The sequence below is a fragment of the Neovison vison genome, chromosome 4, assembly GCF_020171115.1.
Source record: "Neovison vison isolate M4711 chromosome 4, ASM_NN_V1, whole genome shotgun sequence".
Lineage (NCBI taxonomy): Eukaryota > Metazoa > Chordata > Mammalia > Carnivora > Mustelidae > Neogale > Neogale vison.
In genome coordinates this window covers 192,944,518-193,973,540 of record NC_058094.1, presented here as the reverse complement: position 1 = coordinate 193,973,540, position 1,029,023 = coordinate 192,944,518, and the positions used below count along the sequence as shown (strand labels likewise).

Below are 1,029,023 nucleotides of genomic sequence, written 5' to 3'. Positions count from 1 at the left end.
CTGAAGACGGGTCACAAAGAGAAAATTCTAGTAGTGTATGAAATGAGAAAAAGTTTTAAAACATATGCACACTATGATTACAGGAACATTTTTTAATTTAAAGTAAAATATAAATAAATAAATTGAAATATAGTTGACGATGTTACATTAGTTTCAGGTATACAACATAGTGATTCACGGTCTCTGTATGTATGCTACGTTCTCCACAAGTATAGCCATCATCTGTTACGATACAACCTATTACAATACTGTGGACTCTATTCCCTATGCTGTATCTTTTATTCCCATAACTTATTCATTCCATAACTGGATGCCTGTATCCCCCTCTCCTCTTCACTCCTTTTTGCCTATGCGCCCCACACCCCTCTCCTCTGGCAACCATCAGTTTGTTCTATGTATTCATGGGTCTGTTTCTTTTTTTGCTTTGTTTTTTAGATTCCACATATAAGTGAAATCAGATGGTATTTGTCTCTGACTTATTTCACTTAGCAATATACCCTCTGGGTCCAACCATATTGTTGCAAATGGGAAGATCTCACTGTTTTTTTATGGCTGAGTAATACTACATTGTGCATAGATCACACAACTTTTTTAACCATTCATCTTTGGAGGGACACTTAGGTGGCTTCCTCATCTTGGCTATTAAAAATAATGCTGCCACGAACATAGGGGTGCATCTATCTTTTCAAATGATTGTTGTTGTTTTCTTCGGGTAAATACCCAGTACTGGAGTTGCCAGATTGTATGGCATTCCTATTTTTCAGTTTTTCGAGGAACCTCCGTACTGTTTTCCACAGTGGCTGCACCAATTTCCATTCCCGCCCACAGAACATGTTTTTAAGTGCATAATTTTAAGCAATATACCAAACTGATAAAAGTTGTTTTAAGTAGTGAAGTTATGGATGACAATCTGGCTTTAATTTTAGTTTTTCAATTTTTAAAATTATTATTCATAATTTGCCAAAAAAGAGAGATAAGAAGGCCAAAGAATAGCCAACTCAGAGTATTTTCTGAAAGTGGGAAAATCCTGGGCAAGAAGCCAGGAGCAGCCTCAGGCATGGATCTGGTAAATTTTGCTGATTTTCTCAGAAGAGGATGGGGTGGACTGATCCTCCCTCCCCAAGGAGCAGATGATTCCTCCCCTTCGTAGCTTGGGAATGGACTGTAATCACGACCAGTGGGGATGTAACGCAATAGAATGGGGAGAAACAGAGCTAAGAGGTGAGAAAACCGGATTGGCTCACAATGGAGTCACACAGCTCCATGGGGGTCAAAGAAAAAGGAGAGCAGGAGGAAGAATGGAGAAAGAAAAGGATGAGTATAAGCAAAGGAGGCCAAGTGCTTGGGGAGGGGAATCGGAGACCCAGAACAGCAGAGCAGAATCAAAGTGCATTGAGGCATGTGCTTGGAAAAAGTGGAAAACGTGCAGGCAAAGACTGAGGGAATTTCCTGGATGCCAACCTTGCTCCATGAGAAAGGTTTTTCACACATTTTTCAGGAAGAGAGAAACAAGAACAAGAGGATATATTGTCTGTGTTGGCTTTGATTTCCAGCTGTCCGAACCTGGGGAGAACTTCATTCTCTCTTCTTTGAGGGTGTAGCTGTGGTCTGTGTCTTTGTATTATTGGTGAGAGTGGATGCCAGAGTCATCCCAAGAATCTTTTTAAATTTTTTTTTTTCAAATGAGAGAGAGAGGGAGAGAGAGTGAGAGAGTGAACATGAGTGGGGAGAGGGACAGAGGGAGAAGCTGACTCCCCACTGAGCAGAGAGCCTGACACAGGTCTCAATCTCAGGATCCTGAGGCAGATGCTAAACTAAAGGCAGATGCTCAACCAACTGAGCCAGCCACGTGCCCCATCCCAGTATCTTTCCTGGCACAAGTAAAAGGTAACAGCCTCACAACTCTCTCCCACCACCCCTTCCAAGCCCTGGTCCTGTTTCATGAAAACTGCAGGTCTGGGAAGCAGAGGAAAAGTAGAGGTAGCAGCCCCGTTTGGGTGGTGCATGGTGTCGCGGGGGGACTAGGGCGCAGGGCCATCCAGTACTCCTGGCGCAAGGAGACAGGACGACTACAGGAACTAGCGGTACTGCTCTCCTTCAGTGCGGGAGTCAAACCATTTACAGGAATGAGTGGAGCACTATCTCCGGGCCTCCAGGATACAGTAGGATACAGTTACTTAGTCATCATTTTTTGTAATTTTGTGCATTTCGATCTGCTTTCCTCCTCCTCTTCTACCTCCACCACGCTTAACCGTAATTTCACAAACTTAGGTGAAAGGCCTGGGGTTCATTTTGAACCTTAAGCACTGGCCGTTTCACTGCTGTAGAAGCCCGTCGAACGTACTGAGCAGAGGCTGATGAGTAGGTAACGGCTCCTAGAGACTCATTTTCTTTTCTCCCATATTCCTGCTACTGGTTTTTTAAAAAATTTTCCTCCATTCTTTAAGCTGGTGGAAGGCTATAGGTTATTCAGACAATTTGTTCAGCCTAGAGACATAAAATATCAGAAACACAGCGCCGAAAGGAATGGGGGGGAGCGCTGGGTGGCAAAAGCAGAAGCACATTTACTCAAGGGGCTGAAACGGTCTTTGGCCTCCAACTTGACCATGAGCAATGCCCAGCAGCTGCCTCAGCCAAGACTGAGTACTCACTGAGACTGAGTGGGTACTCCCTGCCTGCCACCCATCAGTGACATGTGACATGGAGCAGAGACAGTCACCTTCAACTGTATCTAAGCAGTGAGCACAGGTGGTGAATTCTCTTATTTGGCCCCTTATCAGGGGTTGACAGCCTTAGCAGAACAAGTCCCTGTCCTTCCCCCTAGCAGTTTTATCAAAATTTGATTTGGGTGATCAAGAAACATGTATTTAGGGCCTACTTAGAACACAAATTTATAGGCAAAGAATTATAATTATCCCTATGTTCCAGGAGTTTGTTCTTAATTAAGAAAAAGGAAGATATATATATTAGCTGGGAAATAACATCACAAAAAATGCCATTATGGACGTGAAGAAGTGATCATCACGAAATTAGTGGCACAGCCCATAAATGCTGACCTCATAATGCTATACATCCCATTCAACACATAGGTTCAAACCCTGTGCTTGACCTGCTATTAGGATGATTTTCTTGAAAACATTGGAACTAAGTTTGTCTGGGACTAATGATCCTGAAGCCCTGTTTTGGGTTTCCTTATTTTGAGAAAAGAGCAATCAGCTAAATGGCCTGAATCTATGACATGCTTGACTATGATATGAGCAGGCAATATTCCAAGTGTAGTCTGGGGACACAGAAACTAACGAGACAGTATTTCCACCTTGAAAGAGGCTCCAGACTGATGGGAAGAAAGAGAAACAGACAAACATTTAAACACTGTGATTCTGGCTCTTTGGCAAAGTATGTATCAACACTCCTCTTGAACCAGAGATAATACTTCTAAAAAAAAAACTTATTCTGGAGCACCTGGGTGGCTCAGTCAGTTAAGCAGCCAGCTTGGTTTCTGCTCAGCTCATGATCTCATGGGTTGTGGGACGGAGCCCTGTGTTGGGCAACTTGCTCAGTAGAGTCTTAAGAGATTCTCTCCCTCTGCCACTTCCCCCACTCTCTCTCTCTCTCTCTCAGATAAATAAATCTTTAAAAAAAATAAAATTAAACGGGCTCCTGGGTGGTTCAGTTGGTTAAGTGTCTGACTTTGGCTTATGTCATGATCTCAGGGTCCTGGGATCAAGCCCTTTGTTGGGTTCCCTGCCTAGCAGAGAGTCTGCTTCTCTCTCTCGGTCCCTCTCCCCACTCATTTGCTCTCAAATAATAAAATCTTCAGAAAAATGAATAAAATCTTATTCCAAAAACTCTAACAGAAATGTACACATTTATGTGTAATTGTTTCAACATTGATTATAATGATGCAAAATACTATTCTGAATGGCCAACAGCAGGGAATGGAATAAAATATCCATACATTGTAACTCTCAACAGCTTTTGAAAGGTTTGATATGTATGTCTATTCATTGACATGGAAAGATATTCACAACACTGCTAACTAAAAATTTTTATGACTGGGGCACCTGGTGGCTCAGTTGGGTAAACCACTGCCTTCAGCTCAGGTCATGATCCTGGAGTCCCTGGGTCGAGTCCCACATCAGGCTCCAGCTCCACAGGGAGTCTGCTTCTCCCTCTGACCTTCTCCCCTCTCATGCTCTCTCTCTCTCTCAAATAAATAAATACAATCTTAAAAAAAAAATAAAAATTTTTATGACAAAAATAGAATATACATTATAAACTCATTATCAAATAATTATATACACCTATATATGCTTAGGTATTCTAGAAAATATGCCAAAAGGTTAGTATCGATTAAATCTAAGGAATTATAGGTTGGTTTGGGTTTTCTTTTCTTTTCTTTCTTTTTTTTTTTTTTTTTTTGCTTATGAGTATTTATTTTCTATGATTAATTTATTTTTGTAAATAAACAGATAAATAGCCAAATAAATATATAAGGCATGATAAGGATTATAAAAGAACCAGGAGGAGACTACTATTGTGGTGCTAAGGCTTCTAACCTGTGATGGGGATCAGGGGTGAAGTGGTTAGGGAAGGCACCACAGAGGGGGTAGCCCTTGATCAAAGACTTGAGGGAGAACCAAGAATGACGGGGACAAGACATTCTAGGCAGGACCCAGTAGCCAGTAGTGTTTAGGGGATGGTATGAGGGCTCTGATTGCAGGAGTAGAGACATGTTGCTAAGGAGGTGGCAGGTTATGAAGGCACAGTCTGCCATTCCAGGGAATTGGGACTTTTTTCCCTAGTGGTGGTTAGCAGCCTCTAAGGGATTTAAAGTGGAGGGAAGGCATGTTCAGACTTAGATTTTAGAAAAATTGCTGTAAGATTACTTGCAGTGGTGATGAGCATGGACTAGAAGAATCAGCTGGAGATCCTATGGGTTTGCAGTAAAGGCAACCTGACTAAAGGCAGAGATGCAGAGGAACAGGAAGGACAAATAGATCTATCTGCAATAGAAATACTAGAATGCATCTGCGAGAGAAAGAGTTGGCCTACAGGGTGGGGAAGATGTTCCTGAATATGGGAATGGGATCCAGGGGACAGAAAAGGGATTTTTCTTGAACAGGAAGAAGGATGCCTCTTCCTCCAGGACTCCTGGTGTTGAATACAGACTAGCATTTTTAGCGGTATAGTGGGATTTAAAGTTCACTCCCAGGGACCCTGTTTTATCCACGTAGTGGGAGAAGAATTATTTTCTGAGAGTAAGGGCGGTGATTTGGTAAAGTAGGCCTGGAGATCGTGGTAAATTTGGGCCAAATTTGTTCAAGTTGGTGAGGTCTGAACACATTTAAGTATTGGGGGCAGTGTGGAGGGCTAGCTATGACTGGAGATCACAAATTTGTGATGATATCAATTAGAGCTTTATGAATTTCTCTAAGAGCATTCAGTGGCCAAAAGCAAGCTCCCAGGATGGAAGGGGAAAGTTGGCTTCCTGCTGGTTCACGCAAGCGGAGGACTAGCAGGGCATGATTGACCACCAGGTTAGGTCAGGCAGGAAAGGAAGTCAAAACTGATGGGTTTCTGATAGACTTGGAAGGTGAATGGAGGTTTGGACAGAAAGAAAGAAAGAAAGAGGGTATGTTGGAACCATGAGAACTGGAAGGAGAGGAAGATGGGCCAAGAGTACTGGTGATGATCATTTCTGAGTAGTTCTAAGACATGAGCACTTTAGAGGGTGCAGTGCAAGTGGGTGGTTCGTGTCGAGGGGGAATAAAAGAAATCAAAACACAGGGCTATATATAACCATATGTTCACTGTAATGTAGCCAGCTACACTGACCCTTGATGCAATCTTCACTGGAATGTGTGTGTGTGTGTGTGTGTGTGTGTGTGCGCGCGCGCGCGCGCACTTCAGAGAGAGAGAGAGAAAGACACACACATGTACATACACACACACATACACACACATTTTATTGTTTAAACTGCTAATTATTTGTAGACTAACATATCTCACTATTATGACTCACTCACTGACCTGCATTATCAAGATGGCCCTTTGTCATTTTTTTTTAACTTTTTCTCATGCTTTTCTTTAGGCTTTAGCATTTTTTCATTAACTAGTCATCACTTCAAATACGTCCCCTCAAGATGCTGGCATTCCATTAAAAACAGCAATGAGAAGATGAAAATGTTTGTTGTCTCTCCCTACTTTAAAAAAAAAAAAATCCAGAGAAGCTTAGTTGCATAGCCTTGGGAACCCCATCAAATGTAATGATTCAAGGAACAGCTGGTGAACCAGACCCATGGATTAAAAGTAGCTTGTGGGGCTGGTCAGGTGTGAGTAGATCCTGAGCAGCAGAGGTGGTCACCGAAGGCCTGAAAGGTTGGATTTTACATTAAGTCCTTTTCGTATTTTCTACCATGAGCAATGTCCGGGTCATTGGTGTCACATTTGGAATTACTAGCATAAATGCCAAGATAACATTTTTTTTTCATGTAACCACTGGCAATAAATTGTAGTGTTAATTAGACAAGAAAGCCCTGGAAAGAATTAGACTCCTATTTTCCTTATCAATTACAACCAGGCCAAACTCCCGGAAGCTGTTCAGAAGACAGAATATGAAAAGAAAGCATTATTGTTATTCTGACCTATGGGTTTCCCTGGCCTCAGTGACTCATTATCCATTCATTCGACCACTATTATGCACCTATTATATGTTCATAAATACCCTTTCAGAGTTCTTTTTTCTTTTAATTTTAAAAGGAGAACTCACTAACCCTCAGGGCTTCAATGGTATCCTGAAAAGGACAAATCCCACACCCAAAGCTACTAGAACTGTTATCAATTCTCCAAATGGTTTATGGCTCAGATGACAGCTTTCTGGCAAGGAGACCAGGCAAGTGGGACTGGCATGACGCGGGACCCACCTACCAGGTCAGACCTGCTGCTGGGGTTGCTGGTCATCAGTAAGGCCGAACAGCTAAGCACCATCTGGACCAAGAAGAACGCCAGGCCCAAATCTTCTAGGTATCTCCTATCATGGCTTCGGCATGATGTATCAGTGCAGCAAGCTCAGGGTGGGAAGAGAAGGGCCATCACAGGAGGGCAAGGGAACTCGAAGGGGCAACCGGAGGGCAAGGGAGGCTCAGGAGCCTAGCAGGCAGTTCTACTAGAGTCTCTGAAGTCTTCTCAAGGAGAACAGAATGCCAGCCTCTAGACTAAGGTGAGAGGCAGCAAATGTCCAGCAGAATCCCATGCTTGTGTCAAGGTAGGGAGAGGAGAGAAGCTTAGTTCTGTCAACTGACATTTACATGGAGGACTTGGGCTTAACCAAAGACTCAGAAGCCTTTAATAGATAGAACAGGTAGGAGGAAAGGGATCTGTACCAGAGAGCAATTTTTTTTTAAGATTTTTTTTTTAATTTCTTTATTTGACAGAGAGAGAGAGAGAGAGAGATTACAAGTAGGCAGAGAGGCAGTCAGAGAGAGAGGGGGAAGCGGGCTCCCTGCTGAGCAGAGAGCCCAACATGGGGCTGGATCCCATGACCCTGAGATCATGACCTAAGTTGAAGGCAGAGGTTTTAACCCACTGAGCCACCCAGGCGTTCCTCAGAGAGCAATTCTGAAGTCCATAGCCATCCGTGGGGATACCAGATCTCAGATGAGAGAGAAGCTGGTATGTTGAGGATAAAATTCCAGAGCCCCACACAGGACTGGGCTGCCCCAGACCAGGCCAGGTTAACTGGTAAAGTTTAATGTCTGGAGGGGTGAGGTGGAGCAGAAGGAAATTTAATAGCTGTTTTCTGCTTCCAGTATTACTGACTGTGGAACTGAAGAGGACCCTGTTTTACTGGAGATAGGAAGGGAGTGTGGGAAAGATATATAGTGTTGGTGGATTTATCAACCTGTAGGGGGAGAAGGTAAAACTGAGAAATGTAGAGTAAGGTGGCTGGGGACAAGGGTTCAGCTGCCTGATGATACTAACAGGGACTCGGGCTCTTTCTCTATTTCTATTACACCACCCTTAGCAGAGTTGGTTTCTTCTTCCTGAGTATTGCCTCATGGGCACAAGGTGACTGCTATAGCTTCAGACACCACATACACAGATGGGAAAAAAGAAAAAAGAAAAAAGGAGGAAAAGGGGGCACTAACATTTCCTCCTCTTTCGTGAGTACAAGAAAAGCTTTCCTGAAGTCCTTCAGAGACAACAGTACCTCTCACTGGCTAGAGCCGTGTGGCATAGCTCTGCCTAGCTGCAATGTAGGCAGGAAAAGTAAACCTATTTGCCTGGGGCTGAGCATGTTGTTGCCTTGAATACAATTGGATTTCCAACGGCAAACAAAAAAGGGCAATGGTTGGTCATGGGGCAATTAAGCCTCTGCCGGAAAGACTAGTGTCCCCTCAACTGACTGACAGAATGAGCATCTAGAAACACAGGAGGCTCAAAGCACAGAGCAGTAGAAGTGGACAAGAGTTGCCTGTGGGGGGCCACGGTGGAGGGTGGGATTTGGGATAAATGTGTAAGGAAATCCTCAACATGAATTGTGGGGAAGGGTTTTTTGGAAGGAGGAAGCAGAGTGAGCCAAAACAGGAAACAACAAAAGTACTGGGAATGGAAGGGAACTTTGGGGAGGAGTAAAGGATGATATGATGTTGGAAAGTTTACAGAAGATGAAGCCTATCAAACTGGGCCACAGTTGCTTTTAGAAGAAAAGTACAATCCACATTGGAACAATACAAACAATTCCAGGATATTTTCATTTTAAAAAATAATAGATACCCCCCCCAAAAAAATAGCCAAAAATCAGTTAATGACTCTCGGTGGCTGCTAGAATACAGACTAATCTAAGTGAGTGCTCACTGTAATAGACACTTTTCATCCCTCATCTTTTGAAGAAGCAAGAGCACAGAAAAGTCATTCACTCAAAGTCACAGAGCCAGTGCAGAGCAAGGCTTGAGTTAGCAGCTCAGAGAGTTCCCACATTCGTTCTTCCCATGTGCTGTTTAACAGGAGAGTCCTTGTTCAATAGGACAACCCTCTTCCAAATGCATTGCAGCAAGAACTGAGGTCATCACAGAAAACTGTTAAGACCTCCACAAATTAGCTCTCCCCTGATTTGGTAGACAGTGCTTCATCCCTAGGACCCATTTTCCCCTTCTGTTGATACTAGAACTCATTTACTTTAGCTGGGTTCATAGCAAAGACATTCCTCAGCTTCCCTTGTAGCCATGTGACTACAGTTAGGCTAATGGGGTGTGATCCTAAGTGGTGTATGCAAATCCTGGGGCAGCTCTAATATAAAGACAAGCTTCATACCTTGGACCACAGCCCTTCCCCTTCAATGCCAGCTGGAAATGGGAAGCACCATAGTGGTGGTCTTGGGTCTAGGAATGGAATCTGCACACACACAGCCAAGATTACTGGTCATGGATCCAACCCATTGACCCATCCTGCAACACGGGGAGAGAAAATAATAAAACTTCTATCAAATTTCATCCATGGGGGGCACCTGGGTGGCTCAGTGGGTTAAACCTCTGCCTTCGGCTCAGATCATGGTCTCAGGGTCCCCACATCGAGCTCTCCACTCAGCAGGTAGCCTGCTTCCCCCCCTCCCTCTACCTGCCCCTCTGCCTACTTGTGATCTCTCGCTCTCTCTCTGCCAAATAAATACATAAAACCTTTTTTAAAAAAAATTTCATCCATGGTACTTAAGCAACTTAAACTGAACCCCAACCAACACATGTAGAATTTAAATTAAAGACTGATGCAGATAAAATTAAACCACGTTTGCCAGGAACTTCTCATTGGATATTTGTACAGCTGTAAGCAGCTGCAAGTGGAATGGGATAAATCAAAGTAGACACTTAGCATATTTTTACATATACATGAAAGGGTTGAGTTGTTGTTTTATTTTTTAAGATTTTATTTATCTATATTTGACAGAGAGAGACACAGTGAGAGAGGGAACACAGCAAGGGGAGAGGGGGAGAGAGAGAGAGAGCAGGCTTCCTGCGGAACAGGGAGCCTGTTGTGGGGCTCCACGCCAGGACCCTGGGATATGACCTGAACCAAAGGCAGATACTTAACGACTGAGCCACCCAGGCACCCTAGGAAAGGTTATTTTTAATAAGTCTTCTTCATGTGTGTGTATGTGCATGTGTTGAGAATACTTTAACTCTAGGGATATATGATGCCTTAAAAATAGTTCCGAAGATTACACTTTCCAAAAGAAAAAAAAAAAATCTAGGCTGATAGAATTCATACCTCAAACCATCTAGACCAAACATACAGTTAAAAGTGACAGCAAGTCAGATATTTATATGTGAATTTGACTTGATATTGAATCTCTGTCACCTAGCCCAGAGGATTTTATCTAAAACATTCTTTTAAAGAAGACACAAAGATTTAACAAATAGTCTATGTAGCCGACTTTTGTCTTTTGAGGGGAATAAAAACCCAGAATCTAATCCCCATTTTCAGTCAGGGGAAGCCTCCACTGTGGGTACTGGTGGGAGGCAATACTCAGTCAACTGAACTCATGTCTTCTCGGCTCCCTGGAAGCCACAGGTCTTTAGCTGGATACATCACCTCAGGATTTTGAGGCTTGTTCTACTGGCGTGAAGACAAAGGAACAATTAAAATTCACTCCGAGATTCCTTCTCAACGTGGCCCGATGTACCAATCCTACACCCGCCTCCTCACCTTCCTCTGTGCCTTCTCTAACTTCCAAACACTGATCAACAACAATTCTCTGATTTTAACCGCTTTCTTAGACATCCCTACGACTTCCACAACTAACATCTGACCCCTCTGAGGACCCCTCCCCTGCAAGCTGCTGGCTTCTCAACTAGAGGATGTTTTCTTTATTCTATACCCCATGTGCCTCGGGCCCAGAAGGTGGCTTAGGTGGTCTTCTTAGTCCCTCACAATTTACTCTGGCAGCAGGAGTCCAACCCCAACATTTTTTAAACCTTCTTCCAAGGTCACAAATGACTCTCTTGTTGCCAAGCCTATGGGTACTTCTCTGTCTCCACTTTACCCCCATCACTTCCAGCACTCAAAGCACAGTTCAGCATGACAGCAAAAGGACAAGCAACAAAACTAAGAATAGGTAACATGGCCTTCATCTAAATTTAACACTTTTGTGCTTCCAAGGGCACTATGAAGAAAGTAGAAAGATACAGAATGAGAGAAAATATTTGCAAATCATCTATCTGGCAAGAGACTTATAACCAGAACATATAAAGAACTCCTACAAGTCACTTGTAAAAGACAAATAACCCAGTTGAACTGGCAAAGGATTTCAGAGAGTTTGCCAAAGAAAACATAAAAATGGCCAATAAGCACATGAAAAGATACCCAATATCATTAGATTTCAGAGAAATGCAAATCAAAACCACAATGGGATACCACTGGACACCAACTAGGATAACAATAATCAAAAAAGATGGATAATATAAAATGTTGGTGAGGATGGGGGAAAATGGAACCCTCACTCATTGCTGCTAGTGGGAATGTAAAATAATGAAACCATCCTGAAAATAGTCTGAGAGCTCCTCAAACTGTTAAATACATGATGACCCATCAGTTCCACTCTCAGGTATATACCCAAGAGAACTGAAAACATACATTCACACAAGAACGAATGTATCAAATGTTCATAGCAGCATTATTTATAATATCCAAAAAAAAAAGCAACCCAAGTGTTCATCAACTGATGAACAACAGAAACAATGTGGCATTTCTAGGTGATAGAATATTACTTAGCAATAAACAGGATAAAGTAATGATAAGGCTACAACATGATGAATTCTGAAAGCATAAATGAAAGAAGTCAGTCCCAGGATTCTATTTACATGAAATATACAGCATACACAAATTCAGACTGATAAAATGAGATCAGTAGTTGTCAGAGGCTGGGGGAAAGAAAAATGAGGAGAGGCTGATAGTGGACATAGGGTTTCTGTTTTAGGAAGATAAAAATATTCTGGAATGAGACAGTAGTAATGGATGCTCAAGTCTCTGAATTGTTTATTTTAAAATGGTAAAGTTTGGGGCCCCTGGGTGACTCAGTGGTTAAAGCCTCTGCCTTCGGCTCAGGTCACGATCCCAGGGTCCTGGGATGGAGCCCCGCATCGGGCTCTCTGCTCTGTGGGGAGCCTGCTTCCCTTCCTCTCTCTCTGCCTGCCTCTCTGCCTACTTGTGATCTCTGTCTGTCAAATAAATAAATAAATAAAATCTTAAAATGGCAAAGTTTAAGATATGTGAGTTCTCTCGCACAAAAAAGCTATCATTCTTTAAAAAGCCATAATTGACCACCCTGTCTCTCTTAAAACACGGGCATCCAGAATGTAACATTCTCTTTGTTTGTTCTCACTCTGGCTACTCTTTTTCAGTCTCCTTTGAAGACCCTACATCCTCTGCCAGGCCTCTAGAATGAATTTCCAACTCATTCTAAGCCCTCTTCTCTCTCTTCCCACTCTCCCTAGATAACTCACTCCATTCCCATGGCTTTATACAGGACTTTTATGCCAACCCCAACATTTTTTTTTTCTGAGTTCAAGATTGCTCTATTGTATTTAAGACAGCGAGAGAAGTGAGAGCATGGGAAGTGGCGGGTGTGGGCACAAGGGGCAGAGAGAGAGGGTGAGAGAAAATCGTAAGCCAGCTCCACACCCAGTGTGGAGTCCAATGCAGGGCTCAACCTCACAACCCTGAGGTCATGATTGGAGCTGAAATCAAGAGTCAGACGCTTAACCAACTGAACCACCCAGGAGTCCCAAGATTGCTCTGCCAAAAACAGATTACTTGTTATCTCTGGTTGAGTATTTATTAAATGTCTCAGGTTTAGCTTGTCTAAATCCAAACTCTTAAAGCACACTATCAGCACAAACTCTATGCACACAAACTATAGTGGGGCAAAACCATAGTGTAGGGGAATTTCTAGGAGTTAGAGTAAATCATAGGAGAGGGAAAACAGAAAGATCTTCCATAGGAATGGAGAAGATGTGGACAGAAGGCAGTCTAAGGTCCTTGACTAAAATCCTTGACTGACTGCATGAGTGTTTTAATTGTACCCTATATGACTATATGCATTGAGAGAATATACGTGATTAACCTGAATAAGGTGTAGCCATCAGTATACCATCTTCCATAATAAAGTGCATGATAAAGCCACCATCTCTCTAATCCCTGGGGAAGATGCATAAAGATGTGAAGTTTTAAGGCAAAAATTCAGCCTGGACCAAATCCAATATTTGTCTGCAGGCAAGCTCTTGTGACCTAACTACATGGTGTAGCTTGTGTGTCCAGGAGCAGACTGTGGGAGAGATTCGGGTGCAGGGCATTATTGGGGAGCACAGGAACAACACCTTGAGGAGGGAGGGAAGCAAGAGGAGGCAAGAGGGAGAAGGGAACTTCCAGGTCTTGCCAAAGAGCCTCAGCTGAACCCACAGGGAGCTCTGTGCAAGCTCCTGTAAGGGAGAGCAGGCAATTCCCAGGTAGAGGGGAGAAGAGCTCACCTGTGAGCCATTCCCTCCCACAGTCCTGCTGCCGGGGAAAGGAACACCTCAGGCCAGAAGAGGACCAGAGTCAGGTACGGTGGCTCCAGTGTGTGCCCTTGTACCTCTGCCACTATCAGACCATGTCACCACAGCTGCCTGCCACCAGCCGTCCCAGCAAGGCCAGCCTTTGAGGCTGAGAATGCTTGGATGTGAAGCTCCTTATTAACTACCCTAAAGGAAAAGGGCCCTAATTTACCCACTTGGGCTTAGAGCAAGAATAGAATTGTTTACATCCTCACCAACCAGCTTTGGAAAATTGTTTCCTGGTCATGAGGCTACAAAGAGGTTGAGAGGCACTCAACCACTGGCTATACGGACGGATGGACTGTAAGTCCCGCGTAGGGCGGGCTGAGGGAGGCTGCCCAAGACAGGGTGAATATTCCATGAGCAATCACTGCAATGTTCTACCCAGGAAGAGAAATGACAGCAGATGGTGGGGTCAGCTTGTTAGCTATATTTATCTAATTAAAGCCTTTACACATATTGTCAGGTAAAAATCAGCTGTCAGAAAGTCCACCTGGTCATAATTGATCATCATTAATAAGTCTGTTCTAGGCACTGCTGCCAAAATCTTAGTTATGATCCCATCATCTCAATTAATTAAGAAAACAACTCAAATAACTGAGCTTGGCATTACTTTCCCAAACTGGAATAAAATGATGATTGACAGCAAGGATCAAGGTCTGTTTCCACAGACCATGTTTGTCATATGAGTCTATCTCGACTCTAGAGGGGGGACCAAGGATAAGGGAGCTGTTGTCAGGCTTCTCTGCTAGGACTGAATCTGATTAGGACGTGTGCACTGTGGGGGCAGCAAAATATTGATAAAAACAAATGAGTCTGGAGTTCCTCTTTGCCCTTTGAAACCAAATTTAGTTTGGGGCATTCTCTTGACCTTTAGCTGAGACATCTTCATCTAAAATATCAATTTGCATGCATCTATTGAATGAAATTAGCCTTGACAAAGGCAGTTATCCCTCTTTTTTTTTTTAACTTCACAGAGGTAAAGAAGACTAATGACACATTTCCATTTGAAAGAATTTCGAGAGCCAATGGCCTGTATTTTATTAATTTTTTAAAGATCAAATAATTGGTGAGATTCAACCCTTTGCTATAGTTTCTCTACCCTCTTACCTGACCCCATACAGGCATTTCAAAGCACTTTACTGGTACACTAGAGCGAAAACAGAACACGTGTCTCTCTTCATCCTGCCAATGCTGTGGACTACTTATTTTCTTATACAGCACATCCTTTAGTGTTTTAAATATATACAGATACATTTTTCAACTTATGTCTGTTAAAATGTGCCATTTCTCAGGAGTATGCCAACAGACCTTTTCTTAAATGCTACTTAGGCCATTGAGGTAAACGGGAGCGGCATGAATGCAGACGCGCATGGGAGCTGTACCCATCCATGAATATAGAGTCCATCACAATTTCCAGGCATCAGGGAACTAAAAAGAAGTCAAGAGAAAAGGGAGATCATAGAAGGGTAATATGTCGAGAAACATGATCCAGTTTCTAAAGGAGGCAAAATTCCCTTTGAAGTCAGAAAGAGCTTTATGTATCTAAGAAGCCAAGGATTTCTTTCGTTCCCAAGGAATATTATATGAAATAATGTTAGCTTAAATTAGCTCTCAGTAAGGAGCAAGTGGATATGCCTATAATTGGCTTTGTCATCTAAAATCACACCAACTCAGAGCTTACAGCTCCATAGATTATATTTTCTCATAAAGCAATTTTCTCAGTCTTTGAGCCTAGTTTAACCCCATCAGGATAGTTTTGATATTCCCAATGAAAGTTTGACTAGAAGTGATGGATGATTTTAAGTAAAATATCAAAGTTTACCTAATACTTTCCAAAAAGGAAAAAAAAAAAAAAGCACTTCAAAAATGTAACATAGTCAACCGTTCTTCCTGCCACGTTTAAATTATTATTTTGGTCATTATGTGGAAACAAATTCGAAATGTCCAGGTGGCCTAGGCCTGTCTTATTTGGCCATGGTCAATATTGTATCTTAGGAACTAAATATTGAACTCCTGGCCTTTTTGTATTTCTTTGCATTTTTAAGTAATAAGATGTTTCAAAGAGACATGTAATAATTATAATAGATCTCTGACATTACTGAGTTTAGAAATTGCTATCTTGACTTATAAATAGTGATCTTGGATGTCCGTGATATTATGGATTGCAACTCTGTTAAGACACAAATTTGAATTCTGTGAGCCAGTATACGAATTTATAATTCACGCCCATGCAAAACTCCTCTCTCAGGTCAACTTTTTTGCTCCCTGTATTTGTAACTCTGCTAAATCTAATATTTATTTATCAATCCCTCTGTACCAAGTACTGTGGTAAAACTTCCTGTCACTTGGTCATCTCAGTAACCCCTTGAGGTAACTTCTGTGTTCAATGCCTGCTCCCTTTCTCTGAGATTTACCTTCTATACAGAGAGACAAATCTCCCATTTCTACCACCTGTCACTAGCCAACAACACCCAGAGCAGGCGTGGACTCCTGATCCAAAGCAGCCAATCAAGACCAAGAGGTCTCTAAGCCTGCAGGTAGACCTGTGATAAAGCCTTGCTTGGGGAAAAGCTGAGAACGCTCATCTGTAGAGAGCAGAATGAAGCTAATGGACTAAGAGCGTAAAAAGATGACGTGGCTATGGAGATTGAGACAAAGACATAGGGAAAAACAGAGAGGCTGCCTAATGGCTTTCCCGGGATGAGCTCTTCCACCCTGGACTCTACTTCTTGCCTTTGGATGTGGTGTAACAGCTCTGTTGAAACTGAAGATAAATGGCACATTTTTCTTATGCTGTTGTGAAGATGTCTATGATTCACAGGCATGAGAGCCTGGTTCTCCAAGCAGGAGGTGACATGGCCCCTGCCGCCGAGGCCAGAAAGCCAGAGTGTCAGGACACCATGTCAGTGCTCAGACAGAGGTCTCTGAAGAAGGTTTAAATATTTTTCCCAAGTTCTGAGTCGCAGCTAATATTTATCACATAGCAAAGAATGAGTAGAGGGAGTCTTTGCTGAAACTTCAGTGCCTTAAAGAATCATTTGTTAATTTAACTGATAAGTATTGTCATTGAGTCACTGAGTTTCAGAGCTGGAAGGGGCGTTCTTCCAGCTTCCACAGCAGATGGCCACCCAGCAGCTACCTGACTTATCTCACCCCTCAGGAGACACTGTACAGTTTTTGCTGAGGATCTCTGGCGTCCCTTGGCAAAGCCAAATGCTTTCTTATGGCAACGTTAGCCCTCAGAGCCTAACTCTTTGGAAAAGGCTTAACTCTGCTCAAGGACAGTGTTCTTTGTGTTTGAGTACAGCTTAACCGGTTCTATACCAGACTACACATTCCTCCCAACCTTCTGTGAGTTATGCTTTCAGACTCTGTTACTACTCCAAGGCTAGCTGGAGCCTTCTCCCCTGCAGGGTGCTCAGAACCTAAGCGAGGTTCCAGCACAGACTGTTTCCCTGGTGAACTCCACCGTTAACTCCAGTACTTCTACTCTTCCCAAAAAATCAAAGAAAGGGAACACTCATATGAAGCCCGCATTATCCTGATACCAAAACTAGATAAGGACACTACGAGAAGAAAATATTACAGATATACCTGACAAATAAAGCTGTAAAAATTCCCAACTGAAGACTAGCAAACGGAATTTAACAGTACATTAAAAAAATCATACACTGGGGCGCCTGGGTGGCTCAGTGGGTTAAAGCCTCTGCTTTAAATCCCAGAGTCCAGGGATCGAGCCCCATATTGGGCTCTCTGCTCGGCAGGGGGCCTTCTTCCCTTCCTCTCTCTCTGCCTGCCTTGGGATCTCTGTCAAATAAATAAATAAAATCTTTTTTTAAAAAAAAGATTTTTGTAAAATCTTTTTTTTAAAAAAAGATTTTATTTATCTATTTGACAGAAATCAGAAGTAGGCAGAGAAGCAGGCAGAGAGAGAGGAGATTTACCTTCTATACAGAGAGAAGAGGCCCCCTTATCCAATTCTTGATTTTGGCTCAATTTGTGATCTCAGGGTTGTGAGATCAAGCCCCACTTTGGGATCTGCTTACGATTCTCTATCTCCCTCTCCCCGCTGTGCATATGTTTATGTTTGCATGCACATGCTCTCTCTCACAATAAATATGGATAAAAGAAGATGTGAGATATATATAGATATACATATACACACATATATTATACATACAGTATGTGTACAAACACTCATGCATGCGTGCACGCAAACACGTATACACACACACACACTAGAATATTACACAGTTATCAAAAAGCAGAATCTTGCCATTTGCAATGACATGGATGGGACTAGAGGGTCTTATGCTAAATGAAAGGAGTCGATCAGAGAAAGACAATCATCATAAGTCCTCACTGATATGTGGAATTCAAGAAACAAGGCAGAGGATCATAAGGGAAGTGAGGAAAAAAATGAAACAAGATGAAACTAGAGAGGGAGCCAAAACACAAGAGACTCCTAATTATAGGAACCAGACTGAGGGTTGCTAGAGGTTGGGGGGGGGGGAGAATAGGATGGCCAGGTGATAGATATTGTGGAGGATGTGTGTTGTAATGAGCACCGGGGGTATATAAGACTAATGTATGACAGACCTGTACCATTGAAACAAATAATATATGTTAATTAACTGAATTTAAATTAAAAGACATTTTTAAAAAGTTATAGGATACAAAATCAGTGTACAAGAATCAGCTGTTTTTATACACTAACAAAAAAAATAAAGAAAACCATCTTATTTACAGTTGCAGCAAAAACAATAAAATACCTAGAATAAATTTTTTAACCAATAAGGTAAAAGATCTTGCACTGGAAACTAGGGGACATAGATCAAAGAAACGGAGAAGACACAAATGATCAGTGTCCATGTTCATGCAATGGAAATCTACAGAACCTCACCTCTAGATTTTCCTTAAAATCAAAGATTTTAAGGCCAAGTTTTAAAACTGCTATAATTGGTTCAATGGCCGCAAGTATTTACATTTCTCCCACAGGCAAAATATAATCATCTTGTCCAAAAAAAAAAAAAAAAAATCACGAAAGTCCCATCCTTCCACAATATGAAGTTCAGCTTTGAGGACTGGGATCTTGTTAACTAAATCTGGTCCAGATGTGGATGAGACTCCTGGGGTACAGTTGCTCAGATAGGATTTCAAAGGATTGAAAGACCAGTGAACTAAACAGACCAGTAATCTAGCCTTCTAGATCGACCCTCAGGGCCGAGACAGGCATAGAATTACTGCAACGAGACTCAAGTTCAAAAAGAGAGGGCACTCTCTCTATCATGGACCTCCTCTAGGGGTGCAAAGGAACCATGACCTTAAAATTCTTCGATTTGTCAGTTACATTAAGTTATGTTCATCTGTCTCTCTCACAAAGTCTCCATTGAATGGGAAACACTTAAGACACACTGAAGAACCCTAGAAGATTTTTGTTTGTTTGAAAAGGGTCTGTGAAGCCTAAACACAGGCTTAAAAGTCATACCCCAAGCTTCATCTTCTCCATGAGACCAAGTATCCTGACACCAACTAGCATTTCATCCTTTCTCTTGAGGTTTTTTCTTAGTCTGAGAACCCCTGACTAGCTGGGAAAACTCACTTGTGACTTTTTCCACTTTTTCCAAACTTTAATCTGTTTTTCTTCTCTCACATTTCATTATAGGCAAAAATGAAGCCAAGAGAGACCTTTGATATTCTGCCCAGTAACCCCTTCAGCTAGATCACAGAGTTCATTAGGTGTATCTTGTGTTTCCGCTGTTCTCACAGGTGACAATGTTACCAAACTTCCCACTAACAAGGACCCTCTTTTCCTCCAACTCCCCTATAGCAACTCAATGTCCCTCTGTACTGCACTTCTCATTCCTCCAAGTCCATGGGTCTCCCATCTCCTACGTGGCCCCCACGTGCCACATTTTTGGTTTTATTACGATCGCAATCCTTTTTCAGGTACCAAGTTATGCTTCAGTTACCTACTGCTGAATAATCACTCCAAAACTTAAGGGCATAAAAGAGCCACAGTATATTGTGCTCATGGATTCTGTTAGTGAAGAAGTCAGACAGGATATGGGAAGGATGGACTGTCTCTGTTTCATGAGGTCAGGGGCCTCCGGTGAGGGCTTGAGCAGCTGGAGGTCGCTCAGAGAACCAGGAGCCAGAATCATCTGGGGGCTTCTTTTTTCTTTCTTTTTTTTTTTTTTTAAGATTTATTTATTTATTTGACAGACAGAGATCACAAGTAGGCAGAGAGGCAGACAGAGAGAGAGGAGGAAGCAGGCTCCCCGCTGAGCAGAGAGCCTGATGCGGGGCTCAATCCCAGGACCCTGAGACCATGACCTGAACCGAAGGCAGAGGCTTAACCCACTGAGCCACCCAGGGGATCTGGAGGCTTCTTTACTCATGTCTGACACCTCTGGGAGGTGGACAGCAAGGCCGGACTCAACTGCAGCCATCAGCTAGATAACTTACATGGGGCCTCTCCAGCACGGTGCCCTCCGGGTAGCTGAACTCCTTACATGTGGTTTAGGGCTCCCAGGTCAAGTTTTCCTGCAAGCAAGCTTCATGGTCATTTGTGTTCCAGCATCACAGATCATGTTGGGTCACTTCTGCTGAGCTCTATGGTTGCAGCTTTCAAAACCTGCCCAAATCCAAGGGGAGGGGTCCTGACTTCACCTCTCAATGGGTTAAAGAATGTGAGGCCATGTTTCAAAACTTACAGAACTACAAGTCTTGGTGTTGTTTTGTTGTAATGCTATCAATTTTGCCATGTTTCAGAAATGGAAGTCTTTTGATGTTTCTTTACGTAAGTAGCACATACTCCTATTAATTTATTAAAAGCACATTGAACTATTTATGAGTAGAATAAGACATTATGAATTGAAATTTCAAATGAACAAGAAGTATCATCACGTAGCTGGTAGAAACAGTTAAAATAACTTTAAGAAGCTGCCAAAATTAGATCTTGACTCAACATTAACCTCAATAAAAATGATATATAACTTGGGGAACAATTGTATTTAACCTTATGAAGGAAGATCAATGCAATTAAAATGAATTTTCTCTTGAGGCTGCCATAGGACTTGTGCTCTCATTTCATTTGCCTTTGCTTGGGGTACTTAAGAAAAGACAAAACTTTCGCAGAAAATATTGTAATTTGGAGCAGATAATTTTAGTTTTTAGAGCCAACTTGTTTTTTTTTTATACCAACACTCAACATGCAAATACTAGGCACAGCATATTAAAATTATGAATGACCACTGAAAATGAAATTGTTCATCCTCTTAAGTCTAAGAATTTTTTGTAGGAGGGGCGCCTGGGTTGGCTCAGTGGGTTGAGCCTCTGCCTTCAGCTCAGGACATGATCCCAGGGTCCTGGGATTGAGCCCCACATCGGGCTTTATGCTTAGCGGGGAGCCTGCTTCCCCCTGCCTCTCTGCCTACTTGTGATTTCTCTGTCAAATAAATAAATAAAATCTTAAAAAAAATTTTTTTTTGTAGGAAAGACATTACTGTGCTTTCCTTACTCTAGAAACACAAGAACTTTAATTGTAACCTCATACATATGTTTTCACTTCCTTCCTGCCAAACATAGTCTATACTTACATTTAAAAAAATCATTTCAAGGCAAAGGATTTCATTTTCTTTTTATGGGTATTAGAAAATATGACCTTCTCAGATATTGCTTAGACAATAGGATTGTGTCTGGTGTCTGGGGCCTAAGTAAGTTTGAGAAGGAAGAAAAAGGATTATTTGCTGCTATAAAAAACATAGGTAAATTTTTAAAATCATTTTTATTGAGATCTAGACCCCAAGTTAAATAGTGAAATTCTTAAGACAAAGCTGTTTTTGAACCCTTAAGCTGGTCTTCAAGCTCAGAAAAATTTTATCTCTGAAATTCCAAATGGATTATGGGATCTATTTAACATCAGACTTGTAGAGATAGAGGCAAACATTTTTAGATTTAGGAATGACATGTATAATAATTGGCAAAACCTTTCTGTATATTCTGTGAATATTATTTTTTTCTAACAGATTATAGAACGTAGGTAGACTCCAGTCCTAGGATTTGTTTCTGCGAAATACCTGTATTGGTTTAGCTGTTATCACCTTCAGTAGGTAGATAACAGTGGGTTATGTAAAGAAGAGAAAATAACAAAGCTTCCCCAGCACCTTCACAACACTGGACTTAAATTTTAAAACTTGGGTCTCCAAAGACGTAATATGAAACCCAAGGCTGCTATGTTATGAATAAAAGGAGAAAACACAGAGCATGTAAATGTTCCCTGGGAAATGACAAGCACCTAAGTACTTCCAGAAAAGATTACATTAAGCACCGCAAACTCACATTACTCATCATGCTACTGCTCCAGAGCCCATGGGAGACATTTCTAATTACTCATCCTTTCCTGCCAAGCCCTCCAAAAATCTCCCAATGCAGATCTTCAGGCACCTTCTGCCTTGTGTCTGGCACAGACATTCAGATGAACCCTATTTGCCATCTCTAGAGGAGATGGTCATAGTGATTCCAAACTGAAAAGAAGTCACGGGCATAGCTGTGCTGATTTTATCCCTAGGAAGATAGCACTAGGAATCTCGGCAAAGCTGCCATGATACTGACCACGATGTGACTGCTAATAACAACTCCAACACATTCACAGCAAGGGGCAAGGGTGGACCGACAGGCCATTGAAATCTCTAGCTCTGTAACGTTCAGCAAACTTTTCACGTCTGTGAAATAGAGATCATGATACCGATCTCTCGAGGTTGATCCGAAGATGAATGGAGACAGGCTGTATAAATTCCCTTAAAATAGATGCTTGCTAAATGTCAGCTCCAAATTCTAGCTCATTACTTGTCGAGAGACATAAGGAGGCCCTGAGAACAATGCATCCAAAGTGGGTAACATGGTTGGAAAGTAAAATAGGGAAGATGTTAAAGTAATCACAGTTGTTGAGTGCAAGAGGAAAGAAAACGCAACACAGAAATGGTCAGGATAGTCACAAGCTTTTCATCTCTTGGGACTGGAAACCCTGCAGTGTCACCAAAGCCCTGTACGGTGGGGCATGCTGTTCAGTGCTGGCTACTAACTCACTGCCTGGCTTTAGGGAGGACCAGAATGGTCATTTCAAATACAGCTTTTCAGCTCCGACAGAGCCCATCACGCAAAGCCGATTATCAAGGGGGAAGGACATCTTTAGCATCCAAGAGAAGAGCCCTCTCTGAGTTCTTCAGCTCCTTCGGTGTGGACCTGATTTCCAAGCAGGCTGACAATTTTTTTTAAAGTTTTTATTTATTCAAGTAAATTCTATACACAGTGTGGGGCTCAGACTCATGACCCCAAGATCAAGAATCTCACACCCCTCCCACTCAGCCTGCCAGGAGCCTCTAGAATTTGTTATATATTTTCAAGGTGACCCTTGCTCATTATAATTTATACCAGTTACTGGTTAAGATAGTTCTACCTGCTTTGGGATCAGTGTGCATTAAGAAAACACGAACCAAAGAAAGATATTACGGGACACCAATGTGGCAGGAATTATTTTAAAATAGCAAAACAAAACAAAAAAAACCCTTGTATAGCAATGACTCAAAGTTGGAAAGAAGAAACTGAAGTGTGAAAGAGAGTAGTAGTAAGGGCCAAGAATGCTGGGATCCGCTCACTGAGGCAGTGCCAAGGTTTCCTTCTCCAGGCTCTACTACTGACGGTGTAATGCCCGCCCCTCTATGCTCATTTGTAACCTAGACAAGAAAGAAACTGAGGATAATTCTAAGGATTCAGCATGGTCATTTTAAAAAAAATTACCAGATCATTTAATTCAATTGCTCTCTCTCTTTAATTAAGAAACAATTCATGCTTTGCAATTTAGTCCCTTTTGACATTTAATTAGGGCTTCCAATCTGCAAGGATGAGTGCTATCCATCAAATCAGAAGACAGTAATGCTTGTTTGCACATTAACAGCACAGAGGTGGTTATTATCATCGACGGTCCACTCTGAACCGATGAGCATTCATCAAACAAATTTTTTCCCCCAGCATTTAAGTAACTTCTCCCCAGGCACTGTGTAGCTCAGAGTCTAATATGGTTTTACCTGTTTTAGGGTAAGTAAATGGGACAGTTAGGATACCATACGCCCACATACTGTGGTGAACACAGTATGGTGAACGCTCTGATGCAGGACAGCAAAATACCACGCATTGTGGAAGGGGTTGAGAAAGGTTTCCAGAGAGAGGGGAAAGCTGTTTCATCTTGAAGGAGGAGTTGGAACTAGTTGGGAAGAGAACATGGGCAAGAAGTCCTGTCCCAGTTGGGGTAGCTCATGCAAAGGCAGAGAGACCCAGGAAAGTGTGATGCTAATGGCAAAATTCAAGTAGCCTGTAAGGCTGGAGTGCGAAATTGGTTTGAGTGGCAAGAGGGGAGGGAGTGTGAAGTCGGACCATGAAGGAGTCAGACCATGAAGGGCCTTCTGTGAAATGCTAATGAGTCTGCATTTGTGAAAGACAAAAATGCATCAGACAATTACAGAGATGATTTTATTCAGGCTCTTGTAATAGGGAGAGCATCCGTCAGGGAGGACAGTGGCAGAGAGGGAGGAAAGTGAAGATTTTCTAAAACTAGCAAGTCCCTGAGAAAAGGTATCTGTGGGTTTTAACTGGAACATGCAAGGGCAGGCTGACCCTTCACAGCACACAATTTCTCAGAACACAGAAGGATCCCAGGGTGGGAGTTGGGGGGGGGCGGTCTCCACCATGGCTGCCTCCTACAGTACAAGACCCAGATTCAGTTCGAAGTTATCAGACTTTGTCCTGGTTGTCCCAAAGAGGAAAGTCCAGGCACTCAAAGTATGGGAGCAGGAGTGAAACCTGTTGAGATGGTACAGCCATCCAGCAACATCCACTTGCCCCCCTTCCCTCTTGGGAGAGCTTGCCTGCCAACTTAGAATTGTCAGGAGGCCGTAATCAAGCAAGAATGTTTACTTGGGATTAAGGAACTGCAATTCAGGGTACAGATTTAGTAGCAACCCAAAGAGTACCCCACAAGGGAGCAAAAGTCAGGGTTTTTTGTTTTTGTTTTTGTTTTTGTTTTTTTAAGCAAAAAAGGAATACTTGTATACATTATTTACAAAGAATATTTTTTACCGGTGTTGGCAGTAGGAAATCTAATCTAGACTGAAAATAATTGGTTGCTAAGGCTGTGTCTAGAAAAGTCTGTTACTGTATATATCAGGTTGTAGGGTTTTGGGCTGAGTCCTTGGTTTCTTTGTGGTTTGGTCCAGTTCAAAATTTCATGGTTCTATGAGGGAGGACATGCATAAGACCTATCTCCTTGATGGCCTCCCAGCTCCATTTTAAAGCTCCTTGACATAAGTAACCCCATTTTCATTACCCCTTTCACATGCCTCTGGCCTGCCTCTCATATGCCCTTGTCCTGTTCCTTACTTTTGTCTTTGACACCAACTCCAGGTCCTCCAGGATCTCAGTTCAAGCATCATGTCTTAGTTTGATGACCAGGGGTCTCTAGTTCCTACCTCTTGCCCTGAGGCTTGCACATATCAAAGACCACAATCCCTTACAAGGCTTACACCATATTTTAACCCATTTTCTTAGAGAACATTATCTCTTTCCTCCCCTCAAACTGACTCCTTTGATCACAGCAGCCCACAGTTCCTAAATCATCCTGGGACTATCTTGATTAAATAGTACTTCCTGGGTAAAGAAAATTATTGGCAAATCCTGGATTGGTGCACCAACCTAGCCATTCTTCCTACAGTCGGGCTGCTGTCCCACAATCTGGACAAGGGCTGACCCAGCTGATATAGACTCCATTTCCTACAGCTTGAGGGTGTAGGCAGCTGCTGCTGTCCTGAATAGGGCTGCTCAACTCCCAGCCATTCAAGCCTGGAGCCACACAGTAATTGGCTTTGCAAACCTGGACTCCTATGAATTAGCTAGAATAATGACTCTACTTAATCTGTTAGCCCATAAATGAGCAACATGGATAAGATTAACATTCTACCATAAAATGGGCTGGGGAAAAGGGCAGGGGGGTTGGGGAAGGAACACTACAAGTTATAACATTGTATCATCAGATAACTAAGTCCAGCTTTGATGTTTTGCTTCAGGAAAAACAAAAAATGGAAACTAATAAACTACAAGACATTACCTATGTTTACTCAAATTTCACAAAATGTAATCCAACAAATATAATCCACAGCTTCGAAAGGCATCCAAAAGCTTTCTAGAAATGGAAAGACCTTTAAGTAAACCCAATTACCATCTTGTTGACTGGAGTATGTTTCCTGGTTAGAACTTCACAGAAAACGAAGAATGCTTTGCACTGAGGCTTTTTTTTTTTTTTTAAAGATAACAGGTATCATATATATAGATTTTTATTTCTGTAACAAATGGTTTTAATGTAAGTGGTTAAGGTTGTGCTATTATGAATCTAAGCAAAATTAAATTGAGCCACTGAACTTAATGGTATCTTTGATATATAGACCACTATACTTTTTTAATTTTTTGTAAGATTTTATTTATTTGACAGAGAGAGCATATAAACAGGGGAAGGAGGAGAAGCAGACTCCTCATTGAGCAGGGAGCCCAGTGTAGGGCTCAAACCCAGGACCCTGGGATTATGACCTGAGCCAAATGCAGTCCCTTAACCAGCTGACTCTCCAGGTGCCCCTATAGATCACTATTCTTAAGACAGCTTCCTTTATTCTTGTGTACTTATCAAGTCCATTTGCTTCTGTCTGATACAATTTTCCAAGTCAAACACAAGGTTTACCAATTAAATCCTTCTCTCCCAGTAAATTCTACTAGCATTCTCCCTCCCTTTTGCAATTGCAGAGCAATTTCTATCTAAAGTCCTCCAAGGGTTTTACAAACATTAATTAGGCTTTGTGATACCCCAGCAAGGGAGAAGACCAGCATTCTTCCTGGGAATTCTCCTCTTGCTGAGAAGGGTTGGAATGACATTTGTTCCTTCACTCACAATCAGCATATGGACCTCTAACCTTGGGAACAGATGTGCTGATTCCTCCAGAATTACAAGGGACACCACGATTCTCTGCTTGCTCTAACAACGGAAGATGGGGGGACTTGCTCTAACAAAGGAAGATGGGGGACTCATCCAGTATGGGAAGACACTTATTTGTATCCATCCTTCTGAATAACTGATCCGATTTATGTTTTGAAATCAGCATAAAGTCCATGTTCTATCTATCCTGTTCTATCCATAACCCCTCAATTTACTGGCATAGTTTTAAACTTGATGTAGCTAACCATTGGAAAATGGGAAGTGAGCATACAGAACATAGCTGGAGAGGTGTCCACTTCTAGACACACAAGGATCTCATCCCACCTTCTAAACGTGCATATGGAATCTTAGTTCCTTGACTGCCCTCAACGCTGCAGTGGTAGGCATGGTCTGCCCAGTATGATGTCTCTTGGCTCTCAACCCTGACTGCATCTCATAACCATGAGGGGAGCTATTTAAAAATACTTCTGTAGCTACCTCACATGAATTCAAACAGGGTGGGGAAGAGGCTGGCTGTGGGCATTTTCTATGCCCCTGGGTTTTATTGCTACCAGCAGCCCTGGTTCATAGTCTTGAGGAGCAGCTGCAAAGCTTTTGAGAGTCAGGTGAAGCACCTAAGCCTTTCCTGCAGGCGGTGACCTCCAATTCTAAGAAATCTCCTTTACAAAAACCTTCTACATTTTTTGAACTTGTCACATGGACTTCTAGGTTCCAGTATTTGGTTACTGGCTTGAAACATCGTCCAGCCACAGAGAGGGACTGCCTGTGGTGAACCTGTTCTCACTGGTGAGGTTTTGAGAATTAATAAAGGGAAACCCTACTAATGTAGTCCAGTGGCCACAAGGGAAAGCTCTCATGCACGATCACTTTCATCAATTGTAAAACCAACAGGAGAAGGGGTACTTTGCAAACTGGTACCACTTTTACCCCAACAGGAGGAAGAAAGGTTTTCTCCTTGGCTGGAAAAAGCCCAGCCAATAACAGACTATCACAATTCAGCCAATAAAAAGACACTGTCCTTTGAACTCCCAGTTTATTCTAGTGAATTTTTTGTTGGTAAGAGCCCCTCCCAACTACCCTTCCCCTGCCCTTTCCTCTGTGAAAGAGGATTCCTCTCCTTTGTTCTCTGCACTTGCCTGTGGTTTTGCAATAGCTTGTGTGTACCCCATTGCAATTTTCTGCTATTCCCAAACAGGCCCATTTTTGTTGGTAAAATAACCAACAGTTTTATATTTAAGGTTAACAAGGTCAGTGAGTGTCTGCTGGGGTGTTATCTTTGGTGTATTGCCTACTGTCCATCTTGGCCTTTACTGGCTACTCCCTTGATGGTAATTCTAGGCTTGGGTGCCAAAGTATTACAGAGGGGAAGAGCTTTAAAGAATGACAGCAGGTACTGGGGCAACATAGGGGCCAATGCATTAAGGAGTACATGCTATATAGTTTGCAGAAGTATTGCAAAATAGATCTGCTGGGAGGAGACCAAAGATGTTACCTAGGTTAGCATTTGGTTAAGTCAGATACTATCCTCTAGTTAAATCTGTGGTAAGACATATTTTCTATATGGATCTTAATGAAGGAAAATCTGCAGTATTAATTATTTGGGAGAGAGGGGACAGTTGTGTTTCAGAGCAGTGTTTGATACTCCTCGTGGTTTTCGGTGGCGTCTCGGAAATTTCAGTAGGGATGTACATGCTGAATCACCGTGAGAAGATGATTTTGTTCTATTCAAGGTTTAAGAAAGATTTAAAATTATTTTTAAATTCTACCTTCTGGTCATACCAAGGTAATACTCTCAGCTTGGTGTTAATAAGTTTTAAACATCTTTCTGGTACTGATAATAGCTCTTTTTCGGAAGGATTTAGGGAAAAATGGTAACCAGCTGGAATTTAAGAACTGTCTTCATTTGTATTTATGTGTTATCTTTTATTCATGACAAGCAATAATGTTTTCCAGTTTGGGATAGTGATTTAGAGCTTCTTTATAAATCACAGTTAAGGAAATGTGAGTTGATTTAAAGAGATAATAACCAGGTGGTGCACATACATAGCAAAAACTGTGAAGGGGATCTATTAGTTTACTTGAAAATTATTCTACCACCACCTTTTTTAGAGGTGTACGTGTTTTTAAAACCAATCTCCTTGCCAACTTGATCGTAAAACAAAGCATCATGGCTCATTTTTTAAAAATAAAGTAATTAATACTTTAAACTTAAATGTACCTCAGATCATGCCCAACTATCCCTAACTTAGTTTTCGAGGGGAAGCCCTTAATAATGTTGTATTTAACCATTTGGGTTATTATCCATAATTTCAATTTGTTTTCAGTACCCATACTGGAACTATTTCTGAAAGCATCAAAATATATTTTCTAAAGGTAAATAGCTATTCAGTTCATGAAAAACACAGATGCAAAAATCCTCAACAGAATGTTGGCAAACCAAATTCAACAATACATTAAAAGGTTCATACACCATGATTAAGAGTTATTTATTCCAGCCATGCAAGAATGATTCAACATCTACAAATAAATGAGATGTACCTCATTAAGAAAATTAAGGTTAAAAGTCTTGATCCTCTCAGTAGATGCAGAAAACATTCGACAAAATTCATTCATTCATGCTCATGATAAAAGCTCCCAACACAATGGGTACAGAGGGAATGTACCACAACACAGTAAAGGCCTATATGACCGACCCCCAGCTATCATACTCAACTGTGAAACACTGAAAGGTTTTCCTCTAAGATCAGTAACAAGACAAAAGCGACCACTCTCACTATTTTTATTCAACATAGTATGCTTACTGGATGTCCTAGCCAGAGCAATTAGGCAAGGAAATAAAAGCTACCCAAATCAGAAAGAAAGAGGTATTGTCTCTATATGCAGATGACATGATATTTAATACAGAAAACCCCGGAGACAATAGCAAAAAACTGCTAGAATTAATTAATTCAGCAAAGTTGTAGGTTACAAAATTAATGTAAAAAAAATCATTGGCATTTCTATCTGCCAACAACAGAAAGAGAAATTAAGAAAATAAACCCATTTAAAATGCAACAAAAACAAGAAAACACACAGGAATAAATTTAACCAAGGAGGTGAAATATATGTGCACTAAAAACTATAAGACTGATGAAAAAAACTGAAGACACAAATAAATGAAAATATATTCTGTGTTGATGGATTGGAAGAACATTGCTAAAATGTCCATATTGAGTAAAGCCATCTACAGAGTTGATACAACCCCTATCAAAATTCTAATGACATTTGTCCAGAAATAAAACAATCCTAAAATTTCTATGGAACCACAAAAGAACCCCAATTGCCAAAGCAATCCTGAGAAGGAAAAAAACAAAGCAGAGGAATCACACTTCCTGATTTCAAACAACATCACAAAGCTTTAGTAATCAAAACAGTATGATACTGCCATAAAATCAGACAAATAAACCAATGGAACAGAATAGAAAGCCCAGAGATAAACCCACACATATATGGTCAATTAATGTACAACAAAGGAGGCAAGAATATATACACAATATACATAATTTGTAAATTGAGTTGGGAAAACTGGATGGCCACATGCCAAAGAATAAAAAAGACCATAGAGGGGAAAAATCAATTCAAATGGATTAAAGACTTGAACATAAAGCTTGAAACCCTAAAACTCCTAGAAAAAAAACAAAAAACAAAAAGTAAACTCCTTGACCTTAACCTTGGCAATAATTTTTGGGGGGCTGACACCAAAGCAAAGGAAACAAAAGTAAAATAATGACATAAAACTAAAAAGTTTCTGTACAGAAAAGGAAACCATCAACAAAATAAAAAGGCAAGCAAGGAATGGGAAAAAATATTCGCAAACCATTTACCTGATAAGGGATTAATATTTAAAATAAAGAGTTTCTATAACTCAGTAGCAAAATAAAAACCAAGTTTAAAGTGGGCAGAGAATCTGAAGAGACAATTTGTCCAAAAAAGACATACAAATGGCCAACAGGAACATGAGAAGATGCTTAACATAACTCATCATCAGAGAAATGAGGATTAAAACCATGAGATATCGCCTCACATTGTTAGGTCGTCAATTATCAAGAATGATAAGAAGTAACTAGGCAAGGATGCAGAAAAAAGTGAAGCTGTTCCCTGTGGGTGGGCATGTAAACTGGTTTAGCCTCTGTGGAAACCAGTATGCAGTTTCCTCAAGAATTTATATATAGAACTACCATATGATCCAGCAATTCCACTTCTGGTTATATATCCAAAAGAAATGTAGTCATTATCTCGGAATGCTGTCTTCCCCCTTTCACGGCAGCATTTTCATATAACCAAGGTATCAAAAGGTATGAAAACAACCTAGGTGCCCATCAACGCACTGTTAAAGAGACATGGCATATATATTCCATTGTGTGTGTGTGTGTGTGTATATATATATATACATATATATGTATATGTGTATATATATATATATATGAAATCACTCAGCTGTATAAAGAAGAAAATTCTGTCATTTGCAACTACATGTATGGGGATTTCCCCCACCCCAACCAATTCCAACTCACCTACCAGATAGGTGTCCTACAATTCAATTCTGACACTACCTGGAGTTAGCACAGAACCCACAGGTTAAAGGCTCAGTTCCCCTAGACTTCCTCCCACTTCAGATGCCAAGAGTAAGTAGTGAGACCCTGGATGGCCTATATAACTGCCCAACTTGGCTACAAATTGGTGGTTCCCATGACCCCCTCCTCAGGTTCAGTAATTTGCTGTAATGATTCACAGAACTCCAGGAAACACTTGTTTGCTGGTTTATCCCATAAGATATGACAAAAGACACAGTTGAGCCAGATGAAGAGGTGCATAGAGTCTGACAAGGAAGGTCTGGACTTCCAGAAGCTTCTGTGCCACCTTCCCAGGCCAGGGATATGTTCACCAACCCAGAAACTCTCCTACTCCCAAGTTTATGGAGGCTTTGCAATGTAGTGTTGTTTATCATCTCAATCTCTGGCTCCCCTTCTCTCCCCAGAGGATGGGGAGTAGGGGTTGAAAGTTCCAAGCTTCAAATCATGGCTTGGGCTTTCTTCTGGCCAGCATTCATCCATAAGACCAGTGGGAGTCACCTCATTAAGACAAAACATGCTCCCATTACCCAGAATATACCAAGGATTTAGGAGCTCTGTGCCAGGAAATAGGATCAAACACCAAATATTGAAACAAAGGATGCTCCAAGCACTTCTTTTATTTTACTCTTATCAGGAAATGACAAGGGTTTTGGGAGATCTGGGTTAGGAACTAAGGATAGAGATGGACACATTGTTTCCCTTAGTTTACAGAATGAAACTAGCATCTATAGTTTAGTTAAGACTAATCCATCAATGTCTATTTCCTGCGTTGGGTATTATAGCACAGCTATACGAGAAGTCATCACTGGGGAAAGAAAATACAAGACTCTACCATTTCTATAATTTCCAATGAGTCTTCTGAAACTATTTCAAAGTATGTAGTTGTTTTTTATTTTTATTTTTTAAGTACACTTGATCTTTCCAGAAATGCAATGATTATTTTTAAGACCAGGGACATGACATATGTGATTTCTACTCTATCTACTCGAATGTGCAGAAGCACAAGCACATTTCTGTTTTCTACCCAAAAAGTGTGAGAAAATCATCAACAGGTGTGAACCTGTGTAAATTTTCTCAGAGATGCTAACAAAAATCCATTCTCTGGAGCTAGAACAGAAATATTTGCCATAAGAATTAGTTCGTCTCCTGTTTACCTGCTAAAGTTGCAAAAAGGATACTTACGGCCAAAACTTTTCGAAAGGATGAAGAGAGGAAATATCAACATAGCCTCTTTCGCAGAGAAAAGTCAGCGGCAGGGGCTGCCAGGTTTCCCTGTCTGGCTCCTGCAGGCTATTCCCACACTTCGACCTGCTGGGTGTGCTATAGGGTTGGGGTCGGGAGAGAGACGCATGTCTTGTCTCCAGGGAAACTCATCACAAATGAAAAATAAATAGGTGTCAATCGCGGTGAAACTCAAATCCCCCATCCCGAGGCAGCTCATTTTCTTGTTTTCCTTCCATGGCCTTTGTCTAATCAGCCACTCCGCATGTGGGCGCTCGGTGAGATTGCAAACACGCATTCTCACATAGTGACCCCCCTTAACTAACTTGAAAATTCTTTTCATCTAAAAATCCTGGGACTTCAAACTCAGAAATCATGTCTGAAGCAAAAATAACAAAGGAAGCCTCGTATAAAGGCAGGTTTTAATGCTCCTTAGGTGAAGCCACTTTCTTTTCTCTTTTTTTTTTTTTTAAAGATTTTATTTATTTGACAGACAGAGATCACAAGCAGGCAGAGAGGCAGGCAGAGAGAGAGGAGGAAGCAGGCTCGCTGCGGAGCAGAGAGCCCGATGCGGGGCTCGATCCCAGGACCCTGGGATCATGACCTGAGCCAAAGGCAGCGGCTTAACCCACTGAGCCACCCAGGCGCCCCAGGTGAAGCCACTTTCAAAACCGCGGAAGGATCTGGAAAATCAGCTTTGTTCTGTGGAGTGAATCAGGCTTTGAAGGTTCTGCAGTTGTCAGAGCCCCAGAAGGTCTTTCTTGCGGCTGTTACCTCTCAGCACACTTGAGGGCCCAAGGGCTACATTCCCAGAGGAGAATTCAGGTGCTTACCTGGACAGCTCAGGTCTTCCCTAAACCTCTCTCATCTTTGTGAATGTGACCTGTAGGGAACAAGTGGCTTGGGTTCACATGACTCCGTCTACACTCAGGTGAGGCTCCATAAAGCCATTAGAGTCACCTGGTACTCGAGGAGCACGAGCGGATTATTACTTCCCTGGTGAATACAAATCATGAACTTCACAAACACTTCTGCTTGCAAGAGAAGCAAGGACTTTGGTGCAGAAATGGTGTACAGTGTACTGACGGCCCCGGGGTTGACTTGGTGAGTTTTTAAAAAGTTTTCATTCTTCCACGTATGCGCGGCCCAGAGTTAAGCTACTAGCTCTAGGACCAATTTCTTTTTTTTTTTAAGAGATTTTATTTATTTGACAGACACACAGCTAAAGAGGGAACACAGGTAGGAGGAGGGGGAGTGAGAGCAGCCTGCCTCCCGCTGAGCAGGCAGCCCTATGTGGGGCTTGATCCCAGGATCCTGGGATCGTGACCCGAGCTCAAGGCAGATGCCCAACGATTGAGCCACCCAGGCACCCCTTGAGGACTATTTTTCAAAGGCTACATTCCCCTGCTTCCCAACTATCTATACGAAAGCTTTTTCTCATAATGAAGCAGAAAGACATTTTAAAGCAACAGTGTGAGGGGGCTCCTGTGTAGTTCAGCCGGTTAAAGGTCCGACTCTTGATTTTGGCTCAGGTAATGATCTCAGGTTTGGTATCGACCCCATGCACAGAGCCTGCTTCAGATTCTCTCTCCCCATCTCCCTAGGGCCCCCCCCCAAAAAACCCCACAACAACTGTGAAAAAACAACAAATGGGGGGAGCACCAGCCTCTTGTCAAGGAACAGTAGCACGCAACTGAACGCAGCTTTGAGCCCAGAACTTGAAGAGAAGCCGGCCTTACAGATGGATGTTTGCAGCCTTTGAGCACTTGATGTCGGTCACCAAACATCTAAAGACATAGAGACCGAGAGGTGCACTTTCTATCCTGAACTTAAAGCTCATGGCCTTGTTTCAGTTTCCTCTTTCTGATCTAACAGACAACGTCAGCAACTTAAAACAACCCAAACTTACTCCCTTCCAGTTCTGCAGGTCTGATATCCGGAAGACTTACTGAGCTGGAGTCAAGTGGTTGGCCGGGCTGCATTTCTCTTTGGAAGCTCCGGGCTAGAACCGGTTTCCTTACCTTTCCCGGCTCTTAGAGGTGGTTCGTGTCCCTTGGCTTGTGGCCCCCTTCCTCCATCTTCAAAGCCAGCGAGAGGAGTTCGAGTCCCTTTAATGCTGCCATGTCTCTGGTTTTCTGCTGCTGAGGATGCTTTTCTGCTTTTAAGCACCCTGTGAAGAGATTGGATCCACCTAGATAATCCAGGCTAATCTCCCCATCGGCAAAGTCCCTGTTGGCCCCACGGGAGACATTCACAAGGTGCAGGGATTCGAATATGGGCTGTTATTTTTGCCATCACAGGCCTCTACACAGACGTGTGCCAGGCTAGATGTCTACACGGTGTGTCTCAGTCAGTTTGGGCTGCTGTAACAAAGCAGCAGAGACTGAGTGGCTTATAAATAGCAGAAATCGATTTCTCACAATTCTGGAAGCTGGAAATCTAAGAGAATGTTGGCAGCCTGATCAGGTTCTAGTGAAGGCCTTCTTCCAAGTGGCAGACCGTCAATTTCTTTCTTTTTTTTGTTCAGACTGTCAATTCCTTGTTGAATCCTCACATGATGGAGAGCAGAATGAGAGGAAGTCAGTGCTCTCATGTTTTCCTCTAAGGGCACCCAGCCCACACCTGAAGCCTCTACCCTCATGACCTAATTACCCCCCAAAAGGCCCACCTCTTAATACCATCACACTGGCGGGTAGGATTTCAGTGTATGAATTTAGAGGGACACAAACCTCCAGCCCTTATCACCATAGTACCCTCTCCTGGTGTTCCTGTTTTACCAAAACACAGATAATGGGGAACTTCGGAGGTGACTGCAGTCAACTCTCATCAGCCGTTGCTACTCAGAAATTTACATTTCAAATCATGCACAGCTCCGTTGCTTTGATGACGAGGCTGTGGTTGTTCTCTCATCACAGCCCGGGAATTTTTAGATCATGTGGTGGGAAGCTCATGACATACCATCTGAGGAGAACAAGAGTTCACCCAAATTAAGTTTCTACTCTACAAGGAGACTCATCTTTATGAACGGTATCACACATGTGCATTTGCCCTCTGCCTAAAGGGTTAGTCAAAGGTCTGCACTAGCAGATGGCAGGGGTATGATGGGAACTTGAGGAATTTGTTGTCAGTCCCCATCCCCTTTGAGCCCAGTTTGGCAGTACCTATCTTCCTCAACCTGAGGTTAGAGCTTCTATTGGCATTCACCTCTCCCTTGGCTACAGGTCTTTCTTTCTGGGTTTCGGGAGCACTCCTTCCTTTCGGTCCTGAAGGTCCGGAGGTTGTAACGGCCCCCACTGTTGCTAGCCCGTGTATGCTTCACCATTCCTTGCTGATCCTGCTTATTCCTACCCACACCATGACAAAGACTTCCTTTATTAAACTCTTTTCCATTATCTTGTTTATATGTGCCAACCATCCCTTGCCGGTGCCCCGCCTGATACGACTGGATGTGTCAGGATCTTGTGATCTTGGCCTAGTTACTCAACCTTCTCTAACCTCAGTATTCTCATATGTAAGATGGAGATAAAAATAGCTACCCCTGTGATGGTGGCAACAACTAAATTATTTAATTCATGTACAGCTTAACTTAACACAGTGTTTGGCACACAGTGAACATTTAAGTGTATTTTTGTCAAAATAAAGGAAATGAATTCTCTGAGGAACTGAAAGCTCCATCTGGATCCAAATGTTCCACCACATCATTTCTTAAAATGTACTTTTGGTTCCGTGAAAAAGTACGATTTTTGAGCAACTATTAAACTCAGGTCTTCGGATTTACCAATAACTAACTGTTAATGATGCTGCTCAAGGTATCACCCAAATAGTCCTCCTGCACCAAGGGATGCACAAATTCAAGTATGTTTACTTTTTAATTTGATTTTCTGGAATTATCTAGACACTGAGTCTCTGCTTTCTAGTTTTCTGGATGTGGAACAATTTAAATAATGTAAGCAGAGAACTGTTATAGTAAAATAGATAATATTTAGGAAATAAAAGTCTGTCTATAAATCAGTTCAGACTCACTAACTGTTTCTCAGCTTACAAAAGTTTATACCATGATCTACTTACAGCAATAAGAATATAAATATAGAATTTTTAAGAGGACATTCAACTTTTAAAAGGTGATGCTCATCATGGAGTCAGGAAAAGGATGAAATTGCAAAAGAACACAAGAAATCCTTCAGTATTTTGGTACATGCAGATCCAAGTTGAAAGAGACAGAGACAGAGAGGTATCTGGAATTGGAACATCCCACGTCACCTTTCCAGATATGGATGAAAAAAACTTTTAACAGCTGGTATCAGGCTCTTTTTTTTTTTTTTTTAAAGATTTTATTTATTTATTTGAGAGAGAGTGAGAGAAAGAGAACATGAGAAGGAGGCGCAGACTCCAGGAGCATGACCTGAGCTGAAGGCAGACGCTAACCCACTGAGCCACCCAGGTGCCCCTGGCATCGGACTCTTTAGGCAGTGTTGCTGTGGTTAGTTTCAGAGGGAAAATGAGGCTCTAAGGATATGATCTATATGAACTGCTCTGAATAAAAAGTAACAAATTTGGTGGTGAGAGAAAGCAAGAGAAGGAAAGGGAACAAAGGTGTAGGTGGCAGATACAAGAGGAAAATCCACAATAGTTGGCTAGAGCTATAGAAAATTTAAGGTGTTTGCCTTGCTGTGATTTAACTACTCTCTTTCCCAAGGTCTTTGGTTAAGTCTGCTACACGCACAAATACCTCATCTGTGTGATTTTCTCAAGAAGGAAATGGGGTGCTAGTCCACATCTAGGTCAGTACAAGTCAGAGAAAAGAGGCGTGGGGGTGGGGAGGTCAGACAAAGGACACTAAGAGGGCAGCAGAAGTGGGAACAGAGGGCAGATATATCTATAGAAACATGAGTTCTAAGACCTTTGTGAAAGTATCAGGGAGAGTACTAGACTTACCATAGGATAGAGAATGAAGAATTGAAATTCACTTTATTTAAATCTGAAAGGACAGGATGACCTCAGCTGATATCGGAATTACAATTTGTCAGGGATCCAAGTGAAAAAAAAGAAATAGGAAATTCGACCTGCTGGTGTCAATCTGTTAGGATAGCTGTATTTTTACTGCTAGTATTTTCTGGACCCCGTATTTCAATAGTTCTGACTGAATCTGTACCAAAAACAGAGTAAGAGTTTCAAGTCCATTAAAAGATTAGTCAGTTTTTCTTTCTTTGATAAAAGACAGCCATTGCTAAAACACTGTATCAACTGCAGAGAAAACGTGGTTCACGGCCTTGGACTTAATCACACCAAGACTTTAAAATGTCTTATTTTGTTAGTCAGTCACTTACAGTCAAGTATTTATTGAGTTCCAAATCTATGCTGGCACATTAAATGACCACAAACCATTGCCTTATCCTGTGTTGGCTCACAATTTAGGGGTTTACCCCAAAATACTAGATGATATCTATGCTCATGACTCAAGAGCACTGTTTTTCAAAAAAACAGAAAGACCTGTGCCCCACCATCCACATGCACACCCTCTTAGTCTGGGAATCTACGGGTTTTTTCTGTTTTGTTTTGTTTTTTAAAGATTTTATTTATTTATTCAACAGAGAGGTAAGGAGGCAGAGAGGCAGGCAGAGAGAGAGAGAGAGGAGGAAGCAGTCTCCCTGCTGAGCAGAGAGCCTGATGCGGGACTCGATCCCAGGACCCTGAGATCGTGACCTGAGCCGAAGGCAGTGGCTTAACCCACTGAGCCACCCAGGTGCCCTGGGAATCTACAGGTTTTACAATGATCTCTAAACCCATGTAGTTTGCACTGGTCACAACGGTTATGAAAATCTTACAATTTGTAATGATCATAGCCTCTTTGCAGACTTCTTGTGGGGCTTAAGATTTTTGCCTAGGGCTTATGGCTTCACGTGTTTCTCCAAGCTGAGAAGAGCATTATGTAACAGTGACATTCTAGGTCATTGTCCATCAAAGAACCCAGGTTCCGTTGAGCCACCTACAGTGGAAGTGATTGTTTGGAGGATTTTTCCTACTTACCTCTTAGCTTGTGTAAAAAATCGAACATGACCTTTTTTAGAAAAGTAACTGAGGAGCGCCTGGGTGGCTCAGGCAGTTAAGTGGCTGTCTTCGGCTCAGGTCATGATCCCGGGGTCCTGGGGTCAAGCCCCGCATTGGGCTCCCTGCTCAGTGGGGAGCCTGCCTCGCCCTCTCCCTCTGCCTCTGCCTGCCACTCTGCCTGCTTGTGCTCTCTGTCAAATAAATAACATCTTTAAAAAAAAAAAAAGAATAAAGAAAAGAAAAGTAACTAAGCTATATAACAGAATAGTTCTCCAACATAACAGAGAACTATAGTGGTGAAAGTAAATTTTTGATTTTTATTCATTACGTTCCCTTGGCTTCATTATACGAAAGTCACCTCATATTGATCAATCACATGGCACCTGGGTGACTCAGTGGGTTAAGCATTTAACTCTCCATCTCAGCTCAGGTCTTGATCTCAAGGTGGTGAGCTCTGGCCCCACATTTGACTCCACACTGGGCATGGAACCTACTTAAAAACAAACAAACTAACTAACTAACCAAAAACAACACAACAACAAAATATTTATCCATCACCTACTTTTCTGGAAATCTGTGTGCCCAGGGAGTTTATAGATAAGTATAGAGGCAAAGCAAGCAAATTCAAAAAAATGTATATTTGGAATACCCTACTAATGATGTCTAACGTTGTGTGTCAGCTTTGCTAGGCCACAGTGCCTACGTTTTGGTTAAACACCATTCTAGGTGTTTCTGTGAAGGTGTCTTTCAGATGAGATTAACATTTAAACTGGTAGACTTCGAGTAAAGCACGTTTCACTCCATAGTGTGGGTAAGCCTCATGCAATTGGATGAAAACCTTAATAGAACAAAGACTGACCTCTCACCCTCTCAAGAAGGAATTCTGCCTTTTCAAACTACAACTTTTCCCTGAGTCTTCAGCCTACTAACTTTACCCAGCAGATTTTGGTCTTGCCAATCCTTTACAATCAGATGTGCCAATTCCTTAAAATAAATTATCTCTCTTTTTCTCTCTCTCTCTATATATATCTCCTGTTGGTTCTGTTTCTTTGGAGAACCCTAGCTAATATACTACCAAAGCCATTTTTATAATTTACTAGAAGTAACATCCATAACAAAAAGTCTTGGCCAAGTACTCACACTTGTAGGATTATTCTAGAGGAAAATTTAGATGTTGTCGATTGAGTTTTAAAGTATTTCAGGTAATCCTAGTTTCAGTTTGATCTCCTGAGGCAGACGTTGCCACTCCAAGAAATTGTGCCTGGTAGTACTCCTGCAACAAATAGGGTGGGGGTGGGGTGGGGAGCTATTTTATGCAAAACACTGTTGTAAGCACTGAGGATAAAGCAGTAACTTTTGAGACAAAAATCCCCGTTTTCATTGAGTTTTTATCCAAGTAGAAGGAAATAGACAATAAATAAATTTATATTAGTCAGACGGTGATGAGTGCAAAGAAATTAAAATAGTCACCCTGCTTTAGGATGGAGAGTGATGAGATCATTGTGTTTGTGTGATTTCGCAGAGGGTGTTTGGAGTAAGTGACATTTCAGCCAAGACGTAAGTGTAATGAAAGAGAGAGTCGTGCCGATTTATGAGTAGGAAGGGTTCCAGGCGCTGAGAACAGGAAGGGCAAAGGCTGTGCGGCAGAAATGAGGCCAGGGTACCAGAGAAACACAAGGAGGGCAGTATGTTGAGAGAGGAGTGAGCAAAGGAGAGTAGAGGAGACAAAGCCAGAGAAGTTTCCATGACTTGTCTGTGTAGACACCAACAAAAATGAAAAGTCTGAGGACATAGTCTTGGGACACACCAGAGTTTAGAGGTCAGGAAAGGAGTTGCATGGAGTCAAGGGGACAGAGGAGGAGGAGCCAGGGAGGTAGAAGAAAAACCCACAGAATGCAGGGTCTTGAAGGAAGTGTTTCAGTTCAGGAGGAGTGGTCAAAACAGGTCAAGTAAAACGAGGACTGGGCATTATCTTTGGGTCTATCCAGTGGAGGTTTATTATCATCTTGCTAATAGGAAGTTGAGTACAACAGAAGAAAAAAAAAGCATAATTAGAGTCTGTTCAAGAATGACTTAGAGGAGACGTAGAGACAAAAATATTGGCTATTTTTTTCACAGTTTGAGGCAAAAGAGAACAAAGAATGAAGTTCTGGTAGTGTTAGCTAGAAAGGGACATAGGCAGGGGTTTTAAAAATGTTTTCGGGGGGCACCTGGGTGGCTCAGTTGTTGGGCATTTGCCTTCCACTCGGGTTGTGATCCCAGGGTCCTAGGATGGAGCCCCGCATTGGGCTCCCTGCTTGGCAGGAAGTCTGCTTCTCCCTCTCCCACTCCCCCTGCTCTGTTCCCTCTCTCGCTGTGTCTCTGTCAAATAAACAAACAAAATCTTTTAAAAATTAAAAAAAAAAAGTTTTGGGTTTTTTTAAAAAATTTCTATTAGGCTAGAGATTTCCTGACATGCATGTACCTAATGGGAATGACCCAAGGAAGGAGGGGGAGAGGTGTCAACTGGTAAGGCAGGATGGGAGGGAACAGAATCAGGCAGAGCTCGATGCTAGAGGAAGAAGGGCAAAGTTTGGGATATAGATACAAATACGCTTGTAAGTTTAGGGATAGAAATGCGGGGAAGCTCTCTTTTAACTGGCCTGTTTATTACAATGAAATATAACACATGAGTGAAGATAGGGGAAGAGATGTTAAATGCCAGAAACTTTCTTTCCTGACAGTGAGTCTCTGTTTTCCTCAGTTGAGTTTACGGAATTGTAAGTGGGAGGCTTTCTATCCTATCCTCTGCAAGCAGAAGATATTTACAACTGAGGACATCTTTGAGTTTTTGAAAAACGATTGACCAAGAACACCTGCCAGCTGTCTCATTGCTTAACCTGCCACTCCACTACTCCAGGTACCAGGGGCTGTTTAGTGACATTACTAATGGGAATACGACTGATCTTGAATGACATTACTAATGGGAATCAGACTGATCTTGACTTCTTCTCTGTAGTCTTAGATTAGAACTTATGAATAAAACTGTGTTTTAGATATTGGCACTGGCTCTTGTTACTCCTGCCTTGTTCTCAGAGGAGGATCTAATCCCAAAGGAGTTAAGAAACCTTTTTTAGAATTATTACTAAAAACTCATTCCTGGGAATGGGGGTGAGGGGAATGGGGGAAGGGGATCAAGAGATACAAACTTCCAGTTATAAAATAAGTAAGTCATGGGGACTGTAATGTATAGAAGGGGAAATACAGTCAGTCACATTGTATTCATTTTCGTATGGTGGCAGATGGTAACTGGACTTACTGTGGTGATCAGTTCGCAATGGATACAAATGTCGAGTCACTATGCTGTATGCATGAAAATAATAAAACACTGGATATCAATTATACTTCAATAAAAAATTCATTCCTTCTGACAACTTACAAGGCAAATACAGCAAGCATCTACTAAGTACCCACCATGTGCTTGGGACTAATCCATTTTTTTTTTTTAAAGATTTTTATTTATTTATTTGAGAGAGAGACAGTGAGAGAGAGCACAAGCGAGGAGGTCAGAGAGCGAAGCAGACTCCCCATGGAGCTGGGAGCCCGATGTGGGACTCGATCCCAGGATTCCGGGATCATGACCAGAGCTGAGCCGAAGGCAGTCGTCCAACCAACTGAGCCACCCAGGCGTCCCAAGGGACTAATCCATTTTTTTAAAATCATAGTTGACATACAATGTTATATTAGTTTCGGATGTGCAACATAGTGATTCAGCCATCTATAGGCTATGCAGTACTCACCACAGTAAGTGTAGTCACCATCTGTCACCATACAACATTATTACAATATTATTGACTATATTCCCTGTGCTATACTCTTCATCTCGTTGGTTTATTTTATAATTGCAACTTTGTATATCTTAACCCCTTTCACCTATTTTATGCATCTCCCTCCCACTCCCTGCCCTCCGGCAACCACCAGTGTGTTCTTTGTATTGGAGTCTGCTTCTGTTTCTTTGTTCTTTTGTTTTGTTTTTTAGACTCCACACATAAATGAAATCATATGGTATTTCTCAGTCAGACTTATTTTGCTTGGCATAATACCTTCTAAGTCCATTCATGTTGTGGAAAATGGCAAGATCTCATTCTCTTTTAAGGTGGAGTGGTATTCCATTATGTATATATATCATATCTTTATCCACTCATCTCTGGATGGACACTTGGGTAGTTTCCATATTTTGGCTAATGTACTCAACACTGTGATAAACATGGGGGTACATCAAGTATCTTCTCAAATTACTGCTTTTGTTTTTTTTGAATGAATTCCCAGTAGTGAAGCTACTTGATCATATGGTATTTCTATTTTTAATATTTTGAGGTACCTTCCATACTGTTTTCTAACATGCAGTAGTTGTGCCAATTTATATTCCACCAACAGTGCATAAAGGGTTCAGCATGGGATTAATCTTTTCTAAGATTCATGAAGTAAAAGCAGCAGTAATTCTCTGACTCGCACTGACCTTCAGCCGGTCAATTTCTTAAAATTTTTAAAACCTTCCATTAGCTAATTAACTTTGAAACATCCTTGCAAAAATATTCCACTTGATGACTAAAATATTATTAAGGGATAATGTTTTGATCTAACAGAGGCTTTAAGGCCCAATGCTAATATTTTTGTTTCTTGGAAGATTCCGTTTTCCTTGTGAATCTCTGTATTGAATTCAGGGCTCTTCCCTCCCAATTCTAGCCCCACTACAAGAGTGAGAAAAGAGGGAGGAAGAAGAAAACTAACATTTACCATCCACTATCTGCCAGGTACTTTCCAGGGGTTATTTAAATTTTAAAACAATATCACAAAACATATCTCCGAGTCTCCATTTTTGCAAAGTAGGAAATGGTATAATAAAAGTAGCTCTAAACCACTTGGCATCGTAGAGAGCTGTTACTTAATTATAGTGCCTCAGAAAATTATGGAAATACAACACTGCTAAATTTTGCTGCAATATGCCACAAACTCTCCTGCATAGAAAATCTGCCCACTGTGTCTTGGCCTGGCATCTGGGCGTTGAGATTGTCCCACTCTACCAGCCTGACTTAATCAAGGTCATTGAAAGCTGTTCCTGTCGTGCCACTGTAAGAAGCTGCTCCAGACTGATGTTATCAGCAAATTTATTAAGCTTACGCTCCCTTCCATCACTCTGTGGATAACTCTGGCCCACAACTAGCCCTTATGGATGGACACCACTTGACAAATGTTCTCGGGATGAGAAGAAGGCATTGATAGCTGTTCGTTGATTGCGACTCTTCAGCCACTTGACAGCACTGTGATCCAAGCTATGTATTACCAGCTTGTTGAAAAAAAAAATGTCATGTGAAATGGTATCAAAAGCCTGACTGAAGTCTGGATATATATCATCTAGCCCTTCTCCTTTGTCAGTGTGTCAAAGAAAGAAATTACACTTACTGGCTGGTTTCTCCCTAAAGATAGGTTGGTGACTATCTGACCACTCTCATTTTGCAAATTTGCCTATCAATGGATTCTTCATGTCTTGCCCAGGTTGAGGATTTTGCATTGCAATGAATGAGCATCCTAACTCCATATTCTAAAAACCTTCAGATACTTTTAGATGGTATTTCTTTAGATTCTACTCTGACTCTTTTTTTTTTTTTTTAAAGATTTTATTTATTTATTTGAGAGAGAGAGACAGTGAGAGAGAGCATGAGCGAGGAGAAGGTCAGTACTCTGACTCTTTAAGGAAGAAGACTAAGCTTTTAAGATCCAGGGAGTGGTGAAAATATTCCCTTCGTCCATTAACATGTGCTCTAGTTAAGCTCACTTCAGACTAACAACTACTGGCTGCTGGATAAGAATGTCTTTACATTCCAGTTCTGACTGCATTAAAGAGGTGTTTTTTGTCAGCAATCACCCAACCTCTGTGAGATAGGGAGGATCGGGGTGCAAGTGTACGTGTTCGTGTGCGAAAGATGACAGAGGGGAGAAGTAGCCAGGCTCTTCCAAGGAAGGGTGAATTCTTTCCTACCACTCTGCCTTCATTCCTTCCCTTAAATAAGGTCATAGTGAATTTTCCTCCCAATTTTCTACATTGCTAATGAGTGCAATTCAATCTACAGACTAGGAACTAAACTTAATGCACTTGTGGGTTGTTTTTTTTTTTAAAGATTTTATTTATTTGATAGAAAGAGACACAGCAAGAGAGGGAACACAAGCAGAGGGAGTGGGAAAGGGAGAAACAAGCTTCCTGCTGAGCAGGGAGCCCAATGCAGGGCTCGATCCCAGAACCCTGGGATCATGACCTGAGCCGAAGGCAGACGCTTAACGACTGAGACACCCAGGCGCCCCTGCACTTGTGTTTTGAATGGTAGATTTGGTTTGCTGTTTCCTGTCATTCCCAGTGACAAGTCACCTCTTTTCCCTGACATCACTTCCCACTTCTTGGCCCTGATGTCACATCCCATGTCACTTCCCTCATTGTGGCCACCAACTCTTTTGATATACTAATCAACATCCTCCCATTCCTGGTGGAGATGATTAGGCTTTGGGATTCATGCTGAACCCTTTCATAGTTCATATTTTTCATTATGCTGTTCGTTCTTCTGGGAAGGGGATAGAGCATGGCTGATAAAATATATGGCACTCCTCCTCCATGAATACAGCAGACCAAAAAAAAAAAAAAAAAAAAAAGGCAATCCAGCATTCTTTATTCCTGAGACTAGGACAGGAGTCTTCCCGACATAATACCCTAGACCAGGGATCTGCAAACATTTCTGCAAAAGACCAGACAATAACTAGTTTATGTTTTGTGGACATACTGTCTTTGTTTCCCTTACTCAACTCTGCCATTTCAGGGTGAAAACAGCCACAGATAATATGGAATTGAGAAAGGGGCATTTGGGGCTAGGTAGGGAGAGATAGATAGGGAGCTCTGTGATTAAGTTCACAGAAATCCCCCAAATTGTGGATGCATAAGAAAACTAGAGATAAGGGAACACTCCAGACCACCCTGCCCTAACTGTCTGAGGGGAGAGTCTTATTTATGACAGACTCCTGTAGTCAAAAGAAAATAACCAGACCCTAAAAAGAAGTAACCCATTAAAGACGTTATTACTAGTCCTTAATCAATGGTGCTGCCAGTAGAAAAGTCAAAAAGATTTAAGTTCCCTGGCTAGCTTTCTATAAAAGACCAACCCTAAAAGCCCTTAGTGACAATCCTGTCAGGACCTCTCACTCCTGAGAGTTTTTTTCTTTATCCTTTATCCTTGCCTAATAAACTTCTTCGACTTTACTCTCTCTCCTTTGTCCATGAGATTCATTCTTTGACTCCGTGAGACAAGAACCTAACTCTCCTGCTTCAGAATGAATGATCATGGCTATGTTCCAAAAAAATGTTATTTACTAAAAGAGGGGACTGGTTGATTTTAGCGCATGGACTTCTGTCTATAGTTTGCCAGCTATAGTTTGCAGGTCCTTACTCTAAATACCTACCACCAACCAAAGTTGCCATCTGAAGATGGAAACTATCCAGTGTTCTTGGGCTCAAGTACAAGATGCTACAAGGCATCAGTGTTGACTCTATTAACCTGGAGACTTCCACCCAAGGAATTGCTGTAACCCAGTTTTGGACCCTCTACTCTGAGTGTCTTGAAGGGAAAAGTCACTTTGGGACCAAGGAGAGCAAGTTCCAAGCTCTACCCATTTTCATTCTCTTCGACTTTGTCAGTGGTGCGGCTAGCATGGGAATTCTATACATTCATTATCCAAACATGCAAAAAAAAAAAATTGACATGAAATACCTCCATCATTGTCTTAGAATAGGTGCTATTATGTATAACACTCCGATGAACCAAAAGTTCATCCCCCTCTTCCCTATCAGATTAAAAAGGGGAAAAACAACAACCAAACAAATCTAAATCACATTTTAATAGGATAGGATGAAATGAAATTCAACTGCAGCCTGGTAACCACCAATTGTATCTCAATTATTTATGAGATTTTAAATGCTCAGAAGTAGATTAAACCATTCTATTCCTGATTCTTGTGGGCTCTTTAGCCAAACAGACCACTGAGGTGAAGATAGATAGGGCTTTGAAAACCTAAAGGGGCATTTCAGGCAAAAAAAATAAAATAAAATAAGGGTGCCTGGGTGGCTTTGTTGGTTAAGCACCTGCCTTTGGCTCAGGTCATGATCCTGGGGTCCTGGGATGGAGTCCAGTGTTGGGCTCTCTGCTCAGCTCAGAGTCTGCTTCCCCCTTTCCCTCTGCTACTCTCTCCAGCAAATAAATAAGATCTTAAAAATAAAAAAAGATAAAAATAAAATAAAATGAGAGAGATTAATTTTTCCCAGAAGAGTATTGCTTGAATTAAATGTCTCTTACTGTCTTTTAACAAGGATAGTTAATAAACCCATTAGACCTGTTAAATATTATTATATAATATACTTTTATATTTAAAAAGAAAACTTCTCTGATTTCAATGATAGGATGTTAACATGGCTCCTCTCTTAGGAAGTTGTTTAATGGAATTCATTCTCCTCTCTTAGGCTGGTACTAATCATCTACATGCATTTTATTCTTCTCCTGCCATCGCTTCCAGCAGAGATCATAAATGTCCTCTTCTCAGATTATTATCCAGAAGAAAAAGCACAAAATTCTTCATCTGATCCTTTCAAGCCCGACATTATGTGAAAAGACAAGAAATCTATTTTTATATCCACTCATTACCCTCAAACTCTCTTTAATGCAGCTTTATCAATTTGGACAATAAAATCTCATTAATTTGTACTCCATCACTTTGGAATTTGAGATAATTTGGGCAGGGCTAGCCTGAAGATGATCTGTTCAATATTTATGGGAAAATAAAATTATTCATGCTGATGATTAATGCAAATAACCTACCAAAGCAAGCTAAAAGTTCAACTGATATTATTAAAGTTTATACTCATCAGTAGGCTTTCAAGGTCCTCTCTGAACTAACCAGAACACACTTCCCCAGCATCATGCCCCAACTCTATGTAGCTACTGCCATAGCCAAAGCCAAAGATCACCTTGTGTTTTCCTTTTTTCTGCCCTACATGCACTGTCCTCTCTTGGAAATGCCCTTGTCTTCTTCATCTGGTTCTAGCTCTCAAAATCTGATTCTTCCGTTAAAAACCAAACTGAAACATCACCAGCACTGTGAAGACCTCTCCAATACTGCAACCAAGATGAACTCTCTTCTGACATTCTGGGACATGACAGTATATGTGGACACTGGCATACTGAACTACATGTGTGGCTGAGTCACTGACAGTGATTTTACATATAGGTCCACAAGTCTGACTACTTCATTATGTTTTTATGTAAACATGTCTGAACAATTACAAATTGATATAGATATTTTCTCCTCAATTACTTTTCTTTATTCTTTGTCTTACTGTTGGGCCATTGCGTTAAAGTTGAAAAAATACGTATATATGTAGGTTAAATGATCCATGAGTTTTCAGTATAGTCAGAGGATGTTACATATTTTTTATGTAAAAAGAACATGTTATATTTGATAGGGCTGAGAATATCTGAAAGGGATTATGGAAAGATCCGTTCCCCTTTCATTGATTTCTATTTCAGAGAATGATACTACCAAAGACCCATTTGATCAAGTCAGGAATTTTAACATCATAAATTCTTCCTTCCACCTCTTCCCCCATCTAATCAGTTACTAAGACTTGTTGGTTCTACCTATGAAGAGTCCTGTCATTTCCAGGCCTCTGGCCACAACTGTTAAAAGACTCATCAGAGTCTTATAATCTGTGATACAGATTATTTCAACTCTACCACTTTTCTGAAGATTTTTAAAAAACATGTAAATCTGATTATATTTGCACTCAAAATTATTGTCTACTCCCTATAGCATACGGAATAAATAGCCTCTTAACATGAAAATAAGACCTTTTATGATCTAGCCCAACATCTCTACCCAGTGTTGTCTCCTATCTAATGTCCTCTCACTCCTGCAGTTCTCCCCTTGCACTTTCCACTCCAGCAACATAAACTACACTTTAATTTCCAACCTACCTTGCTCTTAAAACCCTCAATGACTTTGCACATGCTACTTCCTCTATTTTAGATGTCACCTGGAAAACTCTCCTCTAAAAATATCCTGACTTCCTAAGGAACACTCTTCTTTTTCACTAAGGTTGTCCTATTTTCTTCCACTTTGCCATCCTCCTTTTATGTTATTTTTTCCTTTTGCATGTGTGGTCTTATTAAGCTAATAAATAACCAGGTTTTCTGTTTCAACAGTTAAGTTTAATTCATATAAAACACCCATGCTAAAAACATTTCCTTCCATTTTAGCAGAAATAATTTTAAAAGAAGGTCTCCTTTTAGAAAACATAGAAATCTCTCCCTGGGCAATTTTATTCCCAGATTTACAATTTGAAAAAGACAGCACACTTAATATATAATATACATATTACATATATAACATTCATGGCACTATTGTTTATCATAGTAAACTGGATAGATAAGAAATGAATTAAATATATTTAATGAAGTGCTCTGCAGCAGTTTAAAAGAATGAGGTAGAGCTCTGTATGCTCTATAGAGATGTTGGGTTATATTAAGCTAAAAAGATGAAGAACAGTAAACATAGTATAATTCAATTTCTGTGCATAATACAAAGAATATGTATGTACACGCTAACGTTTTTCTGGGGGATAATGAGAACCTTATAGTAATTATTTAAGGGAGAGGGAGTTTGTGTGTGTGTTTGTGATGAGGTAAGGGAAGTTTTACCTCTAACTTTCTGTTTTACGTGAGTACACATTTTTATCTTTATGACAGGAGTAGAATTATGGGCCATTTTACTTTCTTATACTTTCCTGTATTAAAAAAAGACATATAAAATTTATATTAAAAAGGAACATACACAAGTGACTCTCAAATTTTATTGTGTATTAGAATTACCTCAAGTACTTTTTATTTTTTTTTATTTTTTAATATTTTATTTATTTATTTGACAGACAGAGATCACAAGTAGGCAGAAAGGCAGACAGAGAGAGAGGAGGAAGCAGGTTCCCTGCTGAGCAGAGAGCCTGATGCGGGGCTCGATCCCAGGACCCTGGGATCATGACCTGAGCCGAAGGCAGAGGCTTTAACCCACTGAGCCACCCAGGCGCCCCAGAATTACCTCAAGTACTTTTTAAAAAGCAGATTCCAGATTCCTACCTCAAACTTCTGTATTAGAATCTCTATATGTTAGGGACCTAAGAAGATGAATTTAACAAGGATCTCAGGCCATTCTGGCACAGGTCTATGAGCAATATTCTCTGAGAAATTCTGCAGAGCAACTATATGATATTTCAGATTCATACCTCTGTACGTTTAGGACACCTCTACCAGTCGTTATAATAATAATAAGTTCTGAGGATAAAATTAGATAACCCATATAGATCACTTAGTGCAGTGCTATGTGCTGAGCAAATGCTACTGGGGGAGTGGAGGTATCCATTGTTTGGTTTAGTCTGGTGTTGTCCTTATTGTTGTCCATTTCTACTTTTAGTTTTTTTTTTTTTTAAAGATTTATTTATTTATTTATTTGACAGACAGAGATCACAAGTAGGCAGAGAGGCAGGCAGAGAGAGAGAGAGGAAAGCAGGCTCTCCGCTCAGCAGAGAGCCCGATGCGGGACTCGATCCCAGGACTCTGGGATCATGACCTGAGCCGAAGGCAGCGGCTTAACCCACTGAGCCACCCAGGCGCCCCATTTCTACTTTTAGTTTAAAGATTCCCAAAAGGAGAGCACCTGGGTGGCTCAGTGGGTTAAAGCTTCTGCCTTCGGTTCAGGTCATGATCCCAGGGTCCTGGGATTGAGTCCCCTCATTGGGCTCTCTGCTCAGCAGGGAGCCTGCTCCCCCCGCCCCCAACTGCTGCTCTGCCTACTTGTGATCTCTGTCTGTCAAATAAATAAATAAAATCTTTAAAAAAATCCCAAAAGGAAACCAATTATTTAAATAAGCTGAGACAAGAAATTGTACATCGAGAAAAATTGTTCTTTGAGAACTTTTAAAAAAATGTTTAGTGTTCTTTCCTATTTTTCATTGAAAATAGATACTTTTTCATTTGGAATAACAGTTACATATAAAATCATATATAACCATTGGATGCTATTATTTTATTATAAGGTTTTATTTTTCCATTACATATATGAATTTTCAAGATGCTTTAGAATCAAGATTTTATCTCGTGTGACGATACATATCTTAAAAAACAAAAAGTCAAAAAAAGGTCAGTGGCAGATTATTATTTGATTTACAAGAGTGCAGTCTTCTTCACATTTTTTCAAAACGTATTACTATTATAAGGTAAAAAACACAAAACGATGGGGGAGACCTCCTGCTGATTCTATGCATTATGATTCATACTCCATTTGCCATTTCTCTGGTGAAGAGGTTCAGAATGAGCCCCCCCGCCCCCAACTTTGTCACATGGATTATTTTGAGCTGAAGACAATCAAACCCCAAAAGACTCAGGAAGAGCTCTTTATGTCCTCCTTAACTAAAGAATTGAGATAGAGAGCCTGGTCTAGGAAGAGAGCTATCACCAGGGATACTAGAAAGAGTACAGACTAGGAGTGATGAGGTGGGGGTGGAGTTTGGCAGGGCAGGTTTGTTCAGATTCCTCTCAGCATCCAGTTGTCTCTGCAGGCATGGCAAACATCTAATTATCAAACATCTGCTCTTCTTGTCATCTTGTGAATCACCTTCCGCCCCTTTGAAGTCCGAAGTCTAACCTATTCCTTAGCTCAGGATGGCATTTAAGCCTCAACTGTCTGACTCATCCTTGGGTCTCATATTTTTTACGGGGCTCTTGAACATATATAATTAAATTTGTTTTCCTCCTGTTAATCTATCTTAAGTCCATTTAGTTAATAGACCAACCAAAAGAATCTAGAAAGGCAGAGGAAAATTTTTTCCTCCTCTATACTAGCATAGAAGGTGTGTGTTTGTAAGTCCTGTGGTCAAAAGATAGATAGTAAATATCCTGGCAAACACTGTAATCAGCTTCTCATGCTACATGTTCACCAGAAAACTGACAGTGAAACACAGCCAAGAGCACAAAAAATAGCGAGTGGATTTGTAGCCAGTTGTAAATCTCGATCCACCAGCTCCACTTACTCCATCTCTGATGACATCTTTTGAAGTTCCAGGGACAAGCAGAGCAGTCTGTCACATATAACTCATTTAATCTTTCAAGGCATTGCACAAATGTTATTGCTATAAAGGAAAAAGGGGTATAGCTATGCATTTTTCAGGGTTCCCCTTTTCAAGGGTATTCCGATGGCCACCTGGGATCTGGTTTAGTGGCAGTTTTATCTGAACCTGCCCTCAACAAGCAGCCTTACTTAGCACATATCTTGGCTTCCTCATAAAATGTTAACTCTACTAATGATTTGATCCAATCTGACAAACTATATCTATAAAAAGTAGCCATAGACAGATTACATGGTAACAGGATCCCTGTACTACCTAAATCTAAAGATTGAACTAATGTGGAAATTTGGGGCTCTAAAGTCAGTGAGTAGGGAAATGCTTGTCTTTTGTTTTATGTGGTGTTGGGACTTTGAAAAAACATATTTTATACTCAACATTATCATTTTATATTTTAAAAAATAAAAAACTCCATCATTTTTTAAAAATGTAAGCTGTAGAAAATAAAGTCCTCAACTCGGAAGGGATTCAAAGAAAAAACTTTGAGGTTCTCCTTTTAAAAGATTCCCATTGAGGGAGGTGGAAGCTTCCCCAGTGACCAGTTGTTTTCATTGGGGTGTGTGGGAGTGTTAATGATTTTCAAAGAGCACATGAATTGAAGAGGTTAGCAACATTTCACTAGTCTAATTAGTCTGTGTCCTGAGTGATGTGGCTGCGCGTGCCCACTGATATTTCTCTGTCTTTCCTCTTCTAATTTCTGGGCCCTGAAAATATATAAAAGGGAGTTCTTCCTCTGACTCACCAAGCCCAGCCTTGTTACTCCAACTCCAATAACCTTAAAACTTTGGGATATGATATTTATATACTCTTTTTACTAGGAATACTATCTGATACAAAGCATTCTTTTACTTTTAAAATGTTACTCAAAGGAACTTTTGCTGAGGAGTTCTACTCTTTTTAATAAGGTAATTTAATACACCTTATTAAATTGTCCTGGGAAAAAATCATACCCTCTCAAAAGAGAGCAATCTACTGGCTTCTTACCAGCAAACTTGAGCTGAACTCAAATGTCTTTTGAACCTGACAACTCGTAAGTGAGTGATTTCTTGATTGATTTTTAGACTTCTAACAATGCTCTTCAGAGCTCTCATTCACTCCCTGAAATGTCACTAACCTTGGTTCTGGGGTGCTGGGAAGTCTATTAGAAAAAATAATCTAGAAAATAGGATTCTCTTCGTCTGAAAGAGTTAATACAATACAAGATAGGGGAAGTGTAATTGCCTCTCATCCATAGGTTTCTTAAATTCTTATACATTCTAATTTTAGTAACCTGTCAGTACATAAGACAAGGCTAGCAGTGAACGAAAGAACCTATGTAATAGTTTTGTTACATTCTCAGGTAAGATTTACGCTTTAAGATATATACTGTTAACTGAATATGAAAATGTTTAGGGAAATATGAAAAATGGTATATAGACCTAAAAGCATTGGCATTCTTTAGCTTAGTATATATATTTTATATTAAACTACAAAATAAATGAATGGTCATTATTTGATCATTTAGAAACAAATGGAAAGAAACTGTACTCTTTCTTCTTGCACATTCTTGACAGAGTGTGAAACAGTATTGCAGAGAATAAATGATATTTTTTTCTAACGTTTCTAAAATGCAAAGGTAAACAGAATTTAAAGTTGCTCTCTAATCACTAATATATTTCGAATGTTTTGAGCTGTGTTGTTTCCATTAAAATCTGAAGCTACGTGGTTAGAATAATATGGAGTAGAATGCTAAAAACATCAGAAAGTTAACCAAAAACATAGTTAAGAGCCACCAATGATAGGTAGGCACCTCTTTCTTCTAATCAAGCACTTCAAAGTAATCATCTCCCTCTTAAAATCCTTCACACAAGAAGAGATCATGTACCACTGTGAGCACAAATATCTGGGCATTTTCTCCCCTGGCTGACATATTATATAATAAGAAACCAACATGACATTACAAATGAGAGCTTCTCTAACTGCTTCCAGGAGTCCAGGCCAACCAGCCCACCTGAGAGTCCAGAATCATTCTGATACAATTTACAAACACTCCTTTCTGGGAGAAGAAGAACCCACATCGGTGGTGAGCGGCCTCAGACAAATGTAACAGGGCCACATACCATCGTGTTTACCATGCTATCGTCTGTTCTTTCCCTTCCTTCCTTGGCATTTGAGCAAAAAGCCGGTGGGTGTGTTGATAAAACATTGCAGATTTTACATGCACCATAAATACTCTCCACAAGTCCACCACCGTGTTCCAAACAGAAGTCAAACTCCTGCCTTAGACCTACCTTAGCCTGTGGATATTTTTCTCCAGGTAGTTCATGATTTCTCATTGTTTCAAAGTCCTCACAAACCAGGGCAGATTTTTCTAAGAAGTGCATCTAAGGACAGGATAAGAGATCCATAGGAATATAAAGTTTTCTCAAAAGAGTAAATTGAAAAAGTTTTTAAGGAGGAAGTTAAAAAAAAATTTTTAAATGGCATTGGAAGAACATAGTGATGAGAAAATGGCTGAGACTCAGGTACTTAAAACTATTTTTGGAGCCACTGGTCTGATACAGCTTTCTCTTCCATCTAAGTTCACAAAACTGCTCTCCCCAGGCTGCGAATCCCTTGAGACTGGCTCTGGTTGGAAGAGCGCATTTGGCCAAGCTTGTCTGGGGTACCTCTGCTTCCGCCGGCTCCTTCTTCTCTAACTGCCTCCCTGTCCCATGTTCAAGCACTTATGGAGCCCCTTGGTGTTGGGGTCTTGTCTCTGAGTAAAGAGCCATCCATATTTAAACCTTTCTCTGTTCTCACCAACCCCACCCCACCCCCAATTCAATGTGCCCCTCCCTCACATTTTATTCTCATAGATGAGAAATTCTTTTTTTCTTTTTAAAGATTTTATTTATTTATTTGACAGACAGCGATCACAGTAGGCAGAGAGGCAGGCAGAGAGAGAGAGAGGGAGAAGCAGACTCCCTGACGAGCAGAGAGCCTGACATGGGGCTCGATCCCAGAACCCTGAGACCACGACCTGAGCTGAAGGCAGAGGCTTTAACCCACTGAGCCACCCAGGCGCCCCATAGATGAGAAATTCTTAAGAGGCCCCTGGGTGGCTCAGTCAGTTAAGATTCTGACTTTTGATTTCAGCTCAGGTGATGATCTCAGGGTCATGGGATCAAGTCCTGCCATGAGCCCTATAGCAGGCTCTGTGCTCAGCAGGAAGTCTGCTTGAGAGCTTCTCTCCCTCTGCCCCTCTCTCCACTTGCACTCCCAGGTTCTCTCTCTCTCTCTCTCCCAAATAAATAAATAAATATTAAAAAAAATTTTAACAGCACGATTCATTTTCTAGCAAAGCTTATCAGATTGGGGCCAGTAGGTTTTTGAGTCACTTATCCCTCTCTCTCTCTCTCTCTCTCTCTCTCACATACACACACACACACACATCACCGTGGGAATGGTGGGGGAAAGGTATCCTTGGCTTCCACTCCTGGTACCCACTGAAAATTTATAAGTGGAGTAGTAGTTAAGAAAATTGCCTTGTGAGTGGGAATGGTGTGGAGGCAAGAAATGTAGCCTTGTGGCATTAACAAAGTAACTGGGACTTGTTGATGAATCAATGAATTTATACTAAACTATGTCTAAACTAAAATCCATTTTATTTTAAAACCATGTAATCCTTTAAAAATAGAACTGATTTCAATGTTGAGAATTAGAATAGGTTGGATGGGGCAACATTTTGAGGCACTCTTTCTATTTCCTAAGAGGAAAGACCTCCTCCCTCACATAAACCTGGGTGTGTGGAGTTAGCCATTGAATATGGACACACACAATGGGGTGAGTCTTCCCTAGAGACACAAAAACAAAACAAGAAAACCAAATCCTGCCACAACCCACACAATAAATTCCAGATTATATGGCTGAGGCTCTCCCTTCTCAGAAGGGACTAGAAAGTGAATTTGGAGAATGCTAGCCAATACATGGATACTTAATCTGTTTTAGATGGGATGGGACAATGAAGCGGTACATTTGGGTACTGATGTGTCTCTGCCCTACTCACCCACCCCCGCTTCCACTGTTCAAATCCTCAACAAGGATCATGGCTGTAGGATGAAACCAGAAAAATAGGCTGGCTCTATTAAAATTGTTTTATAATTTTTCTAAAATACAATGGGAAGCTATTTGAAGGATTTTGAACAATGGAGATGGTATTAAATTCAAATTTTAGAGAAAAATCACATTAAAGTAAGATAATTTAACATTCTAGTACTAACTACCCGAGTTAAAATCCTGTTATAGTTGGGCACCACTGATTCAAACTTTAAATTCGTATTCATTCTTATTATTTTTCTATTTTATTCATTTTTTTCTTAAAGATTTTATTAATTTGACAGAGAGAGAGAGAGAGAAAGAGAGAGCGAGCACAAGCAGGAGGTGCAGGAGAGGGAGAAGCAGGCTCCCCACTGAGCAGCGAGACTGATACAGGACTCGATCCCTGGACCTTGGGATCATGACGTGAGCCAAAGGCAGACACTCAGCTGACTGAGCCACCCGGGAGCCCCCTTTTCTATTTCATTCTTGACAACTGAATATCCTTTCTTATTTACACAAGTAGTTCCTAATGCTATGCTCTTTCTTGCTTTTTGTCTACACTCTTCAAAAACTTCACTGTGATTCCAAATGTTCAAAATATTTATATGTCTGTATTTATATCTAAATACAAATGTTATTCAGTAAACACGCACTATTCACTGAGCAGTACAAACCAACAAAATGAGGTGGCTTTCCTCCAGTGAGCAGTGAATTCAAACCAGAAGTGCTGGGGCTGGAGCATCAGGGCTCTGTTTTGTTTTGTTTAAATGATGACGGGAGCCAAACTTGGGAATTCAACGTCAGCAGAGAAAAGCAAAGGGTCAGGGTAAGAGTGGAAGAATTAGCTAAGAGGAACTGGAGAGGCCAGGTATGCACTGATTTGTGTTACAGTTTTAGATTTTTTTTAAAAAAATTTATTTGACAGGCAGAGATCACAAGCAGGCAGAGAGGCAGGCAGAGAGCAAGAGGAGGAAGCAGGCTTCCTGCTGAGCAAAGAGCCTGATGCGGGGCTTGATCCCAGGACCCGGGGATCATGACCTGAGCCAAAGGCAGAAGCTTTTTTTTTTTTTTTTTTTTAAAGATTTTGTTTATTTATTTGACAGACAGACATTACATGTAGGCAGAGAGGCAGGCAGAGAGAGAGGAGGAAGCAGGCTCCCTACTGAGCAGAGAGCCTGATGTGGGACTCGATCCCAGGACTCTGAGATCATGGCCTGAGCTGAAGGAAGAGGCTTAACCCACTGAGCCACCCAGGCGCCCCTGTGTTACAGTTTTAAAAGAGAGGTTGCCTGGAGAGTAAGAAGAAATAAGGGATGCAAGCCAAATAGTAATTTTTCTCAAAGCTGACTAAAATTTGACTGGGATTTATTAGCCTTGAGAGCTCTCTATGACTGCTCCATATTTCTTGTACGTTTTTTTTTTTCTTTTTGTGTATGCTTTTCACCCCTTGCAGTATGTTAACTTTAGAGTTTCTTAAGAATTAAATTAAAGAATTAAAATAAGCCTAATAAAAGTTCTGGGAGTAGAATTTTTGAAGAGTTTACAGGATGGAGGAACATTTCATGTGACATTTACAAGTCTCTACATGGAAATACAGCTACACATTTGTTTTATTATTACTATTTTTATAAAGATTTTATTTATTTATTTGACAGACAGAGATCACAAGTAGGCAAAGAGGCAGGCGAAGACAGAGGGAAGCAGGCTCTCTGCTGAGCAGAGGAGCCCGATGTGGGGCTTGATCCCAGGACCCTGGGATCATAACCTGAACTTAAGGCAGAGGCTTTAACCCACTGAGCCACCCAGGCACCCCAGGTTTGTTTTTATTATTGAACCAGGAAAAATCCTTGCCTGAATATATGATGTCAGATCTTACACCACACTTGTTAACTTATAATTTTCAAAAATGTATAATGATAATTCTTGCATAAATATACAAAGAACACATGTCAATTTTTTAAAACTCATTTATGAATAAGGGAACTGCTAAGATGTTAAAACTAGTGCCCCAAAATGTGAAGAACAAACATCTACACGGGCTACCAGAATGATTTCATGAACTTGTTAATACATGCAAATTGGCTATTATTCTATAGACCATAAAATGTAATATTTGGGGATCATCTTTTCTGAAAGGTGGAAATCAACTGTAACTCTGGCAGACAAAAGCTGCTTGGGTTTTTATAAAAAAGGAACATTTGCATTATTATGGATAAGAAACATTTGCATTGTTACCCACTGCCTACAAGTAACTGCTTTCTCTGTAGGCTGTAAGATGAACTAACCAATAAAGGACAAAGAGGGGCATCTGGGTGTCTTAGTGGTTAAAGCCTCTGCCTTTGGCTCAGGTCATGATCCCAGGGTCCTGGGATCCAGCACCACATCAGGCTCTCTGCTCAGGAGGGAGCCTGTTTCCCCCCTCCACCTGTCTCACTCTGCGTGCCTCTCTGCCTACTTTTGATCTCTCTCTGTCAAATAAATAAAATCTTTTAAAAAAAAAGGACAGAGATACAATATTTTATATCAAAAAATTACTATTTCCCTCTGGCAGAATAGGCAATCAAAGGTTGTGGCACATTTACTTTTTTCCATGTTATTTTTCCCAAACTTAATATCCCAAACTTCAAATAATCTATTATCTTCTTTTCTCTCTGACAAGCTCCATTTTCAACTTAAACAACATTTCAGATCAAGTACACTCACTCAAATTCTTTCTGCATTGTGCTCTCAAAATTCCCTGTACTTTTTATTCTTCTCTATTTCCATAATTTTGTTTGATTTGAAAAGCTACTTGTGTAGTTAGGTCTCTCCACCTGACCCTAGGTTTTACAAAAACAAAATGCTTGTCTGTTTTATTCATAAGTGTATCCTTCATCCCTAACAAAATGCCTAGTACATAGTAGATGCTCAGTTAAGTATCTAATGAGTGAATGCATGTATTGCCTCAGTGCATCTCCTCCCTCTGTTGACTTCCAAGTAGGAAACTGACAGAGGTAGAATAACATTGATTTTTAAGAGGATTTTAACAACAGGTTGTCTGGGCTAGAATTTTAACTCCACCATTTGTTAGCTACAGTAAGGACAAACACACATAAAAAATAAAAGACTTAATTCTTGCGGCACCTGGGTGGCTCAGATGGTTATACTTCTGCCTTCAGTTTAGGTCCTGATCCCCAGGTTCTAGAATGGAGTGCCCAGTCAGGCTCTCCCTCCCAAGTCAGGATCCCCAAGTGGGAAGCCTGCTTCCACCTCTGCCTCTCTCCCCTCCTTCTGCTCACTCTCTCAAATGAATATGTAAAGTATTTTAAAAGGGGGGGGCTTAATTCTTCCAGTTAAAAATAAGACTAGAGATTTGCCTTCCATCCTTTTCCTTAAAGCCTTTACTTTAGAAAACTTTTAATCATAAGTACTTTCTCCTCTTTTTGAAATGCATATATATCCTTTCGAAATCCAGATAAACCTTTTGTCAGCTTTACAATGCAAGAATGTTTTTCTGAAAGACCTGAGAGCCATCTCTTTGAAGTGCAAACATTAAGGGAATGAGGGCCCGTCTCCCAGTTTCCAGGGAAGTTGAGGAGTCTCGCTTAGGTGGGCACCTTGCTCCCAGCTGCAAAACTCTCTCGCCATAAATAAATAAGAAGTTTGTTCCCTCTGAATAAAACCAATTAGCTAACACAGGTGGCTACCCCAAGTGCCACGTAAAGTTAGGATGAATTTTGTATGATTAAAGGTACTATCCAGTCCTTACCGGAGGACTAAGTTATTGTTTATGTAAAGAACATGTACGTAATGGGTTGTATCTGCTTGGCTACACAGAAAAGTGAGGTTTCTTCTGTTTCTGCAGTCTCTTCGTGGATTGCCTATCATGCATATCGCATTCTGCTTTGATGCTTATTCCATAGTAACACCGTTTACTTTCTCTTCTACCTTTGTGAAGAGACTTTTCTGGGTTGGCAGGTTTTGTTTTTCATTATCTTGCCCCAACACTGTAAGCATATGTAAGTTATTTTTAACTCTAAAACAGTGCCTCAGGGGGTGCCTGGGTGGCTCAGTGGGTTAAGCCTCTGCCGCCAGCTTGGGTCATGATCCCAGAGTCCTGGGATCAAGCCCCGCATTGGACTTTCTGCTAGGTGGGGAGCCTGCTTCCCTTTCTCTCTCTGCCTGCCTCTCTGCCTACTTGTGATCTCTCTCTGTGTAAATACATATGTAAATACATATGTAATTTTATGTAAATACATAAAATCTTAAAAAAAAGAAAAAGAACAGTGCCTCAGTTGCCTTGTCTATTAAATAAGAATCATAATGGGGGGGGTGGGAGGTCGGGGTACCAGGTGGTGGGTATTAGAGCGGGCACAGATTGCATGGAGCACTGGGTGTGGTGCAAAAATAATGAATACTGTTATGCTGAAAATAAAAAATAAATTAAAAAAAAAAGAATCAAATTGGTACTATTCGTGGGGCTACTGTGGAGATTCGGTGAATGAATACTATTGGGGAGGAAAAATTTCTTCTGCCCTTCAAGGTCCTTCTAGCTGGACTAAGAATCAAATTGACCCGAGACAGATTAATAGGAGAATATCAAATTTAATAGTGTGGGTATGGGAAATCCACACATATGTGGAAAGTCCAAAAAATGAGGCAATTTGAGCTTATATGAGCTAAAAAGAGGAATGGGGGGGGGTCAAGGATACAAAGGAGAGAAAGATCATTAACAGGAAGGTGAAAGGAGATGTTTGGAAAACAAAGATTGCCCTTTTATATAGATCCCTTTCTTAGGTAAAGAGGAATCTCTGTTAATATCTCTCTTCTTGGTAAAGTGGGCAGTTGAGAGGGAGATAAAGATCTTTCCTGAATCTGCTGGGTTTTTATTTCTTTTGACTCTAAATAATAAAGTGGCCCATTTTGGGGCAGCCTGCCCTTGGCTCCTACAATACTAAAAAGAACTTGAAACCAATCCTGCGGCCAAGTGCTAGGCCTGCCTTCTACAGCAAGTCCCTGCTCAGCCACAGGGATCTCCTGTTTCATGGCAGGTCTTGGAGCAGCACCTTGGTGAGAAAGGAGTGCAGCATAGGGTCTCCCGAGGAAATTGGAGGCAAAGCAGAATCCTCTCTCTCATATCCACCATTTCCAACTAACCTCCCAGATGGGTCCTGGGAAAGGAAGCCAAGGGGTGGCAGGGAAATGGCTCCAGGCATGGATGAAATGAGGCCCCCTCTCATCCACCCCAGGACAGATTCAAGCAGGGACAGTATATACTGAGTGCCCACTCGGTGCCAACCATTGTTCAAATAGAGTCCTTGCCTTATGAACCAAAAAGCATGCAAACAAGTAGGATAATTTGAGGTCCTGGTAAGGGCTGCAAAGAAGAAAAAATAGTAATGTGATAAAAAGTGAGTGTCGGTGGGAATGCAAGCTGGTGCAACCACTCTGGAAAACAGTGTGGAGGTTCCTCAAAAAACTGAAAATAGAGCTACCCTATGACCTAGCGATTGCACTACTGGGTATATATCCTAAAGATACAAACGTGATGCTCCGAAGGGGCATGTGCACCTGAATGTTTATAGCAGCAATGTTCACAATAGCCAAACTATGGAAAGAACCTAGATGTCCATCAACAGATGAATGGATAAAGAAGATGTGGTATATATACACAATGGAATACTATGCAGCCATCAAAAGAAATGAAATCTTGCCATTTGCAACAACATGGATGGAACTAGAGGGTATCATGCTGAGCAAAATAAGTCAATTGGAGAAAGACAACTATCATATGATCTCCCTGATAAGAGGAAGGGGAGATGCAACGTGGGGGGTTTGGGGGTTAGGAAAAGAAAAAATGAAAGAATATGGGATCGGGAGGGAGACAAACCATAAAAGACTCAATCTCAAAAAACAGACTGAGGGTTGCTGGGGCGAGGGGGGTTGGGAGAGGGTGGTGGGGAAATGGACATTGGAGAGGGTATGTGCTATGGTGAGTGCTGTGAAGTGTGTAGACTTGGCGATTCACAGACCTGTACCCCTGGGGATAAAAATACATTATATGTTTATTAAAATTAATTAATTAAGAAAAAAAGTGAGTGTCTGGGCCGCTTTAGGTAGCTGGGTAGGAGACAGTCCCTGATGGGGGGGAGCCGCTGGCTGTTGTACACTTGCAACGTGGCCACTCTAAATTGAGATGTGATACAATACTCACATTGGATTTTTATTTTAAAAGATTTTTATTTATTTATTTGACAAAGAGAGAGACATAGCAAGAGAGAGAACATAAGCAGGGGGAGTGGGAGAGGGAGAAGCAGGCTTCCCACTGAGCAGAGAGCCTATTGTAGGGCTTGATCCCAGGACCCGAGGATCATGACCTGAGCGGAAGGTAGACACTTAATGACTGAGCCACCCAGGCGTCCCTTCACACTGGATTTTGAAATGAAATGTACACACTGGATTTTAAAGATTTAGTATGGGGGGAAAAAAGAACTTAAAATATCTCAACAGCTTTTATATTAATCATAGGCTAAACTGGTAATATTTTTGACATACTTAGTTAAATAAAACATTGTTACAATTTCAAAACAAATAAACAATGCCTCCTTGAAGTTCCTAGCTGGCTCAGTCAGTGGAACATGCGACTCTTGATCTCAGGGTTATGAGTTTGAGCCCCACTTTGGGAGGTAGAGATTACTTAAAAATAAAATAATTAAAAAGAAAAAAAACACCTCCTCTAAATCAAGGAGTCGATAAACACTGGTTAGTAATATCATACAAAGTTGATTACCATAGCAGCTTTGGAGATGATGCTCTGAGACATATCTGCATTTAAAAATAGTAACCCAGGAGCACCTGGGTGGCTCAGTCCTTAAGCATCTGCCTTCAGTTCTGGTCATGATTCCAGGGTCGTGGGATCGAGCCCCACATTGGGCTCCCTGCCTGGGAGGAAGCCTGCTTCTCTCTCTCTTGCTCCCCCATCTTGTGTTCCCTCTCTCGCTGTGTCTCCATCAAATAAACTTAAAAAAAAAAAATTAAAAATAGTATCCCAGAGGCCACTGTGTTCTAGATGGAAGTACTGTTGGAGGCTTGACAGGTAGAAAGGAAAATGTTGCTGCTTGGCTCATGTTTGTACTTTGTTGCATGTTAGTTTCCCATCTGTTCAAGGTTTATGGGGAGTTCTGGACATACTTTTTCACATCTTGTAGTTTAACTTTTGGCTATTTTTTTTTTTAAGGCAAGGACAGAATTTTTATTCTTATTTGTCTTTTCAAACTCATCTGATCACTCAATATTTTCCCAGGTTCCAAGTGACCCTTTTTGGTTATACACCAATTCTACCCTTAGCCATTTCTGTTTCAGCTGTGTTTTCAGTATTCCGGTCTTGTGTTTTTAGCAATTCTCATTTCATTATGTTTCTATTTTAATTTCTTCTCAAACAGTTTTTTTTAATGCATTATTAAATAGGAGGCAAAGCAATTTGAAGGGGAAAGGAAGCTATTTTGGTGATAATACAATAATAATAATTTTGTAACAAATTGTCCCTGGGGGTTATATGATAAATTCCAAAGCTGTAAAGTATGTTAGCCGCAAACATTTTCAATAAAGCCAATGCCAACTGCATGGAGGTTATTTCAGAAGTTGTAGGTCAGTGTTAGGGCTGAGTTCAGTTAACTAGAGACAATTCTTTGACATTAACAGCTGAAATAGGGCCACATTAGAAGTGCTGTTGTGTGATCACATTTTAGTGCCTATTATGTCTTGATTAAGACTCCCCTGGATATTCCTTTTTAATGGAATTTGAGGAATTAAAAATGGCTTCACAAATCACTTTTTAATCTGGTGAAGTAAGCAGGGAATGAAAAACACCACGCTGTCATCTTCAAGTGCAAGGAAAGTTGTAAATAAAGAAAACAAATTAGTGGCTGGTTCACACCTCATCAGCTACCTAACAACCTGTTACCAGTTAATTACACACCTTTAAAACGCATGTACAAGGGAAATTATTCAGAAAGGGGAGGGTGGCAGACAAATACCATTGCAGAAGAGGCTCTATTTAACTATTTCAATAACCAAGCATAAAGGGGAAAATTTTTTTTTCTCAAGAAATATAGTCCCGAAAGTGTCATTTCTTAGTAGTCTAGCCCCAAGGGCCTCCACACCAATTATTCACTCTGGGAAAGTGGACCTCCTGGGAAATACAATCTCTGATATCCCCTTGTGACCTATTCTAATCTCCTCCGTCCATCAGCAACCTCCACTGGTTGTTTACTATGTTCAGAGCCCAATCCCAAGTAATGAGAGAAGAATTAGACCACAGATGACCAAGCTAAACACCACTGCCGAGAAGTCTGAACAGTCTCACTGTGTTGCTTCCCGTTCTACAATATACCAATTTCCTCTTGCTTTGCTGTAGTTGGAGTAGAAGGCAATTGGAAACTGTGTATACTGGACAAGGAATGAATTTGGGGTGGGAGCTAAGACTATTATGTGACCTTGTCTATACAAAGCCTTATTGAGGGACTCATGTGTGCATGAGTGTGATTTATTTTTTCAAAATTATTTTCAATAAATGAAAGACACCAAACTGTGGCTTGGTAAATGCTAATGATATTAGGGAGCTGTCCTCCAGGATTTTGGTCTTGATACTGGCTTTGATTTCATGGCTTATCTGGAGTCAATCCTTTTCTTACTCCATGCTCCAAGTTAGCCCTGTTAAACCAGGATAATCATAACCTCACTGGACTGCTTAGAGGTACAACTGATGGAAATAATCCCAATGCACTAAGCCTGTGGTAAAGGTCAATTACTATTATTTTCCATGGTATTTATGAAGAGTGAATGATGAGATTGGTTTTGTTGCCTGATCAAATCTATTTCCCATAGCTCTTACTGTAGCTTATGATCTAAATTTTTTTTTTTTAAAGATTTTATTTATTTATTTGACAGAGAGAAATTACAAGTAGATGGAGAGGCAGGCAGAGAGAGAGAGAGGGAAGCAGGCTCCCCGCTGAGCAGAGAGCCCGATGCGGGACTCGATCCCAGGACCCTGAGATCATGACCTGAGCCGAAGGCAGCGGCTTAACCCACTGAGCCACCCAGGCGCCCCTGATCTAAATTTTTAAAATGGTAATATGCTACGTACCTACTAAAGGTTCTACCTCAAATTAGTCCATTTTGAAATTGATAGTCTAAGCAGTTTGAAATCAGTTAACTCCACAAATTAATATACTGTATGTTCATTTCATTTGAATTATTTTTATTCCTAAGTGAATATTTACATGATGTGTATCCAGGGTCAGTTAGCATTAATTTATCATCTAGCAACTTAATTCTTCAGGGGGCACTATAGCCAAAAGACATCTAGACATTTCCATTTAAAAACATATGTATGTCGGGGCTCCTGGGTGGCTCAGTGGGTTGAAGCCTCTGCCTTCGCTCAGGTCCTGATCCCACGGTCCTGGGATCGAGCCCCACATTGGGCTCTCTGCTCAGTGGGGAGCCTGCTTCCCCTTCCCTCTCTGCCTACTTGTGATCTCTGTCTGACAAAATAAATAAATAAAATCTTAAAAAAAAATATGTATGTGTCTATACAAACTTATGTACATGCATACATTTTTCCACAGTCTATAAGCTGTTCAAAATCATTTGGGTAAAATTCTCCTGGTTATTTGCCCAAAGGCATTTGTTAGTTGGTTAGGTAAATAGTTGAACGCATGATTTGAGCAGGATGTATGGATTTTTATTAAATCTTTGCCGAGATATTGAGCATATCCATAGCAAATCTTCTCAGAGAGTAATGACCACTCTCCCGCCATGTAGGTCAAATCCAGAATGCTTTCAAAATTATTTTGAAATAACACTCCCCAATCTCATTGATAAGCTTCCCAAAAAACTAGTTAGTTAGTATGATATGGTTCATCATGGAGTAGTGGAAAAGATACTGCATCAAGTTTTGATTCTCTGATAATTGTATCTTCCATATATTATTATAGCATGTTCTAAAAGTAATGCAAACATATAAAAAACATAGATCAAAGGACTCCCAGAGTTCCATCCCTCCAAGATTACCACTTTATATATATGGCTTTTAAACAAAAAAATGCATTATTCTATATACTCTGTTCTGAAGCAACTGCTTACTGATGAAAATTTAGATTGTTCTCAAGCTTTTCTGTTACAACAATACTGGAAATAAACATCCTTGGACTTGTCACTTACTTGTGCAAGTGTCATCACTTACTTGTGCAAGCCTTTCACTGGTTAAATACCCAAAAGTAGAATTGCTCATTAAAGAGTATCCACATATAAACCTTAATAAATATTACTGATTAGTCTCCTAAAGATACTAATGAATGCTCACTCAGAAAGCAGGAATTTGCTTTTTCCTGCCACTCACTTGCTTGTACCGGTTAGTATCACTCTTTCATGGGTTTGCCACTCTCAGATGAGAAAAGATAGATCTTATTTTTTATTTGGGGTAAGACTATTATGGGATTGACCACTCATTCACATGTTTTTGGTCATTTTCATTTATTTTTCCATTAATTATTATTTACCTTTCACCTTCATCTCACCCCTATTTTCTAGTTCTATCACTTTGGACAATTCAACCTCTCTGAGGTTTTATTCATAATCTATACATTGTCCAAATGAGATACATCCAACACCTGTGCTCTTACCTTTGTCTCTTTCTCATCAACCTGATTTTCATCTCCATCTCACTTTGAAATGTTTTGTGAAAAGATAATTCTACCCCCCCATAAAAGGTAAAATGATGGCTCTCATCCCAATGTAAAAATGAACATATTCTGTAAATATTTTACTTACTTATTTGACCGGGGAAGCAGGCAGGTGTTATACCAGTTCAATGAAAAGTCAAAGGCACATATCTCTGTGGAGTCAAGCAATGGAATTGCAAATGGAGGACATAGTGGTCTTTTCCTAAGGGAGGAAGGAAGTCAGTTGAAACTCTATCAGACAAGACAGAATGTACTGTCTATCAATTTTTAAAGAGTTGTAAAATAGTTCAAAGACTAGAAAAAGCTAGAGTTTGAGAACACTGAAGTTTATGCCATATGTAGATACTGCACAATTTTCCACTGAAACATAGTATTTTCTACCATCTCTTCCCTTTTGATCAAAAATAATCTCAAAAGATTATTCTTGACTACAAAATAAGATTGGTATTAGTGAATTTGGCCTGGTTATTTAAATAGGAAACACTGCTTGACCATAGAGGTATTCTTAAGTTTGCTTTGCAGGAAGATTTTATAAGGAATCTCAGAACGGACTTTTAAAAGCCCCTTGTTATTTGCTATTCTGACATTAGAAGACTGGGGTAAGAAATCACCACTAGATTTCACCTGCACTATCTATAAATCTGGGCAAATTCTTCTCTTTTCCAGTTCCGCAAAATACCCTGACATTCCTGCACCTACCAGGAAGTGACTCTCCATACTCACTTGGAAGACTGGGAACCCTCTTAGCCAGGTACCAGGACAGTTTGCTTAATAGGGCTTTGTAAGCACTTGTGCATGAAGTCTATATGTACTTCTTTATTTTTTAAGGAAGAGTAGTTTTGTCCAAAGGGAGTAGGTCATCTTTGGTGTCCAAACTCCTTTGTGTTCTTCAAGTCAACAGAAGACCCTCAAAGAACTAAAATATTCTATGAAATCTCTCAGAGGGCTCCTTTGAAATCACAAAGATTTGTTCTTTCATGTCATAGAAAGGGAGGTGCTAGAAAAAAAAAAAAGCAGGTTTATTTGATAAACTATTATTGTTCAGTTGTCTAGGAAGAGTTGTCAAGTCCAGAAGAGATGCTTAGCCTATCCTAGGTAAAACTTACATGAGTAAAGTCTTGTTAATACAAACATTTCAGAAATTGAAGTCAGACTATGAAGTCCCTAGAGATTTATTTAATGCCCTCACTGCCCAGAATGTGTTTCCATTTATCAGAGTCCTGGCACTGCTTGGCCTGATATCAGGCAACAACAGTCTGAATGAATCAGATTATCAGAGGAATGAATGGTCAGTCATTCCTTCAATTATTCTTCTTTATGTAATAGCTTCATTGAGATACCATTCATGTACTGTAAAGTTCAACCATTTAAAGTGTACAATGCAGTGATTCTTGGTGTATTCTGCAAACATCAGCAAAATCCATTTTAGAACATTTTTATCACCTCGGAAAGAAATCTGGCACCCATGAGCAGTCACTCCCTGTTGTTCCCAAAACTCACCAATTTGGATTTGCCTATTTGGGATGTTTCATACAAATGGAATCATACAATATGTGGGGTTATTTTTTCTTGTGATTGGCTCCCTTCCTTTTTGTGATTGGATTCCCTTTCTTCCTTGTGATTGTGCTTTATTTCTTGCTATTGTCAAATACTATTCCATTGTATGAATAGAACACTATTTATCTTCTTCTCAGTTGAACAGACTTAGGGTTGTTTTCCACTTTTTGGAATGCTGCTATAATCACTCATGTACAAGTGTTTGTGTGGACAGATATTTTCATTTCTGTTTGGTATATACCTAGAAGTAGATTGACTGGGTCGAATGGTAATTCCATGTTAACTGTTTTTAAGGTAACTCTGTGTTTAACTGCCACGCTGTTTTCCAAATGGCTGCACCATTTTATATTCCACTAGCAGTGTATCAGGGCTCCAATTTCCCCACCTCTTTGCCAACAGTTTTATTATCTGCCTTTTGATTATTGCCATTTTAATAGGTATAAAGTGGTATAACCTTATGACGTTGATTGATATTTCCCTGATAGGTAGTGATGTTGAGCATCTTTTCAGGGGTTTACTGGCTATTCGTATGTCTTTTTTGGAGAAATATTTATTCACATCTTTTGCCCATTTTTAAATTGCATTATTAATTTTTATCATTGAATTACTTTATATATTCTAGCTCCAAGTCCTTCACAAAATACATGATTTGCAAATATTTTCTCCCCTTCTGTGTGTTGTCTTTCCATTTTCTTGATAGTGCCCTTTGAAGTAAATTGTGATAAAGTCCTATCAAATTCTTCTTTTACCATTTATGTTTTTGGGGTCATACCTAAGATGGGTTTGCTTAACCCAAGGTCACAGAGATTTGCCTCCTAAGAGTTTTATTGTTTCAACTCTTATTTTTAGGTCCGTAATCTATTTTTAGTCAACTTTGTGTATAATGCAAGAAAATAGTCCAACTTTATTCTTTTGTATATGGACACCCAGGCATTATATTTGAGAATGAAGCTAATTTAATCAAATATGACCACATACTTAAAAAAAAAAAAAAAAAAGATTTATTCACTTACTTGGGGTAGGGGGAGGAGCAGAGGGAGAGAGAATCCTAAAGCAGACTCCCTACTGAGCGTGGAGCCCAACCCAGGGCTTGATCCCAGGACCATGAGATCTTGACCTCAGCTGAAATCATGAATTGACTGCTTAACCGACTGAGCCAGGTGCCCCATGTCCATGTACTTTAAACAAGGTAACGTTAATAGACTTCATGCACAAGTGCACAAATGCACAGCTGGAATTCTCTAAAACTATGGCTCCTAAGTATGATCTAAACCACATTAATTCTAACTTTTAATAAAAATAACAAACTTCTGGGACATGTGGGTGGCTCAGTTGGTTGGGCCGAAGCCTCCGTTTAGGGTCATGATCCCAGCATCCTGGGATCTAGTCCCACATCCGGCTCCTTGCTCAGCGGGGAGCCTGCTCCTCCCTCTGCCTCTGCCTGACATTCTGTCTGCCAGTGCTCACGCTCTTTGACTAATAAATAAATAAATGAATAATCTTAAAAAAAAAAAGTAACAAACTTCTAATTCAAAGAAAACTGGGGAGGGGCTAATTGTCTGTCAGTCACACATCAGCCTTCTTTGTAGCACAGTCGAAGAGCTCATGAATACACATAACGCGGCCCTCTCTACCGCCACTTGCCATCATTTATATACATTTCCCAAAGTGGCAGAAATGAGCCTACTCATTATGGACCCAAGAGATAGCCTCATAAAAATGAGAAGCAAATGGATATAAGCTTAAAATTATGATCACTAATCAGTATTTCAGTATTCTATCATACTATCTTGAGATACTTGCTATCATACTAATTATCAAATGAACGTCCTTTAATTAACTCAAGTTAGTATTAGCCTAAGGTTTTAAGTTAACTATAGATCTTGTAAATTGTCTTCAAACTGACAAATGACAAAATGTAATTACTGTTGAAATGCAGTCGATTAGAATAATGATTTAATTTGGGTAAATATGAATTTACATATTTCATAATCTTAAACATTAAATAGAAGTAACATAAGAAACTTCAATCAGTAAATCTGTTTAAGATTAGAAAGCATATATCCAAGTAAAAATTTACTCTTTTATATACATATATATTTATATATATGTATATGTATATATCACTAACAAAGCAGAGAAGACATAGCTATTTTTTAAAAAATAAAACAAATAATCCTAATTTGTCTCATTTAGTAAATTCTGTGAAAGTGCATTCTTAAACATTTCTGGGCTGAATACTTTTTAAATCCATCATATTGAAAATATGAGGAATTCAATTTCCTTATTGTCTGAGAGCTTTGGGATTATTTTAGTGATATGTGTTTAACTTTATAAGTCAATCAAAATAAAATTTCTTTAATTTAAGAGACTTTATAATCTAATTTATTAACACTATTGAAAGTAAGAAAATATTACATACTAACAGAGTGAGAAAGAAGGGTTTTTCTGAATTATAGTAACATATACACACACTGAGAGAGAGGAAGAAAGCTTTCAACTTGCAATCTGAAATTTTAGCCATGGGCCGAGTGTAAACAGAGAAATATAAAACTCATCAATTTAAATATCACCTTCCCAGTGGGCACAAAATTCTTAGTTAATTTGATCTCAAAATAGACAAACAGAAAAGACTGAAACACCAGATTTTCTGCCATCTCTCTTCCAGCAGAGATTTCTATAAACTATTAATCCACTTACAGAGATCTTCAAATAATCAGATCATAAAACCAAATTCCCAATAATTACTGGAAAATAATGTATTGGCTACTGTTAAATAACAAAAGTTCAACCGAGGAAATTTGAAAAATCTAATTGGCTTTATTAATCAATTCATGAATCAGGCAGCATCCTGCATAGCAACGAGAGGGGAGCTCCAAAGGGCTACAGGAAAGGTTCTTAAAGGTACGTAGGGTGTGGAAAAAGGAAATTATTAGCGAAGGCCAGGTCACCCTACCACGGTGAACAGAAAGGGCTTATCAGTAAATTTCCCAGTGCTGATCAGGAAATAACCCGGTTAAAGGTTACATTCCTAAAGGGGTTGAAACTGTAGTCAAGTTAGGTATTAAGTTTAGGCTAACTTACTTCTTAACCTAAGTAACAGCTTTTTGGGCCTTTTTTTTTTTTTTTAAAGATTTTATTTATTTCTTTGAGAGAGAGATAGTGAGAGAGAGCATGAGAGGGGAGAAGTTCAGAGAGAGAAGCAGACTTCCCCTGGAGCTGGGTGCCTAATGTGGGACTCGATCCCCGAACTCCAGGATCATGACCTGAGCCTAAGGCTGTCGCTTAACCAACTGAGCCACCCAGGAACCCCTTTTGTTTTGTTTTTAAGTACCGCAAACAACTGGAAGCCGAAACCCAAAATATAAAACAGGCGGATAGGAAACTTAAAATTAGAAAAGCAGTGAGCAAAATTCTATTGCTGGATTTGGATTCATTTTTCGGAACCAAGGAGAAGTCAACTTGGGCATACACTGCCTACAGAGTGTGCTTCTCAGCTTATGAAGTTTTCCTGTCTCTGGTAGGTAAATCCACTGGGCACTTCAGTGGAACCTCAAACACTGTTAAAAGATAATTTTCTGAGAAAGGTAAAATCACGACTCTCATATGGATATAAAAATGAGCATGTGTTAAAGATTTTATGTTACTCATTCAAGGAAGGAACCAGGTAGATGTTATAATAGGCTTATAGAAGTCAAAAGGCACAAATTTCTACGGAGTCAGGAAACGGAATTGCCAATGGAACCAAAACCACTGTTCACACGAGAGGATGGAAGTCTATTGAATCTCCAGAGCAGACAGAATGTGCTTGTCTCTCAACTTTTACAAAGAGTTGTAAAGTAGTTCAAAGATTTTGAAAGGCTAGACTCTAATAACCCAGAAGGATATATGCTATACGTAGATCACACACGGCTTTCTGCTGAAACACAAATTTATTTTTTCTACAGTCTGTTCTTCTGGACGTCTTTATATAGCAGCTGTTCATGTCTCCTGTAGACCCCATAAATGTTTAATTGCTCTTCAGAAAAAACCTGGCTCTCACAGAACTAGCAGTTGAGAAAAGATTTCTACTTATGTGGTAAATGCAAAGTGGTTTTATTAATACTTTTCCCCTTTATGTGATATTGAGCTACCCATTTAACTGATTTTTTTTTCCATTTCTCTATTAGTTGTTTAGGCATCGTTATAGATAATATGCAAAAGAAAGTAAATTGCTTGTAGCTGGGAACAATTGAAGTTATAGGCTGAAGTGAAGAGGCCCAAAGATCACTTAATTAATGGATTGGTTGATTTCATAATCACTCATGGATTGTTCTCCGTGTGCTAGGCACCATGCTTAAAGAAAATACAGTTTCAGCATTCAATAATTTTGAGTTTATCTGGGGCAGTAGATGAGAAAATAAGCACCTATAGAGAGTGGTGAGAATATTTATTATAATACAGGTATGCAAAGGATGTCTTAGGAGCACAGTCGGGGAGTCAAAGTCACCTAGACACCTAAGCTCAATCCTCAAGGAGCGAGCAAGGTCAAAGATGTCAACAGGGAGATTCAGGGAGAGCAAGTAACAAGGCCATGGGTCGGAAAGCAAGACAGCGGACTTCATTCTGGAAATGACAATTCCTTCAGGAGCTGAAGCAGGAAGAGGGGTGGGGGAGGTAAGGAAGGGCGGCGAGATGAGGTAGGGGAGGAAAACAGGATCACACTGTGGAGGAACTGAAGAACCAGGGCCCTCTCCAGCAGGTGAAGCATTTTAAGTTAGGGATTTCCACGATCAAATTTGCATTAAAAAAAAATCAGTCAAACAGCAGGGGAGGAAATGGATTGGTAGCACTTATGTTTCCCAGTGTACATTTCATTAATGATTCAGCACAGACTTTTAACTGATGCTCTGGTTCCCCCCTGCAATCTTTGTTTACAATGTTTTTGGCCCATAGCCACAGCTCTGCTGCATTTTGAGTGTAAGACTGTGACTTTGACATGGAGGGTGAATGAAAAGAGATGAAGGGAAAAATGATGAAATGAAGCAGGGGACCGCAAAGTATGGCTTACAGGTCAAAGTCCACTGCCCATCATTGTAAAGAACTCTTTACGGGCACAAGGCCACCCTCCTGTCTCAGCCTTGTCCCTGGGTGCTTTTTCATCACACAGTGGACCTGAGTAGTTTTGAGAGGCTGTACAGAACGCCAAGTTTGCCCACCCCTGATAGGAAGGGTTGAAACATCTGTTAACTTACTTAGTTTATCTGATCACTTATTATTTATTCCTGATATTCCAGAGGATTTATGCAAATATTTGTGGCCAGCCCAGTGCAAATTTTCTAACCTTGAAAGCTGGGCTGGTCATAAAGCTTTTCAAAATGACAATATTAATGCCATGTAGAAGATCATCCTATAGGACATTAATTCTTCCAAAATCTTCTAAGAAGGAACAGAAAGATCTGGTTTATATGCTATTGAGCTTGATTTATTTTCGTTCAAGGAGAGATACTTGGAAACAGATACATTTTTAAAATATTCTGTAAAACTTTTAGGACCTTGAATTTGACACTCTCAAAGACAGAAAGTACAGTTGGGGCACTGAGTATTAATAGTTATGATTTTTCCTGGATTCCTGGTTTAATATCTCTGGGCTTAGCATCTAACACCCTATTGGTGGGAGAAATACACTGTAGTGTTTTGTCACTGACCAATTTTAGCATCTTCTCCAGTCCCTATTCTAAATAAGACTGCCTTGGATTGCATCAAACAGGCACTTTGCAGAGGCTACAGACTGGGAGAGCTCACGCAGTTCCCAGCGAGGGCCTGCAGTGCCCTTCACCAAGCCCCACAAGCTGCCTGCTCAGCCACCCTTAGCTCAGACACTTTGAATATTTGGAAATTTAAAGAAAAGGAGCAAAAACCTGTTAGGTTTAAATCTTCTGTAGTTTCCTCCGGAGACTGACTGGGGACACATGCATGAGTAGCATTTACTTAATAAGAAACTCCTTTGAGTAGAGTGGAAGCCCAGAAAACAGTGATGTTTAAAAAAAAAGAAGAAGAAGAAGAAGAAGAAGTATATGTCGGTCCTTGATTGAAATTATCCAACATTTTGGGAAAAGTCAATTTGCATAACAGTTGGTGTTTCACCTCCTGGTGTTAAACCCATCTTCCCTACGCTGTCTTTTTGGATCTGTTAATCAAGTTTTCTGCCTTCTCTAGACAGCAGTCTAATTGCTTATGTCCTGCAGAAGCCCCTTACTGAGAAAGAGATTTAATTTGTACCTTAATCCAATATTTTTATGCAGTATGGTAAAACACTATTACTTGCTACAGTATTTTGTCATCTTCATCATTAGTTCCTAATAGAATTCCTTCCTTGACCTTAATCTGACTTTTATTTTTCTGCCACCTCTGTCAGAACTTCTGGGTTTTTTGTTTTTGGTTTTTTGTTTTTTTTTTTCACCCAGCATATCCTTTTCTGGCAGAGACAAATCATCATCACCACCACAAGAAGTATTGATTGCTTGCCCGCAGGGGGCACTTCACTGTACCTTGTAGGGTGGGATTTTTACCAGATTTCATTAGCTTTCTTCTGTGATGCAACAGAAAAAACAAACCCAAACCCAAACCCAAACCATACCAAACCAAAACAAAGCAAAAAACAAAAAAACACCCCCAAACAAACCAAACAAAAAAGCATTAAAAAAAAAAAACCCAAAACCAAACAAACCAAATCCCAACAATCACCCACTTTGTGTCATTCCTTATATCTAGAGAAAATGAAAAAACACTTGGCTGCAGTGTGAACCACACACTAATGTGGCTCTCAAGAGACGTGATTTAATGAGAAATGTATTTAAACCTCTAAGTACATTAGCCCTGCCCTTCCACCCTCTTTGGTTTTTTGTTTCTTGCAGGCATGACTTTCTCTTCCATCTACCCTTTTCCTTTTGCCCCCATCTGGCCTTCTGACAGCAGCAGAATGAGTGTTAGCTATGTACTATTATTTGACATCCTTCTTTTTATAAAATTGAATTTCTTTTGATAAATGTCAGAAGGGGACACACATTCTTCAGTAAAATGAGCTCAGCCTGGAACAGATTTGTCACTGCCACCTCTCCAGTCCTCTCTTTTGCTTCTGACAAATACAGTATGTCCTGAGCTTGTCTGTCCTTGGTGACCTTAGAGAAATGGAAAAGTGATCCCATCCTTTCTGATTTCAGCACTATGAATTGTCAGAGATGGCAAGTGAGAGGTGATTTAAATGTTTACATATTCTTCCTTTGTTGCTGTCCTCTCTGAGCCAATGTATATCTGGAAAGATGGCAGAAGAGAGCAAAGTGAAAGGCATTACGTTAAATAAGGCTCTTTTGTATTTTGGTTAGGAAACTGTTAATACCACAAAGATTCTCTTAGGTTTTCATTTCCTTTCACATCCTTTTAAGTATCCTGATAGAGGGATCAATTTGAAACACAGCTGATTTCTCAACATGGACGTCCTCTTTATGGAATATATTAGAAAATGAAAATTTACCTGAAATAAACTTCAACTTTACTGCAGTGTAGGGAGGAAAACTGTCTTTTTCTTCTATCTTTCTAAAGTCTCTATTGGGAACCCTTCAACAAAAGACATACTAAGGAAAGAAAAGCATACACATTTATTTAATGAAAGTTCTGTGGGGTCCGTAATCAAAGGAACAAGACTGATACAAAGCGAAAGTCAAGCAAAGCTTTATTTCTCGCCAAGCATCGAGAATCAAACTGACCTTTCGGGGCCACCTCTTACAGAGAGGGTGACCACCCCCAGACTCACAGACAAACTTTTAAAGGGCAAAGGCCATGTGGTTGAGCCTGGCCACACACAGGTGGCCAATGAGATTGTAACACACAGAGAAAGCTGCACAGTCATGCTAGGTCACACATGGGTGGCCAATTGAATTACAATTTATCCTATAGTAGATATTTGAACTAGCCTATCACCTTGGTTAGAATTGGCACCCAAAAGGCGCCCAAAAGGCGGGGCCCGCACTGCTTGGTAGCTAGGGAAACAGTATGCGTGCTTCACTGATTGGATGTCTCCACCTGGCCTGACCCGCCCTTGTATCTGGGCTTTGTTACCTGGGACTGCTTTTATGCTTTTAAGTAAGTTTCTGGGGACTCGGGGGCAGGGTTAGTTTAAGTATTACTGCATAAGCAACAAAATCACTGTTTAACTGGATGGAGCTGCTCTGGCTAAATAGGCCCTTACAGTCTCTGTAACATGGAGTCTACACAAAGAAACACTGACTCAAAGAAACGGTTTCATCGGAGTGTTTCCATGCTATGTGTGATGAAGAGCAGGAAGTCAGGGAAAGCTAAAACAAGGTAAAGAGTCTGAGCTAAGTGTAGTGCACTGGGGAAGAAGTGCTACCTTGTAAAGCCTATTCATTCAGATTTCTTTCTGGGTCCCTTCATCTTAGGAGATAAGGAAGCTCCTTTCCTCCAGGTGTAGGTAAGATGAAGAAGCTGAAGGACTCCTTAGAAATCTGCTTTTTCCTCCTTCTCCTGCTTATGTTCTTGCTGGGACCTGCACTCCCACTTTACACTTGACTCATAATATATATCCCCTTGTAAAGGGCTAGGGCTTAATGATTTATTTAGAGACTTTCAGTGGAATAGACAACATCTAAGGAGGAACCAGGCAAGAATAACCGGAAGCAGCTGTCCTGTGCTTATTCCAGACCACTGGTGCTAGACATCTAGGTACCAAGATCCCACGACTCCAAGAAATAAGTGACTTACGGAGGACACCTGGGCCCTTGTCCTTGTTCTAACCAGTTCCTGGATGCACAAAAGGACACATACACCAAACCACAGTCCTCAATAAAAACCTCAACCCTGAGCAAAGATGAGACTCTCTCTCCTTTCCTTTCTGAGTCTCCCACTCATCTGTACTTGTGCTCTCTCTGTATCTTCAGTGAACTCTGCTCTCACCTGCCACTGCCTCCCATTTGATTCCTATCCTAGGTGTAGCCAAAGCCCCTCTAGGCTTGTCCTCCCAGACCTCCTCTGGGTCCACAGACCTGGCCTGAGAGGGAGGGCACCTCTCACAGAGCATTGCATGGCCTGCTGCAGGGGAAGTTCAGGAAGTCTCTCCCAAATTTCTTCAGCTCAAAATATTTAAGACATCAAGTTGTCATATTTTGGGGTAACCTTTCCTGAACCCAGTGAGTAGATCAGTCTTTTTCTGTATGCATGATAACATTGTTATGTTATTCCTGTGTCAAAGCAGCCCTGAACAGCAGAAATGGGATAAAAATGAGTATGCTAATGTAGTGATACAAGGTATTATCTTCTTTTCAGGTAGTTATGCTGTTTGGTGAGTTAGAGACTAAGGTGGGGGGGAGTGTCACACAAAGGAAACTTGATTTGCAGCAAATATGGGAATAATTTCCAAAGCCTTTACTTCCTGAGCAGAGATGAGTGGGTTCCTTTTATTTAGGGTGAGGATGAATATTCAGAAAGGGGAGCTTTGTCATCTCCCCTAAAGATAGCCAAGCCTATAGGAGTATCCTATATTATGTTAATGAGGCTTAGGCTCCTCCTAGGGAGACTTTAACATTATAATGAAGTAACCCTGGGGCCAGAGGAAGGGGCTCCAGATAAGATCCCAGAGCTGGTATAAGGGGACGGGGTCTTTGGATCCACAGTTCCGTAAGGAAAGAGGCCTTAATTACTTTTGAAACAGCACTGAGAGTCTTTTTTTTTTTAAAGGTCTTATTTATTCGAGAGAGAGGGAGGAGGCTCCCCGCTGAGCCAGGCGCCAGATGTTCAGTCCCAGGACCTGGGGATCATGACCAGAGCCACTTAGGTGCCCCAGCACTTGGGAGTTTTTACCACTGATTGTGTCTGATGTGGTTAGGTTAGAGACTGTTCGTTTTTTTGGATTCCCTTTGTTCCCTTAAAACACTTAACTACTCAAAGTTTTACATTTCTTTGTGATTTTGACACCTCCTAGGAAGTTCCATATTAAGTGTGTTAGGACGAGTAGTGTCTGTACAGCATAGATCACAAAACTTGCTGGGGTACTAAAATGACTTCTTGTTCTTTTTCGGGGACCCCTAACTTTTTCTGCTTCCAGCCTGTCCTGGAAATAATGCCAAGTCCTTCTTTTCCAGATCTGCCTGAAAGACGATTATTACCACACCCAGTCAGGCCCACCCGTGAAGGTGGAAGGGGTAATTGATCACTTCCCAGACACCTCTTAGAGGCCTCACAGGTAGGGACTCTGGTGGAGGTAGGAGGAGGTCCTTAAGGTCAGGAACCCCCAAAAGGTCACGATCCCAGGTGTCCCTCAGGATGGGGACTTTAAGGAATGTTCCCAAGCATCTGCCGAAACTCCCTTTGTTTGGGGAAATTCCCTGTCTTAATCTGGCTGGACATGGACTGCTATCCACCACTTGTTGGTGGGAAAACATGGCGTCTGCTCCTTGGAGCTGATGAGCTCCTGAACTCAGGAACGCTTTCTCTGCCCTTTGGAAGCACTTTGTCTCTTCTGTCTCCCCAAACCCCTTCTCCTGTTTCTGCACCACCTTGGGTGCCTGCAATAACTGGCTTCTAGACCGTCCTCGGTGCCTCAGGCACCATGGCTCCTCCCTTCACTGTCAAGGAGCAAGAAGAGCACGCCCAGGACATAACACGAACCTCTCCAGATTTCCCCATGAAAGTTGACCATGGAGAGGATCCAGGTGGAACATAATTCAGCATTTAAACTAAGTTCGTTGGTTTAGTTAAGACAGATGTGTCTTTTAAGTTATCTGTGGTAAATGTGAAACTTTTATTCTATCAAGGTTTACTGAAGGTCAGATAACCTCGTGTTATCTCTATTGAGTTGTCGGTAAAAAGATGACTAATAGTAAATTGTCTCATCACAGTTTTCATCGGCAATTGTTAAAATAGTTTTCAAAGTCTTTGGTAACCTGAAACTTTATAGTTTTGCTTGGATGACAAATGGAATCAAATTTGTTGGACATCTGGGTTTTTCCAAACAGGATAAAGTGCTAAAGCGTTGATTGCTGGACATAGGTTTGTGCTTTTGACTTACTGCAAAGAACAGAGGATATATAAATCTGTTGGTAAACATGTTTTGTACTTAACCGATTCACAGATTTGCCATTTAAGAATTCTGGTATAGGGGCATCTGAATGGCTCAGTGGGTTAAAGCCTCTGCTTTTGGCTCAGGTCATAATCCCAGAGTCCTGGGATGGAGCCCCTCATCATTGGGCTCTCTGCTCAGCAGGGAGCCTACTTCCCCCTCACTCTCTGCTTGCCTCTCTGCCTACTTGTGATCTCTATCAAATAATAAAATCTTTAAGAAAAAAAAAAGAATTCTGGTGTAACAGTTCACACTTGTTTATTCCTTAGTCTTCACTAGAGATAAAGGTTTCCAAAGAATGCAAAAGTCTGCTAACTGTAACTAAGACTGATGGAAATAAGGGAATCAACTCTGTATGTCGAAAAGTAGGAGATATATAAGAAAGATAAAGAATGGGAATGCATTTTGTTGAAGGTAAAAGAAGGTAATTTTGTCCTAAATGAGATGGTTGTTTGGAAAGAAATGGCTTGGGACAAAACCTGAATGCGAAGGAAAGTTGTAGAAGGTTTGTGAAGGAGATCTTTGGAAATGAATTCTAGGTGTGATCAGGATGGAATAAGATTGAAATGAATTTTAAAAAGACATGGGTATAGAAAGTTGGTTTTCTCTCTGGTCAAAAAGACAAAGTATTCTCAATTGTTGGTCTGCTCTTGGTAAGAAAATGCAAATAGTTGTTTTCTCTCCACCTGCTTAGAAAATTCAGTTTCTATGCCTTGTGTTTATCAGGTCTTTAACATCCCTAATCCTATGGAGGCATGTGCTTTAAAACTTTCTAAGGTTTTAACAAACATCCCCAAGATTTAAATCATGAACAATGTCTTGTTGACTAATTAGGCTTGCTTGTTTGGTATGTAACGTTCCGCTTCTGGCTATTGAAGTGTTATGTATCCCAGAATAACTGAGTTTCCTTGTCAATTGTATCATAGTGAACTCTCCCATCAGATCATTAACCATGTCATTTCTGAGTATGTCATTTATAATTGTTCTAATTCTCTTGTAAAATGAGTTATATCTTCAAAGAGAGTCATAAAAGGACTTTTAGGATTGATACACATATTCAGTATATTAAAAATCCTAAAACTGAAATGAGTAAGAACTTCCAGAACTAAGAAGCTGCATTCAGACTGAACAAGAATCAGTAACATGGGACTAAATGAACCAAAAAGATGATTAAAATTTTATGATCCTTGTTTGAAAAACACTGATGGTTCATTAATGTTCACTTCTCCTGATTAAGGAAATGTAAGATTTCTACAACATACAGAAACATGATAAAATAATAATTTGTAAGCAAATTAAGTCATTCAACTTTTCTCTCTATCTGAACCCTCTGAAACTCAAAAGGTCTCAGTAAGTATTTCTTCTTCCATGGCCATCTGTCGTTTGCATAAGTTTAGTGAGAATCTGTTCTCCTTGTAACAGGACACCATTGGAAACACAGGTTATTTTACCAAGGCTTTGACTGGAATGTCATATTTGAGAAAGACATGCATAGATTCAGATATGATCAGATAGCTTTAAGGAGCCAAGGTTGACTTTATGAAACATGGAGCCATAAAGGCTCTTGGAACTGTTGGCCTGATATCTTTCTTAGAGAGGTCCCAGGAACCTCATCAGGTGCATAAACAATGTCACTTCTTGGCAGGTACAGGACCCTCAGGATACTTTGGGGACTTCATGAAGAGGAATCTGCCCAAATCTTAGAGGTATTGTAGGCATGTCTGATGGCAAGTGCATGGCTTGGCTTCTGGCCTGGAGAGGCTACTAAAAGTTCAACCTAGTGATTCATTATAAAGTTCTACCAAAGCAGATTTAAAAGATCTATATGGTCACTCACTGTTCTTGCTGAGCTTATGTAAATAATTAGGCCAGGTTTGTTAGAACTGAACTTATTTCTCAAGTAATTAGTCCTGATTCGACTATCTCTGGAAATGAGGGTTATTTTAGAGAGAAAAATTACATTTAAATAACACAGTTTTGTGGAGGTAATTTCTAGATTTGATTGTCTTTAAATTATTGTTGTTTACCTAAGCTAGACAACTTGAGGTAAACTTCAGAGAAGTTGCACCAATACCTCATTTAGACAATCTTCTTGTTTTTATTCTGTGGGGATAATAATAACTGGACCCCATGGCACATGAGTAGACAACTGGAAAATGGGATTGATTCCCCCCAAATTGTATAGCTTATCACCTTGACCAATTCTGTGTGGCAGGGATAATGAAATCATTATCATCATGGTATCAGAGCATACCCCACTCCACAGGGTTGACTATGGACTTGTGGGGATAATGGATGACCCCACTTCCTTTATAATTGGAGTAGGTAATGCACTTGGGGATAGCCTTATCTCTTGAGACAAGTTTTCTCCCACTTGCCAGTGATTCTTTGTAATTAGAATGTAAACTCTTTACCTCAAAGAGGTCTTAATGGTATTTTTCAGTCATATTTATCCTAGAAGCCACCTCTATTGAGGTACAATTGCAAACAAAAGCTTTAGCTAAGCATACAACAGTGCTCCTGGTTAAAGGCACCTCAAAGCTCACTATGTGACAGCACCTGACTGTAATGACTTCATTACATCAGGTCCAGAGTGTCTTAGAAACCAAAGGCCACCAATGGGTGATGGAGGCCTACTTATTAAATACCAAGCTATGCTGATAGATATGCCTGAAATAATACCTAAAACCTGTCAGACTTTAAATCCAGCTACCCTTTTGCCTGGACCTAAATGTCGTACTTCTATAGAGCATAACTGTTGGAGTTCATTGATCTTGTTTATTCTAGTCAACTAGATTTAAAAGATTTCTGCAGCTATAATTCACCTCAAAGGCTCTATGGCAGGCCACCCCTGTAATAAGTAGGCTTAGAGGAGACCTTGAACAGATTGGAAACTTAGAAGTGTCCCAACACCTCCAAGCCCTGGGAAAAACTCAAAGGCGCATCTCCCGAGAAGCTTTAGAAAGGACCCTCTCAAACCATGGTGGACAGGACCCCACACTGTTGTTCTAACCACCCCTGCTGCCCTCAAGGTCTTAGGTGTCACCCAATGGGCCCACTACTTTAGAGTAAAGAAGGATCTTACCATTTGGATGAATCACACCACTGGAAAGCCCATCTAGATCCTATGGACCTGCTCTGTCTCCACCTTTGATGAGACCCCACCGACTGTTGGGCATCTGTTCACCATGGTCCCTGGCTATTGTCAGCACAGTATCCCTCACCTCAGGAGTTGGACTTTACGTCGATGCCTCTTCTCCCAGAAACTTTTTATTGTTGTTGCGTACCAGGCAGCCTTAGGAACCTAAAGATGGATTGCTAAGTTCATAGAAAACACTGTTACCAGGCGAGCCACTCCCCAGATACTAGCCTTGCAGGACCATTGTAATAGATGGTAATGATGCCCTCTAAACTAGGTGTTTAAAAGGGCATCAAAGGGGGGGAATGGTAAGGGAAAAAACTGTGCTCTGTGAGGGCCAACCAAACCAGAAAGGGAACTCCAGTCCCTGTCTCAAAGCCCTTCCGGATACTTTTTTCCTACCTCATTTCCCACGCGCACATCAGAAGTACCAAGTATGCAGAAGTAGAAGGGTATAAATCCCCCTCCCTGCTTGTGCTTGGGGCTCAGACCTAGAAAACAGCCTCCTCGGAGCCCTCACGGGGTTAAATAAACCTCGGATCCTCCAGAGTCTCCGAGTGCCACTTGATTCTTCTCGTCAGGATCCAGTCCAGGTTTCATAACATTATGAGAAAGATTTCAATTAGATTTTACAAATTCTCCAATAGTTATTCAATAGTCATTGAATGAAATGGATCATTGAACAATTTATTGCTTGGACAAACTGTTAGTAACCTTTACTAGATGAAGATGAGGCGCTGAGCATAGCATGGACGGAAAACTAGACAGACAAGGTTCTTGCCTGAAAGGGAGTTAATTGTTAGTAGCCAAGTAAATTAATCTACAGATTAGGACACTGTCACCAGTTGAGGTTGAAATCAGATCACGATGGGTCCTCTTCCCCATCGTGATTGTTTATTGTTGATGAACACCTATCCTTACCATTTTAACTAATGTCTGGCTTCATCTTTGACACTTACAAGGACATGCTCATTGGGTATAGGGCCCATCCTAATCTGGTGTGATTTCATCATGATCTTTACCTTATTTACATCTGCAAAGATCTTTCTTTCTTTCTTTCTTTCTTTTAATTTATTTGACAGACAGAGGTCACAAGCAGGCAGAGAGGCAGGCAGGCGGGGGGGTGGGGGAGAAGCAGGCTCCCTGATGAGCAGAGAGCCCTATGTGGGACTTGATCCCAGGACCCTAAGATCATGACCTGAGCAGAAGGCAGAGGCTTAACCCACTGAGCCACCCAGGCACCCAAAGATCTTATTTCTAAATGAAGTCTTATTTTGAGGTTCTGGGTGGACAGACATTTTAGAGGGACACTGTTAACTCAGTCTACCCCATATATCTGACTAGTCATTGTGGCAAGCTATTGTCCACCTAATACCCAATGCCTCTTTATTCCAGGATAATTACCCGCCTGCCCCCCCCCCCCGGCAAAAAAAAAAAAAAAAAAAAAAGACAATGTGATCAGCCCTTAGTTCTAGATCATGGTCAATCTCGGGCAATCAAGACATTCCTGTTTCCTACCTCCCCAGTGTCTGCTGTGGCTAGAGGCTGCCATGTGACTCTGCTCTGGCTAATGACACCTCAAGTCGGCTGTGAAGGAGAAGGTTGTTCAACAACATGATGCAAAAACAAGAGAACTTAGAAATGTTGCTAATATTGTCAAAATTCTGCACCAACACCAGCACCTGCCTACCTGCAACTGCTTAAGTAAAGTAAGCCTCTACATGGGAAGCCCCGTTTAGCGGAAATTCTCTACCTTGCATGCAAATGCATCTTTAATTGATTTACTCACCAAGTTCAGTTAATTTTCTTTTTGAAATTTTCTTTTTATTCCTTCTGATGGGGCTCAGGGCAGTCCACCCCAAAATATGCCAAAGTGGCATATTGATTATTTTGAATTAAGATTACTTGAGAAACAGCTGGTGCAAGAAAGATACCCTGACCCTGCTTTCTGTCCCCCTGAAAGCAGGGAATGAATCTCCCATGCTTGCCAGGAGATAGAGTGACATCCTTATCAAGGAGATAGAAAAGTCAGAAGAGAGAAGAGAGATAGAGAAGACTCAGTGAACAAACTCTGCTTAGCCCAAGTTTCTTTGTCTTGTCAGTTGTTCACACATTTATTGTTTTGTTTTTGTTTTTGTTTTGTCTAAAAGGTATAAAGAAGCCTACTTTGGTTGCTTTTTGGGTCCTGTATCTATGAGACCTCCATATATATGAAATTAATTTCTTTCTCTCCTATTAATCTGTCTTGTGTCAATTCAATTATTAGACCAGCCAGAAGGACTAAGAGGGGTAAGAGGAAAATTTCCCCTCCCTGACACTTCCTTTCCATTCAATCAAGTCTTCCTCATTTCTCACTAGACAATTATAACACCCTAATTAGCCTCCTAGCCTCCCTGCCTCATTCTAGACTCATCTATTCCCTATGGACTCAGGAGTAATTGCTCTGAAACACAGATTATGCTCTCCGCTCAAAAACTTTCCTCAGCCCCCAGTTTCTAAGAGAAGAATGTCTAAACTTGCTGGCACTAATGATCTGGCCTCAGTCTATTGTTTTCTGGTCTCATTTATATCCACGTCATTCACGCCCTCTATAGGTTGCATATCAAATTGTTTTCCTAGACATACTGTATATTCATGTCTCAGCCTCTCTCCTCAGTTGGGAATAACTGTGGGAATCTTATTTATCCCTCAGAATCTAGCCGTACGTGTCCTCTTCCTTGAAGGACTCCATAGTCATCCAAAGGAATTCATCCGTGAACTCACGTACCATGTCGTTTGTTCTTTTTGTCAGGGAGCAAGAATTCCTGTCTCCTCCTAGGGTCCTTCTAGCAGGACTAAGAACAAAATTGACATGAGACCATTAACAGGAGAAAATCAAATTTAATAGCCTATGTATGGGGAATCCACACAGACAGAAAATTCCAAAGACATCAGGCACAATGAAGTATATACAACATCCTGAACTAATAAGAAAGGGGGGGGGGCGCCTGGATGGTTCAGTGGGTTAAAGCCTCTGCCTTCAGCTCAGGTCATGATCCCAGAGTCCTGGGATTGAGCCCCACATCGTGCTCTCTGCTCAGCAGGGAGCCTGCTTCCCTTCCTCTCTGCCTGCTGCTCTGCCTACTAATGATCTCTCTCTCTCTCTCTCTCTCTGTTAAATAAATAAATAAAATCTTAAAAAAAAAATCTTAAAAAAAAAAAAAGAAAGGGGTTGGGGTCTAGGGCTTCAGAAGAAAGGAATGCAATTTACAAGGCAATAGGAGTAAGAGCAAATGTTTGGTAATTAGATGTTTGCTCTGTCATACAGGTGGGTCACTAAGATAAAATTTATCTCTGCTAATAACCCTTATTCTCGGGTTTAGAGTCTTCTATGTAGTTAAGGAAGGAAAAATCATTTCTCTTGAGCCTGTAGTCTCTCTCTCTTTTTTCTTTCTCTCTCTCTTTTTTTCTTTTTCTTTTTTTAAGATTTATCCTTTTAGTTTAGACAGGCAGAGAGAGAGGGAGTGTGCATGTGTACACAAGTGTGAGCAGGGGGAGGGGCAGAGGAAGAGGGAGAAAATCTCTAAGCAGGCTCCCACCTGAGTGTGGAGCCTACGGGGACCCCAAGATCATGACCTGAGCTGAAATTAAGAGTCAATCACCCAACTGAGCCACCCTGGCACCCCAAATCTTATGGTCTTGATTGCCCTTAGCTTGGAATAATCTTCAGGGTAAATTGGCCCGTCTTGGGGCAGCCTGCCTTTTGCCCTTACATTCTATTTCAGGTGGTCCTAGGCTTTAGAATGTTTGACTTTTAGATAACTTGCACCTCAGTCCATTGTACACATCTACACATCTCCTTTTTCCTATGCTGAATGTAGACTTTCATCTCTCGCTGATAAACATTTTCCATTTTCATAAGGTGCTTCTGACTGTCAGATGTTTGATCTTGGCAACGTCATTATCTCCTTTATAATGCTGGTACAATTATTTAAGTATCCTACTGCATTTTACTCAATATTTATAAACATGAAAGTGATACTCTTAATGAAACTATAATTGAGACCAACATTAAAGTCATGAGTAGTCTCAAATTTGCTCTATCTTTAGATCTAATAAAATGCTATTAAGTACAACTTAATTGTTCTTCAATTGGTACACCATGTTTAATTGGGAAGAAATGGTACAAAATTGGAGAATATGTAGAAAATACAGGAGTACATTGTTGAAGGTTGTGACTTGAAATCCAGGTCTAGTAATGGGAGAAAAGGAGACATATTTTAAATGGTGGAAAATACATTGCAATTATTGCAATCATCTGCAAAATACATTGTAATTATCCAAAGGCAGAGAGAAAAATCACAGGTCCTGAAAGCTGTTAATTTCTTCTCTCAAGAAAAAATGAGGATTGATGCTCTTTTTTTTAATGAAAAGTGTTTAGAGATTACATTCCACCATTTTATCATCACAATTTTTTTTTTTTGCCAAATCCCCATTAGTAAGTCCTTCCCAAAATAGAAATAACTTTTTAAAAAAGAATATTAAATGCCATCTAAGAGAGATAGAGAAGTGTACACTGAGGGAAGAAATTACTTTAGAAAATTACTTTTATTGTCTTTATTTAATGTTGTATCTACAAATAATCACATACACATTCTAGAACACTTAGGGATAAGATAAACCACACATTCGTGCCATAATTACAGATTGCATAATACATTTAGCTCTGTATAAAGAGAATCCTCCACTTCTGCAGTCACAGGAAAGGGGGCATATATCAATTAACTGGGCTCCAAGAGAATAAAGAATTCCTGATCCAATAAATTTAGGAATACTGGTTCCTAACTCCTGTTTTGGAGATTCAAAATACATATTAGCATTTTGAAGAAGTCCCAGTTTAAAAAAAAAAAATCCATTTAACTTTGTTTAATGATTTATCTGTTAAGAGGAATAATTTTTTTCCTCAGCATACCTATTAGCAACTCTTTCAGGGTGCCTGGGTGGCTGGCTCAGTGGCTTAAGCCTCTGCCTTCGACTCAGTTCATGGTCTCAGGGTCCTGGGATCGAGCCCCTCATCAGGCTCTCTGCTCAGTGGGAAGCCTGCTTCCCCCTTCTCTCTGCCTGCTTTTCTGCCTACTTGTGATCACTGTCTGTCAAATAAAAATAAAATCTTAAAAAAAAATAAAACAACAAAAAAAACCCCTCTAAAAACCACAACTCTTTCTCAGCAAAAGAAAGAAAACCGTATAAAAATCTAAGCAGCTTTCTCTTAATCTCAGTTTGAGAAGAACTAAACCATGGATCTCAGGGAAAGAAATAGAAATAAGTCTTATACTGAATTTTCTACTGTGCCTAGCACAGTGTTTAGTATAAAAGCTCTCAAATGCTCATTAATTGATTAACTTCATGAAAGGAAAAAAAAAAAAAAAGGGAAGACAATTTGGAGTGTTTGGTGCTCCAAAAGAGTTTTGAAATCTACTTGAGTTCCAGGTAATAATCTTTGTATGTGTGGTAACTACACATAATATAATTTTTACCCTTTAAGAGTATAATTTTAGAGCATTAAGAACATTCATTGTATTGCAACCACCACTGCTATCTATCTCCAGAACTGTTTTTATCAAACAGAAACTCTGTAACTATTATAGGGGAGGAATAAGTTTTCCTTGACTTTCTTAGGGTCCCTGGGGGAATCTGGAAATTAAAATGACAAAGACAAATGAACAGAAAAGCATACAAGTTTATTTAATGTAAGTTTTACATGACATGGGGACCTTCATAAGGAAGTGAAGATTCATAGAAATGGTTAAACCCGAGTTGTTTTTTTCTTTAATTTTTTAAAATGTTTTTTAAAAATTTATTTATTTATTTAATAAAGAGAGACACAGAGAGAGGGAACACAAGCAGGGAGAGTGGGAGTGAGAGAAGCAGGGGGGCAGGTGTGGGGCTCCATCCCAGGACCCTGGGATCATGACCTGAGCCAAAGACAGACATTTAATGACTGAGCCACCCAGGTGCCCCGTTTTATTTATTTATATATTTTTAAAGATTTTATTCATTTGTTTGAGAGAGAGAGAGAGAGAGCACAAGCTGGGTGAGGGGCAGAGGGAGGGGCAGTCTCCCTGTCAAGCAAGGACCCCAATGCAGGACTCGATTCTGGGACTCCGGGCTCATGATCTGAGCTGAAGGCAGATGCTTAACTAACTGAACCACCTAGGCACCCAACGTGAGTGTCTTTATGCTAGGTTTGGAAGAGAAGACAGTCATGGGAAGGTGTGATAGGACGAAGATGACCTAAGTGTAGTAAGCTGGGGAAAACCTAGCAAGACTTGTTCATCAGATTCTCCATGATGTTCCTCCTTTTTAGAGATAAGGATGCTCTTTTTCTCTAGGCATAGGAGGATTCCTTCCATAGGGAGGGTTTTATGACTGGCTTCAGGGAAGGTCATAAAGTCCTTTCTGCACATGCCATTTCTCACATTCCTTTAGTTTGAAACATTCAAGATGGGGGAGGGGGGAAGTGGATTGTTTGTATCACTTGGTCCAGATTCAGTGTTCCAGGGAAGAGAATCAGATTGACTGAGTTTAAGTCATCTGTCTTTGTTCTAAAAACCAAAGAGCTTAGAGCTGGAATTTTTGCCCACCCCACTTGAGATTCTCTATAATTAGAAAGTGTTTGGATGCTGGATAGATACCACTGATCAGGGACAAATTAGGCCAATCGGTTTTCTCCTTGAACATTGCTGAATGGAAACTGCTGATTTTAGCCTACCATCCTTCATCTGTCAAGTGAAAGAGGTATAAACTTGGGAGATGTTGACTGGCCATGATCTACCTGGTGTATGAGAAAGCAGAGGAAGCCCGTCTCCTGAGGGAGACAAATAAAGCAAACATGCTACAGAGAAAAATCTGAAGAAGAGATGAGAGATGAAGAAAGAACTGGTAGATTTTCAGCTCCTTCCTTGGGCTTAACTGCTCTTCTATAATATTAAATTATTTTCCTGCTGAGGTAGGCTCAAGATAGTTCCTGTGGCATATGGTTAGGGGCAACAGTGGCTTCTCTTTATTTTTTTTTTTAATTTTTATTTTTTAAAGACTTTATTTATTTATATGACAGACAGAGATCACAAGTAGACAGAGAAGCAGGCAGAGAGAGAGGGGGAAGCAGGCTCCCCGCTGAGCAGAGAACATGATGGGCTCGATCCAAGGACCCTGGGATCATGACCTGAGCTGAAGACAGAGGCTTTAACCCACTGAGCCACCCAGGTGCCCTGAGATTTCTCTTTAATACAAAATTTGTACCAGGGGCAGAGTTTGGAATAAGACATTCTTAATCAGAAAAAAATAGTGAAGTCAAGGCAGGCTATGTAGCCGAAGGAGCAGGGATGCAGGGAAGAGGCCCCCCCTACAACCCCGGGGTTGGTATAGAAATTTTTTGATCTTATGCAGCATTAAAGTAACTAGTTAAATTTATTTATTGTGTCGCAGAACTGAGACCATTGTCCATCAAACTATCAGGGGCCTTATTAGAAAACATTACATGAATTTTTTTAGCTGTCAGTAAAAGAAGAATTTTTTTAGCTGTCAGTAAAAGAAGCTAAAAGCAGAAGAAACGCCATCAAGTTGAATTTGCATGACTGGAAGTATAAAGAGAAAAATCTGAGCTTCCAAACAGATTGCTGAGATTCAGATGAAGAAATAAATCAAGGGGTTGTGACTCTCCTTTTTGTGGATAATAAAAATGTCCTAACTGGGATTCTGGAAAGAAGAATGAGGATATTCTGGAGGAATCAGAAAAGTTGGGAAACACTTATCTTCTCCTTACCTCTTCACCCTCATCCTTCCAATGTACCTTTTGCTAGATAAAATGGAACAGGGGCAATGTACTGCAGCTGATCAGAAAGAAATTCTGGCAGTCTGACTGCCACACCTCTGACCAGGTTTTAACTCACATCCTGGAGCACAGTGTGATGACAGAACCTTCAGAATTGCTTCAAAAACAAACAAGCAGGGGCGCCTGGGTGACTCAGTGGGTTAAAGCCTCTGCATTGGGCTCTCTGCTCAGCAGGGAGCTGCTTCCTCCTCTCTCTCTCTGACTGCCTCTCTGCCTACTTGTGATCTCTGTCTGTCAAATAAATAAATAAAATCTTTAAACAAACAAACAAACTAGCAAACAAGCAAACAAAACATAGAGGCCTGAGTGGAGTGGTCAAGTCCTGTTTATTCAATTCAGAAGGTGGAAAATTCTCAGTGCATAAACTAGCCAGACATGTAATGTTGGATTTCAGCAAGTGGAGTCTAAATGAATGTGACAGCCAGCCAAGAAAACTTTATAGGGGTTGCAGTGCCAGTAAAAAGAAAAAAAACCCTAAATGGGGTAAGAGGGACCCTTAGTTGACTCAAACCAGAGGGAAATGGAGACTCAACTCTCAGGAAATCTTCCAAGCCAATCCAAAGGGATAGTAACACCAACTGGAAGTTCACCATTGCATCACTAAGAACATTGCCAAAGGATTTAAGTCAAAATTATGCCCTTTTAAGTCACTGGTTCGTTTGTTTTTCATATCACTGGCTAACAGAATAAATTACGTGTTCTGAACCAGTAACCACTATGTGTTTTCTGTTTCTCTACATGGGCATTTCCCTCTAGTATAATATATTAGCTGTATTTGGGGGCAGTTCTATTTGTAAATCAATCCATTCATTGTAAGAAGATGAGAACAGAAATAAAACTGGTTTAGAGGAGTAAATGAACATCACATGGAAATCATGTAGAAGAGAAATGGCCCTCAGACATCATTTTGGGGTGTAATGGATTATCCGTTACTTTGAGTAGTCTTCCGCTGGGAAGCATATATGAGTAATGCTGTGTGTGCTTGTACTTGAACATGGAGTAGTTGGACATTAATGTCAGGAGTAGCTTTGTAATGTAGAGTTAAAAATGTGTGCACTTCTTCTATGTGTGCAAAGAGAGAGTGCTTAAATCCTGATGCCTTCCCCCATGCAATGACCTGAATATACTTATTGGAATATCTGCCTAGCCATTTTTCTAGGAATTGCCTGTCCTATCCATAATGGCTATCCACTGCCAGCCATGAGTTTTCCTTGAGGGACTGTGCTAGAGCTATAACTGGACCTAGATGACCTATAACTATTTTGGAGTGAGCCAATTGGTTTTCCTACTTCCAGAGATAGAAATTGGCAATTGTGGGAAGGGTATCTTCTTTCCATCTCCATGCCTTAGTCCATCATATAAAATTCTCAATCTCTTGAAAATACTGTGGAGAAAGTTTCTTCCCTTCTCTCCATCTTTCAGTTTCTCATCCCTGTGGAAGTTGATGGAGTGTTTCATTTAATTGGTGAGTTTAGGAAAAGTGTCATTGAACGTGTTCTGACCAAGTTCTTTTCCCTCTTCCTGTATGTATGTAAGTGGAGTGTGCTCACTTCCTGCATGCCTTCCCTGTGAGATAAATGTGAGATAAGCTCACCAGGTCAGGCCTGCTTCTGAGATGGAAGAAATGCAGTTGCTTGTTAATCTGTCTGTGACTGAACGCATTCAATTCAAGGAGAAGTTGCAGAAAACTCTGTTTCTGCCCCAAGTACAAATCACATTCTCCAGTCTAGTCTTTGGAATCAGAAAGGAGAATGTTGTGATGAATCAGCACGGCAAAGTCCAAAATAATTGAGATGGCCAGTCCTTCTGGGTTTGTTTCTTAAATAATAGAGATGTAAACTAGGGAGGTTGGAGTAAATATCTTCTACCTATCATGTGGCTTGGAAGCACAAAAATTACATCTGTAGAGAAAGAGAATGAGCAATTTATAGAAAGAAGCAGAGTCAAGACACAGAGCTCTGATGCCTTCTGTCCCCATTTGGAGCCCTTCTGCAGTAAACTAGCCTTAGGTTCTCTGAAATAGCACTCAGTCTTATCCTGTCTTTTATTTTTGCTTAGGCTAGCTGAAGTTGCTTTTACAATTTACCAAGAATCTTAACCAATACACTCTCTGAATTTCATTATTAGTATCCATAAATGGCAATTTTAATACTTGCCCTATGTATCTCACTAGGAGAATAAAATGAGATAATAGAGACAGATAGAATCATAAAGTCTTAAGAGGCCCTTTGATAATATCCCCAATAAGTGGTTGTCCAGCCTTTTTCCTTGACAGGAAATCACTATTTCTTGAGGCAATCTGTTCTCTTTTCAGAGTTCTCTAGTTGCTAGAAAATGGATATATATATGAAATAAAAATTTTCTTCCCATCTCATTTATCCTAATTCCATCCTCTTGGGTCACAGAGAATAAATGCAATCTCTCTTGTTCAGGACAGCCCTTGAAGTGTATGAAGATAGCTATGAAATTCTCACCTACGCCTTTTCTGCTATAGGCTGTGTGTTTTCAGGTTGTTTAAGCATATATCATCATTTCCCCACATCAGAGTGCCTAGAATGACCAAGTAGGTTTGGACACGTGAGTTGGAGAACGAAAATATTTTGATTAAGTCTTTATCATTGAACAAAAGAAAAAAGTCTTTTTGTTAATAAGGCAATCAGTCAAGAGCAGCACCTTTTTATAGTGCTTCCAAATTCCTAATAGATATCTTCATGATTCAGGAAAAAAGTAAGAATTCCCAGAAATTCTCAAATCACAAGTTATTATGTGTTTTTTATTGTACTTATGTGTTTTTAATAATGATAGGTGACTATAATAACAAGCAGCATATCATTTTTCAATGGTAGGGTTGTACTAAAAGTTTTAGAGATTTTCTGTAAACATAAGGACAGAACAGTAAATGCACATTACAGGAGTATATATTTCAACATGTCAAAAATGATCTTTATTTGATAATAGAAAAAATTTTAAAATTAACATTAAATATAAAATAGAATTGATTTAAAAATTGACAAAATATTAACAAAACTATGTAAAAGTAACAGGTATTTGGGTGCTTGGGTGGTTTGGTTGGTTAGGTGTCTGACTCTTGATTCAGCCCAGGTCTTAGTCTCAGGGTCATGAGTTTGAGACCCTGTGATGGGTGCCAGGCTGGGTGTGGAGCATACTTACAAAAAAAAAAAAAGTAAAAAATATTTTAAAAATTTCTAAAATAAATATAAATTTCATGTTTATATATATATAAATTAAATTATAAAATAATTTCTAAAATAAAAAAAATTTAGAATGCATAAGCATAAATTGCCCAATCTGGTAGACTCAATCTCTTTTTTGTAACAAATGACCTATAGATAGAGAATTTTCTTTCATGTTAACATTTGTGGAATTGTTAAAAATGGGTCCAAAAGCATCTTGAAGTTGGTATTATAGCACACATAACTTCATATAGGGTCATTTATTTTGTTTGCTTGCCTTCATTTTGGAAATTGGTATTGATAATTTGCTTTTGATACTTTGGATTTTAGATTCGTTTCTGATTTCATGTTGTAATAGTCCACAACAATTCATATCTTCTTTGCATTTCCTCTCCTAAAGTAAATACAAAAAGGACTTCTGGTTCTGGCCAAATTGAAATATCCTCATTCCTTCTAGGTCCTAATTCCTACAACTAAAATCCCTAAGCATAGTTCAAAAATAAGCATAGGAAGATTCTGTAGGTTCAAAAGGAAATGGACTATTTGCACATCTTGGGACTTGAGGGTTGACATGGCAATGGGTCTCCTGGGTTTCGTTGTTGCCTCTCGCGTGTCCCGGACAAGGCCCTGCAGGAACTTCTAATCCGGAAGCACCAACATACACCTAACAAAAAAAAAATTAAAAAATAAAAATAAAACGGACTCCAAGAAAAGCCTGTTTAGGTACAACTTTTTGGCAATACCTGCCCTACTCCAGTCAAACACCAGTGGAACAACAGTGCCCTTCCCTTTCTTGAGGTTTTATGAAGGCCGAGGAGAACACTGACTCTCCACCCCATTCACTGAAGGCAGGCAGCGAGCCTCTGACTCCCACACAGGGTGGTGTTGATTGGTTGCATGGGAGCTGACCTCTGACCCCTTCTGGCAGAGGCAGGTCTTCTCCAGTTCTTCATCAGTGTGGTATCAACAGGGCCCAGCACTGAGCTGAGCTTACCTCTACACCTGGCAGCAGCCAGACTTAATGAGGTGAGGCAGTGGGGTGTAGGTTTGTCACAACAATCCCTGGGTTCCCACCTCACCACCTACACACTGCCAGGTCAGTGGGGCCTAGGAGGGAAAGCCTCCATTCCCATGCAGTACCAACAAGACTGAACAAGTTGGCGGGATTCAAGTCTAGTCAGTGCTCCATTTTCTACCTGAGCCCCCATACCCACTGTTAAAGGGCCCAATAGGTTGCTGAGCCTCTACTCCCAGAGAAAGGGCTAGTTGTATCTCTGCTTTCTCCCTCTGCTGTCAGTGAGGCCTGGCACAGAACTCAGAACTAAGGTGCCACCCCAGCCCTGCAGTAACAAAATGGTGTACATCGCCTGTCCACTTTCTCTCTCCCTGGTGGCCCTTCCTCTCGGGCATCTAGGCAGTGCGAGTGAGTGTTTCACTTCCTTTGGGAAGGCACCTCACCTGCCGGCATTGGGGCAGTGTGAGTGAGTGCTCCATTTCTGCCTGTGGTATTGGTGGGACCCAGTGGGAGGCTGAACAGAACAAAAATCCCCTGGCCCTCCTGCTACACCTTAGCAGGGCACTCACTGCTTGTTTAAAAGAGAGCAAATGAAATCCAGAGTTGTAGAATAGCCACAGCATACAGGATTTAAGTGAACATTACCCATCACACAAGAACAACAAGGAACATCACAACTTGAATGAGAAAAGAAAATCAGAGGCCAAAACCAAAATGAATGAGATGTTTGAATGAACAGGCATAGATTTTAAAGCAGCCATCATAAAATTGGTTCAATTAACAACTGTGAGTTCTCTTGATACAAATGAAAATAGAGAAGATCTCGGCAAAGAAAGAAAAATTCTATGTATTAGAAAAAGAGCCACAAAGGAATTGCAGAACTAAAAAACACAATAACAAAATAAAAACCCTACTAGATGGGTTCATTTGTAGAGTGGAAATGAATTGGTGAACTTGAGGACAGATCAATAGAATTTACCCAACCTGAACAACAGAAAGAAAATAGACTGGGGAAAAAAAAAAATGAACAGAGTCTCAGGAGCCTGTGGACAATAACAAAAGAGCAAATATTTGTATCCTTGAAGTTCCAGAAGTAGAGGAGAAAGAATGTGAGACTTACAGTATTTAAAGACATAATAGCTGATAACTTCCTAAACTTGGTGAAAGACATAACCTTGCAAATTTAAGAGGTTGAGCAAACGCTAAATAGGAAAAAAAAAAAAAAGAAAAGAAAAGAAAGAAAGAAAGAAACAAAACAGAGAAATCCATTCGCAAGACATCCCAATACTTCTGCAAACTAAAGACAAATAAAAAAAAATCTTGAAAGCAGTCAGGGAGAAATATTACAGTGTTTACAGAGGTATAGCAATTTGAATGAGAGAAGGCTTCTCGTCTGGCAACAGTGGAAGCCAGAAAGAAGTTGTCTTTTCCTTTTCAACATTTTTCAAATATTGAAAGACAAGGATTGGCAATTCTCCATCTGGTGAAAATATCCTTCAGGAATGAGGGAGATATAAAGACATCCTCAGATGAAAGAAAAGAGAGAATTTGTTAATTATATACTTTATTCATGAGCAGTTTAAGCTGTTGATAAATTATTTTATATTGATTATTTCTACTAAATCTACTAACACAGTGTTTTCAGTTTTCAGAGTTATCAACAAGAATGAATTTGGGTTTTTTTTTCCCCACTTTAATAAATTTTTGCTATGTGCAGTTTTCTTTTGAATTGTTTCTTCCACAAATAGTTATTATGGATTGTTGGTTTGTAATTATCCTCTGACTAATTCATGAGAGAATGTAAGCCATCCTTTCAGATATGTTAGGATTGTCAATCAAAAGCCAATTAAAAGGACTGCAAATGTTACCACTGTATAGTGCCAGGAAACCCGTGGACAAAATACATGGCAGGTCAGGGTCCTCGGTGTCATGATTTCCTTCCTTTGTGGATCTAAGGATTTGTTCAGCTGTTGATAGGAGAGAATCATTTAGCCAGGCTTAGACCTTTCCATTCCTAAGAGATAATTTACACAAGTCATGCATGATAAGGGAAAGAAATGAAAAAAGAATGAAAGGAATGAGCTATTCTTTAGCCTTTAAGGTTGATGCTGTTTATCTTGTTTGCTGCTTTGTTATGTCTCTATAAAAGAATGGAAGAACCCTGCCTCTCAGTGTACCAAATACAAATGGCCACGTGTTAGCTGGATGGACGGCATCATTATTATATTGTATATGAAAAAGGGAGGTAGGTCCCCTATCTGTGGAAGAGCAAGGAGGGCCTGTCCACGGAACTTGATTTTTGATGCTTCTCTCTTACTCTAGTGGTTACCAGACCTTTAAAATCCAACATGGATAACGTCAAGCCATGAGCAGAAAATGTAGAGACTTCGCTGAAGATGCTTCTGATCGATTTTTATGTTTTAGGAGGTCTGACTCTTTACCTGACTTGTAAAAATATCCCATTAATTAATTTGGAGGAAAGGCAAAGAGAAGGAAATCCTCTTTGACCATTGATCAAAAATCATCCTATACCACTTCGAGAAAAAAGTACTGTCTCTGAATATGTGAATCTGAGTCATTCATGTGTTCTAATCGGTGTGTGGACTGGGTCCTGACTGTCCTCACCGCAGGCTGCCCAAAGAGCAAACAGCAAAGAGTAAAGACTCTCGGGGTTAAACAAGGTAAAATTTTTCTGCTTCGAATTGAGCAAGGCAAGGCGGACAGATTCAGACCATAAGGAAGCAGTAAACCATTTTTTAGATTCAAACAGGTTATGACTTACTTAATAGCAAAAGCAAGTGGAGCCGAAGGTGCCAGCCCCCATGTTATTTACGTGGGGTGACAACGAAGAGAGGGCCCAGCTAACTGTAACACGGAGGACAGGACGCTCTTCATTTGAGAGCCAATGCCATGCTTCACATAAGCAGTTTCATAGCCTGCAGGCCTCCTTTCAGAGGGTGAGGGAGAAAGTTTCCTACCTCCTCAGGGCCCAGGAGGCTTGGAGAAAGTGTCTCATGACAGCCTTCCTCACAGGGAGGCAGAAGAGAATGGTGTGGCCCATGGCAGCTGTTTATAAGCCTCTCTGATCCTGTGTTCCGGGAGGATCAAAGGTCATTCCACTAAGACTGGGATCTGCTGTGGTTAGGCCTTAATAGGAGGAGATGTGTAAGCTTTCCGGGGCACCATGGTATACCCATTCCTCTACATTTAGTTTCTGCAGCCATTTGTGTGATTGTGATTTTGTTAATCAAAAATAATGACTTTGGCCTGCACAAAATTTTTGAGATTAAAAAAAAAAAAAGATCAAGCAGAATGATTATTCCAGTAAAAAGAAGTTATATTAATAAGAAAGTATTCACTGAACCTGAAAGTCATTGATTGGTTTAAATTCTAAATTGTTTTAAGAAATCAATCTCAGGGGAGCCTGGGTGGCTCAGTGGGTTAAAGCCTCTGCCTTCGGCTTGATCCCACCCCCACATCTGGCTCTCTGCTCAGCAGAGAGCCTGCTTCTTCCTCTCTCTCTCTCTCTTCCTGCCTCTCTACCTACTTGTGATCTCTGTCAAATAAATAAATAAAATCTTAAAAAAAAAAAGGTATCAATCTCAGTCACTTTATGAGATTCCGTTATTTCCCTCTTGGTTTCTACTCTCCTGCCCACTTCTACTCCCAGCCTTTTTCTCCATGTTTGCCCTGCTTTGTGATGAATGTGATGAACATTGATGAATGAGAAACAGAAGGCAGGAAGAATCTAGTAGAAAAAATTGCTTGTTTTTTCTCCTTCTGAAGGACAGTTCTACTACAGTCCTGGGTGGTTTCATATGTCTTCCTGAGATGTCCCTTGTGACCAAACAATCAACTGTATACGGAGTTGATCCTTGAGCAACATGGGCATGAATGTCACAAGTCCGTTTACAAAAGATTTCTTTCAAGAAATACAGTGTTTTAAATATATTGTCTCTTTCTTACTATTTTCTTAATAACATTTTTTCCCTCTAATTTACTTTATTATAAGAATGCAGTATATAATACATATACAAAATTCATGTTAATCCGCTGTTTATTTTATTGGTAAGGTTTTTGGTCAACAATTGGCTATTAGTAAAGTTTTCAGAGAGTCAAAAGTTATATGTGGAGTTTTGACTGAGAGGGGCTTGGTGACCCCAACCCCCCTAGTTGTCAGTAGTACACTGTACTGTGAACCTAAAACCAGCTGGTAACATACCACCTACATTTTCCTTCTTCCTGTCCCTCCCTCCCTCCCCCTATCCCCTCACTCTTGCTTTTCTAGGACTGGCCCCTCCACACCCAATAAAGGTTTATCATGTAACTTTCTCTCAGGCACTGTTTTCCAGGAAATCTGGGCTAAAGCAGTCACATCTAGTTTTAAAACTGGATTATGAAAAATTTCAGACACATAGGAAAGCTGAGGAAAAGTCCAATGAACTCCTATACATATACATCATATACATCATCACCAGACTCAATAATTACCCATTTTTTAAAAAGGATGTATTAATTTATTTATTTATTTGAGAGAGAGACAGTGAGAGAGAGCATGAGAAGGGAGAAGGTCAGAGGGAGAAGCAGACTCCCCGTGGAGCTGGGAGCCAGATTGAAGACTCAATTCTAGGACTTTGGGATCATGATCTGAGCCGAAGGCAGTTGCTTAACCAGCTGAACCACCAAGGTATCCAATTATTACCCATTTTGTCACATACATGTCATTTATCTCTTCTCCTTCCTTTTTTTTCTTTTCTCTCTCTCCTTCCTTTCCCCATCCCCATTTTCCACCCTCTCTTCCTTCCTTCCTTCTTTCACTTCTTTTTTTTTTCTTCTTTCCTTGTTCAAAGTATTTTATTTTATTTTTGAAAAGATTTTATTTATTTATTTGACAGAAAGAGAGACAGTGAGACAGGAAACACAAGCAAGGGAGTGGGAAAGGGAGAAACAGGCTTCCCGCTGAGCAGGGAGCCAGAGCTGGATCACCACCAGAACCAAAGGCAGAAGCCTAAGGACTGAGCCTGAGCCTTGTTAGAAGTATTTTAAAGCAAGTCCCAGGGAGTATGTCACTTCACTTCAACATACTTCAGAATGTCTCTGCAAAGATGATGGGCATTTTCTTACATAAACACAATGCCATTATTACACCTAGTAAGATAACAGTATTTCTTCAACATTGTCTAACAACAGTCCATGGTCAAATGTCCATGATTGTCTTACAAGTCTTTTTACTGCTGTGTGTTTGAATCAGGACCCAGACAAGGTTATTGTATATTGGGTTGCTACCTGTCTTTAACCTAGAGCTTCTCTTCATTGTTTCCCTCTTCTTTTTGTCCTGTTATTAATTTGCTGTGAAGATAATGTCTGTTGTTTTACAGACTGTCTTGCACTCTAGATTTATCTGTTACTTTCTTCATGGTGCCATTTAACTTGTTCCTCTAACCCTCATGTTTCCTGTAAGCCTGTGAATAGGAAGTCAGTTTTAAGGCCTGCTTAGATTCTGTTTTTTATTTTGTTTTGTTTGCAAGAAGACTTCAAGGGGGTGCTGAGTGCTTCAGATGGCATCAGATCAGAAGGCCCCCAGTGTCTGGAGTCTCCTTCTGTAGCACTACTTAGACAATCAGACAGATGTAGTGACACCCGGATTTCCATTGTAAAGTACATCATTGAACTTTTCATGTAATGGTTTCATCCACTGAAGATTGCTGCCTGAACCTTTTACTTCACAAAGGATTGCTAAATTGCAATATCTCAATTCTCTTACTTATTTCACATTTATAATAAGAACCATGTTCACCTCAACATGATGTGATTTTCTGAAATACAGTTCAAACAGGAAAGACAATATGCGTTCTCATTCTTTTCCTTTCTTTTCTTTCCCGTTGAATATGGAGTTAGTGCCTTTGTTGCTTGCAAAAGTGTCCAATCACTTGTTTGTTTGTTTTTGTTTTTGTTTTCTCACCTTTGGAGTTTCATTAAGTGCTCTTGGATTTTTATATATTCAATATGTTTCAGACAATTGCATTCACTATTTTTGTTGGTGCTCAAATTGTCCCATCTCTGGCCAAAGTGACTCTGTAGTTTTGGTGTTTGTGACCTTTTGACACCTTTATTTGTTATAAATGAATTTCTTGGCTTTGTAGCACAAGATATCTCATACTCTATATATCCTGCCCCAGACCTGGATGGATGTTATTTCATTTGTAGTAAAAATGAGAGCTTATATATCTAAAATTTTATTTCATGGCAGTAACTTTAGAATCTAGTATTTATTTAGATAATAAATACAACTATAATTACTTGTTTTATATATATTATATATATATTTCAAATTATTTATATAAAATAAAATGTACACATTTCATTATAAGTATATGGAAGATTGGATTAATAACTGTATAGCAATGTTTCATTTTTCCAGGTGGCACAATTTATATTCAAAATTTCCCAGGAAGTTTGAAATGAGGAATATAAATGAAATCTCAAATGTTTTCATATGTATTCAAATAAGAGTATCAGTTTCATCAGAGTTGCTATAGTAAAAGCTTTGAAAAAACTTTCAGAAAGGTGATGGTTTGATAGAGCTGTCAAATTTGAGTTTTAACTTGGAATAAGTGAAGGGCTATAATTTCAACTGTTAGCAGACTTTGGTGTGGGAATGCATAATATTGAATTTAATGAATGCAAAATTTGGCTGCAGTTCTCAGAGTAAGTTTGGAGGACCCTTGAGGTTACTGAGACCCTTTTTAGGGGGTTTGCAAGGTCTTCCCTTTTTCAACTACAAATTTGACTAAGGGCTGCTTTTCTTCATTATATTCTAGCTGTAACAACATATTGCAACAGATTGAATGCAGAAGTGGAGTATGGGAATTCACCTGTTTCTCTTAAACCTGAGAGTAAAGAGATTTGAAGAAATGTAGAAAGTCTATTTTTTCTCACTGAGTTTTTAAAAAAAGGTAGTCAGTATTCAAAAAAGTTCATTATAATAACATGTAATAGGCTTACTATTTAAAAAATAAATTAAACACATATCTAAAATTTTTGTTTTAGTTTTTAATACAGTAAATATAGACATACATAACCCATACAAACAAAAGCTCTTTAAAGTTCTCTTTTTAAGACTATAAAGAAATCTTGAGACCAAGAAGTTTGAAAACCTCTGTGTTATCTTGGGCTATTTGCCTACCAATTGTAAGTATGTGTGAGCAGAAATAGATTTGAAATATATATATTCATAGTTTATAAATTTAATTATTTCAGGTTAACTTTGCTTAAATATCTTCTTGAATACTAGACATGTCTAACCATACTTTAATTTTATACCTTAGCAAGGAATACATACAGGATTCATTTTCTCTCTGATGACATTAATGCTGCATGGAGGGCTATTTGAATATAAAATGACAAATCATTATATCTCAACTCCACACATAAAGCCAAATACTCAGTTTAGAATTTAATTGATGGGTTGAAGAAAATGGGATGTTCTGAGGATTTAGCCCAGCTTCATTTTTAACAGACTATTTTTTAGAGCACTTTTACAGAAAAATTGAGCAGAAAGTATAGAGTGCCAATATATTCCCTGACCCATTTGCACAGCTTCCTCAACTCTCAATATCCCAGAACCAAAGTGGTATATCTGTTACAATTGATGAAGCTACATTGACACATCATTGTTACTCAGAGTCTGTAGTGCATGGTTACTGTTCACCCTTGGTGGTACATTCTTCAGGGTCTGAAAAATGTATAATGCTATGTATCATCCTGATAGTATCAGAATATTTTCACTGCAGTAAAAATCTGTGCTCCACCTACTCTTTCCTCCCCCCAGTCCCTCAACCCTTGGCGGCCACAGTTTCTTTTACTGTCTCCATAGTTTTACCTTTTCCAGAATGGCACATAGTTGGCGTCATATGCTATACCATAACCTTTCTAGGTGCCTTCAGCTTCTTAAGCCCATTTGATGAATCTCAGTGACGATGTTCAGTCAGATTTAGCAACACATCTTGTATGTTAATTAACTTTCATTATACTAAAAATCACACATACCTGTCTTTGTTATTTATCCATGTACATTCCATTCCAAAGAGTCAACTATAATGGCCAGGAACTCCATCTGTTTAATTTGGGGTCATCCACATTGATTATTATTAGTACTGTTAACCTAAAAAATAAAACAGCCACTTTATCAACAAAATGGGTTTATTTAGGAATAGTAGAGAATTGTGGTTTTGGACATGCAAGCTATGGCAAATCCACAGGCAAATACAAAAAACAAAGGAGAGGACTGTTATTTTATGGAGAAGGAGGAAGTCTGGAGGTGTTGTTTTCAACATAAGCCCATTGGAGAAAAGCAAGAGCATAGAATGATGATGGTTTCTCATTGGCTGGGTTCCTCATTTCTTGTAGGAGATGCAGTGTACATCTTTCCCTGTTAAGGACGGTCATCGATGATGCTTTCCTGTTGAGGATTGCTCTGTTGGGGTTCTGTAATTAATGTGGAGTGGGTGGTACAGTTGTAGCTTCCCAAATCCACTTTAGTAAGGTTTCCCTTTATTAATTTCACAAGAGAGTGCAATCGAGTTTATAGACAGGTTGCCAATGCTATTTGATGATGGTGGTCCTCACAGCTAAGTGCACATGGAATTAAATCCTTAAGCTCTGGCAGAGAAGAACTTGCCCTACAGTAATTCTTTCAGTGATGAATGAGACAAACTACAAAACTGGCACATACTCTCTTTGCAGGAAAGCAACTTTATTCTCAGGAGATGCCAGGGGTTCTAGCTATCAGGTTGAGTCTCTGAGTAGGTTCTTAAACCTTTAGAATTGATTTTGAACAAAAGTTCAAACAAAAGCATCTGGTACTAACATTTGTATTAAATGATTTGAAAATGTTCAGAGTAGTTTGTCATCATTCGCAAGATAAAGACAGAAATAAAGAGGGATATAAAGGGGAGATAAAAGAGAGAATAAGTATTTTATATCTGTTTGGTAGGTTTAGGTTCCATTTTGTTTGTAGGTTGTTATAAACCCGTAAATTTGTACCACTTGAAGACAAAAGCTTAGGTATGAAATTCCAGCTTTTCCAAAGTAAACCCCCCTGTTCTGGATTATTCGTTTTGGTTTGCCTAGAGAAAGCAAAATTGAAATAGTTTTCCTGTTTACACTTTAGTAGAAAAAATGCAGTAAAGGTGTCCAGAGGGAGAATCTGGAGAAGCTCTTTGCCCCTATAACCGTACACTCCAAGCAACTGCTGGGGTCTCCATTTCCTGACTTCTATAATAAGGGAGATGGACGCCTGGGTAGCTTAGTGGGTTAAGCCTCTGCTTTTGGCTCAGGCCGTGATCTCAGAGTCCTGGTATCGAGCCCTCATCAGGCTCTCTGCTCAGCAGGGAGCCTGCTTCCCTCCCTCTCTCTGCCTGCTTTTGATCTCTGTCAAATAAATAAATAAAATATTTTTTTAAAACTTAAAAAAAAAATAAGGGAGGAACTGAAGACCAAGTTTCACAGAGTTTCGGCTCCCTCTTGTCCTCTCTGTCATTAGTACAGTGCAGAGCTTAGAGTAAAGGCTCAGCTATTGCTTGCTGAATGAGTGTTACCTTTGATCCGTTGGAAATCCACGACGGGTTTTGGGTCTAACCCAGGCGGGCTCCCGCGTTAGCGGGGGGAGGAGAGGGTGGTGCCGGTTTTCCGCCGGGGGCGGAGCTTCGCGCGGCTCCCGCGCGCCAGGGAATGGAGGCGGAGCTTTCCGCCGGCGGTGGGCGGGGCTAGCGCGGGGACTTCCCCTGGGCTGAGCTGCGCAGCGGGTGCGGAGGGTGGGAGCCCGGTGGCGGTTCGGGGGGGGTTCTGAGAGGATGGAGGGGGTGGGTGGGTGCTCAGCCGCCGGCCTCTGGCGGTCCCCGGGGCGTGGGACCCTAACGGGGGAGTCGTTTCCAGGCGGGGCGGGAATTGCTGGGAGGTTGAGGGCTGCTCGGCCGCGAGTCCTGCGGTGTCGCGAGCATGTGTGCGTGCGCGTGTTTATCTGAGGCCCCGCGCGGCCGCCGGCCCTGCCGCCCTACTCCTCTGGCTAACCATGGTTGCAAACCGGCGCCTAGCCGCGGCGACACCTAGCCGGGAGGCGGCTCGCTCTTCCCCGCCAAGTGGGCACTCCCAGATCGCGCCCTCTCCTCGTCCCCCTCGTAGGGGACAGCTCGGGCTCCAAGCCCTGGCCGTGAGAGGGAGCGCTGTGGGGACGCGCTGTCCTCTGCTTTGAACTGTTGGGCTTGTGGTGGGAGTCCCTGAGGCTTGAACACCAGGGTTTTAAAGCACCTGTCTGTCTCTTGTCATTTTTACTTTTAGGGTTTTGGCCAAATTGGGCGAGGGCACAAAATAACCACTTACCCCTTCTCACCGAGGAAGAACGGGAGAAAGGGTAAGTAAGGAATGATCAGGGGTGGAAGGAGCTAGGGCTGTAGGAAGAAAGACCAAGGGAGAGAAAAATCCAGATCCAGAACTGCCCCTGGGGGATTTCCATTTCATCAGGAACCGGAGGCCCACTTTCAAGGGTCACAGGCTCCAAACCCAAGAGTTTTTTCAGGCCTAGAATCTGTACCTTTGGCTGGGAGTTTGGCGGCTTGGCAAAGATCCCTTTTAGCCATTTGACCTGATAGAACTGTCCTTACCCTTCCCGTCTTTGGAACGTGGGTCTTGCAGTTGTCTCTCTCCAGTCCATGTCTCACTCAAAGCTAACTTTGATTAATCCCAGAGACTGAGTATTGAAGATTCAGGGCCCTGCTTGATTATGGACAGGACCTCCACCCACGGATCTTTACATTTTAAAGAGAGACTCCTGTAAAAAGTCATTAGAACGCCAAAGGGTAAAATTAATTAGCGAGGTGATACCTGTTGAAATCCTTTTAGGATCTTCTCACAAGCTCATAGAGGAAGATTTTTTTGTTTGTTTGTTTTTGTTTTTGTTTTTTTCAGTGTCGAGGTTGACAGTACCAGACTGGGCCTTTTACTCTTGACTTTCACTTTGATACCCCTCACATATTCTATTCACTTCATTCACTTCAGAAAAGTAGCCAAACAGCACACTGAAGCCCTTGGAGGTTTGCTGTGATTTTCAGTGTGATCTCTTTCAACAGTTCTTTTGTGCAAATTTCCCGTCAGTTCTCCAATATACCACTCCTTCTACTTTCTTACTGGTGAAATGAAACAGCCCCTCTCCGAAGTTTGGGAATACCTTCTGTATCCTATGTGTCCTGTATCAACAAACATTTTAAATTAGCTAGAATTCAGGTTAGCCAGAAGCAAGAATGTTGCAAACCATTCTTGGATACTTACAGAGGAAACCTAGAATTAACCTCTGTGTCAAATTGACATTGGCTGCCTATGCTCTGAATCTGCCTTATTTGTCTGGACTCAAGTGATAGATAGCCATATAATTTATGTAAAACCAGAAAATAGTTGTTTATTGATGATGGTTCATTCATTGATTTAGTAGTTATTTATTCTTTTCCCGCCAAGGTGAAAACACTGATACATTAGTAGGATGGTAAAATGAGACTGGGTTTGGAGATGGCCATTTGGAGCAGGCCTTTCTCCAGTTTTCTGTAGGTTTTTGGAGTACTTAAGTATTTAATGTACAAGACCTTCCTTGTACTATTGATCTTAGTTATGTGCAGGTCTGTACGTGTTGTGGGGGACAGTACTATTTTTCTGCCTTCTAGTACTTTCAGTGATAAACTTTCAAGGATTACTGACCATGGTGATTTGTGTCCTGTTTTAGAGTAGTGTTACTGGACAGAGAATCAGTTGTGAACTCAGGTTTGGCTGCTGGCAGCTTGAAAATCAATACTTGAGAGCTAGGTGAGAGACAAGTGGGAAAGAAAAGATTGTTTTATTCGGGAAGCTGGCAACCTGGGAGGATGGTGGACTAATGTCCCAAAGACCACCTTCCCAGTCCAGGTGAAGCTGAAGAGTTTTAAAAGGGAAGATGTGACAGATGGGGCAGGGGGCCCTACGTGCAGGAGAAGCTGGGGCCCAGGTGGTCATTGGTATGTCGACAGGATCCGGAACAGACTTGCCGGCATCAGCAGCAGCTGTTTTCAAATGTGATTAGGCATTATCTTCTGGGAAAGTTTAGTCCTTCACTCCTCAAGGCCAGCGGTTTGCAAATCTCAAGAAAGTAGGTTAGTTTGGCTGCAGACCAAGGGACTGAGGTTAGCAAGTAAGGAGTGCATAAGCTTGAGACAGGTTAACCCTTAAGAGCAATTGGAGCACCATTATAGCTTTGTAGTCATTTTGCAGTGTATTAAATATAAGAGTATAAAGATCAGATGAGGATAGTATTTTGGATTGTTCCATAAAGATGACATAAGATGAGAAAACATGGAGTGTTAAGGATAATGCACTTAATAAATACTAGATTGTTCACTTGTATGAGTTTCTGTACATTTAACCTTATTTTTTATTTAAGATAACTTTTTCTGGTTACAAAGGTTATATAAGATTAAAAAAAGTTATTTAAAAATGAGTCTTGCAGGGATATAAAAGGTAGAAAGTGAGTCTCTTATGAACTCTCAGAGGAACCCTTTCAACTATTTGTGTTTCTTTCTTCAACTTTGTTTCATGTTATATGTTACTATTTGGCAAAACTGTAAATTTCTGTCTTTTACCTCCATATTCTTGGCTATGTACCACCACTCTGTTCCATCCCCAGTCCCCATGTAGAAGTGACATGTCTTTTAGAGTCTTCTAGAAATGGGTTCTAGTCCTGGCTCTTATCTCATTAGCTTTGTGACTTTGTGCCAGTTAAAACTTGACTCCTTAACTTCTCACCTGTCAAAACAGAACAATGAGTATATTAAAAAGTATGCAAAAAGACAGCATCTGGCTTACAGATACTAACTTAATTTCCCTCCCTTTTTATTTGGTCACCTATTACATTCTTAATTATCCTCTTTGCAACTGAAGCAAGGGATCTCATACTCAGCATTCCTGCAGATGTGTGTTTGCATTTTCACAGTGATCACCTGTTAAATCTGATCCTCAAATTTCTGGGATAACACTGGCACCTGAAGTGGTTTGAATCCCCTCTCCCCATTCCCCCCTTGTAATCATTCCACAGCCATGTCTAACGAGTGTCAGCTTGAAAAATGAAGGGAAGGAGTTTCTATAAATGTGTTTAAAAAGCTCTGACACTGTTCCCAACGTGGGAAAGACATAGTACCGCATTTAGCTGAGTGCTTAAATTTAGGATTTCTATTTCAGAAATGTCTTTGGTTTATAAGAATTACAATAAAAATGCTGATGCTTCATGTCCAAACTGTCATGATTTTGCCAACTTGTGGGTTTAATATACAGCTAAGCTGTGTGTTTAGTGTGTCTAATACAGCTCTGGAAGCCAAGAAAGACAAGTCCACAGACATCAGATTTTTACACCAGACATCTGGTTTCATTTTGCTAAGGAGTACATTTTGTCAGTAGATTATAGGCATATCAGCTGTACTGGTGTAGTTTGTGGCATTCTATCATAAGGTCTGGGTCTGTAGGGTTTAGTGTGATGTTTTATTCAAACAACAGCACACTATGAACGAGCACCTGGTCAGATAAGCATGCTTCCCACAGGTGTCTTCTAGTGTCATTGTTCTTACAAGTTAACAAGGTAAAATTGTTTCTATCCTTGGGGTTTTTTTTGTGGAAGAAAAATATTCTTAAAAGCCTTGCTAAAGATTAGCCCCGTTGTATTCTAGAAATTAACTTTCAAGTCCATTTTTGTTTGTAATGTGGAACAGTGTACTTACAGGAATAAAATAACAAATGGCATTTAGGTTCCCAGATCAGACCCCAAAGCTATTTTATGTTATATTATGTTATTTGTTTTTTTAAAAAAAAGTACTCCGAGATTAAGACCTGAGCTGAGATCAAGAGTTGGACACTTAAACCACTGAGCCACCTGGGTCCTCCACCAAAGCTATTTTAACTCATTGTATGCCCATTATTAGTGGTATACTATAGACTTTAGCCAAAAGTTATAATAGTGTTTTGGAGAGTGATATATTCTGAGGTGCCACCTAGAATAGCTAGACCACATCTCTCTTCATTTTGAGGTAGTCAGGAGTATAGAAATACTGTTATCTCTCGTCTTCAGGTAGGCTCTGTGATTACTTACCTGTGATCTTGGATACATATTCTTCATCTGTGAAATGGGATAATTACTCATGGTTACTCTGAGGTTTAGTGAGTGTTTGTTAAGTAGCATAATATGTAGTACAGAATTGGCCCTCAGTAAATAGTAGTTTCATTTCTTTTCTCTAGGTCCTGGCCACAAGAACAAAGATGGCCAACCTCCTAACCCCTGCCTTATATCTCAGACTAATCCACTAGTAGGACCTGTGGCTCCAGCAGAGGGATCTGGAATTTGGGAATCTGGGATTTAGTAGTGGGGGCTGGGAAAAGGCTATGGAGAAGAATGACAAAGGGGAGGAGTGGTGAACTGACAGAGGAAGTTGCCAATCTTTTTTTTTTTTTTTTAAAGATTTTATTTATTTATTTGACAGAGATTACAAGTAGGTAGAGAGTCAGGCGGGGGTGGTGGGAGGGAAAGCAGGCTCCCTGCTGAGCAGAGAGCCTGACATACTCAATCCCAGAACCCGAAGATCATGACCTGAGCCAAACGCAGAGGCTTAACCCACCGGGGCTTAACCCAGGGGCCCCAGAAGTTGCCAGTCTTTTGATCAGTCCATGGATTTAGGTGGATGAATTTATTATTTGACGAGTAGAAAGAACCACCTTCATCTCTGGCTTTTCAGTTGATCTTCTGTTAGCAGCTCTATTGGTCTAGCTCTACTGTCTACCTCCTTATTGCCTGCTTAGCCTATTGATAAGTTCTTTTTTTGTTTTGTTGGGTTTTTTTTTGTTGTTGTTGTTGTTTGTTTCCTTGATAATACCTGAATAATCATTTATTTCTATTTTTTTAATAGGTGTGACTTATTAATAGATGTCCGTACCTCCCTAGGATCTGGACTTCTTCTATACTTAAAGTCCAGTTGATCTTCTTATCCTTTCATTGGTCTATAGTTCATTAATTCCTTGTTTTTCTTTTAAACTATTTGCCATGTACATTGAACTTGTGCTGAGGATATAAAGATGAAGTCACTGTCCTTGATCATGGATCTTATAGTCTAGTAGGACAATAGACATCTTGACCAACAGTCCAAATATTATGTGCTATTTCCCCTAATGGAGATATAAGTGCAAAGCAAGGCTAGCAGGAGCTCTTGACCCCTGATGGGAAGGCCAGAGGAGGATTTTAGCAGTGGTTGTGTTTGAGCTGAATCTTGAAAGCTGAGTAGAAGTGAGCAGGGTGACAAGCAGCAAAGAGCATTTCCACACAGGCCTAATGGCATGAATAGTTGTATGGTATTATGAGGGCCTGGTGTGTTCAGGGAGCTATATGTAGGTCAGTTATATTGGAGTATGAAGGGCAAAATCAGCAGTGAAAGGAGATGAAACCAGATAGCTAAGTCAGGGCATACTTCCTATGCCACGTGCAACATTGTGAGTGACGTGAAAGGTCACCATGAAAGCGGTGTGCTGTAGATTCAGGGGCAGTGAGGTGCCGGGTGGGGAGGAAGACTGCAGGCCTGAGCTGACGGTGCATTAGTGTGGATAATGGAAACCTGAGGGCTGAGACATGGCTGGACATAGTGAGGATACTTGGAAATTAGAACTTTTTGGAAAAATATTTAGGACGAGGGAAAATTTGTTGGTCTTGGTGACTGAATGTAACAGGAATGGGAGCCTGAGGATGCTGCAGTATGGATAGTGAGAGGGAAAAGTGAAGAGGAAGCCGGTGTGGGGGTCAGCTCATGAGTTCAGGTTGGGACATGTGATTAAATTGCTTGCAGGACAATTTAAACTTGGCGAGTTGGGGCTGTCTAGGAGGTGGCTGGATATGAGGTCTTGGAGCATCAGGAAGAATGTGGAGGCTGGAGATGCAGATTTCTGAGTGCTTACTCTATGGAGAGTCATTAAAGGTGTGGGTAAGGACAAAAGGCTTAGAGGAACTGCATAAAAAGAGAAGAGAAAAGGACTCAAAGTAAACCCTGGAGAATATTGAAATTTTAAGGACAAACCAAGACAAAGACAGAGATATGGTTGCTGAAGGGAAGTGGCCAGAGGGGCCGGCAGAAAAGAGAAAGCATAGCTTTTCATGCTGACTTGTAGAGTTTCAAGAAGTAGAACCCAGTTAAGCTTGAATCATCCAGTACGTGAAGATTATAAAGTGCCTGTTGGAAGTCAGTGGTTCCCTTGGACTGGTGGGGGCAGAGACTACACTGCATGGGTAGAGGAATGAGAGGGAAGGAAGAGAGGAGAGCGTAGGTGTGCCTGGGCCCCTCCTCAGAGATTCTGTCCTCATCGGTCTTCCGTCCAGAATTTTCAAAGCTCACCAAGGGATTCTAACATGTGTCTGAAGATGAGAACCCCTGTGGCAGACTGCTTTTTTTGAGGGGAGAGAGAGCATGTATTTATGCTGAGAGGAAGGAGCCCCATAGACAGGGAGGTGTTGAAAAGGTGGTTGCCTGTAATCACTGTTCTTTGTCATGTTTTTTTGTGGGTAAAAATCAAATTGTCACTGTCTTTGCCTAATCTTCCCTTTGAAACAAACAAAAGGCATATATGACCCCACCCTTCAATATCCTATTGACCCTTTTTCTCCTGGCTCAGAGTTCCACTGCTAACTTGCTCTCCCCAAATCTGGCCTTTTTCTATAAATTATTCTCTGACCTAATCCACTTGTGGGGGGAAAAAAGTCCCCATTTATTAAAAATGGAAAAATTTCAAAGGACTGTGTACTAGGAGGGTAAGGGGAAATTTATCAGCCAAACATAAAAAATGATCTGATTTAGCAATACTCATTAATAATATCTGCTGTCTTCAGGGCTATCTATGTAAGATGGAACCTTACATAAGATGGGAAGGATGAATGTGATAGGGATTCTGCCCTGAAGGACTCCTCAGGTCAGTGAGAGCAATGGATGTATGAGTAAGTGACTTACGCAATATATGCTGTTACAGAGGTTCAAAGTAAGATGGATGCAAAAAAAAAAAGCCTTTCTTCTATATGATCCTGAAGACTTCACAGAGGAGGCAACACAAGTTAGAACTTGCAGTGGAATTAAGGCATGGGATGCTGAGGTTCAAGGAGTGGGATTGAGGGAATAAAATATTTTGGTGGCCCCATGAGAGTGGCAGAATGAGTTTGAGTTTTTCATCTCTTCCTCCTCCTGTTCTACTTGGTTATCTGTGTCTTTTAGGGACCTTTGGGGGATAAAGATGTTTTAGCTTACATGGGGAGACAATCTGCAGTTTCTCCTTTTGTAGTCTAAGCTTTCTGTGAATTTACCACTACTGGTTTATTATATGCTTGATGGTTAAAATAGACCAGAGTAATTAAATCAGTCTCTGGGGATGACGTTCAGGTACTGATATTTTTCAAAGTGTCCCCAGGTGTTCTAATGGCAGCATGGGTAGAGAGCCACTGGGCTAAAATACAATTCAGAAGAAAAGATTGGGACTTGGAGCTAAAAAGTTATAGGCTGGGTTTCTTTAAAAAAATATAGTTGGATTTTTATGATTCTTTTTAACAGCATGTGTCCTCAGTTAAGTTACTTAGACTTCTCTAAGCCCCATCATCCTTTAGAAAATGGGAATGGTAGTAAACCTGTCCCATCTTGTAGAAATGTGTGGGTCAAAAGAGGTGATTATATCAAAGGACATTGCATGCAGATGTGGTTGTGACAATGAAATATTCTGTTGACTTTTTCCAGGAGTAGACAGGCTAAGAGCTGGCGACCTTGCCCTGTAAGGTAGTAACAGTTTCATGAATTAGAACTTAAGATTTCACCATCATGAATATTTGGCTGCTCTATTTTACTACATTTGTGTAATGCTAAAATGTTGAAGACCTAAAGGAAAAATGCAGATCCTTAAAAAATCAGCTAATGAGCATTTCTTGTCTGACATATTGTTTAAAATGATACAGATGTTTATTGTGATTAAGATTGTAAAGTATATAGATATTTTCAATGTTAGTAATATGATTGTTGAGTATTAAATGCTCTACATAGGTTTTTGTTCTTAAAGTCTGTACATTAGAAAAAACACAAAAAACAGAAATCAGGGCGCCTGGGTGGCTCAGTGGGTTGGGCCTCTGCTTTCAGCTCAGGTCATGATCCCAGGGTTTTGGTATTGAGCCCGCAGTGGGCTCTCTGCTTCCTCCTCCCCTTCTGCCTGCCTCTTTGCCTACTTGTGGTCTCTCTCACTGTATCAAATAAATAAAATCTTAAAAAAACAAAAACAAAAAACAGAAATCTTCCAGAAAACAGTAAAAAGCCCACAAAGGACCATGGAATACCATGAATTCAATGATATTGCAGGTCTCATCATGTCTGTCAAGTATATAGGAACATATGCTGTGCCTCTCTTTTTTTTTTTTTAAACTGTGGGATACCTGGTATTGGTGCTGGTGGTATAATCACACTGAAATGATCATTGTTATGGTATTATAACTTATTTTACTTGAGAGGTAAGTTTAATGGCAAGAAAACTGAACCCAAAGCTTAGAGATTAGATTCCAGACCTGGTTTCCCTGCCCAGTCCTAAACGGTAGTAGATAAGTTAGTTTCTCGGAGACTCACATGCATCAGCATCATTTCTCTGTTGCTTTGTAACATAATCAAAATCTCAGTGGCTGAAAGCAACAATAGTCATTTTTAAAAGATTTATTTATTTATTTATTGACAGAGAGAGAGAGAGAGAGAGAGAGAGACAGTGAGAGAGGGAACACAAGTAGGTGGAGTGGGAGAGGGAGAAGCAGGTAATCGAAGGTGGTACTAGATCCCAGGACCCCAGGATCATGACCTGAGCCAAAGGCAGATGCTTAATGACTGAGCCACCCAGGCACCCCAACAATAATCATTTCTTATATCATGTTTGTGGTGGGTCAGTAGTTTGGGTGGTTCTGGCTCAGGATCTCATGTGGTTGCTGTCAGATGCCAGCAGGAGGTGCAATTATTGGAGGACACGCCTGGGGCTACAAGGTTCCTTTCCAAAGTGCCTATCACATGGCCGGCAAGTTGGTGTTGGCAATTTGGTTCCTCTCCATAAGGGGCTTTCCATGGGGCTGCCCCTCCCTGGTAGGTTATGGGAGCTGGCTTCCCCAGAGTGACATATATGAGACCAAGGTGGAAACTGTAGTGCCTTTTATGACCCATCCTTAGAAGTCCCCTAGCACCATTTTTGATGTCTTAGTGGTCTCATGGGCCAGCCCTGATTGAGAGTGAGACACAGGATATGAAGCATGTATCATCGGGGACCATCTTGAGAGGTTGGCTGCCTGACAGGTTGACAGCCTCTACCCAGCATAGCATAACTTTGGGTTTCAGTGAGGAATTTATGGAAAATCATTTGCAAAACATTAAAGTAGCAGATAAATTTTTCAAGTTTTTCACGTCTTCTAGTATAGAAGTGGTACATCTATCTCGTGGGAGAAAATTATGAGCATGAACAGTAACCATAGCAAGACCCTGTTGGTCAACTGGTGACCATAGGTTTTATCCAAGGTACTCTGTCTCTTTGATGAAATCTTGGAATGTCTGTTTTTATGTCTCTTTCTTGGCATTTGCTCTACTTTGCCTTGGTAAGAGTCATGTATGGACGTGTCTCACCCTGTGTTGGACTGGAAACTTTTAGAGTGGGAACTACATCTTACTCTTCATTGTCTTATGGCATTTTTAACTTAATGCTCGGTACTTCATTGGTGTTTAATTGCTATTAGCTGAACTGGATTGGATCACTAGCACAATTCCTGTCTTTATGCCTCCCCTGAAATTTCAGATGCAGAGGGTCATTATTTGCTCAGATGGTATTGATGGGAGTGGTAGCTCCTTCTGGAACCATCTCTAAGCTTGTCCAGTGGGTCCCTGATTTGCCCTGATAGCCTTTAGCCTCTCCTAAATGGCTCACATATTTGGGTGTGTCAGGGGCTTAGCCTGTTCTCATTGATGACCAAAGCAAGCAAGCACAATCATTCCTATATGACTGTTTCAGAATCTCATTGTACCCACACCCCGTTTGGTAACTCATACCAAGTTTTCAACTTCTTAGCTGAAGAATGCCCAGAAGATAAAAGTTTATATCTTTCTTCCATGTAATAAATCATAAAAATTTAATCTTCACCATTTTATCCAAAAGTTTATTTTGAGAGCTAGGTCTTTGTATGGCACTTTGACACACACCCTTTCATACATCTTTTTTTTTTTTTGAAAAATGTTTGTAGCATTTATGGTCAACTTTTGAAAAATCATCCTGCTTGTAGTTGGAGAACACATTGTAAACACATTTTCAAGTTCTAGTTCTTTTTTTTTTATACTTTTAGAATTGTGTTCAGCAAAGCCTTTTTTTTTAAAAAGAAGGGAAATGTTTGTAACGTATTTGTTACAAGCAATGTTACATTTGTAACATTGCATTTTAGAATAATCAATTTCATACGGTTTTCACATTATGTAGACCAATAAATTCAGAGTATCTCAGGATTGTTTTCTCCTCTCTGTTCTCTCATGTGGACTTTCCTGCTGATTACCCTCTTTAGGAACTCTTTGCTTCCTTCTCCATTACCTGCCTTCTCTGTCAGTTGTCTGTACCAAATTTTCTCCCTGTCTTTGGACTTAGTCTACAATGTCACGTTCGAGTATGAGCGGGCTGCAAGGGGCAGAGCAGGCATTGTGATTAGCACTGAGTATAAAAAGAAGAGTTCAGCTGAATGTTAGGGTTGATGGTCAAAGGTTCTTTGCTAAGTAGGTAATAGTGGACCTATAGAGCAACATGTGTTAGGAAAAGATTAGAGATGCCACAGTTAATTTGTCTTAATTTTTGAAAATAGATTTTTTTAGCCCAGTTATTTTTTTTAAAGATTTTATTTATGTATTTGACAGAGAGATCACAAGTAGGCAGAGAGGCAGGCAGAGAGAGAGGGGGAAGCAGGCTCCCTGCTGAGCAGAGAGCCTGATATGGGGCTTGATCCCAGGACCCTGAGATCATGACCTCAGCTGAAGGCAGAGGCTTAACCCACTAAGCCACCCAGGTGCCCCTAGCCCAGTTATTTTTATAGTAATTTTTTTTTTAGCCTAGTTTTAGGTTTACCGCAAAAAAATACAGATTTTTCCTATGTACCCCACATGCGTACATGCATAGCTTCTCCCATTATCAACAGTACCTACCAGAATGATACATTTATTATGACCAAGGAGCCTACATTGACACAGCATTTACATGAGGGTTCACTCTATGTACATTTGAATAAACATGTAATAACATGTGTGCATCATTATAGTATCATACAGTAGTTTGACTACCCCAAAGTCTACCATATTCTGCCTATTCATCCATCTCTCCTCACTACCCCCTGACAACCATAGATCTTTTTACTATCTCCATAATTTTGCCTTTCCCAGAATGTCATGTAGTTAAAATCATACAGTATGGAGGCTTATTTCCTTAAATTTTAGTTTTCCTGGGTTAGCAGATTATTTAAAGCATTTTGGTGTTTTTCCAAGAGTTTACTTTTTAATGAGTTTTATTAGTGTCAGATTCAAATACTGAGTTAATTTTTTTTAAAGATTTTATTTATTAATTTGACAGAGATCACAAGTAGGTCCTGCGATCGAGTCCCATATCAGGCTCTCTGCCTGCTGAGCAGAGAGCCCGATGCGGGGCTCGATCCCAGGACCCTGGGATCATGACCCGAGCCGAAGGCAGAGGCTTTAACCCACTGAGCCACCCAGGCGCCCCAAGTACTGAGTAATTATTATTTAGTTTTGTTTAATAATATCTATTTTGTATCATTATATAAGGATAGATTGAGGCATTTCATAAACTAGCTTTCTTATGAGTCTATTTCTCATGTGTAAGAGAAGTTCTATAGTCTGCGCACACAAGTTATGACAGTAATAGTTTGAGATTGATAGTTTGAGACGTGTATATGACTGCATGATGTTAATATTCTAAACATTTCATTAAAACCTTTGTTTTAAAACTTAAAAAATAGATATTAAATATAAATTTATAGACTTTAAAGAGGTGCTGTATGGTGAAAAGAATGTGGTTTTATTCGAGTGCTAGCTCTATCAGCAATATGAACGTGAATTTTTTTAGTCTCTGAATTTCATTTTTTAAAAAGATTTTATTTATTAATTTGACAGAGAGAGAGAAAGCACAAGTAGGGGGAGTGGCAGAGGGAGAGGGAGAAGCAGACTCCCTGCTGAGCAGGGATCCCTTTGCTGGGCTTAGTCCCAGGGCTCTGGGATCATGACCTGAGCCGAAGGTGAACACTTAATTGAATGAGCCGTCCAGGTACCCCTGAATGTCTTTTTTTTTTTTTTTTTTTTTTGAGAAGTGGAGATAACTTGTACTTTATAGGTTATTTTTGAGCACCATATGAGCTATTGGTTAAAATCCTATGTAAATTTTTTTTTTAGAGAGCGTGAAAGAAGGAAAGAGTGAGGTAAGGGGCAAAGGAAGGAGAGAGAGGGAGAGAGGGAGAGAATCATAAACAGACTCCGTGCTGGATATCGGGCTCAATCTCATAACCCTAAGATCATGACCTGAGCTGAAATCAAGAGTCAGATGCTTAACCGATTGAGCCACCCAAGCAACCCAAAATCCTATGTAAATTTTAACTTGTTATAAAGAAATGTAAGGAATTAATCATTTAATGAGTTGTACTTAGTTATTATATCTTAATTCTTCTTCCTTTTTTTTTTTTTTTTCATTTTGCGGACAAGTACTAAAGGGGAAGAATGATTTGGGTTTAAGAAGGTGATACTGCTGAAAAGATGGTTATTTGAGTGTGTCTGAGAAAAAAATGCATTTTTTTCTCTGAATATATCTTGTTGATTAAACCTTCTTTTTTCTTATTAAAAAACATCTATACTTTGGGATATTCAGCATGTGTGCTTGACTTCTCATCATACTTATTACGTAGTTGTCAGTTTGAGATGTTAGTCCTCTCCAAAAGAACGAATCAGATTGCCACCTTCTGTATGGAGTCAGAGACACATTATTTACTCTTTGTGATGAGAAAAGGCTAGATTCTAAAGTTCTTGTGACCAGTCTCTATGTGACTGAAGCAAAGAGGGCAAGGCAGAGTTAGGTAGAAAGATTTTGGGGGAAGAGAATACAGATGGTCTTCTGAGGTTGAAATCTTGAGGCAAGTGATATATTAAATACAATTCTAGTTTCAAGGTGTCCTTCTAGTTTAGAATACTTAGAGGAGTGGTCGGTGACATACTAATGCATTATGGCTAGAGAAAACTCCACACTTCTGAGTTTGAGAATGTCAATGTTGTTTAGTTCAAGATAAAACTCTTATTCTTATTTATTTTTTCAAAAAAGATTTATTTATTTATTTAATTATTTGTCGCCCTCGACCCGCAAGGACAACAAGAAGCCCCGGTTCAGATGTATCTTCTCTCTCTTTATTTCCACAAGTCTACATACTTATATACGTTTACATGACCAATCAGTGAGCAGGGTGACCAATAAGGGGCCAAGCAATGGGGAGAGCCAATGAGAGTCCTGTTACTATGCTGATTAAATTTGAAACAGCCAATGACTATGTCCTCCTTTAGGCGGGCTTCACCAGAACGTTCGTTGTTTACTTGCAGCGTATTTTGCTGGCAGTGAGCCAAGCACCATCTTGTAATGGTGGGGACTTTCCCAGCTGGAGGCGGTCCCCGACAATTATTTGAGAGAGGGAGACTGGGAGAGAGAATGCCCATGAGGAGGGAGAGGTCAGAGGAGAAGCAGACTCCCCACTGAGCAGGGAAGCCCGATGTGGGACTTGATCCTGGAACTGCAGGATCATGACCTGAGCTGAAGGCAGTTGCTTAACCAACTGAGCCACCTAGACGCCCCTCAAGATAAAACTCTTTATAGTCATGTTTTTTATTATTAACATCTTTATTATATAGCAACCTTATTTTTTTTATATCTCTACTGATTTAGAGTTTTTTTTTATCTTCAAAATATATTATACGGCCAAACACATGACAAAGTGCTATTTCCACCACATCTGCTGTCAGAACACACACGTTTATTGGTTAAATTCACTGTCTTTTCTGGGCATGATTTGTCGTGCTTGCTCCAAATTGCTTGTAATTGCTTCAAAGCAATTACAATAGTAACATCAAGGATCACTGATCACAGATCACCATAATAAATATAATAATAGTGAAAAAGTTTGAAATATTGTGAGAATTATCAAAATGGGATACAGAGATGTAAAGTGAGCAAATGCTGTTGAAGAAATGACACTGATATGCCTGATGCAAGGCTGCTACAAACCTTCAATCTGTTAAAAAAAAAGGCAGTATCTTTGAAGAATGATAAAGAGTAGCACAGTAAATCCAGGTATGCCAGAATAGCTTAAAGTTATTGAGGCCACTGTCTGTTCTAGGTTGACTTTTCCTTGCTCTGATCTCCCATAGCACAAAATTCATTTGCTTTTATATAATAGAAGAGACTCACACTAAATAGTCCTTGCATCAGTCTGTGGTTTTGTGTTTGTGGAAAGAGCAGAGAGATCATCTGGAACTAACCTTTGAAGGAAGAAAGAACATTCAACATAAAAGATATGGTTTGAACAAAGACATAGAGGAAGGACCTTCTTCCTAAATTTAGAGCCAAAGAGAAACTATTTGACTACAGTAAAAGTCCATGGGACATGTAGATTGAGGTTGGATTGTGAATGACACAAATATTCAACTTAGTAGTCTGTCAGACTGGCAAAGAAACAAAAAAATTGAGAACATGATGTGCTATTGAGGGTATAGAGAAATAGGCAGGGTCATCATTGCTAATGGGATTTTTGCAGGTTTCATGGAGACCAATTTGGAAATAGTTATCAAAACTTAAAATATACATATCATTTGATTTCTTATTAGAATTTATTCTACAGGTCTTGTACTTGGATGAAATAATATATATTTAGAGATAGTCTTTGCAGGAATAAAAAACAACTGAAGTTCCCATTCTTGGGGGATTGGACAAACAAATTATGGGACATTTAGTAGATATGTAGTAGTTGTTAATAAGGCAGTTTATGCTGAAATGGAATAATTGGTAAGTCAAAAAAAGGTGCAGAACAGTGAATAATGGTGGTTAATATTTTGGAGGAAAATGAATTAAGATACATATTTTCTTGTAGAAGCACAGAATTTCTCTGGAGGGAATTATTAGAAAGAAGAAAATGCCTCCAATGGGTGGCAGAAAAACAGGGATGGGAGAGTGTCTTATTTTCTATTGTATACCCCTTTTTGGATATTTTGAATTTTACATTATACAAAAATTTTTTTTAAAAAGAAGACACACATTCAGCTCAAAATGTATTTCTGTATTACATATAATCTAATCTGGAAAATTAGGGAATAGAAAGGTAAATTAAAAAAAAAAACACCTTAGTGGTTCATTTGATAGGAGGTTATTTAATAAGGGATTAATATTCAGAGTACATAAAAACTCCTAGAACTCAACAACAACAGAATAACCTAATTAAAAAATGAACAAAAGATTTAAGTAGACATTTCTCCAAAGAAGATATATAAATGGTTGATAAAAACATGATAATGTGCCCAGTGTCACTAATCATTAGGAAGATGCAAATGAAAACCACAATGAGACACTATGAATGCCCACTTATTAGGCTAGCTGCTATTAAAAAGTATTGGTGAGGATGTGGAGAAATTGTAACTCTTGTGCACTCTTCATAAGAATGTAAAATGGTATAGACACTATGAAAAACAGTATGGCAATTCCTTAAAAAATTGAAAATAGACCTCTCATATGATCTAGCAGTTCCACTTTTGCAAATATATCAAAAGGATTGAAAGTGGGGGTCCCTGGGTAGCATAGTTGGTTAAGTGACCACCACTTGGTTTTGGTCAGGTCATGATCCCAGGGTCCTGGGATTGAGCCCTGGATCAGGCTCCGTGCACAGAGTCTGCTTGAGATTCTCTCCCTCTCCTTCTGTCTCTCCAGCTCATGCTTTCTGTCTCTCAAACAAATAAATCTTAAAAAAAAAAAAAAAAATTGAAAGCAGAGTCTCAAAGACCATGTTCGTAGCAGCATTAATTACAATAGCCAAAAGTTGGAAGCAACCCAAGTGTCCACGGTTAGTTGAATGGAGAAAGAAACTGTGGTATATACATATAATGGAATATTATTCAGCCTTAAAAAGGAAGGAGATTCTGAAATGCTACAACATGGTTGATCCTTGACGAAATTAACTAAGTGAAATAAGCCATTCACAAGAAAACAAATACTATATGATTCCATTTATATGGGGTACATAGAATAGTCAGATTCGTAGAAAGTAGAATGATGGTTTCCAGGAGTGGGGGGTAGGGAGGAATAAGGAGTTTAATGGGTACAGAGTTTCGGTTTTGTAAGGTGAAAAGTTCTGGAGATTGGTTGCACAATAATGTGACTGTATTTATCACTACTGAACCGTACACTTAAGAACAGTTAATACGGTAAATTTTACCACAATTTAAAAAAGATAACCTATCCCCCCCTCCATGAGAACCCCTAGGTATAGTGGTGGGGAAGATGAATATGTAATATAAATGGGTGTGATTCAGAATATAATCTAAGTGTCCACAGTGAGATATAAACAAAGCTTTGGGTGCGATAGGGTTGAGTGTAAAAGGTTGGGAATTGCCTGTGACTTCACAAAATAGATTTTAAGCTTGTATTAGGGGACTGTGGCATTAAGTGAGTGGAGAGGTTGGAAGGAAAATTTAGGCTGAAGGAGTAGCACAAGTGAAGGTGTAGAGAGGGAAGGTGCTGGGAAAGAATCCCATCACATGCTTTTCTTTGAATGTTGACTCACATTTTTCCTACTTAAGTTTGTCTCACCCTTGTTTTGTTTGGGGTGTAAACCACTTTCAGGGCTTTTTTAGTCCTTCTGCTAATTTTTTTCTACCAAAGCTGATTGTTTCCTTACATTCCTTTCCCTGTAAAAAACCTTTATTTTTACGTATGTCGAATGGAAAATCCCTCCTTTCCAGCTCCTTCTCTTTCATCTTGTTCTGCTTCTCTCTTACAGAGGGCAGAGTTGCCCTCTGCCACTGAGGCCATCTTTTTTTATATTGCTTCCAGCCAATGGAGCAGAATACGTTCAGTATACAAAAAGCTAAAGACGGGGACGCCTGGGTGGCTCAGTTGGTTGGACGACTGCCTTCGGCTCAGGGCGTGATCCTGGAGTCCCGGGATCGAGTCCCACATCAGGCTCCCAGCTCCATGGGGAGTCTGCTTTGCTCTCTGACCTTCTCCTCGCTCATGCTCTCTCTCACTGTCTCTCTCTCTCAAATAAATAAATAAAAAATCTTAAAAAAAAAAAGCTAAAGACGTTGTATTTCAGAGTCTTTCCCTAAATAAATCAGTGTGCAGTATAAATTCATTGGGCCTTATTGATTTTCTCTGTGACAGGTGAGGTATCTAATTTAGTTGCTTGGCTGATATGGCACTGTTTTTTCTCTGCATGCTATAACCTTTTCATTAAAGACCTGAATTCATAGAGTTGATAGAAACATACTCAATTTTAAAGATAGAATTTGTCCTGTAGCCAGGCATTAGATTGCTCTGTTTGTTTCCTTGATCTCTTTTTCTTCCTAATTTTCAGGTGTTGAAGGCAGTAAATGGGGATGATGTGGATTCTGACTTCATCCGTCTTGCTAATTTTAATCTCCTGGTAGTAGTGGTGCAGGGAAAAAAAAAATCTGAGAAAAAGTGTTTTCTGATCAGCTTCTGCTGAAACTACTTAATCAAAGTAGTCAAAGGGGAAAGATATATTCTCAACGATTGCTACTTATGGAATTAAAATTGTGAGAGTGGTGATTTATCTCAAGTGTGATTCTCTCTTGGGGAAAGTTTGCCATCCCATTAGCATCTATTTGCATATCTTTTACTTTTAACAAATATATGATTGGATCTGAAGATAGAAGACTAGATTTGCTCTTATATAAAATTTAATTTTATGGTAATACTGACTACCAAATTATTATCTTTGCTTTCAGTATCTTTGACTGAGGAGTCTGGTTGGTTAGAAACATTATGTTGAGATCAGTTCCTTCGAATTAATCAAGGTGGTCCTGTTGCCTTACAGAGAGGGCTCATCTTGGCCCTTGTTCTGAGGCTTATTTTAGTTCTCAAGCAAACTGATATGGCTAAACTAGGGGAAAATCAGTCATATTGGTAGGCCTTACAAATTATAGAAGGTGACTGGGCTTGGGTGATGGTTCTGTCAGCTCTATATTTTAAAAGTAAAGCATACCAATATGGTTATGAATGTTTGAGAATGTAACTCCTGCAGAAAAAGTGGTGGTTTAAAATTAATTGCAGTTTTTGTTTAAAAAATGTGGTTGATTTTTTTTTTTTTTAATGTGGTTGATTTTTAAGTACTTTGTTCTGTATTTGCTTTTATGTTTGCTGAAAATATTACACATGAAGACTATGCTTTAAACACTATAAAATGTTTTTCTACTATTAAGTAAATGATTGTGGAAAATGTTACACTTTAAAGGTCATGTTGATTTTGTGGCATTTCCAATTTTATATTTTATATATGCTGTTGAATTGGTTTAGCTCCTAGTGGAATGTTTAAAGATCTGGGTAATAAATATAGAAGGGAAATTGCAAAAGAGTACATTGTTTTGGAATGCACATATCTTCCAGCTTTCTTTTCTTTAAACAGTGAAATTTTAGATTCTGAGAGCCAATTCAGAGGGCTGAATGGATAGCAGGATAATAAGAGTTTTCAGTACTTGTTGGTCCACAGAAAACTCTAGTGATGTCTTTCTATTAATTGATGTTAGAGATAAAGATTTGTACTTTTCTCCCTTTAGTACCCCTCTTCCATTTGAAAATTTATTAGAAATTAATAATAAATTGTTAATTTGTGGATTGAACTAATTGTGTATTCAGTGGTTGTGAAATAAATAACTCTCGTTATGTTTATTGGGAGTGGTGAACACTTACTGGAGGTGGCAGCTAAGTGGGAGGCAGGGAGCATAATGCTTAAATGCCAGGCCTTGGGGTTAAATAATGTGGATTTAGCTCTGCTGTTTACTGTGTGTGTGACTTTAGCAAGACTTGTACACTGTGAGCATTAGTTTATGTCTTTGAAAATGGGATAAAATAGGTTTATGTATGAGATTAATTGAGGTAACAAAATAGAATAACAAAAATTTTTATTTTAGTATTACTATAGTGCTATAGTATTTTAGATACCACAAGTGAATATTCTTTACTGGAATGAAATTTTTTTCCATTGGTTTCAAAGTCAAATTGTTTCTTACAGTTTTTCTTTCTGTTTCCAATTAATGCTTCTTTTAGAGTTTACAGATCTGATAATAATTTGTGGAAGAGTATTTCTGACTGATTTTGAGAGTGGCTTCCAATCACTCCATCCTTATTAAAACTGAAACAAAACCTCATTGTACTGTTAGTTAAAAATTTTTTTGTGACTGTTTAATGTTTGTACTGAAGTTAGCACCCAAAGTATAGCAAAATGTTGGTATAATTTTGGCCAAGGAAAAATAGTATTTTAAATATTGTCTGGGGGATTCTGTTATGTCTATCTCACTTTTAAACTGACCTTTCATCTGTGATTTTTTTTTTTATGGCTGTTTTTGATAGACACATCTGAAGAGGTGAAATTGCCACTTTTCTTTGTAATTTATTGGATAACCAATTACTTGGCTTGGGAAAGGGGAAGGGCCCTGAGTGATATGCTTATTAGTTTTTTGCCAAACAGAGGTGTACTAGATTCTGAAAAACTTCATTATTCAAAACTGATAGATATTAATTTAAATTGCTTTGAATTTCTGTATGGCTCATGTATTTTTATCTAGCTCATATACTTCCTAAAATATATCAAAATCATTACTAAATTTTCTTTCTGAGCCATTTACCATAACAATCATTGTGATGTTCCCTAATATCATTTGATGTTGATGAAACAATAAAATTAACTTTGATACAAAATTGGAAAGATGAGGGAATTATTCTCAGGGCCACTGAACTATTATGCTGACAATAACCTATTTGGTGACCCGTATGAAAATAATTTTATTTATTATTATTTGTGCTTATTACAAATGGGGTTATACTTCTCTTTGCTGCTGAAAGCAGAAATGTATTAGAAGTTTCCCCAAGTGTGTAGATTATCTTGTATTATCCAACCAACCATGTGACACGTGTTTGTTAAATGAGCACAGGTATGAAAATCAGTCAAGAAATTTAACCATGTCATCATTAGAAATGAACGTGATTTCATGACAAATACTAACCTTGCAGCAGAAGTCAGAAATGATCTTGGAGCAGGGCGTGATGATGATGATAATGATGATGATGATGATGGGGTGTAGAATGGAAGAGGGGTAATTTTAGTAGTGGGGAAAAGAGGCCATTCCATGGATTTCTGATATGAAAGGTAAAGGCCTGATGTTAGACTCAGAATCACAGATGGTTGAAGCAAAGAACCATACAGGTGGTCTTACTGAAATAGATGAAATGAATTGCTGTGCTATTGTGCTGTGCTATGGCTAGGACCTGAATCCAAATTCTCTGATTTCTCATTTGGTACTGGGCATGGAAAGAAAATTAACAACTTGGCTCTAGAATAAGATGGGCACTTGGTTCTTTGAGAGTAACACATACAGGGAGGTACTGTATCAGATGGTTGGGTGGCTCCCAAAAGGCCGCTCTGGCCACCCAGTTCCTCTCTTAGGCTCCTCACTGGTATTTAAAGAAATGGAGTATCTGACACAGTCATACCACACTGTCTCTCCAGGAAGATTACAAGTGGGTGGTAATATAAACCATATCTAAAATTAAGCAAATATTCAAGAAAAGTTTACTTCGCACCTGAAAATGCTAAGACCTTTAGGGTTTATAGAGAGGACTGAGACATGGTACTTACCCTTTAGGGGCTTCCAGTGTAGTTGGGGAAAATGGGCATAACTATAAAAAGATAACTAATAATACTAGGTACCAAATGAGGGTTTGGCTAGCATATGCCAGAGGAGTTTGGGGGTGGATGACAGTGCTGGGGTTTAGAGTACTTATCTCAGACTTCTTGGAAGAGATGAAAATTAGGTTGGTTGCTTCTCAGCTCATTAGATCTTAGGCATAATTATATGTGTTTAGCTCTAAAGATTTGGATTCACCTCGGGTGCCTGGGTGGCTCAGCGGGTTAAGCCTCTGCCTTCGGCTTGGGTCATGATCTCAGGGTCCTGGGATCGAGCCCTGCATTGGGCTCTCTGCTCAGCAGGGAGCCTGCTTCTCTTGCTCTGCCTGTCTCTCTGCCTACTTGTGATCTCTCTCTGTCAAATAAATAAAATCTTAAAAAACAAGAAAAGATTTGGATTCACATAGCTTAGGAAGTTACAGAGCTGAGAGTTTTCCAGTATTTACCTGACTTGTAGTTGAATACCATTCCACAATTCCAATGCCATGGTGCAGAGGATGGCTGAAGGTATTTGTTTAGAGCTCCCATTACTGCTTATCACTCCCGAGTGCGTTTACCAGCAGATAGAGTTCTACCTCCTGGTGTTCTGAGTGGTCTTCTAAATGTTGCAATATCGAGCAATCCCTGGTTTCAGTTATTCCCCCCCCTTTTTTTTCTTTGTTGGCAATATAGTTAAAATTGCTACTTAAGGGTGAGTTTGGTGAAATTTCCTATTTAAGTTGATATTTCTACTAAGAAATTATTAAAGTGGGGTGGGATATTCATCTATTGAACATAAAACAGAGCTGTAGCTAGCATTTACAGTGGGCTTTTCTGTTGTTCATTATATTATTTGGGTATTCTGTGTTATGAATCATTAACTTGAAACTTAGTACATAAATAATGCCATTAAACATTACAAGATAAATAATCTTATAGCTGCATTAGAGAATAAATACACTTCTCAAAACCCATGTTTTCACTCTACCTGGATATCTCTGCATTCAAATGCTGTTTCTCCTTTTAGTGCTATAAATAAGGGCTTATAAACCTGATGGAGATGAATTTAAATAAGAAATATGAAAAACATTAGGGCTTGGCTTATATAGTTTGAGCCTCAATCCACATCTGATTTTTTAAGGTAGTGGTTTTTAACCTTCTTTTCTTCTTATTTTTTTATGTAGTGAATCCTTCAGAGAAAATCTTTTTTTGGAATTCTGTTATTTAAAAAAACCAAAAGATAGAAATGTGTGATTTTGACTGAAGAAGGAAATCAGGACTCGGAGTTTTGGTTACTTTGTGCCTGCTCCCTTTGTCCCTTGTGCCTCTAGGGAATCCTTAGGACCACCATAGAATTTGGACTGTAAAACATTGCTTTTAAGGAATAACATGCTAAACACTTCCTAAAAGTGACCTTTCAATTGAAAGAAGAATTCTTGGGGTGCCTGGGTGGCTTAGTGGGTTAAAGCCTCTGCCTTCAGCTCAGGTCATGATCCCAGGGTCCTGGGATTGAGCCCTATATTGGGCTCTCTGCTCAGTGGGGAGCCTGCTTCCCTTCCTCTCTCTGCCTGCCTCTCTGCCTACTTGTGATCTCTGTCTGTCAAATAAATAAATAAAAAATCTTAAAAAAAGAAAAAAGAATTCTTGATGTCTTACAGTTGAATAGGTTATGAAAAATTACTTGACCTTTGTTATCCCTCTTTATTGCCTTTGGACATGAGTGCTGTGCTATGATTTATTGAAGAAAAAATACCCTCAAATCAACCTCTTGAAGTTCAGTATACATAAACACACACATACATAAATATACATAATTTAAAAAGAAACAGTTTCCCAATAAGTATTTTCAACTGTCAAGTAAAGCTTATCAGATGAGAGACAGAGTCGTCAGACACATGAACACGCTCATCCGTGTGCACCGACCCAGCACACACACACACACACATACAGTTTGTTGCATGTGGTTAGGCAATGCCTTTCTCTCAGTCTGTGCCTCCACCGCATCCATCATGTTCTGAATATAGTGCAGATAGTCTGTATGGACAGGAAAGCATGTTAAAAATTATTTTCAGTAACGATTGGAACTCATTTATTGATTTTTTTCAATAAAACTGTATTGAACACCAAACATTTCAGTGCAAGGTGCTGAGATCTGATAGTGAACAAGAAGCCATTACAGGACTCAGAGCTGATTAGAAGTAAGGATGAGATGCTGTGATAGAGGAAGCATAGGATTTTATGGGAGCACATAGGAGGGGCATCTAATTCAGATTTGGAGACTCAGGGCAGCCTTCCTGATGGGTGACATCTAAGCAGACCTGAAGGGTCAGTAAGAGTTGGCCAAGGCAGGAGTGTCTGGCTGGCTCAGTCAGTAGAGCCTGCGACTCTTGATCTCAGGGTTATGAGTTTTCAAGCCCCACATTGGGCATAGGGCTTACTTAAAAAAAAAAAAAAAATAAAAGAAGAAGAAAACAACGACGAAGAAGAAAACAAAAGAGTTGGCCAAGACAAAAGAAGGTGGGACGATTGATGAAGACAGAGGAGAACATATATAAGGGCCCAGAAACAAGTAAAACACGGTACTTTGTAGGAATTGCATGTCATTGGGTTTGGTTGGAGCATGATGTGCTAATGAAAGATAAGTGGATGCTAAATGTAAGGAGCTTGATATTGTGCTGTAGGATCTGGAGAGTTACCGAAGGATTTCAAGCAGGAGGAAGTTGTGATTTGTGGTTTTTTTTTTTTTCAGTAGAGGGCAGTTTGGCTAACTACTGTGTTGACCTTGGGGCAGCCATTTGGATGATAGAGTCATTTTCTGACAGTAGAAGGACCAGAGATTATAGAATACTGTGTAGTTTGTCTTTCTATAACATCCCCAACTGCCTATCTCTTTTATAAAACCTATCTTTCTTCATTTTAGTTTTATGGCCCTGGTAACCTTATCACAAGGCTAGATTAATTCAAAAGAACAATGTTTAATGTTCAATATCTATATAGATACACAGTTATATCTTCATTCTTTCTGTATAGAAACTGGTATAATGCCTTGTACATAGCAGGTACCCAAATGTTTATTGACGTAAAAGAAATACCAAAGGAAGAAATGCCAACTTAATTCTCTCTCCCTCTTTTTGATGATCACTTCTCTGCTCTTTCTGGTGCTCTGTACGCTTAGATAATTTCAACACCAGCTGCTTCTTAACAAACCACAGGGGTCTGACCATTGTATACTAGGACTAATGCTAATAAAATGTGCATTTAAAATAGTTCGAATTCACACCTTTGTATTTTACCACCGGATCTCATAGTCATGTAACAGCTGGACGTGCAGATATAAAATCAAAGAATAGTGGAAAGCCTTCTTTACACATCTCAATAATTATACTTTTGGAAATTATATAGATGGATGATTTATGAAATGAAAATTGTTTTTGTACCTGCAAGGGAACTAGCTTCATTTCTAACATATATGTGAGGTGATCACAAAGGAAACTTATTTTAAGATAATATTTTGCATTTTATTAAACTTAGCAGTTTTTTAAACACTTTCACGGTATTACTTATACTAAATAAAATTCGCATTACATAATTTACCTTTTGAGGCTAAATATCCAGTTCTATAATACTACCAATTTCAGAAAATAAGCAAATCCAAAGGTACTTTCTTGTAGTTTATAATTATTACTGATGTTAGTTATTTAGTGATCAAATTTTCCCATCCTTCAGGCCGGCTCCTGGGTCCTGCTGTTCTTCCATCATTTTTCTGAGCACCTCTTTACTTAGTGGTGTAACAAAATGTTCCAGGCTCATCTTGTACCTTCCCAGGCCCAGCCCTGGAGTGAACTCTTTCTGTGAAGAGCTTGAGTTCCTTCTAGTGAGGAATCGTATTAGAAGCTAAGATCCAGATACTAGAAATACTTGTCTCCTCTGGGGTATCTTTGCTTTTAGGTCTCTAGAGGATTTTTTCTTGACTTCCCTGTGTGTATTTATATCTCTTCTTTCCCACCACACCTTGTTTTCCAGCTAACTCCTTAATTCCTCTGGTCAATGCTACAGTGTATCTAAGATAGTTTGAGAGCTGCTTCCCTCCCTGTTCATGTTTCTCCTTCCTTCCCTCTCAGCTGAGGGTATATAATTGAATACTGTATTTAAACTTAATGGGATTAAAAGAGGGTGGGAGGAAACTTTTGCAGTTGTCCGGTATGTTTGTGGAATATATTGTGCTGATGGTGTCACAGGTGTATGCTTATCTCCAAACTTCTTAAGGAATATCCATTAAATATGTGCAGTTTTTGTATGTCACTTACACTGCAATAAGGTGTTTTTTCTTTTTTAAAAAAGGAATGATGATGGGTGAACTTCCCTCATGGACAGTACAGGGTCAGAATGAACTGCCTGCCTTTGGAATTCTTTTATATGAGAAAGAAAGAAATATCCCTCCTATTTGTGCCACTAGGGTGGAGGGGGGGAGTTAATTGGATTACTGACTCTTCCATAGTTGATGCCTGTTTAATTCTCTGTCTGTCTTGTTTAGATTTTAAGTAGATAGTAGAACAAAGGCCATTTCTTTTTCTTTATATGTATAACATGCAATAAAAGTGTATGGTATAAATCACGAATATTGAAATTGTTTTGCCCTGTGTTTCAAATCTTTCATTAGAACCTATGGCTGAAGCAAAATAAAGTTTAACATTTCATTTCCCCCCCCTTTTTTTTAACTTATGGAATGTTTTATCTACCTCTTTGCATTTTACTCAGAATAATATGGACATTTCTCTATTAATGCCACGTTTGCATTCCTGGAAGATATTTAATTCTGCAATTAAATGTGCATTTCTTCATCTGCACTCTCAGCTTCCTCAGGTGGCTTAACACACACAGTGGAAGTCCTGAACCCACTAAATGGAATTTTTCCCATTAAGTGTGAGAAAACTTGCTCCTGATGTGCTGGGGATAATTACATATGAGCCAATACAACTGATGCCATTTTCCTGCATATGAGCTAATTTACACTGAAGAATTATCTGTTGTAGCAGAAAAGACTAATGTTAATTTGCTTTAGTTTGTAAAGATAATATGTACCCATTATTGAAAATTTAAATAATACAGAAAAATACAACAAAGAAAGGGAAAATCCCTTGACTACCAGTAAACACTCCTGTCATGATTTTGGTTCATATTCTTGGTCACGTGACTTCTTTCCAAATTATGATGATGTTGATGCTTTATGTGTGTATAAAATTTCAAATAAACAAGTTCTTATTATACTTAGAGTTTTCCAGTTTTTTTTTCAAAAGTGAATGTCAAGCAATATAGGTATACAATATACTTTTTAATGATTATAAATGATTCTACTTCATGCATGTCATAGTCTACTTATGTATTCACAGTCACTTAAATTGTTTTCAGGTTCACTGTTAGTAGTAATGGAGCACTGAAAATCCATGGTCATATCTTTATACCCAAAACTTGCACAGAGGGGTGCGTTCATGTAACATGTTGGTGCACATTGTCATGTTACATTCAGGAAAGATTCTACCTGTTTGCACTACCAAGAGAACATGAGAAGTTGTATTTTCACACCCTGGATGCTTTTAGTTCTCTATATCTGTGTCAGCTTGATAGGTTAAAAATGTGATTTTTACTTTTATTTGTTTTATTATTAGTGTGTTTAAACATCTTTTTATATCTGTATAAACTTTTTATATCTCTATAAACTATCCATATTTTGCTTTCAGTGAAATGCCTTTCATGTAGTTTGCTTACTTTTCACTCAGAACATTTGTCTTTTTTCTTATAATTTGTAAGAACTGTATAATTTTAGCCACTTTGAGGATTAATAAATATTGCAGCTTTTTATATCATGCTGATTATCTTTTAAACTTGTTTGTGGTATGTTTTGATTTTTATGTAGTCAGACCTGTCAGTGTTTTTCTTTTATGTTTTTTGGGGTTTTGTAAAATGTTCAGAAATGCTTCTTTCCACCCCTAAAAGACTGTTTGCCTTTATTTTCCTTTATTAGTTTTATGTGTCTATTTTTATTTTTTATATTAATCTTTAGGTTATGTGGGTTTTTTTTTTCTGTAATGAGTTAATTAAATATCCACCTTTGATTTTTTTTCTCCCCTCTTCAAGTTGTGCCTGGTTATTTCAACATGATTTGTTAACTCAAACCCGTCAATATTAATATCCTCATCATATAGCATGTTTCTTTGTGTCTTTGGATCTATTTCTGGGTTTACTATTTTAATAGGTGTGTCTGCAAAACAAGTTACCCCCAAGTGCCGTGGCTTAAAGCACGTATCATCTCTCAACATTTCCACGGGTCGGTGGTTTAGGAGTAGTTCACTCTGCAGTTCCGATTCAGTTCCCTTATGGTTGAAGTTAAGATTTCAACCCAAGCCACAGTCATGTGAAGGCCTGAGGCAGGAGGACCGGGCCAGCAGTTGGCTCACCCGCATAGCTGGCCAGGGTAGTGCTGGATATCTGGGGAGAGGGAGGCCTCAGTTCCTTTCCAGCTGGGCCTCTCCTGTGGCTCGCTGTTCTCTGGACGTGGTGTTGGCTTTCCTAGAGGTAGTGATGAGGAGAGAGAGCTGGAAGGTAGCATTCCTTTTTATAACTGACCTCACAATCATACAGCATCATTTATGTCACCTCTTTGCTAGAACCCAGTCACTAAGTCCCACCCACCCTAAAGAAGATGGGGATTTTGAAAGAGGCCTGTCAAGGAATTTGACGAAATATTTTGAAGCCACCATAGCTCCCTTTTGTTCCACTCATATTTGACCATCTCTGCCCTAATATCTCACCCCTTTTTATTTTTTTTAAGATTTTATTTATTTGTTTGACAGACAGAGATCACAAGTAGGCAGAGAGGCAGGCAGAGAAAGAGGAGGAAGCAGGCTCCCTACTGAGCAGAGAACCCAGTGTGGGGCTCAACCCCAGGACCTCAGGATCATGACCTAAGCCAAAGGCAGCGGCTTTAACCCACTGAGCCACCGAGGCACCCCAATATCTTACCTTTTAAGAGTCTTGTACCAAACCGGTGGAATGTCACATAAAGCTATGTCTACTGTGTTTGACAGCTATTGGCACTTACTGGTCATATATCTAAAAACAGGTGTACAAAATAGTGTTAATAATAATCTGGTGACATTTTAGGTTGCTTTATCTTCCCAACTTCTCATGGTTTTTTTAGAATTATGTAGTAGGGATCATTATATTTCACTGAAGGTGCCTTGCTTACAGCCTTTTAGAAAAATTGTTTTCCATTATTTCATACTGCTGTGAGTAATTTTGAATGTTTTGATTGGCAGATAGCCCTACCTTCAGGGCATTGCATTTTGATAGTTTCACATGTAGCTTAAATAGTTACTCATAATCAGGGCACCTGGGTGGGTCTGTGGGTTAGAGCCTCTGCCTTTGGCTCAGGTCATGATCCCAGGGTCCTGGGATTGAGCCCCACATCCAGCTCTCTGCTCAGCAGGGAGCCTGCTTCCCCCCACCCTCTGCCTGCCTCTCTGCCTACTTGTGATCTCTGTCTGTTAAATGAATAAAATCTTTAAAAAAAAAGTTACTCATAATATACAGGCAAGTAGGTAAAATCAAAATAAGGCATTTATGTGTGGGGAGCAATCTAAGTAACGTCTCAGCTCCATATGCTGTATACTCACCAGGGACTCATTATGATCCCTGGACTTTCTGTGCAGCAGACACTTGAGTCCAGAAAGTGCTGTGCTCCATCTGCCTTCATCTCCAGGCTGCACGGGATGAGCCTCTTGGTACCCTGACCTCTTGGCTGCTATTTTTTTTTAAACTTATGTTGCCCGCCGGCCTTTGTTGCCATGTCAACAAGTGTGTGCATCCCGCCCCCTATGCTTGCGCTTGCAGATTTAAAGGATCCTAGTTACTTCTTCCAAAGGCATCAGTTATTGTTGCTTTTACCTTAAATTGCATAAATTTTCTCATCTGGCTTGCATCTTTATCCAACACCGAACCTGCACTGCTCTTGTTTGAGCTCCCTGTGGGCATGCAGCTGCCATAGATGGGCTGTGGGCAACCTTCCAAAGCTTCCCACCATTTGGGCAGGTTTTATTTTTGACAGACTAATCAGAGCTTTAATATGCTTCCCTGCTGGGGGAGCCAGTGTTTCTAATTTTTATCTTTATCATTCTGTAAACAGTAATAATAATCCGTGGGCTGGTGTTGTTTGCTGGTTACATTGTATTTAACAGTCCCACTTTTTTTTTTTTTTTTTTTTTTTAAATGACCTTGCTTTCTCATCTTTGCCCCTTTAGGGTCTGGTTGGCCTGGGTTATTTGGAGAAACTTTCATACTTCCCATCCCCAAACCCAATCAAAGGAAAAGCTGTGTTTTTCTCCTTATCTCTTAATGTGAATTTGAGCTGATGTTTTATATTCATGTACAGGCGTTTGTAGCTCAGTAAAGAAGGCAGTTTTTTTGAGGCATGAAGGGTAGAGGTCAGAATAGGATTTTCATGAGACCCTGAAATCATGCTCTTTTTAAAAAATTGCTTATTGCACTTACTCTCGAACCCATTAGAGACCCTGTACCATTTAGAAATAGGGCAGAAATAGGGTTAGTGTGAATAGTAGCTAAGATAAATGAATATGAAGCAGTTATGAGAGAGTGGGCCAGAATCTGAGATCCCGAGATAGGTAAGGAACAGCAAAGCTGATTCTTCAGGTAATTGTGCTCCAGGAACTGTGTGTCACCTGGTGTTTTCAGGGACATTTTCCCATTACTCATGTTATTGCCTGATGCTTACTTTCCAATATTCTTCTTATTTACTTGGTGCCCTTCTTTTTTTTAGGTTCTCAATGTTATATTCTTCTCATTATTTCCCTTCACTCGATTTCTTAGTTTAGATTTTTAAAGTGTTTTGAGATTTTCTTTTCTGAAAAGGATGCTTTTTTCTTTTTGTAGGCTATTAATTTTTTAAAAGCCAATTTCACACATAGTGAAATACTAAATAATGTAGTTTTTTAAAAAAGATTTTATTTATTTATTTGATAGGGAGAGAGATCACAAATACGCAGAGAGGCAGGCAGAGAGAGAAGCAGGTTCCCTGCTGAGCAAAGAGCCCAATTTGGGGCTCCATCCCAGGACCCTGAGACCATGACCTGAGCTGAAGGCAGAGGCTTACCCACTGTGCCACCCAGGTGCCCCAATAATGTTTTTTGTTTTTGTTTTTGTTTTAAAGCTACTCAGTAAGTATTCTGATGCTGAAAGTGTGTTATTTTGCTAATTCAGAATGTTATTGTTTCAGGAATAAATAGGTTCATGGTGAATAGTCCAAAATTTTCTAATTATTTTGTTTGGATTGTAGATGAGTACCTTGTCTGTTTCATTTACACATATATTTAAGTTGCCATATTGTTAGCTTAAAATCCACATTGTCTTTAGCTTCTACTTAATGACAGAAGTTATGCTTTTCTATTAAACTAATAAGCAAAAAGAGTGCAGTGTTGATATCTAAATTTTGTGATTATTAGCGTTGAAGCTTACCAAGCTTCTCCTTGCTAATGGCTATCATTTAGTAGGATTTTCCTCATGCTATAGAAAGCTATTCACTTGCCTGCTAATTTTTATGGTAAACTAGTTTTGCAGAATTTATGGCATTTTAATAATTGAAATTTGAGATTGGGCCTTAGTTGTAAATGTGGCCAAATGGTATCTATATGGAGTTAAAGGATAAAGATAATTTATAGGATTAGAGTGGACTGCACCAACTTTTGGAGAGGCTCATAATACCATGGTATTATGGATTTAGTTTTATATGGTTTTCAAAAATATTGGAGTCGTGGGGTTTCCATATTGCTAAGGGACAAAACATAGTAAAATAAAAAATAAGTATTAAAACCGGTCTTATTCCTCAATTCTCTTAACATGCGCTGTTTCTTGGCCTGGCCCACATCTCAGTATCTGAGGCCATAGATGAACCTTTCTTTCAGAATCATATTTTCCTCTTGTCTAGAAATTTACCAAATATAATTTATCCTTCTTTTATTTCCCACATTTTAATGGCAATTTTCAAACATAATGGCAATTTTAGCAGACAGTCTTAAATCCACATTCTATATTTATTTTTTAATTTTTTAATTATTAATTATTTTTATTAACGTATAATGTATTATTTGCGCCAGGGGTACATGTCTGTGAATCGTCAGGCTTACACATTTCCCAGCACTCACCATATCACATACCCTTCCTGATGTCTATAACCCAACTACACTCTCCATACCCCCATACCTCCAGCAACCCTCAGTTTGTTTTGTGAGATTAAGAGTCTCTTATGGTTTTTCTCCCTCCTGATCCCATCTTGTTTCATTTTTTCCTTCCCTACCCCCCAAACTCCACACATTGCCTCTCAAATTCCTCACATCAGGGAGATCATATGGTAATTGTCTTTGTCTGATTTACTTATTTCACTCAGCATAATACCCTCTAGTTCCATCTATGTCATTGCAAATGGGAAGATTTCATTTCTTCTGATGGCTGCATAGTATTCCATTGTGTATATATACCACATCTTCTTTATCCATTCATCTGTTGATGGTCATCTAGGTTCTTTCCATAGTTTGGCTATTGTGGACATTGCTGCTATAAACATTCAGGTGTATGTACCCATTTAGATCACTACATTTGTATATTTAGGATCAATACCCAGTAGTGCAATGGCTGGGTTATAGGGTTGCTCTATTTTCAACTTTTTGAGGAACTTCCATGCTGTTTTCCAGAGTGACTGCACCAGCTTTCATTCTCACCAACAGTGTAGGAGGGTTCTTCTTTCTCCGCATCCTTGCAGGAATCTATCGTTTCCTGACTTGTGAATTTTAGCCATTCTTACTAGTGTGAGGTGGTATCTCATTGTGCTTTTGATTTGTATTTTCCTAATGCACGGGTGATGTGGAGCACTTTTTCATGTGTCTGTTTGCCATTTGGATGTCTTCCTTGCAGAAATGTCTGTTCATGTCCTCTGCCCATTTCTTGATCAGATTATTTGTTCTTTGGGTGTTGAGTTTGATAAGTTCTTTATAGATTTTGCATACTAGCGCTTTATCTGATATGTCATTTGCGAATATCTTCTCACATTCCGTCAGTTCTTTTTGGTTTTGTTGACTGTTTTCTTTTCTGTGCAAGAGCTTTTGATCTTGATGAAGTCCCAATAGCTCATTTTTGCCCTTGCTTCCCTTGCCTTTGGTGATGTTTCTAGGAAGAAGTTGCTGAGGCTGAGGTCAAAGAGGTTGTTGCCTGTGTTCTCAAGGATTTTAATGGATTCCTTTCTCACACTGAGGTCTTTTATCCATTTTGCATCCAATTTTGTGTGTGGTATAAGAAAATGGTCCAGTTTCATTCTTCTACATGGCTGTCCAAGTTTCCTAACACCATTTGTTGAAGAGACTGTCTTTTTTCCATTGGACATTCTTTCCTGCTTTGTGGAGAGATTAGTTGACCATAGAGTTGAAGGTCTATTTCTGGGCTCTCTATTCCATTCCACTGATCTGCGTGTCTGTTTTGTGACAGTACCATACTGTCTTGATGATTATAGCTTTGTATTAGAGCTGGAAGTCTAGAATTGTGATGCCTTTGGCTTTCACAGGTTTGGCTTTCTTCTTCATCATTCCTTTGGCTTTCTTCTTCAACATTCCTTCTGGTTCCATATAAATTTTAGGATTATTTGTTCCATTTCTTTGAAAAAAGTTGATGGTATTTTGATAGGGGTTGCATTAAATGTGTAGATTGCTTCAGGTAGCATAGACATTTTCACAATATTTGTTCTTCTAATCCATGAGCATGGAACATTTTTCCATTTCTTTGTGTCTTCCTCAGTTTCTTTCACAAGTACTTCATGGTTTTCTGAGCACAGATTCTTTGTCTCTGGTTAGGTTTATTCCTAGGTATCTTATGGTTTTGGGTACAATTGTAAATGGGACTGACTTCTTAATTTCTCTTTCTTCTGTCTTGCTGTTGGTGTATAGAAATGCAACTGATTTCTGTGCATTGATTTTATATCCTGACACTTTACTGAAGTCCTGTATGAGTTCTAGCAGTTTTGGAGTGGAGTCTTTTGGGTTTTCTACATAAAGTATCATATCATCTGCAAAGAGTGAGAGTTTGACTTCTTCTTTGCCAATTCAGATGCCTTTTATTTATTTTTGTTGTCTGATTTTAAGGCTAGGACTTCTAGTACTATGTTGAATAGCAGTGGTGATAGTGGACATTCCTGCCGAGGCAAGGACTTCTAGTACCATGTTGAATACTAGAATACTTCTAGTACCATGTTGAATACATGTTTTTCCCTATTGAGAATGATATTCGCTGTGGGTTTTTTCATAGATGGCTTTGATGGTATTGAGGTGTGTACCCTCTATCCCTACACTTTGAAGAGTTTTGATCAAGAAAGGATGTTGTACTTTGTCAAATGCTTTTTCAGCATCTGTTGAGAGTATCATATGGCTCTTGTTCTTTTTTTTATTAATGTATTGTATCACATCAATTGATTTGCGGATGTTGGACCAACTTTGCAGCCCAGGACTAAATACCACTTGGTCGTGGTGAATAATCCTTTCAATGTACTGTTGGATCCTATTGGCTAGTATTTTGGTGAGAATTTTTGCACCTGTGTTTATCAAGGATATTGATCTGTGATTCTCCTTTTTTTTTTTTTTTTTTTTAAGATTTTATTTATTTATTTGACAGAGATCACAAGTAGCAGAGAGGCAAGCAGAGAGAGAGAGAGAGAGAGAGAAGCAGGCTCCCTGCTGAACAGAGAGCCCCACATGGGGCTTGATCCCAGGACCCCGAGATCATAACCTGAGCTGAAGGCAGAGGCTTTAACCCACTGAGCCACCCAGGCGCCCCTGTGATTCTCCTTTTTGATGGGGTCTTTGTCTGGTTTTGGGATCAAGGTAATACTGGCCTCATAAAAGGAGTTTGGAAGTTTTCCTTCTGTTTCTATTTTCTGAAACAGTTTCAGAAGAATAGGTATTAATTCTTCTTTAAATGTTTGGTAGAATTCCCCTAGGAAGCTATCTGGCCCTGGGCTTTTGTTTGTTGGGAGATTTTTTGATGAATGCTTCAGTCTCCTTACTGGTTATGGGTCTGTTCAGGTTTTCTATTTCTTCCTGGTTCAGTTTTGGTAGTTTATGTGTCTCTAGGAATGCATTCATTTCTTTTAGATTGTCAAATTTGCTGGTGTATAGTTGCTCATAGTATTTTCTTATAATTGTATTTCTTTGGTGTTTGTTGTGATCTCTCTTCTTTCATTCATGATTTTATTAATTTGGATTCTTTCTGTTTTCTTTTAATAAGTCTGGCCAGGGGTTTGTCAATCTTACTGATTCTTTCAAAGAACCAGCTCCTAGTTTCATTGATTTGTTATACTGTTCTTTTGGTTTCTAGTTCATTGATTTCTGCCCTGATCTTTATTATTTCTCTTCTCCTGCTGGATTTAGGCTTTCTTTGCTGTTCTTTATCCAGCTCCTTTAGGTGTAGGGTTAGGTCATATACTTGAGACATTTCTTGTTTCTTGAGAAAGGGTTGTATTGCTATTTACTTTCCTCTCAGGACCACCTTAGCTGTGTCCCACAGATTTTGAACAGTTATATTTTCATTTTCATTTGTTTACATGAATTTTTTCAATTCTTCTTTAGTTTCCTGGTTGATCCATTTATTCTTCAGCTTCCATGTATTTGAGTTCTTTCCAACTTTCCTTTTGTGATGGAGTTCTAGCTTCAGAGCATTGTCCACCTTCTACATTTATTTTTTATTTCTTTTAAATATTTTATTTATTTATTTGACACACACAGAGAGAGATCACAAGTAGGCAGAACAGCAAGCAGAGAGAGAGGGGGAAGAGGCTGCCTGCTGAGCAGAGAGCCCGATGCTGGGCCTGATCCCAGGACCTTGAGATCATGACCTGAGCCAAAGGCAGAGGCTTAACCCACTGAGCCACCCAGGTGTTTCCACCTTCTACATTTAAATTCATTTTTTTCTTTATGCTTTTTCTCCTGAAAAAAAAAATTTTTTTTTTCCAATTACAGCACCTTTCTTTCTTCTTCGTCGTTGTCTTCTTTTTCCCCCAGTGGCTATTTTAGAACTTATTCCTGTGGTCCAATTTGGCATTAAGTCATAATTTTTCCTTTATTCTGCTTTTAAAAAACCCTCAGATCACCTAAGACAGTGCCATGATGTTGGCAGTCCATAATTCTTGTTAATTAGCCAATATCAATAAATATGATAGTCCCTAACCAGTTAAATCCTAGAAGAAAATTGAGTTCAAAGCAGAACAAAAGTATCACTCTGTTTAGTAGGTGTTCCATTACTGTAAGATGAGCTTTACTGGTTTTATTGCATGTATCAAACTTCCTTAAGTCTATTCTTTTTTTTCTCCCTCACTGAGGCATTATTTATTACAGCAAAATACTTGAAAATAAACTGAATGCTTACCTTAGAATTCTGAATTATCAGTATGTATGCAAGTCTAATGTTCTTTTTCGATTTGTTACTGCTAGCCCCTTTCTTTATACATGGCTAATGCTTTTACCTGGAGAAATACCTTTTATTTGATGATCCAGCCATTGTTCTCTAATATATAAATACTGTATTCCGATACTAGCTTTATGGGACTTTATTATTTTTCTTCATACTTGCTTACTTTTTTTATTTTTAGTTTTTAATTTTTTATTATTTTTAAAAAATATTTTATTTTTAAATTTTATTTATTATTTTTATTTATTTTATTTTATTTATTTATTTGACAGAGAGAGATCCTGTCAATCCTAGGATCTAACCCTGAGATTGTGACTTGGGCCAAAGGCAGAGGCTTAACCCACTGAGCCACCCAGGGTCCCCTACAAATGCTTACTTAAACAGAACAACGTGTGTGAACATTTTACACCTCCAAAACACCCTGCACGTTTTCTCAGATGAAAAAATTATGTGTCCAAAGTCACATGATTGAATCATGATTTGAACTGAGGCCAGTTAGATATAGAGGCCACCAATTTTATCCTGACTTTCCCTCCTTGCTGATACTCTCCCTGCAGAGCACAGCTGGCCTCTCCTCAGACAGAGGGAGGACTCCTCTTCTGAGGCAGAGATAAAGGTGAGCATAAACACTGTACATTTGTAAATTGGAGTCCTTACCAAAAATTCATGAAGTTTCATATCCTGGTTGTTTTCTGATGGTGTTTCCTCTCAACACCAGCTGTAGTAGGGCATAACCCTGGAATTCACTTGTGTTTAAACATTCCTGACGTAAAATTAAATATGTCAGTTTTAATCTCTACTCTCTTAGTATCCAGATGCTCAACAGTTTAGGGAAATTACAATTATCTCTATCAAAGCAGCAGTTTTAGGTCAAGACGGAGGACATTATTATCTTCACTAGGCTACTAGTGTTGACTTTTATTGGGTATCTTTGCCAGAATATGGTTCACTCATGTCTAACTCCATTTCATTTATCCTCTTTATTATTTTTGGCTAGTTTTTCTTTATTCTTTTTTTTTTTTCTTAATGTTTTGTCCTTTCTGAGAAGTTTTGAGTGAGACTGCTAAGTCACATGAGTTAAAAGATAAAGGAATTGATGCTGGAGTTCACATTCTGAAGATTATCCATTGTCTATTTTATAAGATTGTTTACTTGTCAAGTGAAAGGAGCATGGTGGCCCTGAATTTTTTAAAAAATTGATTTCCATAGATTACTTTCCTAGATCTGCTTCCAGCAGAATCAAAATCGTTCTCCTTCAGGGGCACCTGGTTGGCTCAGTTGGTTAAGCAACTGCCTTTGGCTCAGGTCATGATCTCAGGGTCCTGGGATCAAGTCCCGCATTGGGCTTCCTGCTCAGTGGAGAGTCTGCTTCTCCTTCTCTCTCCACCCCTTCCCTGCCCCCTGCCGACCTCCCCCGCCCTGCTTGTGGGTGCTCTCTCTCCTCTTTCTCAAATAAATAAAATCTTTTAAAAAGTTATTCTGGTTCATTAGTTATTATTTTTTCTCTTGCATTGGTTTGTCCAGATATATCCAGATTCCTCCTGGGTTCGCATGTTTAGGTTGTTTGTAGACTGAGGTTATTGGTAGCAGGAACTCCTGGAGAGATCCATGGAGGAGGGCAGTCTGATCATGCATGGTCTTCTACTTATTTCTTATGATCTTGTAATAAGCCCCCCTTGGATGGAACTTGGCTTTGGCTTGTCTTTTTGCCTTTGGTGTCTTAGCATAGTGTCTAGCAAAGTAGATAATGTAGCAAGAATGAAAATGTAAGCTCTGTGTAGCCCAGGACCACACCTACCTTGTAAATTGTGTACTCATCCCTTAGCCCAGTTCCCAGATGCTTAGTAGGTGAACAATAAACACATATTGAGGAAGCAGAGAATTGGGTGTCTGATTTGCTTGGATCCCTGTTCTTACATTCTCTGATGTTCATAGTTTGATATATGGCTTGAGTTTAGAAGTAAAATCTTGATTTGGTTATCCAAATGTGCAAGCTTATTATTATGATTGAAAGATTACATTTTATATAAGATACTGCCTTGTAATTTATTATTTTCCTCTTACCTTCAAACCTCCCACACAATTTTTAAATAGTCCTTGTAATGAGGATTACTTGAGGTGTATTTATCCACCTGGTTGCTATGGATGAGTGACTGGTGACTTTGTAGAGGCTAAAATGTAGGCAAGTTTAAGAATCATTTTAGATGAATTCATGCATGATCAAGCCATTACAAGTCATGAGAGGAAAGAGACATTTATGGCATAGGTCATTATGTGGTTGAGGTCAGCATCACCAAAAAACTTTCCCTTGCAGGTGCTATGTGGCAGGTGGCAAATACGGTTTCAACTGAATCTGAAAGCTTATTTAAAAATATTCTCAGTTCAGCAATGAAGCAGGTGTGCCTACCACTTAAGCATCAATTTTCTCAGGAGCAATGTTTTGAACCTAAGTGACTTGCGTGGTTACTAGAAGAATGAGGTTACTGATAAAAATTGTTTCCTTTTTGCTGGGGATAGATTTAGTAGCATATTATCATTGCTTAAAAGAAATTTTCTCAGAGGAAACAGGTGTTAGGTGCTTATTAGTATGGAGGTTTTAAACATTGAGGGTGTGAACAAAAGACCACATCATTCCAATGATTCTTTGGCAATTTCTATAGAAATAAAAAATACCTGAACTTTAACAAAATATGAATGCCATAGAACTTTAGACAATTTATTTGTATGATTTGACATGGAAATGTAATGTTTGTTTTCACTTATGTATGGTTTATCTTAGTGATAGTTAGAAGCTTTTAAAAGTGTTTGACTTTTATGTGGTAGAGGTGTGGTTTGCATTTCAGGTGGGAGAGGAGTATACTGAGGCTTTTGAGCTTCTGAAAATAGTGACAATTTGTTTGTAAGGTAGCTTAATTTTTTCCCTTGGCTTGGGCGGCATCTGTGCACCTTCACATTGGCACTTCTCCCACATGCTCTTTGAGAGTCTCTCAGTAGAAAAATACTTGTCTTGACTCTGTTGTGCAGGAGATGGTCAGCAGTGGAACTATGAAGACAGGAAGTGAAAGAAGAGTGGCTTTCACTATAACTACATGTTCTTTGACATGATTTGCACTTGGTCCAGATTCTTCTCTGTTTCTTTTTTTTAACTAGCTGTTTAATAAAAGCAAAGTCTTGGGACGCCTGGGTGGCTCAGTTGGTTAAGCAGCTGCCTTCGGCCCAGGTCATGATCCCAGCGTCCTGGGATCGAGTCCCACATCGGGCTCCTTGCTCGGCGGGGAGCCTGCTTCTGCCTCTGCCTGCCATTCTGTCTGCCTGTGCTCGCTCGCTCTCCCTCTCTCTCTCTGACAAATAAATAAAAAATCTTTAAAAAAAAAAAAAAATAAAAGCAAAGTCTTTTTTTTTTTTTCTTTTTAACACTTGGAGTCTCAAACCTAAAAGGCAACCGCCTGTCTTTTCTTAGTAATAATCTGAGTGACTTTTTAAGACTAAAGCTGGGCACAGAAAGAACCTTAGACATTGAATCTAACTTCTCTTTTTACAGACAGGGAAACTGAGGCCTGAAAGTGAGTTGGTGAGACATGCAGCTAGTTCTAGGCCACCTCATGCCCTGGACTCTCATTACTATGATCCTTCCTGGGGGCCACAGTGACCAAATGGAGTAGCAGTGTATGAGAGAGTGGATATTGGGAAGGAAGGGGAGGCTCAAAATTCTGGGACTCCAATTCTAATACAACTTACATTCTCTTTCCCCTTAATTTACATTGTAAGCACGCATGTTGCCTTATAACTGGGATAGCTGCGGCATCATCATATTTGAAAACATTCCCAGTTTCTATTGTGCCCATATCCCTACTCATTTAGTGAAGGTCCATGCATACAGGAAACAAGGAACAGCAAAGATAGCACTTATATTTTCATTCTGTCTTATGTTTGCTTTTTTAATTCTAAGAGCCACAGATGTATAAGAGCATGTTTTTCTATTCGCATTTGCTTAATATTTATTAATACTTATTTTTGCTTAATATTTAGATAAGCCTAGGTTTATATGTTTCAAAGCCAGTTTATTAATTACTTAAAATAGTCAAGTTGTCAGGTTGGTTATAATATGGGTTGTCAGCAGGTTTTTCCTGTTTGAACCCAAATGCTACTATGGGTGAGAAGAAAGGTTGGACTTTCTAAGGCTTTTCAAACTCTCAAGAAATTTTCCAAAGCATGTAATACTCCAACATAGACTATTTTGGTTACATAAAAGAATTGCAGTCAGTTACATTGATTGCTGCGTAATTAGGGAAGAATCTTACTCGGTGTTTTTTGTTACCCATAGAACAGCATAGAGACTGGACTGAGAAAGGGTGGTTTATCATGATAGAAAATAGATCAAGACTGGCATCATCCTGTAGTATCTATATACTAAAGTGACTTCATAGCACCATATTTCTTTTTTAAATGCTAGAAACCAGTGGAATTTCAAAGAAGAAATAGTCATCATCTACATTTCCAGCATCTAGGATGAACCACTCAGCATTTTGATAAGTCTGCTTTTTCTATCTCTTTTTGTTCTTCACTAATTATACAAGTGACGTGAGTGGTTAGTAAGTAGTGAGCACAATAATACAAGTAATACTCTATTTTAAATACTTTTATATGCTTATACAAATTTACATAGAAAATATAAAATATTGTTTTTGAGAGTTTTTAAATGATGTTATATTGTATGCCCAGCCATCTTTATATTCTCTTCCCTTAGCATTGGTGTTTAGCAGTCAATAACTAAATGTTTACTAGAGTAGGGTGTCTGGGTGGCTCAGTTGGTTAAGCGTCTGCCTTTGGCTCAGGTCATGACCCTAGGGTCCTGTAATCAAGTTCCGCTTGGCAAGGAGCCTGCTTCTCCCTCTGCCTGCCGCTCCCTCTGCTTGTGTTCCATCTCTCTTTCTCTGCCTCAAATAAAAAATAAAATCTTAAAAAAAAGGTTTACTAAAGTAAAAATTGAAGATCAGCAAATAAATTGTGTATATATTTTATCCAAATTGAACTTCTTTTTGTTTCTTAAATAGCTACATTTTACTTCGCTCCTAGGCCTTTACATATGCTGCTCCTTGTGCCTGAAATGCTCAGGTCCCACCTCAGTTGCTGTTTCCTTGGCAGCCCTTTGCTGATCGATTTCTGACGGAGGGACTTCCTTGCTCCATATTCCCGTGCTGCAGGGCATGGCCCTTTTCAATACTCATTTCCATTTAAGAATGTTCATTCAGGGGCATCCTCCTGGAATACTGTTAATCCTTGAGAGCAAGGACCGTATCTGCTTTTCCACTCCTATATTCCTAGCGTCCAACTTACGGCCTTGTCCTTAGTAAGACTGAGTAAAGGTTTGAGAAATTGAATTACGAGCATGTTTTTACTACTTTGGAATGCAGTTCAAATGCAATAACAGTCCTTTCATAGGTCACTATTGCCTCTTGACACTCCCTTCTCTTAGTTCCTATACCCTCTCCCTCCATTGCCCATCCACATCCAATCCTGTCATTTTAACCTCCAAAATATGTATCATAAGTCTGCTCATTTTTTTTTTTTTTTAAAGTAAGCTCTGTGTCTCATATGGGACTGGAACTCACAACCCTGAGATCAAAAGTTGCCTGCTCTGCTGACTGAGCCAACCAGGTGCCCCAAGTCTGCTCATTTTATTCCATCTCTGTCAACACCAGTGTGGTCCAGACTACCATCATCTCTTGCCCTGGACCACTAGAATGATCTGGTCTCCTGACGTTCATCTTGTCTCATCCAAGGAAACAGAACAGACTAAAATGATAGCCTATTATGTAATAAGTACTGTTTTGTGAAACTGTTTTCAATTCTTATTTGCTGCACTGTGAGGGTGTATGTGTAAGTTGTGTGTGTATGTGAATATTTGAGTACTTGGTTGCTCTATAGAATGTATTTCTTATTATAGGATATGGTCAAAACCGTTGGAAAGCCACTGTCCTATACTGGTAACTCTGGAGAATTCTTGTGCTCTGTCAGGATCAGAAGACTATATATTTTTCATTACCACATGACCCTCTTTTGTATGTGTCTTTAAAGGAAACATTCCTTTAAAATAAAATAAGTGAAGTCATTTGAATAAAGCTGTTTGGAAGTGGTCCCATCCTTTCTTTATATGTTCCTCTCTCATTTCAAGTTTAAATTATATAGGTCAGCAGGTAAAATCTTCAGATATAAGTACTCAGACTGAATTTAACTGTAATTTTTCTGCTTTTATTCACTTATGCAAATAAGTAAATAATTATACTTATTTATTTATTTATATTATTTTCCTGCTCTGTCTCCCTATATTGTTCACGAATATATTTCTTAGTCTTTTTCTTTTCCTTCTTATATTCTTACCTATTTTTGGCTTCTTTTCATGTCTATAATATTAATATTATTATAACACTGCTCTCATTGGAAGTGTGACTTTTGGGAACTTAAAAATGAAAAGCCTAAATATTGTCCCAGTATATGCTTTTCTGGTATATGCCTGGTGCGAATTGCATTTCTGGACCCTTTTGAATCTGCTCTCAAAAGGACAAATAATCTTCAGTTATCACTTGGAAGCAAACTGATGTGTGGGTTTAGGTCTAAACAAGCCTTGTGGTTGTATTAGAGAACTTTTCAGTTGCTCTGATCTAGTTGCATACTGCAAAGGAGAGGTCAAGAGACCTCTAACGTCAGTATCCCCTTCACCTCCTCCTTCAGTCTTGGGTAGCACATGGAGCTTGTCTAGTAAGACTGAAAATAAAGCAGTCATTTATCTTTCTCAACCATGAAGCTTCTTCATCTTTGGACTGTGTTTGGCTCCTTTTGGTCTGGTAGGGTAGCATATCTTAATGTCTTGCTATTTTGTTTTTCATTGCACGAGACAATTAAGGGATTGCTTATCCCTAGAAAATCTGAAAATTAGTCCAGTGGTTATAGGGTGAGTGTTGGTGATTATTTGTATTGAATCCACATGCAGTGGTTTTTTTCTTTTATTATTTTTTTTTCTTGATCTATCATAGATTTCACTGTTGTATTAGGATCAGTTTGGCTGCTGTAACACAGACTCATATAGCAGTGATTTGGGCATGATGGAAAGTGGTGGTTCTCTCATTTAATATAATAGTTCAAGGGTAAGCAGTGCAGCACAATTGTAGTCCCTCCGCGGTGCTGGGAATCCAGGACCCTTCTATTTGGCTGCTTTGCCATCTTTATCTTGAGATGGCTACTCCTGCTCCTACTACTCCATTGTTACCATGGTATCAAAAAAAGGGAAACAGGAAGGGCCTCCCCGTTTTCTTTTTCAGAGCACAGTGTGGAAATTTATCATTTTTACTCATACGGCATTCATCAGATGTAGTCACATGGTCACGGTTAGCTGCAAGGGAGGCCAGGCAGCCATGTGTCCCACTAAAACTTGTGGGACTGTGGAAGAGAACAGATGTCAGAAGTGTGAGAAGCATCTCCACCGTAATAGCCAACAACCTGAAGGGATTTACTTTTGGACTGCTTCTTTGTTTTCTCACTTACAGCTTTGTGAAGACAGAGTTTCCACTAAAGTTATCAAGTGGACTTCAGTTACTGAAAAGAGTTCATCTGAGTTAGTGTATTTGCCTTTGGGATTTAAATCAGATTTATTCCACTGCTTGTAGGGATGCATGTGAAATATATTAAGAGAAGAGGTGGTTTTTCCTTAACTCTTGCTTTTCCTGTGCTGCTTTTGTTTTTTCTTTTTTTACCTTTTTTTTTGAGGCTAATTTTGTACTTGTTTTCAGGTATGGCACAGTCACAAGGCTGGGTGAGAAGATATGCCAAAGCCTTCTGTAAGGGCTTTTTTGTGGCGGTGCCCGTGGCAGTGACTTTCCTGGACCGGGTGGCCTGTGTGGCCAGAGTGGAGGGAGCATCAATGCAGGTAAAAACGGATGTGGCTTCATTCTTTATAGCACATTCTTTATGGTTTCTCGTGTACTAGCAGTGGGAGTTCTGTATATTATTTCTGTGCTGGGAACTGAAAAGTTTTAAAAAGGCCTTGACCTGAAATTTAACTTTACTAAATTGTTTTAAAAGGTCTTTTAATGTAATCATATTATAAACAGGGTGGAGGTGAATAAACATAATTATCAATAATTATCAAATCGTTCTCTATATCTGTAGGTTTTTTTTTTTTTAGTTTTTATTTTAGTTACTTTAGGATTATAAGTAGAGATTCTAAGGAAATTTTACTAAATGACACCATTTTCTGTAGCTATGACCTGGGATTTTAAGATATTTTAATTATATTTGAATCCACACTTAAATATCCTTTGCTATTGTATTGATAGTGTAGTCGTAGGATGGGTTTGGGTCAAATTCAGTTACTGTGTGTGTATGCATATATATATGTATATATATACATGCATATATATACATACAGTTACTATATCTATCTATCTCAGTATCCATATACATATTAATATGCATATATATGTACTTACACCCAAAATATCTATATATGTATAAAAAATATATATACTATATTTATACACAAGGGTGTATATATACATAAGTACACATATGTGTTCATGTATAAATATGTATGTATGCATATATGTATAAACATACACACTTTCAGTAGGTAGAATAGTGTAGAACACTGGTCCCAGATATTCTGGGTGTGTTCTTTAAGTATGTTGCTGCTTGAAAAGATTAAATGCACTTTACGTTGGAAGAATTTTGCAGTGGAGATTTCCAAAACTTATGTGCAAATAGTCTTCTGGAATAACAGAGAAGACTTTGTTCTAAGTTGATGCTAATAACGTAGCTGTATGAGTAAGTTTATGTAATTAAGATGATTTTGCATTTTGTGATATGGTTCGTTTTCTTCCATTGTGAACATGTAGTAAGTTCACATTGTTCTAGATAGCTGTATAAAACAAATAAGTAAAATGAATATATAAACTTGTAAGAGCTTAAAGTTATATAAAGAATAAACGTTTATTTATTTATTTTTTTGTTTTCAGTCAGAACTAGTTCCTTAACTAGGCATAGGTATCAGCTTTGAGGAGTTAGAATGAGTATGCATTTTAAAATGTAATTATTGTATTGAAAATCAGATCTCTTCCTAAGTTCTGGTAGTGAGTGCTATTTTGCTATACAACCATTACTATACTGAGATAGATTTTTCCAGAACACAAAGCCTTCTTACCTTGGATCTAATGATATTCTAGAGTATCGTGCAACAATCATAATATCCTAAACGATGATTTAGGCCAGTATAGACCCAATGAATATCTTTGTTCATGGCTTGAGCTAAGAGGGAATTCAGTAAAAAATAAAAGAAATTGATTGTCTTATGAAAAGACAAGGCTTACCCCCAGTTAAGAAGACAGTGAAGAAAGTGTTAAATATTAATGTCATTCTGAAATGCCAGTCTGTTAAATCGGATTTTTTGCTGCAGGTACATTTCCTGCAGATACATTTCTTACAGTGTTTCTGGGCCCTACTCCCAAGAAGTCAAATTTGTTACCTTGTATTTTGTCTGGTATATTATGTAGAATTTCCTTGGCTACTGATTACAGGATAAGAGCTTGAATTGAGTTAGATATACAGGAGAGTTTATTGGAAGGTTTATTATGTACCCAGGAGGAAGGCAGAAGTGTGACAATCAGCAGGGACAACTGAAACCAGGGATTTGGACACTGCGGGGTGCTCTGTCTTCTGTGTTTCTGCCGTCTGTTTCTGTCTGCATCTTTGGCTTCGTTCTCTCAGATCGGCTTTCTTCACCATGCTGGGCACAGGGCTGCTGGCAGCTCTCATGCTTTAAGATGCCCCATTTCGTCTCCACTTGAGAGAGATCTCTCCTCTTGCCTTAATTTTACTTTGAAAGATCTTGGGAAAGGACTGTGATTGATTGTTTCAGTCATGTAGCCTCATCTATACAAATATAGATCAACTTTGACCCATGGGTTAACGTGCCCTGATTGGCCCGGCTTCAGACAGGTACACAGCCCTAGCCATGGCTAGGCTCAATAAGAAAATGACAGAATATATTTGAATCAGCTTTTGGGGTAAGGAAGGGGTGACATTTCCCAGAAGAGAGGGCATGCTATTTTCAGAATAAAAGAGGAAAGGATATTCTGGGAAGAAAACAAACATATATGTTTATTACAGTTGGGTCTGTATTTTAGGATTTTTTGACTCCTTCTAAGTGTAATAGAGAATTTATTTATAATTTCATTAGATATTACTAAACCATACTTAAAATTATTTAGGAGCAGAAATTGCAATAATGGGATATAGTGATTAATTAATTAAGCATTTTTGAAGACATCTTTGCTACTGCACAACTGTGATGAACCGAACATGTTTAGACTGTGGAATTCAGCAGAATTTTTGACCAAAAATTCTTGTCTTCAAATATCTGTAATGACACAAGTACTAAATAGCTGGCAGGGTGTGTGGTCATGACTGGAAGTCCCCGAGCATCCTGCAAGGAACACACCTGCTCTTATTGACTCTGAGGCCCGAGAATTATATCTGGTATTTGGCAGTTGGTTGATTTGTTGTGAAGGAAGGGAGTTCTCTGAATGTGCAATGATGCCTTCTTGTACCAGGTTTAGAAGTGAGAGAAAGGGAGAAAAAACAAGTGGCAAGAAATGAAAAGAAGTGTGGAGAAGAAGAGGAAAGAAAGTTACCTAGATCGGTTGGGTGATAGAGGACGATGCAGAAAATGAGACTGGTACAATCAATGATCAGGAGGCAGCGTGGCAGAGAGGACTCAAGATGGAAATGTGCTCCCCTGAAGGCTTTTCTGGGCCCCTTTGTGAGACCTGCCTTGAACGCTGACATAGCTCTGTAGCATGTTTGTGTGCAGCGCCATGAGACATGTCATTCTACATCTCGGTATTCATTGAAGGACTCTGTGCCTTTTTTTTTTTTTTAAGATTTTATTTATTTATTTGACAGACAGAGATCACAAGTAGGCAGAGAGGGAGGCAGAGAGAGAGGAAGGGAAGCAGGCTCCCTGCTGGGCAGAGAGCCTGATGCGGGGCTCGATCCCAGGACCCTGAGATCATGACCTGAGCTGAAGGCAGAGGCTTTAACACACTGAGCCACCCAGGCGCCCCTACTCTGTGCCATTTTGAAGGAATTTATGTTGGTGTAGGTTACCAGTCTTGAGCATCATTCATTGTGCACTTTAGAATACATGTGTGTTCAGGTGGAAAGATCATATCTAGTCATTTCTGTCATTTCAAGTATCTGAATCATTTTGTGACTCAGGAGATCATTTTGAGATTTGGACAATAATGAAAAGCAGAGGTAACTTTGAGTTGGAATAGGGAGTCATTTATCAATGGCTAAGAAGTGTGAAACACTATTTTAGGTGTGGTGGGGGATGGCGAATCAGGTATGGATTCTGTCGTCGATGTACTTTTACTTTAGTAGAAGAGTTTCAAGGTTATTAACCCTGAATAATGGATACATTTTCAGATGAGAAGGTATCAGGCTATCAGATGTATTTGGCCAGTGCCTGGTACTGAAATGAAAACTCGTTTGCTTTAGCATACTATTTTGGAGCATAGATCTGGAAGTTTTAATTTGGAATAGAGTGGTGCCGAAGAATAATACCTTGAGCCCTTTTATTGTTGGTCATGGTATTAACTTTTACTATAGCAATAAATTACCCTAGGATTTCAGTTGCTTGCATTCAGATCATTATTTCTTACTCATGGGTTGGTAGATTAACTGTAGTCACTCTGGACTCTGGGTTTGGTTCCGTCTACTTCATGTATCTGTCTTTGTGGGACCTACACTGAAGGAGCCATGGCTACTTGGGGGTATGTTTTCATGGGTGATAGCAAGATATCAGAGGGTGAGTAGAAACACTCAGAACCTCTTAAAGACTCTGTTCAGAACTTTGACTCCTCTGTTCAAATAAGTAAGTCATGTATCAAAACCCAAAGTCAGTGAGATTGGGAGTTATGGCAAAGTGAGGAGGGAAGGAAAAAACTGAGTAGGTGAGTATACCTACTATAGCCACTATGACTTCAATGGTATTTGGTTGACTTCAGGGGTAATCTAAAAAGTTATTTTTCACCTTTGAGTCTACCTGCAATGACCCTAGTCTTTGAAGTCAAAGACAGACAAGATTGGAGTAGATTGAAATTTTCAGTCATTGCATTCTGGAATAGGTTGATCCATTTTAGATGTCTTTAAGCTGGAAGTCATCCAGGGCCACTTGGATCATCACTTTAGAGTGGCTTTTCATAAAGGTCACTCTGCAACTTGTAGACATGTTATTTAAGAAAATCAAAGGACTGAAAGATCAAATCTCATTAAAGAGATATATTGTACCAGTCTTTTGGAGTGTATTGAATAAATGCTGTTATAGCAACATTGGAAATTCACTTTGGTAGCAAATTTTTCATGAGAACTGTTTCTTATGTCTTTTTAGAATTCTGCTGGCTTGGGATTTAATAGGAGAAGCTTGTTTTCAGGATTCTCTCTTACAAGAAATCGTTATTTTTTTTTAAGATTTTATTTATTTATTTATTTGACAGAGAGAGATGACAAGTAGGCAGAGAGGCAGGCAGAGAGAGAGAGAGAGAGAGAGAGGAGGAAGCAGGCTCCCTGCTGAGCAGGGAGTCCGATGCGGGACTCGATCCCAGGACCCTGAGATCATGACCTGAGCCGAAGGCAGCGGCTTAACCCATTGAGCCACCCAGGCGCCCAGAAATCGTTATTTTTTGAACACTATGGAATAAGTTAGGTTTCCCAGCATTAATTTATAATTTATTAGGTATCTGAATAGAAGGACAGAGGTGGTCAAACATGAGGACTCACAGCTAGTTGAAGATAAGTCATAAATGAAAGTAAAGTTTTTAATGATAGAATGACAATTTGATGGGAAATATGGTACAGTTTATCAAACATTTGATTTTTAAAATAAAGTTGTATAGATATATCCACTTTATTGGATGAGATGTACCTTTTGCAATGCTCTACACACAGGGAATGCTGGCAGAAATTATTGGTTAATGATTACTCATACTGAACTATTCCCCTCTAGTGCACATGAATCACTTCTACTAGTTGCTGAAAGGTTACTATGAAAGTGGATGCACTTTTTTTTTTTTTTAAAGAAGCACCGCATTACTCAATATTAATTTAACTCAGGAAATGAAGACTGATACTGCATACAGTTGAAACTATAGAGGGAATTTATGTTGGTGGAATGCAATTATTCAAATTAGAAGTTCAATTGCTTACTGAGGCTTTTAGAGTAAAAGAGGTGCCCTAGGAATAGTTTAATGACCTCATACCAAAGTTTTAGATTTTATTTGAGTGAGAATGCCTATAGCAGGGTCACTGGTTCTTATAAAAGATGTATGCCTTCTTCATTTAAAATTAAGACTTTAAGAAAGCAGGTATCACTGTCCTGTTTTGTTGGAATTGCTATCTGTAGCATATAGTATACCATCTTCTTTTTTCCAGTTGGCATAGCCGGAGGGGAAAATACTTGAAAATATTATTCCACAATTATATCTCTCTAGCTCAGACTTCAGAGAAAGATTTATGCAGAATAAATTAGAAAGTTAGAGAATGGGAGGGAAAATAGTTTATTCAGCATTGAGGTATTTACTAATCAATAACACACTTCCATTGGTTCAAAATTGTCTTGACTTTCAGCTATCTGCAGATGATCCTGAAGAGATTGGTTTGTAATAAACATCTTAGACTCCTGCTTGGCTCTTTGCAGTCATTATCTGAATTTCCTGCTGAGCTTAAAATTAAAAGTTCTGTCAAAAAAGCGAGCAAAGAGGCTTTCGCCCTCTCCTTGTCACATTTATTTATTTTATTTTATTAAAAAATTTTTAAACCTGTAGAGGGCTTAATATTCAACAGTTATCATTGGTTATAACGATTATTTTGACACTCTGAGAAGCTAGATACAAATATAGACTCTTAAGGAAAGAGATACATATATTGTGATTTATGCGCCAGAATTTATTGTAGAGTTAGGGAGTTTTATGCTACCTGCTGAATTTGCACTTCCAAGATGCTGGGAACCACAGGGCACACATTTCCTGCGATGCTGAATGCTCTGTGTTCTTACTCCCCTTGGTCGTCTGCGGCTGACTTTGGAGGAAGCCAGGAGTTAATGTTGGAATGCTTTCTCAGCTGATGTGTGAGCTTTCTTCCCAAATTACCTTCGGCTCAAAAATCTCACCTAAGGTGTTTACCCATCAGGATGTTATACATTTTTATGTAGTTCTGCAACCTGTCATTAATAGAGAATTCAAATAGATCAGTTTGTATTTATAGCAACAAACATATGTGAGATTGAAACAGTTGGTGAGTGATAACTTCATAATGTCCCTTCATGGATTTCCTTTACTTCCCATGATAGAACAGTATGCTTCTGTTTTATGTAGCCAGGGTTATATCTGTTATTTAAATGCTGACTTCATAACACTTTTAAAAAAGATGTTGAAGTAATTTTAGACTCACAGAAAAGTTGTAAGAGTAGTACAGAGAACTCCCATGGGTTTCTGCTCAGATTCATCAGTTTTCAATATTTTGCCGCCTTTATTTTGTCCCCTTTTCTTTTCCCCTCCTTCTCCTTCTTTCTCTCCCTCCCCTTCTTTTCCTCTCTCTCAGACATGGGTATTTGTGTCTCTCTGTGTACACACACACACACACATACGTACCTACATGTATACACACTCACAAAAACATTGTTGCTGAACCATTTAAGTTGCGTACACCGCGTTCCTTTAATAAGACTTTTGTGTACTCTTCTGAGTCATGATCATTGCTGATTGGCATACTAATAGTTTTCTTTTACATTATTTTAAATTTAATACTTTATTCAGATTCCCATGGCTAGAATTTTTTTTTTAAAGATTTTATTTATTTATTTGAGAGAGAGACAGTGAGAGAGAACATGAGCGAGGAGAAGGTCAGAGAGAGAAGCAGATTCCCCGTGGAGCTGGGAGCCCGATGCGGGACTCGATCCCAGGACTCCGGGATCATGAGCTGAGCCGAAGGCAGTCGTCCAACCAACTGAGCCACCCAGGCGTCCCCCAGCTGAGCCACCCAGAACTTTTAATACATGAAGGTATATTGACTCTAGCTAAACTATACATTTAAAAAAAAACTGAGGCCAAACATTGGAGATAATTTACCCAAGCTCACACAGCCATCAAGTTTCAGAACTGATTCCAACTAACTCTGGTAAGGCTTTCCATTTTACTAAATGATAACTAATAAAAGTCCTGCTTTATCACTGTTGTGTAATGCCTCCCTATAATAATGCTCACAGAGATATTTTTTTCCATTTTATTTTTGTTTTTGCAGTGGTCTGATTGATAAGTTAATTTAATTTTGGGTGGTTCTGTGGTACTTTTGGATCTTAAACAAAGATAGAAATTAATGTTATGGTGGGAGGTAAAAGATTTCAAACTTTGAAACCTAGGTTGATGGAAAATGCCCTATTCTAGACTGAAGATTATAAACTTTATTAGGCTTCTTAAAAGAAGGAATTAGATTTCATTTTCTGGAAATATAGCAGAGTAGATATCTAGAAAATATTCTCAATACAAAACTCATAAAAAAGTATAAATAAAACATGAAAAATCTTTAAAAATGCATAGTGACCTTGCAGGGAGGTAAGGGAAATGATCTGAAACCACAAATAAAGGGGAATACATTTCCAGAGTAGTCAGTATGCTTTGAAGTCTGAAGCTATCCTACAGACATTTGTCAATTCCTGGTAACTCAGAGTTTTGTTTTATTGGTTTTTTTTTTTTTTTTTTTTGGTTTTGAAGATTTTATTTATTTACCTGAGAGAGAGAGAGAGAGAGAGAAAAAAAGAGTGTGTGTGTGGAGTGTGAGAGAGAGCTAGAGAACATAAGAGGGGACAAGGTCAGAGGGAGAAGCAGACTCCCTGCTGAGCAGGGAGCCTGATGTGGGACTTGATTCCAGGACTCCAGGATCATGACCTGAGCAGAAGGTAGTCACTTAACCAACTGAGCCACCCAGGCGCCCAGAGTTTTGGGTTTTAATAGCCACATGGGGATCAGAAGACAAGGCCCTGGGCTCATTTCAGGGTTGGGAGGTGGAACAGAAATTCTGAATAAATTCAGGACCATGGAGGAGACACATATTTAGGGAAGGCATACACTAAAACCAAAATCTATTCTGCAAGAAGAATTTTCTAGACTCTGAGTAGAGGGGAAAAGCCCCTAGTGGAGGACTGAGGTTTGAATTCACCTTCACCGCAATTGAAACACCCTAATTTGAGATCGTCAGTCACTTTGGACTTTCCTCATGCACCTGGTGGGAGCGACCACTGATCTTCCTGGGCACAGACAACGTTTGAGGAACAGGATCTCACAGTAAAAATATCACACAAGGAAATGAGCACTATTCTAAGTGAGAGTCCATAACATCCTTTGGCAGAATCAGACTTTAAAGACAAGCTCTTAGAACTATCAGCTGCTAAATGTGATATGTTTTAAGAAATAAAATACAAAACTGAAAATATGAGAAAACAACAAAAGATTATTTAAAATGGCCAAGGTACCATTTTTATCAATTGTGCTTTAGTGTATTTTTTAAGGTATAAAAATTGTATTGTTGTTAGTTTGAAAAATCTTCTATAGTATTTGTCACATAAAATTTGCAGTAAAATGTATAATAGCTGAGATTTACTTTATTGTAATACGGGAGGAGGAAGAGTGGGGTGATGTTCAGATGAAACGAGATTGGCCGTGAGTTCATAATTTTGGACCTTAGATGATGGGTAACATGGTAGTTTATTATACTGTTCTGTCTGGTTTTTATTATTTAAAAAAAATATTTTGTTTATTTATTTATTTGGCAGGCAGAGAGGCAGGCAGAGAGAGGGGGGAAGCACGCTCCCTGCTGAGCAGAGAGGCCGATGCGAGGCTCAATCCCAGGACCCTGAGATCATGATCTGAGCCGAAGGCAGAGGTTTAACCCACTGAGCCACCCAGACACCCCATCTGTCTAGTTTTTAAAAAAAAACAGTTTTATTGTGGGCTAACTCTATACTGTTGAATTTATCCATGGTGAATGATTTAGTAATTTTTAATAAATTTATGGAGTTGTAGAATCATTATCTCTTAGAACATTTCCAACCCCCCAAAATGATCTCTCTTGTCTATTTGAAGTTAATTCTTACTTTAACTTATGCTTTTTCTCGGCATTCTCTGCAACTAGAACCATTCAATAGGTGGTCTTTTGTGTCTTGCTTCTTTGACTTACCGTAATGTGTTTTGAGGTCTATCCACGTTGTACCATATATCAATAGTTTTTTTTTTTTTAATTACCAAAAAGAATTCCATTGTATGGACTTTTTTCTTCCATTTTGTTTCTACTTGCCAGATGATGAACCTTTAAGTTGTTTCCACATTTTCGTTATTGTGAATAACGCTGCTAGGAGTGGAATTGCTAAGTCGGATGGTGCATATATGTTTCATTTTTAAGAAATTGCCAAACTAATCCTGGGATAGCTGGTAGTGTGTGTGCTGACTAACATGGCCTGCATTTTCATTCTACCTCTTGTTCCAGGACTGGGGGAAGTGAAGGGAAAGTACCCAGTCTCACTGATGCTGCCTGTGGCTGGAGCCCCAGTTCCCTGTTCCACCCACTAACATTCTGGTGTTGGGGCAGAGTTTCCTTCGGTGTTTGGCTGGATTAGGATGGGTCTTAAAAGAAGTGTTTTCTGTTCTGCTTGGGTGTCCTTTTCCTGGCCCTATGGCTGGAAAGTAGGATTTTCTTTCTTTCTTTCTTTCTTTTTTTAAAGATTTTTTTGTTTATTTATTTGTCAGATAGAGAGAGACAGTGAGAGAGGGAACACAAGCAGGGGTAGTGGGAAAGAGAGAAGCAGACACCCTGCTGAGCAGGGAGCCCGATGCAGGGCTCGATCCCAGGATCCTGGGATTACGACCTGAGCCGAAGGCACACACCTAACTGACTGAGCCACCCAGGTGCCATGAAAGTAGGCTTTTCTTCAAGCTTTTTTGTTCTGCCTGTTGGTGACGCCTGGTTGCAGGCTTCTCCAGTGTGTTATCTAGAATATATGAGAAGCAAAAAGAAAACCCAGGAACTTGCCACCATGTCATTCCTCAAGTCTTAATGTCCCTAGCCTCCAGTCTTCTTGCTACCTTTTAGAGTCTTCCTCCATTTGTTCTTTGTCTTATGTTTGGGGTATTTTAGTTGTAAGAGAAGTTATACACCAAGTGTTTGAGATTCCTTTTATAGGCCGTTCACCTTGTTTGGCTATGTAACAACACTTATTACTATACCTTTTCCTTTTTGCTTTTTCTATCATGTGCTCCCTTTAAGGCTAAACTCAAGCCCTACCTTCTTCATGAAACCTTCCCTAATTCCATCATTCACTTACTTGAAATCTGACAGCACTACATGTTTAACTCATGATTGTAAATGTTTTGTATTGTTCTCTCGTCTTCTATTTATTTCATGGGTTAATGCTAACTCTACTTTGTAAGCTTCTAAAAGAAAAGGACCATGTTCCTCTCACCTACCCTTTCAGAGTAATGTTGAATAAATGCATATTAAATTTGTTCTTTGAAGCATTGAAGTGCCTGAATAATTAAACCCCACAGAAATATGATGAAATGAAATTATCATCATTAAAATTTTTTTCTTTGACTTTGAGGGTGTTTCTGAACTCTTCACCTGAAAACTTTTTTGTTTCTTGATGAATCCATCATATTCTTTATGGCAGAGGTTTTCAAACCTTTTTACTTATGACTCATTAAGTAATATAGTTTTTCACTGTACATATATACACACAACTGAAACAGAAGTTTCATGTAACAATACTAAAATTGTAATTACCGTCATTATGTGCATTGCCCTCTGATATTTTCTATTCTGGTTGCATCCCATTAAATTGGTTCTATGACTCACTCATTGGTCATGACCTGTAATTTGAAAAATGCTGCTTTATTGCTGGAGGGAGGCTTGAAAGGGTGAAGCAGCTCAAATTGAGCTATAGCTAAGGGAATGGAGGATTTTAGCTCTTGAGTCTGAAATTTTAAATGTAGGCTTGTCCTAAGGGCTTCAAGCAATAAGTGCAATGCAAAGGATAAGGAGGCCCATGGTCTGAGAAAGCCCTTTGAGAGTTAGTGTCATTCTTAGGTTTTTATTAGTACCACCTGGGGTGCCTTATTCATGAAGGTTCCTGTGCCCTGTCCCAGTGCTATGAAAATGGAATTATTGCTAAGACCTCGGAATCTGTGTTGTGACAAGCTCTGTAAATACTCAAGTTTGAAAAAAAATTCTTAACTCTGTATGGTGGTGGATGGTAATAAGACTTACTGGGGTGAGTCATTTTGCAATGTATACAAGTGTTGAATCACTGTATTGTACATTTGAAACTAATATAATGTTATGTCTCAATTATGTTTTAATAAAAAAAATATGTTTGAGAAACCTTTTGTTGTAGAGAGCCCCCAACTCTTGGGTAGGGCAAGTTGTTGGGGCATTTGCCAGACGTGGGAACTGTTTTTGCTTCCAAACTCCTGGTTGTCTTGGTTTGCTAAGCTTTTGAATTCTAAATTTTAGTACTTTAAAAAGTGTATTCTTGTGTTGCCTAGGTGGGTCATTCAGTTAGGCATCTGCCTTCCGCTCGAGTCGTGATCCCAGAGTCCTGGGATAGAGCCCTACGTTGGGCTCCCTGCTCAGCAGGGAGTCTGCTTCTCCCCCTCCCTCGTTCCTTCCTCTAGCTCATGCTGTCTTGCACATGTTCTCTTTCTCTCTCACATAAATAAATAAAATAATAAGAAAATAGACATAGAATGAAAGAAAATAGAAAAAATTTTCCATTCTCCATACATTTGTCTGTTAAATCATTCATCAAACATTTATGCTAATTTTAGCTTATTTCATTTCTTCTAATCCCTTGTATCAATGGTTATATCAATATATAATTTTCATTTTTTATTTTTCTTATTAGTTGTAATCTTTGTTTTTATTTCTTCTTTCTAGTTTTAATTTTGTATTATCTTGTTACTTTGTTTTTTAGCTTTTAAATGTGTGTTCTATACTTTATAGCTTAGCATGTTTGTCTTTTAATTTTTTGTTTAGTTTTTTATTTTGCCAGCTAATCTTCTTTCTTTCTTTCTTTTACAATATAAACAATCTTTCACTTTTGTAGTTTTTAATTTATTTTTATTTTAAAAAATATTTTATTTATTTGAAAAAGAGAGAGAGAGCATGAGTGCAGGTGGGGGGGCAGTCAAAAGAAGAGGGAAAAGGGGATGCACCACTGAGCAGGGAGCCTGATGGGAGGCTCAATTCCGGGACCCTCTGTGATCATGACCTGAGCTGAAGACAGGCACTTAATTGACTGAGCCACCTGGGCATCCCATCTGTAGTTTTTAAAATGATCAAAAAGAAGCATAGAGTGTCATCTGAGAGAATGGCCCATTGACTTAGCATGGGAAATGTGTAGATTTTTACAGTAATGGCTCCTCAGTGAATCACATTTCCTCCCACGTTGAATCTGGCCATATGACTTGCTTTAGCCAATTGCTCATCAACAAATATTACTCGAGTAGGAACTTCATCAGTGCTTGTGAGTGGAGAACATGCAAGAAACTCAGGCAGTCCTGCTAGAGGGGACACTGGAGAATAAGTGAAGCATCCTGGTCAAGGAGTTCCTTAACTGTTAAGTGCTTGATGTGTGAGTAGGGCCATCTTGCCCTTTCCAGCCCTTTTTGAGTCACAGATGATTGCAGCCACATGAATGGCCTCAGGAAAGAGAGGTCGGCAGAGGATCTGCCCCTCTGAGTGAAACTTATGTTGCAGGATTATGAAAAAATAAATGGTTTTTCTTTTTAGGCTCATAGTTTTGGAGTGGTTTGTTAGGAAACAAAAGGTAGCCCAAATTAGTGAGGTGCTGCCTAAACAAAATTCTAGAATAGATGGCATTGGTTTGGGGACTGGATGGCAGCAGAGGGCTAGAAAAACAGTAGGGGATTGTTGGCCAAAGTTGGACAAATGGTATACAACTCTTACTAGAAGCTGGAAAGGTGGTGATGAAACTGATCTTGGAGACTGGAATAGTGGTGACCATGTTTCATGGTACTGTTGTGGGTTTGCTTGCACAGTGGAACTTGTCCTCCGGGACCACTAGTACCTCTACGGTTGTAGCTGCCCGAGTGGTATCAGGTCAGTCTAGTTGACTTCCACCTAGCTAAGCAGAGCTTAAATTGCAGAATCAAGAGCAAATACACAGTTTTGTATTAGGTTTTGTAATGTTTATTTTGTAGCAATAAAGAAGCAATATAAAGACTTCAGTCTCTTTTATCTGTCTCAGTGCTTTTTAATTCCTTTTAACATGCTGTTTGTTTCCTACATAGTTGAACCTGCTAATTCTGATTGCTTTGATTCATGTAATTCAGGGGTCTTGAATTTCTACTGATATACTTTTCTACTGCTAGAATTTTTTTTTTCCTATAGGATGCCACATTGAGTAGTAATGAGGAACTAAAGATCTAAAACCATGGTCTCATCTTTTTGTTCACAGATTTGTTCACAGATACTGTACAAGTAAATAGATAGGTATGCCCTGGTACCTGGAACCCAATTAGAGAGATTGTAGAGCTATCAGGGACTAAGAAAGCTTCATTCAGTTTTATGAGGCAGTTACGGATTTGTCAGTCTGTAGGTGTATCTTGGCGCCAATGTATGGATGTATCCATGTAGCTGGTTTATACTGCATATAATAACCTGTCTTGTTGATAATATGTAGAGATGTTTATATAAATTTTATATCTCATTAATTATACACGACTTATTTCTTGTCATGATTAATTAGAACTATTAATTTGGAAAGCTATGTCAATATCTGTTTTATTAGCAAGGAAACACTATACATATATTTAATGGTAGTGTTTAATAGTTATTGGACTATTGCATTGAGCCAGAAAGTTTGCTGTCTAGTTACAGAGATCTGAACTAAGGGGATGCTTAAACACTGAAGAAAGTTGTTAAGGAAGAAAACATACTTCATAAATACTTGTAATAAAAAGATGTAAAAATCAGATGGTTTTTCTCTTTAAAAAATTAGTTCTTACTCTAAGGCATTGCATGTTGATTGAAGAAAACTTGGAAAATATAGAAAAATATGCAAAATGAAAATAATCTATACCACCTTACAGAATAAATTAATTTTAAGATGTTATTCTATAATACTAGTAGTTGGAAAATATTGAATGATTTCTGTATTTTGGGTGTTAGAATGTAGTATTCACTGTAAATATACTAGTAAATTTAGTATCTCCCACAACCCTGTGATGAAGGTACTATTATCCATTTTACAGATGAAGAAACAGGAACAAAAAGATTAATTTGTTAAAAATTAAACAGATATAAGCCCAGGCTTTTGACTTCAAAATTTGCATTTCTCAACCATTATAAATTCTTCTTATCTTTTTCTGTGCTGTTTTCCTTCCCCCTCCCCACCCTCTCTCCCTTCTTTCTCTATATTTCTTTTTAAATTTACTATATTTTCACCTAATTTATTTTTCCAAACATATCCAAGTATTCTAATATATATATATATATATATATATATTTAAAGATTTTATTTATTTCACAGAGAGAGAGAGATCACAAGTAGGCAGAGAGGCAGGCAGAGAGAGAGAGAGAGGAGGAAGCAGTCTCCCTGCTGAGCAGAGAGTCCGATGCGGGGCACGATCCCAGGACCATGGGATCATGACCTGAGCCGAAGGCAGAGGCTTTAACCCACTGAGCCACCCGAGTGCCCCGCTAAAATATATTTTTAAAGATTTTATTTATTTTTACTTGCGGGAGAGAGAGAACAAGAGAGAGCACAAGAGCAGGGGAGAGAGGGAGAAGCAGGTTCCCCACTGAGCAAGGAGCCCGAGGGCTTGATCCCAGCACCCTGGGATCAGGACCAGATCTGAAGGCAGTGGCTTAACTGACTAAGCCACCCAGGCACCCCACCCCGCTCCCTTAAATATTTTTCTGTAGTGTGATTTTTAATGGCTTTTAATATCCTTGTACCATATTGTTTAACCAAATGTAACATTTCCAGGTCTAAGGATAAGACCACTTTAAAGACTTTAGATATGTTTTGGCAAATTACCTTGTAGATAGTTTGTAAAGGTTTTTATTTGTACAAGTAATATATGAGAATACCCATAAAATTGTGTTGTGTCACTCTATGTGCATAGAAAAAATCAAAAGTTTAGGAGACTAAAAAATTAGCAACCCATTACACTTCCAAATTAAACTAATATAGTGTATGTCCACTTTAACATTGTTTTAATATAGCTTTAAAGACCTGCTTTTTAAAGGAAAAATAAAGTATCTACAGAAGTACACGTTATTTTATATGAGTGTGATTCATGCAGAAATGTCAAAAGGGGGAAGAAAATGCCCTAAGTGGGGAATGCTTGCTTGAAGACCTGGACATGTATAAAAAAGAGGATGAGAGGGGCGCCTGGGTGGCTCAGTTGGTTGGGCGACTGCCTTTGGCTCAGGTCATGATCCTGGAGTTCTGGGATCAAGTCCCACATCGGGCTCCCTGCTCAGCGGGGAGTCTGCTTCTCCTGCTGACCTCTCTCCTCTCATGCTCTCTCTCTCTCTCTCTCAAATAAATAAATAAAATCATTAAAAAAAAAAAGAGGATAAGATTAAAACAAAGTTATTTTTAAAAAAGGCTCTCAGATCTCTGAATAAAATGTGATTAGGCCCATATCTGGATTTGCAAGGGTGAAAAATCCCATTGCCTAGCACAGTGCCGGTCAGAGTTGGAATTCAGTAGTTTTACAGTGACAAAGGAATGAACACATGAAAGAAAACATGAATGAATTTTTTTTAGTATCTTCACATCCTTACCAAACGCATCCTTTTCCTTTCCTGTTGTTGTTTAAGTTGGACATGTGAAGAATGTATCTCTTGTCCTGCTTCTGTGGGGCCTGTCTTGAGTCTACACATGTGCAGAAAGAGGCTGCCAGGATGGTCTGGACAAGGTGTTGTGCCTGGTCTAGAGCAGAGCTCTCAAGGGACCCTGTAAGGGGGCGCTTTCTAGTGGGGACTTCATGATATTCCCAGACACCCCTGTGGGGGAACGTCTGGAAGCTGGAGCAGGCACGAAGAACCCATTATTCTGTACTTATTAATAAAGTGTCAGATGTAACTACAGCTTAATAAGTCTAAACTTCCTGAGATGCCTTGGGATTTGCATTTCTTCTTTTCGCCTTCAAGCATAATGAGTGTGTGACTCTAGGTTTTAATATGCTTCCCACAATAAGGGACCTATGGGTAAAAGTTTGAGTCATTTTTGAATTAGATGGTTGGTCACTGAAAGGGGTCAAGTATTAAGGGGTAGGGATAATAAGTATCCTTTACCTGAAAGGAATGCTCCATTTCTAACTTAAATCTTCATGCAGACTTGGGCACAGTTATTATTCATTTTATTTTGTATACTTAGTGAGGCAAATCCCAAAACTCTAGAAGCCTCAATAACAAGGGAAGGGGGCACCTGGGTGGTTCATTCGGTTAAGCATCTGCCTTCTGCTCAGGTCATGATCCCAGAGTCCTGGGTCAGTCTCCCTGCTCAGTGGGGAGTCCGTTTCTTCCTCTCCCTCTGCCCCTCCCCACCATACTCTGTTTCTCTCTCTCTCTTTCAAATAAATAAATAAGTAAAATCTTTTAAAAAAATAGGAAGGAAGATGACATTTTAGACCATTTTACCTACATTCTTTCAAAAGTGTGGCTTCTTACAGTAAGAATAATCTATTATCAGAATATACATTTATTTTCATGGTATTTCATGCTTCTTGGCCAGTGCTGCAGTTAAAAAAAAAAAAAAAAAGACAACCCTGATTTCTCTAATAATGGTTCTTCAAAAGAAATCTGAGAGCTACTGCTGGTTCCTCCTGGTTGTAACTGGGGACCATCTCTTTGAAAAGCACCATATGTAATATTCAAACATTTTTAGATTGTATATTGCCAGTGTGGGTGGTGCTCTTTATAGGCCTGAAGGGGTTGAAAGCACTGTGCCCAGAGAAGTGAGGTTAAAACCAGGCTTTGTTGGTAGGTGATAGGCAGTGAATTACAGGTTGGGAACTTTTTTTAAAATTAAAAAATGAATATGCAGAAACATCAATAAAAATTTATAGAAAAAATCAAAATCAGAATAATATCATTTACTGATTGATGGCTGTGGCTAAATTTTACAAGGTAAGAAATCCATCATGTCTCTCTTCAGTTCTCTAGGGGAGTTTTATTTTTCTAAACCAAGACATAAATTCCCCAAACTGTCATTTGGCTTGAACTTAGACACAAGTTGAGAATTTAGGATACCTTGACAATAATATTTGTTTGTAGGAGAAATAAAAATCCTTCAGCATAGTCTTTGATCAGAGATAGCATTAAACCCAACTGCTGTGTTGTACTTGTTCCAAAAGTAGGTTTGAAATCTGCTATTTCTAGGCTTAGCATAATTTATTAACATCTGCTGAAATCTGCTGACTTATGTTGTCTTTCTTAGCATGAATGATATAATACTTAGGGCAGAGGAAATCATACCATAACCTTTTTAATGTTACAAGAATTCCCCCAACCACCCTCCCCCCACCCCGAAAAAGGGGAAAAAAAGGAAACCATAATCTCGTCAGTCAGAGCTAATGACTTGGATTTTTGATGAATATCTTTTTATATATGCATGTGTATGTGTGTATGTTAAAAATGGTAATTTAAGACATAATGGATATAAGGTTTTTATAGAAAATATTTTTAACAAGTTGTGCACATTAAATTTTGGGAAGATTAATTCCTAAAAGCAGAATAATTGAGATCCAAAATAAAAGTATTATGACTTGGGGTGCCTGGGTGACTCAGTTGGTTAGGCTTCAATTTGGCTGTTCAGTTTCACCTCAGGTTGTGATCTCAGTGTTGTGAGATCGAGCTCCTGGTCAGTTTGCACACTGGGCATGGAGCCTGCTTACGATTCTCTTTCTCCCGCTCCCTCTGCCCTTCCCCCCATCTCTCTCTCCTTCTCGTAAAAAAAAAGTATGTTGACTTTACCTTCTTAAAAGAAATGGAGAAAAAGTCCACCAAGCATTTAGAAATAAGTGGTAGAATCTTCAGCCAGAAGACTTCCAGTGTAGTATTTAAAAGAAAAAACATACAGAGCCATATGCAGAAGCTTATTCTTATCTTGAATCTGACAGGAAGAATACTGTGCTTGTTTGCTTCCTTTTGTCCTGTTGTTGCTAGCTTCCTCTTTATCACATTAATCTGTTGACTGTTTACTCTCTATCATGCACTGGGTTAACCCTTTGTGGACCCTGTCTTTATTTCTCACGACGGCCCTGTGACGTGGAAATGAGGCTTAGAGGGGTTACATGATCTGTTTAAGGTAATCTGGCGAGTAAGGAAACGGTGCCAAGATATAAACGCAGTTCTCTGTCTTTGGAGCAAGTGCTATCTAAAAGACTTCTCCAAGTTGATTTTTTAAAAATTTAAATTTGATTAGTTAGCATGTAGTATATTATTAGTTTCAGAGGTAGAGGTCAGTGATTCATCAGTCTTGTATAACACTCAGTGCTAATGACATCATGTGCCCTCCTTAATGCCCATCACCCAGTTACCCCATCCCCTAACTCCTCTCCCCTCCAGCAACCCTCAGTTTAGTTCCATGATTAAGGGTCTCTTATGGCTTGTCTCTCTCTCTGATTTTTGTCTTGTTTTATTTTTCCCTCCCTTCCCCTATGATCCTCTGTTTTGTTTCCTAAATTTCACGTGCTAATGGGATCATATGATAATTGTCTTTCTCTGATTGACTTATTTAGCTTAGCATAATACCCTCTAGTTCTATCTACATCATTGCAAATGGCAAGATTTCATTTTTTTTGATGGCTGAGTATTCACACATACACACACACACACATACACACTTATCCCACATCTTCTTTATCATCTGTAGATGGATATCTGAGCTCTTTCCATAATTTGGCTATTGTGGACATTGCTGTTATAAATATTGGGGTGCAGGTCCTCTTTTGGATTACTATATTTATATTTTTGGAGTAAATATCCAGTAGTGTGATTGCTGGGTGATAAAGTACCTCTATTTTCAACTTCTTGAGGGACATCCATACTGTTTTCCAGAGTGGGTTCACCAGCTTGCATTCCCACCAAAAATGCAAGAGGGTTCCCCTTTCTTCACATCCTTGCCAACATCTATCATTTCCTGACTTGTTAATTTTAGTTATTCTGACCAGTATGAGGTGATATCTCATTGTGGTTTTGATTTGTATTTCCCTGATGTTGAGTGATGATGAGCATTTTTTCATGTGTCTGTTGGTCATTTGTCTTTTTTGGAGAAATGTCTGTCTTTGTCTTCTGCCTGTTTCTTGATTGGATTATTTGTTCTTTGGATATTGAATTTGGTAATTCTTTATAGATTTTGGATACCAGCCCTTTATCTGATATGTCATTTACAAATATATTCTGACATTCTGTCAGTTGTCTTTCAGTTTTGTCGACTGTTTCCTTTACTGTGCAAAAGCTTTTGATCTTGACGAAGTCCCGATAGTTCATTTTTGCATGTGTTTCCCTTGCCTTTGGGATGTGTCTAGTCAGAAATTGCTGTAACCAAGGTCACAAAGGTTGCTGCCTGTGTTCTCCTCAAGGATTTTGATGGATTCTCCTCTCACATCTAGGTCTTTCATCCATTTTGAGCCTATTTTAGTGTATGGTATAGGAAAGTGGTCCAGTTTCATTCTGCATGTGGCTGTCCAATTTTCCCAACATCATTTGTTGAAGAGTTTGTCTTTTATCCATTGTACATTCTTTCCTGCTTTGTTGAAGATCAGTTGACCAAAGAGTTGAGGGTCCATTTTTGGGTTCTCTATTCTGTTCCATTGATCTACGTGGCTGTTTTTGTGCTAGTACCATACTGTCTTGATGATTATAGCTTTGTAATAGAACTGAAGTCTGGAATTGTGATGCCACCAGGTTTGGTTTTCTTCTTCAACAATCATTTAGCTATTTGGGGTCTTTTCTGGTTCCATACAAATTTTAGGATTATTTGTTCCAATTTGGTGAAAAAAGTAGATGGTATTTTGATAGGGATTGCATTGAATGTGTAGATTGCTTTAGGTAGCATAGACATGTTCACAATATTTGTTCTTCCAATCCATGAACATGGAAAGTTTTTCCATTTCTTTGTGTCTTCCTCAATTTCTTCCATGAGTATTCTGTGGTTTTCTGAGTACAGGTCCTTTGCCTCTTTGGTTAGGTTTATTCCTAGGTATCTTGTGGTTTTTGGTGCAATTGTAAATGGGATTGACTCCTTAATTTCTCTTTCTTCTGTCTCATTGCTACTGTATTGAAATGCAACTGATTTCTGTGTATTGATTTTATATCCTGCCACTTTGCTGAATTCCTGTATGAGTTCTAGCAGTTTTGGGGTGGAGAACTTTTGGGTTTTGTGTAGAGAGTGTCAGGACATTTGCAAAGAGTGAGAGTATGACTTCTTTGCTTTTTTGGATGCTCTTTCTTTCTTTCTTTCTTTCTTCCTTTCTCCCTCTCTTTCTGATTGCTGAAACTAGGACTTCTAGTATTATGTTGAACAACAGTGGTAGTAGTGGACATCGCTGCTGTGTTACTGATCTTGAGAATGATATTTGCTGTGGGCTTTTTGTAGATGGTTCTATGAGTAATGTTCCCTCTACCCCTGCCCTGTGAAGAGTTTTAATCAAGAAAGGATGCTATACTTTGTCAAATGATTTTTTTTTTGCATCTTTTGAGAGTATCACATAGTTCTTGTCCTCTCTTTTATTAATGTAGTGTACCGCACTGATTTATTTGCAGATATTGAACCACTCTTGCAGCCCAGGAATAAATCCCACTAGGTCATGGTGAATAATCCTTTTTAATGTACTGTTGGATTCTATTGGCTAGTATCTTGGTGAAAATTTTTGCATCTGTGTTCATCAGGAATATTGGTCTGCAATTCTCCTTTTTGGTGGGGTCTTTGTCTGGTTTTGGGTAAGTTGTTGATTTTTAACCTTACTGCTGCATGGTGGGAGCCCATGAATAGATTGCACTTGAAGATGCCAGTCACTGAAGGAAAGGTGGGCAGAACAGCTGTGGGGTTTGTAATCCCAATGATTATCAGTGTTTTTTTTCTTACAACTCAAAATCTCCTTGACTCCCAGGAGGAACCGTATCATAGCCACACATTTTTGAAATGGAGGTGGAAACTCCTAGATTAAATATTCTCTGAGGTTTCTTTCTTTCTTTCTTTCTTAAGATTTTATCTATTTATTTGAGAGAGTGAGAGAGAACATGAGAGAGATGAGGGTCAGAGGGAGAAACACACTTTCTGATGAGCAGGGAACCCAATGAGGGATTCGATCCCGGGGCTCCAGGATCATGTCCTGCGCCGAAGGCAATGGCTTAACCAACTGAGCCATGCAGGTGCCCCATTCTCTGAGGTTTCTTACTTCCAAAGTTGATTATCTTAAGTTGGTTATAATTTTGATGTTGTCTTGGCAAATCTGGGATTTAAGGTATTAACAATATGGCAAGAAAATACAGACTCTGGTTACATTAGTCTCCGAAAGTTTATGACTTTTAATTTAGATTTCATGTGTGTTACTTCTTTGATTTGAAAAGATTACTTGCTCTGTTTGAAGCATAAACTGCCATTCCCACAAGGAAAAGTGAGATGTAAAATTTCTAAGTAATAACATGACTTACTAATTTTTCTGAAATAGCATTATTTGAATGAGCGTTTCATATACATTTTTCATTTTGAAGTTAGTGCATTATTTTTCTTCACAAAAGTTGTTTTAGGAAACTCAGGAACTTAAGTGCTTCTTCTTTTTAATAAGTTTTTAAATTGAAGTACAAAGAATTATGGTTGTTATAGTCCCATAGAACAGTTTCCCAATTGAAGAAAATTTTTCTATAAGATAAGTATTATTCATATTCATAAATGAACAGTGAAGAAAAAATTTTATTCTGTTGTGAAAATTTTATTCTGTTTTATTCTATTTCACATAATGAATTCTACGCCAGCATTATTTCATTATGCATAATAATAAAGCACTCCTCAACTTTATTGCTAGTGTTTAAATTGCCTAACTTGATGCAGCACAAAAGATTTCTTACTAGACTTACCTAGAATATGTTTTTTTTTTTTAGAATATGTTTTTATGAAAAGAAATGTATACATTGTTTAGATAGTGTACATTGCCTAGGAACCATCTTATTTAAAAATGCTTTTAAAACCTTTAATATTTTAAACTTTTAAATACAGAAATACTATTTTCAGCTCTTCTTCAGGGCACACAATCATGGGTAAGCCATGATTTCTGCAAGTGAAAAGCTTACAGTTGAATGAGGGAGTCATCTATGTAGGCAGGTACCTATAACGAGGTTTTAAGAAGTATCGTTGAAGTCAACCTCAATAGCAAAGGGAGCACAGATGGGGGAATGATTAAATGTAACCTTGTAGAGGAGAGGAAAGGTAAAAGAAAACTGTATTGTGTCCTTTATAAAATCAAACAAGGTCTTCCACGTGTTGACTGGTGATTCTAATATTTTACTGTTTGAAATTAGACATGCTTCCTTCTGGGATTTTTTCCCTACATAGATGTTTTGTTTGCAACTCATTACCTTTTGATTCTAACAATTGGAGTTAGAAAAGCTGGTTGACAAGTGATCTATAAGGAAAAGATGAATCCAAGTGTCAGGTTTTGAGTCTATGGGGATTCTTTGTCCTCTGGCTTGGAGCACCAGTACGTAATTCCCTAATTTCTATAAGGGAACTGCAGGTATTTTTTTGTTTGTTTATTCAAGGCTTCATACAGAAGTCATCATCCAAGCTGTGCTTTGAGAGATAAGTAGAATTTTCCAAGTAGGAGAAAGGTATTCTGGGCAGAGGAGCAGTCAGATGATGAGAGACCAAAGTGAAGCTAACTCAGGAGTATTTTAGTCTGTGGGGGCAGAGTGAATGGTATACTGTTAACTAAGGAGGGGAATACAGAAATATAATTGGGAGCTGGAGTGGAATATGACCTTTCTTCTAGGCATGTTAATTTAGGAAGTTTGGGGGGAGTTTCAATAATTGATATTTCTCAGCCTTTCCACTGAAAATTATTAATCACCCTATGTGCCTAGATGTCAAGTACACAGACATAAGAAACAACGTATTCTCAAAAGGCTTACAGGATCTTGGAAAGAGAGATAAAACAATAATTAGAATGCATATTTAAATATGGTGTGATAGAAATGATCACAGGTTGGTGATGGGGAATTTGAGAGTTTTGATTACGTAATGGACACTGAAGCTGGCAATAGGGAGCAGGAGAAATGAGGGTTAGGAGAGAATTCCTGTGAAATTGCCTCATGAGATGCAAATGCTGTTTCGCTGTGTGAGTTAACAAGATGGCAGAAAGTGGGAAAAGGGAACGTTTCAGGCAGAAATATTTGCTTCTATGATAGCTCAGAAGAATAAGCTACTTATGGTTTAATTTAACAGGTAGGAACTATGTAAATGGGGAATGATAGGGTCCTGCAGATCATGTATGTCTTGATTTTGATCTTGAAGCCCATCATATTGGTAGTATTAGGAAGTTAGTGAAGGATTTAAGGTAGGGTAATGACTTAACCAGATGAGATGTCTAGCAACCACTTAGAGCTATGAGTTCTAAGAGAAGTAGTTGGTGTTGGGAGTATAAAATAACTATGGGTTACCATGATGGATAAAAATGCTTCTTGCTTAGTTGTAGAGATAGGTAAGCAAAAATTACATTAGAGTCTGCACGTGCTATCGTGTGAAGTGCTGTAGATTGAGGATAGAGAAGAAAGTGATTTGGGGACTACACATTTAGATGTCATTGGTATGTGGATGGTATTTGCAACTGAGAATGTTGATGAGACTTTCAGGGGAAGAATTTAAAAACCCTAATGAATGAACTAAAGGTGGAATTCTGGAAAATTGCAACAGTCATAGGATAATGGTTGAAGAAGAATTGTCTAAAGTTATGATTTTAGCACTGTGGAATGCAACTTACTAGTCAGTTGCAAAATCAAGACAGTGGATGTGAACTTAATATGGTTGGTTATAGACAGAATTTTCAAAACAGATTAGGAGAGAATAGAAAATACCAGGGTACATGTCATAAAGGTAATTATTGTCTTGTGGAATTTTGTTCAGAATTGTGTTTGTCCATGTGTGTTAAATGCATTTCTCATTATGAGCGGTAGCCACAAACTTTTGAAAAACAGCAATAAAAGAGACTGGGGAAGAGTAGTCAGATTACTAAATCACTTTGTTCTTCGTTAATCTGGTGGCAAGGAGAAGAAACAGACCCAGTGAAAGTGCAATGAGAAGCAGATTTTTCTCTTTATGGTTCAGATGGCCTCTCCCTACGCCACCTTTATTACATCAATTGTATAGGGGGAGAAATAGAAAGAAATAAGGGAAAAAAGACTTGGAAGATAGTAAACTCAAAGACAGAGAGGGAGATAGAGAATAGGAATGAGAGAGAATGAACCCCCATGGAAGCTGAATTTTTAATCTAACCCTACTGTGTGATGGCAAAAGTTCCATTCCCTAGCACACGGCCCGAAAAAAGCCCCTTGGATTCATCCTACTGTATCAGCTCTGTTCTTTATTATGGAGCCAGAAGAACCTGAGAAAGGACACAAAACTACTTATCATTAAAATTGTTTAATAAATATTACCAGTTATAGAGATTACTGAGAGCTTATCTGTGGTTCAAGAACTGTTCTATGCCCTTGAAGTGAATGATCTCACCACGTAAGTTAATATTTGTAAAACTCTTAGAACAGTGCCTTGCACATGGTAAGCACTCACTATGTCTGGTTATCACTAAAAGAACAGTTGAACACTTGGTCAGTACTGGCTATTATTGTGTATTATTACTAATTAGCTAAGTTACTAATTATCACCACTTTACTAGTAAGGAAATGGAAGCATAATAAAATCAACTAGCTCAAAATCATATAGCTAGAAAGAAATGGAATCATTCCTTTCTGATTTGCAGGTGAAAATGATTAGTTATATGACAGTTGGTGCTTCAGTTATGTTAATGGGAGAGGGGAGAGGAAAGATGGACCATAAGTGAAAGACTTCATGAAGAAAACAATAAAATTCCTTAGTTTGGTGATTGGTTCCATATGAAGTAAAAAGATAACCAAGATTTTAAGCTGGTTGACTGGGAAAATGGTAACTAAGATGTAAGAAAATAAGAAAGAAAAGCTTTTTTGGTAAGAAAGAATGACAATTTCCATTTAATTGTGTTGAATTTTACATGAGATAGTCAAGTTAAATGAGTAGCCCAGAATTTAAAAATAAAGATAGTGATACTTAGGCATATCACGTAAAGGAGTTGGTAGAGGCTGTGGGAGTATTTGAGATCTTCAGAAATGTCCAGTATATTTTGGCCATGAGAAAATGTGGGGAGTCACAAAAAGATCACGATAATTGCGCCCACACAATATTTTTACAGCTTTGCTCACATTGGCTTTATGGAAATCTTCAAATAATTTCAGGAGTCTTTGAGAAAGAGCGTTATCACTCCTGCTCCGGAGGCTGGCTGTTGTGTGGCATCCACTGTTTCCCGGGCTTCTGCCCTGGGCTGTGCTGCCCCTGTCAGTGAGGGTGGAGGGGCTCCACTGTGGTTTGGCCCTTTCCCCACTACCACAGAGACTGCGCTTTCCCCTCGTGGCATGCCCAGAGACCTTGGAGAGTCAATGGCAAGAAAGCTATCCTAGTTTTCCCTATTCTCTTTTTATTTTCTCTGTTCCCACCTCAGGTTTCAGACTTGTTATTTACTGGCTTTTTTGGCACCCCTGTCCAAGTGACAGGTGTGTTGTCTTCATGGTTCCTCAGATTTTTATGCCTTAATGGTTCCCGACCTTCAGATGAATTCTTACATAAAACACATTTCAGTTTTTGCCCCATCCGTCCTCAGGCACATCTAGACTCATATGAATCCTAAGGTGAAGGTCACTTACTAGGTTGAAACTGGGACCTGGATACTCGCTCCCTGCTCTCTCTAGAAGAGAGAGGTCAACGTGGGAAATGCCCACATCTCCTATGATTGTCCCATCCCTTGTTTCTTCTGTTCCCTTCTCTTTTTTATATGGCTGTTTCCCTGGTTGATTGGAGATTATTTCTTCTTTTTCCCAAATGGAACAGTGATGTGCACTACTGTGGCATTAGATCCCATCTGAATATTCCTTTGGGAGGTATGATTCACTTCTTCCTCCTTTTTTTTTTTTTTTTTTAATAATCTTTCTTAAAGCTTTTCATACCTCTTTACTGGAGCTTGTAAAGATTTGAATATCTAGCACATTTTCCTTTCAAATAAGTATTGGTGATGTATTCCCCCCACCCCATTCACCTGTGAAGAATACCGATGAGTCTTTTTGAAAACTCATCATTGGCAGTTACTTTAGAACAGCAATTCATTGAAAACTACTATATTAGAAATGTTTTATTGCACTGCACTAAAACTGTGAAGTGCAAGGAACCATGAAGATTGAAAAATACAAATGATAGATGTGTCTCTTTCTTCTTATTTTCTAGCCTTCTTTGAATCCTGGGGGGAGCCAATCATCTGATGTGGTGCTTTTGAACCACTGGAAAGTGAGGAATTTTGAAGTACAACGTGGTGATATTGTGTCATTGGTGTAAGTAATCAGAAGCATATTATATTTGTATATAAAGATACTTATAATTGGTTTAACTGATAGTTTGCTGTTAATATCATTGCTAATTACTAAATTAATACATGTTAATATATTTTTAAAAATCAATTTTGAAATGTAACAATGCTATAAAAAAGGATTTTTCTTTTATATTTAAAATATATCAGTTGGTCGACATACTTGAATTTGGTAAAATGTCTTTGATGATATGTTGATTAGAAATTATATTGGTGATCTAAAGTACATGTATTTGGTATTAGTTTGGATTATTTTGAAATTTTGCTCTTGGAAGCAACCTTAATGTTAATTTCATTTTTATTAGTTTGTGTAGGTACACAATATTTCTAGAAGATGATAATTGCGACAAGAAGTTCAGTGACATTTTTATGGATGTCTGAGTGATTGAACTGAAATAAGGCAGTTTGGAAGATTAGTAGGCTGGAGGCTTTTGTTTGGGACCAAAAGGTGGCACTGTTTCTCTGTTAAAGTATAACTTGTCAGGAACAAGAGTTTCCTGCCAGTCTTAATGTAGAAAAAGAACGCCCAAGTGTGCATGACTGATGCAATGATATAATACATAGACCCAGCACGTGCTTAAATGGTTTAGGTTTGAGATTTGTTTGTTTTAAAAGTAAATTCACACTTCAAAGACTAACAGAACTTGCCTGATTTCTGGTTTCAACCACTTATAAAAATGTTTTCCTATGTTTCCCTGTGATGGCAGTTAGTACATCTGGGTAGCAATTAATACGGCAGTTACTGTCGTTTGTTTTAACGATAGTCAAATCCTGGTGTTTGGTGAAGACTTCCAGTTTATATTTCTGGTTCTTTAATTGGAATATTTGTTTTGTTTTGTTTTTGTTTTTGTTTTTTGTTGAATGAGAATGTAATTGTTTGGTAAACATAAAACATTATCTACTTGTTCATACTTACTTTTGGCTAGCTCTTTGTGGAAATAGATGTTTCACAAAGGTGTCTCCTTCAAGTCTGTTTTACCAGGATTCATTCAAAAACATATTAATCAAATCTGGTTACTAACTGATAAAATAATTACATTTGAATGGAGTTTTGTATGGCAGAAATCCAAGGGTAGGGATTTAATGCTTTTCATGTTATTGAGGGCTTTCTTTAATATAAACCTACTCTTTGGACTCTACTTCTGTTTTGTCATTCAGAGTACTTTGTTTTGCAACCTCCTTAACAACCTTTTCCATGCTGGGTTAGCCTGTTGTGTGCTCATTATTCTTTTGCCTTCGGTTTGACAAGGTTACATTCTCACTTAGTCAGTGATGGAGAAGGATACCCACCCAAGTGAAAGAGGTCACACTATAAGCAGACAATTGTGCAGGTTTTTTTTTTTTTTCCTAGAGAAACATGCTGACTATCTCTAAGCACGTAAATTTGAATAGGTAATTGGGAAAAAAAAAAAAAGGCCCCTTGAAATTCAGGGTTGCTTGGGTCCATAAAAGTATGCTAGCATGTTATGGACTATGTGAGAAAGAGAATAGTATTCTCTTATGTAATTATTAAACTAATTGATATTTATTATATAAATTAATTTAAAAATAGTATATCTGAATTGAGGTTGATATAATAAATTATAACTCCTTGGGTTGAACTGTATTTTTAATGAGTTAATTATGTGTTGTATTTCTGTCATGTGCAAATAACACAAATTTTCTTTCATAATGCTGGTTGCTAGAAGGAACCGTTTACGTAAAAGAATGCTTAGTGATTGGTATTATATTATTTAACAACAAATAATCATTAGGCAATGATTTTTTTTTGAGAAAGAAACAAAAAGTCTTTTGCTAAATTCTTTTTTATCATATAAACACATTTAAAATATCTTTTTAGTTTTGTGAGCAAAAATGTTTCCTAAATGTCCTTATTATATTAGACATTTTATAGACTGCTTCATTTGAAAAGACTGATATTGGTTTGATTAATGTTCATGAATATATATTTAATTCATGTCAACACTGAATATTTGCTTTTCTTACAAAATGTAGCAGTCTGGTTTTAACTTAGATGATAATTATCATTATTATATCAGAACATTCTGTCTACTTAAGAGATGTGTGATTTAAAAAATGAGTGACTCAATTTGTATTTAAGGCTAAATAGAAAATATTGTTTCTCATTTTGTTTATAAATTGATATGACACATTTCATTGACACATAAAATCTTTGGAAACAAGGTAGTAAGACAATTTATATCTAAAAAAATCCTGGGAGAGTGCTTTATATATTCAGTGTATATGGAAATACAGCATTTTTATTATTATATATACATTTCTGGAAAAATTACAGTTTGCAAATTCATAAAGTAGTAGGGCTAATGCAACTTTGTAACTAGAGCACTAATGAAAACAATAACAATTCAATAAAACTGCTAGCACAATTGAAACGACATGAAATTTTTTATAAATAAGCAGTGCAGTAAATGTAGGATATATTTAAAACGATAAAGCTGAAGGTAAGTTGGTGGAAGGCAATGTAGGGAAGGGTTGAGCTTGTCTATGTATACAAGGGCAGAGGGACATTTTCATCAGAAGTTACAAATAGTGAGAAGATTACAAGCTTTGTACAAAATGTACTGATACCAGAGGTTTATCCTCTGCTTATTTTTCAGTGTTACCTTCATATATAGATATATATGTATAACATAAAATATATAATATAAATAATATATATTATTATATATGTGTTTTACCTTCATATGTATATATAATTATATATAATCTGTTATATATAATATAATATATATATAGATTTTAAACAAAGATCAGGGTTGAACTTGCAATAAGCACTTGTAAGAGAAGGATCAAATAGATAATACTGATTCCTTCCTGGCTTATTGCTGTTACTGTACTTAGCCTTCAATTGCTATTATTAATGAGGCAACACATTAATGATCTGGGAAAAAATTCCGTGTGAACTAATGCAGCTTCTGCTTTACATTGAAACCCTTTCTCCCTAGTCCCTATGAGCCAATTCATGTTACAGAAACACATGCTGTAGCAGAACAGACTTTCTTTTCTATTGCAGTGGGTTTTGTTCAGAGTGTATTGACCAAGGCTGTTCCCTAAAGAGTGGAGGGTCTGAGGAGGTACATATTAGAATATGCTTCTTTGCATCTCTTCCTTATCTTTTCCTGTCACTTTCTTTCTGTGAAAAGTTGGTCTCAGTGGAGCTGATATTTAAGCATGTTATTCAATAATGTTAAATCAAAAGATACATTTGTTTAAAAACATTACTTGTCACATAAAACGTGACTTGCTGTCATCAAGTCCTTGGTATTACTTAATGTATGTAGGTGACATCATACTCTCTTAGTGGATTTGTGAACTAATAGTGGTGATTAAGGTGGATTTTCTATACTTTGGAATTGACTTTTCATTAACTTGTGTGATGGCCTTACTGCAGTAGGCTTAACATAAGTAGCATATTTACAGTGATATGTCAATTAACAAATCCATTGGGACAGAGTTTCCTTCATAATAAAGTCTCAAATAATCACACTTTAAAATGTTCTAGCTTTTTAGTTTGAAATGATACTAGACCTGAAGAAAGGTCATAAAAATAGTATAGAAAGTTCCCATATAACCTCTAGTGTTGTTTTTTTCAGCTTTACTGACGTGTAATTGACAAATGAATTGTGATATTTAAAGCACACAGTGGGATGATTTTATATATATATATCTCTGTATATATATATAATGATAGGATTCACCCCATTGAGTTAACACATCTGTCACCTTACATAATTACCTTTTGTGTGTGAGAACATTTAAGTTCTACTTTCTTAGCAAATTTCAATGAAACAATACAGTGTTATCAGCTGTAGTCACCATGTTATCCCTTAGACCAGCAGACTTTTCATCTTATACCCCCCTAAATTAACATTGTACATTACCATGGTACACTTACTGAGATGAGGAACTTGACCTTGATACAATAAATACTATTAACTAACTCACAGACCTTCTGTGAGTTTCAGCAGTTTTCCCACAAATGTTCATTTAGGATCTCATATTTCATTTTGATTTTTTTAAAATGTCTCTAGTGTCCTCCAATTTGTGATAGTTCCTCATTTGTCCTTTGTCCATTTTGATCTTGACACTTTTGAAGGGTTCTGCCAGTTATTTTGTAGAAAAATCTTTACCTTTAGAAATTTTGAGGTCAGTGTGTGTTCCAGTGGGGAAGCATTGCTGTTGATGGCACTTGCTGGGGAAGCTGTAGCAGTGGTAAAGGTACAGGCAGATGAGATAGGGACAGAGAAGGAAATGCTCTCGCCTAAGTCATTTTGGATTCTAAGGACCCCATACTTGGGTCATGACTAAGAGACTCATGGCTTCCCGAAGTCCACACAGTCACGTTTACTGCTGCTAGGAAGCCAGGAGGGAGAGCTGTGCAGGTAGAGGAAAGGCTAAAGCTTATAGTACAGATGGAAGAGAAGGAACTAAGGCTGGCTCATAGATCATACTACATTGAACCCATGTTCAGTTCTAGAATAGAAGATGAGGGTAGGGAAATTCTCATTTTATGAGTACCCCTGTATATCAGACATTGTGCTATGCACTTTGTGTATGCCATTTTTACTTAATTCTCATAACAGCATCTAGAAATGGTTATTTTTAACACAGTGAAAATGATATTTAGCAAGTAAATAGCAAGTGAATAGCAGAGCCAGAATGCAAACCTAGGTCCACTTGACTCTGAACCTGTCCTGTTTCACATAACAGGCAATGTGACTGTGAGCAGCTGAAGTGGTTATTGCCCCTTGTTAAAATGGTATTTTGGGTATATGCAGTCAGATAAAGTACCTTATTAAAATGAACTTAAATGTTGTTTTTTTTTTCTTTTTAATGTGGCTACTAGAAAATTCAAAATTAAACATGTGACACGCACTGTTTCTATTGGACAGACATCACTGTGTCTTAACCTTTTTCCATCAGCCACTGCTGCTTTCCTGGAGTGTGTCTAAGGTCAGCTAATGTGAGATCCTAAAGTCTGTGGTGGAACAATACTAGGGTAGTTGCTGTGAAGCAAGGCAGACATCCCAAGATAGGGAAACACTTTGTATTGGTAAGAGTATTGGGGTGATCAGGTCCAAAGACAAAGAAAAAAGACATGCAGTCTATGAGAGAGAGAAAAAAAGGTATCCGAGCAGTTGTTTGTTTGTTTTTTAAGTAGACTCCATGTCTAGTATGGGGCTTGAATTCATGACCATGAGATCAAGAGGCAGATATTCAACCGACTGAGCCAGCCAGGTACCCCCACAACAGTTTTTAATATGTATTGACTGTTGTTTTCCAGTCACTTGGTTAAGAGTTCTGTTTTCATTTTTATTTAATCCTTATTCTAACCACCCCTGACTATAGGTACTGTTGTTATTCCTATGTTGTAGATGAGAACAGTGGGGTATAGAGAGAATAAGCAAGTTGCTTAAGGACATGCAGCTAGTAAATGGAAAAGCAAAGTTTTGAAGTGCCTCTCGTCAACTCCTGTATTCTTGACCTTCAAACCATAATGCCTCTATGTGTCGTGGTGGTGGTTTGGTTGAAGACCCTTACTCATTCTCAGCAAAGAAGTCAAGTGGGCCCTAATATCTCGGCATCTATCATATCATTTCTGTAATGAATTTCTGATACAGTGGTTCATGAAATGTAGTCTCTTTGTTAATAGCGATATGGCATTATTATGAACATATAGTTTGCATACAATTTCTACAGCTGGTTTGTGACATGCTAAACTGATTGCCATTTTCTGACGGATGGCCGCTATAATGGCTACCTCTCTAGCAGTGAATGTGAACAAAGACTTCAGCCGGGAAATAGATGAAACAATTGAGCCTTTGGAAAAAATGAAAGGTGCTAGTTTCTTTGTGTCTTGAGTGCTTGTAAATCTTTAAAGATCCCTTAATCCACCAAGGTAAATTAATCTGCTAAAAAACCAAATTCAGGTTTTGAACAAAATGATCGGAGCAATGACAATACTGAATCATGACCTCTAATTGAATTAAAAGCCAGTTATCTGTTGAGCTGTAGGAAGGTAATTGTGGATGCTTATCTGTTGAATCTGTACTCATTCCCAATTTTTCATTTTGTTTATAGCCAAATATTTTTCTTAGTTTGTAGGTAATATTGTACGTTTGAGGAACACAAAGTTACAAAGACTGTGACTTTCAAAGAAAGCTTCATAAGCAAAATTTCTTATCTTTTTTTCTTTTTCTTTTTCTTCTTCTCCCCCTCTTCCTTCTCCTCCTTCTTCTAAAATTAATTGACTGTGAAAATGGTGGACAGTGAAATCCATTTTGCAGTTAATTTTGATGAGACATTTAGTTTTCAGCACTTTCAATTACCCATTGTAGTTTGCAGTCATTACTAGGTATATTTACAAATGATACTTTAAAAAATAAGACAGTTTATTTATGTAATAATAAATATAAATAAATAATAATATTTATTTAATAATAAATAGTAAATATTTATTATTATTTATTGCTAGTATTTGATATAGAGTAAACTGATTTTGTAACTGCTCTGTATAGGCATACAACAAGTTAGTACCTTTAAGGTAGTCTTTAATATTAATTTGTTTTCTGAATAGGATAAACTGCTTCCACAGTTGTTATACATTTAATTATGCAACAAAATATTTCCTCAGTTCTGAGCTAGGAAATGTTTCAGTGATCATAAATTTCAATTTTGAATTATCGAGATTTTATGGTAATACAACTATAGGAGATATTCATAGCTTTTGCTCAACTCATTTCCTAAATCTTATATCCTTTGAGCTCAACTCATTTCCTAAATCTTATATCCTTTGACAACTGGGAAATTGTCAAAGAACAAAGTTATACAGGCAACATTCTATGAAATAGTAGCTACTTATGTTTGTAACTGTTTTATGGTAAACAGTCACTTATGTTGTACTCTTTTATTTTTACTGTGAAAAAATCTGGTATCTGAGAACACTGTAACTTTAATTAAAAAAAAAAAAAAAAGAAACCTCAGGACAGCACTACGTATTACATGTACTCAGTCAGATTGAACTCTTAGGGAGAAGCATTTTGAGTGTAAGCTTAAATAATAATGGTAGCAAAGAAATAAGTATTTTGGAGAAGCAGACAATTTAAGTTTCAAACAATAAATATAACTCAGAAAAATAAACTGTTACATAGTTTATTTAAATACATATTTATTAATTTTTATTTAAATACATATTTATTTAAATACATATTTATTAAAACAGGCCAACCTATTTTAAAATTCTTCTGAAACCATTAAGATATAGATACATATATAAAGATAGGCTACAAAGATCAATCAATATCTGATTTCCATTTTCATCTGGGTTGGACTAGATTATTTCAAACTAAGGCCTATACTGAGAAACATGAGAAAGCTGCATTAAAACAAAACAAAACAACCTACATGCATTGTGGCTCTGTCAAAGAGCAAAGATGCCAGAGTGAAGAGAACCACATTGAGGTGCACCCTGTATTCAGTGCCACCTTTTATCTTGGGTTATTTGTCACTTTGTGGCACCTTGTGAGTGGCAGCTAAGATAGTGAGATGCTGAGTAGAATCTTTGACAGTTTTATACCCCTAGTGAATCAAACTAGAATTCAAGGAGGATGAGGCAGGACCTTGTTCAAATGCTCCATATTTTTAATTGGGAGCCTTGAACGTATATCCCAGGAGTTGTGGAGAACTAGAAATAGACCACGACTTACAAAAATTGAGACACAGCCTCTGATAAATTCAATCCTGATTTTAATGTGATCTGCTTTTACTTAAACTGTCTTTGCCAGAAGCGAGAGACATCATGCAGAGTTTCTATATATTTTGTGCCCAATAGTTGGCATTCAGTAAAAAGTCACCATGCATGTCAGAAACCAGGACCAAGACAAAAACAAAATAAAACAATAAATAATAGAAACAGATCTCATGGTGATCTAGCTGTTGGAATGATCAGATATGGGCTATAAAATAATTATAATTAGCATATTAAAAATTGGTGAAAAGATGGATAATATCATCAGAGAATCAGAATGTATTAAAAAATATCAAAATGAATTCTAGAAATGAAAATTAGGATAACTGAAGATAAGAATTCAGTTGATGTGGGCATGCCTGGGAGGCTATCATTAGGCATCTGCCTTCAGCCCAGGTCATGCATGATCCCAGGGTCCTGGGATTGAGCCCCTCATTGGGCTCCCTGCTCAGCAGGAAACCTGCTTGTGTTCCCTCTCTCACTATGTCTCTCTCTGTCAAATAAATAAATAAAATCTAACCCCCCCCCAAAACAAAAAAACAAAAAAACCTCAGTTGATGTGGTTGACAGCCAATATGATAGAGCCATGGAGAGGATTCATGAACAGGGTGAAAGGTCAGTTAGAAAATCTCTACACTGGAGTATGGAGGGATACAAGATTGTGATATACAATGAATGGTGCAAGAGGTATGTGTAGCACATAGTGAAAAATGTTGATGTCCATCTAATTGGAGTAGCAGAAGAGGAGGAGGAAAAGAGAGAGTGGGACAGAGGAAGCAATATAAATAAAGGCCAAGCATTTTCCATAACTTTTTAAAGAAGATTTTATTTATTTATTTGTCAGAGAGAGAGAGAAGAGAAGCAGTCTCCCTGCTGAGCAAGGAGCCGGATATAAGACTCCATCCCAGGACCCGGGGATCTTGACCTCAGCCAAAGGCAGACAGATGCTTAACTGACTGAGCCACTCAGGTGCCCTGCATTTTCCAAAACTTATGAAAGACATTGACATATAGAATCAAGAAGCACTAAAAACCCAGTCAGGAAAAATACAGTGAAAAAATACATTTAGGGCACATGCTAGTCAAACCCCTGAAAGCCAAAGAAAAATAGAAAAATCTTGAGAAGAAAAAAAAAAGGCATATCATCTTCAAAGAAGCAAAAAGATAGCTGACTTCTTAACCGGTGGGAGACAGGAGATAACTGAATGATATCTATAAAGTGCTAAAGGGGGGAAAAAATTTCCAGCCTAGAATTTTGTACCTACAGGAACTATTCTTCAAAAATGAAAGAGAAATAGCCTTCTTTTCAGACAACAATCCCTTAGCATATGCTCTATGTCCTAATGGACTTCACTTACAAAACACATTCAAAGTGGTAGGAATTTTAAGACGGCAGCTGAAGAGCATTAAACCCCAAAACTGTGGTTTGTCTCAGCCTCAGACCCATGTTGACTGCACTGGTCAGTTCCTTCTGAAGCTTGCCCTGTGATTGGCACAGGCGGTCAGCATTGGACATAAACAGGGCTGATCTGAGCCATTACTGGAGATAGATATATAAATATTAGGTGAAAAGTAATATTTTTGTTAGAGTTAAGTGTGAACAATATGGATCTGTTAAAAAAAAAAAAAAGCCACATTTCCTTGGGTGTCTGGGTGGCTCAGAGTTGCTTGTATCCGATCTTGATGTTAGCTCAGGTCATGGTCTCAGGGTTGTGAGATCAAGCCCCAAGCTGGGCTCCGTTCTTGTGGGGAGTCTGCTTGAGATTCTTTCCCTCTTCCTCTCCCTCTGCCCCTTCTGTGCTCTGTCTCACTCTCTCTCAAAATAAATAAATCTTAAAAATTCCCAAACCAGTCACATTTCCTTAAGTTTGTGTAATAAAATAGATGCTAAGTATAGTAGGCAGAATTTTGGTCTCCAAGAAGATTCTATACCCTAATCCCCAGGACAGTGAATATGATGAGATATCATGCCCATGAATCTATGACCTGCGTTGCCAAAAGGACTTTGCAGATGTCATTAAGGTTGACCTTTAGTTGACCATAAAATAATGAGGTTATCCTTGATTATCCATGCCCAATTTAATCACATGAGTCTTTAAAAGCAGAGGCTGAAGTGAGGGAGATGTAGAAGGAAACGTCAAAGAGATCCAAATGCAGGAAGGATTTAAAGCGTTATTGTTGCTGGCTTTGAGGATTCTAGGGCCCCGAGCAGAGGGAAGTGTGCTGCTTCCAGAAGCTGAGCATAGCCTCTGGCCAAAGGCCCCCACAGGAATCAGGACCTTAGTCCTGTAACTGCATGGAATTGAATTTGGCCAACAACCTTATAAGCCCAGGAATAGATTCTTCCCTGTTCTCCAGATAAGGGTTCAGAGCAGCTGACACCTTGATTTTGACTTTCTGAGACCCTAAGCAGAGTACCTACCCAGACTGGCCAGACTTTCCTAGAGAATGGTGAGTTAATGAATGGATGCTGTTTCAGACCCCTACGTTTGCTTTAATTTGCTATAGTGGCAGTAGAAAGTTGTATTAAGCAATTAAAAATAATAGTTCTAATACTACCCGTAAACTGTATGGAAAAGGAAAATGAACTTTTACAAAAGATTCTTTTCTTTTTTTTTAATCTTTTATTTTTTATTTATTTATCCGACAGACAGAGATCACAAGTAGGCAGAGAGACAGGCAGAGACAGAGGGGGAAGCAGGCTCCCTGCTGAGCAGAGAGCCCAATGTGGGGCTCAATCCCACGACCCTGGGATCATGACCCGAGCCGAAGGCAGAGGCTTCAACCCACTGAGCCACCCAGGTGCCCCGTTACGAAAGATTCTTATAAGCATTTGCAAATACTGATTTTATTTAGGTACTCGATTAACTAATTAAAAATTATTTTCTTTTGCATAAAACAACTCTGTCATTCTCTACCTGCTAATTTCCTGGCACAAAACACAGGACAGAGCTTTAGGAGATCTTGTTTTTCCTTCAGCTGCATTACTTGTTAACTGGCTTCGTAACCTCAGACCGGTTATCTTTATTTATTCTTTGTGTCAGTTTAAGCATCTGCAAACTATGAAGTATAGACTAGTCGATCTCTAAGGTCTCTTTCATTTTAAGATTGCATGATAATAGTTTTGAGGAGCTGGACATAAGAACCAATCACTCAGAATATCAGAAAAATGCAGACATTTGCGTCCTTTTGAAGCTGGAGTCAAAACCAACTGGAAAATTTTGGAAGAAAAGAAGCCATGTTGGTACCTTACACAGAAGTTTTAGAATGGATGAGGAGACTTTGAATACCAGCTCTTTTGGTCAACAGCATCAAATGAATCTGTGTTTATTAAGATTATGTCTTTGGAGGAAATGATTGAAAATGGAGAAATTAAAAGTTGGCAGGCAGGTGTTTTACAGGAGGATGAGAGCAAAATCCTTTCTTTCTTGCTTAAAATTATTTAAAGTAAGAAACCTGTAGAAATCTTACATTTATTTAGTCCTTATAATTTACTCTGGGAGTTGAGTTTTTAAGACTCCAATAGTTAATCTTGTCCTGGTTATCTCTGTTTTGTCAACTTACAATGCACTTCCCACCAGTAAACACTCTGTTCACTTGCTCTTACCAGAAATGCTAGAGTCCACAGTCTGTTTCATAATTCAGGTCCGGGAAATGTGGAAGGAATCTCAAAACTTGAGCATAATCTTATTCGATCCAAGGTCAGTAGTTACCTCCTATTTTTCTTTACCTTTTATAAAGAAAGGCACTGTTTTTGGTGACTGGAGGTGGCAGTTGCTGGGAAATGTGGCTGTGGCTGATAAGAGAGGGAAAGGGCTTAAAGCAACAGCCACCAAACTTTATCTGTGCTTTGGAGCTCAGGGAAACATTTCTGTCCAGGAAGGAGGAGGAATCCTTTTTTTTTTTTGCTGTTGTTGTTTTTTGCTGTTTATTTCCATTAATAAGAAGCCTCGGTGCCCTGTATTATGAGAGATTATTCCTTGCATAATCTAGTGACAGGTTTATTCACATTCCGAGGTCATGTTAATATTTACTGAAGGCACCACAAATATAAGTTTCACTTTATTAAAAATTGTATGGATGTTGAAATTGCTGACAGAGAAGCTGGCTCAGTTGGATTTGGCTACGGATATGATAATTATAATATGGCTTTTTGTGCTTTTAGAGGTCATAAGTTACATTGCAAAGATTTACGTATTTGGATTGCTGTAAAGTTACCGTAGAGTGTTACGGCAAAACAGTAGGAAACATTTCATTGTGAGTAGTATGTCTCATGTAAATCTCATTATAGAATTAAGGAAGAATCATTAAAATATTCCAGGTTTATTAAAAATTCATTACTCTACTAGAGGATCTTTAAAGTACAATAAGAACTTGAAGAAATAATAGAAAAGTTTTGGTAACCGTGACAGTGTGTTAATTGAGTGGAAGGAAGGTAAAAAATGTATTAACAGAATGGATCCAAATTTGGCAAAACAGATTTATAATAAATCAAGCAGGGAAATCAGTTAATAACGAGGCCAATTATCAGTGAAGGAGGGGTGTATATTTAATGATTCTAAATGAAAGGTTAAACTGCTCTAGTGAATTTCAGTTGAACAAAAAGGAAGAAAAGCAATATGGATAATTAGGCAGTAATAAGATCATGCTAAAAAAAAAAATCAGAAAACTGCCTTAGGTGTTAGGGGAATATTGGCTAACGAACTTAAACTCCTGCAATTATCTTTGAATACTCACTTTTACTCTAGAAACAGAGGCTAGTTATGTTTTTAGTTATCTTCAGAGTCATATGATTTTTTAAACACATTTATTGTGTGTAGATTTTTAAATGGTAACAAATAATGAAATGGAGAAAAGTAATTTCTCATGAGAACGATATCATAATCCATTAAATACTGTAATTTTTGCTATAATGTATTTTTTGTTCTTGATCAATTCTTTAAATTTGGATTCTCTTCTGTGTTTGACAATTGAAACATGTTTAGAGGCTGCAAGCCTAATTGAACCATTCAGAGAAATGCAGTATAGGAAATTAGGATCTCTGTAAGGGTTTCTCAGTTCAGGTCTTACTAAAAAAATAAATGGTTAGAAATCCCAAATATTGTCTAAAGAAAGATTTTTTTCTTTCAAATTAACCCAATAATTTATATATACATGGAAATTATTAAAATTTTATAAAGATGTTGATAAATTCTTATTTTTATAGTTTTTATTTTAGGCCTCTGAATTTTGGGAAGACCTGGGTAATCATTTCTGGAATCATTATAAGGTCTAATTTTACATGACCTTTGTACTGATGATCAGATAGAATGGTAATCAGGAAAATTAAGTTCATAGATGATTCTAAATTTAAAGATGATATGAATATAGAATTTGGGCTAATCTCTGCTTCTGTGATGCTATGTTGAGAAAAAGGTCCTCAGATTCATACAGAAATATCTTTTATAATTACAGACTTTTTTTCTGGTCACTGATAGTCTTATAATTACCTTGATTTTTCTTTTATTAGATATCATATTAAATGTAGTTCTGCATTATATATTAATGTGGAAAACCAATGAAAAAGTCTGCTTTTCAAAATAATGGCAGTTCCTCAACAGGTTATTAGTTCAAGTAGATAATAACCCAAGGGGCAATCATGATTATCTACTCAGAAAAGATTTGGACAAGACACCAAGAGACCTGGGTTTTAGGCTAACTCTGGCACTAAGGGACTGTGTGTTAATTAACTTTGTGGATTTCTTTTTTTCTTTTTCTTTTTCTTTTTTTTTTTTTTTTTCATAAAATGAAGAGATTGTACTCAATAATTTCTAACATGCCCTTTAACTTGACAATTTTTTCTGTGATTATTTTATTTTCCACATGTGTAGGTTAATTATTTTATAATATGAGGCATATCAGTTTTTAATGGATACCTATATACCATTTTATTATGTTTAAAAATGTTGACAACTTATTAATCTGACAAATACTTTCTACGGGATTACTCTGGGCATAGAACTAGCCACTCTGATAGAACAATAAGGAAAACAGGCAAAAGCACCTCCTTTTGTGGGACTTAATGATTCTGCTGAATGAATGTGTCTTGAATAAAAAAGTATTTTTGAGACTTGTCAAAATTGTGGCAGGTGGGCATATTAGGAAGGAAACTACATATTCATTAATTAAGCAGTTGTGCCCAACATCGTACATTGTCTTGAACTGGCTCCCAAGTCAGTGTGTGCATTTCCTCACAACACTGCATTCGGTGATTTCATGTTGGTAACCTGAAATCAGTGAGTATTTGTATGAGTGTGAGTATTTATATGGTGTGAGTATTTGTATCATGAAAATTGGTGGGGACACCTGGGTGGCTCAGTTGGTTGGACGACTGCCTTCGGCTCAGGTCATGATCCTGGAGTCCGGGATCGAGTCCCACATCGGGCTCCCGGCTCCACGGGGAGTCTGCTTCTCTCTCTGACCTTCTCCTCGCTCATGCTCTCTCTCACTGTCTCTCTCTCAAATAAATAAATAAAATCTTTATTAAAAAAATTGGTGAACACTATACATCAGGGCTTTAAAAAAAGGTTTTGTTTTTGTTTTTGTTTTGTTTTAAATTAAGTGATATGGTTGAACCGTGTACCATTGGTGGTGAGTGTTGTTAGATGGCACAGCAGAAATGGAGGCGTAGTTTTTACTCTTGTGTGTCCTTGATCAAGGTAGAGGTGAGACAAAAACATGTGGTGTGTGATGAGTTTATAGAACCCTACAAACAGTCATTAATAAGATACTGAGACTAGGGAATCCCTGAAAGAAGAGGAATTGAAAGAAAAATAGATGAGAATTTGAAACTAGGTTTTGAAGATGGGGTGGTATGTACTTGACCAGAGAAGCAGCAAGAGAGTTTTAGAGATGGCACGTGTGAAGATTTTGAGGAAAGCGTGAAAAGTTGTATGGAGGAAGTGGTGAATAGGTTTGTTGATCTAGAACAAGGTATTAGAGCTTAGCCTCATATGAGCGTGACCATGTCTAGATCCCATATTAACCTGTACTATTCACTAGTAAGGAATAGTGAATAGACAAATAAACAAAGCTGGGTTTTTCACTACTAGCAGTGAAAAATGGGACTGTCCCCGAATTTAGTGACCTGATCTCCATGATGCCTTCAGAGTTAAGGAAATAAAAAATTCCTTCTACCAGATTTAGGCTTAATATCAAATTGATGGACATTATGTGTAGAAGACTGAAATCTAGTCTACTACCAATCCTTATGCAACTTCCCCACCCTCCCTGTTAAGTCACTTACTCTTAATATAAAGTCGGCTGCCATAAAAATGCCCAGCCCTGTGATGCAGCCTTCCAGCACTGAAGGAGAGTGGTGCTCTGTAGTACCATGCTGGATTAGGCTTTGTGAAGAATGGATGACTGTGGGACCCTTAGTACCTACTATGCAGTAAGCTACATGGCACATACAATGAGGGAAAACTGGAAAACTCTTCTAAGGATGTCCTGCCTCTCAGCTTTAAATGACGCCTGGATCTGTACTTTTAGGAGATTACTGCAACCCGTGGGCAGGCTGCCTTCTGGGGGTCCACACTGGAACAGCTTTGAAATGGATGAGAGCACAAACTCCAGTTATTCGACGAGGGGCCCCAACTAACAAGGCAAAGAATTGAAAACATGTAGATCAAAATTGAAAACTTGCTTTGAAGTGCTCAGTCACCCCATGTGTGCCTAACTCCATGCTAGGTTCACATCAGCCTTTTATCTGTGTGATACATTGTGATACATTGAGATATTCAAGAAATGGGGGCGAGGATTCTTCATTTCTGTCAGTCTCCATAATGTCATTCTGGAATACCAACAGTAGATTTATTTTTTAAAACAAATACAGGGTGGGTATACAGAATGAAATAAACATGCTGTCTTATCAGACAATCTATTTTTCATTTTCCAGCTCTGTATTTTGGAGCAATAACTGTATGCAGAAAATAACTATCATGATTTTGGCAGGTATTAGCTTATTAAGCTATCTCACAAAATTAAGTACTGTATAGAGCTTAAAGTGATGTTTGTTTTTCAATTTTCGCCTGGAAAATTAGCATGAAAAGGAAATGTCATAAATGTCATTCCTTTCCTCCCCGCCCGCTTCTTAATGTGCCCTTTCTTACATAAGACATGTAAGTAGATTTATAATAGCTTGGAGTATTCAAGAAAATATAGCCAGAGATTTTGGTTGGTTATAATTTTTTATTTTAAGATTTTATTTATTTGACAGAGATCACAAGTAGGCAGAGAGTCAGGCAGAGAGACAGGGGGGAGCAGGCTCCCTGCTGAGCAGAGAGCCCGATGTGTGGGGCTTGATCCCAGGACCCTGGGATCATGACCCGAGCTGAAGGCAGAGGCTCCAACCCACTGAGCCACCCAGGCGCCCCAGTTGGTTATAATTTTGTTGGTGATCCTGAAACTGAGGTTGACCTTTGACCTTTGACTATTTCGTCCTTGAATGAGCTTTGAAGGTTTCACTCACTGGGAGAACAAGTGTTGAAATGATACCAGATATTGAAATGTGGTTTATGATCATATACTACAGCAATACTATGAACTTTCTCATTCTTTTTTTTTTTAAATTTTTTAATTAATTAATTTTTTTATTTGACAGAGAGAGATCACAAGTAGGCAGAGAGGCAGGCAGAGAGAGAGGAAGGGAAGCAGGCTCCCTGCTGAGCAGAGAGCCCAATGTGGGGCTTGATCCCAGGACCCCGGGATCACGACCTGAGCCGAAGGCAGAGGCTTAACCCACCGAGCCACCCAGGCGCCCCTGAACTTTCTCATTCTTAACTTGCTAGAGTATTGTACTTAGGCACACAATAGTATCTTAGTGAGTTACTGCTTGCAAGTGGCAGGTAATGGCACAATAGTTAAGAAGTAAATTCTTTGAGGCACCTGGGTGACTCAGTTGGTTAAGAAGTAAAGTCTTCGAAATTGTTCACATATGTTTTCTTACAACTGCTTTTCAAGAGGTATATACTTGAAAGCGTGATGCTGGCTTTAAAATTAGCGAGGAATTAGGTTGAAATAAATTCAGAGTGTATATATATCCAAAGTAAAACAAAAGCAAAACAAATCCTGGGTTGATATACCTTAAATTCTTATATCATAGGTTGGCTGGTGCACATAAGAAACTGAATGTTTATTGAGGTCATGATTTTAATATGTTTAGAGGTTATGTTTTTTATTATAAGTAGGCATTTTATTGGATGTGGTATAGAATGAGATGTACATAATAGTGAAGCTACTATAATTTTTAAAATTCAAATTGTTAAATTTTCACTGCCATCTCAAGAAGTGAAATAATAGAGGTAAACTCCTAGATGAGTTCTCTGGGTTTTCCTTCTAATGAGACAGGTGACCTGAGTAAGCCATCAAAATCAGTTAGGCCCTTAGCTTCCTCAGCTACACAATCATGAAGTTTTCCTGGGTGTCCTCTTTAGAAACTTCAGCCTTAATGTGATACATACGCAAGGGCCGATTTTTTTTTTTTTTAAGGTTTTATTCATTTGACAGACAGAGATCACAGGCAGAGAGGCAGGCAGAGAGAGAGAGAGGAGAGGAAGCAGGCTCCCTGCTGAGCAGAGAGCCCGATGTGGGGCTCGATCCCAAGACCCTGGGATCATGACCTGAGCTGAAGGCAGAGGCTTTAACAAGGGCCGATTTTTACAGAGCCTTTCTGATCCTGCTCTTTTTCCAATCTCATATTCATTCTCTAGATCAGGGCTGTCCAATAGAAATATAATGTGAGCAATATAGGTAGGTACTCTTAAAGTCTAGCTGGCACGTTAACAAAGTGAAGAGAAGCTGGAGAAGTTAATTTTAGGTGTAACAGAGTAACACTCTTGCACCCAATAGTAACAGATTCCAGTCCCTGGAATCAGTCATGATTTTGAATCAAATATGTACATTTTCTTTATTTTCAAACTTCTAGAAAGGGTAGTCTGTGAATTCTCTTCAATTCTAATTCACTTACTCCTTCAGTCCATTGAAATCAATCTCGATCTTAAGTACTCCATAGAAACTCCTTGGGAACAATTCCCGTACCTTCTCAATGTTTAAATACAATAGTCACGATACTAATGCTTCCTGATATCATAGCAGAATCAGACACTGTGTATATACCTCCTCCTTGAATCTTTCTTGTCCCTTGTCATACACTACACTCATGGTTTCTTGGTCTTCTTTGAGCTCTCTATTTTGCTACTTTCTCAGTTTTCTTTGCTCTTTGCCCACTGTCCTTGACTTCTTGCCTATTTGACTTCTTTCCTAAACATCATTCCTTAATTTTCAGCTGTCTACTGGGTATATCTGTATGCTGATATTCTGTGCATTTTTTCAACACAACGTGGCCTTTTCTCCCATACCAAATGTATTCTCTCCCTCTGTGTATAATTTTGGTTTTTGACATTACTGTATTTAGTCACAAGTCGCAGTGGGAGACATCTACATAGAGTTAGATACAGAGTCTTTTGGGGTCCACCTGTGAAATATGTATTCAGTATTTCTCGCTTCTCTTTCTTGCAATGTTTCAGTTCAGGTCCCCTCACTAAGATCCCACATGATCTTTCTTTGACTTTGTTTTTTCTGATATATTTTCCATATTGCTTCCAGAGTTCTTTTCAACAGAACCAAGATAACGAGTCTGTTTAAAACTTGTGCTGATTCCATTTGTTCTCTTCCTATGTGGCATATAAATCCTAAATGACTCTTCCATTTCTAACTCTGGATGTTCTCTTCTGTATTCCCTCTCTTCTGAAATCCTTTAAGACTGAAATTCATTTTAGTGATGAAACTTGAGGCTTCTTGATGGTTTGTGAAGATACTAGTCATGAAGTGTGGTCAGCATGTCCTGACAGCACACCTCTACCCGTAGCAAATGGTCAAGTACGTGGTTTACTTATGTGATATTTATAGGAGCTAGGTTAATAAGTAGATTTATTTGGTTTCTCTGTAAAAGAATCCCTCTAGAGATAATTTTAGTTCCTGAGCAACAAGATTAATGACATCCTGATAACAATGAACGACGTATGCTTTATTTACAGATAAGCTTTCTATACTTGAAAACTAATACCGAGAAATACCTTGGTTAAGCTGTGCAGCTTGGCTGGCTTTTATAGGAAAACAATAGATTCCCTGAGGTAATACTAATATAAGTAGAAAGTAATGCTGGCAGTTAGTAGATCTAGTTGGGCTGAGAAAGAATGATTTTAATTGTCACCTGTTTCTTAATATTTTTACAATTTGTTGTCTCCTGGCTTCTTAATTCTTCTAGCATATTTCAGTTGGATGAGATATTCATTTTTTATAATGTAACATATTTTTTCACCTGGCTAAGTCCCATTGTTGTTATCCTCCTATGCCTTAGCTGGCAACTGGCTTCCCTTTGGCAGCCTAGTCGTCGATGCTGTGAGGAAGAGAATAAATATTAATTGGAGGGTGTTACTTGTGGGAGACCTTTAGGAAGTACTAAATATGCTGAGGGAAGTGGTTTTTGCTTCTATTTCATGAGTGTTTGTTTAAAGTCTAATTGCTTGATTTGAAAGAAAACTAGAGGTCATAAACAGCAATGAATAAATTGTCAACGGGAATATTTTTATATTTAGTAAGAATGGTTTGCCCTTTTCTCAAAAGGAAAACAAGGCAATGGCCAATCATCATGCTTAAAATGGTAATTAACCTTCTCATCTTTGTAATTCTAAAGAAATCCAGCCATGAACTTGGGATCTGGCATATTATCTCCAAGGTAAACATCAGTGATCACTGAAAAATTTATTCTCTAAAATCACCTGTACTGTGTGTGTTTAAGCGAGTGTAAGGAGTGTGACTCATGGAAGTAGTAGGAAACGAGCCAAAAACTGTTGCTGCAACAAAATTACTCTTGTTACAACCAATTTCGTCTTTGGTTGAACTGTGTATAGTTCTCAATGATAGATAGAATAGGAAATTTTAGGACTACAAGTTTCTGAGGACCTACTATGTGATTGTTCTAAATGATTTATATACATTACCTCAATTAATTGTCCCAGTAACCGCGTGAGGTAAGAAATGTCACCATAGAGTGAGGAAACTATGCATGCACAGATGAGTTAACCTGCCCAGGGTCATCCACGAAATGCTGGAGTGAGGATTCAGACTGGGGCCTTTTCCCCTCAGAGCTGTGCTCTTGGTCATTCAGCCTTTCTGCCAGTTAGTCATTTAACCAGGAAGTCAGTCTGCTCTTATAACAATGAACTCTACAGCTACTGCTTTCAATTAGACACAAACAGTACATTTCAATGTATCTCATGTGTTTTATACAGTAACAATATTCACTTTTTGTTCATTATAGTTGTTGCAGCTGAGTTATGTTCTGCTAAGCCAAGTAAAGGCATTTTTTTTTTTTTAAAGGCTTGTGTTTATTTTTAAGTTAAAAAGAGGGGTTACAGTTTCCAAATACCTGTAAGATTTTCTTTTCACAGGTTTTCTCCACAGCTCCTTACCCATTCCTAAAAAGCTACTAAATTTGGTGTTTTCTCCTGTCCTTTTTGCGTGATGCCTGAGCTCAAACAGCATCTGTTTCCCCCACAATTAAACAAAATCAAGCATAGGGGTGCCTGGGTAGGTTAGTCGGTAAGCGTCCAACTCTTGATCTTAGTAATTTGTTCTTGATCTTAGCTCAGGTCTCGATCTCAGCGTCATGAGTTCAAGCCCTGTATTTGTCTCAATGCTGGGTATGGGGCCTGCCTAAAAAAACCCCAAAAACACAACACCCCCCCCCCCACCGCTTGTGGGGTTACTGGGTGATGGGCATTAAGGAGGGCAGGTGATGTGATTAGCACTGGGTGTTGTATGCAGTTGATGAATTATTGAACATTACATCTGAAACTGATGATATACTGTATGTTGGCTAATTAAATTTAAATCCCCCCCCAAACAAAACAAAGCAAAGCAAAATCAAGTATACACATTTGGGGGTGAAAATCACTATAAAGTGGCATTTCCCTGGCTAAAGGAAGGATTTGGTTAACTTTCAAATGCCTAAAGAAAATTTGGGGTAGTGAGTTGAGAGTGGTGTCTTACATCCACCCAGGAGTAGCCTGGCTGGGGGGAGTGATGAATATCAAAATCTTGACTGACAGTGAAGTAATCAGAAATGAATTGTAAGGACATAAAACTCCTGAGGATCTAAGATGTACTACCAGATAGGGGTCAGAGATCCAGTTATAGCAAGAGTGACAGGTCTTATTGACCTTTTGAATGATAGGTGGTTTGGGTAGTAAAAGTTAAACCCTTTGGCTCTATGTTTGTATATTCCTAGCATACTTTCGATAGGGGAGGTAGGGTTCACAGAAAATAATTGAGGCTAGATTGACTTGGTTAATGATTAGTTATATGTTGAGAGTTACTTTAGTTGTGAATTTTAAAAAAATATACATTTAGAATGTTTTTTGTTAAAATTAAGGCATATAAATAAAGATGTTTATAAAAATCACTGGTAATTTCAACCCCCTAAGAAGATGCCATTTTTATTAGTATATGCACTTCTAGGGTTTTTTCCTTTTCCACGTGTGTGTACATACGGGTATGTATATAATATATGCAAGGCAGAATTACGTCACATAAACATTTTTGTAGCCTACATTTTGAAATACTGTGCAGCCCCTGGAAGTGATACAGTAATGATTGCTTCTAACTTTTGCTAAACAATACTATGGTACAGTTTTGCCTTATAAACAACAATATATAAATACCCCTTAGATAAATCATTGTGTTATCCAGTTGTTGTTCTGACTGGAGTCATCTTTCCGTGATGAACAGAGCATATAAAAGAAATTGCTAGTGTCAAGAATCAATGTGTATCTCGATAGAAAAAATGTGTAGGAGGTTAGAGACACATGCCAAAGTCAATGTATAAACAAAGACTCGAAAGAAAAGAGGATGTAAAGAAGCCTTCACAATAAACCTTCAGGTTATGTTGGGATTAAAAATGATTACAGCCCTTAGGGAAGCAGTCTGGCAATGTGCTTCAAGAGCTTAAACTTCCATCTTTGCTAGAATGAAAAAAAATTTCATATTCTTGGAATGTGGTCTGCTTTTTATTTTTGTTTGAACATCTTATTCTAAAAATTTTTAACATGCACTGTCTTGTTTCATCTGTACTTCCCATCCACTTCCCTGCCCTGTATTAGTTTGTTACAAACCCAGAAATCATATTGCCCTTTAATTTTGATTATCATTTTTGATATGTAGTAGTTCAATTTTGAGGAACATATTCTAAGAAAAGATTTTGAAATACAGGAAAAACTTTTTGCCCAATATGTCCTTTACAGAATTATTTATGATGGTAAAAGAAATTGAAGGCAAGTACCCAGCACTAAGGCAAAATATAAATTGCGAAATGCTCACTTGATGGAATGTTGTATTAAAGTGAAGCCTGTGAATAGATTGAGGTAACATGAGTAAAAGCTTATGTTGTTATGTTTCATAATAAAAAAGAAGAATTAAAGTATATAGAAACAAATGAACAAGCAAAAGCTTCTCTGGGAAAAATACAACGGGGGAAATATGCCATATACCAAGATATGAAGTAATGATTCACATAGATCACAGTTTTGGAAGTGGTATTTCCCCCCTTTTGTCTGCGGTTTATTATACTCCATAGCTCCTACCTTGACCATGAATTAGTTTTATGATGGGAAAAATATTAAAATAAAAATTATTAATATAAATATACTTATATATTTCTATATAATATAATTTAAAATAAAAAATTAAAATAAAAAATTAAAAAAGCATTTATTTAAAAGTCTCTCCCAAACACCTTTACTTATGTAATACAGATGAAACAATAAGAAAATATCCTACTCTTCTACCTTTGTGAAATGCCAATTGATTGGCATTAAACTTGCTTCTCATTTCCATTTGGACTTCCTCTAAATTCTTTTAGGTTTTGCAAGTCACACTAAAACTCTTAAACACCAATGTGTTTAGCTGTAGAAAAAATATATTCTTTATCTAATGGGATTTAGATCATAATGGTTCAAATTTCTTCAGAAACTCAAATTACATGCCCAGATCTTCATACATTTGTTTTGTTTGGTTTATTTATTGCAGTTAAAATATATCAAGTTGAATTATATTTTATATCTGAGGCTCTGGTTACCTTCTCTTCTTTATCTCCTCTACCCTTATGCTCAGGAGCATTTCAGCCCATATATAGGAATTTTAAAATGAGGCATGTTGCCTGGTTTCTTGATGCTTTTTTGGGGCTTCTAGAGCTGCAATAAAACTATCTTTGAGCTGCACTATGAAGCGTTTATATTTCACTGAAATCTAGCAAAACTTTATTGGAATTCTCTGAATTAAAGTATTCTCTGATTTTCAAAGTCAGCTTGATCTCAAAGCAGAGTCAAGGATGCCTTCTGACTTTAGCAGCTTCCTTTATTGCTCCATATTTTTTCTTAGGACTGGGACTCCACACCTGTAATGCTCCTATCAAAGGGCCTTCCCGCATGGAGTTCTTTTTAAGGGCATTATCTGCAACTTTGTGCTTAATAAAAGGGTACATTTCAAGGAAAAAAAAAACCTTTACACTTTACTATGTGAAAATACTAATGATAAATAATAATTACATGAAGAGAAACATTTATCTGTTGTCTTGATTGCTCTCACAGGGAAAAAGAACATGGCAAATGGCTCTTAAAGCTTTTGCCTGAAAATATCTCATGTCCTTTTTGTTCATATTTTGTTGGTTGAAGGTTGATATGGCCATTCTTAAAGGGGAGTGGAAAATAGAGCAGAGATTGAAAAGATTGTTTACTTAGTATGGGTGAACACTTTCATAGGGCTTATTGGCTGATTGATTCATATATTTAACTAAAATTTATTGAGCATGTACTGTTTGCTGTTTATTGTTGTATTACCAGTGCTTGTAGTACACAGAAAACAGTCAGGATCCCTGTTCTCCTGGAGCTAACATTTTATGATAGCGCCATTTTGGAAATCATCTTGTCACTGTTAATCAAGAATCTTAATCCTTATACCTTATCAATCTAGTAATTCCGCTTCTGTATTGCTAGACTAAGGAGTTACTTTTGAACATGAAAAGAATTGTAATAATGAACATTGTAATTTTATTTTTAATACTGAAAAATTAGAAACAAATGTTCAGTAGGGAAAGAGTGAACCACAGTACATTTACTTATAGACTACTGTGAACCCCAGGAGTGCCTGGGTGGCTCAGTCGGTTAAGCTGCCCACTCTTGATTTCGATTCAGGTCATGATCTCAGGGTCCTGAGGTGGAGCCTGGCATCTGGCTCCGCATTCTGCAGGGAGTCTGCTTAAGGATTCTCTCTCCCTCTTCCTCTGCCCCTTCCCAACTATCTCAAATAAATAAATCTTAAAAAAAAAAAAAAGAATGCTATGAACTTTTCAGTTTGTATTCAAAACAGTCACCATAATTTTTGTATGTGGCTATTTACTGTGACATTTTAACATCCTGCAATGAAATAAAGCAGGCAACCTAATTGATTCTGGATTTGTGGTTGGCAGTATGGTGAGGATTTGAAATTGTTAGGATTACTTAGGAGAATTAGATGTCCCTAAGTATGGGATTAGGAATAGTGAGATTGGGAGGATATAGAGAAACTAGAAGTTTTGAATTCTAATAGAGTATTATGTCATTCAAATAGACCTATCCTGAAGGCAGCTAGAAACACAGGATCAGAGATTGGTCAGAGATGAGGACTGAAATGTTCTTGGGGATTCACCAGTGTAGAAATGTTCGTTGAACTTGTGGAAGCAAATGAGCTATGAAGAAGTGAAGTAAGAGAAAAGCAAATATGGACAGAGAATCAAAGGGGAGAAAGGATGAAAAGGATCCCAAAGAAAGGGATGAAAAGATTGGAGAGATAGCATTAAAAAAATTGGTTCTTTGGGAAATTTTTATTTTTTTTATTACTATTTTTAAAGGTTCTATTTATTTATTTATTTAGAGATCACAAGTAGGTAGAGAGGCAGGCAGAGAGAGAGGGGGAAGCAGGCTCCCTGCTGAGCAGAGAGCCCGATGCAGGGCTCGATCTCAGGACCCTGGGATCATGACCTGAGCTGAAGGCAGAGGCTTTAACCCACTGAGCCACCCAGGCACCTTCTTTGGGAAATTTGTAAAGAGAGAACTAAAAAAAAAATTTTTTAAAGATTTTATTTTTTCAAGTAATTTCTGCACCCAACATGGGGCTTAGACTCAACCCTAAGATCAAGAGTCTCTTGCACTCTTCTGTTCCTCAGAGAGAATTTTTTGAAGGACATAGGTCAGAGACGCAAAGGAGAAAGGGATTGGAGGAATCTTTTTACTGGTAAATTAGGGCAATTTTTTTGGTACATTAGGGTAGTACAGTGGTAGTGCGTTTCTTATAGCATTATCATAGAAATTTGATGGTAGTAACAGTAACATTCTCTAAAAGTTGATCAAGGTTTTTAAAAATGTATCTTTTTCTTTTTTTTTCTTATTTTATTTTATTTTTTCAGTGTTCCAGGATTCATTGTTTATGCACCACACCTGTGCTCCATGCAATATGTGCCCTCCTTAATACTCACCACGATTCACCCATCTCCCTATCCCACTCCCCTCCAAAACCCTCAGTTTGTTTCTCAGAGTCCACAGGAGTCTCTTACGCTTCATCTCCTCCAATTTACCCCAATTCACTTTTTCCTTTCCTTCTCCTAATAACCTCTCCACAAGTAAGTGAAACCATGTGATAATTGACTTTCTCTGTTTGACGTATTTCACTCAGCATAATTTCCTCTAGTCCTGTCCATGTTGATACAAAAGTTGGATATTCATCCTTTCTGATGGAGGCATAATATTCTATTGTATATATGGACGATATCTTCTTTATCCATTTGTCTGCTGAAGGGCATCTTGGCTCTTTCCACAGTTTGGTGATTGTGGCCATTGCTGCTATGAACATTGGGGAACAAGTATCCCTTCTTTTCACTACATCTGTATCTTTTGGTTAAATACCCAGTAGTGCAATTGCAGGCTCATAGGGTAGCTCTATTTTTAATTTTTTGAGGAGTCTCCACACTGTTTTCCCAAGTGACTGCACTAACTTGCATTCCCACCAACAGTGTAAGAGGGTTCCCCTTTCTCTACATATTCTCTAACATTTGTTTTCTGTCTTGTTAATCTTTGCCATTCTAACTGGTGTAAGGTGTTATCTCAGTGTGGTTTTGGTTTGAATCTCCATGATAGCTAATGATGATGAACATTTTTTTCATGTGTCTATTAGCCATTTGTATGTCTTCTTTGGAGAAGTGTCTGTTCAAGTCTTCTGCCCATTTTTTGACATGAATATCTGTTTTTTGGGTATTGAGTTTGAGGCGATCTTTATAGATCTTGTATATTGGCCCTTTGTAGTATCATTTGTGAATATCTTTTCCCATTCTGTGAGCTGCCTCTTTGTTTTGTTGACTGTTTCCTTTGTTCTGCAGAAGCTTTTATCTTGATGAAGTCTCAAAAGTTCATTTTCACTTTTGTTTCCTTTGCCTGATCAAAGTTTTTTAACCATTTAAAAACTACTTTTAGTGACAGGCTCAATTGACAGAAATGGTTTCCATTTTAATAGAAATTTACTTTTACAAAGATGTACTCATACAAGGAAAATTAGCTCATATAACCCTTTTCATGCTAACCAGGTAGTCCAAAATACCAATTGTTTTAATTAACCAATTGAAAATATAATTTATATTTTGGAGATTGAAGCAGGTTAAGTGGCCTAAAAGCTGCAAATGAGGGGGGAAGAGGTGAGAAATTTGTTTTAAATCTTTTAGGCAAAAACATCTAGGTATTTGCTTCTATTTAGAAACTCAGTGATTTTACATGCTGTATCTTGAAGCAACTGAAGGACGTGGTGAACATTTTTCATATGTCAGGGTATTTTATATGTTTGCTTTAAGGGACAAATTAGTGACATTTGGAGACTTGACAATAACTTTATGGGAAGAACTAGGGCATTTGTAATGAGAAAAGTGTAGTTTTGCCATGTACAGAAAAAGGATGTTATAAGCTAGTAAAATATAACAGCATCCTGTATACCTAGAAGGGCTTCTGTGACAATTGTGTCTGTATAGATCTCTTTTATCCAAAAACCTGCTAGTTTGAAATGAGTATAGTCAGTGTCCTTAGCCAGGCAATGGTTGGAATTTATTAAAATTTCTGTTTATGTATTCTCTGTTTTTCTCCCACTATAGAATTTAACTGTTAAGCTTCTATAGTTTCCTCTTGTTCTTTCAACACATTATGTAAGACTAAATATCAAGAGGTAGAAAATTTAGCAGGAAATCTGATTGTTATTGATAAGGATTTAGAATATCAGGCTTTTAATTAGGAAAAGACCTTAGAGATCATCGTCATTTCATTGTGCTTTTTGCAAAGGAAGAGTCTGAGGCAAGGGAAGTTAAGTGTTGAAGTCCCACCGGAATCTGATCACCTGACCATCAATATTATATATTTCTACTAATCTCTGCTGTACCTCATATTACCATATCAGTGCTAAATGCAAGTGTAATCAGGTAGAGAATTATCACATTAATAGTAACTAACTCCCCGCTGAAGGGTTTTTCTAACTGAGCAAGCCAGATCTCAGGAGAAATATCATTTGTTATGTGAGGGAAGAGAGAAGAAAGGAAAGCTTCTAGCCATGGGCATTAAGTCTGTGATTATATTCTGGACCCAGAGTCAGAGGGCCTGGGATTCGGTTGTGACAACTCTACTTATTAACTGTGTGACTTTGGGCAAAGTCCTAAACTTAAGTTTCTTCATGTATTGAAGGGGAATAATGATTGTTGCCATACTTACTTCACAAATTAATGGTGAGAATCCAGGTTATTGTGAGCAGTCATGGTCAAATTTACTAATGGTTATGACTACTAGGTATTGTAGTCAGTGTTGCAAACCTCAGCAATAAGCACTTAAAATTTTATAAGTTTTATGAAATTATAGAAGGCCAAAAATTAAGAAATAAAATTTAGCAGGAAATCTGATTGATGTCATTGATAAGTACTTAGAATTTAGGACTTCTGGAAGAATTTTGTCTCCTATATCCTCAAGGAGATTACAACTAGTTGTAGTTACAGTCCTTTAAGAAAAAAGTCTTTTATTATATTAATTGAGGTGGTTGTTAAAATAACAACTTTGGAAGCTGTTACTGTTCTAGGTGGTTTGGATGACTGAAAATGGAAAAGGTATGTCACTAGTACCTCAAAAAGGGGAAAGGTGATTATTTGCTTAAGGATGGTAGTGATTGGGGTGCCTGGGTGGCTCAGTGGGTTAAGGTTCTGCCTTCAGCTCAGGCGGGGGGCCTGCTTCCCCCCGCCCCGCCTGCCTCTCTGCCTACTTGTGATCTCTCTCTGTCATATAAATAAATAAAATCTTTTTTTTTTTTTTAAAGGATGGTAGTGATTTTTTTCATTATTCTATTTTAAGCCCACCCTTTCATGCTTTATCTTTCTTGGCCTGTGACTGGAGTCAAACATCTATTACTATTCTTTCAGTCAGTAAGAAGTAGATTAACCTGGGTTCATTCAAGGACCCCACATTTTCTTTTTACTTCTGAAGGGCTGTTTGCCTTCACTGAAATTTTGGGTCTTACTTTTTTTTTTAAGATTTTATTTATTTATTTGACAGAGAGAGAGAGAGATCACAAGTAGGCAGAGAGGCAGGCGGGGTGGAGGGAAGCAGACTCCCTGCTGAGCAGAGAGCCCTATGCGGGACTCGATCCTAGGACCCTGAGATCATGACCTGAGCCAAAAGCAGAGGCTTAACCCGCTGAGCCACCCAGGTGCCCCCTTACTTTTAAGATGTATACATTTCTAGCAGTCTATGTGGAATTTATTAGTTCCAAGATCGAAGCAAATGATGACCATCTAGTGATAGGGTTTCTGATTGTAACTCATTTACCTTTTATAATCATGTTATATAGATTTATACATTTATCACAATGGTGTTTTGTGGTTTCTAAGATGGACATTTTCATTCATATGTCAGTGTACCTGAAATTAGGATGCATCTTTATTATTTTATTTATTTATTTGTCAGAGAGAGGGCAGCAGAGGGAGCAGCAGGTGGAGGGAGAAGTAGTTTCCCTGCTTATCAAGGAACCAAATGCGGGACTCGATTCCAGGACCCTGGGATCATAACCTGAACCAAAGGCAGATGCTTAACTGACCGAGTCACCCAGGCATCCCAGGATGCATCTTTAAATTGGGATGCATCTTTAAATTGATAGCTTCTTAAATTCTCTGTTGACCCAGTGGTGATTTTTATGTCATTATTTGCATATGTGTGAATATGGTCCTTGTGTCATTGCTTTAATTGAGATAAGTGTATTTTAGGTACTACCATAATTTCCAAATCCTATGATTTGGTCTTGGAAAGATAAATTATATAGGTACAGAGGTATGGAAATTGAGCAATAGAAAAAATGATAAACAGAAAAAAATACAAGAAATCTTAAATGATAGGAAAGCATTGTATCATGGTTCAGTTGTCAGCTTTTTTCCTTTCTTACTGGTATATGAACAATTAAGGAACATAATATAATGATGGTGTTTTGGATTCATTAAAGCATACTATATTATTTTAGCTTGAGTGATTTACATGGGATGTATTTGGAGGGCAGAACTAAAATTATTATAATAAAATACATATTTCAAAATGGAGCATAAATTAAAATTAACTTCCTTACTGTTTTTGACTCATTAATTTTGGAAAAAAGTATTTATTCTCATTTTCTGGTAGCTATGTGACTGACATAAATTATTACTGGAGAATTATTTGATTCAAATCAAAAGTGTTTCATTTTATTGTAAAATTGGCTCACAGTGGTTTGATGATGTGTTGGATGTGTACGAATGCATGAAGTTCCTATTGAGCATAAAGATATATTTATTTAACCGTTATTATATTTATCAGTTGTTAATATACATTTTGAGTCCTAAGCCTTTACATATAAAATTCTGGCATTTAATTTGGGCTGAATTTAATTAACAAGTATTTAATGAGTGCTTACTGTATACTTACTATATTATGAATGCATGTTATTTTAGGGAGCTTTTCCTTTTCACAACTAAAAGAACAAGAATGATTGGGTTTTGCTATATGAAATAGTCCTTTTTGGGTTAGCTTGAGACGTTGATTGGTAGGAGGTAGCCAGTCACTTAATACCCGCCCTGCTCAAAATCACCCTGGAGACAGCCCACTCCCCCCCTGCCCCAGTCTTTTTTCCTTTTCCCTCATGGATTCAAGGGCAAATAGTGGAGCCCTGGGTATTGTTCCATAATAACAGTAAAGTGAGCTGTTCCTTTCATCTTGTTCTGAGGTAGCATTTACCTTCACATGTATCATTTAAAGTAAAGCTACAATTTGCTAGGAATACTTTTATATTCCTTTCATATTCCTTTGCATGTTATAGCATCTACTTATATATGCTAAATAGATTCACAAATGTGTATATGAATCTGCCACTAATGGACTTTTTCGTTTTTAAACACCATCTGAGATCAAAGTGTTGACAACACTGTTTTCTTCAAGAGGTTTTCTTCCTTGCCTTGTAGATGACTGACTTCTTATGTCTTCACAAGATCTCTCCTCTGTCTTTGCACATGGCTTCTCCCAACGTTCTTCTTAAAAGGACACCAGCCATTTGGTATTAGGGCCCACCCTAATGAGCTCATCTCATCTTACTTACCTTTTCTTCTGCTAAAATGGGATTTGTTGGAGGTTTTTGAGAGACACTGTTATTGGTGAAGGGAAAGTCAGAGGAGTAGGTCTACTGTAAGGGTAGGGAGAAGGCACAATGGATAAGGTACATAGAAATGGATGGAGGTAGTAAATTTAAAAGAGAGAAGTATTCAGGGGAAGAGACTCTGAAGACATTGTGCAAGGAGGGAAAAGAAACAAACTAAACTATTAGATGTTTGGGTTTCTTGTGGCCATAAAATGAAGTTAGCCAAGAACACAAGTATTTGCTAGGGTTTTAATGAAAGTTAAACTGTGGAGATACCACTTCCAGTTCTTGTGGCAACAAACTCTTACCCATGGCAATGACATTAGGGTGAGAAAAATCACATGCAAATTAAGTAATTAGAATTGGAGCAGCATGTGGTTTAGTTTGTGGCACCTCAGATGGGGAGTTAGGTACAGATAGAGCCCTAGGCAAAGTTAAGAATTAATTGATTCAGTGTGTTTTGAGTAGCTACTCTGTGTCAGGCCCTGTTCTAGGTAGTTTGGATAGGTCAGGGAACAAAATCGTGTAGATCCCCGCCCGTGTGTTTACTTTCTTTCTAGTAAGAAGAGACCATTTAAATATATATATATATGTATATATATATGTTTTATATATATATATAAAACAAATGTTTATATTATATATAATATAAACAAATGTTTATATTATATATATATATATAAAACAAATGTGTAAATTATGTATTATGTTAGGAGAGAAGTCGTAGAATAGTTTGGTGTCATGGGGATCCCGGAGTGTTGGAGGAGATGACAGCGATACATAAAGGGAGTAATAAGTTGGCTTTGAGTTGGAAGGTGGGAGGAAACTGTTAATCAGATTTCCTCCCCTTCCCTTCCAACTCCAGAGAATGGGAGTTGGGCCTGCCCAAGAGAGGTTAGTGGCAGGGGAACAGGAAGTAACTGTTGGATATTTTTCAAGATGGTAATAAAATTCACTAATGACGTTAATAAAAAATAAACATGTAATGCTCCTTTGTCCTTTCTTTTGAGCAAGAGAAAGGGGGCAGGAGATTGTCAGAGTTTAAAAACTGTGGTATTCTCTTGGAAATCGGTCTCATTTAGGGAAGATTTTGATAGCAATTGAGTCATAAGCTTTATAGGAATTTTTTTTTTTAAAGATTTTATTTATTTATTTGAGAGAGAGACAGTGAGAGAGAGAGCATGAGCAAGGAGAAGGTCAGAGGGAGAAGCAGACTCCCCATGGAGCTGGGAGTCCGATGTGGGACTCGATCCCGGGACTCCAGGATCATGACCTGAGCCGAAAGCAGTCGTCCAACCAACTGAGCCACCCAGGCGCCCCAACTTTATAGGAATTTTATGACAATTTTGTGTAACAAGTTTGTTGAGGGAATTCCAAGTTTTATCTACTTTTCAAAAGACCTGTATAAACAGTGTTTTCGTGGGCAAAACTTTGCATATTTTGACAACTTGTTGAAATAATTGTTTGCTTCTGGCTTTTAATTTCAGATGTAGACAATAAATCATAAATTGCCATATAACTGAGTCCAAACTCATTCTGCTTGCCACACAATAGGCCTATAAGTCAAGCATGAGATTTGAGCTCCTTTTATGTTAGAAAGAGTGGGGAACGGGAAGGGGTTGGAGTCAAAAGTTGACGGACATCTGTAGACATCTGAGCAGATCTTGTGACTTCTTTGTCCTTGGTCAGTGGATCTTTGTGTACGGGAATCTGGTAATGTCATTCCTGTAAATCTCAAAGATAGCATAGTCATTTATGTACACACTTCCTTATCTTCTCAGATGAAGTGGAATTTGGATAAAAAGCAATTTTTGCAGATCTTAATTGGAACGTGTCTATATGAGGGACTAAACAGAAGTTTCTAAGCTACAGGTCACAGCAGCAAGGAAAATAGAGGCAATATGGAGTCAGACATGCTAAGTATCTCTCTGCCTTACTCAATGTGATGTATATGTGTAGTCATGGTGGATTATACAGAATTATTGCTGATAAGAACCTTATAGTAAGGCTCAAAATTAAAGTATAAACCTGCATCTTGATTAATATAGAAATGTTACTAGGAGAAGACAAGTCTAAACCATTCCATGTAACACTGAGTAATGTAGTATCTCCTAATGGTATCGCTCTCTCAGCTCTACTGCCCATTAGTGGCCAGAATTGTCTTAAGTTTGTACATACAGATACCATTAGTTTTATATTCTCTGTGACCTATGTATTTTCTCTTAATTTCTGCTTAAGTCTGCCTTTTTAAGAAAGTATTAATTTCTTTCTTATTGCTACTAGTGATATATCCAGAGAAGTTGTAGGATTTCTTTATTGACAAAGTAGAATTTAGGCACCTTGTTTTGATAATACGGCATTCCAGTCATTGAATATGCCCTATTAATTTGGTTTCATAGGATTTCTTCCTTTAATACGAAATCCGTTTGCCTTGCCTCCTTTCTCCTTTCTTTCTTTTTTTTTGTTTTAAGATTTTATTTATTTATTGACAGAGATCACAAGTAGGCAGAGAGGCAGGCAGAAAAGGGGTGAGGGGGAAGCAGACTCCTCGGTGAGCAGAGAACCTGATATGGGTCTCGATCCCAGGACCCCGAGATCATGACCCGAACTTAAGGCAGAGGCTTAACCCACTGAGCCAGCCAGATGCCCCTCCTTTCTCCTTTCTTTCCTACTTTACTTGTTCTTGTTGCTCCCTTTTCTCCTGTTAATCCTATTTTCCAACCTCTATCCTTTCAGCACTCCGCAAAAAGGATCCCCTAATTTGAACTCTGAAACATATCTGAAAATGCTCAGAATGTCTTGGAGAATGAGCTTGAATTCCCATTCTCTATTTGTACTTTCAAGTTTCATTATTCTCAGTTTTCAAATTTCTGGTTCTTTGTTATTCACCAGAACCCTATCCGGTTTTGCTCTTTGAAGGCTAAAGCAGCTTAAACTAATGTATGTATGCATGTGTCTATGCTTTTTTCTTCCCCCCCCCCCCCATCCTTCTTCTAGGAAGGAGGTGGGCAAATTGTTTGGAAGGAGAGGATGTTTCCTCACTTGGGGAGAGACTCCGCTCTTCAGCAGAGAGTACAAATGGTGAAAAAATACACAGGGGTTGTACTTCTGTTTTTGATGCTCCCAGGCGTTTGCGTCTCGGAACAATATACTGTAGTATGCTTAGGGATCTATGAGACCACAACTGTTTTCCTATAAAGCAGGAGAGAAGGGAGAGAAGGGTAGTAGGGAGAAGGTAAATGGGAAAGGAGATCCCACTTGGAAGGAGCTTTCTCATCTCGATCAGTTTTAGGAAACTACAACTTTTTAGGTTTAGGAAACCCAAACTAGTTTAGGAAACTACAACTACATTGTACTATGCAGTTTCTGTCCCTGATTATTATTTGTACTCTCTTACTTATTTGTGTTAGGAGTGTACATTATCATCAGGGTTAAGTGTGACCTGTTGTTTTCTGAGTGTCAGAAGTGCATAAACATTATCTGTAACATTGGGTTTGATATTAAGCATTGGGAAAGACATTGCCATAGAAATGATGATGAAGAAAAGAAGAGGGAGAGATGGAAGAAAAAGGAAGGTAAAAATAACTTTCAAAAATTCAACACTGTTCCCAGATACTTAAAAGTGCCATACACTCTTCTAATCACTTTACAAATAATCTATCTTTATTTAGTTATATTAGACCCTAAGAAGCAGTGTATTATTACTATTCTCATTTTACAGGTAAGGAAACTATGGTGCAGAGAGGTTAAGTAACTTGTCTAAGCCTGTGAATGCCGGATCCGTAATCTGAACCCAGTAGTCTTGCTCTAGAGCCTTAACCACTGCACCTTCTTCCTGATGTATATATGCATCATATGTGTACATATGTATGTATGCAAACATGTAAATATTTACCAATGTATTAACAGAATATAAATATGGGGTGTATCAACAGATAAATAAATAAATGGAGATTATTTTAAAATATGAGAAAGTGCATCTTAATTAAGGGAGAAAAATAAACAAATTCAAGGGTTGATAATAAGGGAATATAGAAAATAGTAACAAACTTATTTCTCACAAGTGATAAAGAAACTGAGTTTTTATAAAAATGCTACATTTAACAATGACTCTTAGAGAAATTAAGGCTGCACATTTAAGGTTGTGTGATATTTTTAGAGAAATAATTTATAAGTCCAAATAGTTTTTACCCATTGAAATTTGATGCTGTCGAGATGCACACTCTCTATTGTTTTACAGCTCAATTTTGCATATATAATGCCATTTACAATTTTCCTCCCTTTATAATGGATAGAAAATCAAATTATCCCACTTTTAATTCACCACTTCTTTCTGTCATGGCTGTATAGAAAGAAGTGACAATGCCAAAAGTATTAGAATATTTGTAATAATCCCTACATTTAAAAATAAGGAAGTGGTAGCAGCTGCACATACTTCAGTTAAAAGTTTTTGACATTTTGATTTATTTTTGAGATTTTAATAATTTCAGCCTTTTCAGTGTTAAGTCAGAACATTTGAAAAAAGGGATTCTGAAGTCCCTCTTAGGTATTTTTGAGTCCAGTTTTGATCTGCAGCAGCCCAGACTGAGAAAGAATATGTCCTCACGTTCAAAAGTGTACAGAGGAGGATTGATAAATGTAGGAGCTCTGTATGCTCAGCTGTACCAAGTCACTTCAAATTTACCATGTTTCTTGGGAATTCATTTTAAATCAGAGACCACGACTATGTCTGCTGCGTCCTTGACCAGCCTGCTGAAGTTTCCTCCTCTGCTGACAGGAGTCCTAATACTCTGATTGTCTTGAAGGTAGCTTGGTACTTTGGTAGATTTGTAAAATAATTTATTCTATTGTATTTGAAAAATGGGCTTTTTCTGGTGCCTAGATCTAAATAATAGAGGCGTTCTTGTCTAATTTATTGTGTGGTCTTGGGTGAATCACCTTTTCTTGCTTTTATTTTCTCATCTTTAAAATGAAGGGGATTGAATGAGATAATCTTAAGCCTCCTTTTTAAAAAAATATCAATGCTATTTTGTGTATATATTTTTACTAACAGATTTAAATGTTTTGTTGGATGTTCTGGAAGAAGAAAGTGAAGTGAAAAATCCTCTGTATTTCCAAAGCAAATGTGAAATTGAGACATTGTAGATGATAGTGTGAGGCCTCTGTTCTGCTTTGATATTGTTTCTGTCAACATAGAGACTTTTGTTCTTTTGTACTTAAATGGTAATTATAACTAGGTCCAAGCCAGCTCCGTTTGACTTTTCAATTCACAGGACTTGCCTGGGCACAGCAGTTTTTAACTTGAATGTTAAAAACACTTACCGTCCTATGATTTCCAAAAGACCTCCTGGCATACAATTTTAGAAAATTCTGTTAGTATTTATATTCAGCTTTGTAGTGTTGTATGCTTTATTAGCTGTATTGAGTCCATTTTTTTGTGCCAGACTTTTTTTGTTGGTACTTGGCAATCATTTGAGGTAACTACACATACATACTACAGTAAACACCTGGGTCTCCTCATTAGCACAGGCCATTACTGAAGGTTAGGGATGTACTTTGTTGCCATCCTTAATCTGAAGGCTGGTTTCAGGGTTATTTTGTCCAATATCCTGGCACTGATGAAAGTTTGTATTGGGAGCAGAAGGTCATTAAAAGGGTAAAATTCAGTATTGGGAAGGTCTAGAAAATCAGTCAACTGCAAATGATACAGTTCTCGAATATATGTCCCTAAAGCTGCTTCCAGTGATTGAAGCTTCTTTGAGAAGCCAAAAGCCTGAAATAGTTTGGACTGTAAGTTCTCATAGATAAATGCACTAAGGCTACCTTTGGATCGATTTGTGGTACATGGCTGGTGGCTTCCCAGAAGGAATCCCTACTCTACAGCAAACATCTGTATATCTTTGGACCTTTTTATAACATTACCTGAAGAGCTGTCATATGTTTTCCTCCTGCTTTATTTTCTAACTAGATGTGTATCTGTCTTTCTCTTATATCATGTGCCGACACAGATTTTCCCTCCTAGGTCATCAGGTCTGGGAGTGCAGTTTTGAGGTGTGAGGACACTTGAGGCAGAGAGAGTGCCTGAGATGGGGACCTGGGAGTTCTAGAGCAGGGACTGGAAGGGGCCACTGGAAAGCAGAGATGAGAATATTAGCTGTGGGATAGGGGGCTAGAAGAGCTAGGTAAGGAGACTTATCTCCAAAGGAAGCTGTCCCAGAAGAGGATTGGATACTGGGATGCAGAACAGCATGGTCTGAGGTTAGTCTGCCCTGAGTCTAGGAGTAGAAGGGCCAGTTCTGACTTCTGGGCCCCATCTTGGTTTGACCTTGTGCTGGTGATTCTTCATTGTCAAATAATGTCCTCCTATGAGTGTGAAGATCCTTTGGGGGCAAGTAGTATTTTCCTAGTCCTATTTTATTGTCTTGTACATAGCACATAGTAGAGAAATAAAAATTTGTTTAATTCATATTTTCCAAGTTCTATTTTATGTGGGTGTGTGGGGTCTGGATGAGGGAATGAGAAGGTTATTGTTGAGTAGCTGCTAGTCATACTGGTCAGCATTTGTCCTGTAGGAAGAAGAATGGCCAATCCTATGCATTCTTTTCACATTGACCTTTGTATGCTTTCTTTTGGTTATCAGCTTTGTCCAGATTGTAAACAATAACCTAGAAGAGAAAGGTTTTATATTCCATTATCATTTCTTGTAGCCACACAGTTTTGTGTGAATAGGCAATCTCAAGTAAAGGAGCGATTGCTTATTTTGTATTGGGTTTCCCAGGAAACAGTTCTTAGCCTCAACTTTGATTAAAAGTGGAGCTTTTGTTTCTTATAGGATTTTCAGACATTATTATAAGAAGAACTATGTTTGGAAACAGTATGGGACACCTGAATATAATAATTTAAATTCCAAACTCCATAGTATGAAACAGAAATGGCACTCTTTAAAAAAAAAAGGGAGTAGTTCTATAGTTTTTAATGTTTAGAATCTCTTCCGATGCTTAAAATTCTAATGGATTAGATTATGGTATACATGTAATAGTGTTCTTTGAAACCGTTAGGAAGTTATTTTAAAAATAAGTAATATGTACCTAGTGCTAAACAATTGAGTAATTTTGGGGTGAAAATATTTTAAAAAATTTACTGTGATCATGACTCATACAGATTGGCCTTTAATAAGCAACTCTGTTGGATTGGCTTCTGCATCAGAAATAGTTTGCTTTTATAAATTTCATGGAATAGCAAGGGACAAATTTCTACATGCTTATGTGAAATAACGTTAAAGAAAATTTAGGAATTGAAAACTTAGAGGAGCAACTTTTTCTGACATGCATGTTGAGAGTGAAATTGCCCTCACCATGGAAGACATGGTACTGTTAAGATCACTGGCCTTTTATGACACATATGATAATTATCCATAGACAGGCTTGTCATATTCAGTTGCACAGGTTGTACATTGTGTAACTGTAGTGAGGTGCTACTATTCACATACGTGAAACCTACATGTCTATGTGTGGCGACTCCTGGGGTTATTAATGAGGCAGAAAACACCCTTTTACCCCATGAGTCTACTTGTTAGAGGACCAGATAGATGATACGTAAATGAAAGAGATATGTATCAGTGAAATCAAGACTATATGAATAATTAAAAACAGTGTGATATGATAGTGGCTTGATGGCTAGATTAGATTAGGAGACCAGGAAGAAATACTAAAATGAAAAGAAATGGTAATTTAAAAGTAAAATCTTTGCAAAGTGGCACCATTAAATTTATTCCATATATATATCTTTGAGGCTGTCATTTTTATAATTTTATTACTGAGGATACTGAGTCTGACACAGTTCTCTATCTGCTCTCTGGATTTTTTCAAGCTGTTGTAGCTGTGAGATTTTTTTTTTTACGAAATGATTTTCGTAAGAAAACAAGTAAGTGTAGTTCTGTATAATGATTTAGTGTTAAATTCTTTGAGTTTAACTCAGTGGAATGATTCCACATAATAAAATGGTTTTAAAAAAAATCTGAGTGACTTTATTTGGGTTTTTACATAATGAGAAAAATTCTTTAAGTATTCAGTGATTATGTATATCTAAGCATAAGGAGAAAAGATTTGGAATATAATTTAGACCTATCTTAGTTAAAAATGCATGTTTATTTAGTCTTAACTTTTCTAGCTTCTTTAAGAAATACCATGAGGAACAATTTTGTTTTTGTGTTATTACAACATTTGGCTAAAACTATTCCTTCTTTAGGGGATAGTGTAGTTTCGTTCAATCTATTGTCTATTTTTTTTTTTTTTAACAAAACATTTTCACATCACTACATGGGTTTTATGTCCATCATTTTGAATGGTTTCAAAATGGAAGGTCAAGTGGGTATGCCACAATTTCCACAGTTATTTTGTTTTAGTAATTTTTAGTTAATTCTGGAGTTTTGCTGTTACCGATAATTTTGCATTAGATATTTTGTGGCTTACAGCTTTTTTCTGTATGTTGGAATATTATATTAAGTTAGGTTGTCCACAGGTGAATTTCTAAATACTAATTCTGTTGTTGCCCAAAGAGCATAAACATTTTAAAAAAGAAATTACAGAAGAGGCACCTAGGTGTCTCAGTCGGTTGAATGTCCGGCTCTTGGTTTCAGCTGGGGTCATGATTTCAGAGATTGAGATCTTTGACAGGCTCGCTGCTGGGCGTGGAGTCCGCTTAAGATTCTCTCCTTCCTTCTTCCTCTGTCTCTCCCCCTTCTCTAAAAAAACGAAATTAGGGAAGTTTTGGTTTTATGGTAACTTCAAATTATGATTAGGCATTCTATGAAGGTTTCAACTGGAAAAAACAAGCAAAGAGATATCTGAAGAGAAACTATAATTCTGTGATTTTCTATAAAGTTTTAAACTAGAGATTTTGGTAGAGTTTTGGTGAAGTCTGATGCAGGCAACTCTAGTAAATTGGATAATCAAAACCTGGAATTATATTTATCAAAAAACAATTTTAGGATTCAACTGATCTAATTTATCTTCTCATATCTTAATTTCTGTCTCTGGAGTCCTCTGAAAATTTAGTTCTAGTAATGTAAAAGATAACAGCAGATGGTTCTTTAACTAATCTTCAACTGTGGCAAATTGTTTCTTTCGCTTCCAGTCTTCAATTTTTACCACATTTTTATGAACCTCTCACCCTTTTATATTCTGCCACATTTTATGGACTTATACAATGATCATACTTTTTTTAAAAAAAAGATTTTTATTTACTTGAGAGAGAGAGAGAGCGAGCGAGCTCATGAGAAGGGAGGAGGTCAGAGGGAGAAGCAAGTTCCCCACAGACTTGGGAGTCCAGGAGCATGACCTGAGCTGAAGGCAGTTGCTTATTAACCAACTGAGCCACCCAGGTGCCCTGCAATGATCATACTTAAGAAATTATAGAAATGAAGAGTAAATAGACTGGAAGGAACATTTGTAATGTTGTGTTCTGCACATTATTTTTTGGCTAACTACTATAGGTAGATGTCAGGATACCATGATCTCTTCCGTAAAGGTTTGTAGATGCATAAAATTCATAATAAATACTTTATTACATATGAGAAGACTGAGACCCACTGAGCAAGATGACTTGCTCATGAGTCCATAATTTTCTTTTCCACTGACCAGTAAAATCTTAAGAAAGTCCAAAGTGCACTAGTGATGAATGTTATCCTACTGAGGGCTGCACTTCCTTTCTGGTTTATCTGGGTTTTGTTATCTAACAAAAGTTCTATAAATCCTGGCTATATCCCATGGAAGTGATGCATGGAAAGTAACTACTGCTGAAATGGAGCCCATTTGTCCTCAAGATAAAAAAGGACACGGCAAATTTAAATTTAATAGTGTCCATCGTCTGTTTATTTCCTGTAGTAAGAGAAAACGGTAAAAATAATCATACACTGGTACAGGTTCTAAATTTGTACACATAGCATCTAGGAAAATACTTGGTTACCCTACTTAGATCTCTTAAAGCTTATTTTTATAAATAGAGAGCTTAAAATAATTATCCTATTGCTTTCCCTAAGTGATTAATTTTACTTGTCTTACTCAAGTAAGGATTTTGGCTTGAGACTGGACTCTCTGGCAAATTAAGGAAGAATTAATAAGAATTTTATCTGTCTTTATCTCTCCCATAGACTAGCATCAACAGATACTCCGAGACCCTGTTAAAAACTCAGATGAAAAAAGAAATAAATTGGACTAGGCTAAAAGGCATACTTAGCTTTCCCTAAAAATTTACTTTTACTTTCTTTTTAAAATATTTTTTTTACACCAGGAAAGGTAGGAAGAATAGTATTTTGGTGTGTTATTTTTAGATAAAATAGCAATCATTTTCAGGGATACGTTATTTAGCAAACCTAGGTGCACACTGCAGAAATTGTGAAAACATCAAATACATTTTCCCTACCTTGTTAATAATTTTCAATATCTTGGGGTGCCTGGATGGCTCAGTTGGTTAAGCTACTGCCTTCATCTTAGGTCATGATCCCGGGGTCCTGGGACTGAGCCTCACATTGGGCTCCCTGCTTAGAGGGAAGCCTGCTTCTCCCTCTCCCTCTGCTGTTCCCCCTGCTTGTGCCCTCTCATTCTCTCTCTCTGTCAAATAAATAAATAAAATCTTAAGAAATAATTTCCAATATCCTTAGGTATGCTCCAGTTTTGATTTTAATTATAGTGTTCTAATCAGGATTTCAAACAGGACTTTGTTATTTATGAGATAAAGCCAGAGAGATAGATAGTAGAGTGACTCAAGGCTATAATGTGTTCCCCTATGTTTGTTTTGTATACATGTGGCAGCAGTGACTGAAAGGCAAATTACATTATGATCACGCTTGCCCAGGAGTTCACATTCATCCATGTGTTGTTAGAGCTAAGACCCTATGTCTTCTGATTTGATTCTGGTCCAACATACTTTCTATAATATTGTGTTGCCCTTTAGCTGGTGTGAATTTGCTTCTTGGGTCTGCAGTTCTCCCAAGTGTGAGTTGATATGTCCAATAAAGAAACTTGGGATATTATTTGCTATCACGATAAATGTTTGTGAAAAGCTCAGAGGGGATCTCTGGGAAGACCTTATTTCTCCAAAGTTCTGCTGCCTTTGAAAAACAAAATTTAGCTATCGGAATCTCAAGTTAAGAAACACAGAGTGTTTCATCTGGTTTGGAGTTCAATTAGACGTGAATCTTTAAATCCTTTATTTAATTCTCCCAGGCTATTATGAAAGGCTGATGTTTAATAAATATGAAATCAGGGAGGCTATGTTGAATTAATTTTTTTTCTGACTTTCAGTGCTTTTGTTACATACTGAGTGGATATTATCCCGCTGCTCTGAATTCAGGAACCATACCTAGCACCATCTGTGAGTGCCAGAGCTTCCCTATATGTATGGAAAGTGGCTTGTTCAAGCTGCTTTGCCAGCTTCTTTTTACTCAGGCCTTGCTTCTTTGGATGGTAGGTGAAAATCTTTCTGGCAAAGTACACTTTTAAAAAAGAGTAGGTTAATTGTTTCTGGAGATCAAAAGAAGGGGCCCCTTTTGTTAATATCGTCTAATAAAGAGAGATATGATTCTGTGCATCCACATGTTATCTTAAGGCACATTGTGGGAACTCAGGTGGTGCTAAGAATTTTCCTTGCGCAGAGTACTGAATGCTGATAACTGAGAACTTTTGTGTCGTAACTTTAGTCTTATTAAAAGCAAATTTTGAGAACAGTCAGTGCCCACTTAGGCTTTTAATTTCATTGAAAAATAGTCTTAAACAGTATAGTTTCCAACCTCTTTAAGGCAGCTAAGCATTCTGTTGTTAAATGAGTACCCTGAGTTTGAGTGTGTCCTTAGTTTTTCTTGATATTATTAGCATGGCTTCCCAGCTTTGAGAAGACTACCTAGCATTGCTCTATCATTTAATGAATCATGCAAAACACTTTACAATAGTGGGTCTAAATCATCTTTTAGGTCCTGATACCTTTAAGAAGTCTTAATTCCAGTAAATGCATCAGTGAATGTCTACACACACACAAACTCACACTCACCCTCTCCCTCTTTCACACACACGTTCATGTGTCTACCCACATCAACATGCATCTCTCTATCTCTTCCTCCTTTATAGTTCATGGTGATTCATAAACCCACTCGTGACCTTGACAACCTGTGGACTAAGGACTGCTACAGGTATTAGTGAAAGGAGGAAAGAAAGGTTGCATTTATTTTTTTATGTTTTGCTTTGATAGATACCTGTCCTTCTGAGCATCTTTTGATTCACCCACTTGTCTATCCAGCCATCCACCATGTGTCCACTCATAATCTACCTGTGCATCTACCCATCTTTTATCACATTCTTTCTATTTGTGAAAACGTGATACATTTTATTTTTCTACTTATTTTTTTCTTTCCTTTAAGTCAGGAACTACATTGCTTTTTAAATACTTGTGGAAAATGAAAGAATAAGTCATGGCAACTGTGATGGTGTTCAAGTAGGAAATAGATAAATAGTTGCATTGTATAATAATATACTTTTAAGCTTTGACATATTTGGGAAGGTAGTAGAGCTCATCATTTCAGCTGTGGCTTGATGTATCCTAGACTCTTTACTTCCTTTCTTTTCTTTCTCTCTCTTTCTTTCTTTCTTTCTTTCTTTCTTTCTTTCTTTCTTTTGTACTTGGAAAGTCTTCCTTTGAACTTTTTGTACCACTCTAGTTTTAAAATGAAGCATATTGTCGACCAGTAAAGCAGAGTAGGGTTTTCTTGAGTAAAAAAATTATCAGGCACCTGGCCATTTCTTTAAAAAGGTACTCTATCAAAGTCCTCTTTAAAAAGTTTTAACTGAAATCAGATTTTATTCCTTTTACCAAAAAAGTTTCTCTTTTCTTTTTGAAATAACAGATTTATGTATTTCACATAGGAATCATTTTGTAAAGGCTTTTTTAGAATTGTATGGATTCAGAAAGTATTTTTAGACATTCAAATTTTTTGTATCAAAATGTTTTTTTTTTTTTCCTGGTCATTACTCTTTCAACAATTATTTTTGAAATCTCTGTATCTTCTGACCGTTTTAGTATTTATTTTTCTGCTACCTTATGTCTTCCTCATTTAGTTAAGGAGCCAAGCATCTGTTTCTTTATATCCATCCATCCATCCATCCATCCATCCATTCAACAAGGGAGGCCGAATGACTTATTTGCTAAATAAGGTCCTAATTGTCCTATCATTTTCTTTAAGATCAAAATATAAGATCAGGGAACAATAAAGAAAACGACTGTTAGAATATTGCAAATAAGAGCAACAGGAGGCTTCCCATGCACGCAGTCTGCTGGCAGGACTCAGCTGAGGTGGGTAGAATGGGCACAGCTGCTCACAGCCCACTCCGATCCGGAGCATATCATAAAGATGAAAAAGTGAAAATCAGGACTAATGGCTTTTAGGTTTTTAAACGAGAATAATTAGCATTCCCTCAACATAAGATTCATACCTGTATCTTCAATTCAGCATGTTTTAAGAAAAGAAAATGTCAGTGTTATGGATACTATTTGCTCTTATGGCATTTTTAAGCTTTAACTATTTTATAAGTCTTTATGATATGTTGGACTAGATTTATAATTTAACAATAAATATCTAGAATATTTAATTTTTCACTTTGTGGGAACATAACATGGAGATTAATAAACTGATCAATTTAAAGATCATTTTGCAAGATTGTTCCCAAATTTACAGACTACTGTGACACTGCACACAATTGTCACCTTCTGTTGAAGATTTATTGACTTAGGTCACTTAACTGCATCTCAAAGTATAACCTCAAATCCTCACTTCTTTCTAGCTCAAAGTGATAATGTACTTTACTATTAAATAGTAACAGCCATTATATGTACTAACAAATGAAATCAGACTTTCTATTTAAAAATTTTTCATCCTAGAAATATCCTTTCCCTAGGGTCTCTGAATATTCTTTTTATAATGCAGCATTCAGTCCTAAGAACTCCCCTAATATTATCTTTCCTAACTGACTTTTTCAAAGCCTCTCAGAACAAAACATCTCATTCAGCCTAGGGATCATTTGAAGGTACCTATAGAAAATGGTTTGAAACAAATTACAAAGCATCTTGAGTCTGAACCTCTAGCCCAACTCAGTCACTGGGAATTTTTTTAGAGGATTATTTGAGGTCAAGGTCCAGTGATATTTCTATTCTCAGCCACTAACGGATAAATGATAAAAGAATTCTAAGGTTTTTGCTAGTGAACTCTGTAAAGAGTGCCAGTCTTGGGTGAGCAGTGAAGTAAGGAGTTTGGATCTGAAAGGGAGCAAATGAAAAGCTATCATGACATTGAAGTGGTCAGTAATGCAATGATACTAAGAGTTAGGACTTTGTAACTAAACTGAAAAGATAAGAAGAATTCTGGCTCACTTTAGCTTGTGGCCCAGAACAAAAAGCATGTCTGTGTAATTGCATGAATATGTATATGGATAACTTTTTTTTTTAATATTAGTTACTACTTTTTATTGAACAGTAAGTACTAATTCCTTTTCATTTTTAAAAATCTCCTTTAATTTTCACATTAAGCATCTGAGATCTGTGGTGATATATACATTTTGCAGGTAACATTTATTGAAGTAAACCCACAGGTATTAGAATTTTGTTTTTTAGAGAGACAAAGTAGTCATTAAAGGAAATGGGACCATCTACATGCCTTAAAAGGGAAGATATAAAATATTAAAAATACCTAAATAGATTGTCTACAATTTAGACTGTTCTTTGATATTTGTCCTTTGTGCATTTTATATTGAGCTGAGTTGCTATGTTAGCAATTTGCATTTTTAGTTGTTGCCTGGTCTGGAAAACTTTTTAATCCCTGAGTATTCACTCTTGGAATTTCAAGACATTACAACGGTACTTCCCGTTGTTAGTTCCAGCCAAAAAGCTTCTTATAGAAAACCCTTAATTAGTAATAAAATTAAATGTAGACAAACCTTTAAATATTTAAATGCAATACATGTAGTGTGAGGTCAATGGTAAAAAAGGAACACCTAGATTTATATTGGTGACTGAAAAGACTTCAGAACCTTCCAAAAGCAGTATATCAGGTAGTGGAAGGAGGGATCCAATGTATGTAAATTTATTTTAGATACTTTGATAAATTTAAGAAGCAACTACCATAAACTTAATTTTAGCCATGACATAAAGTTTCCGTATTATTTGCTTACTTATTCAATTTTTCACAGTCTAGAATTAACTTTCCCCTCCCAGTACTCCATCTGGAAAAGTCATACTCATTCTTTATGGTCCAGAAAATGCCCTGCCAGCCATATTCCTCTAACACTTGATAAATATCACATTGTATTACAATTAAGTTTGCTTTCTTCCTTTAGCACTATGGACATCTAGTACATAGAAAGTGATTGACAGGTATGTGTGGAATGAATGAAAGAATGGATGAATGAACTATATGTTTAACAATGTTTTTATCTAGTGCTATCTATTTGGATCAATTTTCATAAATATCTAAAATTATCAAGCAAGGTGATAACTAAGGTCATGGGCAAAGTCTTTGGGAAAGCTTGCTGATGCCATTTTCTTTACTGGGTGAATATTAAGGTAGAAAGGATTATGAAGAAATTACAAAACTTTAAGATGTTTTATTATGGAAGTTTTCAAACAAAGATTTTTACAGTGAACAACAGAATACCACCATTCATATTTTAGCAAACATTTTCCCATGATATATCTCTCCATCTTTTCATCCAACTCTTCATCTGTCAATCCATCTTATTTATGATGCATTTCAAAGTAAATTGCAGATACTTATCCCTAAATACTTCAGCATGTGTATCATTAACTAGAGTTCATTAATAGGTTTTTTTTTTTCCTCTTGAGGTAAAATTTAAATACAACAGACATGTATAAATCTCAAGGAAACATTTGCTGTGTTCTGACATATGTGTAGACCTGTGTAACCCAAACCTTTATCAAGGTACAGAATCTTATTATCAGCCCAGAAAGTTCCCTCATGTTCTTTACCAGTCAAACTTTGCTCTCAAGCCCCACTGGCGACCATTTTTCTGATCATGCCCCACCCCCCTTCCCAGTTAGTTTTGCCAAAAAATGACATCTTTAAAGAATCAAAATATGTAAATGTTTGAGTAATAAAACATGGAGAGGTGAATTACTTTGTGACTTGATCATAAGAGTGATGGCTGAAAAACCCGAGAGGGCAGTTGATGAAGAAACTGAAATGATTTATGAAATGACTAATGACATAGATTGAGGGAAATGCCAGAAGTACCCACAGCTAGCATTCTGTTCAGCCTGTAATTGCTTGTAACGGCACAGACTGTATCAACCTGAAAGTCACTTGACCGAGGTTTTTGCCTGATGGTCAGCAAAAAGTGACACAATTTTACGGCCAAAACAATCTTATACTTTATAAAGGCTATAAGTTGAAATACAGTGATTATTTCAAATGTTTTGCTTTGTGATAGAATTGCTCACTATTTGCTTTCAAAATGATCTATTATAAAATGTTGATGAAAATACAGAATTTTAATTATTACACAAGGAAGAAACTAGCTTTGAGATATGTAAAACTGCTCTGTATTAAGACTGTATTTAAAATAAAGTTTTAATGGTGTAGTTGTACATATGTATGGTTGTTGTGAATACCAGGTGTTAATCAGACACTTTGTCTATATCGCTAACATATTTAAATTCAATAAAGAAAGAAGTCAGCAATAAAACTTACAAAATATCACAGCTTGGTCTGGGCACTGGCCCTGCCTGCCCATTATTGACTTTCAACCTCTCTTCTGTACAGCACAGTCAGATGCTGAGTACCAGTTGATGGGTTGTTGGAGCGTATAGAACCCATTTCCCCAGCTTCCCTTTCCTCTTTTCCCTCAATTTCCTCCTTCCCTTTCTCCTTCATTTCCTGCTGGTTAAATGGATATTTATTGTCCACCGCCTAGGTAATACTGTGCTAGTTGGTAGAGTTACGGGAACATTTATCTCACTGTAAAACAGGTTCTGCAGATGCTACTCAGATTATAAACATAAACTTCTGATAAATTAGGACTCATTTAAAAAAAAAAAATCATGCATCCTAGAATTTGTGAACAGGTTTTCTAGAATACAGGTCATGTTGGTATCTGTGATAGGGTAGATTCTTGGAAGTTGATTACATGTTCATACTGTTGACTTAATTCCTTTCTCTCCATGACTGAAACAACTGGGCTTGCTTTCCTGTTGATCCCTGCCCACCCCATCAATTGTTCATGCTCAAGGTGGTGATATAGTTTGCTATCTTTTTTTTTTAAGTTTCACTCGAACCTCTGTTCTATTCATATCTTTTTATTTGTTGCGAAATAAGTATATTTTTAGAGAAGTTTGGAATTTCTTAGGTGATCTCTCACTTCGTATAGTGGTAGAGAAAAATGTTCAGACCCTGAAGTCAAGAAACTGAGTTAGTTTTTTTCATTTAATAGCTATAACTTTTAATGATTCACTTAAGTACTTAGTTTCCATTATTTAAAATAAAGTACCTTTCAACTCAGGCTAAATCCTAGAAAATTAAAAAAAATACATATAAAAATGTAAGTATATTTACTTTAGAACAATTAAAAAAATTTTCAGTGATAAAATGTATATAACATAAAACTTATCACTTCCAACTGTTTCTATGGCATTGAGTATATTCTCATTGGACAACCCTCACCATTCATCTCCCCAAACTGAAAGTATGTAGCTATTAAAGAGTAACTCAGTAACTCCTTATTCCTCCCTCCCCCAGCCTCTGACAACTACCAGTCCACCTTCTGTCTCTATGAATAAAGATTTTTTTTTTCTTGGGACGCCTGGGTGGCGCAGTTGGTTGGACGACTGCCTCCGGCTCAGGGCGTGATCCTGGAGTCCCGGGATCGAGTCCCACATCAGGCTCCCAGCTCCATGGGGAGTCTGCTTCTCCCTCTGACCTTCTCCTCGCTCGTGCTCTCTCTCACTGTCTCTCTCCCTCAAATAAATAAAATAAAATCTTAAAAAAAAAAAAAAAAGATTTTTTTTTTCTTTTAAGTAACAGTGACAAGTTATCTCTTTACTTCCAATCCTCTTATTTCAGTTCATTCTTTTTATCAAGCATGGTTAATCAGGGAAAAGGAACATACGTGAGGATGTGTATTCCAAGTCTAATTTCAGTTTATTTTTTAACATAGCCCTCTGATTTTTGTTATTTGATTGAGATCTTTTTGCCTTAACTGCCAATGTATCATTTATATATTAGACTAACATTATCCTACAGCTATAGGAGGCAGCAACAAAAACACTTCTCAATAACTGTGCCTAGGCAATTAAATAAATGCAATCCATTTAAAGCTGCAGCCATTTATGTGAAATTAGGCATTTCATTTGATTTCCACCTATGACTATGGCTTTCAGAAATTTGATTTACAATTTATTTGATGTAATTTCAGGCCGAGAATATCTTTGCAATACAATAATGAGAAATTAGGTTATCTGAAGTATGGTTTAATGAAGTGTAAAGGGTATGAAATGAAAAATAAAATGTAACTTAGGGAATATTTGCATGAATGGCATTTAGCTATTGGACATTTTTATTCTCCTATGGTAAGTAAATTTTCATAATACATAAAGGTGGTTTTATAATTTGGTATCATTTAAAATAGACTTCTAAATATAATTAGAAGACCAACATTTTTGTTTGTCTTTTATTTACTTAAATGAATTGGCAAAAAACAAAACCTTGATCGTTTGAATAACTATAACTGTAATTGTATTAAGAACTTAACTGCCATTAGCAGTACAAAGCTCAGAGGCACCCAATGTAACTCAATAACCAGGACTGACATTTGTATCCATGCTAGTGAGGTGTGAACTTTTTTTGTTCTGAAGGTTGAAGAGATATCAGATAAGCTTCAGAGAGAGTGAAAGGCATATATTTCAGATTAACCCCTTCAAATTCTGGGATTCAATGATGGTGATGTGACTGGGTTATTAAATGTTGTAACACGTGTGGAGTAAAGAAACAAAAATGAGAAGATTGCTAACTGGAAAGTATGTATTTTAATCAAGACATAATTTCCTAGTACCAGGAGTAGATCAGGTTTTTTGGTGAACCTAAAAAGTAGACCTTTTGGGTGGGGTAGGGGGGAGACTCCTCTTTAAGAAAGAAATATAAAACTACAAATACAGGTTTATGTATGAAAGTCAGCATTTATTTAGAATGAAAAAATGATTAGAGATTGCAAAAAAGGTGGCTACTGACATAATTATGACAAATGACATTTTAAAACTGTTGATTATACTTTTAAATTATTTTTTTCTACAACTATCGGATGTTTAGCATTTCATGGCTTCTCTCTATCATAATGCTTTTATAATATGATTTCCTACAAAGAAACTAGAAAGTCTTTGCTGTAGCCCAGCTAATAAAGTTTTGTTTTTATTGATGGTGAAGTGTAAAAAACATGCAGTTTTACCGACAGACACATCTAGTTATTTGTAAAGTGTTCATTTGTGCTGTATAGAGTTTCAGAAAAGTTCCATTTCATGAATCCCATCAAAAAAAAAAATAGGGTACATTTGTAATTATATTATCAACTATATTCCTAATAAGAGAAAATTTCTGATTTGACCAGGCATTGATTAAAAATCAGATTATCTGCTTATACTGTTTCATATCTCATGATTGGAAAAATTTCCCAACAACTTGTTTCTAGCTGCCTATGTTTTGGATGGTTTCTCTTCTTATATACCTGTGGTTCTAGTTGCCATGAGACACATTTATGTCGCCTCTGATGTTCGATTTTGCATCTTCATCTCATGCCTCCTGGTAAGTTTGAAGCAGTAGGACAAAGGTATATTCCCAGAAACCATTCTTGCAGTGGGACATATGACAGTAATTGATTATACATGGAAATGACTGAGAACCACATGCTTACGTCCCATAACCCCAAACTGAACAGATCTCTGATCCATCTTTCTCTTTGCTGGAACCTCACGTTACCCACTCACACCATTTAACACAGATGAAAAGGTGGTGAAGTGTAATTTGGAGTGGCAAGAGAAATAATTTTTTTATGGTTAAAACATCTTAATTTTGTATTATGTGTGAAAACGCATCATTATGAGAACCCATTGCTAAAGCTCCTTCCAGGTCCCTGAAAGGGCCTTTTTAGAGGCTTCAGCTTCGTGAGGCCATTTTATGGTAAACAAGTCAAACAAGTGCTCTTTCTGCATTGATGGAAATCTGCTGTTCAGTAGAGTAGCTGCTAGACCTTCTGTGGCTATTGAAGACTTGAAATTTGATTCATGCAACTGAAGAAATGAATCTTTAATATGCAGTTCTAATTATTTTAAATGTAAATAGATATATGTGGTTGATGGCTACTGTATTAGACAGTGTAGGTCTGGCACCCACTTTAATACTATTTTTTGTATAATTATTAGTACTCATTTAATTCTATTAAAGATAGTACGTAGTACATTTTGCTTAACTTATGATGTCATTTAGGTGTAAATTCCCAGTTGTGACCTACATTCTGTATCACATATGATACACTTATTGCCTACTGAGTCAAGTAAGCAATTCTCATAATTAGGGACAAGATTTATGCTTGTAAATAAAGTCAAACTGAAAAAATACTTTTGAAGCATTTATTCTGATTGGAAGGTTTTGATTGTCTTGCTAGAAAATCATCTTGAACCAATCATATTGAAAAATCTTAAATTATGGGTTACAATGTATGTTTTCGAAGTAGTGGTTAAGATCTTTTGTATGAATTACGATGTTTTTCTCTTTGGAAATTTAATAAAATGTTTCCAAAGACAAAAGGAAAGTGGATTATTTGGTTGACATTTTTAATATTTTATTTAACTGCTTAGTTTGCTAATCCTAGTAGTTCAAACCACATTCCAAAATTTGGGTTAAGTCTTGTCTTGCTACAACATGGCATAGGGCAATAATTTATGAATATTGAGTTGGTAGAAAAAGGAGAAAGCATGCATATTATTTAGTATAGTTATGTGAACTGCCTCTGTGGTATAACATTTTATACAATTTTTGAAAAATGTTACAAATATTACAATGTCTAGCACAGGATAGAACATTTTCATTATTGTTCATGCAGTGAACAGATGACCTTTCAAGCATCATGTATAAAGTTTCAGTGTGTACTTAAATAGGATAGTTAATGATTTTCTGTTCATGTGCTAGTGATTTTTATTTGCACAGTTGAGTGTTGTATAGAGAACATCTATTCCCAATTTCTGTCACCTTTATGTAATGATTCAATATTTAGACTGACTAGATCAATTTTTTATAATTGAAGTAAAATAATATAAAATTATTTTAAAGTATACAATTCGTTGGTATTCACAATGCTGAGTCATTTCTTATTTCCAAAGAGCCATCATCACCAAAGGAATCTCCCATACCCAGAATGGATTTACCTATATGAATATTTTATATAAATAGGAAGACATGTGGTCTTTTGTTTCTGTCTTCTTCACTTAGTATAATGTTTTCAGGGCTCATCTACCCTATAGCATCTATTAGTACTTCATTCCTTTTTTAAAAAAATTAATTAATTAAGTTTTAAAATAAACATAGAATGTATTATTTGCTTCACGGGTACAGGTCTGTGAATCATCAGTCTTACACAATTCAAAGCACTCACCATAGCACATACCTTCCCAGTGTCCATCACCCAGCCACCCTGTCCTTCACCTCAACCCCTCAGCAACCCTCAGTTTGTTTCTTGAGGTTAAGAGTCTCTTATGGTTTGTCTCCCTCCTGATCCTGCCTTGTTTGATTTTTTCCCTCCCTACCCCCCACAACCTCCCACCCTGCCTCTCAAATTCCTCATGTCAGAGAGATCATGCAAAGGAAAATAGTCAACAAAACCAAAAGACAACTGACAGAATGGGAGAAGAAATTTGCAAATGACATATCAGATAAAGGGCTAGTATCCAAAATCTATACTTCATTCCTTTTTAAGGCTGAGGAGTAATTCATTGTATGGCTATACCACATTTTGTTTATCATTTCATCTGTGAGAATAAATAGAATTGAGACTATGTTTTTCAGTAATTTGACTTAATTGGTTCTAAGCCTTGGTTGACGATTTTAATAGCTTTCTTAAAGTCTTTTTATGTTAACTTTACCTTTTTTATTTCTACATCCATTTTGATCAACTGATTCCCTCCCTCCCCCACGTATGGGTATTACTCTCTGCCTATTTTGCCTGTTTCTAATTTTTTAAATTAGATAATGAATATTGGGGGGGGCGCCTGGGTGGCTCAGTGGGTTAAGCTGCTGCCTTTGGCTCAGGTCGTGACCTCAGGGTCCTGGGATCGAGTCCCGCATCAGGCTCCCTGCTCAGCAGGGAGCCTGCTTCTTTCTCTCTCTCTCTCTCTCTCTCTCTCTGCCTGCCTCTCTGTCTACTTGTGATCTCTATCTGTCAAATAAATAAAATCTTTTAAAAAAAAGATAATGGATATTAGAATTCACATTATTAAGCTGAAAGTTATGGCTTTGTTTCAGTAGTGATTGACTTTTATTTTTTCTTTTTTCATTCAGTTATTTGCAAATCAATCTGATGATCTCAAGGCTCATCTTTATGCTTTTATAGAATGATCTAGGGTGTTATTTATTCTGGAGCTAGTTTACTCTCACTACTAAGGCATGAACTTTCTGGAGTCTACAGAATGCCCTGATTATTCAACAAGGTCTCTACATTTAGGAAATTGTTCACTTGACAGCTTCTCTGAAATTGATTTTTCCTTTCTAGTTGTTCTTCAGTTGACCTCATGAAGTTTCACCCTAAGAAGCACAGCTTGGTATTTGAAGCTGTAAGGGGATTCCTATGCCAGTCACTACAACTTTTTTCCCTGCACAGCTCCCTTTTCACCAGCACTGTGTCCCACAAATTCTGGCCATCTCAGCCTCCTCGAACAGTAGTTTCACTATCTCTCCTTATTCGGTCTGTGAGGCTCTTTTGGGGGCTCCCTTTCCTCTATCACAATCTGGACTTTGCTTCCAGTATAAAATATGGGCAGTTTTGGAGAGCACCTGCTTTCTTTTCCTTCTTCTAATGATCACAGACCTGTCTTGCCCTTTTCCCAATATCTGAAATAGCGTCATATAATTTGCTTACTTTTCTAGTTGCACACATGATTGGGAGGGCAGTACTGCAGCAATCTAGCATAGTTGTTTTTTTTTCTTCTTACATTTATTGTAGTGAATGTAGTTTGTTTAAACCTTAATATCAAATCTGGTTATTGTTAGAAGCAAGCTTTTTGTTACTGTGTATTTTTATTTTCAGGAATTTCAAAGAGTTCTTTTATATGGAGACCAGAACATTATTTAACTGAAGTATCAAAGTTACACCAACATCTTTAAAAAAAAAATTGGGCAGAATTTTTTCAAAGAGGTTAAGATAACTTTTAGGTCATTTCTTTTTTTGTTGTTATTGTTGTTTGTTTTCATCTTGTGGTTTTGTTTTTTTTTTTTTCTGGTGGGGGGTGCAAGTTGGTGATTTCATTCATTACATTCACAACACCCATAAGTTCTTTTAAAAGGACTGGGACTCAAAATGAGCACATGCTGTTGTAATGGTTCTTACCATAGTATGTATTGAATTATGAGAAGTACTTGTGGCTGTATGTTACCCAGGAGGACTATTTAATATACTTGGTTGTAGAGATTGCAAGTTTTTAGCTATGTTCTGTTATCCATATTGAATCATAAATTTATTATTGAGGTATTGCTTTCTAGGCAGTCATGTTATGCTGTAGGAGAATTAAGGATAAGAATTAATTTTCTGTTATGGAATGTTTTCTCCAACTATAAATGAATGCATTAAACATACACATTACTAACTCCTAGAACTAACACTAAGAAAGTTGTTTAATTATTAGTTTGGAGCATAAATTAATCATAAAGTTTCCTAATAAAGGTACTAGAGAAAAATTTAGGGAAAAATATTTCTACATTAATACAATTTAACTGACAGAAGCTTGTCAGCACTTAGAAACATTTATTCTCAGTTATAAATGGTGCATTTTTCAGCACCATTTTTATTCTAGCTATCGATATATCATTTAGACAGAAAGTGCTGATGTGGGTTTTTCAGTCGTAGCCTGCAAATGTATTGAAGGTGAATGTGGTTTTAGTTAAATAGCCTGTTTCCTACATAGTCTGGGTATTGGATTTTATTAGACTGTTCAAAAGACTTTGTTGTCAAATATATAGGCTTGCTGATCATTTATATGAAGTGCCTTAGTTTTAAAAAAATTAACTACATACGGGTGGTTCATTTATCAGCTCTCTTATCTAGAGCCATTTCCAAAGTTGGAAGTGTATTATTGAAAGACATGAGAAGTTATTGTCATCAGGTCTTCCATTTATATTGGTTTACTGCCATGTGAAATTTATAACTAAACTTTCATATGAAGAAGATAAAATACACTGTCATCTCATTTTGTCCCATTGTACTTTTCAGTTATAGGAACAATGATATGTCTTCAGTTTGATGACATGGTGAACTAGAAAAATCTATATTACTTGGTATATGTCACTTGGTGTATATGTTTGTGAGTATGTTTATACATGACCCTTGCAGAATAAAGTTGTATTTATACATACCATGATGATATTTTTGTAGCTTTATGAACACACAGATTCAGTAGGTTAGATCATGAATATTCTTTGTATTTGTTTATAGTAGTTAAGTCCCTCAACAAAAGTGTTCCAGTTACTGACCAAACTGTCTTATAATGAGCATATATTAATGACTGGTTTTATTGGCTAGTAGAAAGAAGTATTGAAAACTGGTCACTTATTAGACCATCTTAAATATGCTACTTATGGTAAATTTACCGTGTTTATACACATAAGATGTTGTCTTGGTTTTGTTGTATATAAGTAAATGCTGTTACTTACATTTCAAGGTAGAATTAGTTATTTTTATGAGTATAAATTAATACATTCTTGGTATATTACTTCTCTGATTTTGGGTTGCTTACTTCCTTGTGCCTCACGTATCTCATCTCTGAGATGGGGATGAAATAGTTTCTATTTCATGGGATTATAGTGAAAATTAAATGAGTTAATATATGTAAAGCTTTTAGAACAATTCTTGATTCCTAACAAATTCAGTGAGTATTTGTTATTATCATTATTATCACTTCAGATAATTCAAGAATCTACCAACAATCTTTTTTTGCTCTTTCCTTTGTATATATTTATTAAAGTATAATTTATATCTCCTAAAGTCAGCCATGCTAAGTGCAGATATCAGTGATACGTAGTGAATTTACAGAGTTGTCTAGCAATCACCACAATCTAATTTTAGAGAGTTCTCCACTATTTTTAAGAAATATTTTATTTATGAGAGAGAAAGAAAGAGAGAGGAAGTATGCCAGTGGGGGTAGGGGTAGAGACAGAGGGAGAGAGAGTGGGAGAGAAGCAGACACAAGCCTGATGTGGGGCTTGATCTCATGATCCTGAGATCATGACCTGAGCTGAAACCCAGAGTCAGATGGTTAACTGACTGAGCCACCCAGGTACCCCAATATTTCCATCATTCTAAAAGTATTCTTATGCCTATTTGTAGTCAGTCCTCTTACCTACCCCCAGCCCCAGGCCACCGGTAATTTATTTTCTGTTGTTAAAGGTTTGTCCTTTCTGGGCATTTTATTTGCATAGAATCATAAAACAAATGCACTTTTGTGTCTGGTCCCTTTCATGTTGTAGAAGTGTCAGTGTTTTATTCCTTTTTATAGCTGAATAGTATTCCGTTTATGTACTCCACTTTTAAAAATCTATTTGCCATTTGATGGACCTTAGGGTTTTTGCAGTTTTTAGGTATTATGAATAATGCTGCTACAAATACTCATATTTATAAGACTTTCTATAGAGTGTATTTTTGTTTCCCTTGAGTAGATTCCTAGATGTAGAATTGCTGGATTGTGTGGTAAATTTATGTTAATTTTTCAAGAAACTACCAAACTGTTTTCTAAAGCAGCTGTGTGTAACAGTTCACATTCTCATCAGCAATGTGTGATGGCTCTAGTTTCTCTATATCCTCGCCAATGTTTGATATTTTCTGTGTTTTGATTATAGCTATTCTAGTGTGCATAAAATAGTATGTTGTTGTGATTTGAATTTGCATTTCTCTAACTTCTCTAAAGCACATTTTCATGTTTCTTACCCCTGGTTTATGCCCCCTTTCGGAAGTACTGTGCATCTCATAATGCATCAATATATGGGCTTAAAGACCCAGTCCTTTGCCTCAACTGGAACAATTCTGAAAGACTATTTCCAACTTGAGGTTTTTGTGTCATTGGCGAAATCCTCTGTTACAACTGCTTTGCAGTCCAGTTTCCTTCTGCCTGTCCTGCTTCCTTCATTTCTTTCCAGATGTTGTTCCTGAAAGCACACCCCCAAATGCATGCAAATCTCAGTCTTCGAGTCTGTTTCCCAGGGAATCCAACAACAGCAGAAATAAAGTTGACAGGAGTTGCTAAATTAGAGATGGCCTCTAGTCTGAAATTAATATTTGGGCAGAGCCCCATATAAAAGTAGGAAGTGAGCCAACCAGATATCCAGGGTAAGAATTTTCCTGACAGGGGAGTGAGTGTAAAGATCCTGGGCAGGACCATGCTTGACAGCAAGGAGCCCCATGTGGACAAACCAAAGAGAGAGAAGAGGTGGTTGTAACCAGGGGCCAGATCAAGCAGAGCTTTGACAGCCATACCCTCCGTGGACCTTGAAGTATTTTTGGCAGCAGGATTCCATGGTCATTCTACATGCTCTGTGAAAATAGAATATAAGGGACTGAGAGCAGAATTAGAGATGCAATCTGGAGGCTGCGGCCATAGTCCATATGAGAAATGGTTGTTGTTGAGTCAGATTGGTAGCAATGGAGTAGGTTAGAAATGGCAAGATTCTGGATATATGTTGAGGATGTAAGTTTTTGATGGTTGGGATATGGAATGTGATAGAAACAGAGAAATGAACAATGATTCTAAAGCTTTTGTCCTGGGCAATTGAGTGGAAATGTCTGTACTGAGAAAGGAAAGGTGTAGGAGCAGGTGGGGGTAGGTGGAAATCAAATTTCCAGTTTTAGACGTGTGAAATTTGCATGCCCATTAGAAGCTCAAGAGTAGATATGGCCTGAAAAGTTGAAATGCAAATCTAGGTCAGGACTGAAGTTAGAATTTTTGAGTTGTCAAGACATAGATTAAAGCTGTGGATCTGAGTGAGATCCCTTAGGCAAGGGTTGGCATACCTTTTCTGTAAAAGGTCAGGCAGTACACCACACAGTACACAACTATTCAACTCTGTCCCTGTATTGTGAAATATGATAACAATAATTAAATGGGTATGGTTATATCCTACTAAATCTTTATGTATAAAAAAATAGGTTGTAGGCTGGACTTGGCCGGCAGGAAGTAGTTTGCTGACCTCTGAGCTTGACAGTGAATAGAGAAAGAAGAGATTTTAGGCCTGAACCCTTAGCCCTGGTAGTCTAACTTAGAACAGGAAAATGAGAAGGAAAAACCAGTGATATCAGAGGGAAACTCAGAAAATGTGTTCATGTTATAATTTATGTTTATCCTCGTCTCACTTACATTTGTAAACTGGACAAAAATTTATATATAAATTTTTATAGAGATTTATATATAAATCTAAATATGTAATATCCTGCCTGCTTTTGATCTTAGACATACTATTTCTCTGATAATTGTTCTTCATTAACCAATTTCTAGAATTTATGGATAGTATCATGTAAAATGCTCAGAACTCCTCAGATATTTTGTGCATGGAGTTCTATTCAAAATTTTTAGTACACTGTTCTAAATACTTTTTTGTTTGTTTGTTTGTATAATCCAATGTGTGGGGTTATTTGTTAAGTTGATGTAGTTGAAGGTTTTTTTTCCCCTGAATTTTCAGGTGGTCACTGTGTTGGGAGCACCTACATTCTCAGGAATCATCATAAGTCAAAGAAGAGTTCAAGGGCAACAGATAAATGTTAAGTTGAGTATTTCCATTTCTCAAGACCTTTGAAATCTTAGTTGAAGAATGTAGTTGCACACCATCTATGAAGTAACTAAAAAATGAGCTGTGTAAGCATACGTGAACTCAGTAACCCAGATGGGTAGAAGGGATTTCCTGGACTTTTGGGATCTTGACTCAGAAAGACTACTGATTAGACATTAGCAGAAATCCTGGTTAAACTTGTATTTAATTTGTAGAATTGTATTTATAGCAAGCAATTCCTGGTGTGATTTTAATTTTTCTGATATTGTTATAAGAAACGGATTCCAGGTGAAGTAGGAATTAAGGAACTACTTAAGATACACCTCTTTTTCAGTAGCTTTTTGGAGTTCAGACACCAGAAGTGATTCTATATTGCCAACTGACAGACATTATGTATAAAGAACTCACATTATTGTAGGTCACTGAATTAATTTAAGAAAGACTGATTGACATCACTCCTTTAGGGAATTGTGGGCTGCTATTTGATATTATTGTCTTTGTCGGATATGAAAGTTTAAAATGAATTTTAGTTTTAGTGTGTAGGGACTTTAAGAATGAAGTGATGTCCTTTCCAAATTAAAAAAAAATTTTTTTCAAATAGACAAGAAGTGGAGTATATAGACTTTGTTTCTGCCTCTTTTCTCTAGGATAGTTAAGTGCTTGAGCGTAACAGACTGTAGTCAATCATTCTTAAATGGAAAGAGAGAGTTCTAGGAAACATTGAAAACACTTTATAGTTTTGCTCAAAAATTAATTTTTTTATTTGTGGGAGAGGGTGATCATAATTGGTGTCCCTTATGTGCCTATTATAGTTTGAATTCTTTTGTATTCTGTCAAATATAATGTGTTCTGGATGAGATCATCAAGAAAGAACATTTTTCATTGTCGTTACTATAGCAGTTGGGCAAATGTTTTTTGCTAAAAGGCTCTCAGTAATTCCTAACACTCCTGTTGTTTAAGCTCTTTGTGGTAACCTTTTTTTTTTTTTTTTAAGATTTTATTTATTTATTTGACAGACAGAGATCACAAGTATGCAGAGAGGCAGAAAGAGAGAGAGAAGGGGAAGCAGGCTCCCCGTTGAGCAGAGAGCCCAACTCGGGGCTCGATCCCAGGACCCTGGGATCATGACCTGAGCTGAGGCAGAGGCTTAACCCACTGAGCCACCCAGGCGCCCCGTGGTAACCAGTTTTAATTGTGTTACACTGGTATATCATTCCATGGTATGCTAATTACCTTCTCAGATGAATATATGTTCTTTGTACTCAAAATATTTTAGAAAATAGATCGACTAGTATGAATTTATGTGGCCATCTATTTTCTAACCAAGTAGATAAAGTTCTATGAGCTAGGGCAGGGTTAAATATGATGGAAAGGTCATGCCTTCGCAGTGAAACTCCTTGTATGTTATACTGTCATTTGCTCTTAGTTCATTACTAAAGGTATGTGGGGTTGTTCTAGGTATGGCCCTTATAATAATATGTCAGTTAAAAAAAATAAGCATAAGCCATCCAAAGATTTCAAAATAGCATGGCCAATTTAGCCCCAATATTACATTTAGGTATGATAGCAATTCCACATTCGGAATTCAAGCTGCTTTTTATTTTTTTATTTTTCTTAAGAAAAATAAAGCAGAGCAGAGAGCCTGATGCGGGGCTTGATCCCAGGACCCTGGGATCATGACATGAGCCGAAGGCAGAGGCTTTAACCCACTGAGCCACCCAGGCACCCCTCAAGCTGCTTTTTAAATCAAAGGATCCTAACTTTTACAGTATTACATGGGAAAGGATCCTTGTGTCTACCCTTCTAGGATTCTCTGCAGGATTCCTAACCATCTTAGAAGTATAGAGCTTTGGGTTTTGGGTTTGGCTTTCAAGCTGTGTGTGATTTTGGAATATTACTTTTTGTTCTCTGTTTCTTCATGTGTAAAAACAAAGATTTTAAACTTGATTATTTTATTGACCATTTTAAAATAGCACATGTATTTTGAATAATTACTGTTTGCCATGTGATATACTAAATATCCTAGGAAAGACAAAATAAAAGATAAACCCTCTGACTTCGAGAATTTTAATATAGAATTGCTATGAAAACAGCTGATTGTAATTTAAAACAACATTTAGGATAAACTGACAGAATGAACATTATATATAATAAGGAAGGGGGCGCCTGGGTGGCTCAGTGGGTTAAGCCGCTGCCTTCGGCTCAGGTCATGATCTCAGGGTTCTGGGATCGAGTCCCGCATCGAGCTCTCTGCTCGGCAGGGAGCCTGCTTCCCTGTCTCTCTCTGCCTGCCTCTCCATCTACTTGTGATTTCTCTCTGTCAAAAAAAAAAAAAAAAAAATCTTAAAAAAAAAAATAAGGAAGAAAGTAGTATGGATTTGAAGGACCTAAGAGAACTTTTTGGAGGAAATTGTTTTGGAGTTGAGCTGGGTTTGGATAGGAGGTAGATAATTTGCTATGTGAGGTTGGCCATAGAGAAAACAAGTGTAAATAGACACAATTTAACTTTATGTGTGTGTGTGGAGCTGGTGAGGTATTGTGGATGGAACAGAAAATTCCTATGGGGAAGGTAATAGGAAACAGGTTGGATATATAGATACGGAGGATCCTGAGTTCTACCTTGAGGAGTTTCAGTCTGATTTTGTGGTAAATGGAAGCTTTTCTGTTTCTTCAGCAGAGAGCCATAAAAGCAGTATCTTAAGGAAGAGAGAGATTCCATTTCATTATGTAGATAAAGTCTAGATAAGAATAAGAGAACTTGATGCCAGACACCAGGAATACCAGAAGAGGTATTTCATAAAAAGGTAGTTTCAGAACAGAAGGCTTTTGCTTTGCTTTGTTTTGAATATACAGGATATTTATAGGGTACATGTATGAAGGATTGTTCTCTGATTTTATTAGTATTATTTTTTAAACCATGAATCTATAATATGGGAGACAGTCTCCTAGAGAACATTTCCCCTTGATTTTATTTACTAACCTGGCATTTCAGACGATGTTTAGAAGATTGGAAATTCTAAATGTTTAATTATGAACTTGTCTTCCCAATTCTGCTGCTTAATAGCTCTCAAGTTATTCCTGCCACCTTATGTAGTCCTATAGTTGGTTTACCAGTTGAATTGCTATGTATGACCATAATTTGCCTGACATTTTTCTTATTCACTCATCATGGATGGTAGAGGGATCTCCTGAACAGTAAGCAGTCGTCCTTTCCCAGTCAGAACCCATTTTACAGAAGTGCTACCGGATGCGTAATCAGCAGTGTATCTTTGGAAAGGACATGGTTGGCTGATTTCCCCCTTCCTTATTGCTCAAAGAAGTTCTTGAAAGTCAGAAGGGTATTAGAGCTACAGTTTTAATTCTCTCTACTTACCTATATGTACTTTTAATGGTAAAACTCTTTCATGCCACTGGAGAATGTAGTTTTTGTTTTTGTTTTTGTTTTTTTTTTAAGACCATTTTAGTCTACCTTGTATTATTGTTAGTTGAGTCTGTCTCCTCTACACTTTGCACAGGTTGGTAATAGAAAAATTTGTTTAATTAAAATGCTGTTCTTAATATTTGCATATAAACATTCACTAGCAAATCAGAATTATATTTTTATGAATTTCTTTCTTTCAGACTTCATTTTAACTCATGTTATAACTTGGATTACATTTAGAACAAGCTGAAATTTTAAGACTTCTCAAAAAGATACACGATTTCACCACATGCCGTCAAATTCTTAAAAAATAAAAGCAAGTCTGTTCAGTCCAAAGTGCCATTACTCTGAAAATTTATGGAAGTATTTTGAAAAACAGAGATGGCAGAAAAAGTGGAAAACACAAACATAAAAGAAAACCGTTCTTTATCAGAATAAATTTGAGAAGGGCTCATCAGTCTAGTCTTTTTTTTCCTTCCTTTTTGGTTTTTTCTTTTTCTTTTTTTTTTTTTTTTGGTGTGATTCTAAAATATCCTGTGTCCTTTCTGTTGGTGATCATTATGGAAATGTGAGTAGTAAAATTATAAAATAGCCTTTACTACAGAGAGAATTTATTTCAGAGCAGAAATGCAATCATGCCTCACGCTGTATGCTTTTCCGAAGATGCAGGCAGGATAAGCTGAGAGCTACTCCACAGACTTAGTGCTTGAAATCTCACATCACTAATACCTTCCCATTAAGCCACGCAGTGCACCAGTATGTAAACTTAGCACAAGAAAGGTACCTTCTACTGAAGGTATTGTCATTCAGATGACATATAAAGGTGGTTGATCACTTAAAAAAACCCCGAGGAGAGCAGGGTAGGAACATTTGAGATGGACTGTGGAGTAGGGAGGAGAAGGTCAGGACAGTTTAGAAGGACCAAACTGACCAGAACTAGGGAATACCATCAGGGCGGAGATAAAGCAGCAGGGAGTCCAAGACTGGGTTCTGGCAATAGAGGTTATGTCCTTACAGAATTTTGATCTTGGAGAGATTCAGTAGATAATCTTATTAAGAAATAACCCATTTCTGAATTTGTCGCCAGTGACTTATAAAGGTTAAATGACTTGTTTGTTATTTTAATCATTAATCACTGACAGACCTGAAAGAGCCTAGAAATCTTGAAATCTTGCACCCATGCTTAACTGGTATTATACGGACTGCTTTCTGTTAGCTCAGTGATAGGGATAAAGTGATGCCTGAGATGAAGTTTTTACTTCCGAGGCTCTAATGGTTTAGTGGGGAGACTTGTGTGTAAGTCAGAAAGTGAAGTACAAGGTTATAAATGTTAGGATCAGACATGTTCAGGTGGCTTGGAAAGCCCTGGGAGAAGTCCTTCAAGGAGCTGGACTGTGGGACTGGGGCCAGGAAATGCTTCTGGGGCAAGTTGACATTTCATCAGTTTACTCCATGCCATGTTGATATACTGGAGGTAGTGCAGGTATTTTCATGGCAGTTTAAGATAGAACTTAGGTAACCTTATCCTCTGCTTTCACTTCTGAATCTTGTTTAATAGCTAGAGGATTGAGTATGCTTTTAAGAGTAGTATGTTACACTGGGGTGCCTGGGTGGCTCAGTGGGTTAAAGCCTCTGCCTTCAGCTCAGGTCGCGATCCCAGATCCCAGAGTCCTGGGATCGAGCCCCACATTGGGCTCTCTGCTCAGCAGGGAGCCTGCTTCCTCCTCTCTCTCTGCCTGCCTCTCTGCCTACTTGTGATCTGTCTGTCAAATAAATAAAATCTTAAAAAAAAAAAAGAGTAGTATGTTACAGACACACTTGGCATGTCTGTATATTGAGCCAAAACATAAAATTTTTCTTTATAATATAGAATATTCTGTTGATTCTTTTCCTTCATAGTGCTGATAGGGTAAGAGTAGGAATGGAGGAGAATCTTCATTCTGTGCTCTGGAAAGAAGCTAAAAACATGGGATATGCTACTACATATTTATACCCTAGATTTAAAAAAACACAAAAAAGAGGTGTCATAAGGTGTGAAAAGATCATTAATAATACATTTAATTTAAAAAGTGTTGATCGTTTAAACTTGGTGTTAGAACAATTTTGTCTGAAAAGAACATGACTAGGTCTCCACTGATCCTATATGCAAAATACATTTTAGATGAGTTAAGAAATAAATGTCCAAAATGGAAACTGTAAAATACTTAGAAGAAAGTATGGGTGAATCATTTGATAGTGGCACAAGGAAAGCTTTCTTTGGTTTAAAAAAAAAAAAAAAAAGAAGAAATGATAATGAAGGAAAGTTTGATAGATTTGATTATGCAAAATAAAGATGTCTTATTTGTCAAAAAAAAAAAAGCAAATAAGAACCTTGAAAAGTATTTGCAATATTGAACCTATCACTCATGTATGAAGAACAGCCACAAAAAAGGGAGGGGCGAGAGGTGTGGAGAAAAAGCATTGACTTTGAAGGAAAGTGGGCAAAGGTCATTGATAGACAGTTTGGTGGGGGCATAAAAATCCTGGAAAATGTTTACATGACTTTATTTAACATTTTCGACTTCTAGAAATTTTTCCTGAGAACCAGAGACCAGAGAAAAGGGAAGGGTTTGTTTACTCTTACGCTATTATGGCAGTAAATGTTCTAAATGTCCAAAGTGGTCACCTAGTAAATAAACAATGACCTATCCAAATGCTGGACTGCACAGTTGCAGCCATTCAAAAATCATGTTTTTGAAGACAATGTAAGGATACTGAAAATGCTATTATATGGTCAAATTTTAAAAATAATTTACACGTGCTGTGTGCTATAATTCATTCTTTTGTTCATTCATTCATTCATAGGTTTTATTTATTTGACAGAGAGAGTTAGTGAGAGGGAGAGCATAAGCCAGAGGGGAGACAGAGAAGGAGAAGCAGACTCCCCGCTGACCAGGGAGCCCAGTGCAATGCGAGGCTTGATCCCACCTGGGGTATATGTATGTATGTGTAGACAAAAGACTAGTTGAACATGGACCATGTAATGTGAATATGTGTCTTAAATGTGATTTTTCTAAGAACTTAAAATGCTTTTCATGTTTCCTTTGGAGAAAAATTAAAATTGCAGACTAGCAATCTATATTGAATTATAATCATACTGTATTTTTACAGATGATTTTTCAACTCTTTTTCTCTGTTCTTAGGGCAATATGATACATCAAAATTCAATAACTAGAATTATAGTTAAAGTTTGTTGAATAATACTTGTTTAGGTGAGTGTCCAAGTTGAATCAATATCTAATAGTTTTTGCTTGAGAATGTTGCAGAATAATGTTACTACAGTTGGCTATATATTTTTTATACCTGACTAGAGAGGAAATGATACTGTTTTCAGTTAAATTATTTTAAATATGAGAAAGGCAAAAACCATGAAGAGCTGAGGAAAGAAACAGTTTCATATATAAAAATACCAAAAAGCTATATTGTTTGCCTTATTTACTCACCTTTAGAAATCGTGTAACTGTATTATAATTTTCATTAAAATCTGAATATTTCTTATATTCCCACATTCATTGACAGGTAAAATAATTCCAAAATTACTGTATGAATCAATATAATATACTGATATACAGTATATTATACTGATATATCAGTATATACTGATATACAGTATATATACTACTTATACTTATCAGTATAAGTAGTAATATGAAGGCAAATAAAATTGGTCTATAATTTTAAAAATCAATTGATTGCTTTCTAATTGAAGGAGAGATCCATTTCAAGTTACTGTTTATGGAAATAGGAAAAAATAGCTGAGGGTAGAATTGCGATGTGAAAGAAAATAGCTCACAACATTTAAAAATAGGTCTTGGTACATTTATTAGGGGAAAACAATGATAGATAGAGACATTTTCAGAGATTCCTCACTATAGAATTGTCTTATAGTCTATTTTCCAATGAGATTCCTTCTTTTTTGATTTGGTAGCTAGTGAAAGGATCTGATGTATAAATTCCTTTGATTTGAAAATATCTCATCCCATTGAGCTTGAATACTATGAGCTGTCATTTAGCACAAACTTTAACAATTCCATCAGACTTTTTTTTTACTGTTCTTTCATGGAGACAGATGAAAACTTTAGACAATTAGGACAGAAACAAATAAACAAAGGCACTCAAAGAAAAAAAGTAGAATAAGGGGAGTACATCTGAACTCTAATTTAATTTACCTTTATTTCTGAAACTTCAGTTATTGGTTTAGAAACATGATAATGATATCAAGTTAAGATTTATTGAGCACTTACAGTATGCCATTTCCAGTGCTCCCTCCTTCACGTGGATTATCTCTAGTGGTCAACCAGAGCCTGTTGGGAGAGGAAGTTATTTTGTCAAATCTCAGGTGTATCCTTGTTTTATGTGCCATGAAGAAAGAAAAAAGCACTGTCACTTAGACTATACTGTCATTGACTACAATATATATCGTAATGCGAGAAATATTTGAAGAATTGTGATATATTAAATGCATTGGCTGGTAGATGTGAGACTTGATTAGCAGACTGATCATTAGCTGGTTCCTATCTTGAAGATTTTTTTTTTTTAAGATTTTACTTATTTATTTGACAGAGAGAGGCACAGCGAGAGAGGGGACACAAGCAGGGGGAGTGGGAGAGGGAGAAGTAGGCTTCCTGCCAAGCAGGGAGCACAAAGTAGGGCTCGATCCCAGGACCCTGGGGTCATAACCTGAGCCAAAGGCAGAGGCTTAATGACTGAGCCACTCAGGCGCCCCTTGAAGGCTAGTTTTTAAAAAGGTTGTTATCACTGAAAGGAGAAAATTTTACAAATGTGTAAACATGGAAATAAAAAACAATGCTTCAATTCAGAATGAAAGTGAGTGTCTTCCACACATCTCTTGGCTAACTTTAGGCCTGTCCTTCCCGGGAAAAGTATACAACACCCATTTATGTGAACAGAGAATAAAAAACACAAGATTCCAAGGGGTCTGTCAGTCTTCAGGGAGGGATGGCTTGTTCTGTAAGCAGATGCTAAGCTTTAATTTCTGCTGGTTTTAGCCATTAGATTGCAAAGTTGTACGCCTGGCAGTGAGGATTGGTGATGGGGAGGATTTTTAAAGTAAAACAGTAAATGGATATTGAGAAATAGATAGGTTGTTACCAGGGAAATGTTCTTCCAGAGATACTGAACCATAAGCCATTCTTATATATGAGACTTTGGGAGCAGAATAAAATAACCCTTACTAGCATACAGAGTTTACAGATTGCATGTATTCTCTGAGCACAGTTGACAACAAAGTGTAAGTCTAATTGAAAATACATTGTGATTTAAATCCTGCCTATTACCTGGTACAGACCTGAGGAGGGAAGAGGGAAGGAAGGAGAAATGGAAGGTGTTTTTGTTTTGTTTGATTGTTTGTTTGTTTGTTTTGAAAAAAAGTAGGGGCACCTGGGTGGCTCAGTGGGTTAAAGCCTCTGCCTTTGGCTCAGGTCATGATCCCAGAGTTCTGGGATTGAGCCCCGCATCAGGCTCTCTGCTTAGCAGGGAGCCTCCTTCCCCCCCCCCCCTTCCCGCTGCCTGTCTCTGCCTACTTGTGATCTGTCAAATAAATAAGTAAATAAAATCTTAAAAAAAAATTTAAAAAGGTAATACAAGGGGAGCAGTTGTAGGCACTAGATACTGCAATATCTAGTACAGTTTGTTCCCAGTTCCTGGCATAGAGCTCCTAAAACCCTAGGAATTTTCTAAGTGATAAAGATAATATGAGCATCTTTTGTTTTAAGGAGGCAACTCTAGATAGCTTCAGATGGGGGCTTGTTTTAAGGAGGCAACTCTAGATAGCTTCAGATGGGGGCTTGTCTCCAGGATAGCAAACCTTGATAGAAGCTTATAAGTTTCAGCCATCACACAATCCTTGGGGAAGGGAGAGGGAGTAGAGATTGAGTAGATCATCAATAGCCAATGATGTAATCAGCCATGCCTAGGTAATGAAGCCTTCATAAAAATCCCTAAATGACAGGGCTCAGAGAGCTTGAGAGTTACGCCCACGTGCTAGGAGGGTGGCACACCCCAACTCTGAGGGGACAGAAACCCATGTGCTTGACCTTGCCCCTTGTACCTCCTTCACCTGAATGTTCATCTGTATTCCTTGTAATTAACCAGTAGTAATTACGAAAATGTTTTGCAGAGGTTTCTGAGCCATTTCAGATATTGAATCTGAAAGGGTGGGGATTGGGGGACCCACCCCCGGCTTTGTAGGCAAGTTGGATGGAGTGTCTTGTGACTAATGTCTAAAGTGGTCATTCTTGGGGGACTGAGCCCTTGAACATGTGGAGTCTGATGCTAACTCTGGAGCGCTATCAGAACTGAATTGAATTGCAGGACATCCATTTGAACATCTTGAACATGTGGAGTCTGATGCTAACTCTGGAGAGCTACCAGAATTGAATTGAATTGTAGGACATCCAGTTGTAGTCAGACTTCGTTGGTGTCAGGAGTGATGTGAGTAAAAGTAACTCAACCATAATTTGGAGAAGTGGGTAATGAGGAACCCATATATACAAAGCAGGCAGAGGACAGTGAAGCAAGTAGGGGAAGAACCATCTTTAACCCTTCACTGCCGTCCAGGAGGAGTTAGCCTGTGATTGAAGCAGTGCGTATTGCAGATCAAGGGACAAGGGGGTTATGCTCGGTGCCATCTCTAAGAAGGCTGGAATCCCACCTGGAGAGTGGAGGCAAGTCAGAGAGAGGTGTGTTTGTGTTGCTAATATTAAAGATTTCGGTCTAGGCTTCCTTGAACTCATAGGTTTGTCTCACTTATTCTTTGTCATTTTTTTGCTGTAAGGCTGGAGCTTTTTCCTTTTGACAACCTCGAGTTTTGCATAGTCATTATTGAGTAAAGCACAGACAATACATTATCTACAATTTGCAGTTTGGGTTATTAAGAGCAAAAATTTAAGACACAAAGCAATCTGCACGTAGAATACTTTCTCGATATGAGTAATTGTTTCCTTAATTGTCCAAAGTCTAGCTTTGTTCATACTCAATTTGTTCATATTTTTTTGTGATTCATCTTTATCGGATCTTTGCAAAACATTGTAGTTATTTTGCTAAGATACAAAAATTCCTTTTTTGCACTTATATTTCATCAGATAGTGAACAGTTTAATTATTGCCATTATAGCAAGAACAACTGATAATAAGTGTGGGAACAAAACATTGACTCTCAGTGAGTGTACAGTTTGGGGTGTAGGGAAAATAGAGCACGTGTATGGTAGACTGAACAACAGAGTATCCTGCCCCAGGGCCTTGGTGTGCATGTTTCACAGGGGGAATGGAGAGCTTTGACTCCCTGGGTATTAGGTAAGATCTGGGGCTGTATTTGTGATGCTCACAAACTGTCCAGCTCCTTTGTTCCTAGGCTTTGTAGAGATTCAGAGGTCTTTTGAAAATCTCTCATTTATGTATTAATCATCATCCATGTTTATAATTATTACTAAAAATGAACATAATGGAATAATATGTTAGTAGTTGGAGCTGGTATTAAAGTAGATAATAGACTTTCAAATAAAACTTGTAGGAATTCTCAAATTTACAAGTAAATTTTTTTTATCATAGTTGAATGTATTTTGGCAGTAATGGTAGGGAGTAATATTGCAAATGGATCATTGAAATCTGTCTTTTAAACTTATCCTATAATTAGAGTTTGACTCTTCATATTTCTGTGTGTATGAATTTGTCTGTGTTTGCTTTGTTTTAAAATGTGAAACTAAAAATACTCAGAAGTTGAAATTTAGTCCCACTGCAGTCCCATAATCTCCTCCTATTTTGTTCTGTTGCTAAGCCAGAAATTCACATTTACTAGATTATTATCTATTGCCATGGAAATCGTTTTGTTATATTTCAATTTCACTACAGGAACAAGCAGCAGGAGCTAATGGACCATAAGAGGGAAATTTGTTGTTTAAATAACGATTATCTTTTATATTTGGCTAACATGAAAAGGGGAAAGTACAATTCTTTTGTCACACAGCATGAGAAGGTAAATGGATGAGAGTTAGAGGCAGAATTCACCTTAAGAAAATTCATGGCTGTCTCGTGAGTCAGAAATGACATGACCCACTCACAAGCTGAACTGTGAAAGGTGTCCTTACAGAGCTATGTTTCATCAAATAACAAAGGAAGTCCTCGTTGTGGGTTTGGCTCCCCAGAGGTGAACAGTGAGGTGGAGTTTCGGGTGTAAGATGTGCGTCAGGGGCTGGGGGCTGTGCTCGAAGGGGAAGCTGCAGCATTGGGCAGTTCCCATGAAACTCAGGTGGTATTGCCCTTAGGGTTGCCTCCTGTGGCCCCTGCCTTGTCGTGGGATGTGGGCAGCCCCCATGTGGACTACAGGAGATTGAATTCTCCGGACATGGGCACTGTCTTCTGACCATACTCCCCGCACGCGGCAGTCAGCTGGTCCATCCTTGAAGGCTTATCTTGGAGACGAGTCTGTCTACATGATCTTTTTCTTATATGAGTATCAGGAATTTCTTGCAGTTTTATCCTTATGGTATATATAATTCCCGGTATACATCACCTTGAATCAGGCAAGTGTTCACATTTTTTAGACATATTGGTGATAAAAGCCCTTTTAACGTTGTGATTTGGTTTAAGTGCTTTTTGAATTATGTAGATTGTGTTCTGCCTCTAGCTATAGCATACGCTTTTTTTTTTTTTTTTAAATTCATAGCGGACTGTGGCCCTCTATAGAAAGTTAAGGCTTTTCTGAATAGTCTGTGACCATTTATAAGTGCACATTTTTTAAAAACTTTTTATTTTATAATGATTTCAAATTCAGAGAAACGTTTCAAGAAAAGGACAAAGAGCTAACATAAGTTCTTCACTCCCATTCCCTGTTATTAGTATTTTACTATAGTTGCCTTATCGTATTCTCCTCCTCCTCTCTCTTTCTCCCTCACCCTTTACTCTGATACATTCTTGTTTTGGAGTTTGTTCATTTGTTTGTTTGTTTTCTTAGGTTGAGATGAAAAATTGCAGACATGATGCCTTAGTATTCCTTTGGTACTTCAGTATTTCCTAAAAATAAGGATGTTGTTTCCTTTGCCTTTGGAGACATATCTTGAAAGAAGTTGCTGTGGCTGATATCGAAGAGGTTACTGCCTATGTTCTCCTCTAGGATTCTGATGGATTCCTGTCTCACGTTGAGGTCTTTTATCCATTTTGAGTTTATCTTTGTGTACGGTGTAAGAGAATGGTCAAGTTTCATTCTTCTACATATAGCTGTCCAGTTTTCCCAGCACCACTTATTGAAGAGACTGTCTTTTTTCCACTGTATATTTTTTCCTGTTTTGTCGAAGATTATTTGACCATAGAGTTGAGGGTCCATATCTGGGCTCTCTACTCTGTTCCACTGGTCTATGTGTCTGTTTTTATGCCAGTACCATGCTGTCTTGGTGATCACAGCTTTGTAGTAAAGCTTGAAATCAGGTAACGTGATGCCGCCAGTTTTATTTTTGTTTTTCAACATTTCCTTAGCAATTTGGGGTTTCTTCTGATTCCATACAAATTTTAGGATTATTTGCTCCAGCTCTTTGAAAAATACAGGTGGAATTTTGATCAGAATAGCATTAAAAGTATAGATTGCTCTAGGCAGTATAGACATTTTAACAATGTTTATTCTTCCAATCCAAGAGCATGGAATGGTCTTTCATCTTTTTGTGTCTTCTTCAGTTTCTTTCATGAGTGTTCTGTAGTTCCTCAAATACAGATTCTTTACCTCTTTGGTTACGTTTATTCCCAGGTATCTTATGGTTCTTGGTGCTATAGTAACCAACTTCATCAAGATCAAAAGCTTCTGCACAGCAAAGGAAACAGTGAACAAAACAAAGAGGCAACCCACAGAATGGGAGAAGATATTTGCAAATGGCAGTACAGACAAAAGGTTGATATCCAGGATCTATAAAGAACTCCTCAAACTCAACACACACAAAAGAGATTATCATATCAAAAAATGGGCAGAAGATGTGAACACTTCTCCAATGAAGACATACAAATGGCTATCAGACACATGAAAAAAATGTTCATCATCACTAGCCATCAGGGAGATTCAAATTAAAACCACATTGAGATACCACCTTACATCAGTTAGAATGGCCAAAATTAGCAAGACAGGAAACAACATGTGTTGGAGAGGAACCCTCTTACACTCTTGGTGGGAATTCAAGTTGGTGCAGCCACGTTGGAGAACAGTGTGGAGATTCCTCAAGAAATTAAAAATAGAGCTTCCCTATGACCTTGCAATTGCACTACTGGGTGTTTACCCCAAAGATACAGATGTAGTGAAAAGAAGGGCCATCTCTACCCCAATGTTTATAGCAGCAACGGCCACGGTCACCAAAGTGTGGAAAAAACCAAAATGCCCTTCAACGGACGAATGGATAAGGAAGATGTGGTCCATATACACTATGGAGTATTATGCCTCCATCAGAAAGGATGAATACCCAACTTTTGTAGCAACATGGATGGGACTGGAAGAGATTATGCTGAGTGAAATAAGTCAAGCAGAGAGAGTCAAGTATCATATGGTTTCATTTATTTGTGGAGCATAACAAATAACATGGAGGACATGGGGAGATGGAGAGGAGAAGGGAGTTGAGGGAAATTGGAAGGGGAGGTGAACCATGAGAGATTATGGACTCTGAAAAACAACCTGAGGGTTTTGAAGGGGCAGGGGGTGGGATGTTGGGGGAACCAGGGGTGGGTATTGGGGAGGGTACGTATTGCATGGAGCACTGGGTGTGGTGCAAAAACAATGAATACTGTTACGCTAAAAAGAAATAAAAAAAAATAAGGATGTTGTTCCACAGAACCCAATAATAATCAAAGCAGGAAATAAATATTAATATAATATTACCATCTGTTTCTCAGATCTCATTCACAACTCACCAGTTGTCCCAGTGATGTTCTTCATGAGTCCAGAATCCGGGATGACACCTTGTGTTTAGTTGCCTGGCACAACTGGTCTTCTTCAGTCTGGAACTGTTCCTTAGTCTTCTCTCATTTTCATGAACTTGATATTTTGGAAGAGTTCAGCCAAATCATGCTACTTCTTTATTTGGTTTTATCTGATGTTTCCTCATGAATGAGTTCAGATTATTCTGGGCAGGATTACCGTAGAAGTGATGCTTTGTTCTTAGTTCATCATGTTAAAAGGTGGTCAGTCATGTCTTGTACTTTTCTTGTTTGTTCCAGCCTTGGAATTACTAAGAAATGGAAAATGACATTTAGACATTTAGAAACCAAAGTCTGGGTTCTAAAGATGCTCATTGCTACTGGAGTATCTTTCCTGCTAGGTCTTCTCAGGGAATGGAATTAGAAAATACAGGTTTTTACAAACTCTCTCTCTATGTCTGTCTGTCTGTTATCTATCTATCGATGCCTGGATCCTGTTAACCTCAAATGTTTACCTGTTTGCCCGTTTCCCCCTGTATATAACCAATCTCTCATCTATGTGGGTCACCAATGTGGCTTGGCCCTGCTATCCCCAACCAGCTGGTTGAATATTGGGTTTTGGCTTTGCTGGTGATGCCAAGTACTTGCTCAGTCACAACCAAGAGGAAGGGACCCCAATGCATCTTATGTTTCCTATTCTTATTATTACTTTTCTGTAGGTATAAAGTACTGCAGTGATTCCAAAAACAAAATTCAGCAGAGGAGGTAGTATTTGTTATGGGCTATATTATAAAAGACATTCCTAAATTAAAAATGGGATTCTCTAGTGGTTTAGTGGTTTCTTTTTTAGTTTTGTTTTTTCAAAATGAGTACTATTCTAAGATGTGAATGACAGGATTTTCGTGCTTAGCTTAAGATTCTGTTAAGGACAATAATAATAGCACTGGGATATGTGCTAAGCATTTTGATATTAAATATAGTTTCTGAATAAGAAACCATTTATATTGTTAAGGCAGATCTTTCTTTGGTTTCTTTTGGATTTATTTCTTGGTCACTCAAGTGATAGCTATTAGCAAAAACAATTTTTGTTGTGCCTTGTTTGTGGGTTTGCAATAATGAGAACAGTTATTGAGTCCGATAATTTTGTGCTTTTATTTTCAAGTAACAAAGTGTTCTTATTTTGTGATGATACTAAGGAAAGGCAGTTTAAAAGCTAGTTTTAAAGGATCTGTAGCTTTGAGAGGTTATAATTTAGAATGGAGGCATGGTGGTCAGAGGAAATGAGCCAAAGTTAAAAGCCTTTTCTGTGCCATTGAATCTGTAACCATCCTCAAAGTACTCTGCACTTTATGTCACAAAAAAGCCTCAAATCCCGTGGGTAAATGTTATCTGCAGGAACCTCATCATTTCTGAAAACAGTTCTTTTATTCTTAGAGTGTTTGAACAAGAAATACAAATAATAGTATTTTCTTCTCTTTTTGCAGGACAACATATGGATATAGGGGTTCTGCTATTTTTGAATAAGTGCTTTGTGATATAAGAAGCAAAATCAAATTTAAAATTAATGGTTGGTTAGACAGAAACTTAAGGTGTTGGTTAAATCTCTTTTGCCTCCTTTGTGAAGCAGGGTGTCAGTTTTCTTTTCTTGTGGGGCTGTTTTATGCTTGATTTTCTTTTGGAAGATAAAATATAATTACTTGTCAGCCAAACAGTTGTGGCATAGACATTTTTGCAAATAGTTTTAAAGGTAGATCTTGATTATATAAGCTGTGAGGAGCACACAAGATGTGGACAAAGCACTTGATGAGCAGTGAATGTGGTTGTACAGAGGAGAGGAGTGAGTGAAGGCTCACATCATTCTTGTGCTCTAAATATGTTCACATTTTCTCATGAGTTTTTTTATGATTTCTGCTCTCCTTGTCCAGCATAACTTTAGTTGCTTCTTATCCCATTCCTCGTCTCCTTTACTCTGTCTCTCTCCCTGATATAAACTCACTCACACACAAAATATACATACAATCACACTTGAACTTAAATAATTGGTGTGCTTAGAAGTGTTCCCAGCTGGAGGCCACACAGGGCCAATGTCTATAATTGTGTGTTTGTGTACACACACACACATGCACACACATTCCATTTTCAAATAGTTGGCACTGAAAGTACTTGGCTTACCGTAGTACAATATGCAGCTCACGTTTGTTGAGCGAAGGAATCTGAGTCCAAAAAGACAAATAATATTAAGGACCGAAGTGAACAGAGTGAAGGAATGGGCAGAGTCTCGTGAAGACATGATTTCTTCTATGAAGATTCATTTGTTGTACGGATGGCTTCTCCAGAATGATTTAATATTCATATGGAACAGTTGTTAGCTTGAATCCACTGCTTTTCCCCACCTCTCTGAACCAAAATTTATTTCTGATTGACAGAGGGTAGTTAATTGAACTGTCCCGATACATCACTGGAAAGGGTGGATCACGCCTTAGATGAAGGCAGTGATCTGGGTATGGGGCCAGATACGTGTCCTCTTCCCTCCTCTCGAGAGAGGTCTTCTTACTGCAGCTCATTTTATGTCTTTTGACAGCCAAGTAACACAGAGTAGAGTGAAATGACTTTTGTGTGACAGAACCCATAGCAAACCACACAGGACATTTGCCTTTAAAAACAACAATAAAAAGATCAAACATTCTCTAGTTACCACTTGAACAGTTTACAGTTTGCAGTGGTACTGCTAGTCCTGTCAATGAAAATTACCGCTTGGCATCTTTTTGGAGTATCTAAATGTGTGGTCAGGGACCCACTTGGGCACAGGGTAGTGCAATAAGCCCAGTTCATGATTTTCTGTACTACTTCCTAATGTGTCCGAAATGCTGCGAGCAGGGCACTGCTTCCCCTGCTACTTTTTTCGAATGTCAATATCTTCCCCTTTCTTTCCATGTAGAGTTACATTTATTCCATGGGATAGCAGCAAGTCCACTTCTAACTTACTGAAACCATTTTCCTCCATTTGGTACTAAGTCCAAAGTTTCAGGGACAAAAAAATTCTTCAAGTTGGTTATTAGTTATAATAGAGAGCCCAACGAAAATGCGTACATGTGTACAACAAAAGATGTACACAAGAGTGTTCATAGCAGCATTCCTCCTGATAGCCCCACGCGGAAACACCTCTAAGGTCTGTCAACAGTACAATGAATACATTGTGGTATATTCATCAGATGTGGTGTAGTCATTCATTGTACAGCAATGGAAACAAATGAACAGCTGGTCCAGGTGGCAACATAGATGAATCTCAATCATGTTAAAGGAAGCCAGATGAAAAAGAATACCTCACATATTCAATTTGTATAAAGGTTAACCATTGACAAACCTCATTTTTGGTTTTGGAAACCGGGGTAATGATTACCTTTGGGAAGGAGGAAGAGTAGTGACTCAGAACGGGCAGACCCGTGGTGTAGTTACTAGCATGGGTGGCGGTTACATGGTTATCTTCACGTTGTGGTAAGTCATGCCGAATCATCACGTTTGTGCCCCTTTCTGTGTGTGTTACGTTTCCATTAAAAAACTTATTTTTAGGGACGTCTGGGTGGCTCAGTTGGTTGGACGACTGCTTTCGGCTCAGGTCATGATCCTGGAGTCCCGGGATCAAGTCCCGCGTCGGGCTCCCAGCTCCACGGGGAGTCTGCTTCTCCCTCTGACCTTCTCCTTGCTCATGCTCTCTCTCATTGCCTCTCTCTCAAATAAATAAATAAATAAATAATCTTTTAAAAAAAACCAGCAACTTATTTTTAAAAAATTGATGTAATTATTCTCTTGTGTGTAATGTCTACTTTTTTTCTGGATGCTTTCAAAGGTGTTTTTCTTTGTCTTAGTTTTATGTTTATCTATAACTTGTATAGGTGTGATTTTCATTGTAATTTTCCTCCTGTGTTTCACTGAACTTTGCGAATCTATAATTTCATGCTTTTCACCAAATCCAGAAAGCATGCTGCCAATATATTTTTAAATTAGACTTAAAGAAAGTAGAGGGACTAAGCTCACCTACACTTTGCATACCCTCAGGAAAAGACGACACTGTATATACATTATTCGTTTTAAGCATATACTTTGCTTTATAGGTCAGCATCTCAACTTCACAAGTTCCTGCCTCCCAGCTGGCCCCGTAAAACTGAACTGGGCACCTGGGTGGCTCAGTGGGTTGAGCCGCTGCCTTCGGCTCAGGTCTAGATCTCAGGGTCCTGGGATCGAATCCCGCATCGGGCTCTCTGCTCGGCGGGGAGCCTGCTTCCCTCTCTCTCTCTGCCTGCCTCTCCATCTACTTGTGATTTCTCTCTGCCAAATAAATATGTATAAAAAATCTTAAAAAAAAAAAACTGAACTGAACCAGTTTTCCCATTTGTTCTAAGTTCTTGTCTAGCCTGTCAACTCTTAAGCCACTAACGACTAACTAGTGTATACCCTTACCTTAGACTATACCTCCTAAAGCTCTTCACAGTGGAAGGCTTTCACTTTACCACTGTGTTTCAGGGGCCACTGGAGACTGGTGGTGTTGTATATATACAGGTGTATGTATAGGTGTTGACCACTCACACCTAGCTTTTGCCAGCTCAGTGCAGATCCTTTTGTGCATGAAAAACACCCATCCTTTTTTCTCTTCCATTAACTGGCCAGAGGGAACTTCTTGTGATGCCAGTTTATGTGGACTGAGGGAGAAGTGCTGAAGCATTAGGGGTAGGCACTGCAATAGTCTGAGTCATCTACTCATTCAGCTTAGCTGTGGCCATGTTCCCAGTCTTCAAGGGAGTGGAGTGCTGTTGAGCCCATCTAGTTGTATGGTTTGGCAAATCAGATAATGGCAGCTTATGATGGTGGTTTGATTATTCACCTAGTCCCTTGATGTCCTGTGGTCAGGTGTTCCAGCTGTCCCAGGGACCCCTGGCAAATTGGGAGAGCAATCTTAACAAGGTCCCCACGAACCACATGTGATTAGCACTGACGCATTGCACCATGACACTGACCATGCAGTTGTGCAGTGGCCATTTCTAAAGGCACTTTCTGGTTATAAAGCATTCACACATGTTCTATCTCATAGGGCACGGTATCCTTTCTGCCCTCTTCTGCTGGCCTCCAGGTCTACAGATGTAAAAGGCCCAACGTGAAATCGAGATTACACAGAGGACCTGGCTATTCTGGTGGCTCTGCAGTCCATGGTGCAATTACTACTACTACTACTACTACTACTACTACTACTATTACTACTGTTAACTACTACTCTTACTACTATTACTACTATTGCTGCTGCTGCTGCTAGTACTACTACTACTACTGTTACTACTACTTCTACTATTACTACTACTTCTCCTTCTTTTTCTCCTCTCTCTCCTTCTTCTTGAATGAGAATTTAATGTTGGGGAAGGAACTTAGGGTGTCGCCTTTGGCAAGGGGACATACTGGCCCTGATTTTGGGCCACAGATGCAGAAGCAGGGAGGGCAGGGTCCGACAGACAGGTGTGCAGCCCAGGTGGCACAGATCAGGTATTCGTACAAGCCATAGTGACTTATGGTGCCATCCGAGTGCGCAAACCTGGGGTTGACATCCAGGAAGTGGGCCCACGGGTGGCCAGTCAATGCTACCCAGACCAACCCATTCACCCATCAGTTTTTCTCTTGAAGTGGGTTAGGGTGCTGGCCTCTGGGAGCAGTCTTGACACCATTGGTTCACCAGTTGGACGATGGTCTCGATGCCACCAGTCACTTGCTCTGCTATGTGCCTGTGGTGGTTGGTACTCACTCCAGACCACTACAGTCTTGGGCCAGATTTGTTCCAGCTCCCCATTCTCCAGCTGCCAAAGCACCTGTTACGTGCTGTCACTACCAATACCGAAGTTAAGTGTGTGCAGAGAATAAAAGAGCTCCCTCCAGATCTTGCACTGGTGCATTACATGGACCCAGGAGTCCCTGAGTAAGAAGACTTCGTGTTCCTTATCTTTGCTGTGGGCTATGAACCCAGGTGCAGGGACATTCAGTGTCCATTGCCCTGCATGTCCTACACCTGCAGGGACTTGCCAGTGCCTTCTCCTCTTCACTCATCGTGGTGCTACAGCTTGTGCTGGATCCAGTGTCTTTTTTAAATGCCAATTGCCGTATTTGAAAGAACATAAGCAGTAGAAATCCAAGATTTGGATAACAGTTGAGATTAGAACCCCAACTACTTGATTCTCTTCTTCTCCATTTGGGTCTCTGCTCAAATGTCATTTTGGCTCCCAGACCAGAACCATTAAGAGTAGAGATAGAGGGAATTTTAGGTTTCCATCTTTAAGGCACAGTAACTCCACCAAAATGGCTTAAACTGTGGCTAAGTATGATAGCTTTGTAAGTATGTATGTAAGTATGTAAGTATGGCATTGTGCCATACCCTCCACTCCAGATGCACATAGGTGGAAATCCTAGAGGGACATAAGTGCTTTCTGACCCAAGACACATTAGACCACATTTTCTCCCTACTTTCCTCTTTGAGACCAATGATAATCACTTCTTACAGGTGTTTTGTTTGTTTGTTTGTTTGTTTTTTGTATTAGAACATAGTAAATCATGGGCCATGGAGTAGACAGAAGTTAGCTTGCTCTTAATGTGATGAATCTGTGCCTTTGGCTTTAAGAACGTTTGCTGTATGTAAGAATGAATCAGATCCTTGGTACTATAGAGAACAACATTTGTAGCTACCATTAACCAAAGGATCCCAGTGATGACTTTATAACCTGAGTAAAGTCTTAATACAGAAAGGGTTTTAACATGCATCTGAATTGTCATCTCTTTACCACTTTCACTTCCATCTTTGTAAAAAACATGCTCTTTCTCCTGTTCAGAGCTGTCTATACACCTGTGTTCTCGGTCTTCTCTTTCCCCAGCTCCTTAGGCCGTTGTTTCATTAATTACTTATGGCCTTTTGAACTAGCCCCTCTTCCCTGATTGCTTTTCTGAGCTTTTGAACATGATCAAGTTTTTCTCAAGTCAAAACACAAAGACAGAAGTACTCAGACCCTCCCTTAATTCTGTGCTCACTGCTTGATGATTCTTTTATTCACAAGTAGGATTCTAGAAAAAAGCCACTCTACCTGGCCTCTCTACTTCCTCGCATCCCCTGTGTTGTACAGCCTTCTGCGATCTTGCTTGTTCACACATCTCTGCTGGGAAGGTCATCAATCTCTGACTTCCAAATGTTACCAGTCTCTCACTTCCTAAATGTTAAAGGTCATCAGTCTGTGACTTACCAAATGTTAAACGTTTTTCAGTACTTCTTTGAAACTACTCTTATTACTTGATTCTGTTGAGTGTTAGTTCATTAAAATATTCTTCTCTTTTGGTTTCTGGGACTCTACCCTTCATGAGTTTTTCTCCTTCGTATCTAGCTACCCGCTGTTAGTGGACTTGCTTTCTACCCTTTCTCTCCTTTGTGGTATCCTTAGTGTTCTTCCTCGGACTCCTGGCCCTTTCCATTCTAGAGTTTTCCCCTGAGTAGTCAGAACCCCTTGTAAGGATCAGCAGCCAATTATTATGCCAATTATATACTAAGAACTCCAAACTCTCAAGCTTCGGCTTAGGCCATTTTCCTGATACCCAGTTGCTTCCCAGATATTGCAATAAATATCCTGGAAGACAGAAGAAAATAAATTGAAGAATATCCAAGAATGAGATGATAGACACATGTGATGATAACAGAGCTGTTCTTCCTCCTTTATTTGCTATTTTGGTGTGTGTAAGAACCTTGACTCCATTTCTCAGCCTAGAATGTTGATAAGCATTTCATCCTTCCATTTAGCTCATAATAGCACAACCGGCATGGTACCTGTCATATCATAGGCATGCAGTGTTATGTTTGGATGAATGAATGAATACATGACTTCTTTTCCTCCATCCCTTACATTCATTCAATCACCAAGTTCTGTCCCTTCCACCTGGCGTTCTTCTGCTTACTGCTAGTGGAATTTCCTCCCTCCACTTCTTCATCTCCACTGTTACTTGTCTAATTGAAGCTGTCTATGTAGCTTACATATATTCTGTTAACCACATTAAAAAATAAAACTAAAAGAGGTGATAGTGATTTTAATAATGCATTTTATTTGATCCAGTATATCCAAAATATTATTTCAACATGTGGTCTAATCATATTTCAATGTCCTCAACCTATACATAGCTATTCTCTTTGTCTGGAAGACTCTGATCCTTCTACTCAACAAACCTGTTCATATGGTATCAACCTGAATGCTGTTTCCTTCATGAATCCTACCTTGAGTTATTTTGGCAAATTTCTTATACTTGTGGCTTCTGAGCGTTTTTTTTTTTTTTTTTGCCATATCAAGTAGAAAGCATATTTTACATTGGGACCAAGATGTAAGCCTATGTGTGTGTGTCTTCCCATATTTTTGCCTATAGCTGTACTGAAATCTCTGTGTCTGTTTCTAAATTTATACCTACGAGGAACAGAAGTTCAAACTTGTTTTATTTCATTTTGTACACATAAATCTATTATTGCATTTACCAGGTTACACTTATTTATTATTATTTTTTTTGCATATATCTCCTTTCTATTCTCTATACCTTTTCATAAATAAATAAATAAATAAATAAATTTATTTTTTGTGACAAGTCCAGTGTCTGGTCAATGTGTGTACTCAGTATATATGTATTGACTGACTCAAGTCTAGAAAAGCTGTTCATATGGGTTCAAAGACATCATTTTAACCATCAATATTAATAAGCTACAATAGTTCGTGCAGGGCTGTCTCAACCCTGGCTGACTGAAATACAAACACCTGGGTGATAGAAAGGTTTTCTTTATTCCCCGATCTTCTTATACCCGAATAAGGATCTCAGATATGTTCTCTTATTCTGGCCACATGGAAGATGGATAGCAGTGAGAACTTGATGTTTTTCACTTAGAATCAACTCCAGTACTGTAGAGAAACACATTTTGGTCCTTCTAATGAAGGGAGCTGAAGTTTGTACTCTGAGGTTAGCAGTTTATGGCTGGTATTTAAAAAAAAATTTCTGATGATATGATACAATCTCAGAGCATATCAGAGAGAAGCCAGATGGCTCATTTCTAGACCAGTTTTACTGCTAATTAAAGGGCTAATTTTTCTCTCACAAACTCAAGAGTGTGAATGTATTTATTGTCAAAATACTCGATAGCTGGACAAGCTAAATTGGTTCACGAAGACCTAATTGGGTATTTTCCATCTTGCAAAACTCTGGTGCTGATATTTAAGAGACCCTGGGGAATAGCTGTTAGTAAAGGTATTGATTACAAGTCTGCTGCTTTTTAATAGCTGTGTATTAACTCAAGAAGCTGGATTTCAAGAGACTAAAATTTTGAAGAAAAATAACATTCTCAACAACTAGAACTAGTCCTTTCACTTCCACTTATGTGAATAGTTTTGCTTTTATTACATTTTAAGTGTTGCTGTCAGCCTGCGTGAAGAGACACACATGACGAGATTGCTCTTACTCTGACAAAAGATCATTATCTGGCTGGAGCATATTCTAGGAATCAATAAATATATAATATGCTATTTCAGATTCTTTGAAGATATTAAGTAAAATCTCATTTTGGATGTAGGAGGTGTTTCTTAATAAATATTTAAAACCTCTATTGGCAGGGCCTTAATGTGACAGCTAATAAATACACCATTGAATAAGTGTTAACAAAAAGACATATTATGGTGAAGTAGCTTCAAATTATGTAGGTGAAATAATAAAGTATCACCTTTTCCTCACAAACAAATTAGCGATGATTTAGTTCTTTCATGTTAATTGATGTTGAGGAATACACACAGCAAAGTTTTTGATAGAACTATTTTTACCCTCTCTTAGTAATTTACTTGGGATTTTTATTCAGGTAATTCATAAACTAAATTATCTTCAGAGAAGATATATTGCTACTTGCAATATATATATGGATTTTGTTTTTTACCTAAACTTCATGTACATGTATGAATGCTGTTACAAATGTTAGGGAATATTTAACCAAGGTCCTGACTTAGAAAGTTGCCTTTCATCTAAAAATTTCAAACTTGAACTGACTTGCTTCTTTTTCTTACTTTAAAAAAAACTTTTTTTTAGAAGATTTATTTATTTAACAGAGATCATAAGCAGGCAGAAAGGCAGGCAGAGAGAGAGAGAGAGAGAGGAGGAAGCAGGCTCCCTGCTGAGCAGAGATCCTGATGCAGGGCTCCATCCCAGGACTCTGGGATCATGTCTCGAGCTGAAGGCAGAGGCTTTAACCCACTGAGCCACCCAGGTGCCCCTAAAAATTTTTTTATTAACATATAATGTATTATTAGCTCCAGAGGTACAGGTACTTTTTCTTACTTTTTAAAATGAGTTCCTGTTTATTTGATGAGCAAATAGTTTGCATTTACATGTTAAACAATTTTGTTATTTAGAGTTCATTTTGGTATCTCTGGAATTTTCTGTCTTGAAGCTGAAAGCCTTCAGATAGATTAACTATTATTATTTGAGAAAATGACTGGCGTTTCCACTTGCCTTTCAACCTGGTTACCTTCCACTATATTCACATCATAAGGGAACTTTGTTTTTTGTCTCAGTGAAATATCGACGGTGTTTTTCTGAGGTGCAGTCAGCTAATATGAGACTGTTGTAGGTACAATGTTATGAAATTTTAATTCACCTTGTAAGCATCATGGCCTATCCTGCCATTGTAAAATGACTTGTATTTAAAAACCTGTAACAAGTATAATCCTGGAAAATGAAATAATAATTCATATACTCTCATTAGTAAGTCTTTGACTAGACTATAAATTTTCATTTACCTATCAATTTAAGTGGGAAGCTGACATTGTACATGGTCTCTCTTATCTCTAATATGACTTTTTTTTTTTTACTGTAAGGTTTATGAGAAGCTTTAGGTGATACTTTATTTTTTAATTCTGGTCTTCTCTTGCTCTGGATAGATGCCACGTATCTCATTCTTCAGCTAAACAGCTCATATTCTACTGTCTCATTAGCCTTTCAGTAAATGGGATGCAAAATGGTCTCATTAGTCTTTTGATAAATATCATTTTAATTAAATATGCATAAATATGGAAAGACCTGTGTAACAATGTCTTTAAGTAATTACGATATATTTTATATTATTTTGCATTATTATGGAATTGTGTACCTATTTCTGATGCAGAATAATTACACCATTAGGAGTCTATACTAACCTGTTTTTTATGTTTATAAAGATCACAAGTTTATCAAGTAGGTGGCTTGAGTTAATTTGATTTCACCTTTATCACAATGCTAATGGAATTGATAGTGTAAGTTCGCCTGTGCCAAGAAGTAAAGAACTCAGAGTTAAGAACAGTGTTGATTCAGAAAATGGATCTGTTGCCTGTAGTTTTTTCTTAAATATAGATTCTTTAATACAATCGAATATTGTAAAAACTCTTCCACTTTACTTCTTTAGCTACTCACTAAACTCTAATTTATGATATTCCAGAGGTATTGGTTAAGAAAGGAGTTGAGAGAGAAAAAGGTCTAACTTGAATCTTAGATTTGCCATTTAGTATCACAGAGCTTTTGGGTGATTATAATAACAATACCTGCCTCAAATGATCCTTTTTTTGAGAAATAATTGAGATAATAAGATTTACTAAGTGTTAATATACAAAGTACTAGTAGTTTTATTATCATGATAATAAAGTCATGAGCTTTTCCTCCTAAATATATTTCATTTTGCTGGAAATTTTATTGATCAATATTTGCATTGTGGCAATTACAAAAAGTGGATAAGTATACCACTGTAAACTTTTTTTTTTTTTTGGACCTCTTGAAGGCCCGTGTAATCAGCACATTGAAAAACATTGCATAGTTCACATTTAATGAAGTTGAATTTAATTTGGGTATAAAATGACTGTCATGCAAATATGCTTGTTTCCTGTTGTATCATTATTTTATAATAGTTCTGTATTATCTGCCAAAGTAATTGTAAACAAAAATTGTTTAGAAATTATTTTTTAGTTTCCTCTTACATATCTAAAAGTTTGTAACAAATTTTTTTTTCAACCACCAAGTCTATTTAGTAAATGTTTGCTGGATTTTAACCTGATACACTTTTTTTTTTTTTTAACCTGACACACTTTTAAATATTTATTTTTATTTAATTTTATTTTTAATTTAGATTTTGTTAATTAACAAACAGAGCTTTCCTTCCTCTCTCTCTGCCTGCCTCTCTGCCTACTTGTGATCTCTGTCAAGTAAATTAAAAAAAAAAAAAGAAGAAGAAAAAATTAATGGGGCGCCTGGGTAGCTCAGTGGGTTAAGCCTCTGCTTTCGGCTCAGGTCGTGATCCCAGGATTCTGGGATCGAGCCCCGCATCCGGCTCTCTGCTCAGCAGGGAGCCTGCTTCCCTTCCTCTCTCTCTCTGCCTGCCTCTCTGTCTACTTGTGATCTCTGTCTGTGAAGTAAAATTAAAAGAAAAGAAAAGAAAAGAAACAGAGCATATTGGTTTCTGGAGTAGAATTCAGTCATTCATCACTTACATGTAACACCCAGTGCTCATCACAAGTGTCCTCTCTACTGCCCATCACGTATCTAGCCCATCCCCCACCTACCTACCTCCATCAACCCTCAGATTGTTCTCTATCATCAGCAGACATTTATGACTTGTTTCCCTCTCTCCTTTTTTTCTTTTCCCCCTTCCCATATGTTCTTCTATTTTCTTTCTTAATTCCACATCTGAGTGAGATCATATGGTATTTGTCTCTCTCTGACTGACTTATTTCACTTTTAATACACGCTAGCTTCATCCATGTCATTACAAATGGCAAGATTTCATTCATTTTGGTGGCTGAGTAATATTCTGTTCTATATATACAGCACATCTTTATTCGTTTATCAGTCAATGGACATTTGATGGGTTCTTTCTGTGCCCCTTGATTTTAAAATAAAAATGGATAAATAAAACCATTATTCATGGAGCAGTAATGAAATCAATTATGGTATAGTCATACTACATATAGTATTAAGATGTTAAGACATTTATATATATTTTGTGCATATGAAATGATACATGCATAGAAAGAATTGTATTAGGATTCATCGCAAATTATTGCTAGAATTACTTCTACAGTAGGGATTGGAGCAGTGTAATTCTTGAGTGTATATCAAGTAGAGTTTCACGATTGCAAGCAACCTAAATTGAGAGATGATCTAAGCAAAAAAGGGGAATTTATTAAGGTTTGGCTGTATCACAAAATTGAAAATTGAATTGAATAAGTAGGCCTCAGGAAGCATAGATGTAGAAACAGCTCAGAGAGTCAAATGGCAGTAATTTGTGAGTAGTTTCTATGGCAGGAGTGGGATTTGAAGACTTCTGGAACTGATAGCCCTTCTAGAGTGGCACAAAATGGGGGCGGGGTGGTGGGGTGGGGGATGGCAGTTCACCAAGGGAAAGGTACTGTTCATGAAGAGCATCAGAGATTTCTACTACAGAAGGATGGTTTCCTTTGTAATTTCCTTTGTATTAACATGTCTTCTTTTTTTTTAATAGTTTGGTTGTGATTTAATCCATATGCCGTATGATTCAACCATTTTGAGGTATATAATTAAATGACCTAGTATTAGTCACAAAATTTTACATTCATCAGTACAGTCACTTTTAGAATACTGTCATTACCCCAAGAAGGAACCCCATAGGCCTTAGCCATCACCTCCAAACCATCTCTCTACTCCCAGCCTGTAGTAGCCACTAACCCGCTATCTGTCTCTATATATTTCCCCATTTTGAACATTACTCATTAATGAAATTATACAATATGTGGTTCTCTGTGACTGACTTCCTTCCCTTAGTGCAGAATTTTCAAGGTTCATGAGGCTATAGCATATATCAGTAATTTATTCCTTTTTATGGCTGGAAAATTTATTCCGTTATAGGGATATACCACATCTTATTTATCCCCTCATCGGTTAATGGACATTTGGATTGTTTCCACCTTTTGGCTATTATGAATAATGCTGATATGAACTTTCAGCTACAAATTTTTGTCTGATTACCTGTTTTCAGTTCCCTTGGCTATATGGTTAGGCATCGTATTACTGGATTGTATGGTAACTCTATGCTTCAGCAGTTGAGGAGCCACCAAACTGTTTTTCAGAAGTCCTGCACTATTTATAGTCTCACCAGCAGTGTCGGGAGGTTTCTGTTTCTCTACATCTTTATTAACAGTTTCAATGTCTTTTTGGTTATAGCCATGCTAGTAGTGGGTATGAAGTAGTATCTCGTTGTGATTTTGATTTGCATTCATCTGGTGACTATTGATGCTGAGTAATTTCTGTGTCCTTTTTGGCTATCTATATAGGTTTTATATACATATATTTATATACATAGTGTGGCTATATATCTATATAATTTTTTAAAAGTAAAAATGTCAGATTTTTTTTTCTCACCATTACTTTTCATTCTTTATAATTTTGGATACGTGTTTAACACAGAGTTAGTTGTGCATAATTTTTCTGTGAGCGGAGTATTATGACATTAAAAATAAAAAGAGCTTAGAGAAGGTAAGTAATTTGCTCAAGAACACAGGACTAGTAAGTCACATAGGATCTGAATCCAGGCCATTTTAATTCCAGTGCCTGGTGTCCTAAACACGAGACTGTAATGTGTATTAAATCATATGTGCTCTCAAGTTTGCTGTATTGTTGTTAGTTTGTTTTGCCTGCCTTTATAATCATATAGAAACAAAGACTCTGAAATTGCAAAGAGATCTCATAGTTCATCAAGTCTCACCTCTACCCAGTGTAGGTAATCTGCCCACAGGTTTGCCAAGGCCCGATTGTTTAGCCAGGATTGTATGTTGTTTTCCACCTACATCAGAATCAGCTCAGTTTGTTAAAATTGCATATTTCCACGCTTCACCCCCAACTTCATAAATATGCCAGTTGAGTACTGGGTCTAGGAAACAAAATTTTAAGTGAGTGGATTGAGAACTACTCCTTTGGTGGCAGGCATCTCACCGTCTCACAAGTGCATTATTTTGTTGGACGCTTTTCATGTTTCCTGGTAGCTTTTTATCATTTGATCTGCCTCTCCTCTATAGCAACACTCAGTAGGCCTGTTCTCTCTGATGCTTGGCAAATATGGCTTCAGCTTGCTGATAGAGAGGACTTTTCGTCTTTCGTTTCCATCCTGGGAGTTCTGCTGAGTTAATCATTCAGTTAAGAATCTCTTGCTCAGCACCTCCTGAATACGTGGGAGACGGCACTGCTGTGCATGACCTCCGCTTTGAAAGAGGCAAGACTCTGGTAGGAATTTTAAGCATTAACCAAGAATATTCAAGTCCATTTAAGCATGATAGCATCTTTGAATGTACCTGATATGAAAATTTCATATTTTCTTTTCTCTGAAGACAGAAGTGTAGGCTTAGTGGTGACAGTTTTACCTGATTTCACATAAGAAGTTCCCTGAACAATGTGATGACTGCAGCTTGTATCAGATGCGGTGTCCAGCGTCTCTGCACAGACGATAACCCCTACGCTTTGTTGTCTCACTTGGGTTACCAAGCTAGGAGAGAGTACTATTAAAGGGTCAGAATCATGTGTTCAGGCTCTATTAGCTTTTGATTTATGACCCAAGCCATTTCACTTATGTCTTTACTTGTCTGACTCTCAGGATTTGACTGTCCTTTGGTTTTAACTTGATGAGAACTGTATGGCTTGCTTTCTTGCCTTAATACTGTGAACAGTACAAGGAGCCTTATGATAACTTGTACATCAGACGAGCTGTGATTGTTAGGTAAGAGGATGGTAATAATGTGAAGATAGCATGGATTTGGAAAAGCTAATTTTGTAGATTTGTTTAGTTTTGTCCTTTTTTCCCCCCCAATGTTGGATTTTTTTCTCCTTGAGAAATAGCTTATTACCACATTCTATAGCTTTTTCTCAGGCATTCTTCTAGAATGCCATTCTTTCCTTTCTCTTTCTTTACTGTCATCAGCCTAGTCCAGGACTTCAGCAGCTGCAGCATGATCAATAATACGAAAGGTTAAAAAGGTCAGAAGTGAATTTATTACGCAAGTATTCTCTTGATTTATGCAAATGCATTGTCAACAGGTTACCAATTTGCATTATTCAATATTCATTTACAGGCACTTATGACACTGTCAAACTCAAGCATGTGAGCAATTTTTAAAGACTGGCTTGTGCTTGGATAGTTCAAAGCAGTTTCCATTAAATAATTTGAAGTGACTACGATTCGGACTTGTTCTTTTTTTTTTTTTTTTTTCCTCGGAACTGAATGAGGTCTTTACTGAAGAGGAAAGTGGAAAAGGTCAGAGCAAACCTAGAATCAGAAAGAGGTGCTTGGCATTTTTTTCCCTCCGTGATTAACAAAGCAGGAACAGGAAAGCACTTTGACGCTTCGATTTGATTCAAAACAGTGTTTTCTAAAACATAAGCCATTCTTGTCCTTAACTTAAACATAGGTTCATTTAAATCACTGATGTATTTCCCCGTGTTCTTCATTCATTCTTAGGAGGCAGATGATTTATGAACTACTGTACTCAGCAGAGGAGAAATTAATTTGGCACAAAATATGTAGAATTATATATTTTTTTCTCTTCTTTTTTTTTTGGTATAAGAATTCATTCTATCCTCATCTTCCCATCCTTGAAGGCATTTTCTTTTAGTTCATAATCTTCACTAACCTATTTATATCTTGTAGGAACTTAAAAGCGTTAGCAAAGGTTATAACTGAAGTTGTCAAGAAAAACAGATGAATTAAATCTACCCCAGAGCAGTTTTGCACGTGCCAGAATCTGGAGCAACTAAGGACCAGGAAAGGGGATCCTGAGTGTAGTGCCTCTTTTCCACTTTGTCTTACCTTGTAGCATTGAGTCACCATTCTTTTCTCCTTTATTCAGTGTTTTTCTCAGTTTTACATTTTTACTACCTGGAATTTGCCAGGTACATTTACAAACATTATCTCATCCAGATTTCAAAAGAGTACTCCTGGGTTGTTGGTAGCAGCCTTTATGCCAGTGAGCCGTACCCCTGGACCTCTATTATACTAGCTTTTCTGACCATCTCTAGTATTTTTTCTTTTTTTCCTTTCCCTGGCATGTAATTTCAGAGAAATTTAAGAAATACCCATTTAACAACCACTCTGTGGAAGGCATGCCATCACTCTTTTCCTATGTATGATTTTTTATTTTTTTCCCCATTATTTATGCCACTTTTCAGTATTTGGCATAAATCACTTAATCCTCTATAATGAGAAACCTAGATAATTCTGTAGGTCCCTTCCCCTAACAAGTAACAAAACAGAGGAAATCAACACTTGATTTTCACTATTGCCCTGACTAGTCATTTACTTTATGTGTGTAGATCTATGGGTATTTGTGAGAATATGATCCATGATCTCACAGCACTTGAAAGAGGTAAATGAAACTGATCAGAAATTCTGACTGCTCAGGTTTTTCTTTCTCTGTTTTGTTTGCCTAGTGTAGAACTAATGTCTCTGAATGTCCTTGCTCATGCATAGTGTTCCTGACCTCTTGGGTGGACTGGGAGGAAAGGGGATGGCTGTTAGAGCTTTAGTTTTTTTAGATAATTCCCATATTCCATGCCACCCCCCCTTCCCCAACCACACAGAGAACTTCTCCCTTCTCCTATTAACAGCTTGTGTTAGTTTGGGGCATTTGTTATACTTGGTGAGCAGATAGTGATACATTATTATTATCAACTCAAGTCCATAGTTTACATTAGGGTTCACTCTTCGTGTTGTACAGTTTTATGGATTTTGGCAAATGCATGATGTCATATACCCACCATTATAGTATCATATCTTGCTGCCCTAAAAACGACCTGTACTCTGCTTGTTCTTCCCTCACTCCTTCCCAGCCCTCTTCCCCACCTTGTGAGCCCCTGTAACCACCATTCTTTTTGCTGCCTCCATAGTTTTGCCTTCCCTAGAATGTCACTTAATTCGGATCATATAGTATGTGACATTTTCACATTGGCTTCTTCCACTTAAATGTCTATTACATTTAAGATTCCTTTATTTTTTTTTTAATATCCTGAGAGCTCATTTCTATTTATCACTGAATAATATTTCATTATATTGATATACCAGAATTTGTTTATAAAAACTGGTATAAACATTTTTTGTGCAGGATTTTGTATAGACATATGTTTTGAACACACTTAGGCAAATACAATGATGGTTTATACCTTTTAAAAATATATATTTTTAAATTTATTTGACAGACAGAGATCACAAGTAGGCAGAGAGGCAGGCAGGCAGAGAGAGAGGGGGAAGCAGGCTCCCTGTTGAGCAGGGAGCCTAATGCGGGCTCTATCCCAGGACCCTGGGATCATGACCTGAGCCGAAGGCAGAGGCTTTAACCCACTGAGCCATCCATGTGCCCCTGTTTATACCTTTTTAACACTTTAGAAAATTAGAATGCTTATGAATATCTTAGAGCCTTAAAATATTCCATATCAAAGATGGAAGACATGCTCATTAAAATGATTCTATGTCTTTGGTTCTGAAATATACATCGTGAACAATGGAAACCTTTTAGAGATAATTAGGAAAAAAGTTAATTTTTGAATTTTTGAAATTGAGAATATTTATATTTTATATGAAGAGTTATGATAGAAGTAAAAAGAGGCCAAAGTAGTTCTTTTCAGATCAATGTTCCAGACCGACATTCATAAATTTTGGTAGTGTTTATGTGTGTTGAATATGTTAATTCTGTATATTATGAGTCCAATCCCTCCCTTACTCCCAAAAGACTAAAATCTGGGAAGTCTAGAAAGAACAAATAAACAAAAAGACTTGTTCTCATCCCAGCATTTTTGTTTTTAAATCTTCTGGCTAGTCCTTCACCGAACAATGTGAATGTACTCTCAGTGTACAGGGGATACAGCACTTGATAAAAAGACAGTTTCTGCCCTCACGGGGCTTACATTTTAAAGGAAGAAACCTATCAATAGAATCCACTGTGCATCACATATTTATAAGCAGTCAGGGAAAGCATAAAGCAGGTGTGGGGGAGGAAGGGTCGCTGGTGGCTTTGGGGTACTCTCCCTGCCCACAGAGCTGTGTGGGAATTAGACACGACCTGGGTCTGGGTCTTTTCTGACAGCTGATGAGAAAGGGAAATGAGGCGAAATAAGATGAGTTCTGCTAATCTCTGGGACTATAAACGTGTTAAGGTTGTGAGCACTGCTGAGGGAGAGGCAGGGACGGCTGTTGGTGTGCCCTCCTGCCCGTGGCTCTGTGCATGCTGAGGAGGGGCGGTCCTGTCTGGAGCTCCTTGGCCTCTCCCTTTTATTCAAGCTGATGGAGACCAGGAGTCTGAAGAGGCAATGTCTTTTTTTTTTTTTTTTTTAAAGATTTTATTTATTTGTTTGAGAGAGAATGAGGATGAGTGAGCATGAGTTGGGGAGGGGGAGCAGAGGGAGATGGAGAAGCAACTCCGTGCTGACTAGGGAGCCTGTCGTGGGGCCAGATTCCAGGACCTGAGATCATGACCTGAGCTGAAGACAGATGCCAGACGAGCTGAGCCACCCAGCCACCCTGAGGAGGTGACGTTTTCTACAAAATATGAAAACCTCAGGGGTCTTTTGTGCAGGTATAAGTTAGGTCATGTGTAGGTGAGGCTTCATCAGTGCCTTGACTGTGTCACCAAGGTCCCACCCTAGTATCCCTTCTCTGCCTTCCTTGTCATCTCCTTTTCCAAGGTGACCCCTGTCACCTCACAGATATGCCTTCTGCCCACTCATCTGCAGAAAGAACAAGAAGAGATGGGTGTTCTTTCTTTCATGCGTCTCCAGTTTCTTACATACGTAGTCACCGCAAAACAAGTTTATTCCAAAGTCTTCTTGGCTGTGTTTTGTTGTGTAGTTTGCTTGCCACTTTTACATTTGAGGCCAGAACCGAACTGTCAGGGTAGTGGTTGTGCAGTGCCCCTGCCCCTCCCTGGTAAAATCGGGATGCGGAATCTCTGAATGATATTTGCCAGGGTGATGGTTCTCTCCTCCAGAACTGTGGCCGTTTGTTAATGTAGTCTGAGTTTCACAGCATGAAGATCATCCCTTATGGTTGACTAGCGGAAAGCTAAGACATCCTGTGGTGCACATCTGATGCCGACTGGTTCGACTTTCAGAGTAGACCTTTCACAGAGTGTTGTGTTTGTATAGATGTTTATTTTGTTTTGCTTTAAAGAGTAGTTTCCCAAGCTGAGCTTGTTTATTCTAAAACATACACACATACACCCATCTCTTCACAATATTTGGAATATTAAATTTCCAGTATATGCCATATATACTTGTCTCCTGAGTCTTTAAAGAAATGTCCAAACTTCGTGGTGTGACTTGTCAGTTACGTTTCTGTATATACAGTCTCTATGGTGAGACAGTATCTTTAGTTCTGAGCAGCCTGTGGAAGGTGCCCAACAGTTAAACGGTGTGTCTTAGAAACCATGTGGTACGTACTATGTCATAGTCCTCTTTTTTTTTTTTTTTTTGAGATTTTATTATTTATGAGAGAGAGAGAGAAAGAGAGAGCATGAGCAGGGGAAGGGGCAAAGAGAGAGGGAGAAACAAGCTCCTTACTGAGCAAGGAGCCTGATGTGGGGATTGATACCAGGATCCTGTGATCATGACCTGAGCCAAAAGCAGATGCTTCACTGGCTGAACCACCCAAGTGCCCTGCCGGAGTCCTCTTTTAAAGAGTGACTTACGCATATAGTATCAGGTTGTTGTTGTTGCTGTTGTTTTAAGATTTTTTTCGTTTATTTGACAGAGTGGAAGACAGTGAGAGTGGGAACACAAGCATGGGGAGTGGGAGAGGGAGAAGCAGCTTCTGTTCTGCCAAGCAGGGAGCCCGATGTGGGGCTCGATCCCAGTACCTTGGGATCATGACCTGAGCCAAAGGCAGACACCTAACCACTGAACCACCCAGGTGCCCTGGTTGTTGTTGTTGTTGTTTTAATAAATCCTGTGACCCCATTATCTTTATCACTGATTATAGAAAGGCAAGCAAAGGCACACAGTCACTGAGGGGGCTGGGCATGAGAACTCTGTTCAATGGGGTTGCTTTATAAAGGAGCATGGCCACAACCCCAGGAAGACCTTATCTTATAGGGAGAGGAATGCAGTGCACAGAATGATGCAGAAGTGTGCAGAATTTCTGAGAGAAGGCAGGCAGCAGAATCCAGGAGGCTGCCGCAGCTGTGAGAAGACATTGCCGTGAGAGGGTGGGAAAGGGCATTTGCCAAGAAATGAGTAGCTTAGCAAAGGAGAGAGCACATGGAGAAGAGGAGTCCAAGCATGGAAGACTGAGTTGCCATGTGCCTCCTCCCGTCACGGTGTATTCTGAGAACAGGAAGATTCTGTTCTACCTCACCTCATCTTGTATCCTTTCAACACTCTGGGTTTCCTGACATACTCAGAGTGAGTTTCTTTCCTGGAGCTGCCTGAAACTGCTGATGTCTCACAATTGCTTATTGGATAATAAATCAGTTTTTGAGAAGTGATAATATATAACTCTCAAATAAAGACCTTGTATAATAAAATAGATTGTCTAGAACAAGGCTGAAAAATAACAGGGAAGTGGAATCTCTGAAAAAAGAAATGAGATTGTAGGCTTTTGTGTTTTTTTTTCTTACCATGTACAAATTGTATGTATCTTGAAATAAAACTTACCTGGTTATAGCTCTAAAGAAACTGTCAAATGGCTTAAATGAAGGAGAAAAGGTATGTGTATACTAAATTGGTTTAAATTTTGTTAAGTCACTAAGATGCACTGATTCAGTGTGGATTTAGAAAAACCTATTTTGATGGTGAGGTTGCCAAATACACTTCATCTATAAATTTCTTTTTGTGTGTTAATTTTCGTAGTTATTTCAGATTTCCCAGTGTTACATATCTTAACACATGTAAAACTCAGAAGGAAATCATGTATGAAGAAGGAGACAGCAAAGTGTTTCAAATGTAATTTTCTATATAATTTCCTTGGGATTTTGGCTTATTTTGTTCACTGATATATAGCAGGTGCCTGGAACAGTGCCTGTCACATAGTAGGTACTCTATAAATATTTGCTAAGTGGGGAACTCCAACAGAGGTAGAAGTTTCCATAATTTGTTGTAAAATACAGATTCATGTTGGAAAATGAGAGGAAATTAAAGCAAGACTCCATGACTTCCATCACAGATTAGGAAATTGAGGTCTAGGGAGGTGAAGTGTATTGCCTAAGATCACAACTAGTGAGTGCCAGAATGGGGGCTACATTCTGGATTTCCATTTCCAGACAACCTGGTCAGTGTTACGTGGCCAACAAGGGAAGGAAATGGGGTTTAAATTCAGATATGACAGGATATCTGAATATAAGATAAGATGGATAAGAGTTTTAGTATTCATATTTTTAATATTTTAAATAAAGGTTTAATATATCAACATTTTCTTTGTAGTCTTTTCTCTGCTCCCAAACAGAATTAATTGCTTCCTTGACAGATAATGCTAGATACCATCTCTTTTCTAGCATTTATTATATTATATTGAGTCTGTTTTCATGGCTGTATGTGCCTTAAGGCCAGGGACCAATTCTTATTCCTCTTTGCTACCCTGGAATTTGACATAGTGACTTACAAGATAGATGGAGTTCTCTGTGTTTTTAATTGTGTTGAGAGTTAGTAACAAATAGTATACTCAAGTTTAGATTTAGGGGCATAAAACTTTCATGACAGAAACAAAATCTCATTGGCTTTCAAATACAGTTAATGCTTGATAAATGTTAATATTAAATAACCATTATTTTGTAGACTTAATGATTATCAGTCCTCTTGGTTTGAATGGCTTTTTGAGGATGGCTCTACTTTTGAACTTTTAAAGAATTCATACTAGTACTCTTCTGTGGATTAAAAAAAAAAATTATTTATTTATTTGACAGAGAGAGAGAGAGAGATCACAAGTAGGCAGAGAGTGGGGCGGGGGAGCAGGCTCTTTGAGCCAAGCCTGGAGCCTGCTCTCGCCACCATAAGATCATGATCTGAGCTGAAACCAAAAGTCAGATGCTTAACCATCTGAGCCATCCAGGCATCCCTTGTCTTGGTTTCATACTGAAACTGTTGACTTCATGATATGCCCTCCCTTTGGCTGACTTTGATACAAGTAATTTTAGGTCTCTTTAGAAAAACTGAATCCCTGGTACTGTTAAGGATATATTACCTGGTCAGTGAACCAAACAATTTTATACAGAGTTAGCAAACATGTCTACCATACCACTAATGAATTTTTATTTATTTTTTAAATTTTATTTAAAATTAAAAAAAAAATTGACAGAGAGAGAATGAGCACAAGCAGGCAGAGTAGCAGGAAGAGGGAGAAGCAGGCTCCCTGGGCAAGGAGCCTGGCTTGGGGCTCAATCCCAGGACCTTGGGATCATGACCTGAGCCAAAGGCAGTCAGTCGCTTAACCAACTGAGGCACCCAGGCTCCCCCGACTAATGAATTTTAAGGAATTATTTATTCCCTTAAACTTGAGACTTTTATCTAAGGATGGCAATTATGCCTTGGAAAACAAGAAAGAAAGCACGTTTCAGGAAAATATTGTGATATTAGAAAATGTAAAAATTTATAGAAGATGCATTACTTTGCCTGTGATCTTGTATATATAATAGTATTTACTGAGCAGTCCTATTTCAAATCTGTGTATTTCTTACAGCTAAATCTTCTGAGGCATGGGATGTTATTCCCTTGGGGAAGTAGTGTGAAACTCTGATTTCTGTTCAGAAACAACTATAACATTTTATTTGTGTGAAAAACAGTGTTATTTAAGAAGAATGGGAAATACTAAATTCAGTAACATCCATGTACTAATTTCTTGAAAGAAGATGTATACTATTGGTATTATTATTAAGAATCTGATCTTTTCTACAAAACATAGTATTTTATGAATGCAAGAAAACTTGCAGTTCAAACTACCTTAATGTATGGATGAGAAAAAAGATATTAAGAAACAAGAGTGAATTCAACTTTAGATGTTACAGCCAGTTGGTGGAAAGCCTGGACTAGACTCCAAATCTTCAGATTTTTTGGCCAACATATTTTCCACTCTACCAAATCGATGGATAAGAATAAAAGTCATTGAAAAGACACCTAGGTGGCTCAGTCTGTTGAGTGTCTGACTCTTGATCTCAGCTTAGGTCTTGTTCTCAGGTCGTGAGTTCAAGCCCCACGTTGGGTTCTATGTTGGGCATGGAGCCTGCTGAAAAAAGAAAAAAAAGAATAAAAGTCATTCCAAAAAATGCTAAATAAAATTGCATAATTTTATCCCCTTATGTTTTTATATTTCATTTTATGTATTTATCACCTTTGTTATTGTCATTGCCCACACAGGAAATGGACTCTGACTTAAAAGCAAAAAAGGAATTTATTAGAAGTATCTGAGATGGGAGAAGCTCCCCCAATTGAAGGAAGGCTACATAGTCAGTCTTGGAACAGAGGGGAGACGGAGTTCTGAAGGTCTTGGTAGCAGAAATACTCCACAAAAATACTCAGGCTTGGTTGCTGACCCGAATCAACTCTAACTACATCTTTAGTATGTGTATGGACCCTGCTTAATATACTGAAATCCCAAGAGATTGTGTCTGACTGGCTAAGCTTGGGTTATGTGCCCAGCCTACACCAGGCAGGGAGCAGAAGTTCTCTGGAAGCAGTCTTCAAGGGATGACTTTGGTTTCCATAGTTAGAGAGCATGTACTTAGATGTATGCTCCCATCAGGAGTACATGGTATGGTAGAAAAGTCCCCCAAAGGGACTTGAGGTGCTGTCAGGAAGGGGCTGGGTGCTGGGTAGCCACAAAATGACTTATGGCCACTGTTTATCAATGTTCACACCGTATTAGAAGCTTCTTTTTCTGTATCCAGCAAAATCAGCCTTTTCTGAATAGCATATGAAGTATTTTTTAAACGTCTATATAGATTGAGAATATTTTAATACTGTTTCTTTTCATTGCTTTGTCTCTGGTAGCATTTCAGTTATTCAGCAACACCCCCCCACCACCACCCCATGAGTGGTCAGAGGAAGAAACAGGGGAATTCAAATCTAAGTCAGTGTTAATTTCTAAATTTTTAAATATAGCATTTTCTGCCCACACTGAATAGAAATACTAGCCATAGTTTATTTTTTACATACCAGCTTAGAGTACTGGATTTAAAGTCCTTTGTGGGCATTTTACCTATGTTTTCAGTGCAAGAATAATTTGAGGTTAGAATCTTAAGTAGGGGAAGGTAATAAAGACACAGCGAAGCATGCTGTTTCCAAGTATGGAGTCTGGAGTGACATTCTCTGCATTCACATTCTAAGTCTGACCCTTGCTAGCTGTGTGACCTTGGGCAACTTACTTAACCTTTCTGTTCCTGGTTTTTCTCCAACTGAAAAGAGGGGAAATAACACAATTTGTCATAACAGTGATTGTTAAATTTAAAGATAGAGAGCAAATGCTTATTAGCATGGCTCCTGGTACATAGCAATATGTTAACTTTAATAACTATTTGTATTAAACTTGCTAACTGTACTACGTGTTACATTTAAAGAATACAAACACCGATTGAGGGGGAAAAGGTACTATGCAATTGAGGGGGAAGAAAGAAAACTAAAGAACTGGTCCTAAAACCAGTATTAAATTTTTAGCCCTGTGTAATAAGAACAGACTGATGATTATTGCATTAGAAATACTAATTAATCCATGTTCTTTTATGCTTGCCTTGTGAGGGCTTTTCATATCTTACAGTAGTTTTGAAGGAATTAATAAAATGATTTACAAGAGCATTATTTTGTCCTTCATTCTCCTTTCTAATGTGTTATTTTGCACACATAAGAATATGTCACAACTGTATAGTTATAAAGTGTACTAAGAAACGGAAGTCATGCCCGTCACCAAGACCATGGATAGCTCATGCCCATCCCTTTCTTCCCCATCTGATTCCTCTGCCTTCCTCACATTTGCTGAATTTTGTGTTTACCAAAACGTTTTATTTGGAAAGAATTTTAAAGTTGTAAGGATAGTACAAAGAACACCCATATACTTGTATGTATGTATGTATATGTGTGCATACACACATATGTATACACATGTATAATACATACATGTATACATATATACACATGTGTGTATGTGTACACATACATATGTACATACACGTATACATACATACATGTATATGTGTGTATACATACATATGTATATATACACACATACATACATGCATACAAGTATATGGGTGTTCTCTGTACTATCCTTACAACTTTAAAATTGTTTCCAAATAAAATGTATATATATATATACACATATGTACATATATACATATGTACATATGCATATGTACATATACATATATATGTATATATACACACACATACATATATATGTGTGTATATATATATATATATGCACTTATACCTTTGTGTACACTTACACACAAATGTGCTTTTGAGAGTGATTTGCTGTCATTGCCCTCCTTTACCATTAAATATTTAAGTGTCACTTCCTAAGAATATGGCATTTTCTTATATCACCATAGTATACTTTTTTTTTTTTTTTAACTTCAGTAAATCAAGCATCGTTGCAATCAGTTATCTCACTAATGTCCATGTTTAAAGTTTGCCAGTGCAGCCAGTAATGTACTTTGGAAGCATTTATTTTTTCTCTCCTACACAGGATCTAGTGTAGGACCAAGTATTACTGCATTTTGTTGTTGTGTTTCCTTAGTCTCTTTATTATTTATTTACAATCCTTCAGCGTGTTAGTCTTTTATAACATTGGTATATTTGAAGAATACAACATTCTACCTCTTTTTGTTTAATAGTGTGCCTGTCATTTGAGATAAATCTATTTCTACATGATTTGCATTCAGATGATACCTTCCCAGGCAGAATACTCTGTGATATTTCCTTTCCAGATATCACATCTGGAAGCACTCACAGTGCACCTGGTCAAGGTGTTGTCCAGTTTCTCCATTATATCATTACTAATTTTTCCCTTGTTGCTGGTGAGCCATCTGAGGCATTTTGAAGCTGTGCCTATCTTCTGCTACTAAAGGAAATTTCTCCTCCTGATTTAGCATCTGTTGATAATTCTTGCCTGAACCAGGCTTTATTGCAGTGGTTGCAAAATGAGGATATTTTAATGCCAGCGGCTTCTCCATTTTTACCAGTCAGCTCTCAACATTCTACTCTAGGAACCTTCCCTCCACTCACCATTTCCTTCTATATTTATTATTTTCCTATTCCCCTCTCCCCCCAGTGGTTTATAATTCTAAGTCCTTGCGATATTTTCTTATCATTTCTGTACTTCCAGGCATAATCAGGTGCTCCAGGGTCATTGTGTGCCTTCTCTGCCCAGCCCTGGGGTCAGCCTTTTTTTTTTTTTTTTTTTCCTTCCCCAAAGGAGTCTTTGTTCATTTTTCTTGAGGAATGGCATTAAAACCCAAAAATCTGGGTACTGAATTTACTGGCTCTGCAAGTTGATTAAATTGTGCTTTGGAACCAGTCGGTGATTGTTTCTTCTTCTCATTCTCAAGCAACCTGGTTATTTATTGCATTTCTCTGACTTAAGATGCATCCTTCATCACCTATGATGTTTTAATACTCTTTGCTTTATTTATGGTCGTTTATGTAGTTGTGCTAGTACTTCTCATGAGTGTGAGGATTGGGTGCCATGTTGTCGGACATCCAATCAGTGTTCTGGTGTGGTAGGAAAGGAGCAGCTGTATGAGATTAGTAATGATACCTGTCATATACAGGGGGAATAAAGCATCATGATGTGGGATTGTTGAAAAGGGTAAGCTCGAAAATATTTTCAATAAATGAAATATTCATGACAGCAGCTTGTGGTTTCAGAAGCTGGCCAATTTCAAATAATCACTTATTTTCTACATCTTTTTTGAAGTACAGGAAATGAAGGAAATACAGGATTGTGCAAAGATCCCTCTAGGATATTAATATTATACTGAATTAAAATTTCAAAGTTCAGCAGGAGAAAGGTTATGACCTAATCATTTAAAGTCTGTCTATTTCTTGAGGCATTCTCTGTTGGTTTAAAGTTCTAATCAGTAGAATTTTTGCATATTGCATATGATTTTAATAAAAATAATTACTATGTATATAATATTTATATGCAATTTTTCACATGTATCCCTAATTTGATACTGCCTACCTAACATGATCTTATAATTACTATTAATTAATATAAAGAAACTGTGACTGAGACAGATAATGTAATTTCATCAAAATCACAGGGCCATGCTCTATGTTTATATTTGTACCCTGCATAATTGCAAAAATAATTGAGGTAGAATATTAAACACACACACACACACACAACTACAACAACAAAATAAAACCAACATAAAGACCATCCGATAACATGAAAACACCAAAAGCACAAGATCAGAGAAGAAGCAAGGGCTATTAGAGTTGGTGCGATTAAGAATTTAATTGTATTTTGTTCAGTTGGACTCAATATTCATTACCTGCTTTACGCCGCTTATTTTTGTCAGTCCATGGAGTTTATTTATTTAGGGAGAAAGACATTTAAAGAAACAATTTGGATATAAAATAACTGTTGTGGGAATACAAAGAAAATAAACTTTCCCGTGTGTGTGTGTGTGTGTGTGTGTGTGTGTGTGTCTGTGTGTCTGTGTGTAGGGGTGGTGGCATCCAGAAAATCTTCCTGGAAGGGAAGATGCTTGACTTGGGCTTTGAAGGACAGTTAAGAATTAGCCAGTCAGTAAGTGGGGCAGGAGTATTCTAGGGAGGTGGACAGTGTAATGGACAGTAGGGAGAGCAAACCCACATGAGGGCGAAATTCTCTGGGAAAGTGAGAAAAAAATGAGCTCGAGCATAGACGTGAACAATGTAAAATTTCTTACTCTTAAAGAATGTATTTTAAAAATGGATGGTGGTATATACCAAACTGGTGTGGAATTTAGATTCCTTTGGTACCTCTTAAAGAGTGATGTAACTGTTGTTTAAATACGGCAGTATTTGCAACATCCTGAATATTACAGCCTTTGTAACCATTGAACTTGTGATGAAAAATTTTTGATCTCAACTAAAAAAGTTTATTGTGGAGTTTTAGAAAATTCTTTCTAGAGTATGGGAGAAAAATCAAATGGAGATGATTGCTTGAGTTCGCCTTTCTCACTTTTCTCACCTCTTTTACTTTCCACAAGAAGACTTTTTGTAAATTTAGATGATAAAAGGAGACTCTCCTCTTTGAGAGCTCATTATATTGTTGGTAATGGAGAGGATATTCCTAGGGTTTGAATAACTGACAAGTGACGATAAAGGGAGTCTTCTGCTCTCTAACGTGAGTATTGTAGGTAGCTCTCTTGAGGGACTCTTCCTCGCTGAAACGTAGGAGTAGCCCGAGACTTTACCCCCAAATACCCCCACATAGTCCTGAGAAAGAAATCTTTGGATCCATGTGGGCATTTGAACAAAGGAGTATTTTGGGTGCCTGGGTTAAGCCTCTGCCTTCGGCTCAGGTCATGATCTCAGGGTCCTGGGATCTAGCCCCACTTCGGGCTCTCTGCTCAGCGGGGAGCCTGCTTCCTCCATCTCTCTGCCTGCCTCTATGCCTATTTGTGATCTCTCTCTCTCTCTCTCTCTCTGTGAAATAAATAAATTTTAATAAAAGAAAGTAAAAAGGGGTATTTTACTCAGACTCTGTGGAGCAAGGCAGATGGGATTTGGTTCAGGAAAAAATTGTGTGATGGCCTCAGCCATACCCAGCTAAGCCACAACTGCTACTATAGGATCTGTAACTCCAAACAGCGAGTAGCTGGGAAATCGACTCCCAGATAATCAAATTAGCTAATGTCTATAATTATATAAAAATTACTCTATATAATCCTGGATAATTAAATGTTCAAGAATGCTTGAGAAATGCAGTGATTTTAGTTTTGATATGCTTAATGTTGAATTTGTCATATTGGTGTAAGTGAGAATAATAGGGACCAGATGCCAACCTAGCTAACAAGTTGTGAAACTGGTATTTAAATCCATGTATTCAGTACCATGTTCTTTCTCCTCCAGCAGTTAGAAAGGCTGCCTAGTATTTTATACATTCAGAAAGCTGGTTATATTTAAATAGACTTTATTGTTTACTAAAAGGAATTCTGGCAGTCTTACAGGGTTTTGCTAATTTGTTTATACTTCCTAAAAACTCTTAAAAAGGACCCCAAAGAACTTTATGGGGGTTTGTTTCATTGATATTTAGCATATTATAGATTAAAACTGAGAAAATTAAAAATATGTATTGGAGTCACTAAAAAAACAATAAGCCTATCACTATGTTAATGTAAATAAGGTGTTCTTGTGAGAAATAACTACATTTTCTGAAACAAAAATATTTAGTGAGAAGAGTAGCACTGTTTTACATTTTTATAAATCCCTTTAATGTCTGACTTAATAGAAACAGCTGGATTCCCATATCTGCTTTTGCGTTCAATCTGCTGTGATATGTTTTTTTGGTTGAAATATGTGCAAGAAAATCTGTCCTCACACTGATAATATATTTGGAAAAGGGAGACCTTGTGGAACCCCTCAAAGGTTCTTGGGGACCCTGAGAGACATTTGGACCCACACTGTGAGAATTGCTGCTTTAAAATACTGTCACAAGTGCTATATCATAATTTGCATGCTCATAGTAAAATGGCGGTACAGTGTTTAGAGTATGTGTTATTTTGATGTTGTCTGTCTTTGATTTTAGCTTCATGTATTATGGAAGAATTTTTCCTCAACTCTTGGATGTATAATGAAGTTTATGACAAAATTATAATCTTAACCTGAAAACATTTAAGTAAAATTACAGGGTATGTAAGAATATAAATTTCAATAGGATTGAAATTGTGAACAGACATTTATCTTTAGCAAAATCAATAGAAAAGATGTTCCAATATATTATAATTAAGTTAAAGTAGTTGTAATGATAAAAGGAATTCCAAACTTCAGGAAAATCTTTTTTCCATAAGTCCTTTAAAATATTCTAGATCTGACCATCCTTTTCAGTGTTTTCAAGCCTCCCTCCCTCTTTTCCCTTTTACTAACGAGGAAGCCATAACTTCTAGAACAAAGAGATGAAAGCATCCACTGGTTCAAATACAATAAAACTTTATTTCTTGCTACGTCCAATGAGCATCTTTCTGCTGGTGGAGGGACTGTTCTTTGCAAAGGTGATCAGACAAGGAAACTGTGGTTTCTGCCATATTTAGGAATCTGGAGAGTTGGGAGGCCAGCTCCTAATTGCTGGAACAAGGGCCACATCCATCAGTGCCATGATTCACCTTAAAACAGTAAAACAGGTGACTGGCCCTGGCTCTTGACTCTCATGAAAAGAGGGTTTGGACATTAGGATCTATGCTGCAGAGAAACCAAATTTCTCTCTGACTGATTTTTTTAAGTGCGGCAGCAGCCAGCCTGGCCTCTGCCTCACTGTGTTAACTTCATTCCAAGTCATGCCATTGCATCTGCTTGGCCAGAGCTGGATCATGTGCCCCAGTCTAGCTGTCAGGGAATTCAGGAAGTGAACTTCAGCTTTCTAGCTTAGCCCTCTAGCTGTCTGGCTGGCAGGCATTAAAGAACACAACAGAAAAGGAGTTGAGACAACCAATCTACACATAGAACAAATGACTGAAATGAAATGTATTAAAATGTTATTGGCAGGGACGCCTGGGTGGCTTAGTTGGTTAAGCAGCTGCCTTTGGCTCAGGTCATGATCCCAGCGTCCTGGGATCGAGTCCCACATCGGGCTCCTTGCTCGGCAGGGAGCCTGCTTCTCCCTCTGCCTCTGCCTGCCACTCTGTCTGCCTGTGCTCGCTCGCTCTTCCTCTCTCTCTCTCTGATAAATAAATAAAATCTTAAAAAAATATATTGTTGGCAATTAACCCTGGGTAGTTCAATCTACAGGACTTTCTCTTTTCCTTTACTTTCTTGGTTTTTGTCCTCATCTGTGCTAATCTTTATTATTTTGAAAGAGACTTCACCTTCCCCCAGTTCCAAGTATCTGATTATTAGAAGAGCACAGGGCCAACAGTTAGAACTGGTCATTTTCTAGACTTTACTTCTACCGTGAGAACTATAGAAATTTTACCCTTCCATTGTTCTTATGGGAATGGGGGTCATCTAATGAATTGGCTAAATGAGTCTTTCAGTGAAACTGTGTGTATGTTGAAATATGTCAGTCTACATCTTTACCATTTCACTTCCAGGTGTGGATTCTTTTGGGTTGCTAACTCCTGAGCTAGGACATTATGGTAACCACTGGAGGAAACCAAGATAATTTTATGTTTTGTGATTTTCCCCTGGGCATGTCAGAATCAATCACTTTTCTCTCTCCTGCACTACTGCCTGGTGAAGATTCTATATAGTACATAATGATACTTTGATTAATACTTTGGAGTTTCCTAAATAATTGGTTGAATCAGTAATTTATCCTCAACTTTGGGTGGTATCTTAGTCTTTGAGAGACAAGGAGTAGAGTATATTAAGGTAATACACCTGTAACTATGGTGCAGGTGAAGAAACATGAATGGGTAGTTTAGAAAGAAAGGTGAATCTACACGTACTAGGGTTTGCAATTCGAATAGTTTGTTTTAGAGAGTCAGACACCCAGAGGATGAGGCAAAAACAAGCCAAATGGTTTTTTATTCCGAATCGAAAAGATGAGTTGTTGAGAGCCCAGTAGGGAGTGGGTTTCCGGAGCTGAACTAGGGTGTCTAAAAGGTCCAGATAGACCTAGGGTGGAAAACTGGGTCTTCATGGCTCATTAGAGATTGGTGAGTATAAGGGGAGGTGAGTAGGGTGGTCATGGTGTAGGGATGGTACAGAAATAATTTCAGTCTGACTACTTTGCTTTGACTTCACTTTCCTTCTTTATGGGGAGGTAAGAATGTCCCAGATGATTAAAGGTACCAGATAGAAATGGACAGTAGCATATATTTATTTTTCTGTACATTCTTTATGATGGTTCATGTTGCCAAAGGCTAAGAGGGCCTTTTTTTTTTTTTAACACATTGTGCACCTCATAACAATCAGGTTGATGGATGTCATTCCATTAATCATTTGATAAAAATATTTAGACCTAATAGCTAGAGCTGGTGGATGTTACCAGTAATATAGATTAAAAAACCAAGTGCAACATTCAGGCAAAACAAGTTAATATAGTTGACACTATTCTGCTTTATAAAAGCACAGACCAGCTTTTGAAGGGAATGCATTTAGGATTTTTAATGTGGCAATTAAACATGGTTAGGGGGCTATGTAAATTAGCATGTTTTTAACTGCATTTATGGTCATCTTAATCTGATATGGCTGACTTAATTTCATAGTCATTTGAGGATAGTTAATTCTGCTTTATAGTTGCTTACCAGGAAATTATGCCTCATGCTGTGTGGAGAGGCTTTGTAAATGAATTTAAAGAAAATTGTTATTGTTGGAAAAAAAATTCATTGTTTAAGCACCATCTAAAGTTGCTGCCTCTAAGGGATCATTGCTGCATGGTATTTAAAAAAAAGATTTTAAATGTGTTTTAGATCTTGTCAGTTTTTTGAGTAGAAAGACACAGATATGTGTATTTAACAATAACAACAAAAATCTTTGAATACCATGTTGGCCTAGACTGTGTTCACATCTTCTTCTTGAAATGGATAGTAATTAATCCCATGGCAAAGATAAGTTTGCAGTTTATGCAGTACTGTACCAGTTCATGATAATCTCCTGGTTTGTACATACATATATTTAAAATCCTGCAAAATATCTATAAAAATGTCAGATTTTTCCATCTTATTTTTTTTAAACAAGGATTTTTTTTATCCTAGCTGTTATAGAAAATTAACTAATTTTCTCAAAAACAATATTGCATACATGGAATTCTCCTACAAGCTTTCAAATCGGGGTTAAAAAGTGAACTTTCTGGATTTGGTATTAAATAAGGCATTATGTCAATGAGTTGAGTGAGTTGAATTTATTTGTTTAAAAAGGAATTTGGGTCTATTTAATTTATAGCTGTTTGTATCTTACTTAATATTCTGCTTTAAGTGTGTGCGCATGTGTATAGTGTGTGTATCTAAATTGGTAAATTCGGGGCGCCTGGGTGGCTCAGTGGATTAAGCCGCTGCCTTCGGCTCAGGTCATGATCTCAGTGTCCTGGGATCGAGCCCCGCATCGGGCTCTTTGCTTGGCGGGAGCCTGCTTCTCTCTCTCTCTCTCTGCCTGACTCTCCGCCTGCTTGTGATCTTTCTCTCTGTCAAATAAATAAATAAAATATTTAAAAAAAAAAAAAAGAATTAAATTGGTAAATTCTGCCTATGTGATACCCCATGTGGCTTAATTGTTGTCCTTTGGAGTTTGTTTTTCAGATAATCATTATATACTCATGAAAGCAGATATTATAAGAAATGCAAGATTTCCTAACAGAAATAGATAGTTTCAGATAAATATAATTGAAGACCTATTGATATAAAAAAGACTTAAAGAGTACTATTACTAAAGTTTAAATGTGAATTTGAGAAATATGAAGCAAAATTAAAATGGATCATACTGTATGTATGTTCTCTTTAATTAAAAAATTGCTCTTGGTTTGCTTGAATCATTCCTCCAAAGGAGAATGATTTGTTGTATTACTGAGTGCAGACTACATTTGTTGTAGAGGTGAAAAACGGAAACTTGACTATCAGTAACATTTCTGTACATCTTATGAGTGATTAGAAGATTTTAAAGGTTTTTTTTTGGTATGTTCGTTTCTTTGTTGTTCTTTGTTTTTAAACTACTTTTCTCTTTTGAGTTGAAGTTTTTTTAAAAAATGGTTTTAAGTACACCTGGGGAAGTTTATGAAGGGAAGTGAAGAAAAGAGAGAAAATTTGGAAAAATATTGAATTACTAATTGAGAGGATGTGCATGCATTCTATAAACTAAGTAATGCTGCTCAATGATATAGTTTACATAGAGTTTGGAAAAGAAACAATGCTTTGCCCATGTATAGTACCTCCGGCAAAAGACTCAAAGTGAATAAATTACTTATTTTCATAATTAATTTATGAAAAGAAACCATTTTACCCAACTTATTTTATGCATTAGTATTATCACCTACATTATGTGTGTTTAAATTTTTAATATTTGTTTCACTTTTTAAAAAATTCCATGTTTATTGTAGAAAACATGACGATTGTTAAAATGGCAATATTTAATTTCATCTTTCAGAGGCAACCACTGTTACTTATATTTAGTACAACATATCATGTTTAGTGTAATAGAATATATTCATGAAACATTCATAAAATGTTTTCTATTGATGATGGTGCTAAAGATTAATGCGGGGAAAATGGAATTCAGTAGCATTTTCCCCAAGGGGTCTCCTTCCCGGCTTCTCACTTTCTCTTTATTCTCTCATAGTTTATTCTAGTACATATACAATTTTGTTGATTCTGTTGAGATCTTTAAGACATCTGGAATTTGGGGGTTTGATACACAGTAGAGATTTAATTTTTGATCAAATGAATGATATGTCTTCTTTTTTCAGAACTTTTATGTCCTTTAGTAAAATTTTGTAGTATTCTTTATTTACACTTGCATATTTCTTGCACATTAGATTTATTCCTACTTATTCCATAGATTTTTATGGCTATGTTTCAAAAGATCTTTTTTCCCCAATAAAATTTACAATTGATTATTTCCGTGGATGGGAAAATCATTTATGTCGATCTTGATTCTTGCCATATTTCTGAATGTTCTGATTCATTCTAATACCTTTTCAGTTCATCGTGTCTATATTTCTAGGTAGACACAAGTAAAACTTTATACTTCTCATTTTTTCTTTCCTTTTTTGACTCAAACCTTCATTCCCTTCCCTCTTGACCTTCATGGGAACCCTTTTAGTATTTACCGTTAAATGTAGTATCTCCCTTGGCTCCTCATATAGAACTAAAGAAGGGTTCTTTATTCTCTGTTGGTTAAGAGGCTTTTCTGGTATTTGGTTGTTAAATGCTTATCTTAAAGTGGAGGTTAGATTTTAGGTACTTAAGCCTTTGTACTAGATGTCAATCAAGATAACAATAGGTATGTTTTGTGTTTATCTGTTAATAAGTGAATATATTATACAAATAGATATCTTTAAATTTATGTGTCTCACATTCCTGTGAATAATCCCATTTGGTCATGAGGGCATATTTGAAACTATGCAACTGGATTATGAAGATTTTACTTGGGTATTTATAAATGAGAATCTATAGAGCTTTGGGGTATGTTTATTCATTTTTGGTATTAGAGATCTTCTAGATTCATATCTCCATTGCTTGTAAATATAAAGCTCTATGCCTCTATGCTCTATTCTTCATTTTACATTCTTTCTAAATAGTAGTTGTTATCACCACTCCAATTTATGTCTACGTTTACTATCTCACCAGCTAGGTTCCTACCAGAGGATGCTCTGTAGGCAGGATTATTTGATATTTCAAATGTTTTTAGAGGAGTGAGGGGGACAGAGAAGGAGGAGAAGGAATATTAAAATTTCTCAATAAAACCAGTGTTCCCTTTTCATAAATAATATGGCATATATAACTGACTACGTTTGTGTATATGGAATCTGTTATTATCCAAATGTGAACAGATTGTCTTTTGATATATTAAGCTGTATGATTTTTATAAGAAATCCTTTTTTGTTAACAATATGTACTTGTGTATATGCATATGATTTTAATACTCAAATCCCTTTTCCCTGTTAGATCAAAGCTTATGACATTTACAGTCTTATATCTGAGAATAGAGTTAAGCTTTTAAAAGAGAGTCAAATTCTTATTTTTTGAGTTCTAAGTAGGCTGCTGAAATTTACAGTGGATGTAAAAGTCTTGAAATCCAAGATGTTTGGGTTCTTTCTATGAGATAGAAAGGGTCTTGAGTTTTTAAAGTAAAGCTCTGAAAATACGAGTACATAAATTTATTTATTTATTAAAACTTAAACAATAGATTGGAATGAAAATTAGCTGAAAAGTGATGTGATCTCATCGAAATGTTAACTAAGTGTTGCTTGGCTGGAAGGGGATTTGCATTGGAAGGAAGAATCAGTAGACATGGTAGTCCTATACCCTACCTTCCTTTCCTCTTCAGACTGAGATGATAGAAATTCCCTTTAGGTGAAGATTTGAGCTTCACTGTCTTGGTAAAAGCCAGGAAGATGGCAAGACTTACATAAAAGCGTACATGGTCCTTTTGACTATGGTGTGATAGTAGCATTGGAATAGTTGCACCTCCCACTTCTCTGGAACTCTAAGAAGGAACAATCTCATGGATGTGTCCTACACTAAAGTGACATGGGGTGAGTAGGGTGGAGATGTTTATGAGAAGCGTCTAGAGACAATGAAGATGTAATAATAACCCCCAGTTTACTGGTGATCCAGCGAGGCATTTGGAACTTCCTGCATTCCAGGGCAGGGAAGTTGGTTGAGAGACCAGTGCTTGAAAATAACTCTCTGCTATGATGAGGGGACACAGCCCAAAATGGCAGCATGGAGTACATGACTGGAGGCCAACAAGACTATGGATAATTACTTCTCTGTAAACCAGATTACACAAATGCTGTTTACCAGAGCAGGGCACCACAAATCTGATGCCTCTCAGTGATGTCCTGTGGCTGCTGTGTGAACTGCCCCTCAACATGTAACCCTCACCTCAGAGAGAAGAAAGATGAAGAGTCATGAAATTATGAATGTAAGTTAAACAAATTACTCAGGAAACCCAGAAGTGACTAAGTTTATGTAGAAATGACTAGATTATGTTTTCTGATGTTAGGTGGAAGAGGAGGAGCTTGAGAGATGTGTGATAAACTCTATAGTAGAAAACAAATTTTATGTTATATATCTGAATTTTTATTTTATGAAGTAATACATACACAATATCAATAATACACTTTGGAATTTAAAATGTGGTTGAAGAAATGCTGATGGCTCCCTGAAGCCCTTCTAGGGTGCCTATGTGGACAACACTATTTGTGCAATAATACCAAGAATTTCCTTGCCTTTTTTACTCTCTTATGGATGTATAGTGTACTTTTAAAGAGACTACAAGACATGTGACATAATGACAGATTAAACCAAAAGCAGAATTGAGAATTGTTTCCATGCCAGATGTGAAAGGGATTTTCAAAAAAGTAAAACAATGCCACTCTTAACTGTTTTGGGGAAAAATATACTTGTTTTAAATAAAATTTTGCTTTTGTTAAAAAATGTAATGCTTGTATTATTGTTCTTTTTAAGTGAATTCACAAATATTTTATGTTCTCAATTTTAATTTTTAATGTGGCATAAATTAATAGATATAATCCATGTTGTACAAAGAAAAGGTTTTTGGGATCTTCAGTGAATTTTTGAAATGTGAGGGAGTCCTATATCCAAAAAGTTTGAGAACCATTGGCTCACACTCATTAGGGCCAGCCCCTGGAGTGGAGATTGGAAAGTAATGAGTACAGAGATTGAAATCTGACTGTATCTGAATCACATTGGGTATGTTTCTCAAATTTTCTAAATCCCACTTTGCTCATTTATGAAATTGGGACAATAATGTTTAATTCTCAAGAACTTGTGGAGATTAGAGGTGTATGTACATTGACCACTCTAACATGCTGTTCCTACTGAGTGCTTCACTATTGGATAGATGAATGTTAAATATTTATGTTTCAGATACCATCAAGGACATCTATATGGAAATAGCCCACAGTTTTCTTTCCTACTTACTCCAGCTTTTGAAGCCCATTCAAAATTAGAAAGAAGTTGACAAGATTATTAATTTTCTTTCCTTTGAAAAAATGAATACATTTATTGATACAGATTTATAGACACAGATATAATATTATCTGTTTGCCTGGCATTTTTCGAGCCAGTGATCGATCATTAAATATTATGTTTCCTTATGTGATATATTCTTAATTCTTCACTGTGCATTTCCACTAACTGTCATGTCTAGATTTTTGTCACCTCTGTACTATATAAATATATATTTTTTCTCACTTCTGACATAGCCTGCCAGACATCACCCTTACATCTGATGCCCCAGGTGTATGTGCGCTTGATTCCAAACATGCAGCTGAGTGACTGCATTTATACATTTCATTCACAAGTCTTGGTATTATGAATACATTTGTTGTCTTAATGAGAAGCAGACTGATACAAAATTCTACTTTAAAACAAAGACACCAGAAAAAGGAAGTATTTCCAGGTAGGTGACATGTTTAAATAAGTGAACATCATTTCTCTGAGGAATTGCAGCCTAATCCAATTCATTCTTATATTAATAAATCAAATAAAATATATTGAGATACTTGTAGCAGCTCTCTTGAAATACATGGGTCAAAAAAAATCGAAAGTGATATTTATTGGATATGTGGTACAACAGGGATGAAACTGAGATGCATTTACTCATCTCAAAAGCATGGTTTGAAATTTAACATAACAATGAAATAATTAGATAATGAGAAAGAACAGTGAGTGCGTGACTTCCTTTTTGCAGTCTCACGTTACTATAGCCACTCATTTAGCAATTTTTATCTGTAGCAACCATTTGGAATTTGCATATGTCAGAAGGCATACTTTTATTTTATTTTATTTTATTTTTTGGCCAGGAATGGAAGCAGAACTTGATGACAAAACGATCTTGGTGATGAATTGCTCCTGTTGCTGGTTATCTTGAATTGGGAGTTATCTACAATGCAGTATAAGAAAAAAGATGCCATCCCCATTCATTCTGATTTAATGGGTTGGTGTAGAATACAACACACCATCTTTTCCCCCAGTGTACATTCAGTAGTGAATTGAGCAAAAAAATGTATTAAGCAAGCTTTTTAGTTTTACATCAAAATCAATACCAGGCTGTTATTGCAAATTTTAACATTATGGTTTCCTCATCAATTTGTGTGGTACTTTCATCTCTTACTACGTAACAGCTGCCCATCTAACCTAGTAATATTAAATATAATGATTGATCCCCAACAGTTATAGTGTTCATCGTTCTGCTCTAAGTAAACAGAAACTCTGAGGAAATTAATTTAATAAAATTAAAAGTAGAATCAAAAGTATAAGAGGGGAAGATCCTCATGATGACTGTGAAAAAACTATTACATGTTTCAGATTATTTTTGGAAACCTGTGAGATTCTCTTTTCATTTACTATTAAATATTCTGTAGAAAGGGAGTCAAAAAGTTGTCCTATGATGAGCTAAAGCTAAAAATCTCCTCATCATTTAGCCACTTCAGATAAAATCTGTCATTGTGGGTCTGATTACTTACAGAGAATAAAATTCTTACAGAGAATTACTTACAGAGAATAAAATACTTACAGAGAATAAAAAAAGATACTTAATAAGCACCTAGGTCCTCCTATTGGTGGGAGGAATATTGTCCCATTGTAATGTATGGAGCACCTCCCACTTACTGCTTTAGACTCTGGGGGGTACTAAGAAGATCCCGCCCTCAAGGTGTTCATTGCTTAATAGTTTATAATACTGTATTGCAAATATAGGGATAGGTCCAGCAACATAACTATATATGCAAATTTAATTAAATGAAATATATTTTATTATTTTAATAATTGACATCAGGATTCCTCTTATGGAGGGAGCATCTTTGAATAAAACCACAGTGAGTACCCATGAAGTAGAAGAGAGGGGGGAGAGTGCGGAGACTTCTGCGTCAGAGAACAAGGGGCATTCATTTTGATTTGGACAGGAAGAGGGCTTCTGGGGGATGTGACCAGAGTGCTGGACTGGGAGAGTGGAGTGTCAGATCCTGCCCAGAAAAGACCATATCTTTCTCAGGCCTGTGACTTTGTCTCCTGCCCTCAGTGTCTAATCCTGCTCTTCTTCCCCTAAGCCAGGGATCCCACCCTACTTTTCTCACTGGTCCCACTCTGCCACTCTTCTGTGGACATTCTTAGTTAAAGCCCGCTGTAGAGGTTCATCTGTTGGTGTTTTAACACCTGCACAGTTAAGGCTCTGAGGACTCTCTGAAAGCCAAATTATTTGCCAAGACAAATTGTTTGCTTGACTAAAGTTTTGAGAGAGAAGCTGATTTTTAATGTTTGAAATTTAAAAATACCAATAAATAAATAAATAAATACACCTGTTTTAAATTAAGTAGCTGCATTTGTTGAATTCTTGCTCAGAACTCCTGAAGCTATTTTTTTTTTTTTTCAGGTATGTTCTATCTCACTTGCCTGTGTAATTCCTGGAGAGAAGGAATAATGTTTCCTGTAGTTTCATAATCATTCCTATACCTAATATTGCAGCTATCCAACATAGGTGCTCACTCACATTTTTCAAATAATTTATTGCTGTTAATATTAACAATTAATCTTTAATTCCCCTCTCCCTCAAATTTTAGAGAAAAACAGAATTGAGATAATAGTTCTATGTTCTGCTCCTGGTAATTAGGACTCTGGGAGGCTCCTCTGTTTTGATAATGTGATTGTAGCTCAAAAATCATCCTTTTCCTTATGGCACACTACTCAAATTGCAGGAAAACTATATCTGGAAATAAAAGAGCCTCTGTGTTCTGCACGCAAGCCCAAGCTTATAAAGTATTAACTAGTACACACAGAACTCAGTCTCCTCGGGAAGAAAATGAATACTTGAAAGGATTTTTGATGAAGAAAAGATTTCTTTGCTAGTTTAAAATTATTCTAGGGAGATCATTAGGAGTCTATGATATGTACACATAAAGACAGAAGAAGAAATATTCCTTGCTTTCAGATATCCTAGCTTTTGCGTGGCAGAGTCAGCTTGTAAGGAATGGCAAAGGTTCATTTTCTCCAAGAACATCTAGGGCCTATGTGGCATAGTTTAAGGCTATCTTAACAGTTTCTAAAGAAACTCACAATTCTGGTTCTATTAATGAGACTAGTAATGCCATTTGGATATAATATTAATTTAAAAAACTATAGAGAAAATGACCTTACTCATAGGGCAGATCCCTAAACACTGTTTTGATATTAGGAAAATTTTTACAAATTTTCTCTCTTTTACGTAGATTTAAAATGACATCGTTTGGTTTCTAACACACTAAAATGAGGAAGTGGATGGGAGTAAGTCCAGCCAGATGACTTGGTAACTGGTTTGCTGCTTCTGAGAAAGAACGGACCATCTTCTGTGTTTTAGAGAAATTTGGCATTGAACTGAAACTGATGTCATGGGGAAGATAAACATACAGATATTTTATCAAAATAAATGCTTTAATTGAATTTTTAACCAAATGTTGTAGGAGAGATAAAAGTTGAATTTATGAGAGAAGAGTTAGGAAAAATTCCACAGGGGACTACTGGGCTCTGAAAGGCAGGGGTGACTTTCCTTTGTCATGCTCACCCTCCGGTTGGTACCCCAAACTTCGACTCCATACTCCAGTGCGTCTCCTTACTCCCCAGCCTCCCTCATCTCCCTTGGATCTCAGGTTATTAGGAAATATGAACATTGTAGAGAAACTTCCTCACTTTCCTGCCATAAACCTATCCATGCTTTTGCTTTTGCTGCTTTCCTGCTTTTCTAGGAGGATCTTCCGGGCTTATCCCAGGTGCCCATTTCCCTTCAACTGCTTTGAAACCGCCCCACCCCCTTAACCCCTTAATCACTGATACTTTCAATCTCTCCCGGTCTCCAGGCGCTTCTCTTCCAAACTGTAAAATACTTGTGTCATCCATCAAAATAAGCCACTTTCCTTTCCTGGCTCTTCCATGCTTTTTACTTCCCTTCACAGCCATGTTTCTTTAGGAAAAACTTACTTCAGGGGGGCATTTACTTCCTACTCTTCAACTCATGGCTGCCTGGATAACCTCAGTCAGACATCTCAGGCTCCTTCTCGTCCTTCTGAGTTCACGGTCTACCTCCTCGAGCCTGCCCTTCTGGCCTGTTCCCGCTCTGAATTCACCCAGCCACTGAGTGGAGACCTTGGAGCCACCCATGACTCCCTTCTTTCCTTTCCTTCCCCCTCTCCCTTCTTCTCCATCGTCACCACTAATACTCAGTGAGCATTTCTGACGCGGTGGGGACTTCTCTGAAGGCTCTGCGTCTGCCGTCACAGTTCGAGTCACCAGCATTTCCTCAAATTAGGTACTCTTGGTCCAATTCTACCGTGGCCAGCCCTGAAGCATGGCTTCAGTCACACCAGTTGAAGGGGTGCAGCTGTAATTCAAACCCCGGCGTCAGACCGGAGCCCACAGTTTACAGTCTAAACCGTCCCCGAGTACGGTCACTGCTGCTTTTAAAGCTCTTGAATCCGCGTACTCTGTTCCATCACCACACCACTGATGGAGTCAGACGCTTGTCCGGAGTTCGCTTGAACGATTGTGCGAGCTTTCTTACTGCTCTCTCAGGCCCTCCTGTGGCTTTCATTTTATCTCTCACTATCTACTTTCAGAACAATCTCTTAAACTAATTTTAGTAAACGTATAATTCTAATGCTTAAAATACTCAATGGCCTCAAAACTCTGTGGTACATTCAGACTTCTTTTTGGAGCACTTGGAATGCTCCATCTTCCTCCTTGCCTAATTTAGAGCTTTTTTCCCAATTACTTGGAGAAAAATGTAGTTGGTTCGTTGATCATGTAGGGGCTCGAATGTGTGGGTCAGTTTATATATTAAATCACAGAATCAGGGCTTAACAGATGTTCAAACGGTTCTCTTACCCGTTTCCAACTCTGCCCCGAGGTAGTCCAGGACAGGGGCTAGGCTTTGGAGTCAGGCATGGGTTCAGCTCCTGAACTTCCTCTATTTCTGTAATCCTCAGCATGTTCATTATGTGATGGCGATTATAATTCCATCCTTATTAGGATTTAGTGACCGGAGACATGCAAAACACTTAGTACAATTATTGGTTCTTATTGGTAGGTTCGTACATTTGGCTTTGATTCTTGAACTAGAGCAATTTCAACAAATTTAGAAGAAATTAGTTTGGTAATTGAAGGGACTCAGCACTATGTTTTACAATAAACATCACGTGAATATCCTACAGTGGTATATTCCAAAGACAATGAAAATGAGGCACGAGGGCATATAATAGTTGTCTCCAAATATTTGTGGGGCTATGGAAGATTAATTTGATTTATTCTGTTGGTTCTAGGGGTTATAACCTAATGGGCATAAATTCAAGAGTTGAGGTAGATTTTTTACATGGTGTAGAGAACTCTGTAACAGAACTGCTTCAAGATGACCCGCCCGGTGTAGCAGGCAGTCCAGCAGAGGCCGCAGATGTCAGATGGTACGTCAGTGCTTTGACTCGAGGTTCGGAACTGCTGCGTGTTCATCGCCTGGTGCCACCCCTCCCTGATGTTCGATGAGTCACTCTGTTTGTGTACAGCATATTTCCAGCCTATTCCACCCAGGCCATTTACAGATCATAGTTTCTGTGGTAACCAATCCTGGTAATAAGTTGCAGCCCTCAAATAATCAAACACCGTGCCTTGTTTCTCCTTCTGTAGTTGTTTGACATCTTTTATAGTTCCCCAAAGTGTTAAATCTGGCCTTTAGGAATCAACATCCTGTAAACCCCCGGAGACAGTCTAATGTTGTCTGCAATGTGGGGATTATTGCAAACAGCTGCTCGTGGCAGAGTGGTGGGTAGCAAATCGTGCCTCAAGTGACCAACATAAACGGAATCTGAGTGCGGCGAGCTGTGCTGAAGCACAACTAAAACAGTTTGCTCTAAGCTACGTCTACTTGACATTTTCACCTGACCTCAAATTAGTAATATTATACATTCAGTGACACTAGACTTGTCCAGGAGTTATAAAGGAATTGATTGACTCATAAAATCTGGATTACATTCTGTGAGATCCTGTATGAAATTTCTAGTTTTCCTACTAAGTATTTCTGTGCAAGGAAGATTCTAGGAGGAAACATGAACTGTGGAATAATCAGGGTTTATATTTACTGCTAGTTCTGTCTCCCTCACATTTACTCATATTCATAGTCCTGGGTTTCTGGGACTCATATGTTGTTTTACTTCATGTTCTCTTCCAAAACCTCATCAGGTGACTTTTCCTATACTGTCACTCTTATGTGGCACTTCATTTTAGAACTTTCCTGACTTACTCTCCGAAGCATTTTATTTTCTGTTTCTCCATGGTCCTACTCATTTTCCAAGGTAACAGCTATCTGCTTTTATTAACTCAATTATATTATCCTATGCCTTATTTTAGGTAATGTATGTAGTAACAGTAGACTTTGAAACAGGAGACATCGATCCAGTTCTAGGGGTAGATGTTAGACTGTTGAAGGTGAAATTTAGAGAAAATAGGAGACCTGTGTTCACATCGAAATAGATTGCACATGTTCTGCCCATGTACAGGTTCCCTTCTTTTCTTCTGCCTTCCAGAAAGAAGTTCAGTTTGTCTGCTGTGTACCCAGGCATGACTCTACACATTAGGAATATTCCTAAAGGTAGACAAGGAAGGAAAGATCTGTGTGTGGTGGTAGAGAATAATAGGAATGTGAACCGAGACAACAGTTTAGATATGGTGGACAGGAGGGAAAGTCCTTCATAAGAAATATAACACCGAGGGGCACTTGGGTACTTCAGTTGATTAAGCATCTGCCTTCTGCTCAGGTCATGATCCCAGCATCCTGCGAATGTGCCCTGTGTGGGGCTCCCTGCTCAGTGGGGAGCCTGCTTCTCTCTCTCCCTCTGCCTGCCACTCTCCTTGCTTGTGTGCTTTCTCAGTCTCTCTCTATCAAGTAAATATGAAATCTTTGTTTTTTTTTTTCTTTTTAAGAAATATAACACTGAAACTGAAGGCAGGAACCAGTCCTACAAAAAAAAAAAAAAAAAAAAAGAGGCAAAACGTGTGCTAGGCAGAGTGAAAAGCATGTGCCAAGACTCTGAGGCACTAAAAAGCTTGGCATGTGGCAAGATCTGGAAGGAGGCCAATATGGCTGGAGCTTTTTTCCGGCAAAGTTGGATGAGATGAATTTGGAGAGGCTGTTAAGGGCCATATCATTTAATAGAGCAGAGGAAGTCTTTGTTGGAGATCTTAAGTAGAGTGGTGTTCCGTTTCTAGTTTGATAAAGATTCTCTGACTATGATAAATAAATTGGATGAGGTAAGAATGGAAATAATACACTTACAAATCTAGGAGAGAAACTGGATTACTGTAGGGATAGGAAAAAATGGAGAGAAATGGATGGATTGAAATACCTCTTCAGAGGTAGATACACAGACATGTTAGTTGGATTGGATATGGTAGGAGAGGGAGAGAGAGGAAACAGGTGTGGTGACTGGTTTTCTGGTTTGATCAATGAGTGAATGTTCACCCTATGTAGGGAGATGGTGAAGTGCCCCAATTAATAGAAGAGGAAGATAAAACTTGAAGAGGTCAAGTAATTTCCCCAAGGTCACCTCTTTCTCTATTCTCATTTTTCATTTTTGGCAAACACCTATACTATGAAATTATTTGTGTGGGGAATATATTCTTATTTTGTGTTGTGTCCCAAGGACCCAGCATTTACATTACTTACATTGAGGGCTGACATTCATATCAGTCCCTCAGTTATCCAAGTGATAGTGAATTCTGTAAGTATTACTGGGTAAAAGTAGTGACAAAGGGAAATAAATGGTCCCTTGTCTTGCTGACGGTGAGGAAGGTAGGCCATTAAGCAATATAGCCCAGTATGAGACTGTGGTAGGAAAGAAGCACTGGGTATGAAGGAGGCCAGGAGAATCTTTTCGGTGAAGGTCATATCTCATCTTAGCTGAACATTGAAAGCTGAGGAGAAGTTAGGAAGGGAGATCAGGAAATCATATTCTGGATGGAAGCGACAGCTCATATTTCAATCGAGGAATCCACAAAGCTCGGAGAATTTGAAATTAGAGCCTGTGGTTGAAAATTTAAATTCAGATGGAGTGGGGAGAGATAAGTCTGCATAGGTAAGCAGGGCATGCTACCTCAGAAGTTACTTGAAGGAATTTGCATGTGATCCTGTGATAGAAGGGAAGCCATCTTAAGAAGGGGCATGGCTTCGCACGATCATCCTTTTAGAAAGACCACTGTAACTGTAATATGGAAAATGGGTTGGGTGGGGGTACAAATAAATATTTGATAATATCCTACAAATGTCTTGTATATACAACAGGCAGTTATAAGGATTTTGTTTGGTTGTGTTCAAACTATGAAAGATGATTTAAAACCATTATGGTATAGTATAAGCAGGGCCTCACTTATGATTAATTCTGTTATTTGAATGTTTAAGCAATCTGATTTTAGTATATACATAAGTTTTTTTGAAAGTTGACTCTTTTTTGCACATCTTTTATGCTAGAAGGATTTTAAAATAAATTAAAAATAGACCCTGTAACTTTTTAGAGATTTGTATACTTTTTCTATTAAAAAGGGTGTATTTACTGACACAAGCATTCTTTTTAACCTATCCAAAATTCCAGTAAAAATTAATATATTTAAAATTCTTTTAGACATAGTATTCAAGAAGAAAAAGTAGAAGAGGGATGTAAAATTTTGTTGCTGTTACAATTACACTTATGTGTGATTGTGATTGCATTTTTAAGGTCTACAAGGTAATACTGCATAGTTTAAATAACTTATGAATGTAAGATTGTATAGGGAATTTGTCATTTAATTAGTGTATATGTGCAGTAAATATTTTAAAAGCAAACAATATTTTAATTTATTTTCAAAACTCCTAGTTGCTAACTCCTGTTCTTAAAATTAAATCCCAGAAGGGTCTTGTAGGTCAAATCTAACCTCCCTCCCAGACACAGATTATTTCTCTACAATCCAGTATCAAGTTTCTCTGTCACCCCATCTTTTGAAATGTTTTGATTATTTGAAGTTCTTTGAAAAATCTGCCTTTTTGGTTCCAGCTCTATCCTCTGTGGTTTCAAGGATATGTTTAAATATTTCGTATGTTATCAAGACTTATTCATGAAGATTTATGCTGGAGTGTTAACCCCAGGAAAGGATTTACTTCAGAGTATAATGAAATGGTTATTTAAAGCTATTTTCCCTTCTGTGTTTATATGTGCTCAGAAGTGTTCAGACTGGATTGAAAGTCTCATTTGGTGTATACTTACATATTTTTTCCCCAAACTCTGATTGCAGTTTATATTATGATTCATTCATTTATTGTGTTTGCTGCATATTTTCCATTTCTCTCCACCAGAATATAAGTGACAGGTGCCTAGAACAGTGTTTTATACATAGTAGGCTCACAATGAGTATTTGTTAAATGAATAAAAATGATTTAAAGTCTTCTTGAAAAAATCTTCATGATCTCAGTGAGGTTTATTGACTATTAGACTTGCCACTGAAAGGTTAAATTATACTGAAGATCACATGGCTGGTTAGGAGAAAAGTCCTTCCTAGAGTCAGTAATTCTGGTCACTATTGCTGGGATGAAGTCCTTACCCCAGGATGTACTCTGAGAACAAATGTAATACACACTTAGGGACTCTATCGCCCTCAATGCTCCTTCTGTGTCACTGCCTCACCCAGATGATTTTTATTTCCATAAATTAGCTCTGCTTGTTTCCAAAAGTGTGTGTAAGTTGAATTATGTAGTATATACTCCTGCTGTCTGACTCCTTTCACTCAACATTCTGTGGATAAGTTTCATTCCGTGTGTGTACAGCAGAAGTTCAGTTTTATTGCTCTGAAGTAAGATGATTCCAAAATTTATATTTCATTCTGCGTCAGCAGACATTTGGGTTGTTAAGTTTTTTGTTTGTTTGTTTGTTGTTTTTGGTTTTGGGTTTTTTTTTTTTTTTGCTGCTATAGATGCAGTTTAAATTTTTCTGTACATGTATGAATTTCTCTTGGATATTGACCTAGGAGTGGAATTGTGGGGAGAGAGGGTGTGTATATGTTCAGCTCAAGGAGACGAAACTAAGGATTTTTCTAAAGTGTTTGTATTATATTTATATTTTAGAATATGGTGAACACCAAGGATGTGTTTTGATGAAAAAAGGGGTCATATGGCTAAAACCATGAACCATTTTAAATTTTGAGACATCTAAATGTATATAATTAATTAATTAATTTTTAAAACAATTTTATTTATTTGAGAGAGAGAGTATGAGGGAGTGGGATAAAGGGCAGAGGGAGAAGCAGACTCTCTGCTGAGCAGGGAGCCCAATATGGGACTTGATCCTGGTACTTCAGGATCATGACCTGAGCCAAAGTCAGACACTTAACTGACTGAGCCACCCAGGCGCCCTATAATTAATTTATTTTTAAAAACAACTGGAGTGGGATACCTGGGTGGCTCAGTTGGTTAAGCGGCTGCCTTTGGCTCAGGTCATGATTCCACGGTCCTGGGATCAAGTCCCACATTGGGCTCCTTGGTTGGCAGGGAGTCTTCTTCTCCCTCTGCCCCTTCCCCTGCTTGTGTTCTACCTCGTGCTCTCTCTCTCTGACAAATGGATAAATAAAATCTTTAAAACAAAAACAAAAACAAAAACCAACTGGAGTGATGCCTTTTGTACTTCTCTCTTTTTGTCCCAACTTTTCCATTTCATCATGGGAAAAAGTAGAGCAGGTAAGTATATTGTCCTGCAGCAGTCATCTTGAAGTACAAAGATATCTCTGTAACAGCACTTTAAAAAAATGAATGCTCAGGGAACATTTTAAATTATTAAGGATGTCCTTGATGTCCAATAGTGATGATTTTTCTTATTCTTTGTACACTATAAAAAGTGAGTGACTCATAGACTTGAAGTCATGAAGAAATTTAAAGAGTTTCGTTCATTTGACATTCAAATTTTTTTTTTCTTTTCCTTTCCTATACTAAGGCTTCTTGGTTATGTGTAACATGTTACAAACAATGGACAGTGTCTACAGAATTTTATATACTGAAGAGAAGTGTTAGTCAACATAGGATTGTTACCTCTTTGTCAATGATCATTGCCTAATAATTCCAAATTAGCACCTAGGGGGAATATGCATTTCACCATGTGTTTTAAAACACAAGCATTGTATTTAATATGGTTTCAGAAGGCTATTTAAGCATCAGGTACTACAATGAGCACAGTGTTTGGAAGGTATTTTGATGTACTGAAGAGGTTAATTGCTCAGTGTTCACCAAATTCCTTTACTAATACAAGAGCAGGTCCAGAAGAAAAACTTGAGCTGAAGGTTGTAAGTGAGATTGGGGGATGAAAACATCACTTCCTTTCTTTGTTTATTTCATGGTCAATTTTACTTTAATTTAGCTGAGAGCAGTGGTGTAATTTGATTACCACTCTTGACTTTTGGTTTTTTCAAACAGTATTTCTGTACCTTTGGGTAAACCTTTTATTTCAGTGAGTCTTATTTTCCTTACTTGTTAATGGAGTGTGGAACTAAGCTGATCCCTTCTAGAGCTAATTTTTGGGTGATATTAATGTATGGCATTAGATGTATTTTTAACAAAGCATTTCTTGGAATGGCCTCTCTGGTTTCCTTTCTTCCTTGCAAGTGGAAGGAAATATTTCAGGAGAAAATAACTATCCTCCCCTTTCCAGAGCTTCATAACTGGTGCTAAATGAACCAAGAAAGAGAGAGATTTGCTAAATCATGGCATTGAACTTGGTGTTATAGGTATTATAATTTCTGATGAATGGTGTCTCCTGAGACTTCTGTAAAATGATACATTGTGACATCCAGTGACCTTTTAAACTAATATTTCTATAATATAATTCAGTTGCTTCTGTTTCCTGGAGATAATAACATTAGTTTGTACAGAGGTAGATAATGATTTTGTTAGCAATTTCCTTTGTGGTAAGTGTTTTTAAAGTAATTTAGTTTGAAGGAAGAATCGTTTATACAAATAAAATCCAAAGGAACTCACCTGTAGTGTACTATGATTAAAAAAAAAGAAGTAGTCAGTGACTCCTGGAACAACATTTTTGAGACTCAAGGTAAATAGTCATATTGACTGATTTATTTTTAGGAAAGCTCTTTGCCAACTATAAATATTTTTAAAACACACACATACAATATTATGGTGAAGGGATAAGACTGTGGAATCAGACATATTGCTAATTCTCTCATGAATGAGTATTAGACACCTGGATTTTTTAATCCACAAAACAACAGTAATAATACTTCACAAGTTTATGTAGTAAAATACATGAATACATGAAGTGATAACCGGGAGCATACACTACGATACTTGGCATACAGTGGTGGTCAATAAATATCAGCAATTTTTTTTTTTTCCTTCATGGGTACTATAAGGTCTTAAATGGCTTCTAAGTTATCGAAGACAGTTGAAGTTATGTTAGTCAAGTTTAACATTAAGTTTAGCTATTATATCCCGATTGTTTGATTCCTGTTCTCTTAACTGCTTTACCAAAGTTGATTGCTCAGAATACCTCGTCCTTTTTTATGACTGAAAACCCTTCGCTGTAGCTAGAATGACAAGGATAGGCATTTGACCTATAGTCTTAGATTTTTATCTTAAATATTTACAGTCATAGCAAAACAAGGACGTGTTAAGAAGAAAGAAGTAGACTTTGTTTTCCTCCACAGTTTGTGTCTGTCCTTTTCTCACCCACAGTTTCTGCGCATCTTTCCCCCATGCTCTCTCTTCTACATAGACCTCGTCATTGCCCACGGGCCATCATCTCTGCCAATGTGCCCCGGACAGCATAACCTTCCCTTCTCCACCAGAAGGCCTCCTTCCTCCATGAAATGCTTGCACTGTGCTTCTTGTCTTCTTCCTCTGTCTCTCCTTCTTGCCTCAAATTATAATGTGTCCTATGATGTGTGTTTTAAGACTACACCTGGATTATGTGTAGAGGTGGTCTTTTTAATTCTTTGGTGTGTCTGATGAAACTCAAAGAGTCCTTCCCAGAGAAGGTTTGTAGTGAAAGTTTGCTGGTGGTGTTGCGGCTTCTACTCTTGGCTGATGTTAAAAAAGAATGAAAATCTACCCCTAGGGGTGCTTGGGTGCCTCAGTGGGTTAAAGCCTCTGCCTTTGGCTCAGGTCTTGATCCCGGGGTCCTGGGGGTCCTGTGATCGAGCCCCACATTAGGCTCTCTGCTCAGCAGGGTGCCTGCTTCCCTCCCTCTCTCTCTGCCTGACTCTCTGCCTACTGGTGATCTGTGTCTGTCAAATAAATAAATAAATAAAATCTTAAAAAAAAGAAAAAAAAGAATATCTACCCCTAGATGTATGGCACTTTGGGTAACTAAGATACTCTAGGTTTGATTAATTTGATGTGGACTTCGTTCTTCGAGCTAAATGGTTGATTCATTCCCATTTATCTGTTTGTTCATCTGCCCATCCAGCCAAATAATTTATTTAATACTTTGATTACAAAGTATGTGCAAGGAGCCATGGGAAATAGAAAAAACCAATTGGTAAGGGATGATTACACTAATTACTAGTATTGGCTCTTCCTAAATAATTGTTTTGTATCTTCAAATAACTTCAAAAGACTGGCAACTCAGGATTTATTTATGTTTCTAAGTTGAAGTAAACTTTTTAATACACTGTATTACTTTTTATGATTCCTTGCTTTAAAAAAAAAACTATGATACTTCCACTTAACTCATAACTGCTGATCCTCATTGCATTAGTTAGAATTTTAATCCTAATATAAAAATGTTACTGAGCCAAGAAAGTACTGCAGCATTTCTGAAGGCTAAAAATTCAAATTTAAAGAATAATAAGGTAGGCTTGCTTTTAAACAACTTGATTAGAATTTAAAGATGGAGTTGAAACAAGATTTGAACAACTGAGATTAAATATATATGATGTGTGCTCATCTGTTTTTGATACCACTCTCAATTATTTGGTCTACCTTATAGGGGCTATTTTCTGTTGGGCCATTTTACCTTACCCACTGTAAATAACATAAAAAAACATAAAGTCTGCTTTTGAGAAAGACAATCTGATTAATTAATAATGGGAACATAAATTTGCTTTTTACATAAAATTAGCTTAATGGAAGGATCTGACAAAGAGTTTAAAATAAGTGTGTTTGATTTTTTTTTTTATGGAGATAAGTGAAGAAATTACAGTGAATTAGAGCAAGAAATTTTATAACAACAAAATAGGCAGAGCCAAATACGAATGTATAAATGTAAAAAGGAACTAATTAAAAACTGTAGAATTGAGGGCCGCCTGGGGGGCTCAGTCAGTTAAGTGTCTGCCTTTGGTTCATCTCGCTTTCCCTCTCTCTTTCTCCCTTTTTCAAATAAATAAATAAAATCTTAAAAAAAAAAAGAAATTGTAGCATTGAAAAACATTGTGCCTGACAGTAAAACATTTCTATAGACAGGATAAACTCTAGAAAATAAACTGTTAGAATTTTTGAACAGGAAGACATGATTGAGGAATCTATACCAAAATCAAAAATAGATAAAAATAGAAAAGCATAAAAATATTGTTGAGAATTAAGGATAGATTGAGAAGTGCCATCATGACTAAAAGTATCTAAAATGTCTTAAACCCATATGATCTTCATTTTTTTTAAGTCTCCCATTCACTTTAAAAAGAACTTATTAAGTTAAGATTATATAAGGATATATGAAAACATTCTTGGCAGAAAAACTCAAAATTAGGTAAGACCATATTGAGTTTTAAAAGTGTAGATACCTGGGATGCCTGGGTGGCTCAGTGGGTTAAGCCTCTGCCTTTGGCTCAGGTCATGATCTCAGGGTCCTGGGATCGAGCCCCGTATCGGGCTCTCTGCTCAGCAGGGAGTCTGCTTCCTCCTCTCTCTCTGCCTACTTGTGATCTCTGTCTGTCAAATACATGAATAAAATCTTTTAATAAAAATGTGTAAACCTGGCGATTCACAGACCTGTACCCCTGGGGCTAATAATACATTATATGTTTATAAAAAAATTAAAAAATTATTAAAAAAAGCAAAAAAAAAAGTGTAAGTAACTCTTTACTTTTTGTAGCCATCCACAGCATCCTTCCAGACCTTTATTTTTGTATAAAATTTTCATATCATTACGCACCTTTTTATTTTAAAAAATTCACAGTTAAAATTGTATCTCTTTGTAATTATGTGCATCCCCAGAACAGATGATGAGAAATGGAAATAATATGGTATGCAAATTTTAAATTTTGTTAGGTCCTGGCAATGTTGCTCTCCAATAAAGTTGTACCATTTTACATTCCCACCAATATTGTAAGCAAATTAATGACAGTTTCCCCACACTCTCCGCAACACAGGGATGTTATAAAGTTATTAAATTTGTAATTTCATGGAAAGAGTATTTTCACTTCCTAATTTATTAGTGATGTTGGACATCTCTTAAACATCTTGTTTGTTTTTATTTCTTCTGTTAAGTGAATCTTGGTAACTTTACTTATCCTTATTTTGAGTTTTTCTTTTTTTTTAATTTTGAGTTTTTCTATATAATGAATACTAATCTTTCATCTGTTACATGTGCTATAAATGTTTTCTTCTTATTCATTTGCCCTTTGGCTTTGTTATATTTCCACTTTGTAGACAATTTACATTTCATGTGTATAGTTGAGTTTTTAGAGCTCTTCAGGCTTATAGCCTATGCTATAAGCTTATATGCTACAGGCTTATAGCCAATTATCCTCATTGATCTTACTAAAGATGGGCATCATTTCATCAAATATAGTTTTAAATATCTTAGTTATCCATTAAGAGGAAAGGTTGAAGGAGTCTAAGATAAAGCTCTAGTTTGTATGTCATCTGTCGGAGTCCCATTCCTATCTCCCTGGCTGCCTGTGCCCGTGTTAAGCTTAAATTCCAGGAGAGCATCAGGAAGTGTGAATCTCTGCTGAGCTCATGGGACTTGGCCCGTTACTTGTTCTTGCCTTAGGGCCAAAGGCTAAGGAAAGCTGCTTGTCAGAGCTCTCAACAGGATGATTAATAACACAAGAATGATGTGACTGGAGAAGGAATAGGGGTGTCTCAAAATTTTGGTTTCTGTTGTTACCTGACCAGTCTTACCTAAAATCGACCTGCCTTTTCTTTCTGACCTTCTGTGTCATGAGATATGATAGAAAAAGGGAGGGAGATGGAATAAATAAAAATGATGTGATATGGCATAAAGACAGTAAAAGTGAGAGATGAAAAAGGAAGGTACATTTTGTATAGTCTTGGGATCCTGGATGCTGGGATAGTGGGTACCGCGTACGTGCAGGGAGTTCCATTCCCAGCAGCTGCTGTGCACTGTCAGGGCCAAGCAAAAGGAAGCAGAGAGAACTTGCGGCGTACCTGGATACTGTTATTTCTGGAGTCATGCAGGTCTGAAACACCATGTTATACAACTTGGTTTTTATTTTGAACACCCTTGTGAGCTGGGACTTTAATTTTTATCTACATACATACATGCATACTTTTATATGTATGTATATATCTGTAAATTTGTTTTCTCTCTCATCTCGGGTTTGAAGGCGTATAAGTTGTGTTTATGTGTGTAATTGCTGGATAACCCAGAATGTATATTTTACTGAAGTTGGCAGAACAATGCTCCTCACACCCCTCAAAAGGTTGTGCACACCCTAAACTTCTGCATCTTTGAATATGTTATTTTGCACAGAAAAGGCACTTGGAAGACATGATTTTTTAAAAAAAGATTTTATTTATTTATTTGACAGAGAAAGAGAGAGAGATAAAGTAGGCAGAGAGGCAGGCAGAGAGAGAGAGAGGGAAGTAGAGTCCCCGCTGAGCATAAAGCCCCATCCGGGGCTTGATTCCCAGCACCCTGAGATCATGACCTGAGCCGAAGGCAGAGGCTTAACCCACTGAGCCACCCAGGCACCCCAGAAGACATGATTTTCATTACCAGTCTCTGGCTGGGGATATTAGCCTGGACTGTCAGGGTGTACATGAGTCCTGAAAAGCGAAGCACCTTTTCTGACTGGTTCAGAGCTGGGACAGGAGAAGAAAGACATGGGAAATGTGTGAGGGCCTAGAGCTGTCACTACTTGGCTTAGATGATGATTCATATATTTTTATTCTTGCAATTTCATTGATAGAAATGTTGAAGGCTATGAGTTTTGCTCTGATTTGTGTTTTCAAAACATTTCCATGTGCTGTAATTTCATTTATATTTTTAAAAGACATTATTATTTCAGCTTATATTCACCTTCTCACCTAAGAGTTGCTTTAAAAAAAAAAAAATGGTGGCTCAGTGGGTTAAGCCGCTGCCTTCGGCTCGGGTCATGATCTCAGGGTCCTGGGATCGAGTCCCGCATCGGGCTCTCTGCTCAGCGGGGAGCCTGCTTCCCCCTCTCTCTCTCTCTGCCTGCCTCTCTGCCTGCTTGTGATCTGTCTCTGTCAAATCAATAAATAAAATCTTTAAAAAAAAAAGTTTTTTGTTTAATCCAGGTAAAAGGGCCTTTTATAAAATTTCTTAAACAATTTCTAGTTTTATTTCATTGAGATCAGAAAGTGTTGTTTTCTAATACTCCTCTTTTGTGGAACTTACTGATCTCTTCCTTGTGACCTAAAATAGGATTAATTTTTGTGGGGTTCCAAATGTATTTGAGAGCAAGGTTAATTTTCTGTTCTCAGTATGTGAAGTTTAATATATACCCCTGAAATCAACATTATTAATTACATGTTTAGGGTTGAAAGAATCATTGCAGTTTTAGTCCACGTTGTCTATCTTGTACTGAATGGTACGTGAAAGACTCCTATTACTAGTTTTGCTTTATCTTTGTCTCCTCTGAGGCTTTTGTTTTGTTTTGTTTTGTTTTTAGTAGGCTATATGCCCAGTGTGGTTCTCAATGCAGCAGGGCTTGAAATCACAACCCTGAGATGAAGACTCAAGCTGAGATCAAGAGTCAGACGCTTAACCAACTGAGTCACACAGGTGTCCCTGGGTGGGAATACAAAGAGGGATGCTGTGTTATTTGCTACATAGATATTTATATTTATTATATATTTATTGTATTTTTGGCTTTTAACATTAAAAAGTGCCCCTCTTTTTTTACATTTAATGGTTTCTGTTTTGCATTTTATTTGTTTGCTGTCAATGTGACTTTTCATTCACCTATTGCTTTAATTTTACTGATGTATTTTTGCTTATCCCTTTATATTTGGGCTTACTGACTCATTTTCTTTTAAGGCTCTACCTTATATACAGTGTATAGTTAGGTTCTGCTTTATGAGCCAGACTAAAACATCTTTTCCTTAAAATGCGTTAAGTACATTCAGAATTATTGAAAAGACTGCTGTGTTTGGTCTTAATTCTGTCATGTTATTTCATTATATATGTTATACTTGTTATTGTATATTTTCGTGAGGTTTTTTCCCCTTTCTTTTTTTTCTTTCTTTCTTTTTCTTTATTTTTTTGTTTTGTTTTTAAAGATTTTTTTGTTTATTTGTTTGACAGATAGAGATCACAGGTAGGCAGAGAGAGAGAGAGAGAGAGAGAGAGAGAGAGGAGGAAGCAGGCTCCCTGCTGAGCAGAGAGCCCAATGTGGGGCTTGATCCCAGGACCCTGGGACCATGACCTGAGCCGAAGTCAGGGGCTTTAACTCACTGAGCCACCCAAGAGCCCCTTGTTTTGTTTTCTAGCAAAGTTTTATTTTTGTTTTAGTGGTCACATTGAACTTGTGCCTTTGTTAGTGCCTTTATTCCCAGTTGGAAGGTTTATGCATTGAATGTATGGTTTGATAATATTCACTAGTGTACTTACTGTTGCCTGTATAACAAGTGTATTCTACTTTGTTTTCCTCTCATTTCTTATTTCAGTGGGGTTTTTTTCAGCATTATTTATACTTTGTGAGAACATTCAGATCATAATATATCAAATATAGCATAATATTATTTTCCCATGCTTAGTTGTCTTTGTGTTTTATAGCTATAAGTGAAGATATAAATGTATACTTATTAGTTTTTTGCTTAACTTTCACAATCACTGCTTAGTTGGATTAAGTTCATCTTCTAGTATATTCTTCAAGGACTCATGGACACAGAATTTTTTGAGCTATTATATGTTTAAAAGTGTTTTTCAGTAGCTTTGATACTCAAAGGCAGCTTGACTGGATATTAGTCCTGAGATTGCACTTGTTTCCTGGAGTTTTATGAAAATGCTGCTCCAGTGGTGTGTTACTTTGTATCTTGTTTTTGTTAAGTCTGTTGCCAGTTTAATTCTTTTTCTTTAGTACATTCCTTGAAATTTTTTCCTGGAGACCCTGAGAATTTTTCCTTTATCTTTAACATCTGCTATTTTACTGGGATTATCTCTGAGTAGATCATTGCAGGTCCTTTCCTTCTGGTACCTCTTCAGTTTGTAGATTCAGGTCTTTCATTTTTGAAAATCTTATTGAATTGGAGTTTTCAGGTATTAATGCAATTCCATTTTACCAAAGTCATATTTAGGAACTTCATTTATACACATACTTTGGATTTTCTTTTGCCTCTCTTTCATTTTAGTCACTTTCTCTCTGATCCTTCTTACTTTATTCTCTATTTCATTTTATTCACTTGGTTGTTTTTGCTGTTTTTCCAATATCCTTTTTTGTATTTTCACTCACACCTATTTTTCCATTAGCATCTTGCAATTTAGTTTCCCTTTGTGGTATGATTTTGTATTTTTTGCCTTCTTTTTCTGACTTCAGCTAACTCTTGTTTTATTTCTTCCTTTATTCTGTCATGCATTTTTTTCCCTGAGTTTTTAATTGCTATCTCATCTACCTAAAACTGGGTCTGTGGGTATTTAATTAAGCTGTGAATATTATGTTAAAGTTTCCATCTGTTTTGGAAATCAGTGGATAGGGGGTGGAATCTTCAGCAACTGAATTGTTTGGGTTCTCACTTTCAGTTTTCCTTTGACAGTAGCTTTTTGTTGACTTCTTTTCAGTGGTTTGGGACAGTTATGATGTTCCTAGTTCAAGAGCCACCCTCTTCTATCATTGCAGACAAATATTTTTTCTTTCCTGGATGGCATGGCTCTTGATTCTTAAAATTTCATATGTCTTCTGGGATTCGAAGTGTCCCCCTGCTTCTCTATCTCTCTATGTAAATTTGACAAGGAAACGTCTCCTTCTGTTTTAACTCTCTTCTTGTTTCAACATGAAATTTTTCTAGGGTTGCCTTGTCATGGCCCCAATACCTTCGCAAGTCCTTGTTCTTACCAGTGCTCTTATCTAAGTGTTGACTTTTCAGGATTTTCATGTGGGGGGTCAGTTTCTAGCAGTGATTTTAAGGTATACGTAGGCCTGTTATTAGCTCCCCTTTTCTAACTTGCCGTGTAATTCCTCCTGAACTGCTCATAGTACCCATGAAGCTTGGTGGCAGGAGACTGCTGAGATCTTATGGTGATTTAATGTTCAGTGTTGTATTTAAGAGTAAGTTGAACTTTAGAGGTTTCTGTCTGCTGGTTATGTTGAAGTCATGTTTGTGTAGTTTTATTTATTCTTCCTATTGTTTTTGTTTGTTTGTTTGTTTTTGCCCCAGAATATGTTGGGACTTTGAGATTTAAACCATTGCCACTGCTTTGACGATCCAGAATCTTCTCCAGCCACTGATAACACCCCAATCCTATAGCAATTTGAATGTTTCTTAGCTTTGCTTATTATGAAATTCAAATCTTGAATATACATGAATGCCTTCCAAATGATGATGAGAAGATATTTTAACTAATTAAATTCATACATCACAGACTTTATCAGACACATAGGCTGAGAAGGTTAGGAAAAAAATAGATTCTGAGGTCTTAGCAAGGTCTTAACTAATGTAAAAACCAATGGGTTTTTGTCTTTCTGTTATTAATATTTAGAGTCCTGAGTGTGTTTTGTGAGGCTAAATAATAAAACAATGATCTTTTTCAGCGTGATGCATCATTGACTTCTGTCTTTTTGCTAAGATTATTTGAGACAACTACGTATGTTTAGTAGTCCAAGGGCATGTTGAAGTTTCATGTGGAATAGTTACATGGGAATTTGCTGAAGCAATTACTCTGCTGTTTAATGACAAGTAATTATCCACATCACTTCCCACTTCTCTCTTGCCCTTCAGCATTGCGAACATCCCACCCATTGGCATGCACATTTATTTTGCAGAATATCCAGCTGTTACCTACTCTAAGATGTAACACACCTCTAATTTATATAACTAAATCTAACCCTTGCTTTTGGGGCTTGTAAAATCTCCCTTATAACTGATGTTATGTATTCTTCAAACTTTGTACTACTTTTAGAATCTGTGGTCCCTGAATTGGTTTTTGTACCACTAAGGACCAAGAAGGGATAGTAACTTTCTTACTGGAGAAAACGGAGTCATCTGAAAATGCATTCCTATTTCCTAGTCCAGCTGCCACAGATTTCACTGTAACATGTCATAATTGCACACATATTGTTTAAATTGTTTTTCCTGAATTATATCAACTCTTGGAGCTTCTTTAGTATTTCTCTGTAACCTGCAGCAGAGTTGAAAAGAACCCCAGCCGTACTGACAATTTTCAAAATAACTTTGAAAAGCTTGTAGGAGAGTACTCGGAGAGAGCTGTTCCGATGGTGCTGTTTTTAAAAATCATACAAGTTTCTCTGAGTAAGATTGAATCATTGTATTTTCATTAGTTCTGTTAGGACTGAGAGGTCAGGAAGTGGCTACTGCAGTTAGCTTTTATCTTCTCTAGCTTAGCACTGAAAAGATGGAAAAAAAATAGGAGCAGATCTTGTGCTTCATAAGGCTCCTATTCCTGTACTTCTTTCTATTATTATATATTACTATATTTACCTCCTCCCTCCAAACAGGTGATCATGTATGTTGTTTAACCCCCACTTCCGTGTTGAAATTAGATGCTTTTTCATAGATAGATATCTGGGGAGTTCAAAATTTCTCATCTCATATGCTCCATGTTTTTCTGCTTTCACTTCTGACTTTAAGCAGTCTATGGCTCTCTTACTCTACCTTTGCATTGATCTTGGATAAACCAGAGGTTTTGATGGTAGCATTTAAGTCATCAAGATGCCATAAGATTACTTTCTGGCTTCTAATTTACCTCTGAAAATAGTTAAAAATACTTTTCAATTCAGAATCAATTAAAGAGCTAAGTTCTCCCACATTTTTTTTTTAATTTTTAAATTTTTAAATAAACATATAATGTATTCTTAGCTCCAGGGGTACAGGTTTGTGAATCACCAGGTTTACACACTTCACAGCACTCACCATAGCACATACCCTCCCCGATGTCCATAACCCCCCCTCCCTCTTCGCAACCTCCCTTCCCCTGGCAACCCGCAGTTTGTTTTGTGACATTAAGAGTCTGTTATGGTTTGTCTAATTCTCCCACTTCTATTTAACTGTTGTTTGTTCATATATTCATGTATTTGTCTATTCACACCAGATGCCATGAAAGATTTAGTTCAGGCTTCAGGGGTGTGATGAGGTAGATGGATAAATTCACGATTACTATACCTCATAGGAACAGTTGTGATCACTATCTATAGCAAGGCGAGAGCATGCTTACACAGTCCTAGAAAATTTCTTTACAGTGACACATTTATGTAAGCTACATTATGATTTACTATAAGTTGAGTGAAAAGTCAGATAAAGCAGGCTAAATGAGTCATTCTATTCAGATCATATTTTCTCATACATAAATTTTAAGAATTAGTATCTTGAATTAAACCTTCCCATATATTAGTTATGTTTTGTGATTTGAGTTTAGGAGATGTCTATTGTTACCATGCCTAACTAATTTTAGTTTTCAAGAGAGCAATTTGGAATCACACATTTGAAGACAAATACTTAACATGTTCATACTTATAAAAAAGAAGAAAAACATTCTCTTCTGTAGAACTGTGACTACATCTTTGTGCCAAAGAAAGTTAATCTTGTAATATCATCTAATATCTGGTTCACAATTATCCCCAAAATATCTTTTTTATATAGTGTTTTTCTGATACCAAAACCAAAGTTTGAAGAGTTGTTGTATCTTGTACTTTTTATTTTTTTCTTGTACATCTTCTTGAATGAAATCTAGTGCCTTCTGTTTGATACCTGTGACTGTGATGAAAAGCAATGGCTCTCACCTAGGAAATAGCACCTCTCTCTCTCTTTTTTTTAAAGGTAGGTTGGGAGCATTTCCCACAAAATCAAAGTGGCACAAATTATAGTGGCTACATACAAGTGGCCACTTCTTTGCTTCCATTGTTGGTCCAAATGGGATTAACAGTGGAGGTAACAATATTGTACGGATCCTTTCTTTTTCTCCCCCTTTCCCTTTTGTTCTCCTCTGCCTTTGTGCTTTACCCTTGGACTTCTGCTCTTCAAGATTCGTGAAGCAAGAATCTTAACACCTGATTCAGAATTTCTGAATCAGGTGTTGTAGGAAACAACTGTAAATCGAACTGTCTTGAAACTTGACTTCAAGGGGGAGAGTACATGTTGACAATTTGGGAACATAACTTTGATGAGTAAGATGGAGATTTGAGATTTTAATTCTAATCTCTTGTCTTTATTAAATTTTTTTCTGTGGTTTCAAGAAAATTGAAACATTAATTTTATCATTTTAAAATTAATTTTATTTATTTTTATCAACTATTAATATTTTATTAATTTTATCAACTATTTGCTAACCTCCTAACATTTTGTAGGCCCCTATGGGTATCACAATATGTATTCGCTCATTTCAAATTTCATTTTGGAATTTTTTACTGATATAATAAAATGTCTTCAATACTAATAGTAAATAAAAAAGAGTGGAATACAAAATTATATTTCTTGTGCCTGCTTTTCCGTTGGTAATTTTTCAAAAAATGTATCTCCAGGCAAGAATATAGAAATGTACCAATTGTTACTTATAATTTAAATATAACAAATTTTTAAATGGTTTCTTTTTATGTATATTTTAATTTATTTGGAATTTTTTAAAATCCAAACCTTAACCATAAAGAAACGTTAGTTTAAAAGTAAAGAGATACTTGTTTTAAAAAGCTGTCACAATTAGCTCAAAGAATATACCTCTTTAGCAATGCATATACATTATTTTGTGATGAAAATCTCAGATTACCTCTTTTTTGTGGACTAAGCTATTGTTGGGTTTTATGCTGGTAAAAAATATTCACTAAATATTGCATTTTCTATGAGGTGCATTTGCAAGACTCATAAATTCAGAGAACACAATTATGTCAGTGAATTGAAATTAATGAAATGGCATCTCACACAGGCACCATAATTTGCATATTAATTTCAGTTAATGTTTTTATGGATGTGACAGACTTACCCCAGTCATATTTGAAAAAAAAAAAAATAATAACAGATTGTGAAGCAACCAAATGCTGAGCAGTTGTTCCAGTAGATTCATGGGATCCCAAAATAATTTTTGATGTGCTATTGTTTGGCACTTTGACTTTTGGTTTGTTTACATTTTATTGCTTTTTTAAAAAAAGTAAAAATGTATTTTGTCAATAAGTAGGTATTTGTTGTACTGAATATTTATTTTTTAACTGTTGAAGAGTATTTCTTCTCTTTTGAATTGGAATTTATCATTTAAAGAAATTACATTTAAATTAAAAATTACGGGGCGCCTGAGTGGCTCAGTGGATTAGGCCGCTGCCTTCGGCTCAGGTCATGATCTCAGGGTCCTGGGATCGAGTCCCGCATCGGGCTCTCTGCTCAGCAGGGAGCCTGCTTCCCCTCTCTCTCTCTGCCTGCCTCTCCATCTACTTGTGATTTCTCTCTGTCAAATAAATAAATAAAATCTTTAAAAAAAAAATTAAAAATTACATTATACATGACTTTAAATAGATTTTGCTATTTGAATCCTACTACTGTTGTTAAAAATATTCAGTGGCTTTCTTTTGAGGTGACATCCCTCAACTTAACTTAAGCAATGTCTTAGGAAGTATGGTTTGTAGATGATGAATTGGTTTTACCTCTTTTCTATGCATTTTCTCAGTGGCATTCTCTCTCTGTTAAGCTCAGTTTTGCCAAATTGAATTTTACATCACTGTTTTCAAATTTGGATACACAGTAGACTTTTCTTTCATCTTATTCTTCCGTTCATCTTTCCCTTTATCTCTTTGCTTCATCTCTTTTGATGATTACTTCTTCCTTGTCATTTCTTATCATTTTGTTCTTGGGTGTTCTACTCCCTGCCCCCCCCTTTCACCTTTTTTGATAGGTTGACTAGTAGTTTGTCTGTTTTGTTGGGTATTTCAAAGAACCAGTTTAAATTTTTTTTCTTTTATTGAGGTGCAGTTGACATATAACATTATATTAGTTTCAGGTGTACAACTTAATGATTTGATATTTGTATACACTGTGAAATCGTCATCACAATAAGCTTAATTAATATCTGTCACTATACATAATTACAGAAATGTTTTTCTTTTTCTGATGAGGGCTTTTAAGATCTACTGAGCAACTCTCATATATGCAATATGTTAACTATAGTAACCATGCTGTACATTATAGCCCCATTACTTATTTATTTTATAGCTGCAGATTTGTCTCTTTAGACCCTCTTCAACCATTTTTCCTCCCCTCTCCTCTGGAAACCATTGATCTGTTCTCTATAAGCTTGGTTTTGTTTGTTTGTTTTATTTCTTGGATTCTTTCTTCTTTTTTTCTAGATTCAATATAAATATAAGATCATAGGATATTTATTTTTCTCTGACTGACTTCATGTAGTGTAATGCTTTCAAGGTCCATCAGTGTTTGTCAGAAAGCCTTCTTTTTTATGTCTAAACAATGCTCTGGTGTGTGTGTTTATGTGTGTGTGTATGCATATATATATGCATACATCTATCAAAGGACACTTAAGTTATTTCCATATCTTTGCTATTATAAATTATGCTCCAGTGAACATAGGGGTGTATATATCTTTGCAAATTAGTGTTTTCATTTTCTTTGAATAAATATCCAGAAGTGGAATTGCTGGATCTTATGGTAATTCTATTTTTAATTTTTTGAGGAACCTCCATACTGTTTTCTACAGTGAGTGGATCTGTGCTCGCTTCGGCAGCACATATACAGTGAGTGGACCAGTTTACATTCCCACCAACAGTGTACAAGTGTTCCCCTTTCTCTACATCCTCACCAACACTTGTTAATTCTTGTCTCTTTGATAACAGCTATTCTAACAGGTGTGAGATCATACCTTATTGTGATTTGCATTTGTATTTCCCTGATGATTAGTGATGTTGAACATCTTTTCATGTCCCTGTTGCCCATCTATGTATACCTGTTCTTTGGAAAAATGCCTGTTCAGATCCTCTACCTATTTTTTAATTGGGTTATTTGTTTCCTTGCTATTGAGGAGTATGAGTTCTTTATATATTTTGAATTTTAACCCTTATTGGATACATGGTTTGCAAATATTTTCTCCTGTTCAGTAGTTTGCCTTTCCATTTTGTTTATTATTTCCGTTGCTGTGCAGAAACTTTTTAATTTAATATAGTCTCCCTTGGTTTTGTTGTTGTTGTTGTTGTTTTATTTTTTTATTTTATTTTTTTTATAAATTAATTTATTTATTTTCAGAAAAACAGTATTCATTGTTTTTTCACCACACCCAGTGCTCCATGCAATCCATGCCCTCTATAATATCCACCACCTGGTACCCCAACCTCCCACCCCCTGCCACTTCAAACCTCTCAGATTGTTTTTCAGAGTCCATAGTCTCTCATGATTCACCTCCCCTTCCAATTTACCCCAACTCCCTCCTCCTCTCTAATACCCCTTGTCCTCCATGATATTTGTTATGCTCCACAAATAAGTGAAACCATATGATAATTGACTCTCTCTGCTTGACTTATTTCACTCAGCATAATGTTTGTTTTTTGCTTCTGTTGCTTTTGCTTTTGTAGTCAGATTCAAAAAAATCATTGCCAAGACCAATGTCAAGAAGTTTACTGACAATGTTTTCTTTTAGGAGTTTTGTGGTTTCAAATGTATTATTTAGGTCTTAAATTCATTTTGAGTTAATTTTTATATATGGTGTAATATAGTAGTCTAGTTTCATTCTTCTGAATGTGGCTGTCCATTTTTCCAGCACAATTTATTGAAGAGACTGTCCTTTCCCTGTTGTGTATCCTTGCCTGCCTTGTCATAAATGAATTGACCGTGTATGCATGGATTTATTTCTGGGCTCTCTGTTCCTTTGATCCGTGCATCTGTTAAAAAGAACCAGATCTTGGGATGCCTGGGTGGCTCAGTTGGTTAAGCGTCTGCCTTCATCTCAGGTCATGATCCCAGTGTCCTGGGGTCGAGTCCTGCATTGGGCTCCTCGCTTAGTGGGGAGCCTCCTTCTCCCTCTGCCTGCAGCTCTCCCTTTTTGTTTTTGCTCTCTCTCTGACAAATAAATAAAATAAAATCTTTAAAAATATTAAAAAGAACCAGATTTTTACAATTCAAAATGGATGAAAGACCTAAATATGAGATAGGAAACCATCAAAATCCTAGAGGAGAACTCAGGCTGTAACAGCTACTTACTAGACGTGTCACCAGAGGCAAGGGAAAGAAAAGCAAGAAATGAAGTATTGGTACTTCATCAAGGTAGAAATCTTCTGCACAGTGAGGAAACAATCAACAAAACTAAAAGGCAACCTAGAGAATGGGAGAATATATTTGCAAAAGACATATCAGATAAAGGGTTAGTATCCAAAATCTATAAAGAGCTCACAAAACTCAACACCCCAAAAACAAATACTCCAATTAATAAATGGGCAGAAGACATGAATAAACACTTTTCCAAAGAAGACATCCAGATAGCTAACAGACACATGAAAAGATGCTCAACATCTCATCATTAGGGAAATACAAATCAAAACCATGATGAGATACCACCTCACACCTGTTAGAATGGCTGAAATTAACAACACAGGAAGCAACAGGTATTGTGAGGAAGCGGGAAAAAGGGGGAACCCTCTGGTTGGTGGGAATGTAAACTGGTGCAGCCACATTGGAGAACAGTATGGAGTTCCTTAAAAAGTTAAAAATAAAACTACACAATCTAGCAGTTACATTCCTAGGTATTTACCCAAAGGATGCAAAAATACAGATTTGAAGGGGTCAAGCACCCTCTTGTTTATAGCAGCAATATCAACAATAGCCAGACTATGGAGACAGCCCAAATGTCCATCCACTGATGAATGGATAAAGAGGATGTGGGGGACACCGGGGTCTCTCAGTCATTTAAGTATCTGACTCCTGATTTCAAACTGAGGTCATGATTTTAGGATTATGAGATTGAGGCGTCTGTCAGGCTTATGCTGGATGTGGAACCTACTTAAGATTCTCTCTCTCTTTCTCTCTCTCCCTTTGCTCCTCTTTCTTCTCTCTCTAAAAAAAAAATAAGTAAAAAAGATATGGCATATATATTGTATATAAATAAAAAAGATATGGCATAGATATATGCATACACACACACACACACACACACACACAAATATTTATTTTAGAGAGAGAGGGAAGAGGAATATTACCCAGCCATCAAAACTAATGAGATCTTGTCATTTCCAATGACATGGATGAAGCTAGAGTGTATTATAAGTGAAATAAGTCAGTCAGAAAAAGACAAAGACCATATGATCTCACTCAAATGTGGAACTTAGGAAAGATACAGATGAACATATGGGAGTGAGAAAAAGTTTAAAAAGGGGAGAGGGAAACAAACCACAGGAGACTCCTAACAATAGAGAACAAACTGAGGGTTGATGGAGGGCGGCGGGTGAGGGATGGGGGATGGGCTGGGTGGGTGCTCGCGTTAAAGAGAGCACTTGTGATGAGCACTGGGTATTGTATATAAGTAATGAATCATTGAATTTTACTCCAGTATTGCTCTGTATGTTAACTAAAATTAAAAAAAAAAAGAACCAGATTTTTAAGAAGATTTTATTTATTTGAGATGAGCAGTAGGTAGGAGGAGAGGGAGAATCAGACTCCCCACTAAGCAGGGAGCCTAATGGAGTTTTGCTGGATCCCAGGGCCCTGAGATCATGACCTGAGCTGGAGGTAGATGTTTACCCGTTTACCCAGTTGGGCCACCCAGCCACCCCAGGAACCAGATCTTTTATTATTCTCTTGCTTTTCTGTTTTTTTTTTTTTTTTTTTAATTGCTTTAAACTTACTTCATTTTTCCCTCCCTTCCCCCCATGAGCCCCCACCCTACCTCTCCAATTCCTCATATCAGAGAGATCATGTGATAATTGTCTTTCTCTGATTGACTTATTTTGCCTAGCACAACACCCTCTAGTTCCATCCACATCGTTGCACTGGAGAGGGGAGAAACAATCTCAGGAAAACTACTGAGGCTGCTGGTGAGGAGACAGTGGGGGAAGGATGGGGTGGCTGAGTGACAGACATTGGAGAGGGTGTGCTATAGTGAGTGCTGTGAATCGTGTAAGATGCGACTCACAGACCTGGACCCCAGAAACAAATAATACATTATATGTTAATAAAAAAATGCATAAAAACATAACGTGGGTTAATGGACGGTATAGGGGTTCAGGGCAGACTGCCTCAAGATGGGCCCCTTTCGCGTAAAGATTATTTTGAATTAAAAGTAATCAAAACCGAGGAGATGCAGGAAAAGCTCTCTGGGTCCCCCAAAACACCCTAAGTGTACATTGGAAAGCAGAGAGTATACCAGGAAGAGAGTTTTGGGGGGGGGTTGTTGTTGTTGTTTTGTTTCTTTTTAAAGATTTCATTTATGGGCACCTGAGTGGCCCAGTCTTTGGGCCTCTGCCTTCAACTCAGATTGTGGTACCAGGGTCCCGGGATCAAGCCCTGCATAGGGCTCCTTGCTCAGTGGGGAGCTTGCTTCTCCCTCTCCCACTCTCCCTGCTTCTGTTTCCTCTCTCACTGTATCTCTGTCAAATAAATAAAATCTTTAAAAAAATTATTATTAATTTCCTCCTTCTACTTTTGTTTTACTTTGTTGATCTCTTTCTAGCTCTTTGAGGTGAAGGTCTAAATCACTTCCTTTCTTTTTAAAAAATATATACTTGTGTAAATAATAACACTATGGATTCTCTTTAAAAGAAGTGCTTTTGTCATGACCTATAAATATTAATTGTTTAATGTAGCTTGCTTTTTAATTTCCAGGTGAAAAGTTCTTTTTCACTTTTACATTATTAGGTAAGAGGTTGTTTTGTTTTGTTTTTGGTTGTTGCATTGTGATAATAGAGCACTAGTTAGTATTTGTATATAATATTATAGCATTAGTATTAATATACTAATCTTAGTATATTTCTAATTTTTTTGGATCTTCTTCCTGCTACCAATCAGACTTTGAGTTCCTTCTTCATTTTTGGCACCTGGATATTTTTCTCCCTTCATATTTGGCTATATCACCCAAAGTTCTTTTGTTATTCCCTTCTCCCTCAATGTTTCACTGATTTGGAACATAAGTGACAGGTGATTCTGTCTGCACGATCCATTTAATATTATGCTAAAGTTATGCTTGTGTATCCTTCAGTTTCAGGATATCTTTATGATGGAAACTAAAATTCTACATACCCAGTCATGGGGTTATTTTGACCTCAGTAAATATTTACTGGGAATCTCTTATCTGTTATGTACTAATCCAGTGGGTCAGACATAAAGAAATTACTGAGACAAGCTCTTATTTATTAGCGATTGTTCAGTGGATGTCAAGTCCTTAAGTCACAGTGTTCATGTTTAGGACTAATTAGTACCTCAAACTGGAAGCCATTATCTTACATTCCTACAGGGATATCTCTTGGCATTGTTTTCTTTGGCAGAAATCCTAGAAGTTCAAACATGAAGGAAAGTACATTAGTGTGAATGAGGTATACTGCTTATAATGCTTTAAGTTTTAAAATGCATTAGGTTGGCACACCTGGGTTGCTCAATGGGTTAAAGCCTCTGCCTTTGGCTCAGGTCATGATCTCAGGGTCCTGAGATCGAGCCCCGCATCGGGCTCTCTGCTCAGCAGGGACCCTGCTTCCCCGTCTCTCCCTGCTTGCTTCTCTGCCTACTTGTGATCTCTGTCTGTCAAATAAATAAATAAAATCTTTAAAGAAAATTTAAATAATGCATTAGGTTTTAATATAAGGCATTTTAGGCCTAAGGATTTATATCATTATAACTCAAGTTATTTTAAGGTAAGTTACTTAGTCACCAAGGCAAAGATGAAAGTAGTCTTAAAATATTTTACAGAATCTTTAAAAAGGCATGCTGAAGTTTTCTGTGGTAATCACTGTATACTATACTTTTTAATTAAGTAAACTGCTGTTCATATTGTTTCCCTCATTCTTGGACTTGAAAGAGTGAGTCTGTTAAGAGGATGCTTATATTGAACTCACGTTCTAGTGGTTTTAATCCAAGGACTTATGAATTCAGACATTTGGGACATAGTTACCTACTAATTCCAAACTTTAGATTCAGGACTATGATTTTCATTTGCAGCTTTTAAAAAGAACTTCTTTTTTATCACTCCCAGGATGTACTGCTAACACCTGAATAGCTAAACCTTAAAGATGAAAATTTAGGGGGAAAAAAGGTAGTTGCAGGTTTTTTCCCCCCACTTGAGAATATTTGCATTTGATTTAGGACATTGCATATGTTATCTCAAATCAGAGATCTGAGCAGTTGTGCACTTCTAAGGAGTACTCAGAATGGATGGAAACATTCTTTATAATTACTGTCATTTATTTAATCAGTGTGCAATGATTAAATCATGTAAGGAAGCAGGATTTTGATTAAAATCCTTTTCTTTCAATAGAGGTTCTAATCTGCTGATACTGAGCCAATTGGGTGTTGACTTAAATTCCTAGTATGGACAGGTGCTTATTTGTTATGGTGGGGAGACAATCAGGGGCAAGTTGGATCTAAAGGTCAGCATGAATCTATAACTTCTTGATCAGTAAACTTTCCTGGATTCACTAAGAGTGTCCTAGAATTTCTGACAAACTCTTAGCTGCTATTTTTTATTTTTTTGTTTTTTTCATTTGGTAGCCCTGGAGAGTAGCTTAGCGTAGTTCATAGATATTTTGGTGGACATCTTTTTTCTTTGAGGAAACACACATTTGCCTATCATTCCATCTCCATATTTATGCATTCTTTCACTCAGTAAATATTTATTGAGAGTTTCACATGTTCCAAATACTGTGCTAGGCACCATGATATGAATATGAATAAAGTTTCTTCTACTTTTAAGGATACTATAGTCAGGGATGGAGGGAGGGAGGAAAAAAAGGGAAACAGGACAATATAGCATGATAATTATAAGCACAGAGTAATTTTGTAGCACATGGATGGATTACAGGAGAGGTCTAAAAATGTTTTCTGGAGGATTAAAGCTGAATTACACAATGAGGAATGAGAAACTGTGGAACTGGGTGTTAAGAGAGTATGGCCAATTGAATTACCCCTAGTGCTTTGGCACTGTTGGTATGAACTGGTAAGAGACCAAGCTTGAGGAGCCAACAGAATCCAGTCACCAAGAGTCTTAGGTTATGTTATAGAGTTAAAACTTGGCCCAAGAGCAGTGAGGAACCACTTCAAGGTGTTAGGAAGATTACTCTGTGTTTTAGAGCATGATTTTGTGTGTCACAGAACCAGAGGCAGAGAAACCAGTTAGGAAATTTGATAAAATAACCTGGATTAGAAATGCTTAAGCGGGGTGCCTGGGTGGCTCAGTCAGTTAAGTGTCTGACTCTTGATTTCAATTTTGACTTAGGTCATGATCATAAGGTTGTGAGAGTGAGCCCTGCATTGGGCTCTTCAGGACATGGATCCTGCTCAAGATTCTCTATCTCCCTCTCCTTCTGACCCTCCCCACCCTCTCTTAAAGAAAGAAAGAAAGAAAGAAAGAAAGAAAGAAAGAAAGAAAATGTTAGGCAAATGCCAAGGCATTTGGGCAAAAGTGAATAGATTCAAGAACTAATAGGAATTTGGACTGAGTGTGAAATAAAAAGGAAGAAGCAGGCATGACTCTTAAGTTTTTGATTTGGGTGAGAAGGTGGGTGGATAGTGATGCCTTGAATGAGTGAATGGAGCAACATGAGAATGCAAATTGGGGTACTGGTCTTTATCAAATGGGAACCATAGAATTAGCTCCGTCCTGGAATGACGTTCCAACCAGATGTTCTCTCTCCATTTTCCAGCCATGTGCAGTATCCAGGTGTGATCTGCTGGTTGTTGAAGGCTCACATGACTTAAAGTTGGGGATGAGTGATTTGTCCTCTCTTTCTGAGTGGATGTCTTCCCTTCAGGATAGGGTATAATGTGATGAGGGTATTTTTTTTTAAAGAGGCCATTATGCCTAGGATACAGTAAAAACTAGTCAAGAAGGGAGGAAAGGATTCCATTTAATAGTACTAAAGTCAAAAATAAAGGTAAGAGAACAATAGCCAAATTGTGGAAAAAGCCTGTATGTTCATTCATCTGCTGATATACATATACGTATATGTATATGTATATGTATGTATATGTGTATATGTGTGTATATATATGTATTTGTATACGTATATGTATATGTATATATGTGTGTGTATGTCTATCATATATATATGATAGAATATTCTACAGTCATCAAAAAATGAAATCTTGCCATTTGCAATGATGTGGTTTGAACTAGAGGGTATTATGCTAAGTAAAGTAAGTCAATCAGAGAAAGACAATTGTCATATGATCTTGCTGATATGATTACTTGGGAAATAAGTAAGAGGCTCATGAGGGAAGAGAGGAAGAAATGAAATGGGATGAAACCAGAGAGGGAGACAAGAGACTCTTATTCTCAGGAAACAAACTGAAGGTTGCTGAAGTGGAGGGGGTGGGAGGGATGCGGTGTCTGGATGATGGCCATTGGGGAGGTCTGTGCTATGATGAGTGCTATGAATTGTGTAAGACTGATGAATCACAGACCTGTACCCTGAAACATATAATACATTATATATTAGTAAAACAGAACAAAAAACCCCGCATAGGCTCTATTTCTAGGGTTGTGTACAGATACAAAGAAAAAAATATAGGTAAGAGAGAAATATTAAAGCAATTTTCATGTAAAGTCATTATTACTACATCCAACAGAATGTTGCACCTGAAATATTAACCATTAGATATTCTCTAAAAGACCTTGGCTTACCTTGAAGTACACCCTGAAGGTATATTTTCAACTAATATTCTTGCCTTCCTTTAATTTTCTTGCTTACTTTTTTATAATAACTGCTTTCTTGGCATTTCAGGAAACTTAGTTTCAGTTACAATTAAAACCTATCTCTTTCCTAAAATGTTACCTATCCCTATAAAAATGTATTCTTCCATATTGAAACACATTATGAAATTGTTCTTCAGGGCCGGTCCTTGGAACAGTCAAGTGTATAAAATTGATATGAGAATTTTGTTAGTTCACAGTTAACATTCTCTTTGGACTCTGCTTCCCCTATATCCTATCCTAAGTTATTCCTACTACCTCACCAGGCAGAATGAGTCCTACTTTGATATGCTATACTGTGAATCTGTTACTGTTCTAGAAATAATATTATATCACATTTGGAAGATATTGAAGAAGTCTATAATATGTATATAGTATGTAGCATATTAGTGTAGGAGAGTCTTCTACTTCTTATGCAGAAATGGTTTTTAGTGCTTATGAGGACTGTAATTATGATCTTTAAGCCATGAGACATCAGGGTTATGACTTGATATTGCTGAACAGTTTTCTGGATGCTGTGAGGGGGAAAAAAGGATGCTCTCAGCACTTTGTGGAGTGTGACATGATTACAAATGATACTTCACAAAGTCCTGTAAGTGTAAGCATGCCCTGTGCCTTGCCCTCCCACAGACTACCTGGTAGCTTCTACTCGGACTATCAAAGTCTTAACGTTAAGTCACGTGGTGATTTTCTGATTACCATGATGGTATGAGAGGGATGTTTTCTTCCTTTTGTTATTACAGTGTGTGGACAAAATTTAAGGTAATGTTAACAAAGATAGAGTTGGTGTAGATGGCTAGTTTCTGGCTAATTTGCATGCTAATCTAAGAGTTATTCAGTGAAGTCTGACTAACACTGAATCTTGGGAAGAAGAGACAATGTATTTGCTCATTAATTGGTTTGAAAGAACAGTTCTTTCCACACTTGAAATGTAAATAACACGAGCTATTTAATGGTCCTAATTTAGTAACTAAAATATTTTTTTTAAAGATTTTATTTATTTATTTGACAGAGAGAGATCACAAGTAGGCAGAGAGAGAGGAGGAAGCAGGCTCCCTGCTGAGCAGAGAGCCCAATGCGGGACTCGATCTCAGGACCCTGAGATCATGACCTGAGCCGAAGGCAGCGGCTTAACCCACTGAGCCACCCAGGTGCCCCAGTAACTAAAATATTTTTAAGAGAATCTATTAACTAAGAGAAATCTTTCTTAATTATGTTATGGTTAGTTGGTTAGCCTTGAAGTAGCTAGATAAGGTATTGTCTTTCAAAAAAAGAATCCATGAAACAAGATGGGATAGGGAGGGAGACAAACCATAAGTGACTCTTTATCTCACGAAATAAACTGTGGGTTGCTGGGGGGAGGGGGGTTGGGAGAAGGGGGGTAGGGTTATGGACATTGGGGAGGGTATGTGCTTTTGGGTAAATTGGAAGTGGAGGTGAACCATGAGAGACTATGGACTCTGAAAAACAATCTGAGGGGTTTGAAGTGGTGGGGGGGTGGGAGGTTGGGGTACCAGGTGGTGGGTATTATAGAGGGCACGGCTTGCATGGAGCACTGGGTGTGGTGAAAAAATAATGAATACTGTTTTTCTGAAAATAAATAAATTGGAAAAAAAAATGCTGCCTTCCAAGTTTGTCATGTATCAGAGCTAGAAAACCCATTTCTCATTTGAGGGGAGCCATGTCAGTGTCTCACAGTGAATGGCTTTGGTCTACATTGCGTCACCTTGAGGCTCACTGATCTGAGGGTTATGAGTGATTGTGTCACTTCTGTGGTAAAATCTTTTCGTGGGGAGTGGGTTTCCAGAGCTCCCCTTTCCTGGTTTCTTCAGACACCTCATGAACCTGCTATTTGTTACTATCAGACTTTACCCGCAACCCTCGTACTCAACCCTGAATCGTTTGTGTACTCAAACCCCATGCTTCGCACCCTGTTAGCTTTCTCATCTGTACTAATGGCATCCTGGGGGAAGGCTGCCATCTGCTCAGTGGACAGACTCTATCTGCATTTTAATTACACTGATGTTAGGGCCTCTTAAATGTCCTCGCCTGGCACCTGTGACCCTCCTTCACACTTACACTTTTCAGATTTTGACCTATCTTGGAAAACGTCGCTGCAAATTTGTAAGCCCACAAACTCTCTACTTCTCTAATCCTCCATAACCCAGGTAAGTATTGCATTAGAAGGATTACATCATAAGTAAATGTTTATATTCTGTTGATATTTCTTTAACATACTTGGTGCTCATCAAAGGGGACATTGGAAGAATGTATATTTTAGAAATAGAACTGCCTATTTAATGTTTTTCTTAAAAGTAAAAAAGAGTGAGAACATGTAGAACCTCTAATGAATTTTATTCAACCTTTCTTGACACTTTGAAAGTTTGATTTAACTCTGACAAATTTTTTAAAAAATATTTTGTTTATTTATTTGAGAGAGAGAGAGAGAAAGAGAGAGCACAAGCAGGAAGCAGGGTGAGGGGTAGAGGGAGAAGCAGACTCCCCACTGAGCAGGGAGCCTGATGTGGGGCTCGATCCCAGGACTCCAGGATCATGACCCAAGCCAAAGGCTGTTGCTTAAGCAACTGAGCCACTCAGGCGCCCCTAACTCTGACAGATTTAAGGAAGTAATGAAATATTAAAGTCACAAACTTACAGAATCTGATCATTGGTGGGTTTAAGGAACCTGCTTTAAGAGTCTATTTCCCTTAAGCAATTCAACAACAAAATAAACATCCTTTACTAACCTAATGAAATCAGTGACTGACAGGTTGTCCCCAATAGTCTTATAATGGTCTCTTTTGGGCCATGATAATTGGCCTTGAGAGAATGAAGATGAATTGTTGATTTTTATAATGTTTTTTAAAATCTCATATTCCCTTTGCTAAGAAACGTTGCCTTTGCTTTTTAGCCCATTAAATATTTTGTTACCAGTTTGTTCCTGTCTCTGCTTTATTACTATTATATCTTCAAAATATTAAGTATATAGGGGCTCTAGGAGTGATAAACCTTGATTTCTAGGGAGTCAAATAATTTTTTTTTTTGCTTTTATAATACTGAGTGTTAATATATAGTTCTTGCATTTGACCAAATCACATTCAGCTTGGCTAAATCTTTATTTCTGCATTTATGTCTGTATAATGGTATTTTGACAAAGTCCTCATTTATCTGTAGATCAGAATGGCTGTAGAAGTTGTTGAACCTTGTGCCGTAGCTATCTCCTAGATGCCATGAGGTAGGCTGGATGGGGAATAAGATGTAGGGGCAGAGGTCTGGATGGCAAGCTGGCTCTTCCCTGTCCACTTAACCTCTTTGAGCCATTTTCATGCCTGTTTAAAAGAGTAAGCAAAACCTCTTTCACAGAGGTTTTGTGAGAATTGAAAGCTAGTATATATGAGGTCCTTTACCATTTCTCTTTTATCATATTACTTATAAATATGACAATATTTTTCTTACTTGAGTATATAAATATTTGAGAAAATACATATTGACTATCAGATACACTCATTCATTTTTTAATTTCCCCCTTCTTCTGTCTACTTTTTAAAAATGTGCTTATTCTCTTTATTCCTTTAGAAAAGAATTTATGTGTGAAACTGAAGTCCCTGGTAGCTTGAGTCTTCTAAGCAGTAGCCCTTCAGAATGGAGTGCTAAGCAAGTATAAGAACTACTATAGTGTTATAATTTCATGTGTAGCTAAAGAGTTGGAAAAGATTTTCTTTTTTCCCTATCTATATGTTCATCCCTAAATGATACATTTTAAAATCACATCAAAGAATTTTACTCTCTTGATTCTTTTTTTTTTTTTTAAGATTTTTATTTATTTATTTGATAGAGAGAGATCACAAGTAGGCAGAGAGGCAGGCAGAGAGAGAGAGAGGAGGAAGCAGGCTCCCTGCTGAGCAGCGAGCCTGATGCGGGACTCGATCCCAGGACCCTGAGATCATGACCTGAGCCGAAGGCAGCAGCTTAACCCACTGAGCCACCCAGGCACCCCTCTCTTGATTCTTAATACAATGAGATATATACTGGTTCTCAAATTCTTACTCCTGTTTACTTTTTGCTATATATTCTCTTTGTCTATGAATCTTTACTTAGAGTGGGTAGCGTGTGCTTTGAATATATCCACTACCTTATTCTCTTTGTCTCCTGTGCCATCTCCCCCTTTGCAGTTCCCTCCCACTCTTGGGGTTCTTTCTGAGCTTATAGGCACGGTGTAAGTCTTATATCTTCCATGAAGTCTATCCAGACCACTGTAGCCAGAATGATTATTTTGTCTCTTTTCTATGTAAGGGTGAACTCTATAATTCATCTATTAGTTGACTAGTGAAGAACCCTTGATTTTTTGTTTTTGACTTTTGTTTTTTTGTTTTTTCTTCAAGTCTCTAAGAAACCTTTTCTGGGGTGTCAATGGCCTAAATTGACCTAAGTCATTCATTATTGAAGTTTTAGTAGGTGGTGAAGGAAGGTATCGCCATGATTGCTTTAAACAGTGCTTAACTCTGAAGCTGGGTTGGAATGAATTTGGGGGACTAAAATGCATTGTATATAGTGATACTCTGATAACATTCCCCCCACCACCCTCACCTCAAAGTAACCATGCAAATGTTTAAGAAACCCAAAAACCTTAGGAATAGTTATAAAAATGTAGGTCCTTTTCTAAAGAAAAGCAGTATTTCCAGAAGCCCACTGAAAATTTTTCAAAATTAATTTTTGGTATTGAAATGAAAAGCTATGTTTATTTATGAGTGAGAGGGCTGTGAAAGAATTAGTTTATTAAAAAAAGGAATTATTCAAGATTAGATTTCCTGGAAAAAGTGGAGGATCATATTTTGTCTTTGTACTTTTTCCTACTTCATCTTTTAGTATTTGTCCCTTCTTTTCACCAACTATTTCTCTTTTCTCTTCCCTTTCTTTTCTTTCCTTTTTTTTTTTTTTTAAGATTTTATTTATTTACTTAGAATGAGCAAGAGGGAGAGAGAGAAGCAGACTTCCACTGAGAAGGGAGCCTGATGAGGGACTCCATCCCAGGACCCTGGGATCATGACCTGAGCTGAAGGTAGATGCTTAATGGCCTGAGCCACCCAGGCGCCCCCTCTCTTCCCTTTCATTAAGCATTTATTCTGCATTTATGTTGTGGGCATCCTGGGCTATGGGCAATGAAGACAAGGAATAATAATTGTTACTGCTGTCAAGAGTCTCTCATGCTACTGTAGGAGTCAGATAAATTTCGGCAAAGTGTGTTAAGTACTGTAATACAAGTATAAGCAAGATGCTGAGGAAACACCACTGTTCTTCCTCGTCCTTCTACCTGTCAAGGCTAGTTCCCTGTTTTTTGCCCTCTTTGAATCTCACTGTGCTCAACTGCCCAAATTTTCCATATCAGGAATTTAATAAATTTTTTTAAAATTTTATTTATTTATTTGTCAGAGAGGAGCGAGAGTGAGCACAGGCAGACAGAGTGGCAGGTAGAGGCAGAGGGAGAAGCAGGCTCCCTGCCAAGCAAGGAGCCCGATGTGGGACTCGATTCCAGGACGCTGGGATCATGACCTGAGCCGAAGGCAGCTGCTTAACCAACTGAGCCACCCAGGCGTCCCTAGGAATTTAATAAAATATTTTTTGTGTAAAACTATTGATTGTAATTGAATAGGGCTAGCTCTTTCCTGACCAGCTGTACAAAGTGGAAGTGATAGCATCACAAATAATTTGCCTTTTTTAGGAGATAAAAGAAGTCCGCGTTATTCTAGGGGAGGAAGACCTTAAAAGCAGTAAGAACCGATTCTTAATTTTTCAGTGGGTGGTATTTTTCACTGTGTTTTAAAAATACACTCCTCTTGGTTTCCTTTGGGCAACTTTAGTTCTTCGAGTTAATATGTATGAGGGAATGTGACAGAATTTAAATGATAACCCAAACAGAATATTATTAAGAGGTAGATTTGCTGTAAAACAATCATAATGAAATAGGCAAATAAAAAACGGAATATATTCCACAGCTTAATTTACATTACTTTTCCTACTTACTCTTTTTAGTTACAGTCCATAAGTCTCCATATTTTTTTTAAAGGAAAAATCTGTAGGATAATTTTATTTACTTAATCTCAGTAGAGAAATACAGTTATTAAAATGGCACTGAAAAGATATTCATAGTTTTGGGGGTGCCTGGGTGGCTCAGTCAGTTAAGTGTCAGTCAGTTAAGTGACCTTCTCGGCTCAGGTAATGATCTCAGGGTCCTGGGATCAAGCCTCATGTCAGGTTTCCTGCTCAGTGGAGAGTCTGCTTCTCCCTCTCCCTCTGCTGTTCCCCCTGCTTGTGCTTGCTCTCTCTCTCTTAAATAAATAACTAAAAATCTTAAAAAAAAAAATTAGTAATTTCAAATGAGGCTTAACTGACATTGATCAGAAACTAGGAAACTTACCTATGGAAGGATGATGAGAGCCACCCTTTTCTTAGACTGTGGATATAGGATGCATGAGGATATGTTCACTTTACTGCACCTTTGATGCCATTTTCTTTTGTTAGAATAGCTTTCTCACTGATCTTCTGTTCCCTCAGTCTTATCCAGCCTAATCAATCCTCCACTCCTCTGGCAGTCACCTTACTGGAATGCAAATCTATTCTTCTTACTGCACTACTGGATCAAACCCTGAAACATCATCTGACCAGCTGCAAGAGAGAGAGAGAGGATCGTACTTTCCTGATCTTAACATGTCCAGCCCCAACTTCTCTTCTCACTTGCCATACCAGCCACATAAAGTTCTGCCACTTTCCAGGACAGCCCATGCTTCGTCATGGCTATATGCTGCTGCTCGTATTGCTTTCTGACCTGGAATACCCTTTTCTTTCTGTGTTCTGGCCAAGCTCTAATTTTCTTCTGAGAGTCACTTTGCTGCAGCCTTCTGGACTCTTAGTGTCAGTCTGGTTCTCTCCCCATCTATACCTGCCATGTTCTTAATTATTACATTGTATTTTGTTTCTTTCCTTTGAATCTATTTTCCAACTAGAGTACAAAGTCCTGTAGTTGATTTTGCATACATATACTGCCAGCATCTGAAACAGTATCAGATATAATAGCTACAGTAAATACTTGTTAAAGGTTAAGAATGCTGAGATTAGATTCAAAATGTTATTTTAAGCGCTTTTATGATATTTGGTTTTCTTTACAGTTATCATTAACGCCATTGAAATTACTTTATAGATGGCTAAAAAAGGATAAAAATGGTCATAGTTCATTTTACCTGTAGTGGTTAGGTTTTTTGTGCTGGTTAGTGCTATCATCTCTCAGCTCCATACCTGCCCATTTGCACTCTGTGGTAGTGATGAAACACCTGGGAATGTGCATGCCTGACGCTATTGCTAGTAAGTTTTCTCTCTATTTCTCTTTTTTAAATGATTTTATTTATTTATCTGACAGAGATATTGTAAGTAGGCAGAGAAGAAGGCAAAGAGAGAGGGGGAATCAGGCTCGCTGCTAAGCAGAGAGCCCAATGTGGGGCTTGATCCCAGGACCCTGGGATCATGACCTGAGCCAAAGGCAGAGGCTTAACCCACTGAGCCACCCAGGTGCCCCACTAGGAAGTTTTCTCTTATGTGTGGCCAAAAGAAGGCAATGGTGAAGGATTGGGAAATCTGTTCTTGTAACATATGTGTAGTAATAATAAATAAAAATTAGCATTATTTCTCATAAGGATGATAATTTTAGAGTTAGCGATAAATCTAACATTGCTTCAAAATACCTGTACTTTCTGTTGGGCACAGGTACTGATAAATACTACTGTCATTTATTGTCTGCATTCCTAATGAAGGGAAATTTAAATATTTACTAAGATATTAGAGAAAATAAACATAGGTTCTTTTTTGCCATCCCAATACAGAATCACTCCCCACTTTCCTGAATTCTCTCTGTTGAACTGTTTGGTGTTTGAGGGGTAAATGAATCTCATTTAGAGAACCTCTACTCTAAATACATTTGTTTAACAAGACGGCCACTATCTTTGGAACTTATCTGCTTAATCATATATTTTACCATAATACTGCATATACTTTATGAGGAAACAAAATTCTTTTAAATAATGGAAAGAGGAGACCAAGTGAGTCTATGTGACTAAGTATTAATTCTTTTGGTCACTAAGATGTTACTGTAAATTAACTCCTCTAGTATACTAAACAGTGCCTCACGGACCTTTTGCAGTGAAATTGTGAAACTAATGTTGTTGTTTTCCATTTTATCAACTGGTTCAAGCTCATTTACTTGTAATGTTCAACTAAACTGGCTACATAACATTTAAAATTTTTGTTTTTTTCCAAACGATTGGGTTTCCACAGTAGTCTTCACTAATTGCCTGTTGTAAGATTCTTACTCAAGTATTTACAAATGTATTATTTGTTGTGTATTTGTCAGCTCACTCAAATAAAACTGGAAATAATGAAAACAATTGCATTTTACCCATTATAGCTACAAAATAATTTCTGTATTTTTTCTTCCTTCTTTACAATGTCAACCCTGAATTATGACAATTTTACCAGCATTTGAAAAATTATTATGTTTATTGGATTATTTGCAGGTGGGGCTCTGTGCTTTAGTCTACAAATCCGTGGTTAATTTAATGATGCACTAGTTTATATTTAGCAAAATGAAGCATAACAAGCTCAGCTGAAAAAATGATTCTTGCTTTAACCAGTATCTTCACACAGCTGTTTAAATACCATATTGTACTTGTTTTTTTTCCTCTTTCCTTATTTAGGATGGCACATGGTACTTGTGTAATCTTTGCTTATTTTAAGCTGGCATAAAAGAATGGCTCTCAGCAAATTGGAGGCAATTTGCAAAACTAAAGGATATTCTTATGAATTCAGGCCAACTTTAATTATTATTGAAGAATATATCTTTTTCTCCCCCAATTTTTTAAGGAATTTTTTTTCATTATAATGCTATGTTTCAAAGTTTATGACGGTGGTGCCTTTTCCCACTTGTTCTGTGTAATTTTCTTTCTTTTGTCTGAACATGCCATTAAAGTCAGATTGGCCCCGAAAAGTCAGATCTTTTAAAATTGTAGTAGTTCACACTTTGTGTTATCAATTTTATAATAGTTTTCTTCCTGGAAAAGATTGGCTCTTTATAGACAGATGTAAATGATGTCCACAGAGATGGAAAGTTTTGAATAATTTTCCGTAACCATTTTTTGTCCCTCCTGACTCATCCCTACTGCTTGTCTCTTTGACTCCCCACTCCAACAGCACCAGATAAGATGTGGTTTTCTTTCCTTTTGCATTTGTGCCTACTGTCCCACAAGAAACTTCCTCTGAAGATGCCATTATTTCATTTGCCCTTCTACACTTCCTGAACTTCCACATTTTCATGAAATATACCATCATAGTTTCATATCATATCATTTTGTCCCCCTGTGACATGGGACACTGTGCTGTGTCTGGATCTGATGTCTGCTTCACATGTGGAACTCTTTCCTGTATATTCGCTGACCAAAACATACCCTCTGCTAAAAAAACAGACACAACTGAGCTGGGAAGGATAAGGAAACAGACAAGTAAAACAGTTCTGTTGGCATCTCCATTTCCTGAATTGTGGAATGTCACTTGAAATGTTCATTTGTGTTCTATGTAATTATTAGGGATTCTGGATATCATGAATATCAGGCCTGATTTTATTTAATTTTAAAAAATTATTTATTTGAGAGAAAGAGAGGACAGGGAGGAGCAGAGAGAGAGGGACAAGCAGACTCCATGCTGAGTGGGGAGCCTAACATGGGGCTCGATCTCATGGTTGAGAGATCATGAACTGAGCCGAAATCAAGAGTCAAATGCTTAACTGACTTAGCCACCCAGGTGCCCCTGATTTTGTTTTGTTTTGTTTTATTTTATTTTATTTTATTTTATTTAAAAAAATTCATTTGAGAGAGTGCAAGCCAGCACAGGTGGGAGGTGGAGAGGCAGAAGGAGAAGCAGCAGCAGATTCCCCACTGAGCAAGGATCCTAATGCCGGACTCCCTCCCAGGACCCAGAGATCAGTATCTGAGCTGAAGTCAGACATCAACCCATCTGAGTCACCCGGGTGCCCCCCGGGCCTGGTTTTAGTTGGTCATTTTTTTATTAGGTAGAACAATTGTATTGTTGTCTTAATACTACGCTTAAATCTAACAGCTAAAAGTCCTGTCCTAGGAACTGTTACACCGGTGAAAGTTGTACCGCTATGGGCCTTCTAAAGAAATTAGAAATGCAGTGAGGACGTGTAGGAAACAGTTGTAAGTAAGAGAAAAACAGCCTGTCAAAGAATAAAGATAAGCGGTGTAAATTATGAGTATGGTTAAAACTTAAGGGAAACTTAGGGACCTGAAAATTATTCTGTTAAATTGAACAGTATTGTACATATAATTATATTTTATTGCAATACATTAAATTTTTGAGCGAAGTTTGTGTGTTATACATAGCATGTATAATTTGGGGAGGTATTACTTTGGAGCCTTTTATATTTTGACCTGCTGTGAGGTAGATAATCATAGCTTTTCTTAGTTGAATTTTATAATAGAATAGAGCATATATGAACATGCTTTGCACAAAGTACATGATTAGCTTTTTTTTTTTTTAAGATATCACTTATTTATTTGACAGACAGAGATCACAAATAGTCAGAGAGGCAGGCAGAGAGGGAGGGAGGAATCAGGCTCTCTGCTGAGCAGAGAGCCCGATGTGGGGCTCTATCCCAGGACCTGGGATCATAACCCGAGCCAAAGGTGGAGGCTTTAACCCACTGAGCCACTCAGATGCCCCCATGATTAGCATTCTTGAGTGAAATTCGAAAGAACAGAACCAAAAATCAAAACTCAGTTGCTTAAAAGTAATGATAGAGACTATTAAAATAAAAATAATAATTAAATTATAACATTTGATACAGCTCTCAGCCAAATAAGCCAATGTTTAAATAAATTAAAATTTTCTGTTGTGAGATACCTCAATAAAAAACATTTGAGGGTTAAAAAATTACAGTGAGGTATTAAAGTTTTGTAGCATAGTTGAAGATCTTGAATATATGCTTTTCCTTTTGACATTTTTAGTTTTGACTTTGAATTTTCCATTTTATTTCTATGTGAAAAATGGACTGAAATGTTAAAATGCATGGAACACTGGTGTGGTGCATAAATAATGAATCTTGGAACACTGGAAAAATAAAATTTAAAAAAGAAATGACAAATAATAGAATTAAAATTACTTTAAAAATGCTTCTTAGAACTAATCATTTCTTTAGACATCAGAGAGGCTTTTTAAATAATGAATGATCAATTCCATAAGTATAAAATTTAAAACTGCAGTGCTGATATATAGTGACATCCACTATAGTTTTCTCCTTCATTTTGCTGAGGGTAGCAGGCTCCTAATCCTATTAACTTATTCATTTTCACTGATTCACCCCAAGGGATAAAAGTTAGGAGACATCACCAGATTAATAGAATAATTTGGTCAAGAACTTGATTCCTGTGCCCTGAAATAAAACAAAAACAAAAACAAAAACAGGTTGCAGTCAACATCCATGTGTGCCTCTTGTTTAGAGCATAGTTCACAGAAATAGCCGCTATTTCTAGATTCCGTGTGATGGTTAAAGACACGTAGAAACAGGGTGACAGGCTCTATCTGGTTTTGCTTTTTCTTTCTAGACACTGTCATGAGATTATAGATCCTGATCTTTCTGAGCCACCTTGAAACTAGTAATAAAGTTTGGCCGTTGATTGTGCTTAGTTTGGTTCCTGAAAGTTCACATCAAAATCCCTCTGCAGAACTGAGAATAATTGGCTCTTTTTATCAAGCTCCACAAAAAGCAGAACTGCTGAGTTTCAGCTGTCATTTCATTCAATGAACTCAATTTCTTGGTAGCTCTTATGTGCTAGACATTCTGGTAGCAATGCAAAGACGAATAGCCCTTGGATGTTGCCCACAAGAAGTAAACACATAGTGGGGAGCACACACACATGCTTGCATGCACACACATGCATATGCACACAAGTACTGTGTACAGGGCACAGCCCTGGGTTTTGAAGGTCGTGTAGGTGTTTTATATGAAGGAAAGGGGCCCTATATGTCATCATATGAACAGTGGGAAGAAGCATTAAAATTTTTAAGTTGAAGTGTAATACCAATTTATGAATTGATATATTCTGTGAAGGGGGAATCAGATACTTGAAACTGAAATTGCCTCTAAAAATTATAGATAAATTGTTATAACTGTGTTCCAGTCCCTGTGCTAGTATGGTACATAGAAAATGAGGTGCATTTCTTGCTGTCTCCCAACTCACTCCTGAATTGGGGGGATATAGATAATACAAAATCAACTATAATTCAAAGTGCTAAGTGCTGTAATAGTGTCACAACGTGCTATGGGAAAATTCTAGGTAATTAACTACTTGATTTTGTAGGTTTGCTTCTCTCATGGGTTTTTTTTTTTTTTTAAGATTTTATTTATTTATTTGACAGAGAGAAATCACAAGTAGATGGAAAGGCAGGCAGAGAGAGAAAGAGGGAAGCAGGCTCCCTGCTGAGCAGAGAGCCCGATGCGGGACTCGATCCCAGGACCCCGAGATCATGACCTGAGCCGAAGGCAGTGGCTTAACCCACTGAGCCACCCAGGCGCCCCTTCTCATGGGTTGTTTTTAATGTCTTTTTTCTTTTTTGGAATATCAACTCCATTGAGGTAAATTATATAAAATATTTTTTTTTTCTTTAAAGATTTTATGTATTGAGGGAGGGAGTGAGCAGGAAAAAGAAGACATGAGCAGGGAAAGGGAGAGGGAGAGGGAGAAGCAGACTCACCACTCAATAGGCAGCCCAAAACGAGACCAGTCCCAGGACCTTGGGATCATGACTTGAGCTGAACGCTGATGCTTAATCAGCTGAGCCATCCAGGTTCCCTACAGCACACCATTTTTAGAAAAGGGTGGAAAATATGTAGGTGAAGAATGAGACTTAGTCCTATTCTTTATAAGAAAACAATGTGAATTTGTCAATGCCCAAATTTGACTTCCTGTATTTAGATTTTTATAACATTGAAAGTATAGCTATATTTCAGAAACAGGTCTGAGAAGGTATTATGGGAGCATCAAATTGAGGTGTACTTCATGGGAAGAATAGTAATTGCTGAAGTTTTGACTGAGAGGGACGAAAAAGACAAATCAAATCAAAACAAAACAAAACAAAACAAAAACTTTATCTTCCATGCTATTTTTAAAGTACAGAGTAAAAAAAAAAAGTATTTTAAAAAGATATATAAATTCTGAAAAGACATTAGTTCTAAGAGTATCAAAGAAATCAACAGTAATAAACACTTCAAGGTTTTTCCAGTTAATCAGGCTAAAGATTGAATGTACTATGTATCCTTTATGTGCCTCTGAATGTATGAAATCTCAGTCATTGAGTAATACCCTAAAGATTTGTTCAACCACATTATTTTATCAGGAGAGGCTGTCATGATAGCATCTCAATCCACAACCTCTTCTGAATTACAAAAAAATGTACAAATCTATCCCCTTGATCATCAGTGTGATCCCTTTTACAAAAATGAAAAGCCTTTACATGATTTCTGAAAATTTCTTCATGTTGATACCAGATAAAGCCAGATCTATGCTAGAATTTTTTTCATAATTTTTTTTCTTATTAATGAAATTATATATGTATTTTTTGGAAAACTTAGAAATACAAAGTAGAATGAAGAAGAAAATAATGAGTCATTACACACACTTTGATCTCAGTTAGATGTATTTATTTATTTTAGCTTTTTAAAGTTTAAAGATCTATTTCTTTATTTTTAGAGAGAGAGAGAGAAGGGGGAGGGGCAGAGGGAGAGGGAAAGAGAGAAACTTAAGCAGGTGCCCTGCTGAGCACGGAGCTGCTGCTGGCTTGATCCCAGGATCTGAGATCATGACCTGAACCGAAATGAAGAGTCAGCCGCTTAACTGGCTGAGCCACCCAGGCGCCCCTAAGTCAGTTTTATTTAAATAAAGATACCAAAATAATCCCGGAATGTTTGGGTATTTTATTTCACATTTCATGATATTTAGAGATCTCTACTATATGCCTGAAATTTGTGGTACTTTCCAGAGGCTATCTATGTTTTCTTCCACCACTTTTTCTCAGAAGCATCCTTACCTAATTCTCAACTACTTTTCATGTTAAAACAATGCAGAGAGACACCAAAGGAACGGAGCCCGCATCCAGGGTGGTGGCAGCCTCACAGGGAGGCTGCTGTTTCAAGGACCAGGTTCTAGGATTCGGTTCTCAGCTTTGCAGGTCCTGAAAGTTGATTGTTCTTGTATGGAAAAGTTTATCAGTCTTCCTAGAATAGACCCCAAACAAATTCATGAACATTTATGATATTACTGATACATACATCAGTGTGCAAATTTATTCATTGCCATTCTAGTTTAGCCCTAAGGAAATGGATTTCTTCTGGAAGCCCTGAAGCCAGCTGGTCCCGTTGAGCTTCACGCTGCTGCCCCTCTGAGTTCCTGCCAGAATGCCAGTCCTTCTCCAACAGTCTGGCCCCCTCTCTCTTGCTCAGTTCATACTCTGATCCCTTTTTCCTCCCTCATTTCCCACTCTTCCCAACCCTTGCAGCTCTCTGGAGACCTCACTTCATTGAAAAACAAAAGAAAACAATATCCCAAAACAAAACAGTTTCCCCCGCTATTTTCTTAAATTTGTCAAGAAGTTCTCTTACTCCACTTCCTGTCACAGTGAAAATCTGAACTCTGGAGCCACTGAAATCTGGAGAGAAGACCCTGTCTTTCTTAGATAGTCAAACTTAGAAATTCTTATTTCTGGGGCTTTTGTTTTACAGATGTCCTATCGATCATTCTTCTTTGGGCACTTTTTTTTTTTTTTTTTAAGGACAATTGCAAGGACCATAATTAAGCTTTCTTATTTATATTTATCTTCTATCATGCTTCCTAAAGTAGCTTATAGGTCATCTTGGTTTGGATATTGATGCCCAGGTCGTTTAATCCCCTGTTTCCAGGCTTTTTCTCAGGAAAAATATTCAACATGTAATATTTAATATATATATGCACACACATACATGTATATGTATGTGCGTAAATGTGTGTGTGTGTATAAATGTATATGTATTTGAGATCATGATGTTTCTACAAATGGCTAAACATTACTTTTTGACCCATCTCAATTCATTCTCAAGGTACTACCTTGACTTCCATTTGGAATGCAATGTCTACTGTGCTCCTTCTTCTCCACCCTACCACCACTAGTATATTTTTGCTTTGGGAAAAGCTATCTCTGTAAATACCGTGGCATTTATTTTCTGTAAAAGCTTTAGTGCACATTTTACTTGGACATTGATTTCTCATCATATGACAGAAATGGCTAGGTTAGCATTTCAGAAGAGCTTCTCCTCTGTTAACAATCTCTTCATCCTCTCATTAGTTTAATTCATGATAATAATCCAGACAAGCTTTAACCATTAAATCCTTTTAGGCAGCAAAGTTTCCCAAAGCCCATTCTTCGTTTTTGAATAATTAGTTTTTTCAATACATTTTAGTGTACGAAGCTAATAGTATATGGGAATTCATTTTCTTCTGATGCTATAAACTTTCCATTAATGTATGAGGTTAACTTTTATGTTTCTTTTTTCTTTTCCTATAGAGCTGACTGTTAGAGGATCCAATCGAGTATTTTGTAGTATTCAGACTAAAGCTCTTTTGGGGGGTTTGTGGTTTTAATAGGTGTTCCCTCAACTCTTCCTTCCATCACACCTTTTCCTTTTATTGCACTGGAAATGATGAGGTCGCTTCAAAAACCATTTATGAAATCCCTGGAGATCCCTGAGATTGATTTTTGTGTTTCCTTTTAAAAAAAACATACTCAAAGAGATTTGAGAAGCTTGTATCTTTGGGAAGGTTAATATTAAAAAAAAAAAAAACACCTGTCTACCCAGTTATGAAAAATTGCCTTGTTATGCCATTATTATTTCTGACAAATGGATTGGGTATGGTTCCATAGAACAAGAGAATTAACCTTAAGTTATTTCTTCTCAAGATTAGAAGAGAGTCTCACAGAATGACATACAGGATATTCCAGCTTTGCATGGTCATGATTACAGAACAGAAATCTCAAAGTACTTTCTAGATGCAAGGAAAAGCATAAATAATCAGGATTGGCTGCTTCCAAACAGCAAGTGTAAGTCATTAAACAAATTTCTTTATGAGGCTGAGTTTTTTTATTTATTCAGCCAAAGATTCATTAATCTTATTTTTTAAATGTGATTTTTGTCTTGAAGGAAAGGCAGAACAAATTCATACTTCAAGAGTTGCTAATTCTTACTTGGTGATATAATGGTGAAATAATTTTTGAGTAATTAATGTCTTATCTTTTTAGAACTCTACATTAGAAAGAGAGAGAGAGAGAAAAGACCCTGAAAACTCTTAGTAGAACAGAACAAGGCAATCAAAGGTGGAAATTTTATACTTAATGCATTTGGGTTTTTAAAAGTTTGCATTTTGGATATTTATGCAATTTCAGAACTCCAAATGATATTTATATAAATCCATCTTTTACTTTATAAAGCTTCAAGGATGGGGGCAAAGGAAGCAGTATAATGAGCTATTTTAAGGCTAGTAGGATGTAATTAAGTTTGAGAAGAAATTTAGCGAATACTGTGTTTGGAATTTAAGTTGCTCGGGTAGAGTGGAAAGCTACGGGTGTTGTAGCCCCAGTAATTATCTCACAAGTGAGTCATGTTGAGCAAACTCTCCTTAAAATCTATTCAATGTCATACCCTTTCCTGATATAGCAATATTTTTATAAGGGACTGCAACTAGAAGTAATCAAATAAAAGGTGCTAAGTAGTAGATGGTGGTAACTGTCAAAATCTCCATCAGAGAAGCCAAAGAGAAGAAAAGAGAATATTCTTTATTTCCATGCTTTTTTAGTGTTGATGACTAACCACATAAACAACCTGGGCCTGACTTCTTGCTCTGCTGGTTGGTAAGATGGATAACCTTGCTTAGGTATTTAATCCATCTGTGCCTCAGTTTCCCCATTTATAAAATGAGGACAGCAATTAACACCTCTTATGGTTATTGTTAGGACTTAATGAACACATATATCTTGAGTGTGTGTGTGTGTGTGTGTGTGTGCGTGCGTGCATGCACATTGGTATGTGTACAGAGAGATCTTAAAAGGGTCCTACAGCTAGGTATTAGTTGTTACCATTATTACTATAGTTATTACATCTATGCTGGACTTCCTAAATACTTTCAACTTATTCAGCAGGCTCCTGTATGTGCCAAGCACTATTCTAAGTACTGGGCATACCATAATGAATAAGGCAGTTAACGGACCCTGTGTTCATGGAACTTATATTTTAGTTTGGGAAATCAAGGGAGACAATTCAACAAGTACACAAGTGATCAAAATAGCATAGGGTGCTAACAGCCGTATAGAGGATTAAAGAGGAGTGATGGGGTAGATGGGTGGTCAAGGAATACTTTTTAAGGGAGGTGACATTTAAATTGAGAGCTGATAACAAAGAACACATCTTGTAAAGATGTGGGGCAAGAGCATTCCAGTGAAGAGTTTCTAAGATGTGCTGGGATTACAAAGACAGATGACGGGTAGTAGTCTGGGCCTGAGCACTGTGAGATAGGATCGGAGAAGATGGATAGGGGGAAGGAGGAGGTATTTGTGTCTAGGAAAGGACGGCAGGAGGGATCCTTGTGGTGATGGATGATGGAATCATGGAATCACTGTGTTTCTTGACCGCTTCAATGTCAACATTCTGGTTGTGGTTTTGTGCTATAGTTTTGCAGAGATAATTACCTCTTGGAAAAACTGGATAGAAGGCACATGGCTTATGTCTGTAGTATTTCTGAAAACTGTATATGAATCTACAATTACCTCAAAACAACAAGTTTAATTAAAGAAAAGAACACATTGTTTTGATTGATCAGTAGAGAATAGAGAGCCTCCAGCCTTTGGTTCTGATTTAACTGGTCAGGAGTGGGGTCTGAGTCTTGTACTTTATTATAAAGAGCTTCAGGTGATTCTACTGTGCAGACAGGATTGAGGAGCTCTGCAAAGCTGCAAGCAAATCCCTTTGGGCTTTAAGTGCATAGTGTTACCCGTGGTTTCTTTAGGTTGTGATACTTGTTACAGACTCTTGACGTTGCAAGTCTGTGATGTGATCCCAGCAGACCAGTGTCACTTCCTCAGCTGAGACCACAGAACTGAGAATGTTTGAAGTATCTATGTATCTGTGAATATCCTAATATTTTCCTCTTGAAAATAAGTTTTACTCTAATGTTTTTTTTTTTTCCCAAAGTCCATTCAGCTTTTATTTCAGATACTTGTTGAAATACTTACGTTCATCAATTGCAGTTACTGTAATTTTTTTGGTAAGGGTGCAGGTGCTGCTTATTCATGTTTGCAGATTGCTGTTCATCCTTTTGTTTTTCTTTCTCTTTAATATGGCCCCTGGATGGGCAAGAAAATCCTATGTGTAAAACAGAACACATGCAAGTCTTCTTGCATGGTAACTGCAGGCGTCTTTTTGGAAAAAAAAAAAAAAAAGAAAAAAACTAATTCACATATGAAATTCCTCTTTTGAGTGCATGCTGTTTATGATTAGAAACCACAGAAATTATTACCGTATGAATAAGTTTAATACTTGATTTTCCATGAGACTGGCTTGCTTTTCATCTTTTTAAAATAGAGAAACACATCTTTGTTTTTCCTCTGACTCAGCTACACATTTAAAGAACATTCTAGCAAAAACCCCTGATAATAGATTGTATTTGCTCCTGAAATTGTCAAATTCTTGTTTAATTTTTAGTGACCACTTAATTAGCATTGCATTTGGAACTTGACTTATTTGATGTAGAGCTCCGGAACATGTAGCACGTAGTGGGCATTCAGTGATTGTTAACGAATTCAGTGATTGTTAGTGAACAAGACTAACAGTTATTTAGGGATCACTGCTATGCGCCAGCATTGTGGACAGTTCCATCTTCAGTTAGCTTTCAGTTTTGTGCTTAGATACATAAATAATGAGAATCATTCGAGATTTACCATAATTTCCCACCTATTGGACATTATGGAAACTCTAAAACTTACTGAGTCCTCTTGTTTGTATGTATGTGTGCTTTTGTTTGTGTATGAAACAGTATGCTAGCCTGTTACCCTCTGTCTTTGCCTTTTGTCGTCTTCTTTCCTATACTTGTCTTATCATTTATACGTGTTACTTGTGGGTCTTATAGTTCAGGAAAAAGAGTGAAGTCTGGAGGTTGTTCCATGAATCAAGAATGGTCCTGTTTTGTCTTTTGACTGTGCTTTTACCCCCTCGTGACTTCTAGTGCACAGAATTAGTTTGCTCATGGCAGACTCTCATCACTGATCAGTTTGTAGCCCCTCTTTTAGTTTAGTTTATTACTTCTTTTTCTCCTGTCTGCTTTATTCTACCTTCATTAAGTGTCAATTTCAGGTATTTAATAGATATCCTACAATATGCTCTCTATCAGCTTCTTTAGATTTATGTGTATCCTCAAAAAAGGAATATCGTGTTTTAGTTTTTGGTATTTATTTTCCAAACAAATACTTATATAGCATTTTTCACATCCCAGATACTATTTTAAGCTTTTGCCAACATTAATTAATCTAATCCTCACAGCAAGGCTGTGAGGTAGATACTGTTATCTCTATTGGCACAAAATGAATACCAGGGTATTGTGTTGTAAATCCTACTTGTTTCTTTCCCTTTTGTCCATTTTGCCGTGGGTACATGAGATTCATGACTTCTGATTGCTACCTGTTAACTCTGTTGTAATACCACACTTTACAAACAACAACTTTATTGAGGTAGTATACATACAGTAAAATAAACTTATTTTAAGTATGTAATTTGCTGGGCTTTGAGAAAGGTATGCATCCTTGTAACTAGCATCACAATCAACATACAGAACTTCTCGTTCCCCTTGAGATACACCCTGGGGCCCCTTGCCCCCTGGGTTCCACCCCTGGCTCAAGACACCATTGATCTTTCTGTCACAATAGATTGGTTTTTCCTATAATAGTTTTTGCATAAGTGGAACCAAACAGTATGTGTTCTTTAATCTGGCTTCTTTTGTGCAGTATGATTTTGAGATTCATTGATGTTGTTACATTGTTACCACACAATTTTACATGGAATGGATGTACCACAATTTTTCATACATTCATCTGTTGATGGACATTTGGGTTGTTTCCATTTTTTGACTCAGATTGATGAAGTTCTAGAGCCTAGGTGAGGTTCGGTGGGCTGAGGTCCGGAGCCGATGACCAAGAAAGAATTCTTGAGACATTTTTGTGCAAAATGGTGGTTTATTAAAGGACCCATGGGCAGGAAGAGCTGCTGCCCCAGGTTGTGAGGGGTGGCAGGTTATGTACCCTGTGGTTGGGGGAAGGTGAGGGGAAGGGAGGTTTCAACGGAGTTTTCATATGCTAAAGAGGTCATTCAAGGTGCCAGGATGTCCAAGGCCTACCCCTTGCGGCTTAATCAATGTTGTCTTTAGACCAGCCATTAACATTAAGGTAGTTGGGAGACTTTTTGGTGGGATGTCACAATCCTGCTATCGTCTTTGTTAGTGAGATTTAGGACATTTGTAAACCAAGGGAGACTCCTGTCTAGCAGGATTGTGAGCTCTGCAAGTTAACTGTTTGCTTATTGTTCATGGCAGTCAGGGCTGCCTGAGGGATGCTACACATAGGACTGAGGGGGAGCGGATGGAGAGGGGGGTGCAAGGCACCAGCTTTTGCTTTGTCTTCAGCCAGCCTTGTGCTCCCTCATTAAGATGAATAAAGCTGGAAAGAATATTTGTGCACAGCCTTTGTATTGACATATGTTTTCATTTTACTTGGGTAAATACCTAGGAATGGACTTCCTGTGTCTTACGAGAAATATATGTTTAATATTATGAAAAACTTACAAAATGTTTTACAATATGCTTGTGTCATTTTACACTTCCACTAGTAATGAGTAAGAGTTTGAATTCCTCCACATTCTTGGCAACACTTGGGGTTGTTCATCTGTCTCTTTTTTTTAATAGCTTTTTCTTTTGGAATAATTACAGAGTCATAGTTGCAAAAATAATACAGGGAGGTCCTATGTACTCTTGACCTAGTTTTCCCGCTATGGTAATATCCGGTGTAACTTTAGTACAGTGTCAAAACCAGGAAATTAACACGGGCACAATTCAAAGAGCTTATTCAGATTTCATTAGATTCACGCACACTAATTTCTTTGTACATGTATGTGTAGTTCTGTGAAATTTTATCATGTTTGGATTCATATAAATGCCACCACAATCAAGATACAGAACCGTCCCATCACCACAAAGATTGCTCCTGTTAGCCATGTTACGTCAGGTTAGTCACACCCGTCCCCATTGGCTCCCTTTCCTTACCTCTTGCTGCTCCCTTTGTGAAGCCCTGGAAACAGTCTCTTCCCCATCTCTATAATTTTTCATTTCAAGAATGTTATATAAATGGAATCATACAGAATATAATCTCTTGAGATTGGCTTTTCTTTTCCTTTTTTCTTTCTTTCTTTAACCCAGCATAATGCCCTTAATATTCATTGTCTTACATGTCAGTAGTTCTTTCCTTTTAATTACTGAGTAATATGGATGTGGCACAGTTTGTTTAACCACTTACCCGCTGAAAGACATTAGGATTGTTTCTATTTTTCACTGTTACAAACATGGCTGCTATGAGCTAGAGTGTACATGCTTTTTTTGCAGACATAAATTTTACTTTCTCTGGGATAAACGCCCAGTAGGGTATGTTAAGTTTTCTTTTTTCTTTTCTTTCTTTCTTTCAAGAAACTGCCAAACTATTTTCCAGAATGGTTGTGTCTTTTTTGCATTTCCACCAGCAATGTATGATTTCTCCTGTTTTTCTGCATCCTTGCCAGCATTTGGTGTTGCTGTTATTTTTTATTTTAGCCAGTGTAATGGTTGTGTAATAATATCCCATTTTGGTTTTAATTTGCATTTTCTTAATGGCTAATGGTGCTGAACATCTTTGCATGTGTTTATGAGCCATCTGTATATCGTCTCTGATGAGATGTCTCTTCCTGCATTCTATCTACTGCCAGTGTTGAATCTTAGCCATTCTATCGGAGTGCATTGGTATCTCACTGTGGTTTTAATCTTTGTTTTCCTGATAAATTTAGATGTGAGCATCTTTTCAAGTCCCTATTGGCCATCTTTACATATTTGCGAAGTGTACGTTCAGATTTTTTTTTTTTTTGCACATTTGAAAAAAAGATTTTATTTATTTATTTGACAGAAAGAGGCACACAGAGAGAGGGAACCCAACCACAGGGAGTGGAAGAGGGAGAAGCAGGCTTCCTGCCGAGCAGGGAGCCCAACACAGGGCTCAATCCCAGGACCCTGGATCATCATTACCTGAGCTCAAGGCAGACACTTAACTGACTGAGCCACCCAGGGGCCCCTTTTTTGCACATTTTAGGTTGGTTTATTTGTCTTAGAGAGTTATGGGTTCTTTCTGGGTACCAGTCCTTTGTCAGATACATGTTTGTAAATATTTTCTTCTGTAGTATGGCTGGCCTTTCTCATTTTTTACGTAATTTTATTAGAGGAATAGTTTTTAAAGATTTTATTTATTTATTTGTCAGAGAGAGAGGGGGCACAGGCAGACAGAGAGGCAGGCAGAGGCAGAGGGAGAAGCAGGCTCCCTGCTGAGCAAGGAGCCCGATGTGGGACTCGATCCCAGGACGCTGGGATCATGACCTGAGCCGAAGGCAGCTGCTTAACCAACTGAGCCACCCAGGCGTCCCTAGAGGAATAGTTTTTAATTTGATGAATTTAAATTTGTCCATTTTTTCTTTTATCCTTAGTGCTTTCTTACGTCCTTCTAACAAATCCTTGTCTGCTTAGAAGTCATGAATATTTGTCCTAGAAATTTTATAGTTGTAGATTTCATATTTAGGTCTAAGATCCATTTGGAGTTAATTTTTGCCACATTTCAGTGTAATTTCCTAGTGAACTGAATAGTCACTGGGTTTGCCAACATAAATAGCAATGATGACACACTATCACACGTGGTTCCATGGGGCTATGCAGGGAAATTATCTCACTCAGGGCACACCAACTGTATCCATGATGGTTGTACACATTCATATTCCTGCTAGCATGGCAGGAGAGTTCCTGTTTCCTTTTTTTTTTTGACTTCTTATCAATAATTGTTTACTGAGATTTTCCTTCACCTGCTTCTGATTTTATATTGTATTGGTCTCAGCATGCTTCCCTGTGACAGTCTAATGAGTCATTTCCAGTTTCGTTATAATATTTTGTGGAAGGGAAAATCAGAACTGTTACTTTGAACTGTGTCTAAATTGTGAGTTCAGAGGCTGAGTGTGTGAAGGCCTTAGGGCTGGTTCGGTGTGAGGGCATTCGAATACGTGTTTTGCCACCTTGACCGCTCCTTTATCTCCTTTTTCGTTCTCATCGTTGGTCCTTACCTTTTCATGATGTTGAGTTGGTGACCTCAGGTAAGTCAGATATTAATACATATAATTAAGCACCAAATTGTGTGAGGATAATATTCTAAGATAGTTATGAATGCCATATAACTTTAGGTGAAAATATATATGAGCAGATGGTGATGTGAGCAATAACTTAAGTACTTCAATACAGGTCACACCTTAAAAGTCTCTTATCTAGTAAAGGACAAAACCACGTTATAAATATGCTGCAAACTGCTGTAATACGCATTTTGAAACTTCATGTATTGTAAGAAAAACTTGTACTGAACAGATGTTTCAAGTCGTTAGGGTTGCAATATAAACTAGTTAAATTTACATAATGATTTTATAGGCTAAAATATTAGTTATCTTCTCACTGAAAAGTCCATTCATTGCTACATAACACTTAGCTGGGGTAAGGAATACTCATAGTAATCTTCACTGTAAAGTTCTGACTGAGAAAATGACATGTGAAAGTAAAATACTCCTTTTTTTTAGGTGTCTTTGCTAAGTTCTTTGAATATTAATATTAATTATGAATTATATTTATAGAAGCTGTTACTTGCATTAAATGTGGCTTGCATCTGGTGAGCATTATTTTGCAGGGTCAGCAATTTAGTTTAAATCTGCCCTTGCTAGTTTTGGTATCAAAAATGAAAGATACTGAGAAATCTTTGTTCATCTTTGATTGTTTCTTTGCTATGCTTGCATAAAGTGTTATCCCCCCCCCATTTCTCTGATAGCTTAGTGTTTAAATTATACAAATACCAAAACAAAAAGAAAAAAAATAGAAATAGGGCTATTACTTGCTTACAGATTTATATGTAAGTTCAAACTGCTCTATTTTAAGAGAGAGAGAGACTTCTGTTAATACACAAATGTTTTCCAGCCATGTTTGCTTAATAGACAAGTTTTGTTTGTTTCTAAAGCCATAATCTGTACCTTCTGGTTTGCCTAGGACAGTTCAGGTTTACATCTACCTTCCTGGTGTAGTTATTGATAGTATCCCCTTTCATTCCAAAGTGAAATATGCCTTATATTTCTCAGATCAATTTACTTTCAACATCCCTGGACTCTTGTTCTGACTCTGCCACCAACTGGCCATATGACTATGGGTATAGAAAGTCATCCAAACTTCCTTTGAGTTTCTTCATCTATAAAGTGAAATAGAACAGTAGGACTAAATGATCTCTGAATATTCTGAAAAGCTTTAAAGTTTTATTTCCAGATGCTTAGATACTTCCAGTATAACAGAGGTATACAGAAATAGCTTTCAAAAAAAAAAAAGTTTATTATTTTCTCTTTTACTACTTATGCTCCTATTCTGTTCTATTCTATTATATCCTATTAAAAGAAATGCTGGTCATGACCCACTAACTCGATTTCATGACCAGAACAACCTAGTTGTTCTGGGTCAAGATTCCTACCTTGATTAGATAGTCTTAAGTATCTGTCCTAACTGCATCCTAAACAGTGACTAACCTTCTGCAAATTTCTGTTTCCTCATCCACCCGTGTTAAGGAAGTTGTGAGGGTTAAATGACATAAGCGGCAGGACCTGGTGTGTGAAAGAGCTTGTGGCTTGTTGGTTATTCTCTATTCGTGTCGTAAACATGATTTTCCTCTGGAGAGAGTATGTTACATAGCATATGACTGCTTAAGTTTTTACCATGTTATTGAGAAATCATTTAAAATCACAGTAAAATTATATTCTTGTAAACTGGCAATTTTGCTGCTATCCGTAGGTGCTTGGTCAAACAATAGCTGTGTTTTTGTAGAACTCCTGTGAAGGAGGGAACTCTTCAGCTGTCCGTGTGAGTTCCTCATCAAGAGGTGACATGTCAGGGAAGACACAGTAATTCAGAAAATACAGAATTTCCTGACCTTTTCTAGTTGGGATTAATTTAAATCTTCTAAAAAACAGAAAAAATTTTAATCTTGCTTTTCATTTAAAATAATAGCCCCTTGACATTGAAACATTGAAATATTAGAATCAAAACTTGTTTTCACAGAAAGTGAAAAGCATCAATATTTTCACTGTTGTTGAACCAATAAGCCACTATCTTTTGTAAAATGAAATGTTAAATTTTTATCTGAATAGTCTTGTATTCTAATACTCCTTAATAGCTGGGGTAAGTAGTCAAAGTCAGATATGTGATGTCTGGGCTAATTTTGCCTCTGTCAGCTTGCTGTCTTCTGAGTTTCCCCGTACTTCTTACCTGTGCACCAGAGCTTATGGCCCCTTCTCCGTGTTGTTTCTGCTGTCCTTCCTGAAAAACAGGGTCTTGTGAGGTTTATGTTGAGAGTTAAGTCCTTTGACTTTCTGCTATTACTTTGTCCAGCATTGCATCCTGCACGTTGAGTTTCATTTCTGAAGAGGAATGAGCCTTCTTGACTTTTGCCATGGTTCTGTGAAAGTAGTTCCTAATGGCAAGGATGGTGGTTCTGTGGAAGGTAAAATAGGAAGTCCAGGTCAGTATTATGGGAGAGTACGTATCACTCTGCCATATTCTTTCCATTACTAACTCCGTTCCTTTCTCATGATGGCCCTGTGACGTAGGTTTATTATCCTCAGGAAAGTCCAATATTTGTCAGACAACCCTGAAACTAGTAGAAGGCAGAGTTGAAATTTAAACCCAAGAGTGTCCGATATACATGATTTTAGGCTCATCCCAGGCAGTTTGTGGAAGTGGATTCTGAGTAATACTCCGCAGATCACAGTTCTGACCCTGGGATTATTAATGGCCAAACCAGGCTAGGGTCCTAGTACTCTGAAAAAGAAACGTAGGTTCCCAATTCCAAGATTATCCTGGTGAATTGTGAGAACAAGTAAATGTAAACAGCATCGCTTGGTAGAAATCTACGCAGGGTAATTCACACAAGGAGAAAAAAAAAACAAGGGGTACAAATGCAAGAATAGAACATAAGAAGCTACCAGGCAATTCTCTTTTCCTCCTGCAGCCCTGGTCATGACTTAATTATGTAGAATTTGGAGAGAATCCAGAGGAATCCAGCAGAAAATATTAAAAAGGTTGACAAATTTGCTCTGTGATGGAAGCCTGAAGGACTGGGTTTATTTAGCCTGGAGACGCGAAGTCTGAATAGGGACTTAATTACAGTCTTCAGGTTCAGTGAAATCATAGACACAGAGGCCATGAGTGGTTCCCAGGAGAATTGTCTTTTGACAGGCATTCTCAAATATGGTTGTTTTCTTGGTTTTCACTGTGTGTGAAAGGATATTATATGAGTGATGATGAGCAGCTGTTCTTTCTTCGCTGCAGGGGGACAAGCAAGAAAGAGCTTAAATCACCACAGGAGTGATTTAAGGAGAACTTTTCAGCTGGTGGAGATTCTTCTCTCTAAGCTCTGTAAAAGTATGAGAGCACCTGTCAAAAATAGGGCCGGATGATAGGCATTTTCATGTTATAATTTCAAGCCTAGTTCAGTTTGGTGGAACAACTTGGGAACTTTCTGAGGTACCTGTGGGCCACGGCCTAGGAAGGTCCTGATTTTCAAGAAAGGAAATACTGATGATGTGAGTGGTCTTCTGTGAAGGCTTCTCTATTTTCTTTCTCAACCTCCTTTTTTGTTGTTTTTGTTCCTTGAAAGCTCTCTTATGACTAAATCTCCCCAGATTGCAAAATCTTATTTGTCGCCCTTCACTGCCTCTTTATATCTGGAAAAACATTCATTTCCTTACTAGTTAGTCTCATCTAAGTTTTAAGGGAGGGTTGGTTTCTAATTAAAGTGACATAGGAAGGTAGGGAATGCAGACAAATACCTCCTATAGGATCTGAATTTGGCTTTACTTCCTTTCTTCCTTCCTCCCTCCTTTCCTTCCTTTCTCCCACGAATAACTTCTGAAATCCTGCTAAATTCTGACACTGGGGATATAAAACAGACAAAAATCTCTGCCCTGGAGAGGTGGATAGAAAATAGCATATATAGTGTGCTAAATAGTGATAAATGTCATTGGGAAAAATGAAGCATAAAAAAGGGATTATACAAGATCAAAAGATCAATTTGAAATATATTTGTCAGGAAGACCTCACATATCAAGGCATCAAAGACAGGTTTGAGTTGCCCATTCTGGGCTTCTGCTGCTTTTCCCACCATACTTGCCAGAAACAGGAATCAGCAGCTTGGCACATCTCTCGTGTAGGGGTGCTGACCTCTGATACAAGTAGAGTCTGCAAGGCTTACATCACTGACTTCATTTTTTTAAAAGTCCATCTATCAAGTTTTAATAAACACTAATTGTCTTTTAAAATTGCCTCTGAAGGCATTTAAAACATCCCAGTAATGATACAAATAGGGTCAGAATTTAACAAGTACATAAAGCAGTCTATTTACGTCCTTCAGTATATTGAGAAATATTTCTCTTGACTTTGTATTTTATCTCATATTGCATGTTGCACATGTGAGTGATTTTTTGCAAAGGGCACCTGGCTGTGGAGTGTGAAAGGATCCAAGAGCCCCACTCCAGAAAGCCCACTGAATACACATGATCCAGGGATGGTGGGTCAATAGCATAACCTTTATACTTGAAGAAAGCTCTTTTAAAACAAAATTAAGACCGATGGGGAATTATTGCAGTAAGCATGGGAAGCAATTGAATTACATTCTTATTTTCTTTGTGTAGTAGCAAGTTAGGGTGGGGAAGACATTAAGAGATAAGGGTATAGGTTAGAGATTTGCAGTAATGTCTAACCTAGCAGAGGTTAGTAATTTGCAGTAGGTGTGTTTGAATTGGGTATGACCCAGTTCAAGACTTTCCCTTTGAAGGGTGCCTGGGTGGCTCAGTGGGTTAAGCCGCTGCCTTCGGCTCAGGTCATGATCTCAGGGTCCTGGGATCGAGTCCCACATCGAGCTATCTGCTCAGCAGGGGGCCTGCTTCCCTTCCTTTCTCTCTGCCTGCTTCTCTGCCTACTTGTGATCTCTGTCTGTCAAATAAATAAATAAAATTAAAAAAAAAAAAAGACTTTCCCTTTGAGGTGATGGATATTAAGAGAGATTTAACTGTGATAATAGTTATTATATTCATTAATAAAATTCCAATTCAGGGACGCCTGGGTGGCTCAGTTGGTTAAGCAGCTGCCTTCGGCTCAGGTCATGATCCCAGCGTCCTGGGATCGAGTCCCGCATCAGGCTCCTTGCTCGGCAGGGAGCCTGCTTCTCCCTCTGCCTCTGCCTGCCACTCTGTCTGCCTGTGCTCGCTCTCTCTCCCTCTCTCTCTCTGATGAATAAATTAAAAAAAAAAAATTCCAATTCAAATGACCTTTAAACTGGGGGTGCCTGAAGGCTTAGTTGGTTAAGCATTGGACTCCTGATTTTGGCTCAGGTTGTGATCTCAGGGTGGTGAGATCCAGCCCTGCATTAGCATGGAGCCAGCTTAAGATTCTCTCTCTTTCTACGTAACCCCCTTCCAAAATGAAAAAAAAAAAAAAAAAAAAAAGTAAAAACTGGGGCTGTGTCAACATCAAAATTTTTCTGTGGGTGCTGAACACTTGAATGTATAGACTAAACAGTCAAGGATAAGGGAGGTAATTATATTTGCAATTTTTGAAGAAAACCATTGGAGGATGCTTTAGGTTTCTCTCTGGAACTCCAAAATAGTTTGGATCACTTCCCTAAAATTCCCAGAATTGCTTTTTTGATTTGTATATCCCTTTGGAATCACTGAAAGAAAAGCTGGGAAACTTGCCCACTATTGTAATTTCATGTCCAAGTTCAGGTCCACACCATCACCATTACTCAAACCTTGCCTCTGTACTTGAGGCCAGTCAGACTTTGCCATCAACTTGTCTTTCCAGGCTTTTCCCTATTTCTTCTTCTTTGTCATGGTTTTTTGGTTTTTGTTTTTTTAAGATTGTATTTATTTGTCAAACAGAGAGCACAAGCAGTGGGAGCAGCAGGCAGAGGGAGAAACAGACACCCTACCTTGCTGAGGAAGGAGCCTGATGTGGGACTCAAGTCCCAGGACCCTGGGGATCATGACCTAAGCAAAAGGCAGGTGCTTAACTTACTGAGCCACCCAGGCATCCTTTCCTTAGTTCTTTTTTATTTTTTCTTCCCTAGTTCTTAAAAAATTCCCTAAGTCCCAATTAAAAAAAAAAATGTCCTACATACAGGAATTGCTTCTTTTAGAATATATAATTCTTTTTGACAAAAGTTTGGTGTACCCTACAATGACCATGGTTATTCCTGTTTAAGGTTGCTTATCTATAATTGGATGCAGCCTCCTTTCTTTGGAACTCATGTAAGCACTTTGTTTAATATATATATCTCAGTGCTTCAGAAGGAACTGTAACAACAAAAACAACAAGCAAAAAAAAAAAAAAAATTCCAAATCACATTGCAAGACAATCTTCTTGTGACTCTTCAGTAGTATAAGGTGGGCAATTTTTGATGTTTACTTATGGAGTGAATTTGATTATTGTGTTTTTTTTTTTTTAAAGATTTTATTTATTTATTTGACAGAGAGAGATCACAAGTAGACGGAGAGGCAGGCAGAGAGAGAGAGGAGGAAGCAGGCTCCCTGCTGAGCAGAGAGCCCGATGCGGGACTCGATCCCAGGACCCTGAGATCATGACCTGAGCCGAAGGCAGCGGCTTAACCCACTGAGCTGAAAGATCCCCCGGGGCTCCAAGCACCCCGGAATGGACCCCTTCTCAGGAGGAGACCCCCGGACCCAAAAACCAAGCCGAGTCCACTGATCAGATGCAAACAGCACGAGGTTTATTGAGTTGACACAGGTACCTGCGGGCGATCAAGTCTTAGGAAGACTCGCGCGCCAGCCCTTTGTTCAGGGCCTTTTTATGGGGTTTGGGGAAGCGAAAGCATACGTACAGAAGCAGAAACATAGTTACAAGGTTCTTATTGGCTGGTTTGAATGTAAGGCATACTCGGTGTTTGTAGATTGGCTTTGAAGGACCCCAGCGAGCGAAGAGAAAGGTGGGGAGGGGGAGTGAGGAGGGGGAGTTGGACCTTATTACTCAGCAGAGAAACATCCTGCCTACGTGACTAGGCCCACGTACCTAGGCGACCCCCTTGCCTATGTGACTATGCGCATAAAGTATCCTGTTGAAACAGGAGACCAGTATCACCCCCTAAAAGCCAAGTGGTTACAGAAAGGCAAGGGAGTGGTTAAACAATTAACTGGGGGAGGGGTCTAACAGGGGAAGGGCGAGCGATTACAGAAAAGCCAAGAAGCAGTTAGTTAATCAAAGGCTGGGGGGGGGGTGTCTATATGCGGAGTCTTTCATTCCCCCCTTTTTCTTTATCATGGATAGAATCTTATATCCATTCGCTCTGGTCCTGTACCAGGTCAGTTTGGGATCCGGTCTGTCGAATTAGCTGATATTGCTGTGTCACCAGTGGTTTTGCAGCCCCAATAGCGACAATAAAAGTGGGATGTCCCACTACAGTAGGTCCACTCTCTGGGTCTGTGAAACACGGGGCATAAGTGTTCTTAACATACTTTGTTGACTTCAGTCCCCATAGCTTCCCCAAGGATTTAACCCGAGTTGCCCCCGGGGGGGGGATGGTTGTGAAGGCGGTCAAAGTAATTTTCTACGTCCTAATTGGCTGGAGTTCCCATTGCTAGCTTGCAGATGTTAGGGTGTACTAGCTGCAGGACTTGCAGATGGGCTTGAGGAACTGAGTTATGTGTCTTTGGAAATTGGGCTATTGATAAGGTAACTTCTTTGTTGTAAATCTTAAGGACATTTGCAAACAAAGGGAGACTCCTGCCTTACAAGACTGTGATCTCTGCAATATAAACATTTGTTCTTTTTTCAGGGCAGTCAGGGGTGCCTGTGAAATGTCATACATATTACCAAGGGGAGGGGTGGAGAGGGGGTGCAAGGCGCCAGCCCCTGCTCCCTCTTCAGCCAGCCTCCTGAACAATTTTGACCCTTAAATCTTTAAGGTGGTTGAAGGTGGAAGGTCTTATCTTCTGTAACTTCTTCCTGCTGAATAGGGGCGTAGAGCTGTCCCTACCTACTCAGGTCAACATTGATCAGTGGAGGAATGTATAGGGGAGTTACGAAAGGCGGAGGCAGCTGAATCCAGTGCTGACAGTGAAAAAGTATCTTTGCGCATGGTAAGGATCATCTGTCGTGGTGAAGTCATTGCAGCGATGGAGTCTCGGCACCAAGTAGAGAAACAGCGAACAAAGCAACATATTAAGGCTAATAAGGCAATAAGAATGAGAAGCCCAAAAAGGAGATTTGGCTACAGTCCTCCTCCAAACCAGTAAGCTAACCATTTGCTGAGAGAGAGAGAAGGATCTTGTAGAGCTTTAATCTGGGCATTCATATCCTTTATTAATCCTGTGACACTTTTGTGATAGTCTGGGATGTACACACAACATTCTGTCTTGATAATTACATATATGCCACATGACATCCTCTAGTCACAAAGATGGAACAAAAATGGATGCTAAGTGATTATATCATTTAAAAAATAGATCGCATCCATCTTTGTTTTAAGTTGGGGAGACTAGCTGGAGTTGTAATGGTTTTAGTAATGCGCCCATGTATCCAGGCAAATCCTAGGGTACAGCGACCTATCCACCCTGGAGGAAGCCAGGGCCACAGGTTTGTTTCACATATCCACTGGGTTCCATTTGGAGCTGGCCATCTAATGCCAGGTCGCCTTGCCCAGTCAGTAGCAAACCAGTCAGTAGCCTGGAATACTGTTACTTGGGAACACATTTCTAGTGATAGCCATCCTAGATATCGTGCGTTCTTTGCCCAAGTATCACTCGTATGATTTCTTTGTTCCCAGCATAAAACTGCCTTCTGACTGAGCCGTCCAATCGTGGGTGTAAGCCACAGATATGCATCACAGATCTGATATATGCCATCTTCAGTATAGCGATAAGGAGGGTTTGTAACTTAGGCCTATATTTGATTGGGGAGTTATGGCTTGATAGCAATCTCCTTTCCTTCCAAATAGCTCCATGGGCATGTAGTACCAGGAAAGCATATTTGGAGTCAGTATAAATATTAATTCTTAGGCTTTGGCAATTGGAAAGTGCTAGTGAGCACTACGGTATACCTAGCTTTTCTTATTTTTTTCTATGAAAACTATTGTCATCAGTAAACTGTCATTCATCTGGCATATCTGTAAGTATAGCCCAATATTTAATTAGTCGGCCTTCATCATTCTTTGGTGGCCTTTGAATTCTAAGAAAAATCTGGACCTGATGTGAACTCATTAGTTAGGGGCTGTTTTAGGTTTCGCTAAAGCATCTGTTTGCAATTGCACCTCAACAGAGGTGGCCTCTAGGATAAATATGACTAAGGGATGAAACCAATAAGAAGACCTTTGAGTGGTCCAGCCTTAACAATATCCTGATTACAGAGGATCACTGTCAAGTGAGAAAACTTGTCAAGAGATAAGGGGAGTTCCCCATGCATCATCCGATCTAATCATAAAGAAAGTGGGGTCATCCATTATCTCTATAAGTCCATAGTTAATCCTATGGAGTGCAATAGGCTGGCCTTTAGGCAATTTCATTATCCCAGCCACAAACAAGGTGTTAGTTAAGTTATACAATTATAGGGGAATCAATCCCATTTTCCAGTTGTTTAATCATGTGCCGTGGGGTCTTGTTAATATACCCACAAGATAATAAGATTGATTAAAGAAGCTATTGTGTAACTTCTCTGAAGTTTACCTCAAATTGTTTAGCTTAGGTAAACAAACATTTAAAGACAATCGAATCTAGAATTTAATATCCATAAAGGTGTGTTATTAAAATATAATTTTTCTCTCTAAGATAACCCTCATTTACAGAGATAGCCAAATCAGGACTAAGTCACTTGTGAAACAAGTCCAGTTTTAACAAACTTGGCCCATTATTTACATAAGCTCAGCAAGAACAGTTGAGTGTGATCATATAGATCTTTTAGAATCTGCTTTGCTGGAACTTCTTATAAGGAATCTCTAGGTTGAACTTCTAGTAGCCTCTCCAGGCCAGAAGCCAAGCCACATACTTGCCATCAGGCATGCCTGTAATACCTGTCGATTTGGGCATATGCCTCTTCATGAGATTCTGCACCTACCAAGGAGTGACATTCTTTACTCACCTGGTGAGGCTGCTGGGAACTCTGTAAACAAGGTATCAGGCCAATAGTCCCAAGGGGCTTTATGGCTCCAGGTTTCATAAAGTCAACCTTAGTTCCTTAAAGCTGTCTGGTCATATCTGAGTCTATGCATGTCTTTTTCAACTATGACATTCCAGTCAAAGCCTTGGTAAAATAACCAGTTTCCAATGCTGTCCTGTTACAAAGAGAACAGATTCTTATTGAACTTATGCAAATGACTGATTGCCATGGAAGAAAGAATACTTATTGAGACCTTTTGGTTTCAGAGGGTTTAGATAGAGAGAAAAGTTGAATGCCTTGAGCACTTTTACATCTCTGTGAGTTACAGATAACTTAAGAAAAAGTATCCCTAGTCTGGAAGAGCAAACATTAGAGAGAACCAGCAATGTCTAAAATAAGAGACACAACATTATAATCTTTTAGTTCATTTAGTTCCATGTTACTAATTCTGGTGAATGCACCTTTAGTTAGTTTTGGAAATTCTTACCCATTTCAGTTTTAGGATTTTCAAGTATACCAAATATCTGTATTTGTCCTGGAAGTCCTTTATATGAATCTCCTTTAAGATAAAACTCATTTTATAAGAGAATTAAAACAATTACAAATGACAAAACTCGGAATGGATATGGTTAGAGCTGATGAGACAAGAGTTTACAATTTAGCTGACAAGGAAATCAGGTTACTTCTGTGACACATAACATTTCTGTAATTATAATATCAAGCGATGATCTTTTAAAACATTTAAAACTTTAGGAAATGTATAGAATCTCTAGAATAATTATAGCATTTTCCCAAATGTAACCCAAGGTTTATCATTGGTTTAAATCTTGTCAACAATTGCTAAAATCTTAGAAAGTTTTAAAGCACATGCCTAAATATAATTAGGGATGTTAAACACGTGATAAAACAAAACATAGAGACTGGGTTTTCTGGGCTGGCAAAGAGAAAACCATTTACATTCTCTTATCTGATCAATTAATCTAAGAAAACTTTGTCCTTTTAAACAAAGAAAATCAGCTTTTTTTTTTTTATACCAGTGTCTTTTCCCTTTTTAATTTTATTTTTAAGTGTGCAGTCTTAAGATAGGAGTTTTCTGGGTTTTTCTCCCATCATGAATGATGTCGCAGACAAGGGAGGGGGATCTTTCCCCTGCTGTCCTGCTCGCATTCCCCACAGGAACTTAGGAGCGTTTTAGCTAAGGCCTGTCCAAATAAACCCCAGACCAGGCTACTCCGTGGAGTAGATGACCGTTCTGCCATATGACGCCCTGCGAGACTCAGGGTGCAGCCCACTCAGACTCCGTAGCCGAAGCAGTGAAGCCGTACAGACAGATTTACACAGTCAGGCACTCTTCAGATTCAAACAGGTTGGATACCCTCCCTTTTGGGTATCTCTGGCTAATGGGAGGTGATCAATCTCCCTTTTTACTCTTTACAGATTAGAGTGAATTTCTATGGTTACAGGCAATGGAGGATGGCAACCGGGTGTTTTTGCAGTCTCTCAAGGTTGGGCTGCTTTCTTAATCTCTCAAGGCCAAATGGCCCTTATACTTGGAAGTATAATCTATGTGGAGGCAGGTCAGGAGAGTATTAAATCACCTTGGAGGCTGTTTTTCTTTTTTTAGTCTGTCCTGACCATATCTAAAATTCCTTTTCTGAAGATTTCCCTTCATAAACCTTCTACAACTTTCCTTTGCATTTAGGTTTTGTCCCAAGCTATTTCCTTCCAAACAACCATCTCATTGAGGACAAAATTACCTTCCCTTACCTTCAACAAAATGTATTCCCATTTCTTAAATCTTTTTTATATATTATTTATTTTTTTATAGAGTTTTCCTTATTTCCATCAGTTTTAGTTACACTAAGCAGAATTTTGTATTGTTAGAAACACCTTTAGTTATTAGCCATTTGTGAACTGTTACAACAGAATTCTTCAGGTGGCAAATTTATGAATCAGTTAAGTGGAAAACAAGTTTACCAGCAGATTTAAATACTTTTCTACATCCAGTAATTAACGACTTAGCCTTTTATCCTGTTTGGTTAAGATATAGATGTCCACAATTCAATTCCGTTTGTCATCCAAGCAAAACTTTAAAACTTTCAGGTTACCAAAGACTTTGAAAGCTACTTCAGCAATTACCCATTAGAACTTTGAGACAGACAATTAACCATCAGTTTAGTCATCTCTTTGCTAACAAATTTTAACAAATAACATGAGCTTATTTGACCTTCAGTAAACTTTGATAGAATAAAAGCTTCACATTTACTGCTGTAACTTTAAAGACACATCTTATCTTAATTAAACCAACAAACTTAACTTAGTTCCAATAGTGATTCATGTTCCACCTGGGCCCACTCCACTTTGAATGTTTACCTGAGACATGCATGGGAAGATCTGGAGTGGGGGTACGTTAGGTCCAGGGGCTGCTCTTCTTGCTCCTTGACAGTGGAGAGAGAAGGAGCCGTGGTGCATGATCGAGAGGCTAGTCATGCAGGCTGCACGCACGTTGGTGCAGAAACACGATAAGGGGGAAACAGAGGAAAACAAAGTGCTGCCAGGAGGCAGAGAAAGGATTCCCGGTTTTGGAGCTCATAAGCCCCAACAGAGGAGCAGATGCCATGCTTTCCCACCAGCAAGGGGGGAGGGGTTAAGCAGTCCAAGTCGGGCCAGAGAACACAGGGAAACTTCCCCGAAACAAAGAGAGTTTCGGCAGCTGCTTGGGAATATTCCTTATGGTCTCTGTCTCGAGTTAGACCAACCCCAGTTGGTTCCAGTTATAGCCATTAACATGGGAAGTGAGTGAGGGAGAAACCCCCACATCTATTAGGAGAAACTCAGAATCTCTCCAGTGACCTAAAGTGAGACTTAAGGGGGTGGTAAGTGTTTGCCCCATTTTAGAGTCAAAGAAAACACCAAGGACAATAAGTAAGACACACAAAACAGTTAACAAGAAGGACGCTGCGCGATTTCGGTACAAAACCGAAAGCAAAAACTCAAGCGGAGATCCCGGGGGTCCGGATTCCCCCTCTCCAACCAAGGCCACGTATCTCTCTGATACAGGCTGAGCTCCAAATGCCCCGCTGCACCGGGGCCCAAATGTCCCGAAGGACTCAAATGTCCCGCCCGGGAGGACTACAAACGCCTCTGGAACGTCTTCCAGGGCTGCGAGGGAGAAGTCCGAGCCCGTCAGCTCCTTCTGGCCCCCGCCAAATACAAATGGATCCGATCGAACCCCAAACCAAACGCATGCGCAAATACTCAAATGTCCCGTCCGGCGGGACTACAAACGCCTCTGGAACGTCTTCCAGGGCTGCGAGGGAGAAGTCCGAGCCCGTCGGCTCCTTCTGGCCCTCGCCAAATACAAATGGATCCGATCGAACCCCAAACCAAACGCATGCGCAAATTCACAAGTAACAGGTTCAGACGCAGCCACAGACGCAACGAACAGACACAACGAATAGAGTGCTGGCCAGCTTACCTCCTGACAGTGGGTCGGTGGTCCTTGGGTGGGGGGTCTCGTATCCCGGACGAGCCCCCAAATGAAAGATCCCCCGGGGCTCCAAGCACCCCGGAATGGACCCCTTCTCAGGAGGAGACCCCCGGACCCAAAAACCAAGCCGAGTCCACTGATCAGATGCAAACAGCACGAGGTTTATTGAGTTGACACAGGTACCTGCGGGCGATCAAGTCTTAGGAAGACTCGCGCGCCAGCCCTTTGTTCAGGGCCTTTTTATGGGGTTTGGGGAAGCGAAAGCATACGTACAGAAGCAGAAACATAGTTACAAGGTTCTTATTGGCTGGTTTGAATGTAAGGCATACTCGGTGTTTGTAGATTGGCTTTGAAGGACCCCAGCGAGCGAAGAGAAAGGTGGGGAGGGGGAGTGAGGAGGGGGAGTTGGACCTTATTACTCAGCAGAGAAACATCCTGCCTACGTGACTAGGCCCACGTACCTAGGCGACCCCCTTGCCTATGTGACTATGCGCATAAAGTATCCTGTTGAAACAGGAGACCAGTATCACCCCCTAAAAGCCAAGTGGTTACAGAAAGGCAAGGGAGTGGTTAAACAATTAACTGGGGGAGGGGTCTAACAGGGGAAGGGCGAGCGATTACAGAAAAGCCAAGAAGCAGTTAGTTAATCAAAGGCTGGGGGGGGGGGGTGTCTATATGCGGAGTCTTTCAGAGCCACCCAGGCGCCCCTGATTATTGTGTTTAAAGAAACTTAGCTCCTCTTGGGTTTACATTTCTCAGCTTCATGGACCAAGATGAAATATTGCACACTTTATAGACTTCAAGAATTCCTCCTTCTGCTTTCTTGTAATTATTGTATAGGAGGCAGCTCGGTGAATTTCCCCTGTCTTTGAAACTGTTTGAGGACAGTTTCGAAGGTCCTGGGTCCATTCCTCACCCTTGTTGGCTCCACGCTTCTGGTTCTCTGTGATTGGACACAGAATCTATACCCTTTTTAAAAAAAAAAAAAAAAAAAGAATGACCATCTTTTCCCCAACACTGGACCCAAATCAGAATGTCTGGCAGCTTTTAAGTTCATGGAAACTCTGAACAAAAATAGCAAGGGGTTTTGCTATTTTCATACTCAAAACCTTGGAGGCAATATCTTCTTGAAAGTGAAGACTTTGTTTTATTATTATTGTTGTTGTTGTTGTTATTTTGGTGGGGGAGTTTTGATGGGGCAGTCTGGGAGGGAATGAGTGGTCTTCATTTGTCCCGGAGATGGCCTAATAATCTACACTCTCTCCATCTGCCGTGTGGATTCTGGGTGTATGCTCCTTCTCACTTTTCTTCCCACTGAAAGAAGAGAAAAAAATTTCTCTATATGCTCTTTTTGGAATTTATTACCACAAACTAGGGGTGGTCTATAAAAAACCCTGCTTCTTAGCTGTAATTATTGTCATTAAGAATGGTTTCATGGAATGTGCTCTAAAATCAGTTATAGATATCCTGTATCATTTTATTAGTTTATTGCTAACAGCCATGTAGAGCAAATTATCTCACTTATCTGGGGAGAGTACATTTTGCATACAGTTTATCTTGAAAGATATCTTGAAGCATTGCCTAATCCTAATTATTTAAAGATGTCTTAGCAAGTCTTTTCTTTTAGAGTTTGGTGTTTGGGAATGCTGACCTTGAAAATGATGTCTCCTAAAATTGTGACCAGGCCCCAAGTCTCTAGGATCTCAAGCACCCATTCATGAGTATGCTTAAGAGAACCCAGGACTGTTTCTGAGAGAAATCTAGCCTTCCTTTGCTTAGGAGTGGGATAATATCCACATGTGGCTTTTAGGTCTGCATGAATTGGTGCATTCACGGCTGTTGGTCAGCGAATTAACAACATTCATTATGCCCTTGATCGAGTCTTATTTCTTCTCAGAGACCACAGTTTCTAACTCTGTGCTGCTTTATTCTTATCAAAACTCAGTCATGGTAAGTAATATTTGTGGACTATTCCTGAGGAATATGTAATACATCCATTGTGCTAGAAATTCAATCTTTTTTACTTAATTCAGATCAGACCATCTTAGAGCTGTGTTTGGCCTCCCTTGGGAATTGCTTTGACTTTGCAGTATTGTGGCTGCTTTTGACTTTGCTGTATTGTGGCATTAGGTCATTTGCCAGATAGAGGGTGGTCCTGAATAAGCAGCCTCAGGAAAGTGATTATTGTATTCATCACAGCAGTGTTGGTAAGGAAGTGGTCCACACAACACAGGGTGTTTGCTTAAAGGCCTCATTGTCAGGAAAAGCTGAACTTCAGAGCACCTATTGCTGAGAATCCATTAGCTCATGATTTTCTTGCACATCTGTAAGTAAACGTCTGTTAGACTTTTGTAACCTGCCTTGATTCCATCTTGGGTTTTTGTTACTTTTACTTTACCTCAATAGCTAGCCTTGTTAATGTCATGCTGAGTTTCCATAAGTGGTTAAAAATCCTTTTGAAAAAAATCCTTTTGGAATGAGGTAGGGAATGAGTGAAAAAAAAAATCACACAAATGAATCCTTTGATTGCACCTTCTTCCTTGATTTTATATTAAAGTAACATTTCTTTACTGAACCTCCCTACCAGAGGTGAGGTCTTTTGGGGAGAGATTGTGTTTCTCATTTCTTTATTGTGTAAAAGTATTAAACACAGTGTTTTGCACTTAATAGGCTCTCCATGAATATTTTTGCATTAAATAAATATGCATTTATTGAATCTAAATACTGTTGGGTATACACATATCAATAAAGTATGGTGTGTAGCCTTAGGAAATTTAGTGATAGTTTGGAGGGACAGAAAGAAGGCTGTGTTTAAGAGCTGTCCTATGGTGTGGAAGTCTTGGGGAGGGAAGGATGGATTCTGATGGGTGAAGGTGTAGCAATGACATTAGGTGATCTGGAAGGACGGTCAGATTTCACCAGGGAACACTACCTTGGGGATGTTCATTCTTAGCATTGAACGTTGATTTGGGTGAAATTCATACAAATTTTGTATGCTCCAAAATCACTGTTTTTCTTCAGGCTTCAAGGAGTTTCCTTGAAGTTGGTGTTCTAAAGTTTAGAGAAAAAAACCTTCTTGATGTCATGATTTTATAGACTTCAGTCTTCTCCAGCCCAAACTTTACAACCTTCATCTTTGCAGTTTATCTTGGCATATTTATCTCTTCCCTTCATTTTCTGCCTATTTTAAAAGCTTTTATCTGGACCTTCTCAAATCATGTGAGATCTTTTCAAGGAAACCTTATTTGGGCTGTGGTTTTATAAATGACAATCTCTGATTTGAGGGCAATTTTTGTTTGAATTTTCTGCACAGTGCATCTTATTTAGAAGATGCCTTTGAGGTTGTTCTTTGGGCTGTGGCAATGTATTAAAGGCCATTTGTCGTCTCCATCCTGATGACCTTTCCAGCCTTATATCCTTTCACTTCTTCCTCATAAACCCCACTGTTTCATGTCACAGGGAGCTGCTGTCTCCCTGGAAGCCTTGTTACATGATGCTCTCCATTCAAATTCCTTCCCATCCTTCCCATCCTCCCTGATGCTATTATTCAGCTGTAAAGTCTTTGGTGACCCCATAACCCCTGTTCCTGCATCTCATGACTCTAGGCACTTGGCTCCATTAGTCCTCATTTCATTGGTTGCAAGTAATAATTTGCATTTCTCCCTCTCTGTAAGATATGAGCTCCCAGAAGGCCACAGCTGCATTTTATCTGACTTTCTCCAATGCTTTGTAGAGGGAGCATGTTTCTCTGTATTTGTAATTTTCTAACCATAAAGATGCACAGTCTCACAGTATATCACAAACCTTTTGAACTTTCATTGCCTCGCAGAGCTTTTTGTCATGGTCGAGCTTGAGATTTCACTCTGCACTTCTTTGTAAACATGTTAAATAACCACTGTGTTAGAAAGTTTCTCTGAGGAGCACTAGTTTAAACTACTTTTATCAGAGAAGTTCATGTTCATTACTGCCTTTTTTTTTCTTTCCCTAAATAAAATATTTATTGTCAATATAAAATTAGGCAAATGCTGTTAAATGGGTTTTTTTATTTGTTTGTGTTTTTTTTGTTTTGTTTTTGTTTTTTGCAGAAAATTTGAAGCTTTTAATTAAAAGAAAATTTGGAACATATTTTGTTTTATCACACCGATTTTGGGTCTTTGGAACTATATCCTGGCTACCTGAATAATGTTAGGCAAAGCCTTCACTAGTTTGTGTGCTTCTAAAGACTTCCAGTCCCATAGTAAATTGATTTTTAAAATCCTTTTAGAGTAAAACTTGACCAGATGCTTCTCTGCCTATGGGCACCCCTTTGGGAAATTCATATAGGTTGGTCAGATGTCGTGTTACTTAATAGAGGTCAGGAAGACCTGAGGTTATGTGTATTTAGGTGGCCATGGTTGTGCATCCCATTTACTAATAGGAAAAATGTATTGCCAGTTATCTTTGAATTTTTCTTCTATATTCATCATAAAACTGGGTGCAAATTTATTTACTATTCTGGTTCTGTCTTTTGCTTCACTTATTTTGCAAATCAGAAGAAATTCTTAGTATAGTTGTGGGAATTGACAGCAAACTAGAAAGCCGAGACTGTTTACAAATTCTTAAAATAATTCCTACACTTGGTCCCCACACATGGTATCCGTTTTCACTGAGAGTTGGACACTTAGTGGTCTCTTGAGATTTTTACAAAGGTAAGTAATGTCTGGGAGCCCTGTGGGGTGAGAGGATTTTAGGATGATGTCTTCCCCAGACAATATGTATTCAGACAGTTTTATTTTGTGGTTATTACTATTTTCTTGCAATCATTTTGATTTTTTTTTTTTAAATGTCAGGAGAAACCTCTATCTGTGTTGCTTTATCTAGTTGATTTTGGAGAGTAGAAAGTGCATCCTGACAGTGTGAATTGTGTTAGGCAAAACTGGGGTTTAACTGCATGCTCCATAATTCCTTGCTGATCGAAGTCTAGTCTAGCAACCAGCAGCATCTGTACACCTGGGATATTCAGAAATGTGGAATATTTGGTCTCACTTGAGATCCACTGAACCATATCTGCATTTTAGCAAAATTCCAAAGTGATTTATAAGTACACTAGAATTTGAGAAACATTCCTCAAAGGCACATGCCTATCCACATATTTTGAAGGTTCTGAAATCTAGGTCCTTGTTACTGTTAGCGGTGTGCATACCATTACGGAAGTGTCACCTGGGAGCTTGTTAGAAATCTAGACTTGTAGGTCCCATGTCTGACCTCTTGAGGCAGAATTTTAATTTTAACAAGATCCCCTGGTGGTTTCTAGGAACATTAAAATATGAAAAGCATTGATCTAGATTACACCATCTTCTTGAAGCTAGCTTAAATTGAATTCTAGTTTTAGAATGTGTGTTACTCTTTTTTCCAAATGCCTCTTTAGTAGTCTTAGCTATGACATGGCCAATTTAGTAAATATGACCACAGTCTCTGAATACATAAACGAATGAAGGAAGAATCTATTGCACTTCCTTAATAATTGATCTACACCTCTGACATTTGCTCTTGACTCCTTAATCCGAACTCTTCAGTGGGTAATTCTACTCTCACTTATTCTCATGAAACTAGAGGAATATGTCGTATCTTTTTTCTACTCATTAGGATTTCCAGAGCATTGTTCTGCAGAATTATTCAACAATTGCTCTTAAGATAACACATCTCCATGTGCATTTACTTCCCTAGTCCTGTTGTCCCAGCCTCGTCTCCACCACCCTCCCCCACCCCGTCTGCTGTGTCCCTCTGTCCGGGATCACAGCTCCTCTTTCAGCCCTCAACTTCCTCTCAAGGCCTGCTGCCTCTCTTGTCTGTGGTATTCTCAGTGCTCCAGGTCACAGCCATTCTCAATGGTATCAGCTTTATTTCCTCTTCGCTCTTCCCACCCTTGAGTAAAGTCCTTTTCATCATTTCACTTTGCCCCTCTCCAAGATTCTTCTTCCACGAACCTTGAATTTCCCTCAAGTTTCCTTTTGGTGAAGTACAGCCTTCCTTCTCAATTTCTTACTCTGGTTCTTTCCACCCAAATCTTGGCTTTCACCACCACCTTGAGGGGTTGTATCAGTGCCTTTACTGACATCTTTGAAGGTTCTTTTGACTTTTCCTAAACTCCTCTCTTAACTCTGAACTGCCTCTGCTTTTGTTTTCAGGCGATTAAGCTTTGTTTGTGAAAATCATAAAATAGAGATGATTGAGTCAGGTAACATTTTTGGCTTTATAACCTCAGCTGGATGGTCCCTTCTGCTCTATTGTCCTTTCCCACATTTGCTGTAGTCCCCAGTCCCATGTGCATGTTTGTAATTTCTTAGGAGAGGCGGGAGATATTGTTCTCATAGCAAATGGTGGTAAGGATCTTTGCTTTTAGATTAAATTTGCTGGTAGGTCTCTAAATCACGGTGCTTTTATTTCATTACAATTTTTTTTCTAGAACGGTTACAATAAACGTAATATATTTGGCACATTGCTGTGTTGCAGATTTTATTATGGTCTTTAGATGCAGATGACTTTTACCTTCTTGTGGATATAAACCACAGTAACAAAGATCTGGTGCTTAATTGGTCTCATTTCCTACTGAGCATTGTCACTTTAAAAATTGCTACATAGAAGTAAGAGAAGAGGTTATTAAAATTTCTTTCCTAGTGGCATTAAAGAGTAAGGAAGCATAATTCAGTTACAATTTGTTCAGTTATATTGGATAGCCAACAAGACTGAGTAAATTAAAAAATGAAAGAAATGCTTGTTAGTTTATGGGCAAAATATCTCGAGGAATTTTGTTCTGTTTGTGCAGTAAAGAGGTAATTGTTTTATTACAGTGCTTCAGTGTCCCCAGCATTATACCAGTGGAGCCAGAGGAAGAACAAGGTATTTTATCTGACTTGAAAAGCTTATATTATACATTGAAGAGAAAATCGTAATACACATGAATACTGTGAGATGGAATGTGATATAAAAAACAAGCTGATTATGTCATTTCCCTTTTTACAAAGGTTAGTGGAGTCTTGTTACCCAAAAGAGAATCCATACTGCATGGAATGGTGGACTTGCTCATTAACCGCTTGGTCCTGCCCACCCTTTCCAGCATCATCTTCCTCCACTGCCTATGCCTGCCACGTGCCTGACCCTCTAGTCAGTCACTGGGATGTGCTTATTATTCCAGAATGTATCATCCACTTTAATACTAGCTTTGGTAATGGCTTTGTTATTATTATTTAATTTCTATTGTTTTTATTCGCTTTCTTCCTGCCTTTGTCACGTAAATTCATACTTGTCTTTTAAGATCTACTTCAAATGTTGCTTCCTCTGCAGAACTTTCTTTCATTTTCCTGGCTAGAATTAGTATCTACTTTCTATATGCCCTTTATTCTCCTTGCTAGCTTACTTTCTATCATTTGCCACATTGTTTCTTTCTGAGCTTCCTTTTGATTTTTTTTTTTCTTTGCCCCATTGGGTATTTAGGAGAATCATTAGTCATTTTGAGCTGCAATAACAAAATACCATAAACTGGGTGGCTTAAGAAGACCAAGTTAGTTCTCACAGTTCTGGAGACTGGAAATCCAAGGCCAGGGTTTGGTTAGAGTTCTCTTCCTGATATGCACGCAGATGGCCATCTTCTCCTTGTATTTTCACATGTCAGAGAGCAAAGACGGGGGAGGTGCTCTTGTTCTTAAAAGGGGACTACTCCCATTCTTGAGGGCTCCACCATCATGACTTAGTTTCCTTCCCAAAGCCCCTCCCCCCCGCCAACACCATCACTTTAGGAGTTCAAAGTGTGAATTTTCCATGGGGGCACAAGCATTCAGTCTGTAGCAAGGAGTGTGTTGTTAAATTTCCCCACACTCATCAGTTTCTGTTACTAATATTTAACTCCATCCCATTGTTATTGCAGAAAATAAATTGTATTATTTCTATATTTTCTGTTATTTCTATCCCCACCATATAGTCTGTCCTAGAGAATGTTCCGTTTGTGCTTAAAAATAATATATATGCTGTTGTTTGGTGGAATGTTCTAAAGATATCTGTTGGGTTAGTTGGTTTATAAGGTCATTCAAGTCTTCTGTTTCCTTTTTGATCATCTATCTAGTTGTTATATCCATTAATGAAAATAGAGTATTAAGATCTCTGTTACTGTAGAATTGTCTTTCTCTTTCGTGTACTTTAGTGCATTGTTATTGGCCACATATATGCTTATTCTTGTTATATCCCCCTAGTGAACTGACCCTTTTATCATTGTGAAATTTCCCTCCTTTTTTTTCTTTAAGTTTTTATTTATATATTTCAGGCAGAAAAAGAGAGAAAGAGAGCACAGGCAGGGGAGAAGGGTATAGACAGAAACAGGCTCCCAGCTGAGTAGAGAGCCTGATGTGGGGCTCCATCCTAGGACCCTGGGATTGTGACCTGAGCTGAAGGCAGACACTTAACTGACTGAGCCAGGTGCTCCATAAAATTTCTGTCTTTATCTCTGAGCTAGGAGCAGGGGGAGAAGGAGCAGTGTTGCTTCAGATACTACAAAGTTTTACTATTTTCCTGAATAGGTGTTTTTTTCATTTGCTGTTTGTCATTAGGACCATTTACAGAGTTTTTGCATTTTTAAAGTAAATACGCCCGTTTTTAATAATTTCACCAGTTTTTTTCTTCCAGTTTTAAACTGATTAGTGGAGCTAGCTCCTCATGCTGTTGTGCCAAAAGTTGATCCATATGCCTCTTTCTATAATTTGTTTGCATGTGTATGTGTTCCTTTTCCTAAATAGCTGATGAATTTTATAAGCCTTTATAAGCCTTTCGAGACCGCAACTTACTCATTTTTGTTTGCCTACTACTTAGTATGATGCTTGAGATACTGTAGCTCGGTGATTCTCAAACTTTTTTTTTTTTTAGAGACAGTTTTGAATACTGAAATTTTTGGGAGAGTACTTGAAAGCATTAAAATGATCATAGTAACATTAAATAACATAACAACAATTATGGCACATTTATTGTTACAGTTCAACAGCATTATTGTCCCTATAAACACAGGAATGGTTGTCACCATTTCTGTGGCCTCCTTCCAGGGCCCTGTCACATTCTGAGGAGTGTTGTTTACTGCCCTGACTTACCTGCCTGATAACCTTAAGAAATGAAGTTTGTTCGGCTTTTGTTTTTGGTGCCGTTTGACATCAACTTCTTTCTGTGACTTGCTGTGTAGTACTCTGATATATTTGATTCTGATATACAGTGTATTTTTACACCTGTTCAATCCAGCATTCTTTCTCGTAAACATGGGTATGATAATAAGTTTTTTGTTGTTGTTATTCAGTTTAGGCAAAGATGATGTTTCTCACATTAGTCATACTGGGTGAAACTTCTATGAAGCTTAGTAAGCCTCCTCAGTATCCCTGCTCGGTACTTAGTTTATGTTTGGTTACCTTTGGATAAGCCAAAAACTAACTTTTGAAGTAATTTTGAAGGCTAAATGTTATGACAGTGTTCCATGGAAGTGAAGCTCTAAGGCTTGGGAAAAATTCATGACTTTCAATATCCCTGTTCCTGTAACCCATGTATTTAATGGGTTGCCAGATTTTATTGCCTTTATCTTCTAGAGGTCTCTGTATTTCAATTTTCTTGCTATTTTACCCATTCAGTTTTATCCAGGCCGTAAAACACTTGTCACTAGTTCGTACTGGTAGGCTCCTAATTTGTCTTTTCTTTAGTCTGTGGCTTTTTAGAAGACATGCGGTACTCTACTACACAGACCAAGTTTCTTAGAATTCTAGTCCATGTGCCATTTCCTTAATGCTCATCAGAGATGTTTTCTGATGTTTCTTATGTGCCAGTCACTGTTCTGCCTGCTGTATTTTAGAGGCAAAATGTTTAGTGCGTTTAGTGGACATTCTGCTCTTTGTCACAGTAGATAGTAAGCAAGTAAATGAGATGCTTATATCGTGGTAAAAGCTATGGCAGGAGTGAACACAAGGATGGAGTAACTTCGGGGCAGCACCTGCTGCTGAGTGAAGACCTCTCTTAGGAGATGTCACAGGAGCTGTGACATCAAGGATGAGAATGAGCTGGCCACAGGAACTGGGAAAAAAGGACTCTTGGGGGAAACATCAAGTGCAAATACCCCTTGGCACGTTTGTGAGACAGAAAAGAGGCTGTTTCTCATTGAAGCGTAATGAAGGATGAGAGTTATGATGTGAGATGACGTTGAAGAGGAAGCCGGATCGTGGAGGACCTTGCTTTGGATCTTATTCTAAGAGCACTGGGGAGCCATTGATGATATTTTAATATCAGTGAGATGATTTGTTTTTAAAAGGGAATGTGGCATTGTGTGGAGAATGGTTTGAATGGGCGAGAGTAGAACTGGGAGACTACTTCGGGAGGTGGTGTTTGTTCAAGGTGAGTGATGCTGGTAGTTTATTCTAGAACAGTGTCATTTAAAGGAGGATAAAAGCAGGTAGATTCAAGATATGTGTCGAAGGTGGAGCCCATGGACTTGGCAATACATTAGAAGCCTAACCCATTTGTTGTTTCAATTTTCTGTGTCGTGGGCAAAATCTTTTATCAGTTTTTTTAAGGTCTCTGTAACCTGACCTTTTTATATGTCAGTTTATTTTCCTTTATTCCCCAAGGTGCACTTTTTTCTTCATGTAAAAGACAGTATAATATTGTAGTTAAAAGCACCTGCTGTGATGCCAGAATTTTGGGGTTCAAATCTTGAATTTGCCCCTTTCTATTGATCTCAGATTGTACATGCTTTGTACCTGAGTCGGTAAACAGTAGTATTTCTATTTCCTAGGGTTGCTTTCAGGATTAAATAAATTAATCCATGGCAAGTATTTGGAAAACACTCTGCCATAGTAAGTACCCAATCGATAATTAGTATATTCATTTTCTAGGGCTGTTTTTAACAAACTATGACAAACAGAGTGGCTTAAAACAACAGACATTTATTCTCTTGCAGTGCTGGAGGTTGGAAGTCTGAATTCAAGGTATCAGCAGGATGAGTTCTGTCCAGAGGCCATGAGGAGAATTTGCTCCATGCCGCTCTCCTAGTTTAGTTCGTGGCATTCTTGAGCTTCTAGAAGGAGCCATCCAATGTCTGCCTTTTTCCTCACATGGCCTCTGTCTTGTGTTTCTATTTGTATCCCCTTTTCTTCTAAGGACCTGTCTTTGGATTTAGGGTTCATTTTCATTCAAGTTGCTCTCATCTCAAGGTCCTTTATTCCAAAGATCTTTTTTCTCAGTAAGATCACACATATAGTTTTTTAGGTTTGGACATGGGCATATAATTTTATTGGGTTCAGGGGTCACTATTCAACTCACTACAGTTGCCTAAGACCCTGCTTAGGACCAGTTTTACTCCTATTCTGACATCTTGTAAATCTCAGCCAATTTTAATAGTCTGGTTTCAGTCTTACCACTTCCATAAAATAGCTCCTATTCTGTAAGATTTGTTCTTTTCCTCAGGTAAAGTCAGATACAAAAATATTTTTTAATCCCTGTGATGATAAAACAGCACAGGAGCCTTACAGGAGCCTTGTGCACCAACCCCCCCTCCCCACCCCCCGCTTCTTCTTCTTCTTTTTTTTTTTTTAAAGATTTTTCTTTATTTATTCAACAGACAGGTATCACAAGTAGGCAGAGAGGCAGTCAGAGAGAGGGGAAAGCAGGCTCCCTGCTGTGCAGAGAGCTCAATGCGGGGCTCGATCCCAGGACCCTGAGATCATGACCTGAGCTGAAGGCAGAGGCTTAACCCACTGAGCCACCCAGGTGCCCCCCCCACCCCCGCTTCTGTGCCTTGCCTTTTATTGATCATTCAGGTACTTCAAGTTCCCTTCTCCATGTTTCCATTTTTAATTAATTAATTAATTAATTACGTTGAAAAAGTAGGCTTCATGCCCAATGTGGGGCCTGAGCTCACAGCCGCGGGATGAGTAATTGCATGCTCTGCCGACCGAGTCAGCCACATAGGTACTCCGTCCATTTTTCACTCCTTAATCATTAGGAAAAATATTTCGTTCTCATCAAAACTTATCTCAGTGACCCAGAAAGTGTTAAAAATTATTATTTCGAATTCTTTTATGAAGAATAAGATATCTTGAAAGTTGGACTGGGGATAGAGGTGTTTTTTTGTTTTTGTTTGTTTTTTGTTTTTTAGCTTATATGCAGAAATCTGAATTTTGTTTTATTATTATGAGACTGATTATGAGTGTTTTATTATTAATGGTGTATGAAATTTCTTTCACCTTTACAACTTAGTATTGATGATTTATGTAAATTAAGAATGTTGTCAAATTTTGAGAATACCTCTATAAGATCTTTTCCATATATGAGCTGTTGGATTTAGCTAGCTCTGACCTTGTGCATTTCAAACATTTTTTTCTTTTTTTAAAATTATTTTTATTAACATATAATGTAATATTTGCCCCAGGGGTACAGGTCTGTGAATCATCAGGTTTACACTTCACAGCACTCACCATAGCCCATACCCTCCCCAATGTCCATAACCCAACTACTCTATCCCTATCCACCACTCCCCCCACCAGCAACCCTCAGTTTGTTTTGTGAGATTAAGAGTCTCTTATGGTTTGTCTCCCTCCCAATCCCATCTTGTTTCATTTTTTTCCTTCCCTATCCCCTTGGAGATAGAGGTTTAAGTCTAACTTCTGGATGCAAATTAGGTGTAGATTTTAGGGAAGTGGGTTTTGGTCATAAAAAAACTAGATCTCCAGTGTATGTGAGAAAGGTGAAGTAATACAATACCTATGAACTAAAAAATTATAAAATGTGTTATAAATAAAAGACCATACTTAATTGGGTTTTCCTTCCTAATTTGAATTTGTAGCTTAAAGATTAAAAAGTATTTGGTTGGAGATTTCATACAAATATGTGTAAATTATAAATGATTACAGAACTTCACGCTTGATGTGTATAACTCATGTCTGTGTATATGCCTAAAGACATAAGTGGAATAATGTTTATTGAAGCATTCACAGTGGTTATGTCTGAGTTGTGGGATTTCAGGTGATTTTTTATTTTCAACTGTCAGTTCTTTCTTTCTTTCTTTCTTTTTTTTTTTTTTTTTTAAGATTTTATTTATTGATTTGACAGTGAGAGAGGGACCAGAAGCAGGGGAGTGGGAGAGAAGGAAGGAGCTTTCCTGCTGAGCAGGGAGCTGGGAGTGGGGCTTGATTCTTGGACCCTGGGATCATGACCTGAGCTGAAGGCAGTTGCTTAACCCACTGAGCCACCCAGGCGCCCCTCCACCATCAGTTGTGATTGAAATTTTAACAACATAAAAGTGTCGTTTATAAAGATGGTGGTTGTAGTGAAGGAAACGCAGAGTTAGAGAGGGGTGGGACCCCCAGGTCAGTTACCTCCAGTTGCACAAGTAGGTTTGCAGGTTTACCCGTGTTCCATACAAAGGTCACAATTTTCTCTTTATGTCCCAGGACAGAAACGGTTGGGAAACACTGCGAAATATACATGCTCAAACTTAGTGTTGCCTTGTGAATACTACTGGGTGCAACACACACACACACAGAGCAGTACAAGTAAAGTCTGATTTGTTAAAAGTGGAATTTTTATTATTCAAACTTTAATATAATTACCTGCTTTTCTTGCCACCTCCCCACAAATATTTATGGAGTGTGGGGCAGTCACTAGAAGTAGCTCAAGGAGAGAAGTACTAGTGGGGAACAATAATTTTGGTCCAAAGCCATTAGGAATTCAATCTAGAACATAAACTACCTTTTTAACAAGCTGATTTCCCTTGGAAATATTTGAGTTTGTTGTTTATGTAAGAGTGTTTTACTGTTATTTGCCTAGGAAGAGCCATTTGGGCTACATTCATGTCTGGTTAGAGGGCTCCCCCACGTTAGTGGGCGCTGTGAGCTTACTGACTTACAGGCAGCAACCTGCAGTCCGTATGTCCCTCTGAGCAGATCTTCTCTGAGATTCCTATGAATATGCGCGGTGCAGTTTTGTGTGTGTGTGTGTGTGTGTGTGTGTGTGTGTGTGTGTTTAACATGAAGAAATTCAAATGGGCTGGAAACTTGCCAAGTTTAATTTTGACACATGTCAAGATTAGAGTGTCTGTGTAAATGGAAGGTCAGAGTTGTGACTTGGGGCTACCACTTTGAGACCCAAGGCTCTGGGATGTGCAGCAGACAGAGCTGTAAATGCTAGTGCGTGAATGCTGTACATACTGATGGGGAATGCTGGCATCTTTCCATGTCATCGCTCTCTCAATTCTCTGAGTCGCTAAAATGTTACTCTTTCTGTTGGGAATGGCCTGAAAAGCTACTCTCTCTGAATTCCCTGCTCCTGGGACATGTGCCTATTTGCTTAAAGACTGGTCTTTGAATTTCAGGTTGCAAAACATTTGTTCAGAAAACAACCACAGCAGTCTACTTCAGAAAACCCTTCTCTCTTTTGAGATATAACTGGATTGGTGATTCAGGTCTGTTTGTTAATTGCAACGAAGCTGCTATTGTAATTTAGAATGCTTGTTAAGAATAGTCCAACAGTCCTCTAAGGGACAATAGATAACCTGCTATGTGTCTTGCTTAGGGAGCTGGTAATTATTTTACTGTAAATGAATCTAACAATAGCCCATTGGAAAACCACAAGAGGGACAAGCTTTGAGGGAGGAGTGTTAAAATCAAGGCTCTTCTTTATTGACTATATTCATCAGCCCAAATTACTGGCAATAACGTTTTTAGAGAGGTTCAAGTAAAGTAAGTAAAATAATTAAGGTTCTTTTCAGTTACTGTAAAAAAATTTTTTGTATGAATACATCTTACTTACTCATTTTCACCTTCCTTTTAATGGAAGTTTTAATGTTTTATATTATGTAATGATGATTTTTTACTTTTTAAAAGGCTACCATATCAGATCAGAGACTTATAAATTATTCTTGTAGGAACTGCTAGGCTTTTCTCACTAACTTGACATGTTAGAGCTGCCTGCTATATTGAATTTTTGACTCATGCTAATTTTTTATTTTTGGGGGAAAAAACAGGTGTAGGTAAAAGTCAAGTATGAGTAGATAATTTTGGGTGGTGTCACTAGAGTAAATAAAGTATAAGTTAGAGAAGCACATTTTCTTTCCATGCGAGGACTTTCAAAATGATGTGTTGGCTGAGGAAACTCTAGGTAAATTATTAATTTTCAAAAATTTCAAGAAATACACACACACACACATATACATGTTACTCAAAGCAAAACAGCTTGTTGTATGTCAAGCTGATGACTCAGCTATATGCACCCTTCTAGCATTAGGTCAAACCACCTTTTGGTTCCACTCTTTTCATTCTGTCCCTTTATGTCACCTGTGCTCTCCCCAAGCACAATTATTACTTCTTAGAATATTCAGTGCACATTCAATGTTTAGGGAATGATTTATCCTCAGCCTTAAATGTTTCTAATCCCAACATCTGTATGCCTAAAGCTTAAGACCCCTTCAAATCCCACTCCCTGAGGAAGTTCCTCCTGATTGGGTAGAATGAATACCTCCTAACTCTGCAGTCCTACACAGTGTAGGTCAATCTCCATGTAACCTCAGAACGGAAGCTTATAGGTCCTGTTTATCATGACCCCGTTCCCATGGTAAGATCATGGTTCTTTTGTCTCTTAACATTTCCTTTAACTTAGAGTGTATCATTCTTTATTATAGTTTTCCAGATCGTCCCTGTCACGCTAGGTGTTCTAACTTCTTACATGCATTTCTTTTCCTCCATTCCTACTGCCTCTCAGCTTCATTCAAGCCCTCATTTTCCCTCTGAATTGGCTGCAGCAACCTCCTTTGTGCCTGTCCTCCATCTTGTGCCCTTGAATCCCTTCTCCACACTGTCCTCTAGAGGTATCTGTCAGAATTCAAATCTGACCATGCTGGTCTTCTCCACAGGGGCTGTTTGCCATGAGAATAAAGTGTAATCTCCTTAGTGTGCCAACTTAAAAAAAAAGGCTGTTTGTGATCTGACCCCTGTCCTTTTCTTGGAGACCAGATTCTTGCTTGGGGCTTTATACCTTATATTCCAGCAGAGCCGAGCTAATCTTACATCACTATGAGGCTTCTGACATGTTTGATTCTGGATTTCGCTCAAAGTGTTCCTTCTGGTTGTAATGTTTTTCTTTAAAACATAGTTAATTTCTGACTGTCCATCAAAGCTCCATTATTGCTTCCTCTAGATCAGTTAGCTATTTTCTGGAGTCTTAGAACATCTCAATATATAACTTGTATTACATTCTTAGTATATCTTGGTGTATTATATTCTTAGGTGTATTATAATCAGTGATATGTTTATAAGGAAAAAGCTAATTTCTTATTTATGATTGCTTTCTTAAGGTCTAGCCTTGTATTTGGCACAGTGGATTCCCAGTAAGTGTTTGAATGAATGGATGGAAGAGCAGAGATTAAGAATATCCCACAGGCCATAAGAAGAAAGGCCAGGAAGACAAATCTTGGGGAAAAAAAAATCAAGATAGGAGTTTTATAGCAAAGATTCTGTTGGTAGCTTCGAACTTAAGAGATGAGTGTGTGTGGGGATAAAGGCTAGCAGTACTGTAACTCTTGTGGAAGGCCTGTATTGATTCTGCATAAATGTCCCTTTGGGGCAGGTAGCTGCTTAGTGGAAAGAAGGCTACCTTTCAAGATTCAGGGACTGGGCTGTGGTTGAGAATGGTCTTAAAGTGATAGCCTGGATTTCATCTTTATTCATTTGGGATTCAGAGGTAGCCTGGATTTTGAGGCACAAAAGGACTTATTGGGGAATTAGGCTGAAACGCAGGCTGAAATCTTGGAGGAGAGCTGGAGAAAAATAGAAATGGTCGCAGGCTAGCTGTATAGAAACTTGACTACTGCAAAGCTGGGCTGCAATATTTAGAAAGTGCAAAAGGATTGCTGAGCAAATGAGAAACTGATTTGCAGATCTTTTTCTTCTTTCTGCCAGTGGCCTGGATTGGTCTTAGATTCTGGGGTGGGTGGGCATCAAGAGGAGGGCTTAGTGAGCACTCTTAAGAAGGTAGGAGGTCTAGTGCAGAAGCGATATCAGGCTGGACATTCCAGTGAGCTTGGCTAGGCTCTTTCTTCTTTTACTCACTTCCCATTTCTATTAACATATCATTATTGCTATTGCATTTGCATCAGCCAGTCAGTGATTACTTTGGGACTCTTACTACATGTTAAGCACTGTATAAAACTTTGGGATTCGAGTGGTGAACAAGACATAATTGTTCCTTATGGAGCCTAACTAGTGAAGTAAATGTGCTATGAACAAATAATTTCAAATGTAATTAATCACACGAAAGGGGTAGTACACAGCAACTTGGGAGAATATAGCTTCAATTGAATTTATTCTGGGGAATCAGGGAAGGTTTGTAGTGGACATGACATTTAAGCGGAGATCCAAGGAAGGAATGAGGAATCTTCTAGGAGAAGTAGGGTGGAGAATGTCTAGCATCCTCAGTGTAAGCAGAAGTCCTGAGGTAGGATAGAGAGGCCAGATAGCAAGGCCAGCATGGTCAGGAGTTTATATGAGCCTGAAGAGCTATAGTAGAGGCTTTTTCTTGGAGGCTAAAGGAAACCACATTAAGGCTTTTAGACCTTGTTCTAAAAGTTACAGAAGTCGACTACTGGAGAGTTTTAACTTCATCATGTTTGTTTTAGAATGATTGCTCTCTCGGCAGTATGGAAAATAGACTGAAGTGAGGCAAAGGTAGAAAAGGAGTATCTGGTTAAGAGACTATTGTGATCCAAGGACGAGATGATGCTGGCTACATCCAGGTAGAAGTGGGGAAGACATCAATGGGTAGATGGGGAAGATGGGCAGGAAGAGAATAGTCGGTTTTGGCCAATTGATTAGATGTGGCCAGAAAGAGAGAATCGTTAAGACTGACTTGTAAACTTTGAGCAACTTGCTACATGGTGGGGTTCTTTTATTTTTCTTTCTTTTCTTTTCTTTCCTCTCTTTTTTTTTGAGGTAGGTTTTGCATAGAAATTTTGTGTAGGGTATTCTCATGGGGGAGGGCTAAGTGCTCTTTTTCGAGATGCCTCGTTTGTATGCATAACATCAGCAAAATACAGTTGCATCTTTCCAGAGGACTGAAGAAAATGCTGTGAGTAAGAAAATAAGCAGATAAATACTTGTATTTTCATTACATGGAGGTCTTTTCAGGTCAAACTTACAATCTGTAAATTATTGAAACATAGGTATCGCCTAGAACTTACTTTGATTAAACTCTTTACCTTGGAAACTACTTTCCAAAGGGTAGGACGTTATTTGGTAAGCCTTTTGAAAGTTGCTTTTAACAGCTGATTTCCTCACATAATAGCACCAGGTTTCTTCTCTTGTGCTTCATATTTTTTTAAAAGAGGAAAAATTTTTTTCCTTTATAATGAACTCTGATAAATATGAGATAATTGATGGATTATATCTGCATAAAAAGAATCAAGTGCTAAATACAATACTCATGATAAACGGAATACATTTAGATTTTTGGTCCGAGATTGCATTCTGTAACTGTGCTCAAGAATAATACCGAACATTTTGAACAAATGAAAAGCACATCAGTAGAAGAGGTTTCTTTAAGGTAATACTGAAGTTTATTTATCATAATGGGAGGCAGGTAATGATAACTTTCAAGTAATAGAATCTATACTATAATACATTCACTTGACACATTTTCTCTGAATGTAGTTTTTTTTTTTTTTTTTAAATGAAAGATAAGGTAGAGCTTCCTCTTGCCCCACTTAATGGGCAGCTACATTGTAGGCACTACAAAAAGCAAATTAGTGGTTTTCAGATCAGTGGGGAAGATACACATACACACGCACACACACACATCCAAACAAACACACACACCCACACACCTGGATAGTGCAATGAGTAGGAATTGCAAAGGTTAATAATATGCAAATACCAGAGAGTGATGCCTAAATTGAATCTTGAATGGCAAGGATATTTAACCCGTATAGAGAGAGGTGTTCTAGAATCACAACATAGTATGTGGAAAGAGCAGATGGACAGAGGTGTTAAAGACCATGGCACGTTCTGGGAAGTTCAGATTGTTCGAGATGGTGTGACCAGAATATTGGGTGAAGGAGCTGCAGCAGTGATGCTAGAGAAATAGGTAGAAACCTGACTGCAAACACCTTCCTGTGCAAAGTTAACAAGTCTGACCTTTATCTTGAAGACTTTTGGTGGTTATATAAGGGTTTTAAATAGGGAAGTCATATACTCAGATTTTCCTTTTAGAAAGATCACTGCACAGGTTTTGTTGCTGTAGCAGAAGGGACAAGCCTGGGACAGACATGAGTGTCTCCCAGGTTTTGGCTTCGAGTGAGAAGTTTGATTATCTTTTTGCTCATATCTTATTTATTAACACAGTTTGATGCTTATGAATGTTATAGAATTGGGAAAAAAGACCCAGGAAAAGTCCCAGAGAAGCATTGATCAGACAGGTAAAGGATAAGAACATGGTTTCTAGATGTGTGCATGCCTCAGAAGTGAAGAAAGAGAAACCAGTGGCCAACAGTGTCACATATTAGAGACAGATTGAATAAGAACTAAGGTTTCATCAAAGGGGGTGTCACTGGTGAGTGTGAAGAGAGCAGTTTTGACTGGGTTATTGAGTGTAGGCAGATGTGGGATTGTTGAGAACTGGAGACTGATTATACATTGTAGTTGGGGTATATAGTTGTTTCTTCAGTTAGCTGAGCAAGAAAGGAAAAAGGGACACAGTGATAGGACATGGTAATATATGAGTGTAGCGGTTTTAAATGGTAAGAGGTACTTCTTTGGTTAGGTATAGTACGGGAGAGAGAGAGAGAGAGAGAGAGATTGATTAAAGATGCAGAAGAGGGAAGGCAACACTGATGGATGGTAGTCCCTGAGGGAAGTAGAATGAATGAGATCCAACACCAAGGGGGTGGGATTGATGATAGAAAAGATGGATGTGTTTCCCCTGAGGAAGGTGCAAGTAGCCAAGAACAGTATAGCTCCAGGTATGTTTCTAAGGGGACTTTGATTAGGAAATGCTTAGGGAAGCATTTCTATGTGGTATCTTTGTTCATAGTCTTCTTGTGGATGAGTTAGTAGGGCTTAGTTGGAATGAAATATATGATTCCATATTTTGATAACATAATTCTATAATTTGTTACCTTATCTCATGATGTGAACATTAATAACTTGTTTTTTAAGTGTAATACATACTCTAGCAATTAAAATTCATTTTTAACATATACATAGAGAGGAAAATACTTTATTCATTATATAATGTTAAAAATACAACAGTTATACCTTTTTTATTCTTGTACTATAAAATGAAGTAAATGACACTCTCTCTGAAGAGATAGGCCATAGTATATATCAAACACACAGTTTTTGTGTTTGCTACTTATTTTTATAATTATTTGCACACTAGCATGTTTTCCAACATAATATGCGTCTGATTTGGCTTGAAAATCTTGTCATTTGCTCATTCTTCTCCATGAAATTTTTTTTTCTTATACAGATTGCATTTGTTAATGCTTACATATTTTTTGAGCATGATGAGATAACAATTTCCTTGTTGTGACAAGGAAATGAATCAATTGACGGTGCTTCTTAGATGGGCAAATGCTGCTTTTGATACAAATTTTCAGGAAGCATCTCTCATCGCCACAGACTCTGCCCTATCACATAATCAGTCGGCCTGGGTATGTGAGCTTAGATGCTGGATGCTTTGCTGGCAGACCCAGTCCTGATGCCAGTGTTCTGAGCCTGGAGTCCTCTCTCTCTGGGTGGGCTTGGCTTTTGCATCTTACATGGTCACAGGTCCTGGCTGTACTTAATTTAGAAGCAATAAAGAATGGGCAAGATTTGCAGATGCCTCCAAGTTACCAAGGACCAGCAAAGATTGTAGTTTGTACAAAATTATAAAGTTTTACTCATATCTCTACCCTAGGGGTACAGTTTTCATTTTCTGGGTTTTTTTTGTTGTTGTTGTTTTGTTTTGTTTTTGTTTTGTTCCCCTCCCCCGCCCCCAGTGTTGAATTTTTGAAGCCAACAAGTTTACTTTTTGCCAAAGTGTTTTACCATTGCTCCCACCACAGCGCTAAAGTCTGTTACTAGAAGGCTGCCCTGGGCCAAACTGTGAAATAGGTGAAGTTTGTCTTAAACATCCGCTACCTCTTTTTCTAACTCTCTTCCCTCACCAAACACATACTCTTAAGTTCCTCCTGTCTATGGGGTTTCATGCAGTGTTAAGTGATTGATTGCATCCTAATATCCTAAATCATCAAAGGACATAAACTTTTAAAGAAATTGTCTGGGGGGAGTAACATCTCTAATACCAGAATTTAAAGTTTCATTGTTGCGGGCATTGATGAGTGAGAAAATCGGGGACAAAGACCTTCTAATTCTAAAACAAATGTATAAATGACTGCTTCCTTTGCTCTTTTTGAAAAATTGGGGTTATTATTAATAATTAGTGCCAATTAAAAATCCCTTGAATTATCATACTGGAATATGATATTATACAGGCATGAATGGGCCAACTTTTCCTTATTCTTCTGTGAAGAAAATACTCTAATGATATGAAGAATGAACTGAGACTATTTTTATACAATGGCTCATGAACTCACAGACACCAGGGAACAATGATTGTTTAGCATTTCAATTTGTGGTCTATCTTGGAATCATATTTTAATTAACCCAGCCAACACTTTTGTGTGTGATAAGTGATATTATCCCTGGAGTATAGCATATAGAAAAAAGTGTAATCTAATCTAAAAGTATGAGAGGGGGAAAAAAAATACTGCTCTTATCAAATCTGTTAAAAATTAGGTTAAAGAGATAGCTCAAGGTTAAGGGTCTCCTGCTAAGAAGTTGCCCAGTTAATCAGTAAGAGAATTGGAATAAGAGCATCTGAGCTTCTGGCCTCTTTGGGCACAGAGTCACTATTTCCTTTGAGGCTCTGTTAATAATCACAGTAAGTGACCTCAGGAGACCATGGCTTCTAGCAATGAAGCAGATGGCATGCTTCCCCCGTCACCCTACAGCTCATGAGCTATAATGCTACCCAAGTGGGATGCGAATGTTAAATAATAACAAATTAGGCTGTGTTGAAATCATGGCTTTGAATATATCTCAATAACTTTCTGTTTCCAGAGGACTTTAAGTTATATTTATAACTCGTTCAAACTACTTAAAATTCCTCTAATTCAAAATCACTATGCTTCTTTTCAGTGCTGAAAGAAATAGCTATCTGGTAGGACCATACATACTCTGATGGTGAATTTGTATTTAGAAGGAAGAAAGGTTATCAGCCTCACAACTGGGTTAAGGTCCTATAAAAGTTTATAGAAATATAATGTATTAGTACTAAAACTTTATAGAAATATAGTTTATTAGTACTAAAAGGAATCTAAGAGGTTAGAAGGAAATGGATTTGTAACTGGGATCTTCAGACCAAACTCATTATCAAAACCACATAGATAACGGGGATTTAAATCAGTTAGTAATAGTCTTTGGAGGAGCAAGCTTTCTGGAACATTGGAAAGGTAGGGCAGAGAAATTGACCAAGGACACCCAGGCCCTGACTCTGCTTTCTCCATATGGAGTGGAGGCTGTGACCTTGCTCATGCTGGGTTAGAGTCAACAACGGGAAGAGCTGCTGTTTGTAAACATGCATTTAAATGGAGGCAGGTCTGTGGAAGCCCATGTTCTTTCTGGGTAAGTGATTTTAATCACATGTATAAAAGGGCAGCGGCATGACAAGCATTTGGTCATCTCACAGACCTGGCAATAAGATTCCACATCCTTGGCTAATTAAACCAGGGGTTTGTCTAATCCTACAGTGGGCATATGTAAATTCAATTAATCCCTGATTTTACAGATAAAGGAAATGCAGTTTAGAGAAGAAAAAAATGACCTCTCTAAAGTGACAGACATCATTGGTATCGAAGCTGGCGATAGAACCTGGGTCTCCTGACCCTGATAATCTATAGCCTCAAAACTCTGATAACACTCACCCCATGTTTTCTCTTAATGACACCTTCATATTTCAGTCACTTTTGCCTTCATTCATTTAACAAGTATTTAATAAGTTCTTGCAGTGGTAGAGTACAGTAGGGAACAAAACAGCTGTAAGTTCCTGCCCTCACAGCTCTTATATTATAGTCCAGGAAGACAGACTAGTTGAGTAAGATATGGTTGAAAGTATATTTCAGTATGTTTGAAGTGTGTCCGATGGCAGTAAGTGCAATGAAGAAGATGAGGTGGAAAAGAGGCATGGAGTTGTGTGTGTGAGCGGGCTGCGGTCCTTTTCAGTAGAGTGGTCAGGGAAGACCTCAGTGGCTAATTAGTCACCTTCCTAGTCATGTAGTCATATAGGGTCTACTCATGCAGTGTCTACAACTTCTGTCTTTCCCTTTCCCTGAATAGAAACAGAAAGCATCTCTTCCCGACCACAGGTTCGTTCTCTCTCTCTCTCTGTCCTCTCTTGTCTTATTGCAAAGCATCCATTTTCCTGCTTCCAGCCCAATTTTCAAAAAAATTGAACCTGAGTCATATCAGGCTCTTGACCAGGATGTTCAGGTCTTTCCCTGTGGCCATATCTCTTCTTCCCTCCAGCATCTCCTCCTGCTGGACAGGCCACTCTTTGGTCTCCCTATCCATCTTGACCAACTCTTTCCTCTTTTAGGATGCTCTCCTACCAGTTGAAACTTTGTCCGTCTTCACAGTTCATCTCAAATGATGTCCCTTTCTGTGAAGTTTTTTTTTTTTTTTTTCCCTCTGATCCTTTCCTCCTCCATCCCTGCTCCTACCCTGAAAAAAAAAAAAAATCCAGTTTGTGACTTAAGGCTAAGAATTGGTCTTCTACTCATCTTTCAGTAGTGGAACTTCTGGCCCACTATAACTGCTCCATAAGGGTTTGCTGAATCAAATTGAATGATACTTAATCAGATTGGACTGACAGGTATCTCAACAAAGAATTGACATTTCAATGTGGGTTCAATATACTGCTCCTGAAAATGTAGCCAAAGTATAGGAGAAAGAGTATTTAATAGAACATATTTCAAGCAGGAAGAGACTTTCAGTAATATAACCTCTTCTGCACTCAAGGACAGTTGAAGAGAGAATGTACTCACGTGAGTTTATGTGGGAAGCTGGCTGTCAGCTGAGCCATGTGGAAACGAATCTGCCTTAAACTGTTTTCTGCTAAAATAAGCAACATTTAGAGATGTTGTCTATCTCTTTAGGTTAGTACTAAATTATCCCACAGCTTTCTGAATCTCATCAAATTAATAATTGTTTCCAGTGATCTGTAAACAGGCTTACTTTAAGCAATTAACCCATTTGCTTTGTGAATATAAAAGACTGCAGGAACAAAGGATTAGAAGTTGACCAGGTCAATTGAGGATAACTGGGTCCTTGCCCATTGTTTCGTCCCCTGACTACCGTGCCGCACAGCTGTGTACCAAAGACTTGCCTCTGGAAAATTTAGCCTTTTCTCCACCTGAATCCACATTTACCATGACGTAGGAGCTGCTTTTTCAGCAGTGAAAAGAGTCTGGGGATGGACGGCTGCTTCTATAGGCAGTATTCAGTCCCTGGCATCAGGGTGGAGGGGCAGCCTGTGAATTGGCCACATGAATTTTCCCTGGATGCTGACCTTGCCCTCCAGTCTTTTCTGTCTTAATTACTCGGTCTGTCTGTCTCACTTTCTGGCTTATAATCCGTTCATGGCTGGTACTGGTATTTAGCTCTGAATTTTGCTAAATTCAGACCCATAGGTTGAATTCCTTTTGGACAGAAAAAAAAAAAAAAATCCTGCTCAGAGGATTAGTTTCTTCTGGGTAGATTTTCTAGAAGTGAATTTGCCAAGAGGGTACATATAAAACAAAACAAAATAAACAAAATCTCCATCTGCTCTTTCTAGCAGAAAGGATTTGGAAGCATCTTTCCTACCCAAAGGATTAGACTCTGTTGGGCAAGCTCACAGACTCAAATCTGGATCTCTTCTCCTGGAATGATGAGGCCTTTTAATCCTACATAATTTTAATCCTACATAACATAGATGAGCCTAGTACCCTTATTCGAGTGGTAGTCATCATCTCATTTGAAGAAAAGACAGATAAAAAACAATGAGTTGTTATGCTTTGAGACACTCTTTTTTCTTCTTTTTAAAGTTTTCTGTATTAACATGTAGGTGTTTCACCTTAGGGGTTAATACTTTATTAGTTAGAAATTGGGAATTTTTCTTATACTCTGAAGCTAATCATGGAGAATCAGGACCATACTCCCTATGTCTGTCTGTGAATATTCTATGGCTCACCCACTCACCTTAATCAGAACCTTAGGAGCCATTTTTTAAATATCTAAAACCTATGTGTTCTACCTTTTAAATATCTTTTTGTATGAGGGTCACCTGTGGCATTCATTTTTCTAAATTCGTTTAAAAAGTCTCACTCCTCATTTTTCTTGCCTAACAGTGAAAGTGATACGACAATTCCCTTTTTCCTGAAATCAGTTTGTTCGCTCGGTGTCCATGGAGCTTGCTCTCCTGGTTCCTCCTATTTCCCTAGTCCCTCCTCAGTTTTCTTTGCTTGTTCTTCCTCTTTCTGATCTCTCATAACTAGAGACCCTCAATGCTCAGTTCTTGGATGTTTTCTCAAACAACACTAAGTCTCTTGATGATTTCCTGCAGGCTCATGGTTTTAAAAACCATCTGTATGAAGACCTCTCCCAAATTTGTGTATCTAGCCCAGACTTCTCTCCTAAACTGCACACTCATTTATGTAGTGGTTCACTTCTCATTTACATTTAGATGTCTAATTAGCTTTGAAGTCTAATATATAAAGTTGAACTCCTGATCATTTCTATGAAACCTGCTCCTCGCATAGTTCTTCTCATCTCAGTAAATGGCCATTTCATCCTTCCAGGTTCTCAGGCCCAAACAACTTGGGGTTATGCTTGACTCTTCTTGACTGTTCTCTTTTTCTGACATTTAATCTGTCAGCAAATGTGGTTGGTTCTATCTTCAAAATATATCCACAATATCGGTAAATTCTTACTACCTCTACCTCTCCAAATTGCCATTATCTTTTACCTATTTTTTTGGTAATGATCTTCTAACTGGTCTCCCTGTTTCTGGCTATGACACTGTACAGCCTTTTCTCAAAACATGAGTCACAATTACCATGTCATTTTCTACTCTAAACCCTTCAGTGGTTTCCCATCTCTCTCAGAGTAAGAGTCAAAGGCATTATAACCACGAAAATGGCACTATAATAGCCAACCCTTTATTTAGCACTCTGAAGTCATTTTTCTGTGACTTTCCTTTCAGTCGCAATATGGCAGCCTCACAGGCCTCCTTGTTATCCCTCCCTGAGCCAACATAGAGGACCAGACTGTCAAATGAGATAAACATGAATCAGTGCTCTTAACCTGTACTAACTCTATTAGATGATATCAAGGACACAAGCAATCGGAAAGCTTGTACAAACTAGAGAGTGGTCCCTGCTATCAAGGGCACCTCCTAAGGTCCTTCTTACATTGGACATGATCCTCTGGCTTGGAGTAGATGAGGTATCCAGATGAGGTTCATGAGATTACCTCAGACAGAAGGAATATTTAAATTCTGAAACATCTCCATTTTGTACTCTAGAGTGTTGTATTTGTATATGGTACAGATATGATGCATATCTAATATCATGCAGGGAGATATAACTCATAAATGTTGGCTTTTATTTACTTAGGTCATCCTTAACTAGGGACATCTTGCTACAGGCATTTCAGAGATGATTTCTTCTTCCTGGGTAAATCCCATTAGTTTAATTACCCAGAAGTCCAGATGACGGGCGTTGAGGTAGTTGCGACCCTTCTTCCCCCATCCCCCTTTCCTCCGGCTCATGCAAGCACAGTCCTGCTTATAGGGAGATCCTTGAAATGCTCTGGGCCAAGTTCCTCTCATAGCCTTTTCCTTAACTTCCTTCAGATCTTCACCCTCCTTCTTGGTGAGATTTGAAGCCCACTCCCTAATACATTCTCTTCCTTTTCCTGACTTTTCCCCCTTGGTACTTCTCCTGATCTGCAATCCCATGATTTCGCTTATAGATTGTTCATGCAGTTAGAATGTAACTTTCACGAGGGTAGGGATTTTTGTTCATAGCTCTATCCATAGTGCCTGGAATAGCATGTGACCATGGTGGGTTCGCACTTTATATTTGTTGACTACATGACTGTGTGCGTGTCCCCAGTGCCACCACCATACCATGGTTGGGACTTCATCATTCCTCACATTGATTACTGCTGTCATCTTCTAACAGACTGCTGGCGTATTGTTTCCAGCATGATTTCTCTCAAACTCAAATCTGTTCTGTGGTCATATCTCAGTCCTTCTTCAAATTCTTCAGTGGTCCCCATAGCCTTCAGGATGAACTCCCTATTTCTTAGCATGACACTCAGGGCCTCTCCACTGCTCTAACCCCAGTGCAGTTTCTTTCTCTCACTCACACTTAATGTGCCTTTTCCTTTCATTTTGTTCCTGAATTTTTGTGCCTGAAATGATCTATTTTAGTCATCTGAATAGCTCCATAGTGATTTAGCCTAAAGCTCTTTCCTGTAATGTCTTACCTTATTCCCTTTTGTCTGGATTAAGGGTTCTTCTTCTGTAGCCTCAGTGCCTGCCTCTGCTACAGCATTTACATGCGATGTCGTACTTGTCTTTGAATGTATGTATATGTCTTATTCCCTAGACTCCAAGCTTCTTGAGTTCTATTCGTTTTGCACCTCCAAGACATTTGATAATTTAGTTCACAGTAGGTCCTCAAAATGTGTTGAATGAGTAAAGCCCTACACCAAAGAATGAAGGGCATTTAGATAGGCATAGCTTTAAAAAATAGTTCTGACTTGGTTATACAAGACACAGAAGATTGTCTTCTCCATCTCACAGATCGTGTCTCCTAGAAGGATACACAAAGAATAGCAACTAAGTAAGTATCCCTGCTAGGATCAAGTCTGGGAGGAAATGATGTCGGTGAATGCTCAGAGAATATTTTGCGATGTGTTTCCTTCAAGGTGTTGAATTGTGAGCAGGGAACTTTGAGGAGGAGGCTTATTCGTCTTTATCCCATACTTAAAAGCTCTGGAGAAATTAGCCATAATTAAATCCTTGTTGTGTTGTTAAATAGGTCAACTTAAAGAAGTTAATGGAAATTTTTGACCCATGATCTTGTTATATTATGCTGTGAGTCAAGTGTTAACTGGAGAAGGGCACATTTTCCACTGAAATTCACAAGTCTTGGCTTGCTGGAATTGTTATTTTTGATTCTAAATGTCCAAATTTATAATTTTCAACACCACAGTTATCTCCATGAATGTTTACACTGAAATAATGATTAATAAAAATAATCATTTATAAAATGTCATTTACCTACTGGTTTATTAATTTAGGCTGGTATATCTTTATGAAACTCCTACACATAGGAAACCTGATAGGGTAAATTCAAAAATTTTATATTTTCAGGTATTTTTGAATATAATTTATGTTCCTGTAATCTGTAATATGTTTCAATTATTGCATTGTCTTTTTTGAGAAAACAGATCTTGCTCATGTATTTCATATAAAAGTGACTAACACTTACAGTTTTGTTTTGTTTTGTTTTTAAGTAATGCAATCTGTTATAATTAAAATGGTTTAGGACATAGATTTCAGGGTGTAGAAGAGAATTGATATGAGAAGATCCTTTAGAGATTTAGACCAGCATGTTGCCTTACAGGTGTTATCCCAAAATATTGCCTTTTTTTGCTTTTTAAATTAACATAGTCTTCTTAGATTAAATTCAGGAATGATCTACCTTATTCTGTTATGTAGTGAATGGCTCTATGAGCAGTATAGCTTAATCTCAGTATTATAGAGTTTATTTATTTGTTTATTTATTTATATATATTTTTGTATATTTAGATTACACTTTAGATAATTGTTTCCTCAATTATGTGAAAATATACTCTTCTTCAGAAAGCCAGTATTTTAAAGGAGACTGTTACACCTATGAGCTACTATATGAAAGATATACAAACATGAATGAACAAAACAGAAGGTTCTTAGTGATTCATTGAAGTTCTTCCTACTGTTCTGTGAACATGTTTTTTATTTTACTCTTGGTCTTGTTTTCAATCAATCTCTTTTTTTTTTCTCCTCATGTATGTACATTGTACATCTTTGTGATCACCCCACATTTGAGGATGACATGTTAGCTGGTCTTTAATTTAATACTCCAAATGTCTGTTCCATTCAGATTTGTGATAGAAGGAAAGAGAGAAGGAAAGAACAATCTTTAGTTATTATCTTATTGATATTCCAAGAATTTTTAAGTTATTTTTTACTGGGCAAAGTTGTGCGGTTTAGTACAGTAATACATTTTTGTGCAAGGGAAACATGCCTTGCTTAATTACTGAATCAAATATCCTTTGGAGAAAGGTATTTTGAAGATTTATAGGCCATATATTTTATACCAAAGTAATCATTCACTGTGTGAGTTTAAGTTTATAAGCTAAATAAGCTCATGATGAGTTTTTAATTTCTAAAGAAATGAATCAGTAGGGCAAAGGGAGGTGCGAAGTCTTAGAAGAGTTTGCCTTATGTAATAATTGAAATATCACTTGGGCAAAATCCACACCAATCTAGCTTTTGTTGGACGAAAGAATGCAATTATATTAAAAATTAATACTTCAGTGTAGTATGAAACCAGTGCTGCCTGAATTATTATGTGCCAAATTAGGTTGCTGTAAACAATAACAAAATGGGTGACTGTGCAGATGGAAGCTCAGGGTTATTTAAACTTGCAGTGCCTTGTTTAATGAGATGCAGTGAGAGCAGAAAATGTTTAATTTAGTAACGGGTGACCTGAATCACTCTGTCCTACAGAATGTAGGCTTGGGATTAATTTTCAGTTAAAATAAAATATAACTGAGTAACCACTCCTACTAATATATAAGGTAGTCTATTTCATATTATTCAGTTTTTAGTTAGAGAAATGGCAGCTTTCACTGGGGTTATTATAGTTTTTATGTGAAACACAGCCAACCAAATTAAGTCTTTGTTGGTTTTTTCCCCTTAGAGAATCTGAGAATGCTTTCTGTTTCTTTCTGGTTAGATTACATTAAGATCATAATCTAATAAACACCTTGAAGGAAATTTTATTTTGGTATTTGTCTGGAATATAATTGTGTAAGTCTGGTCTGCTTTTATAAATTGTAGGTGGTTTAAGATGATTAAATAAAAACAAGATGGACTGATCTTGTATTTAGAAAGATCTCTGGAGTCGATGATCGACCCAAATATTCTTTGGTTAAGTACCTGAAACTGCTTCTTGGCATTGTTTTCCATCTTTTAGAGTTAGTGCGCTCTCCTCAAAGTTTGAGTATTTTGGAAACTTCTCTCTCAGGGGGTATGAATTCACAGTTTATGATAATTAAATGTGGCAGTTTGGGGCAGGAAGTTGAATTATTGAAGAACCACCTCGCGTCACTTAGGGATACTCAGGCTATGGTTTTCCTGTGATATGGAAACACACACTTACATTCAAAATTAAAGATTTTCACTCTAGGCGGCATGGTCCTCTATGAACAGTGGACATGCAGTGAACATCTGTGGTGAGAATGAGAAGTTGCAAGTGTGGTTTGAACTTCTTTGTAATTGTGAAGTACAGTTTATTATTTTAATCCCTCCTTCAATGGAATGACTCCTTGTTATATGTTATTCATTTGAAGTTGGTTTCCAAACTAAATTAAAAGATAAAAACATGTGCCATGTTAATGTAGTGAATGAAAAAGTGTCCCTAGAGTGACTTGTGTAAGCTTTTAGTGTTAGGGATGTGATTGTGTTTCCTTTTCACATCTGAACTCTGCTCAGTTACAACGTGGTATTTTTAGAAAATGTTGAATATTAGATGCGAGCATTTTTCAAATCCAAAAATTATTATAGTTCATATGTGCGTGTTTCAGGTATGGAACCTGAGATCTGTTTGGCTTAAAGGCAAAACAAAGTGTTACATTTACATATGCCATTTTGTAACTCTGTAACTTTGGAAATAAATGCTTTTGTATTGAAAAGAAAAACAGCACAATACTTTACAAGAAGAAAAAAAGAGCAGATTATTTTATGAGCTTGCTAGAATATTCTCTAAATCAAGTGACTAATTCTTTTGTTTTAAATAAAAACAATATCACTGTTCCAAGGAAACAACATGTAGTGCACCATATAAATCTCCATGCTTTAGTTTCCTCTTGGAGAGAGAATTGAAATTTCAAGGTTTATTCTTTTAAATGACAAGACTTTAGAATGTTATAGCTATTGAATATCTCTGAAAAATAGAAAAAAAAATCAAAAGTGTTTATTGTTTCCAGAGGCAGTCCTTGGTAATTGTGGCTTTAAATAATAGGATCCAGAGAAAGCTAGTCTGTGGAGTTATTTTTTGGTTAGAAACAGCATGTAGAATTCTAATATTAAAGCTTTTGGTTGCGGTAATAATTATTACAGGATACTTTCTGCACTCTGAGTGTTCTAGAAATGCTCATATTAACCAGAGCATGAGGTTTGGCTTAGTAGGCTTTAGTTCAAATTCTGGCTCCTCTATCCCTGGTTCTTTTGTTTTTTAGATAATAGACATGTTGCTCGCCTTTCCTTGAGCCTCATTTTCCTCACTTGTGAACCTGTGTTTATAATTCATGACTCACAGGTTTTTTTTAGACTTATATGAATGTTTTTGTTAATTATATACTATAATATCATTATTATTTATTATTATTAAAAGTTTCTTTGTAAAGGAATCCTATATTGGATCAATTAAAATGGAGAACTTCTTTGTAAAGTGCTTACCCTACCACCTTTCTTTCTTTCCTTCCCTCCAGTCCTTTGTTCCACTAATTTTGTACTCAGACATTTTCAAATGCTGTGTTTAAAATTGTGTCTGTTGGTATTGTATGTGTGATGTGTTTGAGAACCCATTCTAGCCTCATGGAAGAGATAGTATTCAATTTGTAGTTGTGGTTTATTTTGTCTTCTTTAATTAGGATGTTTGCAGTATTTTTTGGAAAAGAAGTTAGTCTCTCAGTATTGGCACCTTCAGAGAGAACTCACATGCCAAAGTGATAGCGGGGAGGGGCAGAGGGAAAGGGAGATAAGCAGACTCCCCAGTGAGTGCAAAGCCCAACACAGGGCTCTATCCTAGGATCCTGAGATCTAGATCTGAGCCCAATCAAGAGTTGGATGCTTAGCCGACTGAACCACCTAGGCACACCAGTACTGGCACTTATTTTGATCACTGTGGAAAGAAATGTTTAAAAAAATATATTGGTAATATGCATTTAAATTTACTGCATGTCTTTTCATGGCTTGATAGCTCATTTCTGTCTAGCACTCAATAATATTGCATTGTCTTGATGTACCACTCTATTTTATTGATCCACTTACCTACTAAGGTATGTCTTGGTTGTTTGCATGTTTTGGAAATTATGAATAAAGCTATTATAAGCATCCATGTGCAAAGTTTTGGGTGGACATAAATTTTGATTCTTTGGGGTGAATATAGAGGAATTTGATTGTTTTGCAATCAATTAAAATAAATGTTGAGGGTGCCTGGGTGGCTCAGTTGGTTAAGCGTCTGCCTCCAGCTCAGGTCATGATCCCAGGGCCCTGGGATGGAGCCCGCATTGGGTTCGCTGCTCAGTGGGGAGCCAACTTCTCCCTTTGCTCCCCGGTTCGTGCTCTCTTGTTCATTCTATATCAAATAAATAAATAAAATCTTTTAAAAAATTACATAAACTTTGAGTCTCTTGTTCATTCTATATCAAATAAATAAATAAAATCTTTTAAAAAATTACATAAACTTTGAGTCCCAATTTAGCAAAATATTATTCCCCATAAAGAATCCCACTGTTCTCATTAGTAGACTTACATCACTAAAGAGCTCCATTCAATTATTATTATATATGTGTTTTTGTCCATAAAAATCTCTGGACAGGGCACCTGCGTGGCTCAGTGGGTTAAAGCCTCTGTCTTCAGCTCAGGTCATGATCTCAGGATCCTGGGATCGAGCCCTGCATGGGGCTCTTTGCTCAGCAGGGAGCCTGCTTCCTCCTCTCTCTCTCTGCCTGCCTCTCTGCCTACTTGTGATCTCTGTCTGTCAAATAAATAAAGAAAATCTTAAAAAAAAAATCTCTGGACACAGAAAAAATATATGTTGTTGTTGGTGGTTGGTGGCTATAAAAGTAGGTGTTGTTGGGCGGAGGGGAAATTGCCATAGAATTAGAAATTTGATTGGCCCAGAACTGCTGATATATTAATTTGGAATAATGGGTTAAAAATGTAAAGGGGTTATATCTGGATATGAGATCATAGGCATATAAAAACATTTCCACATCATGTTAGTTGAGTTACATTTGAGAGTTGCGTATATGTTTCCCATGCAAAAATTGACATTGATAAAGAGCTAAAGATTTTTTCTAGAAATGAAGCATACAAACTAGATAAGCTTTGTATGTAGCTTGGTTTTTCTCTTTTTGCCTCTGTTAATACATTGGGTTCATTGTTTATCAGATCAAGTAGTATTAAGTACACCAGCAGTCTACCTGAGGATTATAATAGCACTTTGAGTATGGTATTGGATAATGAAATGTCCCATTTCAGCGGAGTTTTTTACCCATGAAGTAGCATGTTTGTGTTCCTTTCTGTTTAACAGATCAGATATTGATTGATAGGTGAAAACAAAAGTATCCCATATTGTTATGGTCCATATTTGTATGCTTTCCCTTGGGCAGATTTGTATATCAGAGACTTGGGATCACTGTAGGATGCTTAGAGCCATCTACTTGACTTTGGGATGAGCAAAACCAAACAAAACAAAGGCAAACAGATTTCTGCTCAAATGAAAACTGGTTAACTTCTTTTCCTCTACCATTCATAACCACCAAAGCAAACTTTTTAAAGCCTTTATCACTCAGAAATCCCTTCCAATGAGTCTATTTTGGGGAAAAAGTGCTTAGCTGAAATCAGAGGTAATTTGATGCGTGTCTTCTGTGTCTTAGTGAATTGCTTCTAAATGGCCTTGAAATCTGTGCAGTTAGATAATTTCTGCAAATATTTTCTTTAGTACTTCAGTGTTTTGCACAGCATTGATGTAGTTGCTCTTATTTAAGAATCAATATGGACTCTGAAAAACAGTCTGAGGGGTTTGAAGTGGCGGGGGGGGGTGGGAGGTTGGGGTACCAGGTGGTGGGTATTATAGAGGGCACAGCTTGCATGGAGCACTGGGTGTGGTGAAAAAATAATGAATACTGTTTTTCTGAAAATAAATAAATTGGGAAAATAAAAAAAAATAAATCAATAAAATCTTTAAAAAAAAAAAGAATCAATGTATTTCACCTAAGAATCTCAATTTCTTTTTTTTTTCTTTTTCTTTTTCTTTTTTCTTTTCTTTTCTTTTTTTTTTTTTAAGTGCTTCATCAGGCCATTCTGTACGCACACCTCTGTCTGGCAGTGGTTTTCTGGGGCTAAGTGAACATTCTCCTCCTTACTTCACTAAGGGTCGCACTGGGCCTGTTCACTTACTTCTTTTACTTGCCCAGCTTTTGTAAACATTTGACTTTGTCAGCCTTGGCCTGAGTACTTCTCTGACTTGAAAGTTGTCTGTAGCAGGTGTTGAGGGCCTTGATACACATTGATAGGTATTTTGTGATCCTTTGGTAACAAAGTTTGACCCCACCTAGTTGGAATGATCTTTCTGAAACCCAAATTTGAGATTGTCCTGAGTAAAACTCTTTGAGGTTTAATGGGCTCTCTTCGGATCTTTGATGTTGCTTTTCATGACCTTGGCCTTGACTTTCTTTCAAGGGTTTTATTTTCTGGGAGTCCCGACAAGCCAACAGAATCTCCTCTAACTTCCTCCTACCTCTGAACCTTACATTTTCTGTTGTCTGGCGTGTGTTCTCACCCTTGATCATCTGGCTTAGAGCTCCTTCTCTTCCCTGCCCTCATGCTCACTCTTCCTCCTGGAGCAGGGTGTCCCATCCTGCTGGCTGGGAGCTCCTTGAGATCTGGAAGGGTCATCTTTTGCTGCACTCTACACCTACTCACTGCACTTAGGACTGTTCATTTAGTAAAGGGCTCCTAAAAGTTTTTTTTGTTTGTTTATTTTTTGTTTATGTGTGTGTATGTGTGTGCGTGCGCATGTGTGTGTGTGTGATTTGCCTGTTATAATTCATTGAAATTTAGATAGTTTACATATTGAGAAATGTTTAATTTTAGTGGAGGAGTGACAGATTCCCCTCCCTCTGTCCCACAGTAGATATTCTAGGCAAGACCTTTATCACATAAAATTTTATTGGATGACAACAAGTCTTTTTCATATCCTCTCTCTCGTTTTAACCATGTTTTCTTGATAGATAGAATGGGAAACATTTGTAGAAATTAGAGGAAAGATAGAAAGTATTAGTAAAATCTGTGAAAATTTTATAACTCTAATCATATAATTTTTACTTCTAAAGGAAGCCACTTACGTGGACACAACCTAAATCTTTATTCTTTTAAGTAATGATATTGTCAGTCTTGGAACTTAGTAACTTTTAAAACACAGTCTCCCAGCAAGACTCTTGTGTTTTAAAATAACATGCAGTAGAAAACGCCGTTTTCCAGTGCTTGGGGCAAAAAAACCAAATTCATGCATCTGAAACAATATCAAAAGATATCTCTGAATAATTATCTGCATATTGTGCCAATGTTACTAATCTTAAATAGATTCTTCACAAGTTCTCAAAAATAGAATTTTAATTCAAATGCTCAAAAAGCACAGTTTCGTGTTGGCTTTGAGCCTAATGCAACATTGGAGCCACATATGATTCCTCAGTGGCTGGTATTCTTCTCCTCTCCTACCTCCTATCCCAAATTATTCCCTGTCCCCTTTCCCTTTTTTACTGGTGATATCTGCTGACCTTACTCTTCTCTAATCTTACGTCAGCTATTTAAAATATTCTTATGACACTACTTAGGGTACTTGTTCATCTGCTATAATAACTTGTATCTCTGGAATCTGTTGTCCAGTTCTGAATTTATACTGCATAATTCAGAATTTATTCCATTGGCACATTTCTGAAAGCCACATAACATGTATTTATGAATACTCGCATGCACGCACGCATGCGCACACACACACGCACACACAATCGAATTTGTTGTTCTTGTTGGTTAATGGTGTCTTCCTTTTGTATGTACCATTATCTAAATAAATTGTTACTCCATTCGATCAAACTCATTCCTGAGGGAAATAATTCTGTGTGTGGGCTTAGCATAGAGATGAACATCATTCTTTACTTTAGAATGGAGAGGAATACCGCTTCACTGTAACAAGAGATGATTGGTGAGATTCTCAGAAATACTCTCTTCTCCTAGTTAAAGAAAATTCTGTTCCTCTTTTCTGCTCATGCCACACTTTCTCAGATGGGAAAATTTTTGTTAGAAGAGGGTGTCTTAGGTTGGCCTTCAGAGAGTTCTTGTGTTAGGGAGTAAAACTGGTGAAGAAAGGGGTGACAAGGACATTACATTTTTAGATACAAGATGAGTGTTCAATAGAAAAAGTACTCCCAACCCAAATGAATAGTTTAATATCCTTAGAAGCAGTTTATAAACAGTTGTGATAAAAAGTAGGACATATGGATTTGTCTTTTACTTCTGTAAAGTTGAAAATTTTACTTATCTAAAGCAGGTAACCTTCTTTGTCATATATGATGGCAGGGCTTTAAAATCTGGCATTGTGGGAGGGCGCCTGGGTGGCTCAGTGGGTTAAGCCGCTGCCTTCGGCTCAGGTCATGATCTCAGGGTCCTGGGATCGAGTCCCGCATCGGGCTCTTTGCTCAGCAGGGAGCCTGCTTCCTCCTCTCTCTCTCTGCCTGCCTCTCTGCCTACTTGTGATCTCTCTCTGTCAAATAAATAAATAAAATCTTTAAAAAAAAAAAAAAATCTGGCATTGTGGGAATTACAAATCCATGCAACCAACTCTAACAACTTGGGAGTTTACTGTTGTGGTGAACATTTCTGTCCATATGCTTCAGTTACACTGCCCCTTATAATTCTGTAAGAAAATTAAATGGAGAATTACCAGTGATAGTGAATACTGTAAGCATAGTCTTTTGGAATTCAACACATTAATAAATACATACTTAATATCTCACATATTAAATATTTCTAGAATTAGAGAATGACCAGTGAACAAGGCAACATCATACTATATATACATATATTAATTAATGCTGTTTCTTCTGCATCAGCTACTTACATGGGATAAAATGTAAGTAAAATGAATAAGGCAGTTCTTTGGCAACAGTATTTTCACCTTCAGACATATGAGTCCCAAGGAAAGTACACAGAAAGAGATTTGTTATATGACAGAAAAAAAAAATCATAAGGTCTCCTTTTTCTTTCCTAGTAAAATACAACACAGTAAATATAAAAAATTAGGAAATAGAGAAGACCAGATAGTAGAAAGTTTCTAAATAACTGAGTCATTACAAAAAATAATAGTATGCTAGAGTCCATACTTAATTAATTGAAGAATATTTATAAATTTACCTCTCTTTCGTTTTTGGAAAAATTCTAACATGTTCCTGGTTTTAGCCTCCCATGTTTGCTCTCCCTCATGCCTCAGGCATGATCTAGGTGTGCTGTGGTGTTTGGTTGAGTTGGGGGACATTTAGCGTTGTCATCTAACATGTCTGGCAATTCGGTGATGCATGAAGCCTTCCGAACTAAGAGCGATGGCAAAAATGCCCCCAGGAAGCTCTTGGGTGGGACTGGAATGGCTCACTAGGTGACATACAGCTGATGCAAAGTACCGGGGGCGATTCAGGGTAATGAATTGTGCTTTGTTGACTGTTTGATTTTTCAGCACTCCAGTAACCGCTTTTCCCACTGTTCCTTTAACTGGTCCTCTGGATGGTGAAGTATTGTTGAGATGCAGGTCCGTTGTGTTTCCCTTTTATCCTCTGGAGTTGGAGCTATGAAAGGCAGATTCATTTATTGTTTAGTTGAATCAGAACGGCTGTAATTCCACAAACAAATTGGACTTCAGTTAGGAGTGCTTTGCCATAAATAATCTTAGAAGAGATTGGATTCTCTCCTAGCTGATGTGCTTCAACTGTACATTAAAATCAGTGTCTCAGAGGGACTGACTTAACTGGTGAACTGAGTGATCACGGAGCATTGTACACTCCCCCTCACCCCACTCCGCTGTAGTCATCTCTATTTCCCTAAAGCGCATTCAGCAGAAGTTTATGGTAAGGGAAGCAAATATTCTATTCTCTGAATTATTCTTTTCATTTTAGCCTCCATTTAAAAAAAAAGTCAGTTCTAAGATGCACCTCTCTTTTGGTGAATAATTCTTCATGATCTGGAAAGAAAACCTATTTCATAGATTGGTTAAGGGCATTTTCCATGGTTGGGTCAGGTGAACCACATTTTTCACATATAATGTTTGGACATTTTAAAATTTAACAACATGTTTTTCCTAGAGGCTTTAAATACCTTAGCTATACCTGCAAACACCTCTTTCCGTTGACTGTAAAAATGTTATTTTTTTTGTCGCCATTAAAAGTATATTTACTTCATTTTGTTTCAAGTTATTTGGTTCCATAAATCATCTGGAGACAGAAAATCCAATAGTTTTCCTCCTTGGTGGAACATACGTATATATAAGTCATGCACCCTATACGTATGTAAAAAGATAAAACTTAACCTAGTTACAGTTGGCCAGACCCTTGATACTTAAGTTTAAATGCCACAATGAGTAGCACTTTGCTTCCTTGATTCATAAATGCTGCTGTGGTCAGTTATACTGTATCTGTAGGAATCAGTTCATGCAAGTAGGGTGGGTTGGCGTTAATTTTTAAACATTTTTTTTTCTAGACACTTTACACATGTTATTTAACTTGAAGTAAATATTATCTCCATTTTTGCAGGGGGGAAATCTAACACTTATAAGGGCTAAATGATACACCCTCATATCACACAGCAAGCAAGTTATAAAACCAGAATTTGTGCATAAATCTAGCTTCCAAAGCTTATATAGTGCATCTTTGCCTACTACTCTTTGTCTTGTATAAGAATAAGGTTTTACAAAACAAAGAACAATTTTATACATGATAGAAAACACCCCTGAATGTGTTTCTTTTTTAAAAACTGAATGTGTTCATACAGTAATTTTTAAAAAGATCTATTTGTAACTTTGAATTATTTTTTATTTTTCTCAAGTGAGGTACACCCATAGTGACTTGGAGTGTATTGACAGTTGTTTTATGTGGACACACTCTTTTTGGTAATATTCAAGAGTATATTCAATTAACAGTGCTTAGAAAACATGATGGAAATGTAAATTTTTGCCTAACTCCAGCATAAAAAATATTTTGCCTTACAGTGTTTTGTAGAAGAGTTTGCACATAAGACTGTAGGATTTGCTTCTGCTGGGTATGCTCAGTTATTACTGTACCATGTGTATTTTAGGTACTCCATGGTTTGCATTTTAAAAGCATTTAGTGTTCATAGCACTTCAGTTTCTAAGACATAGGGTCCGAGTAGGTGTGATATCTAATGTGATGTTGATAAACACTTTGCCATAGTAGAGACTTCAGAGTGGGTGTTGCAATGAGAAAGTTAATGTTTAATTTTTCTGACATCAAACTTGTATGCCTCACAGAGAAATTTAGCAAAGGTAATCAGACTGAGTACCAGTATAAATTAAGTCCATAGCCTAGACCCATGAGTACTAGCCTTTATAACAGATTTGACAGGAATGCAAATCTGCTAAAAGAAGAACCGTCCCTGATATGAAATAATGGGATTGTCATAGATGCAACACACTGTAGTTTTTCCTTTTAATTACCGTGTGAGAACAAAATCATTTTTTGCAGCTGGTCCTTCCTCATGTTCATTTGCCTTGAATAAATCTCACGCCCTGGGGTTTAAAACATGACATACAACAGGTGTGAATCTGTACCTAATAATTGACTGCAGCTTCCGTCCTTCCTGTAAAAATTAGTGAGGTTGTAAACATCTGTAACAATAATAAAGGCAGCCTATTTTCCCCCCTTAAGTGTAAAATGTTTTTTGAACCATTGTTAGGTTATATGTTGGAATCAAATCATAAAATTAAATATGTCAAGTTATTAAATTACACTTTCTAGAAGAATAGATTGTAAAGAAATGATGAGTTTCAGTAGTTGAAGTAGAGTTGGCAAGCAGCCATTCATTATGGCCTAGTGTGACATTGATTTTTGACTAGAAGAAATTGAAAATAGCAGGAACTATGTATCCTTAAGGAAATATTCTATAGTTTTGACACACTTGGTTGCCTAAAAAGCCACTACCAAAACTTTATTCAAATTGAATTTTGACCGTACTAATGAGGAAATCTATTCATTGCCAAAGTCCAAATATATGTTGTGAAAATAAGATGCTAACCCCAAACTATTATCTTAGTGACTATTTCTACCATTCTTTAAGGACACAAGATGTTTTATTTTAGACAAGACCTCTTTTTTTTTCAGCAAAAATTACAAAATAACACTTAATTACATTTCGTAAGAACACTTAGGCTTACTCATTGTGCAGATAGTCTATCGAAACAAAATCAGTTGATTTGGCTCATTTTTTTCTCCTATATTTTCTCCAGTGATTACTGCTCTCATCTGCTTGCCAAATTGATGGGACTTGGCAGTAAAAAATAAGCAGTTGAAAATGTGGGAGATTAAGTTTTCTGGATTTCATAGATGATCGTCAGAGATAAAGATTACAAAAAGTTGGTTTTATCAGGTTGGCATGCTGCATAATGAGTTTGTCCGTTTTCAGTCACAATCAACCAAACCTAATTTAAGATTCCTTGCCTGAAGAGAGAATGTTGTTTTTATTTCCCAGATTTTCATAAATTTGGTGGGTTCAACGAAGGAGGTGTTTATAATTCTTGCACGATTTGTCTTTTGTCTTGCCAGAAGTGTGAGAACATTATATTCAAATTGTATTAAAAGTGTGTGAAAATTCACAGTGGATAGTGGTACCCCATTTAATTGGAATAAAATAGGTCTTGTTGAAATTAGAGCCTAGGAGTGCTAGCTTTGAGGTGTGATCATACTGAATGCTTTATGTAATAAAGTTTATTTGTGTAAGGGAAAGAAATGAGGGCGGTGATTTCAGGGAAACTAGGTAGTACTTATTCAAACCTGTAGCTTGCATAGCAAATTGGCTACTAGGTAATGTTGAATTTAATGTGAATTTGAACCAGCCATTCGAGTTCCAATTGGCAGGGACTTGAAATGAGTCCAAAGTCGCAAACGAGCAAGATGTTATGAGGTGCAGCTACTGCAGCTCTTTGGGCATAGTGACCAGAAGCCCGATTTCATCTTCCGCTGAGCGGTGGACGTCTTGATCTCTGCCCCTCTACTCCAATCATGAAAGCTACAATTCCTACAATTACGGCAAGTCCATTATGTGTATTCCGGTTTAGTGTTAAGAATAATTCTGGGGGTGCCTGGGTGGCTCAGTGGGTTGAGCCTCTGCTTTTGGCTCAGGTCATGATCTCGGGGTCCTGGGGTCGAGCCCCACATTGGGCTCCCTGCTCAGTGGGGAACCTGCTTCCCTGTCTGTCTGCCTCTCTGCCTACTTGTGATCTTTGTCAAATAAATAAATAAAATCTTTAATGAAAAAAAGAATAATTCTGAAAGGTAGTTGTTACTATGCTTATTTTATAAATGTGAACATTAAGTTTCAGAGAATTTAAGGAATTTAATCAGGGTTATTCAGCTAATAAGTGAATTTGGACTCAAACTAGGTCTTTCTGATTGCAAAACCTTGACTTTTCCATTCACCACACACTATTACAAATTACTCCCCCCAGATCAGAATAATTCCTCTATGCAATGTTGTCTATCTTGGGTCAGCTTTAGGTTCAGTTTATGTCAAAAAAGCTAGTTTTTGCATATGGATATTTTACCTTTGTAGACGTATTTTATCACTCAAAAACACTTCTAGATCATTTGGGATGAGGACTTAAAAGAGAGGCAGCTGCAGGAATTCTTTTTTTTTTTTTTTTAAGATTTTATTTATTTATTTGACACACAGAGAGAGAGAGATCCAAGCAGGCAGAGAGGCAGACAGAGAGAAAGGGGGAAGCAGGCTCCTTGCTGAGCAGAGAGCCAAATTCAGGGCTTGATCCCAGGATGCTGAGATCATGACCTGAGCCAAAGGCAGAGGCTTAACCCACTGAGCCACCCAGGTGCCCCTGAAATTCTTTTCCTGGACTGACCCCGGAAGTTACCCCTGTCCTGTTTTATCTCTCTCTTTAAACATCTGTTGGATGCTTTTACCCCCTTCCAGTCTTCCTGGTGTTTATAATATGAACATTTATTTAGTGTTCACTGTATGTAAGGCTCTGATACATTTATAGTATTAAGTCAACAAATCACAGAAGGAAGAAGGAAGAGGGAAGAAGGAGAAAGAAGAAAGAAATGTAATGGTTTGAGAACTTGAACATATCTGAGACAGATTTAGTGGATTTAAGATATGCCTTTCCAGTCCATCTCTGGTGTCTGTGTTGCTTTCATACCAAGCTGAGTTCTCTCCAGAGGATGGCTTTGGAGTTCACATAAAACTAAGTGATTAAAAATCTCTTCACCTCCCCTCCACCCTATGAGTTAATATGGTGAATTACTTATGAAAATATGTGCACTTCTGTGGGATTTGTAAGCTATTGTTATTTGCGTTTTGTTTGTGAATTCTTAAAATTCAAGATTCTTCCTCACATTTTAAACTACTTCTAGGATTATAGATACAAGTGTACTGGCAACAATTCTATATGCTCGGTTTTCTCTGAAGTTTATGAGAAGGATAATTATGTTGAAGTGTCACAGGTAAATTCATGTTACTTGTCTACACTTAAAATTGTGAAGAAAACAGTTGTAGAAATACTAGACATTTCTTCATTCCTTCCATATTTATTGAATTTTTTTTATCATTTATGTTGTATTTTTTAAAAGATTTTATTTATTTATTTGTCAGATAGAGAGCACAGAAGCAGGGGGAGGGGCAGAGGGAGAAACAGGCTCTCCGCTGAGCAAGTAGCCCCATGTGGAACTCGATCCCAAGACTCTGGGATCATGACCTGAGCCAAAGGCAGACACTTAACTAACTGAACCACTCAGGCATCCCTCATGTATGATATTAAATCTTTGTGTTTGTGAAAGTGATTATGTTTAGTAGGAGTTTTTATTTGTGAGAATTTTTTTCCTTTCCTACTTTCCATTTTGAATGGTCTTAAGATTCAAATTGACTTCCTGAATAGCACTCTGAAACTGAGCAGTATTCTTCATAGAAAAAATTATTATACCTGACAGGTGGATCATATGATATTCCTTGAGAATTTCTCAGAGGAGTATTTCAGTTATTTTCAAAGTGTCTTCACTTACAGAACTTTTTTTTGGTGAACATTATAATACTTATTTATTTATGGTTCTCTAACTTTATTTTACTCATTTACTCAGTCATCATTCATTTTCAGTTAATAAATATTTGCCAAGCCCCTAACATATGTGTTGTTCTTCGTAGATAAACCAGACATGAATATTTTCTCTCATGGGGTTTACACTGTTTTCTCCGTTGGGGAAGATAGATTAAATAAATAAACATCAAAACAACTTAGTAGTAACTAAGTTGACAACTCGTGTGAGGAAAAGAACAGTGTGTTAGGAGAGAGGCAGCACCCTCTTTAGAATGAGGAAATGAGGGCTGGCTTCACCAGGTCAGTACCATTCGGTGGTATCTGACTGGGGGCCTTGGGTAACTTGGTAGAGACTTGGGAGTGCACCTGTGTAAGTAACCTGAGGAGGGAAAAATCTAGGCTTTTTTTTTTTTTTTAAAGATTTTATTTATTTATTTGAGCAAGAGTGCGCGTGCACACATGCCAGTGAGAGAAAGAAAGAGAGCACGAGAGGGGGGTGGATCAGAGGGAGAAGCAGACTGCTCAATGAGTGGTGAGCCTGATTTGCGACCTAATACTGGGACTCTGGGATCTGACCTGAGCCGAAGGCAGGCACTTAAAACCAAATGAGCCACCCAGATGCCCAGAGCTAGGCTTTTTTGAAGGATCAAACAAGACCTGCATAACCCTCAGAGTGAAGGCTAAAGTTGTGGCAGATAGAGTTTGCAATTTGATGATTCCCATTTCCAAGTATGAAGCAGAGTTGTCGAAGCATTCATGCACTGTCGCGGTGATTATATGATGGTTACGTATCAGAATGCTTTACTTTAACTGTTCGGAAGATGGAGACATTTGTGTCACCTTTGCATAAGTGGTTAAAAAGGATAGGTTATTGGTTAATGCAAAGCTTCACACCTTAATTATTTCATTGCTTTAAACCAAAGGAATAAGCAATGCACTAAAATATTGTGAGTTGAAGTTAGATCTAAAATATATAAATATTGAGATACCACCTTACACCAGTTAGAATGGCCAAAATTAGCAAGACAGAAAACAACATGTGTTGGAGGGGATGTGGAGAAAGGCGAACCCTCTTACATTGTTGGTGGGAATGCAAGTTGGTGCAGCCACTTTGGAGAACAGTGTGGAGATTCCTGAAGAAATTAAAAATAGAACTTCCCTATGACCCTGCCATTGCACTACTGGGTATTTACTCCAAAGATACAGATGTGAAAAGAAGGGCCATCTGGACCCCAATGTTTATAGCAGCAATGGCCACGGTCACCAAACTGTGGGAAGAACCAAGATGCCCTTCAACGGACGATTTCCCTTACCAGTACTGCCACTGAAACTTAGTTATGACTGGATCTGCTTGTAGACCTGAGGTCTCCCCAAGAGTCTTGGTCTGCTCTGTAATCTGAGGGGAAAGTCTTTTTCACATCACCTGCTTCCTTCGCTGTCTACATTCCAGTTTCACTATTTATTTTTGTGCTTTGATTATCTCATGCTTTTTTTTTTTCCTTCTCAATACCCTCCAATCATAGGGATTCTTTGTATTTCATCATTTTTTTTCAGATCTCACCTCATCCCTGTTAACTTTTCCTCATTGTTGAGTCTCAACTCAAGTATTTCCTTTTTTTTTTTTTTTAAGATTTTATTTATTTATTTGACAGAGAGAGATTACAAGTAGGCAGAGAGGCAGGTAGAGAGAGAAGGAGGAGGAAGCAGGCTCCCTGCTGAGCAGAGAGCCCGATGCGGGACTCGATCCCAGGACCCCGAGATCATGACCTGAGCCGAAGGCAGCGGCCTAACCCACTGAGCCACCCAGGCGCCCGTCAAGTATTTCCTTTTTAAGGAAGGTTTTCTTTATCCTGCTTCCTCTGGTAACCCCAGGTCAAAGACTGTTTCCTGTGTCACGAATATCCCTAGCTCTGTGTTCCTTTCTTTAGATGGTATTTCATTTTGTAGTTGCACAGTTGGTAGTGTAAGTGGTTACAGTCTCATTCTATCACACCTACTCACTAAACTGAGAGGTATGGTAGTATTATAATATCTTTAGGGATGGGCACAGAGCCTGACACCTGAGTGGTGGGTGATAAAATATTTGGTGGAGAAAAAAAAAAAGTGAGTGTATGAATGAGTAAATGTAATAGTACCTCAGCTTCAAGTATCCTATGAAACAGAGCTAGCCTTGTCCTGCATTTCATTTCTTTCAGGATAAACTATGAAGTTTATTTAAATTTCTTGAAATGACATGTTTACGAATATATAAACACTATCATCAAAATTATCTTAAAGAGGGGCGCCTGGGTGGCTCAGTGGGTTAGGGCCTCTGCTTTCGGCCCAGGTCATGGTCGCAGGTTCCTGGGTTCGAGTCCCGCATCAGGCTCTCTGCTCAGCAAGGAGCCTGCTTCCTCCTTTCTCTCTGCCTGCCTCTCTGCCTACTTGTGATCTCTGTCTGTCAAATGAATAAATAAAATCTTTTAAAAAATTATCTTAAATTAAAGATAAGAATAAAATAAATATTTCACCTTGTTGATCTTCCTTCTCCATTTCTTCCCTTTTAAATCTCTTTGTTTCTCATATCCTATGGGATGTTTCTCATATCCCTATGTGATTTAGGTTATGAAGGACCTTGCTAATTTTGAGTTGATACCAGACTGCCGGAGGTACTTGTGAAGTGAGGAAATGAATTATTTACAGGACAAGGGGTTGTCCTTCACATTTATTAAGTTAGTAGCAGAAGTGATCTAGTGAGGAAGAATGCTGAATGCCCATTTTCATGATTAAAACAAATGCCTTAGGTACACATTTCTTTTTCTGTGCCATCAAAACAAAGACCCCGTCATCCCACAACTCATTACTATTTCTTTTCTATTTGGTGACGTTCAAAGAGATGTTCTGTGGTTGTGGTTAGAAATTTATGGAAACTTGCAAAGCCCTGTTGTTCCATAAAGCTCAAAATAAGCCATATGCTAGTCTATCCCACACTGTCCAGAGTCCTTTTTGGGAGTCTATCTAAGAGCTGAGAAAATGTAACAGAGATTTTTACCAAAGCTTACATAATTTCAGTTCTTTACACTTGGACGTTTTCTGAGCATTTCTCAAATGTGACATTTCCCACATATTTAAACATAGTGAATTTAAAAAAAAAATGCTTCTAATTGAACCTTATCAAACATTTGCCTTTGAAATGGAAAAGCGTAGTGTACACTAATAGTGTCAACTGTTTTATTTATTTGTTTGAGAGAGAGAGAGAGGGAGAGTGGGAGGGAGAAGGCGAGAGAATCTGAAGCAGACTCCATGCTGAGTGCAGAGCTGGAGGTAGGGATCGATCCCAGCCCTGCAGGATCATGAGCTGAGCTGAAGAGTCACTTAAGCGACTGAGCCACCCAGGCGCCCCTGGGCTATTTGGATATATACAATAATTACCTTTTTTTTTTAAATTTTATTTTATTTATTTATTTGACACAGAGAGAGAGATCACAAGTAGGCAGAGAGGCAGGCCTAGAGAGAGGAAGGGAAGCAGGCCCCCCACTGAGCAGAGAGCCCGATGCGGGACTCGATCCCAAGACCCTGAGATCATGACCTGAGCCGAAGGCAGAGGCTTTAAACCATTGAGCCACCCAGGCACCCCTACAATAATTACTTTTGTCTTTCAGTCAAACACCCTGAAAATTCTCCGGTCGACCCAGTTTTATCCATGGTTGGGGTCACTCTCAATGATAAATTAAGTGCTTAAATGACACATATTAGCCTAGAAAGATGGAGGAAAACGATGGGTGAGCGGTATGGGGTAAGGGACATATGAGCATTTGGAACAACTGTAGTGAACTGATTGGTACCCTTCCTATCAAACCAGGCATGATTTTGATCCTAAGAAAAAGCAGTTTTCTTGATCTCCTGATTGTAATTTTCAGACCCAGAGTTGATAAAATCATGACTGGTAGATATGTATCCCCATCCTAAACCATAGTTTAGATGCTTTTAATAATCTTAGTCTTTTTTTAAAAAGCAGAAATTAATAATTATTTAAAGTAACTTTTTTAAAAAAAAATTACAAAATTTAATTATTGAGAATTAGTGTTGCCATTGGAGTGTATCTGTCGTCAAGGTGAAAAAAAATTACTTTTCAGTAATGGTGACTAAGAAGAAGACCTTACGGTTCGTAAACTATTAGTGTGTTGGTAAATTGTTCATATTTCAGATATGTGATAAATCAGGCTTAGTATGACATTAACAGTGGGTGGTAAAGAGAGAGACTAACAATGTGAGTGCTTGTCGATTTACTTCGTTTTTGTACTTCAATGCTTACTAATATGTCTTGTTTTTGAAAGGTATAAATTGGTTTACCTTTGCTTTTACATATATCTTTTAATATTTTTTACAAAGTAACTTTAAAAAATGTCTTTTACCTGAAGTGGCTGAGGACTTTAGTTAAATTTCTTCTTAAAAATGGGTATCTGGGGGCACCTGGGTGGCTCAGTGGGTTAAGCCGTTGCCTTCGGCTCAGGTCATGATCTCAGGGTCCTGGGATCGAGTCCCGCATCGGGCTCTCTGCTCAGCAGGGAACCTGCTTCCCTCTCTCTCTCTCTCTCTGCCTGCCTCTCTGTCTACTGTGATCTCTCTCTGTCAAATAAATAAATAAAATCTTTAAAAAAAAAATGGGTATCTGGGGGCACCTGGGTGGCTCAGTGGGTTAAAGCCTCTGCCTTCGGCTCAGGTCGTGATCCTAGGGTCCTGGGATCGAGCCCCGCGTCGGGCTCTCTGCTCAGCAGGGAGCCTGCTTCCTCCTCTCTCTGCCTGCCTCTCTGCCTGCTTGTGATCTCTCTCTGTCCAATAAATTAAAAAAACCTTAAAAAAAAAAATGGGTATCTGTGGGATGCCTGGGTGGCTCAGTCAATTAAACATAGGACTTTTGATTCCAGGTTAGGCCTTCATCTCAGGGTTGTGAGTTCAAGTTGCACATTGGGGGATACATAAATGAATGAATCAATAAATAGATAGATATAAGATCAGGGGCTATAGGGCACCTGGGTGGCTCAGAGGGTTAAGCCTCTGCCTTTGGCTCAGGTCATGATCTCAGGGTCTTGGGATCGAGCCCTGCACTGGGCTCTCTGCTTAGCAGGGAGCCTGTTTCCTGCTCTCTCTCTCTGCCTGCCTCTCTGCCTACTTGTGATCTCTGTCAAATAAATAAATAAAATCTTTAAAAAAAAAAAAAGATCAGGGGCTATATTTAATTATAGTCTTCCTTGTGTAAATAACTGGAATATTTATGCATTTAGATGTTTCAGGGGCAGAAATGTTGTCCTTGCTCAATTTAGGATATCTCACACAAAATTCACCAAACTTTCTCAATGTACAGTCAGTTTCTCAGAATGGATGCAAACGGGAACTTCAGCTTGTTCCCCAGTCTTTTTGTACCTCCAACACACACTGGAGAGAGCTGTAGAACATGCTATTGAAACTGAGACTTGTCATGTTGGACTCTAACAAGTACAACTAATGAAAAAAAGATTAGTAATAGAGAAAAACTTTCAAATATTCTGAAGTATTAATTCACTTGAAATGTTAGAAGTACTGTCTGTATTAATCCTAGAATGGACTACTGTGCAATATATTTCCTTCTGGTAGATGCTAAAATTTTATTTTTAAGAATGCCTTAGTGGTAACAGTTTGAATGTGAAAAGATGCATATTGATAATTACTTATACTTGGCATCAGATGTCTGTTGATGCTTATAGTACTAGAAGTGGTTTATTCCTGGCTTATATGGAATTATGAGAGCAGCTTTATTGATTCTTTTTACTCAGCCTTTTGTCTTTATAGGCACTGACTTTTTGTAGACACATATATGCCTTGGGATTCCCTTTTACCATTGTCCTGTGAGACTGGCAAAAGAAGTTTTAGGTAGATATGGTTTTGTCCAGAACAGGTTTCTATGACTAGCATTCCCTCTTGGGTGCTCTAAAAATAATGGACTCTTACAGTCTAAGCCCAAAAGAAGACAGGTAGAAATTCTGTAATATATCCTACTTCCTTCTTTGCTTATTGATTTTGGGGAACATGTGTTGACTGGAGACAGAATTTTGTGGTCTCTTAAAATAATGATTTGGAGAGCAACTGAAATATAGATAAAAGGATAGAGGCTAAAGAAGCAATGGTAATAGAATAATGCAAAGTAGTAGGAGGAAGCATTGTGGTCCAAGCGGAGCACTGGTGAGTAGAAAATGACAGTATGGCTGGCTGTGAGGTAGAACTAGGTAGCCATGCCTGGCAAGTGCTGTTCTCTGTGCCATCAATGCCCAGGAAAGATGTCTGGAACCATCAAACGCTGCTTGTTTACTTCACCTCGCCTCCCCTCACCTCCTTTTTTTAACTGCCTCATTATTTCCACATGTTCATTCTTCCTCTCATCCATGACCTTTCTTTATCCTGTTCCCTCCTATTTCATTAGAGACCTCAATCCGCCAGTCATCTTCCCTTTTCTAATGGCATTTCTTTTCCTATCCACTGATTATTAACTTGACCTATAAACTTGCTCACAGTATTGCTATATTATTTCTGTCTCTTCCATCCCATCATGGTACTGCTATATTATTTCCATTTCCTTACAGCCAGTTTTCTAGAAGAATGTTACAGTGGTGGAGACTCAGACTTTTATAGCTGATCATATCTTTTCTGAAAAATGAACCAAGCGTTGCACCTGAAATTTGTTTATTTGTTTTTGTTGGCAGAGTTAAAATTTCTTTCACATTTCATTCACTTCACATTTAGCCATAATTAAGACAATATAAAATGAATGGGGGGTTGGGAGAAGGGGGGTGGGGTTATGGACATTGGGGAGGGTATGTGCCTTGGTGAGTGCTGTGAAGTGTGTAAACCTGGCGATTCACAGACCTGTACCCCTGGGGATAAAATATATGTTTATAAAAATAAAAAAAATTTTAAAAAAAGATAATGTAAAATGAAATTGTACATTAACCTTACCATAACATGAGAGTCAAATGGGTCATTGCTTACCAGAAATGTAAAGAGCAGCATCGATCAAACAATTGGATGACTCTTTCCTGGCATTCTGATGTTGGATTCCCTAGAAGCAGATACTAACATAAGGATTTACTTGAGAAGAATTTATTAAAGAGAGAAATCAGTTAGGGAGAGATGAACAGGAAAGGACAGGGCAGGGAAGGGGAAGAAGAGCTGTGATTTTCGGCAAAGTGTCTCAGTTTAAGCTTTCATGGGAGCTCTTTAGTATGAATTTTGCCTCTGTTCATAGCTGGGAGGTGAGGGAAGAACACTGACAGGTGCTGCTTTTTGGAAGCAAAACCACACTGAAGCACGGAAGGCAAATATGTATTGTAATGTGCACAGGTCTTCTTGAAGAGTTTTGCAAAACTGTGTGATGGAAATGGGTAATTTCCTTTCTTTTTTTTTTATTTTTTTTCCAATTTATTTATTTTCAGAAAAACAGTATTAATTATTTTTTCACCACACCCAGTGCTCCATGCAAGCTGTGCCCTCTATAATACCCACCACCTGGTACCCCAACCTCCCACCCCCCCGCCACTTCAAACCCCTCATTGTTTTTCAGAGTCCATAGTCTCTCATGGTTTACCTCCCCTTCCAATTGACCCAAAAGCACATACCCTCCCCAATGTCCATAACCCGACCCCCTTTCTCCCAACCCCCCTCCCCCCAGCAACCCACAGTTTGTTTTGTGAGATTAAGAGTCACTTATGATTTGTCTCCCTCCCTATCCCATCTTGTTTCATGGATTCTTCTCCTACCCACTTAAGCCCCCATGTTGCATCACCACTTCCTCATATCAGGGAGATCATATGATAGTTGTCTTTCTCCGCTTGACTTATTTCGCTAAGCATGATACGCTCTAGTTCCATCCATGTTGTCGCAAATGGCAAGATTTCGTTTCTTTTGATGGCTGCATAGTATTCCATTGTGTATATATACCACATCTCACGTGCACCCGAATGTTTATAGCAGCAATGTCCACAATAGCCAAACTATGGAAAGAACCTAGATGTCCATCAACAGATGAATGGTAATTTCCTTTCTTTTCCACTCCACCACTCTACTCCACTATTCTCCATTCCATTTTTAATTTTTAAATTTTGCTTATTTATTTATTTGTCTTTTTGGTCGTAAACAACTTCACTGACTACAGAAGGGAGGAACATTTTAATAGCACTCTTGGGTAGTTGTGGACATTCTTTTTTTGTACTACATTAAAAATAATCAATTGGCATGTTTGTCAAGATTAATTGCAGTGTGGAATCTGAAACCATGTTGGTGAACGTTTGTTTTGTTGTTTTAAACCCTCTGATCTGTCTTTCACTTTGAATAAATATTTAACCCATGTGTGATATTTTAAATCATGCATTGGTCATTTGGAAAATACTGATTCACTTAAGTTTTGAAGATCCTCCAAATGTTGATGCATTTCATTACATAGCATAAACAAATCCCGTTTCTTGAAATCACCACCGATCTCATCAGAGAAAATTATGATGGGAACCTGTTTTTTGCTCACATAGGCCATTATAAGACTTTCAGACTTCTAATTTTTGCTTGAAAACTTTAATGTTGTCATTGGCAAGGAATACTGTCATTGAATACAGAGTCACTCATTTTAGCAAAAATGGCCACCAAAAGCCCAAGTTTGAATAATTGTACTTGGTCTGTCAGTTGTCCCTCCAAGTAAAAAGGATGTTTCATGAAAAAAGTGGCTGGTTCAGCTTGCAACTAAAACAACCATGCAGGTACTACTCCTTAAAACAACCCTTGTAGTTTATATGGGGCAAGTGCTTTCGGTGTATTTGCCCTTTTACTACACAGAATAAAACATGACTTGAACTTAAGAGTTGAGATATAACAAAATCAAGATTTTTAAAAACTCCTTCCTCCATGACATTCTTGAGTTAAACTGGTTGTGTTTGTTGCTTTGTTTTATTGCCTGTGCGTGGCAGTAAGAGTACAATGATGACTAATACAGTTTGGTGCTGTGGCTCTGATTTATGCTAAAGCAATAACAATTCTCCCATCCGTGGTTTCTTACCATCTGTGCAAATATCCATACAGCAAGAAAGGCAATGAACATCTTAGTGTTACTGTGAAAATAATTTTGCCCTCACAGATTCCTGAAAGTTTCTCAGGGACCCTAGGAGTCCATGAGTTCACCTGAAGAGCCACTGCTTTAAGGAAAGCAGCAACTCTTAACATTCTTCATCTTGTAACCTCCTTCATCTAGGGCTTACTGTAATTTTTGCATGCAAATTGCAATTGTGATTTAATTTAGTCTTGAGCAATTTTGGAAAAAAAAACAGTGCTTCAGACACCTTTCTTCAACTTCCTTGAATAATCCTACTTCGAACAGAGTTCCTTCCTCAACTATCATTAACAATTGTTTATGTTCTCATGGAAGTTTTCCTTCAACAGATATGCTTGCTCATGTACCAGGTCCAGCTTGTTGAGGTTTCCAACTTAACTACTCTTATCTCCTTGTTTCTGAGAATTTTATGGTATTCATTTTACAAGTACGTTTTTTTAGTTCTCAAAGGATCAGAATAGTGGCAATCACACTTTGTGGTTTTTTGAACGGTTTACCGTGGACAGGGTACTTTCCGTCTGCATCATCTCTTTCCTGCTCCGGTCAATCCTGTGAGGTTGTCAGGACATTTGTCATGTTCTCCACATGAGTAATCCCAGGTTGAGAGAGGGGATGTGGGTTGCCTAAGGCCACGAGTGAGTGGTAGAACACCACTGAGATACCCTGTTTTCTGTGTCTCGCTTCTACCACTGTAGAGCAGTATTGCTTTTCTTGTAACAATTTAGAAGGCATTTCATATTGTTCTCCATGGACTAGGCAGCACGGTTTTGCTATCATTTCCTATCACATGATGCCGGCATAGGCTGTTGACTTAGATAAAAATACTGTGCAACTGAAGGGACGGCAGCAACCTATAGGAGCTGCGGGCTCAGTGAGGGCCTGATACTGCTCAGAATTCTGCTGTAACCATGAAGGTTAATACATTTTTAACCTTAATAAATATCAGCCAGCCCCAGTACAAAATTTTCAGCTGTAAGGAGAACTGTGGGAAACAATTTAAATAAACCCTACAGCCAATGTGAGGCAAAACAATACAGAGAATGGAGATGTGCTGGGTAATTAAGCATGTTACAAAGTAAAGTTGACTGACTAATCTATAATCATATGCTGGGATTAATAATACAAAAGGCTGAAGTACATGGTGAGAATTAATGAAAAGGGGTTTTGAAGAGTTTATAATAGCAGGGAGTGTTTGCATATTATAAAAATTAATTAAACATTAGTTTATTATATTTCTTTGTGGTACTCCTTTTTGGCCAAGAGGGTTGAACTAAGCTTCCTGGAGTTTATTTTGTTTAATTAGAAATCAAAAAATTCTTTTATTTATTAGATAACATTTTTGAAACACTGCAAATGATAGAGCATAATAATAAATACCCATGTAGTCACCATCCGATTTTATCATATTTTAACACTCTGTTATGTTTGCTGCTTTTCTGAAATAAAATATTTTGTGACATGGGGTTCTCTGCGTACCTCTCCTAAGGTTGTGCTGCTTATTCCCCAGAGTTGTTCATTATTCTGAACTTACTGCTCAATGTTCAGAATGCTTGCTTTTCTATTTGGTACATATATTGATAAATGTATGGCACTTTTTCATGTTTTAATACCTTATAATTTGGTGACATTTTGCAAGTTTGTTTTTTTTTTTTCTCTTCAGCGTTGCCATTAAGTTGGCCCACCTGCACATGTGTAGCTCTGACCTGGGTATCCAGTGAGTGTCCATTAAGGACAGCCCCACAGCGCATGCATACATTCTATTGATGGTAATAGAGATTGTTTCTTGTAGCGAGAATTGGGAGAAATGTTGTAACAGACCTTCTTCTTTTTTTTTTTTTTTTAATTTCTCTTCAGCGTAACAGTATTCATTGTTTTTGCACCACACCCAGTGCTCCATGCAATCCGTGCCCTCCTTAATACCCACCACCTGGCTCCCCCAACCTCCCACCCCCCACCCCTTCAAAACCCTCAGGTTGTTTTTCAGAGTCCACAGTCTCTCATGGTTCACCTCCCCTTCCAATTTCCCTCAACTCCCTTCTCCTCTCCATCTCCCCATGTCCTCCATGCTATTTGTTATGCTCCACAAAGAAATGAAACCATATGATAATTGACTCTCTCTGCTTGACTTATTTCACTCAGCATAATCTCTTCCAGTCCTGTCCATGTTGATACAAAAGTTGGGTATTCATCCTTTCTGATGGAGGCATAATACTCCATAGTGTATATGGACAACGTCTTCCTTATCCATTCGTCCGTTGAAGGGCATCTTGGTTCTTTCCACACTTTGGCGACCGTGGCCACTGCTGCTATAAATGTTGGTGTACAGATGGCCCTTCTTTTCACTACATCTGTATCTTTGGGGTAAATACCCAGGAGTGCAATTGCAGGGTCATAGGGAAGCTCTATTTTTAATTTCTTGAGGAATCTCCACACTGTTCTCCAAAGTGGCTGCACCAACTTGCATTCCCACCAATAAATAGTGTAAGAGGGTTCCCCTTTCTCCACATCCTCTCCAACACATGTTGTTTCTTGTCTTGCTAGTTTTGGCCATTCTAACTGGTGTAAGGTGGTATCTCAGTGTGGTTTTAATTTGAATCTCCCTGATGGCTAGTGATGATGAACATTTTTTCATGTGTCTGATAGCCATCAACTTTTTGTCTGTACTGTCATTTGCAAATATCTTCTCCCATTCGGTGGGTTGCCTGTAACAGACCTTCTTAGATACACTTATTTGGGCGCATGGAAGGTAATATACTGTAAGCATATCTCTTTTAACATATGTAACTACAAGTATAGGTCTGAAGTACATGCTTGTTCAGTTCTATTCATTACTGCCATTTTTTTAATTTGAAAAAAGACTGCCTTTTTTTAAAAATTTGAAACAATTTTTAACTTAATGAAAGCTTGTGACAATAGTACAACAACACTCACAAGGTGTTTAACTCAGATTTTAAAAATGTAACATTTTGTACAAATTTTAACATTTTGTCTGTTATTGTGTGAGTGTGTGTATAAACCATATTTTTCGCATCAGAGCCATTTCAGAGTAGGTTGCATTGATCATGCCTCTTCACTTTTCAATACGTCACTCTGTCTTTCCCAGAACCAAGAACATTCTGCCCAGTAACAACAGTACGGTTATCAAATTCAGGACATTTAACATAGATACAATACTTTAATCTATAGTCCATATTGCAGTGTTGTTAACTGTCCCAGTGTCCTTATAGCAGGTTTTGTTTTGTTTGCTGAAAGTGGGATGACTTGGGATAACATATTGTATTTAGCTGTCAGGTCTCTTTAGCCTTTTTTTTTTTTTTTTTAAGATTTTATTTATTCATTTGACAGACAGAGATCACAAGTAGGCAGAGAGGCAGGCAGAGAGAGAGAGAGTGGAGGAAGCTGGCTTCCCACTGAGCAGAGAGCCAGATGTGAGGTTCTATCCCAGGACCCTGGAATCATGACCTGAGCTGAAGGCAGAGGCTTTAACCCTCTGAGCCACCCAGGTGCCCCTTAGATTGTTTTTAATCTGGAAGATTCTTCAGCCTTTCTTTGTCTTTTATGACATTGATATTTCTTTTTTTTTTTTTTTAAAGATTTTATTTATTTATTTGAGAGAGAGACAGTGAGAGAGAGCATGAGCGAGGAGAAGGTCAGAGAGCGAAGCAGACTCCCCATGGAGCTGGGAGCCTGATGCGGGACTCGATCCCGGGACTCTGGGATCATGACCTGAGCCGAAGGCAGTCGTCCAACCAACTGAGCCACCCAGGCGTCCAGACATTGATATTTCTAATAAATCAAGGAAATTATTAACGGTTTCTCAATTTGTGTATCCAGTGTTTTCTCATGATTAGATTCAGATTGTATATTTTTTGGCTGAAATGAATGTTAGTGATGATATGTTCTTCTCAAGGAATTGTTCCATATTGTTGACATTATTTTGATTATTTGGTTAAAGAGTCATTCAGTTTCTCTACTGTATTTGCTTTTATTTCTTTTGAAATTAACAGGTAATTTGTAGGGAAATACTTTGATATGTTGTAAATACCCTGTTTATAATCAAACCTTTCCCTCTTAGATTTTTTAAAAAAGATTTTATTTATTTATTTGACAGAAATCACAAGTGGGCAGAGAGGCAAGCAGAGAGAGAGGAGGAAGCAGGCTCCCCGCTGAGCAGAGAGCCGGATGCAGGGCTCCATGCCAGGACCCTGAGATCCTGACCTGAACCAAAGGCAGAGGCTTAACCCACTGAGCCACCCAGGCACCCCTACCCCCTTAGATTTAACATCTTTTGATGATCATTCCCTGAATCACTTTTTACTACTAGAGTTGCAAATATGTGATTTTCTAACTTCATCATTCCTTTGTTCTTTCTACATTAAGTGACATCATTCTTTAGTAAAACTTGAAGAAATACTGTGAGGGTGAATTCAGTCTAAAAATTAGATTCAGAATTTATTTTGTGAAAATTATTTCCCTATTAGACTTTTATTGACTTCTGAGAAACAAAGTTAAAATGATATTCCCATTGCCTGAATCAATCTAAAACTGCTCTAAGATCACTTACTTGTTTAAGATTTATACCTCATTTACTTCCATTAAGAATTTGAGGAAGCTTTTTCAAACTAAGCACAATAGAAACAGGGCAAAGAAGGTAAAAAAACACAATTAGGTTTCTGTGATACAGAACAGAAAATGTGGTTCTGTTTACTTCAGTTGAACATTGATTTCAGATCATAGGAAATTGGCAGCTAAGGCAAAAAAGACAACCATATTTAATTAGGTGTGATTTCATGGTTTCATAAGACAAGGCATCTTAGAAGAGCTTAATAAAAATGTCATCAGGAGGGCTAATTTTTTCATTGAGCTAACTCTGTTTATTTGAAATTTATGCAGTGGCAAAAACAACAGCTCAAACCAGTGCAGGCTAAGTTTAGAATTTTTGTTTGAGGTTTAGGAACCTATTGGTTCCAATTCCAGATATTGTGGTTCACTAGGTCCTGGAAGAGCCTGAAAATCAGCAAATTGAACATCATAGGTGCTCCTGGCATCAGACTTTGAGAAACAGTGTCTCAGATGAAAAACAGAGCAAAACTAAATAAAACAAACAAAAAAACCACTTATGACTTAGTGTAATTGGGTCAGTATTCCAGACTTCATAAAGAGACATTTAAAATTCTTTCTGTAGTCTGATATTTATAGCATAGAAAATTGGAAATTTTGATATAAATAAAACCTCCTTAACCCCTTCTTTAGTTTTAGTGGCTCAACATAGATGAATTTTTAACATGTGTAGACTATTCTAAGTTACAGAAATATTTGTTATGTCAACTTTTAAGCACAGTCCTTCTTCTTTTTTTTCTTCTTCTTCTTTTTTTAATTTGACAGACAGAGATCACAAGTAGGCAGAGAGGCAGGCAGAGAGAGTGGCAGGGAAGCAGGCTCCCTTCCCCGCTGAGCAGAGACCCCGGGACCATGACCCGAGCTGAAGGCAGAGGCTTTAACCCACTGAGCCAGCCAGGCAACGCCCCCCCCCCTTTTTTTTTAATATTCATTATTTTGTATTTGAAAGGACAGGTCACTGAATTCTAAGATTTATTACTCTTTTGCAATAACTGGCTTTAGCCAGAGGCCCAAATTTCAGAACTGATCATAGGAAAGTAATTTCCATTGGTGTCCTTTCTAACCAAGTGAGTGACTTTGACACACATAGCTCTGGCCTACAACTGGTCATCCTGAAATAATTAATAAGAAACAACAACTATTTTAGTAACTGATTGAATTCCAGCCTTACAGTTTATAAAATAGGTTAATTGGATATCTTTCAACAGTGGAGAATTTCACAACTCCTCTTGGGTTAGTGAAAATATTTTAGATCTAGCAGAATGTATAAGCCTTAGACATTTCTGTGATTTCTTTTAAGACTGTATAGGGGACATTTTATTTATGTTCTCTCTGACATTGCAATGGAGACTGATAAAACTTCTGAAAATTGCTGAAAGTTTACCCCTTTGTCTCATTAAATGTAGCAAAGATAGGATATAATAGCACAGGTACATGTGTTCTTGATTTGTAGCTCTTTCAGGAGGAAGACATTTATTTTCATAAGAAATGTGACATTTATAAGAATTGAACAGCTTAAAAGGGTGTGCACAGAAATTGGAAGGACTTGTAAAACATTGGTTTACCAGGGCTGGTTGATGCCTTGTGCAAGGAAACTTTAGGACAGGAGCAGAGACTTAGTTCCCAGCTTGGAACTTCGTTTATGTTTGGGTATTTATTTTTAAGACCAAAGATGCCAGGGTAAACCAGTTTCACATGGTGAAAGGTTGGCTAAGGAAGAACGTTTTCATTATTGTGTTTATGATTCAAATTTTCTGTCTACCATACAGTCCTTTGAGTTTTACTGCTTATTGAAGTACAACAAAGAGATAGCAATTTCTTTTTAAAGTTTTTATTTTTTTTTTATTTTTTTTTATTTTGACAGAGAGAGATCACAAGTAGGCAGAGAGGCAGGCAGAGAGAGAGAGAGAGAGGAGGAAGCAGGCTCCCTGCTGAGCAGAGAGCCCGATGCGGGACTCGATCCCAGGATCCTGAGATCATGACCTGAGCTGAAGGCAGCGGCTTAACCCACTGAGCCACCCAGGCGCCCCAAGAGATAGCAATTTCTTTAGCTCACTATTTTGGAAAGAAAAGTGAAGACAAGCAGAGATACTGTTGCTTCTGAGTGCTCTAAGCACCCCACTTCCCTCCCCTCAACCACCCCAAAAGAGATATTGAAGACCTTCAATTAATAGTAGAGAGCCACATATTCCAAAACTGCTCAATTTAATTTTATAACAAATATGTGATTTCTAGAATATGTAGGGGAGGTTGAGAGCTATTTCCTCTCTAATAGTTTTTCTGCCTTGCATTAGAGTTTTATCCATAGTGAATATTTTGCAGCTTCCTGATTTTGAGGTGAAAGGTTTCCTATAATTACTATAATTTGCTTCTAGTCAGAATATAGCGAGCTTTGTTGTTGTTTACAAAAAGAGAAAGTAAAGTTAAAAAAAAAAAAAAGTAAACCATTGAGTTACAACTCTCATTTTGATCAATGGTCATTGGTTAGCTGTCTGCCCAGCACGCATTTCTTTTTGCCTCTTTCCTCACTGCACTCTTGTTTTCCTGATGGCAGTGCTCTGCAATTCTGCAGGCCCAGTGCCTCCCAAGGAGCTGAGCCCAATCCCAGCTTCTGCAATGGGTTTGATTTGTTTAAGGCCAACCCCATCTTTTGGTATTTTTCACAGTTTCATATGAAAAGGCTCGAGGGATGATCAAAGCTGCTGATGTTAGGAGTTATGCTGCCGGTGCTTTTTTGGAAAGGTCTTTCTTATTCTGACTAAGAGAAACCTTCCAGAACTGGTCCTCTTTCCCTCCTGCTGGACTTAACTGGCTGCATCTTAATACCAAAAGGAAAACTAGCTTTAGGACAAAGATTCACTGTGGATCATAGAGCAGAAAAAAAGAAATATTCCCGATCAGGAACATTGTAACTCTGTGTGTGTGTGTGTGTCTGTGTGTGTGTGTGTGTGTGTGTAAGAGAGAGAGAATGAGAGAGATAGATAATCAGTTAGTGGGGAATATCCTGGATAATAAGAAAGTACATCTGCATTTATTTTTTTCCAGAAATTCACAAAGGGAAAATTAAAGTGTGCCACTTGGGTTTTTACTTTACATATTTGTTTGAACTAAAAGTCATCTGCATGCATTTAATAAAATGTCTTTTCTTCTGTTCCCTTTCCCTTCAAAGATGCTTGTCTTTCTCACTGAAAAATTTCAAAATGCTTATGTGGTTGACTGGCTATAAAATCGTAAGGCCAAGCCTTCTGAAGTTGAAAGGCTTATTTGCCTAAAATGATGTTCTTTTGATGATATAGTTAGTTTTCTAATGTTTGCATTTTTTTTTTTTAGTGCCTCATGTAGAATTGGTCTTCTTATCTTTTGCCCAAAAGATGTTAGAATCTCAGAAACTATTTCCCTGCAAATTCCAATCCATTAGAAATTATATCATCCAAATTAAATTTCAAAGCAAATCTAAGATGAGGAATATACTTTGAACCACTCCCTCTTTTCCAAAGGAAGAAAGAAAATGAGATTTAGTTAGTCCTTCATGTGATATCCTGTTCTTTTGCCTTGGTAGGCACCATTTTTAAAACAATGCTCTTGAAAAGAGACTACTTCAAAGGATATCTGCTTGGGACCTCATGAAAGGGATGTGAGATGGAAAAATTGGCGATGTGTGACTCCATGCTCTAATGACGGAAAAGATAATTACAGCGAGGTATCCAGAGTGATTTAGAAGTGAATTGGAATTTTACAAGAGAGAAGGAAAGTGCATTTGTGAAAAAGAGGGACAGTTAGAGGGAATGTTACTTTCGCAACATATTCTAGCTTTACATGACTTAAAGAGTATGAATTTCAAGAGGACAATAAAAAAGAAATTATAGTAATCAAGATAGAAAATTATTAAGGGATAGGAGAAAATTTCAGCTGAGAAGGAATGTGAAGATTAAGTATAAATTCTTGTAGTCTGGTTGACAAGTTGATGAGCACATTTACAGATGAGAAATGTAGAAGAAACAAAAGGATGACTTCAACCGTTTTGTGTAAAAGCCAATGTTAGGGTTGTATTAAAAAGAATGAAAGTCGAATTTTAGCAGACATGTTTCTGAAAAAAAGGAGAAAAGTAATGTTTTGCCAAAGTTTTCTCGCGAGGTTTCCTTGAAGATTGACATACTTTTGTTTCACAGGTGCCCAGTGGTGAGTGGGCTAATGCTTGATCTCAACTTTCTTTGACTGTTGCGGGGAATAAGAGAATTCAGAGAGGAGAGCTGTGTGTCATTTCAGAAGTTAGACTGAATGGATGCCTTCCTTATGTTTGCATGTTGTATGGAGTAAATTTGATCTTGTGATATAAAAATGGCTATATTCAGAAACTAGAATAACTCCTAATTTGTAATTCCTGTTTGGGAGAAGTGACAATTACTCATTTCCTAGCCATATTAGCTGTACCCAAAGCTGGAAAAGCACTGGATTTTAGGTCTGAAGATTCAGATTTAAGTCTGGGTCTTCCATTTAGCAGCTTTTTGATTCTGAGCAAGACAGTTACTTCGGCAGGATATGGTCAGATGTGTGTGTGGGAGGCTCTCCAGGAAATGGAATGGCTCATGTAGATGATCTAGAAAGTGCCTACAATACTGAGGAAACAGTACTTGTGTTTGTTTGTTTGTTTCTGATACACTTATCATGTCTCCGTGTAGAGGCAACCATAGCACTTTGAACCAGTGGTTAACACTAAAGAGTGGTGGAGACTATGGCAAACCCATGGCTGTATGCCAGGACTAGAGAGTGTAGTTTTTTTCTCAACTCAGTGTGGTTATTGACATGTGGGACTGCAGGCCTAATTTTGCAAGAACTTAAGGTGGTTTTGTTTTGTTTACGAGAAGACTGAAATTTGGATTTTTTAGGGAAATTTCATATATATATATATATATATGGGGGTGCAGAGAGAGAGAGAAAGAGAGATACAAAGTTCATCAAAAAAACAATATTTTGGGCACTTGGGTGGCTCAGTGGGTTAAGCCTCTGCCTTCGGCTCAGGTCATGATCTCAGAGTCCTGAGATCGAGTCCCGCATCGGGCTCTCTGCTTGACAGGGAGCCTGCTTTCTCCCCTCTCTCTCTCTGCCTGCCTTTCTGCCCACTTGTGATCTCTCTCTGTCAAATAAGTAAATAAAATCTTAAAAAACAACAACAACAACAACAACAAAACAGTATTTCCACACAGTTGTGGGCTGAGCAAAACAAGTCTCTGGGCCAGAGGCCGTCTATGCTGCACTTTGGATCTTCTACTTTAGTCTCTTTTTCTTAGATATGTATTGAGATACTGATAAGCTAAACAGCATTGTACTAGCCTCTTTTTAAATGTTGAACAATATTCCAGGAAATTTCTAATGTTCTGTATTTTGTTTAGGTAAGGTTTAAACATTTACTTAAATGTGAAAAACAAAATCCTTGATTTGGTTGAAAAAAAAATGTTATTGAAGCACAGGAAGGATTGTAAGAGAGAGGATGATTGATTTCATTTCTTTATTTCTATTGACTTATTACCACAAACTTTGTTTTCAAAGTTTCTTATAGAATTTTCTGAATAAGGAATAAAATATCTTTGGAAAGTACTATGGACACTTAAGGGTGAAAGATGGAGAATCCTTTTTTTAAAAATTTATTTATTTAAGATTTTCTTTATTTATTTGACAGACAGAGATCACAAGTAGGCAGAGAGAGAGGAAGGGAAGCAGGCTCCCTGCTGAGCAGAGAGCCCAACGTGGGGTTCCATCCCAGGACCCTGGGATCACGACCTGAGCTGAAGGCAGAGGCTTTAACCCACTGAGCCACCCAGGTGCCCTGGAGAATTTTTATTAAAAAAAAGTCTGCTCAAAGGATTTAAAGATTTTAGTTATTTATTGGAGAGAGAGAGTGAGCAAATGAGAAGGAGGGAGAGAACATGAGTAGGCAGAGAGGGAGAAGCAGACTCTCTACTGAGCAGGGAGCCCAATTTGCAGCTTGATCCCAGGATCCTGGGGATCATGACCTGAGTCAAAGGCAGACGTTTGACTGAGCCACCCAATCACCCCTCATTATTTCTATTTAATTGACTTCATTATTTGTGTGATTCAAGTCCTTCATACTTTTCTTGCTATTCTGTGGCCATAGAATTGCAAACGAAGAATAATTTAATTCTGGCCATTTGATTATGTTTTGGTATTAGAGAAAACTCTAGAAATGGAGGAAGCAGCCATTATTTGAATCAAATTATCCTTACAGATGATTGATTTGGGAATGGGGCCCTGTTCCAAAGATAGTCAAACTCTGTAGGTCACTGGCCGTGTGACTCAGCCTGACTGAAACATGGGAAGGGTTTTATTCCCATTGAGAGAAAGAGTTAATAATCGAACCAAGGCTGAAAGAATGCCATGAGGTAGCAGATGGCCATGAAACAGAAACTGTGGATAGAGGAGGAAGAAGATGAGGCAGAGATGAAAACATGCAGGGTGAGGGGTAGGAGTGTTCACAAAGAAGCCAAGGCAAAATACAGTTTCTACTCGCAGAAGGTGCACCCAGAAGCTCTGAGTCATGTTGATGGCAGAGCACCGGATTGAGGATGCATGATCACCGAGGCGGAGGCCACCAAGAGCCCTTTCAACTCCTGATCCTTGCTTCATCTTCTATCAACTCTCTTTCTGGGATTCCTCCCTCCCAGGGTGTTCCTTTGGCACTAATCTTTGTACACACTCCCCTTCCTTCCCCAGGGACCGCAGTTTCTGTGCCTCCCCTCCCCTCTCTGCTCCCTCCCACTTCCACTGTGGCCAGCTCTTAGTCAGCAAGTCTCGCTCAAGATTTCTTTTCCTCCAAGAAGGCTTTGCTGCTTCCCTCCTCCTTTTTCTCTTAAACCCTGGATCCCTTCTTAGAATAGGTTACATTTCAGTTTTTTTGCCCCGGCCATTCTTCTGTGTTTACAGCCTCTAAATTTTGCCTTTCTCTATCTCAGCTGATGCAGCGTAGTGTCCTTATTCTTTCACTTTCTGGATTATAGGTGTAGCCCCTCAGTGACGTTTCTGTCATTCCCCCTTTCCAGAATTCCAAATACTTTTTTCATAAAGTAAAGGGAAAAATCCTGCCATTCTGCTGAAAAAATTATCATGAAATCTCTAATTTGTATACAATTAGGTTTAAATTAATTAAGCCTATTATTGCTGACATTCCAAAAGGAGAGTCTAGTTTTCTGTCCAATTCTTTTGACCACTCCTCACCTGTGAGGATTTTCTGAGGGCACCACATTGCACTGTTGCTGTCCTGTTCTTCTCCTCAGTACCTCTGTTCACTCCATTCCCATCATCTGGATGTCCTCCTTTCCAAGCCCCTCTACATTTTTTTTGTTTTTTCTTAACAGTCATTTAGAATCCTACTTCTTCCATTCTGCCATTATGTGCTTGTTTTTTGTATGTGGGTTTTGGGTTTTTTTTGTTGTTGTTGTTTTTAACTCACATATACAGTCTCATGTGCAAAAGGAAATAGATCACAGTGATTAAGAGCACTGACCCTGGAACCAGAATGTTTGAGGTCCAACGGTTCTGTCTCTGCTTCTTACTTCTGGCCTCAGAGATCTTCCATCATCACTCTTTGCCTTTGTGTTCTCCTCTGTAAAAAGGAAATAATTAGTGCCTATCTTATAGGGTTGTGGACTAGATTAAATGAACGCATACATGAATACATGGCCCCTAAGACACTGTCTGGCACCTAGTACGTGCTTAATGAGTAATGTTACTGTTACAGATGATCAAAGTGATGAACCTCTCATTGGTAATAAACAAAAAATCAAAAATCAAAACAGACTCATCACTGAGAACACAATTTAATTGAGTAAAGATTTAGTGATTTGAAAAAAAAAGATTTAGTGATTTGGTAAATCAAGGCATTCTCTGCTTCATTTTGGGCTTGGGTATTAAGGCAATAAACATAGAGCCATTTCTGATTTTGAATAGTTTCTTCTGGGACTTTAAGAGTTTCATTAAAGATGAAAGGTGAGGATGGCTACTTTTTCTTAACTGAATTTTTAAGCTCCTTAGAGTAAAGGTAGGGTCTGTAGTTATTTTTCCTCATTCGAGCTTTTGATGTCTTTCCTCTCTTATACCACTTCCATTAATGAGAATGCCATTCAAATCATGGTTTAGCCTGTCTAGTTAATTGTGTTCTTTAGGAATAACAGGCTGTTTTATAATAATTGACTGAACGACTAGATTAAAAAGGAAGATGAGAACAAGTTGAAGAAATCATTTCAGTTTCAAAATGCAACTTCCAGTTGACCCTTGAGAAATGTGCTGTGTGGAATGAATGGGTTTGCCTAGACAGAAGCACAGGTCAGTCTTAGTTTCTGTAGTTACGTATTAAAGGTGTGCCTATGGTGAGGCAAAGACCATCTCTAATTACATTTAATTTTTAAATGAATTTGGAATACGAGAGTGCCCTGAAGCCGAGGCCATGGTATCATAGCAGGTGCCAGATTTCTTTTTTCTTCTCCAGTGAAGCTAATGTCAGGCTCCCCCATCGCCTCTCCTCACCTCCCTTTAGCGCAGCCCCCAACCTCTGGAGCCACTGTGCTCAGCAGCTGGATCATATTTACACGGCACAGACCACTTTATTCTGTACTGGGCGTCATAACACATTTGTGTATCTAGAGGTTTTGGATTCCAAATGACAGAAATCTCAATCCAGTTACCTTAACATTTCAAGGGAGGGATTAGGAAATGTGGAGGGTGGTTTATTGACTCACGAATCAGGAACCCCGGGGTGAAACTGACTTCAGCAACTCCAGGTACTCAAATGCTGTTGTCACATTTTCCTCTTCTTCCCCATTGTCCCTCCTTTTCAGCTGTGCTTCTCTGTGTTTATTATTTTCCCTGTGTGAGGGAAATTTCAGGAGGGGCGCAATGGTAGCCGGTATCTTCAAATACACTTAGTCTTACCTCGGTTCCCCAGAAAGAAGACTGTTTCTTTTGCTCAGTGAGCATTTATAAAATCCCAGGGAACAATATGAATTGCCTCATTATAATCTTGTGGGATGTTAGAGAGAGAGAGAGAGAAGGAGACATACAGTTGGAGTGAGGGGATGGGAAAGAGAGAGATTGGTTCAGTACATCAAGGAAAAGGCTGGGAATATGGACAGTTCGGGTGATTTAATGATTAGCCAGTTTCATTCATATAAAAAGACAAGAGCAATACTAAGCATGGTTTCGGTCTTCGAATGTGGATTTTGGAACTCCTAACCTCCCTTTGCACAATCTTCCCCATTGTTATGTCTCCCCCGCCAGGTGACAGGGCCTTCCACTGCTGTCTTAGTATAAGACTGCGGACATGTTTGTACTCTGGGCTTTTCTTTTCTGCTTCAGAACTATCTTCTGGTGTTCTCATCCCTCTCAACAACCTACTTGAGGCAAATTCTGCCAAAACATTTTCGAGGACCAAAAAAAAAAAAAAAAAAAAAAAGAAGAAAGAAGAAACCTTCCATAACGAGTGTGAGTTTGTAAAATGTAGAATGCTGTGTTCCATAGCAGGTTGGTTTTCCCACTGTCACATTAGCTCATGACTACTCCTGCATGACAGTTAAAGCCCTTTTAGGAAAAAACTGGACCACAGATAACTTAGTCCAGGGATGCTATGATGTTGTTATTTAGAATGTGTCCTCTTGATAAATCTTTCTCAGTATCTCACAAAGGCTGCTTCCCCTCTGTTCACTTTCGCTAAGTTCCAACCCTTTCTCAGCAGAGTGTCTCTTTAATTGTCTAAAACCAACCTAGTATTTTGATATAAAGTCCTCCACCATCCTTTTTCTGCCCCAAACATTTACCAAGGCCTTTTAGCATATTCCTTTTACCTTCTATGATCTTGCTTAGGAAATGATTTTCCCCTCACTCCCGTATCTCCCATTGCTTCCTTTCCTCTGGCTAAGTAAGGCTTTATGCAGTGTTCCCTCCACCTTTCTTTTTTCTTTCTTTTTTTTAAAAAAAATTTTATTTATTTTTAAATTTCTTTTCAGTGTTCCAGAATGCATTGTTTATGAGCCACACCCAGTGCTCCATGCAATACGTGCCCTCCACAATACCCAGGACCAGGCTCCCCCAACCTCCCAACCCCTCCCCTCCAAAACGCTCAGTTAGTTCCTCAGAGTCCACAGTCCCCCACCTTTCTTACAATCCCTTCTCAGGCCCCTCTTCTTCCCTTGTCATCTGGTTTCTACACTTGTCGCTGCCCCTGAAATGGCTGCTTTTGAAGGCCTACAGATTGTTGGGTTCAGTGGCTTTTTCTTACTGTTTTTCTTTCATGAACTCTCTGTGATGTTTGCATTATTGACCAGCATTTTCTTCTTAAATTCCTTTTCTTTGGCTTCAGGCTCTCCGGGGCTATTTCCTTCCTCTCCTATGTTACCTTGGTTGTTCATCCATCTACCTGGACTCCTTTTTGAACTCCTTGTGCATTTGAACTCTTAGGTTATCTTCCAGACTTATTTGGTCTCTGTTTTCTCCTTTTTGATCTTATCCCCATTAAAAACAAAAACAAAAACGGATCCTATACTAATAGCCTACTAAATATTGTTATATACAATGGATTTTGGAATACTGAAAAAAATAAAATTTAAAAAACAATATTGCTAAATCTATATTTTTCATCCTTAGTGTTCCTTTTGAGTTCTTCCTTATTTTTAATTGCCTTTATCTAGTATTTTCTTATTTTTTTTAAAGATTTTATTTATTTATTTGACAGAGAGAGATCACAAGCAGGCACAGAGGCAGGCAGAGAGAGAGAGGAGGAAGCAGGCTCCCTGCTGAGCAGAGAGCCCGATGTAGGACTCGATCCCAGGACCCTGAGATCATGACCTGAGCCGAAGGCAGCGGCTTAACCCACTGAGCCACCTAGGCGCCCCTAGTATTTTCTTATTTTTAGCTGTCTGTTAGCTTCCATCTCATTGGTACCTCACCAGACCTCATCTGCTTTATTTCAATTAATGCATAGACCTCCCAGACACAGAACAATACCATAGTCCTTCTCTTTCTTTTTATATTCATTCATTTTCCTTCTCATTGCTTTTGTATTCATTTATTTTCCCAGTTATGTCAATTCTGAAATGTGTCCCAAATTGATTTAAATTTAAAATATGATAGTAAATGTTAATATTTTAAACACAGAAAATGATACATGCAGCACACCATGTAAATCTTGTGTTTGTGTGTATAAATGTGAGTGTGTGTATGCATAGTAACAAAATGAAAACCCACAAACCTGTTATCTAATCCAAGAACCAGACCATTGTGTTTTCCAAGTTTATTTCTTCCTTTATATTCTATTGCAGTTTAAGCTTTGTGTTTCAATAATCATTTCTCCCCTTGTTTCATATTATGCTTTAAAACTATACTACATTTTTCTGCCAAGGTTCTGATCATATGCCCTTGATCAAAAGACTTTTCAGGTTCCACATTACTTTTAGAATAAAATAGACTGAGCCTAACAGTCATGCCTTTTTGATCTGGTCTGACCTATGATCCCAGCTATGAAATATACCTATTCCCACTGAACCATATCATACTTTGAACACAAAGTGTCTTCCTGCCTTCCTTCCTTCTTTTATTTCTTTTTCTGAACAAGTCATTACTCTCTTGTTTCCACACTTTTGTTCCTATAGTTGCACATTGAAAAATTCCTTGGGATGTTTTTACCTTATTTTCTTTGGTTAAAATCCAACTCATGCTTTAGGGCCTATCTGGAATGCTTTCATATCTGTGCAGAGCAATCATGTATGGTTTCTTTCCTCAAAACCTTTGTAGCACCCTCTCTGTTATTGCCTTGAAATACGTATAGCTTTCTTGTATTTCTTCATATCCTTCTCTGATGGCACAAAGTCTTATATGTAGATTGAATTTAATAAATGTTTCTTAAGTGAATTAGTGGATGGAACAACTGAACTGATATATATTTACAAGATTTTATATATATATTTATATATATATATATATATATATAGAGAGAGAGAGAGAGAGAGAGAGAGAGAGGGAGAGGAGTAGGTAACTTCTGTTTACCTTAAAATTCTTCCTCTACTTCCTTTTCTCTTTCCAGGTAAGGCTGAAGTCCCTATCCATATCTATATTGTTGGGGGAACATACCACAAAATTCTGAAGTTCTCAAGTATTATTTTCCATTTTGACTAATACTTTAGTTCTCTCAGAAGAAGATTGCTTTTTGTTATTTTGAAGATTTCTTTATTGAGAGTCTCACTTCAAAACTCATGCTGCTATCATGGTACAAGGACATGTTTTCTTTGAGACCTTCCCTTAAAGGCAGTACTATTATTGAAGATATAAGTATAGGTATATGCAATATGTCTTGTGTTTTAACCAGTTGGTGAAACTAGAGAAGGAGATAAACTTAAAAATGTGTGCTACTTATAAATATATCTGGCACAGAGAGAGAAAAATGCTTCCTGCTTATGGCAGTGAGAAGACACCTTAATAGTTTTATAAAATAAGTTTACAGATAGTAGTTAGAGTTTTCTAAGCACCTATCTTCGTGGTTGAAGAGACTTCTACCTAGAAATATTGGAGAAAATTAGATGAGTTTTGTAAGGTGTTCTGGTTTTCAGTTTAGATGTGAAACAAATGCAGCTTGGAAATTTCAAACTGATGAGTAAAGTAGAGACCATCCTATAATCACATTGAAAGACTATTCTTTTCTTTAAAAAAGAACTTGATAGTTTTTAAGACAAATGTGCCAACTAAATTTGTAGTAATCTTTATGTCAGGGGTCTCTTCTTACGGAAATGCCAATGCTGAGATAATTTTAGTTAAGATGAGGCAGGGAGTCAAGAACATAAAAAAACAAGTCTCAACCCAAAGGACTTACTTAGAAGAGAGGAAAAAGAGAAGGCATTGATCATTCACTCTTCGGAAGAAATACCTTGCTTGGAATCTGAAAGGACAGAATGAACACTTGGCCTCCTTTCACAGGTTGGAAAAGGGCTGATAGGCAGGGAGGATGGGACATAGAGACCAAGGACACCCGAACTGTTTTTCTTTACTTGATCCAAATTTTCAAGCCTATCTCTAAGTGTCCTACCTACCTGTTTCTGGGCAGATTCTTGATGTCATATTTGTGCATGCTATAAAGATCAATGAAGAAAAGTTATTTTATAGTTCAAATACTTTTCTATATTGTTGCTAAAGTAATCAGGTAGATACATTCTTTAGAGACTCATTTAATACAATTATGTCTTCTAAAAAGTCATTTGCTCTTAAAGGCTGATTGAACCGTACTTTGTGTTATTATAGGAAGGCATCTTTCCCTGATAAAAGTGGTAATTATTTATCTAGCTGAGCAATCTTGTTGATTGAATATAGCTAAATGTTTGGCAGTTAGGCTAAGAAATAACTTTAGGCTTTATTGGTATGTGAATAAATTAAAGATGAACATTAGTGTTACCACTTTTCTTGGCTGAAACTACGTGTTAATTTTTGAGTTTAAAAATAATTAGTGATTTCTTACTTTCTGAAAATTAAAATTTTTGAAGAAATAAATCATGCTCCTTAGGTTCTCATCACTGTATTTTCATAAACAATATTAATCTTAAATGATACATATGGAACCAGCACCCGTGATAGTCAGGTAGTGAATGTTTAAAACCATTTGTGCATAAGCTTCCTCAAAGGATAATTAGATGATTATAATGGTACTTGCTTTGAGATAGCTAATTAAAAAAATCTATTGCTCCCAAGTCTAATTATTTGAGTAATGATAACATATTAACAGCCTTGAAACTTCAGTTACAGCCAACCCCATTGAAGAAAAGAAAAATAAATCCGTTAACATTTTCTACAAAGACCCAAAGAATGGCACCAGACCAGTCTTTGCATTTCCTACTCTGTACTCTATGCCCAGTCCTCTGTACGTGTGGGTGCTCTGAACCACGTCCATAAGTATCATTCATCTGATTTCACTCTATTTGTTTTCATTTATTTTATAACTCTTCCTTTGGCACCAGGGAGATAATTTTCTCCCTCTTCTCAACCCTTTGTGAGCCTCTGAAAGAAGGCTTTTGTAATTAGACTTCATAGCTTTAACAAACATTTCATAACCTGCCAGTAAAAATGTCGGTTCTCTGGGCCAGGGCATAATTAAATGATTAAGTATCAATGTGGTAATTCAGCCACAGAATAAAATAATTTAAAGGGGTTATTAATTAGGGTCCGCTTTGATCTTGGAATTCTAATCAATAGTGAGCTGTGCTATGGATAAAATCTTGCTTGCTTTCACCATTCTCATTACTTGGGCTGTTAAAAATATCAAATAAAACCACATCAGTGAAAATTTTACTTTATTGTTCTTTTCCTGAATGATTAATCACCTAAGAGGATGTTGTTAAAATAACAACAGATTGGATATGGTAAAAAAAGAATGTTTGGCTGTGCACCTTTAAAACTGAGCTGAGTGAGTCAAGGAATATATAAAACTTTGTAATGGACTCCATTTGAGGCCATTACTTCTCGACTGAAGACTGAAAAAAGAGCAAAAATTGAATGTTGGGAATGTTGGAGGCTAATAATAATTGTTTGGTAGGGGACCCTCTGAGCTGAGAGCAGGAAGAGGAGGAAACATCAGTGAAGGGTTTGGTACTGTTGGGATGAGGATGGTCAGGATAAGTAACAAGGAAGGGTAGCTCTTGGAATAGCAAAGAATGAAAAGTTAAATTTGAGGGTGCCTGGGTGGCTCAGTGGGTTAAGCCGCTGCCTTTGGCTCAGGTCATGATCTCAGGGTCCTGGGATCGAGTCCCGCATCGGGCTCTCTGCTCAGCAGGGAGCCTGCTTCCTCCTCTCTCTCTGCCTGCCTCTCTGCCTACTTGTGATCTCTCTCTGTCAAATAAATAAATAAAATCTTTAAAAAAAAAAAGTTAAATTTGAGAACAAACCAAAAGGCTGATGTAAATGTTTTGAATAAGAAGGATCCTTCTTGTTAGAGATCAGGTGATTGTGTATTTTTAAAGAGCTCTTTTAAGTCTGGGAATGACAAGGGTGAGCAGTGACAGAGAACCTGGCATAGTAGTGAGCAACAGTGAGTGAAATCTTCATTCTAGAAGCTGCAGGAAGCGCTTTATGGTTATCATTTCAGTCTTTGCAATCCTGTGAAACAGGTCAGTCTCACATAAGGAAACTGAGGCACAAAGTTACTTCATGAGTGGCTGAGCTGAGGTGTTCGACCCACAGGCAACCCAATTCCTTTTATTTTTTAATTGTATTTATTTATTTGAGAGAGAAAGTTAAATCATGAAATAGATTTCCTTGAATATCTTAAAAATATTTTTTGTTAAAATTACTTTTATTCAGAAACATTGGAAGACTGATAAATGGCAATTGCTGGTCTTTTATCTGCCTACGGGAAATTTCTGCTTGATATGCCCATCCAGAGCCTAAGAACAACCCCTCAGGACCTAAGTTAAGTCTCCCCTGATGAAGCTTATTGTTTGTTGGTTCTGATCTGTTCTTTGCCATTGTTCTCTTGCTCAAAAGATGGGAATAGGCTTCTAAGGCTGTGCTCCCGCTTAAAAAAATCTGGAGATCAGAGTCACTGATTGGGCTACTCTAGTCCAAAAAGAACAAAAGCATAGACCCTAACTTTACTGTGGTACCTTTACTGGGAAATTGCCTAGCAAGTCTGGACATACGTTTGCTGAGAGCTGGAAAGCTCAGGGGGATTTAACTTGCATGAAGGGATATTAAAAGAATCATGTTTTTGTTTGTTTCCTCTGGATGGATTGAGAGGAAAAAGGCTTAAGTTAAAGCGAGCAAGATCTAGTGTACTAAGACAGATGTAATGAGAAACCTATGGACTTCACTAGTACTGAGATCTGAAGGAGTTTAGATTTTTTTTTTTAAATCACAATTGTTCAAGCACAAGACAGCATATGAGGTAGTTTGACAGCAGTCTAGTGGATCCTTAGGAAAACGGATTTGGTGTCATTGGGCTGTCTTTGCAGTCGAAGACGGTGTATTGTAGTGTGTTTTAATTGTGGCGTGCACTGGGCTTGGAGCTGTGCTGGCAGTTCTCTGCTTAGAGTGATTGCACTTCTAGATGATGCGGAACGGCGGGCAGCCAGTTTTACCCGTGTGATTATGTAATGGCCCTTAGTGCAAGCGGGGCACAAATGAACTCACCCCAGCTAGTCTGATTCCTGACGTGAATGAAATAAGGCCCCTCATCAACAGCCTCAGCTTGTTCCCATGGGCTCCTCTGTGGAACTCTGAATAGAATTAGATTCAGCTCCAGAGCAGTGGTAGCTAAGAGAGAGCAGAGAGGGACCAAAATAACCCAGGCCACAGTTCCTGACTTGACTTTTTTAGTGTATAAAGCTCCTGGTATTTAGTTGTTGTTGTTACTTACTGTAACTTAATGTTATTCATCGTTTGGGTACTGAAATGGTTGGGTTGTAAGTTTTACTTATGAGATCAAAGAGGTAAAATGGAAGGAGGCAGGAAAATGTGTATTTGGTTACAAGAAGAGACCTCTTTGACCCGTAATGTCCTGCGACATTCAGTGGGCCTTGTTTCCCTGAAGTGCTGGTCAGCGGACTCTGCGACAGTCACCATAGAGAAGTTCTAAAAGTGGCAATGACAGTGTCTTTGAAATAAATATATAGCCTGCCCAGCAAAAATACTTCGAAGGGCTGCATTCATTTGATGTATGAGGCTTGATGTATTATATGTATGTTTTATATTTGATGTATTTGTGAAACTCAGTACTGTATAGTCATGCCTTATATCCCAGTATACCCTCAAGAAAACAATAAAAACAGACCATCCAGCAACAATGTTTAATAATGACTATACCAATAATACCATTTTTAGGTAGGAAAGAAACACTTGATTATATCAATTTTGTACCTTTGGTATTTGTCATTATTTAGGTCAAAGCTTTAAAGTGGGTTTTGGGGGGCACGTGGTGGCTCAGCTGGTTTAAGTGTCTGCCTTCAGCTCTGGTCATGATCCCAGGGTCCTGGGATCGAGTCCTGCCTCAGGTTCTCTGCTCAGCAGGGGGTCTGCTTCTCCCTCTCCCTCTGCATACTTGTGCTCTCTCTCTCTATCAGATAAAAAAAATAAAATAAAATCTTTAAAAATAAATTAAAAATAATGTTTTATTCTGTTGTTGTTGTTTGCTTTGTTTTTGGCATTGAGAAGAAATCCTGTAATGAGAGAGATCAAAGAAAGGAAAATTTAGTGCCATTGAGGATCGGTTCACCCATGAAGTTTTTGCATGTCACCAAAAAGCAGGCTGTACATGGTAGCACAGACACTAGGGGACACATACTGCTTCTCTAGGGAAATTTGCTTTGAGAAAATGAGAGTGGTACAATAAATTCTTTTTATTTATTTATTTATTTATTTGTTTATTTTTACAGTAAATTCTTTTAAAAATTACAGCCACTGTCTGGAAAAACCATCAGGGATTACTGTTTGACCCAGAATCTCCTCTGGAGCCTTCTGTCCTTGTATACTCGTGTTATACACATAACACTTAATATTTTTATATTATGATTGTTTTTATTTTCCTTTTTCCTCTTTTTCCTGTCAAAAGGACTCCTTTAAAGATAATACCCTTGCTTTCTTCTTCTTTCTTTTTTTTTTCTTTCTCTCTCTCTCTCTTTTTTTTTTTGCTTTTCTTGCCTTTCGTTGTGCCTATCATAGAGAGGTATATGGAATACTTCTGTCTGGTACATGTCCCACTCTCAGAATCTCCCTGTAAGTACCCCAAATCTGTCCTTGAGGTTTTTCTCCTGTTTGTTGAGTTACTTTTCTCTTCTTTTTGTTTCTATAAAAATAAGTCAGAAAAGAAAAAAAAAGAAAAAAAAATAAGTCAGGTGTACTTGGTAAAGAGCATGTAACATAGAGATTATCATTACTTTTAGATGTCTCAGAACTATATGATTTATAGATACAGATATCTCAGAACTATGTGATTGATAGTCTATAAAATTTTTAATTAAAGATGCTATTTTATTTCTTCAGATTCTTTTAGCATTAGGCCTTTGGTAAGGATTATAATCTCATAATTTCATTTCTTTGAGAAAATAGCATCAATTTATATCATTCTGATTTAATGATTTTGTCTTTTTTCCTGGAGGGATTCTGACAGTTGACTGTATAAGATTGGGGTTTGAATCCTAGGTTCTTACCCTGTGGTCTTAGATACGTCAGTTAACTTCTCTGAGCCGCAGTTTATCTTTAAAATGGAAGTAGCAGGGCGCCTGGGTGGCTCAGTGAATTGAGCCTCTGTCTTCGGCTCTGGTCCTGATCCCAGGGTCCTAGGATGGAGCCCCGTGTGATGTTGGGTTCTCTGCGCAGTGGGGAGCCTGCTTCCCCCTTTCTCTCTGCCTGCCTCTCTGCCTACTTGTGATCTCTATCAAATAAACAAAAAAACTTAATAAAAAAAATGGAAGTAGCAAAATATACCCCACAGGCTGTTGTAAAGACTAAGTGACTTATTTTATGAAAGTATTTAATGTGGTACCTACAAGTAGGTGGTGGTCAAGAAACTGTGGGTTTTTAAAAATAATTTGTTCTTTGTTAATCTAAATAGCAAACTATAGTATTAAACAATTTTCATGGGAAAAGAGAGCTTTTAGATCTCTGAAATATTATCAGGTATAGCTTTTATGTTTATGCACTAATATACATAATAATCAGTCAACATTATTGAGTACATAGTTTACATGGCAAATTGTACAGAATATTTTATTTTAATCAGATTTTTTTTTCATGTGTGTTTTAATGCAGAGGTGACTGTATGCTCTGGAGTTTATTATAAACTAAAATGAGATTTTTGTTTTATGACTTGCTGTTCATATTGTAATTTATTTAAACAGAAGGGGATTGTAAATTGCATTTTAAAGGTAGATGCCTCTCATGAGACATTTGCATCAGTGCACACTGTGGACTCTGGGAAGTATTTTCAGAGCTACTTGCAGCAGGATTTGTCTCAGTCCTTGAGAAACTCTTGGACAGGACATAATAATTTCTCATCCACTAGAGAAATGATACTATTTTAGGATAATATTTTAAAATGCAGATCTTGTAAAAGGTGATAGATGACTATTTTAAAGTGAGTTTTATTTCCTTCTGAGTGTAGATCAGGATGGATAGACTTTAGGAGCATGACCGATCTGTGAGTCTGGTCGATTCGGCAGTTCCGTAGTGTGTAGGTTCTTTGTATTCATAAAGGAACTATTTTAAACTTATTCCTAACAAAGCTCTTACAAGGGTAATCCCTTGTAATCCCAAAACAAACAAACAAAAATGTTTCCAAGAGAAGTTTTTAATTTTAGTGATTTCTCGAGGAGTTGGGAGCTGTTTGGGGGGGGGGGTAACATTGCTTTGCTCCTAAACGTACTGCATGATATCCTGAAGATCCTTTTAGTTTTTGTGTTTCTTTGTATGAGATCGATGCCCCTCCCTCCAAAACATAGAAAAGAAGAAGCCAGAGATACATTATTTTTCCGTGTTTGACAGTGACAGAGGCAGAGCAAATAGCACTGGAATCTAATTTCTTGGTTTCTTTGCTCCTCCAGCTTTAATTATAAACAAAACAAAACAAAACACTGACTTTTGAAAATGTAATGTAATCCTACCCAATTCTTTCCCAAACATTATTGCTTATTTTCTTTAAAAACTTACACTTTGCCTCCACTGACCGTGTTATTTAATGGAACATCTTCTCCAACATTCCCTATCTTACTGGCCTTCTTTATTCTGAATTATAGCACTACCATCACCTGACTTAGTATTTTTTTTCTTGTTTGCTTATTGTCTGTCTCCTCTACTAGAGTAAAAACTCTGCAGAAGCACTAATGTGTATCTGTTTTGCTTACTGCTATATCCTATTGCCAAGAATAATGCCTGACATAGGATACCTTCAGTTAAAAAAAAAAAAATGGAGTCAAAACAACATATAGCTGATGGCTTGCTTATTAATATTTGAGTTCTTTTTATGGAAGCATTTGTTTCATGAATCGATTCATCCGAAACGAAGTATCTCTTTATTAGCCATTTCCTTTTCCTGCTATCTGTATCTGAATATATATTTCTAGTTGGAGAACTTTTAATTTTTACTTCTGATTTTCTAGATAGCAAAAGGCCTTTTTTGCAAGGGTGTAGATTACTTCTCTGTGATTATCACTGTTTGTCATTTGGGGTAGGAGAATACCTCTCAAGTCATCTCTACTTGGTCTCCAAATATGGTGGGCATTTATGGATTTCTTTGTCTCTTACTTGCTTGCTTGTTTCTATCCACCATTTTCCAAGAATTTTAGGTGGCCAGCTGTCTACAAATGCCCAGCGTCCCATGCACACTCATCTCTGTTTTTACTCTACTAATCAATCAGTATTGGGTCAACTAGAGTTCATTGAGTAAAATCCGCTTATTATCTCTTTATCCCATTCCTAAAGAGAAGTAGTCCATTTCCCCAAACTCCCTTTCTGCTCAGGTAATGTTTTCCTTTGATGCTATTTTTTTAGCACTGTTTCAACCAGTCTCTGTGAAGAGTCAATTCTACATATCCTCTTTACTGCCGATCATTAGAGCACAGCAACCTAGAACAAAGTAGAGGCACTTGAATTGCTGCCTGGGTTCATGAGTGAAACTAACTGTGAGGACACTCATCTTTGCCCCTCTGGGTATATTTGGAGTAGAATCAGTTTAAATGATAGGCTTCCACAGGAGAAAGGAAGACTCTTCTCTAACAATGAATTCTACATGACAGGAAGCTGAGTGCATGGCAAGTATAGTTATTTTTGATTCTTGAAAGTTGTCATCAGAGAATTGTTAGCAAGGTAGACTTAGGGGCCAGCACTCCAGTTAATAGTTTCCTCTTCTAGACAAATTTAAGTTCCATCAGTGGATTTTAATTGTACTGATGTTTTCTTCCAGGAGTGGGGATTGTAGAAAGTAATAACCCAATATTAAAGAATAAAGAAATCCTTCATTGGACTTCTGATTGTTTCTCAATTCTTCTTTATCTTAGGAGTGATGTATTTATTACAACATTGAAAATATGTTTTGTCAAGTAAAGAAGCTACTTCTTGAAAGATGTACTTTGAGATTGGTGTCTAGTTTTTCACATGATTTGGGTAGAGTGTAATTCTCCAAAAATTGCATAAAGATTGCATTCCTGAAATTGAGGCAATTGCCTGTGGATTTGATATGATAAATGTCGGTTGGGGACAACACATTGATTTTCATTATAGAGCTGTAGGATGTAGGCATGCTCTGCATATCCATTTAAAGAAGAGTTGTGTTTAAAAGATGGCTTTGGGCCCTCCAAACATATGCATGTGATGCAAGATTTTTCAAATGACTTTTCTTTCTTTCTTTATTTCTTTTTTTTTAAAGATTTTATTTATTTATTTGAGAGAGAGTGAGTGAGAGCACAGGAGCAGGGGACTAGGTGCAGAGGGAGAGTGAGAAGCAGACTCCCCTGTGAGCAGGGAGCCCGATGGAGGACTCCATCCAAGGACCCTGGGATCTTGACCTAAGCTGAAGACGGATACTTAACCAGCTGAGCCACCCAGGTGCCTGTCATATGACTTTATTAGACGAATAGATACGAATTGTTCCCAAATACCTGAACAAGCTAAGATGAGAATCACGATGATATGAATTGGATCTGAATTTGCCTTTGTGGAAGACTTAATCTAAAAATTAGTTGGTAAAAATGTCCTTGTTTTTTTAACTGTAGTAGTATATTTTTGTTGAGATTGTTGTTACATAAAGTGATAAAATATTGGTGCAGTGGTACTGAACTTGATTAGTCATCATGTGCATGTTCTTCTTACTGTTCACAGAGCCTTTGTATCTTTAATGTTTGTTGAACTCCTAATAATCTTTTAGGTTCCACATGAAGCAGCAGCAGTTCTATGAAATCTTTTTTCTGCTAGGCAGAGTTGGTGCTCTTCCTCACTGGCCCCATTACTGCTCTGCATTACCTATTCTAGATACAGGTATCTATTACAGCCATATCACAACAGATTATACACATTTATATATCTGTTTCTTCCTTCTCTCTAGAAGGTAGTGAGTTTTTCATGGGCAGAAACAGTGCTGTCTTTACTTCTTTAGTATCAGCTCCTTAAATAGGACTGAGTTTATAATGGGTTCTTGAGTTGGGAAAAGGGAAAGTAAACAATCCTAATTGTCTATATCTGCCTTTAGTTCATTTGTAATAATCCCTGCTGTTGGGCTTGGATTTGACATTGATGGTGTAAATAAAGCCAGTCTATCTGACAATTTTATATGGATGTGCTAGGACTAATAAAAGGACTGATTAAAGATCCACCAAGTTAAATTATACAGTGTTACACTCTCTACTGCACCAATAAGTCAATGTAAAGGGATTTTATTATACTTTGTTCTGAAAAGGCAGTATCACAAGTCCTGTTTTATTAATACCTGAATATGTTATATACCTTGATATAATCATTGATTGGTTTTGAGAGGTTTTGTATGATGGAAAGGATGTAGAAGGAATCAGATTAGAAAGAGATTTTAATCTTCTTTACTTTTCCCTGGGATTTTGTAAATGGGCATCCCATACACGCCAGTAAAAATAACTCTATACCTTTATTAAAACTTCAATATCTTCATTTATATTTAGAGTGGTAGCAACATAAAATTGAAACCCAAGAGTTGTGAAAGATATAAAGTCATGTTTTAATAGAGAAACTAAATTGCTCCTTCAAAGAGCCTATAAAACTGAAAAGCATTCATTATAAATGTAATAAAAACTTATGAGTCCCATTTTATTAAAACTACACCCTGTTTCCTGAAGGGACTGGATCATTTAGAGGTAAACTAGTGACACTTTATGTCTAGCAACATCCTGTAGGTGAGATAAGATAGCTACTGAAATGAAGTTGGTGGTTTTAACATGATCCCTAATGGACATCCATTCATGTTATAAGACTAGAATTTTTATTTTAGCAGAAGTTGCAACTTCTGATGATAATGCACCCCCATCAGGTTAATAACAATAGTAAATTACTTACTTCTCTAAGTTCCTTCAAGAAACAGAACAATCATGAAAGAGAAAGCTTATGCTTCTACTAATTGGTGTGTTATATCATTCTATCATTCTATAAACTTCTTTCTGAAGTCAAATTATATAGATTAACATTGTTGCAGGATAATAACTTTCTAGTGATTACCATTAGCCTTCTCCCCCTTTCAGATACAGTAATATTTTTAGTATTAAAGGAGAACCTTTCCCTTTTAGTCTCTGACTGCTTTTCAGTGCTTTTAACTTCCACACATTTAATATTTGATTCTATTTTACATATTCTATGCACCTGTTTTCCTATTATTTTAGTTGATTGTGGTTGTATTGTTGATAGTGGTCTTAAAGTACAAAAGGAAATATGGTAAAAGGATAGGTAGGTTGGCCATTTGCTCTTACTTTTAGAATCAAACAGCTTTAAATAGAGATTCTTAGATGTTTAAATGAGAGAATTGGGGGGTGGCTCACTTGGTTAAGTGCCTGACTCTTGATTTCAGGCCAGGTTGTGATCAGAGGGTCCTGGGATGCAGTGTCACATTGGGCTCTGTGCTCAGCACAGAGACTGCTTGAGATTCTCTCTCCCTCTCCCTCCCTCCCTCCTGTGTTTAAAATAAACAAGTTCTGTTTAAAATAAATAAATAATTAAAATCTTTGAAAAATGAGAGAATCAAAGTATTTGAATTAATATACATTTGTCATATTGATTTATTTAGAAAATAAGGCAAGATTTCTGGAAATGGTGGCAGAGAAAAAAATATGTTTATTCTATTTCTTGAATAACACCCTGCATGTAAATAAATGCAAAATTATGGGAAGAAATGTGCAAAAATTGTATCACCAACAAAGCTAGGGAACAATTATATTTCCAAGACACAGTCATTAACATATTTGTCACGTTCAGTGGAATTTACACCACATCGAGGGAGGACACAGAGAGCTAAAACACACTTTTCCAGACCTTTGCCAGTTTGTACATACCTTTGGAAAAGTACATCCTCTCTTCTCAGACATTCACTTTAGTACTTGGGCCCACCCTGGAAAGTACTGAAGAGGTTGCAAAGATAAGTAAGAGTGTACTCTCAAGGATCTTATAGTCTAAAGAGGAAAAAAATATAATAAGGACATACAATTATAAGGACAGATAGAATACTCTGGGAATATAAGGTCCTACAGTGAATGGGTTCCTGTAGCAGATGAGGACTGGGGTGGAGGGGAGGGGAGGCTATTATGGTGTAGCATTTGCAAAAGTGTCAAAAGGAACATAAAGTTACAGTAGCTAATGATGGAGGAATCGATTATGGAGGAAGCAGTAAGAATGAAGGCAGAAGCCTACAATGCGTATTTAGGGAATACGTACTGATTCCAGCCTGGTTCCTGTATGAGCTGCCTGCTGAAATGGAAGCATCACGGCTTCCTAATGAGCTATGGTTAACTGGAGTGACCCAGCACTGTCCCTTTGAGTTTGTCATCTCAGTGAAGCCACACAGTAACCCTATGAGATAATAACTGCTTGTACAGGTTAGGAAAACAAGACTCAGAGACAACTTGCCTGAAGTTACTCTGCCATTGAATGGTTGGGCCAGGGATATGAACACAGAACTTTCTGACCCATGTTCTCACTCACTGTATTAGATGATTCTGTGGGTGCGTCTGGAGCTGTATTTAGAGAAATCATCATGTCACAGGCCAAACTGTCAGTCAGTTTATGAAGAGGAGAGAGAACATTACTTTCTCCTTCTCCTTCTTCCCCCTTTCCCTCTCTTCCTCCATCTCTGCCTCTTCCTCCTACCCCCCACTCCTCTTTTTTCAAAATGAGTAAAAAGAAGGTTTTGTTTATTCTCCTGTTAGTAATTGCATTCTTGTGTCCTGGAGAATAAGAAAAGAATACCTTCCTCAAAATGCTTTGGAGAAAAATTTTAATAATAACCTAAGTATCCCTAATGTTGGCTTTTCTACATAATCTCCGTTAGTCTGTGCAATGTCATCTGTCTACAGATTTCAAAATTATATTCAATCAGCATTTTTTCCTTTTTGTTGGTTTCTTTTGTTACTGTAAGGCAGATCGTTGCCTCTAAGTCCCTGCTAACATGTGACGATTCCAAAGTATGAAGAACCTTTTAATTTGAAAAACAGCGGCTTTGTGCCCAGGAAATTTTCAGGCAAGGAAATTACTTTAGACTTTTGAGACTGCAATTTCAGCATTAGAATTGGGCCAATTTATCATTTGATAGAATATAATGGTACTGAGTAAAGTTCTGGTTCTAGTAGGTTTTTAAACACGATTATTTTCCCTGTCCTTCCAGCTGATCCCTCCTTTACGGTTTTTTGGGATTGGTTCTCATATTTCATTTTTAACTGATGGTAGATTGCACCTTGGTCTGCTGAAGCCCAGTTCTGCAATTATGTTTATCTTTGTTTACCTTTTTAAAGATTTATGAAGATTTCTTTGTCAGATAATTAGCTGTGTTGCTCTGAGAATTATTTTCTTATAAATACCTGGTTTATTTACAAAGTAACTGATTGGCTTATTGGACCTTCATTGTAGTTCTGTATTTATTTCCTCAACATTTTCAGTATTTTTAGGCCTCAGGTCATGTAAAATAATATCCCATTATTTCAAGAAGTCTGTGTGAAATCTGGAAAATTAAGGAAGTTTAGGGCAGCTTTGTAATCGTGAAAATCTGGAACTGACCTCATAAGAATGAAATAAATTGTGAAATACCACTTTGGTGAAATACTACACAGCCATGAAAATCAGTAAGTGAGTTTTGTATGTATCACCAAAGATGTCTAAGATAAATGAGTGAGTCAGAAAAAGTAAAATTTGAGTGCTGTGAAGTGTGTAAACCTGGCGATTCACAGACCTGTATCCCTGGGGCTAATAATACCTTATATGTTTATAGAAAATTAAAAAATTTAAAAAAAAACCACAAACCGTTTTTGAAAGGAAAGTCCTAATAAAATTGCATATATGTTTATAAAAAAATAAAAAGTAAAATTTAAAATGCAAATAGTATGAGAATATTTATGTAGAGATAGAGCTATATAGATACAACATAGATATGGAAAAAAAATTGTTAATGTCCAAGGAACAATTAGTAAATAACTTACTTCTGGGGAAAGAAATTAGGAAAAATGAGTAGGAATTGTATTTTCATGTATTCATTTCTATTTCTGTATGCTAATTTGCTTTTTCTTTCTTTTCTTTCCTTTTTTTTTTCTCTCTCCCTCTCTCTCTTTATTTTTCAAAGAGCAGGTATTCCTTCTAAACCAAAAAGCTTTTTTTGAAACATACCCATTACTTAGAAAATAAGAATATGAGGTTTTTTTTTGGTGTCCTCCATAACCTTTTTTGAATTAAAATTCATTATCTTCTAATATTTACAATGATTATAAGAAAGCTGTAGGGAAAAGCACCACACCATTTTTGTTTAAAACTTCTAGTGCTGAATGGGTTATTTTATTGAACTTTTCCCCCCTAGTTTGATTTTGTGGTAGGTTTCTGAAAAGGAAGAGCAGGGCAATGCCTTCACTGGTGTGGTGCTGTGTAAAAGCTTCCTACTACGTGCATTTTGTTCTTTTGAATGAACAATGTAAGCATTTACTTCATTCTAAAGGATTAAATATCTTTTTTAATTAACATATAATATATCTTTTTTTAAAATTAACATATAATGTATTATTTGCCCCAGGGTTACAGGTCTGTGAATCATCAGGCTTACACATTTTAAAGGATTAAGTATCTTGATCATTTAGTTTTTGTACTTCCATAATTAAACATAGTTTAAAAATTAATTTCAACTGCACGTTACAGCATTTTATTCCGACTCCCAAAGTAAATTTATAGATTTGGAGAGAACTCAGATAAACTGCTCTGAGTATATTGACTTTAATTTATATTTTTCTGATAATTTCTAAACATCAAATCCATAATGTTTGGAAGGAACATGGATTTTGAAATCATATATATTTGTGAAAAGGTGCTCACTGAATAATTAAATGAAAATAAATGAGATAACATGTGTTAACGCATCCTGAAGAAGGACTTGGTCACATGATAGATCTTCAGAAAACTATTTGTGTGTGTCTATTTTAAAAAATAAAAATACCTTCATAGTTATACAATAAAGGCAAGTAATATAGTAATTGGTGAAGTGATGCAATTGTAATTTTACCCTGAATTTTGATTCCTGACTTTGAATATATTGATTCTTTACTCTGGATTTAGGAGGCACTAGCGTTGTCTCTCATATTCTCCTAGCCTGTCTCATTTTTATTCCTTGCAACTGGATGCTTTTATGAAATTAGTCTTCAGAAGCAACTGATAATGTCAGTCCAGTGTGTAATGAGATCATAGAAACTGGCATCACTTGAAGCAGAACTGATAAGCTAAAAAAAAGTTTGTTTCTAGCCTCTCATCCCATCTTCCAAAGATACTAATGGGATTTAGGTTTCCACTGTCCTTATTACTTTAAATTAGAGTAAATGCTCTTAATCCAAATATTTAATAAAATCTTTGTAATTCTATGTAAGTGTAAATGAAAGCCAAAAAATCTATTAACTTGGGTGTATCTTTCCTATACTTTGCAATGTAAGTTTTAAGTAATGTCTACTACACCTTTAGATACTAACATATTAAATAACAGCAAACATTAGCAGCTTGGTGTTACTTTAAAAGAATATATTCTTTTTCAATAATTCACTAAAATGCATTATTCAAAGATTGTTATACCTATAAAAGATATAAATAATATATTCCTGCTGAGGGAATAGAACCTCCGAAAATAAGTGAAAAATGTTTTATTGCAAGTTTTTGGATAGCCTAAGTGTATAGCAAAGTCAACTCTTTGGTGTCTGCATGCTAAATGTAATTACAGAAGCTGATACTGTCTGGAGCTAGGCAGATACGTTCTGTGTAAGTGGTTTTGTAATTTGTAATGTAAGGTTTGAAATAATGCCAAATGTGCCTACCTCACAGAGTTGGTGAGAATAATTTATAAAAGAAATTTTATAAAGAAGGTACTGTATGTTTCAGGTATTACCTTTCATTTAGAAACAAATACTGATTAATATTTTTATTAGCTGCAAATGGATTTATTGAATAGTGAAGAAACAAGTACTATTCATTTGCAAACATTTATCAAGACTTGCTGTGTACTGGACATTGTGCAGGGCAGTGGGTGTGCTGATAAAAATGATGTTGGAGTCCATAGGTATTAAAAGGGAGAGAGCATGAAAAACAAATAATTATGACACATAGTAACAAATACTACACACAGATGTAGGGGTACAAAGCGGGGATTGATTCTGCTGGGGATCTCAGGAATTCGAAGAAGCAGGATAAATAAGAGCGTTAACAGAGCTGAACAGTAACGGTTATCACAGATAGACTGGAATTAGGTAACTGTTTATTCTAATACTGAAAGAATACTAAATGTGGAAGGGGAACAATACTGAGCTCATTAAGTGTTTACTGAACAGCTACAAGGAACAAGTTGCGGTGTTAGCCACCGAGGGGCTAGAAAGCTGGAAAAGGCGAGTGCCTGCCCTGGAGGCACTCATGGTCTGGTCTGTGGGCACACAGAGAGCTGTGCACAAAGCAGGTGTCAAGGAAAGGCACTGTGGGAACTTCGTGCCATCTATCCCGGCCACCGTGTGACCGCTAAGTCCCAAAGAGACAGCTGTGACTTTGTAAGTGAGTTAGCTTCTTGAATACTGAGTTAAAAATGGATCGACATGAAAGAAGAGAGAAATTTTAAGGAATCAATAATAGTTTAAAATCACATATGTGGCATGGCCTTGAAGATTCACAGTGAATGTGTAAGATACAGTTTAAATAATGTCAAGTAGACCCATAGCGTGGTCAAAGTAAGTGTTATAAAGTAAAATAGTAGGTACCAACAAGTTACGTCAAAAGGGATCTGAACTACACTCTCCTAAAAATGCTACTGGCTGACCCATCTAGAATCTCTTAACCAGGTTGACTGGTCCATCTACTTACCAGGAGTGTCCCTATCAATCTCTAAGTCATTGCTCGCTCAAATGTGGAGGCTTTTTACCAACCGAGCCCCAACATTCTCTAGTTAAGATCTCTGGGTGATGAGGACTCCCTAGGCACAGGACCATCCTAAGCTTCTAAACCTGATATAATCATTCCTGGAATCGTAAAACCTGGGTGAAGTAAGAACTCTGTTTTCCTTTTTTTAAAAAGCTGGGGAATGGGTGCTCAATGTTTCACTGTTTTTAATAGCATTTCTGAGTTTTCATTAGAAATCTTTACCATACCTTTTTCACCACCGGACATACATTCTCCCAATTTTATTTTGACTGTACCTTTGGATGTGTTTATCCACTCAGTCTTTCTTTCCTTACTCACCCCTGGAATGGGAGAAAGGCGTTTGAATTCACTTCAAAGAGCAAAGCTTCCACCTGTGCTCTCCTATCACTGTCTGCTTCCCAGCAACTTTCTTCTGTATTTTAATTTTTTTCCCCCCAGCGCCCTCAAATAGGCTAAAATCATTTGTCGGGGGCGAGCGGAGAAAAGAGGGAAGAACTCCCTCACACCAATTTCCGCTCAAATTTTTCCATTTGCTTTTCTCTTCCATCTTTAAATGGTTGTTTTTCCTCAATGTGTCTATTTATGCATTTCCTATTAACACTCCATGCACTGAAGCCTGGCTGCTGCCCAGACCATCCATTCTACTGCTCACGGAGGTTGCCATGGACTTCGGGTTGCCAAACTCAGCCTCTCCTCCGGTGCTTGATCGCTGCCCAGTCTACATGGTCAGCCATCTCCTCTCCAAACTCCTCCTTTGCCTGATCAGCTGCGACTTCCCCTCCCCCCAGCCTTTTTTTTTTTTTTTTTTAACCTCTGTGACTTGTTTTCAGTCTTAGCTATTTCTTCTGTCTTTATCCTGTTCAAAAAAGTGGCTATTCACTTGAGCTCTGTATTTGATCTTCTCTTTTTACTCTTCGCACCCTCTTGGGCAGTCATCCACTTTCCTTGATTAAACTGTGCATATGACTCCCAAATCCAGAGCTTCTGTCCAAATTTCTCCTGAGCTCTAGACTCGCAGCTCCATCTGGATGGACCAGGCACTCCAAACTTGGTATGTTCCCAACCCTTTACTCATTTATATCTGGTGTCAGCTAGAATCAAGACTTCTGTCATTCAAAACAAACAATTCATGCACTTTTGTTTAAACTAAATATTTTGCATATTGGAATATTTAATATTTTGTTGGAAGAAGTAAGAAGAAAAGGAATTAGGGAGGGTGGCAGTTTTAGATTTTTCAGTTTTCAGACTAAATACAAACTTAGGGAAAGAGGAAACAAAAATACAGTTTTTTGAAAGAAATTTGCATGGGGTATTTTTTAAAAGTTATCACAGGAAACAAAGAACTTTATTGCAATTCCTTATACTTATGTCTTAGTGTAGTATTTTCATTTCAAAAATATTTGCCTTTGGGGTGCCTGGGTGGCTCAGTCAATTAAGCATCTGACTTGATCTCAGCTCAGGTCTCGATCTCAGGATCGTGAGTTCAAGCCCTGCATTGGGCTTCATGCTGGGTACAGCGGAGCCTACTTAAATAAGAAAAAAAAAATGCCTTTGACTTTAATATATGGGGGATGGGACCCCATAATATTTTCAAGACATAAGGTCATCTGATCATAGTTGAGAGTTCTAAAAATTCATTGTAGTATTCTGATTTTGTTGGTTTCTGGGTTAAGTCTGGGAGAAAATTACTTCTACTTGGATAATAGTTGATCAGCCATGCTCTAGGTAATATCCCACGGGAAGTAGCTCCATGTAAATGCAACTTCTGTTTGCTCTGGTAACCTTCTACTGGATCTTAATACATGTAGGTTTCCAAGTGGCCACCTCCCTCCCCTGCCTCTGTGACCAGTCCCCTTCAGCTACTTCTGCCACATTGTTTCTGGCTGTAGAAATAGAGCCAAATAGCCTTCTTTGGGCAGAATGAATGCTTTTATCCTTAAGCAGAAATGGAGAATGAGAGTGGGTTATGGGTGGAGGGATGTGTATACAAGGGATGTAACATGTGAAGTGCCCTTTTTGAGAAGTTTTCTTGCTATCTCATAGAAGTTCAATTTTTGTTGAGCCTGACTTCATTTTCTAAAGGTACTCACTAGTCCCAAGACATGTTTAAGAGTAAGAGATGCGGGAATTGTCTTACTTTAGAAACTGGATTGTGCTACTAACCTAAAACACTTCCAAGTCGGGAGGAGGAATATAAAGTTATTTGCCTTCACAGAGATTGCTTTTAAGAATACATTAGAAGTCAGGTTCAGTCAAAGTGATTTGTTTAGAAGTAAAATCGTGCAGGTGGCGTGTGTGTGGGGTGTGTGTGTGTGTGTGTGTGTGTGTGTGTGTATGAATTTAAACAGGAACATCTTCCCTAGCTGCACATTTTAACTATGTTTCTGGAGGTGTTCTGTTAGCGAATGTGACTGTAGATGTAACGAATGCATTTTACATGCAGTAATGGAATTTAAATTGCTTTGTGAGGCTAAGTAAAACCGTTAATCTGTTTTTGCCTTAGTTTCCTAACCTGTGGTTTGTGGGAGGAATGCTGCAAAGAGTATTTTTTGAAAAAATGAAATCGTTCAAAATGCAAAGTCATGTACTATGAACTGGATTAAATCATTTAACTTCATTAAGCTGAAAACTTGTAAGCCGGGCTGGCCTTGGAAGAACATGTGAGCAAGACAGTATGCCTTTGTTGCTTCTTACCCTTGCTGTCCCTGTAACATTCTATTACCTCTTATTTCAGATATGCAGCTCTTCTTCAAAGCTTGCTCTAAGGGAAAGAAAGTAGCATGATTGATGTTTGCTGTGTCAAACTTTATATTAGATGTTATATATGTATTCTCATTTGGGTCACTAAGATGACTGTCAAACTTGGGAAGGTCCTTTTCCCCAGTTTCAAACTCCATTTAGACAAACTGCCTGGTCGTGATCATTAGGAGACTGATTTACATTAGATAATGATAGACACAAATACCTATGTACCTACCTACTTACAGAGATGAATAATCCTGTTTCATATTGAGAAACAGTATGCCCGTAGTTGTAAAGAGTGTGACTTTTGAAGCCAGACTATTAAGGAAAGCAAGGCTCAAGAGATTGCCATCTGCCCAAGGTCACATATTATTGGTGACATATCTATGAAAGGATTTGCTCCTGAGTGTGACTGACTCCAGTGCCCATCCTTTGAACCACTTTTAGCTCTCTACCCTGTTTTTCTATTTGTTCTATTACTGCATAAAAGAGTGAAGTATTTTCTGCAATCCTGTGTTTTGTGTTATATATATCACATATTGTATACAAAGCAAATAATTTTCACTTTTGTTGAGTCTAAAGTATATTCGATGATGAATGAAGAAGCTCTGTAATTTGAATTTGGTGATATGGTAATGCTAGATTTAATTTTAAACTGAAGCCTGAAGGACTGGTAGAATCAGAGAAAACCTTGTTTTTGCTTGGATGTCATTGTTTACCTTGAACATGAAAAATAGAGTGAGTAGCTAGAAAGCTTAGAGGAATAAAAAATAATAACCATCATGCTGCCCTGGAAATAAAAGGAAATGATAAAGCATATACCTACCAGCTCCATGATCAGTGATTTTAGCTATTGGCCAGACATTTAATTTAGTGTAAAAAATGGTGTGTGATGATGCTTTAAAATGTATATCTGCAGACAGTTTTCTCATCATTATTTATTTTGATATGCTGACAACTGGCCACTTTAATTTGTACTGATAATACAGCTCGAAATAATCATGAGCATACACAGATACCATGCCACCACTGCCCCCCCTGCCTCCAACATGTAGGTTTGTCCCGTAAACAAAACTTCATTAGACTGAAACTGATTAAGGCTAATCTATGGTAGCGGTTTGCTTGAACAAGCATTTACTAGAGGAAAGACATCCTTTCCTCTTAAAAGGTGTATTAAGTCTTCCTGCCTGCACTCCCTCCCCCCTACCCCCAGCCCTTCGACTCTCCATCACTGGGGTGGTTTGGAGGTAGAGACATAACCCCAAGCCAAGTGAGTTCAAGATCATAAAAGCTATGAAGAATTGAAGTTCCCTGAAACTTCACTGTATTAAAAATAGCATCCTTATTCTTTTACCTTCATCTCTGTCCTAGTTCCTCGCTGAAGGATGCCATAATTTCTTTAGTATTTGTAGTTTAAAGAATGTGGACCAGTGCATCATTCTTTTTTCTCTTACTTTCTGTACGTGGGTTATCAGTGACAGGAAAGTTTAAAATCCATGAATAGAGTACAAAAACATTAAAGGAAAGCTCTTGAGAAGATAACTCTGCCATATTTATTAAGCAATAGGACAGTCATTAATGTTGAGTTAATTTTCTTTCTGGCAGGCCCGAGTAGTATGTCTTTCTTCCTCTTGTTTTTAATTATAAAAAGTTAGGTTCCCTGAAAACAATGAAACCTTTCAATGGTTGTAATTGATACAGAGGACTCTCCGACCTCTGGGACCACAGAGGCAAAAGTTTCTGCTTTTTGAGCCTGCTTTCTCTGCCTTTTTCATCCCTCACTAGTTGTTTTCGTTATTGTGATTGAAACCTCTGATTTCAAGAAATGGAATCCTATAGAGCCTTGATTAGGAAATGACCACAGTAGAATGGCAATTTTCTCATGTTTTTCTGAGTAGCACACTTTAACTTGTGGTGCATATGGACTACTCTCGAGAGCTCACTCCCATTTGCTACTTGAGGGCAATTTTCTCTTCCGTTCTCCTAGAAGGGTGATTAACATAGCTGGCTGATGTTAGTAGAAAATACTTATCTCTTAACTGGTAAAGGACTTCTAACTGGTTTCTTCTGGGTTTCCATCTGTGCAGCTAAATGTTCATCTCTCCCCTGTCTTGTGCATATCTGCCCACCCTGCCCCCAATCCATATTTCAGAGTGCCCTGTCGGTAGCATGGTACTGTATAGACATCAAGCTGCGTGAACAAGAGAAACTTTTTTTTTTAATTAATTTATTTATTTGACAGACAGAGATCACAAGTAGGCAGAGAGGCAGGCAGAGAGAGAGGGGGAAACAGGCTCCCTGCTGAGCAGAGAGCCGGATGTGGGGCTCGATCCCAAGATCCTGAGATCATGACCTGAGTCGAAGGCAGAGGCTTTAACCCACTGAGCCACCCAGGTGCCCCACAAGAGAAACTTTTTTTTTTTTTTTTTTTTTTTTTTTTTTGAGAAACTTTTTTAATAGGCGATTTTGGTAGGTCTGATCTGACATGAAATTAGTCAACTGGGATAAAGTTCTTGGCTTAAAAATATCTTTATTAGGTAGGAAATCTTTCTATTGAGCGAGGAGTGGTTTTTCTTGAAGATTAATAATTAAATAACAAGCTAGTGTGTGTAATGATAGAAATCTCCCTCTTTTGGGGTGATCTATAATGCCAGGTTTGTCAAGTGGCCATGCTCTGGGTCTCTTCCCATCGTGCACATGTGCCTGACTGTTTCACTGGGAGATTGACCCCTGAACTGCAAAGCAGTTCTTCCCATGAACCCAAAGACCCAGCTACTATAGGCAGAGCCCTCTACTGAGCACTGGGCATTGACCTGAAACATATGGAATCCAGTTTTTATGAAGCCATTGTTAAAAGAGCAACAGGGAATTTAAGTCATACTGCAACTGAGACAGTCATGTAATAAAGGGAGGAAGAGGAGTAGAAGCTAGCGAGGGGAGACAAGACCTGACATTGACTGTGTTCCCTAGACCCTGACTGGTAGGTCCCAACCCTTCCCTTCTCTGACTGGTTTAAACTTGGTCTCCACCATTTCTGATCCCCTTTGGAAAAAAAAAAAAAAAAAAAAAAGAGAGAGAAGTTTTCCTTTTTAAGCAATGACATCACTCTAGATGTGAACCTTATTCTGAGTTGGCAGGATGGTCACGTGGTGAAGGCGTCATACACTGGGGCCAGCCTTCCTGGATTTGAGTCCCGGGTCTATAGTTACTGCAACAGTGATTTGGGGTGGAGGATTCCAGATCTGTGGGCTTCACTTGCTTCTTGTGTAAATAACCCTTGGAGGCCTTGTGAAGAGATTTAAGTGAGTTAGTATTTATAAAGTGCTAAAACAATACCAGTCATGTGATAAGCCCTTTTTAAGTGTTTGCTGTGATGATGATGATGACGATGGTGGTGACTTAAAATATGATCCTGACTGATGTGTAAGCTACTCTCTTCTATCTTGTCCTATCGAATACAGCATCCATTCACTCACACAACAAATATTTGTTAAGAGCATAATATGTGCTAGGTGTAGTATTTTATCCTGTCTCATCCCCAGTAGACTTCATACCATGAGGAAAACCAAAACTAAGTCTTATAATCTAGCAGTCTGAATGTCTGCCTCTGTACTTTGTTTGAAATAGAAGAGTGTAAATGGCTTTTATTCACAGTCTTTGAAAAAGGCTAGTGCATAACTTTAGCTTGGGTTACGTTGCCCTGGAAGTCTGGGTACTCTCGCTAAGTGGTAGGGTTTGATTCCTTTGATGCTAAAAGGGAGCTGGTGCTCACCCGTACGTAGCCTCAGGCAGCAGAACCTCCCTTGTCTATGCAGTGACTCTGCTCCTGAGACTCACTCCTGGGAGGGTGAAGGCCCTTTTGACTAGAAAAGGAAGGACCTAATTTCCCTGAGGGACACAGGGCAGTGGAGGGACCCTACCTCATTCCCTTTCTACATCATCTTGTGCCACACACTGCATGCGTTCAGTGATCCCAGACAACATTGCTGACTGAGATTTTACCCAGATATTTTAAGTCTTTTTTGTCTAAGTCTTTTTTGCATACTCGTTTGGGGAAAAAAGAGCCTATTACTAATTCTTCTCCCAGAACCAAGTGGACTAATTTATACTATGCTGGGGGAGATGGGAAGGTATTAGAGCTTTAAAAAAGGCGGGGGGAGTTATTAAAAACTGGAGGGGGAGATTTTCAAAAGACCAAATGTTGCCTCTTCCCAGTGTTGTTTCAGTCTGACCCTGTCCTTAATACATGAATCCTAAAAGTTCTTGAAGAATGGGGCAGTAAGAACCCTTAGGTTATATGTTGAAATTGATTTCCTCACCAATCTATCTCATAAACATTGAGATATGGCCCTGGATGCTTAAAAAAGTGAAGCAGAATGATATTAAGGTATGTGTTAGAAAAGAACAAAGAAGGCCTCATTAGGCATGAGGGACTGAGTAGTCCCACGGCTGTAATTCCAGGTGTTTTGACAGGCATGAGCCAGAAGCATATATTTTGGCACCACTGTCTATGTGGTTTTCCTTGAAAATGATAACAGGCACCATTTTTTTTTGCCTTGTGCACTCCTTTGGTGTGAATATAGCTTATATTCAGGCTGTAGCCTATAGACCCCTTCTCAGAATAAATTTTTAAATGCATAAAATAAAATACATAGAATTACAAAGAAACCAGTCATACTGAATACATTTATCAAAATATTTAAAAATTTATGATGCCCTATCTGTATGCTTTTTCATGTTGTATTTAAATATATTGAAGGATATGATTTAACACTGGGTCTCACAACTACCATGATTTCAAACTAGTGTTGAAAATAAAATGTATTTTAAGATACATGGGTGACAAGTCACAGGAACTGCTAGTATGATTGTATGTTGTATGTGTGTTTATTTGTTTGTTTGTTTCCTTTTCTTCATAATAAGATGCTTAGGCAGAGGTTAGCAAAAATAAAGATGTATTTTTTTCCTTCCAGTTTGAAGACACTCCTGAATTCTGTGTGTGGGCCCTTGGGTCCGTGAATCCCTGGTTAAGAGCTGTGTTGCTACAGCACTGAAGGCTGTACCTACCACGAGAGTGGGAACGTTAGGTTAGATACAGTGACAACAGTGGAAAATTCTATGTTGCTGACATGCTGTATGATGATGGAAACTTTCTTTCCATTTTTATTTTTTTTTAATTCAAAGATATACTATTTTGTAGGAAGATGTTCTTCAAACTTCTAGGACCCTTTCATTTTCCATAATAGCACCTTGATTTCTCTAAAAAATCATAGTACCATAGGATCTTTTTGGTTTAACCTTTGAAGATTTGATAGCATAATAAGAGATAATTTAGGATTATGTTTTTCTATTCTGATGTATATGTTTATACCTCAGTATAGGAGTTAAAATGCATTTCTTTACCTTTCACAAAGTTAAGCTAATCACGTGTTTCTGATTGTACTTCTCTTATTTAATCTAAAATGCTTAGGACCATTGGAATAAACATTTGAATGAGCAAAGTGGTTGGGTAATAATGCAAAGGAATATGGCATATGCTTTTCTGTAGTGTTCTTGATATTCTTTGCATTAGGTTATGGACATTATGGTTTCCTATTCTTGTTCTAACCTACGGAATATGCTCAGAGTTTGAGTTCTGATTTTCGGTAATTGCTCTTCGCTTACGTATATTTATCTAAATATATTTTTATGTTTAATTGCTTAGCTCATTTAGAAATAAATGTTTGGAGGTAATATGCCTAGAACCTATAGATTTTATTTTACTGTCATTTTTAAGATCTTCAGTCCTCATGCCTCCCAACATCCAGACTTATTTTTCCCAGTGTATTTTATTTCCAGTTGCTAAATGCAATGAACACAGTCAGAAATAGTCAAAAGAAAAAGGCCTGTGAGTTATGGGTGATTGCTTTTATGTATTAACAGTGCCTATGGAGGGTCTCATTAACACACACAGCATGGGGACTGTTCGCAGCTACCACACAGAGCTCAAAACCCACTGCAAAGCTGACTTGATTGTTTATGTCTCAGTATTTTTATTTGGAGCTTTAAAGGATGCTAACAAAACTTCTTGGGGCAGGTGTGATGCCATATGGCACAGGGACTGGACCACCGCCATAGCTTTAGAGATTTATCGAAGCTTCTCCTTCTAGTGGGAGTGATGTGAGTCCTTGGACTGCTTCCATTCAGTGATGACATTCACGTACAGATCGGCAATAAACTACTTAAAAACAAAACACAACAGCAACCGTTTAGAGAGAGACTTCTTGTTTTAATGTATAGTTACCGAAAGGGCCTGAAAGAGAGCATCTTTATTAACAGTGTTTTTATTGGATTCAAAACTTTTGTGCATTTATTGACTTGTCCAGCTTTCATACAGTACTACTGTGGGGTAATTTGGAGATGGGGTGGGGCATATAGATGAAGTGTTTTTCTATATTCTAACCAAATAACCCCGAAATTCAGATGTTATGTTTTCCTGTCTCTTTCTCACACACACGCATTTTCACATCTATGGAGAGTTCTGAAGGCTGATATGGCCATTGAGTAAGCGGTGTCTGGGGCTACTGGAGGTAACACTAGAAGTCACACCACTGATTGAGGTTTACCATTAACACAACAACCTTACTCACTGTGGGGTTTTTTATGCCAACCTTGAGGCAGGGTGGAAGGGACTGCCTTTGCCGTACCACTTGCTACAGTGCTCCTCATGATCTCTGTAGCAGTGCTGAGACCAGAAGCTTGAGAAGGAGAAGTCAAGTCAGGGGAACTCGTTCAATGTTTGAGAGACCGAACGGAGTATGTCCTTGTTTAATAGAATATGGAGAAAATAAGTATTTGTACGTATGTCATTGACTTCAGATTATCAGTATGTATGTACTGGAATACTCTCCATAATTTGTTCTGTGTAACATAGTTTTTGTAAAGAAAGAGGCTGACATTTTATATGAAAATTGGCACTACAAATAATTTAAAATAAAGATTAAAGAATGTGGAAGAACATTTACTTATTGACTGAATTTTCACTTTTGTTTCCCCCTATTTCTCTTTGATTCCTAAAGCAGAACCTTAATTTCTCTCAATAAGACCCCAGAATATTCTTTGACTCTTCATGGCTGGTCATACACCTGTAATAAGTAGTGAATCATGATACTAAAAGATGTCTTTCACTGAATATAAAATGTAATTACTATTAATGGGCACTTTCTATTTTCATAAATGAGCTACATGCTTTGTATTTGCTTTGTTTTTGCAACAACGGTGCAAACTAGGTGCTGCCATTTCTATTTGATAAATGCCAAAAATGAGACAAAGAGAAATTAAGTAACTTCCTTAAGTTCCTTAAGTGGCAGAACTGGGTTTAAAAAGCCATTCTCGGTCGAACTCCAGAGTCCATGTTCTTTTCTGTCTGCCTAAATTCTGTCTCTTATTTCATGGCAAATACTTCCTAGGGATTTGTGATTTCTTGACTTGGGCACTTTGCCCTTTTGAATGAAAAGGACCATAGGATCTCTACAGAAGTCCTATGGAAGGAACTGCTTTTTTAACAACAACAAAATCTTATAAATGAGAGGTTATGCTAATGGACAGTGTCGCTGTCTAGGAAAGTGCCAGCACAACTTCTGGCTTTAAGTCTGAGAATATAGCTTGTGCTTGTCCCAGTTAAGCTGTGAATGCATATGCAGTCATTTCTCTTTATAACTCTCTGTGGACAGAGTTTGCAATATCAGATGTGAGATGATGGAAGTGACTCCCAGGAAAATGAAGCCAAGGAAGCTGTGGCCTAAAATATAAACTCTTTTTTAAAAACTTGTTTCCTTACTGAGCTTGCCAATTTCCATAATTAGTCAGAGGCAATTAAGTACTTTAATTAGGTTGATCTTTATGGAATTTCCAGCATATTTTTGTTTTATAATCAGAACTAAATTTGAGTATATGACTAATATCCCTTATAAAGACTGACGTTAACATGCATCAAAATGGTTTACTTCCCTTCCAGGAGAGAGATATTTTGTTGGCATAATTTTAATGTGCATTTCATAAAAATACAGTGTTCATACATTATTACTTATTTGAAATACCATGACATCCATCGGCAGGCAGCATGGGGTTAAGCAGAATATAATGACTTTTCTTCATTTTTTGGTTTAGAAGCAGTCACAGAATAAACATTTAAGATGCATTTATAAATAATATGTCTCAGCATTTAGTATAAATGATACTTAAAATTTTTGGTATAAAATACTTGTTATTATTAAAAGTTTATGTAATCTTCCAAGGAACCAATTTAAGAGAAAACTGCCAACTTATGTCTGTAAGATTTAGCATTCAAATCGTAGTACAAATTAAGGTTGATTTGATTAGTGAATTGCTGACTTCCAAATTTCAATTTACATAAGCACTTGACAGAATCCAAACTACTCAGAAACTAGCCTGAGTCTCTTACTTCTTGTGCATGCCTCTGCTTCGAGGTCCATTGGATATATAATGAAGATTTTTTTTTTCTTTCTTTCTTATTTGCAACTAATTCCGTTCTTGAAAATAGGACTGGCCTAGATTCATACCACACTCTTACCTTTACTCTCCACCCGAGAGCTTTTTTCTTTGAGGAACATGATTGATTTTCTTTATTTTCTTGACCCTTAATTTCCTCAATTTTTTCATCTCCGGGAATGCTTTATGCTCTATGGGCTAATTCTCATTTTTCAAACTTACTGACTTCCTTTTTTCCTTTTCAGTTGGTAAATAAACTGACAAACTCTATCTTGGACCCAAGCTGAATTTTTGAAAGACTCTGAGGATTCCGTTGAGTGGAATGCAGCACATAGGTTGGGGGGGCACTGGGCTCAGTAGCAGCCTGCCTCCCCAGTAACTGACTCCTGTTGGGGCTTTGGTACATCCTCTAACTTCCTTAGATCTAATAGGATCAGAGAAGTGGTAAATACCTGGTGGTAGTAGAGACTAGAAAGCAAACAACGGATTTAGTTCCATTAGTGCTCTTGGCTTGGCAGCTGGGAGTTCTGCCCCAGAGTTCCATTGAGCATGCTAAGTAATTGAGTCCTGAAAACATGACAGTAATGGGCACTTAAAGAATTGACTTTACTGAGAATGGGACGCAGAGAAAAAAAAAAAAGAGATTCTACATTTTATCTATCAGCTACACACTTGTTCCCACTTTTGCCACTTGAGGTTAAAAAAAAGTTCAAAAATCTTTTTAAAAAGAGACCAATACAAACAAACAAACAAACAAAACCCCAAACCAACCCAGACTCCTAAATAGAGAGGACAAACGGGTGATTACTAGAGGGGAGGTGGGTGGAGCATTGGTGAAATAGGTGAAGGGGATTTGGATGCACTTATTGTGATCCGCGCTGAGTCATGTGTAGAACTGTTGAATCACTGTATCATACACCTGAAACCGAGATAACACTGTATGCTAATTACACTGGAATTTAAAAAACAAAACAAAAAACCTTAAACCTACAACAACCGTATGACCCATATATTCCACTTCTAGTTATTAACTAAAGCGAAGTCAAAAGATGTCCACACAAAACGCATCTTCTTTAAATGCCTTTTATTTATTTTTATGCTTATTTCTTTTGTTGGAGTAAGAAATAGTTGTGTATACTGAAATGTTTATTTTTAGGGCTTTTGAATCCAAAAGGTTTTATTCAATATTCCTTCTCTTTGTAAGCAAGGTTTGAACATATCTGGAGTGACAGATTCGCTGGCTACTAAATTTATGGCTATTGGTGTTAACTATAAGAAGTAATCAGAAATGTGGAAGCAACGATAAGAAGGCCTTAGTGTACTTTATTCTTGTGTTAGCTATTATCATGTTACTAAAAGGAGTTTAGTAGGAGTTGTAACTCCTTTTAGTAACATGATTTGTGGTTATGGTTTGTGGCATACAACTAGATTAAATAATACCAGTCATTTGTTTAGGGTTGTATAAAACCTTTACATTTGTATAAAACCTTTACATTTGTTCCAGTATCCACTTTCAAAATTGGAAAGTTCAATGGTATATTTTAGGGCATTGGAGCCTTCCTTCTTGCCTCTTAATGATCATCTGGATTTGGACTCTTTATTGTGCTGCCAAAGAGTGGCTGTGTATGTGGGGCCAGTGCCTGTGCTGAAGCTGGGGGCACCCATGAAACTGTATATATTCGCTACTCCACATTGCCTTTTCCAAACCACTACCTCTTTCAGCACTCAAATACATGATTCATTCATTTACCATTATCTATTTATTGAGCACTTATGATGTGTTAGGTGATATTTAGAGAGTTAAATATATAATGATGAACAAGGCATACAAGATCCCTGTTCAGAGCTTATATTCAATTAATGTTCTATGAACATAAATAAGAAAATATCAGAATAGTGGCAAAGTGACAGAAGTATAGGGCTACTTACCAGAAGCATGTTTCTTAGTTAGTTAGGGGAAATGGTATCTGTTTCTACTTTGGAAAACCACATGAAGATCTTGCTTTATTTCTTTTCCAGCCAAACACAAGAGAGGAAATTGGGCTCAGTGATCATTAGGTATTCTTTTTTTAATGTGGATTATAAATGTATGTATAAATTGTTTACTTACAACAAAAATAATATGGTATTAAAGATAGCAATTAATGTATGCTAATTATATTTAATAGGTGTACATATAGTGATGATTATGGTAAGATGAGATATTCATAATGGTGTAATACTAAGATAGTATAAAATAATGGTATATTTGGTGGTTGTAAAAACTAAATATCCTTTTCTTCTTTCAATAGCATCAACTAAGCACCATACTATATATTACTTTAGTATGCTGAATTTAGCTTCAACAAATAACATTTTCTACCCTGGAAACATCATAGAAACCTAATAAACAGTATGTCAAAATTTTTTCTTAATTTATGCAATGCAGTACATATCCTGTATAGAACAGCCAAAATGAAGAAAAAAAAAGTTGGAGGCTTTGTCAATATGTATGCATAATCAAATCAAAAATAATTAGTACATTCGTTTCAACACAGTTTTATTTTTTGGTTCTGTGATTCATGAGAAAGATCCTTGCTGGTTCTTCAGAGAATGTGGATGTCCCCTCGCTAGTTGGAAATGGTAATGTGAAAAGGAATTAGCATATTCAAGCCCATAAACTATGTTCCATTGCAGGTATCAGGTGCTTTCTTGTTTCACTGGTTGTCAGTATGACCCCATTTTTATAGTAAAAGAAAGTGAAGATCCAAGCAAATGCACACAAACTATACGAAAGCTCGGATTGTTTCCTGCCCTCTGACTCCAGAGTCTCTCTTAGGCCCTTCCGTTCTGCAACATGAAACCTCCTACCTCATCCTCCTGTTGTAGTTGGTGTTTCTGTATGTGAATAAAAGTGATCTCACAGATACCTAACTGTCAGGGAACCTTTTAGGGCAAAGGCTAATCTAGGTAAATTAAATTTGTGGGTCATATCCAAAGGCCATTATAACAATAGTTTTAGTTACTTCATGAACTAAAGGATCTACAATTAGAATGTAATGACGTGGATCTTTAGTTTTATATTCTATTACTTGATTTGACACCTACAGCTTTGAAATGTGGATAGGTGTAAAAGATAGACAATAATAATTAATGGAGAGAAGGACGAAGAAAAGAGGACAAATTTTCAATCCATACTTTCCAATCCAAATTTTCATCCATATTCACCAATGAAATTGAGAATTGTTTATCATCAAATGAGGTACATATTTGGTATGAAAATAACTGAGTAGGGTGCCTGGGTGGCTCAGTCTGTTAAGTGTTTGCTTTTGGCTCAGGTCATGGTCTCAGGTCCTGGGATCAGGGCCCACATTGGTCTCCCTGCTCAGTGGGGAGTCTGCTTCTCCCTTCGCTTTGCAACTCCCCCTGCTCGTGCTCTTTCTCCCTCTTTCTCTTTCTCTAAAATAAATAAAATATTTTTTTTAAAAAATAATCGAGTAAAGGAGAAGATGTTGAGATGACACAAATTGTCCTTTTCTTTCTGATTTTCATTATGTTTATAAAATAAATGAGATTAAGTAAATAGTGTTCTCTAACTGGAAGAGAATCATTGAAAAGCCATGGTAATGAAAGAGTCCACACCACAGACCATTCATTTTTTCTTTATTGTTTAAATGAGTTTAAGTTATTTTACATTATTTTTAGGTAGCATATTGTGATTTTCATGAGTTAGCAAAAGGTGGAAGTTTTTTTTTTTTTTTTTAAAGACTTTATTTATTTATTTGACAGAGAGAAATCACAAGTAGATGGAGAGGCAGGCAGAGAGAGAGAGAGAGGGAAGCAGGCTCCCTGCCGAGCAGAGAGCCCGATGCGGGACTCGATCCCAGGACCCTGAGATCATGACCTGAGCCGAAGGCAGCGGCTTAACCCACTGAGCCACCCAGGCACCCCTGGAAGTTTTTTTTTTTTTTAATTTTGTTTATTTATTTGACAGATCACAAGCAGGCAGAGAGGCAGGCAGAGAGAGAGAGGAGGAAGCAGGCTCCCTGCTGAGCAGAGAGCCCGATGCGGGACTCGATCCCAGGACCCAGAGATCATGACCTGAGCCGAAGGCAGCAAGCTTAACCCACTGAGCCACCCAGGCACCCAAAGGTGGAAGTTTGATGGCTTTTTGTCAATCTGCCTTTGCAAGTAGAATTACAATATGCTGTAGACTTAACAAATAACATTCATATGCCAACACTAAATTTTCTGACACTTCATTTCATTCCTGACACGTACATGATACTTTAAAAATGTAGGATACTTGTAGATCATAATGAGGTAACTGCATTTCTCCTATTGACTGTTTAGAAATTTATTTCCCAATATAAAGTCACATATTCTGCTTTTCATAAAAGAATACATGTATTTCTTAATTTTCTTCCTTACTCTATGTACTTTTGTTTTTAAAGTCCCATGTCACAGATCTATTTTGCTTTTCTTCAGGGAATTTATGATATTGTGAACTATTTGATTTCCAATGCCATATGTATTTTTTCATAAATAAATTATAGATTCTTTTGGACAATAAACCTAGGATGATTATTACTTAAAAATGTATATATTGTATAACTTAGGAATTAAAATAACAAATAGTCTACTTAAACTTTAGTGAGTTTACAATCTATGCATCAGAGAAAGAAACCCCTAGGAAATGACTTTGATGATGATGATATTAATAAATGGTAAATAATATTAAGTCTTAGGTAATATAGTTCAGATACCTCAAAAATTAAAACTCAAATGCATTAATTCTGAGAAGAATAATGTACTGATATGATGGAAGAGTTACCAGAAAATGCTTTAGTTTTTCATTTGTCCCCCTTTGGAATAATCCATACTTTTTTTTTTTTGCTTAATTTTCATATAAGTTTACCTTCAGTACACAGTGTTACAGTTTTGTTTTTGTTTTTAACTTCAAGAAAGCTCCTTTTGGCCCATAATTTTTAAGGCAAACATTTCAATTTCTAAGTTGTTAGTGATTTTTAAATGTATTTATTGAGCTGCAATTCACAAATTATAGAATTCACCAATTTCATTTATACAATTCAGTAGTTTTTAGTATATTCACAGACATGTGCAATCATTACTACAGTCTGTACCAGGACATTTTCATTGTCTCTAAAAGAAATCCAATACCTGTTAGCTTTCACTCCACTCTCTTACATCCATCCTGCTCACAAATTGTAGAAAGACAACTGATTTTTGTATGTTGATTTTGCATCCTGTAACATCATGGAACTTGTTTATTAGTTCTAATAGCTTTTTAGTGGATTCTTTAAGATTTTCAGTATACAAGGTCATGTTATCTGTGAATAGAGTTGGTTTTACTTCTTCCTTTCTAATATGGATGCCTTTTATTTCTTTTTCTTGCCTAATTATTCTGACTACTGCCTCTAGTACAGTGTTAACTGGAATTGGCAAGAGTGGATATCCTTGCTTTGCTTCTGATCTTATGGGGGGAATCACCCAGTTTTTCACCATTAAATTATTTGTGGGTTTTAATGAATACCCTTTTTCAAGTTGAGGATGTTCACTTCTGTTCCTAGTCTGTTGAATGTTTTTTGGTTTTGTTGGCCTTTATTCCCTTCCGTGAAATGGTGTCGAGTTGTGTCTAAGGCTCTTTCTGCCTCTATTGAGATGATAATATGATTTCTATTTTTTATTATTTTTGTTTGAAATACCACATTAATTGATTTTTCAGATGTTGAACCAATCTTTTATTCCTGGGATAAATCCCAGTTGATCATGGGGTAACAAATCTTTTTATATATTGCTGCATTTAGTTTGGTAGTATTTTTTGGTCTTTTTTGCATCTATATTCATAAGAGATATTTGTGCTTTTCTTGTGATGTCTTTGTTTAGTTATAGTATCATGGAAATACTGGCCTCATAAAATGAGCTAGAATGTGCTCCCTCCTCTTCTATTTTGTGAGAGTTAGTGAAGACATGGTATTAATTCTTAATATGTTTAGTGTACTGTCAGAATGGCTAAAATTAGTAACATGAGAAACAAAAGGTATTGACATGAATGCAGAGAAAGGGGAACCCTCTTGCACTGTTGGTGGGATTGCAAAATGTGCAACAGCTCTGGAAAACAGTATGGTGTTTCCTTAAGAAGTTACAAATAGAACTACCCTATGGATCCAGCAATTGTAATACTAGGTATTTACCCAAAGGATGCAAAAATACAGACTCAAATAGGTACATGCATCCTGATGTTTATAGCAGCATTATCGACAATAGCAGAACTATGGAGAAAGCACGTGTCCATCAACGGATGAGTGGATAGAGAAGACGTGGTAATATGTGTATCTACAACAGAGTATGACTCAGCCATCAAAAATAATGAAATCTTGCCATTTGCAATGACATGGACGGCACTAGAGAGTATTATGCTAAGCAAAATATGTCAGAGAAAGACAAATACCACATGATTTCACTCATATGTGGAATTTAAGATCAAAACAGAACATATGGGGGTGGAATAGAGAAAGAGAAACAAACCGTAAGAGGCTCTTAATGACAGAGAACAAACTGAGGACTGATGGAGGAGGTAGTGAGGGATGGGCTAGATGGGTGATGGGGATTAAGAAGGGCACTTTGAGCATTGGGTGTTGTGTGTAAGTGATGAACCACTGATTTTATTCCTGAAACCAGTATTTCACAGAATGCTAACTACATAGAAGTAAAATTTCCCTGAAATAAGAAAAAAATATATTTGGTGTGATTAATGGAGAAGCCAGCTGGATCGGAGCTTTTCTTTCAGAGCATTTTTAAAATTTCCTCTTTAATCTTTCATTTTTTAAAAAATTTTATTTGAGAGAGAGAGAGCACACACGGGAGCTCATGTGCAAAGAAAGTGAATAAGCAGGGGGAGGGGCAAAGGGAGGGAGAAGCAGACTGCTGAGCAGGGAGGCCAAAGTGGGACTCAGATCCCAGGACCCTGGGATCATGACCTGCGCAGAAGGCAGATACTTAACCAAGTGAGCCACTCAGATGTCCCTAGTCTTTCATTTGTTATTGGTCTTTTCACATTACCTATTTTTTGAGACAATTTCCGTATAGTTTGTGTCTTTCTAGGAAATTGTTTTATCTAAATTATCTTATAAGGTGCCATAAATATTGTTCATAGTTTTCCTTTATAATCTTCTTTATGTTTGTAGGGTCAGTAGTAATTTCCCCTCTTGCAGGGTGAGTTCTACTTTATGTAAATTATGCCTTAATAAAAGAGTAAAAGCAAAATTAATGTCTTACCTATTTTTTTAACTTAGTTTTATGAAGAAAAACTCTATTTCCTCCTCTACTCTGTAGTATTACCATACTTAAAACAATCTGATGCTAGATGTGTAGGTTTCCCCATACTGACCAATTCTCCAATACCAGCTGGATGTCATCCAGTTTAGCTCCATTCTGACACCATCTACCTGGACATAGCATCAGATCTCACAAGTTAAGAGCTCAGTCCCATAGACTGCCTCCACTTCAGATACCACTTGCAAGTCCCAGGTTTTCACCTGTACGGATGACCAACCGGACACAAATCAGAGTTCCCACCATTCTCTCATCAGGTTTAACAGTTTCCTAGAATCGCTCACAGAACTCAGGGAAATAGACTTATGTTTACTGTTTCATTATATAATAAAGGGTCTGATGAACAGCCAGATGGAAGAGGTATGTAGCTTAAGGTCTAAAAGGAGCCTGAGTATAGAAGCCTTTGACATTTGGATGTCTTCACCGACCCAGGAGCTCTCTGGACCTTTTAATTTTACCCTGTATTTTTAAAGAGGTTTTATTACATGGCATGATTGCTTATTAACTCAGTCTCCACCTTCTTCCCTTCCCCAGAGGATAGGATGGGGGAGCTGTAAGTTCCAAGCTTCTAACCATCACTTGGTTTTTCTGCTGACCAGCCTCTATCCTGATGCTGTCCCAGAACCCACCAAAAGTCAATTATTTGAACAAGGATGCTCCTATCACCTAGAAAATTCCAAGGGATTTAGGAGCTCTTTTTTGGGAACTGGGATCATAGACCAAATATTAGAATAAAGGTGCTTTTAATAATTTATCACCTAGGAAATTACAGAGGCTTTAGGAGCTCTGACCAGAAACTGGGGACAAAGACAAAACATATATTTATTAGGTCACAATATCACAGTCTTCATATCAACTCCTTGAGTATAGATAATCTTCATTTTAGAGAAGAAGAAGAAATCAAAACATAGAAAAACATGAGGGCTTACCTTGATGCCTGGGGAAAAGGCAGGATCTATTTCATTCAGACTTGGTTTTGCCTTTATCTCTTCTGGATGAAAATTGGATTTTAAGTTTAAGTTTTAAACTTCAAAAGTTGGAAAGCTTTTATTCCTATTGCTAGTAAGGAAAAGTTTTCTGGCTTTGACATATGAATAGTGGCTTCATACATAGTTTTTGTTCCTGAAGTCAGACCTGTATCTATCAGAGTTAACTCACCTCCCCCTGAATTGACGTAACAATTACTTGGGCTCTTGTGCCTCTTCTCTTTGAGTTGGTGAGGAAAGTTCCTAGTTATGGTGGGAGAGAGTGAGATGGTACTTTGGCTTTTTTTTTTTTGGAATGTGGCTAAGCTGGGATGGGGAAGTGTTGGCTTCTTTAGTAAAATGTTTTCCTTGACCTTTTCTGCTGGTCTTCATGCCGAATGAGTCAGGCATGGAGGCAAAAGGTTGCAAGGGGCTGTGTAGTTAATGTTAATCTGTCTACATACAGTTGGGATATGTAGTTTCATGAAGACTCTGAAATGAAGGCAGTAGTTTTTTCTAACTTTCACTTAATTTATGTATAGTTTTCAGTTTAATAGAATTCAGTAGTTGTTTTCATGAAATGTAAAGGCTCTTTAAAGCAATAAAAAACTATTTAGTCCCTGTTGTATGTCTAATATTCCACCAGGGGTCTTATCTATCTTTGATTTGTTGGCTTTTTATTCTTTATTGGAAAGTCCAGCCCACTTAGAGGAATTCTTTAAATGCTAAGCTTTATATATGTACACCTCCCCTGACTTTCATATTTCTTGGTGACTATTTACTGCACATGTATTGATTTGAAAATATCTTTCAGATTTCTTTCTTGGCAGTTTTAATTTGTGCATCTTTGCCAAGAAGGGATTATATTTGTTGCCATGCACATGCTTTATGAGGCTGTGTTCTTTTTTTCAATAATTGTTTTACTAGAGTCAATAGGAGGCTGGTTAATAGTTTTTCATATGGTAATAGAATTTTCTGAAGCAGAGAAAATGTAATTGTGAAATTTAAAAATAAGCAAACAAGGGCCAGAAGATTTAGGCAGTATATTTCCTGTAAGTACTGTGAACTTTGAAACCAGCAATATGTTTTTGCATTGGGGGAGGTAGTAGCTTCAAAATAAAACATATAATAAAAATATAGATTATGGCTGTAGGCGGTATGCATATAAAGGTGTTCATGTGTCTGCACGGTAATGTGTGTTCAGTCAGGGCTTAGAAGACTAGGTTTTGTCACTCACCAGCTCTAAGAGTCATTAAATCCCTGTCTGCCTCAGTTTTCTAGTTCATAATAATACCTACCTTGCCCATCTCATTTCTAAGTAGGTGATGAGATTAACTATGTGAAAGGACTGAAAATTATAGAGTCACTGAATTGCAAAAAATATATATTTTTTTACTGTGAAATAATGTTATAAGTCTGTGTTAATAGCCAATACACCATTGATTGTAGTATCATTTTAAAAGGACTAAAGCCAAGTTCCCAAGATTTTAAAAAATACTCTTGGGATACTTGGGTATCTCAGTTCGTTAAGCATCTGACTTCAGCTCAGGTCATGATCTTGAGGTCTGGGATTTAGCTCTGCACTCAGTGGGGAGCCAGCTCCTCCCTCTCTTTCAGCTCCTCCCCCCCATGCATGTATGCTTTCTCTCTCTCAAATAAATAAATAAAATCTTTAAAAAAATACAAAAAAAATCATACATGAATGTGTGTGTGTGTGTGTATGTAATTTTTCTGTATCATATTAGGCATGTAAAGAACTTGAAGGATGGTACTCCATATGGATGAATGTCCATGGGAGGTTCTTATTTATGAGAAGTGTTGATATTTAGAATTCATTTTAAGAGATGTTTAAAGTGATAAGTAAGCACTGTTACATTAGTATGTTTAGCCTCATTAAAGGTGGATATTTCTAGAATAGTTTGAAATTTTTGATTTCTTTCCCTTTTTGTAGATGAGAAGATCATGAAATGATATAACAGAGAAACGCTGATTATTGCTTGACATTCTCTAAAATCTTATTACGATCTTATAAGCTTCCTATCTGAGCTACATTTTCTTGATAGATGTGCTCCATAATTGATAAACCTTCAACTCTTCTTATTTTCATTTAATATATGGATTACATTTCACTCCTTGCTTGTTCTTCTGATAATAAAATAAACATCCCAGGCTGCACAACATATCTGCTCTTCCACTAGAGATTGGAAGTGACACATTTACTCCAGAAATGCATTCCCTCTTGCTCTCTGATAGGGGACATACAGGTTATAGTTTATTATTCGCCAACCATGAGGAAGAAATGAGTGCATAGGTCCCCAAACCATTGTGGTGGTGATGAGTTGTTCAAGTAATATATAAAAAGCACAGACTTTCTCAGCAGCATTTTTCTTCTCTTGTGCAGATACAGCCGTAACGTTCTCAGTATCTTGAAAAAAATCTGAGAAGTAGCTCATAAGCAATCTGTGACAGAATGGGTGTGTGAGGCTACAGTATGGACAAGTAACTCAGTGATTTAGGTTATCTCAACTTACTTCTTGGCACAGCAGTGTTTATTCCCTTGCAACCACTTGTACTCGGTCCTTTATAAACTGTTACAGGAGGTTATGTAAACTCTTCTACAGAAATCGTTAACAGTAGCCCTGCTGTTGTGCCCCTGATAGCATGTGTGTGCAGTACTTGATTAACTAAGACATCTGTAGTACCAAAATGGCAGCCATAATAACCATATGGTGTGTTTGCCATCATTTTCCAGTAGAGGAAAGTAAAGCAAAGGGAAGTCATATCACTTTTCATGTAGGTACTTAGCAAAGCCGCATGTTAAACTCTTAAGAGTCCAAGCTCTTAATTACTATTTTATGCTACTCTCTAGTCATTTAATCAAATTATTGGTGATGGTAAATGCTATTTTGCTTAGAAAATATAGGAGGTGTCCTTCATTTTACCAGAGAGGAAAGTATATCATGGGGCATACTGGTTAATACTTGGGAGCATTTGCAGTCAGTAGTGTCTCAGCATGCAGGACAGAGAAGTAATCATACACATTTGCAGTTTTTTCAGTTTACCTTAGGTTTAGAATGTTGCTTGTGGTGGGTGAAAATGGTCATCCTTCCATTCTTTCTAAAATTAAGTAAAACTTGAAGAGTGAGACATTTTGGCTAAATTGTGCTTTGATTCTATTAGATGCCATGCAGTATTATGAACATAGAACACACACTGGAGATTAACATAATGTCATTGTTGACAAGCTACTTAGAGCCTTGTGGTAAGCAGTGTGGCCTTTGGCAAATTAATTTCTTATGTGAGTATATAAGACTCTTGGTCTATAAAATGAAGGGGTTATTTTGTTCACCTTGTATTGTGCAATGAGTTCTTAATTATGAATTACATATAAGAAGTATAATAAAAGTATAAAATTAAGTATAATATAATATTTATATTTTATATTTGTATTTATAAGTATACTTATAAAATTAAGTATAATAAAATTAAGTATAATAAAATAAAAATTAAGTGGGCATACTTTGACTTGATGCCAACCTAATGCTTCTTAATTAGATATTGAATCCTTTTTTTTGTTTTTCCGTTTTGCATTAGTTAATAATTTTGTGTGCTGTTTATTCTTAAGTTTTTATGCATGTGGAAAGTTATATCAATTTACTGGGAAGTGCAGTATTTAACAAACAGATTTATATTTTATCTAAAGAGAAACTAAGTTTTTAGGTGCCATTGCCTAATTATGTTAAATTCTGAAAAAGGAAGTTCACATTATTAAAAATCTCTCTCAGACTAGAGCACTTTGTTCGTGATGTTAATGCTTTGAGAGAAAGCTATACATCTAGGAGATTAGAATCTCTTGGGGCTTTTGTGACCTACACTCTCAATTATTCTTTGCTGGAATTCTTACTGACTTCGTGTATCGGTCATTTGTCTCTAGCATATGGTCCAATAACATTCCTGCAGCAGGTTAAGCTTCCTTCTTTGCCATATAGAAAACATAGTAGTCCTGCATTACATCCATTGTCAGCACGGTGCTTTTTCCACACTTTACCATGTATTTTCTGCCATTTACTTAATTTCAAGTTGATTTTAATTAATTTGATAGTATGTTGCCTTTTAAAAATGTTTTTATTATATAATACACACCTCCAGATTGAAGAAGTGTTGACAGAGATAAGAAATTGCATCAGAGAGTGTTTTAATTTGTAGATTAAATTCAGTATTGAATGCAACATCCGTAATAAATAAAGCTGCTGAGTTTCTTTTTTTTTTTTTTTCCTTCAAAGAACTTGAAGTTGAGTGGATATTCTGCTTAGGACCCATCACCCTGGTACATATTTGTATTATAAAAGTCTCTTATATTTTGTGCTGTTTACCAAACAGATTTAGCAAGTGACATACAGGATTTTTTTTTTATTTGTACAATACAGTCTCAGCAATACATGTTCACAATATTGAAGAAATTCTACAGGGCCTCTGTTAACTTCTTGGTTGAGATTAATACTGTTTTCTGTTAAGTCAGAGAAAAAAATATTACCAAATGCCTGTGTCCATTTTTCACTAAACCCATGTTCCACTCATTCTTTTCTTCAAATTACTGATTCTTTGTTCCACTTCCCAACCCTAACCTTACTTTATTACTGGGCCCTTCCTTATCTTTTAAATTCTTGATTTAAGATTTTTTAGTTATATTTCTGTCTGCTTTCAGTGTAAACTACCTCTTTTTTTTTTTTTTTGAAGAAGTAGGATTGTAATTAAGAAGAAAAATTGTTCATGTTGTTTTCTGTCTAATGAGCACTTTAAGACATACCCTAAGAAAATCCTGGCCTAATCAGGATGTTAAGTTTCCTTCAGGATTTTAGGCTTCCCCCCTTAAATTTTTCTGTTATAAACATGATGACTATAGTCTTTAAACACCAAATGTCATTTAATGTGTTTTTCATTGAATATTGTATTGACCATGTTCTCTTTGAGGTAGAAAAATCTTGAGCTTTGGGAGTGAAGGAAAGCTTTACGTGACTTATGCTCTACAGGTTATCCCTTAATAATTCTATTTGCCTTTTTGGGCTTAAAAACCAAACATGTAAAGTTCAGTTGTGTGATATTTATAAAATGAGAATACACAAAAATAATTTCTCTTGATATCAGTAATTCCCCAGCATTAGCTTTATGCTACCACAACAAGTTTCTAAGAATTTCAAGGTGGTACAATGTTGGAAATGCCTTAGGAGAAAGTTGAATATGTGGTAATTTTAAATACAAATATGTACCATCTGGTTGTGTGTGTGTGTGTGTGCCTTGCGTGCACAATTTTCTTTTCAGAGAAGGGTTGGTCAAAGTGCTTTGGGATGGAAGTTGATTGCATTTCATTGCTTTACACTTAGAAAAATTTTGGACTCTTATACCATTTACTAGAGACAAAAATGGACCAATGAAATAGAATCACACATTCAGACATTTTTTTCTTCTTTGTGGGCAACTCTAACTATTTATAATATCCTGATTGTAAAATCCCTGTCTTTTAATACTGTGATCATGTATCTCAAGCTTCATGTTTCTGCTGTAAGAATCTTTCCAAGTACAAGGAAACAGTTGTAGGCAAAGTGATCCCATTGGTGAAGCAGGAGCTCGGAAAGTAATGACAGGAAACGTAAGACATTGTGACATAGATGTATCAGGAAATGGGTGGATTTGTAGGATTTTCATTGCTAGAGCTCTTCTGCCTGTTAGACCACATTCTCTGCCTTTCCATGTCTAGAGCGTCTTCTGAAGCTCTTAATTTCTGGAAATGACTGTCACAAGCTTTCTCTCCTGGTCTCAGCCTTCTTTCAAACAGCTGTGTTTCTGGCTTTTGTGTTCCTGTTAGTTATTCTGGACTTTGCTCCTGCCATGATCATCTGGGGAAACTGAAGAAGTAGATGTCTCTCTTCTTAAATTGGCCTTTATATACTTGCCAGTCCACCTGTTGGCTGTACACCCAAATTCCCTGTTTTGGAAGCGGCCTTGCATTCTCAGCTTAGTAGCTGGGTCTTCTGGTGGAAGAGGAACTAACAAATTAACCAAGAAAGAGACCTTGCTTTCTTTTTTTGGGAAAGGATTCTCAGTATTAGTTTTTTTTTTTTTTTTCTTTCAAGTGCTAATCCATAATATATGTCAAAATAGAATTGTTTCAGCAGTTTTGCTTGTGAAACTCTCGGTTGCTTTTTAAAACAAATCTTGAATGTAAGCATATATATATAAAGAAAAAATCAGGTATGATTATATTTCATCAGGAGTATATATGTGTTATTACAGATACTTCAAAAAATCTATATATATATATCTTTTCTGAACCTGAATTAAAGTGCTTTTAAAATCTAATACAGAAAGCTAAATCAATAACACCAATAAATAAAGACATAGCAAAAGACTAGAACCACTGGGTCTCATAGAAATATGGAAATACTAGGGTGTCAGGATAGTATATGATATTTCATGAATTAATTTTGTTATGAGTTGAATTGTGTCCCCCCAAAAGATGTTGAAGTCTTAATTCTCAGTACCTGTGACTATGACCTTATTTGGGAAAATAGTCTTAATAGATGATCAAATTAACATGAGCTCATTAGGGTGGGCCAAAATCCAGTATAACTGCCCCTGTAAAAAGCAGAAGTTTGGACTCAGAGACAAAGGGAGCGTGCCATCTGAAACTTGAAATTATGCTGCCGTTATCTACGGAAAGTAAAAGATTATCATTGCCAGCAAACCACTGGAAGCTAGGAAAGAGGCATGGAACAGATTCTTGCTCACAGCCCTCAGAAGAAATCAAACCTGAAGACACCCTGATTTTGGACTTCTAGTCTCCAGGCTATGAAACGGGAAATTTTTGTTTATTTTGCCACCCAGTACTTTTTTAAGGTAGCCTTGTTAGACTAACACAGATTTAATTCAATAACACAAGATCTAGTATCCATTTAAGAAGCTATAGCAACTTTACTCTTAGTATCAGCTGTAGAGTCTAGACCATTTCTTCATGACAAATTATTTCCTATAAAATGAATTCAAGGAAAGGCTAGACTACCATTTGCAACCTCGCTTGAAAGGTATACAAGTAGATCTTTAAGATTATCTTTGGATCTGTTTTTCAAATTAAAGAAGACCTTGTTAAGTCAAATCTATATAGCAGTATGGAAGATGCAGGGGTAAAAAAGCAAAATAAATTTAGCCTAGGTCAATAAGTGTGTACATTTGCCCAGAAAGAAATGTAAGCTAGCTAAGCAGCAAGACTCCTTTCTTCTTTAATGATGTGCTGGTTTAAAATGCACTGACCTACTCCCAACCTGTAAGACTGGCTCACGTCCAAACCTCCTGTTTATAGATGCTGCTAGGTGGTTTGCTTAGCAACATACTTAATGGGACCACAGGGAATTTGCTTTTCCAGCTAAATAAGTTTAGAATGCTGAAATAAAAGCAAAGGTTAAGATTAAAAAAAAGAAAAGAAAAGAAAAAAACTTAAGAAAGCTCACAAGTAAAAACCCATCATGGATAATTAGATCATGTGCAAGTAGTTTTTTGTGAATTTGTATTTATACATCATTTTACTACTCAGAATTAAATCCATTTTTTTTACAGAAAACATCCAGTAGAAAAATAGTTATCAGGTTTTACCAGAAAGGCTTAAACATCTAGTAGCACTCTTTAAATATACCTAAGTGAATTTACAAAGAAGAAAACCTTGTTTGTTTTTATTAATAGTTATTTTTAATTTAAAAATAATAAATTATGTGGTGCCTGGCTGTCTCAGGGTCAAGAGTCAAGTGTGGGACTCTTGGTCATGAGGTTATGAATTCAAGTTCCACATTTACGACTAAAATGCTTTGTTTATTGAAAGTCTGGTAAAACCTGCATCTATAATCTCTGATTCTGGTATATTTGCTGTGGAAATATCTTTTTAAGCTAGAAATTCCATTTCTTTAATTATTGTAGATATATGTGGATTTTAATTTTTTCTTGGGATTGATTATATATTTCATAAAGATATATCTATTTCATGGAAGTTTAAAAATTGCTGGAATATAATTATCCATGGAACTATCTTAATATTTTTTAATTGTTATGTCTCAGATTATGTTTTATTTTTCATTCTTAATATTATTTATTTAGCCTCTCTCTCTTTAATTTTTCAAACTCATCAGAAATTTATCTGAATGAGTTGTGGTTTTTATTTTTTAAATTTTTAAAAAGATTTTATTTATTTAACAGAGAGAGAGAGAGAGAGAGAGATCACAAGTAGGCAGAGAGGCAGGCAGAGAGAGGAGGAGGAAGCAGACTCCCTGTTGAGCCTGCCAGGCTCCATCCCAGGACCCTGAGGTCATGACCTGAGTCAAAGACAGAGGCTTACCCTACTGAGATACCCAGGCACCTCTGTATTGTGTTTTTTAAAGATTCAACCTCGAGGGGTGCCCGGGTGGCTCAGTGGGTTAGAGCCTCTGCCTTCAGCTCAGGTCATGATCCCAGGGTCCTGGGATCAAGCCCCACGTCGGGCCCTCTGTTCCAGGGGAGCCTGCTTCCTCCTCTCTCTGCCTGCCTCTCTGCATGCTTGTGATCTCTGTTTGTCCAGTAAATATATAAAATCTTAAAAAAAAAAATTCAACCTTGATCTTAGTGATTCTCTATTTAATCTTTATTTTCTATTTATTTTTTGTTCTTTGTTTTGGCCTTTTTTTAACTAATTTTAATTTTTATTTTTCTCTAACTTCCTAAGTGCTATACTTAACTCATGAATTTATAGCCTTAATTCTGTCTTAATAAAATATTAAACGTCTTTGAACTTTTAGCAGAGAATTCTCTTGGTATCTGTGATAAGGAGTAAAGAGCCAATTGCTTTACAGATAGATGTGCATTCATTTAGTTGGCTTATTTATAAGCAAAGTCACTTGCTCACCACATGAGCCTTAAAGACGTGTACGATTTAAATTTGAGTATTAGCAGAAATATCTTGTAATGAGATGTTTTGTATATTTGTATATTGGGTCCTAAAGTATAACATACATGCTGGATTTTGAAAAATCAGTAGAAACAAAAGAATACAAAACATCTCATTAATAAATTTTATGTGGAATACATGTTGGAGTTAAAATATTTTGGTTAGGGGTGCCTGGGTGGCTCAGTCATTAGGCCTCTGCCTTTGGCTCAGGTCATGTTTCCCAGGTCCTGGGATTAACCCCCGCATCGGGCTCTCTGTGGGGCGGGAAGCCTGCTTCTCCCTCTCCCACTGCCCCCTGCTTGTTGTGTTCCCTCTCTCACTGTCTCTCTCTCTGTCAAATAAATAAAAACCTTAAAAAAAATTAAAAAAATTAAAAATATCTTGCTTATATTGGATTAGTGTATATCATCAAATTTAATTTCACCTTTCATGTTTACTTTTTTAATGTGGCTATTAGAAAACATCAGACTACATGTATGGCTTACCTTACGTATCTGTTGAACGGTGCCGGTCTTCCTGTATGCTCCCATGGCGAACTGGTGAGAAATGAAGAAAAGAAACCAGACCTGTCGATTTGCTATCTAAGGCTCACAAAAATAATTCGTTTTCTTCTCTTCCCTTCTCTTGAGTGAGTTTATTTTTGCTAACTGAGTGTTTTCTTAATTTGGAGAAGTTAGCAAATGTAACAGGAAGGGCTATCATTTTCTCAAGTAAAACATATGAACCAGATAAAATGTTAAATTATAAACAATATGAGCAACATTTAGAACAGAAAAAACTCTTTGTTAGTAGGCTTCCCCAAGCATTTTTAATTTCAAAACGGTTACAATTTTAAGTGACCTAGCTTAGAATTTCTGAAGGTACATTATGACACTCAGTGAAATAAGTATCTAGATAGTAAGCATATGCTCATGGAAGAAGATAAGAGTCTCAATTTAATTTTCAATACGCTTATTTCATTGATAGTGTAAATTTAGGTGAATCCACAAAGCGTCGGTGGGAGAAAGGTTAGACCCAGCTCTGATTTCAAATTACATTTTGTGTTATCCCTGGGTTGAATGGTTTGAAATGGAGGCTTAGATTTTGCTTTACAGAGCAGCCTCTTTGCCTTTCAGTTTGATAATTAAAAGAAAAAAACTGGAGTAAACACTCCTATTTATTATCTACATGATTTAACAGAATACATATTGTGGATCTTAGAGAAAATGTGTGCACAGTATAGCTTCTTACCTGTTTAGAAACAATATCACGGAGTGTTACATAGCATCCATGAATATAGCAATGTTCGAAAATAACTGAAAGCAGTGTGATTTGAAAAATTAGCATTTTGGATAGAAGTTAAATTTGCATTTCATAACAGTTTTTCATTCTAAAATTACACTTAGCAATTGTAAAAGCACATAATTACCTCAAAGCTTAATTACCACTACTTTCTGTATGAAATGAAAAGTGTTTAGTCGTAAGTGCTATACTGGATTATATTACACAATTAAAAATCTCACCCTTATGAATTATGTGTTGACTGTCTATCATTGGTGTTGGGTTTCTTTTGTACTCAACGCTGTTTGGAGATGATCCGTGTGTATCTTCCTATATCTGTCTCTATCTATCTACTATCTGTCTATCTATCTATCTTCCTATATCTGTCTATCTATCCATCCATCTGTCTATCCATCCATCCACCCATCTATCCATTAAACTACTTTGAAGAGTTGGAAATACTGGAATAAGTTTTCTTTGACATGAACAAAAGGATAATAATCTTATTTTTATAGTTTTCTAATTCTGTGCTAGAACACGTTTGCTCCTTGAACAGTACAAAGCTACAATTTTGTAAATAGAATGTGGGTCCAGAGAACACTCACATGCTAGAAAACTCATAAAGATTGAGACAGGCAGTGCCTCGGAGTGCCTCGGAGCGGTGTCGTCATTGAGGTCAGATTTTTCCCTGCTTGTGTTAGCATGTAGCTGAATAAGTTCCTGTAAGTATCTAATGACCAGTAACAGTCTCCAGAAGATGTACTTGACTATTAGATTATATTCTTCTTCTTTCTTGGATCTTACGATTGTGTGGTATAATGCTGTATTCAAAGTGGAAGAGAAAGGTTCTGTCACTTGATAAACTTTTACCTTTCCCCTTCTTTGCAAAAGTGTGTTCTGTCATGCAGGAAAAATCAATTTTTATTAATGGATGCTTAAGATAATTCACACCAGATTGAAATTTAAAGAAAATTTTACCAGGCGATAGTTCTAGAAAATGATAGATGCGTTGGACCCATGTCAGTACTTCTGAGTAATTGTTCAGAATCACAGCATTCAACCAGAGGCCGCTCGTCCAGCCGGAGCAGAGAATTCACATGTAAGGCAGATTGTGTTCTGACCATCATTAGAAATCTAATGATTTCTAAGGAGAGCAATTTCATAGTTTTCATCACTATAAAGTTTTGACATACAGAATTCTATAGACATTACAGCATACTACAGGATCATTTTGAATATTACAAGGGTAAATCCGTCAGAGGACAAAGGTCTTATCATGTGTATGCTCTTTGGTGACACATGTGGAGAAGAAAATACCGGTTTCTTTATTTATAATGAAAAATAAACGGTTTTACATCCTTTTATGATGTGCTATTATGTAAGTAGTTATAAAATAATAAAGTAGTTGTACATGTGAGTCTTTTTATATTTTTAGTGCTATGGTGCTGAATTCAGAGAGTAAAATGAGTTTGATATTGTGTTCTGTAATGTGTTGGGGGACCCATGAGATTAAATTCTTCCAAGAACAAGAGAACACTTTTGTGATTAGAATATCCTATATGTGCAAAAAATATTTAATATTATGATTTTTATCTTACAAACTTAAAGCTATAACATTTGATTGCAAATTTGCTTTTTTTTTTTTTTCACATGAAATGTTCTCCAACTGGGGAAGACTACATTGGTGCAATTTATCTAGACAGGAGTTTAGCAATATCATTAAGGTTAATATTGACTTTCTGAAATTTATTTTATGGAAATAATAAAAAATGTATATAAAGATAGCTGTGCAATCATGTTTATGTTGCATTTATTTTTAAATGGCCAGAAGTTGGAAACAGCATAACTTGCAGAAAGAAAGTGGTGATTGATCTTTTAGAAATTACGAGAATGTTCTTGTGTGGAAACGACAATGTTATTTTAAATAGCCCCACACTAAAAACAAATGAAATATCTGTCTGGAACAGGATTGATAAATAAGTTGGGGATATAAATTTAAATTTCATGGGTCAGTGAAAAGAAGTAAAATATTACAACCCAGAGAGCGCGTGTAAATTTCACACTTATGATCTAGAGCAAAAGACATCAGGCACGGAGAGTACATCTCATGTATTTCTGTTTATATGAGTTCAAAGACAGGCAAGGTTAATCTGTGGGGTCGTGAGTGGAAGTTTTTGTTGCCATAGAGGAGGAATAAATGACTGGGATTGGGCCTGAGGGAGGCTTGCTGCAATGCTATATTCAAATGCGTTCATGTCAGGAAAAGACATCCAAGCTAGTCTTACAATGTGTGTATTTTTCAGTATTTACATTATGCAGTAGCAAAATGGTTTTAAAACTAAGTATGTACGATTTTAGTTCAGTTGAAAACATGCATTGTGATGGAAAACTGCGGACAATTATGTACATATAGAAAGACCAAATGTAAGTGAAAGTCTTTCTAGGGAAACAATTCGTACTGACCCTTTGCATTTCAGGTGGTTTAGGGATTGGTCAGAAGAGACCATAGCTTACTCATCGTGAAGTCCCCATTTATTTAGCCAAAGTTACAGGATTTCACAAAAGGATAATGCCTACCTAGAACACGTCTAAATACTGTTTCTTTTAGAGAGGATATTTCTTAGCCTCTTGGTTTCCTAGCAGACAGGCACCTGCCAATCACGCTTCCACACAGGGAGAGCCAACCAGGGTTGAATGTTATGATCCAGCTTTGCTACTGCCCCGGTGTTCCCAGGACATGTGCCACCCCCTCCCCCCCAAGAAAGGACATGTTCTCTGCGCTTCTGCCCTTCTGCGTAGGAAACATGACAAAGTTTCAGCTCTTCTATTTCATAAAACAAACTCACAAACATGAAGACTGTATCCATCCTAATCCTGGGGAAGAAGGCAGATTTATTGCACCTACATCTCTGAATCTATCTCTACCCCCAGCATAGTTTTAATAAGAACTCATTTACAGTGATTTTTATATTACAACAGCCTCCTTTGTGAAATGTAAACTGGAACGGCTACCTCAGGAGTTTATTCATTATCCCCAGTGCCCGGCAATTAAGATTCAGAGCACCGAGTCTCTGTATTCCAATGAAAATTCCTTTCTGTAGATGGTGTTGCTTGTATGAGTCCATCATTACCGTTTTCTCATTTCTGAAATTGATTTGAAAGCCAGGGTTAACAACTTCAGTGATAAAAGGGGATTTTATTTCCATGTTGACGTATGGGCTTTCTTGGTGTTATTTTTCTTATCCTACTTTAAAAACAGAATTCTGTTTACTGATGTGATGCTTCTAATTCTTATTAGGCTAACCCTAAGCAGTATCTCCATGGTGGATAATAATGCTAATACCCATCTATCTACCGTTATTTATGTCTCTAAAAGAACTTCAAAATCTAAGTGAGAAATAACTAGCTAGCTAATCAGTACATGATAAACCATAAAAGATAAGGCAGTAGTTAGAAATTTCCATTAAAAGTATTTTAGAGTAGTTTTAATTTCATTTTTAACTTTTCTTTTTCTTTTTTTTTTCACCAACTGTTGAGCATAATAATGTGGCACAACAGGGCATATGCATCTTTAATTTTCATAGACTAAGAAACAAGATTAAGTAATGAATGAATTATTGTACTGTGAAATTAGTGGGGATCCTTTTCTTTTTCATGAAAAGCAAAAAGCAATGATACATGAGAGTCTTGTTAGTATGAATCTGACTGGGAGAATAATTGGATGAAATGTGAAGTCTATCTGCAGTGCAGTTTCTAGTCCAAAGAATCTGAATAAGTGTTAGGAAATATGAATTTGTTTCTGCTTCATCTAACTAGATTTGGTACAATGGGGTGTGCAGTTAGGGGGAAAAATTCCCTGGTACTTAATAAGGCAATAATTCATGCTGAATGGGTATGAGCAGTCATTCAATGAAAAATTGGTTTTTATAGTGGCCTAGACTTGGTAACTTTTGGAGATTTGTGTGCTTATTGTGTAAGTACCATAAAGAAAATATATAGTTTTCATTAAGAGGTGAACACATTTTTTTTTTTCTGGACTTCATATATATTTGTTAAAAGTTTAACCATTTTTCATTTGCAGTTTTAGATGCTCTATAGTCAAGAACAATGTAGGTAAAGAAATAACATGGCTTCAGAGTTCACTGATTTCTCCTAGTCAAGAGTGGCTTTATGCATAAACTAATTTTCATCTTTAGCAAGGGAGGTCTAGTTTTACGTTGTGAATCAAGATACCCTTTCGAAAGGTTGTAAAGTCAAGATTTCTCATCAGAAAGTTAGACTCATTATTGAGTATGTCGTAATTCAAAATGCAGCACTAATTCTACATAGTAGCCTAGTTTATTTTTAGAGCATGTCGTAATCTGTAAAACAAAGAATTCATCTTTAGGTATAATGCCTTGGGTTGACATTTTAATAAGAGAAGTTTGAGTACCTATAAATTCATCTGCTTTAAAATTTCCAAAGTTGTCATGACTTTTAGATATTACTTTGATGAGAGCTTTCTTTTAAAAGTGGAATAACTAGGCGTTCGCCATAAGGCAGTACTCCCAAATATCGAACAGGCTCTTTTAAGGGGATGTGATTATTTTCCTCTCCTTGTAATATTTACTTTCTTAAATGCCTTTAGAATTCTTTTCAGTAAAACTGGAGGGGTTTGCATTTGCTTTTAATTCAGAAACACACACACACAGAAAATATTACTTTGGAGTTTGATGTCCATCCATCCAAATTAAAAATGTGTTTCGTTGTTTGTTTGTTTTTAATTTCATTTTTTATCTGGCACGGTGCTAATCCCTAGGATACTAATTACAATTGATTCCTAATGTGTTCGCTCATAATCTACTATAGACAGTAATTTAAGAGGAGAAGCTGAAGAGGTGGGATTAGAAGAAAGTAAAATAGACATAGGTGATTTTCTCATAGACCTTGAAGAAGGTGAAATAATGGCCTTTTTTGTCCATTAGGAAGAGCTGAGTTGTGGAAAAGGGACACAGAACATCCTGCTAGCATCTGCCTTGTTCCGATAGAAGGTTTTATGGGCAGAGCCGAAGCAAAGGAAGTAATCCTGCTCATTAGGGAGGGTGATGAAGAAATGGCTTTTTGTATGTGTAGCTGTGATTTTTTACTATACCAGGCCAAGGAAGTTAAGATTTACTTTCCTAAACTATTTTCTTCTGGAGAAATTGCCAGTGTGAGAAACACACAGTGCCAACATAGGACGTATGCAGTAATATGGGTCTGCGCAGGAGGCAGTGGGAGGAAGGAGCGTCACACATGTGATGAACTGAGGAAGAGTCTGAGAAGTGATACCTGTGAAGAGAGGGAGTGTAAACACAGCCAATGTGCTGGTCATTTTAAGTGCTCATGAGTACTGAACCCCCAGCTTTGTAATTCCACTTGATTGCTCCCCTACAAGATTTTTTTAAAGCAAATCCGGACACATGACATCCCTTCATCTGTAGTTTTATCTATATCTGTCAAAGGTCTCCAAAACATAGCCATCATGTCATTGTCACTCCTAAAACTTTGATGGTCATTCCTTAATATCAAATATTCAGTGTTCAGATTTCTGTGATTACCTAATAAATGATTTTTTTTTTTTTTACACTTGCTTTGTTCCAATCAGGATTCTAAACAAGATCCACATTTTGCATTTGGGTTATGTCCTTTAAGTATATTTTAAAATCCATAACTTAGTCTTTTTCTTTCTTTCACTACAAATTTACTTGATGAAGAAACCAAGTTAGTTGCCTTGTAGAAAGTTTCTCACATGTTGGATTTTACTGAATAAATCCTTACATGCTCATTGAGCCTATTTCTCTATGCTTTATATTTTATGTAAGCTGGTAGTTAGATCTTTCTAGGTATTTTAAAGATTTGGAAAAAAGAATGAAAAATCAAGTGGATTATCCCTGGTGGGTATCAATAGCACTGAGGCTGTCCCTCTCTCAATTATTTAAGGCTAACAAATGCTGGTTGAATCTTCTCTATGCTGAGGTACGCTGATAGGTGTCCTACGCATTATAGAGATCAATAAAATTCCAGTTCTCTTTTCAAGTGCTTATAATACTTATAATAGCTTCCCATGATACAGGAGCAACACCGGCCAGCTTGCTCAGGACTCCTGGGACAATTTTCTCTATAATTTCCTGACCCTAACAAAGGCAGATAGAGCAGCTCTCTGGTGGGAAACAGCTTTTCCTATGCATAAAAGCCATCATTGCTTATAACCTCTCCAGGCATTAGGAATGGACTGTAGCTAATGAAATGGCACAGTTGGTCATGTGGAAGCCATACAGAAGAGCAGGCAACCCCAAGTAATCTGTTAGGAGAACAGGGAGAAAACTGAGCTCCAGCAAGAATAAATAGTACAGTGATTTGAACAAATCTGATTATTTCTCTGAGAAAGGATAGCAGTAAGGCTTGTGTTTCTGTGATAAAATGAATATATACATACGTATGTCAGTAGACACACATACATATTTATATAGGTAGGGTTTTTACTTCAAGGGTGCAAAATTACAGAGCAATGAACATTTTGGGTGCTTAGTGGAAAAACAAAGTGCAGAAAATATCCAAACCTTGCTTCTCCTCAGTTGGTTTTGTGTCATGTTTGCAATGAAAAGCCAACTCGGTGGCAGAGCCAATTAAAGCAAAGGTCTGTCAAACTCAGTCCCAAGGACGCAGTTGGAAGTATGGTCCAAGTTTGTACTGTCGAGATGAGTGGTTTGTTACATGATCTTAAAGGTAACAGCAGATAACATACTCTTTAATGCCAGGAAGTTCATTTGACTGCTGTGGAAAGGGTACAGCTGTGGAAAGAGGTTTGTCCGTGTCTCAGAATGAGGGCCCCTGGACCTACTGACTAGGGATGAGAGCACAGCGTGTATCTTGGAGATGAGTGGGAGATTAAGGAATTGTTTGAAGAGATGATGAGAGGCCGTATTTGAAAATTCAAAATCTATGTATCTGCGGGGGCTTATTATCAACGCCTTCATCAAACTTTAATGTGGTATTTAACCCTGGAAAGAGATCATTGTATTCTGTTTGGTTTTCTTGTCATGGGTGAGATTTTAAGTTTTCTTGAAAATGCCCACATGGTAAGGACAGGTGTGACCAAGTCAAATAAAACAAAGTAGTCCTGAAAATAAAATTGGAAAAAAAGTAAAATAAAATTCTGCTGAGGTTTGGCTTTCTGACATCTAAATTTATCGGCAAACTGACAAAGTATTAATTACCTCATGGACTATGAGAATCACTAGAAGTTGTTGTTAGGATGGTTTCAATAGATAAGCGACTAGTTGTTAGCGCCACCTGGTCCCCCCCTGCCAAAAGAATCTTGAGCATAAAGTTATCTCCTCTTTTTTTTCATATACATGATTGCAGAGGACTCAAATATCTACTTAATATTTTATTTTATTTATTTTGAGAGAGTGTGAGAGGAGGAGGTGCAGAGGGAGATGACAAGAGAGAGAATTTCAAGCAGAGTCCATGCCCGACAACAGCCAGATGGGGGTCTCGATCTTACAACTCTGAGATCAAGACTTGAGCCAAAATTAACAGTCAGACGCTTAACTGACTGAGCCACCCAGGTGCCCCTATTTAACATTTTATTAATTTTGTTACAATAGTTATTTAAAATCGTGTGTGTGTGTGTGTGTGTGTGTGTGTGTAATTCATTAATTTCAGTGGTTTTATCCTGTTATATTTTGTAAAGAACTTTTTACTTTTCCATGCGCATCTTCAACATCGGTGTTTTCCACGCTGGAGCCACACTGAGGATTCCATAGTGTTTCAGAGTGAACCACCTGCTTTTATGTCTAAATCGAGTTTATGCATGATGTTCTAACTGGATATTATATCCCAAGCTCTAAGAACCTGTTTACAAAACATGAATAAGTTGTTGTTTTCCATTCTCCTTGTGATATATGTTTGTGATGTCTTCAACATAACTACTTACTGTGTTGCTTTTTTTTTTTTTTAAGATTTTTATTTATTTATTTGACAGAGATCACAAGTAGGCAGAGAGGCAGGTAGAGAGAGAGGAGGAAGCAGGCTCCCTGCTGAGCAGAGAGCCCGATGTGGGGCTCGATCCCAGGACCCTGGAATCATGACCTGAGCCAAAGGCAGAGGCTTAACCCACTGAGCCACCCAGGCACCCACTGTTTTGCCTTTAATGTGCTATTCAAAGGGGGTTATTACAAAAGCAGCATGGCATGTGGTTCAAAGCACAGGTTCTGGAGCCAATCCCCCGAGGTTCGAATTTTCACTCCATCACTGCTATCTGTGACCTTGGCCTCATTAATCTGTTTAGCTTTTCTTTGCAGTTAATGATGATGCCAACCTCCTAGAGTAGCTTTGAGAATTCAGTGAGCTATTTCACATGAAATACTTAGAATGACTGTATGTGTTTGATAACTAAGAATGAGCATTTGATAATAAATAAACTAAGATGAGCATTTGGTAATAATACTACTCTACACACATGCTATTTGCATTTGTGAGATCATAGTCCCTGAAGTAATTTCTAGAATGAATGAAGATGGAAGTAAACAAATCTGTCATGTGGCCTTTGTTAACCTCAAACTACAGAAATTATTTTAAGTTTTTTTTTATGTTAATATGTCTTTCTATGATATTTTTGGTCGAGATAAAAACTGTCACCTACTGAAATGTTTTAAAAATCACTTTACTGGGGCACCTGGATGGCTCAGTAGGTTAAAGCCTCTGCCTTTGGCTCAGGTCATGATCCCAGGGTCCTGGGATCTGGTCCCACATCGGGCTCCCTGCTTGGCGGGGAGCCTACTTCCTCCTGTCTCTCTGACTACATGCGATCTCTGTCTGTCAAATAAATAAATTAAAAAAAAAAAACTTTACTGAGCTATAATTCATATATTATACATTTCACACTTTTAAAGTATATAATTCAGTTTTTTATACTGACACATTTGGGTAGTTACCACCACTGTGTAATTTCAGAACATTTTAATCACCCCAAGGGGACACCCATACTCTTTAGCATTCGTTCCCTGTTCTGTTCTCCCCTCTGCCTTGGCAAGAGCTAATCCTCGTCTTTTGTGTTTATATGAAGGATTGCCCCATTCTGGCCACTTCATATTAGTGGAATCATACAATATGTCTTCTGTGGTGACTGGCTTCTTTCACTTAGCATCTTTTTAAGGTCCTGATGTTACAGCATGTGTCAGAACTTTATTCCTTCTTATTGCTAAACAAAATTCCATTGCATAGACCCACTAAATTTTGTCTTTTCCTCACTTGATAGAGACTTGGGTTATTACTACTTCTTGCTGGTGCTGTGGACACTGGTGTGGATGTTTATGTGGGGACATTCTGTTTCCAGGTCTCAGGGGATTACCGCGTCATATAACAACTCTCTGTTTAATCTTTTCAGGAAATGCCAGCTTGTTTTCTGGAGTGGCAGTTAAAATACCATGGAACTCTCTGATCTTAGGAAAACCCACCCATTATCATTCAACAAATGCTTCTCAGATTGTTGCAAGTCTTTGGTTAATTTCCAGAATTCTGAAAGAGTTTGTGCTGACAGTTGTTTGTGTTCTGGTTGCTTTTATCGAGGTCCTTACTTCACCATTCCAGACAGTGTTCTCTTATCTACTGAAACTGAAACAATTGGCCTAGAGAGGGATAAGGTCTCTGAAGTGATTCCAGGTCCAAGAGCAGGACTAAGACTGAGATGACTAAGGTTCTCTGAACCTTCACAGTAAAAGAGAGGGGCAACAAGAACTGCCCAGGAGAAGCATGTGCTGTGGTGACCCACAGGGGAGAATCCCCCCCGCCTTTTTTTTTAAAGACTTTATTTATTTATTTGACAGAGATCACAAGTAGACAGAGAAGGCAGAGAGAGCCAGGCCAGGCTGAGCAGGGAGCCTGATGTGGGACTCGATCCCAGGACCCTGGGATCATGACCTGAGCTGAAGGCAGTGCCTTAACCAACTGAGCCACCCAGGTGCCCCGGGAGAATCCCTTTTAATGTGGATTCCTAGATACTGCCAACATGGTTTCTGATTTTCCCTGTGCATGTTGACACAAGTCCAGTTCTCACACTTAGTTAGTTTTCATTAAATGGTATGTTACAGTAACTAGTATCAAGAATGTACAAATCCCCTCATTCTGAATTACAAATTTTTATGTTTTTAGTTACCTGAAAGATATTTTAGATACTATACTCATCTGTGGATATATCACATTGCATTCTCTCTTCATTCAGTTTTTCTATTCCTTTGACTTTTTTTTTTAATTCCGTAGAAAAAATTATTTTTGGTTCATATTCCTTTAGTCTATCTCAGGAAGTCAGGATGTCTGTGGTCCAGCTTCCATACTTTCCAGTTAACTCCAGCTAAGTTGACTTCAAAGGAACAATAGAGCCAGCCTTTCCAGAGAGCAGCTATCCATTAGGATGTCATCTCCAAAGCCATGCTTTAGAAGAATGTTTTTATTTATTAATTTATTTTTAATTGCCTGTCTTACACATTGTTTCTCCCACTCCCCCAGATTTTGCTTCACAGAATTATGCTCCTTAACAAGAAGTGGCTCAGGGCTCTAATGATCCCTTAGTTGCGTTTTCATGTCTGTGATCATCAGACTCTGCAGTCACCCTGATGCCCAGGTGACACCCTGAGGGTGAGTAGAAGAGTTCATCTAATGGCTCATCTAGGAGACAGACCATTCCTGTAACATCATCTTATCTGGTAATTCCTGGTTTTGGTGATCCAGCTAATTCATATGTCCATCCTGGGAGATTTCTTTATTGTTACCACTTACAATGGATATTTGCCATCTGTGACTTGTTTAATAATGAGATTCAGCCTTCCAAAATGTCAGTCCAATCTTGGCTCAACTCAGTGTGCCATTTTCTGTTGCTCAAAAGGTATCCTAGATCTGTTTTTCTTCCTTTCTCTTTTGATGAGTCTTTACCAAGATCAGTATATATCATTAAAATTTAATTATTTGAAAGAAGAAATAGCTATTCCCAATTTAATGCTAATACATTAAAAGAAATTGCAACAGGGGATCACGCTAGGTGGTGTCATTTATACCCATGGCTTCATTACAACATATATATATATATATATATATATATATAATTTTATTTATTTATTTGACAGAGAGAGAGAGAGCAAGCAGGCAGCAGCAGGGGGAGAAGCAGGCTCCCTGCTGAGCAAGGAGCCAGATTTGGGGCTCGATCCCAGAACCCCAGGATTATGACCTGAGCTGAAGGCAGACACTTAACCAACTAAGCCACCCGGGCACCCTGCAACTTATTTGTTAATAGCGCTCAAAGATATGGCTTCAGCCAGGCTCTCTCCTTTGAACTCTCACTATTTGTACTTGACATCTCCATTTGGATGCATTAAAGACACTTGAGATGCATGCTTGTGAAAAGCAGATTTTCAGTCCCTACCTGATTGTCTTTTAGTGTTTTCTTGTAGTGAGTGATACCACCATCCATACAGGAATGAGTCAGAGATCAAGGATTCATTTTTGACAGATTCTCTTTCTGACCTCCATTATGTGATCCGTTAGCAAGAGCTGTTGATTTTATCTTCTAAAACTGTCACCATTCTAAGTTTTTACTATCTCCATTGCTCCCTAGTTCTACCCAAACCACAGCAGTAGCCTCCTGTTTATTTCCTTAGCATTCACTGTCCCTCTAGTCAATTCTTCCTAGTAAAGCCAGTGACTGAAATTTATGTAACATTGTTTTCTTTTACACAGATAATGTAAAAAGCACAAAGATAATAAAAATTCAAAAGGCAGGACAGGCAGTCCAGAGAACAGTAGCCTCCTTCCTTCTTCTGCCATACAGAGACTTTTAGTTTCTGTCTCTGGAAGCACTCCATGTATTTCGTGCAGACACATGACGTGAGTTATTAGTCAAGCACGTTCTTATTGGATAAGACCCAAAGCCACACTTAAACATGCCTGCCTGAGTATGTAAGTGCTCAGCACGTTCTTTAGTTCTCTCTCCTCCACCCATATTTCATCGCTACCCCTGCCTTTTATTTATTTATTTACTTGTTTGTTTGTTTATTTATTTATTTATACTGCTTATTAACATATAATGTATTATCCCCTTCAGGCGTACAGGTCTGTGATTCATCAGTCTTACACAATTCACAGCACTTACCATAGCACATACCCTCCCCAATGTCCATCACCCAGCCACCCCATTCCTCCCACCCAGTTCCCATTCAGCATCCCTCAGTTTGTTTACTGAGATTAAGAGTCTCTTTTGGTTTGTCTCCCTCCCCAGTCCTATCTTGTTTCATTTTTTCCTGCCCTACCCACCATGAACCCCCAGCCTTTCAAGTTCCCCATATCAGAGAGATCATATGATAATTGTCTTTCTCTGACTGATGTATTTTGCTTAGCATAATACCCTCTAGTTCCATCCACGTTGTCGCAAATGGCAAGATTTGGGGGGTTTTTTGATGGCTACATAGTAGTCCATTATATATCTATATCTATATCTATAGATATATATACCACTTCATCTGTTGATGACTATCTAGGCTTTTTCTATAGTTTGGCTATTGCGGACATTGCTGCCATAAACATTCAGGTGCACGTGCCCCTTCGGATCACTACATTTGTATCTTTAGGGTAAATACCCAGTAGTGCGATTGCTGGGTCATAGGGTAGCTCTATTTTCAATTTTTTGAGGAACCTTCATACTGTTTTCCAGAGTGGCTGTACCAGCTTGCATTCCCACCAACAGTATAGTAGGGTTCCCCTTTCTCTGCATACTTGCCAACATCTGTCGTTTCCCGACTTGTGAATGTTAGCCATTCTGACTGGTGTGAGGTGGTAGGTATCCCTGTGGTTTTGAATTGTATTTCTCTGATGCTGAGTGGTGTTGAGCACTTTCTCATGTATCTGTTGGCCATTTGGATGTCTTCTTGCCGAAATGTCTATTCATGTCTTCTGCCTGTTCTTTGACTGGATCATTTGTTCTTCATGTATTGAGTTGATAAGTTCTTTATATATTTTGTATACTAGCTCTTTATATGATAGGTCATTTGCAAATATCCTCTCCCATTCTGTCAGTTGTCTTTTGGTTTTGTTGACTGTTTCCTTTGCTGTGCAAAAGCTTTTGATCTTGACAAAGTCCCAGTAGTTCATTTTTGCCCTAGCTTCCCTTGCCTTTAGCATTGTTTCTAGGAAGAGGTCGCTGTGGCTGAGGTTGAAGAAGTTTTTGCTTGTGTTCTCCTCAAGGATTTTGATGGATTCCTGTCTGACATTGAGGTGTTTCATCCCCTTTGAGTCTATTTTTTGTGTGTGCTATAAGGAAATGTCCCAGTTTCCTTCTTCTCCATGTGACTATCTAATTTTCCCAATACCGTTTGTTAAAGAGACTGTCTTTTTTCCATTGGATATTTTTTCCTGCTTTGTTGAAGATTAGTTGACCATAGAGTTGAGGGTCTATATCTGGGCTCTCTATTCTGTTTCATTGATATATGTGCCTGTTTTGTGCTAGTACCATACTGTCTTGATAATTACAGCTTTGTAATAGATATTGGAGTTCCAGAATTGTGATGCCCCCATTTTTGTTGTTGTTGTTGTTGTTTCTTTCAACATTCCTCTGACTATCTGGGGTGTTTTCTGGTTCCATATAAATTTTAGAATTATTTGTTCCATGTCTTTGAAAAAAGTTTCTGGTATTTTGATAGGGATTGCATTAAATTTGTAGATTGCTTTAGGTAGCATTGACATTTTCACAATATTTGTTCTTCTAATCCATGAGCCTAGGACATTTTTCCATTTCTTTGTGTCTTCCTCAATTTCTTTCATGAGTACTTTATAGTTTTCTGAGTATAGATTCTTCACCTCTTTGGTTAGGTGGTTAGGTTTACTCCTAGGTATCTTACGGTTTTGGGTGCAATTGTAAATGGTAATTTACAAAAAAAAAAAAAGAGAGAAATTGTAATTTCTCTTTCTTCTGTCTTGCAGTTGATGTGTAGAGATGCAACTGATTTCTGTGCATTGATTTTATATCCTGACATTTTACTGAATTCCTGTGTGAATTCTAGCAGTTTTGGAGTGGAGTCTTTGGGGATTTCCACATAAAGTATTCTATCATCTGCAAAGAGTGAGAGTTTGACTTCTTCTTTGATGATTCAGGTGCCTTTTTTTTCTTTTTGTTGTCTTATTGCTGAGGCTAGGACTTCTAGTACTATGTTGAATAGCAGTGACAATAGTGGATATCCCTGCTGCCTTCCTGACATTAGGGAAAAGCTCTCAGTTTTTCCCCATTGAGAATGATATTCGCTGTGGGTTTTCCATAGATGGCTTTGATGATATTGATTTGATGATTTGATGATATTGATATTCAAAGAGTATCCCTACCCTTTGAAGAGTTTTGATCAAGAAAGGATGCTGTACTTTGTCAAATGCTTTTTCAGAATCTATTGAGAGTATCATATGGTTCTTGTTCTTTCTTTTATTAATATATCCCATTGATTATTTTGTGGATGTTGAACCAAGCTTGCAGCCCAGGAATAAATCCCACTTGGTCATCTTGAAAAATCCTTTTCATGCCATGTTAGATCCTACTGGCTAGTATTTTGGTGAGATTTTTTGCATTCATGTTCATCAAGGACATTGGTCTGCAATTCTCCTTTTTGATGGGGTCTTTGTCTAGTTTGGGGATCAAGGTAATGCTGGCCTCATAAAATGAATTTGGATGTTTTCCTTCCATTTCTATTTTTTGGAACAATTTCAGGAGAATAGGTATTAATTCTTCTTTAAATGTTTGGTAGATTTCCCCAGGGAAGCCGTCTGGCCCTGGGCTCTTGTTTGTTATGAGACTTTTGATGACTGCTTCAATCTCTTTGCTTGTTATGGGTCTGTTCAGGTTTTCTATTTCTTCTGGCTCAGTTTTGGTAGTTTATATGTCTCTTGGAATGCACCCATTTTTTTTTCAAATTGTCAAATTTGCTGGTGTACAGTTACTCATAATGTGTTCTTATAATTGTATTTCTTTGATGTTGGTTGTGATCTCTCCACTTTCATTCATGATTTTATTAATTTTAATTTATTAATTTTATTAATTTGAGTCATTTCTCTTTTCTTTTTGATAAGTCTGGCCATGGGTTTATCAATCTTATTAATTCTTTCAAAGAACCAGCTCCTAGTTTCGTTGATTTGTTCAACTGTTCTTTTGGATTCTATTTCATCAATTTCTGCTCTGATCTTTATTATTTCTCTTCTCCTGCTGGGTTTAGGCTTTCCTTGCTGTTCTTTCTCCAACTCCTTTAGGTGTAGGGTTAGGTTGTGTACTTGAGACCTTTCTTGTTTCTTGAGAAAGGCTTGTATCACTATATACTTTCCTCTCAGGACTGACTTTGCTGTGTCCCAAGGATTTTGAATATTTGTGTTTTCATTTTCATTTGTTTCCATGAATTTTTTAAATTCTTCTTTAATTTCTGGTTGACCCATTCATTCTTTAGTAAGATGCTCTTTAGCTTCCCTGTATTTGAGTTCTTTCCAAATTTCTTCTTATGATTGGGTTCTAGCTTCAGAGCACTGTGGTCTGATAATATGCAGGGAATGATCCCAGTCTTTTGGTACCAGTTGAGACCTGCTTTATGACCCAGGATGTGATCTATTCTGGAGAATGTTCCATGTTCTCTAGAGAAGAATGTGTATTCTGTTGCTTTGGGATGGAATGTTCTGAATATATCTGTGATGTCCATCTGGTCTAGTGTGTCTTTAAGGCCTTTATTTCTTTGTTGATGTTTTGCTTAGGTGATCTGTCCATTTCAGTGAGGGGGGTGTTAAAGTCCCCTACTATTATTATCTTATTGTCAATGTGTTTCTTTGATTTTGTTATTGATTGGTTTATATAATTGACTGCTCCCATGTTAGGGGCATAGATATTTAAAATTCTTAGATCTTCTTTTTGGACAGACCTTTTAAGTATGATATAGTGTTCTTCCTCATCTCTTATTATAGTCTTTGGTTTAAAATCCAACTTATCTGGGACGCCTGAGTGGCGCAGTTGGTTGGACGACTGCCTTCGGCTCAGGGCGTGATCCTGGAGTCCCGGGATCGAGTCCCACATCAGGCTCCCAGCTCCATGGGGAGTCTGCTTCGCTCTCTGACCTTCTCCTCGCTCATTCTCTCTCACTGTCTCTCTCTCTCAAATAAATAAAATAAAATCTTTAAAAAAAAAAAATCCAACTTATCTGATATAAGCATTGCCACCCAGCTTTCTTTTGATGTCCACTAGCATGGTGAATTGTTTTCTACCCCCTCATTTTAAATCTGGAGATGTCTTTGGGTCTAAAATGAGTTTCTTATGGACAGAATATTGATGGGTTTTGGTTTTTTTGTGCATTCTGATACCCTGTGTCTTTTGATTGGGCATTTTGCAATTTTACATTCAGAGTAACTGTTGAAAGATATGAATTTAGTGCCGTTGTATTGCCTGTAAGGTGACTATTACTGTATATTGTCTCTGTTCTTTTCTGGTCTATTACTTTCAGGCTCTCTCTTTGCTTAGAGGACCCCTTTCAATGTTTCCTGTTGGGTTGGTTTGGTGTCTGCAAATTCTTTCAATTTTCGTTTGTCCTGGAAGCTTTTTGTCTCTCCTTCTATTTTCAATGAAGCCTAGCTGGATGTAATATTTTTGGCTGCATATTTTTCTCATTTAGTGCTGTGAATATATCCTTCCAGTCCTTTCTGGTCTGCCAGGTCTCTGTGGGTAAGTCTGCTGCCAATCTAATATTTTTATCATTGTATATTACAAACTTCTTGTCCTATGCTGCTTTAAGGATTTTCTCTTTGTCACTGAAACTTTTAAGTTTTAGTATTAGATGAAGGGATGTGGACCTATTTTTATTGATTTTGAGGGGGATTCTCTGTTCCTCCTGGATTTTGATGCTTGTTCCCTTCGCCATATTAGGGAAACTCTCTACTGTAATTTGCTCTAATATACCTTCTGCCCCCCTCTCTCTTTTTTCTTCTTCTTCTGGGATCCCAATTATTCTAATATTATTTCATTTTATGGTATCAATTATCTCTCAAATTATCCTCTTGTGGTCCAGTAGTTGTTTGTCTCTCTTTTGCTCAGTTTCTTCATTCTCCATTATTTGGTCTTCTATATCACTAATTCTCTCTTCTGCCTCATTTATCCTAGCAGTAAGAGCCTCCATTTTTTATTGCACCTCATTACTAGCTTTTTTAATTTCAAACTGGTTAGATTTTAGTTCTTTTATTTCTCCAGAAAGGGATTATTTCTCCAGAAATGGATTCTTTAGTATCTTCCATGCCTTTTCCGAGCCCAGCTAGCACCTTGATAATCATCATTCTGAACTCTAGTTCTGACATATTACTAATGTCTGTATTGATTAGAACCATAGCCATTGATATTGTCTCTTGTTCTGTTTTTGTGGTGATATTGTCTGCCTTGTCATTTTATCCAGATAGGAATAGATGAATGAGAGAATAAAATACTGAAAGGGTGGCAAAGACCCCAGAAAAAATATACACTAACCAAATCAGAAGAGATCTGAAACTGGGGGGAGAAGAAAAAGGGAAAAAATTAACAAATGAAAAAATATTTATATTAACTGGTGAATAGAAAAGAGCCACCCACTTGATTTTGGGTATATTCTTGTCTCTTAGATGAAACTACCTCCCAAAATTTTAAAGAAAGAAAAATGTGTGTGTGTATATATATATATATACACACACATTTTTATATATATATATATATATATATAGGTAAACATGAAAAAGGGATGGAATATGATTGTAAAAATTAAAATTAAAAAAATTAAAATTAAAAAAGACTAAAAAAATTGATAAGATAAGTTGGTTGGAAAAAGGAAAAAAAGAGAGAATATGATCAGACTGGAGCTAGATTTAGAGTATATTTTGATCTATTAGAAGAAATTGTATCCCAAAATTTTAAAGAAAAGAAACCTATATGTATACAGAAAGTAAGGTTAAATACAATGAATGGATAAAACATGAGTATAAGATTTTTTAAGATTTTATTTATTTGACACACACAGAGAGAGAGAAATCACAGGTAGGCAGAGAGACAGGCAGAGAGAGAGAGAGGGAAGCGGGCTCACTGCTGAGCAGAGATCCTGATGTGGGGCTCAATCCTAGGACCCTGAGACCATGACCTGAGCCGACGTTAGAGATTTAACCCACTGAACCACCCAGGCACCCTTAATGAAATTTTTTTTTAAATTATTGATAAGATACAATAGTTAAAAAAAAACTTTAAAGGAGGAAGGAGGAAAAGTTATAAAAAATAGAATAAGAAAATAATAAAATTTTTTAAAAATTTAACTTTGCCAGACTAAAGGATCATGGGAAAAAGCCATGTGTTGCTTTCCCCTAGCTCTGAAGTACTGCGTTCTCGTTAATTGGTAAACTTGGTCTTGGCTAGATGTCCTTGCTGATCTTCTTGGGGGAGGGGCCTGTTGCTGTGATTCGCAAATGTATTTGCCTGAGGCAGAATTGCACTGCCTTTACCAGGGGCCAGGCTAAGTAATCTCTCCGAGGCTTTTGTTCCCTGAATGCTTTCTGTAGAGCTTTGGAGGACAGGAATGAAAATGGCAGCTTCCCAATCTCTGGCCTGGAGGAGCCAAGAGCTTGGGGTCCCACTCCTCACTATGCCCTTAGAGAAAAGCAGTCAATCCCTCTTCTCTCCCTGGTCTCTGTGCACACTCTGTGCTCACTGGGTCTGTGACCAAGCATTTCTTTCTCTGGTGCTTGGACCTGTTTGGGATCTGCAAACCCAGCAGATTTCTGCTGTGCACTCCCGTGCCACACCTTTCAGAGCTGGAAGGAGGGGATCTCTCTAGATCTGCCACTTGTGGGGTCCCTGCTCGAAAAGTAGTGGCTGACTGTGTCTTGGATCATGGTTTATGGTAACCCCAAGCTGAGAGCTCACTCCTCGGCTCCGTCTCTGTAGCTGGCTGCCCTGCTCTGATACCTGGCAGCTCTGCCACACTCAGACACCTCTGGTTTTTCTGTGACTGCGTGGGTTCTGAGGGCTCAATCCCCACTTAGCCTCTGGAGCAACATCTGTCAGTGCGGCAGACCTCTAAAAGTTCTGATTTTGTGCTCCACTGCTTCACCACTTGCCAGAAGCTGCCTCTGCCTGCAGTCTATCTTCCTAATGCTTCGGATTCACTTCGCCCATCCTACTTTCCAGAAAGTGGTGGATTTTCTGTCCCCAGAATTGCTGCTTTTCTTCTCTTCTATCTCCTGTTGAGTTTGTAGGTGTTCAGAATGGTTTGATAACTATCTAGCTGAACTCCTGGGACCTCATGATATTTCAGTCTCCTACTCCTCCACCATCTTGCTTCCTTCATAATTTTTTTTTTTTAATATTTAGTGATTGGTTAATTTCTTTCTCTGTTACAAGACTGTTTTGTTGAACTGTGTTGCATAGTATTAGCACATGAATGGCCCATAAATACCATGGAATATTACTCAGCCATCAGAAGGGCTGAATGAGTACTATTTATATTGCCGTGATTGGAACTGGAGGGTATTTACTGAGCGAAATAAGTCAAAGACAATTATCATCTGATTTCTCTCATATGTAGAATATAAGAAGCAGGGCAGAGGTCTGTTGGGGAAGGGAGGGAAAACTGAATGGGAGGTTATCAGAGAGGGAGACAGACCGTGAGAGACTCACCTATAGGAAACAAACTGAGGGTTGCTGGAGAGGAGATGGGTGGGGAGATGGGGTAACTGGGTGATGGGTATGGAGGAGGGCACATGATGTGATGAGCACTGGGTGTTATACACAACTGATAAATTATTGATCACTACATCTGAAAATGATGAGTTGGCTAATTGAATTTAAATTTTTAAAAAAATGAAAGAAAAAAAAAAACCCTCCCTCTCACCTCAAGAAAAACATATCTGAAGGGGATAGCTCATCTTTGGGAAGCACTTCCTCGGAATCACCTAGATCATTTGTTTCTTCCTTATCTGTGGTTTCTTTAGGCAGCCAGTCCTCCAGAACTCTCACCCTCTGTGGGTTTCAGGTGTTTTACCTCAGCAACCTTCAAATAAGTAGCAGTATTTTAGATAGTAAGAAAGTCTACAAAATGAATTGAAAACTATGTGGTCTCCCAGGGAAAAGGTGATTCTTGGGTGACATAAGTTGTATTTGAGCTAGTCTGCCAGTCAGCATTATCATCAGCCTCTCTGTGGAAGGTATGATTTTCCTCTTAGCAAACACTCCAAATATATCCACTTCCGGCTTGTATGGCTTCTCAACTCTAAGATCCACGAGGGCAGAGATGGTGATCTGTCTTGCTCATTGCTATATTCCCACTACTTACTGCCGTGCCTGACAAATAGGCACTGAATAAATATTTGCTCGCTTGGAATTTAAATTGAATGCGGCTGCATTGTATTTGACTTAGAAGTACTGTAGAAAAAGGAATAGTTATTCAGGGAGAATCTAGCACATGGGGACGCATAAAGAAGTGTTATTTGTGCTCATAGTTTGGACTCTGCTTTTGTCTAGTAAATGAAGTAGATTTCGTCATAACAGGCTGAGTTTGCCTCGCAAGTAAAATTGCCTTATAATAATACAGAGATTTCATTAGGCCAGCAAGTAAATCTTGTCATTTGACAGGGTTGCAGTGTATAAACCATGACACTAACACTGAAATAATAATTTTTTTTAAAATGCTTTCCAAAATGGAGCAGGGTAAAGAAAGAATAAAATAAAACTATTTTGAAGCTTCAGTTATATCACTAGTTTGTGCATAAGAGGAGTATGCTCTTTGAATATGTAGTATCTGAATTGGTTTTTCTCTAAGGCACAAAATGGTTACTACTGTTATCATTTAAAATGAGAATGCATTTCCCCCCAGTAGATAGCTCCACAGATATCCCGAGTCTCATAATGGCCCTGATGAAAGGATCAGTTATTGGGTGTGGTTTCAATTCACTTATGTTTCCTTGAATTTTGAGAGCCATTTTCATTAAAGCTATTATTCTTTCTCTTGATTTCAGTCAGGACTGTCTGTAAAGAATGCTTTCATTTGACATCAGTGGAACAAGAGATTTCGAAGCAAAGGAAAATAAATTTCTAAAAAATATTTGTAGAATGATCTAAGGAGAGTTTTTAAAATGTGGACAGGATAGAACATTTCTATTTTTCTTTTAAAAAAAAATGTGATCCAAAAATTGTTGGCCTTTTACTGGGACTATCTTGTCAGCACTGGTAGAATAGCCAAGGTGTTATGAATTTATTTCTGGACGTTTTGGAAGAGTCAGTGCTGCATGGTTGCTAATCATGGGTATTTACTGCATTTATTTAGCCTGGGAATGGTTTGGGGAGATGGGAGTCCTCAAACATGTATCTGAAGAGTAAGATACTTCCTGATAGTTAAAGATTAACATCATTACACACTGTCACCTCTTTGTAACATCAGTGCTTGGCTTATTTCTCGTTTGTAGAATAAAATAGCTGTTTCTCTTGATGGATTTTTTTTTTTACCTTATGGTTTTTTTTTAAATTTGTGAATATTGTTCTATCTTTTTTGACCTCAAAATAAACATATAAATATCAAGTATTAATTGGATCTCACACCAAAGTTAAGAATTATGGTACTTCAGCTGCTGAATAATGGTGAACTTCAGATATATATACTTTTTAAATTAAAAAAAAATAACTTAAAACTTAAAAAAATACACAACTCTGCCATGTAGTACAGGTTATGTTCTGCATTCTGTTTGTAACAACAAAGATGTCACAATCTAAAAATAAAATGCGTATGATGAATATCAGTGACAACAATGAATGTTTTGGGGCCAGGAGAGTTGTTCATCTAATTGAGGGCATTGCTTTTTCCTGTCCTCAGGTACAGAAGATTGTTCCATTTTAAGCCATTGAGGTAAAAGGGCTTTATATTTCAAATTGCAAGCTAATCAATGCTCTTTTTCTCATTAACACACATGACCTCTATGATTTATGCTCGCATGCATACTGGCCCAGTTTTTCAGTCTCTGTTAATAGATGTTGAGAATCTCTGTTTAAAGTGAATTATTTTCTAACTGAACTCCTATAAATTCACAAAAGATATTCACTGTAGTGATCTGCTTGTCCTGTTCAGGAAAGAAAAGTATCAAAATGAACCCAGCTTACTGTGCCTTTTCTGATTTCTTCAACATGTGTCTAAAGTGGTTCCATTTATAGGAATTATGCAGGCAGCTTTTTCATGCTTCTGATACTAGAGATAATACATGAGTTTCTTATTTCAAATAATAAGCTATTTGCTGTTCAAATAACAATTAGTAGAGCTGGAATGAGAAAGACAGATGAAGGATAACTGATAATTAAGTTTAGAGGGCTCTGTTCTATTTTATGTTCTTAATTTATGGTGGATTAAATATTCTCATATTGTCTTGCCTTCTTTGACACAGATGGCTATGGAATTTGGATTTAATTCCAAATCCATAATGTCCACAGTAAAGTCCTAGAAAATGATAATAAATGTATTTCTAAATCTGCATAATTAACAGATTGAGTTAATTTTTAGTTTGTTAAAGTTAGTGAAAAAGATAATTTAGAGAGCCAAGTTTTAGCAAAACATGCAGCTGAAGGCAAGCTAATACTATAGCCTTCCCCCCCATCATTTGACTATTGGATTACCATTTTATTATCATTAACACAAGGATATTTGTGATTGCCCTTATTTTGACAAATCTAGAAGGTGATAATTTTGGCAGCTGGCAAAATCACTCCATAATTGGGCAAATGAATAGCAGATATTTTTCAAACCCATAGAATTACAGAATATTAAAGTTATAAAGTTGCTAAGGAGGTCATCCAATTCAATACCTTACCAATATTCAGGAGGGAATTAAGACCTAGTGAGATACAGTGACTTTTCACAGGTATATTGCCAATTTAGTTAGGAGCCAAACTAGAATTCAATTTTTAATTTTTTTTTTTTTTGATCACCTCAATCTTTCTCTTAATTCATTCCTAATAAGAATGTATTTATTTCTTAATTAAGGTTAAAGAGAAAGTAGTGAATTTGCCAAATATAATAGAGAGAAGATATTATATAATAAAGAATTCAGATAGTCTCTGTCTTAGGTTTCTGATACAGATGAATGACTTTATTATTCGTGAGCTTGCATAACATCTGAAGTTATGTTAATGAAGTGACTGATGGTAGGTTTGTAGATAGCAACAGGATGAGGGCTGGTCATACTGCAAAGACCAAACATTTGGTTAGAGTGTTGGGGCTTTGAACCATGTGATATCATCCCAACCTCCCAAACTCCAAGGAGGTATGGTAGATTGAAGATTGAGTTAAGTCATGTGACCAAAATCCCAATAGAAACCCTGGACATTGAAGCTCAGTGGAGCTTCTTAGTTGGTGAACACATTATTGTACTAAGGGGTGACATGCCCTGATTTTATAGGGAGAAGGCACAGAAGCTCAGGGTCCAAATCCTTCAAGACCTTTCCCTATGTGGATCTTCATTTGGGTGTTCTTTTTGTATTCTTTATAATATAACTCTGAGCTGCCTGGGCGGTGCAGTTGTTGAGCATCCAACTCTTGGTTTTGGCTCAGATCATGATCTCAGGGTTGTGAGATCAAGCTCCACATCAGGCTGCACAATCAGTGTGGAGTCTGCTTAAGATTCTCTCTCCCTCTCCTTTTAGAGCTTCTTTCCTGCCTCTCTAAAATAAAAATAAATCTTAAAAAATTATACTGTAACTGTAATTGAAAGGATAGCACTTTTCACAGTTCCATGAGTCATTCTAGAGAGTTCTCAAACCAAGCAGGGTCATTCAAAGCCCCATATTTGTAGCTATTTGATCAGATATGCAGGTGACTTGAGAGCTTACTTATGGCTGGCTTCTGAAGTAGGGCCGTTTTTTGAAGACTGAAACCCTTAACTTGAGGGGTCTGTGCTAACTTCAAGTGCTTACCATCACTGTTGAAATGTATTGCAAAATGTCGGTTGGGGTTGGTGTCAGATAGAAGCACCAGAACATACATGGAGTGCAACTCCCCAGTACGCCATATGACCTTTTTGTTGATAGCTGATGGGTACAGAGAAACTGGTCAGGTGTGAGTCAGGTTGATTATGGATTATTTGAGTGGCATTTTGCTTTCTTTAGTAAGGAACTTGTGCTCAAAAACGTGGGCTAGAAAACTTAAGATATGTGCTAAGGGTATTTTTCATGTTTAAATAGGTCTCTACTTTCTGGACTTCCGTAACAAGGTTAAATGATGTTTTCTGAAATGTTTGCTTAGATGTGTAGTAATGATATTTGCTTAGAGTGTAGTTCTTAGACCATCATCATTGGTGTTGTTAGGGACTTGTTAGAAATGAAAACTTCATCATAATCTGTAGTTTAACAAAATCCCCAGATGAGTCTTATGCACATAAAGCTTGAGATATCTTAATATTCTGAGATAATGAGAGAGTGATTTCTATTAAACTAAATCTAAATGCTTTACTTGAAAAAAATAAAAATAAAAATTCAGGCTTATTTTTAGATCTGTTATTTTCATTGAAAATCAAAATTGATTTGTATTTGATAAATTCTTCCATGCCTACTCTGTGTTGATACTCTGCGTTTCACAACTTTTGGCATTTATTAACATCTGTCAGTGTTTCAATATTGCATCCAGGTACTAAAAATCAGTCTCTAGCTCTTTGTTAAATATGGTTGATAGAACACATGCATGTATCTGCTCTCCTCAAAATGTCACTAATGAACCAATAAAGAATAAAATGCAGAAAGAGAAATGAAGGAAACAATCCATTTACAATTGCACCAAAAATAAAGTACCTAAGAATCAATTTAACCAAGGAGGTGAAAGATCTCTACTATGAAAACTATAAAATGTTGATGAAAGAAATTGAAGATAACACAAACAAATGGAAAGATATTCCATGGCCATAGATTGGAGGAACAAATATTGTTCAAATGTGCATACTACCCAAAGCAATCTAAAGATTTAATGTAGTCCCTATCACATTATGATAACATTTTTCACAGAAATAGAGAAAATAATCCTAGACTTGTACGAAGCATTGAAGATGCTAAAACCAGAGCAGTCTTAAGAAGGAAGAACAAAGCTGGAGCTATCACAATCTCAGATTTCAAAATATATTATAAAGAGGTAGTAATCAAAACAGTATGATACTGGCACAAAATAGATGTAGGTCAGTGGCACAGAATAAAGAGTCCAGAAATAAACCCACACTTTTATGGCCAATTAATCTGCAATGAAAGAGGCAAGAATATACAGTGAAAAAAAAAAAAAAGTCTCTTCAACAAACGGTCTTGGGAAAAGTGGACAGCTACATGTAAAAGAGTGAAACTGGACCACTTTCTTACACATACACAAAAATAAACTCAAAATGGATTAAAGACCTAATGTGAGGTCTTAAACCATAAACTTTCTAGAAGAAAACATTGGCAGTAATTTCCTTGGATTGGCTTTAGAAACATTTTCATAGATATGTCTTCTCTGGCAATGAGACAAAAGCAAAATAAACTATTGGGACTGTACAAAAAATTAAAAGCTGCTGCACCTGGGGCACCTGGGTGGCTCAGTGGGTTAAGCCTCTGCCTTCAGCTCAAGTCATGATCTCAGGGTCCTGGGATTGAGCCCCAAATTGGGTTCTTTGCTCAGCGGGGAGCCTGTTTCTACCTCTCTCTCTGCTTACTTGTGATCTCTGTCAAATAAATAAATAAAATCTTAAAAAAAAAAAAGCTTCTGCACAGCAAAGGAAACCATCAACAAAAGGGAAAATAAATCTACTGATTCAAAGAAAATATTTGTAAATGATATATTTAATAAGGGGTTAATATCTAAAATACATAAAGAACTACAACTTAACACCAATAATAATAATGATAATGATGATAATAAAAATACAGTTTAAAAATTGGCAAAGGACCTTAATAAACATTTTTTCAAAGAAGACATAGAGATGGCCAGTCGACAAATGAAACGCTCAACATCAGTATTCACCAGGGAGATGCACATCCAAACCACAATGAGATATCACTTTATATGTGTCAGAATGGCTGAAATAAAAACCATTAAAAAATAAAAAGTGTTTGGAGGCAATATGAAGAAAAAGGAACCCTTGGGCACTGTTGGTAAGAATATAAATTAGTGCAGGACCTGTGGGGGGAAACTCCCATATAGAGTTTCCTCAAAAATTAAAAAATAGGATTATCATATGATCCAGTAATTCTACTACTGTGATTATCTGTAGGGTATTTATCCAAAGGAAATGAAAATACCAACTCACTTTGATAAATGCCTCCCTTTGATGTTTATTGGAACATCGTTTTCAGTAGTCAAGAAATGGAAGCAACCTAAGTGTCCATGAATAGAGAAAGAAGGTATAGGATATATATTTATTATGGGATATTACTCAGATATGAGAAAGAATGGAATCTTTCCATTTGCAATAACATGGATGGACCTAGATAGCATGTTAAGTGAAATAAAATCATCCAGAGAAAGACCATATGATTTCACATGTATATAGAATTTAAGAAATAAAACAAATGAACAAAGAAAAAGAGATACAAATGAACTCTTAAATACAGAGAACAAACTGCTGTTTTCAAGGTGGGGGTGGATGAAATAGAGGGAACTAAGAGTATACTTACCTTGATGAACACTGAGAAACGTATAGAATTGTTGAATTATTGCATTATATACCTGAAACTAATAAACACTGTATGTTAAATATACTTGATTTGAAAAATATAAAAGGGGTCTTTTAAAAATGAAAAATAAGAATAAAAAGAAAATATTAACCCACAATTTTAAAGAGAATGGGAAAGATACTATATTAAAAAAGATACATGGTTCTGAAGCGAATTTAAGGATAAATTGTTCTAGATACATAGAAAATTAAGCAAGTGAAGAAAAGAAAACAAGGCAGTGATTATCTGTAGGGAATACAATGTAATCATTGTCATACTACTGTGTGGTTCAGCTCTGATATCAATGTTGATTTTAAAAGTTGTGATAATGGACATTCTTGTCTTGTTACTGGTCTTAGAGAGAAAGCTCTCAGTTTTTCACCACTGAGCATGAAGTTTGCTGTGGAGTCTTTATATAAAGCCTTTATTTTGTTGAGTTTTCTTCTCACTAAACCCATTCGTTGACATGAATGGGTACTGAATTTTGTCAAATGCTTTTTCTGCATCATATGATTTTTTCCTTTGTTTTGTTAATTTGGTTTATCATGTTTATTGATCTGTAAATATTAAACCATTCTTGCATCCCTGGAATGAATCCTAGTTGATTGTGGTCAGTGACCCTTTTAATGTATTGCTCAGTATTACTAATCACCAGGGAAATGCAAATCAACACCACAATGAGATATTGCCTTAAACTGCTCAGAATGGCTAAAAGAAAAAACACAGGAAATAGCAAGAGCTGACAAGTATGTGGAGAAAAGGAACCCTCATGCAGTCTTGGTGGGAGTGTAATTTGGCACAGTGCTATGGACAACGGTAGGCAGGTTTCTCATAAAATTGAAAATAGAAATGCTGTCTTAGCCAATAATTCCACTACTGGGTATTTACACATAGAAAATGAAAATACTAACTCAAAAAGATATATGTACCCCTACCTTTATTGCAGTATTATTTACAATAGCCAAGAAATGGACGGGAAGTAATCTTCCATTTCAATCTTCCATTGAGAGGAGAATAGATAAGGAAAAGGTGATATACACACGCACACACACACACACACACACACCATGGAATATTACATAGTGATAATCAGTGATATCTTGGCATCTGCAACAACAGGGGTGCACCTAGAGGGTATTAATTAAGTAAAATAAGTCAGATTGAGAAAGACAAACACCCTCTCACTTCACTCATATGTGGAATCTAAAAAAAAAAAAAATAAATAAATAAAAAGCAGAATCAGAAAATAATCTGATAATTGCCAGAGGTGGTGGGGAGGGGTGGATAAATGAGTGAAGGGGTGTAGGAGATAGAGGCTTCCAGTTACAGAATGAATAAGTCACAGGAATAACAGGCACAGCAGAAAGAATATAGCAATGTATGACAACAGATGGCAGCTGCACTTGTGGTGAGCATAACATAATGTATAGAAAAGTTGAATCGCTATGTTGTATATTTGAAACTAATGTAACATTGTATGTCAACTATACTGAAATAAAAATTTGGTTTACGGGCATCTGGGTGGCTCATTTGGTTAAGTGACTGACTATTGGTTTTGGGTCAGGTCATGATCTCAGGGTTGTGGAATTGAATCCTGCATCGGGCTCTGAACTCAGGGGGAGTCTGCTTGAGATTCTCTCTCTCTCTCTCCGTGACTTTACCCCTCCCCCTGCTGCCCTTTCTCTCTCTCTCAAATAAATAAGTCTTTTAAAAATTGTTTTAGGGGCATCTGAGTGGCTCAGTGGGTTAAAGCCTCTGCCTTCAGCTCAGGTCATGATCTCAGGGTTCTGGAATCCAGCCCTGCATTGGGATCTCTGCTCATCAGGGAGCCTGGTTCCCCCCCCCCCCCCACCGCCTGCCTCTCTGCCTACCTGTGATCTCTCTCTCTCTGTGTCAAATAAATAAATAAAATCTTTAAAAAATAAATAAAATAAAAATTGTTTTAAAGTTGATAAAATTATATTGTGAGGAAAGCATGGGAGGGAAAACGTAGAGAGGTATAAGAGAATGAAATTCTTGTTCTTCATAGTATTATTTTTAGCCAGCAAATTTTATCTAAGACTTTAGTGTTAATATCAGTGGTATAGGTATGGAAGGTGGTGACAACAGCCAGAAATAATAGCCGAGTTAATGTTAGTTGTCTCTCTGTACTATCTCCCAGTTCTAACCATGCCCACATTTATGGATATTGTGGCATAGTGTAGACACTGTCGGATTAACAGTAGCAATCTGAGCACTAGTCCTATTCTGCCACCAGCTAGGCATGTATTTTTCAGTTAAAAGAGGTATAATATTCCATGATTCTGATACCATTTCATTATTCAAGTTCCAAAAGGCAGGTCACTGATATTTTCCTCTGCTGTGAGCATGGTGGACAAGAAGAGACTTTTTCTAGCAGGTCTGTCAACGGTATTAATTTTTGCTTTGCTTTGTCACTCTGCCACTTACCTAAGTGGCTTCACACTTGTCGGTGAAAAATAGGCAATTTTTCTTCTCAAGCAGCCAAACAGTTTTAATAACTTGGAGAACAGCATGGAATTGCCATAAACATGAATGAGGAGTGATAGTTCTTATAGTTGAGGCAGATGGAAATAGTTTTCAATTTTTACACCCTGTGACATTTGTGAAAAGTTCAGATATTTCCAAAATTGCAAAAAGCCATCTGGCCAAAATGCCTTGGCCCTGTTAACTTTTTTAACCCTTGCCAGTTACAGTTTTTTAGCTTTCCCATTATTTGTGTTGCAAATTTTTTTTTAGTTTGTTCAACAGCAAACATATTAAATGAAGTACTGTGTTTTTGAAGGGCGCATAGCTATCACTTTGAATTTCATCATCTTTCCGAACCCTACACGTTGAATGTGCAAGGAGAAAATGTCTAGTATTGATTCACCAGGGCTCAGGAATACATGATCCTGTCCAAAAGGTTCATATTAGCCAGGTCATTGCTGCTTAATGTCATATCTGTCTTTGCCAACCAATTTTTAAAGGACAGTAAAGGACAGGTGATAATAGACCCAAACTAACGTTAGGAGAGAGCAAATAAGCTATCAGTTCATTCAAGTAGACACGGAGCTTCATTCTCTTAAATCCCCCTGAATCTCAGTCTGTCTCTCCCCGCTTTTTTCTCTTGCCCCAATTGTTTGTATCTTTTTTCTTACCTTACCTTTTAGTCTCTTGTATCTGAAATTTTGGGGATCAATTTGCTCTGTTAATGTCTTTTTTTTTCTGCTCCCTACCCCTTTCCCCCTACTCCCGTTCATTATATTCCAAGGAAGCAATGTAATTAGGAAATTGAAATGTAATTGTAACTGGTGAGGCACTGTAGAAATAAAATGAGAGTCTCAGTTTTTGAAGAAGAGGTGATACCAACAGCATAAGGTGATCTTACCAGGGAAAGAATTATCCTAACTTCCCCCCGCCCCGCTCCCTGCTCCCAGGGAATTGTGAAGTGAACCACATTATCAGTAGGTGAAATACATCTTGATAGCTGTTTTCTTTTCCTAGCTCAAAATAGGTTTTTAATTCAGAGCAAAATGTATTTTTTTTCTATTTTAGAAAATAGAAAGTTATTGCTATTTTTGTTCTAAAAAAGATGACTTTGTTTATCTTCTGTTATAAAAAGAACAACTTTCTAGATAGGGGAGATAATTAACTTGCGTATCAGGATCAGGTTAATTACTATTATCTGGAATTCTTACAAAATGTATCTGGAAGCTACTTAATTGCTCCAGTATTCCTTATCTCTTTCCTTCTGCATAATTTTCCCAACCATACAGAATTCTTTAAACCCTTGCAGGGAAGGTGCATATCTGGTCTATCTTTGTATATCCTGAGGCTTCTAATATTTCGATTTCTTAGTCTCTGGCCATGGTTCTAGTTTATTACCTGTTCATAGAATCATTTAGGATTTTTGCCCCTGGGTAATGGTGCCACTGAGATTCCTGAGCAGTAAAATTGTGTCTTCATTTAGTCTTTTATTAGCTCAGTTCCAACAACTTTTCTTCAGCGTACAATGTAAATAGGGCAAATATAAAGATTTCAGGTTTATCCTTGGCTTATCTGTTGCTGAAATACTTGACATCAAATGGATATAGTATTTGTTCATTTGTTCCTTTATTGTCACAATAGCCATAAAGAATTTTGAATAAGGGGATTAGTAGTGACAATTTTTTAAAAGATCATATTAACTAAAAAATACTTAGCAGTGTTATTTATGCTGTATTTGTGGTATTTGAATGCATCATAATGTTCAATATTTTATTCCCTAAAATGTAGATGCAGACAGTTGTCTTTTGCCTTAAAGTGTTTTACAAGTTATATTATCTGAAGATGCACAAATGGTAGGCTATTTCAAGCAAGTGACCGCAAAATTTTTGGCATTCTTCATTGGCAAAGCAACTAACTATACTTTTTGGTTTGTAAGAATGGAATATGACTTGAGATGAATTAAAAAACAAGAGGAGTATATGTTGGTAGAACCTTATCTCTAATCTTTTTTTAGCTGTGTTCCACTTTTCTCAAAGGACTGTTTTAATTTATCGTAAGTCATTTTGCAGGATTGTATCTATAAATTATAGCTAACTTGAAACAAGTTATGCTGTTTGTTTGTTTGTGGATGGCTATTAAAATTTAAGATGGGTTAAGCGGTTAAATAAGAAACAATGAATTATACTGCCTGTGTCATAAAAGTAGGTACCGCAACTAAAGAGAAAGGCACACTGTTTCCTTCTTACTTTGGTCCTGTGGCCCCAAGAGTTAATGTGAGGCACAAAGTACCCCTGCTGGAGGGTTGCCAATTCATTGGACAGACTGAGTACCTTCACTTTTTTCTTTATGAGACTGTCATCCTTGTTGTGCTACTGCTGAACAGATAAAAGCAGAGGAAAACCTTTAGCTGGAGGGATCTTGTTTCCTACAGTAGAACAAAGGCAATAGGCAATAGGACATTATCCACATCCACCAAATATACCGAAAAGAATGAATGAGATAACTTTCTGTATTTTAAAGTAGCTTTATACAAGAGTGTAGCAAATCCATCTGTATTCCAACTGTATTTTGAAGCAAGATTTTATTTTAAGTATAATTTCTTATTCGTATTAAAGCTTGCACAAAAATTCAGCACTGATTTTTGTTCTTTGGTAAAACTGTTGAAATAGCACTTGGTTTTAAGAAAACTGAACTGCTTTTGACTATGTGCTTTTTATCATTCATAACATTTAGGTGATAATTTAATATCTTTATCCTTCAAATAAAATTTTTTTTTTCCTATCATTTGCTTGGCTTCTTGGCTTATCAAGCATGATTACATTTGCCTTTTCTTACTTTAGGCAATGTGGTCTGAAAGTGTGAAATAAAAAAAAAATTGATCTTCCTAAGTATATAAAGCAATATGCCAGTGTTCTGTATAAGTTTTATTTTGCATAATGGAAAGTTGTAATTTTGGCTTGACATCTTTTTTTTGCAATAATTAGGAAATGGTAAAATGAATCAAAAGCAACTAAATAAACACTGATTAAGAAATTCTTAACTTCAAACAGAAAAAAAAAATTTTTTCCCTAAGGCATCTGAATGGCTCTTCCAGCATGATAGTTAGTATAAATTGCATGTAGAATGAACTCTTCTTGAAAGTTAATTTTACTTTATGTTTGTTTGCATTTCTGTTATACCATTGTAAATGTTATCAAAGAATTGAGTTGGAGGGGATTTGACCCTGTTCTACCCGTACTCTGCTGCTACTAGAAGTTGAACCAAGCCAGCGTATCTTCACAACATTCCAACTTGACTAGAACTGTACAGTTGACATCCCCGACTTCTGTTTTTCTTTCTGTTTGTAATGGGTTGAAGTGTGTCCCCAGCAAAGACGTAGTCAAGTCCTAACCCCAGTACCTGTGAATGTGACCTCATTTTGAAGTAGGATCAGATTTAATCAGATTAAAATGAGGTCATACTAGAATTAGTCTGATGACTGGTGCCTTTATAAGAGAGAGCAGAGGAAGATTTGGGCATAGAGGCACAGAGACATAGGGAAGAAGGCTGTGAGCTACTTTCTTATAGCAGCTTGTTCACTTCTCCTTTCTTTAAATGAAACTCAGGAAAACATTTCTAGTTGAAAGCCATGTAATCTACTAGTCGATGTTCTTGCTTAGAAATCTAGAGGGAGTTTATCTGAAAATTTACTGATTTAATTACTTTAAGACTCTTTTCCCTCTCTCCTTTGAGAGGTTTTTAGTATGGTATCTTTAGACAGATATATTTTAGACATATTAATTGTATTCCCGTAGTCTGTTCTCTAACCTATGAAAAAAACTAGGAACTTTGGAGTCATACAAATTAGGGTTTTAGTCCCAACCGTTCCTTTTGGGCACGTTATGCAGCAATCTCAAGCCTCAGTGTGTACATGGCATGCTGACCTTCTTCTATTCCTTCACATAGGACCATTTTGTCACTCACTATTGTCATCTTTTCTTCCCTTTTCCTTTCCATTATTCTCCTGGAGTAAAAAGAAACAGTATTAAGCTTTGAACTGATGCAGACAAAAGAGAGGAGCGAATTGGCACTTCCGCATTCATTTCTTGACTCGTGCTTTTTTTCTGACTGTGGCTGTACTAGTAGGTGCTCCGTGTTTTCCAAATGGCAGATCCCGACTTACTAGTATTAATGAAATCAATTAATATCATCCACCATTCAAAAAGAACTAGAATAGAATAGATACTACCGGTTTACATTGTCCAGAATAGGCTGACATTCTTTGTCATGAAGCTTCAATTTTGTGTGTGTGTGTGTGTGTGTGTGTGTGTTGCCCTCATACTTATTTGGATGTGGAGGACAGTTTAGAACAAGTTCAAAAGCCAAGTAGCTAAATGAAAACAAGCTTCAGTTATTCTAATCTATACCCTTTCCTCAGCATGCTATTAACTCCTGGTGAGGATTGACTAGTATCATTAAGTTAAATTGTACCAGGAGATATACCAGGATATATGGGAATACCTCTAATCAGTTTTCTTTTTGATTAGCTGGTGTTGTCTTTCTGGTTGTGACTGAAAGTCTTGTAGCTCCGTGGATTTCTCTAATTATTATGGTGTCAAAGATGGCTCTGCTTATCTTTCCTTGTTCTTAGTTTGAGGCAGGTTTTACTTGAGAAAGTAAATAATCAAGAAAATATGATTGTTAACTATAGAGATTCTTAATTCTCTGCTGTACTGATAACTTCTGAGGCTAATAAAGTTGCCATAAGGCCCACTCCTACTGCCTGCTGAATGACCTTTACCTAAGAGGTCGTATTAGTTCATAAGATAAATTCCAAGGTGTCGCGGCCGGCGTGACAAATCGACCAGGAATGTGAGGGTAAGAGGATGGTGAAAAGAAATTAAGAGACAAAGAGATGGGGGCAGGAGGAGCACTGAGGAAGATGTCCAACAGTGCTAAGTTTATTCAAAGCATTAAGGCCATATATATAGTGATAGGAGAAACAATACACCTGTGTCCAGTTAAACAACCGCGAGTTCCCATAATAAGTTTCACATTTAAGTATAAGCAGACCTCGTGACGCTAAATGGCTGATGCTAGTACAATTGTTCTGTATTGATACAGCCAACCTGAAAGTAATTCATGAGCAGTACTAGGGCAGCAAGGACTAGCAACGAACTTTTGACCCCAGCCGAATTGTTCTCAGTTGTCTAGCAAGCGTGTGGGAAGTCACGTAGGCAAGCACACAACACATAGCACAGACCCTTTCGCAGTGCTACTCAAATTTCCCATCCTAAACCTTTTGTTAGGTTATTTGGACTTTAAAGGAGGCACAAGTCAGGGCCTGGTTTGGTCCTCGTCTCAAGCCTTATTGCGGCTTCCCACACTAAGGTTTACCGTAGGCTTTAGTAAGCTAACCACCAATCAATTTACTTTTATAAAGTCTAAATCCTTTTCATCACTGCCCATAAAAACTAACTTGTGAAGTTTCGGTAAGTTACTTAAACTTTCTAAACCTAAAATTTCTCACCTGTAATATAAAATACACTATTGTTAGATCTTCCTCATAGAGGTTAAAGGAATTTTTATGTATTCCAGGACTTAGTATTTATTAAATCCTGGTGATGGTGATATTGGTTATGTTGCTAGCCACAAGATTTGACATCAAGTACATTGACTTTTGTCTGCCTAGAGTTGACTGTTTTCACTCGAAAATAGTGGAAGATTTTGATTAACATTGCTGCTCAACCTAATAAAGAGGTTAAGAGTTTAGCATACCTGGAGGGTTGCATTCTGTTTCTAGGCCTTTATTTTGAGACTTCAATGACTTGGATCATTTCCAGAGAAGAAAGACTGGAATTATGTTAAGGACATGGATTTCTTCAGTGTGGAACAAAGACATAGGGGCATGATGGCATAGTGAAATTGTAGGGTTGTCCCATGGTACCGACATTTTATTTATTCTCTTCTCTTTTTGTTTCCTAAAATAAAACTGGTGTAGATTAGAAAGAGGGAAATGCTCAGTTTAACATGAGAGGAACATCTGTTTACTCTCAGAGTGTTGAAAAATGTAATAGGCTGACGTATAAGCAACTGATCTAGTAGAGGATGGTAACATCTCTTAAGCATTTTGTTAGGGGATTTGGGGATTTGGTGAAGTGATGGGGTGAGCACTGAAGTCTTCTTTCATTCTGAGTTTGGATGTCTTTGCCACTTTTTAAGTCTGGGCAGCTGTAGCCAGGACTAAAAGTGAAGGTCATAGAGTCAGATATTGTAGAGGGCAAAATGCAGGCTTTTGTGAGAGTGTATATGGTAGACATGCAGATTGTGACGCTCTCTTTCCTGTAGTTTCTTGATATTATATAATTATGTGTTATAAAATATATTAAGATAATATACAATTATGTTTTGAAAATATTATATTTTAAAGGGATAATGTGACATCCTGATGATATGCTTAGAATTTTAAGTCAAGGAGAATTCTAGGAGAGGTTTAATATAAAAGCTCCTTTCTGAAGTCAGATTATTTAAAGATCACAGGGTTGTCTTTTCCCAATGTAGCAAAAATCTTTATTGATAAGCCTGTTGCCACTGGGAAAGGCATCCACACATATTTGATAGTGCTTACTTTGGAGCAGAGGAAAGATTCAGTGGGTTTGAAAATTTGCCTGATGATAATTTTATTTGATACCTCCTTCCTCATGACCAATAATTCATCAAGGTAGGTTAGCATAATTTTTCTGACATCACAGGGTAGTATGGGTAATATATTCAAGTGCCAGCTATAATGTGTTTGAAATGTCTTATACCTTCAGACATACTTTACAGATATATAATCAGTAAAATTTTATAACATCCTCATAAGTTTAAGATTTTCACTTCAGTTCCAAAGTCTAGGGCTTCTGATCTCAGACTTTCTAGTATTTTGTATCTTCTGGTTTCAGTGAAGTTCAAACATTGTTTCAACAATGAGATGAAAGTTTGAATGTGACATAGATATTCTTTTTTTTTTATAAGATTTTATTTATTTATTTGACAGAGATCACGAGTAGGCAGAAAGGCAGCAGAAAGAGAAAGAGAAACAGGCTCCCCACTGAGCAGGGAGTCCAATGCGGGGCTCAATCTCAGGACCCTGGGATCATGACCTTAGCTGAAGACAGAGGCTTAATCCACTGAGCCACTCAGGTGCCCCATAACATACATATTCTTATCTGGTGTTTTAAATATTCACTCTAACAAACAGTAGACTGACTACCATGGTCTTGGCCGGGGGAAGAGTTACTCTTATCAATAAAATAAAGACCACTCTGTCATTACACTTATTTAGTAATCATTTTGTCTAAAAGCTCCTTGGCTCTTCTCTATTATCTCTCCCAGAGTGAAACAGACACATCTGCCATGTGAGTTGGCGCCCTCTCCACAAATTAGCAGCTAGCAACAGGATATTGTACAAGTTTTTCCGGGCATACTCAGATACTGGCATTTCATTTTATTTTATTAAAAAAAATTTTTAGAGATTTTATTATTTATTTAATTGCTTACTTACGAGAGAGAGCATGAGTGAGCATGAGATTGGGGAAGGTCTTGGGTGAAGCCGACTCCCTGCTGAGCAAGGAGCCTGATGGGGGACTTGATTCTGGGACCCCCGGATCATGACCTGAACTGAAGGGAGTTGCTTAACCAACTGAGCCACCCAGGCACCTCAACAATGGCATTTTAAGTATCTTGAGAAAGTAGAGATGTGCTTTTACCCAGTTTATATTCTGTTTGGAATTGCCCCTGTGGTTTCAGGCGACAGTCTCCAGCATTTTCAAACAAGATATTGAAGAATTGAAAGATAACTAGTTTAATAGTCTATTTATCACAGTTCTCTCAGAAGACTGCTGAGAAAATTTAATAGCAGGAGTATCTACAAATGTTTATGCTAATGTTTATCTCTTATATTATGTTACATTCTGTTTATTATGTCTTTTAATGTGTAGCTCCTGTTAATTTTTAAATACATCTTCAAAGTCGCACTTTAAATCATTGTGCTACAACGTACTTCTTTACTCTGAAAACCTATATACTTAGATTAGACAATCTTGATAAAACCTTTCTTCTTGAGAGAGTACAGTGGTGAGAAAGAAGAGAAAATCTAGAATGAGTGTCCGATTTGAGTGAGTCAGTATTTCTACAAATATCTTTCCTATTTTAAGTTATTTTGAGTTCAAGGTCTCACTTAGAAACATATAATACAGAACAATTATTTTCTACTATCTGAGGAAAGTGATACCTGTGAGATCTCATTAGAACTGTGTCTGGTCTTGCAGAAAACATAGTCCAGATAAGTGAAACACAGTATCTTTTTCCCCTGGTTTTCCTACGTCTATTTTTATACTCATACTTATTAAAGTCTGTCACATATTTGTGAAACTTCTGAAAGAGAAATACAGTTGGCAATGAAAATGGAACTAGAACAGTCTTAAAATCAAAGACGTAGACCTTAATTTTATATCACCTTTGGGTTTTTATGTCTGAAACTTCTCAAAACACCTATGGTCTCTTTTATTGATCTGCCTTTTGGGGAGAGAATGAGGAGCTGTAGTGACATTTTGATCTTCTGTTGGTTTCATGGCAGAGGTATTTTAAAAAAATCTGAAATGAGAATAAACTTGCATGTAATGGAATCTGCTAATCCCACACATGAAGGGTGTGCACCTGAGTCTATGCTTGCGAGGGTGTTGAGTGTGTGTTTCAGATTTGGGTAGGCCTGCCTGAGAGGGTATTATATAGACTGTGTTTATATCCAGTTCCTTTTTCATTTCCCACTTCTCATGTGTTCAGCTATGGAGGACTAGAGATAGCGCCGGAGACTAGGGCATGGCTACAGAGAGAGACAGGATTGAAAGATGGAGAATTAGTATTTGTAGCCTTATCAATTAGTCCTGGTGTTTTAAATCTGACCTTGTCATTTTCCCTTGGATATTAGTGTCCACCAGATTATTTGTTAGCAACAAATTAAAGTTTGATTTCTTTTAACTCATCTTTCCATTTTTCTTTCTGAAGTCTAGCTCCAGCTTTTTCCTTCCTCAGAACTATCAGTTACTCAGTACCCTGATCCTGTTCAAAGTCTTCTGCATGTTGTCACTTTCACACTGCCCCTAGCCTGCTCTCTGCATTTCTTTGCTCTTTAATTGAGAGTTTGTGTAAAGACAGTCTTACTTGTTAGAACCCTTTCTGGGCGCTCTTATAATAACATGTGTCCCCCAAATATATGTAAGTTATCCCCATGCCTACCATATTTTTATTAATCTGTATTGCAATTACTAGATTCATTTGTGGTTATCTACCTGTAGATGATAAATGTTTATCATGTCAAGGAATTTGTCTGTCACAGTCATAGTGATTCTCTAGTAGTTAATATTGTGGCTAGCACTTAGTAGATCCTCACTAAATGAAGTATGCATGGATAAGATTCATATATGAATGAAAACATGGGCCACATCTTGCTTTTCTGTTTAGGAATTTTGCTGCTATTATTTTCCAAATACCAGTTCTCAGAAGGAATTCTACCATACCAATGATTCATTTCAAAATAATTAAAGTGGGGGCATATCATTTGGAATTGGAACAATTAATTAAAAATATATGTATATTAACATATATACACATACATATTCATATATAGATTCATTTTCATATATATATGAGAGAATTCTCATATATATATAGAGAGAGAGAGAAAGAAAGAGAGAGAGAGAGAGAGAGAGAGGAAGCACGTTCATCAGTATGCCTGACATGCTAAGATGGTAAATGTTCATTTTTCCCACATTTCTTCTCCTTTTAGATCTCAAATGGATTTCTTAAGACCATAGAAAATCATTAGTTGAACACATGATCAGGATTCAGTGAATGTTTCTCTTCTTACTTCCTATTTTTATCTTGCAACTCGAGTATATATTAATGCATATTTATTCAAATATAATAATATGGTCATAATGTATTTATTCATTGCTTCATTTTATGTGACAGGAAAATATCTGAAGCATCATATTACCACTTCAGGACTGAGTCTGGACTGAGGCACACATAATCCTTTGGACAGAAACCCTAATTACTGTTACCTTCACACAGTTTTTTTGGTGTAGTTCCACTTTTCAGTGCAATCTGTTATTTTTATTAATAAAGATTTCGTTAGTAAGAAGGAATGAATGTTTTCTTTCCTTCTATACTTATACCTTTCCTGTATCATATCCATTATTTTTAATGGATAAAAATAGCCATCATTGTTTTATTTTTAAGCTCAGTGGTTTGAATTAGGGAGTTAAAATCACATAATTATATAAATTGATGCATTCTGTTGTAAATGTTTTTTAAAATCTGATAAAATAATTAATTTAATATGAAAATTACATACATGAATGTTGGCTTATTGATTAACCAACTGGTAAACAGGGAAGGGGAACTTAGAAGGCTGAAGGTTCTTTTGGAGATATGTTTTCATGTTCTTTACTGAGTATGTGACTTGTGTCTGCAACTATTATGAAAAGAATGCTTAACAGAGGTATCTGACTTGGATCTGAATTCTCATAATAAATTTCACCTTTATAAAATATTCTTTTGAAGAACTCCTTTGGTGTGTTTGTCCATATTGCTTTAATATTGATAACTGTCATGGTTTAAGAACCATTTCTCTTTACTAGCTCTGAATCTGGTACCACAAATGACAGGGAGGTTTTTTTGTTGTTTGTTTTTTTTAATACTTTCATTCTCTCAATGCTAGGATTAGGATAGTCAATTTATGTCCCAAGCTTGCTCTGTTATTTGTCCAGTGGCTAGTAAACATTATAAATGGATATTGCAATTGGATTTTGAATCAATAACTTCAGACACTGAACCATATGTTTTAATGAGAAGCTGGATTTTCCTTACATTGGTCACATAGTACTATTAGTTTTTTTGATGATATATTAGAGTCAGAAAAGACAAATATAAGCACAGAAAGTACCATGAGGTCTTCGAATTCTATTATAGTTCATTCTCGTGAAATATTTGCCAAGGTCAACCATAACTCTCTGTGCTATGCTTTGTTACTTTGGGCCACTCGACAATAATTTTGAAATCATATATGAAATTTGCCCTGAATGTATTACCTATTTGAATACCTCAGCTGACTCTTAGGAGAAAGTTGTATTGATATATCTTTGATGTATCTAACCCCTTAGTTGGTATTAACTGTATGGCTTATTTCAAACATAGCTTTAGGAGCCCTCTGATGTGCATGTAAACTGAACCAGAGTAGTAAATTCAAATCTCTGTGGACTTGTCTGTTTTCACTAGGAATAAAAAGGAATTGTATTCCATTTCATATGATCTTCTTACCTGAGCATGCTGAATGCTAACTAGTCAATTCAGGAGCAGGTCTGTGATGTTATTAATAAAGTATTTAAGCCAGATTAGGGAAATAATCTATATTTCACTGGAATATTCTTTTTGAAACATTTATCTTTAAATTACTTTTCTTAGGGTTGAATATGTGTATTATGACTTTCAGAATGAACTCTGATTTTTTGTGATTTTGTGAACAAATAGTGTTTTTATTTTTTCCTTGCTTCAGAGGAATAAGGTAAATCAAAGTAGTGGTCACCCTTAATAACAGATGGAGTCCTCATTTTACAAATGAACACACAAAAGCAGCCACTATTGTGTTGAAAGCCCAATTAGTTTCTTTCTTTTTCCTGAGCTCCATGGTGCTGATTATAGCATCTTGATTCTAGGCATGATTCTTTCATTCCACTACAATATTGACATGATCCCAAGCAACGACCTAGTTAGCAATGCATTAGTCAGGGTAAAATGATAGAGTGTACGGTTGTAGAACTAAGAGTGAGAATATTATCATCTGATAAGGTGGTAGAGAAGAAGATCATTGTAGTTTATGACCATTTGGGTTGTTCAATATAGTAATCATATCTGGCAAGTATATGCTTAAAAAAACTTTTACTTATTTGTTATAATTCGTTATGGAAAGGAGGGGGGAGAGGTAGAGAGAGAGAGAGTGGGAGAGATTGAGATTGGATCAAAGAAAATGTAGCCACAATTTAATCACTATTAACTATCTCCTAGACTGCCAACACTAGGGTAATCCTGAAGATGTTGTTTAATAGTGACATATACAATGAGGATTTTTTTTTTCTGATACTTGGTGATGGCTGTGAGGATATTTCATTGCAGTTCTCCCTTTCTTTAGCAAACATATCTTTTTAAACGTTTAGTTTTTTATTATTGGCTTTATTTGTTATTCACATATCACTTCTGATTTTTCATATGAAAGGCTAATCAATGAAATGTTAAGGTTTTCCTTCATAGTAAGTAGACATGCCTCTTGACTTAACCAGTTTAAGGATAGTATTAGGCTGGTATTTGTGTGTGAGTGTATGTGTGTCTGTGTTAAAATCCATAATAAATTTGAATTAAGTTCTTATATCAATATAAGTAAAACCCTTTTAGATTAACAAAAAACTGTGTTTTTTTAAATTTTTTTTGAGTGTTATCATTCTATAAAAGTATGTATTGACACTGGGAAGAATGCTCCAGAGAACATCGTTAACACATACTTGTGAAAGCAGTGATACATAACCAGCATGTAATCCAGTAGAATATAAGCCCTTTAATGGTGAAAAATTTGTCCTGTTCACTTCTGTTTTTCCAGTGAGTAATAGCCATGCAGTAAATATTTATTGGAAGTAACCAAAGAAAGTATAGTTAAGTAAATAGACTAAGGAATGATAATTTTAAACTTATGCTTTCTGATATGTAATTTTGCTTAAAAACTTTTTATCTAATTAGAATTAAATTTTAAGAATGGAAACAAGTATCAAAAGATAGATATATGTACCATAAATGGATTTCATTTCTTTCCTAGGAAAAATAGCACATGACTGGCAGCATATTGTTGGTTGGCTTTACTGACCATGACACATTTTGCTTTTTTATACATTATTTGTATTCAATTAGACATGCTTATTTTCAGAAAATTTGAATTTTATTATATAGTATAAATTAGAAAATATATAATACTTTTAAAATAATTTTTGTGAAAAATGTTTTCTCCATACAAGGTGAGAAGATCAGTTGACATTCACAGTGGTAAAACTTTAGAGTTTTATTTTTTTTATAGGTAAAGTTTGCCATTGCATCTGTATGGTATCACCAAATTGTAGGTTATATGGTTTGAGTACTTGGACTAGTGCTTAATTTTATGTGAGGCTTAGAATATATCATAGGGAGTATGAAATACATTCTTATTATTGAAGCAAATGTCTTTTTGCTCTCACTGGCAATTTAGATGAAATTTTAAGCAAGTAAATAGAATCATGATTTGCTTTGAGCATCTGTATTTATTTGGCTGTAACAAAAATACTTCATTTCAGTGTCCACTGTTAGGTGATTTTTCTGAGAAAAATACAGCTTGAAATGCATTTTAAGCTCTATGCTGTTTGTTATAGTCCTTCAGGCAGGTAAATTCAAAAGAAGCATACAAGATACCTGAGCAAGTTTTTGCTGACCTATGCAATACCTGCCTCCTAATAGGTCATATTTCAGCTCCTATATTTTTGACAAATAGCCTGGCTCTAAGAAGCTCTGTCCAGGGTGCTGAAACATCTCATGATGTATGAGCATGTCTTATTGATAAATTCTAATGTCAGCCTCTGGGTGATAGTGATTCATCAGGGTGTATAATTTTTGTTTGGGAAACACACTGAATTAGCAAGTTTGATATTTTGGATGTGTTAAAATTAACACAGTTTGTCCTTTTGTTTTAAAGAGTTCATAACAATTACCTTCCAGATTGTCAAAAACAGCAGGATTTAATTAGAAGCTGTCAAAGCTACCATAAAAGCAAATGTCTACATTAACAAATAAATTGGTATGACTACAGTGCTGGAAATGTTTACAGGCCAGTGACATGTTGATAACATGCAGCAAGTTATTGTAAGAAAAGTTAAACACTTGATTATGAGCAGGTACAACAGCAATTAATGTAGAAGCCTTTTAGCTTTGTAGAGATAAGTGATTTGCCTATAAAAAGTATGGCTTATTATCTTCGATGATTTTTTTATTATTTCAGGATTTTTTTTGCTCACAAATATATTTATTTTGCAGGACTGTAGGTTTTTGTTTGGAAATATGACTTAAAACCCTAAAATATTTTCATTATTTTCTCCAAGTGAAATCTTTATATTTCTTATTTTAGATTCTTTATTTAGTAATGTTTTTGTCACTTCAGTGATCCTCATTCTTTAAGTTGTGTTTTTTAGGTGTTTTAAATATAGGCATAGAGAACTATACTTAATATTTTTCTTTTTAAAAAAGTTTATTTTTTTGAGGGGGAAAGAGACAGAGGGAGAGGGGAGGGAGGGGGAGAACATGTGCGTGGTGAGGAGGGGAGAGGGAGAGAGAAACTTAAGCAGACTCTGCACTGAGTTCAGAGCTGATGTGGGGCTTGATATCACAACCCTGAGTTCATGACCTGAGCCAAAATGAAGAATCAGATGTCCAGTTGATTGTGCCACCCAGATGCCCCTCTTTTCCTCTAAATTAGTCTTAGAAGCTTTTTCTTGTATTATCAAAACTTTGTTCTCAAATTTTTATTAAACTCTGGAATTATCTGATTTATGTCATTTTTATATGGGGGTGAACCAAATAAAAGGCAAAATTTTATAAAATTGAACCTGATAAACTTATTCTACTAATAATCCAATATGTTTAAAGTAAAATTTTAAAATTCTAATCTTGGAAAATCCTAGTCTTCTAAAATCTAAAATTCATTGTCATCCTGGGGAAAAGAATCATTCAGTCCGATCAGAACAGACTTCAAGTCAGCACAACTAGGTTAAGCTGCTATATAAGTATAAAGACCTCTCTCTTTTGGGTTCATGTGAGACATGTTTGGTTGTTAGATTTGCAACACAGAAAATTATTAGATTATTTGCTTATTACTGCAGTGAAGCACATCAGGTGTTCAGAATCAGAGATTTGAAAAGTAGACCTAAGTCATAAATCCTACCAAAAATTGGCAATATTTTCTGCAAAGCAAGCAGCTTACATTTGAGCTACTACTAATTATTAAAATGAAACTTCCAGTTCCTCAGATATTGGATTTACATTATGTGAACTTACCAATTAAATCTGCTCTAAAACCTGCTTGTTAAGAAAATATTTAACTGAATGCATGATATCCTTGAGGATTTGTTTTGGTCAATAAAGGGTTAAATAGAGTGTTTTTATTGCCTTTCAGTACAGATAAAGTGCTCTAAATTCATTTTTGTGCATTATAAAAATATAATTACAGAACCCAAAAAGTGCCTTAGCATTCAAAATTTCATTATGGAAAAACACTTTTAAAAAATATCATTTAAATGATACCTGATCAGATGACATTTCCCAGAAATTATTCTTTATTTAGAAACAAAAACAAGACAAAAGCAATTGATTTTAATCCAAAATGTATTTTTTTTTCTTATAAAAGAGGCCCACATACTCACTGTGTCTACTCTACAGAATTTGTCCATTTTATTACACCACGTGTCAATTCAAGTTACCTAGTCACTGCAAAAACTCGTGGCTAATATGTGTAATACAACACAGGAGGAGGTATTGCTCAGTTCAACTACTCTTATATACTTAAAAAAAATACAGAAATGTTTTGTCCACTTTAACTGTAGTCCAGACATAAAAGTTACATGAAAGTTCTAGAAAATGGAATTATTTTATTTGGTTGCCACAGTACCCTTTGAAGCCAGTTAATTAAAATGCTGAACTTGTACATATTTCCCTTGGTCTGGAGCAGCATTGGTGAAGCTTAAACTTCTTTCTAGAAAGCCGTATTTCTCTGCTTTTTTTTTTTTTTTTTTAATTTTTCAAGCACAGCTGCAGTCTTAGCTTTTCTTTGAAGTAGGTTTAGTTAGTTGTTTTTAGGACATATTTGTTGGCACACCTATAACAGTTGCTTTCACTTCCAGTGCTGTACTTTTTTCTTTGCCTGTTTCCCAGAGGTTGATAAGAGGAGGGTAAAGCTCACTGAATGTGAAGGTTGGTTTCTGTACGTAATTCCTCATATAGCCATGTCCGCCATCACAATTCATTTCTTGTGAGAGGCAACTGAAAAGACATATCACACCAATAATCCCCAGAAAGCCTCCAAGGCAGGCCATAAAGGTTGTGGTGTTACTCTTTTCATATTCTTTTCCATCAGGGTCCACACCTTTTGTGGTGACATTTACACATTGTTTTCTGGTTTTTTGATAGATGGTGGGGATATCAATACAAATTCTGTACTCAGTTGATGGGTTCAGATGAGTAAGATTATATACCTTGATATCAGATGGTATTCGGGCACTCTGGGCAGCATGGGAATGTTCAGTCTTGACAAATGCAGTCCACTTAACACTGGATTTGAGAATTTTAGAACTTGCTTTCCAAGACACGAGAACTGAATTGGCCTGAACATCTTTTATTTTAATATTTAAGGATTCATTGTTATCCTGGGGAAAAGAACCATCTACTTTGATCATAACAGACTTCAAGTCAGCACCAACCAGGTTAGTTGCTATACAAGTATATAGACCCCCTTCTGTTGGAGTTATGTCATTTATATCTAGTGTGCCTTCAGAATGGACATAGAACTTGTCTTTCAGAGTATTAGGTAAGAGTTTTTGACCAGAAGGTGTTATCCAGTAGATTTCAGGCTGTGGCTCTGCAGTAGCTCTGCAATGCAAGGAAACATAGCTCCCAGATTCTAAATCCAGATTAGAAGGAAAGCTCTCAGGAGCTATAAGAGGGAGACAGATTTCCATCATTTCCCTGAAATGCACCTGCCGAACATTTTGGCCTTGGAATTCAGGTGGGTCCACACAGAATAGTGAGTCTGGCTCCATGAATCGAATGTTAGTTTTGTTCATATTAATCCAACGGATGACGCAGTCACACCTGATGGGATTGCTGTGTATGCTGATCTCCTTGAGGTTTGGCAGAGACTCAACTGTACCATGGTAGAGGGCACTAAGGGCGTTGCTGTTGAGCATCAGTGATTCCAGCTTGGGTAGCCTGAAAAATGCATTTGGGTGAATGTAAGACAACCGTGGGTTGTTTGTAGCTTCTATTTTTCTTAAATCTGGCAGGTTATCCACAGCAAGATTGTCGATGGAAATCAGCTCAGGCATATTATTTATTCCCAACTCTTTTAAGTGTAGCATATTGCTGAAATCACCCCTCCGTATTCTATTAATGGGATTTTTATTTAGATCCAAGAATTTGAGGTTTATAGCTTTCTGGAGAGCAACATGGGGCACTTTAATAAGCCTGTTGTCATAAAAAGAGATGCTTTCTAAGTTTTCAAGTCCAGCCAAGGCATTATCTGGTATTTCCGTCAGGTTTATACCAGCTATAACCAGGCTGCGAAGATTGATAAGCGGCTTAAAGTTCATGTCTTTGATTCTGATGATTGGATTTTCCCCAATCATCAGGATCTCCAGATTGGGGAGAGCATCAAACCACTTACTGTTGATCATCTGCAATCTATTTGAATTGAGATGAAGTCGAAGAAGATTATGGAGGCCAATAAAGGCTCCGGGTGAAATTGTAGAAAGCAAGTTGTGATTAATATAGAGTTCTTGTAAGTTGCTCAGTCCAGAAAGACATTTTTCAGGCAGCTCAGTTAGTTTGTTTTCCTCTAAATACACAGAAAGAAGCTGAGGCATCTTTTTTACATTAATATTGGTGACTGAAGATAAATTGTTTTGAGATAAGTCCAGGCCGGTGAGGTTTACTGGAAAGTCTATGGAGTATTCAATTTTTGCAATATTGTTAGTCTGTAGGAGCAGAATCTGTGTGTCAGCAGGCAATCTGGCTGGGAAATTTAAAAGACCTAAATCATTACAGTCCACTGTAGATGCTTCCATATAAATGGATCTGGGTGTAAACCAAGGCCTGATTTCACATGTACATAATTGTGGGCAATCCGCTTTTTTATCTACAGCTTGTACTAGTGTAGTGATAGCTAGGCCAAGTAGCACATGAATTCGGAGTGGCATGTCCTTCATCTTAGCTTTCTTCTTCAGAAATGTAATGGGCCCTCAAGGATTCCACAGTCACTGCTAGGAAGTTAAGTAAGACTTGATTGATAAGGAAAATAGTTGCATTTGTCAAATGATGAATGCCATAAAACTGCAGAGTTTTTCTTCATGGAAATACGTGCTGGTGCCACAGTTGGCTTGTCCAGAAATGTCATGCATGTTGGAGAAAAGATCACTATCTCCTTTATGAGAGAATACTGATACACTTTTTGAAGATGGAGTATGTATAGATGGTCACAGGAAATTGAGCAATTCATTTATTTAGGAGTGTAATATTCAAATCCCATGCTTGTTCAGTACTTGCAGGAATAGCAGTGTGATGCTGACTATAATAAAATGGAACATAAAAGAAAAAAGAGAAGAAGAGTTAGTCCAAAGAGGGAAAAATGCCATAATTGAATCTCCATTAATTAACTATGATTATCTTATATATGATATTGTTTAGAGTTTATGATTAATTCACTATGTTTTGGTGACGCTGTCCTTGTGACTGTCTCTGGCCTACACATTGGACAGGCTGAGAAATTGAATCGTTAGAAGGCTGATGTTATAGTAAACATAATGAATATGGCTTCCAGAATTTTTCTGTTATTTCCAACCTTCACTTGTTCATACCTGGTCATTTTGTTTATTATATTTGTCATTCTCTTTGATAAATAGTTATAAAGAAAAAGAAAAAAAAAACCTTTCAAAGGTGATGTCTTGCTTTTTCTCTCTTAGAGAAGAAAAATTAAATGCTTATAAGCAAGTAATATTGTTAGGTTACAGTCAAATGACTTAGCCTGTGGTTTCTCGGGTTCCCAGGAGACAACATTTAGAATCAAATTCATGTTCACGCAGTGAACTAGAAGTAGTAGTATTTAGCTGGATTTCCCATTTTCATTCATGTTTCTTTCTCGTATAAAGTGACTTGAATTTTCCAGTATTTGGAGGAGATTGTCTAACTTGCCACAGATGTGCCTGCACATTGTCATTCTTTACTGAAGCGCAGATTAAAGTTTGACTGTTTTATTTTTCCCTGAAAATAACTTACATTCCATTAGTCACTAACAGTGAAAAAGTAACTTTATTACATCAGTAAAACAGGCACTTAAGTACTCCTTCTTTTAAATGGATACTGATGCCTTTATCACATAAAAATAAGCAATCCAAAATCAAGTTGCAGTTTCAATATGTACCATATTTTAAAATACCGCACTAATTTTACATATACACTTCATCAGTTGGACTGCTGGTGAGCTCTTCCTGCAAATGTCCAGGATGGCCGGAGCCGGCCTGGACTCTTCATTCTGGGACTTTCTGCCTCCCAGCAATGGTGGTCTGCTGAATGATCATTTTGTAAATATTGTTGACTCATTCTAAGATAAGATGGGTGTTTCAACAACAGGGATAAATATTTTTGGAGATGTAGTCTCTAGAGAGAGAGAGAGAAACATTTTTTAAGCAAAAAAAAAAAAATTTTTTTTCCAAAATAAAAAAAATTTACAGTTCAAAATCAAACCTAATTTTTCTCTTATCCTTTAAGAGATGTGATTTTTTTTTTAAAGGTTTTATTTTGAAGTAGTCTCTACACTCAACATGGGACTCAAACTGCGCATCAGGAGTCACATGCTTTACTGACTGAGGCAGCCAGGTGCCCTGAGATGTGATTTTATCTGAAATCTGGATCCTAAAGTTCAGCTTGCTAATTGTCTTGAATTAAAAGTATCTTTGCTTTTCTTTTTTTCATCACTTCATCTATTTAATGATCTAAAATTCCATTTTTTAGTTATTTTTTATTTTTAATTAAAGTATGGTTGACATACAATATTATATTCACTTCAGGTATACAGCATAGTGCTTCAACAGTTATATACATAACAAAATGCTCATCATGATACGTGTAGTTCTCATCTGTTGCCATACTCAGTTATTACAAATTATTGACTATATACCTTATGTGGAACTTTTCAACCCTGTGACTGATTTACTTTATCACTGGAACTTCACGCCTCTTAATTCCTTTCACTTGTTTCACCCATCCCCCCACTCCCCTCCCCTCCTGCAACCACCAGTATAGTCCTAGTCCCTATGAGTCTATTTGTGTTTTTTTGCTGTTGTTTTTCATTTGTTCTGCTTTTTAGATTTCACCTATAAGTGAAATTATATGGTATCTGTCTTTCTCTGTGTGACTTAGTTCACTTGGCACAGTCTCTTCTAGGTCTATCCACGTTGTTTGCAAATGTCAAGATTTCCTTTTTTTTTTTTTTTTTTTTAATGGCTGAGTCCTTTTTTGTTGTTTTGTTTTTAAACTGGACCTTCTTCTGGCTATTACTATGAATCTCTTTCAAGTAGACTCTGAGCCCCTTGAGGAGCGAATCCAATACAGCTCCTTCTTCAGTGAAGATTCCTGATAAATCCTTGGCCCATAGGACCCTCCACGATCTGTGGTGTCTCTTCTTCTCTGTATCTGTTCCTCACCTTCTGCCACTCTGCATACAGCTTTCCCTCTGTCAGCAGTGCTCTGGGTACCTCATCTCGCTGCCTGGAATTCTCGTTTCTTTGTTGTGAGTTAACTCTTACTGTTACGTCAAACCTCAGGTCAAGCATCACCTCTCCGTGAAGCCTTCTGTATAAGCCCTCCCCTCCAGCTGTCCCTGTACCTCACTGCCCTCCGCAGTGATCCCATGGCCCTAGAACACACCTCTGTCACACACCTAGCACCCATTCTCTGCCTCACCAGGTGTTTATCTCCCTGAGATCCTGAGGTCTGCCTGCCTTTCCATTCCCAGCTCCCAGGCATGGTAATTAGAATGTAGTAGATTCTCCAGAAATGTTTCCAGTGAAAGCATAAATGAATTATATTAATAAATGTATATATTCATCTTCTCTACATATAATTTAAGCAATTCAATCTGTTTAATTTACTAATTTCAGTATTCAGCTGCTTCAACTTGCATAAATCTATTACACAGAATGTATGTTGCAATATTACTAAAATCCAAAGACTAAATTTTAGTATAATCCAAAGGAACACATTGGACTTTAAAGAAAAGTCAATCTAACATTATGTCTTCAGTTTATTCCTTAATTTTTTCAGTCAGCATTTAATGAGTACCTTCTGTGTTCCAGTTACTGCGTTAATAGCTAGAGGTTAAAAAAATGACCTGGACATGTTCTCTTCCCTCCTTAAGTTTTTAGTCTGGGGGGGGGGGGCGGGAAGCACAAGTAAACAGATGGTTACAATTCACTGTATAGCTGATATGGGAGCACATAGGAAGGATATGTGACTACAACTGAAGTAGAAATCTATTTCCTCTTTCTTCCCAAAGTGAAGAAACAGCCCAAGGTACAAGGTACAAAATACATTTCTGCGTGTTTCCATAAATCAGTCAGTTGAGAACTAAGAAAGCATAACTTCTGCCAATTAATCAGTTAAATCAACTTTCACCAGTCGAGCAAAGAGAGGCCTATATCCCTATGTTATCTAGAGGATTAGAAATATTTAAGATGAAACCTTCTTTTGGGGCACATTGACCTAATAATGCCCAATAATGCCACTTTTTAGTTTGAAATTATTCTTCTCTTTTCTTCAATTTATATCTTTGTTTAATTAGAAACTCTTTTCTGACCTCATTTCATTATCTATATAACTATATGTCAGATACAGCCACATTTGAACTAGATTTATTCTGGAAGCTTTTGAAAATAAGGAGAGTTGTGATAATAGTGAGCAAGGTCAAATTTTATTTCTCCAGATCTGTAGGAAGAAATTGTTAGTATGAGAAGCACAATGGAAGGTGTGGAAATTTTGCTTTTCTTCATTGTAATATTGATTTTTTTTTCTCATGTCTTTGGAAATTATTATGATGCTTTCACTAATGGACTTTTTGGCATAGATTGTTTGCAGAATAGTAAGGCAGTAATAATATCTCATACCATAGTGTTTTATGGTTTTCAAAGCCTTTTTTTATTCATTGTTTATTTTATGTTAATAAGGACCTTGCTGCATTGACAGGGAGGTAACTTTAATTCCACCCCTCCTTTTTTTAATGTAAGCGTTTATTTGAGACCTATCAGCCAGAGATCACACAGCTAATAAATGAGGGGTGACAATAGAACCCAGGTTTTGTCTTTAGGCCTAGGCATCTCTTTCTAATAATCCACACTGCATACATACATAGAGATGAGATGAAATAATCCTAACAAAAGGGTATTATAGTGATTTTATTTCTCAGCAGAGCTGTCATTCTCTTGGTGTTCAGCTTTTCAAGGTTGGAAAATTAATTTTATCAATCTACTAATAGTGATTAGTGTGTGGTTCACAGTAACCAAACTCACAAGGGACACAATCAAAATGCCAGTACACTACAATGAGAAATATGACTGTCAGAAGAAATATGAACCCCCAAACCTGCTGGTCAGTTCCTTTGCTTTGTTATTAAAAAAAAAAAAAAGTTGGAAATACAAGTTACAGTTCTGCAATTTGCTTGTGAACATAGGTAATTTGACATAACTGCTTTAGTAAAGACTATATATCACAGGCTTCTTGAGTCTCATGGCCCTTGGCACAATCTTAGCCCCCAAGCCCCTGTGCTGGGAGACTTTTCCTGGGTTCTACTGAATATAAAATTGTCAGGTATTAGATTGTTACTCTTATCAGACATGAGATTATTTGATTATTATTACCTCCCCAGATTATGAGATTATATTATTACAGGCTATGTTCAACTTCCTTTTGATTTGATTATGTTAGCACATTTGATTGGTTGTTTAGTACCTAACCGAGGACCTCCAGTGTAGGGGTTGTTAATCAAATATGTGCAAAATAATAACTCACAAATGTGTCTTTCTATAATTTGTATTGGATGATAGCATATAGAAGAGTGATGAAGATGACTTTTTTTTCTTCCCAAGTAACTACCAATAAGCAACACAGTCAGAACAAAGAGAAACAGATACACCCCCAGAGTCTTATGAATTTTTTTCTTATTGTCTGATAGTTAAAAAGTATAAATATCACAATTGTATTACAAAGCATCCACTAGCAAAACAGAAAATGGTTTACTTTATAGGCAATGATTTGAAAACATTGCTGTTCTTTAAAGCCACATTTTAGCTTTACTGCTGAGAAAATGGTTTCTGCTGTTGGTCATTTTGGGATTTGGGTTAAATAATTATAATGGTGGTATTGATTTTAGGAGAGATTTTCTTCTTTTTTAAATTTTTTTTAAATTTTATTTTTTTCAGTATTCCAAGATTCATTGTTTATGCACCACACCCACGCTCCATGCAATACGTGCCCTCCTTAATACCCACTACCAGGCCTTTCCAACCCCCCACCCCCCTCCAAAACCCTCATGCATCTATATAAAAATTTTAAAATATATTAAGCTAAATATATTCCTTCAAAATAAATTGACCAATTTAATCCCATTTTCATTTTTGAGAATTTTAATGCCATGGACCCTCTCACTTTTAGCCTATCTCTCCCCCATCTTTCCCTCTCCCATTTTAACTTTTTGAATGCATTGAAAAAAATAATAAACTTAAAAAATATTTTTCAAGCTTAGAAAACTTACATCTCATGATTATTGGTTTACTTCCATAATTTCCCATATTCCATCAATATACTGGGAAATTTTTTCTTCTAAAATAAGAGTAGGAAAATTGTACTTCAAAAAATTAGTATTTCAATTTGTATTTTAAAAGTTTTAGGACCGCAGTTTGCTTTGGAGCCTAGCATAGGGACTGAAGCATAAGTCTTCAATAAATATTATATTATGAATGGCTAGATATAAAGTAGATAACATATAGGCAAGGTATTTTACTTTTCTTCCTTAAAATATAGTAAATAATTGGGGTACCTGGGTGGCTCAGCTGGTATAGTGTCTGCCCTTGGCTCAGGTAATGATCCCGGGGTCCTGGGCTCACGCCCTGCGTTGGTGTCCCTACTCAAGGGGTAGCCTGTTTCTCCCTTTTCTTCTGATCCTTTCCACTGCTCATGCTCTCTCTCTCTTTCTCTCCAATAAATGAAAAAATCCTTAAAAAAAATATGGTAAATAAGCCACATAAGCTATTTTTACTGACAGTGTGTATTGTTACTAACATCATATACATTGTCATTTACTGATTCCCCTTTTTTAGGGTGAACATTCATGTATATGGTCCTATTCTTAGGACCAACTCATAATTAACAAGTTTCTTTTCAGTTTTTTTTTAAAGCAAAACTATTTCAGATAATTTTTGTACCTTCTTTTAGTTTTAAACACAACTGAACCTTTATTATATATTAAAGCAAATAAATTATAATTGAGTACTATAAAACGTCAGAAGATAATGTTAATGACACGTCTCCAGGAATGAAAACAGACATCTCCAGGGAATGAATTATAGAAAGCCTCTTTTAAATGACTTGAATGAATGAGTCCTACAAGTTTAACGTCAGCCCTCATTAGAGCTTATCATTTATCTACTCTTGCATTTATTCTTCTATTTGTCTTTCCCTAAATATTTGCAGAGGGCCTACTGCATCAGTCAGTGTGTTTTCATTTGTAATCTTGTAAGATTTGTGAAAACTTGGAAGAAATAAAGATTATTTCTCATCGATGGAATACAATTTGACAGTTAAGGCTTTTTTGTGTGGGGGGTGTAGTGGTTGAGAAGACTTTTTAGAAAAAGTTTTAAAATCATTTTAAGATGTGGAATTTTATTCACTTAAGAAACATTATTGAACAGCTATGTTTTGGCAGGCACTGTTGTAGATGCTGGAGAGTCAGCAATAAATCAGATGTAATATCTACTCTCCAAGTTCTCAGTTATCGAAGGCATGGATAGCAAAGGATGCCATACAACAGATTTGACACAGTGAAAGTGTATGCGCTTCTCTGTGGATGTACCCAGGAGGGGTACTAATGCTTCCCACAGAAGCAGCCTGAATGGTCTGTGTTCTGTTATGATACTGACTTAAAAAATCAACTGAAGTATACTAGGGAAACAAGGGGCGGGGAGAAGGGAGAAGATTTAAAATCCACTGTCAGATGAATTTTTATAATGCTAAAGCACACAAAGTGTGCCTTCTTCTCTGTACCTCATTTTTTTTTTTGTATTATAAAGACTATAGAGCCTGAAGAAGAAAAACATTTATATATTTAAGTTCAAAAATTAGTGGAGATAGGAAGTTGCCATGGCTACATTAAAGCCCAGTTTTTCCTTTTCTTCTATAGCAAATTGCTAGCTAAGTTCATTTGTGTAAGGAACTTAAATTCTGTTTTTCCATTATCTGACTTTATATTCCTTTATTGTAATACTCAATCTTTCTTCAATTTTAATTGAAGGTTCCATATCCCAAAAATGTTCTTGAATTATACTAAATGCATTCCTGTAAAAGGGTATTCATTTTTCCTTGAGAAATATTTATTTTCCAGTTTTTCAGAACTAATTAATTGTTTGAACTTATAGGTCAACTTCCAGGAAGGAGATAATGGTAACTAGAATAGTTTAATGAATGTTATCTTATAGTATTTATCTGTTAATAAAATCAAAATCAATACATTGGTGCCTGAGTGGCTCAATGGGCTAAGCCTATGCCTTTGGCTCAGGTCATGATCTCAGGGTCCTGGGATCGAGAACCGCATCGGGCTCTCTGCTCAGCGGGGAGCCTGCTTCCCTCTCTCTCTCTGCCTGCCTCTCTGCCTACTTGTGATCTCTCTCTCTGTGTCAAGTAAATAAATAAAATCTTTAAAAAAATCAATACAGATGAAGAAAATTCGCTTTGTGATATGAAACATTGGTCATGTTTATTAGATGGTTTTATAATTGTGGAAAGGACATCTTACTTTCCTGTACCTCAAGTTATGGATCATTTAAATTTAGAAATTGGTTATATGGTAGTTACGGTTCCTTACCATTCTAAAAGGTGTATACTTTTCTGTGAGCATGAAAGGTTTTTAAAATTATGTCTAAAAATAGTTGTGGGTAAACTGACTTACTCGATTTAAACCATTGTATTTAACTGATAGCGAGTTTACATTTAGTACTGTAGATCTATGCTATTAAAACATTAGGGTCAGTGAACCTTAGTCATGAGGTTTTTAAACGCTGTCAGATTAATTATCTGGGGTTATTCCTACTTCATTTCATGTTTATTTCTACACAGTAGTAAATAAAGAAGAGAGTTACTTTAGTCATCAAATTAAGGCACACTAACCAAAGGGTAAATAAATTGCCTGGATTAGGTTCCTTGATTGAAAAATAAGTTGTCAGTAGCTATTAATACTGACATATATACAAATACAACCATTATAATTATTTGCTGAATTGAAATCTAGGGACTTTTTTTTTTTTTTTAAAAAGATTATTTATTTGAGAGTGAGAAAGAGAGAGAAGGAAGGAGAGAGAGAGAGCACAAACTGGGGGAGGGGAAGTGGGGAAGGGAGAAGCAGACTCCCTGCTGAGCAGAGAGCCTCATGTGGGGCTTGGTACAGAGCTTGATCCCAGGACCCGGGGGCTTCATGTAGAGCTTGAACTCAGGGCCCCGGGATCATGATCTGAGTCAGAGGTAGATGCGTAAGCGACTGAGCCACCCAGGCACCCAGAAAGGTAGGGATTTTTTTTTTTTTTTAAGGTAGGGATTTTTGATACTCTTGAAGTTTCAGCCACCTGGATATATTTGGTAGTATCATATAAAATCAGCATATTTTTGGTGTCGTAAATTCTTAGGTGGAAATGGATATAGAGATCCATTGGTTCTCAACCTCATTTCAGTTGAGAAACCCTTCACATAAATTCTTGTTCACATAAAGTCTCACCTGTATTTACATTAAGTCAAACATAGGAGAGAAGATCTATTCTGGTTAGCACATGAGGTAGGGTGGTGTTGGAGAGTGTGGGAAGGCAGACATCTGGAAAGATCTAGATGGTACCCAGGTTGGCTTTCCCGCCCATAGCATCTGATCCTGAGTGGGCTCCAAAGACCTCACTTTCTGAACCATCCATCCTCTCTTAGAAATAAAATAGTGGAGGCCCTCAGATGTGAAATGATTCATGCAAAGGTGGCTTATTCTAAAGGACTATTGAAAATATGGAGGGACTTTGGGTATTATTTCTAGTGCAGATTCCCCCAGCATCTCAGTCTACAGGCCTGCCGCAGTTACGTCCGTTTCCCTTGGCTCTGACCGAATCCAGACTGGCTTCTTTCCTTGCAAGGTGGGAAGAATCCCCAAGTGGGGTGGGATAGCACTCAGCCTTCATGGTCAATGTTAGCCCCCTAAGGAATGGAGCAGGGAAAAAGGAAATGCTCAGGGAGAGTGGGTTTAGTGGTAGCAGTTAGTAATAATACATCAATGCCACACGTATCCCAGGTGCCACTGGTCTCACACCTTATGTGCATTCTCACAGGTAATCCTCGGGTCTGCTCTTTTTGTAGACACTGTCATTACCCTTACTTTTTGTATATAGGGCCAAAAAGCTTAAATGACTTGCCAAATCACTCTCCCTTAGATGTACATTCAGATCCCTTCATTTTGCTTCTGAAGCTCCATCTTAACCTTTAACTTTGTTAAATTAATTAAACAAGGAGGCAGTTAGACTAAAGTGGCCCTAAGGTTACCAGGGGCCCATGCAAGCAAACCAAAATCTAAGCTAGTCGATGCCTCAAGGTTATAAAATTGAAACCAACCAGAAACGGCCAAGGCGGCTTTAAACCAGAGTCAATCAATAATTCTCTGTCTTTGCTCCTGCACTTTCTCTATAAAAGTCTCTCTCCAAGTGCCTGTAAGTGACGGTGCTTCCTGGAATATTCTTTAGTTTATCCTTTAATACTAGCAAACTCTACTTCCTCTCAAATGTTTATTAACATAGCACCCATCACTTTATTATCTATTCAGAAAGGTCTTCCCTCTCACTGGATGGGTACACTGGTTTTTCTTATTTGTTTCTCCTATGGGGGAAAAATATGCAAATGAAATTTCAAAGGCAGCCCAGTGGGAGCTAGGAAAAAAACCCATTTTCTGGGTCTAGTTTTGTTGTGCCAGTCAGATAAACCGTATTGTTCTCTTTGTTCCATGCTAAATGTGTGGGGTTCAAATGAAATTTTCACTGTTGTTTCCAAATTGATTATTAATGTTCTTTGAAATCCCATAGACATTTCCTACATATTTGCCATTATACAGAAGTCTGTTAATTAGAGCAAAATTATTTTTGTTATTGGGCAGAATTTGTGTACTGAAATGTAATGGATATCCATGCAGTTAATGGATCCTATCATTGAGATGGATTTCTTTAAATTCTGGCATTATCAGATTCTCACATCAGATATTTTGAGATTCTCAAACTGGCTTGGATTCTCCCCTGTCCTTATGATAGGAATAGCTATAGATACAACGAAAAAATAACCAGGTGGGTAGATTTGATATTATTTTGTGTCCCCTCTCATGTTCAAGACCTTATATTTGAATACAGAGAATATTCCTATGGATCTTAAGTCACGTACTATTTCTATCCCTTATGAAATTAAGCTTGGGATGAATTTCTCTTAGAGAAACCAAGAGTAACTTAAATAGCACAATTCTTTTTTTCTCCCAAATCTTAAAATATGCTGTTAGGCAGATTTCGAGGGAGTCTTGGACATTTTATCTTTTTTTCTTCTACTGTTTTCAGATTTGAGGCTTGTGCTATGTGGGGAGATGCACAGGAATAAAGTAAAACAGGGTCAGGATAGTTTTCTTTAAAAAAATTATTCCAAATGTGGCACCCCCAAAACATGAGATTTGTGGAAGCTAGTTATAGCATAGTGGCAACCGAGAAAGATAATTTTCAGTGCAGGGATTCATCCTTTATAATTTTCTTTTAGAAAGTGGAGAATGAAATCCGAGTCTAATAAGTTTCATACTGGTATAGTGATTTCTGTTTACTCACAAATTACCAGCTTGTCATGATACTGTCATTTCTCATTATGAAAAGAATTCTGACTTGTATTTATTTTTAATTATAGTTTTTGCTCAACCAAGCACTTCATTAATAGCATTATATGTGAAGTTGATTTTTGTACATGATTAGCAAAACAAATGATATTTCTAAGCCAGAACTCATCTCTTTAAGCTTGTAGTCTGTGAGAATCACTTCATGTATTGAGGAACTGTATAGGAAAGCATAACAGTCCTTCATTCAATATTGTGTGAGAGCCAGTGGATTTTGGTTGCCTGATCTGCTTTTTTAACTTCTTTTTTATTATTACCTTGTTATTTAGCATTTGTTTAGCCCAGAGTGTAGGTGTCTTTGGGGAAAAACACTCACTTATGCATTATCGTTAACATTCACTTATCTTAGACTGGAGTATAAGCATCTTATTTTCCAATTTGGGAACAGAGTAATGGAAAGCTTGCTTCAAGTTATGATTGAACTATATAGGTTTCTATTTGGGTGATTGACAGTTCTTTGACAACAGTGTCCTGAAAGCTTGTAAACCCAAGAATTGAGAAAAGACCTTGTGACCTATAGTGGCTTCATTTCTAAAGTAAGATGCCCCTTAAGTGCTATTTTTGTTATACATAATTACATAATTTTTGTAATACCTTTAAATAATTTTTGTAATACATAATTTTTGTAATACTTTTAAATAAATAAGCTCAAAGTCCTTCCAACATTTTCCCTGGTGTAAATAGAGTCTTATTGATAGATAAATTTACATAGAGATTTTAGGATATTTTCAGGTTTTCATCATGTTTACATTTTACTCATGTGTCAAACGAAGGCATACAGATAGGGTATGAATTTTACCAGGATCAGAAGTGGTCTATGAAAGGATTCCTAAGACATTTAAAAATTCATAGAGAATTTGAAAATTTTTTTATTTGTACCTCAAAATAACTTATGTATTTATATGGGAAAAATAATTATTCTCTTGGCAAAATGTGTGCCTGCATGTATATGTCTATACGAAGATCCCTTTAGTTCTGTTCAGAAAATCTTCAGTGTGATTGGCTAAATTCTTGTATTGAAGTTTCCCATTTTGCTCCAGTTTTTATTCCTATCAATAGATATGTAGGGTAATTAATTTCATCATGCATGAATTTGTATTTAAAAATTTCACGTGGGTGAAGAGGAAAGCTCTTCCTACATAAGCTTTCCTTTTTTCCTTGATACTTTTGATTTCAAAAAAGCTCCTTCTTATTGGTCCCTCCAGCTTATTTGGGAAGCTAGTGCAGTGGGATGATTTGTATATGATGCCTTCCTTTTATCTTCAGAGACATTTCCAGCTACATTTGGAGATAGTTTCCCTAGCAATTCTGATTGAATGACAAGAAATAGTCACAGTATTGCCTTATAGTACAATGGTTTGGAAATGCATGTCTCCTGGAGACCTGCTATCAATTATCCTGCGTTTCAGGTGAAAGCATTTGGGATAGTTATGCTGATAATTCAAGCAATTTTTAAATCATTTTCTTCTTCCTTGGAAGACAGCCAAATGCCCTAACCTAAGTCTCTGAGGTCTCCAGTCTTTGAGTCACCTGAAGACTGTCCATTTTCCTGGTGTAGTTAAAAGAAAATAGTGATTCCAGCTTGGGTTGATTCTATGCACCAGGTACATGTACGGTGCCTTGTGTTTCTGATCTTACAAGCATTGTTCTCCCTTGGTCTTAAATGTGAGAACACATGATGAACATATATATGTACCCCTCCCATCTCTCCAAAGAAACAAGAAAAATAGTTTTTTCTATATTGGTGCCACAAGTAAATGCTTTCCTACTGATCTCAGGAAGGGTGGCTTTTTAAGCAGAGATATGTTGCAAAAGAATGGTAGCAAAAAGGTTTTTATTTTTATTTTTTTAAAGATGTTATTAATTTATTTGATAGAGATCACAAGTAGGCAGAACAGCAGGCAGAGAGAGAGGGAGAAGCAAACTCCCTGCTGAGCAGAGAACCTGATGTGGGGCTCGATTCCAGGACCCTGGGGTTGTGACCTGAGCCGAAGGCAGAGGCTTTAACCCACCAAGCCACCCAGGCACCCTGCAAAAAGATTTTTATTACATCTGTACTCCATGATTAACTCAGTTTGGCAAAAAGTCATTGGTTTCTAAGGAAGATAAGAAAGCCTCTGGACAAAAGTCCTATGATGTACTACAGGTAGAGAATGAAGAACATTTTGTCTGCGATATTATTAGAGAAAACTCAAAATTACATTCCAGAGAAGAATGTTCCTCTGACAAGAACTCAGGGCAGAGTGTCTCCGGGCAGTTCAGTTTCTGTTCTGCCTGTGATCAAATATTGTTTTTTTCCTTGCTACTAAACATAACAGCATAGATATCAGTGTATTTTCTATTTTTACTGAGGATTGTGAAAATAAATTTTGAAAGGAATTGAAATAAAATGAGCTCCTGTGATCAAAAAATTTCTTCAAACGCAGTGAACAAGAGAATAAATCACAGCACCACATTTCAAGTGTGTCACGGGTCAGCACGTGGCTGCCACGAATCCAGCGATAGATGATGCTTTTCTATTACCGTAACTTAGAGCTGATAATCCTGATACGGTCTGTATCATTAGTTCCTTATCATGAGCGTGGCATTGTTTGTCTATTTTCATTTGAACAGTGCCAGATTTTCTTCATGCTGTGAGATTACCCCCTAACGGCCCTGACAAACTGCTTCAAACAGCAGGGCCATATTTGTGTCCAGAGCTGTAAGATTTTAGAACAGAACGACAACAAAAACTCCACTGAAAGCTTGACAAAAATCTTGCTAGATTATGGTTTTGAGTTTCGAAAGTAATCTTCTAAGCAAGGTACAGAGGCAGTTTACATTGTCTTCGTGCATGTGGGCGCATCTTTCTGTGAGAAGACACTCATTGGCAGACCAGTCCTGGACCCTTATCTAACACTTGGGTTGACACGTGATGAATTGGAGATGACCTGGTGGTTCTGTGAAGTCTGAAGGGGCAGACAGAGTTCCTTCTTGACATGCGTTAGATCAGTGAAGACTTATCATATGTTTCATGCATGGAAATAAGATACTACATGCAAGTTAAAGCTTTGAGTTTCCTTCTTCCTGTCACCTAACTTATAGCCATTAAGTTTCCAGTGATATTTGACCACTGTCCTCTTTAAGGATTAGGCTACATCTGGGTAACGGATATTTGAGGGAACCTGAGATCCCTAAAACCAGTGACATAAAAAAGGAAATGTGTATTGCCTTTAGGTAGTGAATAGAAAGGACTAAAGTTAAATGACGAAGTAAAAAAGGCAAAATGGCCATTTCTTTGAAATGGAAAGTAGTACAATTTGTGGTGCCTAGCAAATTTTAATTTTGTATTAATGGGCAATATAGGCCCTTGCTAACATTATTACATCTTTTACAACAGCCACCTCAGGAAGAACTTGGGCAATATGCCATGTTAAGCATCTTTTTGGAGGGTTTCAAATGGGTAGAGGACCAGTCATGCAAAAAGAGTTCTAGATCTTAATGAGGAGAGAGGGTGCTTTCAAAATAATGTAAATTTGCACCCATTTTACACTTAAAAGCCTGAAATCCATTTCATACACAGATTAGGTGAAAACTAGGTGGAAAATCACCTATTTGGAAGAATTTCTTAGTGATGAATTCTCTATAGATAAGAATATATTTCAAACTATCATTTTAGGCTAAGAAAACCAGATGGTTTTATAATATGTTATAGTAACTTCACAGGGTAGGATATAATATGCTTTTATGTTTGATTATTGAATTTCAGTTATGAGAAGACATTTTTCCCTATTACATGATTCAAAATCTAGAATCCTTCAAATCTGATCTGGGACATTCACCTAGATTTACTATTCTCCTGTGTCCAACCAAAATTACTTTGTGAAATAAAGTTAATTTACCATTAATTTCTATTGCAGGAATATATCATATTACTCAATGAAGAATTAGTCAACATTGATTTATATTACGGGAAACTTTTCTGAAGCTTGAGTTATGTGTACTTCATACTTACTTTTAAAAAAATATTATATTCATATTTTACATATTTTCTTCAAGTACAACCATGTAATAAAGTTTAGACCAAACTACTGTGGATTGTATTTCAAGACATAAATTACAAATAGAATGAATTTTTTTTTCTGATTTCTGTTCATTGTAATTCATGTTGCTGGTTAGTAAGATACATTTTTATGATAATTCCTGGTGTTGTATAGATTTTCTTGGAAGGTAAAGTTTTGTTTCGGTGAATGAAAGCTGTCCTTAATACAGGAGAACTAAACTGTGTCAGGATAATGAAGAATATGGAGTTGAAAAATTTTAGTTTGAGATTTTCTTTAATGACTAATTCTCATTAATTGTCTAGAGAAACACAGATTAGAAAAAAAATGTAATTTCCTCTAATGTAGATTTAATTCCAATATCCATGGGCAGATAGGGTCTTTGATGATTTATTTATCCTTTCATAGTTCACTACAGTCCTGATCCTAAAAGTTATTTCAAGTCCTTGTCATTTCCATTAATTTCCTATTTCTCTCTCATAACAATATCAGCAAACAACAAAAACAACAAAAGCAATGGCAGTCATAATGTGTGACATTGCAAAAATTCAGTTCAGTCTTCACATATGTCCTTATTTGGTTCCCACAGTAATCCTGTTGGCGTGTGCTGCTGTACCCTCTTTACAAGTGTAACCCGATTATACTCCGCCTTACCAAAAAGTACTGCTTCCGAGTCCCTATCCCTGTTTCATTTTCCTTGCATAGCCTCAAAAAACTATAGGATATGATTTATTTACTTTTGGTTTACTGCCTGCCTCCCACCACACCAAACCAATTTTCTTGAGGACTTTTCTCAACACTGACAGATTCTTTGGTTTGGTGTGGGTGGACATCCAACCTTGTTGGTTGCCTGTTGACAGTGATCAAGGGGAAGAGTCATTATCTGAACGGTCTCAAGTCTGTGTCTTTAATGAAGCCTCATTGGAATAAAGGATCTGTGCTGGAAAATGATCCTTACAGAAGATGCTGCTCCCCTAAATACTTTGGGGCATAAGAAAACACCCTTGTTGTAATGACATTCACCTGTACTCTGTTAAAGACCAACGTTAATGCAAACCAAAACAGTTAGCTGCCGTTAGTCAAGATTGGGCAAATACTGTTGGCACCAAGTTTCAGCAGAAGCACCCAGAATTCATGAAGCACGTATGAAATGAGTAAAGTTTACTTGAATATTTATGCTCTGTATACTAGATTCTATAGGATTATCAGCAGAGCTGGAAGTACAGAGGGTTATCCAGAACTTTGAAATGGACAGCTAGGGGTGGCAAAGAAATATTTGGGGATTCATAATGATCCATAGTATTACTAGCTTACTAGATCTGATAGAACAAATCTATGGCCTTGGCATTTAATAGGAGCTTGAAAAACATTTATTGAGTCTCCTAGTTGAGATGAGAACCTCAGGAGCTCTACAGTTAAAGCATGTGAATTAAAAACATTCCTTTCAGACATAGTGAGATACAAAATTACAAAATGCTCATTGTGCACATGCAGAATCTTTTCATTCATTGCTTCGTATTGCTTCGTGTCTAGTCGGCTCTTCTTGAACATGTTTATTTTGAGTTTTTAATGACTAGAAATGGATTTAACGTAAGTGTACAAAGAACAAACCAAAACTTTTTGTGTGTGACGAAGGGCCCAGAGGGCTGAAACTGCCCATATTCCTCCCGTGGCTGATCAACTGAGCGTCAGCTATTTATAACCAAACGTTGTCAGGAAGTTTCTCCCTGCTGGAGGACTGGGACGGAGACGGGAGGCGACTTGACATGGCTGCGTAATTTCAAGTATTAGACTTTAAATAAAAACTCTTCCTTATTCGGAGTGTAAGAAGAAAGGAAGAAAGAGATGGAGGGAGGGCAGGAAAGAGAAAGGAGGAGGGAAAACGGGAGGGAGAGAAGGAGGGAGGGAATTTCTGAATCTCTACCAGCCTCTCTTTCACTTTCGAGTGAGAGAAACTCTAAGTATTGTCTATTCATGAGCATCTGCAAATCACATTGCAGCTTAACTGTCTCTTCCCTGATTTAATAGAAACTTTGATTGTTTTCTAGGATTTACATTCAGAGTAATTGTTTTTGCATTTTAATATAGTAAGAAGTAGATTGCATAAATGCATAACGTATTAGAAATGCTATTAAGCAAATGATTCTATGTGGTACTGTTGAATGAATGTTTTCCTTTTCTCTTCTGAACAAAACACAAATTTCTCCAATTATTTTTAAATTGATTGTTCTCTATTATTGCCCAAGGAAAAGTGAAAAAAAAAATCTATTTGTGTATTCATTCCATTTCTTTGGTATGATTAAATGGAGCAGCAGAAGACTCATACAGCAGACAGTCAGGTACTTTTTTCCCTCCAAGATCTGCAAAGGGCACTTTTCTGTGCATACTGCACAACACTGAAGCTCTAGTTCCTCCTACCTTATTGTGATTTGTACTATAAATCTCTACCATCTTTTAGCAGCCATACCGCACACCAGTGTTTGCCTTGAGTTCCTGCCTCAAAATAATGAGTCCTTTAGTCCAGCCTAGGGTGGGGAGAAACCCGAGAGCCTTTTCATAGGGCATTCATGATGACGGTGGGTGACAGACCTGTTTGTTTTTCAAGTGGACCATTTTTCTTAGCCTGCTCAAACTCCCGGAACTTCCAGAAGGAAGAGACTTCTATTGTTTCGGGAGCTGATAACTGAGCTCTTTCAAGGAGTGGACCTTCCCCCACCCGAGCACTATCTGGGGAGTTGGAAAAGTTATCTAACTTAACATTCCGGAAGGAGAACCATGGCTGGAGCTTTCATTGTTCCATTTTCAGGGCCTGAACGTTCTACATATTTGCTTTCACTCTCGTAGGTCCCAGGGGAGAAGCAAGTACGTAAGAGATGAGTATTCTTCCTGCTTCAGTGTGGAGCTGTTAATTTGCTTGCTCCATGATGCACAGATGTTGGTAACCTGGTGTGTTCTAAGGTCCCACGTAGCATCTTTGTGAACAGACTGTGTTATGTGTTACTGGGAGATTAAGAATGTGTGTCTGTGAAAATCAATGATCTTCTCTTTGGCCCCTGCTCTTGTTTTCAGTTCAGAAAAATAAGCTTCCCTTGCTGATGCTTTAAGAGTCAAGCTCTTAGTATATTCCTCGGCATATCATGCATGAATCTGATACATACATCAGTGGAGTTACATTGGCTAAAGGAGCTGCCGATGATAAAAGTGGGGATGCTATATATGACCACGGCCCTATCACATTCATGTGACTCAGGCAATCTGTATCCATCTCCTTTATATTTCTATGGATTTTTTTTTTCTTTCCTACTTGCATTAATTTGTAGTATACATGGTAAAAAATGCAAATGACAGAAAGCAAGCCCATTTTTAAGTCTATGAAGAAATAAATCTACTGTCAGGAGATTCGTTCTCTTGGGGCAGAAGGAACAATAAAAAAGGCATGCTGTATTTGTGTCTTAAAAGATACTTTGAGGTTTTTGTTTGTTTTGTTTCTTCCTTCCAGCAAGCTAAATAGCACATGACAGTTGCCACAGCAACCCATTTTTGTGATTTGCAGAATAGGGAAGAAAACCAGATGTAAATTGTCAGTCAATAAGTATCTGTTGTCATAGAAGATGGTAACATATGCAGTCTCATTTGGTCAATTTATATACTTTTGTGGTATTTTTGTTCTCATCTGCTCCTTTCCACATGCTGTCATGAATTAGTATTCCATTCTTTGGCTGCATAATTTCTGAGTTTCATACATGATGTTAAGCGGGATAACTAGATGTCAGATTCATCGAAGGTGGTTGTTGCAAAATGAAGGTTATTTGACATCTGTTTTGTCATTTTTCAACATACTGACACTTGGATTCCTTGGTTTATCTTAGAGGATCAAATGACTCTTAAAGGGCACTTTAAAAGGTTTTGTGATTATTTTATTTGGAAATACAAATTTATTTCTAAATTTTCAATCTACAGAAATGAGTACATTTCTGTTTTCCTGATTCCTTTGGTGCAGCAATAGAAATCGTTCTTCCCTGGGAGGGAGCTCTGGGAAGTCTGCAGTCAAGCTTTTTTGTCTCTGTATTTTCACAGGTGGATCCATACTTTTCACCCAGATCACTTCTAACTGCTATTGTGCCTGTGACTCCTTTTCCCTTCCCCTTATTTTTCCTTCTCTCATGGGTATCAGACTATCCCCTTCCCTCTGCTTGCTTTTCCTTTATTCCCCATTGTTCCTGAAGTCATGACTCTCTTGTTTGAGATTTTGCTTCTGCTTCCAATGGAACGAGAGCCTGGGTATTTGTGTGCCTATTTTTAATTAATGAATGGTGCAGCTTACAACTTACCAGAATACATTAATATATCTTTCCCTGCTTCCCCTTGGCAAGTCCTCCACATTTTCCATCCCTACTAACTTTAACCCTCTTTTTCCCCACATCTAAAAATCTTTCTTTAGCAGGTGTTTCAAAAAGCCAAACCCCAAAAAGACTAGGTAGAGGGATTAATGATGAGGCTTTCCTAGTATTTAGCACCATTTTAAACTATTGCTGGCAACCACACTTAATACTTTTATGTGTAATATCCCCTCTTACCTTTTGAAACAGAGCAGCAGCAATTGAAGTGATGGTGTTAGTTACTCAACTGACAGCATAATGATACTCAAAATATATAAACTGGGAGCACTAGCAGCAGATGAGAGAACATTTCTAGACCAAAAGGTTGTATTTGGTAAATCTAAAGCAGATGACAAAAGACACTTTCATTCCCTAGAATAATACTAAACTGTGGCTTACAGAACTATACATTTATGGGGCAGCAGGATGCAGAGGGAGTGGGAGAAAGAGAATCGTGTGACTTCTATCTCCTTTCTACCTGGGGTTCCATCCTTTCCAACTCAGTAAAACCAGCTAGAGCTGTGAAAAATGAAGGCATGCACGAAGGAAGGACAGAAGGAATTCTTCAATAGTAGGAGGTTTTTTTTTTTTTTTTTTTTTAAAGCAAGGTTAACTTTCAGAAATGTTGCTTGAGTATGAGCCCACACCCAGATCTATGAGTGGTGTTATGCTTGAAAATTGAAAATGAAAGTATAGCCTTTCCTCCAAAGCAGTATCATAGGAATATCACTTTTCACTGTTCCCATTTTGCCCCACACTTAACCTTAAGATTTTTTAACTAGCCAATACAAGTGCTTGGTCTAGTTCTCCTACTCTCTGACTCTTAAAATGGCGGTCATTAGATGCAGTCTAGTAACGGAAGGATCAGACATGGACTCTAATTCTCTCTCTTCCTTTGACACTGATTCCTTATGTATTAAAAGATGGGTGATAACAGTATCTACACAGAGGCATGTAGTGAAAATTAAAAGAAATAATGCGTTAAAGATTCTTAGTACAAAAAGTTCTTAGTACTGCATCAGAAACAGTAATCACTAAATGTTAATCACTATCAAACTAATAGTCATAGTAATGGTTATAGCTTATTAGAATTTGTTGTAACTTAGACTAATTTTGAAGGTGGAAATGTGAGAACAGGAGAAATGGCAGAGCAAAATAAGGCTACTTGAATGGGCTTTGACTTAATTTCCATTAAAGATTGCTAAATTTTATTGGCTAGTGGATTTTTTTCCCCACCGTTTTCTATGAAAATAACTCTTAAAAGTCACCACAGTACTTGTCATCTCAGTTATATGGCATGTCTTTAAAGCAGAAATATTATCTGAGGCCAGGTACAAGTAAGTGGGGCTAGACTTAATTGAAATGTTTGCAAATTGGTAAGAAATTGTTAGCAGTTGGCAAAATGTTTTAAGTCCAGTATTTGTGTTTGTGCATGCATGCTTATATTAAGATGGCATTGGAATAGATAGAGAAATACAGTTGTTAACTAAATCTACAAAAATGTTAATACAGCTTTTCTGAGATGGTAGAATAGGACAGTTGTCTTTTCTTAAGATGTGGTTACATTTTGGGGAAAACAAAGTTAGATTGCTAAAGTGTAACTTAAACATTATTCATTTGTGGGGTACCTGGGTGGCTCAGTGGGTTAAGCCTCTGCCTTCAGCTCAGGTCATGATGTCAGGGTCTTGGGATTGAGCCCCACATTGGGCTCTCTGCTCGGCAGGGAGCCTGCTCCCCACCCCCCACCCCCCGCCTACTTGTGATCTCTCTCTGCCAAATAAATAAATAAAAATCTTTTTAAAAATTATTCATTTGTATTCACAAGAAGGATTTTTCACATGAGAGAAAAAGGAGAACTATGTCTATGAAATAACTATAATAAATGGACACAGTGGTACAGAAGATTGTCAGCAATGTAAAAATTTTAGTCAGTGACTCAGGGGCTTGAGTGTCCATTATTCTAGATTCTGCATTCTTTGGGGATGAAGCTTACATCGGGGGCTTAAAAGTTCACAAAAGTAACTTGGCAATGAGATTTGTAATTTCAAAGATTGCAGTTATTTTGCATGTGTTATAAAGTTTCTTAGGGCCCCAGCAAAGAGGATTGGCATGGAATAGTCTCTTTTACATTTGAGATGGAATGTCCCAGAAGAGAAGAAATTTCCAATGCAGTAGCACAAAGAACTGGGATCATTTTATTTCTGTTTTGGGTAAATATGAAACTTTTTGTATAGTTGCCATTTTTTGGTGTGTTTTTCCTTTTAAGAATTACTCTCTTACTCCCTCTCTTTCCATGACTTAAAAGAGAAACAAAACAACTCTTCAGATAAAATTGCTCTAGCGCACATATTCAAAACCCCAGTCCCAAATACTTCAACATGCTTGATGCATAACAGCAACAACATGTTACTGTCAATGAAATGCCACTCTAAAATGCATCTTGAAAAGTGACTGGAGAATGAACGGGGCATCTGTGAGTCTCCCAGCAGCTAAGTGAGGTTGTACATATATGGGCCCTTCACAGAGAAGGCGCGGCTGAATTTCCCTGCAGGGTTGACTTTGGGAACTTTTGGTCATAATGGTGCTTAAGAAAATGAATGATTTGATGGGAGCATATGGCCCAATCTTTTTGAAACCCTACCATCACAGTCAATGTGCTGTGAAATAACCACTAGGCAAGGACCGAATCACCTGGTTTCTGGTTCCAGTTATGTATTTAAGTAATGAGTCACTCGGAGCAAGTGACCTAATATCTATAAGATCACTCTCAGTTTGACAATTCTGTTATACCAGTTCTGACTCCGTGTATTAGTCGGTGACATCTGAAAGCAAATCAACAGGCAGTATAGAATTCATTCATTAACGGTGTCAGTGGGCAGTCTCTGGGTGACCCCCAGTTGAGTTGCACGTGAAATGTGCTATAGTACATGCAAATAGGAGTTCACGAGCATGTGGGAATAAAAGGTATTGCCCACTTCTGGTAGATACTTCCCCTAAGGATCTGTATGCTACCATGCTACAGGCATTATCTGGGAGCCAAGAAATGACTTTGAATGGCAGTGGAGATAGGGACTGTCGATATGACAGACTTACAAGCATATTACTAAAAGCATCCACTTGAATGTCTGTCAGATCCCTTATCAAAATCCCTAAATCATTTAGCCATATCCTATCCCCAATCTTCTCTGGGGGAAAGCGCCACATAGTGTACCTGTTTTATGCACATTTTGTATCAATTCAGGCAATCAATTGTCACAAACAGGCAATCTTTACAAACCTGAAATAACAGTGGCAGACAATGGACAAAGGAAAAGGGCCTGAATCTTTAACCATCAGTTCTGAAACTTGGTGCTGAATATAAATATAAATATATATATGTATATATATAAATAAAATTTTTTAAAAAAATCATGAGGGATTCTTACATTCTTCCAGAGATTCTAATATTCTGTGTTAAAAATAAGCACCCAGGTGAATTTGATGTAATTCATCCCAGAGACAGCCTAATAACCTTTGATTTCATATTAAAAATGAAGCAAAATATACAAACATATATATAATATTTAGACAATGAATGTATTTAGCAGTAGTTTTGGAATATGGTACCTTCCAAATCTTGATAGGATGGTACCTCTGAAGAAGGGAAACTTTAGATAGATAGATAGATTTGGTTCTGTTTGCTGTGTCATACATACATCATTCCTTATCAATTCTTGAGATTCCATTTATTGATCTGCCTGTATCCGTGGTGATTAAGTAAATGACCATGATATGACATGTCTAAATGAATGCCTAAGTGGTATATTATCTTAGAATATATCTCCTTTCAAAGATTCATGGACATCTCAATCAAGTAAAGTACAGAGTATCGCACTGATTTATAATTTAACATGATTATGTCCAACAGGAAGCTCCTTGCTTAAGTGAGGTTAAGAACTCGATACACCATTACCTTCAGTATGATGTGGAAAGGGGTGGGGACAGGATGTGGAAGTCAAGGAGCTATTACTGTAGACAGGAAAAATTCTTTATGGGGAAGATTTAAACTTGTAAGTGTTCATCATCTTTCCTATGTGTTTACAATATTTAAAAATAGAAGGAAGTTTTCAAATATTTCCCAAATCTGAGGGGTTGAAATCTTGTTCTGTGTGTTTAATTTGCGAAATATTCATGGTAAAGAAAAATTCTCTTATTTTGTTACTGCTTTGCATTCCCTAAGAAATGATAAAGATCTTAGCTGTTCATAAGTACTTCTGGAATTCAACCATGATTTTATTTTAAAAAACACACTATACTTCTGAAGTTATACAGATTAATGAGAATGTCTGAGTAAAAAAATCCCCAGGTAATACTTTTAAGTTAGTTGAGTTTTGTTAAATGTCCATTATGTCATTCTTGAAATACTATCAGGTTGTACCAGGTGGTAAAACCCAAGTTTGCTTAATTATTATATAAACTCTCTTTGATCTTTCTGAGAAGCTTAAAACTATAGAAGGAAACTGCTGTTGAATACTTCTGCATAAAAAGTACAATGCTCCTCAAAAGAGAAATGTATTATGCTTATTCTCAGAAATATGTGCTGTGGGAGGCACAGTAACGTGGTTTTCATAGAAGAGGTTTTGGAGTCAGACATTTGCTTCTCCATTATGTTCCTATGTGGGGCTGTGCACTTTGGTGACATGGGGTATGAAAGAAAGTAACTAGGATCCAGGCCATGGTACATGTTGAGAAGCTGGCCAGCATCCCCTCTCTTCTGTCTGCTCCTCACTGTTGTATAGAAATGTAAGAGGTCATAGGGAAAAAGAAAAAAAAAAAATCTAAAACTTTAAACTAAAATTTACACATCCTTTATTTCTTAGATGTGTTAAGTTGGGTTTTTCACGAGACATGGATATCTTTGCTGTTTATCACCTCAAACTTGAATTCATTTTTCATTTGTCCAATTAGTTACATTAAAAAAAAAAATCTTCCTTCTGAAAAGAAAATATACACGAACATGAACTCTTGAAACCCTATTCCTAATCATGGGATGAATCCTTAGCAACATTTTGGCCTTAATTTCACATTCAGCTTTTCCTATGTAGGACACTCACGCTGAAGGACTCCCCAGATAGCTCTTTGAGGAGGTCACTCAGTAAGAAATGCTGAAGTTTTGCAAACAGCTGGCGTCGAGAACACTTCTGCTGAAGTTTTAGGTTTGGCTCAGCATGCTCAGTTTGAAAAACAGATTTTGTCTATTAACTTTGCAGAGCTAGAAGCTTATTAATACTGAGGAGGATTGATGAACTTCATTGAAAATTGATGATCATATTAGCAGTGAAATAGTATTCACTGTTTTTTGTTTTGTTTTTAAAATATTTTATTTATTTGACAGAGAGATCACAAGTAGGCAGAGAGGTAGGCAGAGGAAGGGGGTGGGGAGCAGGCTCCCTGCCAAGCAGAGAGCCCGATGTGGGACTCGATCCCAGGACCCTGAGGTCATGACCTGAGCCAAAGACAGAGATTAACCCACTGAGCCACCCAGGTGCCCAGTATTCACTGTTTTAAAAGAGAATTCATGCTTCTGGTTTAAAAGAGAATTCAGGAGTAAGAAAGGATCCACAGATTGGAATTAGGGTTGTGGATAGACTGTTCTAAATTATGAAAATTGAGACTTATAAGCTAAGCTTTGTGTTTTTCCCATTGTGCCAGTTATTACGGTGCATGGCCACAGGTGAGGAAGCATGTTGAACTCTATTGATGGATAAAACGTAGAAGAGGACTGTAAGCTGCCAGTTTCAAGTCTGGCTGTGAACCAAACACAAAAATCATTTGAGTTAATCCAATAGTGATACCCACATATAAATAAGTCAGTCATCCCTCTTCCTTGAGAAACAATAACAAAAAGACAATAGGAATGAATCTTGCGAGATCATATCCTCGTCTGAGCAGAATGCATGGCATGAGATGAGAAATGGAATGATTCTGTTTTCTTAGCAAATCCGACTCCTAGAAGGCAGTATGGGTGACTTCTATTAGGGCACAACCAACAAGAGGCAGTGTTGCCACATATGCACAAAAGCCATGTTTTTTACAGCCAAACCGACCTGGGTTCCTTTTCCTGTTCTGCCTTTCATGAATGGAGGCAAGTTGCTTTTCTTCTTTAAGCCTTAATTTCATTTGTCAAGTGGGGTTAGTAACAGTACTTGCTCCATGTGGTTATTATGAGAATTACAAGGGAAAACACCTGCCAAGTGCTCAGCACAGTGCTGGGCACAGAGAACGCCTGTCTGTAATAAACGAGATCTGCTAATATTACGACCATGCCCTTATTAGCCAGTAAAGGGTTATCGAAGAGATAATGCGATCTGAACTCTTAAGGTCTCTACTGGAAGTATTTTATGTCATAAAACATTTAATTCTTCACTTCATTGAGTGTTTTGTCCAACAGTAGCACACTGTGATACAATTTATAGTGTAAATGAGAGCTGAGCCTTGGATGTTTACATGGAATTTGCTTGCTCATTAGAAATAAAGTAACTGATTATGGAAATTGAAGTTTGGCAAATGCCTCACTGATTTTAAAAAGTTAGCCGAACGTCACCTTATGACACTCCTTGAGCAGCTGTAGTGTTTGTGTAAAAAAAAAAAACAAAACAAAACGCAGGGGTGATTAACTAGAGAAGAGGAACAAATATAAATTATGTGTTTAGTCAGTTCAGCTATTCACACAAGAAATGGACTTGTTGGATGAATGCACTCTAAGCTCATGTCTTATAATGGCATATGATTTTCATTCAAAAATTACTAGGAATAAAGCTTCCAAGGTTTGTATGTGCTTAGAATGTCTTTTTTCCCCCACATACAGTGGTAGCATTGTTCTTCTCTTTCCATCCTATTGCGCTTTCTCTTAAATGATGCAGCATGGTAACCTGGACTGATCCCCATTTTGCCTACTTTATTGTTTTGTTCTTAGTCTTAGGCAGATGCAGTGGAAGGCCACTAACCCCTCAGCCTTTGTAGAAATCAAAATATGATCTATCTAGATGTATTTTCAAATTACCCCTTGCAACTATTGAAATTTCAATAAAGGCCATTGTGGTTCCATATACTCTTTGTGGAATAGATTAAGTAATTGGTGTGATTCGGGGTGACCAATTTTCGATGAAAATAAAATTCGATGTGGAGCCCAGAAATACTGTTAGCAAACAATGATAAGATCATTATGCCTTAGGCATATGAATATAGTGGTGAGAAAAATACCCTAAGGAGATATAAAGGCCAATATGAATTGTGTCTCTAAAAATACACATCTGTTTTAAAATATTTTTGAGTTTTTTATTTTTTTCTTAATAAATGTAAAGCGTAAATTAGCTGACAATATAATTTAAGTGCCTCGACCTTTCAGTATTATGAGACTGTAAGATATTATGGATAAATTTTACTCTTGTGGAATGAATCTACCAAAATATTTGCCTTTGTTTCTTTGCAGTCATTATATTAATGCAGTTTTGTAATTTTAGAGAAAACTTGTAATAAGCACAAGTCAATCTTCTCTACCACAATGAAAATGAGGCGTCTTTAAATATTTTCAGTAGTCAAAATACATAGCAACATGTAAGTCATTGTAAGCACTGGGAGTCCTGAGCCTTCCTGAGGGCCATTGCTTAGTCCGTGGCACATTTGCAGGCTTGGTCCCAGGGGAATGAATGCATTTCCCCTGTTCCTGGACTCCCTGCAATGAACAAGTCAGGAAACACTGCCTCCTCTCTCACTCTTCAGGGAATTAAATCCCAGGGGTTTCAGGCCTCTGGAAACAGAAAGTGTTTCCTGTCAATGCTAGGCCCTTAATTGATTCAGTGGGTCTTTGGGGAGTCCGTGAGCCTTTTCAATCCAGACATGGAAAAAAATGGTAGAAAAAAATGTTTACACTCCTTCCTACCAAGGAAGGATTATTATGTGTGGAATTCTTCCCTTTCTGGAAATAAAACTTTGTATGACAACCTTTCGTAAATGTATTTTAGGCGTTTTCACCTATTCTGAGGACAGTATTACTTTTGGAAGGCACAGTTTCCCCTAGAGGGCTCTAAGAATAATGTGAATACACCTACTGGCATATTGAGGTCTTTGTATGTCCTTATCTCCCTAAGACAGACTAACCAGGAAGGAGATGCCAAAGTTGCTTTTATGTTGACACTTTACCCATTGGTGATAGATACATCAGGTGATTTTTGAGAACTTTGTTCATAATTTTCCAGCAACGTGGAACTTGCCTAAGTAATTTATTCATTCCATTGTATCCAGTTTTTGAGGCCTTTGCCAACTGTTCATCAAAGTGTTAATGCTGTCAGACAAACCTATAGATGAGTCGGTAGAAAAACATGCAATATTTTTCTCCAAGAATAGATGTTGGTTGTGTTTTTCATGTTTAACTCAGTCATATCATTAGCTCTGAATTAAATTAAGAAGTACAGATTTTTATTTGTAAAAATCTGCCCGCCTAGAGTGATATGGTGCAAAGGACATAGAACTTGGAAGGTTAAGTCTAGAGTGGGAGTACAGGAAAATGGGAGGGCATATTTCTAACAGACTCTCAGCCAGGTACTATGATCAGTGCTGTACCCATCTTTGTAGTCAGAAGACCCTGACTTCTCCACATGTTAGCTCCCTGCCTGTGGCAAATCTCTAACCTCATGGGACCTCATTCTCTAATCTTAAAAGGAAGAAGATAGCATTATCCCTGCCTTACCAAATTGTTGTGGGGAGCAAATATCATTGTTGAGAAAGTGCTCTGCAAACCAATATTGCTCTAAACAAATATTCACAAGTATTATGTTTCTTTTTTAATATCCTTTTTTACTTTCCCAAAGTTTTTGAGCCAGTTCATTACTATTATCCTAAGTAAAATTTGGAGAACACATTTAGAAACCAAGAAAAATTCTCCAGAAAGGAAAAAAAAAAAAAAAAAAAAGCTGTGAAATTAAGGGGGAAATGTCATTGCCCAGAGAGTCTCACTCAAACTTTGGAAATGAAAAGGTAAGGCCAGATGGGGAGATGGAGAGCGGGAAGTAGGAATTGCTATCCTGAGAAATGTCCTCACTGTTTTTCAGTAAGATGTAGAAGCTGAGCACGGACCCCAAGAATAGACACTGTATTTAATGAGAGCACATGTAAGTGCCTTAAAATGTTACAGTGAAACCCACTAAAAAAGGAGGTTGAGATTCTCTTCAAAATTCCTGGAAAAACTTCTAATGGATGACCAATAGTTGAATCTCTATAGCTGAAGAGTAGCAATAATGCTATTAAGATGTTTTAAAAACAGGGCAAAGCTCTTATTTTTATGACTCTTTACAAAACATAGTGGACTATATCCAAAAGATGATCAGTTTGAAATATTTGGGTGTATATACTTAAGAAATTGTTATTGCTTCTAGGGTTGAATGCCTGCTTTTGCTTTTTAAGTATCTGACTATCTGATAAACATTTCCTTAAGCTTTATGATTTTTTTTTTTTTTGCATAGATCTATATGCTTCTTTCTTTTAAAAAAGAATATGTGAGAGACTGAGTAGTGGAGTTTTAACGGAGTGCTGGAGGGAGCACTCTAAAGGGACCTACTCTAGGCCTTCATAAAGAGCTATATGATTTAGACTAAAGATGTTAAAACCTTTGTGCCTTGGTTTCCTCACCTGTGAAATGAGCATATTAGACCATCTTCTAAAGGTTCTTTCCATCCTAAAGTTCCATTATTGTATGAAAATATGTTTTCCTTCTTCATTCTCTTATGCCAAAACCGTGTATGTGATCTTATTAGTGGCACCTTAAAAAAAGGAAAAGCCCTCCCTTATCGTGCCTACGATAAATTAACATACTAGCAAGCAGTTCTGTACAAGTATAACGGTTATGGAAATACGGTAGATGACTGACTGGGTACCGTATTTCTTCATAAAGATTTGAGATGAGCATTTTTTTTACTCACCCTGTATTTAATGACCTCTAAATGGCATCTCCCAAATCTTCTTCCACCCCTCCCATCATACGAAAGAAAACATTTTTATTTCTCCATTACTTTTCCTATCCTCTGGCACCACCTACTTTCTTTATATTAGAATTCGATTTGCTTTTACATTGTGGTCGGAGGAAGGACTATTACCATGTTCTACTTCCCGGATGTCAAGGCAGACATTACTTTATCAGAAGAGAGGCCAGGAGGAATCCACGGAGCTCTGTGCGGGACCTGTGTTCAGCTGCAACACAGTGAAGCTTTCTGAAGTACTCACTGGCTAGCCAGGATCAGAGAGCTCTCTCTCTCTGACAGCACACACAAAACCTGCTGATGTCTTGCCCGGTGTTTACCTGCTTTATTTAGTTTCATGGGACTAGAGAGTGATACCTAAGTGATGAAATCCTTAGAACCAGGTAGATATGGAACATTGTGGTGGACTGCAGATGTGTCCCTTGTTTCTTCAGATTGGCTAAGCTACATCATTTTAAATTATTCTTTGGAGGCATCCTTACTGAGGCTAGACTCATTTTTAGTATGCTAGCTCTTTTTAATAATCCCCTTCAAGTTCCCCAACAGATACCTTATCTGTGACCATCTTCAGGCGCTGCTAAGTAATAACATTTAACTTACATAATTGTTATTTTTTAATCTCAGGTTACAAACATTTCTGATTAACTTAATTCGTTTGCAATAAAGATCACCATGCCACATCACCTAGGAATTTTGCACTAGAAAAAACTCAGAGTTGGGGGGGGCAGTAAAACACCAAGCCCATTTTGTGGCAAAAGAGAAAAAAGGAGGAAAAAAAAAAGAAGCAATACGTGTAAAAAAGAACAAAGAGATAATAAAATACAGTTAACAAATTGTAAGTTGATTACCTTTTTCCTAGATTCCTAAATTTCTGGTCTAGAAGGCAGATAACACTGTTTATGAAGCCAGTAACAGCAACAATAACAACCAAAGGAAAAAAAAATTCCACCTACTCATCAGCATTCTAACTCAGTGTGTGTCGCCTGTGACAAGCGACACTCTTGAAAAGATGGTCCTTTGACGCTTGTCTTGCCAGAAAGCTATTTCTGGTATAGCTGCATGACTGGAAAGACTACGGCTAAGTCTTCCAGGCATGTTCCTGTGTCCACCATCTGGCATTGGTAGATGCTGATCAGACCACCAAACTCACCGGCACACACAGGGTGACAACACAGGGGGACGGGAATGATTGTATTTCTAGACTCAAGTGGGCACGGTGTTGATCTGTGAAATCCACAAAATATGTATGTGAGCTTTACCAAGGTTAAAGAGTGAATCCACTGTTCTTAGGTATCATTGATTGCAATTTAAAAATGGGCTCTGTTGGATTTGAGTCTGTGTATGTTTGGTGTGGAAAGTTTCCCTGGAAAAGGTCTAAGAAAAACTGAAATCAATACTGCAATGCTACATTATCCAGGAGTTTGAAACCGGGAGGCTGAATGTCTACTTCCAGCTTTTCCTCTTGGTTAGGAACTTAGCAGCTACCTCAAAATTCTCCGATCTGTTCTGTGGCAAAAGCAGCACTTCTCATGAATAGCAGAAAAGCAAAGAAAACCCCTTTTCCTCTTTGCAATAAATCATTTTGTTTTTTCTATAGATCGCATGTGGCGTTTGAGGCAGGGTGAGCAAGGCTGCCAATACTGCGAGCTAATGCTTCAGCACCTTTCATTTTTCACTCTGAGCAGGAAACCTCTTCTTAAACTTGTTCATTTTACAGAGAGAAAATCGAAACCAGTGGCACATTGTCAGAGCTGCTTTATTGTCATCATTTACAAAGGTCACTGGAATTAATTGACTTCTTACATATTGTAAAGTGACTCATATTTTGACACATTTATGGGAAAGTGGCAGGATCTAAGGGACCGGTTATTGTCTTTTGGTTTTGGCTCATGTTCTAAACTAAGAAACCAATCATAACTCTGAAATCACAGTTGTAGGGGGAAAAAATACCATGCAGTTGGAAAGAAGCTGACTCCATTAACTCTTTGGTCAGTTGAACTAAAGGAAGGGAAGAGAGAGCTCCAGAAGGCGAAATGCAAATTCTAGGTTTAATGTCTCTACAGGACCCATTAAAGGGGGGAATCAATGTTTCCGTGGACATCCTCAATTGATGTTGTCTCTTTGAAAGCATATTCTAAGTAGCTGGCTTCCTTTTAGAAGACTGGAAGTAGAAATTAACCCACACGGTATTCCATGAATCATCAGTACATAGATGCTCATAGTTTACTGAGAGTAATTCTGTCTCAAAGGCATTGCCTCTGAAACTAAAGAGAAATGTAGGATATGAGTAATATTTATAGTACCAGGACAGGCACACTCTTTCCTAGGTAGATATTTTGGAATCCTTACTTCTTGCTTTTTTATTCTCCACATTATCCCCTTTTCTCTAAATTAGGAAGGTTCTACTCACATTCATAGTGTGCTCTCACTAAAATTCGAGGCATGGAAACAAGGGCATATTGTTAAAAATAAATAAATTAGAGGCAAATTAAGCCACATAGCTCAATAAAAGCAAAGGGAATATAGTAGTCGGTCTGAACAAAAATCTTCTGAAATAGCAAATGCACTTTAAAGCCACCCTGCTGTGATTCTGTTAATTACCAAAGAAGATGAGAACTCTTCTGGTTCGTGGGCTCCTTTTACCTCGCGCCTGTCGGTTGCAGCTGCATTAGCAATCAGACATTTGCCCTGTCCCTTCAGACCAGCGGGAGGATGTTATTAAAGGGAAGTCATTTACCCCAATCCGTAAGATGTAGCCTGGCAGAAATTCAATAACTGTTTGTGATATGCTCATTCCGCCACTCTGCTTAATGGTTTTAGCTCTTGACACACAGCAGCATTTGCCTTAATCTCCATCCGCTGGGTGAAAGGGAGAAAAATGCCCCGTTTGGGGGGTTGGTTTCAAAATACAGACCGATGTGTGAACCGCTTTTCATTACAAATAATGTGAAGGAAAAAAAAAAAAAAAAAGAAAAGAAAATTCCCCCCCTTCTCCTTCCTCCTTCCTCTCCTCTCCACTCCCACTGTCCCCTTCTCCCCTCTCTCCCTCCCCCCAGCCCTGCTTTTTCTCTCCCACTCACATCCTCTGATGGGCGTTCAAGCTAGTAAAATGCATGTTGGAGAATCCCACAAACACAGCTAAGCATACCCAAAGCCAGAGGGCTTTTGCGTTTGAATTTCTCCTCCAAAGTAAAATGGAAAGAAGAATGCTTTAGAATTCAGACGTGAAGAAAACATCAAAGGAGAATTTGGGTTTGGGGGTGGGGGGGCCAGCATCAACCAAAGAAGAAATAGAGCATATTTAAATAGAAACGTATATTTTAAACTTACCTTGCAAAAGCAGTTCCTGTGATGCACCACCTTCCGTGTCCCTCTGTGCGGGCTGCCTCAGTTCTTCAGTTGCGATAATCACATGGTTGTGTTCTTGCCCGGGTGTAAATAGGTGCGTGGTGTGTGTGTGTGTGTGTGTGTGTGTGTGTGTAATAAAGTACACACAAACATGTACTAGAGGTGGGCGCACATGCAAGCCAGCTTATCTCGGTGTTCTAAGATAAAAAGGAAGGCAGGAGGCTGCAGCTGGGGTTCCTTCTTTTCTCCCGGAACTCTTGCTCTCAGTCGGCAGGCTGAGGCTCTCAATCCCGTGAAGAGAGATCCTGGGAGCTGGCTTTCTTTCTCCTTGTTTCCATGGTGGTTAGTGGTGCATCGTTCACCCGATCAGTTGTCACACTGACATGGTGCTGCCTGCTCAGCGGTCATTAATAACTGAACACCCTCCGCTCCCCAGAGAGGAGCCAATCGCTTCGGACTGCCAAGATGTAGCCCTCGCAGCTGCTCCCGTCTGGTTGGCTGAAACAACCTGTCTGTTCTATGACACTGCTGCTTAGGATACAAATAAATGAAACCGGCTTGCATATTTTCCTAGGTACCATTCCCTTCCTTCCTGCCTTCCTGCCTGCTTTCATCCTGCCTTCCTCCCTTCCTCCTTTTCTCCTCTTCTCCCTTGCCTTCCTTCCTTGCTTCCTTCCCTCCTTCCTCTTTTTCTCCCTGCTCCTTCCTCCATCCTTTCCCCCCCCCCTTTTTTTTGAGAGGAAGAAATGTTGGACAAGTTTTCCCATTTTTAGGTTATCATTCACCCAGAGAAACTGTGTTTTCTCTCTGAAAATAGCAGGATGTGCTGCAAATAAGGATTTTTCCAAATACTAAAAACCCCTGGGGGAGACGCAGCGCCTCTGAATCCCTCGTTGTAAAGTTCGCCAGTGGCTATATTATTTAAGAAGAGTAACTTGAAACTGTTTTGAGAGGCATTTGGTTTTCTGTAGATTCTACTTAATTTGGTGTTGATGTGATTATTGTTCAATAGCATTTTTTAAGCTATGACATTTCTTTTTTTTTTTTTTTTAAGATTTTATTCATTTATTTGACAGAGAGAGATCACAAGCAGGCGGAGAGGCAGGCAGAGAGAAAAGGGAAAGCAGGCTCACTGCCGAGCAGAGAGCCCGATGTGGGGCTCGATCCCAGGACCCTGGGATCATGACCTAAGCCGAAGGCAGAGGCTTTAACCCACTGAGCCACCCAGGTGCCCCATACGCTATGACATTTCTTATTTGAATTGACCACATTTTAAAAATAAAGCATGTGTTTTTTTCTCTATAATTCACAACACTGGCATATGAGGGGGTATTTCAAAAAATAGGTATTTCCAATTATAGTAATTTCTTTATATCTGATGCAGTTAATCTGACGGCCACAGATAAACGGATACATGTGTCAAGGTGTTTGTGTGAGTATTTCTGTGTGTGTGTATTTAGGAATGTGTTGGGAAATACTTCTTGGGGAAGTATTTCAACTCTGATGAATTAAACCCTCAGGAAAATTGTTTCCCTTTATTCTTAGACTTAGTAATTCTGAATTTATATTTACCAGGAAAATATGGAATACATGCCATGTATGTAAAATGTATCCAGTTATCAGAAATTTAGAAAAGAAACACAGAAAAGTATAGCAGTGTATATTTCTGAAAGAACACCTGTGAGTACATAGACAGCAATTTTAAAAATGCTTGTTTTACCACCTTAATTAGTATGCTAGAGGAACATCTTGTTGAGAAGACTGGAACATGAGAATTAATTTATCAACAGGTCAAAAACAGGCTAGATTCATGGCTCCAAGCCCTAGTTTTGAGAGACTACCCTCTAGTGGAGTAAAAAAAAAATAACATTTTCATGTTAATAGATTTAGTGGGGGGGGGGTAGAAAAGCTTCACATCTGATTGTTTCTCAAGAGTTTATTGAAATGACATAGACCAATAGTTTTAAGTTTCTATAATCATAATACCCGGAAACTTATAAAGACATTAGCTTTGTCTGTAGAGGTTTTTTTTTTTTTTTAAGTTCTCAAGTGCTTTATTTTTTCCTTCTCTAAAAATTTATTCAAATGGTTGCTAATCTTTTGAATAAAAATGAGTTTGAGACAAAGGTAGTTTCTTGCTTAACCTACTAACACTCATTTCAGAAAGTGTTTTGTAAGGCTTTATTCTTTACTAGCAACATTTAAATGTTGCTCTGTGACTGGTAGGGATTATGGCCAAGTGTCGGGGATGTTGAGAGGGAGTGTGTCTGCATATGGTTTAATGTACTTGTAATAATAGTGACAATCATCCTCATTACCCCTCCCTTGATTTTACTTTCCCCAACTTTAATTCCTTACATATTCCATATCATTTCAACATCTGCAGGATTACATTTCCACATATTGGAAGAATTAGAATAAAATTGTGATAATTATTTGGGAAAGGAATTTTAGTGTTATACTCTCTTGGTTCCTTAAGAATTCCATTTTGGTTGATTGGTATTGACTGTATAATTGACAAATTCAGTAATCAAACCAATTATAATGCACTTCCATAATGAATGTAAGTGGCGATAATCAAATGCATGATTAAAACACTTTCTTGGTTTATAAATGAAACCTGCAATCATACCTAATATTTTAAATTTCAGTCTCTTTAAGAAATCAAAGAAAAATCTAAGTTTTAATTTAGTGAAAGTTGAATATTTTTAAATGCTACCTTATGCTATCTCATAGGAAATTGTTTTCCCTCATTGTTTAGCTTTTCTTCAGCATATGGGGATGCGGTTGCTTTTTTTGCAATTGTCCTTTTGCTGTAAGCACATGACAAATACAAAAGATTTCATTTTTATCGTTTGCATACCATGGAACATTAGAAGTGAGATTGTAATGTGAGAGAGAAAAATAACTCTGGCTTCGTACGAAAAGGGTGACGAGTTTGTTCTTTGGCTCTGGTTTCCTTCTCGCCGCAAGAATACCAGGAACTTCCTAGAATCAGTGTACGTTCAGGTGATCGTCAGTTATCAACCATTCACTGGAGATACGAAAGGTAGCTCTCCCCAAAAAAAGTGCTAAAAACTTAATTTCTTTAACACCTCTGTATAAGGAAGTGCCATGTAAAAACATTAAAACGGTGACTGAGGAAGAATTTCAGCAATTTTGAATCAGTACAATTGTGAACAGTTTCAAATGAGAACCACGGACTCTTTAGACTCGAATACCCTGAGTCCTAAAAGGTCAAGCGACTTGTCTAAGTGCACACAGCTGGTCAGAGACAGCAAGGGTAGACCCCACCATCTTCCAAGGTTTTCCTACCATGTCACCCTCTCCTCTGCTGAGTAATTGAGAAGTCTCCACTTTTTCTTCTTTCCCATTTCCATTTTTTTCCTTCTTTTTCTTTTCTTTCTCAAGTTTTTACCTTTACAACCCACTAAAATTTCAGAGCAGTTTCACATTCCAAATATACTGTGTTATGAGGTTGTGTAGGTCAGCTGCCTCGTAGTAAATATCTGCAGGGCTTCCTGAACTCGGATTCAGCCCTAATAACAACATATTTTAAGGATTTTAAAACATAAATGAATAATTACAGCCCTTAAAGTATGTTGAAAAAGTTCTGCCTTCATCATCAAATAAACAATAGGGGTGTAATAAATATTTATGTGTTGATTTAATAGTTGAAGTTCCTATTAATATGGGAAGGTTTCTTGTTTCCTGGAATCCTGGGCACTGCACTTCTGTTCAATTTCATTAGAGGGGTGGTCTGGGTAGTGGGTCAGAGTGCGCTTTCTGGGAACAGGCTACCTGGGTTTGGGTTCTTACCTTTCCACTTCCCAGCTTTGTGACCCTGAACAAGAACTTAGCATCTCTGCATCTCAGTTTCCTCCTGGGAATGTTATGAGGATTAATGTAGTTAATATGTGCAAAAGCTTAGGAAAGAACTTAGGATATAATAAGCTTGAATGGATGTTTGCATCGCCATTATTGCCATTCTTGTCATTGTCACTGTTGTTGGTCAGTGTTATTACCATCATCATCATCTGTTCCAGTTCTCTGCTTTGTTTGAATGTTCTTTCTACCTTCCCTCTGGGTCAAGGCTTCTATCTGGTCCTAAATAAATGAGCTCAGGGCAAATGCTACTTCCCATATGAGGTCTTTTCTGACCCTCTAACAAGACGTGATCTCTCACAATCACAATCTTTATTCCCCCCCTACCATTTATGTTTTTAAAATGTATTACAGTTGTTTCTATAATTTGGCCCATTTCCGTTTTTAGTTTATAGAGTCTCCTGGAAGAGGTCTATATTTTATTCATCTTTAAGCACTGTAGCTTGCATAAACATGGAGAAAACAATATTTGTTGAATACTAACTGTGTATGTTTTAAAAGTTATTGAATCCCTACAACATAAAATAGATGTTTTATCCCCATTTGACAGTGTAGAAACATTGGCTCAGAGAAGTTAGGTTTCTTGCCCAATGTACGAAAACCATGAAATAATGGGGCGAAAATTTGAACTTGGTTCTGTCTGCCCACCGAGCCAAGGCTCTTTTACACTACAACCCACTCGATATTCATTTGTAAAATAAATGAATGCTTGATTGATGACTGAGCCAAACAATTCAATATAGTCAGCAACAAGGGATGCTAAAAATAAAATACTATTTTAAAAACGAATGAATTTTTACACTAGGCAGTGGATGCTTTCGTATAGTTATGGTTGTTCAGTATTAATGAAAGAATTTGCTGGCTCTGTTTGAGAAATAGAGCTCTGAAGAAAGGCAGTGTCTAGGTTGGAAAGTAAGTTGATAATGCTCAGAAAGCTAAATAACTATGCATGGGCCACTGATGAGGAGGGACTGACATTGTACTGAGAAGATCTTCAGTGACATGGTCCTTTGTAGTCTAATTCTGATAGCAGATTAGCTCTTAATTAAGTTAGAAGCATGATGTAAGGGGAGTGGCATTGACTGTTTGTTAGAATGTTGAACAAAAGCACGTTGGATCAGAGAGTTCTCATTTTCTTTTTTCAAAAGGGTTTTAGAAAGTAGAATTGGAAACAAAAATGATTCCCATTCAACGATGGGTCTTATTTTTTATTATGACTTTCTTCTTATGGTAAAATACATAGTGTAAATTTAACCATTTTAACAGTTTTTAAGCTCGTAGTTCAAGGGCACAAGTGTATTCACATGGTTGTATGACTTCATTAAAGCTTTTTGTGAACATTTAGAATCAGAGATACACAGAGTATCTGAACTGGAGAAGAAAGAGATCTTTACATACTAAAATATGCAAATTTGACTATCAGAATTGAGCAGACACAAGAAGAAACAAAGACTGTTAGAGGGGAGGTAAGAGAGAAAAATAAACGAAGCTGGCATGTCCTCCCTCTATGACAAGTGAGCAAGACGTAGAAATGTGCTGCTCCCTCAGGGACCCCCCACCCCATCCTTCTGCCTCTCCCAAGATGATCTCTTTCCATGCCGAGGGTGATTAGGGACATAAGATTTGTATTTTGCTATAACCCCATATAGATCTTATTTTTTTTAATGAGGGATAGAACCCCACTTCAAGAACAAAAGTAATTTTATCACTGAAGGAAATTCACCACCAGGAATGAGAAAGATGTCAGAAATCAAGGAGATAAATCTCTCTGTCTCTTCCTTAGACTTCCTTCTCCCTCTCTTTCCTTCTTGTCTTTCTCTGTAGCTCCCAACTATCGCTTATCTTGGCTTCTCTCTGTGCATCCCTAATTTTTTCATTTGGAGGATTGAATATTACTTCTCCTCTAGCCAGGTAAACAATTAGTGAAATAAAAGAGTGAAAATCACTAAAGAAAATATAGCAGGTAGACAGGTAGATAGATAGATAGGTAGACAGTTTGTAAACTACACAAAAATAACTGAAAAGAAATACATCAAAAAAGGAAATACACCAAACCCCTAGCAGTAGTTATCTTTGATAAGACAATAGGTGGCTTTTATTTTTTTATAGTTCTCAAATGTTCTACCGTAAGCCCATAGTATTTTTATAATCAGAAATACAGCGGTGACTTAAAAAAATAAAATGTGATGTTCTTCTGAGGTGGAACTTTACTTCTACAGCTGAAGCAGTCTTGTTTGGTCAAATCTCGGACCTCCTTAACTTAGCCCCCCAGCTCTTCCACGACATGATCATGAGGGCAGCAGCCGTAACAGGAGACCCCCCTTACTGAGCACTCCTTCTATGCCAGGTAAGGTTTGTAAGGAGTTTTTCATGAATTGTCTCATGCAGTCCTCCCTCTCAAAGTACTAGCTATTAGTTTCATTTTGCAAATCAGAAAACTGAGGGCTGAGTGTGCAGCAACTCATGGAGTTGCCCATTGGTAGGATCCACAACCAAACCAAAGCGTTTCTGACTCTGAGGCTGACCCGTCAGCGGCTATGAGTTTCCCGTGTCCCCGGCCATCCTTTCTGTCCCTGACGCCAGCACATCCCCTTCCTCGGCACAGCACAGCACAGCACAGCACAGCACAGCACAGCACAGGGCCCGTCATTTCCAGAACGTATCTTTTACGTTGCCTTCTTAGCTCTCTATTTTTTCTGTGAACGGGCCAGTTCTGTAAGGTTTCCGCTACAAGCTCTCATCCTTTAAGAAGCTCCCCCCATCTCAGTGCAAGGGAGTGTTTTCCTTGTTTTATCACATTTTAAATTTACTTTTTATTTTGTTTCTCTTATTCTAACACACGTTATCGCGTATGGTTTATTTATGCCTAGACAGAAAGCAACTCAAAGGCAGGAGTAATGTCCTATTTGCCTTGTATATTCAGGAGTGCATTTTACATATTAAAAGGTCAGTATTTGACTAATTAAACCTCACTGAGTCACTCAAAGAGTAAGTTACTATTCTCTTCTGTGTGCTGGTTTTGTTCCAGACATTTGAGTAAAATCATAGAATTGTTTAATGAAAATCCTCCCGCCCAGGGGAATAGATTTTGTCAGCCCAGTGACTTCAGTTACACACGAGGTTATTTATAAGAGAGCTGTTATTTATGGGAGAATAGAGTGTGTCTCTTTTCTTTTTTAAATTTTTTTAAAATTAACGTATAATGTATTATTAGCCCCAGGGGTAGAGTGTATCTCTTCACTTAGACTTTTTCTTTGCTGGCCACTTTCTCTTTTCATCTTCTTTGATTAGGGCACATTAAATGCATCTGGTTTCATAAAACTACTAAGATACATGTAAGTTCTAGGCAAAAATAAAACTTCAAGAACCAAGAAGTCACGTACATTCATGTAAATTCTAGGCAAAAATTAAGAACCAAAAATGGCATGAGATAACAGTTTGCCCCTGGTGCGATATTTGTCTGCAAGGTCTGTTCTGAATTTTCCTGCTTTCACATGGAGCCCTTTTGTAAAGGTGAGCTAATGAAAATGACCCATTTATATCTAAACAAGAGTTCAAAGCAGGGATTTCTTTGCAAAAGAAAGCAAACACTTTTTGTCACTAAAATATTTAGGCATCCAGTTATAGTGCACCATCTAGATGTTAAAGGGTCATTTGAATTTTCATGAATATTTTATGTCACTTTTGCTTCTTGACTTCTGCTGGGCAGGAGAACAAAGGTGACCGTTAGCATTCTCATCTGATTCTCTTCCTTCATTGATGGAGAATGCAGGAGGCCCAGAGCTAAAGTTCTCTGTCTAATCTTTTAGTGATTGTTCATAGAGTTATTCCTTTGAGTGTAGGGAAGGTACTTTCACGAATGAAAGGCACTTACTGTACCTCTCAAGGATGGCAGAATAGATGGAAGATTCTTGTAGTTATTGCCTACCCCGGGGCCACTGCTGCATTTTCAGCTTCAAGTTCTATCTCATAATCCTACTGTATTCTACTATCTGGGGACGGGGTGGGGTTGGTACAATCTTTGGTCTTTAAACTCTCTTTAAAAATGTGTTGATTGGGGATGCCTGAGTGGTTCAGTTGGCTGGACGACTGCCTTGGGCTCAGGTCATGATCCTGGCGTCTCAGGATCGAGTCCCGCATCGGGCTCCCAGCTCCATGGGGAGTCAGCTTCTCTTTCTGACCTTCTCCTTGCTCATGTTCTCTCTCTCACTGTCTCTCTCTCTCTCTCTCAAATAAATAAATAAAATCTTTTTTAAAAAAAATGTGTTGATTGGGGCACCTGGGTGGCTCAGTTGGTCTTAAGTGTCTGACTCTGGATTTTGGCTCAGGTCATGATCTCAAGGTCCTGGAATGGAGCCCCAAGTCGAACTCCCCAGTCAGCAGAGAGTCTGCTTGTCTGCCCCTCCTGCCCTGTGCTCTCTCTCTCTCTCTCTCTCTGAAATAAGTACATCTTTAAAAAATTTTTTTAAATATTAAAAAAAAAATCTTAAATCTTAAAAAAAAACCCACAAAAAACAAAAACCCAAGTTGATTAGATGAGCAAATAGAGGCAGTTATGGGCATATACTTGACACTCAGTGTACATTTATTTTTGAGAGCTCCTGCTTCATTTATTACCTTCTGTCTATGTTATTCAGGGCTGAACTCTCTTTGGATTCAGCCTGTTCATCAGCTGGTTTCTGATTCAGGGAGCTGGAAGAATTCTTGGTAGTACAAGGAATGCTCAAATCAGGTCAAATACATATGGGTCCATGTGCAGACTATGCTGACAGAATTCAAGTGTTGTCTATCGATGGCGTTTATTGACCTCTGGGTGTTTGTAGGGTAATCTCCAAGGCATCTTGGGAAGGGGATAACAGCTGTGGTCTTTGCCAGTCTCCACTATTTTAAATTCATGAGTAGCTGTCCACACTATGGATACTTTTGTCTGCCAGCGAGACAAACCCTATTTAAACTAGCTTAGATTTAAACTAGTCCAAGTTCAAAGGTGAGGTTGTAGCGAGGTAATGTAGCCTCACATGCTATCATGTGAGCAGAGGGGAAACTGGGCCTCGGAGACAGGCCACAGACTGAGATGCTCCTGGGCCTGTGGCTGTCCTCCCCCATCTGCTCTTCTCGGAGCGCGGGCTTTATTCCCTGTTCCTGCAGACCAGCTTTCTTCCCATGTCCAGCAGCCTGGCCTCCACCCGCTCTCAAGTCCTTCATCTCCCAATTTTGCCACCAGGGAGACACTGTCCTTTCTCCTTGGTTTGAATATGAAACTTTTGCGGGGAAGATCTTCCGCTAGCCTACTTGGGTGCTGTGCTTATCCCTGGATAAAGTACTCTTCTGCCATTTCTACTCCTCTTCCCCAAATTAGAGGGTAGGAGACAAGGAGTCATTCCCTGGGAAAAGGTAGGCGTCCAGTATAGTGAGCAATAAGGACCTGGTAACACTAGGGACCATTTTTTTGAGAGCTGTATGCCAAACGCGGAGCTAAATAAACACTTTCCTGGCAGCGTCTCTGTTCCTTATAGTTAGCATGTAAGCAGATGCTGTTTTCTCATTCTGCAGGTAGAGGAGGCAGGTTACTTCACCTCCCGTGGTAACATGGTTTGTGAGTGGCTTAGCCAGGCTCTGGAGCCACATCTGTCTGGCTCCCTCCCGAGCTTGAGCTCTGAGCCACTTGCTGTGCTAAGTGTGATGTTGTCATCAAAGGAGACTTGGAGCTGTGTTGACTGAGCACATGGCCCGGCAGGGTTGTGCAGCCCATCGGGCCTGTGCTTCTTGGCATCGGAGCCTCAGTGCCGGGGATGGAGGGCTGTTGGCCACCTCCTGCCCTGCCTCAAAGGACTGTGGGTCAGGCAGGGTGGGCACCGAACCATGTCCTCTCTGCTGTCCTCAGAACTGTGAATAACCTTTAGCTGAGATCGAAGCCCTGTCACCTTCACCATCTGTCTGACTCTCCGTCAAGTCCCTTTCCGAGACTTGGCCTTTTGTGGTCCTTGTGGATACTGGGGGACTTTGAGGCAGGCCTCTTCCCCGTGCTGCTCCTGCTGCATGGCCTTCTCTGTCTAGGGAAACAAGGCCTCTGGCATCCTCTCACATACAGACCGTCACGTGGCTGCTGCCCTCGTCTTCATCTAATGAATCCTTGAATCTTCCCTGTTCTTTTCACTTTTCCTGTCATTCACTCATCAGCAGATTTGCCACCCTTTCAACTACTTCCCAAACCACCCCTTCCATTTCCTCCATTAACTGAAATCCAGCCTCCTTTCAGGACCTGGTTATTTTTGTGACCTCTCTGCTTGGAGACCACTCACTGTCCCACCTCTCAGGGCTGGGTGTGTGGGTGTCTGCACCCGCCTCTGTATGCACATTGGTGGGGGATTATGTTCTTCCACATCCTCTGGCTTCCCAATACCAACTTCAAGCCATGAATTATTATACTTTTCTTTAAGGCACATACTACTCCTTACCTTCCCACTTTGTTCTCATCTACTTGTCAGCAGGTTCCCAACATGATACCTGGTGAAAACTATTCTGTCCCAATACTGCTAAAATCTCAGGAGCTTTCAACTTTCAAGTATAAAACCAACCCCAGATTACAAAGTTCCTTAAATGGAAATAAGTGTCCCTTTTACTTCATTTCAGAAACCCATTCCCAGAGATGCTCCCTTGATCTTACTGGTAATTGGAATTGTTCTACCTTGGAAATCTTGAACTGAAGTCTCCTGCTTTCTACCATAAGTCTATCTATCTGGCTGTTTTAAAACTATGCTCCTTGTAGGTCTGCTTCCTGACACCACAAAGATCTCAAATCCTCAGAGACCAGTTCTCTCCCGGTCATCTTTCTTTCTCTTTCTTTCCTACCTACCAAGGTTGGTCATCTAAACTCATCAGGCACCCAGATTCTATTGTTCCAGTCCTCTACCATGCATAGAAATGCTGAATAACACCATATTGGCTCTTTGCTCCTGGCTCCAGGAGGTGAAGTGTTCCTGGAGGAAATCACGGGGTGGTGCACACGCTATACCCCCAACAGATGCAGGGCATTGTGGTTCGGCTGGCTCTTCGACAGTCCCCTTCCATTCTGTATCCATCCTAAGGCCACTCTATCCCAACATCTATGAGAATGATTCCAAACTTTAACCGTCTCTGCAACATCTTTTTTCAATCTATATATTCTTAGGAAATTGTCATTGCTTTTAACTTCATTGAACTTTCTCCTTTAGGTATGAATTCCCTTTATTTCACACCCTCCTAGCTTACTAATTCCTCTTTATCCACATGCATCGTTATCTCTCATTTGTAGTCTTAAACGATGAGACTTTTTCTTATTACCAATCTCTATGTCCCTCCCTTTTTTTCCTCCAGATTCATCCACTTCTATGTTATTGGGAATTTGGCTCTAAAAGCCTTTTCCCCGTTCCACTGTGCAATTGACTTATTTACACAAAATCCATAAGCATGCTTCTTACTCGTGCTAGAGTATTAACAACAATCCTCCTTTTAACCCTTAACCCTACTCTGCCATTCCATCTCTCTCCCCCTCATAAATTTCTCAAGAGACCTGTCAGCATTTGCTACTATTGTATTTGTCACTTTCTCCTTTTCCAGCTCCTTTTTATCCAGCTTCTACTCTACCCATGCCCAGAAACTCCCCTTGAATCTCAACGAGCCCCCTCCCAACTTGGTTCTTGCTCCTCAAAGCCTCCGGGTCCTGCTGATACTTGCCGGCGTACTCTGCCTGTTGACAGATATGGGCTCACTTGTCTCTTAAATATTTACACTAGGTTTCTTCTTTTTGCTACTGCTCTTCCTATGCTCTCTTAGATAATGTAATCTCTTCTTATGTAATCATTACTCTCAAATGTACATCACTGCTCCTTCAAATAGCATTCTTCTTGTATGTATATATTGTAGATAGTCCTCACATTGTCTAGTAAATGTCCCTACTTTCATGAGCCCAGACTCCTCATGCCCTCCGTGTCTAAAAGTGACCTCTTAAGCTTGCCTGTTTACTGGCTTTTCTTCCTTTATTTTTTATTTATTTCAGTTAGAGGAGCACTGCCCATTTATTCAGGGAGGTTCAGGGTCTTTGATTTTCCTTGGATCTTATATCCTGAGTTCAGTAGGTCTAAGTCATGCTGATTTTACTCCCATATTTCCTTGAATCTTGTTCTCGATCAGCTGTACCACCATCATCCCGTGGTCTGTCTGCTGCAAGCGCCCCTAACTTCCTGCTTCCAGAGTGGTCCTCTCCAGTCCATCTTCTGCAGACAGAACCCATCATGTGCCTCATCACAAACGGAAAAATGTCCCAAGCTCTTTAGCGTTCTGTTCTCGTAACCCGGCTCTTGGATCCAGGAACTCATTACGCGTCGCCTTGTGCTCTCGCCACATGAACTTTTATTCCTTAAGTGCCGTGCTGGTTTTTCTCTGCTTTGTGTCTTGGCTGATCCCACTCAGGGTGCGTGGAGTGCTTGGCCCCCCAACACACGTGAGGCACACAGCTCTCATTAGCAAGGCTGTTCACCTTTTATCCTCAGTCTAAATAGCCCCTCTTGTGGGAAATCTGTCCCTGCTCAAAGAGGCTGGGTTTAGTGCTCTGCCTCTGGGCTCGTAATGTAGAATAATTGATCAGAATGCATTATTGAATCAATGGATGAATGAATTTTGAGTAGAGGTTTAATGGGTAAGAAAGTAAAATTGCAAAGTGTTTAAGCATAGCAGCACTGAGTCTTTAAATCTGTAAGAGTGGATGTGCAGACTTTAAATGAGAGCAAGGTTATGCTTTGGTTCTTGTGTAAGACAATTAGCCATAATCCATGGCCAGCTGGGTCAGAGATGTTTGTTCTTGATTGCATAGAGAGCCTTTGTGCAAATAGGAGCCACGAGAAGGAGCCCATCACAGTTCCTGGAGAAAAAAAGCTCACTACTATCAACGATGGGGATGCAATTTTCTCTCTGATAGCATGTTGTTGTTATTCTGTTGTTACATTTATTATTGCTGTTGCTCAGGGACATACGGATGATTTTCCTTGAGCTGTCCACAAACCACAACAGAATAGATCAGAATTTGAAATATATACTGCTTTGCAAATGCAAAAATTATATATGCTGAAATCATAATGTAATAATAAATAATATTTGTTGAGTATTAACCTCATGTCAGACACTGAAGTGTGTACAGCACTGTGTACATACGGTTTTATTCTTATAAAACTGTGAGACTTTCAGGAACTTTCCCCTTTTCATAGAAGAGCAAACTGAACTTTAGAGATTTCAGTTAATGTTGGCAGTCATGGAGATTCAGGGGCTAAGGCTGGAATATAGGTCGATTTCTAAAGCCAGCACTCTAAAAACCATCTTTTCTTCCCTCCAAATATCTATTGAGGTTCATTCTCCTCTTCTTTGCATGTTTTATAGCATAACTTTTGCTTTTTGTTTATTTGTAGCCAGATGCATGGGAGAATGCTAACCATAATTTGGCTATATCTCACATTGCTCACTTGAAAATCTTTGACTATATTCCTATCTTCTTAAGTGGGTGATTTCAACATAGTGGGGCAATATCTATAACCCATTATCCTCAAAATAGACATCATATCAACTCTGATAATTTTTTTTTTAATTTTCATGTTGGTTTTTATTCTAGGATAGCCTATATTTGACTGCCCTTTCACATCAATATTTAAGATGAATGGCGATTGTATGACTTTGTTAAAGAAGTCAGGTTTTGTGTGTGTGTGTGTGTGTGTGTGTGTGTGTGTTTGTGTGTTGTGTTGTTCTGAAAATAAGTAAGTAAATGGATAAATATGTACGCATACATAAAACTTCAACAATGCTATACATAAAACTACTGTTTTATTTTTAAACTTCATTTGAGACTGCAAAAAGGCAAAATACCTACCCTTTCCAAGCAACAGAATTTCGGAGCTTTACCAAAGATGATTGCTGTACAGAAAACGGGAAAATCAGAAGAAGCAGTCTTTAGGCTTTTTTAGGCAGAAAAATAATACGACAAGCTTAGGTTTTTTAAGACAAGGCAATGTTTTAAAATGTGCTTAAAGGAAAACATGTGTCTGTCTCTTTGGTGAGACCTCTTATGTTTCTTTCCATTCCATGACATGATGCAGAAAATGAGTAAACGAACCCTCACCATTAAGAGTACTTCTTGCATCCTTAACCTTTTCTAAAGGGTACGTTTTATTAGAAATGCAATGAATATTCAGTGTTTTAGCCATTTCCGACTTTGGAGGGGCTCCCCAGCTGTATAATGTTCACTGAGAGCCTATGTGAGAACTGCAAGGCGGGGAGAAGCCTGGCTGGCTGGAGGGGCTGTGCTTTCACATAGTTCCCATTACTAAGGAAACCACTCGTTTTGTCTGAACATGCTCTGAATAGATGTCTCATTTGAAGTCTAGTGCTCAAACCGTGAGGATTGCATTATGGAGCCTAGAAAGAAATGAGGGGAACAAAAAATGCTTGAAAATGCCACCAAGCATTCACAAAGCGTCTTACTGTAATAACATTCCATGAGACAGAAGGTGCATTTATTTTTGCCGCATTCCAAGTTATTTTGGTGTTATAAAAGCGAATTCCTTTGCCTGCCCACGTAATCGAAAGAAGCAAAGCAGATGTTCTTCTGACCTATTCGTAATTCCTGCTCTTGTTAGGGTCTCACTCAGAAGTGTGTCATACAGCCCAGGCAGGATGAAATATGGACTCTCCTATTAATCTAGATTTGCTCCGTGGTGCTTTGTAACTCAATGGTATAGTGCTATCTCTGTGCCCATAAACAAACACAGGCTCGGAGTCAGACCTTGGAACTTGCGGCCTCCAAATTGTCATTGTTAAATTCAGAATGGCTACTGCAAACTGGTGCTTGGTGTTCCTTAATGAACATCCAATTCAGATAAGGAGTGAGAAAACACTGCTTCTAGAAGGCCCCTGCTCTATTCTCTAGCTCCTGCTAATCCACAGTGAAGAATGTAGCTCTTGCTGAAAAATCAGACGATCTTCCTTCTTCCTCATTCTGCAAAGTAGGTTTATGGGACTTTGGTTACAATGTAATCATTTTCACCCCGTCCTCACTCTGCACAAGACGAGAGGCATTTCTTAATATTGACATTTTCTTAAATGTATGCAAAGTCCTGTGCAGACACGCTAATGTGAGGTTGCCACCTCTAAACCCATAACAGAAGTCAGGAGGGAGGGGAAGAGAGGAATTATTTCCATTTTGAGCCACTTTAATCCTTCCAGCAAATAAGAGATGTGTCAATACATCAGTTAATCCACAAATGCAGAAATTAGTACATATTTATACATTCCTTGCCATTTTGCTAGATTGCTGACGCTCATAGCCCTTAGATGACTTGTCTGCGCGAGAGCCATTGACTGAGTGAGACCTCTGGCTTGTGGCCCAGCACTTGAGCTCTGCGCTCTGGACAGTCCCTCTGTGAAGAGGCTGCTCAGGTGTGTCCTAGGGCACCGGTGTTACAAAGTCTAAAACCTAGATGCGAACAGGGTAAGCAAGGACAAGTTTATTTCCTTCCTAAATTCTTAAAGATCAGTGGTGTAAAATTAATAAATGTACAAAGCCATCAGCAGTGGCAGAGAGATGTGTGTGTGTTTTAATCTTTTTCTATTTTCTGTAGTACCCTTACCTATATTGTTGGTTGTGCTTCTTTCATAAACGTATTATTTCAAGTAGAATGTCTTTCTCAGGCTTCCTGCCTGACCAGGTTTAAGAAACACCATACACTAGGTTGTTTTCTAGAATCCAGTCGCATCCCAAACACCACTTAGAGAGCCCTAGATTTAAAAGAAAGTTTATTCTCGTGAAAGTACACAAGTACTTCTCCTGTCGATAATATCCTCACTAGTTCTGATTATGAGCCTTCAATTCATGTTGAAATGAACAGCCTGAAGCCGCCAGCTGTGTCTGATCTGATGTGCCTACGGAGTATTTACTTAGAGTGTATGTTTAGCACTTTAGCTATCGTGGCTGCTGACAGGAGATTTCTAGTACTGAGACTTATTACAAAGTTTCCGTTTTCAAGATGAATATACATTAGGTCCCTTCTGGGTTACCCTGGCATGATTTGGCAGAGATCAGGGTACATGTGTCTTCATATTCTCGGTACTCAGCACGATGCCTGGCATCTAGTGAGCAGTCTTAGGGGGGACTGAAGGGAACTGTGTGATAGGAGCAAACTCAGCATTTATTCTTAAATTTTTCTTGATTATTAGCCTGGCTTAATGGAGTGTTAAATGATGGAAACATCCAATGTTTGACTTGATTTAACGTGCAACTAATAAAGTCTAATTTTTCCATGTCCCTTCAATCACCTATTTCCCTTTTTGAAATATTCTTTGTATGTTTCTAAAAGTGACACCATTTTTTTAAAGATTTTTTTTTTAAAGATTTTATTTATTTATTTGACAGACAGAGATCACAAGCAGGCAGAGAGGCAGGCAGAGAGAGAGGAGGAAGCAGGCTCCCTGCTGAGCAGAGAGCCTGATGCGGGGCTCTATCCCAGGACCCTGGGATCATGACCTAAGCCGAAGGCAGAGGCTTTAACCCACTGAGCCACCCAGGTGCCCTTAAAAATGACACCATTGCACTGAAAGGACTGAGTCAACTCTGTCCAGCAGCCTTGGCTCTGTTTCAGGCTGATGGGGTTATATTTCTACTTCATTCTCTTAGTGGGAAAACTCTCCAAATGTCTCCAGGTGCTAGGAATCATCAGATATTCATTACAATTCTGTTTCTGCCTGAAGCAAGAATATCAGCAGTCTCTTGTAACAATTATACCTTTGATTGACACCAAGCATCGTCCTATTTGGAGAGGTAAGTCCCGTTTAAAAGGCTTAAGTTTGTTAGTAGACCAGAGAGATTATCATCTGAATAAGAAGGGAGAATTTGCAGTTATAACCTAAATTGCTAGTACATAGCTCTGACTTGATAAAGTTAGAAGTTTATTTAGTAATTTTTTGGAAAGTTAAAGTCTTTAATATGCATATTCAAGCATTCATATGTTTTGTTATGAGGCGTGTATTTCATATATAACTTAGGACATTGTGTTAACGCCCAAGTTAAAATTTACCTTCCTAGGAGAGAAAAAATTGTAAGGTTGACCAAAATATAGTGAATTTAAAAATAAGTTAAGACCCATTCATGCAGTATTATATTTAGAAAGCGTGAGTTTTTTAAAAAATTGTCACATTTGACTCAATGAAACTTGTATTGATTCTCTATTTCTTTTATACTATTTAACTAAATAAATGTGGGTTTAGAAATGTTTATTAACAAAATAACTCAGGTGTATTGTATAAAATTTGGAAAATTCAGAAAGGATCAGGAGAGGATAAAGCATTTATTCACCAAAGGAGGCATGGCATATACTTCAGTATACTTTGTTGTGGTACATTTTTTTTTATCCTTAAATAATAAAAAATATCCCATAATTTAAAAATTAAATCATAAAAGAAATCTTAATTATGTCTAGCACATATATTAATACCATATGGATGACTCATTCCCCAAATATTAGACATTTGCTTTTTACAGTTTTTTTTTTAATGTTTCATATTGTAGATAATGCAGTGATAGACAATATGGGATAATTGCCATAATGATCTTCTGGACTGAAGAATTTGGGCATTTTAGACTCCTGACATGCATCACAGCTAGTTCTCATGAAACCTAATACCAAATTCACATAGCATTTTATGAATCTTCTTCCTACCATTTCCTTGCCAGAATTCATTCATTCATTTACTTAAGAAATATATTTGAGGGGTGCCTGGGTGGCTCATCGTTAAGCGGCTGCCTTCAGCTCAGGTGGTGAGCCCAGGGTCCTGGGACGGAGCCCCATGCCCGGCTCCCTGCTGGGCAGGAAGCCAGCTTCTCCCTCTCCCACTCCCTCTGCTTGTGTTCCTCTCTCACTGTGTCTCTGTCTGTCAAATAAATAAATAAAATCTTAAAAAAAAAAAAAAGAAATATATTTGAACACCAAATGCTCTAGCAGGTGCTAGCAATATAAAAGGGAAAAGTAAAATCACTGCTGTCGAATTTGTTGTTGTTGTTGGGGACATGTAGGAGATAGGTGATAAATACGCAATGACAAACTTGCAAATATATAATGAGATGATTCCAGAGATTGGTATATGTTGCTTAGGAAAATTAGAACAAGCTAATTGCATGGTGACTAACAAAGAGGGATGATTAACGTATAGTATTAAAGAGGTTCCACTGGAGAAGGTGACATTTGAGCCCAGACAAGAATGTTAAAAAGGAGAGTCAGGCTGTGACACCAGGGCAAAGTGTTCCAGACAGAACAGCCATGCATACATAAGTCTGAAGGCAATAATGTGTTGAGCACATCCTAGGGACAGAAAAAGGCCAGCGTGCCTAAATGTGATGTATATAGAGGAGGTGGTGGGACATGAAGCTCAAAGGGGGGCAGGACTGAGTCCATCTTTGGTCTTGCAAACCCATAAGAGGGAACTGGCTTCTAATTGGATGGGCAGCCATTAAATGGTTTTAAGTAGGGAAGGGTTATTTCTGGATATATCATTTTTTATTTTCAGTTTCAGGAATTACTAGGCTGCACTCTTGAGAATTGGTTAATGGAAGGTAGGAGTTAAGAGGAAAAACAGATAGTGGCTGGACTTCCATCGTGGATAAATAGATGGTGAGGGATGGTAGGATTCCAGAAGTATTTTAAATTTAGACCTAAAAGGACTACTAGTGGGTGATGTGTAAAAGATACACAAGCAAGACTCCTACATTGTAACCACCTAGATGGATGATTGGTTTTGCTATTAAATGAGATGTGGAATTCTGTCTCCATCCCCACACAGGATTCTATTTTGCCTATATAATGGAGGGGTAATATTTTATTTTATTTTTTGAAAGATTTTATTTATTCATTTGATAGAGATCGCAAGTAGGCAGAGAGACACACAGAGAGAGAGGGGAAGGGAAGCAGGCTCCCCACCGAGCAGAGAGCACGATGCGGGACTCCATCCCAGGATGCCAGGATCATGACCTGAGCTGAAGGCAGAGGCTTTAACCCACTGAACCACCCAGGTGCCCCGGGGTAATATTTTAAAAAGCTTAAAATGCGTTCACACTTTGCTCTGCCATGGAAAGCAAAAACCAGAAAAAAACAAAAACCCAAACACACCAACTTTGCCCTCTTCAGTTCTGGTCATTCATTTCCCAGAATAGAGATGGAAGTTTTTAACAGAAGGAATTCAACACCCAATATTCAATATGAGTTTTTACTTTGCCCTAAGATCACAATGTGCCTCCAAATGTAGACCTTTCTTAATTATGCTTTGTGTAGGAGATATATAGATACATTGTTCTACAGACTACCACAGATCCTTGCTTTGTGAAAATGATATTTCATTCTTTGGGAATAGTATCTTACTGTAATCTTAAACTGTACTTAAATAAATATAAACTGTCTAAAAAAATGGAGTTCCAGAAAGTCACTATAACATTTACCTCTGGCAACAGTTACACATAGGCTATACGGTATGGATTTCTTAAACCAAATATGGCAAGCTAGGCTTTCCTCCAGAGATAGGATATCTTTTGTTCTTTTGATTTTCTGATAGCTAGCAAGTACAAGGCTTGGGAAGACTGGCTGTAAATAAAAGTGAAAAACTACTTTTTTTCTGTCTGCATTTCAGAATAGTGAGTTAATCTTGGGTTGCTTTTTAGCCAAATAATGGCTACACTGCCTTTTGGAAGTAGGAGCATGGAGCCTAACGGAGAGATCAGAGTTGTGGATATAACTGTAGAAGTCACCCATGTGTCTTCAGATAACTCCCCTGTGGAAATGGCATACAGAGAAACGACAGAGAGGTCTGGCAATTTGACCTGAGGCCCTCCTATCCTTTCATTTGAGCCCAAAGTGGAAAAATTTCCAGAAGAAGAAGGGAAGGAGCAACTGGCCAGGAGAGAGCCAGAAGAGCTCAGTGGAAGCCCAGAGAAGAGAGGCTGCTGTAAATGTTCCTGTGATTTTGAATTTTATGAAAACAGAATATTGATCATCAGATTTGGCAACTGCTAGTAGAGATTTATGACATATACTAATAAAACTTTGGAAAGTTTGAAAGCAAGCTAACTAAAACTACCTCTGCTAGACTTTTCTGCTTCAATGACAATCAGACTCCATGAGGATGTTGTCTTAGAGTCACACTTTCCAGCTTCCCGTCACGTCGTCTTCATTCCACTCTGACTGGCCTTTGATCACTGTCATTCCATCGAATCGTTCCTAGCAGTCACCTCCATGTTGATGAATTCCTCTAGGTTTCCTTTTTTCTTACAGTTTCTCTGCAAATAGATTGTCTCAAGATTTTTTAGCAATTCCCTTTTTTGATTATAGCAGAAAGTACTCCAAAACTACCCATATTGCTGAAATCTGATATGTGATTACAATCTTGGCTGGAACCAGACGTGGAAGGAAAAATAGGCATTGACATATTTTTGGAAGTAAAAAACATTGTATTTTAAGAAAAACTGGGACTCTATCACCCTCTTCTTTTGTAATCAAGCCCCATTAGCAAGAACATTAGAATGTTGATTCCCAGCAGTGTCTGTACGGATGAGATCTCTGTGAGCCAACTTCTCTTTTCCAAAGTGAGCTAAATATTGTCCAGAGATTTCTAGGTAGTTGGCAGAGGAACAAGCACTTAGGCAGAACTATGTCCAAAAATGAGAGGGCTAAAGATATGCTTTTTGGGCCCATGCATTTTTTTTTTATTATGTTATGTTAGTCACCATACAGTACGTCATTAGTTTTTGATGTAGTGTTCCATGACTCATTGTTTGCGTATAACACCCAGTGTTCCATGCAATCCATGCCCTCCTTAATATCCATCACCAGGTCAACCCATCCCCCCCCCGCCAAAACCCTCAGTTTGTTTATCTGATTCCACAGTCTCTCCTGGTTCACCTCTGATCCCCCCCACCACCACTTCATTTTCCCCTTCTCCTAATGTCCTCCATGCCATTCCTTATGCTCCACAAGTAAGTGAAACCATATGATAATTGACTTTCTCTGCTTGACTTACTTCACTCAGCATAATCTCCTCCAGTCCCAGCTTATTTATGTAAAAGCTGGCTATTCATCCTTTCTGGTTAACGAGTAATAGTCTATTGTATAAATTGACCACATCTTCTTTATCCATTCGTCTGTTGAAGGACATCTTGGCTCTTTCCACAGTTTGACTATTGTGGACATTGCTGCTATGAGCACTGGGGCCCATGTGTTTTGCTTGGGACCAAGATTACCTGGGTTTTGACCTAAACCTGAATAAATAAAGCTCTTTTAACTTTGTTAGCTATAAACTTTGCTTTCAAAGATGATTATGAGTGATGTTTATGAAAAGCAAATTAGTATTCTATAAGTTCTCGTGGACATTTAAAGTGAAAATCAGCTAAAGGAAAAAGCCTGAACCATTTGATGAGGGATCGTGGAAGGTGGAAAGATTACAGGTCAGGAAATGAATAGAATAAGTTTCTTACTCTAGCGCTGACCTCATTTTAATGTATTAGTTTGGGCAGGTCATTTAACCTTTCTGACCATGTTTCTTTATCTATAAAATGAGGGAATTAAACCTGGTTGTCTCTGAGGTTCCTTTCAGCCTTGATGTTTTATGAGACCATAGTTGAACAGTCAAAATCAGTAGGTAGAATCCAGGAAGCGTCTTCTGTATGTAAGTTTGGTGCATCTGAATGATTGGCTGTCAGAGATGAGACTTTCATTGTTCTAGGCCCTCAGGACAGGCCAAGGGATGGAGCGGAAGAAACTTCTGGCCAAATCAGTAAACACATATGTTCTTAACATTTAACAGTTTTCTCCCAATTAGGATGTTTCCCAAATTTCCCAAAGAAGCCAAAGGTTAATAATTAAAGGAAGTTGGAGCACAGACCATTAGAAATAAATAGTCTTTCTGAGTGGCAAGTTCTGTTGTGTAATTGGGAACACATCTAAGAAAACGTTTGAGGGAGACCTCTATTTCAGCAAACAACAGTTAACAGAAGATTCCTCTCAAGGGAAGCAGTGGAATCCCACACATCTGAGATTCCTAAAAATGGACCCAAAATAGCAGTAAAAGTGATGCCATGGGGAATAATCTTGCACTGGCAAGCAGATAGACTCAATAAGCAAAAAGAAATTTCTCATTGCTGTTTGCCACGTTTCTAAGAGGAAAATAGCAATTAGGAGAGAATATGGCTGAGAACACAGTCTCTGATTTGAACAAGCTTACAGGCTTGAGTGAAAATAAACTTGTCTCAGAAACACAATTTTAAAAAATAGTTTTTAATTTTGGGAAAAAAATGTGCAAACTTGTCATAAAGCTGCAAAGATAGTACAATGAATTTCCAGATACCCTCAACAGACTTGGCACATTTGCGTGTTTGTTGTTTCCCCACCTCCCACCTTGTCTGTGTATGTGTGAGTGTGTGTGTGTGTGTGTGTGTATGTATCTATATACATATATATGTGCATTTTTATAGGTATATGCACATATTGTTGTTGTTGTTATTACCATCACTATTGCTGACCTACTTGAAGTTGCAGATACGATGACCCTTTAGCCCTAAATCCTTTCTAAGAAGTTTTTCTTTTATATAATCATGATACCTTTATCAAATTCAGGATTTTAACCTCAGTACAGTGTTATTATCTAATATATTGTCCATATTCCAATTTCCCAATAATTGTCCCAATAATATTCTTTATAGTCACTTTTGTTGTAAGAATACATCTGAGGATAATACATTGTCTTTAGTTGTTTAGGCTTTGTTTTTTAAGACACTATTTTTTTTCAATTTTATAAAATCATCCTTATTTTTGGGGGGTGGTGCCTGAGTGGCTCAGTGAGTTAAGTGTCTGCCTTCAGCTCAGGTCATGATCCCAGGGTCCTGGGATTAAGCCCCATATCCCGCTCCCTGCTCAGCGGGGAGCCTGCTTCTCCCACTCCCTCTGTGGCTCCCACTGCTTGTGTTCTTTCTCTCTCCCTCTCTGTGTCAAATAAATAAAATCTTTAAAAAAATTTTTTTAAGATCTTCCTTATTTTGGGTTTTCCTACTATTTCTTCATGATTGGATTGAGGCTTTGCCTGCTGTAAGTAGTAGAACTTAAGTACATCATATCAGGAGGCACAGGATGTCAGTTTGCCCCAGTCTTAGCAACATTGTCCTTGATCCCTTAGAAAGGTACCATCTGCCAGGGTTCTGTGCTGTAGCATTAACATGTGTGGGTCTGTATTAAGTACCATCTTTCAGGACACCTGGGTGGCTCAGTTGGTTAAGTATCTGCTTTTGGCTCAGGTCACAATCTTGGGGTCCTGAGATTGAGCCCCGCTTTAGGCTCCCTGCTCCATGGGGAGTCTGCTTCTCTCTCTCCCTTTGCCACTCCCTCCCCTCCATGTCCACCACTCCATGTTCGCTCTTTCTCTCTTAAATAAATGAAATATTAAAAAAAAGAGTAACATCTTTTATGTATATATTCTATTCCTTATCAACTTTGATGCAATGGTTTTAGCATCTAAGGATGATTCTTGCCTGAATCAAGTACTATTATGAAACTTATTGCAAATGGTTCTTTCTAACTCTTGTCATTTCTTTTATATTTATTAGTTGGCATCCTTTTGTAAAGCATAGCTTTCTGTTCTTCCTTTTTGTTTGGTACCAGTAAGGGCTAATGGATTCTTTTTCCCCACAATGAGTTATAAGCTATTACCATCATTGTTCATTGTGATTCTTACATTGTTCCAGATTTGGCAGTGGGCAGTCTTTCCTTTTAAAATTCTCTTTCACTCATTTGTCATGACCCCATCATTTTTTATGGACACTTATCAGCAGCAGAGTCTTGGGAAGCCTGCTATGAACTTTAAAAAAAAAAAAAAGTGAAAATCATATAACGTAAAATTAACCATTTTAAAGCACACTGTGTACAGTTCAGCTGCATTTAGAATACTCCTGATGTTGTGGGCCCACCACTTAATATCCACTTCCAACCCGTTTTTACCACTCCCCTAAAAAACCCTGTACCCCTTAGTCACTCCTTGTTCTCTCTTCCCTTTAGCTCTTGGCAACTACCAATCTGATTTCTGACTCTGTGGATTTATCTAGTCCAGATATTTCATATAAATGGAATCATATAACGTGTGACCTTTTATGTCTGGGTTCCTTCACTTAGCATATTATTTTTTAACATATTGTTTTATAGGCTCATCTACATTGTAGCATATATCAGTGCTTCATTCCTTTTTATGGCTGAATGATATTCCATTGAATGGGTGTAGTGCATTATAGGGTCAATCACTTACAGACGTTTGGATTGTTTCCACCACTTGGCTATTATAAATAGTGCTGTTGTGAGCATTTATGACAAACATTTGCTTGAGTGCTTGTTTTCAGTCTTAGGGGTATACACCTAGGAATGGAATTGCTGGGTTATACGGTAATTCTATGTTGAACTTTTGGAGGAGCCATCAAACGGTTTTCTACAGTGGCTGTGGCAGTATACATCTTACCCACTGTATGTCAGGGTTGTAGTTTCTCTGCATCCTTGCCAATACTTGTTATTTTCCTTTTCTTAAAAAAAAAATCTTCTTTCTAGTGGGTATAAAGTGATATCTTGTGGTTTTGATTCGCATTTCTTTAATACCTAAGCATCTTTTTATGTGCTTATTAGTCATTTGTATATATTCTTTGGAAAAAATATCTGTTTAAGTCTTTTGCCTATTTTTGAAGTGGTTTGTTTTTTTCTTATTGAGTTATGGCAGTTCTTTGTATATATTATAAACTTGTAGTGATGCATATCATATAGTTAAAAACAAAAAAGTACAATAGATGAAAACTAAAAAGTGCAATTTTTTTTTGTTTTTCTTCTTTGTTTGTTTTTTTAATTTATTTACTTGACACACAGAGAGAGATCACAAGTGGGCAGAGAGGCAGGCAGAGGTGGTGGGGGGGAAGCAGGCTCCCTGCTGAGCAGAGAGCCCGTTGCGGGACTTGATTCCAGGACCCCGAGACCATGACCTGGGCTGAAGGCAGAGGCTTAACCCCCTGAGCCACCCAGGCACCCTGTGAAAATATTTTTTAAAGTCATTTTTTTCTGATCTGAAATATAAGTTCAGAGACTTGAATTAGTAAGTGTCAAGAAAAATATCAAATACATAATCCTTGTTAATTACTTAGCTGAAATTTGAATATATATTTTTATAAATGATTAAGAAACATGTGCTTGCCTATCTTTAAGTGTCTAGGGTTCAGTGAAAATATTACATAATAAATCTGCTGCCCAAGGCACGTTCAGTATGGCCATCATGGCGCCACAGAAGTGTTTGGGGGTGCTCCCGTGAATCACTAGTTCAAACTTAACAGGGAAAATCCCTTTACACTCAATTAGTATTTCCTTGTTGAGTCTCAATTTGGCAGACTTGGAAAGTCTGGTTTGTAAAAACAACCTACGCTGGTTAAGTTTTTGTTTTTTACCAATTTTTATTTTCTTAATAAAAAAATGTTCTCCAGTCACTAGTTTCTTTCTAGACAAATAACATTTTTACTTAGCCCAAAAAAAAAGAAAAAATTAAGAAAAAACAAGCTTTCACTTTTAATTACTTTCCTATACTGTTTTTCGTCAGCAGATGCCTAATCGCCCTTTTCCATGACAGGAAGCGGCCACTTTGTTGGAATGTTCTGCAGCATGTTGGTTTTGCTGACATTTTCAGATGCAAAGATCTCCTTTTGAGGTAGAGACTGCAACCTTTTACAGTTTTGTGGCACTATTTTTTTTTTTCCAGTAGAATTTATAGCTTTCTTTTCAGTATTCAAAGCTTCTCTGGACGTTACACATTGGCAGGTGTTCTTCTCACTATGGTTTTACATCTGGTCCTCGATTTCTGACAGAAATGTGAACTACTTTTGCTAAAACTGTTTTCCTTTCAACCTATAAATCTATGTTGTGAGTTTCTGGATAATATTTGTCACCTCTGTTCTGTTATATACGGACCACCTTTGAGAAGGGCAAGGGTGGCCGATATCGTGACGATGAAACCTGATGGAAGGTCATACTAGAGACTGGACTGTGATGTCTTGTGAGGTATTTGAAAATTGTAAAAGAAATTTTGGGGGACAAAATTTCTCAAATTTTGGGAAATTTCTTTCTTTGTCCCTGGAAACTGATTCGGTATCACATTCTGGGCAGATCTGAAAAGAGCCTGGATATCAATTCTTTGAAATTGGTGCAGCTTTCTTTCTACCTTAGCTGTCTCCCCAGGAAGGAGACTAGTTCCAGATGGCCCATGTCCCCTGGGCCTCTGTGCACTAAGTGATAATTTGGTGGGGATCAGTGAGAAGGAGAGCCAAGAGTGCCAGGAGAATCACTGCTTTGTATATCCATATGCTGGGAATCCAAGTGCTACTTACTATTGGTCCGTATAATCAAAGGGCTTGTTATAATTATTAATATCCAAATAGCAATTAAGACACATTTAAAATCTTTCCTACCTAGAAACATAGAATCTTCTAATTTTAAGAGAATCCAGCTATTATATCCACGATAACTTTCCAATTTTAAAGATGTAAAAATTCGAGTCCAGTGCTCTTTTATGGTCTATTGTTATAGATTGGTTCATTATTATTCCTTGTAATACGAAATGTGTGAGTTCAAAGGATTTCTAACAATCACCTAGCAAATAAACAGCATTTCCACTGCAGCTTGCCCATGGCCGACGTTTCTAATTGATCCAAGTGTTTTTTCTTACTGAGCTCCAAGCCTCCTCCTCCTGACTCCTTGCATGCCCAGCAGTCATTACTAGTAAAAAGGAGTTGGTACAAGGGAAAGAATCCATTTGCCTTACCACATCTAGGCCAGTCCCTTCAATTTAAGGGTGAGGAGATTAAAGAAAAACAATGTGAAATTGTGTGCTTAGGTTGCAAAAGGACTCATTTGCTGAGCAGACCTCTTGACTCTTGGTATAGCATCGGGTCTGCTTTGCCGGAGTATCCACATACCCAGCCTTCCCGCATAGCTGAGTACCAGGCTGAAGGCTAAGGAAAAAACAACTCTCTCAAGGAATTCCTTTTTTTATTGCTATTGGCAGAGAGATAGCTGGCTTCACCCTCTGATTAGCCCATTAATCCAGTGAACAAAAGAACAAAGGGATTTGAGTTAGACTTCAGAGATGTCTTTCCTAAAATTAGAATGACCTCATGATTTGTTCTCGGAAGTTTAAAGTTCGGAAAATAGACAATCAGGGTGTCTTTCAACATTACTATTTTCTATATTAAATTTTAGTTGGATATTAAGGGGAATCTTTTAATTGCTTTTGATAGCACTAAGAGGCTTTTCCTTCTAATGCCTGAAGTTGACACACATGCTATTATAAATAAAAAACAACAATAACTTGGAAAGGTCATAATTGATTGGTCGATGTGCTTCCTCAAAAACATTTTTTGTTTGACCTAAAAATCTTCGCTACCTTTTAGATCTCATACTTTGTGCTTTCTGCCATTTTATCCCCAGGAGCTGGAAAGCAGTACTATTTTACACAATATGCCTAAAATGACAAATTTAAGCTGCATATTGATTTCATGAAAATCTGAAGATAATCAACGTTTTTCCTTGGTTATTTTTGCATATTAAATTATATTAACTTGGAAATGTGGGAAATTGTTTCATAGAGAATACGTTTTTCTCTGCCCAAGTTTATTGTGAAATGTTCCTTTTCTACAATGAAAAATGCTGCTCATCAGTCATGAAAAAAATTTTTTAAGTAGGCTCCACACCAGGCCTGGAGCCCAAGTGTGGGACTTGCACTCACCCCCTGAGATCCCGACCTGATCTGAGATCTAGAGTCAGGTGCTCAACTGACTGAGTCACCCAGGTACCCCAGTGGCAAAATTAATAGTAATACATGAAGTAAATTTAGCTACTCGTCTTCTCACACATTTCCCTTCTCTTATTCTATATTGTCTGTGGTCTCTATATAATGAATGTACATGAATGTAGGTACATATGTATGCACAGATACATAGACTCTGTTTTCCATGATTAAATGAACCTTGATAATGTTTACGTGATTTTATTTATTTATTTTTATTTTATATATTTATTGCTTCACACTTCAGATGTCTGGGTGGCGCACTGGTTTAATTCAGGGATTACTAAGCCCTCAATTATTCTTTAAAGGATTTTGTATCTTTCACACTGCTCCTCACTTCCCCGGTCCCTTGCTGAAATATTTCTATCTGTTACACACTGTAACCATGCATTTTTCTGGTTTTCTGCCTATTTCTTTTGCTTTTCTTTCTTTATTTCCTTTGTCAAATTTCCTTCTGTTTATAATGAAAAGAGCATATGTTCTGCCATTAGATAAACCTCGGTTTAAATCTCACTTTTACCCTACTTGATGTGACTTTAAACAAGTTATTTTTACCTTTTTGAGCCTCTGTTTTCTTGTGTGGAAAAAAATATAGTGCTTTCCCTTGTCAGTAAAGCTCCCAAAAGGGGGAGCAAAATGCCCACTCAGTTTAGAAAAAATTCAGAAGAATTTATTTACAGAAGGACCGATTGCAAAAGGGGGGGTTCCTAGGGGAATAACTGGGGAGAATAGTGCCGGAATCCAAAGCCAGCATTGTCAGAGCGGCTGTCACCCTCCCTCACTTCCACACCTTCCATTTCCAACCAAAGGGAGAAGGGGAGGGGAAAGTTAACCAGACTCTAGGGGAAAAAAAATTGTGTAAGAATCACGTAGACCATTCTGCCTTAAAAGGAGTGGTGACCTTCTATCAAAGAGGGACTGAGCCAATCTGAGTCCCATTGGGAGAGGAACACATGAATAAATGCCAGTTTCTCTACCTTCTCTTTACCCTTCATCTGGGCTTCCCATTGACTGCACTCAACCTTAAGCCAAAGATTGAGCCCATTTATATAATCCATACAGGTCAATTTCCCAAATCAGATATCATAGTGTGTGCAAGAGTTTAAGCCAGTTACAAAGTTGGAGGGAATAGTTGCTAAGACCGCCTCACTTCTAATAGTGAGGAGGAGATTCTCAAAACCAGCCTGCAGGTTTGGGAGGAGATTCTCAAAACCAGCCTGCAGGTTTGACAATTTTCCTGAAGGAGTCACATGACTTAATGAAAGCTGTTGCCCTCATGATTATGGTTTATTATAGATAAAGGGTGCAGATTAAAATCAGCCAATGAAGAAAGCACATAGGGCAGAGTCTGGGAAAGTACCAAATGCAAAGCTTCTATTATCCTGTTCTTGAGGAGTCAGGACACATTATTTTCCTGGTACCGGTGCATGATCATATGTTTGTATTATTGCCAACCAGGAAAGCTCACCTAAACTTTGGCATTCAGAGTTCGCATTGGGACTCTATTACCTAGACAGGACTGATTGATTGATTTTCTGTGTGGTTGATCTCAGTCTGGAGGTTGACTGAGATGATGTGACCCCAAGACCCCACCCTAAATCACACTGTTGCTTTTTATGGAGTGGCCAGCCTCTACCCCACATCATATAGATAGACTATCCAGCATGACCCAAATGTCAGAGAAACTTCTAACATCCCCTGTGAATAGAGATTGTGTTCCAGGGTCCAAAGGCAAAGGCCAGATCTCCTTTTAGCCAAGGTTAGATTATTTGCTACACAGTGAAAAAGAATGAGGCCTGGATCTGAAGGGGCAAAAGTCAGCAATAGACCCATTGCCTTTAAGCATTACTTGAAAGAGTAAAGAAAGGACCCATGCCAGGTACCTCCTGTGATACCTGAACATGGTCCCTGTGTATTTAAAATGTTGTCTTTCTGTGTGTGTGTGTGTGTGTGTGTGTGTGTGTGTTTATTTTTTTTAAATGAACATATAATGTATTATTAGCCCCAGGGGTACAGGTCTGTGAATCGCCAGGTTTACACACTTTACAGCACTCACCATAGCACATACCCTCCCCAATGTCCATAACCCAACCACCTTCTCCCTATCCCCCTCCTCCGGCAACCCTCGGTTTGTTTTGTGAGATTAAGAGTCTCTTATGGTTCGTTTCTCTCCCGATCCCATCTTGTTTCATTTATTCTTTTACTACCCTCCAAACCCCCATGTTCCTTCTCGACTTCCTCATATCAGGGAGATCATATGGTAGTTGTCTTTCTCCAATTGACTTATTTCGCTAAGCATAGTACCCTCTAGTTCCATCCACATGGCAAGATTTCATTTGTTTTGATGACTGCATAGTATTCCATTGTATATATATACCACTTCTACTTTATCCATTCATCTGCTGATGGACATCTAGGTTCTTTCCATAGTTTGGCTATTGTGGACATTGCTGCTATAAACATTTGGGTACATGTGCCCCTTTGGATCACTACATTTGTATCTTTAGGGTAAATACTCACTAGTGCAATTGCTGGGTCACAGGGTACCTCTATTTTCAACTTTTTGAGGAACATCCATGCTGCTTTCCAGAGTGGTTGCACCAGCTTGCATTGCCATCAACAGTGTAGGAAGGTTCCCCTTTCTCACCATCCTTGCCAACATCTATCGTTTCCTCTTTTGTTAATTTTAGCCATTCTGACTGGTGTGAAGTGGTATCTCTTTGTGGTTTCGATTTGTATTTCCCTGATGCCAAGTGATGTGCAGTGCTTTTTCATGTGTCTGTTGGCCATCGGGGTGTCTTCTTTGCAGAAATGTCTGCTCATGTCTTCTGCCCATTTCTTGATTGGATTATTTGTTCTTTGGGTGTTGGGTTTGATAAGTTCTTTATAGATTTTGGATACTAGCCCTTTATCTGATATGTTGTTTGCTGATATCTTCTCCCATTCTGTCAGTTTTCTTTTGGTTTTGTTAACTGTTTCCTTTTCTGTGAAAAAGCTTTTGATCTTGATGAAGTCACAATAGTTCATTTTTGCCCTTGCTTCCATTGCCTTTGGCGATGTTCCTAGGAAGACGTTACTGCGGCTGAGGTCGAAGAGGTTGCTGCCTGTGTTCTCCTCAAGGATCGTGATGGATTCCTTTCTCACACTGAGACCCTTCATCCCTTTTGAGTCTATTTTCATGTATAGTGTAAGGAAATGGTCCAGTTTCATTTTTCTGCATGTGGCTGTCCAATTTTCCCAACACCATTTGTTGAAGAGACTGTCTTTATTCCAGTGGACATTCTTTTCTGCTTTGTCAAAGATTAGTTGACCATAGAGTTGAGGGTCTATTTCTGGGCTCTCTATTCTGTTCCATTGATCTATGTGTCTGTTTTTGTGCCAGTACCATACTGTCTTGATGATGACAGCTTTGTAATAGAGCTTGAAGTCTGGAATTGTGATACCACCAACTTTAGCTTTCTTTTTCAATATTCCTCTGGCTTTTTGAGGACTTTTCTGGTTCCATACAAATTTTAGGATTATTTGTTCCATTTCTTTGGAAAAATAAAAAAGGGATGGGATTTTGATAGGGATTGCATTAAACGTGTAGATTGCTTTAGGTAGCACAGGCATTTTCACAATATTTGTTCTTTCAATCCATGAGCATGGAACATTTTTCCATTTCTTTGTGTCTTCCTCAGTTTCTTTCATGAGTACTTTGTAGTTTTCTGAGTACAGATTCTTTCCCTTTTTGGTTAGGTTTATTTCTAGGTATCTTATGGTTTTGGATGAAACTGTAAATGGGATTGACTCTTTAATTTCTCTTTCTTCAGTCTTGTTGGTGTAAAGCAATGCTACTGACTTCTGTGCATTGATTTTATATCCTGACACTTTACTGAATTCCTGTACAAGTTCTAGCAGATTTGGAGTGGAGTCTTTTGGGTTTTCCACATATAGTATCATATCATCTGCCAAGAGTGGTAGTTTGACTTCTTCTTTGCCAGTTTGGATGCCTTTAATTACTTTTTGTTGTCTGATTGCTGAGGCTAGGACTTCTAGTACTATGTTGAATAGCAGTGGTGATAATGGACATCCCTGCTGTGTTCCTGACCTTCGTGGAAAAGCTCTTGGTTTTTCTCTGTTGAAAATGATATTTGCAGTGGGTTTTTCATAGATGGCTTTGACGATATTGAGGTATGTACCCTCTATCCCTACACTTTGAAGAGTTTGGATCAGGAAAGGATGCTGTACTTTGTCAAATGCTTTTTCAGCGTCTATTGAGAGTATCATATGGTTCTTGTTCTTTCTTTTATAAATGTATTGTATCACATTGATTAAATTGCAGATGTTGAACCAACCTTGCAGCCCAGGAATAAATCCCACTTGGTCGTGGTGAATAATCCTTTTAATGTACTGTTGGATCCTATTGGCTAGTATTTTGGTGAGAATTTTCGCCTCTGTGTTCATCAAGGATATTAGGATGTAATTCTCTTTTTTGATGGGATCCTTGTCTGTTTTGGGGATCAAGGTAATGCTGGCCTCATAAAATGAGTTTGGAAGTTTTCCTTCCATTTCTATTTTTTGGAACAGTTTCAGGAGAATAGGAATTAGTTCTTCTTTAAATGTTTGGTAGAATTCCCCTGGGAAGCCATCTGGCCCGGGCCTCTTGTTTGTTGGGAGATTTTTGATGACTGCTTCAATCTCCTTACTGGTTACGGGTCTGTTCAGGTTTTCTATTTCTTCCTTGTTCAGTCGTGGTAGTTTATATGTCTTTAGGAATGCATCCATCTCTTCCAGAGTGTCAAATTCGCTGGTGTATAGTTGCTCACAATATGTTCTTATAATAGTTTGTATTTCTTTGGTGTTGGTTGTGATCTCTCCTCTTTCATTCATGATTGTATTTATTTGTGTTCTTTCTCTTCTTTTTGATATGTCTGGCCAGGGGCTTATCAATTTTACTAATTCTTTCAAAGAACCAGCTCCTAGTTTCATTGATTTGTTCTATTGTTTTGTTTTTTGGGGTTTTTTGTTTGTTTGTTTGTTTTTGGTTTCTATTTCACTGATTTCTGCTCTTATCTTTATTATTTCTCTTCTTCTGCTAGGTTGAGGCTTTCTTTGTTGCCTCCAGCTCCTTTAAGTGTAGGGTTAAGTTGTATACTTGAGACCTTTCTTGATTCTTGAGAAAGGCTTGTACCGCTATATATTTTCCTCTCAGGACTCCCTTTGCTGTATCCCACAGATTTTGAACTGTTGTGTTTTCATTATCATTTGTTTCCTTGAGTTTTATCAATTCTTCTTTAATTTCCTGGTTGACCCATTCATTCTTTAGAAGGTTGCTCTTTAGTTTCCATGTATTTGGACTCTTTCCAAATTTTCTCTTGTGATTGAGTTCTAGCTTCAGAGCATTGTGGTCTGAAAATATGCAGGGAATGATCCCAATCTTTTGATACTGGTTGAGACATGATTTATGACCCAGGATGTGATCTATTCTGGAGAATGTTCCATGTGCACTAGAGAAGAATGGGTATTCTGTTGCTGTGGGATGGAATGTTCTGAATGTATCTGTGATGTCCATCTGGTCCAGTGTGTCATTTAAGGCCTTTATTTCCTTGTTGATCTTTTGCTTGGATGATCTGTCCATTTCAGTGAGGCGAGTGTTAAAGTCCCCTATTATTATTGTATTATTGTCGATGTGTTTCTTTGATTTTGTTAGTAATTGGTTTATGTAGTTGTCTGCTCCCATGTTAGGGGCATAGATATTTAAAATTGTTAGATCTTGTTGGACAGACCCTTTGAGTATGATATAGTGTCCTTCCTCATCTCTTACTGTAGTCTTTAGCTTAAAATCTAATTGATCTGATATAAGGATTGCCACCCCAGCTTTCTTTTGATGTCCATTAGCATGGTAAATTGTTTTCCATCCCCTCACTTTAAATCTGGAGGTGTCTTTGGGTCTAAAATGAGTTTCTTGTAGACAGCATCTTGATGGGTTTTGTCTTTTTATCCATTCTGATACCCTGTGTCTTTTGATTGCGGCATTGAGCCTATTTACATTCAGGGTAACTACTGAGAGATATAAATTTAGTGCCACTGTATTGCCTGTAAGGTGACTGTTACTGTATATTGTCTCTGTTTCTTTCTGATCTACTACTTTTAGGTTCTCTCTTTGCTTAGAGGACCCCTTTCAATATTTCCTGTAGAGCTGGTTTGGTGTTTACAAATTCTTTTAGTTTTTGTTTGTCCTGGAAGCTTTTTATCTCTCCTTCTATTTTCAGTGATAGCCTAGCTGGATATAGTATTCTTGGCTGCATGTTTTTCTTGTTTAGTGCTCTGAATATATCATGCCAGTTCTTTCTGGCCTACCAGGTCTCTGTGGATAAGTCTGCTGCCAATCTAATATTTTTACCATTGTATGGTACAGACTTCTTGTCCCGGGCTGCTTTCAGGATTTTCTCTTTGTCGCTAAGACTAGTAAATTTTACTATTAGATGACAGGGTATGGACCTATTCTTATTGATTTTGACGGGGGGTTCTCTGTGCATCCTGGATTTTGATGCTTGTTCCCTTTGCCATATTAGGGAAATTCTCTACAATAATTCTCTCCAATATATCTTCTTCTCCCCTCTCTCTTTCTTCTTCTTCTGGAATCCCAGTTATTCTAATGTTGCTAGGTCTTATGGTATCACTTATTTCTCGAATTCTCCCCTCATGGTCCAGTAGTTGTTTGTTTTTCTTTTTTTTTTTTAAAAAAAAAGATTTTATTTATTTATTTGATAGACAGAGACCACAAGTAGGCAGAGAAGCAGGCAGAGAGAGAGGAGGAAGCAGGCTCCCTGATGAGCATAGAGCCGGATGCAGGGCTCAATCCCAGGACCCTGGGATCATGACCTGAGCCGAAGGCAGAGGCTTTAACCCACTGAGTCACCCAGGTGCCCTGTTTGTTTCTCTTTTGCTCAGCTTCTTTATTCTCTGTCATTTGGTCTTCTATATCACTAATTCTCTCTTATGCCTCATTTATCCAAGCAGTAAGAGCCACCATTTTTTATTGCACCCCATTAATAGCTTTTTTTATTTCAACTGGGTTTGATTTTAATTCTTTTATTTCTCCAGAAAGGGCTTTTATCTCTCCAGATGGGTTTCTCTAATATCTTCCATGCCTTTTTTGAGCCCGGCTAGCACCTTGAGAATCGTCATTCTGAACTCTAGATCTGACATATTACCAATGTCCATATTGAATAGGCCCCTGGCCTTCAGTACTGCCTCTTGTTCTTTTTTTTATGTTGAGTTTTTCTGTCTTGTCATTTTTTCCAGATAAGAATATATGAAGGAGCGAATAAAATACTCAAAGAGTGGCAAAGACCCCAGTAAAATGTGCTTTAACCAAATCAGTGGAGACCCCAAATTGTGGGGACAAGAAGGGGGTAAAAAGAATTTCAGAAAAAAAAAATTAAAAAGAGAAAAAAAAAAGAAAAAGTATAAAAAAGAAAAAATATATATATTAGACTGGTGACTAGAACAGGGTCACCCACTTAATTTTGGAAGTATTTTGTTCTCTTAGAAGAAACTACCTCCCAAAATTTTAAAGAGTAAAAAACATCTGTAAGGGTAAACACAATGAAGGGATGGAATATGAGTACAAAGATGAAAATTTTTTTTTTTAAATTTCTAAAAAAGGAGTTGATAAGTTGGTTGGGAGAATAAAGAAAAAAAAGTGCAGAGAATTTGCTCAGGGAGGAGACTAGAACAAAGCCCTGTGCTAGATTTAGGGGATATTTTAATCTAATAGAAGAAGTTGTATCCCAAATTTTTTTAGAAGAAAAAAACCCTATGTGTATACAAAAAGTAAAGTTAGATACAATGAAGTATAAAAATGTGACTATAATAATGAAGGTTCAAAAAAGATTAAAAAAAACGTTCTTTTTAGAAAGGTATTGTTAAGATAAACTAGTTAAAAAATGTTAAAAGCGCGAAGGGTAAAGGTTTAAAAAATTAGCAGAAAAAAATAAGGTTAAAAAAATTAATTAACTTTGCAAGGCTAAAGAATCATGGGAAGAAAACCATGGATTCCATGCTTTGTTTTCTCCTCCTCTGGAATTCTACTGTTTTCCTAGGTAAGTGAACTTGGTCATGGTTGGATTTCTTGCTGATCTTCTGGGGAAGGGGCCTGTTGTAGTGATTCTCAAGCGTCTTAGCCCAAGGCAGAATTGCACTGCCCACACCAGGGGCCAGGCTAAGTAATCTGCTCGGGTTTGCTTTTGGGAGCTTTTGTTTCCTGACCACTTTCCATAGAGTTCCGGAGGATGGGAATGAAAATAGCGTCCTCCCAATCTCTGGCCCAAAGGAGCTGAGCACTCAGGGCCCTACTCCTACGTACACCCTCGGAGAAAAGTGCTCAATCACTCCCGTCTCCCTGGCCTCCAGCTGCCCTCCGAGCTCACCCAGCCTGTAACCAAGCATCTCTGTCTCTGGCACACAGCTCTGTCTGGAGTCTCTGAACCCTGCCGATCCCTGAGCTCTTCCAGGGGAGTCTCCCTGGGTCTTGTGGGGTCCCGGCTCACAGAGCAGTGACCTGTGTCATGGATCATGATAAGGTAACCTTGCGTTGAGAGCTCACTACTCAGGTCCGTCTCTGTAGCCGGCTTCCCTGCTGTAATACCTGTGAGCTCTGCAACACTCAAGACACCCCCATCCTTTTGTGACCCTGCAGGACTTGAGACCACGCTGTTCCTGCATGGACTTCACCCCTGTTTAGCCTTTGAAGTGATGTCCCTCAGTGGAGCAGACTTTTAAAAGTCCTGATTTTGTGCTCCGTTGCTCCGCCACTTGCCGGGAGCCAGCCCCTCCCCCCACAGTCTATCTTCCCATCGCTTTGAATTCACTTCTCCTCCAGTCCTACCTTTCAGAAAGTGGTCAATTTTCTGTTTCTAGAATTGCTGCTCTTCTTCTCTTCGATCTCCTGTTGGATTTGTAGGTGTTTGGAATGGTTTGATAAGCTATCTAGCTGATCTGCTACCTGATGTCGTCTCAGCCTGCTACTTCTCCGCCATCTTGACTCCTCCCCCTCTAGAATGTTGTTTTTCTAAGCAGTTTCTTTGATCCTTTTCTTCCTTTACTTCAAAAATAGCATTTGTTCCTATGACTTCTTTAGTTTTTTATTTAATGGTTCTTGTATTTTAAAACCTTATTTGTCTATTCCTTGTTCATTGACTTATTCACTAAGTACTTATTGAGTGCCTTCTTTATCCCTGTCTTTACACCTGACTTAGCCCAGACCATCTGCCATGTTTACCATTGAAATCTTACTTATTTTTGAAAACTAACTGAAAGGCGATCTTCTGCATAAATCTCCCCCTCATCCCCAATGGTACTCTGTGTAAAGAACTAGACTAGGAACACAATCAGATGCATGAAAATAAATGCCATTTTATTTCAAGTTTATTTTATCTTCTATTATGCATATGAGATTATAGAAATTTCAGAATTTTTTAAAGGATTTATTTATTTATTTGAGAGAGAGTGCTAGCGTAAGTAGGGGGAGGGGCCAAGGGAAAAGAAGAGAGAGAATCTCTAGCAGACTCCCTGCTGAGCACAGAGCTCAGATGAAGAGCTCAGTCCCTTTACCCCTAGATCATGACCCCAGCCAAAACCAAGAATTGGATGCTCAACTGACTGAGCTACCCAGGTGCCCCCAAATTCTAGAATTTTTAAAAAAGAGCATTGGATCCTAACTTGGTCTAAAATCCAGAAGCCTAAGGCCGTGGTTTCTTATAGTTTGTGGGAGTGAAATTCATCTAGGTCAGGGACATTCCTAAGTTTTTAAGACAGGATCTGGGGACACCTTTATGGCTCAGTGGGTTAAGCCTCTGCCTTCTGCTCAGGTCACGGTTTCAGGGTTCTGGGATCAAGCCTTAAGCCCTGCCCCTCCCCCTCTGCCTGCCTCTCTGCCTACTTGTGATCTCTCTCTCTCTCTGTCAAATAAATAAATAAAATCTTAAAAAATGAGAGACAGTATCTGAATCAAAACAGAGATAAAGCAAGCTCTGAAAATATATACAGTATCCATTTTCCCAAGCGGCTGTATTTTAAAGCAGTGATCCATATTGACACATAATAATAATGAACTTTTATTGAGTTCTTACTGTGTCACAGGTATTGCCCTGGCACTTTACATAAATTAATTCATTTAATCATTTGAAGAAAACAGTGAGGTGGATAGATACTAAAAGATCTCCTCCATTTTGTAGATTTAAGACTGGGGCTTTAGAATATTAAAATAACTTGCCCCAAAGTCTTACAAGTAGCAAGTGCTCAAGCCAGGACTCAAACAGCTTGGATTCAAAGTGTGCCCAGCCCCATACCCCACTAAGGTGCTTCTTCATAGAATCTCCATGTAATACAATCAGTGTAAAGCTGACGGTTATATGCAGGCATGCTGAGGGAGAAAAGTGGAATTCTTGAGCATTATTTCACTTTGCAGATTTATATTATCGGATTTTTCCAAAAGGTCAGAAAATAATAAGGTACATGGGTAAAATAATGTGATTCCTCATATAAAATCCACAGGAATGCAAAATTGAGGGCATTTTGAAACTTGAATTGTAGTACTACCTGCAAATGTAGTTGGGATAAATGAATGTCTAGTTCATATAGTCTTTCTGAATTGTCAGTATAGGCTTAGGTAAAAAGGTCATATCCATCTTGATAGCAAATGAATATTTATTTTTTTAAAATTTGCTTTTTTGGCCTCCTTGGGTTTATTACACCACTATTTACAAAAATAAATCAGTGAAGACTTGGCACGTTGCAGACTCTGTTTTCTAGACACTGAAAGAAAAGCTGGCAAAGTTTCTATTAGCTTACTAACTAATGAGACAGCATTGGCTACTTTCACAGGACTTGGATTCTGGCAAGAACAGATTTTTTTTTTCTTTTTCTTTTTTTACAATTAGGTATTTAATCTTAAACTTATCACCATATGCTGTACATTCAGAAGGATATTTATATGTACGTACCTGGAATGAAAAGGTTCTACCTTCTTATAGCAACAAATGGCTATAATTTTAGACACTTGAAGTCACCAACATGGAAAGGTAAGGATATTAAGGTTACCCTTAGGGAGAATTTACTCTGTGGTCTCCTGCTGAAATTTTGAGCATTAGCTTAATGCCTGTCCCACTTGGTCAGTGGAAGATGTGCCAAATGTCTGTGCCAAAATATATAAAATCAATTCCTTGAACATTTAGTGAGTGTCCTATAGGTTCTAGCCACTTTCCTATGCCCTGGGAGAAGAGAGGTGATGATAAGATAGAGTCTTCCTCTCATGAGGTGTCTAACCTAGCAGGGAAGATAGGTCTGTAAATAAATATTTTGAGCAACTAAAGCTAAGAACTATGGACTGTTATAGTGCACTGTAGAAGGGAAAATGCTTAACTGCCCTGGCACAATTAGAGAAGGCTTACTTCCTTCATAATCCCATATAGGAGTAGGTAAGTTTAAATACTTCAGACAACTTTAATTTCATTTCAGTTTATCATCCTATTTTCTATGGCTAAGGTACTGCCTATTTAACCACCACTGTTAAGATGTGAGGAAAAGGCATAAGGAGGGAAGAAGCATGGTGAGAAAGCAGCAAGGTGAGAAAATATAATGTTTTTTTTTTTAAAGAAAAAAATCATTTCAGTTATTCAGTGCAGTTGTCAAAGGTTTAGTTATTTAAAGCAGAAAATTGGTACTAAGGCTTAAGTCAGTATATGCCGGGTCGTTTGTCGAAGGTGGGTGGTTCCCTAAGACTTTTGTGAATTTCTTTGAAGGGCAAGGAAGATGGCAATAATTTTTGGATGGCTGTTCTTGGGTTTCTATATGCTGGTATCTTTTGGAATTTCTTAAAGCTTCATACTTAAGAGAGACGGGCTAGAAGTAGTGTGACCAACTGGACTCTAAGGATTTATTCTTTGCCCTCAGTTGTCTCATTGTCATAGATACTAAGAGCTTAATTTTTTAAAATATGTAACATAAAGAATCATGTTCTCTTTAATTGTAAGATTATATACAATTCAGTTCTGAGTTCATATTTAATGGAAATATACTGTGTCCTACAAGCACCAAGAATTCTTGTTAGTTTAAGCTTGTTCTTTTCAAGAACTGTTTGTTCATTTATGTATGAAGTTTGAATTACTTCAAATCGGCTTGCCAGTGCATTTCAGAAACAAGTTTAAAATGCACCTTGTAATTTGTTATAGTCATGGTGTAAATCTTTATGATACATTTTTATTAATTGTCTTTTATTTGGACTCATAACTGAAAATAATTTTTGACTGCAGTGACAGCCTAAGTTACAAAGGATTTGGCTTTTTTTCCCTTCCGGATACCTGCATCTACTTTTATGTGGCTTTTTAGAAGAAGAAAGGAGACAGGTTTATGAGTTTATGGAAATTCAAGGCATTATAATTTTTAGTTGGCCAAATCCTGCCTCTTGCAGAAATGAAAATATTGGTTACCTTGGGCCTGTATATTGAAAGGGTGAGAAGGCCACCAAAGAGCCTAGGTAACAAAACTTTGAATAATCTTTCATTGAGAATACATATAATATACATACGCACACAGTGGTGTACCTAGGTGCATATATAAAATTATGTATAATTAAGTTTTATGTATATATACATAATTGAGGAAATTTGTCTCGGTTAAAAATGTGTTACAGTGATTATTTGATGATTTTCTTTCTATTGCCGGATTATCAAATGTGGTATTTCATCTGACTTGAAAGCACCAAATAATACCTAGTGAACACCCAGTTGATGAGAATTTTGACCAAAGACTTAAGCCCAATTAATATTCATGATCCCAGGGAATACATCGGTTAGATTTAAGGGTACTAGTGCCACCAACAGGTGTTACGTCACCGAAAATCTTGCCTTATAGGTTGTCATTTATTCAGTTCTGTTTAATATGGATGCAGACTCCTATGAATGGTAAAAAACTGTTAAGTCCTCTTTAAAATAGATGTCTGTAGGATATGAACCAAGAGATCATTTTTATCTGTCCTGTTACTTTACAGATCCTTGCATTTCTCTCTGGTGAGGCTTGTTTTGGTGTGAGGCCGTAATGAACAAGAATTGCAATTGAAAAATATTTGAAAAATATTCAAACCAACTTGTTACCACCTTTTATTCTCTGAGGATGATTAGCTCAAAGCAGTATAAGTCCCTCCAGTCTTCTGGAGAGATGGAGGAGGCAGATGGCTAATGCCTATGCCATGGAAGACATCAGCCTGCTCTAGGTGAATGCACCATGCTGATCAAATATAGGAAGCAGGCGCTGAGAAATGCAGCAAAGGGGAGGTGTGATGCATGAGAGAGCGTTCTTAAATTAGTTACTATCACTGGAAACCAGAATGCCATGTCCTTTATGAACTCAAAAAAAGCATGTTATTTACAACTTGAGAAATTATACCTCTGAGCAAAAATGAAAGAATTCAAGGTAATTACATCTAGAAGTGAAATCCAGCTGGACATGATAAACTCTATCATGTAGATTTGGGGTTCTGGTATGATTATTATGAAAGGGCTTTCTTTTTTTTTTTTTGAGATTTGATTTATTTATTTAAGAGAGAGACAGTGAGAGAGAGCATGAGCAAGGAAAAGGTCAGAGGGAGAAGCAGACTCCGCATGGAGCTGGGAGCCTGATGCGGGACTCGATCCCAGGACTCCGGGATCATGACCTGAGCCGAAGGCAGTCGTCCAACCAACTGAGCCACCCAGGCGTCCCATGAAAGGGCTTTCTAGTAGACCTTTTACATATCTAAAATTTAAAGCCATTTGGGATGGTGTTGATATATCAACATATTTAGAACTACGTAACCCTGTGAATATCTTTCCAGTAAACATGGTGTGTAACTAACTCTAAGAGCTTCCTTCCCTTCTGCCCTCCCATGTCAGGCTTCATTTTTGGCTCCAGGCCAAAGAGGCAGGAAGAAGATATCGCAGAGCAAAGTCAACGGTGCTGTTGCTCAGACTTATATGGCTGACAAAATGCCATTAGTGTAGTGTTTTGCATAATTGAATATGCTATAGATGGTACAGCCCACATTAGTGTTATTCTCTTTATTTTTACTAGAAGACTTTCCTTAACATTAGTGCTGTTAAATGCTATGCCATACTAAATAGGTATGAATTTTCTCAGAGATATGTTATTTTTTTAAAAAGATAGATTTATTTATTTGTTTGTTTTTTTGTTTATGGGAAGGGGGTGGCACAGAAGAGGAGGGAGAGAGAATCCCAAGCAAACTGTGCACTTAGCATGGAGCCGGACATAAGCCTCCATTCACACCCCTGTGATCATGACCAGAGCTGAAACCAAGAGTCAGATACTTCACTGACTGAGCCACCCAGGTCCCCCAGAAGCATGTTATTTATTTTTTTTTTTAAGATTTTATTTATTTGAGAGAGAGAGAGCACAAGGAGGCAGGGGGCAGAAGGTAAGGAAGAAACAGTCTCATTGTCCAGCAGGGAGTCTGATGCGGGGGCTCAGTCCTGGGACCCTGGGATTGTGGCGTGAACCGAAGGCAGACGCTTAACCGAATGAGCCACCCAGGCACTCCGAGGCATATTATTTAAAAAATAAATAAACAAATAGCTTACCCCGAGGTGTATCTTTAAATATAAGATTAGGAATGCATTTTAAATAACAATTTATTGATAATTTAGGCTTTAGTTGATAAAATATAAATCACACCAAATATCAAAAAAACAGTTACGTGCCACAAGTTTTTATGAAACATACCAGCTCAAAAGCACTAGCTTCAGTATGTTATTGCCAAACATCCATCAGTCTAATACATTCCTGGTATTAGCATGTTCTAGCTGCTAGAATTCACCCATCATAGCCCAAGATTAGAAGAAGGCATGTTTAAATGAATGCATGCATCTGGTGGTTAGGCAGGTGTGTATAGGCCTGCAAGTCAGTACTCTCACCCCCTGAATTCCCTCCTTCCTCCGCTCACTGTATCCTTCAAAGCCTAATGAACTGTTTTTCTTCCAAACACTGTTACACCTTCTACGCGAACAACAATGAAGCTAGTGCAGGGGGGCCGAGAGCTGCGTTCCAAGCGTCCAACTAAGAAAGCAGTTGAGTGGTTCCCTAAGGCAGGCAGGGGTCCAAACAGAGCTGGAGCCAACACCCAACAGAAGGGCCGAGTGCAGCGGGGAGCAGAGGCCAGGCAAGGGCTTCCGAACACGTTAAGGTAAGGAATCCAGTTGGTATCTTAGCAACAGAGAAAAGCTTCCCAAGAGGAAGTAAGGGCATAGATGCGGTTAGAGCTCCTGCCTTTTGAGATGGGAGTTTCCAGGCCCAGAAGCACATGCATGTGCACAGATCAGCTCCGTGACCGGAGAAAGGAGTCAGGGGAGGTCAGTACTACTCTTGGTGGCCCCCTGTGAGCCAGACTATTGCGTTTCCTGTTATTTTATTGCTGCTTTTCATTTTTCAAGTGAAGAAGCTATCCACTGAGCCTATCATTTTACTAATAATTATCTCCTTCCTTTTACTATTTTCTCCTTCAAATTTATCCTTTTCCTCCCGCTGTTGGTTTTAGGGCCTGTTGTGGGGTGTAAGTACTCTTTCCAACAGAAGGAGGCGCTGGGGGTCTCATTTTCCTCTGGCCTTGACATCTCACCAGGAGAAGGCGTTTACCATCACTGTGTTCAGCTTGAGGAGTCTGCTTTTCTGTAGGAACTAACATCCTCCAGTGTATGTCTGAGACAAACCTCTGCAGGGATTTATGTGCTCAGTTCCTGAGGCATAGCTCATTGGTAAAGATAATTCTACATGAGGAACCATTTGACATTTCTTGGGTACATTTAAATCGCGTATTGCAAAGACTACAAATGGTTTAATTGGGCCATTTGGTGTGCCCTGATGCCAAGCATATGTGCCACTTGATGCCCCTTTGATAGTTTCTTCAAAATGAAGTATTTTGGAATGTCTTCAAGACAGGGAGGCTTTTATCATTGTTTAAAAAATAGCAGAAAGAGAGAAAAAGACATATACAAAGCCAAAACAACCAAATGATTAAAACCCATCTGTCTCTAAGGCACAGATTTTTTTTTTAAGAAGTGAGGTTATCTATGTATAGGTGAATTTTAAAATGCCTATACATTAAAATATATACATTTTAATTATATACATTATTATATTATTTAATTATATACATTAAAATATATCAAATAGAATTCTTTTTATGTGCAGTCTTAAAAATGTGTTTTCATAAGAAAGATGGTAATTTTCAAGATTTTAGTGCACTGATTTGCTCTTTCCCTAGTGACCCATTTTTTTCTTTCCCTTTTATTGCAAATTACCACTTCACTGATTCTTCTCTTACTAATGATTCATATAAATCTAATTTCTTTTTGAAAATGATTTGTTTTTTTCTGGATTACTTTACCTTACTACCATAAAGACCTTGATTAATTTGAATTAAAATACTAAATACAACATGATTAATTTGTTTAGCAATTAAGGGCTTTAATATTCTATAATCTGATATCGTTCCCTCTTGCTAAGTCTTGTGCAATTGATTCAACAGACATACACTAATTTATCAGAAGATCATTTGCTACATTTTACACTGTAAATAATACATAAAATAATACATAGTCTCCTATGTAGATGTATTTCTTAAGATTCTTTCTGGACTATGTATTATTGTCTGCTCTCTACTACAGAGCTAAGCTTGTGTTGCTGGATTTGGAGGGAGGAGGAGAACAAACCCACTAGGAGGAAAGGGAAAAAACAGGGAATGACCAAATGTAAAGTGAAGCTGATTATTAATTTTGGCCCTAAAGCTGGAAAAGCATCTATTCAGAAGGGAGAATCAGACTAGAAAATCTCTCTTCTTTCTCTGCAGGCTGGTGATACTTTACCAATATTCTTTATCACTTATTCTAAAAAGGAGACCACTTATAATTAACCATGATTCGTCTTAAAATGGTACAATCTAAGGTTTCAAAATAAAGGTGTTTCAATATATGGCTGCTTTGAGGATTTTTTTTTTTTTTTTTTGTAGTGCCTTGTGTGATGAGTCAGTTAAAGTGGATCCACTTTCCATGTTCTAGCCAACCTTTATCTCAAAAGATAGACACTTCCCAAATGTTTCCCCCCACCCCCAGGAGATTTTTAAGTATGAAAGCATGAGCTTTAATGAATTGCTGAGAATTTTTATACAGACATATGCAGACTTGTATTTATAGAGAAATTTTTATTTAAAGGCTTCAAAACATTTTAGATAAATGTTTCCTGATGATAAGAATAGATGTGACTCTTAAGAATGCACAGAACCAAGACTGAGCCCAGGTTTCTTTGTCGTGTGTTCCATTCACTAGATGCGTTTACTCAGGAAAATTCCCTGGCGTCTTTCTCAGGCTCCCCAGGGGAAATATGCTTTGGTCTCAGAAACAAAATAACTTAGTGACATAAGAGAAAAACAAGTATGGTTTTAGTAAAAATGCTGACAAAATAGAAATAAATAGTCATGTGCTCGGCTCTCTGTCTTTGTTTCTCAACTGGAAGAGTTGTATAAAAATACTTAGATCATTTGAAAAAACAAAACAAAACAACAAACACAGAAACTATCCCACACTCTCCCTTTGTAGGATGCTGAATATGTTTCTTTCATCCTTGGTTTCCAATAACTCTTAAGTCAGCTTTCTCATTTGTTCATTTCTTTTCCTGTAATCAGCTCATTCGTTTTCACAGAGGTTTTCCAGACAAGAGGCCTGATCAGTGAAACAACTTGAGTGTATCCTGTGTGTTTCAATTAACCCACTTCCGATGTCTTTTAGGGATATCCCATGGATACCACAGAGGCATGTTTTAGGGATACAAAAATACTTTTGAAAGGATATGTTACACATTAAGCACAAATGTGGTTGAACCCAAAAGGATGTATTTTTTTAGGCTTGCATCCATAGTTAGGCAGTAATTAGGCCCAACATTGAGTCATCTATAAAGCTGAGACTTTACTAAAATTCACATGCAGTAGATAATTCACAAATCTGGCAACATCACTTTAAGGAGGCTGGCAATCTGCCAGACAAAAAAACAGAAAAAGAGGTTTTCACTTTAAACCAGACCCTGTAATGTTCACACACCCAAAGAAAGACTATGGATAGGAAGGAGGTGACAGAGGGTGGGCTAAAATTTTCAGTACCTTTTGTTATTATGCAGATACTTTACATTGTGGTTGGTTTGTTTGGTTGGTTTGTTGGTCACAACAACCCTTTAATTAGGTCACAGATGGGAGAGCTGAGCTCATACAGGTTAACTGAATTTGTCCCAAAGTTTTGGAGGCAGAAATGACAGAGTAACAATTTGAAATATGGTGAATTTGGCTTCAAAATATGTCAGGTTCTTTGCTCTAGTGTCCCAGCAACATCACATTCTGTGCGGTGAAAGCTTTGGGGGAAATCAGAGACGGGTTTTGTGAAGGGATCCAGGCTTATCCAAATGCTTATTGAATGCTAATTACAGACTTCATTCCTGAAATGAAACTTTTGGAGCGTAATCATTTACTTGAATACCATAATTAGGATGAAATAAATCTGAAATTTGAGAATGTACTCTGGTCCTTTTTTTTTTAAATTTTATTTTTTCAGTGTTCCAAGATTCATTGTTTATGCACCACACCCCGTGCTCCATGCAATCTGTACTCTTCACAATACCCACCAGGCTCACCCAACCCCCACCCCTCCTTCCAAAAACCATCAGTTTGTTTCTCAGAGTCCACAGTCTCTCATCGTCCATCTCCCCCTCTAGTTCCCACCCATTCACTTTTCCCTTCCTTCTCCTAATGTCCTTCATGTTATTCCTTATGCTTCACAAGTAAGTGAAACCCTATGGTAAATTGACTTTCTCTGCTTGATTTATTTGACTCTGCATGATCTCCAGTCCCATCCATGTTGATACAAAACTTGGGTATTCATCCTTTCTGATGAGTACTCTGACCTTTTTAATCAGTCTTCTTCACACCTGGTTTAGGGGGAACTCAGAACTCAAAATCTTTGTCCAGGAGAGATGAGCTCGGAGGTTCCTTAGATTTCTAGGTGGGGCTCAGACCACTGGTCCACTGTGCTCCCAAATGACGTGTTCCAGTGGCTCCTTTGATTCCCAGCCCTTTAAAAAAACATCCCTTGAAGATCTAGTTTTTCCAAAGGGAAGCCTTCATACCCTTGAAGTGGATGCTGAACTATAAAACTTTTTTTTTTTTTACCCCTTCCTTTTCAGTCCTGCAAAAGCGAGCTAGCATTTTGCCTGTGTTTTGAAATGTGTTTGGGAAGTACTTTAACTTTGAAAACTTGTTTTCAACCTGCTGGGGCTTCAGTTAAATTGAGACAAAGAGACCCAGTTTAATATCCTGTTGTTACACACTATTTTACAAAGAAAATTCAGTGTATAATGTAGAATATAGGTGACTCAAAGGGAAATAATGTTCCAAGGTCATAACTGGCTTCTTACTAAGATTAATCGGTTACTAGAGTTTAAAAGGAAGTAAAAAGCCACTTAATTATGGGCTGACATCATAATAACCCATAACACTTTTTAGAAGTATCACAAAAATCAATGCCCTAAATTTTAAACTGGAGCAGTTTCTTTAGCATTGTAATTTTATTATTATTTTTTTAAGACTTTACTTATTTATTTGACAGAGAGATCATAAGTAGGCAAGGAGGCAGGCAGAGAGAGGGGGGAAGCAGGCTCCCCTCTGAGCAGAGAGCCCGATGCAGGTCTCCATCCCAGAACCCTGAGATCATGACCTGAGTCAAAGGCAGAGGCTTAACCCACCGAGCCACCCAGGCGCCACAGCACTGTAATTTTAAAAGAGGCCCTGGAGGTAGCTTGATATCAGATAGTTAAGTTAGTCCCTGCTAATGCCAGTGCAATGACTCTTGGGTCCACTTAGTAGATGGTTTTTCTTAGATTTCAAACTGATGCATCTAGTATTTGGGTGTGTTCTGAACCCCGTCAGTGGTATTTCTGGCTCGTGTCAGAGGGCACAGCTCAAGAGTCACTGTAGAAGAAGAACAGGTCTTGAATCAGTTTGCTGTATCCCGCACTGGTTGTAGCAACATATTTAGCTTATAATTGATCAAATAATCTAGAGAAATATATATATATGTATTTAAATTTACTTATTTACTTGAGAGAAAGAGAGAGAGCAGGGGTCGTGGTGAGGTCAGCGGGAGAAAGAGAGAGAATCCCAAGCAAACTCTGCACTGAGCACAGACCCTGACATGGGGCTCCATCTCACCACCCATGAGATCATGACCTGAGCCTAACCCAAGAATCCGATGCTTTATCCGACTGAGTTAACCACGTGCCCTGAGAAGTGTATTTTTAATAAAAAGCTGACTTCAATACATAGCCCTACCCAAATTACTCTATGTTTTGAGATTACCATAGTCATTAAAAAAAAAAAAAAGAATCTATGTTCTCTTTTCACACACAGTATAGAAAAGTTGGAAGTCTTAAATCGGAGTGAGGCCAAGAAGATGCATTTACTTGGGTTCTATGCTGTGGGGCAGTTGTCAGTTTGAATCACGGTGAGAACAATTGTAGATTGCAGAGTTTAGGGGTTGGGTTTCATAAGCTGATCTACAAACCCCTTCTCAAAAGGTGGGGAGAGAGTTCTGGCCAGCATTATCCCAAGTCATTCTGCGGTTCATGGTTTCCTTAAATAAGGAAAAAAGTCACTGATGGTCTTTTCACAAGAGACTAGTCACTTAGCTCCCACTTCAAGATAGTTGTCAATACTAATACATTGTTGTCCCAAGTGAAATAACCAGATACCTTCCTTTCAAAGTGAAATACATATGCATTTGATTTTCCTGTTGCTTTTGTCATCCTCTCTGATACTGGCTATCTTCTCTCTGACTCCTCTCTTTTTCCCTGGATGGGTGTTAACATTTGAACCCCACTTGCCAATCCCTAAAGAAATACCCTGTGGGAACTGGCAAAATATTCATCAGATCTATAACCTGACTTTCCAGACATGAATGAAGAATAGTTGGTTATACAGAGTGTGTTTCAATAAAATGCTGAGCATGCCTCTGTTACCTAAACTTAAGCAAATCTCAGGAACATTTAGAGTAGTTGTATGTATAAAGGACGTTTTCCATCTCTTTCACTGAAACCTCATAAAAATAATTCTCTAAAGATGCGATATGTTTCTTACCTCTTTTAGTTGCTCTGAGACCTTGTCTTTAGCTTCACTATTTATGGTCGTAGTGGGTCTCTGATCGATTACAGTTTAGTGATTAAATGGTCAAAAAGTTTCACCAAGATGTAGGACCTTTAGATAAGTGGTCCCCACACATGGCTATACATTGGAATCCCCTGGAAAGCTTCATGAAATATTGATACCTGGGCCTACTTCCAGAGGGTGATGTAGTTCTCTGTGAGTGTGGTCTGGGTTTAGAATTTTAAAAAGGATTTCCTATTAATTCCAGTATGTAGATGGTTTGGGGGACCACTACATTACAGTCATGTAGGAGCTTTGAAGAGCACCTCTGTGTCAATCCTAGATCAGACCAGTTCCATTGGCAAGTTTGGGGCTTAGGTTGGTGTGAAGCTGGAATCACCAACCACTCCTTCAGACAAATTGAAAAGTTGATATTGTTCTTAAAAATGAAGGGTTTCAATGAAACTGATAATCATTGATTAGTCCTCCCGTCAGTTTTTGAAAGGTTTCTAAATAGTTGGGCTTATGATTTAATTCATGAAGCACTCCAACTCAACATGCTGTTAGTTATAAATGTGTGTAGTCTATCCTGTGTCTAAGGAAGCTGTAGAAAATGAGTATGGTGTGGCTCACTACTGCCTTCTCAAAGGACTTTGGACAAGTGAAGAGGTCTGGGTCCTTGGCTGTGAACTGCCTTGCTTCATAATCATTCTGCCTGTCTTTCCTACAGAAATCCCTGTCATCTCCTCAGGTAGCCCTGACTTGTGGCTGTGGGTGTTGCTAGGGTTCTACAGATTTACCCCCTCAACTTAGTGCAAGAGTCATCTGTAGCTAAATCTAATGTGGTCAACAATTAGCCCTCCTTACCAAAAATTTCCTAACTTTATAGAGGTTCACTTCCCTTTGTTCATTAATTCCACAAGTATTATTAGCATTTTCTATGCACCATGATGGTAGATATTGGAGATACAGTTAGTGACTAAGACATAGCCCCTGGTCTCAAGGAACTCACAGGCTGTTCCAGTTCATTATGATGAAATAGTAAGAGAGTGGTAAATACAGGATGCTAAATATCTTTTTTTTCTTTCTTTTTTTTTTTTTTAACAAGGCCACTAGGAAAAATGGCTCATCAGGCAGGAAACACTTGTTCTCTTCCTCTTTCTTTTTTGAAATTGGATTCTGCAGGTTTCTTCACTGTCCTCAGGCAGAGATAAACATAGCCATCCTGGATCGCTTTGCCTCCTTAAACTGATCAGCAGTCCACTGAGGAGAGAACCTTAAATAAAATCTCAACAGGGATAACATATTGTTATCTATTACTATGTCAGTTCACACACATTTTCTGTATACCTCTTAAATGGCAAATGGAATATATTCTCTGAAGAGCTAGGCTTGTTTCAGTTTATGATTCTCATTTAGTTTATTTTATAATACTTCCTCTGAGGTAGGTGCCTTCATTTCTTTTCCTAGGTGGGAATAACAAAAACCTACATTAAAAAAAAGAAAAGAAAAGAAAAAAAAAGAGTGTAGTCGAGGTGAAAGAATGTGAGGGAAAGCTAAGTTTCCCAATTTACGTCCAGGGTCTTTTTTATTAAATGACATAAACATTGAAAAGTTACTACCGTAGGACTTTGTTCTATGAAGCACTTCCTTCATATAATATGTGGAGAGCTTCCAGGCTATTCTTTGAGTGGGTTTTGGTGATGCTTCCTCATACTGAACAACTGCTATCATCTCAAGCAGAACAAGCACTAAGGGGAAATGTCTTGCCCTATGAGATGTTTAAGGACTTCTAATAGTGGGTGCTGAGCCTTGCTAACTAGAACCCTATTGCCAACCCTAAAGGCATGACCTAGCCGGATTGAGTGCAAAGCCAAGAAACTCATTTGTAAAGGGAGCAATTCTTCATTACTCTCAGATTATAAAGAGGTTCAATTAATAGGTAACCCACCTAAAAATGTATCAGATTTTTATAAACTATAAGTCTATGCTTTTGAGGCCAGTGATTCTCTGCATTTCTATTGTCTTCTTTACAAAGTCATATGGTACCTCTAAACCACCCATGTTAATATGAATTAGAATAGTTTGGTCCATCTTTTTAAAATACAAAATTTACTTATTTTTAATACCCTGTTATCAGTTAAGCTTCTGAAAACATTTTCATTTTCTGTGTTTACTATTACTTCTGTTACTTTCTCTGACTTCACTTTTCTTTTTGCTGGAATCAAGGGCAAGTCTGCTTTTATGGAGCCTGCAGATAATTTACTTTGGGGACCTTATTTTAATAAAATACAAAATTAGGAAAGGAACCGTGTGTTTTCATTTAGAATAAGAAAAGAAGACCCAGTAATCACTCAAGCCTTGGAAATTCAGTCCTTTCTTTCTGAAATCTCTCTAGGCAGTTTTCCAGAAATACCTCATTGATATGTTTTGCCCTCTCTGTCTGGAACACTGCAATTTCCAATAGCTCCCAGCGGTATTGGGTAGGGGACCTGTGCACATGAGGAAACTCATGTTTACATGTAATCCCCCTCTGACTGATATCCATCCTTTATTTGACTCGTTCTTGATCAGTACTTAAGAGGTTAGTAGAGTTCTATTTCCTTCAACACTCTGAAGATAATATTTAATAGTCTTCTGTAATCTGTTGCTAATGAGAAATCTGCTCCCGGTCTATTTGTCATCTTCTGTACATGATCGTTTCCTTCTGGCGGCACTTAAGTTTCTGTCTTTATTCTGATGTATTAACGATTTCCCTGTGATGGTTCTACAGGTTGCTCTATTTTTTTGGTTTCCTGTTTGGTCCTTAGTGTTACAAATTCCCACATAACCTCCTACAGTTCTAGAAACTTCTTACCCATTATCTCTTCTGATGTTTTTCTCTTTACCTTCCTCACTTTTGTATCCTTGTGTAATTCCTAATGGATGAGTGTTGGATCTTTTCCAACTCCCCTCCATGTCCTTTATTTATTTATTTATTTATTTATTATTATTTTTAAATGATTTTATTTATTTATTTGACAGACAGAGATCACAAGTAGGCAGAGAGAGGGGAGGAAGCAGGCTCCCTGCTGAGCAGACCATGACCTGAGCTGAACCATCCAGGTGCCCCTTCCATGTCCTTTAAATGCTCTGTCACATTCCTATTGCCTTACTTTTCTGGGATGTATTCTGAGACTCTGGAATTTATTGATCCTTTCTTGGATTGTGATAAATTTACAGATTATTCAATCTGTTTTTTTATTTCAAAATTTTATTTCCAAATTTCCAGGTTTTTTTAAAAAAAAGTGTACTTGGTGTTGTTTATGTCTCTTAAATTTCTTATGCTTCATCTTACAGACTTCCTCTTTCTCTTATCTTTTTGATTTAAAAACTATCCTTATTTTCAAGTCATTTTACATTATATTTTTTTCAGGTGAAGACTTCCTCCCAATTTTATTTTATTTGCTTTCCTTCTTATCATTATTGTTTTAGAATGTATTTTGGTGTTTTTGTCTGTATTCTTATGTGGGAGGTTTAGTTACAATCTGTATTAGTTTCTTTGCTGTTGTCACAAATTACCACAACTTTAGTGGCTTAAAACAACATAGATTTATTATCTTACAGTTTTGTAGTCAGAAGTCTGACATGTGTTTCCTAGGCTAAAATCAAGGTGTCTGCAAGGTTTGGTTCCTTTTGGAGGCTGTATGAAAGAATTGGATTCCTTGCTTTTCCAGCCTCTAGAGGCTGCCTGTGCCCTTGGCTTGTAGCCCCCTTGTGTCTTCAAAGCCAACAGTGGCCTCATCAGACTTCATTATATAGCATTGGTCTGACACTGACTGTTCTGCATCCTGCTTCTATTTTTAAGGACTCTAGTAATTACACTGGGTCCACTGGATAATCTAGGATACTTTCTGTATTTTGAGGTTTTCTGATTACCAATTTAATTCTCTGTGAAGCCTCACTCCCCTTTGCCAGCTCATGTAACATGTTCATAGTTCCAAAGATTAGGACCTGGATGCTTTCAGAGGACCGTTGTTTTGCCTACTATTTTGCTGCCTGGCAAACCCCCACCATTGTTGCTGTCTAGATAGTAATTTGCATTGCCTCCAGCCCATCTTCTGGGTCATGCAGTCTGTAACTCCCAGATGCATTTACACACCTCTAGATCTGGAGGCTGGCAGCTTGGAGCCTCGGGCTTCTTGACCAAGTGATGTTTCTATTCCTGGAGGCTGTGTTGGACAACTCAAAAGGTGCACCACTTACATGTAAGCTGTACAGCTTATTATTTTTTGGTAAAGACATTTGTGTAGGTGGGAGGGTTAGGATGGTTGATTTGCGCTGAGATGCTGACTTCTTTTCTTTAACATGGGAATTTCTTTTTAATTTGCTCTTCTCATATTTATCTCTTGTTGCTTTGTGTTTGTTACAGAGGCATGGCCTCAAAGCATGAAATCATAGTGTGATCTTGGCTGACAATCTGTCCAAAGTTACCTTCTGTAAAGCACATTTGTCAAGCTCTCGGTTCAAATAGGAATGGGAGTGAAGTTAGGTTATTTCCTACTTTTCCAGTAGGATGGACTCACGAATGTGCCATATTTGCCATAACCTCGCTGCCTAGAGTAGCCACTTTTCGTGTTTGGGAAGTAAACAGATTTTCAAACTCATTGCTTCTCCTTTCAAAATCTTGCTTAAGAGAAACGATTTTGTGGAGAATATGGAGTTCAGCGATCCTTCTAGACCCTCTTAAGATCAACACATTGATTATGTCGGACTCCAGGGAGCTGAATGCTGGTAGTACATGGACTGGCATTCACCCTTCCTAGAAGTTGCTGTGACTGAATTATAGACAGTCCTGTCACTGTTGGCTTATACTCCAGGAGAAAAAAAAAATGTCATTCATTTATTGTGGAGAAGTTTTTCTTGATCGCAGCGTCTGGAATTTTCATGGTATTGAGCTCTGACTTCGTGTTACGGGGTTGACAGATTCTCTCCTCACAGGAAACATACATTTTAGTTGACAACAGGGTGACAGGCAATGAACAAATGGCCAAGGAAATTAACAAGATAATTTTACTTAAAAATGTTGTGAGGAAAATAGAACTTGTGTGAGTGTCTCTCTGTGTGTGTGTGTGCACATTTACTTTGAGTTTTTAGTAAAGTTCTCCATAAGAAGGTGATATTTGAAGTGAGCCTTGAAGAAAGGTGTGACTCATGCTAAAGGATAAAGACTGAGTGTTCTAGGTGTGAAGAGTAAAGGCCTTGAAGCAGGAATGAGCTTGGCGTCTACTGAAGAAGAGAACAAATAAGCTGGAGAATGGTGGACCAGGGGAAGAGTCACAGGAGAAGAGTTCAGAGAGGTAGTCCACGTCCAGATAAACAAAACTCATGGGGAAGGGTTTGCAGTTACTTAAAAGTACAGTAGTAAGCGGTGGATCATTATATACAATGGAGAGGCAAGATTTGATTTGTGTTCTTAAATGATTCTGTTGTTTGCTATGTGGAGAATAAATTGTGGGGAGACCAGATAGGAAGCCCTTTGAGTGATCTTAAAGAGAGAAGGTGGTATATTGGACTAGGGTGACAACACGGGATGGAGACAATGACCATATTTTGAGGAAATATTTTGGCAGTAAAACCTACAGAATTTACTAATGGAAAATGTGGACTATGAGGAAAAAGGAAAAATCAAGGATGACCCGTTGCTTTGGCTGAGCAGGCTAACTAGCAAACCCAAACATTGTGCTTCTGCAGAGAACCGGGTTTTGTTTTACCTCATAACTGTTGTGATGTCTGTATCTGAAAGCTACGAATGCAGTTAGTTGTTTCCAGCAATTTCTTCCAGCAGGGTTTCATTACTGAAATTTACATATTAATCTCCTTGTTATCTCCTTAATACTTTTCTATGTTTGTATTCTATCTTTCTCACTTCTAAATTATTTTTCTCATTGTATTATTCACATCTTTGTAAGCTGGTTGAAATCAAGGTAGAATATAAATAAACTAAAAAAAAATAAAATCATATAGCATCCTGAGTTGTCAGTGAAGTACTGTCCACATATATATCCTTCAAAACAATCATTATTTATTTGGCTTATCAGACACACACTTGATGATATAAAAAATTTAAAAAATTAATTAATTGTGAGTTTTTGTGTGTCAGTCATTTTGGTTTCTCCATAATCCAGTCTTGTCTGGATTTATTGTTCTGTCACTCATTAGCCAATTTTGAATAGTCAAAGAAAATTCATGAATAGGAAGACATTCTTAGGTTGACGAATGGTTGATCTAGTATTTCCACAAAGATATCCAAGATTGCAGAGTACGTACAGCAGTAGATTCTGAATTTCTGGAAGTCAAAAGCAGGACTGACTCAATTTTTTCCCATCCTCTTCATTTCATGCTAAGTGAAGAAGAGATGGTAGTGTTGCTTTTAATGATGATGTTGAAGAAACTTCCAGATAGTTCAGGAGGCATCTAAAGAACAGTAGTTTCACTTCACTGAAACTGCTTCAGAGAACCCAATTGTTAAAGATTTTATTTATTTATTTGACACAGAGAGGGAGAGAGAGAGAGAGATCACAAGTAGGCAGAGAGGCAGACAGAAAGAGAGGGGGAAGGATGCTCCCTGCAGAGCAGAGAGCCCGATGGATGCAGGGCTGATCCCAGGACCCTGAGATCATGACCTGAGCTGAAGGCAAAGGCTTAACCCACTGAGCTACCCAGGTGCCCCTGACATAACATCTTTTGATTGATACTGAAATAACAAGAATCAACTTGATGTGAGTGTCTCATTGTTTTATTATTTTTCTTAAAGGATTAGTACCCCTTGAATTATGAACTTTCTTACACATCTCTGTCAAATCCCTTTACTGACAAAATATTCATCATTCGCTTATAATTGAAGGCAGAGTGATGCTCTCTATTAATATTCTTGTCCACAACTGTTTTTGTCTCATATTTCTTAATTTTTTAAAAGTGTTGTCTCCTATGTTACTTCCTTGCTGGAACATAGTAACCGAAACTTCTTTGTTATACTTCGGCAGGGATCACATGAAGAAAGCCGTAGACATAATTATTTCTGTTTTAGTCCAAAAAACTGTTTTATCAAGGGTCACGCAATAATACTGGCATTTTTCAATATTGAAACATGGCTTTTACTGTTCTGTTCGTTCTCTTTTTTATATCTAATTTTTAAATCATAGTAATTATTTAGAGCGAGTGAGTTCATACCTAAAGAAAAGTCTCAAATTCGGCCAAGATGGAGAACATAAAATTCAGCAAGACTGAAGTGGCAGATGTCACATTTGCATCTCCTTTAATGTTTATGTATTTTTCTACGGGCATTTTTGGGTACTGTATAAATAAACTGTTTAGATGTTAATGTTGGGAGGAGGAGGGGTAAGAAGGTGGGACATTAAGTAGCCATGAAATTCTAGGCTTCTTGGATGAGTTCATTATAATTCCACATTACTTTACTATATTAATACTTTTTGTCACTCTCTTGTTACCTTTTAAAAAAACCAACCTGTTGGGTATGTTTAATTCAAAAGAGACCTTTAAGAAAGGAGCTTATGTAAATATTGGTTTTTCTTTTCATAAATTTAAAGGAGGATATAAAATGCCCTTGGAAGCTACCACATATTGGGAAATCAGCTGCCACTACTAAGTATTACAGGAGTGCATGTGGATGGCATGAGATGGGGGGTGGGTGTAGTGTGTGGTTGTTTCTGAGGTCAGTAGAGTTAACAGAATTAGCTATAGAAATAGAAATTTGACTTCTTTTTCCTGTTTCACTTTTGATCTTTATCTTTTTTTTTTAAATATTTTATTTATTTATTTGACAGAGAGAAATCACAAGTAGATGGGGAGGCAGGCAGAGAGAGAGAGAGAGAGAGAGAGGGAAGCAGATTCCCCGCTGAGTAGAGAGCCTGACGCGGGACTCAATCCCAGGACCCTGAGATCATGACCTGAGCCGAAGGCAGTGGCCCAACCCACTGAGCCACCCAGGCGTCCCTGATCTTTATCTTTTTATTCAAGAACTATTTATTGAATTCCAGTTATGTGGCAGGCACTCTGCTAGGTGCTAGAGTAGAGTGAACAGGACCCCATCTCTGCCCTTTTAAAGTGTATAGCCATCTTTCACCTCTTTATTGTTTTTTCTAGCTTTGGAATACCAGAGGGTGGGAAGAGAGAAAGTTATCATGAATTAGAGGCAACGGAGAAAAGTGGAGATTTAGGAACTTCCTTAAAAATCCTGAAATCCCAATTTAGACATCAACTATCTCTTGTAGCTGGTCAGGCCATGCTTTTCAGGTTGTTGATGGTCATCACTAAGATCCTAGGCAGAGTCTTAAATAAATCAAGCTCTTACCTGGCCCACCCTATGTCCTTTTTCTTGCTTTCTCTGGACCCAATGACCCCTGCTACCATCTAGCTTTCTGTTTAGCTTATTGCTTCCCCCAAGTACTTGAAGCTCAGATAGCACCAGTGAGTTAAACTTTTCCAGAAGATAAAGTCTTTTTTTTTTTAAAGATTTTTAAAAATTTATTTATGAGAGAGATCAAGAGAGAGGGAGAGAGCCTGAGCAGGGGGTAGGGGCAGAGGCAGAGGGAGAAGCAGACTCCCCGCTGAGCAGGGAGCCGGATGTGGGACTCGATCCCAGGACCCTGGGATTGTAACCTGAGTAGAAGGCAGAAGCTTAACAGACTGAACCACCCAGGCACCCTCCAGGAGATAAAAATCTTTAAATGTCATATATGATGACATTTATATTATATATATATATATATATATATATATATATATAATATTAATCAAGACATGTGGCTTTACCAATACAAGTGTACATAAAGGAATCATAAAATCTAAGAATCTTTAATTATTTTGTTATTTATTTAACAAAGACTTTATTCACCACTTACTGTGTGCCAGCCTTCATTCTAAGCTCATTGAATCCTATAGCAGCCTTCCAAGGTGAATCATTATTATTATCTCTATTTTATTGATAAGGAAACTGAAGCACCGTGGGGTTAAATAGACTGGCTCACATTCCGGTGACGTGGGATTCAGACCTGGGATTCAGACTCAGGCCTCCTGGCTCCAAATCTGTGCTCTTAACATTAACTACATGAGATCCTGTCCTGGCTGTTCAGATGTCAGTGGCCCAGTAGAAATCCCAAGGAAAGGCCTGGGCCAAAAACCGATCAGAACACATGTGCATGCGGATGGTGGTTGAAGTTGTGACAGTAGATAAAATCCCTTCAGGAAGTGCAGATGGAATGATGAAAGTAGCTCATCAAAATTAGGGCCCTGGGATCCCACAACATTTGACTCCTGAAAAGAACGATCAGAAATATAGACAGAGTGAAAAGATTCAGAATGATGATACCTTGGAAACCAAAGGAAGACTATAAGAGTTTAACTTTGTCACATGCATCACATTAAAAGAATGCAAACTGGAAAAAGCCACTGTATCTGGCATGTAAGAGGTCGTTGCTGCCCTTTGGTACAGTTGGGTGTTTAGGGTGAAAAAGATAGAATAAGCTCCCACAAAGACACATTTTAAGGCAACTGCATGCATAGATTTTTTAATTTAAGCACAGTTAGTTATTACTCATTTTGGAAACAGAAGATTTCAATCTTTTTTTTTCCCCCCATAAACTTATTCTTTTGACCACAACTTGGCTTAAGTTTCATATATTTTACCTTGTAGGCACTTACATATTTCTTCAATAAAAGAATATCAAAAATTTATAAGCCCCGGGAAAACAATAATTTAAATTTCCTTAGGTGGTACATGGCCATCAGAATTAGCCACTAATCCCTAAGCAAGATTATCTTCAGGAAGATTTATCATACCAAAAATACCAGCTGTGAATCATAATTCAGAACAGCCATAATTATATGATGACATTATGCATTTATAATTGAATGCACGCTAAAGTGAGAGATTTGAATATTTCCCTTCAGTGCAATATTTGAGCCAAGTAATGGCAACAATATTAATTTATGATATTTTTTGATGTAACTAAAACTTGATTTATGTGCTTTATTGTGCTTTACTGCCCTAGTTAAAGTCTTATACATCTTTGTTACGTTTCATTCTTATAGAATATGTCCTAAAATGTGGGAGCAGTCATAAATTCTCGGGGAAAAAAGTTTCAGATAAAAGCATATTGAAGGGGATGCCTGGGCGACGCAGTTGGTTAAGTGTCCACTTCTTGATTTTGGCTCAGGTCATGATCTCAGGATCCTGATATTGAGCCCCACCTTGGGCTCTGCACTCAGTGCAGAGTCTGCTTGAGTTTCTTTCTCCCTCTCCTCTGCCCCTCCCCACTGGGCTCGCATGTAGGCACTCGCTCTTGCTCTCTCTCACTGAAATTAAAAAAAAAAAAAAAAGTATTTCAGGATGTATAATCAGATATTAAATAAATTTGTTAAACTCTTTGATATAATTGGTTCTATATTTTATTAAACTTGGGGGAGAAAAATCTCCTAAACTCTTGGATTGCTTTAGTAATTATGAAAACTAAGGTTATTTGAATTATTTTCAATGTTATTATTATTAATACTCTGGGTATACTGATGTTTCCCAACTTGTAAAATGTTGGTCACTGTGGTAACTCACAAAACTATGGAAGTAATTTAGTTATTTGATAGAAATATCAAATCCTTCATATGTAAATCATTTTGGGAAATTTAGTTTAAAATTCTCAAACATGGAAATAACATCTAATATGGCCGTGCCTTCAACAAGATGGGCCTGGTCATAAAGGACAGGGCTGATGTGCTGCTGATATGTCGCATGGTAGCCAATAACCTATGTGGAGAAATGGAAAAATTCCGTTTAGGTAAAATTTGCACATGATTTTTTTTTTTTTAAGGTTTTATTTATTTATTTGACAGAGAGAGATCACAAGCAGGCAGAGAGGCAGGCAGAGAGAGAGGAGGAAGCAGGCTCCCTGCTGAGCAGAGAGCCCGATGCGGGCCTCGATCCCAGGACCCTGAGATCATGACCTGAGCCGAAGGCAGCGGCTTAACCCACTGAGCCACCCAGGCGCCCAAATTTGCACATGATTAAGGAGTGAGCAGAGATGTTGGTATTACTGCCTTACTTCCAAATTTTTGTGAATTTTTGATTATTAGTGTAGCAATTATCAATTTTTGTGTTGCCCTTATTTTATCATTACTATGTTAATACTTTATTTTATAGGCCAATTCATAAATAGGGAATACAAAGAGGAGAGCCCACTGATCTAAATTTACATGAATTTCCTTGAATTGGGTTATCCACACTTGATGCTAAATATAATGTTATACTATGTGGGTAACACCTACCTACTAATGAGTGTTATCAAGAATAGCATCTTAACGTGTCTTCCTTAAAGTGCCATAAGTACAATATTTATGTTAATCATAAAGGTTAATAGATTTACTCATGTTTATAGAAGTATATTCTGGTTTTATTAAAAATAGCTGTTTTGAAATTTTTTTATGATTCTCCTAGTGGAACACTTTATTACATGTTTTCATTCCAGTTATAATTTGAATAATTTACTCTTAAATAAGTTCTGAAAGTTCAGATTTGAGATTTTATAAGTTTTCTGAAATTAAAATGAAGCATGTGTTCTGAATTAATGGTTGGAACAGATGCAGCACCTCATATATAAAAAATAATGACAAAAGATAGGAGATCAAGGTTATCTTCATATTACGAACACAGACTGTCCTATTCTGTGTCTTGTGGTTATCAGAATTTGGAACAGAAGTCGGATTTAAAAAGAAATGATGCATAACAAATATCATGGAGGACAAGGGGTGTTAGAGAGGAGAAGGGAGTTGGGGTAAATTGGAAGGGGAGGTGAATCATGAGAAACTATGGACTCTGAAAAACAATCTGAGGGCTTTGAAGTGGCGGGGGGGATGGGAGGTTGGGGTACCAGGTGGTGGGTATTATAGAGGGCACGGATTGCATGGCGCACTGGGTGTGGTGAAAAAATAATGAATACTGTTTTTCTGAAAATAAATAAATTGAAAAAATTTAAAAAAAATAAAAAAATAAAAAGAAATGATGCCTGTTTCCCAAATATTTTAAGTCAGAGATGAAAAAGAAAAAAAATTACCTGAACTTCCAAGGTTTAAAATATATTTCTATTACCTTCTTTTTTATATTAGATCCAAGTGTAAACCTGAATTTTAGTTAATGAGTCATCATGACCAAGTTTGACCTTAGCTATTATTTATGCTGAGAAGCTTCCCAATATCTTGTTCCCCAGATTTCTTAATTTGTTCTCTTAAAAAAAAAAATTGTTCTCTTTTAATAGCTTGATCTATGAGAATGATCTCCTTTGATTTTAAGCTGTGCTCCATTTCCACTTATTTTGGATAAAAAATTGGTTCTATAGAAGCATCAAAAATAGTATCCTTCTCCATACATAATCAACTTAAAAACCATTATACCCTTTTACTGTTCATTAAATTTCCTTTGTATTTTTGCAGCTAAAAGCAGTTGTGTGCCCAAGGTTCTCACATTACCGAACAATGAACAACGCTTCACCTCTTTCCATTTTCGTTTGATGCTGGTGCCTGAGTCGTTGTGCCTGCTCAGTACACCCTATTCAGGATTATAGTTGAGTTGAGTGGGTTTGCTAAACTACCTTCAGGTCTTTTATATTTATTTATTTATTTATTTTTAATTATTTTTTTTTATTTTCAGAAAAACAGTATTTATTATTTTTTCACCACACCCAGTGCGCCATGCAATCCGTGCCCTCTATAATACCCACCACCTGGTACCCCAACCTTCCACCCCCCCCCGCCACTTCAAACCCCTCAGATTGTTTTTCAGAGTCAATAGTCTCTCATGATTCACCTCCCTTTCCAATTTACCCCAACACCCTTCTCCTCTCTAACATCCCTTGTCCTCCATGATATTTGTTATGCTCAACAAATAAGTGAAACCATATGATAATTGACTCTCTCTGTTTGACTTATTTCACTCGACATAATCTCTTCCAGTCCTGTCCATGTTGCTACAAAAGTTGGGTATTCGTTCTTTCTGATGGAGGCATAATACTCCATAGTGTATATGGACCACATCTTCCTTATCCATTCGTCCGTTGAAGGGCATCTTGGTTCTTTCCATAGTTTGGCGACCGTGGCCATTGCTGCTATAAACAGCGGGGTACACATGGCCCTTCTTTTCACGACATCTGTATCTTTGGGGTAAATACCCAGGAGTGCAATTGCAGGGTCATAGGGAAGTTCTATTTTTAATTTCTTGAGGAATCTCCACACTGTTCTCCAAAGAGGCTGCACCAATTTGCATTCCCACCAACAGTGGAAGAGGGTTCCCCTTTCTCCACATCCTCTCCAACACATGCTGTTTCCTGTTTTGTTAATTTTGGCCATTCTAACTGGTGTAAGGTGATATCTCAATATGGTTTTAATTTGAATCTCCCTGAGGGCTAGTGATGATGAACATATTTTCATGTATCTGATAGCCATTTGTATGTCTTGATTGGAGAAGTGTCTGTTCATATCTTCTTCCCATTTTTTGATATGTTTGCCTGTTTCGTGTGTGTTGAGTTTGAGGAGTTCATTATAGATCCTGGATATCAACCTTTTGTCTGTACTGTCATTTCAAATATCTTCTCCCATTCCGTGGGTTGCCTCTTTGTTTCTTTGACTGTTTCCTTTGCTGTGTAGAAGCTTTTGATTTTGATGAAGTCCCAAAAGTTTATTTTCGCTTTTGTTTCCTTTGCTTTTGGAGGCATATCTTGAAAGAAGTTGCTGTGGCTGATATTGAAGAGATTACTGCCTATGTTCTCCTCTAGGAGTCTGATGGATTCCTGTCTCATGTTGAGGTCTTTTATCCATTTTGAGTTGATCTTTGAGTACAGTGTAAGAGAATGGTCGAGTTTCATTCTTCTACATTTAGCTGTCCAGTTTTCCCATCACCATTTATTGAAGAGACTGTCTTTTTCCCACTGTATATTTTTTCCTGTTTTGTCGAAGATTAACTGACCATAGAGTTGAGGGTCCATATCTGGGCTCTCTACTCTGTTCCACTGGTCTATGTGTCTGTTTTTATGCCAGTACCATGCTGTCTTGGTGATCACACCTTCGGGTCTTTGAATGTACCCTTTCACTTCAACCAGCGGATGGCTTCAGCACGTTGGGAAGAAGGTAACTTTCAATCCCTTTCTTTTCTCCCTCCCTTTTAGTGGTAGTGGCTGATGAGAGTAGAACCCCCAAGAAGTAAACCAGGTGGGGCTGGGCATTCTCTCTGTTTTCTTTTGCTCTTTCAGTTTCTTTTCCCTTTATCTATTGCTTATCTTTTCATTTTTGCCACCCAGTGATTCCAAATAATTACACTTAGTTTTTATGAAGATAAAAATCTTTGGACCTTATTCCCTTTGTTCTGTAAATTCTATTATGTTTTCTTGAATGAACAAAAGCTCTGCTTGATTTAGGATATAGTGCTATACCCCCTCTGATGATGAGAAAATATTTTGGTTTCAAATTAGGGTTCTTCATTGCAACATGTGCTAGCTGTGGTGTGGTTGATGCTTTACCTGTTTACTAGTATTCTCTAAAGATTTATTTATTTGGGAGACAGAGAGTGCATGAGTTGGGGGAGGGGCAGAGGGAGAGGAAGGGAGAGAATCTCAAGCAGACTCCCTGCTGAGGGTCAGAGTGCGGGCAAGGGGGAGTGATCCCAGGACCCTGAGATCACCACCAGAGCTGAAATCAAGAGCCGGATGTTTAACCAACCCAGGCGCCCCAGTGCTTTACCAGTATTTTAGCAATCTCATACTTATTTTCGGGAGAGTTTTCTGTGATGGATAGCATCAGATATTAGGTAGGGTACATCAACACAACTTTTTTATTTTTTAAAATCATTGCATTTTTAACCTGTCATCTGGAATTAGACATGTGAACTTGAACACATCTGTTATCAGTTTTCTGCAAATCATTAGTCTCTTTTTATCCCCCCCTTAAGTTTTAGCAAAGTTTACTTTCTGTCTGCTGTTGAAAAGGCCAAGAGTCTATCATGCAAATCTCAATAACGTGAGAGAACCCAAAAGTAAATACTTGAATAATAATCACATGCTTTGAAGACAGCTGAATTTATTTATATTGTAAATGTTTCTTCACAGTCTAGTCTGTTACTTTCCCATGTAATAAAGGCTCTGAAATTAAAATGACCCCTTTTCACAAAATAGGGCTGTGGCATTCATTTACTACAAAGCTTGCCTCAGTTTGATATTACTCATCCTGAAATAGAAAATGATATCCTAGTAATGCATCTGAAGTGGGCTTTAAAACCATCTAAGGCACTCTTGAGAAATTAATGACTTCTGCTTTTGGCCTCAGTTAGATATTGTGATGCTCCTGCACTATTCTTACTTTTCCTCTGTTTCTCCTCTGACATTGTAATGTATCTTATAGGTTACATTCCAGATCTTTTAGAAACCTCCACGTCAGAAAGAGTATGTGTTTACAGCTGCCTTGAAAACCTTTAGACCTTTACAAATTTGAACACATAATTCTTAAGACTGATGCTCCACAGTAGATGTGGTAGTTTAAGGTCATCTTGGCTTCTTAAATATATAAGCATCCAGCAGCTTGATGAGGAAAATCAGCTTACAACAGAAGAGCATGGTGACGACAAAATGTTAATTAAATTTTTCCTTGTAAAAAATTTCATTTTCAGTCTGAGTGAGCTTATCCCACTGTGTTGCTGGCTAAGAGGGAGCGGTCTGAGGGTTCTCAGCAGTTCTGACTGCTTATTATTGGTCCTTGACATTTTGCATATTTATTCTGTTGTGAAACACTGTATCACTTGAAAACATAAGTAAACAAAAATGTTTCATTTTAAGCACAAGACTCCTATACAGTGATCTTCTGTAGCATTAGGGAGAACTTTATCCTCTTAATGGATGCAGTAGGAATGTAAGTGACACTGATTTTGAAACATGTTAAGGCCCGTGTTTATCTACCCAGAACTACAAAAAGTGTAAAGTTATCTGGTTTGCAAAATACCCTTGTACATGGGTACATTACACTTAAAAATATGCTTTTGCATGATAGAAGTAAGCAGCTTTTGAATTAAGTAGCAGTATTAATGAAATGTTTTAAGTGTAACATCAATAAAATTCCAGATTGCTTCTTTAAGTACTGATGGCTTTATTAATCCTTTATTTTTCACTCACTGGACATGTTTTGGCTAATCGTCTAATTTCTGAATGAGCAAAGTGCTATGAAGAGAAAGGAATAGGAGAATGAAGATCCTGCCCTAGAGGATCCTGATGCTTATAATCTAGTTAAGTGTCTAGAGATAAATTGTGAAGTGTCAAAAAGCCAAATTTATAGTGTCATATAAATACATTAAAGAACACCAAGGGATTTATTGAATCAGAATATTAGAACTAAAGGGACCTCAGCAATCTTCAAGTACAAACACTTTATTTTAGAAATGAGGAAGCTGAGGCCACCAAAAGGAAGGTGACTTACCTGGGGCTCACCAGCTGTCCTTGATAGGGCTGGGACCAGAGTTTAATTTACAGTGTTTTCTCACTGTTGTGAAGGGGCCTTGTTTTTGCAGAAGAAAGCTTCTGGGAAAATGCAAATCTTGAGCTTATAGGAAATGTCTAATTGAATTCACAGCAGTGAATTCAATCTAGCCATTTGGGTTTCTTGTTTCAGCTCTAAGGCTTTTCTAGTTTTAAAATTCCCTATTTCTTTTTTTTTTTAAATGTAGATTAGTATGAAAGAGGGAATAGTATGAGTAAATAATAATGAGACATGGTAATAACAATAAGGACTTAAAAGTTATAGAACTTCCTTTGAGCTGGGCTCATAGTGCTGTACATTCATTAGTTCATCTCATCTTCACAATAACTGTTTAAGATAACTGCTGCTGTCATTCCCATTTTACAGATGGGGACACTGAGGCCCAGAGAAGTAAACATGTTTCAGTATCAAACATGGAATATAAGAAATATCAAAATGGAATGTTAGAAGAGAATATATATACAGAACGGCCATCCTAGTCAATGTCAGGTGACTCTCTTTAGGATTGGAGGTATTATGTTGGTTATTAGAGAGAGTTAAGAAGGGCTTCTTCATTGAGAAAATGTTTTTGGAAAACAACAACAATAACAACAACACTTGGTATTGCCTTACTGTTATGCAACTTGGTTGCATCCAGTATTTCTGTAGCTTCCCCCTAAGTAATAGAGGGAATAATCAGTAATTTGAAAAAGTGTCCAGCCATAGCTTGTGCCCATAATTCTCAAAGATATTATTGTTAGCATTTAACTATGTCAGCATGTATGTGGCTGAGACAGGAAATATGGCTGCGTAAGCATGAGCCCATGTGTATTTGGGCCTTTGCACTTGCAGATGCAGCCTGCAATGTTTATTGCCAGGTCCTTTGGGTCAAGGTCTCATTCTAACTAAGCAACCCTATATCTGAAAGTGTTTATAACTATCTACTAATTCATGTTGCTCTATATTTTTGTTCCGAGTTGTGTTGTCTTCCGTTTCTTTTGTGCTCTTGGAAATTTTGTTGAGCTTTTTTACTTTAGTTTACTGAACACCAGTTGTTTATGTGGGAAGGTGTGTAACTGATTATGCCTTCTTATTCCTGTCCTTGTCTTTACATTTTAGGCATCTTCCAAAGTTCTTGGTCAAACAGAATGAGGCAGTGGTAGTAGTTTAAGTAAAAGTACCCATTTCTGTAGGCTTGGGGAAGCTGATGCCTTTTTGATGCAGAACTTTATTTGATCCTCTCAAAGGATTATTGGATTCCTTAATGTTCTCTGGTTTCATTTAACATCTTATTATTGAATTGACTAATAAAATGGTTTAAAAAATAGTGTAACTGTCCAGGGTGTGTAATGGAAATACAGTTTAGTTATATGTGTAGTTTTCCTCTGTGTAGTTCAATAAAGTTTAATTAACAATCTGTCTGTTTTGTTTTCATTCAACAATATTTTCTTCCCACAAAGCATTAGGTGCTATTGTAGGTGCCGAGGTGTTTGTCTGCTCCTACGGTGGTTAGCCTGTTATTCTAGGTTAGACGTTGAAGTAGGTAAGTTTCTCATAGGATCAGATTTAAATGTTTGCAGCTAAGGTACACAGCAGATATGTAGTGTCAAACAGTCTAAATTTATTCTAGCTGTTCTTCAGAAATTATTAGACATAAAAAAATCAAGATAATAAATTCTGTGGTAGAAAGTCTGCAGTGTTGCTGTTCTATAATACACAATTTTGTCTATAGCTCTCTCCTTTCCTTCTCCCCCTCCCACCTCCCTTCTTTTCTTCCTTTATAGAACCAATAGAAAAAATTTAAAATTAGGTGTATAAATTAAATGTATTTTCTATTCAAGAGAGTGAAAAACACACTGTTATGACACATTTTGTGATATCTAGAGAACATACTGAATAAACTCTAAAAATCTGCAAAGTATATTTAAAATTTAGAACAATGTTTTATAAGTTAATATCAGAACAAATGAGAGCTTGCTAATCAGTTATATAGTTGATATACTCATAAAATTTATGTCTATCTTCATATCACCTTTCTTGATGTGTCATATCTGGGATGACCAACTCTTCCCTCTCTGCCTCAAATTTTCCCAGTTTTAGCATGAAAACCCCTTGGTCCTGAGCTGACCAACTGGATGGCTGGTCATTCTTAATTGTATCTAAGTTTGAGGATTTAGTTTTCTTAGTTTCATGAATGAAGTGATTAATGGGCAAAATATATTCAGCTAAATGGTGCATATTTATTTAACTGTATAGTAATGCATAAATATACATTAAATGCCATTAATTTCCAGTGATAGAAAGGTGAGGGAATGGGGCACCTGGGTGGCTCAGTGGGTTAAAGCCTCTGCTTTCGGCTCAGATCATGATCCCAGGGTCCTGGGATAGAGCCCCCCATCAGGCTCTCTGCTCAGCAGGGAGCCTGCTTCCCCCCCTCTCTGCCTGCCCCTCTGCCTGCTTGTAATCTCTGTCTGTCAAATAAATAAATAAAATCTTTTAAAAAAATAAATTAAAAAATAAAAAAAAGGTGAGGGAATAAGTAGTGGATGGATAGGTAGATAAATATATAAGAAAATGACTATGTCATCAGGATCACCTGTTAAAATCCTAACTACCTCTTAAGTCCCAACATAGTTGTCATGTTTTTGTCATGATTTCTCTTGCAGAATTAATCACTCTCCCCTATAGCTACAAAATTGTTATGCATCTATTTTTGATTTAACATAGTTATATTATAGTTGCTTGTGTACATGTCTATCTTTTCCACTAGACTATGAATCCTTTTTTTTTTTTTTTGAAGATTTATTTATTTAGTTAGTTGAGAAAGAAAGAGAACACAAGCAAGAGAGTGTGAGAGAGAAGGAGCAGGGGGAAGGACAGAGGGGGGAGCAGACTCCCCGCTGGGCAGGGAGCTGGACTCCGGGCCAGATCCCAGGACTCCAGGATCATGACCTGTGCAGAAGGCAGACACTTGACCAACTGAGTCACCCAGGTGCCCCTAGACTATGAATTCTTTGCAGAGCCTTGATACATTGCTTCACTTCAACTCTTGCATACAATTCCGGGCAGAGCGAGGACTCAATATGTGCTGCAACATTCATTCCCCTTCCCCAGTTTGGTGACTATTATTTTTGACCATCTTTATTGAGATATAATTTACCTACAATAACGTTCACCAAATTGTAAATGTATAGTTCAGTAAGTCATAACAAAATCAAGACAGAGAACATTTCAGTCCCCTCAATCCCCGTGTGCCCCTTTGCTTTCTCCCTGCCACTCTGGCCCCTCCCAGCCACCGATAGACCCTATGTCGCTACAGTGTTGCCTTTTTCAGCATTGCATGTGAATTTCATATATCTAGCTTCTTTGACTTAACATAGTACTTTTTGAGATTTATCCATGTTTTTTCATGTGTCAGTCATTTGTTTCATTTTATTGCTGAGTTGCATTCCATTATATGAATAATACCATAATTTGTTTATCCATTAACCTGTTGATGGGCATTTAGTTATTTCCATTTTGGGGCTATTATAAATAACACTACTGTGAATACTGACATATACATTTTTATTTATATTTTTATTTTGTTTTATTACTTTTTAAATTAACATACAATATATTATTTGTTTCACGGGTACAGGTCTGTGATTCATCAGTTTTACACAATTCATAGCGCTCACCGTAGCACATACCCTCCCCAAAGCCCATCACCCAGCCGCCTCATTCCTCCCAGCCCCTTCCCATTCAGCAACCCTCAGTTCGTTTCCTGAGACTAAAAGTCTCTTGTGTTTGTCTCCCTCTCTGGTTTCATCTTGTTTAACTTTTTTCTCCCTTCCCATATGATCCTCAGTCTTGTTTCTCAAATTCCTTGTATCAGTGAGATCATATGATACTTGTCTTTCCCTGATTGACTTATTTCTCTTAGTATAATACCTTCTAGGTCCATCCACGTCTTTGCAAATGGCAAGATTCCATTTTTGATGGCTGCATAGTATTCCATTGTATATATATACCACATCTTCTTTATCCATCCATCTGTTGATGGATATCTAGGCTCTTTCCGTAGTTTGGCTATTGTGGGCATTGCTGCTATAAATATTCAGGTATGCATGCCCTTGCAAATCACTACATTTATATCTTTAGGTAAATACCCAGTAGTGCCATTGCTGGGTTATAGGGTAGCTTTATTTTCAACTTTTGGAGGAACCTCCATACTGTTTTCCAGAGTGGCTGCACCAGCTTGCATTCCCACCAACAATGTAGGAGGGTTCCCCGTTCTCTGCATCCTTGCCAACTAATTGTTTATTTTATGGTTCAACACACATGGTGTTCTATCTAAGAAATATTTGCCTAACATAATGTGACAAAGAATTTCTCTTTTATTTTCTTCTTAAAGTTTGATAATTTTAGGTTTTATATTTAGGTCTATGATCCATTTTGAGTTAATTTACCTTGGCAACTCTGTAAAAAAATGATAATAAATGGACCATATAAATATGCATCTATTTTTAGACTATTTTGTTCCATTAACCTTTGTGTTTATCTTCATGCCACTAGTAGTATCTTTATTAAAATAGCTTTGTAGGTTTGGTTTTTTTTAAGATTTTATTTATATGAGAGAGAGAGAGAGAGAAAGAGAGAAAGCAAGAGAAGTGGAAGGTCAGAGGGAAAAGCAGACTCCCTGCTAAGCAGGGAGCCCGATGTGGGACTCAATCCCAGGACTCCAGGATCATGACCTGAGCCAAACACAGTCACTTAACCAACTGAGCCACCCAGGAGCCCCTAAAATAGCTTTATAGTAAGTCATAAAATCAGGTAGTGTTAAGTTGGTCAACCTTGTCTTTTTCAAAAATACTTGGTCTATTTCAAGTCATTTGCACATGTGTTAATATCAGATTGTTAATTTCTACTAAGATTTTTATTCTGGCATTTTCCCTTCTTTTGTATTCATCATATTTCCATATAGGGTCATTTTTCCATCTGCTTGAAGAATTTCTTTAAACATTTCTTCTAGTGCAGACCTGGTGATGAAAAGGAAGTTACAAGAAAAAAAATTAAGATCAATGCTCTTCATAAACACAGGTGTAAAAATGCTTAAAAGAATTTTAGCAAATCAAATCCATGAATATATAAAAAGGATAGTATATTGTGACTGGGTAGGGTTTATTCCAGGAATGAAAGATTGGTTTAACATGAAACAACATAATGTAATCTACCAAATTATTAGGCTGAGAAAGAGGAAACATGATCACCTCAAAAGATGCAGATAAAGCACTTGACAAAATTCATCACCTATTCATGACTTAAGAAAAGAAAAAAAAAAAACCTATCAACAAAAGAAATAGAAGGGAAATCCTGCGGTCTGGCTTTCCAAGAGAACCTATGGAAAAAAATCTATAAGGAATGTCATACTTTATGCAAAAGATTGACTACTTCCCTTTTAAGATTAGGGAAAGGAAGCTACGTGATGGACATTTGGGAAGGTATGTGCTATGGTGAGTGCTGCAAATTGTGTAAGGCTGATGAATCTCAGACCTGTACCCCTGAAACAAATAATACATTATATGTTAATAAAAAATTATATATATTTAAAAAAAAGATTAGGGAAAGGATGTCCACACTCTTCTGTTCAACATTGTTCTGTTCAGCACTGCCCTGGAGGTCCTGGCCAGGGCCAAATCTTTTTTTTTTTTTTAATTTTCTTAAGAGTTTATTTATTTATTTATTTGAGGGAGAGAAAACATGCACAAGAGTGGGAAGAAGCAGGGAGAGGGACAGTTATACTCCACACTGAAGCACAGAGCCCTCTGTGGGCTCAATCCCAGGACCCTGAGATCATGACCTGAGCCAAAATCAAGAGTCGGACACTTAACTGACTAAGTCATCCAGGTGCTCCTCGTCAGGGCCAAATTAAAAAATAAATTGTAGGGTAAACATATCTTAATTCATTGTTTTATTGTGCGTGTGTGTGTGTAATTAAAAAAAAAATTATTGGGCACCAGGGTTCTGGGATCGAGCCCCAAATCGGGCTCTCTGCTCAGCAGGGAGCCTGCTTCCTCTTCTCTCTCTGCCTGCCTCTCTGTCTACTCTCTCTCTGTCAAATAAATAAAATCTTTAAAAAACAATTATTTATTAAGAACTCTGCTAAGTTTTAAATTTGTACTCTCTTGGTAAATATACTGTTAATTTCCCCTATATCCTCCTGGGGAACATAAACCTTGCTGTTGACTGCAACATTTCTTACTTTTACATGTACTCACTAGATAATTTATGGGAAATCCAATGAAATGGATTGGATATATTATAGGAATTAATATATAAAATAATGGACTAGTTACATTATGTAGACTACATGGTTGCTCCTTACAATAGAGGAAAAATGTGAGTGTTATAGCTATAGACATACTTCTTTGTGTAGTATGAAAAAACATTACTCTCTTAATCACTTTTGTAATATAATACAAACTACTGTATCAAGATTGAACAACTTTCCATTTATAAAAAATAGTTGTAGCATGGCAACAAAATAATTTGTGTATATCAAAATAACATCTTACAGATGTCATCAAAGCATATTGGAGCTATCTAGACAGAAATGTAATTTAATTTTGTTTCAGGCAGATTGTTTATTAATAATTAATAATTAGTCCATTCTTTTCCTGTTCAAATACTACCCATGTATTAGAGACGAGCTCAAATTTCAGCTCCTTGAAGTTCTTCCTAATCAACCTCATTGGAAATTACTTCTGCCTCCTCTAAATTTCCTTCAGAGCTATAATCTCTACCACTTAATGTGTCAGATTTTACATTGTATTGTAATTTAGCTTTTATTGTCATATATGTAATAATTTTAATTTAATAGACTGTTTTTTAGAGGAGTTTTAGATATATGCAAAAATGAACAGAAAATACAAAGTTCCCCTATCATGAACATCTTCTGAACATGGTACATTTGTTACAATTGACAAGCGAATATTGATATATTATTATTAACTAAAGTTACATTTGATTTTACTCTCTGTGTTATACATTCTTTGGGTTGTGCCAAATGTATAATGCCATGTATCCACAGTGACAGTATTATACAGAAACATTTCACTGCCCTAAAAAATGCCCTCTGCTCTACCTGTTCATCCCTCCCTTTTCTCCCTTGATCCCAAACTCTGGACACCACTGATATTTTTATTACACCCATGACTTGCTTTTTTCAGGATATGATATATTTGGACTCATACAGTATGTAACTTTTTCGGGTATGTATGTATGCCTTGTTTCACCATGTAATACGTATTTAACATGCTTCCATGTCTTTTCATGGGTTGATAGCTCATTTCTTCTTAGCACTTAAGATTCTATTGTCTGGGTATACCACAGTTGAAATATCCATTTACCCATTGAAGTATGTCTTGGTTTCTTCCAAGTTTTGGCAAACAAAACTGCTCTGCGAGCAGAACTTCTATAAACATCCATGTGCAGGTTTTTGTGTGGACCTGTTTTCAGCTATTTTTGGGTAAATACCAAGGAGTTTGATCACTGGATTATATGGTAAGGGTATGTGTAGTTTTGTAAGAAACTGCCAAGCTGTCTTCCAGTATAGCTGTACCATTTTTTATTTCCACCAGCAATGGATGAGAGTTCCTGTGGCTGCCCATCCTTGTTAGCATTTTGTATTCAGTTTTGGGGATTTTAGCCATTCTGATAAGTGTGTAATGATAGGTCATTGTTTTTAACTTGCAGTTCCCTAATGACATATGTTGAGCCTCTTTTCATATGCTCATTTGCAAGTTATATATATATATATATTTTTTTTAAAGATTGAAAGATTATATTTAAAGATTAAAGATTAAAGATATATATATTTATATATATTTAAAGATTTAAAGATTATATTTAAAGATTAAAGATATATATATATATATATTTAAAGATTTTATCTATTTATTTGACAGAGATCACAAGTAGGCAGAGTGGCAGGCAGAGGGAGGGGGAGAAGCAGGCTCTTTGCTGAGCAGGAAGCCTGATGCAGGACTCAGTCCCAGGACCCTGGGATCATGACCTGAGCTGAAGGCAGATGCCTAACCAACTGAGCTACCCTAGCACCCCTGCAATCCTTATTTCTTTTAGCAACGTGTCTGTTCAGATCTCTTACCTACTTTTTAATCTGTTCTTGCTTTTATTACTGAGTTTTGTGGGGTTTTTTTAGGATATATTCTGGATATAAGTCATTTATTAGAAACATGTTTTGCCAATATTGTTTCACAGTCTGGATTGGCTGCATTTTATTAACAATTTTGTTTTTTTAATAATTTTAATGAAATCCAAGTCATCCATTTTTTTCCTTTCATGGATTATACTTCTGGTGTTATATCTAAAAAGTCCCCCGACCTGCCTCCTTAGCACATTAGGCAGCACATCAGTCTCCTAAAAAGTCCTCACTAGGGAACCTGGGTGGCTCAGTAGGTTAAGCAACTGCCTTCAGGTCAGGTCATGATCCTGGAGTGCCAGGCTGCCTGCTCGGCAGAGAGATTGCTTCTCCCTCTGACCCTCTCCCTTCTTATGCTCTCTTTCTCTCTCATTCTCTCTCTCTCTCTCTCTCTCAAATATATAAATAAATAAATAATCTTAAAAAAAAAAAAAAAAGAATCTTAAAAAAAAAAAAGAAAAAGTCCTTACCAAACCAGGGTCACCTAGCTCTTCTCCTAAATTATCTTCCAGACTTGTATAGTTTTGTGTCTTATGCTTAGATCTCTGATCTATTTTGAATTAATTGTCATGAAAGATGAAAGGTCTGTGTCTAGATTCATTTTTTAGCAGGTGGTTGTCCAGTTGTTTGAGTACCATTTGCTGTAAAGACTATCCTTTCTCCATTAAATCTCCTTTGTTCATTTGTCACAGATAGTTAACTATATCTGTATGACTCTCTCTCTGGGATCTTTATTCTGTTCCACTGATCTATTTGTGTATTCTTTTGCCAATACCACATTGTCTTGATTCCAGTAGCTTTCTAGTAGGTTTTGAAGTCAGGCGGTGTCAATCTTCCGACTTTGTTCTTCTTCAACTTTGTGTTGGCTATTCTGGGTCTTTTGCCTTTCAATAAACTTTAGAAACAGTTTGTTGATATCCATGAAATAACCCGCTGTGGTTTGGATTGGAATTTCATTGAATCTATGTATCAAGTTGGGGAAAACTGGTATCTTGACAGTATTCAGCCTTTCTGTTCATGCACATGGAATAGCTCTCCATTCATTTGGATCTTCTTTGATTTCTTTCCCCTAAGTTTTGCAGTTTTCCTCATATAGATCCTGTGTGTGTTTTGCTAGATTTATACCTCAGTATTTATTTATTTTTTATTTTCCTTCTTCCCCACCCACCCTTCTTTCTGTGTATGCTTGGATTAGCTAGAATTCTCCAGAGAAGTAGAAACCAAGATATGGAGGTATTTTTGCTCCTGGGGTTTTTTGCTTCTAAGCCCTCTCACCTTATAGAGTGTATTTATCTATTACTTACTTCTGTATATACACACAGTTATAAACATTTTTCATGTATGTACATTAAGTTAAACCTGAGGTCATACTGGCGTCTCCTCTTCTAATCTATTAGCATGTGGATCATCTTAGTCTCCAGTCCCCTGCTTACCTCTGACCTCCCCCAGCAACACTGAGGGATCTGGCTCCCACCATTCATTACCATTTACTTAGTTGTTCAGTGTGTTCAGTTTTTTTGTTATCTTCATTTTGACACATTTTGACACATACTCTCTGAAGTTCTTTAGCCTTTTTTGTTTGCCCTTCATGTATCGGGTTTACTCCAGGGCCAGCCATTCAAAATACGCAAATGGAGAGTAGCCATTTATATAGGAAAATACAGAAAGTGTACAAGAAACTGCTTTTCCCCTGGGAAGTACTATAAACCTATAAGGGTGGTTATCTAATTGCGACTAGTACAATCAATAGTTTTATTGATTGTTCTCATTTTATCAGGTCAGGAATTCAGCATGAGAGTGATTTTATAAAATCAGAATAGTATCACTGATGAATTTTTTTTAACATTCAACTTTTGTTCATTCTATGTGCGTTTTTGCTTGATGGTATGGTAAAGACAATGGTAAGTTTACCGTGCAAATCATGTTTTACTAATGTAAACTATGTTACTATTCAGCCCATACTTGCTAATTTCAGTAACCTGCCCACATTCCCAGGAGTTTCTGGGTTTCAGTATTACTGACAGCACTCAATGAGATTTCTTCAGGTGCTGCAAAGCTAAATCTTTAATATGACCTCAAAATTGGCATCTTCTCTGACTTCACCCTGTTTATTCTGTAGAACTTCCAATGGCAGCCACAGTGTCCATGTAAAGAAGAGGAAAAGAAGCAAAAATATTTCATGATAACACAACTAATCACACCATCTATCAACACTTATTATCTGACCATATGACCACATGAGGTCATATGATTATTTTTGTTTTGTTTTGTTCTGCTCCCCCCCCCCCATTTTAGATCATGGGGAAATTAGAGTAGGTGGATGCTTTTTTAAAAAAGTCACTGATTCAACTCTCTAATTTCCTTTCAGTGATTAGATGGGGTTTTAGCCCCAAACTCTGCCCCTCTTTCTCACTGTCCTTTGGCTCTGGAGGGAGAATCTCCCAGGCAGGATCCAGGCTTCCTTGTGTAGTAGGGAGCTGGAGTGAGCAGGATAATGGCTTCCTGGAAGGAACCGGGAACTTGGGAGAAGCAGTAATTCTGGCCTACTGGCTTTGAGAATTCTGTCACTGTGATTCTGTCACTGTTCCATTACAGTGACTGCCTTTTTGTTCTCTTTTTACACTGCCTGTGAAACATGATCTGGAATCCGGCCAGAAACCCCTCTTAGGCTGTCAATATCTTTAAAAAGCTGTTCCTCTCTTTGACTAACAATGATTTTCTTAAAAATCAGGAATATCAGGTTCACATTTTCAGTCATTTCAGAAATGTGTTGCTGGATTGAAACGGCTAAAATTGTAGCTGCTGTGGAAAGTGATGAACCATAAATTGAAAGACCCAAATACCTTATTTTCTAAGTGTAACAGTCATTTCATTTTCCTCTAACCTGGTAGGCTCACTTTAATCTACGCTTTTAGATTCATGGCAAGAGGGTCATAAGGAGTTTGGCCATTATTAGTGGATTCTAGGTATTGATAGGGTAATTTGGTGTATTTAGTTCTCTGCTGAGGCTGGATGAGCTTAACTTTTGGTTCTTGGGATGAAACAAGTCTTTGAAAGGAGTTTATTCCTGCTTGTCCAGAGCTACCTGATAGAGAGAGACAAGTAGCTCCATCTCTCTGACTGCTTATGGGTAGTTTGACCTGAATATGTCACTTGACCTCTTTATATTTCAAATTTTTCACCTCTAAAACGGAGAGAGTGCCTCCCTCAGAGGACCCCACTTCTCAGAAGAGCACTCTGGAAAATGTGGAGACATTTTCTGTCCTGATCTCCTCCGGCCCCAGGACCATGAACTCAAACCACCTCTCTCCCTGAGGTAATTCTCTGCTTGACCTTCCTTGAACTATGCCCAGTGGAGGTTGTTAAACTCTCCATTATTGCACCTAGGTAATGCTACTGGTTTATGGAAATTGGATCAATGTCCACAAGTTTTAAATCTGTTGAAAACTCACGTGATAACTGACTATTCTAGAGTGACTTCTGATCAACTGTAACTATTTAGAAGAAGAATCTTATTTGTTCCCAGTAAATTAAGTTTGTCTGATTTCTTCAGTTTCTTAAAATAGTGATTTTTCAGAATACTGTTTAATAAAAGCTGTTTACGAAACTTATTACATGAAACGGTCTTTAAAAATTTTGAGTATAGTTGATACACAATGTTACATTGGTTTCAGGTGTACAACATAGTGTTTCAACTGCTCTATACCTTGAGCTGTGTTCACTGTCAGTGGAAACATTTTGAAGATCTCTTTAGACATTCCCCTTGGATACTAAAGAGTAGTAAAGATTAGAGAAAGATGTGAGATTATGTAAAGATTATTTAATTTTAATTGATGAACTATATGTCCTAATCTATTAGGGTATAACTCAGATTTTCTTAAAAGGGAGGTTCAGATTCCAGTGACATTTGGAGAAAATCTTAATTTCTAACTTTGTTTTCACATACTACTCACCCAATTTTTTCCCCTATCCCAAACCCAATCATTTGAGATTGCTATTATATGTCATTTTTTTTCTTTTTAAATACATAGACTTTTCCTTACCAACATATTGTGACATTAAGAGAAAATTAAAGGGAAAAGGCAAGGAAAACCATGAATACTAACCAAAAGCTTAGTATGTTAGTAGCAGGTAATACCTGTTAGAAACCAAGTTCTCAAATAATGAGGCCTGTATTGAATTATTTTTTTCCAGATAACTCTTTTTTGTTGGCATTTTTAATAAGCAGATTCACAGACATACCATCTTCATTGTACAGTTTTTCTATTGCATAAAAAATTCATCATAGCCTTTTGCTATTATCTTTGTTTGGAAAGAAGATGATTATTGAGTATATTCAACAATAATGGCAGTCACAGAGATTTCCCTGTGCTGATTTTTCTAATGCTGATTGCAAAATCTAATTTGTATAATTTGTAGAGCAAGAGCAGAAGGGAGAGGACATGGCAGAGTACAAGGAAAAAGGCATTTGCCAAACAATATACTCGCAGTTTATCACTGACCTGCGTGTTCAGCATGAATGTGTTTGATGTGGAAGCTAATGGCAGAACTGCCGAGTTTATGATTACTTGCCTTAATAATGCAAATTCATTTTACCAAGCTTTGACTAAGGATACATAAAATCTCATGTTCCGTGCTGAATTTGGTGACTTATTTGCAAACACTGATAAAAAGTAGCTTTACCCTTCAGGGTTGTTCATATGTCTTATGAAAAGAAACAGCAGAAGTTGATTGAAAATTGCAGTTTGATTATTTTCTTAAAATTTCATCTGCCATTTGTTATTGAACTTCTAAAATTCGTAAGGATATAAACCTTTAAACACTTGAAGAAATTAATTCTCTGTAATACACAAGACTTACTTTTACCGTTTATTCAAATCTGTTAGCTAAATATCTGTTTCATTTTACTTTTGCCTTTTATTTTTTTTTTTAAGATTTTATTTATTGATTTGAGAGAGAGCGAGCACAAGTAGGGTGGAAGGGCAGAAGAAGAGGGAGAAGCAGACTCCCTACTAAGCAGGGCTCTATCCCAAGACCCTGAGGTCATACCTGAGCCTAAGGCAGACACTTAACTGACTAAACCACCCAGGTGGCCCCTTCCTTTTACTTTTAAGAAATCTGTTCTCCTAGTCTAAATTGTTAAACATTTGAGATTAAAGATAATAATACTGCTTTAGTCTGTGAATTTAGATTTTTCTATTCTGAGATCATCTGCCCCATGAAATATGAATTTAGCATTTTTCCTTCTGAACATATATCAAGGTTTGTGTCTGAACATTGTGTAATTCAGAGAAGCAGTATTAGACTTCCTGCATATGGTTGATATCCAGTGATATACCTGGTTTATCAATTACAGATGAAACTTACATAGTGATCATTTTTACAATGTAGATCATGTTGATCAATGGCTCTCCTCGTGCCAATTACAAAAGACTTTCCATTTACATATAAATAGCTCAGAAATGTAGATCATGTAGATCAATGTAGATCATGTAGATCAGTTCTGTTTCTGGCATGTGCACTGTCTAGAATCTACCCCCAGACTTCCCACTAAATGCCCATTTACAAGAATGGTCTGCAGCTTCTCTGTCTCTATCTCTGTTACTCTCTCTCCTTCTCTCTCTCTCTTTCTCCCTCCTTCCTCCCCCCCCGCCACTGCCCATCATTATTAGGAGGAGAAATTCTAGCCATTTTATCTACAAAATTCAGTGAACTAAGTATGTCCAGTGATTTCCACAGAATAAATGATTGTTATATATTTTGTAAAATATAAAGAAACAATGCATGGGCAGTTAGCAAAAGCAGCCTCCTTTTCTCTGTGTGTCTATCTAGCCCACAAGTGAATTGAGAAATCTGGAACTCATTCCATACCAGTCACATGCAGAGTTGTTTGTTTATGCCACCTATCAAATCCAGTTGTGAAATAGCAGTGGAAGTTGAAGTGGCTGTTTTTAAGCAATAGATTAATAAAGGTTAATTTATAAATGTTTAATCTGTGATGAGTTACCAGTTAGAGACTGCTGATGAGGTTACACTCATTACAGAATGTCTTCTGGTGGGAAAGAACATGACAAGGTCTAGAAATTTAAACCAGGTTGTAGAGAAAGATAAAAACAGGTTCTGTTAGCAAAAGGCACCCTGATTCACCTGTATCTTTTATAAGGCACTTGCTAGTTCAAGACCCATCTTTAATATAGACAGGCAAAACCTGAGCAAAAACAAAAAAACTGCATTATGTATCCCAGACATCACACCACCATTCTATACAACTACTTATTCCTTTTTTTTTAAGAAAACACACACACACACACACACACAAAATAAAACAACAAGAACAACAAAATCAAACCCAGACAGCATGCTAAAAGAAACCTTGATAGAAGGATTTAAGAGCATTGTGGGAATAATTTCAATAATTTAAAAAGATGTTGCTTTCTGTAACAAAAATTGATTCCATTTCTTTTTTTTTCACTTGAACACATGCTTGTTGTAAACACCTTAAAATTAAATTGAAATGCACCTAATCCATGTTTTTCTGAACTACTTGATTCAGTGTTTTCAAGTACATTTGTGTTGGAATTTCTGAGCTATTTATATGTAAATGGAAAGTCTTCTGTAATTGGCACGGGGAGAGCTTGCTAGAAGTCCAGTAATCTAATCTAAGTTGCACATTTTTTTCTTCTCTGTTATACATTCATTGTGGCATTTGAGGGCAAACAGTTTGATCCTTATGTCAACATCACTCTCTTTTGCAGTAAGGCAAAGGATAGGGAAACTTTGTTTTAAGGATTAAATGGTGAAATTTTTCTGTGACACACCATCTTAGACTGAGCTGCCAGGTCTTATAGGGAGCAAGAAGATATCGTTAACTTCTAACTACTTCGAATAGGAATTTAAATTATTTGCTTCAGGTAGTAGAATGAAAGGAAGATTGCACAATTGTTTGGGCTGTGACTGTTTTATTGAATTTTATTTTATTTTTTAAAATATGTGCTGCTTGAGGCTTTGGTAGCGATGGTACCAAAGTCAGTTTTCTGCTTCTGCATTTTTCCTAAATATTAAGAAATATTTTGGGGGGGGGCGCAAATATTAGCAAGAGGAGCTGTCAGACAGACATTTAACTATGCTAATTACCCAGGGAGCTTGTTACATGCCTATTCTAAATCATGGAATGTTTATTTTTTATTTTTTAAAAGGAGTTTATTTATTTGAGACACACAGAGAGAGATCACGAGAAAGAGCATGATCAAGGGAGTGGGGGCCGGGGAGGAGAGGGAGAAGCCCACTCCCCCTGAGCAGGGAGCCAACATGGGGCTTGATCCCAAGACCCAGGGATCATGATCTGTGCTGAAGGCAGCCGCTTAATGCCAGGCACCCCTAACTCATGGAATGTTTAAACTTTGAGGCATCTGAGAAGAAGATATCTTAATCCCAAATTCCATGCTGCAGCAAGCAATGGTAAGAAGACAACTTAGTATTAAATTAGTTAAAGCAGAGACTTGTTATTCATCCAGCTCTCTAGCTATCCATTCAGGTAATCTTCATTCATCTGTTGCGTTGAGAAACATCGTGCCCAGCTGGGCTTCAGCACCAGGCTGGATGCTGGGAGTCCAGTCATAACTAGGAAACTCACATTGCCCACCTGGGGAATACTGTCTTATAATTAGATCTGTAAGCCAACGTACACAGCTGAATGAAAACTACATTAAAAGGGCGCCTGGGGCGCCTGGGTGGCTCAGTGGGTTAAGCCGCTGCCTTCGGCTCAGGTCGTGATCTCGGGGTCCTGGGATCGAGTCCCGCATCGGGCTCTCTGCTCAGTAGGGAGCCTGCTTCCCTTTCTGTCTCTCTGCCTACTTGTGATCTCTCTCTGTCAAATAAATAAATAAAATCTTAAAAAAAAAAAGTGTAGCTATTTTCATAGCTACATGGTTCTGAATATTTTCTATCTACAGATAAAGCGTAACTGTTTTAGATGGAAATCTTTCTAATATATGACCTCTATGTAGAAAGTATTAGGTATAATAATTCTGTTTTCAGAATCAAAGGTTTAGATACTGTGGTGACCTGTAATTCAATACATAAATAACCTAGACGGTCAAATTACTCTTTTTGTTTTGGGTTTGTATTTCTTTTCTGACTACCAGACTGTCAGATACTGTATTCTGGCTGGTCATTGTGTTTGCTTCCATAGCAGAAACTTTCCTCTTCTCTCATTCCTCTCATTAATCTTTTTAATCTCCAATGGTATGGACACAGAACTACTACGTTTATTAAAATAAATATAACTGTTTTTAAAATGAGAGCTCCTTTGTAACATGAGAACATCTTCTGTGAATAAATGTATCTTCTTTGCCAAATTTACTTTTGCTGCTTACAGGTCTTCTTTGATTATGTTCCTGGCCCTCTTCCTAATAGATGAAACGCTAATTTAACCATACTTTTAACAGTTCAGGAAATCAAGTCAAAAGGATGGTAGTACCAAAAATTCAAATGTAAATCAAAGAATGTATCTTGTAAGTATTTGTAATAGCCCCAAACTAAAAACAACTCAAATATTTATCAAGAGTTGAATGGATAAACAAACTCTGGTATATACACATGATGAAATATTATCCACCAATAAAAAAACAAGAGAGCAATTGATCTATATTGCAATGTGGATGAATCTCAAAGTAATTACGCTGAGTGAAAGAAGCCAGACAAAAAAAAGAATATGAATCAATGTCCTGTGGCGGCCATATTGAATTACCACAACCTTGGTGGCTTTAAACAGAAATTTCTACAACCTTCGTGGCTTTAAACAGAAATTTCTTCCCTCACAGGTCTGAAGGCTAGAAGTCAAACAATCACGGTGTTGACAGAGGTGCAGTCTTCACAGAGGTTCCAGGGAAGACTCTTGTTCTTTTCTTCCTTCAGCTTCTAGTGACTTTGGGCATTCCTTGTCTTGTGGCTTGGAACTGGTAGTCTCTGCCTCTTCTTTGCTTCTGTGTTGACATTGTCTTCTCTTTTTGTTTTCTTCTCTGTGGGATATCACACTTACCATTAGATTCAGGGCCCATCTTGGTAATCCAGGGTGATCGCATCTCAAAATGCTTAACTCAGTTGTATCTGCAAAGAACCTTTTCCTAGAAGTGGCAATGTTCACAGGTTCCAGGGATTAGGGCATAGATGTATCTTTTAAGGGATCACCATTCAACCAACTGTACTGTGTGTTTTCATTTATATAAAATTCTGGGAAATGCAAACTAATGTGTAGCAACAGGGCCAGGGATGGAGGATTCCTGAAGGATCATGAGGAAACTTTTAGAGATGATGGACATGGTCATTATCTTGATTACGGTAATGGTTTCACAGGTGTATTCACATGTGTCAAAACTTACTAATTGTATGATTTCCATATGTACTATTTATTGTACACCATTTATAGCTTAATAAAGGTTTTTTTTTTTTTTTTCAAGAATAGGGGATATCTTACTGAAATTGTAACCCAGGGGTGCCTGGGTGGCTCAGTGGGTTAAGCCTCTGCCTTTGGCTCAGGCTGTGATCTTAGGGTCCTGTGATGGAGACCTGCATTAGCTCTCTGCTCAGTAGGGAGCCTGCTTCCCTCTCCATCTCTCTCTGCCTGCTTCTCTGCCTACCTGTGATCTCTGTCTGTCAAATAAATAAAATAAAAAATCTTAAAAGAAAGAAAGAAAGAAAGAAAGAAAGAAAGAAAGAAAGAAAGAAAGAAATTGTAACCCAGATTTTTTGTTTTTGTCTTTGGAAGCACATATATTTTCTTTTTTAGTTCCCCCCAGATAATAAATTCCTGATTCATAATCTAATAGTAGAGCTCACCATGGCCCAATATTTTGAATCTATTCAGGTATGAGTCTAATGTGGCCATCTATATATAATTGATATTTTGTTTTCTCTTACTTGTGGCATGGGATTACAATTGAATATACCCTTGACTATTCACTCATTTCTCTAAATAAGTAGTTCTTAACCTTTCTGGAGTCATTTACCCCCTTGGAAATTTGATGTCAGTCATGGACTTTTGGCTTATAGAAATACTCAGGTGATTCCAGGTCTTTTCATAATGCTCTGAAAGCCCATGCATTGACTACCCACCCCCAAATTCATGAAGTTTGAGAAACCACGATTTGAAGGAAGTTACAAATGTATGTGTTTGAAATGGGGGCATTTTGAGCTAATAATCTGGATGATTTATTTATGTATTTTTTACCAAGACTATGAGTATGCGGGTGTTTAGGTATTAATTTAACAAGGAACTGATGTTATTTTGTGTGCACATGTGTTTAGTTGATACAGAAAATGGATGAAATAAAAAGTTTACTTTGAGTAAGTGCTCACATTATTGCAGATGCTAAGCAAAGAATAGAGCTTGCCTTCAGGACACTGTTAAAGCAGATGCAAAATCTCATCAGGTCCAGCTTCACACACCACATCCTCATGTCCACAGCAGATTTGCTGGGTCTTCTGTGACCATGTAACCCCATCAACAGTTTCACTGCTACATTATGTATGACTCTTTTATTGAGGGCATGAGCATTTGGTACAAAGCTGAGAGGGTGATTTTGTATTGGATTTGGTCAGAAATGAGTTGCATCTGCTTTGTCTTTCTCATTCCATTTTGTAACATTTTCCCTTTATAAAAAGAAAAAAGAAAAAAAGGTCAGCATTAAACATGAATGAAATTTATTTTTGATCAGAGTTTCAGGATCTGTTTTAAGGTCATCTTAGGTCTGTTAAATAGGAGGTTGGGGAAAGTAGCCAATTTGGTGACCCAACAGCTGGGTGTCATGACATGACATGAATTGGTGGCTCCTCTGCTTCTATTTTTGGTCCTAGAACTATAGGGTGTAGTTCATATTTGAGAAGAGTCAAGTGTTTTAGTGAGTGCAGATCAGTGTTTCTCTTTCCCCCATCCCCCAACATTTCAAGGGTCAACATGTCCCATGTTGATTTCACCATCAACACCAGCTAGTGTTTAAGATTTTTAAGGGAGCAGGGTGTCTCAAAATGTCTGAAGAGGAGTAGAGATTAAGAAGTCCTACCTTCTCCCTACACCTCTGGCATCTTTGCTTGAGTTAATGAACCTATTCATCTCCATGCCCCCAGGTTGAAAGCTACTTATGGATTGACATAACACTTGTTGGAGGATCATGGCAATGTAGACCAAACTTTAAGCTCTGGTGTTTCCTTAGTTGACTTTATGAGGACTTCAATTCTAAGGGTGTTACTTGAATCCTGAAATGATGATGCCAGAGAGCTGAATTTCTGCCATAACCTATCACCCTAGTCTCCTTAGGAATTTTTAAAGCTGAGTTCATGCTCCCCCTCTACTCAGGTGGGAAATAGGAGATTTAGAAAATGGCTCTATCTTCAGAGGAGGGTTTGTTGACACAACTGGACCCATTTTAGTTCTGGCGAAAGGATGGTAATGTAATGCTCAGCACAGACCAATCACTTAAGAAACTCTGTTGATTGATTAGGAAAAGCAAGGGATGGAATTTTGAAGAATATTTATTTATACCCTGCTTGCTTTCAGATAGAATTTTCTGAGGCTTATGTGAGAAATAAATATTTGCTAAATAAATGAGAAAAGGAAATGAGAAGAGGTAGAAGAGAAATAAGTAAGATGGATTGAATCATCTCCCCCGAGAAAGTCACTAACTTTCTTTCACTAACTTACGTGGTTTTTGGGTGCAAATGATAGCGTATTGTAGACTCGCTATCTACATTAAGCAGTATCATTCTCAATAGTGTGGTCACTACTAGGTGATTTATTAATTGCACTGGGGTTTCCATCACTGCCTTTGACTGTTTGGGAGATTAAAGTCAGATGAGGAAGTTCTTAATCTAGTCTGTTTATTATGGTTGTCATACTTTCTCAAAATGAGCAGGAATTTAAGAAACACTTAATGACATACTTATTTAGGTTCCTTTGAGAATAATTTGAATTATGTCAGTCCCTGATTTTAAAACTACTTCCCTCTGTCCCTCTCCCTGAACTTGTCTTAGTAAATACCCCTTTGGGGAATAGAAGCTTCATAATACTGTCTTTAATTTCTTTTTTTTTTTTTGTATCATTTTTAATACATTGGAAATTGAAATGGACTTTCTCCTTTCCCTTGACCAAGTGTATATATGTTTCCACTTTTTCGTGTCTCGAATGTGTGGTAATAGATGAGAATTTATGCCAAATCCAAAGGCAGAGTTGCTTCCCACAAGTTCATCAAAGGCAACATGTCCCTGTATGATATGGAAGTCTGGATTTCCTACTGATTTCAAAAGGTTGAACTCTGTTTGTTTGTTTGTTTATTTATTTATTTATAAACATTGCCCGGTCTGGGCAAGCATCTTTGCTAGGCAAAATGAGATTTCAAAAATATGAGCAACATGAAGGCTGCCTATCACAAGTTTATTGTTCAATAAGAGGGTTATAAAGATAGGTAATGTATGGTAAAACAACTATAGCTTAATATACAATGTACAATGGTAGAATGTGATGCCGGAGTCTGTATCTGTTCTGCTCATCGTTCTCTCCAGGGTCTAGAAAGAGAACCTGGCACATGGCAGGCGTGGAACATATGTGTGTTGAGTAAGTGAATAGGATATGCAGATGACAGCTAAAAGCTACCCAGACAAAGTGTCATCCTGGTGGTCAGGAAAGGCTTCACCGGAAGGTTAGCATTTTGGCCGTGATGCGGAGAGATACGGCAATGTTCCAGAAAAAGGTGAAGATATGATTCAGGAAAGCCAGGAGAAACAAGGTCATTGAGTTTACTTTCAATTTATGCCCTACTTCCAATAACTTTTTTTCTGGGAATAATTAACAGTGTCAGCAGTCTGGGCTCCAGAACCCCATGGTAGCATGTCCCTTTCCCAAGCCATTAACTGCTGATTTACGCTGGCTCTTAAAATGTGTTTTAACTCTAGGCATGGATCCCACCTTCCTCTGTGTTCCCTTTCAACCCTGCCTTTTCTTTTCTAACATCATCTTCAAAGGGAGACAGAAGACCCTGAGTAAGAGGAGGCAAAATCCTTTTTACTTTCAGTTTGACCTCTTGGTTCTTTGTTTGAGAAGGTTTTGGGGGGGGGCTTGCCGTTTGCCTCCCACTCACTCCCTGATGCCATGCCTCCCTCTGGCCAGTGCTCCTGAATGGGGGTGTGACTCAGCTGCTGCTGCTCCCCTGCCGAGGGGCCCTCTGATTTCTGACTTCACTCTTGGCTCTCCGGGCCCCTTGCTCTGCTGTCTGAACTCTTTTCAAGCACAGGAAGATGCAAGAGGCCTGGGCCATGGAGTTCTGCAAAGAATAAGGAAGCCTCGTGGCAAAACAGCAAAGGAGGAGCTGGGGGGCAACACTCCTTCCCTCCTCCCTCCTCCCCCTTCTATGTGCTCCCGTCTCCTGCCACCACACATTTCCTTCATGTGGTGTTGATTTATTTACCTTCTATCCTCGTTCTACCCATTTCTTGAATGTTTACACTAGGTTAGGTGCTCAGCATGCAAAGATGGCAGTCCCTGACTTTAAAGGCAGAATTATCCGTGTAGTAACAGGGCATAGAATAATGGATCTTCTCAGAGGACTCTGCCATTTGACTTGTCTATACCTCGTGCTTTGCTGAATGTGTTCCCTAATGTAGCTGACAATTTGTCTTAATTAACCAAACATGTTTTTTTTTAAAGATTTTATTTATTTATTTGACAGAGAGAGACACAGCGAGAGAGGAAACATAAGCAGGGGGACTGGGAGAGGGGGAAGCAGGCTTTTAGCTGAGTAGCGAGGCCGATGTGGGGCTCAATCCCAGGACCCTGGGATCAGGACCTGAGCCAAAGGCAGTCCCTTAATGACTTAGCCACTCAGGCGTCCCTAACCAAACATATTTACTGGAAAGATTAAACCACGTATATGTAGTAGCTTGTGTAATTTAAAAAAAAAAATCAATGCCACTGTAAAATGGAGAGTCATAAAAAAACACTGATACTTGAAAGAAAATACACACTGCTCTTTTTATTGGTTGAGAGCACAGACTTGGAAGCCATACCATGTGATTCAAATTTTGATTTCTCTGTTAACTATCTGCGTGGTATTAGGTAAGTCATTCCATTTCCCTGATTCTCAGTTTCTTTGTGAGAAATGGGAATGATAATGCTATCTATGTCTGGGGGTATTTCAGAATGAAATGAGTATTTGCAAAGCCCTGAGAACCTTAGCTGGTGCATACAAAGTGCTGTGTTTAAGTGTTAGTCATGATTGGAAGTGTTTCTACTTTTTTAGGTCTTAACCATGGACTAGGCTGGATTTCAGTGCCTTGTTTGAACATGAGAAAGTATTTCTTTTCCCAGAAACTGGCCTATGTTTCTGTGTCCTACCTTCTATACACCATTTCACACTACTTCAGTGAAGGATTTAGAGATTCCTGTGTATGTCATCAGGCACAATCTGCAATCAGTATCAACGGTTGTTCCTCAGAGCTGCTAACACTGTCGCATTAATTCCGGGTCCCACCGAGCTGCCTGGTGCTTTTAATGAACAGCCGGGCAGAATCTGCAGCAGTGAATATTGTCTTGCTACCTTTCATAATAATGAACTTGTAGGGGATTATTAGATTTTTTCCTGCTTCTGAGGAATAGCTTGAGTTCAAGTAGTAGCATAGTGATGCTGTCTTAGATTTGAAAAAAGAAAAGCAAATGGAGACAGTTTAGGAATAGCCGTGATTTGTGGGTGATGGATAGCCCACATTGGAGTCTAAACTAAAGATACCCATCTCTCTTTCATTCGCCAAGATGACTAACAGTTTGTCCAAAAGATATCGTTAAGTGGATTTGTTGCTTTGGAAAGAAATAAGCCTTTGTGAAATTCAGAATCACATCATTTTGTAAAGTCAGGAGCCTTTCTTTCTGCTCAATGGGTGTTTTCTCTGATGTGGTTTCTGTAAGATCCATTCTCCTGGTGGTTCCTGCTTTATCTGTCTACTTTCTAGGGGACTTATCTGAACCCCGGGTGGAGGCCTCATGGTGGGTCTTGAGTTGGGTCTCTTGGGGGAGAGGGCCGGAGCAAACACCAAAGATCAAATCCAGAGAGGCCTCCATCTATCTGTATGGCTGGTAGAGAAAGGATTGTATCACACATATGGGCAAGTTGAAAGTAAACTGAATGGGGAATAAAAAGAAAGGATAATAAAAGGAAGAGGCTTGAAGACAATTTCTGTAACCAGGACTGGGATGTGTAAGTCTACTGTTTTTATTGTTCACTGATCTGTGGTCTTTGAGTTGACAGGCACAAGACTGGCATACACATAGCCCCCCTTCTGGCTGACCCACATAACAATTTCTGTTGAAAGTAAGAGGCATTATAAGTGACTCTTAATCTCACAAAAGAAACTGAGGGTTCCTGGGGGGAGGGGGGTTGGGAGGAGGGGGGTGGGGTTATGGACATTGGGGAGGGTATGTGCTATGGTGAGTGCTGTGACATGTGTAAACCTGGTGATTCACAGATCTGTACCCCTGGGGATAAAAACATATTATATGTTTATAAAAAATTTTAAAAATATATTAAAAAAAAAGTAAGAGGCATTATATTATCCTGGACTTTTGATCCTGGATTTTGATTACTGGAACATAAGTAATACCAATAGAGTTAAAAATAAGCAAATATGTTTAGAAAATACAATTTGAATTTCTGTTGATTATAATCATTATAAATTATCTGTTGAGATGAAGTGATTGCTGTCATCTCAGTAAAATTTCTACTTTATTTTTCAGCTCAAAAGATTTTTAAAGTCTAAACATAATGTATCTTCAAAATAGTTATCGTGTTATTATAAGGTATTTACCAACTAATGAACTTTTCTTTTTTCACACTCGAGGGGGAAGTGAAGACAAACAAGCATTCTTATAACTAATCTTCATCATACTGAATTCTTACTGGGGTTTAACCTAGATGCAACACAAAGCTTTCAGTGCGAATTGAAGATGTAGTTTTAATTTTAGATGTTGAGATGAGATGTCAAAACATCTTATTCAAGCTGAATGATCCATAGAGTTGTTTCTGCAATGCACACTGGATCTCAAGCAAGGGAATTTCATATTTTTATCCTTGAAATTCTCTGGCATTATGCCATTGTTTTTAGCATAGCATTGTTAATGCTGCATTCGAGTTTGTTGCCTTAGAATTCCTAGGGAGCTGAATGCAGTGGCTCAAAGAAAATAATTATTAAGATACCCGAAAGAAGTACTTTATATATTAGTGCTTGAAGGGGGTGCTGAATGGTGGGGAATTGTTTAAAACAGTCTTTGTTTGGCAGCTAAGAGAGGCTGTATAGGAGGGAACATAAGTGTCAATCACTAGACATCAAAAAGCCTCTTAATTGTACAATTTAAGGGTTTTTAATATGTTCACAGAGTTGTGCAAGCATCACCAATATTAATTCTAGAACATCTTCATCACACCTCAAAGAAACTATATCCATTAGCAGTCACCCCTCATTTCCTCTAATCTCCCCAGCCCCGGGCAGCTATTAGTCTACTTTGTGTCTCTATAGATTTGCCTGCTCTTGACATTCCATGTGATGGAAACTTACAACATGTGGCCGCTTTTCTTTTAATGTGATAAAAATCAGAAAACTTAAAATGGACCACTTAAAAGAGTCTTAATCGTTTTTAAGTGTACAGTTCAGCAGTATGGGCACATCATGGTGACACACATCTCCAGAACTTTTCCATCTTGCAAATCTGAAACTCTGCAGCCCAAGAAAAAGCAGTTCTCTACTCACCCCCTTCTTCCCAGCTTCTGTGAACCACTATTCTACCTTCTGTTTCTATTCATTGGACCACTTTAAATGGTGGGATCATACAGTATTTATCTTTTTTTTTTTTAACTTTAAAACACATACTTTATTTATTTATTTATGTTTTTTTTCCCCAATTTATTTATTTTCAGAAAAACAGTATTCATTATTTTTTCACCACACCCAGTGCTCCATGCAATCCGTGCCCTCTCTAATACCCACCACCTGGTACCCCAACCTCCCACCCCCCCGCCACTTCAAACCCCTCAGACTGTTTTTCAGAGTCCATAGTCTCTCATGGTTCACCTCCCCTTCCAATTTACCCCAACTCCCTTCTCCTCTCTAACACCCCTTGTCCTCCATGATATGCCTTATGCTCCACAAATAAGTGAAACCATATGATAATTGATTCTCTCTGCTTGACTTATTTCACTCAGCAAAATCTCTTCCAGTCCCGTCCATGTTGCTACAAAAGTTGGGTATTCATCCTTTCTGATGGAGGCATAATACTCCATAGTGTATATGGACCACATCTTCCTTATCCATTCACCCGTTGAAGGGCATCTTGGTTCTTTCCGTAGTTTGGCGACCGTGGCCATTGCTGCTATAAACAATGGCCCTTCTTTTCATGACATCTGTATTATTTATCTTTTTTTGACCGGCTTGCTTCACGTGGCATAATGTCCTCAAGTTTCATCCATGTTGTAGCGTGTGGCAAGACTTCCTTTTTAAGGTGGATTAATGTTCCGTTGTATGCACAGACCACATTTCATCCACTCATCGGTCGGTGGGCTTTTGAGTTGCTTCCACTTCTTGGCTCTTGGGAGCAGTGCTGCTATGAACATGGTTGTACACATAGCTCCTGGAGACCCTGCTTGCAATTATTTGGGATGTATACCCAGAAATTGGATTGCTGGGTCATACAGTAGTTCTATTTTTAATTTTTTGAGGAACCTCCATACTGTTTCATCAATTGCATCATTTTACAGTTGTCCCACAGTATGCAAAGGTTACAATCTATCCATATCCTTGCCAACACTTATTTTCTGTTTCTTCATTGGCTTTTATTATAGCCATCCAAATGGGTGTGAGAGGATATGTCACTGTTCTTTTGATTTGCATTTCTCTGATGATTAGTCATGTTGGGTTTTTTCTTTTTACATATTTTTTGGCCATTTGTATATCATCTTTGAAGAAATGTTTAGTCAAGTCCTTTGTCTATATTTGAATTGGATTATTTTGGGGTTTGAGTTGTAGGAATTCTTTTTAAAATTCTAGATGTAGCCACTTACCAGATGTATGATTGGTAAACATTTTCTTCCATTCTCTAGGTTGCCTTTTTTCATTCTATTGCTTCTGCCCTTTAATGCACAAGTTTTTAAGTTTGATGTCGTCCCATTGGTCTCTTTGTTTTTGTTGCCTGTGCTTTTTGTCACATATTCGAGAAATCATTCTAAAAGTCTTTTACAAATGCATGTGGGTGGCCAACTTTGCTTGTGAGAGCTAACAGAGGTCAATAACTCAAAAATTAATCCAGGAGTCATTTATATTTACATTTAAGGTGCAGTTTTTATTTAGATCTGATTATATGTATACCTGTAGTTCTCAGAAGTAATTGCCAGCAGAGTAATGAAGCTTTGCTATGAATATATGAGTCAAGGATAGCTAAAAATATGTTTGTTTTTTCCTGGCTTGAACCCCAAGTCAAGACCTACCTGAAGGAGTTTTTCCCATGCCTGTCTTTCAAAGAATTTTCTTGGTAGGATGGAGACTACACCAGGAACTCAACAGAAATAAAACCAGACTACTTAATGTTTAATTTGTTGAAATATGCCACAGGTAAATTAAAATTGAATGTAAGATCTGCATAACCTAAGATTTAACTCTATAATAATGCCCAAATACAGGAACTTAGTCTACTTTGCTATAAAATAAATTCTTTCCCCTACTTTCCAGCAGGGGTTATATATTTGGGTTTGTATGTGGAAGGAGTTAGTTTGGATCAATGTTTATCCATACTCAGTGATTCATTGTTCTCTTCCCGTGTTTCTTGTTTGTTTTATGGTTTTTATTTTATTTTATTTTATCTTATCTTATTTTTTAGAGAGAGAGAGAGTGAGCAGGGGGAGGGGCAGAAGGAGAGGGAGAGAATCTCAAGCAGGCTCCGCACCCAGCGCAGACCCTGATGCAGGGCTTGACCTGAAACCTGAGATCATGACCTGAGCCAGAATCAAGAGTCAATCACTTGACTGACTGAGCCACTCGGACACCCCTGTTTTATAGTTTTTATTTATTTATTTTTTTAATGTGTGATGTCTTCCTATTTCCCTTACTTACTGAAATAGGAAGCTGGGCGCCAACTCTCATCCTTCATCCCCTCATATTTCACGTCCATTCATTCACAAGATTCTTTCAGTTTTACCTCCAAAATATGAGGCCACTTCTCGCTGTCATGATTCCTGCTTTCCTTGTGCAAGACATCGTGTTCTGGCTCCGATACTACAGCAGCCTTCTCATTGGTCTGGCTGCTTTGACTTGCCCCTTGAACAGAAATTGTCTTTCTAAAACACAATGTGCTCACATCTCTCTTCCTTAAAACTCCTAACATGTTGTTCTTAAGAATATTGTTACATTTCCTGGCATGACTCAGAAGGCCTTCTGCAGTTGGACCCATGTACCCCAGCAACCTCATCTGCTGTCATTTCCACATCCCTCTCCGAGTCTTTATTTTGGGGTCTTCCAACCACCTCCCTACCTATGTGTATCCCTTGGTGGACTGTGAGATGCCTGAGGTCAGGAATCCTGTCTGTGTCGTCCACTACTATTGCCCGAGGGCTTGCTTGCCTAGCACAATGCACAATACAGGCGTCCTGCAGTAAGAGTGTGTTGAATGAATGAGAGCTGCAGCGTGTAGGCTTACAGAACCCCCGTCCTCTTCCTAATTACACATTTTCTTACAATAACTTAGTACTTTCACTATGTTCTGCCTTCTAAGGAGACTTGAACAAGTTCTGAAGACGTAAGACACAGCAGCTTCTGTTTCCTCATCTGGGAGATAAAAGCTACAGCCTTTGCAGATAAATCTGTAATCGAAACTGGGTCATTTCTGAAATTCAGTTCCGTGAGCCTATATAAATGTAGCCACTGTCACCTCACTTAAAACTCTTTCTTTACACATATATAACATATGTAATATGTTACATATTTATGCCTAATATCTGATAATATATATAATTTATATAAATATATATATGCTACTTCTAAATCTATATTTATTTGCCTTTTAAGGCCCAATCCCTGTTAAGGTTTGTTTAAATGTTTTTTAATGTCAGCTATGTGTCCTTTTCAAGTTATATTTGATTGGCCTCTCTGTGAGGATCATATATAAAGATTATTATATATATATACCTTCAATGTGAACTGAAAAGCTATAAAAGTTGAGAAATTAATGCATTCATGTTTATTTGCCTATATGAAATAGTATTTGTTTTTATTTTACTAGCTGCATTATTATGAATTAGTATTACCACTCTAGGGAGGATACTTCTGAGGGCAACTGCCGTATCATACGAGCTAGTGAATCTCTTTGGAGAAATAGCACAGTACAGATTAAAAATAATAACAGAAACAACTGTATTGCTTACTCTGAAAACTCACGCTTGGACATCTCATTAGAAAGGTTGCGTATAAAAATTAGCTAGATCAAATAGTCACTGAAAAAGCCAGAGAAATTTATTTTATTCGTGTACTTCTGATCTACAACACATCTCAACTTCTCTGCTATTGGAATTCTCCTTCCCTGTGCCTCTTTTCACATGCAACCTCACCATATGCCTGTGTGACCCAACACGGGCAGGAGCTAAGAATTGAACATGACTTGCCTCTATAACTCCCCAATATGTGGGCAGAAATGGCTCTGGAAAAGCGAGCCCCACTTATGTGCTTCCAGGCTTGAGTCCCAGAGGGAAATGTGGCATGACAGGGAGTGACATCATGAGAATTTGGCTCTTTTCTCCTACCAGAGACCTACCATTCCTGAGCTGATGTCCTGTCCTTCTCCACGTAAGGCATGGTTTCTTTCTGGTGAGAATGGATCCATTGCCTCCCAAAAGCACATAAGCAGATGAATATTTTCCCATTTGGTTCATTTGCTTATTGCCTCATTCATTCTTTATGGAGAAACTAATCACTTGACACTCTGTCTCTCAGTTGTTAAAAGTCTTCAGTACAATAAGGTGCCAGAATTCACTCTTTGCCTGGTGCAAAGTTACAAACTGTCAGATCATGTCAGAGAGAGGTCTTGGCTAGGAGGGTAATTACTCAGCTCTAGGGAATGATCCTGGGCCACAGAAGGAGGCTTTATTATCCCACAGGCTCTCCCGTTTATTACCTCCCTCCCCACAGGTTTCATTTCAGAGGGATGACATAGTAAGGGGCCTCTTTTCTTCTGCAAACTGTTTTTCAGATGTGCTGCATCCCTGCAGGAAAATGTCCCTTGAACATGTGTTTTTATTCTTCAATGATAATGCATGTACCTGTCCATTTGGGGTACACATGGCTTTAGGAAAAGGGCAAGAGCAGAATCTCTCTCGGTGAACAATCTCACATTAGTAATAAGTGTCACTGAGTTAGATATTAATGAACACTGCTCTCAGCAAATGGAAGCCCCTCGAAAATTTAGTCCCTGTAACACTACATGATTAAACCAGCACACCATTAACTCTCTTTCCCATGGTGACTGGGCCCACATATTTGAAAATCCTCTCTGATTTTTCTTTATCTCTACGGTCACTGCCTGTTCCTCTACCCTTTTATGTTACTCTGTTCTACAGCCCTTTCCTAATTGTCACCCTCGTCTGCTGATCTGTGGAGCGCTCTCTTGCCATCCGTGGTGATGGGGCTCTTGACACATCTCAACCTGGGGACACTGTCAGTACCTGAGTTTGCGTCTTGACTTTTTTTTTCTTTTCTTAAATCTCTGATAGCCTCTTTAAATAACCATCTTTGAAGACATCCCTCAAACTTGGCATCTGTTGAAATTGGGCTACCTTTGTGGTCTTTGGGCTACCAAAGGTCTGTGGGCCACCTTTGTGGAAAGAGCCTAGAATGCTCTTTCTCAGGCCAATAGATGGTCTGTGCTTGCGACTCTCTCCTACCTTTATGCTCGCTAGCCCACCCTGTGCACTAACATGAGCTTCCGTTACCTGATTTCTCTCAGTAGACCCGGGTGGGTGACCCAGCTGGCTGTATGACCTTGAAACATCCGTTAGATGCCCACAAACCATGGTTTCCTCCTGTGCAAAATGGTTTTCTGGTCTACAGCTATGTGTTCCCTTCCAGCTCTAAAATTTTATAAATTATGATCAGTAATAAGAGTCTTTGAGGTAAGCATGCTGAGTTGAATTATAAATTCTCTATAGCTCGAATGTGAAGTATCCATTTTTGCTCTCTTATACATACATGTGAGAGTGTGCTACTTTGTGATTTGTTTTTTTTTTTCTCATCTGAAGACCTCTCAGTGAATATACTGCCATGTGGATGGAAGAAATCATTGAAAAGATTAAACATGATTATTGTCACTGGGAGGAAAAAGAAGCAGGGTAACAGGAAGGAAGTTAAGGTCCATCTCCATATAAATAATTGTTAAACTAAAATATCTGTTAAGTTCTAAAAACAGAAGACTCTGATTTCTCTAAGCCCTCTTATTTGTTGTTAATGAAAACATTTATATTTTTAAATAGCAGGACTTTGAAAATGCATGTCAAAAATGAGATAGAACTAAGAAAAATAAGCAGAATGATACGCTAAACATTCCACAGAACCTTCTCTGCTCTAAGACTCTCTTTACTATTTTCTTTGCATATAAAATCTATGGGAAATGCTTGGAATATTTATCTAAGGAACCTGCAGATATGCTGATATAGTTAAAACCATAACTGTTCAATTAGGATTCAATTGTAAATCAGCCGAGGGCTACGTTATTTTGGTAGCAGGGACACTGACACGGGGAGTTCATTTCTTAATTTTCTAAGTAAATGAGGGCATACATTTAAAAGTAAAAATGTTGCCTTGAAGCACTGTTACAGAACACAAATAAGGTTCAGAGCCTTTGTTTAATTTCTCTTCAGTGCTTTTGCGGTGCTCTCAAAACCATAGCATTTATTTTTCAGCTTCTACTCAGGCTGCTCCAAGAACCCGAAATCCTTTCTCCATGGTGGGATATGAATATGAATGGAGGAGTGGTTTTGTGAGCCTTTGCACTGTGCCTACAGTTGCCAAAGCTTGACTCTCTCTTTTTATTCACTTTGGAGACAGACTGCAAACAAACACAAAAAATAAATGTGGTTAAAGCCATATATAACATTTTCAGTATGTCAGAATTTTAAATTTGCACAGATTAACAATTTAAATTGGAACGATTTCATCTGCAAGATACTCTTCTATACGTGTGCTTCATGCCATGGTTCATCCTGATTGCCTGATTTTCAGATGTGCTGCATCCCTGCAGGAAAATGTCCCTTGAACATGTGTTTTTATTCTTCAATGATAATGCATGTACCTGTCCATTTGGGGTACACATGGCTTTAGGAAAAGGGCAAGAGCAGAATCTCTCTCGGTGAACAATCTCACATTAGTGAGATTGTGTGAGGTACTTCACTCCGTGTCCTGAACCTCATGTAGACTCTGCCCTGGTGGAATTTCCAGTCTTAGGAACATTGTTACCATCACAATTAATATGAAAAAAATCGGCTGAGAACGATATGTATGTTCTGCATTACGTTTGCAATTGATTTGACTTGCTAATTAGTGTTATTAATATTGTTGTATTATAGCTTTTTCCCAAATGATTGGGACACCCATTTTGGCTGAACTAAAAGAATGGTCTGTAACAATAAAGGTACCCAAGCGGCAAATTTTTCTTATCTGGAAGAATCCGAGAAGGCCAGATATCCGAGGTTTTTATTGTGTTTAGAGTGAAGAAACCCTGACGGGTCGTTATGGCAAGCACATAGTAGATAAACAATAAAGACTTATGATTACATTAAAAGAACAGCCAGAAACAAAATAATATTGAAGTAAATGCTAGGCCATGTGTTATAGATCATACATGCCAAAAATATTTAGATGTGAAAACAATCAGTGCATGCTGAGACCAGTGTGTGTCTGGGGCAGGAATCCTTCATGACCAACTGACCTCCAAGATCACTAAATGGGGCACGGGATTTGTGTATATTTCTGCTTTTACTTTGAATAACCTGTTTCATTTCTGGGAATCTCCATTCATTCATTCATTCTTTTTTTTTTTTTTAAAGATTTTTATTTATTTATTTGACAGAGATCACAAGTAGGCAGAGAGCAGGCAGAGAGAGAGAAGGGATGGGGGAGCAGGCTCCCCGCTGAGCAGAGAGCCCAGGCGGGGCTCGATCCCAGGATCCTGGGATCATGACCTGAGCAGAAGGCAGAGCCTTTAACCCACTGAGTCACCCAGGCGCCCCATCCAATTCATTCTTTATAACTCAAGAAAGACCAATATTATATATTGCCATTATATCTTCCTTCCCGATACTCATCCAACAAATAGTTTTGAGTACTGACTATGTGCCAGGCATTATTCTAGTTCCTGAGGATGTAGTAGTAAACCCGGCTGACCAAAGTTCCTGTGCACATGTAACCCGCACTGTTCTGTGTGTATGTAAGGATTGGGGAGGAAACATAACAGTAAGCAACAACAGTAACCGTGTGTGTGTGTGTGTGTGTGTGTGTGTGTGTTTATGGCCATGAATGTAAAGGTTAGGGTTAAAAATAAGGTTTAATATGGATAGAAAGTGCCTAGGAGCCTGCAAGAAGGTGTCTTTTTTATATAATTGTCAGAAGATTTTTCCAATACAACATTTGGCCAGAGACTTGAAGGAAATGAGGGAGGGAGCCCTGCAGATACCTGGGACAAAAGTGATCTAGGCAGAGAAACTATGAGCTACAAAGTCCTTGAGATAGTACCAGTTGCTCCATGCTCAAAGCACAGGATAGCCATTGCCAGTGACGGTAGAGCCCGAGAGGGTGGATGGAAGGAGATGACTGCAGGGAAAAGCTGGGGAGTCTTTCGAGGCCATTGATGGTGGTGGGCAGAGGACTGTACTGATCTGGCATGGGGAAAGGTTGACACTGGTGTTGTGTTGAGAATGGAGAATAGGGAGGAACAAGACCAAAAAAATAGGAAAAAAAAAGGGGGGTTAGGGGGCACCCGGGTGGCTCAATGGGTTAAGCCTCTGCCTTTGGTTCAGGTCATGATCTCAGGATCCTGGGATGGAGCCCCGCCTCGGGCTCTCTGCTCAACAGGGACCCTGCTTCCTCCTCTCTCCCTGATTGCCTCTCAGCCTACTTGTGATCTCTGTCTGTCAAATAAATAAATACAATCTTTAAAAAAAAAAATGGTTAGGCGACTCTCTCAATAGTCCAGAAAAGATGTGATTGTAGCTTGGGCCCATGGCAGTAGAAGTGGTGAAAAGTAGTTGGATTCTGGGTATATTTTGAAGGGAAAGTGAACAAGATTTGCTGATAAATTGGATATAGAAGAGACCTAAAGAGAAGAGTCAATAATACCTTCAGGTTTTAGCCTGGAAAGATGGAGTTGCTATTAACTGCAGTTTGGAAGACAGAAACTGGGTGAAAAGTGAAGAATCGGGCTTTTTGTTAGGGATATGTTAAGTTTTAGGTGCAAGTGGGGATAATAACTAACTAGTTGGATACACAAATGTGAAAAACTGAGGAAGAAGTTCACAATGAATATACATACATACATATACATACATATGCACTTATGTGCGTAAATGTACACACACGCACGTATGGCTGTCAGTGGTATTTAAACACATGAGACCAGATAAGATTAAGTAGTGAGCAAGTACAGATGAAGGGAAGCATGAGGTCAGCCCTGTGGAGTTCTAAACTTTGAGAGGTCAGGGAGAAAAGGAAAAATTGACAAGGCCGACTGAAAAGGTGTAGCCGAAAAAGCAGAAGGAGAATGAAGAAAAGACTGTATTTCAGAAACACAGTGACGTTTCGGGGAGAGTGCTTAGCCATGTCACCTGGCGAGGCCCTAGAAAGAGCTGCTTGGATGGGATGGTAGGAACCAAAGTCCGCGACATGGGTTGAAGAGAAACAGGGAAGAGCATAGGGAAGTCAGGTACATGGAGAAGATGTGGGGTCAAGGGAGCATATGTGTGTGTTGATAGGAGCGGAGGGAAAGAAATCGATGAAGGAAGTGATAGAGGGGAGAGTTTCTAGAGCGATTTCCTTGTTTGGGTGAAAGGAGATGGCTTCCCAGAGCTTCCATGATTATAATGAGGTTTCAGGAAGGGAAGGAGAAGAACATGGTCTCCAGAAGTAAGAGCCTGGTGGTGGTCGTCGTCCAGAATATGGACGCAACTGGGACAATTAAATTTTGAGATCCTGGAAGGGACTGGTGACAGTCACCTGTTGACAGCAAGGACTTGGCATCTGGGACACGGAATAAAACTGTTGCTCATGAAAGACATAGATAAGCAGGGAAATATGCTTCCCCCAGTGTAGCATCTGTCAACGATTTGTGCTTAATAAATGTCTCATGAATGAATGAATATTAAAATCAATGGCTGTTGTGGGGAAATGTGCTTTTGCTTCAGGGGATTAAACTGGTTGTTTTATAAAATCACTTTTTGTGTTAAAAGTCTATGGGCCTATTTTTTTAAAAAAGCACATTATACGATGCAGAGGGCAAATAATATGATCCAAGTGCTGTCGTTTTTCCTTTGTTATTTCCTTACCAGTCATAGCACATCAGCCATTGTGCTTTTTTCTTTCTCAATGAGTCTCAAATTATCCTTAAAATATTTTTTTAAGTTGTTCAGCTACTACTTTTTGATTGTTTCAGTATTCAAGATCAAATTTATGTATCATCACTACTATATATTCATAAGATGACAGCGACGGTTGAGTCTTTCTTAAGCCACATGTGGGGTGTCGACCCAGACACATGAGCATGCCTTCCGGGCCCAGACGTGGGGGATGCCCTTGGGAGTCTGTAGAGGCGACCAGGTGTGCGGAGTGACGGAGTAGCTCAGCTTTCATCAGCTTTCATCATCCAATACCAAGCAGTCTGTAGTTTTAAAAAATTGCAGAAAACCACTGGCCTAGTTGAAAAAACTAGTTTCTACATTCTACCCCATGTTCTGATGTTCACGAAGCCATGTTCACCAAGCAACTAGTTCAGTTTTCATGCATCCTGTAGCTAAAAAGAATTAACGTGGAGGGCAGTGATAATAAGTGTTTAGTGACTGGAAAGGAAGGCCTTTTCAAAGAGTGCACTTCCATTTTTCACCCTCTCCTGAATGACTGTCTTCAAAAATCACACCCAAAGAAAGGGATTAAGGGTCTTTAGTAACTGTTTAATTACAGAAAGCAGTCTGGCCATTCACAGTTGTGACTCTCAGTAAATCATGAACTGTATAGACTAATTATCTGCTTAATTGAGGCCATTGCAAATTCAGGACTCTGATTGTATGTGATCAACAGATGCTCCGGTAGTTTTTGTGTAGATTGGGACGTAAATACTAGATTTAAGTGGTTTCTCAAAACTGTATCATAGCAAGGTATGCATATGTTTCTTTTCTCTGTGTGATTTAAGTCTTATTTGGCTTTACATGTAGGTTAAAACTGCTCAGTGAGGGCACCTGGGTGGCTCAGTGGGTTGAGCCGCTGCCTTCGGCTCGGGTCATGCTCTCGGGGTCCTGGGATCGAGTCCCGCGTCGGGCTCTCTGCTCGGCGGGGAGCCTGCTTCCACCTCTCTCTCTCTCTGCCTGCCTCTATGCCTACTTGTGATCTCTCTCTGTCAAATAAATAAATAAATAAAATCTTTAAAAAAAAAAAACTGCTCAGTGATTTCCAAGGGCTGCTTTACAAAACAGAAGTATTGTTGCTAATAAGAAACTCTGTATCTAGGGGCACCTGGGTGGCTGTGTCATTTAAGCATCTGTCTTCAGCTCAGGTCATGATCCTAGGGCCCGGGGACTGAACCCCATTTCAGGCTCCCTGCTCAGTGGGGAGTCTGCTTCTTCCACTCCCTCTCCCTTTGCCACTCTCTCAACTCATGCTCTCTTTCTCTCAAATAAATAAATAAAATCTTTAAAATAATAATAATAATAATAAAGAAGCACCATATCTGATCTCCCTCTTTTTAGCCTATAGGAGAGAGAGCTGGAACAATCTTGACTGGAGGCATGCCAGCCATCTGGGTAGACCAGTTTGCAGACCTCCAAAAAAGCAGGTGGGATTCTAAATGTAACCACCAACTTGGAAAGCGGCAGAGTGAAATACTACAGTGGTGGTCACATAGGTAGGAATACCGGTGTAAGTGCTTTCAGTCTGTAAATATTAAATTCACAGATTCCAGCCCTTCTGGTGATAAAAGTAGCTGCCCTTAGGGTGGGCTCCTGAATTGCTCACGACTTAGGAGCTGTGCCATGTATTGGATCTTTTGCAACCTGGGACAGATTGAAATAGATTTAGCTACATTTATTTAATAGCTTTGATGTGATAAGTGACAATATTTTTGTTTTCCTTTGCACATCCACCCTGAGATTTCAAAATCTAACTTCTATATATTCTCAAATGCCTAGTTGTTTTATTAATGAATTTATTTCTGGAGAGTAAAGAAATAAACCACCCCTACAGCATGCACTGAAGAAAAAACCATGCCCAGATATAGAAGTCACTAAGTACATAAAAAAATACATGCTTCATGCAGAAGCTGTAAAGCTTTGCCTTCTTGGAAAGGGGACAGGTGGTCGAGAACATCTTTCATTTTATTCAGCTCTGGTCAGATGTTATGTGCCATGGTATTGCTTTCGTTCTGGGGATAATGATTTGTTTCTCAGAAGATCTTAGAACATCCTTTTTGCAAGGAGGTAGGAGTGGAAACTTGAACTGTAACAACAGTCATGTCAACTAACATTCATCAGATGTATACTCCGTGGCAAGTGCTAAGCTAAGCGCTTTCCGAGATTTATTTAAGTTTCACGGCAATCTATGAAATTTGGATATTATTTCCTTTTTTTGACAATTTGCATAAGGTGACTAAGATAATATGTGATGAAACCAAGTGTCCCTGCTGAGGTGGTCTGCCTCCAGAGTTCAGACTTCACTGAGTTGTATTGGGGTGCACTATTTTCATTGTCTCTTGCTTTTGCAGAGAATCTGTGACATTTGGCGATGATTCAGAGCTTCTTTTTAAAATGTATCAATATGTGCTAGTTCAGAATATACAAAGTGGTAGCTTTTGAATTGTTAAATACTTTTTTTTAAATGAAAATTCGGTTTAAGTGGAATTTCCAATCACAAAATAAGAGATGCATTCAGAGGAGTGGGGAAAGAATACTTGATTTGGAATTTATGACACTGAATCACTCAAACTTTTTTTTTCTTATTTTACCAAATTCAGTATTTGTTGTGATGTTTTGTAATCAACTATAATCTGTCTGGAATTTACATGATGAAGAACACCGACATTTTAATGGCAGTTATAATTTTTTATTTGTATAGTACTTTATAATTTAAAAAACCGAAAGATTTTTTTATGCCCTCTGGCTTTATCTAAGGAATATTCTGATGATATTTTGATTAAGTAAGGGAGTGAGTGAATATGTAAGAATTAAGTGGTTTAGTAGCTTATACTATTCTAAAGAGAATATATTATTTGGTGTTTTGATCACACAGTACTCTAAGATGGAGAACAGAGGATATGGATTAATATTCTCTCCACTTATAGTGAAGAAAAATTAGGTCAAACAAATTATCAGTAATAAAATTTTAAAACCTTGGAGTACCTCAGTGGTTCAGTCGGTTCAGCATCCTACTCTTGGTTTTGGCTCCAGTTGTGATCTCATGGGTCATGAGATCGAGCCCTACATCAGGCTCCACGCTCAGCACAGAGTCTGCTTGCGTTTCTCTCTGCTCCCAAACCCTGTGCACTCTTTCTGTCTCTCTCTCTCAAATAAGTAAATAAATTTAAAAGAAAAAAAAAATTTTAAACCAGACTAAACCCAGATTCTTCTGGTTCAGTGAATGAGAAAACGCTAACATAAACTAAGAGTAATAAAAATAATAATGAGAATGACATAGTAGTGTAAAAATTCTCTCAAAGGGTACTTATGGTTTGAAGGTTCCAGTGGCAATTTCTGTAAGCAAGAGAATGTTCTGGTTTCTCAGAGGAGGTATATAGGGAGGCATCACATGCATGGTATCTTGGCTACCATCCTGGGATGTTCAGCTTGGGAAACTTGGGTTTTATCCCCAGGCCCCAGGATACCAGTCTCCTGTGCACTGGCTCACCCTCACTGACCTCTTAAGAGCCACTTAACACCAAGATAAAACAGAGTGCAAGTGTGTTATTTCCAAAGAGAATCTTCCTGTCTCTTGACCTCAATTGCTTGAGACTACAGCCCACGATAATTCCTAGAGCCAGGATGCAGAGAAACTGAAGTGCTATCTGGGATACCGTGCAGTGAATCTGCAATCAGGACAGCAGAAACAATTCCAGCTAAGCCCGTGGTTTTCCCCTGTTTTTAGACATGTGGATGAAGTGTACAGCCAATGAAAACGAAAGTGTTCTAGACCCCCAGACCCTGCCCCCTCCCCCATTTCCTGCTGCCACTGCCGAAGGGTCTGCACAAACTCAAGGGGCCATAGAGAATTCCGAAGAAGCATCTTTGTCTTAAAACAGACACTCATCTTTAATGAAAGGGGCAGGTAGCCTTGCTCGCCAAAGTTGTCCTCTTTCTCCCTGAAGACCTTGTTGTATAACACTTTGGCCAGTTTGGTTGCTCCCTGACTTCTCTCGTTCTTTTTTCCCCCGACCAACTTCATCCATTAACATGGTCTTCTCCTATATTGTTTATGTGTTTGGGTAATAGCCAACCTTGCTCCTCTCCTAGTGGACCTGGGCATTCTTGAGGGTAACTGCGTGTATCTGACTTTTTTTCCGGGTGTTGATGTTATTAAACATCTTTTCACAATTCTGCCGGTCTCTCACAGGATCTCTCCATTTATACCCCGGGCACTTCGCTGTCATGGTGTCTGGAAGTTCAGTTTTGTCAAGTAAAGGAGAAAAAGTTACAACTATTATAACATATTGATGTTTTACACATCAGGGGGCCCTGAGGTTCCCTTTTAGTTTGCTCTGTTCTATTGTAACTCCTTGAGGCCCTGTCTAGGTGGCATTGGAGTCCTGGGAGAATTTGGGTATGGTCAGTTTTGTCACCCATAACTGTCACAAGTTCTCTGCCCCTAATTCTTTTCTTCTTACAAGCATTGAAGTGGATTGTAGGTCTATTTTCTTAGTGACTGGTCTTGGGGGATGATGTCAGGCAGAAATCTTTTGGTGAGTAAAAAAGTCTGAGTCCATTACAAATTGGGACTTGTAGCTTGACCTTAGTGTGCCACTAACACTGTTAATGGCTTATATTGGAAATTGGCCTGACACTGAAGTATCATTTTCATTGTGTTTTAGTCGTGGAGGATTTTGATACTTTATTAATTGTGAGGTTCTAATAAATGTTTCTTTAATTGAGTCATGTAAGGTATAATCACTCTCCAAATTCCATAATAGTAGTTATTCAAATACTTAGTTATAATGAAACAAGATCTCCTTTTTGATATAAAAGCAGCTGATTTTAGCCTGCCCTTGCAAGTTTTTTTTTTTTAATCTTTAAACGAATCTGTCAAAGCATTTTTAAAGGACCTGCTTTATTTCTTTAATAGTTTTATATTTTTATCATACTTTCATACATGATTGACTACAATAATATAAGGTATGAAAAATATGTAAGTTGAAGCTATGCCTCACTGGCTTTTAATTATATTGGGACCGTCATGAAAGATTGCTTAAAAAGATGTTTGAAATAATTAAATAGTACATTATTTTATTTTATAGCAGCAAAGTACTGTTTGTATAATAACAACTGACAGATGTTTTGGTGCCTGTGTTAGAGATTTAGAACTGATGTTTTGGTGAATCCTCTGTGACAGTGAAGTCTGTACCCTGATTGTACTTGCAAAGGATAACCTGGGACTCCTTGATAATGCTCTGTCTACACATTACCATCAACTTTTGGCACATTTATGAATCGGCCAATTGATATCATTGTCAACATGGGACATTGATAAGTGGTTCTTGTTAACACTCTTTTTACTCACTTTGGCTTTTCTAGCTCTTTCATGATCTGTTTTTGAACATTTGCAAAACAGATAAGACTATGTCAAAATATTGGTAAGACATTCCATGCTTTCAGCCTATCCCAGGGGAATCACCCATCTGTTTTTAATGAGCACTTGTTAATACATTATAAATGGTATTTAATAAAAGGCATTTACAAAATGAAATCCTGCCTTCATCCAGATATATTATCACCCAACTTCCTTTTCTGTCCTCTCACATGATCTTCTGGTGATCCTTTGAACTTTGTAAAGGTAAGAGCTATTACACCTGCTAAGTTGGGATTATATATAAAAGATTATTAAGAACTTTTAGTTAGAGGCAGTAGACTAGGAACATGTGCTTGCCTTCTGTCACTCATGAAATATTTTAAAAATGATAAACCTTTCAGAGGAGAAGGAGTCTAGTCTGAGAGTTAGCAAGGTCCATGGGAGTTTTGGTGAAAAGTGAAGCTCTAAGCAGGGATTAATGGAGAGTCCTTCCATCCCTCTTTCCGGCTTCTGTTCTTAGAACAGGCTTTTATGGCACCTGCTCATTTGAAACAACACCACCAGCAGCAACAAAACAGAGGGTTCTTCTATAAAGAAAATTGAAGGATGGCCTTGGGAAAGTTAAGGCTTCTTTATGGACGTTGATGTTCCAGAGCAAAGAAAGTAAACCTCCTCTTGTTTGGTCAGTTGAAAGGTTGTGGGGACTTGATTAAACCTATCAGGTGGTTTCCCACTCTTTTATCTTCATTTGTGAGCTGATAAATTTAACCCTTTGACTTTGATTCCTTCCTTCCATGCTGCCCTACCCCAACCAAATATCCCAGTCAGGATTCCCACTCATGGAAAAGACCTCATTAGGTCTTTTCTAAAAGATCTAAAAAATCTTTCCTAAACAACTACAGATGAAGCCTACACCAGCAACTCCTTCTTCCTACCCAACAACATGAAAGTGAAAGAACAAATAAAAAAAGAAGAAAGCTGATCCAGATGAAATGTAATAATTCAGGGAATATATGTATGTTGTTATTTTATTTATTCATCTGACTTTTGGAAGTATTTGAGAACATTTTGTATTCTTAAACTAAGAATTAAGAATATAAAATAAAGGGTCCAAAAATAAATAAATAAATAAATAAAGGGTCCATTAGAGAACTAGAGTGCACTCTTAAAGGATGAAAAATATGATTGTCAAAATTATATCAATAAAGTTAGAAAATAACTCTGAGGAAATCATGCAGAAAATGGAGCAAGAGGATAGACAGAGAAAACGTATAGAAAATAAAGCTGTAAGGCATAGATACCAATAAAGGAGGTATAATATAGAAATCTTAGAAAAAAATATGGAAAAAGAAAAAGACTTAACAAGAAAATAGTAGAAGACAGTAACCCAGACCTGAAGAAGGAAATATGTCCTTTGATGGCTCCCATACAATAATCCACATGATGATACTGAATTCTTGAAACACCAAGTATGAGGTCGTAAAAATCTCAAACCTCAAATAGAGCATTGTTTTTAAAATCCTGAAGGAAAATCTCTTTTTCAACTTTTGATGATGTCTGTCTTTTATTCTGTAATGGCAGACTGAAGGCATTTTCACATATTTAAGAACTCAGACCATTTCTCTCCTAATCGACCACGAAATCCTATAGTGGATTAAAAGATTGCCAGAAACTCTTTTACATACTGTGCATTGAGAGATGTGGTCCTGTATCCTCTTTCCCTTGACTCTGAGTCTGTTTTCTGGTGGCTTTGGCCAGTTCAAACACAGTAGAAGTGACACTGTGTCAGCTGCCCATCCCAGGGCTTCAGAAAATATCAACTTGTACTTCCTGTCATTTGGAAAACTCCTTATGGGATCCCTGAGTCACCACACTAGGAGTCCAGCTACCCTGCAACTGCCTTCTTGAATTGGCCCCCTTTGGGCTTTCTAGTTGATAGTCCCGGCTGAGTCCAGCTTTCGAGTAATCCCTGCTAAGGTCATGTGAGTGATGCCATATTTGAATTAAAAAAAATTTCATGAGAAAAGACTTGAACATAGGAAATTTGAAAGAGCAGAGTATATATATTGTCAAGTAAGCAAACTTTGATTACTTAGATAAAATATTTACTATTTTGCAGCAATGAACGGATAATTACAAGAGAAAGGAGATGTGGAGAAGGCATTTCATTTCAGAGTAAGAGGATTATGTGCCTTGTGTTAATAGAACTCTACATGCTCTTCATTCCAATGATAGCCCCAATCTAGGAGACCAAGTATAATCCTCAGTGTTGGAGCCTTTTGCCAAGTCTTTCTGGAGGCAATTTCTGGTGTGTAATGACTGTGGTAGAAATTTTAGGGCAGAGGAGTTAGGAAGGGGGAGGTACTTTGGATCACACTATGGTAACCCTTCAATACTAGGTTGATAAATTCATACTTTTTATAGGTAGTGAGGATAACGGAAGATTTTTGTGTTGTTAAGAAGGAAAGATTGCTTACAGGACATACTGGAAAGAGGACAAAAGCTTAGTGATCTAGAACCCATTGAGAGAAACATCAGTTTTGGACAAGGAGATATGCTCTCATTGGTATTGACTACTCCTAAGAATAATGATGTATTATGGAAAGAAAGAGTCCAAATAAACAGTAGGCAGATGTGGTGGTTGCAGGGCAAACCACATGCCCCAATTATATAAGAACTCTCAAGAATTCCACAATAAAAAAAAAAAAAAAGGCCAAACAATCCAATTAGAAAATCAGCTAAAACTACAGACCAAAAAATAATAATAATAATAATAATAATAATAATAATTGAAGGGGATATACAGATGGCAGTTAAGCACATGAAAAGATACTAAACATCATTAGTCATTAGGGAGACACAAATTAAAACCACAATAAGATGTTACTACACAACTATTACAATGAGTGAATAAATAGTGACAGCACCAAATGCCATCCTGGCTCATCCGTACATTATTGGGATGTAATGTGTGAAGTAGAATGTAAATGATCCTGCAGCTTTGGAAAATGGTTTAACTGTTTCTTGTAAAACTCAGCATGGGACTGTACCATGATCCAGCAATGGTACACTTAGGCAGTTATCCCAGAGAAATGAAAACATGTGTTCACACAAAACCCTGACCATGAATGTCCACAGCAGCTTCACTGGTCATAGCCAGAGGTAGAGAAAATTCATAGAGCCTTTAGCAGGCAAATGCTGAAATAAAACTCTGTATGTCTGTACTATGGAGTAAAGAGAATTGAGCTATTGACACACGTGACAACTTGGATGGATCGCTAAGGATTATGCTGAGTGAAAAAAAAAAAAAAAACCAAAAAAGGTAAATTTGGTATGATTCCATTTATATCACATTCTTGAAATTACAAAACTATACAGATAAGAAAACAGATTAGTGGTTGCCTGGGTTTAGGGAGATGGAAGGGTGCGGCGAGGGAGATGGGTGTGGGGATTCAAGGGGAACAGGAAGGCCCCTTGTGATGGAACTCTTCTGCATTTTGACAATGACCACAGTCACCTGAATCTATATATGTGGAAAATGGCATAGAACACACACACACACACACACATACACACACACACACACATACACACACACATACACAGGTACATATCTGAATAAGGTCAGCGGATTCTATCAATAGCAGTATTCTGGCTGAGATATATGATAGTTATGCAAAAGGTTACCATTGCGGAAACTGAGTGAAGGTTATACAGCATCTGTCTGTATTATTTTTTACAACTGTGTTTGCATCTGCAATTGTGTCAAAATTAAAAATTGAGAATAATAAGAAAAAAAGGCCTGTATGTTTTTGTAACCCATTCAGATAGAAAGAAGCTGTTAAAGATACCATTGCATAAGGAAGAACTGCTTAGTGGTTCTGTCTTCTGGTCCCAGAATCAATGACCTTAAGTCATTGATTTACCCAGCTGAGTCTACCCAGCTCAGGTGCTCTTTCCCACCAGTGATGATAGAACTAATATTTACTTAGTACTTACCATAACCATGTCATCTGGCTGCCTCAAGGCCTTCATCAGCGGTGGCTTGTGCTGTCCTATCTGGTCTGACATGTGCATACTTCTCTGATTTCCTTTTATGCTAAGCTCCACCCAACCCCTGTGCTCCAACTACAGTTGCTTTCTTTCTGTTCCAGAAAATGTGCTGTACTTTCCTCCCACCAAAGGCCATTTTCCTTGCTGTTCTCTTTACTTTGAACACTTTGCCAATCACTACTTCACCACTTTTATCCTTCAGATCTTAGCTGTAATACTTCTTCAGAGAAGCCTGCCTGATTTTCCAAACTAAGTCAGGTGCCCTGTAAATCAGGTGACTCCTACAGTTTTGTTTTGTTTTTTCTTAATTTTTTATTTTTTATAAACATACAATATATTTCTATCACCAGGAATACAGGTCTGTGAATTGCCAGGTTTACACACTTCACAGCACTCACCATAGCACATACCCTCCCCCACCTCCCACTCCCAACACCCCTCCCCCCAGTAGCCCTCAGTTTGTTTTGTGAGATTAAGAGTAACTTATATTTTGTCCCCCTCCCAATCCCATCTTGTTTCATTTATTCTTCTCCTACCCTCTTAACCCCCATGTTGCATCTCCACTTCCTCATATCAGGGATATCATATGATAGTTGTCTTTCCCCAATTGACTTATTTCACTAAGCATGATATACTCTAGTTCCATCCACGTCGTCACAAATGGCAAGATTTCATTTCTTTTGATGGCTACATAGTATTCCATTATATATATATATATATATATATATATATATATATATATATATACCACTTCTTCTTTATCCATTCATCTGTTGATGGACATCTAGGTTCTTTCCATAGTTTGGCTATTGTGGACATTGCTGCTATAAACATTTGGGTGCATGTGCCCCTTCGGATCACTACGTTTGTATCTTTAGGGTATATACCCAGTAGTGCAATTGCTGGGTCACAGGGTACCTTTATTTTCAACTTTTTGAGGAACCTCCATTCTGCTTTCCAGAGTGGTTGCACCAGCTTGCATTCCCATCAACAGTGTAGGAAGGTTCCCCTTTCTCCCCATCCTTGCCAACATCTATCGTTTCCTCTTTTGTTAATTTTAGCCATTCTGACTGGTGTGAAGTAGTGTCTCTTTGTGGTTTCGATTTGTATTTCCCTGATGCCAAGTGATGTGCAGTGCTTTTTCATGTGTCTGTTGGCCATCGGGGTGTCTTCTTTGCAGAAATGTCTGTTCATGTCTTTTGCCCATTTTTTGATTGGATTATTTGTTCTTTGGGTGTTGGGTTTGATAAGTTCTTTATAGATTTTGGATACTAGCCCTTTATCTGATATATTGTTTGCCGATATCTTCTCCCATTCTGTCAGTTTTCTTTTAGTTTTGTTAACTGTTTCCTTTTCTGTGAAAAAGCTTTTGATCTTGATGAAGTCACAATAGTTCATTTTTGCCCTTGCTTCCATTGCCTTTGGCGATGTTCCTAGGAAGACGTTACTGCGGCTGAGGTCGAAGAGGTTGCTGCCTGTGTTCTCCTCAAGGATCGTGATGGATTCCTTTCTCACATTGAGACCCTTCATCCCTTTTGAGTCTATTTTCATGTATAGTGTAAGGAAATGGTCCAGTTTCATTTTTCTGCATGTGGCTGTCCAATTTTCCCAACACCATTTGTTGAAGAGACTGTCTTTATTCCAGTGGACATTCTTTTCTGCTTTGTCAAAGATTAGTTGACCATAGAGTTGAGGGTCTATTTCTGGGCTCTATATTCTGTTCCATTGATCTATGTGTCTGTTTTTGTGCCAGTACCATACTGTCTTGATGGTGACAGCTTTGTAATAGAGCTTGAAGTCTGGAATTGTGATGCCACCAACTTTGGCTTTCTTTTTCAATATTCCTCTGGCTTTTTGAGGACTTTTCAGGTTCCGTACAAATTTTAGGATTATTTGTTCCATTTCTTTGGAAAAAAAAAAAAGGGATGGGATTCTGATAGGGATTGCATTAAACGTGTAGATTGCTTTAGGTAGCACAGACATTTTCACAATATTTGTTTTTTCAGTCCATGAGCATGGAACATTTTTCCATTTCTTTGTGTCTTCTTCAGTTTCTTTCATGAGTACATTTTAGTTTTCTGAGTACAGATACTTTGCCTTTTTGGTTAGGTTCATTCCTAGGTATTTTATGGTTTTGGATGAAACTGTAAATGAGATTGACTCTTTAATTTCTCTTTCTTCAGTCTTGTTGGTGTAAAGCAATGCTACTGACTGCTGTGCATTGATTTTATATCCTGACACTTTACTGAATTCCTGTACAAGTTCTAGCAGATTTGGAGTGGAGTCTTTTGGGTTTTCCACATATAGTATCATATCATCTGCCAAGAGTGGTAGTTTGACTTCTTCTTTGCCAGTTTGGATGCCTTTAATTACTTTTTGTTGTCTGATTGCTGAGGCTAGGATTTCTAGAACTATGTTAAATAGCAGTGGTGATAATGGACATCCCTGCCATGTTCCTGACCTTCGTGGAAAAGCTCTTGGTTTTTCTCTGTTGAGAATGATATTTGCAGTGGGTTTTTCATAGATGGCTTTGATGATATTGAGGTATGTACCCTCTATCCCTACACTTTGAAGAGTTTGGATCAGGAAAGGATGCTGTACTTTGTCAAATGCTTTTTCAGCATCTACTGAGGGTATCAAATAGTTCTTGTTCTTTCTTTTATTAATGTATTATATCACATTGATTGATTTGCGGATGTTGAACCAACCTTGCAGCCCAGGAATAAATCCCACTTGGTCGTGGTGAATAATTCCTTTAATGTACTGTTGGATCCTATTGGCTAGTATTTTGGTGAGAATTTTTGCATCTGTGTTCATCAAGGATATTAGGCTGTAATTCACTTTTTTGATGGGATCCTTGTCTGGTTTGGGGATCAAGGTAATGCTGGCCTCATAAAATGAGTTTGGAAGTTTTCCTTCCGTTTCTATTTTTTGGAACAGTTTCAGGAGAATAGGAATTAATTCTTCTTCAAATGTTTGGTAGAATTCCTCTGAGAAGCTGTCTGGCCCGGGCCTCTTGTTTGTTGGGAGATTTTTGATGACTGCTTCAATCTCCTTACTGGTTATGGGTCTGTTCAGGTTTTCTATTTCTTCCTTGTTCAGTTGTGGTAGTTTATATGTCTTTAGGAATGCATCCATTTTTTCCAGATTGTCAAATTTGCTGGCATATAGTTGCTCACAATATGTTCTTATAATAGTTTGTATTTCTTTGGTGTTGGTTGTGATCTCTCCTCTTTCATTCATGATTTTATTTATTTGGGTCCTTTTTCTTTGCCTTTTGATAAGTCTGGCCAGGGATTTATCAATCTTACTAATTCTTTCAAAGAACCAGCTCCTAGTTTCATTGATTTGTTCTATTGTTTTGTTTTTTTTGTTTTTTTTTTGGAGGGGGTTGGTTCTTTTTGTTCTTTTTTTTTTTTTTTGGTTTTTATTTCATTGATTTCTGCTCTGATCTTTATTATTTCTCTTCTTCTGCTAGGTTTAGGCTTTCTTTGTTGCCTCCAGCTCCTGTAAGTGTAGGGTTATGTTGTGTACTTGAGACCTTTCTTGTTTCTTAAGAAAGGCTTGTATCACTATATATTTTCCTCTCAGGACTCCCATTGCTGTATCCCACAGATTATGAATCATTGTGTTTTCATTATCATTTGTTTCCTTGAGTTTTTTCAATTCTTCTTTAATTTCCTCGTTGAACCATTCGTTCTTAAGAAGGTTGCTCTTTAGTTTCCAGGTATTTGGACTCTTTCCAAATTTCCTCTTGTGATTGAGTTCTAGCTTCAGAGCATTGTGGTCTGAAAATATGCAGGGAATGATCCCAATCTTTTGATGCTGATTGAGACCTGATTTATGACCCAGGATGTGATCTATTCTGGAGAATGTTCCATGTGCACTAGAGAAGAATGGGTATTCTGTTGCTGTGGGATGGAATGTTCTGAATATATCTGTGATGTCCATCTGATCCAGTGTGTCATTTAAGGCCTTTATTTCCTTGTTGATCTTTTGCTTGGATGATCTGTCCATTTCAGTGAGGCGAGTGTTAAAATCCCCTATTATTATTGTATTATTGTCGATGTGTTTCTTTGATTTTGTTAGTAATTGGTTTATGTAGTTGTCTGCTCCCATGTTAGGGGCATAGATATTTAAAATTGTTAGATCTTGTTGGACAGACCCTTTGAGTATGATATAGTGTCCTTCCTCATCTCTTACTGTAGTCTTTAGCTTAAAATCTAATTGATCTGATATAAGGATTGCCACCCCAGCTTTCTTTTGATGTCCATTAGCATGGTAAATTGTTTTCCACCCCCTCACTTTAAATCTGGAGGTGTCTTTGGGTCTAAAATGAGTTTCTTGTAGACAGCATCTTGATGGGTTTTGTCTTTTTATCCATTCTGATACCCTGTGTCTTTTGATTGCGGCATTGAGCCCATTTACATTCAGGGTAACTACTGAGAGATATAAATTTAGTGCCACTGTATTGCCTGTAAGGTGACTGTTACTGTATATTGTCTCTGTTCCTTTCTGATCTACTACTTTTAGGTTCTCTCTTTGCTTAGAGGATCCCTTTCAATATTTCATGTAGAGCCGGTTTAGTGTATACAAATTCTTTTAGTTTTTGTTTGCCCTGGAAGCTTTTTATCTCTCCTTCTGTTTTCAATGATAGCCTAGCTGGATATAGTATTCTTGGCTGCATGTTTTTCTCGTTTAGTACTCTGAATATATCATGCCAGCTCTTTCTGGCCTGCCAGGTCTCTGTGGTTAAGTCTGCTGCCAATCTAATATTTTTACCATTGTATGTTACAGACTTCTTGTCCCGGGCTGCTTTCAGGATTTTCTCTTTGTCACTAAGACTTGTAAATTTTACTCTTAGGTGACGGGGTGTGGCCCTATTCTTGTTGATTTTGAGGGGGATTCTCTGCACCTCCTGGATTTTGATGCTTGTTCCCTTTCCCATCCTCTCCAATATACCTTTTGCTCCCCTCTCTCTTTCTTCTTCTTCGGAATCCCAATTATTCTAATGTTCTTTTGTCTTATCATGTCACTTATCTCTCAAATTCTCCCCTCGTGGTCCAGTAACTGTTTGTCCCTCTTTTGCTCAGCTTCTTTATTCTCTGTCATTTGGTCTTCTATATTGCTAATTCTTTCTTCTGCCTCATTTATCCTAGCAGTGAGAACCTCCATTTTTTTATTGCACCTCATTAATAGCTTTTTTGATTTCAACTTGGTTAGATTGTAGTTCTTTTATTTCTCCAGAAAGGGCTTTTATATCTCCCAAGAGGGTTTCTCTAATATCTTCCATGCCTTTTTTGAGCCCAGCTAGAACCTTGAGAATTGTCATTCTGAACTCTAGATCTGACATATTACCAATGTCTGTATTGATTAGGTCCCTAGCCTTCAGTACTGCCTCTTTTTTTTGTAGTGAATTTTTCAGCCTTGTCATTTTGTCCAGATAAGAGTATATGAAGGAACAAGTAAAATACTAAAAGGGTGGCAAAGTCCCCAGAAAATATGCTTTAACCAAATCAGAAGAGGTCCCAAATCATGGCGGGGGGGGAGAAAGGGAATAAAAAGAGGTTCAGGGAAAAAAAGAAACAAAAAAAGATAACAAATAAAGAAAAAAAAAATATATATATATATTAGATAAACTAGTTAAAAAACGTTTAAAAAGAAAAGGGTAAAAGTTAAAAAAAATTAGCAGAAGAAGGAAAAAAAATTGAAAAAAATTAAATTAACTGCAAGATTAAAGAATTACGGGGAGAAAGCCATGTGTTCCGTGCTTTGCTTTCTCTTCCTCTGGAATTCTGCTGCTCTCCTTGGTATTGAAACTGCACTCCTTCGTAGGTGAACTTGGTCCTGACTGGAGTTCTTGTTGGTCTTCTGGGGGAGGGGCCAGAATCACTGTTGTAGTGATTCTCAAGTGTCTTTGCCCCAGGTGGAATTGCACCGCCCTTACCAGGGGCTGGACTGAGTAATCCGCTTGGGTTTGCTTTTGGGAGCTTTTGTTCCCTGAGCGCTTTCCGTAGAGTTCCAGAGGACGTGAATGAAAATGGCGACCTCCCAGTCTCCAGCCCAGAGGAGCCGAGAGCCTGGGGCCCCCCTCCTCAGTGTGCCCTCAGAGAGTAGCACCCAATCACTTCAGTCTCCTTGGCCTCCGGCCGTGCTCCAAGCTCACCAAGCCTGCGACCGGTTCAAGGTAACCCCGAGCTGAGAGCTCACTCTTCGGCTCTGTCTCTGTAGCCAGCTTCCCCCGCTCTAATACCTGTGAGCTCTGCGACACTCAGACACACCTGATCCTTCTGTGACCCTGCGGTACCTGAGGCCACGCTGACCCCGCATGGGCTTGACCCCGGTTTAGCCTCTGGAGCGATATCCATCAGCAGAACAGACTTTTAAAAGTCCTGATTTAGTACTCTGTTGTTCTGCCGCTTGCCGGGAGCCAGCTCCTCCCCCTGAGGTCTATCTTCCCATTGCTTTGGATTCACTTCTCCACCAGTCCTACCTTTCAGAAAGTGGTTGATTTTCTGCTTCTGGAATTGCTGTTCTTCTTCTCTTCGATCTCCCGTTGGATTTGTAGGTGTTTGCAATCTTTAGGTAAGCTATCTAGCTGATCTCCTGCTACCTGATGTAGCTTCAGCCTGCTACTTCTCCGCCATCTTGACTCTGGGGATCGACTCTTACAGTTTTTTGACTTGTCATAGAACTTACTATGGATGCAATTATATGCTTGTCCATGTTAGTTGATCTTAGTTTTGTAGTATAATACACAAATCTCAGAGATGTTTTTTAAGTTCCCCCAAATTCCTTCCTACTTTGGTAAAGCTGAGATTTAACCCCAGGTCTGTCTGATGCAAAAGCCCATGCTCTTACTACTATTTTCTATGGCATCTTATGTGTATTCTATCTGGAAGGATATAATACTTCAGGATTTTATAAATGCTACAAAAGGATTTGTTGAAAATGATCTAACCTGTAGAACTATATTTCTTTACTGTTGTAGCTGTGCTGGTGGATTATAGACAGGTAGGGAACACATACACAGCTTGTGATTCACTTGGCTAAGGATACCAAGAGTAGCAGAAACTAGGAGGGAGTTGTAGCATATGTTAGTCAGTCTTAATCCATAATGTCCATAATGAGGCTCTCAGTTGCATGCAATGCTGAAAAGAATATTTAGGGTCTTGCCAGAACTGAGAAACTATCTGCTTCTTAGAGAGTTGAACCAGAAAGAATTGAAATACAGAATTTGTGTACCAAACATGTCTATTTCAAGGACTATTTCTGGATGCTGGAATCTCTTTTCCATTGAACCAAACTTAGTAACAACAGAGCGCTGTCTTATCTCAGGGAAGAAGCAAAGTGATTTTGGTGCGTCCCTGATCACTTTGTTGGCCTCTTGCTGATCAGCATCTGGGGAAAACCATTTTCTCACAACTACTGTTTAATGTAAACACATAGATAATTAATAACCAGATAACCCTAAGTGTGTTTCAATGGGGTTCAGCTGTCAGCTCACGATGGTTCCTTACCACAGAGCTTATCGTAACGTTTAGCTGAGGTTCTACATTTGTTCTGATCGCTGGTTGGTTCTTCCTGTGCTATTTCAGTCAACTTGCCTCCCTCACCAGCCCCCGTAACCTGCGTTCTCCAAGCCGGCTTGCTGTGGGGTCACAGCCTCGTCCTTCCTGCTCCTCATTTCCCATTTCTAAACCCTTGTATGAGCAAATGAGTGATGTTCACGTTGGTTTTACTTCTCTCTGTTGTGCTCTTCAGAATGTCCCCTGTTCTTTCTAACAGAAATGGTGTGTTTGCTGTAGCTGTCTAATTTTCTATCTATCTTGACTGCACTGTAGCTGTGGACCTTTTTCAGGGAAGATTTATTTTCTTATTAGGGCCCCAACTGCAAATATGTTTTCTATTTCTTGCACTGTATTCCTGTCTGTGTAATACCAATTAAACCTTTCTCATGGCATTAGAAGGTCAAGAGTGTTACTGCTTACCTCTTTTTTTTTTCCTATAGAGGATCTCACAAGCCACACAGGCATCGCTTTTCACAAGTAGGAGAGGTATTGAAGAGATTGTATCTATAAGATGGCCTGTCATATTGGCCAATTTAACAGAAACTCAAATAACAAAGTCTTAAACAAGGTAGAAGTCTGTTTTCTCTCACATAAAAACATCCAAACAGCGAGTAGACTGGAAAAGGGGGGGTCAGAGAACATGGCTCTGCTCAAGGTGGGTCTTTAGGAACCTCCTTGTTGTCCCGCAGCCCCTAGGGTGTTTCTGGCACCTGCATTGTCAGAGATGCTAAGTGGGAAAGAAGTGGAGGGCATACTCCTTCCTTCTAAAGACACAATCTGGACGCTTTGGGTATTTTATCTGCTTGCTTGTATCTCATTGGCCATAATGAAGTCACATGGTCACACTCAACAGTAAGGGAGACTAGGAAATGGCATCTTTAGCTGGGAACGAAATTTTTTCTGTTGTTAAGCACAGTAAAATGAGAGTGGTAATGCAAGAACAACTTAGCTCTTGTTGTGTTTAGGCTCAAGGGAGGATATAGAATCCCAAGCACATAGTTAACAGTAGGCCAAGTTCCTATGGTTTATGGCAAATGAAGAGAGCATAGGGAACTAATGTCAACTGAGCAAAGGTTAGTGGGGGTCCATCAGTGGAAAGCCAGGTATGCGGTTTCTGTAGAAAAAATGACAAAAGGAGAATGTGAATATTTAAGACCTGAGTGAATAATCAGAGCTATTTCCTAGCACATTAACATAAGACTGGAATTAGAGATTAAATGGCTAGGGGTAAACAGAGAACTTTTTCTTTTTATTATAAGAAAGAAGTGGCCCTGGAGTTTTTGTTTGTTTGTTTGTTTGTTTGTTTAAAGATTTTATCCATTTATTTGACAGAGAGAGAGGTCATAAGTAGGCAGAGAGGCAGACAGAGAGAGAGGGAAGCAGGCTCCCCACTGAGCAGAGAGCCCAATGTAGGGCTTGATCCCAGCACCCCAGGATCATGACCTGAGCGAAAGGCAGAGGCTTTAACCCACTGAGCCACGCGGGCGCCCCTGGAGTATGTTTTATGAGAAGGGCAGAGACAGGAGAGACACTGGAGAGGCAGACCCCCCTGAAATGAGTAGTGAGGGTCTAGAAGAAGTCAAATCTGACACCAAAGTGTCAAGTGTGTTCCTCTAGGAGGAAAGTGTCTTCAGGAAGAGAAACAGGGAAATCAGGACAAGTGTTTTGTTCTCTCTCTCTCTCTGTGTATGTGTGTGTGGTTTGTGACAGAACTAGAGAAGAGGAGGGTGTATATTTGATTTTTGACAATTTGAATTTGAGGTACCAGTGCAGTGTGCAGGTGGTTATGTTGACAAGAACGCCAGACTGTTGGGTGGGAGAGAAGGAGAGCTCTAGAACTGTAGGGGAAAGAGATTTTAGATCTTCATGTCATTTTTATAGATCTAATAATTACAGACGTGAGGATTCCCAGTGAAGAGAAGAAAAGGTCAACTTTGGGAAAGACCTGTTCCTTGGAGGGTAGCAAGAAGAGCTAGAAAAGGAATGAAAACGAACAAAAATCCCAAGAATCTTTATTAATGTTCATGGAGAGAAGCAGTCACCACCAGTGTAGAGTTTCTAGAGAAAATAAGGAGAAGGAAATCAGACCAATAGATTTACTCACTGAAAAATTATTATAACATTTAAGAGACCAGTTTTAGGAGAGTGGTAGGGATATGAGCCACGATGACACAATTATCTAATGTGCAGAGTGGGCAGCCAACAGAAGGGGAGGCAGGGTGCTGTGTCTTTCCTGTTTCCCATTTAAAATGGCATGTATCTATTATTTTGAGCTCCAAGGAGCTGGCAAAGGTTGAAAGTTTGAAAGGCAAGAAAGTCTTAGGGAAACCTGGCCTTTTTTTTCTTTAAAAAATTTTTATAGGATACTGTAATACTACTTTCATCTCAATTAGTTGCATTATTTGCATTGTGATTTTAAAATAGATACATGGTCTTATTTTTCTTAACAGGTTTAGACTGAGAACTCACTAAGTACATGTAACTAGGTTATTATTTTTCTACATTATGTATCCCCTTTGATGCAGTGAATTCTCACTAACAAAATGATCTTTTTCCCTCCTAAGTGATTTGTAGTTGGAGTTCAGCCAAGTTATTTTAACTCCAGGGACTGAATACAAGTGGTCTGTAAGAACAACATTAATTTATTTGCCAAGAAGTTGGCAATTTGAATAAGCATTAATTATGGCATTATTTTTGAATATATTCTTAATTATAGTTATATTGATATTGGCTGAGAGTTTTGATACATTTGGATGAACTTTCCATATGAACAAATGCCTGAGTGTTCTGATTAAACTTTCTAATGAATCTGTTGTATATTTTAAAGCTCTTTCCAAGACATTTAGGAACTCAGTTAAGTTAAAATTAAAAAAAAAAAAAGTAATACATCTTTATTTGAATTTCAAATATGGATTAGTTTTGTTTGGAAATTCAACTAGATCATGACTGTGAGTTATCTTACTTTTGAGAGCTGATAGCATTATCGTTGCATTATTATTAAACTTCTTTCTTTGCTTAATATTTATGAACTATGTATTTTATGCCTGGCATGCTTGAAATGGATAGCAAATCTAAACATTATTATGCATGTCATTAATAACTCTGCTGTTTAGTACATGGTTGGGTATTTAAGTTACCAAAACCACAAAAAATATTTACTTCAGCAAGTGTGTTGCCAAAATCTGCAATTAGTGAAATTTCTAATTAATATATATTCATTGAATGTTTACCATATGTAATACCTTTTGCTGGGGTCACAGGTAATGTAGAGATGTATACAAAGTTTTCCTTGTCTCTGATAGTTATTGTCCTGGGGGAATAAAAGAAATGCACATATAATTGTATCCTATAATTTATGCAGTGAAAAATACATGGAATATGATCAAGGTTTTAAAAAGTCAAGAACACTGACAGTTTCATAAAAGAGAAGATATTTAGAAAAAGGTTTGGCCAATGGTTGTGTTTTGGTTGCAGAAATAAGAAGGATTTCCCAGGTAAAGTGGACAGCCTCAGCAAAAGCAAAGAGAAAGAGAGCATGATCTAAATTTGGAGTTGAAGAGGTAGGCTGCAGGAGGCAAGCCTGAAGAGTGACGGGGAGGGAGTTATTGTGGAAAGCATGTTAGTGAGCAGAAGATATAGGCTCATAGGTAATAGGAAGCTGTTTGGTGATGATTATTATTGTTCTTAGAGCTGTGTGTTTCCTCTGCATTTAGCAGAGTCTAATCATAGTAATGTCTTCCAAAAACTAGGAGATTAGTCTGTTGGTCTGTGTCTGCAGATGGGAGCTTGAACCATGGTTGGGGTAGGTTGGGGGGGGTTCATCAGAATGGCCCTGTGGACCTGGTTTCCCACTGAGAAAAGGCCTAAAATGAGAGACTTCGACATCATCATAGGGTGACAAAGACACGCTGACAAGATTGAAAAAAAAAAAATGGTCATCAAAATGCTTTAAGCTTTGCTCCTGTTACTGAATCACCTTTAGTAAAGTGTGAAATAGCCATTGTGATGATAATGAATCTTAATTATTTCGTGAGTAGCACAATTAGATTGTGTTGTATTTTTAAACATTGAACATGTTAATTTGTTAAATATAAACATTTAGGACAAGCTACACTCTATATAGTCACGTTTTGGCTCTTCTCCACTTTTTAATATGCTGAGAGGCTCAGAAAATGGAAGTGGCATGGGCCTGCCTTGACCTCTGAGAGGCTTTGTCAGGGCCATAACATTTTCTTTTATGTACAGAGCATTATCATTTATTAATCTTCTGTAGACTTTGCATTGATCATCCTAAATGATGTGGTTTGAAATACCAGTACTGTGTAAACAGTTGATAGGATTTGTGCTAATCCAGTGTAACTCATGAAATTTACTTTTAATTAGGAAGCATGCATTTTTGTCTTATTGCATAAAAATTAGAAAAATTTCTGAGGGGAAAGAAAGAACATTAAAATGTGCTATTAATAAAAAGGTGCCACACGCCTGGGTGGCTCAGTGGGTTAAGCCGCTGCCTTTCACTCAGGTCATGATCTCAGGGTCCTGGGATCGAGCCTGGCATCTGCCTCAGCACCCCTGCTGAGCAGAGAGCCTGCTACCCCCTCTCTCTCTGCCTGACTCTTTGCCTACTTGTGATCTCTCTCTCTGTCAAATAAATAAATAAAATCTTTTTTTAAAAATAAATAAATAAATAAATAAATAAAAGGTGCCACATACGATTTTGAGTTTATTCTTCTCCAGTAACACTTTAGAATTTGCCATTAAGAGTGCACAGCTCAGTGCAGTAGGGTCGGGGCTAAAAGTCCTAACATCCTATATATAACTTAACTGGAGAACCAGTAAAGATTTTTAAGTAGTAAATGATGTCCTTAGGCTTCTGTGCTTACAAGCCAATGTGGATAGTAGGGTAGCTAACAGCAGATCAGCACAGGAGTTAGGGAGATTGGATAGGAGACTTATGCAGTAATGCAGCTACAAGATAAAATTCAAAACCGGTCCGTGTGATGTCGGCACATATGGTATGTCTGCGATTCCATGCTGGCCATGAAAAATAAGTGTAGCTATAAGAGTCCTGTCCTCTTGATACTTACCATCTAGTTAGGATATAAGTAAAATAATTGAGATTAAATATTTAGAGGAATGGGGATAGCTATCAAGACAACAGTGGTGACAGATGTAGGTATAAGAATATGTATGTATGTTCTTCCATGGTCTTAAATATGGCCTATTCAGATTTCCTATTAATCTACTGCATTGGAATATTTAAATTTGAAAAATTTTTTTGCTAGGATTATTTGTAGGGGTAATGGCCATAAATTTTAAGGTTTTTTGTTTGTTTGTTTGTTTTTAATTTTATTTATTCATTTGACTGAGAGAGATACAGCAAGAGGGAACACAAGCAGGGGGAGTGGGAGAAGGAAAAGTGGGCTTCCTGCAGAGCAGGAGCCCAGTGTGGGACTCAATCCCAGGACCTAGGAATCATGACCTGAGCCAAAGGAAGACACTTAATGACTGAGCCACACAGGTGCCCAAATTTTAACGTATTTTTAAAGAAGTTCACAAAAATAGTTACTTACATGTTACTTAGTATTTTCTTGATTATAAAAGACAATTATAAATTACTTTATAGTTGCAAAGCATTAAGGATATTAAGGATATTGTCACTATATATTTACTAAAATTCCTTATTCCTCTGGCTGTGGGATCCTATGGATATGACTATAAGTAGAGATTTGATATGTATGCTTAACTGACTGAACCACTCCAGGCATCCCTAGGCAGCATTTTTTGTTGCCCTTGTTGTGCTTTGTGACTTTTTCCTTACTGGTACAACCTCATTTTTACCCCTTTTCCCCATGTCTTCCATGCTTGCACCTCTCTTTTCTATTTTTTTCCCACTGACTGGGATGGAGGCCACCCCTAGGATGATCTGGGTAGTTGTGTGTTCAAGAGGAAAGGGCCATGACAGCACAGCTCCTTCCCGACAGCACTGAGTTGCATATGTCACATAGTGTACTTCGGATTGGTATTTGAGGCACAAGTGAATTTTGGTAAGGTTTAATGTGTTTTGGGGTCACTTTGTCAGAGCAGTTGGCTTACACTTAATGTTATGGCCCTAACGCTTCTTCCTTGAGCCTTCAGGGGTTGAGAAGTGAGTCTTTACTTTGCCCTCCAAAGTCAGTCTCCCAAACTTCTTAAACATCTCTTTTTCCTTTCTCCCATTACTTTTTGTGGCATTCTCTGTTAAACTGATCTAGAACCAAGCTATTAGAGATAGGTAATGAGGCAATATGCCATCTTTCTCAACAGTATTTTTATGTTAGTAGAATATTCTGGAAGATTAAAGACCTTAGTGAACAGGGCAACTGCAGCTTTTAATTACTATCTTTAAATGAATGTAATGCTTCTTAACTAAATTGTAAAGCAGTGCCGTCCATACCATCTGTGAGATGTTAACACATTTTCGGCAAAAAAAAAAAAAAAAAAAGAGATTCTATTCTTGAAGACATTTTGGACACCTGCATACTCTATCCATCTGTTAGCAACGTATAGTTCATATTAGCAGATGAAAGTCTCTGAGAAACCTTGCAGTGAAGAAGCCCCTCTCCTTTCTCTAACCTCGTGTCTCCAAAGCTTAAATGTCCATAGATCCCTTGCCTTAAGGTTCTATCATCGTAATCATGGAAAACCAGTATTTCCATGATGTACCGTTTGGGAGGTGCTATCCCAGGATATTAGAGTCAAAGGAAACTTTGAAGTGGCTGACCAAAAAAAAAAAAAAAAAAAAAAAAAAAAATCAAATGGAAAGACCATTGAAAAGTTTGCATGTAGTTTTAAGGAGATAACTGTTCTAGTTCAAATAGCATTGTCAATTGCGTTTTCAAAAAACAGGTTTATTGAGTGGAATACAGTGCATTGTGAATACCTGTCAACTCTGATTATCCTTTCCTCTGTCAAGAGTTTAAAAATAACAAGAACACTTGTTTTTGTGAGAATTCAACTCTTATTTTCTTCCTTGACATTTTTATAAATATTATAGATTATTTAATTCAGTTAGGTAAGTTGCTCAACCTGTCTCTTCCTTGAATTTTAATTTGTTACCTGCCCCTACCCTATAGTTGAATTTAAAAGTGATGAAGTCATCTGGAAAAAGAATATTTTTTGATACTTTTAAGTTTTTATCCTCCCTGTCCACTAGTTTGATGTATATTTTTCTTATTTTACTGTTGTCGTTTGGGTTAAGAATTTCTTTCAGCAGGCATTATCTGGAGGTCTGAACTATCATATCTCCCCATAAGAAAATAGGTAATCCAAAAGGAAAAAAAAATATTTAGAAAACAAAATATATGGAGCATTACAGCAAGCCCTAGGGTGTTTTTTTGAGGGAAACAAAATTATTGTTTGATTTTTTTTTCTTTCTTTCTTCCTTTTTTATTTTTTTTTCCTTTTTTTAACCAACTGTGGAGATGTGCTTTAACCTGCCATTGTCAGAGGGCCACAGCATTGGAGGGGGTGTGGAGATCACATTTTACAAATTGCCCTTGAGACCTGGGGGGCTGAGATTTGACCAGGAATCAAAGCTAAGTTTCTCAAATCTGAAGAGTATGTTCTCTCCTCTATAATAGCATATTGTTTCTCATTTACCTTCTAAAAATTCTGTTAGCTGAGACAGGCTTCACCTCAGGGATAGTAGATGACAATCTGTATGGTAGGATTTGCAAGAGACCCGGGAAGCCCAGAAATCCAGATTATTTCTCCCACAACCTGTCCTATTTGACATGACAGAGACAGATTCCTCCATATCTTTAATGGCTTATTAGTCTTTAAAGGCCTCTTGTTAAAATGTAACTATGCCTGGAGGAATCTCTCCTAAAGTCATGCTAGGCTCAAATTTTGTCTCAGCGATTAGTTGATGAAATTGGTTTCTAAGCAAGAGGGCTGAGAGCAACACCCGGGGAGAAGAGGAGACACTACAGCTCAGAGTGGGGGCTGGCATTGGGGGGGGGGGCAAGGTAGGTAACAGGGCTCTAAAATTTTGCCTACCTTGTAAGCACAACCAGCCCTGTATAAATTGTTATTCACTCACTAGATTTGAAATCAAATGGATAAATTCTGAGTGGCTAGAGGAAATCACTGATATTGCAAGACAGAAATTAGAGCCAGATGGCAGCTTGGGTTGGCCAACGCCCAGTCTATGTTGAAAGCTTAATTTCCCTCAAAGAATGAACAAATAACTTTTTTTTTTTTTTTGGTGTGTTTTTCAAGTTTTAAAAGTTCTGCCTTCTACTCAGTGTGATAGCTGGCTATACCTGTAATACTTGGTTTTATTTATCTATTTTATTGACAGACATACAGCAAGAGAGGAAACACAAGCAGGTGGAGTGGGAGAGGGAGAAGCAGGCTTCCCGCTGAGCAGGGAACCTGATGCGGGGCTGAATCCCAAGACCCTGAGATCATGACCTGAGCTGAAGGCAGATGCTTAATGACTGAGCCACCCGGGCAGCCGCTTGGTTTTTTTTTTTTAATGAAATATTTCCAGTGAACTTCATGTGCTTGCTCAAGTTTGCAAGTTGTGTCATTCTTAAACCACCATTAGGTTAGTAAATGTGACTGGGTGTTTTGGTTTTCTGTTATAAACATTGCACTTTAATGACACTTATCCTTTTAGGGATGTATAGTTTTCACTTTTTTTTAGTGACAAGTACTTTCTGCCTGTAAATATCAAATAAACTATAGATTTTGTTGACTTAGCGGGAAACTGCGTTCATCAGTTTGACTTTGATGTTCTAACTCACTTGAGAGGGGGAAAAAACCCTTTTAAGAACCTTAGTGTTTCATGATATTAATTTTTTTATTTCATTGCTGACAAGTAAGTTTATATTCCAAAAAAATTAAAGCATACACACACTTCTAAAAGTAGTTTTATATTTGAGTAACATATCTTATTTATACTGTCAAAGTAATATCATCAACTTTGACTGTATTAAACACAGAGATGGATGGGGGAAATCTACATGTCTTTGTATTTGATGTGTGATGCCAACTAACTTTTCTTTTGTTTTTAATTTTAAGATTCACTAGTCATTTCAAACTGGTTGTTAAATTTCACAGCAATAATCCGGATGTGTTAAAATATAGATTCTTGAGCCCTAGACCCCTGAAAAAGGGACAAAGCATTGGTTCTCTGACCTTACTTCTGTCAACACACCTGTTTCTTTGATCCTTTCTTTCTTTCTTTTTTTTTTTTTTTTCTGCCTTTCTCTTCCTCTTTTAATGACCCTACTGATTACACTGGGCCCACGGGAATAATCCAGAATGGTCTATTTTAAAATAGGGACCTTAGGGTCAGCTGACGTGCCCCCTTAATGTCCTTCTGCCTTATAAACTAATGTATTCTCGGGTCCTGGGGATTTGGAGGTGGGCATCCTGGAGGGCCTTCTTCTGCCTACCACACTGGCTTTAAATGAAAATTTGAAATGCAAGATCAGCCCTGAAGATACTATTAATTTTTGTTTCTTAGGTATTTTTACTGCACTGAGTTTAAGCCCCTAATCGTCAGGTAATAACTGAGGAAAATAGTAATGGTTTTTGTTTGTGAACAAAAATACTTTTATTGGGGTGCCTGGGTGGCTCAGTGGGTTAAAGCCTCTGCTTTCTGCTCAGGTCTTGATCTCAGGGTCCTGGGATCAAGCCCCACATTGGGCTCTCTGCTCAGCAGGGAGCCTGCTTCCCCCTCTCTCTCTGCCTGCCTCTCTGTCTACTTGTGATCTGTCTGTCAAATAAATAAATAAAAACTTAAAAAAGAATACTTTTAATAAAATAGCTGAGCATAAACCTTGCCTATTAAATACCACTAAAAGATGATTTAATGAAACATGAACATTTAAGTAAAATTATTACTAATCTTTTCAAGTTTAGTCACTATTACAACTGCTTTTAACAGGGCGTAAGTGATTATCTTCATTCTTATGCAATCTAAATCATTAACTCCCCTGGGGTATATTGTCAATTCTAGTGTTTTAAGATTGAATCTAAAACACTGTATTTAAAAATACGTACTTATTTAGTTTGATAATCCCAAGTTTTCTTGAATTTGATTTAAAGACTGATAGGAGTTTGCTTTTACTGATGCTCCTTCTTAAAGATCAGGCTTTGGTGTGTGTGGTATGATGAAACACTAAACCTCTAAACTAGCGCAAGCAAAAAGTGGATATTTCAAATGAATCTGAGGTCTGAAATACCCATTTCCCTATTTGCTAGGTTTCATTTTGTCAGAGTGTACGCTACAGTACATGACTACCTCACGGAGCTACACTCACCCTCTCTTTGTGAATGTCTCTTTTCTTTTCTTTTCTTATGTTATATTAGTCACCATATAGTAGTACATCATCAAAAACTAATGTTTTTGATGTAGTGTTCCATGACTCATTGTTTGCGTATGGCACCCAGTGTTCCATGCATCTGTGCCCTCCTTAATATCCATCACCAGGCTCACCCATCCCCCCCACCACCTCCCCTCTAAAAACATCAGTTTGTTTCTTGGAGTCCATCCTCTCTCATGGTTCATCTCCCTCTCCGATCCCCACCCCCCCCCTTCATTTTCCCCTTCCTTTGCCTAATGTCCTCCCTGCTATTCCTTACGTTCCACAAGTAAGTGAAACCATCGTAAGAGATTGAGTCATGGGACGGCTGGGTGGCTCAGTCAGTTAAGTGTCTGCCTTCAGCTCAGGTCATGATCTCAGGGTGCTGGGACTGAGCCCCATGTAGGGCTCTCTGCTCAGTGGGGAGCCTGCTTCTGCCTTGCCCCTCCCTCTGGTCAGCTCTCGTATCTGAATTCCAGTGGAAGAGATTTTGCTTATTCTAGTTTGTGGCAGGTTTTTGTTCTTTACTAAGTCCAGAGTGACTGGCAGGGATGAGATTATAGAGCTTTAGTAAATGCGGCATCTGGAGGCCATGCATGTTTTATTGTTGGGAAGTGGTTAAGTGGTCATGAACTGGGGAGATGAAAGCATAAAGAGGTTTTTTTTTTTTAATTGTTTCTTTGTTTGTCTATTTATTTATTTTAAGATTTTATTTATTTGTCAGAGAGAGAGATCACAAGCAGGCAAAGGCAGGCAGAGGGAAGGGAGGAAGCAGGCTCCTGCTGAGCAGAGAGCCCGACGCGGGGCTCCATCCCAGGACCCTGGGATCATGACCTGAGCTGAAAGCACAGGCTCAACCCACTAAGCCACCCAGGTGCCCCAAGTTTATTTATTTTTGAGTAATTGCTACCCCCAGCATGGGGCTGGAACTCATGGCCCCAAGATGGAGAGTTGTATGATCTTCCAACTGAGTCAGTAGGGTGCCCCAACATACAGAGTTTAAATACTAAAATATTAGTAACTAAATAAACAATAAGGGAGGATTATCTCTCTTCCCCATTTCTTCCCTCGATGCTGCCTGAATGTGCGTGGACATAAGGTACTTCAAAGTGCTGGTGTTCAGCCAGTATGCACTGGTATACTTAGGTGGTCATTTACAGCCTACCTTTCTTGTAATTGGTCTCTGCTTTATCATGACATTTCATAAGTACTTTGAAATTCATCTCTAGTCCTTGGTACAGCTTCAGCAAAACAGGTAGAGTCCAGTATTTAAGTCGCATACAGGAACTAAGAGAGATTGTACGATAGCCCCTATTTAAAGCATTTCTTACCTGACTTTTGTTGATCAAGTTCCATTCCTTGATTCTGGTAATTAAATTTCTAAATGATGGTAGGAAGGGAAGCAATATATAGAGGCAGTGATTTCTGAAACGAACGTTGAGAAGATCCTGTTTTTTAAAAGTTATTGTAAAGAAAAAATGTGTACTGTCAATCTTCCAAATTAATAGCATGAAAACTATATTGACTATTTTTTAAAAGGAGGGCATGTTATTTGTTATAATCATGTATATGCTATATGTGAACAATCAGGCTATTAGGCTTCCATGAAGTCTGGTTAATCATTTGCTTAGTCTCCTTTCTCTTGATACTTAGTTTTTTGTTTCATATAGAATAATGCCAGTAACTTCTGTAGAACTGGCCAATTTATCTATATTTCTTTGTAAAAATGACTTACGTGGAATTCATCGGATGTTTTCATTTCAAGGAGAATTTGTTGGTTGACCGTTACATGAGTATAAATAGAATAAAAATTACGTATGGGTGATGTTTAATGATGATAAGCATTATTTTAAGGATGAGTTCCTAAATCAAGGTGGAGGAGAGTGTTAAGAGGTTATAGTTAATGATCTTTAACCTATGGCTTTCGGTTTGGGGGAAGTAAGATATCATAGCTAATGCTTCTATCACAGGACTTCTAAAATTAGGTGAGAAAAATTGCGTGACTTTAGAAAACTGACAAATTACCATTTCCACAAGAAACTTGAATTGCAAAAAGCCTATCTAAAAAAATACCTTTAGTTACTTGAGGCAGTTGAAACTGGATTGTTTAATTTATGATAATTAAGAAAACCTTAACTTGTAAGATAAAATAAATGTGGTTGGTATATACTGTTCATGTTTTTTCCAAATATACATTAGTTCTTACAAAGCATGCCTGTGCAGTCACAGTGAGTCTTTTTAGGTAGTTCATGGACTCTGTTGTGTTAGCTCCTTCATGATGCCCACCAATTTGCCTCATTTTTGACCTAGTAGGACCACCTTCAGGGATCAGAGAGTTGCTGGGTCTTCATGTCTATTCAGCCCCAGGATTCTCTACTGAGACTGCCAACAGAGGTGTAAATTTTGATGTTCTATGTATCTTTTCCCTCCTAATATGAGCACTTATGCAGTAAGAACTCAACTAAAACTACTTGACTTTGAGTAACTAGTGATCTAGCCAGGGTCAAAGTGTTGCCCTAAATGGGAGTTCCAAATCAATGGCTTCTTCATGGAGGCGTGTCCCTGGATATATGACCCGATTCAGTTTTATGCCTTTGCCTCAATGACGCAGCAGGGTCTAGCTTTTGGAGGATGGTGGCTGAACTGTATCTGTATTATTTTTGAAAACATGAGAGTTACACAGGACAAATCGTTATGTTGTCTCAGGTTTTCTCATTGAACCTAAAATTAGATGCAGATATTAATGAATTTGCAGTGAATACATGACCAGCCCTCACATTTAACATTTAAAAAGCCTTTGTAAAAGACCTTGCAATGTATGTTTCACCCTAGATGTCCTACTATTAGTTTTGTAATTATCCCCTCTATATTTAGCCTCCCATTCCTTTTTCCACAAAATGAGAGAACAAAGGTTAAGAGAAGGTACTTATTATTCCAGACATTGAATGTTGTTGTTTCAACTCTCCTAACTGAGAAAGTGGCAGGTGTTGCTTTTGTGTAGGGCTTGTCTCCATGGAGCAAAAATAAGGAAGGCGGCAGAAATGAAGAGGACCAGATGCAGGCAAAGAAAAGTGAGTGAGTTAGGAGTTAGTAAGACAACCCTCACATTTATTTTAAGGATTTTGCCATGCCCCAGGAGCAGAGTTATAATTGTTTATTTTGTCAGTCCAAATCTTAATTGTAAGCAGAGCAAAGTTTTCCTAAATGCTGTAGGAAGCATGAACAATTGACCTGAATTGCCAAATGCAGATCTAACTAACTGTAGGCAAGAACCATTAATCCCCCACATAATTTTAACAGTGTGACTGCTGCCAAACCCAGTAAGTCAATTACCTCAAAACTCTAATTTGGGTGAGTATCTCATCGAACATCAGTATTGATAGAATGAATCAGATAATCACAAATCTTTCACTTTTAATTTATGTTAGTCCTATCTGAAACTTCTCATTCTGTTGGAAGCTAAGAAGTAGAAGAACTTGGCATAAAAAACTAGTAAATTTTGAAAAAAGCAGATTGCAAAACATCATATACAATTTCCTTTTTAAAATGTTAAGTATGTAGGGTAGTTGTATGGACAGATGGTAGCCACATGAGAACATAGCATAACCCTATAGACTTGTTGAGTCGCTATGTTGTCCACCTGAAACTGATGGAACATTGTATGTCAACTATACTTCAATAAAAATAAACAAAAACCTTTCTCAGGGAAAAAAAAATATCGAGAGAGAGTCAGGAAAAAAATGAGAAATGGTGAATACCAAAATGTTGCTAGCAGTTATTCCTGGATGATGGGAACAAGTGTGACTTTCCAGAAAAATCAGAAATTAGTAGTAAGAAACCAAAAGTACTGGGAAAGTTGGAGCGATTTGTAGTGATAGCTAGACAATACGGTACATTCTGCTCCAGAGAAAATTAGCTTAATATACATGAGTTTATATGAATATTCATGTTGTACATATATTCTTGGGAAGTTGTATATAAATCTTATGAAGCTCATGAAGAATACCTTATTGGACCAACAGTTGGTTTAACTTGTGATCCTCTCTAGGTGTAATATCAAGTGTTGACTTTAAATTGTTAATACCACCAACCCTTCTTAATTTCCTCTATAGATCTTTTCATTAATTAATTTAAATTTCTAATAAGAATTAGTTTAAATTTATGTATTTCTACTTTTTGAACTTTCACACAAATTTTAAAATAAGATGCGTCGGGATTTAGCAAAATTATAGATTTTTCCTCTTTAAAAACAGGGCTTTGTGGTTTTGAAGTACACCTTAGAAACCGAGTTATCAATGGATTTTAGAGATCAAGGAGTCAGAAAATTAACTGGAGGGCTCTACAGGGTCTTTGTAGCAACCATTAATCTACTCAAACTGAGATTAAGTAATTAATTTTTCTTTCTCACATGAAAATATAGAATATTTAGTGTAGATGATAATCTTATTTTAAATAGGATTTGTCACTTTTAACAATGAGTGGTTTGGTACATTTATCTCATATCATTTATTGTGGATATAAACTTTTTAGAAGAATGAAAATGATTTTGGGCTGCCACCACTGATTTCTCTATGTTGGTGTTACTTACACGTTTCTTTATATAGATTCTTGTTGTTATCATCACTGAAAACTCATTGGAAATAATAATGGCCACCATGTGAAATTATAATATAGTGTTCCAAGTAATAGATAGTGAGTCTCATACCCATCTTCTTGGTTTTAATTCTAATCTGATTTGTGTATTTTAGAAAATGCTAATTGGTCTATGGTGTACCTTTCATGTTGTAAAATATAGATGTCCATTATTTCACTCTTTTAAAATATTACCATAATTAAGTCAGAACATTTTGAAATACTCAGAATAAAATCCTAAAAAACATATTAAAAAGTAGCATAGTCCATTATCCTAGAAATGCTGAAACAATGAATATGGGACTGAAAAGTGGACAAATGTCTGTCATTTGTCAAATTTCTAGTGGCTTATGCTAAATATCTCTTAGGCCTTGGATTTCTCCATATGTGCTTGTTTTCAAGGATGTTCTGTGAACTCTGCTGTATTTCCTGAGCATTTTAAATACAATATCATTGTCTTCATTTTGTTACTTCATTTTTGAGTGAGGAACAATTAATTAAAATACAGAACAGATAGAATAATTAGATTCCCTTCACTTTCCACACAAAATTGGTTGATTGAACTTTTGCATTTCACTGGAACAATTAAATTGCCCACTAAAAATACATTTAGCTACAAATTTAACAGCTCACAAACTAATGAAAAGAAATCAACAGATTACTGGGCCTAAGAATGGCTTCATCTATGTATACCATCTTTAGTTTATTAACAAGATACTATGAAGAAGGTTCTGAGGAAGGAAGGAAGGTGGAGAGAAAAAAGGTAAAAGGGAGGAAGAAGAGTAGAAAAAAGGAAAAAAAGAGAGAGAGAGAAAAAATTAAAAAACTACTGACATTTATTTAGAAGTATTTGGAAGTAGAATCAAGCTTTCCATTTGGTGGGACAGTTGCTGTCTGGGTGTAACAGACCACAACACACACTTCACAGAAAGTTACCTGGTGATCTCTGTAGTGAGAAGTTCATTTTGTGGTCTTAGTTTCAAAGAATATAACTTCTCTCCTACTTAAAGTAGGAACTGGACCATTGGAGCACTCTAGTATAATTTATTATCACATTCTGAGACTCCTTTAAAAATCAGATGCTGGGGCGCCTGGGTGACTCAGTGGGTTGAGCCGCTGCCTTCGGCTCGGGTCATGATCTCAGGGTCCTGGGATCGAGTCCCGTGTCGGGCTCTCTGCTCAGTGGGGAGACTGCTTCCTCCTCTCTCTCTGCCTGCCTCTCTGCCTGCCTCTCTGCCTACTTGTGACCTCTCTCTGTCAAATGAATAAATAAATTTAAAAAAAAATCAGATGCTTAGAAGTATATGTTTAATAGCTCATTTGATACCTATAGCAAAGTCGGGGGTAGGGGGTGATCAGCAATACCGGTTGTCATCACCTCTTTTTAATCATGAAAAACTAGATGCTAAGAGAGGTACATGACTTGCTCATGATAATACAGCTAAATACATTAGGGCCTGAATCCTAAAAATACCATGAGTGCCATAAGTTGTAATAAGGGCTGTTTAGTAATCTAGTACCTTAGACAGAGTGCTTGGGACCTGATTGTCATTTTGCAAATATTTGCTGAATGGACTAATGACCCTAAGAAATAAAATCTTCTGTATGTAGTACCATAGCCTTTCTGTTACATTATAGTTTCTGGTCATTGTTTTTGTTCTGAGTGCAGTTTTTATATTCTAAGAAGCACTGGAAATGGAATGTCTTGCTCTTTCTTACTTGAGTTATGCTGTTTAATAGAAGTCATAGATCCAGTTTGAGGTTGAAGCTAAATATAGAATTATTAGAATTTTTTTCTAGTAGGAAACATTTGCCTTCCCACTGATTTAGAATTGTGTATATATTTAATATTTGTATTGTTAGGTTTATTTTGAAAATATTTCACTATGGCCTCTATCTTTATTGGTGTGGGGGTGAGGGGAGGCTATGCTGAATTGCATAGGATTTTCATTTGAGGGTTCCCAGCTATGTTTATAAAAGGGGGACTAGGAACACCTTCATCACAATCACCTAAGTGCTTTTCATTTATTTATTTTTATTTGTGCGGAATTATTTATTTTTTACCTAGGTGCTTTTTAAAATGTGGATTCTAAATTTCCAGGGCTCAACCCTAGATTTTATTTTATTTTATTTTATTTATCTTTTAAAAGATTTTATTTATTTATCTGACAGACAGAGATCACATGTAGGCAGAGAGGCAGGCAGAGAGAGAGGAGGAAGCAGGCTCCCCGCTGAGTAGAGAGCCCTGATGTGGGGCTTGATCCCAGGACCCCAAGGACCAGGACCTGAGCCAAAGGCAAAGGCTTAACCTACTGAACCACCCGGGTGCCCCTTAATCCTAGATTTTAAAGTTTCAGAACCACTTATCTACAGACCAAGTTTGGCAGATGATAGAATCATTTATTTTCATGTCAGTATAAATTCCTTAGGAAGGAATTGAGTAGTTATGAGGTTTTTGTTTTTTTCAAAACTTAAGTTTCCATTTAAGAAATTAGATTATAAGAAATATGCCAAGATACTGTTACTGGGTTGGTAAATCATTTTGGATATTCATGAAATAACTAGTATCAGTCATAAAAATGACAAAGAATGACATTCCGATATATGCAACACCATGGCTAAACCTTATGCTAGGTGAAATAAGCCAGGCACAAAAGGGCAATTATTGTATGGTACCACTTACACAACATGCCTGGTAGCAATATCTTGGTAGATTTGTTATGACCTAATCATCATCAAATAATAATAATATGATTATTATAATTATATAAAATATTACTATTATTGCTATTGGTTTTTTTTGAATGCCATTAACTGACTTAGGACTGGATACAATGAGAAGGTTCAAACAATCACTGTTTTCACATCTTATGATATACTTGTGGAGATAGGAATAATTTCTAAATAAACAAATATTTAGCAAATGGGTACTTCTAAAATGTTATATGGTATCAGTATAAAAGGAATTGAAAGGAAGTAGGAAGATTCTTTGCTATCTTTTGGCTTTGTGGCTAGTTTTTCACATTTAGACCTTTACTGGTATCAGTAAGACTTTGCATATACATTGCAGAAACCTTTTTCACATTTACTTTGAAGCTATTTTGTTGTTCTGGTTTGGGGTTTCAGGATTTCAATATGAGATTATACTACTGAGTTCAATTTAACTAGAAGTACGCAGGGAAAGTTAAAAGTACACTGGAAAAACCAATATACTATTGGGGCGCCTGGGCGGCTCAGTTGGTTAAGTGTTTGCCTTTGGATCAGGTCATAATCCCTTGGTCCTAGGATCAAGCCCCACATGGGGGTGGGGGGAGTGGCCCTTCCTGCTCAGCAGGGAGCCTGCTTCTCCTGCTCCTTCTGCTGTTCCCCTGCTTGTGCTCTTGGCTCTCAGCTCTCTCTTTTCTCTGTCAAATAGGTAAATAAAATCTTTAGAAAATACACTATTAATTTACATGCCTTCAGTATATAGCAAAAGCCTTTTATTTTTGTTTGGTAAGATTCCTAATGAAACCAGTGTTTCACCGGAACACCACAGCCCCTGGTGCGTCTCTTTACCTATAAACCAAGGGAAGAGTTTAGTACCCAGCCTGCTGTTCAGAATGAAAAGCCTCTCTTGGAAGCTGATGTGCTACCAGGTCAATATGTTACTTTAGCTGACTCTAGCATAAGACACGTAGGAGCTATGGGCCTGAAAATTAGCTTTCTGGATCAAGATGGTTTATTAGGTGGCAGTTAAGAAATTCTGTGTGCATTCTCCAAAGCTAAGGTTAAGGTGATAAAGCAATTGAGCCTTTTAACACTTAAAGAAAGGTGGAGGTGAAATGAAATAGCCATTCAAAACAGCAAATAATTAATTGAGTCTCTTTGTTAACAGGCAGGAGGTCAAGTACACATAACCACAGCAGCCATCCAGTCTGCATTCTAAACAGCTGAGTCTTTGACTTGAAAGTGATTAGATTGGATTGTTGGGAACTAATTAAAATGAGATTTTAATTTAGAAGAGTAGTGATATAGTTTGAAAGATACTATAAGGAAAAAAAAAGAAAGATACTATAAGGGATTGAAATATGGACATTTACCTTATTTATTGTCTTCTCACACAATGTGAGATTTGTCTTCTCTCACAACCTTTGAATTCCATTCCCTTGCCTTTTCTTTTATTCAATCATGTTACCTATTTGTTTTAAACCCGTAATAATTCTGCAGTTGCATATTGATTAAGTGGTTAGGTCAGTGTGCCTATGAGCAGACAGAATTTAAGTATTGAAAGTTAATGAAATGGAAGCTTGGCTTTTCCAGAAACATTTGAACTAGCTACTTCTTCACCATAGGACTCCTCTGAATATAGTGTTCAAGTCCTTAAAGCTTGGCATTATGAGGATTTTGTTGAATTGTAATTGTAAAAGATGAGATAGCCAAAAAGTTTTCGTCCTATGTGTAACACAAAGCAATATAACAGAAAATCATTGTGTTTTTAACAAAGACCAAAAGCAAACTTGCACATTACCTAATTGAAAAACGGTATCTGAGAAGGGTAAGTATCCAAAATATATGGGGCGGGGTGGGGGGGGCGGTAGTGTTGAGAAAAATCTTTGCGAAGAATTGGAAAAGATGCGGGACATTGCTTGGAATGTGCTGTAAAGAGTTAGAGGGAGGCATCCAGGTGCCAGTGAACAGCCTGGAGGGGTGGGCAACGTGCTGGAAAAAGCCAGGCAAACAGATGGCAGTGGAAAGAAAGAACTGATAAAAGGTGGGAGAGAGAGGGTATATACATCAGCAAGGATTTGGGGCTATACATTTTTAAATGAAGCTGAATCAGAAGATTTTGAGAGAAGTATTTTTATGAATCTGCTCTATCCTTTCAAGGAAGAGATTTTATCTTAGGGAGTAGGTTTAGGTTATTTAAAAGTCCAAAATAGAGTTTAATAATGTTATATAAATGAGAACATCTCTCCGTGTGGACAGTCCAAAACATGATGCCATTGCCCATAAACCTATCCTAAAATAGATTAGACCCCTGAAAACATATTTTATACTGGAGATCTTTCTTAATCTCTGATGTTTGTGCTCCTGCCTCTTGGCAAAGCTCCAATGCCACAGTGAAATGAAACTCCTTAGTTTCTACCATTTGGATGAGGAATGGTGGGTGGTGAGCATATGTTTCTGAGAATCTGCTTTTATTTAAATCAAAGCCTCCTTTATACGTTTAACCCACAGGCATGTAAGACCAGTTGGAAATTATTTCCCTTAATTCTATTCGGACTTGTTTTACTCGATTGTCGAGGTATTTGAGGATTATGAATGGTTGTACCTGTATCTGGAAGATACTCATTAAGCTTCAGCTGTGGGAACCATATGGAAATCAGGCCCCCTCTGAATTTCCTGCACACGTGAAGATGAGGGTTCGCTCCCGTTTTGATTTAATAATCTCGCGCTGCTGTTCTGGTTTGAGGAGAGCTGTTGATCATGTTTGAGCTGCAGAGTGGTTTCAGAGCCTGTGAAATGTACAGCTCTTAAAGAGCATCAACATGACAGCTGGAGAGATTAGAGTCCATTTTGTGTGTGTACAGAATTAGGCGACTGATACTCAGAAAAGCAGGCGAGCCTTCTCACATTAATCACTGTCTTTCATTCCAGAATCAGAGTGACTTCCTGTAAGGAACAACACATGTGGGTAGACATCATATGTTCCATTTTAAGTGGGTGCCCATTATTTGAAATAAAATTTTATGGACAAAAAAAAAAAAAAAGTGACAACAATGTGCCGTGTATACTAAAGAATGGTAGGAAGGCGTTAACTAACCTGGCAAATTGTCGCCTCAGCATAACTCTGGTTTTACCAAAGAAGACGTATCCTTGAGCACAGTTGGTAGTTCTTGCTCATTGCCTACAGTCAACTAAAAACAGCAAGACAGTCCTTAGCCTCGGGAAAGGATGCATCACAGGTGGAGATATGGTTGTGGTTTTTGGAAAGGGATTCCCTTGATGCTCTAGATGGAGAACACTTGCAACTGGCAGTATTTTGATCTCTGAGTTTTCTTACAAAAAATAAAACTTTTCCAGGATAACCTAAGAAGGGAAAGGACAATCATGGGATTGTAATAACAATGAAAACAACCGTCTCTGATTCCGAGGCTCTGTTAAATTGCTAGAAGGCAAATTTAGCAACTCAAGGGGCTTTGGTCTCCAAGTGGAGCTGGCAGTGCTTCTGTGCTCCCTTTGGTGAATCCATTGGCACACCACTCTCCTTCCCCTGGCTGTGTTTCTCTAGTCACGGCTCTGTTCCTCTGTGGTTGGTTTACCCTAATCAGGTAACTTCTGTTAGTCCTTGGAAATATTCTCTCCATCTTCCTTTCATTGTCCCCACAGTTCCTCTACAAACGTTCACAATTCTTTTCACTCCTTCTCAAATTTTTTTGCCCTTCTCAACTTTCCTCTTCTCACCGAAAGACGTTTATTCCCAGCCACTCAAAACTCTTTCTAAATAGAAGCCCTTCTAGCTTCTCAGACATTACATTCTTCCCATCCTCCATAGCTCCGTGGACTCCACCCAGCTGAGGGGAAGAAGAGCAGACATGCTAGGAGAGCTGGAAACAAATGCATACACCACTGAGCCAAGGAGTTAGACGTTAAATTTCACATTCGTATTTTTTTTTTTAGTTTAAAGCATTGATAAACTATCATAGGAACAGGTTATCACAGTATAAATAGCAGAAAAAAATTGCAGAGATAAAGTTTATGATAGCTTAGTCACTGGAGCTATGTAAGTAGCTGTTGAGCTGAGCGAGTAAATGATGCAGCTGTTTTCAGAGGTGACCAGTTGCTGCTGATTTTGTAAAACCCCAGACCTCATGGATTTTCTTTTTTCTTTCTTTTTTCTTTTTTTTTTTTTTTTTCCTGGAGACAATTGGTTAATTGTCAGTTTAGTTTCCTATTGGGGGCATAAAGTTGACATTTTCCTATTCAGTTTCCTATTGGGGGCATAAAGTTGACATTTTCAAGGGAGCAAATTGCATGTAGTTATTGGAGCCTAACTGCAAACTCTTCCACCAAGCAATAGTACTATGCAGCATTTTAAAAATTAATAAGTTCGACAGGGCTAGAACAGAAACAAGCCAGGATGCTTCATATTCTACTCATCCTTCTGACCTCCACACTGTCAACATTCTCCGGGAGACTGAGCATTTTGGAGGAGTTATGAGACTTTCAGTGATCATGTGGCACTTCACTTCTCCCCGCACATATACCCAACTCAGTTTTACTAGAAAAATTTGAATCCAGCAGTCACTTGAAACACTAATAGTGCTTGTCACCACAGTCGCTAGAGAGTGTATTAGTGCACTGATATATGTGCTGGAATAAAGAAAATGGAAAGGGTGCACATTCTCATGTCCTAACGATAAGGTACGCAAAACTATATAACTTTATTTTGCCATTACTGGAATTTAGCTTTCTTCTGGCAAGCAAAACTGTATTCCTTTTAACTCAGGGTGGGGAGCTCAAGAACTTTCGGAAGTAATTAAAATCAAATTAAGTCTGTTTATGGTTCTTCATCTTGTCAGAGTAGAGTCTCACCTCTGGGGAGTCCCTGGTGTGATAGTAGCAGGGGAGGGACACCTGAACCTCAAGCGGACATCTTACCCATTGAACGGTATATTGGCCAGTCTGGTTGTAAAGATCTTCCCACTCCGACACCCGTGCTGGCAGCCACTAAACTGCCCCCATCCCATTGTCTATTGCCTGACTTTGGACAATGTCATATGGTAACCATCATCATGAGACAACAAGGCGGCAGGTGGGCATGTCAGTGTATACCTCACATCTTTGTATAAATCCAAAAGGTTACACTGAAGACGCTCTAGCCATGTTGCTTGGGGTGCACAGCTGTAATGTGCTTATGTGAATTCCACAGATTCTGTCCATCACAAACAGCTTTGAAAACAAGCGGATTTCAGAAGCTGACTTCATCAAAGATAAAACATTCATTTTATATTTGTAAGGAAAATAACCCTGTTTCTTTTTTTCGGGTATCTGTCCAGTGAGAAGTTAGTTATGGGTACAAGTTAAATGGTGGCTCCATGTAAATGGTCAAGACTGCCTTCATCCTACCTCTCCTCACTTACCAAAACACTTCCTGCCTGAAGCTTGTTCTCTCACACCCCAGCGAGAGCCACATAGAGGCCTATAGCAAGTAGGATGTTAGACACAGGCTGGTCCCTGAGCCATTCTTGCAGTAGCATTCTCTGGGTGACTGCACATACTACGGATATCTTGCATCAATGTTAAGTATCCTCACTTCCGCTCTTGTGTACTAGTATTTGTTTTATATCTCAGTTGCTCTGCCATTTCCATGATTCATTGATGGATACAGATATGGCTTGATGTAGAAAATGTCAATTCCTTGTACTTTCAGGCTTTATCATGGTTTGCCTATCCTTCAAGCCTACCAAAAGAATGAAGCACTATTTGCTAATTTGGTGGAAGCTGTAAGTAGAAAGCCAATGAACTTCATTGCAGTATTAGGGTTATGAGGCTAATTTGATTCCTTTGAAGACCAGTTAATTTTTATTCTGTGGCCTTAACGGGTGCTCTATTACAAAGCCATATTCATTGAGATAGTGTGGCTAGAGGAGCAAAACCTGTCTTGACTGTAGTGGAAGCAACTCAGACACTCCCGAGTGCATGTTGTACTTTGGGAAGAGAAAGGTGGTACTTCTATGCAAAGGTCAGCACTTCAGGAGTCTGATTAAAAGTGTAGTCAGTATTCATATTTATGTTACGTATTCATCTCCTCCAGTGCCACAGATATGCCAACTCTAAGCATATTCAATGTGCGAAAACCCAGATTTATAACATAAGATCAGTGATTGTATTTTTCAGTCCAGGAGTTTCATTAGAGATCAGAGGAGTTTCTTTAAATAGCAAGATTCCATATTATATGGTAGAATACACACACATACACATACATATATATGTATTACATACATGCTGTATATTTTATATATGTGCTATATAAATATATTCATTTACATACAACCACCCTAGACCATGAGGTGTAGTTGTCATTATGTTCAGTACCTGAAAATTGCAATGTTCTGTTTTGACATGCTTCAGTTAATAAACTGGTAGAAATTAATTCATTGCTATGACTATACTAAATGCCTGAAAAATGTTTATAGTTAAGTGAGAACATTTATTTCAGAATCAAAATACAAAATTACAAAACGATTTCAGCTCTTTTCAAGTACAGAAGTCAAAAGTCATACTACACATTTGACTGAGTTCACATAATCAAGGCAGAATTACTAAGAAGGCCAGTTGTCACCATTTTCTTATTAAATTTCTTAGAATCCTAGTTAGTGACAGTGAAATAACTCTTCAGTTTAACCAAGAAAAGTTTGTTTCAGAAAAAAAATCTCAGTTCTCTGAAGTCGATGCTCTTGTCGTTTATCAGTACTGCTAAAATGCCTTTGTGTAAGGAATTACAGAAGATAAATCTGAAACAGCTTGTTGCTCCTACTGCCACATTCTTAGATCACTTCGAACCCCAACTGGAGTCTCTCAGGTTCTCTGAGAGACTCTCTTGCTGCTGCTCAGTGGCCTGATTCAGGGAGGAGGTGCTGTGAGAAAATAGCCAAAGTATGTAAACTATCCCTGGAAGGGGATATCCTGTCCCTACCCTACATAGGAGCCTGCTAAAGAGTATTGACCCCAGTGCTCAGAAACTCATTTTTCTGCTCAGAGTTTTCTATGCACATAACCATCTGGTGCCTCTGACTGATGGCACCTTTCCCATGATCTCCCGTCCCTCCAAGACCTGGTCCCTATCTAAGAAATGAAGGTGTTACAGGAAACACATTTGTAACATTAACCTGGTTTTTCCAACCTCATCTGTAATTCACCTTAATAATAACAAGGATGTTTGGATTGGGGCACTTTCTTAGGTAGCAGGGCAGAAATGACTGTTTGGGATGGGAATGCAAAATAATACATAAAAGCATTGAACATTATATTGAATATTGAGTATATAAATATTACACTGAAATACAGAATAATGAAATTCTGAAAGTATATCTGAAGTTATAAGCTCCACATTTGTGACTATATATCAAGAATGAACCCAAAGAGCAACACAAGTCTACGTAGTTTCTTTTGTTTAAATTTAAAAGATTCACACGATACAAAGCAAAACCTGCCAGGGACAACAAGAATGCAACTGAAATAATGACCTAAGTAAAATGTTTGGAGAGTACTAATTAATAAAATTGCCCTGAATTTAAAAAAAAAATGAATCATTGCAAATGCAGCTGTATGTACAAAATTCCCATTACTGATAATGAAGCAAGTATACAGAATCCGACATTGAAAATTACTCATTTTTATCTTGATTTTACAGATAATATCCATCCATTTAAGACTAATCTCTGCTTTTCAGCATGAATAGTATTATATTTAACTTTAATGTTCCTTTAGTTAATTGTATAATAAAACTTGACCAAACCTTTCAGATGCCTTTCTTGCCTTCTAATGCAATAGACTGTGAAAATCCCTTTATTAGAGGGTTTTTGAAATAAATATTCTCTGAGTCTGAAAGAAGGATTGTAACTGTTTGCTTGGGCCCAGTTAATTGATCCCCTTTATGAATTTATTTTAGGAAAAGATAGCTCTAGAATTTACTCACTTACTGTGAGTTAGACTTCCCCTGGAGATTTCATACCTGTTGATTCAGTAGTTATTACGATAATAGAGGTGAAAGAAATTGTCAAGATTTCTACAGATTCCTAACCTCACAGGCCCTCAGGCACTAGAGATTTGTTAAACAAGCTGGTGGTACTCTAGCACATCCTCCATATCTGCTTCTCAGCTTCAGTGGACTTTCTTTCATGCAAGAATGTGTGCCTAAGATTGCCAGATCTTTTTTTCAAGAGGAACAAGATATAGGAATTTTTATGTCAAGTCTCCTGCTTGTTTGGCTAGTTCAAGATGAAAAAAAAAATGCATGAAGCAAACAAAACATTTCTACAAGCTAGCCTTGATTTTGACTTCTGGTTTGGGCCTCTGCTCTAGTCTTTTCTCCCTGAAAATGAGAGACCCAGATTGGTTAAGTAGGGTGCCTACACTCAGTGGCTCACTTGTAGCAGGATAACCCTTAGTAATGAGGTTGTACTCCATGGAAATTGTACCCCACTTCATGCCTTTGCAAGGCACAAGGTGACCCAGTAGAAGCACTTAGGCCAAGGAGAATGGATGAAATCACAAACGCTCATGGGCCTTTCTAGCTCTAACCGTGTATAAAAATGATGCCAAACCCAGGCAATATTTTCCAAAATCTAAAAAAAAAAAAATATATATATATATATAGCTAAGTGTGGTGATGAATGTTAATGAAACTTCATGTGGTGATTATTTCGTAATACATACAAATACCAAATCATTATGTCATATCCCCCAAAACTAGTAAAATGTTGTATGTTAATTATATCCCAAAATGAAAGGAGGAGGGAAGTTCTAATTTGATATGACTTTCTTTTTATATGAGTTTTTATAGCTTTTGAGTGGACTTTTTATTCTCCATCTTCTTTTGATAATTCAAACAGCAATGTTTATTTTTTACTGTGATGATGTTAAGTTTTGTGTTTTAATACATGACCATTCTTTAGAACATAATATAATGTTCTAATAGAAGACATTCCCAGATATGAGTTCTCTTATTAATGAGTTAAAATTTAGACTGCACAGTGATATATGTAATTAGTGGCCAATATACTGTGGTATTTTTGACGGATTAATTCTTACATTAGATTCTAGCTAAAATGAATTCTAGTAATGAGATTAATTCTGTTACAATCTGGGCCAATCCTGAGCTGTGCAAACATAAAATTCTATACAGTCCAGAAGGAGGTTTTAGGATTTTACTACAAATAGGAGAAGCATGAAAGCCTAGAAACAGGGTTAAGGTATACACGCGACGTCAGGAGGGGCATAGAGGCAGGAATCGAGAGCATGGCATAGTGGCTAGTCTTTCCATTCCCATGAAACACAAGACGGTATCTCCTGGGTATTCTAAAGCACCTTCCTACTGCTCCAGACAGGACCAAATTTACAAGGTACAGCAAGAACATACAAGAACATGAAATCATTACAGAGGTGATGAGACCAAAGACATGGCTCTGTTTGCCCTGTAACAGGGTGAAAGCTGCAAATTTTTATCAAGATACGAAGTGAAATTCAAGAAGAACATTAAGTATCATAGATGTCTTTGGACTTTGTTAGACCTTATTCCCCTCCGTACAGCCGTTCCAATTAGACACATTCTGCCACACCAAACTGATTGGAGACCTATGCAGACAATTCTAGGCATCCTGTCCAAGCCTCTGGAGAAATCTTGCCTAATTAAATCAGTGGCATAAAACAGAATGCTTAAAATTCAGGCTCCAGAAACAAATATTGTTAAAACAATGCTTATTATGAAAACACTGAAATTACAAATTTAAATACAAATTTTAGTATTTATTGGACAGCATATATTGTATCCCTAAAGGAAGGCATATAATCCTTCACTTGTTATTTCTGACAGGAGATAGGCAAATGGCCAAGAAAATCTAGACAAAGGGAAGTTCAATGACTTTCACGGTGTAAATCTATAATAACTTTCATACCACTTCTACTTACATTCAACAGCCTAATGATTAAAATATAGATATAGATTTTGAGCAGTAATGGGATTAATGTTAGTAATAGCTTTTTTTTAACCATTTTGAATCATTTGATTAGATTCATGAGTTTAATATTCCATTAAAATTTATAGATATATTTCAAGTGGTAATTCATAAGACTTTAATTATATAGATAGCTCACTTTGCATATTCTGTTTTGCCTCATGATCTTAAAATATACATTATTTTAAAATATGAAGTACTTTTCAAGTCCCTCTAAAGCTTACAAGTTGTTGGCATTAAATATTGTTTTACGGTGATAAGAATTGCTTTTCATATTATTTCATTAACGATAGTACTGTGTCCGTATTAGGTGGGGAAACTTTCCTTTGTTGGAGCACTTCTTCTCAGGTAATGACCCAAACAGTTGTCATCTGTTCATATACTTCCCACAAATCTGAACCAAAAAATCTAGGCATTTTAAAAAAAATAATATACAGAACTTCATACCCCCCAGCTTTGGTTTTATGTCCTTCCTGATTTTTTGCTAGTACAATTGCATGTGCATTTTCTTTCTCCCAATTATAGATATAAGGTCACAGTACACATAATATTTTCTATTTCCATTTTTAAAATCTTTTTAAAAAATATTTTATTTATTTATTTGACAGGCAGAGATCACAAGTAGGCAGAGAGGCAGTGGGAGTGTGGGGGTGGCAGGGAGAAGCAGGCTCCCCGCTGAGCAGAGAGCCTGACTCGGGGCTCCATCACAGGACCCTGAGATCATGACCTGAGCCGAACGCAGAGGCTTTAACCCACTGAGCCACCCAGGCACCCCTTCTATTTCCATTTTAATCTATAAATTATGTTTATAATTTCACAATATTAAAAATCCTTTTATAATTTTTAATGACTGGAAAATATTTTATTATGTGGATAGACTTTTTAATAAATCTACTCTTACCAATTTTTTAAAATAGGTAATATCCATATAACTAAAATTTTGTATATACACATATTCGTTTCATTAGGACAAATTCCTAAAAATATAATTGTCACATTAAAGAATATAAAATCTTGGGTGCCTAGGTGGCTCAGTGGGTTAAGCCTCTGCCTTCGGCTCAGATAATGGTCTCAGGGTGCTGGGATCGAGTCCCGCATTGGGCTCTCTGCTCAGCTGGGAGCCTGTTTCTCCCTCTCCCTCCGCCTGCCTCTCTTCCTACTTGTGATCTCTCTCTCTCTGTCAAATAAATAAATAAAAAATCTTAAAAAAAAAGAATATAAAATCTTGACACTGTTTTACAGAAAAGCCTGTTAATGAACGTTTGCTTTATATAGAGAGTACCCATGTCCCTAGACCTTCAACAGCAAACTGTATTCTAGTATCACTATTATTATCATTATTATGTGTTTGTCAGTATAATAAGAAAATGATATACCATTGTTCTAAAATCCAGCTCTTTGGTGATCACTGAGGCTTAATGTTGTCATATACATTTTTGGTTATCTAAAACAGATAGACATGGAAGGGGGAATTTTCTAAATGTCTATAAGTAGTCCTGCACAATTTCATCAGCGTCACTGTGCGGAGATCCTTTAGCTCAGGCTGTATGTAATGGCAGTAAAATTATGGAAGTATAATGGTTAATCAGGCAGTGAAGGGAACAGTTCAGTCAAAAACTCTGATCTAATTTCCTTTTAAAATAAAGAATATTTATAATTTAGTGAAAAATTGTGAGACTAATTTTCACAAGGAGATGCAAACGGTTTAGATGATTTCATTTTCTCTGCAAGATATAATATGAAATATAAATCTTATTGAAACTGCATATTTACTTTGATGAAGTGTTACATTTTGAATATATTTAATCATTTCCGTTTTTGTGCATTTACTTTCCTTTTTAAAAGCAACTCCATTCAAAATGTGACTTGAATTGAGAATATTTTTATCTATCCTTGATTTCCAAATTCATATTAAATGATCATTTATGTGATGATGTATGAGATGTTCCTTGAAATGTGTCTGTTCAAAAACTTAAAATGTTATTGGCAGGAAATTGGCCTTATTAAGATTTAGTCATTGCTGTGCTGTGTAACAAATTACTCCAACATTTCAAAGCTCAAAACAACAAATGTTTATTATCTCACACATTTTCTGAGTATCAGGAAGCCAGAAGCAGCATGGGTGGGTGGTCTGGCTTGTGGTCTCTCATGAGACTATAGTGACACTGTTGGCTAGAGCTAGGCTCTGAATACTTGACTAAGTCTGAAGGTTCTGCTGTTAAGCTCACTCATATGGTTGGCAGACCATATTTCCTCATCAATATGGGTTGCTCAGGATGGACATGGACTTCCCCAGAGTGAAATTCCAGGGATAGAGTTGGATGTCAGTACCCTTCTTTTAGCACTCCAAATTACATAATTTTCAAATGGCTAAACCTAAATGCAGTTTAAAAGGATCTTCTGATACATACAAATGGCTAACAGACATGTGGAAGAATGTTCATGATCATTAGCCATCAGGGAATTCCAAATCACAACCACATTGAGTTACCACCTTATACCAGTTAGAATGGCAAAGATTAACAAGGCAAGGAACAACAGATGTTGGAGAGGATGTGGAGAAAGGGGAACCCTCTTACACTGTTGGTAGGAATACAAGTTTGTACAGATATTAGAAAACAGTGTGGAGATTCCTCGAAAAATTAAAAATAGAGCTACCCTATGACCATGCAATTGCATTACTGGGTATTTACCCCTAAGATACAGATGCAGTGGAAAGAAGGGCCATATGTACCCCAATGTTCATAGAAGCAAGGTCCACAATAGCCAAACTATGGAAAGAGCTGAGATGCCCTTCAACAGATAAATGGATAAAGAAGATGTGGTCCATATATACAGTGGAATATTACTCAGCCATCAGAAAGGATGGATACCCAACTTTTGCATCTACATGGACGGGACTGGAGGAGATTATGCTGAGTGAAATAAATCAAGCAGAGAAAGTCAATTATCATATGGTTTCACTTACTTATAGAACATAAGGAATAACATGGAGGACATTAGGAGAAGGAAAGGAAAAATGAAGGGGAGAAACCAGAGGGGGGGATGAACCATGAGAGACTGTGGACTCGGAGAAATAAATTGAAGGTTTTAGAGGGGAAGAGGGTGGAATGTTGGGTGTACCTGATGGTGGTATTAAGGAGGGGACGTATTGCATGGAATGCTGGTTGTTATATGTAAACAATGAATCTTGGAACACTACATCAAACACTAATGATGGGGGCGCCTGGGTGGCTTGTTGGGTTGGGCCTCTACCTTCGGCTTCGGTCATGGTCTCAGGGTCCTGGGACCAAGCCCTGCATTGGGCTTTCTGCTCAGCAGGGGGTCTGCTTCCCCCTCTCCCTCTGCCTACCTCTCTGCCTAATTGTGATCTGTCATTCATTATATATTACTACTAATAATAATATCCTTATTAATAATTCTTATTATTAAGATTTTATTTATTTACTTGAGAGAGAGAGAGAGAGCATGAGAGGGGAGAGAGTCAGAGGGTTAAGCAGACTCCCTGCTGAGGAGGAAGCCCAATATGGGACTTGATCTTGGGGCTCCAGGATTATGACCTGAGCCAAAGGCAGTCACCTAACCAATTGAGCCACCCAGGCACCCTCCCTCTGTGTTTTTTATTAGAATAAACTTTCAGCATGGCTTCTCCTCCTCCAAAGGTTTAAAATGAGAATGACGTCAATAGTAACTTTCTATTACTTGAGACCTAGGTAGGATTGATGTCACTTTCATGGGTGGGAAGGATTTTAATATAGCCCTTTTGTTACAAAATTGCTTTTCATTTTCTTTAAACAATAGAGACATAACTGACCTTAAAACAATAGAGACTTAACTGACCTAAAATAACCTTATTTTATTCTAGGTCCCCTAAAAACCCAGAACAGAAGATCATTAAAAGAGTGATTGCCCTTGAAGGAGATATTGTAAAGTAAGTACTGAAACTTGTTTTTAAGTTCAAGTTATAAATTCTGGAATTTCATTGAGTTTTAAATCATATCACTTGGGAAGTACACTCAATTCAGAGGACCAAAGCTTTGGAGACATCCCAAATGAACTGGTATGTCTTCAGTGAGCCTCATCAACCATTTCAGGATGTAAGGCAAATATAGCCTCTTGATTATATTATTATCTTTTATCTGCAAGGCATAGGAGAAATAAATATTAACTGAAATTGACCAGGTTTTCTAAACTGACCACTAAATAATTGTGTTTTCAAAAATTAAAATTAGCCTGATTGTTTTAGGTTATGTAATTAAGGTTTATTTTAGACAAATTCATAAACATCTATTATTTCAGAAGCAAATACAGAAACTTGAAGTGGGAGATTTTCTATATGTGTACTCACAACCCTGAGATCATGATCCGAGCTGAAATCAAGAATCGGATGCTTAACCAACTGTACCACCCAGGCACCCCAATATTCAGAAAATTTTTTGAGCCTGTTTGCCAAAAAACTTAATTCTAAAATATCTATATTAATGACCCTATGGATTAAACAGTCTCATTAAAATGAATCTCAGTTGGTTTTAACACAGAATCAAAGCCAGCAGTTCTCACAGGATGGCCAGAGGATCGCTGGGCATTCCCAAGACCCTTTGAGAGGGTCAGTGAGATCAGAACTATTTTCCTAATAATACTAAGATGCCGTTTGCCTTTTCACTCTCATTTTCTCTTGAGTGTACAGTGGAGTTTTCCAAGGTTATGTGATGTGTGCGATGCCATCAAATTGAAAGCAGGAGAGGATATTGGAATATGGCTGTCTCCCATTCATCCAAACACTAAACGGATTGGCAAAAATAGAAAAAAATGCAACTGATCTCACCACTTTTTTCTTTTGTTTTAGAAAATAATTATACTTTTCATTAAACACATCTTTGTATGTGTTAACATATAGGTTTATTATTTTTTTTAGATTGAATCTATAAAGATTTTTTTTTAATTTACCATTTTTGTTTCCCATATGGTAAATATTGACAGAGTGTATTTTCTAATGTGGTAAATATTGACGAACAGTTCTTTGAGAGCCTTGGTTATTTTTACAAGTATAAAGGAGTCCTCACACTGTTTGCACTGTGAGAACTTGCTGATGTAGGAATGGATGGCAAAAATGTTCATGTCATGATAACCTGTCCATGAGTAGTGTGCGTTACATGAATGGAGCTATTGCAAGATGGTTTGAATGGTTTATATTTATGAATATTTGTACAGTCTTTTTTGTTTTAAAAGCTTTTTTGAGGTAAGATTTATATACTGTACAGCTCACCCATTTTAAATATACAGTGTAATGAGTTTCAGTATATGTATATACAGTTGTGCAAGCCTCACCATGGTCTGATGTTTGAACACTTCCATTACCTTTAGAAGTTCCCTCCTCCCATTTACACTTACGTGAGGCTCCCACCAGTCCCAGTTGGCCAGTCCCAGGCAATCAGGGATCTGCTTTCTGTCGCCATAGTTTAGACTTTTCTAGAAAATTAATTTAGATGGTATTATACAATATATAGTCTTTTATACCTGTGTTTCCCCTATGTATGTATATCTGTAATTTTTTCCTTTGTATGGTTCCATTGTATGGACCTACCACATTTTGTATGTTCATTTATGAACTAATGAACATTAGAATTTTTCCAGTTTAGGGATATTACGAGTAAAGATATGAACATTTATATAAATGCTACAGATGTGTGTCTTTGGGTAGAAATGCGTTTTTATTTCTACTGAAATGTATTTGCATGTATCACTGTTAAAATACCTATATTCCTAGAGATGCTAGCGATTATGGTGAAGTAGATGTTTAACTTTGGTTAACTACCAAACTGTTTTCAAAAGTGGCTATAAGGGACGCCTGGGTGGCGCGGTTGGTTGGACGACTGCCTCCGGCTCAGGGCGTGATCCTGGAGTCCCGGGATCGAGTCCCACATCAGGATCCCAGCTCCATGGGGAGTCTGCTTCGCTCTCTGACCTTCTCCTCACTCATTCTCTCTCTCACTGTCTCTCTCTCTCAAATAAATAAAATAAAATCTTTAAAAAAAAAAGTGGCTATAATATTTTATGTTCTATCAGCAATGCACAAGGGTTTGATTTCCTTTGTATCCTTGCCAACACTTGGTATTATGAATATTTCTCATTAGCCATCCTCATAGGTGTAGAGTAGAAACTCATTGTGGTTTTGATTTACATTTCCCTGAAGGCTACTGATGTTGAGAATGTTTCCACATGCTTACTTGCCATTTGTATATTTTCTTGGGTGAAGTGTCTTTTCAATGTATTTGCTCATTTTGTACCGGTTATTTAATATTTTGAATTATAAGAGGTCCTTTTATTTTGATTCCATAAATAGATTAGGCATTTGGGGGAGAATGAGTATGTATAATAATGTCATTTTAGTCAGGTTTGAGTGTATTTATATTAAAGAGTTTAGTTTTTGTTATGTGTAGGATTTGTGTGGTCAGTTTGCAGAATTTGGCGATTGCTTTCTATTTTGAAGATCCTATCCAGTCTTCTGATTTCAGTAAGAAACGGTGAAGAGCTGTAAATTTGGAAAACTATTTGATATACATCCATAAATGTCCAAAATATGCTTTTATTTTTTTAAAAGATTTTATTTATTTATTAGAGAGATAGAGAGAGACCACAAGTAGGCAGAGCAACAGGCAGAGGGAGAGGGGGAAAGCAGGCTCCCACAGTGGGCAGGGAGCCCGATGTGGGGCTCCATCCCAGGACCTGGCGATTATGACCTGTGCTGAAGGCAGCTGCTTAACTGACTGAGCCACCCAGGAGCCCCCAAAATATACTTTTAATATTTGGATGACAGTTTGTGTGGATGTGATGCAAATTCTATTCAGGGAATGAGTCAGCATATAAAATATACGTCATATTAAAAGATTGAAGCTGATCACGAAAGACCAGCATTGGATTATATTTATGGTATATGAAATGTCCAGAATAGGAAGATTCATAGAGGCAAAAAATAAGGGTTCCCAGGGGCATGAAAAAGGGGATTGAGAGATATGGGTACAATTTTTTTGTTGTTGTTTTTTGGTTTTGTTCGTCTGTTTGTTTTTGGTAGGTGGTATGAGAATGTTGAAAATAAATGTATGAAAATAAAGTATGATAGTTCCACAGCTCTGTGACTATATTAAAAACAATGAATTGTACATTTTAAATGGGTAAATTACATGTTATATAAATTACATCTCCATAGGCTATTAAAAAAAAAAGTGTTAGTCAACAAAGGGAGCAAAAATTTTATCTATGTCAAATAATCTAACAAGATTAGGAATGTCAAGGGATTCATTTTACATTATAATCCAAAGAGAACACAGCTTTAATTCAGATGTATCATTATTGGTCACTAGCTGAAGAGTCAACAATGTGAGATGGTAAAACTTAGTCAGACAAAAAAAACTCTTTGTAATTAGAAATCAGTATGTGTAAATACTGTGTTGGGTTCACAGAGTGGCTGAACTAGAAGGAGGGTTATTGGTACAGGGCTGGGAGATGAGGGGAAAGGAGATAGGGATCTATCTTTTTTTTTTTTAAGCCTTGCTTCCCCCCCCCCCACCACTATTGCAATCCACATGGGGAAAGGCTGGCTGCTTTGTTGTGTGAAAATTAACACTTTGGACATGTGGCCCTTTTTGTCTCTTTTCACTATACCTCTATCATGAAGCAATGAGTAACATAAGGAATGGAAGTACCAAGACTCAAGACTTTCCCAGTATGTAGGCTCTGAAACCTTTGTGATAATTGATTAGAAAAATAAATTTTTTTGTATTTCATGTTTTAAACAAAAATTTAAAATTTTATTCTTCTGAATAAAATAGATGCTTAAAAATTCTAGGCTTCCTGGGCTTCAAATTAATAATTGGATATATTTCTATAAAAATTTCCTAACAGCACTGAAAAATATTAAGAGGTATTAGGTAAAACAGTATTATTTACTGATATGCTTACCTCTTTTTGTCTATGACCCATTTTTTAAAATTATTTTTATTAACATGTATTATTAGCCCCGGGGGTACAGGTCTGTGAATTATCAGGCCTACATACTTCACAGCACTTACCATAGCACATACCCTCCCCAACCACCCTCTCCCTACTCCCTCACCCCTCAGCAACTCTCAGTTTGTTTTGTGAGATTAAGAGTCTCTTATGGTTTGTCTTTTTTTTAATGCTGAAGCATATTTTTAAAAATTTAAAAATATGCTGTCTTTCTTCCATCAGAAATAATTTGTCTGTTGGTGTCCTGACTTTTGGTAGACAAGGTGCTTTGGTTTGTGATGTGGACTTTCCCTTCCCGGTCTTACCTTGGATAATACTTGATTACTTATTAGGCAAGCTAAACCTGAATGCACATCACCAGATTTTTTTTTTTTTTTTGGAAAGTACTTGGTATTTCATAAAATGATCAAAGAAAAAAATCTGACTTATTAGGACTCACCCTTTTCATGGATTTTGTAGTATTTCTATTGTGAATTATACATAATTAGTGGGTAGAGAGGAAACAATTATCTTTTCAGAACTAAGCAATTTCAAGGCTTAATCTAATTGTCAATTTAATGTTCTGTTAGTTATAAAAAAAAAGATACATAGTAAAATATAGTTTAAAGAGCATTATTTTAAAGATAATTCAGCAGATGGTTGACTGATGTTTTGTTTCTGCCTGGTGAAAGAAGTGTGACAGAAGCCAGGGATCAGCCTCACCTCACTGAAGACTAGAAATGGGACTACGGCTAGATTTCCGGCTTCTGTGCACCTGTACCCTCTATCCATCTGTTTGCCTGTCTTGCTTGTGTTCCTATTGGCTTTTGCTCCATTGCCAACTGTTGGCTTCCTTGGATGTACCTTTTGTTTAAACTACCTGAGAGAAAGCTGAGTATGTCCCTTTGAGGTGCAGAACTAGTCTATGTCCACCTGACATGCCACTGGTCAATCAACTAATGAGCTGCCGTTGGGGCGGGTGCCCTTCCTTGGTCTGGCCCATTGTGGCTGTCTTGGCCAGTCACCTAGTACAGACCCTTTGGCTCTAAGGACCCTCTCTGAAGGGGCTTGTATGTCTGGCAGACACTGCGAGGCCTGCCAAACTGGGACACTGTAGTCAGCACTCACTTCACTTAGCTTCAGCCTTTGAAGCCTCATGTTCAATAGACCTATAAGCTGTTCTCCTTGGTCATAGCTTTGACCCTACCCTCTGGGGAAGATTGAGTAACTGATTTAAGTTACAGAAATAACACAAACTGGAAAAATTCAAAATGCTATCATGAACACTGTGGCACACATACTTTTGGACAGTTGTGTGTTTATTGTTGTAGAACAGATAGCTAGAATTAGAAATACTAGGTCAACGTATTGTTGTTATTGTTGTTGTTGTTATTTTTAGTTCTAGTGTATACAGCCAGATTTCCCTCCCAAGAGGTTTGCTTCCCATCTCACCAACCTATTTATACTCTTACCAAGGCTGCATTTGAAATGCAAATGAAATGCAAAATACGCATTTCAGAGGAGGCGGGTTTAAAGATCAAATGCAATGGGGGAGTGATGGACTTCAGATTCAGAAGTCAAAGCATTTCAACACTAATTCTGAAATGAGTTTAGATTTTTAGGTTCTATTTACTTTAATCAGATTGCTGACCAATAGGCCTTAGAAACATTCATTTAAGGAACACTGGTGTAGCCACTAGAGAGACATAATTGAAGAGAAGAGACAAAGTCCCTGCTCTCGTGGAGTTTATATCCTAGTGGTTAGAAGCAGATAACAGGCAAATACATAACACATAATGCAAGACATAACACTGAGCTAGATGTGCTAAAGAAAAATAAAGTCAGAAAGGGTGTATAGAGTGGAGGTTCAGGGACTGCTATTTTAGGCAGGATGTTCACTGTGAACCACTCTAATGAGCAGATATGTAGCAGACTCTTATATTACGGGAGGAAGGAAGAGAGCCATAGTAGGATCTGGGACAAAGGCAGTTCACACCAAAGGAATAACAGATTTAATCCTGAGAAGGGTAGACAGTAAGTGAGTTTAAGGAATCGCGAGAAGCAGGATATCAGACCCAATTGAACGAGGAAAATTCAGGCAGGAGACTAGTATCAGAGGTTTGCAGAACTCCGTGGGTCATAGGAAGGACTTTGGATTTTATTGTAGTGGGATGGCAAGCCCGTGGAATGTTTTGAGTCTTGAGTGATAGGATGTGATTGAGATTTTTAAAAGATCCCTCTGTGCTGTGTGGTGAATAGACGAAAGGGAGGCAGTCTGACCCAAGTAACTGGTCAAAGTATTTTTCTCTTGAGGAAATAATACATAGCTTCTTCTAAAAGTGGTTAAGTATCTTTGTTTGTGACATGAATGATGACTACTTTGATTTGAGATTTTCAGAGTGACTCATAAAAGTAGTCACATTATTTGTAATCACAGTCATTACGGTTATATTGACAAGGCAAAAGTAGAGTTGAAGCATTTGTTCAGTGAATTGAGCCAAATATTCCTAAGATGATAACAGATGTGAGTTTTGCAAGTCTGAACTTTCTGTCATGATGTCAACATTGATTAACATCACAAGACAGTTGCTTGATTGTGTGGATAACTTAGCTAGAAATCTAGCCGTTTCCATCAAGTTTGCCCAAATGGGTCTGCTTATCTGTAACAGGAACAGTAAAAAGCTAATGAAAGTAATATTTAGACAAGGCCATTAGTTCCACCAAAATATTTTTCATAGTTATTTGCTTTTTCTTATTAATTTGTTATGACTCACATAGAAAGGCTATTTTAGAAAAAGATAAAATGAATACAAAGCACCAAACTGCAGGAAGTCAATATGAATCAACCGCAACTGAAATTGTAAGGCATCAACATTTTTTACTGGGCACTTGTACTTCTGTTTCACAGATTTTCTCAGCCCCGTCAAAAATGAAGCCTTTTATCATTTCCCTTCTTACTTACTAAAACACACTTTACAGATAGATACTTGGAATCTGGGAATCTATGTCGTTAGCGAGCTCCATGAAGTAAATCACCAGTGCATCCCCAAACTAGGACACTCTTGAGAGTGAAAGGGGATGATGATTATGTTGGAATAATCAGCATGGGGGGCTGCCAAGACAAACTGCAACAAATGGTCGCCTTACCAGTGAAATGTAATCTACTTTATAATTCACTTTACATGATTTGATTTTCTTTAGTTCGTGGTTCGCCTTGTTCAGGAGAATTCCAAGAAGGGTTCGTAGAGAATAATCACTTCCTGGCCTCAGGGAGGCTTTCGGTTGGGCAGCATCAATGATGTTGTGGAGAGGCCTGCCCTGCTCGCAACACAGTCATTTCCATGCTAGAAAGGACAGTGTAGGACTTTCTGTAACAACTACCGATCCTGCAAAATATCCTGCATTAAAGAACCATGAGACTTCTCTCACTGTAAAATATTTAAATCATAATTCCTCTTCTGGTCTGGAGACTATATTGTAAAATGTCAAAACACTAATTTATTAAAAATAACTATCTGATATTAGCAAAAAAAAAATCCATTGAATCACTAGAAATGAAACATTTTAAAACTTGTTGATTTTAAGTGTGCTATTGAAGATTCGGAAATCAATATTAGCCTATCCCAGATGGTTGAATCATATTATGTTCCAGGAAAGGATGAAGCTTTATAGGAAGAAAAACAGAACTAAATTGAGTTTTCCCCAGTAAAACTAAAAATGATGCTTGTTTAATAACTTTTTTTTTTTTTTTGGATGCAGTAGCTCTGAATAATAGGAGCTTAATTTATCTCTGTGGCACTCTGAAGACCGTGTATTGATTTATGACATTTTTGGTAGATTAGGATTTAGGAATATGTTCTTTCCTTAAAGAAAGGACAGAATAAAGATGAAATTTGAAAAGATACTTGTGTCCCGGACCCTGATAAAGATTGTGGAAGAGAATGTTTCAGAGCATGGAAGCTAATGGTTTTATTTTATGGTTCTCAAATGGGACACAGGTAAGTGGTTGCTTTTGAAGACAGGAAGATATTTGTACACTAGGCCTTAGCTGTTAGTGATTTGAGCAGAAAAGACTTTCACAAATTTCTGAGCCACTTAAGCCTGGTTTAGTTTGAATTCTGAATTTTCCCAAATCAAAATGGCACAGCACATCCTTGGTAAGTGCTTAGCTTCTGACCAATTCTATTATTTAATAGGTAAGATCTTGAGCATGGAATTAAGTATTCCAGGGTCTGTCCAATAAGGGTTAGTTACCACTAAATTAGAGGCATTTGTGAAAAATCATCAGCTTTGCTCTGATGTCGACCTGAGAAATTATTAATTTCTCCTGGACATCCTTCCCTTCCTCTTGAAAGAAAGAGAATTCTTCTTTACTAAAGAATTATGGACTGGTAGGTAACCCATGGCTTTTTGGAATCTTTCTTTTTTTGTAGATGCAGATGATTATTTCGCACACTGCTGCTGTATCTGTGAATAAAAATAGAATTGCTGACGGGCGCCTGGGTGGCTCAGTGGGTTAAAGCCTCTGCCTTCGGCTCAGGTCATGATCCCAGGGTCCTGGGATCGAGCCCCGCATCGGGCTCTCTGCTTGGCGGGGAGCCTGCTTCTTCCTCTCTCTCTCTCTCTGCCTGCCTCTCTGCCTGCTTGTGATCTCTGTCTGTCAAATAAATAAATAAAATCTTTAAAAAAAAAAAAAGGGAATTGCTAATAAAAATTCTGTGCATTAGCAGTAGGTAGTTCTTCGTCACCACCAGAGAGACAGCCACTTTCAGTGTATGTGCAAAAATGCTGATCTGGATTTTTAAGGGCGAGATTATTTGTATAATCGATTTAGCAACATAGGGAGGTTTTCAGAGGCACTACACCAACTGCAGTGTGTACACGTTCACGTAGGAGGGTGCGGTTGCTGGAGGTCAGTAGGCTCCTTAGACTGAATTGCTTTCTCTAATGATGGTGGCCGCGGGGATGGCGGTACTCTCCTCACCCCCATTAGTGGTTTCTCTTGCTTCATTTTTGAACCTACTCTGCCTGTCTCTTGAATAGGATTCTTCTTTAGATAAAAACATCTTCACTATTCATTCTCCTATGCAGAATCATTGATTCATTCGGTATGTCATGGAGGTCAGGAGCACAAACTATAAATTCAGGCTTCCTTGGTTTGTATCCCAGCGTTGCCACTTCTTGCGTTACTTTACCAAATTACTTAATTCTCTACGCTTAATTTCCCTCATCTGTAAATGGAAATTACAGTCCTACTCCCTGGAGTACTCTTCAGGATAACATGACATAGTGGCTATAATTTGGCTAGCACAGTGCTTGGCACCGAAGAATGTATTCAGTAATTATCAGATATTCTTAGAAGCAGTCACGATCTAATCATTGTTTATTGAGTGCCTGGAATATTTACTGTGTGCTGGACACTGTGTAGGATTCTGAGGTTGTGAGTATGAAAAGCCATCGATAGTTTGTGCCTTCCTGACATTTATGCTCTGGTGAAAAGGCAACAAAAGCAACAAAGAAATACAATTTCCACGATAAAAATGTACAAAGGTCCCTGGAACATCCCTGTAGGGACAGCATCTGGTCTACCTAGGGAGCTGGGCTGTGTCGTACTCAACTTTCTGGTTAAAGTTTGAGATGAATAGATCTCCAGCTCCCTTCTTTTCCTTTTTCTTTTCTTTTCTTTTTTTTTTTTTTTTAAGATTTTATTTATTTATTTGACAGAAAGAGATCACAAGTAGGCAGAAAGGCAGGCAGAGAGAGAGAGAGAGGGAAGCAGGCTCCCTGCTGAGCAGAGAGCCCGATGTGGGGCTCCATCCCAGGACCCTGGGATCATGACCTGAGCCGAAGGCAGAGGCTTAACCCACTGAGCCACCCAGGTGCCCCTCCAGCTCCCTTCTTAATTGCAAAAGCAATACAGGCTTAGTATAATTTACGAAAATTGAAACGATAGTGGAGCATATGGGGTAAAATGAAAAAGTCTCTTTTCCCTCAGACTTCTAATCACACTCCCAGAGGTATATATGGTTTGGATCCTGATCTATGTCTCCTGGTAGGAGATTGGAAGGTTTAGAAAAATATTTATATCATAGCATTTTTCCTTGAATATTCCAGAAGGAAAAAAACACATACTTCAGATATAATATACATATATATATATAATTTATTATATATATAATAATTTTATATATATAATATATAATGTTTATATATTATATATATAATATATATATAATAATTTATATATATATAATAATTTATGTGTTCTGGTGTGTGTGTTACTCAGATAGGTACACCTATTTTATAGTAATATACTTGTATACCTCTCCTAGGTAGGTATTTGAAAACATGGCAACTTCAGAATTGCTTATTTATAAAGTTCCGAATAATAAATTATACTCCTAGGAGTAATGTACACAAAGATACTGTGTGCAAATTATTGGGTAACAATAATATGTGACCCAGACAAAACCATTTACAGAAAATTATAGGCAAGAGAATGAAAGTGAATAGTAAGTAAATGTCCTTATTATTTAATGTTCTTCCTATTCAAGTCATCATATCTAAAAGGAATTGGAACCATCATGTTCTCTCCAGGCAGTATATAACATGAAGTGACTGGGGGTGGGGGGTTCAGGGAGGGAACCCATTGCTTAGCTTAATTAGGGAAAATTTTCCACAGCTGGGAGCCTAGCAGGAGTCTCTGGTCTGGCTCCATCCTTGTTAACATCTTCTTGCTGCCCTCCAGAATACAGTAGTCAGTCTCTAACCTGGATGGTTTTCACTAAGCTCCTTTCCTCTCTTTTTGGGCTGACTTTGGGGACTTTACTCCCTAATTCTGCCACGAGCCTCCCTCGCCTCCCCCAGTGCAGACAGATCACGGGAGGAGCTGTCACGGAGCCTGGTATTTCCTACCAGGGAGCACATCACACTGGGGGCTGGTCAGTGCGTTAATCTAGTCGCCTTCTTCGCTGCTGGCTTAATTAGACTTCTTAGTAGTATAACTTTTTGAAGTTGTGGCCTGCAAGTAAAAATGTAGAAAAATGCTGACTTTTGTACACTCCTTTGAACAAAATATTGATTTTTATTTATTTTTTTTCTTTGCTCACAGTAATGTAAGTCTGTCAAATATTTGGAAAAGGCATATAAGTGTCATTATCTTAGTAGGAAACTAAAAAGATGGTCTTAAAATACCTTTTTAAGGAAGCTTAAGAAGCATGCCAGAAAGATTTAAGAATATTTCAGCCTGAATAATTACTTAATAATTAAGGAACAGATAGCTCTTCTATTTTTGCACAGTTTCAGTTAACCTTGTTTCAACCTAACATTGACCACACTGTTTCTCTTTTAAAATGTTTAGAGAAAGAATTTCATGTGACGGAGCAGGTGTGTTTAAGGTATTAACTTAGTTATGGATGCTATTATATTTTTGTAACTTCTGTTGTATGAGAGCTTCTTTTAGGTGTCTGGGGTAATAAGGGGTAGCATGAAAATAGTAGAAGGAGTGTACCCTTGGAGTAAGGTGATAGATTCAATTCCAACTCTGTTTCTTACAAACTGTGTGACCTTGGAAAAGTTATTGACCTCTCTGATTTTAAAAGGAAAAAAAAATCTCTATTTTCAGAGTGATTTTCAAGACCAAATATCTCCCAATACTTTGTAAATTTTAACTCACTAATAACTGTAATATATTATTAACTGATTTTCTATTTGGCGTCTCCAGAGCTTAACAGAATGCCTTGCCCATTTTAGATTATCAATTTTTTCTGTCATCATTGAAAAAAAAATTATTCTATTGCTCAATCAAGATATAGGTCCATATTTGATAAATTCTGAAGTTGGAAGAAAACCAGTTTTACTGTGTACTCAAATGCGGGCTACTGTATTTTTCAGATCTTGAATTGGTTCTTCATGCACAGTTACCTGGTGTTTGTAGCAGGGGTCAATATGCTTTTTCTGTAAACAGCCAGATCGTAAATATGTCTTATAGCTTTGCAGGCTATACCATCTCTGACAAAACCACTCAATTCTGATACTGTAGTATGAAAGCAACTATGAACAGTACATAAAATGAATGTCCCAATAGAACTTTAGTTACAGAAACAGATACTAGGCTACATTTGGCCCCCGGGTCCTACCTAGTTTGCTAATTCTGGTCTATATTATCTACTTTCATTCCTTTAACCTTAGAGATAAGTAGAAAATACTGAATTTATTTTCCAGTCCCGGCCAGCAGTTTAAATAGTAGAGAGGAATTAGCTTAAAAGGCTTGGGTTCTTGGGTTAAATGCTGGTCGAGACAGAGTAGCTGTGTTTCTCCAAGTGAGGTTTTTGCAGCATTGCTCGAAGCGACATGGGTACACCTGAACAGTGAAGATATTTGTCTTGAGCTGGTTGGGGAAGAGCTATGATACTTTAAGAACACTGCAGAGAGTATCTTCACTGGCGAGGAGCCACAATGCTCATAAAAGAGTAGAATAAATTTCAGTGCCCAAATAGTTTCTTCCTAATACAAAAGGAATATCCCTACAGATGGGAAAATGTTGTATCAGAATACTACGCCAGGCTATTTAAGCTCTTCTTATAAGCCCAGCATTAGAACTCCAGTGATCTTCTGTCTGTTGTTTGAGCTCGATCCGGCTATGCCGGACTAAACTGACAGTGCGGAGAAGAAGGGGCTAATAATCTAGAGGATCCTTTTTTTTTTTTTTAAGTAATTTATTTTAGTTCCTCAATTTATTTGTTGTATTACAGAAAATGTTCAAATGTTCTCTAGTTTATTACGAGGGATACCTTTATATATAATAGCATCTTAGTTAGGCAAAAATGGTAATCATTCCCATATTTAAAATGTCGATGATGAAACTAAAGTCTATGTTTGCACTTTTTGTAATATTGGAAGACGTTTGTTGACAGAAATATTAATCATAAATTGTTGATTTAGAAAATAGAGTGTCTCCCTAGTTTTTTCCCCTGAGAATCTGAATGGTTCACACTAGCAGAACTAATAAGATTTTGAAATTGATCATCCTCAACTCAAAGGAGAATTTGAGTGAAAATAATTAATTTTTTTTTTCATTATTAGGGGAGCTGACAGTTGGTGATCTTTCCTTTCAGAGGAGTCAATTGTGTGATGAAAGTTGTATATCTGGGGTATGATGAATAGCAAGTCATTAACTCTGGGTTTCTGCAACTGGACACTTGGGAACTAAGGAGATTTTCTACTTTGCTTATTACAAAAATAAATTCTACTCCCTGGCCATTATGCGATACCTGGTTTTAATATGCAGCCCAGAGCTGGCAGTGATAAACGCTGCGTCCCACACTGCTACGCCTCAAGGTGTATTGATGCTTCCAAGGAACATTTCTGCAGTTTGGATTCCAATATTACATACATCAGAAAGTAAATGACTATTTAATCTGTAACTATAACATGAAGAGGAGCAAGTAATACATACTGCAATGGAGTTTAGTAGGATGGAAAGCCAACCTGAAAGATTTTCTATTTGAGATGAAAGTATAATAAGCAGTAAGCTTTACAAAAGCCAGGAGTGTGATAATAGAAGAGGAAATGAATGAACAGATTAGAATTTCGCATGTGTATGGGAAAGTAAGGTGACCTTTAATGGATTTCTGGGACTGTCTTTGGGGGATTATGTAAATCAAGCCCGCACTCTAAGTCTCACAAGGCTATCATTAAAATCAAGAGAATGCTTACTGCCTAATGGAAATTGAAGTGACTCCTCACTTGATGTATGGGAGCTCTAGTATTCTCACATGACTTTTAAAAAATAATGATTTTGTTAAAATTAAAACTTGCAACTTCCTTGCCTATAAGAGGCAAGAGAAATAAAGAGGATATGCATATGGAACTTAAATGAAAGTTTCACTTTTCACATTCATGGCAATGTATGAATATTGCACAGTATATTGAGCCACTGATAAGTACTAATGTCATTTTCGTCTTTGCTAATACAATAGGTGAGAAGATGTTTCTCCTTGCTGTTTTCATTTATATTATTTTTATTGCTAATAGGAATGAGTATTTTATTAATAGTTTTCTTCCTTTTCTAAGAATTATTTCAGAATTCCCCATTTTTAAATGGCATTCAATGTTTTCTTATCAGTTTGGAGAATGATATAGATATAGATTTGGTTTTTGTTGGTTTTATTTTGCTTTTTTTTTTGAGAGAGATAAAGAGCATGTGCACAGGGGAGGGGGTGTGAAGGAGGGGAGTCAGAGAGAAAGGGAGAGAGAGAATCTTAAGAAGGTTCCACACCCAGCGTGGCGCCCCACATGAGGCTTAATCTCATGACCGTGAGATCATGACCTGAGCCAAAATCAGGAGTGGGTCACTTAACCAGCTGGGCCACCCAGGCCCCCCCATCAGTTTGAATCTATTATGTATGTTAACCCCTTGCCATCTGTAGATAAAAGTTATTTCTAGTTCATGATTTGCCTTTTAGTTTTATTCATTCTCATAGGTTACTTAAGGAAATATGTTTTCTTAAAGCCATTTAATTTTATTTTTGATGGCTAAAGGCCCATGAAGTAGACCTTTAGAAACTGAATTCTTTGACGTAACTTTTATATGTTTGTCTGCTAAATTAATGCTAATAGTATGTGTTAATCCTAATCTAAGAGTTTCACAAATAATGACAAATGGGACTTTAGTATAAAGCTTGTAACATGTTTTTGTCAATATGTTAAAGTCATAAAAAAATCTAGTAATCCTTTATTGTGGAAGACCATATATATCTACATATGTTCTATAGGGAACATAGCTACCATATGGAGGGTGGCATTGTTCTAGTAGAATGTTCCTCTAAGTGTGATCTCCAGACTGTAGCATCAACATCACCAAGGAACTTGTTAGAAATGCAAATTCTTGATTCCCACTTCCCCGCACTGCATCAAGAACTCCGCGTCTGGAGCCAGCAGCCTATGTTTTAATAAGGTGATTCTGATGCATGCTGAAATTTGAGAAAATATTCTAGTATTAGTTCCCTCACCAATGATCTGTTTTAACTTGAGTAGTTTAACCTATTTATATTTCGCTCTACTTATTTAGGCATGAAATGATGTTTTCTTCAATGTGACTCTATTGCTACCCTACCTAAGCTTAAACTTCCAGTGGTGTGGGGATTTGGGGGTGGGAAAAAACACAATGGTGTCATGACTGCCTTTTCCCTTTCCAGGCTTAATGAAGTGTTCGATCCTGAGCATCAACCCACCCCAATCTTTTCTTTAGAAGTTCACTCTCACTTTCTTCAAAATCTCTGCCCTCCCTGTGATCTCATGCTTTTAGGAAAATGGAAAGCATCTCACAAATTTGAGGGCCCTTGGACTGTTATATGGAACATGTTTTCCAGCTCTTAAATTCTATGATATTTATTCTGTCGAAAAGAGGGAGGCAGAGAGTACACAAATCTCTGTAGAAGGATTAGCGCCAGGAAGAATGTTTTCCCACTCCAGGGTAGAGAGGCGGATCCCGTCACCGTGTCGCTCCCTCGGGCTGCTCCTATACCATGAGGCATCTCAGACGTGGGTCTTGGAAGTCTCCCCAAAGGAGAGGCGAACAAGAGGCAAGCAGAGAGGACTTGCCTAACAGTGCCCAGGAAGATGGGTTAGCAGGACTTCGTGATTTCCTCCCTGGATTACCGTGTCTGTATCCTCACTGATTTCCCTTTCTTTTTTTTTTCCAATTTATTTATTTTCAGAAAAACAGTATTCATTATTTTTTCACCACACCCAGTGCTCCATGCAAGCTGTGCCCTCTATGATACCCACCACCTGGTACCCCCACCTCCCACCCCCCCGCCACTTCAAACCCCTCAGATTGTTTTTCAGAGTCCATAGTCTCTCATGGTTCATCTCCCCTTCCAATTTACCCAAAAGCACATACCCTCCCCAATGTCCATAACCCTACTCCCCTTCTCCCAACCCCCCACCCCCAGCAACCCACAGTTTGTTTCGTGAGATTAAGAGTCACTTATGGTTTGTCTCCCTCCCTATCCCATCTTTCCCATCTTGTTTCATGGATTTCCCTTTCATATCTTTGCCAACCCATCTTCCACACTCTCACAAGAACGATTTTTTTTTTTTTTAATGTCAATCTCATTATGCCATTCACGAACCTGGTCATAAAGATCCCTCATGACCAGGCCCTGTGTCTCTCCGGCTGCACTCTCCCCACTGTGTTCTCGCCACACTGACAGTTTGTTTCTGGGCAGTTACATATTCCTCACACACCTTTGCCTTTACAGGAAGCAGCCTCACTCTTGTCCTGTTTCTTTGCTTTGTTTTTGCCTGGCTAACTCCTACTCAGCAATCGTATCTCTGGGCATTAATCTGGTAGATGGATCTGCACCTGAGTGCCAAAGAGTGTGTGAAGGCGGCTCCTTGCACAATTGTTTATAATAGCAGAAGATTGAAACTTTCTGCATGTACATCCATACAGTTAAGGGCATTGTGATGCGTTCATGGAAGAGAGACACAGTTAAGAAGAAAAGGTTCGATTTATATGTATACACACGCACGTATATGAGAAAACTACCGCACAGTAGGTCCTGAACCCCAGTCCCACCCCCGTCATTTTTCCAGGAGTTCGCGCTCATGTTTTCTGCACTCTCAGTTGCTCAGTAATTACTAGTAAATGTGTAACTTCCACTTTTAGAGGAGGGAACGAGAGAGATGGAAGAGCAGGAGTGTGAAGGGAATTTTACAATATACCCTTTCATATTTGACTTTTAACATTTCTCTGTCTCACACACCTTACGTGTATAGATACGTGCCTACATACGTGCACATCCGTGCAGATGTGTGTGTAAGCCAAAGATTCCATTCCCGCACCTCTTTTTTAAAACCTTCTAAGATTTCAAACCTTCTCCTTCTCTTTTGTGCTCCTATTGAATACTAGCTTCCTTTTTCATAACATTTACTGTTCACCGTGGGTGGTTTTTTGCTTTTGTCTTCTTCCCCTGCCCACTCTTCTTACACCCACGTGCCTGTGTGGGTGGGTGGGCGCGCGCACACACACACACACACACAGACACAGCTATCATTCTTCTCTGTCCATGCTCATGTTGTATCCCGTACGTGGCAGGCAGTTCACCCTCCCTCACCCATCTAAAAAAATGCTGTATCCTCACCCCGACAGAAATGATTGTCCTCTTCTCTGTTTTCAGCGTACCGTATTGATCATACAGGTACAAAATGCATCTAATTGTATTAGAGCCTGGTGTACATGCATCTTTCTGCCTGTGCACAATTTGCATCAAGGGCAGCAACTCCGTTCTGGAGCCTGGCATCTCGCACAGTCCTGTCTTACAAAATTTAGCATATTGAGGGTGTGCTCAATAAGTATTTGGCAAATTAAAAAAGACTGCAGAAAGCTCTGTGCAATATTTATAAAACATCAATCCCGAATATCACTCTGTGAAATGATTCTGTTTATTCTGGAAATAGTTCAACTTAGTCCAATTAGTATAAGTCCCAAGTCCTTATCTTTAAAAATGTAAGCTCTCTAATGTGCTGAACATTTTCAACGTTGCTGAAGGTTAAGGAAAGTGAGTGGTAAAGAACACGAGTCTCAGCCATCTGTTTTTCTTTGCTCTCTCCAGCAGCGTAAATGCTGCAGGGACTGTCCCCGCACAGCAAAGGGGATGAGAATATGTGTGTTTATTATTGAGAAGGCTTAAATGGGTGCCCTGTCAGTCAGTTTAGGTTAACGTATTCCGTGAGAAAAAGCGACCTCTAAATCTCAATGGTTTATTATAGTAGATGCTTGATTCTCACTCTATTATAAGTTTACCATAGGTTGCATGAGATGCTGCTCCATGTTTTCTTCTCTCAGGGATTCAGGGTGACAGGGTATTAATAGTCACAGGTGAGATGGAAAAGAAAGCATGGTAGAACCATGGGGTGGATCTTGAGGCTTCTGTTTGGAAGCGGGACATGGGATTTCTACTCATGTGTCATTGGCCAAAACCAGTCACATGACCCAACCCAATATCAATATGGCGGGTGTATACAACTCTCCCTCAGGGATGGGAGACACACATTTTGAACAATAGTACTCTACTGAAGCCTCTTTTAGAGTTCTTCTCTTGAAAATAAATTGGTTTTGTTCTTGTATCAGGCTGCTTATTTCACACATATTAGTTGAATGTGTACCACAAACAGAGCCCTGTGGAGGGAGGGACAGTGAGGTTAAGTCTAAGACTCTTTTCAAGGAACTAACTACCAGAAGGGTGTCAAAATACCTCCATGAGCCAGTGGTCAAGTAGGTAGTGAGAGCCCCTGGGGGAGAGATAGCTGGAGTTGACATAGCATGAAATCATATGTGTTAGCTACTGATACCGGAATTAATTTTATATTGTTACTATTTTTTAATCTCACATGGAAAGGTGTGCTGTTTGAGAATTCATCATATCCATTTGCCCTTCAGTTATTTTCACTGATTTCAGAAATCATATGTTATATGCGTAGGTATGTATGTATATACTCACATATGTACTTAATAGATATTTATTTAATAAATATTTGCATGTTAATGATAAAGTGGTGACACTGATCAAAATATCTGCTGTAAACATCTACAGCCATACCACCCCAAATGCCCCCAATGTCATCAAAATATCTGGTGTTACCGCATTAGTCCTACTCCTTAGGTATTGGATGTATATGGTAATATCCCAAGCCCACGAAATACTGTATTTTTAAGCATTCTGCTTATTTGTCTGTTTCCTTATTTGTTGTTTTATGTAGTTTTTTTTTTTCCTTGAGAATAAAAATCTGCTCATGCCCCATGTGGCCTTGAATTTCCTAGCTTAGAAATTACTGTTCTGTCTACACACTGAATACATAGTGCTGATGCCTTAAGCTGCTAGTGTTTTTCTGTTGGTAGATTATTCCTTGTCCATTGCCTTTTAAATATATATTCAGAAGGATCATACTTTAAGAAAGGATTAAGTATTTCAAGGGATAAAAACCATTCTGCTGTTTCTAAAGCATACACAGCTGTTAAACTTTAATTAAACAGGAAAGGGGACTGGAGACCAAGTTCATAAAACCAGACAGATATGCTTTGTAAATGAAGAAGAAAGTTAATTAAGCCAAGCATGGCAGCTTAATATTAATTTTTAAAACGCTTCCCGTGTATTTGTTGTAAATCTTGACACTGCTATTGCATATTTCCTAATGAGTTATTCTACAATTTAAGTTCAGCATTTGGATGTCAAAGATTCCTAGTCAATTGGAAAATTATAAGATCTTCCCACATAGTGTTAATATTTATTGCAAGAAACTTAACTCTTGAATGAAGTGCAACTCATCGATGAAAATAAATGGTGAATTTATATTTTGGAAATAGAATTTGTTATATAAGCCATGAAAATAATCCAGAACAACCCACTGGTTTTTAAAAACTTATTTAATTACCAGCAGATTCTGAACATCACAACGAGACTGATAAAACAGATTTAATATTCAGTTGTGTTTTTGAGCTTATCCTTAAGTCTTTTAACCAAGTTACAATTTTTTTTTTTAATTACTAGAAGAGCAGTATGCCATTTTACAAAAAATTGAGCTCAACAGTACACCCATAATTCTGTGAAGGAGAAGGAACAAAAAAGCCTAATGAATTAGAATTTGTTACTATACTGTCAGACCGTAAGAAACTTGCAGATGCATTCAGTTACTGAATTGAGTTCATGATTTTCCTTTGTGTTTTATTATGCATAGAATCTGTGAAGGAACACTTTTAAGATTTAGATTTCACCTCTCAATAGGGAAGGCATACAGGAAAAACTTTAAAAGCATAAAGGTGTTTAAATTAAGCCTGCTGGGTATGAATGCAGTAAATAAACCAAATTGTGATTTATTTAAATTATTCACAGGTTTAAACCTCTTGTTCCTTATGCAACAGTATGTCCTGCTTTATCCTCTAAATAGAAGTATGAACTGTAAATTAAACATTGGCTGTATTCTTAAATGCATTAAGGTAATTATAAGAGTTTCAAACCATGACTTCGTCTTCACTGCACAGATATCTTTTGCTTATGTGAAGCAAAAAGGTTTATAGGCACTGTTTCTTCAAAAGACCACCAAAGAATAAGAAAGATGCTTGAGACCATCAGCAAGTTTTTCTAGACAGTCACAATAGCTGCAAATAAATGAAGATTTAGAAATGAATTGTGCTAAACAAGGTAAATTGTGTGGCATGTTGCCTTGTAGAGCTTCAAATGGTAGACCGTGAAGCTGTAATACTGTCATCAACAGAATATCCCTGAAAATGGGATGTTTCTCCCAGTAGGTTGCTGGGTAAAATGAAATGTTTTACTTTTGCTGGAGATGAGAAATGCACAAGCCACTCCTGTGACAGATGCATTCAACATATTACTTTAGGTTCTGGTTTCCATTTTAAAGACAGTATTATCCCTGATTATGCTGAGCGTAACTGTGCAGAGTAGGGATTTCCTTTGTCATGCTGGACGAGTGTCAACAGCGATGATCAGTCCCCAAATTGTCTTCTCGGGCCAGCTTCCTTCATGCAGCACACTGTCAGCATGTGATGTGGTCATGATTGAAACACCACTTAGAAGTGTATTCGTCATAAAAACTTCCTAAATTCTTCCTCCCCGCCCCCACCCCCCCCCGAGCCATCTAGTCATCTAAATATAATCTTGTAGTTTTTCTTTCTCACAACACCCGAGCCATCTCCTGATAGGCAAGTGGCTCTAGGAAGTCAGTCTTCTCTATAACGGACCCTGCTGAGTGGTCCAGCACATCGAAGGATGTCTATTGTCTTTGTTCAATTGCTGGTTTACTAAAAGAGAGTGATAAATGTTGGCATCACTGGGTCTGAACTTTGGAGACAGAGTTCAGTTCCCTCCTGTTATAGATAAGGAAACTGAGACCTGAAAAATTGTGTGACTTGCTCAAGTTTAACTAGCTAGCTAATGAGCTAAAACTTGGCTCCCTGCCCATGTGGTCTAGCCTGATCAGATGGTACTTATTGGAAGTCTGTGAATTTCACTGCCACTGTCCTTTGTTTCATTGGGTGGATGTGTGGTTGGACTTTATTGATTTCTGAGCTTCTTTAATTTTATGATTTCTAATGTAGAACCACAAGCTATGCGTATTTGAAATTTTATTTCTACTTGTGTATATTATTACCTAATTATTTGTTATTTTTTTAAGTCTTTTTTCATGCTTACCTGACTATGATATTTCTGAAATTTGATCTCCTTTGTTTCCAGATGTGGGGACTTTGGGCTAACGGTGGACTTATAATGTAGTGCTACTGTTTTGTCCTCGTGATTTTATAATGTCAGGATTCGTTACACCTTCGACACCTCTGCTGTGTGTCTGTATTGAAACTCTCAGTGGTCTTTTATGTGTAAGATCTCTTTTTGCCACCCTTGCGCTTTGATGTGCCACATGGCAACTTTTTCTAATAGCCTGCTAGGTCCTTGGATTATTGATATAATGAGTATAGTGAGATGCCTGCATTTTATTTAAAGTTACCTACTGGGCTGTACCCTAAAGCCTGATTATATGGCTACTCAATGTGGGTATGCTTCCCTAGGGGAGGATGTATTTCTCTCCCTTAAATGCAGGGAGAGTGGAAGTTATTTGGTCTACCTTTTAAGGGGAAGGGTTCAAGAAGTGGAGTTTTGATTGCTGCTTTAGGGTGTCGTCAGCATGACTTTCCAGGTAGCTCGGGAATCATCGGGTCTCCAGGGCCCTTTGCCCAACAGAGCAAGGAGTCACCGTACATGCATACATAATTTTCTGACCCTTAGACTCTAGGTTTGTGACTTTTGGAACCAACTGACTTTGCTTTCTGCAGTTTTGAATTAGATCAGTGATTTTTTTAAACCTGGACAAACAGGGACTCTCTCGAGACACTTTTAAAAACACAGATTCCTAGAAGTCGCTTCAAATCAACTGATTTGGAAATAACTAGGAATGGAGCCCAGGAATCCATCACTCTTCAGAGCTTGCCTGGGACACTTAAGAAAACAGTGGCTGAGTTCCCTGCTGGGCCAATTAAATCCGAATTGATGGAGGTGATGCCCCAGAACCCAGCATTGAAGAAGCTCTCCCTCCTCCTCCCCCCAGCCCCCATGACTCTCATATGGAACCAGGGTGGGAAACCACTTCTCCAGATTTTCCTCGGCCCCTAGGATTTGGCATTTTTTGTTCAGGGTATCCAGTAAGGTAAGCTTTGCTGTTCTAGAGCAAATAGAAGAATCTCTGCCTGTCATTTGAATGTTTGTGAGTGAAGTGGTGTGGTGATCTCCGTGCTATCTCTTGCAGAATGTATACTATTATGTCTGTACTATCATATCACTTTAGTGATATATCTGGACTTCTGGAGGGTTTCGGGGAAAGTGATTTGCATCCAAAATGATCTAGCATTCCGGCCTCCCTTGGATCTCACCCTCTGCCACCTCGTCTTCTGGTAGGAACTAAACATTGTATTTTAAGGCTATTCTTCCTCCTAGGAGAAAAATCCATTTTCTTTTCAATCAAAATTCTATCAGTGTTTACCTTATCCAAATTTGTAAGCCCCTTGGCATAGATACATGAATTAGTTTTAGAGGGACTGTGTGGATTTTTTGTTGTTTCATTTACAGAAGGGTGTTTATTAGAAACACATTTTTAGTAAAGATATATGTTTCCTGTCTTATCATTCCCAACTAAGTTTGGTTCAGAAAATGCTGTCACATAGCATGTATTCCCCCTGCCGTAACAGTATTGTTTTTATTATTAAATGCTGCCTCCCAGCTAGACTGAATTCCTCAGCCAGGAGGCATTTGGAGCCCTTGTTTTATACTCCTCCCTCTCTCTTAGCAACTAGCGTGATGCTGATACCACGACCACTACACTGGTACGCCATAGACTGAATCATGCATGGATAACCAGGACTGCATCATAAAGAGGATAGATCCTGCTAAATTGTTTTGCCATCTTCCTAATAGAGGATAACATGGAAACTGAGGGGTCAGGATCCAGCAAGAGCTGAATCTGTGTGTGCAAGCCAAGGAGACAGACCTGGGAGAGAGGTGTGGGAGGCGGTGTGAGGAGCAGGAAGGGAAGAGGGTAAAAGATGACAAGAGGCCGCTCTGTAGACTCCAGGTTTTTCTAATAAGCCTTTTCAAATTCAAATGCCTGGTGTCTGTGCATTTCTTGTAGAAACCAGCAGGGACTCTGAATGCATTTTTGTGAGCACAGGTGAAACTTAGACAAGATTCATCAAAGGAGGGTCCAGAGGCCAAGGTTCCGTGAGAGTGTAAGAAGTCCCTTTTCTGTTCTGCCAGGACATGGGATAAAGTACAAAAGGGACTCTGTACTTTCACCAGTGAGAAATTGGTGGTATGGATCCCACTGAAATGGCTTTGGGAAGTGAACTCCTTCCCGCTCCCACCTCGGTAGTAGGAGGTCGGATCAAAAGATACTACCATCTTGTCAGTCCAGTATGGTCCCATTGAGCACTCGCATGGCATCTGGGTTACAGTGACTAGAATCATTCCACAGAGACTCTTGCCATTAAGTCTCAGAACTGTAAGTCACTCCTAGAATTTGGAGCTCCGAACCTTGCCTCACATGTGTAAGGTCTTGTAATTGGAGCCCCCAGGGGCTTGAGTCTGCTCACACCCATGCTGCAGACTGGGTGCACATGAGCTCAGTGGTCCACTCCTATTTTTTCTCTTTCTTTTTATTCCCTCTACAGAGCACTCCTGTGAGGGAAGGGGCAGAAGGGGAGCGGGCAGGCTCCTGTCCAGCACGGAGCTTGATGCAGGACTCCATCTCAGGATCCTGAGATCACAATCTGAGCTGAAAACAAGAGTCCAGTGTCTGACCGAGTCACCCAGGCACCCTGGTCTACTCCTCCTAATAACAACATTCACAGCCTGAAAGGGGACTTTTATCCAAATGCCATTTCTTACCATCATTTCTTTTTGTGCTTATTTTCATCATTAATTAGGAACAGTCATCTAAAGAGGGAGAATGTGTACTTTCTCTTTATTGAAAAAGAGCCTGGGGCCAGGGAGAGCCCTGTAAGTAGTTGAAGCCCAAATAGTTGAAGCCCAAAGGCCTTATCCGCAGAGTGAGATTTGAAGAAATACTGAAAACATCTCCTGACCAACAGTGGTATAGTCTGGAATTTTAGAGTTAAATTTTAGAGTTAAAAAGTGTGGAGTTAGGCTGACAATTTAAAAATCATCGTGTGTCCTGTTTTTAAAAAGTACATACTTTCTACAAAAGAATCGTAATTTCTCTGTTCTTATATCATAGGAAGACTTAATTTAATTAATTATCCATTATATATCTACTGTATTTACAGACACAGAAACTGTCTGGGGGTAGAGAAGTAGGTGGGGAATTTCTTTAAAGGAGGTAGAAATTATGCAAAGACACATCATGGTCTTCACCACATCTTCCCTTGGGTCATCTGCCTTGAGCACTTCTAGATATTTCATCTCTGTTCCGCATAGTGTGAGCCAGAGACCCCAGTGTTTGATGAATGCCCTATTACCGCCCAACCAATCTGTGGGCATCTGGCTATATTGTTCGAGTTGAGTGCAACTATGTCTTCCGCAGGCCCTTCTGCCAAGTCTATTTCTCTATGTAGCATGCTATGAAAATGAAGGAGAGCTGCTTTCAAGTGTGCTGAATACTTAACTGTACATGATAAAGTTAATATAGCTGTCGTTTCCACACACTTCTTATTTGTGATTATGTTTCAAGTAAGCACAGTAACAGCAATCTTAAAAACCCCGTGGCAAAACTGAAGAGAGTTAGAGCTCTTCCCCGATGTAATATTCTGAAATAACATTTTTGCAGGTTCCCCTTATTACTGAGGGCATGTATAGTAATATATCATGCTAGAAAATTCTATCACATTCTCCAGAAAGGCAACATGAAGTTTTTTACACTATGCTTTCAATTATCTCTTTCATCCTCACATTGTAATTCTGAGGTTAGATTCCCATAGGGGGAACCACAGTATTAAAAGTGTGTGTATAAGGGAAATGTAGGTGACATATCCTCCTTTCTTTGCTACGGCAAAAATATCAAATATTTTCTCATCTCATCTAAGAATGTAAAACCACATTGTGTATTCCACACACTCTACAAGTAAATTCTTACATAGCAACTGCACAAGGGGCTTAAGCACATAAGACTATTCATATGATTCATTCATCACAGAAATAGTTATCGAGCCTCGCTAGGTACCTGGCGTTCTAGACAATGTGGTAAATTAGAGCTCCAACTCCCATGAGTCTATATGAACAATGACTTAAGGAAATAGGGACAAGAAACAGGACACAAAGATGACACACAAGTAAATAAATAAATGACAATGGTAGGAGCTATGAAGAAAATAGAAGACATGGTGGTATCCATTGACTGGATACGGTGGAGTAAACCTGTCTGACAGTTTAGGTAGTCAGAGATGGCCCAGACCTGAGTAACTGGAGTACTCCTGGGAAGGTCCGGAGTTGATGTAAGGTAGAGGAAAAGGTAAGACTATAAAGTGTTAATGAGCTGGGCACATATGACAGAAGGAAAGAAAGGTCCTTCTGTAGGCTATGAAGTAGACAGTAGGAGAAGATGAGCCCAGAGACAGAGGTAGGGTAAGACCACATAAAGCCAGTGAGCCATGGCAGAGCTTAGACTTTATTTCAGTGAGAGAAGAAGTCTCTAGAGTGTTTGAAGGAAGAGAAGGATGTGATCTGATTAATATGCATAAATGATCATGAGGCTGGTATGTATAACACAGGAAGAGACAAGAATAGAGGCAGGAAGCTAAGTAGTGGAGGTGCGGGCTTTAATAATCCAGATAAGAGATGATGGTGATTTCGATGAGGGTGAGAGAGCGGAAATGGAAAGAAACTGAAGGAGATGGAGTTGGGATTTGTTATGGAGATTCAATCAGAAGACTTGCTGAGGATTAGATATAGAGGGAAAGAGAAGAATGGAAGGTGGCCCCTTGCTTGGGTTTTGGTCTGAACAATTTGCTCCATGGTAGGAACGTTCACTGAGAAGGGGTAGATAAGATGGAGGGGAGAACGAGTTAGATGGGAATGTGGGTCAATGGGAATGAGGTATAAATTATCTCAACACTAGGGCGCCTGGGTGGCTCAGTGGGTTAAGCCTCTACCTTCAGCTCAGGTCATGGTCTCAGGGTCCTGGGATCGAGGCCCGCATCGGGCTCTCTGTTCAGCAGGGAGCCTGCTTCCTCCTCTCTTTCTGCCTGACTCTCTGCCGACTTGTGATCTCTCTCTGTCAAATAAATAAATGAAATCTTATAAATTATCTCAACACTACACTCAATTAAGAATGGTTACTTTTGTTGCTTGTTGCCAGTGACATCCCTTTTTAGGGGTTAGCGACATACCTTCATTTCAGTATGTCTTAGGCCAGGGAAATTCCTGATGGTATCTCTTCTTTGTCCCCACGGAAACATTTGCAATGTTTTTATAAAACATATAATAAGGAAGTAAAGTGTATCTCTTAGGCATCTCCAGGCTAGGGCTCTCTTCCTAGTCCTGATGCTCTACTCTCCATCATCTGCTTGCCTTTCTGAGCTCTCCCTGAGTGTAGCCCTATACCACTTAGCCCCCAGTCCATCCTGCCCTGAACTATTACCACTTTTCTGTTTTCCCCCACCCCCAGAAAAATTGCATTTCCGTTCTTTAGATTTTACGTAATTATACTCTTTAAGGCCTTAAAAGGGTATTTTGAGATCACATAATTTAGAATTCATTCACTCATTTTATATTAATCATTTTTATGGATAACACTGTGTTTGGCACTAAAGAAGAAATTTTAACTTATATGAACATAGCTGTTGTTATTGATGAGCTTAGAGCATAATTGAAGATATAAAACACATTCATAGGAATTAAGAAGAGTAGATAATTAAGCTTTGTGGAAACCATAAGGTTGAGTTTACCATCCAATCCCATATGATTGCTTGCTTACTTGAATATGGTTGTAGTGATATCATGGTAATTCTGATCTTCTGCTATGACTTAAAAACTTTACTAGTAATGCAAATCATGGCTGTGATGATTAAGTGCATTGGTTTTTTTTTGTTTGTTTGTTTGTTTTGGGGGGGCGGGGGCGGGAAGCATGCTTCCCGCTGAGCAGGGAGCCCGATGCGATGTGGAACTCAATCCCAGAACCCTGAGATCACGACTCCAGCCGAAGGCAGGCAGATGCCTAACGACTGAGCCAGCCAGGTGTCCCTGTTTTTTTTTGTTTTTGTTTTTAATCACAATTTAAGTCTTTGTGTCATTTCCTGGGATTCTGGGCAAGTTTCTTAATTCTTCCAAATCTCACTGTCCTTCTTAGTAAAATGGGAATAATGGTATTATGACTTATATTGTTTTTGTGGCAAATATATGAAAAAATCATCAGACATGTGGTAAAGACTTAACTCAGCTGTCCTCCTCCTTCCTATCATCATTATCCTATCCTGGCACGAGTGATGTAAACACAGAGTCTCCAGGTATAGCCTGCCTGACGATAGGTCAATTCTTGGGGCCGGTAGAACTGGGAAAAAGAGACCGTGACAACAGGTCTAACGCTGCCCAAGACTATGGCACAAGGGAAGGAGGATGACGTTGGTGGAAAAAGATAAAAGAAACAAGAGCCACCAAAGGAATCTAATTGCTAGAAGAGGTGGTCACCGTCTTTCTAAATAACTGTACTGCTGAAGAAAAGGAAATATAGGTTTCAGCACAATAATGAAGTTATATCGTTGTGCCATCTTGAAGCCTCTCTTAACTGTGTATTGACATAACAAGGGTTTTTTTTTTATTTATACTGCTCAGTCCTCAATATAATGCAGTTATTAAGAGCGGTATACTCATTAGCTGCAGAGCTGATTACTTCTGAGCTAAGACTAAATCTACCATCAAGACTCTGATAAATTTGTCTCTTGACAGACTAGTATTTAATAGCACTTATCTTCCCCCAATTACCACCTCCTTTTATGGTCATTGTCTTGTTATTGGGGACTAGAAGAAATTTACAATTCAATCATTTTATGACATTTCTTTTTGTAAATGGCACCTTCTCTGTCACTTCCTGATCAGAGAAGAATCAGACAGTAAGTGACTCATTCCTGATTTGTTAATGCAAAACCTTTTTGTTATTTAATCGTTTTGAGGCAGCGTTGGGTAGTTATTTAGCTTTGCAGATTCTTATGTCATGAGCCTTCTTAGGCAGAAGATGTTCAGTAGCTTGTTGAATTATGCAAAGTTAGGTTCAAAAAGTCAATCTTGATTTACAGCTGTTGCATGAACAATTCAGTGCAGGCTCAGTGAAGCACATTATCTGCAAATAATACTCTGTACTTGTATAGAAACAGCCTGAACAGAAAGAGACTTCATTCTATATGATTAATGCACAAGTGCTTTATAAACTGTGACAGACTCTACTGATATAAAGTGGAATTCACAGGCAACATTTACGTGAATGTGGGTTGACCTTTCCCAAGGATAATGAGGACTTCATATTGATACCCAAGGATAAAGGAGACCTTACTTTCTCAAATAGGTATCCGAGTACTACTTAATCCCATACGCTGCTTTACAGGGGTCCATGGTTTATTGATTGTGGTGATGAGAACAATTTCAATAGTCATTAAATCCTATGGGCATCAAACGTTTACCTTTGTTGAGAAGCAAGGGAAGTATAAGATATAGTCCTTACGAATTCCTAGGATTTTGTTCACCTTCCACATTGATTTTCAGTAGATGAACCTCTTTGCTAAGTCAAGGGATTCTATGGAATTGGTAGTATACACACGTGAGCATCATTTTTGTTTCTCTTTTTTTCTGGCTTGTCCTTGACATGCAAGGTTACTTTGCTTTTACCCCCATGTGAGGGGACTCTTCTGACATTTCTTTGATAAGCAAAATTATACAGACAGAGCTGGACTAGTGACCTCAGTAAGGTGTCCCAAAATACAAATTATGATATTGAAAGGGAATAGAAAACTGGCCAGGTGGGACATAGCAGGAGTCTATGGCTAGGTCACTTCGTGTTGTGGCTTTGCTTGGTTCATATGCTTTGGAGCAAGACCCCAGCCAGTCGCATAAAGTATGTAGGAGAGACAGATGCACATTTAATAGGTTGTGGCCCCCTGCCCAGGAGTGTAGGGCAGGCCAGGGGAACTGAGGCAGAGGCCTAGTGACATGGATGTGGTCCATATGGTGATGATTGCAGACAGGTGGCAGGTAGGGGGACAGGCAGGGACAGAAAAGTCACCTACAGTCACAGGAAGGATCCCAGTTGTCAGGTGAGGCTTCTGCTCTGCACTTTTGGCCCTGGTTACCTCTGCCCCTGGTTTCTGCAGCTGAGAAGACCTGAGGAGGTCACCAAGTGTAGACAGCAGTGGCTGAGAGATCAACGATTTCCCCATTGTTATTTTTGAATGTGAAAATCCACTGTACTATCGGAAATTCTCAGTGAGAAAATCTCTAAAAGGCACAAGCTAGGAGTGTTACTGACGCCATGAAAGCCCTTCTCTTTTGTTTTTAAGTGTACCTCTTTCTTATGCATTTCGTATGTATCCCTGTTTGATTCTTTATCTCCTTGTGTCTCTGTGAGCACCTATGTGTGTGTGTGTGTGTGTGTGTGTGTCTCTCTCTCTCCCTCCCTTCCTTGTGATTCCTAACGTTTTAATAACATCTCCTTTTTCCTTCTGTTTCTGTGTCTTTCTCTGTCAATTCCTTGGTTTTCATTTGTCTCTTCCTTTATTCTCTCTTCCTTAAGTGGACACAATACAAAGCTGAAATATATATAGTATTAATGTTATATATATGTATATATATGAGTGTGTGTGTGTTTATATATTTATTATACATTTCTAATATTAGAAATAAATATATAGATATATATTAAGCATAAATATAATATATTTATATAAATAATAGATATATAAGGGGCACCTGGGTGGCTCAGTGGGTTAAAGCCTCTGCCTTCAGCTCGAGTCATGATCCCAGGGTCCTGGGATTGAGCCCCTCATCGGCCTCTCTGCTCCGCAGGGGAGCCTGCTTCCCCAAGTCTCTCTCTCTGCCTGCCTCTCTGCCTGATCTCTGTCTGTCAAATAAATAAATAAAATCTTTTAAAAATACATAAATAAATAAATAAATAATAGATATATGTTACATATATTTCTGTTTATTTATATGCATAAAATGTGGAATAGAAACACATAGAAACATGTGTACATACACAGATTTTTTTTATTACTTTTCTATGGGAAATTTTAATTTCTTATTCTTAGGTTGAAAAACAAAACTGTTAGACACTTTATTTCCCCATTTTAGAAAACATCAAACTAAATTAAAGGCTTGCTCTTGTCTTCAGTTGATGCTGTCCATAGCTATTGATCACCTTTAGAGGTTCTGTTTTGTTTTTAACAGAGAGAGAGAAAAGATACTTTTCCTTTTATCTACTTCATTACTTCTAGTAGGTTGTGGTAAATATATCATTTTAATCAATTTTATTTACCTATTAATGGCTCTGTTCTAAAAGGATTTGAGGTAGTTTTAAAAATCGGCATAACAAAAGTGAGGAAATATCAAGGAAAAGGGAAAATGAGGGTGGAGGGAAAAAAAGGGAAAATGAGGAGGGAGGAGGTCCTGGAAATTTGCCATCGCTGGTTCTTTGATTATTTTAAGCTTCCTGTGGGCCAGATGTGAGCATTAGGCAAGGTCACTGACTGTCTCAACTATAGGATAGCAGGTAAGAAAGCCCCTCAAACTTAGAGACTTGAACCAGTCTAGACTTGAACCAGTATAGACTTTTCTCTTGCTGCTGCAATGAAGCATCACAAGCTTAGTAACTTAAACAACATCTATTATCTTAAAATTGTGGGGGTCAGCAGTCCCACATAGACCTATGCTAAAATGGAGCTGAATTTCTTTCTGGAGATTCTAGGAGAGAACCTGATTCCTTGCCTTTTCTAGCTTCTAGGGGCTACCCACATTATTTGGCTTATGGTCCCTTTCCTCCATCTTCAGAGCCAGTGATGTCACATCTTTCTGACCCTGCTTCTGCACTTCTTTCTCCTCCCGGCTCTCTTCTGTTTCCCTCCTCTTTTTAAAGTCCCTGTTGATAACTTTGGCCCACCTGGGTAATCCAGGATATAAACTCCCTATCCTGAGGTCAACTAATTAATAGGTTTAATTCCATCTGCAACTTTAATGTAGACTTTTTGCCATGTCGACTAACATATTCATAGACCTCAGTGAGCAGGATATGGGCATCTTTGGGGGGGCCCATTATTATGCCTATCACATAAGAGTAACAACATTTATTCTGCTCATGAATCTGTAATTTGGGCAGAGCTTAATGGGGACAGCTCATTTCTTTACCACCTGGCATCAACCAGCTTGGCTGGAACCCTGGGGCTGAAATCATTTGAAGTTCTTCCCACTCAAATATTTGGCAGTTGATGATGGGAAGACTCAAAAAGCTGACACTGAGACAATTGGCATTCCTTGAGCATGTCTGTCTATGTCTGTATGGTTTGTTCCATGTGGTCTCTCTAGTACAGCGGCTCAGGAAGCTAAATTTCTCACATATGTTGGCTGAGGTCTCCAAGGCATGGTGGTGGCAGTGGTGGGCAGAGAATGGGTAAAAGCTGTGCTGCCTTTCATACTCTAGCCTCCCAAATCTCACAACTTCACTTCTATCACCTTCTGTTCGCTAGAACCAAATCACAACAGCTAGGCACGTTCTATGGAAGGGAATTAGATTGAAGAGTGTCAGGGAATTTGTAGACATGTTTTAAAACCATCACAGTCACCTAAAAGATTTATAGTGTCCTCTAAACATCTTTTCTTGGGAATAACAAATAAATAAATTATTTTTTCATAGGTGTCGTAAAAGGACACTGGTGTGGTATAAAACATGATGGTCTCCCCAGTATCTATGCCTAAAAAAAAATGCATTAATAAAATTCATAGAGATGTTTATTATAGCATTTCTAGGTGCTGGCACCAAAGTATATTTCAGGAAAAAAAAATGCTACAAGTTGCTGAAGCCTTTTTCCAGAGTATACAGGTCTCCAATGGACTAAAGAGAATCCAGGCAAAAATTTAAAGGTGTTAGAAGGGAAATTAATGGGCTGTGCATCCTTCAACCAATCCTTCACAGGTATATTTTATGATAAAATATTTTAAAAGATTTAGGCATCACAGCGGTCAGAATTATATTCTGTGACAAGAACCACGAGTAAGAATAATCTTTTTGGGGGCGCCTGGGTGGCTCAGTGGTTTAAGCCTCTGCCTTCAGCTCAGGTCATGATCTCAGGGTCCTGGGATCGAGCCCCACATCGGGCTCTCTGCTTAGCAGGGAGCCTGCTTCCCCCTCTCTCTCTGCCTGCCTCTCTGCCTACTTGTGATCTCTCTCTGTCTATCAAATAAATAAATAAAAATCTTAAAAAAAAAAGAATAATCTTTTTGGCTACTTTAGGGCAGGTCTTTTGGTTTTTAAACTAGTTTGACATTCAGTTATTGGATTAAATAAATAAACTGTGCTCCTCCTCATATAGTCACTAGTTTCAGACAGAAATAAACACAGACCATGTTTTAATATATGGAGGATGAAAACATATCAATTTAAAATGACTTTTCAAGTTTCATCGGAACAGCCTTTTTAGCAAATGTACATTTGCTGCTCTTGAGTTCCCATTCTTGTGCATAAAATGGTTATAGTAATCAATTTTCATCATCAGTATTTTCTTGCAGATGTTTAAAATTTGTGTGACATATTTTTGTTTTAATTTAGAGTATGAACAAAATGAGTAAGATCAAGTGGAGGAGTTAACTAAATTCATCCTTCTGCTCTCTGTTCTTAAATCAGTTTTTACTAATAGAGCAGTATAAACTTCTGTTGACTCTGCCCTCCTATTTTTGCCTTCTTTCTGTCGTCTTCATTAATATTTTTTTTCTCTTGTGAATTGAGATCAGGGTCATTCAGTCACTTACACATTTAGCCATTAGTGTGCTCACGAAAGCAGTCTACTCTTTTCTTTGCAACGAGTGATGCAGGATGCAGCCTGTGAAATGAATGAGTAAAAGCTAATTACGTGGTGCACTTAAGATAAAGCCAAGTTCACCAGCTTTTAATGTTCTTTAATTTAAGTATCCATACTTGATTATTGCTGTGTTTTTTTTTTTCCTTCTGCTACCCAATAAAACAGGAAATTACAAAGATCTTCTGAATGCCTGTCAAGTAGTCTCATCTCATTTTGCCTGAGACATAATGACAGTAGATCTCCATGGAAATGGAAGGCAGCCTGTCCTATAAAAATGTGTGACAAAGTGGAGCTGTGACAGTGTTTAGGGGAGGGGCCCTCCAAGGGCTTGATTTTCTTTTTAAAGATAGCTCCTTAGATACTCTTTAGGCCTAGAAACACTGATGTCCTTGTGGGAGGCCATGCCCTTGAAATTAGACTTAGCTCAAGACCAAATATCCAGAAGTATGCACAGCTGTTCATTTTCAGTTCACCCAACCTGTTAAAAAATAATATAGTTCACATGTTTGAATTTGAATATGCCTGTGTGGAAAAGGAAAGCTGGTCTTCTTTTGCCCCTACTTTTTAGCTCTAATATGTTTCTGATCATCTTTTTTTCCCAACACCCTTGTGCCATCTGTGTATCAATTCTGCTTTGGAGTAATAACAACACAAAGATGTGATTAAAAAAATGAAACATCCAACAACTATCCACATATTTTTCTCTCACTTGAGATTCCTGTTCTCCAGGTGAGAACCTTATAATCCACAGTTTATTTATGTGTTTAGAATATCCAATTATTTGTGATCAAACCTGCCTGTGCAGCTCTCCACTGTGACAGAAACATAGGGTGAATCTGGTACCACCAGCCAAGAGGGCCCCTTGACTGACAGGAAGGGTGGGGCCCCTGCAAGGCTTTTGCAGGACTCTTTCGGCAAAGTTACGACTGGATTGGAAATCTTCAGAAGCCTTCTAACATCTGGAGATCCTTTCCCTGGGGATGCATATTGAGTTTAAGATACTGAGGGAAACACAAAAACAAGTAAATCCTGATCCCTATTCGTAGCACTTTATGTGCCTACGAAACTACTGAAGTTTTCACCAGACCTTTTCTCAGTTTTCCTTTAATAAAGTGGATCAAAGGAACTCTGAAGAGGAAAAGAAACAGTTTGTCCATATCCTCATTGGTCAAAGCCTGGCTTCATGCTGATAAAGGCTGGTTATTCAATAAAAGAGGTATATCGTATAAAATTACAAAGGGAGGCAGGGGAAGCAAGTTACAGATAAAACACAGAATTTTAAATCATCCTGTGAACAGTTACTTTGTCACATGTTAGACTCAATCAGGTGAACTTGCCATTGAGTGACAAGGTGAGCTGAATGCTACCTTAAAGCCTATGAGGAGGGTATACTTTTAACTCCCCCATACAGCCATGGGGGACTACTCCGGGGCAAGAGTGAATCTGGGCTTCTCTTGTCAATCAGGATGATTAAAGCTACAATGTGAAATAATCCACAGGACCTTGGGATATACTGTTCTCATTAACCTAAGTTCTTGGAAATCAGTTTCCATCTATCACCAAAGAGCACTTATACAAAGATTATAATGAGGTAGTGATAAAAAGAAATGTTCTAATTAAAAAATGAGATCTTTTTGAGTCAGGAGTTAGATGAAATGAACAAGGTATTGACAATGTATTTTAGGTATTAAGCAAGAATTAACTGTGACCAAAACATTTATGTTTAAAATTTATTTCATAGACTTTATGAGAAAGTCATTCCTTTTTTTTCTTTTTTTTTTTAAAGATTTTATTTATTTATTTGAGAGAGAGACAGTGAGAGAGAACATGAGAGGCAAGAAGGTCAGAGGGAGAAGCAGACTCCCCATGGAGCCGGGAGCCCGATGTGGGATTCGATCCCAGGACTCCAGGACTGTGATCTAAGCCGAAGGCAATTGCTCAACCATCTGAGCCACCCAGGCACCCGAGAAAGTCATTCTTTTTTTAAAGATTTTTATTTATTTATTTGACAGAGAGAGATCGCAAGTAGGCAGAGAGGCAAGGCAGGCAGAGAGAGAGAGAGAGAGAGAGGCAAGCAGGCTCCCTGCTGAGCAGAGAGCCCGATGCGGGACTCGATCCCAGGACCCTGAGATCATGACCTGAGCCGAAGGCAGCAGCTCAACCCACTGAGCCACCCAGGTGCCCCGAAAGTCATTCTTAAACATAGTAATCTCAGTGAGTTATTTTTAAAGTCTTAGTAATATAAGGGTACAAGTCCTTTAAAAGTAAAATGATCGTAAAGACTCCTTTCAGGTAAAAGCCACTGTATTTAAGAGTTTACTTTTTATGAGTTCACTTATTTGTTTTGTTTTGTTTTGGTTTTGTTTTGTTTTTTTTTAAGAGTTCACCTTCTATTTGTTTCTTTTCTTGTGACACCAAATGTATACGTGCTCTATCTTTACATGGAAAGGTAACTGGTTGGGTAAGTGACCCTAACAAATACTTTATTTTAATTAATTCTCAAAACAGTGCTTTTAAACAGGAAATTATCTTTTTTCCTATGGTCAAGATAAAGAAGTTTTCTCTAATAGTACAAGAATTGCGTATTCTTTTTATTTTAAATTTTGAATTCCAATATAGTTAATAGACAGTGTTATAAGGAATTGCTTATTCTTAAGGAGAAAACATTTTTAAAGTTGCATTCATCATTTCTTCCTCACTGAAGACTGATTCATGATCAGCAAATGGCTCACTGGTTAAGTGTCCTTTTTCCTTATTATGGTCCAAGAACTAAATTCAAAAGAGCTGGTGGGACAAGTGTGTGTGTGCTTGTGGGGCTGGCTGGGGTGCCGTCACCACAGCAATGGCCTCAGGCTTGCTTCCTCCCAGGGGGATATTGGAAATGGGGAAACTCTGTGAAACAGCTAATCTAATTGTTGACTATGCCATGCAGTGGGGCAAATCAGAAAATCAATCAGACTCACCAGTTTCCAGCTTCTGCCTCGTTACACATCAGATGAAAGTCTTGACAATCAATCTAATAAGAAAACACGACATCCAGAATTTAAGAAGAAAGCAAATGACTTGCTTATGCTAAACGTCTAGAGCAATAGGTCGGCCTCCTAGTCTCGGAAGGTAGGGGAAGAATTTGTCATGACTTTAAGTGCTGAGGTATAGAAAACAGGACACAGGAACAGGGTCTAATTTCTGGGGTCCCTTCAGCCAAACCCAATCAATAGAGTAAGTGGAGAGGCGAAAAGAATAACACTTTAAAGCTTCATTTAATTTTTAAACTCTTCTCACAGTGATATAAATGTGTCAAATGGATTTAGATGGCTCAAGTAAATTACCAAAAAAAAAAAAAAAAACAACCAAAAAAAACCCCCCACCCTTCTAGCATATGATAACAAATTATAGCAAGCTCCATAGTGATTAGGGATTTTGTATCTTGTATACAGTATATGTTTCTATTATGTTTACTTAAATAAAATTAATGACTTTGCCATCTCTTTTTACTGAGAAACTCCTTTGGACCAAAACCATTAGATGGTTGACAAACATCTTAGGATTTTTATACATGAGGGTCTGTGGACAATACAAAGATGCAGAATTCCATCGGAGCCTGAAGTTGACACGCTTCTTTACAGTTTGAGAACATTAGCACATAAATTCTCTTTGAAACCTCGGCCTTCAAACAACTTCTTAAATAAGTAACAATTATTTCCATAACTTTATTAATGCTTCTCTTTTCAAAGCAGGATGGGATTATTATTTTCATAGCAGCTGGGTGGGAGTGGTGGAAAACACTTAATGGCCTGAAATTTATTCTTATTTAACCAAAGGAAATACTTTGCTATTAATGTGTTTTTCTAGCTAATGGACCAAATCTATAAGGCTACAAATTCCAGCAGAGTGACGAGGGCTTCGTAGCACACTTGGGAAATGACGCTGCAAGGAGAGATAATTTCTGACTAATGCCAGGGACTCTGGAGAATAATAAGAAAGCAACTCCCTGACCAGTTATATTGAAGTCGTCTACTGTTAACTTCTAGGAGAGATGGAGTGTCCTCCTTGTGCTAGAGCAATTTTTACTCCCAGTTTTCATATATATGTCAAAGTAATATTCCTTGTGGTGTGCCATGGGTAGTTGAGCACATTTGTTATTCTAAGATCCAAGCTTTCACATCACTGAATAAATGAAAATATAATGCGATCCCAGCAAATGCTACCGGTCTGAGAAGGAGAACGGAAGAAGAAACAAACATGGGGGTGTTTTCTCGGGCATTTCTGTCTCTGGCTTGGTTTTCTTTCATTATTTTGTGCCGTTTAAAATGAAACCCTTCAGGGGTGCCTGGGTGGCTCAGTCATTAAGTGTCTGCCTTTAGCTCAGGTTGTGAGCCTAGGGTTCTGGGATCAAGCCCCAGGCTTGATCAGCAGGGAGCCTGCTTCTCCCTCTCCCACTCCCACTTCCCTCTCTTGCTGTCTCTCTGTCAAATAAATAAACAAAATCTTTAAAAATAAAATAAAATAAAACAAAATGAAATGAAACCCTTCAAAGAGAGAATAGTATGAGGTAAAACACCTTGGAGTCTGTTGGCCAAATAAATAAGAGATAAATGCAGAGGAGAAAGGAGGGATTTCAGAGGTTCTGGTGACAAATCCCCTCTTGCTTTGATGTTGGGCAGAAGAGGGGCTCTTGCTTCTAGCAGATGAGAATCTCAATGAGGGTGTCTGCAACGGCCACTCTCCTGGTAGAACATGGCACTTACAGGTGCTACTTCCTTGTGAAACCTCACCAGATGGGGCCGAACCTTCCACCCCTAGTGTAAAAAACCACCTCTGGTTGGTAGAGGATGGAACTGTGGAAATGTATGTTTCTGCATCTCTTCTGTGTCACAGAAGAGCCAAGGTTATTTGATGGGTGGACATAAAATGATATTGGGCAAAGCTTATCTCTTTGAACAAAGCTTATGTTTCAAAGCATAAAACAAAAACTATTCTTAACTATGACTATTTCATTGAAGAAGTTGGCAGTCCTAATTCCTGTTCCTTTTTCCTCACTCAAATAACTAGTCATTCACTAAATTATACATATTTTTAAAAAGCCAAAAAAGAAAACATGTTGAAGAAAGAAAAAGATGTCAATAGAGCTGCTGAAATCTAAATAAGGTTAGTAGTTTAGTAAATCATTAAAAGAAATTAAGCCAATGTTAAGTTCTTAGTTTTAGTTATGTAAGCTGTTAACATTAGGGAAATCTGGATGAAAGATATACGGGCACTCTCCCTACTATTTTTGTAACTCTCTGTAATACTGTAATTATCTCAAAATCCTTTTTTTGACAAAAAGCTCCGAGTAGTTACTGGGGGGCAGGGGTGACATAAGAACTAAATTAGTGGGGGTATACCCTGTCATGATAGATTCTTTTTAAAAAAGCCACAAGTATAATGAGAGCTAGAAGCTTAGGAAAGCACATCAAATACGAAAATGTCATTTCAGAAATACAGGATTGCGTATGGGCAATTTCCAGCATTCAGACTTTTTTGGATTTACCTGACACCTGGCAAGCACCTCAATAATGTGGCGTAAATTATGAGATACTTCATCTGAAAGAAGCAAAAGGCCAAATTACTTCCAAAACCTTTAAAAGAATGGCTCTTTGATCACCTTTCTCAAAGATATCTGGGAAAAGTTTCTGAACCTTCCAGAATAAATGAGCCACACCCATATGTGCTGTCCACATCACCCCAACCTGACACACTTAACACCTCTCACTGTATCCCTAACTAGGGTGCCTACCCCTCCAGGCAGAGAGCTACCTATCGTGTAACTTTCCTCACTTCTTAGTGCACAGTAGGTACTTGTAGAATTGATTTTTTTTCAAGGAATCAGTGAATTTGATTGGTGGGGCGGGGGTCGGACGGCAGGGGGCGGGGCGAGTCAGCATGGGGTGGGTGACGTGTACATGGTAAACTCTTTTGTGTAAGACCACCTTTGGTTCCGTGTTCTCCCGAGTTCAAGTGAGAAAGAAACCATGAGAACAGCACTTCTCTGAAGCCCTTGCCTTCTTGAGGGTGCTTGAAAATATGCCCTCCCTGCTCTGTAGAATTAAATAGAAATGAGCCTGAAATGAAGAGGTACCTTTATAAGAAAAGCCCTGGATAGCGTTGGCTCAATATATTTGCAGATATGTTCTTTTAAAGTTCCATCTGTGATCTCTAATACTGAAATCCTGGTTACTTGAAGATGTACGTTAGTTCAATCTATCTCACAAGTTCAACCCCAGCGAGTTTCAGAGTTGTCCTACAGCAAGTCAATCAAAAATTAATTACCAGTTATCAGTTGGTCATTTTAAACACGATATTGAAAGTATAAAGGGGGGAATAGATAACACTTGAAAATAACCACACTGAGCAGAGAAAGTCATGCAGAAGTCAGCATATGGAAATGGATCGTCGACGGCCGGCCCTGAATTGGCTTTGGCTTCCTCGAAGCATCTTCTTCATGGTTGGTGCATTTAATATGCAACGTGGCTGCTGCTGTTTGAAGGTTATTCAGTTTGACCTAGATTTTATTGGTGTTCACTCTAATCTACTCAATTATCTTTGGGGGTTTGCATGTGTCTCTGAGAAAGATGAAGCACTGACTTCGACTGGCATATTGAGTAGTTGTAAAGATTTGATAAAATGCTAATTGATAATAATGAAAAGCTGAGTCACTATTTTGATAAAAATTTGTTTACTTCTTCTTTTGACAATTATTAGGGAAATTCTTTTTTTTTAATGAGAAAGGTGGCTTATAAAGAACCCCAGGAAGAGGGATATAACAATAAGGATCTTATTTCTTTGGTATTTTTGCAGCTCCCACATTTTCAACTGGAGGATCACGTTGAAAGGCACTAAACTTTTAGAGCCCTAGGCTCAGGAATCATTGTCAGAGGCCATAAAGATTTCCTTCTCTGAATTCTAAGTCTAAATGCAAATCACTCAGGACAGAAAGTCTCCATTTTCTTAAATAACATCTCGAGAACACTGATTTATAACTCTCTTGACAATAATTTCATAATCTCTGTTGTCAGACACCTGGTTTCTTCTGTCTCTTAGGCTATATTATCAAACTTGTAAGAACTCCAGCAAGTAGAAGGCAAATGCCCGAGGGGGAGAGAACATTGCACACTTCACACCAGCATCTATAGCTCCTGGTGTTCACTGGTGGCCTCTTGTTGGTGATGTGGTGGATTCTGAGGAGGGGAGCAGAAGATGACAAGGTAGCACAGAGGTAGAAGAGGCTTGGCTTTCATTTAAATAGCAACAAAAAGCACAGCAGCATTCTAGTAGTTTCCCAATACTTTTTTCACACGTTTCCCTGTTTTCTAAGTTTGGGCATGATTTCAGTTAAATTCTGAAAATGGTTCCTTTTACTTATAAATTTTTATTTTCACTGATTTCTTGTTATTCATTTAGAGATTCGATTTTTTTTTCCTTTTGCTAGGCAACCACACTTTCCTCTTGAAACTGATTTTTTAAAATATGTAATACCTTAACATGCCTCAGGCATTTTAAAAAAATGTGATAGAAAGCAAGATACTCTCTTGCCTTGTCTTTCATCTCCCTCCCCCTCTTTCCGGAGACTTTATAAATGCATATGCAAGTAAAGAAGTATTCATTTACTTTATACTTGTCCTTCTTCTCTAGTATTTTTAATGGAGGAGCATGGCCTAGGATCAGACTGACTTGGGTTCTCAGTTTCTTCATCTCTAATATAAGCTAATAATGTCATCTTCTCAGGACTGTTAGAAAGGTTAAATGAGAAAAAGAATGTAAAAAACTCCTCACAATTTCTGACATACAGATAGTGCTCAGTGAGCGCGATTATCATTATTCATAGCCTTTGAATGAATGGAGAGGAGTGAAAAGGAAAAAGCCTATTTGTTTCCAAGGGCTGCCAGAACAAATTTCCACAAACTTGGTGGCTTAAAACAACAGAAATGTCTTCTGTCTCATTTCCTGAGGCCGGAAGTCTGTTTACAGGGAGGTGCTCTTTCCCCAAGGCCCTTGGAGACGCTCTGTGCTTTCTTCTTCCACTTCTGCTGGTTGGTAATGTTCCTAGGCTCCAGGCTGTCTGCATTGATTTAATTTCTGCCTCCCTCCTCATATGGCCTTCTCTCTTCTCTGTGTGCTGTTCCCCTGTACCTCTCTTACAAGGGCTTGTCATTGGATTTAGGGCCTGCCTGGATAATGGAGGATAATCTCATCTCAAGATCCTTAACTTAATTACATCTGCAAAGACCCTTTTCCCAAATAAGGCCCCCCTTTGGGGATTACAGGTAAATGGGATTATGATGTGAACTTATTTTTTGGGTGGGACACCAATCAACCCAACTAAAAACGTCTTTTTGTAACTCATTTCATGATGATGTGTTCTTGAGAATCATTAATGTCCTCCAAACTGTAATATTGTAAATACGGAGGCATTAATTGGCACTTCGTTTTATAGCAGTATCACACACAGTAAAAGTTTACTGGCAACCTATGAAATATAAAATTATCAAATTGATGGTAATAAAACAGACGTAAAGTTAGAAAAATGCATTGTTTCTGCCCATATAGTTGTTTGATTTTTCTGCTACCCTTTGGCTCTATATGTGTGTGAGGGTGGGGTGGGGGGGAAAGAGGGCTGGAAATAGAGTGGGAGGTTAAAAAAAAGAATACACTGAGGGGGTTTTAACCCTGCTTAAGAACAGAAACTTGGATTGTCTTGTCACTTCTTCCAGGATTCACTTTTACTCTCTGTTGTACATTTCCTGTCCCAATGGGGACCCGCCTCCTCTATATACTAGTAGAATGGCTTATTCATTCTGTCCTAGCACAAAAAGAGGTGTAAGGTACAGTATTTTCTATTATCTTTTGCAATAAAAAAAAGTAGAGAGAATATTTAATTTTTTTAAGCATATGACTCTGCTTCAAAGAACCACCATTTCTAAGAGAGAAAACTCTTGATAGTTCTATAAACATTCAAACAAACAAACAAACAAACAAACAAAAACCATTCAAACAGAGGGAACCCATGCTGTAAAATCTTCATTTCATCTTGCCAGTATCATCATAGTCACTGCAATGTCCTATAATTTGTGTATGACCAAATCGTCTGGCCAATACACTGCTTTCTAATTCTGATTTCTTTTACAGTTGATTAACTTATAGCAACTCCATACGTCCATAAAACTGATCGAGTGCTAGAGACATTGTCTGTGTTGTTAGCATCTAAATAAACATTTTTTTAGTTGGCAGAATGTAAAAAGTATTGGCGGTGTTAAACAATTAACCTCTCACTGGCTAAGAAATGCCTTACTAGTCTTTTTAATTCACTACTCAGCCTGTGTGTTAGGAATACTTTAGGAGATGTATGATTTCTCACTAGTAAAGAGCTTCCAATGTATTATTAAACTCTTCACCCTTAAAGCTTTTCTAAATCTGGGGTGCCTGGGTGGCTCAGTGGGTTAAGGCCTCTGCCTTTGGCTCAGGTCATGATCTCAGGGCCCTGGGATCAGGCCCCACATTGGGCTCTCTGCTCAGCGGCGAGCCTGCTTCCTCTTCTCTCTCTGCCTGCCTCTCTGCCTACTTGTGATCTCTTTCTGTCAAATAAATAAATAAAACCTTAAAAAAAAAAAAAAAACAGCTTTTCTAAATCCTACTCAGAGATATGCTTCCCTTTCTTAATTAATAGAATATTTTCCATGATGAAAATTTTTCAGGAAGGTGAACCTTAGTTCTGTTTGGTATTTGTCCAGCAAGGTATACAGTTTATTCTTGGTCCTTCAGTGTTCATGAAATCTCATTGTCACATCTAAATCTGAAGGGCAGGGCCTGTGCATGGGGTCTCACCTGTTGTCCAGTACCCAGCTGTTATTCATCTACCAGGACCTCCATGGGCAGAAGTGAGACATGTGCTCCCTATTTCCTTCTTATCCATCCCTGAGGAAGACTGCACATGTCCAAGCAGTCCTTAGTCAGACTTCAGATTTTCTTTGACAACAGTGTGTGAAAAACCATAAGTACCCAACTTCACTGTTCCCAAGGTGTTTCGTTCCAACTGTTCTTCACTCACAGACGTCTACTGCGAGATAGTCTCAGCCTTCCCAAATGTCATTTGCCACTATCTGTTCCCTCTCTAGCCATGTCTGCCCTCCCTGCCATTGCTGCACACGAGGATATGGAGTCACTGGGCGGATGCAGAGGAGCAGGTTTTCATGGCATGGTTGGGACAGCAGGGCAGAGAAGAGATGGCTACCTCAATTTGAGAGCGCTTATAAACCTTGATTAGTGATGTAGGCGCAAACAGCAACTACTTCCCAGAAACTCTCTGGCATTTAGTCAACCTTTTGCTTGCTTTCTTGTTCTCACATGACATTAAAACAAAACAAAACCAAACCCAAATACTGAATTGGATAAAATAAAGATAAGAGTTTCTCTTCCTTAAAAAAAAAAAAAAAAAAAGGATCCTACACTCATGAGGTGGAAAATCCTAACATTTAAATGTCTTTTTCTATAATTTTTAATGCTTATAGAAGCATATATGTCCAGAACTAAATGTATTTGATTTTTTTTTAAATCTGAAATTTGGATTTTCTTTAACTTGATATTTCTAATCTGAGATCTGTCATGAACATATCTAATTATCTGTAGCCTCATAAACCTAATGCATTATTTGTCATCTGTGCCCATCATTCCATAGCTTAAATGTCTTATCATTTTTAAGCCATTTACTTCTCGTTGAGCACATATTGATTTGTATTGTTTTCTGCTATTACAAGTAGTGTTGCAGTGCTCGTGTTCATAGAAGCTTTACAGTTGCTTCTGCTGTATGGAGTCCAGCGTTTGCTGGGCCCAGAGATTCACACTTTTAAAAATCTAACAGGTCCAACCAAATTGCATATTTAAAAAAGAAGAAGGGGAAGGATGAATGATTTCACTGGCTTTCATGTACAGTGTACCTGAGAGTTTTCATCTTTGGGTTTGCTTGTATTTTTGTTTCTTGCATTTAGCTGGTTACTGGAAAGGAGTATACATCTGTAAAGTCTAGACCCATGCTTTGGGGTATGGGATGCCTAACTATGCTTAACATTGCACGTACCATACAAAGCCTTCTAGGAACTCCTTCCACCTCCCAAGACGAGAAATTTCTCAGTGCATTTACTGTGATTTCAGTAGAGGAAATTACTTTGATACATATTTACTATGCCATCAGGTCCCTGAAATAAATACATGAATTTTCCAGGAAATCTTGACTAGAAATTGAAGGATTAGGCAGGTTAAAAGTAAATAGCAGTAATAATTGTCTCTTTCTTCCTTGATAAATGTGGGTAAAGGTAGAGAAAATATTTTTGCATGCATTGCCAGGAACAGAGGCTAGGGATATTGTTGTCGAGATGGAGAAATAAAATCATATACAGTTCTGTGCTGTGGCATGCCTTTAATCCTGACTCCAGGGGATTTTTTGCAACTCCCCTTTCAGCCTCTTTTAGCCAAGTTGGTGTATTAGGGGTACTTAGCACTGACATGTATAAATCTGTTTGTACACTCCGATGTACTGTTTAAACAAAGACAAATCATTGATTCTTTATTCTTGTTTTCCTGTCCATGAAGATAGAATAATTTCCACATAATTGAAATTAGACTATGACTGCTAAAATGAAGTTTGCTGAGTGCTTAAAAACCCTTGGAGGGAAAGGCAATTTTAACATAAATTAATGTCTTTTGATTTACATTTTGTAATGTATTTTTAATTTTACTTAGAGCTGAATTTGAATTCATACATTTTTATAACTTCTGTCTTTTAGATTTAAACTTCTTACCATACATGATAGCTTAGGTAAATGGTGGTGAGGAAGCATGCAATTCATGGTTGAGTAATTTCCTATTCTTGGCTGTGTGTATATTCTAATTTTAATTTCTAATTGCTCATATTTATGCCTTGTCTTAACTAGCAAAAAGTATTCAAGATACCTTTTAAAGATATGTGTGGAATTATTAATGGTTTATTTGGGTGGTGTCTTGAAGAAATGCTTGATAAATATATATACACACACAGACATGCATTTATATATCTAAATGTATGGATACATATACAAACACATTTATTTCTGTATATACATATAAGTGATTATGTATATTCATAAAGACATAAACATACTTCACATCTACTTCAGAGTAAATTATAGTGTTTTTCCTAAATATCTTTGATTTTCACACATCCTACCATCCTCCCATTTGGTACCTTCTAAATTAAATCTCATTAACGTGAGCCTGCAGGCAGGATATTGAAATAAAAGCTTCTCCTGAATCAAAAAATATCTTCTTCAATGATGAGGTGTAATATTATGTGTCCCTACTACTAGAATTATGTGTTGTCAACCAAAAATAATGAATGAGAAGAGAAGATTATCATGAGCTCCCTTTGTCAGTGGGACATCTCTACTGCATGAGGTCACTCATCACCTGGGCAAATTTGATAGAGGAGATTCATCACCTTTCCCCCAAATGTGACCCAGTCTTCTACTTGATGTAACAATCTCTTCATCTCACAGACTTCAAGCTATGGAGTCAGCTCTGATGCCCTTTTCTCAGCTCAGTGATTAATCTCTGATAAAAATGTCAAAGTCTCAGGGATACTCCCTTTCTTTTCACAGTGTTGTCTCCCATCAAACTTTTCAGCATTTAGAGTAATGAATATCTCCCTGCTGGTGTATTATCTACCCTCCGTAGCACCTAGCCCTATGTTTGGGGGTCATCCTAGGAATTAAGTAAATATATGTCGAATGAGTGGATAAACACAATAAGATTCATTGTAGTAGTTTAGTGAAGCACAACTCTCAGCAAGTCAGTCTGCTGCCTGCACATTTGTAGTAGATCTCAGAGAGCTACTGAGCAAAGACCAGACACCTCACTGTGGTGTTCAAAGCCATTAAGAGCTTGCTGTCCTTTTCAAATCTCCTCTGAATATTCTTTTGCAGTCATCCAAATTTTTTCAGTGGGTCCTCATATTTCCTGCTTCATCCCAGGTTTAGCATGCATTGTTCCTTTAGTTTGTGTTTTCATGCCAGATGCCAGGGTTGCTCACTGTGGAATGACCTAACCCATCCATTCTCCTCCAAGCTTAAGGCTTAACTTTGCATACTTCAAAGTTCTCTAGCAGTTCCTTCCTTGGCGCCCCCAAGGAGCTATCACTCTTCTTTAACATTGCTCCTTTTCTTGAATATTAGGCTTCTTCTCCTAACTGGTGAGACTAAGAATCTCTCTACTCTTCCCTTTCCCCTGGGAATGAAGATATAGTTTGTTGAGCAGAGGGAGTGGTAGGTGGGGTTTATAATCCCTGGGTGTCTGCAGGTAGGGGATGGAGAAGGATCAACGGAGTGGGAGGTTGCAGTGTAGAGCCCCATCAGGCTGGAGGGGAGTTCCAGAAGGCCTGGAGGTTGGGACAGTTCATGTTGGGCCCAGAGAGTAGTCTATGAAAGAGAAGGAAGTCCACCAAAATAAAAAGCTCTACCGTTCAATGTTTCCTTCTTCAAATTTTTGCTTTAATACAGTCTCCTTCCTGGGCAGAAGTAGAGTAATTTCATGGCATTGTATTCTGACTGCTAATGCACTGGAAGTTTTCTTAGGAACCTTTAGGTGAAAGTTGTATGACCTCATTACACCCTATCATGCCTCATAAGGTACTTCTCTTAGGGCTATCAGTAAGTGGATTTCTATATAAAATGAACTCATTTCTCTTCTGACTGAGTATGCAATTATCTCATCTCCCTTGACTAAACTATTTATTCAGGCACCTAACCAAGTGAATAAACAAAATCACTGTACTAATATTCTTAATTCTCCCAGCAAAGTGAACCGCAGTTTGGTCAGTGCCCACAACGTCTCCCTCATTTCATACTATTCTCCCATTCTCCTGGCCTTCCTGCCACTCTGACTTTCTTGGAGTTACTCAAGTGCCCAAGATTTTCTCTAGACACAGGACTTTTGCATATGCTCTCAATCTACCTGAAATGTCCCTTCTATCTACAGTCACCTTCACTCTCCCAGAGTAGGTCAGATTCCCCTGTTAGAAGTATGTGTGGCTTCAGGTACCCTTCTTTCAGAGTGGTTAGCACAGCTAAGTTCTTAGCACAATGTTGGGGGAGTCCTTGATTAAAGTCCTTCTTTCCCACTAGAGTTGAAGTTCTTTGAAAAGGCGGACTATATCTATTTTTTGCTCACTTTTTTTTTATCCCAGGGCATGGTACCTACAAGGTACTCAGTAAACGTTTATTAAATGAAGTGAAGTGAGAATTTAAATTCCGCTTGTGAATCCAGTTATTTTACTCCATAGATACAGCTTTCTGTAATATCGTTATCCCCATTCTCTAAACCCTCTAAAATATAAGAAACCCAAATACATGGGAAAAAGCTTCTGAGCATAGGTACTTGAAAACAGGGCTTTGGTAGATACATAATTACCTATGTAGACAAATAATAATTTTTGTCTTTATGCAATAAAGAGGGTTAACAATTTAAAATGTTAACAATTTTAAGGAGAGGGTACCTTTCTCACTCTGTGCGATCTTAGAAACCTTAAATATAGCTTAAGTATCAATATTTGCCTGATTCCAGGGAAGACTATACACAGAAACATCTGAAACATTCTCAAAGCCTTTTACATTTCAATAGCAGGAGAATAATGCTTTTACTACCTGACTTTGTTGTAGAGTTTTCTCGGTAGAGTGAACACTAAATCAGTTATCCAGCAAGTTCATATCTAAGGAAAGTTGTTCAAAGAATTATTCCATAAGACTTTTCATGCCTGGATCTTCAATGCCTGCATGGTTTAGTGAGACTAAACTATAAATAATTTTGAAGGGGAGAGTGAGGTTTGATGGCTTAATAAGAAAGGGGTCAGTTCACTCTGGACACTGAGGTTGCTTGAAGCAGAGCTACTGCTTATAAAGATAAGACTTTTTCTTCTTTTGTAGCCAATTTTATGAATTTCTTATTAATATTTGCTTTGCCTTTCTTACTACTTTCCTGAGTATACCCGTAAACAAAAACATAGGTGGTGTTTGAGTCCAGCTCCATAGAAAGCAGAATGCATGATCAATGGTTTCACCTCCTCCCTCTCCCTCATGAGCCATCTGCAGTCAGGAAGCAACTGCTATCAGTTCTGCTACTGCGGTGTCTTGACTCCTAGTTGTCTTCTACCTTTCCATCCTGGGAGTGTCCGTGTTCAGCATCAACGACCTACTAAGCATTCTCCACTTTGGGGTTTGGCCCCTACCCACTCCTTGGTCCCTCCCTCTCCCCCTTGGCATTTCTCCTTCTGAAATACAAATCTGATCGCCCTATCACTTAAAACCTTTAAATGGCCCATAACAATAACAAATTAATGTAAAAATTGTATCACGTGCCAGCCCTGTTCAGGGGACTTTTCATATATGAAGTCCTGACCGTGTCCTGGGACTGTCCTGGGACAGTAAATCTAGAAACCGTTACTCATCATCACTTTTGTATAATAATAAAGTTGATGTTGATGGAGTACCTGTTTGGACCAGACACTGCTCTAAGCTGACATTTTGCAATATTAACTCATCTAGTCCCAACAACACCTCATGAACAACAACTTTTTTTTTTTTTAATTGTGGAAACGGAATCACTAAACAAGACTTGAGTAGCTTGCCCAAGGTGAGATGGTTAATAAGTGGAGAGAGAGCATTCCAACCCAGGCAGACCAGCTGCAGAGTCCCGTTCCGAAGCCCCGCTCAGAATACCTTGCCAAATTGGCTCCTTGATTTGAGCCCCTACCTTACAGTGCCTATCTTGCTATTCTGGCAAACCACAGTTTTCGCTGGTGTTGCATTCTCCTACCTTCTGTTCTGTCACATTGCACCAAACAGATGCTCTTGTAAATGAGTCCTTCTCCTGGACCACCTCGATTCGCTCAAGCTCTTCATTACTTCTGGAAGACATTTGTCTGATGTTATGACCTAGCGTGTTCACAGCGGAAAGGTTACACCTAAGTAATGCTATGGACTCTTGCTCCCACCCGCCAAAGTGTGTAGCCTAAAGAAATCAGTTGTGGTGATTCCCAAACGTATTTATGATAGTTGTACCTACTATGGTACATATGTACTTGAATTATTCTATGAATTGGTGAAATATGAATAAGATAAAAAGTCAAATGTCTTGAGAGACAAATGTACAGTGACTTTTCTTTTTTAAATAGCTATCACATGTGGTCAGACAACTGTGAATGCCGAGGAAAAATTGGTAAACGTCTAGAAGGGTTCTTTATTCATATTTTGTTACAAATACCATTTTTAAGTTTTCACTCCAATGTGAAGAAGCTAAAACTGGGAATTCTAAACAGTGTCGTTGAATATGGTGTAGGAAAGACTTATCAGACCTTCAATTTCTGAGCTTCAACCCAAAGAGAAGGACTTCTTATCTCAGGAGATTGAATTAATTGAGCATCATATGTTTAATAATACAATGATATAATTAAGAAATGAATGTATGAGGGGTGCCTGCATGGTTCAGTTGGTTAAGCAAATGCCTCCTGATTTCTGCTCAGGTCATGATCTCAAGATCATGAGATACAGCCCTGTGTAGGGCTCTGAACTGGGTGTGAGGATTGCTTAAGAGTCTCTCTCTCTGCCTTGCCTTCTGCCTGTCCTGCACTCTCAGGTGCCCATTCTCTCTCTCTTAAAAAAAAAAAAAAAAAAAAGGAAGAAAGAAAAATGAATGTATGATTTTTTAAGTATAAATCCATGCCTTGCCAACTTAAAAAGATATTAATCTTACAAATACCAACCTGGATTGTGTTGAATGAGGAGATTTCTAATATCTTTGAAATATGATACCATATGTACCTTCACACCCATGTGCTAGCCAAACCACAGAATTCAGGATTCTTCTGGTATTTATGTTGAGGTGCTTTCTGAAGTCTCATTTTCTATCTTTGAATGTGCTTCCCCTTTGCCTGAAATGCCTTTCCTTAACCTTCTTTTTGCTAACTGACTCATCTGTTGGTTTTAGATATTACCTAGTCTGCAGTATCTTACCAAACATTTCAAGATAGGTTGTATGCTCCTCTAAATGTCTATTACAAACGACTACCCAGACAAAACATACTCTAATTAAAAATTTGGAGGAAATTAATGTATTCAGCCCTTTTTTACTTTTTTCCCCCCCTAATGGGGAAGACATGATAGGACAGTTTTTAAAAATGTAAAGAAAAGTAATAAATTAAACTTTTCTAATCCTACTATCCAGAATAAATCTACAGGGCAATCACAGACGTGACCATGACTTAAAGATTAATAATATTATGGTTCTGAGAATAGAACCCATATAACAAAGGAGTCATATGAAATTTTGACTTGAGAATGATTAGCTCCAAAACATTTTCTTTTTTTAAGGTATTGCGGTCAGTCTGATTATGTGTAAAAGGGAAAACAGGTTACAAAATATGATACATAACTAACTATCAGTAAACAGCAAAGTTGGGTTTAGGTGGATGTAGTGGTTTCCATGGCAAGCCTCCTTCATCTAATCAAAGTGATATTTTGTAATCATGAAGAGGATATAATTATAAGCATTTATTATCTAAGTGGGATGATTTTTGATAAGGGTGAAACAGGATTGCTTTTATTAGAATGAGATAGAAATCCAATCAGAAGATATAAAGACTATGTTAATTATGGGGTTCTGGTGCTTAAGAGAGAACATACACTTCTCTTAGACTCACTTTCACTGGCAAATAGCTATTTAACCTACGATGTGCTAGAGCTGAGAAGCTGAAGTACTTAAATACTGTGCCCCCCCCCACCCCGCCGTGATCTGGATATATAGCAAGCCCCAAACAAAGGGGTGAGGCGAATGCAATTAGGTCTCAGTAAGAACCATCACCCAAAGTGAAGTGGCCACATACCATAGACACCAAAATATTGTCTCCAAGAAATATTTTCTCTATAAACCAATAGGTTTTGTGCAGAAAGCAAAGACTAAACTCTGGAGATTAGTGGATTTGAATGTATCTGGAAGAATGGTTTTCATTGGCAGCTGAACTTTCAGCTGTGTCCATTTTGCTCTGGGCTGCTAGTCCTATGAAGATAATTCTGTATGACAAGATCTTGTCACTTCTTATTAACACCCTTCAAGTGTCCCCCATTGCCTACAAAATAGAGTATATACTTCTTAGATGGATATTTAAGTTTCGCTACAGTCAGTCCATCCCCAATTTATAATGTATGTTTGTTAGCTTCCATTAAACTGCATTCTAGCCTAATCAAAGAATTCAGGGTTTTTCTAATATGAATCCTTGATACACTTTATCATCTATGTGCTTTTAGTCACATTTTGTACCACTCATGCCCATAACTCATATTTTTCTAATTTCCCCAATCAGTATCAGCTCGGTCTGGACTAATCTTTTTCTCAAAGGGGGGTACAGTAGTCATTAACTGCACAGGTTTTGTGTATCTAGGTTCAAATGCTTTACTATTTTCTCTGTTTGACAAAGCTTAAATTACTGTCATTTAGTGTCCTACCTCCATAGTAAGTACTTAGTAAATAGTACCTTATTATCATGATCATTACATCTTACATCCAGCATTTATCATGTTCTGCTTTCGGTTGTAATTTCTGTGTATATCATTGTTTATATTGTGTTTCTTGAGGTCAGAGGCTTTGCCATACTTAACTTTATAATCTTCCTGAACACACTTTGATCAAATTAGTTTACAAACTCCATAAAATGAATGCATTCAGATGTTGATGCCAGTTACCTAATTCTACACTTTATACATTTTGAGTTATTTTAGTTTATAATCATAAATTAATTCCATTTCTATAAATTATAAGCCACTGTGTGCACGTGTGTATGTGTGTGTGTGTTTTTCAATGATTCCTTTTACTATCTGGTGTGTTACTGAGGGAATTTCCTATCTGAAATCTAAAACAAAATGTTCTTCATTTATCAAGATGGCAACCTATAGCCTCCTTAAATAATTATCTTAAACTCAATACCTATACTTACGTTTGATTCAAATTCCCTAAAAAATTAATTTGTAAATGAAGCTTCCATCACTGTGGGTAAAATGCCCATGAGGAGGAATATAAAGAGAAGCTTTAAAATTTGGTATTCATCATTTTGATTTTTAAAGGTCAATTAACACAAACTAAGTCAATTACTGTTGACAAACTCCTCTCTCCAGGTCTCTGATTTCTTACCTGTAAAATGACTTTGTTGTCTGAAGGTATAAAATCCTTTTCAGTTCAAGATACTATGTGATGCTGTTGGCAAAAATCAGAAAAAAGCGTAACCTTATTTTTTTTATCGTATTATAAAGAGGACTATTACCAGAATTCTCACTCACCCATTTAGTCAATATATATTTGTTGAGCACCTATTGAGAATACAGACAGGCACTTCCTAATTCCCAGTTTTAGGAATTAGGAAGACCGTGTTGAACAAGACATTTAAAGTTTCTGCCTTAATAGAATTTACAGTGAAGTCCAGAAGATAGACAGAAAGCAAGTAAACCATGAGACAGATTATAAAGCCAGGGAACAGATAGTGCTATGGAGGAAAGTATGCTGAGGGGGAAAGGATGACAAGGAACTATCTAGACAGAAGATTTAAATAGGAACATAGAATCCAAAGAACATTCCACGCAGAGGATAGCAAGTGAAGAAAAGGACCAGAGTCAAGAGGTCTCATGGTGTGTTGAAGGAATCGAAGAGGCTAGTGTGGATGATGTAAAATGAGCAAGAGCAGTTGAGGTTGAAGTTGTAGTGAAGGAACAGATCCCGTAAAGCCGAGATTCCCAGAGGGGGGCAGTTTTGTGCTCTCCATCCCTATCCTGGAGATATTTGGCAATGCTTGGCGACATTTTTGGTTGTCAAAACTGTGAAGGAGATGCTGTCGTTACTGAGATCTAGTAAACGGGGGCCAGGGATGTTTTACTGAATATCCTCAATTACACAGGTTCGCTCCTCTTGACTAAGAATTTTCTGGCTCAACCTATCTAGAGTGCCAAGACTGGGAATGTTGCATGTAAGGCTTGCAGGTTCACAGTAAGCAATTTGGATTTTATTCTGTGTGATGGAAAGCCATTAGAAACTTTTCAACAGGCAAGGAGTATGACACGATTAGACTTGTGTGGCGAATGACTAAAAATAGTGGAAAATAGAGACATAAAAACTAGTGAGAAAGTGACTGCAGCAGTCCAGGAAGGAGATTAGCTATGGACTTTCTCTCTGGTTTCCAGTTTCAAATGGTGATTTGTATTTTTTAAAAATTTTCTTTGAGAGGACAGCAGTGTGTCTATATAGCAGAATGTCTAGAAGATGTGATTCTGGTGGATTGACTCTTCAATTTATATGACACAACAATATGAGCAATCACATCTTTTCAAGGTTCATGTTATCCACAAGAATCTGATTTCTTACAAGCCAGACATTCTCCGTTACAAACTCAGTGGTTATAATGCTGTTTGGTATTATTCTGGGTTATGTTAGAAGTTTAATAAGACCTCATTTAAAGTGATTTCCTATTCTTCCTATCCAAATTGAACCTTCCCTGAATTTTGTCTTCCATAATGGAAAAGTCAGACTTACACTCCAGACCACATTTCTTGGAAGCTGAGAGCATTGCTCTCTACTTACTTGAGGCTTGGTCACTAATAGCAAATATTCAAGAATTAAGCATGAAACAAAATATCCTAGGAACTTTTAGGTAAGTTTTATGTTTACAACGAAGCAACTTGGCATGCAGGTATTCTGATCCATAATTTCATTCATTTTCCATAGCCTAGAGTCTTCACTGGTTGGGACTGTGCCGCCATGTCATAGTCCCATGTAGGGGGAAAGAACAACATCTTTTCTGATTTTCAAGCACTTCACTCACACGTTTACATGGTATTCTGGTATTCTAGACATTATAATGTGGTTTTATAATATAGGTTCATGTAGGCTGAAACAAGTAAGGCTTAAATTAGCAAGCTCTCCTATTGGCACTTCCTAAAACTTGTATTATTCATATTTATATTTTGTGAAGAGTAATCTGTAGCTGTCATATGTGTAATATAGTAAATCATTATATTTTCTCTCTATAATACTATTTGTTTGAATAAAGCTGTTAAATAAAGATGTATTAAGGAATATTCAGTTGGAAGAAATAATTGATGATTAAATGAATCCCTGGTGATATTAATTAGGTAGCTCTGCTATTTTGCAGTATTGTTCATGTAAGAAGAAGGGTCTCAATTCAGATTTAACCAAATTCCAACTGCCTCTTGTGATGTAGTTGTATTTAGAAGTGTTATTGGTGTGTAATTAAAACTTAAAAAAATGGTGATTTAAAAATTAATTACTAGTAATCAATTACTAGTGATTTAAAAATTAATTACTAGTCATTTAAAGATTAATGACTAGTAGTTAGTCCAAAGTCTTGTTAATTTTGTTTGTAGGAAATAAAGAAAACAGCATATATTCCTTTTAATGTTAAAAGGAATATTCAGGTTGCAAGACTGAGATCAGAGCAAACAGATGGAAAATTATTCATATTTCCTCCAATATCTAAGGACCTTACATTAAAAAGCACTGAAATATATTTTTCCCCCTGTATAAATAGCATGTGAGAAAAAGCTATTATAGTAAATGATGAATAATACAGATACCCAGGAATTTATTTTGAGAAAGGACTTTGTAAACAAATGCAATAATGCCATTTATAATAAATATTGATTTTTTTTGAAATATAAAATTATGCACTACAAGCCCGTTATTTTATTTAAATTGGTAAGCTAGGAAGATTTCCATTGAATAATGATATGAGTCACTATTTCTATTCCTGGTTAAGATCCAGTTTAACAGTAGATAAACTGATGGTATGGTGTATAAACCTTTGGCATTTCATGTTTTTATCATTTTAGCAAAAACTAATTTTAAATATAAGCAAGTTAGATACATTCTTATCTTTTCTATGTGGAGTTATCTTTTCTATATTCAGATAGCTGATATAATGTTTATATAATATATAATAGCTTATACAATGTTTATAATTATGCTCTCAGTAATACATTTACCTACTTAAAATTTTGACTTAATATGATCTAAGATAAGTTAATACTGGGTGTGTCATAATAGCATAGCATAGAAGAATAAGAAAGAATTAAGGAGAATAAGAGAAAAAATTAATAATATCTTTAGAATGAAATAATTTTAATATGTTTGACTTTCCATCCTATTGTAATGACTTGAAGTCTTCATTCTAGAGTGGCTTACAAAATATTCCCCTTAATTTATGGTGCTGTATTTCTAGGAAATAATGCACTAAGAAAAAGGAAATTTTTTTTTTTCTGTAAGAGAATGAGATTTGAATTACATACTACCTTCTTTACCTGTTAGCTTTTATCTATCCCCTCTTCATATCTTGATTCAGATATTCATAATGCCTTTTCCTGGCTATTTCAAACCAAGAGAATACCATACTTTGAACACCTATGTGGTTAGAGACATTTGACATTCATTCATTTATTTTTTTCCTCCTTTCATCAATCATTTTCTTGCAGATGCTTCCAACTTGTTAAATTTCATCTATGATAGTTTGGATTGTCATATGTATTTTACAGACTTTAGTTGCATATGTTTGCATCATGGTAGAAGTTATAATCTTGGTAGTAGGGACAAGATCTTACTCTTTTCTGTGCTCTCATGCATACCCGTTATAGTGTTTCACACAGTAGTCATTCAATAAATGTTTGTTTCTAACAGGAAAGAAAAAGCAGAATTCACATTCTTACAGCGTCCATAAGCTTATCCTCATAAACTAACCCTAACTTACAAGGTAATACAGCATAAACTGCCACCTCATTACTAGATTGATCAGCATAGCCTAAGTATGTATTATGTATGTGGCTTGACCTAGCATGGATGGAATCTAGTGTTTGATAAATGTTGATATCTTTCTCAAATTTTCACTAACAACTACAGTGATTTTTATGGAGAGCCATAGGTATTTTTAAGATGTATGTGTAATAGGAGAAAACATTCTATTAAGGAAATTGTCACATCTATACTCCTATAATCCAAATTTATAGGATTATAGGAAAAAAAAGGACATCAGGAATATTCACTAAAAAAATTCTTGGCTGTACTAAGAGCATTCATATTAAATTTATAAAATTAATTCCATAACTTTATTGTGAATCTGTATAAACCTTATTTCTTGTTTAAATGAACTAAATAGATTTGCTCTAATCACCTAGCAACAATCTGCAGTCTATTTAGAGAATGACATTTCATTTTTTTTTCCCCACTGAAAAGATGTTAAGACCTATTCTTTGGAATCTCAAATAGTTATGATCTATGGTGCAGTGGAAAGGAAATTATAGAATCTGGTTTATATAGTCTTTTATCTGCCACTGACTAACTAGGTGACTTCACCTAAATGCTTTTTGCCTCTGCTTTATGTGTACCAAGAGGAGTTTTATTAGATCATTGCTGGTGTCTTTCCAACTGTGATATCAAGAAATGTCCTCTTTACAGGTAGCTCTAGGTGATTCAACGTCCTAGAAATATTATCACCTAATTTGCTTAAATTCACCCTGTATTAATTACATACATTTTTTAAAATTACATGCCATTTCTAATTCAATATAAGCTCCAAGGGAAGAGTATTGAGTCTCCATACCTTAGCATATTTCTACTAAGCAAATATAACAATTGGTAGCATTTAAAGTTAGAAGAGAGAATGGATATATGGAACAGTATTAAAGCTTACCATGTTGTTAGAGCAGAGATCCTTTGACTTTCTAGAATATTGACTCTGACCATGGATTTTAATTAAACAAAATTTAACTTTACTCATGGAAGAGTTTTAAGCTCACTTCCTCCTTAAAATCTTTCTATAGGATAAAGTAAGCTTCAGTGGTTTCCTGATCAGGACCTATAAACACTTTAATCTTATCGTACAGACCTGATTTCATTTTGTCTGAGTGCTAATGATTTATCATTTTATTATGATTAGCAAATTCTCTGTAGCCTTTTGTTTTATGTGTCTATTTTATGAGCAGCATGTAGCTATAATTTTTACATAGTTGGACAATAATTTTTTTCAGTTAGCTATATTAGTTCATCTACTTTTATTATGCTTAATGATATACTTAAATTTCATCTTATTTTGTGCTTTCTATTGATCCTGCCTTTCCTACTTACTTTTTAATTTTCTGCATTATTTTGCATTAACTGAGATTTTTAGAAAAGATTGATTTATTTTAGAGAGAGAGAGCATGCAAGAGTCAAGGGGAGAGGCAGACAGAGAGAATCTTCAAGCATACTCTCCACTGAGTGTGGAGCCTGACATGGGGCTCCATCTCACGAACCATGAGAGCATGACCTGAGCCTAAACCAAGAGTCTGAAGCCTAACCGTTTGAGCCATCCAGGTGCCCCTGCATTAACTGGGATTTTTAAATTCTATTTTTGGTCTACTGGTTGGGGAGTTATAAACTACATTTCTGCTGATTCCTAAAATTATTTAAATCCATACCAAACAAAGTCCAAAGATAATAAATATCTCTGTTCTTCACTAGAAAAATTCAAAAACCTTAGAAAAATTTATTTCCCTTTCCTCCTTTTCTGCGTGTTATTTGTATAAGTTGTCACATGGTAGATAGAGTGAGAGGATGGGGTGGACGGGGGGAAGAAGAGAGAGAGGTCACTCTAGCTTTTTCTAGTCCCTTCTTATAAGGGTACTAATCCTCTTACGAAGGCCCTACCCCTCTGTCCCCATCTAAACCTATCTCTCAAAGGCCCCATCTCCATGTGGGAGGTAGGGCTTCAACATATGAATTCTGAGGGGACATAACTTAGTCCATAGCACAAGGTAATTCAGTTAAGAAAAAATAATCCTTTTAAAAAATGGAATTAGAAAATGTGAATATTCATTTGCAAGAAGAAAAGAAAGAAAGTAAAGAATAACTAAGCTTGAACTTTCTTTTGTGCCTTATTTTTTAAAAAGGAATAAAACTAGAAAGGTAGAAGAAAAAAATAGAAAAAAAACCTTTGTGACTTTGGATTAGGCAAAGATTTTTTATGGCATAAAACATATTATAAAAGAAAAAAATTACTAAATAAACCTCATGAAAATTAAAAATGCTTGTTCTTTGTAGAAAACTGTTAAGAAAACAAAAAAAATGCCACAGATTAGGAGAAAATATTTACAAAAACATAAATCTAATAAGAGTTATATCCAGAGAATATAAAGAAGTTATATAACTCAGTAATAAGAAGCAAACTACTAAATTTCATTTTTCAAAGCTTTAATAATTCACCAAAGAAGAAAGCAAATGACAAATACATACTCAGAAGTATTAGTCATTAGGGAAAAGACAGGTTAGCATTCAGTTACCATATAGCCCAACCATTTCACTTATAGATACTTGTCCACATAAATATATATGCTGAAATATTCACAGCTGCTTTGTTGATGATAGCCAAAAACTGGCAATAGCCCAAGTGTCCATGAACTATTGCTTGATAAACCAACTGTATATCTATATATTGTTAAGAAAAAAAGGTATCAAATTTCTAATACATGCACTATCATAAATTGATACCAAAAGCATTAGACTACTTTAAACAAGCCAGAAATAAAATAATGCATGCTGAATGATATCATTTGTAGGAAAGTCTAGAAAGGCAAGACTGTAGTGATAGGAGCAGCTCAGTCCAGTTACCTGGAGCCAAGGATGTTAGTGAGGGCAGAGATGCCTGCTGAAGGGTATGAGGAAACTTCGTCAGATGATTCGAGTGTTTTATATACCTTGATCTAGTGATTATATGATTGTATCGATTGCTAAATCACATTGAATTGTATACTTAACATGACTGGGTTATATTTCATGTAAATTATACCCTAGTGTGGAAACTCTCCTGTTAGTTTGGAGATAATCTGCCCTTTTATCCTCTGGCAGCATCTCAAAAGTTTGTGGAGGCAAGAGGGTATTTAGAGTTTTACAAATTCCTTACATTGTATCAAGTTGTGCTTTCTTCATACTTATTTTTCTTGTGGTTGGTTCACTTTGCAGACTCTGTGAATTTATGCTTTCATTGATTTTGAAAAGTTCTCTACCACTATCTCTTTAAATATTGCCTTTCCTTGTTTTCTTTTATTCTCTTCCTTTGGCACTCTGATTACACTTAGGTTACATTTCCCAATAATGTCCTCTATGTCTCGTAACATCTCTTATATTTTATTTCTTTACCTCTCTGTTATAGATTCTAAATAACTTTTTCTTTAGCTTTTAGGAATCTGCTTTTTGCCCACCTCCAATTCAATTACATACAGTTATATACAGTTGACCCTGAATAACATGGATTTGACTTGGCTGGGTCCATTTGTATGTGAATTTCTTTTGATAAACAGGGTACACTACTATAAATGTATTTTCTCTTCACGATTTTTTTTTTAAGATTTTATTTATTTATTTGACATTCAGAAATCACAAGTAGGCAGAGAGGCAGGCAGAGAGAGAGAAACAGGCTTCCCACTGAGCAGAGAGCCCCATACGGGGCTCAATTCCAGGACCCTGGGACCATGACCCAAGCTAAAGGCAGAGGCTTTAACCCACTGAGCCACCCAGGCGCCCCCATTATGATTTTCTTAATAATGTTTCATTTTCTCTAGCTTACTCTGTTGTAGGGATACAGTGTGAAATACATCTAACAAAAAAACGTGTGAGTTGACTGCTTATGTTATCAGAAAGGTATTTGGTCAATAGTAGCTATTAAGTTTTGTGGGGGTTGAAAATTTTACAAGGATTTTCTACTGCACTGGGGGGTCAGCACCCAACCCCCACATTGTTCAAGGGTCCACTGTATTTTAAAAATTAGGAGTTCTATTTGATTCTTTTTCAAACATCTGCCCTTAAAAGTAGGGTACTGTTTCTTGCTCACTTTTTAATTCTTTTTAAAGATTTTATTTATTTATTTGACAGACAGAGATCACAAGTAGGCAGAGAAGCAGGCAGAGAGAGGAGGAAGCAGGCTCCCTGCTGAGCAGAGAGTCCGATGTGGGACTCGATCCCAGGACCCTGGGATCATGACCTGAGCTGAAGGCAGAAGTTTTAACCCACTGAGCCACCCAGGTGCCCCCCTCCTTTTAATTCTTAAAAAAGTACTGAGATATGCATAATTTGTATTCTATGTCTGATAAATCCAGTATTTTAAGTCCCTGGGGGTCTAATTCTGTTGTTTATTGTTTGCCTTGACTCATTAATACTGGCTGTTTCCTTTTGAGTTGTATTATTTTGGATGATGAGCTCTTACTGGCTGGGACTTAACTATAGAATACCTGAAAACTCTGAAATGAACGATTTTTCTTGAAGAGACTCATATTTCCTTCTGCCGGATTCCTGGGGCCAATTAAAGTTAACTCTTAATTTCCTTAGACCACACAAGCAGTGTGAATTTGAACCCTAATCTCATCTGCAAGCAAGATGTGGATTCTCAAGGGAGAATTATTGTCTCTTCTAGATGCCAATTCTTGGTAGACAAGTGTCCTTGTTTTCCTTTCCTGATGTAGATTTTTTTTTTCTAGTCTAGTCTATTAGTGATGATGATGATAATAGAGATCTCATTCCAGTTCCTGATATTGCTAAGCCCTGAGAGTCCCTTCAGGATAATGAAAACCAGGGGTCTAGGATTCAGGGAGCAGTAAACATATTCAGGGAAGCCACTACTTTGGACAATGAGAATAACCATATAATTGTTTGAAAAATAAAGAAACAAAAATACTTAACAAATCACGAATTATTAATACTAATTACACAAGTTAAGAATGTGTATGTATTTGTGTGCCTATTTGGAAAATACTTTAAATACAATTTTTTTTCCTTCTTGTGGTATCAGGGCTTATGTTGATAATTTTGTATTCAACTGATGACAGTCAAAAGACTGAAATATTTTAAAAAATGTTTTCAAGGTCAAATCAAATTGGAGGCAATCATTCTTCATTCTATTTATAAGACCTAGTAACTTGTCTTGGTAAAGCTAGTACTAAAAATGCCTCTTTGTAGACAGGTAGTTAAAATACCATACAGAACTCATTTTTGACTGTCAAACCAAAATTATTTGCAAGCCATAGATACATACAACCTTGTATGCTGACACCTCACTTAACTGTTAAATCACCTGAAAGATTATCTTGTCTTTCTTTTATGTGAATTCAGAAGCACAAAGCTATTTAAAATTCCTTCTCCAGAGGAATTCTATTAGGAGTATTATATTTCTTTGGCAGTCCTAAAAGGAACCAGCTCGATATTTTAGCATCATATTTTTTAAAGCTACTTTGGTTATTTTTTAAAAAGTTAGACTGGAACCTGAGAAATATGCACCATGCAAATGGAATGAATTTTATCAGAGTTCTATAGCTCAAAGTGTTCTTTCACACCTGTCTGGTATCAAGGTAAACCAGTCCTATTAGCACTGTGACATTCAAAAATGCAAGTGATTAGTAAGTGAAAACCCAAATAGATTGTGTTTTCACCTACTACTCTCTGCATCTTTAAATATGCACAAGCAGATTGTGTTTTCCCATATAAGTTTTAGAGTATTCCAGAAGAGCATATGAATAAAAAGAAAAAAAAAGATTTATTGTAAGATTAAAAAATAGTCTGTAGTCACAGTGTAACTGTGGGGGAAAGAAATTATTGAGGCATAGCTCAGGTAATTTTAAGAGACTGATGCTAATAGATAGTGGAGGCTGAATACATTCTGAATTATGAAAAGAAAAAACAGTGGACAACAGAAGACAATAGCAATGATAACTACCACTTATTGGATTCTTACTATATCAAAACTATATGAGTGCCTAAAAACAGTCTCCACTATATGAGAATCCATTTGTCAAGTGTTTAATACATAACACTTTATTCATGGAACAACTTTTTGAGTTAGGTACCATTATTTGCTCTGTTCTTCAAATGAGAACACTGACAGAGTTACATCAACTTTCTCAAGGTCACATGAACTTGAAAGTGTTCAGTCAAACAGAGAAGCCAAAAGAGGCTGATTGCAGAAACTATGCTCTCTTAGTGACCTCTCCAGTATATTCTCATTTAACCACTGACTTCATCTCAACCCAGTTGGGGTATGCCTTATTCATCCTATTTTAAATGTAGACTGATAGAGGTAAATACTAAGTGACTTTCACAAGATTACTTATGAGTTCTAGTAGCAAGATAACTGGTTTAGTCTGGTTTCAGATTCTGAACTTTCCACCCTATTATTCTGCCTTTGTTATGGTATTTTTTATTCTTCAGTTACTCAGTCATTTGGTCATTTATTTAACAAATATCTGTAGAACTCTTTGTAAAGTGCTTTCTTCTGGGCCCTGAGGTACAAAGAAAGTGAACAAGAAAAGCAAAGTTCCGAAGTTGACATTCTAGTTGGTGGGGTGGGGGTGGGGGGTGGGAGGTGGGAGGTGGGGCCATGGGGGGTAAGGATGGGCAATAAACAAAAGAAAAATAAGTGAATGTCTAGTGTTAGTAGTTGCAGTGAAGAAAAATAAGGCATTATAAGAGGCTAGAAAATGATGGTAAGTTGGGTGTATTCAGATTTTTTTAGGTAAGATGGTCAATGCAAGGAAATGTGTAACTGTCACTGGTAATTTTATAATACTGTCATTTTCTATCACAAGTATCTTAACTCCCTGGTTCATATGACATTGAAACTGAATCTGAGTTTTATATCAGTCTTCTGGTTTCCAGAAGAATATGTTTGACTTAACATCTACCATTTCATTACAGAGATGGTTTTATGCTGGTTTTATTTCATAATTCTGCTTGAAGATACAAAATGAGTAATTGTTTTCTTTCTAAATATCCAAAATAAACAGCATAATAAGGTGAACAAATGTTTGGACTTAATAGGAAAGTGTGCCTTGCCAACAATTAAGTAAAAGGGTCTTCTCTGGTCATTAACACTTGATGTGGGATATTAGTTCTTAGAGACAATCTCATGATAAAAGCAGTTGTGATGTCAAGAACTAATTGACAGATTTTAATTGAAGAACTCTTGTAGTACAGAGTATATGATGGTGAGATGTGTTCAACTTGTTTTTGCTTTTCTTTAGAAAGCTAAAACTCTTCTTCCCAGTAGTAATTAAAAATAAACGGCAGTCCTTAACTTACTGTGGGCTTCTAATGGCCACAACATTGCTTCCTTGCATGAATGATTTACTGATTTCAAGCAAAGTAATTCAACACTGAAGTTATCTTGAAAATTAAAAACCATTCTAGATAATGAATAGTTTTAATTTCTATAGCACCAATTTATGTGTAGACTTCTTTTTTTTTTTTTAATGCATTCTTCTGGACACATACAGCTTCCTAACTAACAAAAATGGTCTGAAAGGGATTCTATACCAAAGAATAGCTCACAAACCTCAGTGTCTTTGCTTAGTTCTGTAGACTTAAGGTGACATTCACTCATTCATTCATTCAACCAACATTTATGGAGAAGCTTTTTTAGGCTAGGCATTTTCCCAAAGAAGTAAAAAACAAAACAAAACAAAACAAAAAGTCTCTGTCCTCAGAAGAATTTATTATTATAGAATTGGTTAGTATTTTATTCTAATCTTGTTCCTTTTATTAAGTTGGTTATATCATAATTTATTTAACCATTCCCATGTTGTAGAATATTTAGGAAATATGTATATGATATTAAAAAGCTTGTGTTAAATAAAAAAAAAAAGCTTGTGTTGAGGATGTGAGGGAGATCTGGCTGCGATATCTGTTACCCCATTGATCGCCAGGGTTGATTCAGCTGATCTGGCTGGCTAGGCAGGTGTCCCTTTCCTCCCTTGCTGCTCCCTCCTGACAAGTGCTACTTGCTCTGTGGAAGAGGAGGACCTTTCCCAATAGAGGAGCACTGTTCTTTGGTCAAGGGTATGAGATTCCCCTGCTAAAACCTGCAAAGGAGCTACCCAGGTCCATTTGTAGAACGTAAGGTAGTTAAGCTTCCAAGACTCCAGACACATCCAAATAGGGCAGTGCATGTGGCAGTCTGTCTTTCTTTAAAAAAAAAAAGTTTGTGTTGAATATTCCTGATAATAAATATTTATTCACATTTCTCATTATTTCTTTGGAATGGATTTTTACAGAACAGTATAATAATTAGGTTAAAGGCATGTACATTTTAGTCTCTTCACAAATTTGATGAAAATCAGTCCCAAATTGCAAAATAGGAAAAAAGGTTGTATCATTTTATATTGCCACCAACACTATATGAGAGAGCCTTTCCTTATTCCATTTCCTTGTCAACCTTAAGAATATACATTGTTCCTGGGGACCTGGGTGACTTGTCAGTTGAGCACCTAACTTTTGATTTTTGCTCAGGTCATGATCTCTGGGTCCTGGGATGGAACCTTGTGTTGGCTCCACACTCTGTAGGGAGTCTGTTTGAGGATTCTCTCTCATTTTCCCTCTGTCCCCCCAATAGTATTTGGTACTTCTGCTTTATATTTTACCAACCTTTTTACCTAGAAAAAAGTGAAAAAAAAAAAAGTGAGAAAAGTAAAAAGTGAAAAAAAAAGTGAAAAAAAAAATACTGTGCATTGTTTTTACAAGGTCCTAAGCCAATGTTACTTAAAAAAGAAGTTATGGAGTAGCTTCATGGTTCATCTGTAATTATCTGTTGCATCTTTGCAACAGCATTTTTGCCCTTTATTTCTTTGTATGCTCAACTACTTGATCTTTCTGTTCTTATCTCAGTGGTTATGTATGTTCTTTATTTCTAGAACCATCGGACACAAAAATCGGTATGTCAAAGTTCCCCGGGGTCACATCTGGGTTGAAGGTGATCATCACGGACACAGTTTTGACAGTAATTCTTTTGGGCCGGTAAGTCAACTTGTTGCATGCTAATAATTGGATACACATAAGAACAAACTTATGTGAGGTGGGTTGCTCGGGTAATCCAGCCAAGACTGTGAATTGTGTATTGAAGCAGTTTATATTTGAAATGTTCCTTTAAAAAAAAAATATATATATATATATATATATATATATATATATATATTTTTTTTTTATTTGACATACAGAGATCACAAGTAGGCAGAGAGGGAGGAGGAAGCAGGCTCCCTGCTGAGCAGAGAGCCTGATGGGGGCTAGATCCCAGGACTCTGGGAGCATGACCTGAGCCGATGGCAGAGGCTTAACCCACTGAGCCACCCAGGTGCCCTGAAAAGTTCCTTTCAAATATTATATAAATAATATAAACTGTGAAGGGGTGAGTGTGTGTGTGTGTTTCACGGAAAAGAACTTAGATCCTTTAATAAAGTACTGAAGATGGTTTCCACTGGCTAACTAAATCCCTGTAGGAAGTTCTAGTTTTTTTTTTCTCCACAGAAACACTTTGTGCTTTATGTTTCCAGTTAGTGTTTAATAGATACAATGTGTAAAAGACCTATATGCATCAATTTTCTATATTTGTCAAAAATGCAGTTATGATGGAAATCATATTGGTAAGTCCCATTTTGTTCACAATTAATAACAAATGCGCACACTCCTTATGCCTTGTTTATATTCTATGAAATATGTGATTAAACTGATATTTTGTCATTGTTTTCATTTTGAATGCTTATGGAAATTCTCTGTGAACTCCTGAAATAAAGCATCATATAAAGTGCAGAATATTTTAGTTAGTAGAAACTGACTTCTAGTTACCTAGGTCTGTTTAAAAACTTGGGTCTTGAGCTCATTAGATTTTTCTATAGCTAGACCCATCTATACTTGTTATGTATGTGTAAATTAATATCAAGAATGTTCAGCTATGTTTGCAAAAACAATCACCCTTGTGTTTTTGTCTAAAACTAAATGGTGGTCTATAAAACAATTTCTATCACGTATTATGAGTGAACCCTATTATTGTCACTAGAGGAGCAGTCACATTGACTTACCTTTGGCTAAAAGAACAGTAAGAGAGGTGGGTTTGGATGGGTGTTATATGGATAAGTGGAAGAAAACTTTATATGAGATTTCTCCTACTTCTTTTTGGAGGGAAGGTTTGCAGTGATGATAATAAAATCCTCTAAGGCCTTCTTTGCATTTTAAAGCAAATTTTTTGCTTTTAATTATTATAAAAATGCAATTTATTCTTTTTAGGGTATATCAAAGATGGGATGAACAGATTGGAAATGTTGTAGGTCATTTAGGGTGTAGTAGAAGTGACTTGGGAAAAAATTTAGTAGCAACTTAAAAGTAAAAATAAATCATCTAAAAGAAGTTTTATTTCTCTCTCATCAATGAGATTAAATCTCTTGAGTGTATCATGTTGTTGGCCAAATCCACATTAAAATTTTGGTTAACTTTGGTTTGGGCTTTAATTCAATAGGATAGTGACTCTGAAATCAAGTGTTAAAATTATTGTGTTTTATTATCAGGTGTGAGGTGTGTGGTGAATAATTAGGTACTCATAATAAAGTCCTGAAGTTTGAGATTGCTTTGCATTTTCTTTATGAATAAATAAAGCCAATACAATATTGCTTATATAACTAATATTATTGTCAATCTATCATACTCCGTATGCTTCTTACTTGGGAGAGAAAATGATAGAGTTGATAGCCAGAATACTGAGAATTGCCTATATCCCTCAGTGTAATGATCTTTAAAAGAAAGAGAAAGCGGGGCACCTGGGTGGCTCAGTTGGTTAAGTGTGGGACTCTTGAGTTTCCTCAGGTCATGATCTCAGGATCTTGAGACTGAGCCCCACATTGGGCTCCTAGTGTAGAGTCTGCTTAAGATTCTCCCTCTACCCCTCCATCTGCCCCTCCCCCTGCTCGAGTGCATGCACTCTCTCTCTAAAAATAGATAGATAAATGCATAAATAGAGAAAGTAAGAACCATTATGAATGATCCCATTTGTTTATTATAATAAGAATCTAGAGTATGCAAAACATTGACAGATATAGTATGTGCAGCCCTTTAATGCCATTTGGCTAAAATTGTGTTTTTAAATGAAGTCTACTTGTTCAATATAACATGACTGGTACAAGATTCTGAGGCACAAAACCATTGTGAAATTTAGTGGTTGTTTTCCTTTCTTTTTAATTGTTATAAACAAACAAACAAACATGAAGTCCCTTGGTTCATGGGGTGGGCTAAGCTATCAATGTCCATTCACTTAACTAGTTTTATTTTAATTGTCAAAATTAAGTGAAGAACCTTTCTAGGATTAAGGAAAACATTTGTCATGTCCTGTGTAAAGCTATTTGTATCTGATGAGTTACGGTAAATCTTTTTTTTTTTTTTTTTTAACTTTTACAATGAACTCTTCTGTTTTGTATACCAATAGCATTTATGACTAGGAAAATTATTAATATTGATGCTCCCAAGCACATCTTAAAAGGACAAAAGGGGAAACAGGTGAAATAAATGCACAATCCTTATTTAAAGCTTAATTGTGATATTAGAGTATAGAGTTTTCTTGTTGCATTTAAAAATATATATATTTTATTGATTTATTTGTTGTTTATTTATGTGAGAAAGAGAATGAGATCATGAGTGGGGAGAGGGAGAGGGAAAGAGAGAATCTCCAGCAGACTCCACACTGAGCATGGAGACCCATACAGGGCTGGATCCCAGGATCATGACCTGGGCCAAAACTGAGTCAGGCACTTAACCAACTGAGCCACCCAGGTGCCCCTCTAATTCCATTTTTGATTAATAAATGGTTATTGGAATATTTTGGTGATTATTTTAAAGTTTTTATAATTCTAAAAAATAAAAAATAAGATTCTGTAATTCTTAAAAACTAAAATAATCCTGAATTTTAAAATTCATACATACTTGAAAATTATTATATTTTTCCAATAATTCTAAGTTGCATTTTTTGGGTATCATTCAGTGTACTTGAGGGTCATATGTGGAAGGTCCATCAGTAAGCTCTAGGCTTTCTGGATGGTTGATTTATTTCTCCCCTTGGAAGGAGGGAATGCATATGTTTTTGATGTAAACAATCCATCCTAGGGCAGCCAGGATTGTCTCTGATATGCTTATCTTGACATTTTGGAAACTGGTTGAAGTCTTTTTTTTTTTTTTTTTTTTAAGATTTTATTTATTTATTTGACAGAGAGAGATCACAGTAGACAGAGAGGCAAGCAGAGAGAGAGGGAAGCAGGCTCCCTGCTAAGCAGAGAGCCCGATGTGGGACTCGATCCCAGGACCCCGAGATCATGACCTGAGCCGAAGGCAGCCGCTTAACCCACTGAGCCAGCCAGGCACCCCGGAAACTGGTTGAAGTCTTTATCCTTCATTTGCCTCCCAAATAATTACAGAAATGTATCCATATAGTTTTACATGCTTTAACTCTTTAAATAGTAATTATACTCTATAATAGAATTTACCTAGTTTGTTTTAAAATTTGACCTACTAGCAATCATAATGGAGCTGACTCTTTCCGTATTCAGGTAGACTTTTGCTTGAAATCTAAAGAAGAATGAGAAAGGATGTCTCATTCTGGTATTTTTCTACTTTGCTTTACTATTTCTTATTTATTCTTTAACATTTCAATTTGCTTTTCTGATTTGTTTTATTGCCACTCTATGGATGCTTTCAAGAGGGAATGAAATAGTTATGAGTAAAAGATGAATAATGGATTATGAATTTAAAGATAGCAATATTGATATAGCAATAGAGTACATACAGTAGAACAAGATTTAACAGCTATAATTTTAAATTATAGAGAATGACATTATAAAAAGAAACAGAAAATCAGATAATTTTGGTTATGGACCTCATCAATCAATTACCTTGTATGGGTCTACATTTCCTCATGTATAAAAGGAAGAGTTTTTTCTTCTCTGAATCCATCTTAAATAAATAAATAATAAAAGTATGTATTTTATCTCAATGATTAATAAAATTTATTTAACTGTACTCCTATGATATATATTATCCAAAGACACATCATCACAATTTTAGTAAACATCATCAACAACCTAAAATAAGAGAGTATCTAAAGTGTGGTTCATTCAGAGGTTGAAATATTGGGCAGTCATTAAAAACTTTATTTGTGACATTCATGACATAATTTTCATGGTATTGTTTTAAGTAAAAGCATATAGACCAAAATATACAACTTGTGTTAATTGTCTCCAGATGTTATGACTATGGTTAATTCTTTTTTATACTTTTGTACTTTTTCTTTGTTTTAAGATTTGCAGCCAGTTTTTATTTTTATTTTTTATTTTTGTTTTTAATTTATTTGATAGAGAGAGACACAGAGAGAGAGAGGGAACAGAAGCAGGGAGAGTGGGAGAGGGAGAAGCAGGCTTCCCGCCTAGCAGGAACCCAATGCTGGGCTCAATCCCGGGACCCTGGGATCATGACCTGAACTGAAGGCAGAACCTTAAGGACTGAGCCACACAGGTGCCCCTTTATTATTTTTATAATTAGAAAAAAATAATTCTTTTAGAAAGTAAGATAAAGGCATTTAAAGTAAATGACTTCTAAGTTTCATTCTGACTCTTAAGTTTTATAAATATGTTGATGGTCTTATGACCGGTGGGAAAAATATCACATATATCATTAGGTAGGAAATGTTTCAATCATTTAAAAATATCTCTGTGGACTATCTTCATGCTAAACCTCTTGATTACATCATCATAACACAAAGATAGAAAATGTCCTATCTTATAAATATGGATTCCCTAAGGTATGACTTTAGCTTAGATTTCTAGTGTGAGAAAGAGCTTCTATAAATTTCCTCTAAAACTATGATAATTATCTAGAAGTGTTTTCCAGGTACGTTGTTTTACTGGGTTATAGATTAAAAGTATCTGATGATTCTGATATACTGGTATATGATTGCTTAGAATATTCGATAAGCTCTTCTCTTACCAATTCTTTTGTTCTATGAAATTAGTGTCTTTCTCTTTGCCATCCCTACTTCCATGTAGAAACTATTAAGACACTTTCTCCTGTAGCCATGTTGTTGTTCTTTGTAAGCACGCAGAAGTAACTGATTATCATCGATATTGATGAATTTTCTGCTTGCTTTAAAATGAAAGTGCATTGGGGCCCCTGGGTGGCGCATTGGGGCCCCTGGGTGGCTCAGTCTGTTAAGTGTCTGCCTTTGGCTCAGGTCATGATCACACTCCTGGGGTCCCTGTGTTGGGCTCCATGCTCATTGGAGAGTCTGCTTCTCGCTTTCCCTCTGCTCTTCCCCCTGCTCATGCTTTCTTTCTGTCTCTCAAAATAAGTAAAATCTTTTTTAAAAACTTAAAAATGAAAGCACATTAGAAGCAAGTATTTGTGTGTATACATGCATAGTTGTGAATATTCACATAGTAATTTTTAACTATTTCAGATTCGCAGATTTTCGTCAGTTAAAAATGCATATGGCATTTAATTCTTTCATTTACTATATTCTTCTCAGTACTTATATTTGAAATATCCTCATAACTATTCATTCCTTGTTGGTGAAAACACAAATGTGACTCCTGCCATGTCTTCCACTGGGTTCATACATTTTCTCTCTTTGAAGTTTTTCTTTCATTCCATCTAGCTCTAAGTCACAAGCCACTGAGATCCTCTCACTGTTTGCTATGTAGTGATTTCTTGTAAAGCATATATGTTATAATTCTAGTTACTTAGTATCTAAATCAAATAATTCATTTTTACTTCATTGAGCAAAGAACATTAGAAAAAGAACTTTGGGCTTAAACATTTCAAGGCAAAGATAACCTTTGCAGAAACGTATAAAAGTGTTTTGATTTTTGGGTTTGTGATCATAGTGTCACCTTGTGAACAATTTGTGTGCAGGTACCATGAAGCAGAACTGAACAATTTGGATGTAGAAACTATGCATGATATACTGCCTTTATCTGAGAAGGGAAACTGCAAGTTGTACTAAGTATGAATTCTTTTTAGTTCCAAGTCATTTGGAAAATGGCTAACCTAAAAAAATCATGGATACCTAATTAAATAAAATATTAACCCCCTAGAATGTTTTCTTGAAGGAAATATACCTAACAGGAAATTACAGTTATAGAATAAATGAGGAGTAGAAATATTACTCATTAATTAAATGAACAGATTGTCTACAAATGATGATATATAAGCAATAATTGAAAGGAAGATTAAAATTCCATAGAATTCCCTTTGAACCTAATGAAGATCAAAGTGTTTTACTTTTTAAAAAAAGGTAGTGAAGGGGTGCCTGGGTAGCTCAGTCGGTTAAGCATCTGCCTTCAGCTTAGGCCATGATCCGAGCCTTTGAGTCGGGCTCTCTGCTCGGTGGAGAGCTTGCTTCTCCCTTTCCTCTGCCTGCTGCTTTGCCTGATTGTGCTCTCTCTGTCTCTCTGTCAAATGAATAAATAAAATCTTTAATTTTATTATTATTATTACTTTTTTAAAATTAAAAAATTTTAAGAGCTAGTGAAAAAGTAAAGAAAATGAACAAAGTTTGTATTTTTACGTTATACAAGTCTTTCTGTTAAGTTGTCAAGGCACACTTTGAGCATCTATTATTTGTCCACATTTGATTTTGGCCTGGGTTCTGTTGGCTAGAATGGATCAGGAGAAATGAGGATTGGCTGACCAGAGATGGGCTGCTAGATTAGGTAGTACATGTGGAAAATGAACATTTTAAGAGGTTTACTATCTAGTCATGCCTGTTTTTAACTTTTCCCCTACACTACGCATTTTTGGTAAAAGAGAAATACGGTATGTGATTAGGGCAGCAAAACAGGATTCTTGGAAATGCAAGAAAGTTGAAAGAAAGATAATAGGTAGGGACATTTTTATATTTTTGAGAGTACAGGACAAAGTGGGGAATTGGGATGGAATCTGGGGTTTACAATGTCCAGAGGTTCTAAGGACTGGGATCCAAGTCCTGCATAAGGAGCACGTTGAACTTGCAGGTCTTCCCAGACCTTTGGTCTCTGTCATCAGGGATGCACTGATGCCTGGAAGGAGAAGGGATGAGAGTCAACAGATACAACAATGACTGAATTACAACTCCAATTTCAAGGAAGGATCTCTAGGGGTGAGGCAGACAATCAGGCAGACACACACAGTGTAAGAGGTGCTCCAAGTCGGGGCACGATGGGGCCTCTTAGAGGAGTAGATGTTTGTGTACTAAAAATCCAGAAGAGAAAACAAACAAACAAACAAACAAACAAACAAAAAAAAAACCAGAAAATTTCCTAGGAGGATTTAGTAGAACAGAGTGTTCTGAAATCTGTGAAATAATAACTGGTAAAATCTCGTGTTGCATAAAACACTTTAGATGCTGCATGTTTTGTGAATGAAGTGGTTTAGGCCTGGAGTGCTTAATTGGTTTCAGCTGCATTGAAAACACTCGGCTTATACAATACAGAATAATCTTATGGATGCAGGAAAATGAATTGACATTTCATTTTATTTATTGTTGAAGTGTAGCACTTTGCTTGTGTAAGTTCTCTTGAGCAGCTAGAGTAACTTTTCTTTAAAATCAGCCATTTTCTAATAAAGAAGAAGGTCATTAGATTGTGTTGACAGGATCCAAATAAAGTGTTCTATTCACACTTTCTTTGAAACATGTTGCTTAGACTTTAATTGGTGATGTTTTCTTGTAGTACATGCTTTTGTTCATTTGAAAATTTTGTTAGGAACTAAAATAATCTATATTTTATAGAAAAATAATGATTCTTAAGTGGTGTAGCTTGACATGTTCCTTTGGTTGTTTCTCACAGTTCCCCTTAAACAATGCTGGAACGGAACAACTTCCCATTTTATTTAGATATAATTTTCATTTGGCTGATGTCAACACAGGCATACATTTCATAAAAGTTCAAAGGCAGTTAAAGAAATGCCACTATAATTAAAATAACTGTATAACCAAAGATGGCCAAGAGTCGGTAAAGAGCCCGTTCTCTGGAGGGATATTCAAAACGGAGAAGGGCCTGTACAACGAAAGACAAACAAAAATCCCTTGGGGTTAGTACTACTTTTAGTTGGATTTGTTACTGTACAGTTAGGACGTCAAAATAAAATAGGATTTAAAAAAAGAGAGTATGGAAAGGTGATGTCAACCAAAGATAGTGGTGAAGTAAATAATATCATCCTATCGTACACCCCACGGAGAACAGAGACAATCTGAGCTTCCATTTCTACCAAATCAAATTTTGCTTTCTGTCTTAATTATTCTGTTAGTGTGGAAATCATTTTCCACATGACTTCATTTTCAGATAGGAGAAATGTCAGCAGAATTGTCATTAGACTTCATTGCTATGGCAGATACCATTCCTTTGGGCTGTTTAGTTACAGAATTAAGCATGTTCATTTTATTAGAAATGTATATTTCCTGACAGTGGGTCAGGAGCCAAGATTTGGTGAAATCCATGCAGTGTTATTAATTTAGCAATTTTATAAGCCCTTAGAATTTTTTAAAGTGGAATTGAAACCTTTATCTTATTATTTGTGAGGCATAATTGGTGTTTGTCTGCATAACTGGTGTTTTCACAGAAAAATAAATGGGAAATAGGAGGGGTCCAGAACAAGAGAAAAATCTGCTCTTGCCTAGTCTGGACAATATATAAATTAAATATAGTGTGATTCAAGGTTTGAGATTGAATTTCCTCATTCAGTGGATATCTACTTATAAAATATTTACTGGGTAAATTTTTGCTCTGTACTTCTCTAAATATACAAACAACAAAACTATGTAAATGACTTTGTCTTTTGACTGAGATTCTGGGAGATAAGTTTCTTTGGAAGTTTTAAATTTTCTTAAAGCTTATTAGATAATCTTAAAAAAATGACTGTGCTTTGTGTCAGCATCTTATTGGCTATATTTATTAAAATGACTTGAAATAATTAAAAGATCAGTTTGATTGTCAGTGACTGGCGTGATTTTTTCCTGTGTGATAGAACCATATACGGAGCTGATAATGAATCACAGTAACCACAGTTTTAGATATTATTGACAGGAAGACCCATGTGGGTTTGTGGTATATTAAAATTTGTCAAACTTGGTGGGTCGAGTGAGTGAAAGTACAGTTCTCTGATACAGTAGCCAGAATCGGAGCCGGGAAGCGTGTTCTACTGATGGGGCTTTGGAGACCCTGTGTCATTTGCACCCAGTAAATGATTCCCAGTCCAGCAACTCCTGGATAATTCCACTCCAGCCCATCCTGTCACTAAGAATTTTTCTGAGAAGAACTCTGATCACATCCTGCCACTTCTGAAAGCAGTTTCATCAGCCTACAGCACCTATCATAATTAATGAAGAAATATATTAGAAGTCTTTCCCTTTAAATCAGAAAGGAGGCAAGAAGGTCCAGCCCCACTGCTTCTTTTGAATGCTGCGCTAAAGGTCATTGCCAGCGCAGGTTAAGGCAAGAGAGAGAAATAAAGGATGTTGAGCTTGGAAAGGAGGGTTCCAAACTGTTTTCACCCCTTTAGGATGTTATTATCTACTTAGAAAACTGAAAAAGGATCTGAAGAATTATCCAGACAGTCTTGCAGGTTTACTAGTAGGAGAGCTGTCACATATAATCATCAACCATGTGTAGACATCATCAACAAATAAAAAACATACCCTTAAAGAATTTGCCCTTTAAAATAGCAATAAAGAATTCAAGACAGTAGTTCCGTTTGGAAGAGGAGGGAGTGAGTGTGATTGGGGAGGGGTGAACAGGGATAGCAAATTACTGGTACGGTCTTATCTCCTACATAGGGAGTGGGTAAATAGGTGCTCATGATATTATGTTTTATGCCTTTTATGTTTGAAATATGATAGAATATTTTTACTATTTTTTTAAATTTAAATTTTAGGTAGTTAACGTACAGTGCAATATTGGCTTCTGGAGTAGAATTCAGCATTTACTCACATGCAACACCCAGTGCCCATTACAAGTGCCCTCCTTAATCCCCATCACCCATCTAGCCCATCGCCCACCATGGGCGCTCAGTTTGTACTCTGTAGTTAAGAAGTCGCTCACGGCTTGTTTCCCTCTCTCCTTTTTTTTTCTTTTACCCCTTCCCATATGTTCATCTTTTTTTCTTTCTTAAATTGCACATATGAGTGAAATCATATAGTATTGTCTTTCTCTAACTGACTTATTTCACTTAGTGTAATACGCTCTATCTCCATCCATATTGTTGCAAATGGCAAGATTTCATTCTTTCGATGGCTGAGCAGTATTCCATTGTGTGTGTGTGTGTATCTATATCTATATCTGTCTCTATATCTATATATATCATCTCTATCCATTCATCAGTCGATGGACATTTGAGGTCTTTCCTTTATTTGGCTAATGTAGATGATGCTGCTATAAAGATCAGGGTCCATGTGTCCCTTCGAATCAGTATTTTGTATCCTTTGGGATGCCTACTAGTGCAGTTGCTGGATGGTGGGGTAGTTCTATTTTAACATTTTGGAGAAATTCCATCTTGTTCTCCAGAATGGCTGCACCAGCTTGCATTCCCACCAACAGTACAGGAGGGTTCCCTTTCTCTGCATCCTTGCCAAGAGCTGTTGTTTCTTATGTTGTTAATTTTAGCCATTCTGACAAGTGTGAGATGGTATCTCATCATGATTTTCATTTGTTTATGAGTGAGGATATTTTTCATAACTACATAAACAAAAATATTAAAAGTTGGTATCAGTGGCTATACACCATATGGCAGTTTTCCCCCTAATATTTGTGGGTCTTCCAAAAATTTAAATGACTTTTTAGTGCCTCTTAAATGTGTATGTTTGAAGTTCAGGATATAATATGCATGAAGCACAACACTGACTCTTTCTTTACGTGGACAACTATATAGAAATTAAACCCTTAACCGTAAGTACACTTATGTTGATTTTTGTCTTCCATTTCAGCAAAATCACTGTGCTATTATAATACAGATTTTCACATAATTTGCATTGCATTTATAATAGTTATATAAAAGATTAAAATAATATTTAAACACATTTGCAGTGTAGAAAATCTGAATATATGTTTATCAAAATGTAGATGAAAGTAAATATAAAGAATTAAAAAGTAACTTTCTTTGAAATTTTCCAAAAACAGTTTTGGAAAATATCAGAAGTTCCTTTCAAAAACAAACAGCAAGATAATATGACTACCAACAAACAAAAAAAAAATCAAAATTATTTGAATAAAACTAAATTTTTAAGTATTTTAAAAATCAGTTAAATCTTATATATTGTTATAAAAATAAGTGTATTTACTGGTTAAGGGGTTAATTTCTCTACAGTTGTTCATGTAAAGAAAGCATCCAGTGTTATGCTTCATGCACATGATATCCTAAACTACAAACATACACTAAAAAGTCATTTAAATTTTTGTACAAGAGGGCAATAAGAAAGAAGAGGCATCTTAGGAAGACTGATTTGGGAAGATTATGAATGAAAGATTAGATTGCAAACAGGCTATTGGTAGAGAACACAATTACTGATGATAGCATTGGTTCAAGAGGGAGATGATTAGTCCCCAGACTAAGGTGACTGTGATAAAATATGAAGAAGGGGATTGATTTGAGGGTTCTTAGGAACCAAGAATCGATTGGATGCATGTTAGATTCTGAGGCCTGGAATTAGTTCACCATATCTGTTATAGAAGTTCACCAGCTGAAATACTGAACTGCCTCCATGTTCACCTTTGATGGATCAAACCGTACAATTAAGCGTGAAGAAAGTAAAGCATACCCATATATTTGTGATCCTTTTTATGTAGGCGACCAAAAGATGGAAGTGACGAAGCAATGTCTCCAAGATCCTTTAGTTTGCAGAGCACTAGCTGAGATGTTTCAGTGAGCAGTCTTGGCTACCTGATGAGAATTAAGAGTGCTTCATCATGGTTACATTTGCTCTCCCAGCCCTGGGAGGGATAATCGAGTTGTGGTCATGACTCATTAAAACTTACAGGCAAGTATTGTTCTGTCAAAATTCTGTCCCCATACAGGTAGCATCCACGTCAGCTGATGTACTGCCCACCCATTTCACAGACCTTCTCTGTTCTTTCTCTAAAGTTCTCACATATTTCGTATTTCAAGAGGTGAAGGCAATTCCTAGAAATGAGAAGGAAATATATTTTGTAAAAGCAAATAATTTTATTGTCAAACTGGCTGACAGAAAAGCAAGTTTTAAAAAAAATTCCTTGCAGGGCTCCCCCGTGGCTCAGTCCATTAAGCACCCAACTCCTAATGATGGGTCGGGTCATGATCTCAGGGTCCTGAGTTAGAGTCCTGCGTTTGGCTCTGCACTAGGCATGGAACCTGCTCTCCCTCTGCCCCACCCCACCCCACCCATGCACTGTCACTCTCTTTAAAAAAAACAAACAAACAAACAAAACTTTCCATTTTTATTACTATTTAAAATTCTTATTTAAGATATAAATATATATATTTCAAAATTTAAAATATTTTTAAAAAGAGAAAAAATTACCCATTTTGCTGATGGAATAATACAGAACATCCACACTGATACTTCATAAGAAGTTTAAATAAATTTTCAAGAGTAAGTTCTTCTTTGATTTTATTATAGTCATATAATACTTCTCTATATTTGAATTTGAAAAAAAAAATCACCAAACTTTATCTGCAGTCTTTTTCCCTGTGGATGAAACTACTCTTTGATTACAGGAAATTCCCTCTATAGCCTTTATATATTTCACAGAACAATGATGTTAATGTGAAGTTTTATTATTTGTCTCTATACTCTCTCATTACCCCTGTCTCACTCCTCATTCTTTTGGAGTTCATTATCCATGATATCTTTTTTTTTTTTAATCTCACCAAAGGAAATTTGGTATTTAGTTTTAAGAACGATTATGAATAAGATATCCCTTTATGGAAGGGACTTAAATAGGATATGCCTGTGTATGAGGCTATTACCCTGAATGGTATTTTGTTATCCTTTAGTTTCAGGAAGATTGCCCTTCTAATAAAATTATTTTCCATATTCTCTGTTTTTAATTCCTCAAAGTCTCCAATGTGGCCATGGAGACTGTTATCATGACCCTTTGATTAGTGTATCTGTTCAAACATGCTTTTCTATAACCTCAGTCCAGTTTAAAAATAAACCAGCCAAAAACATCATGAGTCATGGAAGGCAGAATCATTTTCAAATGCACGAGAAATACACTCTGTATATTCTTCATGCCTAATTGAAAGTAAACTGGACCTAGAATAAATTATAGTATCTTCAAAGCTCATCATACATTTCATGGTCCTCACCCCTGATTTCTCTTACTCCACAATATAGCCCCTTCTTCTACCTTAGGAGGCTGATCTCTGCTGCTCTCAAAATTCTCTTCCTTTGCCCCTCTCCCAAAGGAGGAAATCTAGTAATGTTCACAGAGCAAGTTACTTTTAACTTCTTGTAAATGTAGCATGAACGTAGCTCTCATCCACTCAGCATCACCATAAAAATTAAAACAAACAAACAATAAAACCATAGATATCGACTAGTGGGCAGTGGAATTATTTGTGTGGTTATACTCCCTCAAAGTATCACAAGGGCCCCTCCCTGGTTTCTGAAGGCAATGGTGACTATGCTTTGAGAATATTTTGAACTGTGAGAGCTAAAGCCTCATGCTGATCAGATGCCTGTCTCCCCCATCTCAAGGCCTTCAGAAGCTGTGAGGAAGTCCAATCCCATGGCCATGGATCTGGACAGCTTCCCAGTTTGAGTGAGAGGAGAGGGGATAATGGGACCTCTGGCTCGCAATCTGCAGGGTCAGTTTAGGTTATATGCCAGTCCTGAACCAGTCAACACCAAGGTCTAAAGGAGAAAGGACTATGATTGGCCCAGTTTGAGTCAGGCGTGCATCCTGGAACAATTCTTGTAAGGTAAGGGGTGGAACACTCTGGTAACTGTAGTTTGGAGCAGACATCTACCTGTAGACCAACGAGTATGGCTGGGGATAAGGGTATATAAAACACTTGGCAGCTCCTGTTTGGTTGATGCTGATGCAGAGAAAGGGGTGGTTGATCCCAGCTTCTACAGGGTACTGGGCAGATGAAAGAATATACCACGCTACCATATAATAGAAAGTAGGAAGCATACATGCTGTAACAGAGACAGAGACAAAACAATCCACAGTTCATAGAAGTGGTTATTTCCAGCAGGAAAGGCTTCCCAGAGTTCAACTTTCAAGATAAGATAGAATTTGGGCTTGTGGGCCCTTGGAAAGTCACTTCCTAAAGGCAGAAGGCAAATAAGCAAAAGCAGGGAGGTCCCAGTGCATTCTGGCATACATGGTGGGTATTTGAGCAATCTTCTGTAGGTAGAGAAGTTCAGCTATGGAAAGGGCAAAGTCTGACGTCATGACTAAGGACATTGAATGTCACACAAAGAAGTCTGGACATTGGCCTGTGGGCCATGAAGCACCCAGCAAGCTTTTGAGCCTAGTAGAGAAATGATTAGCAAGTGAGGAGCTACATCTGGCAGTGTTGTGTAAAATGAGTTGGAGAATGAAGAAACACAAGGTGAAAATCCTAAACCTACGGAATCCTACCATATAATCCACAGTTAATGATCAGACTCCAGTCTACTAGAAAACACTTGGGTAGCTTATTAGAATTGCAGGTGTCTAGACCTGGCACTTGAAGGTTTTGTGATATAAGAGTGAAGACTTTGCGGTTTCCTTTCTTCTTTCTTTTCTTCCTTCCTTCCCTTCTTTCTTTTTTTCAAGCACCAGGGATCCGATGGATGTGGCAAAAGCATTGAGAAACGCTGATCTTGAGAAGTAATTTGGAGAATCAGTTTAAGACTTACTTGAATCTCAAAGAACCCTTGTTCACCCTTGCAACTTGCTGTGCTTTCTGAGTTCTGGAAGTCAGTCCTGGCCTTGGTGTAATATACAGAGCCAAGCAGAAGGTTGAAGGTAGAAGGCTCACTTCTCTCTATAGTCTACGTGGGCTCTGTTTCATGTGGTGCCGTCTCTCTGTGGATAAGTCAACTAGAAATTTTACAGCATGACTCACCCGAAGAATAGCATTGAGTTCTGCAGTTACAGTGGGGGAGCGGTGCCAGAAAAGATTAATGTATTCTGTTTTAAGACTAAGTGTGATTATTTTACATGGCTTCAAGATTCTGTTCTCCACTTGCAACCTATGCAAATTCAAATTCAGTGCAATTTAAATGACAAAGGGTGATTGGGGCTGTTTAACACAGGGGAGATTGGTATTAATCATCTGGTTTTGGGCAGTTTTTCTCTGGAAAGAGGGAGGAGTGGTCAGTACTTCCATAGAAATGGAGTATTTGTAGATTTTATGTGGCTATTCTTTTTTAAGTAATTATGTCTTTTTGAAAATCTCCTTTCATCTCCTGAATTAGGAGCAATAACATGGTTATCTCGTGCTGATAAATTCTAAGATCCAAATTTTGATTGATTTCATATGTGTGCCAGACAGTATTTTTAAAAAAATTCTATTGTAAGTCATTCTTGGATGCTATCTATGTATGTCTCACTTTAATTTATCTAAGATTAAAAGCTACTAAATTTCTGAAGCTGTGGTAAGATTTTCTTCCTATCCTCTTCTTTTTCCTTTTCACCCTTCCACCTTTTCTTCCATAATTTCCAAAATTGCAGCTCAGCTCGATGCCTAGGCTTTGAAAAGCTAATTCATTCACTTGACTCAGGGTTTGTGAGGGTTACTTTCATGTTGCAAAACCAGTGATGGTTTCCATGTATTTATCTGCTTCAACATTTCAGCAGTATTCGATATGGTTGACCACTTCCTCTTTAAAACATTTTGAGATTTTTTTTTTTTTTTCCTCCCCTTAGTTTCCTTGAACCTGGACAACCAGCCACTGTTTCTAGGCCTCTCTTGCATTTCCACCTTTCTCTGCCAGGCCTATAAATTCGGCATGCTCCTTAGCTCTGCCCTGCACTTTAATCTCTATTTAAAGCTCTCCCTAAGAAAATCGACCCCATGTCTTTCAATGATGCTCTTATGCACTGGTGCTCAGATTTAGATCTACGGGTCATATCAGACTTGGATGTTTGATGAGCGTCTCAAAGTGAACGTGTGTACAATGAAACTCTCTGGCCCTTCTCTCTTCCCACTCCTGTCTTCTTTCCTCAAACTTCCCCCACTTCAGTAGAGGGCATCACCCTCCACCCAGTTACACAAGCCAACCAGTGAGGAGGCCTCTTTGAGGTCTCACTTTGTATTACTCCCAACTGCAGCCCACCATCAAGGCCTATCAGCTCCTCCACCATCATATATTTCAAACTCATCTGTTTTCTTCCATCTGCTCTGCTGCCTCCCTAAGTCAAGGCATTGGCAGATCTCTCTGTAATAGCCTCCCAACTGGCCTATAGGCTTCCCCCTCAGTCTTCTCAATTCCATTGTCTAGATTGTGGTTGAGGTCATCATCCCCTCAAACAGGTCCCTCTCCTAAATGAAACAAATTGATGGCTTTCTGTTGCTATTTGAATGAACAACCTCCCTCACCAAGTTTTCTCTGACTCATTTGGCTGTGGCCTTTAGGGGCCTCATACATGTGGTCCCTGCATATTTTCTCTTCCCTATGCTGGCACTGCTCCAGTCTTTTTTCGGTTTAGACCTTGAGCAAGCCAAGGTCTTCTGCCCTAGATAACTCTTCTTTCTCGAATTTCCTTCTCTTAGGTTTTTATAATAGCTGGCTCCCTCTCTTCCCTACTTCAAAAGATTTGTCTATGTACCCATTATAAAATAGAACACACACACATACATACCTCTGCTGTTATTATCATTACTGTTACTTTTTTCACAGTTTTTTAAAAAAGATTTTATTTATTTATATGAGAGGAGAGAGAGAGAGGAAGGATGGGTAGGGGGAGGGCAGAGAAAGAGAGAGAAGGAGAAGCAGGCTCCCCGCTAACCGGAGAGCCCCACACGGGGCTTAATCCCAGGACCCTGAGATCATGACCTGAGCTGAAGGCAAAATACTTAACCCCCTGAGCCACCCAGATGACCCTTTTCTTCATAATTCTTATCACTATCTTACATTTCATTTCTTTATTTACTTTCTTTTTTATTTTATCTCTTCCAATAGAAATTAATCTTCATGAGGTCAGAGACTTTGTCTTTTCGGGTTCATACAGTAAAACAGTGCCTAGTTCACAACAGGTACTTAGTATATATTTTTAAAATGGATAAGTGAATTTTGTTCTCTAATGAGCTTAGCTCTACACGCACACACACACACACACACACACACACACACACAGTGGTTTATAGTTCAGCCATAAGAAAGAAGATATTCCTGCCATTTAGGACAACATGGATGGAGCTTGAGGGTGTTATGCTAAGTAACATAAGCCAGACAGAAAAAGACAGATACTGCATGGTATCACTTATATGTGAAATCTAAAAAAAAGTCAAACTTCATAGAAACTCAAAGTAGAAAAGTGGTTGCCAGGCACGCAGGGTTGGGGAAATAGGGAGATGTTGGTAAAAGTTAAAGGATACAGACTATTACCTATAAGATGATTAAGGCCTGAGTATCTCAGGTATCACATGGTGACTGTGGTTGAATATATATATATATATATATAATGTGGGAGGTGATGGATGTATTAACTAACTAGATGGGAGGAATACTCTCACAATACTTACTATATATGAAATCACCACAGTGTATACCTTAAATATCTTACAATTGTATTTGTCAATTGTTACATGATCAAGCTGGAAAAATTTTTTAAAAATAGAAAATACAATTGGGAAAAATAAAGTGAAGCTAAATTAAATAAGTATTTGCTCTTAAACACGCATGCTCTGGGGCGCCTGGGTGGCTCAGTTGGTTAAGCGTCTGCCTTCAGCTCAGGTCATGATCCCAGGGTCCTGGGACCAAGCCCCACATCAGGCTCCCTACTCAGTGCAAAGCCTGCTTCCCCCTCTCCCACTCTCCCTCCTTGTGTTCCCTCTTTTGCTGTGTCTTTCTCTGTCAAATAAATAAATAAAATCTTTAAAAAAATTACTTAATAATAAAAGAAGCTGATCAAAGGAAAAAAAAAAGTAACAGCTGATAATGATTCAATCAAAAGCAAATAGGACAAGGAGAAACAGGACCAAGGAAGGATTTCTTGTAGGTGGCACACAGGGCTTTTGTAATAGGTCAGTGGACCAAGCTAGCCGAGACCTGGAAGAGGGGCAGAGTAGAAATGGGGTGACAGGAATCTATTGCACCACCAGAAAACTAACTTCCTCATCTGGAGAGTCAGCAGTGGGACTTTAAGATACTGGTGCTCTCAGGATATCACTGGGTTGGGAGGAAGGCATAGGACAACCTGACATCTAGGGGTACATAAAATCTCCCTAGGAGGGCAGAAAGGATGGAGCCAAAGCTTGTGATTCCATTCTGAAGCTTTCTCAACAGAATCCTTTGAGTCATGCTAAAATCTTACAGCAATGTTTTTCAAAGTTTAGGGTGTATCAGGAACACCTGGGGATGGTAGTGAAACACGGGGATTTCCTGGCCTCTTTAAGATCTGTTTTAGACAGACTTGTGTGGGTCTTGGGAAGCAGCATTTTAGCAAGTATTTGCCAAATCGAACTAAGGCCGCTGTAATGCAAAGTCAGGCCATGCCTTGATAAACACTGGCTTATAGAAGCCCATAGTTTTATCTGTTCTCACATAGCATTTAAACAGAGTTCACTACTATTGGGAATGCTGAAGTTTGTGTGTGTGTGTTTGGAATTGTTGGTTATGTAGATCTAGTGGAACTCCAGACCCATCTCATTCTAAGGATTCGGGATTCTCATTTTTACTACACTTACACTTACTCTGCCTTTTTTTTTTTTTTTTCTTAGTTGAATTTTGTACAATGTAATTAGTTTCGGATAATTTACAAATTATTTGAATTTACAGAATCAGACTTTAAATTGGGAAATTACAAGGGACAAATGGGAGAGTATGTTAATTAAATATGTATTTTCTCTTATTAGAAGCTTTAATGGGCCCACATATAATTGCTTCTACCCAACATAATTTTCCTGAACTCTGGGAGCAGAATTTCCACTATTTAGTATTTACTTAATCTGTTCATGTATGACCAAGAAGAAACTTTTTTTTTTTAAGATTTATTTATTTATTTATTTGAGAGAGAGAGAGAGAGAGAGCGAGCGAGCAGGAGCAGGAGGGGCAGAGGAAGAGGAAGAGAGACTCTTAAGCAGGCTCCACGCCTAGTGCAGAGCCCAACATGGGGTTCGATTTCATGACCCTGAGACTGTGATCTGAGCCCAAACCAGGAGTTAGGCGCTTCACCAACTGCACCACCCAGGAGCCCCTGAAGAGACTATTTAAATTGTAAAAATGGGCAAAATGATTGCATTCCCTTCTTGCCTTAGAAAAACTTAGAGCTTTCTTTTCCAAGAAAATGTTAAAGTAATTAGAGGCTTCCCTGTTCCTTTTTCCCCCAGAAATTTTGTTCCTTTTTTCAGAAGTCTCTCTCTGCATTCAGATCAAGAACTGTTAAAACTTGGCTATTTTCCAAAATAAGACATTGATTAGATTGCAGAAAGAATAATGGGGATAGGCTAGTTGATTTAAGGAAAATTGCATGTGTAAAAAGCACCAAATACAGTGTTTAGTGATGTATTCTGTGCATCACAATTACTCATTTAAAAAGACGGTGGCTGACTGACTCCTTGTATAAACAGAGCAGTGCTTGCCCTATGCCACTTCATATATTCTACTGCGAGAGGTTTCTGGAAATGGAAATGTCTTAGTAATCTTTGTGTCTCTTCTTTTTGCCGACACCAAAGCCTCACACTCAAAGGCTTAATGAATGTCTAGATTTGACGAGGGCAGCTTGAATACAGTATGCAATAACTGTGCTGTGATTCGAGCCCACCTAGCCCCTGGGCCCACATTTGATGATCAAAATTATGACCCGATAATCTCCTAGATGGCTGATGTACTTGGGGTGATTGATTTTGGTTCCTGTGGCTGAACTAGCTCAGATACTTGTCTTGATCCAGCATAGTTACTATTGCTGTAATTACTGAATCTACAAATTTCATGCCTCTTGTTTCAAACAGGAAAGAAAAAAAAAAAAAAGAGGGGGAAGGCTAGGGGAATAAGAAAAAACAAACAAATCTTTAGCCAAAATAATATACACCAGGTGTTCTTTTTCTCGGCTTGATTTAGTCTTGCTCATCTGAAACCTCATGCTTGTCTCTATCACTGAATTTTAAAGCTGGTTACACATTTTTTTTTAACGCCCAAGAACTTTATATTCAAAATAAAAGGAACTTTAGAGAAAAACTTTACAGTCTGAGTTTGTGTGTCTTTGAAGGTCAGCTGCTTTTAGTTAATTGCTCTCTTTTGTTACTTGGTGTGTTGATTGTTTTCCTCTGAAACCAAAAGGGGGAGGAGGGGGGGCTGTCGTTCCTAAGGGGCAGGGGTTGACTGAGCAGAGCAGGCGAGGGGCAGGGGACTGTCAGCTTCAGAAACCTCAACAGGAGGATAATGAGTTCAGGCATTTCAGAAGCCAACCAGCTTCAGATAATGGCACTAGAGTATAGTCATGCTTATTTTTGAAATATAAGAGCTTGAGGCTCACCTACTAAAATAAGGAGCTTTCAAACAGAAGCCTGGAGGAATCTGGATTGGTGGTTGCTTTCACATGCCCAGGACTGGCATTGCCATTCAACTTGATCCAAAGTGAAATCTAGAGATGGAGGCAAAGAGAGGATACACAGGGACAGTTAAACTCACAGAAACTTGTTTTTTAAAAAAATAGTAAGGGTTTTGTTTTGGTTTGGTTTTTCTGATAATAACTGTGGTCTTCTTTCTCACCTTTCATCTCTGCCATACACACATGCATCATTTTATGACTCATACATATTATTGTAGAAGAGTTTTAAGAAGTGCCTTGTCACTGCTATGGCCTGAATTGTGTGTCTTCTCATAATTCATATGTTGAAGCCTCAGCCCCCAATGTGATTCCATTTGCAGTTAGGGCCTCTGGAGGTAGCTGGGTTTACATGAGGTCATGAGAGTAGGACCTTCGTGAATGGACTAGCACCCCATTAATAATGAGAAGCTAGAGCTCTCTCTGCCATGGGAGGACACTTGAAGAAGGAAGTCATTTGCAAGCCAGAAAGAGAGCTGTCATCAGAGACTGACCACAATGGTACCCTGGTCTCTAACTTCCAGCATCTAGGTCTGTGGGAAAATGGGTTTCTCTTGTTGAGGCCACCCAGTCTACGGTATTTTGTTAAGCCATCCTGAGCAGACTAATACATCACATACTAATAATTACTTACCATAGAAATGGATTATGTGGTAAGGAGGATGTGAATAAAAAGATCTCACCTAAATAAAATTTTCTTTTAGCCATCAGTGTACACAGAAGGGTAATATCTATCTATCTTTCTTTCTGTCTTCTTCTTCGGTGTATGAAAATTTATCATTGTGTTAGTAGTTGGTAACTGTGGTTTGAGGTTCATTTCATTCATTCTGGCTTCTTGGAGCATTTTGTAAAATCCTGCCCCGGCTGGTGTATACAGTAGAGCAGGCAGCTGCATGTCGGTGGTTTGATTTAGGGAACACTGAAATCTTCTAAGGACCGCTCCATAGATGTGAAATGCTCAGGATTTGAGATTCATTCCTTTAGGTTTAAGGCTTTAAGGAAACCCTTGGTAAAATGTCAGTATTCCTCAAAGCATAATAAGTTGTATCTTTGCTATTATTTTTTTCAGCATGGAGTAATCTTTGAGATTGGCAAATTGCTATTTTAGAAAGAAGAGTTAAGCTACTGAGGGAGAGGAGATTAGAGTAGGGAGATTGCACCGTGAGGGCACATGACAGGGATGGGGAACTCGGGAGAAGAGTACTCCACGGGACAGCTCAGGTGGCAGAGGGAGAGCTGAGGGCCCCACGCACCTGGAATGTGCCCGGAGGAAAAGGTCCTCTGCCCTCTCCTCTCCGCTCTGTGGCTCAGACAGTGCCCCCTCTCTCTGCCATTAGGCTGTAATCTGGATATTCTGAAACTACCACCTCTGTGGGATTTTTTTTTTTTTTAAATCCTTGCTGCCATCTCTACAACTCAGTACCAGGTCTGTATAGGACCCTTACATTGTGCTTATCCCAGTTTCCCTTTCTGTCACCGAGATATCTTACTGAAATTAATGGTTTCCATCTTTGTTTCTCTTTACCCAATGAGAAATTACCCAAAGTATGGTAACAGCAAAAAGCCTGAAATTCCAACCAAAACAACAAATAGATCCTCGTGGGTAAGGATTTGTGATCAGGTTTTGCTACTGAAAAAAAATTTTTTTAAACATGTCAATTATGTTCTTAAAATATTATCCAAAGGATGGAAGTCATAGAAATCTCTGCTAGACAAAAGCCTTGAATTGATTTTTCTCAGAGATACTTTTGCCTTCTCTCTACTCCTTCACTCCCAATGCTTAGATGTAACTTGAGATACTTAGATGGTTTTTGAAGTAATTCTGCTTTGAATTGATTATTAATCTATACTTAAGTGCACTGATGCCCACATACTCCTTGAAAAAATTAATGTGAGAAATAAATGCAAGGTTCTTAATGTCCCTCATTAAAAATGGAGCTGAAATCAGGTTAAACACTATAAATGGAAAGCTGCCTCAACTGTTAACCTGCTCAGTTAATGAAAAGAGAAGAATACAGAAAAGTCTATATCTAAAATGACTTTTTTTCTTTGGGTTCATCAGTGCTGCCTAGCTGATTGTTTTTTGAAGGAGAGTGTCTTTTATGATTAAGTCACTTGTCAGATTTGCATTGATATGCAAAGTCTCATTTTATATCTCAAGAAGCTCCACCATCTGTTACTAACATTCTTACAGCAGGAAGTTCAAGAGAATAGCATTTGTAAGGTAAAAATACATCAGCGATAGCTAGAGCTTCAAACAATTGTTCGTAATTAAGAAATAGGACTCAGAGTAAAAGCTGATTGAATATAGTTGATAAGAATGAAATGAAGGATAACACTGGAGAGCTGAGACAGGATGTGAAGGACAGGAAGTGTGTTTCCATTTCTTTTTTGGAAAAATTTCAGAAAAATTGCAGTCTTAGTTCTTTTCTTAAGAAGATGGTTAAAATTTAGTGTTTGTCTGTATTTGTCTTTTCACTCGTTCAATTAATATTTATTGGTCCCAACAATGGGTGATGAAGTCTGTAAGTGTGTGTGTGTGTGTGTGTATACACAGAGATATATGTACTTCTTGATGTTCAAAATCTCATGTAAGTAATAAATAAATAGCTAAAATTTATTTTTAATATATAGACTTCAAATACTGCAGTAAAAACACTTATGATACATGTGGATGAGAATAGTTAAATAAATATCCCAGATAATGTTAGATAATAGCATGATAATAGATAATATTTAGATATTTAATCATTTAGATAATTTAGAAAATAACCCTTGAGTGGAACATAGCCACTTAAAAAAAAAAAAAAAGATGTAATCAATACATCAAGGTACACGGGCTTGTTAAATTGTAGAGAAAATAGTTAATGATGAAAGGCCTTTAAGAAGGCTTTTTTAAGAAAAAAATGGTAGAATGGAGTTGATTGACAGTTTTAAAATCCCAAAATTATGACTTTTGATTTGAAATTATATAGAACAAGTAGATAATTTTTAGTTAGTTCATTGGCTTCAAAGCAAAACATGTTTACTTCATGTCAAGTTAAAGTATAATATGTGGGAATACACAGGTAATGAGTTCAAAGATCTTATTTGATGAAAAGATGGCTCAAAAGATGATTATGTTTGGGGCACCTGGGTGGCTCAGTGGGTTGAAGCCTCTGCCTTCGGCTCAGGTCATGATCCCAGGGTCCTGGGATCGAGCCCCACGTCGGGCTCTCTGCTTGGCAGGGAGCCTGCTTCCCTTGCTGTCTCTGCCTGCCTCTGCCTGCCTGTGATCTCTGTCTGTCAAATGAATAAATAAAATCTTAAAAAAAAAAAGATGATTATATTTAAAATAATTCACAGGAAAAGTGATAAATAACCCTTTATGCACCATCTTTTTCTTGCTTATATCTGAGAAAAACAGAAAATTTCAAAAGGGAATGTGAGAGAGGCTAAGCACAGATGTTAAAGAATTCTCAGAGCTTTGGTTACAATTATTAAATTATAGTTTGGTCAAAACTTTGCATTATGTACATATTCTGTTAGCAGCAACAAACATATTTCTCCTCTTTCTTTTATATATTTCATGGTTGTGAGTCTCTGTGTGTATTTGAACACATGCATATGAATTATACTATATTTATTTCAATTTATATACCATCTTATTAAGCCCATTTCTATCCTGTCAAGTTTTAGAAAAATAATCATTGAGGTTTGGTATATTGTTTGCTATCATAATTATAATACAGAACAATTAGTAATAACTTTGAAATATTGAGAAAATCTTTTAAATTTTTGTTTTGTCCTAATATAAGTAGTTACTATGTTATGCCCTATCCTAATATAACTAGTCTTAATTTAACTATAATCTGCTGAGTGTGTTATGTGTCTCCAGTGTTCACCCTCCTTTCTTGAAAGAGGATTATGCATCACTGCTTTTTTCTATATGGTATAAGAATACTTTAGTCCTTCTGTGGCAAGAGTGTACTTCGCCCCATTGATATCAGGCTTGTGAAGATAGCAGAGTATAAGAGAAAATGATGGATGCCATGACCAAATAAACACTTTAAAAGCCATAATGAGGCTTCTCCATTGCTCTATTCTCAGTACCAGGAGAACAGACCTGTCCCAGACTGGGGATGTTCTTTTTTAGCCTTGGAAGAAGATATAGGGAGTGGAGCCAAGCTGACCTACAGTGACCCATGGCTGATACATAAAGTGAGCGCAATGTAAAGAAACTAAAAAAGAAGCCTATCCCATGATAAGCTCCTGAGAGTTGGAGATACTTGTTAAGAACTGGGAAGGGTCTGAAATTTTACCCTACTTGCAAACTAATGAGTTAGTCTGCAGTAGGATCATGGATGCTGGCAGAAGACCAAAGACTCCTGGCCCAGAGACAGAGGGGAGTTTACTCTCACAGCAATTCCAGTAACTAGAGGATCAGGATTTATGCTTGTTTCCTGAGTCCAGTTTCCACAGGACGATGTGAAGTGGGCCTGGTGACAACCCCACACACAGAGATAGCTTCGTCTTCTAAGGCTGTAAGCAAACCTGGCCTGTGCTGGTAGGGGGGATGTCATGTTCATCTTCCAAGGCTCTTTCCTGTACAGACATGCTTGAAAGGAAGCCTGGAATAAAGACAGTCTGTGCCAGCAGATGCACTGTATTGCAAGAGACCTACAAGAAATGGTCTCCCAACAGTTCTTAGTTCAGTAGAACTTAGAAAAAGCTACCAAATACACTGTGCTGGAAGGAGAACATCTCACATCCCTTAAGGACTCTTCACTTTTTGCGTTACCATAAGAATGACAATAATTTATTGAATGCTTACTATATTTGTGCACTGTACAGTACTAGGAACCAAAACACATAGAGCTTCTGTCAGCAAGGTGGTATTCTTATTTCTTTCCTGCATATAAGAAAACTAAACTCCAAAGAAGTTAAATAGTTTGCCCAAAGGTTTGCTACCAAACCTTTCTGATGAAATCATTAGCAAAAAATGATCAAAGAAAAAATTATCATTGTAGCTTAGATCTACTTACTCATCAGTAAATACTTTTTGGATATGAGTATTTTAACCAGCTATGAATCCCCCCAACTGGATTGTCTTCCATCCCTCACATTTCCATTTTGCCTGTGAGATTTTCGCCAGCTACTCAACTTAGCCATCAAGTAACTCAATCACAAAAGAGGATATAGGTTACATTGGCATGTCTTTTCTTGTATTTTTCTAATTAAACACAGGTTGGGCCCCTTTAAACCATTGGTTTCCTTTCTAAGTGTTGTATATGTGCCCTTGGTGTCTGGAACCTACATTTTCAGAATTCTTATGTAAAGAACAAATGTAAGCAAACTTTAAGCAAATTTGGATTTTTGAAAGTTAAGAAACCACTTGAAACACTGCCCTTGGTGATTTAGGATACATAACAAAAGAAACTAAGGAATGGATATTCAGCACAGCCCTGTAGCAATCTCATGATTTGTTCTGAGAACAAAATAAACCTCTGAATGAATGCTGGTGTATATTCTTTTAAGAGTTTTATATGGAATATTGCATGGCCTGATTCAAACAAGTTAATTTAGTAATATAGTCTTTGTTGCTTCTGGAGAAATTTTATTGAAATTTTGTTTGTGTTTATGTATGTATATATATTTAATATACATTATAATTTTATGTATTATGTATATTATATAATGCTAAGCTAAGAGGAGGACAAGACAGAAATGGGATCTGCCTCCGCAGATCATTTGTATAACCAACAGAAGGTAAGAGACATTCATAAGTAGTATATAAAAAGATAGCCAAAACAAATGCTACAAAATAAAATCCACATCATGCCAAGAGATCTTACAAAAGAAGTGAACCAGTCTCTGTGGGGAAGGTAATCAGATTCTATTTTAAAAATCATTACCCATAGCTAAAGAGGATTGGATATAGCAAATACACCATAGATAATGGTCTTTTTCCCACAGACATCTGTATTCCAGGAAATCACCAATCTGAAAAAGAGTCATCACAATTTCTATGCAATGAATAGCAAGAGAATTTTTTTCCAGCACCTTTAAGTTGTCAAAATCATTTGAACCTGCAAACCTGAAGGTTGAGATCGAAGTCTCCTGAACAATTGCATCAAATAATGCATTGAATGCTGGGAACTAGCCCAGCCCTCAAGGAGCTTCCATTCTAGTTGGAAGGTGGGGGCATGATACAGATGAGTAAGTATAGGCAAAAGCAAGTAGATAAAAGTTGTGTCTCCTGACCCTTATAAGGAGAGGCATTAGACTGTTTTCTTTCCTTTTACAAATTCAAAAGGCTGAGACCTAATATCGTTTTCTTTCTTTTCTATCCTGCATAATTTTTCCAGCAGTGATACAGAACAAACCATGACATTAATCAATTAAAAAGAAAATATGTTCAAAATTTTTACCTTCTCATGACAAAATTTAGGTATTTGTCATTATGTTGCATTATTATTAAATACATTTTAAAAGTGTAATAGTTTATTTTCACTGAAAAACACTGCTTAAAATAAGTTAATGTATTCAGAAAATACAGAGGTCTTTATAGGCACTAGAATAAGGGTAAAGTTTAATCGTTTCGAGAATCCAAATTAAAGTTTTTCCTTTTCTCTTGAATTTCACTTTAAAAATCTACCTTAGGGGTGGCTCAGTGGGTTTAAGCCTCTGCCTTCAGCTCAGGTCATGGTCCCAGGGTCCTGAGATCAAGCCCCGCATCAGGCTCTCTGCTCAGCAGGGAGCCTGCTTCCTCCTCTCTCTCTCTGCCTGCCTCTCTGCCTACTTATGATCTTTGTCTGTCAAATAAAAAAATAAAATCTTTAAAATAAATAAATAAATAGATAGATAGATAGATAGATAGATAAGTAAATATCTACCTGAAAGAAATTCCTGGGCACCTAGGTGGGTCAGTGAGTTAAGCATCTGCTTTCTGCTCAGGTCATGATCCCAAGGCGTTGGGATCGAGTCCCACCTCGGGTTCTCTGCTCAGTAGGGGAGTCTGCTTCTCCTTTTCCCTCTGCTGCTCCTTCTATATGTGCTCTTTCTCTCTCTGTCAAAGAAATAAATAAAATCTATAAAAAAATTTAAAATAAAAAAGAAATTCCTATCCCCCCTGGGGAATAGTGGCTGTGTAAAAATCTGCATATATATATATATATATATATGCATGTGTAATGTATGCTGTTTTAACACCTACACACAGTTTGTTTAAGAAGACTCATGGTATACTGGAGATGGAAACATTTCTACAACATTAGTTAATGTGTATATGTACCACATAAAATATATATATTTTAGAAATAAATCATACTGGCCATGTGGACATAAGTTACAATTTCTATAATATGGTAATGTTAATTTGAATTAATAACTTTGTTTTCCATGTTTTCTGAATCTGCCTAGGCATTTGGATATTACAATAAATACTTATATTTTTATATTACGTTTCTTTGGTCATTATATTGAAATTTTTATTAAGAATATGCTTTCACTTGGTCAGACTCTAGAATTAGTTGAGAAATAAGAAATACATATTTCTGATTTTTTTTTTTCTTTCTGGCCTATCGTTAAGTCACAAGCTTTGGGGACTTTTGAATTATATTTACAGATTATCAAAATTCAAGCTCTTAATAATTAGTGTAAGAAAATGACCTCACCAAATGTTTGCCAATGTTTTGGTATGTAAAGCCTTTCCTATTTTTTTTTAAATGATTTTTTTCCTTAATAAAAACCATCAAAAAGCATTCTACTGGTATAAATGAGTTGATTTCCTCCTCCTGATGGACACTAAATTAGCCAAACTGATTTTAGCTCATTTGTCTTCTCTTTCTCTTGTAGTAGATCCTTTCCTCACACATAATAAATCCATCAGTGGGACAGCCCCAAACATGTTCATCATTCTTTTTGCTCTTGACTTTGAGATAAAACAAATCTCTTCAAATAATTTGTAAATTGTTTGTAATCGGAAAATATTAATGTCAGGAGTGCCTGGGTGGCTCAGTCAGTTAAGCATCCCATTCTTGATTTTTGGCTCAGGTCATGATCATAGGGTTGTGAGATCAAGCCCCATATCAGGCTCCAGACTGGGTGTGGAATCTGCTTAAGATTCTCTCCTTCTCCTTTTGGCTCCCCACACCTTTCAAAAAAAAAAGAAGAAGAAGAAGAAGAAGAAAGAAAAGAAAGAAAATATTGATGTCAGTATTTTTCCATAGTTGCTTGGATCCTTTATATACACTTTAATTGCTTAATATAATTACTCTAATTTCATGTAAATGTAACTATTTGAGTTTTCAAAATTGAAAGCACTGTTTTTAATTTATTTTTTTTAACTCACAAAGAGAGTTAATTCTGTTTTAGTTTTCTTAGTTTGTTGTTGTTGTTTTCCCTAAAATGGCTTTGAGAAATGCAAAGGAAGTGGGTGAGTTCACTCACAAAGTGTGTTTGGAAGAGAGCAAGCACACTGTGATTTTGGAGGTATCGACAGATGTAAAGGCTGCTGCTGCTGTAAATTTAATCTCTGTATTAGTGAACTGTCAGTAGAGTTGTGGCATCAATGAGGGGATAAATTATTTTTCCCTATTTGTATAGGAGATGATGCTAGCTCTAATCCAGCTGCATGAATCTTAGAGCTACGCTTCTGCTTATGCCTTCATTGTAGTAACTATACAGTAGCGACAGACATACTTTCAGGGAAGAAGATATTTTTTTCTTTGGCTTCCAGGAAGTACATTTTTCAATTCTCTAAGTGTGTCTGTCAACATTAAATTGGCCAATAAAAAATATTACCCTCGGGTGCCTGGGTGGCTCAGTGGGTTAAGCCGCTGCCTTCGGCTCAGGTCATGATCTCAGGGTCCTGGGATCGAGTCCCGCATCGGGCTCTCTGCTCAGCAGGGAGCCTGCTTCCCTCTCTCTCTCTGCCTGCCTCTCCGTCTACTTGTGATTTCTCTCTGTCAAATAAATAAATAAAATCTTTAAAAAAAAATATTACCCTCAACTTGACATTGCTTTTTAACTAATCTTCAGGAATCCAAGAACATATTATATATGCAAACGTCTCTCTGTAGGAGACAATATTCTCTATCAACTTATCCCTCTATTCATAGCATACTCAGAGGACTGAAATAGCTTAGAAATATGAGGAAAAGTGGAAAATGTGTTATTTAAAAGTTGGGTAGTTTAATCCTTTAATAGTTTCTTTTCTCCCCCCCACAGTGTGGCTTATTTACCTGCTCAACAAAATGGAACAGAATGCTGCCCAGGAGTTGATTTGTTTGTTCTGACCATATAAAACATTGATGTCAATATCTGCTTAATCAATTCAGAATAGACTAAATATTGAATATAACAATGGCAAAAATAAACAATGATGCATGTTGCAGGTTAGTTCATGAATCCCTAATATCAGTATTTTAGCATGGGTGGTTCAGTGGTAGAATTCTCACCTGCCTAATATCAGTATTTTAAACCAAAGATACTACTGCAATTTAAGCCCATTGTAGACAAGAACAAGTAAATTTATAATTCAGGATTCTGTATAAGTGTGATTATGAAGGATGATCCCTAATAACTTAGATACCTTGCATTTTCTAAGTATAAAACTGGAAAACTATACTGTTGACAAAGGGGGCAGTTTTGAAGCTTATATTTGTATGACATTTTATTCCCAAAAGATGTATTTTTAATAGACTTTGTATTTTGGAGCAGTTTTACTTTCACTGCAAACTTAAGCAGTAGTTATGGAAATTTCCCTGATAGCCCCTGTCCCTACATATTCAGAGATCCAGAGCCTCCCCCACTACTAATACCCCATCCCAGCATGGCACATTTATTACAATCAGTGAACTTGTCCTAACACACCATTATCACCCAAAGACCACAGTTTCCATCAGGGTTCACACTTGGTATACATTCATTCTCTGGGTGTTTTGTTTTGTTTTGTTTTTAAAGATTTTATTTATTTATTTGACAGACAGAGATCACAAGTAGGCAGAGAGGCAGGCAGAGAGAGAGGGGGAAGCAGGCTCCCCACTGAGCAGAGAGCCCGATGCAGGGCTGGATCCCAGGATCCTGAGATCATGACCTGAGCCAAAGGCAGAGGCTTAACCCATCGAGCCACCCAGGCAAAACCCCATTCTCTGGGTATTGATAAAGGTATAAGAACTTGTATTCACCATCATACAGAATAGTTTCACTGCCTTAAAAATCTTTAATGTTCTCTCTGTTTATCTCTCACTCCCCACTAACACCTGGCAACCACAGAATATTTTTTTACTATCTGCATAGCTTTGCCTTTTCCAGAATGTTGTATTGTTGGAATCATACAATATGCAGCCTTTTCAGATTAGTTTCTTTTACTTAATAATATTCCTTTAAGTTCCTCCATGTCTTTTCATGGTTTGATAGGTCATTTCCTTTTAGTGCTGAAAAACACTCCATTTTCTAAATGTATCATAGTTTATTTATCCATTCACATGATAACACAGGGCATCTTGGTTGCTTTTGAGTTTTAGCAATTATGAATAAAGCTGTTATACATACCCATGTGCAGGTTTAATGTGAACACAACTTTTCAACTCCTTTGAGTAAACACCAGGGAGGGTAATCACTGGGTCATATGGTAAAAGTTTTATAAAATATTGCCAAATTATCTTCAAAACATCTGTACCATTTCTCATTTTCACCAGCAATAATATGAGAGTTCCTTTTGCTCCACATTTGAACATTGCCCATGTTCGAGATCTGGTCCATTCTGATAGATATGCTGGTATCTCATTATTGTTTAGATTTGTAATTTCCTAATGACTCTGATGCAGAACATCTTCTCATATGCGTCTATGCCATCCATAGATCTTTACTGAGAAGTGTCTGTTGAGCTCTTTTGCCCATTTTTTAATCAGATTGTTTGTTTCCTTATTGTTGAGTGTTAGGAGTTCTTTATATATTTTATATAGCAATTTTTTATAACAGAGGTATTTTGCAAATATTTTCTCTCAGTCTGTCGCTTGTCTTCTCATTCTCTTGACAGTGTCTTTAACAGATAAGTTTAAAGTTTAATGAAGTTCAGCTTACTAATTTTCTTTCATGGATCATGCGTGGGTTAAGTGTTGTATCTTTAAGTCCTCACTGTACCTAATGCCATCTAGGTGTTTTTCTGTGTTACCCTTTAGGAGTTTCATAGTTTTGTGTTTTACATTTAGGTGTATGATCCATTTTTAGTTAATTTTTATAAAGGGTCCAGGTCTGTGTCTAATTTAACCTTTTTCATGTGAATGCTAGTTGTCTGAGCACTGTATATTGAAATGTCAAATTTCTGTTGGCAAAAATCAGTTTGTGGACTAAACATTTCAATATCATACTTTCCCTGAAATGTTTCCTAAGAACATTACCTGAATTTCTAACAGCTTGTATTTAGGTTTTTCTATATAGCAGATATCAGACTACCATGAAAAAAGGGATTTTCAAAAGCTCTAAATTCTCTAATATGGTTTCCTCAGTCAAAAGGCTTTAAAGAGACCTTGGAATTCTCAGAATTTTGATGAGCATTCTCAGTTTTATCATGAAATTGTCATTTTGGCCTACGGGTTTAATATGACTGCTGTCATTTGGCATTGGTTTGATTCTGAGCTTCCTGGAAGCCCAGGGGAAAAGGGAGAGTTTGTGAATAACAGTTTTTATAATTAGGAAATTGAATTCAAATGATTTCTTAGAAAGAGTTAGAGTTAACACTAAGTGTTATACTAGCAATGCCCTTCTTAACATTATTATAGCAAAGACAGAAGCAGAAATCACATGGTAGTTTGTGATAGTGACCAAAATAAAAAAGATTATGTTTTAACATTGAAACACTTACAAATCAAGCTAATATTTCATTAGGTGAAGCTGTAGTTAATCTCTGCAGAGGTTTAATGCAACTCAAAGACAGAAGAGACTCAGGTACCTTGAGGACTGACTGAATTCTGAATTCCTTAGGCTGGTGGGTCTTCCATTTGAGTGTTCATGAAAATCTAATAAAGTCCTTGTTTAAAATAGAGATTCCTGGGCTCTTTTCCTGGAATGTCTGATTTAGTAAGTTTGAGATAAAATCCAGCCATCTGTATTTTTAGCACATCCATGATAGAACTATAATTCAACTATTCAAACTAGTGCTTGAAAACCATTATCTTGGACTTTCTTTTTTCACATTTCTTTTATGTTAGTCAACATTCTTATAGGAGTTAAATAACAAATAATGCAGTGTGATGCTATTTGAAGACAGCTAGATGGCAGGTGTGGTATAGTGCTGATGAAGGGCAGATCTATAAACAATCATGCAGATGATAGGACTTTCATTCTATTATAAAAATTACAGAGCCAGACCTGCACCCTTGGCTAGACAACAGGCCAGCCCACCTGTAGGTTTCTTCTGGTCAAGGCCAGATTTTCCTCAAGAAACAATTTAGAGTTTGCTCCAGCACTTAGGTCACTAACGAATTCAGATGGCAGGTTAGAACCGGTCAGAGAGAGTTTTTGTTTGGAAATCTTTGGAAAAAGTGTTACCAGTGTCACACCATAGCTGTCTAAAAGGCCTTAACGATGACCCCGTGCAGGTCTCCAGATACGTCTGCCCGGATGAGCGAGCTGCTAAATGTTCCCCAGACAATTGAACACATTGACCTCTTATATGGTACTATTTAATATCAATCAGAGGAATGTTCGTAAATGTCTGCCAGAAGCAGTGTTTTTTGTTTCATCAAGGTTAACGGTTCTTCTAAACAGCTGGTGGGTCCCAGAACCCCTTGTCTCTTCAGACGACTCCTGTTTCATGAACATCAAGCCATTTTGTCAACATTTAGGAGACCTAAAATACTGAGTCTTTATTTCTTAGTCATTAAAGGCCCCGGGTCCCAGCCACTGATGGTTAACTTCAGCATGATGATAACATTCTAAAGCATATCGAGATGTGAGTGTTCATTAAACACCACCATTGTGTTTTGTACCAGAAAGATGAGGTGGACGTTCTCCCTTTTTTCAAATCAATTTCCCTTAAGTGGAAGATAGAGTTGACATGTCAGATCTTGCTAGCTGCTGAAGACACTTACATAATTTTTGATCTCTTATAAGAAAATAGCCTGATTTTCCCTTTTCATGAATTTGTATCAGATAAAATAATGTCACTTCCACTATACATCACTAGACTTATGGACGGCTGCTTTTGTCTTGCCATAATTTCTAGGGGCCTTACCTCATGCTCTAGATGATGGGTTTCTCTTCCAGAAATTAACGTGGGTTTTCTACCCATCTTGGAAAATGGCAGTACTAGGCCCTTAACTAAGTGTATTTATCAACTTCCAGAATCTGTACAGACTTTTTAGTTGAGTTAAAAAAAAAAAAAAAAACTTTTGACACAGAAAGGCCCCTTGCCTTAAAAAGATAAAACCCCGTAAACTGCCTTTTTGCCTATAATCTCACTTTAACAGACTTGATGATGAGTGGTTTCAAGTGGTAGTTTTTATACAGTTCTGTTTTGTACTGGAAGTTTTATAAATGTGGTAGCTTTGAAAAAAAATACTTTAAGTCAGAAAAACAGTGCTGTAGTGGATGATTGGCTCAAACCTCATAGAAATATGTGGAAGAGGCAATTTGAGACTAGATATTTTCAAAACTTTTTCTAAAACACATTTTACTGTAAGCACACAGTTTTCCATTGTTGTGCCTATCACATTATTTTTTTGAGCACTGAGTTGATTGATTAGTTAATGCTCCTATATTAGGTATAATTTGTGTAGAGATTACCCAGATAGGTGCCCCTATATAAATTAAGACACAGATTGACAAGTGCCTGTTTAATTTTAACTTTAAGGAGTGGCATAGCTAATTGAACTATTGTGGGGCTGATTATAGTGATCAAATAAAGGTGAGATGTTTGGCAAGGAATCATGAAGAAGATGAGTTTTGACAGATTTTGAAAGAAAGAGTAAGGGCAAATTTAGACTGAGGAAAGAGACATATCATCCAAGTTGAACAAATGGACAGATGGCGAAGGGTATAAGGGATACTAAGTGTTCTCTGTAGGATCATGAAGAATGACCTCCCTCCTCTTTCAGGGTCGGCTTCTGCTTAGATCGATTCTTAGCATAGAATCAGAAGTACCTGGAAGATCGACTGACTTATCCTGCATATTGCCCCTCATGAAATGAAGTTTGACAAGTGAGCTGACTTTCTACAGGTCAAACAATGGGCAGTAGTGTTATGCCTGAGTTTTCACGTCTGAGAGACCACTAAGGAGCCAACACTGGTGTAATCACACGAGGGTTTATTTGACAAGCTTAAGCTTGGGCCCAAGTATACCGGGCATAGCCAAGTAGGGACTTGGACCTGGAGTTCAGTTAAGGCAAGGGTATTTATGGGTTCCCTGTTACTAAAGCAGGGTGGGGATTCCTGGAACCAAAGCAGGGTGGGGGGGTCTCTGGAACCCAAGTAGGGTGGGGCTTCCTGGAACCAAATCAGGGTGGGTGTTTCTGGAACCAAAGCAGGGTGGGTCTTACTAAAGCAGGGTGGGGGAAAGTTCAGCCCTTGGGTACAGGGGTCTGAGATGGCTGCCAGAGCAAAGATGGCTGTACCTATGCTAAGGCTAAACCTGAGGTGGGATGGCCTTGATTTTTCTCAGCCTCCACAGTAGGTGAGGTGGAGCCAGAATGCCCAAATTCTGATACAGAGTTCATTTCACTACACCGCTCCTCTCTATCACCCCATAGGCACCGAATGTCTATTACCCTAAACATTGTAGACTTACAGAGAAGATAGAAGTGCCCAGTGTGCAAGACTTTAGGTTATGTAACTTTCATTTCATTACCTATTTAATCTTTTTTTGTTCCTATTTCAAGCTATTTCTCCTTGGGTAAAAACTTTAGTTATCATTTAAGATAAGATTGATTCTCTATTACAGTGGTAAATTTTCCCTGTTATCTTCTTAATGCATAGTCTTAAATTGACTGGATATTTTCGGACTGTTCTCATCTTGGTGTGTTTTCTTAAATTGTGATGGAACTAGCCTTAAAAAGACGTAACCATCCTTTCATAGGATTCATCATTAACATGGGTTTGGCAATATAAGATTTTTTTTTAGAGAATAAACCCCACAACTCTCGAAACTTGACTTTTTTTGTTTTATTCAAGAGCAATTTTTTTTCTTTTTTTTTTTAACATTTGCTATATATCAGTCCTGGTCTAAGCACAGGGAATACATACCTGTGTGTGGCTACTGATTCCAGAACATTGCAGTCTGGTAGAGAATGATCTGAATAAGCCAACAGATCCTAGAGACTCAGGCAAACCATTGTTTTCAGGCAAACCATGTTCTTGAAAAAACATGTCATGTAATTTGAGGTCTGACCATTTGATAAAAATCCCTTTAGCCAATTCTTATGTATCAATTTTGATATATCTTTTAAAGTCATGTTAATCTTGGAATCTTAGCATGTTCACTATCAGTTATCTTTTCTCTTTATTTCATTTGGCCAGATTAGCTATTTGTCATGGAATCAAAGTCTAGTAATATTGTGTCCTATTGAGTAATGTTTTAAGTGTACTTTTCAAGCTATAATATTATTAGGATGGAGGAACAAACAGCATATGTGTATTATTTTGCCTGAATGAACCTTAATGTGTGACAATTTTAGAGAGCCGAGTTTTATTTTAATAGTAAGAAAGACCACATGGTTCTTTCCTGTGGATTTTCCAGAATTACTCAGAGTAAATATGTATTCATTGTTACCGTCCCACAGGACGGTATATAAATTTATATTTATATATATATATAAATATATATATTTATATAAATTTATTTTAAATTTATTTAAATTTAGTGTAGTATTAAATTTATTCCTTGATTTTTGCTGACACATAATGATTGTCATTTTTTTTTAAAAAAAGGGAAGTGTAAGTATGCTAAGTGGAAAAGTAGGCAGTTAATTATTTCTTTCTAAATTTATGGAAGTATTATATACTTGTAGAACATTAGAGTGCATATGTTTAAAATACATATGTACCTACCTGAGTAATACTAATTAGTTTTAAGAATTTGGAACTACTTACTGATGATTATAAGAAATACATTTGTTTGTTTTTGTTTTGATTTGATAATATTCTTAATAAAAAGTTAGACTTTTTAATATACATTTTCTTTTTATTACTATTTTTTTTAAGAAGCTCTATACCCAAGATGGGGCTTGAACTCACCATCCAGAGGTTCAGAATCACATGCTCTAGCAACTGAGCCAGCCAATGCCCCAATGAGTCACACTTCTAAAGAAGAAAACAATTCTGCCTACTGTTAGAACCGCATTTATAATATGTACTGAAGTCCATAGATTTTTTTGGTTATTAATTACTATAGAAGTTATAGTTTCTTTGGCTATTTCACAATAAAGTACATTGTCCAGTGAACTACAGGTTTGCTAAATAACTTACTTAAATAATCATTTTAAACTCTTTCTGGTGTTGAATTTTTATTTCATGAAAAATACTATGTAAAATTATTGTAGCTAACATTTTATCTTTAACAATTATAATTTCAATTTTTAGCATTTCTTAAATCTCTTCTTAACATGTACTTCTAGAGAGAAAAATAGGAACATGATAGTTAAAATCAAATTTTAAAATAATAATAGAACAAGTGCTATCTATCTTTATATATGGGAGAGCACTTTCTTCTTTATAAGTCCTCTAAAGGTCCTATCATCTCACATGGTACCCAAGGCTGTAGAAAAATGGCCTGACATTTCTACTTTAAAAGAAACCAGCTTTAACTATCTAAAAGCATTCCCACTGCTATCCTAATTACCTCACATCACTATATATTCTATATATTGGCCTCAGTGCCTACTCTTTATAGAAACCTGGTGGGGTGGGGAGGTAGAAAATATAAGGAAGACTAAAAACTTATGAACATACACTCCAGAGAGTAAGGTATATATGCACTGTTTTATAAAAGCAAAAATCTTTTTTTTTCTGATAAAGCTAATACATCTTTAAAATAAAAACATTAATTAATACATATATGTACAAAGCAGAAATTTCAAGTCCCACCAAAATGAACCAGTGTGGTATATCATCATAATATTTTTGTGTTGTGTTAGTCTGCTTTCCCTCTCTGTGTCTTTCTTTCTATACATACTCAGATATATGTCTTAATCGAAACCAAGTTCTTCATTTCATTCTACAACTGCATGTGTAGTTTAATTTGTCATGGACATTTGCCCTTGTTCCTGCAATCTATTGCTGTATAACAAACCACCTCAAGATGCAGTTAAGGGTTCAAAACAATAGTAGCATCTTCAGTCTTGGGTAGGACCTCACCAGGGACAGCCCCTCCCTGTTCCGCCCGGCATCAGCTGAAATGGCTCAAAGTCTAAGGCTGACAAGTGAAAAACTCATTCACTCGTGTATCTGGCAATGGATTCTGGCTCTTGGCTATGCCTGCCCATGGAATGTGTCCACTTGGGCTTTCTACATGGCCTGGGGGACAATTATCCATGAATATATCACATGCCTTTACATAGCCATGTTGTATCTCCGAACAAAGATAGTAACAGCCAATTTAGAAGTGTTTTTATAAGCAGCTATTCCAGGAGATGGTAAAGCTTAGAGACATCTTCCTCTCTGGAGATAATCAGGGTAGTAAATATAAAAACTTGAAGTTTTTCTTATGTTCCAGAACAGAGATAAAACCAATCTCTTTCTTCTAAAGGGAAGATTGGCATATCACCAGCTGCTCTATGTAAGAGCAGAGTTTCCTAGTTTGGGGGTTTCTACCCTATAATACACCCCACTGCATATGCAGCGACCCTCTGGACATTACTGTGTCCTCCAGCAGGGTGGGACCGGGAGTGGAACCAGGGCTGAGAAGCCAGATGTTGCTCTGGCTGCTGCTTTTGCTGTAAGAGTTTTCATCCCTAACCCAGAGGCCTCATGTTTTCTGTCTGTCCCTGTGTGTGTATCAGATAATAGTCATTGTATCATTGTATCTGTATACATACATACGTACGTACGTACATACATACATACATACATACTGTGACAATCTAAACCATTTACTCGCAGGTAGATGAAATTTCAGACCCTTCATAATTTCTGACATAACAATTTCCCCGCAAAATGGTGGCTGTCTTCAAAAGGCAAGTGATATCCCTTGAGAAAGAGATAGAACCAGATAGAAGTTGTGTCCCCTTTCATAGCCTCGATTTCTTTTTTTTTTTTTTTTTCATAGCGTCGATTTCAACAGTTGCTCACTCACAAAGGCCTGCCTAGGTTTAAGGGAGGAGGAAGTAGATTCTAAGTCTTGGTAGGACAGGGGCAAGATTCTGGAAGAGAATGCGAAACCAAAATATTGCCAGGAATATTTGGACAATTTAATTGTCCACTATTTGGACAATTTAATCCACCACATATATGAAAATAAATAAAAGGATCTCATCCTTTTTAATTTCTACATAGTTTGCATTCCTAATGATGGACATTTAAACTTTCCACTGTTCTTTCAGCCTGGAAATTCCTAGGTAGCAATGTATAAGGCAAAGGCTTTTATGTCATAACTTTATGGGTTAATCCAGTCCAAGGGGGTCGGTGGGAGAGAAAAAAAGGAAGTGAGACAAGGATGGCAAGAAGAACCAAAATGAGGATGATTCATTGAACTGACCACTCAGTATCCAGCACAACCGACTGCTCAGTCTTGCAGAACTGTGTCCTAAGAGGCGCCATAAACATTGTCTTAGGACAAGGAGGGAAGGGAGAGTAATTCAGCCACTGACTCTTATCTCCCATTGGTCAAAGTGTTCTCATTGGACATTCATCCCTCTCTGCATCTTATGCTACTTGGATGATGCCTCTTCTGCATCAAACTTAGTAAATCTGAAGCAGCTTTTTAAATTTTATTTTATTTATTTATTTGAGAGTGGGATCGCGCTAGTGAGTGGGAGTTGGAGGAAGGGGCAGAGGGAGAGGGAGAAGCAGACTCCCCACTGAGCAGGGAACCTAATGATGTGGGGCTCAAGCCCAGGACCTTGGGATTGTGACCTGAACTGAAGGCAGACACTTAACCAACTAAGCTACCCAGGTGCCCCTGAAGTGGCTTATAAGAAGCGTTGAACATTTATTTTTTATATTTTTAAAAAATTTTTATTCTGTTCAGTTAGCCAACATCATTAGTTTTTGATGTAGTTTTCAGTGATTCATTAGTTGCATATATCACCCAGTGCTCATCAAGTCACATGCCCTCCTTAATACCCATCACCTGGCTAACCTATCCCCCCACCCCCCTCCCTTCTGTAACCCTCAGTTTGTTTCCCAGAATCTAGAGTCTCTTGTGGTTTGTCTCCCTCTCTGATTTCTTGAATGTTTCTTTTTTTTTACCACCATGAATTTTGGTGGAAAGATTGTCTAGCTACAGAAATCCATGTGTACTTGCCAAATTACATACTTTCAAGATCATTGAATATATATATTTTAAATTTTAAATTTTATTGTTTATTGACAAATGTTACTTATTTCCCTTCTGTAAATTTATACACATTCATGTTCTACCTAGGAATCAAAAAGAAAACTTAATCTCATACTGTAGACTTAATCAGTATCCTAAATACTGCCAATCTAATAGACAAATGAAAAAAAGATCTTTTTGTTTTCCTAGCTTCTGTTTGATTTTTTTTTTTTTTTTGGTCAGGACAAACATCTTTTTTTTTTTTTTTTTTTTTTAAGGGAGAGAAAGAGAGAGAGAGAGGGAGGAGGAAGCAGGCTCCCTGCTGAGCAGAGAGCCCGATGTGGGACTCCATCCAAGGACCCTGAGATCATGACCTGAGCTGAAGGCTGAGGCTTAACCCACTGAGCCACCCAGAGAGCCCAGGACAAATGTCTTTTCATATGCTATGAATCATCTTCATTTTCCCTTCAGTAACTTGTTTTTCATATCTTTTTCTGGTATTTTCATAGACGGCATTTTCTTTCTGATGTTTTTGCTTACTATACAGGTTATGAATAAGAAGTGTTTGTCTAAGTTTGCAAGTATATTTCCCAGTTTTCATTCCTCTTTTAATTTTATTTATCATCTCCTTTGTCAGAGGATAAAAAATCTGTCTTTTTCTTTATAGTTTCTAACTTTTGAGCACTCAGTCTTATGTTTTATTTTATATTGTATTTCCTGATTTGTTTTAGCTGCTTTATATATCTTTTTTTCCCTGAATTTATTTTTTTATTAGGCATTCTACTATAGGTTCTAATAGTTTTCCTACTGATTCTCTTCAAATTTCTAGGTAGATACTTATATCATCTTCAAACACCACTATTTTCTAAATACATTTTCATGTGTATATTTTGAATTTTTGCCAAAATGAAATATTACATTATAAACATTTCCTACGATCACTAAAAAAATTTGCCCTTAAATTACTGAATTATTTCTACCTATGTAGCTGGATCTAATTTGTAGATGTCAGATTGTTTGCATGTTTTTAAACATTTTTAAGTAATGCGAAAATAACCATCTTTATAAATGAATTTTTTCTACACTTCTGATGATTGCCATGGAACAGATTTCTAGAGGTGGAATTAGTGGGGTAAGTCTCTTCCTGCGTGCCATCATATTGTCAAACTGCTACATAATTCACTGAGAGAGTATAGGAACACCCTTCTCACCTGCATCTTATGGGCACTGAGTTCTATCCCTTATTTTCATTTATATTACTTTGATAAATGCTAAGTATCATTGTCTTAATTTATACTTTACTTTGATCGTTAGTACAATAGAACATTTTTTATAGGCTCATTAGCAATTTGTGTGTCAGCCATTATGTTTCTTTCTTGAACTTAGTTCATTTTTTATTTTGAATGTGTTTTTTTTTATGTTGATTTATGTAATAAGAACGTTATTAGATTGTGAGTTATAATTTGGGAGCAAGTATTTTTTCTGCTTCATCGTTTGCCTTTCCATTCCATATACATGTATACTTCCTATTTTAGTATGGTCAAATGTCTTGATTATTTTACCTTTCTGATTTCTTTCACTTCTTGCAAGTTCATTAAGAAGTCAAATAGACACGCTGAATTGCTTTTTTCAATTAAAAAAATGTATAATCTAGAGAAGCTTTAGGTTCACAATAAATAAAATGGAAGAGGGAGTACAGAGAGTACCATCTACCTTCTGTCCCCATGTATACACAACCTACCCCAAAATGGCCGTCCTGTACCGCAGCAGTACATTTGCTACAATCAGTGATCCTACATTGACGCATCATTACCATCCAGAGTCTGTAATTCATCTCAGGGTTTGTTCTTGGTGTTGTATGTTCTGTGGGTTTTGACGAATGCATCATGACACGTATCCACCATCGTGGTATCCTATAGAATAGTTTCGCTGCCCTAAACTTCGTCTGTGCTCTACCTAGTCATTCCTCTCTCCCTCCTAACTATTATATTAACAGCTGGCAGCCTAATCTTTTCATTGTCTTCACAGCCTTGTCTTTTCCAGAGGGTCAGATAGCTAGAATCATGCAGTTTGCAGTTGTTTTCAGATGGGCTTCTTTCACTTAATAATATACATTTTCATTTCTCCCATCCCAATCTTTGAGTCTTATAGTTATTTCACTTCTTTCCTTGACTTTTGGGTTTTCCTTTGCTACAGGGTAGACATGTCCTTGAGAACTCAGCCTCTCTGAACCTCAACTTTTGGCCCTGGTCATTAATTCTGGACCAAGACTCATTCATTGCCCTATTACAAAGAAACAAAATTATAAAACATATATGCCAAAATATTTCAAAGTGATTAGAGAAAGGAATACATTTTACTTTCCTCTTTATACTTTCTGTATTATCTGAATTTTTTTCCCAAATGAGCATTCATTATATTTATTCTAATCAGGCTAAAAGAAATACATTTGAAATAAAATATAGAATGCTAGAGCAAAAATACAAGAAGAAAATCAGTTGCTTTGCATGTATTACATTTCATGTCCCCACATCCAGGCTACATTTTCAAAGATTTTTCAAAAAACCTTCCTTCCTTTCTTTCTTTCTTTTAAGATTTTATTTATTTGAGAGAGAGACAGAAAGAAAAAGAGCAAGAGAGAGGGAAAGAGGGGTAGTGGGAGAAGAGGAGAGGGAGAAGCAGACTCTCCACTGAGCAGGGAGCCTCATGTGGAGCTCGATCCCAGGATCCTGGGATCATAACCTGAGCCAAAGGGAGACACCCAACCAGCTGAGTCCTAGGTGCCCCTCAACAAACCTTTCTAATGTATGATGGCTTAGGTTTTCCTAAACCTCATTGGAAAAATCCTACACTTTTAATTTACTAGAATATGTGTAGTTTGATTTTTAAAAATCAGTATAATTCAACCAGTATTTCCTTAGGATGTATAACAAGCAACCTTTTCTGTGCCTATGTTTTGAGATATATAAAAATGCAACATTTGAAAATGTGATCTAATAGTCAGTCATTTTATAGGATAGGAGTTCTTCACCTGGCTTCAGAGGAGAATGACTTGGGAGTTTTTAAGTTTTATTTATTTTATTTATTTTATTTTATTATATTATTTTATTTATTTATTTATTTATTATAAAGTAGGCAGAGAGGCAGGCGGGGGAAGTGGGCTTTCCACATAGCAGGGAGCTCGATGCGGGGTTCGATCCTAGGACCGTGAGATCATGATCTGAGTTAAAGGCAGAGGCCTAACCCACTGAGCCACCAAGGCACCCTGGGAGTTTTTTTTTTTTTTTAATTTTTTAAATTTTTTTAAAGATTTTATTTATTTATTTGACAGACAGAAATCACAAGTAGGCAGAGAGGCAGGCAGAGAGAGAGGAAGGGAAGCAGGCTCCCTACGGAGCAGAGAGCCTGACACCGGGCTCGATCCCAGGACCCTGGGATCATGACCTGAGCCGAAGGCAGAGGCTTTAACTCACTGAGCCACCCAGGTGCCCCAACCCTGGGAGTTTTAAAAAAATACTGATGATCATGCCCTACCCTAAATAATTAAATCAGAATCTGTGGATTGGGGAGAAGAACTTCCAAAAGCTCTTGGACTAAAAGAAAAATAAATAATTGACATGTATTTCCATTCATCCATTCAGTCATCAATTACTAGCTTCATAAATAAACATCACACTGATATTAATTCAGTGTATACTACTTGCTAAGCACTGTGCTGGGTGCTGAGGAAAACAGATATGCAAATAAATAATAGACAATGAAGAAGGAAAAAGGGGAAAGGAAGGTGAGAGAAAGAAGTCTGAGCACCTTCTGGCACCAAAGCAGCTGCTTTCTAGGATGTCAGGTTGAAACGAAGTTATGGCACACATCACTTTAAGATCTCAGCTGGTGAGAATTTGCAGGTAGAAGCTGAAGTCATCCAGTTTTGTAGATAAAATGAGGAAGTCAAAAAATCTGTGCTTTGGGCTCCCTGGTCTCCTTTTATGGGACCTGTCTTCCATTCCGCCTTGTTACAGACTGACTCCAGGGGCTCTTACATTGTCCTTGGTGTGCAGGTTACCAAACCTCGTGGCTCTCTGGTAAAATTCCTAGCTATTGGTTCATTGTGGGAGAAGCCAAGATAAATGTGACAGAACTGGGAGGGCAATTCTGTCCATCCTTGTCATTTCTATATTCTTCGTTAGGTCATGTCTTTCCTGACTTCGTCAGCTGGGGCTGTGATAACAAGATAACATAGACTGGGTTACTTGTAAGCAAGAGAAATTTATTTCTTACAGTTCCCGAAGCTGAAAATCTGAAATCAAGTGTGCTAGTAAGATGGGGTTCTGGTGAGAGCCCTCTTCAGGGTTTAGACTGCCAACTTCTTAATGTGTGCTTACCTGGCAGAGAGAGAGAATTACTTATCTCTTCTTCTCAGGGCGCTAATGCCATTCATGAAGGCTCCAACCTCATGACCTAATCACTTCCAAAGGACCCCCCCCCCTTCTAATACCATTACAGTGGTGTATATTTTTTTATTTATTTAACAAAGAGAGGAGAGCACAAGCAGGGGGAGCAGGAGACGGAGAAGCAGACTCCCCACTAAGAAGGGAGCCAGACGATGTGGGGCTCGATCCCCAGGACCCTAGGATCATGACCTGAGCTGAAGGCAGACACTTACCTGACTGAGCCAACCAGGTGTCCCTCTTGAATGAGTGTTAAATGAATACACTGACCAGTGTGCTCTGGGAATCCAGAAACCTCTGCTTTGCAACACTGTTGGCACCGCAATGACAGTACTCTTATAAAAAAGCACATCTAATCATGTCACCTTCCTGCTTAAACCCATCCAAAGTCTCCATGCTTCATGCAGATTTTAAACATTGTCATGAAATCTACAATCTTTACTGGCCTGGAGTCCCTTTACTCTTCTTTAGGCTCATTTCTCCTCCCCACCCCCTCCACGCATCTCATGCAGCATGCCTAGCCACCCCCACCGCCTTTCCTGCCTCAGATATACGGTGTCTCCACCAGGACTTCTCCCTCCTCCCTTTGGAATGATTAGCTCTTCCTTCCTCCAGTTTCAGATCTTGGCTTGGACATCACTTCCTTAGCCTCATCCAAATCACATTTCTCGAGGATCACCTTCCACTGGTGACTTTCTATATTTTATGGTGCTCATTTCCATGTATAATTTATATTTATGTTATTTTTGTTTAATGCCTGTCTTGTTTACTAGCCTTTGTTCTCCATTACAGCAGGGACCTTCAGCATTTTGTTCTAAGATGTATTCTCGGCGTGGTGCCTGAAACTTATTTGCCCGGTGAATACAAATGACTGAGTGACAAGCTCTAGGATGGTTCATACTATAGATACTTTTCTCTCCCTCTCCTCTCCGTTTATTTTTAATTCTGATGCCCCGTGCTTATCGAGTAAATATAATATTCTTTTGACTGTTTGGCTGGCCCTGTCAATACTCATATTGTTATCATCCTTTAAATCACAACTGTTTTGCATAAATCTTAATTCAAATGAATAATATATTAGATTATTTGTTTTTTCCTCTATGTTTTTGCTCAAGAGAGTAGAAATTAAGATTTCCTTTTTGTTTTGTTTTGTTTTGTTTTATTTATTTTTTTAAAGATTTTATTTATTTATTTGACAGAGAGAGATCACAAGTAGACGGAGAGGCAGGCAGAGAGAGAGAGGAGGAAGCAGGCTCCCTGCTGAGCAGAGAGCCCGATGCGGGACTCAATCCCAGGACCCTGAGATCATGACCTGAGCCGAAGGCAGTGGCTTAACCCACTGAGCCACCCAGGCGCCCTGTTTTATTTTTCTTAATGATACTTTGGCCGGGGAGAAGTTATTAAAGCATCTTAAAATCTATACTGTGAGATTAGGAACAATGCAGTACTATTTAAAGTTCTTGCTCAGTATCTTCTTTGCTTTTTGTTTTTGTTATTACTCCTCATAAAGGCTAACTTGTAGAATCACCAGTACAATGCTATACAGACTATCTTGAGTAATCCAGTAATAACCATGCATTTTATCTTGGATTTTTTTTTATCTGATTCGATAGAGCTAATTTAGTTTTTCTAAGCTCTGGTTTTAAATCTAATTAAGACATCTTAAATTGCTCAATTTCCATTCGGGTAGCCTGCTTTGCCCATAATTTTCAGGTTTCAAGACTTCTCTAATGAATTTCTACCATTGCCTTTCTGCAATTAAGCTCCTCTTCCATTAAGCTCTGTCAGACTTAGTCATAAGGCAGACTGCTAACCAATCAGTCTCATTAATTAAGAGCAATATAAGATTTCTAAGAAAACCCCTTTGTGTACAAGGTAATTTAGAGGAATGGCCTATCATTTTCAAATGCCCATATATGCTTTTCTCAGCTGAGCAGGCTACGAGTATTTTGGAAACTCGATTCCTCACCTCTTTGGTCTCTCTGACCTCTCAGAGTTGCCCCCCCTCCCCACCCCTAAAAGGTTCAAAACACAGTCACCAGCCACATGCTAAGATGGAGCAGGGGCAGGAGGAAGATGGCATTTGATCCGCCCTTTGGCAGCAGAGTACAGCAGCTCTTGGCAAGCCTGGGTCTTCCTAGCCGAATGTATCACTTGCACGTCGCAATCTGCCTCTGTTGTCCCGTGGCCTGTGAACCTGAACTCAAGCCTCTATTTCAAAGGCATTTTGTTACAGCATACCATCTGGTCCGCTGGCCCCGTACTCAGAGAGATTTGGAATCACAGTGTAGAGCAGCTCATTATGTTCAGTGAGTGTTTCATGATTTGCTATTCTAGCCAAATCAACAAAAATAAATTATTGAAATATTTCCTTTCTGTTCATTCTGTTCAACCGATTGAGAAGTATAGGGGGAAAAAAAAACCATCCCCAAATCGTCAGAAAATTATTGGGGAAGCTGTTGAGTCCATTTTGCATAACGGATCCTGCATATGTTCTAAATTGTAATCCTTTTGGATTTGGGATTGATGAGAATATTTAACGTGTCTCTGCCCTATTTTATAGCGGATGATTTTCCTGTTAAGTGCTCTAATGTATGTCCATTCTGCTAATGTATCACTGGAGGCTAAACAGTTCAAAGTTTGAGCGTATTGTATGAATTTGAGATTTATTGACCCCATGTTTATTTTAACTAAAACATATTTATGTTTGTGCCCTTTTGAAAACCAGACTATTGGGACAGAGGCAAGTTTTACAGTCTTACATCTGTTCTTACTTGATAATGTGTGCACTGTTTTTTACAATTATTTATGCAAGTACTTAAGCACTTTTCCTTTGCCAGATATAATCCAGGTATAATCCAACTTGTACTTAGTAATTCTTACCTGAACATTAATTTTCTCCTAAACTCTAGTTTCTAAAAGACTTCAAGTGATAGTATTTCAATATTTTTTTAAAGATTTACTTATTTATTTATTTGACAAAGAGAGAGATCACAAGCAGGCAGAGAGGCAGGCAGGCAGATAGAGGGGGGAAGCAGGCTCCCCGCTGAGCAGAGAGCCCTCAATCCCAGGACCCTGAGACCATGATCTGAGCCGAAGGCAGAGGCTTAACCCACTGAGCCACCTAGGTGCCCCTCAGTATTTTTTAATTCCCTAGCATATCTGTTTGAAGTTATGTAAAATTTGATTTGAAATGCAATGTGAATGACAAATCTATTATAATAAAAGAAAAGCTGGAAGCTAGAAAGCAAGCAGAAACATTTTCATGTAGGAATATTTGTCTAAACTCCAGTTAAGGTAAGTGATTCTGGATTAGCCTTACTAGTTGTTTTAACAACAACAACAAGAACAACAACAACAAAACCTAGAGAGAAAAGATCCTACTTTGTAATCTATCAGTAATTTTCATGCATATATTTCTTGTTATAAATTTTAAGGATAAGAGCTATGTCTTTTTTAAAATTATCTCATCGGTTGTTTACATATTGACAAAATATAAAGGCCAGTTAAAATTTTTGAAGTAAATGTTCTATTAAGAGGTGTGTATTATACAGCTGTTAATCTAGCTAATTTACCACTAGGGCCTTAAACTCTAAAGTTAACTATAAATGTAAATGTGCTACTTTTTCTAGTTTATTGAATGGATGCTTGAATTAAACAAGCGCCGTCGAGTAACGTCCTTTTTGCTTGAAAGCTTAGTGTCTTTTACTACAAGAATGCAGCCAGTTGTTCTCTGTAATCAACTTGGTACCCAAATTGAGTCCATCCCCACCAAATTGCTAAAATGTATCATTTTGTAAATTCCAGATAATTTTTTAAATCCTATGAAAGTGACTTTTTTTTTTTTGAAAGTGACTTTTATTATGTGGGCTTGTATGTAGAAGTTTAAAAAAACAAATATTGTATAGAAAACAAAGATTTTTTTTTCATAAAATAAGTAGACATGAAATTATTATTTGGGGCTAGGCACATAATTTTTAATTGCCCTGCCAAATATCACATTGCATTTTAAAGATATTTAAAGTCTTACTAAAGTGTTTCTATGTATAGTTTCATTCTGTCATATGTAAATGAATTATTCCAATCCAGCCTGTAGATAACAAGTCATCCCATGGAGTTTTCTCCCTTATCACCTGCATTGATGTGACAATACTATCACCTTCTCAGTTGTATCTAAACAGACCTTAACCAGTGAGATCAGAAGACCACACTTCTCTCCTACACCCGATTATAAACTGTTTGAGAGTGAATCAATTTCTAATTTACTTTTATGTGTCCTGGAGGAGCCCTTAGTAGATTTTTTTTTACATATATATATGTATTGTCAGGATCCCCTAAGGAAATAGATGGCCTGCTTAATTGGTGTAATTGTGGAGTGTTTAATAAGGGCGTTATTTACAAAGGTGGGAGCCAAGGTAAAAGGAGCCACAAGGACAGCAAAGCATTCTTGGCCTAGCAAAAACAGGGAGCTATTACTGTGCCTTGGACAGAGGGGCAAAGCTGGGGAGAGGTCAGCAAGACTTGTAGCTGAGGTTGTAGCTAAAGGAATTCAGCTAAAGAAACTTTACAGGAACTCAGTTACTGCAGAACAGAAGTCCACATGAAAGGGATTGAGAAAAAAATCATAAAATAGCTACCATTTCTCTTCATCAAATATTAAGTCAGATTATTGATTGACAGGAGCACCTGGCTGGCTCAGTCGGGGAAGCATGCAACCCTTGACCTCAGTGTCGTGAGGTCAAGCCCACACTGGCTGTGGAGCCTACCCCAATTAATGATTGATGGTAGGACATATCTATTGGTTATAAATAAATTTACATTTATTTGGAATGCATGTTCAAAGATACTCTGGGAATATATGATTAAAGCTACTGACTGAACGTGATTATTTAAGGGGCTAAGAACCAGTCTATTAACAATTCTAACTACTATCTCTGCCTAAGACAATAAGTATATATTTGAAGCCAAGACTTGTTCTGGAAGAACGTTGGCATTTAATTAGCTCAGGGATTTATTAGTCAAAAACAATCTGGATGCCTCTAGTCTAGGCTCAGAACCAGCGTGGTTTTACATGGTCTGCTGGCCCGTCAGGAAGAGTCTTCTATAACCTATAAATCGAAATCGAAATTTACAGGTAGAAATTGAAGACTCATTTGTCAGTCCTTCCAGGACTTTTCATGTCCAGACTGTGCTGGACTTTCCACTGGAAAGGAAAGCACCTTTACCCTCAACTCTACTCCAGCCATCTTAAAGCTTCACTGAGCTAAAAACTGGTTCCTTCTCACCGAACAGCTGGCGTCACTACATGGTCTACATCACTCTGTCTTTTCAGATTATTTTACTGCCATTTTTCAACAAAGACAACAATTCATGTTCTCTATAACCAAATCATACCCTGCAGAGCTGTATTAAGAAAAACTTAACCTTCCTTCTGTGTTCTTAATTACTCTGAATACCCACTATTAGGTGGTTACCTACAGCATAGGATTCCTTCTCTGTGCTCATATAAAAATAGACAAACACAGAAATAAATTTTGTGTTTTCCCTATACTTACCTCTTTCCTTCACCCCTTCTTATTCTCCACCCTTTTCTCCTCTCGCACTTTCTCCCTCCCCATCCTAAACTGTGAATGATACTATACATACATTCTATGACTCATGTACCACAGACATTTCCCTGATGCTCATACCTGTAGATCTAATTCCTTCTTTTAACAGTCGTATAATATTCCATGTGGATGTATCATATTTAATCATCTCTCTACCATCAACATTCAGGTTGTTTCCAGTTTGGTGCCACTACTAACAGTACCGGAGTAAACCACTTTCTACCTGAATATTCTTATGCATGATCCTATAAATATGTGCAAAAAATCTCCCAACCTGAGAAGGCTGATTCAGAAGGTATCTCTACCTTTAAATTTTATGTTACATTACTATATCACTTTCCAGAAAGGTGGTGGTGGTAAACATGGCCATTAGCAGTGAATGAGTTCCCCGCCTCCTTAGTTATCCTTACTAGTACTTAATGTTATCAGTCTCTTCCATTTGTTTCCAACTTGATGGATAAAAATAAAATAGGATACCATTAATGCTTTATGTTTCATCATACCATATCAGCCTCTTGAAACACAAGGGCAGTAAACAGAAGGCCTAGGTCACAGAGGTTTTTAAGGGATCTTTAATAATTCATGATGCATGAGAGAATGTTGCCATATGTGTTTATGTGTCTACCCCCTCTCTTGAAATTACTACAATACCTATAAATTCAGGCCTTACCCTCAGAGAAATTCAGGGAAACAACTATCTGGAACATATGAATCGAGTAGGTTGACAGAACAATGAGAATACAGGGACTGATATTAACTCAACCTTATCATTTCTTACTTGCTTCTAGAAGAATTCCATCCTACCAGGCCATATGTTTACAAAGAGCTCAGCTTCTATGTACCCCAATTTATGCAATACTGACTGAGATTTGTTATCCTATTAACTCACCACAGGATCTGTAATTCATTAATTTATGTCATTTGTAGGTGCTTCCAGATTCACATGAGAATGAACAATTGGGTGTTGCCTTGGGTCTAAATGTAATTACAGTGTTCAATTCAGCATATGCCATGCTCTACAAAGTCAATGACCCATCAGGGTAGATAGCAACCCCCCAATGTGAGGCATTTACAGAAAGACTTGTTAAATGGGAAGAACAAGAGAAAACAGACCATGAGAATAATAAACAGGGTTATTAAAAACTTTTTAATCTTCTATTCTTTAGCATGTATTAAATATAGTTTCACTTACACAAAAATCATAGATCTCATTCCCATCCAGTTGAATTCACAAAGAGAGGGGGAAAAAAATTAGGAAAAGAAAAACAGCTACTAAGTTTAGCACAAAACTATCTTTAGGAACAAAGGCAAGAATGTCAACTGGAGGAATAATTAGAAATTTATAGCTAAATAGCTTAATTTTTCTGGCTTTGTTATCCCTGGTCATTGTCTTTGGTTTCTGGTTGCTCCTGGCCTGAGGGTTCTCTACGTGTTTGGGGAGAACAAGTGGATGAGCCAGAGACACTTCACTTCTGGGCATTTTTCTAAGACTCTTTGCTTGATAATCTGAGACTTCTGAGGACAAAAATTTTCACAGTCTATAAAAAGCTCCACCATACCCCATATAAGGTAGGTGATCAGACCTTTGGTCTCAGGTCATGAATACCTTTATTCTTCAGCCTATGATAAATAGTCATACCACCCTTATCCGGGCACATTCTTGCAGGATGTTCCCTAAAGTGGGTCCCTGGGCCCTATCTGTTTTGAGCCATTTGCCACAAGAAATTTGTTTTATTTTTATTCTGTTTCTTTGGTGAAGCAAATGCTTTTCCTGCTCTGAGTGCTGGAGGTGATTCGTTACCTGTCTTACGAAAGTGCTGCTTCCTGAGTTACTCTTAGGGTTACGTTACGAGCCCAGATGCCACGCTCATATCCAGGAAGAAATTTCCAAATGAGTGCTTCCATCTGAAGCCCACCCTACAGGTGCCTCTCAAGGTTTATCTCTAGTCTGTTCTTTGAGGCTGACTGGTTACATGGTAAGCGCAGGGCCTTCTGGCAGGTGGCGAAAGGCACTTATTTCATAGAACCAGGTTCTGCTTTGCTCCATAACATCAGGATCGCTGAGAAAATCACCACAGCAGCCTCTAATCAATTCCCCTAGTGCTTTCTATTATTTTTTTATTAATTTCTACAGTTTCTCTTTGTAGCAGGAGGAAATCCTCGTCCAACCCAGTCCCAGCCCTAGTCCACTTTCATGCCCTGCACTGTCACATTGCTATAACTTTCCCTTCTTCAACCTGGCTGGAACTCACAAGTTTTTGATTATATTATAAACACTAAACAACAAAAGTTATAGTTCTTTGTCCCAAAATGTTACACTGATGACGCAGTTAGAAAGAAGACAAAGGTTTCTTCCCTCCAGCAGTTTTCTCCTATTCTGTTGTCAGATTGGTTGCAAGGACAATGATTAGACACTTCCTTGCAGGACTAATTTGGGCTAATTTATATGTGTATTGTAGGGAAGGAGAATCTTCCTCCTGTCCTCTCAGGGGCTGTGATTGGGCCTGAGAGTTAAACTAATTTAGGACAGATCAACAAGAGAGAAGCATCAAATTTTACTCAATATTTTTATGGACACAGGAGAACCCTCATAAGAAAAATGAAGACTCATAGAAGCAGTTAAAACTGAGAGCTTATATACTTATTTTTTTCAAAGGATGATAAATTTGCAGAGAAGTGACAAGACAAAGGGATTTGGGTTATGGGCAGTAAATTGTGGGAGCATTAGTAGAAAATGTATGGTGAAAACTAATGAAAGAGAAGGGCTGTTTTAATAGGTTTTTTGTATAGATCCCTTTTGGCCAAGATTTTTAGTCTCCAGTGTTAAGATGTTCTTCGTCTTGTACAGAGAGTGGATGTGTCTCATGGGATAATTTTGAGCTGCTTTTAGGTGGAAAGGGACAGATCAGAGAGCCCTTCCAGCATCTGCTGTCTCTTAATTGCCTTCAGCTCAAAATAATCAATATGCCAAAGCATTATATGTTAGGGTGACATGTTCTGATCAGTATGTAATGTGTACGTAGGCTTAAACCCCACTTAACTTTTTGATTTAATATGATGGGTAAGGTCTAATTGTTATCTAGCAACCATTTCTTAAATTACAGACAACTGTGCTAGGTTGTGAGCGGCCTCTAGTAAACCAAGAAACCTGTATCTGGTATATTTCTGGATAAGCTCCTATTTTAACAATACAAGTAAGATTTATTTATTATTTATAAAGAAGATTTGAGAAAGCTTTAAAATAAATTGCAGTAATAAAACAGAAAATTTGAAATAAATTCCAACAAGGCAGGTATAAGGAAAAAAGAGTTAGAAGCAACTTCAAGTAGATTTATTAATGTAGATGAGCACTAAGCTGAATTCTCAAGTTATTGGCAGCTAAAGCGAAAAAGAAAATATTTTACTTTATTTAGATCTCATTGTTTAACTAAAGAGAGCTCCCATATTTATTCAGGGGTCCTGAGGACCCAGACTGGTAGGTAAATAAGTGAAGAGGCTGGCCGTGAACCAGAGATCTTTTCGTCCCATCCAAAGGAATTCAAACTAAAAACCAAACTGAAACAAAATCCTTACTGGCTGAATAAAACCAGAGGTGGGGGATGGGGCTAGACCTTAATTCACAACTCTTTAGATACAGTTGAAATCCAGAAGAAATGTATCACATGTCTGTTTGTCATTCTGTAACAAAAATACTATGGATAATGCATAAGGTTATTTTATTGAAATAGCACAGTAATGACCATTGCTTTAAAGGGTACTTCTAAAGTTGAACTTGTGAAAAAGCTGCAGATTTAATATTATTATTTTGCCTTAGTGAATATACTATGAAGTCTCTGGAAATTGAATATGCCCCAAAATGGCCTCAGAATGCCCCTAGGTGGCAGGACACACTTAATTAAGGATACTTGCCTTTAGTGACTAAAGCACTTCTAAGAGCTTCTGTTTTCCTTGTGCTGGAGTGAATATCTCCCATTATTGGAAGTCAGCAAGGCAAAAAAAAACCCCAAACAAACAAACAAACAAACAAACAAAAAAACTTTCTGCAGCCGTTGAATTAAATAAGAAGCAATGCCTTTCAAGGTGTATTGATTACATCTTGTGTTTGAGGAGCCTTGTATATCATCTATAAAGTTCACAGAGGAAAACAGATCAGGAAATGTACTGGAAGGATCAGAAAAGGCTCCTCTAATCCTATCTCCTCCTACTGGCTTGGTTACCTAAAGTTAGCTTCTCAGGTCAAAAAAAAAAAAAAAAGTTATCTCCATGTTACATATGGTTGTGTGTCATTTGAATTCCCCACCGCCCACCCCCTGAACTTTCTTACTATTTAGTAACTTCTGGTTTCTAGAATCCCTATGAAGAATTCTAAGTTGCTTGGTGGTACTTGTGAAAAAGCAAACTTTTCACCATTAACAGTGTCAGATCTCTGTGAAATCCCCATCCAGGGTTGACTGGCAGGCCACAGGGTAGAAACTCAGTTCCAAGTGCCCGGGAGGGAGGTTGCACAGCACAGGGCTTGGATTTCACAATGTTCTGAGTTGACCAATAGCCCAGAACAAGGAAAGCTACAATCCTTCACCAGCCATCCCCTTTTAGATGGTGAAACAAGGGAGGCTGCCTTGTCTGCTGAAGAGAGGGGTCTAACCTCCAGCCATGGACAATAGGACAAGGAACACAGTAACTACTGGGAATCTGGCATTCTTGGATGGCTTACTTTGCTCAGATGTTACCTAGCAAACAAAATCCAGGAATATGCCAGGATCGAAACCGCACAGTACAAGTACCAGCTACGAGAAGAATGGCAGAGTGTTTTTGAAGTTAAGTCAGATTGGAAGCAAGTTTCTCAAGCTCCAGCGGGGATCTTTACATTCAACCGGGGACTTTCAGTGAGGCTGTCCACAAGACTCAGACTGCTGTTTATTCCAAAGCGCAAAGCTCTCTTGATAGACTTCGCTGGGAAGGAGTAACACCTGGCACCTCTCAGTAAATCAGTGACCCCAAACATCTAGAGAACGATGAAGCTTCTGCAGGCTCTTTCCCTGTGGTATCTTTGTCTGGCCAGGGCATTCTTCCTTTTGTGTGTGCTTCCTTTTACACTTGGTATCACAACTCTTTATGGTTTTATTGAAATGTTCATAATGTCTCATCATGTTTTCTTCATTTTTGCAAACAAAATTTTGTTTACCAATTTGACTGCCTGCACTTTGTGGCTCGATGTGTGATATATTTTAGGAGCCTTAAGAAAGTTGGTTTGAGAGACCAAGAGTTCATGCTCATGGGGTGGGGGCAGAATACTGAAGGTGTCCTCCCAAGACTCCCATCCTTGTATTATTTAATGAAAGACTCACCTAGAAATTACTATGGAAGCACTTTGAACACCGAATGAAGGTTAGTAATCAGCTGACTTTAAAATAGGGTAAGGAGCCTGGATTTTTCCGGGTGGGTCCAATATAATCACAGGAGTCTTTAAAATCAGGGGTGGGGGTGTGGGGGTGTGCCACGCAGACAGAGTAGGTTCACGAGGAGGGCAGACAGAGTTTTGAGGCATGAGAAGGGCTCAACCCCATGTCACTAGCTTTAAAAAATAGAGAAAGTGGGATTAGGAGCCTGTCAAAGCTGAGAAAGACCCCTGGCACTCAGCCAGAAAAGAAATACAAGCCCAAGTCCTCCAGCTCTGTGGAACTGAATTCAACCAATGACCTGGATGAGCTTTCAAAATGAGTTTACCTCCAGAGCCTTTTCTGCTGGTACATTGATTTCAGCCTTGGGAAACCGAGAACAGCCCGTTCCACCTTCTGATGTACAGAACTGTAAGGTTATAGATATATACTCTTTCAAGCGTGTATTTGATCTGAGTTGTTTTAAGTTTGTGGCAATTAGTTAAGGGTAGCAATCAAAACTCATACCTGTGGGGCGCCTGGGTGGCTCAGTGGGTTAAGCCGCTGCCTTCGGCTCACTCAGGTCATGATCTCAGGGTCCTGGGATCGAGTCCCGCATCGGGCTCTCTGCTCGGCGGGGAGCCTGCTTCCTCCTCTCTCTCTCTCTGCCTGCCTCTCTGCCTACTTGTGATCTGTCTCTGTCAAATAGATAGATAAAAAATCTTTAAAAAAAAAAAACTCATACCTGTAAGAAATAGAATGCCTTGGGGTACCTCAGTGTCCTGGGTTACTTGAATGCATCTATAACTAGTCAGGAAGAGAGAAAGAATGAGAACAAAGAAAAGAGGAGAAAAGAGGTCTAATGTGACAAACAATGGAAGCAAGTTAGCATCCATTTTTCTTAAGGATTTTTGCATGCCTCTTGGTATTAGTCTCTCATAGGACTGAGTATAATTTTAATACTTAAGCATATTTCAGTTGCTTGCTGTTGTTGTTATAAGATGGACTTCTTTATTATAAACTGCATTTAGTGCATTCTATTTGTGTGTACAGGGTTATATTTGCAAAACCATACCTGCTGTGCTTTAAGGAAAATATAAGGGGTCCTCAAGGATTGTTTGATTTTAGGTCATTTTTGCCTGTAGGCTGATTTTAGAAACAAACTCGCATATAGGATATGCCATTGTCCACATTGTCCACATGCCAGCCATAGCCTTTGGAGAATTTGAAGTTCTAGAAGGAGGCCATCCACAGGAAAGTGAAGCAGCCTCCCCATCTGTTGCTAGAAACTCCTGACGTTTGTGGACCCGATCCGCAGATGAATTCCCTCAACTCTCCTGAAACAAAGGTAGATCATACATTTCTCCTTTCTGAAAACACCACTAATTGTTCCTTTTTAACCTTTTGCTCACACAAGGTAATGTGAGGTGTCAGTGATAAGGAATCTGATTCAGTCTACGGACAAAATGGAGGAGGACAGGGAAGAGGGAAGAGGAAGCATACCTGTGGTTTACCCCAGTGTAGTTTCCCCCTTGGTGTCCCTTTCGCCAGGGAACAACAAGCCATCAAAGATGAGCGGACTCATCCAGGAGAGATTGTGTCTTTGCACGATGCAGCTCCCGTATTCCTGCTTTCTCAGATCTCCTTGTAGTTTTCTATGCAGGTGTCCCACAGATGGACTCATTTAAAAACAAAACAAAACAAAACAAAAAAAAAAAACTTCTGCCCTCAACAACCTCCAGGAACCTTCAAAGGTGAATTTAATTATACATATTAAAAGAAGAAACCAAATTCAGAATTTTGAGGATTTCCATTCTAAAACCAAATTTATTATGTTCAAAGTTGTGTCTGGATAAAAGGCAAGTATAATGTTAAAATATTAATCCATTCATGCCATTTAGCGACTTAAATTATTCACAGTCACTTATATTTTATTTTTATAAGAATTTGGCTTTTATCTATGAGGCCAATCACATTGAAGGATGTGACTTTTAGAGTCCTCACCAGTGGAATTAGTTTTAGTATAGAATACTCCCTCTCCCTTTGTCCGTTTTATGAGGTGTATTTATAAAGCATTTGGTTGAAGCACTTAACAGAAAAACTAGGTGAATTGAACACTAATGGCTAAAGCGAAATTCTGGGCAACTGTTTCCTAATTTAAAGCTCTTTGAAGCTGTTAAGTTGTTAAATCCCAGTCCCCCAAGCTCTCCTTCCCCCTAGAACATAAAGAAGATGATGTTGTACAAAATATTTGGTGCTGTCTGTGTTTGGTCAGTGTTCGGTCTACATTGGTTTTTTTTTTTTTTTTTTGGACAGACAGAGATCAGAAGTAGGCAGAGAGGCAGGCAGAGAGAGAGAGAGAGAGAGAGGAGGAAGCAGGCTGCCTGCCTAGCAGAGAGCCCGATGTGGGGCTCAAGCCCAGGACCCTGGGATCATGACCTGAGCCGAAGGCAGAGGCTTTAACCCACTGAGCCACCCAGGTGGCTTGTCTATGTTTTTTAAGCTGATCTGGGAGCTTAGTTCTAGCCTCTCCCCCTTTTTAGGATATTGAGTAAAGAATCTTCTAGGTAGACAATAAGCCTTTTGATTTTCTGCTATCTTATTTACCAAATGGTAATATTTATCTTTGCCAGTCTCATGGGGCCAGGAAACTGAAATGATAAAATACTTAAGATTGTAAACTCCATAGTTATACAAATACACAAGATTAGTGATGATATTTAAACATTGTTATTAGCGATAATTTTATAGACTTATAATTCAGAAGGCACAGAATTGATAATTGTTAAGAATCCAGGAACCAGAGAGATTATTCCGACCAGAATATTTTTAATTAGGTTCTAATCTTAGATTCCAAGCATTTATGAAGTAATATTACTGAATTTCTGCTTTCCACTCATTGCCCAGTTCTTTTTTTTTTTTCCCAATTTATTTATTTTCAGAAAAACAGTATTCATTATTTTTTCACCACACCCAGTGCTCCATGCAAGCTGTGCCCTCTATAATACCCACCACCTGGTACCCCAACCTCCCACCCCCCCGCCACTTCAAACCCCTCAGACTGTTTTTCAGAGTCCATAGTCTCTCATGGTTCACCTCCCCTTCCAATTTACCCAAATTCCCTACTACTCTCTAACGCCCCTTGTCCTCCATGCTATTGGTTATGCTCCACAAATGAGTGAAACCATATGATAATTGACTCTCTCTGCTTGACTGATTTCACTCAGCATAATCTCTTCCAGTCCCGTCCATGTTGCTACAAAAGTTGGATATTCGTCCTTTCTGATGGAGGCATAATACTCCATAGTGTATATGGACCACATCTTCCTTATCCATTCATCCGTTTTAAGCATAGTCACTTTGCTAAAATTTCCAAAAAATTTTAGGTGGTGAGTTGCTTACCCCCCAGACAGACTTATTAGTGTTTTTCTCAGAATTGAACTTGACTTTTGTAGAGTAAAACAGAGCTGCCCCCTCTTCGTTTGAGGTAAACATCTCTGTTAAAACTACGTTCATTTTTTATCACGGTCACTCTTTTGATTGCATGATGTAGTGAATTAGGGATGCTTGGGAAAGCAGAGTTACTTGGTAGTGACCCTTCAGATTTTAGAAAGGGTCATTACTGGTCATAAAATCTAAAGAGTTGATTTGATCAAGAAACAGGCAACAGAGTAGTCAAGCAATTGGCTTACGCTCACACAGGTTTTGTTTTTATCAAGGTAGAATTAAAAGCCAGTTCTCCTAATTCCGAGTCTAACGTGCTTTCCAGTGTGCGGTAAGGAGGAGAAGGATACAAAAAGAAAAATGGCTTATAGCAGCCACCAGCGGTGGCTGAATGATGACCCATGAGTTCTATGTGACCCACCACCTATTTTATAACCTTTTAATGGAACACTGCCTTGCTCAGTCATTTACATATTGTCTACAGCTGCTTTCCTACTATGAGGGCAGAGCTGAATAGTTGGGTCAGAAACTATCTGACCCATGAAGTGTAGAATAGGGACTATCTTGCCCATTGCAGAAAAAGGTTGCTGCCCTCTGTCTTAGAATAAAGGTGACTGAAAGATCTATTTGGGGCACTTTGTGAACAGCTTCTTCTGTTTGCATATTTTGTTCCAATTGTAATTTAGAATAAGCTGTTCAGCTGTTAGACAAAATTGTCTGACTCTCAATTAATCACCGGTTAATGTTAACAAATGTGAATATATACTTGGGAAAGAGAGGTCCATACATATGTTCAGAAGGCCTTTCCCGTGATACAGGGATTTGTTTCCTATCCTCATATTCTTGAGAGCAATGGAGATCTTTAATACAAAGCAGTGGAAGCTTACGCAGGAAACACAATAGCTATATTCAGGTGTGTGAAGGACTGTCGTGTGAAAAAAGGGATTTGATGTATTTGTCCTTCAAGTCCAACTAAAATGCACTTCTGCTCGTAAGCCCCCATCCCCCTCCTCCTTTCTTTGGGCAGAATTAATCACTCTTCTGTGCTTCCAAAATACTCTGTACAGAGTACCATTATGGCATTTATCACACTGAATTACAGATAGTGGTTCACACATTTGTCTCCCAATCGATGGTGAAATCCTTGAAAGTGAAGACAGTACCTTATTCATTTTGGCATCCCCATCATGGGGCTGAGTCTCTGACTCATAGTCCATCTAAATGCTTGATGAATGAATGTATATCACACTCTGCGAGGGCAAAGCAAGGACCCATGTGACATGTTAGTATAAAGAACTTTGCAACAGTCCTGGCAATTGATAGAACGATGTCCTAAGCTGCACCGTCCTCAGAGACCAGAACTTGAGGTTAGAATGTCTGGGTTTGAATTTTAGCTGTACTGTTCACTGTTGGTCTTGGAGAGGATCACCTAAGGTTGGCACCTCAGTTTCCTCACCTTCCTCGCCTGATAGAGGCAGCAGTGTTCTAGGTATGGTCTGTAGAACCCTGGGGTTCCCCAAGATCCTTTTAAGAAGTCTGTGAAGTCAAAACTATTTTATAAGAAACCTTATATGCCTTTTTCACTGAGTTTCATTGGTAATGCAAAAACAATGGTAGGAAAGCTCCTGGTGCCTTAGCACCACTAAAGGAACCGAATAGAACCAGTCGTAATTAATTTTCTTTTTCACTATACATTGGCAGAAGAAAAAAGCATGTCATTTAATTCAAGAATGCCCTTGATGGAGGAGTAAAATTACTAATTTTAAATTTCAGCCTTTGGATATATAGTGATATATTTTGTGTGATGAACTGGGAAGTATGTATAAATCAGTTTTGCTACATTTTGAAGTACAGTTGTGGTCTTAAAAATTCTTGGGCTACTGAGTTGCCAGCTGAACTAGCCACTGTTTTTTACATGAAATGCCATTTTTATTTTGAAGAATTACTAACAAATTACAGTTATTAGGGGTATTTATTTGTCAGTTATCTTCTCAAAAGTTAATGTAGTGAACTTACCACTTCAAGAAAAACAACTAATAAAATTCGTTGCCAATGATGGAATTTGTTTGCAATATTCTGAATTTTGGAATACTTGTATCTTCCACCATGAGCCTGAGAACTTCTCGGTACCCAGACTTTTCTGAAGAGATTGGTAATGATGTAAATGGGATTTTAGACTATTGTATAACAAGACAGTATTTGGAAGCTCTTCCTAATTTAAAGAACTGGTATTTTCCAAATGACCAGTGCATGAGGTTACAAAATCACGCACAGGTAAAGAACCATTCAAGGTACAATATGGATGTGCCTCAGTTAATAGATTTTAATGAGGGAATCATTACATTAAGGGTTTTGATAGAGTTTCAGATTTTATATTTATATTATAAATATAATATAAATAATATAATATAATATAATATAATATATATTAATATAATATAATTAATATAATAATATAAATAATATAAATATAATATATTTATATTGCGATGGTTCTTTCAGAAAATACCACTGTCAAATTTTGGTGTGGTATCAAAGAAGAGTATCTGCAAATATGTGAAAGGGCTATTACAGTGAACTTCCTTTTCTAACTACACATTTGCTGTGCAAGGCCACTTTTTTTTCATATACTTAAAGCAAAATAGCATCCTGTAACAGATTGAGTGCTGGAGCAGATAGGAAAATCCAGGGATCTTCTATTAAGGCTGACATTAAAAAAGATGTACAAAAAATGTAAAACCACTGTTTCCACTATTTTTTGTTGGTTTTGACTAGATTACTTAATTTATGAACCTCAATTGAGATTATAGTTACATAAAAATGGGATTATAATTTTCATTTTAGGTAAATACTTCTCACATTTAATTTCTAATATGTTACATATTAGTAGATAAAAGTCACATAATAAAAACTGAATTCCTGAATTTTTAAGAGTGGGCAGGGATCCTAAGAAGAAGTTGGGGGAATGGTCATTCTATTATACTAGTGGTGAGTGTAAATTTGTATTAACTCTTTGGAAACGATTTGGCAGTTGTCTGTCAAAATGTAAATTCACATGGATGTTGAGTCAGCAGTATAATACAATGTTTATAACAGCCAAAGAAGGAAATGAGAGCAGCTGGGTAGCTCAGTGGGTTCAGCATCCAAACCTTGATTTCACCTCAGTTCATGAGATTGAGCCCCACGTGGAGTGCTGTGCTGGGCATGGAACCTGCTTAAGATTCTTTCTCTCCTTCTACCCTTTCCCTGCTTTCCGCTCTTAACAACAACCATCCCCCACTAAAATAAATAAATAAATAAATAAATAAATAAATAAACAAACCAACAAAGGAAAAACCATGATAATAGAGGCAGGTTAAATAAGTACATCTATACAGTGAAATAGCTTGTATGTTGCAGACATTAAAAATAGGTATTTATGTGGAACTATGAAGATATTTTCAAGATACTAAAGTATGACAATACTTCTTTAAAGATCCAGAGAATTTTTTTCAGTAGGATTTCATTGTGTATATGATTCGCATGTTTCTGTCCATAGAGCTAAATGGCCAGAAACTAGGCACCAGAGTTGTATTGGGGAAGGAGTGATAAAGGATTGGAGATGGGGTAGTAGGGGGCATTCACTTTGTACTTCATACCTTTCCATATTTTTTCTTTAACACATGTGCTTTCTTTAAAAAATTGAGATGATGATACTTATAATGAAAACTAGGTGAGATAATGTTAAGTCTCTTGGCTTATAAAATATGCTCAGTATTGGCTTGACAAGTGAATGATTACTTCATGTATTTATGTGGTGTCATCAGTAGGGAATTCTCCAAGAAATTTCTAAAAAATATATCTGGACAGAAGTATCATAGATGAGGGTTGAATTCTGATACACTCTGATCTCCATATTTCTGAAAGAATAGCCATAGTATTTTGAGAATGACCGTTCTATACCAAGCATCTTCCACCAAAGTTTCTCCCTGAGCTACCTTAAAAATCTTCATAATTTCTTTTCCATCCATTAATTCTCACAGCATTAATTTTTTCCCGTCAGTTTTGTACTCGAAATTTGGAGGGGCTACTGGGACAAATAGACTAACATACACTTGGTTGGGTGCTCCGTCATGGTAAGAAGGTCGCTGTCCTTTATAACGTATGACAGTTTAGTATACTTGTTTCATAATAGCTAATTCCATAAAGTAGAATTTATTTACTAGGGTGCCCCTATTCTTAGGATGAGCTTATCTTTATGATGAGTTTAGGCTAAAAAGAAAACACTTGCCTTCTTAAAGAGCATTCCAGATTTTACTGTATTTCTTAAAAATCACTTAGTGATTACCAGTACTGGTTTTTGAAGGGACAAAATATGGTTGCACAAATGTGTACAGACTACATGAAAAGAGTATTTTTATAAAACATTTAGGGCTTAGGTTTTTGTGGGAAAAATGAATAGACCTTTCTGGAAGAATAGAAATTAATAATTTATCCCAAGCATCTTATTGAAAGGAAAAAGCCAGTTTGAATAATGTTGGGGCATAAAGCATACCAGTAATATTCTTTATTTCTTATATTAATGAATTAGGATACAAAAAATTCAATAAAAATTACATTAAAAACTCATAAACATTGTTCAAATCTTTCTTTCCCTATTAGTCATGTTGATGAAATGAGCATTTGTATTTAAATGGCAGTTAGTAACAATAGGATTTTAGTGAACCAAACAATACATGGGATCATTCACTTATTCACCAGACATTTGTTGCATTGCCAGACCATGTGCCAGATCCTAAGGCCTCAGTGTTTAATAAGATCAATTTCTTGCATTTTTAGAGTTCAGTGGCCAGTGGAACAGACAGACATACAAACGTGTAAGAAAGTACTATAGTAGGGAACCTGGGTGGCTCAGTTGGTTAAGTGGGTGCCTTCAGCTCAGGTTATGATCCTGGGGGGTCCTAGGATCGAGTCCTACATCAGGCTCCCCATTTAGCAGGGAGTCCGTTTTTCCCTCTGACCCTCCCCCTTCTTACATTCCCTCTCCACTACCCCCCATAAATAAATAAAATCTTAAAAAAAAAAAAAAAGAATACTATGGTAAAATAGGATGAGTATGGGGTTTTGAGAGCAACAAATTTAAAATGTGGACTTTACCACTTCTGGATTATAGTGTTCTAACCTCTCCTTGCTTCAAGGATTTCATTGATAAAATGGAGGTAGTACTTTCATTACATGGGGTTTTTTTTTTGTGTGTGTGTGTGTGAATTAAACAAAGCCTAAAACTAAATCTCCCAAAAGGAATGTACTTGTTACCCTTAGCCTACAATATGAAAGTTACTATATTATAGGCACAGGCAACAAAGAAAGAGTGATGAAGTGAAAGCTGGGAATAGAAAGGAGAGATTTCTTAGAGGAGGAAGTATGCAGTATAAGAAGGTGTTGGTAAGAAAGGGAAGAATTCCAGGCAGAAAACTTTTCATGCACAAAGGCATGGAACTTATGCTAAACTATAAGGAACAGGGAATTGTTGAGGAGGTTGTAACCTAAGGTACAGAAGAGATGAAATGACAAGGGTAGTTTAATGGTCCTCAGTCACAAAGGGCATTTTCTATCCTACAAATGATATATTGCAATAGGAATGACATGGATAGATTGAGCACTATTTTGAAGGTAGATTTTATGGAATCAAGTGACCATGTGAGATTGTGGGAGAGAAGAAATTTATAGATTTTTTACTTAGGGAAGGAATTGTTGGTATCATTAATCAGAAGAAGGAATTTAGGAGAAGTATGTTTGAGAGAAAACAATGAACTTCATTTCATTTTATTAAATCTGATTTGTCAAGACCTTAGGAGAGAGACGTAGGTTGGAAAAAAGATTTGAGAATGCTAAACATTTAGACAAGAGAAGTTAGGCATCCCAAGTTTCTAACCTGGCTATTTTATCCATTGGCTTTGTTCTACCATGTTCTATGAGAGCTTGAAAGTAACTTAACTTTGCACTTAGGAAATATCCTCAATGTCTGGGTTTTAACTCTAAATTTTCTCATAAAGGAAATTCAAATTAAAAAACCTATTCAATGTTCTTCACAAGGTGGCTTTAGGAATCCCGTTTTTTGGTAGCTCAAATCCCTTTAAAATGTTGCACAGGCAAACAGAGAATGACAAAAATAGCAATTAAAGATTTAAATTCAGGTCAGCAGAAATGGAATTATTAGTAAATTCATTGACTAGAAGCTCAGTTTGTAGTTTCGTTGTAAAACATGACCACTTTTCGTAAAATAGCATGACCGAGTGGGAGCTCAGAGTCAGATTGTCTGGATTTGGATATCAGGCACTTACCTCTTGGACTTCGGGCAAGTTATTTAACCTCTGTTCTAAAATGGAAGCAATTGGACTGTCTACTGCACAGGTGGTTGTGAAAATTAAATGAGTGTGTATAAAGTATACAGGGCAGTGACCAACCTGCAGTTAAGTCCTCTGTGTGTAAGAGATAGTTACTATCCTCATCAGAGGCAGTCACAGCATCATCATCCTTTATTACCATCAACTGGAAGATGTTAGTGCAGTGTGGGGAGAGGGAGAGATGTTGGAGATAATGTCAGTTTTAGAGGTGAGGAAAAGGAAGCCCAGAATATTTAAGATATAGTCCAGCATGTAACCTAGCAAACACCAGGACTGAAGCTCAAGTCCTGTTCAGCTCAGGGCACTTCTTGCCACCCTTTGTTAGAGTAGGACTTTGTGCCTTCATGAGTAGGTTAAAAATATATATAATAATTGTCGTTGGTAATTTGGAGGTCTCATGCTCAATAGATTTGGAAATGTTATGCTTTGTTTGTGAATTTGCCAGTGATCAGAAGTCCTTATTCAGGGATATTACCTCAAGTTGAGCATGAACTATTATTGGGGCATGTACATGTGAATATTGGATAATATTCAGAAAATAAATATATACAAATAATATTTAATAGTTACTCAGTAATAGTTTCAAACTTCCCAGCATTCAATGGGAAACAAAGCACCAACATATGAGACATTTTCTTGATAAGACTTTGATTTTATAAATTTTTCTGATTTATTAACTTAAAACCCTACTTAAAGAGGATACTTTCTTGTTCTCTAAGTTTACAAACTCAAAATATCAGACCTGAGGCTAAAGTTATTGAACTTGCACATATGCACATAAAACACTGATACCATCAAAGAATATTATTTAATAATACTTGAGTTTCATATAAAATATTTTCACCTGCAGAGCCCAGAGCATTTCATAAATATAGATGCTGTTAATCAAAGACTTGAATAAATAGATGGATTTTGTATTGTACCCTGAAGATAAGTAGATTTGGATTCTTATTGAATTTTTGTAGTCTACTTTAGGAGTTAGGTAGAAGTGATAAAAATGAGCACAGACTTTTATCATCTGCCCGTAATAAGTGGTACCAAATAAAACCTTTGAGAGTGTTACCGGACGGCAGCTGAATTGTCAGACCTTAACTATGGGAAACTAAGGTAAATGTGGCAAATAAAAGAAAATGAACAATAAGGTAAATACTAATTAAATTGTTTAGAGAAATTAAAAGACAAAAGGAATTGATCTCAACACATGCTTACCCAGGCTTAATTTAAGCACATTATGAAAATGAATAGTTATAGCTTTGCTTGGAAGGTATGTTTTATAATTGGAGTTTCCTCCTCTTTTTCCTTTTCTGTTACTCATTTTTTTCCATTCTAAATTTCTTTAGCTTTAAAATTCACATTTTCTTCCCCAAATGGGACATTTTACTTAGTAAAAATTGTTGAGGCCTACCTTCTAAAAAATATTCATACTGTGCTGTTTAAAAGAAGTTCATAGTGAATGAGAAAGATCATTCTTTTTGTTGGCTGAGTAATATTTCATTGTGTGTGTGGTGGGGGGAGCACAGAATGGATAAAGATATCATCTTTATCCATTCATCAGTTAGTGGACATCTAAGCTCTTTCATAATTTGGCAGTTGTTGATTGCCACTATAAACTCAGTATACATGTATCCCTTCAGATCAGTATTTTTGTATCCTTTGGGTAAATACCTGGTAGTACAAGGGTAAAGACGTGGTGGTGCAATTAAAATGATGTGGATGATGGGGCGCCTGGGTGGCTCAGTGGGTTAAAGCCTCTGCCTTCGGCTCACGTTGTGATCCCAGGGTCCTGAGATTGAGCCCCGCATCAGGCTCTCTGCTCCTTGGGGAGCCTGCTTCCTCCTCTCTCTCTGCCTACTTGTGACCTCCATCTGTCAAGTAAATAAATAAAATCTTTTAAAAAATGATGTGGATGGAGCTAGAGAATATTCTAAGTGAAATAAGTCTGAGAAGGCCAAATACTGTATGATTCAACTCCTACATGGAATTTGAGAAACAAAACAGATGAACTTAGGGGTCGGGGAAAGAAAGGGAGGTAAACCAGAAAACAGATTCTCAACTATAGAGAACAAACTAACAAACTGAGGGGTCCTGGAGGGGAGGTGGGCAGGGGAATGGGTTAAATGGGTGATGGGTATTAGGAAGGCACTTACAATTAGCATTAAGTGTTGTATGTTAGTACTGGATCGCTAAATTCTACACCAGAAACCACTATTATACTTCATGTTAACTAATGGAATTTAAGGAAGAACTTGGCAGAAAAAAGTTCTTCGTGAATCTCTAGCAACCTCATGCTGCTGTAGTCACTGGTCTTGTTGCTCTGTGATCTTGGCATCTTGGGTTGGCCCAAGTGGATAAAGAAAGTGGGTGAAAGCAACCCTTCATCAACACACTTACGTTATTATCCTGTTCTTATCTCTGCCACATTTTTACCAGACCTCCCGAGCATTCCTCCTCTGTTCCACAATGCCCCGCTTCTGCATACCAGCCAGAAGAGGTGCCTCACGTTGTCATGTAGAGTAATGTGCAGCTCACACACGGACAGCCTTGGTTTGAAGGCCTTTCTCAGCCCTGTCATAGCCTCATCTTCCGCAGCCCTTGTGGCCTCTACAAACACACCTGGAGCTGCTTCTCTTCTCTGCTGACTCTCTACCCTGTTTTCCGTCAGGGTTCCACACAAGTCTCCATTCTTTCATGAACCCTGTGTAGACGTCTTCAGTCCACATTGATTTATGATCTGCTACTAGAGCAGTCTCTCCTGGCACCTCACAGTTGAGCAATTATTGTTCAGTGTGATTTTATGAGGCTTGCTATTGTCTCAATTATATTTTAAGCTGCTAAAGGAAAAGGACCATGTGTTTCATTTCTGTAACCTGCATAGTACTCAGTGCAGTGAGGAGAAAATAGATTAAACGTCATAATAAATGCCTGTTAGCAAGTTAAGTACTGTGACTTCATGGTGCTTTTAAAGGTCCATTTTATATTTACAATCCTTGTTTATAGTGAAATTAAACTTTTTCTGAGCTATCAATTATTAGCAATTTACATAAACTTACATTTTAATTGTATATAGCTCTATACATAACATAGTTTTTGGTGAGAAAGAAATCAAATTGTCTTGGGAAGTGTAGAACATGTAACAATCAAAATAGCTGATATGTTTGGGATGGTATTTTTTAGACCTAAGCACTACCTGTTTTAATTTCTATCTAATCATATACTCTGATAATGTGTTACTGTTGCTGTTTTCTGTGTAAAACTGTTTTACTTTGTTTTCTCAAAGGTCCTAGATGTTTCAGTCTTAGAGGAAAATAAATTAAGAGCAGATACTGTTGTTCAGGCTTTGTTTAGTCATAATAAAAGAGAATTCTGTGCCACAATATGCAAAACTGATGGAAATATAAAATTCAAGTGGGCCCTACTTAATGATTTTGCTATCAACCCAAAATGGCAGTTGCAGATCAAAACATTATACCCTATTTCAGTGACCTAGGAAAAATTCTCCATTGGGGAAATACAGGAATGGCATTTGGAAGGGTGCTTGACTCTTCATCTAGAGCTGGTCCTGAAAAGAAAAAAATTGGAATAGAAATGAAACAACTGGGACACGTGGGTGGCTCAGTTGGTTAAGCGGCTGCCTTCAGCTCAGGTCATGATCCCAGAGTCCTGGGATGGAGTCCCTCCCACATCAGGCTCCTTGCTCAGCAGGAAGCCTGCTTCTCCCTCTGCCTGCACTCTGTCTGTCTGTGCTCACTCTTTCTGACCAAAAAAAAAAGAAATGAAACAACTTTCTGGCTAATTTCATAAGCAGAGAGAGCTCCATCCTGCCAATCAAAGCAGGAGTGCTCTTTGCTTCATTGAAAATTAAGGTCTTTAGTTAAACTATTTTTTTTAATGCTTTTGAGTATAGACTCTGTTCTAAATTAAGTACAGAAAATATTTTTCTGTCTAAGAAGTTAGTTTACATGAAAATATTTTATCTGCAGAAACAGTACAGTAAAATGACTTACCTTTGGGTGTAATTTTAAAGCATTCTTTTTTTTTAATGTTAAACTTAGATAAAGTACTAAAAATTTTAGTAGTGACTTAATAAATATTAAATTAGCCAAGGGCAGTATCTATATGGAAATGAAGAAATCTTGAGTATTTACCTGAAATTTTTTATCTTTCTATGCAGAATTAAAACCTTGGCTTATTTATGTCAGATCTACAATTAGCTACAGTCAAACATCCTTCTCTCATTCCCCCTGGTAGCTCCACTTTGATTTAAAAATGTTTTACCTTGATGTTTTTAAATAAATCAAAATCTGCAATTAAGAATTATCATATTCAGCACAGACCTGAAGTAATTCTGCAATTTTTTTTCCTCTGCTGAAATGACCCAGTCAAAAAGGAAAAGTAGTTTGACCTCTTTTTTTGCTCAAGTGAGAAAAGTTTCATTTAGAATGGGAATTAGTTATTGAATAAGGTGCAAAAATAAGATGAGTTAGAAAAACTCTTCAGATATGTCTTTACAATCAGTGTCCTTTGATTTTATGACAACTTTTTCACAGCATACTTAATCCTGATAAGAAAGCGTAGCCCTAAAGTAAAGGGAAAAACACTTCAGCTGCAGAGTGATTTCTTGTAACTCTTACTCCGTTTCAGACTGCTTCCAGTCTCCCAGGGGTATTTATTAAGAAAATGAGCTGGGTAAAGAGAAACAATACCATTTGAAAATGCCAGTTATGTGAGTGTACATATATCTTGATAAAATAAAAATAGACTTGGCATTTGCCTGACTTGCCTTTTTAAGAAGGGAGAAATGTCTAAGAAAGTACAATCTATATATAGAATTTTAGGTAAGAATGGAAGAAAAACCAAATGGAGTGATTATAATCTCCTTTTCAAACTGTGTCCTATTCTTTGCAAGAAAGATCTCCTCTTCATGGAATACTTTTACTGGTAAATGTACGTGATTTTGAAATGAGATTTTTTTTTCCTTCTTTAGGTTCTTTTCCTGTGTCACTTCCTTCCTTCATTTCCTTCTCTCTTTTCCTGTCTCCTCCTTTCCCTCACATTTCACTGCTCATAGATACATTGAATGAAATGTATTGACTAGGTGAAGCTTACACCATGTGTGTTAGGCATACGCGACAGGAAAAAAACAGCTGTGGTCTCTGTCCCTAAGGAACTTAAACCCTAAAAAAGGGGGGGGGTAGGCTTTAAACCAGTTATTCCAGCTAATTAAATTTTCAAAACTAGGAAGGGTGAGGGATATCAATTTTCAGTGATTACTCTGCATATAAGAGAATGAGTATATATAAAAATTTGTGTCTGGAATATTGAGTAAATACAGTTTCAGATGTAAGGAACTGATACTTTAAGGTGTACTAGTTGCTAGGGCTCACAAAGGGACATTTTCTGTGTATTGGACATTTGGATGAACCTGTGCAGTTTTGGTCTTTCATAAGCTCAAATGTGAGCCCATGAAAAGCCAGTGGTCCTATGTCCTATGTCCTATGACATTTGGATGAACCTGTGCAGTTTTGGTCTTTCATAAGCTCAAATGTGAGCCCATGAAAAGCCAGTGGTCCTATGTCCTATGTCCTATGAGATTTGGATGAACCTGTGCAGTTTTGGTCTTTCATAAGCTCAAATGTGAGCCCATGAAAAGCCAGTGGTCCTATGTCCTATGTCTCAGTCTTCACTTAAAATTTCCCAGGATCCTGCTTTCATTCACCCCCACAGCCTTCAGCTCCTGTGAGTCCACAGAAATCACCATTGCAAACTTCTAGTCCTGATCCAGAAGTCCTAGCTCAGGTCCAAGGTTAGCCTGTAGTTTTACTACAACCATGGTATGATTGTTGTCCCCCTGAGAGTGCTGAAAATCTCCTCATACTGGACCATACCTTCCCAGATGAGAATCTGAGAAGACAGCAATGACAGCTGGTTCAGAATGCACTCTTTTTTTTTTTTTTTCCCCTCAGTTGTTCTGAGTTTCTGTGCTCATTTTCCTCAACCCCACCTTCTTCCCCAGGACTCTGTCCCTTCTGCAGGGACTCCTTCTCAGTCTGTGGTACTCCTGGGGTGGCAAATAATGATACAGAGTGTGTTCCAGAACTGAGGTTATTGCTCCTAGCTGGCCTTTTTCTCCTTTAATAGCTCACTGTCGGACAGAATATCCTACTGGTTGGTTGATAGATTGTTTTCTGTATGTGGTGGAATATTATGCAGTAATTAAGCAAATTAAGGTACCTCTGTTGCCCTTAAATGGAAAGAGGTGAATAATCTAAGCATGAAAGAAAGAAGTAAATTCATTTCATATACTCTATCACTCTAATTAGAAACTGCGTGTGTATGGATATTTACGTAAATAATGGTACGTATAAATATATATACACGAATGTGCATATATGTATATGGAGGCTTACCTGTGGCAGAAAAATAAGCCTGGAAGGAAATACACTGAATCGATATCAGTGATTATCCTTACATAAGAGAAGCAGAGACAGAAGTAGCAGCAAAGCTCTCAGCATGACTCCTGGTAAATGGCTTGGGTTCTTGGCATATCTGAGCCAATCTCTGTGCTCAGATGGCTAGCTTACTGTTAGTGGGAGGGCTCACCCTAAAGCCAGGTGGTAGCATCAGTCCACCGAAACCACATGTGTTTGCAGCTGGGGAAGGGTGGCTTTTCCGAAAGGAAGGGGTACCGGGTGCTGGACAGTAAATACAGCAGCTGTCCATGATAATTCTTCCCAGTTTATTTGATTTGGTAACAAGATTTCTGTACTACTTCAGTAATCAAGGTTCCATATGGTAAATTGTAAAATAAATAAATAAAAACACAAAATACACAGAATATTTTCAGTCTTCTTAAGTTGTTATAAAAGTTGAACTATTATGTATGCCAGAATTCATAAGAATAAACACCGAACAGTAAAGAAAATGTAAAGTTGCTTCTATCCCCACCCCTTGCCTGTACACTTTGAAGAATAAACCCTGTATGCTGTTGCTAATTGCCACCCTCATTTGTTTACGATTATATTACCCTTTACCACAATTCTCACTAGACTAGTTGTTGACACTGAGGTCTCATAGATGTAAATTTTGGGATTTTCTGTGACCTCCTCTATTAGAGTCACGAAGCTTCTTCTAGAACTGCAAAGTAAAAGTTTTTTCATTAAACCTCATGGTGCTTTTGGATTCCATGCGGAAATTAAAGTATTTTGCAATATTGCAGGAATATAGAAAATTGCTAAGAAGTAATAATGTTCCCTAAGAAAAAGGACTAGCAATCCAATAAAGACCTAATACATTTTACTGCTCTTATTACCTGACAAACAAGTAAAAAACATCCAAGCACATGGGAGAAACCCTCGTCCTCAGAAGCGGGTCTGGGAGTCTTTCATTCACCCCAGCCTCTGTCCCCTGTCACCAGCCTCCTCCTCTTTTGTACTCCTGGGGAATATACATGCTGTTGTGTGTTCCAGGACCAACAGAAACGGAATTGGCTTCGGCTTAACCCATTTCAGAACATTTTCAGAGAAATACAGGCTTGTAATAAGGAGTCATGGCACCCATAATTGAAGTTTGAGGGAGATTAATTGGATTATTACTTTGAAGAAAACCACATATTTGAGACCCAAAAAATGTCCCCGTAGTCTATCACGAATTCAAGTATCTTTCATCATGACTAATCCACTCTCCAGATAAATTAGGCTATAGGCTCTTTCTCCTTCAGCTTCAAACCCTGCTGCTGAGTAGCAACAGCTTCCTAGTGATATTGGAGGCCCATCAAAGCTCCTGCCACAGCCCAAGTCCTGAGAAGCCGCTGTGTATCTGTCTTAGACTCCAACCCTCATCCTCTAGTCAAAAATTCAACGTATCCTTGTAGTCTGTGTAGTGACTACATCCAGAAAGGGGTCCCATGCTTCTCAGTATATGAAGATTTTTTGGAGGGGAAAAAAATCCGCTCTTTTGGAAACGTACCCTATCAACTTTGCACCAGTTACTTGCTCAGTGTGGCGCAGCCCTACCCTTCTGCCTGAAGGATTCAAATGGAGTCTTTTTTACTTGTTGGGCTGGAAATGATAGCAGCAGCCATATGCGAATTCTGTATAGTCCTTTTTAGCTGAACATTGATAAGTGAATTAAATGCAGCCGTTGTAGTGTTTTACCAAGTTAAGTGAAAGGCAAGCAAGTGAGAAGAAAGAAATTAAGAGGCCTAAACAAGGGATAAGCAAACACACTTTGAGCTGAGAGTCGGGCATGAGATGGATCTGGCACGGCAGAGCGACAAGGACGCCTGCTCCAGATGGCAGGCATTTAGGAAAAAAGACGTCACACCAGCGACCAACCACTTAGAGCTGGCGTTGGCATGGTTTGTCTTTGCTTTTTTCATAATGCGAGGCTATTGCTGTTTTGCAAAGTGTGTGAAAAGCTTATGGAACTCAAGTATGGGGAAGAAGAGAGCAGTGGAGAAGAGGTAGAGTTTTTCTTTTCTTTGAGGTTATTCTGGGTGTGATGCCATTGGCTAATAGGGCTTCAAAACCTATTTCGACTGAATTGTTTTGCTGTTTACAGCTCAAGAATGGACTAAGTGATAAAGCACCTAGTTGCCCTGTTAGAGAAATGCAGTAATGGGTACTTTCAATTTTTGAAGGTCTTTATTTTAATACCTGATTTTCTAAGAGGTTTGAGAATACAGATATGACTGTATTTTCCTAATCTGTAAGTTTACATGGAGTAATGCCATAATTTGGTTGGAAACTGCTTGCTATTAATAATGAATATAGCATAGTCTTTTAAGTAGCTCTCTTTTAGAAAAGGAATATGTTAGTTTTAGAAAATCCAGATAGCATCTAACTAAAAACCAGAAAAGTAACCCATAAATAGTAGCCATAATCCTGTTCTTAGTTTAATTCCTGATCAGAAACTCCCAAGTGGTGATATTTTGATCGTCTTTCTAGTTATACATGAAGTACTAGTGTGTATGTTTATATGCATGACAGTATTTTGTTATTGCTATAACCCAACGTCTAGAGGAGTGTCAAATGCTTATCTGTAGACAAATTTGTTTTTAATGTTAATATCTTAATGTGTCGTTAGACTTAACATACTATTATTACCTGTGAGACTATTCAGAGGCCACCCCTATTCACTGATTTGACTTTGCTCTTTTCCCGTCTAATCACCCAGTCTTCTACTTAATATTTCCTTTCTGCCAGAGTAGAATAAGGGAGTGTGAAGTTGAAACGGTAACTGACTTCACTGCACATCTTTATTTCAAGGGAAGGCAGTATGTTACGTTGCCACACCAAGGAGAAAGAATGAAGGTTAACAGATGTCTCCATGATTTTCATGTAACTCCTCTAGGGAAAGGTGATTTCAGCTTTACTCATTTCCGCTTATTTTCAGAAAAACCTAAACTTTTGATGATGTCGAGGATTATGAATCATGACACCCATGAACGACATTTCAGAGAGATTTAATTATATTGTTACTTTGAAGAAAACCACGCAGAACCGTATTTAGGTACAAACTCAAAATCATTTCATTCAGTTTTCACATCTCTGTTTTCCTTTTAAACTCTGGTAAACATCCAGAGATTCTGAATGCTTCTCTCTGATAGATGCAAAGAGCATTTAAGCTAACACTCAGCTGTTTGTTTATCATGTTTTCAAACTTTTTCCAGTTTCTGTTTAGTATTCAGTGAAATGGTGTAAAGAAAACCATCTGCACTGCAGCTGCAAAGGGATTACCTTTGGTTCTTCTTTTCAAAAAGAAGCCAAATGCCCCCTGTGCACCGCCCTGGACAGTTGCTTGGATCTTGCACCATATGTTTGAGACAGTCGTCTTGGAGCTAAGTCAATTAATAGCTCAGAAGATACAATTAGCCTTTTAGTGACTGCATTCATTAATAAAGGGCTGCCTAAAACAAAGAAACTCTTGATTCCCTGCCCCTATTATAATTGCAGACTAAAGGTTTGAAATGTTGGATGACAGCAAATGTACAAGATCAGTAGCCCGTGGTGGAGGCTCTGATTTCTGCAGCCTACCACCATGCCAGGTTCCTAGGTGTGCGCTAGGATGCTGGCACACACACAAAAAAATTGAAATTATTCTCAACAGAAGGTATTTCAATGGAATTTTACAGTCCTTAGCTTATCTTAAGACAGCTTATGTCTCTATCCGAATATATATTTTAAGCAGACATTCAGTGCAGAACTTGTACTGAAATGTAATTATTGTAAGAAAATCATTATTTTACCATTCCCTGTCCTTACCTTAGTATTCTTTTTTTTTTTAACATAAAATTAAAACCCTTTGAAAATATTTCAGCTAACTTGTAACTTTTTCATAAGCAAGAACCTCTAGGCCATGTGTGGCTGTATAAACCATTATAATCCCAACACAAGGATATTAAGCCAATGCATATCATCAACTGGGGCAGAAGTTACACTGATTTCTTCTGACTTATATCAGGTTTGAAGGAAGGTCCAGAAAGAGTCTGTGGGTTAGCGGAGGGTCAGTTTTGTGTGGATGACAGGAATTCTATATAGAATTGATCATTTGGTGTTTATTAGGTGGACTGACACTTTAACTACAAAATGAATGAGATGGCATAAAAAAGATGAATTTAAAGATTTCTAAACATTAAGTTGGGTTTTTTTTTAACATTAAGTTTTAATCGTCTTAAAAATAGTGTGTGTGTGTGTGTGTGTGTGTTTAAATGATTTTCTCAGATAACTGTTTGGAAAATAGCAGTTGCTTTCATGTGAGTCCTAAGTCATTTATTTCAAATTATCCAGTACTTCCGTGGCAGAAATTAGACTTTGTGTCTGGGTGACTACGAGGAGGAAGGTGCCACTAAAAATAGGAAATCATTAAGAAGACTTCAGGGTATTTGTTCCCTCTTTTTGTTTTGTCCAAGATGGAGATTGAGTAGAAGAGTTTTTTAAGATACATGTTGGAAAATTTAGATGCACCTCTAAGTTGTTTTTTTTTTTTTCATGGCTAAACAGAGAAATGTCTTTCTGGGTTGAGAATAAGAGGCTACTGAATTAGAAAAAAAAAAAAAAGAAAGAAAGAAAGAAAGAAACTAACTCTAAGAGTTTTAAAATGGAGCAGAACTCCATGAGGACTAGAAGAATCTGCTCCAAGAATAAAGCTGCTCAGAAAAGGGAAAACCAGGGTAAGTGTCTTCAAGAATGTATAAAATTAGAGTATATTATTGGCTTTAATGTGCACACACAAAAATTTTAAAACTAAGGGTCATATTTAGCCAATCAATAGTGACCAAGAAGTGATACAGAGATGGATACTGACTAATTGATTATGGGAGCAATTCATCCTAAGAAAATATTTAACTTTTTCAAAACAATTTTTACTTTCTCAGATTCCCTTGTAAATTCTGGCAAGATTGAGATTTTCTCATCTTTCACATCACCATTCTCTGAATATGCCAGAAAATGTGAGGGATTTTTTTTTAAGAGCATTTGAATTGGATCATATTTCTATATTGGGAAGTTAACCAGAAATTTGGCAGGCACAGATCTGAGCACAGAAATATCTTATTATCTTAATTGCTATTTTAGTGTGTAGTATCCCTTTAATTGGATATGTTTTTTGAGGCCAACCATCTTTTTTTTTTTTCCCTAAGATTAAAAATTCTTCATGCTTAACATAGAATGAAGAGGATTATCTTCTAAAGCACGCAGATAATAAGGGCTGAGACGTGGAATACTTCTGAAACTGTGGATAAATCTTGTCTAGTAATAAAATAGGTGTAATGCTATCTTGGATCCATGCAAGATCATCTTTCCATAGTCTTTGTTCTATTTTATTATATTTTATCATGTTAGTATTATGGTAATGTTTCCATGAGGTAAGTGGATGGGATATAACATGTGCATAAGATCTAATGAAAAATTATGGTATAGTGATGTCCGAAGTGAGTCACCCAGAATGATGAACTTCTAGAACTAGAACATGAACCAACTCAGTCTTGAACACGGACATTTGAACTCCTTGCCCTGAATGTATACAATACCTTTGCGCTGCTTTTCTAGTGTATAATAGTTTTATGGATTAACCCATCCATCTTATGGCTCCCTTAGTGATCAATAAAAGACTTCCTAGTAAAGGGTGCAGCCTTTTTCCTTGAAATGGAACAAAAATAACTGGTCCACTGATGGATTTATTGGACTAATGGTTTGCCTGCTTTAGCAACTGATCCAGTTGGACTCATTTATGAAAGCTTGAAAACACCCAGATAGTGCCAAACATAAAGTCTTTTTGACCTTTTTACCTGGTATTAAATATGTGCCTTGGGTTTAGCATTATGCCTCTTCATTTTTTTTTTAAAGATTTTATTTATTTATTTGACAGAGATCACAAGTAGGCAGAGAGGCAGGCAGAGAGAGGAAGGGAAACAGGCTCCCTGCTGAGCAGAGAGCCTGATGCGGGACTCGATCCCAGGACCCTGAGATCATGACCTGAGCTGAAGGCAGTGGCTTAACCCACTGAGCCACCTAGGCACCCGCCTCTTCATTAATTTATAATTTAAAGCTAAGTTTCAAGATCCAGTCTCTAAAACTAACAGGTCTCATGGTAAGGCCAGTGTTACTCCATTGTTATAAGGGAACTCACTGTGTTTATTCAGTTGTGATAAAAAAAAAAGTTTCATATTCTGTATTTTTCTCAATAGCTCTAGGAATTTATATTTTCCCTTGACACAATTGTTCATAAATCTTGAATTTAAGTTCAATAGCAAAAATTTTGTTCATTAGTGGATACATGGGATTTTTCTTTATGTAATAAAAAATACTTGATTATAGTTTATTTTGAGAAGGTTTAATGTATTCCGAGATATGTGAAAATCTTTGAATATTCTCTGTATCTTCCTATTCTGATCATCCAGGTATTAGAGCATGAAAGAAATCATTCTTTCCTTCTATACTCTTAAGTAGTGCCTATTATGCACCAGGAATTTTTTCTGGGTTCTGTGGATTTAGCTAATACGTCATTCATTACCCTCCTGAAGCTTACCTTCTACTAGTGATTTTGTACTATTGACCAAAATTTACCAGATACCATTCTGGCCAGTCTTGGCCTTATAAATTTAAGTTTTTTATTAAACCCTAAGTAACGTACATTATGTTGGTTGTAGGTGAAGCACTTCCTGGGTATCTTTGTTATTTATTCTGTAGGACTTCTGAATTACTCTTGTATCTTTGAAAAACTGGTGGCACTTATTTATACTCTGTTCAGGAATAGGAAACTCTTCAATATGGCATCCATGATAATATTTACCAAAAAAAAAAAAATATTTAAGAGCCATGCAGGAATATGAAGGACATCAGTAACTGCATTTCCTTATTTAATTACAGATACAGTCTTGTGACACAGTTGGCTATACACACACAAGTCAGAGTAAAGGTAAAGCAGTTGAACAGAAATGGGAGAGATTTGTTTCTCAAATTTCAGTCCTAGACTGGCAGAGTTGCTCTGCATGTTTATACCATTTGGAGACCCAGATTCCTTGTATGCTGTACTTATATCTTCTAAATTATCCTCATCAGCATAGTCAAAGCTAGATTCCTGCTATATCTGCATTCCAGCCCCCAGTGAAAGTGGGTTGGGAAAGAAGTTCAGGGAAAGCTGGTTGCCTTTCAGTTGAAGGTAACCAGAAATTGTGTGTTTCACTTTTCTTACATTATACTGACCCAGACTTACATGTCCATTCCATGCTGCAAGGAAGGCTGGGAAGTGTCATTTCTAAGTGAGTCACCATGGGCCCAGGAAGAATAGTAGAATGCATTTGGGGTTTAGTGTACCACAGGATTTAGTGTACATTAGAAACCAGACTTCCAGAGCGCCCTGGCTTCTCACTGGATTTGTTCAATCCCATGAGTGATAGGTGAACCATTAATCTTTGAGATATCAGACTCCATGAAGTTTAGGCTTTTGCTCCAGAAACCCAGAAGAGCCTGTAAGAGAAGTGTTTAGGGTAACATGAACTTGTGCAATACACATACTCAGCGTTCAGAAGGTTCTTTTAGGAATACGACGCAGAATTTTTTTTTTTTTAAATCTGAAAATAGTAATTGGAGTGAAAGGATAGTATTTAAATATTAAATATGCAATCGCATGGTCATACTGTGAGTGTTTAGCAATCCTGGATGTTTAAGTTTATTAGTATAGAAATCATAGTGCACCTTGTAATTCATTGTTTTTGTTTAAGAGGGTTTACATGTAGATTCAAAGCAGTACAACTAAGAAGTGGGATGTGGAGCTTTGGGAAATGAGACTGTTCCTTCATTTACTCACTGATTTATTTTTCAGTGTGTCTCCTAGGCACCTGGAAGCCTAGGTGAGTAAATTCCTGGATGGTCCTCTTCCCAGAGAGGGTGTCACTCAGTCTTGTGTGATGTCGGAAATTTCGTGTATCTAACAAGGCCTCGGGTGATGGAGTGTTGCTGGTAGCAAGCCCACATTTCAAGAGCTGCTGTACTACACTGTCATATTGAACTGGCATCTATAATTCCCCAGATGCTCTTTCAAGGAATGATTTGTCCCAGCTCCTGGGAAGGCTACCACGGGACAGACAGTTGGCCCCTTCAGGGATTGTCCTGGTGGTAGAGAGCTGTCTGGTCCAAGGTCATACCTGATCCCGGAATGGCCCCCACACAATGACAGCCTGCAACAGAAGTATATAAAGACCCGGCACCAGAATACTCTTCCTGGCTCCGTGGCCGTTTCTGCTGCAGAGCTTCCTGTGGAGTCTGTGGGCTTCTTCCGGGGCCCCATTGTTCTTTCCGCCACTCCCTGCCCAGGTGCTGATCCCAAGAGCACTCTCTAATAAATATCCTGAACAATAAACTTTGTTTCCATGTCTGCCTTTCTAGAGATTTCGCTCTTCAACAGTAATGATTCCACCGCTCGTATGTCTCTGTGGCTATCAAGTGGAGTCCCAGCTCTACAGTTTGGTATTCAAGTCTGACCTCAACTGACCGTCCCTGAACTCTGAAACTCACACCTCATGGCTGCTTTCCCATCCCTTATCTTCTATTTGTCCAGTCCTTACCAGCCCTACACAGCTCCTACTATGGATTCCTGTCTCAGGGATTATGGGCATTTTGTTTCCATCTCTGAAAATGGCTCTTCAGTGCTCTCCTTTTTCCTGTCCCAATCCTATGTGTTCTTTAATGCTCAGATCCAGATTGCCTTATTTTAAGGAAATCTCCCTATAAAACCACTACGGAGCCGATCTTGACATTGTCCTAGTAGTTACCTTTATAACCTATACTTGTGCGTATTTCTACAACATCATTTTGTTGTGAGAAATGAACATTTTCCTATCTATTCTTCCAGACTCTGAACTCCCTGATGGCAAGAGGCGTGCCGGTAGTTCTCCTTCAACAGATAGCGGTGCAGAAAGAGGCACCTGTTGTGCAGGGCCTTATGCCAGGTCTATGTGCCCTGGACTTTCTCTACCAGCCTTGCGTGTGTCTTCACACTTAATTCTCGTTATAGGTTCCTCAGGGACCAGCTTTGTTTCCTGCCTTTATGTTCTCATGGTTCTGAGTGCTGTTGTTTGAAGAAAGCAGATGTTCCATAAATACTTAGTGAATAAAGGAACCTTGTATAGTTAGTGGTTTTTATGGCCCATAACAAAGAACATGCTAATAATGTATATCCTGAATAGAAGACCATGTCTTCTTAATATTTGAGTGCTTATAGTATCCCAAGATAATGAGCTCTTTGTAATCTAAATATTTTACAGTACATAAGTAAATAAAATTATAAAATAATGCTATAGGAAATTAATTTGAAGTAAATCACAGCCCTCTACCTAATAATGTGGAAAAGATGTAAAAAGTAGTGCTGGACCTACCAAGTTACACATGCATGCACATACACAAATTGTCTTTAAAATAAAAATTCCTTTTAAATGTAATTATTACCACTGAGCTAATCGCAAGTCTTCCAGTTTCATAAAAGTTGAGAAGATAATTTTTAGTCACCTACTTTTAACTTAATTCTAAATCCTACTTTGTATTTCTGCTAGGCTAGACCAAGGAGTCATTTAGATCCAAAGATGGACAAGATCATTGACTTGGAGTTAATTCAAATTTGCTTTTATTCTGTTGTGCTTCTAACACAGTTAAGAATATATATTGCAAGGTGTATGCCCAGCTTCATGTGTTTCATAGAGACACATCTGAGGTTTTGGTGATGTTGGCTGCCACATGGAATGAGACCTCTTTGCCCAGTTAGAGGATCCTAAAAGTACAGACTTGCTGCCTTCTCTCCCACCTGGCTTGTCAGCACCAGACAGAGCCATGCAAAGCAGTAATTCTGCTGGTCAACAAGTCATGTTGCTCAGCCCATTATCTGTTATCCATTGTTCCAGCCCTTGACAGTCCTGCTGTGTCAGCACTAGGAAATTGTCCTTTACTAAGGCATGTATACAGGGCCTAGGTATTTCATTTATAGCTGTAATGGGACTTTCTTTGGACATCACTAGCCATTTACTTCCCTTATTATATGTTTCAGAGAATTTCAACTGGAATTATTGAAGATTGAGTTCCCTTCACATTCTACCATCCTATTCAATGTCTACTTCTTCTTTTTTTCTTTTTTTAAAAGATCTTATTTATTTATTTGACGGAGATCACAAGTAGGCAAAGAGGCAGGCAGAGAGAGAAGCGGGAGCAGGCTCCCCGCTGAGCAGAGAGCCTGATGCCGGCGGGGCTCCATCCCAGGACCTGGGATCATGACCTGAGCTGAAGGCAGAGGCTTTAACCCACTGAGCCACCCAGGCGCCCCTCGATGTCTACTTCTACTTAGAATTATAAGTAGCATCAATTGTTTTATAGCATTTATTGTGGCATTCTCTTAACCATCTTGTAGCTTCTGATGAAAGGACATTACTGTTTATGGTTTTGTTTTTTGGGCAATCCTTCTTCAAAATCTCAGTCAACCAACTCTGTTTTCATGAGAACAACAGCAAAAGTCTTAGTCAAGCACATGGTTGGAAAATCCAGTTTTGGGAACAAGCTCTACAGAGTATACATTTCTAATTTGGGCAGTTCAAGTAAAGTTCACACAAGCAATATATGAAAAGACTCCATCTAAGCAAAGTGGTATTTTCAGATAGTAACACATCCCCTCCTAAAAGAGTAACTTCATCCTTCGTAAGTGGGAGATAGCATGTGTGAGCTCTGTGTCAGAGGCTATGCATGGTTTTGATTTTTCTAGCCAGACCTAGAAAGCTACAGCTACGGCTGGCATCATTTTCAACTATGCACAGCAGAGTCAATGAGCTAAAAGGAATCACAGATAATAGCATGCTGTCATCCACATATAAAAATGAACCTACTAATAAGTCTGTATGCCTAGGTGCTTTGATTTTACTTGATTAGGGTTTTTTTTTTGTTTTTTTTATTTTTAAAGATTTTATTTTATTTATTTGAGAGAGAGACAGTGAGAGAGAGCACGAGCGAGGAGAAGGTCAGAGAGCGAAGCAGACTCCCCATGGAGCCGGGAGCCCGATGTGGGACTCGATCCCGGGACTCCAGGATCACGCCCTGAGCCGAAGGCAGTCGTCCAACCAACTGCGCCACCCAGGCGTCCCTTGATTAGGGTTTTTAAATACTTGATCCACATTCCCTATTAAGGTACCTCTTATGACTAGTGGCTCTCATTTATGAGGTAGTTAGCTAGTTGGCTAAGGCAGTAAAACAGAGCAGATTCATCTCTGGAGCCGCTTCCTCACCCCCCATAATTGGCATTCTGCCCTTTACCAATGGCACCATGAAAAAAAAATTATGATTGACTATCCTCTAATAATCTAGGTATAGGAGTCTTGAAATGGTAATGTGGTTAGGGCCAAATATTTCCAACCTGTTACTATTTCTAAGAAAACATACAGATGCCCTTTGTAACGATGAATAAAAATAGTATAATACATCGTTAAAGTATTGTGTTAGGGAAAGCTTGTTATGAGAAAAAATGATTTATATAAATATATTTTTTTATTTCTAATTTTATTTATTTGACAGAGATCTCAGGCAGAGAGGCAGGCAGAGAGAGAGAGAGAGAGAGAGAGAGGAGGAAGCTGGCTCCCTGCTTGAGCAGAGAGCCCGATGTGGGGCTCGATCCCAGGACCCTGGGATCATGACCTGAGCCAAAGGCAGAGGCTCAACCCACTGAGCCACCCAGGTGCCCCTATAAATATATTTTCATCCGAACAAGAGTATAAACTTGGTGGGCCGAAGCCATCTTCATTCATTCTTTTCATAGCCTCTCACGGAGTTGGTGGACATGCACATATAGGGGATACTTCATACATTTTTGTTGATTTGAAGTTTTTGATGTCTAATATGTTATTTGCATGTTTTCTGGTTATGTTCTCCATCTCCCTTGTTGGTCATTCAGAAATTCTGTACAGATCCGTGATAAACAGTAAAAATCAACTCACACAGAGGAGATACTTCATGAGATCAGATGTACTTGCTATTCAGCTGTGGGTGGGAGGAAGCTTGATTATTTGCCTTTTGTAATGTCATACTTGTTTTCAAACTGTTTCTAAAACTCCAGTTACAGCTTATTCCTCAGACTTCTGGCTTGATACTTCCCTCACATTTCCCAAAGATCTCTTTTAGTTAAGTGCTTTTTTGCAATACACACCCATAACAAATTAGAAACCTGGAAGTGATAAGAAAATAGGGATTAGGAAAAAAAGCAATCAGATTTTTCTACCAAGTGCATGAATTCTGTGTGAACAGATATGATTTTATAATAAAGAAATGATTAATACTTTAAATATGCATTTAATATTTTAGCAGACCTTTAAGGTCAATTTGTGTTAAAATAATTCATAACACAACTTCAAGGAACTGATAAGAAAATGAATTTCAAATCTTACCCTTATTGTCGTGGAATGATTTATAAAGGATTCGGACTGGCATATAGCTACAATGGTTGTGAGAAACTCTTGGATAAACTGAAACAAAACTTCAAACAGTGGAATTGATAACTCAGACAAAACTATTAATATTGCCAAGGAGTCACCCATCCCCTTGCCTCTGCTGTCTTGACTTTGCTTGTAGATGCTACTACTAAACATTTTCTCTTTAGTTTGGAGAAACAAAATGATTGTTGGTAAAGAAAAATGGTAGATTGATCATCTCTGATCTTCTGGAAATCATATTCTAGTTCCTTGAATAAATGTGACGCCAGTATGCTCTCTTTACTAAAGTAGTTGAGAATTTATGTAGATGATTCTAAACGGTGATAATCCATACTTGACATGAACGGCTTCCAGAAACAAGTTCAAAGCTATAAATATAGGAGACAATTTTTAACCTTTAAAAAAAGTAAAGACTTTAAAATCTAAATTGGTCTTACAATGTCCTCAATAAAGTAGTCTTAAAAATATGATCAAAGCAAGTCGTCTACTTTTTTATTGAATTATCAAGTTTCCTTTTGATTTGGCTTTAGTGAGAGTCCCTTTTTTTCAAACTGGTTTTAACATCCTCAAATTTAGACCTTTATTTCCTAATTCTTCCTAATTCTAAGCTTAGGAGTAAATGTGGGACGTATCCGATTAAGAAACATAGGAGTCCACAGTTGGAGTGTTCTTTGCAAAGACCTCAACCTTGAACTGATATCCAGCTTCTGCCACTAGCATCGAGGGGAAATGACTTGCACTTGAGATTGACGGTATTCAACACTTACTCCCCAACCTTTTCCCAAACTTTATTTATGTTAAAGTCATCGGAAAGCAGTAAGCTTAACTGCCAATAAAAATGCCTTGTCGCAGTTAAAGTTTATTCCCATCCTTTAGGTTTTTATCAAGTCTGTTAAAGCAAAGGACCCCAGAAAGAGCTTTTGTCCATCTTTTGTGAGAGGCTGTTGGCATCGTTTGCCCATTAAGATATCCAGAGTTCCTTATATATAAATTATATATATGCATATAAGGTTATGTAAGAAAATTTTTTCTTACAATAGAGTTTCAAGAAAATATTTATTTCTCTGAAGACCGGTGCTTCCTTTAGTCAGACAATAAAAACTGCAAAATTAATTGCTTCCCTTTTCTCTTGACTGCTAGGAAACTCAGATATGATGTGTTGACAGTAACCATCTTTCTTTTCCTCCACTTTTACTGTTTTTGTTTTGTTTTGTTTTGTTTGTTTGTTTTTGCTATTTGGTTTCTAATTTCTTTTTTTAGCTTCATTCTTAGCTGTCCCATTGCAAATTGGTACTTTCTTTCTAGGGGTAAGTTGAAACAAACAAGTTAACTGATAAAAATGTCAAAAGTTAGGGATTCTGCCATTCGTTTGTTCAATTATTTATTCCTCCAAGTTTATTTCTTAATAGTATTGACTATCTCTTTTGGGCCAGGGAGTGTACTGGGCACTGTGGCTAGATCTGTGAATGAGGTATATTCGCTACCTTCAAGGAGCTTCCCTCCTGAGTCGTCTTTGGACCTTCCATACTGTCAAGCACAGAGTAAATGTTCAAGAGGTATGTGTTATCGGCCTCTTCTCTTAATTATTTTTCAGGCTTCATTTATTTAAGTGTTTTCAAATAAGATAAGTTTTACCTGCCCAAATTAGTTAATTATAGCACTTAAACTTTAAAACATCTGCATTTTTCCCTCCCTGTAATTGTGTCCTAGTGTTATTAGTTGCATGAAGAACACAGTGTTTTATATTTTGTTTAGTAAAAGTTAGTCATAAACTCTGACCTCCAAAGAGTTCTTATGACTTTGTGATTAATTGCAAAGCATACCTGATTCTGTATTTTGATATTTCCTGTATCTTTTTTTTTTTTTAAGATTTTATTTATTTATTTGACAGAGAGAGATCACAAGTAGGCAGAGAGGCAGGCAGAGAGTAGAGGAGGAAGCAGGCTCCCTGCTGAGCAGAGAGCCCGACGCGGGACTCAATCCCAGGACCCGGAGATCATGACCCGAGCCGAAGGCAGCGGCTTAACCCACTGAGCCACCCAGGCGCCCTGATATTTCTTGTATCTTAAACAGCCCTCATTTTGCCCTTCTGTTATTCTCAGGCATAGTATTCTTTAAATTTGTCTTCTTTGTTATTTAACTTTTCAGAGGCAAATGCGGGAATTTATTTAAAAGCAAATAGCCTGTGTTGGGTGATGTGGTATTTCTTGATACAGACATGACCCTTACTCTATGTGGTCATGTACTGTAATCACCGATGTGTGTGTCTTCTATTAGATTTCAAATTCCAGGAGATCAGGGATTATTTTATAACTTAAATGTCCCATAGAGCCTAGCAGAGTCTCTTCCCCATAGTAGGTGACCAATAACAAATAGATAAATCAGGTCCAGTGCACAATGTAGTCATGTGAAATGGCAGGTACACTTGGACCTACTGTGTTCACACTTAGAAGTAGGAGCTTACTCTGGCTTGCCAGAAGTGTGTTGTCTAACTCACTGCCTCTTATTTTTAGGCTGAATATATTTAAATGTAAGATAAATTTTACCTGTTTGCATTAGTTAATTACATACAGCAAGAACAAGAAAGATAGGAAGATTATGTTTTAATTCACTCTAAAAATTCAAACTGTCTTCTTTTTTTATCCTTTTCCATAAAGGCAGTTTTTTTGTTGTTATTGTTTTTTGTTTTTTTATTCTAAAGATTTTACTTATTTATTTATTTGACAGGCAGAGATAACAAGGAGGCAGAGAGGCAGGCAGAGAGAGAGAGGGAAGCAGGCTCCCTGCTGAGCAGAGAACCCGATGCGGGACTCGATCCCAGGACCCCGAGATCATGACCTGAGCCAAAGGCAGCGGCTTAACCCACTGGGCCACCCAGGAGCCCCTTTGTTTTTTGTTTTTGTTTTTTTTTTTTAAATCCAACATTATTTATCCCCTTAAGCTGCCTCTGGTATTCGGCATAAAGCATATCATGTGATTTTGGTGAGGCTTCAGGTTAAGTAAGATGTTCCATTTAAATTTGAGGGTTCCCCCCCCTCAGATTTTTCCATTTGTTGAACTGAGATAATAATTTAAGTTTCATAGCCGGGTTTTGGGTTCTTTTTTTTAAATATGCTGAGACAGAAACAAAGACAATTTATTTCCTGAGCAAAAGGATCATGAAAGATAACCTTACTCTCTGCCTTTTACATGGAGAGTTGAAGCTCTCTAGATGCCTGCATTTTAATAGTTCCCAAGGAGTCGTTTACTAAGAGGTGGTAAGGAAAATGAGAATTTGGCAGTGGGCTTTTTTGGGGGGAGGGGTTTGTAGAGAACTCACTCATTATTTGGTGAGCTCCTAATTTTTAATTAGAGAGTAGCTAATGTGGGTTAAGGCCTTTAGCTGTATCATGTATGTATTGTAAATGCCATAGTTTCTGAAGGTCTTGGATAACAGCCCCTAAGTAGACAATCTTAGTTAATCTAATGTTCAAAGAATAAAGCTTATCTTTTCCTCTGTTACCACTGCAGGCACTGCTTATGACATAACTGGAGCTGTGGGTTGCGACACCCTAATTCTTGTTGGTCTGTAAGACCTGTTCAGGTTCTTCCTTCTCTAGTTTAAATGGTTTTCTCTTCCCTTTAAATACTGTGCTGGGGTGTCTGGGTGGCATAGTTGGTGAAGCATGCGACTCTTGATCTTGGGGTTGTAAATTCAAGCACCCCCCTCATTAGGTACAGACATTATTTTTATTTTATTATTTTTTATCATTATGTTCAGTTAGCCAACATACAGTACATGATTAGTTTTTGATGTAGTGTTCAATGATTCATTGGTTGCATATAACTAAAATAAAATATATCCTGTGCTATAACATACTGTATATTTTTAGTATTTGGGAGAAATCTCTCAATTTGAGATTGTGTTTCAAGCTATCATCAGATGGGAACATGGTTCAATGATACTTAGTTAGAAAGTTTGGGCTAGATCTCCTTCTGAAAGTTGGAAACAAAGATTTTTAAATCCAAGAAAGAGGGAAAAAATGGGACCAAACAATATTTTCATTTGGGGATACCACACCATGCCAGGGGTCTGGAGACTGGTGTTCTGTTTTGCCATTACCTTGAACTCATTACCTTTCTATGTCTTGGCTTCCAGGAAAAGCACTGGATGAGTTCTAAACCAGTCTATCTCTGGCTCCGTGCTTTGTAGGGCTCTTTGTACGTTCTTCCTGAGCGTAAGAAAGGCGGTTCATCCTCTGTCTCCCAAAACCTGGGATTTAGTAGCTACCTCTTGAATATTGGTTGATTCCTGTTGATTCATCACATTTATGACCAGTGTTAGAGTGATTCCTTAATTCAATGTGCAGAACATAGGACTAAAAAAAAAAAAAAAAAAGATAAAAGCTTTAATTGCAGAGTAGTCACCTTTCTAGTGCTATTTTCTCTTTTGGTCACAGATTTCATGTGTCTCCATATTTCCGATTCTGCAACTACTTCTCTATGGAAGCAATGCTTATGCTTGAGTTGGTTGTCAGGATTGTTAAGTAAAAAAGCTTTGTCTGCATATTGTCTTGCCCTCGAGAGAATTGAGGACAATGTTCATGATTACTGCTACAGGAAAGTCCCATGCCTGTTTCTGGCCCATTTGCTCAATATTTCATATTTCAACCATGAGAGCATACTGGTTTTTACAAATGCATTGCTTGCTTTGGATTTTTAATCATCACTAAGTAGAAATGGAATCGGTGTGATAAATGCTGAGCGAATGGCCAGGGAAGCTCTAGAAACTGGCTTCTGTGATCAGGATAGGGCTACAGTGCGTACAGTAAACTCAAGAGCACGATGTAATCATAGCGCATATTTTGTTTAGGACCTTACCACAAAATTAGCAGTGTTGGTGTTCAGAATGTTTGGGCCACTTTTCACGTTCATCTCTTATCTCATTCTTTCTGTTGTCTCTAGTCACCCTGCGGCTCCACCATATTCTCTCCTCTGTGTTTCTCTCCATATGTCTGAAGGAGAGGAAGGAGCACAGAGCCAGAAGTCTGGACACAGTTAGTCAGAACACTAATTAGTTGTGCAACTTCGAATCATTTAACCTTTCTTTATCTTGGTTTTGAGATATTTTTAAAATAAAGGAGCTGGAAGTATAATAAAATTCTTTTTAGCTATTTACCTATATGATTTTAAGGATCTTCATCTCATGATCCAAACACCTGATGCTTTCCACATGCCCTACTGGAAAACCTGGAAAGCACTTTGCTCCATGGGGACGTTAGCCATGTTCATGTGCTGTGGTAGAGTTGTCAGGAACTGGAGATACTTGTTTCATGGTGGTGTTTTTGTTTTGTTGTGGGTGTGTATGTTTTGAAGATTGATGTCTTAAGTATTCTAAATTAAAAAAAAAAGATATATATATAGTATATATTGATATATATATAGTATATATTATATAATATATTGTATTATATATTTGTGTGTGTGTATATAAAATTTAAGCAATGGGTTGGAATAATGGAAGTTTCTTGTTGTTGTTAGAAAGGAATCTTCTTTTTTTTTTAAAGATTTTATTTATTTATTTGACAGACAGATCACAAGTAGGCAGAGAGGCAGGCAGAGAGAGAGGAGGAAGCAGGCTCCCCACTGAGCAGAGAGCCCGATGCGGGGCTCGATCCCAGGACCCTGAGATCAAGACCTGAGCCGAGGGCAGAGGCTTTAACCCACTGAGCCACCAGGGCGCCCCAGAAAGGAATCTTTAATCAGCACTAAAACAAGACCTGATAGAGCTGAAATTTTAGTCCCAGTGACTGTTAAGATCAACCAAGTGGCAAAGTTGTAAAGTTTTATTCAAAACAAATGTTAATTCCTATACTAGTCTTGAAACAGACTTAGAAAAAAGAAGATGCATGTATTGCATAGCGCACTGGGTATGGTGCATAAACAATGGATTTGGAACACTGAAAAAAATTAATTAGAAAAAAAAGAATATGGCATTAATTCAGCCCTCATATGCCAAGCCCTTCAAATTTGTTTTTATTTGATTCTACTAAAGCCCTAGGAGATAGTATAGTCACTTTTCAGGTCAAACAAACAAAAAGGCTTTTGCTTAATTCCATAAGCTAGAGATGCAGGTAGTAGATTTCAAACCTCTTCTTCTGCATCCGTGCCCCAGTAGCCACCAACCACCTCATTCGTGTATGTCAGAAATAGTGAAAAGGGAAAACAAATATAGAAGATTGTTTTTTGTTTTTTCACTTTAAATCCAGCTCCACAATTAAAGATAAAATTTAGTTCCCATGTCCAATTTAGGAGGGTCAGATGGAGGAACATTTATTCCTAACTCTTCATGTTTTCATGGAGGAGGATAATTTCCACTCCATTTTCCAGGAGAGAAAAGCATGGGAGGAAGATGTCTGCTTCTCTCCACCTCATTATTTCCTCCTTCCAGGGTTGAGTTTGGCAGAAGGAAATGATGATCCCCAGAACCCGCCTTTAGGCTCCTTCCTCTCTCTGACACAGACGCTCTCTGCTCCTCTCTCAGTGAGTTTTCAGGACAGGGTCTCCCCTGAGTGGCTGGCAGCTATCAGTACTGCTGGCAACTGCCCAATTCAGGGGTATTAGAAGGTGTTAGAGGGCTCACTGTGATTGCACCTGTGAGCCACATTCTTTGATCAGCTTTATCAGTAATAAAGCTGACATTTGATCCTCTTACTTGTCTGTCTCTTGGTTGGTTCCAGACTAAGAGAAGAAATTCATTTTATTTTTTTGGACACTGAAAAATTCAAGAATAGACAGGACAAAGAAAGTCCAGATGGGGGCACCTGGGTGGCTCAGTGGGTTAAAGTCTCTGCCTTCGGCTCAGGTCTTAATCCCAGGGTCCTGGGATCAAGCCCCATGTCAGGCTCTGTGCTCAGCAGGGAGCCTGCTTCTCCCTCTCTCTCTGCCTGCCTCTCTGCCTACTTGTGATTTCTGTCTGTCACATAAATAAATAAAATCTATATAAAAAAAAAAGTCCAGATGGTCAATATTTAAAACAAACAAACAAAATGTGTGTGTGTGTGTATATATATATATATATATATATCAGAATAGTTGCCACTAAAGATAGTACAGTAATAGTATTCATTTCTACTTCTAGAGAAGAAAGGAAGAAGAATGACTGCCAAAATATTATCAGGGAACTGAATTACAAATATGAATAGTTTATGCAAGAGAAGAGAGATTTGGGGAAGCTTACTTTTTCTGCTTGGATAGCGCCAAGTCACTGGAGCCCATTTGAATGGCTGCTCCCTCCAGAGCTATACTTCGTCTAAATGGTTCAATATTTTACATTCCTTTTTAGCCCTCGTCAGCAACTGTCCTCCAAATTTTTTTACTTTTATGTGCATGTTGGGAGAAAGATGTGTAAGTACTTAATTCTTTATATGAGTAATTTCATATTGGGGTTATAGTGTAATTTTTTTTTTTCCTGGAGCATCTATAAATGTTCTGAAAGGATATGTCTCCATGGGCAGAAAAGTCTTTGTCTGTGGAATTTTCTCGATGGCTTGCCTGTCAGATACCAAGTTGTCAGTCTTTGGGTGGTTTTAGGCCATCTCTGCACGCAGGTTTGAGGGGGTGCTTCTCCAAGGCTGTGGCATATATGGGTCTCCATTATGTGAGGGTGTCACAGTTAACCTCTTGGCATATTTTATTCTAGTTTAGGTACCGTGTCCAGGGATTTCTGATAATCAGTATTTACCCACTGGTTCTCAGAACTTGTGTTTATCTAAACCATTATATAATTGAACAGTGCTTTGAGACTTGATTGCCAACTCTGAATTCATCATATGAAAACAGGACCCTTGTTTAAAGTAAAAGTTCCACTAAAACAGTACCATAGTGGAACCATTTGCTAAGGCCAACGATCTAGGAGTCCTCTGTGATTGCTCTCATCATCTTATATCCAAACTATCGGTCTGTTGAGCTCTGCTTTCAGAATACATCCTGTATCTGACCGCCTAGGAGCCTTCTGTCATTACCGTCACAGGCCAAGCCACCATAATCTTCTGCTTGTCTGAATTACTCTTAAACCATCTGAACTGATTTTCCTGATAGTTCTTCTCTTAGTCTTCATACAGGCTATCTTCCACAGACATCCCTAGTTACATTTTTAAAATATTAATGAGATCACATCACTGCCCTTCAGTTTTTCCCACTTGGTTTTTGCCAGCCTTGTGAGGACCTGCGTGTTCTGGTCTTTGGCTTCCGCTGTGTCACCTGATTTGCTCTCCTTCATGCATACTCTGTTCTGATCACACTGTTTCTTTTCTTTTCTTTTTTTTTTTTTTAAGATTTTTATTTACTTATTTGACAGACTTATTTACTTATTTGACAGAGAGAGAGAGCACAAGTAGGCAGAGAGGCAGGCAGAGAGAGAGGGGGAAGCAGGCTCCCCGCTGAGCAGAGAGCCCAATGCAGGATTCAATCCCAGGACCCTGGGATCATGACCTGAGCCGAAGGCAGAAGCTTTAACCCACTGAGCCACCCAGGTGCCCCGATCACACTGTTTCTTAAGCAAGTCAAGCTGGTTCCTACCTCAGGGCCTTTATGCTTAATCTTCTCTTTGCTTGGAATGGTACTTAACAAGATGGAATTTTTATTAGGTTCTGCTATCACAAGGGACTACTATAGTTCTGGGGACTAAAACTTGAAATAAGACAAAGTTTTTGTCCTCAGGAAGCTTTCCTCCTGAGGAGAGAGACCATAAACGAAAAAGTCAAATGTATAATCATTGAGGTGATAATAAGTCAGCATAAAAATAGAGAATGATGTGGAAAGGAGTGGGCGGGGGGGATAGGTGAGCCCGGTGGTGGGTATTAAGGAGGGCATGTATTGCATGGAACACTGTGTGTGGTGCATAAACGATGACTCTTGGAACACTGAAAAGGTAAAATTTAATTAAAAAAAATTTTTTTTAAAAATAGAGAATGTTGGTATAAGGTATGCTATTTTGTATAAATTGTTTGGGGAAGACTTCTTTGACTTTTGACCACAGAATCTGGGAGAGATGAGCAAGTTGTCACATTACTAATAGGGGGAAGCATATTCCAGGTGGAAGGAATAGCAAGTACAAAGGCCCTGAGGTATGAGTGCACCAGATGTTTTTAAGGAAGAACAAGGAGGCCATTTGTACCTAGAATGCAACAAGCAGGGCAAGGAGAGTGGAGAAGAATAAGGTTAGCAAGTTGCTAGAGACCCAGATCATGAAGTGCCTTATTAGGCCATAAGGACATTAGGTTTTAAGTTGTATCACAGAGAATGCCACTGGAGGGTTTTGAATGTTGAAGTGACATGATAAATTTTTAGAAGAGCATTCCTTATATCATGTGGAGAATAGAATGGCAGGGAAGGTAGAATCAAGACTAGTTACAAGGCTACTGTAATAGTCCAAATAAGAGAGAGAGTGGGGTGAAGTCCTAGATCTTAGATGTGTTTCAAAGGAGGAGCTCGTTTTCGCAGGGTTTGCTGATAGATTGAATATACTTCTGAGAGAAAGGAAAAAATAATTAAAGGTGATTCTCAGGGTTTTGTCCTGACCAACTTGTAAATCCATTCCAGTTACTATTATTGTACTAAACTTAGTGGCATAAAAATATCCACATTATTTTGCTCACAGGTTCAATGGATTAGGTTCAAACAGGGTCTAGGGGAACCCTTATCTCTCTCCTACAATATCTGAAGCCTCATTTGGAAAGGTGTAAAGCCAAGAGTTGACTTAACAGTGTAGAACTGGAATTATCTGGAAGTATCTTCATTCACTTGTCCAGCAGTGGATACTATCTTTGGGTGAGGACATCAGCTTTATTGTTAGCTGGAACACCTCCACATGACCTCTCCAGGTAATCTTTCCATGTGGGCCAGTTTAGGCTTTTACATAGCATGGCAGGTAGGCTCTGAGAGTGAGTGACCCCAGAGAACCAAATGGAAGTTCATGGAATTTTCATGATCTAGTCTTAAATATCACATATCATGTCCTCCATACTTTATTGGATAAGGCAATCACAAAGGTACACCCAGATTAAAGGGAAAGAGACCAATTTTTACCACCCAATGGAAGACATGTCAAAGTCACATTGCAAGAAGAGCACATGGGTTGGATGCTGTTGTAGCAGCCATATTTGCCACAATGAGGAAGACTGTAGAAGTATCAGTTGTGAGTGAGAGTGAAAAATTAAGAATTAAATTTGAGACATTTTATTTTTGATAGCTATTAGACAATGAACTAGAGATGTGAACTAGCAGTTGGATATCTGAATCTGGAAGGGTTCTGTGCTCCAGGTACATTTGGAAGTCCTCTGTCAGTTGAAAAGCATGGCCTGGATGAGCCAGGGTTAAGTGTAGATAGGGAAGGGAAGGTGCAAGGATGGAGGCCCGTAATACTTCCATGACCTGAGTTAGGATGATCAGAAGGAACCAGCGAAGAAGACAGAGATGAGTAGTGCAGTGCTGCAAAGAGAATGCTGTGCTCAAAATCAAGATAATGAAGTTATTTCAAGAAGAATCCACTGTGTTAAGTGCTGTTGGAAGGTGGAGATTGAGAATTGCTTTTGGCAATAGGAACATCACCAATAACTTTGAAAAGCTATTTCCTTGAGTAGTGAAGTTCAAAACCAGCTGAGAACGGTGTAATCAGTATTTACTTGGTCTCCTTCCTCACCTTACCTAGATTCCTAGTCAAATGTTCTCTCCTCAGAGAAACCTGCTTTAACTACTCTGTAAAAGCTCCTACCCTATTCTCTTTACTTTCTTTATTGTTCTTCATGACATTCTTCCATTCCATATTTATCTCCTATCTTTTCATCAGCTTGTAAGCTCTGTGAGGGCAAAGATTTTGCCCATCTCATTCATTGATCTATTCCTAGCACCTAGATCCTGGCATAAAGAGGGAACTGAGGAAAATGTTTTGAGTGAGTGACTGCTAAATGAATGGGAGAGTGCATATTTCTTTTTTTTTTTTTTAAGATTTTTATTTATTTATCAGAGAGAGAGGGAGAGAGAGCGAGCACAGGCAGACAGAATGGCAGGCAGAGGCAGAGGGAGAAGCAGGCTCCCTGCCGAGCAAGGAGCCCGATGCGGGACTCGATCCCAGGACGCTGGGATCATGACCTGAGCCGAAGGCAGCTGCTTAACCAACTGAGCCACCCAGGCGTCCCGAGAGTGCATATTTCTATCTGAATGACTTTGTTTCAGTTTAGCACCTTTCAAAATTATTTTACAAACATGAGAAGTTCAAATGTGATTTTGATATCCCTTCTTAGGGCACCATTTTGAGACTTGTTAGGATGAAAACAGGACTTATTGGGAAGGTAATTTGGCAGATTTTGTGTTGCCTAGTACTAAGTTCATCCTTAACAATTTGAGTTCTGAAAATAAATCCTCATTTCACAGGCTCCCTAGGTAAGGGATGGCTATAGAGTAAGTTTGTGTGGGTTCTGCCACTCTCCAGTCTTCAAGCTGAACAGTACTGTTGCTCAGGAGAGAGGACTAAAATTCAAGAGAGAAGTTATAAGGAAGGTTCTTAGAAAAGTACCTATTCATACTCCAAGTCCTCTTGCTTGTTTGGAAATTGTGCGTGATAACCCATTGATGCTTCACTGGGGGTTATGTATTATCAATTAATGTTAGGGAAGTATTTTCAAATCCTCTGATAACGACACTCCAAGTTCACAGTTGTCATTGTCATGGTAACTATGACAAATGAAAACATTCACTTCACTTTCCTCGCTTACATAAGTCACTTCATATTGGTGTCATGTGAAATAATACCGTATTTTATTACACATCTTTTTTCTCTTTCTACGTTAGAGTAAGAAAATACTTTCACAGCAAGAGGAGAATACTGTTTTGTGGAATATCACGCTGTATATCCCGAGTTTCTTTTATTTAACAAGCACTCCAAATTCAAATATCGACTTACAAAGCTGTGATATTTTTCATTATGTTATGTTTTTGGCTTTCAGTATTATGGAGAAATGCCTGATTAAAAGGAAGCCTGCAAGTTAATTCCCAACATGCCCTTTGGCAGCTTTTTCATTTCACTTAGAGGTGGGAGCAGGTGGTGTCATTTAGAATTAAATACATTATGTCTCAGTTGGCAGGAAAACAGCATTCAGTGATGAAATATCCCTGCAATGAATCTCATTAATTGTTCACCAATTTGTGGTAACTTTATTTATATTTGCATACTGTAATACAAGTACAATGAGGTGTCGTATATTTAGATTATACTTAGTGTTAAGCTTAACCATACACTGTAAAAGGCCTTTGTTGTAAGGGCGCTGAAGGGCTGGCGTGTGATTTCCAATCCGTCATCTACAGGAGGCCCCCAGAACAGACTGCTTTCATTTCCTGCATTTTCCAGTGAACTGATAGCAATTTCACAAAACTGGCCCAGCTTAAGCCCGTGCTATTTTTAGCATTTTACTCTGCAAAAAGATAGAACGGATCTTATTTGAACTCTCATGAGTCTCCAGAGGAATAATATTCCTGCAAATTACAATGTTTGCTAGCATTTAAATGTCTGAAAATTCCATCTGATCTGTTTTCTCTGACAAGATACATATTTAGGTTCAAATAACCATGTATTATATTTTATACAGTTTATTAGAAAATTAATCCTAGGAACATTTTACTAAAATAATGATTTTTCCCTTTATGTGCCCAGTTCCATTATAGAATATTTGAGCAAATATGGAAACTTATGTTAGTTTGTACTCTATATACAAAAATTTGGCAATCTAATAAGTATCATTTTTCTGAATTCCTTATTTTCATTTATGAATGGATTTCATTTATAAATGGATTATGGCACGTCTATTATATGCCAAGTTCTGGGCTGCCTTGTGGAAAATGTGAGAGACACTTAACCTCTCTTCTCTCTGAAGGAAACTAAAGTATTTTGAAAAACTAGATATCAACGTAAGAAAAAGACCTCAATGTACAACTGACAAATTATGTGGAACAAACAAGAGTTATGGGTCAGAGTAAAGTTGTCTTGTTGCACTATTTTCCATTGTTAACACCTTCTTCTTAACACCAAAATTTACTTATATCTGAATCTGTTGCTGTAAAAGGATCCCAGAATTCTGGGATCAAGCCCTGTGCTGAGCTCCCTGCTCAATGGGGCATCTGTCTGTTTTTCTTCCTCCATACTTCTCCCCACCCCTCCATCCCAATAAAATCTTAATAAAAGGAATATATTATGGAATTAGTGGCAAATTATACTTGATTCATTTCTGATTAACTATAACTTCTGATATCATGGTTCAGAAAATATACTACAAATATGTTTTTAGTATCCTATTGAAAAGATATTATGACTTTTACATGGAAATAATAATTATAATTTTCAAACCTATCAGCAGTTTCCAGTAGGGAAATGAATGTGCATATTCACATACACTAGTTTGAATCTAGAACCGTGTGACTTCCAGCTCTGCTTTTTATACCTCTATGATCTTAGCAGAATAATTTCATATGGCTGATATCAGTCTCCTCAGTTATTAAGTGGGAAACAGTAAAAGCTACCTTCCATGGTTCTTGTAAGAAGTCATCAGGTAAGTAGGCAACTATGTCATCTACAAAACAACACTCAGTTAAAGGAAGAAAAAATGTTGACCTCAAAGAACCAAAGTATTATAATAAAATTTCAGCTGAGGAGTTGTTCGTAGTGTTTCCTTTTGATGACTCCGTGGTTCTTTGTTTAGAGCCATTTACTTTTTTTCATCTAACTCTGGTTGGTTACCAACAACTGACTGGTTGAATCTGGCCTGACACTTATTTTGAAGTGAAGTTATATTGAAACCCAGCCATGCTCAGTCATGTATGCATCGTCTATGGCTGTATTCATGCCATAATGAGAGAGAGTAATGTTTGCAACAGAGACCGTTGGCCCACAAAAGCTAAAATACTCGCTCTCTGGCTCTTCACCAGAGAAAATGTTTGCTGACCTCTGATCTAAATCATCATATTGAGTTGAATCATGTTTAATGAAAAATGTTGAAAGATTAATTTTCAAAAGAAAATTTTAAATCACTTATTTGAGATTACACAGGACAAAGTAGTTCTCCAGCTAGGTCAGTGAACCACGTACTTTAGTTTAATTTCCTTGAGCACCCTCTTGGGAATTCCATCATGTACTCTTGAAATAGGAAAAGTTGAATCTTACCGAGTGGACAGTTCAGAAAGAAAAAGACCTCACACCCCATTGGCCTCCTTCACAGAGACTCACTTTGCAAGGATGAAGATCCAATAATGAGTGGACTGGGACTCAGCTGGGTTTGTTGGGTAAAGCTGGGGAATGAGGGTCATGTTAACTTTTCTTAAAGCCTCTCTTTGCATTGAATACCATCATTATGTATTAAAATTGTAATAAAATTAAACTTGTTCAAATGCCCTTTCTCTAACAATAGATTATATCAGATCTATTGTTAGATCATCATCAAATCATCAAGATGATTTGAATTAGCCATCTAAAGTATTGACCACAGTAACTCTTCCATGATGTAGCATATCTCTTAGAAGGATAAGGGCAATGCTTTATTTATTTTGCTTTATATTTGTGTTGTAACTGTTAAAACATTGACATAAATTATTGACATATATACATATATGTCATATATATACATATATATGTCATTAGCCAACTAATGGTTGCACTAAATGGTGTGCATATGTATTGTATGTGTACACATAAATACAAAATTAGCTTACACTCCCAGAGTATCACTATAGGAGGAGGTAGAAAATATATACATATATGCATGCAGGCGTGTGGGTGTATGTGTGCGTGTGCAAATGACTTCGTGGTGTGGGGACAAATGTTTTATAAGATTAAATATTTTATTTATTTGACAGAGTGAGAGAGAAACACAAGCAGGGGGAAATTGGAAAGGGAGAAGCAGGCTCCTCTCTGAGCAGGGAGCCCGATGTGGGGCTGGAGACTGATGTGGGGTTCATCCCAGGACTCTGGGATCATGACCTGAGCTGAAGGCAGACACCTAATGACTGAGCCACCCAGGCGCCTCAAGATTCAATATTTCTAATATGGCTGTTTGGCTGTTTCTATGCTTCTTATTTTGGTGTTAGGGCCTTTTTTTTTTCTTTCTGTTCTTTAGCAGATATATAAATGCAATTATTATGCCAAAGCAGATACGAACCTCTGTTTTCCCAGGGCTTACTACAGCAGAAATGGACATTACGTGGTCTCAGAAATGTGTGTGTGTGTGTGTGTGTGTGTGTGCACACGCGCACACGACATTGCACTTGCCCATTGGAAAGGGATGTGGTTCATTACTTCTTCACATGGGATCTGAAGGATAACTTGGAGGTAGCCAGAAAAAGAAGCAGAAGAATGCAACTCAGGCAGAGGGCAATGGCCTTGTGGTGGAAGGAACAAATTGAGGGTCAGAAGCTAAAAGAAGGCCAGGGTAAAGCAGAAGGAGAAGTGGGAATGTGGTGCTGGTTAAGGCTCTACAGTAATTGTCTGATAGAAAGTTATGGGAGCCCCATCTGTGATTTAGAAGTTTCCATGAGCCACATTAAGAAGTGGAACAAAACAAAACGTGTTTTCATATTATTTAAATTAACACATATTTCCAAAGTCTTATCCTTTGATATATAAAAGGATTTGAGGCATTTCACTCTTTTGCATAGTAAGTCTTCAAAACCTAGTCCACATTTTACAGTAACAGTGTGTGTATTCAGACTAGCCACACTTCCAGTGTGTAATGGCCACACGTGGCAAGTGGCCTCCGTATTGGATGAGGCAGCTCTAAGGCACGGATTCTAGCCCTGGTGGCATAGGCTTGCTGTCGGTGGAACTTTTGAAAAAATCTGGCTGCCTAGCCCCACCTCAGACCATCATCTCTGAGGGGGGGGCCCAGGGATCAGGGTTTTTTGTGTTTTTTTTTGTTGTTGTTGTGTTTTGTTTTGTTCTTTAAACTTGCCAGGTGATATCAATGTGCAGCCAAATAGAAGGACGAGTGTATGGACTGGGGACCTCGTTAAAGGGTTTTGCTTTTATTTTAGGACAATGACTGATCTTTCAAAAGTCTTAAACAGGGATATGGCATAAGCAGGTTTACATTTTCCAAAAGGTGTCTCTGATAAAATCACAGAGAACAGAGTAGAGGGAAATAAAGTATATATAAATGCTAATGAATCCTTTAGGTAGATTTGGCAGCAGCCCAGTTCAGAGACGATGGCTTCGTGGTAGACTGAGGTGGAATCAAGAATCATTTAAAAAATGAAAAGTCTCGATTACAGATTAAATGTGGAGTAGGAGGGAGATACACTGTTTATTCAGTGGGATGGTGGATGCTGCAAGAAGATGGAAAAATTACATGATTCTAAAAGGTCAAACACACAAGTTTTTTCATGTCATGAGTTTTGAGCCCATGTGTCCAGACACTTAAAAAGGTGAAATAAGATCTTTCAATTGCTGAAGATGCCCAGAGGTTTTGCTGCCACATGTTTAGTTCATTAACTCTAGCACTGAAGGAGTTTAAGAATTCTGTCACTAGGGGGGCTCCTGGGTGGGTCAGCAGGTTAAGTCCTCTGCCTTCAGCTCAGGTCATGGTCCCGGGGTCCTGGGATCGAGCCCCACATCGGGCTCTCTGCTCAGCGGGGAGCCTGCTTCCTCCTCTCTCTCTGCCTGCCTCTCTGCCTACTTGTGATTTCTCTCTGCCAAATAAATAAATAAAATCTTAAAAAAAAAAAAGAATTCTGTCACTGGAGACCTATTACTTGTTCTAGTCTTGTTATCTAGAAGGTAAGTCATCGAAGGGAAAGGCAAAGGAATTGGAGAGTAATTCCTTGATCATTGCACTCAAGATCCTTGGGAGGAAAATATTTATTTGTTCCAGAGTTATAGCATATTATAGCTCTCCCTGTTTTGCATGTTTCTGGGAGCTAGGTTTAAGCTCATTAGAACTGAGAGAGAGAACAAGGAAACTTGTCATCATATACCCCTGTCACAGTCCCTGTGCCTGGTCCAATCCCAGTGTATTCAAGAACTCCCATCTCCAGCCTATATCCTCCCAGGAAAAGTTACCATTATCCCTTACTTATTACTCTTTCATGACCAGAAACTATGCACTAAAATTTATTTATTTAAAGGGCTTCTGGCCCTTTCTGAAGCTTTATTTTCAGGGTCTTTGATATTTTTTCTATATCCCTTTTCTTTGAACTTCTTCTCTTAGTCCAAGGAGGCAATAATTTCCCACTTTACTGCAAATACCATCTAGCCATTTTCTCTCTTCACGGCAGGTGATAGTTTTGTACATATCTGAGGACTGAATGTCGGTCTAAACCAGGATTTTCCAGAGGGTCTAGTGCTCTGAAACAAATTCATATGGAGTTAGCTGGTGCAGTACCTAGCACACAGCCTAGTTTAAGTTTGAAGTTCCTGTGGGTATTAACAAAATTGGGCTAAATATTTTTTTTTATTATTGAAAGGACTGAATATGTGCAAATCAACATGCTGTAAAGGGAATACTGTGTGCAGTTTCCTTAAAGACTGTCAACACAGTATTAAAAAAAAGTTTTGAAAAGGGCTTACATGGTTCATACAGGTGCCTTTCCATCTGTTCTCCCTCCCCAGCTAGGTTGCATTAACACATTTAAGCAAACAACATATTGTCAGAAAAGGAAGCTGTCAAATTGGAAATGCTAATGCAAAACCTCCTAAAACTGTCAGAATCACATGGCAGGTTATACTCTTCCCCTGTCTGATTTCCCCCTACTGTTAATTCTAATTTAAAGTAGTCCTGTGCATTACCCATCTTTGAAAATATAATCTTCCTGAGGATTGAAATTGTACCTCATCCACCTTGGGCTTAAAATATGCTTGCAGTCTTAAGTCTAGTGAGAGTCTCTGAATCTCTTTTTTTGTGTATGTCTGGATTTAAAGGCTGGAGATGGCCAGGGAGTCCTATTGAAGCAAGGTTGAAGGGAGCAGAGACGTTACTGCCCTGGACTGGATCATACCCATTCCAGGCACTAATAGGGCTGACTCAGCCAGTGGCTAAGTTAATCTTCAGGTCTCATTTCTTTTACCTGCAACTAGGTTAGGAAGAAACGGGTAACAAGCTAATCTTTTCCCACTTTATATTCAAGGAGAAGGCTTTAAATTAATTGAATAAAGTGACTATTCTCCTTTACTTGAAGAGAGAATTTGATTTCTATTGCCTATTTTTCAAAGAAGTTTAAGGACTATATAGCATATCACGTTAGTATATAATTATAATGAAACTTTATATGTACTTTTTGTTATTAAAATAAGTATAATTAGATAGGCTGACTTCCCTTATAATTATCTCTTTAAAGTTTTATTTCAGGCGTAGGCTATTGTTAATATTTTATATGGATCTGTTTTATTTTGGAAGAAGACTTTTGACAATTCATAACATGTTGTCAGATAAGTTCCATTTATATCTTGCGTAAATTATATTTGAATATGGAAAATGAATATTTTAGTTCATTTTAAGAACATATTCTATGCATGGTTTTCTTGGGATGAATTATAAATTGTCTTTATCTTAGTAATAAGGAATTCAGTAGGCATTTGATTTTATTGATAACCAAATAATAATACCATAATGGCAAATTAAAATTAGGTAATTTATTTTGTGATATCTTTAAGTTAGAAAATACATTTTTTTAAAGATTTTATTTATTTATTTGTCATAGAGAGAGAAGCAAGAGCAAGCACAGGCAGACAGAGTGGCAGGCAGAGGCAGAGGGAGAAGCAGGCTCCCTGCCAAGCAAGGAGCCCGATGCGGGACTCGATCCCAGGACGCTGGGATCATGACCTGAGCCGAAGGCAGCCGCTTAACCAACTGAGCCACCCAGGCGTCCCTAGAAAATACATTTTAATGTACTTAAGGGCAAATCAATTCATTTAATTGATTTTAAAATTATATTTAGAATTCCAGTAATAAATACAATATCTAGAATAAGGCACGTTGCACTATGCTGAGAATTTTTACTTAATATAGTGACTATAGATGTTCTACATTATTGGAGAAGAGAAAGTGGTATAGTTCTTCAACTGTTTATTTAATAAATGAATGATTTTATGTAGCACAAGATCAAATACATTACTAAGGGAAATGTACATACTTTTCATTTGCCCCTATTAATGTCAAACATGGTATAAATAACTGAAAGCCTTTTCAGTGATCCATGAGTTCTTGTAAAATTATAATCCATAATTATCCCTTATATTTTACAAGGTTAACAAGTGGTTCATATATATAAAACCTTAACTCTGAACTTCTTAGTCTCCTAATGGAAAGTTGGCATTAGCAGATAATTAGCCTACACTAGTAAAACTACTGTATCATACAGCTTCTAACCTCAATTGACAGTGGATGCAAATCATGGAGAGTCAGGGACTCAGAGGGAGAAGGCTGGCACTCTGACCCTATGCTATGGGGACCTAGTGGTTTGTCTAGGAAGACATGCTCAGTAGCTATACCATCATAGCCACACTCCTTCCTTAACAGAGATACGATACACATTTTTTGTTAACACTTAGTTAATTGTTACTTTGTTTAAAGTTTTTATTTAAATTACAGTTAACATACAGTGTAATATTTGTTTCAGGAGTAGATTTTAGTAATTAATCGCTTATGTAAAACACCCACTGCTCATCACAAGTGCCCTCCTTAATGCCCATCCCCTGTTTAACCCATGCCCTGTCCACCTCCCCTCCAGTAACCACCGTGTGTTCTCTATAGTTAATAGTCTCTTATGGTTTGCCTCCTTCTCTCTTTTCTTCTTTCCCCTATGTTCATCTGTTTTGTTACTTAAATTCCACATATGAGTAGAATTTGGTATTTGTCTTTCTCTGACTTTTTTCAGTTAGCATAATACACTTGAGCTCTATCAATGTCATTGCAAATGGCAAGATATCATTCTTTTTGATGTCTGAGTAATAGTCCATTATACACACACACACACACACACACGTATATATAGGTGTGTATGTGCATGTATGTGTGTGTATACACACACACATCCACACACGCACGTACATGTATATAACATCTTCATCAATTTATCACTTGATGGACATTTAGACTCCTTCCATAATTTGGTTATTGTTGATAATGCTTCTATAAACATTGGGGTGCACTTGCCCCTTCGAATCAGTTTTTTGTGTCCTTTGGGTAAATAACCTAATAGTGGAATTGCTGGATAATAGGGTAGTTATAGCATTAACTTTTTGAGGAAACACCATCCTGTTTTCCAGAGTGGCTACACCAGTTTGCATTCCCACCAACAGTGTAAGAAGTTTCCCCTTTCTCCACATCCTCATCAATATCTGTTGTTACTGTGTTGTTAACTTTAGCCATTCAGATAGGTATGAGTGGTATCTCACTGTGGTTTCGATTTATATTTCCATGATGAAGAATGATGTTGAACATATTTTCATATGTCTATTAGCCATTTGGATCTCTTTTTGGGAGAAGTGTCTATTCATGATTTTGCCCATTTCTTAACTGTCTTACTTGTTTTATGGGTGTTGAGTTTGATAAGTTCTTTAAAGATTTTTGGATACTAACCCTTTATCAAATATGTCATTTGCAAATATCTTCTCCCATTCTTTAGGCTGCGTCTTAGTTTTGTTGACTGTTTCCCTTGCTGTGCAGAAGCTTTTTATCGTGATGAAATCCGAAAAGCTCATTTTTGCTTTTGTTTCCCTTGTCTCTGGCAGCATGTCTAATAAGTTTCTATTCTATGGCTAAGGTCACAGAGGCTTCTGCCTATGTTCTCTTCTAGAATTCTGATGGTTTCCTGTCTCACATTTAGGTCTTTCATCCATTTTGAATTTATTTTTGTGTATGGTGTAAGAAAGTGGTCCAGTTTCATTCTTCTGCCTATTGCTGTCCGGTTTTCCCAGCACCATTTGTTGGAGAGACTGTCTTTTTCCCGTTGGATATTCTTTACTGCTTTGTCAAAGATTAGCTGACCACATAATTATGGGTCGATACTATACGCTTTTGAATTTAAGTAAGTCTTCCAAAGAAAATTTGAGGTATGACTTGTAGATATTTTTAGATCAGCTGACACTTTTTCAAGAAGCAATTAACTTCTAATTAAAAACAAATCACAATGGAAATGGATATGGGGTAGAATTGGCAGCAGGGAAGGGTCAGCGGCAATGGGGAGACATTGTCTAGGTAGGCAGGATTGTGTGCTTAAAGAGTTATGAAATGAGAGGTGGTAGAGCTTCAAATCAATAGGAGTCCAGACATTCACATGAATATACTCTTGATGTCTGTAGGAGGAGTTAGCTCTACAACATTTGCAGATAGAGACATTGGGAAATGATTTTCTTAAGTAATACTTCTTTGATTTTGTCAATGGTGAATTCTCAATTTTTTTTTCAACAGTGTAAACCATAATATTTGACTTTTTTTTTTTAAACACAATACCCTTTTTCTGCCTAATATATAGGAAAATAACCCAGAGAGTCAGTTTCTAATTCAATTACAGGAGTTGAATGGTACACTTAATTTTCTGAATACTGATTTGGATCAGCCTTGTTTTTGAAGCTTTGGTGCAAACGCTTTATTATAATAAAGCAGAGAAAGGAACAAGAGGATTTCAACACTTGCTAGGAAATTCTTACTATGCTAGCCAGATAAATAGCTTGTGTGTCAAAGATGACTTTCAAGACAGTACAAAAAGTACAAAAACATGACCTACTGATTTTATTTAATTAGAATTAGAGGATATATCCTTGGTAGTATTCAAGCTAAGAAGTATGTGGGAATTGGCCATTTCATGTATTTGTTTTGTAGCCAGCCTGCAGTTTAAAGGAAAAAAAAAAAAGAAAAAAAGGAACCTGTAAGTCCAGGTTTGTTACTAACATCATGGGTAAAAGTTCTCTAGGAACTTTATTTTTCTGTTTCTCTTACTGTAGAAAGAGCAGTAGCAATTATTACAGTTACCACAGCCCGTTAATGAATAGGATCCTGCCAGGAAAAGAAAGAAACATCAACTCTGTAGGTCACTTGAGTAGCATGTATTCAATAACACTTTATGGTGTTCTATGGCCTTGAGAGGTGATAAGCCATCAGGTTACTCCTAAAGTGCCACTTTGTGTAGACTCTTTTACTACATACACTGTTGTAGCTTAAGAACTAGTTGCTTACATTAATTAGCATGTGACCAAAGATGCCCATGAGATAGAGATACCATATTCCCCCTGTCATACCTCATTCCAAGTCATGTCCTTCTCAGTAACTGAACCTCCAGTGTTTAAGTTTAGTAAAGACAGACCCTGCGGACCCAAATTTGCTTTGCCTCCACCATGATGTGTTTGTGATAACACTGTATCTTTCAGGTGTGGAAGAAGTTTGAAATTATTACAGTCATTATATTTTTAAAATAATTTCAATTCAGTTGTGTTGGCATATAGTAACAGGTATAAGGCAAATAGTGGAATCTTTCTCTTTATTACTTACATTTCAAACTTGCACTAAATGGATAAAAGAGTCAATATGTGCTAGAGCTGGCTTGAACTGGCTTGTGGGAGCCAATTACTAAAATTTTGAGGAATTTTGTGAATGGTTGATGAAACACCTGTCTTTAAGTTATATTTTATAAACTTACAAATCAACTGAACTAAAAAGGAAGGTAATAAGTCCTCAAAACCTCGCTTTCTATGTATTTGACTATGACATTTGATGGAACTAATGGTATGCTACTGAGCATGTCTTCCTAGACCCATGCTTAGTGATTACATGTTGGTAGCTTGAAACTGGCCACACTGTGGGCATTTGCACCATGAATGTAAGCATACACTACAAATTAGTATCAGCCTATCCTACTGAGAGTCCCTTTTGAACATTCTCTAATACACCACTTCTTCCAGCTGAGTTTTGTTGGAAAAGAATGGGTAGGTGCTGTTATAGTTCTTAGGGTGGCATATCTCTAATGGTGGTTCTCACAGTCCCTATGTTACCATCCCCTTCTGGACTCATTTAAAACTGCAAGTTTTTTGGTTCCACCCCTGAATGTTTTCCTTCTTTTGTCCAAGTAAATTATTTTATATGCTGAACTTTGAGAACTCTCATAAAGCTTTCTAAACTATGACTGAAGTAATAATAATTTTGCTCTGCTCTATTTTAGTTTATTTTTACAATGAGAAAGGAGGTTAACTCACGTAACAGTAGTGCAAAAACAATAAGAATAAAATCATTCACTAACTCTGGGATGCCCGGGTGGCTCAGTTGGGTGAGCAGCTGCCTTCTGCTCGGGTCATGATTGTCCTGGGATCGACTCCCACATCAGGCTCCTTGCTCGGCAGAGAGCCTGCTTCTCCCTCTGCCTCTGGCTGCCTGTGCTCTCTCGCTCTCTCTCTGACAAATAAATAAATAAAATCTTTAAAAAAAAAACCATTCACAAACTTAAACAGAAGTAAATGATTATGAACATATGTATCCTAAGAGATTTTATCTCCAGTGCTTCCAGTTTTGGGCATAGATGCTAGATAGATGTTCCTTGAATTAAACACAACATTCTGGATTGCTTTATGTCCTCTATTTGCTATATTGTGTTAAAACAGTTTCCTTTGAGATTCATACTTATACGTGTGAAAACACCTACCAAATTTCAATTCTGTGTTTCTTTTTTATTCACAAAAGCTTTCAGACTCTGTGTCCATTAAATTTCTCCGCTTGAAAACTTATGACTAAATATCTTTCAAAGCCTTCATTTTTGCCCTTATGTGGTAGCTCTAGAAGCCAGATGTTCATCTTAGTAAAGGTGACATATTCTCTTCTTCTTCTTCTTCTTCCTAACCCAGCACTGCCTTAAAAACTGCCAAGAAGTTTTAAGTGTGGGTGTTTCATTAAAAAAAAAAAATTCACTGCTGTCCATCAGTTAGAAAATGTTAGGTTTCCTTTTTTAGACTGGCAGAACAATAAATGAAAAACAAGTTAAAGTCTTAGAACAGGAAAGACTTACTTCCAGCATCTTAAAATTAAAATAATTTTAGTTTTAAAATGAGACTGCATCTATAGCCACCAAACTATATCTTTTTTGACAGTTTATTTTGTATTAAGATTATTTTCTCTCTTGTAACTGTCAATATGGAAGTTTTAGTATGGTAGATCTGCAAGCCACCACTCTTAACAGATCCTCAGAATAACACATATTGTAGCAAAAATAATGCAGAATGACACTTCTGCCAAATGTATTTATAGAATGAAGCTTATATAACATAAGACATCCTATTCTAGAAGCAGTGTTCATTCTCTAGCTCGGCGGCTTTCTCAGCAGTACTCCTCAATATTATTTTTGGTATAGAACATTCATATTAAGTTAATGGGCTCAAGAAACTTCAATTTATGGGGTCTTATTGGAGCAGAAGGTTTAAACGTTTTTTTTTTTTTTTTTTCTTCTGGAGAAAAATGTAGCATGAGAAATGTGTATGAGTGGCAGATTTGATTGCTCCCAAATTGTCCCAAATAATTGCATCTTGCTTATTAATATGGCTCCAAAGCCATTGTTCCCTCAGAGGAAACAATGGCTTCTGGGGCTGTCATAGCTCTGAAGAGTCACATTCATGTGTTTGTTTATTCCTTCTCTTTGTCAAGTGTGGCGAGCCCGGGTGATTGTCAGGCATACCCAGTGGGACGGGCTCCTCTGACAGTTGCACAGGGTTGCAGAGTCCTATGCAAGAAGCTCACAGTCCAGAATAGTGTGGTGATACAAAGAAGACCCATAGAAGAGGATCTGAAGACATTCCCAGGAATTTCCATGAAACTAAGCCCTCACTACTTTTTTTTTTTTTTTTTTTTAAAACCCAAGTTTAACATGATGGCTTTGTCAAATTCAGAGCTGCAAGTATTAAGGAACACCATCCCGGGAAGTAAGAGGAATGAAGTTAAAATGGCCCCTACGCTAAATTTTAAAGTGTAAAGAGACACATAATCAGTGGGAAAGACACAAATTCAAAACCTCGATACTTCTCAATGGGATAGAATAAACACACTACTATATACAGTGGGAAGCATAAAAGAGAGGATGAAAGCTTGGCAAAGAAGGTGACCCTTGAACTGGGTTATAGTGTAGTTGTCAGGTTTTTTGGTTAAATACCAGTAACTACCAGAAATTGAGGGTGAGTGTGAGATACATAGTTACTTACCCTCTTATTCAAAGAAAAAGTGAGGGTGTCTGGGTGGCTCAGTTGTTAAGCCTCTGCCTTTGGCTCAGGCCATGATCCCAGGGTCCAGGGATCGGGCCCTGCATCAGGCTCTCTGCTCAGTGGGGAGGGAGTCTGCTTCTCTTTCTCTCTCTTCCTGCCTCTCTGCCTCACATACTTGTGATCTTTCTCTCTGTCAAATAAATAAATAAATAAAATCTTAAAAAAAAAAAGAAAAGAAAAGAAAAAGTGAGTTTTATTTTGAATCTTGCCATACTTTTATTAGCATGCTGGCACAAAATCAGTCTACTCTTGTCCCATTTAAGAACTGCCAAGAAAAGGACACCTGGGTGGCTCAGTTGTTTGAGTGTCTGCCTTCAGCTCATGTCGTGATCTCAAAGTCCTGTATTCGAGTTCCGCATTGGGCTCCTTGCTCAGTGGGGAGCCTTGGTTCTTGGTTCTTGGTTCTTGGCTGTCCTCTGCCTGTTGCTCCCCTTGCTTGTGCTCTCTCTCTCTTGCCCTCTCTGAAAAATAAATAAAATCTTTAAAAAAAAATCTCCCAAGAAGCAGCTTTGATAAAAGCTTCCTTCTAAAGAAAATGAAAGGATAGTGTCCTCCATTAAAAGAACACACAGATAGAATTCTAGACCTTGAGTGCTGTTTGGCTAGTGGACCTACTGGGTTTTCATATTCTGTGCATGGAAGGGCAGAGATACCTGTGCAATCTTTCTAGGAAACCCCTTTTCATAACTATCACTTATTTTACTAAAGAATATTTATTTTTAACATTCCTTAAGCCTCCTAACTCACCTTGCAGTATAGATATACCAGCATTTTAAGTGTATGACATAGTCATCTCTAGATAACTCACTTGCTAACTATCCTGAAGTGTGAATTACTGATTAGGAGTACTTAAGTGTTCATGAAACTTAACAGGGCATAGATTAGAAATAATTTGAATATACTCAGTCATCGTTTATTATGAAATCTTTTTTATAAAAACACAATTTATTATTGGCCAGGGTGTGCCATTTTAACTCTGTATTGAGGTTTCTAAGTTCTTAAGAAATCATTTTGTTCACAGTTGTTTGTGTGTGTGTGTGTGTGTTGCTTTTTGTTTTCTTAACAGCAAGTTGACTTTGTTACCTCCGGGCTTGCACAGAACTAGGGTGATGTGTGGGTATGGTATACTAACAAGGAGAAACTGTTTTTCTGTTCAGAAACAGCTCCCTTGGGGTTTTTGTTGTTGTTGTAGTTGTAGCTGTTCTGTAGGAGAAACTGAGATTCTTTTGTCTCTGGTGACTGCTCTACTTTTACTCTCTATTTACTCACCATTTAATATTTTGTGTTCCAAGTAAAGAAGAGTAACATTAAATGCAACAAAAGGAAAATAAATTTTTCTTCATCATAGCCTTCAATTATGAAAGAATGGCACTTGAACAAGATGAAAGTGGTTGAAGGTTTCTCTACGAATGGCTTTGAACTAAAGATAAATATGTTTGAAACTTTGAAACATTCAACTTACATTTTTTTTCTTGGAATATCAGAATGAAATCCACATGGCCTTTCTTCAGTAATAGTTTTCTCTACCAATTTAGGTCTAGAAGAGACTGCGTACAATTGCCCTCTTCTTTAGGTTTCCAACTGCTATGAAGTGTTTACTTGGAATTTAAATAGGTGACATTACTTTTAGTAAAAAACTCAACCTACTGTCAATTCTGTTTTTGAAACTGTTTTCTCTTTAAACTAGGAGTATAAGCCAATGTTAGAACCACACACAAATATATGGTTGATTTAAGCATTACATGCTCGTTGGATAATGTTGGAAAATTAAGAAAAGCACAAGAAAATGTGCATGATCTCTACGTAAAGAGATGTTAATGCTTAAGGTATTAATGGTTAACGCTTGAGGTATTAATGTTACCTGCTATTATTTTCTATGTGCATACTTTGTTATTTATGTTACAATACATTACACAAAGTTTGATATCTTCCATTTTACCTGCTATGCTTGTCTATCCCTAAATAATCATTGAAAGTATTATTATTTTTTGCTGTATAATATTCTATCCTACGGAATTACCATGATTTATTTAACCATTTTGCTATTCCTTTTGAAATGATGGGGTTTTTGGTTTAAACTGAAGATGTATTTTTTAAATATATGTGTGTATACATATATTTAAGTTGATTCAGTTTCAAAACAAGATTTATATTATTTTGATACAGTAAAGGCTTTTTTCACTTGCATCCAGATAAGAGTAATACAGTTATCATTAGAGATGGAATATTATTATTATAGATGACCATTTGCATTGGGGCCAGACAAAGTAGCTGATGATATTCACTTAGTAACATGTTTATGTGTGAATTTTGCTCTTCTCATCCATGCTGGGTCCAGGTAGCCATTCTGAAGAACAATTACAACTACTAGCCAACCAAAGAGCATGATCAAACTCTGTAAAACTTAGGATTTACGAATCACTGATTTTACTTTCTCCTTTTAAAATGTTTTCCACAATTATATGGACTAGTTATTTTCAAGTTTTATGAAACTACCAAATAGCAGACCATACCTTTATGTGGCACACACAAAATTCTTCAGTCTGTCCTGTTCCCAAAGCATTGTTGAGTATCAACATTTCAAACAGTGACAATTAGCAAAGACAAAAAGGAAGTGATTTCACTTCTAAAGATAAGATAAATGTGCTCATTTCCAACACTACCCTTTTGAAATGGCTAATCACATAACTTTTCAAAATCTTTCCTCCAATATTATGGCTTGGAACTAGTGGGAAATAGTTTATAGAATACTATTGCGGAAACTTTTAAAAATATGTATATATGTATATATTTATATATGTATATACATATATTCATATATAAATATATATTTATATATGTATTTATATGTTTACATATATTTATATATGTATATATACATATATAAAGATGTATATAAAAAGCTATTCAGTTGACTTTGAGCTTGTTTACCCTGCAGGACCATCTAACCCCTCAAGTGAAGTGGATGATTGAATTATTCTGTGCTAACCTACAGCTTCTAGGTCAGATGGCTAAGTTGCTGGATCTGTTTCTGAACAAACTGGTCAGGTGGTATAATATTAGCACGGATTTTTGTCGTCATGGCTGTTTTTGTGTTTGTAGCTCTTTGGGAAATACAGTCTAAGAAAAATTGTTCTTAACAGCTGTATGTTTCTTGTAAGATTGCATTTGGCCAAAGTTCCAAATTTAATCTACTTCTGCACCTGACACTTAATCACTGATTTTCTTAACCTTATAGGCAGGACCCCTGATGTAAAATGTTTCATAATATTAGGTTGATATGCTGCTTCAGAATGTCTTCTTATAAGAGTGACCTAATGAATCATTTTTACTATTTCCTGAAACACCTGAATTTTCTGTGTGTTTCAGCCAATTAGGAGGTAGATTTAGTGCTTTTTGCTTAAAGCAGTTGTAAGATTATAGCCCTAGGCAGGTTGTGAACATTTTGTCAGTATAGAGACCTTGAAATACTGAAAGGTTCAATATTTCATTTGTTTATACAGTTGACAATCCTTGGTTTTCTAGCGTACTCTGACTAAGCTAATACCACTTTTTCTGCTTCAGCAGGCTCTTATAAAACCTTGTTCCAAAATGACCAGTAACCTTTCTAGGTCTGGTTATTTGGAGCTTATATATTGCCTTGGGAATATGTAGACATATGTATGTATGTATACATATGTATACACAAGTGTGCCTGTGGGTACATGTATGTATATATGTGTACATATACATGAATACATGTATGTATATGTGTATACATACACAGATGTTTACTTTCTAAATTCCGTGTTTGTAATTACTGTAAGAGTAGCACACATTTGAAAAGACAAAGAGAAAAAGAAATGAGAATGGCAGTGTTTCTGGTTCTAACTGGGGTTTCTCTCTACATAGTTCAGGGTACAAGTAATTTACTGCAGTTAGTCCCTGGAATGCAGTGCTTGAGGTCTTCTTCTAGTAACAGTGTGATGCCTGGATGTCTGAGTTTTTCCCTCCTGGTGGTCTGTACCCCTGAGTTGCATGTGCTTACAAATGACTTGAAAGGGAGTCAACATTGACTTGGTCCCATCTCACAGCGTCCTGGCTATTGAATAGAAACTGGCCTTGGTGAGCTTTGTCCAAAGCCAGAAATGCTAACAACAACAAAAACAACAAAAAACCCTCCAGTAGTATCCACAAATGTTAGGGCAGCATCATTCTCTCCAAGAGAGAATTTGCTGATTGCTCAGCATCACATTCATGGAGGGGACTCCCAGCCAACCTGGCCATGCTGTGGAGCTGAGAGGAGGGAAAGGTGAGCTGTGGAGGGAGCTGGGGGTCAGGAGGAGTGGGCGGCTGCCTGTGTTTGAGAGAAGCTTTCCGGAAGGATCCAGCAGGCAGGAGTCAAATCCTGTGACCAAACACCAGAGTGTAGCCTTAGGATGAGAAGAGAGAAGGTTGTACTCTGGCATCATGCTCAGACACAGGCCCTTGAGTCCTATAAACACTACTAGATTCCTGCAGCCTATAGGAATCACCATTCTCAATGTGTAGGCTGAGCCAAGTCTCAAGGCTGAATATCTCAGGAGCACTAGGCAGGATTTGTCTCACTATCTACCACCTCAGGGATCCGGAACCATTGCCTTCCACTTAACACTGTTGATTAAAGACTGATCATCATCCACAGGGGACCGGGCAGCTTTGTAAGGGTTTATATGCTGCCAAATTTCCTTATAAGACCGAGACCCTATAGAAAATCCTGGTTTAACAGGTCATGACTAAAATCTCTCCATAATAATACAGAGGAGGAAGTCTAACATATGGTTAAGAGCACAGATTTTGGAATCAAGTGCCGGGTCCAGATGTTAGTTCTCCACCTCACTTAACCTTTAGAGGTCTCACGTTCCTTTGTAAAGGGAACATCGTAGGATGACTTACCTCATGGGGTCATTATGAGGATTACATTGAACAATAAGTGTTAAACCATTCAAATAATACCTGGCATATACTCTGTGCCATAGGACTCTTGGTCATTGGGTCTATTTGTTTTCATCCTTCTAGGGAACCTTACTCTCACAGTTCCACAACTTTGAATATTAGGTACCATTCGAAGTATGTTTAGATTTCACCTCGTTTAAACATCATGACAGACCTAAGCAGAAGATGCCCAGTTAGCCTTGTTTTCAGATGAGGAAACTGACGTCCAGCTGGGTTCAGTACCTTGCCGGAGGGCACATGGCTGAGATGTGGCAGAGCTGGGTGCCAGGCGGTCTGGTGGTTCCTGCTCTCAACCATTCTACTATACTAACTCTGCATTTCCAAGGCCTTCCCATGACTCAGGAGCCTCACTTCCTCCAATTTAGGTGAGCCTTGTCTTTTCCCCAATACTTTCTCAACGGCGGAAACACCAACCCCTAGCCAGGAATCCCTCTGCATCCTCCTGACTAACATCAAACTAACGCTTTCCTGGATGCTACTCATGGAGACTCTCATCTAGGCTCTCCACCACAAGCGGCTTTCTGGACCTCATCTCACCTCCCAACTGGTAGTAATTTTGCCACAAAATCACTATTCCTTCTTTGGGGAAACTCAAGGTATTTACCGTTAGGATGCATTATGATCCTCCAAAGGTAACATTTCACTGTTCATTCTTCTATGTTTTCTTTTCCTTCTTACTGTCCACTTCAGTCTCAAGCTCAGACCTTGACAGTTAAGTCAATTCTGGATACAAACCCTATGAGTACAACACAGGCCCACGGAGCAAGTGCCATGTAAGTCCTACCAGGGAGAAACTGGCTCTGCGAGAGCCGTATTAATGTTAATTACATGGCAAATTTGCCAGAAGGATATTCTTTTTACCATAAAGTGACATGTGCTACACAGGAGTTACCAATCTTCCTGGAACGTCTGTCAGAGACCCAGATGTTTCAGTAGTGCTAGACCACCTGATAAGACAATTTCTTCACATAAACATCTTTAACCCAACAATTGTCTTTTTTTGAACATCACTAGTATAATGGTTAAATAAACAAGAACAGTAGTGCAACTTCTAGTACCTTGCTATGAAGATGCAGAACAGTTCCAAAGTAACCTGCACTATATATACGTGTATATATACTACTACTAAATTACCTGTGTATGTGTGTGTGTGTGTGTATTTATATATAACTCTAGAAAAATCTACTACCACCAGACATCAAAAAGATTTTGACAGGAACAAGACAATGCATGACAATATAAGGATTTGTACTTCTATGAAGAAGTTTGGGAGGTGCGCTGGAGGTTATTTTGTTGTTAATTTTAATGTATTCAGAAAAGCCTTTGAAATAAAATACATTTTCACTGATGTTTTCTAATTATAAACAAAGGCTAATTTCTCTTAAACCTTTTAATATATTCACAGAAATGTTTGTACATTCGCTAATGAGTGCCATTATATTGAGGGGCACATTGCACACAGAGGATCGCATTTATGCAAGAATGACCCTGCATAAATGCAGATGGCTTCACATTCACTATCAGGGAATTAAGGATGAGAACCTCCATCCCCTGAGTTCTTCACAGAAAAGTTCGTTATTGCTTTACATAAGTGCCTTAGATTTCATAGCCCTAGTTTTTTTTCTTACAGATTTTCTTAAAATTTGACTCTATAGATTCCTGCGAGATTAGGAAAGAAGTAACTTTATGCCATCCCGTTGTGTGTCTAAGTCTGTGGGTCTGTTTGTGTGAACATATGGGGGCTGGGAACTCTGCAGTGACTCATATGTACATGAGCAAAAAAGACCATGATAAAGCAGAACAGTTCAGAGAGTCAACCTGTTGGTCTCTGGGTCTATAGTGTGCTTAATAATCATATGCTTGTTTATCTGTCTGCAGATTTGCATTGTTTCCCCATCATGAGATACAGTCAGTGGGAACTGCTTCAAATCCAGGGCAGTCTTTGGTTGAGCCATTATAGCTTCTATCTTTTAGCTCTCTTTTTTCTTACTTTTCATTTATCGCTAACTTTTGTTTTTTTTTTCTCTTCCCATATTCTTTCCAATTATCCATACTAAATGGTAACTAGAAATAGCATGGATAAGTGACATTCATGGACAGTTTATAATTCTCAATTGAGCCAATAATTTCAACCTTCTCTTCCATCACATCTTTTTATGAGAACTGCTCAAAATGACCAGAGTTGATTAATTTGCATTTCACTGCTGCCCTTCATCTCTGCGTTTTACCTAGTGAAAAAAATGAAAATGTTAGGGCTAAAAGATGGACAGTGAAAGAGAATGAAGGAGGAGACCTAGGTAATCTATCAATTGCATAATCAATTCCAGAATAATTAGGAATTAGCTGACTACTAAGTTACCTAGATGCAAATGGTTGGTGGTATATAGCAGTGTGTGTCTTTTCTGTGCAAGAAATCATTTCATTTATGCTGGATGAATACAAAATGGCACAGAAGTGAATGTGGAAGATGATGAGCCAAAGCAGCTGGGCATGAAATGCAAGCTGTAACCAGGAAGAGTGGATATAGTCTAAGAAGGTAAAGAAAATAAAAAAGAGCATTTGCAATCAAAAAACAATTAGAAAAATAGCAGAAAAGAGTGGAAGAATACAGTTGTACTTTAGAAATGCTTGCTGTAAAAATGAAAATGCATTCAAAAGATTAGGTCAGAAGGATCAAGGTACTTAGGAAATTATATCAGACAAAGAGATACTAGGACATTTATAAGGATTTGAGGAACATAACTCTGTTATTTTCTTTGAAAAATTTTTAGTATAGGGGCACCTGGGTGGCTCAGTGGGTTAAAGCCTCTGCCTTCGGCTCAGGTCAAGATCCCAGGGTCCTGGGATCGAGCCCCACATTGGGCTCTCTGCTCAGCAGGGAGCCTGCTTTTCCCCCTCTCTCTCTGCCTGCCTCTCTGCCTACTTGTGATCTCTGTCTGTCAAATAAATAAATAAATAAACCTTAAAAATTTTTTTTTTAGTATACATACTTCTGTGTTTCCTTAAAGCCATTTATCTCTACTGTAAGCCCTCAATAGTCACTAAAAAAATAAAGTCCTTGATTTATCTAGAAAATATATTTTAAATCTCTACATTAAAGCCCTGTGCTAGTGCCAGACAAGCAGTAGCCAACTAAGCAGAGCATGTTTTCAAGAAGCTGATGATCTGGTGAGGGACACAGACAACTCAGCATATTAAAATAAGTGCTCTAATGCTAAAGCTTGTCAATGGAGAGAAGGATGCCTATCTCAGTCTGGGACAGAGAAAAGACTTCCTTCATACAATGATATCTGATTGAGAGATCCAAAGGGTAAGTGGAAGCGAAGAGTGAGAGAAGGAGATGTCGGCAAAGATATTCCAAGCAGGAGGAACAACACGTGTACACACTCGGTGAGAGAACGTGGAACTCTGTTACCAAAAGTAATTACCAAAAGTAATTCAGTATGTCTATAGCATGTCCTGAGAGACAAGAAAGGGAAGAGGGCTCAAGGGAGCTTTTTTTTGACATGTATTTTTCCAAATTTATTGAGATATACTGGGCATACAATATTGTGTAAGGTTAAAGTGTACAATCTGATGATTTAATACATGGGTATACTGTGAAATGTTTATCACAGTGAGGTTGTGTAATGCATCCTTCACCTCACAAAATTACAGTTTTGTTGTTGCTATGGAGAATGTTGAAAATCTACTCCCATAGCAACGTTCATGTACGTAACACAGTATGGTTGACTATTTGCATTAGATTCTCAGGACTTAGTCATTTTAGAACAGAAAGTTTATACCCCTTTACATCTCCCCAGTTCTCCTTCCCTTTAGCATTCACAATGTTACTTCTGAAAGTTCAATATTTTTAGATGCCACATACAAGTCATTTCATACAGTATTTTTCTTTCTGTTAAATATATTTCACTTAGCATCATGCCCTGAAGGCCCTTCCATGTCATTGCAAGTGATAGACTTCCTCCTTTTTATGACTGAACAATATTCCATTGGATGTAAAACCACATCTTCTTTATCCATTCATCCATTGATCAACACCTAGGTTGTATCCATGTTTTCGCTATTGAAAATAATGCTGCAGTGAACATGGGAGTGTAGATAACTCTTTGAGATGGTGATCTCATGTTTCTTAGGTGTACACCTAGAAATGAGATTGCTGGATCCTATGATAGTTCTACTTATAATTTTTCTAGGAACCTCCATGCGGTTCTCCATTGTTACTGTACTACTTTACATTTCTATCAACCGAACAGGTTTCTCTTTTCTCCACATTCTTGCCAACACATACCTCTTGTTTTTGTTTTGTTTTTGTTAAGTAATAGCCATTGTAACAAGTGTGAGATGATCCCTCACTGTGGTTTTGATTTGCATTTCTAGGATACCTAGTGATGTTGAGCACCTTATCATGTACCTTTTGGGCATTTGTGTGTCTTCCTTGGAAAAATACCTGTTGAAGTTCTCTGTTCATATTGTAGTTAGATAATTTTTTTTTACTGTTAAGTTGTCTGAGTTCCTCATATATTTTGGATATTATCTCTTTATCATATTTATGTTTTGCATATATTTTCTCCTATTCCATTGATTGTATTTTCATTTTGTTGACTGTTTCTCTATGTAGAAATTTTTAGTTTGATGTGCTCACACTTACCGATTTTTGTTTCTGTTGTTTGTGCTTTGGATGTCATTCATATCCAAAACGTCATGTCAAGACCAATGTCAAGGAGATTTTTTTCCCCTATGTCATCTTCTAGGACTTTTATAGTTTCAGCTTACATTTCAGTCTTTAATCCATTTTGATGTTTTTATAAGTGATATAAGATGGGGGTCCAATTTCATTCTTTGGCATGTGGGCATCCAATTTCCCCAACACTACTTATTGAAAAGATAATTCTTTCTCTATTTAGTATTCTTGGCTCCCCTATCAAATATTAGTTGATCATGTTTGCATGGGTTTATTTCTGGGTTCTTGATTCTGTTCCATTGGTCTATGTGTCTGTTTTATACCAATATACTGTTTGGGTTGTTATAGCTTTGTAATATAGTTTGAAATCGAGATGTGTATCTCCAGCTTTTTTTTTAAAGTTCAGGTGTACAACATTATTAATTCAACCTCTAGATATACTACAAAGTGTTTGCCCCCAAAGTCTACTTACTTTCCGTTACCCTAGAGTTGACCGACTTTACCCCTTTTGCCCATTTATTCTTTTCCCCTCTGGTAAACACTGATCTGTTCTCCACATATGCTTGCAATCATATGGTATTTGTCTTTTTCCTTATGACTTATTTAACTTAGCATAATACCCTCAAGGTTCATCTGTATTGTTGCAAATAGCAAGATTTTATTCTTTTTAATGACTGAGTAGTATTCCATTGTGTCTGTCTCTGTCCACACACATAGACACACACACACAATTCATGGACACTTAGGTTGTTTCCATACCTTGCTTGTTATAAGAAATGCTGTTGTGGACATAGGGGTGTATTCATCTTTTCAAATTAATATTTTTGTTTTCTTTGAATAAATACTCAATAGTGGAATTGCTGGATCACATAGTAATCTCATTCTTAAGTTTTGAGGAATCTCCATACTGTTTTCTGTGGTGGTTGTACCAATTCGCATTCCCACCAGTGCACAAGGGTTTGTTTTTCAACACATCTCTCCAATACTTGTTTTTTCTTGTGTAATTGGTAATAGCCCTTCATATATATTTGATCATAATCTAGTCAGTGTTGTATGATATCATTGTGGTTTTGATTTGAATTTCTCTGATGATTATTGATGTTAAATATCTTTTCATGTGCCTCTTGGCCATCTGTATGTCTTCAGAAAAGTGTCTATTCAGATCCTCTGCGCATTTTCATCAGGTTTGGTTTTTTGTTGTTGAGCTGTATAAGTTCTTTATATATTTTGGTTATTAACCTCAGAGATATGCTTTGCAAATATCTCCTCCCATTCAGTAGGTTGCCTTTTTGCTTTGATGATGATTTCCTTTGTTGTGTAGAAGCTTTTTAGTTTGAGGTAGTCCCACTTGTTTATTTGTGCTTTTGTTTTCTTTGACTTTGGAATCTGATCCAAAAAAATATCACTTAAGACCCGTGTCAAGGAGCTTACCAACTGCTTTCTTCTAGGACTTTTACAATTTCAGATCTTGCACTCATATTTTGAATCTGTTTGAGTTATTTTTTATGTATGGTGTAAGATAGTGATCTAGTTTTACTCTTTTGCATGTAGCTGACCAATTTTCCCATTCCCACTTATTAAAGAAACTGTCAGAGAAATTAAGAAAATCCAACTTTGAGCTGCATCAAAAAGAATAAAATACTTAGAATAAATTAACAAAGGTGGTGAAAGACCTGTACACTGAAAACTGTTAAGACACTGAGGAAGGACAGTGCTCTCTGAAGCTTTGTTCTTTCTAAGATTGCTTTGGCTATTCAGAGCCTTTTGTGGTTTCATACAAATTTTAGGGTTGTTCATTCTATTTCTGCAAAGAAAGCCCTTGGAATTTTGATAAGATTTGCAGTGAATCAATATATGGCTTTGAGTAGTATGTATATTATAACCATATTAACTTCTAATCCATGAACATAGGCTATCTTTCCATTTATTTATGTTTTTTCATTATCTTTCACCATTGTCTTAAAGTTTTTGGTGTATAGATGAGGAGAACTTTTAATGTAAGTCAGGTTATTCCTCTTTCTACTTGAGCCCCCCCAGTGGCTTCCCACTGTGAGTAGAACAGAATTGAAACTCTTTATAATGGCCTGCAAATCTCTATGTATCTGGCCACCTTTCAACTGGACTCATCTTCTTTTGCTCTGGTCTGTCTTTTCTTCTTCTTTCTGTCCCTAAGACATATTAAGCTCTTTCCAGCCCCAGAATCTTTAAATTAAGGTTTCCTCTGGTTTTTGCGTTTCTGCTTATTATTAAAGTCTTCACTCACATGCCATCCTTTCCTTGAGTCCTATCCCAGCCAGTCTTAATTAAAGAAGAACTTCAAGTCACTCTCCATAATTTCTTCTTATTTTATTCATAGCATCTATCAGTCCTGAAATTGGTAAATATGTATTCATCTCTAAGCTTTCTACCTTCAACCCCTAATGGTAAGGCCTGGTGGGCAGGGACCCTGTATATGAATTATTGCTGTATTCTCCATATCTGGAACAGTGTTAGGTTCATACTAAGTATTAAATACAAGCAGAAGAAGAAGAGATCAGCTCCATAAAATGTCTTAAATACCATGCTTTGGGTTTTACACAGAAAGCACCAGGTTTTAAGCAGAGTAGGGACATTATCAGAAGTTTGTGCTTTAAGAAAACCATCCTTGCATTATCATGAAGCATGAATTTGGGGCATGGTGGAAGCAGAAAGACTAGGAAACTGCTGAAGTTATTCCAATTCTCTCCCCACCCCAGATGCTCTACTGGACCACAGGAATGGCATTGGAAACAGTGGTAGAAACAGAATACATTGAACTTGATGTTTAATGGGATAAACCTAGAAAGGAAAAAGAGGAGTTAAGATGATATACAGGTATTTTTCTTGCATAAGTGAATAAAGAGAAAAGTATGCACAGGAGATCTGGAAATGATTCTCATTAGCAAATGAATGGCAAACGAAATCATGAACCTGGCTGAGGTCAACCTGGGGGAGAGGGTGGGAAAAGATGAGACTAAGAGAGAGTTAAAGTTGAAATCCTGAGGTACACATATAAATTCAAAATAAAAATTTTTTTTTTTCTTAAACCCATATTGAAAGTAAAGTAATTAGAAAATTTGGGTATGAGGTTGTAATTCCTCCCTTGTGTGAATCCTCTTTCTGACTGTTTGCTTGTGTCTCTCCTCGATATTTTCGACTTTGCTAAAACTGGTAAACGAGTTCTGGAGTAGATAAGGTTATACTGACAGACTGACTCATAAGCAAAAACAATATGAGTTAATAGGATAAATAAATTATATGACAAACTGAAAGGTCAGTTTTGCATATTGCAGAATAAATATTAGCACAAGAAAAACAGGAGATACTGATAGCATTATAATGACTCTAGTTAATGCTTCCAGGTAATCATTAATCAAATCATTTTAAATGCCAAACAACCAGGACCCTGTTTTCCTTCCTTCACACAGTCAGGATCCAATGGTCCAATTAAGCATGAAAACCGCCAGAAGTTTCATCAGAAGCACCGGGAACTCAAACACCAGGTCCTACCCTCTGAATACTTATTGCTTGAAGTTGCTGATTACAATTTCTCTGAATTCATCAGAATTTCTAATTAGTTATGATTCTGTCTTCTTTCTAAGAGACTTGAAAGCCAAGATATTAAGCATGTTCCTTGAAGAAATGAAACAAAAAAGGAAAGTTAGAACAAATGTAAATTTGTTTTCATAAGGGAAATGGAGTTCAAAAGGGATTTAAAAATGATAAGTTAATGTGATTTCATTCCCTATCCTCATCTCCACCATGAAAATCTCTTATTCCCAAATAAGAAATGAAAAACTACTTTTCTAGGTCACATACATTTATATTGTTTCACTAATACTTGACAAGTTAAAGCCCTTCAGAATTGGAGTCAAATATAAATTTATTAAGAGCCAGAAAATAATTGGGTATAACCTATATTTGGCGTGTATTTCACTAATTCATTTAAATGATCTCTGTGTTGTTTGCAAATGTTTAATTTATTCTTACTTGCAGATAACTCAATAGTCAATATAGTCACAACAAATTCTTGTATTTAATAAAGTCCTAAGAAGCAAGAATTATATGGCAAATAAATTATAACCAAGTGATAGAGAATTTCTGCTATAACCTTATACATGTGATCCTGAAAATACAACTGGCAAAACCACACTCTGAAAGAGACCAAGTTTCTTTCCAAGGGGAAAAATAGGCTTGAGGTAGACCAGTGAAAACTTAAGCAACATTGCAACCAAAGGACTTGCAAAAACAAATTTGAAAAAAACCTAATCATAGTTCTAGCCTGGCTGGAGCATGTGAGTGCCTCAGTTGATTAAGTATCCAACTCTTGGTTTCAGCTCAGGTCTAAGTCTCAGGGTTATGAGTTCAAGGCCTGCATTGGACTCCATGCTAGGCATGGAGCCTACTTAAAAAAATTGAAAAGACATGTGAAATTCGTATTTCATAAGTAGGTGAATATTTTAGCAAATGTAGGGTTTAGTGTTGAAAGAAAACTGAAGGTAGCTTGTTGGAAGATTCAGAAGGAGTTTGGAGGCTATTGAGTTATAAAAACAAGACAAAGATGAACAAGTACACAGGAGAACTGTATTAAGCTCTTCTCGGGACAGGTAGGGTAGACAACCTGAGCCAAGAAAGATTGAATGAATTGATCAGGCATCAGGTACAGTACCGCATTCAGATGTATTCAGCTACTATTTCTTCTGGGAAAAATATTAGAAAACTGCCTATGATACAAAGCTACATCAATGTTTTTCTGACTTCATTCCTTAGCAGAAGAGACTATACCTATGAATAAGTAAATGATATAACACTATAATGGGAATTTCTGCCAAAGTTGATAATTTTTAAATCTATAGCTTATAAAGCTTTTACCCTAATGAACCCCAGTTTATAAGTTCTGGTTTCAGAGAGATGAACAATACCTTTAGAAACAAAATGCTTGATTTCAAGTCCAGGGTCTTCTACCTCCAATCTGGGTTGTTTGGGACAAGTTACATGACTTGTAGCCCTCTGTTGCTGTAAAATGGGGCTAATGACACCACTAGCTTCCTATGTTATGAAGGTTACAGAAGATATGTGGGACAAGGGCTTGCCAAAGTAGCTGACACACAAGAAGTACTCCATAAAGTGCATTGCTGTAGTTAAATAAAGACCCTTTGTGACATTCAGCCCTTTAAACTGCCTATATCCTTTATTCACCTTAAAAGCCTTTCCTTAGGGAAGTTCCATCTTTTCAGTCAGAAGACTTCATCCTGGTCAACTTAGCACCAAAGGCTTTTCTCAAAGGAATGGGTTAGGTACCTGAAGACATCCAGATGGGTGCTCGTTCTACCCCAGAAAGATGGATCCCCTTGTGGCATTTCTTCATAGTCAGTTAGAAAAATGAGGGGGGGAAAGTCTAGATTTAATAAACTTTGATTTTTTTGTTGTTGTAAATTTAGCTGTTTTGAGGTCTTTATAACATAGCCCTTTCTCTACACCCCCAAAGGGGGCGGGGAGAACCTTAGGAAATGACCATTGAGATCTTTCTCATCTTCACTTCACTTGGCAGTGAGTGGAATATTTCTTTTCACCAAGTTAGTAATGATGGGGTTTTGCTTTATAATCTTATGACTGTAATTTCTCTGCTATACATTTTGTAGGAAGGTCAGAAAAAACAGAAGTTAAACAATACTACCATCCCTAAAAATAATAAAAGACAAAGAATGAAAACATCCCTGAGTTTTGCTTCTGCAAGTATAGGAAACTCTTTATTCTGAAAGCCTTCTACAGAAGTATAACTAGATGTGGAAAAAGTACACCAGAAATTATTTATAATGCCTTCTAGACTGAGAAGTAAATGAGACATTTCCACAAGTTAAAAAAAAATTCATAACCCTATTGTGAGACTCTTTAAATATTAGTAAACCAAGTCTAACAATATGTAAAATATATGACCAAGGGGGTTTATTACATATTTGCAGGGTTTAACACTAGAAAACACAAAATCTAGTTCATTTTTATCAACAGATTAAAGGAGAAAAGGATATGTTTATTCAGATGAAAAAACATTTGATAATATTTGACCTTCATTTATTGTCCTAAAAATTCTCCAAAGAATAGAAGGGGACTCTGTTGTCCTAATAAAATGTATCTATCAAAAGTGAATAACAAAATACCATTCCAAGATAAAAAATAAGAAGCCTTTCCTTTTACAATCAGGAAGAAGATCAGGATATCTGTTACCATCACTTCCTTCACCCAATAATATAGATCTTCTTCCCTATGACCCTGCCATTGCACTACTGGGTATTTACCCCAAAGATACAGATGTAGTGAAAAGAAGGGCTATCTGTACCCCAAATGTTTATAGCAGCAATGGCCACAGTTGCCAAACTGTGGAAAGAACCAAGATGCCCTTCAACAGACGAATGGATAAAAGATGTAGTCCATATACACTATGGAGTATTATGCCTCCATCAGAAAGGACGAATACCCAACTTTTGTAGCAACATGGATGGGACTGGAAGAGATTCTGCTGAGTGAAATAAGTCAAGCAGAGAGAGTCAATTATCATATGGTTTCACTTATTTGTGGAGCATAACAAATAGCATGGAGGACATGGGGAGTTAGAGAGGAGAAGGGAGTTGGGGTAAATTGGAAGGGGAGGTGAACCATGAGAGACTATGGACTCTGAAAAACAATCTGAGGGTTTTGAAGGGGTGGGGGGTGGGTGGTCGGGGTACCAGGTGGTGGGTATTATAGAGGGCATGGATTGCATGGAGCACTGGGTGTGGTGCAAAAATAATGAATACTGTTATGCTGAAAATAAAAAATAAATTTTAAAAAAAGAATATAATGAAAGAATTGGAAAGGAAGAAACTAACAAAATTAACATATTGAAATTTCTAGGGAAATCACTAAAGGAGAACATACAGAATGGGAACTGTCAAACTAGTCAAGGAAAAAAAGTGAAATTGTAAACCAGCAGGGCAAAAGAACCAAGAAAGGAGAAAAATAGAAAAGGTAGAATAGATTTCAAGTACATCTGTGTCTGTGTGTGTGCACGTGCACACACACACACACACACAAAGATAATGGAAAGGAATCTAAATGTTTCAGTAATTAAAATAGATTAAAATGAACTAGTAAAACTAAGGTTTTTGTTTGTTTGTTTGTTTGTTTTAAGAAATAAAATGATAAGCACAAAAGGCTGGATAGAAATTATCTCTTGGAAGGACCACAGAGAATGGAATCAGGATGAAGCATCATAGACAGTATTTGCCATTTTGTAATTCTGATATAGAATGATGAGACCTTGGGTATCCTTTATTATCCCCCATATTAGATATACAAATAAGTAATAGGCTATCATATGTCACAAAATTTAAAAATATATTTAAACTTCCTAAGAAGCCTTCAAATGTAAACTAAAGCCCTTCCTTTTAAGTGATTCTAACAGTTTTGGCAGCATAATCATTCTGTACATAAAATGGAAAAATATTTCAAATAAATAGAATATTGACAGAAGTAGCTTTGATACCAAAATACCCTGAAGTCCCAGATATTCTGATTAATGCATAAAAATGGTTAAATTGGATTAATGTATAAAAATTGTTAGAAACTGGATTAAATCGGTGACAATAAAGGTGAATCTCAGTATTTGGATTTTTTTTAAACTGTTTTCTAGTACTAATGTAACTTGTTATCTTAATAAAGCTTACCTGTCATGCAGAGATTCATTTAAAAGTAAGCTTTCTATAGGGTAAGGACATGTATATATGCAAGTATAATGTATATAATGCTAGTAGGTACTTTAAAGATAACCTTGAATGAATTTTATCTGCAGTGGTTATGACCTAACATTACTGCCATCTAGTGGCAGCATACCCTAATTACAGACGCAAAGTACTGCATGCTAAACTTTTAAAAATCTTAAATATAGAGTGATTATGGTAATGTCATGTTGAGGAAATCATTTGAAAAATACTCTGCATTCTCCTCTGCCAATACTGACCCCCCCACCTCACTTTTAATAGGCATGTATACTTAAAGCCATAACTGCTTCAGCCTACCCGCAATTTTTGCAAACGGGATCTCATTAGTAATCTTGCCTTCTCTTCAGGGATATAAATATGCCTATCACTCTCCTCTGTAAGTATTTAAGTCCCTATGATAATATTTATGGTTAGAAACTTCTATTCATCATTAACCTTAGCAATCTGATTTACTCTAGGCATATAATACTTTATGAAGGGAAAAGAAAACCATACCTCTTATTCTACCAAGTTGTGTATTGAAATTCTGTACCCCCAAGTGTACCAGCTACCTTGTACCTTGATAGTGAATTGTATTACAGACACTAAGCTTTTTCTTTTCGGATTGTTGACTAAGAATAAACCAACGGAATATCTAGTTTGACATTTTTTTTTCATTTTACAAATGAAAAAATTGTGGTTTTTGAATTTGAGTTTGAGCCTTTACTAGAGTGGTATGGATTTCAGTAGCTCTTCCCTTTGTCACCTTGGATCAATGAAAGAAACCATAAAGTTATTAGGCAGTTCTTAATATTTTTAATAACATCTTGGTTGGCTAGAAGATTAGAAGTAAAAGGAGAGTAGTTATTTTGAGTTTGATAGATTTTTGAGTACTGGGATTCAGGGGTAGTGATGCTCTATTTAAATACTAACAATTTCTTCTCAAATAATTCAGCAACACAAAAAAAGCTGGATACTTGTTTTCCTTCTTTGGGGTCATAACTCTTTCATGGAGGTACTCATTTCTCCTACATTTAAATTTTTTGTTTTTGTAATTAAGTGCTACTTTATGGGCAATCATCTCAAAATACACGTTTGTTGATTTGGCAAGTTCACAATTTTTTTTTACACGGTTTTGTTGAAATGAATTATGGTTTATATGGAGAATTCCCGATATCAATGAGTTACTTAAAAGCTTAAATGTGATATGCTGATAAGAAAGAAAAGACTTTATGTAACTGTATAGTCTCACTACTCATTTTCCTTTTGGTGAAATAAATGGGTATGTTTGGCACATTGGAGAAGGAAAGGCTCTTAAGTTTTTGAACTAAAAGCCTTAAAATCAGAAACTCTGGTGACTGTTAATATGCAATAACGTACATTTTTATGTAATATTGTGAGCCTCTCTGCAGCTAAGAAGGGAGGATATGTGACTTTTTTTTCTCTTTAAATGATTGTGTAGTTAGCATTGTCAGGGGGTGGTCAGAGTCCTTTGATTTTGCCAGGAGATCCACTTTGAATGTGATTTCAATGTTGGCAGTAGTTACCCAGTTCTTTTACCCTGCATTCAAGTCAGATTTACATTTCTTGATTGTTGTTTTCATTAAATGGAAACAAGGATGTGTTGCTTCATTTAAGGCTCCTGTGAGTTCAAAGCTTTGAGTAAAACCTCATTAATCTGTACCCCATTTGTTCAGAGGATGTAATAATTTAGAAAAGTGCTGGGCTGAAGTTTGCTTTCCTGCTATCTATAAAGAAAGGATTACTAACCTATTAACCAAATTAATAGTGCAAACAAGATTAGAAGAACAAGTGGTATTAAACACCCTGAGGCACTTTAGAAGCACCCATCTACCTAAAGACTCTCTGAACTCAAAATATAAAATACTCCCAGTTGTTTAAAGGAGGATCTCTGTCCAGCAGCGATGCTGAGAGTTTAAAATGGCCCTTGTTTGAGAGACTACCTTAATTCACCATTCCCCTGCTTTAAACCCTGTTATTATAAATTAGTGAGGCTTAGCTGAACTGGGCAGGCGAATTATGATGTTTTATAAAGACAAGGTTTCTTGTCAGTTTTACATAACAATGACTAGACAAGTGGAGAAGATTCCTCCTGATTAGTAGTGTTTAGGTATAGCTTGGGGTCCAGCTCCTAGAACAGCCCTCTTTTTTAAAAGGGACTGTTTAATTCATTCTGTGTATAATACTCATCTTTAAGTGTTCTAATTCCTTTAAAGACCTTAATTTTTTTTCAGAACGGCTTTTAGGTTTACAACAAAATTGAGAAGGAGGGACAGAGATATTGCATGTACTTTCCATCCCCACACATGCCTAGCCTCCCCATTATCAACATTACTCACCACAATAGTACATTTTTTTGTTTTAAACCAAGAAGGAATGTACATTGTCACATCACCCAAAGACCATGGTTTACCTCAGGGTTTACTCTTGGTGTTGTGCATTCAGTGGGTTTGGACAAATGTATAATGACCTATATCCATCATTGTAATATGATATAGAATATTTTTGCTGCCCTAAAAATACTTCATCTCTTCCCCTCACCCAGAAGCCATTGATCTTTTAGCTGTCTCCATAGTTTTGCCTTTTCTAGAATGTCATGGAGTTGAAATCATACAGTGTATAGCCTTTTCAGATTGACTTCTTACACTTAGCCATATATATATTTAAGTTTTTTCCATGTCTTTTCGTGGCTTGATAGCTCATTTCTTTTTAGCATTGAATAATAATCCATTGTCTGGATATGCTGTACATTAGTTTTTCACAAAAATTGACCGTACAAAAGTCCATGGCCTTGGACCCTAGCACACTGCCTACTACATGGCTTCGCTTGTGAATTGTAAGCACCCAGTGGATTTTGAATGAGTGAATGAATGAATGGATCTATTTCAGTAATGCGCTGTCAAGTGTGGCATCAGGGTAGAGAATTCTTTTCTGCTCTATTGAATAGGAAATGCATTTTCCATCTCTTTAGGGAACTAAAATAAAGGATTTATTTCATACATTGGAATTCTACAACTAGCCTCCAACAGTTTAAGCTTGCTTTTCCCCTTGACTCCATACCCCTTTCTTCCACTCCCTCACAAGACTTGCCTCACAAGACAGTGGACTTCTTTCACAGGATACTACCCCAAAGAAGGAAAGAGACCAAGTATAGAATTTCATCATTTTCTCCTCCTCCTCTTCTGAACTGTGATCACACACTGAAAGCTCCATCCTGTGCTGATGTTTGAGACTCTGTTACCATGGAGCTATTCCCCAGCTCACAGGATGGTTTTATTACATACAGTGTTACAGGAAAAGAGAATGATTTAAATTAAACCTTTAAAAAAATGCTGATTAATAATAGACACGGGGAAAATGTTTTCCAAATCAAATATAAGATGGAGTACAAAACATTTTTATGGCTGCCCTTGATCTCCAAACATTGCCTTTTATTTTTTGCTTTATGTTTTTGGGAATTTTTTTGCTTCTAAAAGTCCCTGATCTTCACTAGCTTCTGGGCAAATGTCCAAAATACAAGTGGACATTAACTCAATTCAGCAGGTAAGATTTCCTTAGAGACCTCCAGAAGACTTCACTAGTTCATTTCTACCAACCTGCCTCTGACCTGTGCCCTCTCAGACAAAGCTACTTAAAGAAAAAATAATAAGATTTGGTGCTTGTGTGAAGATTAAGATGGACCCAAAGGAATGAAGGATAAATACAAAATATTGAGGCAAAGGTGACTTGGAGAATGAGGGTAACCCTGACACTAACGCAAATCTAGAGGGCATATTGAGGCGATGTGATAAATTGTCCAAATGAAGGTCTGTATCGTAACCTGCCACTTTATAGCCAGTAATGACCTTACTGTGCAGGCTGTGACCTGTTTTACTTCCATGGAATGAGAGATCAGGATTTATAGTTCTCATGGGCTCCACCCCCCCCACAATTTTAGCAATTTAGAATTTTTCCATTGTATTATAGCTCAAGTATTTTGTACATTTTATACCATCGTAAAATACTTTAATGTTGAAAAAAGTGGTATGTTTACCAAAAGCCCTTTTTCCTCCTCTGATAGAAACACTGAAAAGTTCATTTTCACCCCCTTTAGGGAAAATAAAATTTATAAATACATTATGAGGCAAATGAAATGAGTCCCAATTAAATCTTTTAAAATGCTTTAATATAGCTGTTAAGATATTGTCATGTTTCATGATTCTTTGGAAGGTGAGGGATGATGTCTCTGCTGGAAAAAGAATTCAAGGCATTCTCTGCTTAGAGGACATTGGTCTAGATAGAAGCTCCACAAATGTGCTGGGACCTGATACTGGCCAGATGAACTACAGGCCATATTTAGGTATAGAAAAAACTGAACACTAAGTATATCATATAGACGTGACCATTGTCATGATGACACCAGGAGTCAAAAGTTAGAGAAATGAACAGATTTTGACTTACAGTCAATGTGGCATAGAGGTTAAGAGCTCAGGCTTCCAATTAACAGCTAGGTGTGTTTGTTTAAACTCTTTAAGCCTCAAGTTCCTCATCTGTGAAATTGGATTCATAATTCTATTTACCTCATAAGGTGGTTGTAATGATTAAATTAGATGATACATGTAAATTAGATTAGCCATTTATGTATAGTTCTGAGCCTAGAGTAAGTATCTGATGAGTATAATTATTCTTGTAAAAATTTAAAATCTACCTGATGGATGCATATCTACTTCAATTCTATGGTGTTCCAATTTTTCTTTAAAATATGTTGAGCTTTGGAGATCATTAGGTTGGACTCAAGTATATTGTTCTTGATTTCTTCTAACCAGTGTAGATGGGTCTAAGTCTACCTTAATAGTATATCTCAATCTAGGTGAAGAAGTCAAGATTTTCTGTCATAGAAATGACATTATTAATCATGGGAAAGCTTTATTCTCTATGTAATCAGTGGGCTCGATGTAAGGTGAATAAAAAGGAATTTCTATACTTTTCTCTTTTTTACCACTTCCATCCTCAAGATGTCATGACTTCTTTTAAAGCAGTCCATTGTTTTCCTGGTGGAGTGGTAGGTATCCCAAAGACTGATAAATCACTAGCAGTCCCATGTGGAATACCACTGTGTTAGGTTTGCAAAGACCAAACACTGGAGATTTGATGGGCTGAAGGTTGGACTATCTTGAATCTCAGCTGCCCAGGGAGACAGCTGCTGTGATTCCACCAATAACTCTCCTTGTCCCTGACTCAACAGCAAGTTCCATGATTGGCAGCCAGTGCTTTAAATTCACTAATTTTTCTTGCCATTAGTGCATTGTAGTGTATGCTCTCTTTTTTCCTCCACCCCAGTAAGCCCATTTATGTAACTCAGAAATCTGGTTTGACCTATGATCTGGCTTCTGTGGTTAGTCGGGCCCTGGTTTTCTCTGGGATCTGCAAGATGCTTGTAAGGTACCAGTGGCAGTGACCATAGGTGGTGTTCTACACATGTAGTAAGAAATGAGTGTTCAGTCAGAAATGTAATTCTCAACAAAGCTTTTGAGATTTTCTGGCTATTGAGGGCTAGGAGATATTTTCAAATAAACATGGTATAGAACAAAAATAAAGCACACAAAAAGTCCATTTCTGTGGTGTGTTCAGAGGAAAACAAAAGTGGTTTTGTTTTCTTTCCTTCCTTTCAGTGTAATCTGGTATCTTCTAGGCACTTCCTTCCCAGTAGTTGCCCTCTGGGAATTGGGGACAACAACAACTCCTTTTTTGTTTTTTTTTTTTTTTTATAAGCTGAAAGCCGTTCATAACAGATGAGAGCTTTGACTTCATAGTGGTTGGTGTGGGCATTTTATTTCTGACCTTCAATGTATTTACCTACACAAGCAACTGATAATGGAAAACATCAGCTTCAAAGCCTTTCACAGCTCTGAAACATTTTCATCTATTGCTGAATTATTACAGTTTCCTGAAGACAAATGGGATACAGATTATCTTTATTAGAAAAAAATGTTTCCAATTTAAACTTAATGTGAAGGGTGGTCCAACATAGGATGTAAACAACTTCTCTGAGTCAGATGCAGATAAACACTCACAGAAAAGGAATGATTCTATCTTAGGCAGGGTGTGGAAAATTAAGACTGAATTCTCAAGGTGGTGCAAAGGCAAGTGAATTCTTAACCCAAGGCTGATAAGGAGATAATAATTAGAAAAATAAAAAAAAATTTTTTTTGGATGACAAAGCACAGATATCTCCACTAGATTTCATATTAAATGGAAGGCTTTACTGCCATTGTTGGGAAGGTGGGGGGAAGGAAAATTTTTTTCTCCTCAGAAAGTGCTGAAGCAGATTGTCTATTAAAAACTTAAGAGAATTCAAAGACAGAGACCTCGCAGCAGAAGGAAGAGAGGAAGTAGGTTGGGAAAGAGTAAATCTGATAACGATAAGCAACTTTAGTTCTGTCAGGATGTGCAATGCTGAAAATTGACATAATGTAAAGCCAGTTCATTTGTATGTTCTCTTATTTGAGGATATTAGAGCTATGCCTTCAGTAGTTCATTGATGTCAATATTTCCCTAAAATAAAAGTTGAATAAGGGCATTTGTGTACTTTCTTAAAGATACTATGCAGCCATCAAAAGAAACGAAATCTTGCCATTTGCGACAACATGGATGGAACTAGAGCATATCATGCTTAGCGAAATAAGTCAAGCGGAGAAAGACAACTATCATATGATCTCCCTGATATGAGGGAGTGGTGATGCAACATGGGGGCTTAAGTGGGTAGGAGAAGAATCCATGAAACAAGATGGGATAGGGAGGGAGACAAACCATAAGTGACTCTTAATCTCACGAAACAAACTGTGGGTTGCTGGGGGGAGGGGGGTTGGGAGAAGGGGGGTAGGGTTATGGACATTGGGGAGGGTATGTGCTTTTGGGTAAATTGGAAGGGGAGATGAACCATGAGAGACTATGGACTCTGAAAAACAATCTGAGGGGTTTGAAGTGGCGGGGGGGTGGGAGGTTGGGGTACCAGGTGGTGGGTATTATAGAGGGCACAGCTTGCATGGAGCACTGGGTGTGGTGAAAAAATAATGAATACTGTTTTTCTGAAAATAAATAAATTGAAAAAAAAAAAAGAAAGAAACTGGTAGGGCGCCTGGGTGACTCAGTGGGTTAACACCTCTGCCTTCAGCTCAGGTCATGATCTCAGGGTCCTGGGATCGAGCCCCACATCGGGCTCTCTGCTCAGTAGGGAACCTGCTTGCCCTCCTCTCTCTCTGCCTGCCTCTCTGCCTACTTGTGATCTCTGTCAAATAAATAAAATCTTAAAAAAAAAAAAAACCTTTAAAAAAAAGAAAAGAGACATGTAAACCCTTCAGTGTGTATATAACATGTTACAAAGAGAGGAAGCAGAACAGCTCAGAAATATGCTCTTAATATTAAAAAGCTTAGTCAAGAAAGTGTTCCTTGATTCTGTTTACCAAAGCAATCTTTGAAAACTAGAGTGTTTTTATAAAATTCTCAGAATTGGTAAGTGTATGTACTATGAATCTCTCTCGTGGACATGTACACACACCTTCTGTACCCACTTACTCCATTTCTTGACTTGCATATCATTCCATTTTATTTGATCAAGCTCCATTCTGAAATGTATACATTGGCACTCATTCATTCAGCAAATATTTATTTCATATATTTTCTGTGGAAGTCTCTGAGAACTCTGGAGAGAATAAGATAAGGTGCTCATAGTCTGAAGGAGGAGACAGAAATGTCAACACATCGCTCCAAGGCTGCCTGATCTGTGTTGCAACACAGGGATGAGCAGAACGAAATGGGGACACAGGAGACATTCTCACCAGGGAGAATGGAATCCATTTGAGTGGCAATGACCTTTGAGCTGGCTCTCTAAGGATGAAAAGGGTGTATTTAGAATCCACAGTTAAGCATAACATGCAAGATTCTTGTGGAAATAATGGCAACTAGATTAAATGTATCCTGTTCATATAAGAGATAAGTCTTCTCAGAAGTGAAACTCAATTTTAGAGAGTGTTAAATCCTAGAGAGTAAATATTTTTCATTTGGAGGAAATTTAAGAAGATCCACAAATAGGAATAATGTACCATGAAAAGACCTCCACATGACTCTTACTAGTAGGTAGACATCTGAGTCTATAAATAACTTTCTTTTTTTTCTCTATATGCAGTTCTATAGCAAGCAAACATCAGAGAAATTTGGAGCCTGGGAAGGTTTACTTGTATAACCTATTAAGTTTTCCAGGCACTGCAATGACCAGTAGATACTGTTATTTCATAATCAAAGGCAAACTAAGTCATAGAAAGGTTAGATGTCTTGTTTGGGGTCTTGGAGCTCATCAGTGACAAAACAGTAAAATGAACTTCAGGATCTTAATTATACACTAATGTCCTAACTGTTCACAAAGTATTGGGAGGTTTTATTGTGGGAAGACTGAAAGTCAATATTGATTGATTGGTTATTTACTAAATAGCTCAGTGTCACATGTCCTGAGAACACTCTCTGCTTATAGCTAAGCCTGGTACTTACTAGAACTCATCCCTTTTAACCTACAAGGACATCACTGTAGCAATTCTTAACCTCTCTTCTGCATCCTCAATATTTTCCTGTCTATAAGGTCTTTCCTAACAGCATGCTAGCAGGCTGTTACTTAGTCCATTGTTAAAAGTCTGTCTCCTCAGCTTCTACCTCTAATAACTTAATACTTCTCTCCTTTTCTTCATTGTGAAACTCTTCTCAGATAGTCGGCTATCCCCAGTGTGTCTTTCCTCTCCTCTAATTCTCACTCAGTCCCCCTCTCATCAGGCTTTTACCCACACTACTCCTCCAAAAGTGCTCTTGGGAAAATTATCAGTGCCCTCCAAGTGGTTGATTGCAGGGTTTTTTCCCAATCTCATCTTAATTGACCTTCAGCTGCATTGACACAGTAAATCCCTCCTTCCTTCCTCCTTGAAACACTTTCTGAACTCCCAGGATAGCATGTTTTCCATCCTTGTCATAACTGTTTGGGTGTATAATCCACATTTAAAGCTTATAATGTCTGAAAAAAAAGAACTTCCATGTTCTGCCATTCCCACCCTTAGGTCCCTAGTCCCTCCCACCGGCTTCCCCAACTCAGTTAATGACAAGTCCATACTCCCAGTCCTCATTCAGGACAACTACATGAGTCAGTCTCACAGCTCACATTCAGTCCAGCAGCAAATCATTTTGACTTTACCATCACAACCCATCTAAATGCTGACCATCTCTTACCAGTTTCAGTGCTACCTGCCCTGGTCTAAACTATAATCATTTCCATCCTGGCCTTCACACGTGTCCCTTACTGATCTCTCTGCTTCTTTTTCTTGCTTCAGACTATTCCTAAGGCAACAGTCTTAGTTCCCCTGGTGAGATAAAAGTCTTCTCCTCGGAATTTCCCAATTTCCCATTACAGTGGCTCATAAGGCTGTAAATCATCCACCGTCCTGTGAGCTCTGCAACATTATCATCTATTATCCTCCTTTCACCCGTGAAACTCCAGACTCTGTGGTCTCCTTCCTAGTCCCCTCATTCAGAGGTGAGCACATCCTGTCTGTCAATGGAAAAGGTAGTAAATAATTCAGGCTTTGTGGGTATATGGTTTCAGTCACAACTACCAAACTCTGATGTTGTAGCACAAAAATTTGCCGCAGATAATACCATGAATAGATGTGGCTGTGTCCAAGTAAGCTTCGTTTACAATCAAAGACTGCAGCCCGCGTTTGTCTCACTGTGGTTTATAGATCCTGTCTGATTCAAGAGGCGACCTCCTACCTTGGAACCCTGGCTGTCCCCTGTGCCTGGGATCCTTTTCCTCCACATGGCTGCATGGCTTCTCCTTCAGCTCTTACTGAAATCTACTCACGTAGAGCTACTCAAGGCACCTTCTTAATGAGGTTTTTTTTTTTTTTTTTTCAGTCAGACTAGTTGCAGAACACGGATGGCCTACTCAAATGAGAAAAACTTAAAGTTTAACAGTGTTGTGGGCAGAGAATAGAGAGACCAGGAGGGATGTGAATATGCCACGCCTCATATCGCAGAGCCTTAGATGGGCCTTAGGTGGACAAGAAGTGGGAACATCTGCAGAACCTAGAACAGAGGTGGTAGACAGGAGCCCCTTGAGAGAAGCACCAACCTTTTGAACTCCCGCTTAGGCTCCTTATTGTTTGAACCAGATCTGAAGCCAGAGGGCAAAGGAATTCATTGATAAAGTCTATGTGGTCAGCGCCCTTGACAGAAGAGTTTAGAGAAAGGTGGAGAGTACATCTGGGGAGCCACATGGAAGATGCCACACACAAAGGGCTTCCTCATCCACTCTATGTATGTTTGCAACCAGGTCTGACTATATCATGTAAAGGGCCAATTGTTAAAAAGTTACTAGGGTGTTCAAGTTGGTGACAGTGCAGCTTCACAGACAATGTGAAGGCCTTCTGAGCGTGAGGCCCTGTGTGACAGTACCGGCCACATATCCATGAAGCCAGCTTTGATGTTAGCCCTTCAGTCCACCACTGAATTTCCTATTCTCCTTCCCTACTTTATTTTTCTCCATTACACCTGTCTCGATCTTAATGCTATATAATTTAATTTACTTAGCTTATTATTATACATGTAATCCCTCAAACACTCCCTGGTACATAGGAAATGCAATAAAAATGTGTAAATATATACAATTTGCATGAATAAACCCTTCTCCTGTAAAAGGGAAGCAAGACTACTAGAAGGGACCGTCTAATGATTTATGCTGGTAAACAGTCCTACTCTTTCTCTTCGCTAACTGTAACTCAAAGCTAAGTGCAGGCCTGCATATCCCATTAGAAAGGGTAATTTTTAAAACTCTCAGTATTTAAAGTTCTCTGTCTTAACAATTTCCTATGTAAAGGCAGTTATCAAAACAAGGTCTCCAACAAATTAACGGTTGGTGTTTAGAATAAAAATGTGTCCATGAATATACTTTTTAAGTTTTCTAAGGATTATTTCTCTGAACGAACTTAGATGATATTCTTTGTGGTTTTCCCATTCACTCCGCAATCAGTGTTTGTCGGAGTCAGTGGTTGGCCTACTACTTTTCTCACTAGGCACTACCTGTAGCCAAGTCTGCTATAACTGTGGGATCAAAATAATGCTTTAAACAAATGGGGCACTAACATGATCTCTAGCCTGTATCTTCCACGTGAACTATGAAGTGTATGTGCCACAGTCTAAGTGCCTACCACATACCATTCCTTGAAGATTTCCTAGAGATGTCAAACTCACACAGAAGGGATGTAATTGCATATCCTTTCTCCGACTTCTGCTGCAGCCTCCTCTTCTGCTTTGTCTCCGAGGGTAGGATCTTTATACCCCATGGATGGCTTCAGAAATCTGGGACTCCCTGGTGGCTTCTACCTCTTCCTCAAGCACCATCAAATGAACCCCAAAGACTATTGCCCTTCAGCTCTTAAATACCTCTCATATCATTGTCTTCCTCCTCACCTTTGCATGTCTTGACCTGATTCATCTTGACAGTGATTTCTTCAGTGGTCTTCTTGCCTTTAACATGTTGTTAATTCTGGCATTCACAGTGCTGCTCAAGTGACCTTCTCACATGAAAATCTTACCATGTCTCTTGTTTATAAAGCTTGTTCCACAACTCCTCCTCACCCATAGTACAAAACCTGAGCTCCGTTAGATGGCAAATAAAATCCTCCAAGGTATTCTCTCAAAGTCTTTCCAACTTACACTACTTTAGCAGACAACTATACTTAACCAGATCTTTTCCATTCTACCAAATGTTGTTCATCCTATGGAGGGTGCTTCACCTAGGCTTACGAGCCCAACAAACTTCTGCTTCCCCAGTAAGACTCACTTCCCTCCCCGCCCCATTTCCATTGTACCTTGTAGCAACTCCATGATAGCCTTGCATAGTACATTGTAATGATCTGTTTAGATATCTTGCTCTTGACGAGGTTCTAAACTCCTTTGGAAAAGAGACCTCTTTCTGTCTTTATAGCCCTGTGCCTGGCGTAGCAACCGGTACATAGTATAGGTGCTCGATAAATAAGAGAAGAACAGATGCTATATTTAGATTTTGGCTATTATAGAATATGCATGTTTGCGCAGAAATAAAAACAGGCTAGAATGAGACAATCATCCTTTTAAATACTTAAGTTTTAAAGTCTTCTAAACAATATTCTAAATAATCTATTAATTATTTTTGTGAATTATTAAAGGAAACTAGTTTCTTTTTTTTCTAATGATGGTGAGAAGTAACTTTATAAGTAAAAAAATTACTAGTTTGTAATTGTTTATTGAAAAGATTTAGAAAGAGAATAAATAGATCTCTCTGGATATACACATGTATATCCAGATGTATCCATGTATATATACATATCCACATGTATATCCATACTTAATCACACTTATGAATAAAATATGCCAAGAGTTAAAAAAAATTGTATGGTCTAAACTGAGGATCAACCATTTTTAATTAAAAGCTAGTATTTAATACACATAGTTTATGTTGCAGTTGTTATATATGTCTTAACCCCATAATTGGGTCATTCTGCATCAAATAATAGCTTCATTCTGTTCAAATATATACTAATTTTAGGATATATTATCAGAGCCTGATGGTCAGATTAAAATTTGGCTGTGTTGTTTGAAAAGAGTAGCATGTGCTAAAACTGTGCAGTGCTCCCTGGTTTTCTGAGGCGCACATTAAAAGGATAATGTTCTTGTTGGAGGAATATATAGGGCAATAAACAGTTTTGTGGGTGATTAAACAGTGAAGCGAAGCCGAATCTTCCAATTACCAGCAAAAGGCTCTTATTGCAAATATGTTACAGTACCATGAAAATTTCCTTTTTGTATATTAGTTTTTATTACATGTTATTTGATGAGCTTCATTATTAGCTTTATACTAAGCAATAAGCAGATGTGTACACTTAAAATATCCTAAATTGAATTTCCAAAATCAAAATCCAAGTCAATATACTAGACCCAAAAATAATTTTTCACTTTCTATAAACTATTTCTGTGCCCATAGAAAAGCAGGAAGAAGAGACGAGAGGACTGACATTTAATCTAGAATAGATATGCCTTTGGGTAGAGATAGCTGCTGAGTAAAGCTGACAGTTTTCTACAAAAAATACAGTTCGTAGATAGAAAAACTGTACATCTATAGGCTATTAAATCTGGACTTCCTGAACAAAGACAATCTAGCTAACCCCCGTCATCTCTGAAGTAAGGTGTTATTATCTTGTACAAGCATCAGTATTTACTGATTGATTAACTGGAATAGGATTATTTAAAAATTAACAATGAAATACAATAAGATGTAGAAAGCCATTACATTTTCTTCTCTGGTACTGTGAATTGAATGTTGATATCTTCTACACTTTGACCCCATTTTTAAGGACAAGCTTCAAAAAAGAGATACATTATTTGATGGGAATGTGTAAGCTTGGAGAGAAGATAGGGAAAAAGTTACCCAGAAGAATTTCCCTCATACTGAAATACACCTGATGGTGGTTTTATATTCTGCACCAGATACTGTAGAAAGAAATTCAAGACCAGTCTACTGGGAAGCCTGGGTGGTGCTCCAAAACCTTTAAAACAAGAAGTAAATGTAGCTGGGCCTCCATTTGGCCATCCACATCCATTATAAAGTAATTCAAGATCAGATGCGCAATCAGTTTATTGCAATGATGTTTACATGCAAATTCCTTCTAGTGCCTACATTCTCTTCCTATTTCATCGCCTTTCTCTTCCATTAACTACATAACCACACACAGACACCCAGACACACACGAATGTACACACACCCTTTTGAATGGAAGCTTCTTACTTCTGTTGCCATTTCTCTTTGGCTGTTTTCCTTTGAAAAATCAGACATGATGTACTGTCATGTGTCCTTGGTATGTACCAGTATGAATGTCCATTTAAGATCTATGAGTCATTGGGACGCCTGGGTGGCTCAGTTGGTTGGACGACTGCCTTGGGCTCAGGGCGTGATCCTGGAGTCCCGGGATCGAGTCCCACATCAGGCTCCCAGCTCCATGGGGAGTCTGCTTCGCTCTCTGACCTTCTCCTCGCTCATGCTCTCTCTCACTGTTTCTCTCTCTCAAATAAATAAATAAAATCTTTAAAAAAAAAAAAAAAAAAAAAAAGATTTTAAGATCTATGAGTCATGAATAAGTTGTGATTTCTGTGTGTGGTTAGAAAATGGAGGTATCTTGACATTCGCCTGTTGGTTTAGGATCCAACATTTCACTGAAACACGACATTCTTTATATATAATTCCATTAGAACATTGTGTGGAATTTTTTGTTGTAAGAGGCAAGAGTGTTAGAAGGTATTTCTCCTTTTCAGGGGTCGGTAATGAGAATAAACTGGATCTTGGCTTCTTGGTTATAAATTAGCAAATAAAAACAAGTCTTGTGATCAAAGGAAGCCACCATGGAACATGCATACTTCGCTCTACTCCCTTTTCTAATATCTAAGATACTTTTGAGTCAAGTCTTCTATTTCCGTAGGTAGTTTGAAAACTTATTAGACTCCAAACTAGACGATTGGAGGGAGAAAGAATTGAGGGGATTTAAAAAGTAACTGTTGATTTACAATAAGATTTAGGGAATATTTGCAATCTTTCTTCCATTTTCCTTACCTTCAACTTCCCCGAGATCAAACATTTCCATAGAGCATAACTGTTATAGAGAAAAGGCTTATATACTCCGTTAGGGGTTAAAGAAACTTCATGAAAACTGTAGTAGCATGACTGTGATGATCCACGAGACCTTTTCTTTTAAAGGACCTAACAATTTATCTACCCTCTCCTTGCTTTTCACTCCCTCACTGGTAAAATGAAAGGTCTCAATTTTTTCCAACAAAAATATTTTTTTTTAGCTTTAACCTTCTATAATCTGTGGTATTTAGTTTGCTGCCGATTCAGTTCTCCTTGTTTTCCAGCAATGGATTAAAATATATTCTCAACCTAACCTCTTCCTTACGCAAAATGTTCCTTCTTCTCTCCCAAATCCCTGCACAGTGTGGAGGTTTCCTCCTCGGCTGGTTGAAGGTAGGCCTGCGCATGAGAAACGTGTATCAGAGAGTCTTCACGATACCAGGACAGCCATGCTGCATGGCAGTGGAGGGTGGAGAATCAATCCAAAGATGCTGGATTGCTAGACTTGAAAACAATGGCAACATTTACAATAGAGAGTGTCCCAGGCATTCTGTTTAACAGAATTGAAACCAAGATTTTAACGTGTTTGTGGTCAGATATATAAACACATAAATGTAGATAGGGAAGAAGTTAATAATCATAAGGTTTTATAATATAGGACACTGACACATTAAAAAAAGTCAGATAAACTAATTTTTAGACATCACAAAACAGACGTTCAGACGTTGAAATGTGCTTTTGGCTGGTGTTTTTTTTGTTTGTTTGTTTTGTTTTGTGTTTTTTTTTTCTTTTTTTTCCTCCTGAAGTAATGACCAATCATGAGCCCTAAGCAAGCTGTCGTAATTACCATGAGTCAGCCTCAGTTTGACTGAATCGGGAGAAGAGATCTTTTGGCCCTTGAGGTGTTTTGTCGTTGATTGCTTTTGTAATTCTGAACCTCAAAATCTATCCCATGAGCTGTTTTTTAAAATCCCTGATTAAACCTCTGCATTCAGCAGTAGTTCTCAGACTTGGACATAGAAGCATTACCAGAGCAGCTTCTGAAAAATGAGTTTCTGGGGTCCTAAGCCTAAGGACAGTGATTTAGAAAACTTAATGTTGGACTTAGGAATCAACGATTTCAATAATCTTCCTCCATCAAGGAAGGGAATAGAGCCCCTCAGAAGTTAATAAAATTTTCTACATCTTCTAAAGTCATATCTGCATATTCGTTTCTTTTAAAATAGCATTAATAAAATAGTGCTAATATATTTTTTAAACTCTTAAGATAAAAATGAAATAATCATATAACATAATTAGCATAATGTGTAATAACAATAACAATATAAATGAATATAAAATATTTAAATGTTGCATGTGATCACTAAATTACTAATTTGAAAGTAACTATTTTTGTTCTTAGAATAGGGATTTAAAAAAACTAGTCTTTAGTTCATTAAGTAGCAGAGTTTCCTGGTTATTAAGTTGCTATGTCACAGTTACGAGGTTACCCTCTTTACCTTATTACCATTTATTATGTTACAGTTAGATCGTGTTTCAGTGTTCTAAGGAAAATTTCCTGGAGCCCTGACTGGTTGTGAGGGCTATTCTTTCTTCTCTGTAGTGTTCTTGCTTTTGTTTCTTGTGAATGTTTCATCTTATTTCCTCAAGGCCTCTTAGAGTGCCTGAATGTTGGCTTTTGAAAAGACTGTTTGTAAAAGGCTTGGGGAAATAAGTTGAAATGTCTGGACAATGAAAAAAGGAGGTTAGCCAAATATTAAATACATGTTTCTAAAGGAGTATCGTATGATTTTTAAAAGTTTTTTTTCTGTTGTAACCATCCATCATATTTAATGAGATTTGCTTTATAAATACCAATGCTTTTTTTTTTTTTTTTCCTTAATGTCTTTCTTCTGAAGATCTGTGTCTCACACCCCAAATTTTTTTTCAGTCACTTAGTGAGGGACAAAGTGGAAATATTCTGGCTGGTGTTTTGCCATGATATTCTCAAGAGGAAACTAGGTAGAGATCCTAAAGTATTCAGAATAAAGTGGTCTACAAAAAAAGATTTGTCTTCTTTCATTCTAAAACATTTCTTTCCTGTAATGTTAAATTCCCTCTTTTAAAAAGTAAGTTATAATTAACATGTATTAACATAAATTAACATTATATGAGCTTCAGGTTACAACATACTGACTAGATATTTGTATACATTGCAAAATGATCTAGTTAACATCTGTCAGCATACGTAGGCTCCACTTTTTTTTTTCTTGGGATGAGAACATTTAAGATCTATTCACTTCAACTTTCAAATCCAGAGTGTGTTATTACTGACTAGTCACCATGCTGTACCTTACATCCCCATGACTTAATTTGATACCTGGAAGTTTGTACCTAAAAATTGTTTTTTTAACATGGAATTTTTTTTGTTATTTCCACTCAAGCCAAGTAGTAGTTGATGTGCACTTTCTGCTCCATTTCGTCTAAGTTAAAATGTGACTATTTTCTTTGTGGGTTTTTTGCATTAGTTTTATTTTTTGGAATATTTCATTAAAATGTTGTTTATCTTGATTAAGAACTTGTTTTTTCTTTTTTTGGTCCTTCCTTACATTTGTTGCCTGAAATAAATGCCTAAGTGGTCTCACTTTAGACTGGCCCTATTCCCTATTTATTAATGTGCTGTGTAGAAAGGAAGTACAATATCTAGGAAGCATTAGTAGTAGATACCAGCAACCAGCACACTGTCCAACATCCCTCATTAAAATGAATTAAAATTTTGGTTAGCTTTTTGTTGTTCCAAGTTTTTCTTACTTGTTACTGTAAACTTTACTGAATGAATTACCTTAATTGTCATCAATTTATTATTTTTTTGGTATTTATGTTCCTTTGTATTGCTATAAAATAAGGACCAAGAACATTTAGTTGAAATGTATAAAAATAAACACAGCGTAATGTATATTTAAATATATATGTTAAATATATATATTTTAAATGCACTCTTTATTTCTCTTTGCAATATAATCCAAAAATAGTCCAATAGATATTCAGAATTTTCCCAATGTTGTCTGTCTTTCCAGGGGTTTCATTGCTCCTCAGAATCATTCTTTTAGAATTTGCCCTTGAACAATCCCTTTATGGAAGTGAAATAAACAGTGCTGAGTCTTCCTATAATGCAGTGACCTTGCTTTGTATTGACAGAAAAATCTCTTACAGCAGGTTCTTATGTACTGCATGTATTGATGTGTTTCTGAAGGCCCAGATCAGCGAGGAGAAGCTATAACTGTACACTCTCTTTGTAGATTTAAAAAAAAAAAAAAAATCCTTTAGACCACAGAGATTTTTGGCAATATCATTTCAGATTGAATTTGCACTTGGAAACTTAAACCAGGTAATCCTTGTAGTGTTTATCTATTGGAAATTTTTTATATTAGTGACTTATTTTTGCTGCTATGGTTTGGTCCTAGAAGCTTTTCTAAGTAAAATCATTACTTTCTGGGTGCTGAATCTTAGCTGCACAGTTTGCTTTGAGCTGAAGTTTAAGGTAATGACAATTGTTGAACATAATGGTTTAAATAAGTAGCATTTTTTATTTTGATTAACTTTAATTTAACACTCTGAAAGTTATCTCTAACTAATATGAATATGAATTCTGCATATTCAAATTCAAATGCAATATTTGATAGTGTTATTATCACTATACTCTGAAGAATTGCTGTCTAAATTATAATTTAGATATTTCCTTACACAATGAAATTGACTACCTGAATGTCCTTCACACTCCCTTTCTGAGATCCAAGGACTATGTGTCCCTCTGTTGCTTGCACATAAACCAATAATGCTCGTTTTAATATTTATTAATTTTAAGAATCTACATACTTGTATTTCCTGTCAAGATAACTTTCAATAGGATTGATTTTCAGTAACATTGAATCCTGATTATATAAATGTAGCATGTATTTGTGCTAGGAAATTTGGAAGTTACAGAAAACTATAAAGAGTAGTAACAATCATCACTAATATAACTCCCTAGGCAACATAAAAATTTGTGTTTCATTTTAGGCCATCGTCTAAGTAATCTTTTTAGGAATGTGTATGATAAGAGGAAGAAAGAGGTGTGTTTATGGATTAATTTCTTGCATTGCTTTCCTCACTTACTATTATATCATGGGCATTTTTCTTATGTCATAAAATAGTCTTTGAAAATACAATGCTTAGTAGTTACTTAGTGTTTCATTGTATGGCCATATCATGATTCACTTCACCATTTTTGCCTATTTTTGGACATATAAGCTGTTTCTAATTATATTTTATTATAAATTATTTTATGCTGAGCACGTTTTATTTAGAAACTTACAGCACCATATATCAGATCATTTTCCCAAGATTAATTCATATTTTTGTTATATAATACTGACATTTGCTGCATATGTTAAAGTTATAATTCTTGAGGCTATTAAAGCTCCTAATCTTGCCAGTAGTCAGAATTAGTCCAGCTCTCCGAGTGGTAGGCCTAATGGAAATAGATGATTTCCTTAATAAACTAGGGAATAGCTCATATAGACTGTAGATTTTTTAAATGTTTTCTTGCCAGTCCATAGAAGTAACATCTTAAGTATTTTTACTAATTGCCTCCTTGAGCAGTGGCTTTTCAAAGCAGATCTTCAGTCTATTGAGGTTTGAAAGATTAATACCGAAAATGTTACTTATATTTTTTATTCTTTAAATTCTTTGTCCATATTTTATAATTTCCATAAAATAGTATGTAATAAAAATACATTATATGTTAATAAAAATAGTTAATATAATAGTATATAATAGAATGTGTATAAAATTTATAAATAAACCAACATATGTTGTGTTGTAAGTTCATTTTTTTTTCATTCGTGAGTGTATACTTACGGCAGAGATTGAGAATTGCCTTTCAAAACCATCCATCCTGTCTTACTTTCTTCCTTCTTCCCTCAAAAAACCATACTTTCTCTCTCAGCTGTACACTTTGCCACCTATCTTGAAAATTACATTCCCCAGCCTCTCTTTGCAGTTTGGCAGAGCCTTCTGACTAAATTGTGGTCAATAAAATTTAAGCAGAACTAGGTACATTTCTCAGAGGATGGTTTTAAAGGAGGAAAGTGTGAGATTCTCTACCTTTTTTCTCCACATCCTAAACCTAATGTGATGACTGGCACTTCAGCAGCTAGCTTGGACTCTGAGGCCATCTGGGGGAATAGCAGCTACCATGATAGTTGAGATAGAAGTGGACTAGTCCTTAAGAACCGTGTGGAGCTGTCACACTAGCACTAGACAGCCTAACGACAACTGTATCTTGTTTAAGCCATTGTTTGGTGGCCCCGTCTTTCTTGCAGCCAAATCCAGTCTTAACTGATAAGACATCGAAGTTGGCGTCCCCTGTACTTGAGTGTTCATTCTTCACATTTAGCAACTCTGAGACCAGATGCCTGGGTCATGTAGCAGGCAAGGAGTATCTAGGTCCTTGTCCTGCCTTTAGGAAATCACTACCTATCAGCGAACTGAACCTGTTGACATGTTTGTGAGTTATTTAGCTTAGGGAACACTGCTTTTCCCAGGAGTTTCTGGTGTTCGTGGACAAAGGATAAAACCCTTGTGAAAACAAACGGGCATAAGGCCCAAAGACAATTCTCCTTCCTGCATTCTGTGTCCATTCTTGGTCAGAGAAGGTGAGTCCGTACACTTTTCCAAGCCCTCCTAAGGCACGCTGCCAGACGTGGGGAGAGCCATGCCAAAGATCTCTTTATTCTTAATTTAAGAAGGATTCAGAGTAGCTTGTTTTAGATCTTTGTCTTCTTTCTTCTTAATTAAATTTTGGATCTTCTCAGAAAGCAACTAGCTATTAATAATAGAGGGAGAGAAATGAATGTGCTTGCAACACAAGGAAATATTTTTATGTAACATTATTACTCTTAACATTTCTCCTGAGAAGTCCTAGTGCGTAAGAGCTTTTATGATCTGTCTCAGGTGGCCTCTTCAGTACCCTCTTTACTAACCCATATTCCCAGGGCAACTGAGTTCTTCATGCTCTCCAGTCTTCTGAATGTCCCCATCATATCTGTTCCCCTAGTACAATTCCCCGCACAGCCCCCACCTAAGTTCCAGCTTTGACATCACTATGTACAGGGAACTCTTCTGAAAAATGCCTGTCTTGTGTGTTCTCACAGTCTCTACTACTTTCCCATTCCTAGAAGCTCCCCAACTCTTTCCCAAGTGCTAGTGAATTGTATGTATCCCTAACTAGTGTAAAAACTCCTCAAAGAAGCCACATTTTAGTCAGCACCTAATTCAGTACCTGGAACAGAGTAGGTGCTCAATAAAAACAGAATGACGACTACATGATACATAATTACTCGTGGCTCTTTTACCTACCTCATTCTGATGTCAGTGGAGAAAAGTTTTCTTGATCTCCTAGTCATGACACAAACACCATAAAATTTGAACATGTGAAGAATTCTTAACCTAATTATTAGAAGGAATTATTTTAATATCACTTTTCATGGCCACATTTGTGTATTTACCATTAATAAGGATCTCAGAGTGTAGACATTTATTTAACATTTTTTGAGCACCCTCCATGTGTTAAGCACTATATGCATTTGGGCAGCTAAATATTTATCTTTAAATTTTTATGATAATTTGCATATTTGTAATGTCTTTTATAATAAACATCACTATGTTTATTTTATAGTTTTTTTACATTTTATAGTTTTTTATAACATTTAAACATTTAACATATAAACATATAAAACATTTTATAGTTTTTCCAGGGAAAAAAGTAGTTTTTACATGCATATATATAAAATTTCCTTGAAATTTTAGATGGATCATTTAAATTTTAAATGGATCACCATTTTAGATATCAGGAACCTGAGGCCAAGAGGTCAAAGAAGACACAAGATAAAACATGACTGCCCAGAAGATTTCACCTGATTGGCTGTTGTGCTTTAAGTTCATTTAAATTCCTACCTCTTTCTAATCACACCCATTAAATAGTGAACCCATCAGTTGCAGTAGGTTTAATTATTATTGGGTTTTATATGTGTTCCAACATGAAAATCTTTAACTTAAAAATTAAAAAGCAGTCTTTGATTTAACTATACAATGTTGAATAGATTCTAAAAACACTTAGAGAACATGAGTAAGAGGGATTGCTTCTTCCTAATGCATTGCTTTAGGGTTACTAATCATCTTCAGTGAAGTCCCTTTGACATGTAGGCTATTGAATACTTGATCCTAAGATGAAACAAGTTTTTACTAATAAAGTGATTATCTTTAGTTGGCAACATGTCCACAGTAACTGTTTATCCTGGTTCTACCATATACCAGTTGTGTTAGCATGGATAAAGTCCTTAATCTAAGTCCTCGTTTCTCATCAATAAGGTGGGAATAACAAGTAAACCACTTCCCTGGAGGGTGGTGAGGAATGACTGAGATACTGTGCTCAGAGGACAATACATGGCCGTAGCAGGTTTTCAATAAACAATAGTTGTTATTTTTGCTTTGGTTTCTGTTTGTTTGTTTTTTTTTTGGTTTTTTTTTTTTGTTTTTTTTTGAGGCTGGACTACTGCGGTCTATTCGATGGGAGGAGCTATGGTGGCAAAATTAGGATCTTTTGATTTGATAGTAGTGAGGTGATTAGATCAAGCCTAATAGTGGTGAGCTTCCTGCTGTAGTTGTTCTTTGTAATTAAGGTGGATCAGAAAGAACCTTTCAATCCTACTAATAATAGCAACAACTAGTGGGGCAAATACCATTTACAGAGTGTTTACTGTGGGTGAAACAGTATATTAAAGCTCTCTCCTGGGCACCTGGGTGGCTCAGTGGGTTAAGCCTCTGCCTTCTGCTCAGGTCATGATCTCAGGGTCCTGGGATCGAGCCCCGCATCGGGCTCTCTGGTCAGCAGGGAGCCTGCTTCCCCCTCTTTCTCTTTGCCTGCCTCTCTGCCTACTTGTGACCTCAGTTTGTCAAATAAATAAATACAATCTTTAAAAAAAAAAAAAAAACTCTCTCCTATTGTCTTGTTGAGTCCTTCCAACAACTCTGTGAAGTGTCAACAATACTCCTGGTTTACAGGTGAAGATGCTGAGACTCACTCAGGCACACTGGCTCCAGAGATCGGCCTCTGAAGCCCCGTATGGCGCCCTTTACACTTTGAACAGAAGTGAGCAGAACCACACATGTGCAGATGCTCAGTGTAGAGATGGTCATATATGTAGCTGTTAGGTTGACTAAGAAACTTGCTGAATGTAATTATAGTTTAAGTTTACTTTAAATCCCTTTAAATCCCCTCTGTGAAGCAAATTCTTTCCTTGCCCCTTAATGTAAGTTCAGGCAGGCTCCATGACTTCTCTGGATAATGTATGTCCTCTAGTGCTTATTGGGCAAAAACACAGATTCAATTTAATAATTTGAATATTCAGGCTGTGGGATATTTAATATTCTAAACTTTATTTAAAACTCTCCCCTTGTGCTCTGAGCTCAGGCCTCCTGGAAGCAGGAGGCCTGCCATGGGAAGAAGGTATTTGTTCTCCTGTCTCTTTCCCTGCCTGGCCTTCAGCTCCTCAATCCTGTTTGCTAACATCAGATTCTGACTCCTCTGGGTCTGAATGGATGGAAAGGGAGTGGGAAGAGATAGGGACTTTCTTCCTTAAATACTAAAGTTTTGATCTAGTATGTGGGATGTTCTAGCCTTTTTTTTTTTTTTTTTACTTTGATGCTTGAAAATTTTTCATTGACCATATTTATCAGCAACAAAGTAGGTACATATGTTGATTTTTAAAAATTTTTGAGGGGTTCCTGGGTGGCTCAGTCAGTTAAGTATCTGCCTTCGGCTCAGGTCATGATCCCAGGGTCCTGGGATAGAGCCCCACATTGGGCTCCTGCTCAGTGGAGAATCTGCTTCTTCCTTTCCCTCTGAAGCTGCCCCTGCTTATACTCGCTCTGTGTCTGTGTCTCTTTCTGCCAAATACATAAAAAATAAAATAAAATAAAATCTTAAATAATTTTTGAGTATAGTTGACACACAATGTTATATTGGTTTCAGGTGTACAACACAGTGATTTGACATGTTTACACATTATACTCTGCTCACCACAAGTGTAGCTTCCATCTGTCACTATACAATGCTATTGCAACAACACTGACTGTATCTCTTATTCTGTGTCTGTTATTCCCATGACGTACTCACTTCATGACTGGGGGGTTGTATTTCTCGCTCCCTTTGACCTATTCTTCTCATCCTTCCACCCCCCTTTCCCCTGGCAAACATCACTTCTCTGTGTTGATAGGTCGGATTCTGCCTTTTGTTTATTTGTTGAGTTTTTTTTTTTTTATTCCAAATATAAATGAGATCTATGGTATTTGTCCTCAGCCTTCACTTAGCGTAGTAACCTCTAGATCCATACATGTCATTGCAAACGGCATGATCTCATCCTTTTTTATGTCTACTTAATAGTTCATTGTGTGTGTGTGTGTGTGTGTGTGTGTGTATACATGTACATACTACATTTCCTTATACATTCATCTATCTATGAACATTTAGGTCACTTCCATATCTTGGCTATTGGAAACAGTATTGCTATAAACATAGGGGTATATGTATCTTTTCAAGTTAGTGTTTTCATTTTCTTTGCATAAATATCCAGTAGTGGAATTACTGGATCATATGGTATTTTTATTTTTAATATTTTGAAGAACATCTCTTGTTTTTTCCATACTGGCTATACCAATTTACATTCCCACAAACAGTACCTGAAGGTTCCCTTTCCTCCACATCTTTGCCAACACTTGTTTCTTGTCTTTTTGATGTTAGCCATCCTGATAGGTATAAGGTAATCTTTCATTGTGGTTTTGAGTTGCATTTCCCCAGTGACTTGTGTTGAGCACCTTTTCGTGTGTCTATTGGCCATCTTTGGAAAAATGTCTGTTCAGTTCCTCTACCCCTTTTTAAATCAATTTGTTTGGTTTTCTTTGGTGTTGAGGTATATGTATAAGTTCTTTTTATATTTTGGATATTATACTTACTGGATATGTCATTTTCAAGTATCTTCTTCTACTAGTAGGTTGTCTTTTTGTTTTGTTGATGGTTTCCTTTCCTGTGCAAAAACTTTTTGTTTTGATGTAGTTCCAATAGTTTATTTTTGCTTTGTTTTCCTTTGCCTTAGGAGACTTACCTAGACAAATATTGCTACAATCAATGTCAGAGAAATTACTACCTTTGTTTTCTTAGGATTTTTATGGTTTCAGGTCTCACATTTAGGTCTTTAGTCCAGCTTGAGTTTATTTTTGTGTGTGGTGTTACAAAGTGGTCCAGTTTCATTCTTTGGCATATAGCTGTCCCATTTTCAAAGCACCACTTATTGAAAAGACTGTCTTTTCTCATTGTATATTCTTGCCTTCTTTGATGATTGACTATATAAAATTTTAAATGTTTTCATTGGTTATTTGTAGACTCTCCTCTCTGTGTTTTTGTTTTGTTTTGTTTTTGAAGATAGAGAGCTCATGTGCATGTGAGCAGTGTGTGTGTGTGTGTGTGTGTGTGTGTGGTGCATGGTGGTGGGGGGCATGGTACAGAGGGAGAGAGAGAATCCCAAGCAGGCTTTGTGCCCAGTGTGGACCCCAACACAGGGCTTGATTTCACAACCCCCAGATGAGGACCTGAGTGAGCCAAAAATCAGGAGTTGAATGCTTAACCAAATGAATCACCCAGGCACACCCCTGCAGTTGTTTTAATGAGGCAAATCATCCCTTTTCTGGCTAATAACACAGAAAGTCTCTAGTTTTTGAGATCTGTTGACCTTATCCAGGTGGTCTTTTTGGATATAACTGTAGGTGACCTCATTCTGATTCCATCTTACAAAATGCCCATATCTGATCCACAGAAAACAGACATACTGTGAACCCCAATATATTCTAAGAATTAGGTGATTCCCAATATAGAAATCTCCCCTTAGTTCCACCCTAAATGGAACTAACCAGTAACTTGGCATTTAGGTTTCTCATGGATAAATCAGACACTAGTCCCCATGCCCATCAAATTGCAGGGGACACATATTAAAGTCTCCAAAAGGTCCTGTTAAAGTCTTTCTCCCCCAGAAAACATCTCCTGTCCTTTAGATTTTTAATTCACAGCTTATCAGTCCAAATAAATTCTTTTCCCTAATTTCTGAATTCAGAACATTGGTGTAGAGGTGGCATTTAAGAATTGTGTAACTGGTACTCAGAATCCTGCTTTGGAAATTCAGCATATGGTCAACACCTCCTTTGGAATGTGTTAATTATTGTCTTGGTGCTTCAGCCAGGACTTCCATTTTAATATTTTACTATGTATGTAATAATTCCAGATAAAATGGATTTCCATGCTTTGCAGGATTTGTATCACTTTCTTCTCCTTTTATCTTTCCTGTTAGAACAACTGAAATGGAGACCTATGGTGTGAGGAAAAAAGGAGTGCTGTGTATCTCACATACCTACTCAGATAGAAACATGTTCAGGGAGCCCACGGAATCAAAACGGCATAATCATTTATCTCCTAACATCATGCTGTGCTATTATTCCCTCTGTTTGGGTTAGCTTGTTAACCATCCTCTTTCATGAATTTCCGTATGGGGGACAGTTTGATGAAATAACTGTGTGCACACTCTAGGGCTGGACCACCCCAATCAAATCTAAGCTCTACCACTTTTTCTAGTTGTGTGTCATTTGGCAAGTCATTTAATCATTATAAACCTCAGTTTTCTCATGTGTAGAATGGGGATAATAGTACTTGCTTGCAGAGTTATGGTGAAATTAAATGAATTAACATATATGTGGCTCTTAGAACAATGCATGCCGTATAGCAAGCACTATGTAAGCAGCAGCAGGATTTGTAATTACCATTATTATTACTACCATTTATCCCTTAAGGTTCAGATTAATATCACCTCTTTATGAAGTCTTTTGGAACTGGGAATTACACAGATTGTCCCAGTCAGAATAAGTTTGCCTTTAATCTGTTGTCTTAAAACACTTTCTTTTTCTTTCTTTTTTTTTTTTAAAGCTTTTATTTATTTATTTGAGAGAACAACACAGTGAGAGAGAGAGAACACAAGCAGGGGGAGTAGGAGAGGGAGAAGCAGGCTCCCCCCTGAGCAGGGAGCCCAGTGGACCCTGGGATCATGACCTCAGCCAAAGGCCAACACTTAACAACTGAGCCACCCAGGCGCCCCTTAAAACAATTTCTTCACTTTACTACCACCCTGGTCAGAGGGTAACAAGGTCAATGTTAGCCTGTTACCTTTGCCACTTGACAGTGATCGTTTCAAGGTCATGGTATTTCTTGGTGGGCACAATGCTCAAATATAGTAGACATGGTCAGTGAACATTAGTTTCTTTCCCCTCTCATTTTTGTTGAATGTTTAAATCTAACTCTTAATATCTAAGTCAATTTATAAAATATTTAAAGAATATTATAAAGTAAGAATATTATTTTAAAAAGTAGTGTGTAGAAGGCAAATACCATGAAAATTAAAACTATAATTATTAATAAAGTCTGTCATACATTTGCAATTGATATTGGATCAAGAAAACATTTTTGTTTTGTACTTAAAGTAACAAAAGTCAAAGTTTAACAAAATACTGACTTCTTAAAATAAATAGAACAGCAAAATACTTAGAACAAGAATTTCTTTAATAACTGAGTTAGGTATTAGTGAAAAATGAATCTGGATTCAGTAGTTTATACATATTGTCATTTCTTTCTGGTTTAATAGAGATGGACAAGTGTGATATGTGTCTGAAATGGTTTTGTGGCAGTAGTGATAAGGTGAGCTTTAGCACAATCAGTGTACCTTCCCGAGCAGAGACTTTGAAAACACCACAACTAGTTATAACAAATGTGTTGTTTAGACAGGTTCTGCCTCATTTTATCTGTCTACCCCAGGGGACTTGGAGCTTTACTGTTCTCATACTCCCTCGGTCTCAGACCTGTCATGCAGTATAATGGTGTAGTTAAATGAATTGTACTTGGAAATGCTTTCACTTTAGTGAAGGTCGTGAAGGTTTTAACATCTCACAGCCAAGTCTTGATAAGCCACTCACAGGTATATGAGGCCCTTAATGTTAATGATTTCTTGAGTGAAGAGGAGAGGTCAGGTGATTCTTGATGGTAGGAAGCTTCGTTTAATTCTTGTGAATTTTGATAGTTGTTTCAAAACAAAAGCTCTGACTGCTAAGAACCATACTTATGAAAACATATTTACAAAACTATTAGGATGATTGGAATGCTTTTTTTTTTTTTTTTCTTCTCTGCATCTAATTTTTAAAACACCTCTTTTCTGATACAAAAATAGGCTAGGACATTTTCCCTAATACTTAGCAACCTTGAAGAACCACCTACCCGGCATTTCTCAGGAACCTGTAGTGTTACCCTCAACAGTGTATCCGACTATTGCTTTCCTACACTAAAGCAAATAGACACTTTGGTTCCAGACTGTTCCTCAGTGAAGCACAGTGACAGTTCTCAATAGGGATACTTTACAAAAGATGTCATTGAAGGGATCCGGTTTGGAAGTTAAAGCATTTACTCTGACCTCTAGTGTTTTCCCCATCTAAGCTTAGCTTGCTAAGGGTTGGATATGGGGCAAGATCTCACGAAGAGTTCTTCACTCTGCTGAAGCATAATTCTATTTCCTATGGCAAATCACAAGCCCGAAATTTCAAGCCAAATAAATGATCATCTTTTGAAATCTATTTTATAGTTATTAATAAATCTGACAATATTATCCATGCTTAAAATATGAAGTGATATTTTGATATCATCACACATCATTTTAAATATCCTGAGTGTTCTACAATATTTTGAGGATTGGTTGATAAGAAGTAGGTAAGGAACAGAAAATAACTAGAAAAGATTTTAGTCAAAGTAAGATCTCAGAATTTAGCAAAAACACTTGAGTAACTATTATTATTCATATAAATTATTTATAAGCCCCTTTCAGCATTTGCAAATGTGTCTGCCAAATATTTTCTAAGTAGTGTTTCCCTCTTAAATTCCTTGTTACTAATCCAAGATATCTGTTCTTAGGGATGGGAATATTTGAGATTATAGCTGAAGGTTACATAGGATATCTCTATAATTATTTCTGTTTTATAACTCATTTGTCTTTATGACCATAACCAGAGGCTATAGAATAAAGGTTCCAGTAAGTATCTCTCAATACTGTGGGAGTTATAATTTTTTTACAAAAACATTTTATTAACACACATTGCCAGACAAATACACTGTGTCTTTTCCCATCAGTGGCTTTTTAGAACTGCTTCAGTTGTTAATCAGCAAAGATTCATTAACAGGATTAAAAAAAAATAACACTCAAGAATGAATCACTTTCAGTTACCTTTTATTCCTTTTGGTCAGTGAAAATGATATTGATCTCAAAACCTTAAAAACCAGACACTCACACCCACATGGATTTAAATTTGAATAGGATTGTCCTGTGGCAGGTGCATTGCAACTGTAGGAACAGACGCTTAGGTCAGGGCTTCTTTGTATCAGACTGGTGGTAGTTTATTCCATTAGCTGGTGTGACAGTGACTTGTAGCCATCATCTTTGCTTGGAGGAGAATGTTTACACACATACATAATTTCTGCCCCTATTGGTGAATTACATCGGGGTCCTTACTCTAATATCATTTGACATTCCCATTTACGGTCCAGTGACCAAGGTTTCAGACTATAGTGTATTGGCCATTTTATTATCTTTTTTATTGACAAAAGACCATTTTTAAACTTAGAGTTGGTGTATCTGTTTTAGAAAATGCAATGCAATATCCTAGGTACAAGGAAGACTTGATCAGGACACAGAGCTGGAGAGAGCTTTGATGATTTTGTTATAGCTGCTCCCTAGACCATTTTTTTTCCCATCCCAGTTTTACCAAAGTTTTGTGGCCTTAGAAGCATGATCGTAAAGAATGAAGAACTTTCGTTTTCAGGAACTTGCTTTGCTCACACATTCCTCTGCTTCACAACACCACCCTATACTCCTAGCATTTATCTTCAAACCATCCTAGTTGGTAATTCATAGGAAAAGTTGGCTGAGTTAGGGTCTCCTCTCTTGTCATTCTCAGAAAGGCTTAGAAGACAGGCCTTGATTTCCTGCCAGAAAGAATGATAAATGTTTTAAGTTTGCCTTTTAAACTCTTAACATTTTCCATAGAAACAAAAGTTTGACTAAATTTTCACGTTGATCGTGAAGTATGACATCTATTTTCCAAACAAACAAAAATAGATCCAACTATGTGTAGAGGATGGATTATAGGACTTCTTAGTTTTCATTTTTTTAAACATTTTATTTATTTATTTTAGAAATAGAGCATGAGGGCAATGGGAGGAAGGGAGAGGGAAAGAGAGAATCTCAAGCACCATGCTGAGCACCGAGCCTGACATGGGTCTGGTTCTCATGACCCTGAAATCATGATCTGAGCTGAAATCAAGAGTCAGACGTTTAACTGATGAAGGCACCTAAGCGCCCCCTTAGTTTTCATCTTACAGAGAAAATATTCATGTGAATTGAATAAACTGGTTTTATTATTTTTTTTAAAGATTTTATTTATTTATTTGACAGAACGAGATCACAAGCAGGCAGAGAGGCAGGCAGAGAGAGAGGAGGAAGCAGGCTCCCTGCTGAGCAGAGAGCCCGATGCGGGCCTCGATCCCAGGACCCTGAGATCATGACCTGAGCCGAAGGCAGCGGCTTAACCCACTGAGCCACCCAGGCACCCGAATAAACTGGTTTTAAAGTCAGCAAGATCTGTTGGGATTCTAGTATTAACACTACCTATATGACTTCTGGCAAATTCCTAACCTTCTTGCACCTGGTTTCTCATTCTTCAAAACAGGTGATGCCCATCTTAATGAATTATTTTTGAGAATTAGATAAGACCATGAACATGAAGTGCTTATTAGGGGCCCGGCACATAATGGGTAGTAAATAAGTGTTAGCTACCTAAATCCTACTTTTACTGATATAATTCCTGATGTTGCTCCTACTGCTGTAGTTGTATTAGTACTTGTTATTAGTCCACTCCACTATTCAAAACCCTTCAAACGAGATTGGGTGCATTCAGGGTAGTATGGCTGTAGACTTCCAAACCATTCAGACCTTCCACTGCTCCAGCCCAACCCTATTCTCCTTACTTGAATATTGCCCTTACAATTTTTTTCTAAATATTATAAAATGTATTTGTATTTATGTTCATCCTGGAATTTTCTCTTGCTTCTCACCTATTCAAATCTTACTTATCTTGAAAGTGCCTGCTCAAATGTGTTTTTTCACTAAATCTTTATCAGTGTACCCAGTTAAAATCAATCCTTCACATAGCTGTGCTCTCAAATCCCTTGGTTTTCACCTTTATTATAAAACTTTAATTCATTCTTATCTTATGGCTGTCTACAACTCTCTCCTTGTATTGTAAGGTATTTGAAATACTTTCTTGCTTATCTTTATCTTCTCTTACTACATAGAGTCTTCATCAATGAGCACAAGTCTTTTCTCCGTGGTCACAATTCAATCAATATTTGTTGAATTAAATTGTTATACAGAATTCTCTAGTTCTTTGCTAATAAAATGAAACTTGATGGCCACATAAATAACTCTGAGGCAATATGAGACACTGAAGTATTCTCTAAATAATCAAATCACATTCAACATGTTTTTGAATTGTTTTTGTCATATTCTGTTCTTTCACTAGTTGGTCATTCATACATGGTATATTAGTTGGCTAGGGCTGGCTGCCTTAACAAAACACCACAGACTAGGTGCCTTAATCAGAAATTTATTTTCTCCTGCTTCAGGAGGCTAGAAGTAGAAGTAAAGGTGCCGGCAGGGTTGGTTTCCTCTGAAGCATCTCTCCTTGGCTCGCCAATGGCTGCCCTCTTGCTGCTTCATCACATGCTTGTGCATCTGTGCATGTGTACCCCTGGTGTCTGTCTGTCCTTCTTTTAGAAGGACACTGGTCAGGTTGGATTGGGGCCCATCCTAAGAGCCTTAGTTTAAGTTAATCACCTCTGTAAAGTCCCTGTATGCAAATACAGTCACATTCTGAGGTACCAAGTGTTAAGATTTCAACATAGGAATTTTGAGGAAACATAGTTTATTCCATAACAAATGACAGCTCATTATATTTAATAATTTTTTTTTATTTTTTATAAACATATATTTTTATCCCCAGGGGTACAGGTCTGTGAATCGCCAGGTTTACACACTTCACAGCACTCACCAAAGCACATACCCTCCCCAATGTCCATAACCCCACCCACCTTCTTCCAACCCCCCTCGCCCCAGCAACCCTCAGTTTGTTTTGTGAGATTAAGAGTCACTTATGGTTTGTCTCCCTCCCAATCCCATCTTGTTTGATTTATTCTTCTCCTACCCACTTAAGCCCCTGTTGCATTCACCACTTCCTCATATCAGGGAGATCATATGATAGTTGTCTTTCTCTGCTTGACTTATTTCACTAAGCATGATACGCTCTACTTCCATCCATGTTGTCACAAATGGCAAGATTTCATTTGTTTTGATGGCTGCATAGTATTCCATTGTGTATATATACCACATCTTCTTGATCCATTCATCTGTTGATGGACATCTAGGTTCTTTCCATAGTTTGGCTACTGTGGACATTGCTGCTATAAACATTCGGGTGCACGTGCCCCTTTGGATCACTACGTTTGTATCTTTAGGGTAAATACCCAGTAGTGCAATTGCTGGGTCATAGGGCAGTTCTATTTTCAACATTTTGAGGAACCTCCATGCTGTTTTCCAGAGTGGTTGCACCAGCTTGCATTCCCACCAACAGTGTAGGAGGGTTCCCCTTTCTCCGCATCCTCGCCAGCATCTTTCATTTCCTGACTTGTTGATTTTAGCCATTCTGACTGGTGTGAGGTGATATCTCATTGTGGTTTTGATTTGTATTTCCCTGATGCCGAGTGATATGGAGCACTTTTTCATGTGTCTGTTGGCCATCTGGATGTCTTCTTTGCAGAAATGTCTGTTCATGTCCTCTGCCCATTTCTTGATTGGATTGTTTGTTCTTTGGGTGTTGAGTTTGTTAAGTTTTTTATAGATTTTGGACACTAGTCCTTTATCTGATATGTCGTTTGCAAATATCTTCTCCCATTCTGTCAGTTGTCTTTTGATTTTGTTAACTGTTTCCTTTGCTGTGCAAAAGCTTTTGATCTTGATGAAATCCCAGTAGTTCATTTTTGTCCTTGCTTCCCTTGCCTTTGGCGATGTTCCTAGGAAGATGTTGCTGCGGCTGAGGTCAAAGAGGTTGCTGCCTGTGTTCTCCTCAAGGATTTTGATGGATTCCTTTCTCACATTGAGGTCCTTCATCCATTTTGAGTCTATTTTCATGTGTGGTGTAAGGAAATGATCCAAATTCATTTTTCTGCATGTGGCTGTCCAATTTTCCCAACACCATTTATTGAGGAGGCTGTCTTTTTTCCATTGGACATTCTTTCCTGCTTTGTCAAAGATTAGTTGACCATAGAGTTGAGGGTCTATTTCTGGGCTCTCTATTCTGTTCCATTGATCTATGTGTCTGTTTTTGTGCCAATACCATGCTGTCTTGATGATGACAGCTTTGTAATAGAGTTTGAAGTCCGGAATTGTGATGCCACCAACTTTGGCTTTCTTTTTCAATAACCCTTTGGCGATTCGAGGTCTTTTCTGGTTCCATATAAATTTTAGGATTATTTGTTCCATTTCTTTGAAAAAAATGGATGGTACTTTGATAGGAATTGCATTAAATGTGTAGATTGCTTTAGGTAGCATAGACATTTTCACAATATTTATTCTTCCAATCCAGGAGCATGGAACATTTTTCCATTTCTTTGTGTCTTCCTCAATTTCTTTCATGAGTACTTTACAGTTTTCTGAGTATAGATTCTGTGCCTCTTTGGTTAGGTTTATTCCTAGGTATCTTATGGTTTTGGGTGCAATTGTAAATGGGATTGACTCCTTAATTTCTCTTTCTTCTGTCTTGTTGTTGGTGTAGAGAAATGCAACTGACTTCTGTGCATTGATTTTATATCCTGACACTTTACTTAATTCCTGTACGAGTTCTAGCAGTTTTGGAGTGGAGTCTTTTGGGTTTTCCACATATAGTATCATATCATCTGCAAAGAGTGATAGTTTGACTTCTTCTTTGCCAATTTGGATGCCTTTAATTTCCTATTGTCTGATTGCTGAGGCTAGGACTTCTAGTACTATGTTGAATAGCAGTAGTGATAATGGACATCCCTGCCATGTTCCTGATCTTAGCGGAAAAGATTTCAGTTTTTCTCCATTGAGAATGATATTTGCGGTGGGTTTTTCATAGATGGCTTTGATGATATTGAGGTATGTGCCCTCTATCCCTACACTTTGAAGAGTTTTGATCAGGAAAGGATGCTGTACTTTGTCAGATGATTTTTCAGCATCTATTGAGAGTATCATATGGTTCTTGTTCTTTCTTTTATTGATGTGTTGTATCACATTGACTGATTTGCGGATGTTGAACAAACCTTGCAGCCCTGGAATAAATCCCACTTGGTCGTGGTGAATAATCCTTTTAATGTACTGTTGGATCCTATTGGCTAGTATTTTGGTGAGAATTTTCGCATCTGTGTTCATCAAGGATATTGGTCTATAGCTCTCTTTTTTGATGGGATCCTTGTCTGGTTTTGGGATCAAGGTGATGTTGGCCTCATAAAATGAGTTTGGAAGTTTTCCTTCCATTTCTATTTTTTGGAATAGTTTCAGGAGAATAGGAATTAGTTCTTCTTTAAATGATTGGTAGAATTCCCTTGGGAAGCCATCTGGCCCTGGGCTTTTGTTTGTTTGGAGATTTTTAATGACTGTTTCAATCTCCTTATTGGTTATGGGTCTGTTCAGGCTTTCTATTTCTTCCTGGTTCAGTTGTGGTAGTTTATATGTTTCTAGGAATGCATCCATTTCTTCCAGATTGTCAAATTTGTTGGCATAGAGTTGCTCATAGTATGTTCTTATAATAGTTTGTATTTCTTTGTTGTTAGTTGTGATCTCTCCTCTTTCATTCATGATTTTATTTACTTGGGTCCTTTCTCTTCTTTTTGATAAGTCTGGCCAGGGGTTTATCAATTTGATTAATTCTTTCAAAGAACCAGCTCCTAGTTTCGTTGATTTGCTCTATTGTTTTTTTTGGTTTCTATTTCATTGATTTCTGCTCTGATCTTTATGATTTCTCTTCTCCTGCTGGGCTTAGGGTTTCTTTCTTGTTCTTTCTCCAACTCCTTTAGGTGTAGGGTTAGGTTATGAACCTGAAACCTTTCTTGTTTCTTGAGAAAAGCTTGTACCGCTATATATTTTCCTCTCAGGGCTGTCTTTGTTGTGTCCCACAGATTTTGAACCGTTGTATTTTCATTATCATTTGTTTCCATGTTTTTTTTCAATTCTTCTTTAATTTCCCAGTTGACCCATTCATTCTTTAGAAGGATGCTGTTTAGTCTCCATGTATTTGGGTTCTTTCCAAACTTCCTCTTGTGGTTGAGTTCTAGCTTCAGAGCACTGTGGTCTGAAAATATGCAGGGAATGATCCCAATCTTTTGATACCGGTTGAGTCCTGCTTTAGGACCGAGGATGTGATCTATTCTGGAGAATGTTCCATGTGCACTAGAGAAGAATGTATATTCTGTTGCTTTGGGATGAAATGTTCTGAATATATCTGTGATGTCCATCTGGTCCAGTGTGTCGTTTAAGGCCTTTATTTCCTTGTTGATCTTTTGCTTGGATGATCTGTCCATTTCAGTGAGGGGAGTGTTAAAGTCCCCTACTATTATTGTATTATTGTTGATGTGTTTCTTTGATTTTGTTATTAATTGGTTTATATAGTTGGCTGCTCCCACTTTGGGGGCATAGACATTTAAAATTGTTAGATCTTCTTGTTGGACAGACACTTTGAGTATGATATAGTGTCCTTCCTCATCTCTTATTATAGTCTTTGGCTTAAAATCTAATTGATCTGATATAAGGATTTCCACTTCTGCTTTCTTCTGATGTCCATTAGCATGGTAAATTCTTTTCCACCCCCTCACTTTAAATCTGGAGGTGTCTTCGGGCTTAAAATGAGTTTCTTGAAGGCAACATATAGATGGGTTTTGTTTTTTTATCCATTCTGATACCCTGTGTCTTTTGATTGGGGCATTTAGCCCATTAACATTCAGGGTAACTATTGAGAGATATGAATTTAGTGCCATTGTATTGCCTGTAAGGTGACTGTTCCTGTATATTGTCTCTGTTCCTTTCTGATCTACCACTTGTAGGCTCTCTCTTTGCTTAGAGGACCCCTTTCAATATTTCCTGTAGAGCTGGTTTGGTGTTTGCAAATCTTTCAGTTTTTGTTTGTCCTGGAAGCTTTTAATCTCTCCTTCTATTTTCAATGATAGCCTAGCTGGATATAGTATTCTTGGCTGCATGTTTTTCTCGTTTAGTGCTCTGAAAATATCATGCCAGCTCTTTCTGGCCTGCCAGGTCTCTGTGGATAAGTCAGCAGCCAATCTAATACTTTTACTGTTGTATGTTACAGACTTCTTTTCCCGGGCTGCTTTCAGGATTTTCTCTTTGTCACTAAGGCTTGTAAATTTTACTATTAGGTGACGGGGTGTGGGCCTATTCTTATTGATTTTGAGGGGCGTTCTCTGAACCTCCTGAATTTTGATGCTCGTTCCCTTTGCCATATTGGGGAAATTCTCCCCAATAATTCTCTCCAGTATACCTTCTGCTCCCCTCTCTCTTTCTTCTTCTTCTGGAATCCCAATTATTCTAATGTTGTTTCGTCTTATGGTGTCACTTATCTCTCGAATTCTCCCCTCGTGGTCCAGTAGCTGTTTGTCCCTCTTTTGCTCAGCTTCTTTATTCTCTGTCATTTGGTCTTCTATATCGCTAATTCTTTCTTCTGCCTCATTTATCCTAGCAGTGAGAGCCTCCATTTTTGATTGCACCTCATTAATAACTTTTTTTATTTCAACTTGGTTAGATTTTAGTTCTTTTATTTCTCCAGAAAGGGCTTTTATATCTCCCGAGAGGGTTTCTCTAAAATCTTCCATGCCTTTTTCGAGCCCGGCTAGAACCTTGAGAATTGTCATTCTGAACTCTAGATCTGACATATTACCAATGTCTGTATTGATTAGGTCCCTAGCCTTCGGTACTGCCTCTTGTTCTTTTTTTTTGTGGTGAATTTTTCCACCTTGTCATTTTGTCCAGATAAGAGTATATGAAGGAGCAAGTAAAATACTAAAAGGGTGGCAACAACCCCAGGAAAATATGCTTTAACCAAATCAGAAGAGATCCCAAATCGTGAGGGGGGAGAAAGGGGATAAAAAGAGGTTCAAAAAGAAAGAAAGGAAAAAAAACAAAACAAAACAACAACAACAAAAACAAAAGAAAAGAATTAAAAAAAGAAAACGAATAAAGAAAAGTATAAAAAAGAAAAAATATGTATATATTAGATAAAGTAGTTAAAAAACGTTAAAAAGGAGAAGGTTAAAAGTTAAAAAAAAATTTAGCAAATGAAGAAAAAAATGAAAAAGAAAAAAGTTACTTTAACTGCAAGACTAAAAAATCACAGGGAGAAAGCCATGAGTTCCATGCTTTGCTTTCTCCTCCTCTGGAATTCTGCTGCTCTCCTTGGTACTGAAACCGCACTCCTTGGTAGGTGAACTTGGTCTTGGCTGGATTTCTTGTTGATATTCTGGGGGAGGGGCCTGGTGTAGTGATTCTCAAGTGTCTTTGCTCCAGGCGGAATTGCACCGCCCTTACCAGGGGCCGGGCTGAGTAATCCGCTGGGGTTTGATTTCAGGAGCTTCTGTTCCCCGAGCGCTTTCCTTAGAGTTCCGGAGGATGGGAATACAAATGGTGGCCTCCTGGTCTCCGGCCCGGAGGAGCCGAGAGCCCGGGGCCCCACTCCTCAGTGCGCCCTCAGAGAACAGTGCCCAGTAACTCCCGTCTGCCTGACCTCCGGCTGAGCTCCGAGCTCACCGAGCCTGCAACCGGTTCAAGGTACCCCCGAGCTGCGAGCTTACTGTCGGCTCTGTCTCTGTAGCCGGCTTTCCCGTTCCAATACCCACAAGCTCTGTGACACTCAGACACCCCTGATCCTTCTATGACCCTGCGGGACCTGAGGCCACGTTGACCCTGCATGGGCTTCGCCCCGGTTTAGCCTCTGGAGCGATGTCCCTCAGCGGAACAGACTTTTAAAAGTCCCAATTTTGTGCTCCGTTGCTCCGCCGCTTGCCGGGAGCTGGCCCCTCCCCCCGGGGGTCTATCTTCCCGTCGCTTTGGATTCACTTCTCCGCCAGTCCTACCTCAGAAAGTGGTTGTTTTTCTGTTTCTAGAATTGCTGTTCTTCTTCTCTTCGATCTGCCAATGGATTTGCAGGTGTTTGCAATCTTTAGATAAGCTCTCTAGCTGATCTCCTGCTAGCTGAAGTAGTCTCAGCCTGCTACTTCTCTGCCATCTTGACTCCTCCCTGACAACTCATTTTAATCAGGACCTTTGATTAACATGAGAAACTCATTTCCTGATAATTAGTCTCCCTTAAAATCACATAATATTTGGGGGGTGCCTGGGTGGCTCAGTGGGTTAAAGCCTCTGCCTTTGGCTCAGGTCATTGTCCCACCATCCTGGGATCGAGCCCCACATCGGGCACTCTGCTCAGTGGGAGACTGCTTCCTCCTCTCTCTCTGCCTACTTGTGATCTCTGTCACATAAATAAATAAAATCTTTATATATATAATCTTTGGTCCTATAATTCCTCACAAATGAAATCTTCAAGTCATAGAAGAGAATACCTGTAGAGTACTTTATGTTGCTTATTAGTGAGCAAAATCCCCTTGTATTCTTTATTTACTATTACTTCTTATGGTTTTTATTGTGGATATTTTCATTGGATAAACTATTTGCAATAATCAGTAATATTACCAGGAACAATAATATTAAAAATGGCTGGCCTTAACTTTGTATCTGCCAGATACTACTGAAGCACTTCACAATGCATAATTTCATTTAGTCAGCATAACCACTCTAAAAAATCTGAGACCTAGGGAGGTGTTAAGTTTCCCAAGGTCAAACACATAGAAAGGGATGCTGTCTATTCCCTTCAGCTTATCTCTGGTATGGGTCCAAGTCTGTCTGATGCTCAAACCCATGCGGTTGACCAATATATTGTGCTGCCACTCAGTAAGGACACTAGAAATAGGATGGGTATAGGGTGGTGATTCCTTTGGAAGAGAAGTAAGAGAATGCTTCCTGAAGCTGACCTGGTATAACAAATGCTACTTTTGCATGTTGCATGTTGCATATTAATCTTAATGGTGCCTAGGGGCCAGGGGCCATTGAGAGAAAGAAGAAGGGCTAAACCCTCCCAAAGCATCACTTGGTTCTACAGTTGCTAACAGTCCACAATCACAACAGGAAAGAAGTCTGTGTCCAACATATCTGTGAATGAAAAGTCACTTTTGAATTCCACCTATTCTGGAAAAACAGAGTGGCAAGAATCCAAAAATATTTCTTTGCTATTTTAAAGTAGTAGTCATAGCTACTAAGTGAAGTGCATTTAAAAGATTTCAGAAATATTCAGCACAAATATTACATACCCAAGTGTCATATTCCAGTGAATATAAGACAGTTCACATAAGAACAGACAGGCCACAGGCTCAGCTCCACACTGTGGTTGCAGCCAGTATCATAATCTCAACCAAAACTGATAGAGCAAAGACCACATTACATCTTATGTTTCAAAATTTCAGTTGCTCTAGTACATGTGCATAAATAATTCTGGGGCTTTACTGAATTATTTTAAAATAATAACACTGACATAACCATTTTTACTTGGAAAACCTCAGAGATTCCTGACAACATTCCCATATAGTGTGAACTGTTCCATTATTGTTTATTTTCTTGGTTTAACTCATCCCTCCATTCCTCTTTTACTTCTTTTACTGTTAAAACAGACTTGAGGAAGAATGATGACCTTCTACATAAACGTTTGGTTAGAATAATTACCAGACCCAACTGGGGCTCTAACTCTATCCTTAGCTGACCTTTTTTCTTTCTTTTTTTTAAAGATTTTATTTATTTATGAGAAAGAGAGAGAGAACATGAGTGGGGGGGGGTTGGGGCAGAATGAGGGGAGAAGCAGACTCCCCACTGAGCAGGGGGCCCAATATGAGGCTCCATCCAGGACTCCAGGATCATACCTGAGCTAAAGGCACTTAACTGACTGAGCCACCCAGGTGGCCCCTTCGCTGACTTGCTAGAATAAAATAGAGTGTATGTTTGTTTCATCATCCTGCTGAGAGGCACATCTTAATTCCAGTTGGGTGTCTCTCAAATTTTATTGTTCATAATCTCTTGTTTTTGAGTTCTTATTAATGGTCCCTTGCTATGATACCCCTATGAATTTCATCCAGTAACAATGACGTGCTCATGTCCCTCTCAGCTAATTTCCCAGACATCATGAGATTTCCAGGATTTTAGTTGGAGTGCATCTGGTCATCCAAAATTGTGATTTTTAGACTTCAAACACTGAGTTGTAAAATAACTCTTGAGTTTTACAGCTGTCAGAAGTGAGAACATATTGAATCGGTTTAAGCCAAAAATATTTCATCTCCAATTTGATTTACTGGATATTTTGGCTAGAAGTGCAGAAATGCCATAAATAGTGATTTACAGTATAACTACATAAAAGAGTGTCATAATTCAGAACTATAGGATAGAGCATGTGATGAACTCTTGTTATTGTAATATGGCCAAATTAACAGCTTCTTCTCATTTAAAGCTGTTTGTTTTCTATGAAGATCACAGACAAAGGTCATTTGATATTGCAAATGACATTCTGCTTGTTTGATCATTCCTTCCAAGATGTTCAAGCAGAATAAAGCATTTCATATCCTACTGACACACAGGCAAGGCTATACTTATAAGCATCACAGACTCAAATGAATTTCCTGTTAGTTTGTGCTGTTGCCAAACAGAAAAATATTAGAATATATTTTTAGAAGTAAATTTTTGTATGTAAATGATGGGTTGAGTTGCTTCTTTCCCCAGAGCACTATTACTTCATTTGTATAAACTCTACGGGTTTTTTTTTTTTTTTGATGCTGAATTATTTAAAAACTCTACAGTTTTAAATTACCTATGTTTTTAAATTTCCTGATTAAATTTCCTCTAATACTTGGTTTTGTTATATGAATAATTAAAACTAGTGGAAGTAAGCCTTACTGCTTATCACCTTGAAATACTCATTCCTGGGTGCCTGGGTGGCTCAGTGGGTTAAGCCGCTGCCTTCGGCTCAGGTCATGATCTCAGGGTCCTGGGATCGAGTCCCACATTGGGCTCTCTACTCAGCAGGGGGCCTGCTTCTCTTCCTCTCTCTCTGCCTGCCTCTCTGCCTGCTTGTGATCTCTCTCTGTCAAAGAAATAAATAAAAATCTTAAAAATAAATAAATAAATAAATGAAATCTTTTAAAAAAAAATACTCATTCCTCAAGTTAGGGGTCTCCAAATATCACCTCCATGTTCACCAACTTCTGTGTTGGCTCATCAATGGATCATAGGCCCATGTCAGATGGCACATAAGAGTTGTAGACTCTTTCTTCATTCCTGTCCTTGCTTTTTTCCCCCGTCCAGTCCAGTGTTTGCCTGTGTTCAGATCCTAATATCTTTGCTTTTGGACCTCTCATCCTTAACTGTCTGACCTATGTCATTAGTCTTTTGATTTTCTTAATGTTGTCCTTCAGTGTTTCCCAAGGCAGAGTTTTCCTAAATCAGTGTGTTCTGGTGTACAGGAAGTAAATGGATTAGAATAGGTAATAGGTGTGTCTGGGATGTTTATCAAACAGTAGGTGACCCCTCGATCCAGTCATCGAGAGCTGCAGGCAGCCTCATTTCTTTATTCCTGCATGCCACATTTTTAATGTGTGCCCTGACTGCCCTAGTGTTCTTACACCTGTCCTCTTGTTCTTGCTGCCTCTGGCATTTCCGTGTAAACATCTGAGCTGACCTAATGTCCACACTGGACAATTCCATTTAGGTATGGAAGCATACCCAGATAAATCTGCCTTGTATTTTGGGCCCCTTCTCTCCCAGCCTGATGGAGGGATTCAGGACCAAAATCTTGCAGCTCTGAGGCTCCCACACTCTTACTCCCTCTACTCCCCTTCACACTCTGGAAGCACTTGAGTCCCTGCCGCCCTTCTCTTGTAAACTTAAAATATTACCACTCTCCTCCCTTTCCAAATAGTCTAGCTTCCAGGTGCATCCGTTTTAGCAATGTCACCTCCTTGGTTCCTACCCATTCTGTCCTACTTCTCTGCCAACTTCTAGCTTTGAATTAAGCCTGCCATCCACTTTTTGGTTCTCATATCAGGGCTGCTGAGTGCAACTATAGAAAATTAAACCACTGAGGCAAATTGGTACAACTAACCGAAATCTGTCATCTCCTCTTCATTTGGACAAGGCCAGGTGTTTCCATGTATCCCTATTTAATTCCCTAATCTAGTACCAGAGTTTAACCCAAATATCCACCACTCTTTTCACATTCCCTACTTTACCCCTAATCCTTCTAAAATGATGGAATCACTGCTATTTCACTGAGAAATTGAAAGCATAAAAGCCCTCAGACTTCCTATTTCTATGCTAATGATCATGCCTGCATTCACTCTTCTTACCTATTTATGTAGGTGTAGAGGTAAGAGGTCCAGGTCATCACCATATATCAGAAACCTCAGTGTTATTCTTGACTCTTCTGCTCACTCCCTACATTTACTCCTGTAAATAGAGAGGACTTTGCTCTGATCTTCGACTGATTTCTCCTTCTCTGATCTAGAACTCATTCCCTTGTCCTAGGTACCATTCTTTATCAATCTCTACCCCCCCCTTTTTTTTTTTTGATCTTTTCAATTTCTTCTGCCTTTTGGCTTTTTCCCTAGCACATAAACCTGCTCAGATCTCTCCCAATTTATGAAAAAGATCTTAGTAATATTTCCTTCTTAGATTTATCTATTAATAATCCCTGTTCTTCTCTGACATTCTCTTTGAAAAAAACCTCGGTCTTCAACATCTTCATGGCTTCATCATGCATTTGCCCCTCAGTGCATTCCTTTTTTTTTTTTTTTACCACCAAAACTCCGCAGAAGTTGTTTTTTTAGGGTTTTGTTTTGAAGTAATCTGTACATGCGACATGGGGTTCAAACTCACAACCCTGAGATCAAGAGTCACATGCTCTACTGACTGAGCCAGCCATGCATCCCTCCATAGGAGTCATTCTTGCTAAGATTTTTAATGACTTTGATTGCCAAATCTAGTAGTCCCTACTATAAATTATTTCCTCCTTGACACGCTCTGTGCGTTCAGTTTGATAGGACACTACTCTCTTGGTTGGTTGCTCATTTAGTTAACAAATGTTGATGTGTTGTGTTCCAGGTAGTATAACAGGTGCCCTGGACACATAAAATGACAAGAAATATAGCATCATGCCTGCCCTTTGAGAGCTTACCTACGTATTGTTTATTTTAAGACTGTGTCTTTCTAGTCTATTTAGATGCCTCCTCATCTTTCAAATAAACTCTTAGATGCTATTGGTCATTAGGATTCCCTCTTCTGTCTTCTTACACATTCCAGGTAATCTCCTTACACACCCAAATCTTCAGCAACTTCTGTTTACCATGTTCTCATGACTCTCGGATGTTTCTTTATTCCAGACATCTATCATGAACTTTAATTCCATACTTCTAAATACTTACTACTTACCGTGTTTCCATTTTCTTTTTTTTTTTCCTGTTTAGTAGTTATTTTTTTTTTAAAGGTTTTTTTTTTTTTTCCCAATTTATTTATTTTCAGAAAAACAGTATTCATTATTTTTTCACCACACCCAGTGCTCCATGCAAGCTGTGCCCTCTATAATACCCACCACCTGGTACCCCAACCTCCCACCCCCCCCGCCACTTCAAACCCCTCAGACTGTTTTTCAGAGTCCATAGTCTCTCATGGTTCACCTCCCCTTCCAATTTACCCAAATTCCCTACTACTCTCTAACGCCCCTTGTCCTCCATGCTATTGGTTATGCTCCACAAATGAGTGAAACCATATGATAATTGACTCTCTCTGCTTGACTGATTTCACTCAGCATAATCTCTTCCAGTCCCGTCCATGTTGCTACAAAAGTTGGATATTCGTCCTTTCTGATGGAGGCATAATACTCCATAGTGTATATGGACCACATCTTCCTTATCCATTCATCCGTTGAAGGGCATCTTGGTTCTTTCCATAGTTTGGCGACTGTGGCCATTGCTGCTATAAACATTGGGGTACAGATGGCCCTTCTTTTCACAACATCTGTATCTTTGGGGTAAATACCCAGGAGTGCAATTGCAGGGTCGTAGGGAAGCTCTATTTTTAATTTCTTGAGGAATCTCCACACTGTTCTCCAAAGAGGCTGCACCAACTTGCATTCCCACCAACAGTGTAAGAGGGTTCCCCTTTCTCCACATCCTCTCCAACACATGTTGTTTCCTGTTTTGTTAATTTTGGCCATTCTAACTGGTGTAAGGTGATATCTCAATGTGGTTTTAATTTGAATCTCCCTGAGGGCTAATGATGATGAGCATTTTTTCATGTGTCTGATAGCCATTTGTATTTCTTGATTGGAGAAGTGTCTGTTCATATCTTCTGCCCATTTTTTGATGTGTTTGTCTGTTTTGTGTGGGTTGAGTTTGAGGAGTTCATTATAGATCCTGGATATCAACCTTTTGTCTGTACTGTCATTTGCAAATATCTTCTCCCATTCCGTGGGTTGCCTCTTTGTTTTTTTGACTGTTTCCTTTGCTGTGCAGAAGCTTTTGATTTTGATGAAGTCCCAGAAGTTTATTTTCGCTTTTGTTTCCTTTGCCTTTGGAGACGTATCTTGAAAGAAGTTGCTGTGGCTGATATCGAAGAGATTACTGCCTATATTCTCCTCTAAGATTCTGATAGATTCCTGTCTCACGTTGAGGTCTTTTATCCATTTTGAGTTGATCTTTGTGTACGGTGTAATAGAATGGTCGAGTTTCATTCTTCTACATATAGCTGTCCAGTTTTCCCAGCACCATTTATTGAAGAGACTGTCTTTTTTCCACTGTATATTTTTTCCTGTTTTGTCGAAGATTAATTGACCATAGAGTTGAGGGTCCATATCTGGGCTCTCTACTACTCTGTTCCACTGGTCTATGTGTCTGTTTTTATGCCAGTACCATGCTGTCTTGGTGATCACAGCTTTGTAATAAAGCTTGAAATCAGGTAACGTGATGCCGCCAGCTTTATTTTTGTTTTTCAACGTTTCCTTAGCGATTCGGGGTCTCTTCTGGTTCCATACAAATTTTAGGATTATTTGCTCCAGCTCTTTGAAGAATGCCGGTGGAATTTTGATCGGAATGGCATTAAAAGTATAGATTGCTCTAGGGAGTATAGACATTTTAACGATGTTTATTCTTCCGATCCAAGAGCATGGAATGGTCTTCCATCTTTTTGTGTCTTCTTCAATTTCTTTCATGAGTGTTCTATAGTTCCTCAAGTATAGATCCTTTACCTCTTTAGTTAGGTTTATTCCCAGGTATCTTATGGTTCTTGGTGCTATAGTAAATGGAATCGATTCTCTAATTTCCCTTTCTGTATTTTCATTGTTAGTGTATAAGAAAGCCACTGATTTCTGCACATTGACTTTGTATCCTGCCACGCTGCTGAATTGCTGTATGAGTTCTAGTAGTTTGGGGGTGGAGTCTTTTGGGTTTTCCATATAAAGAATCATGTCATCTGCGAAGAGAGAGAGTTTGACTTCTTCATTACCAATTTGGATACCTTTTATTTCTCTCTGTTGTCTGATTGCTGTTGCTAGGACTTCTAATACTATGTTGAACAAGAGTGGTGAAAGTGGGCATCCTTGTCTTGTTCCTGATCTCAACGGGAAGGCTGCAAGCTTTTTCCCATTGAGGATGATATTTGCTGTGGGTCTTTCATAGATAGATTTGATGAGGTTCAGTGTTTCCATTTTCAATGACTGGTAACACACCATCGTATATTAGAACTTCAGGAATGATCTTCGACTCTTGACCCACTCCCTCTCATTTTCAATCACAGCTCATCAGCCAAGACATTTTACAGATTATGAATCTTTTATCCTTAACATTTCTAACAGCTTTTTTTCTCTTACTAGAATTGATCATTCCTTTCTTTGATAATATTAACACCAGAAATACTGGGATTTTTTTTTTTTCAAATGACTGCACTGGCATAACACTAAAAACTTACAAAACAAAGTAGTACTTTTACCCTCCTCAGCCCTCTGCATTTATTTTGACATTTGGTAACCTTTAATCATGTTGGCAATATTAATTACCTTAGAGAATATCTTTTAGGACTTGGATAAATAAGTTCGCAGCAAGTAGATATGGTGTTCTTAGTAAATAATAAAAGTACCCTGAAGTAAGTTTAAAATTGTACTTTTTTCCCCCAGTCTGAGATATAATCAGATATTTTCTTTCTGATCACCTGAAACATTACTAGAAATCCTTTAACAGTCTCCTCTAAGCCAACCAACTGTTGAAAATAATATATTTGATGAGATGTTGGAGGCTTTTTCGCCAACTTTTGATCATCTTAGTTATGAATCAGCATGGATGAAAGACATTAACAGATCATTTTAAACTGTCTTTTTAGCCAGCAGCTATAAATTCCTTGATAACTAAATCCCTCATGATGCAGAAAGTGTGTGTCTAGTTGGATCTCCTTTTAGTTCTCTATTATTTCTGACAGAAATTGTTATAATGAACTGATTATGTATAAAAGTAACTACTGACTTTCTATCACTAGATTATAAAGTAGAGTTTGGGTTTTTTTTAGGTACAAGAAATTGGATCTGGTCTAAGCAATTGCTTTACTGAAGGTTTTCTTAGATTTGGCATGTGCTGTGGAATCAGGGTAAACAGTAGTAAGTACCCAAGTGTAAAATGCAGTGCAGAGGGGCAGTGTTAGGCAAAGAGGATGAAGCAAGAATCTCAATTACCTCCCAAACTGGTTAATTAACTTAAAGATGATTCTCACCAGTACTTAATTTTTTTCCCCAAGAGTCCTCTGAGTTTACTTTTCCTGATAGTCTTACTTCCTTTGCTTTTCCTTGAAAAAAGCAATTTATTCTTAGTCTAGCAAAACCAAGTGGAAAGAAATCAAGTGAATAGAAATTGACATTTGGAACACAAAAACTTGACAAACTGGGTCAGACAAAGTTAATCACTTAATGAGTAGCTTACCATGTGGTCTAATGTTCTGTGTTGTCACCTGAGTTCTGGTAGGGACAGTGTGAGGGAGAAGTGCCATAGTAGTAGTTCTCCATGATGATGAATTCACCACATAACAAATGGTTAGGATAAGTCTCTTAGCAATTAAGATGAGAATTTTATTTCTGAGAATAATTTATAGTTTCACATTGTATTGAAAAGTTGCACTATTTAATAGGTGTGATAATACTGTAAGAGAAACTTAGAAATGTTAGAAAGGAGTGATATTCCTATGGGAAATTATTCAATCTAAAGTAACTTAGCCTTAGTTTTTCTTATTCCACCATCTAAAGGTTGTTATTAACACATTTAATTGGTGATTTTCCACTACACACATTTAACAAATATAGTTACTTTGACTCTTTTCCTACGAAATTATAAAACCAATTGAGAATATTAGGAATTTGAGGAGGTGACACTTAAAATCTTTAAAATAAAAAAAGGACCCTTTAAGAACGATTAGAAAACTGTCCTTTTCTATTTAATTAGAATTCTGTAAGATTTTGACTATATGTTTTATTTTGAAACCTGGTCATTATATGAGCAGTATTCTTCATCACACAAAGACTTATTTGAAAACATTGAAGTTATTTTCTAAGCACAGTATCTTGATGATATTTTGAATTTCTTTGCACCCCATTGCTTCTCATAGTTCATATTTATACAAAATTATTTCTACAAAGCCAGCTGATTTTATATTGATCTATTTTAAAATAGGAATGAGCTACGCATTGAGGTTTTGAAACACCTAAGTAAAAGGAATTATCTGTGGGGGATGGATGTGTGGGGAAGTGAAGCAGAAATTATGCTGGTAAAACTACTGAATTCTGGACATTTATTTTATTTCTAAATATAACCATATATAAAAAGGAAGAGGAGGAGAAATACTTCCTAACTCATTTGAGAAGGCAGTAATTAATTGATTTCAAACCTAGACAAAGACCCTAAGTGGAGAGAAATCTATAGACCAATACTCCTACAAACAAAATCCTTACCAAAATATTAGCAGATTGAATCCAACAGTATATTTTTAAAAGAATAATATATCATAACCAAGTGGGGGCTATTTCAGAAATGCAGCGTTGTTTAACTTTCAAATGTCAATCAATGTAAATTACCATACTAACATAATGAAGTAGCAAAACCAATTATCTAAATTGATGCAGAAAAAGCATTTGACATAATATTCCATAGTGTATATGGGGTGGGAGGTTGGGGTACCAGGTGGTGGGTATTATAGAGGGCACAGCTTGCATGGAGCACTGGGTGTGGTGAAAAATAATGAATACTGTTTTTCTGAAAATAAATAAATTGGGAAAAAAAAACATTTGACAGAATTGAACATCCATAATAAAAATTCTGAGAAAACTAGGAATATAAGGGAACTTCATTATTCTGAGAAACATTATCTATGAAATACTACAGTAACTACACAGTTAATCATAATGCTTTCCTTAATCATAAAGAATATCATAACCATAAAGCATCATATTGAGATAGGAAATAAAGCATGGATAACTGATCTCACCACTTTTTCAGTGTTGTGCTGGAGGTCCTAGATAGTATAACACTACAAGAAAAAAAAAATAAGAGGCATACAGATTAATAAGTAAAAAAGCAAAAGTTTTTTTTTATTGTGTTATATTAGTCACCAGAAAATACATCATTAGTTTTTGATACAGTGTTCCAAGATTCATTGTTTATGTACAACACCCAGTGCTCCACAACATGATTATACGTATATAAAATATTGAGGTATGTATGAAAACACTACTGGAACTAATATGAAAGTTTAATAAGGTTGAAGATTATAAGGCCAGTATTCAAAAAAATCAGTTGTGCCTGTACACTGGAAATGAACAACTGGAGTTTAGAATTTTAAAATATTATTTACAATAACATCAAAACCATGAAATACTCAGGGATAAACAGTAAAATATGCACAAAAGTGCTCTCTGGAAACTACAAAACATTGCTGAAGTAAATTAAAGAGGACCTACTTTAAGTAAATAGAAAAATATGCAAGGTCCTTGGAAACTCAGTATTGTTAAGATGTCAGTTATCTATAATTTAATTTACAGACTCGGTGAAATCCCAGTCACCCTGGTTGTATTTATGATTAGCATTGGCTGTTTTCCTGAAAGGGTTATCTATGATATATCTAGCACTTCTTATTTATAAGTAATTGCTGCAACACAAATTTCTGTTAATGTGTAATACACATACACACATATACACTTATTAGTGTATTAAATCCAAATAAGATGTGAGCTAAAAGAATGCAGGTTTTTGTTTTAAGTTAATCATACATGCTGTATTTCAGTGCAACTTTAAAACTTGGGAAGCTTACAGCAACACAGTTTATTTGACCATGCAGATAAAGGAAATGAATTAGACCAACACACCACAATAGGAGATGTTGGAAAAGCCTGGGCTTAAATCCTTATTTACATTTTTGTTATCTTTTGAAGTTTATCTACTGTCTTTAATCTTCTAATTTCTCATCTATGAAATGGATTAATCACTCCTTTGACATCATGTTTTGCCCAGATTTAATGAGATAAGGTACATAAAACATTTTAAATAATGCCTTACTTTTAGTAAGCAGTAAATACTTGGTGGCTTTTTTATTGATAATGACCATAATCTATTAAAGGCAGTAAATACTATGTACTAAATTATATACTACAGAAAATAAGCAGTATTTGCTGCAATTAATTTATAAAAACTACAGTATGATAGATTAAAGCACATAACTTTCTCACATGAATTTGGTAATGAATGATCATTTCTTTCCTGTTCACCATAGCCTCAAGATGGCCTCAAGTTTATCAGAAGTGTAACACACATCATAAAACAGATTTGTTAATTATAATACTTCATAAAAATTTAGATTTGTAGAAAATAATAGATTTGCAAAAAATAATATTTTTTTGCTTCTTTAAAAAACTATTTCAAGGCCTATAAAATGGATGCAAACATGTTGTAAATATTCCTTTGACATTACAATTCATTTCTATTGCCCCCCAAATTGAACATATACAAAATTAAATTATATGTCTGTATCAGTATATAGAAGTACTAATAGGCTGGCCGGACTTAACAAACATTTAATACTGAATTTGCTTTCTTCTTAAAATTAATGGGTAGCCCTTTGTTTTTGCTTTGTTGTTGTTGTTGTTCTTGGCAGTTTTGTTTTGCTTTCTTTTAGATGTAGAATGAAGGTGTAAGAAAGTCTAGTATCCAATAAATATTGTAGTCTCAAAATAGAGTTAAAGTAAACATATCTACAGTGAGAGTCTCCAAAAAGGGAAAAGATAACCTAAGAGGTAGTGATGCAAGGAATTGGAGATGGGAGGATTAGGGGAAATATTTCTAGTAATCCAGGCTGACAGGTGGTTATTGACCAGGAGACCCATTCATGAGTAATGTCTGAATACTGGACAATCTTTGGCCAATCTTCATGAGGGATATGAGAATTGCAGTAGTTAAGACCTGTATATTTAGAAATGTGGGATTCACCAAAGTAAGGTGGAATCTACAAGGCTCAACAAGTCTATAGGTTGACAAGTATGTGGGAGGGTGTGGGTTTGTGTAGGAATGGAGATAAGATCTCCTACGATTAGTGTATTCATATCAATATGACTCTTTATCTTGATTAACAGTTTTCTTAAGTAATTGGCTGCTCCCATATTGGGAGCATAGATATTTACAATTGTTAGATCATCTTGGTGGATAGTCCCTTTAAGGATTATGTAATGTCCTTCTGTATGTCTGACTACAGTCTTTAGTTTAAAGTCTAATTTATCTGATATGAGAATCACTACCCCAGCCTTCTTTTGAGGCCCATTGGCATGAAAGATGCTTCTCCAACCCTTTACTTTCAGTCTGGGTGTATCTTTAGGTTCAAAATGGGTCTCTTGTAGACAACATATGGATGGGTCCGGTTGTTTTATCCAATCTGCAGCCCTGTGCCATTTTATGGGCGCATTTAGGCCATTCACATTGAGAGTGATTATTGATAGATAGGTTTTTATTGACATCGAGTTACCTTTGAAGTCTTTCTTTCTGTAGACTGTCTCTATATTTCTGTTCAATGCTATTCTTAGGATTTTTCCTCTTTTATAGAACCTCCCCTTAATATTTCCTACAGTGTCGGCTTGGTGGTTGCATAGTCTTTTAAGCCTTGTGGGTCTTGGAAACTCTTTATCTCTCCATCCATTTTGAATGTCAGTCTTGCTGGATAAAGTATTCTTGGCTGCATGTTCTTCTCATTTAGTGCCCTGAATATATCTTGCCAGCCTTTTCTGGCTTGCCAGGTCTCTGTGGACAGGTCTGACGTTATTCTGATGGGCTTCCCTCTGTAAGTAAGGAGCCTCTTTGCCCTGGTGGCTTTCAAGAAATTATACCTACAATTATAATTCCTCAATTTGACTATCAGGTGTCGTGATTTTTTTTGGAATGTATAATCTTGGGTGGAGACCGTTCAGCCTCTAGTACATGAACGCTGGTTCCACTCGCGAGATTGGGAGAATTTTCATGAAGAACTTGTTCCACTATATCTTCTAGACTTCTTTCTTTCTCCTCCCCTTCAGGGATTCCAATAATTCTGACGTTGGAACGCTTCATGGTGTCATTTATTTCCCTGATTCTGTTTTCGTGGTTTCTAAGCTGTTTGTTCTCAGAAAAGTGACCAAAGCTAAAGCTATAGTGCTGTGGATTAGAGCTCTTCAATTCGAAGGGCTTCAATTAGGAGAGCACTGAGAAAATCAGCCCCGGGCTGCCTGGTCCAGGTCAAGTTGGAAGCAAAAGAGGCTTGCGAGTATATTCATTTGCTATGATGCATAACAAATTACCACAGGCTTATATTTTGAAACAAGGCCTGTTTATTGTCTTATAGTTCTGTGGGTCAGGAATCATGATTGACTTAGTTGGATCCTCTGTTCAAGACCTCTCATATAATCAAAGTGTTTTCTAGGCTGTGGTATTATCTGGAGGCTCGACAGGGAAATAATCCATTTCCAAGCTCCTTCAGGTTATTGGCAGAATTCATTTTTCTGTGGCTGTAAAACTGAGGCCTTTGGCTTTTCACTGGATATCAACTGTTTGCCCCAATTGGATCATAGAGATTACTTTCAGTTCCCTAATATGTGGCCCTCTCTGTTGGCATTTTTTTTAAAGATTTCATTTATTTGACAGAGAGAAAGAGCATAAGCATGGGGAACAGCAGGCAGAGGAAGAAGGAGGCTGTCCGCTAAGCAGGGAACCCCATGTGGGAGTCGATCCCAGGACCCTGGGATAATGAGCTGAGTTGGAGGCAGATGCTTAACCGACTGAGCCCCCAGGTACCCCTGTTGGCAGTTTATAGTAAGGCTGTTTGCTACTGTTGAGACCAACAGGAGAATTCCTCACAATCCAGCATGCTAAGACAGAGTCTCATATACATAGTGTAATGTAATCATAGAAGTGACATCCCATCACTGCTTCCACATTGCCTACATTAGAAACAAGTCACAGTTTCCACCTGCACTCAAGGGCAAGGAGGCTGCTCAGTGAGTGGAGATTATGGATGTCATCTCAGAATTCCTCCTACCACATGGAGTAAGCTCAGTGATGTTCCTAGGAGTAAGAAGCCCAAGTCTTAATATGTGACTTAATAGTTTGGGTCCCACTGAATGGGTTATTAGAAATGATAGGTACTTCAAAACTCAGTTGGGACTGGTACAAGTCTAAGGCAGAATCATTTCTACAACTGGTATCATCTCTGAAAACAACTGAAAGAAGCTTGGGGGAACTGAGGCTAGGAAAAACAATAGGATATGGAAGGATTATGGGGATGGGTAAACATGATTTTTTCAGTGGTTACCAATTTTTATCAGCTTGGTATCAGAACAAATCAAGGCCACCATGAATAGGGGCTTTTAAATCCTCTCACCTTCACTGCCACAGTCTATTTGACACTTTGCTGACAGCTGTCACACCATCTCACCCTTCACTGGAAATTCATCAAAATAATTACCATGCCATTAACATTTACTTAAAAAGTGGAAATTCAAAATATTCTCAAAGTAGATCAGATGGACACGAGGCCATAGACTATCCAGGCATGTGATGGTATCTTTCTCTGCCTTGATATTTGCGAAAACCTTTGAATGAATTGCAAACATTCTAACTTTGAATTAGGTAACATCTTAAGATGAGAAGTGTGTAGTGGAAAGGTGAGAACTGAATACTGGATACAGTGTTCCTTACTTGTAGTTAAATTTAACTCTATATAACAGACCATCCATTTGGCTTTCTCCTACTCCTAAAAAAACTCAGAACACCTGTCTTTCAGCCCTGTCCTCCTCAGAGCACCACTTTTAAAGACAACTGAAGTTTTCATGTCAATTTCTTTGGCTACTAAGTTTCTGATGCCAGCATCACTCCTGAATCCTAGAAAGGATGAAAGGAGAAGGCAGTGGAAGGTAGGGGAAAGGGTATCCTCTTAGTCCCCCCTTGAAGATCCTTTGTAGAAGTTCTACCCATTAACTTCTATTTTTTATATCACTGGCCAACCTTGTAACAAGGGAGGCTTGGAAATTCCATCTTTACAAAATTCCGTCTTTACTAGTTGCCATAGGAGGAAAATCAGGATTATTGTAATAAAAAAAAAAGTTGGTTATGCAAGTAGCAATCTCTCCTACATACTACAAAACTATGATCTTGTAGTAGTGTCTAAACTGGGGAAAGGATTATCCATCTGTCAGTCTGCTGTCCGTCCATTCATCCATCCATCCATTCTTTCACAATTCTGTATTTTAAAAGTTGAGTTAAAACAAAATAGTGCAATTTATATATTTAGGGTAACTACTTTGTAAGTGTTTTTAATAAGAGACAATATTAGTGGGACACCTGGGTGGCTTAGTTGGTTAAGCATCTGCCTTCTGCTCAGGTCATGATCCCAGGGTCCTGGGGTCGAGTCCTACATTGGGCTCCTTGCATAGTGGGGAGCCTGCTTCTCCCTCTGCCTGCCATTCCCCCTGCTTGTGCATGCTCTCTGTCAAATAAATAAATAAAATCTTTTTTTAAAAAGATGATATTAGCCTTCTGTTGTATATGGAGACAATATCTCAAGACTAATGATAACTATTTATTTTATTGGGTGGCAGTTAGAGATGATGGATTTCTCTTTGCAGGGAATATGACATCTTTGTTAGGTACTTTCCTAACACCTTATTTTCAGTGTGTTTTGCAGTTATATATTGGCTCTTCTTCCCAGTACAGAGAGCCAGTGATGTTGGACTATGGAGAGTTTGGATAGGAACTTCTGCATCTTTCCTTGTGTTTAATTCCCAAGTCCTACCACTTCCTCGTGGACTCTGAGCAATGAATCCTTCAAATGCAAATAGCTGATGACTTACAATATTGAAGGACATTTTTAAAAAAAAAGATTTATTTATTTGACAGAGATCACTGGTAGGTAGAGAAGTGGACAGAGAGAGAGAGAGAATGGAGGAAACAGGCTCCCTGTAGAGCAGAGAGCCCAATGTGGGGCTCGATCCCAGGACCCTGGGATCATAACCTGAGCTGAAGGCAGAGGCTTTAACCCACAGAGCTACCCAGGTACCCCTGAAAGGCATTTTTTATAACAATACTTTAACAGAGATTAACATACAATGACATATACAATTAGGTATGGTATTTTAACAGCAAAACATTTTGGCCTCCAAAATTATTAAATAGAAAACTTTTGTGTGTACACTGTACGAGGACAACAGCATGTTTTTTTTTTTTTTTTAAATCAGTTTCCTTCCAAATAATATTCACAAGGAACTCTATCTTACTCTTTTGAAGTAATTTCATAAGAATAATCTCTGGTCAGTCTTAGTGAAAATTCCGAACCATCAAATGGCACTTTAAACCAACAAAATATTTTGTGATAGTTCTATTGGAGTTTAGTTCCAAGTATCCAGTGAGATAAATAGGCCATTTCTTTAGAGTAATACCATTTTCGTATAAAGTTAATACTTTTTTAGGCTCTTCTGTGTTTGTGGTTATGTTGGTACAGATGCCACAATCCATGTACTTAAGGTATGATGACTCAGTCCACTTTGATTCAATCCCTATCTGCTCTTGCCCCGATGGGTTTCTATTTTGGCTGTAAACACAAAATACTTGTGAAATATTTAGCTAAAATCAAGATACACGTAGTCTAGAACACTGGTCTGATTTATAGTCTAGTCTATAGTCTTTCTTGTCACAAAGAAATTGAAGTTGATCTGGCATAACTAGTTGGCAGCAAACTTGTACTTGCTTCTGGTTGATTTCATTTCCCCAAGAGCTCACTGACCATCTGCATAAACACCTTCCATCAAGTTTCAACCTTTAAACCTTTTTGGATGCCTACTGGTTTTCTGGTCTCCCTCAGGCTTTACTGCTGTCTATTAGGCATCTTCCCTTGCAGGTTCCTCCAGCGTTTGAAATGGAATAACATATAAAATGGAACTCATGTCAGTGCCATGTCTGCCTTCTGTCTAATGACCTATGATACTATCTCTTAACTAATGACCCAGTCACCCTCCTAATCTCCCCATATTAAATCCTTAGAGTAGAGTCTTTGTCCCCTACTTCTAATCACCTTTCTAATGCATGTTTTTATCTGTCCCTTTTCTTTCAACCCATGGTCATTATCTCAATGCATGTGTCATTTTCTCTTACATGATGATTATCGTCAACTTCTTACTGCTCTTTTACCCTCTCATCAACACTATACACACCTGCCAGATTAATTTTCCCGAAGCACAGCTTATGTCATTCACTACTTAGCAATCTGCATGGGTCCCCATTAACTAATGAATAAGATCCAGACTGTTCAGCTTGGCACTCAGGCACTAGTCTAGACACAGCCTTCCTGACCAATCTCATTGCTTATAGGTCTCTGTGTCTCCATGTGCTCCTCTACCCTTCTTCCCCCCGCCCCCATCTCTGATCATTCAGCCAGGGACAGTGCAAATGTTGATGGTTTTTGCTGTTCCCAATTTTGAAAACCAAGTTCTGCTTTCTCCAAATGATCCTGACATCTGTATTTACCTTACTAAGGCACACAGCCTTCTGAAATTCACAGCTCTAGTAGTGTTAGCTTTCGGAGACGGTGACCTTCCCTTAGTGAACCTTTGCTATATGCACAGTATATGTCCTCTGGGCTAGACATCATTCATGTATTCCTTATGTTCTGCATCCTTGATTGGAAAGCATCATTCTTAATGGTCTAACAAGGCTGTCTGTATCTTCTTTTTATAATTCTGTCGCTTCGGTGTGTCTTGTCTGTAACCGTTGGCCTCATGAAGTACTCTACACTGCTTTTTTCTATCATGTCTTGCTGTTCCCTCTTGGCCCTTTCCCTTCCTGTCCATAAAAAAATTTAAAAAAAATTTTTCAACGTTTCAGACTGTATTTATTTTATTGAGATGACGTTTACATCACTTTATTTAAAGTGAACAATTTGTGAAATTTTGTACATTTATAATGATGTATAGCCATTACCTCTATCTAGTTCCAAAATATTCTCATCACCCCAAAAGGAAACCCTAAACCCAGTAAGCACTTATTCCATGTTTCTCCCTCTCTCTGTAGCCCCTGACAGTGATTGACCTGCTTTCTGTCTCCATGGCATTACCCATTCTGGATATTTCATATAAATGAAAACAATATTTGACCTTTTGAGTCTGGCTTCTTTCACTTAAAAGAATTTCTCTTTTGAGGTTCATCCATATTCACTTATAAGTACTTGATTCCTTTTTATAGCTGAATAATATTTTATAATATGTATAAATCACCATTTGGTTATCTGTTCATCCACTGATGGATTTGGGGTGGCTTCCACTTTACGCTATTGTGAATAGAGCTACTAATGCATGTTTCTGAATAAGTATTTGTTTGAATATGTAACTATTTTCCGTTCTTTAGTATACATACCTAGGAGTATAATTGCTGGATCACAAGGTAATTCTGTGTTTAACTTTTTGAGGAACCATCAAACAATTATTTTCTCTATTTTAATCAGTATGTGTTCAGTCCTGAGAACCTTCTTGCAAAGCCTTAATAATATCCAAGAGATCACATTTACCCTTCTGTATCAGAACGTATGCTCTGATTCACAGGCAGTTAAGGATCTAAATAGTAGACTTAATTTCCCTTTCCCTTAATTTTCCTGGAGCCTTACTGAACTCTATCCTCCACTGCAGTTCTTTTTTTTCTGTATTACATCTGTTGTTCTCTTTTGTATCTGATTTTATCTGGGTTTACAACATCTTCATCCAGTGGACAAGGCTGCCAAATACTTCCTTCTTTGTCTCCTTGAGATTGTGTTCTGTCCCTGCCAGGATCCAATTATTCTAAAATTAGTCATCATCCAGAAAAACAAATTGTAGTCTGTTTCTCTTTTTTAGCTAGCTATTCATGTGTATGTGATCTTTCCTTTTTCAAAGGCAAGTACTTTAGAGAAAAGGAAGGGAAAAACTTACTCCTGTGTATTCCAGGGTTTCACAAGTCTATTTCACAAGGGAAATAGTTTTATATTTTTACAAATGTGTCTTTCTCCCATGGCCAGTCATCAGAAGTTGTGGTATCTGTAGTCTCTTGTATTGGGGATACTTGTCCCAGGTAGGAAGCCTAGCACCTGGTAGAGAAAATGGTCCACAAGCATCCTTCACCAGCACATGACCTCCTACTTGCTGGAATCTCTATAGCTCTTCTTGTATCACTGCTACTGCTGTTATTCCAGAAGCCCTGGTTTAACCTTCTGTCACAAGAAACTGATTCCTGTCAAATAGTTCCAGAGGCTCAGAAGTTCTTTCATTTTTTTCCCCTTTGCTAGAAAATTCTTCTCCACATCAAACTCACATCAACCTGGTTTGATTTGTGCAACATCCATAGGGCATCTTCATCTCTAGATTATTTTCGTATTCTCTTTGGAATCCTCTATCTTTTCTAATAATTCAAATGGAAGAGAGGTCTTCCATAAGCCCTTTCATTTATTTATTCAGTTAATATTTGTCAAGGCTCTACAGAGTCCATGTTTTCATAGTTTTACAGCCTAGTAAGTGGATTTAGACCCAGAAAAATTAATAATTATCTATTATATAATATTTACGTATGAATACGTATGATCTCTGATGCATGAAATGGAGAAAAGCAGCACAGGGTAAGGAAAACCGAGCGAGAGACCAGAGGATGCTATGAAGGCCGTGGAAAGCTTTCCTAAGAAGGTGACATTTGAAACTAGTCAGGGGCTTAATGCAGTAGTCCTGGTAAAACAGATGGTGTCTCAGACTAGAGTGGTTGGGTAGATGTGATTTTCCTCTGCTGTGTTTTCTTAAAGCTGGGATATCACTCGCTATTTTTTTAATTGTTTTATTTATTTGGCAGACAGAGATCACAAGTAGAGGCAGGCAGAGAGAGGAGGAAGCAGGCTCCTGGCTGAGCAGGGAGCCTGATGTGGGGCTCGATCCCAGGACCCTGGGATCATGACCTGAGCTGAAGGCAGAGGCTTTAACCCACTGAGCCACCCAGGTGCCCCGTATCACTCACTATTAAAGTCCACAAAACTCCTGCCCTTCTTGAGAAGTAGACAATTCAGTACATATAAGGTATCTTTTGTTTTCATTCTTCTTTGTCACAAATAGAACTTGTAGTCTTATGTTATGTTATTCCTATGTTTTCTCATAAAAACGGTTACTTTTACGTGCTTAACCAGTTAATCTCAGGCTTGAATGTGATGAAGTATCATCAGTAGGGACTGTTTAAAGTGGAGATTCAGAACACCTGGATGGCATAGGCAGTTAACCGTCCAACTCTTGGTTTTGGCTCAGGTCATGATCTCAGGGTGGTGAGATCAAGCCCCCATCGGGCTCCATGCTTAGTGTGGAGTCTGCTTGAGTTTCTCTCTCCCTCTCCCTCTGCACCTCCCCCCCCCCGGCTTGTGTATGCTCTCTCTCTCAAATAAAGAAATAAGTCTTAAAAAAATAAAATGAAGATTCAAACAAGCACCCTGGATGATTCATATGCTTATGTCTTGGACTGCATTTTGGGAAATGCTGCTCTTAGCCAATCTGTTTTAATAACAAAATCAATAAAATAAGTCAAGCAGAGAGAGTCAATTATCATATGGTTTCACTTATTTGTGGAGCATAACAAATAGCATGGAAGAAATGGGGAGTTAGAGAGGAGAAGGGAGTTGGGGTAAATTGGAAGGGGAGGTGAACCATGAGAGACTATGGACTCTGAAAAACAATCTGAGTGGTTTGAAGTGGCGGGGGGTGGGAGGTTGGGGTACCAGGTAGTAGGTATTATAGAGGGCATGGATTGCATGGAGCACTGGGTGTGGTGCAAAAATAATGAATACTATAATGCTGAAAATAAATTAAAAAAAATAACTAATGGTTATCAAGTAGTGTCTATCCTCTGATCATCATAACTCTAAAAGAATGTATTGTTAATATCAGGTTAAGTTTTGTACAAGTTCACACAGCTTATCACAGGCAGATCTGGTATTCAAGCCTACGCTGTCCTACTTCTTAAACAGTGCTAGTTCCTCTGTACCATATTGCTAAATTAATAGATTATCATATTACTAGCAACTAACAAAGAGATTACTAAGTGATTACAAGTGGCATTTAACATATCTAATAGACTATCTTGCCTTCCATAAGAATAAGTGATATTTTAATTTTCTGCTTCTAGCAGTTTTCACACTGGTTCCAATTTCTCTGAGTTATAATGCTTCCTAGAAAGAGCTATTTGAACCTTTAGCAATACTCTATACCAAGTAAATAAATAAATAAAATCTTAAATTATCAACAAGGTTTGACCCTGTTTTAATAAGACTTCAGCTCCTAGAATCAAATGCAACTGCTCTAATTAACAATCCACAGATTTGAATCTGAGAAACTATATTCAGCAGAGCCCATTTTTAATAACTGAATAAAAAAATAACTGCAAGAGCAATATAACAATAGTAAAGAAAACGTGGAGGCTCCATCAATATGACGGACTGAACTAATATGAAATTTCCCCCACCACAAGCACTTAATAATTTTTTTTAAGATTTTATTTATGTATTTGACAGAGATCACAAGTAGGCAGAAAGACAGAGAGAGAGAGAGAGAGAGAGAGGAGGAAGCAGGCTCCCTGCAGAGCAGAGAGCCCGGCGCGGGACTCGATCCCAGGACTCTTATATCACAACCTGAGCCGAAGGCAGAGGCTCAACCCACTGGAGCCACCCAGGCACCCAGCACTTAATAATCTCTGACCTTGAAGGAGGGAAAAAATGTGAGAAGACATGAAAACTGCAGGGGTGAACTCAAGATGTGAAGCTAGAGTCCGGAGGATAATCAGGTCCTCACGTCACAGGGTGGGAGATGTGGCATGGTGTGAACTGAGGGGTTAGTGACACTCCACATAAGGCCTGTGCCCTGAAAGGCCTCGACCCTCATTGAAGGGCCAACCAGGAAATTTATCCAGGGTGGAAGGAAACAACAGCTAACTCAGCTGTGTTGACCTTGGCCACTGAACAATAATAAAAAAAAGGGACTCCTATGAGAAAAAGAGCCTCGGCTCTTAGTCTATAGTCTAAACATCACCTCAGAATAAAAAATTAAAAACTACATGATGAAAACATCCACCATGAAGGTGGGCCATTCAGCAGGTAAAACAAACATGACAACTAGCATGTGTAAAACCAAAACACAAAACCTTAAAGTACAAGAATGATCTCAAAGAGACTAACATAATGTGTACTTACAGTGATGAAAGAGATGAAAAACAGGGATATGCCCCAAGGGAAAAAAAGACCATTATGAAAAAAAGTAGACAGGTTTTAAAACAAAACCTTTAAGAAGTAAAAAATAAAGCAGCTTGAAATTAAAACTTAATGGACAGGTTAAACAGGCAAATTAGAGCCAAAAAAAAAAAAATCAGTAAACTGAGAACTAAGTGTATAGAGAGGAAGGATTGCAAAATTACAAGGCTAAAGTGTATGAATAACAGAATAAAAGAAAGGGAAAAAAATTCATGTGATACCACTTTAACCTTCTTTTACTTTGATTTTGTTTTAAATAGCTATGTAAACTTTTTATAAAGGAAACATTTACTTTAAAAAATCTAATTCCAGGGGTGCCTGGGTGGTTCAGTTGTCTGCCTTTGGCTCAGGTCATGATCTTGGGGTCCTGGGATTGAGCCCTGCATCCAAATTCTACATATGAATGAAATCATATGGTATTTGTTTTTCTCTCACTGACTTCTCTCACTGCACAGTATACTCCTTAGATCCATCCATGTTGTTCCAACTAGCAATATTCCATTCTTTTTATGGCTGAGTAATATTTTTTGGAGCTCTATCTATCTATCTATCACATCTTCTTTGTCCTTTCATCTTTTGATGGACCCATGGGTTGCTTCCATAATTAGGGCATTATAAATAATGCTGCAGTAAACATAGGGGTGCACATATCTTTTCAAAGGAGTGTCTTTGTATCATTTGGGTAAATACTCTGTGGAATTACTGGATCATATGGTAATTCTGTTTTTAATTTTTTGAGGAACCTCCATACTGTTTTCCACGGTGGCTGCCCCAGTTTGCATTCCCACCGACAGTGCACGAGGGTTCCTTTTTCCTCTACATCCTTGCCAGTACTTGTTGTTTCTTGTGTTTTTTATTTGAGCTATTCTAAGTATGAGGTGATACCTCACTGTGGTTTTGACTTGTGTTTCTCTGATGTTAAGCATCTTCATTTGTCTGTTGGCCTTTTTGGGGTTTTCTTTGGAAAAACGTCTGTCTATGTCTTCTGCCCATTTTTTAATTGGATTATCTGTTGTTTTGGTATTGAGTTGTATAGATTCTTTATATATTTTAGATACTAACCATTTATAATATATTATTTGGAAATATCTTCTTCCATTCAGTAGGTTTTCTTTTAGTTTAGTTGACTGTTTCTTTCACTGTGCAGAAGCTTTTTTATTTTGATGTAGTTCCTACAGTTTAATTTTGCTTTGTTTTCCCTTGCCTTTGGAGATACACTTAGAAAGATGTTGTTATAGCCAATGTCTAAGAAATTACTTCCTGTGTTCTCTTCTAGGATTTTTATGGTTTCGGGTCCCATAGTTAGGTCCTTAATCCATATTGAGTTTATTTTTGTGAATGGTGTGACGAAGTAGTCCAGTTTCATTCTTTGGCATGTAGCTGTTCCCTCTTCCTAACACCATTGTTGAAAAGACGGACTTTTTTCCACTGCGTATTCTTGCCTCCTTTACCAGATTAATTGACTATATAATCATGAGTTTATTTCTGGATTTCCTGTTCTGTTACATTTATCTGTGTGTCTATTTTTGTGCCAGTACTGTACTGTTTCAGTTACTACAGCCTTGTAATATAACATGAAATTCAGAATTGTGATACCTCCAGTTTTGGTTTTCTCTTCCAAGATTGTTTTGGCTATTCAAGATCTTTTGTGGTTTCATACAAATTTTAGGATTGTTCTAGCTCTGTGAAAAATGCTGTTGGCATTTTTTAAAAAAGATTTTATTTATTTATTTGACAGAGAGACAGATCACAAGTAGGCAGAGACAAGTAGAGAGAGTGGGGGAAGCAGGCTCCCCACCAAGCAGAGAGCCCGATGCGGGCCTGGATCCCAGGACCCTGGGACCACCACCTGAGCTGAAGGCAGAGGCCTTAACCCACTGAGCCACCCAGGCTCCCCTGCTGTTGGCATTTTGATAGGAATTGCATTAAATCTGTAGACTGCTTTGGTAGTATAGACATTTAAACAATATTCTCCCATGAGCATAGACATGTCTTTCCATTTTTTTGTATGATCTTCAATTTCTTTCACCAATGTTTCATAGTTTACAAAGTACAGGTCTTTTACCCTTTTGGTTATTTGTAGGTATTTTATTCTTTTTGGTCCAGTTGTAAATGGGATTGTTTTCTTAATTTCTCTTTCTGCTACTTCATTATTAGTGTATAGAAGTGCTGCAGATTTCTGTAGATTGATTTTGTATTCTGCAACTTTACTGAATTCATTTATCAGTTCTAATAGTTTTTGAATAGAGTTTTTAGTATATAGTATCATATCTGCAAATAGTTACACTTTTACTTCTTCCTTACCAGTTTGGGTGCCTTTTATTTATTTATTCATTTATTTATTTTCCATCTGACTTACACTACTATGACTAGGATTTTCTATACTATGTTGAATAAAAGTGGTGAGAGTGGACCTCTTGTGCCTGACTTTAGGTGAAAAACTGATTTTCTCCGATCGAGAATGATATTAGCTGTGAGTTTTTCATAGATAACCTTTATTATGTTGAGGTATGTTCCATTTAGACCTACTTTCTTGAGGGTTTTTATTATGAATGGGTGGTATACTTTGTCAAATGCTTTTTCTGCATCTGTTGAAATGATCATATGATTCTTGTCCTTTCTGTTATTGATGTGATCTATCACCCTGATTTGTGAATATTGAACTGCCCTTGCATCCCAGGAATGAATCATACTTGACCATGATGAATGACTTTTTTAATGTATTGTTGGATTCAGTTTGCCAGTATTTTGTTTAGGTTTTTTGCATCTCTGTTCACCAGAGATACTGGTCTGTAGTTCCCTTTTTTGGTGGGGTTTTTATCTGGTTTTGGTATCAGTTTAATGCTGGCCTCATAGAATGGAATCTACAAGGTTTCCTTCATCTCCTAATTTCTGGAAAACTTTGAGAAGAACAGATATTAACTCTTCCTTCAATGTTTGCTAGAATTCACCCGTGAAGCTCTCTGATTCTGGACTTTGTTTTGTTGAAGTTTTTTGATTACTGGTTCAATTTTACTGCTGGTAATTGGCCTGTTCAAATTTTCTACTTCTTCCTACTTCAGTTTTGGGACGTTATATGTTTTTAGGAATTTATCCATTTATTCTAGGTTATGCAATTTGTTGGCATATAATTTTTCACAGTATTCTCTTAAAACTGTTTTGTATTTCAGTGGTGTTGGGTGCTATTTCTCCTCTTTCATTCGTGATTTTGAGTCCCTCCCGCCCCCCTTTCTTTTTTATGAGTCTGGCTAAATGTTTCTCTTTTTTGTTGATGTTTACAAAGAACTGATTCCTGGTTTCATTGATTTCTATTATTTTTTATTTCTGGGGCGCCTGGATGGCTCTGTCATTAAGTGTCTGCTTTTGGCTCAGGTCAAGATCCCAGGGTCCTGGGATAGAGCCCCGTATCAGGCTCTCTGCTTGGTGGGGAGCCTGCTTCCCACCCCCTCCCTCGCCCCCGCCCCATCCCTGCCTCTCTGCCTACTTGTGATCTCTCTGTCAAATAAATAAATAAAATCTTCAAAAATATTTTAAAAATTAAAAAAATAAGTTATTTCTAAGCGAATCTTTATTTTTTCCTTCCTTCTGTTGGTTTGAGGTTTTGTTTGTTCTTTTTCTAGCTCCTTTAAGTGTAAGGTTGTGAGATTTTTCTTGCTTCTGAAGTAAGCTGATACTGCTCTAAAATTCCCTCTTAGAACCTCTTTTCCTGCATCCCAGAGATTTTGTACCATTGTGTTTCATTTTCATTTTCCTCCATGTAGTTTTTTATTTCTTCTTTGATTTCTTGGTTGACCTATTCATTGTTTAGTAGTACTTTATTTTACCTTCATGCATTTGTGCTCTTTCCAGGTTTTTTCTTGTGGTTTATTTCTAGTTCCATAGTTTTGGGGTCAGAAAAGATACATGACATGACTTTAGTCTTCCTGAATCTATTGAAACTTGTTTTCTGGCCTAATATGTGATCTCTTCTGGAGATGTTCCGCATGCACTTGAAAAGAATGTGTGTCCTGCTCTTTCAGGTTGGAATATTTCTGAATCTGTTAAGTCCCTCTTGTCCAGTGTGTCATTCAAAGTCATTGCTTCCTTGCTGATTTTCTGTTTGTATGCTCTGTCCATTCATGTAAGTGGGGTATTAATGTCCCTTACTTACTTTATTACTTTCAGTTCCTTTATGTATGTTATTAACTATTTTATGCATAGAGGTACTCTTACATTGGATGAATATTTATAATTCTTATATCTTCTTGTAGAATTTTCCCCTTTATTATTATATAGTGTCCTTCTTTCTCTCTCCTTACTATCTTTGCTCTACAGCTTATTTTGTCCAATATTGAGTATTGCTATCATGGCTTTCTTTTCACATCCATTTACATGATAAATGTTTCTCCATCCCCTCACTTTAAGTCTGCATGTGTCTTTAGGTCTGAAATGAGTTTCTTATAGACCACATATACATGCATTTTTTTAATCCATTCTATCATCTTGTGTCTTTTGATTGGAGCATTAGTCTATTTACATTCAAAATAATTATTGATAAGTATGTATTAACCATCATTTTGTTATTTGTTTTGTGGCTGTTTTGTAGTTCTTCTCTGATCCTGTCTTCTCTTGCTCTTTCACATTTTTTGGACTTTCTTTAGTTATGTACTTGGATTCCTTTCTCCTTGTTTTTTTATATATATTTAGTACTGGGTTTTGATTTGTGGTTACCATTAAGTATTATATGTAACATCTTCCATATATAGTGCATATTGTGTTGATGGTTACTTAAGTTTGAGCCCATCCTTTACTCCTCTTTTGTTGTTGTTGTTGTGTTCTATCTCTTTATTAAGGATCTCCCTGAGAGCCTCCACTCTTTTCTCAAGTCTAGTGAGTATCTTTATGATCATTACTTTAAAATATCCATGAGGCATATTGTTTGTCTGCATTTTGTTTAGCTCTCATGCTGAAATTTTGTCCTCTTCTTTCATTTGGGGCATATACTTGTGTCTCCTCATTTTGTTTAACTCCTGTGTCTGTTTCTTTGTATTAGGGAAGTCAGCTACATCTCCTGCTCTTATAAGTAATGGCGTTATGAAGAAGAGGTCCTGTAGTGCCCTGCCGTGCAGTGTCCCCTGTGCTCCAGAACCTGACTCTTCAGGGGTGTTGCCTGTGTATATAGTGTGCATCTTGCTAATGTGGCTGATTTGTATTTGCCTTCAGTTCGGTCATCTGAAGTAGCTCTCTTTGCCTTTTGTGGACAGGGTTTGGTCTTTGTATTGTTAGTGGGCCAGTCTGGGGTTCCCTTGGTCTTAAGTTGAACCAGAGCAGTAGTTTGCCAGAGTTGCAATGCTCCAAACTGTAAAATGATCTGCATGTGTTCTTCCCTAGAAGTTTTTGTTGGTGGGTAGGGCCTGCAATCAGACCAGATGCCTGCCCCCCATCCATTGCTGATGCTGCAGTTGAACTGGTATGTGTACCCTTTCCCTGGAGCAGAAGCCCTTGGAGTGCTGACCGCTGTCCAGAATGCTTACACACTGCCAAGCTTGTGGTGTCGCTTTGGATGGACTCCCACCCAGGGAGAATTGGAAGGGGCAGGTCTGCACAATACAGGGGCAGGGCACACTGTTAGCACACCAGCTAAAGATTATTCTGCAGTGGTTCCTGCAGGTCATAGTGTATCTAAGTTGGGGTGGGAGAGGGAAATGGTGCCCACCAACTCTTGTTCTTAGAGAAATCTCCCCAAGGTACCTGTACCACCAGCACGTGCTCTGAGATGAATAAACACATCTCCCTACTGTATACCCCAGACATTTTTCTTTTTCTTCTCCTTCTTCTTCTTCTTCTCCTCCTCCTCCTCCTCCTCCTTCTCTCTCTCTCTCTCTCTTTCTCTTTTAAGAGAGTGAGGATGAAAGCCAGAGTGGGGGTGGAAAGGCAGAGGGAGAGAGAAGATTTCAAGCAGGCTCCATGCTGGAAAGTCTGTTCTGTCAATCTATGGGTTGTTTTCTGGGTTATTTCACTGATGTAGGTGTTAAATAGGTGTATCAGTGGAATGTGGTGAGTCTCGGATCCTCTCACTCTGTCTTAATTGGAAGTTCAGGAAACTCACTTTTTAGAAATTAAACAATGCCAGAAACATATTTACTTAAAAATCAGAAAATACAGCCAGCCTGTAGTTCTCAAGCTTTTGCTTATATCCTAGTTGTCTGATAGCAGTGTGGTAGCACAGAATGCTGAGCCTACACCTAGAGTTAATGATCAGGAGGCAGAAGGCAGGACCTGTAAATTTGCATGTCTAACGAGCTCCCAAATGATGCTGATTCTGTCACTGGGGGTGCATACTTTGCAAACTGCTGCCTTAAAGTAAAAGAAAATAGAAATGACCTATAATGCCACCCTTAAGGATAATGACATATTGATGTACATCTTTTCGGACTTTTTTTCCTGCAGAAAAAAGTAAGTGTGTGTGTGTGTGTGTGTGTGTGTATGGAGGTGGAAGGGAGGGGACCATTAAGTATCTTTTCTTTAATAACCCAAAATAAGATGGTAATGTTCTTCTAGTTTTGTAATTGGCATTTAATATATAGTGTACATTTTTATTATCATTATAGCTATATCATCATTTTTAATGGCTACATGGAATTTTAGTATTTGCCAATTTTCTGTATTGTTTAGTTATATTCTGTGTTTCCTGGATGGTCTTTAGCTTATTGTGTAATTTACTCTTGAGTGTAACTTCTGTAATGGAGGTTTGACTTTGAAAAATATGACTATCTCTAATATTTTCCTATGGATATTTTTTTTGCTAAGGATAAAACTAAAGGAAAATTAGTAAATTGGTCAGTATTAGGCTTTACTCAGCATCATTAGATTGCAAACATACTGATTTTTTTGTACAATTAACTGTTTCTTTTGTAAGCATACCATTTCTTTTTGTTCCTGCATGACCACAGCTCTCCATGCCCTAAGTGATGATAAGTAGTGTTTCTATCATAAATTGCTATTTAACACAGTACACCAGAATTTAGTGATCTAAAACAACCATTTTATTTTGTTCACAATTTTATGTGTTAGGAAACTGGGAAGGAGTTGTCTGGATGGTTTCTGTCTGACTCATGTGGTAGCAAGTAGAGCAGCCAGAGCTGAAAGATCCAATTCCAACATGGTTTCTTCACTGAGATGTTTGGTGCCCAGTGTTCTTTGGCCTTCACTTTTCTCTTTCCATATGGCATTTCACCATCCAAGTGTCTCAGTGTGGCTTGGGCTTCTCACAGCGTGGTGATCTCAGTTACACTTGTGGCATGATGGCTGTTTTCCAAGAGGCAAGAAGAAAAAGCTGCCAGGCCAGTTAAGTGCTATGCCCAGAATTGATCAAAGCAGTCACAGGTACCCACCCCCAACCAGATTCAAGCAGATGAAGAAATAAATTCCACGTCTTGAAGGGGAAGTGGGTTGGAAGATCACACTGCAGAGAGTTTTTTAATTGGGAGGTATTTTTTGTCATCATCTTTGAAAAATTCAAAGTTCCACAAGTTGGTTGTTTACATAAATAAGTAGAATTGTTTATGTATACGTGCATTGGCTATTTCATCAAAAAGTATAAAAGTCCTAATTTAGCTTTTAAAAATAAGTTGCTATGACTAATGAGCACATCTAAATTTTAAATATTATGAAATAAATTTTATGCTAAAATTAATAACACATTCCTTTGTCAGCCATGCACATGTAGTTCCTTCCTAACCTAGTCTTGTCTAAGAGAGTGTCATTTTTGACATTCTATTTGACAGTCTATCAAAAGATGTTACATTGAGTTCTTTAAAGAATAAAAGATAAATTAGACATGAGTTCTGCCTTATTAGATCTTATAGAAATCTAGAAGACATGGAGCATAATATGTAATTATAAATAAGGTAATGAGAGAAACATAGAATTGGAAATGGAAGAGAGGCATTTTATAAAAGCTTTATGGAAAATGTCACTGGATGTCAAGGGATGGGTACAATAAAGATATGGAGATGATGATGATACTTTAGAGGAACAGCAGGGGTAAAGGCATATATACGGAGTAGCCAAATAATAATTGTGACCATTTCAGTTTGGTTTAGTTTAGAGCAGTAGTGCTCACGCTTTGGTGGACATTCTAGTCAACCTGGAGAACTTGTACGGAGCTTGTATAGGGTACAAGGTAAAGGAATCCTGAGCAAAAAGAATAGAAAAATCAGTAGTGGCCATATACTGTGGTAGTTCTTGAATACCAGGCTGCACATCTTTTGTGTTAGTAGGAAGTGAGGAACCATTGAAATGTGTTAATCATGAGAATGACCTGATTGAAGCAAAGCTTTAGAAATTAATCTGGTACCGGAGAATATAGCAGATGGAGCAAAACAAGGTTGAAATTGGGGAGTTTGGTAAAAAGATGACTGAGGAAGAGGAGATATGAACCTGTCCCTTGATGATGGCTGTGTGAGTGGAAAGGAGCAGAGGAATTCAAACAAGGAAGAATCCGTTAACTAATTTGATACGAAGATGGTAAAGCAAAGACAGAAGTCTAATTATGGATCTAAAGTTACGGTTAAAGCTGGGTAGCTGAGAAGCTAGGATAAGACACTGATTTGATAGAATTGATAGTTGAAAGCTATCAATGATAGAATTGAGAGGTGGTGTATTGTGTACTTCATGTTTGTGTAATAAGGAGGACACCCAGAATCAGATCTGGAGGTTGAGAGAAAGGTAAAGCTGAAAATAGAGATTTGAGGGATTTTTGCCAGAGTAGGACTTAGAGAAATGGCAGTGGATGAGTTCACCAAGGGAAAGTATATAAATGAGAGGAGGAAAAACAAACAAACAAAGAAAGAAAACATAACCTAGGGAAATACTTACATTCAGGAAACAGGTGGCTGATAATGAGGGTACAGAACTTTACAGTGTGTTCAGAGCACTAAGAAGAGAAGTAAGGTAGTCATTAGGGTGACTTTCTAGCTGGGGATGGTCAACAGGGCTGAATACTGCAGAGGAAGGTGGAGACTGAAAACATTTCCTTGGAAATGTTGATCTTCAAAAACATGATTCTGTTGAATAGTGAAAACAGATGCCAGCAAAGGCTAAGGAATGAGTCAGTGGTCAGGAACTGGCACCATTTATAATGCTTTATTTTGCTAAGAAAATTCATATTTCCAGTGGCCCTTTTAACTGGTATTGTGGAGCTGGGAGAAAAATCAAGAAAATAATGGTCACTTACCTAAAAGCCATTTTTTTGTGATCTGTCAGATAGGTAATTTAAAGCAACATGGAGTCCTCCTCCTCTCTCTCTTTCTCTCTCTCTCTCTCTTTTTTTTTTTTTTTTTTTTTTTTTTGTTCACTGCTGCAAATGCCTTTTTACCAGAGGCAGAGGTCTCTTAGGGATGTTACCTTAATCCAAAGGATTTCGTTTTTATTGAGCTCATCTTAGTACATAGAAAAACTCCTTCAAAGTTCAGCTCCGCATCAAAAAATGAAACATAACAACAGCCATGTCTTATTGCTGTTGGAGACAGAGTTCCTAAGCAGTAAATTTATTGGGACAAGATTTCTTGCAATCATTTTTATAGTTATAAACCAGTATCACAAGTTAACTGAATAGAATTTTTCTAAATGCAAAACTCCTAATTGGTTACCATTAACAGTTACCAATGGGATGGTATATATTGTAGCTATTTCAATACCTCATCTTTTTATCTCTTGTTATTAATGTATTACACCTCAGGCTTCATCTGTACCTGACTTATTATGGGTCTGTCAGAGCAGTTAGTGTGTATCAGGGCTCTGTGCTAGAACAATGCAAACTTTACAGCCTTTAATTCTTGTGGCAACCTCACAGGGCTCATATTGTTGCTCCCATTTTGACAACGAGCAAAGACTAAAAGAAGTCAAATAACTTACCAAAAATGAAATAGCTATTAATTTTCCAAGTCTGGATCCCTAGATGGTTTTCTGACCCCAAAGCTTATTCTCTCCACATGCTGCTTACCAATGGTTCCCCACTCCTCTTCCTTGGACCATATGTACCTCATGGTATCCCAGGGAACAGGGACAGTGTGCTACTGATGCTGAATTATCAGGGTTTCTGATAATTAGAGAGGATCTCTTCTGACTTTCTGACTGAAGAATAAGTTTGGATTGGTTAATCCCCTCCATCCCATTGAGTTAACATTTCTTTAATGAAGCAATTGTCTTTTCAAGTTATGGAAGACACGGAAAAGCCACCAGAGAAAAGAAAAGCAAAGGAAAAGGAAAGTTAATTGTAACAATAGTTTCATGTGTCATTACTAGATCCAGTGGGCTAAATATGGCCAGGGATTTTCATGAAGAGACTTCATCCAAGGACAGGGCAGTGTCTATTCGTGGTACTTCGTCCATACCATATTCCTCTCCAGTTTTTTAGAGGAAATGATTGATGACAGCTTCCTAACAGTGGGAGGGTGTCACATAGCATGCATGAAGACAAGAGTGCCAAATCTGTGGAACCTTCGTCATCAGGATGATTTATAAAGCATCAGAAGTTTTCACTGTAAATCTCAGCCTATTGCACTATCAAAAATCAATCTATGTATCCCACAAGTTTGCTTTATACAAAATTGCAAATTAGAGTCAACAACTATCTGAGTTAGTGGAATCGTCATGTATAATCCATAGCAGTGGATACTCTCTAGTTAATTCGTAACTCTATACTGGAAAAAGTGAATTTGTTTCTGTTGTATTTTCCTTAGGCTACTATTGAAGTTATCAACCTTTCCCCAGGCATAGATACACAAATGTAAAGAAAAGAGACATGCTGTAGAATTAATCAAGCAAATAGCAATTTGGAATATAGAAATTTTAATAGGTTTTTGTCTGGGTCTTTATAGGTTCTCTAGGCTCAGGAAGAAGAACTAATAGTTGTAAATCACCTTTAAAACTGAAGCTATTTCCTCCCCTAGTCTTTGCTCTGTTCTGCTGTGCCTAATGTCAATGCTTACCTTTTTACAGCTAAGCAATATGACTCTACTTGCACAGAAATCTCATGAGCTCTGGTCTATGGGAGCATGTGTTGCTGTTCAAGGAAGTTTATTCTTGCATACAGCTGGTAGCTTTCTAGCATTATCTTTGAAATGCTGTGTTCCCCTAGGTGTCTGTCCTTAACACTCTCACTTTATTCTTCTCTGGGAGAGCATTTTCATTCCCATGAATACACCAGATGATTCCTAGATCTCTAAGTTCTACTTCACACAGTTGCTTGAACTTGCAGAGAATGGTCTGTGACATTGTGACATTCAATAGCAATCTCAGATTGAATAATACAAAACTGAACTCATTGTTTCCCTAATCTGCTCCTTCTGCCATGATCCCTCTGCTGTTAAAGTAATTACCATCTTTCCAGACAGAAGAGAAATCAGTCTTCTCCGTAATTCCTTCTTTTCTCAGTCCCCATGTCCAATCAGTTGTGAAATTGTATCCAATCTAAATGCATATTGTATCTATTTCACTTCTTTAATCAACATTTTTTTTAGCTTCTTTATATTTTCATGCCATAGCTTTAGAACGTGAGACAGTGTTCACATCAAGAAGCTTACACCTAGTAAGAGAAATAACAAAATAGACTATCCATGGACAGTATGATAATTACTAGTTGTCATTAACTAAGCACCAGTTGCTGAGACTGGGAGGAGAAGGTGGAAACCTTCCACCTCCAGGAGGAAGTGGTATGTAAGCTACATCTGGAAAGATGAAGTGGGTAACCTAGGTAAAGGGCAGAAGAAAGACTTTCAGAAGGTAGAAAAAGTAGTATATGCAAAGGCACAAAGATGTGAGAGAGCAAGGCCTGTTCAAAAAAATGTAAGGGTGATCCAAGTACATGTTAAGGAGTACCAAGGAATACAGTACATTTCTGAAGTGTTGTGTACACTGTGCTATGAAATTTGGATTTCATTCTCAAAGCATCCTTTCCTTCTTCCCCAGAACATGCTCATATCTCTTGTCAGCACTCTAAGTCAACAAATCTCCTGACTGTTCTCTTTCTCTCTACTCTTGCGTTTTCTTTCCTTAGATTGTAGTCAGAGGTGGCGCCCCTGTTAGAATTGAAAACCTGTCTCTTTCCTAATCCTTCACTGGCCTGTATTACCAGATTACACTCCCTTTCTGCAACCCCCGCTTATGCCAAACACATCCCATGGATCAAGCGTGTGACAACTGTCCTCCCCTCTAAGTTACAAACTCCTTAAGGCCAGAGCCCATGGCTCCTCCATCGCAGTAGATTTAGAATCCATGTCCCATACTTGGTACATAGTAGGCTTTTATATATCAATCTCATTGAGTAAAAGGAATGCACTTTAGGGTCTCCGCATTTCTTCATTTGACAAGTGCTTTTATGCACATGGACATAACCCCATCGCTGTCGTCAGCACCGGCTTTCTTGTCCCTGCCAGCAAGTGTTCCTTACAGCCCAGTGGCTTGTCACATGCCCTGCTGCTACACAGCAGCCGCAGTTCCCAAACAGAGTGGCACGGATGTATACAAACCTTCCTGTGCAATGTTTGTTTTTTTTTCTGCAGAAAATGAAAGGCCTCGCTTTTCCCTGGGGTAAAAGCAGGTTTAGAAAGCACTGATGCAGGGCCCCTTGCCAACCTTTGCAATTTCCAGGGCTCTACACCTCATTTCACTGACAGGTATGTTGAACAGGGCTGTGGGCTAGGAGCCAGGGCTAGGATTTGCATCCCAGCCTCAACTAACTAGGTCCCTACCTGTAGGCAACATTTCTGAGCCTTGATTGCATCACCTTTGGAATTAGTACTTAGAATTAATTCCGAATATCCTTATCAACATTCTTTTACTAGTATTTTCATGGTAGCGTATCAATCAGTTTTCTTGCAACAAAAATCACAAAGCCATCCTTTCTTTTTTTCATCCTGACTCGTTGAAGCAGAAAAGGTGTTATTGGAAGGATACTGAATAATCCTCTAAAACCAGGCAGAGGAATTGGACAGTTAGCAACATAAGGTACCCGTATGTTTACCCAGGAGCAGGGCGATGAGTTTGGCAATTGGTATCACTGGACACTTCCTGGCGTTCATCTCTCTGCCAGTAACTCTCATGGTTTTCGAGTCTCTGCATCGTTCCCTCCGTGTTCAGAGTCCCGTACGTGGGCATCCAATTGGCTGAGCCCAGAATCCTACCATAGGATCTTCTGTGGAAGAAAAATACAGTTGAGGACATAAAATTTAGAAAAGATTATTTAAAGGGTATGCTATCTCTCCAGGCTTCCAGATAGTCTATTCCTATCACTGGAATAAGATCCCTAGATTATATACAAGACTGCATTGCCTTAGTCTCTTGAAGAACAACACTCACCCAATTGCCTGCAAGGTGAATTCTGTTGTAACTTTCTGGGGGAACCTGTGGCAAAGACATAGTCCCTCATGATACTTAGAGTATGCTGTTGGGGATCCGATGTGAGAAAGAACTTGCAGAAACTGAATCAGAGGACAACTTGCATCTGGTCCTGTGAGAACTATGTAAGTTAGCATGTTTCTTTCTTCACATTGGCCCTTGGATAGCTAAGAACCAAGTGTGGGCTCTGCACAGCTACTGTCTTCACCCTTGCACTTAACATTTTTATTTACCTTCTTTTGTTCCTGGTTGTTTATTTTGTAAATCTCCTCACATTCTTTTTGAAAGAAGGAATAAAGAAGGATGGGAAGTGGGGAGAGATGGATGCCAACCACCCAGTGAACAGAAGTCACCGTGGCAGCAGGACTGGCAGTGGAAATCAGTTACCTTGTTGTCCTGAATTTCTGTATCGAAGCAAACTGTTCTACTCCTGTAGGTGCCTGTCCACTTGGTCTAAGTATGGTATAAAACAGTGTCAACAACAAAGGCCTTCACACCTCTCCCTTCATGTATTTACATGAACTGTTTTATCTGTTATGTAAAAATAGGATGCGAGACATCAGCTACTAGAGAGAACACAAGTAAACAATGAGACATCAGTAATGTCATCCAACTACTATGGATTAGTGTGGATACTGAGTTGCTAACTATCCAAATGATATTCAAGTATTTCATGACCTGTTTAATCAAGCTGCAAAAAAGGAGTTAGAACACTTCAACTCCAGTGATTTGATTATGTGGTGAAGAGAGTGGTGCATAAACATTAATCCTGGGAAATTAATTCATGAAAATTAGCTGAAGATACCCCTAGGGGCCTGTTTTGTATCTATTTTTACATAAAATGTTGAACTAACTACTTACTGAAGGTGTCTTGGGGGAACTAGAATGATTATGCATGATTCTGTAGTTATCTAGAGAGAATCATGAAGAGGCCATGAAGTGACCTGAAAATGCATTCTGATTGAAGCTAAGTCTTGAACAGGAAAATTGCTTTGAAATGATTAAAGTTAAAATTGTTGGTAATGAAGGAAAACACTTGTGCTAGAATGAGGACTTTAAAAGAGAGAATCTCATTTTGAGTCTTTTATAAAGCATATGGCTTTACTTTTTCATTGCAAAATATTGGGTTGTATAAACCTATCACATTGTCTTAATTTGAAATTCAGTGGAGGGCAAGCAAGACTTGGAGAGTGTTACTGATAAAAAGTCTGGCAAGAGATTGTCATGAGTAAAAATCCGCCTTCAGGAGAGGGAAGTCTTCAATATCCTTTAGAGCCACCGAAATGTACCCACTCAGTGGAGCCTTCCCAAGGTTTGGCCACAGTCTCTGCTCAAAGTACTTAGTTCCTTTGTATGTCTGCTTGTCAGGTTGTACATTGATGGTTTGTGGAAACATCTGTCCTTCCCACAAGATCATGAGATCCTGGAGGACAGGGCTCATCTTTATTGTGTATATTTCCAGCTTCTAGCAGAGTGCCCATCCTGCCCAGAATTAAATTCGTAACTCTGATTACAGTTTTCCTCTTTAATAAATATTCACCTTTGCATAGATTTAAAGATAATATTTTATCTCAAACCTTGGAAGGCAAATGTGTTTTGCCTTCAGACTTCAGACTTCTTAGATTTTGGAAAGGTGATATCCGTGTCTATCAAGAGTGTCTATAAACAATGTCTATATCATATATAACGTAACACTCCAGCATAGTCTGGGAAAACTTATATAATCAAGCACAATAATTATGCATCAAAAACATAAAGAGGATATTGTGAAGTTGCAATAAACATAGGGGTACATGTATCTTTGCAAACTAATGTTTTCATTTTCTTTGGGTAAATACCCAGAAATTGAATTTTTGGATCATACGGTATTTCTGTTTTTAATTTTTTAAGGCACCTCCATACTTTCCACAATGGCTGTACCAATCTACATTACCACCAACAGTGCATGCAAGTTCTTTTTTCTTTACATCCTCCCCAATACCTGTTGTTTCTTATCTCCTTGATTTTAGCTATTTTGACAGGTATGAGGTGATAGCTCATTGTGGCTTTGATTTGCCTTCCTCTTATGGTAAGTGATGATGAACATCCTTTTATGTGTCTGTTGGCCATCTGGATGTATTCTTTGGGGAAATTTCCATATCTGCTGCCCATTTTTAACTTAGATTATTTGTTTTTTGGGTATTGAGTTGTATAAGCTCTTCATATATTTTGGATACTGACCCTTTGTGGGATATGTCATTTGCAAATATCTTCTTCCAATTCAGTAGGTTGCCTTTTAGTTTTGATGATTGTTTCCTTTGCTGTGCAGAAGCTTTTACTTTTAATGTAGTCCAAATAATTTATTTTTGCTTTTGTTTCCCTTGTCTCAGAAGATACATAGGGAAAAATGTTGCTATAGCCAATGTCAAAAAAATTAGGGCCTGTTCTCACTTTAGGATTTCTATGGTCTCAGGTCTCACATTTAGGTCTTTCATCCATTTTGATTCTGTTTTTGTATATGGTGTAAGAAAGGGGTCCAGTTTCAGTCTAGACAACAAAATGTAGTTGTCTACTTTTCTCAACACCATTTGCTGGGGAGATTGTCTTGCCATTCCATGTTCTTGCCTTCTTTGTCAAAGATTAAATTGACCATATAATCATGGGTTTATTTCTGGGCTTTCTATTCTGTTCTGTTGATCTTTGTGTCTACTTTTATGGCAATACCATAGTGTTTTGATTACTAGAGCTTTGTAGTTTATCTTGAAATCTGGGATTGTGATACCTGCAGTTTTGGATTTCTCTTTCTATTCAGGGTCTTTTTCGATTCCTTACAAATTTTAGAATTGCTTGTTCTAATTCTGGAAAAATGCTGTTGGTATTTTGATAGAGACTGCATTAAATCTATAGATTGCTTTGGGTAGTGTGGACATTTTAACAATATTCTGTAAATCCATCAATGTTTCATAGTTTACAAAGCACAGGTCTTTGGTCTTTTTGATTAAGCTTATTCATAGGCATTTTATTGTTTTTGGTGCAATTGTAAATGGGATTTTTTTTTCATTTCTCTTTCTACTGCTTAATTATTAGTGTATAGGAGTACAACTGATTTCTGTATATTCATTTTTATATCCTGCAACTTTACTGAATTCATTTATCAGTTCTAGTATTTTTGGTGGAGTCTTTTGTGTTTTCTCTATATAGTATCATGTCATCTGCAAAAGGAAAAAAAAATTACTTCTTCTTGCTAATTTGGATGCTTTTAATTTCTTTTTCTTGTCTTGGCTAGGACTTGCCAGTATTGTGTTGAATAAAAGTGGTGAGAGTGGACATCCTTGTCTCATTCTTGACCTTAGGGGAAAAGCTCTCAGTTATTCACCATTGAGTATGATGTTCATTGTGGGCTTTTCATATATGGCCTTTATTATAATGAAGTATGTTCCCTGTAGACCTACTTTGTTGAGAGCTTTAATCATGAATCAATCTTGTACTTTGTCAGATGCTTTTTCTGCATCTATTGAAATGATCATATGGTTTTTAATCCTTTCTCTTGTTGACATGATGTGATCATATTGATTCATTTAGCAGATACTAAACCATCCTTGTATCCCAGAAATAAACTGCACTTGTTCATGGTGAATGATTTTTTTTTTTTTTAATGTATGTTGGATTTGGTTTGTGAGTATTTTGTTGAGGATTTTGCATTTATTTTCATCAGAGACAGTGGCCTATAGTTGTTGTCCTTTTTTTGTAGTATCCTTATCTAGTTTTGGTATCAGGGAGAATGCTAGCCTCATAAGATGAATATGAAAGCTTTCCTTCTCTTCTATTATTTGGAATATTTTAAGAAGAATAGATATTGACACTTCTTTAAATGTTGCTAGAATTCATTTGTGAACTGTCTGATTCTTGACTTTTGTTTCTTGGGAGTTTTTTGTTTACTGATTCAATTTTATTACTAGTTATCGGTCTCTTCAAATTTTCTATTTCTTCCTCCTTCAGTTTTTGGAGTTTATGTTTCTAGGAATATACCCATTTCTTCTAGGTTGTCCAATTGTTGGCATATAATTTTTTTTAAGATTTTATTTATTTATTTGACACAGAGAGAGAGTTCACAAGTAGGCAGAGAGGCAAGCAGAGAGGGGGAAGCAGGCTCCCCGCTGTGCAGACAGTCCGATGTGGGGCTCGATCCCAGGACCCTGAGATCATGACCTGAGCCAAAGGCAGAGGCTTAACCCCCTGAGCCACCCAGGTGCCCCTGACATATAATTTTTCATGATATCTCTTATAATCTTTTGAATTTCTATGGTATCGATCATTATTTCTCCCCTTTCCTTTGTAATTTTGTTTGAGTCCTTTCTGTTTTTTCTTTTAATTAGTCTGGGTTAAGTCTGTCAATTTTATTGATCTTTTCAAAGAGCCAGCTCCTAGTTTTATCTGTTTTAATCTTTAGTATTTCCTTACTTCTGCGTGTTTGGCGTTTTGTTTTGTTTTGTCTTTCCAGATCCTTTGTGTGTAAGGTTAGATTGCTTGAGATTTTTCTTGCTTCTTGAGGTGGGCAGATCTATATTGGTATCAACTTTCCTCTGAGAACAGCTTTTGCTGCAATCCAAAACCTTAGTCTACTGTGTTTTCAGTTTTACTTATCTCCATGTATTTTTTAAATTTCCTCTTTGATTTCTTGGTTGACTCATTCATTGCTGAGTAGCCTGTTATTTAACCTCCATGTATTTGTGCTTTTTCCAGGTCTTTTCTTGTGTTTGATCTCTGGTTTCATAGCATGTGGTCAGAAAACATGCATGATAGGACTTCAGTCTTTTTTAACTTGGGAAACTTGTTTTGTGGCCTAATACGTGATCTGTTCAAGTGCACAGGGAACATTTTCCAGAAAAGAATGTATTCTGCTCTTTCAGGATGGGAATGCTCTGAATATATCTGTCAGATCCATCTAGATCCATCTGGTCTAGTATATTATTCAAAGCCACTATTTCCTTCTAGGTTTTTGTTTAGATGATCTGTCTCTTGATGTCAGTGGGTGTTAAAGTCCCCTACTATTATATTACTATTGATTAGGTGCTTTATGTTAGTTATTAGCTGCTTTATGTATTTGGGTGCCATACTTACAATTGTTATAACTTCTTATCATTTGCTCCCTTTATGACTATATAGTGTTCTTCCTTGTCTCTTAGGGTCTTTGTTTTAAAGTTTATTTTGTGATATAAATATTGCAACTCCATTTCTTTTTTTCACTTCCATTTGCATGATAAATACGTTTCCATCCCTTCACTTTGAATTTGTAGGTGTCTTCAGGTCTGAAATGAGTTTCCTGGTAGGCAAGGTATAGATGGATCTTGCTTTTCTTTTTAAAATCTATTCCATCATCCTCTTTTGATTGGAGTGTTTGGTCCATGTACATTGAAAGTAATTATTGATAGTTATATACTTATGGCCATGTTGTTACTTGTTTTATGGTTATTACTCTTGTTCTGTTCCTTTCTTCTCCTGTTCTCTTCTCTCACAGTTTGTGTCTGCAAGAGGGGACCTACAGCTGCCCCAAACAGAGGCAGGCCGGGGTGGAGGGAGTGGATTAGCAGAAGCACGAGGATGGAGGTTTGTGAGCACACTGTTAGCAAACTAGATAGCAAGTGTTGGCTCCGGTTCCTACAGATACCTGTGTATCTAGGCTGGGACATGGGGAAGGGAAATGGCTCCTGTCAGCACTTTTCTTTTTTGAGAAATTTCCCAAGGATTTCTACCCCTCCAGAACATGCTGTGAGATTACTGAACAAATCTCTCTGCTTTATACCTGAGCCATTTTCAAGCTGCTGCTTCTATGCTGTGTCTCTACAGGCTCTTTGTTGTGCTATCTCTTGAAAGGCATGGACTCAGTGTCCTCTAGCCTTTCTTGTTCCCCCAGAGCAGAGCCTATTGGTTTTGAAAGTTTTAGGTGTTCAGCAACCCCCCTCTTATTTTAAGAAACCATGAAATTTGGCCCCTCTCATTTTCAAAGTTTAATGTTACAGGAATTCATCTTCCCCATGAGGGTTCTCCATGCCTGGGGTACTTGTTATGAGAGTCTCTTTCTTTCCTTTCCTGAGGGAGAATGCCTCCATCCAGTGGAAAATCCCTGCAAGTCTGTTTAGCTCCCAGTCATGTCTCTGTTCTTCCTGTCCTCTTAGATGTGGCCTCCTCTTTACATTTAGCTGCGGAGAGTCTACTCTGCCAGTTCCAGATTGTTTCCTGTGTAATTTACACTGATGTGGGAATTATCTAGTTGCATCAGTGGGAGGCAGGGAGTTTAGGGTCTTCTATTCTGCCATATTCGCCAGAGGCTCTTGGTCCTCCCCACCCCACCCCACCCTGCCATTTCTTTTTAAGTACCTGATGCTGGGTCGACCAACACCAGGCCTCAGTTCCTTGGGCAAAGAGGAACAAATGGAGGAGAACTGCGGTGGCTGGGAAGGACTCTGTGGAAAATCTGGACTACAATGGCTTTTACTGGAGGGGTCGAAGAGGATTACAAACAGTACAGCAGTCATCAGAAGCAGGAAGGTGAACAAGGCATGTGCTCTTAGGTGTACCCTGAAGAAGCCCTTAGAGTAGAACTTCCATACTGAGATATAAGTTTGGAAAGATGTGGGTAAAAAGGGCTTTGGATGGCAGAGTGAAAGCTGACTGACCTCTTTAAGCTCTGGCAAACCAGCCCTTTTTTTTAAACAGTGTTCTTTCCAGTTCTAATATTGTTGCAGTTTGATTTGACTTTCAAAAGTAATTGTAGGTAATTTAATATTATAGAATAAATATCATCTGACTGCTGCCTTGTTTATGTGGAAATTTTTCTCCTTACACTGCTAAGTAAATTCATTACAGACAGATTTTATTTGCTTATACTGCATATAAAATGTGTTTGTATTTTCTTTTGGAAAATATTTTAATCCAAGGAATTTTTGTGCTTCTTCTCATTTCTCATCCTGATCCTCTTGTGACCCTGGCTCTAGTTCTAAGTATCTTTTTTGAAAAGTCTTTGCTCCCATTTACAGTCCTCTTCTTCCTTCTTTCCTGTGTTTTCCCTCTATCCTACCTTTAGATCTTGTGCTTTGCTTATTCTTATTTTTGCAAGCTCTTCCTTCAAGAGAAGGTGACCTGAAGCCAAGAACTGGGAGGGTGCTCCATAAACTACAGGCCTATGAATAGGGGGTGGTGGGAACCATAGCAACACACACCTGTGCCTCTGGCACCTGAAGAAAAGTCGGTGCTCATGAAGGCTGTGTTTACCACATGCCAACATAACTTCTCAGTGGAGCCAAGTCAATCAAAAACGGGCAATTCACTGCAAATTTAGTCCATGTGCTTCTTTGGCATTGTGTCGATAAAATAAACTAGTTGACTAATAGCACTAATCAATTTTCAGCTAGTAATTTTGGTGTTTCCTAGAGCAGAGGGGAGCAGGAATTGGCAAAGGGTGTGTATAATGATCCCCTGGATGCAAAAACAAAAAATTAGAACTCTTGAACTGAACAAGTAAGAGTTTAAACTTCACTAACATTTGGTTTTTATGGAATGCTTATATATATATGTGTATATATATATATATATATATATATAAGCAATATATAATTATAATAATATATAACTAGTTATATAACTAATATATATATTAAATTATTAAATATTGAAGTCAGTTCTCTAATATTTTTGCTATTAGAATACATAATCAAAATAGACTATTCTAGATCATTGATTCCCAATCTGCAACAGAGTTATTGTAAGAGGCCTATTAATATATGTGGAACTATTTTCTCATTCAGCAGACACTAAAAACACAATGATCTGCCAAGGGATTATAATGATTTAATATGATTCTGTTGTATTCTAAAATATACCATAAAGGTGAATTCCTTATGCCTAAAAATGTTGAGTGCATTGAAGAGGAGATACAGTTAACCATGGGACACAAAAAAGCATAGGGAAGAGTCAAGTCCCAGTAGAATACTACATTGTTTGGTCAGGGTAATCTAACCTATTGAGAATATTTTAGTCATACTTTAGAGATACCATGGTTCTGTTCTAGATTGCTGCAATAAAGTGATTATTACAATAAAGCATGTTAAATGAATTTTTTGGTTTTTCAGTGTATATAAAAGTTAGGTTTCTATTAAACTGTATTAAGTTTGGTTTTTGAAATACAACATTATTGCAATGTACATACTTCAGCCTTTTTTAGAAGATATTTTTTAATGAATGATAATCTGAGCTTTCAAAAAGTCGTATTTTTTTGTTGGTAGAGGGTCTTGCCTCAGTGTTGATGGCTGGCTGGTGGTTGTTGAAGATTTGGATTGGCTGTTGGAGTTACTTAAAATAAGACAACAGTGCAGGTTGTCACATCAATATACTCTTATTTTCATGAACAATTTCTCTATAGTATGTAGTGGTGTTTGATAGCATTTTCAAAGCTTGAAGCCCGACACTGACTTCTCCTCTCTAGCTATGAAAAAGTCTTCCAATAGAAGACTGTTTCATCTACCTGAAAAATCTGTTCATTAGGGTAGCCACCTTCATTAATGATCTCAGATACATTTTCTGGATAATTTGTTGCTTTACCTTGTTTTTTTTTCCTTAGGGAGATGGCTTCTTTCCTTAAACCTCATGAACCAGCCTCTGCTAAGTCAAACTTTTCTTCTGCAGCTTCCTCACCTTTCTGCCTTCATAGAACTGAAGGAAGTGAAGGCCTTGGTCTGGTTTTGGCTTAGCAGAATGCTATGGCTGGTTTGGGCTTGGGTTCAGACCACTAGAACTTTATCCACATCAGCAGTAAGGCTGTTTCACTTTTCGTATCATTTGTGTGCTCATAGTAGGTTTTTGAAATTTCTTTTAATTTTTTTCATTCACACCTTGGCTATTTGGTGCAATAAGGTTAGCTTTTGGCCTATCTTGGCTTTTGACATGCTTCTTCACTAAGTTTAAGGATTTATAGTTTGAATTCTTTGTTTCCCTATTTTGAATGAGTATTGGCACATCTTAGGGAACTAACTTCCAGTCTAGTATTCTTTTAGTTTGCTAGGGCTGCCATAACCAAATATCATAGACTGCATGGCTTGAGCAATAGAAAATTTCTCACAGTACTGAAGACTAGCAGTCCAAGGTCAAGTGTCAGCAAGTTTTGTTTCTTCTGAAGCTTTGCTCATTGGCTTACAAATGACTAATGTTTTGCTGTGTCCATACCGTACCCCTGTTATGTGTCTTAATATCCTCCTCTAACAAAATTCCGGCCTGATTGGATTAGGGCCACCCTACTGGCTTCATTTTAACTTAGAACCTTTAAAGAGATAGCTATTTGCAAGTACAGTCCTATTCTGAGGTACTGGGGGTTAGGGCTTCAACATACGAGTTTTGAGAAAACAATGCAGGTCCTAATAGTAATTTCCCTCTGATTAATCTAGGTGTTTCAGGGAAGTATGTGGGACAGCAATATGATTAAGCTGACCTGATCTTTGATGGTCAAAGTGTCTCATTTGGAAAATAAGTATTATGATGGATCCTGATAAAGATCAAGGGGCAGAGGGTATACACTTAAGTCTTGGCTCAAAAAAATCTTATTCTATGCCCAGGTTTCCTCCACCATGGAGACCATAATAGAACCTGTATTCACAGAGTTATTGTGAGGATTAAATGCATCAGGATGCCCAAGTCACTCAGAACACTGCCCTAGGTGTAGTAAGCATGGAGTGTGGCACTGAGTAAGGAGGAGGATTATATTTGTCAGGTGTCATAGTTAATTTTATGTGTCAGTTTAGATGGGCTATGGGGTCCACCCCTTTGAAGGTTACTTTAAGAGTATTTTGGGCTGAGATTTACATTTAGATCAGAGGACTTTGAGTAAAGCATTTTGTTCTGCAATAGGTGGGTGGACTTCATCCGGTCAGTTGAAGGCCTGCATAGAACAAAAAGGCTGCCCTCCCACAAGCAATAAAGAATTTGCCAGCAGACTGCCTTTGAAATTAAACTGCAACTCTTTGCTGAGTCTTCTGGCCTTCCCCATTAGATAGATTTTAAACTCACCAAGCCTCCATAATTATATGAGCTAAATCCTTTAAATAAATTTGTTTCTGTGTATAAACACATGTCCTACTGGTTCTGTTTCTCTGGAAGACCCTGCTTAATACAGTATGTGTGGAAAACAAAACTATAGCTGAGGTATAGCTTTTAGTTTTTAAGTTCTTTTACTTCTGAATTTTCTGTGCTTTATTCACTATGTTCTTTGCATGTCTGTATACATACTAATAAGGATCTGTGACAAGACCGCTAGAATACATAGGCACTCTCTGTTTATTAGTCTTTCTTAAAGAAATTCTTAAATTTTGCACTCTATACCATACTTTTAAACAATAATACTCTACATCTGTGAGGTTCTCCCCAACCCCTCCCCACCCCACCCAGGAAGCACGTTGCATACCTAATAAATGTTTGGAATAAAGAAACTCCTAGGCTTTAGTAAAATGAAAGTTGATTTTTTAAAAAAATTGAATCATCAAGCAAGCAAATATATTGGCAGGAGTCCTGGCAAATCAACCATATGAGACAAGTTAAACAAGTTGGAACAGCAAATAAAGGCTTGAGGAACAACCAAGTAGCAGCTATCAAATCTAAAAAGGGTTATTGTGGAGAGGATGGAGACCAGCTGTCCTACAGTTTCACTGAGCCCAAACAAAAACAAAAATAGATAAGAAGTTCACTATGACAGACCATTAGATCTAGGCTCCTGGCAGTTAACCTGGTTGAAATGGTTACTTAGCATGTTCCAGAATATATTCAAAGGATCCTTTAAAGCTTCTGGGTGTGGTGCTAAGTGGCAAATTCAGATCCTGAATTCCCAATGAGGCTAATTAGAATCACTAAGGGGAGAGGGGTTGTAAAAACCATAGGCTCCCTTTCAATGAAGTGTTAGGGAATGGTTTCTAAGATATCCTGGTGAGAATAAAAACAAGGTGCAACAGTGAATGTAGGATTCTACATTTGGTATGAGGGAAAAAAATGGGAAATAAGAAAAATATTCTAATGAAAACAGTTCATCTTCTAGAGGTGTGGTAGTGGATGGGAATGCAATTTGTATTTCTTGTATTAGTTTCCCACTAGATTGCCACAAATATAGTGGCTTAAAACAACCTTTATTTTATAGCTCTGGAGGTCATGAGTCCAATATGTATCTCTTTGGGCTAAAATCAAAGTATCAGCAAGGCTGCATTTTTTCTGAAAGCTCTAGGGGACAATTTGCTTTCCTTGCTAGTTTCTAGCGGCCACCTGCATTCCTTGGCTCACGGCCCTTTTCTCCATCTTCAAAATCCAGCCGTATAACATCTCTGTCTGACTCTAACCCTTCTGCCTAGTTCATCTACATTTATGGATTCTTGTGATTATATTTGGGTTCATGGAATGTTACAGGATAGTCTCATTATCTTGGCATCAACTGATTGATCAGCAACCTTAAGTCCATCTGTAACCTTAATACTCTTTGCTCTGTAGCACTGCATATTCATACCTTCCAGAGATTAAGATATGGACACATTTGGAGTGTGTGTTAGATGGGACATTCTGCCTACCTTACCTTTTAAGAATAATTTTGACTTTTGAACCATGCAAATGTTTATGTATTCAAAAATAACATTTAATCAAAAAGGATAGCAAAAGCACACTAAAATCGAATACAAATGGAAACAAACCGAACAGTGCTTAATACAGCTACACTGTGGAGGACAAAAAGGACAAATTCCAATAAATATAACCCTTAAAAAATGAGATGTATTTTAAGGATTAAAATAGTTGCAAAGAAACCTTGATTTTTTTACTACCCAGTAAATTTGTGGTTGGGAACCAGAGAGCTGACTTGAGAAGAAGGGAGAGAGAAATATGGAATGGGGGAAGGTGAGGGAAAACCTTCAGGTTTTAGGTATTTTATTTTTCTTCTCTGACACCTTTAGAGCAATGAGTACATATAGTAGCAGGCTTTGGTTTCTAAACAATATTCCTGGGTAAAACCAAGGCTTCTTTATAAGATGTCTGATTATGGCTAAACAGGTATAAAGTACAAGGAGGCCTGCAACATGGAAGGGTACCAAGAAATAAGGAAGTGGTTGGGGACTGACAGAGACCTGTCCAATGTTAACCAAGAATTCATAAGAAGAAATATTTGATATTGATTTAAAGAGGGATTTGGGATCGGAAGAGGAATCAATTTAGAGAAGAATGATGGCTAATAAATATAAAAGGAAAAATAAATTTGGAAACTCCTGTTGTAATCATCAATGTGCTAACTAATTCAGGAAGGATCATCGATGGATGTTAAAATCATGAGATGGTTTAGAAACTAGCTTCCTTGAGAAATAATAAAATGACTAGATAAAATGTTGACACAGGACAGTTACATATTTCAAGATACCATCCCACAGATTAGTTACTAATTATAAAAAGAGAACGATTTGTTTACAGAGGAGAAATCTGGTCAATATCACCTTAATCAAGTGATCAAACTTCATATCCCAAGAATGGGACAAACAGATACTTTGTGCCTTCTGCCATGACAGAATAGAAAAAATGCATTATCAAGTACATTGTGTTCTTGCCAAGAACATATAACTTGAATCTTTTCAGAAGGGGAAAAAATCAAGCAATTATAAATGTAGGATATCTTACAAGGCAACAGGCCTGAACAAAAACAATGACAATTATGATGCAATTGTTGATCCTTAAGAATTAAAAAAATAGCTATAAAAGACATTATTGGGGCAATTGGAAAATTCTGAATCTTGGCTATACACTAATATTGTATCGTTAAGAACTGGCAATGTGTTTATGTAGGAAAGAGTTCTGAGGAGACACATGGAAATATTAGGGGTAAATTCTGAGTATCAGCAAATTTCAAATTGTTCAATACAAAAAGTATATGTATACAGATAGGCATACAAGGAGAAAGTAACAAATGCAACAAAATATAAGTAACTAGTTTGATTTTCAAAATAATATTCCTTTATTGGGCCCCTGGGCTTCTTGATAGCCATTGGGCTTATTTGTGTTCCAACATGTTGTGAAATTTGTTTAAAAAAAAAAAAGTGTTTTTAGAGTCCCTCACCTGCCATCCAGTTCTTTGACTCTCGAATGCATATGCTAGTAAATAGTACTTCAATGAAAGCAGTCTTGTATGTTAATCTCTATGGAGCTCCAATTGATTGGAAAAAGATTTGAAAATAAAAAGTGGACCCATAGTATCGGGTTTATAGCTAGCACTACATAGATGTGTGCTAAGTGTACTTTAAGTTTTTTAACTACTATTAAAATATTACCCAATAGTAACAACAATAGCATCAACAACAAAAGACACAGGTTTCCAGACCTTCCTTAACTGCAGGGTGATCTGAGAATAGGGCCTTCCTAGATCTGCCTTTTAAACAGGTTTGCCTGCATTCTTCTGCCTACTGCAGCTGATGGCCCTAGGGAGCGCTACTGCGTCTTAAGGGCTCCTTCCTTTTCAGGGTTCAGCCTTCAGTGCTTCCCTCTAGTGACCTCCTCTTAAACCAGGCACATATCTGTTGATGGGGGTTCTTTGCCATCTGTCGTCTTTATACTTGATTCCTATCCTCCAATGCTGGCTTTCCCTTAGTTTTCCACCTCCCTCTGTGATCACTAGTTCCATGTTGCTCCATGTAGTTTCCAAGGAAGGCCTTTAGTCTCACTTTAATCTAACTCATGCTGCTCAGCCAGTAGATGGGACAATACTTTTCATAAAAAATATTTTTTTCATGTCTCTGACTTATCCACATAGTAAAGTCCCCCTAAAATACTGGTAACTCTATAGGAAATTCTGAGAATGCAAACCAGATTTATGCTCCCTGGCTATATGCAAACTGAGGATGGGGGTTAAGGTTGCAGACCCTGGGGTTGGACAGCTCAGCCCTGAAGCCAGCCTCCACCAACTAACTGGTTGCTGTAGGACTTTTGGCAAGTTCTTTAACCAATATAAGTTTTCTCAAGTGCAAAATGGGTCTAATAACTACCTCCAATGGTTATGAGGATTTAAAGGCATTCAGGTATATAAATCACCTACAAAAGTACCATATAAATGTTTACTATTTTTAATCATTATCTTTCCAACGAATTTCAGACCTGGATAAATTCTTTGAGATACTAATTCTGATAAAATAATTTCTTGATTTCTTTGTGTCTCCATGGGTTCAGGTTTCCCTAGGACTTCTACATGCCCATGCTACACATATCCTGTGGCCTCCAGAGCGCTGGCAGAAATTGGAATCTGTTCTTCCTCCAGAGCGCTTGCTAGTTCAGAGAGAAGAGGAATAATGGCATGAAACTCCCTCAGCTGCTGGCATTGGCAGCCAAAACCACCCATTACAGAAGGGATGGAGAGGAGGAACCTTCAGAAGGGCAAAGTTTGTTTCAAATGAAATGATCTGCATTATTAAAGAAAAAGTGTTAAAATATTATATAGTATTAAATAGCAACTGATTTTGTGTTTAATTGTAATACTCTATTGCTCAATGCCAAAAAATTACAGACCTCTGGGAATAGGAAAACTTTATTCCCATGTCTTACAGGGAATTTGTTATGTGTACTTAGTCTCTCGATTGTTGGGTTTTAATTTTGGTGCTTGCTGCTGAGAGAATATGAAAATTAATATTTGATGAAAGTAATTCAGTAATGTCATTTACTCTTTAGAACATGGAGAAACATACAGTGATGGAAATTATATTGTAATTGACAGTATGTACGAGGCAGTGACTGCTGGCTAAGAAGAACAGTAAACTGTGATATAAAAATAAAACTGATTTGCTCAGGTACTGTTTTGGGTATTAATCATTTAACCTGTACCTCCCTTAATGAGGAAGATTTTTTTTTGGAAGCAAGGAATTAAAGTAAGGAGAACCAATTCTATCAATATTTCCACACAATTAAAGCTTTCTTATTAGCCCTTTTAAATAAAAACTTCTGAGTGATCTCTTGCCTGTTCACATCCATGAATAAACCTATTCATCAGTATTCAGTCACTATTTGGTAAAATGTTCCGAGTGAAATAAAAAAAATATTCCTGTTTGACCAACTTTTTTTCCTCCCAATGATTTTCAGTGTTTACCTCTGTAAATACTGAAATCACCAATGGCAAAGTGGGATGGTAATGGCATCATAGGTCCTCTAACTGCAGAGGTAAGGCAGTAAATTCCTTCATACGAGTCTATATTTATTCTTGCAAATGTGGATGCAAGTTTCCTTAGTGGTCAGGAATGCAAAGAGTAAGGGTAAAAAAATATATATATATGCCTATTAACAGCAGCTGTTACTAACAATTCTTCAGCATCATAGTAGCACATTCAACAAATATCAGTGAGTACTTATGTATAATGAAAAGTATTGTTTTTAAAAGGAGATCTGCTTAAAATCTTTTGTTGGACCCTTATCAATTCCACTTCTCTCTATTCCCCAACTTCTATTTCATGCTCTGGCCTTTTAATTCCTATTTACTCAACAGTCAGTACCATTTCAAGGCTTGTAAATTTTGTTTCTTGGCAAAGGGCATCCCCTGGGATTATGTGTAAAATATTGAGTGCATAAGGGCAATGACCCTTTAGTTGCTAAAAAATAGGGAATTCTGGGGCCCACAGAAGAGGGGTGTGGAGGTGATACTGAGGACAGGCAGGGTAGAGCAAATAAAGCAGTTCTGGGAATAGCTCCTATTTATTACCACCTGGTGAGGAATTTGATATTTTAACAGTTCAGCAAACTGGTTATCATCCTTGCTGCCTCACTCACTACCTCTGATTCCTATTAATTCAAGATTGTAAATCTTCAGAGAGAAGATAAATGCTCTTTATTTAATTTCATATTCTCTAGCCATCTAACACATCACCCGCAGAGTTAATACTTGATGATGTCGAACAACTCAGCTTCTAAGTTACCTCCTCAAAAATGCAACTCTAGGCAGACTTAATCACTGTTATCCAGTCTATACTTTTATAAGAGCATCAGTCACCTAATATTAACCAAAGCAGAAAGAGTTCTTCACCAGCTGCCACCCCCAGGATACAGCAGGAGTCAACAGACCAAGGAGCCCAGTCTTTCTGTGAAAAAGGCCCGTTATCTTATCTTCAAATTAAACACACACCTTAGGCCTAACTAATCTTCAGAGACCTCAAGAGCACAGGCATGATCTTTGTACTCTTTGCCACGTTCCAAAGCGCCAGTATCTCCCAGTCAGAAGCCTATATGCATGTCTGGTGCTTTGTTTTTTTGTTTTGTATTTTTGTGGTTGCTGCCTAGAGGACACTTCTGGATCAACTAGTTGTAGTAACAATCTGAAAGAGAGTTCTCATCTGGCTACACCCCCAGGACACAACACAGAGAGCAGACTGAAACATACCACCTTCTTTTGGTAAAGAGGCCTATATGCTTGTCCTGGAGCTTTGGCCTGAGAGGCACACATATGGTCTGGTACAGACTAGGGGCCTAAAGATGTAGGGATGCCAGGGATAGAAGTCAGTGCACACCGTCTTAGCACTCTCCCTCACTCCAGGTTTCTACTACCCCAGAAAGGAATTTCTGTACTTGTCTCCTGCTCCTTTTAATTTTTTTAATGACACCTAGGGGACAGGTCTACATTATCTAGCTGTTGTAGCCAGCAAGACTTGTGGTCCCACAGAACTGTACACATTTGCATACTTCAAAAGCTGCTACCTAAGGGTTTGTCTCCCAAAAAGCCTGAATCTAGGTGCTAAGAATCCCCCACCCCCACCGCAGGCGCATGACAGGTCTTGGCATACCTTCAAATATTGGGAACCACCAGAAATAAAGTAGCTTGCTTGGACAATCACAAAGGTTTGAGAGACAACCAAGAGCTAGAGAAGGATAGAATGGTAAGGTTCATCTCCTAAACAAGGTCACTCCTTCAAGACTGGGAGGGATGACAGCTAATGCATAGAAACCAACAGAGAGTCATGAATATGAAGAAATAGGAATGTGTGCCCAATGGAAAAAAACAAAATAAAACCTCATAAAAAGTCCTTAAAGACAAAGATAGAAATGATTTACCTGTTCAAAGTTCAAAATAACAGTCACACAGATGCTCACTGAACTCAGGAGAATGCATGAACAATTGAAGATTCAATAAAAAGAAAATAAAATGAAGCATCATGTAGAATCACAGAGCTAAAGAATCTAATAAGTAACCTAAAAAATAAACTAGAGAGATGCAACAGCTGACTAGGTAAAGCAGCAGAAAGAATTAACAAAATCAAAGCCAAGGTCATAGAACTCATCCAGTAAGAGGAAAAAGAACAAAGAAAAAAAAAAAAAAAAAGAGCTAGTTTAAGGGACAGCATCCAGTGAACTAATACTCATGTTAGAGGATTCCTAGAAGGAGAAGAGAGAGATGGTCAGAAAACTTATTGGAAGAATTAATGCCTGAAAATTTCCTAAGCCATGGAAGGAAACAGAATTCTGGATCCAGGAATCTCAGAGTTCCAAAGAGACTCTCACCCAGACACAGTGTAATTAAAATGTCAAAGATGAGAACATCTTACAGGTAGCAAGAAAAAGCAACTTACTGTATACAAGGAACTCTATAAGACCATCAGATTTTTCAGCAGAAACTTTGAATATATCATCTCCCTCCCTCTGCCCTGCAAAGTGATGAAAGAAAAATCCTTCAATCAAGAATACTCTACCTGGCAAAGTTATCATACAGAATTGAAGGGGAGAGAGTTTGACAGTCAAGCAACAACTAAAGGAGTTCATCACAACTAAACCAGACTTACAAGAAATTCTAAAGGGACTCCTTCAAGCTGAAATAAAAGTTTACTCAGTAATGGGAAAATATTAAAGTACAAATCCCATGGGTAAAGGTAAATATACAGCAAAATTCAGGGGTCGTGGCCTGGCTCAGTAGGAAGAATATGTGACTCTTAATCTTGGAGTCATGAATTTGAGCCCCCATTCAGTGTAGAGATTACTTAAACAAAGAGATAATATACGTGTGTGTGTGTGTGTGTGTGTGTGTATCCAGAATAATATTAGAAAACATGAGAGATTAAATAATGAATACTGTTTTTCTGAAAATAAATAAATTGAAAAAATTAAAAAAAGAAAAAAGAACGAGAGATTAATCACTTATAAATTTATATGTAGATTAAAAGACAATATTATAGCTATAGTTATTTTATTATTAATTATTTAAAGAATACAAAAGATAAAAATGTAAAATGATGTAAAATATGACATCAAAACCTGGGGAGGAAAAAGTAAAACCTAGGGCATTAGAATATGTTTACACTTAAGTTATTATCAACTTTTAATATAGACTATTACAAATATAAGTTGTTATATATAAGCCTCACGGTAACCACAAAGCCAAAACCTATAGTACATATACCAAAGATAAAGGGAAAGGAAATAAAGCATACCACTAAAAAAAGTCATAAAATCACAAAGGAAGGGAACAAGAGAAGAAAGGAACAAAGGAATTATAAAACATACAGAAAACAGAATGTCATCAAGGACTTGCCGCTAAGAAGAGATTCACTTCAGATTTAAGGGGACACACACAAAGTCAAGGGATGGAAAAATGTGTTTCAGGCATATGAAAATCAAGAGAAAGCCAAGGTTCCTATACATAGGAATTCAAAAATACATTAAAAGGATCAAACACCATGATCACACAGGGTTGCAAAACTGGTTTAACATGTGCAAATCAATGTAATAGATGACATTAATGAAATGAAGGATTAAAATCGTGATCATTTAAACAGATACAGAAAAAATACTGGATGAAATTCAATATTCTTTTATAATAAAAACTCTCAACAAAGTGGGCATAAAGGAAACATGTATCAGCCTAATAAAGGCCATATATGAGAAGCCCGCAGGTAATATCATACTCATTGGTGAAAAGATAAAGCTTTTTATCTAAGATCAGGAACAAGACAAGGATGCCAATCCTTGTTCCATTTTTTTTTCAATATAGTATTAGAAGTTTTAGCCAGAGCATTTAGTCAAGAAAAATAAATATAAGGCATCTAAATCAGAATGGAAGAAATTGTCACTCTTCACAGATTATATGCTATTATATATAATATATACATATATAATAAATATATATATAGAATAAAATCCTAAGGACTGCACCAGAAAGCTTTTAGAATTAATCTACAAGTTCAGTAAAGTTGCAGGATACAAAAATCAATATACAGAAATTCACTGTGTTTCTATACACTAATAATGAACTATCAGATAAATTTGTTTAATCCCATTTACAGTTGTATCAAAAAGGATAAAGTATCTAGGAATAAATTTACTCAAAATTATGAAAGCTCTAAACACTAAAAACTGTAAGACACTTATGAGAGAAAATGAAGATAGAAATAAATGGAAAGATACCCCATGCTCATAGATGGGAAGTATTAATATTGTTAAAATGTTCATGCTACCCAAAATAATTTATAGACTTTATAGAGTTTCTGTCAAAATTCCAATGGTACCTTTCACAGAAATAGAACCGATAATCCTAAAATTTGTATAGAACCACAAAATACCTGCTTTCCCCACCCAGCCAAAAGCAATCTTTAGGAAGGAGAACATAGTTGGGGGTATCACGTTCCCTGATTCAAACTATACTACAGAGCTTTAGTAATCAAACAAATCAATAGTATTGATTTGTATCAATACTATAGTATTGATACAAAAACAGACACAAAGATCAATGAAATGGAACAGAGATCCCAGAACTAAACATACACATAGATAGTTAATTACTTTATAACAAAGGATCCAAGAATATAAAAACAAGGAAAGGCCAGTCTCTTTAAGAAATGGTGTTGGGAAAAGTGGATAGTCACATGCAAGAAAAGTAAACTGGACCACTATCTTATACCATGCACAAAAGTTAACTCAAAATAGATTAAAGTCTTAAACATAAGATCTAAAATTATTAAACTAGAAGAAAACATAGGCAATAAGCTCCTGATGTCTAGTACTGGTGATGATATTTTGGATTTGGCACCAAATGAAGAGGCAGTAAAAGTAAAAATAAACAAGTGGGACCACAGCAAAGAAAAAGCCATCAACAAAGTAAAAAGGTAACCTGTTGAATGAGAGCATACATTTGAAAACTATATATATATATATATTTTTTAATATCCAAAAGAGATAAGGGATTTATATACCTTAACAGCAAAACAAAGCAAAACCTGAAAATAATTTAAAAATGGGCAGAGGATCTGAATAGACATTTTTCTAAAGAAGACAAAGAGATAGCAAACGCACATGAAAAGATGCTCAACATCACTAATTATCAGGGAAATGCAAATCAAAACCACAACCAGATGTTACCTCATAGCTGTTAGGATGCCTAGGATCAAAACCACAGGAAATAGAAGTGTTAATGGGGATGTAGAGAAAAGAAATCTTATGCAATAATGGTAGGAATGTCAACTGGTGCAGCCACTGTGGAAAACAGCATGGAGGTTCCTCCAAAAAGTAAAAATAGAGAACTACCACATGATCTAGCAACTCCACTTCTGGGAATTTGTTGGAGAAAAATGAAAGCCTTACTTTGAAAAGATGTAAGCCCACCCATGTTCATTAAAGCATTGTTTGCAGAAGCCAAGACATGGATACAACCTAAATGTCCATGATAGACGAATGGGTAAAGAAAATATGTTGTATATATCCAATGGAATATTATTCAACCATAAAAAGAAGGAAATCTCTCTGTTTTTGACCACATGGATGGACCTTGACTGCATTATGCAAAGTGAAATATGTCAGAGAACAACAAATACTGTATCTCTCTTATACATGCAATCTAAAAACAAAACCAAAATTAGCCCACAGATAGAGAGAAAAGGTTCATGGGTTGGCAGGGCATGGGGATGGGCAAAATGGGTGAAAGGAGGTCCAAAGTACAAATTTCCAGTTAAAAAATAAATTATGGGGATATAATATATAGCGTGGTGACTATAGTTAGTAACACTATATGGCATGTTTGAAAGTTGCTTCACAGAATAGATCTTAAAAGTTCTTGTCACAGGAAAAGAATTTTAATTTTGTAGCAATGGACTTTAACTAGATTTACTGTAGTGACCATTTCCTAGTGTATATATTGAATTACATTACCCATCTGGAACTAAGACATCGTTATATGTCAATTATACCTCAAATTAAAAAAAAAAAAAAGGCCATTTGGAAATATCTGTATCAGCAGTTTGGGTCTTCATTCCTCGATATCCTTGATATCCTCTCTCCTCTCCCACTAAAACCAAGAGGCAGAAGTGAACCAAACTACAGATTTTTCCAGCAAGAGCCACCCTTTCACACTACCCATTATCATTCCTAAAGCCATAAGAATAAACCTCTGTTAACAATATGTATTTTAAAAGTCAGAAATTTCTTGAGAAACTCTCTCACAATGGCATTTGAAATTTTTTTTTTTAATTTTACTGAGAGATCGAGTTCAAGCAGGGGGAGCAACAGTGGGAGAGGGAGAAGCACACTCCCCACTGAGCTGGGAGCCCCAGGCAGCACTCAATCTCAGGACCCTGGGATCATATCCTGAGCTGAAGGCAGACACTAAAACAAGAGAGCCACCCAGGCACCCCACAAATGGTTTTTGATAAAAAAAAAAAAATCCTCTCTAATGTCCTTATCGTCACATAGTCACTCTCCTTCTTTGGTATGGCAGAGACCAAACACTTCACCAAAACCATCTTCCTCTTTTTCCTAAATATCACTTAGTTATGTTTTCTAGGTTATGACTATGTTTCTGCGTTTTTGCCAACTCAGTTATGATTAAAAGTGACCGTAAGCTGGCGGCATGCAAGACATTGGTGATGGCCACAACACCCAGATAAAATAACAAGGTGGAAAAACTCACCCCCCCCCCACACACAAAAAGAACAAGAGGCACCGAAAACTAGGGACCTAATCAATATGGACATTGGTAATATGTCAGATCTAGAGTTCAGAACAACGATTCTCAAGGTGCTAGCTGGGCTCGAAAAGGGCATGGAAGATATTAGAGAAACCCCATCTGGAGAAATAAAATCCCTTACTGGAGAAATAAAAGAACAAAAATCTAACCCAGTTGAAATCAAAAAAGCTATTAATGAGGTGCAATAAAAAATGGAGGCTCTTACTGCTAGGATAAATGAGGCAGAGGAGAAAATTAGTGGTACAGAAGACCAAATGACAGAGAATAAAGAAGCTGAGCAAAAGAGAGACAAACAACTACTAGGCCATGAGGAGAGTTCGAGAGATAAATACCATAAGACAAAACAACATTACAATAATTGGGATTCCAGAAGAAGAAGAAAGAGAGAGGGGAGCAGAAGATATATTGGAGAGAATTATTGTAGAGAATTTCCCCAATATGGCAAAGGGAACAAGCATCAAAATCCAGGAGGCACAGAGAACTCCCCTCAAAATCAGTAAGAATAAGTCCACACCCCATCATCTAATAGTAAAATTTACAAGACTTAACAACAAAGAGAAAATCTTGAAAGCAGCCTGGGACAAGAAGTCTGTAACATACAACGGTAAAAATATTAGATTTGCAGCAGACTTATCCACAGAGACCTGGCAGGCCAGAAATAACTGGCATGATATATTCAGAGCAATAAACGAGAAAAACATGCAGCCAAGAATACTATATTCAGCTAGGCTATCATTGAAAATAGAAGGAGAGATAAAAAGCTTCCAAGACAACAAAAACTAAAATAATTTGTAAATAACAAACCAGCTCTACAGGAAATATTGAAAGGGGTCCTCTAAGCAAAGAGAGAACCTAAAAGTAGTAGATCAGAAAGGAACAGAGACAATATACAGTAATAGTCACCTTAGAGGCAATATGGTGGCACTAAATTCATATCTTTCAGTAGTTACCCTGAATATAAATGGGCTAAATGCCCCAATCAAAAGACACAGGGTATCAGAATGGATAAAAAACCAAAACAAAACACCATCAATATGCTGACTACAAGAAACTCATTTTAGACCCAAAGACACCTCCAGATTTAAAGTGAGGGGGTGGAAAACAATTTACCATGCTAGTGGACATCAAAAGAAAGGTGGGGTGGCAATCCTTATACCAGATCAATTAGATTTTTATCCAAAGACTATAATTAGAGATGAGGAAGGATACTATATCATACTCAAAAGGTCTGTCCAACAAGAAGATCTAACAATTTTAAATATCTATGCCCCTAACATGGGAGCAGCCAACTATATAAACCAATTAATAACAAAATCAAAAAAACACATCAACAATAATACAATAATAGTAGAGGACTTAAACACTCCCCTCACTGACATGGGTAGATCGTCCAAGCAAAAGATCAACAAGGAAATAAAGGCCTTAAATGACACACTGGACCAGATGGACATCACAGGTTATTCAGAACATTCCATCCCAAAGCAACAGAATACCCATTCTTCTCTAGTGCACATGGAACATTCTCCAGAATAGATCACATCCTGGGTCATAAAACAGGTCTTACCAAAAGACTGGGATCATTCCCTGCCTATTTTCAGACCACAAGGCTCTGAAGCTAGAACTCAATCACAAGAAGAAATTTTGAAAGAACTCAAATACATGGAGGCTAAAGAGCATCCTACTAAAGAATGAATGGGTCAACCAGGAAATTAAAGAAGAATTGAAAAAATTCATGGAAACAAATGATAATGAAAACACAATGATTCAAAATCTGTGGGACATAATAAAGGCAGTCCTGAGAGGAAACTATATAGCAATACAAGCCATTCTCAAGAAACAAGAAAGGTCTCAAGTATACAACCTAACCCTACACCTAAAGGAGCTGGAGAAATAACAACAAAGAAAGCCTAAACCCAGCAGAAGAAGAGAAATAATAAAGATCAGAGCAGAAATCAATGAAATAGAAACCAAAATAACAATAGAACAAATCAACGAAACTAGGAGCTTTTTTTTTTTTTTTAAGATTTTATTTGTTTATTTGACAGACAGAGATCACATGTAGGCAGAGAGAGAGAGCGGGAAGCAGGCTCCCTGCTGAGCAGAGAGCCCGATGCAGGGCTTGAACCCAGGACCCTGGGTCATGACCTGAGTCGAAGGCAGAGGCCTAACCCACTGAGCCACCCAGGTGCCCCTAGGAGCTGTTTCTTTGAAAGAATTAGTAAGATTGATAAACCCCTGGCCAGGCTTATCAAAAAGAAAAGAGAAAGGACCCAAATAAATAAAATCAGGAATGAAAGAGAAGAGATCACAACCAACACCAAAGAGATACAATTATAAGAACATATTATGAGCAACACTATGCCAACAAATTTGACAATCTGGAAGAGATGGATGCATTCCTAGAGACAGATAAACTACCACAACTGAACCAGGAAGAAATAGAAAACCTGAACAGACCCATAACCAGTAAGGAGATTGAAACAGTCATTAAAAACCTCCAAACAAACAAAAGCCCAGGGCCAGACAGCTTCCTGGGGGAATTCTACCAAACATTTAAAGAAGAACTAATTCCTATTCTCCTGATACTGTTCCAAAAAATAGAAATGGAAGGAAAACTTCCAAACTCATTTTATGAGGCCAGCATCACCTTGATCCCAAAACCAGACAAGGATCCCATCAAAAAAGAGAATTATAGACCAGGGTAATTCATCATTGATGAACACAGATGCGAAAATTCTCACCAAAATACTAGCCAATAGGATCCAACAGTACATTAAAAGGATTACTCACCATCACCAAGTGGGATTTATTCCAGGGCTGCAAGGTTGGTTCAATATCCACAAATCAATCAATTATATACAATACATTATTAAAAGAAATAACAAGAACCATATGATACTCTCAATAGATGCTGATAAAGCATCTGACAAAGTACAGCATCCTTTCCTGATCAAAACTCTTCAAAGTGTAGGGATAGAGGGTACATACCTCAATATTATCAAAGCCATCTATGAAAAACCCACTGCAAATATCATTCTCAATGGAGAAAAACTGAAAGCTTTTCCGCTAAGGTCAGGAACATGGCAGGGATGTCCATTATCACCACTGCTATTCAACATAGTACTAGAAGTCCTAGCCTCAACAATCAGACAACAAAAAGAAATTAAAGGCATCCAAGTCAGCAAAGAAGATGTCAAACTATCAGTCTTTGCAGATGATATGATACTATATGTGGAAAACCAAAAGACCACTCCAAATCTGCTAGAACTTGTACAGGAATTCAGTAAAGTGTCAGGATATAAAATCAGTGCACAGAAATCAATTGCATTTCTTTACACCAACAAGACAGAAGAAAGAGAAATTAAGGAGTCAATCCCATTTACAATTTCACCCAAAACCATAAGATACCTAGGAATAAACCTAACCAAAGAGGCAAAGAATCTATGCTCAGAAAACTATAAAATACTCATGAAAGAAATTGAGGAAGACACAAATAAATGGAAAAATGTTCCATGTTCCTGGATTGGAAGAATAAATATTGTGAAAATGTCTATGCTACCTAATGCAATCTACACATTTAATGCAATTCCTATCAAAGTACCACCCATCCTTTTCAAAGAGGCAAAGAACCTGTACTCAGAAAACTATAAATTACTCATGAAAGAAACTGAGGAAGACACAAAGAAATGGAAAAATGTTCCATGCTCCTGGATTGGAAGAACGAATATTATGAAAATGTCTATGCTACCTAAAGTAATCTACATGTTTAATGCAATCCCTATCAAAATCCCATGCATTTTTTTCAAAGAAATGGAACAAATAATCCTAAAATTTATATGGAAGCGGAAAAGACCTCGAATAGTCAAAGGAATATTGAAAAAGAAAGCCAAAGTTGGTGGCATCATTATTCTAGACTTCAAGCTCTATTACAAAGCTGTCATCATCAAGACAGTATGGTACTGGCACAAAAACAGACACATAGATCAGTGGAACAGAATAGAGAGCCCAGAAATAGACCCTCAACTCTATGGTCAACTAATCTTCGACAAAGCAGGAAAGAATGTCCAATGGAAAAAGACAGTCTCTTCAACAAATGGTGTTGGGAAAATTGGACAGCCACATGCAGAAAAATTAAACTGGGCCATTTCCTTATACCACACATGAAAATAGACTAAAAATGGATGAAGGACCTCAATGTAAGAAAGGAATCCATCAAAATCCATGAGGAGAACACGGGCAGCAACCTCTTCAACCTCAGACACAGCAACGTCTTCCTAGAAACATTGCCAAAGGCAAGGGAAGCAAGGGAAAAAATGAACTATTGTGACTTTATCAAGATCAAATTTTTTGCACAGCAAAGAAAATAGTTAACAAAACCAAAAGACAACTGACAGAATGGAAGAGATATTGGCAAATGACATATCAGATAAAGGGATAGTATCCAAAATCTATAAAGAGCTTATCAAACTCAATACCCAAAGAACAAATAATCCAATCAAGAAATGGGCAGAGGACATGAACAGACATTTCTGCAAAGAAGACACCCAGAAGCCCCTGGGTCGGCTCAGTGGGTTAAGCCTCTGCCTTCGGCTTAGGTCATGATCCTGGAGCCTGGGATTGAGCCTCGCATCAGGCTCTCTGCTCAGCGGGGGGCCTGCTTCCCTTCCTCTCTGTCTGCCTGCCTCTCTGCCTACTTGTGATCTCTCTCTGTCAAATAAATAAGTAAATAAATCTTTAAAAAAAAAAAAGACACCCAGATGGCCAACAGACACACGTGAAAGTGCTCCACATCACTTGGCATTGGGGAAATACAAATCAATACCACAAAGAGATACCATCTCATACCAGTCAGAATGGCTAAAATTAACAAGTCTGGAAGCAACAGATGTTGGCGAGGATGCGGAGAAAGGGGAACCTTCCTGCACTGTGGGAATGCAAGCTGGTACAACCACTCTGCGAAATAGCATGGAGTTTCCTCAAAAAGTTGAAAACAGAGGTACCCTATGACCCAGCAATTGCACTACTGGGTATTTACCCTACAAATGTAGTAATCCGAAGGGGCATGTGCACCTGAATGTTTATAGCAGCACTGTCTATAATAGCCAAACTATGGAAGGAACCTAGATGTCCATCAGCAGATGAATGAATAAAGAAGATGTGGTATATACATACAAGGGAATACTATGCAGCCATCAAAAGAAATGAAATCTAGCCATATGCGATGATGTGGATGGAACTAGAGGGCATTATGCTTAGCGAAATAAGTCAATCAGAGAAAGACAATTATCATATGATCTCCCTGATATGAGGAAGTTGAGATGCAACATGGGGGGTAGAAAAAGAATAAATGAAACAAGATGGGATTGGGAGGGAGACAAATCATAAGAGCCTTTTAAGCTCACAAAACAAACTGATTGTTGCTTGGGGGACGGTGGTAGGGAGAGAGTGGTGGAGTTAAGGACATTGGGGAGGGTATGTGCTATGGTAAGTGCTGTGAAGTGTGTAAACCTGGCGATTCACAGACCTGTGGCTGATAATACATTATATGTTAATAAAACAATTAAAAAATACTTTTTAAAAGTGACTGTAATGTATCTGGGACATAAAACTCCTCGTGATCTCCTCCAGCCTTTTCCCATTTCTTCCAGTGGGCTACCCATGATTATAAGACCCTAATGGCAACAGAAATACTATGGAAAAATGTACAGGTCCCAATGGTCATCTGAAATAGAACAAACCCAACCTGAACTTCCTCCCAGGACCAGGGAGTGAGCAAGAAACAAACTTTTATTGTGTAAAATTGCTGAAATAGTGAAATCTGTTAGCACAAGCAAGTCTACTCTAATTAATGTAGGTTAACTAAGAGAGGTTTCTGTACCAAAAAAAAAAAAAAAAAAAATTAGTGTAGCTTTAAAAAGAAATGTCTTTTGATCAACTCTGCTTTGAGTTGAGTTGAGTACCATCCTTAAGAGGTTACGGTTTCTATTTGCCAAACTTGATAACAAACAGTATATACATTTTCAGTCTGAAAATCAGCTCATTACTCAATTTGAATATGCAAGACACCATTCTGAACCATTTTGATATACACACAATTGGACAAATAATAGAATGTGAACTTTCACTTGGCAGACAAAATGCAAAGGGTATCAAATAACACAGAGGAAAATATATACCAGATTTGGGAGAAATAGTGTCTATGTTGGATAGTTTACATGATCACAGAGAATTTAACTGGTTTTCCACATTAATTTGACCTCACATTTATGTTGAAGTAATAGCAATTTTATTATTGCTTTATGCACATTTAATCATAAGATTAGCAGGTCTTTATTCATCCTATTAAGATCATAAGAGGGTAGGATCTAATCCCCAGATGCAAAGATTCCAGATTTACCCATTACAGAGCTGGAGTATATGCAAAGAATCTAAGGACCCTAACCAGAGAATTCATCTCCAAACACGGCAACCAAGGGCTGAAAATAAGTACGGCCACTCTGCCATCCTCTAACACACGTCTCTAGCTCTACTCTTCACTCTTCTCACAAAACTTATATCCTGAATTCTTGATGATTCTCCAAGATCACAGAAGAAAATGGAAGTACTAAGCAACCTATTTTCCCCTCAGATCATATCCACCCACTCCTCCTTTCTGCAAAAACAAAATTCTTCTCACCAATCTTCTCATATTCCTGCATATTCCTGACTTCTTTATCTGGAGCATTACTCTTTCTGGAGAGATGTCATAGATAAAAATGCTGTCCAGACTCCAAACCACAGCATATCTCTATTCTTTTCCCACTATACTTACCCAGTTCATCTAATTTACCTTCTTAGGAGATGAGTTCATTCCTTCTCTCACAAATATTTTACACCCTTTCCTAATGCTCACCCTGAATCAGTAATGTTGCTTTCAATCTAATGAAAATATATAAGGAGTAAGAAGATTCCATGTACTCTGCTTCCTTCCTGTTCTTATGGATAAACTAATTAGACTGTACTTTTCCATTTCAGAACATTAAATTCATGACTGGGAAGATAAATTTGAACATACATCCAGACTCCAGTACAAATTACTTGAAAAAAAAGTGTACATATAAGAATTATCTTATGTCCAATATATACTAGATCTAACCTGTCTAACCTAGTCAAAGAAATTCCCCCAATAACTGGCTACTCTCCCCTATATCATCAATTTTCCTTTTCTCCCAATCATTCCCATCAGCATATAAATATGCTACAGTTTCTCCCACCTAACAGCTCTTTCCCTTGACACATGCCCCCTTGCGGTCTAGTCACTGTTGTAGATCTCTTCTCCCTTTATAAAACATCTCAAAAGAGTTGCTCATACACCTGGTCTCTAGTTTCTTCCCCACTGTTTTTCTTTGAAACCAGTCATTTCAGCTTTGACTCTCACCACTTAACTATAATCTTGCATGTCAAGGTCACCGAAAACTCCACTATGCCAAAGTCAATTCTCAGCTCTCATTTTCCTTGACCTTTCAACATTTTGATACTACTTTTCATTCCTTCCCCTTATATATTTTATTCACTTGCCTCCTAGGAAGTATTCCTTGGTGTCCCTATACTTCACTAACAATGCCTACCCAGTAGCCTTGGTAAGCTCCTTCTTATCTTGTCAACTTCTTACTGTTAGCAACCTCTAGGGATATTTTCAACTTCTTTTTTTTTCATGTAGAGTCATGCCATTAGTGATCTCTGAGCCTGGGGGAGAGGAGGGTTTCTGCTCAGGAGGCTTTGACCCTGGAGCTATCTGAGAATCACAACTAGAAAAATAATTCATTGCAAATATTTTCTTGCATTTCACTGGCTGCCTTTTAATTTTGTTGATTTTTTCCTCTGCTAGGCAAAACTCTTTAGCTTGATGGTGGTAATTACTTTACAATGTCTATTATATCAAATCATCACACTATACACCTTAAACACATATTTGTATTTGCCAATCATACCTCAATAAAGCTGGAAAAAAAAAGAAAAGAACGGACAGTAAAAAAAAAAATAAGTTTTTCAATTTTCAAAACTAGCTATGAGTATTAAGATCACCTGGAAAATATTCTCAAACCTTATTTCCAGAGACAAGATCATTCCAAAATACTGTTTGAGTGAGGAAATTTGAAATTCCCATTATAATTTTTAATTAAATGTAAAGAACCAACCCCTTTTCTAGTAGGGTATCTTACATGTGCAATAGAGAAATGAGCCTGATTCTATACTAACCCCCACCAGCCATCAACATAATGACCATGGTTACAGGTGTATTGTGGCTTTGTAGGAAGATGTGATTATTCTTAGGAAATACATGTGGAGGTAGTTAGGGCTAAATAGTACTAGGGTTATGGCTAGGTATTCTACAAAAATGTTTAAATTGTTGAATATGAGGGAGGGGCATATAGGTGCTCATCACATCATTCTTTCAATTTTTGTATAGGTTCGAAAGCTCAAAATTTTAAAAATGGAAGTGGGAAGAAGGATATAAGAAATAAGGATAAAACAATAGCTTTCTGCTTTACGCCTTTCCCTCCACACCTTCCTGGGAAAAGTATAAATAACACCAAGACACTGATACTGCAATCTATTTCAGTTCCGTCTCTATGCTGCTTTTTCAGGGACTAGTTTATATCTTTTTTCTTATCCTTCCATAACAAGAAAGTCTTCCTAATTACTTTCATGTATCATCTGCAAGAAAAACCAGGGTAGAAAACTGGGAAAGGGGAATCCATCACAAAAAGAAAAACAAAAACAAAATATTCTTTTAAAAAGCTTCCAGGAGAGCTTACTAATCATGACTCAATTTTCTATCTAGTTTTACTCTCCCCTCTTGCCTGGTTTCCATTCATTTGTTCTGTGGGTGGTTTGGTACAGGTGGAGTGGAGTATAGTGGAAATCACATGAAAAGCATTTGCAAGTGAGTAGAAGCAGGGAAGGAGGGGGGGAAAGGATGGGAAAAGAAGAACAAAATAACAAGTATGTCCGCGGAAAAGTTATTGATTTTTAGATTTTGTAGGACTATTAAGAAGTCTTCCTTTCTGAGACGAGATATTGTCCCTTCAGTCATAAGAGTTATTTCTGTCCTGAACCGTTTTTGTGTTTCTGAGGGAAAAGGGTAGAAATAGTTGCCAACAGAAAGAGGAATTGAAACAATCTTGAGAGTGAGGTATGTAGGGAAAGAAGGTTCGAGGTTGGTAGGGAAAAAAGGGAAATGATGGTTATGGAAAGAATAGTTAGCAGAGGCATTTTAAACACTGACCAGTTTGAACTGAAAACAGCCTAATTCTCCAAACTTGGCTTAAACAATATTGAGATGGAGCAAATATTAACCTAGTTGCAGTAACTGTTCTGGAAATTAAGATGGTGAACCGACCAGACAGCTTACTCATGAAGGCTCATTCAAGACTGTCACTTTGCTTTCTCCACTAATCCAACGCTATTATGTCATATTATGTCACCTTGTCTAGTCCCAAGAAGTTCCTTCTTCTTGTCAGATCCATCTTAAAGTGATACACCCCAGGTCCCAAATCCTTGCAAATATCCTCTCATAACCTCCCCATAGTAAAATTTTGGGAAAGCTCTATTCTCCCTTACTGCAGTACATCTACAGGTGTGGCTTTGTTTGATCAAGTTTTTTTTTCGGGGGGTTTTTTGAGAAGCTGGCAGTCAAAACATGAAAGAGGGATATTGTACGAGTAGAGAAGCCCTGGCAATCTAGAAAGAAAAGGCATTTAGGTAGTTGTGAGATAGAAAAAATACGTGAGGATATTATAGGGAAGAGAATGGGAGTTTCTAAAAATGTATATCATCCTAATATGAAAATCTTGAGATAGTTGCGGCAGAGAATTTCAAGAGATAACGTGTTTGAATTCCTTCCTTGCTGCAGAATTTTAACAAAATAATTTTTTAAGATTCTCTGTTAAAATTCCATCGAAAGATACCTCGAGAGCAGACTGTTGGCCTAAATCATCTCATTTCCTTGGGAGGCCAATCGCTTCTGGAATCTAACACCTTTCTGAAAAGCAAAACAGTATTTTTTGCAGGATTCTCCCCTCTTTCCCATGCCCTTCCAGTTCCGCCAGCACGCGGGGCATTGCGAGTACACTAACTCAGTCACTCCATTAACTGAGCACTGAATTCCCTAAGATCCTTGTCTTTATATAAGGTGCAAGTCAGGACCCCCAAACATTAAATGGGTCACAGATGTTTTATTTTAATAGAAGGCACATCCTAATGCATATCTCACAGTCTAAATCTTTATTTGCCAAGAAGTAGAATACTGACTACAGAGTAAACAAAAACTATTACTTTTTTCTTTAAAAAATATAATTTGTAGGCCAAATGCTAACTCCCTACCAGAGAAGAATATATTACTTTCAAATGTCCAAAAAGTATTTTTAAAAGTTACTCACACCACAGGTTACAAAGAAAACACTGACAAGTTCCCCAAACAGAAATTATTATAATCACATTTTCTGATAAGAATTTAATAAAGCTTGCTATTATCAGAATTACATAGATGTATGCTCACACACACACACATATATATTGGGCAAATTGGGAACCTAAAACTCTAACCTTAAGAAAGAGAAAAAAGAATCCTTAAACTTAGAGGTGAAGAAATAGACAAATACAATTTAAAATATAATTGAAATAAAACAGTACACATAAAAGTTAATAAATGCAACCAGAGTGTGCTTAAAGGAAATTTTTTATAACTCTTTTTATAATATTTAAAAGAAAATGTGTAGAGGAAATTTATTAAGCATTTTGCTCAAAACCAGAATTAAAACAAATGCGTAGACTTAAATTAATGTATAAGAAAATTTTTTAAAGCCATACTATGGACGAATACATTCACACACTAGTTCTTTGCAGAGAGTGACTTAAGACAGACCTCTGACAAACATGATCATAGCCACGATTGAATCCCTAGGCCTTGGTTCCAGTTCAGAGCCCAAAGTAACTCAAAATATGGGAAGGGGGAAAGAAAAATATCAAGAAAATTGTCTTTCAAGCCTTCCCTAAAGGAGAGGCTTTCAGTAACCTTTGTTCTCTCTGTGTAGCTTCCCAAGTTTCTCTCCCAATACTGACAAAAAAAAATGAGGAAAGAAGGTGTAGTCTTCTAATCCAATTTGGTTTAATGACAAACTTGCCTTGTGTTTTTAAGAAGCAAGTTACTTTCATCTTTTATCTCCTTTGGAAGGGCTTCTATTTCTGACTATTGAACTAAACCCTGGGGTAGAACCTAGCAACGCCTCAGAGGAAAAAAGAAGTTTTCTGATTGAACTTAAAAATTCCTTCTAAATAACATCAGGCTCATATGAAGAGTATAATTCATACCAAGAGGAAATACAATGTGAAGAGGACATACCTATGGGGGTAGGGGTTACAGGAAAAATGTGTGAAAGGGAGCGGGAGAGACACGCTTCCAGTTACGGAATGAGTAAGTTACAGGGTTGAAAGGTAAAGCATATGGACTATAGTCAATGCTACCGTAATACTGTATGGTGACAGATGGGAGGCACACTTATGGTGAGCACAGGATAACACAGAGACTTGTTGATTCACTATGTTTTACACCAGAAACTAATGTAACATTGTGTGTCAACTACACTTCACAATAAAAGTTGACTGTTTATCTCCCAAAAATATGTAGGAGTAAGAATTACAGGGCTATGTCAGGTAGTTAATGAAAGCATTTTTTCCTGGATCTTCTAATTTTGTGGTATTTGTTAGATTTAAATTTTTTAAATTTGCTTTATTTCCTTTTCTCAAATTCCTTTTCTCAAGTTCTCAAACTCCAAATATTTTTTAACATTGTACCTAATTTTGTGTCTATAATTTTGTGCTCTTTTTCTTCAACAGAGTGCCCTAAAATATATATGTAAACTTCAAATCAAAACCTGTGTGTATGCATGTATGTGTGTGTGTGCACACACATAGGACGAGAGAATGAGTATGGAAGAAAATGCATCAAATTTTTATCGGTGATCACCTTTTTAAGAATTGCGGGGGACTAAGTTTTTATGGCATGTGATAGGATTCCAGTTCATATAATTCTTTTAAAATTGAGATTAAAAATCATTTATTCCTGATTATAAGTTAAATTTCAGTACATTAAATATAACATATTGTATTTCTATTGCTGTTTTTTCTGTTTCCTACTCTATACCAAGTATGACATTATTTCCTTTTTACTTGCTTGTAAATAGAATCCTCACATTAGGTAAATAAGTATACATGCTATTTACCATCTTTTCTTTCTCTCTCACTACTGTGTTTTATAGTTCCAAGAGAGATTGTTTCATTATTTTAAAATCCGTTTAGTACTTTTATTTCATCTAATAAGAGGTTGATTTGGAATTTAGAATAATAAATAGAACAGAATCCTAGCTTTATAACATATTGGTGACATAAAAATAAGATGCTAAGCCCAGAGAGTTACAAAGCAGAACAGATATGCTTTGCTGTCTACACGGTGTAGATACACTCCAGCCATAGCTGATCCTTTTCCCTGCTGTCCTTGGGTGAAACCGCTTTAGGGTACTGGTTCATTTTTAAGAGGTCTTTCAGTAACTTTTAGGTAATGCATGTTGGATCTATTTTATAAACAGATGTTCTCTGTCACATCCTACAACTAAACATCCATACCCTGTAAGGTAATGCTAGGAATTCCGCCCAAGTTTGTCTTAAACTGAAATTCTGATTATACAAATGTCTCCTGATTTGATCTATGGCATTGAAAGTTCAGAGTCACAATGTGCTTTCCCAACACTTTAGAGCTCAGGAACCATTTCTGCCCTTGGGAAAGCCGAGAACCTTCTAATGGTTCTCAGCCTATTTTGTTCTAAGTTAGACTGAGGATCTCGGGATTTTGAGGTGAGTCTATACAAATTATAGGTATCCAGATACTAGTTTAAAAAGTTCTGAATAGATTAAGGGCCTGAAAGTATCATCAAAACACAAGGAAATTGTGCTAAATGGAAAGTTGGAATGATGTGAAGTCCCTCTCACATCTTTCTACTTTTGGGGTGTGAGGCTTCAGAAAGGAATCATTTGTGCCTTTTTTTTTTTTTTTTGCAAAATCTTGCTAATTATTAAATCAAGGTGATAAGTTTATGGGGATTCATCATAATATTCTCTTTATTTTGTGCATGTTTGAGATTCTGTCATAATAAATTTATGTGTAGGCAAGTCTCAGGACAAGAAGGTTCTGGAGCATCAATAAATTAACATAAGTGGGGAGTGTTGAGTGGGCGGCACACTCTGCAAGGAAAATGAAAACTGTGTGTGCTCTCGAACTGGAAGGAGTTTTGCGGAGATGGGTCGATGATGCTCCTTTTTTTCTTAGGCTCCTCTCCAAGTGATAGCACTGGAAAGCCCCACCCTGCTGGTGCCAGAGAGCTGGCAAGAAACAGTTGAAAAGCATTATTTACTTTATCTCTGTATCATGAAGTTCCAGCTTATGGATTCCAGTACGTACGTATAGGCTGCAGGTTAGGCTCCTTTATTAACTTGTTTATTCATTCATTCATTTAGCTAACATGTACTGAGTACCTATTGTTTTTCAGGCTCTATAAAATTGCTGAGAAAAGAGTCATGCTCAGGATTCATTCCATGTCCTTAAAGACTCACCATCTAGTGAGGAAGATACATGTAGAAGTAGGTAATTATAGTAAAATGCCCTACAATCTATAATAGAGAAACATGTAGAATGCTATGGAGAGAATATAGGAAGAAGCCACTCTTCCACTGTATCCATGAAGATATTCCTAAGGCAGAGGGCGACAGTACAGTAGTGAGTGCAGTTTCAAGGCTTCCTCTATTGGCTGATAGCCAGAGAGAAGGAATAAAACAGGTGGGCTTAAATAATACCCAATTGTTTGCCCAGAGGTAGAAATGATTAAGCATTAATGAGTAGTTCAGTAAAGGTCAAACCTATAATTAAAGAGAATCATTGCACGGCATAGCAGACATTAAGCATCAAAAAGTAGATGGAAAAAACATTTGGAGCAAGAGGCTGTCTCCCTACACTGACCCTAGAACACATAGGATCAATTTTGATACCATTACCTCCCCATTTACACGTTCACTCTCTCTCCTTTGAGTGGCCACAGTGCTTTATCTACTCCTTTCACATGGCATTTATTTCTAAGCCTGAAATAAGTCTTCTCTAGTAAAGCTTTTTGAAGTTTTTGGTCTCATTTCTGGATCTTTCGAAACACCTTTCTAGAGTCTTGCATATAGAAGTGCTCAATAAATACTGACAGAAGGAATCACTAATAGGGAAGATAATACCAAAATTTGTAAATAATGTTATTCACTTAGATTTATGGTCTTTCCTTTTTCATATTTGAGAGATGGGAGAAATAATGACAAAGTGGAAAATGAGACAATCAGGAAATGAGGTGAGAAACAGATGGTAACAGGGAGGTGGGGCAACCATGCTGAACATGTTTTGTTCAGTCACAAGGAGAAAGATCTCATTTCATTTCCATGATTCCCTTGGAGCAGCTCCAAGATCGCTAAGATTGCTGCTTTAAATGTATTCTTATAGAAAGCCTCACTCTAAATTTACTGTGCATGTATGTGTGCACAATTACTGCAAGGATCTTGAGAGAGCTGGGCTTTTGTCACCATTTCCCAGGCACCATGACAAAGAGAATATTAAAAGACTCAAACTGGCCAACATCCAGGGGAGAGTAGACAAACTGAAAAGATAAGGCAGGTAGTTAATCTTCTGGAAGGTACTGCAAGAGAAGACAGGCTTGTTCACCCAGCTTGCTGTCTCAAGTCTACTTTTGTTTGATTTGTTATCTTACCCAATGGGAAATCTATGCCTTGACATTGAATCACAAAGTGAGGAAGGCCGGGGTCACTAAATAAGGTTAGTCAATGAAATAGAAAAAGCCTTTAGTCAAACTTTATGCCAGAACAGAAATCTAGGCAAAATTTGGTCCCATGTGTAAACTCCTCTAAGCACATTTATTATGACTTGAGGAAAAGAGAAACCAATGAATTGGCAATGACTTTTATTATTACGAAGCAATCTTTTTTTTCTCATCATTCAATAATGACTCTAGATGGATATCTCAGCCAGAATATTGCTCTCACTGCAGAAAATTATATTATATATATTACCATAAAGATGACATCTCAATTGTCAAAAACATTAAATGCTACCTAGGTGGATAGCATAGATACCACAGGATTCTCAAATAGGGGAATGTTTCACATTTGTTCTCTAATGTGGTGATTCTTGGCTTGATATAAGCAAATGTAGTACTTTAATAGAACTAATGTTATATCAGCTTGCAGGACAAGCTTAAGCATTTTTGTCATCTTCTAAAATACAGCTTACATTGTTGGTATAAAATGCTTTGCTTCCTCCAAAAATGTGCACAAGAAGAGATTTACATATTGTGCAGCTGACATTATGATTTACATCTGTACATCTATTTCAAGTTTGTGTGCTTTTTGTAATATGCAACTTGGGGGGCTGACCCCCCACCTCCAGAGGTAAGCTCTGATTAACCCAAGATAGTCAGGATAATCTCATGGGCCTTGCTAAAGTATTTGGTTTAAGGATGCACAGACTTGGAATTTTCCTCTACATAGGCATTGGTTGAGAAATTGATATGTGACTCATTCCAAAACACTGAGACCCAAGAAAAGACTTCCTGGGTTCTTCTAGAAAGAATATTTTCTCACTCTTGTTAGAATTTATTTAAACAACTTTCTCCCTTCCTCTCAGCACTGTGGTTTATGGTTGCAAAGCCACAGGGAAACCAGTAATGAACAACCAAAGGACCACAAAGAAATGGAGCTAAAGTCATTGAATTTTTGCTGATCCCAAACCTTGGAGCCAGGACATCAACCCTTCCCTCTCCCCACCCCGCTTGATCCCAGGACCCTAAGGTCAGGACCTGACCCAAAAGCAGACACTTAACTGCTTAACCATCTGAGCCACTTAGGGGCCTCTCGACCTATATTTATGTGAGTAAATAATTCTGTTACTTGAAGCCAACATTATGCAAATACATGGTGAATAGATACCTATTTAAAATAACTTAAGGGGCACCTACCTGGGTAGCTCAGTTGGCTGAGTGTCTACCTTCAGCCCAGGTCATGATCTCGGAGTTCTGGACCTCGGAGTCCCACGTCAGGCTCCCTGCTCGGCAGTGAGCCTGCTTCTCCCTCTGCCTGCTGCTCCCCCTGCTTGTGCTCTCTCTTTCTCACTCTCCCTCTATCTCAAATAAGTAAATAAAATCTTAAGAAAACAAATAAAAAATAAAATAAGTATGTTTTATAGTTACTTCAGTTATCTGCCTAAGAGAAAACAAAAACCAATGGATAAATCTTGATTAGAATGGAAGGGAGAAGAGAGAGGAGGAAAGGATGAAAGAGAGGTTGTGAGGGAAAGAGAATGGAAGGGAAGAGCCTGGTCAGACAGTCGGTATATGTTTAACTTTTTTTTTTTAGTTTTATTTTTAAAGATTTTATTTATTTACTTGATAGACAGAGATCACAAGCAGGCAGAGAGGCAGGCAGAGAGAGAGGAGGAAGCAGGCTCCCCACTGAGCAGAGAGCCCGATGCGGGGCTCGATCCCAGGACCCTGGGATCACGACCCGAGCTGAAGGCAGAGGCTTGACCCACGGAGCCACCCAGGCGCCCCATATGTGTAACTTTCTAAGAAACTACCTTAACTCTTTTCCATAGTAGCTGTGGTAGTTTACATTTACATTAGCAAAGTATGAAAGACAATTTTTCTGCATCTTTACCAGCATTTGCTACTCTCAATGTTCTTTTATTTTAGCCATTCTGATAGGTGTGAAATAATAACTTACAAGGATTTTCATTTTCATTTCCTTAAAGGCAAGCAATGATCAACATCTTTCCATGTGCTTATTTGCCATCCATATTTCATCTTTGGTAAAGTGTCTGTTTAATTATGTCCATTTTGTAATTGGATTGTTTGGTTTCTTACTATTCAGTTTATAGGGCTCATTATACATAATGTATGCAAGCAATTTGCCTAATATGTGATTTATATATATTTTCTAGTGTCTGAAAAACTTTATATCCTCTTTCCCTTTTCATCTTCTTAACAGGATCTTTTGCAGAGCAATAGTGCTTTGTTGTTTGAATTTTTATGAAGTCTAATCCATTTTTTAAAATTTTATGGATCATGCATCTGGTATTACGTCTAAGAAATCTTTGCTTTATTCTAGGTCACAAATAATTTTTATTTGTTATTGATTTCCTCTTTCCCCATCATATATTTGGCATTTCCATTTCTTCTTACTTTTGGGGTTATTCCCCTCCTCCCTTTCATGATCACCTGGTCTTATCTCAGCCTTTGTAGCAGGCCACAGAGGCAATGTATCCGTCCTGGGCCAAGTACCTGTCTTTGCATGGATCCCATTCATAGACATCTCCATATGGGTCCACTGTAGCTCCTAATCTGTGCTTGGTTCTTTCGTTTTGGTGGCCTGTTCAGACCAACTTCATGGTTAGGGTTTCCTTCCCTCGCTGAAAGACCAGGTATAAGGTAGGTTTATCTGGGTAGCTGGAAAGGCTAATGAAGTAGGAAGTCAGGGTCCCCTACAAAGTCAAGAGCAGCTATGGGTTCAAAGGAAACAAAAGTCCAAACAAGAATAGTTCAAAAGAAAATATGTGATTTTGAAAAAAGATTGATTAAAAAAAGAGAGCGAGAGAGAGAAGGTAAAACAGAGAAGCCAGGGAGGTAAAGGAAATATGAAAACTGATATAGGCAAGAAGTACTGAACATGTGAACTGATATTAAGTTAAGATATTCCAATTAGCTTTAGAAATAAAGTTAATAATAATAATAATAATAATTTAATTAGATTCACTCTATGTCAAGTAGCTTTAAATACTTTCTATCAGCCGTCTTCAACGTGTGATCAAGGGAATCCTAATGGATCTCCAAGTTCCAATCTTTTTCCATAATAATAGCAATACATTATTTGACATTTTCACTTCTTACTGTCTCATGAGTATACAGCTGGGTTGTCCAGAGCCAACATAATTGTATGATATTGCAATGGGGTGGAAGTAGAAGTAAATATGAGAATCTAGCTGTCTTCAATTAGGCCAGACAAAAGAATAGATGGGGGGTGGAGAAAGTAAAATAACACCACTCTTCTCACAATTTTTCCCTTGTTTTGGCACAGACAGCTAGGTAGGTAGAGCCCTAGGTAGAACCAGAGAAAAACACAAATGCTCCAATGAGGGAACCCTTTGTGGATTTCATTTATGCCCTTCAGACTTGATGAAAAGTTGTATTTAGTTTCCAGTTTAAAGAGTGTTCTTTTGATTACACTGTAATCTCTTTCATGAATTTCTACATCATCATGATATTCTGTTAAACTCTCTATTCCTCTGTGCTAGCTGAAGTGTGGGGATACCGCAAAAAAGGAAAAAACATTTACAGAGGGCATCGTGATGCTCCTGGAAGACAGATGACTAGCCTAGAGTTCCAGGGACTGACTAGCAACAACTGTGAAGATAAGAGTTACCGATAGCAACTGGACAAGAACAGAAAATCTAGTTAAAGCAGAGACAAAAGAAGGAACAACTGTAGGCCAAAACTTACCCACCCTCCCATACAGTAAAGGAAACAGACCCTTGAAAGTGGGATGGCAGGCAATTAAGTTATAAAAGCAACACTAATAGTAGTGCATGGAGAAAGAGTAGCCTATTGCCAAGAATCCCTGAGGAATGTGAAAGGAAAAGGAAAGCCAGGCTATGTAGTCCTAAGAAGGGAGCAGATAAATGGACTATTTAAAGTAATTAATTAGCAAACTGATATTAAACATCAGCTGTATGTGAAATAACTCTTCTTGACCTTAGCTCTCTATTTCTCAAACTGGAACACACCTATAGTGTTCTGGGATGAGAAACTTCTGGAGTGTCAGTTTTAACTGAGGGTAAGTAATTTAAAAAGTATATTTATATTTATATTAAAACTACAATATATTTATGTTAAAACTACCATAACTATATTACTAAGTAGAACACAAAATCCACATCCTATATATATATAGGATGATATAGATCAGAAACTTGATCATTCCTTTAATGTGTCCCTTTTACACAGCTTAATTTATATATATATATATATATATATATATATATATATATATGTGTGTGTGTGTTATTTGTTTCAAATTTTTTTTTTCTTTTTAAAGATTTTATTTATTTATTTGTCAGATAGAGAGAGAGAGTGAGAGCAGAAGCAGAGGAAACAGCAGGCAGAGAGAGAAGCAGGGTCCCCACTGAGCAAGGAGCCTGAAGTGAGACTCAATCCCAGGACCCTGGGATCATGACATGAGCTGAAGGCAGACACTTCACCAACTGAACCACCCAGGCATCCCTATTTGTTTCAAGTTTTTATTTAAATTCTAGTTAGTTAACATATGTGGTAAAATTGGCTTCAGGTACAGAATTTAGCATTTTATTGTCTACATACAACACCCAGCGCTCATCACAAGTGCTCTCCTTAATATGCATCACCCATCTAGCCCATCCCCCACTCAACGACTTCCATCAACTCTGTTTATCCTCTATAGTTAAGAGTCTCTTATGTTTTGCTTTCCTCTCTTTTTCCCCCTTCCCCTTTATCTATTTTGCTTCTTTAATTCCACATATGACTGAAATATTGCAGCCACTCTGGAAAACAGTATGGAGGTTCCTCAAAAAGTTAAAAATAGAACTACCCTATGACCCAGCAACTGTACTGCTATTTACCGAAAGGATACAAAAATACTGATTCAAAGAGGCATGTACACCCCAATGTTTATAGAAGCATTATCAACAAGAGCCTAACTATAGAAGGAGCTAAAATGCCCAGCGATTAATGAAAGGATAAAGATGCGTTATATATAAAACAGAATATTACTTAGCCATCAAAAAGGATGAAATCTTGCCATTCATCATGACGCGGATAGAGCTAGAATGCATTTTGCTGAGCAAAATAAGTCAGCCAGAGAAAGAAAGAACCACATATATTTTCAAGGTGAAAAACAATTTGATGGGGTTTTATTCGCTGTCAGTCTTATAGGAATCAGACAAAGTCCCTAATTTACTAATGCCATGCCCCCATCTTCTATTGCCAGGACTTTATTTCATATATAATTACTGTCATTTCGTTCAACCTTTTATCTTGAAAAGGAAATACACATTGATGTTTCAATAATACAGAAAAAGTATCAAGGGGAGATATTTTTTTAAAATAGGAAAATATCAAAAAGTTCCACTATTCTGTATGTCTGAAACTTGATCATGCATTTAATGTGTATCTTTTATATAGCTTAACATATGATCTGTTGCTCATCCCTCATTTTGAGAGGAAATAATAATTTTATAAATGATAGTTAAGTAGAAATAAGGAAAATTACTTTATAGCTATATTAGTACAATAAATATAACACACTATGCGTGTTTCATCAGGAAAAAGAAATCCTACAGTGGTGATGTGTTTTTCAAGGGACATCAAGCTTAGTCTACAATAGTATTTAACAATAACTATTTCTTCTTAAGATATTTTATTTATTTGTTTGTTTGTTTGTCCGGGAGAGAGACAAAGAGCACAAGTAGGGGAAGTGGCAGGCAGAGGGAGAAACAGGCTTCCCGCTGAGCAGGAAGCCCAATACAAGGCTTCTTCCCAGGACCCTGAAATCATGACCTGAGCTGAAGGCAGAGGCTTAACTGACTGAGCCACTCAGGTGTCACCAAACAGTAACTATCTCTTTTTTTTTTTTAAATTTTATTTATTTATTTGACAGAGAGAAATCACAAGTAGACGGAGAGGCAGGCAGAGAGAGAAAGAGGGAAGCAAGCTCCCTGCTGAGCAGAGAGCCCGATGCGGGACTCGATCCCAGGACCCTGAGATCATGACCTGAGCCGAAGGCAGCGGCTTAACCCACTGAACCACCCAGGCGCCCAAACAGTAACTATCTCTTAAGCACAGTAAATAATGAGTCAGAACCACACACTCAGAACTGGAAGAAGATTCGGAGAGTATGAACACTTTACCAATGGTACTAGTTGAGAAGTGAAGCAAACCAAAGTATTAGAATGTGTGCTCTTGAAGTAAAGGGTTAAGAGCCTAGAACATTCAGTTCAGAGGTAGACAGATTTTGATGCTTATCCTGTTCCACCACTTATGGAACTACATAACACCAGAGGTTCCTCAATGTTTCTAAATCTCAGCTTTCTTACGTTCCTATGTTGAGATAACTACTATACCTACACTTTGGTACTTAAAACGTGCTGACATTGAATGTATTTTACAGGGATAACAATGTTGTAGAGTAAATGTAGCATTAATTTTCTCAAAAGCTTTATTAAGCTCTAGACTATATTTAGTTATATCACAGATTAAGGTAGAGTCATAGAATTAGATTAGTAATGTCATGCATCTCTACCATGTTATAATATTATCATGACTAAGAAAATTATGACGTGTAATAAAGACAAGAGAGCTGAAACATATGAAGGACACAAATCTTCTAATTATACATATAGGGAAACCAAGATACATTTTCAAAGTTTAGGCTATAAAGCAGATGGCATATAGTCTATACTCATATTAAAGTTTAAAAAGGTAATATATACAAACTTATCTGTTCATATATTAATGAGTCCTGAACCCTCATGGTCAGAATGAACTATACAAAATTCCTGATATTCAATCAGGAATAAAATAGTGATAATATAAATGACAAAATGAAGAAGTAGGAAAAGAGAGGTAATGTAAATGTAATAAATTCCTCATCCTAATTTTGATAATCAATGCAGATATATTATTTAATGGGTTAGAAATACAATATTCAAAATCAGACTGAAATTGGGAACAGGAACTGGTACGAATATAGAGGAAGATTTACTTTATCACGTATATTTTTCTACATTTTTATAACTTTCTTCTGTTACTTCTATAATAATTTTAAAAAATAAGTTATTTCATATTTCATAATACCCTGAATTTTTACTGCTACTGCAAGTATGAAGCTCTTACCTTTTAAGATATGTTTTTAGAATTCTGAAAGTATTTCCAAATTGCTCCTAGAGTCATATTTTCTTCTTTTACAAAAAAAATAATCTCCCCTTAATTCCAACTACAATTTTATCTTTTGTGCTTAATTTTTTATAATGTTTTGAGGGAAGCTATCTTTATAAAAGGACATTGTACAAATCTATTATTCCTTGTATGAAGTAGGTATTGAACTAAGAGATACAATGAATCTCATACACAGCAAAATTTGAATTTTACTTTTTAAAAATTTTACTCTTTAAATTGAATGTATTGCCTTACTAAGAAAACCACAATATTGTAATTTGTCTCCTTTTCTTCACTTCCAATATCAAATTAGCATATGACATTTATCCATTCATTCATTCATTGGAGTGGACAAAACGCAGGAAAAGGGTTTTTAATTTGTTTAAACTTTTAAAAATAGACTTTTTATTTATTTATTTATTGACTTTTTTTTTCATTTATTTATTTTCAGCATAACAGTATCATTATTTTTTCACCACACCCAGTGCTCCATGCAATCCGTGCCCTCTATAATACCCACCACCTGGTACCCTGACCTCCCACCCCCCGCCACTTCAAACCCCTCAGATTGTTTTTCAGAGTTCATAGTTTCTCATGATTCACCTCCCCTTCCAATTTACCCCAACTCCCTTCTCCTCTCTAACACCCCTTTTCCTCCATGATATTTGTTATGCTCCACAAATAAGTGAAACCATATGATAATTGACTCTCTCTGCTTGACTTATTTCACTCAGCATAATCTCTTCCAGTCCCGTCCATGTTGCTACAAAAGTTGGGTATTCGTCCTTTCTGATGGAGGCATAATACTCCATAGTGTATATGGACCACATTTTCCTTATCCATTCATCCGTTGAACGGCATCTTGGTTCTTTCCATAGTTTGGCGACCGTGGCCATTGCTGCTATAAACATTGGGGTACAGATGGCCCTTCTTTTCACGACATCTGTATCTTTGGGGTAAATACCCAGGAGTGCAATGGCAGGGTCAAAGGGAAGTTTTTATTTCTTGAGGAATCTCCACACTGTTCTCCAAAGAGGCTGCACCAACCTACATTCCCAACAACAGTGGAAGAGGGTTCCCCTTTCTCCACATCCTCTCCAACACATGTTGTTTCCTGTCTTGCTAATTTGGGCCATTCTAACTGGTGTAAGGTGATATCTCAATGTGGTTTTTTTTTTTTTTCAATTTATTTATTTTCAGAAAAATATTATTCATTATTTTTTCACCACACCCAGTGCTCCATGCAAGCCGTGCCCTCTATAATACCCACCACCTGGTACCCAACCTCCCACCCCCCCGCCACTTCAAACCCCTCAGATTGTTTTTCAGAGTCCATAGTCTCTCATGGTTCACCTCCCCTTCCAATTTACCCAAATTCCCTACTCCTCTCTAATGCCCCTTGTCCTCCATGATATTTGTTATGCTCCACAAATAAGTGAAACTATATGATAATTGACTCTCTCTGCTTGACTTTTTAAAAGAGCAGTTTCATGTCTATAGGAAAATCAAGGCAAGTAGATTTCCCATATACCCCTCACCCTGCCCTGTGCTACAGTTTCCCCTATTATGAACATCTTGTATTAGTGTGGTACAGTTGTTGCAATTTATGAACCCATGAATTAGAGTCATTTAATTTCCATTTACTTATCTATAATTGGCTTCTAAATTACTCATAAAGTCTGTTTCTAGAGAAATCTGCCCAATACAACATTTATTTCACACTCACACTATATGCACAGTATAAGGCTCTATTCCACCCAGTCATTCAGGGAACTTGGCTGGGAAAGTTTTTGTTGTCTTGAAGGTGTCTCATTTAGAAACTGGCTGCTCAAAGCACAGTTTGTGAACTGGCATCATGGGTATGATTAGGAGTTTTGTTAGGAATGCAGTCTCAGACCCAAGTCAGAATCTGCATTTTAACAAGATCTATATGCATTTTAAAGTTTGAAAAGACTGGGGTTAGAAGATGTGCTTGGGTTCCTACACCAGGGGAAGGGAGATGGAAAAACCTTACATGGGCATTTCACGGCCTCCACCCATAAGGGACAAAACTGCTTTCCTTTCAAATCCATTTACTAGAATCAGATGTACTTGGTTTCATCTAACTGCAAGAAGGCTGGAGAACACATGGGCTGTTTGATGAGCATCACTACCTCCACACAATATCCTAGCTTAATTTTGTAAATGATTATGAGCAAAACCTCTGAGAATCCTGCATGTGAAGGCTCTTCATTTTTACATATCAATTATAAATTTATCTTTTCTTTTTTTGTTAATATGAATAGGTAATGTAACTGCTCCATACCAAATGACACAGTAAATTTGATTAATCTATGTGCTTGATTCAGATGTTCTAGGAAAAATTCCAATTCTACTTAGCTCCTTTTTCATCATAAATATTGATGTTCAGTATCAAAATTGATGCATATGTGACACAATATTTACATACCCCAAGAAGTTCCTGGATCGTTTATACACTTCACATTCTTTGAACAAACTGTAGTAAAATCAATTACAGTCCTCAGGCAATAAACTCAACATCAATGATCGTTTTTATTCAAAGCTGATCTTATGGCTCAATATTTTTCCCTGAGGTTAGCAGAGCCCTTATTTGTCCCACATTGGTCACAACACAGTACCAGAGATGAGCAGGTAAACTAAATAACACACAAGCAAGAACAGAGTTTAAAAATGAAAGGTCTGTTATTGCATATGAGACTGTAGGAATCTAAGAGCCTTTGTAATCTTTGTCTTGGTCAGAAACTGAACTAAAGGGCAAGATAATGATATACTAAGGAATGGAGGTCTGAGCAAAAATTTTAGGTCAGTACAACTTTGGAATATGAAATCATAAGAATGATTTGAGGATACTTTTAAAGGGCTAGCACAAAATATCAAATTCATTCATTCACTCAGCAATATTTATTCTCATCTGTGCTCTGAGGAATTTTAAAGCCATTGCCTGGTTTTTCTCATTTTCTTTGTTCAGGCATTGTTTCTTATCCTTCACATCTTTTGAAATAAATTATCAACCATACTACGTGTGAGACAAACATTTCCTATAACAGATGAACAAATATAGAACCTTCATGTCCCATGTTAGAATCTGGAGTGGTTGCTTATGAAGAGATGTAGCATTCCAGGGTCATCTTAATTACATAGGGCATAGAATCATAGGTTCTTTAAGTTGATAAGCACCACCATATAGTTCAAGTCTTACGGATACTAATTCAAATCCTGGCTCTGATACTTATCACCCTGGGTTAGTTAGTTAACCTTTTTATCATCTGTACTGAAGATAATATCTACTCCTTGTATAGAACATGAGTATAAAAATTTAGTGCAGGACCTGATACCTGTTTAACATTCAAGAAATGATAGCTACTATTATTTTAGAAAATAACTTCTGCTGTTAGTCTCATCTAACATCTTACATAGTGTAGATGCCATGCTATAATCTTTCTGATTGAGACGTAACCATTCTTCATTAAAACATTTCCATTGACACAGAACTCACTAGGCTTACAAGACTAGCCAATCCATTCATGGAAAATTCTAATTTTAAATTTTTTCTTGTGCAGATCCCTTCTTATATGTATAGTTCTTCTTATAACATATATATATACACATATATATATCTTATATAGATATAAGCTCATCTCTGCTTCTGGATTCAGAATCTGGAAGGCATTCACTTGTGATAGAGAATCAGAATTCTCCTTTGCATATATATATATATATATATATATATATATATATATTTATTTATTTGGTCTTATTAATGCCCTCTAGGGTAATCCAATATAAATATACATATTTTATTTTAGATCAAAAGTAATTGCAACAGGAACATTCTTTGTGAGCCAATTAGACGTCTATTAATTCAATATGCCCCATATTTAAAGTCATGTTTCAGAGTTTATTTTCCTAGCCTTAACCCACAAGATATCCAAGGAAATGGTTAAGCCATTGACTGCTACATAGAAAAGCAAGTTTAGGTCATGTACACAACAAATATAAGGTACTTTCAAAAGAAAGAAAAGTGATGCACTTCTGAAATTGTTCATTGTTGTTTTCAACCTAGCTACATATAATACAGGCTTGTCACAAACAATCTCATATTCTGAAAAAAATGAGCACTAAAAGTAACAGAACCTATGGAAAAACAGAATTGGTAGAACTTTGTGACTTGAGCTCTAACAAAAACAGTAACAATCCTAATTTAAAGGATCCTAGTAAAATTAAATCTCTGCTAGCATCATTGCCAAAAAAATCCTTTGCAATGTTTTATCTATGCTTCCTGCTCCCGATTCAGATTCTGGAAGGCACTCACTTGTGACAGAGAATCAGAATTCTCCTTTGCTACATTATTTTAATTAAGGGTGAAATGTCTCCACATCTGCTTCACATGCACTTCCCCAGACAGTTGAACACTGTGGAAAGCCTAACAGTTCTTGAAGCAAGTAAACAGACACTTCTTCTGCTAAATGAATGCATTCATATATTGCAGAGGTGGTCTTTTTAAGTTTGAGAAGCTTACCCTTGATTGCTTCAAAACACTATCAGGCTGGGCATAATTGTGTGTGAACCAACATAACTCCACATTATAGTCATACCATTAACCTAATTTACCAATAGCACACGAGGCGGTTCAACTCAAAGAAATAGATTGTAGTAGAACAGACTGTATATTACCAGGTATTTCAGGCCCTGGGCATCTTATTTCTTCAGCTCCTTTTCTACAGTCACAGGACAGAAACCCTCAAGGACACATACTACATTGATCTTTGAGCAGGGAGGTCGTGGGCTAATGGCACTCATTCCTCCAAAATAAAAAAAAGGAATGTACTTAAGGTGTCTTTGGAGGTGAGCAGAAGGCATTTAAAAATTTTATTTATTTGAAATTTACACATCACGTACTTCCAAAAACGACTTTAGGTAACTGCCAGAGAGGAAGGGCCATGTGCCAAAGAGAATTTCATGCTCTTTTTGTTTGTCATAGCATATAAATCAGACATAATTTCCACCTAAATTTTAGTGGCTCCAAATGGATTGAGAGCTTAGTGATTAAGATCATGGATTTTGGACTCAAACAAATCTAGATTTGAATCTTGGCACATCACTCACTAGCTCTGATATTGAGTTATTCCCGTCTCCAAACCTTGGTTCCTTTCTCTGTGAAATGAGGCTAAAAATATCTCATAGTTTTCATGAGAGCCGGATAAGATATGTAAAACAATATGTAAAACAATATAACAAATAACTATTTTTAAGTTATTAATATTCAAAATTATATTTAATCATTAATATTATTAATTATTTAAATTATTACTATTTTGCCTGTCATCGAGAGTGGATCTCATTTGGTGCAATCATATATATATATCCATGCAACAACTATCTATATGCTAAATGGCTTCAAAATTTGTAGTTCACAGAAGGGATTTATTTTTAAGCTTCTATAGGCCCTATTTTGATTTAAAATGCTAACCTAAACTTATAATATATCTTGGCATCATTTCATAAGTGCTCAAGGTCATTGAAAGCACAACACAGTTATTGTGAAACCAGACAAGTAAAAGTGAAATGTCAAGTACTAAAAGTAAGGCAGGGAACTCACTTTGTTTAGTCAATAAAAGTGATTGGACCTGGTTATCTTCCCTGCCTCTTTCATTAGCCCAGGAGACATTTGGAGGTTATAACTTAAGCTGTTTCTAACACAAGATAAAAGAACGATTCTCTTTCTGAGTATTAATATTTTAACAACCAGTTGATAATGCTGGCTTTCTAAGTGCATGTGTGAGAAAAATAAAAGGAACATGAACACTGGCTGAACATCTTTTCTAATTTTTTTTTTTTTTTTTTTTTTTTTTTTTTTAGTTTTAACGGAGGCTTTTAGTAATGATCCTGGTTCGTGAGTCAGGAAAACACCTCACAGTCCCCTAAAAACATGTTCCATCCTGGCCCACTCCTAGACGATGCCTCTCAAATTGTTAGCTGTCCTCCAGGCTCTTGCTTCTTAAAGCGTCAAACCCGGATCAGCAGCAAGCATCACATGGAGCTTGTTAGGAAGACAAGATTTTGGATCCCACCCAGAGTTACTGAATCAGAATCTGCATTATAACGATATCCTGGGCTGATTCCAACACATTTCAATTGTGAGAAGCCCTGCTTTGTGTGTACCGTTCTCTAAAGAGCATCATTCCAAGCTCCCCAACTAACACCTTGGTGGTGTTTAAGAAAATTTCTACTATAACCCTATTTATGTATTCCCCTACGTGCATGTTTTTCAAAACTGTACTAAAGCAACAGGGTCAGGGTTGGGGGGGGAAAAACAATTGGGAAGACCGCTCACATTCTAGGCTACTTGGTAAGCAGAGGCACTAACCCAAACCGTAACGGGTACTTCCAGAGATAACTTGGACAGCTATGCAGGCACTCAGCATGACGAGAGGCTGCTCTGAGGACATGAAAAATTTACAAATAACAATGAAGTAGGAATGCTGGCTTACAGGTGCAGAGACACTGTGGATGGAACACAGGAGGATGAATGAACTGCCAGAAGTGGAGAGCTGGGTAAAGTAAGGCTTCAGCTTTCTGGAGATGCATCCCAAAGTGTAAGAGCTCATTTTCCACTGTCTTAAAATATAGCCAAAAGGACTCTCATCTGTGTAGCATTGAAGTGAATGGATTTTTCTTTTCCTCCAGAAGTTTCTAATTATTACTACAGCAGCTCTCTTTGCCTAGAATTATTCATACCACTCAGTGTGACTTCACCTTTGTGTTGACCTCTCTCCCATATTTACAATAGACATCAAGACCATAATTGTTAGAGGAACAGATATTCTGACACTATTTATAGCCTTTTCTGGAAGAGGAAAAACAAAGTGTCCCCACGAATTCTCACTAAGGTGTTAAGGACTCATTCTAGCTGTATTTGGAAACAGAAATGAGTAATATTCAGAAATAAATTTCAGTGATGGAATTGCAGATATTTTAGAGGAGGATTTTAAAAGAGGTCCCTCTCAAAAATCCTTTAAACTATACAACACAAGCAAATACGTACACCCTGCTGTCATCTTTCTTCCTTCTTCCTTTGTTCTTTTCTGCCTACCTTCCTTCAGCTATTATTTAAGAAGCATCAACTACGTGCATGGCATTGTGTTGGATGCTCTAGATAAAAGGTATCTTACAATGGGAAGAACATTTTTAAGAAAACTATTTGGAGATCAAGGGAAGACCCACAAAAATTGATCAAAGTTTTTTTTTTATAAAATAAAATTTATACAGAAACATTAGGAGGAAACAAGTTATTTATCCTGAATAGGTTGGCAAGGGGTCACCTCATGAATGACTGCAAGTATCAGGAAGGCTATTTGATCAAGAAGGTTGTTCAGCAATTCTTGGGGACCTTCAGAGAGAACAAAGAAGGTGACTTAAAAGTGAGAAAAGGGAATTTGATGAGGTGTTTAAAGGACCATCCTAAAGTGAGAGATATTAAATGTGGTAATGGCGTAAAATGCTTGAAATGAGGAAAGCCAGCCAACTTAGAAGGAGGATTATTACCCAACAGAAAAACTCATCCTAGCTCTCCTAAATACATTTTACTTTGCCCTTCCAGGGCATGCGCGAATACGTCACTCCCGGAAAGGTGAGCAATCATTATTTAGGCCACACCAAGTTATATAGTGTTTCGGTCCACAGGAGAATTCTGCCCTGGGTCAGGCAAAAAGTCAGTGATGTAATTCTTTGGCCCCTTAGCCCATGGCTGGCAGAAATTCCCCTTACATGTGTGACGCCATCATCATTATCTTTATCACCACTGGCACCCCCAGTCCACAGCAAACATGCACTAAGGCATTAACTATGTGCCTGACATTCACTCTACTTAAGAGCTTCACATGCATTCTCTGATCTCATTCCCCCAAACCAGACTACTTCACGCCAATGCCCATGTGGACTGAAGGACACTGTGCAAGTGAGACTGTGTTAGCTCATATCTCATTAAAGGCAGCCTGAAATCCTACTCCCTTTAGGCATTCGACATTCTGGCCTGTCGACAAAGTTTCAGTTATGTAAGATGAAACTGATTTGGAGATACATGGATAGCAATGGGATGGTAGTTAACAACGCAGTACAGTATCCTGGAAACTTGCTGAAAGGTAGGTCTTAAGTGTATTTACCCCCGAAAGAAAAAAAAAAAAGGAAGGAAGGGAGGAAACGGTTAACTATGTTAGGTGATAGGTGTGCTGAGTAGCTTGGTTGTGGTTATTATTTCACAATGTAGACGTACATCAAAACATCACCTTGTATGCCCTAAATACACAATTTTAATTTTAATGTTCAAGTCATACCTCAGTTAAGCTAGGGGTAGGGAACGGAAAGGAAGTGATTCCTGCTGGCCAGGTACTTTATAAAGATGAACATTAATCCCCAATTTGTATTTCTCTCCCTCTGCCTTATAGGTAGCTTTCTCTCCTAAAGGGATTGACAGTGGATGTAACTTCCTAAAAGATTTCCAGGTAGACAAATTTCATAATCTCTTTCATTTCTAATTCTATTCCTCCCTCTAAGACAGTGGGAAGCTATTCCAGCTATCTTGCCTCACAAATTTGATCCATTTAATAAATTCAGTTCCACAATAACAAAAACCAATTTGGGTCTTTTGGTAGTCATTCTAGGTATTTTAAAATAAGCCTATATGAAGTTATTTCTATCTGAATTTCGAGTTTGCCATAGATATGTGTTAAATTTATAATACTTATTGCTGGTAGGATAATTTTGCATCCTTATGGGTAAACAGGAGGCTTTCCCTCAAGGAAGTAAACTTAGTTACTCTGCTTAAAGAGTGGATAACACATTATTTTAGCTGTTCTGGCATGACAGGACACAGGATGTGTATATACCTGCCAGAAGCCCAAATTCAATAATCAGCTTCTCCTCCATATATCATGTCTATTTCACATCAGACAACAGTTTCTCCTTGATAGTGAGTTTGCATTCAACCCCTAGGCAACCTAGCACTTCTGTTACCTGGGCTCCTGATGCCCCTTACATACATTCCTTCCTATTTATCATAGATTTTCTAGTCTTCAACCTCTTCTGCCAAAACTGAGGGAGTGTAGAAAGCGTACAGCTAACCATCTCTCTCTTACACTCTCTCTCTCTCTCTCTCTCTCTCTCTCTCTCTCTCTCACACACACACACACACAAACACTTGTGTTCTTCATCTGTGTGTGTGTGCTCAAAGTATATGGTTTTGCCTCTGTGTGTTTCTGGTGTTAGAGGTGTTATAGGCATGTATATAATATAACGAGAGAAAAGAGAGAGAGTGACACTAAGAAGAAATGAGAATAAGAGAAAGCAACCTCTAAAATCTGGGTTCAATATATCATCTAACCCTAACCCATAGAATGTTCAATAGCACTGCATTATAGTTATGCATGAATTTACTACCTTAATGGCCAAAGTGAATATCTAATTTCACTATCAATCTCTTTCTTTACCCTGTCGAACAACAAATTAACTATCTTTAAAGGTCACCCTTAAGTGCACTAATCATTTTTACTCAGCAGAAGTTGACTACATCATGTCAGTCTTTGTATTTTAATGTCATCAACAATTTTTAGCTTAATTCTTCCTGTATATATGCATTTTGAATATTTTAAGTTTTCCCAATGATTTTTTTTTCACTTACAAGAATACAGAGATGAAAGAGATCTGATAGGTAGATTCACAGACTTTCGAAAAGTAGACCTTAATTATAGGTGTTATGCTTTAAGTAAATATTCTATGAAAATATTCCTATAAAACATTAAATGCAGACATTAAATATAAAAAATGAGCTTTATAAATTATAAATTTTATTTTTTTCAATTTTTAGCGCATTTAATTCAGCAAATGATCTTTAAGTAATGTTTGACTTCCAAAAGACCAATGTTTTTCATTAAGCCTCTGAATTATTTATTTAATGGAATCAACTAGAAATTTTTGTAAAAGAGCAAAATTAAGTAATTTTCAGAAATAAATTTGAACCAAATGTGCAGTTATATTTTCTCTAGTCATTATAAATAAAGTATCAGAAAAAAGTTGGGTCTTTATTCATTTTTTATATCCTAGAGTTTTAGTGTAGGATGGAGAGTAAAACAATTTGCCTCCTTTCCTGTTTTAATGCTACTTATTTCAAAGAAATGGAGTTAAAGGCGAGAAAGAGTCTAAGAGGTCAATTAATCCAACATCTAGCTAATGTTTGATTAATAACCTCTTTAGAATTCCTTTAAGCAACAGCTTCTGTTTGAAAATAGTGAAAGAAAAATTACCTCCTCTCATGGCTCGTTTAATAATTTTTGTGGAATTTTTTTTAAGAGCACCCTTCAAGTTCTGTGAGGACTGTACTGCAAGAGCCCAGATTTCTCTCTTATACAGTCACTGTGAGAGACCAAAAAGTGTTTAAATATAGAACTTAAGCGTGAGTAAAACTGCTTTAGCCATTTAAGTTAGAGAGACATCAAATCTGATGGAGAGAGCTTGGTCTAGCTGGGTGATGGGTACCTAAACTTAGTGGATTATAGTTCTTTCATCTCAGTAGACTTACTATCATAGATGTAAGCCAGATTAAAATTTTTATATACTTTCTCAGATATTTTATCTTGATTTTGTTCAAAGCAATGATCTATACAACATGCAGATATTTTCCCTTCCATTCTCCAGTTCCAAAACTTCAGGCTCTCAACTGACATTTAGGAAGAGACTACATTTGTCTTTCCTTAGGTTCTCCTTTCTCAGGTCCCTAGCACTGATGTGATGATTCTTAGCACAAGGACTCTTCCCTCAATGTTCTTAACTCTTCCCATAGTGCTCCTTTCTTAGGATAAATTACAGACTCTACTAACTGATGGGATATCAAATGGGAAGTCTTCTTTCTCCTCTCTCAGGTCTGTTTTTTCCCTACACTGTGTCTCTTTACTGTGATAGTCAAGAAATGTTTTCAGAAAGGTTCTTTTTGCCTTTCTTTAAAGTCTGTAGGTAAAACAAACAAAACAGAAACTAATGGCCTTCTGTCTCTATGTTCTCAGCTTAAATTCCCCAAAAGGAAGAGTCAGGTTGGTTCAAACAGCAAATAATTAGAAGTGAATGAGAGATTGATGAGAGAGATTCCTCATGTTGCCATGTCATACAACAGTCAAGACTGACCACTCTCAGCTCAGAGGTTCAGCCCTAGTTTTAGCACCTGTACCTAGCACGGTAACGTTCATATGGTATTATACATCATGACCTACAAAGATAATGAACCTCTCAGAGTAAACAGAGAAGCCATGTAACTGACCAGTGTTTGTATGGCTCATTGAATATAAACATATTACCAATAATAGAAGACATGGGTCTATCAGGCAACTTGCACATGAATTATTATATGTCATAAGATTTCAGAGCAATAAGAAGGTAAATTTTATATTCAGCATAAAAAAGATTTTTTAAAGGTTTTATTTATTTTTCAGAGAGATAGAGAGAGAAAATACAAGCAGGGAGAGTGGCAGGCAGAGGAAGAAGCAGGCTCCCTGCTGAGCAAAGAGCCTGATGCAGGACTCGATCCCAGGACACTGGGATCATGACCTGAGCTGAAGGCAGTTGCTTAACCAACTGAGCCATCCAGACATCTCCCTAAAAATGATCCTTAAGTGGTAAAGATGACAACAGAGGGAAGAGCAGGAGGGCACAGGCCAAGTCATGAAAGCAGAAAAGAGAAGGACAAACATGGGTGGTTGGAGAGGTATGACTGGTTTGATTAATTACTATAGAAAATTACTGGGATCTCAATCTTTTATATGATGGATCTTATTCAAGCTTAAAACTCAACTAAAATGTGACATCCTCACTCAAAGGGGCCTTGTCTGACTACCCATTCTAAAAGAGAATCATCTTTGTATCTTCTTACATGCCAGCTTTTTTCTCCCTTTTGTAGCATTTACCAAATATTGATTTGTATGGAACCACAAAAGATCCCAAATAACCAGAGCAATCTTGAGAAAGAACAACAAAACTGGAGGTATCACAATTCCAGGTATCAAGATATACTATAAAATGGCAGTAATCAAAATAGTATGGTAGTGGCACACACAAAAAAGGACACATATATTAATGTAACAGCTTTCTATTCTGTTCTATCTGTTTCTAGTCTATCCATGATTATATGGTCAATTAATCTATGACAATGGAGAAGAGAATATGCAATGAGAAAAGAACAGTGTTAGGAAATCTCGACAGCTTCATACAAAAGAATGAAACTGGACCACTGTCTTACACCATATGCAAAAACAAACTCAAAATGGATTAAGGACCTATATGTGAGACCTGAAACCATAAAATTCCTAGAAGAAAAGATAGGCAGTAATCTCCTTGATACCAGTTATAAAAGCATTTTTCTAGATATGTCTCCTAAGGCAAGGGAATCAAAAGCAAAAATAAACTATTGGGGCTACACCAAATAAAAAGCTTCTGCACAGTAAAGATAACCACTAACAAAACAAAAAGATAGCCCATCAAATGGAAGAAGATATTTGAAAATGATATATATATATATATAAAGGGTTAATATTCAAAATATATATAGAACTTATACAATTTAATACAAAAAAAGGAGTAATCCAATTTAAAAATGGGCAGTAAACATGAGCAGAGAGTTCTCCAAAGAAAACATACATATAATGAAAAGACACATGAAATGATGTTTAACATAAAGATGCTCATTAATCATCAGAGAAATGCAAATAAAAACCACAATGAGATATCACCTCACACCTGTCAGAATGGCTAAATCAAAAATGGCTAAAATCTGGGGTGCCTGGGTGGCTCAGTGGGTTAAAGCCTCTGCCTTTGGCTCAGGTCATGATCCCAGGGACCTGGAATCAAGTCCCACATCAGGCTCTCTACTCAGCAGGGAGACCACCCCTCGCCCCCGGCCTGCCTCTCTGCCTACTTGTGATCTCTGTCTCTCAAATAAATTTTAAAAAAATTTAAAAATGGCTAAAATAAAAAACAGAATAATTATTTATTGATTTATTTTTATATTTACTTGTTTGACATAGTGGTTAAGTATGTCACTCTTCAGGAAGACTGACTGGATTTAAATAATAGTTTTGCTACTTACAGGTTTGTGACCTTGGACAAGCTTATCTGTATCTCAGTTTTCTAATCCATATAATGGAAATAGTAATACTATTCCCCATTGGGTCATTGAGAAGATACAACAAAGTGATACAGACAGTCTTCCTAGTTTTACAAATAAAATCCCATGTCTTGATATTGGTTGGCATATATTAGGCACTCAAAATTTGAATGTGATCAAGCTGGAAATAGCTTATAAGAACTACAGGAATCTGAATGAACAAACTTGATGACTTTTAGGTAGATAGACTGAAAAAGAAATAAGAGTCAAAGTACTAAAATCACAAATTAAAGTGAGGACATTACTATCAGTTTTAGAAATGAAATGAAAAATATTGTAAGACAATACTTTAAACAATCTTATGTCAATGAATGGGATAACCAAGAAGAAATGGACAAATTCCTAGAAATATAAAACCTGTAACTAGTAAGGATATTGAAAAAGTTATATATCTCTTAGTAAGGAAAAGCTCTGGGCCTGATGGCTTCATTGGTAAATTCTACCAAAAATTTAAAGAAGACTACAAAAGTTGGGTATTCGTCCTTTCTGATGGAGGCATAATACTCCATAGTGTATATGGACCACATCTTCCTTATCCATTTGTCCGTTGAAGGGCATCTTGGTTCTTTCCATAGTTTGGCGACAGTGGCCATTGCTGCTATAAACATTGGGGTACAGATGGCCCTTCTTTTCACGACATCTGTATCTTTGGGGTAGATACCCAGGAGTGCAATTGCAGACTGGAAGAGATTATGCTGAGTGAAATAAGTCAAGCAGAGAGAGTCAATTATCATATGGTTTCACTTATTTGTGGAGCATAACAAATATCATGGAGGACAAGGGGTGTTAGAGAGGAGAAGGGAGTTGGGGTAAATTGGAAGGGGAGGTGATCATGAGAGACTATGGACTCTGAAAAACAATCTGAGGGGTTTGAAGTGGTGGGGGGGTGGGAGGTTGGGGTACCAGGTGGTGGGTATAATAGAGGGCATGGATTGCATGGAGCACTGGGTGTGGTGAAAAAATAATGAATACTGTTTTTCTGAAAATAAATAAATTAATTGAAAATAAATTTAAAGAAGACTAAACACCAATACTTCTCAAACTTTTCCAAAAAAATGAAGAGCAAGGAATAGTTCCTATCTCGTTCTTTGAGGCCAGCATTACCCTAACACCAAAACCAAAAACACTAGAAGAAAACTACAGACCAATATTCCTTTGAAACATCGATAGAAAAATCCTCAACAAAATACTCGCAAATTGAATTCAGCAGCATATTAAAAGATTTTATGTCAAGATCAAGTGGGGCTTATTATACCTGTTATGCAAATATGATCTAACTTGCAAAAACTGAGCAATGTAATATACCACATTAACAGAATGAAGGGGAAATAAACCTTATGATCATCTCAAATTGATGCAAACAAAGAATCTGACAAAATTTAACATTCTTTTGTGTTAAAAAAGAAAAAAACTAGGAGTACAAACTACCTCAACATAATAAGGATCATGAATGAAAAATATGCAGTGAGCATCATACTTAATGACATAAGACAAAGTTTTCTTCTAAGACCAGGAACAAAGCAAGAATGCCCAGTTTCACTATTTCCATTCAACAAAGTACTAGAAGTTTTAGTCAGAGGCAAGAAAAAGAAATAAAAATTGTTCACATCAGAAAGGAAGAAGTAATATTATCTCTGTTTGCATATAATACTATTATGAATATAGAAATATCTAAAGATTCTACAAAAAAGTTAAAACTAAGCAATGATTTCAGCAAAGTATCAGGTGACAAATATAACACACAAAAAACAGTTACATTTCTATATACTAACAATGAACAACTGAAAAGAAAATTAAGGAAACAATTCCATTTACAGTGGAATCAAAAAGAATAAAATACTTATAAAGTAACCAAGGAGATGAAAGACTTGCATAATGAAAGCTGTAAGATACTGCTAAAAGAAATTTAAAAAAGATATAAGTAAATAGAAATCCCATGCTCGTGGAAGATTTAATATTGTTAAGATGTCAATCTACCCAAAATGATTTTACAGGTTCCATGCCATCTCTATCAAAATCCCAATGAATGATTTGGAAGAAATATAAAAATGACAGATGCTGGCGAGGATATGGAGAAAGGCGAACCCTCTACACTGTAGGTGGGAAATGCAAGCTGGTGCAACCACTCTGG

At 37.8% G+C, this 1,029,023-nt stretch overlaps 2 protein-coding genes and 1 pseudogene across 2 annotated transcripts; 1 reads left to right on the top strand and 2 right to left on the bottom strand.

Annotated features, from left to right (window-relative positions):
• Window positions 1-104,195: 104,195 nt before the first annotated feature.
• IMMP2L (inner mitochondrial membrane peptidase subunit 2) lies at window positions 104,196-984,431 on the top strand. The gene is made up of 7 exons (XM_044246392.1): window positions 104,196-104,227; window positions 104,760-104,832; window positions 147,777-147,913; window positions 174,647-174,750; window positions 703,164-703,229; window positions 768,173-768,275; window positions 983,815-984,431. Exons 3-7 carry the CDS (start codon window positions 147,779-147,781, stop codon window positions 983,932-983,934), a joined length of 528 nt encoding a protein of 175 aa, XP_044102327.1. The 5' UTR covers window positions 104,196-104,227; window positions 104,760-104,832; window positions 147,777-147,778; the 3' UTR covers window positions 983,935-984,431.
• Window positions 253,191-253,813, bottom strand: LOC122904992 (annotated as a pseudogene).
• On the bottom strand, window positions 518,801-554,814 carry LRRN3 (leucine rich repeat neuronal 3). Its single transcript, XM_044246390.1, has 2 exons — window positions 554,166-554,814; window positions 518,801-521,771 (listed from the first exon to the last, which is right to left on the bottom strand). Exon 2 carries the CDS (start codon window positions 521,410-521,412, stop codon window positions 519,286-519,288), a length of 2,127 nt encoding a protein of 708 aa, XP_044102325.1. The 5' UTR covers window positions 521,413-521,771; window positions 554,166-554,814; the 3' UTR covers window positions 518,801-519,285.
• Window positions 984,432-1,029,023: the final 44,592 nt, after the last annotated feature.

Coding starts and splice junctions, on each gene's coding strand:
- IMMP2L (XM_044246392.1), top strand. CDS start 147,779: ATGGCACAGTCACAAGGCTGGGTGAGAAGATATGCCAAAGCCTTCTGT. Junction 147,914..174,646: donor TGGAGGGAGCATCAATGCAG/GTAAAAACGGAT, acceptor CTTATTTTCTAG/CCTTCTTTGAATCCTGGGGG. Junction 174,751..703,163: donor GGTGATATTGTGTCATTGGT/GTAAGTAATCAG, acceptor ATTTTATTCTAG/GTCCCCTAAAAACCCAGAAC.
- LRRN3 (XM_044246390.1), bottom strand. CDS start 521,412: ATGAAGGACATGCCACTCCGAATTCATGTGCTACTTGGCCTAGCTATC.